This window comes from Labrus mixtus, chromosome 7, assembly GCF_963584025.1.
Source record: "Labrus mixtus chromosome 7, fLabMix1.1, whole genome shotgun sequence".
Classification (NCBI taxonomy): Eukaryota; Metazoa; Chordata; class Actinopteri; order Labriformes; family Labridae; genus Labrus; species Labrus mixtus.
Genome location: NC_083618.1, coordinates 19,805,541 through 20,788,368, shown reverse-complemented (window position 1 = coordinate 20,788,368; position 982,828 = coordinate 19,805,541). Strand labels below are relative to the sequence as shown.

The following is a 982,828-nucleotide window of genomic DNA, read 5'->3' as shown; positions in this document are numbered from 1 at the left end:
CCCAAAACTGATAAATCCTGTTGTCTTTTTCTTTTTGAACATTACATATTTCAACCTGAAAAAAACCCCACAACCTATTGTGTCTTTTTCTCTTTTTTTTTGCTTTGTGACTTTTTCATGCAGATTCATATGATTGGCAGTGGTCCCCCAGAATCTCTGCATCCTCAGTAATGATCTGCTATTCAGCAGCTGTCTGCTATTCAGACATAACAGACCATAATTGAGCAATCAGGATGGCGTATTCAACAAAGCCATTTCATAAAGGCTGGTTCATCCGTGAAAATCAAGAAAGTCCTGAGATGGAACCCATGATTGCAAGGTAGGCAGTGTAGTAGTCGCTGTTGGCAGATGTCGTCTGGTTCAATATGGTAACACTGTAAGTCAATGACATTGACACTTACTTTGATAAAGTGACCTGGTTTAACTGATGTTGATGTTTCTAGCCATCTGCTGTACTGCAGTGTACTAGTTTGCTACTGTTCAATCTTAGAACCCATTGCCTATTGTCTAGTGATGATGAATAGCCACTGGTAGCGAAAGACAACTATTTAGGGCATCTAGTGTAGCCAGTGCAGAGAGAGAAGGAAGACTTTTCTAACACTACCTTTTTAGTCGTTGGTCATTGTAGTGTTGTGGTCCTTGAAATCTGTCTTGGTCTCAAGACCACTTTTTGAAGGTCTCGGTCTCTTCTCGGAATCGAAAGCATTTTGACTCAGTCTTGTCTCGGTCTCGGTCGGGCCGGACTCCGGATTTTAAATAAGGACTACCACTGATAGGCTATAATTTCTGTGATTAGAAGGAAAATGCCTCTTTTTAAAAGAACAAATAACTTACGGCCGAAACCTTCCAGGTGTTGTGTTTTTCAATGTTTTTTCATAGCTATTTATGGTCTTGGTCTTGTCTCTGTCTCGCCCTACCTTGGTCTTGATCATGACTCGGTCTCTATCCCTAAATGTTTTGGTCTTGGAGCACTTGTCTCCGGCATGTCTTGGTTAGTGTGGTCTTTACTACAACACCAAGTCATTCCTTACAGTGTGACTACTAAAAAACCTTGAAAAGCAAGAGTGGCACTGGAATTAAGAGAAGATTTCTAGGAGAAGATTGTTTGCTACAATTCCCTCCAGGTTTTTATTTATTTTATAGAGTGAATAAAGCTCAATGGTCATGATTCGTCAGTGGATGGGAGTAGGGATTACATTTAAGTGTAATGTGTTCCACCTCTTTTAGTCCCAACAAAGAAGTGTTTTCTTTTATTCAGCCAATGCTCACAGAAACTACATTTTGCCATAATGCTTTTGATGTCTGGAGTAAAGACACTTGACTTGCCTTGCTGCTAACGTGAATAAACTTGCCTCACTTGCCTTGCGTTGAAACAGCTAGAGGATGATACTAAATGGTAAATGGACTTAAGCTTGAATAGCGCTTTTCTAGTTTTCTGACTACTCAAAGCACTTTTAGAACGCAGGTCACACCCGCTTATTCATATCCATTCACACACTGATGTTAGAGGCTGTTATGTAAAGTGACCATCAGTATTAATTATCCCATTCATAAACATTCATATGCCGCCTATAAAGCAGGAGCCCCAGAAGCTGAATGGGGTAAAGTGTCTTGCCTAAGGACACAACGAACATTTGGCTGTAAGAGCTTGGGATCGAACCCTTAACCTTCCGATTGAGAGACGGCTTACTCTACCGACTGACCCACAGCTGCCCCAATACTACATGAAATCAAAGTGCAACTGATGAAAAATTGTGTCATATACTTAAAGGTTCTGTTTTCATATGTAGTCTGTTAATCAGATATGAAATCTGTTAGTAAAGATAATTTATATGCTTCATTTTATGATGATTCATGAGGATTTTGCTTTCCCCTGGCTAGGCCTGGTAGCAGTCTGATTGTCAATGGTAAAGTTCTGTTTGCTCCAAACTAAGTAGAAGTGCTGCTTCACATTATTTTTAAATAGCTTTTTGGAACTGGGAGACTGCTTTATGGCCCTGGAAAAAATGTTGTTTTCAGTACCAGCACTGCTCATAAATCTAAATTACAGTTTGTCACAGGAAAATGCATGCAACGTGAGAGACGCCTGAGTAACTATTATTTACGTTTTTGTGCCGTGTTCGACTGGTGGATCAAAATGTTGAAGTGTTAATGGAGTAGGAGGTGAACTCAGGCTGAGACTGGACTATGCTATTATGAACAGTCAGCATTTGTATTGCTTAGAGGGAAACTGCCAGTAGAGGGAAAAAAGCAAATACTGCTGAAAATATAAGACACTGTTTATTGAATGACTTATTTTCAGGCATGCACAGGAAGAGTACTATAGGTTTTATTTTTGAGATTTTTTTCCTAAGGGGTGTAGAGCAGGCGGCTGTGAGGACTGAGGGGAAATTAAATTGTTCACTTCTATGTACTTAAACTGAAGTCAAATAAATTAATAAAAGTGAGTCCTTGTGATGAGAGGGTTTGGAAAAAGAAAAACAGAGGTCAGGGCCATGCTGCTTCTACATGTCACATAAGTTTTGTAGTCAAGACCACACTTACTGAGACCTAGACATACAAATTTTGGCTTCACTCCCAGGCTGCTGTTACTGAGTCCATCTTAATACCCATTCCATGGTTTTGTCTCGCTGTGATTTTCAAAATCTACCTCTAGCAGTCTTTGGCAAGAATTAGCATTCTCTTGACTCAATTTTGGTGTGTCCTTTTTTTCCCCTGTCAAAAACTCTGTGCTTAATTGTTTTGATCAAAGCCCCTTTTAATTAAATGTACAGGAACTCCTTCTGACAAAAGGCTTTTTGATTATATAGCAGTGGCCTGTATAATTCAAGGTCTTCAGAAAGCAAATGCACTCAGTGACTGGCTCCTTCAACCTGTTTCATTCAGAAAATCTCAAGAGAGAAATGGAAAAAAAAGAATAATTGAGAAGAAAAGAAAAGCCATGAAGTTGAGCACACTGATTAGTTCTCCCCTGCTGCGAGTCCGTCTGTATGCTACAGTATGCTGTGAAACAAAGTTAGACCTATATGTCTCGGCTTACTATGAGTCTTCTTTATGCGGAAGTGAAACCTTCAAGTTAGAAGGAAAAATAACGTGTTTTTCTTGGATGTTTGTGGCTCATTACACTTAAGCCTGGGGACAGTAATCTATCAGATTACAAATAAGTGGGCTCTGCTGCTGGAAGGCAGGATCTGTGCATTTTTGCGTGGGGAGAGGGAATTTGGCAGGCTGCTGTCAAGCCAGTGGATCAAAGTCCTTTTCCCACTGCAGTGGCTCATCACAACAACAGAGACTGAAGGAGAGAGAGAGAGAGGGAGAAGGGGAGAGAGAGATCTTGGAGGAAGAAAGCTTACGCCACTCATGGTTGGCTTAGTGTGCACACTTGCTTCACATTTTAGATCCAAGCCCATACTGAGCATAGCTCAATAAAGCACTCAAGTCAGCAGGGGAGACTAGATGTGCTGTCAGTGTCAGTACATCCAAATGGCTTGTGACAGTGACACATGAGCGAATACAGAAGCAATGCCTTCATGCAAAATATGAGAAGGATGTCAACATTTGGAAATGTTATGGTTCTAAAAAAAAAAGGGATCCAAACTTGAAAGATTTATGACTTAAAGAAAATGGCAATAGACCATACTGCCTTTGGCATACTGCCGCATTCACCATATTTAGGCCTGTATATATGGCTGTGATGTTCCTCTGATGTTATGCTCAGGATAGGGGGCTTCAATGCTGTCATATATGTTCCAGGTTTGCAAATCCTAATTTAAGGAATCTGACAAGCATCTATCTTATCACTGCTTCTTGTTTCAGCAGCAACTGAAAAGTCTATTGGCAACTAAATCTAGAGGACAATTCTGCCAATTCAAATTCATACAACATTTAAACCAATAAGCCATGCATTAGCTACCTATGGCAACATTTGACAATATTGGTATCAAAGGTAGTTTTCGCATTGTCACAACCTGGCTAACTCACATGAACAGCCCCTAGGTCTGTTGAAGTTGACGATGCCATTTGCATTGTGATTGCTATCAGAAGGATAAAACAGGAAGAGGAGCCTCACTGAGTGCTTATCATTTTCATCACAGCACATGATATTAGATTATTACAGATATTAAAAGTGCGTTGTGCACACCGGGTTTTACAGTAAATCGTTAAAGGGATACTTCAGTATTTTTTAAGTGGGGTTGTGTGAGGTTCATGCCAATTGTAAGTTAGCCACCAGAGATGTCTATCAGCTAAGCAGCTCTATTTTGACAACACATACAGAAGCTAGTATTTCCACTGTAGCAGACGGAAACGTTTGGTTTTGTTGATTTTTGTCAAGTTCCTCTTCTGTGCTGATTCCCAACTTGAAAGGATTGAGCTTCCACCCAAATGAAGACTGGACTCCACTCAAACGTTTTCCTTTAAGTTCCTTTCATTTTGATTTTTTTTTTCCATCAGTTACTTTTTCGGTTACCTGTTTAGTTGGCTTATGTTTACAATTTTAAACAGTCTTTTTAACCTGCATGTCTTTTCATGTTTATGTTAATTTCTAATCTTTTGACTTTTTTTGAAATCATATAATTTAATTTATCATTGATCCCTAACTTAATTTGTTTTTTAATTCAAACTCAATAAAAACATTGGGGTAAATGGACACTATACTGATCTATCCCTACTTTGGCACATCACACATATTCTTCCACTGGCAGCGCACTGATCAACTGATTGAGTCTTCAGGCTTTCTGTAATTTCAATGTCTTACATTCAGTTATCAGCTGGGAAATGAAGAAGTGATAGTGGTTTGTCAGGCGCATTTAGAACCGCCATCAGGAACTTCCGACTCCGAGCATTACGTCTGAGAAAATAAGCTGCCTTGAGAATTAAGTAACTGGTTGCTCTCTGTATGTTGGAGTGAAGAATGAGTACTTTAAGGGATAGTAGCCTATGGAAAGTAAAAGGCTCCCTTGTTCTCCAGTGTCAAATTTCTCATCTAATATGACTCATATCCACTCCTGAAGGGAGTACACTTGTAATCCATGTGCTCTCCATCATAATGTAGCAGCCTCTGTGCTCTCACCGACTCATTTTCTTTTCTTTCTAGCTGCACCAAGAAGTGCATGTTAGCATAACATTTTCTGTCAGGCTACAGGCGTTTTTGGTATGACTTGATATCTGTGGACATTAGAATAATGCCACAGCCTAGGAAGGAAAACAGATTTGTGCAGACAAAAAGGGAGCTTCAATTAAAACAGGCTTTGGGATTACTACCGCTACGACTGAGGTGCCCTTGAGCAAACTCCTTCATCCCTGATTGGTTCGCTGGAGCTACACAGTGGTCAGCCACAATCCTTTGCAAATAGCAGTCTGATGCGTGCTGACGCTGATTATTCAGCTTCAGCTCCTAATCGAAAGGAAGTGAGATGAGCCGGATAAAAAACATCCAAGACAGAAGACTTTTTTTTATATTGCAAGAGAAAACGATAGCCTTCTTTGCATAACACAAAAGGAGATACATGTTTAAACACTCCTCTTTAACACAGATATTTGGACATTCAATTGAGAATTAAGTAATGTCTGCAGCTCCTGCCACTGAAAGGGAAATCTTGCTCTCTCTCTCTCTCTTCCTCTGTCTCTTTCGGCATCCATTATTAATCAGAGAATGTTCTTTTTGGTGTCATAATCACTTTGATAATCAAGGTTGCTGATGGGAGACCACATATTCAAAAATTGATAGTTTGAGCATTGCCTACTCAAGGGACAAAAGTGTTAATTAATTAAGCAGTAAGGTGAAAGTAAAGTGCAGGGGCTGTGCTCAGAATTCTGGAGCACACCTGGGAATTTACCAACCCCCCCCCCCCCCCCCGAAGCATCAGTCATAATACATAATCAGCATGCACTACCAGAATAATTCAAGTGTTCTTTTATACATTTCTTTTTTATTATCAAACACAATCTGATTCAAAATCTTTGCAAGAAATGGCTTCAATTCAAAGCCTTTTTTTGGTGGCTTTCAGAGACAAAGATAAACCTACTGACAGGAGCAGCCCTGCTTTATAGTGGAGAAGAATTAAAGCTAAACCACCCTTAGCTGAGTCTGTGCAGACATTAAAAAGGTGTTCAAAGCGAGAACAGACTCTAAATTATTGGCAGGAAAGTTTGTCCTCCACCACAGGGTGCTCTTCATGTGTGGTCTTACAAAATACTTGGAAAAACAACCTTTAAATGTTGACGTGGTTGAGCTCATGATGGCTGTGGTGTACCCAATTAGGTTAGGCTCTATATCTGACAAATTTTAGAGTTAAACATTACAATTTCTATTCAGACCTACCGACTAGAATAAATGTAAGGAAACACTCGCAAAGTGTCAATCAAAATTGAGGACAATTTATTTAACATTGTCAGCGGGTCAACAAAGTTTAATAGGTTTGCCGTGTGTGGCTAATGTTAGCAGTGCTATCAGTGCCAGCATTCAGTCTTCATTCCAAGTTAACATCCTCATGTCAGTGTGTGCTGAATGTTGTTACACATTGATTCAGCTTACATTCTGGCTTCACCTGACACAGCATACATTCAGCTTCATTTTTTCTAGATCAAAATACTGCCTCAATGCACAGCTCCTATGGGATGCTATACTCCTATTACTGTGCTTGTTTACATCTGGGCAGTAGAGCCAGAGGAGAAGGCCCATTAACCAGGGCTACTGCCAGTCTTTAGATATACTTCCCCAACTAGTGGCGGGTGGCTACATTGCAGTTTAAGCTCAGGCTTTGACCAGCGTTTAGGGCCAACATATACAAATACTGATAATTAATTTAACTGACTAGTAATTGATATTAGTTCAATTAAACTACCAACAAAACTGAAAAGAAGGTTATAGAAATGTAAACAGAATGCTCTCAAAAGAAAACAGGCAGCAGTCTTTTAAGATTAAGAGATTAAGATTTACTTTTATTGACCCTCCGGTTCCCAACCAAGTCCCTACAGACTGAGCTACTGCCGCCCATTTCTAACATTCTTACAATGGAGGCAAGAAAAATATGACATTTCATCATCAAATAACCTAAAGAAAGAAATCATTCCAGCATAGCAATGGGAGGCTCTTCCCAGTCTGAACTGGCAGATTAGGAGTCTGTATTTAAACTAACAAACGAATAAGATGTCTTCTAGAGTTAATCGTTTAAATCAATAACTTACCAGTTTATGCCTATATATGTTATTAATCTCAGAGGGGAAATTTGCAGAACACACTTTGTTATAGAGAGACCTGCTACTCACACTTAAAGGAGAACAGACCTACACACAAACCAGACCTATTCACATGTCTGAGGCGACTCAGGACTACTCAGATAGGGAAGTGACATTTCCCCAGGAACAAGACCGATTTCTGTATTTTTTTTGGCCATACCAAGACTCAAACGACCCTCCATTTCTAATCCAAAATCCCCCCAGATTGAACCAATGCATCGCCACATCTGACAAATTCAACTCATACACCCCTTAAAAGTGGTTCTGTTGAGGTGTTTACGCTGCACAGAATGGATTTTGTTAAAAAATAAAATCAAAGAAAGGGTAATGCAAAAGCTTTCTAACATGACAGAATTCCTTGAATCAGTATCTTTAACTATTCAAAATTAGAATTTTAAAGAAACAGTGTTACCTTTACAAAACCACAATATCATTGGCATGGGGCAATGTCATATAAAAAAAAACAGTCCACCTTAAAATACTCCAAAAAGAACTCTTCTTATTGGGAAATCTCCAAGGAGTTAAAGGAGAAGAAATGGAAAAAAAGATAACTCAAATAATAATGATTTTTGAACAAGAGTTTACAGTCGACTGGCAAACAAAACTGCATCTTGTGATGTGTTACTCTATGTGCTTAACTCTTCCTGTGTACCTGCTGTTCAATGTGTGAATTACATTCAGCTAATGGCTTTTGAAGAAAAAATGTTGAGGTGGGCGTTTGGCGTAAGAGGTGACAGTTGGAGTCGCAACTGACAATGATGATGTGGCAAGGACAGCAGGGGTAAACTGTTAAAAAGCAGCGAGAGGTCATAACACATACAGCCTACACAGCCACTGAAAGCACAAGCTGATGTATTTCATGAACAGTGGGAGAGAAGCCTGTGGGCCCAGACAGATAAAGAAAACCGTGAGATTGCACCAAATGTGTGATCGATGGAAGAGAAGCCAATTTCAAGGGTAAAAAAGTATTCTGCATGCAGCTATTTCATGAATAAAAGAGGAAGGGACTGTGTGAACATGGCAGGATCCAGGAAAACATTTCAACAAGGAAAATGTTTGAGCTTGTGATAGTATGATAATGAAGTAAATACCAAACTTCAGTTTAGCTGGAGGTATCGGGTACTGCTGGGTCTGTCAGTAAGTACAGCACCATCAGACATGGACCTTTTTTCGACTCTACATGATAAGACCTGCTGAAACCAACAGGAGACTGGGTGTACTTGGTCAAGCCGAATACCCAATAATACACATTTAGGGAGCCTGCAAGCACCAATGCTGGAAGTATGGTATATCCAATGCCCACACTGAATCCAGGAAGAAGTTCATAAAAGTTGTCTTAAGGACACCATGGAATATGTGATGTGTTACTTAAGTGATGTGTACAAAGTCAAACATTGGGTAATTTGGTCAGCATTCCTTTGTGCTAACCAGTTAGCACGAAAAGCTAGCAGTAAAAAACACACAACAGAAGTTAATGGTATCCAGGTCCTTGGCATGGTAAAGTTGGGGAAGCCCCTGCTTTAGGGCATGGCTACCTGTGATTGACATGATGCTACCAAAGGGGGCCGGTCAACCAGGATAGACACACACACACACACACACACACACACACACACACACGCACACACACGCACACACATACACACACACAAGCACGATGGCACCAAAGTACAGATCTTGTTTCAAACACGGGGTACACAAGCTTATAAGTGATATTGCGGTATATGTCTTTTTCATTAATAAAGTCTATGATTTGGACTACGACTTACAGGTCACCATGGTGATGATTTGTCAATCAAAGGTAACTACATGTCTTTATTTAAACAAAATAAATTGAAAAAATCATTGAGAGCATAGCCCTCATTCAAATGACGTCAAGCAAAAGCTAAATCCTAAAGTATGCATTGTGATGTTGTGTGTTTTACTCCTAAAATTACACAATGGAACATGCCTTGCTGATGGAGACTTGAAAATAGCCAATTAATCCGTTGGAGCCATTTTTCTGAGGTATTAACTAGGCCTGGTGATTTTCCCATTTGATTACAGTATATACAACGCTGACTGTTTTTGCTATAGTGCATTGCTTGTTCCACTTACGCTCCCTACAACCCTTCAAAGAATAACTGCGAATGGCTGATGGATGGATTGCTAGGTGATTGAACTGCTGTAGGCGTTTTTGAAGCATTTCCAAATAACACTTGGACTGTTGAGTTGTTGACCTTGAAAAAAAAAATCAGTATCATCACAGCTTGAACACTTTCATAGTTGTATGTCAAAGTTAATGGCTGGCTTTCATTCGATTCAGGATGTTTGAAAAGGGGGGGGGGGGGGGGGGTGGATACAGCTATAATCAAAGACTGAACACAGGAATACGAATGAGACTGTTGTGAAGTTTCAAAGTGAAGGAGTGCCAATACATCCATAGATATATTTATTGTAATTCTTTTGGGTGGACTTGGAATGCTCTTCACTCAAACATAAGGAAACTGTGCAAGAAGAGTGCAATTTGTTAGGCAGTGAAGATGCAGCACACTATCTTTACAAAAAGGGTTTATAGGTCCAACAACTCAAATACTCTTTTTCATTTACATATGACCAAGTCCTTTTTTTGAGCACACAGTTAAGGGCAGTAAGACGTAAGGGCTGGAGAAGTGCAATTTAAAGTAGCATTTAAAGAGTCACCAAAAACAAATCCAAAAAGAGCAGTTTGTAACAGAAAAAGAAAAAAATCTGTTTTCTTTTATAAAGATGTAACGGGGAAATAAATATGTCAGACGAACTGCTCCTCAAATGTTTGTAGTGAATGATAAAAGATAAGGGAACAGGTGCCTCTGCTCTTCTGTATTGCATATCAGCATGTAAGGCACCATAACATTTTCCCTTTGTGCTCCCGAAGAGAGTAGAGAAAAAATAAACCAAACGAAAAACTCATGACCATGAAAAGTGAAAAAAACAGACAAACTCATTTTCCAGCAGTACAGCAGAGAGAGAGAGGTTGCATACACAGTCTTTACGTGCTGGTTCTTCAGGGGGATTCAAGGTTAAAACACCCGACCGCTAATGCCCGTCATCCACAAAGAAGACTTTGAAAAGACCTAAAAAATATACTTTTAAATGACTTCAGCCATGAATCTCCAAATCTATGGATAATTCAGTCAAAGAAAGTGAGATGCTTCAAAGTCTAACTACGTACAGGACTTTAAGAACAGGTTTTCAGACCATAACAAAGGCTCTCTTTGGACTCTCCTCCTTCATCCCTCAGCTCCCTCCTGCCCTCCTGCCTCCACACTTCCCCTGCTCCTTCCTTCCTGTTTCACCAGCATCTGTGAAAACGGAGAGCTGCAGACAAGTGCTGATAAACTTTTGAAAACAAGATTCTGCGATCAATTTCAAGTGCTGATCTTAAAGTTGATTAAGTTGATATCAGTTTGTCTTCTTAGGCCAAAGGAAATCTTTTCTTCAATTTGGAGGAGTCGGCTGGTTCGCTCTCAGTTTCACTATTATGACGTCCCTGATTTGGAAAGGCTGTCTCTCTCTTCCTACACTTGGTGGCAGGGCTAATGGTTAGAGATCGAAGGCTTCTCCTGAAGTCCACTGTCATTTCCACAGTCTTCAGCAGGTTCAGCTCTAGATGGTTCTGACTGCACCAGAGGGCCAGCTGCCCCCCTCCCCCTTTTTCCTATACCTCTCAACTTTGTAGTAACGTGTGAATGCCTGTCTCTACTCATATTCTGATGAAGCAATTCAACGCATGCAGAGTTAAAAGAACCATTGTTTACTTTTTCCCTGGCAAAGATTCACAGTGAGGGGTACGTCAGACGAGGTCCTTCAGACAAGAAGAAGGATGACGAGATTTTTCTTTAGGGAATTCAGTCACATGAGGACAGGACCAGCAGAAACCACAAGCTGTAACGCTTCGTCCAGAGGGAACTACAAGAAAAGGAAAAAAAAAAGTAGAATAAAAGTTTCTATATCTGCCCAAAGTCTATAAGAGAAAAATGGAGTCCAACTCTTTGCAGCTTATTTAGCTCAGTAAAGTCTGTATCATCATTCTGTGGGATTTACTCATCCGCTGTATATACTCTTAACTGATATAAATGCCTGATTATGGCTTGCCTCTGCGACTACAGCACAAAATGGCCATGAACTCAGACTCAGAGGTGCTTATTTGCATAAGTCTCTCGCAAATTAGTATTCTGGCCTTCCCCGCGTCAAGAGAAAGTCTCTTAGAATCATGCAATGCAATTACGTTTGCATAAACATTTACAGTGTCTGTAGTGCAGGAAGGCTAAAGTGATTCGACACTCTGTATCTGGCAGTAAAGTGCTGTAAAACAAACACAGGGGCCTAGCACAGTTTTTAGGATGTTAGGATCAGGATGTTTCCATAGGATGTCAAGTTGTAGATATCAATGTGACAAAGTGCAGGCAAATTCAAGGGCTGGTGCCTTGCTCAAGGGCACCTTGCCAGCTTCCAGACCCATTTCTAGACATGATCCGCAACAGGACTTGAATCGACGACCCTCTGGTTCCCAACCCAAGTCCCTAGGGACTGAGCTACTGCCGCCGCAATTGATTTACAGCCAATAAATTAGCAGCTTTGGCTTAGTGGTACATTGGGTCTTTCAATTGAAAGGTTTTAAAATTGAAGCTCTATGCGTTCCCTTGTCTGACTTCATGTCCAGGTTGATCTGCTCTGTTCAGCCTGCAGCCAGCTCCATCTAAAAGAGGCTCAACCACATATTTGGAGTAGAGCGGAGTTGCCTTGCTGGCATACGCATGAGATGGACCGTGGCGCATGCATTGAAAACAAGAGCATTGACTAAACTTGACCAAATGGAAGTGCACGGCCCACTTTATGCCTTCTTGATAATACCTTGTAACATATATCAAATGATCAGGTCATCTTTATTGCATTTTCAAAGGAGTTCCACATTGAGATGACAAGACACAACATACAAAACAGCTAATCGGCTAATCCTTTTGGCTTCCTTTCACTCTCATAAAGGTGCATCCATTATTTGGCATGTAAAAAAAGTGTCTCCACTAGTGATGGGGCAGTAAACTCACACTTTGCTGGGGAAGCGTTGTTAAATTCTATAGAGTGAGCAGCAAAAACAAAACTTGGGAGTCCAAAGTCCCCCTTCTTTGCTCGTCGCCGTTGACTAAAACTGTGATGTGAATGTGCGAAGAGTCTCCGTTTCTTTTAGAGGAACTGCATATTGCTAGTTTACATACTGAGATGGTGCCTTTTCAAAAGTTTGTGTCATGATTTGGTTACTTATTTTCAGAGTTTAGGTTTTCTTGTTGTTTTTAGTTCTCATTCTTCCCTGATGGTGTTGTTTCCCTTGTGTGTTTTCTAGGTTAGTGTTTCATGTGTTATTTTGTAACTTCATATCCTAGTGTTTCTTGTTTCATTCTTGAGTTCTGTGTGTCTTTAGTGTTTCATGATTTAGTTTGTAGTTGTCCTCAGTGTTTCTTGTATTCCTGCCTCTGTGTGATTGCCCTGAATGTCCTCACCTGTGTCTTGTTAGTCTCACCTGTGTTTGATTACCCCTGTGTCTATTTAGTCTCTGTGTTTCTTCCCGTCTGTGTCAGTTCATTGTATGTTGTTGGAATGTTAGTTTTGCTCGTGCTCCTCTGTGGCTCCCTGTTTTTGATCCCTGTGTTTTTTGTTGAACTTTTGAAATTAAGTTTTGTTGCCTTTGGCCTTTTTGTTTAATTAAATATTTTTGGTTTCTGCACTTGAGTCCACCTCCCTTGTTTTCCAACCATCTGTAACAGAATGAACTGACCAAGAATGGACCCAGTAGAAACGTTTGAGGAGATGGATTGTTTTTCGAAAGTGGATTATTTTCAGAACATTTTTCGTTTGTCCAGAAGCACTGCTAAGGCCGAGCAGTCTCCTTGGACTGGAACTCGGCTGGCTATTTTTAATGGAAACCGTGGAGGCCAAGGAAGAAGGACTGGAAACCATGGAACCCGTCGTCCTCTCCTTCCTCCACTCCCCAGCACCACAGAGTCTCTGCCTCAACCCGAACCTCAACCCAGGCCTCAACCCAAGCCCCAGCTCAAGCCTCAGCCTCCCTGTGCCTCAGAACCACAGCTTCCCTGTGTTCCTGCAGAGCGCTGTCTGCCACCAGTTACGGCAGGGTGCTGTCTGCTCCCTATTCCTGTTCCAGCAGAGCGCTGTCTGCCACCAGTTATGGCAGGGCGCAGTCTGCTCCCTATTCCTGTTCCGACAGAGTGTTGTCTGTCCCCTGTGCCTGTGTCTGCTGAACCGCGTCTGTCTCCTGTGTCTGCTGAGCTGCGTCTGACTGCCCTGTCTCCGTGGGAGGCCCTGCCCACTCCTATGACTTCTGTGTCTGTGTGGAAGGTTCTGCCCACTCCTGTGTCTCTGTGGAAGGCCCCGCACACTTAGGTTCCCTCGTCAGAGGCCCGGCTGACTCCTGCGCCCTCGTCGGAGGTTCCAGCGACTCCAGCCCCGTCGTCAGAGGCCCTGCTGACTCTTGCTCCCTCGTCAGATTCCCTGCCCACCCCTGTGTTTCCGTGGGAGGCCTGGCCTCTCACTGGTCCCGTGAGCCTTCCGGCCGCCCTCCTGAACTGCTCCTTGTGTTTGGTCGGCCTCCAGGCCGTCCGCCTGAACTTTCCGGGCTATGTGCCCTGCCTCCAGGCCGTCCCCCTGAACATTCCGGGCTATGTGCCCTGCCTCCAGGCTGTCCGCCTGAAGGTCCGAAGTTCTGTGTGTCTTTAGTGTTTCATGATTTAGTTTGTAGTTGTTCTCAGTGTTTCTTGTATTCCTGCCTCTGTGTGATTGCCCTGATTGTCCTCACCTGTGTTTTGTTAGTCTCACCTGTGTTTGATTACCCCATGTCTATTTAGTCTCTGTGTTTCTTCCCTTCTGTGTCAGTTCATTGTATGTTGTTGAAATGTTAGTTTTGCTCGTGCGCCTCTGTGGGTCCCTGTTTTTGATTCCTGTGTTTTTTGTTGAACTTTTGAAATTAAGTTTTGTTGCCTTTGGCCTTTTTGTTTAATTAAATATTTTTGGTTTCTGCACTTGGCTCCACCTCCTTTAATTTTCCAACCGCCTAACAGTTTGCCAGCCAAAACAGTAGCTAATGTGCTAGCAAATTCACTGTTTCATCTCCACCTTGTGCTTGTGAAGTTTTGCTATCCATTGTCTTGCTGATGAATGGCAGTAAAATAAAAGCAAGTCGTCATATGCTCAACATTAACTATAAAACAGATACCAGTTAGTCAAACATAAAAAAACAAAACAATTAAAGCATCCCTCTCATTACGTCAGACTAAAATGGCCACCTTGTGAATAGGGTGATTTGCTTATTATGCCTACTTCACAGAAATAAAGCAGTATTCCTTTGTATTAAATGCTGATTAATGAGCAGTATGTGATTTCAGTTCATTTTACTGCTAATTTGATGCACTGGCTGCTTCTCAGTGGCCACCTGTGGAGAATGTGGTAATGAGCAGATGTTACGGTGTACCCAGGTGATGTCGGGACACTACAATGTGTGTGTTAACACACTGCTTGAATAAAATTGGCCTTCAACTGGTGTGATGTCGTGGGCCTTGTGATTAATTGATGTATGACTAACAAAGCCTTCAGCCTGAGGTCCCATGAAGCCCAGCTCATCGTTCTGCTCGTTGTTTATTTGAAAATCTCTGCTGATCAAGGAAACTGAAAACTGTGACGGCATTCAAGTTATAGTGACCAGGTACAGGGTGCTTCTTGCTTCTCTAATGAAGAAGACAGAGAGTGTACACAGGAGTAACACTTTCTATGCTCTCTGAAAAAAAATCAAGATATAAAGAAGTTCTTCTCCTTCAGTTGTTCTCTTGTGATGACACTCCTTCATATTGTCTCTAGCCAGAGCATCCCTGAGTGGGCGGGGCCACCGCTCTTCCCTGTTGTTGGCAGATCTAAGAATTTGGAGATGGAGGGGTTCATGTGCAGAAAGAAAACATGCGTATGACAAACATGTTTGAGCATCTCAGCAAAATATGGACTTTTTTTATCTTTTTATCTCGGGGATAACAACGCTAATTTTTTCTGCTGATGATTAGTTACTTTTCTTGAGATCTCGAGAAGAATTACAAAACTTAAGGTGTTATCACAGGTAAAATAGAGTAAAATAAAATGTACTGATGCATACTCTCTTACGGGTTCAGTAGTATAGAATACATATGTTAAACTGTGATACAACTTCTGCATTTTAAAGCACTTCAATTCAAGACATATATGATTTTGACTTTTTGAGCGACGGCGAACTTTTGAATACAAACTTTTGTGAAAATTAAACTGTCTGGGAGCATTTATAGCCTAGTTGTTAAGTCGTGCTGAGGGTGTAGTCCTCATCGCCGTGGGTTTGAATCTGACCTTGGCCCTTTGCTGCATGTTATCCTGCACTCGCTCATCCTAACATTTCCTGTCTCTCTTCAGCTGTCCTGAACGACCAAAAACTATTTTAAAAAAGCTAATCTCTTAACTGTCTGTATGTGCAGTATAAGTCGTGTTGCGTTTCCCACAGACGGTTCATAGAGTGTTTATGTAAGACTTTATCCATCTCCATAGATACCTTGACTCAACTACCTCCATTTCCAAATGCGTGTGTCCTTCAAAATAAGAGCACACTGTAATACAAACAGATTACACCACAGAAGTCATCACTAAATGGCTTAAATAAAACAATTACTGAGCCAAAAAGCCGAGCTGAAGTTTCTTTTAAATAGACGAGATACAAGTGTTCACCTTTGAAGTGCACTGTCAGTTAGTACAGATATTTTTTACATTCAGGATTGTTTATGGCAATGTCTTCTTTTGTGATATAACAAACTTGTCCATATGGATTTCAGGCTCCCATCATGCAGCTATACCTCACTGTGCTGAGCCCCCTGACAAGCTGTGGGTCTTAAGGCTGCACTGCAGTTATTGATTTAGTTTCTCTACGTGGAGGTTCTCAGGCCCTTCCCTGCTAAACTTGTTCCAAAAGGTCAGAGCCCTTCAAGATATATAAAATCCAGACATCTAAAAAAAAAACAAAAAAAAAAAAAAAAAAAATCATTTCACACTCAGCAATGCAGGAACGTTTCACCCTTTCCACTTGAGTAGTTGTTTTCCAGGAGAAACAGGGATTCTATGTTGTTGTTTTCACACTTTTTTTTTCCATATTTGTACTCATGTTTGTGACACTATTGACAGTTCTTATAGCCACCCAGTCACTCTTTAGATTCCTTGGCAGTAATGTACAATATGCCGCCTGCACTGACTCATCACTATATCTCACGTTTATTTATTTATTTCTGCACAAGTGATGAGGAAGTGCAACCAAACAGAAGTGAGAGAAGTGAGGGTCTCTGTGGCATCTGCACACCCCAAATGACTGTGTGCTGTTTGGCAACGAAGGTGGGAAGGAGGATTGATTCAACGCATGTAAGACTCCACAGGAAAATCAATATGCTCACCGCAAACCACGATTGACTTAACAGCACACGCCAACCACCTCTGAGCAGAGCTGAGAGCAAATGTCGGCTCAGTTTATTATAGAGCCTCCGTGCAGATATGATCTCGGCGCCCTGCTTTTTAAGTTCAGCACATCGCCTGCAGTAGGACACTCGCTCTACTCCTCCCCAGTCGTGTCTGAATAATAATACTGAGGTGGGTGGTGAAGAAACCACACTCCCCCCCCTACTATTTTATTGCTGTCAAGCTCCAGCAAGTGTCAAGCTAAGCTCTTTCTGTGGGCGTCTGGCGAGCAGCGACTCACCTTCACTACATGCCTGAAGAAATATCAGACAGAAAATGTCAGATAGATTTACTCAGGAGGACTACGCTCACATTCACTTTGATCGCTCTTTTCTTTATGTTCTTTGATTATATTTGCTGGATCACAGATTAATTTCTCTATTAATTGAATTACTCTCCTCAAAGGATGGCCACCTTAACTTGATGGAGGGGTTTGTGTGTCCTGGTGGTTTCCCGGGAGCTGTGTTGTTGGCGGCACTAGTCCCTGGTTGGGTCTTTCAAGGCAAAGTGGTCTGATGGTCTGGGGGAGGGACCAGACTAAGAGCAGTTCAAGCAAAACCCCTATGAAGCGTCAGAAATGTGAACCATTCTACACGTGTTTTGTGGACTTGCAGAAGGCTTATGACCGTGTCCCTCTGGGATCTACATGTGTAGAGGAAGTATTTATCTCTGGAACATCTTCAAATCTCATTCTGGGAACACCATATTAGATCTCTCAACTGTAGGTTTTGTATCTGTCTACACAAGACTCAACATGAGATATATATCACAAAACATTACTAAACTTCTTAACTGTGCCTGCTGGAGTCAAAATGTTTTGCATTTTAATAGAAACTTTTAACAAATGAAAAATGATTCTCTTCAGACTTTCTGAATTTGAAATGCCTTTCGCTTGTCAATGACTAGAATATTTATGAGAACATTAGCTAAGAGCATGCCACACTTATTATTTTGATGTTCATGTGCTAATTAATGCAAATGTGAATAAATACATGTCAAAGTGTTTTTAATTTCATGAAAAATATTATTTTTTTCATTAAAGCTAGAAATAAAAGCACAAAATTGTCAGACATTAAAAACAACACTGACTATATGGGGCGGCTGTGGCTCAATGGTAGAGTTGATCATCTCTGAACTGTACGGTTCGATCCCCAGCTCCTGCAGCTACATGTCCAATGTGTCCTTGGGCAAGACACTTACCCCGATTTGCTCCAGCTGCTTCTGCAGCGCATTAATGCGTATGAATGGGATGAGTTCAGGGGTGGGCAAACTTTTTGACTCGCGGGCCACAATGGGTTCTAAAATTTGACAGAGGGGCCGGGCCAGGAACAGATGGATGGAGTGTTTGTGTGAACTAATATAAATGACATGTAAAAGCCATTCCATGAAAGGATTTGGCCTTTAACAGTTAGCAAAGCAGGAATATGCAAGGCTCATTGTACAAATTGATTTCCAAATGCATTCATTTAATTAAATTAAATTTTAATAAACACAGTAGAGAAACTCACGTTCAGTTTCAGTAGGAACAGTGTTGTTGATCTCCCTTTTTTGCCAGTGCATTAAAGTCTGGAGTTAGTTTTGTAGTGGCAATTCTCAGGATAGATCCGAGGTGTTGGTCAGTTAACTTGGATCTGTGAGGGGCTTTGTTGATGTTCATGACGCTGAATGTCTGCTCACATACGTAGGTCGAGCCAAACAAAGTAAGCATCTTCTGTGACGTCCTCTGGAGGCTTCATTAAGTGAAGCATGAAAGTCATTCAGTTTAAGAGAGTTGAACTTCTCCTTTAAGACGGAGTCAGACTGAAGATCGATCAGTTCCAATTGCAGCTCCTGTGGTGCTGTTTCAAGGTCTTCTGACAGAGGACAGGACACCAGCTGAAGTGACTTTTCAACGTTTTCAAAATCAGAAAACTGACGGCAGAATTCTCCGTGTAGGTCGTCAAGGGATTTGCTGTATTTCTTTGCGTTTCGCGTCGCCTCTTTCTGCATGGCAAGTGTGGGGAAATGAGCGAAAGATTTGTTTGCAATTTGTCTGGAGAATAAAGTTAGCTTGGATTTGAAGGCTCTAACATTTTTGTACATGTCGTGCACAAACTGATCTTTCCCCTGTAGTTTCACATTCAGCTCATTCATGTGTGAAAATATGTCCACAGCAAATGCAAAGTCACAAAGCCAGTTCTTGTCGCTTAGCTCAGGAAATTCGGCGGATTTCCCCATTAACTCCAAAAATGCGCTGATCTCCTCTTTCAGCTCCCACACTCGTTGAAACACTTTGCCCAAACTTAACCAGCGGACACGAGAGTGGTACAGTAAGTCCTGATGATCCGCATCAGTTTCCTCCAGGAACGTAATAAACTGACGATGCTGAAGTCCCCTTGCTCCTATAAAGTTAACAAGTTTTACAACTGGATTCACGACATGATTAAGCTGCAATACAGACTTACACAGAGATTCCTGATGGATGATGCAGTGAAGGAAAATAACATCCTGGTCAGGGTTTTCCTCTTTCACATTATTCTGGATTCTTTTCAGCAGCCCAACATGTTTTCCAGTTAAATTTGGCGATCCATCCATTGTGACATTGGCAAGTTTACTCCAAGGTAGCTTCCTTCTCTCGATGACAGCAGACACCTGGTTATACAAGTCCTCTCCTCGTGTTTTTCCTTTCAGGGACTCCATGGTCAAAAACTCCTCCGTTATCTCAAAACTGTCATTAATCCCTCGGATAAAAATTAGGAGCTGAGCAGTGTCTTTCACGTCATTACTTTCATCCAGCATTAGTGAATATAACTTAAAGGACTCAGCCTTTTTGTTTAATTCGCTGACTATATCTTCGTCAATCAGTTCCACACGGTGAGTCACAGTCCTGCGTGATAAACTGATTTTTTCAAACTGTCCTTGGCTCTCTGGACACAAGAGACCTGCTGTCTCTACCATGCATTCTTTTAAAAACTCGCCTTCGGAGAAAGGCTTGCTAGCCTTTGCTAATTTGAATGCCAGCAAAAAACTTGCCTTGGTAGTTGACTCTTGAATCGCAGTTTGTTGGTGAAAAAAATGTTGCTGAGTCTGTGAATTATCCTTCAACCTCTGAGCCGTAGCCGTCCGTTCTTGCGTGGACTGCTTGCTAGCGTAGTTAGCATGCTTCGTAGCAAAGTGACGGCTGATATTGTACTCTTTCAAAACTGCGACAGTTTCTTGGCATATCAGGCATACAGCCTTTGATCAGACTTCAGTGAAAAAATATTTAGTTTTCCACTCCGTATAAAACACTCGGCATTCACTGTCCACTTTTCTTTTCTTTGATCCGCTCATTTTTACAGAAGGGCTCATACGGGTTCATAGGGCAAAGCGAAAAAATGAAGAAGGGAGTAATACACCACACTCTGAAGTGCGCCATCTATTGGGGAAACGCAGGCATTACAGGGGAAAACGAACAAGGTTTAATTATAATCAAATTTTATTTAATAATAATATAATTTGGACAAGTTCGGCGGGCCGGATTAAAAAGCCCAACGGGCCGTATATGGCCCGCGGGCCGTAGTTTGCCCATGCCTGGATTAGTTGCTTCTGATGGTCACTTTTCATTGCAACCTGAATGGGTAGGTGTGGCCTGCGGTGTAAAAGTGCTTTAAGTACTCAGAAGATTAGAAAAGTGCTTTACAAGCTCAAGCCCATCTCCCATTTACCATTTATGACCAATAGAGTTCAAAAGTGACCGCTCCTTTTTTCAGCAGCTCTGGTTCGGGAAGTAATAATTTACCTAAATAAATACCAATACTCGAATGCTGAAGTAATGCACCAAAGAAAGCAGAAGCAGAGACAAAATGGGAATTACATTAACATGTTCAACTCTTTTGTCATCCCTTAACTAGGAAATTTAAATGATCAGTCACTTCATTGCCCTGTTAGGCAGTGTATATTTCAAAGAGCCTCAGATAAGGCTGAAATTGAATTTCAGACCAGAGTTTGACTTTAACGAGAACTACAGGAAGCACCTGCCAGTCTTTACCTTTGACTGGCAGCCCTGTTTGTCCGAGCCTTCAGCTTCTGTCTTATTTGATATTAAAATCATGCCAGGATAAACAAAGTGGCCTTAAACTAAGTGCTATAATTGCTTTTTAGGGATGAATTGAAAACTACCCTTTGTAGTGAAATGAGTCTTCTTATGGAGGCAGCTTGGAAAATGTAAATTGACAACTCAAACCCCCTGGGATGTTCACTTTGGGCAAGCAGTCAAGGAAAGCCACAGAGGAAAAGGAGAGAAGAATGACAGGTGAATTTAGATCCATAACATCCTGGTATCGTTTCATGGTGAGGTTGCATAAATGATCATAAAGAGACTGATTGAAACACGAGGTTCATCTGCCAGCTTAATGACTGCATCTGCAATCATAATAAAGCAACGTCGTTATCTTAACAAATCGATAATTGAGCGATCGCTACAGAGGCTAACTTCTTGACTGTATATAAAAATGGATGATCTTTGCCTCCTTTTGTACACAAGTGAGGCCAATAAACAACTGTGTCGGGTGCTAATAGTCAGAGTCCGGAATCTGCCGTTGGAGCCTCAGTTTTGACATCCTAACCCTTTCACTAACCAAAACATACCATACCAGTATAAATGTCATAGATCCCTCAGCTCGGTACGGTCCACAGTAGAACAAATTCTTGTGTCCGTTTGAAGCAAACACTCAGTTATGGAAAGTTCCCTGACTCTTATGTTGTTGTGCCTTACGTTTTATCTCACTGTTCCTTTTCCACTGCGATCTACCATAGATACCTTATTTTCTTTCAAAATAGAAGCAGGTTTCTATCCGAACAGAAAGTAAAACAGGCTGAGCTTGAGATATCATAAAATACAAAGCATAACAAAAGTTGTTTTGAAATGTATAACATGAACATCACCTGGTGGCTTCCTAGTGTTTTACGAGACAAAGTGATTGCACTTAAAGAATTTGCATTCCTATTGGTGTATTGTTCTATTGTTGTTTGATGTGTTGATACAGTGGGGTGGTTTCTGTATTTAAAAGGCAATATGAGAATGACTGTAAAGTCTTCTTTCCGTCCAGTCGTAAAGAGGTTGTCTGGCTCATCATACCAAATTTGTATCTTTTCATTCACAAATGATGGAAGGATGGATAACAGCCCTGATACTTATTGTTTTGGACTAAAGTTGGTGCCCCAAAGAACATGGCCTATGCATAAGCCAATTTCACCTATATCGGCCCTGCTGGACTACATGAATGAAATCATGCTTTTTCATGCATGAAGTCATGGATGAATTTTTGATATTTCATGTAACCTAACAGCAAAATGTGACCTCTCCAGGCACTGACTGACAGAATACCTTGAACAAAGCCATCACATATCACTATGGAACTTTTCAAAGCTCTTAATGTTGAATGTGAAATCAAAGTGCCGACATGCCAAGCCAAGCCCTCCCCTCCCCCAAAAAAACCCAAAACATATTCTTTGGGCCTATATGTTAAGATTCAAAAGTAATGAGGTAATAATAGCAGGGGAAAATGTCTTTCATGTCTGATATGATAGGATTTTTTTTAAGAGCGGAGTGGAACTAGGATGCTAAAAGGACTCAGAAGAAAAAAGGGAAAAAATAAGAAAACGAGCCATGTCTTTCATGAATACACTGCTCAAATGTATGTGAGCTTCCATTAATTTTTAATCCAGCATTTTTCACATTGCATAACTTTTCTTCTTCACCATTACCACTCCGTTTGGGCTCTCCTCTTTCTAAATATGTGCATTCATTATCTGTTTTTTTTTGCTCCGGCCAAAAACAACCCATCAACCATTTTGCAGAACAGGAAATCCCCCTGAGCCGGAGCTACGTTTACTAATTGCTGAAGATTTAAGGCTAATGATGGGGATTTTTGCTCTGGAGCCCTGTCAGATCTATTTTCTTCATTTGCCAGCAGATTCTTAGTATATCACTGTACTTTTTCCAACCGTCAGTGAGACTTAGAACGCTGAGAAACTAAAGCTGCTAGCAGTCTGCTTCTTTCATCAATGTTTGATTCAGAATGTCAGGAGAAAGGAATATTACAAACTGTCTATTTAATGACTAAGCACTTTTAATTGTTTTGAAGATAGCATTTAGCAAGCAATTTAATAACTTTTCTAAATTCTCTTTTTATTGGGACAGATTAAAGTCCCTGAAAGATTACCTGAATATATCGACTATATTATACTCAAATGAATTAGGTAAAGTCTACTTAACCTTTTGAAATAGATTTTACAACTAAATACCTATTAAAAATGAATAGTATTTAATCATGATTGAAGTGTATTTGTAGTAGGGGATATTTCATTTACCTAATGTTTTTTAATACTTATTAACCAAAACAACTTATTAATGATTATTTTTTTAAATTAGGTTTGTTTTACCCAAAAGTTAATGCCAGACACACGAGACAATATAGATCCTGTCAATTACTTTTTTATTTGACCAATTCTTTATCAAATTAAACATTAAGGACAAGTATCATTGAGCCCAAAATATGTTACATGTAAACAAACAAGTACAAGTTGAAGTATTACCTGAAGAAGAAAAAAGAATGCTCTTGATCTTAATTCACAGAACACACACACACTTTGCACCAACACAAATATGAATCAATTACATTAAATACTAAATACTAGAACATTTTTGCAACAAAAATGTGATGCAGAGGGTAAGGTCACATTGTGCACATACATCTCTTAAATCATGTACATGAAGTTTGAGAAATCATTTGCACAAAAAGAGTCTTAAGGCATGAAGAAGCTTACAGTCCGCATGTGCAAAAGTTAATACAATAAGCTTACTTTTGAGGCTGTGTACCTTCTTGAGCAGCTTTGCTCCATCAAGCTCCAAAAAACTTCACGGAATACTTCAAAGTTGTATTTCAGACTCTTGGGATACTCAAGGTTGAGAGCGTAAATCAATCCCATGAACAGCATACATGACTTGATGCGATTTCTACATCCGTTCAGTACCTTGTCGCCCTCTATCACGATAGAAACATCTGCTGGATCCACCTCAGCTCTGGGGTCATGGATCACAAGCACCACCATGGTTTGGTCTCTGTGGTCCTCGTGTTCGTCCTCCTAGAAGAAAATAAACAAAGAATAAGCACTTTTATTTAAGTTATGTATATAAGCATGGTGCTTTTCAGTTTGATTAAAAGTTTTTTGGTGAAGTAATTTATTTGAAAACAAGAACATTTAGGTAAATCGGTCATTTATTACAAGCAGGTGAACAACAAAGGCAATCCAGAGTTCTTGACCCCATATCCTGAAATCTAAAACAGATGCACAGTCACACTCAATCCGTTTAATAAAATGATGTCTGAAATGTAAAAATTGTGTCAGAGTTAATTATTGATTAATACCATACATGGCAGTCTTGGAACAGATCTTCCTTTTGTTCTCCAAGGTACTTGATGAGGCAACTAACAACCACATCCCTCTTTTTGTCAATACTGAGGAACTGAAATGACAAGCATTTAAGTTACTACTCGTATCTGCAAACTGTTTTTTGCAACTTTCAATAAAAACTGAAAAATTACCTCATTTGCAGTGTTCAGGAGATGCTGCATCCTTGTAGCAGCAGCTCTTCCTTTTGAACGCATCAGCTGCGGAAGACGTGGTGTGTACTCGTCTAGCTTCAGCATGAATGTCTCTTCCAGAGAAACAGTGGTTATATGTCGGAACTCTTCTTTGATCTAAAAATCAGTTAAGGGACAAAATTCTCACAATCTAACTATGTGAAGTAATTTGGCTAAAGATAATGGTTAATAAATCAAACATCAAAAGATACAGTTGGTTTTAAAAGCTGTAAGCTACATGTCCTGCAAAACAAGTTAACAAACACCTATTTTTTTCTTTAATTTAGAAGGCTCAGTGTTCAGTTCATGTATCTAAAGCATATAAATGTTAAAATTGACATACCTTAGTAATGCATTTCCAATGGGTCTTCACAGGTTTTCATAGATCCTGCTGTACAAGTAACAGAAAGAAACACTGAACATTTGATTGTGTTAAAACTTAAAGATTTAGTCAGGACATAAAATAGCCTAATGACAGTATGGCAAAACAGATAAGAAGCATGTTGACAAAAACGCACGGATATTACATGCGTGCTGCCTATTTACATCAAGCATATAATGTGGAGACTCATAGTTAAGATTCAAATAATTGTGTAAAATAATTGAAACCTTAATATTTGCCCAGCAGTTAGGAAGGCAACACACACAGACTCTACCTGAGTTTTGAGGTGCTGTTGTGCTATTTTGGTAGACAGCGTGAATTAAACACTGCATATTTATAACTACTTCACATCTTACTTCTACTGCGGTAGAACAGCTGTCCGTTCAGCGTAACCGTCGCTCTCTCTCCGTCACTAGCCTACACACTCGCTCGGTGCAGAGCTGTTTGTTATAAGAGGTATCAAGTAACTCTCAAAATACCTGTTTCAAACTTTATCCCGTCTTACTTTGTTTGTGTAAATGTACCGGACCTCAACGCTAGGTCAATATCACTTGTGTGCGTCACGTATATGTTTCCCCCAAGAACACCAGGCTGTATTTTGTGACTGTGGGGGAAAAAAGCGTCACCATAGCAACGGTGGCAACGGTAGACGGCGAGGGTCATACATACGGCAAAACATACGACATTGTGCCCGTAACCATGTGAACAAGTTAGTTAGTAAATGTAGTTTACTGTGAATTTAGCCCCCAATTAAATATCACATTATGTAGCTAATTTTGTTTAAATTAATTCACATTCTGGCCACAAACGTATGTATTGATGTGTTCCAGAAGTAGGCTACTTTGCTTGTGCTCAACTGTGCTCAACTAGCGTGCTAACATTAAGGAAAGTCTCCGAGAGGGCTAAAATTTAAATTTCATTTTTTATACCGAGGCTTCCAGATCAATCTTGCCATATACCAGAATAACACATTTTCATACATCGAATGAAACAGTTTTATGATCAATATTAATCCTACCTTCCACCACGATGCCGAACCTCACACGGAGTCCCGCCAACCAATATTGTCCTCTGTAAAGAAGTAATGACGCACTCTTCAGTGCACACCCAATATCTTTGGGTAGATATTATTTAGTTTATTTGTGTAGCAATTGTTACTGTTGAAAAATAGGTAAAGAAGGTCAAATGTACCCATTATAATAGAGTTAACTTGCTGACTTACATTATTTTAGTATTTTAGTTTCTAACTTCATAATGTCAAGACAGAAACGTTTGTTTGCTCAAGATGTTGCTGTTTGGTTTTAAATGTGTAACAAACTGAACACTTTAACTCCAGTCAAGTGATTTCAGTACACCACATCAGGGAAATATTTACACTGAGCAGTGAGGTGTTTACTGGCCTTTGCTCTTCTTTCAGCCACAAATCTGCTGCCAGTGTTTCCCCAACGTCCTCCTTCCTCCACACCAGCTGATCAAACCCAGAGTGACCAGCATGCTCTCTAAAACCATTCAATGGCTGAAGACTGGCAATGGGAACTCTTCACCCTGATTATTTGTTGGGACTGCTACAAGGTAAGTCGATCCCAAATGTCTTCCCTTTCCACATAAGATCGGTTTTAACAGGAGAACTTTTTATAGTGCATGTCGTGCGTTCACTTTTGCACAATGTGCACGGAATGAAAACAGAATGACACCTAGCTTGATGTGTCATGCAGAGTAGTGAGGCTTTGTGGCTATAGAAGAACAGTGAAGTAGGCAGTGTGGGGGCCTTTTGGGTTTACCAAGAATGACCAGGAAGTTACTCAAGGTGACTCCCTGGCCGTTGGAAGATGCAGACTGATAAAGGCTCAAACACATCAGATTGAATGCTGTGGGATCACCACCAAACACTACTATGAAATCACACTCACAATCAGGTGCAGCTGTGGTTCAATGGTTGAGTTGGTCGTCTCTCAACAGGACGGTTGGTGGTTTGATCCCCAGTTCCTCCAGCCACATGTCTGATGTGTCATTGGGCAAGACACTTAACCCCAAGATGTGTCATTGGGGAAGACACTTAACCCCAAGTTGCCACCGCTGATGAGTCAGCGTTTAATGTGTATGAATGGGATTGGCTAATACTGATGGACTCTCTACAAAACAGCCTCTGCCATCAGTGTGTGAATGGGAAGGTGTGACCAAGCACTATACCATTTACCATGCTGTCAGTGTAACATGAACAAACAGAAGTTGACACCACTGTTGTAACATGAATTAATGCAAGGTATATAAGTTACTTAAAAAACTCACAAGACTCATAAGATAAGATAACTTCTCAATTACTGAAGCTAAACCCCCCCCCCCCCCCCCCCCCCCTTAATTAGAGCCAAATTAATGTGAGTGTTTAACCTATCCATTGCCCTTGACTTCTTTCGATCTTGATACTTGGTCCTTTGACATTGAGGTACATTAGAACTGTAAGCCAAAGTACAGAGTCAAACAATTAGGTGTTCGTTCAGCTCCGTGTTTTAAAACGGCAATGACAAAGATGAGAGGATCTCTTTCACTGCAACTCACTTGTTGACTTCCAGTAATCTTGCACAACTGCCCGCTGGTCGGAATAAAACAACACAGATTCTATCAGAAAAAAAATATACCATCAGAAAGGCTATTTTGGTTTACCCTATGGCTAAGCACTTTGATAGAGTAGGAGACCGTGTTATGTTTGACAGCCTAGAAATAATCAGAAGGAGATTCAGGTTGGTAATCGTTGAATCTGTGACTAGGGAGAGAAACTTTTGATGTACTCTATGAAGGCCAGAGTAAGCCCAGGACCAAAGGAAGCCATTGATTCCAGTTCTTTTTGTGTAGTTGTTCTGTTGCATGTGTTTTGAGGCCTTTTGTGTCGGTGACTGGTGCTTTTCTGCTCTATTGTTTGTGCGTTCACTTTTCCTCGCTCTGTTTTCTATGAATTCCTTTCCTATTCTTTTTTCTTTCTATTTGTGTTTCTCAGCTTTGGCTGGTGGCCATGTTTTGTATTCGTCACCTGTTTTCACTTGCCTTTGCTCAGGTATTCACATTATCTCGCCTATATTTATCACGCCTATAAACCGAGAGTAACACAGGGAACAGGGCTGTTTGTGCTTCAACGTAGGCAATGTCCATGCTTTTAGGAATCCACCAGGAAATAGAAGTCTGAATAAAGGCTTTTTACTTTTCAATAGTAGAGTGCCTTTCATGAAATTTTGCCTCCCTCTCCAAAAAGTGCCTCAACCATTTTTGCTTAAACTTCCAAAGTACTCAAGACTCTTTTGTTTTCCATGCTCTGCTGGAACTAAATACTCCCCAGGGTTTGTGGGTTTGGGTTACTAACTATTCACTGTTGACTGCAATGGAGCTCCTGAGGGACGTTGTCTCTGGTGGTTTGTCTGATCAGGGTGGAAGCAAGCAGAAGGAAAAACTTGGACTCAACGTTGGTGACACATTTTTATTAATGATCAAGTCTAGAGATTCAAGATACTGAATTAACACGCACATTAAGAATAGCAGTAAGATGAGAAATAGTGCCAATGAAGAGAGACAGATCACAAAACTTAAAGTAACTTTTAATTTTCTCTCCACTTTATGGATCCACTCGAACAATTCATTGCTTTCAGAGGGTGAGGATCATTACAGGCTCTGAATCTGGACCTCTTGGGTTAAAAGTTTTGCAGGGATTGGCTGATGGTTCAGTATTAGACAAACTGGACAAATCAATAAATGACTGCTTTGTTTGTTTCAGTCTTCTCTCCATTTGAAAGTCCATAGTTAACACAATGTTGAAAAAGTCTCTGATCACTCACAAAGTAAAATACCTACTGTATGGACATTAACTTTAACCCTGCTGGGATTTTCATTAATTGAAATGAATAAAATCTTGTTGTTTTAGGGTTTTGCTTTTCGAAAGGTGTTCAAAAATAAGTTTTCACACTTTTACTGTTAAAGCACCACATGTTAGCACTGTAGCTCTAACACACAGAATGCAGCTGTGAACATTTGTGGCTGAATCGGTCTTCAAAGGTCACCTGTTAATTGCTTAAACAAACAATTACTACCTAAATTAAAAGCCCTCTGGACTTAGAACAAGAAACTTCACAGACATGTTTTGGGGAGCTCTGAGACTTATTAAAAGTTGTTGAAAAGGATGATATTATGTGACCTTTAATACTCAGATTTTGACATGTTTTATGTTTACATTTGGGAAGCATACACTGGTTATGTGTTTTACTTCTGAAACAGTTGGATGATACATGACATACTTTGATCTTATCTTGGATACATGTTGTGAATTTGCATTTTGTTAGGTTGGGTTTTAAACATCAAAGTTATGAAATTGAGTTTTATTACAAAGTTCACACAGTTATGTGTGAATGGCTCCTTAGACCATAGCTTTATTTTAATTTTGAAAAGCACTGCTTTGTCATGTTCTGAAACTTTAATGGATAAATCAGAACAATACATTGATTAAAATGCACCTTTTTGAAGGCTAAATATTTGACCCAGGGTATAACACATAGCCTACATGTTTGGTCATTAGGGGTCCAGAATTTATGATTCTATTCCCTTTTCATTTTTTATGGCTTTTTTAAAAGAGTTTTTTCCCCATTTCTTTATAAAAATACATGAGGCCATCGTCGCCCTGGGCTTACTTTTTAATCTATTTTTTATTTGAATGTGTTGTTTTTTGCTTAAAGATTTTAAATGCTGTTTTTAAGCTCTTTGAGTTGCTCTATGTATGAAAGGTGCTTTCTAAATAAACTTGCCCTGTTTCAAATTTTGTCTTTGATTGGATGGCTGGATCCCAAAAACACAAGAATTACTCAAACATGGTTCAATTACAAATACCTTCTTGTACAGGAGGATTACTAAAGTTCAGATTTTGATCATTTCCCTCAGTTGTGTAGATTCTGTATCAATGGACCACAGCGCCCATCTGTCCTGCATCCCTCAATCTTGATTTCTAAGAGGTTTATTCAGATAAAAATAGCAAAGGTATGTTTTGCTAAGACAATGTGTTTCCTTCAAACCGTCTGTCTCGGTTAGGATTTTTATTTGTCTGTCCATGATTTGGCTTTGAAAGGCTGGATATGTATTTGATCGTTGTGCCAAATGTTTGTCTGTAAGATTTGTTTGTTGCAGGGCTTTGTTTTGTTTGAGCTCAGACAAAAAGACAGAAAATCTTCTTGCCTCATCCATTCTTGGCTACCTGGTAAATATACAAATAAAAAGCTGATTTAACTTTTAATTTTCTGTAGGAGTGGGTGCATTCAGGTCTACTAGACTTTTCAGAAATCATAGTTTACTGGCTTGAAATTTAAACAAAGTGAGAACAAAGTCATTGTAACTTGGGTTTCCTAGAAAATATTTGTTTGTTATTTAGTATTTTAGCGAGTTTCACACCTGTTTGGTTTAGCTGTTAGTGTTACAGTCTGTCCTAACAGCACGCGTCGCGAGCATGCGTCAGGGACAGAATCAGCCTGATACTACTGTTTCCTATTGGAGTATCATTACTGCACACGAGCAACGCAACGCATCGTTTTTACCCGTAATGGGCACTGCCAGCATAAGTGGGCACATGGCTTTAAGCCCCTCACCCTGAGTGTGATGTCTGACAAAATGGTCACCTTGTGACCATATGGAAATGCTTATTGTATAATAGTATGGCTTGTTATGGACTACCAAATACAGTCAGGAAACATTGGGTATAAGCACCATCAACTTAGTTCTCAGAGTAGTCTATTACAAAGTATGATGACACAGGGCGGCGGTAGCCTAGTGGCTGGTGCACAAACCCCATGTGCGGACGCGGTGGTCATAGGGGCCGACGGGCTGGGTGTGAATCTGCCCTGTGGCTCCTTTCCTGCATGTCCTCTCTCTCTCTCTCTCTCTCTCTCTCTCTCTCTCTCTCTCTCTCTCTCTCTCTCTCTCTCTCTCTCTCTCTCTCTCTCTCTCTCTCTCTCTCTCTCTCTCTCTCTCTCTCTGATTTACGACTCTGTCCATTGTCCTGTGTCTAAATAAAGGTATGACAAAAGCCCAAAAGTATGATGACATTGCAGGCTTAATCAAAGCAGGTTTTGAAATGGATCTAATGTAAACAGCACTGGCGCTTTATCGTCAAAGCTTCTTCCACTATTTCTATGCTCAAGTGAAAATGAGCAGAGTTTTTAATTTGATAATTTGTATGAGGTGAAATATATTGTAAACAAGGAAAAACATGGAAATGATTAAATATGAGTTGAAGCCACTTTGAGTTAGTAATGGCTTTTTAAGTGCATTATGCATAATACAGCACTGAGCAAATTAGGGACAGTCTTATGTTCTGTTTTGAGCTAAACAAGGTTTGATTTTATATATTTTCATGGACATTTGAAGGAAAACATTACAATAGTGAAGAATCAGAGTATATGTTTGAAGGAACACTGAGAGTAAAGCATTTTTGAAAATAGATATAAAACCTAAAAAGACACATTAATGATTTCAATTTGAGTGTGGAACCAAAGCCTCTATCATATCACTATCACACTTATTCAGGTTTCCATATTTTGTTCCCTTTATCTACTTCTTTTTACTCTTTTATATTTAATGGTGTAGTCGATCTGAATCATAAAAAGGATATTATTCAGCCTGTTTTTCACTCACCGTCATTTTTAAGCGAGCCCACTCTTGGCATTGACAAATATCACTGAAGCTCGTCACGCCCCACTTTGCATTTTTAATTGTCGAGTGTCCTCCCAAATCTTTCTTAAGAGTGTAAATCAACAACAGTTGCCTAACGAATGGATTTTTAAAGGTTACCAATTAACATTGATTAAAGCTAACTTGACATGACTACATACCCTCTTCATTTTTATTTTAAGTGGTTGTACTCATTCCTTGGAAAAAAAAAAATCACACCAAAGGATAGCTTGAGCTTTCACTAGACCCTCTTTTTAATGAAGTGCGTGATTTAATAGAAGAATATAGAGCAGCGTACTGGTCTTGAACCATCTATTCATGAAAGGCAAAGCACCTCTTAGATAATTTGGAATAACAATCAGTCTGACAGCTGTATCTCATACGCAGTTTGCCAAATTAAGCTAGTTAAATAATAATGAAACAATATGCATACATGTGGAGACTGAACATTTCATAACACAGTCAAAGGGAGTGTGTTTTTAATAAGGTACAGTCAATTTGAAGGTTCAAATTTGCATCAGATAGTCGGAATAACAATGTAAACGTTAGATCAGCCACGGGTGACAATACGCTAACACACCTCAGGATTGACATCACAATTCTAAACCAGTCGTTAAGGCATGCAGCGTGATTGGAAGATCCATTAACTTCCTTTCCCCATACATGTCTCACCATCAGCTGTGGCTATTACATCAGCTGGGACATTACCAGTAAGGTGAGGTGGGGAGAAAAATAGATTTTGTATGTGACAGGTCTTATCTGCCCTTCACTAAACACATTTGCAGGTAGGGAAGGGGACGCTAGATTAGTCAGTGCATCATGTGGAAGATGAGCGACAAGGGCAGGTGCCAATAACCCTATGCTAGATTGAAAATTGAGAAATTCTCTGCAACAGCAGCAGAGCAACACCATTCGTTTGGCTGACAGCCCCCTGTCCTCAACAGAGGGAGCCTAAAGATAGTACTTAAACTCCAATCTAATGTAAAAAGTCTTAAACAGGGAAATGTGTGTCTGCCTTTATAGGTGCAGTTATTCAAATACTATTTATTTCATTCATCTGAATATAGAATTTCTTCCGTTTCATTTGATTAATGCCAGGTACAGACAACGCAATTTTGGGCTCTCTCAGTCGAAAGATGATTGATTGTGGCAACATCTCTGGTGGTGGCTCCAAAACGGTGATCCTACATCGCACTGTGAGAGAGGATCAAATATGACCAATGTCCAAAGATCGCCTGTGACAAATATCTGACAGTGTCTGAAAGGACGATCATCTCACACTGTGAACGCTTCTACTATTAACTTCACAACCAATAGAAATGCAGCATGAGATGACGCACTAATCAGCGAGACCGCACAGGCACAAGAGCTTTCAAAATCATATGCTAACAATTACATAAAACAACTTATCTCAAGCTCTCTCTGCAACGCTTGCATCCAAATGTGGCCTCTTTTCCCTCACCATAACCGTATGCATATTTTACCTCCCCTTCATCATTATGGCAAGAGCTAACTAGCCCCACTAACCAACCAAAGCATGACCAGGTTGACGCACACTGATGAAGCTAATGCAGCGTGTATTGACTTGCCTCGCAGCCTACGATTAACAAAATACTTCATCGCAGTGCCATACATGTCGTGCCTAACATTATTAGATCTGGGTCGCACAGTGTAGCTTGTGATAAACTAGGGAGGCCTAAAACAAACTTCTTGGCACTTGCACCCATCATAGCACAGGTTTTAATATGCTCCATGGTTGAAGCCATTTAATTTTGACTTTTTATTACAATAAAAAAAATTGCTCGAGCTTGGTTTGAAAAAGGCGTATTTCAATTTCTTGTTCATCCCATTATTAATTTTGTTCACAATTAAAACCATAGACTTCTCCTGTTATATATGTCCATGTGGTTCGAAATTCAATTTGAAACTACTGTGAGGGTATTCTACTTGCAATCATTCAATCCCGTTGAACTATTTTCAGACCAATAAATTGCTTGGTATGAGTTGCTATGACAACCATTAGAATGCTTCAGACATTAGTCAACAAGAAAGTGCATAACTTGGAGGTTTTATTTAGATACATGGACTCAAAGATGGCACCTACTCAGTCCAGTATAAATCGCTCACCTATACCTCTATAAATGTGATGCATGACATCCAATGATAAAGTCGGGTACTGTCTTTACCTCTGGCCCAGCTGCAAGTTCCTTTATGATATTCACCATCGTATATCTTATCGTACAGTTTGATTGCATCAGAGATCTTTTTTAATTATTATATTGTCCTTTTGCTTGAAGACATTTTTACAGTAGAAAGAAAACCCTAATGGATCAAGCACTGATGTTAGATGGATTCATAGTTGCCCTTGTTTGCAGTTCAAGATGTTCAGTCAACAGATTTACAGACACTTCTTTTATAGTGGGGTCTAGGGACAATGATTTCTGGGCTCCAGGGGGAAATAATGGTGCAACACTGCAAAATTGGAAGGCTTATAAACAAATCTAGTGTGTATCTGTGTGATCTATTACTATCACCCAATGATAAGCAGCCACAGTGACAGGGACAACATTAGTGGACCTTCATTGTCATTGTACTCACGATAAACTTGTGGGGAATGTTGTGAAACCAAAGCTGTTTGTTAGACTCAGACAGAAAGATTGTGGTTTGTGCCAAAAAAGCAGTACCTCAAGGAAATAAAGAGGGGAGTCTGGTGAGGCACTTGATGTGTCTTATGCCAGTTAAAGTATCTCAACCATAGACTGTAAATATTAATGGACAAAGCCTAAGTGTGTCCCATCGATGGCTGTCGCCATGCTGTAAATACAGTCTCAGCCTAAATTTCAGTTGACCTAACGACAGGCTAAGAGCTGGAGCTGAGGCAGGTTTTTTGCCTCTTGACAAACCATTAAACCCCATCTGCTGTGAAAAATGCTTATCTTTCCAAAAATCCAAACAGAGGAGTCATTTAATAATTCACCCACCGTTTTCTCATCAGACCTGGTTGTTTATCTCATTATTAGAAGTCCTATATTTGATTGGCCGGGCCATCCCTCCTAACCCTATCCTGGTGTTGAATAATCTCCCTCTTCCAATAAAATGGGTACAGTTATGATCCTTTGCCTGTAAATATTGGTCATTTAAACTTAAAGATACAATATGTAGAACGGCCACCAGGGGGCTCTCAATCAATACTACAATAACCCCCCCCCCACAACCACCAACCACCAATCTGCGTTGACCGTAGTCAAAATGAGAATACGTTTACCAACGATGTATGCAAGTAATATTTATCTGACGTTTTTATCATAGCAGCACATACAGAAACAGTACGGCAGCTTTCAGTAACGGCTCACGCTTCCTTATGTAGCTGTCTTTGACATCCGGTGTTTCCATGGCAACGATAAACTTTCTGTCTGTCATGGCGGCTCATCATGGCGGTCGCCTCGACAAGACACGTCCCGTTACAACTATAAAATTACAGATTTCTCTGGCTTTGATAACTGTTGGAAATATTATAATAGATAATGTTAGTACTCAACAAAATAAATAACATAGGTTTAGTCTACATATTGTATGTTTAACAATAGATTTTAGCAGTCTAATCTGTCGATTTGGAGGTAAAAAAGGATCCTGCGACCTCATATCTGTTTCTGATGACAGCTGATACCTGTCTAAAATGTTTCGCTGATTTGGATTTAATCATCTTTTTATATAAGGAAACAAAAACAGAGGCACAAACTTACTCTCTGCTCATTATTCAAGACTGCAATTCAATTTAGCATTTCATCTGCAAAATTGAATTGCTATCTGTCACTTTAAATGATGCTTTAGATCATATACTTTCAATGATTTAATATTCTCAGAGAAGCACTATCTTTTACATAAACCCTGAAGACAAAATGAAAAAGTTGGTCTATGCGGCAGTAATACATGTAGATGTCTACCCTAATCCTCATCAGCAAGTTGGATGAAAACAGCAGAGCTATAAATCTGTTCTAAAGAGAACATGCCTATGAAATATCTGAGCAAACACTGGAATTATTTAGATGTCTCTGATTTCAACAGGTTTTCATCATCCAGCATGGTGTGCTCCAATACATACAGAACATGAATAACGTACATGTGAGTGAGTAGGGGTATGCCGTGCTTCAAGGACTAAAAATAGATTTTATGAGAACATCCTCCTCATGAAATGTAGCTAAATATAACCAATTCTCATGGATTGTTATTCAGCAGCTATGTTCCTCTGTGGTATATACATCCAACAATCTAATATTAGAGATTATGTTGAGCCAGTTTCACACCAATAATGAAGGAGTACATCACAGAGGCATGGAGACTGTCCCTTTCTTTTCACTCATCCAGTAAACTTCAGATTATTTCTGCTTTTTCACTGCCGAAACTTTCCTCAGGGACTAGAAACCTTTTAGAGCAGTGGTTCTCAAACTATGGTACGCGGGCTCCCTGTGGTGGTACGCAAAGAAATCTCCACAATATAAAAAAAACCTGTTCAGCATAAAACAACATTTTTTATTTTTGTCATACTCTTATCTTATCTGTCTTGTATCTATTGGGTTGTATTAATATCAAATGTGTTTTCCCCTCTAAATTAATCTAGTTTTTGCAACAAAAAACTTTAATCTGCTCAATTTATGCTCGCGCGCACAGACATAAACAACAACAGGAGTATGCCTCACGTTTTGAAAAGTTCCGCTCGATATTCCGTTATAGTTCAGTCCTGAAACAACAGCAAGCAGCTGTAGGCCTTCATTAACAGATATTCTGTTATTTATTGGAGTTCAGCACAATTGGCAGCAAGCAGCTGTACATAACGGAGCCAGGAGAAGCTTCACTTTTTGATGCATGTATGGACAGTCGCTCACCCTCTCTCTCTCTCGCTCTTGCTCTGAAGCTGATGTGATTCTGCTCTATTTTGCTGTCTTAACACTATAGGACCACCAACAGTCTAGACCCCCCTCCAAGCGCCGCAGCCGTCTTTCAGACGGCATATGCAAATGAAATTGTTTGTGCTCAGAAGCACACAAATAATTCATTTTTTTGATGAAGTTAAATACAACTTACTTTTATCTACAAACCAAATAGACTATCAGCATAAAGCAGGATTGGTAACCTTTTCCAATATCTGTCGGCTTTTTTACTGCACCGTTTTTTACTGCTGCTCCACGTCTCCCGTTGCTAAAACACATTCTACAATAATTAAACATACAGACCTTTTAGTCTATTATATTGTTGGATATATTAGGCTATGCATTTTAATAAAAACACTGCAAAAAAAGAGATAAACACCGATGCTCCTCCTCCTGTCTGCAACTGTGTTTGTTTCCCCGACATAGAGGAAATCATTGACCAACACACACACGCACGCCAAAAACAACAACAACAACAACAGAAACACGGCTATCTATGGGCATGACAAACTATATAGCCTACAAAAATAACTGCAGAAATCCATAACAGATGCAGCGGCGAACAAACAAACAGATGAACGATCGGCATCTTGGACAGCGTTGCGGCACGTAAGGCCCATACCTGCTGCAAAAGTGCTCAACCTTTACGGTGCACTTCCCACTCACAGGGCGCCTGCACCCCTTGCAGGAGACAATGGTCATGTTTTTCTTGCAGTGCGTGTTTATCTGACATTGCCTCCTTTTCAGCTCTTGTGGATGCTGTGGCTCCACGGGCACCGACGTCAGACTGGCCTTGACACACAGGTGTTCCTGATCTGATGTGTCTATGGTCTCTATCTATCTATTTGTATATCCTATCTATCTATCGCTCTTTGTTAAATTCCTGCGCATATATATGAAGTCTATAGATAGAAACAATAACTAATAAAAATTAAAACGACGCGCGAAAACAATCCAGGGAAATGTATCATTTTCAACTGCCGTCAATATGAAGGCGGTTAGAGGTATAAATGCTCAGAAATCTTGTGTGTTTTATTTTAGTTACACATAGGCTTCAGAAAACATACAGGACACATATTTAAGAAAAGTCATTGGATGAGAGGCTGTAGTTTTTATTTAAAAAGAGTTATTTGTATTATAAAAACCCAAACCGTCCGTCAGACGGTCTTGGCGGTTCTAGTGTAAACACTCCTCAGGAGTCGAGAGGGATTTTTTTTTTTAAAAAGGCAGTTTTGCTATGTTGAACGCAGAGACTTATAATACAGCGGCTCTGATTGCACAGAGCCTGCGGAGCGCGCGCCTGCACTCTCTCGCTCGCTCTCTCAGTCACGCAGCAATTTTATGAATAAATTAAAAATTTAATAAGAACAGGTGGGATATATACTTGGGCCCAGGTATCGCCTTTGTGTGGGAAACACTGGAGACTAAATATTCTCAAACAGGTTGTTGGTATAAAGTTGTCATTTTTATTGTGCTGCACTTTTTTTTTGATTTGGGTAAATGTCAGAGTTGTGTTAGTTTAAGTGCCAGTTCTAGCGCAAGCCCTTAGTAGTCCTATAGTGTGGCTGCCAACAGTCAATAATAAATAACCCCCTGCGTAAAATGTGTGTAGAAATAGGCCTACAGTGTATTTTAACATCTACCATAATGGTGGTACTTGGAGAGCCAAATATTTTCGGAGGTGGTACGCAGTCTAAAAAGTTTGAGAACCACTGTTTTAGAGGAACTGAGCATGGTTCCATCACAAGAATCACAAGGAGGTGTGTGCTAGCCTGCCCATGCTAATTTTACAAGCCTTGTAAGCGTGATTTGATTGGTCAAGACTTCACATATGATAGCAGGAACATTAAATTGTAAAGGTGTAACAGTACTGTATTTTAGGTGGTCATTGCATTCAAATACAAAATATAGATCTACAAATGTATAAGTAAGGAAACTTGTTGTTCTTCCAGTCGTTGGGGAGGGCCAAAAGCACAAGTTGGTGAACCCAGGCTCTTAAGGCCCACCCGTAACACCAGGTCTGATGGAAAGACCTAGAAGATACTTTAGAGTCTTGGTAGAGTCGGTCATCTGTCAATCGGAAGGTCAGGGGTTTCAATCCCCAGCTCCTGCAGACACATGTCCCATGTGTCCTTGGGCAAGACACTTAACCCCAAGTTGCTCCTGCTGCTTTGTTGGCGGCGTATGAATGGGATTAGTTTGATTGACACTTTACACAGCAGCTTCTACCATCAGTGTGTGAATGTGTAGGTGTGACCTGTGGTGCTTTGAGTAGTCAGAAGACTAGAAAAGCTCTCTACAATCTCAAGCTAATTCACCATTTATCTTCCGTCTTAGCCCTCATCACCTTTTTATGTGTCAACATGTACACTTAACCCAAGGCTAAACTGAAAACCTTTATAATATTGATGATGTACTTCTTACTGGACATGATTAAGTGACAGATTTTTAATCAATGAGTATTTGCTATGATAACAATGATCATGTATGATAGCATGCTGCACATAAAGCTCAGGTGGTGTGTGCTGTTGTGCTCAAAGATTCTTTATACTCAAAGAACCACATCTTTATAACATGTATTCCTAACGTTTTATAGAGACTGTCTACAGTGATTAACAGTTGTGATACTGGCCTCTGTAAACTACAATGTTTAGTCTTTGTTATGAGGTTTTCATGATACACCATTTTGCAGGCAGCTCAAATATATCACGTCATAACCAGTGTCCCTGTTTTTACGGTATGAAATAAAAGTTAATATTTCAGCAGCATTTTTATAGAGTAGTTTTTACCTTGTTTTAGAAGGGCATTGTGTTGTGCTTGACTTTTTTGTTTACCCAAAAACTAACCATTTGAAACAATCATTGAGAGCGTACCTCTTCAGCTTTGCCTCTCTCACTTTCTGTTATTGATAGATTATTGTCTACACAGTTGTTCTAATGTTCTCCATTGCACTATTATCACGTTATCTATTCAATACTTGCCAACTTGCATGTAGCTCTGTATATGTATTTAGTTCCTGTCGTATTATTGTTCTCCATCACTATGATCACTTTACCCACTCAGTATTCGTCTACCTGCTTATTGGTCTGTTTACACTTGTCTCCCGCTGCTAGTCCGATCACTGTCCACTCATATCTTTAGTCTACTTTATCTATTTTGTATTCTTTTATTTTAGCTGTTCAAAATGGTTTAACGTTATTGTACAGTAGTTCAAATGTATGCCCGTACATGAAATGTTCTATACAAACAACGTTGTGTTTTTATCATTACTATTTCATGTACTGTTTGGGATGTTTTTCGAGCCTGTCTAAAGTGCAGAATAAATCTGGAGCGTGACTCCCGTTGATTTTCTCTGTTGCTTCCAACACTAACTAAATGCCACAGAGTCAGGATGATGAGCCCAGCTTGTTGTCTGAGCTGAGCACCCTGCTGAGAACACAAGGGCCACTTGACATCTCCCTCTAATGCTCTCCTGGACACAAACACAAGACTGTCAGTGGGATATACATTACACTGCACGTATAAATATTTATTACACCCAAGTATGTTTTGGTGCTTTATCTACACTTACCTACATACTTATTGTAATTCAAAATTGATGAAAAGACACTTTAGTGATGTAGTGTGTTGTGTTCCTGCATTTGCTTTATATCAATGCTTCATTTGAAATACTTAAATATACATTTCTGCTTTAACAATTCATGAGCAGCAGCAGCCTATTTTTACCCTTAAGAGCTTATGGCCATTACTACATTTGACAAGAACAGCACTTAGACAAAAGTCTGGCACATTATAAAGGAGAATTATCCGAGTAAGACTTTACTGGAAAGACTGATACTATTCCTGTCCATGCAAACGAATAAAGCACACCCCAGTTCAACATCTGACCGCATGTGTTTGCCATATCAAACATTCAGAGCCATCCTGCCTCCGAGCATCTAATTACTGACACAAATCATCCAGAGATAATGCATTCCCTTTTGCAGATTAGCGTGTAATTGACAATAATGCCATACCTACCATGGGATGCTGAGGCTCTTACAAGATATCTACATTTGGCAATAATGAGCTGAGTTGACTGTAAACACAAATCATCATGGGGTTGTATGCAAGGAGATCGTTTGCATTGTGACCTTACAGAGCTGCAATGATACTTGAGCTCTCCATTACATTGAAGATGTTGTATTGTAAACTTAGCATAATGTTATCTGCATGTAGGTTCACATATGAACTCTGTGCTCATTTTCGCCTTTGGCAGGATTTCTCTTTGTCCAGAAATAATCAACACAATTTTCTTTCCTTTTTTTCTTCTTCTGTGTTTTGAACATCCAAAATGCTCCAAACCTCATTTTAAACAGTTGTCCCTCATTACACTGCTTCCAGTTTTATATGCTTCATAGCAGGTGTATCAATATTCAAGTCCCTATTACCCTCAAAGTCAACAGCTCAAAGGTTGAGTCACTTTAAGTGTATGTGATGGGAGGGCACCCCATCATAAATTGTGCCTTCAGTCACACATTTCAATGAAATAATTATTTCTCAGGCTGCAGGCTACATAAAGAAGAGACTTGCAAAGTGTAAAACTAATTGCTTGCTTCAATTCTAAAGGATCTTTCAAAAACACTTTTTAATATAAACTAATAAAAAAAGCAGAGTCATGTAATGCTGGTATTGGAACGTCCCTCTTGAAAGCAGAGAAATAAGACAACCAAGAAATTGACCGTATCAAAAGTGGAGGTGCAATCAAACAAATAGGGATTATTGCCTCACTATTTACCGCTTCTAAAGGGAGAAAAAGAAAGACAAACAAAAGGCCTGACTGGCTTCTTTAAAGAATAGTCGATGTAAAAAGTACGAAGGTAGCACAAACCACATTTACCCAGTGTGTCAAACATACGTATATTACCTAACAGAGCACAAACATTATGCTAGCAAGCAGCTGCCTGCTAGCAGTAGCTAACATTAGCCAGAGGCCCACAGCAACCAGAAAATGCATAGAAGACAGCAAAGCAATAGATAACAAGAGGAAGTGTCAGTAAGCAATTGGGAGGCATGGGGTAATTTAAAAAAGGACCGGTAAAACATTTTCTTTAAGAGTTAAAAGCAGTATTACAAGTGTTTTTTAAAAGGGATTTCAAATGGGTTCTTTTTTAGTACAACTGATCCCCTCAGACAGGGTGTTCAGCAGTCTTGGGGCTCTGACAACTCATGAACAATCACCTTTGTTTTAGTTGCCATGGCTTTGAACAGAAAACAGACTTTGGACTGAATATCTCAGATTACACAGCTGGTCATCAGCAGAGTGCAGCTCAGAGAAGTAGAGATGTACGAAGCCAAACGGGGCCTTAAAAGTCAAAGTATTTTAGAGGGGTGCTGGATAGCCTAGTGTTTATGTTGCACGCCCCATGTGCAGAAGCTATAGTCCTTGTCACAGCAGCTGTGGGTTCGAATCCGACTTAAGCCATCTGCTGCATGTCATCCCCCACTCTCTCCTCCAAACAGTTCCTGTGTCTCTTCAGCAGTCCTATCCAATAAAGACATAAAGACCCCCAAAAAGTATTTTAGAATTGATTGACTCTGAAAACCACAGAATGAGAAGCTTATAATAGGTGAAGTAAAACCAAATCTTTGGTCCCAGTTACAAGGCAAGATGCAGCCTGCTGGGAGAGACATTCATGCAGAGAGTTTCAAAAGTCTTGTCATGGTAGAATGAATTCATTAACAGTTTTTAACACGGAGATCTAGTTTGATTTTAAATAATGAAAAGATTAATGAAAAGGCTTGAGTATTAGGCAAAATACAAACTGTCACCTGGCATTATTCACAGAAAGCTCAATCTACCCAAAACCAGCCTTTCAATCGGCATCGTCTACAGCATTATCCTGGCATTGTGGTATTTTCCTCTCTCTCTTCAATGATTGGGAGGAATTTAAAGCTGACAGCCAGAGAGCAAGCGGAGGTCAATCACCATGCTCCAGTTATTTAGTTGGCTCCATATATGTGTTTGCATGATTAAGAAATATTCAGTGGCAACAGGCACACATCCAAATCAAAACCAGCTAAGTGTGTTATGTGAAATAAATAAAGAGAAACATCTTGATGCAACGTTGCACACAAAGCTTATTCAATAATAGGATCAGTTTGTATGTGTAAAAAAATTGACAAAAATCAAAGACGCCTGTGGTGTTTATTTTCAAATGTCTGTGATTGGCACATTTGGTCATGCTCTTCTGAGGTGCTGATTAGCAATCAAAATTTAGTTCAACAATAAATTGGTATTGATCTCTTCCTGGAAAAAGAACAGACATGATTGATTTTCTTTCACAACTTTGAAACACAACTTTCTTTTGTCCATGGCATTGAATCCAGAAGCTGTGTCTCAAATCACTGTGCACATCTTGGCAAACTTTTTTTCCTTTTTTGCTGTGTCCTCGTCTCAATCACTATCTAGTAGTGCTTTACATTTAGATTAGTAGGCTGTTTCTGTCCAGTGCCATGTGCCGCTGGCTAATGTTAGCTAGAGCTTGCAGGCAGCTGCTAGTTAGCAGTGCTTGTACTATCTCCATACTAACATTGGATGAATCTGCTTTATTTTATTAAAAACTAGCAAGTCATATACTTCTGAATTTGGACTGATCAACATGGAATAGCATGGAAGTTGGTCTGAATCCATGCAAGCAATTTAAAACGCAACCAATAAACAATCTTCTGCAATCATGGACATTTTTATTAACATCGATGCAGTATCGTTTTAATTAAACACAAGTACTTAAACCTCCATCTTTTGGACTAAATACTAAAGACACTCAGTCTCACTTCAGTGAGTGTCGCTCAATAAACCTTATGGAGCCCTGGTGGAAAATAATGTCATTTTAACTCAGCAAATGTGTACCATAATGACTGGGCCAAAGACAAAGCGTTTGTCTGTTTGGATGCAACCATTAGCTCAGGCTTAAGCTGAGCAAGCACAAAAGCACAGCTGTTGTACTTTCTAGTGTAAATACTTAATGTAAATACACAAATGCATAGCAGAGTTGCCCAGAAGCAATGTGTTGTATTTAAAATCCAGACATAAGCCAACTGTGCAATAAAGCTGAACAAACAAGAAGTATGATACTTTAATCTTGAATCCTGACAATTATATTAAAAAGACACAAAAAAACTGATGCAGTTAAAAACACAAATACTGTGTAGCGGGTTTGACAAGGTTTTAATTTTGGGGTGCCAGTCAGAGTCAAATCTGACAAATAAAAATGAAATGCAAACAAAAAATAGTCAACCTGCACAAAATATGAAATAAGCAAGCGCCACAAAACAATCAAACAAAACAGCAAGGTGATTTCAATAATATATATTTTCACAGGTATCAACCACACTGCAACAAAATGAATGTGCGCACTGTGGGTGCGTGTTCACAGTCTGGGTTTGTAAAGCAAAGTTCACTCCCTTCCGGCAATGGTCAGCTCCGGTATACCCACAACCCACAGTTTAGTCCATTTCAATCCAATGTTCAAATACAAAACAAAAACTCCGCTCCGGGTTTTACCACGGCCTCGAGAACAAATGAGGAAACAAACTGAAAATAAAAACCAGCGTCTCTCTTCGCGGTGCAACAATCAAAACACAAAGAAACAAAAGACACAGCAGGTACTCACGGTACCAAAGTTTTTAAGTCAGTCAGTAGGTTTAAGTCAGAGTTGGGCTTTTCTCCACCGGCATCTCCTACTCCAGGGAACAGCTGATCCACCCGGAACAGGGAAATAACAAATCCAACAGGTAGTCGGGCCTGACAGCAACGGACCTCCAGCAACGAAGATTTTAACAAACGGCTATAACATGAACTTTCAATCACGCTCTATGCCGAGGTAACCTTCTCCTTCACTGACTTTTTTCCAATGACTGTCCGCGCCCATCACCGGTGACTTGCACCTATACAAATGCCCTTCCTGGAGGACGGATTCAGACTTCGCGGGCACTGTGGCTGTTTTCCATTGGAGTGTGAGATGAATGTGGGTGGATGACGGAGGAAGCAATGAATGGCGGTGTGTACAAAGAGGATTCTGACTCTGCAGGTGCTACAACGGTATTATACAAGCTTCATTGCCTTCTATATAATTAGCCATAAGTTCCTAGGCTTTTAGGTCACATAATATGCAAAATACACTTTACCATGTTTTTCTGTGTCCCTAGTCTGTCTACAAACCCTCCATTATGAGTAAAGTCCATCCTCTCCATCTTTTGCCTGCTCCACTTTTCAGAAAATGTGGACTCAAACAGGCCGTTTGGAGATTTTCCCTTTGTGACATCACGAAGGGAAAATCTGCCCTTTGTGACATCACAAAGGGCAGTAACCCCTCCCCCAGACTTTAACACTACCACAGCTAGGTGTTTGTTCTGCCCTCTGAGTCTCCTCAATTTGTTCTGAGCAAGGCCGAAAATAGAGTGAATTTTTGGCTAATAACTTCCCAGACATCTTTTGGGGAGCTCTGAGACTTATTTAAAGTTGTTAAAAAGGAATATAATATGTGACCTTTAAGTCATTACATTTTACCAAAAGAACAGGTTTGAGTACCAAAACAGGTTATTTTTGCCCAGTACAGCCAAAAGAAAATCTGGTGAAGGTCAGGGTGATTAATGGAATTCCAATCGTCCATGATCCAACAATAATCTTTTTTAAAATTTCTGATACACTATATACTGTGAAAGTGTTGTGGAAATATAAACACATCTAAAACAAAGACTCATTTGGTGCTCATGTTGAAAGTGTGTACGTTGTAATCAGTCCATATAGAGATAGCCAATCTTCTTACTAAAGGTCTACCTTTCTTTTGTAGGTCATTTAGAGGTCACAATATTGAATAAAGCCTGTTTAATTACCAGTTAAAACTACTGACAGTGTGTAGCATAATGAATCTGGTTGTTAGGGAGCTCTACTGGGACTTTTGAAACTTTGATTCATCCAATAAACTACATTAGCAACTAATTAAACTCTAAAGTGTGTTGTACCGAGAGACTCTTCGCACTGATCGGAATTAAAGTGAGGTTCTGACCTTCTGTCCATTTATTTTTGGGAGATATAGCAAGAACAAATAACATTTTCATTCTACTGGTAACTTAAGTTTAGAAGAAGTAAGACCACAGCTAGCTGAGCTCACACTGAGAAGAGAAAGGATAATCATTTATTGATCCCAAGAGGGGAAATTACAGAAAGCAGGTTTGATGTCCTCGGAGAAGCTGAAACTGACGTTAGTAATTTGAAGTCTGATGTTGTATGATTAATTAAAAACATGGCTAATACCATCAATAGAAGAGCGAATTGCCAACAAGATAGAGAAACTTGTGATACCAAACATAGAAGATTTGTAGGCTGTCTCTGTCAAATGCTGTGTGCCTCTTGCTAATGTTAGCTACTGCTAGCATGCAGCTGCTAGGTAGCAGTGCTTGCATACATGCTAACTACTATTACATGCTAAAATTGGATGAATCTGATTTATTTAATTAAAAACCAGAAAGTCATACATTAATCTTTGGTCACGGCTAATATTCTGCAATTTCACGGATGCTTCCTTTGGTGACAATGATTTGTTTTGGGATTGCTTATAGTTGCTGTAGTACACTTTTCTAATCATTTGATTCAGTCATTGTTCATGTTAAGATATGGTTGCATTTAGTAACCTGCATTTCAATTCTATAACATTATAACATGGATTATTCAATCTTGTTTTTCTATGATAACCATTTTTATTATAGATTGATGCATCAAAAAATCATAAATAAAACCTTGCCCCCCATAGCTCCCAATCATACAACACTGGAGCAGCCGCTAGGCATCCGGCTCAGGTCTTCAGTATTCCGTCCTTGAGGTACTGTAGGAGAGCAGACAGTTAACAGCAGCATTGACATGACAGATCTGCACAGTGAGAGTGTAAAATGTCAGATTATGGAGATCACATCATTGTTATGTCTACAATTCTCCCAACATCTTTCTACAGGTGTAACAGATGAAATGATGGATTGATCATTACATGGGCAGTTTGCAAAAACTATATAATGCACAGGTTTAACAAAGTACTGACACAAGACATCTGTTGTTTTTCCAACATGTCTTGTTCTCTAATAATAACCTACATATCAGTCTGTGTGAACACAGCAGATTCACTTCTAGTCCATGTCCATCTGAGTGGCTGAGCCAAGGATACGATTTAGCCTTGGACTGGACTCAGTAACAAGCTGTGCAAGTAGCTAATACAACATGCAGTCAGCGGGGATTTAAGTTGCTTCTCATAGTGTATTTCAGAGTCATCCATTGCTCTCGGTAACCACACATTCACTTCTCACTGTTTCACACCTCTCTCAGACTGCACTTTAATCAGTACAAGCACATTTTCTGCAGCAGAGACAGTAAAAAAGGAAGTGAGTAGACTGCAATTATTAAATGGCTCTTTTGCATTTTTAAACATTTTGCTTACTCAAGTGCTAAAAGCCAAAGAGAGAAGGAGTGGCTTTTATTCACAGAACATAACACGGGCAGTGGAGTTGTACAGGTTTGCCTGAGTATGAAAGCTCACTTAAGTCACAAACTATCTATAATTTTAACATCACAGCATATAACACAAACACACACACACACAGGTTATCCTGGGGTGTAATTATCATGAGTGCAAGAATAAGTGATAGCTCCAAAGAAAGCCAATTAAACTCAACAAGTGCTGTATTTATCACAGTCAGAGTCCACACCTGTGTGCAAATTCAGTGAACCGGCTACTTTGTGTGTCAGGATGGTAGAGAGTGCTAAGAGTCTCCCCACAACACAAATCCCTTAGCAGAAAACACAGGTAGCAGGAGGGATATACGGGGGTGAGGTAGGCTTACTATCGGAAGCCGGTTTAGCAGGAGCTATACTCGACACTGAGGCTTGATCAATTGTAAACTAAATGTCTTCTGGTTTCCTGGACACATTCCTGGAGACATTAAAAAGTGCTGCTGGGTTTAAGAAAGAAATAACGTTTGGTATTCAAAATGACAAAAACAAAACTAGGAAAGCGCTCTGTTCCTGTCTCTTCATATCTGACCTTTTTTAATGAATCATTAAGCTATTATCGTTGCCCATAGATTCATAACCTATGTGTAAATGTTTGGCAATGATGTCACCACCAATATTGGGTAATAAAAAAAGTTCATGAAATTATAATGCACTGTCCAAAGAAAGAAATCTACAGGGAAAGAAAAAAGGTAAAATCGAAGGAAAAATAGTTTGTCGCTATCCATCTTCCGGCATCTTATCCCATATATGTCATATATGTCATTTTTAAAACCCGGAGCAGATTCTGCCGATGGCTGTTCATCATGAGCCTGAATTTTTCCTAAGATTTCTGACTCTTAAAAGGGATTTTTTTCTTGCCACTGTAACTTTGCCAAATGTTGCTTAGTGCTCATGATGGATTCATCTTGGGTCTTTGTAACATAGCAAAGATTAAGGTTTTTTACCTTCTTTTTCTAAATTGTCCCGAGATAACACTTGTTATGAAATGGCCCTATACAAATGAAGATCGATTGATTGATACTATACGTATTATTTCTATTTTTGTTTTTGTTTTTATGGTTAATGAAACATCTGGAAAAGGTCCAAAAAGGTTCCTAACAGCCTTTTGGGAGAGAAAATGAACACAGCCTGGAGTGTAGGGACCTACTGTACAGTATGAGGCTATGACCACCTATAGTTGTGTGTTAGTTTAACTGAGCAGTTTGGGGACTACACCAACAAACTGTTCTCCTTTTACAGCTTCTTTGTGTAGTGAATACTGAAACTGTGTGCATCATCTGCTAGTTGGAGCAGGAATGTAAAACAGCAGGTACTTTTACTGACATGGCTTCAACACAGATATATATTCATGAACGGTATGCTTATGGACACTGAGACTGGCAGAAACCATTCGAGTTTCAGTTTCAGGTGGAAGCCACCCGGCTGCATCTACTTATTTAAACTAACATTAAGACAGTGTCTTCTGTAGATGTAGTGCAAAGCTACCCTTCAATTCTTTTATATACTCGTAATTTCTGATTGTTCTTTTGATTTGATGCTAAATCTTTTTTGATTACTGTACATCTTCCAGATATGTAAACATGTGGCGTATCCCAGAGATGTTAGTTTAGTCAAAATAAAAACCGTGACGTTAAGAAAACTGACAAATGAGCTACATGTCAGTTTATCATGCTGTGACTACACCATCTTTATGTTTTCTAAGCAGTCATATTCTAATGGATCCGGATGTTTTCTGCCCGTGTTTGACACATTTGACGGACAGTTGTGTTGCAGGAGAGATGGCAGCTCAGCCTTCCTTTCTTTCAGGAGATCACTGAAGAGAACAAATGGCACACATTTTTACCTTCGCTGACAGATTTGTCAGACATGACGGACAGGCTGCTGAGGGAGAGCGCTGTGTCTCCAGCATCACCTCATTGATTTCTTTCTGCATTTAACTCTTTCATTTCTGTCTCCACCACCATGTAATTGCTCGAGTGGGAGTTTCTTTCTGATCCATCGTCTCCATTTTTTTATTTATTTTTTCTTACAGTGTGTGGAGCTCATATAAACTCAGTCAGGACACTGGACCTGTGTAATTACTGCCCTGGGCTAGTTTATCCCTCTGCTCTCCCACTGTACCATCACTTGAATGATTGGAGCCGCAGGGGGGATCACCAATGAAACAGGTCATTACTCATAAAGGTCTGGACTTGCAATACAGAGTCAAACCTCTACACAGTGGAAAAACGCTTTTGCTCCAATAAAGGAACATGGATTGCTTATCTGAGACGCTGGCAGGCCCATGGATCATTCTCCTGTATATCGCTTGAAGTGGCTTTAACTCGGTGGAAGGATTTCTTTGTGTGTGACTGCAAGACCCAGCATGGCTGATGTATAAGCTAAAAATAAAATAGCATAAATTAAATGGCTTGTTAAAGGTTGATGGGTCCTAAAAAGAGGCTGATTTTAAAGCAGAAAAACACCTCTGAACACCGTGTGTAGTTTTCATTACAATGAATATTAAAAGGATTGCATAATCTTACATTGCCGGAGAAATTCACCATGGGATTCCTTTCCATTAATAGGTTTTTCCACCAGCATATAAATGATGCTGGTTTTTTCCGAAGGTTGCTCAAGGTGGCTTATGACCAAATCAAGAGCTAATGAAATGAGGAAATCCATCTGGAAATGGATAGATTACCATGAATGCTGGCAGAAATTCCATTAACATCTGGCAAAGGCATGTTGCACCCGCAAGTCTGAGCCAAACACATTTGGCATCAAGTTTAAAGCTCCATGAGTGAAAATAGGTGACTCATTAATTTTGTTTGTTTTGTATGTTTTTTAGCAGAGTGATAAAAAAAGAAGCTAAAGCTAAAACTATGTTGATATTTGCAACACACAAAATGTACACTTATCGGCCATTTTATTAGGTACACCGTGCTAGTACCGGGTTGGACCCCCTTTTGCCTTCAGAACTGCCTTAATACTTCGTGGTACACATTCAACAAGGTGCTGGAAACATTGCTCAGAGATTTTGGTCCATATTAACATGATAGCATCACACAGTTGTTGCAGATTTGTCGACTGCACATCCATGAGACGAATCTCCCGTTCCACCACTTCCCAAAGGTGCTTTATTGGATTGAGATCTGGTGACTGTGGAGGCCATTTGAGTACAGTGAACTCATTGTCATGTTCAAGAGACCAGTTTGAGATGATATAAGCTTTGTGACATGGTGCGATATCCTGCTGGAAGTAGCCATCAGAAGATTGGTACACTGTGATCATAAAGTGTTGGACATGGTCAGCAACAATGCTCAGGTAGGCTGTGGTGTTTAAATGATGCTCAGTTAGCACACTGGGACCTCGGTTGTGACGAGGGGTTATTTGAATTACTGTTGCCTTTCTATCAGCTCGAACCAGTCCGGCCATTCTCCTCTGGCATCAACAAGGCATTTTCGCCAAGAGAACTGCCGCTCACCGGATATTTTTTATTTTTTCTGACCATTCTCTGTAAACCCTTGAGATGGTTGTGCATTAAAATCCTGGTAAATTACCAGTTGCTGAAATACTCAGACCAGCCCGTTTGGCACTAACAACCATGCCACGTTCAAAGTCACTTAAATCAACTTTTCTTCCCCATTCTGATGCTCAGTTTGAACTTCAGCAGATGGTCTTGACCATGTCTTCATGAGTTTTACATGATTCTTATTCTTTTCCCATGAGTTGCCGCCATGTGACGGGCTGATAAGATATTTGCAATAACAAGCAGTTGAACAGCTGTACCTAACAAAGTGGCCGGTGAGTGTATGTGTGAACACTCAGAGGGCATTCAGGGTGATGCAGTTGGATTACCTTGTTGTGTTATTTCAACAGATGCAGGGAAAACACAGTTACAGCTCTCATTGTTATGTTATCAATCGATACAGAAATCAATAGCATTTGTTCCGGCAGGCTTGAAGAGGCGTTGCATCTCTTGACATGAAGCATGCTGTGTCACTTCTTTGGAGGTGTAAAGGATGCAAACAGTTGTGTATACTCTACAACACCTTTCAAGGGAGACATATATACAGTATAACCAATATGTCTTATTAACATCACATTTATCACATTTCAATGTCTGCCTTCTTCCCACAGTCTAAAGACATATTGGCCAGGTTTAACTGGAGACTATTAATTCTAAAGTAGGTGTGAGTGTAAAAGTTTGACTGTCTCTATATATCAGCACTGTGATTGACTGGTGACCAGTCCAGGGTGTAACCCGCCTCTTGTCCAATGACAGCTGGGATCGGCTTCAGGCCCCAATATGACCATAAACAGGACAAACGACGTAGATAACGGATGGATGGATTGTTCCCTGTATCTTGATTTATGATGAATATTGTAAAGTTCATGTTCCTGACTAAGATTTGATTCTCATGGGGAATGGTCTTTCAAATAAATAATAATTCATTAATTAAGAAAATAATAATTCATTAATTCGGGGGGCGCTGGTGGCGCAGTGGTTAGTGCCCCATGTATGGAGGTTAACGTCCTCAAAGTGGGCGGCCCAGGTTCAAATCCAGCCTGTGGCTCCTTTCCTGCATGTCATTCCCCACTCGCTCTCCCTTATTTCCAGCTCTATCCACCGTCCTATCTATCCATTAAATGCACAAAAAGCCCAAAAATAAATCTGTTGTAATTAATCAATTCAGTCATTTATGAATTCATGTAACGTACATTTTTAAAAGGATTCACAAACCTTTAAATTTGCTTTATACTACCAATAAATTTTTTTTTTAAATATATATTCCTTTAGTTATTTTTGTGGTATTTTTCAGAGCGCTTACAGGATTAGGACAGTTCCCAAATGCAGCTCTTTGCATGGTTTGCATGGTTTAATGAAGGTAATCTGATCCTCCTGTACACAAGTCATTTCCATTCTTCATGAACAGAAATATATCTCAGATATATATCAGTCCAATGACACAATTCGACCACCACGTCTGATGGAAAAAGACACAGGAGGCATGCGATAACCACATCTAATTATGAGTCACCCTGCTGAAATATTTGCATTGTCTTGTTTCATAAATGAATTGTATCACCTGTCACGTTTTATCAAGACGTAAAGTCACACAGTCCATCAGCCATCTAGGCTGCACACACCCGACCTCCATCTGGATTATGATGATGCAAATGCTTGCAAGCGTAACAAGATTAATTCAGTCGCAAGATGCTCATTTTACAACATGTCATAACCCTTTCAACCACTTTCAAATATTTCATGAAAAAGAGCATGACGGCTTGAAAAGCAAATGACAACATGCTCTGTGAATGAACATGCAATAGTTTAACAGGTTAAAGGCGGAAATATCAGAAATGAGAGAAACAGGAAAGGTTGAATGTTGTAACAGTGAGTATTTCAGTCAAGGGGGACTCCGTCAAAGGACCGTCCATGTAGACCCCGATGAGGACTTCATACGCAAGGTTGTTGTTGTGCATACACCGTTTTTGTTTTAATTGTGTTGCAGGTTAATTGTTGTTGCTGGTTGAATATTCTCTGTTGTTTGTTTTGTGATTTTAAAATTTCCTGTCATGATGCTTTTGATGTTTGTGTGTGAAGAACTTTAAATTGGCTTGTTGCTGAAATGTTGCTTTATAAATAAACTTGCCTTGCCTAATGTTCGATCTTTCAAACCAATTTGGCATTGTGGAGTGCTGTCATTGTTTTTCTGGAGTTTGTTTGTACTGTAGGCCTTTTGTAGACTTTTGCCAAATAAAATCTACTAGCTCCTTCCAGTAATGTTTGCTTATATGTGTATGTGTATTATGTGTGTTAAAATATTCAAATTAAAAAAAAAGAAAGATCAGAATGGGGCCGGTACAATGTAAAGTGCTTTACTATGGCAAACTTGTTGTTCTATAAAAGTTAGATTTTGACATACTCTACCACAGGACAAGACACGATTAAAATTGTGACATGATGCCAAACGATATTAGGGCTTTCACACTTGCAGAAATCTCTTGAAAAACTTCTGATATTTGCCGGAGGAGCTGTATGTGTGAACGCAAACAGACTCAAAACAGCTTAGGTTTCATGTCTCATGATTACTGGATTAATTAATGTCTAAATATGACCACACACATTGTTGGTCATACCATTTTTTTTCTTTTTTAATAGTATCGGCTCCTTTAATTGTTTTGAGATGTGATTATTTGTGGTCCCCTATCTGTGATGTATGTGTCCAGAAAAACTATAGGAACTAACTTAAATAAAGATGCACATGCCGTTGAAACATATTTAAATCAACTTTGTCAGCAAGACCCACTAAAGATGGCACTCGAGAAGTGGCTTTGCTTCCACTAATGACAGTTGCGACCGATTTAGCCTCAGCTGGCACTGTAATTAACCGCTTGATGTTCAGGTGCTCTCCAGCAGTATCACTTGATGCAAAGAGCGCCACCACACAGTATCTTGACATGTGAGAGTGTAACGGAGGCGTGTCTCGCAGTCAGCACGAGCAGCAAAAGTGTTTATTATGCACAAATTATCAGCTCGTTCTGTAGTCATTAACCCGCACTTAATGTGCACATGTCATGTTTATGATTCTCACTGCAATTAAGTCTCATTTAAAGGGTTGGATGCGTGAGCACTAGTGAGTCGCATGGAAACAGCAGAACGGAGGTGATAAAGGTGGCTGAGCGTGAGCCTGCGATTGGGTTGAGGAGGCTGTAAGAACGTTATTTTAAATTTACAAGTCAAACACTTCCAATTATCGGTGATCATGTCTTAATTTATGGACATAATACTACAACACTTGGGATTTAAAACAGCTCTCACATATATTTATGGACATGCATGAAAGCTGAAGATGTTGTAACTTGATTCTTGAGGCTGTTAATGGCAGACAGGAGAAATTTAAATGAAATCTAATGAAATAATATCGTGGCTTTTACTTAGATTCAAGACTCAAGATGACGTTTTCACTCCGGTTAAACAATTTAGAAGAATCATAGTGACATTTTAATGCTGGTAGGCTCCTTTGACAAAGGGTAGGCATTAATTATATAAAATTTAAAAACAAAACAAAGAATCACAATGAGAATAAGAACATTATTCTTTTCCCAAGATTTATTTTTGGGCTTTTTGCCTTTAATTGATAGCACAGTGGATAGAGAAGGAAATCGGGCGAGAGAAAGAGTGGGGTATATGACATGCAGGAAAGAAGCCACAGGCCGGACTTGAACCCGGGCTGCCCACTTGGAGGACTATAACCTCCGTTCATGGGGTGTGACCTATCCGCTAGGCCATCTGCGACCCACAATAATGAGAGTTTTTAAGAAAAAGTATCTACATTTAAGGCATCATATATAAACACCAGAGATTGAGTATTATATTATACTTTTCAAACTGTAAGTTATGGAGTGTTTCACAAAGGCAGCAAAATAAAACAGATAGGTAGAAAAAATTATATATTGTATATAATAATATTTTAACATAGACATAATTTACAATCCTAATAAAAAAATAAATCCCCCCCAATACCCTTGTGAGTTTTTGTTTACTCAGAATTAAATCAAGTACAAAAACAGTGTTTAAGTCATGGATGTGCTTCATACCTTTCATTGTTTGTTGTAGTTTGTTGTTTCAAGACATCAGTTGTTGGAAAAAGGAAAACTTACCGAAATTCAGCACTTCGAGTCTTTATTCAGACAACACTGACGGTGGTTTAATTTAGACCAGTGGTTCCCAACCTTTTTTCCTTGGAGCCCCCCCTACTTGTATCTAAGAAAATCTAAGAGACCCCTCTCCCCTAGGACCACCATGCTTTCAAAAATGTACATATGTTTGAATAGTGTCCATTAATAAAATCCTATCAGAATATGCCTTTATATTTTTTCTTACCACAAGACCATTGTATAAATAGTCCCCCCCCCCCCCCCCCCCCCCCCCACACACACACACACACAAAAAACTGAGATCCGCCATCCACCTTTATGGCTCCATGACCTACACAGCTTAACACATGAATACAAACATATTCCTCAGAAATAAAAAACACAGAATAATACAACATTAAAGTAAATAACATGTAAATAAAAAGAGGTCGACGTGGTCTCCTGTTTGGACACAGGGCGGCGCTCTTTAAGCTCACAGGGTTTTAGTTCAACGTGGCCGTGTCCTGATGCCACGTTGTCCCACTTTCACGGATGGCCTTAATCTCTGCCCTTAGCTGAGGCAGATTAATCCCGACAGTGCTGACATTATCTCATGTTCTACACAGTGACACTGGACATAGGAGGAACTCCCTACATCCTCACTTCTCTAAGCCCCCCCCCCCGACATCACCTCACGATGCCACACGGATCCCGACCCAGAGCCAAAGAAAAGCTCTGAGTGTTGGGTCACTACTGTACATCACTAAGCTGTATTTACACACAGTCCATTAACGCTGTTTTCTCCGAGTATTTAAATCACGAGTGGCAGAATGTGTCTCTAATACTCGGAGTATGTATGATTTAAGACACAATGAACTATGCATTGTATGGATTATTCCGGTGGATGTTGGTCGGACTTTTGCACGTCATGGTTTCTGTTTTAGAGTAATGACTCTGCAATTACTCATATAAACATCATAAATATGTCAGATGGAGGCTATAAATGGAATTTACTGCAGAGCCTGATTTATGTTGTGGTGGAAGAAGAATTCAGATCTGTTCACTTAGTAAACGCAGAAGTGTACAAAATTAAAGTTGCATGTAAAATCATCGATATTCACTTCAATAAAACAAGAAGAAGCATGAATATGACCTCATAATATAAAAAAAAAATTGAATAATGTACATTTTATCATTGTAATTTAATTATTGATACATTTATGTTTAGATCATGTCAGTGTTGCAGTTACTCCCAACATGACGTGGCAGAAATGGCCCTGATTCATGCAGATCTGTTCAGCTTGTCTCACTTCACCGTGTGACGTTTAATGTGAACAGCAAGTGTAGTTCATTTTATGGAGGCTGCAGAGTTAGCCGTCGATATGGGTGCAGCTCTAACAGTAGATTCGGCAAGGCAATTTTTAAGCAGTAGAAATAAAAATTGTTTAAAACCAATAAAATAATTTCCTAATCAATATTTGGTTTGAAATCCTTGGTTTCTAAAGTAAGTAGCAGTGTTATAAGCAGGATAATTTGAAGTAAGCAGGTTGTTATCGCCAGATGGAAGCTCGACAGGTTGAACAGGACATCGACCCAAAGAAGAGGGTTTCCTCCAGGATAAAAACCTGCTCACTATGATCCCTTACGTATCGTATCCTCTCGTATTGTATTGTATGATATCATGAGTACAGTTTCCAACTGAATTGTAGTGGAGCAGAAGTGCAAGTAGCAAAGTATTGGACATATCAAGTGAAGTACAGGGACTTGATATTATGACTTAAGCTCTGTTCTTGTATTAAGTACTCCATCACTGTCTCTTATGTTTTTTTATTTCATCCTTACACTCAGTACCTTGACCTTTACACTGGATATTCAAACCACAGAGTGCATGTCAGGGCGCCTGATTAAAGGCACTGGTGCGTCTTGTACTACCTCTGCTGTGGCTTAAAACAATGGACGTCAAGGTCCTGCTGGTGCACTCTGACAAACATTCTCCATTAATTATCTTTGTAATTTATAAGCCAGGAGCGGTTTGATGTACCGTGACAGATTATCATAATAATGATGGAGCACGGTGGATGGCAGCCCGCCGAAATGATCTTTTACCCAAAGACTGAAGGCTCTCTTTATGTGTCATCTCAGGAAAGTCTTCTTTGCCCCATTGTTTTAGAACTTGCAGAATAACAGAATATTTAACAAATAGTTAGAGGTAAAACATTGTTGTGTTTAAGGACTTGAACAGTGCTGAGATGAAAAAAAACACACAAAAGAAATGTGAGGGGAATCAGAGAACACAAGGTGGACAGTGAAATTTTGACTTTTTCATTTTATAATCCCGGCATCTTCTTACATTGTAATGAAATATTATGAAATGCAATTTAGCTTTTAGCAGGGGCGTGTCTAGACTTTTTGGACAGAGTTGGCCCAACTGGGGCACGGACTTGTTCAGGGGTGGCCTGAGGTTTTGCACACTGCTGAATAAAGAGCATTTATTTACCTCTTCTCTTGTCTGCACTAATCACAATGACTTTTAAGTAACACAAGAATATACATATTCATCATCATATACATCTTCTTAGCTTCATTCTTCAATGACTCAAAAAATAGCTTTGTCCAAAGTTACAATTTAAAGTATTTTTCAAAATTGCAAACATCATCTCACTGAAAACTATAAGCTGACAGTTGCAACTAAGTCTGAATAGTGGATTTCCACATAAGTCCCACCTCTGGCAATCATAGTTAAGGATTTTGGGGTGGCCAATGAATAACAAGGGGGGCCAGTGCCACAACTTTGGACACACTCCTGCCTTTTAGTAATACGGAACACTTAACAAACAGAAAAAAACCAAAAAAGACCAGTGAGTAAAAAGAGTAGTTCCTGAAATCTCAACGATTAAAAAGGAAAGAGTACCCGTAATGCCTTTCATTATACACTTTTCAAAATACAGAAAATGGCAATTTGTTCAAGGAGGACCCTCTTTGACCCCCACTCTTACTTAGCCCCCCCCATAATTTGAGCTCTCATGACGCCCCTGCTGCTGTCTACATTAATTATTCACCAAATAAGAATTACCTATTCTTAATTTCTATGAGTGGTCCAAATATATTTCCTGATGTACCTTTGTGAACATCATGAGTAACCAGATGTAATCCTCATTCTTATTTATGAGTAATATACAAGCAAACCCGCCACCGGTGACGAGTAAGTAAATCATGTATTTTCAGTTGTTGGGGTTGTATCAAGTCAACTTTGGTTATATTCTTTAATAATTATTTCTAATTATTAATAATATAAATAAAATATCATTAAACTATGTTTAATCTCGTTTTGGGGCACCACCCTGTACTCAGGAAAATATAACCAAAATATCACTCAAATCAGTCTCAAATTAGTTATTTAATTACTAATATTATTAATAATTAATAACTATATTTAATAAATTGAAGGCGTGAAATCCGTACACAAAGCCTTCGCACCTAGCTTATATCACAATGTAAATACACCAGTAATCACAAACAACTGCTCTCTTGAGTTCTCAGAATTTATTTAAACAAAGCAACATCAATCCAAAATCAATGAACTTAATCAAACAAATAACTATTATAAACTAATCTAAGCAACAAACATTATCAAGCACACCTTGTGAATGAGGTGTAAATGTGTGTGTGTGTGTGTGTGTGTGTGTGTGTGTGTGTGTAGGAGAGAGAGAGAGAGAAAGAGAGAAAACAAGATGGTGGAGAGAGACAATGCACCATGTGACTTCGTCACATGTGGACAAAATGGTGGACAACAAAAGAAGCCGTGTGGCTGCCTTTTGAAATAGTTTTGAGCTCTCTGAGCTGAGTTCAGTAACTGTTACTTAAACACCAGAAAGCCAGTGGCCGGACTTTGATTCAACGGCGGGTACACTGGTCTTTCTGATTGTGAAAGCCGTTGACTGAAGGTAAACTAGCATAGCATTACATACATAGGTGAACACAGCAGTTCATCACAATAAAACAAATGCAGCAGTTGACAACAGATAATAAACAGAATGTGACATGTCGTCAACAATGATGCATAATTATCAGTGGTTATAAAAGAAACATAACTATTTCTGAAACTATTTCTGCCCAGACCAAAGCTCTTACTTGGGGTAACTCCTGGTGATCATTGCAAAGCTGGTTAGATCGTCACTCTGTTGAATGTTGAATCATCAGATTCAGGCAGGGTTCCTTCGTGGCAGATGTAGGAGGAGGGTAGAGGGATTCAGATCTTCGACCAGAGCGCTGCTCTATCGGGTCTTCTGGTTGCAGGAGCCGAGTTCTTTATGTGTCCTTGTGGATTCAGGGATCAGTGGGCTTCCTTCAGCGCTCCTGTCCAGTTGCGTTCAATGACGTCTTACGAAAAATCAAAGGAAAGAAACTCTTCTTTTTGCTCGAACCTGATAGCATCTGATTGCGCCCAAAACTCCTAAAAATATGCCATGGAAGTAGTCAGCTGAATCCTCTGATGCTTGAATTCAGCATGTGAAGAGCTACCTATACTGAGCTAGGTCCAGATCAGTTCTGGAGTTTAACCTATGTAAGCCAAGAGGAGGAAAGGCTTTGTCTCGAATGCTGGAGTCCATCTTGTTGGAGAGGGTATCCTCTGGTGTCGGCAGACCACACTTGAAGAGAAGGAAGCAATGCCTGGTGATTGCTTTTAAAGACCGGAGCTGCCTGTGGGTTTACCTCAGGTTCCGGTCCCCCCTTTACGTCACACGTAGGTGTGAAGTACCGCAGGGGATTCTGGGATAAAGAGTCCTTTTAGGCCTCTTTGTGATCTCAGTAAATAACTCAAAGGCACAGACTGTCCTAAGCCTGCGTGGCCCAACACAGTTAATGCAGATGCAGCCTAATACAATATCAATATCAACAGGGTGTTACAGGAGGGATAAAGGGACAATGCAGGATACTGAAAGCGCAGCACACCAGTTTAGATTTACAAATCGTCGTGTGGATAAACAAATATTTATGAGATCGCAGGTCGCCTTGACCGCTTCCATTTCCATCACTGCTTCTCTTTGGCATGATTTGTTGGCTAACAGGATCATATCATCTCAAAAGCTTATTTTCAGGACAGAAAATGGTCTGCGGCATCAAAATTGACTAGAATTGCTTTCACACCTTCCCACGCTGGAGCATTTGCATTTGCATCATTTTGGGATCAGGCACAAGCAAAGTGTGCGTGTGTGTGTGTGTGTGTGTGTGTGTGTGTTTTCCCATTACTCGTTTTGTGATTATGCATGCAGTACCTCAAGAGCTCACATGCTGAATATGATGTGCAGGATATTTGAAATATGTGTATCTTCATGTCTCCCAGTAAACAATATGAAAGGTCACAATACAGATTCTATGATGCATGGATCACTGCATTTGTCATGGTGTCTGACTCTGAGATGCAGCATTTGAGCGTTGATTTACTTCATTTAGTTGTCAAAGAATACACAGAGGGTTAGGGATTAGTGTGAAAAGAAAAGTTTCAGGCAATTAAAGTTTTACTTTTCAAACTGCTGCCTGACTCTGCCTCCTACTCAATCCCCTTGGAGGCGGGACGATTGGCGCCCGGATCATTTATTTACATTTAATACATCATGAGAATGACTGATATCTTCAGGAGACCATGTGGGGGAGGGGCTGAACACACATTTCATTAATTAAAACAGTCTTCTGTACTGCTGGCATGTTTTCTCTGTCTCTGTTAAATCTGCTCCTGCACAAACAACCCCACCCAGGTTAAAAAAAAATGACAAGTCTTTGGTCGAAATTCCGCAAAGCAAGCTAAACGAAAACCTGTTGACTAAGATGAAACAGGTTTTTCCTTTCAATGAAGAATCATGGCAAAAAAAACATTAATTTATTGAATTCTCTGGTATCATCACAATAGCCAAAATCTCACTCTGTTTTCAATTTCTTTGCAAACGAAACTTCAATTATGATTCTTGTTTATGGAAGCAGGCCGAGAAAAATGTTGAAACCAATTTAACTGATAGCTCTGTTATCATCTTCTTTTTTTTTGGCTTTAAAAAGTCTGCAGTACACCCAGCTGTCTAATTGGACAGACCAAATATCAATTTATATTCATACACAACAAATAAATGCATGTGTTATTTGTTGCTTGGTAAAGCTGATTTGACATTTGAAGAGGGAAATGGTGGAGGCAGGAGGCAGCACAGACTGGCAGACGGAGAAAAAAGGCCAGTTATTGACCTGTAGATTAATAAATGAACACACATCTTTCTTGCATGGTTTCAGTGTTTCTGATGTGTGCTGCAAGGCAATCCAGGGCTTATTCATTCCAGACCCAGAAGAAAGGGGGAAGGGCACATACACTCTTTTGTGTGATATCTATCTATCCGACCATATGGAGTAGACCTTAAACTATCCTTCACCAGCGGCAGGCTGTGGGGTAATGAAGACACTCATCCCCCCGAGGAGCTTCCATCTTTGCTGTCCTGTCTGAGAGCGAATCACAAACACAGCTGAAGGACGCACCCACATCACCTCCCAGCCACACGACCGCTGCTGTCACTGGACGGAGAGATAACTGGCTTTACCAAGCCTGTCCTTTATGTGAATGTCAACGTGTCCATGCAGGGGGCATGACACACCAGCAGGAGCTGCAGTTCACAATCAACCCTACCTTGGAGGAGGCGACGGTTGTGTACTTCACCTCTGTAACTGTCGTATCGCAGCCACATGCAGAGTGTCAGGGGGAAAAAAAAAACAGAGATGTCTTACTCTGTTAGAAAACAAGTCCTAAATGTTTAAAGCTACTGGAAACACAAATCCAAACCAGAGCATTTAAGTTTGTTCCATTTTACTATTTAAGCTGTTGATGTCATTCAGAACCGTATGTACATAAGAGGAAGCATCTTAAAATAATAAGAAAATAGTTTTAATCCAGATTGGAAAGATTGGAGGTGCTGGTGTTGCCTTGTGGTTAGATTGTGTTCCAAATGTGAGCGGGTACAGTCCTCCAGGTATAGCAGCTGTAAAATTTGCAATATCCGTAGTTTCGCTACACCCTGACCTTGGTATCTGTACAGTCCTGGGTTTGAGTCTGGCCCTTGACCTTTCTTTTCTCCTGATATTTCTTGTCAATCTTCACTACCACTGTGATACATATAAAGGCAAAAATTACCCAAGAGGTGTAATTCATGTTTGAAATTGCCGTGGCAGGCTTGGACATTTGCTACCAAACCCCAAATTCTTTGAGGCAATTGTAAATACAGACGCACGGTGGGTCTTCTGCTATGTACGCTCAAAACTTGAACAGCGGCAAGTGAAAACCAGCCTCCACAGTTGTTGAGTCAAGCACTATTGTCTTTTGGCTGTTGGTGTTACGATCAGGCCGTTGGTAATCCATTTCAAGCAACAAGTTTTAAACTTGATGAAGTTTAGATCTGTACTTCAGAGCTAATAACCTCAGGACCCACACAAAAAAAGTGATACATTGCTGTCAACATTTACAGAAATTCAATTGATTTCATTAGAACATGAATTAAAGGTGTGGCTGACCCAAGTGAATATTACTGAGTGAGGAAACAGTTATCTACAGACCTTCTTTATAAACTGTATATGAAATAGCATTATGTATTTCCACGTTGGCAGTAATGGTGGTACTAGGAGAGCCAAATATTTTCTGTGGTGGTACTCATATACCGTAAAAATCCAGAATATGAGTCGCACGGGTATATATGTAAGACGCAGTCTGTTTTGGGGGGTTTCCCAGAAAGAAAAAAAGGTTTAAACTGTCTTCCTGCGTGACGATTTCTATTGTTTTCAGCGACTTCCACAACGTTCAGTTCGTGTACAGCTGCGTGACTCTTTTAGTACCGTGTGTTCTCACTTTGTGGAGTTTGCACTCCTACTAGCTACAGTACGGTAGTTGAACTCTCAGCCTACTTGGAAAGTTGGGAAGTAGCAACATCCCGCCAGTCGTGCTCACACTGCTCGACTCTGATGGTCACTCGTTAACTCTAATGAGGGAGTCTTTCGATCAAAAGAGCACTCCAAAAGTTGCACATATGAACAATGTGCCACCGTTTGCTTTAAATGCATGAGGGATGGAGGAAAAGATGTCAAAAAGTAGCGCAGCCAGCCGGGTCTGTTGCTACTGTATCCCCAGCACAGCCTGAGATCAGCTCACAATACACAATGAATGTGGAGGAATTTTCAAACGTGTCACCTCACATGGAGTGTGTGATGATGGCGGCAGCACCCGCGGTAATGATGGCGACTGTGCCTCATAGACTGTGCATATTGGTTGCACCAGTTTATAAGACGCTTTTTAGATTAAAAAATAGGTATTAAAAGTATTTGTTTGAGAACCACTGGTCTACACAGCAAAGTGAGCTGCCTGTTTGTGTCTAACTTTTCTTATAGAAACTTTTATTTGTACTCAGATTTGTGCAAACCCTTAATGAGACTCAATTTGATATCATATATGAATTTTCATTATTTCAAGCCACATTACCACAGGCCTAAACAACTCGTTTGTTTGTGTTTCCTGTGAAGACTTCCTGGACGTCAAAGCGCTTCATTATCTCTTCCCCATGGTGCAGTTACGAGACACTCTTCCCTCACAGTTCTTCTGATCTCTAGCTCAGGTTGTTGATGTTTAGTCAGATTGCTCTGCGAGTCTGTGAGCAGCAACACTGTATGTGTCACTTCATCTGAATTCAGTCAGCCACCAGAGAGGGAGTCAGACTTCAGTGGATGAAATTAATTGCTTAACCTCTGCTAAATCAGCTGCCAATAAATTACACGGGGAAATGACTGATCACATACATCCACTTCATAACAGCAGAGGTACTTTTGTCATACCTAAGCAGAGAGAGCTCAGTAATGCACAACAGCCGAGTAGAGAGAATATGCAATGTTACTGCAATGAAATGCAGCATGGCTGTAACACGCAGCTGTGTGTTTAAGTACTCTGCAGCTGTAGCTATAATAGAACTCCCTGCAGTGAAACATTCATACACCCACTCTCTGACAAAAGACACTATTTAATTGTTGGCAATTTACTCACCCTTATAGCTGCCAGGATGCTGTCTATATTCTGCTTTTGTTTCAGTTTCAGTGACAAAAAAATAAAAATCTGGAATAAAAAGTTGCAGCGTTAAGAACCAGTCTGTTTGAGGCGGTCACTCAGAGGGAATAAAGTTTGAACTGTCTTCCTGCGGATTCCACTGCATCCATGTGCCCAGCTTTCTGTCTTTGCCATCGCTTTGCTCCTCCAGACAGCACGCGCCTTAACCCACTGGGTCCATTTTTTTAAGCTAAAGAACAGCCGTGAGCAGCCGGATTGATTCACAAGATCACAGGAGAACTAGAACATCTGGGGAATAAAGTGAACAACGTGTCCACATCATGTTACTTTGCTTTTATGAGGTTGATTTGTTGTTCATTTGGTGTAATGTTGACAGTAGTCAGCACATTGTGTTTTATTTTGAAATTGACCATATGCGTTCCCTTTTCTGACTTCATGTCCAGGTCGGTCTGCTTTATTCAGCTTGGTGCTTGCTGGCAGCATTTTTGGATTGGAGCAGAGGGGAGTGGTGCTGCTAGCATGCACCGGAGACGCACTGCAGAGCTTGCTGCAGAAACACAACCATTGACTAGAGAGTACGCGATCAGCTCTGAAATACACTGCGGACAGAGAGTGCAGTATACATGGATCCTGTGGAATCTTCCAGTAAATCCCCAACGTGCAGTCGTCTGGCCCTTTCTAGTGCCATCTGATTTCACCATGTGGAGTGTTATATCCTTACATATTGTTGCCTCCTTTATCTGTATTGAGTGAGGAAGCAGAGCCCATTCTCCCCCTAGTGGAGCCCCAAGGCATTACCAACAGATCACAGAGCAATCAACTCGCTCATACAAGGTTTTAGGTAAACTGTCTGAGTTCCTTTCTTATTAACAGTGACTGACCTTAATAACAAATTTGAGTGCATGTTAACAACTCAAAATGAAGCAACTTTTAATGAAAAGATAAAATTAGAATAACTGCAATAAGGGAGAATGAAATTAAATGATTAATCATGTCTGACACATGCAACCTGTCTCATTAACCACCCGAACGGTAGTTAAGCTCTCAGAATACAGTGATGGTTGTGAAGTACATATGGACCCACAGCCTGCATCAATTTAGCCGGGAGTCGTGCTGTCCACTTGTGTTGCTCATTTGTTGTCTTTTCAATCGAACCGGCCCTCCACATGGCTTTAACAGTATCACACCGTTTTCTTTAAATGCATGATTGAGACATACCGAGGGAGAAAAGCTGCCGCATGACAAGAAGGAAACTAACAAGGCTGCCTTGGGGAAGCTTCACAGATTGATAAGTACTTAATGGAGGAAATGGACTCCGATACACAACTGAGTAGATTAAAGAGAGTTTGGAGAATGAAAACGTTTTTTTTTTTCAATTTGTTGAATAATGAACAAGAAACGTATTTATTAAGGAATGTCAGGCTCAAGACCCTTTGAACCAAACTTCTCTCTCCAAACAGAGAAGAGCGATTCAATTATCAGATCACATTTTTTCCTTGACTTCTCGGTATGAAAAGCCCTTTCAGTCTTATCCGCTTGATCTCGTCAGAAAGGTTTCAGGCTTCATGTGTGCAGCTCTGAACATCACCGCTGACTTAACAATCCATCAAATGAGGGAAATAAGAAATAAACACATCAGTTCACTGCGGCACTCGTATCCATGCTAACTACACGCTGTGTGGATGAATGCTGATGAAAATGGGCGCAGTCACACTTGACTGCAGCTGGTTCACATCAGCTCAGTATTGGCCTCGGCTTTGGCTCAGCTTCCTATATTCTCCGAGTCATTTTGTCAATTTTTTAAGGCCGTCGCTGGTTTTAAAGTAACTGAAGCGGTGGTAAAGTGAAAGAGCGGAGGGGGACGCGAAGATTATAGTAATACTCTGCTGAGAGTCATTTAGAGGAGCAGGAGTACATTGATGGTAAGAGGGGCTGGAAAAATCCTCTGACCTCTGCTGACCCCTCTGTCTGCCACTAAATATTTTAAAATGAGGACAGTCGAGGTCAACTCTTAAGTATGTATACATTTACATTCCTTGTGACAGTGTTATGGAGCACCACCATTGTGCAGCTTCATTTCATTGTGTTCTTTTAATAAGTCAAATATAATACATTTATTGTCTGGTATAAATTCTATACCATACCAGTATGTATCTGTGTTCAGTACACACATACCTTAAGTCACCCCCGCGTTAGTCATAGCCACTGTAGGTCTAATTAGGTCTAATATGTTGTTTTAATTGACTTTCAATGTAATTTTCAACACAATAATTTGGATGTTATCTTGCTTGCATGTCAAGAGTGTTAAGCACAGTGTTGTTGAGTCCAGGATTCAGACTCTGACTCTGACATGGGCGTACTGCATTTGGACTTTGAAGTTCAAGTGGAGGACTCTGACTTACTGATAAAGACTGTGTTTATGTTTATGTTATATTTTTAAGGCCCCAGCAATTGATTCATTTTCAGGAAGCTGATGCATGGGTTCACGTGCCAACTTGTTCAGCCACAGTTTGTGTGTTGTGGTGATGCACAGATTGCAGTCATATTACAATGGATTAGTCAAAGGGCGTCAACACATTTAAAATTCAGATTAATAACGGGTGGTTTGCAGGTATTTTTGAGGTTATTAAACACCTGCAGTGATCTCACCGCAGCAGAAACAATCAGTGCATCTCCCCGGGAGGGGCGCAGTGCACATTAATGCACCACACACAGCACAACTTCAGTAGTAATTTAAATCTCCAGACACGGCGACAGAATCTTTTATCAACAAATGAAATGTGTTTTCAAAACATCCTGAAGGTCCCACACAGACACGGTCATCCAAGGTTCATACAGTGGAATAGTTTGGAGTGAAACAGCAGTCTTCATTATAAATCCTGAGCTTCATCAGAGCTGTGTTCAAAATTTTGATTTCAGATTCTAAAAGTTTTTCAGTCCTCACTGGAGAGTTTCATGTCCTGTCACTTTCTGACAGTTTAAAACTGTTTTTAGTTGTATGATATTTACTGCGGTGACTTCCCTGCACACATGGAAACATCCACAGCTGCTGTAAACAGCTTCTCTAATCATTTAAAGTCAATAATTAAAGACCTTCATACGTCAATAAAACACAACCAAAAAATCAGTAGATGTCCATCCAGTAGACGTCGCCCTTGAGCACCAGCATGACACCAAAACAAACTGCTGTTTGGCCACACCTCCGCTCTCCTCCAGCGACACACCTCCAACCCATGAAGGAGCGCAAGCGGCGGACAAAATTGCCCTTGGCTCGAGCTTCCTGTGGCCTGCGTTGTTGTGTTAGCAGGCTAATGTTAGCACTCTTTAGTTAGCTTGTAGCTTAATGTTGCATGTGAATTGACAAGAGAAGAGCATGATCTAAAAACGCTTAAATAAGCAGTGAGTATGTTCTTCTATTCTCTAGTGTAAACATGATGTAAACACGGCTCTGAAAACAACACAGCCACCGGGACTCGAGCTTCGCACAGTCATGACTCAGAGAGACATTTACAGAGGATATACTTGATTGTTATATTTAGGTGTGAATGTCGCACATTCTTCCTTTCAAAACATAACACAAATGCAAACTTCTTTATGAGTGATACTGAAATAGGGAGTCTGCTTTCTTCTCTGCACCTTCCTGGAAATGTGATTAAATTGTAATTTATTTTGCTTAAGTACAGATAAAGAAGTCTCCAGACGTCTCTGCAGAAACATCCTCTCATTCTTCAGGTTTGAAACACACTCAGCTGCATACTGAGTTTACAGTCAAAAGCAAAATGACCTCACTCTTTATAGAGATTCACGTTAAAGCCTGTCTCACACACATTACTCTACACCACATAAACAAACCCATCGCACGGTTTTAAAGACACATTACTTTAAAAAAGCAGAGCCTCCCGAGGGTGGAAACACGAACACAAGTTAAATGGCATCTTTCATTTTACGAGCCCACCTTGAATTAATCCCATTTAAGGGTTTAGCTACACTGTGCACAGCAGTATTCACTCAAACTAATCCATATCACGCCCACATTTTCCAGCAGAGGCCTGTGTGCAGATACACACTCACACATATAAGCTGTCACACCCACACCCCGCACGCACGCACACACACACACACACACACACACACACACACACACACACACACACACACACACACACACACACACACACACACACACACACACACACACACACACACACACACACACACACACACACACACACACAATATCTCACAGGTGCAATTTCTCTTATGATACCAAGACTCAAAAGCGCTACCTATGGATGGAAGTAGAAAATGAAACAGAACAAATGTCTTTTTTCATTTAATGAAGTGTATAAAATAACTATCTGAACCTTCATTTGTCATATACTTTATATGTAGAAACCCAAAGACCCTCACAAAACAGTCTCACAGCAGGCTTCACCTGGACATTAAAACACACCTACAAAGATTATTTCTGTCCTCTTTTTTTTTTTGTTCTCTCTGCATGAATATTCAGGCGCTGCAGTCTCAGATGTGTCTTCACAGTGAGCGGGAGACACAGGTGGATAAGAATCTGTACATGAAACACAAATGAATGAAAGAGTAGCGTGACTGTCTCTGGGGCTCTATCCCCCCACCTTCAGCATCAACAAGGCCTCGGGGCACACCGAGCGAGGGCTGAAGATTCATGGAGCGCAAAGGAAGCTAAGAGGCACTCAGTAAATACTCAAGGTTAGGTTTCATCTCATCCCTTAAACATACATTCCCTGCGAATATAGAGTGGCTGCTGATGTTACACAAGTCCTCTTCTGATCATAGTGAGGCATTGTGCAACAGTATTCTATTAACTGCTTTAAGCTGCCATCCTGCATGCACACACACACACACACACGTGATGTTGTATTCTTCTCTAACAACAACAGAATATTCATGTTAAAGTTATATTATTTAAAGCTCCTCTGAGTCGTTTTAAGCCTGTTGTGAAACTGACTCAAATTGATACTGATGCCGCTTCATGACTTACAAAAGCAAACAAACCATCAGCGACAAAATCTATAATTTTTATGTTGTCATTTTTAATTATTGTAGCCACTGCCACAGGGTAGGTGTCGGCCTTTGTTTACATTTTCCACAGCAAAGATGCACAGTGAGGGATACTGTATGTGACTGTTAAAAGAAAGAAGGATGAGATTCTTCATCAGATAACATTACTTACACAATTTAATTTTGACAGGGACATCGACAGCCAATTAGCTGTACCAGAGTTAGCTATGGGCTCATTTACATCCATAAGAGGTAGAGTCGGTCGTCGCTCAACCAGAAGGTCAGGGGTTTGATCCTCAGCTCCTGTAGCAACATGTCCGATTTGTCCTTGTGCAAGATACTTTTCCCCAAGTTGCTCCTGCTGGACACTTAGTAGCAGCTTCTGCATTCAGTTTGTAAATGGGTGTAATGTGTGGGATGTAAAAGTGCTTAGAGTAGTCAGAGGACTATAAAAGCGCTATACACGCTCATGGTGTGTAAATGATTACATTAGTTGCTAATAGAAAGCCTTAGCACGCTGTTGTGCAGCCTCTGCAATCAGGGCATGAATGTATGTGTAAAAGGGTGAATGCTGAGATGAAGTGTGAAGCACATTGAGTGGTTGGAAAACTAGAAAAGAGCTTTGTTACTTGATGCCATTCACTGTTAATATATACAACAATTGAGATCATGGATCTGCATTTTTCTCTACTTGATCAATTGACCGGCTACTGAGACCTTTAACCCCCCCCCCCCCCCCCCCCCCCTTTCTCTTCTTCTTTTCTCTAGTGCTTGACTAAAACAGCTTTATACACAAGGCCGTCCCGTCGATAACATGATGTATACATGGCCCGGACAACAACACAGCCAGCGGGACTCACGCTTCTCACTCATTGTAGACAGTCTTGACTCAGAGAGACATTTACAGAGGATAAACTTGATTGCTGCTGTATTTATGTGTAAAATGTTGCACATTCTTCCTTTAAGGAAATAGCATCGGGAAGGTTTCAATGATTACGTAACATTTAGTTTTGGATTCAAACCACTTAAGAAGCCATGAAGGTCATGTATTTTGTGTAACAAGACACACACACTCACAAAACATCCGACGGGAGCCACCACATAATGAGAGCCAAACAACAAATACACCTCCATACATGTCAAACATTTCACTATATGAACACACTCATTCTCCTTAAATATGACTATTTAGGTAACAGCTAAGAACAGACTATGCCTTAAACCCATCAAACATGAAGAATCCTCCTACACAGTTGGAAGGCATTTAACACAAAGTGAGCCAGGTGAAGCAGTGTGTAAACATGTAGTGAGGTCTACATTCATCAGATGGAGAAAGAAACAGATCAGGACATTCTGCTCAGGCCTATATACTATGAAGCGAGTGAAACATACCCGGGGTATCTTTAGGTTATCTGGCTTCACTAACCCGGTGATATGAAGCTGGTTATCAACTCGGTAGGTAAACCCACTTTATCATCCTTAGTGCACAATAGATGTGAATGAAATGGCTCCTGTTTCTGCTCTTAAAGGGGAAATATTGTGAAAAATCCACTTTCACAGTGTTTTTGAACATATATTTGGGTAACATGAGTGTCTACCGACCCACAAACTGTGAAATAAATCCATCTAGTCCTTTGTTTGTGGTCTGCATAAGTCTTACAACACAGAGAAAAATGCTCTGTTTCAAATGTGCTCTCCTTGTGATGTCACAGTGGGATTCTGGTAAAAAAAAAATCCCCTCCCCTCCCCTGGTATCTTCACCCATGGACTCCACACCCAGCCAGTGTTAATCTCGTCAATGAAATAAATGACAAAAATATTAGTTGACGAAGGTCTTTTTAAATTAGTCAACAATGACGATGACAAGACGAAACTCCGCTATTTGACGATTTGATAAATGATATTACTTACTAATTCATGAAAATGTGACGAAACGAAAACTGCATTACAAGTGACGATTATCACGTACCCCCTCAGCTGTTCTAAAATCATTGTAAACCATAGCAGCATAAACCACCTGCAGCCTCTGGCCTGCAGGTGGTTTATGAAGCCCCGCCCCCTGGAGCTTCTGATAATAAAAAAATAAAAGCTTGCGTCTGATTTTGTTGACTAAAATATCTTCTATTTTCTTCAACTAAAATGATGTGCAATTTTAGTCAGTGACTAATTGATTAAATTAAATCAATAACAAATGACTAATATCTGACAAAATATAAAGGACATTTTCATCAGGAGACTATGACTCAATTGGAAAATGGTGTGAAGATTAACACTGCCCCCAGCCTAGAGCAAAACTTTTGCGCAGGTCTGCAAATTTTATTCTCACTAGAGAAGGAGTGATGTCTACTGTGAAAACTCAGGGGGGGCTCATTGCATTTAAAGAGACACACACACCAAAACGGAGCGTTCTGAGAGAGCTGGTTTATTCAGGGTCACAAACCTCCTCTGGTGCTTGATTCATGTTTTATTTTGACCAAAGCACAGCACAAATGTTTCATTTAGACCACAGGGGACTGTTTGAAAAGCTGGATATGGGTTAAAATATGTCCTCTTTAAATTTGTTATTTTCTTGTATGTGGCATAGACGTCTAGCGCGTATTTGTGCTTGTGCAAAGAGGGACATACTGTAGATGTGACTAGAATATATTATTACTGCATTGCCATGAGAAGCGATAGTTAAGGTCTGTCAGTTAGCTCTGTCAGACTTGCTACTTTTTGAGGAGTAGAGATGTGCAGCATATCCTGGTGAAGCCATCTATTGACTCTTACATTTTGGGTACCATCCAGTCCAAAAGGTGGTGGTAATGCACCTGAAATGGGTTGCTGCTGTGGTTTGTTGTTGTAAGAGTTATTTTATGTGTGCTTTTATGGTGTATTGCATGGCAGTTAAAATTACATTACAACACTAAATACTGATGATATATTTTTGGGCAATTTTTTTGTGTTTTCTGGCAGTTTTTGGACAGATTTTGGGCTGGAAATCATCAGCCGTATCTGGCAACCCTGTTAGGTGCACAGCATTAGTTACCATGGCAATTTACCCTGGTAGGGCGTGAACTGCCTTTGTAGTCTTAAAAACCCAGAGTTAACCCTTAAGTTATCTCAATAACCAAAAAACCTGCTGTGTACAGGCCCCTGATTTTTTATAAAAAAGCCAACATAGAAGTGTTAAGTGAAAAAATATTCTGGATTGTAAATATATAAAAACGCATTCTGGCCTTTACTGTTTAAGGCCCTCAAGTATAACTTTTTACTCATACTGGAGATCTGCCTTTTCTAAACTACTAATATTAAATGTTTCTATATATGTGCTATGTTTCACTGGCACATGGGTTAGGCATAAAGCTTTTAATGCATTGTACCAAAGGAAGTGTATGATTGAGAGACAAATTATGCCTATTGTCACTCTGACAGTTTTCAGAGGGATCTTGCAGTACTTGACTATTCATACGTCTGCAATTCCATTACTTTCTTTTCCACCTTCAATTGAATTCCTGTAATGGCACATTGAACGCCATTGAAAAGACACTAAGTGTGCCATGAAACGCCTTTAATGTTGAGATGAATCAGCCAATTAGCCATTGAGTCTCACAGCGTGCTATTCACATTCACTAGAGAGAAATCAAAATGGAGTGTGTCAGAAAACACGATCATTTAATGCTGCATCCTACCTCACTCTTCTGCAAAGCGGTAAATCCACTTACAGTGCACGGATCATCACACATCCTCCACTGCGTGCTGAAGGGAGGCAGAGTGGAGGTTACATCTGGATGTTTGACATTTCTTTAAAAATAAGTAGTACAAGATGCAGAATAACATGTAGGCTAGTAATTCTTCTAGTTGTAGTTAATCCAATTGAACTGTGTGTTTGTTAATCCAAACGCCTGTAGAAGAGAAACAATAATCTTCTGGGTCATTGCTGGTTTTATCAGGCACCGTGGTTAAAAAAATAAAATACTCTATATAAAATGTTGTATATCTGAAACTGAAAATCTTAAAGATGGAGTTATTCTAATCCCCATGGTGTGTATTTGATCAGTGATTACACTGCAATTGTTAGTCAAAAATATATATATTCTAAGCGACCTTCACCTTACTATTTATTTTTATTTATTTATTGCACAAAAAAACAAAACATACAATGATTAGTTAATTAACAAACTATACATTTTGAAAGAAATGTGCTGGAGGAGCCAAATAAACCCAGAGGGGCTTGTCAAGTGGCCCTCCTAAAGAGAAACATGTAACACAGAGACATACTATTAATGTAGTCCAAGCAAAAACAATAAAGCTAACAAGAACACATACTCCATAAGGTGTAAAGAAAGCAAAACAAGAAAGAGACAAATTAAAGAAGAGGGGAAAAGGGAAAATAAGCTCTTATGGCAGAAAAAGATTATGATGGCGCATTGGTTAATTGGCCAAGCAGGAAATAAATGGTTTGTTTTTTAAATAAGTTGAGGCTGGTACTGTTTCTATGATTGGGTAAATTGTTCCAACAATGAGGTCCTCTGAATCTGACAGAGAATTGAGAAAATGATGTCCTGAAAAATGCAGAATGAAGTAAGCTGGCTGACCTTGTGTTGTAATGATGGATTTGAGAATTGAATTGAAATATATCTTGAAAACAGACGGGGAGTAAGTTGTTGACTGATTGGAAAACAAAAATACATAACTGAAACTGGTTTAGGTGGAAGATGGGGAGAATTCGTAGGGACTGGAACAAAGGAGTAGGACTATTTCAGTTTAACCTCTTACTAAAAGACTTGAAAAGCCAAACGTAAAGGCCTTCTTCCTCTACAGCTCAACAAGGTTGTTTCTGAAGTAAAAACCCTGTTCATTTTCTCCATAGTGGATTTGATTATTTGCCATAACTTCATAACCATCCAAGGTTCACTTACCAAGAGCCACCTTTGTGTGAAACGATGGTGTATGCTCCTGTAGAAGACAGAAGTTCATGCTCTCAAACTTGTTTGAAGAAAAAATATGGTTTATCCCGAATCTTGGGGGAAAGAACTACACTTCCCGCAATCCTAGGCTTTCACAGCAACATCTCTGATTGGTGGAGCCTGCTGTTACCATGGAAATGTTAGCACAGCTTTGGCTGTCGGCTGCTACCACTAAAGTTGGCAAAAGTTCAACACACTATATTTACACAAACTAAAAGATATGACAACAGTATTATTAACAATATAAACACTACTAAAAAGATAGATGGAGAAGGAAGGTCAGTTTTCGTTCTGAAAGAAGGACGCTAGACTATCTTTTATTGGGTCACGTTGGAATCCCAATGGATTTCCTTCACTCCGAGAAAAAAATCTTGACACGGTCTTGTACCTTTTTTCCATTTCCAAATGTATTTATTTTTTCCGCTGAATCAGGTAGTATTCAGGTAGCAGGTTGGTTTGGTTCCTGCATTAAAACTATTGATACAAGTATTTTCCTAAATGTCAATGGAGGATTTGAATAGGTATATTGACTTTGGCAACCAGAGCCATTGAAAAAGTGGGTGGTCTCTGTTGAACTCTGTAAGTAAAAATATCTGCCAATGCAGCAAGCAAAATGTAGTTATTGAGTTTCTTGAAAGAAGATGTGGATATATAAATTAGTCAGTAACACATCCAACAGGTCAGTTTAGCTTGCTGCGTTGGCAGATATTTTGACTTATTGAAGCATTTCACGCTTTATTTTTGTATTTTATCTTGAATTGAGGTCATCAGGTCAGTCAGGTGAATGTGGTTTATGTTAAAGGCAGGGTTGGTAATTTTTGGAAAACTAGCATGATTATGAAAGTAGCATTCCCTCAGTGCTCCATCTACACCCTCCCCCTCCCCTCTGTGCTCCCTCAGAAGCCACGCCCCCTCACTTACAAGTACGAGTCAAGAAGCGGACCTCAGTCTCATGTCTCATTCAGAGCTAAGTAAACTCACAGTATAAACTCTGTCATCGGTGACACGCTTTGAGTGTGGGCTAGTGCACACACGGCATAGAGAATGAGCAGGGAGACAGGGAGGTATGATGGGTTCATCAGATTGGTACCTCATGACAGTCATTGGTTGAAGCAGGCTAACAAATGATACAGATGACGTATTTTCTTTGTTCCTTTTTCAGAGCTCATGAGTTATTAATTTCTGTCAGGACCTAAAGACAATTTCAACCAAAATCTTAAAAAGTGGATCTGGAGAAAATGACCAACCCCGCAACTGCAAAGAGATATTTTTGACGGAAAATTAGACAATTACTTGTTGAGATTTGAGTTTTTCGCTGAACCTCCTGAATTTATCTTGGCTTACTGAAAAGTCCTCCTGCAAAGGGTTTGCATGATGAAGCCACAGCATCAAAAAGTCTGGAGCCAAGATTGGACCAAAACTTCATTTTACTCTGTCCATAATGGAGATACTCGAAAATTGAGTTGATTTGAGGATGTGACCTCAAACGGACAACTCAAATGGCCTCCAAAGAGCTTTCATAATGGACAATTAGCAACGTGTGTGTGTCTCCCTGTTTGGTCTGTCTCCCCTATAGTCGTGGAGCTTCAGGACTTGGCATTTGAACACGGGCCCTGGAAGACACGGGCTAATTAGTTCCTGAGGAAGGAACAATCCATCTTCCTTAGGAAGTGATTGTCCACTTCTGCAGCTGTGGTCAGTGCACTTTAAATTAGAATGTCAGCAGACAGACAGAAAGAGAGACAGATGCAGAATAAACAATAAACTACAGGGAACAGATACATTTTGTTCTTTTGGGCTGCATTATAAACTTTTCTAACTGTGTTGTCGAGATTGAAGACAAACCGAGTCAGGGTGAAACTCTCAAGAGTTAAAACAGGAGCAAGATTATAACCTCTGTCTCTCTGTGTTTTTACTTTTTGCCTTTCGGAGATAGGTTAGTGAAGAGAGAGAAAGAGAGAGGAAATAAGGGAGGAGAGCATGGGAAGGACAGTGGGCATCACAGGGGCTGAGTGGAACCCAGAGTGGACTTGTTGGTTTCTACTAATGCATTGAATTTTATGCATTAGCTTCGCTGTAGTGGCGCACAGTGTTGGGAGCACTATATACTTGTGCGTTGGTGTGTGTGCAGAGCTCTACAATACTCCATCATTAGTTGACAGTACAAGAGTGCTCACAATGTGTCTGCAGCCAATCACAGGGCTTGTGGTTTCCGTCATTTGGACGCTGGGGCTGTTACATGTATGGGGTCTCTCATATTTTCAAAATGTGTAAAGATCTTTTAAATATTTTACTATGGGTCAAAAGCTCCGCCAATTCTTTCTGCCTGTCGTCCACCATGTTTGTTTACTCAAAAGCAGTGATACTCAACCAGAGGCTCTCGAGCTACATGTGGCTCATTTGGGGCTAGTTGTGGCTCTTTTAGGTCCTACTTGGAGAAAAAAGTCCAAAGTATTTATCTTAAAAAAGGGAATCATTTTCAGCAGAAATTATTCTTTGCGAGTCATGTCACTGTGTTTCCCACACATATTCTGGAACGAAAGAGTTTTTTTTGATTGCGGCTCTTGCAGAAATATTTTTTGGTCAATGTGGCTCTTAAGTCTAACAAGGCTGAGTACCACTGCTCTAAAGTCACAATGGACAAATAGAGATTTACTGAGATTTCCAGTTTTAAGAGTTAAGGACTCAGGTTGTTGGTGAATGCAATCTGTTTGTGTTGTGCTGTTGTCATATCGTGTCCACAGGGGTCTCCAAGATCGACACTAAGTACCTCACAGGATCTTCCACATTATTTGTGGTTTGTGGTTTCTCTTTCTAATTAATGGTGTCTTGACACCTGTTTGGGCTGGGAATACAATTTACAACTCTAAATTCAATGAAGTTGGGACATTGACATTTGAAAAATGGACGGCGATGAGTTGTTTAAAAACAGCACAAAGACAACATGGTAAGTGTTAAAAGTCTTTCACAGATAGTGAACACCTCCACAACCTTTCTTCAGATGGACATCTTCCATCTTCAGTTGTTTGTTGTTTAGTTTATTCGTTTATGTGAATCAGACACAGTGTACAAAAAAAACATAAGTCTCAGAAGAGAAGAGATGCTTTGTACCAGATTTAGCTATCTGTTGTCCCTGGGCTTGTAAAGCACTCAACAACTTCTTCAGTCAAACGTGTTGTCAAGCATCCAAATTCAAACAGTTACAATACACTTTTACCAAAAAAATACAATATAAATTCCTATCCCCAATTTCCACATACTCTGTGCGCCCCGCGGTCCATCAGCGCCACAGGCTACTCTGAAGTTCGCTGCCACTCTAGTCAATCATTGTGTTCACACGGTGAGCGCCATGGTCCGTCTCCGGAGCGTGCCACCGAGTATGCTAAAGGCACGTGTCAACCTGGACAGAAAATGACCAGGACAGGAAGTCAGATAAGGAAACGCAAAGAGCATCTGGTCAATTTCAAAATAAAATGCAATATACGGACTCAATATCGTATTTTCCATTCCATACAGGCACTGAACGAACAACAAATCATCCTCAGACAGACAAATCATCATGTCAATTTGTCTCTGTATTGCCACGTGATCTTGTAGTTCTCCTGTGGGCAGGGTGAACACCGTCAGATGGAGCAAAACTGTGGCGCTGACAGACCGCAGTGAGCATGGAGCATGTGGGGATTGGGGGGGAAGTCTAAACATTTTTGCAATTTTTCTTAGATGTTCATTCTCGTGATTTATTTACATTTTACTCAAATCCCAACTATATTGAATATGGGGTGAATATAAAATCATGAAATTCATATTATTACCATCCATCTCACCTCTGAAAGCATGACCTTCTCTCAGATTTTGTTACATTCTATAAGCTCATAAAAGAAGCGTGATAAATCAGTGAGTTAACTGGCCCGAGGAGAGGTCAATGTAAACTTCTTAGATTCAAAAACAGTTTGTGGGTGTATTGAAGCATAGCTCACAGGTCATGGTGCATGAGAAAATAAATCTGAAATAGTCTCTTAATATACTTTCTAATGGATCTCATTATGTGAGGCGAGACATGTTTCACCATATGTTCATCAGCACTGTGCTGTGCTATTTAATGAATGTCGGCAGGGGGAGAGTAGCCACTCACAGAGTGTCTTATTTCTGAGGTTTGATTGTGCACATTACTGACGTCTTTTCATTTGTTTCATCTGTTGTTCATCATTTTTTTTAGACCTTTGATTTTTTTTTTTTTAAAAGTCGTTTTTTGCCATCTATGAAAAACCATGAATGCCAAAATATGGCAAAAACAGATCTTCAAAGTGGCTATAAATACATTTATGTGTCATAATCTTTTTATTAGCATACATTATAACACACATTAAAAACGACAGAAAAAGGTCACAGAGGAGGGTATAAATGATGCTGTGTGTTGAGGCCTGCTGTGCCATCATTAATGTCTCCACTGTCGTGGGAATATATATGTAAGAAGATGTCGAGCTGAGGCGTAATTCCACAAAAGATGACCTTTATGCTGATCCAAATTTAAAACTCACACATGCTGTAGTGATACAATGCTGGAAGTCTATAGTAGGCCCTAAAAGGATGTAGGCTCCTTTGTTCCAGCACTGGTGAGCAGCCCTGCAGCAGATTTTTAGACACCGGTATAAGATAAATAAGGAGTTTTTTGAGCTGCAAATCATGCAAAGCAACTCTATAGATTTCAATGACTGAAAGCATGAAATGTGAAAATTTGTATAATATGGGATCGTAAGCGTAGCACATGTAGAATTTTATGACAATGTTTACATTAAAATATCAAAATTAATAAAAAATTGACTAAGCCTATGTTATTATTTTTTTTATTTTGTTAAGGACTAACATTATCTCAAATGTTTCTAACAGTAATCAAAGCCAGAGAAATTCGTAATTTTATTGTTGTAACGTGTCTTGTCGAGGCGTTCGCCATGCTGAACCACCATGACAGACAGAATGTTTATCGTTACCGTGGAAACACTGGATGTAACGTCAAAGTCCGCTCCATAAGGAAGCGAGAATTGCTACTGAAAGCTGGCGTACCTTCATAAAATCCAGTGTTTGCAAAGTTCTACAGGGTATTATTGTGTGTTATACGTCCGTGCTAATAAACATGATGAGCGTACCTCTTTGGATTAAATACAATTCAAACTGCATCCATTTGTCCTTATGATGCTTTACAATTATAATGCTTACGTTAATATGGTTATTGAGTGTGTAATGTGACTTTAATTTATGCTTTGATCTAATTTCCATATACACCACCACAGCTTGAACACAGCGTGTGTCCATTTAATATGATAATGAGCTTTAGGCGCGTTATGTATGGCTCGACATAATTTCATTTTTATGTATAACAAAATTAAAAAAGACATGTTTATTTCCTGTTTGATGGTGCGGGGCAGTGAAAAACACATTCCTTTATCTGCACTTTACAATCAGAAAGATTGACTCAGATATTTGGGGGGGGGGGCTTCAGTGCTTTGATACATTTTGGGCATGAAGAATAGGCTGACAGTGAACTGTGGTCAGAGATTCCCTCTGCGAATGCTGGGTAAGATGAAGGGTCCCATCTGCAGAGGAGACGTGCGACGGAGGCGAGCGGCAATCAAATCTGACTAAAGGCATTAGCGGGTAATGAGTCAGTGGGTGGGAGATCTGCCCCCATCTCCAGTTATTGGATGAGGACCGTTTGTGTAACTTCTAATCCTCAAAGTGGGAGTTTATTGAGGAGAAAATAAGTTTACTGTAGAGAAGCAGCGAGTGCGTATTCCAGGCATGAACTTGAACAGCTCCTGAATGCAGAGAGGGGATGCCGGCTCGCCTTATACCAATTCTCTAAAAGTCAACTTATCCATTAAGTAAATAAAGGGATGTGCTGCTGCTTTGCCTCAAATTGAGGAAAACAAAATAATGGATTTTCTCGACATGACATTTGATTATGCTGTTTGAGGAAAATATGTCCAATTTAAATGGTGATTTTGTATTTTTGCTGGACTCTGGAGCTCTAATCTAAATAACATATGAATTTCAAAATGGGGGTTCAGGCCGTTATTTTTAGAATTCTCTTATTTGCTTGTTGATGAAATCACCCAAACAACTGTCATTTTATTTGTCTGAGACGCTGTGACGGTCGACATGCTCTCCTAAAGTGTGTCTTTGATGAATCTCAATTTACAGATTCTACATAATAATTCAGAGTCCGAGGGACGTGATCTGATTTGGTATCAGAAGGGTTGTTTCAGTTTGATGATGCTCGTATTATCCACAAGCATTTTAGCAGCATTTGCTGAAAGCAGGAAATCCGTGCTGAGAGCGAGGGGTCACAACACAATTTGCTTTTATGAAACTTCATGAACATTGTTGGAAATCGGATGACAGTGAAGCTTTAATCAATGTAATCTTATTGAACACATATCTACAATTCAATCATCATCAGATCATGCGAGCAGCACCTGAGCAGAGCAGCGAGCAGCACCTGAGCAGAGCAGCGTACTACGGTGAGCGTATTGCATAATTTCTTGTTCTGTTCTCCTCTGCACTGTGTTACTGTGTACCTACTCTTAGCTTAGCTTAGCAGTTAGCTTTACAATGGCTTCTTTTTCTGTCTCTCCCTCTCCTGCTCTCTCCTACTCTACGTGTCAGATGTTAAGTTACTCCTCGTCCTCCTTTAGTGATAATGATACTTGTAAGAAATGTAGTTTATTTTTAGCTTTGGAGGCGAGGGTGTCTGAGTTAGAGAGACGGCTCCGCACCATTGAGTCAGAGTCATCGTATGCAGTAGTAGTTAGCCAGCCACCTGTAGCCGGTGCGGGCCGACATAGCTTGGCTTCCCCCCCCCGGTAGCTCCCGAACAGCCGGGAGGCAGTGGCTGGGTTACTGTCTGAGGGAAGCATAGTCGAAAATCGAAACACACGGTTCCCCACCAACCACTTCACGTTTCAAACAAATTTTCCCCACTCAGCGACACACCCGCTGAGAATAAAACTCTGATTATTGGAGACTCCATAGTCCGAAACGTGAAGCTAGCGAAGTCAGCGGGCATAGTTAGGTGTATACCCGGGGCCAGAGCGGGCGACATCGCATCTCATTTAAAGTTGCTGACAAAGACTAAAGGTAGATTTGATACAATCGTAATTCATGTCGGCACAAATGACTCCCGACTACGCCAGTCGGAAGTCACTAAGGTTAATGTGGAGTCGGTGTGTACTTTTGCTAAGACGATGTCGGACTCCGTAGTGTTCTCTGGTCCCCTCCCAAATCAGACCAGTGATGACATGTATAGCCGCATGTCATCACTCAACCGCTGGCTGTCGAGGTGGTGTCCAGCACACGATGTGGGCTTCATAGATAACTGGCAGTCTTTTTGGGGAAAACCTGGTCTGCTAGCTAGAGATGGCATCCATCCCACTTTGGACGGTGCAGCTCTATTATCTAGAAACATAGCAGAGGTTATTAGTCCAAAACCCTGACAACAACACAGAGTTCAGACCAGGAGGCAGAGCTGCAGTCTTACACACTTCTCTGTGCCTCCCTTAGATCTGTCTCCCAGTCACTATAGCTGTAATTCTGAATCGAACTGTAGTTATACTATAGGTACTGTGTCTGTCCCCCGGCCCAGACCCGTTTTTATAAGTCATCCAAACGGCGTGAATCGTCAGAATCTGATTAGAATCAAAACTACGAATACGATTTTGCTACAAGATCGGAGGATTCACTGCGGACTTTTGAACATTAGGTCCTTAGCATCCAAGTCTCTTTTAGTGAATGATCTGATATCAGATCAGCACAGTGATTTACTTTTTTTGACTGAAACCTGGCTGTGTCGAGATGAATATGTTAGTTTGAATGAATCCACTCCTCCCAGTCATTTTTGTACTCATATACCTCGAGACACCGGACGAGGTGGTGGAGTAGCAGCTATTTTTAATTCCAGTCTTTTAGTTAACCCTCGACCAAAGCTGAATTTTTCTTCTTTTGAAAGCCTTGTTCTTAGTCTTCCACATCCAGTCTCAAGAACCTTTCAGCCAGTTCTAGTTGTTGTAGTTTACCGCCCTCCTGGCCCATATTCTGAGTTTTTATGAGTTTGCAGAATTTTTATCAGACTTAGTCCTTAGCAGTGATAGAATAATTGTTGTAGGTGACTTCAATATCCATGTGGATGTTGAAAATGATAGCCTGAGCACAGCTTTCATGTCACTATTAGACTCTATTGGTTTCACCCAGGGTGTAAACGAACCTACTCATCGTTTTAACCACACCCTGGATCTTGTTTTAGCTTATGGAATTGAAATCCATAACCTTACAGTTTTCCTAGAAAATCCTCTTCTATCAGACCATTTTTTTTATTACATTTGATTTTGTCCTACTAGAATTACCTCTGCCTGGAAGAGGTGTGCTCTCTAGAAGTTTGTCGGATAGTGCTGTGGCTAGATTTAAGGAAGCTATTTCAGCTGTTTTTGATTCAGTACCGTGTTTCAACCCAGTTGGAAACTCTTACGATAGCTTTAGTCCCTCTCAGCTAGATCAGTTTGTTGATAGTGCAGTGGATTCGCTGAGATTTACTCTGGATTTGATTGCTCCCCTGAAACAGAAGGATGTCAAGCGGCGGAGAGTGGCTCCATGGTTCAACTCAGAAACCCGTACTCTGAAACAATCGTCACGGAATTTTGAAAGAATATGGCGTTCGACCAAAACGGTAGAATCTCGTTTTTTCTGGCAGGATAGTCATAGAAGATATATGAAGGCTCTACGTCACGCCCGAGCTGCCTACTACTCCTCTCTAATCGAGGAAAACAAAGGCAATCCTAGATACCTTTTCAGCACTGTAGCCAGACTGACAGAGAGTCATGGCTCCATTGAGCCTTGTATTCCTCTAGCCCTCAGCAGTAATGACTTCCTGAGCTTTTTCAACAACAAAGTTCTAGACATCAGAGACAAAATTGGTAACCTCCTGCCCTTACCTGGTGCAGATACGTCTGATACGGCAGAGACAGTTCCAGGACCAGATATTAGTCTCGACTGTTTTTCTCCAATCGACCTTTCAGAGCTATATTCCATTTTTTCTGCGTCGAAACCGTCAACCTGTATTTTGGACCCAATCCCAACCAAGCTGTTTAAGGAAGTCTTTCCCTTAGTTAGCAACTCCATATTAGATATGATCAATATGTCTTTACTGGCAGGCTATGTACCACAGGCATTTAAAGTAGCGGTAATCAAACCTCTACTTAAAAAGCCTACTCTGGACTCAGGAACTCTGGCTAACTACAGGCCTATATCCAACCTTCCTTTTTTCTCGAAGATCCTGGAGAAGGTGGTAGCTAAACAGCTGTGTGACTTTCTCCATGACAACAGTTTATTTGAAGAGTTCCAGTCAGGATTTAGAGTCCACCATAGCACTGAGACTGCACTAGTTAGAGTTACAAACGATCTACTTCTAGCCTCAGACAGGGGACTTCTGTCTGTGCTCGTCTTGTTAGATCTTAGTGCTGCTTTTGACACCATTGACCATCGGATCCTGTTGTACAGACTGGAGCATTTGCTTGGAATTACAGGGACTGCTTTAAGTTGGTTTGAATCCTACTTATCAGACCGATCTCAGTTTGTACATGTTAATGATGAGTCCTCTATGCACACTAAAGTTTGCCATGGAGTCCCACAAGGTTCAGTGCTTGGACCAATTCTTTTTACATTATATATGCTTCCTCTGGGAAATATTATGAGGAAACACTCCATACAGTTTCATTGTTATGCAGATGATACTCAGCTTTATGTATCAATGAAGCCCGATGGTACCAGTCAGTTATGTTAGCTAGAAACGTGCCTTAAGGACGTTAGGACCTGGATGACCAGAAATTTTTTGCTACTTAACTCAGACAAGACTGAAGTTATTGTGCTAGGCCCTAAGAACCTCAGAGAGACTTTTTCTAGTGATGTGACTGTCCTCAATGACATCAGCCTGGCATCTAGCACCACTGTTAGGAATCTAGGAGTTCTTTTTGACCAAGATATGTCTTTTAGCTCTCACATCAGTCAAGTTTCAAGAACAGCCTACTTTCACCTTCGTAATATATCCAAGATCAGGAATATCCTGTCGCAAAGTGATGCAGACAAACTAGTTCATGCATTTGTTACCTCCAGACTGGATTATTGTAACTCTCTTTTGTCAGGGTGCTCTGGCAAATCTCTAAAGACTCTTCAACTGGTCCAGAATGCTGCAGCTCGTGTACTGACCAGAACCAGGAAATGGGACCACATCACTCCTGTCCTGGCTTCTCTGCACTGGCTCCCTATACAGTCTAGAATAGAATTCAAGATCCTTCTTCTCACCTACAAAGCTCTAAATGGCCAGGCACCATCTTACCTGAAGGAGCTACTAGTGCCGTACTGTCCCTCGAGAGCGTTGCGATCCCGGAGTGCAGGCCTGCTGGTGGTACCTACAGTCTCCAAGTGTACTATGGGGGGTAAAGCCTTCAGTTATCGGGCTCCTCTCCTCTGGAACCGCCTTCCAGCCGGGGTCCGGGAGGCAGACACAGTCTGTATTTTTAAGAATAGACTTAAAACTTTCCTTTTTGATAAATCTTATAGTTAGGGCTGGTGCTGGTGTAGACCAGCTCTTAGTTATGCTGCTATAGGCTTAGACTACCGGGGGAACTGGCACCCTGAGCTCCTCTCTCTCTCTCTCTCTCTCTCTCTCTCTCTGCATATACAGTACATCATATTACTGCATGTATCTATCTATAAATCTCAGTCACTAACCACCTACTTTCCTGGGAGCTCTTGAGCTCTCCTAGGCTCCTCAAGATCGTCGGTTGACGACTTGCCAGAACAACCCCCACCCCAACCCTACCCCCTCCCCACCGGATCGTGGGTTGGTGGCCTGCCAGAACAACCCCCCCACACCCCCTCCCCTCCCCACCGGATTGCTGATGGACGGTCTACCTCCCCCCACCCCCTTGCTCTCTATCCCTCTTCCTGCATCTTATCCCATCTCTCCCCCTATCCCTTTCCAAGCCCGGCGCAGTCTAGGCCTGTGCAGACTGTTTCGTCATGAGCCGGGGATCCGGCCGAAGATTTCTGCCTTTTAATAAGGCAGTTTTTTCTTACCACTGTAACTTTTGCTGCTTTGCTAAAGTGCTCATGATGGATAGGCCGGATCTTTGTAACATAGCAATAAGTAAGGTCTTTTACCTGCTTTTTGTAACATAACAATGAGTAAGGTCTTTTTACCTGCTCTTTTGTAATGTTAACAGACAAAGAGTAAGGTATTTTACCTGCTTCTTGTAAAGTGTCTCGAGATAACACTTGTTATGAGTTGACGCTATACAAATAAAAGTTGATTGATTGATTGATTGAATTAATTTAACAGACGCTTTTGTCCAAAGAGACATCCTGTACATCTGAGAGTAAGAACAAACACAAACGAGGATCTAGAGTGGAGGACACAACGTGAGTAAGTGCTAACGAACAGCTTTATTATCTCCATTATCAACAACATTGACAGCTTCTCATGAATATTCAAATCAACATCTACACTATCCTCAATAACATCAAAAACATCATTATCATCGTCTTCAGTTTCCTCATTAAATTCAGTATCTTTGTCATCACCTCCATCACTATAATTCAGCGTGTATGTATTCATGCAAGGTTGGGTCTTTAGCTTTCTCTTAAAGGTGCAAAGTGTGAGGGGGTGGTAGATGGGAAGAGTCTAACTAAAGACTTGGGGCCCTGTTGTGAAGGTTAGAGCGTAGTGGTTGGGAGGGATTGTTGACCTGTATGTATGACATGCAGGAAAGGAGCCACAGGTAGGATTTGAACCTGGGCCTGGACCTGCTTGGAGGAGTAAAGCCTCCCCCCCCCCGGTTGGGAACCAGTGGAGGGAAAACAAAGAAAGGTTTATTTGTGTAAGAGATGATAACATGTAGGACCAAGAGCAAACAGGAGTCACAAAAATGTATCCATGTATGAATAAAAACAGCTAAATCTAAATCCCGAGCCTTTGAACTGGGTCCCAGAGGCCTCCGATATATTATTTAGTAAAAAAAGACCAATTAAAACAGAAGCAGAGAGCCAATTGTTGGAAGCTATAAGGACTAAATGGATTGTCCAAGTTAGGAACAATAATGAAAGAGTAAATATAGCTGTGAGATATTAAATAAGGTAGACATTAGACTGAGGGTTAAAGTAAATACAACTTGATATAGGCTTTAATTACATTTCTCATCACAGTACAATGAGGAAAACAAAGCAGAGGTATGTGATTTTTTTTTCTGGGAGAGAGTGCTGCATGCTATTAAATATAAACCCCATTTACACACCAACAACTACCAGCTGTATGGACAAATTCTCCCTGAACTATGACTGCATGGTTTAAAAATAACTGTGTTTCTTTTTTTCACTGATACTGGTCCTTTATTAACTTTATATGTGTGTGCATGTGTGTGTGTGTGTGTGTGTGTGTGTGTGTGTGTGCGCGTGCGTTTTAGTCTGTGTTTGTGGGAGAAAAAGGAGCGAGCGAAAGAGGGAGATAAAGTGAGATAAAGATGGGGGTGGCAGCATATTTACATGCCTTCAGGCATTAGGAAGCAAAGTAGTTCCAGCATAACTTTTGGTGGAACTAAATTAAAAATTTCCTCTTTATCCCTCCATCACCAACGCGACACACGCAGAATGATTTCTCCTTTTCGAGAACGGGCACTGACCCAGATGCTGTGGCAGCCTTGTTTCAGCAACATGATTCAGATGACACATGGAATCGATGGCAGCCAGCCTGTGCGATATGGCCAAAATATTGTGCTAAAGATATTTACCTCCATATACAAATTAGGTTATATTTTCTCTCATTTGTTATCGTCAGGCTGTTTGCAAGCCATCCCTGAAAGTTAATCAGTGGATTTGGATGGAGCGAGGTGGCAGATGGCTCCGGGCCCGAGGTTCAGTTGATCAGATTTGGGTGATGGCTGGCTCTGGGATGACTGCCACTGGACAATTATCATTTTTTAGTCATAGCTATTATGCTGTGTTCACATGTCAGTGGGGATGTTTCTACTTGAAGGCTCTCTTGGACAGAACTGTGCATATTCAAAGGCAAACAGATGATAAAAATCACATCCAGATGAAGGATTACTTCTGTTTTTCTGATGAGCAGCTCAACTGTCACTGCTTGGCTTTCCATCAGAAACGGCTTAAACTTCATCATTTTCTTAATTAATGGATGGTTGTCTTCTCCCCGATGGGTAGAGCTGTTTCTGTGTGTCAGTCTGAGCAAGAGTTGATTCAAGGATACTCAAAATCATGACAAAGTTACATGATATCAACGGAACTAATTGGGAACAGTGAGACATTTTACTGCTGAAAGTCTTCTGCCGACTGTCTGTCACTGCCCAGAAAGAACATCACTTTGGTAATAAAACCAAAGCAAAACTTTGAGAATAATACATATTTACACGCTAATCTGTATTTTATTTTTGGACATATATAATAATCTTTAAGTAATTTTTTGTTTTACTGATGGTCTGGATCATATACTAGGGTACAAAGCTGCTGTGACATCACCTACTTTTTTAAAAACTCTCTTTTAAAGCCTTGCGTCCTTCTTCTGACTGACGCAATCTGCCAAGAAGGAATGTATTTGGGGGCAAAAAAGTGGGGAAAAGAACAACAGGTGGGATTCGCCCCGCTTGGAGGACTACAGCCCCCATACATGGGGCGCGCAATAACCACTGCCCCACCAGCACCCCTAGTCACAATGGTTTTCATCAGTCTATGATAGGTAGCCTCCACAGGTAGCCGCGCCCTAAAGACACTGATCTTGATATAAGCTACGTCTGTGAACGCAAATGCGAAATCTTCTCAATAAAAATGTTTCCTGCCTGGGCAACAGGTGTGTTCTACATGCCCACATTGATTATGTGAATAAGTACAGTTACATGAAGCACTGATTTAATGCAACAACTGTCGTTATGGCATTGGACTGCTTGTCCACTGCATAATTTTTTCAACCAGCGGAGTCTACTCCTGCTGGCCATTTGAAAGAATGCAGGTTCAAAGTACCTGCCCTGTGGCTTTACTTTTGAGACTTGGAAGCTGCATCTACATCTTAAATACAGTCTGTGGCCTGGATGTAAGATGTTTCATTTCTGTATATTCTTTTTTTTTTTTTAAATGAGTGGGTTACTTAAGGTAGGGGAAGACCTCATTAGTCCCTAAACCTGTAAAATAAAGAAGCAAAGGTCCCTTTGAGCAATGAAGCAGAGAAAACAGAGGCCTGCAGAAAGCAATGCAACCACAGAAAGCTCAAAGTAATGCAGTCCTAAAAAGAACAATATTGCAATAAATCCTACCTCCCTGAAGTTTATAATGTTCAGATTGTGTTGTAACTTCTTGGACAGGTGTTTAATTAACTCCATGATCACTGTGGAGGATAGCGTTTGCAGAGCCGTTTAGCTGATTGCATCATACGGAGAAGTGTTTCAATTATTCAGCCAGATCCAGATATTGGTGTACTAGACTCGACGCATTCATGAGCAGATGTTGTGTTGTTCAGCTCTGGTGTTGCAGAGTGATTCAGATAAAGTCAAAATCTTCTCTGATGTGAACTTTATAGCCTTCATTTGGTGACTCTACTGTGTTCCTGCAGTCAGTCTGCCCGAAATAAGCCCAAAACTCACTCCGCAGCACCGGTTCATCCTTGTAACACCTTTTCCAGCCACAGAGGAAATAAATAAAACAGAAACAACTGGCAAACAACTGAACAGACTTGTTTGTCTATGAGCCAAGAAATGAGGTGTGAGGCATAGGAGAAACATCAGCGGAAGAAGGTTTTATATAAATAAACAAAAAGAGTAAAATGTTTCCATGACCCACAAATTCACCCAAACAAGTCAGCAGGTCACCATGAGAAATTATGACTATACAAACATGAGATATCATTTTTTTTAGGTATACAGAACACTTTGTTTATACTTACAATGTTTCAAAAACAATATATTGTCCTCATCCTCTTTTAAGGTATATAGCTTGGATATCTACTATACTTAGCTCTATACGTTGAATATTTGAATTGTTTTCCCTAACACCAGTATAATATCGACCCAAACAAGCAAACAAAGGCACAAAAACAACAACAGAGAGCTCTTGAACAGGCTCAAAATGGTTTTCAGCTCATGAGGTAAACATAAGTTGGAGTAATGCCAGGATAAGTCTACAGAGGGCGCTAAACGTCTTGTCCTGCAAATCATGCAATAGTTCCCAGAAATTAAACCCAACATTTCACAAGACGGCGTCTAACATAGGTGGTCTTCTCCCAGCAATGGAGAGCAGCCCTCCCCCTGGCAGCCCTGCAGCATTCTGCCCCCACTTGGAAGACTTTAAGAGAGCTGGCCAATCAGAAGAAAGGGGGCAGGTGGGCCTTAAAGAGACATCAGCTGAAACAGGCTGTTTCATGTAGAGGCTAAAACTAGGGTTTGTGCTGATGCGAGCATAAGATAGATGAGGATTTTTGTTTGTGCTGCAAATCATAGAAAGTCACTCTTTAGGTTTCACAGATTGAGGACATGAAAAGTGAACATGAGTACAATTTGGGGTCTTTAAGTTCAGGCCCTACAATGGTCTCTATGTGTCCCTATATCTCAACAAAACGTCCCTTAATAGTAGCTACTCCAAACAATTATTTCTAGCAACGTGTTGGTCCAAACTTCAAGCAAAGTGATGAGGTCATGTACAGAATAAAATCAAACCCTTGTGTAGGCATATGTGACAAACCGCCCGTTTTTTTTAGTTAGTGAGCAGAGTGGCCTGATCCATTTTGGTTGGAGGGGGGGTGTTTTGTCCACAAATATGAAAACACAATTCGGCCAAATCATTATTTACAATTCATGCACAACTGCTCACAAACCATCACGCAATATTTATACAAATAAATCTATGTCAACATTATCCTCAGGGAAACACCTTTGCTTTCCACAACAGACTCCCCCCAGGCTAGTGAAACATGGTACACCCAGGAAGTATAAATAGACACGAGATCCTCAGATGGAGCTTTAGCCTGAGGACCAGGAAGCAGGTGAGCAACAAAGTGTGTTAGCAGTAGTTAGTGTGTCTTAGAAGAAGCCTGCATGCTTTCATGTTGGATCAGTCAAACTGATTTTTCCCCTCCATGTTTTTTTTTTAATTTACTTTAAACAGGCCTTTGACTTCAGTTTAGTGTAGTAAAATAAGGTCCTACAGACTTCAATCTCTGATGTCGGCATTAGCCTGTGTTTGCAAACACATTATGATAATCCATCTTAAATAAGTTCATCAGCACTTTGGGGGTTTTGTGGTTGCAAACTCTGCATTAACAGAGTCATACCTTCCCCCCTCCTGAACACAGAGGCTCTGCAGCACTTTGCCCAAACCAGATCACTTTGGATTTCTGACAGAATCGGAGATGTGGGCAGGATTTCAGAGATCTGAAACTCGAACGAACTTTAAAAGGCTAGAAATTACAGTTTTCTCTGCTGTAATTGCCAAATCAAGTAGACTTTCCATTTGGCTTTCATCCTCTTTTTCCTCTCATCAAGAGTCTTCAAACAGAGCTGCTTTAAGAGGGAAATTAAACCTTTAGGACAAGAATGTGTACCTTAACTGATGGTATCTTTGTTTTTTTAGGTATTGTATGAAGTGTAATGTGTTTAATTTTCAGGTACATTCATATTTAGTGTACAATTCATACAAAAAACATAAAAAGAATCTGTCCTTATGCTTTTCTTGTGTAAAAACAGGTATTGTAAATGACCCTTCTCCCTCCGTTTTGTATGTTCGCAATGGTTTGTGACTTTTCTAGGCAGTGTGTGTGTGAATGTGTGTGTGTGTGTGTGTGTGTGTGTGTGTGTGCAGCATGACTATAGTAATCGCCCACAAGTACATTGCAAAGCCACGACAGGGTATCAGTCTTTTCAGTGAGTCACATGAGGCCGGATGGCTTCAGGAAATACTTGTGGCTGACATAGATGTTTTTTATTTCCCTGTATCTTTGTGTGTGCAGCAAATAAAGCCAAATTGTGCAGCTAAAGCACGTCTGCAGCTGGTTCCAACCTGGTCAACCCCGCGAGCCTGGTCTTGTCCCATTTAAAGAAGTCACCCATAATCTCTGCTGATGGTTCAGGCACACTGCGATGCATTCCCCACTGGCACACTTCTGAGTTGTGTCCCCCCCCCCCCCCCACCCCATGCATAATATCCATGCAATTCTGCCTCTGACAGATATGTGTTGTAATCTCTTTGAAAATGAGCATTTGCAACATGTAAGAGCCTCAAAGCTGCGGGTCTGAGAAGAAGAAAAAAAAAAAAAAAAAAATCCCTGCCTGGAGTCTTGCCTTTAATCCGTGTTTTCATACAGAGTTTCAGAGTAATTTCTTTAAAAGTAGTTGAAAATATGTTTTTTTTTTATATACAAACATTTTGGCTTCAAATGATTCATAAAGTGGTAATTGGCTGGTACCATGCAATAGTTATATAACAAATAGAGGTGCAACGATTTATCAGTGTTGTCAACAAAAAATATGTATGACAAAATAAGTTGCAGACAAAGTCAATAGTCCATGATTAGTTGGTGATGTCACTGTGCGTTTTTCATGGCGTGCGCAGACAGCATGTAGTTTTCCAGGAGTTTGATATTGAGGAGTGAGCCATCGCGCATCCTTACCATCTCTGCTGAGAGTTGCGTGTGCAAAACAGCGACTGTGACGCGACAGGAAACAAAACACGACATATTGGCGATGGCTGATGTGACACCATCGTGCTCTAAAACCTATAAACTCTGTGAGTTCTCCTCAATGTGCATATAAGAGTGTTAAACCTCTCTGCTTCGGCCTTGTGTATACATTTGTTTTAGTCAAGGACTAGCGTAAAGAAGAAGAACATACTCACTGCTTAGTTTGATGTCACATAGTGTGTTTAGATCACAGCCATTCTGTGTCAATTTATGTGCAATATGAAGCTACAAGTTAATCAAACTGTGCTAACATTAGCATGCTAACACAGTTATGCAGGACAGGCATTGCAGCTTGAGCAAAGGACAATTTTGTCTGCCAATTGTGCTTAATGGTGCTTCATTATGGTGCGTTCTAATTGATAATTCCTTCGTGTGAACTCGAGTGGAGAGGGGTTGGAGGTGTGTCGCTGGAGGAGAGCGGAGGCTTCAGAATAGCGGAGGTGTGGCCAAACAGCAGTTTGTTTTGGTTTCATGCTGGTGCTCAATGGCGCCATCTAATAGATGAAAAAGTTGCACATTCTCCCTTTAACTCGTCAGCAGAAAGCGAGGAAGACAGAGGAGCCCGGCTTCAGTCTTGTTGAATTGGGGCATTAATGTTGTACACACAGCTTGAACTGTACTTATTCTTACAGCTCCTGATCACCATCTTTCTCTGTTTCAGTCATGACAACATCCGACCTCTGGGTGTTTCTCCTCACTCACTCTACCTGTTCGCTTGCTTATCATGACCTGTGCTTTGAGTTAGAGTTTAGGGAGACGCATGTGTTTAAATCTCTGTATCAGACTCACCTTTGCTATTGGAGAATGCAGCTGAAGCCCATGTAAAGTTATCCCTGCCCATGTTTCCTCTCGTCTGAACATTTATTGAGTCCTCGCGAGCAAAATGATCAGAGTGACTAGAATTTTTGTTCACGTTAGGAACTCAAAATTGATCATGATCTTTCCCCGTCAGTACTTTGCAGTGCTCAGCCTTTCCCATTCCACTAATGGAAGTGTAAAAGCTTTTTCACATGTGATTGTCTAGATAAAAAAATTCCTCACACGACACTCTGAACACGAGAGCCATTCAGATGGAGCGTAAGAGATCATTAAAATCAATCTAACGGCACCTGAGCAATTAAATTGGTCAAAATTTAAAGATGTTTAATAGCTGGCACGACATTTACAATGACAAGTTTATATTCAGATCAAGATTGCAGATGATCAGAGGCATTCTCATTGCCACACATTTGGATAGTTATTCACCCTGAGTAATCATTTGAATAAAACATGGAGACTGTTGAAGGAGGCTAGCATTGTTAGCTGTGATATCTGATGTTCATTTATAGACACAGAGTCCTTCAAAGGATCCCTGCCACTTTAAATCTCTATCATAGAATGTATAGAATATGCACAAATCCTTTTCACTGGAATAAAGCCGTCAGGGGGCTTGCACAGCATCAGACAGTCCACACATTGGAAATCATTGGACTGTGTGTGGCTTACCTGCCATTTTATTTGAAGTGTTTCCATCACCCTCTTCTGTGGTTGGTCCCTGTAACTGAGTCAGATGTTGTCGGTGAGTAAAAGGGGTCTCTCTGGAACTGGACCTCCATCTCCCTAAGGAGGTGAAATGTAGTCCCACTCACAGCTGATTAAGGCGTCCTTCATTACTAAGGTGAAAACTTCAGCAGGAAGGTATCAGAAAACTTCACTTTCTTTCAGGAACAGGAATGAATTAACTTTTGCAGCCATCGTTTTAAATCACGGCATTAATAATAAAATAAATACTCTACAGAGTGAAGACTGAGGTGGCAGACTCATGAACTTCAATGGTAGGAGAACTTCTTCGGTGGCACTACTTTTTGTCTCTGTAATGTATTTTTCTTTTGCCTGAAGACTAAATTCCACCAGATGCCTCCATAGAAAATACGCAAGGCTTCTACTTTTGCCGGATGCCAGAGCACGGCGGATCAATTTATCAAAGAAAAAAACTGAGCGGGACGAGAAGTCAGACACCGAGACAACATTAAAACATCCGGTTGATTCCTGACACCCAATGCACATGTATCTTGTGGAAGTTCTGCCTTAATCTCTGTAAATGACCAGCTAGCTAAAGAATATATTTGGTCCTAAATGGTTCCATTAATGTCAACAGCTGAAGGACAATGTTGACTTTTCTCTTTTCTCAGAGGCCCTTTCATTTAAGACAGAATTGGGCATTGCACACGGCGAGTAAGCTGTTTTTTTTGTACACTCACTGCAGGATGGTTTCAGTACTCACATCACACTGATAGGTTTGGGACAGCACTCAATTTGGTGGATCCTTCACACGAGTGCTGAAACACACCAGGAGTTCTGAGGCAGAGGTTGTCAGGGTCTGTGTCAACCATGGACACAATTCTCTTTCATTTGACTTCTTGCATTGCAATGCTTGGATTCAATTTGTAATGAGTCTAACACAGGGCGCCTGGTCACCCTACGAGGGTCTGATAAAGCTTCTTTATATCTCTCCTGGTATACACAAGATTTATATGGAACAGTCTTTGTTGTACACACACCCTTTTTCAAGTCCCCGTAGTGCAAGGTTAACTTCTAATTCTGCTGGAGGATGCAGGTTTTGTCACCAGGAGATCCAGACATTAAAATGAAGCTTCTCTATCCTTGGATATCAGCTCACATTTGGATCAACAAAGCATACTTTATGCTGACAAGCACTGAGACTTCACACCTCTTTGATATTCCCATCTTGATATCATATGGAATCTACTAATTACTGTTTTTTTGTCAAAGAATGGCTTCCCTCCATTTTTATCTTCAAAAACAAGACTTTATCAACAAGTAGTTTTTAAAAATTTTGACTCTTAGTTGAAAGAAACTTGAGATTGCCTCGTTTTGTTGTCCCTCTTGATCATGTTCACTTTATGGATTTTAGAATCTTTCACTAAGAGGGTCTTTTACCAACTGAAGATTTCTGTTGATGTTAAAAATTGATTTCTAAGTACCAAGACCAAAACAACATGTCTCCTGACTGCTGCTCCAGCAGCATAAACACTTCAATACACCCTGATATGAGTCAGTCTGGACCTCGGTGTCCATTAGGCCTGAGGTGGACAAGAGCTTCCTTTTTTGCAGTCTCACACTTCCCCAAAAACTTGCCTGGGGTGTTCCCCTCTATCCTCCTGGCAGCTGTTAGCCTTGCTTAAAGCGGTCTTTAGCAACAGCTTTAGCTGGAATTCCCCCATGAAGGCCCAACAACTGGGAGAAGCAAACACAAAAGTAGCATCACCTGTCTTTCTTAAGAAAAACTCTCATCAGTCAGTCGATCCATGCTCTATGATTTTAGTGACAGTTTGATTTAAGCCTTGAGTGCTGAAACACAAATAAGCTGAGAGCTATATATGCTGGAAATGGCACATATCTGCCCACATGGATATATTTTTGAGGTTTTATAGAAACAGTTTGGTGTCTATGGTGTTCTTAAAGCCAAGGTAGGCATTTGTTGTTTAATACTTTCTTTGAAATTGTCTTTACACACCAACAGAAATGAATATATTGTGACCAAAAAGAAAGAAAACAGGGAATCTGTGAATGTTTCAGACCTTCAATACGTCTCAACTTTAATTTAAGCCAAAAATTATCACCCACTAGCTAAACCCTGTACACTAGTAGCACAAAAATTACAGGGAATAGTAGCTGAATACAGCTGACTACAACAACTATGCTGCTTGCTTCTCTCAGCAGAGCTCTCTTGTTGACTTGCTCTGCACATTTCTATGTGTTATAGGAAGTAGCTTTAGCACGGTTGTTACAGTTTATTGCTTTAATAATCTAGCCTACTTTTGCTTATCACTTCAAATTTGTCTATCCAAGTTTAACACCAGTTCACTAAGGCTGTTTATCCTTCTGTTATGATATTTTCATTACAATGTTCCCTCTTGCATGCCTTGGGTGCCATTATGGAAGAGATATTTTTTTTAGAAACTTTTAGAAACAGTTTAAAGACAATTCTGTGAGGTAAAAGTGGGATTTTGAGTTTATGAAGCAATATGTAACTCTGACACGTAGTGTTTAAAATGTGTACTGCAGTCCAACTTCAAAACATTGGAGAGAGCTGCCCCCCCTGGGCCTTCCCCTCCTCCCTAGAGTCGATGCTCACTTGGACACTGAAGCTTCAGTGTTTAGCCAGCTCTGCATCGGTCTGTAAACCTTTCTGCGTTCTAACCTCTCTCCATTTTTCAAAAGCATCTCCAAAACCAACTACAGTACAGTACCTTCTCTGGTCCAACAAATATAGACCATTTTGGACCGGCCTCAAAACTTAGAAGGAGGACATACTGGCTGCTGCATTGTTGTCAGAGAAGCCAGCACTTCAACATATCATGTTTCCTTAATGTCTGATCATACAGTGAGGTCATTTTATTTAATTCAGTAGATATCTTAGATATTGCTCCTTTAAATTCAGAAATCTTGTTTTTTTTTTTTTTTAGAATTCTTCAGACTCTACAGTCAGAATTTGGATAAAAAAGTCAGAACTCAAAGATTTTTTAATTCCTGTGGTCCTCACTCTTTTGTAAGCCTCAGACAGAGTACTGCAGGAAACATGTGGAAGGGGTTCTAGCAATCGTTTGCCATTTGCTGTTTGTTGATATTTATACTCTCTGGCTCTTCTTTTCTGTTGCTCTCTGAACTGCAGTGTGTCGCGGCCGCTGTCCAAGGTGCTGATCCTTAGACTGCTCAGGAAGCAGGATCTGTCTGGGATGCTCACAATCATTGATGCGCTGACTTTCAGTGTTTCCCACTTTACTGCCACTCACATTAAATGCATTTTTGTTTTTGTTTATTGTGCTCATTGAGAAGATCAGCACTCAAATGTTTATTTTAATCCACAGTGCATGTGCATTTATGGAGAGAAGAATCCAGAAATAGTAAAATGGAGATCCAAGGTAAAACCCCCTCAGATACATTCAGATGTGATACTGAAAAATGAGTGGAGTTAGAAAGGCTCTGAGCTGCTAAAGGCATTTGTTGCCATTTGAAAAAAAACTCTACTTTCCCTTGAAAAAGGGGGCCTGATATTCTTTGGTACAAGAAGCTGGATTGGACTAAACCAACCCAAGACATGAGGCATGTTTTCAATATTGAGGAGGACAGACCTCAAAATCAATAAGATCTGCTGGGTCAAATCTGCATAACACTCTGTTTTTTTATGGGATATGTTGGGCTACCAATGACACTGACAGGTGCTCCTGTTTTATTTTCCAAAGGAGGCCCCAGGTGTGATGGAGGGAAACACAGAGCAGCTTATATCTGTTAGAGTTTGGCACATATGTGACTTTGTCCCAAACTATTTATGGGTCTGCTGATTTCAGGTCAGCTTTCCTTTTTTTTATTCTTGACAAACTAAAAATGTTCCTTCAATTTTGTCAGCTAATGTGTGTTTTTACATTATCATAAATATGGCTGTAGGTGTAAACATGTATACAGTGATTGGGACACTAGTTGATGCCGTGCATCCATCTGATGTAGTAATCAAATTCCTCCTGTAGCCCGAGGCCATATATGCATATATACGACAGCACCCATGACTCACAGAGAGGGTTCATTCATGAAATCATTGATCAAACAATTTAGAGCACATTTACTTTTCGTCCACTTCTATTTCCCAGTAATGTTGCTGCATAACATTAATATTGATCAATAAAGTCACAGTTTACACAGATGTATACATATAGCATGTGATTCACAGTGAATTTTTTTTTCAAACAAGGACACGATAGGTCCTCCTGTGTTTATGCCAAAAAAAACAAAAACACCCAAATTGCTGGGGTCATTGCCATTCTGGGACTGAGATAAGCCACACCCCTTAAAATGCATAACATGTTTCCTTTATAAAGAAAACAGATGAGTAATAAGAACCCCGCCCCCCATACAGATCTTTTTTTTTTTTCTGCAGTAACTGTATGTGACTTCTGGGTCTTTTGGAGCCTGCCTCAAGTGGACACTCAAGGAACTGTCGTTTTTTGGCACAAAAGCATTGGATTCATTTTTCAACTCCAGAGGTTGCTGTTTTGGTTTTTTACATTATTCCCATGATCCACAAAACTCAAAATTAGTCTGAAATATAGGAAAAAAGTAGTTCACGTAAAATATTTGATTTAAGTGGCACATGTTTCTAGTTGGGGAGGGATTCTTTAAAAAGGCTTCACAATATAAGTAACATGACAACATATTTATCCAGCAAATTGCTCAGGTTTGTTTGAACGTTACTGAAAGTAAAACGTGTCATGAGACAAGAAGCTACCCAGCCATCCATGGTGTAAGCTTGATGATGACTAGACGATGATCTTTCTTTACCCAGAACCACAAATAAGCGACAAACGCAAACGTATCCCTGACAGCAGAGTAGCAGTCTGAGTTTTTCCCAGAAAAAGTTGAATGGATTGGTGGGAGAATAATTGAAAAGGACAGCTTGAATGAGAGGAGAAAGAGTTATCCTCACGTTGATGGAGTCTGTTTTATCCACTTGTCAGGGTCCCTCTTCCTCACAGTACTTCAGAGCCTAAATAAAAAGCTTAAAAAAACATGTTGAAGCTTATTGATTTGTGCCCATGGAACAAAGAGAAAAGTAAGCACACGAAACTGTGCACCCTCACAACACTGAAGAGTCGTCTTTGTTAGTGGTTTGGACGCCATATTGACAGGAACACGTTCGGCTATGTTAGCCCAATAAATTGTTGTTGACAGTGCCCTCTAGAGATGTGCGATGGCGCATTAGCACTGCAGACCTTAACCAAGGAAGCATCCTCTCTCCTCTGCGTCCTGCAGTGAGAGAGAGTCTCCGGCACTGCAGCTACATGCATTCTTAAGAGTCTGACTTTTATATTCCTGACACTTTTTCCTTTTCACACTGTTGTCTTTTGAGGACAAGCTTGTTCAACTTATTATTCAGCTGGGTGTTGTCGCACTGCATGACAAAGTTTCTGATAATGAGCAGAGTGTATGGTCCACTGAATCGCTTCCTGCCAGAAAAGTGCTTTCCCGGGGTACCTGTAGAGGTAAAAAAGCCTTACTGGGTCACCGCTGCTGAGATCAATACAAGTTTACAGCCTTGATATATTGAGTCGGCTTTGCTGAAAATGGGAAAGCAATGGCTTTATTCAACTGAATTCATATTTTTTGGGAGAATGGATTTGGCATGCTGGTGGCTGTCTTCCTGAATAACTTATTGCCCCGACTTTGAAAGAGAACCCTGAGGACCATTTCACAAAAGGTTTATAGTGCTGCAAACATCATTTCAGAGCAAAAGAGAGCACCGGACCGGGCTAGCCTTGCTAAGGTGATGCTGATTAAAATGACATCGCCTCAAGCTCCTGTCAAAGTTTGGGGAGTCTTGACAATACTTGAACTCTTCTTCAGAAAGGTGACCACAATGACAGAAAGTACAAAATGTAACTCCCTTTAAAGTCTTCATTCATCTCTCATTCCGGCTTCAGTGCTATTAGAATTGGAATTTGTATTAAATGTCATTATTTGAGAATACATTGGTGGGATGAGTTTAATGGAGTGACATTTAAATTATGCCCAACATGTACTTCAAAAGGACTTCCTGATTTGAGTGAAATTACGAACAAACTCATAGTGGGAGTCATTCATTCATGGCCAATTTCCCTCAGTATTAGATCATAAAAGTGTCATTCAAACAAGTAAAGTAGTTACTCAATGTTTGCCTGAATCCTGTCTGCCACTTGCTGGACCAAATCCCACTTTGTCCACTTCGATTGAGCTGCTCTGTGGCCACATGTGTCAAATTATGACGCTCTCAAGTACATCTCATGTGTCATGTCTGGTTGTTGCTTGGACATTGTGAGGTCACCCCTTGGTTTCTGAGGAGACATTTTGAAGCCCAACGTTGGCTGTTGCCATTGCTGCTATTTCACACTAACTTTCAATGAATCTTTTAAGAGACAAAGAGGGTGGAACTGAGATCGGCCTTAAGCCTCCCAGCAAACAGCTACAACCCCTCCTGTCAGTCAACTCAGTAATGCCACATTTATTCACATTTTGCATGCCTTCTTGTAGTCAAAATGAATTCTAATCAAAATTGAGGTGTTACCAAAAAAAAAACATTTTGATATGGTGCTTAATTTGGAATCCTGCATTCTGCATCTTTGTCCGTCACCAGAAGATGCTGCTTGATATAAACCCAACCCTTAATCTTTTTTTACTTGATTCTCTTCTTCTGGTATGGACAATGTAACGGAACTACTTTTCTGTTACATTAAAGGTTTTATATGCCCGGCGATGTAAACAAACTGAAGATAGGACTCGAAAAACTCGGAAAGCATCACAGACAAGTGGGACTCGGGTGTTACACCCATTGTAGACAGTCATGACTCACAGAGTTATTTTCAGAGGATATACTTGATTTCTATTACATATAAGTGTGAGAAATCCGATATAAAGCCTTTAAACATTTATTGATAATGGTTGAGCGTCCAGAAGTCATAAAATGCAAAAATGTTTGTGATTAAGAACTGTTAAAAGTCTAACCAAACGTTGCTCATTGACTAAAGACAACTTGACGACTTTAGTTCGACAGTGTAACCTTACGATGCACATGTCCTATTGCTAATCTGACTGTAGATTCCTGCACACACCAAACTGACAATATACAGTTGTACCAAGATAATCACATTTTGAAGCTCAGGGCGTCTGAACAAGCTGTCGTATATGGAGAGCGTGTTGGCCTTTCAGTCCACTTAAAGGAAGTGTTAAAAGCTGTTACTTCATCTTGAGTTCAATCCTCCCTGATACTTGAGTCCACACTTGTCTGCGTGATAGATGACCCTTCACCAGATAACTGATTGCAGCCAATTTGGAGCAGAACAGTGCCTTTAACCTGTCTGATCAGGCCCGTTACACGGCTACAGATCAAACAAGTCTTTATGCTTTTTAATGTTGTTCAGACACAATATATTTGATACATTGATGAATCTCCCCTGCTTTGAGTTGTATACATGGTCTATTGCTGCCTTCACGTGCTCCTCGGAAATATCATACTTTCTAGTTTTGCAGTCGTAATGGCGCCATCAACGTATTCATTTGCCTTTGCTCATGTTTAAATACCAAAAGCAAGTACTAAGGAGCTCCGTTGTGCTCCTGTAGCAGGATGAAGACCATAGAATGCCCATCAGGTATGCAGTTGATGTTTTCATTCATTTATAAACTTAAAAAAACATGAAATACATTTGCTAAGCTATTTCTGAATACACCTTTATAAGTGCTGTATATGTTTGAGTTCAAAGACGTTTTTCTTTCAAAATTGAGTTGATCCCTTTTCCTCAGATGTGTAAAATCAGGTAAAACGACAAAAACAAAATCATAATTATAATTCTTATCACGAAACAGGTTGACATGACATTTGCCCTCTGTTCTGATTTGTTTTCCGTTTTCATTTGAGACTGTATAGTATTCTGGAGCATAAGGAGCTTTGAAATCTCCCCCCACCCCCATCCTTTATTTTTTTTTACAAGGAAACAAAAATCCAACAGAAATAAATCGGCTTAATGGACAGAATTAGAGTGGTCTGAATCCAGGGTGGGATTAAGGAAAATTGTGTGAAATAAAAGAGCGAGTGATCAGGAATGACTGTGCGTCTGTCTGGAGGGCGGGAGGAGAGAGAGAGAGAGAGGGAGAGAGAGAGAGAGAGAGAGAGAGGGAGAGAGAAAGAGAGAGAGGGAGAGGAACACATTTTCATCCAAAGCTCCGTTTTTTTTTCAGAGCCTATCTGTGTTGTGCTCTCTCCGCAGCTCCTATTGTTTAAACTGGCAGGGGAAAAAATAACACTCCGCGTTTTCTTCTTCTGAAATCGCAGCCTGAGAGTCTTTTTTTTTTTAAATTTTTTGTTGTGATCTGATGCACGATTCTCGCCGCTCTGAATGCCGTATTCATTGTCAACTTCTCCGATTTCCCCACTCAGACTTGAGCTGCATCATGAATAGTTTGGGGGCACCTTTCAATCGCATACCTCTGGAATGGCGGGGATTACACAGCCGAGACCCGGAGAGCATGTAAACGCAAATGGAGTTTGGGATTTATTACAAAATATGGGAAAGATGACCGTCTTCTCGCTGTGCTTGCTCTTGTGCGCGGATCTACTGGATTTAGCCGTGGGTAAGTCTGACCCCCTCATCATATCTTTTTCTACGCACACTGACACACTCTCGCAGCATCTCCTGCTCAATGCGTGGACTCTAACAATAGCCTAAATGTCAAATAAAAGAGTGGTGCATGTGCGACAGCGAGACACTAAATGGTAATTAAACAGGACATCCGGATGGAGGCGAAATGTGGCACGCTCGCCTCATGCCAACTTTCCCCCCTCCGTGAAGTCGCGGAGGAGAAAAATCAAAGAATAATGGTCGGATTGAGTTCAGGCTGCACAATGCGTGATGTCTACGTGCTCAGAGGACATGCAAAAAGATGGGTAGCAGGAGGCCTAGTTATGCACTAAGTCTTAATTCCTCTGCATGACGAGCAACACGCATGGCAGCACCGTTACTTCTGCAACTAAACCAAGCCGAAGCGCACAGCTCTGCGTTCTGCTCAAATTGGGGGTTTCAGCTCATATTGCGCCTGGACTCAACAGATATTAAAGTTGTCGCCTTGAGAGGCATTAAAGTGCGTCTTCCCGTCTATGCAGATGTGTGATTTCAGCGCGAGCTGCTCTGCACAGCGGTGGCATCGGTGTCGCGTGTTTTTTCTCTCAATGCTGCGTTGACGTGTTGAGCTGTTGGAGGATGAAAACACCACTCTGATCTGTTGTAATGAATTCCGATTTCAAATTAGATCTACCCTGTAAACATATTCTGCTGCCTTCTGCAGGATCGTCTTCTCTTGAGCGCTTTAGATTGGGGATGTTTTACTGCAATTTAGAGGAAGACAGTATGACCGAACCTTCGCAACAGATAAGGACCTGGCTGCAGTGATTTAAGCATGTTCCTTTGCTGTGTTGATCTTGCATGCCTTCACTTATGGTCCCTGTTTCAGTTCGTTCTGCAGAGCCGTGCGTTTTTTTCGTCATGGTGTCATACATCAAAAAGCTTGCATTGCATTGCAAGCCTGCACTGCAAGCACTTGATTCCCTCACTGAGAAATAGCCTATAGAAAAAGTATGTGCAGCTTCTTCTCATTCTGCCGGAGTTCAGCTCACACTGCCTGCACTGGTGGGAACATTGTGCTTGTTTGAAGGACTTCAGAGGGAGAGCTGACTCCTGGCTGTAACATCAGAGCAGCATGTCTCACAAACTAACCTGTTAACCCGGGCTCTTAGCCCGGGATTCTGTTGTTTTGAAGTGCTTTTGACCTTCCCTGACCCACATAGGAAATCATTATGTCATGTTGTGCTTAACATAATGTTAAGGGATGAAATGCCTCAGGGTCTGCTCCTGCTCAGAGGAAGCAGAGCTGCACACAAGCCCTGCACTGTGTAAAGTATTCCGGACTTCAATAATGCAATCCTGCTCATTTGAGATGTTCACGTTCACGTTTACTTTGCTTCATCACATTGATTGTACAGTCGAGTGAGATTTTTCACGCAGGTGTTACCATTGATCGCCCATGGTAAACACACAATGATAGGTGGAAGTGAGCAGATCAATGGGCAGTATTGGAGTTGGGCTGCTTGGTTGTTGTTGTTGTCACTACTGTTTCAACAAATAGATCGAAGCTGTGGATACTTGATGCACCTTTATTGTCAGTTTTTTCGTTAGAAGTTGTATTCATTTTAAAACCTGATGTATCACATTGGGCCCCATATAAGGTGTGTGTGTGTGTGTGTGTGTGTGTGTGTGTGTGTGTGTGTGTGTGTGTGTGTGTGTGTGTGTGTGTGTGTGTGTGTGTGTGTGTGTGTGTGTGTGTGTGTGTGTGTGTGTGTGTGTGTGTGTGTGTGTGTGTGTGTGTGTGTGTGTGTGTGTGTGTGTGTGTGTGTGTGTGTGTGTGTGTGTGTGTGTGTGTGTGTGTGTGTGTGTGTGTGTGTGTGTGTGTGTGTGTGTGTGTGTGTATTAACAAGATCAAGGTTTCCTTACTTCACTCTGTGCAGCTGTGTCTTAAAGTAGATTTTATCCCCCATAGACGGAGCGAAAGAGTGCCTCTGGTCAGTGATTCAACTCTCATATCATCCTTGAACTTTCATACTTTTATATTTTTCTCTAACAAACTTTCCTGTCAGCAAAAAAAAAAAGAAATGCTAGAAATGATACACAGAGTATTGCATTTTGGGGGGAAAAAAAAATCAAGTTACTAACAGAAGTGACGTGCATATCTTGTGTTGTCTCAGTCAGCGATATATGTTCCTTTTTTTTTTTTTTGAAAAATGTAATGAGAACAGAATTAATGTTTGGCTGTAGCCCATGTCACACAGTCACAGGCTACATCTCCACTGGCTGGAGTTTCTGCAGGAGTTACATTTATCGCATATGTTTATATATATGCATGCACATTTATTTACTACTGTGCATGCACACATTAGGCCATGAATAAGTGCATCTCCCCAGACATTCAATGTCTTATAGTCTTTAGCTTATCACACATTCAAATGATAGGGTTCTGCTTGAGTGGTTACATAGTCCGAAATTGTTCTCCTGCAAGGCGTTGGCACAGTTTCATGTCCATGTTCACAGCATGTAGCTGCGTCTTCCGCCTCCAGTGCTCCTGTTAACATTCTATTATTGACTTTTGCAACATTAGTGCAGACACCCCATTAGAAGAATAGATCTCTCTACAGGGCTCCTCCTTTAAGTCAGCGTGCATACAGGAATCAGATCCAGTCCAAGTTGAGCAGCATTGGCTCCTGAGTTGACAAGATTATCTCGTACTCTGAGCTGCAGACACAACACTGTAATGAAAAAAAAAATCCTTCCTGTTGGTTAAAGAAATGTTTCACCATTTCTACTTTAGTTGTCAGAGTTTAATGAATGGGTTGACACATAATCCCATACGTCAGGTAAATGTAAAACTAACAGAAAGACAGAAGTCTGGATTATTTTGGCATAGAGACTGGAAGCAGGTAGAACAGCTGCCCTGGCTTTGTCTGCCTGTAACAAAATCTGTCCATATGCACTCCTGGTAATGTCAAGAGACTTTCAGGAGGACAGCCGCGGAAATCCTCCTGATCTGGTTGCTCACACATGCACCTCACAGCAGGGGACTATCCCAGTAGGAGGAGAGGAGGGACAGGAGTATTCTAAGGCAAGACATAACGTTAAAAAGAATAACGCGGAAGTGGTGGACAAAGCAATAGAGTCCGCTATAGAGCGCTATTATGAGAATATTTTTCTTTATATCAATGTGTAGTTTGATAGACTCACAATATCAAGAGAAGAGCAGAGAAGAACATACTGGAGAAAAGAAAACATAATGCAGCAGTTTAATTTTGTGCAGGGGTCGTTCCGGTTGCGTGCATACACTCTATGGTCGAACAGCGATCGTAGGTAATAAATGTCACCCACGCCTCCCACTCAGTCGATGTGAATTCTCCTGATAATATCCCTGCTGCATCCTTACATCAGCTCACTCAGACTATAGGGGCCAGACTTATACCAGGGGGGCTGGCAGGAGAAACTCTGGATGAAGTTCAAGTGAAAGATTTGGCTCTTTGCGTTCACACTTGCAGCTCATCCTGAAAACGTCAGGAGTTTTCAGGAGTTTTGTGCAAGTGTGAAAGCCCTTTTTATGTGTTTCCGAAGCCCAGTATTCAAAATGACTATTTTTTTGTAAAACAAATTACATGTTTGAAAAGTTGTGGGGTTTTGCTTACATCCATTACATATTTCGAAGGTGAAAGAACAACCTCTGGGAATTGTGCTGGTTACCTTGGCAACCTTGTTAAGACTAAATTAACCAGAAAACAGTTTGTAACCAATAAATAACTTAACAATAACACTCCTGAAAACTACACATCTTGATTGTCTTGACTATGTTTTTTCCTTAATTGATTAAATCACATATACATGAATCTTTTGTTAAGCTGCAGTTTTGCTGGTTTTCCTTTCATGATGCCTCAGGCAGTGCCAGATGAGCTAAAGCTGTTTTTTAACTGTTTACATTTCCCAGTACTTGGAACCATTGCTTTAATACAGGGGAGCACCATGCAGGTCAAAGCAAGGGTGGAAGTACTTTAACTTTGCTTTAGTGTGTCACATAGAGTAAGATAAAATATGTTCTTTATTGAGCTGGATGTTTTTGCAGTGGTTCAATGCAGCTGTAGATCTTGGACTGTTTTCAAAAATGAGCTTCAAAGGATACTTAAAAACAAGTAGTTACAACTGGTGTGTTTTTTGGTAACTAGTATAAAGTCACTGTGGATGGAACTTTTGGTCTTCTAGGTGGTTTCATATTAGGGACCCGGGCCCAGATCTGAGTACACTTGACCCCAAAGTCTGGTTCATTTGATCAGTGTGAACACAAACACACTGTACTCGTACTGTACTCGGGCACCATGCTTGAGTCCGCTTGGCAAGGTGGTCTCAGGCACGATTCATGTGTACTCCAGTATGCTCTGCAGGAGATGTGAACGCAACCGTGCTCCAACAAGGAAGTGGGCCGCTATATGACGTCATTCTAAAAGGCTTCAGTTGCTTCAAAAACCACCGTATCCATGCAGACCAGCAGGGGAGAGGGGAGGCGGAGCAATCTGGCCTGATGTGAAAACGCCCTAATTCTAAAGTTCCTAAAGTTCTTGCTCCTAAAGTATAGTGAGACGTGTGTGAGGAAGTGATCTATTGGTCCTGCTTCGTTTAGAATAACCAATCATGAATTCTGCTCCGAGTTCACTTGCTGCTGTTTAAGACACAGTTTATAGGTCACTGTTAAGTTTTGATTTATGACTTCCTGTAAGGCAGACAATAATGCTCCCAACACCATAGAATTAAATTGGCAAAATAGTGTTTTTCTTTCTTGGGTTCCTATAGAAGGACCAGGCTGCTTTTCTGTGCAGGCACTGATGTGATTTTGGTGGATTTCAGGGGTTCAGGTTTTGCTTATAAATGATTTTTTTTTAGACTAGCTCAACCACATTTTTTTCTCCTTAAAAAAATCCTGCTTCAAGTTAAAACCCTTAATAAGTTGTAACAAGTTGATATCACTGTCTGTTTTACAACTGCAATTTGGGGAAGAAGAGATTTTCTTCCCAGGAAACGTCAGATATTCTTCAAAAGATAAAGACGTGCGGATAGAAGTCTTAAGAAGTTGTATTAAGATTATATTAAATCACAGCTTTTTGATGCTTATTCTCCTGCTAAAGAGACGTTGGCATGCAATCACATTCATCCTCTGGACAAGATTTTTCTCTCAGATCAGTGTTACCTGGAAATCAAAGTATCTCTAATGCTGTTTCTTTCTTCCCTTTTTTTTTTTTTTTGCCCAATCTGTGGAAGAAGTGTTTAACAATGTTTTTTTTTTTTTTTTAGATACAAATTTCTGCAGACTTCTAACTGAGAAAAATGCTTCTCTTGAACACTAAACGAGCACTATCCCTGCTTGTTTTCTCTCACAGCAAGTGACTACTTCCTGTCTGATTCAATCAATTACGTGTCTCTCCTCAGATGCTCATATCTTTCTTCCTCGTTTGAGTGTTTTCCCCTCTTAGTGTCGCAGTGAATGGAAGACAATACGGCTCAGTGTAAATGGTGAGCTTGGACTGCTTCATGTTCGAGTCTGAACAACTGCAGGTTGGTTCAAAGAGCAGAGCGCTCTGTTTTTTTTTTTTAAATGTGGATCAGGAAATGGGACAGTCAGGCTCCAGTGATTTGTTACCAGTACAACCTGGTTGGAGTATTACAGGGATAAAGGAGTCAAACAATCAACGGTCATGGACTAATGTTCTTAGGGTTTAAAGTCTAAAGGATACTGAGCATTATGGGACACAGATCTAAACAATCCCTCACAGGACGGCTGCGTCTGTTAGAGCCAAAAACTTAGCAAACATTTTAATTAATACTGCGACAGATTGTAGGCTGAAAAACTTGCCAATCGACCAATTCAAAATGGAAACGGACTTACTAGCTTTAAGTTTGAAACTGTCGTAGGTTCTAAAAGTAGTTTAAGTTGTTGTGTTTTATTAACACAACAATAAACGCTGTGGGTCAGTGGTAGAGTTGTCGTCTCTCAATTGGAAGGTCGGAGGTTTGATTTCCAGCTCCTGCGGCCACATGTCTGATGTGTCCTTGGGCACGACTCTTAACCCCAAGGTGCTCCCGCTGCTTTGTCGGCGGTGTATGAATGTGTATGAATGGGATTAGTTTGATGGACACTTTACATAGCAGCCTCTGCCATCAGTGTGTGAATGTGTAGATGTGACCTGTGGTGTAAAAAGCACTAGTTGGAGGACTAGATGCTTTTGTCACGTCTTACTGCTTTTCACTCTTTGATTTGGTTCTTTATGGTTTAATTGCTTTCATCGTTGTACGTCTATTGGCATTGGTACGTATCTTTTCATGTTTCTATGATATTTGGGTTCATTTGGTTGTTTCTGTCATTTTGTTGTTGGGCTCAATTTTTTTTCTTTTTTTCTTTCAGTATTGTTTGGTTTATTTTGTCTTTGGGTTTTTATTCTTTTGATGTACAGTATGTAATCTGTTTATTAAGCACAAGCTTCTCTCTGACCTTTTATTTTCCACCAAACATCTCATAAAACCTGGTTCTTCCACACAGCAGCACGGTCAGGTATGATGGTTGTTAGATTCAGGTTCGATGGTTTGTAGATTCAGGCGTGTTGGTTTGTAGATTGCGTATCTCAGCAGTGTTGACAGACCAAACAGGCAGTGGATTTCTGTTAAGATCACTCAGCCTTGTGTGTCCTGGTCTGTACTGGCTGCTGGCTGGTCCTGACTAAACAGGAAGTGAGTAAGAGTTTTTGGCTGAAAATGGGTTATGGTTATGCCACTATCTAACAATAACCAGGCTTTGCATCAGCACTGCCGCTCTCAGCAGTTATATAAACTGATTGCAGAGAGATTAGAAGCTCTCTTTATTGTTTCGTTTATTTTTTTTCCCTGGATGGTTGTTGTGACTTTTTCATACATTTTTAGGCATGAATTATTTTATCAGACCAGAGTTTATAATATGTTCTCCTTTTGGCGATAGGGTGAAAGAAAATATTAAACACTTGAGTAACTCAATTGTTTTCTTATAATGTGTGTTTATAAGTACATTCTTGGTATGCGCTAGGGCCAGACCGATATCGTCTTTTTGGGGCCGATTCAGATATGGATATTTGGGAGGAAATAAATCTGATATATCAGCCGTTATCTTTCTTAGATCTATCTTTGATCTGTAGAGATAGATAGATATATAAACACATTTATTGTGTTTATCTCTCAATAATGTTGTCAAACACATGTGGAAATGATATACAATGAAGACAAGATGGTTACTCAACCAGAAAGAAGCTGCACGTGTGTACATCTCCGCTTCACACTCATGTGAGTGATGATTCTTGTTGTAATCCATATAGCGCCCTCTGCTGGTGACAGCCAGGAAGAGAACTGCTAGTGTAAAACAATGAAAGTCAAAGGTAATGCTATTTGACTGGAGAATAAATTTGACTGGATATCTGCAATAAAAAGTTAGGCGATATCAATAGTTCCTGGATATGCTAATATCGGCTGGCCGATTAATCGGTCGGGCTCTAGTATGCACAGATTCTATATTATATCCATTTCATGTTGGGTTTAACCCCCTGATACGTCCACCCATACAGAAAGGAACAATTGCATTTTTCTGCGTTGCAGTATTACACTGCTAAATATTGAGCACAAGTAATAATTAAAATTGACATGGCTATGATTCACATTTAGACACTTCAATATCATCCAAGAAGAACTGAGACCAAATTACAGTCATTTTGATAGGAGGTGTGGTTAAATATCCCACTATATTCATTCAAAAGATATCTCCTTTGTCCTAACAGTGAGTCAAACGACGAGGAAAATATGAGGTTTATTTATTTCAGGAGCTTTCTTAATCCAAAAACTAGAAGAGTTCATCCCACATGGACTGAGTGACACATGCCACAGTGCTCTGAGTCTCTGGTTGAGGTCAAATTACTTTGCAATACCACACAAAGGTACAACATCGATTGGCTTCACTAAAGAATGAAAGAAAATCCAGAATCCCATACAGCTCTCATTGTAGATATCCTGTCCTGTGTGACTTCCTATTGTGTTCCTCAGTGATCACCTTCAATTAAAGTATAATTTTTGTTATGCTCCCCTTCAAATCTGGATCTTTTGTAACCTGAAATCCCATTTAATGGGATGAAAGAACCGTATTAAAACTTGAAACAGGTTGGTGACCCAGAAATTACAGCTTTTGTTGAAGGGCCTCAGTCAGCTTTGTGCATGTAGACCACTGTGCTAAAAAATGAGAAAGCTTTAACTGAGAAATCAAAATGACCTCACAAGGTCTTTGTGGTCTAATGTAGTCCCCGCAGGACCTCGCTGAAGAGTTGGGCTTTATTATCTGATTATTAAGTAAATGAGGTGTAACTCCTTCATGGCGAGAGCATCTCAGCTTTTCCAATGAGGCTCATTTTGGATTGAAACAAATTAATATTTCAAACCATTTATTTTGGTGAGATAATCTCTAGAGAGACTTCATTTGATTGGTTAACCCAAAAGTGGGAGTGCTTTGGAGGAATACTAAACAACACAGAGCTGTAGAGGACTTCTACCAACACATCTCCAGAATGAGATGGCTGGACAATTAACAAAGGAATCAGGTTTGTACTTAAAGGGTCACCCCAACCTGAAGGAAATGGGATAATTGGGGATAAATCTGTCTAGTGCAAGTGGCAACCTCCGGTGTTGAAAAATACAGCCAATGTGAAAGTGCAAAATCCTGCAGTTCCTCACATGTCCACTTGAGACTGGCTCCAAGAGCCCCGGAAGTCACATACATACCACATTTAAAAAAACATTTATAGCAGAAATTAACATGTTTACAGCCTGCATGGTTCAAAGTGTGATGAGTCATTGTTATCATGGACACATGGTGTACGTGGGCTGAATGTTTTAATAACAAATCTGTTTTGATTGTATGTGTTATCCATAGTAAGGCATGACCGATATGAGACTTTCAGGGTCGATACCGATATCGATGTTTGGGAGTGATAAAAATCTGATACAGATATATCGGCCGATATTTGTGATATCCTGAAGCACCAGAAATAAATTCCATTCTTCTCCACTGTTGTTTTGGTGAAAGTCTCAGAGATCTCCGAGGGTAAATAAGCTTTTAGATTTCGTGTCAACCTTCTTTTGTGAAAATATAATTGTGCTTCTTCACAGAGGACCTGAATAAACTTGTTATGCTATTATTTAACACAATTCTGACACTTGTGCTGCAATCTTTCCAACAGCAGGTCTGAAACACTTTTACACTTCTCAACCAAGCACACTTTGTGGCTTTCCACATTGAGGCACGGTTGTTGATCTTGAAAGAAATCCTGGCTTTTTAGTTTCTTCAAAGGCATCCATCCCGACAGCGTGACACCTGAAATGTCTGAGACAGTGATAAGCCACATATGAGAGAATAACATATTCTGAGCATTAGCATACATGCCAGCTCTCTGCTTTTCAGGTAAATGTGTGAAAGCAAATAATTTTTTGACATTAAACATGAGCTATAAAGCATGGCGTTTGCACTGAGGCAGTCAGTGGAAACCAATTTACATATTTTATTGACTGCGAGCATTTTTAGCCGTGGGGTTTTGCATCCAAGATGACTTGTCGCCTCGTAGATCGAGGCCCGAGGGGGTCGACCTCTGGGTGTACGTCTCCCACAGCGCAAATAATGCAACAGAATCTGTTTCCATCATGACAAATCTGTCCTCCCCCACTCCCACTGCAGCAGCTCTATGCATGGAAAGTGGATCACAGGAGAATCAAGGAAACTCTACAGCACTACACTTTGTCTATATGTTTGAAGTACATTTGTGTTCCCATGCTTGAAATGATCAAATGATCAAATCTGTGATTAGCACAGACAACTATGAGCCTGGGGCGAGGAAGTTCAAAAAGGAGTCTTACTTCCTTTTTTTTTTTTTTTTTACCCCGAAGTCCTTCATACGCAGATGTAGGCCGGCTTGCTGATGTATTTGGCTTGCGTGGGAGTTTGAAGCAACTTTGATTCCCTGTGCAGCTGGTGGTTTGCAGAGATAGGGAAGCAGAGCTGAGACGCTTTGCACAGAAAGGTCTCCCATGATGGGCTATATAGAGAAAGTACAACATTACTGTTTGTGATCTTAAGTTGGCATGCAGGGTCGTCAAATAGTGTCATTCTGCGTATTCTCCTACCAGCAATGTTATCTAAAAATTATTTGCATGGTTATATCATTTTGATACGAGAAGCTTCTCTTTCTCAAATTAGCATCCAGAGTAAGCAGGGATTTCTTGTCAAGCTTTATCAGCAAGTTTGATTGTATTCTCCCCTCACTGTTTCTTCATGCTAATGTGGATTATGCGATTTTGCTTATCGTGTTCAAACATGGCTGCTGAGTAATAACAATTGCTCCACCACTGTGTCCCCAACATTAGTGCCCTTATTAGACTTGGAGAAGGGCCTTGTAAAGCGCACATGACACTTATCTCTGCGTTCATGGGTCATCACAGGGGGCTTACGCTTGCAGGAGTAACACTGCTGTGCACAGATGATTTTTCATCCGCAGACATTGTGATTGTTGGCACTTTGCTTTTCCTTTTTAGCTAGCGATGGGTGTTTTTACCCAGCGAGTGGAATTATTCAACGTCACCATGACCTCTGTTTGTAAAGACCGAACACTGGCTGGCCTTGAGTGTTTCTCTTGTATCGTGCAGAACAAAAACATAAAGGAGTGTGGAAAGATCAGCATGATTGCATTTAGAATAGGGTTGGGACCAAAAACCGATTAAGCAGACTGGTGTGATACAGTTATCATATTGCTGTTGACAAATGTTGACATTTTAATCAAAAAATATGGTGTTCTAAACAGATTTCCCTGGCTCACTGTGGCCCTTATTACTGGATGTATGAGGGTAACGTGCACAGAAGTTAGTTGACCTAAGAAGACATTGAAAACAGGATATAAGAAGAAGAGGAAGACTGTAATAAAATGTCTGATAGCTAAAGGATTAAACATGATGAGAGGTGTAACTGGCACCAAATCTGTGAATAATTACATTAATCCTGCATTCTATTCTTTATTTCATCAGATATTATTTTGTTTCTTTATTTGATTGTTTGGTGATATATTAATTATTTGTGGATTGATTTAACATGATATTATTGTTATATATATATATATATATATATATATATCGTATCGACCACATCGTATCATATCTTATCATATTGTATTATACTGTATCATATTGCTGTAGTGTGAGTTAACCTGTGATTCTCACTCCTTAGCAACAGTAAAATAAAATGAAACTGAAGATACATTTGGAGATGAGAAAATAAGAGAATATTAAGTCCTACATCACGTATTGGGGACATTAAATTAATGTAGCAAGCCAAGACGGGGACAGTGGTCGCAAATTAGCCATGGCTAGAATCCTGAATGTATGGTATCTACTTTCTAAGCGATGTTCATTTCATAGTCCCCTTTAAATAAACTAATAATTTACAAAAAGCAGGCACTTCATAGTAATGGAGTATTAATAATGTTGGAGTATTGACAGCATCCTATTTTGTGAACAGCATATCTCAGAAACAATTGGAGAAATGTTCTCCAAATTTGCCAAACATGTGTACTTTCACTCAAAGATGAGCTGATATGACTCTGGTTGACAAAGGTCAAGGTCATTTAATTGCTTCCAGAACATATTTTGGAAAGAACTCAAGAATTCATTAATTTCTGTAACAATTGTCACCAGTTCTTTAGGATTAAATGTTGGTGGGATGATATTGTTTAACTAAATTCAAACTACTACTGTGATATAATGTCTTGATAAAACACTGATCTGGTCTTCATTCCCATCGTTTTCTTTTAGACTGGTTGTTTTTCTGTTTGGAGGGATTTATTAATTTAATATTTCCTATTTCCTAAAATGAAGCCATCATCTAGCGATTATAGGTCAATTTCCCCTCTACTAAAAATTCCATGCTCTGCAGAGAAACACTGAAAGACAGCAGGACATATTCTCTGGTATCATATCTCTCCTGTTAAAGAAAAAGGATGATATTTTGTTTGTAGCGTATTGTCTTCTTTCAGATATTTTGAATATGCATATAAATGCTTTGTTGATTTTGTGGAACTATGGCAGGATGTTCAATTTGCACGTGATATTATTTGATCTTTTTACATGCACTCTTACGAGAGATTTAACTCTCAGGCCTTCTTTTTCTTTTTTTACATACAAACAATAATTATTTGATATACTAGGCAAGGAGTCCTTTTCTTTCCATTTTAATTTGGAGCCCTCTGTAACACCTCCCTATAGTCTCAATATGTAGTGACTTTAAATACCCACACTCACTGCTTTGCCTCTTTATTTTCATTCCTCTCTTTTTTGTGTGTCTAAACCTATTCAAAGCCATCTCGCAGGCAGTGAATGCAGCATCGCAGAGGTTTAAAAAAAAAAAAAAAAAGTCCAGATTAGGCGTGAAAAAAAGGGAAGAGATGGGAGAGGGGGGGGGGGAGGTAGGGAAGGGGGGGGAGCTCTAATCTGCACATTGACGTCACTCTGGTTGGGGCTGTAGCTGTGCAGATGGGAGTAAAGGAGGATTGTGTGGGCTATGCATCTTATGACAACAGATTATTTCCTTTCATGTGAGCTGACTTCCTCCATATGAGCCCCAGAGAGAGAGAGAGAGAGAGAGAGAGAGACGACATCCCTACATTTTCTATCACCAACCAAAATCATGGAGACATCAATCTGCCAGCCACAGGAGCAGGTATCAGTGAAGTTCCACAGACGGAGCGGCTCTACGATAGCACATGTCTCTGTGTTCATCCTACAACATCTGTCATTTATGATAACATTTATCAGCGAAACCTTTGATCCACCGCAGAACTTGTCTTCAGAGTTGACAGAATTAATCTCCTGAACACGTGACATGAATTATACAATAACAGAGGCTGCACATGGATCACAGGCTGTGTTAGATGTGATTATTCGACCTCACTGTTTTTTTTTTTAACGATGAAGCTGATCATGATAATGTGAGATTGCTTCATATTCCCGGCTGATTACGATTACGTTTTTTTTTTTGCTGCCTGCTCCTCCACTCTGAATTTCTTATATAAAGCATAGATGATCTCATTTATTCCTGCCCAATAAATCTGTCAGCATTCATTTGACTCGGAGAGTGAGTGTGGATTATGGCTTTTTACCTGGTAACACGGCGATGCACTGCATGTTTCTCAGGAGGAAAATGCGGTCATGGAGCAGCTGTAATGACTTCTTACCGGTGATTTCTTGTAATATTGCTTTGCCAAATTGAATTTATAATCCCCCTCCCCCTCCATAAAAGCTGATGTTTCGAATGATCTGTCAACACGAACTGAGTCAACTTGCATTTTGTTGCACTCTTCAGTATTTCAGTTGAATCATTCTACCTTGAGAAATGCAGAAACAACAGCATTGTGAGACTTTAAACTCTACAAACAGAGTCCTAAAATTGACCCCTCATAGTTGATTTCACACAAGGTTTTTTCCGCCAGGAGCAGATCAATCCACAGATGTCTCAACCTCTCAAAAAAGAAAAGCAGTCAAACACTGAATAAAGCAGTTTTCATATAAATAAGGTTTTTTCAGACGCTCTTCGGGCAACAAAGGACGTCAGAAGTTGCTGCAAGCTAGTTTGTTTTCAGAGTTATAAGCTTGATATTAGGTGAGCATTCTAAAAAGTTCAACGTCCACAATGATTTAAACAGGTGTGAAGTTATCTGCAAATGTTCCTCCTATAAAACAAACAGTCCAGTTGATTGAAACTGTTGCTGGGTAATAGTGCTTTCATGATCAAAATAAAACTTTGTGTTCTCGAACACTCTTCAAGCGGACCAAGGACATCAGAGATGGTTGCTAGCTTGAATATTGTAAAGGCTTTTTTTTAGGATATCAGCCTGTTTTTAAGCCAGATTCCTTCAGTGTTAAATGTTTTACTTCTTTTTTATTGAGACCTGATTGTAACACACTTAGGATTAAAGCTGGTACTGTTTCATTAGGGCACCTGTTTTATTCAGAACAGCTGCCGCATGTACAAAGCATGTGTCGGCTGGTGCATTGGCTCTCAACTGGTTTAGCTTCAGGATCCTTCACTGACTCCTTCATGAAAAATCACAACCCAAATTGACGTTATTTTTTAACCAATCATTTGCAGTATTGACCTGAGACAGTAGATCAAATTTGACAGCAGAAAGAAACAGAACAAAAAAACGCTTCCTAGACTGTTTGACACTACTTTTCTCTCGAGACAAACATTTGCGACCAACTGAAAGCAGCTCCACGACCCACTTTTGGGTCCTGACTCACGAGAACCACTGCTCTGGGTGGGCATTTTCTCAATTTCTCACAGATGGACTGTGATGTATAGCTTAGTTTGTTAGCTTGATGCTTAACTGGCTAACATAATTCACATTGAGATAATTTTAATTTAGGAAACATTGTATTTGACTTAACATAATTAACATATAACAAACAACACCATATATGCACTTCTACTTAAAGGCATATTTATCCTAAACTCTGAGGCGACAAACTTGGGAAACTGCTGACTCATGCTAGTCTGGTCTTCTGCTCTGATCCCCCTTTATAAACAGTCTATGCTCTGATCCAGTGACACTGCATGACTCGCTCTTTATAGCTCTATTCTGACTGCCGTTTCAAGCCGCCATATTCACACCCCGGTGACGTTTCGCCTTCAATCTGAATATCTGGGAGGTGTAAGTGATTCCAGCTCTGTACCATCTTCAGAGGCAGTAACAGAGGCGGTACAGAGCATGCCGGTTTCATCTGAGCCAGCTCTGTGTGTGTCTATGTGGAGCAGACTGGGATACCAATATTAAGCCATTGCTGATATGTCTCCTCGACTTAAACTGACACACTCAGTGATTGAAAATGAAACCAGTGTCACATTGGGGCTGCAAACTTGATGCTAACATTAGCTCAGTTTAATTCTGTGATGACTTATGATCCAGACATTCATGACAACATTTTTTTTTTAAGTACATTTTTTTTAATTATTATTAAGTGCATGTAGCAAATTACATAAAACAGAACTGACAGTAACATGTCATTAATAACTGAAATATTGAATCCAGTTGCACACTGTTGATGAGTGTTTTAACACCGGGTCGACAGTCTCTAGCTGGAACGTGTGACTCATGCAGGCTGGTGTAGGAGTTAAAAAAAAAAGTCAGCAAAATACTCAAAATCTCTATTTAACTGAGAGAAATCCGAGTCTGGTGCAGACCTAGAATCTACCTGCAGTATTAAAGCACTGTAAATAATGTAATGTCCTGGTGAGATTCAGGCCTCTCCTTATTGTAATGTCTTGAAGAAAGCGAGAACTTTCCAAGCTGTTTACACTTAAAAACTCTGGTGCAAAACCTTTACTCAGTTATCTTTGAACTGCACTGCACTAATGTAGAAGGTTATCTGCCCATCAATATTGTCTTGAAGGCATTTGCTTCTAAGTTGAACTCTCCAAAAGCCCTGGTAAGTTGATTTTCTTTCAGCTTAAATGCTTTCTAACTGAAAGGTGGAGCAACTAGTTTGTCAAACCTCGAGGCCATTTCCTTGCTTTGGCGTGTCTGCTGCTAAGAGGATATGAGCCTGTGCTTCTTTTACTGTTTAGCCTCAGCATTAGCCAGCACAAGCTTCACAATTTGTTCCTCTGCCCAAAGGTTTCGCATTCATGGATCCACTCTTAAAAGCAACTTTTACTGCATATTAGTATACCCTCCTGAAGTTGTTTGATTGTGACCCCATATGCAAAAAAAAAAAACCTGCCTGAACAGTGGCCTTATGGCTCAGTAGGAGTAGCTTCTGATGGATTAATTAAGTGAAGTTTTTTATTTTTTGACAAATCATCATGTGCAAAATGTCTCTGACTGAATGATATGGTGATTGTCCGTATGAATTAGCATCATCTGCGGCATATCACAGTGCTCAAGTCCTAACATGTATTTGTTTAGAGCCTGAGAGGGAGTGCTCTTTGAGGGTTTTGCCTCAGCGTCTAACAGTTCTGTCACCCTTCATTTATCACGTCTGGAGAATTATTATTTTTTTTAATTCTTGGATAATAATCCCCAAACCGTTTATGTGACAGATGTCCGGTTTTCTGTGAAAAACTGACAGTGCCCTAAAGATGTTCGGCTACCCACAGATGTCTTTGGAGGCCATTCATGGAATCTAATATGTTCTGGTTAATCTAGTAAGAGCTAATTGGGCACTCCCAAGTACACAAACATGTCTGAGGAAGATTTTGGAGATCAAAATGTTTCAATCAAATCGCCCATTGGTTAAGTCCCAGCAGTCTTAATGAATGTTGACTGAATATAGTTTCAGTCCATTTTTCAACTTAACTGACATTAAAGTACTGTTAATGCAATGCTATTTATTTACATTAGACAACAGTTGGTGTGACCAAGTAAAATGATTGGACAGGAGCCATTACATGAGTACTGATAGCTGTGTAGTCAACCCCTCCTAACCGAGACTGCTCAGGCTGATCTGAAATTAACTGGTCTGGTCTACAGAGGATTTCTTGTTTGGGTCACCAGCTGTCCCTGCCCTTACCATTTGGTTTCTAAGCACCGCCTCTGTCGCCTAGCAACCTCGACAGCTGCACTGGAATTAGTTAAAATTACTAACGTCACGTAATCAAACCTAATATTAGATTATTAGAAGATAATTAGATGTATCAAGGACCTCTTTGATTTTAATAATTGGTTTTGGTAGCTTTTCAATTGACACGTTGAAATTGCATAATTTGGTCAAGCGGCAGACTCGCATAATCTTGGGATATTTAGGGCCATGAAGGATGCACTAGTGACTTGATCGATCAGTCGTTGGCCAAGGAAATGAAAACACACTTGTTGACCGCATTTGAAGGAGCCTATTGGACAGCCTGAGACAAGCCGCTGTGACTTTCTTGGTCTTTCAAAGACGCTTCCAAAGGAGGCAGCCCATTAAACAGGACATAGAGCCAAACTGCAACATGAAACTTTTCATTATTATGTAGTAATCTACTTCTGCCAGGTGTTCTGATTACAGTTCATCTTACTGGGTAATGATAAATGAAAACATACAAATAAATGTACATCATACTAAGAAGTAGTTTAAGCAGTGTGTGAGGAGGAAGTAGTACTACTATTGGTCACTTGTATAACTGTTGTAAGCAATATCACAATCAACGATGTATGGCCCAGCTGATTTTCTGCCTGAACTGGTCTCTTTAAGGCCCTCCTCCTTACATGCCCACTTTCTTCTGATTGGCCTCTGGAAGCCTTCCAGGGGGGGCTGCTCTCTAGGGTGTATTTAAGTTTTATCGTCTTATGTAGAGGCTTGATGGCGTGTCATTAAATTCTTGGTTTTAAATCGGGAAACTATCGCATCATTTGCAGATTAAGCCGTTTTAGCGCCCTCTGCAGACTTTTTCTGACATTACCCCAACATACATTTTTATCATGAAACCTTGCCCAAGTTTAGTACAGTCATCCAGCATTGTATCACTATATGTTAGATTTAATATAGGGAGGAGCATATAGGTCTACTTTTATTATATTGGAGATTCATTTTAATCTTAGGCCTGCAAGATATGGGAAACAACTGTGATGTACAGTATTGTCCAATATTTCAATAATGATATATAATGCAATAAATAAACTTTGTATTGGCATGTATTTAAAGCTTCTTGCAACATAAAATATCCAAAAGCCTTTTTTTTCCACCACTAAATTGGCAAAAATTAATCCGAGGCTAGCTGACAGCTAGCGTGAGCTGCATCTGACTGAATTAAATTGAGTGAGAGCATGGCTGTGATATTCAGGCTACGTGAGAAAGTGTTGCTTATTTATGTAAAATCTGTCTTTTGTTATGTGTTTATTCCAAATGTTCATTTTACAATACTGATAAAATAGCTTTATTTATTTATTGTGCAGCCCCAGTAATGAGCAAAAAGCCATTTGATGCTGGTATCAGATTGTGAATGTATTTGGTGAAAGAGCATGCAGTTAAAGTGACATTTTCTTTACAAATCAAAAATAAATTTCCTAAGTTTTGTGTTTTTGACAACAACACCCTGTAGACATCTTTCAGGAGTTGTGGAAACCTCAAGTTTGTTTTGTTTCTTTCTTTCTTTGTAGAGTCTTGTGAGTCATGTAATGTCGTTTCCCTCTTGACGATTGTCTTTACACAACTGGTGGCAAATCCCAGCAGGCTCCTCTGTGTTTGGTAACTCTGTGTTGAAGGCTTGCGCACAATCTTTTGGCTTCAGCAGAGGAAAGTCAGCTCTCGGCCATGGATGGAGTTTATGCTGAAACACCCACTGCATCGTACTTAATCAAACTTACCGAGCAGCATGAGGGGGCGATGGTGAAAGAGAAGGGGAGTAGGCGGGAAACGGCCCAGAGAGCTGTGCACTTAAAGTGTGTTATAAGTCGATAGGCAGACGGGGAATCAGACTTAGGTTGCATCATGACCTAAATCTGAACTCTGCTGATTAAGTCAGGGTCGCTGATGACCATAACAAATAAACAAACATAAACTCTTCCTTGGCTGAAAACTGATCCATAAGAACCAGATTGGTACAGATGGAGCCATTTTCAAAAACATATTTCTAAGCTTTCCAAAATCATGACTGATAAGTTCTGAACCATGGATTGAAAAATACATGAAATCACATGTTCTGTTGTATTAAATACTCTTTGTGCATAAAAGCCAGGAATGCAAATAAGAGTACTAGCAAAATATTGTTTTATCCTTTTGTGGTATGTTTTGCAGGAACAAAGTGCTGCTCATTGTAAAGGATTCTCTTTGAACCTCACTCAGAAGTGGACTTTTTACTTATGGGGAGGAAGAAAGGCTGTCCAAACCTTCCAGCCTCAGACTGACACTTCTGTTTCCATAAATATTACACAAGATACCAAAGGAAACGATGTAATGTTACCCTACCTCATCTGTGCAGCTGCACTATACTAGGAGGAAACAGCAAAACAGGATTTAAATCTGTGCTAGAACATTTTTTTAGATGCATTATTGCAAGCAGATCATTTTAGCTACAACAAGATTAGGGTGTCAAAATGACCATTATTCAGAACATGAGCTAGCCCCGTCTTTGGTGTTTATCATGCACAAGGTTTTTGCCTGAAGCCAGATTATCTGCAGAGGTCACTTCCTCTTTAAAGGGCCCATATTATGCTTTTTCTGGTTTTATATGCTTTTTAGTGTGTTTTCCAAGTGTCCTGTGCATGTTTAGGCACATTTATTTGCAAAAAGTCAAAGTCTGCGTAAACGCGGCTTCTCCTACGTCCTCCTGTTAGCTGCAGCATTAGCTGCATGTAACGCTTGCTTCTAACCCCCCTCGAAAAAAATTTGTCAGTGTGACGTCTTGTCAGTGTGAGATCACTGATCTAAGCCCATTGGCTCGTTGTGGCAAGCCCAGCAGCTCATGTTGCATGCCCGTTAACTTCTGTGGCACACCCACGATATGCTGTAGCCTGCGGTAGCACAGTAGTGCTAAGGTGCTAATGTTTTTGCTCCCCGGCCCTCGGACCAATTACGGCAGAGCCGACAGGCCGACCAATCAGATCAGACTTGGCACACGTGGGGACTCTGAACTTGGGCACTTCAGAGCCTTAGAGAGAGAGAGTCAGAAGCGAGCCGGTGTATGGAGCGGCAGTACATGAAAACAGACACTTTTTTTGAACTTAAGCTATTGTGAACATACTTTAGTAGGTACATAGATTAAATATATGAGCCCCAAAAGGGCATAATATGGGCTCTTTAAAACAAATGGCTTCAGTGATTTAAACCCGTTAGATTACCAAATAAAACAGTCTCACATTTCAAATCTGTGTTTTTCCAACACGCTTTATTGGGGATTTTAATACATACATTTTTTTATCTTGATTAATCGAATGCTATTTTGTCCCTTCGGGGGCACCGTAGATAAGCCTCTGCAGGGTCTCCCTGTAGTCAAGTGATGTAAAAGAACGACACTGCGGCATCTTTGAATGTCTCATTTCACTTTAACAAACTCTTAGACAGCTCAGCTGATGAGTCCAAAGTAATATCCACCTCATGACATCACACACTGACCTTTGTTACCAATCCTTTGATCCGTTTGACTTTAGTTTGTGATCCATTACGAGTTCCTTTATCCATGGTTACGTTAATGTTGTAACTTTCGATCTACCAGATATTCCTTATTTTATTTCAAAAATAAAAGCAGGTTTGAATTCAAACAGGAAGGAAAGTACCCTCAACTTGAAACAGTACTAAATTTCAAAATAAAAGCCTAACATTTTTTTTTTAAATGTGAAATAATGGAATTTCAAACATGCGATTAAAAATGTGATTGATTGCGATTAGCTGTTAAAATGAAGCAATAAATCATGATTCAAAATTAAAAATAGTTTTACAGCCCTACGTGAAATGCTTGTTGGAGGAAATACTGATTATGGACAATGCTGTACTGTCTGCCAGTAGCGCATTGTTGCCACTCTTAAAAAAGTAGTTGTATACATGGGGTACACTTTGTTTTGGAGGCTTTTATTTTGAAGAACAGGAAACAAATTGATGTGATTGATTGCATTGAATGTTGTACTTCCAGTGTACCAAATGTAAGACTTTGATTGTATCAGGTATTTCAGTTCTGTTATTGGCAGCTCTAATGGCGGCTTCTTCATAGTTCTCAAAAATCTGGATGGAATAAAAATTCTCGACACGCTTTATAGATGGTGTTGATGCATAAAACGTAGAACTGCTTGAGCTACACTAATATTGCCCTGGCTGTTGGCCCTTGAGGGTAATGTTTCCTTCTCTTTAATAAATGTGTTTCACTCTGTATTTATGTAGTTATCTTGTCAAGCGTGCCCATATATTTTCCCCAAATGTATTAAATGCCAGTGATCCACACGTTTGGCGAAAGCAGCACCAAAATTGAACTGCATTTCTTTCTTGTCACCTCAGCAGTTTGATTTACGCCCCCACTCAGCTGCTCAGATTCGTCATGTGGCTCCCTCTTCCAAGGGGAGTTGAATGTAAGAGAAAAGCTCACATTAGTCCTCGTTACAGCTGACTGAACATTGGGCCCCATTCTGCGGGGTAGTGAGACCTCCATCATGTCGTAGTAACACTGAGGGAGAGAACACGGCTGTTTCAGGATGCGGCCAGACTGTAGATTTAATAGAGTTTATCATCAGTTGTGTTTGCCAGTCCATCTAATCCCTTTTACATGCAGGCCCGATTAAGGCCTTTTTCTAAACACAGACTTTCTTGTAATCTCTTCATTTTATCCTCTATCTTTCATCTATGTTTTTCTTTCTGACCCTGTACTCATCCTTTCGTCTTCATGTTATTGTTGCTTTATATTGTTTGCAAGAGGACTGAAATGCTGTTTTTCTTCAGTGCAATACAAAACTATTTTTTTTTACTTTGAAGGAAGAATGAGAAACATTTTACATATACATACAGTAGAAGTCATATCCTCTGTGAATGTCTCTCTGAGTCATGACTGTCTACAATGAGTGAGAAGCTCGAGTTGTCAGAGTCGTGTTTACATCATGTTTACATGGGCGGGTCGGCCTTGTGTATAAAAGCTTTTTCAGTCAAGAACTGGAGAAAAGAAGAAGAACATACTACTTATTTTGATGTCACATACGTGTATTTAGATTACGGTCATTCAGTCTGAATTTATGTGCAGTATGAAGCTATTAGCTATAAAAGTGTGCTAACATTACCCTGCTAACACAACAATGCAGGACACGGGCGATTGCAGCTCGAGCAAAGGAACATTTTGTCAGCCGCTTGCACTTAATGAATGGTGCTTAATCATGGTGCGTTCTAATTCATAACTCCTTTGTGTGAACACGAGTGGAGAGGAGTTGGAGGTGTGTCGCTGGAAGAGAGCAGAGGCTTCAGAATAGGGGAGGTGTGGCCAAACAGCAGTTTGTTTTGGTTTCATGCTGACGCTCAAGGGCGACATCTACTGGAGCAGAAAGTGGCACATACTCCCTTTAACAATCTACTGTAATGTCCTTGATATCAGATGTTGGACATCTGATGCCACAACAACAAAACAGATGTTATGTAATTAAAAGTGACCTCAGGCTGCATGTTATTTCTTTATTTAAACACACAGAGGGTGACTTTGTGTGTGTGTGGAGCGTGAATTATACACAGATTGTCGTGTCACACTGACACTCTCTCTGTCATTTGGTTTGAGGCGAGGAACAGAGGTCAGAGCTTTACATGCCTATACATCTCCATCAGCATCACAGTGAAGGCTGGAATAAAAGAGAAGTGCAGTTTCCCTATGATCCTGAGGTAGATTGGGGAGATGTTTTCTTTCTTTCTGGAATTAAAGTGTTGACATCTGTAACCCTCCAGAGATACAGTGATATGTGTTTCCATCCTCCCCATCCCTTTTTTTCTCATACAGTTCAGCCCCTGTATCGATGATAATCTCGCAATTAAGAGCGAGCTTTAGCGTGTCAATTGTAGGCCTTGGCTATTCATAATTCCTTCCTCTTACTCGAGGGGTTAATATAGTATTTGTTGTTTAAGCTCTGCCCCTGAGGAGGGACATCAGCTGACGAGGGGATTATACTACAGCAGAGCTAGAAAAAGATCTCTGCTGAAACGACACATTTGTTCCTTTGTTTACGATGGTGCTCGTGGGACGGCAGGTTAGAATAACTCTGGTTGACAACAAGACGCCCACTGGAGATTCAAACAGCACCTGCTGAGGTTAAATACACATCCGAGCACGATTTAAAAAAAACAGTTTTAAAGGAAAAATTTGGCTATACAACAATGCTGCTGTAAATACAATGTGTGGAAATTGCTTATTAGAGCAATACAGCGGATGTTAAGGAACATTTAAGTCAATGCTGCAGAGTAAAGAGCTAAGTAGACAATATGTTGTTTTACCTTACCTTACCTTATAAAGCTTGAACACACCACACTTAGAATTAATGATTACCAATCATCAGCAATGACATTATAAAGAGAGAGTGAACTCAAACTTTCACTGGGTTTTGTTCTCAGCTCTGCAATGACAGGACGGCCCATCCTTCATTAAGTTTGTTTCAATCAGAGGCTCCAACCTGTTTCTAATTAGATTTTTCATCTTAACCCCTCCCTCTCCAACCATTAGCTTTGCCACCACGTGAGAAAATAGAAGGGAAGCTGTGTCTAGGGGCATAATAATGCAAATGTACAACAAAAGAAGAAGCAACAGACTTTCCAAACCGAGGAAAAGATTTCCTTTGGCCCAAAGAGACAGATATACAGAAGGTTCATCTTTGAGATGCATGTTGTCACTTGAAACTTGCAGCACTCTGTCTCACAGAAACGGGGGAAGGGGAGGGGGGAGCTGAGGGAATGAAGGAGGTGTGTCTGAAGAGAGCATTTGCATAGTAAGCCTTAAAATATTTAAACACACAGTATGCGCTCTCAATTAAAACAATACCTATTTTACTGAGTTAAAGCGCTAGCCTTAGCACTTAACATTGAGTGACTGATTAGCCAAATAAAAAAATAGATTTGTGGAAGTTATGAATCGGTTTAAAATCTCAGAAGATAAAATTCTATTTTTTTTGCACAAATTGCTTTTTTTTTCCACCCCTAGCAACAGGATTATACTGTAACATGTGATCTCAGCATGCCCCGTGAAGAAGGTAAAATGTAGATTTAAAACGGAGAGATTGTGAGGATCTTAAAGTGGTGAAATGAAAAAAGAAAATAAGTGGATGTAATTATGAAGAGAGAGTAGAAAAGGCTCTGACTTCCTCTGATTCAGTTCTGTGAGTCCCTTCACGTGTGATGAGTCTGCTCTCAATTGCCACTATTTCAAAAGCAAGGTGATTTTGCACCAAGGTTAATAAGTGCTTGTTTTGTCCCTCCAACTCACTGCTGAAAGCCTCCGAAGGACACGTTCCTGAGATAAAGAAAATAAAGCACATAAGGGAATGTCTATTAGTGGGTCTTTTATTTTTTTGTCATATATGTACAAGTACTTTTACCGGCAAATACTATGTCTGCATATTCTTTTTTTTAAAGTTCAACTCCTTTTTGAATTATTTTATTCATTATATGGAAATAGTAAAACCAAATAGCTGGAGAACTAATCAAATGTACGTTTAAAAAATGAAACACAGCAGCACTTTTGAGAGAGCAGAAACACTGGGAGTGTATTACAGAATGTTCTTCTTATAACATGACGTGTATTAAATGTTAAGGACGCACAGATGTTAAGATTGGAAGTCCTTCAGTGTGTCTTTCGTGTGCATCATTAAAGATCCCAAATAACTGCGATCTCCATAGTACAATTTCTCTACAAAATTTGTTCCGTCATTCTCTTTGGACTGTGCCAGTGCAGCCATTGCTCATTCATTACATGCGAGCAGCACATCATAATGACAGCAATTAGAACAAATGTTGGGGCTGGATTCATTATGGGAAAGAAGCTTAGGCGTAATTGTTTTCCACGTTTTTATGCCTCTTCAGAAAGGGTTTGGCCAGGAGATGGTCGGTCTCAGAGGACCTGTACTGAATGGAGAAACACCAGACTGACTGTGGGCTGCAAAATGTCACATCTTTGAAAAACGCTTTCATTCGTTTTTTTAAGGCTGTATTTTGGGATGTGTGGCAGGTAATGTAGGTTTTCAAGTTTGGTATGTGTTGCATGCAATGTCTGTTTCCATGCAAAGATTAATTCAGTCTTTAATGCAGGCAATGTAACACATGGTTACTGTCCCCAGAGAGCAAAGAAGGAAGCAGTTTGTTGTTGGCTTAGAGCCTTAGAGCCTGTTGGCCGGCTGGGGCTCAGTTGGTTGAGTCGGTCGTCTCTCATATGGAAGGTCAGGGGTCCGATCCAAGACACCTAACCCCAAGTTGCCCCTGCTGCTTCGTCAGCTGCGTATGAATGTGCATGAATGGGATAAGTTACTCACGATGGTCACTTTACATAGCAACCTCTACCATCAGTGTGTGAATGGGTAGGTGTGACGTGGTGTAAAAGTGCTTTTAGGTTCAAGTTCGGATAACTTTATTTTTACTTGTAGGTACATTTGGTTGCAAGTGCAAATGCATGTTACATGGGTACTTTCAGTAGTCAGAAAACTAGAAAAGCGCTATACAAGCTCAAGTGCATTTACCATTTACCTTAAAGTCCACATATATGAGGAGGTCCAGGTGGTACATAGAATTTGAGACAGTCTCTCATTGAAGGGCATTCATAGTGTTGCATCTTCTCTGCACATACAAAGTAACACAAAAGTAGTTGGACAAAGAACAAACAAGAGCTTTAGAAAAATTTAAAATCACAGGTGCCCCACAGCCCTCGAAATAGGTTATAGAAAAACGTGTTGCTATTTATCCATCCAACAAGCAAACAAGTGGAGCAACCACACCTCGGCATCGGTGGTGTCAGATAGTAAAATTGCCGTAGAAATCCTGTTTGATTGCACTGATTTGCAAGTGTTTAAGAAGTCACTGACAAACAACTCCTTGCTGATGTTGGCATCAGACCCTCAGCCAGCACTCCCAAAACTGGCTTGACATAACAGGAGCCCATCCAATTTTGTCCTGGGTTTTTATGGAGGTCCATTGGTAAGGACATGTGGGTTGATGCAGAGCCCCCTAAGGACCCCAATAAGGGCAAGTATGGGTAAAAGATGGCTGTCTTGGGTCCAATGAAGTACCCATGTTAGCTGTCCAATTACTATGCCCTTTTCTTTGCCCTGTATATAATAAAGTATCTGAAATATTATGATGGCCATCTGGACTCCAACAGAGGCCCACTTAAAACATTCCGGCCCCACTTGGATGTTTTGGTTGTGTATGAAAGTAGATTCATGGTCCTTTGCAATTAGTTTTGGTTCAGTTTTCTTTTGTCCTCTTCAAAGAAAATACACAGATGGCAAAAAACGATTATAACCAGAGACTAAAGTAGGCACCAAACAAAATTCCAACATGTTTTTATTTTATTTTATTTTTTAATAATGTCTGATTTTGAGTGCAATTTAGGAGATCTTCTGCAAAAATGAAAGCTAATGTTACTCTACTTCTGCTCGTAAAAAGACTGTTCTCAACACTTGAATACAATCTGTCCAACTTTCTTGGTCAAGCTTTTCTGTTTTCAGCACCAAGGTATGAGACTCCCACATTACAAGTTTGTCTTGTTACTTTGGGATTCTTCAGTGACATCAGCTTTAAAGCTCTTTCTGCTTTTCTCCAAAAGCTCTGGAGTTTCCCCATAGGCAACCTTTTTTTCCTTTGTGCTTTTATGTCATTCCATTTCCTTTTTCATTTCCTCAGAGGTGACTGCAGTAACTTCCACTGCATTAACTTTATGCTCAGTAGAAGCCCAGATACATTTGCTCAGGCAAAGTAGAATTGCGGCCTTGTAAAAAGTTTTGGTAGCTTGTTATTTTGGTGATGAGAATCTCTATTTTGAGTATCGTTAAACAGAGTTTCTTTTATTATCAGGTGGTTGTTGATGGTGCTTTCCATCGTTCTGTGGCGTGTTTGAGCTCAGCCTCACTTTGCCCCAAAGGTAGTCTTAATTAGCTGCTGCATGGGGAAATTAGATGCTAATTTAACTCTGACTGTGGATGCAAACACCTTCAAGACTCCTCAGTATGGTAGCTCCTTACACGTACAATAATCTTGAACTTATATCTACTGCAGGGTCTTGTGCACATCCTTTTTCTTGATCTCTTTGTGCAGAGGTAGACCTTTGATTGTTGTATCATAGAAATACTAAATATTTGTCAATCATACTAACACAAGATGAAAGAATTTAGCTGGCCACAGAGTCATGATTTATGTAAGCAGATTGTATTGTTTGAATCTACAGATGTTATTTTTGATTCGTATGACAGTGTTGAGTAAGTTGGGGGCACCATAAACAGACTGCCATAAAGCTTCACTACACTTTGTATCATGTACAATTTGGTGATGGCATAACAGACATCTTGCCAAATCAAATGAATGCAGCACGAATAAGAAGCGGGAGAGCAGATTCTGATGGATGAAGTAAACTCTTAAGAGCTAATTTAAAGGCTTACTAGACCCTATGTTGATAGATCGTGTGAAAATGTTTAGTTTTTTAATTTGACATACTTTATTAATCCCTGAGGGAAATTCTGGTTTTGCACACGATACTGAGAGACATGCTTCTCAAACACATGCACAAACAGAACCTAGAGGTTAGGACATGCATTAATGGAGACACGTCAGAGCGGGGCTGATACACACTACCAGAGCTCTTGGTGCTTCTGTGCCTTGCTAAAGGGCACTCTGGCAGTACTCGGGAAGTGACCTGGCACCTCTCCAGCTACCAGACCAACTTCCACACTTTGGTTGGCGAATGTGAGAGTGTGAAATATTTTGTATTCAGGGTTCTGTGGCTCTTACAGCTTAAGATTCAATGAGTGATAGGATGCAGGTCGTCCATCTTTGCACATTAACTGTGAATTACTGAAAAATAAATGCTCACTTTTTTTTATCTTAATCCGACACCTGTTCTGAATCTGCTCGGACGTAAGCACAGCTTCTTACATTAGTGATCTCAGTCGTCACATTGGCAAGCCCTGTGGTCATGGCGAGTTATCTTTATCGAGTAAGCAGAAATAATTAGCCTAAAACCCCCTGCTCTTTCATCTTCCTCCCTTCCAAAGCTGCTTGCACTGTTCAATCTGCATGACGCAGGCTACAAAGTACTTCCTTTTACTGTAAGGCTTCCATAGTGGACTGGAAGTGGTGAAGCAATCCTTATAAAAGGTTCTATTATGGATAATAGAATGTAGTTATCTAAATGTAGTCATTGACAAATCAGCGCCTATTGTAAGAAACACTTACAGTACACTTACACCTACACTTACACTTACAATAGGCAAGTTATGCAGTAATTTCTTCAACATAGGGAATCCATCCATGCCTTTGCTCGACTTGTTTGTCCTTCGGAGGGTCTTGGATCCGGTTTGCAGCCAATCCATACTGACATTGGCCGAGAGGCGTAGTTCACCCTGGACAGGTCGCCAGTCAATCACATATATTGGCCGACACCTATAGATGGACAACCATTTACTCTAACATTTACACAGGCAATTTAGATTTGCCAATTAACCCCACCTGCATGCCTTTGAGCTGTGGGAGGAGGATGAGCAGAAATCACATGAAGACATGCTACTACCTAAATGGCGATGTATGTCCTTTACAAATAAATGTTCAAAAATATCTGGTGCATGTTTAGGTTGTCATAATCTTCTTTTTGACACCAAGTGTTTTGAAACATATCTTTGTTAATTCAATGAATGACAGTATAAAAATGAACTGAAGCTTGTAATAATCTACAGATCTTTAGTCAATTAGTCTAACCCAAAAGCTGACTTCATGAGACTTTCAGTACTGAAATGTTGCTGACGTAGTTGTGCACTTTAGACACTGTTAGGAAGATTAGAAAATGGCTAGTTGTACGCTCATCAGGTGCAAGGCAATACAAAAACAGCAGAGAAGAAGATAGTGCACACTTCGAATGCAACAATAGGCCTTTACCAGAGGTCATCTTCGGGTGATAATTTGATCACCTGAAGAAGACCTCTAGTCAAAATGTTGTGATGGGGGTGCCTGTAGCCTAGTGGTTAGTGCGCGCCCCCCATGTACAGAGGTTATAGTCCTCCAAGCAGACGGCCTGGGGACCTGTGGCCCCTTTCTCACATGTCATTCCCCTCTCTCTCGCTCTCTCTGATTTCTGACCCTATCCATTGTCCTGTCTTTAAGAAAAACTTTTAGGAGGATCAATTTAGTTTTTGGTCATCTAAAACAAGAAACTACCCAATATTGGATGCCTTGGACTTTTATTTCTATTATTGACAACACAGTTGTTGTACCCTAGAAGTCGGACCCATCTCTGACAAGCTGATACTACAGTCAGAGGCTGTTAAAGTGTAATCTAATTTATTTTCCATGTTCCAAGGGCTCTGCGCAGACAACACTGTGATGAAGTCACCGGGGGACAAAAAGGACAGGTGACAAAGCTGAAGGCTGTTTGATATTCAGAGGGTCGGCTTCAACAGACTGTCCTGACTGAGTGAAGGACCTTCTAGCTCAGTTACTGAAGCAACAATATTAAGCCTCTGGAAACATTTGAACCTTCCCCGTCAAAAAAAATGGTGACCAAATGGAACAACAACGGGACATTTTTTTTAAATACCTATATCATTAAGATGATAAGATTTTTTACAAAAGAATATTTCAACAAGGGCTCAGACCACTCCTGGACACGCCTCTACATGGGTCACCTGTGCCCCCCCCGTTATGTCTCCATGCTCCCTCTGGTGTTCGTGCTCCACAGTTTGGGAACATTGTGTTACCTTATATGTGGGCAACTGTGGCTCAGTTGGTAGAGTCGGTCATCTTTCAACCGGTCGTCTCTCAACCGGAAGGTCGGGGGTTCGATCTCCAGCTCCTGCACAACATGTCCGATGTGTCCTTGGGCAAGACACTTAACCCCAAGTCACTCCCGCTGCTTCGTCGGTGGCATTTGAATGGGATTAGTTACTTCTAATAATCGCTTTATAAAGCAGCCTCTGCAGTCAGAAGACCAGAAAAACGCTCTACAAGCTCAAGTCCATTTATATTTTGTGTTTATATTGAGAAACAAGATGGAAATACAAGTTTTCTATTCTTTTATTGATGCTTCAACATTAATACTTTTTTTTATTTTCTGATGGTTTATTGAGCTAAAGGAGTCTTTAGCTGAGGTTGTAAGGATCCCTGAGATATGCAGCATTTCAATATACTCCAATAAATGCCATCCCGATAAGAAAAAACACCAATGAATATTCTGGCAGACTCCTCTCTATAGAGGAGAAAACAGTGTGTCCTTATAGTTCTGTCTTAGTAATGCAATGATTTATTACTGAATGACTAATAGTTACTTCTCCTCTACATGTTTGTGTTTAATTTATATTCTTAAAATGCTCAGAACTTTGCGATCCACATTTTTTTGTCGTTTGAGGTTTTTTTCTCGGGCCTTTGTGTGTGACTTTGGCAGAGCTCGGGGGCCTCTGAAAAGGTAATGTTGTCTCATTGAATACACATCGGAATCACTACAGCGGGGACTGTGGAGAAGCGACTGCAGCACCAGTTGAGTTATCTGTAAAGCACCAAGCATTTACACTCCTTTTGAAATCTGTACACGTTCCTACAGTTGGATGTTCTGTGGGAAATTGCATAAGGCACAAAAACAAGTGTTACTTGGAATGATGTGCTCGGAGTACAGGGAACACTCTGGTCTGCTGCCAAAGCGCTCCTGCTTGGCTTTGTACTCTGTCCTCCTCGCTGCAAAATGCCATCGCGGCTTTGCAACCCCTCCTAAGACGCTCCTCCATCACCAGATGTATTTCTGCTTTGAGCAGCACCCAGACAAAATCAGCCTCTTGCCAAGTGCTCTGCAGCTAAGAGTCAGCAATAGGTAATCGATAGAGATTTACAGAGGAACTTCTCCCAGCTATCAGCATGTGACATCTTCACTGTCACTCCGCTGTACAAGCAGGAACATTCAAATGTTGGGCTACGCTCATTTCTGTGCAGGGTCTTGTGGAATTTGAAGTGGGCTACACAATGCAGCTGCTAAATATCCATAAAGGGGACGTTAACTAGGCTGCACATAAAAGTAGCATGCACTTCTCTGAGTGTAGCACAGTAGGAGGTGTTTTTAAATTACTTCACCTAAGGGCCACAACAGACTGCATGCTCGATCACATGTTCCCTGTTATTATGGTGCTCTGTGTGCTCTCGTTTGCATGATTGAAAAATACTTCATAATGGAAGTAATTAAGTTACCACGATTAACACTTGGCCTGTGAATGGATGTTGAAACATGTTGCAGGTCTGTTTGCTTGGAAAAGAGTTGTTGGAGTCAAAACATTGGAGGGAGTGAAAAGAGAGTTTCCACAAAGCGGTGTGTACAGTATGTGGTGAATTGATTACATGCTTGATTAAACACCAGGTGGAGGAGTCTGGCATGCTGATCCAAAAGCATATGCAAATAATGCTGTTTCCGTAGATTATTGCCTTTCATGCACCCTTCCATACACGCACGCACACACATGCCAATGCGATCTTGGCAAATGAAGTTACTTTTCTTTCCTCAGTCACACAAACTCAAGCGATTAAACTACTGTACGTTTACATCAAGCATATAGCTCATAAACATCGGGATGCACACAGAGACGGATTCAAACCTAATCAATTTTATTCCAGAGCAAATGTTCATCCACGCAGGGCTTGCATGGGCAACTTAAGCAAATCAAGCTGCGTTCATATTATTCACAGTTTCACGCAGAAATTACTTGACAACAAGCCACTGCATTATATGTTGAGGATTACAGTTTTTCAGCAAGTACACAGCCACAGGCCGTGAGTCCTGCCTTTTTTATTCTATCGTGGCACTCGTTCGATGTTCGAAGGACAAAGAGACACTCTGCTTTCGAATTAACCTAAGATATATTGATATACAGAATATCACGCACATGAGTTGTTGTCACATGTGCACTCCTGAAAGGTTCCAGAAAATGTCATGTAGACTGCCCCTGAAATCCTGGGTTTGCTTGTTAACACATGCACCTCACAGCGGGAGATTATCCAAGTCGGAGAGGTTTGGGGCACAGGAGGAAGTGATGCATACAGTTCTAAATTCTGCTATAGAAGGCTGTAATGACAATTATATCAATGCTTCCTGCATATATTTACAATATCAACTAAACAGCCGAGAAGAACATACTGGCGATCAGAAAACACAATAAAGCTTTTTCATTACGTGTATAGATATCACAAAGGTCACATGTGTACAGTCTATGGTCGTGTGCTGGTCCCAGGATCACGTCACCTGCTCCCAGCTAGTGGTGAATTTTCCTTAATATTTCCTGCTGCTTTTGTCAAAAAACCCACAAAAAATGTGGGTAACGTCAAGGTGAAAAATTCAACTGTTTAGGTTTGAAAATGCAGCATTTTCAGTTTTCAGGAGTGTGATAGCACCATTGGTCTTGGCATGCAGATTATGCAACACCGCTTACTTTGGATAAGATAGTTTGTTAGACAATGCAAGTTACAAGTTTCAAATAATGTCTCACTGAGGTTGGGGAGCTTAATTGTTATACGTGCCATACTGTTGTATTTTGGGTACAATAACTATAAGCATTAGGAAACTGAAAAATGTATACTGAATGCATTCTGAAAAATAGTGTCAAATTCTTTATGTAAAATAGCAAAATAAAATATTGCCTTGGTCAAGGGCACCTCCGCAGGGCTCAGGAAGTGAACTGGCACCTCTCCAGCTACCAGACCAATTTCCAGACCGAGGCTTTGAACCAGTGACCCTTCGGTTCCCAACCCAAGTCCGTGCTGAGCTACTGCCAGATATACAGTATATCAATATTTGAAAGTGTGTTTGATTTTTGTTCTTACTTTGCTCGGATTGGCTGTTTCCTGTCAGTGCTTCCTTTTTTAAAACTCTTTGCCTTAAGCCAACTGCTGCCATGAAACATGTTGGAGCCACACAGCACGGCTCTTATGGAGAAGTATTAGATCTCATTGTGCCGTCTTAAGCTATCCCATATGAGGACAAGGAAATGTGATGTGCTCAGCTCCCCCCGGTGCAGCCCCACCCAGAGGAAATCCTCTCATTAACTAAATCGATAAGCTCCACAGCTCCTGTGTGCTCATGTATGTTCCTACTTTTACTTTGCATAATGGAAGAGGGAATTTTCATTTTGGCAGTTACTGCTCAAATTCACTGTGTACGGTTGTTTGACACAAGCATTTGACTGATTTAGATTTCTTTTTTTGAAGGTGTTGCTTCAAGTTTGCCACCTTTCGTTTACATACATTCGAATTTCAAGCTTCTCAATTAAATGTGCTCCTCACTTTTAAGGCTGTAGATGATTATTATATTATTTTCTGAAGAATTGGACGACTGTTTGATCCTTTTGTCCTCATGACCTCTTTTTGAACATCTTGGTCTTGTACAATCATACAGAATTCAGAATTTATTTGCACGACCAACTTTAAGGATTTTGTTATATGTCCTGTGCATTTTCTGATTAGTAACATCATAACTGTGATTGGATGTAAAACACCCTGCATCAAATGCAACTAATACTTTGATGCATTTCTGATTTAAAACTGATAGTGACTGCTGGCTAATTTAGTGAATATAATTAATGTCTTATTTAATATATGGTGTTGAATTTGTTTGAAAACATTGTATCATCGTTGTTGAAATTCCTTTCTGCAAAAAGGCATTTCTTACATATAAAGAAAGATTCTTTGTTGTTCCTCTAAATGGCATTGGAGAGATGGATGATGAAGAGGCTACATTTATTCTGCAAGCACAATAAATGGACTAAATGGAAACAGGCCCATATTTTGCCTGATCTTGGAGTTCTTTTGGGATTACCAGTAATTCAGCTGCTCATGGCGGCACTCTGTTGTGCTTACACTTCAGTAACACACCAAGTTGGTAAAAAAGTTGGTAAAAGTGCGGCATTGGACGGAGTGGAACCATTGCTGTGGAATATGCCGGTTAGAGCAGTAAAAAACAATCCAAAACAACCTGTATTCATCACTGTTCAAAACATTTTTTAGACATATTTGACTTATATTGATACTGATATTTGTTGTGTTTTTTTCCTTTTCCTTGTATTTCCTAAGACTGCCATGACTGGATGGAAAGAAGGCCAGATAAATGAATCGTTTACCTGTTTTCAAGGCAGAGGCATGCAAACACAAATCCATCAATTTGTCTCTTTCTGACAACTGACCACGATAAAACAAACACAGTAGTACTCTCATCATTCACACGTCTGTATAGACCGGAGTATTAAAAACCTCCATGGAGACGGTGTTCACACAGATGACCTTCAACAGGAAATGTGATAGTCTCCTGGATACTGTGTGCATGAAGCCAATGTCAAAACAAATGGCTTCAATATGACTGCACCGCCGATTGAAAACAGTCTTTTCATTGAGTACAAAAACATGTCCTTTGCAGGAGCTGATTCAATGGGCAAAGAGGCCAAGCATAAATTCTTACCTCCTCTTTAACCTTTTCATGAAATATATTTGATTTATTTCAACTTTGTCCATCTTCCTCTGCAGATGTCTTTGAGATTTGAGATGATGCAACACTTCGGTAAGGAATAAGAGATAATGTGAATTATCTCAGAATATCTTTGGGCCAAGATGGAGATGGATTTCTGTGAAACACAATGTTTAATGGCTCATTATTGCGGCCAGCCACTGAAAATAGATGAGATAGACATTTTATCCTGATTAACGCGCCTAATGGGTTTGCCCATAAAAAACCAAAGCGTTCCTTCAGTGATGCATGCTGGGTCTGTCTCTCCCTCATATTTTCAGGTCGATAATGCATACACTAATCCATCAAGATTGACAGCGATCATTAGAATAATAAGGAGAGCAGATATTTGATATGAACTCTCTCGGTGGCTGTTGCCAGATGAATTAAATTGTCTGAGACACGTGGGCTAACTTGACAGCAGCAGCCAATAACTCGCTGAAATTCATCATTTTAGCCCACGGAAGTTCATCTCAAGATTAAGTTTTCCATTTGCAAACGAATCAAGATTATTTTTCTTTTCTTCTATTTTTAAAAAACTCGAAGACAAGCATTAGCAAACATTAGAATAAGTGGCTGTGTACTACCATTGAAGGTTGGGATCATGAAACACTAAAGTGTTTTGGCAGAATATGTCAAACTTAATGTCATTTTGTTGCCCTCTGAAAATTAATTAGTTAAATACAGAACTTTCTTGGTAAATGGAGGTTTTAATCAGTTGTAATTAAAATGACCTTCATGGCCTTAGGACCCATTTTAACACAAATTCACAGACCTTCAGTTGCATGTGAATTAACAGAATAAGGGCCACTTAGTTTGTCCACTGACTGTTTTTATTTGCGCCCGTAGCGCCCCAAACCTAAGCTTCGGAGCTCCTCCCCCTCGGCTTCCTGTTGCTAGGTTACCAAGGTTGGCTCACAGCACTGCTGCCTGGATTGGAAGTGACAGTTATGTTTGTTTCAAATTGCTCTGTAAGCTTCATTTGTCTTTATTCAAGGAAATATCACCAAGAAAACAATGTAAAAGAAGTGTTTCCAGGCATTAGCAGCAGCTCTAGTTGTCTGGAAAAACATTCTCTTCCACCATTTCTGTTGACAAAGTTGATACTGTAAGTCCTGTCCTGTCCTAATTTTGATGGGTTTAGGAGCAGGTAGGGATATTGATATGCTCGGCAGTATCCAAAAAGTTGAACAATTTGAGGGCAACGACAGAAACCAGCTGACGCTGAGTGCTGAAAATGATGAACTGCATTGGTTTTGTAAAGAAAATGGTATCTGTGGATGCAGGCCCTTAAAGGTATGATTTTGCATAAGGCTTTGACAGGGTTTTTTTTTCTTGCCAAGTATGACACACTATTTTAAATTGCCTTTGATCATTTGAAATGTCATGGCTTAATGTCGTTAACGAATCCTGCCCCGATAATGAGCGATATGCTGTAATATAACACGCCATGGCTGCTCCTATAAATATCATTACATTCACTTCACAGGAATCGATTTCTGACGGTTGTTTTATGCTACATTGAATTTAAAAAAAAGTTCCATGCTCCTGTGTCTCAGAAAGAGTTGAAACTCTATTTGAAAGTAATGCCCTTTAAGAATGTATTTCTAGAGAGCGTTATTAAAGCAGCGCTGAAGGAATAAACAGTATTTGTAATTCACGCTGCAAGGGTTAGGTGTGCGCCTGACTGTGTGTTAGTTCTGTTAAGTTTGTGTGAATGTCGGTTCTCAGGTGTCAGTGTTTGTTTGTCTACCAATATTTATATTTCTCTAAGCAAGTTTCATGTGAGCATCTCATTAAAGACGAATGAAACGCTGTAGTCAACAAAATCCACATTTCCTCCATTGGCAATTCTTTAACCAGGAGAATGACCTTAAATGTTTATTCACTATGAATAAATCATGTGCGAATTATTATTAATTTTAAACCAGTTTGAGCCATTTTGCCTTTATTGGGATAGGATAGTGAAGAGAGACAGAACATGATGAGGGGAGAGAGAGAGGGGGTGCTGCCGAGGGTGTCGAGGGTCAGACTCAAACCTGGCACAGCTGCTACAGGAAGACACTCTCAACACATGGGGCCCACGCTCTAACCGCTGAACTCCACCTGCGACACATTTTTGGCATTTTATTTTAAAAATAAAAAAAGGAAGAAAAGTGATCAAAACGTATACTGGAATCAGTTAAAAAAAAATTTAGCTATTGGACAACCACAGAACCTGCAGATAAGAAATCAACGTAGATCTTTTTTTTTTTTTTTTTTTAATCATTTTCTGTTTGCCTGATGAAGGTCTAGTACCAAAGCGTTGCCAATAAATATTTGAACACATTGCTCTCACCCGTCTTGTGAAGTGGATGTGCGAAGGTTTTCACTTTCTTTGTAAAATAAGACTTCTTTATTCTTCCATATTTCTATTAAGATACAATTAAATATCATTCTATTTCATGCAGTGTAAACCTTTAATGAGCATGTGTTGACAATATCTCCCCAACATTGCCAAAATAGTCAATTTAATTTCCACAAGAGACACATGAAATTTAATAAACTGGTGAAAACCAAATAATTCAAAGATAGAGAGAGTTTCAACTAGCAAAGTCATGCTGTAATGTAAGGAGGAAAAAATAACGTGCTAAAAATACAACTCACAAAGAATAGTATTCTTCTCAAACTTGGGCATTTGGTTATCCTGAGGAAACAACCCCTCCTTAGTTTTAGCTTTGAACTTTGCAGTAGCGTCTAGCCTAAGGACCCAACACCAACTCCTTCATGAAAAATCACGACCCTAATTCCTGATATTTTCCAACCAATCACATTTCATGAAAAATGGTGGAGGTTGGACCTTAGATGGTAAAAAAAATGTGCGACAGGCACAACTTTGTGACCCAATGAAAATAGCTTGACAACCAACTTTTTGGGTCCCAACCCATCAGGTCAGGTCACATTTATTTATACATTTATTTTTAATTTGATATTGTCAAAGCCCAAGTTTAGGGACTTTGACAATTTAAAAGCATGATTACCTTTGAGCTTGAGCTTGAACTGTGAATAACTGACTGCCAGGAAGTCCATATTGGACGATATAAGGGGATTAGATGAAGTTAAGAATCACTGGTCTAGAAGAAGACATTATACAAAGTGGTTGCTTGGCAACAACGATGGGAAAAAAAGTACATTTAATGATAGACTATCCTGAATGAATTTGATAATTCTGCTTTCTGTGGTAATTCAAGGTAGAACCACAGAGAGGGTTCTTTTGTTGTGTGTTAAATAAAATGTCAATGTTGGAATAAAACAAACATACACTAAAGGAGAGTCAGGGTCCTATGATTAGTAATCACAATGCAATATTTAAACACAGTCATTGTACGTGTATAGGCAGCCGTGGTGTTCATGTGCTATAGAAACCTTACAAAGTCATTTTGTGGAGGCTCCATTGAGACTCATACACGTTTTAATACTTTGAGTTCATGTTGAAATCGAGCCATCTCATCATTTCATGACTGAGGTCAGCTGCAGTGACTTTTGGGTCATATGATGGAACTAATAGAAGCAGCTGCCATCCATCTCTCAAGTACTCGTGCTTGAGTTAGAAATGAAGCCTGTCACGATACAGATATATTAATGAGCAGCGCTGTAGTGCACTAAAATACTTCTCCAATAGGGTGTTGAGAATGGAGAGGTGAAGCACCCACTTTACCCACAGAATAACACTGGAAGTGAAGGTTTTTTTCCCCCCCCTTAACAGAAGGCATACAACATACCGTCTATGTCCTTAAGTGCCCGATGAATACGTATGACTGTAATTCATCAGTCACACTCTATTGCACATGTACTATGCATAATGCAGGGCTCACCTTAACTTAGCCTTTCGTACTCCACTCACTAAGCATGGGTTCATTAAATTTAAGAGTATTTTCTTAAATTTCACCTAACCATCATCTCTTTAAGTGTATAAAGTTGGCAAATAGGATGTGGTCGGTTAGACAGATTCACAAAAAACGCACAGAAACGTCCAAAACACAGTTGACTCCCTTTTTGCCCCATAAAAATATGACATGATAATCAGACATCGACATATCCTGAATACCTAATGTTTAGAAAACAAATCTTCATTTGATTAAATCCTGTTTTTTTTTTTTATTCTTATTGAGGCTAATTCTCAGTTTGCAACCATTCATTGTCAAGAAGTACAAACTAAACAGGAAATGCAAAAGGCTTACTAAAAGTCATTCATGACAGTATAATTTAATTCATAAATATACAGTAGAGAGACGATGAGTTGTCCAGTGGTCTTTGGGGGGGCCATTTGAAATAAACACAGCATACTTGAATCAAAGGATAAGGTCTATGCGACACACACACACACACATAAACTGAAAGTACATAACTTTGTTTATTAAATGCTGCATGATATCAAAATGTTTTCTTCGTTAGTCTGCAGATGAGCTAATGTTGCTGCCTGTGATACTAAATAAACAATGAATGAGGACGCTTTGTGCTGTAGCTTATGGTCGGGTCATTCGATTCTCAGAAACACCTTCACTGTTAAAAGCCCATTAGCAAAAAAATGAAATGTCGTTTTGTAACGCTTTGAAAATGGATTTGAGCAATTCAGCACTTTCTGGTTAAATTGAGCTGCTAATGTGCTTTAATTAAAACGACCTCAATGGGAGTTCAGATAGCCTGAAGATGCATTTTATCAAGAATTCACAGACCTTCTTCTGCAGGTGAATGAGGAGAAGGACACACTGTTTGCTATTTTGATCATTTAAAATGTCATGGCTTAATGACCTTAATGATTCCTTCACTAATAATGAGCTATATGATGTGAAATAATGTGCCATGGCTGCTCATAACAGTCATTACATTCACTTGATTTGAGTCATTTATAGACTCGAAGAAACCAGTTTTTGCACCATTGCATCGAAGAATGCATTTTGGAAATACTCATAACATTGCTTTTGTCTGTAGAACAGTCTGGCCTTGTATTAAAGTTTCCATTGGGTATACAAATACCTTCCCCTTTCCAATTTGTGTTCAGCACTGATTCAGTGATGCTCCTTTTTAAATGTGCATTGCTTGCAAAATGTTCTTAATCCTTTTTAAAATGTATCATGTTTCAAGAGGTTTGGGCAAGAGTTTCAAAAATCCTCCCGTTTTAGAATAAATTTTGAGAGTATTGTTTGGGTTTTATTAGCATGCATCATTTTATTTTCAGGGGGTTTCTATCAGCACTGTTTCTCTTTACAATTTTTTAAACCATAAAATGCCATTCAGTAGATGTGGGGGGAAAAAAGTTAGACTCATGTAAAAATCGAGATTCTTATCTTCTGAGATTTTAAATAGATTCATTAGTTCCAGAAATCGATTTTTGGATAATCAGTCACTCTCTGCTTAGTGCTAAGGCTAACTCTTTCACTTAGTAGAATGCCAAATGGAGCAGCAAGAAATTCAGCCAGTCTCACAGATGACTGGAGTAGATCCTGAAGTATGTACTCATTCAAAAATAGACTTTAAATCATGAATACAAAATCTTTTTTTAATCGAAAATAGATTCTGAAATCGAATCATGTACACACATATCCTTATTTTGCACCAGACTATTAACACGTTTATTTCTGCTGTAAAAATGGGCCTTTAACAGGGAGAATAATTATAGTTTTGTATTTTTTCTTTCAATTGAGGAACTGCTGTTTTTGCACTTCATCTTTGGCTTCTTTTTTCAACAAGAGTAGGAGAAACCAAGGGCCAAAACCTGATTCCTCCAATGATTATCAGGTCAAAATTGGCCCAAAACTCTTAAAGTCTGAGCCCAGCATTATTTTTATACCTGCCATGTAGAGGATGATTAATCTTACCGGGAAATAGGAGTGAATAATTCTGAGCTAACCATGAAGACAAACTTTTTTTCCAACCAAGTTTGCACACTCACTCTAAAATATCCCTATGATTTATTAACACACCCTTCTAAAACTCAGAGATTCAAGCTCTTGTGAAAATGCCAGGAAAGGCCATCCACTCCTCTGTGCTCACTTTCTCCAGCAAGTGCCACATGATGCTTTTCAGCCGCCTCATTAGGCCGTATGAGTGGAGAAGCTGTCATGGCTGACACAGGTATGAAGTGCTCAGCAGGGCAGAATTTCTCCTTGTGTTGGCACCCTGTCCTCACTGTGACTGTGACCCATTTTTAAATTGTCATGGGGGGGGACTGTAAGAAGACATGTGAGTGCCATGCTGACCCTCAGGAATTTTGAAATCTTTGCAGAGGCTTGTCAGCATACGTCAATGTCTGCATGTTCCGCAAACCACGCTTCTGTCTGTGCAGAATCCACAGCCTACGAGAGCACACAACCTGATTGATTGGCAGATATTTCTGTCTCGTCGCACACCACTGACTCCCATAGTGTTCCAGCCAATTAGCTTCTAGTTAAGAGTGATTTCCTTGGAGACATTGTGGAAAAAGCCGTTTTTTGGCAAGTGAGCGGGCATGTCAGATGACTCTAATAATCAATTCTGGTGCCAAATTGCCTGCATTAAGAGTATGTTGTTTTATCATAGCTCTCCTGCTGTTTCTCATTACATTTACTCTCACACCTTGAAATGACACTTGAATCACACTTATAGGAAGACGTTATTTTATGCATGAACCAAGAGTCCATTAGGCACTGTCAGTGCGGCCTTCAGATTCCTTGCCACATGTTCTTACCATGCTATCTCACAGGTAATTATAATACTCCTCATCATACATGTTGGGGAAGCCACAGGTTTTTTCTATGAATTCTGAGTGGCCTGTGATGTGTTGCATCATTGTTTCTGGTCTGCTGCTCTGCAGCTCTGCAGATTCTATTTTGGATGAGCACCAATGCTCTGTTATCTCTTCATTATATCCATTTGTCCATTTTAATGTTAACTAACAGGGGAATGCATGATGGCATGTTCAATGTACTGAAAAGCAAAACTGCAGTAATTTCAGCAGAGGCAGGGTTGATATTTAGAAGTCTGTGGAAATGTAGCTTTAAATAGTAAAAATGCATGTATGATATCAAAGCTGGAATCTCATTAAGCATCAACAAAAATCTGAGGCAAAATAAACAGCATTAAATGGTGAGAAAAAAATTGGCCAGCAATAAATTAGCCTCCATTGTTCTCAGAGCTACAAAAGAAATGCAATAATGTAGCTCTGTAGAGTTAGAGCTTAGCACAACATGTACTATTATCATACAAAAGTTAATAATATGAACTGCCAACACCCATGGCCATCGCTGCTTCATCATGGATGATGCCCATGCTAGGTTCAAATAGCCAAATAACTGTCCTGTGACTATTCTTCTGATGGGTTGACCTCCTTCCAAACATTGGTTAAGAATGTCTACTAAAACATAAACTAGTTCGATAATCTGTACAATGCGTCTGTTGGTCTTGCAGCACCTCAGTGTTCTTTAAAATTGGTTTTATACATCTCATTGGTCCATATTTGTGTGAACAAATGGTTGAGCGGAGACGGCCAAATCAAAGTGTTTGTAAGTCCTTCAACTGTTGCCAAGCAGGTGACCTGAAGCTTCTCTTGGTTTGTCTCCAATTTCACCTGGTGTGCAGAGACACTTTCACTTTTTTTTTGGCAGCCAAGTGGTGGTGTTGTAATGCGTATTCTTCTAATTTGATTGGACAACTGACTGCATCTTTCATGTTTACACCTGCGTCTTTACATGTTAATACAACGGATGCGAACGGTCACTCCTACCCTTTAGCTATCTGAGTGACCAATGACAGTAGGCTAACGGACTGTACGCAACTTTATAATTTATTACCTTAAGTTAAATCATGGAATTCAATTAGTGATCGCAATGCTAGTTCTGTTCGCCCATCTTTTAGAACCACCCACCCCCCAACCCCTTCCATAAGAAAAATGCACCAACCCACCACCACCACTGGTAAGACGATATACCTTCCTGCCATCTTGACTGTTTCTTTTTCCTCTAGAAGATCAAATAGCATAACCAGAACTTAAGATGGCTATGGATAAAATCAATAATCTTCTGCTGAAGTGGCTTACTGTATTAGTAATTTGTCAGCATGCAATTGTAATACTCCATGGACTCCTGCTCCAAACAATGATTATTCTACATGAGTCATGAGCAGCTTCAGACAGCTTAATCCATCACTGAGCTAAAGCAAGCTTTCCCTTCCTCTAGTTTTCTGCTGGCCTTGATCAATCTACACCACATATTCCTCATAACTGGCTGCCTTTAATGTTCAGTTCCCACTTCACAGGCCTTGTTCCTTTTATTCTCATAGCTTTTGGTGTAAAGAATGTACTCTTAACGACGGAGCTTTCAGCAGCAATAAGTCATAGTTCTGGATAAAGTGGAAGCTCAGGCTGTTCCTCACACACAGAGTCACTGCCCAAGCTAGACAATTACTTTCACCACTCCATCATTTTTTTTTTAGTGCCAGAATCCTCTCCAATCCAACTGTTATGCAATCTGTAAACTTGTGTAATAATCCATCACATCATACTCTGGTTCTGTCCAAAAACACTGTTCAGAAAGATAGAGGGATGGATTGGCAGGAAATGATTTTGTAAGGCGTCTTTACACTCCACTGTGTCAGTTTTCAAAAGCAAGAAATCAAATGTAATAGATAGTTTACTGGAGCTGGACCACAGGAGTATCCCATAATACCCATCAGTTATCTAGTCCGACATATTATTTTGGGATTTTGCTGCCTTCAGATGTAATTGTGTTATATCTGCTGTGACTTTAACCTCTAAAACATCATGTGGAAAGTGAAACCGAAATCCCTAACAGTTACATGACTATCTTATTCAGAGGCCTGTGTAAATCAGAAATGTGAAACAGTTGGCTTTACATTTAGCACGGTTAAGATTTGAAATATATAATGTGTCAATTCCACCATTGAGTCATAGGTAAAGTAACACCACAGCTAGGTAATACAGCTTTTTACATGCAGCGTAAGCGTCTGCAGGCCAAGTTTTCATGGCCACATTGTCGACCATCTCATTGGTGTTTGTTGTCCACAAGGGATTTTATCTCTGTAGTAATACAGTACAAACTGCAGGGGCGCCAGTAGCCTATAGGGTAGTGCAGGCGCCTCATGTACTGTACAGAGGCTATAGTCCTCCAAGCGGGTGCCCTGGGTTCGAATCCGACCTGTGGCTCCTTTCCCACATGTCATTCCCCCCTCTCTCACTCTCCGATGTCTGTCTCTACAATGTCCTATCTCTAAAATAAAGGCATCAAAAGCCCAAAAATAAACCTTAAAAAGCTAACGCAACAGAGCTATCATTTCAAATTGCATTCAGGAACATCTTAGCCAAGATTTCATTTGTAAGCTAACTGCTACAACAAACTCAGCATCCGGTGAACAGTTAAAAAACATGTATTTTTCTGAAGGAAGTCTGTCTACTTTCCCTTCTGATTCCAACTCAACCACACTGTTTGGGGCTGCACAGCACTGACTGTCAGCTCTGGCATTGCGATGTTGAGACAGGCAGATGCCAATCAACACTAAATTGCCCACACACATGGAGAAACTGTCAAAACAGCAAAATGAGCTCAACTGTGGTTGAGGTTTTCTCACAGACATTTATTCTTAATATCACTCCGATTTTTGTTGAGGCTTCATGAGTGTCTGAACTTTGTTATATGTACACTAACTCGTGCCAAATTTCCACAGGCTTTAAGAAAACAAAAAAACAGATCATAATGAAAATGCTATGGCTGAATTACTAAGTTTTATCTGTTGTAATGGATACATTCTACTGTACACGTGTCCACACCAAAAAACCTCAATGTTAGGGTGACCTGTAAACGTCTCTTTGTTGTCCACCTGGCATAAAAGTAAAGAATACTGTCCTGAGTGATGCCTCTTTCTTTTTCTAAGTGTTCAGGAAGATCTCCATTCCTGCTCCAAATGCGAGCCTTTTAGAAAGAGATGACGCCACCAAACTGTGCCAGATGAAAAGCTGTGCCATTTCAAAGAAAAAAGTAGTGTAAAAAGAAATTCACACACAAGGCTGCACTATGTTCATCCTTCTTTAGAGTTTGACACTTACAATAAATTATGTAAAACTTGTAATGCCCCCTGCTGAGGCTTTGAACTGTGTAATTATAGACGCCTAAGAGAGAAAACCTCTGTGTCAGATATCGGGGGTGATATTGCAGAGTGGCAGGTCTAAATATCACAAGCTACCAGAGGCCATATACTTCTAAATACGCCTCTCATAGTGTAGTGTTGTAGTACTCGAAATAGGTCTTTTTTAAATTTTAAATCAAAACTGGTCGAGACCAACGCAAAAAAGGCTATTTTTCCACGTCATCACTGTGATTAGAAGGAAAGTGTCTCTTTCTAAAAGAACGAAAAACTTCAATATATTTGTCGTTAGATTTTTATCCCCCGGTTACGGCCGCAACCCTCCCGTTGTTACGGTCTAAATGAGTTACACGCCCCCTGCACACATGATGATTTTCCAGTGACATTTCTGGTCTTGGTCACGTCTGTGTCTCGCCCTGCCTTGGTCTTGGTTTGACTCAGTCTTGAGCCCTAAATGTCTTGGTCTTGTCGCAGTCTCAGAGCACTCTGGTCTCGGGTATGTCTTGGTCTTGGTTAGTGTGGTCTTGACTACAACACTATCATAGTGTATAGTGTTCACAATATGTAGCACTATATAGGAGTACAGAGCTTTGCCTATGTATCTTAGAAACGCTAGTCTGCATGACACAACAAAAATATTTCAAACGTTCTGTATGTTTAGTTGTATTTTGTAAACTACAAGTGACCTGGCTTTTGATGACGTCACTGTGTGGTGAAGCACTAGGCAGTCATGGAATATGTGCGGAGAGTTATAGCTCATTCGGCTAGCTAACAAAGTTTTGCAACTGTTAGCAGAAGAACCTGAATAAAGACTGTGTTCAAGACCAAGCATGGTTGTAGAGTGTTTACATGACATATACTATTTTACTCAGGACACAGCTGAAGGCAAAAAGTGAAATATATATCCATCCATTATCTATACCCTGTTCGGGTTCACAAGGGGCTGGAGCTGCCGTACTCACATTCACACTTACGGGCAATTTAGAATCACTAATTGACCTAAAGAGCATGTCTTTGGACTGTGGGAGGAAGCCGTTGTACCCAGAGAGAACCCACGCATACACAGGGAGAACATGCAAACTCCACACGGAAAGGCTCCAGTCTGATGGGGAGTCGAACCAGGAACCTCCTCGCTAAAAAAGTGAAATATAACTAAGACGACATATCTAACATATCTAACATCCAGGCATTTAAAGCTTGTTTTTATCTGACAAGATCATTCTTCTTCTGAGTTGTGTTCAAGTGATGTTATGTTCAATAATATGTCATGACATCTTATAAATTGGGTTCAACACTCTGCACACCAAATCAGATCATTTTTGTCTTTTATTGAGTCTGAGGAATGTTATCCTTGAAATAAAAATAATTGTAGAGTTATAAAGGTTTTAGATCGACAATGACGAGCACAGAAATGGTTTCATTAAAGTCACAATTCCTTATTTCAAGGAATTTTTTTTCTCCTTTTCACATGTGAAAAACAAGTGAAATGAACTGTTTCATTGCCAGTCTCAAACCACAGCACAGCAGCCATGTACAGTATACGGAAGAGACAAAAGACTTTTCACATGTGCTAACATACTATGAGGGTAGTGTAATTGTCCCATGATGATTTTAAGATGGGAAAAGGAAATTACAGGTTAAGATGATGACACAAGCTTTTTCTGCACCCTTCAAACTAATTGAACACATAATTCTTAAACATGTCTTTGTATCAGACCAATGTGCTCATTTTTAGTTAAGCACTTGTTTAAGATATATATCCGTATTTCAAGACATTGTCAAAGCACTAAACCCTTTCCTCCATACTGAGAAAATAATTCTTAAATGTTTTGTTCTGGGGGGGGGGGGGGGGGGGGGGTTATGACTACATATTTTAATGAAGGAGGATGGAGCAACAATCTTTTCTTCTTTTAGCAAATTATTTTGCTTATTTCAAAGGCAGGGTTGGTAATTTTCCAAAACTAGCATGATTATGAAAGTAGCATTCCCTCAGTGCTCCGTCTACACCCCCCTCCTCCCCTCTGTGCTCCCTCAGAAGCCACGCCCCCTCACCTCCATGCACGAGCGCCGTTGCTCCAGAAGCGGACCTCAGCTCATCTCTTACATTGTGTAGAAACTACGTCGTCTCATTCAGCTGTGAGTTAACTCAAAGTATAAACTCCGTCATCGTTGACGCACTTTGAGTGTGGGCTAGTGCACGCAAGAGAACGAGCAGGGAGACAGGGAGGCTCTGATTGGTTCATCAGATTGGTACTTCATGGCAGATATTGGTCAAAGTTTTTACAGGTTCACAACTGCTACAGATGACGGATTTTCTTTGCTTCTTTTTCAGAGCACATGAGTTATTAGTTTCTGTCAGGACCTAAAGACAATTTCAACCAAAATCTTAAAAAGTGTATCTGGAGAAAATTACCAACCCTGCCTTTAAGTGTTTTTCTTATTTCTAACTCTTTGCAGGACGGGACAACAGCCTTGTAGATCAATATGTGAGTTATGTAATGAGGGCCTCGGAGGGCCCCGCGTTGGTCCTGAAGGATTCAGCAGAACGCTCCCTCCTATGGAGCCCAGAGAAAGAGACACACCTCCCCAGCATCAGGCGCGGGGGTTGAAAAGCAACCTCCTGCAATCATCCATCTTAGCACAACACAGAGGCTTTTTGCTGCTCATTAGAGCCGTACTTATGCTTTAATGAGGAAGCAGGAGGGGTGTCGGCCATGGGGTGGAGACACACAGCGGTCATTTTATTTTCGTTTGAAGGTGACCACTGTTTTTAATGGAGCTGCATGTGATGTGTCTCCCCTGAGTTGTTAAACTCTTCATCGCTTTGTCTCTTTAAACTCATTGTCTCCTTGCTGCTGCTCTCTGGCTCGCCTCTCTCTCTCTCTCTCTCGAGCTGTCTGCCTCCTTCTTTCCGTCATTCACTCTCTTCCGCTTTGGTTTCTCCTTCACCGGATCCGAGGTGCATGTTGGAGCTCTTCCTATCGTGAATAATGCGCATCAACTGCAGAGGTCAAACGGAATGGGTTTTGTGAGATAATGACTGGAGTGATGGTACCTGGGCGCCACCAGATTGTGGAGTGTCTGAGCTTGTCATAAAAAACGACAGGGGAGGAGGACGCTGGATGCTCACTGTGTCCTTTAAGCATTATGAATGTCAGAAAAGGCAATGCAAAATGATCCTGTTTTCATCCCGCCCCTCTCCACCAACAATCTCTGTGTCATTTTTGTCTTCACCCGAGCAGAAAAAAACCCTCAGTTCATCCATAGGTCACACATCCATGTACAGCATTTCCAAACTCAATCTAGCGACTGAGCGACAGCCATATCGGTGGAGCTTTGTGTCATCATCCCACATCACATGCCGCTCAAAGCTCATATTTATTGCATCTGTCTTCTTATCATTGAACGACTTTGATGCCTCTCTCCTGCATTACAAAGTCGAAGTACACTCCCACTTTGTGTCAGCACCGGCGGTATCTTCTTGAGATTTACAGCTCCATTGACTGTTTCCCTTTATCCCCGCCTTCCGCCACATTTAAAACTCAAGGAAACATCACAAGTTAAGTGAATCGAGGGCATCGCTCGGCTCCCCCCCCCCCCCCCCCCCCCCCGCCTCTCTGCTGCTCTAAACACAGAGTTTTAGCTCAAATTGCATCCCATTAAAAGTCAATGAGGCGTTGTCACATTATTACGGACCCTGAACTTGACAGCTCACAAAATAATCTATTAAAACCTCCTGAGTCACTGTGATGTGAGTGTAGCCGGGGCTCACAACATTAAAATTGATACTTGGGAAACGGGATATCACCTGTCACTGGGAGAGCAGGCCATCAATGAATAATAATTAGATGAAAAATCAAATGAATAAGTGAAATGAGAGGAGACTAGAAAATGCTGCACAGCTGTGTGTGAACTGTGACTCTGCACACAACTGGAGCAACTTTGGAAAGAAACAGGTTGAGAACAAAGATGAAGCATGACAGCGCCTCTGTCTACTCCAGCAGCCCGGCAACCATCACAGAGCTCACACAGTTACACACTTTTCACACAGCATCACTCTATTTGTGCAACGGATCTGTGCCAGTTCTGCAGCACGAGGAGAGGATTTGAAGATACAGAATGTTCCATTTTCAATCTGCAGTGACAATAATTGCACTTAATACATTTTAATGCAAGCAAAGACGAACTTGAAAGCTCATTTTGTGAAACATGGCAGCCTGAATCTATTTAAAGTCAGCATCAAACAGCCCAAGTCTTTGCAGCTTTAAAAAAAAAGAAATGGCATCGTAAGTAATTATATAAAACTGTCTATTCCCTGAGTGTTTAATGTGAAGCCAGCATACTGCACAAACGGAAATAATGTTAATCAACTTGGATCAAATTGAATCCAGCTTTCTCTTCAAATAATGCATTCTTACCTTAGCATTTTAAATACTGACACTTTATACGTTTTATTTTGCATCTCACAAGACAAGAGACAAGAGGTAACTTCCAGGGGTGTAGCATAAACATGAAGGGCCCTGGACATCTGTGGCCCCCTCTTCACCTCGACAGGTGCTAATTCTTATACCTGTGTCTTTTTACCAACAGATACGGTTTTATTAGTTTCATTTTTACCCCCAGTCTAACTCCCTGGCAGCTTTAGTTTTTGTCCTGTCCTGTTTAAAAAAAAATTAAAAAAAATCTATTGCTATTAATTGCTCAATTTTAATAGTTAGTCGTGATTAATCACATTTTTAATCACGTTTATTTTATTTTATTTTTTGCATTTTGAATTTGTGTAATGTGTTCAGCTAAGGATTCTTTTTGTTTGGATACACACTCACTTTTATTTTGTAATTAAATAAGGAACTTCTGGTAGATTCAAGGTGTGGCTCAGGGACGACTCAAAGGACGTTGTACCTCAACATGACACAAACAGGACAAAGAGTCCATGTTTGATACCTTATGACTGAGAACAGGCTGGACAGATTGTCCCCCCAAGACTTAAAAAGTACCCTCTCCACTGGTGTTAACTGTATGAAGCTAAAACTGTTTCAAATTAATACAATGAGGGAAAGGTCAACTGTAGCAACTGAAACTAAACACATCCTCAAAACTAGATTACTCTAAACTCTGTGCAAAATGTGTCGTCGGATTTGTCATTTTGCCAATAGTTAAACAAGCTGAGCACATCTCTGTAGAGAAGACATTTATATTTCAGTCTAAGTTAAATTTGTTCACTTCTTCAGGCAGACAAATGCACATTGCCATGCTTTATTCGTGCAAATCTGGTGTATCTCCGGCATCTGAATTAGAGGAAAGAGACAGTATCTATTGCAGCCCCCACGCTGTAGAATTGGCGAGCTGCTGATTTACATAAAAATGTTTCCTTTTGCAGCTTTGTGAATAGAAGTGCCTTAATAATTCATGTTGTCCGATCTGCTCACTGAAATGATGTATGTGGCTTCTTTTCAGAGGGAAGGTCAATGCTAGACTGATAGAACTGTGTTTTGATTCTGTTGTTATACATCCGTCGCCTCATCAAGGTCTTGACTAGCGTTGCTCTCTCTGCTTTTTTCAAACCTCAGCGTCCTCCTCTCTGCCTCTGGTGCCGGAGAGCCGTACAGAAATGGAGGCCTCCTTTAGTGCAGATGTTCACACCTGATTGCTTCAGTCCCCCGTGACGGTAACCCAGGGCCCTGGTGGGATAGCTGACCTTGTGGACGGGTTCAGGGTTTTGCCAAGGATGCCTTCTTGTGTTCCTTATTTAGACGGCTTGGCTAAAGTGGGGGAGCTGAGACAGATGAGCATCCTGAGCGAACATGCTGCAGGGACCCTGGGTGACAGCAGGGATTTCCATCATTTAGCTTTATGCCTTCACAGCTCTGCCTCCCCAACACCCATCTCTACTAGCTTCTGATTAAACAATCACACTTAACGGTTCACATAAAACATATGGTGACAGTGCATTTTTAGCTGATATACACCTATAGCACCATACAGTAAAAGCAAAGGTGTAAAGATGTCACTTTCAGATTTTGCACGATGACTCAGTCCAGTTAGACTTAAAGAGCCCATATTATGCCCTTTTTGAGGTTTGTATATTTAATCTATGTACTTACTTTTGTACGTTCACAATAGCTAAAGTCCAAAAAAAGTGTCTGTTTTCATGTACTGCTCCTCCTTGCTCCCTCTCCGCTCTGAGTCCGTCAGCTACGCTCTGCTGAGCCCCCACTGTGAGACCCCACGTGGGCCAAGTCTGCTCTGATTGGTCTGCCGATCCGCTCTGGCGTTATTGGTCAGTTGCTCAGCACGCGTCTCGGAAATTTCATCATGAGCTGCTGGGCTTGCCACAACGAGCCAATGGGCTTAGATCAGTGATCTCACACTGACAATGACGTCGGACTGACACATTTTTATCGAGGGGGGCTAGAACCGAGCGTTACATGCAGCTAATGCTACAGCTAACAGGAGGAGGTAGGAGAAGCCGCGTTTCCGTGGACTTTGAATTTTTGCACATAGATGTGCCTAAACGTGCACAGGACACTTGGAAAACACACTAAAGAGCATATAAAACAAGAAAAAACATAATATGGGACCTTCAAGACACATGCAGCATTAAGGGTTTAAAAACAAAACCATTTACAAAGTGATTACAGTTCCCATAATGACCACTTGAGGCGGGGTCTAAAAAACTTTATACACATTACATTACAGCTTACTGTGCAGTCACTCTGGTCCAACAGAAAATGATCTTATTGATAGGTATCTGCGACCCTGCCCACCAGATCTGGCTTGGTAAGCCGTTTCAGTGTTTCTTCTTCATTGATTTATTGGTGCTTTGCCCATTTCTTTTGGGAAGTCAGAATTGTTGTTGCCTTTTCCTCTCTCTGAAGAGAGCAGGCGATCAGGACGAGAAGACTGACCTGATTTGTTTCATTCACCTCCAACTCGCTCTCCCTTTGGAGATCTGCACAAGATAGTTAGCTACAGTTTACAAGCTCTCTTAGCCCTACTCTGATAAACAAACAACTCCAGTCGGCCACCAACCAAAAATAGAATCTCATTGTCTGCGGAACAATGCTGTTTACTATCTCTTAGTCAGCTAATGAATTAGCCGTTGGGCTTAGACTGTAAAACTTTTTATAACTTAACGTTTGCCAAAGCCCTCATCAAAATCACTTCTGGCGCCAACAAAGCATTGTGTTGGTGGCCTAATTGCCCAAAAAAAAAAAAATAGCAGTTGACAATCCCATGGATGACGTCATAATGTTTACTTCCACCTCTCTTGGAAGGTCGGTGGAGGGAGGCAATTAAACAGTAAACAGGTGAATGATCTCTTTTGAATTTCAAAAACAAATATCCTGGCTTTCATTTATAGTCTGCATCTTTCCAGTCATGTCCACAGTTTGGTTTGGCTTTACTGAAGTTTTATGAATAATGAATTTAATGTTTTGATGTTGTGAATATTGATGCACCCCCTGGTCACGCAGGGGGATATTGCCTGTCCGTCACAGCAGTGAGTGACGGCCACATATGGCACTGAGAAGCAGCTATGTCGGGTGGGAAGCCACCTCTCTGACCTTCATTGCAATAAGCACCAGTTGCAAAATTGCTTGTGTGCTTGTTGGCCGTTATTTAAAGCGACTGATTGTTTTGTTTTTTCTTCCCCCAGCCGATAAATAAATCTCTATATGTGTGTGTCGCTTGAAACAAATTCAATTATATTTGACACTCAGGAAAAGAGAAGACAAAAAGACACATAATTGCATTCACAAACACAAATGGTGGGACAGTGGGAGAGTAAGCAGAATAAAGTATCCAAACGTTTAGCAGCCTCTATCTGTGTGACACATGTACCTGTCGGCTGTGGCTGAAATTCCCTCATCGCACTCGCTACACACAATTATTGCCTTCTCGCAGGCGTGAAAGGAGCTGTCAGGAATAATATTGTCTTCTGAAGTTGTCGTAAAGAAAGCTTTAAAAGCCATTTTCTATTGACCAGTTTACAACTTTGCTCATCCAAGTATGGGACAGTTGCAGTTTCAGCTGTCCAGACTGTGATGATTTTCTCGTCAATCACGGCATCACGCAATTATGGGATCCAAATCATGGCGGCTGAGACGTGCAGCCCCCGGGTTTTTTTTATGTTTTACCTCTACAACACTACTTTATATAGACATTGGGATTTACTGTTGGGATTTATACTGCATTAGGGTTGTCACAATGGTGTAAGGTTTAATCTTTGGTAAGATATTAGTAAAAAAATCAAATGATATTCATACCTGGATTGATGTGACAGCAAGTCCTAGGCACCCCTATTTAGGCAATTTATGTTTTTAATTACCAAGAATTGCATGGAAACGTTAGTACCAGGTGTGGAGACTGGTGACTGGGTTTTCAGTCAGTTCCATTACTTATTTTTCTATGTTTAAAATAATGGTTAAGATACACAGTTTTAAATTCTTTCAAATTTGAATTTTTTTATTTTTTTGGCAAAGAATCTGCAACTGCCCTCTTTGGGGCTAGAAACCCACCCGAGGATGTTCCGGCCCGCACTTTTGGAACCACTGGTCTAAGAGATATAAACGCAACTTTTGCATACTCATGAGACTCTAAAGGACTTGAGACACGTCCATTTTTGCCAACCTGTACATTTGAACAGACCACAGGTGCTCTTTCCGCTTCATGTTTGGTGAAGGGGTATCCCTGAATATTTTTTTAAGCTTTATTTTTAGGGTTTTATGCCTTTTTTTCTAGAGATAGCACACTGGATAAAGTCAGTAATAACAGTGGGGAGAGACAGAATGAGGAATGACATGCAGGAAAGGAGCCATTGGTCTGAGGCCGACCGCTTGGAGGACCGCTGCCTCCGCACATGGCGCTCACTAACCATTACACTACCAGCGCCCCAGTAGCGCTGAACATCTGCAGTTAATTGAAAGGTTCAATACTATTTGATTCTATCCACCATTAAAATAACAGAGATCGTATCGTCTATAAAAAAAAATATCCCAGTATCGAACATTTTGACAACCTTAGATCTGCCTTGATTTCTTGATAACAGCATATTTTTACAGTAACACAGCATGAACCAATCTGAAGCATGGATTACATTCAGCTCACAGAAGCTAGAACAGAAAACATTTCACCCGTCACATTTTGACACTCAGCCTGCATCAGTTTGCTCATCATTTCTGCTTATCTCCCAAAGGATATCTTGTTTCTTGTAGATCATTACTGTACCAGACATCTGCTGTTTGCTAAGCTCAACCTTTTCAGGACTGGCTCTGCATTTTTTTTTTTTTTAGCTCAGAGAGAGAGAGAGCAAGATAGAGAGAGAGGTCCTTTGAGAGGGGAAACGCAGTTACACAGCAACTCCTTTGCTATCAACACAATAGTGCCATTAATTAGTTAATAACATTATCATTGACAGTTTCAGGTTCATTGACTGATTAACATGTAAGTAATTGTGACTGGTTAGGGTTGATTGGCTCCATAAAGCCCCCCACGGAGACTTAACAAAACATTAATTTGATTTGTACCAGTATAAGTCTGGAGTGTGAGGGAGTGGTGTGTGTCTCTGTGTGTGTGTGCTACTGTAATATAGCTGCTGTGTCTGATAGTTGCATGGCTACGGGGGGAGTAAAGATGCCAGGATAGATTTCATATGACTTCTTTATCCATCTGCTGTAGAGGTTTGATGGAGGACTTTAGCTCGGCTTTCCTGAGGATCAGTTATCTGCTCAGCAATCAGTAAAGAAAAGAAGGGATGTGATGATCCTTCCATCTCGCTCTTTTGTTTAACTTTTGGTTTTAAGGTTACGGTCGATTCAATCTATTTGCTTTTTTTAAAAACACACAATTTTCTTCTTTGTATTTCTTTAGGGGGCAGTGCTTTGAGAAACATCACTGTTAGAGTGCACATATGTCCAATCATTTTCCTTTGCAATCTGCAAAGTCCACAACATGCAGTTTCTGTGCAGCTCTTTGAGTACCATCAATATTTTTGGGTTTTTTTTTTTTGCATTCCTGCTAGCTAACAGTCTAGTGGTTGAGCTCTCAGCCTATGGTACTGTTGATAGTTGTGAAGTATGGACCCACTCTGACTCTGAGAGTCACGCTGCCCATCTCTGCCGGTCGCTTGTTGACTTTGATTAAGGAGCTTTTTCAACCAAACCACTGAAAACACCAGTGTTTTCTTTAAATGCATGCCCCTCGATGACCTCATCGAGGGGAAAAGCTGTTAAAAAGCCGTCATGACAGGCACAACATACTCAATGTTGCCGTGGAAACACTGGATGTGGCATCAAAGACAGCTCCAGAAGTAATCAGAAACTGCTACTAAAAGCTGCCGTACTGTTGCTGTATGTGCCGCTGTCATAAAAATGTCATGTTAATTATACTTGGATACCTTCTGTTTGGCCCGTCTTCACTCCCATGATTCTCCACCAGCCTCAACGTCATCTTTTGGTATTGTATTAAATGAGAGCCCCCTGGTGGTTGGATTGACATACTGTGCCTTTAATACTTTCCAATTCCATCAGTGGGTTTTTTCTTGCAGCTGTGTGCGCTTTATTTTTCAAGTGTCAGTATTTCAATTATCTACCATTGCAAATATTTCCAAATTTTAAAGGATATCTTAGTTTCACTTTCTTGAGCCCAGGCTGTTGTGGATTATAATGTATGACTCCATCTCTCAATGAATTAGGCTATTAACTTCCTCCTTGGAAGGACTGTTTTGTATGAAGCTGAATGACTGAAGTGAAAAAAAAGAGCCATGTGGAATTCAACCAGTAAGACCACCCAGAGGAGGAGAGAAGCTGCAGATAGTTGTGACTATTAAGATGTGTGATTAACAATAAAAAGCGTGCACATGCTGATTTTGATTCAGCTGCTTTCACTAAGTAGAGCATGTTGCCCAGCTCACCAGATGTGCACAGGAAGTAAAATGCTCAAGACACATGAAGCGTACGTCTTCTTTGATCTCATAAACCTGACAGATGTGATTCATCCTCTCTCCTGTTTACGGCCGTGCATTAATTTCCCCTCCCGTCCCTAACACAGTTTAGCCCAATTAACACAGTAGCTCTTTTTACTAACAGTGTGAGGGGGAGATGTGCATGTGTCAGAGCTGCAGTTGGCTGCAGCCAAGTACCGAACGAGATCCAAAGTGGAGTGAGTGCTGTGAATACCAATGCTTCCTACTTCCCCTCATTCAAGCCGACTGATAGCTTGTGCTCTCTCTCTCTCTCTCTCTCTCTCTCTCTCTCTGCTCTCCTCAGACTGCAATGTTTCTTTCATTCCATGACAGAAATACATCAGTTCAAAGAAGGAGATGAGAAAAAATAACCCATTAAGGCATGCAGAAGAGCACAATTAGAGGTATTATTGAGAGCCTTAATGGAGGTAGTGAGATTAGATGAATTTGTGCAATTTTCTAAAAATCTTCCTTTCAGTCCTGTGCGCTTTCAGAGAAACTATAAACATAATACTCTGCCATTTTCTTCCCCTCATCAGCTTCCGCATTTTCCCTTATGGATCTTAAACAAGAATAGGTGTCCTCCGGGATAGTTCATTACAATTTACGGCAGTGTTTCCAACGGATGAGCAATGCCTGCGGACACGAGAACAACTTCAAAATGCTCGGCATCAAGGCAAAAGCATCAGACTAATTATCAGGACGATGTGTTGCTGGGCTTTTGCCATAAAATATCCCTGCTTGTCATTGTATAAATGAATTAATTACATTGTTATTCTGTAGCTTTCATCTTTATCCACTAGCGTGTAAATTCAAAATATGCCTCGTCTGATTAGAAGAATCCAGCTCACTGCCACTGTCTGACTTAATGACTCCACATATTCAGCAAGATTTAAACGTGACTAAATGGAGATGGACAGCATGACTCCTTTGACTGTCCTACCTGCCATTAGCATCAGTGGGAGGGTCCATATATGCAGGTAAAATGACAGCAGTAATCAGTCTTCATTAACTTTGCACCACATGTATAATTCTAAAGCCACAGGAGGGGGGGGGGGGGAGAGTTAAAAAATGATCAAACCGGAGTCCATCTAATCAGTAAAAATGCCCTTGGTTCAGTCAAAGATGACAGAGAGCAGCTTTGGAGAGGTACCAACGTTAGCCTAAAATAAAGCACTTAAAGTTATACAGTACAGCATACATACAGTGGAGTCATTTCATCAGCCTAATGAATCCTTGCGCTGTTCAGTCACGACTGATTCATGCCATGAAAGCCATGTGCCTGGTAAAAGCTGATAGAGGAAAAACAAGCAGAGTCTACTGCTAAGCTAGCAGATATTTGGAACTGGACTTGAGCATGGTGTTGCTTTAACAAAATGCTAACATCGGTATGCTTACATGTCAACAGCAATGCTAGGAGGCTGGTGTTGGGCATGGGGATTGTTCACCATGTCCACCATCTTGGTTTTAGCATAGAGTGCTAATATTTGCTAAGAGGCATCAAGTAAAGCACGTGCGTCTGATGCTCAGGGGACTGAGCGAATCATCACGCGGAAAATACAAATAATAAAAATAGGGCGTCTTTCCTTGACTCAGACTATGTTCACACAGGAAGCGTTTTAACTTGTAGTTTCCACAGGGTCTTGTTAGCTCTGCATTCTGTTAGCGCCAGGGTTTTTTCTCCTTCCTATGGCGCGCGCCCTACCCAACTGGGTCTGTTTCTGCAGCGCGAGTGCAGCGGAGAGCATCCATGAGCAGCTGAACTCATGCGTTCACAAGATACTTGGAAAAAGTAGATTTGTATGACAGTACATAGCCAAATAGATTCATTTGAATTGATCTTTGATCAAGGGTTTACGTAAATATCAAATCACTTAAAATCCAGGGCACTCTCTTTTTAACATACCAGGGCATGGACATGAAGCGGTGTCATACTCCCTGACAGAGGCTCTGTGCCAAAAAGCATTGGGGTTCGTTCTTAAAGATTACAGTGCTCAAAAAAACCTTGGAGTTTCCAGGTGCTTTTATAGAATTGTCCACTTGTCGTTAGATCCGCTGTTCGATCCACAGCTCCTTTTATCAGCGTGTTGAAGTGTCTGCTATCAGTGTAAAAGTGGATAAGTGTTTCTTACCAGTGTTCGTGTATATTGGTTAGTGTTGGCATTTAGTTTCAAGGGGCCATAAGTGGTTAAAAGACTACAAAGATGCTGTTGAAGTTCAGGCCATTTACCGATGACATTTCACAGCAGAGGCTGATGTAAGTGTCATCAGTGGTTGGGCTATTTGAGGTATTTGGTCATACAGTTTTGGACAAATTGAAATTTTGACCTGATGATGGTATTAGATGAAGAGTGGGGATTAGAGCTCATCCTATTGGGGACATGTGTGTGTCAAATTCCATGGCACTCCGTCCTATAGCTGTTCAGACATTTCAGTCAAAGTCACACTGTCGCTGTTAGAAACAAAGTAGAATATGAATGGGAATATACGTTTAAGTGATGGAGTATGCAGATTTATATAATTTAAATGTGGCCTGTTTTATCACGTTAGACTGACTAATTATATCAGAATGACTGTAAAGATAAGTTCTTCATATTCTGTATAAAGGACGGTTTTGTCTTTCAAAACCATCATTTACACTTCAACCTCATGCTTACTCAAACACATAAATCTCTTTTCTAGCTTTCCAGCGATGTTTTTCTTTCTTTTAAGTATGTTCTTCAATTCAGCAAATTGGCACCTTTTACACCACGTGCTTCCTGATCACACTGTGTATGTGAATAGTCATAAGGTTGTGTTTCAAGGCTTGGAATGAAGACTATTTCTCACCTCTTTTTAAAACATGTTTGTTTGAGGAAAATTATGTTCATTCTAAAAACATTCAGAATCAGAATGGGAAATATTTCATTCATCTCGAAGGGGTTATACAGTTATTCATATACAGCACAGAACTCTGTGTCCTAACAGCACGAAGCATTGGATATCACATCTCGCTTAATCGCACGCTCACTGTCCACACTGCGTCTGTTAAATATTTAATTATTTTGCTCTGTGAATTTCAGTTTCCCCCTTGCAAACAGTATGGCATCCCGTGCTTTTGACAAAATTCACACTCAAAGGCTCGTTGTAAAAAAAATTCTCCGTTAGTGACACAAGTCAAGGAACAACATTTCAATCAGGGATGTGGATAGTTTCAATGCTGACAAATGAGTTGTTATAGGATAAATATAGGATAAATGCCAAACTAACTTAAACGTACAATATGTCGAATTTTTACACTAAATATCTATGTCTATATCCTCTTGTCATGGCCTCCACCATGACAGACACATCATGTTTATCGTTGCCGTGGTAACACCGGATGTTACGTCAAAGCGTTATTCTTACGTCAAGAATAACATAGGAACATTCATTCAAATAAAGCTAAGAAAAAAAGCTTTCAAAATGTCAATGAATCATTAGTTTAAATGTAGGTAGTTGTATTTAAACAGCCACTAAGTTATGTTAAGATTTAGCACTCCAACCACATGGTCATTGGTCATTTTCAGATTTAATAGGCAGCAGTAGGTCAAAGCCAACACTGCACAAACAAGAATTTACAAAAAAAAAAGGATTATCCACTTAAGTGTTGGTGATGTATTTATAAAAAGTTGTTGTCTGTGCTTTAACACATTCGCCCATTCACAGCTGGTCATGTAATCTTGACCTTTCTACCCTCACTGCAACATTTCTGCTGAATCCATACCCTGACCTGAATGTTTTCAGCGGTGCACCTGTACATAAGGACAGGAAGTCAGAGTGAAGGTCACCATTTTGGCCAGCAGGACACTCCACTCCCCTGAACGGAGAGGAGAGGAGCTGCAGTGGCTGCCTCTAATCCTCTTTAATTTGTTTTCAGATGGGGCTTTGGAATAGCAGCCTGCTCCCTAAGCAGAGATCACATAAGAACGTGGGCTGGGACAGCTGTCTCCTCTTCTGGCGGTTTTTTAATACAGGTCTGCTCACCAGCCCTCCCCTCGCTGCTTTGAATAATTCTGCTGCTAAGCTGAGGAGTTACTTTATGTGAATTTTAGTACCAAACATTATGATGCAATTCAACATAGTAAAAGCATGGCAGTGCCAGCACGGCTGTGTGGGGAGTAAAAAAAAAAAAAAATTAATGTGGGTGGTGGTGGGAGGTGTGTGTGTTTTTTTGTTGTCTTTTCTATATCAGCAGTCATGTGACCTCCTCCTTCTCAGCCCTCTACACAAAACAGACCTTGTAATCGGGTTTGGGTGTGTCCCCTCTCTCCTCTCTCGCTGACGGTAAAGGTTGAGTGTAAGGGGGAAGAAAAAATGGTTGCTTTGCTCACCTCACATGCATGCCTGAGCTCGTTCTTTCACAGAGGTGAATCACACGGGCAGAGGAATGCTCTGTCTCTCTTCATCCGGCAATGTTGGTCAGACGGAGGCATGATTCTATTGAAGTGATGAAGCACATCTTGGGAGACAGGAGGGGTTTAAAAGCCGCTGAAACAAAACATGCAGGCAGTAGGTTGGCGATGCAGGCAGGGTGCTGGCAGTCCTTTAATCCTCACCGCAGTGCTGATAAATCGGCATGCGAGTTTCATTTTTATCCCTCTTACCAGTTTGCTTGGCTCTTGAGTGATGAACAAACCCTCACTCCCCCCTTTTTGAGGCCTTTTGATATAACGTCCAAATGTGGATTACTCCCTCAGCAACGGGCCAGTTTGGTGCTGAGGCGCTGGGGTAACAGGTGGATGGATCCTGTGAGTGTTCAGGCAGACGGAGCTGGGTTATTATTGAGAGGAAGGACAGCGCTCTAGCTAGTTTTATTGATGCTATGCATAAGCGTATGTATAGTTTTCAGCACATACAGTCCACTAATGCTGTAGCTATCCTACCACATGTTCTAAAACGATAAAATCTCATGAATCTTTTGGCAATGTAACATCATTGTGCAATTTAGACAATGTGCAGGACTTTGAATGCATCTGTTGGTAATCAAAAACAAGAAATTACCCAATATTTGGTGCCTGGGACTTGTATTTGAATTGCCATGGTAACGAAAAAGGCATCAACTTCATTTGATTTTTACTGGGATTGCATCAAAATGACAACCCTATTGCCTACAATGGATGAGAACTGTACTTTAGAACTGAGCTTGATAAATCCATAGTCTGTATAAAAGAACTAAATAGCTTTTTGTGATGTCATTGATTAGTCTGTGGACTACCTCAAGTTTGAGCATTTATTTGGTGTTTTAGTCATTTCCATTTCTGTTCATTTTTTAGATGGAAGTAACCACATTTTGCACATGGGGATGATTCACGTTTTTAGTCTATCGTTGGTAAAGCATAACTTACTACTTTGTCTTTTTTTATTCTGATCAAAACACAGTTTGCAAAATGAAGATTATGTTGTATTTAGGAAGGCTTGAAACATGTCGACTGTGACCAACAGCTCAGTAGGAAAATGAAAAATATGTCAATACGTTGGGTTATTTTCCCATCAGATCTCAAACAACCATAGACTGTGCAAGACATGGATATGGTCTCTGTGATGTCACCCATTGGTTTATGAAGAGGCGTTATGAAGTCCAACGATGGTGGTCGCCATATTGGAAAAGCTATCTATGCTATCTATTTGGAGCAGCCAAATATCTGCCCCGAAAATCGACCAGGCCAATCATCGGTCGACCCTTAATACATACGGTGATTAATTTCCTTGAGCCCACAAAGTGTAGTACTTGTTCGTTTGTCTCAGTGATCATCAGTGCAGTTTTGCTGCTACAAATTTGCTACCAGAAAAAGGGAAACTGCGTCTCTTTTGAGACATTTCATAAAGGACATTTTGTAAGCCTTTTAACTTAACTGATTCAAACACTCGCTAACACTATTTTCAAACTGACCCTCTTTGCCTTAGGGCGTTTTTATGATCGTGTAAGCGTAGGTTGCACTCGAGCCTTTCATTGCATCATGCTTAAAATAGGTTGCTCTGCTCTCACAGGGAGTTAACTATATGGCAAAAATCTCTCTTGTCTCTGTCTTTTTTAAGTCTGAATTTTAAAGGGAAAACAAGCAAAATGCCAAGAGCAAAAAAATAAAGAAAAGGGGGATACAGCAGTAGCGAGGTGTCTGTTGAAGGCCACTAGAGTTAATAGAAATATTTAATTCAATATCAGGAATCAGCAGAGCCACCAGCACAACCCTGCAGGTTGTGTTTGTCAGGCAAACTCAATACACTCAATCGACGGTATCTTAATTGAGGTCACTTTGCCAATAGTTTTTCCTCCTTTCCTTTTCTCCCTTTTGAAACATCAAGGCAAACAGGATCCTCTCCAAAGTGCAGCCTGTGGGAGATTGTGTTTCTGAGGTGGTTTGAGTGAGGCTTTAAAGTGAGTGGAAACAGGAGCGAACCAGAGCAGAGATGTCGTGAATAGACACTGAAACAACATAAAACGGCCTTCTTGTTACTGCAGCAATTCAGCGATGATGAATCGACTCTGCGGTTGATGTTCCCTGCGTGTAGGATGCGGCCCTCAGATCCACCCATTTGACATTCAGAGCGGCCATTTCTCCACGCTGCCCCCGTCTCGTCCCTCGTTTCCTGCCATCGCTCCTGACCTGTGGTGATGCAGGGCTCCACAGATTGAATGCACAAACACTGATTGATACTCCAGTGAGTCCGTCTCTGGGTTACCGGGACAACTCACCTCATTGGTAACACCATCATGGCTGCAGTGAGCCCTGTGTTAATATGGCATTCAGGTCCTGTTTACCTTATTAAAAACAGATTGGAATATCTATTTCCAAGCTCTGTGACATTTCATTCCTGTGAGATCCAGATTTGCTTTTTTTATTAATTTTTTTTTTAACTAAGTAATGGAAAAACACAAACAAACAGGCAGCTTTTAGAGAAGAGCTTCAGGTCAATTTGTAAACGGTAGATTATTTAACAGGCGCTAATGGATTCAAAATGATTTATTTATGATTTTAAATAAAAACAAACATTGTGATTTTTTACTTGCATATTGTATTTGACATACAGAAAGTGACAGTAGTCCTAAAAAAACAGTCACATGTATACATGAGAGTTTGATGTAGAATGAATGCCTAAACTACGAAGTGCGTCCAACATACCATGACTGCACTAACTTTGACAAATGAGATGTAAGAAGAAGAAGCAGATATACTTTTTGAATTCCTCTAGGGGAAATTTGCTTTTACATTGTGTTGTTGAGACATGCTACACACAAACAAAGGATGAAATATCTACACAAGATTTTGCTAAACAGTAGTGTAAATCTGGGTATAAACTTAAAAAATCAAAGTTCACATAAAAGAGGCGGAGTTACCTCCGTATACCTGTCCTGTAATGTAATGATACCTGCAATCAGCAGATCCCTCTATTTTGTCAAACTGTGATGTTAGAAAATTATGAAGACATTATAATATATATATACATACATATATATATATGTATATATAATAGTCCAGAAGGCAAAAAGAAATGTGTGTCTTTAAATTAAAGCTTAAAATATCACTTTATGATCATGCACTATAGATCTGAATAAATCATTGTCATTTAACATTTTTTTATCCTTTTAATGTGAAATACTGTGCAGAAGTTAGTAACCCTGTCAACTGCGCTAGACTTTCTTAAAATCTTAAATCTACATATTAAAATACATTTAAGTTATCTCTTATACGTCTATGTGTGTTTGCCTGTGTATGTGTGTGTGTATCCCTGTACCCACTTTCATTGTACCATAAGCGTCTGAGAATCAAAAATGCTTTTACAGAGTGTACTTTTTGACGGGTTGAGAGGGGAGAACAGTCTGTTTCTACAGCAGCTGTCCTTTTTTACATCTTATTTTCCAAGAAAAATAATCACTTGGAAGTAGTGCAGACATTTAAGCCACTTCATGTTTCATGGCTCAGGCGTATTTACTCTCTTGAGAAATGCTGGATGGAGTTCAAGCAGTCACAATGAGTCTTTCATGTACCCGTCTACCTGTTACTTTGTGATCAAATACTCCTCCCTTCAAGTCAAGGAACACTTAACACTTTCAACATTTTGTTGGTGTTGAATTTAATATTGAAAGTCCAGTGTAATTCCTTAACCCATAAAATCCTGTGTGGTTTTTATCATAAGTGCGACCTACAGCTGCTTTCGCACATGCAGTGCTCCACAGGAAATTTGCAGACTTTGTATGGCTTCGGTCCACACATGAATTAAAATTTCTGAATCTATTCACCCCGACTTAAATGCTCCCGTGAGGAGTTTTAGCAGTAATGACTCTTCATGGCTGAAGAAAGCAAAGAAGACCATCAGAAACAAGATTGGCTATCACTATTATGTGATTTTGAATGCCTGTAAACGCTGCAATGGAGTAGATGTAAAACAAGATTTTAACAACACAAATATTCACAATGAGCGATTGGTTCAACTCATAAAAGACATCAGGGTGAGAGTTTTTGTCAGCAAGCGCTTCTTACATGTGTACAGGACAATATCAGCAAAGAAGCTTTGTCCACAGGGGGCGCCAAAATCGAGCCAAACCAGAAGATACTCACACTAGCTTGAAGCAAACTATTTCCTGTTGAACCCCCTGAGTAAAAGTAGGTTGTGAAATCGAGACGATATAAACTGTGAACTCAGTAATAGTCTGTAACATTAACGAGTGGGCAGAGTGATGTCAGTAACTTTGAAATGAGCTTCTCTGCTCTTCACTTTTTTCTACTCGCTACTACTGGAAACATCCCTTTGCAGGTTGTTGTTAAAGCCAGAAACCGTCAACATAGTTACATAGTTGTGTGAGTTTGACAAAAGCTGGACTTTTTTTAGTCTGCGTAAAATTGTATTAAGTCAAGTTTCTCGAGGTCCAACTAACACACCTCGATAACGCGGTTGGTGGTTCACTCAGTCAAACTGGCCTAGGCGTTCTGAGCATGCTCCGCAGTTCCTCCGGCCAACTCTGGCCCAGAAGTCAAACATCATAAATACGTTGTATTGGTACAAGATGGCAACTGCTAGAGCGGGAAGCACGCATTTTTGGAAAGAGGAGAAAACACAGTTTTTCTTATCAAGCCCTGTATATATATAGAAATTCCTGAAAATATCAGGACCTGAATGTCTTGAAGTGTCACAGAAATCGTTGATTTAACATATAAAACAGACGTACTTAAAGAAAAGTATTAGTAATGTTGCCAAATATCTTTCTGAATAAAAGCTGCACCTTATGCTTTATAAACCCACCTCACCTCATTACCTCGTATATTTAACCCACTCACTGTTGTTCGGTTGTTCCTCAAGCTTGGCCTGCTCCACACCTCGCTGTGTCACCTGCCAGCACATGCACCTAAAATGCTCCGCTCTCTCTCGCTCTCGTTCTCTGAGCTGTGTGCACCGTCCAGACTCTCCAGACACGCAGGTTTTCTACAAACAAACCACTTTTTTGTTTAACCTCACTGTTTGGGAGAAAGCTGAGAAGTGGCTCGGGTGGCAAACTCATTTTTTTGTGTGAAAGGAAACAATAATTTGCTGGAGTTTACTGGCATACAAAGCTGACACTACAGTCTCGCTTTATGAGTACTCCTCATAGTGTTACTCTTCGGCCATTAAAGGGGCACAGAAGTGGAGTGAGAAACCTGTTATTAACTTCTTATCGTGCCCAAGCACATTTCCACTCCTTCACCAAATAACATCTTTCACATACTTGCACATGCAAGACCTTTTTTTTTTTTTTTTTTTTCTTTTAAAGAGTGCAGCTGTTTCCAAAAGTCGGAGACACAGCTCCTCTGAGCTTAAAATTGGTTGATTTCTCTGTAAATAATTGAGATCGGCAGCCACAGAACAATGATAGTGGATCATTTCCAGCTTCAGTAATGAAGCTAGACGGCAGAGGATCTATATTTAGCCAACGGGAATGAAGCAGGTTCGCCTCTCTTGAACTAAAAGTGTATTTTATCCTACTGACGTATCATAAGGTTAGATATACTCTATTAACATTTTGCAGATATGTCTTTTTAATGGAGAGGGAGATTGCTAGCGGAGTGCAGCACCACTTCAGTGCCATTTGCAGCATCATTGGCTTTGCATGCCTTGATCCAACTTCCAGTTCTGAGTGGCCTTTTTTCCACTTCTAAATCCGTGTAATGTAACTGTTAGTTTGGATGATGCTTCTTTTGAGTTTGTCTTTCACACTGGCGGAGTTTGTTCTCGACTCTGTACGTGTCAGATCTCATTGTACATCACGTGAAGTTACTTTCAGGCAGCTGTCATGTCAAAATCCTGATTCTGCCTTTTTTCCACACATTTAACATCCACTAGAACTAAAAATAAAAAAAAATAAAAAAAAATCATCAAACCTGTCACCCGGTGAGTTTCACGTTTTAAGTGCCTTTTGCTGGCATCTCCTGAAGTTTTCACATTTTGTCACGCCATCAAATCTGCCTGTTGCAGTTGTCGCTCAGTGAGAAAAATGCAGAGCTGTGCAGACCGAGCAGCATCCCTGCCAAGTGTTCAGCACAGAGAGCATTTATTTTTTTTTAAGTTTAATGTATTTATTCCTGTTTGTCACAATAGAAAGTGAATCAACAAATGTATGCCAAACTCCCCACACTGATTACGTTATGCTGCACATGTCTCTGGAGGAATCCCACAAGGTAAGGGCACATTTATCCCTGCACGTACAATCTCCCAGTTGGATGATCCACCAGGAGGTGACCGTGTGTGTCTGCGGTTGTGTGACATTTTTCCTGATGGTGCGGCCATGGAAGGTCTGGTACTGGGAGTTCCCTCGAGGCCACCTTAATGCTACAGCAGTGGGCATCCTCTGTCTTTATCATGGAAGCCTTATGTCGCTGCAGTTCAGCTACAACCTTGGATTCCCAAACAGTGTGTTTTGTGTTTTTTTAAGAAAGGGAGAAATAAAAAGCTCATCTTGTTATTTAACCCTTTGGTCTGTGAACTGGAAATGAGTCCATACATGAGTCTATGGGTATTTTTTTATTCTTATGATGTCATTTCTCAGAAGCATTTTAACATGCGTCATGTCCCTATCATCTGTACAACCAGAGCCAGGGTTGTGTCACTCTGAATCCCACAATAATCTTTAAAATTACTCAATAAAAGTAGACAAGGAGAGTACAATTATTGTTAGATTTTTCTAAATAAAGACACAAAAGGTATTGATCCAAAAATATAAGACAAGTCAGAGCAAAAAATAAAAATCCACATCTGTAAAATCTGGACAAATTAATTGTTTTTGTTTTTTTAAAGATTTATTTCTTTTTCACACCCTCATTGGACAGACTGGACAGTGTAAAGAGTCACATATGAGGGAGAGAGATTATAAGGAGCCACATCAGGTCAGACTTGAACCAAGGCCGCCCGCTGCGATGACCACAGCCTCTGCACATGGAGCATGCGAACCAACCAACCACTCGTCCACCAAATGTATAGTTGTGGAAAGTCGCAATCAGAAGTCTTAGCTTTCAGCTGCCAAAAAGAGAAGGCCAGAGCTTTGATGGTATTTTTTTTTTTTTTAATTCATGATTGACTTGGTTGATGTTAAAATTATGTTAAAATGTTTGCTGGAGGTCTGTTCCCAAACGTTTAACAGGACACATGGTGCTGAGGTTCATGAAACTCAGTCAGCAATAAAAAGAGAAAGGTAAAACGAGGACAGGCACAGTTCTATTTTGCAGTTCCAGTGGAAGGAAAACAAAGAGAGGGACAGCAAAGAAAGAGAGGAGAAGACGGATCAGAGATTCATTGCTTCTAGTGGGCCAGCTAACTGCAGCAACGACATGCACACCACTGCCTCTGACTAACTCCATGTGGGCAGGCTGGCTGCTTCTCCTCTTCCTCTCAAACTCCTCTCTTACATTGACATGGAAATCCCAGCAGCCTGAGGCTCCTCACAGATACAGGACCCACTGATCGGGCTCGTCGTGATTGCTATGTGGGAGGGCGTCGGATTACAGCCGGACCGGTACTGACGGCACTCTTGAAGCTGAAGCATGTCATTAAACAGTAAATCACTCTGATTGAAAAAGGCATCAGCTTTCTGTTGACAAAAAGGAGTCCTTCTCCACAGGCGCAGATTGTGTTCTTGGCCGGAATAAATCAACGAGCAGTCATCCAGATTCTCGCTCCGTGGTGACGCTCCCTGAGCTCAGCCTGCGTGTACAGTAACAAATCACTACCTGAGCCATGTTGACTTTGTTGAACATCCGTCACCTCGAGGTGCATTCATCCACAGAGGCTGTCACAATGTGAGTTTGTTGAAGGTGACACAGTGATAATATATATATGTTTTACACCTTTAACCTAATTAGAGCAGCTGATATCTTTGTGCACAACAAATATGGAGGGTTACAATTAAATAAGCAACTTCAGAATGAAATTCTTTGAGATCTTATGATGACTTTATAGGAAGTGCTCAGATTATTCTTTGCAAAAACAAAAAGGTTGATCCTATGGATGATCAAATCTACTTGAAGAGTATACATCTTGGCGTACTAATAACAAATAGTCTCGGGCTGGTTCAAGGTGAATTTAAGGCCTTTGTTTTGGTGGTTTGGGCCATCGTTTTGTGGTTATAACACCAGGACATTTGTGAGATGTGCGGATGCAGCAGCACAGGTAGACACTGCTTCACAACAGAGACCAATAAGGCAACTCAAGCTGTCAAACAAATCGCTGTGTGCCTTCCTCGGAGCTCTCTGCCTGTAAAGCTCTGACTGCCAGAGATGCCACATGTCCACATCTCAGCGATGCAGCAACATGTTAACCAAACAGAGAGGAAGGGAAGAGTGAAATGAGGAAAAATAGGACCGTATTTGGAAAACACGCAAGTTTTACTCTAAAATACTGGAATTATCTATTCAAGTTTTAGCAAATGATGATGAAATGGTAAAAGCACTTTTACACCGCATGTCACACCTACACATTCACACACTGATGGTAAAGGGTGCTATGTAAAGTGACCATCAGAATGAAATAATCCCATTCATACACATTCTTATGCCGCTGATTAATTAGCGGGAGCAACTTGGGGTTAAGTGTCTTGCCCAAGGATTGAGATGGGGATCAAACCCCCAACCTTCCGGCTGAGAGACGACCGACTCTACCATTTGAGCCACAGCTGCACACAAAAATAATTAAATAAACCACAGAAATAAAGCCTAATAAACCCAATTAGACCAACTAATGGTCATCTACTTGCTGAGTTGGGCTGAATGACAGTCCAGGTTTTTGCAGCAGGAGAGCGAATTAGTAAATGAGCATGCTGATGCTCTCTGGGTTACTTCAGTATGAAATAAATACAAGATCATGTTTAGAGATCAGCATGTTACAGAAGAATGGAACCCCCGACAGGATGATCAACACAAAGAGGTGCTGTCTCACCCTGAAGGGTTTCCATTCTGCTTTAAAAACCCACTAATTACGACGCCACTCGCTTACCTTCATCAGGAAGTCAAACAAACAGGTGCAAATAGAAAACAGTCCTTTCAAAGCGGTGCTCCGCCAAGAGGAATTTTCCACTTGTGCGTAGATTGTTGGCGAGGTGTCAACCCACAAAACCTCCTGCAGAGAGCCAGTGTCAAACTAACGGATGAGCACATTTCAACAAGTAATGCTACAGTATAGTGATCCATGCTGGAGTCTGTCCTCACATTCGGCTTCATCACCTGGTTTGGTTATCTATCAATAGGATACAAAAACTATTTTGCAACACATTATTAAAGTTGCCAGTAAGATCATTAAGGTTGAATTACCTGATCAGTCGCTCACCTTCAGAAAAAGAGAGCTGTAGCTAAAGGCTCGAGACATCTTACATTGTCGTCGACGTCCTATGTTTGATGAGCTTGAGCTTTTTGCCCTGGCACACCTATTTGCAAGAAAGACAGCAGCACAGACGCAAGCAACACAGCTAATAAAAAAGGAGATACATAGTACGGCTCACAGTCGTAAAAATGTCCCGCATTGCCCCTCTTTCTTTTATTGACAGCTGCATGCTGATTGTGTCCTTCATTCCTCAGACCTGTAGGCATTATTGTTCTTTACCGTAACAAAAAGAGCTCCTTTGCGAGTTCAAAAGTAAGTAGAGATTTGGTCTGTTCAGTAATGAAGCATACTTTTTGAGAGCGTTTCATATTTTTAAAGGTCATTTATGAAGAAACACATCAAACACATTCATTTCTCTGTGCTCCAGTGCTTTACAATAATAAGTCTGTCTCTCTCTCGGCTGGTTTTTGAGACGTAGAGCATGAACAAAGAACCCCTGACAGTATCAGCTTTTGTTATATTCTTCAACCAATTACTCACACCTGGTGATGGGACTGTAAATGGGCCATTTTTTTTCATCCCCATTATCTTTATTTCGTAACTTTTATTCAATCTCTAAGATATTACAGGACGAGGCAGTTAATGTACCTCTATGATTTCCATTTTGTTCTTCAAGAGCTTTAATGGCCACTAAGTTCCTCATTTAGGTTTTTTTTTCTTTATTGAGAATAATGTGAATAAGATATTAAATGTTGTGCATTTACATAATCTATGTGCGTGTTTGCCTAAGGCTGTGCACTTTCACGTTTGTTCTTAGGGGACCTGCAGAACATCGACTAAATGCAGAGATTACAAATGAAGAGGTTAGCGCTGCAGAAACATGTCAAGCATTGATATGTGGCTCTTAAACAGAACATCAATCGCACACCTGTCTCACACCCCCGCCTTCAAATCAGATACCTGCTTTTAGCAGCGCAGTCATTAGCTCAGTTATTGATCAGCATGTGTGTCATTACTGCTGGACCTTGATCCTGCGGTGGACAAACTGCCACACTGAAATACCTCATTACAGATGTTGAAATGTGGAAATTAGCAGTAATTCTTTGTCTTATCTCGTCTTCACTGCAGTGTAGGAGCTATGGTTATCCAGCTGTAGCTAACCTTTTGCTTGCAAAAAGATGTGTCTATATGTAGTGAGCCCGTTTACTGTGACTCTTTACTTTGTCAAACTGAAAAAAGAAGTGTAACAGACCAAACGATAAATATTACCATTTTGTTTTCCATCTGTTATGTTCACAGTGTACATTTAAATAGAGTACTTTTTTTTACGACAACAATTTAAATGCATTTTTAGTGAAAATAAGTTGTTTTTTAAAGGGGCTATATGTAACAAAAAATTCCGCGTTTGTAGCGACACCGCATGGCCGTGAGGCGAACTGCACCAGTAATCTGTTGCTCACTCTCCCTCGCTTGCTCGTCATACGTGCTCGTACGTACACAAAGGAGCATCATCATCGGCCGCGAAACACTGGATATTTACCGGCATAATGTTTACAGAGGAGGTAAGTGGTCATGTGAAAGTCTGTGAAGGAGTCTGTGTGTCTGTATTCATTCGCCATCCTACAAACGTCAGTCTCGGCAGGCACCGGCTGAGAGCGGGATTGTGTGATGAGTTTGTCCTGTTGATCTCTGTAAGCGGAGCGGAGAGGAGGAGGACGTCGAGAACGTGCATAAAATGTCACTTCCTGGAGCTTTCGCGGAAAAATTACGACCCGGGCAAAATTGTTATACAGGCAACGCAGATAGACAGTGAACATCTACTGTTTCACATCAGTTAACCGTTCACTTATTAATGGGAGATAATAAAAACGATTTATATGTGTAAAAAGTTACATATAGCCCCTTTAAACATTAACATCTATAAAACGATGAATCTTTGCCTACACCTACAACATCGCCTCCTGGTTTACGAGGTGAAGACCAGATATATTCATATGACTTCATATGCAAATTTACAATTCACCCTTAAATATCCTTCCAGGGTTCCTGGAGCCAGCCTTAAGTGGACACTCAACGAACTGCAGGACTTTGCACTGCCGCATTGGCTTCAGTTTCAAAAGCCGAGGTTGCCGCTTGGTCCCACTTCCCCACTTCAAATCTGATTGGCTGACCCAGCTGCTTTTAGGCTGTGTTGCAAGAAGCCGCTAGTCGCTTTCTGTATTTCAATGTGATACATTTGCAGTATTTTATAATGTCACAGGTATTTTAAGAAATATGGTTAATCAGGATTAATCATATTCTCTAAGGTCATTAATCATGGTTGACTAATCAACACTTTATGCTAAACTGGAGGCATTGCATCCTTTATTTTAGTCAATCTTATGTGAACTTATGTCACTTTTTTTTTTCGTGGATGGGAGAATGCTTTAATATGTATTACTTACAGCAAATCATCTCTTTATTTACTCTGAGAGGAGGAAGAGAGCTGAGGAACTCTGCCATCCATTTTTCTCATGCATTTAGATTCGGTGACATCCAAGCAAAGGTAGGCCACAGCCATAAATCAACAGAGCACAATAACAGGCACATTTTTGGGCCGGTCTGTCATTGGCTGTGTTTTGTTTTCTCATTGCATCTTGGCAAATTGCTGTTATTAATGGGAGAAAGCATAGTTTGCAGCCCTCATTAGATGTTGTTCCAACAGCGCCTCTGATGGATTAAGACAAGCCGGAGGCCTCGTCTGCCTCCACAACCGGCTAATATGAACCAATTAAATGCAGAGCACTCTCTGGCCACTCCACACTTGCTTATGTGCACTTAACAACGATATCCAAGGATTCGGCTTCACGGCCAAGTGGATATATAGTTTCAAGACGAGAGGATTCATTTGATAGATTTTCTGCTGTCTTACCCTCACATTCTCATAAATAACATCCCTTTGACGAAACTCATTTTCTTTGATGGTGCTGAGCGTTTGCTGTTTGATCAACAACAATTAAAAATTGTCATCCATGTTTTTTTAATCTCTCCCCTCGGTAATTGGAGCTGTTTGCGACACGAGCTCTGTAAGTTGTACTCGAGATGTGAGATCACAGCTGTGTTTGGGAGTGTGTGATTTCGAGGTAAAGTCGGCCTGGCAGCGAGTCTGACTCATGCAGAAAAAAAGCTCATGGGTAGGTGGCTGTGAGGACTGTATAAATAAACTCAGGGCTTCATTCGGAGGCAGAGCTTGTGACACAGAAAAGGATCGATACTGTGCAGCGCTAGCATGAAAACAGAATGCAGGTCTCTGTGTCTGTTGATCTTAAGCTCAGCTGAAGCGCAGGTGTTGGCATTGCCAGACGTAACTTGTTAGAGCTTACTCGAGATATCCAGCCTGACACTTCGGTCATATTTTCTTGGAAAGGCTCAAAGTGTAATATATTCAAACACAACCCACATCTTGAATTCAAACAACTTAAAGGACTCGTACTCTGATTTACATAAAGTTGTTAAAATAACAAAACACTGCCGTATAATTTATTGACCACTCTTCTAATTAATCCAAAGGGGAATTGCACCACCACATTGAAATAATCCACACAAACACAGATGTATAATATAAAAGCATTGTTTTCAGCTTTTATGAAGTCTTAACAGAAACGAAGGTAAAAACAATCAGGGAGTGGGTAATGCAGGGCTAAATACGTTTATTTCCACTATAACGACCCACTAGCTGTACCTAAAGCCCTGAGTATACCTGCTTTTAACTACACTTAAGCTAACACATGACATCAGCCTTGCGTATGCTGCGGTGATTTGGAGCATTGGTTGTGCATGTCCTCAGGAATTAAGGCTATATGCGTCCACAGGATGCAATGTGCATGTAACCACTAGGGGTAGTGTAGAGTTGAATGGTTATGAGACAGGAAATGACAACACCAGAGACACCAGAGAGCCGCTACAACAATGTCAAAAAAGTTAATAGAGCAAGTATGCAACTACCCTCATGATGTATCATTGCCGTTGCATAGCAACAAACATGCGTGCCAAAATAGCTGGCAACAGATCATCTCCACTTGTTTTTTTTTTTACACCGTCTGATTTATGTGGTGCTCCCTCTAGAGGAGTCATCCAGTAGCACGGCAAGTATGTGAACATTTACGCTCACGACGCAGCAGGATGTAGACGCATATGCTAGGTTCAAAAACAAGTATATTTGAGCCTTTAAAAGCTTCACTGCTGAGTAGTGCTTACCAAAGAAGTACATCATTTGACAAAATCTATTGTTTTTTTAAAGATTTTTTTTTATTAGATAGCGCAGCTGAAGAGAGACAGGAAATGCTGGGAGGTGAGAGTGGGGGGATCAGACACGTAGCAAAGAGGATGTGGGTACAAGACATGATACCGGGAATATCATACATTTAGAAAAGAGCGCTGGTCACATCAACAGCGCCTTTCAACTCAAAGTGCTCAGAGGAAAACACAATAAAGGCAGGGCGCTTGGAAAAAGGATGCTGGGCGCTAAGATTCTCTCCGAGCGGCTGCCTGCTGTTCTCCTCATTGAAAACAACTGAACAAAGACACAAGGTGGACACAGGGCTGTTGTAGTTCGTAGTGCATTGATGGTGAATCACACTGCATGAAGAAATGCATTACTAAGTTGAGGTTTTTCCCTGTAACTGTAAAATCAGCCTTAATGAAAATGACATAATAAAAACCACAGTTCATTTAGTGTTCACTGTGTCTGTCTGCAGGGCAGCAGTAGCTCAGTTTGGACCTGGGTTGGAAGCCAGCTGTGTTGGGCAAGCAACTTGTAAAATGTAGAGAGCCGGCTGGACTTGTGGAGTCCATGATCAGACCTGCATCAGTAGCAGATGTCAGTAAAAACATGGTAATGCATAGCAGCAATTACAGGCATGAAACCCTGATGATGGCTAATCACAATCAAACATTGACAAAGCCGGTAATTAAATTAATTTAGACCTCCTTGTTTGACTTATTGGGTAAATGGTTTTGTTTGTTTGAGTAGAACTTGCAAATTAAAGGTCTTAAAAATAAACTGTTTTTGCTTTTAATTAATTTTCTGAACTCATAGGAATGTGACAAACTGTGATAAATGGCAGAGGAATTGGGCCAGATGTTTCCATATTTAATTAAGGGAGCATCTCTGTTGGTTGAAGAAACTAATAAGCCGCCGCATTGTTTGAAAGAGTCTGCACAGAGGAGTAAATGTTGATTTGAGTTTGGAGTTGACACGGGCTGATTGGAGACTTGTGTGTCCGCTCAGAGCCGATTGGACTTCGTTGCACGGGGAGGGCAGCTGTCTAAACGACCACAAGTGTTGAATTATCTCTGATGGGCGATGGGCGTCCATGAGCGCTCGCACGTTGTTGATTTTTTCTGTTCAGAGTTGAATTAACACTGGAGGTTTTACAGTCTCAATACCAGCCCGTATTAGCTGTGTTATCACAAGGCCTATCGAGAATAAAAGGAGATATTTCCTGTGTTTGGAACACTTTGAACGGAGAATTGGCAAATAAAACGTGTCTAATTTATGAAGTCATTTGGATAGCAGTCCGTGGATATTGAATTGCGTGGGAATTATGCCCTCATGCTTTAGTATGTGCAGCCTGCAACTGCTCCAGTTTCTCGTCGGGGATTATTTGAAATGTGAACTTCCCTTGGCATGAGTGCGTAACCCATGTAATTTGCTCTTTTAAAAATTCCTCATCCTCCCTGCACGCTCCGGAGCATTTTTCTGTCATCGGCTATGCTTTATTTTCCTCTGTGCCACATAAGCAATGAATTGTTCACAATTAATCCCTGCAAGACCACCCAGCTCCTTGTACAGTATTTATATATTGTCTGAATGATGTGTCCTCATTACTCTTTTTATTATGCTGAATTATTTCCAAGTGTCACATTTTTACAGTGGAAGCATTTTGGATAGCACGCCTTGCATTGGGAAGGAACATTTCCTACCTGAATATGTCCTTCTCCTAAAAGCAAAGCACACATGTATCCCCCAGTGAGAGAGAGAGTGAGAGAGAGAGCGAGAGAGTAACATTATTCCACAGACGACTCAGTCGACTTTTTCTCCCCTGTAATCTGCATTTCCACCACCTCCCTGCCAAACTCACACAGAGACATTACAAGGCCAGCCTGGTCCTCTGGTGGCTTCAAAGTAAGTGGTGAGGATTTTCTCTAAGAGCAGCAGCTCTGTCTTAATGACATGCAGTCTCCGGAAAATGTTTATCCATTCAATTTGACTCTAGAGAGAAGATCTCTTCAGCCTGCTGATTAAATTAAGATTCTTTAATAAGCATATCAAGGTGCACTGACACGAGAGACGAGCCGATCTGAGTCTGCCAACGCAGCCAAGACGCTCGATGTGTTTTGAAGGTGAGAAACGCTGAATTCCTGCAGTGCAACGTCTCGCAGTGTGCGAGTGAGTGTTCACCTGTGCAATTTTGCAAGAGAATCTCACAGCTGCACACACGAGCAGCCCAGCAGTTAGGGGTTCTTCCTCAAGGGCACATCGGCAGTGAGCTGGCATCCTTCCAGAAACCAGACCGATTCCACACATGGTCCATACTGAACGGGGACCCTCCAGTTCCCAACACAAGTCCCTACAGATTGAACTATCGCTAACGCCGTGAACAAAAAAACAAATCAAAGAATCGTCATATTCTTACATTTTTCAATTTAACAAATTAAAGTAAATGAGGCGACGCCTGCGAGCTAGTTCAGACAGACAACTCAAGCTGCACCAGCTTCACACCTGACATGCGTCATTATCCACAATCGCCTGACGACACCTCCTTCCAATTAGCGGTCTATTTCAGCTGCAAGACTTCAGGTCTCTCCCTCTGCTCCTTCACTGCCAGCTCTGACCTACAGCAGTACTGCTCTCTTGCTCAGCACCGACACCACCACCACCTGTAGGCTCCTACTGGGGGAGGGGGGAGGGGGGGAGGGGGGGGGGGGGGGGGGGTTAAGAAATCATCCCATCACTGCGCAAATTTAAACATGTAAAATAAAACTGTGACGAGTGATGAGGTCAGAGCCTGAATGTCAAACACAAATGATGTTTTGTTGCAGTAAATATTTCACTGTGAGATGTTTGACTGAAATACAAATATAAAATTCGATTAAAAATGTTAGCTTACTAATTACTAAGTCTTTAATTAACAAAAGCCTTAGAACTTCTCCCCTGTGGGTCTTTTGCGTTGTGGCGCCCCCTGTAGACAAAGCAGTACGTTAGTGGGACATACTGGTGAACAGAAAACGTAACGCAGCAGTTTCATAAAGTTCACAGAGATCAAACCAATCACATGCAGTCTTCGGTCGTGCACCGATCGCAGGGACTAAACTTCACCAGCCCCTCCCAGTAGCTCAAGGTGAATTGTCCTGATTGTATCCCACTTTGTTCTCAACCCCAATTTCCATATACTCCATGGCGCCGCAGTCCCTCAGTGCCACACACTACGCCGCCGTTCGTTGCCAAAAACGCTGCGAGTCTATTTTTCGATGGAGGACGCTGCAGGCACACGTCAAGTTGAAGAGAATAGAACAACCCGGACAGGAAGTCAGACAAGGAAACGCGCAGAGCATCCGGTCAATTTCAAAATAAAACACAATATACAGACTCACAATCGTGTTTTCCATCACTTTATCAACATAACGTCAAAACAGGCATCGAACGAAAGACAAAGCAACATGTTGTTTGCACGTTGCTCTGCACAAAAGTGTTAGCTACTCAGAAAATGATCCAAGATGAATTGCCGTACGTGCTGCATGAAGACATTCTGTGCGGCTTTGTGTAGAAAACAAAAAGAGAAAAAAAACAAATCTCTGTATTCCTAACCCACGCTCCTCTTGTTATAGTCCTTCGACACTGCCGGCCCACACTGCTACAATCAATAAGAAGAAACACATTTGTTAAGTTGCATTGATGGTTAAAAACTTTGGTGGAGTCAACACAAGCAGACTCAGCAGGCGGGTTGAAGAGGCACTTTGAGTGTCACTGTTTTGGATTTCAGAAACTTCAATAGATTGCATAACAGTGCATGTGCACGCTGCGAGTGCATTTCCTCAGAATGTTTTGTTTTTCCGTCGCTATGAAAACTTAACTGTAAAGGTCTTCAAACTCACTTTTTATTATCTAAAAAAAGAAACACTGTGAATAAAGCCCACACAGAGGCCTCTCAGATATTTACCATTAACCCGGAATGAGATCTTCATTACATGGTGTCAGACTGAGGTCACATCTCTCTTTATCTCTACACTTTCTTTCTTTGCTGTAATCACCTGCAGAGTTCTGCAAGAGCCTCACGCCCTCACAGCGTTTTATGTCCTTTTACCAACATAATTATTGGTCACGAGGTCCCATTTTACTCCGTTTTATATTGTTACTGTCATATCCATCTGTTTTACAAGATACAATCCCCTCATTAAATACCGAATGTGTTGAAACTGCCATTATGGCGGGCAGAGGTGCTGCTGTCTGTCGGTGGAAGTCGGCCCACGCAGAATGGCCTGCGCTGCAGCACATAAGATGTTCTTTCCACTCATATGTAAACTAGGTTCATTTTAACATAGATTTAACAGATGTATTTTTGGAAACCACACTGAGCTCCCCCAGACTCTGTAATGCCTTTACCTCACAGTCTTCATTTAATTTCCTTCCCTCCAGTTTTTGGATGTATTTTTCTTTCTTTTTTTTTTTACTCCCAGGTCATTATCACCTGGTAATTGCCTTTGTATCCACCTATTTTCATTTTGAGAGATTTGATCTCATTTCTATGCTGATGTGCTGCACTGTTGTGCGTTTCACCTTAATGGAAGTCTACCTGCAGGTGTGTGCATGCATTATTGTCTAGACGGCTGTGCAAGAGGACGAAGATGAGGTATAATGCAGCAAGGTCATGACTCCATCAGACACTCTAGTTTTGTTCTTTGAAAAGCCGAACTTCTCTTTAAAATCTGTGTCTAACTTTATCTCTGCAAAGTCGGCCCTTGCATTTGACAGTTCTTTCCCATATTTCCTTCACTTTTGAGTTTTTTTGATTGGCCTCTGCATCATTTATAAATGTGTCTTGCTTTAATCAGTGTGTGTCTTTTGTTTACAGAAGCCTTAGAACGTAAAGCTCCTCTCAGGAACTTTTGCATTGTGTCAATTGTGACACCACAAGTAGACAAAGCAGTACCTTTTATCCATAGACTGTATAAAACATGGACGTCACCTCAGTGATGTCACCCATTAGTTTCTCCAGCTGACTTTTGAAACCCATTCGTGGATGTCGCCATTTTGGTGATGAGTCTCAAACTTACTGTCAACCTAGTATCAGTCAAAAGCCTGTATGGACTACTGAACATTTCTGCCACTGAAATCCCCCTGGTCTGGTCGTTCACACTTGTTCTTCCATAGTCCACTATACAACGATAACGGAACAATAAACATAATGCAATAGTTTCAGTAATTGCACAGAAATCGTAGTGTTTGCGTGCATACAGTCTAGGTTTGTGTGCGGTTGTGGGCTGGCAGAAGAAACTCCTGATGAAAGTGAAAAAATTCCGCTGTTTGCATTCACACACTCAGCTCCTCTTGCAAATATCAAGAGTTTATTGTAAGTGTGAAAGCACTAAGAGGGATGGATCTGTGGCATACCTTAAGCCTCCTCACAAACAGCTACAACACCCCATACATCAGTCAGATTATTTAAAAAACTCTCTGCCTTGATTTCATCAAAGCTGTTGAGTTAAAATAACATACCTCCCCTACTGCGTGTGCCAATAAATAAATTAACTATTCAGACCAAATTTGTGTTTTGAACCAGGCTGTAAACATGATCATTTCTGCTGTAAAAACTGGCTTTTTAACATGAACGTGTCCATCCAGCCCCATGTGGACACTACAGGAACTGCAGGTTTTTGCACTCCTGCATTGGCTTCATTTTTCAACACAAGTGATTATCCCGTTTGTCATAACCTGTACATATAAAAGTGATATTTTTTTTAACAACAACAAAAAAAACCTATGAATAGAAGCTGGCGTGATCACTGTGTGTCGGGTAGAGTTGAGTAATACAAGGTGCGCTGTAGTGGGGACAAATAACAGAAAAAATAACAGTTGACCGGCTTACCTCTGTTTGGTAGTTGAGTGGTCTCTGAAGCGGTTACGGGCACACTTGTGTTGGAGAGGTTCAGGTGGAAAGGATAGGAAAAAGAGTGTTAAAAATGCAGCCGCATTTCAGCCCAATGGCCTCCATCTGGCAGTTAGAGAACAAAAAAATCTCTCCATTTTATTTATTTTTAAGGTCAAAAGTGACACTTGTTATGAATCTTTGCCAGGAGAAGTATAAAAATAAAAGGTAACTCACCACTTTGTCTGACTCCTGAAGCAGTGGCTTCAGGCTTGAAAAATAAAACTATTTAGAAATAGTCCATTTGTATGCTGATGGTCTGGTTTGCTTTGGTAGCTCATTAACATGCATCCCTATTAATTTCACTTTTGTCAATTACTACTCAAAACTTCAAACAGGAGCTTCAAGTCAATCGTTTCTGCAGAACTGTTGATTGTTTGGGGGAAGCTCAAGGCTACAAACTGCACGGTAACAATTAGCCATCTCTTCTCTCTCATAGTCCACTCTGATTATTAGCTGTTCTTGTTAACAACAACCCAGTAGTATCCTTGAAAAATTAATAATTTACACACAACTCTCTTTTTGTTTTATTTTTGACACCGCTTGTTTGTTCTTTATTTTTTTACTGGTGATCAATTATTCACAACCATTGTTAGAAGTGTGGTGCAGGTCAAATGTCATCGCTTCTGTCGCAGGTTTTTAATGACTGAGCATGTTTATTCAGGGCCAAAGAACCTACTTCGTTCAATAAGCTTAAATGGATTTGGCAGGTGGGAAAAAACTCATGGATAACTTCTGCATTGTGGTAATTTAATGTGAGAGGCAGACAGAGTTATTGTTTGGATTAACGGCTATATTTTATATGAAAAGAAAAAGGCTTATAGTGAAGTTAGGGCATGTTAGTACTCAGTCTCGCTTGTTTGTTTTCATCTCCGATCCAGATGAAGAAACACCACAAGGTCGCAGAGAAATGAATGCTTGAGCGACTCAAGTTGTGTTTAGTGAGACACCTAACCCCCCCCGTGGGAGGTGAGCTTGTTGTGTAATTGCATGAGAATGAATCACAGCAATTTCCCAAAAGTGAGTGTTGACTCAGGCAACCTTAAGCTTTTTAAAAGGTTTCGGATACTCTAAATTCATGACTGCTTTATTACTGTTGTCTAACATTTATGGGCAGCAAGACAAAAAAAATAAAAAAATCTATCCAGTTAAGGCAAAGTGTTTTTTTTTGTTTGTTTTTTCCGGTGTAAGATGTAATAAAATTAATTTCCTTTCTGTTTTGTTTCAGGATATTTGACAGTAACCATAGAGCCCCTGCCTCCGGTTGTCGTGGGTGAGACTGTAACTCTCAAGTGTAACTTCAAAACTGACGGGAGGCTTCGAGAGATTGTTTGGTACAGGGTGAGTAAAACCTCTTCATGCTGTCAACGCCATTACGCTTGTGATGAAACATCTGGCAGAGTGCTAGATGATGCTGCATGGGAAACAGGAAGCTACAGCGATATTTGTTGTCTATATTGTTGGAGTTTCCTGTGGCCCAGAATGCTGATTGTGACAATCTTTGAACACAATACAGTGACTAACAGTAACTGCTAGCTAGCTCGTAGCATGTGTGTGTGTGCCCCACGGGGAGAGAGATCGTACAGTATGAAAGTGGAAACCACTAATGACGTCATTACTTTCACAAAACAAACAAAACGTTCAGCTCAGCGTCTGACCAGCTGAAGATTCATACGCGCCTGTGGATCCACAGAATGTGAGCGCGGCCTCTTTCAGAGTCTCCTGCAGGATGAAATGGGTAAAGACCTAAAGAATGGTACACTGCATGGAGGGACAGGAGGGACAGGGACGACTCTGCTGCTTGAGCTGGCTTAAGAGATTGAAGTAAAAGTTGAAATCATGAAGAAAAAATACATGTTTTCCATATCTTATTAGATTTATTTCTTGCTATTTTGTGCCTACATTGGAGGGATAGCACAGTGGATAGAGTTGGAAATCAGGGAGAAAGAGAGAGAGGGAATGACATGCAGGAAAGGAGCCACAGGTCGGATTCGAACCCGGGTTGCCTGCTTGGAGGGCTACAGCCTCCATACATGGGGCACGCGTTCTAACCACTGCGCCACCAAACGGCCCACTTCTTATACAGTATTGAAACGCAATGAAAAATGCAACATTCTAATATGTTTAAAGAGCTCCATAAGCCAGCACACAATTTGTTAGTGGTGACATCATCATCAGAGGTCTCTCTCTTTCTCTCTCTCTCTCTCAGTGCAGCAGGTTGGCACAAATCTTTTACAAAGCAAGATCAAGTGATTTTAAATTTAACGTGTTTATTGATATCCTTATTTTGTACACAGTTTATTATTCTTTCTGGTGTGACTTTACCATTTTATAGTCTTTCACATCTTTGCTGTGATTGAGTTTTGTTTGAAAATAATTAAAGGCCTGTCTCTTATTGACGCTCGTCCCAAATAAAGGCAGCGTCACATCATACACTGAAGTTAATCAAAGCCCGGGCTGTTAATTGAAGCTTTACTGTGTTATCATGTTCTCATAGACTTTTTATACAAAAAAGTATTTCATTGGTCAATAAAAAGTACACACCCCCAATGTGGACATCTCACATATGCAACAGGCACCAGTAACAAAAGCTCCCTCATCCTTCGACATGTCAGGCACCAGCTTTGTTAGGCATCCATTTCTTTTATGTCTGGTGATTTAGCTTGTGAGGAGTTGAATGCCAATATGTTGTGTCTTGGATTCTCGTATTGTGAGAAGGTGTTCCGTCAGACGGCAATTGTAAGGAAACAAGCGATCATTATTTGGAGCAGCTGTATGGGAGGCATCGCTGGCTGTTGCTTGGGATTTTGATTTCTCAATCCGCTGGTCATCACCATCGTGTCTTAATAGTTCACAGCTGGCGTCTCAACAGTTATTAAAATCCCAGTTGGTGTACTCCACTTTCTATGTGCTGCCAATAATTAGATTGCTGTTGAAGGAGAGAAAAAGAAGAGCATTGTTTGTCCAAGATGGAGTTTAATTTTCCACAAAACTGGCATGTTTTTAACATTTTGTATCGAAGAAGAAATCGGTTAAAAAATATCTTACACTTCACAGATGATGCTGTTGTTTCACATACAGAGACACTGATGAGCTCTTGAATTGGGAAGCTTTTGCAGCTGCCTCTGTGTCACCTCGTTTGACCTTTTTTTTTTTTTTTTTTTCAGCAAAAAGTGTTTTAATTTTCTTGAGAGATGGGCATATTGGCTCTGTAAAAACGGTCTGTCTCTTCACCAAGTTGTCGCTGAAGTTGCCTGGTGGCGATTGTGTTTGCACAATGTGTTGCAGACAAATTGTAGAGCCTGAAATGTGAAATCAAACAAGCCTTTTGGGGGTTCACCAGGAAATGCATGCATGCTCTGCGCTCGTCTGTCATAACACTTGTGATACAACCTTAAAAGTGTTTCCAAAGCAACAAGTGATCAGCACACATTTCCTGGGATGCGCAGCTCTCGCTTCATGTATGATGCATGAAAGAGGCAAGAGCCCGAAATTCCACTGTATGCAGCTTTTTATTGTGTTCCCACTGTGATGAGATAGCTGGAGCTGTGATGGCAGACACTCTAGTTCGAGCATGTGATCCCACCAGATGCGACACAGCACGTTACAGAAGCGTCTCTCTGCAATGCTGCGCTAAAAATATGCGTGTAGTCTATTTTTGAGCCGCTGTTTGGCTGCGTCAAGCTGCTCCGAGCAGATGAGCCACGCAGGAAGATATACATAGGAGTGGCAGGAATCCAGGTCAATATTCAGAATAAAACACTCTATGCAGACTACAGATCAAATATAACACCATTACATCAACATTTAACAACATAGCACATGGTTAAGGCGTAAAACAAATGAACAAATGCAAAAAGTAAGCATTATAGCCTTTTTTTTTTTTTTTTGGCAAGATTATTAAATCTGCTTCAAAAATGTTGTTTCTGTCTTTGGGGTTTGAAGCTGCATGGAGGCCCGTCATGACTAGACATCATAGACACGTGCAATATGGAAACTCCACACATGAAATACAATTTACATATGAGAGGTACCGAGGCTGGCAGACAGCAGCCGTGTATGTTAGTATTAAGCGTGTCATTTTTAGTCCTGGAGAAAGCTTTGATGGAGCCTTGATGTTGCACTGAGGCAGAAGGAAGTATCGGGATGCATTGTGGGAAATTAAGTAGTATTCCTATAGCTCAACAAGGCTTAAACTCTGGAGTCCAAACATTGAAGACAGTGCACTGACTTGAAGCTGTCCCCATTAACACCCATATTAATGTTTTGGTCAGAATAGCTAATTATTTCATGAGTACACCGTACTGGGTTGAATTTCCATTCCATCCATCATCCATCTTGACTATACAGAGGCTAATAGTTATTGTAAACATTTGCATAATAATAGAGGTTTATGGTTGATTTGATTGACAGGTGGGCGGGTTGAAGCGGCTTGTCATGAGGCCTAATGCCCGCCTCAGCTCCTCCTCTTTTTCCTGTTTCTGGATTGATCAAGAGTCCGGTTAAGGAAGCATTTCCAATTTGGTGAGCGCCATCATTCAGCTTCATAACGCCCCTTCAGAAACCAGTAGGGTGATGTCACTGATACTACGTCCATGTTTTATACAGTCTATGAGCTAGACGCATGCTGGACGAATAGAAAGCCTGATTGCCTGCGTTGCATAAAATTCTAGCCTCCGTGTTTCTCTCTCCTGTGTGTCTCTCAAATGTATGAAAGTGAAAGGCTACATCACTCAGTACCCAATCAGTGTGGCTGACCCTCAGTGACATTATTATTCTGTTAATGGGGACAGTTGTGGACTTTAGCAACTGGTTGCACCTCACCATGGCCAAAGCAGGAGGCCTCTGTCAACAAAAGCGGAAATAATGAGCTTCAAAGAAGGGATAATAAACTGGCAAATAGAGTGTAAATTGGCCATTGTACCATTTTAACACCCATCATTAATCTTGGGTCATTGACAACACAACTGGACAAGGTAAACTGCTGAACAGCTTTGTCCCAGCACGCGGTCCTAACGGGTGAATCCTTGATCTCATCTGGTAATTCCTTATAAACAGTACGTGATAATTGTGACTACTGGTGCAGCGATACGGTGACATTCACCTTGGTGTAACCCTCAACGCTGCTCATTAATGAGCGAGCGGCGTTTTCATTGCTTGGACAGGAACTCTGTCTTTAAAGCTGCGTCTGCTTTCACACTTTTATTATTGTGAAATAAAACAGTGTCTCTGGACTCATCTTAGCAAATGCTGACCTTTCAAGGTGGGACAAAAAGAGATTTATGGCACTTTACACGTTCACCTTAGTATCATAGATCACTTTCATTGCTGTGACAAATTTCATTTAATCAGGCGAGCATTGTCGAGCGCTGTTTTGCTTATATTCTGTCAGATTTCTGTGCTGTCTATTGATAGCTTTGGTTTGAAGAAGCACTGTGAGAATACAGCTGCCCACATTAAGTGTCCTCAGGAGGGACGGCGGAAATCGGCACCGTGTCTCCTGTGGACGCTGCGCGGCACAACCGTTGATACATTATAAATCAATTACCCACACACTGCTGCCAACGTTTCTTTAATCTCTGCCTTTTTATCTGACTAAATACTGTTGACTTCTCCTCTTACCTCCCGCTCACATTGAAGTGGAGTTGATTCTCACCTGGGGAATCTCCGCATCTAATCAAAGCTCAGCCAATCGGACGCAGGGCTGAAGAACTGAATATTTCAGCACCAGCTCATTTATGGTTCCTCATCCTGACGTATTCTGTTTGAGGATTATTTTAATGCATAACACATCCAGACCGCAGTCAGAATCAGCATATCTCAGGATGTACTTAATAAATCTGATTATTCTAAAGAGCCGTTTCAAGTCGCACTGTTTCAAACTCTCCCAAACATTATATCTCAAACTGGAAAGATCAAATTAAAGGTTGGATCTGAATAACAATGTGGTTTCTGTTTTATTTAAACTGTTGGCATCTCATTTAATCCCATTTCTGCAGAGTGTATGTGTGCAGGGGGTGATTTAATTATTCATATTAAACCACACCATCCTTTTCATTGAGATTTTCCTACGACTTTTAATCTAATGCACATTTGTCATCCATTGAACAACCCTGATAGTGAACACACAGCTTTAGTGAACTGGAGTTTAAAAGGGTTCTCACAAGCAGACACACAGTATTTAACACAATCGTGTCATGAGTTAATGATGTGAAGTTGTTCATCTTCGTGGAAAACCTGCTCATTGTATATTATTCCTTACACCATTGTAACAGTTGAAATTTTTGAATGTACCTTTAAGACATACTGTGTTGCTATGTTACTAAGGGATTGACATCATTAGTTGGCTTCTCGTTTTTATCCTTGACGTATAGTTTGAGCAGCACTTGTTGCCTGTGTCTCAGTTGGTAGAGTCGGTTCAATCCCCAGCTCCTGCAGCACCATGTCCGATGTGTCCTTGGGCAGGACACTTAACCCCAAGTTGCTCCTGCAGCTTCGTCGGCGGCATATGAATGTGTATGAATGGGATTAGTTACTTCTGATGGTCACTCTACACAGCAGCCTCTGCCGCTTTGAGTAGTCGTGTGGACACTATTTTATTCATGTATGATGAAAAGGTATCTGTACAACAGGGCTTTGTGAGGTTGATATGACGTTTGTAATAAACAATGAGCATTGGAATACCCCTGACATTTGGAGTTGTGCACTTTTAGCCAACTTGTTGTTTCAGAGGCTCTCCAAGATGCCATAAACCGAGAGGAACGGACCCAAACCGTCACACCATGTTGTAATGTCAGATCATCGGTCTGTGGTAGTGTGCTGCATGTGTGGGAGAAGAAACACACGGACATATGATCATCTCATGCTGTGCTCGTTTTAATACATGTCATTCATATTAACATGTACATATGGGACCCTTCTGAGTGGGTTCCCAGATGCCGGTAGCTGATGGTGGTGGAGCAAGTGGTGTCTGTTGAGTGCCGCTCTGCGCCATGTTTCATTTTGATAACTGGATCACCTGTCTCTACTCTGCTGTTCTCCCCCCCCTCCTCCTCCCTCTTCCTCCCTCCCTTTGCACATTTCAGAATCCCTCCATTCGGCCCCGACATAACTCTTCTGAGATCCTCTCGCTCGCTCTTTCTCTCGAGTGTCTTTCCCTGAGACCATAATTTACCACCGACCGGTCTACTAGCTGAGCTGCTTTTCTGATTCTCCTCTCATCATTCAGCTGTGTCCATCTCCATTCATTTCATTATTATGACTCAAACTCACCTGTATTTATAATCCTGCTCTCAGCTGAATTGAACAGCCCTCTTTCCCTCCATGTGCAGTACAAAGCTTTACAAAACAACAGGACTAGCAAAGACAAACATTAATTGTGTCCCACTAGTTTCAAGTCAAGAAAATACATTTAGCAAATTTGAGTGATTAATAAAATAAAATACCGACGTCTGCATTTTGAACCCACTTCTTCTTTCATCAGTTGTGTTTTTGTCTTGTTTTTCCCCCTCTAATTAAATAAATGGAGACTGAAGGTTGGAGTGCTTTTCATTCCGGGATTTTTCATTGAACTCTCAGAACAAGCTTTGAAAAATGTCACATCGACGGAAACTTTAACTGAATTGTTGGAGGTCATTCCAGTAATTTCAGTGTTTAGAGCTGCGTTCTAATTGAATAACTCCGACATTCTGTCACCATATGAATCTAAATTCTTAACTTGATTCTGTCTTTGATATTTTTTAATTGCCAAGTAGAGCTTTTTCTGCAGTGTGGATAGTTTTGGCTTTAATTGGACAGGTAGAGTGGAGCAGAAACCCGTCTGCTGAGAGCATTGACTGTATCTTAACAAGAACAACGCGTCTTAATCTCCCTCAGTTGTACCCATATGAAGCTAAAATACCCCTGTGACACCGGAATAGACACCACACCCCTTACAGAAACCCTTACAGAAACCAAAGCACACATTTAAAGGAGCAATACGACACCTAGTGTTTAAAATGGGTACTGCTGTCCAACTTCTAACCATTGGAGAGAGCTGTCTCCCCCCGCCCCCTCTTCCCTAGAGTCGATGTGCATGCGGATGACCATGTTGTGGACACAGAAGCTTCAGTGTTTGGCCAGCTCTGTACCGGTCTTGAAACCTTTCTGCGTTCTAACCTCTCTCCATTTTTCAAACTTGGACACAAAGAAGTGTGACATTAGCGTACCATTACAACAGAATGAGGATTTTAGAAAAATTCCTCTTAAGTGTAATTTAATTCCCAAGTTCGACTCATGTCCCATCTGTTAACATGGAGGAGGCGTGGTTACCATCTATAGCCTACTGCAGCCAGTCAGTAGGGGTAGCTCTAATTGTTTTGGCTTCACTTCCAAGGGGCTGTTGTTCCAGCCATGAATAAAGCCAATGACATTTAGTGGAAAAGTATTAAAAATTCTTAAAAAGATACCAATGATCAGTTTTTAAAAATATATATTTCCGGTTTGTATTAAACAGGATAGTAATAAATGCTTTGAGTCCAGGAAAAGCCCAAAGTAGTTTTGAGTGTAATTAGCATTTGAAATACCTCTAACATCAGCTCCCTGCATGCTTTCCCTGCACGCTAAAAACCATCACTGTGAAAAAATGAGGAACAGAGAAGCTGAATGTATATTTCCTAATAAGCTGTTGTATAAAAACGAATCATAGTTTAGGCTTTTCTTTTATGGCTGTAACTTGAAACAATATGCGATGCTTGATGTCCTCCCCCCTCTCGTGAGAACATGCTGGTATTTGTGTTGAGGCAATAACAAATCAATAGTTTGTAATGTCTCCAAAGGACAATAACCAAAGACAGTCGTAAATCTCAATCATAAGCCGGGTAACCATTGAAAGCTTGTCAAATTTTAATGAAGCCATCTGCCTCCACACAATCCATCCAGAGCATCACAGCTAACAGCTTCACCATCTATGCTGCAATGCCTTATATCATCTGTGTGTAGATAAACGTGAAGCTATTCCTGTGCAGTATTTCCTGCTGTACCTGAAAGAATAATTCAGAACAGCTTTACATTTTCTGAAGCCGTTCTGAGTGACAGCCCGATGGGCTTTATCTATTCCCTTAGGTCCAGCTGTGCCATTGTATCGCCAAATGTTCCATCTTTTGGTACAAGGCCGGGGCAAAGACTGCGTTTTCATGGATATAGATGGTATAGATGTATATAGATGATTTTTTTCATGGTCATTACAAAACCATAAGTAAAAGGATGTTATCGTGTAGCTCAGATGAAAAGAAAGACAGTAAAGTTTGTGTCATGTCAAGCAGAAAGTCTGCGTTTATTTTACTCAACCTTGTCTCCTATAAATGACATTTACTTAGCTGCTCTTCTAATTTGTTGTTGACACTTTAAATGGTTGCAAGGATTCATGTTCACTGCCATTGTTGCTCAGAGTCATAAAAGGCTTTATTTATGTGCTGGACTGGATTCACTAGAATGTGGTCGAGGTGCATGACAGTTGTGCGTTCAGAGTCAGAGTTCAGGGCTCTCGTCCGCTGTAGTTGAAGCTCCAGTGAGGAGTTTTTTTAGCCGGCTATGAAGAAAACTGAAATCAATACTGATGCCTCTGTCTGAGCAACAAAAGCAAACAAGACCATCTGCAACAAGACTGATAATTTCTATACAGTAATTATTAATTCCTGAAAATGTTCCCACAGGTTAGGTGTTGGGAAAAGTAAGCTACAAGCGCTGCAAACATCACCTTTGTTGACATTGTTCACAGCAAAGATTCCCAGTAAGTGACACTATTGACTGTAAAAAGACAGTAGATGACATTTTTCATCAGGAAAATCCAATTATGCATGTACAGGGAGATCGGTAAAAAGATAAGAGGTACATCTATGTCCACAGGGGGCGCTAAAATCAACGCAAACCAAAAGGTCTTCACAGGACATTTACGGTTAGATAGATAAAACAATTCATATCAGCTCCAATCCTCTCTACTTAAGTGGATCAGGTGTTGAACTTCAGCCCTAGACTGATTTTAACCCCCAAGTGATATTAGTAATACTCATATTTACAGACTTTAACAGATCATTCATTTTGAAGTCAAACAGAAGCGGAAATGTTTCCTTGATCTCTGCTAAATTAGCTTGTGACATCTTTGATATATACCGCGGCGCAGTCACCACCAACTCACAGCAGACATGTTTTTACTCCACTCTGACTGTGCGTGGCAATTGGCACCAATGTTTGTAAATTAAGCGTTCTTTTTCTCTGATGATCATTTACATAGAAAGGGGACGGCTGTTCCCCAAAGGTCTGCATAATTGTTTTTTTTAAATATGGGCAACCAGCACCTGGTGCAAAGAGACGATGTTTACTCTGCAGCGCAATTAGCGGTGCATTTAACCCCTTGCCTCTGTGCGCTTTGATTCATTTGCACAGGTTTAGTGGGTGCAAAAACAGCACATCCTTTCATGAATCAGACTCATTGACTTTATTCTGTGGGACGTTGCCTCCTTCGTTTGTCAGTATATGATACTACTGCTAAGATTTATTACACATTGAAGAATCTTAGCGTAGTCTTTAGGAAGACAAGAATCGGTACAGGTAATAAAACACAAGGCGTAAACTGTGGGATCAGTGGACTATTCTTTGTTAGGTTAGGTAATGATTTTTCTATCTCATTGAATCCTATTGTTTTTTTTTTCTCCTCTTCTGGTCTTGGTTGACAAAGAACAGGTATATTTAAAAGCAATGTCAATAGAAGATGTCATTTCATCACCATTACATTTCCACCATAATGAATTTGCTTTTGCACATGAAGGCAACCTCTCGGAGGCAGAGCTGCTTTTAACTTAGTTCCCATCCATAGCTGCTGGGTCTTCCTTCACTCTGTGTCTGCTTCACAGTGAACTACATTTACCCTTTGCCATTTTATTTCAGTATCTGAACTCTTGGGTGTGTACTTTTATCCACTATATGAACTCTGAGTGTAGTTCGCTCTTTAAAAAAACTCAAACAAAGAATGCGAGCGTTTGCTGTTGGAGTGGTGTCTTTGAATTTGACTTGCTCTGAAATCAGCCCGCTTCAGTTTTTCTCAGACTGACAAATTAAGGAATTAATGTGTCTAATCGGATTGTGTGTGTGTGTGTGTGTGTGTGTGTGTGTGTGTGTGTGTGTGTGTGTGTGTTTCCACCTCATGTTTCCAAAATTAAATACCAACTTACACGCAGTTTTCAGATATCACAAGCAGGCTGCAGGCTGTTGAGGGGACTTTGTCGGAGTTCTTATATCCAAACTCTGCATGCACACTTCTTGCCTCTTGATATATAGCCATTATCTTAACCGCACAGTGGTGCAGTACACGTGTACTTAAGTGTTTGCCAGCTGTGTTTGGACACATGCCAGCTGCCTAAGTTGCTTTGAGGAGAACACGGTGATTGTATTTGGAAATATGAAGTGGCCCAAATAGCTGAATGTAAAACAAAGACCTGACTACAACTGTATATTCTAATTTATAGCAAAAAATATCTATATTGTGGGATAACAGTGAGACACATGCCCACACATACTCTGCGCCACTTCTTTTTCTAATACCGCCACCAACTCTCACATTGCCTGCGGTGGTGTTTTGCAGATTTACTTGTGGCCCACATTTTGACAAATCCCATTAAAGCTGTTGACAGTGTCAAAGCACAATATAACAGCTATGCAAATGACTTATCTTGTCACAGTCTGCCAAGGAGTGCATTACCTGGGGGCGGTGCATCACTGGATTTACTGATGGTACGGGCCCATATGTTGCCTCCCGATGCAGTGACAGAAACACGTCACCGGACACTCGACCGGAAAGTGTTTTTCCAGCCGGTAATCCGGTTTCTTGACTGCAGAGAGACACAGGAGGCGTCATATGTTAAATCCAAGTTTAAAATCTTCCAGACAGGGTTGCCTGGGCAACTGGAATCTGTGAGTAGAAAAGAGAGCAGGCTGAGTGTACGCACAGCACACTCCTGTGGGGTTTTTGGAGTCTCACTCCCTGCTGTTTAATCCCCGAGTGTAAAAGTGTTAAAAAAAAAGAACTTCTTGTCCTGTCGATGCTCTGTTGTATCTAATAGACCTATTTAAAGAACGTGTGCAGAATGAAGCATTCATGTCTATCAGTCTATCTATCTATCTATCTATCTATGTTGCAGACTATTTACCTAGTAAAAAAAAAAGTTGGACCATGGACAGATCCCTATTGTAAGGTTGCTTAAAATCCCTCCCCAGGCTCTGTCCATGGTGCTGTTCTATGTTCACGTTGCTACCAACACCCTTTAACTCTCTTAACGCATGTTGGAGAACATTTTGTGGGAAAAAAAAAAAAACCTTGTTATTGAGAAACATGCTTCTCACACACGCATGCAAAAACAGGACATGTGGACAATCATTAATGGAGAGATGTCAAAAACGGGGCTCATACATGATGCTACACGGACAGCGCACCAGAGCGGTTGGGGTTAAGGCACCTCTGCAGTACTCGGGGAGTGCCCTGGCGCCTCTCCAGCGACCACACCAACTTTCACATTATGGTCCACTCCTGGACTTGAAGTGGCGACCCCCCGGTTCCCAACCCAAGTCCCTGCTGACTGAGCTCCTACCACCCCAAAGCAGTGTTTCTCTCAACTCATGTGCCCCCCCCCCCCCCCAGGACCCACTGACACTTCCTCAATGACAAACCAGGACAGCCCAAGTCGTCCACATGTTTGTCTTTATTAGGGACTGTTTTGGTTTCTAATGCTGATCATGTTTTGATGGCTTCATGCTCCAGCACTTCACTGAACACGACAAACAGAGGTTTTTCTTTTTTGTCCTCAGTCTTAAAAACCCTACATTTCGCCATCCTAACTGGCAGCATCATCTTCCCTTGTTGTTAAATGGCCGATAGCCAGTGGTATTAACGGCACCGACTGTCACCTACTGAGTATGAATAAACAGCCGTAATACACATGATGGATAATTTAAAACAAAAGTGCAGCATAGACTTTTTACCACAACTTTCTTTCTGGCACATATCCACTAAAAAAAAACTTTGTGACCCACTTTTGGGTTCTGACCCACCTGTTGAGAAGTGAGCATACAGCCTCATTCTTTGGTTAAACGTCTGATTTCTCGTCCATCAGGAAATAACTTTACACCTCATGCTACCTTTAAAAGCAGTACACAATAAACACTTCAAATTGTCTTACAAACTGCCAGAAAAGAAAAATTAGACAATCATTAAAAAACAGTTGTAAACATGTTCAGCTAAATGTGTAATCTGGGCACCAACTGGTATAAATATATAGATATAAGTATTTAATGTTCTTCTTTTGCATTAAACAGAATGTGACATTTTTCTCTTCTTTGGGGAAATAACAATTTGTGTTTCAAGAGAGCAATCTGCTGTGTAATGATAATCCATTTTGCGCTCAACAGCCCAAGTAATTACTTCCTGATGTGGTCATTGTCTCCTGTAGTGTTCTGTCCTCGCCCCAAATCTCGTTTTATTTTAGAGGATACTTCAGTAAGTGAGCTCTTTAACGCGCTGCATTAATTGTAGAACATCTACAATTAACTCACTAAACAAACCATTAACAATCACAGAACAGATAAACGATAAAAATATTCAATCAAACTAAAATGGAAACATCCAAAAGAAATCCAAGAATATGACATCAAGCGCGAAAAGAAACACAATTAAACACAAAATATTTAAATAACCTCAGATTTGTAACGGTGATGTTATCTGCTCTGCATGCCTTTCAATGTTATATAGCTCTGTAGTCCCTGACTACAGAGTCTTATCTTCCCGACTGACACAGACTCACCTGCCTGTCTCTCCTGATCGAGATTGATTTAGGCTCAAAGTTTGCTCCATCTGTGTTTGGGCACAGCCCTTAGGTGCCCTGGAAACCCCACCAGGGGTGCTGTGGTGGTAAAATCCATCCACATTCGTTACAGTTAAACATTGAATAGAATTTACAAGAGTTGTCTCTCAGTTCTCTCATTTCCCTTGGAACAGAGCATTAAATCTGTTTTGTTTAGAGGTGTTTTACAAAGAATACGTAAAACAATGGATGTGTAGAGTGTCCTGGCATCAGCGGCAGCTCCAGACCTGGAAATTGTGTCCACAAAAATAGAAATCTGGCTGCATGAGATAAACCACCAGGATTAGTTTCTCCTCCGCCGTTTTTGTTTGAGTTCATATCGGAAGTCTCGCCCATTCTTAATTTGAATTGGTCAGTGAGGAAGAGGTGACATTGACGAGCACAGTGGGGATCCAAAAGTTAAATTAACTTCAACCGAGAGCTCTGCGACAAAAAAAAACTGCCGATGCCGAGTGCTGAAAACGCTGAACCACAATTGTTATGTCTTGAAAACTGATGCTGCCAGAACGTGTTAGTGGACACAAGCCTTTCAAGAGGACAGCTGAAGAGAGGCATGAAATGTAAGGATGAGAGAGAGGATGTCTGCGTCACCAACCGAGCTAAAACAGCGCCCCCAAACCTGACTTTTTTAGGAGATAAGATAAAAGGACAAAAAAAAAAACTAAAGTTCCAGATGTTTTTGGGGGGAATTTCAGAAATTTGGTGGATCCTCTTTGACTTATCCTCCTCCCTCTGCTGCTCTCACTCTTCTGCTGCGCTCACATCGATACGTCAAGTAAGATCGAGTCAATATATTATTCAAGAAGGGAGCGTAGATTGTCAAATTTTGAAGAGAAGGGTCGGCCTTGTGAATGGCTCATCATTTTACGACTCCATCGGTCTGTGACTTTCATCACCCAGAGCAAGCAGCTGGCTGAACTATGTGCCACAGTTGATAACCTTCCACAGATGATAGCTGTCTACCCTCTTTTTGTAGGTAAAAAAAAAGGAAAAAGTGTACTGGCCCTTTAAGAAGAGGCACAAACCTCTGTCATCTGTATTAGCCTGCTGCTCCGTGCCGAATGTGCTGCCCCAAGGGGAATGGGAGATAAGGTGATATGGATCACTGCACCGCTACCGTCCTCTTTGAGGATGCCACTAGGGCGTAAGCAGCCTGTTATACATGGAATGATAATTACACACTTCATGTCAGCAAACTGCAAGATGAGCACACCCCTTTTATCCACCACTGCTAATAGCAACAAAGGGACTGATCATTGCTGTGCCCGTTTGAGAGCGCAGCCTGCTAATGGCCGGGACGCTGACGACAATGGGGTATTTTGTCTCCGTGCTGTTAACGGTGAATAATGCCTCCTCATTGTTAGCGTCTCCCTGAGATCCCCAGGTATCTATCAAAAGCATTCTCTGTATCTAATTAATTTGGTAATTCAACAAATGATTATGCAGAAAAACTCTCCGAGAGATCATTTGTTTTTTTCCCCGCTGACTCATTTTCTCCTTATGACAATGGGCTTACATATATGCTAATGGTTACATCATCTCCTTTATGCTAAACGTGAGCATCAGGGTATTGTGTCGTTCACGCATCACTACAGAGCTGCACATTGTGTGTTTGTTTATTGTGCTTATCCTGAAATTGGCTGGATTACGATCATCATGTAGGAATAAAAACTGTGCAATAATTAAACATCAGTTAAAGTGAGATAAAAGTTGATAATTAAGATTTCAAAATGCTTGCTTCATTAACAACCGCCATCTGGGGGACGATTTAATTTTCCGAGGGAAAGTTATCACTTGAGCTTCACTCTGTTTTTTTTGTTTTTTGTTTTTTTTTAACAGGATTACTGTAGCTCCTCCAATTTTCAACATGTCTTGAAAATTCATAATCTCCTGACGAGAATCCGACCAGATTTTTGAAATCCATTCTTACTCTCACAGAAGGATCAAACAAGAAAGTGATTACTTAGCGATTAGGAGTGGATCAGAGCCTCTTTTGTGACATTCGCATGAGAGGAGGGAGTCATTTCGATGCCAGAGCGGAGTCTTTGCCTCCACAGAACACGCTGTGCCGTCCTCTGGGGGCATGAAGGAATTGGAACAATGATTTATCTAGTCCTTTCTATATTTATTTACTTGTTTACTCCCTTGTCTATTGGGGTTTAAATAGACTGTGATGTGATACACTCCTGAAAGTGGAGAAAAAAAAGCCCACATACAAACAAATGACATAATATAAAGAACTGCTTATTAATATTGTACAAAAAAAAGAAGACCAAAATACATTTGAATTGATCATTGTCACAAATGTTGTATGTTTGATACAGACTAAGGTCCCGTGTCCACCTAGCATTTTTTCCAGGCAGAAAACTGCTGACTTTGCGCTCGGGAGTGATTGCATGAAGCGTTTGTGGGCTGAGAAGAAAAGTTCTGTGAGTCCGTCCTGTCTCTATGACAACAGTCTGTTGATCGACACTGCTCCGTTACTTTTTAATGCATGTATTTTAATTTAAATGGCTTTTTTCTCGATCTTGATGCTCATTCTACTAGCCTGTTGAAGGTCATTTCTATTATGTGTTAGCGATACTCAACTCATGGCTCTCGGGCCGCATGTGGCTCTTTTAAGACCTAGCCTGCTTGAAAGAAATTCACCTGGTGTGATAACAGAATAGAGGTATCATTTCAAAACGCAGATATTCTTATTTGAGTGTCTTTAACATACTGCTAATGTGTATTGTCAAAAAGCAGAAACACACAAAAAACAAAGCTACAGAAGAGGCAGAGTGGGATGTGAAATGTTTTTGTATGTGTGTGCGTGCACAAGTGAGTGTGAGAGAATGTGATTGAGAGTGTGTATGAGTCTGTGTTGACAACTCTTCTCAAATGCTTTTAGGAAAGAAAGGGACATTTTTGGATTGCTTTTTTTTGCTCTTGCAAAAATATTTTGTCTTCAATGTGGTTCTTGAATCCAGCAATGTTGGGTACCGCTGTGACGCTAACGGACTAAGATGTTCATTCTGGTCCAGCTGTGAGACATTGCGCCCCCTCCAGGAGAAAGTTGCACCACCCGCCACTGCAGAGTATCCTTCGATCTCCTTTGTGCAGGCTTTGGTCATTTGCAGTAAAAAAAAAAAAAAAAAAAAGTCCTTATGAATAGCAATAAAGGCGGCCCTGTTGCCTTTCAAGAACAAACAGGCCATATGTGATGAAACAAGCCTTTAGTAATCTCTATAAAACATCCATCTGTATACAAGCGAAGATAACGACCTGCTCATAGACATCATCTCTCAACTACAACCACGTTCTCGCGTTTCACAGAAAGTTTTGGGCCGACTGTTCTCTATTGTCTATCTGAATAACTAGTGGCCCAGAAGCTCTGCAGATATCAGATCACTCCTGACGGGGTACAAGATTGGAAGAACTGATGTATGTGTCAAAATGTAATTTAGCTTTTTTTTCATTAAAAACCTGTCAAACAAAAAGCACATCTCTGTCAGGTTGTGTCACTGGATTTATTGTTGCTTCATGAAGTGACCCTAAAGTTGATAAAGTCTCATAATGAAACTTTAGAGTGCATGGGGATATAGTCTGCACACGTTATTAGGAAAGAGGTAATTACATGCCAGCGTCTCCTTGCCTACTACTGCAGTTGCTTCATATGGCTCCAGTTATATATCTTTGCCTTTAAAAATAACGTAATGTCTTGTGACAACCATTTCAACATTTTGCATACTTAAAACTAGATGTATGTAAAATATGTGTTGGCTTGTTTCTGCAGCATGCATGCATTGACACAGAGCATTAATAGTGCATGATGTAATTTCAGTGTAGGAGCAGAAACCAAATGAGCAATATTTAAGATTATGTAGAAATAGGTCATCACAGCGATACTTGTGCATGTGAACAGTTCACTATCTATGCAAGCAGGAGAGAAACCTCTGCAGCATCACATTGGATAAACCTAATGGAGGAACATGAAGTAATCATTCTTTGACTGACACTATCTAAATGAGTCCAGGCAGTGCCAACAAGGCAGAGTTGTCAGGAAATATTGATTGCTTTCTTCAAATTTAGACATCATCACTTAGTACAGCATTTATTATCCATCCATCTTTTTCTTTTTTTTTTTACTTCATTGTCATCATGGTGGCAAATCCCAGCATGCCTTTTACCGCAAAGAAACACCCTGGATATGTCTATGACAGGGATAATATGAGCAAAACCATGAAGACCGGGAGTTAATAATATCTGATTAGGGTCAGTACTTTAGGAGCCAGTACGCTAATGCTTTGGTAAGATCCCATCTGTATAAGCCACAGACTGTATGGACAATGAGCCACAACCTCCTCCCATTGTACAAAGTTGAAGCCAGAATACCATGGTGACCATTGCGTGATATATTGATTGAAATGTCCCATCTGTTAACATGGAGCAGTCAGACTTTATGACCTGCACTGCAGCCAGTCAACAGTGGGGGCTCTAGATCTTTTGGCTTCACTTCAGGTGAGATTTAATGCTGTCCATTCTTTATACAGTCTATGGTATTAGCCATCAAATCTGTAAAAAGTCATATGATCACCAATCTTTTCGAGAAATACTTGTAACTTTTCTGAGCCGTTAAAACGGAGTGTTTTATTTTGAAAATTAACCAGATGTTTTAATGTTGTTTTGGTGTCTGACTTCTGAAACCTATCACCTCCGCTGCCAGAACGGAGCGGAGTTGGACTGAACACACATCTGGTGGAAGTTTGCCGTTAGGCTTTTTGAGAGTGTGTTTGTGTTCACAAAATAACCAGGTCAGTCTTTCGATTGTTTTTTATTTTGATCCTCTCAAACATGGCTTCGACCCATTTGAAAAGAAGCCTGAGGTCAAACTGTCCCTTTAGAAAATCTCTCTCTCTGACAGCCCGTTTCTCTCTGGTAATCCATAATAAACAGTTCACATGGTGCAGCAGTTCAGACAAACCATAAATATTCAAAAAGTAACCTTAAAATTTAACCACAGTGCAGTGTTCACAATTAATGAGAAGCTGCGTATAAATATTTACAGATGCCGCTCTCTTTCCTGTAAATTACAGTTTGTTTTTCTTCCAACAGAACGATCCGTATTACGACTTTATGTACAAGAGGTAAATGTGCTCAGGCCCGGTTAGTCCTGGAGCATTGGGGGTGCAGTCCAGCGGGGGAATGGGGGACAATTGTGCTTAAGCACGGTGTGGGACAACATTGCTTAGTTTGGGTGCGCCCTAAGTCAGCATCGTTCCTGTGCTTGTCCTCGTTTTCCAAATATAGACTTAAAATCTTGTTGCTTTTGACTCAGTATCAGCCTTTGCATATATTATACACACTCCAGAACTTTACGACGACTTCACTGCCTTTTTATTTTTATAATTCTAAGTATAAATTATAAACACCTTCCATGCAAACATAGGGTCAAGTAATGTAACAGAAGGCCATACATACATTCACATACATACCTTGATGAGTCATTTTTGTTAAAAGATTAAACATGATAATGGAAGATTTGATTGCAGATATTTATGACATTTAATCAACACTTGAAAACGCCTAAACACAACCATGAAAATAAACAAACAATTTTATCCAAATTCAATTACTAAAAGTACATTTTTTATAGATATTTTTGCAGTAAACAAACTGCACGGCTCATCAGCAATCATTTGACTGATGCATTCAGTGTAAACATTCTGCAATCTGCCAGTTTACATCAAGTACTCTCACTTCCTCATTATGCTGATAAATCAACATAACCCAGGTTACATTTATTTTCCTACCGAACACATTTTGAAGGTTAATGTACATAAACAGTGTTGATGAGGGATTTCATTAAAAAAGATACAGCCATGCTACTAATGGCAATAGAAATTAATAAAAAATATTTATCTGTAATTATCTGTGCAATCGACAATATGGAGTATGTGAAAACAGGTGGTACAAAATATCTCAATTTAACCACTGACATGATTCATATTAATACAATAAACAGCCTGCAAAGGGTTAACATACAATACTCGACAGACTTGTTATCGACCACTGCATGCTCAGTTATTTTCTTTGCTCAAACGCAGGCCTGTCGGTGAGTTTAACTCTTTGAAGTTGCAGGATAAGCTACTTCCTCTTCTTCCTTTGAGACGTGACCTTTGCTTTCAGGCGGTGGTCAGAGTGTCTCTTGACTCGTCCATTCATTTATTTTTTTCCTTCAGCTGCTTTTCTTCTGTTTCATGAAGAACACCAGAGTTTCCCAAGAGTAAACCTCAGAGGAGAACCTCCGCTTATCGGTCATCTGAGGTTTTTTTTTAAGGTCATTCAGTGCAAACAAGGAGATGCTAAAGGGTACCTTGTTTGTCCGGATGGGATGCAAAATGGGTGCTACAGTATGAAACGTCTGCTTTTGATGACCTGGGGGGTCAACATATCCTTAAATATTTTGAGTAAGTGGATAGAATCAGAAACTAGGGAGAGAGAGAGATTGGGGGGAAAGACTTGCGGGACAGAAGCCACAGGTTGGATTTGAACCCAAGCAGTCCGCTCTTGAGGACTGAAGCCTCTTTTTTTTTTAACAAAGCCCTCTTTGTGAACTTCTATATATTTTGGGCCATTTTTGCCTTTATTGATAGGTCAGCTGAAGAGAGACAGAAATGTTGGGAGGAGAGAGGGGGTGCGACATTCAGCATAGAGCCGAGGTCGGATTCAAACCCAGAGACGCCTGTTATCCTCCCCAGAAGAAGAAGAATTTATACTTTATTGATCCCGCGAGGGGAAATTCGTTTTTACACTCTGTCTAGTAAACATGCTACACAAACATGAACTGAAATACACACACATGCACAAACAGGATCCTGTGGACATGCACTAATGGAGAGGTCTCAGAGTGAGGGGGCTGCCCTACGGCGGGCGCTCCTGAGCTTGTGGGGGGGGGGGGTTAGGTGCCTTGCTCAAGGGCACCTCGGCAGTGCTCAGGAAGTGGCCTGGCACCTCTCCAGCTACCAGACCAATTTCCGGACTTGGTCCGTGCCGGGACTTGAACCGGCGACCTTCCGATTCCCAACCCAAGTCCCTACAGACTGAGCTACTGCCGCCCAAACATGTTTCCGCCCGGTCTCGAACCGGGGACCTTTCGCGTGTTAGGTGAACGTGATAACCACTACACTACGGAAACTACCTACCTCCACCTGGAGTAATACACTCCAGGTGGAGTGTATTACTTTATTTAGCCACATCTTTAAGGTAGGGGCTTTTACACTAGGTACTCATGTATTTGCTGTTTTAAGGCAGTAAGAGAGAAAGCATTACTGCGCTGAAAGGTCAAAATTCAAGGACACTCTACATTCACCTCCTTCCCGTTCTCATGAACCAACTGTCTCCACAGTGTGTGGTTTCTTTTTTTATTCCTTTAAAGGAAAGATAGATCTGGCAGTGGTTAGAGGATGATTTCCCCACGCTCTCCCTCGTCTACCTGTTAGTGCTGCTATTATAAGGAAGGTCTACTGACAATCAAATGCATTTCTGAAACAGAGAAAGAGAGAGAGAGAGAGAGAGAGAGGAAGGGGGGGAGATGTGTGTGCAGAGAAACAGAAAAAGAAGGAGACGATGAATGAGAGGAGATGTTCTGTGGTATTGGCCCCTATGCATTTTTTGTTGTTGTCAGTGTAATATATTCCTTCAACTTATCAATGCAAAAAAATGTACCCTTTCTCCTTAAAGACCACCATTACAGGGTCATTCTAGGGGAAACACTAATTGATGCAAACTCCAACTTGAGTGCTTATCAACAGTGGGTTTTTTTTTCTACTTTTTGATTGTTTAGATCTCTTACCGTCTTTTCATGAAAGCTTGCAAATCCACATTTGGCTACTTCTGGTTCTCTTAGGAGAGAGCTTGTTGCTTTGGTGTTGTTTTGTCTGGCTTAATGTTAAGGAAAAGTCGATGTAAATGTCCCCCTCTGTACGGGTCTGCCTCTGCTCTGCATTCTTGTGGGACATTATTCATGACGAACTGAAGGAGAGGCACTGAAATATTTCTATTTGAGATGAAGATAACTTTATGATTTCAAAGGATCTTTCATTCACTGTGCAGGGAAAAAAGGGGTTTTATTGCAAGTATTCTCCATGGCTGCTGTTCAATTTTCTATCTGTCTAGATGTTAAAAGAGGATATGTGGTTGAGAATTTGGGGACATATGAGGGCAACAAACCACTGCGAGTTCAACTCAGGAGAATGTGGATAAAGCTCTAATTGTGTTTCTTTTTCTTTCAGCACAGTGTTATTCTACATAAACTAAGTATTCAGAACAAGACTGTCGAATGTCATCATTTTATCTCTTTTCCAGTGAACACCTCAGCTTGAAATATGCACCACTGTTCCATCAGTGCCTCAAACCTCTTCCACAGTTCCTGCTTCCTTGTACTCTGTAAGTGCACAGAGATGCTATGAAAGGATATTTCTGTTTCAGTGTGACAATTTGCCATAGAGGAGGCTTTCGGCACGGACATTTGCTCCCCGCTATTTCACACGAACAAGGGGAGCAGTTTAAGCGTTTAGTCGATTCAAGAGGGACTTCAAACTGGCCTGAATATGATCCTTTGTTCTGTGGAAATAAAAGAGACAAGAGGAGGTAAAGATCAAGCTGAATGTTCCAACGACTCTTAAGAGTAAACGAAACCCCCTTTTGTTGTGGGTGACATTGAAGTTGATTAATGTGCACAGGTTTGTATTCTGTGCAAAATGTTTGCTTTTCATGAAACGTAATCTTGAATGGTGTGTATACAGCACATGGGGCACAGCTGGGATGGCGTCACACAAACATTCCTCGACAAATACATGTGATCCTTCCTTTTCCTTTCTTTTTTCAGCTTTAGTTGGGGATGCTTCTCTTTTGTCTACTCAGCCAAGAAATATTTACCACATAGTTACCCCTCCCTATCTCTATTTAATTTCAGTAAGTTGGTGATCATGCCACTGAAGACATTTTCAGACATAACAAAATGTGTTTAAAATATCAAATTTAAGACATTTTATAACGGTACTGTCTCCATTGACAAAAGAGCCATTAAGTGAGATAAAAAAGTGTCTTTTCTAAATGTGGGGGGAAATTGTCTCCATATTTCTCTGCACTTACTTGATAAAATATGGCATGTCAAATATCAGCTTCTAAAACCTGTGAAAATGTGAAAAGAAATGAGTGATAAGCGGATACATCAGTGCCTGAAGCCATTTCTTTGAGTTTACCTTGAAATGCTTCATAGTCCCAGCGTCTGATTGAGCTTAGCTAAAGGGTAATCATCATAAAAACACTCTAAGTGACACTAAATAAATTGTAGACTGTATAAAACATAGACATAGCATCAGTGAAGTCACTCACTGGTTACTGAGGGGAAATTTTGAAGCCCAGGTTAGGTGGGCGCCATATTGGAAATGCTGTCTCAACCTAACTTTCTGTCAGCCTGTAGGAACAGACAAAGAGGTGGAGATATAACAGTTATAACATGCACTCTTGCAGTCATATCAGTCACGCCCCTAATAACTCTAAAAGAAGCCCACATACAGTGTGAGCCAATAAAGACACGAGCTCTTAAGACCAAAATCTTTTTTGTACCAGCCTGTAACCATGTTTATTTCTTCTGTCAAAATGGGTATTTTAATTTGGGGTGTGTATGTGACTGCAAATATTCAACCTATAAAAGTTCTAAGAAGCGACGTGACAGAGATGGAGCGGAAACAGTTCAGCTCACAGTCTTTGGTTCGGCCGTCTGAAGAAGCCTCGGTGAGCTCCAAGAATCGCCACCTTAATGTGGTGGAGGAGTTTGCGTGTCCCGGTGAACCCGGGAGCTGTGTTGTCGGGGGCACTAGCCCCTGGTAGGGTCTCCAATGTATGGAGACCAATGTAGGTCTCCATACATTGGAGCAAGCCACCTCGCCCGGAAGAGGGAAACTGGGGCACCCCCCTGGAGCCAGACCTAGGGGGGAGCTCGAAGGCGAGCGTCTGGTGGCCGGGCTTTCCTCCATGGGGCCCAGTCGGGCTTAGCCCAAACAACCACATGGAGCCGCCGCCCTGTAGGCCCACCACCCGCAGGGAGAGGCATGGGGGAAGGGTGCATGCAGAGCCGGGTGGCAGGCATAGGCGGAGGCCTTGGCATTCTGATTCCCGGCAGTGCAGACTGGCTCTAGTGACGTGGAACGTCACCTCTCTGGCGGGGAAGGAGCCGGAGTTGGTGCGGGAGGTGGAGCGCTACCAGCTAGACATAGTTGGGTTTGCCTCTACGCACAGTGTTGGTTCTGGAACCAAACTCCTGGAGAGGGGCTGGACGCTCTCTTTCTCTGGAGTTGCCCAGAGTGAGAGGTGCTGAGCGGGTGTGGGGATACTCACTAGAGCTTCTCTAATTGGAATCATGGCCTACATGGAGTCCGAGTGGTCCATGTTCAAAGCTTCCATTGTAGAAGCTGTGGCTAGGAGATGCAGCCAGAAGACCGTCGGTGCCTGTCATGGCGGAAACCTCAGAACCCGCTGGTGGACACCAGTGATGAAGGAAGCCGTTAGGCTGAAGAAGGAGGCCTTTCTGACTTGGTTAGCCCAGGGGTCTCTGGAAGCAGCTGACAGGTATCGGGTGGCTCGGAGGGCTGTGGCTTCAGTGGTTGCGGAAGCAGTTCGGGGAGGCTTTGGAGAAGGACTTTCGGTTGGCCTCAAGGAGGTCTCAAGGAGGTTCTGGCAAACTGTCTGACAGCTCAGGAAGGGAAAGCAGGGCTTGCCCCAGGCTGTTATCAGCAGGGGTGGAGAACTGCTGACCCGAACTGGGGACATTGTTGGGCGGTGGAAGGAATACTTTGAGGAACTGCTGACCTGAACTGGGGACATTGTTGGGCGTTGGAAGGAATACTTTGAGGAACTCCTGAACCCAGACAAGTCAGAGTCTGAAGATCCAGGGGAAGCCTTACCACTAACCTTGGCAGAGGTCACTGAGGCAGTTAGAAAGCTCCTCAGTGGCAAGGTGCCAGGTGTGGATGAGATTCGCCCTGAGATGCTAAAGGCTCTGGACATTGTTGGGCTTTCTTGGCTGACACGCCTTTTCAATGTTGCGTGGAAATCTGGGACAGTGCCTGTGGAGTGGCAGACCGGTGTGGTGGTTCCCATTTTCAAAAAGGGGGACCGGAGGATGTGCTCCAATTATCGGGGTATCACACTTCTCAGCCTTCCGGGGAAAGCTTACTCTAGGGTGCTGGAAAGGAGGCTCCGGCCGATTGTCGAACCTCGGATACAGGAGGAACAATGTGGATTCCGTCCCGGCCAGTTTGGCGACCTCAAAATCTTGTCTCTGCTTTTTGCAGATGGTTTTGTTGGCAACTGATCAATAACGACAGAGCGGATCGGCAGACCAATCAGAGCAGACTTTGCCCATGTGGGGTCTAACAGTGGGGGCTCAGCAGAGCGTAGCTGACTGACTCAGAGCGGAGAGGGAGCAAGGAGGAGCAGTACATGAAAACAGACACTTTTTTCGGACTTTAGCTATTGTGAACGTACAAAAGTAGGTACATAGATTAAATATACGAACCCCAAAAAGGGCATAATATGGGCTCTTTAAGGTTGCCTCCTGGATGCATCCCTTTAGAGTTCTTTTTTTCTTTGCACTTCCACATTGGCTTCATATTTCTCCCCTGTGGGATGCGGCTTGAAATAAACTCACAAAGGATAAAAGCAATTTTTTTTTTTTTTTTTTAAGTTTTTTAAGTCTTATCTCTTTTAAGCAAATTGGATACTTTTAAAATGTACAAATTCATGGATCTTCGGTTTGTATTTGCTTATTGTGTTTTCTTTTATTTGAGTGTATTAAAAATCTTGATGTGGCAATCTATAATATATGACACAATATGAAGCAATAGATCGAAGTATAAACTTTGGCTATTATAGTTGTATTAAGTGGGCATCATTTTAAAGAATATATGTAAATAACAACACAATATCCCAACACGACTTTATGGCCAACTGGGCTTTGTTAGGTCGTTTATTTTCTTCTGCAGGTAACATGATGTAGTGACATAATCAACAGACATGAAATCTGATGACTTGAAAGATGGAAGTCTTAACTCTCACCTGAACAAGAATAAAGTCTCATGCTTCTTTTTTAAAATCCATTTAAACAGGATCATCTATAAAATCGTCCTTCTCATGGCTTTTAGCAGGAGGTCTGTCTTCAAAGGGTTACATTTAAATAGGAAGTTGATGGCTTCGTAGGGGAGACTCTGTAATCTTCACAAAATTGTAATGGTTTTATTTATACAGTTCATTTTAAGTGACTAATGCAGATGTACAGACACAGTACTCCCAGAATGAAGAAACGACACTTTGTATAATGCGGTCCTGTACATTGCAATGCATAAATGATGTGTCTGAATGACCCACTCCCCAATCAGAGCCTTAATGTGGACCGGGTTCACTCATAACCACGGCAGCTCTGCAGCCAAGGAAAAACAATTAGAGAAAAGCCTCTCCTCCCCGGCGGCTTTAATGCGAGTGCAGAGAGATAGGTTTTGTAATAGATTTTTGTCCGTGTAAAATGAGATGCTGACCTCCAGGTCCAAGACATTCAAAGACATCAGAAGAGCGGGACAGCACACTCCCAGCGGGGCTAAAGGATATTCATCCAGGACATCATTCTTGGGCTCGGTGTGAGTCATACGACAGCTCCTCCTCATGGTAGTTATCGCTGGAGAGCCTCTGAGGGTGTTCAAAGTCCAGATTGCATCTATGCAATCAACTTCTTTTTTAAATGCCACGAGAGCGCCGCAGTGACACCAGCTCCTTCAGCCTCTGTACTGCTCAATTGGTTTGTTAATCATGTCATCTAGAAGAGTAACGAAGGGGCACTTTTTAACTTGTAAATCTTCTTTATTTGATTTTTATTGTGTTGAATACATTTGAAATCAAATGTCAGCACATACTGCGGACATTGGAAATACCATGAAGATAAGCTAAATTTGCTGCAAATGTATTTGAACATCTTGCTAATGTGGACTGATTTGCATTTCAGGGTGGTCTCACAATAGGGACTCGGGCCCGGATCCGAGTACACTTGACCCCAAAGTCCAGGTTATGATCAGTGTGAACACAAACGTACTGTACTCTGGTACCGTGCCCGAGTCCGCTTGAAGAGGTGGTCTCAGGCACGATTCATGCATGTGTACTTGAGTACGGTCCGCGGGAGATGTGAGCACAGCCGCGCTCAACCAGGAAGTGGACCACTATATGACGTCATTCTAAAAGGCTCCTGACGCTTCAAAAACGGTTGTATGCGTGCAGCACGTGCCCTCAGTCCGGGAGTGGTTGCTGTGGTTGCATCTTCTTCTTTCTGCATTTTGGCGGATTTGCAAACCAACTATGTGCATACTGCCACCTGCTGTATGGGATTGTGCACATACACAAGTGTACTCAGGCACGGAAAGATGTTACTAATGTGGACACAGACCAATCAATCAATCAATCAACTTTTATTTGTATAGCGTCAACTCATAACAAGTGTTATCTCGAGACACTTTACAAGAAGCAGGTAAAATACCTTACTCATTGTCTGTTAACATTACAAAAGAGCAGGTAAAAAGACCTTACTCATTGTTATGTTACAAAAAGCAGGTAAAAGACCTTACTTATTGCTATGTTACAAAGATCCGGCCTATCCATCATGAGCACTTTAGCAAAGCAGCAAAAGTTACAGTGGTAAGAAAAAACTGCCTTATTAAAAGGCAGAAATCTTCGGCCGGATCCCCGGCTCATGACGAAACAGTCTTCACAGGCCTAGACTGCGCCGGGCTTGGAAAGGGATAGGGGGAGAGATGTGATAAGATGCAGGAAGAGGGATAGAGAGCAAGGGGGTGGGGGGAGGTAGACCGTCCATCAGCAATCCGGTGGGGAGGGGAGGGGGTGTGGGGGGTTGTTCTGGCAGGCCGCCAACCCACGATCCGGTGGGGAGGGGGTAGTGGTGGGGTGGGGGTTGTTCTGGCAAGCCGTCAACCGACGATCTTGAGGAGCCTAGGAGAGCTCAAGAGCTCCCAGGAAAGTAGGTGGTTAGTGACTGAGATTTATAGATAGATACATGCAGTAATATGATGTACTGTATATGCAGAGAGAGAGAGAGAGAGAGAGAGAGAGAGAGGAGCTCAAGGTGCCAGTTCCCCCGGTAGTCTAAGCCTATAGCAGCATAACTAAGAGCTGGTCTACACCAGCACCAGCCCTAACTATAAGATTTATCAAAAAGGAAAGTTTTAAGTCTAATCTTAAAAATACAGACGGTGTCTGCCTCCCGGACCCCGGCTGGAAGGCGGTTCCAGAGGAGAGGAGCCCGATAACTGAAGGCTTTACCCCCCATAGTACACTTGGAGACTGTAGGTACCACCAGCAGGCCTGCACTCCGGGACCGCAACGCTCTCAAGGGACAGTACGGCACTAGTAGCTCCTTAAGATAAGATGGTGCCTGGCCATTTAGAGCTTTGTAGGTGAGAAGAAGGATCTTGAATTCTATTCTAGACTGTATAGGGAGCCAGTGCAGAGAAGCCAGGACAGGAGTAATGTGGTCCCATTTCCTGGTTCTGGTCAGTACACGAGCTGCAGCATTCTGGACCCGTTGAAGAGTCTTTAGAGATTTGCCAGAGCACCCTGACAAAAGAGAGTTACAATAATCCAGTCTGGAGGTAACAAATGCATGAACTAGTTTTTCTGCATCACTTTGCGACAGGATATTCCTGATCTTGGATATATTACGAAGGTGAAAGTAGGCTGTTCTTGAAACTTGACTGATGTGAGAGCTAAAAGACATATCTTGATCAAAAATAACTCCTAGATTCCTAACAGTGGTGCTAGATGCCAGGCTGATGTCATTAAGGACAGTCACATCACTAGAAAAAGTCTCTCTGAGGTTCTTAGGGCCTAGCACAATAACTTCAGTCTTGTCTGAGTTAAGTAGCAAAAAATTTCTGGTCATCCAGGTCCTAACGTCCTTAAGGCATGTTTCTAGCTGACATAACTGACTGGTACCATCGGGCTTCATTGATACATAAAGCTGAGTATCATCTGCATAACAATGAAACTGTATGGAGTGTTTCCTCATAATATTTCCCAGAGGAAGCATATATAATGTAAAAAGAATTGGTCCAAGCACTGAACCTTGTGGGACTCCATGGCAAACTTTAGTGTGCATAGAGGACTCATCATTAACATGTACAAACTGAGATCGGTCTGATAAGTAGGATTCAAACCAACTTAAAGCAGTCCCTGTAATTCCAAGCAAATGCTCCAGTCTGTACAACAGGATCCGATGGTCAATGGTGTCAAAAGCAGCACTAAGATCTAACAAGACGAGCACAGACAGAAGTCCCCTGTCTGAGGCTAGAAGTAGATCGTTTGTAACTCTAACTAGTGCAGTCTCAGTGCTATGGTGGACTCTAAATCCTGACTGGAACTCTTCAAATAAACTGTTGTCATGGAGAAAGTCACACAGCTGTTTAGCTACCACCTTCTCCAGGATCTTCGAGATAAAAGGAATGTTGGATATAGGTCTGTAGTTAGCCAGAGTTCCTGAGTCCAGAGTAGGCTTTTTAAGTAGAGGTTTGATTACCGCTACTTTAAATGTCTGTGGTACATAGCCTGCCAGTAAAGACATATTGATCATATCTAATATGGAGTTGCTAACTAAGGGAAAGACTTCCTTAAACAGCTTGGTTGGGATTGGGTCTAAAAGACAGGTTGACGGTTTCGATGCAGAAATAATGGAATATAACTCTGAAAGGTTGATTGGAGAAAAACAGTCGAGACTAATATCTGGTCCTGGAACTGTCTCTGCCGTATCAGACGTATCTGCACCAGGTAAGGGCAGGAGGTTACCAATTTTGTCTCTGATGTCTAGAACTTTGTTGTTGAAAAAGCTAAGGAAATCATTACTGCTGAGGGCTAGAGGAATACAAGGCTCAATGGAGCCATGACTCTCTGTCAGCCTGGCTACAGTGCTGAAAAGGTATCTAGGATTGCCTTTGTTTTCCTCGATTAGAGAGGAGTAGTAGGCAGCTCGGGCGTGACGTAGAGCCTTCATATATCTTCTATGACTATCCTGCCAGAAAAAACGAGATTCTACCGTTTTGGTCGAACGCCATATTCTTTCAAAATTCCGTGATGATTGTTTCAGAGTACGGGTTTCTGAGTTGAACCATGGAGCCACTCTCCGCCGCTTGACAACCTTCTGTTTCAGGGGAGCAATCGAATCCAGAGTAACTCTCAGCGAATCCACTGCACTATCAACAAACTGATCTAGCTGAGAGGGACTAAAGCTATCGTAAGAGTTTCCAACTGGGTTGAAACACGGTACTGAATCAAAAACAGCTGAAATAGCTTCCTTAAATCTAGCCACAGCACTATCCGACAAACTTCTAGAAAGCACACCTCTTCCAGGCAGAGGTAATTCTAGTAGGACAAAATCAAATGTAATAAAAAAAATGGTCTGATAGCAGAGGATTTTCTAGGAAAACTGTAAGGTTATGGATTTCAATTCCATAAGCTAAAACAAGATCCAGGGTGTGGTTAAAACGATGAGTAGGTTCGTTTACACCCTGGGTGAAACCAATAGAGTCTAATAGTGACATGAAAGCTGTGCTCAGGCTATCATTTTCAACATCCACATGGATATTGAAGTCACCTACAACAATTATTCTATCACTGCTAAGGACTAAATCTGATAAAAATTCTGCAAACTCAGATAAAAACTCAGAATATGGGCCAGGAGGGCGGTAAACTACAGCAACTAGAACTGGCTGAAAGGTTCTTGAGACTGGATGTGGAAGACTAAGAACAAGGCTTTCAAAAGAAGAAAAATTCAGCTTTGGTCGAGGGTTAACTAAAAGACTGGAATTAAAAATAGCTGCTACTCCACCACCTCGTCCGGTGTCTCGAGGTATATGAGTATTAAAATGACTGGGAGGAGTGGATTCATTCAAACTAACATATTCATCTCGACACAGCCAGGTTTCAGTCAAAAAAAAGTAAGCCAGCGGGGGAGAGCGGAGGGGGGAGAAACAATAGTGCTTAATGTGAAAACGCCCTAAATCTATATCTAGGCCTACATATTCTTTTTTTTTGTGTACATGCAATGGGTAATACCACAAATGCAAGACTGAAAAAACAAGCAAAACATGACGTTTGAGAACGAGAGACACAGTTTAAGCTTTTAATGCAGAAAACAAACAAACAGTAAAGAAGAGTAAATGATAAATAAAAAAAAACCTGCATATCAAAAATGTCACAACTTGCACCACTTGGTTGATTCACAAGTTTAAAAATATTCCCACAGCATGTTCCTTATCGATATTCATTCAGTCAACTCTTTTATTTGTCAGACTTCTTGCAGCAGGATATAAAAAGAAAAGAGTGATTCAATCTGGCCGACGACTCTTGTCTCATGCCACCTCTTGTTCCTCCTCCGTCTGAGTGCGATCAGATATGTTTTAATCTTAAATATTTTAAGGAAGTCTTAAGTGCTTTGTGTTGTCAAAGTTGTGAAAGTAGACCGGTGAAATGTGAATGACTTTCACTTCCTGTCCTCTTTAGCAGGGAGCCTGTCTGTGATATTGTTCATTTTAATTTTCTCTGTCCTCTCCATAACTGCGAGCTCTTTGTTCCCTTTAGGCTGTCTTTGACGATCAGTATCTAATGAAACCATTATAAAGTCCCCAGCTGTGTCAGAACTCACTCATTTTAAAACTGTACATCCAAACTGAATGTGGCTGCTCATGCATGCACAGGCTGCTGCTTTTTTAATGAAACGGTTTACTTTTTTAATTAAACTTTATACTCTGCACATTAAATGTAGTCTTTGTTGTTTTTCCTCCTTTCTCTGTTACTACTGTATAACTTTGGTCAGCTGGGCTTTTTACAGAAGTTTGATTGATTGGTTTATGTTGCGAGGTATTATTGCTTGCTTAAAATAGATTAATTGCACATGTTGTCTTATTAGCACATTTTTGTTTGCTTCTCCATGATCAGTGACTTGCCTCCTCATGCCAGTGTCTTAAAAATAAGCAATAACACATGAGAGGGAGAGGGAGTGACATTGTACTGAATATCAGCACTAATCAGAGCAGTGCAGATTTCTAACCTTGATTGTGATATTGCTTTTAAACAACAATTATGCAAGCAGAAATTAGAAGGAAAAAGTGAAAATCAACAACAGATTTTTTAACTCCACCAACTCAACTAGTTACACAGTTTGACTGAAACTAGTCTTGTTGCTAAGCAACCCAAACATTGTCCTGCACTCTTGCTACTTTATCAGTGTCTATGGTTTCCACAGAGCAGCTTCTTTGTAGAGTGAACCCATTTACTTCCGAACAATTGGGAGAATAACATATTTGCTTCCATAATCAGAAGAAAATCACAACTACACTTGCTTAATAGGTGAACTTTAACCTTTAAATTAGCAGCCTAAACAAAAAGTAGAGAAGAATGTGTGTTTGACCCTGCCTGCATGACATGATGCAAAGGTTATCTTTGCCGCTGCTCGCTCTTTAACAGCGTTTACACACTCAATGCATGACTAAGCATTTCTTAAGTGTTTAACTTGCCTTTTTTTCCTGAGCAGTGAGTTTGTTCAGTATATCAACAGCAACATAACTTTCTCAGCATTGTCTATAATATTTAGGCTTCCCAACACTCCTCTGTGTCCACAGACACAAAGCTTGTTTGCATACAGTATCTACAGGAGCTGACTCGTGCAGTGATTGGTGTCCACTTCAATATATTTCTCTAGATCTCCACTCGCTTCCTCTGCTTCAAAAGAACCAAATGAGATATGACAGTTGTTGTTAAATGTTCTTGTGCTGCACAAAAATCCCCAAAGAAGCTTTTAATTTGACACATTTTTACACTCCGACTTACAAAGAGTGCAGTGGTATTAAAAGCAACACAGACACAGCTATTACGCCGACATTTTCATACAGCGCATTTGGGCTTCTCTTTAGAGTATTAACGACATGTCAGCATGGGGTAGTATTACAGTGCTGATATGATAACCAAGGCATTTTGGGGTTTTATCATCTGAGGCACACACCACTTCACCCCCCCCCCCCCCCCATTCTAAACACACTTTGCGCTTCAACCCCCCTCTCATTTACAAATTAAACACTTTGTTTAATCTCCCTTTATCCTGATATGATCCGACCATTTAGAATCAAAAGCCAACAGAGTTATCCGTGTAATTTAGCTTCCCATGCTCTCTGTGTCAGGCTGCTGATGCTGCACATGTGCTCGGGCCTGATCGATCGGCCGCAGAGGCAAAGTGTTATGTCAGTGGTCCCATTAAACAAACTGAAGTATTGACCGTGCCGCTCACATATGGATTGTAACCCTGGTTAAGCGAGGGCTGCTTAGTGGACGGATGGATGGATGAAAAGATGAGTGATGGGGAGATAGAGGGGGAGATGGATGGATGGTAAAATAGATGGAGTTTAATCCTGTTTTTTTTTTTTTTTTGCTGCCTTTGTAATCCTCTACAGAATTAACTCAGGAGCAAAGCAGATGTAGTTAGTCAAGAGAAGTGTTCAGAATTATACTGATGAAAACATTTCCTTTATGAGGAAGAAAAAAGGAAAGCAAATCTTCCAGCTGCCGACGGGCAAATGAGGAGAACTTGATGGTCCTTGTGTGTTTTACATGTTTGCACATGTAGAAAATGAGTGTGCCCACAGCATATCTTTAAAACAATCTCAAAGAAAAGATGTATTTGTTCAGTTAGTGCACATACCTGAGCCGGAAGTCTCTTGTTAGTTTGAGGTGTGAAAACTGTGCAATGAATAAGGATGACAGATCCTGCTGCTAATGATAAGTAAGGTTCAGACCTCATAGAGTGAAACTACTTTGAGGTGTCCTACTTTGGATAAGAGCGTGTTTCAAGGCCTTGATATTTGGATTCACAAAACTCCGGGAACTTTTTTATTTGCAGCACTGGAATAGCTGCAAAAAAAAAAAAAAAAAGAACCATAGACTAGTCCCTGTAATTAGAATTTTCACAGGACACATTGCTGTCTGGTTTTCCCAAAGAAGAGACCTGCGATGTCGAAGAATGAATCCAGTGCAACAAACTGCAGCTCCTCCCATTTACACCCATATTAAAATGCCTATTTTTACAGCAGAAATGGACATGTTTAAAGCCTGGCTCCAAATATCATTTAGTCTGAATAGCTCAGGTCTTTATGGGCACCTATGTATGGAGGGTTCATTCTCTATATAACTCGTCCATTTTGATTTTATGAAGTCTCAGAGTTATGCATAATAAGGGCCACAGCTGAGTTGACCCACAGGCGGGCACATTGTGGACAATTGCCAGGAGGCTTAAGGCCAGGCTCAGCTTCACATTTTTGCATATCAATAGAAAGCATGTTCAATTTGGCGACGGCCATCGTTGGGTTACAAAAGTCCGCTTCAGAAACCAGTGGGTGACAACACAGAGACTTTGATGTTTTATGCAGTCAATGGGTTTTCCTACTTTTCCATGAATACTGAGATGTCATTGGCAACACGTCATTTGTGTGTTCGGAGGTCTTTCAGGGAAAAGCTTTAACTCTGCATAAATCAAGATTAGACAATTACCCTTGTTAAGATATTAGGCTTTGTAGTGCATGAGGAGCATTGACTGAATATCTAAAATTAATGTATGAATCCCCACTTATGGTTTCCTTTACATGTCTTTATCACTGTCAAAAAAACAGCAAGGCCCAAATCCCAGTCTCTGCAGCATTTAAACTAACAGACCTAAATTTGCATTCACCGCAGTATGACGCACATGATGATACACACCTCGACAAAATCTCCCTGGTATCAAACCACGGCAGGCATTTGTTTTTGAGTTCTCCAATTCAGCGCACCAATCAACTGTAAAATAAAGTTCTGTTAAATGCCAGAACGTCCTCTGAGCCTTGATTTCTTTTAAAGGAGAGAAAAGCTTTAGAACGTTGCCAACTGATGCATTTTCTAATGTTAATGAACTTGCCAAGAGTCTGAATGATGCACGCAGTGACATCACAAAGTAACTCGCTTTAACCGCCTCTCCTCTTCCCTAAGCTCTTCTTTCCAAAACACTTGAATATTAAGCACATTTGTGTGATAACAGCCAGTGCCCGCTCAAAATAAGATGGCTTATTACAACAAGTGCTTTCATTATTAGTTGTAACTGAGATAATGAGCTCGCCATGCATCCACAAAAGCTCCCGCTTTCATATTTATTCTCTTTGCCTCAGGCATTGTGCCACTGTCGCTGTTTATCCTCAACAGCAGCCGACCAAAGGCTTCCATATCTTATTTTCTTTTAAATTTCAGAGGTAATATCGCCTTTGAAATATGCTAAAAGTCCAAGAGCTCCCTTTCATCTGGGGTCCCTCTCATAATTATTGAGAAGGCTGTGGTTCCAGGCTGCATTTGGAAGCCTTCGTCTCAGCTGGGATTTTTTATGGTCTGGGTAAACCCTTTTTCCTCACCCAGCTAATGACTGAGGCATTCTGAGCCAGGCAGCATCATGCTGAATTAAATCCTTTATCTCCCCTTTTTGTCCAAAGTAAAATACAAAAAAAACCAAAAAAACCCTATCTGCCAAACATGTTTAGATTATTTGCATCTTGTTTTAGCATATCTCTAATTTATGAACAAAAAAGCTTATCCTTGTTGACCGAGTCACAGCAGAGTGAGCACCGCCAGAAGTGCAAAGAGCACAGAAATCAGAGCCAGAAAATCACTCGCAGTGATGCACTATTACTGACCGTCACCGTCTCTGTCTCAATACGAGGATTTTTATTGTCTTCTACATCCTGTCATAATGCCTGCAACTTCTGAGGGCCAGTGATGAGCATTTAAATGCAAAACCAGATCCATCGATAAGCCTGGCTGGCTATGTTTTACTTGAGTTATTTTTATAATCACTTGAGCAACCATGCAGCTTGTGTTGAGTTTATGGGGCTTTTGCAAGAATGCCATCACAGGAGTAATCTCAATTAAAAGCTACATGTTCTAATCTTGTTTGACGCAGCCCTGACGTAGCTGTCCTGACATGTACACTCGAGCGGTAAATCACTCACAGATAGACTTCCATACATGGTCGACTCTGTGCACCCGACTCCAGATTACTTTAGCTGCTGAAAGAAACATCAAAGCTATTGTCAAGCTTTACTGCAGGAAAAAAAAACAAAGACGCAAATAGTGGCATCCTTTGGCAGTGAGTAGAACCCCATTTCATAAAACGATGGGATGTTTTGCAAAATGTAATTAAAAAAAATATATAATGTGCCCATTTGCAAAACACTTAACTCTGTAATTGATTAAAATTAGTACAAAGACAACATTTCAGAGGTTGAAGTGTCGTTGTTGTAAAATGATATGCCCAGTTTGAATTTGATGCATTCAAAATGTCTCAAGAAACTTTGGAAGCAGTCATGTTTACCAGTCTGTGCATCAACTTTTCACTTTGTATGGGTTTTAGGATGTGAGGAGACCAGGGGAATTCTTGCTTAATGTTGGATTTTATTTGTCCAACAGTTCAGATTCTCGTTTGTCTTATTCTATGCTTCATAATTCTCCAAACATTTTCAATGGGTGAAAACCGTGGACTGAAGGAAGACCAGTTTATCACCTGGACTCTTTGACTCATGGAGCCAGTCTGTTGAAATACGTTCAAAATGTGACTTGACATTGTTTTGCTGAAAGGAGTGAGGCCTTCCAAACCTCCATAGCATTAATGTCGCTTTCACAAATGTGCAGGTTACCCATCCCATGTGCACTGACACACCCACATACCATCCCAGATGCTGGCTTTTGAACTGAGCGCTGATAACAAGCTGGAGAGTCCATCTACTCTGTAGCCCAGAGAATAGGGGGGTGTCCTGGATTTCCAAACAGTCAGTTTCAAATGACCTCTGACCCAGGGAAGGCGGCGGTGTTTCTGCATATGGTTTATTTACCGTTTCCTCCGTGCACAAGTTTCATCTAAAATTTGTGAATGCAGGGCTGAATTTTGTTTAGTGTTGTAGTACTTGAAATTGGTATCGGTGTCAAGACTGGTCACGAGACCACTATTTGAAGGTCTCGTCTCGAAAGACCACCACTGAGAGGCTATTTCTTCTCGTCATTAATGTGATTAGAAGGAAAGCGACCATTTCCAAAACAACAAATAACTTCAATTCATGCATAATTTGATTTGTATCCCCTAGTTACGGCTGCAACCTCCACCTGCATACAAGATGATGATTTTTCAGTGATATTTATGGTCTTGGTCTCATCTCGGTCTCGCCCTGCCTTGGTCTTAGTCTTGACTCCGTCTCAATCCCTAAATGCCTTCTTGTCTCGGTCTTGGAGCACTCTGGTCTCGGGTATGTCTCTCTGGTCTTGACTACAACACTATCTTTGTTCACAGACAATGTCTTCCAGAGCCCATGCTGTGATGTCCACTATAGAATAATCTCTGCGGGGACTCAGCCTCTCTGGGATGCTCTTTATTTACACAATCATGTGGCCAACTTGTTACCTCACATAACCTCAATAACTGTAAAAAGTACCACCAGGTGTTTTTTTTTTTTTTTTACATTTCACAACTTCTCCAGTCTTTTGGTCCAACTTTTTTTGAAACACCTAGTTGGCATCAAATTCAAATTGGTCGTACAATTTTCCTAAAACAATGACATTTCTCATTTTCCACATCTGGTATGTCGTCTTTGTGCTTTTTTTCATAAAATATGTGGTTTCAATGTTCTGCAAATGATCACATTCTGTTTGATTTCTATTTTACACAGCGTCCCAACTTTTTAGGAAATGGGTTCTAGATGAAGTATGCAATTTTAAATGATTTTCATAAAATTACTGAGCAAAGACTTAATTCGCAGTCATTTATCTGCAGTATGGTTTGCGGATTAAGCGTTTTGGGCAGGAACCACATTGGAAAGCGTAAAGTGTTTATCATGCTTCTTTCAATTCAACCAATAACTGCATCATTGTGGTTTGAAATTACCTGGTGACAACTTGATTCACATGCGGCGGAGTGCTTTGCCAGCACAGATCAGGTATTTAAAACGTCTTGTTGTTTACTGGTTCAATTACACCGTTCAAATGGGCACATAAAAGGCAGGGCTACATAAAAACCAGTCGGAATTTATGGCATTAGATAAATCTGTCGCAGGGTTTTCCTTTATGCATCTTTTGGAAGCTGTTAAGATATCTCCGAGACGAGCCATTTTGCTCACAGTATCAGAAACATGCGCTGAATGCTCGGCTCAAACGAACTCCCTGATAAATTGAGTCGAGAACAGTGACAGAGAGAGATAAACTGAATTGTAAAGCAGCTGTGATGCAGTGATAGAGTGCTCTGACGCCAGCAGTCCTCTGCAAACAGCTCCACTGGGACGCTATTTAAAAGATAAAAAACATCTGATTGGATCCATCAATGCGGCTTAAACACAGACCCTGTCTCCCCTGCATCCCTCCCTTCATGGCAGCCTCACATTTGATTGAAACATTGAAAACATGTTGACATGTCAGTTTTATTTTATATGCACAACATTGCAGTGAAATGAGCTCCCCTGCTCAGAGAAACTAGGTAACTGTGTGGGCACTTCCACACGCTGATGTCCCGCGGCTGTTCTTTGTTTCAGATTTGCTCATCAAACCTTGTGTGGTTGGCAGAAAAAAAAGTGCTGGCCTCTCGATTACAGAAACCCACACTATTTGGGGTGAGATTTATTTTCTTTGCTTTCATAGCAAAAACATTCTCCCTCTGCTGACAAAGGTCAGAAACATATAAGGCTGGAAAGAAGGAGCGCCATGAAAGTCCTTACTTCCTGTTGTGCCTCCTTTCTTGAACCAAAGTGAGTTCTGCTGCGAGAGCTGTCAGCCAAATGCCATTTCCTGACCAACTCCACCACATGAGACTGTTACACGGAGCTACAGAAGCTTTATAATTAATGGTCTCTTTGCTCTTTCAAAGTGTAAATCAGGAACTTACAGTCATGTGAACAGGCAAAGAGAATATAGGGGGCCATTTTTATACATGATCCAATGAATGAATTTACAATAAAGACTGTAGTAGCCAAAAATCCTTATATAGCAGCTGAAAGCTTAAAAAAGGCTCCCATCATCTTTTCACTAAGATGCATGGTCTGTGAAGGCGTCCTTAAGTTACAGTAAGAAACAATCGCCTGCAAGCAGCTAAATAACATGCAGGAAGCCACAGTATGGAAGCAGAAGAATGTTTTAAATGATTCTTAACGCCTTAGTGAGGAACTTAAAGTGGCGATTTTGGTGCCCCTTTTGGACAAAGTGGTGCCCCGTTTCTCTTTTGCAATTTTGTCCTGACATGTGATAGTGTCATTTTTTAACAAATAAATATAATATATTATATCACATATATAGAAGCCCTGGATATCCTACGGTATCAGTACAGAGGCTGATGAGGACTGTTGCCTCCGTAGATGGAACTGAGCTATCCTGGCGCCCAAAATGAAAACTATAAAGCTTCCTATTTATCAGTTCTCTTAAAACATTGGGTTGAGTTGTTTTCAGTCGAAACAGTTCTAGGGACTTTTTGATGAGGAACTATCCACTAGGGAGTACCCTGAGAACTACACACCATGGGGACTTTTTCTCTGTCTGCATTCACACCGCCATGGTACCTACTCAGAAGCAGGAGCTTAAAAGGTTCCTCTAATCGTGGTTCTAGGAACTAAAATACTTCATAGTGCCTGCAGTGCAGAATCAATAAAAGAGAGGGAGGTGTTCCAACAGTTCCTAGAGCTATGAAATAGTTCCTGCAGTCTATGCATGTTGAATGTCGATTCTCCATGAAGAGTTATTTTGGATCAATAAGGGTGCTTTCACACCCGGGCCCAGATATGAGTTTGCTTGACCCAAAAGTCCGGTGCATTTGATCAGTGTTAACACAAACTTACCGTACTTGTACTGTACTCGGGTACTGTGCTCGAGTTCGCTTGAAGAGGTGGTCTCAGGCACGATTCATGTGTACTGTACATGTGGTTGCAGGGTTTTAAGGGTTAAGTGCAAAACAAGGTTACAGAGATCACATGAGTAAAGACCTTTGGAAGAATTCAGGACATAAGAACTACCAAACTGTCACAAAGAACCTACAGAGCTTTTAGCCAAAAGCTCTTAAAGAAACACTTGTGGCTCCACTTGTTGCACAATTAACAGTGACCTCCACTAAACCAACATGCAGGAGATGCACTTGTTGAACGGCAGCTTATGTGACAACACCAACATACATCTTAGTTTTGTTCTTCACTGGTGCTTTATATATATACTTTGCAGCAGCAGTCTGTGATTTCACTTTACACTAAAATATTTTCCCAAGGTCTCGCTCAGTAAGGAAACAATAACGTTTTTTTTTCTTCACACATGCATCTGACAGCTCTTGCTTGCAGCAGACTTGAAGCCATGTGCACAACACAGAGAAACAAACTAATGAGAGGAGATTTGTGCAAAGGGAGGGAGAGGGGGACGGGGAGTGGTACGAGACAGATTATTTTCTGCTGCAGCCGGCTCCCTTCTCTTCCTCGTGTTTTTATTGTCTGCTGCTTCATTAGCCAGTGATGCTACATCACACAGCCTTGAAATCCCTTGGCCCTCCCCAGATGACCAAAAGCTCCTTTTAAACATGCTTCATATGACTGCAGTCCCCAGATGATAACGAGGTCTCATTGGCACAAACACTCTTTTCCCCCTTCGCGTGCCAAGGCTGTGGTTTCTTTTTTTCATTGCTGCAAGCAAGTAAACATTTATGCATTGACATGCTCGCAGTGCTCTCCCTCCTGCTTCTCTTCTCTAATTGGAAACCATTGTGTTTGGTGACTCTAAAGAGCGGCTCCCTTTCAGATGAACTGCGCTAATGAATGCACCTCCTAGGACTGCAGATTTGAGTCGGCACAGGAGTGGGCAGCAAGTACAAAAGCTTGTGAGGGACACTCTACCTTACAAAGTGCTTTGCCGAGCTGAGATGTGTCTGGCGCTCGTCATTAGAGGCGGCTGATGGCTCATCGCAAGGAGAATGTACCCAGGAGGAAGAAGGACAAGAGATCAAATGGGCAGCCAGTGTCCCAAGTCTTGTCTGATTAGTGGTTGTGTCCAGATGCCTCGCTCTGTGGGGCAGTCTCGCTCCGGCTCTCGTGTCCGTCTCAGAGCCAAGAATGATGCAAGGCAGTGACACACACTTCTGGCACCCGGGGGCATCATTTCCCATGCTCTTATCTTTAGATGAATACCCCACATCACATCGCCAGGTTATCTCGGCGGATGATCAAGGCAAGAGGTGTTTGGTCGTCTGACCCAACAGGAAGTGAGGAAGAAGTTGGAACCTTTTCAATCAAAGCAACAGCTTGAGGGTAGGACAGATGTTGCCGTGAAAAAAAAAATAGGAGCGAGAAAGGCTTTCTGCCATTCTAAATTCAACTTTATTTAGTTATATAAAGCTTTTTTTAAAGTTAATAATGGATGGAATTAGGATTTTAAGACTCAGAATCAAATAACTCACCAAGTACATGCATTCACAAAAAAAAGAATCCCTGGTTGTACCTGACAATATTAACATTTTCAACAAAAGTTAACAGAATGTTAGAAGAAAACACCCAGCTTGAGAAACACTAACTAGCCAAATATGTGTAAATATGATACTTTTAAGTATATTAAATAAACATGAAGATATAGAATTATCCACAGTGGCAGATGGTGCATTATTCTCCGGATGGATGTCACAGTCTTTCCATGTAAATTCAAATGCAATGTGAAGCTACAAGCTAACTAACTAAGTGTGCTAACATTAGCCTGCTAACACAACAATGCAGGCCAAAGACAATTGCAGCTCGAGACAAGGACAAGTTTGTACCATAGACTGTAAATATGAATGGATGAAGCCGGAGTGACGTCACCCATCTGTTACTGCAGGGGGCTTGGAGGCTCATCAGCAGCAGCCGCCATGTTGGAAATCCTGTCTCAGCCTAACTCTTAGTCAACCTAACGACAGACTGAGAGATGGAGCTGAGGCGGGTTTTAAGACTCTTGACGAACCTTTACATCGATCTCACCTGTCAATCATGTCAGCTACGTGCCTAACCAACTATGGATAACAGGTATCGTTTTCAAAAACAAACCTGAGCTGTTTAAAAAATAATTCACCCTCCTTACAGCGTGAGCCAATGATGACAATAACTAATCAGACCAAGTTAATTTATGCTGTAAAAAATGCTTTTTTGAATGTTTTGCTATGTGACTTCGGGTGTTCCTGCAGCAATCATGTATAACATTGTTTCTATCTTTCTAATATCTCTGTTTAGTAAGACATTAGATTTTTGTTGAGTTTTGCATCAGTTTGCTGTAAACTGTTTAGTGAAGGAATTAATTCACCGGATTGGCAAAAGTCAATATACATTGTGAAACACAGATGGTGAGGAAGCCAGGAAGCCTATGATTAAACTGAGAGTAAACTGTTTCAGGACCCTATGCTGTGTGTCGTGCTATCATATTTGTAATTGCTACTAACAAAGATCCATAGATAATTACAGGGGTGGTGCAGTCATAACCGGTACATAAACAGTGTCATCAGCAAAGAGCCGGACGAAACAGAGTCATACTTAACTTGTCCAAACTCTAAACTTTGTTGTTGTTGTGAAGTATTTGCACCTTCTCAGACCTCCAAAACATGCTCAGATAAAACAGGGAAAAAGATGACTCCGACTGTTATAAGCAGGACAAATCATGCAAACAGCGGTGGTGATGAATCACAAGGAGATTAATTGGTTTTTAAGGCGTCACAAGCTTCTAGTTTAGTAAAATACCAAACTTCCGAGTATCATCCCAGCAGATTGTCCATTCTAGCAACAAGCTCGAGGAGTTTTCATTTATTCAAATGTTTAATGTTTCACCCTCGGAGCAAGTCAAAGTCAGGCCACCACCTCGTGTCTGACACCACACCGGGGAAATGCAGAACGGATGTGATGCTCAGGAGAACGAGCCGTTATCACATAGCAGAGCCTGTTATGTCAACAGAGCTGGTGTCAACATTCCCATGGGGGAATCATTTCGCATTATAATTATTACTGCTAATAATATTTTCAGATGAAGCAACAGCTCTTAATTCAAACGGCTCGGGGGAGATTCATCGCAGGCGTGAGTGTGTGTGTGTGTGTGTGTGTGTGTGTGTGTGTGTGTGTGCTGGGGGGGGGGTCACATGTTGATGTATCAAAGTCATTTAACGAATAATTGGTCTCTGCTGTGAGTGCTTGATGTCCTTGCTAATAGACACATTATTTATAATTTCTGTTCATCTGACCTTTTGTTTATGGCGAGGTGAGGTTAAGATTAGATTTCTTCTCCTCCAGTCAGCTCATGTTGTGGTACACGGCGGGAGATGTTTACCCTTTGACATCCCTCGGCTTAATTAAAAGGCAGCTGTATGGTATGAAAACAGGGTTGGTTGAAAGGGAAAAACACATTCATACAATTTTAACCAAAGCATGAATTAGCAACTTTCACCTTTTTCAAAATGAATTTCCTAATAATTTAAATTCTATTACCACTTCTACTTTTTAATGAACACATTGAAAACACTTAACGGCCTCTGTTTTGACAGTTAACCTTTGAGCGCACACACACACACACACACACACACACAATCATAGAGATATCTAGTACAGAATTATTCATGGATTGAGACAGAGCTGGTAATTTAGTGGACACTTGAGGAACTGCAGTTTTTTGCACTCCCACATTGGCTTCATTCTTCAAAGACAATTACTTTATATTTTTTATAGTATCGTTTTTGAAAAATGAAGCCGATGTGGAAGTGCAAAAAAACTGCAGTCCAAGTGGCCATTTGAGGAACTACTGGCTGCAAAAGTCCTGGAAGTCCCAGACAGCACAGACTAATATTGGATGACATACATTTTGTGGGATTTTGGTTTTAGTGCACTTTGGAGCCCAACGAAGGTGTCTGAGTGCAACTGCACTGTCATTAAACATACAGTAGCAGATTTAATAAAGGTGCAAAGGACCAACGTTTTGACACAGTGCTTCTTCTCAGATGCAACGCTTCTTACTGTAAATCTTTTGCACCTTTAATAAATGTGTCTTAAATGATTTGTATGCTCCAGGATTTTCTTTGGTCCCTGTCTTGAAGAAGGGATCCACTGAATAACTTTTTGTATCTCTTCCTTCCTTCTCTGAGAGCACCAACCTCCATTTGCGGAGTGTCTGAAGAGTTTCCTTCTGCTTCACACAGTACGATAGTTGGCACAAATATGATTCTGGTTACGTCTACAGCCTGTTATAGAGACAGATTGGGACACATGGGAGAGGCGCTGTTCTAACTGTTAAAAGATTTGATACTATTAGATCGACTTTGAAACTAGTATTTTAAGGTGAAAAAGTGATATATTGTTCCTTTAAAAGGCTTTTCTGATGGCAGAAATAAGCATGTTTGCAGCATGGTTCAAAATGACTGCAGTCTGCAAAGGTCAAGTCTTTACTGGGGGGGTGAGTAGTTTTTTTATAACTCACCCGTTTTGATGTAACAAAGGAGAAGTGTTACAGTATGCATAATTAGGGGCGTGATCTGTCTGGTTGTGAGAGATTGCCCTCCAATATGGCGACCGCTAATCGTTGTGTTTCAAAACTATAATTCAGAAATCTGTGGATGACATCACTGAGACTACATCAATGTTTTTTTCATGCTTTGGATGGAATCATTGTAAAGTCATCTTTGTTCTCCCACTGATCTTTCCATTCTCACATCCTGTGTTAACTCACAGCTGATTAAAGAGTCATCAGGACGACACTGATATCTCTGAGTGTCACACTCTCAAAAAGAAGTGTGTTGACACTTTCTCTGGTTCAGTCTGGACGTCAGCAGAAGCATGTCAACGTTGAGAGCGCATCACAGATCGACTAAAGCAAGAATCTTTTGACTTTAATCACAGATTTGTTGTGCGAAATGTCATGAATCAACACGATCCACTGGAGACGACACAGCAGATGTTTGAGAGGAAGTTTTTTCTGTACTCACAATGCACCGTTATTAACAGTGTTTTTTTTCTGCTTAATTAGTGTCGTCTCACGGTGGCCCCTGTTTGTTGTGTTCAGTCTGAATACAAATTTAAAACGTCGAGGACAATAAAGGTATCACGCTGTAGCGTCAAATCCCGTCTCTGCTGCCGACACATCAAGACAAAGAGATAAAGCGCTGGAACACGAGATTAGTCATGTAGAGTAAATGAGGAAAATAGAGGGTTTTAATATTAAATTAGATTTTTTTTTTTTTGTTCCTCAGTACTTAGCTCAGTTGAATGAGGAGACAAAGTCACCCTGGAAACAAGCATTAGGAGTAAATAATACGAGCCACTGTCTGCTTCCTCAAATTTAACTCAAGCATGTCTTATTAAAAATGGAAAAGGGGGCCCTTGCCACATTAAGGATTAGAAATTTGTGTTTAAGCATGAAATGAGCCCGATGCTGCTGCACACTGTACTGATAAATGTTTCGACCAAACCGAGTACATGTCTGAGGATTAGCATGAAACATCGGAATATTTGGTTCAAATATGGACTTCTGCCCTCCATCATTTGTCCCGACGTTTCATCACCTTGAAGAATAAATCAGAAAATAAAGCAAAAAAAGGATTAAAAAACCCTCTTTATTACGTCTTCATACTGGAGGCAGTGCTATCCAGTGTCTCTGTAGGTGCAATGAATCATTCAGCGGGTTCTTGTTTTAACCTTTGAAATTCGTCCTACGCCGTAATCCCAATTTGAATTTCTGCTTTTAACCAATTTCTGTCAGAGGACGGTTCCAGTGATACATTTTTCTCACAGTATGAAGACAGACACTGCTTTATCATAATAAACTCACTCGTAAAATTTATGAAGAATAACAGAAACCTTTTGTCCGTTTTAGCATTCAGCCGGATTGCACATTCTGTTATGTGCTTACACTCATCTCTTTGATTTATGCCTGGAACAACACTCCCCATATATCCATCAACCAGCAAACATTGCAGATGGTGGCTGCAGGAGGATAAGAAATAATAATAAAATAATAATGTAAAAAAAAAAAAAAGTGGGGAGGAGGAAGAGAACTGTGAAGCTGCAAACATATGCAGACTCGTTATGTCCACAGTGGCCCTGATGTCTTTTAAGACCATCTGTTCTCCAACTTGTGTGCCCTTGTGGGCTTAAGCCATCTGTGGTATCAAGAAAATCGCAAAAATGTTGTCGGACATATGTTTAAGGTGAAAAAAAACGCCATTATTAGTTATATGAATAAAGGAAGAAAACTCTACATTTAACACTTGTTCTGTAGATTTCCGTTGAACAATCTGGTAACCAACAGAGACAGAAGAACTACTCGGCTCCTTTGTCCTTCAGTGCACATTTTCTCACTCTATATATAAAAATATAAACTTGGATTAACTCCTCTTTAGGGGATGTGTAGAGTATTTGTGTTATGAGGAAGATTGTGGTCTAAAGTGTTGAAAAACCTTATATCAAGGTGTGCATATAGGCGGCTTCCTTGCAGGAATAATTTACCAAAAAAGAGCATTAACTTGCTATTTATTTAGCTATTTTCTTTTTGTACATGCAGTGATGTCCCGACAGAATCATGAATGTTTTTAATGCAGGGTCGCCTGAGGGCCCAAAGATCAACGCCATCAAATATTGGTTTCTGCCGTGTGCCTGCATACAGAGATTTCTTCAGATTCTCTGAATCTTTTTTATTTTATTTTGTTTTTGGGCTTTCTACAGTATGCCTTTATTTAGAGACAGGATAGAGTCAGAAACCAGAGAGAGAGAAGGGGGATTGACATGAGGGAAAGGAGCCACAGGTCAGACCCGAACCCAGGCTGGAGGACAGCCTGGGTCACATTTCTTATTTAGGAGTTGGTGGAGTGTCCTGAGGCCAGACCAGTTGAGAGCCACTGCTTTACACAATAAACCCCCAGATTCTTCCCATGTGACTTGAATTGCTTCTGTTTTTTTTTCCTTCGTCTTTCACAGAGTAGTGAACCCCTTCCCGATCTTTACTTCAGAAAGAATCAGCCTCTCTGTGATGTTCTTACAACACACCGTCATGTAAATATACTGTAGTATAGAACTTGAGTTCATGCATCTAATGACTCTCCTCCTCATGTAAACCGTCACACTCACGGCAGCATATCCACTGTGGTGCGATTTTAACAGATTGCTCACATCAAGAGCAGCACAGCGCCTTCCTTGTAACCGGGTTGTTGACCGATTGTTTTGACGCGTGCGGGGATCGCCGGGGGGATTCGTGGCAAGAAGAAAAGTTCCACACATACACCGTCGCCATGTGTTAACTGCACAACACTACTTGAGTTACTAATGACCACTGACAAGTTCCACTCAGCAATTACCATCACCCACCGACCCCCCCCCCCCCTCCCAACCACCACCACCACCCCCCCGTTTAACATCCATAACTCACACACTCAGCCACTTAGTTACATGCTCCCACACAGCTTGTGTTTCAGGCCTGTAACTTATATGGACTTTGACACAATACATTATTAGTGCTGAACGCATTCTTACTCATTTGTTTGAATTCAGTGATTTGTTTTTCAAGCAGCGTAAACATGCAGCAACAGGGACAGAGCAGAACAAGGTGAAGTAAGGCTGCAGTCGCCTGGAGGTCAGATGGGCAAAACAGTGATTCATGCAGAGCCAAAAACAAAAAAACAGCTGAGAGAGAACAGGGAAAGGTTAGAGAGAAGAGAATCTTTATAGTCAAACAACAAGACACACATCTATTGAAATGAGACACGATGAACTGACTGATTTCAGAAGACTTCACTGGCATGCTGCATTTATGTGCCTGTCAACATTGTTCGCATCTGAGGACAGATTTTTTTTTTTTTTGCTCAAGCCTTCAATGTGACTTGTTTAATTCAATGTGGTTATTCCGTGCTGAGGAATGAACACACACACACACACACACACACACACACACACACACACACACACACACACACACACACACACACACACACACACATGCACACAGACACACACGGCATGCGACTCCCGCCCCGCCCCGCCCCGCCCCTCCTTCTCTTTTCACATGTATACAGCTCTGTTGATATATTTCATCAGCATCACGTTTTATAAAGTCATCAAAAAAATACCACTCATGTTTATTTTTCAGTTTCTCTCATGGTTCCATTACGACATCAGTTCATCGATGTGACATCAAACATTAGTTAAGTTACTGTCATGACTTTCGGTAATCTGGAAGTTAAATTTTCCCTTTCAAAATAAAAGCATTGTTTTGAATCCAAAACTTATAATGCTTATAATGTACTCTTAAAATAGTAAGACAGTATACAATAGAAAATAAAAGCACAACAAAGAACAGTTTGTTCAGAGAACTTCTCTTCACTCTATTGTTTACTTACAAAGCTGTTATATTAAACGTACAATATAGAATTTTAAGACAATGTTTACATTAAAATATCTAAATTAATTAAAAATTGACGAAACCCATGTACATACATTACCCCAAATATTTCCGACAGTTATCAAAGCCAGAGAAATTCTTAATTTTATATTAGTAACAGGACGTTTCTTGTCGTGGGGGACAGAATGTTTATTGTTGCCGTGGTAGCAGAGAGAACTCCCATGATTCCCCACCAGCCTCGACGTAATCTTTTGTTGATTGAGAGCCCCCTGGTGGTGGAATCTACTTATTGTATCTTTAAGATAAAATATGAAGTATCATTAAATGAAGTACATTCTTAGATGAGTATACTGAACACCTGGACTTTTTTTTTTCTTTTTTAGATCTGTAGATGTTTTTTCTTTGATAATTTTTGTATGTATGGATATAGTGTATCAGTGGAATAATGGGGTCGCTTGCTGGGTCAGGTTTGGCCACATGTTAGGTAGACAGGTGTGGACGGAAAATGCCATGATAGATGGTTTTGTCCCATTCCATTCCTGGCAATAGGTAGCAGGATATAAACGTTTATAAGATAAACAATAAATAACAAAAAAACATGTTTTACCTTAAATCAAAAAAGGACTGTGATTGATGCCCATATTGATAAAAAAAAAAAATGTTTTGACCAATATCGTGCAGAGCTGCATCAAGGTGGCACTTCAAAGGAATCTAGACAACATCCAGAAAAACGCAGCGTGCTTTGTTAGCTCATGATTATGACAAGAATGAACAGTTTGTTCCAAAAACTCTCTGCGCTTCAAGGGCTTTTATTCTCTGAGAATTATACATCCTTCTGTCTGCATCTGTTATGTTTCGGTGTCTAAACAGAGTCAATTTAATATCCTTTTATTTGTATTTTTAAATGTATTAACATTCATAAACTGCTTATGCAGGGACTGAATGTTTTTAAAGGCTCAATGTATTGCAACATCCACATTCTCTTCACTTCTCCCCCTGCGTCCTCCAGTACAGGTTCAGCCCGCCAGCTGTCTGATAAAGACGTGGTCAAAGGAAGGTGCGGACGACGAGTCACTTAATGCACATTGATCAAACAGATTAAGGACAAGTGCCCTCAATGATGTTCTCCCTCCCCCGACGCTGCATCTCATTACCTGCGCGTCCTTGATGGAGCTCTCTGATATGTGGTTGAAGTCTCTGTATTACATAATATGTCACTAATTGCTAAAGTTATGCAACCGCTCTTTTGTGCTCCTGCCTTTAGAGCTGGCAATGATTGGATGCTTTACTCTGCCTCAGGTTTAATGACAGCTTTTTCTGCAGACTTTGACTACATTTGAATGTCTTTTTATTTCTTTCACTTTCTCTGCCTTTGCTGTTGTTTTTAAGAAACTGTAATAATGAAGACAAATATTAAATACTTAGACACAATCGCATGCTTTGTAAAGAGTTGTGGCAAAGAGAAAAGCTCCATCTTGGCTTATCAGGAGGGGGCATTTCTGGTGCATTCACAGTTGTAGAAGTACCATGTTGCCCTCAAAGGCACAGCTTGAAGAAACGGTTAGTTCACAGAGAGCTGCCCGGAATAACTACTGCTTTTTATTGTTAGATAAGCAGCTTCTCTGTGCAATTTGCTTAGAAGTGTGTTGCTTACGAGCGCCTTGATGGTAATTGTTTTCCCTTCCCCTGGTTTTTCCGAGCAACTCTTGGATTATGAACAGTCCCACATGCATTTGCGACTGGCATGGCTACATTTCAGGCACCATTTCAGTTTCATGCCTTCTCCATCTTTTTTTTGTCACCTACTTTTTACTACTCAGATTTTGCAGAAAAGTAGCCAAGGCAATGCTGCACTTCTATATTTAGTTACTACAAAACAAAAAAAAAAAGTACTGTGGATCAGCAGTCTCCAACAAGTCTGCCCTGCTTTGATCTCATCACCTCCTCACTGTCAGCCCACAGACAGCCTGTCTCCCTCAAAAAATGACAGCCATAATAACCATCTCTGGATGGCCTTGTCTCAGATGGCTTTAGATAACACGCTTGCATAACGCTTAACTGCTCGACTGTATTCCCGGTCTGAGGCTGACCCTCACCCTGCTACCTTCCAGGCTGCAGGCGGCTGAATGCAGCTGGTCTGTTCCTGTTGGTGGCACAGTTTTTTGTTTGTTGTTCCATGAAGCACAGCTCTAATCCTCGTATGTAATCTGGCAGTTCCAGCAGCCGCCAATCACAACCTGTTTGTTCTCTGGAATATTGGATTGAAAATGCCTGACAGCAGAGGGAGAGCATGTGACGTTAGAGTTGTGCCAGATAAAATGTCCACTGTCATGATGATGTCCTTCTTTACCCCGTGTGTTCATAGGCAAATATACTAAAAACCATTTATACTTAAGACCCCTACATAGACGGACAAAACCTCCTGATATACAGTATAAGGCTTTCAACAAATGTCATATTAAAAGACGAGTATAACAATATGCAGATTAATTTGCGTAACATAATGTATTTGTGAAGTGATGTGACATCTTGTTTCAACCGAGAGTACCATCATTAGTTATTTTCAAGCAGTAAAAAGTTCCTCCTGCCCATGAGTCTCCTCATTTCCACTGAGGTCTAAAGACGAGGGAAGATTCTGCACGACGCTGAGAGTACTTCACCAATCATATATGTTGAGCTTTAAATCTCCATCCCAAAACCTCAATATACTTTTAGAAACACTACGGCCCAGGCAGGGACCTTTTGAGGGGTTAGGATGAAAGAAACATGCTCTCTGCTGGAACGTTATTCCAATCCGACTGCAAAGTTTTAAACAACACCTTTTCAAGTCCCTGCTTTGAGCATGGTGAGTTCCTCCTGATCCTAGTTCCTATAGTTCGAGGGAAATGTTCCTGCAGTGGAAACGCGGTTTTAGGTACCCAATCCAGTCAGAGATTTTCCAAAAGAGAAAAATCCTTATAAAACATATTGGCGAAGGTCTGTCCCATGAAAATGCATCGTTACACAAGCTATATGTAATGCTTGTTTCTTTTGTTACATTTTTCATTTAATTTGGATAGGGCTGCACGGTGGTGAAGTTGTTAGCGCCGTTGCCTCACGGTGAGGAGATTCCTGCCTTGAATCCCTGTCGGACAGTAGTCTTTCTGTGTAGAGTGTGCATGTACTCCCCGTGCATGGGTGAGTACTCGGACTTCCTCCCACTGTCCAAAGACAAAGACATGCTTGTTAGATGAATTGGTGACTCTTAATTGCCCGTAGGTGTGAATGTGAATGTAGCTTATTGTCTGTCTCTATATATCAGCCCTCTGATTGACTGGCAAACAGTCCACTGTGTTACCCCGCCTCTCGCCCAATGACAGCTGGGATCGGCTCCTGCCCCGTGCGACCTCGAATGGGAAAAGCCGTATAGATAATGGAGCAGCTATAAATAAATGTAATGTTTTATTCACTAAAAATTAATGTGTTGGTAAATATAATCAAGGCAGCAAGTGCATTACCACCAAAACCTAAATAGGAAAGCAGTTAAGTAATATAAAATCAGCATTTACAGGAATTCTTGGTCAGTCGTCCTTAACAGAACTCACACTGAATGCTCTAACGCCTGTTGAGTTCCTGTTACATGTTTTCCACCTGTTTTTCCCTGCAAACGGGCTGCTAATCCCACTTTTTTTCCTGCATATTCAGCATCCGTTTTGAATTAGCCTGACACTTCATGATGAGCCAATCGGAGCATCAAAGGTATAGTGTGTTATCAGTTAGCCAACGGGATGAATTAGCCGGCTGTTCCCCACTGGGAGGAATGACAGACAGAACGGAGGAGAGGAGCCTGTCATCTGAAGCGTGAAATCCCTTTAACCAAGTCCTCTGTCTGTCAGCAGCCAGCAGGGAAGCGCAGCATGCAGGGCTGTAAAAGCACAGGTTAAGAGGAAGCACAGCCTCCAATGGCCCGGGATCTGCTTACTGAATGAAGCTCTACATTCCTGCAGCACATCCACAGACGGAGCCATCACTTACGGTCCTCCTCCGTCAGCAGGCATATCAACACCTCAGCGTTCCCCCTTGTTTCACTTGGCAGCTGTAAGTGCTGCAGACTAATAAAATTAATACATGATGCACTTTTATCCTGCTGCATCGCGTTCTGTTTGGTTTATGACGCTTCTTTTAGGCACAACATTTTTGCAACACTTTCATCCGTGTAGTCCTGAGTATATATAATACTTTGTGATCCATAAAAGCAATGACGGGGAATTTAATCTCTTACCTCACCCGGCCATGGTGCGTTATTGTTGTATCTTAGCACTCCCCTACCTCATATACTGAATACCTCCCAGTGTGCATTGCTGCTGTCTGCCTGTTTGTTACAGCAGCTCAAAGGCTCAGAGGTACCTTTTTGTTCCTCTGTATTTAATGAAAGCAAAGCCCAATGCTTTAGCAGCTGATGTCTATCATCATATTAAATATGTTTATGCTTTCTTCTTTCTCTTTATTAAAAACATCTGTATTCATCGAGAAATCGAACAACTTTTGTTGTTCCAGCTAAAAATACATCATTTGATTTTGATCAGGGTCCTGACAAACACCAGACAAAGGACATGACTAAGAAATCGTGCTCACGGCAGGGGATGAGTCGCCCAATAAAATGGTTGAGAGAAACTCTGGTAGCAGCTTTAAACAGATGGCCATGATTAACTTCTCTTAAAAAAACTAAAATTAGCCACTTGTTTACAAAGCGTGAGGAGCATTAGGATATCAAACAGGCACAAATATACCCACAGTTGAAGAAATATTGAACTATTGGAAAGAAATGTTTGTATTCTACAAAAGCACACACTACAGTTAAAGCTCCTGTGAAGAAGTTTTGGTTTGCATTGATTTTGGCGCCCCCTTTGGACAAAGCAGTATGTCTTATAGTATTTGCAGATCTTGTGGTGTATGTTTGAGTAATATAATAGGATATAATATCCTCCGTCTGTCTGTCTGTCAACAGTCGAATATATCACCCACTGTGAGTCTTCTCAGAGGAAAATGTTAAGAAAGTTTGTTCCTTCAGCGGGCTGTAACTCACTGTGTCTGACACCTACCCCCGTAGCAATGGTGATAAGCATTTTTCTAGAATAAAATGCATCCAAACCACGGTGCTGCTGTCCGTTCACTATGCTTGTTTAGATCTGGGTAGGAAAGCTACAGCCAGACTATGGCTAGCACCAGCCATTGGCAAGTGGTTGTGTTGTATTTGGGTAACCTGAGTGTCTACCGACCCACAAAATGTGAAATAAATCCATCCAGTCCTTTGTTTGTGTTCTGCATAAGTCTTACAACACAGAGAAAAATGCTCAGTTTCAAATGTGCTCTCCTTGTGATGTCACAGCGGGATTCTAGTAAAAAATTCCCTCCCCTCCCCTGGTATCTCCAACAATGGACTCAACCCCCAACCTATATAAAACTGTTGAGCAGGTCCGCCATTTTTATTCTCGCTAAAGAGGATTGATGTCTACGGGGAAAACTCAGGTGGGGGCTCATTGCATACACACACACACCAAAACGGAGCGTTCTGAGAGAGCTGGTTTATACAGGGTCACAAACCTCCTCTGGTGCTTGATTCATGTTATATTTTGACCAAAGCACAGCACAGATGTTTCATTTAGACCACAGGGGACTGTTTGAAAAGGTAGAAAATTAGTAATTTATGTCCTCTTTAATAATTTGCTAACCTGACTTGTACTTCTGGTGCTGACTAGCGAGCATGATTATGTTTAACTGTTTAGCAGACTGATGATCCCTAATTTCAATATTGAAAAATGTTATCAGACCTCTCATATTTTTCTCATATCCTGCAGTCCTACTTTGTGCTGTAGAAGAAAAACTGCTGCATGTCATGAACAGTGAAGACTCTCATTCATAAAGCACTTTCCTCATATGTGAGACACTCGGCCTTAGACGTTATTGTAACTTCAAATATGAAAGAAATGTTTTATCCTAGAGACATGAGGTCTGGATTTTGTCAGCGTTTTGTACTTGGGTACAGCAATTACGTCAGATTTAACAAGTGAGACAATGTCTCCCACCGCTTCCGCACGGTTCCAAAAAGACCCTCTGTGAGATAATAATATTAGGCAAATTAGCACGGATATGAAGGAAAGCGCCAAGCCGGTTCATGACAATGCTCCGATCATCTCTTTTGTTGCTGCTTGTCTAAGTCTTTTAATGAGAGGCTGAATGGGAATAAATCTCATTAAGACATTATTTGAGAACCATGCGGGTGTCCATCGAATGGAAAGGAGGACTGTAAAATCAGATTACAAAGAAATACTGAAATAGGACTGAACATTTCTTTAAAGCCATTATATTCTACTTATAAGACACCATGTGAAGAACCTGCTGTTATTACACAACCCTATCGCAGCCTAACATTAAACTGCACAAGGTCTGCTGTACCTCTGTATGCTGGGATTAGAATATCTTCAGAATTGCATTTCATTTCTTCATCTCTCCTCCTAACCAGCTTGAACAAATACTACAAAAGGGACGTGCCGTAGTGGTCCACCGACTGCTGCCTGAATTTATGAAGCAGGATTCAGGTTGAATTTCTCACAGTTGGCCTGCAGTGTGTTAGCAGAATTTCCTCCAGTGGCTGCTGATGCAGCTGCAGCCTATAAATAGGCCCAGCCCAGACAAGCGAAGGGAGGAGGGTTTTGGTTAACCCCTGAGACCCAGTCCTAATCTGACCCCAATAATAGGCAGCATCATTAGAGAGTAAGCTCAGCTGGCTATCCAGGCCGGATACAGGCACCCTTACAGTCGAGAATGATCTTGGCATTATCACGTCTCAGGAGAGGCACAGGGCCCTGTTTTGAGCACCCTCAAATTCACCCCATTGTTAGATACCTGTCGGGGATTTCTCTTTCACCTGCTGTCTTCTCCTTCAGCCAAAACCCACTATCTGCCACTATACAGACAAGGGAGAGGTAGCTGACTCTCTACTCTCGTTCCTGTCTTTTCATACCTCCAGATGGCCGTGTGTTGGAGAGGTACGGTGCCTCCGAGCCTCATATGCATTGCATGGCCTGGATTCAACAAAGCAGTAGTAGCAAAGCCTTGCTTCCCCAGCGGTGCTTTTCTGCAATCAAAGAGTATTCATCTCCCTCTTGCCCTCTCTCTTGTACAGCCAGTTTGGCTCAGTTTGGCTCTCTTTTCACCCTCCCACTCTCTCCCTGCTCGCTGTTTTATTCCTTCCTGAGTCGGTCATTTATACCTCTAACTGGTCCTCTTGTGGGGAAAGCGAGACACACACTGATGTGCAGATTCTCTCAGATTTATTACACAAGGGTTGACGGGTCAGTTTTAATTAAGAGGTGAAATCATTAAGGTGGGATGGATAAAGAGAGGATGCCACAGAGATGACATGTCTAAGGCAAAAATCTTCCTCTCTGGTCCTTAAGTCTTTCAGACATCCAGGATATGTGACACCTGCAATATCCACCAGCTTTTACAAGGGGAGGACAGAAGCAGGTGTAATGTTTGTTGGATTAGAAAGAGGAGAAAGCTTGAAAATGTCTGCGACTCACCTTGTCGCTTCAGGGCCAGCAGAGGATTTCTGCAGAGGTTTAAGAAGGCTTGTAAAATCAACTGCAGGGTGTTAGCACGTTAGTATTTACTTTAAGTAGTTGCTCATCTGTGTAAATAAGCACAGTCATGCCTTTTTTCTTCTCCCTGTCATTTTGTAAAGTGGAATATAAATTGCTTTTAAAAACTGATAATGTGAAAGTCAGAGGGAGTCTGAGGCACATTGGGCTCGTCCACCACAGTCTCAGTCAACCCTTGCAATATTGCTGTAACCAATCTTCCAACAAACAACCCAAATTAAGTTTGTTAAAATGTTCCTCCTTTGATACTTTTTGATTCCATTATGTCTATTTTATAAGAAAAATGTGTAAGAGAAGACTTACGCCATGTGTCCATCTATTGTTTTTTCTGATCAGTACAGTGCTGGCTGTGCGATCGGGAGTGCTTGTAAGAAGAGTTTGTGCGCTGACAAGAAAAGCGTTGCAAGTCCGTCCTGTCTCTATGACAACAGTCTGTTGACAATGGCCGCTGTGTGACCGACACTCCTGCGTTCCTTTTTACCGCATGTTTTTATATTTTAAATCGTTTTAACTCCAGCAGACACGGAGCAAAGAGGATGTGGGTACAAGTCACGATCTGTAGGTGGGAAAACTACAGGGAACATCATACATTTTGAAAAAGAGCGCTGGTGACATCAACAGCGCCTTTATGAAAAGTTGAAAGATCTTCAACTTCACAATCGGAACGGCCACCTGCTGCTGCAAACGCTCTCTCAGCACTCAGGAAAGAATGCTAGGTGGACACGGGGCCATAGTCCTTGACAAAATTGCAAGCCAACACCTGCACACTGTCGAAGTACATTTGCAACATTTTGGTACTGAAATGATGCCAATATATTTGTATAGTTCAGACAGTGTGCAGGAGTTTGCTTGCAATTTTTGGTGATTTAAAACAACAAATAACCTCATAATGGGTGTTACGAGCTTCTATTTTGGTTGTCAAGGTTTCGAAACAGGTATCGCTATAGTTTGAGTTTTACCAGTGTCATATTGAAGTTTTAAATTCCAGTATTGTGACGACTTGAATTGATTAGAACTTGGTGTTACAGCATTAAACACTTTACTGCAGTTTCAATTAAACGGTAACAATGAATTAAGCAGTGTAATATAAGCATCTGTTTGGCATTTTGATTTGTTTTACAGCATCTAAAAGGTTTTTTGTGATAATTTTACCTTTCCAGTGAAAGTTATGGCCAATAAAGAAAGTAATCCAAACAGAAACTATGGATTTATTTCAGGCCCATTAATGGCCCTTCCTCCATTGATAATGATAATTCAGTAGCTCATGTATCCGTCTTAATTCAGCCTTAATGCTTTGGTGGTTTTCCTCTTCACTTCCTGGAGACCTCTTTGCAATTAGAAACTCTGATGTCGGTGTCTCCTGGATTGTGTTAATGATGTTTGGATTCCTTTTTTGGAAAGTCTTTTTTAGCTCTTCTATCTGAAGTTATTTCTGCTCACACTGCTATTTCTGCCATTAGCACAGGTTTCACTTCATTGTCAACGAAACGATCTCTCCTTACTTGCACTGGTTGCTTTTTTCGCTCTTGTGTTTTTCTCTAAAAAGCTGAGCGTCTCAACTGACTGCCATGTCTAATGAAAAGCTACCACGGTGACAAGGTCATTGGATTTAGCTGACAGACACATACGGGAAGTCAGTCCTATAGAAGGTTTGCATTAATCTAAGACCTGACCAGCACCCATGTAAAGACTTTGAACTGCTACCCTCAGGCTAACGCTTTAGAGCTACTCAGAGATGAAGCTCTAACATGCAGTCATAGTAAAAACCCAGAGGAACCAATGCTGGTGCTTTTAAAAAGGTCCACAGGAGAATTTTCTGTGTGCTTTAACCCTTAAATATGTAACAGCCTAGACCTTTTTTCTCTGTTTTTGCATTGTTCTCTGCTCACTGAAGGTTAAATTAACCAATGACCCCAATGACATTTTCGCAGCTGAATCATTGAACTTCTACACATTGTAGCAGCTGCGTTAACAAGCTGAGCAGACTATTACCTTTAGCTGATAATAGGGTGAAGTGTTGTCTGACCAAAAATGAAAAAAAAAAATAGTCATTGTTTTATGTTGGCTAAAGGATGAGCACTTCGGTGTCTGCTTTTGGTGGAATGTGAAGCTATTATTGGTTTGAAACCTGGAAGCTGATTCAGGTGTTATTCACTCATTAAATGGTGGTCATCAGCTGTCATTGGCAGCATAGATATGAGGTAGAAAGGCCCTTAATCCTACCGACTTGTGCCAGGCCCACTCTTAAAGATTTTTACGATCTCAAAATGTAAGTAAAATATAGTTTAATTTACATCATATACTCTTGAACACTCTTAAACACCTTTGAATTGAAAAACAAGGACGAGTTTTATGTGACTCTGTGTTGTGTATTTAATGACTGCTACAGCCCTCCGAAACATTAGTATGCAAATGCAACATGTGAAAGTAAAAACCTTTAACAGCTTTTTACATCTTCATGATACTTTAGAACTAGAGCTGAAACTTAACTTGAAGTGGTTGTTCCAGTGAAAACATTCTGGGTTTTGCTCAAAACAAACAACCAAGGAAATAATGAGCCGCTGTCTAAATAAAAATATATTCAGCTCACTATTTGACTTTAGTTGGTTTCAGTTAATGGTTGCAAAATATTATGAGTCTGGCAGGGCATGAACAGACTCGTCTGTAAAGATGGCAGATAAGAATAAGGGAAAATCCATTTGAAGAATGGAAATATGTTTTATTTAATCACACAGGTTCTCGCCAAAACACTATTCCTGTTGAAAAAGAGAGATGGAGTCACGGAACTGGAAATGAACCACTCCAGTTTCATTGACAGTTTTACGGCATAATTCACTGTAATGAATATGATCCCTATGACCTCATCTGTAGCATTTAATTCTGTTTATGTCCATCACATCTTATTTTAAATCCAGTACAATTTTGCTCCCACAAAAGTATCATACTCCAAGAAAGTGTATGGTGGTTTTCTATTGAATGTGCAGCATTTTTACAAACAGTGCTGTATAGCCATGTCAGACTGAAATGTCTCCAGACTCCCTGTAGTGGTCTTTTAAAAGGTCTATTACTGTACCTTAAGTGGGCGCCCAAGTCTGGATGGTTGGAAAACATCATTTTTTCCAAACACTGCTTTGCTTTTAGAGGGCTGACCTTTTACTGTTGCCTCTCCCTCTTCTGAAGCTTGAACCAACGGCACATCATTGCTAAGTGTCCACAAATGTGAACTTTTATTAAAATGAGCATATGGTATGCCACCCGGATCTGAGGTCCTTGACTATGGTGCAAAAACTTTTCTTAACCAAATGGTATTCAAAAAAGAAAAGTCCAAAAAAATATCATACGCTGGAGTAGATGAATGCATGAAAACATATCTGAAGTGTGCATGTTGACCTTTTATATTTAAAACTGTGAAAATGTATAAAAGCCTGCCTTGTGTTGGTTACAGGTGACAAAGGCAATTTATTTTGGCGCTCCTGCTTTTGGTTGTTTCAGCATTGTCATCTCCCTGTGCAGCACCACTTAGCAAACTGAGCCTGAGGCAGCGTGCTTCCTCCAGAGGCAAGGGGTTATATGAGTTACCCCGCATTCACAGAGAACGATTGTTTGTTCACATAAACACAATTTAGCTTTGTCTGTTCATGAGGCAATGCGTACATAATACAGAACATTATGCGGAATAATGGCTGAATTCTTTGACGTTGTTTACCTCACTGAAGGGATTGGATGGGATCAGAACGATAGCATCTTCTCCCGAGAAGAAGGATCGCCGGCACCACCAACAATTTCCTTCTCCAACGCAGCATTAGTGGCTCCATTAAAATCCTGTCACCCTCCTTCCTTTTATGGCTTCTGAGCAGAGGAGAAATCACAGTCATTCAAATGCTAAGTGACGTTAGCACTCCTGTGAATATTACAAAAGAAAGAACTACTCCATCATCCACCATGCATGGGTAGAAAAAAAAAAAAAAAGAAGGGGACCAGTGTTTTGAATATCTCATCTCCCTACCTCTGCAGTATCTCGTCACAAACCATTACCTCTGCAGAAAGCAGACTGCCTGACACACTCAGAACACCGTACTGTGTCAGTCTTCATTAAGGCTTAACCATGTGCATGAACACATACTGGCAGCCGCCTCAGAGACCGTCTCGCTGATGTTATCACGTCAGCAGCTTTTCAATCCCTTGCTTTTAGACATCATAACGAACGAGCTTATCATGGCTGCAAATGACTCTGAGGTAATTGCGGGCAGGAGTGGTATCTACACTGCAGGCCATGGGACAACAGTTTATACATAGCAGGAGTTCTAGGGGGCATAGTTGTCTGCCCTGTCACATCCATCATTAGAGGAATCATCTTATTTAAGCTCTCTCTCTCTTCTTTGCTTCACAGGTCACAGATGGAGGAACCATCAAGCAGAAAATCTTCACCTACGATGCTATGTTTAATACCAATTACTCTCACATGGAGGACTACCGCAGGCGTGAGGACCTGGTGTACCAATCAACCGTCCGGTGAGCCTCAAACTCAATTACCTTTCATTTAAACAAGACGACTCTCTCATTTCACTCTGCCTTTACCGCTCTGCTCTTACTCCATTCATTTTGCAGCGCTGGTGAATTACAAAATGTGACTGTTAAACAGCAGAACTCCAAAAATACTGCACCTTCATTGTTTTTTTATTTTAATGTTATAGTTTAAATTGAAATAAATCACACATGACAATATGACCCTTGCTTTTACTAAATGGGTGTATTATTACATTTTATTAAAGATACAAGAATTCTTCATATGTCTACATTAAATGTTGGTAACAGTCATGATAATACATTTCTACATTTCAGTGGAAATCCCTTATTCCCCACCCTTCAAGATGCCCATCACACTTGCCCAGCGTTATTTTTTAAAGTTGTGTGTTTGCTTTTACAATGCTTAAACCTAGCATTAGTGCAACTTGAAACAGACTGAAATTAATATTTCTGTGTCAATGTGAACCAAAGCAAACATGAGAATAAAGGAGAATAATTAATATTTCTATATAAAACGCACCTTGTACTTATAAGTATACAGACTCATTTAAGGAATGGACTACCTCCTCTCAGACACTGCTTTACCGAGCAACATGAATGCTGCTGCAGCTGTAGGTCTACTCTCATTAGTACAGGTCTAAATCTACCAGTGTTAATACATTTTACCTAGGTTTCTATTCTTATTACTACTCATGCTGTGTACATTTTCTTGGAAAAGGTTTTAATTTGACCTATATTGAATCTATAGACATAGACTGCATAGAATATCATGATGAATCAGAAATTTCTTAAGTTGGTCTCCACAGAGTTTAGGAAACATATGCCAGTAAATATGAGTGCTATGGTGTAGTTAAGTATGTTGAGTAAAAAAGATTGTTTTCTTAGTTAAAATAACTGTGGCACAATGCTAATTCTGTTAGCCAGCTGATAGCACAAAGTCATAGAATGTGGTAGTTTAAATGTTAATCAAACAACCTCTTGACACAGTGATAGTAAATGCTCTGAGATGAACTCCTGCACAGCTCTACATAACTTCATTCCCTTCAGCCATCGGCTGTTGATCAGAGCCGGCTAGAATGGAGAGACGGGGCGAAGGTGTCAGTACATTATTACATGAGGAAAGGAGGCGTGGGCGAACTCTAATCAGCATCTCTACTCAGGATAAAGAGTTCAGTGGGTAAGGTTTAGACAACCTCTGGTCTGGCTGTTCCTCATTCCTGTCACAGTGGAGCGCATATCCCAGGTATCCCCTCTGTCCTCAGGTATTTTATCATGAAAGGGAACATACAGAGACCTTTAGCTTCCACGCATCTATTGTCCAACACACACACACACACACACACACACACACACACACACACAGCTTTGTCTGCACTAACAGGTTTAATAAAGAGAAACGAAGAGATGGAGAAAGAGACTATTAGGACTAGGAGTCATCTGGCTGGGGTGGGCTTGATTACAGGTTTAAGGCATCCTAGGGACTGACTTCTATTCACCCATGCTCCAACAATACAGCTGGCAGCTGTCTGCCCACCTCCTCATTTCCTCCCCCTCTGCACTTGCTCTTATTCTATTGTGGATATCCATTTCTGAATGATAACAACACAAAGGAAGTGCAGGCCATGCATCTCACCCGTCACTTTGTTTAAGCTCTCTTTGAAATAGTGAAAAGTAGGGCTGTCACACAATACAAATTATTCAATCGCTATAAAAAGCTAAAATTCAATTCTTAATTGCGATTCACCACATTTTTAATAACATGTTTGAAATGCCATGATTTTGCATTTAAAAGTGTTTTATTCTTTTATTTTGTATTTTTGTACTATCTTAAGCAAAGGGAACTTGACTTCCTGTTTGCTACAAACCAGCTTTTATTTTGAAAGACAATGAGGAACTTGTGGTAGAGTGAAGGTTTGCATCAGCAGACCTGAGAGTGTGGGTAGGAGTGTGCCGGTGGAGGACCTCAGACAGGTAGGGGGAGCCAGGTTATGAAGGGCTTGACAGGTGATGATGAGGAGTTTGAAGCAGATACGCTGGGGGATGAGGAGCCAGTGGAGGTTATGAAGAACGGAGGGTGATGTGGTCACGGGTGCGGGGGTGTGTGGGAGGATGAGCAGCGGAGTTCTGAATGTAACCTTCTTAAAGCTTAGAGCTAATGCACTCGGGTTTATACAAACGGCAACCTCTGGTGTTGAAAAATGAAGCTCATGCAGAACTGCAAAAAAATTGCAGTTCCTAGAGTGTCCACTTGAGGCTGGATCCAAAAGCCAAGAAACACACATTAGTTCCCATATTAAAAGTTTAATTTTACAGAAAAAATAATCATGTTTACAGCCTGGTTCAAAGCAACTTTAGTCTGAATATCTCGTCTTTACAGGCACACACATACGCAGGGTTAATTTTCTTATGTAACACATCTGTTCTGATTTTATGAAGGAGAAGAGTTATGCATAAAGCCGAGGCTGTTCTGACTGACAGGCGGACTCGTTGTAGCTGTTTGCCAGAAGACCAAAGACCTGCCTTAGCTTCATCTCTTTGCCTGTTTATAGGTTTACCTAAAGTTAGCTTGAGACAGCATTTCCAATATGGCTACCACCATCATTGGGCTTCAAAACACCTCTTCAGAACCCAATGGTCATGGGACTAGGTCTTTTTTTTTATGCAGTCGGGGGTACTCAGTTTTAGGGTGTCCATGCTTACTTTTTCCTATTTCTTCCTGAACCAGGAAGTCAAACTTGCCAAACAAACATAGACAGATGTTTCCTGGGATGCTGTAATTTGTTGCAAATTTATAATGCAATGCTAAGTTATGGATCTTTTGCTGTAGCCAGTGCCTTATCATTATGGAGCTATACCCACCCCCCTGGCTGACGCTAAACAACTAGCACCTGAAAAATATATTTAACGGTGGCCTGAAATAACTCTGTGGAGCCAAAGTTACAACTGCAGTGCAAACTCAACATCTGCTGCTTATAGCTGATGCTCAATAATCAGCCGCTGCCTTTGAAAAGACCTCCCAGAGTGTGCTAAGCCTGGGTAATAACTGCCAAGCAGCTGCCATTTAAACATTCTTAGGAATTGTATGCAGAATTGAATGCCTAATTTTCACAGCAAATAGCTGGGTTCTCAGGAAATTAAATAACAGCATTTGAATTTGGATTGAGCCTCTTTTTATTCTATTTTTAGATGCTAACTACAATGTACCTTAGGCCTTAAATTACCGATAATAAGCTGTTGTTGAACTGGGTTAGCCTTTAAAACTGGAATGCTTCACTCTTATCGTCCCTTTGTGATGTTCTCATTCTTTCCCTTTCTACTTTACTCTATTCTGTGATTCCCTTTTCAGTGATTCCCCTCATGTACACTCCTCCCTCCTTCTGTTCCCCCCCTTCCTTCCTTCCTTCCTTCTTTTTCTCTCTTGTGCGATGCAGCCGTCCAGCTGAGGATGATTTATCTGGACAATCCAAGTATCCCTTTGGGAGAGTAGGCATCATCACAATGGGATGGTGTACACACTTACATGCACACGGACATGAAAACATGAATGCACACACAGACAGACAACATAACAACCCCACCCACCCCCCCACTCCCCCCCCCATACATACACACAAACACACAATCACACACACCACCACCACCACAACAATACAAATACAGAAAAGCTATAAGAGAAAGTGTAGCACAAAACATCGAAGGGGGAAGAGGAAGATTTCAAATGAATCAGCGTCAGAATGAAGTGGATTCTACCTGCACTGACCCATATCCTGCTCTGTATCAGAATGCTTAGCCCGTGTTAGTCAACCAGAGAGAAAATTGTGCACTCCTGCCACAGTCACACCATTCTCTCAGCAGTCAAGGGAAAATTTCATGGTGCAACAAGGACGCTCAACATGACTCACAATTGCAAAAAGCTGAATTTTTACACTCCATAATCTTCCATTTCCACCTGAGAACGGTAAATCTTCTGTACAAAGCCGTAGCAGTCTGACAAATCCACTTGTACAACCAAATATTTCTGCCTCAATATGCTGTTTCTTTTATAAACTCAGAGCCGTTTGCAGGAAACTATTTTTAGCTTTCCTTTTCTCCTTTTGTACAGTACCTTTCCCCCCTTGCAGCAATATGTGATTACTACAGGATAATAGAGTAGCGGTAATAATGGATATTTTTCTTCTAACAAGCCTGCTTTTGATTATTAGATAATTTAGTTTCAAAAGTGGCATTGAGATTGACTGCATGTGAGATCGCCTCGTCTTGTCGTCTTGGATTTGACAGCTATTAGTCATAATCTTAAAAAAGAATGGGAGCAGCTGTACAGTAACTGTCTTTGTATTAGAGTGCCACTGCTTTGATTAGTCCTTGTAAGACAAATGGCAGTTTTGATGGAGCTTGAAGGACTTTCAGTATGCAAGCTTAAAATCCCCATGAAAGAGAACTTCCAGAGTATCTAACTGCTGTTTCGTAAACATATTTTCTACAGAAATTAGATAGAACCAATTCCAAGCCAGAAGGTGGTACATAATGTTTGGATGAATTTGTTAGAATTGTTGAAAAGTTGCACAGGAGTCTCACACTGGGCGGTAACTGGCAGAATTTATAGTTAGGAGGGATACAAAGCATTTTCATTGGTCGAAAAAAATAGAAAACGCCTGGGTGCAGGATGAGTCATCAGACATTAAAAACATGTTACAGGAAGAGAAAATACAGTTATTTTGATGTAGTAGTACCCAGATAATGTTTAATTGAAATATTGTTTGGCAGGTTAATGCTAAACCAAAATGCTAATTAGCATATCATGTCTTATAGTATTTTATCATATCATGGCTTGTGCTATCCTCTTGAACACCATGCTTTCTCAAACATCTCTAAAAAATGCTTCTTGGTTTGGTTTTACAAGCAACAGTTTTAGGTCAAAAAGAGCATACAGACTTTTTTTCTCCTCAGTGAAGCAAAAGTAGAATCAAGGTGCTGTTATTGCGCCACAAAACCTCTTACGGGACAAGGTCACTGTGGATGACTGGGCATACAGTAAAAAGTTTCTGATGTTGACACTGGGCATGGCTATTACAGCCTGCTTCCTGCCAACAGGCGACATGGCTACAATTTAGTTTCCTTCACTATTTTGTGCCATGTTGTCAACCCTGTGACGGACCAGTGTTGCAGCACTTTACAAAAAGGGTACAAAAACTATACTTCAACAAAGAATCACTAATGTATGACTTATAATGATTCAAACTTTAACAGAACAGAATTTATAATTGATTAATGTTGCTCAGCATTGGAAAAATTAAGTCACAATGACTGTGATCTATGTCAGGGGCGCTGCTTGTCAACAGGCAAAGCAGGCAACTGCTGAAACTGCTTGGGGCCCCAGACCAGTAGGGGTCCCAGAGGGCTGACAAACCTCGAACCAAAGCAGCAACCCAAAGTGTGCAAATTTTGCAGTGACAGTAGGAAACCTCCCTAAGGGGGCCCCATCTGATAGCATTCACTCGCATTGCCCTGCTGAACGCTGGTGGGAGGGCCCCTGAATTTACTTTTTCCTTGGGCCTCAACAGACTCTAGAATTGCCACTGTTTGTAAACTGTTTTTAAATGTGCTACAAGCTGTTTTTTTTGTGGTTCAGAGATTATGAGGGTCTTCACTTATTGGATGTGGGCAAAATAATAAACCCTCAATTGCTCCTAAGGAGTGTGAGAGGGAACCTTCCCAGCAACTCAGGAAGATAGACAGGCTGTACTGAAATGTTGTCAGGAGTGCAAGTGTTAAAAAAATCTTGAAAGTTAAATGACACAAATTGCTTGAGATAGGAAAAATCAGGGTCCAAACTGTTACTTGTCACAGCAAGGAGCATGTCCCAAATGATTGTACAAATGTGCAGCTTGCCAGTAACCACCAAACAAAGAGAGAAAATTGAAATTTCTTGTTTCTTTCAAATTGCCTCGTGAATAGGCTTTATTACCGAGTGAGCTTGACGAGTTGAAGGTGATCAAAAACTAATTTCTCAAGCTTAATTGTTCCATTCCAGCAATGTCAGGGGGATAAGTCTTTTCTATTTGTTTCCCCCGTTGCACTGATTCTTTTTTCAGGAGGCAAACACAGCTCAGTGAGGTGTTCTCAGTAATTGATAAATATTTCCTGTGGGAAGTCGTGTTAAGAATGTCTATTTTAATTTTATTTTGATTACAGTGGCAAATTAAAGCTGTTCATTCTGATATCTTCCCACTCAGTCTCACTCTGAAGGTGAAGGTGCCCACTGAGGCGGCGTACGTGAACAAGGAAAGAATCAACTCCTGGTGATTTGTTGTCATTCATTTGTGCAAAAAGGTGACAATATAGGGCTCAACAGTGTGGTTCTAGGAGTAAACTCCATAGCGGATTTGATTTTTAGTAATAATGCCATGACCATCCAAGCTAGACTTACCATGACATGAGTGTGAAACGATGGTATATGTTCCTGTTGACACAAGTTTGTATGATATCAACTTTCTAAGAAAAACATAACACAAAATCGGGGAAAATATCTTCACTATCCATGATCATTGAGTGAGCGACCTGGCTGTTACCATGGCAATGTGTCCCGAATGTGAATGGATAGATTCGCTAGCAGGCTAGCTAGTTAGTAACCTAACACAAATCGTACTAACAACACAAACGACTACATATTACAACACTTGTATTAACAGTTTAAACACTATAACAACCACAAAAGTTACATTTAAGAGGAAACGGAATCATTTGCAATGGATTGTGGGATGGGTAGTTCCTTGACTCTGGAAGAACACTATAGTCTTGTACCATTGTAATTTTTTCGTTTTTCAATGCCTTTTTAGCGACGAATCAAATGTACTATAGTCACAAGTAATGGGGTAGCTGGTTGTCTTGGTTCAAGGCGCCAATCTTTTCTAATATCAGGATATTGTGAAATGGCAATGGAAGATTTGAATGGAACCAGAGCCACTGAAAAAATGGGCTGTTACTGCTGACCTCTATAGGTGACCTACTGTATAGCAAATGCTGAGTCATTTTATTAATGAGGTGTAAAATAACAAGTATGTATGTTTGTACTCTGATGAATCTTCTAAAGGAGAGATAAGTGAAATCTTTGTTTCTTTAATTGGTTATGAATAAGTGAAATGTAACCCATTTAATGCACATTTAAAGAGGTTTTTAGAGCTTCTGTAATCAGCAGAACATTTTTTTTGGTGAGATTTATTCATGCGCTCTTACTCTTCTTCCAGTAATACCTCCATGCTTTCTATTTTTTTTTCCACCAAGCTTTGCATTTCCATGGATTTGTATCCATGAATACAGAGCTTAGGGAGAGCAAACAACAGAACCACAGCTTTGTGGATAAGAAACAGGGAGATGAGCTACATCAGCACTTACTATAATGTAACCAGCCAGCACAAAGCCAATCACACCTCCCTCGGCACTCAGAGAATCACAGCATGATCCCCATCATTTTGTTTCTCGCTCATTCCTTTAGGAAACATGGCTGATTACACACCTCTCTTTGCATTCAGAGCTCCAGGCAATTTGTCTTCTGCTTTCCATCCAGCGTATACTGACTTACAGTCGCCCGTCCTGACCCATTCAACCGTAATGCTTCAGGCCAGAAAGAGTATCTGACAATGTGCTAGTTAATTTGATGCAGAGATTGACTGGATGAGCTATCAGACGGCGCTCTGTCAGGACTCCTCTTTTTCACCCTCCATCCAGCCAGGCGCTAGCATTTGCTTGCATTTGTAGGCAGGAGGAGTTCTGCAGGAAGGCCTACATAACAGGAAAGAGCTTTCAGATGCAACTCCTAGGGGACAATCGATCTCTCTTTGCGGTGCTGTTTTTGCTACGCCTCCATGGGGGCCCATTGCTATCGATCCTCAGCGTGCATGTGCTGTTTTTTTCTTTCTTTCTGGTGCACGGGGGGGATTTTGTGGTGTGTTTAACATGGTTTGCAGGATATTGCTTGTTTGTTCTATAACCTAGTCACTTAGTTGTAAAATAAATTGTACTGATATTAAATTTTGTTTGGAAGGCTGTGCAAGTGGTTTGAATATTTTTACAGTTTATATTCTTGTTCGAACATCCACCTTTTCCTTTCTTATTAGCTTTTTATCTTACTGGTTTTTTTTGTTCCAGCGTCACTGATCATTACTAATTAGCTCTTAATAAAACCCTGTTCAAGTTGCATAATTTAAAAAACTAAGTAAAGGGAAAATATTTGTAATGTATGAAAAGAGACAATAACCCATGAAAAAAAATGCTTTGTGTCGAACAATTTACCAAACAACCATTGTTGCCTGCTCAAGAGTCTTTCAGTGAAAGATTAACATTCATCATTTAAACTGGAATTAACTATTGAATTTCAGCCAATAATCGATATGACAAAAATGTAGTCATTTGACAGCCCTACTATATATTTGACCTACATTTGTAAGACTAATATTTGTTAAAAAATACAAAAGTCATTTGGAAGAAAAATGGCCACACACCCTTAAAAAGTTATAATCACCTTACCCATGGAATGACTTATAGGGGAATGCCATTTATTTTAGTTTATCATGTATTTTTAACATTTGCCTGGTTTGACTTATGAAGTTTGTAAATGTATTGTACTGTTACTCCTGTTAAGTTTAATTTTTGCCTGTGCCAAAACAATGACAAAAGACCTAAGAAAGAAAAATTATTTAAAGGGGAAGTTCCATGGCCAAAAGGAAGGATATGTGGAGTTTAAAGAGTTCATTTTCTAGTTACATATAGTTCAGTCAGACAACTGCATGGTTGTATTTGTTTAAAATATTTATTGCAGCAGAACATAGTTTGTGTTTGGCGTCTAGGCTCTGACCTCATCACTCCTCGCAGTTTTATTTTACATGCAGACATTTGAGAAGTGATGTGATGAGATCTTAAAGAGCCCATATTATGCCCTTTTTGGGGTCCATATATTTAATCTGTACTGTACCTACTGACGTTCACAATAGCTAAAGTCCGAAAAAAGTGTCTGTTTTCATGTACTGCTCCTCCTTGCTCCCTCTCCGCTCTGAGTCAGTCAGCTACGCTCTGCTGAGCCCCCACTGTTAGACCCCACGTGGGCCAAGTCTGCTCTGATTGGTCTGCCGATCCGCTCTGTCGTTATTGGTCAGTCGCTCAGCACGGTTCTCGGAAATGTCCCGCCTCTTTTACCATATTGGGAATGCAGCCACTGGCTCCGTCCGAGGGGAGCATAAACATTAGCACCTTAGCACTACTGTGCTTCCGCAGGCTACGGCATATCGTGGGCGTGCGACAGAAGTTAACGGGCGTGCAACATGAGCTGCAGGGCTTGCCACAACGAGCCAATGGGCTTAGATCAGTGATCTCACACTGACAATGACGTCGGACTGACAAATTTTTATCGAGGGGGGCTAGAACCGAGCGTTACATGCGGCTAATGCTACAGCTAACAGGAGGACGTAGGAGAAGCTGCGTTTCCGTGGACTTGGAAAACACACTAAAGGGCATATAAAACCAGAAAAAGCATAATATGGGACCTTTAAACCCCCCGTAGTCGGAGCCTACAGGTGGATACTGGGGTGGTGTTGGGGCTAAGCCAGAGTGCAGTAATGCTGCAGGTCAACGCTAGCATAAAATATTTTTTTTGGGGGGGGGGCTTTTTGTGCCTTTGCTGGAGAGATAGGACAGTGGATACAGTCTTAAATCTGAGAGAGAGAGAGTGGGGAATGACATGCTGGAAAGGAGTCACAGGTCGGATTCGAACCTGGCCCGCCAGCTTGGAGGACAACACCCGCTGTACAAGGTGCGGTGTGCACTAACCACTATGCCCCCCGCGCCCCAGCATTCACAACTTTTATCAAAAGAATCAAATTCATAAGAAAATATGATGAAAGAGCGAGACATGAGGAAGACACTAATTTCACAGGAGGCCAAGGGAGAAGGTTAAGTGGAATTTAAAGAGGGGATTGTTTGTGAAATATATGATTACACAAAGGTGGACAGGTATCATGCATTGCACATTGCACTCTGCGGATAAATCCAGTACTAGTATACTAAAGTTACCGCACAAATCAATATTTACCACCTTGCTTAAGTGATCTCAACACTGCCAGTTAATGGAACAAATTACATGTTTATAGCTGTGTGGCACAGTCAGCGGTAGCCTTGATTTAAAGTAATCATAGTAATAATCACAAAGAAAGAAATCTGTAATATGTGGTGTATTATGGGCTTTGTAACATTTAAATGGTAATGTCTTTTGAATTAAGCGTTCAAGCGTTAGCTGACCCAAATAGTGAATAGGAGAGAGTAAAAAGAGCACAAACAAAAGAGTTGCACGTTCCTGCTTTTTGTGAACACATTCCCAATGGACTAGCACCTCGGAAATGCATGTCATCAAAGATTAGAAGGGTGTTGCAAATTTAATTCCGCCAGTCTTAATATTTAACTAAAGTCTCAATGTTAGGAGTACAACCTTCCGTCTTTTTCTTCTCCTAATTTTGATGGATGTGTCTTTTCTGGAACAGGAATAAAATGCTTCGGCGGCTGGCTGGCAGGCAGTCATTCAGAAATGCTGAGGTTTGGGATTTCTTTATGGCCTCCTCACCTTTCTTCCGGAAATACCTACTTCCAAGCCTTGAATGATCTTATCTCTGGGTTCTTTTCTCTCCGATTGTCTTGGTCTGAATCTGTGAATGCAGTAGTTGGGATTGTGCACAACAGAACTACGTCTTTGTTTGTTTAAAAAAAAAAAAAAAAAAAGCAACGGGCTACATCAGCGTTTACTATGATGTAGCCGTCCAAGACAAAGCCAATTACTTCCCCCAGCTCCCACCACAGAGTGATTCACCGTGCTATTTTCATCATTCTGAGCTGTGGTGAAATAAAAGACTCACTTGTTTTGCACTTATCCCTCGAGGAAGCTCTGCTGGAGAAAACAACACTTTACATCTTGAGCTGCTTACTCTTCTGTACTTTAGCTAACTTTTTTTAAAACATTTTTTCATTTTTAATGCCAGATTTATTCAGCAAAACATTGTGACATGTATCAAGATCATGCACTGAAGACAAAGTCAACCTTGTTATATTTGATTAAATCGTTTTAAAAAAAATATCCCAGCATCAAGTTAACTTAACTCTAGGTAATCAAACACTATGGAAAGTTTCATTTCACAACAGATTCCACCACTTCCTCTTCTAACTGTTTTTCCAACGCTAAGCAAGCAGCTCCTGTTTTGGTTCACTCGATGCTAAACTAACAATCCGCACAGCTCTCCATTCACAGTACTACACTCATGAACTGGTCGAAAAGGGTTCTTAAAATGTAACAATATAAACTCTTCTCTAACTTTCCAGGAAAAAGGCGGATGACAAACTTAACCTCAAACCATCTCCCTCACCCCTAACTGGTATCACTTTGTGTTTACAATCAATAAAGAATGCCTCAACTTCACAGCATGAAAACACAATGGAGAGTAACCAGCCTGGGGCTCCTTTTTAGTGGCGGCTCTCCCAAGACTTTTGACCCTCTCAAACAAACAGTGACTTATCTTACCACTGTCAATAAGTGTATATAAAGAGTTGAAAGAGATCTTGAAGAAGTCATACCATAAGTTATGGTATTCCAGTCCTAAGTTGGTGTACGTCCAATAAGAGATACATGTGTGTATCACGTCTCTGTGCCAGAGAAGACCAACCATTTTGTTAAAGAGAATACAATGATGAGTGTTATAGGGGTCTCCAGATATGAATCTAAGAGTAGAGTGATGAACTGAGTCCAGGGTTTTAAGAGTCAAAGCAGATGCATGTATAGGTGGTATCGCCATAATCAAGGACTGATATAAAGACTGCTTTAACAATTTTTCCTACAATCAGGATGGAAGTTAGATTTGTTTCTGTACAGAAACCCAAGTTTCTGCCAAAGTTTGCCAGTAAGATTTTCCACATAATGTATTATTCCACATAAATTATTCGTCCAGCCAAATTCCAAGATATTTATATACTGTGACCCTTTCAATACTGCTGCCACTGAGTGTGGATAACTGTAAACTGTTAAAATCAGTATCTCAGGCTTTGGTCAAGATCATGTACTTGGTTTTGCTGGCTGGCATTAAGGATCAGTCTTAAGCTGATGAATGAATTCTGAAGAGTATTAAAAGCAAATTGCAGTTTTTCTCTACAGCAAGCTGTAGAACAATGCAGAACAATGAAGTACAATATTGTCCGCATAAAGATGGATATTATAGTCTGTTATAGACAAAACAATATTGTTAATATAGATTGTTTATAAAATAAGGCCCAGAACGGAACCCTGTGGAACGCCTTTAGGCAAAAACTCAGATTACATTTGATTACTTCCTTGGAGTTACTCCTCTGAGTACCTTTTGACACTATGGGATTACAGCAATTATTGATTACAGCAAACTTGTAGTTTTCATGAATGGAGAGGTAAAGATCCACTCTACTGTACCAAGTTTAAGGAGTCAAGTGTCTGAGGACTGATTTACTTGAATTCAACTCTTTATTCATTGTAGTAAATGCTTCTTTTTTAACTTGTGATATCTAAATTAATGTCTTTTTGCCTTGCTTTTTCAGTTATGTGAAAATGCTAAGCCAGTTTAAAATAACACAATGACTCTTGTTCTTACAGGCTCCCAGAGGTACGGATCTCAGACAACGGGCCTTACGAATGCCACGTTGGCATCTACGACCGGGCAACGAGGGAGAAGGTTGTCCTTGCTTCAGGGAATGTTTTTCTTACTGTTATGTGTGAGTACCATCACTGCACTTTTTATATTTTTAAAGCAGGGTAACATCCTTTCAGCGGTGCCTTGCTTTGAGTCTTCAATGTGTTTGTGGTTAAAGCAGGATGCTGGGTTGGAACATGGGTTCATGTCGAGAAACAGTTCAAAGTCAGCACGTTGGACAGCATGACAATGATTGAAAAACTTGATGCTGTGCAGACCTGCAGGCTGGAGACAAAGCCTTCTTGATCACTGAAAGAGTCTGAGCTTTCAAGTTGTAGGTGAGGTGCTAGAATGAGGTGAGGAATATTTCAGGTGAGGAATATTTCAAAAACGATGGAACAACAAAGAAAAAACCCAAGATGAGTGTGTTGAATAATGTAACAGGAATTGTATTCATTGGCAAATGTAATATTTGCTTGGTTCTTATATTCTAAATGAGCTAGCATTTGAAATATGTATCTTCTAATCACATTATGAAAAGGTCACTCTTTCGTATTCGTCATGACCCCATGGAGAATTATAAACTGAGTCTGTAGCCCCCTTTGCCTTTACATAGTATTACATTGAGCTTTTGCTTTTTTGTTTAGCCTTCCAGCCTGTTCATGTGTGTTTTTGTCGTTTTATGAGAGTATTTAGGAGTAGAATCGAATTTGGTAATTTCTGCTTTAAATATGGACGTTTCACTAAACTCCATGGGCCCAGTAAACCTTTCCACCTTTGTCCCCCATTATGGGTGGCCTTTTTTGGAACTATCTCAGCTGGTGCAACAACTAATAGTGTGTAAATTCTGCAGTAAGTTCAAACTAGGCAACGTTTAAACGTACGCATAACTCGTACAACCCGTTGCAGGTGTCCAGTATCACCAGTCCATAGGAATGTCAATATTGCTATGTAATTGTTGGATGTGTAAATATGTGTGAGTTAGCTAGTTAGTGTTCCCCTTATCATCTTGTGTTTTGTCAAACTGATATGATGTAAGTTTTTGTTGTTTCTGCTGACCCCTGGTGGCCATGAACAGTGTTTGTGCCTGTCTAAGGAATATGGATAGGTGAGATCCTACAAATATTGTGGATGTATATTGAGTGATGTTGTCTTTTCTCGCTGTATCAAAACTGCAAAGTGTGCCAAAGTGTGTGAAAACAACACCTACCACAAACATAATGAGATGTTTGTGGTGGTGAAAACATAAAGGTTCTAGCAAGCTTGTGTTGGAAGATAAATGAATGGTAAATTGATGATGGGTCATCAGTTGTCTCACATAAAGCCTGGTACAAATGTGATAGTAGCCGTCAGCGCTGCTTTCTGCTGCATGTCGAGGTTTTGTGTGAAAACATTAGAAAGATGACATGCCACTGGGATGGATGATGGCTCTGAGGTAGGAAACAATGGCACTACAGGCAACAAACTGATTAATCACACATGCCAAATAAATATGAAAGTTGTTTCCCACTGAGGTGATATTTCAGGATGATACAGTATCATTATGATTATTTATTTGTGCTTTACCCAGTGGCTACTTTTCTATTTCTCACCCTGTCTGTGTGTATGACATGAAGAATAAATTAATACATTTTCTTAAAGTTTTGTGAACTCAGAGGTTTTGGTCTAGGGAACCATTCATTGAATATGATTTTTGAACATTATCATCCATTTTGTCTGCTATTAGGTTATTGATTCCTTAAACTTTGAACCCAACAGAAGAAGGCTTGATGCCAAATCTGAGGGCTTTGGAAGCAGGTTCAGGAAACTGATCCAAAGAAAAATTCAGGTTGATTGGAATGATGTCTTTTTGCTGTGCACAGCAGCTGAAGTCTTAGTAGTAGGTGCTTAATGAGTCTGAATTATCCTGGGTATAAAACTGAATTGAATGTCAATAAAAGGAAAGCCAAAGCACAGGCCCATTCAATTATGTACAACACAGAAGTCATCGACTTTAATTGTTACCAAGCACTGCTGTTGCACGGAGATTACCTTAATGTAACTATGGAAATTGCTATACACAACTGCTAACTAGCAGCTGACTAGCAGCTGACTAGCAGCTGTAGCTTTAGTTTGCTTGAATACAGAATACCTGGTGGGCAGGGGGGGCTGGAAAGGGCTCGAGATTCTGCACCCACCTCAAGCACCTTTAATGTTAAGCATTGGCAGATGTTTGCACTGTGTCCTTACCATCTACTTTTCTGTATTTTACACTTATTTTAAACAGTTACTTAGGCTTTTGCCCAATTCATGATTCATTTATGTCCATCCCTTCTCATTTGTTATATGAATTTAGTAAAAGGGATCCTCAATGTACTTCAAACCTTACTGCCTCTGTCTTAGGACCACTATTTCTGTTCTTCAGCTACCAAGTGATCTCAATCAATCCGTAGAGGAGCGCCTGTAGCCTATTGCTCCGTCTGTGCTGTAATTATTGTATTTAAGTTCCCCCAACGACAGCTGCTTCGCCTGCCTCTGATGTATCAATTTCAACAGAAGAAACATGCTGTTCTCCATGTGGTCCTATGGCTAATTAGGAATGGTGGAACTTTTTCTGTTGAACACCAGAGGTAAAAGACACCGCGTGACAATATTGCTCCATTATCACATTTCATGCCTCGGAGAACTGCCTGCGGATTTCATGTTCTTTTTTGTTGCCTCTGTTTCAGGGCTCCCTGACACCGTAGTCAGGGACGGACTTTATCAATGGGAGAGGATTTATTCAGTTAACTGTTTCTTGTTTTAGCACTGGGTGGGTAAACGTGAATGATTTAGTCGTGGGACAGTTGGAGCACCCTTACTCAGTTGGGTCTTAAATCACCACTCCACAAGAGCAGAAGAAGAATGGCCTCTGGCATTGTGGCTAATTGCCATCTAAACTGAAACAGAATTATTCATAACCTATTAGTGTGTCAAGTTCAGTGGGAAGTAAAGAAAAAAACTGAGGAGAAAGAAAGAAAATGAAAGTGGAAAAAAAAGTTAATTAATTGGAAGCAGTACACAGAGAGTATTTTAATTTTTTAAAGGGCTTCATAAATAAGAATTATCATTTTAATGAATCCCCTGCCAAGAAATTCAATCATCCAGTTTCTAAAAGGCTAAACCCTGAACTCTTGCTACCTCACACTGTCCTTCACTCTCTGGAAAGTTTACAAAGTCTTCGCTGTTCTTCTTGGACTGCTTGGGGAAATATTAACTTTACTGACCAGAAGGCATGACATTTCTTTCATTCAAATGGTTTTCATAGTCATACAGTAATGACAACTTACAATTTTATTTTGTTGCCTATTATTTTGGCATAACTTGAATATCTTGAATCTGAGCTGTGAGGAGCTTTCTGTTTCTGTTGATTTTGGCGCCCCATGTGGACTAAACAGTATCTCTTTGCTGATCTTGTCGTGTAAACATGAGCCGTAAAATCCGGAATATAAGTCTCACTCGTTTTCCCAGAAAGAAAAAAAGGTGTAAACTCTCTTCCTGCGTGATGATTTCTATTGTGTTCAGCGAAGACTACAGTGCGTGGTTTCTGTACAGCTGTGTCACTCTTTTAATACCATCTGTTTCCACTTTGTGGTGTTTTCCCTCCTACTAGCTACAGTACGGTAGTTGAGCTCCAGCCTACTTTGATAGTTGTGAAGTACCGACAGCCCGTGTGTCGCGCTGCCCACCTCCGCAGCTCACTCGTCTTTCGTCAAAACAGCACTACAAAAGTTTTAACAGTATACCACTGTTTTCTATGAATGCATGATTATGAACTAATGAGGGAGAAAAGATGATAAAAAGTAGCGTAGCCAGCCTGGTCTGTGTCGCTATGCATCCCAACACAGCTTGCAAAATAAAATGATGGGGATGAATTTTTCAATCGCTTCATGTCACGTGCATGTGTGTGATGGTGGCACCTGCACTTGTGGTAATGGCGGCGTGTCCGTCTGCCTTTTATTCTGGTACATTGGTTTCACCGGTGTATAAGATGCAGCCTACTTTACAGATAAACAAATAGATATTAAGAGTGTCGTATACACCGGATTTTACAGTAAGTAATGGTTTTTTTGGGGGGCAAAAGACAAAATCCTGCTTTCATTTAACATTGAACATTACCACTGACTGTGACTATTTTCTGTTGAAAATGCAAACAAAAGCCTGTTTCTTCAGTGTGCTGTAAATCCTCTCATCTGAAAACCACCACATAGCAGCAGTTACAGGCATTACAAATTATTAAAAAGACATAATAAGTCTTGTCACTGATGGTCTTCTTTGCTATACTATGTCGTAAAGAGACATCAGTATTAAATTCAGTCTGTCTCATATTCAGTCATAAACTCCTCTCAAGGGCTTCAAGCTAAAAGGTTATGTGACTCTATTAACAATTATAACTGATTGAAATGTTGCCATGAACTAAAACAATACAAAAATACGACTTGTCAAAATGACTTAATGAAGGTTCATCAGGTTATTTCCCCCGCTTGGAGGACTACAGCCTCCATACATGGGGCGCGCGCACTACCACTGCGCCACCAGCGCCCCAACCAAACACTTTTCTTAATGTAGAAAAAATGACCTAAATATTTTTTATACGAGCAGATTGCACAGGTGTGTTGATAGTTTCATATGGAATAATATCTCATTGAATACATTGCTTTTTTGGCTCACTGTCAAGTATTTTCTCTGTGATTTGTCAGATGCTTTCTGCTCTTTCAATCTATAAAACCATAAGTGTACATGAGTTTTGTAAGTAATGCTTAAAGGTCACATATTATTCAAAATACACTACCATTGTTTTTTAACACTAATATGTGTCCCTAGTCCGTCTAGAAAGCCCCCAATGGTGAGAAAAGTCCATCCTCTCTGTCTTTTTCCTGCTCCACTTTTCAGAAAATGTGTGCTCAAACAAGCCGTTTGGAGTTTTTCCCTTCATGACATCACAAAGGGCAGTAACCCCTCCCCCAGGTGGGTGACACTCCCACAGCTAGGTGTTTGTTCTGCCCTCTGAGTCTGCCTTCTCACCGTAAACAATCGGGCATGGAGCGAGAAAGCCAGCGCCACCCAAGCCCTTCCAGAAAGGGGGCGTGGGCAGACACAGCTCATTTACATTTAAAGGTACAGACACAGAAACAGCCTGTTCTGAGCAGGGCTGAAATTTTTATAGGCGGTTTATAGGCATGATCAGAGTGGATTTAGAACAAGACACTTCACACACATGTTTTGGGGAGCTCTGAGACTTATTTAAACTGGTTGAAAAGGAAGAGAATATGTGACCATTAAGTTATCATGTTTATGCCAATTTGGATCATTTTAAAAAACAATGATCTCAACACTGGAGAAGTTGCCTCCTGTTGCTGTTTTGACTTAAGATTGATTTAAATATGATCATGTAAAAGGATACAGCAATCCCAAGTAATGAACGCAACACAACATTACGAATAACTGCAGTTAAAGGAAAAGCATCATATTCAGTGTTCTTAACCTTTGTGCTTTTGCGGTAACAAAATAATTGGATATTCTGATTTCTTTGTTATTGTGTGGTTGTGTTTTAATGCAGAGTATATACAATATCCCCTGGACAATTGTGAGCTTTTATCTCCATAATTAGAAACATGCATTACCAAGATGCATCCATAACTAGGGCACTTTATTATGTACTGTGTTAGCAAAATTATACCCCTTAACCTGAATGAGCTGCAGATCTGTTGCTCTGCGCCTGTGTGTGTTATTATGCACACTTTACTGTATGATAATTTGTGATGAGGCACTCTGTTATCAAAGTTCAAATTCAACATCTGAACTGAAAGGTTACAGATGAGAAGTGCAGTGTGAGAAAATGATGAAATAAGCCGATTGACAGGATCCTTATTAGCCGCATCGAATTTCCTGTCAAATCGTGTTCAGTGTCAGTCTGCAGAGAATTCATAAAACAAGATGTAAATAAAATGACAACTTGGCCTTTTGACCTCTTTCCTCTCTGTTACAGTTTAATTGAAAAGGGCTCCGTTGAATGACATCAAAGAAAACAACAGTCAGTGGTTTGATGTTTACAGCAGAAACTGTAATGAGATTATCATGTTTCCAGAAAATGCAAAAGAATTCTTACAAACTGTGGGCAGTTCTTTGTCAGGAAAGACTTAAATCATCTTATTCACTGCAACAAATGCTTACAGCTGGTGGCTATGGGTCTGCCAGTAAAGTGGGACAGATACGAGTCTTGAAATGTCCTCTCAACAATATGTTCTCTCTCTCTTTAGTTTACTTAAAGTCATGTCTGTTGAGAATAGTTTTTTATGGTTTTCTATAGTTTTTTATTCAAGCCTCACAGTAATATACGGTGGCCGACAAGGGCAACCCGACATATAAACTCCTCAAATAAAGTTTGGAAACCTTTATTTCGGTCAAGTATTTCGACCCTTTAATACTACTTATTGGTGTTGTATTATATATCGTTGGAAAGCCTGATTAGTCACCGTTACAACAAGTTATAACTTGTAAGGATCGTGCATTTGTGGAATGAGCAACACAGCTAAATGTTTGGGCAGCGCCCCAATGTGCCCAAACCCCCTGCTTTGATTCTTTTTTTCTCAAAGTCCTTGATATTCTTACAAATGATCAAGGAGTTCTCCTGCAATCAAAACAAGTCCAATGTCAACGTCATCATGAGAAAAAAAAACCTTGAGTGTATGATTTACTTTTTACAAAATTGAGAAAATTCTTCAGAACCTGATAAATCAACAGTTTTGAGATTTTTTTGTGCTGCCTTGTTCTTAACCTTCAACGAGTCATATTTTATTGATTAAATAATTTGTATGGCACTTGTGTAAAGAAGTAGACTTCAAAAATGAGTGTGTAGAAGGCTGACATTTTCAAGCATAGCATAGGTGATGTTATTCCAGACTAATACATTCAGTTTATTGTAGTTTTAACACAGGGGAGGGTCCTTTGCATCGTCAACTATCACATAAAGTAGATATATCATTCTGCAAATGCTGACATATCCGTCCCTGTAAAGCTAAGGTCATAATTTCAAGCTTTGGTGGGTGAAGGAAATCAATAGCTCTTTTCCCAATGGCGGAGATAGGGTCATTATTTGTTATTACCCAAAGTGATTCCTTTGAGACATTCCAAAGATTACAAGGAAAGGTTATTTGTCTCCTCGGAGCGCAGCCTGACCTTGGAGAGCCCGGTGGGTAGTGTCCGAGACATCTTAAGGTTGTTGTGTTGTTGTCTGTATCAGATGACCGTTGGGGTTGTGACTCCTCTGCTGAATGAGGAACATCTTAATAGCCCTCGTGTTTTAAACATCACATCACGTAAATCCAGGAATCCTTTCTTCTAACCTTTCTTAGAGGATGTAGTTCAGAGGATACCCTTCATGAAGCGGTGAGGCTGGTATTTATAACCCCAAGAAACCGAGGCGAGCGCTAAGGTGTTGAGGGACTAATTACGTTCTCATCCCATAAAAGTGGGATTCGCTTCAATAATGGATGCCCAACTTTAATTAAGCGCTGTGTATATTTAGGCGCTTGTTTATAAATGGGTGGGATTAATGGCGTACAAGGCAAACCCAAAGACAGCATCGCCTGCAGACACAGCAGTTTGGTGCACTAGTGGGGAAACTTTGACACAAGTGCAATTCATTGTATGTAAGTAAGGATACTTGTTTGTGAAGAGGCTTGTTTGGGTGGCCGAAATTTGATGTTTTGTGTCCTCAACTTGTTCAGGAAGTGTTAATATTGGCAAGAATTGACACCTAGAATGACCCAACCACAGCTCTCTGATTCTGAGCCCTTGAAAAGGATGCCATATTTTTTTTTTTTCAGACTCATCAGTTGCTTTCTGAAGTGTTTACCGTGTCGTCTGTTAGCATACCTCAGGTCACAGTAGGGGGGTTGTTCAAGAGTCCTTGATGTGATTCTTCATTACTCTCATTTCTCCTCTGTGTCACCTTCCTGCTCATCACAGTTAATATGTTCTACCTGCATCACAACCTGTGAGTTGATTGTGTGCATACATGGATGAAATTGAAGGAATCACGTTTGACTTTCTAAAAGTATACTTCATCATCTGTGTCCACATGAAAAGGTCTAATTGTTATTTTGCATCTCGTTCACAACAAACAGAACAGACTTTCCTCTTAGACAATCTATCAGGAAATGAACCGCTCTTTTTCATAACGAAATTGCATGACCCCATCCCACTCCCTCCCACCACTACTGTATAGTTTAGCTGGTTGGGAGCAGCTCACAGCACTAATAAAACATGTTGGCTGGGAGCCCATTGAAGGAAAAAGAAAGAATGCAATGAATTCAAAGAGCAGATGAATTATTAAATGTCTGTCTTTGAGCTAAACCCTGGGGTGATAATTGAGGCAAAAATAAACAACCCATGGGCTTCCTCAAGGATTTCTCTACCCAACATTGAACTTGTAGTCTGTGCATCAATTAGTTGATTTTAAAGAGTTTCTGTCTGATATTTTGTCTGCCTCCCACACTGTCACAATTTTGCCAGAAAAATCTCTGCTTTCAATTTACATGATGTTGCTTTTTTCAAAACACTTTAACGCACAGTATGTAAATGCCGCAGACAGGGGCTCTCAATCAAAACAATAAACAAACAGTGATGTTGAGGCTGGCGGGGGAATCATGGGAGTTCTCTCTGCTACTCCACACCCCTACCCCCCAATGAAAATGAACTCTGAGTTGACTGTAGTCAAGACGAACGGGCCAAACAGACCTGAGGAAGAGATTATGGTTACAGACGATGTATCCAATTATAACTCACATGATGTTTTTATCACAGCAGCAATTACGGCAACAGAACCGTAGCTTTAAGTAGCAATTCCTGCTTCCTTATGTATCGATCTTTGACGTAACAACCAGTGTTTCCACGGCAACAATAAACATGTCATGACTGTCATGGTGACTCATTCATGGCGGCCACCACGACAAGACACATCCCGTTTCAACTGTCAAATGAAGGGGTTTTCTGGCTGTGATAACTGTGGGATATATTTGAGGTCATGTCAGTTCTTAGACTTACTTATTTCCCCTTTGTGTTCATCGCATTCCTGTTGTCCTGGTAGTAGTGTCAGATCACCATTTGGTATCAATTGCTAATTTCTTTATTGGTACACAAAATACACTCTACTACTCTCATTTTGATTAAGCCTAAGAATTTACGATACCTTTGAATAATAAGGGCCATGGCTCAGTCGACTGACAGGTGGATGCTTAAGGCCTGTTTCTCACATTTATTCAAATGTAAGTTGAGATAGCATTTCTAATATGGCGACTGCCATCGTTGAGCTTCAAAAGGCCTCTTCAGAAACCAATGGGTGATGTCACTAAGACTATGTCCATGTTGAATGCAGTCTATAATCATGCTACAGTTGGTTGGCATAAACTTACAATCATAGTTCCAATGCATCCATACTATATCTCACAAAGCCTCATTAACAAAGAGCCATTTTTATCCTCCAGCTGATCGAGTGCCTCAATCAGTTGACATTCAGCAGGCACTCAACAGCAGGGCAGCCAATGCCCGCCAAGGCTGCAGCGTCATGAGTAAGCCTGTTTTCATACCCACAGATTTCACACAGCAAACAACAAACAAGATGGTTGCATCATATCATCTGTTCATATGCTGTACACCCAAAGGCTCCAGGACACGATATTTTGGCCTGAGAAACTGTTTATCATCAAAGACTTGGATACACTGAATGAACCCTTACAGAGAATTCTCATGGCATCATATTATTATGCCTGATTAACATGTTGCAGTGTAAACATTACAAAAATAAAGCAAGCCAATGCAGTTAAATTGATGAGGCTTCATTGTTATCTTCTTTGTGATAGTTTTCTGCTGGCTGGAAACTTCTTGGTGGACAAGACACATCAACAGGTGTGACATAATTTTGTCAGATTTGTGGCAGCACAACTAGTTTGTAAACTGCACCCTTTTAATCTGAACTATTGCCTGAAAACACAGGGAACATGCAGTCTTCAATACCACAAATGTCACCCCACAAGTTGATTTGCACTTACAGGCTTCATTGGAACCGTGCTTAACTTACAGTCTTGGGGAAATGCCTTTTGTTCATTTTGGCAGCACCTACTATGATAAGCGTCAATTACAGGTGTGTTTTTACACCTTACTCGACCTCACTTCCACAAAAGTGTAGCCTGTGTCCTCTTGTGTCCAGTCAAATGTCACAGATCTTTTTCATGTTCTATATTGATGTATGAGGGAAATACAAGGCTAACACTTCAGAAAAACAATATGCCGCTTCACGTACAAGTGGGCCGGAGAGTGAGTCTGTTGTGTTGGCTCCACTTACCCTCTCTGTTGGACAAACCACTGCTGGGTAATGGAAAACGCATCACTTACTGTGTGCCTCTTGAGATTTGTCACCCAGTCTAAACGGCTAATATCAGCGGGCCTCAGGCCAAACGAGCATTTTGTCAACTCATTCCAACTGATTATTTCTTACATAACACATCCCAGTGCACATTGTTAAAACGACTTTAAAAAGACGACTATGGCCACCGTTGAAAAGATGTTCAAAACTGGTTCAAGAGTTAAAGTTTTTTTACCGACTATTTGAAGATTTTTATTAAATGTCTGTGCTTAGAAACACATTGATGGCGGTTTTCAAGTCCCATTCAACATTTCACGGTTTGACGGCCTCCTTAACCAAAATGATTAACCCAAGGCACCAAAATATGGAGACGCATAGAATCCCCCAGGAATACTCAAAAGATAAAGAATAAACCAAAGAAAACTGGAGGGACTGGAGACCCCGGAGCCAAAAGAACAAAAGATTAGAATGTGCTGAGCCAACCATGCAATAGGCCGTCACTCTCAGCACCTCTCCCTTAAACTATACCTAACAAATAAACAAGCCTAAGACAAAACAAGAGACAGAAACCGGTGATCTCCAGCCCATGCTATAATAGGAAAAAACCCAGCAATCTAAACATGGGCAAAATCTAAACGTGGGCAAATAAATAAATACTTGGGTTGGGGAAAAAGAGAACAAAGTAAGATAAAAAAACAAAGCTCCTCACCAAATCCTGCACAGAGTGTAGGTGCCCCCACCTCTCTCTGATACCTGCTCCTCTATATCCCCCTCCTCCTCTAAATCCCCCTCCTCCTGTGTGCAGCAGGCAGTAGGAGGAGGGAGGAGGGAGGACCAGGGGGAGAGACAACAGGTCTGCATGTTACATATGGTTAAAATGATTGAATCACGGAAAGGTGCATCACAGTCACCGACAAAAAAAAGAAGGGGTAATGAGTTGATTTTGGTTAATCTTTCAACTTTCTGCAGCTCACTGTCTTCCACTGCCAAATTATTTAAAGACGTTCGCTAATGTATCAATCAATGCATCAACATTCAGGGCTCTTTTGGCCAAGTCTGTTTCTTCTTCTTCTTCTTCTTCTTCTTCTGTGAGGAATATTTAAACCTGTATGTTTACAATGAATCTGAATCGTCTTTCATCACACAGACAACAAAGCGCTGCTTTAATGAGAGAAAAAAAGATTTTGCAAGACCAGATTTCACCAAGCAGTGAAATGATTTTGTATTCAGTCATCATTTCTGTCCTCCTCATAACCCTAAAATGATGGCAATGATAATCATACTTTAACCAGTTGAAAAGGGTTGCAGAGTTCTTTGACGGACCGACCTGAGTTCATCCTTTTTTCAACCCTGTTTCACCGTTGAAATTATGGAAAAATTTCTGCAAGGGAAATCTGGATCATCAGTAGGCAGCTAAATCAGCAGCTGCAGCAGAGAAGAAATGTGTCCGTACAAAAAGTGCCTGACAATGCGACAAAATGTATAACATGAATGTTTATCATCAAGAATGCTGCATCTATTAATCACTGATTTACAAGCAAACTAAGTAACCCAGACTAAGCAAGCAAACAATGTTGAAAAACAAATCTCTTAATGCTAGGTCTGGCTAAGATGCTAATACTGCATCCTCCAGCATCGACTTGACTGAAATTGAATTTGGAAGTTGTACCTTCAGAGCAGTCTGTACAGCTTCTCTGGTGTTTTTCTTCATCCTAGTGTTTGCTGTGAATGTGGGGAAATAGAGGAGTGGTGCGCCTCCTTTGGGAGCATACGCTTGCTTGTGTGTGTGTGTGTATATGTGTGTAGTGATGAGGGAGAGAGACAATGTGCATGTGCTGACTTTAAGAGAGGAGCCTGTGAGTGTTCAGTATGAGCTGCAGTTGGTCAGGAAATAAATGTTACCGCTCCCCGAGAGCCACACAGAGCTGGAGGAGTTTTGTTTACCAGCAGCTGGGTGACGTGACACTCTGAAAGCTAGCTACGACTACAACCGTAGAGCTGTGAAATCAGTCTCTCCTATCCTTCCTGAACACAGTCTGGAGGAAAAAGCAGGTTCAGATGCAGCAGTCTATTAATTATGTCGCTGAGAGGTTAAGAGCATGTCAACATGTGACAGACTACACAAAAAGAGAGAAGCACAGAACAGAATGTCATTTTTTTAAATCTATTTAAGGGTTTTATGCAAGAGAAGAGTTGTGGAAAAACTGCTCATCTTACTTTAATTGTATTTGTGAATGTGCTTTTAATGCTTTGTTTTTCCACGGACACCCCTAAGAGTTTTCAGTGGGAGTGAGTTGGAAAATAGAAGAACATTTAAATCATTAAAGTGTTGTCTGGTATTGAGCATAAAAATCTGGAGTGATATTTTTTCACACCAGAAAAAAACACAGTTTATCTTGCAACGCTCTTTTTATTTTATCAGTTCTGACCGTGCTAATTACTGTTATTATTCAATTACCTTTATTGGTCTTTCAAACAATCAAGAAACACACTTACTGACCTCTGACAATATCCAAATCAATCAAATGGACAAACAAATGGGTTAGAAATGGGCATTCCATTTTTTACAGCACACATGGGCACTAGTTGGGTCCAATATTCTACCTATATAGACGCTGTATTGAGGGCATAAAAGGCCCTTTACCAACCCATTTGAGCTTCCCAATATGGGACATTGTTTGAAACTGGAAAAAATTGACTAGGCACCAGTTGGGTATTTCATTACGGCCAGCATGGGTTTGCTAAATAAAGCAACATACTACTGTACCATATAAAATTGTACGATTTTAACTGTAAAACTGCTGTGTAGTTGTATTTTGTACAATAGTTATTATCTGTACCATGGCAATGTGCTGGTGCATTGGCTCCCACCGTGGTACACTGTTCCATTGACAGTATCATGGGAATTGGTATTGCCAATAGAAAGTATAATAATCCAGCTTCAAATATATTATATTTCCATCATAATACCATCAGACTTTTTATTGGGGCCTTCTATTCAAGTACATTGATTGATTCTCATTTTAATGCATGGCACCATACAGCAGTAAAGATTAGCTGCCATCTCGAATCCCCATAGATTGCTTCCAAATCCCCAATTTAAGTCCAACAGGCACAAAGCGGCCAAAAATTCTTACAATGGGCAGTCAGACCGTATTATTAAGGCTCTTTTGAAGGTAAAAGCCAGAGTACTTGCCCCCTACAGGGAGGTGATCTGGTGGTTTTAATATGTTTTTTTTCTCGTATGGTTTGGGTTCACTTGTACCCTTAAAGAAAGGGGTCAAATCAATGAAAAGTTGTTTTGAGTGATTACCTGTATTGTATGATTTTCTGTGTCTGTCCTGATGGGAATGATCGCTACAGAATGACAATGCCCAATCAATAGAGTCAAAATGGTCACTGAATGGTTTGATGAGTAAGAAAATGATGTGAATCATATGACGCAGCCTTTGTGGGACCAGACCTCAACAAAGTTGAACACATATGGGAGCTATTGGACTGACAATTAAACAGCACCATCTAAAATCCTATTTAAAACACAGAGTGGTGTTCTTTCCAACCAGGAGAGTTCAGAAATTACAAAAATAGCCTTTTTGTACTTTCGTATTTTCTGCATGTAAGATCAGATATTCACTTTCTTTCCAAGAACTCTTTTGAGAATATATTATCAATATCTCCTCTCTTATACCGCCCATTAATGATAAAAGATCCTGCAGGCACATTAAAAATCTGATTCCCATTTGCAGGCATGTCCTGAGTAGACCCTGCTGCTTCTCGTACATTATGGTTTCATTGTTAAAGAGCTCAGACTGGGGCTATGCTGAGTCTACTCGGCTGCTGAAAGGGAACAAATACCATTTTTACCTTGAATATCCTTAAAACACATGAAATGATGATAACGAAATGTTACTGAACAGAGATGGAAAACTTTGTCTCATGTGACCAAGTAGCAGGAAGCGACAGAGGTCATTACAGACTGGAGTTTTAACCTGGTAGAAATCATGAAGCCTGATGTACCTCTAAAATTCTATTGAATATCAGTGAAATAAAAGAAGTGCACTGCAGATTCCAATTTCGTTTTAGGGTGAAAAAGATGGACAAAATATCAGCATAATTAACACACATCTCCTGATAGTCATTCACAGCATGTGGAGAGATAGTTTATGCATTATAATGGGGCAATGCAACTTCAAAAATTCTCACGAGAAGATAGCATCGATGTCAGCCAGAAAAAGGATCACATTCTGTTGCTCTATAGATAAGCCATCCATTGTCTTTATCACTCAAGCTGTAAAGGCTAATCATACTCTGATGTGTTCAAGTGGGGGTGTTGTGGTGGAAACATCTGGCTAAGATTGTGCAAAGTGCAAACGTAGTTGTCTTAGTGGTCGTGTGTTTGCATCCATAAATTAGGTAATGGTCGTCTAGTGGTGTGCATGATAAGCTGGATGGGCTCAGGCAACTTTGCTGGGGTTACAGGGGCGGATCCAGGGGCCGAACTGGAGATGTGATCTGTCACCCCAAAATGGAACTATTTGGACTGTGTTGCAACAGGCTGCTAATAGCTTTCCTTTGATTGATTGTCGGCACGGGTTTTAACCTTAAGTTGCATTTCATTCCTAGTGTCAGTGCAATGTTTTGACATAAAGCATCTGAGGAGCACAAGCAGCAGTAACATATACTTCCTGTTGTTTTTGTGCTAGTTTGTCCTCATCTATCTTTTATTGACAATTGACACCATTATTAGCTCACCGACCTTGCTTGTTTTTGGTTTTAAGGCCAGCTCCCTCTTTGCTGACATCTTTAGCCACATTTCCAGCAAAATTAACCAAGGCGTTAAGCCCTCTGAGCTAATTTTTATATAATAAAAGGTTCCAATATTTGTCCAGTTTAATTTTCATTAGCTCTGCAAGCATCTTCCTGCTTTAGAGCCCTCCCACTGTTTACCGTGTGTTTGCATGAACTTCATAATGAGTAACATCAAATAATGGCCAGGTCAAGGTTGTTCCATCCATAAGTTGTGGAATTGCCAGTTGCATGGAAAAGCTGTTTTTCACAAGAAGATACTTTCAGCAAATCAGCATTTTCGTTTCAAAGCACCACAATAAAACAGAGGTATACATCTTCAAATAGTTCCAAGAGTCTTTAAACTATAACTTTTGAATAACCTTGTGATGTCTTTCACTCTGCAGCCCTTTCTTGTTTTCCTTCCTTCATCTTGAGACGTGCATGTCTGATCGTGAACACAGAGCCTCCCCTGATGTCTCCTTGTGGTTCTCTGTTTCACTGTGAAGTGTGCAGACTTCATTCCTTGTGTTGCAGCTCCCTCCTTCCTCTCACTCCCCCTCACTGAGGACATCTTCATCACTCGATGCACTCTCCTTCCCACCAAGGTCCCTCCCTTTTGAGCGGGCTGAATGAGGAGGTGACAGAGGAGAAACAACTTTGCCTCCCAAGAGACGCGCCGCTGATTGTACAAAAAGATGTAAAAACGTCTTTGTCTGTACCTTTTACCTCAATATCACCTTGCTTGATAAGTCTACTTTCCCTACCAAGTGCTCTCCCTAAAAATAATTTCCCGTCTCCACCGGTTTTTTGAGCGAACTCTGGAAAAACTTCACACACTGTTATCTTTTCCTCTGTAAATTCATCGATTCCTTCACTTATGGAGGTGATGTGTTGTATTTTGAAATCATTTCATTTCTCATAAGACTAACCCAAGGGCATCTGTAACTTGAAAGAGGTCAAGTAAAAAGACGCAGACGGGATGAAAAGAGCCAGAATCGCTCCCTAGTTTGCAATATCATTCCAGCCCTGTGGAGTAAGGATATGATTAGATTTATTTTTAGCTGCTCCCAATGTGAAGGTAAGATTTTTTGCAAGTAGAGAAAAACTTCAATGGGAGATAACCTGTCTGTCATTTAAACCCCTACCGTAAATCTGGAATATCAGTCGCACCGGTATATAGGACGCAGTCTGTTTCGGGGGTCTACCAGAGAGAATAAGGTTATAACTGTCCTCCAGTTTGACTATTTCCATTGTGTTCAGCAAAGTGCACAACATGCAGTTCCTGTACAGCTGTGTAGCTCTTTCTTGTACCATCCGTCTCTCCATGTGGAGTTTACAAACCTAGCTACCACCATGGTAGTTGAGCTCTCAGGATATAGTAACGTTGATAGTTGGGATGTACAGACCCAGAGTCTTCAACTGATTTGGCTCGTGTTGCGCTGCCCACCTCTGCTGCACTTGTCGTCTTAAATTGAGTCTTTACAGTCAGACCAGCACTCCAGGAGTTTTATCTACCTAACAGTATACCACCATCTTCTTTAAACAAGTGATTATGATCCGATGAGGTAGAATAGCTGTTGTTAAGCGATGCCATCAGCATGATCCGCATCACTATGCATCTAGCCATACACAATGAATTGGGAAAAATTTTCAGGGAGGGTCCAGTGGGTGGTGGTGGTGGTGGCTGCACTTTTGGTCATGACTCACAGTTTAAAGTGGTATATTTGTCGTAACAGCGTACTGGACGCCGCCTTCCTTTAAGATGAAAACAAGGTATTGAAAGTGCATCTTATAAACTGAATTTTGCGGTATTTGTTTTACTCTGCGAACACTTCCTTCAAAGTAATTCTGTGCCCACAATTTATCCCCTGGGTGCTTTCTTACCAAATATTTCATTGTGTCAGCACAACTTCCTAAAACTGTTTTGATGAACAGCACAACAGAAAGTATCACTCATAATATCAAGGCCCCTCGCAGGCGGGAAACAGACAAGTTTTTCCATTTCTTTTAGACTTCCATAACAACATATTGACAGGAAAAGATAATGATGATATTGCTGGCACAGAGAAGCTCAATTTATGCTATTCAGAAGATAAATTCAAGAGACGTGAAAGCAATGAAAGACAATATGTCTGTCGATGTGAGTTTTGACTTTTTCACACAGTGTCTTGTGTGGTAAATATCCTTGCTTTGAACCCTGTAAAAGTCTGTCTTTGTTATCAGTTATGCTTTTAAATATTAGTTAGCAGATGTTTTCATGCTGTGTGAAAGCATCTCCCACACAGATGTGGTTTGTCAGAGCCATTTAGTGTGGTTGATCTCTCCGGTTAAACACTTGGAGGGTGGCAAGTGGCAGATATTTCCAAAAAGTGGTACTGAGTACCTTTCACTTTGGTCTTAGCTCTTTGAGATTTGACACTCATCTTTCGCTGCAGCACAAAGGACTGTGAGACAGGCGATAAATTTATGGAGAAAGAAGAAATGCAGGTTTAGGAGCCCCTGAAAGCAGCCTGTGGGCATGGATCGAATGGATTTCCTCTCAGTGTGCCCATTTTTTAAACTTGAATGGGAATCAGAGGAGGGGAAGCTTAAGGGGGAAATTGAAATGGGAAATTCACATTATATCGGGACCCTTACTCTGTCCTGTCAAAATCCATCAAATGAGGGCAAGGTGGGGAAGCCTGTATTAACTGTGTAAATGTCAGATCTGAAATAGTCCTGAAGGGATGTAAAGATGTAAAGATGTCTTTGGGGGAGAGCAGCAAACCCAGCTTTAGTCTCAGGAGTACCCAGACCTGTTAATGAATGCATTAACCTACATAGGTAAATATAAATAGAGCTTTTTTTTTATTCTAGAAAGATTGGTATTTCTGGTTTAATTACTACAAGAGGATTCTATAATTAACTCAATTGAGGATGAGAACAATCATAATCAGCAAATGGAGCTCTTGTGGATGAATATAGAAATGAAAGAAGCTTGTGAAATGTGAAATAAATATGAAACTTTAGTGGAAAGTGTCAGCTTGATGACCCTGGTGTTTTTTTTTTTAGGAATTATTACATTATTTGGACAAGAAAGTTAACCATACAGTCTATATGTAATTTACTTCATTGTTCAATATTTTTATAGCAATTGCACCATTTGGAGCTCTTTTAGGAATATTTATTTTTCCTTACTGGGAGGAGGTATGAGCATTCTATTTAGAAGGTAATACTAATGCAATTGTCAATCATACTCCGTTCTCCCGTAATAATAGAGATCTTGACTTGTTCATGTCATTATCTCGTAATAACAAGTTAATTTTCTATGACAATGTCTGGAATGATCTCGTTGTCACAGGAAAGGAAGGGCTGTTATCCTTATATAATGAGATAAATAAGTCATTATCTTGAGAAAACAACAGACATTTACTCGTTATCACTGTAAAATAACATTTAAAGACGCATGGCTTCTTATGGCTTCCATAATGATGAACCGACCAAGCCACTATGTATTAATTTGCATGTCCATAACTTATGTGATCTCTAAAACTGCACAGATTATCTTAACTGTACTTCAGAGGTCATAGAAAACACCAGCATGAACTTTGCAGAACAGCCATCCTGGCATACAGTGAACAAGTAAATAATTTATGGAGTGCAAATCTGAGGAAGGCCAGGATTTGGTCTTGGTTATTGTGGTCTTGACTACAACACTACTGGGATGGATAACACATTCTTACAAGTGACATACTTGTGTTGTCCATTCATTGATATTCCTCTTCCTAATCCCAGGACAGAATGACTGGAATATGTTTAAGTCATACTGTTGTTTATTATGCTACTCTCACCTTGACACCAGATATATCTGTGTATGCAAATGAGTTATAGTTTGTCACATGATTTGGTGAGATCTAGAGAGGAGAGTGTGGTGCACTCAGGACAGGTGTATGCATCACACTCACAGAAGCTTTGCTAGAAAGAGGATTGACTGTTTATGGAAATGTGGTCACACAATCCATCTCTTTTCTCACATTTACTATGCTGCTGCAGTATGTGCTATAGCTACAAAAGAAAAAGCTCCTCTCATGCAGTGGAGACCTGAACTTAATTGACTCCCGTCTCAACCTCACTGGACCTCGTAGTGACAGTCACAGTACACCAGGGAGGAAAGTAATGGACGGAAATCAATAGTCAATTAAAAAATGTGCGTTCTGTAATATTTCTCATAAAAAAAAAGAGTGTGGAAAAGAGGCCATGGCTGTCATATCCTCACAATTGGAGAAGCTTTGTGTTCATACAGGAAAAGCAAATAAAAAAATCTCACCTGCCTGCAGAAGCCAGTAGACTTGACACAGCAGCCGCCAATTTTTTTAGTCCTTTGGCAGGTTGGCAAATGTTAATTTCAAACCCTGGTGGCACGACATGCAGCTTTGGCAGAGGCTGCAGTGGACAGGTGTTCACTGTGTGCAAGAAAGACGATCAAAAGTTTCCAAACCATAATTAGTTGACCAACCACTGAAAAACAATCGGTACCTGTTCTTGAAAGTAAGTTACTGCGCCAAAGAAATTACTGATTGAAAGATAGAAACCAGCAGGGACGTGGTTATACAATACACAAAAGCAAGACTAAGAACTTGAAGTATGAAGTATTTATTGATGTTACGGCAGATTGTTCCCTCAAGAATGCAGCATGACTTGAGGAGACTCTGAGAGATCAATCACTCTTTATTTATCAGTATTTCATTGATAAAGTCAGGACAAATGTACCATGATCCTAAAAATATGGGCATATATATGGGAGTTCCAGCAAGGTACAAACCTTTAAAAGGATTTAGAGCATGAGTGAGGTGAGCTCTTTACTTACTTTAAGTTAAAGTTTCATTGTGAATGGGCTACAGAGATTTATCGAGCTTTGGGAAATCGAAAACCATTTATATGACATAGTCAGGCCCACTTTACAAACCAAATTATTTAAATACATCCTGAAATAAAAGACTTAGCTAAATGCTCCTAAATATTCTGAATTTTATGCTTTCAACTTTAACAAAAAAATTCCAGTGGGGAAATGTGTAATAACATAATTAAACAACGTTTCTTATTTTCCTTTGTTGGACTAATAGTCCATTTTTGGGCAACCATGCATTATTCAATCATGTCGAATATGCATTTCTTGGAAGTAAAAGGTGCTCTGACTTTCAGGATTAACAGGTATTTAGAGTTGGATGTCGTAAGCATAACAAAAAACTCAACTTGCAAACCATGAACTCTGTGAGATCAAAGTCTTTATCCACGGCGGTTTGGGGTATTATATTTTAGAATGGACTGTGATACCTTTTATTACATCACAAATTGTAGGTATGATGATAAATAGTTTACTATGTTGTATACTCAGTATTTCTGATGGCCGTGAGAGGTGAAGGTCAACGAGCTGGGAGGCCAACCGGGGCGGCTGTCGCTCAGTTGGTAGAGTCAATCGTCTCTCAACCTGAAGGTTGGGGGTTCGATCCCAATATCCTGCGGCAACATGTCCGATGTGTCCTTGGACAAGACACTTAACCCCAAGTTGCTCTCGCTGCTTCATCAGCGGCATATGAATGTGTATGAATGAGATTAGTTGCTTGTGATGAACACTTTACACAGCAGCCTCTACCATCAGTGTGTGAATGGGTAGGTGTGACATGCGGTGTGACGAGTCAGACAACTAGAAAAGCGCTATACAAGCTCAAGTCCATTTACCATTTACCAACCAATCTCTACACTTTACCTTAACCACAAGACAAGCTATTTGTCAGTGCGGTCCAGACACGTTCATTGTTGTTTACAGGTGGAGCAATGTGTATTTTGTCGGGGCTTTCTCCCGGCACAGGATACTGTCTGTATGAGACCATTTCTTGACTTGGCTCTCTCTGATCAGCTCAATGTAAATGAGACAGACAGTCTCTGGAATATCTGATGAGGCTTGCATGCTGCCCTGACTTTCTTGACATTTGAGCCTTGAAGGCTTTTTGTGTTTGCATTATTCATCCCATTTACTTCAAGTTCCTTGTTTTGGCATTTTTCTTTTACATTTTTAACATTTTCTAACTCAAACAACACTTGATCATTGTTTGGTATCATGTTTTTAAAGCCCCCAGACGTTTGTTTCAGATTTAAGACAAAGCTTAAGACCAAGCTCTTTCATGAAGACCTACACACTTAATGATATTGATGATCGTGATGGTTTTGATGATGACAATGGCGATATTTAGGATAGTTTTTATGCTGATTAGAACTCTCAAGAACAGCTGTCGATGTAGTTATTGGTGACGATATGTTAACTTAGAAATAAAAAGTGCTCTGCCTCTGGTCACTTCCTGTCAGCACCTGTGTCTGATAGGGCTGTTCGTTTGCACTTAATGACGTGGCTTCCTCTCTAGCTCCTTGCTTGTGTTATACTAACTCTCTGAAGTACGTTGCTTTGTAGAACTGCAGAATCTTTCATGTAACCTATGAAATTACATTTTCACAACCTTGTTTTACTAGAGAAATCCATCTTGCTGATGATTACCAGTTGGCTTTACTTTTGCACTTAGAAGGGTAGATTGGTTTGTAAATCTATATGTGGAATACCTTTATCATCCCTGTAAAAGTGCATTGGGAATTATAAACAACATAGATATTAACAGAAGAAATCTACAGTTAATAAGTAAACAACAAAATTAAAGTGTATTGCTGGAAGACAATTCTGAGGCAAGTTGATGACCATAGTTTTTAAAAGGTTCAGAAAGTTTGTATTCACCAATGACATTATATAATCAACTAGACATTATGAATCCAATATGCAGCTCTTATTGCTTTACAAATTGACACTCACACAACTTCACAGTGTAGGCAGTCAAATACGTTTGATTGGAGTGAAGTACATGAATGATTCCATGTTCTGCCTTCAAATGCCAAAGAATGTCTAAAAAATATGTGGAAAAGAATATGCTCATGAACGCCCTTTGTGAATATGAAAGGTAGCAAATTGGCCATATATTTGGCCATGCAGTAATAAAGAGCTGCCAAAAATCAATTAATTGCCACTCAAGTACACTCTACCGTGGATAAACGGAGAGGCTGACCTCGTTGACTATTCTCAATTCATGTAGTCACAGATGGTAAAAGCAAGCTCTCAAGCATAAATTAAACAGTCAGTATGAGTTCATGAAGCTGTTTAACTGCTTCACACAATGTGGCATGCAAAAGGACAGGCAATGAAATATTTCTGATCTCAAATTTGAAATATGTATATTATAACATCCACAGCTCCATATTTACCGAATATAACTTTAGCTTGATGTACCTACTTGACCCTTTGGGAACTCAGCTATTATTAACTGTATTCGAACAATTAGAGAATTCAGCCAAAGGGGCCAGTAGTGGAGCCAGATTTATTTGAGCGGGAACTGGAGCAGTAACTTTTGCAGGTGTGGCCTAAAGTGTGTGAAGCTATTTTGTTTAAAATATTTTTTTTTTGTACCAGGCTGTAACTTCTGCTGCCAAAATGGACATTTAGAGATGGTGTTTGTTTGGGACTTCTGGGTCATTTGGAGCCCGTCTCAAGTGGACAACCGAGGAACTACAATTTTTTGCACCTCAACTCAGGCTTCATTTTTCAGTGACGCTTATAATAAACCAGCCACTGGTAGAGACAACCTCTACAACCAGATAATTGTCTAACCTCGTCTACAGATATCTGTTAACACAGGTAGATAAAGAGGTAAACCATTTTCAGATGCTAGCTAATGGGTAGCATTACAGCTGATGTGTTCCACTTCTTATGCACGTTCTTTGTTCTGTGTTCATCAAATGACTCAAGTCCAATCAAACTGATTGGATGATACTACCCCAATGATGAAAGCCTGAAATCTCTGGAAAGCAAAAATCTTGTCCCAGACCTACTCAAATATATAGTCATAGAGATAATCAAAGTAGAATAACTGATCATATCCCATCATACAGGGTTCACAGAAGTGTGAAAATGTATTTACTTTCAGATTCAACTTTATAGTGGCTCAACAAAAAGACTGAACTCCTTAACTATCTTCAATGCAAACATTGTTTCATTATAAATACCACATTTCTGTTACATTTGTGCTTAGGGCTTGCTAGTATGAGAAGCAAAACTTGTTTCTGTCTTATCCTAAAGGGGTATGCTGGTAACTCTGAACATTGCTGCCATCATGGATTTAAAGATTGATAGAATGTGAGCAGTTTTTGGCGAAGGAATTAGTCGAGATTTAAGATCTTGAGGTAGCCTCAATCTCTGTTCTGATGTAGGATAATTCAATCTTTTGGAAAATGAACTGTGAAGCGGCTGTGGGCCAAAAGAAGATTTGACTCAGAAAGTGATATAAAATCTCGATGTGGGCTGCTGAATGGTGGGAAAGCTGTCTTTTCGAAACCAAACAGAAAAAATATTTCCTTGTAGCAAGTGGGCTGCCAAAGACGAGACAAAATCAGTCGAGGCAATTTCTTGAATAATGCATGCTCGAGGATTCTCTCATAATCTCATTATGTGCGCAGTGGTGAAATGCTGATACATAAAAAAAAAGAAGTAATGCATATCATACTTTACATATCCAGGAGGTGGGGGATCCACATTGCATTGTATAAATAATCTTATTTTTCTTCTCCAGAACATGGAAATATCCAACGTGTTCCAAGGTGCCAGTTTGAAAGCTTGCTACAGAGCTGAGACTCCAGCTAAATACAATTATGATATAATGTAAAGTAGGTGGAGAGATATCTGCAACCTCATGTGTGCCAAAGTCAATATGTTTGTCAGATTGCCCCTGAACACAGTAACAGTGCTCCATAAATGATTCCTTGTTCCATATAATGAAGACTCTTTCAACTGGCTCTTGCTGCTGGCTGTGACTTTGCCCGAGAGCATACTCTCACTTGTTTCTATCCTATTGTGACTGAATAACTGTAGAATGGAAGCAGGCTCCCAACCTGACTTACAATTATAGCAGCTCTGTTCCTTTCAGGACGCAGGATGTTGTCTCTTCCCAGTGTTCCTATTAAGACAAACAAAAGCAGACTTGTTTACTAGGTTATAATAGTATTTTTTATGTCTGAAACAATAGTGTGGGGGTAAGAAATGTCTCTTCTTACCACTATTTTCGTGAAGAATGAGCTTTAATTTCCAATCAACTCCCATTTGCATGGCTAGCTGTATTATAAAATTACAAAGTCGGAGAGTAAACTTGAAATAGCAGTCTCTCCTATTAGAGAAAAGTCTCCATGGCTGCGATGAATAAGCAGAGCTTTGCTTCTATGATGTAAACAAACAAGTATCTCCCCTGACCTTGAAAGAAAAGGGCAAAGATATGTGAAATTATCCAAATGTACCCAGCATGCAGTAGTCTGTGGACAGAGAAGTGTGGCCAGAAATTCACTTTCCTGACACATTCACTATATGCCTTATGTTGCCGGCGGGGAAATACTGTAAACAAAGCCTGAATGCTTGAAGCCTGGTCCAATTTTAAAGTTGGACTGAGTTCAGTCATACACTTCAGTCACACATCTAAAAGGCAATGATGATGGTGTCATAAAGTGTCCAGAGGGAGAGAAAAAAAAACATTTGAGGTGTAATTTTACTGAAAAATGTTTTGCACCCCACACAGAATGTACATCACATCCAGCATCTCTGTCACCTGGTTTCAGTGACAAGCGAGAATCAAAAAATAACAGCCTTGGCATTTGCAGCAGACCAGTTCCATTTCCAAACCAAACACAAAACGTTCTCCAAAAGTAACAACAAAGCCTTGGATAAAACCATACAGAACAACTGGAAGTAGAAGTTCCAATCACAGAACAGACACTCACTATATCATCCCAAGAGTAACCGACACAACAGTTTCACAATCCGAGAGCGACAGAGCAGTAAGTGCTGAGAAATGAAGTGCTCAACTAAAGGCACATTCCGCAAAATTAGCAAAGCAAAGCACTCATACAAATTGAACTGAGTTTGAAATTCAAAACAAAATACTTGTACCCTAATGAAAAAGATAAACAGTCAGTGAAGAACTCCCAATTATGCCTATGTCCTGCTAGTCCATCACAAAATCTACCACATGGCCCTTAGTGGCCACCACAACCCAAACAGCATTGCCACATTCCACAAGCTTCATTTGCACAAGCTTCCAGGTATTGACAACGACCATACAACAACACAACTGTGTAGATAGAAGAGCATCTAAAGCCAGGACATTACCACATAATAACACTTTTTTATGATTTTATTCTACACACCCATAGCCACCGCTACCACTCCCATGCTAGTCCTCATCATATCCATCCACAGACGTATATTACCTTACCTACTCTACCCCATTGCCATGACAACCCAAACAGCATTGCCACCTTCAACAGACCCTGTTCAAGCGAGGTCTAGGTACTGACAAAGCTGATACTACCTGCTGCATTACAACATGAACATACCACTGCTCAAGGCCACCTTTTATGTAGTTAACAGATTGATGTTTAAGCTGACATTGGTGCTGCTAGCTGAAGCAGCCCTGCTGGTGATGTCTGCAGATGCCTCACAGACTGAATGTCTTGAGAATGAAGCTTTTAATGTTCACATATTTTTAATCCTTATCCAAAAGGATAGTTCATTGTTTATTATTCTCCTTTTGTTCAGCCATTTGGTTCTGCAATTATTTGTCTTTCCGTCTTAATTTCCAGTCCATGCATAATTTGAACTTTGTTGATCTTTTTCGTGTTTATATCTGTTTCAAGAGTTTTCATTAATGCCCTGACTATAGTTTTACATGTGACATTGACATGATGATACTGTAAGCTTGAAGGAAATCAGCACTAAACAGCACTAATCTCTACCATTTGGAGCTCCAATAAATTGGCTTCAGTGTCTTCACAATAAGAGATATTTCCAGATATTTCATCCATCATTGTTTTACCAGTGACTTGTGTATTCATGAGTTTCTGTCATTGACATAATGTAATGTGAAATTACTCAGAAGTGGATAAAAGCTGTTAATCATATATATCACACTGAAGAAGCCACTTGCAGTGGTTTCATCTGTCAATCATCGTAAATGAGCTAATCTGAAATCACATAATTTGACAGTTCCAATTATCATAACAATGTAATATTGTTTTGGTGAAAGAAGAGATGGATGTTTGGGCATCAGGTTTTCAGTTGAGTGACTTTGGGAATTATTGTGCCTCCTCAGCACTGAGTTGAATTTCAAATAAATCAGCTGAATATTAACAAAACACGAGATTCTTCACTGACAGAGACGTCGTTAAAACGTCTGCGGTTTGCAAAAGCACATCCGTCAAGAATACTAAGAATTAAGCTTGAGTTTCCCTAGTGAGAAATTCCAGTGCAGTTGTGGTGATATGGAAGAGGCTTTTTATTTGCATGTATTAGTCTACATCACCGCTGACTCCTTAAGCTTCAGTTTGGTTGAAGCAAAAATCCCCACAATCCGCTCAAGATGACCAGGAATCTGACAATTTATGTGTTCTTTACATGTTAAACAACTAATTTGAAAGCTCCAGATAGAAGTATGGATTAGTCTGTCAGTAGCAGCCATTTGTATCATCTTCGTAAGCTTAAAGACATCCTATAACATTTGTTATTCAGCCGAATGAGAAAGCGCTGCATTATGCTTTTGTCTGATTTGGTTTTTAGACCGAATCCAAAGACTGCGCTGTTGGCAGACACTTACTCAATAAAAAAACAGTGGCATTTTACCAAATTAAAACTTGAATTGACTTATATTCTGTCTGTAATTATTGGAGCATGCCTGACATGTTAGAGCTGAGATTGCTCATCAGCAAGATAAATCTGGTAGTCAGGCCAATATGAATTTCTTGTTCAAGTCCAGCGTCATAGGGCAGACGTGTCAACCACCATGTACTGTAACCAGATACATCTCATAATGTTTTTTTCATAAATATAACAAAGTACAAACCTCACAAGAAGTGAGCATGTGTTCTGCATACGCCTGCACACTATGCAAATCCATCAATGCAAAATGCTCCAACACAGATAAAAATCCTTTTGAGCAGACCAAACTCCAGCCAGAATCACAGCAATTCACAGGATCAATCCGAGCAATCTTGTCGTTCTCATTTCGGGGCTCTTGTGGAAACCCGGTGTGGTCATTGAGGAAAGTTGTAATCAAAACCTGCAGGAAGCAGGCTGCTGCAAAGAATCGTTGTACATGTGTCTTTGCTACAAAGCATAAATTTACAAATTCATGGTCCTTAAAGCCAGTGTGCACCAGACATGTGGTCACAGCTTGTCTTTTTCTCTATCTATGGGAGTAACACTGCTGAGGTCTCTCCTTGCCTATTGGGAACTGGATCATTATACAAAGAATCTGAAGCGGCAGGTGTACTGCAGCATGGCACAATTGCTTAACCTGCCTTTAACAAGGGCCACAACACATAAATCAAACACCAAGTGCACGACTTTATAGTCCATCCCATTTTGTCCTCATTTTACTTTGGATTTACTGCATAGCACGATGCTGACTGGAAAATTACATAGAAATGTATTTTCTATTACGGATAGACCATGCAGGCATAAAACGGAACATGCATAGACTTTTAACAAGGCTTTTATATTGTAACTGTCACTTTCATGAGCGCTTCACATACTTCTCAGCCTGATGTTTCTGTGTTGTTACGTCGGCCAATTCATTGACTGTCTTCCCCCTTGGAATGTCAATGAAATTTCTAACTAGTTCAGCAATTAAAGACATCCTTGAAACAAAACGCACCGTGTCTTGAAGCTAAAACTTCAGATTTAATTGAGAGTGTTTGCCAGTCTGCTGAGCGTGAAGTAGCTTGAGTAGAAAATGGGATTTTATTTTTTTTGGGCTGCAATTATGTGACGAAATGAGCCGCCTTGGCATTTTATGACAATTTCTTTGAGCTGGCCATGTTGAAAGATTAATTCGTCAAAATAGAAAACATTTTAAATATTAGAAGGAAAGGTTTAAGTGAAGCAAAAGACGTGGACTTTGATGGTTAAATATATTCAACACTGGCTATTTGGGTAACTGGTTTAGAAGCTTTACAATACAATGAAGTAATATTAATGAGTTTAGAAGTGAGAGGCTGAAAATTGGATTTCTTTATGCCACAGAGGGAGGCCTGGATCACCAGGATGTTAGTCGTCTTTTCTATTTAGAAAAGAGCTGCAGCGCAGTGAGAGTTCAATTTATTTAGAAAATAAAAGGTGTTCTCAGCCTCTATGTTAATGTAATATGTTTCTACGGTCAGAATCAGAACCAATACATTTGTGAAAATGAAGGAATGGAATTTGTTACCGTGAAGTAATCAAATGCTATTTCCATGCTAATGGTGGATTTACATCTGTATTAAATGTAGAAAATGTGGAGATATTTTCAACTGTTGTAATTAATTTATTAATTCATGCATAGAAAGTTGAGCATTCAAAAGATGCAAATATTATTTTTCTTTCTCAAGGAAAACATCACACAAGATTACCTGATGGGCAAATGGATTGTCTTGAACTGATAAGACACAAAATGTCTGATTATCCAACCTTTGCTGAGTGTATACTACACTGTAAATATGGCATATTTATCCTGAGCTTCTGATTTGAATGGTTGTGTTGTTTTGTGTAATTGCTTCTGATAGAGACAAACAAATACAAAGATAAGGTAAACAAAACTGTTGTATGGCAAGACAAAGCCGAGGGAAGTGCCTGACTCAACAGGCGAGTCTTAGTCCTCTGAGAAATTAAATCAACTATGGTTTGTGGATTTTATTTTTTCGTCAGGAGGAGTGTGAATGTCAGGCATACTGTTTGTTTGCTGGGCCCAGTAAATATTGATCCATGTATCACAGTAATGAAGTTGAGAAAGTACAGGTGCGCCCCGTATACCTCTTTCAATGGACTGAATACAGAGAGTCCAAACACAGAGTTGGCAAAATATTACACTGCAAAACAAAAGTCTTTGTTTTTTATTATTTATTTATTTTTGCATTTGTCATACTTCGTTAAAGGCAAAAAAAAAAAAAGGCAAAACAGACCCTCTAAAAGAGTGGCACATTGGATGGATGGATGGATCAATGTTGGATGATTGGAAGAGCTGATGGATGGATAAATGGCTGGATGGATGGAAGAGCTGATTGATGGATGCATAAAAGGATTAATGGATGGATGGATAAATGGATGGATGGATGGATGGAAGAGCTGATTGATGGATGGATGGATAGCAGCAAATGTGGACTAGTACTGGACTTCATTAGAGGTTACTTTTAAATTGATTAAATATTCATATACAAGAACTGTTTTCTGATTATGCCATTAGTTTTTCCCTCAGAATAGACAACTACCAGGAAAAAGTCTGTTAACAGTGATCGGCAGTAACTTTAGTGTTTTCAGCAACAGGAGTAAACAAAGCTTGGCAAAAATCATTGAATGTAAAGAAGCAGACATAGCCAACATGACTTCATGTGCATTGTAAGCCATGAGTTAAGCGGGTTTCTTGTTTATTTCGGAGATGCTGGATATTTTATTTTACCGACTGCCATGCTAGCAGAAGTGAATTGTCGATCACAAGTAGAAATTTTACCATTGTCTAATTTTTATTTTGTTCCAAATTGGCCAAAAAAAAAAAAAGAAAAAAAACTTTAAATAGACTTTTTTAAATGAGGAATTGACTTCGAAGTAGGCTAATTTTCCCATCTTGCTCTTCTCTTTGCAACCTTCAGAGTCGCCCTCATGAAAATAGGTACAGGTAAAAGGCATTTTTGCATTGGCTTTACTATGACACCAAAGGCTATGCCCACTTCTTATATGCAGACTATGATACGAAAGTACAAAAATAAAGCAATTATGCATGAGGAAATAAATAAACAATTTAAATGAATTACCCCTCACCCCTAGGTATAGTTCATTCAGCCTTAAAAAATACTTGTAGCTGAAGCAGAAAGGCCAGAATAGAGACCCTTTTTCATCCATGAATAAATACTAAAAAAGTTCATTAAAACCCTGTGGCCATCTGAAGACAGCAGGACAGATATGTTGACAAGTCTGCAGCCTCTGATTTGAGAAGTACCAAGTCAAAGCGCACTGCCATTGAACACAGCCACTGACCGTGTTTACCTTCATTAAATCACATGCAAATGAACCCCAAGCTGCTTCAGTGTAACCCTGCATAATGTTATATACATCAGATAGTTGGAATTTACTTTTCTGTCGGATTACTGTGGCTGGTCAGTCATTTGAGCCTGTTTAATCTTATCAACAGAATAAGTGACATTCAATATTTTATTATTCGGTGATGTGACCATTAATGGCAAGGTATACATGAGAACAAAATCAGACATACTATCAGGCTGATGCAGTCCTAACCGCTTCCTCAGCTTCGCTCAGTGTTCAAGTGTTGTCTGTCTGTATCAAATGCACAACAATTTGTCTTCCTAGACTGTGTCTTTACCAAGCCACAACGTCCACTGTTGAAAGAGTAAGCAAATTGTGGAAGTGCAAAATCATGCAGTTCCTTGTGTGGAATGCCAAGGAATCCCCATATAGGTCCCATATTAAAATGCCCATCTTTACAGCAGAGTTAAACATGTTTAAAGCCTGGTTCAAAAAAATCTATTTTCATCTGAATAGCTAACTTTTTTATAGGTAAAAAATGTTGTGGTGTTTTTTTTTGTAATATCCCATTATGCAAAAGATGGCTAATTAGGGGCAGGATTTAGTGGTTGCATTGTTCGTTTTTTTCCAGGAGGGTTGAGGTCTTGTTCAACGCCACCTCTTAGCCTGTTATAGATTGAAAGTTAAAATGAGGTAACATTTTCATCTCCAATATGTCAGGCTTCAAAACGCTTCTACAGAAAACCAATGGGTGACATCACTGAAGGTATGTCCAATATATGTGTTCATCTGTTGTTATGCCTCCCTGTGATCTGCAATGCTCCTTCAGAACAACAAGACCACTTGTGTGACTACCTGAAGGTGTATTATTTAATCATTACACCCTGTGAATAATATTCCGCAACATTCAGCCCTTTTGCACTTTGCAACGCTGCACATACATGAACCGAAAATAGCTGGGTGCCCTTGGAGACGCCCACACTGTCTGTGCACCGGAGCCCTTCAGCTTGACTCTTAAAATGGGGCTCTTACAGTTTAAAGCCTCCAAGACATGAATACATTTTACATGGGGGTGTGATTAAAAAACACTGTTGGATTGGAGACACTTTTTATACTATGCTGTTTGTTATTTAAGTGAGGGATCATTTCAAGTGCAAGGACCGCAGTGGTTAGCGCTGTTGCCTCACAGCAAGATGGTTCCTGGTTCAAATCCCTGTCGGTCAGGAGCCTCTCTGTGCAGTCTGTAGGTTCTCCCCGTGCATGCGTGGGTTCTCTCCGGGTACTGCAGCTTCCTCCCACAGTCCAAAGACATGCTCGTTAGGTCAATTGGCGACTCTAAATTGCACGTAGGTGTGATTGTGAGTGTTGCTGGTCGTCTGTCACTATATATCAGCCCGGTGATTGGCTGGCGTACGGTCCAGGGTGTACCTCGCCTCTCGCCCAATGACAGCTGGGATCGGCTCCAGCCCCCCGCTTGTTGTTATAGCAGAATGGAAACCCGACAGGGTGAGCGGGACGGAGGGGTGGTGGGGTGGTGGGGTTTTGTCTCACAATGAAGGAGTTCATCTGCTGTAACAACACTTCTTGCATTTCCCAACATATTTGTCTTTTTTTTTTCCCCAACGTTAATGGACAAACTCTTTCCTGACTATTCAAATGATTAGATTTTTGTTCAGAGTAGTGTCTTTATCAATGGTGTTTTTTTTAATAGCCATGGTCTGCTATAGTTGGACCATAGAATGCCATAATCAACACCTCAAAATGTGGTATTTGTTTATTATTTGATTGTGTAACAGACATGTAATAATAATTAATAATAATTCATAGCCGTGTGAACATGAATCCTTCCGTCCTCAACATCTGTTCAAAGTCACATATTTCAATTGTACAATGTATGTTCTTTGAATGTACTTTTTAACACAATAGAGCAGTGCCAGAAGTATAATCAGCAGCTGTGAGCCAAGGAACAAAACTTTCACATGTCTACTGCAGAACTTGGTGGCTCTAATGGTTCTATTGTACTAAAATTATCTCTGATTGTAAATGAAACGCAGGGCTCTATTAGGAGCGTTAATGTGCTGCACACTTTAATGAACATTGTTGCAACATGCCATCAGCTATATGTTCCCATTCTTTTCAGCGTGGATAACTCGCCAGTAAGAACCCATCAATCAAAGCTAACACAGGGGACATTATTCACACTTGATAAACCTTTTGATCCCTTTAATGTGTGAAGTTAGACCTTTTAAATCTCCCATTCTTGCCCATATCGCCCGAGGAATGGGCTGACACTCTGGAGAACACTTGTGCGTTTGGTGGCTATACGATGCATTTGTATTCCTTCAGATGTTCCTTCAAACAGGGACTCACTTTTGAAGTATCTTATTTGAGCAGCGGAAAAAAGTAGGAGAAATATGCTACAAAGAAAACCTGTTTAATGTGGCTATCAATGTAATAATGTGGCTTCAGTTTGTGGGGGATTTGTGTAGTATGGCTCCTTTGTAGATCTTCATTAACATGTGGTTCTCCACATGCTTCATATTCAAAAACAGGAAAGAATACGTGTGTCCCAGATGATTCCTTTTTTGAATTTGTTATGTTAAAGGAAGAATGTGTGACTTTTTGCTCCAGTAGATGTCGCCCTTGAGCACCAGCTTGAAACCAAAACAAACTGCTGTTTGGTGACACCTCCGCTATTCTGAAGCCTCCTCTCTCCTCCAGCGGCACACCTCCAACCCCTCTCCACTCGTGTTCACACAAAGGAGTTATCAATTAGAACGAACCATAATTAAGCACCATTAAGGGCAAATGGCGGGCAAAGCTTTCATTTGCTTGAACTGCAATTGCCTGTGTCCTGCATTGTTGTGTTAGCATGCTAATGTTAGCACACTTTGGTTAGCTCATAAATTGACACAGAATGGCCGTGATCTAAAGACACTTACGTGACATCTAAATAAGCAGTGAGTAGGCGATGTTCTTCTTTTCTCTAGTTCTTGACTAAAACAGCTTTTATACACAAAGCCGTCCCGTCCATGTAAACATGATGTAAACATGATGTAAACAAGGCTTCGACAACAACAGCTGGTGGTGCTCTAGCTTCTCACACATTGTTGACAGTCATGACTCAGAGAGGCATTTACACAGGATAGACTTGACTTCTACTGTCTGTGTAAAATGTTACACATTCTTCCTTTAAAGCTTGTTCAGTGAGTGTTGGCTGCTAAAATGAGGGAAAGTAAAACAGGAAAAATAGCAAAAAGTCAAAATAGCCAAGAAAGCTAAAGTTTCATGTACGCCATATCCAAAACAATCTAAAAAGATAATTTAATGTGATCTCAGTGTTGCTATATAAATATGACTTTTGTCCGATTGTGTAAGCTTTGAGACAAACTGAGAAGATGCAGATCCAGCAGAAATAGCCAAACTCTTTTCTGTAGTCTGTTGTGTTACAGCATGGAGTTGCACAAATTAAGAACTATACTGCAACCAGGTACCAAGGAGCTTTTAAAATGTCACATATATAGTCCTATATGTTGCTTCTATTTTCAAATTGAGCATAGTTAGTTTAATTGTCAAGTAAACACACATAAGAAGAACACATTATGTGTGAAACCATGTTTTTCAGCCTCCAGCAAGAACACGGATTCATTAAATGCTGAATGTTTAGAAGTAAAGACAGACCACTGTTGTGTGCTAATCATCTGCCAGTCAAACTGATGGGAATAATTGAGGACGCCCGCTGAGATTTACACTTTAAATAGTCACTTCAGATACTCCCTGTCAAGTCCCCTTACAAGATTAAAATGGCATTTGACAGTTTGACATTTTCATGGAGGATGCATTTAGAGGTATGAGTTAAGAGACTTCATTTACCTTGAAAAGACAACTGTCACCTGGAATAGTTGAACACAAATTTAAAGGTAACAATTTATAATTCATTAGACAAAATTTTGATTAATTAAATGGTGCAGTTTGTTGTCCGTGTGTAAACTCTCATATTTAACACAATACGATTATCTGTCCTTTTGGACCTTTAAAAATGTCATTTTCATTTGTATTTTTTACACCCCTAAATATCTAAACAGTGAGTCAGTCTTTACTGCACTTTATAGATTGTGTAATCCATTGTTAAAAAAAAGAGAAATAATCAAGTCTGAATAGATATGTCCATTAATGATGTCTCTGAGAGGTGTGGAATCACGAGGGTTATTATTGCTTTAGTTCTTTTTCACTTGCATTTTGTATTGAAAGAGGATCTCCTCATATGACTTCGGTTCGTGCCTTCTCAATATGCAGCAACTTTTCTTGAATCAAATGTGTTTTTTCATCACTAAAATAAAAAGCATGCAGATCCCTGTATTGTGCAAGGAATGCAAAATGACCTTAAATGGTGTTGTAATGTTTTACTGATGTTTTATGTTGTAATGACCAGTAGGGGGCGACTCTACATATTTGTTGTCATATTTTAAGACACTACAGACAAACTAGTTATCATTTATCGATAACCATTGAATGAGTTTAACAGTTTTTTCCTCTTAGTCTGCATTCCAATAACATAATTGGTCATGTGATCATTTGTATTTAACGCACCTGTGTATGTGCTGTGATCGTTCTGGGCCAACCTGACGAAGTTACAGGCGAAACGCATTGTTCGCTCACAATAAAATATAGTAAAGTTATTTACAGTGTGCCACTTATGCTTGAATCATTATCTGTGAAAACGATGCATGAATGTATATCTAAAGGGTCTTTACCTACTCCGTCATTTATGAAGTGTAAAGATGGACTCATTATTTCATCATGGATGAACATATTATATATAAACAATAAACCATTTGTAACAGGCTATAATACTTCCTATGCTTTATAGATGATACATTAAGTATAAACCATTGCTTAGCAAACTAATGCTTAATAGTGTATAGTCGTTATAAAGTGTGACTAAAGGATATTGTAGATTTTGGTTTTCAGTATCTTAAAAAAAAAGCAAAATAGTGCCCAAAACATGTAAAACATTTGGAGACAATGAAAGTCATTCAGTTGTTTTTTGTCCATTTTCAAAAGAGAACCCCCTTGATGCATTGTCCCCCATTCGTCTTGGTCATAACTGCCCCATCAACAACCTTTACATGTCAGCTTGAAATATGAATTCTCCTCCCCGTCCCTGAGTGCTGTGTATACTACATATCGACCTTTCGTGGAGCTTGTGGCTGTCTGGCCGCATGCATTTGATGTAGATTTTCTCAAAGACTTCTTTGGGGCTTGCTTGCAGCGTCTTGGACTCCGTACTGAGAATTGAATGATGGATACTTCACTACCCCTGAGTGTCTCTCTTTGGCCTCGTATAACTTTACAGCCTCATTTTACCCCCTTGGTCTGTAAATTAGATGTCATAAAAGGCCAAAAAAAGAAACTACAACAACCAGCTAGGCTGATCAGGATTTTTTTTTCTGTGACACCCCAAGGCACTGGGGACCTACAGGTGCATCCATGTCAATGCCTTGTGAATTACTGCGCTGCCAAAGGGAGGGAGATGGCTGGAGGTAAAGGGGCCAAATTGTAACAGATTGCCAACCTAAACCCCTGCCCTTAAGCAGGAAAAAAAATGGACTTTAGGGATGAAGGTGCCAGTCACAGCATAATTGATGCTGGGTTGGGTCCAGGGTAAGTCCCATCTGCCACTGTCTGCTATTTGGGAGCTTTCCCTTTTGTCCCTTCTCAACGTCGCCTTCAAACTGTGCTGGCAAAATCCCCGCCGCTGTCCCCCTTGTCCTCATTATAAGCACAAAGCTCTAAGTCCAAGCCCGGTTTACCCTCAGAGAGCGACGGCCTGGGGAGAGACCGGGGTAAAGCTGTATACAGCCACAACATTTTCCTATCATATGGGAACAGAACGGCAGGAAAAAGAGCGCAATTGTGCCTAAGCTCCCAAATCACTCTCTTTAGATTGTGAAAGATTATTTTTCTCCTTCTATTTTTACAATGAAAGCTGAAGGAAACTGAAAAATGTGTGTGGAGAGCAGTGAATAGTGCCGTATATAAAGGTATATGTGGGTGGTTTTGTATCTGTCAGGCGTAGGCCACATTATTATGGCCACTTGCACCCGCTATTCCTCAGGAACACATGAATGACACCATATGTTTCCAGAGACAGGAATGCTCAGACACATTTCTCACTCTTTTAAACACGCACACACACACATTGGAGCACACACGCAGGCATGTAGTATATGCTCCCCTGTATTTTCAGCAACATCGCTAAGATTAATGTGCTCCGTAACCGGGGAACTTGTTCAGTGTGACACAAGCTTTTGTCTCTCAGTTTCATCCCCTTCCTCTTCCTGACAGCCAGCAGATTCTCCCTCGCTTCGCTACCAGCTACAGCGGGGCTGGTCAGGGCGGGAGGATGCGATATGAGCTGACAGCACGGTAATAACCCATGCAAATTAACAGGGAGGGTTGTAAATGCAAATGCTTAAAGCACAATAGAAATGTGATTAAAAAGCATTTTGGTGTCTTCTATCTGCTGGGGAATAAAGGCTTTCAAAAAGAGCAGGCTTTAGGTGCCGGTTACTCGAGCCAGTGCTCATTTCAACATGTCCTTTTCCCCCTCTTGAGAGGACTTAACTTTGATTGTTTTTCAGGCTGCCTTCTATCTCCCCCACTGCCGCAATCATTGCCCATCCAACTGTGTGACTGCTCAAAATAAGGGATGTAAGCACTTTGGCAGTGTTTCATGTTTCACTCAACTCAATCTGGGATGTATGTTTCCCCCATCCGCTAGAAATAACTCAAGTTCACAGGCCTGTTACGCAACTTACTTATACCTCTCTGTTACTAACTGAGCCTTTGAGAAATAAAGTGCAAGTGGGACATATTATATGTTGTGTGCATTGCCAAGAGCTGCCAGTTTGAATTTGTTTTTTAATTTTCTGGATGCCACTAACCAACCTTTTCTCGCTTCCAAGTTGTCAATTACAGCATCTTAGTCAGTGGCCAAGTGCCTAAGAAACTGATGCTGCAGGTACCTCTGGAGTAATTTGTGGATTGCATCCTCTTGCCCATGTTTTGATGTGCCACATGCCAGGTTATGCAGCATAGAAATTGTGGATGTGTGCCTGGAAAGGAGACATAGTCTGTCTGATGTCACCCATTGGTTTAATCTAACTTTAGACCAATCTAGCAGCAGGCAAAGAGTTGGAGTTGAGGCGAGTCTTAAGGGGCTTTCAGATAGGATGAGGTTGACGGTGGGCGCAGTGCGTCACTGTCTAACCCTTTCATTGTCTAAGTGTTTCACAAAGTGACAGTGTATCTGCCGAGCGCAGCGCAAGGTCGTGACAACCGTCCTGTCCAACAGGAGGGAAGATCAGACCACAACAAACAAGTCACGCCTCAGACAAATCCACAAACGTTCTGTCGGACCTGCCTGAAGTTTGTCCTCATTCCCTTAAGTCTTGCTGCAACTCTCCCCTACAGGATGTCTAATTTCTCCCTTCACTCAGCCTGCAGTACACCTGGAAGCAGTCAAATTTGTGCGTATGTGCAAGCTCCCGCCCTCATCTGCTCCCTACCCTGTTGCCAGCGCGAAACACCTTTGTATCCTGTGTGAAAGCCCCTTACAGCTGCTTGGCAAACATTACAGCATGCACCCCTTTCAGTAGTACTGCATACGCCCCTATATATATTTATATATATATATATATATATATACAGTATATGCATAATTCAAAGCTTAAATATCATCAAGATGAAAGGGTTATCAAAAAAAGTTAAGATATTAACTATTCAGATTAAAACTAATATTTGTACCAGGTTTTAAGCTTTATATCTGCTAAATACATATACATTTTATGGATTCTAATGGGTATTCTTTGGCTTTTAGAGCAAGCCCTTGCACTTCCAAGTTGGCTTAATTTTTCAACCGGAGGTTGCCTTTTTTAAAAGTGTATTACCTTTAAAGTAACATATCCTACTTGAATTATATAACGCACAAACACTACACACATAGGTTGTGTTTGTTAGATAATGTATGATATGTTTAATATTCACATACATAGGCCTACGTACTTATTTAAACCAAAACTGTGATTTTTTATTTTTAAACTTATCCCAACTTTTGGTGCCTGAGGCGGTTTTGAAACGTCTAATGAACTGAAGATTGTTGAATGTCTGAAAGCCTACACCAGATTAGTAGTTTTTATATGTTGTCATATGTTAAAGATGTGCCACAGACCAAGCTGCCCTGTTTGATGAGTGAGGAGAGAAAACATGTTGCAAAGTCATGCCCTCAAACCTCCAAGTTAAATGAACGAGGTAAGATAGGCCTGACCATGGAATGGACCAATTAGCTTCCATTACAGAATCCACTTGGATGGATAAAGTAAGAGTCAGATAAATGCTTAATTTACAGGAATGCAGCAATGCAATGCAATGTTTTTACACTCTTCACATTCACCCTGGTGGTCAGGACACAAATCACAAAAGAAACTGCTGGTTTATATGCAGTGTTCTGAAAGTAGACTTACTTTTAACACATTTCTAAATTAACGCAAATAAAATATAAATCTAGAAAACTCAATGAGCTGGACAGTGAATATGAACATAGATGGCAGAGAAGCACTTGATCAGTGGCTGAAAAAGATGAAGTGACTACAAGGGGAGAAGGTTGTTCAGCCGTACAGAACAGGTTCAAGCACCTGTGTCGGTTAGCATTAGCATCCGCTCTGCTGTAGCATCTCTGAGCATGTAAGTGAATCCTTGGCAACTCTGGGTCAGCTGCTTTGTAAGTGGCCCTGATCTCTGACCCCTTTCTGGAAGGGTTTTTAAAAAAAACTAGGGACTCTTTAGTGGGTTAAAATAATATCCTCCTATTATTAGCTGAAGAGAGGATCACAGTAACACAAGCAGCTTCTCCTCTCCCTCTATCTCTATTCTCTCTCTGGCTTTTCTTACAGATGTGCGTAATAGAGACATTCTGTCACCAAGAGGAGGATTTTTTTTCTGATTTTCTGTGGGTTCCGTTTGCGGCCAGTCTGCATTATTATTAACAGTTGAATCTCAAAAGAACCTCTCCAGATTGTTTTGCATATTGATGACTCCAGTCACCAAAAGACCATTCATCCGAAATGTATGAGGAACCGCCTATTCACTGTACCTGCTTCAAAGAAGACACCTCCATCCACTTGGTGCCTTTTAAATTGTGAATATTCATCCATATACAATCTTTGTTAAGCTGCTGGAGATAAGTACTTGAAAGCTTTATTAAAAGCAAATGACTGCAGTGAGGCATTCAGAACCTATGTTCCTTTTGACTAAAGGCTGTGCATTGGTTAGTTGTTAACTGAACCACAAGTTTAGCATAAAAGCTATAATGGTGTAAACAAAGATGAGCAGAATGGCAGTCAAGGGTGAGCTGTCTGATATTGAAAGCATCGGCTATATAATTGTACCAAATGCTCATTTTGTGATTGCAATATCAATTGACTTCTTTTCTAATTTAAAGACAGGGATTAGCTGCTGCTCACGTATTAAGGCTTTCAACTGTAGGTGCCATGTCATTTGAAAATAAACCTACAGTGTCTTTGGATTGCAGCAAAGTGTTGTATAGTAGTCGAAATGGTCTTGGTCTCAAGACCGGTCTCTAGACCACTTTTGGAAGGTTCCCACCTCGGAATCGAAGGCATTTTTTCCTCTGTCTTGTTTTGGTCTCAGACTGGGTGGGATTTCAAATCAAGACCAGTCAAGACCACTACTGATAGGCTATTTTTCCACATCATTTCAGTGATTGGAAGGAAAATGCCTCTTTCTAAAACAACAAATAATTTCATTTCATTAGAAGTTTGATTTTAGATTTTTTTTCTCCAGGTTACGGCTGCAACCTTCCTGGTGTTACGGCCTAAGTGAGTGACACGCCCGCTGCACACAACATGATGATTTTTTCAGTGCTGTTTATCGTCTCGATCTTTTCTCGGCCTTGCGCTGCCTAGATCTTGGTCTTGACTCGGTTTGGATCCCTAAATGTCTTGGTCTTGTCTCGGCCTTGGAGCACTCTGGTCTCGGGTTTGTCTTGGTCTCGGTTAGTGTTGTCTTGCAGCAGTACTTTGAAACACTTTTGCAGCAGTACTTTGAAACTTCATGTTGTTGTTCCATTCCCATTACATTGTGTAAGAACACAGGGGGGGTCTATCCCAGAATACTCTATAGGTGAGATGCACAGTCAAACAGACTATTAGAAGCTTAATGTGGCACCCTGCTCGATTTGACTGATAAGATTATGACCAGGATTGTTATTTTATCAGTTGTTGTTGTTGTTTTTACCTTTGTCAGCCCTCCATTATTTTTGGATTCAGGGCAATCTTGAAAATCACAGGCTATTGTCTGACAAAGATAAAGCCTCTTGGAGTGAAGGCCGACCTTTTTCCCTGTAGCCAGTACTTAGCAGAAGAGGAATTTCGGGCAAGACTTTCTTTCTCTGTTTGTTGCCTTGTTTGTAGTCTGACTAGCAATTTGAGAAGCCAGAACGGAGCCTGAGTTAGAGATCCCTGAATCCCTTTTGAGTATTTTTGTATTAATATATCCAAGTTTAGTCATTAGAGGTTTCCTGTTTTTTGTTGATCATGTCTTTTTTAACTTCCTCACCTTGTATCGTTTAATTCCTCAGTGTAGTCTTAAAACTTTTTAGGGTTACTTGGGGGTAGGGGTAGTAAGTAGACACACACACTGACATACGTGTAGTTGGGAGTTTTTTTTTATTTTTTTGTTTTTAAATCAAACATGTCGGAGCAAAGTAGGAAATGTCACAAGTTCAGCTCCTGTCACGGTTCTTTAGCTTTCAGAGAAATAATTTGTCAAGAAACTAATCCTCCAGTGATTTTGATAAGATTACAGTGAGTAGTGAAATGCTCCGCACTATCATTAAGCTTTGGTTGAAACCATTCAGAATTCGCACTGATTACTTTGGGACCCCTGGGCACACAATAAAAAAAAGTACAGCTTCATCAAATACTTATCTCCGAATTACTGTCAGTGAAAGTAAGCCAAGGATGACCTTGCTGCCTCTTCTTTACCATCCTACACGCACACACACACACACACACACACACACACAATACACACACACACACACACAAACACACACTACCTACCTCCTCTATAAATAAAACCCCAGAGATGTGGACTCGAGGCCAGGGTGCTTAGTACGAGGGGATGTTGGGAGTGTTTCCTGTGAGTCCAGCTGTCTCCGGAGCTCTAAATCCCTTAATTACGAGGCCAGGGAAGGCAGTCTCTCTGGAGCATTAAACATGCTCCTGTTCTGCACATTCACCAATCCCATTTGCAGGTTTTTTTTTTTCTTGTTTATTTTCCTTTTTTTTTTTCTTTTTTTTTTTTTTTACAAAAGAAATCAGGGTAATGGTGCTTGAGGATATAGAACAAGAAGGAGGTGGTAAATGGAATATAGAAGGAGAGATCATTATTGATGTAACTGGCACAGCAGTCCTACAGGGGATAAAAGGAAGTAAATGCTTTTAATGCAGCGGTGTGCAGGCGGGCTCCGCACAATGGAAGAAGAAGGGATGGCTCATGGGACCGCAGGCACATGTGATACATTTTTACACATTTGCAGCATCCTGCTTTTAAGTTTTTGGATCTCTAGCCACATTATGTAACAGGACATAGCTGGCAGTTAGACCCTATCTTTTGTTCGGCATCAGTTCTTACTTTCTCCCAGCTATTTGGGATTAGTGGGAGGACAATCTCTGAACAGGAAGCAGTTTTAAAAAAACAAAACATGCTTTTTATGGGGACAATATTAGTGCTGTACAGAACAACACAATGAAGTTACCCGTGTGTTGCAAATTGTAAGACTATTTGTTTGAATGCCTGATCATTGTTGTGCAAAAACTAAAAGGTTAAATGCACGACAGCTTAAAGCATTGTGAATGTCTCTGTTTGTCCACTTCACAAAATTGTCTCCTCATATTGCAGAAAGCAATCTCTCTGCTCCTGACAGTGAAATATGCTCTTGAAATGTTTCTCATAAGACAAAAATAAACAAGACAGTTCTGCAAGAAGTGTTTGTCATCTTCTAAACCACTCTTTCACAGTGTCCTCAAAAAAGTACTTTGCGTTAAAGGAAGAATGTGCAACATTTTACACATAAATACAGCAGAAATTAAGTATATCCTCTGTAAATGTCTCTCTGAGTCATGACTGTCTACAATGAGTGAGAGTGAGAGTCCTGCTGGCTGTATTGTTTTTAGAGCCGTGTTTACATCATATTTACATGGATTGGACGGCCTTGTGTATAAAGCTGTTTTAGTCAAGGACTAGAGAAAAGAAGAGTAACATACTCACTGCTTATTTGGATGTCACATAAGTGTCTTGAGATCACTCATTCTGTGTCAATTAATGTGCAGTAGCTACAAGTTAACCAAAGTGTGCTAATATTAGCATGCTAACACAACAATGCAGGCCACAGGCAGCTGCAGCTCGAGCAAAGAAACATTTTGTCTGCAACTTGCGCTTAATGGTGCTTAATTATTGTGCGTTCTAATTGCTAACTCCTTTGTGTGAACACGAGTGGAGAGGGGTTGGAGGTGAGATGCTGGAGGAAAGAGGAGGCTTCAGAATAGCGGAGGTGTCACAAAACAGCAGTTTGTTTTGGTTTAATGCTAGTGCTCAAGGATGACATCTACTGGATCAAAATGTTGCACATTCTTACTTTAATGAATGTTATGAGGGTTGCCATTTTGTTTTAGTATATTTATTGTATTTAATGTTCACCACTGGTTTTGATCATAGACCAGAGGTGGGCAATTGGCGGCCCGGGGGCCACATGCGGCCCCCATTAACCCTCAACGTGGCCCTCAAGTCAATTTTTGCATATCAATTAATTGGAAACATGAAGAAAACATGACAAAATCTGCCATGAAATCATGAAAACCAGAAATATGTCCAGTATGTGCAGTATAGGGGACGGCTGAAAGAGCAGTTTCCCGAAAACACACATTTTACATACAGATAAAATGAGTAAAATGATAATATGCTTGAAAGTTTCGGCATCTGCCAAAGATTGGCCTAGCAGGAAGTTTAGAAACCACTGCATTGGAGTGTATTTGATAAGTTCTGTGAAGTTCTGTGAAGGTGCTCCTTGTTCTTTTGTCAGATGAACGCCTGAGTTTTTAGAATTTTTAAGCCTGTTTAGTTTTTCATAAATGTCATGAGCCCTGAAGATGGCCAAATTACTCAACTGGGAATGAAAGATTGAATCCTTAGTTGAGTGAAAATGACTAAAATCAGGCAAAACTCAAAGTGATAAAAAAAAGTTCTTTTTGCGTTTTTCACAAAATCTCATTCGAGTCTGAGTAAAAAAAATTCCTGTGGCAATCAGAATGCCAGGCACAAAGCACAAACATTTCCAGTACACTGTGTATCCGAGCAGTTTTCATTATATTAAGGAAACGCAGAGACTCTGCAGAGAGGATTTACAATTTTTATATCTACTCTTGAATCTTTCAACTCTTCAAAGAAACCACCAGAAGAATCTCAAAGATATTGACAGTTTTTTCCACTCTTTCTAAAAGTTTTTTTTTTTTCCTTGTGATATTTTTTCTCCCCAAAGACTTCTTGTTGTTTAGCAAACTTGACTGTGGTTGTTTTTTTTTTTGTTTTTTTTGCATTTCAATTCACAAGTTTTGGCTCTCCCTGTTTTGTATGAGCACTGTACCAGCATCAACACACACTACACGGTAACCTTGACAGGATAGAAATGTCAAAATTCAAAAGTTCTTCTCAAACTATTTGAATGCAAACCTCAGTTAGGCAGGAGCCCCCAGCTGAATGAAGTCTTAAGAACAAGAAAATATTAGCTCACCCTTTAGCACGTCAAGAGAAGGGATGCAATTAAATGAGGTATGAAAGGCTTAGACTCCATCACCATAAACAACTATCTTAATCCTAGACGGTGTTGTTGTGTTTGCAGATGTGCACAGGAGGTCTTGGTTTTAATCATGTCAAATATTTCACAAAGGCTTACTGCGGTCTTTGGCTTTGACTTCCATTAAGTGAGCCCTGAAACCACGGGGGCAGAAAACAACAGAGCTCTGTGATCGATGTCGAGCTCTCCTGAACTAACATGACCTGAAGGTTGTCTTAGTGATTTTATACCAACTAAACAAAGAATCTCCTTAGTACTGCTTTGGAGAAGTGCTCTTTAATGGCCCATAAATACTATTATCAATCTGACTTTAGCGCTAATTAATGTGATGAGATTTAATTTCAGGAAATTAGCTTTGTTTTAATTAAATGAGGATGTTAAGGTGTGTTGAAACTCCTTCCAGATTGCTACATAATCTTTTGATGTCTTCGTATTTACAGCCGCTAATACTGTTAAAAATGAATCATCATTTTTAACTGCGTATTAAAGGGGCACTCTGAGCACTTCTTCATAGACGAAGAATTGACGATGGCATTGGGAATATATTCACTGGACCCCATCAAGCTTTTACTAACTAGAGTTTTATGTTCTTTTATGAAACACAGCAATCAATATTATAAATCCATAAAGCCAGATTGTGTTTCTTTTTTTTTCATTTTTTTTTATCGTCTTGTTATTTGCTGTGCATACTGGAGCAACTTCACCGCCTTAGAGGCACTTCAGCTCGTGACACGGCTTCTGTGTCGAGCACTCGAGCATGATTGGTCAGGAGCCGACACCTCTGACAGCTTCTCATATGCCAGGTTGAGACAGGCTTGTCAGTAAGCTAATTGAGTGTCCTAAGGTTAATTTACTGCCATATGAATCCCATCAATAAGCAATTAAGAGGTGTGGAAACACAGAGGCACCCAGGCCAGCAGCTGAATCCCTCGCCCACATCTTTAATCAATTAATTTCCGTGGCATGTCCGTTAAGGACTGCTTGATAGATATACATGTAAAGTGACATGAAGAAGGCATCGCTCCCTGCATGACCTCTCTCCCTCTCTCCGCCTTATCTGCCTTAAAAGCATGGCTGACATATTCAGAGAAAATCTATTGGGATGCTTAACAGATTTCACAGAGGCTTGTCTCTCAGATAAGAGCTGTTTAACCCTTTGAAAGCAGCCTTGGCCTTTTTTTTAACATGACGTTGTTAAAATCTTAAATTAAAACTATTATAGTTATAGACTTATTTTTGTCGCTACAGAAAGCTAAGGTTTCCATCTTTTACCTCTTTGTAGCCGTTTTCACACATGCACTAGATAATTTCATCACATACAACATCAACAAAAGAGCAGAGATCAACATACTGGTGACCATGCAGCAGTTGAAGTATACAAACGTCACTCCCCCTTCTATTGGCTCGAGATGAATTCTCCGGATAATATCCTGCGGAGTTCTCACATCAGCTCACTCAGACTTGCTGCAGAAAAATACTAGGGGTCTGGCAGGAGAAACTCCGGGTGAAGTCGGAGCAAAAAATGTGCCTGTTTGCGTTCACACATACAGAGTTTTTCAGAAGATTTCTGCAAGTGTTGAAGCCCTATATGTTGTACATGTATTGACTCTATCTTTATGTTGTTAACAATAATGGCTGTCACTTTTCTAAGTTCCCTTTGCCCTTCAGGCGTCGGGACCAGGACCATGACTGAAAACTATGCATATTGACCCTCATTACCTTGTTGCTTAGGTTGTACAGGTTCTTGTGTTTTTAAACATTTGAAGATTCTCCAATCACTGACATCATATTTAGGAAAAATAGCAGACTTTCAATGCTAAATCTCAAAGGGAAAGCATGGTCCACGCCCACCCCCCTACCAAAAGACATGTAGATATGAAGAAACATGATTACCTCTGCATCGTATTTGCTGAACATGTGCAGGTTCCACTCACCAGTTCTGATATAAAGTCAAGTGGTGCATGTGCAGCTGGCCATCATCTACTGCAGAGTTGTCATGTTAAAACTTGCTTTGTGAGATTCCCCTGAATCAGCCACATTGGCGCCTTGGAAGTATTCATATTTAAGCCTCCATATGAGGACTGGAGAACTGCATGTTGATCAGCTGATTTTCTCGGGGATGTTGGAGATTTCCATTCATTTACTGCTTCTCCTCTCTGTGCACCTCTGTAATGCTGTGAAGTCTACTTCACATGTTCTCCCTTTACGCTGTCATCACATACTCGCTGGAATCCCAGCAAGAGAGATTCCCAGGGAGGGTTCGCGATATGATATGTATGAGATTTTCTACCTTATGAGCCTCATCCGACTCACATGAGCCCTGGGGACTTATGAACATATTGTCCCAAACATCCAGTTACCATTTTAAGTGGATATGCTCTCAGCAGGTCCCTTTTTCTTTTGCAAAGATACAGTACACTGATAAAGCAGGTCTGCTGTGTGTGGGTACTATAACCTTTCACCTCTGCTGTCAGCAGCTGTGGTACCAGGGATTTGTGATTGGGGGAGCTATAGAGGGCAGGAAAGTTTAAAGCATGTGCTAATCCTTTTTGAAGCAACAACTAATGAAACCTATAGAAAACGAGATACAATTGTAATACCTTCTACTAATGTACCATGCTAGCACAATTTATTCCATACATACAGAATATGAGAAAATTTTTTGAAAAAGTAACAAATATGAGTAATCACTATGCGTATCATAGTTACCACAAAAACGTACTGAACAATACTTCATAGATATTGCACAAATCCCCCATACTGTAGCTACAGCAAAACTTGTTAACACATAGATCCTTTCGTCTTCACCGAGAACAAAACTTGCAGAATGAAGATCAATTTTATTAATTAAGTTGATCTTCATACAACAAGTGTTGCTGGAGCTTTTTTTGACCTATTCAAGCCTTTCAATCTTCATGCACATTGATAGTTTGTGAAGTTGTGCCAGAAAATCTCACTCTGCTTCTTCATCTAGGCCTCCAGGTAAAAACGAGATGAAATCGTATATTAATGTGCACTGACGAAAGGGAAAGCAGATATTTTTTTACAGCAAAAAAATAGCTGAGAATTGCTTTTTTTTTTTAAATATCAAAGAATTGTTGTGGGATATATTGTCACAAAGATTTCACTTCTGTTCTCCACAGCACCTCCAAACAACATATCGGTGGTGGCAGAGAACACTCCAGCTCCATTCAGTCGATACCAGGCCCAGAATTTCACTCTCGTCTGCACTGCAAAAGGAGGGAAACCAGCCCCATCGGTGAGTTGTTCTTGAAGATGCATCCCGCTGTTTGTCCACAAGGGACCAGCCTTCACAGCAACACAGATCCCTGTTGTTTACAAAGGAAATGAAACCACATTGCATGTTGCTGCCAGGGTTTTTTTTTCCTTCTTAAGATATCAGCATACAGACCACTTCTAGGGGGAAAAAAGGCGCTTTAAACAGGATTTCAAAAGATGCAAGACAACAGCGAAATCCTTGATCTCAGAGCTTCCTGCGGTGTTATTTGCTTGAAAATGCTGCTGGATACAAGCTCTGCACACATTAGACCACAAACACACACACACACACAAGGATAGTGTATTCCTCTTGCAATTTAAAGTAGCTGTCAACAGTTCTGCTGTTCCGCTCATTAAAGCCTGACCTGTGATTGATTAGCAGCACTAATTTAGACATGCCATGTAGTCATTATAAAAGGTAGATCAAATTTAGGAAACAGACACATTAGTGTTATTGATGCTCACAAGCAAGGCAATTAATCTAATAGCAACGACATGACAGTGATGACTGCACACAGTACACATGCAGTTAAACACAAATGTGCACATGTATGCACAAAGGCAGCACAAATCACAGACAGACCCACATCCACTTTTCTTTCTTGACCTTTTAAAGAGCGGAACAAGGTCTTGCATATATATCTGAAACATGCACTCAGTGGCATATGAGCTCGCAGACGCTGTTTGAGAGCGGTTGCTCACTGTTTGTTCCCACCGGTTCATTAATCATCATCCATGGTTGTGTGGAAATGGACTCCAGACCCTGAGCACACCTTTCTCCTGCAATTATGAGCCCACTGAGAGGTGAATACAAGGTGAATATTATTTCCATCTCTCGGGTACTTCCTGGATGATGGTGTGATGATTGAGGGTCTCCCCCATTGTGATCTCACAGGGAGCCTTAAGCCATTAAAGTTGGCACTGCTGGATTCTTTTTTCCAACACTTAATGGATAATGAGAGATCTGAAGGGTTTCAACTTGTCAGTATGACTGGACTGTCACATTGCTGATAATAAGCTTTGTCAGTGATTCTGTCAGGTTATGATCTAAGTCACTGACCTGAGGTAAAGCAAAAGATGTGTGTAATGTTTGGAAACTAAAATGGTTTGGTTTAAGATATATTTAAAGGGGATATTGCCAACCAGATGCAAATAAGCTTTATGTACCGCAAAGACAGTTTGCGTACACTTACGACTTTAATCTCGAAATTAAATTTTTTTGTGTAGTCTTGTCTAGTCGCCTTCATCTGGTTGTATTAATGTGGTGTTAAATTCAGGTGATATAGTTTGAAGTGCCTTTTCTTAGTTTGGGAGTGGTACCTTGGTCATGATATTTTGAAACGTAATGACTCTGGACAAGCTTCCATATTTCCCAAGTTTTGAGTCTTTCTGTGTTGCAAGTATCGAGGGGAATTTTCTTTTTCCAAAGGGCGTCAAGTGCTTAAAAGTAAAGTTTTTATCCATCTAAACACATTTAATTAGCATGAATATAGTTGGTTGACACACAGCTGCAAACTCAGTCGGAATTATTGAAAATATATTTAGCTCGAAAGTTTTCTTTGTATGAGAAGATGATATGATCGCTTTAATTCTTTTTTTAACCTGTGAGATCCCGCTGCCTCCAGACAATACAACTGTTAAAGAAACATACAAAACACTGATCTGATATCATCCTGGACACGTTTCCAACATCTTCAGAATTGCGTCCATTTGTTTACAAAGTTCCACCCATTCAGTTTTTTTTACCAGCGAAACAGAAAAACCGTTAGCCAGTAACGGCCCTGAACTCCACATGTGTGTTCTCAGTTATTCTGTTTGAAGTCGTGTCTTACTAAAGTATGCTGAAGTCACCAAACTTCAAATTCTGCTTCTTTTTTTTTTTTTAAACCCATGAAGATGTAAGGTTCTTCACCCTGTTGGATGAAACAAAACCAAAAGGAGAGTCAGCTGTTAGTAAAGCATCATTTGTTGAAACCCACTCTGTCCTGACAAGAGGCTTCACTAGTGGGTGTAAGTGAAAACACCTGTGTTGGAGCACCGTGTGTGATGTCCCTAGTGCTCTTATAGCAGAGGTTGTTGTAAAAATCAAATTCTCTTTGTGAGTCACTGTGTGCACCAGAAAACTGTACCAGGAAATTAGCTTCTAAATCTAGACTGGACTGAATCTAATTTCAGAGTTGCTTATTAGCTTTTTATTACACACAGGGAAACACAAACAGCGTTAATGCTGGGATGATGTGAGCTATGAAGTCGGCAGGATCCAAGCAGAGTGAGAAAAGGAAACACTTTGATATTGGAAAGTTGTATCACCTCTGTGGGGAGTTGATTGTTGCCTGTCACAGTTGCCAGGTACCGCCGGACTAAATCAAAACCCAGTAAACAAACTGTGACAGGTTTGCGTTGTTGATAGATTGTGGAGGTATATGGTCTCCCTCGGCTCTGGAGTTCTGAGATGCCATGATGTGGTCCCTAGTGTAAATCAGTAAAAGTAAATAGTTAATTTAAAATGACAAGTGGGAAAGTATGAGAGATACAGTATGTGCTCTGTATTATCATTCGTCTAAATTGTCAGAGAGATATCGTAGCAGGTTGGCTAACAAACTGTGTCGGAGAATGATGTGAAATGATCAGAGGTGTGGACAGCAGACACACTCTGTACTCAAGAAGCACAAAAACTTGTTCATAACAACAAAAGTTAAAGGACTGATTGAACTTCTTCACTGAAGGTTAAGTAAAAACATACTGACTTGTACCAAGAGTAGAAAGGTTTATAAACAAGAGTCATCTGAAAGGGATTTTTCTGGCCATTCCCGACCAATCCAAACTAAAGATCACTTTGTTTCTGGGAAAAAAAAAAAATATATCATTACAATGTACTGAACACAATACGAAAAATACACTTAAAATACTCCACATTGGCATTGCTCTTTCTCGCAAATCAGATGTTTGGGGGGTGTATTGTTGCACTGAATCTGCTCCAAATACTTCTTCAAAGATGGTGTTTTGTTAAGTTCAGTGTGTACAATAATAATTCAGCATGAAGATGTGTTTTAATTTCTAGCATTTATTTGCAGCTTTGAACGGACAGGTGGCTAAGCAGGAGGGTGAACTTCACACATACTGCATATACTGTGGACCAATCACAATCCGTCTTACTCAGCAACCAATAGGAATGCACCTTACACTAAGTCATAACTCAAACAATGTTTTAAGAAAAACTCTTCTGGAGTATGGTTTCAAAGGAAGTATTGGAACCTGTTTAGTTCTCACTTCTGATTAAATGTCGTGAGAATGCTAAAAAAAATATCCACAGCCTGACTTCTCCTGTCAGAGTTGATTATGTTCAAGAAAAGTACAGTTACTTGACTAAAATTGCACACTGTTCTGAAGGGCCTAATTATTATATGGTCTACATAGAATTACAGTTGACTCCCATCGAGCTCTCAAAATGAGCGCAAATATCCCATTTAAACTGTGACCATTTGTTCTAATTGTACTGTTGTCCACGGCCACGCTGCGTAACAAAACCTCATTAGCAGCTGTGTAAGCATTTGCTTGCATGTTGCTGCTTTGGCCCAGTTATGTGCCGGAACTTCAAACGGCTCCCTTTGCTTTTTCATGAAACTCATTTAGTCTTTTGTGGGAGCTGCTGCCCTGGGGCTTGTTGCAAAAATGAGCTGTTGTCAGCTCTATTTTCAATGTCACATCACGGCAAGCCTGCTTTCAATAGTGGCTCGTAACTTTACAGGGAAACCGGTTCGATTTACTGATTCAACGTTTCACAGCTAACATGACCGTTGTAGTGTTTCATTTCAAACATCACCTTTTGTCCCTGACATGGCCAAAGTATATTCCACTTAAATTAACGACAGCATTGCTTGATGAATTTTTTATTTTGGGGCCACTTGAGGGCAACAGAAACACGTTTAGCTAATTATTAACTTCTCACCTGTTAAACTGATTTGTTGAATGTTATGTCCAGCCTACAGGGGACACCAGCTGTAGCACAAAAGTGACCCTCTTCTTCCTCACTCCCAAATGATTAATCACAATAACAACGCATTTACAGTCCTCACTAATCCATGTATTCTCAATATTCACAAAATGAATTGAACTTCAGGGAGAGCACCGGCAAAAATAATAAACACAACATATAGTCACAACCTAAACTACCTTACCTCAAATAAAGGGAAGAAAAGAAAATACAGGCATCTTGAGTAACTCCTGGAGTAACTCCCTTACAGGAAAACAGGAGAAAAGAATCAAATGAAAAAGGCTACTCTCTCCTACAACATAACCAGGACTGAACAACATAAACAATATCTCAATTTAACACACAAAGTTTGAAAACCTTTTGATAGATAGATAGATAGATCTTTACTGTCATTGCAGTTTATACATCCAAACTCTGTTGGAGCAATCCAATTGTAGCATATAGATATATGAAAAATATCAAATATGAACACATACACCAGCACACCCACACAAGCCAAGCACATCTCACCCATACCCACATACACATTCACACCCGTAAAAATTGTAAAAGAAAGTAATAAATACTCTAAAGATAAAAATAAAAATATAGGGAGCAATGAGGTTTAAAACACGACAGTTATTGCACAAAGTCCATTATTGCACAGAGTCCGGGGGTGAGTATTGTGTGTGTGTGTGTGTGTGTGTGTGTGTGTGTGTGTGTGTGTGTGTGTGTGTGTGTGTGTGTGTGTGTTTGTAGCGTGTCCACAGCTCAGGGGAAGAAGCTGTTCCGCCTGTTTGTGCATGTGTTGGGGGTTCTCAGTCTACCTGAGGGGAGGGTGGTGAAGAGGGGGTTACCGGGGTGTGAGGGGTCCTGCAGGATCGGGCGCCCTTGGCTCTCTTCCATTTTTATTTTTATAGCACGTTTAAAAAAAAAAGTGCTTTACAGACAAGGCATAATACATCAAAGACACACAATAGCATCTAAAGGTGTTTTTTTTAATCATTAAAAAACCAACAAAGACATTTTTTAATCAAATATTGGATTTGTTTTTCACTCATTTCAAAAACCGGGGGGAAAAGGGTGGCATGAGCGTCTCTGATGGGGGGAGGCAATTGATTCCACAGACTGCAACTGAGAAGGCACGGTCACCCCTGAGTTTCCGCTGCACTCGAGGGACCTGAGTGATCGTCCTGGGGTGTGTGGGATGGTGGAACCCAACTTTTATACTCTGTCCCCCCCCCCACCAATTTTATCTTAGAAGAACTGAGCCCACATAGCATGGAAAAAATGTGATACATTGCTGACTAAAATTGAACATCATCCTGTAGGTGTTCATGTTTAACATCATCATGAGTCATGCCTGGTTATAGTTGACTTGCATTCCTTTATAGTGAAGTGTTACCAAAAGCATCTGCCTCGTGTTGCTGTTCACAAGATGAGAGGCCCAAGTGTAAACGGAAATAGCAGGTGTGCAGCCAGTCAGCAAAACAATGAGCTGATCTCAACGTTGAGCTAAGTCTTAAAAGAAAATGTATTTTATAAGCTTACATATAAGTTTCTCTTTCCAAGCAACGAGAACTATGCCCATCTCCTGCTGCTAGAAATCAACCAAACACAGTTCATCTTGTGTCAAGCACTTCTTAAAATATGGCTGCTAGAAAGTGAAGCGAAAGAAGAAGAACAAGAGCGGCTGATTATGCAGCACATCAGCCAGAACACCTTTAAGTCATGGAAAAAAAACAAGCAAACAGTGAAGCTGATTTTTATCTTTTGATTGCCATGTAATTCAAGTTTTTTTATTATTATTAAGTGTTCACATGATTTAAAAACAGGCACTGATAAGTGATAACAATGAATGGGTGAGAGAGTTTAAGAGAGGGGGGGAAAATCTGCATGTACATGTCAGGCCCTCAGAACTGCGTTACACTTATTTACCTATCGCAGCTCTACAGACAGAACAGGTAACTCTTTAAAGCCCTCACTCCACAATTTAAACATACATCCAAACAACCAAACATGCTGAAGAGCCAAATTGTATTTTAGCACGGCTGAGATTAAACGCACAGGACTATAGCCAGCACGGCCTCGCTTTATTCTAATTGTATTAAAGAACCTTAAGCGCTTTAAACATCCAATTTGCAACAAAAGGAACATCTTTTTTTACATCCCTATCAGAGATCTAAGCTTTGTGTTTGCTTTGGTATTAATTTCGAGAAAATTCATATTTTCTCTGCTACAATGAAGAATCATTTTAGAGTCTGTTGGGGCCCTCGGCTAAACTTCACTAGGATCCCCTACAACCAGCATTCATCACTATTGTGTTATAAATAAATTGAACAAAAAAAACTGTGAAATGTAAACTTTGAATATAGTTTGAAATTGTTCCAACCTGTTAGATAAGCTAACCAGTCAACTGCCGGTGTCCTGCTTCTGACCCCCAAAGGACCCCCAACTAGACTTGGTCACGGCTAGCAGAGCTGGACACACTGCTGCTCTGCTAGCTAAGTTAACTAATGCTAAACTTCAACGAATAAGCACCTTAATGTAATGCTAGCAGAAGTTGTGTTGTTCAAGTGTCTCCTCCACAAAGTTAAGGGTAAAGTTCATTATCTTCTCCACTTAACACTTTGTCTTGCTTTCTTTTTTCCTCTTTCTTTTTCTCTCCCAGATGCATAACTCCTCTTCATTTTCCTTTAGTGACTATCATTAAAAAACGTTTTGTTTTTACAGGATGATACATGCAACACTTAGTAGCACACAGGAGTGCTGTCAGATGGGGCCACCTTAGGGAGCTCTCCTACTGTCATTCCAAACTTTGCAAATTCTGAGCCACTTTCTTTGGTATAAAGTTGTGAGCCCTCAGGGGCCCCCTGCTGGCCTGGGGCCCCAAGCACTTTGCCTGCCTTGCCTGTTGACAGGCAGCGTCTCTGCTTCTTTTATACATCCAGTGTTTTACCAGGCTGCTCATGCTTGCTAAGGGTAAACATTTGAGTGTGTTGAAGTTCATCCATCACTGCTACCGTTGCACAGTTTACACTGAGAACAGTTTTAAAGCTTCTTCTTCTCATCCGACGTCTGGATCATCATGTTCTTTATAATAGTCCTTCAAATGTCACATTATCATTGAATGAAAAATTTTAATGGAAATGGGCCATTTTCAAAAATCTGGTTGTGTTTTTGTTACAGCCTGTTCTTGTTTCACGTCATCTAAATTAAACCAATTATCTCTGATTTGTTCAGAGATTCAACAGGGCTACGTTTGCACTCAGTGTCACTTGTTTCCTCCCTGGCATTTGCATTTCATAGAGCGTAAAATAGTTAAATATTTTGATGGTAAAGGTTTTTACTTCACCTATGGAAACCGCTAACACAGCTTTAATGCAAACTGAAGAATGACACAGGCGGGACAGAAATCTCACTCAAGACTGAATGATTAAGTCAAAACAAAACAAGTAGCATAAAATTTTAAAGCCTTGAGTCATAGTGGGGTTCTTAATGTAGCATTAATCATGCTGGTGTTCTGTTCATTGTCTCATGTAGACATGTACACTGCTACATGATTGGAGGTGCTGTGACTTTTGAGAAACATGCATTTTCCACAGTCCTGCTGAGAGCTTTGGTATAATGGACTTCATGCTTTACACATGCCTCTGGTTTATCTAATTCTCTGCAGATGGCAATGGAATAATAAGGTGCTTGTTTATGTGTTTCATCCTGACATCTTCGTGTCATATAATATAATTTTACTTTGGTCACACAGAGGCTGAAGACAGAGTTGTAGTAGTAGTTTGGCAATTCTTTACTACTTAATAGCAACACACACAAAATGGATTTCCAGGTGGGCATGGGTTTATTCCAAAACATGACTCAATTTCTGGAAACACAGAACGACACATATCAGCTTTGCATGGCTCCATAGTGTTGGACATCTCTGTTTGAATTCTGAGTCTTAAAAAAAAATATGTCTCTGCAACTCAACTAAACTCAACTCAGCTTTATTTATATAGCACCTTTCATACATAAAAACATGCAGCCCAAAGTGCTTCACAAAAGAACAGAATGAAAGCACAAAGAATGTCAAATACAAAGAATTGACATTTTTGTATTGGCATTTGATAAAACGAAATAAAAACAAGAGATAGAATAAACGTAAAAGCAATGATGAAGGAAAAAGTAAAAGCAGTAAAATTCTAGCATGAAACATAAAATGTTATCTTGAACTGTAATCCTCAAATCATACTGACAATATTCTGGATACACACAACTTTGCAGACTCACAAGTGGTTGTATACTATTGACTTCCTTATTGGCTAACTGCTAGGTACAGCACAAAGATTAACATTTAGCTTGAAAAGTTCCAGTATAAAGCCACTATCTGCTGAAAAAGTAGTCCATTGGAATAACACATTCATTGTACTACATATGTACAGCATGGCTTAGCTTAGCAAATACATTGACGATCTTCAAAATGATGCATGTGCACTCAGGCGGACAAGTGCCTGTGGGGGTCTGAAAAGTTCTCACCTGAAATAAAAGCTACAAGTGCTTTTGTACAGGTACATATGTCAAGTTATGACTGAATAACAAACGGAACATTGAAAAGAAAATAGAGTCAGTGAATATGCATGCTGGTCCTACAAAAGTTAACTTTAATATATTATGGAATCACCATATCAATACATGATCATGCTATGTGCAATTTACTTAAACATGAATAAATTATGTTATCTTCCCAGCAGAATTTGGAGACACCCAACATGTCAATTTCCTGTAAAGTGCTCCTTTGAGAGAGTGCTGAATATAATAGACTGCATGTGTTAAAATTGTCGGGTAATATGTTTCAAGATCTGCCCACATGTGATGCCACTGAAGCGAACCGGTGAAATATCAATAATAGCTTCATTGCCACTCATGAGAACATCCTCAGAGCACAAGCAAGCTCTGATTGAAAAGAAGAAAGATAATGACGGTTAATAATAAGAAGGAAAGCTGATTAAGCCATGGACAGGATCTTTTGCTCTGCCCCGTTCCCCTTTTCTCCGGCTTCTGCTCTTTCACTGAACATTTCTGTCGCTGTGAAAATTACGGCCTTGTCCTTTTGACACGACCATGATTAATCGCAGCAACATAAAGGTGTATTTGGACCCGTGCATGATTGTTATATTTTGAAAAGGCTTTGAGATGTTGGTGAGGTGGAGGCAGCTTGGCAGTGTGCAGAGTGCAGGTGCTTACGTCCCTGTCTGTTCACTGGAAGAAAAAAAATGAAAAAATGCTCTTTGTGCCGTCTCGGCTTAATTGTGCCTCTGCTCTGGCATTCTTTATGAGCTATAGCTTAGAATTACATCTTTCTTTCAGAATGAAATAAGTGGTTTGTGTCTGCTTTCATTGTCTGCACATATTGGACAATGAAGTGTTGGGGATTTACAACAGAGCTGTGATTGATATTCACTTTGCAGTAAAACTGTCCGTGTGAGAACAATACAGTAGCAAAGGCAAAACACTTTAAAAAATTCCCTTAACATGAGACCAAGATCTACTTTCCAAGTCCTGTAGCAGCAAAATATAGACCCTTACAAGCCAATGTGTTGATTAAAGACAATATTTCCATTTTGCCAACACTGCTGCATACTGCCTTACATGGGCCCGATTGTTAAAAAGTTAATGACTCACATTTGTAGCAGTATTTTTCATACAGGCCCACATAATCCTGCTCACTGTTATCCTGTTTTTATTTTCTGTTTTTCCAAAAATAAAACTGGATGGGATTAACCTGACCCAGATACAGAATTTTGCCAGTGTTTTAAATGGGGCTTCACGATACATACTTTGTCCACAGGGGGCGCCAAAATCACCAACATTTGGTGGAACATTTGGGAGGATGAATTCCTGCCACTGATCAAAATACGTATAACATATACTTAAAAACTGTCTTGAAATACCGACTACCAAGTAAAATTGTTGTACTGCTTGACCACTGTAATAGTTTTCTTACATTTCTTTCTATGTAATCCATCCTGAATCCAGCCTTCTAATGGGATCGCATCGATAGTCCTGTTTTTTGTTTGATCAAAGTAATCCTAATCCTTATCAAAGTTTTCAACAACACAAACTAGAGGTTTGATTACCTGATCTGATACAATTTCCTTTCCAACATTTGATCCTATCGGAAAGCTTTAATCTCGTTGGATTATTCACACCTCACAATGGGCAACTATCCCTGTCTGACTGGAGGGCTTAGTGGGGGTCTCCGGAGGCAAGATATGACTTAAAAAGAATGATCTGGACGCGTCAGATGCAGAAACAGAGTCTGACGCTATAATGACTTCTCTTTTATATCAATGCTACAATTCTCCAGATTTTCATAATTTTCACAAGACCAAACTGGCTGAACAAAATCATAATGAAGAAGCTCCATTATGTGCATGGAGATCGTACACATCGCATGATATGCAGTCTATGGTCATGTGCCAGTTGCTACAGAAATATCATAACCACATCTCACACACACACACAGGTTATTTCCTGTTATTTCCTGCTGCATGCTCACCTCTGCTTACACCGACTTCACACAGAATTTTCACCTGAGGGATGGCTGGAAAATTTCAGGGTAAAGTGAGGGTGAAAATGGTGTCTGTGACCTGAACATTTCAGGTTTTCTGGAGTTTTGTGAATGGGTGACCGAACAATAAATAACTAATTACTTGAATTGAAAAAGTATGTGTTTTGTCACTTGTTACAACATTTAAAAAATCTTGTTTTTTCACTCCATTGCGTTATTTTGTGCTACGCCCCAACACTGTTTAGGAATAGGAATATTTCACTCAAAATGCGTCGTTCTGTGGTTGTCTGTGGGCCAGAATCGATCACAAAATCTGCACCTTCTCTGGTGGCTATTAGCTCATTTCATAATGATCCTTACTACCTGAAGACAAGCAGCAGAAGTTTAGTGACAACGTGCCAATACTTAGGTTTGACTTCTAGGTGAACTGAATATGTAAGAGTAGTCTTACATGTCACTGTTAATAACACAGGGGATTTAACTTTGCTGGACAAGACCATTTCCAAAAACTTTTTGGTTCATGAATTAGGGAGGCACTAACACTAGGCGATCTGTACCAAGCCCAAGCATGTTTGACCCCCAAAGTCCAGTTCGTTACACGGCACACTTCCTTGGCCATGGCATGTTTGGAAGAGTTGTCCTTCAGGATGGTATAGTTCATGCACGAGCACGAGCACCGATAAACGACATGGACATGAAGTATAATCGATCACAGCCTTTCATTATTGAGAAATCAAAGAGTGTTATGAATGTATCTGACCAAAATGACTCTAAATAAGCCACAGAGTCAGTAAATGCTCTCATATTCTCCATGTTGTTCTCTGATGAGTGGACGCAGACTCCACTTTTTTTTGTTTTTGGAGTCCGTCATGTCTTGTAAACTATAAGCACCCTTGAGAACGTGTTGTATTACACCATTATGAAGAAGAGGTAACCGTGCTCCGGCCCAATTAGTCCTGGAGCAGAGTGAGTGCAGGCCAGCTGGGGAATGGGGAGGGGGGGGGCAATCGTGCTTCAGCACAGTACAGAGCAGCTTTGCCTAGTGTGAACCTACTTCTCCAGGCACCACTACAGAACTGGTTAAAAGGGGTGAATTAGGGATACATCGGGGATAAGTCTTTTTTTCACAATGACCCGATTTATTTTGTATCAATACAAAGAAAAATCACACAAAATTTAACTTTTTAAAAGCAGCACCAAAACAAAAATGTAGCTTTATCCAATGCAACCTTTTATTGCAGACGTGTATCACAGAGAGAGACATCCCCTGTGTTTGTTTGGCAGATTTATAATCACTTGAGGAAAAATGAATCGGTGTTTGCTCTTCTCTTAAGACAATCTGAAAGAAGTGATGTGTTTTCTGTTATCTCTGCCTGTCAGACAAAGCAATAAATGAAATACGTTTTAACTAAATGAATAGGTAGCTTCAAGTAATTCAGATGAAATTTACAGTGACGACAGATGTCTTTGTAATCGTTCTTTGATTTTAAGATGAAGCGTGATGTAAGCGTTGAAATGAACATTTACACACAAACAGGGCCGTGGTGGCTCCGTTTGTGCAGGCACGTTAGTCTGAAAACAGACCTTGTCACACGTCTCCCTCTCCTCTCTCATTTGGCGGCCGCGTGTTGTCCTGAACATTGAGAAATGTCATCAAAACACTTTTCAACACTTTCACAAGATGTCACATTTTGACCTTGGAGAACTGAATTCCGCCAAGAAAAAAGGATTTGAGTCCCTCGTCACGATTTGTCAGCGAGAGGTGTCTCTCTTTGGCATTTTTAAGCCTGATTTCTGAATATAATTGTTCACATTTTCTAAATTATAAAACCAGTCATAGTCAGGGCTCTATCAAAGAAAACTCTTTCAGCTGATTGACATTCAATTAAAAGCCTTCACCGCTCATGCACAAGGCCAGCAACATTATAGTCTTTCAAGGTAAAAATGCTCAAAGACGATGAGCTGCGACAAAGAGAAAGAGTGGTCGCTATTCATACCCTTACCTTTTTGGACAACGCTTTACAGGATATTCATTTTTGACCTTCTTGGCCTGAAGTTCCCACACAGACAGACATATTCACTGCTGATTGTATAAGTGGATTTTGTTGCAATTATTTATGTCTAATATTTGAAGGTTGTATGCCGAAAAAGGAGCTTAGACCTTAATAGACTCATGAAGGTGGGTGAAAACTTCAATAATATTGAGGGAAAGCCTTCAGCCATAAACAACCGAAAAGCATGTCATGGTTAGGGTTTAGTGTTTAGGGGTAGGTTTAGGTTTAAAGTGTGAGAAAGGTGGATAATAATAATTCTCACTAACTAAGTAAGATTTAATCAAATGTAGTATCACATGATTATTGGTAATGAAATAATGATAGTGGAAAATATAAGGATTTTGACCTACACAGGATAGCACTAATTTAAAACATATCAGTCAACTTTCATGGACTCTTAGGGCGCACTCACACTAGGCAATCTGTACCGTGCATACACAGGGTTCTGCCCTAAAGTTCAGTTCATTAGATTAGTGTGAGTGCACAAGCATGGGGTACACTTCCTTGGTCATGGCACGCTTGGAAGAGGTGTGCTTTGGCACGGTACAGTTCATGCAAGAGCACAAGCATGGGTACACACCGTAGACAGCCTCCTTTATAAAGAACTCCCGGATTGTTCTGTCTGTTTCTGACTAAAATGACTCAAAATAAGCCACATAGTCTGTAAAGTATAACTGTTATGTCCTCTGTGTTGTTCTCCGATGTGACCGAGCATCCTTTTTATTCATTTATTTTTTGGAGTCAGCCTGTCTTGTAAACTAAACCTGCCTCACGATCACGTAAAGCCATGCATGTGTTGTATAACGACGTCATGAACAAGAGGTAACCGTGCTCAGGCCCTATATCATCTTACCTACAGAAAGACAAAAGCCCCCCAAAAAAAGAATAATCAACCGAAACTCCAACTTCCAGACATACATCCTGTTACGCTGCTCTGAAAGGATAGTCAGACATCTTTGCTTACTTTGATTTCTGTGGAAACCTCAGAAACACCTCTATGTGTGGGTAACAGTGCAAAGCTCTGACCTGCTGTGAGGTGTATCACTCTGCAGGAAGTATTATAAACTAGTGTCAGACTCCTGTAGTAAACAGACACACACACACAAAAAAAAACAGACTCCACAACGACTCCACAATTTGGTAACTTCAAAAACACCCTCTGGCTAACAAGTACCCCTGTCTGGGCATTAGTGCACTACACAAAATTACAAATTAAAATTAAAGAGTTCAGACAAATCGTCTGAAAGTATAATTTATTTCTTTGCCAACAGTATTTTAATTTACTCCTTTCATGCAAAGAGTAGCAGAACTGCAGGATAACAACACAAACACTTCACTGTCCTCTGCAGGTACCTGTTGTCCCATGTGTCTTTGATGAAACATTCATTGATTTATTTTCTTATACTTCAATCGGAGAGGTGGCAAAGAGACTTATTTAATCCTGCTAGTATCACTTTAAATAGCTAACCTGTAATGTGCTGGAGGTAACAGTTCAAATAAAGGTTTTATTTCTGACTCGTTTGGAGTGCATGCAGCACAGGCTTATGTTAAGTCATGTAGATGTTTAATCAATATTTCTTCAATGCCCATAAATTACCTCATCTGTTAATGTTTATAGAAACAAATCAGTTATCCGGGCTTACAGAATTAATTCCCTATTATAACAGATTAATTGCCAACACAGGTGTTATTGTGTACCCACACCATTTTGTCCAACAAAAGCAACAGAACAGGTGCATGGATCGCTCTAATCCACACTGCTCTCCCTCCACCTGCTGAGATAATTAATGAGGTGTTTTAATGCACGGTGAAAAAGCTTCTTCTCGTGGAGAGTGGTTGAGTAGCTGTAGGTGTTAGCAGCAGCAGCAGCAGCAGCAGTGGGATGTAACAGTATTTTCTGGATGTAAGGTTAATGTGTCCCATTGTGCTATTGGATTTGAAACTCTGGCTCAACAGGGCACATTAGGTGAACTCGGAAAAGGGGTGATGGGTATTGAATGCTCCCAAATGGCAAAAATCAAAAGAGGAAAATGTGTTAATTTCTGGCACCACATTTGTAAAATTGGCTGCTGGGATAAAATCAATGCACTTGTTTGGGTGAAAGCATTTACAGCCTGTGAGATGCGCCTTGGTAAAAATGCATAAATTACATGCAGGTTGATTTGGCTTAATAAGCATTTCTTAAGCCTTTGTGGGCGTGGCCACTCTCATTGATGGCTGGTCTGCAGAGAAACACCATCTGAGGAGTAGGCAGAAGCATGCTTTCTTGCCCATTTCATAGTAAGCAGTTAGCATACTCACTCAACATTAGCCTATAGATGAGCCAATGTTTTCAAAGCCCTGAATGAAATGCTGATCAATGGCTGTGTAGCATTAGTTATTTAACTTTCTCCATTAACACTCAACACCCCTTCCCAACAGATCATCCACAGCCTGATCAGGCAAACCATGATCTATGCTCAGCACCTGTTGCTGTCAATACTTGGCCCACAACATCTGTGTGCACCGCGTCCTGTCCGTGCTACGCACTTCTGGAGCTCATTGCACCCTCTCTATTAAATGCCTCTGACAGCCTCTCTGCTCTGTTCCAAATATTAGTCCATTTTCAACCGAGGCGCTTCCAGAACGCGTCAACTTGAGCAGAGCAGATCAACCTGGTCAGAAAGTCAGACACAGGAACGCAGTGAGCATCAAGTCAATTTCAAAATAAAACACCATGTGCAAATTCCCTATCGCATATCCCATCCATAGACTGTATAAAACATGGCCGCAGTCCCAGTGTCACTCAATGGTTTAGATGCACTTTTGAAGCCCAACAATGGTGGTCACCATATTTAAACAGCTTTCACAACCAAACCTTTGGTTAACCTAGTATGAGGCAAAGAGGTGCAACTGAGGTGGACCTTAAACCTCCTGACAAACAGCTAAAACACTCGTCCTTGCAAAAGGGCATTTTAATATAGACACAGACCCAATATTCCAAAACGAGTAGACTGTTACTGACCTGGGTTTTTAATTGGTTTAAAAACTACTACTATATAGGGCTTGCAGTCATATAACTAATTTCATATTTGAGCTGTTGAGTGGGCTATGGTCTGGATATAGCTGTAATAGCTGTCCTGTATTGTCCTTATGATGGGCAGGTGTCCAGAGAGGCACATAGCAGATATATGCTGAGCCTTACATGTCTCCTATCTAACTCCAAATGCAGAAAAATTATGATAATGGAGTGTACTGACTTCACTTTTCTACCACATGCTTATGTCAAACTCACTCACCCTTTGGGGAATTATTAATTTGTTGACAATTTCTCATATTTGCCTTGGTCCTAATTACGCTGTGGTTGTAATTGCTGGAATAGTAATTTGTTTTTTTTCTAAGAACCAGTTGCACTGATGTGAGGTTTTAAAACTTCTTCATACAAGGACAATTTATTATCAGATGTCACTTCCATTTCCAGCATTTGAGGTTGTTTTTCTCCAATGAAATGTCTCATTGAATGTAATGAAAGTCCAATTAAAAACAAGGACAGCTGTGCATCAACCACTGTTGTCACCTAGCAAAAATAAAATCAATAAACCAAGAAATAGTCTAAAAGAAAACCGACCTGTGTACTATAAGGGTTGCACAGGTAGATGGGGCCATAAGGCAGTTTAGGGTTAATAGGAGGAGCCGCAGGTTAGACATGTGGACGGGTAGTTGAATATTTACTGTTGTGTCCAACAACCAGCCCTGCTGAACGCCTTTGGGTGAGGTCACCTTTGTGTGTGTGATGATGTGTAGCAGCCCGCTCCATTGGCAGGCATTAGTACGTTTTTAACATTGGCTATAAATACTTATACATGATACAACCCGGTGGCACAACACAGCTTGTTATCTAATGATGTTACATCTGTCTTTGCAAACATAACCTCATCAACAGACAGCTCCCATTCATCAGGGTTCAAAAGAAAGTTTCTGAAATAAAGTTTAAGTGAATGGAACGCAGAGGGGAATTAAAAGTCATGTTATTATAATAATAATATATATTATTTTCATTTAAAACAAATCTCAAAGTGCTACAGAATTTGGAAAACATGATCATAAATATAATAATCATGAAATATCTTTCAAACCAAGCGTTTAATAAACTTATTTTTCCAGCATCACCTTGGTTTTGTTTCTCGTCTTGTTCCTTCCAACAATGAGCTCCTTCACAGCACATTGTTTAAACTTCCGAGGACTTCTTCAATGCTGTGTTGAAGTGTTGAAAGAGTCATGTTTCATAGAGAGGGCTCGAGAGTGTGAAGCTGCATCGTGGTCCAGGGATTACAGGTTTAATCTCTTTGGTTATTTGCTTTTATTCCTCAGGAGCTCGGCCTTTTCCTTTCTTGTTTACCCCCATTAATGCTGTTTACCCACTTCAAATCTCAGCCTTAGATGGGGCACCAAATCAAAGTGCACTTTAACCCTGTTTATGTTAAAGCCCCATAAAATACACTGAAATACAATGTTTAATAAAATGACTCGCTGATCTCGGCGCAAATTGATTTTAGATTTTATGTGCTGGGAATTAAGATTTATTTTCTCAACTGGGCGGTGGCTGTTGAGCTCTTTATATTAATAATGAAAATAATGTTACATGTGTAAGATAGATGATAATAAATAGGACAATAAAAACAGTATACTAAAAGAATACACTTAAAAAGTATACTATTTAGGGGATCAAAAAGAGGTCAAAGAATAATCTTGCTGCAGGGTTTTCTAGGGTATTAAGAACATGATAGCAAAGACCCAGAAGATCTGGTCACCCCTTGGTTTTAATCTAGATCTTTGCCTTTAAGAGGGACCCACCAGAGGATCTCAGGCTACACTAGGCTTCATATGGATGTAACAATTATTGATGCACGCACAGGGCTGTCCAATCTGAGCTTTGAAAAGTGAAAACGTATGTCTCCTTTGGGGTTTCGTGGGTTTTGTGGTGTCCTGATTTTTAGCACGAGTAGAGTGAGATACAGTTTTACAGACTTGATGTGCAAAGGTGATGCTGAGATTTCTGCTTGATTGAACAGGGGTTGTGCTGTGACTGTGTGTAAAGAAAACCAAGTTGTTACTGTGCCGTTTGTTTTGTTTTAGAGTTCCTAAAAAATGTAAGAGCAGTAATATATTGATTTAGTTTCCTCTCTTTTTTTTGTCCTCTCTGTCTACTTTCCCCTCTATTTCCATGCTCTCAGGTGTACTTTAAGCGTGATGGTGAGCTGATCGAGGTCATCTCCTACACTCAGGCCTCTACCCCTGAGCAGGGAGGGGGTTCAGCCGGGGTGAGAGGAGCCAGGCCGCTCATCAGCAGGGACCTGGACGACACTAAACTGCAGCGCTCCCTCTCCCTCCTGGACCCTGAGGGGCGGTCAGCTCGTCTGAACACAGAGAGCCCAAAGCGAGAGAGCCCACAGCGTATCCACACTCAGGGCCAGCAGGCCCACGAACCCAGTCCGGCAACGGAGGTCATCCCAGAGACTGTGGTGAGCCGAGAGTTCCCCCGCTGGGTGCGCAACACGGACCCGCTCTACTACTTTAGCCACACTAACATCCCTCAGAGCGACGGCTCTGTGGTGGTGCAGGCCCGACTCACCTGGACCCTCAACCCTCAGCTGGATAATGACGCCCTGTTCAGCTGTGAAGTCAAGCACCCAGCACTGTCCATGCCCATGCAGACAGAGGTCACCCTGTGTAAGTAGAATGCAGCCTGATCTTTTTCTTTTCATCTCACTGGAATAAACGTAAAAAAAACGGTGTTATTCAAGGTGCTGATACATTTGTATTCATCAGGGAGAGAAAATATCTGCAGGATTACACACTGGATCTTTGAGGGATTCTATTTTGAAATGCATCAGAGTAATGGATTAGGAGTTACACTGTCATATATGTAAATGGTACGGAGCGTGTAAAATTGTCCATGTGCTGTTCATCAACTTCTGAGGATGCATTTTATGAGGCAGAATGCAAAAGCAATACATTTGCATTGAATGGTGACAGAGATGAAAATGAAAGAAGTGAAAGAAAAGAAAGATCTCAGGATCATTAGACAGCTTAAATTAATTCTACAGAAAATAAATGTATACCAGGCAACAATTGTTTACAAAAAAAATATGTGTTAAACTTGGAATCACACTTGAATAACTGCACTAAATTACATTCCTTTGCAAACTAATGATATAGATATCCACATACACACTAGATGTTTGATGGCTTCTATTTTGTGACACAACCCAATAATGGATAAAAACTAAAAACCATGAATATACTTCTAATATTGTACATTTTATTCCTGTACTGTGCAGCTATGATCATGTTTGGCCCTCTGCAACATAAGAGGAAACATACAATCTATGTCATGTTAGTATCTCTGACAAATAGGTAAACCTGATTTTCCCTTGTGTAATATGTCATAACCTAGATCTTTTCACATTAGAGGCTGCCAAATGAGAATCGCAGACATGAATGTTGCAAAAATTAATAATATTTATTTAAATATAAGCAGTTTCTTTGAATTTAGCTCATGCATTATTTCAAGATCTGTGATCTTTGCGATGAATAGATGAGGTTCTCAAAAGAATACATCACAGATATCATTAGTGGACGATATTATCGTCTGTGACGAAGCAGATCTCCCTGAATCCTCTCTGTAAACTGTTGAGGAAATTTGTAAGAACTTGACTTCACACAAGAAAGATTCAGGAGACTCAGATGGAAGAAGTTTATATAATACTTGTGAGGAGAAATGAATTAACAGCACACGTGTGATACAGTGTCTTGCCAAGCCAGCTCTCCCAGAACGTCCCATTGTCTTTGTAAATATGTCCTAAAGATAATACTAAAGTCAGGGCCATATTACTTATACCTATTCTACGTAAACTTGAATGTGATGTCTAAGACAATTGGGAACAGACACTACGTCTACCAAACGATCCAGATATGAGTGGATACACAAAGTGACCTTGGTTGCCCCGGTCACAGCTAACCCTATCAGCTATGACTGTTGTCAAAAAGGGAATAAGCTAAATCATGTCTGTACAGCTAGAGAGATACAAAATTCCATCATAAAAAAAAACATCATGGATACTTTACAGATCCTAAACGTGTGCAGAGACATCATTGAATCATTCGAGATGCTGGCCCCATGTTGTGCAGTGTTTTTTTAGGATTACAAGTAGAACATCTACAGGATGCATGTGAACTGGCTACCCAAGCAAAGACAATATGTGAGCACTCGACCGAGTGATCCGTCCTATGACGAAGACGGGTTCCATTACACAGGCTAGTTTTGGCATAGAAGTGTGAAGCACCATTTCCCACCACCTACACACTAACGGAAGAGTATTTTTAAATACTGGTGCCATGGCGTCACATAGAGCTTGCAGGGCATATGGCCGGGCTGGATGATGGCTGATTTCTGGGATTTGCTCCAGCAGTGACAGTTGGCGTCCTACGTCACCGCCTTTTGATTAGGGCAGCATGCAGCGTGATGGACATAACACAGACTCTCTCTCTCTCTCTCTCTCTCTCTCTCTCTCTCTGATGTGAGGGTGAGGGGCCACACATGGGAAATCAGCCACAGTCCCATGAGACCCTCACATCAGACTTGACTTCTGTTACCTTGCAAGAAAGGAAGTGTTGTGACTCTAGCGATTGTCGTGGAATAAACACGGCCTGCAGAAATACAGCGTGCATCAGGTGTGCTTTGATTCAAAGCCAAGACATCAACAGGTCTGCCCAGCTGCACGACAGACTCAAGCAGTTGAAGGGAAACTGTCATATTTTCAGGGTGACTGGTTTCATTGAAAACATGAAGCTGGGGGAGGCATGCAACCGCATTTGAAAAGCCTGACTGACTGCTGGATCGCTCTGTTGGGGTGAATCCAGTGCTGTGTCATAAAGCTGCCCCGGACTAAAGATGTTCCTTGTTTAGCAGTTATTATTTCAAACCAATAGATGGTGAGTCGTTACAAATTTATCATTTTAATTTCATTATCCGGAGATATATTTCTTCCAGGGCAGAAAAGGGAAGTTATTAGTTATCGTATTGACACCATGCTACAATTAAAAAGCTGTAAAGAGCCCCCACAATGTACGTTTAACAACATGTGCATGAAGCAAGCTGCCAAAAGAGATGCTTACGGTAACTTACAGTTTTTTTTAAATGTGTATGTTGACAAAACAGCAAAGAGACTGAACATTATTTAAACACAGTGCCATCCCTCCAAAGCTTTGGTCCTTTGAACTGTGATTGGAATACTGCTGGTTTCTTTAGGATGATTCAACTACACAGCAAATACTCAAACCTAAGTTCATGTATTTATCTAACTCCCATGACACAAATATCACTTTACTACTATCACTATCAATACACATATTTCAAGCCTAATTGGCCTGACAAATCCAGATGCACATGTTGTTTCAAAATATAAAAAGGAAATAATAAGGCCTTTGATTTCTAATAATACGTTTTAAAAAGGCCAATGGGGTAAGCAAAATGTGCTTTTCTGAGTGTCTTGAAATTAGATATATTAACAAAATTTGTATTTCAGGCCAGTGCCCAAAGCCTCTAACAATGTTCTTTATGATCTAATGTATGACTTTACTCCGTCATGCTCGTGGTTGCTGTTCCTGGCTGCACATCCACCCGTGAAGATGGCCGCTTGTAATGCGGTTGATTTAGCGAAACAGTGGTCAGCTCATTCCAATGTTCCATTGCACCTTTACCTCAATCCTGCCGGGACATACTTTCATTCAGACTTCATATTACTCGAGGTTTGGAAGGAAAAAGTCAGAATAATGTTGGGCTAAACAGATAATATCAGTGTTGTTCACACATGCGGCCCACTGACAGTGTCATGAATTGAGTGCAGCTCATGTATGAAAAGGGGTTATTCAATATTCAGAGACAGACGGCTCGACCGAAGCAGGCAGATAAGATTGATTAATAAATGTGGAACTGAGCTGGCGGTAAACACAGATACAAACAACATACTAGGTCCACATTTTTTGTATTTGCATGCAATAGCGACAAAAACACACACAGACATTTACATAGACATGTGAATCCATCCACAAACAATCCTTCAAGTAGACACACGGTGACACACACACTCGCAGATCACAGACAGCTTCCTGAAACTGAGCAGCTGCTCTTTGATAATCACGATCTGGCAAAATGAATGAGGAGTGAGGCAACCTGGCTCTCTTCTCACAGACGTACACTACACTGTGTAAAATGAAGAATTTCACCACTCCCCGAAGAGCGTTAAATAATAAACTCATAATGAGCTCATCTGAATGCAAAGCGACACACGTTTTTAAATTATTAAGCCGTACTATGTTCATGAATACGGCCTAGGAAAAAAATAGACCAGGTGTTGTGCTTTTTTAGACTCCGGAGGCACAGCGCCAGCTTCAAGGTGCATTTGTATGGCGAACACGGAGCCGTTCATGAATATTCATCAAGTGTAATGTAACATTGGTCGATTGTCAGACTGTCGCTCCGTCTCATGTGGCAATATTAAATCTCTGAAAGATTTATTACTTATGGGCATTGCAAAGCCCTCCTTTTCATTTCCTGACCAAACACACCTGAGAAAAAAAAAGAGAGTGTGTGTGTGTGTACAGTAAAACAGATCCTGAGTGCAATTATCCAGTTGGAGCTGTGTTATAGAAATGAACAGGGGAATGAAGGGGATGGATATCATTATGTGAGCTGTTTTGACACAGTCACATTCAATTAGACATATCAAATAAGCTGAACCGCTCTAAGAAATCTATGTGCCGTTTAATCTATATTACGAGCCAAATAAAATTCCTCCTGCATTAACTCCTGCCGTGAATGACAGCCCTTTCACTTTTATATACTATTTCATTCCAAAAAAGGATCAAGCCCGGAGCAGGTCAGCGAATGTCTTGAATTTCAAGTGGGCTCTAATTAGAATCAACAAACGCACATTTTCTGTTTTTTCCTTCAGGTGCTGGGAAAAAAAAAAAAAAAGGAGAAACACAGCGTCTGGTGATGCACCTTCCATATCTTTAAAAGAACAAAGATGAATTAATGACTTCAAACACAGCAGAGAGGGGAAAGGCTTGTCAAAACATTAGCGCCTCTGACATTTAGCAGGAGCTTCACAGGGCCTGCTCCCCTCCGGGTGTGTCATCTGTTTAATCATCAACATGTGAAAGAGGCGACGAGCTGCACGATCGCTTCGCTTTGTTTCAGACAGCTCGTGTCATTGCAGCTCTAAATGACGCTGCGGTCTCTGTCCTGCAGGTGATGTGTTGAGTTTCTATGCCCCTGAGATATAATGATGACAGTTATTACTTTAAACTGTCTCTTATGAGATATTACCATTTTAAATGGTGACAGTAGCAACGGTGGTGATTGTTTTTTTGTTTTTTTTTAAAGAAAAGTCTGAAGAGCTGTTTGAGAGTCTGGATTCTTTTCATTCTGCTGCAGTTTCATGTAATGGTTTAAAACAAAAGGCTATGAATATTTTAAAGGATCAATCTGTAAGAAATTGACTGAATTAAATGATAAATGACCTTACTATATCTTCAGACATTAAGGAAACATTCTGGCTTCTCTGATAACAAAGCAGCAGCAAGTATGTCCTCCTTCTAAATTTAGATTCTGGTCCTGAATGCTCTGGATTTGTTTGGACCAGAGAAGGTAGGCAGGTTTTAAGGCACCCTCACGCTGCCTTTTTGGGTGCCCCTAGGTTAGCCATGCAGGCAAACGGCAAACCAACAGGTGTTGCAGCGACGGAAGCGGGCAAACAGACTGGTTCAGATAGAAGTGATTGTACCTGACCTTAAAAAGCCTCTGCATGTTTCTAATAAGCTCCACGAGCAGAAACGTTGCTCAAACTAGGATCAATATTGGAGATAAAATGGAGAGAGGTTAGAATGCTTACGAAACATCAACCGTCTCCGCCCCTCCCTCACCCCCCATACTGCCTCCAACCTTGTCCACAGCCTCGTCACCTCCCGTATTGATTGTTGTAATTCTCTCCTCTTCGGCCTCCCTCATAAGTCCCTCCATAAGCTCCAACTGGTTAAAAACTCTGCTGCCCGTATTGTCACCAAAACCCCCTCATACCATCACATCACCCCCATCCTACAGCAACTCCGCTGGCTCCCGGTGAAGCAAAGAATCATCTTCAGACTCCTCCTGTACACCTTCAAGGCCATCCACAACCTCGCCCCTCCATATCTGTCTGACCTCCTTCACATCGCCACTCGAGCCCGCTCCCTCAGATCCTCCTCCTCCATCCACCTCACCGTGCCCTTTGTCCGCCTCAGCACCATGGGGGGCAGAGCTTTCAGCTGCTCTGCTCCCCAGCTCTGGAACTCTCTGCCACCTGACATTCGCAACATTGACTCTCTCCCCATCTTCAAATCCAGACTCAAAACCCATCTGTTCAAGTTCTCCTACTCACTCTAACATTTTAAACTGCAATTACACTGTCCTACATTTCATTTCTTTATTGTATGCTGTTTTTTTTTTTATCCATCGCTGTTTTTAAAATGTTGATTGTTGTACAGTGTCCTTGTGTGTCTTGAAAGGCGCTTATAAATAAAATGTATTATTATTATTATTAATGCAGAAAGGTTTACAGACCGATGCAGAGCTGGCTAAACACTGAAGCTTTACCCCCAATTTCCACATACTCTGTGTGCGCCGCAGTCCGTCAGCGCCACACACCAGGCCGTAGTTCATTGTCACTCTAGTCAATCATTGTGTTTTTCGGTGGATAAGCAGGTCATGGTTCAGGAGGATCTATGTGTGCCCTTCTCCTGAACGGTCTTGATAAGCCCCTTCAGTCCTTCAGTGACTCCAGTATATCAACATGATGCAGTGCGACTCATTTTCAAACTGTATCGATCGCATGAAGTGATGAATGCAAACAATATAAAAAAAAACAAAGACCAGAACCGACATCAATCCGTGAAGTTTTCTGTCCATTTTGAAATTAGAATGTTTTTGGAGCTGCAGGCCAGAGTCAAAGTCTTTGTTTACTTCCAGGATTTGTTCCTGCAAGAACTTCCCACCAAATGGGGAGAATATTCTCAGCTTGGTTCTGCTTGTAAATGTCTCCGTTTGAACACAGACCAAGCTTGAGGTCATTGGTCCATGATTTGGACCAAAGCAAATGAACTAAAGGTGAAGAAAATGCCCTTAGACTGAATATGAGACTGAGCCCAAACAACTTAATCTAGTCTAAAACAAAACAAACACGTCGATGAATTAAATATAAAAAGGAAGTCAGACTCAGAATAAATATTAAACTCACTTCAAACGTATCACTTCTCTTCCATTCGAGTTTCACTGTCTTGGGTTTTTGTTGACAACAAGATACCTAAAGAACAATGCCAGCGTGTGCTGTTTTACACAGTTTTCTTCCCCTCCTCTTGTCTGTCTCCCCTGAAAACTGATTGATCAGGTACATCAGGAAAGAGTGTCCCTTCCACACTAATTGGGACCCTGTAGATTCAGCCTATTTACCCAGATATGCATAAAGATTCTGGCAGGAAATCTTGGCGCGCAAAAAGTGAAAAAGAAAAGTTAACTCAAAATCTAAGGCTGCTGTTTACAAGACATGAATCTGAGTGGTTGCTATCAAACAAGAATTAGACAAGTGGATAGTTCGACCTGCTGCGACCGATTTATAACTGAGGAGTTCTTACCAAACACGTTGTAGTAGCTGCAACTTAATCCTTTGGGGCAATAAGGTCAGAGTACGTCCGCTAAAAGAGGGTTCAGAGTGTGCTTTATGGATGTCAACGGCGTGTCAAGTGCAGTTACTTTCCAGTTCAGGCAGAGGTGCTGCTTGTCGACAAGCAAGACAGCCACCTGCTTGGGGCCCCTCACCAGTAGGGGGCCCCCCAAGGGCTGACAAACTTTCAATGACAGATGTTAACCTCTGCTGACTTCCGCGGATGACATAACGGTGATGATTGTAGTTGGAGGGGTTGTATTTTTTTAGTTGTTTTCGATTGTTTTTCACAAAATGGTACTATAAAATCTCTTTTACACCCCGGCTTTACTCCTTTACTCTAGAAATCACGTCAAAAAGAGCCCAAGTTTAAAAAAAATACCAGAATTCCCTTTGAGTTGCATTGGACATTTGAAGTGAATCCAAACTTAGTGTTTTTTTTTACACCCATTAAAGACTTTCCCCTTCTAGATGACAGTTCTCTGTATATGGAGTCAGAGTGACCACCACAGCTGCTCAGCAGAATTATAAGGAGGACACTTTTAATTAGATGGAAGGTGGTGATGTGAGATAAAACACTGTCAGCGTCACACAATGCAGAAAGCAAATATGTACCAGCTTCAGTCTCCTCATTCAGCGTCTCCGTCTGCCTTCCCGCTGTTGCTAGCATCTCGCGGAAGATAATGTCTCTGTTTATCATGTCAGGCTTGTGTGGCTCGTCTCCAGGAGGACCATGCCAACATATTGCCTTGTGTTAAGTGTTAATTGGATGTGCTGGATGTGCCATCTTTGTATTTAGATTTAAAAAGAAATATATGAAAAAGCGTGTCTCTCTTAGCTCACACACATCTAAACTTAAAGCAAACATCGTACCCAGTCTCAGAATCACTGCATGTTCTGCTTTGATAGTTTGAACATGAACTTATAATCCCACTGCCACAGAGTTCTTCCCCTTGATATATGCTGATGAAATTTAAAGGCTTTTTAAAAAAAACAAAGTTTGAGGCTGAAGAGCGTAAAGGAGGAGCTCATTGAAGTTGGAAGAAGAGCAACATCTCCGAGATTGTCTTTCCATTCGGTATAACATTGGTCAGTGTGTCTGAATACTCAATTGACTTCTCTAATTCAGGTTGACTTTTTCAATAACGCTACTGAGTTAACTCAATCTAGCCGACAGACAGCTCGATGAATTACCCTGTCACTCACTTGGAGTTTTTGCATTCGCCGCTAAACTCCCAATCCGCTCGGCCGTAACACAATTAAGTGGCATCAAATGAAAATCAGTGTTGTTCTGAGTACATTTGCAAAAGGAGACACAAGGGGGCCCAGTCGGTTTCAAGGGGATACAAGGAGAGTGTGGCGGATGAAAAAGGAAGAAGACAGGGTGTGTGTGTGCGTCCAGGTGTGTCTGGGATGGAGTGGGAGGCGCACTAGAGGACAGCCATTGGTACAAAGGGACATTTATCCAGAATAATCCAAATGGTACATGCGATCCGTAAGGTTTACAGAGATCCACCAAAGCTTTTTGAAATGACATCTTTGAATATGATTTCATGTATGCAATGGAATAGTGTTGTCGTACTTTAGATCAGTCTGGTTCTGAAGGCTGGACCACTTTTTGAAGGTCTTGCCATCTTCGCCCGCTCAGTGAGGCATATTCTTTGCAAACTTATTCTTTGCAACCAGCATGCGTTTCTGTGAGTCTACAGGGCCCTTCAGTCATGCCCTTTTATGGGCATAAGTGGGCGGTTACCTATGCTAGTTTAGTTGCAAACAGGCACACACTGTCAACATAGGAACACAAGGAGATAAGAGCACAGCTGCAAACACATCAGTCATTTATGAACATGTCAATCTGACAGAGAGTCTTAGAAATATTCTAGAGAAAAAGAAAAACACTGACCAACAGTTTTTAAGAAGATATTGGGGAATGAGGCCCTTTCATGGATACACACACACATACATTTTGCCACCTTGCAATTCTGAACATTTTTGTGCATTTATTCCAGTTTAAAGTTTTCTTCTTAGACTTATTTGTCTATTCGCCTTGCATTTTTTTGGGGGGGGGTGAAATATATCAGTGTATGCATTAAAAAGCAGTTTAATGGTGCTGAAATCTTCACCAGTTCTTTCCAGCCTTAGCAAGATTTTGTTTGCTCTCTCACGTCCTCCAGCCTCTTTGTACTCTCTTTAACCATTTCATGCAAATTCAAATGCTTTTAGCTTATGCTTCATAAATTCATCCCTAGATATAATAAAACAACACACAGGCAATCCCACATGCTCCGTCCTATTTCCATACATGACAGTGTAACTCCTAATTCATTAGTCTGACGAAGGCTTGGAGTCAATGGAAGCCTTAGAAGAGGCCATGCTTCATTAGCCACAGTGGACAGTTTGCTGCCAGATTAATAGCTGAATACCGAGGTCATTTGTCTGTTTATTTATTTATCCTTTAGTTTAACTCATCAATGAACACGGGCACCCAGCGTGAGTTATACCGAGAGTTCAAAGCAAATTAATTGAAGAACTCCTGGGGTGGACTTGTAGAGACGTTATTGATAGGACACCCTTATAGCCTGAATCCCGTTGCATGTTCTGCTCAGGCCATTTGTCTAACATATGGAAGTGCACAGCGTGTGAAGCAGTTATCTTTAAGGGAATTGTTAATCATCTCAAATCGTGCAGAACCTGCTTATAAAGGCCTAATGTGGTATGCTGTGCAGTTTAGCCGTAATGAAATGACTTACCTTTTTATAACATTATGCAAATCAGTCATTTTATCTCCATGCTACATACACGGGACACTCAGCGGCCCGTCATTTTCAAAGAATATTAGAACCCGCCCCCCCACTGTCTCCTGCCTGCACCCCATTGTTTTAGAGGGTCCATATGAAAGCCATCCGGGTGCTGCCGTCCGCACCAAGACAAGGGAATTAGCTTTCTGAGTGTCCCTTATCTCACTGCCTCCACACTCCACCCTGTGCACTCCCATTCTCCTCTAGTAATGAGTATCTACCCAATTTAGTTGCTTTTCTCTCCGAGGGGGAATAAATCCGGCATAGTCCTTTAGATGAAAGAGCCCGCAGGTCCCTCGCCTCTCGCCCCATGACCTTAATTGACAGGAAATTGTATTTGTCTCTCTCCCTCAGTGACAAAACAGGTTTCCAACAGGATTTGTCTTCATGCTCAGTGCAATGACCTTTGTCTCCTTGTCCTTCTTTTTTTATTCTCTTACAGCTGCTCCAAAGGGTCCTAAACTCTTAATGACCCCCACAAGGGCAAAGGTGGGGGACACAGTGCGCATCACTGTGCAAGGATTCCAGGTAGGATCGTCTGGGGTAAGTGCATGGGGTGCTAACAAAATGAATGACCATCTATTAAAGTAGAATGGTGCATTTGTTTCAATAAGCTTGTTAAGTTTTCTTTTTTTTTTCAGCCATCAGAGCGACCACTCTGATGGGCAGAGACATCTTTTACTCAGTCTGTTCAAGTATGAATGCCAAATACTAATTTGTGGAACTGTGATTCACATTTCAAATTGTTCATTTAATTTAAAAGACTCAAAAACACAACGCAGTGTTTCAGACTGGTTTATATTTCAACTTGAGGCATGAAATATATTACTAAAATGAATCAAACACAAGAAATCTATTTTGCTTATATCATGACTGTCTATATGATGTCCGATGTCTGGTGTCTTTTTTGTTTTTATTAGCCCAGCCTGTTCTCATTCCAAAGCTGTCAAATACTGAATCTTTGTGAATTGGATATATCTCTTCAACAAGGCCCATTTGCTTTACACATGTATGAATAATGGCCATTTTAACCACGTTTTAACAGCACAGAGCTTTGAGTACAGTAGATGTTGTTTTGTGCAGGTTTTGCAGAAGTCGCTCCGTAAATCAGCAAATGCTCTTAGTAACATGATAGATGAACTGCTTATTGGGATTGAAATCTAGTGCTGGGAATTGGTCAACAGATGCAGTTGATCTTTACCATTTAGTTTTAGTTTTTAGCAGACCATATCACTTTAACAAAGGGTTGAGAGAAAGACAACAAACACTACCTTTTTGCATCAGAATGAGACTGAAGGCCGTGACAAAGAATTTGTATTTGACGACCTGGGATGAGAACGTGTTGAATGGCAGCCATGAAATGCTTCCAGGTAGAGTCTCTGTTGTTTTAAGATTTCCTGCTCTATAATCCCAAAAAGGAAGAAGAAGGAGGGGGGACTAAAGGTATAGCAGCAAAGAGATTGTCTTTTTGTCACTTTCATCCGCTGCCAGAAAATACTGTTTCCCCCGGTGTGAAGGGGCCTGTGGATGGTCCTGATCTCCCTGACAGGGTTGACACTTTGAAACCCGGCAGCTGGAGCCAGTCAGGTGAAAAGGAGAGGGCAAATCCTGATACAGGACCTATTAACAGCCCACCGCACACATCGCCTTTGTTACTGCTCTGTCACTGCCTTAGGAACCTCTAGGAATCAGAAGGCAGATTCGTTTTTTGATCGTATTTCACTCTTCTGCGGCATTTTTTTTTTTTTTAAACCTGAAATTCAACTTCTGCATTGATTTTTGGGTTAGTGCACCAAAGTATTGACCGCACAGTTTGTTAGATGTGTTTATGTCTGCTCAGTGACCGCGGGAATCATTTGAACCTTTTCTATGAACAGTGCTGAGATTGGTTATTTTAAAAAACAAGCTTGACTGTGGCGTAAAGCCAGTCAGGCCCTTCGGCAGCATGCAGAATAATCAGAAAACGTACTTTCAGGGCTTTTTTTTCCTTCACTGGACGTGAGATTCAGGGTTTCACAAGTAGATAAGATTGTGTTTCAAGACTGATAATTTTACCTCCCGCCTTCTGGATCAAATAAGATGCCAGTTTCCCCCTCAGGTTTATTGTTTTAGGAATGTATTATGGATGATTATCCTGCAGCGAGGATTTTACTTTGCATCCATTTTTCATGTGGCTTTTTGTATGAGATTAGATAGGAAATTGATGGTTTAAGCAACAAAGACCTTTTTTTATTTGGACTCTTGGGGTTAGGTGACAGGAAGGTCTCACTTAAACCCTTTTAGCGTTTCTTTTTTCTTTCTTAATGTGACCTTTTTTCCCAACAGCCTGTCCCCATCTGCTAAGTCGTTAAACTCTGTCATGATTTAAACACAGACCTTGGAGAACTCTTTTGTTAGCATTTATTTTGAAAGGTTAATCAATTCACAACAGCTCTGTCAAAACAATTGCAAACAGCAAAATTAAGATTGTTGCATACTCTAACATAAGTGCAGGAGGTGACTTCAAGCTGCTATTGGAGCTTTTTGTGCAAAGCATGTTTGTCTGAACTCTGAAGTGTTTGGTTTGTTTTGGGCATGTGAGCATGATATTCAGACTTGGGCGCATGCCAACGGAATGCATCATCATTGTCTGCTGCAGGGAAAGATTCAAAATGTGCACTTTTCAATGTCAATGTCAATGGAGAGGCGATGTTGATAGTGGAGAAGTAAGTCATGCTTGAAAAGCCATGAAGGAAGGACAGTCTGGACTGCGGTTCATATTCTGCTGTTTCTTCTTGAACTTCTAATAAGAGCAGGGTCTACACGAGGTCACACAAGATGGATTCATTGGCTCTGCGCTTTGGCTAACTTATTATGAATTTATTAAATTGTATCGCTGTAAGCTAATGGAGCAGTGAAAACCAAAATGAAACCGAACTGACAAGTCTTCAATTGTCTTTATTATCCAATTTTACACCACCTCAAACACTTAAAACATCACTATGGTCAGACCTCCCATCTTTAGAAACATCTGTGTCTTAAGGACTCGATGTACTGTCATATGTCGAGCATCTCTAATGTCCCAATGAATTGCTCCTTCCTTCAACAGTAGGCTGTGGAAACTCTTTTGTGTTGTGTGTATGTGGGTGTTCTGGGTGTCTGTGTGTCCACTGACAAAAACATTTGCACTTCTATCTTGTCAAATACGACAGCTTAGAGTAGCCAGATAAATCTAAATATGGCCATCTAGGCAGAGGCACTGTTTGTCAACAGGCAAAGCAGGCAACTGCTTGGGCAGCCTCAAACGTGGAAATTTAGCAATGACTGTAGGAAACCTCCCTAAGGGGGGCCCATCTGACTACACTCATTCTCGTTTCCCTGCTGAACTCAGCAGCTTCGAGGCATTTTATATGCCTTTTGTATTGTGTGAAGGCGCCGTCTCTTCACTTTCATCCGCCAATTGATTTTTGCCTAGGGCCCCAACGGGCTCTGGAATCGCCACTAAATCTAGGTACCCATGGCATCAGTCATACACACAGGCCGTCACAGTGTGGTGAGCATAAATAAATATTAGAATTTTGATAAAAAGTTACACACTACAAAATAGTCCCATTAAATCATGTAAGTACTTACATGGCGACAAAGTCACCTGGTTACATACATACATTAAATTACTTTCTAATATAAGGTGTATTATGTAACTTTAGAGTCAACGTCCAGTCGACGATGCAATATGGACTTTGAAACCAAAACAAAGCTTTTCTTTGGCCATACCTCGTCTGTCAGTCGAACCAATAACTAAAGATGAAGCAGAGGCTGGCGGGGAATCATGCTAGTTATTCTATCTCCTGCTCACCCCCAATAAAAACGAACTCCAAGTTGACTAACGGAACGAAACCGACCCGGGGGAAAATAATATGTTTACCGACCGGCTAATGTATCCGACTATAATTTACATGACGTTGTTATCACAGCAGCACATACATCAACAGTACAGCAGCTTCCACTAGTAGTTCCTAGGGGTCTTTGAGGTAACACCAGGTGTTTCCACGGCAACGATAAACTGGTCCGGTCTGTCATGGCAGCTCTGTCATGGCGGTCGCCACGACAAGACACGTCCCGTTACAACTATGAAATTAATGAAATTAATGAATACGCTGGCTTTGATAACTATTTGATTTGAGGAAATGTAAGTACTCAACAACAACAAAATATACAACATCAGTCATTTTATTATGAATTTAGACATTTTAGTGTAAAATTCTCATAATATTCTACATCTTGTACCCTTAAAAAAGTAATATAGAAAGTTGTTTTGCTCTGAAATAACAAAAAAAGATACTTTAAATATTGTTTTACATTTTAGAACATACATTACATTTTGTGTTAGTAGTTTAGGATCGTCTCTGTGTGAGTGTGTCCGTGTGATGCAGTGAATGTGTCATCGAGGGATTATGATGTGAAAAAAGGACGCAGAGAAGCAGAAGCAGAGTTTGGGATCTAACATGAGACCCCCCCCTCCCCCCCCCCCCCCTTCCCCTCTTTACGTGTGTCCTCTCATTATCTGTGAACATGTCAACCCACTGACATGAATGAAATCCCGCTTCATGGAGGGTGATATTTTTAAATTAAAAATGGGGGGACTGATCTCTGGAGGGCTCAAAAATGTGAAGAGGGGGAAAAAAAAGCAGTTGTAAAGTGAAGTGTTGATTATTAATGCATGTTGTTAACTCGCCTTTGCATTACGGGATAAAATTGGAGCTTGTATTATTCATGTATCCTTTGCTTTTAATCTCTTGGCTGAGACTGGCAGACTTACTCTGCACCACCCTCTCTTCCCTCTCTTTTTTTATTTCTCCTTTCTCCTCCTTTTGTTCCCCCCCCCCACCCTTCTTCTTTGGTTTTGATAGAATGAGGTGTTCCCCGAGCCCCTCTTCACCTGGACACGGGTAGGGGGCCGCCTCCTGGACGGCAGCGCCGAGCGAGAGGGGAAGGAGCTGATTCTGGAGCGGGTGCCAGCTGAGCTCAACGGCTCCATGTACCGCTGCACGGCCCAAAATCCTCTGGGCTCGACTGATACGCACACTCGCCTCATAGTCTTTGGTACGTACTCCTCTCGTCGCTGTAGCACGCCCACGGCCTCGCTGCGGAGTGGCTACTACACCAAGAGTAAGAGTGAAATCACATTTAAGTTTGATGAATTATTAAAAGCACGATGAATATGAAACATCTTCCTTTTTAAAAAAAAAGTGGCTCTACAACTCTATTCCACTAGATTTATCTGGAACACTTATTCAATTACACAATTAAATGTCACAGAAAACTACATAACTCAACAAAATCCATTTCATGTATCTACAGTATCTTTGAAAAATACTTCAGAGACTCATGTGGCCGCGTTTAGGTGTGAATCATTAATGCAGCTAAGTGTGTGATTAATAAGAGATTGTATCCCTAATTGGCTCAACAACACATTCTTTCAGAGGCTGCACTTAGTGAGAATAACTATTCTCCAGCAGGGGATTTAGTGACTTCCATCAAATGGGACGTCTTGTTCGGCTCTCGCTGAAACAGCGACATCAAAAAGGTTGTGATGAAATCAAAGGACCTCCGCTGTTGACTGCGTTAGAAAAAGCACTTTGTTTGACGTCCAATGCCGAGGTAACGTGTTCATCAGAACCTGGAAGTGCTTCATTTACTGGTGTTGCTGTGGGAGCTGGACTGCTGACAGGGTCTATTATATCTGTGTGTGGTTGTTCCTCTGGATCTGTTTACTCTGGGCACACTTGGAGGGATGGGGAAATGCCAACAAGAGCATCTTCCTAAAGCTCTATCGATGAGGGAGGTGTTAAATCAAATAAGTTCTGCTTAAGAGACAAAGCGCAATGCGTCTGCTGTACAAGCCCCGCCCACTGGAGGGGGAAAATCAGATCCTTATATTGCAGCCAGATGGTTGAATGCTTTCAAAGTGCCTGAAACAAGCTAAAGACACAAGGAATCAGCATGTCAGAGGAATAGTTCAATGCCCTGGGTCTACAAGAGAGGAAAACGTATATTGACAATGAAGCCAAAAGTTTTACTACTTTGATATTAAATGATTTGATCGATGGTGACATCATCGTTCAACCTAGAAAAGAAAGCAAAGAAAGTTGTTGTTTTTTAAATATTTATTTGTAAGCTTTTATTATGGCAATAGGACAGTGGATAGAGTCAGAAATCAGGGTGAGAGAGTGTGGGGGGAATAACATACGGGGAAGGAGTCACAGGTCGGATTCAAACCGGGCTGCCCGCTGGAGGACTATAATCTCCGTACATGGGACCGGCGCCCCCACCAGTCACAATGTTTTACAGTCAAATACAAATAAGTAAGAAACAATGTTCAGAAGAAGGAACACAAGATTAAACACCTCATGATATACACAAATATGGATAACTTCAAAATAAAACTCCAAATAAATTATTCAAAGATAAACACACAAAATTACAAAAAAATAAAACACAAGCCAAAAATGAAAGAACACCAGATTTATTATAAAAAGAACATTTTGAATCAAATTTTTACGATAAAAACTGAAAAGGGAAAAAAGCCAGACAAAAAAAATAAAAATTAATAAAAAAGTATTCAAAGTTTTAACCTCCAAAAAAAGGACAAATATAAAACAGCCATACATTTTTAATATAGCACCAGATCATCTTTAAAAACAGATTCAAAACTGAATAAAACCCAGCAGGTTTCACGTATCTAAACACTCATTCACACCAATAGGGCTTTAGCTGCTTAAAAAAAGAACCAATCACAGTCTGAAGACTACTACATCTGAAGACCTATAGACTGATACAGAGACTGTTTCAAAGTTTGGGAGCTTCTTATGCCACAGCCTAATCTCCCTGTGTTTGAAACACGGCTTAATGTCTGCTTGCAAACCCCTGGGTTGAGAACCTATGATCTAAACATCGCCCAAAAAGTTAGGAAATTTGTGTTTGGTAGATTATTTCTTTGTTGTAACAATACTTCCTGTGTGCCACATTTGTAAGGAACATACATTTGTGGGATGAGCAGCAGAGCTGAGTACGTGGGTTGCGCACATGAAAAACTTGCCAAATTTTCTCTAAATTGCCAATATGTCTTGTTTCTTCAGACTTCAATCATCCAATCCACAAAATGACACCAAACAAGAGTCAACAGCAGAATAAGCTGTTTGACATTGGCAGAGAAGATTTGTCAAGTTTTTCATGGGTTCAACCCCCATGGCACCATTTAAAATGGAAATTAAGAGGTGACAGTGTAAGATGTATTGCCAAGAAGCAATATTACAACAATAAAATAATCTACCAAAAACAAATGTCCTTACTTTTTGTGCAACGTTTATAACGTCATGATGTTGGGCTGCAGAAGGTCCACACAATCCTCTGGTGCCTGGTCATGTAAAGCTCTGTCAGTGAGCACCAGATTTTAAAACGTGGTCTTTGATACAAGTCAAAGCAAGGCCTTGCATTGCTCAGCCTGAACTTCTACAGCCTGTCTGGACGAATTATTTGATCAAGATCCTAGATTCCCATTTATCCAGCTGATGGGTGTTTTTGTATCAACTATTCGCACTTTTCAGAAAAACATTGTTGTTAACCGTGTTGCTTATGGATCAAACACTCAGCAGCTTCGAGGCATTTTATATGCCTTTTGTATTGCGTGAAGGCGCCGTCTCTTCACTTTCATCCACCAGCATAGTGAATGGAGAACAGCGGATTGTTTCCCCTTAGATGTTGCCTCTATAGCTGAATGAATGTTGGCTTCTTTAAACCTTTACAGGCTTGAAAGTGAACCTCTTAAGTGTTGGCAATTTTCTATTTTGTCTCCTACTGAATTAACCTCCGGGTCCACAGAACACCACATGTGTTCAAAGTTCAATCATTGCCTTTAGAATTAGAAGAAGAGGTTTCTTTATTCAATCCAATCAGTGATGAAATGAAAAGTACGAGGTGGACTTCGATGCTTTAAAAAGGCCTCGAAAAGACCATTCATTTGAAAATCCCTGGCTCCAAAATGTCGGTATCTGTTATTGATTCAAACCTTACAAAGGGCTTAGAGCATCTCTTATATGATGACACTTTGCTCCACCATTGTCCAACATAGCAGATGTAAGATATCATGCAAGCTGTACAAGCTCTTTCCATTACGGCTCTGTCATGTCTGAGAGCCATTACAAAGCATTTACATAACAGAGACCTGTGTTTAAAGCCCTGAGGACATGACTATATATAGATAAAGAAACAAGTGTCACAATGTTGGCCCTATATAGAAGTCCAGTCACGTAACAAGAAACAGGAGAGGTATTTTTAACAATCGTGTGTCTCGCACATGTATGCACTTTACCCCTGAAGTGCCTCATTAACGTGAAACAGGTCGACGCAATGTTCCCACTTCATCGAGTCTGAGACGAGGAACATCTTATCCATCATATTTCTGATTCCCCAACTTACACACTCAATGGAAAGGGTTTGGAGTGTGTCACAAAATGTACAAATGACTGGGTGGGCTTTAACAGGGAACGCTCTTTAACGGGGAAACAGGCACTTTAGGGAGGAGTTACCTTGGGAGGCGTTTTGCTACATAGAGCTCTAATGTCTATTTAACACCCCGATGCACCCTCAGGTGTCACCGGCTACGTGCCTACTACGGCCCATCTGTCTGCCTGCTCCTTGTAGATTGCTTCCACCCACGCTTAGGGGAAGTAAATGGTGATTAAGTGACCTTGGCTACAATCCCTCGTGGCCTTGAGATGAGACACTTCTCTCCCTGCCCGGGGGGTGAGGAGAGGGAGAAATAGAGAGTATTTTGGGGGGGGGGGGGGGGGCTCGGCTCACTTGGCAACCTGTTCAATATACATCATCAGGAATAATAGAGTATAATGACGGCGTGGTGTAGAGACTCTCCACTGACGAGGAGAAGCGCTCATGTCTTGATGATGTACGTCTTTAGCCACCCTCAGCGATAATACCCTCAGAGATTACCGTGAAGTGAGTCAGCACCGAGAAAACGGGCAATGACACACACACACACACACACACACACACACACACACACACACAGGCAAGCACCCAAACTGCACTCACATGCAGAAACACACAGATATGTGTGCTTATGCAAATGTGCAGGCGCAGGCAAACACAGGCCTGCATGTGCAGAGAGCACACACTAATTTCCCCGCGCCTCTCAGAGGAGCTGCTATGTTAATGCGGTTGCACAGAGACCAGAAAAGGCGACACACCGAGCCGTGTATGTAGCTTCCACCTGCTCATATGTGAAGTCAATAAATAGCTTGCAAAGTGGAATTCAGCGCGGTTGCTAATACTTTTCAAGCCCTTCTGCTTCTTCCTTTGCAATTACTTTATCCCTCTGAGAACTTTGAAAAACACTTCGTCAGACTGTATTGTGCAGGGTATAGACATCGCCGCTGCTTATTAAAGGTGGAGATGATTTCTCTCCTCTTTCAGAGGTGGCAAAAAAATACACAGAGTCTTTACTCAGGAAGAAGAAGAAGAACTCATGGTTGTTCTAAAGGAGACTGATAAAAATTTTAATACTTACTCAAATACTTAACTGAAGTTAAATTCAAAAAAGTAAAGACTGAAAGTATTCAGTAGAACAGTGAAAAGTTACTCTGAAGGACATTTCTACCAGCTGTTTCTGTGCAGAGCTAAGTGACCTGTATGTTATATTTGGGAGGTAATTTAAAGATTTTTATTTTGGGGCTTTGTGTGCTACAGCCTCCATACATGGGGCATGCACTCCACCAGCACACCATATCTGGAGATAATTTACCCTAAAAAATTCAAACTTCTTGACTCCATCTCTCAGGCAGCATCCAAAGAAAGTACTGGAGCACATGAGTCACCGAAGTCAAATGTATTTTGGTGCAAAGGACTAATGTTTCTAATATTATATATTTAATGTAATAAACATCAACTTTTTAACCCCATTGTGCAAACTCAATATACCAGTCTGAAGAGGAACGTCATGCTGTTATGCATCACTATCATGATTAATGGCCAGGTGTGTATGCGTAAATAAGGAATCACACTCCAGTTTTAAGTTGCTCTGCATGTACAAACACGGAAATACACATTCTGTATGCTTAGGACAAGCACAGCAAGCTTGACAAAGGAAACACAAACATTCATTTAAATGTATTGACATTGAACATAGAGATGTTAATACATATTAACAGTACAATCAAAAAGCACAATGACACTTGAAGAAAGTGAGACAATAGTGTAGTAGTGAGGAATGCAAACGAAACAAAAATACATATTTAAAAAAAAAAATGTTATTCCTGGGAATTCACATGTACTACTTTCAACACTGATGGTATGCCAAGGAGTTCATCTTTTCAATGTCTCATCAGTTCGCTTCGGTTTTGGGAAAGCTTGTGCAATTTTTTGATACCCAAAGGCCCAACCAGGGACAAGGGTTAAAAATGAGCAATCACTATAAACTGTCTGTGCAGCACATCAGTTGCATGCTTTGTATTGAGACTTTGGTAAATTGCATCATCCCTCTGAAATAAATACATTAAATTTGATTTTTTTTCCCCTTGATGTAAAAAAGTTGTTCTTCATGTGATGAGGACTTAATTTCTCAATATCTCTGGTGACCTAGAGGTTTGTGCGAGCATTCCACTGTGCAGAGGCTGTGGTCCTTCAGGCGGGCGGTCCGGGTTCCAATCCGACCTGTAGCTCCTTTCCTGAATGTCATTCCCCTGTGTGTGTGTGTGTCTCTCTCTCTCTCTCTCTCTCTCTCTCTCTCTCTCTCTCTCTCTCTCTCTCTCTCTCTGCTTTCCAACTCTATCCACTGTCCTCTCTCGACAATAAAGGCACAAAATCCGACACAAATTATTTTAAATTTTTCTCGATAAAAAGTTCTCGATATCTCGAGGAAAACAAAAATAACTCATTATCATGGAAAAGCCAGCATCATTGTCCAAAATAACGAGGTGAATAAGTCAAGCGTCCCAGAAAACAACTTAGATGTACTGATTATGACCGGGAAAGCGGCGTCAAATCAAATCAATGGATGCATGACCTCTTAAGGCTCGGTAGCTCCCTTAAAACTCGGCTTAGGATCATTACTGAATTATTTGTTGCTTCGAAACTCTATAAAAGTCTGTTGTTTCCTGGTCACTCTGCTGCTAATAGTGTCCTGGTTGTTCTGGTGCAGCGCTCTGTGTTCCCAGTTCCATTAACAGGCCCCGGTCTCTCTCACTGGGGATGTGCCATTTACCGTGTGCTGCAGGAACTTCAGTTCAGCGTCATTAGAAAAGCTACAACCTCTGTCAGACATGACTATCTGTCTTTTTCATCTCTGTTTGTCTCCTGCTCAAACTCTTTATCCTCTTATTAATTCCCTTCCTTTACTCACTCAGGGTCTCGGTAACGGCCACATTTTTCTGTCATCATCTCACAGTTGATCTTTTTTTTTTTTCTGCTTTGTTTCCTGCAGAGAATCCAAGCATGATGAAAAACACACAGAATCCAAACAGTAAGTATCTCCAGCTGCACAAATGACTATGTTTGAGTGTGGTGTCATTATAATACATCTCATGGTTCCTGCTGTATCGCTTGATCATCATGTTTCCAGAGTATGTGATACGGGAACAAAATGTGACACTCATGCCGTCTGTTCCGACAGAGGATGTGTGCAGAAATCTGGCACTGATCAGGAAAAGCAAATTCTTTGGCAGACTGTGGTTTTCACATTCAAGTATTGACAGGTGGATGTTTCTCATTCTGCCCTGAATGCATTCTCCCTGATAGAGCGTGTGAGAGTGATTCAGGCAGGATTAATCTTCAGCAGCAGCAGCAGCAGCAGCAGCAGCAGCAGCAGCAGCAGCAGCAGCAGCAGCAAGCCTCTTCCAATGACTAACCGAGCCTGTCACTTTTGGTTGAGTGCGAGATTATTGGTGTTTCGTATGTGGAGCAGTGGCTCATTTGCGGCTTCTAGATTATCATATGTAAAGATGAGGGATTGTCAGGAGAAGCCGCAGGGCTGTGACAACAACCTTTCCATCTCTCCTCCTTTTTTTTTCTGCCACTCCCTCTCTCATTCTGCTTCAATCTTTCTGTCTGTCTTTCCTCGCCTCCTTCTCTGACTTTTTCATACTCACTTTCTGTCTACATTTCTGTGCCAAACGCTCTTTCAGTTTCAGGCATTTCTGGATGCTTTTTTTTTTTTTTTTTTTTTAAACTCTATCTCACCACCTTATTTCTCCCTACCTCTCCCTTCTGTCATATTTTATTTCCTACTGTTCTCTACAGCCAAGCACACAATTCTGATGTAATCTTTCAGGGCACTCAAGTCTTATGGTCAGTGCAGATAATACTGCAGCATTTCTGACTAATATGGTGAGGTTTATTATCAATGTGGAAGTTGTATTTTATGTCTTCAACTATTGCATGTCTTTTGTGCAAACACATAAATAAATACATAAATAAATACATAAATAAATAAATAGGAGACAGGGTTTGGAGTCTTCTCAGATGTGCATCTGAAGTATTAAGACTGAAATAAGACTCTTAGAAATATCAATCAGGGTTTATACATGCTTGAAAAAGACACTGAATTAGTTTTAGGAGGAGACTCTTTAACACCTCATCCAGGATCTCTGCTAAATGATAAGCTGTATAAACGGCTGTAAGCACTTGTAATATGTGTCTAGTTAGCAGTAACAAGTTGTAAGTGAAAGACTTCCTGATGTCATTTGGTAAAATGCACCGGTAATGTGCACTAAATGTAAAAATGCAGCTGCTGCAACCAACAGGAAGTACTGAAACACCTGCATTGTTATGGCTACACAATGAGCTGTTGCTGACGAACTGTAAAATGCATTTGAATGGTTTCGGTGCACAGTGTATAATCCCTCATGCATGTGTGTGACACTCATGTTCCAGTGTACAGTGTGAACAGCTTCCACAGCAGATGGCGGGCAGAGCTGTCTTTAAGCTGAACTGCCCCATTCACATGAGATTTGAACAGTCATGTAGCCAGCCTCACTCACTCTCTCCCTCTCTCTTTTCCTGTTTCCTGCTTTAAAAACATCTCATTATTTGTCTCTCGTCCTCTCCTGCTCTCAGTTTATCCATCTCTCTTTCCCATACGCACTTTGTTTTCCCCCTCTTCTCCTCCTCTCTCTCTCTCTTTTCCCCTACCTTTTCCGTGGCTGCTAGTCGTATCTTAAGGATGCAAATCTGAATATGCAAATGCTCTGGTAAGCGCAGGAGCAGGTGTGTCACAGCAAGGACAGAATCAGGTCAGCATGGACGCACAGACATGCCGTGCATGCAATTCAAATTGGTGTACAACACGTCCCCGAGAGGTCACCACACACGTGCCTGATGGCTTAATGGCTGAATACACAACTCCAGGCCTGGTGCAAGTGGGAGGGACAACTCCCTTCAGTCCACAAAAAAGAGAAAATTATGCTTCTCAAGTGGTATTAAGTTCATCCATCTTTGTCAAATTTCCAGCCCCGTACAACAAGATGCATTATGATGCATTGTGCGGCTCAAGCTGTAAATCCAAACCAACAATAGCCTTCTGAAACCAGGTCTCATGCACATCATAGTAAGCTTCTAAAAGTATCTGAGATTTGGTTAAATTCAAATGATAAATACTGTCAATGAAAGATCTGTAAACTTTCCAATAAGGTGTGGTCATGTTCGGATTTATGGAGAAAATATTTTACACAATAAAATTCACAATCCAGTTGTAAGAAAAACAGCTTTGTGACTGATTACACACAGAATTAGCGTCACTTGCAGGCCTAGAATGAACAGCTTTTTCTCCATTACCTGTTGAGTGTGGATCCCAGTTATCTTTTTATGCTGCTGTAGTTTAGTTCATGCGCCTGCTGTTCCATTTTTTGTTGTTGCTGTGATTGCTGAGCAAAGGCTGGCTCCAAAGTCGTTATTTAGCGTTGCATTCAAATGTGTGACAACAACATTGGCTGAGCTTAGCTAATGTTGCATGTTTATGCTAACTGCTAGCTAACATATGGTTAGAAAGGTGTATTGTTGCGCGTAGTGACCAATTGAAATGAGTATTTTTCATGTACATGGTAGATTGAGTAGAAAACTAAAGTGCTTTTGAACTCGGTTTTGTAAGAGTTACTTTCACTTAGAGTTTGGTTAGTGCTACAGTCAAATATGATTTTTTACTACTTAAAGCTAAGAGTTTTAAACCATAGGCTTTATTAAATGTGGACCTAGTCTCAGTTGCACCCCTCTAGAGACGCCATATTGGGAATGCTATCCCCAAATCACTTTTTCATCAATACAAAAGGGAGTTCAGGCGGTTTCTCAAATCCCCTAGCAAACAACGTCAATGTGTCCACCTGTCAGTCATCTCAGATACGCCCCTCATGCAAATTTAAAATGCTTAGGCTTGATTAAATCTAGATGGATGTGTCACAAAAAAGATTGCACCCCCCTACAGCGTGTTGCAATAAAGGAAATGGCTTTTCAGACCAAAACCATTTTATAAACCAGGTGATAAAATGTTGTATTTCTGCTGCAAAAAAATGGGGATTTTTATACAAGTGTTCATGGAGTATCCTGGGCTTTTCCAGCCAGCCTCAAGTAGACACTCAAGGAACTGCAGTTTTTGTTTTCCTTTCCACATTGGCTTCATTTCCTTCAACAGAGGTTGACCTTTGCTTATAACAGAATTGAAGAGACAAGTGAAATTCAGGAAAAAGATGTTACACATTTTTTTAACCATATACTATGATTCCTGACATACTAGGCAGATGTGAGGATCAAAAGTTTGGCGTTGTCTTCTTATGTGTGACTGCTCATCATCTTGGCTCGGACATGGTTGTGCAATCATAAAGGAAAATTCATCACAATTAACAAAGTATCAGCTGATGGACACTGAAAGATAACAATACCATAAATGCCAGCAGCCATAGTCAAGTAATCTACATTTTCTTTTTTGGCAGACGTGCTACTGCCAGGCTGCCATTTCCCATAGTGCCTTGCAAAATTAAAATCCTCTTTTGGACCAGAGGTCAGATCAGAGACAGGAAGCATGAGTGGTAGCAGTACAAACAGATGTGTCGCAGCCACAGTCAGAAATATAGAGAGGTTCTGTAAAGGCAGCTAACTCGTTTTTAAACTTTCTCTGGAGTGAAAGCAGTCATATGCTAAAAGAAAGTGATATGTTTTCCGCTGGCATTTTCAGTCCAGCATGGCTGAGGTGGAGTGATCCTTATTAAAAAGAGCACGCCGCCACAGAAATGAGTCCCAGTTGATATTCAGGTTGGCAGAAATGCACTGAGGTCTGAGCCAAAAACTGAAGGCGAACAGATGGCTAGGCGACTTGCATCTCTGATTGTAGACTGAGAGGGGACCTCAGATGATGATCTTCTGGTTGGATGGGCCCATTTCAGAAAGCAATGAAGTACTTATTAAGAAGATCCAGTTGTTGTTGTCTAATGTGTTACGACTTCCCATAAGCAGAGTGTAATATGCTGAACACAAAATGTCACTTCTGTGGAGATTAACATGGATTAGAAATCGTGATGAAACCCTGATAGTTTGATTTAAACAATTCTGGGAAACATATGATCCAATTCTTTATCATCAAACTGCTAACAAACAACATATCCCAGAGTGCATACAATATAATAACATCATAGTCATAGACGGTGTTTGACAAGTGGATGTAGCCAATTGGTTTTAAATGTGCAACCAATGTGGAAATGACTCAAACCTGCATTCTTTCTACTTGGGGTAACTTAACTGGTTGTAAAAGATAAGTCAGAATTTAAGAAACCAGATGGGAAAATGATCATGATTCTCAGTGGATTTATTATGATTGTAAAGATTTGACTTAATTGCCCCGGTCAAGTATACTTTTGCCTGGTATGGCAAGTTCCATTTAGTGTCAAATGGACGATATATTAGCGGGGGTGTTTATCTGTGAATAAAAAAGGGCGATCAACCAGGACGGAAATTTAGAATAACATGTCCACCATGTTTTCCAAATATGGTAATTCTGGCTCAAGAAATACATAATGAATGCTAAAATGCCAAACAGGAGGGGAGATTTACACCATAATGGGTGATGCCATGGTTCCTATGTCCTTGTTCTTTCCTTCAGTCTATAATTCATAAAAAGCCATTTTTATCATTTGGGCAAAACCCTGATAGTAAAAAATATTTGCCTCAAGTTGCCATAGGTCTGTGTGATATATGCTATGTGTTATTTCTATAATGATATGAATTGAAATATAAAAAAACAAAAATTGTGCAAGTCCACAATGGGTTAGTTTATAAGTCTATATGCCAATATTTTAGTTTTACCCATTATGATTAATCTATATTATAAAATATATATATATATATATATAAAATCTATATTATCTTGTACACACAAGATAATATAGATTTTTTTGGTAATTCAGGGGCTCTGTAGTTTCCAGCATGTCTATCCTGAATTTAAAATAAAATAAAAAAATGGTGTGTTTTGTTAACTGCGAAATTTGCACCAATTCATCTGCAGATGATAACTAGCTTGAGCTTCTTCTAACTGCATCAAAATCTATTAAAAAAAGCCATTATAGACAGGCCTCCATCCAACGGGTAAACTTCCCTGCTGACTTCTATTGAAGCTGAACAATGGACAAATTCAAAAGTAAATTCTCAAGCTAGTTGACAAAGTCATGAGTATGTTTATTTTATTCAGTCTGTGAACACAGGACTCAATCAACTGATGAGTCTAAACCCCTACAAGATCTAATGTTAAATCTCCTGAGCACAGCCACACCTGAATTTCGGTCATGCTCACATTGTGTTTGTTGTAGTGTAGCCTCGACCAAACAATCTGTTGGTTATGTAAGCAAAGCCACACCTGCAGTCAGTCGCAGGGTTTTCCTCCGGCAGCAGCTCTGGGTTCCTCTGTCCTCTCTGAAATGTTCCCACCAGGGAGCTGCAGGAAAAACAATCGCAACATAAAGCTGATCTCTTCTCTGTAATCTAGTCTCCACATTGTGGTGCAATAGAACAACAGCGTTCAAAATAAAGTTAAAATTTAATTAGAGCTTCACTCCTCATAGCTCAGTATTTTTTTTTTCCTTCAAATATTTGGATAGAAAGATAACATTTGTGTTTGTCTGAACTGCACCAAAGGCAATGTGGGGACATGTCGGAGTATCGTTGTAGAGGTAACCCATATACTCTATGTCAATACCCTTTGGGATCTATGTTTCTTTTCTATGTTGACGATAGATCTAGTCACGCGACATCTATTGCTTGTCTGTCGGATCTGGTTTCCTTTTTAGTTTTCCCCCATTAAAACTGGGTTTTACCTCATCCAGCTCAAGTCTGTCGTATATGCTGTAGAGTTGTGTAAACTGCCAACCTAGTACCTTTTAGTTCTTATTTCATTGTCAGTATCGTAGTATTTTATTAATAGTAGAACAAGATAGAAAAGGTCTCATCTAATGAGAAAAAAACATCTTGGTAATTGTTCGATCATATAACAGAATCACATTTTGGAGTACTGCAGTGGCTTTCAAAAAATACTTTCAATTTAAATGATATGTTATGAAATGTATTTTCATTATATTTTGCATACACCCTGCAGCTTATTCAGGATTAAACAAATGTACTGTGGTGTACCTTTAAGAAAAAGAAGGTTACATCACTCAAATTCACTTCATTCGTATAATACATTGATGATAATATCTATATTTTACATATTATGAGTATGAGAGGTAACTCCAGGTTGTGTATTTATGTCTTGCAGTCACTTATTTGATTGTTGAATCCATTGTTTTATTTTTAGCTGGTTATGAAACAGACTGAAATTAATATTGATGGCTCTTCATGACCTACAAAAGCAAACAAGACTGTCAGAGAGAAGATTGATTATTTTTTACTAAATGTCTGAAAAATTATGTTGCGGGGTAGATTCATGGTGCAAAAAAAAAATCTTTATTTACATTTTCAACAGCAGTTAGTGATATGATATGATTGACTGGTAGGAGAAAGCAGGATGACCACTAAGAGCTAAGACCAGTATGATTCTAGAGTCTGCTGGGGCGAAACCATCATGTCTGCCAGTGTCCAAACACTTACTCCTCTTCCTCTTTTCTCTCCCGTTGCATATCATTCCTCTTTATTTTTCTTTGTTGACATCCATTGACAAGCTTTGGTTTTCACAGCAATGATGCATGCAAAGCTTAGCAGGGCAACGAGAGTGATTGCTATCAGATGTGGTCCCTATATGGAGGTTTTTTTTCCTACCGTTGTTGCAAAATTTGACGTAAATAAATATTATAAGAAAAAAGATTATCATAATATATATACACACCATGGAGTACTTTGTGGCTTCAAAAATAACTGAAGAATTGAAAGGTATGTCACATAACATTGATTTATTGGATGTTAAATCACATCTGAAGTACTAAAATCCAATATTTCCGCAGGATTAATCAGTTGCATCAGGGTTTACCTTAAAGCAGTCAATGAAATGTAAAAGATTATATCACACAAAACCATATTCATTACTTTTTAACATGTTTATGGGCCATAAATATAGGGATTAATGTAATAGCGCACTGTTTTAAATATATGCCTTTCCTGGAGATGAAGAGAAGCCTGTGTGTCCCCGTCTGACCGACTGCTCTTTGATTTTTCCACAGATGGAGCCTCTCGCATTGACATGCTCGGACTTACGTCGATGGCACTTGTCCTCACAGTGACAGTGGAACTGACGTGAAACCCCTCATCCGAGACACGCACACACACACACACACACACACACACACACACACACACACACACACACACACACACACACACACACACACACACACACACACACACACACATATATACTTGCCCTTCTTACACAACATCCGTACACACAAATCCTGCAAGCCTTCTCCGGTCACCAACGGGCCCTCCATGCGTCAGTCGATGAGGAAACATTTCCACCACAGGATGGCGCTCCACTGTTTTTTTTTTTGTAACAAAATAATAACCGAGATAATGACAAAAAAAAAAAAAAAGAAAGACCGACATAATGAACATGACGACCTCCTATATAGCCCCGCCCAGTTACACCTTCTTTTGTTTCTTGTCCCACGTCTGCCTGTTGATCAATAAAATCAGTTGATTTAAAACGGATAAGAACAAAGCATTTTATTTTGATGAGTCAAAATGTGGTTAAAATGTGACAAGTGGAACTGGCTTAGGCTCCATATCAACCACACCCTTCTTTTTCATGTCCTGGGATGCACCTGATTAGCAACAAGCTGATAAACCCGTGGGGGGGAACAAACACAGATGCTCCAAGAGAACATTCTTTTTTTATTAATATACAAGTTTTCCTTTTTTTTTTTTGTTCCCGAAGGCTCGGAATGTACCAGAGGATTTAAACACATTGAGAAACTGGGAAAAAAAAAATCTCCTTTTTGAGTGTATTTTGTGTACATCAGTGTAAATATTGAAAATAATTAAAGAAGTTATATGGGTTCTGGTGAGGGCTGGTTGTGAGAATCGTTGGGAGTTTACACTTCTCCTCCACCTTTGTTTGTACTTCATTCAACACTGTTTTCAGACATCGTTCTTGGCTGAAAGGACAGAAACATTAACAGCCTTTCTGTTTCTCATTTGGGCTTTTTATATCTTCATGGCAGGTCTCCAAGGACAGAGTGAAAAAATTACCTAACATATGTCTGCTGTTTTGGGGTTGTGGTGCATGTGACGTTTGAAGATTCTTTCTCCTTTTTGGTGTGTTGCAAATGACGGAGCTGCAACTCATTGTCACTGGCCTGTAACCAAGTTATTTACTTGTGACATACTATCTTAAGTGACCTACATTGTGTACGATACGTAACTCTTACCCAGACATTTACAGTACTAGTAGGATCATTTTAGCCGCCATTTCCAGGGAGGCGCTCACCTAAGACAGCGTGTGTAAACAGGGTTGTTGCATTTGTTTCATTTCACCTGTATTAAAAATGGAGAGATGATAAACCTTACAAGCCTTGACTTTACTTATAACTCTGTGTTTGATCATTAAACATATGTTTGGTAGTATAAAACCTGCTGCAGACATCTTTGATGCTGGGTGCAGGCAATAATATTCAAATTTAATCATCGGTTCTTATTGGCTGCAAGGTGTCAATTAGTTCCTCTCAAAAGACACCCAAGAAGATCTGCTAAAAATGTCTGATCACCATGAAGATTTGGCCACACATCGACCATTGATTGTATTGTAATCTGGAATCTATTGTATGGTGCAACAGGATCTGTGAAAGCCTCTGTTAATCATTTGTGCGAGCTCATAACAAGCCAATGCCTGATTACAGTGAGTGATATCAAAATGTCTCTTTACCCAATTACGTGATGCATTTTATGGACTGCAATGGGAGCCAGATGGAAAATACATTTCTGATAATGAACACATTATTAGACCTTATTGGACACATCTGAAATACTGCAAGGATTGGCCACAATTCAAGTCATAAAAATGACACCATATAAAGAGATTTGAAGGACAGTCAGCATGTTCACATGCACAGTTAAGTCAAGCCACAGTTAACGGTCGACTAGGCCCACTACTGTCTTTGCCCCAGTATACAAGCCCCCTTCAGATAGTTTCTATTGGACCTTTTTGAAGTTGACCTATTAAGGCACCACACACAAGGAGGTCGTCGGCCATTGGTCCTGGTTGGACCATCTGTGAGTGATAGTCGCCCTAGTTTTTGCTGGTGTGTCTCTGCTCCGTCGCTACCCGCCGGCTGCCGTCTGCCATGTTTCGGCCGATTCAACATGTTGATTAATCAGACAATATTCCCGATTATAAGTGCCTATAATACTAGTGGTGCGCAACAGGGGTGAGAAAATGGTCTTCTCGTATCATAACATCAGATAATCGTCTCTCATGCATGGTGGTTGGCCGTCGGCTGTAGTCTTTGCGGTGTGTTCATGTGCAACTTTTTGGCAAAGACAAAAGGCGACGTGAGGCGACACCAAAGTCGGCCTTTGTCACCACTAGTTCTTTATAGTCTGCTTGGTGTGTCAGGGCCTTTACATCACATACCAAACAATCTACAGTCGCCTTCCCATGTCTTTCTTCCATCCATGTGTTTCAATTTGTTTGACTCCTTCAGCGGACACAACATAAACAGTGTCTGCTCACCTGTCCAAAAATGGGTGGCACTTGCTCTAGCAATCACCATGTTGATACCTTAGTCTTCTACCTATTGCTGCTGTTAGACTTCCAGGTCCAGTGCAGGGTTTGTGGAGTATGCTCAGAAAACCTGGGCCAGTTTGGGACCAATTGAGGTGTAAACAAGCAAGAGTACATCGACCCCCAAATACCTTATCTAGGTGTGTCAGTCCGACTTCAGTTGGACTAACATGTCTGCACATATTTCAAAGGTTTCGTTTTAGTTGGCCGACCAGTACACAGACTTTTCCTAGCTGCACGCAAACTTACTGAGTGTGCCCCTCCAGAGAGACAAAGACTTTGGCTTTTTGATTGTACTGACCCCAAAATGACTTCAAGGAGATTCCCATATTGCTTTTAACCCCTTTCAATTTGCAAACTCTTACTGCAGACTTATCCTGCATTTTTTTTTGGTCTTCACAAAAATTGCAGTTGAAGCTTTTCTAAGGACACAAAATGTATTAAGAGATTAAGGTTTAAACCAGGTTGGAGCTAAGGGGAGACTTTCTCAAAGCTGAGTCGAATATTGGGACATTGGCTCACCTTGCCAAAGTACAATCCATATTCCTGCGTTGTGGAGATGAGAGAGAAACCTTATTAGTAGTCAGTCATATGCGCTTTGAATTTATTATTTTCCAGTGAGGAAAGCATAGGACGTCAATCCTTGCCCACCCACTAAAAAGCATTATAACTCAGCCGTGATTTTAATTTTAATTCAAGAGGCACTTCTGTGTTGTTTTTTTTGCTTGTTACCATTCTCTTCACATTCAAGAGACGAAAAACAGGTCTGCTACCATTTCTGAACGCATTAGATAATGTGCAGATTGTCTTCACAGAATCATCATGCAAAAAGAGAAGTACATCATCACTTTGTCTGTGTGGACATTATTGTGCTGTGCCACAAATTATTAATATGTGTAAACAAACCATGTATTTAAAGTGTAGTTTAAACATGTACAAAGATGTTTTTTTACACCAAAAAGATCAAATAGGCGAATGAAATGGAGCTTTTTGAATAAATGACTTAATCTTTTTCCCTCTCCTTTTCACACAAGAAGAAATGATTCTCTATGCTCATTATAAGTCAAGGCTGTTCATGCTTTTGTAATGGTTTGGCTTTATCAGTTATCCTTTCAATCCCTTTACAAAATGAGGACTGAAATATGATGGTCAGAAAAAAATAGGCTTTATCTTCTTTTCGTGTTTAACCGCCTACATCCCTTTTCTGCCAATGCTTCACTGATCTGCATATTTATTACAGGAAAAAAAGCTGGAAACACCTGTTAAAAAAACAACTTCTGTTCTTGTTCAGCTGCATGTTGCACACTAATCATGGATGGCACAAGCAAGACGAGGTGAAAGTGGCTCCATGCAACAATGCACATGGCTGGGCAATATGTTTTTCTTTTTTCTTTTTTTTTCTCAGCAGTGTTGTGAATGGTTCACCTGACCTAGGAGCAATGGTGAGGATGAAAAGCAGCCTCTTTGGCCTAAATGTGAATTATTCAGTAGTCAACCATGCTTGCAGAATCCAGTTTCCCTTTATTTCGTCTGCTGGCTCGGCTATCGGATAACCAAACAGCAGCCTTGGACACCAAACACGCCCTCTGTATGTCTCTCCTTCAAAATGCACCACACAGAGTGCTTTCAATATAAACGCTGCTCTCTTGTTGACCGCAGCCTTGCTTGAGTGTGTTATCAACAACACAAATGACAGCCTGACAGTGGGGACTGAGTGACAAGCCTCCCGTGTGACAGGAGAGGAGGGTTTGCATCTCAGCGTACTGTATAGAAATGAATGACACTTTCGGGTTTCTCTGTAGACATCTCTCCATCTGGCATCCTTCAGACGGTTATCTATATTATTTACAGTGCTGTGTGCTTATCATATCAAGTGGCTGACATTAGATTTCGCAACAGGAATCTTCAGCTCTTCTTCCCAGAGAGTCATTTAAGCATCTGCACCGTCACACAAAAGGACCTTTGATCTGTGGCATGGCTGTGCAAACAGATGTATCCTGGTTATTAAGTATTTGATAAATGTCAGCTATCATCACTCCCCACCCCTTATTCAAACCATGATTTCCTCCCGCAGCTCCAGCCATGTGTTTGAACAAGTGAAGGCGCGTGATCTGTCATAATATTTTTGTGGATATTATCAGAACACTGACACTATAAAGTATGACCTGAATGCCTCCTGTACTAAGAATAAGATGCAAAAGAAACAACAAAACTCACAGAAAATAAGGATTCAAGTGCATTCAGGAAGTTTTTGACCAGAGTTCTTAGATGACATTCATGGGAAATGCTTGGGTGAGTCAGCAAATTGCATAAGCAAATATTGATCTTTTGTGTATTTACATATCCTGTGTATGGTTTCTGAATGTGCTTCTGACTAGCTGCAGGCGGTGCGTGACCGGCGCCCCGCCTCTTTAGAGTCAGGGATGCAAATAGTACCTGAGCAGGTATCATTTTACACCTGATCCTTCAGGCAAAGAGGAGCAGTCATCAGATCACAGTAGCTCTTTTACAATGAAAGCCAGACAACAAGCTTTGTCAGCTGAGACGCATCGACCATAACATTCAATAGGACCAGTCAACCGATATACGCCACCACCACTGACACACAGCTATGCCCATTGCGGACCTTTTGGGAGTCCAGTTCGACATGCAGCTGCTGTTGAAACTGAGTCTCTCCGTGGCTGGCGTGCTGCTGGTTTCGTGGGCCTTCAAGTTTTACAGCTCCAGGGATGCAAAGAAAACTCCGCTCTCTGTTAAGGACAACAAAGAGGCAGGAAAGGCTAAATGCCAAAACTGCAAGACGACGCTACGTTGTCAAAGCTTACCAAGCGGTGAAACGGACGATGGGGGTAAGCGATCCAAACCTTCCCACAAAGATCACCTGATGCCCGGCAGCACCAAAGAAACGACAACAGAAGCTCATCTATGCCAAGCTGAACAGAGTGAGGATGCATTTAGTTTGTCAAATAGCGACCAAAATATCAGCATGAAAGAGGAGCTACTTGCTCTTCAAAAGCAGGCAGAGGATGCCACCAGAAATATTTCATTTGGCTCTGCTTTGAACCTTCCTCATCCAACAGAGAGTGGGATGGCCAGTACAACGGGACGCCGCTCTCCTTGCTTTCTGCAGAAGCTGGAGGGCAGTGTGGGTGTGAGCAGGGAGTTGAGGCAGGACTTGGAGCGCCAGGGGGCCTACTCCAGCTTCCTCTCCAAGGCAGAGATCAAAGTGGAGGATGCTAACGTTGTGCTGGAAGGAAAAAAAGACCGGGTTGTGCGCGGAAAGATATATGATTACTATGTCGAGTCGTCCTCTCACTCTATTACTGACTCAAATACAGCGCCGGGTCAGTTTGAGAGGAGCTCTGAATCACAGCCAGTGGAGTTTAGAAGTTGTAGCACAGATTCTCCCTCCTCCCTGAGCCCCATTATTATGCGTGATCTGGTTCTACCACAAAGCACTGCTGACGATCCTTCCTCTCTGCGAAGTCCCGAGCTGAGGCACCCTGCAAGGCCTCCACTCCTACGCAAGGAGAGCTATCTGTCTGCAGCTGAGCAGTCTGAACTTCCCATCCCCTCTCTGGCATCAAGCACCTCAACTCGAATGACTCACTCGCTGACCTCAGCCAGCGATGAGTCCATCACTGTTTACCACATGATCTTTTCCTCTGCAGAGAGCAGTGTGAGTGAGGCAGCCGATCCAGAGACAGTAGCAGGGGCTCCATTTTTACACCTTCCAGCACTTGACGCTGCAGATTTGGAAAGCCTAAAGAGTAAACTTGATCTGGGTAACTGTTTGGAGACTCTGTGCCTGGCAAAGAAACACGGCGAGGCGTCTGTGCAGCGAGCAGCCCTGGGAGTCATGTCAGACAACTACCTCCAAGTGCTCATGGACCCCAACCTTTACGGGCGGCTAATGGCTGATGAGCGGGAGCAAATCAGGAAGCAGAGAATGAGAGGAAGGAGGTTTGTAATGGTGGCAGATATGGATCCTCAAGACTGGGCACAAAACACAGGAGGGCAGACGGCGGAAACAGAGCAGAGGAGGACATCCAGTGCAGTGTACTATTATGATGACTACAAAGACGCCTGGCACACACTCTGCCCGATCCCTCAGGAGGTCATCTCTAAAGCTTGTGCCATGTGCACAATGGATAACTACTTATATGTGGCAGTGGGCTGCCAAGGCACAGACAGAGAAATGACACCCTCAAAGCGAGTGTTTTGCTACAATCCTTTGACATCAATTTGGAAAGAGATCAGCCCTATGAATGTAGCCAGGCCCCGCTGCAAACTGGCAGCTCTGGAGGGCTACATTTACGCCATCGGAGGGGAGTGCCTCTCCTCGGTGGAACGCTATGACCCACGATTGGACAGATGGACATTTGTGGCCCCGCTGCCAAATGATACATTTGCTGTAGCTCATCACGTCACAGTGTGCAACGGGGAGCTCTTTGTTTCTGGGGGAACTCTGAGGTATATGCTTCTGCGCTACAGCCCCAAAACCAACACCTGGAAGCCAGGTCTGTTAGCAGCAGGCAAAGACAAAACAGCAGATATGGTGGCAGTGGGGAGATTTTTGTACCGGTTTGAAGTTCACCCTCTGCTGGGTCTCAACGTGCATCGCTACCATACGGTGGCTCGACTGTGGTACAAGTGCAGCTCCAAACGTATTCTGCATTGCCCTGTTTTCCATTGTACCACGATGGACAACACAATCTACTGCGTCAGCCACCAGTTCACCATGAGGTTTGGGGCTGATGAGATCTCTCCGGGTTTCACAGATGACAATTTGAGTGTCCTCTCTGCAGCTAAGGGCATCCTTTTCCCCTTTGTCCTTTCGCTCCCTGATAAGAAGCCTCGGCAAACCAGCGTGTAACGAGGACTCAGTTCTCCATCGATGATAAGATTAGGTGGTGACGGAGTATTCCTACAAGAGGACACTTTGCATCAAGTTTCTTGGAGTGGATTTCGCTTCTCTTGGATTTACTTTCAACCTACGCAATGTTATTGCAAAATTTCAACCACTATGTTGTCATTTCTTTGAGCTTTTACAAAGATAACCTTTCCACAAAGAGACAAGGCTTGTGTTTCTTGTATAGCTTCTTTTTATTTTTTTTGGATCAGGGAATTGCACAAAGAAATGTGTGTTTTTAATGCCTCACTCCCTGGCAGTAGATGTAAAATATTAGACTCTTAAACTACTGTTTGCTTAGATTTACGCAGGCTATGCTGCCATATAAATTGTAGCTTCTTTGATTTGCCACTCCTTCCTGCCATTAAACTACTTTTATTTCATTCCAGATGCTTAACCTCTTTTGCTGTTAAGATAATTCAAAGTAAGTCTCAGAGTAAATGAGTTCATTCAACTCTAACATATTACAGAGAATGGGCAATGTAGTCATAATCTATCACAGTGCTGCACTATAGACTGCATAATATAACTTACACAGTGGTCTGGATACAATGCAATTATCTACACTGGCTCTTTAAGTATGACAGGGTGTAAATGGGTTTGTCATACAGGATGAATAGGAGAGCTTCTAAAAGCATCTTCCAAAAGATTTGCACCTGCAGTTATTTTTTTTACTGATGTAAGTCACCCTGCTGGTAGACAGAAATACATATATTTGTTTAAATCTTGTTTTTACTGTACCAACTTAACCTATTTGCTGTGTTATGCATTGTTTTATAAACATTAGATAAATATATGAATTTGTCATTCATTGAACAATATTTCATTATGACTTAATAATGGTGTCATGCCAAATGTCTATTCCAGTATTTATGATGAATAGGAAACAATCTTCCCACTTGGGGGTTATTTTTCTAAGTGTAAAGAAAATCATTAAGAATGGAAATAGGCGTAAGTGTGATACAAATATTAAATCCCTCATTGTTTGCACATTTGCACACACCATAATGAGGCCTTCAAAAGACACACTGACAAGTTTCAGAGAGTGACGTGCTGCTATAGCACCATCATGTGGCTTGCAGGGCTAACCGCTTTCAGTGAAGACATGTTGGGTTGTTTTTTTCATTTCCCACAACACAGAGGCGTCGTGTGACATGCGAGCATCTGCAGCACACGGCAGCGTAGTGACTGACACGCAAATAGCGTGTGAAACAGAGGGCTTCAGCTGTACCTGAAGGCAGCAGGCAGGCGGGGAAAAGGGAGGCAGACACAGATGGTTGACCATCAAACATAAGCATCTTTGATTCTTTCTAATTAAACACTTTGATTTGCTGTAACTAAACATTGAATGGAAAGGGACTTAGACATGTCCCTTCAGATGTTGCCTGGGATGACTCAGGGCTTCATGGTTTTGCAGTTGTGCTCAGATAAGCTCTGGCATCAACACTTGTTTTATTATAAACCCCCCTCCCTTTTGCTCCCACAGGATATCCAGGTAACACTTACAGCCATTTCTGAGTTACAGATATTAACCGTGAAGAGAGAAAGAATTTGAAAATGCAATTATCCCCTGGAAAGGAAAATATAATTTATAGCCCCTTCCTTTCTTCTTCTCACACACACACACACACACACACACACACACACACACACACACACACACACACACTTACACTCAAATGTACAAACACTGAAACTCCTCAACACACAGTAAACATCCTTACAGCTTTGTAATTAGATTTAAAGTACTTTTTTTTTAACTCCCTTTGATTTCCCTAACGGTATGCTTCAATCATTTTTTTTCATGCACGTAAGAATTTAAAAAAGAGCCACAAACAACACCTTTTTTCATTCAAGCATCTTTAATAACAAACAGCATGAAGGCAACCTAAGATAGGAGTATTCCAGCTTTTTGCTTTGAGCCGCTACCCTTCATTTAGACGTAAGCATTCAGTCAGATTAATATTTTACCTTTTATTTGTAACTCTGCACATGGAAAAAAAAAAATACGTGTTTTATATCTGCAGACATGCCAATAAATGTATCATTTAAAATGAAGCCCACAATAATTATACATTGTGTTTTGTAGAAGAATCTTACTAAAATATATAAATAAATAATCATTCACATATCAAACTATAATGCAGTTATGTGTTGGCCTACTTTCTTGCATTTGCAAAATGTAATATTAAAACATTAAGTTAATGACTGAAAAGTGTGATATGTCTAGAATATGATTCCAGGTCTTTCAATCAAAAACTGTATTGATACATCTATTCCTTAATGGTTATAAAGCACCTTTAAAAACAAGTGTTGACACAGAAAAGAAGAATCATACAACCAAAGTATGAGAACCCAAACACAAAAGAAGCCAAAGAAATGACAGAAAACCAAGACAGCAAAAGCACCCAAACAACCTACATAATTAATCTAAACATAATTAGAACCCAAAAAAACAGCCAACATAATTAACCTTAACATCATTAGAACCCAAACAACCAACCAACCAAAATGATTAGCCTTAAAATCATTAGAACCCAAACAACCATCTAACCAACATAATAAACCTAAACATCATTAGAACCCATGCAACCATCCAACAACATTAACCTAAACATAATTAGAACCCAAAAAACTAACTAACATAATTAACTGAAACATCATTGGAATTCATACAACCCCCCAACGTGATCAACCTAAACAAAATAAGAACCCAAACAACCAACCAACAAAATTATCCTAAACACCATTAGGACCCAAACAAGCAACCAACCAACAAAACAAGCAACCAACATAATTGACCTAGACATCATTAGAACCCTCTCAACCAACCACCATAATTAATCTAAACATCATTAGAACCCTAACAACCATCCAACATTATTAACCTAAACATCAGTAGAACCCAAGCACCCAGTTACATAAACTAAGGACAAGAGGACCAAAGATGTAAGAACATGGATGTAATTAAGAGATTAAAAAAAAACAAATGAGAAATAAATACAATAAAAAATAAATAAAGGCAACAAAACGCAATAAAATAAATTGAGGATATTAGGCAAATTACAAGGTTAAAAAGCAATAAGATGGGCCAAAAAAGTGAATGGAAGATTTTCTATAAAGGGAAAACAAACACTTCATCACATAACAGCAAGTCTATAAAAGTGAGTTTTAGAGACGGATCCTCTCAGAGCAATGGAAAGATCAGAAGTGCTCCACCTTAAGGCTGCAGCCTGGTTCATACTGGATCAACAATTATTTATTTTATTTAATGCAAAGAGCATTGCTTCATATGTAAAATACAAAGTATATGCCATGCATGCAGGTTTTTAGCCATGTCTAATTTGCAACCCAAATTATGTAGCTAGAAGCCAGACCCATACGTGCTTTAAAAGTGATCAGTAAAATCTTAAAATCTCTGTGTGTTTTCATGTATAATGTTAATGATAACCCATTTAGATTAGAGAAGGATTAGAAAACTTTTTTGATCCCAATTCATACACACAACGATCATTATCGACAATTTACCTTTTGTTAATTTTTAAGAAAGAAAGAAATGTGGTTCTCATTCTGTCATGTGAACTTAACATGTCTAATTCAAGAGCAACAGTTCTGTCTATAAACCTGTTGCATTTGTGGACTTTGACTGAAACAATGATCTGGGATTTGCAGCAGCGGGCGCCGTCTCAGATCCAGGTCCTTGTTGTTGTGATTGGCTGCGTGGAGGTGGCTGGAGAGCATGCGTGAGGTCCTGGCAGAGCGGCTCTGGCAGAAGGCACTAAGTGGGTGCCTCTGGTACACTGACCTGTACACAGTCAGCGATGGGAGGCGTGACTGCTGCTTTTCCAAACAATGCTTTGTGGAGTGCAGCGCGTCAAAGTTGGCTGTGAACGAACACAGAGAGGAGAAAGTTAACTGCCATGTTACTGCAGCCATTAATTACACTGGTGACTGATCTGGAACAAGAAAAAGGCATCTGGGGCCACACAGATTTAATTGTTCATGAGCACAACTGCCGATGTGTCTGGTCCATGCAAAATTTAATTTGCTAAAGTGTGTTTGCTCTACACTCATAGTGCTGGTGCCTGGATGGTTTAATATATCATTTCCTGTGTTTAATCTGTACCTTCAGGCAGTGGTGGCATGGCATTTAAACTGTGCTCTTACACTTTGTGTTAATTCACTGCGATTGGCAACAAGGAGGAACGAATAAAAGTTATTGCTCAGCTTGATTTAAGAGCTGCAAACACAAAATATTTTGTAGACTCTGAGCTTCAGCTGCCACATTCAGGCCCTATCTAAATCTGCAATTTATCTTGTCAAACATTTTGCAAGATTCAACGTTTTCATAACCAGCCATGATTGAGAGAAACTCATTCATGCCTTGGACAGCTGTAATGGTCTCTTGTCTGGTTTTCCTGAAAAGACGGGCAGAAGATTTTAGCTCATTTAGAACTCTGAGCTCTGAACCAAGAGAGTCTGGCTTATTAGTTACTTAAAACTTGGACCAAAATGCATTTCTGATCGCCTTGAAGAACATAAACCCTGAGGGAAACTGAGATCTTTAGGAGGCAGCCAGTTGGTAGCCAATTAAAGATCTATGTTAAAAACTCTGTCTGTCTCTGTTAATAAACCTACTGCTAAGAGTTTTATACTGGTTATGAATGCATCCTAATCTGATTTACACAAGCAAACAGACCATCAGCTAAAAGACTGACTATTTTTCAGAGAAATTATTCATGCCTGTAACTGCAGACACAAGGTTGGATTTCAACAGAGTGATTAACAGCAACCTGAGCAAAAGGTTGCACAAACATACAGGATAGGATCGGCAAAGAGAAAAGACATATTGTTAGTCCCTAAGATGGACACAACATGAATCCACAACATCCTCGCAGCTGCTGTAATGCATGGATTGAATTTAAACTGTTGTAAGTAAACTTGCAACATATGACTCCACTGTAATCTGCACTTCGGTGTATTTATGTTGTGTGTTTACTGCTTGTCATTTAAAATGGCATTCTGACGTCTCTGTCTGCACATGTAAAAAAAATCTTGTGTTTGAAATGTGTTATATAAATAAAAATCTGGGCTGCATTGCTGCGCCTTACCAGAAATTGGCTGTTCAGTCCTTTCAAGCTGCCATGTCAAGCTGCCGGGATGGCAGGGTCGCAGAGTGGGCAAAGCATTGTTGTGCTTCCGCCCATAGCTCTCTCCATACTGCGTGACAGAGTAATGATAGGGTGGTGGGCCAACATAGGCAAATAGAAGTTTGGATGGAAGCCCCTAGAAGACAATACGGTCGTCTCAGCATGGCCTGTATGCATTGGCTTCAGTGGATTAAGATATAGAGGGCATGACCCACTCTTTTACAATAATCTTCAAAGGCTCACTCTGTGACAGCAGCAAATTGCTCTAACTAGCCTTTAAGTGCTCGGTAGGACTGATGATTTTACACATTTCTCTACTGCTGAGTGCGAACAGAAACTTGCTTCATAAAGAGTTTTATCACAAGTTCTTATCGTGGCCGTCAATATTATGCAGAAGTGGCCAGGATCTGGAGAAGAAAGCACTGACTTGCAGGCCTGTGACAGGCATTCAATTGGTGTTAATGCCGTGAATGAGCAGTTAAAGGCTGACCTCAGCTCTCAGCAGGGCCGATCCTCTCTCAGAAACGTCTGGCTTGAAGTCCCAGTGGGGCCGGTAGTCTACACGATTGGTGCTGTTGGCTGTCGTTGGCTCCTGAGTGAACTGTGTCAGGCAGAAAAAAACAGACATCGCAGTGAGTGTAAAGAAGAAGAGGAGAGGGGGATATACAGGGGACCTGAGCAATGAGCCCAGCGCAAAGGATCAGCAAAGCTCACACTTCACTATCGATCCGCTCTGCTGTACAGTATTTCTGAAGTCATTTCTCCCCTCTGATCCTGAACCAGCAGCCCATGGCTGCACCTCACGTCAATGCAATTAGTCTCCAGCTCGAGCCTCTCCCACCAGGAGGCTGTGCTGATGTAGCTGAACTCAGGCTGCCTAATCACTCTGCTATAGATTTGACTACCAGCTGAGGTGCTACAAAACCCTTGGCAGGCTGCCACTGGTGTGCCATTATGTTTTGGATCCGCTGAATGTTAGGCCTGGATTGCCTGTGTTCTCACTATCAAATGAAGTTATATGCTTCTACGTACTGTGAGGAGTTTTTAAGTGGTTATGGAATAGTCTCAATTTAATACTGAAGCCTTTATATGACCTGCAAAAGCAAAACAGGCCCTCAGCTAGAAGACTGACAATATCTTTGAAGTTATTTTTAATGCCTGTCACAGCTGCCACCGGGTCAGATTCAGGCGAAGCGATACATCATGCACTCAAAAGGAGCCTTTCTTTACATTTAACCCTGCAAAGTTTTACAAAGGTGGCACAATACACATGCACATAAAGGACAGATCAAAGATATGAGACATACTGCGATGTCCACAGAGGCTGCCAAAATAGACAGAAAATAAAAGTAAGCAGAACATCTTAACTCGAAACTGGCACAAGGTTGTGAAGGAAATCTAAATCTGGGATGAAGACGTTTTCAGAGACTTGGATGTCAAATGCAGAAGTATTTATTAAACATGAAGATAATTAAGACAAACATAAGAACTAAACAGCGTGATACATGCCTGACGTTTTTCTGCCTTGGCCATGATTTTTGTCCCTTCACTATGTGCATAAAGGAACAGATCCCTTGAAGGATCAGGTCAGAAGAAATAAAAGGCCATTTGTAAATCTGTTCCAATGGTTAACAAATCCGTGGACACAGTTTCTTAAAATGTGTCCACTGATTTGCAATCTTTGTGCACTGAATCCATCCATTCATTATCTTTATTGCTGTTACCATCTGAGGTTGCAGGGGGCTGGGGCTGGAGCCGATCCCAGCTGTCATTGGGCAGGAGGTGGTCTCCAGTCATTCACAGGGCTGACATATAGAGACAGACAACCAGCAACACTCACATTCACACAGGAAATGTACAGTCACCAATTAACTAACAAGCATGTCTTTGGACTGTGGAAGGAAGCTGGATTAAACAGAGAGAACTCCGGCATGCACAGAGAAAACATGCAAACTACACACAGAAAGGCTCTTGTCCGGCGGGGATTCGAACAAAATGTCTTCTCGCTGTGAGGTAACAGCGCCACCGTGCAGCCCCCTGATTGGAAACCTGATGAAGAAAAATCATTTGAAAGGAAGATGAAATAGACAATGATCAGACACAATTCCCACCTTAAGTCTGTCTTCTGCCCAGTTTCCTACCAGCACCTTGCATGGATACTTCTGCTCTATCTTCCAGCCCGTTTGTTTCCATTTATCCTGCACGGGGTCTGTTCCCTTCATGCTTTACCTGGTGTCAAATGTTCTTAACCAAGGATATCAGCAGGTCTATTAGGACACAGGTTAGTATGTCAAAAGGATGGCATGTAGGTCCCTACATAACACAGCACACCTGGCCACATAACAGCACAGGCAGCAGTGGAGAGGAAATAGAGAAGTTTGTTGCTATGGAGACAGCAAACACAGAAAGAGAAGGCAGGCTGAGTATCCTGGAACCAAATGGGAGATGTCTTACATCTGTGTTAAAAAATAAATGCTTTCCTGAAGGCGAGAGCATGGCATTTGCCTTTTAGCAGTATACTCTATATTGTGAAACTGATGCCCAAAATTGTTTTCAGACTTTTTGTCCTCAGGCTGCTTTCCACATTAGGAATGAATCAGGTTGTTTGAAGATTTGTGTGGGTTTTTGAGTCCTGTGTGAACAATGTACTTTTAATAAAGGACCAACTCTGCCACTGGAGGCCGGTTCTGTTTATTAAAATGTAAAACAAGACGTGTAAAATACAGTTTATTTTGTTATCCTGTTTATGATCTTTCCAGACTTTTTTTTTTATCAAGTGAGCACCACTTTCCACAACCTGCACCGCAGAGATGAAGGAGAACCAGCCCTGGTTACAGATGTTAATCGTGCCATGCAAGCCGTCCAGCACAAACTACCAGGTGACTTCCTTTTCCAAGAGAAGCAGCTGTCTCCTGTAAATAATCCTATCATCCCTCTGGACATCATTCTTACATGTAAGGGTGAAGGAAGGTGGTTTTTTAGAGTGACAGCAACATCTGCCAGTGATTGTGAGACCTCAAATAATAAATCAACCTGTGGGCTAAAAATGAGGCCAGCCTGTAAGTGCCCAAAGATGCAGTTCTTACAGTGGCCACTTGAGGCTGCCTCCAAAAGTGAGTCAATACCCCTGAGGTCCCATATTTAAAAGACCAAATTTAAAGCAAAATAAAACATGTTTGCAATAAACAATTTTGGCCCCTACAATAAACTTCTCTAACTGTAACTTCTCTTAACTATTATCATTTGTATTTATATTAAGTTTTAAATCGTGCATACTGGGGATTACTTTCAATGACAAGATGTAGCTGCTAGCTGCTACTTGTCGCCTAAGCTAATTCAGTCACTTTACCTCTCGTCCATGTTTGTGTTTTTTATGGCAATAACAGCCCAATACTAAAGCTTGCTGTGAGCTTTATTGTACTAGAAGGCAGTTAAGGAAGTCTGCAGGCTACCCCAGTGTTTTGAGCTTTTGAAATGATATTAGTAGATGGTTCTTATGTTAGCACTAATTAGCATGTTTTTGGTGTCTGCATTCACCTTGCCTGTTAGCTTTCAGTGTTTCTACGACAGTAAAAATGGAGTCTTTATATCAGTGTATAAGTGTCAGGAGTGTTGCTGGCCTTTCCCCTTAGACTACATTTTTAGGCTGCAGTGAAGACCGAGCATTCACCTGATATGTGCTGTTCACTTGCTGCCTGCTCTCTTTATGAGATATTAGCAAGAACACAGCAAGTCCACTATGTTTCACAAGCTCTCCTCAGTCATAAATAAACAAATCTGGTCAGCTACAACCAACTATAAAAACTCAGTCTGTGGGAAAAAACTTTGGTAATCTAGCTCATTACCAAGCTAATAACTCAGCCTCGGTCACAGACTATACTGCTTTAATAACTTGTCTTTTTTCCAACCCCTTGTCCCTCTCCAGGGCTACTCACTAGTTCAAATATGGTCTCTTTTGGCACCAAAAAACAGGCTTAGTGGCGGCCAAAATTCCCAAGTCAAAGCCCCGAAAGACATTCAACAAAGCAATGGTTGATGTCCCATTGGCTAGACTCATTATTTATTCAGTCAATGTTCCAGAGCAGCTTTGATAGGTAGTACACCTCCCCATTATATTCTGGGGTTTGGTGGTTACAATAACCTCTTGCGTTGCACCCGGGAGGCAGGTTGGATGGGGAGAGCCACCTTTCATACCGTGGCCTGGGCTTAGTGGGGACATGATAGCTTTCCAACACATCTTGGCTAACAGAAATGTGTCCATTGAGGTTCTGCAGGAAGCAGAACGCCATCCGGCCACGAAACAATATGGGCACAGCATGATTTTGCTGGTATGAGGGCAGGTTGAAATCTGCCTTCTGCAAGGCTGGGTGGATGAGGACCTGAGCGCAGGGGAACAGCAGATGTCGCTCCTCACTTCTTGCCAGCCTTTGGCACAGAGTTGCTGCCAGGTTAGCCCAAGGGCTGTCCCCTCCCACTGCCACTCTGTGAGAGTACACGCTGGTATCAGCCTCGGCCACAGGGAGGAAGTGACACGTCAGTCATCCATATGGGCTGGGCATCCGTGCTCAGAGGCTAATCGATACCTAAGAGGGGTGAGAGGGACGAAGGAGGGACAATATGTTCAGTTCTGGCGCTCTGGTCAGGAAATAAGTTTGGGTTATTTATGTACAATCTGGAAAAAGTTTGGCATCCAACAGAAAGCTCAGTGGTGTCAGACTCCTTGGCCAAATGCAGGCAGACTTCATCGACAAAATCTGTTCAGGATTAGCACAACATCACAGTGAGCCAAAGAAATGTAAAGGTCTTTATTAGAAAATAACTAAGCACCACAGTTGGAACAAGAATCTCCCTCCTCTATACTCATCACATTTTGTACAATCAGAAAGGACAATATTGAAAACTTTATAATAGATTCTACAAATATTGACATAACATGTGGGGACAGTAGTTCATTTAAGTACTTAGCTTGAAAATGTATATATGCTCCACAACATCTCACTATTATTTGAATTCATTGTTTGCTAGTTTTAAGTGACTTGTTTCTTTGCATATAAAAACGGAGGATTATAAAAAAGTAATGACTTGATAAAAATCCAACTCCCAACGTTCATTAATAAGTCACACCAAAGCACCACCAGGACATGAATACACAATACAGTTTGTTAAACCTAAGACAATAAGCAAATAAATATTGTAGTAGACATCACTGCCAACCTTTCTTATTTATTCTTTTCAACAGAATATAATAATTGTCGTAAAGGCTAAACCTGTCCACCAACAAAACTCAGACAGAAGACAGGTACTTTCATTCTCCCCCAATGAATCCATAGGTCCTTTAGTGAAGGGCTTTACACAGACAGCAATTTAGAAATATCCATTTATTTATTTTATGGCTGGAAAGGTTTGTTTGAACCACTTAACATTGGAAATAAAGCAAGAAACAGAAGTTAAGAAATATAGCAGGATAACTGGTGAAGCTGCTTATTTGAAAATGGTTCCATTATATTATTATTTGATTCTTCTAAAAGTGTCTTACTGTGACATTCAATCATGTGGAGACAAAGATGCAAGAATCGTGCAGATTAGTCACATTTTCCATTCATGAATTTTATATTGTGATAGCTACTGCTTCTCTCTGAATCTAGAACAACCTTTTATCTTATGTACATAACTTTGAATATATGTATATATATATATATATATATATATACATATATATATATATATATAGATAGATAGATATATATACAATTTTTAAATATATATATATGACCAAAATGCTGCTGTACAGGATTGCTGCCAACAAAGTTTCATTGTGTTCCTAAATACAATGACAATAAAGCGCCTATCTATCTTTATGAAAATTTCTACACAAGCCTGAATGAATGAACACGTATTTAATTTCCTGTCAGGTAATTTACAAGACCCCATTCCACATGGAATCATTCTGACACACTGGCTGAGATTCAATCAAATGTTCCAGCATGTCATTTAGCCAACATCATAACAGCACCATTGATATGAACCTTCCCCCAAATAATAACACCCCAACCGATACCAACGCAGCCCCCACAATACAAGACGCAATACATCAATACAAAGAAAACAAATAAATCGATGTCATCTTAGTTTATCCCTTCCAACCAGTTTGCATGTGACCCAGTACATAAATCAATACATCACATAATAGAGTCTAAGTCATATATCTGTTGTCAGTAAATGTTTTCCTGCTTTCCCACACTTTAAAGAGAAATGTGTAAACTTGCAATGCAACATCAGAATACTTTTGGTCTGTCACTTGCAGGCCGGCAGGAGCTGGATTTAACCATGTACATAAAACAGACAGAAAAATACATGAAATAAACCAACATGTTGACAAAAACCCAGATGATGTACAAATTCAGTATTTGTTGTAGAGAAGAGAAACCACAGATTTACCACAAGTCAGAGCAAGTGTTGGAGGTGAACGTATATATTTATATTTCTTGATGGGTAAAGTCAAAGTGAAATCCATTCTCTTTCACAAAGGATATTTATTATGACAACATCAAAGACAGGGAACGCACAACCTTGTCTTTTTCTGCACCTTTGTCTGACTGGATATCTTATCTTAAAACGTCTCTGATCAAAGCTTGTATCTGTGCTGGAGGACAAAGAGAGGACAGCCATCTTTGACAAGGGCATAAAAGAGAAGACTTGTTTTTTTATTCCTCGCACAAGAGAAGATTCAATCTCCTTAACAGAATGTGTTATGTTCAGTTGATAATTTAAAGAAAAAGTGAATTAGAACAGATACAACACATAAAATAATAAGCGTGAACACTTCCATAGATGCTGCGCTTTTCTTACAACGATTGCTACGCTGACAAACAAGCCATGAACCATGTGCAGTTTCCTGCTATTTGCAACCCCGCAAGGAATGTCTGAATTCATCAGCTCAGAGTACACAAGTCCAATTACCAGGAGGAGGAAGGCAGCAACAAGAGCAGCGGAGCCAATTATTAAAATAGCCGAGCCCATGTCCATGATGTTGCTGGTGTGCTCAGCTGAAGGTAAGTCATTAGGAGTAAATGTTTTATCTACCTGCTCTTGGTTTCTTTCCACCCCTCCCACGTCTGTGTGCAATGCAGTCTGACCTTGGCTTCACTTAATGACGTGTTTGGCTGCCTGTTGCCCAGGAAAACATTATAATATTCTTCTGCATATTTTACAGATGTGCAATCAAAGTATTGCATTCTTTGGCACAGAGACCAAGCAATGGTACTGATACCGGTATGTTAATAGAGCCGTTTTAATTGCTCTTACATTGCATTGATGCTCATTATGTTGCCGTGAATTCCTGGCAATATTTGATACGTTTGTTTTGTTTCTTATGTGCTCTCTTTCATCACACACAAAGCTTGGTTGCTTTCAGCTCCCCACGGCACAGAATGACATTTGCTATGTGTGGTCTCTGGAAGAAAATGTTCCTTCCACTGAAGGCAGGCTGAGGAAATCCTCATCTGAACTTTCACTGTTGATCTGTAGATGGCAGTGATAGCATGAGGATGAATAAACAGTGTCCTCTGAAATATACCCTATTTACATTTTTTGCTTTTGGCTTGCAGCATGAACCCATTTGACCCCTCGCTGTAACGTAAATCTTTGGATTTCTCTCTTGTTTTTGCAGCCCCTCTCATTTAAATTCAGTTCTCTCTCAGGCAGAGGGAAACGTATGCGCAAGCCTCCAATGCAGCTTGACTTTGGATCCACTTTTTTTAAATCTCTGAAATTTTCCAAAATGAAGACAGCATCTGGAGTCGTGTCGTCTCTGTGTTTTTTAGCAGCCCCCGAGAGCCTCTCTGCCTTCTCTAAGTAGCTGAGCCCTGCACAAAGCAACCATTGTGAGGCTGCTCTTTAAACCCATCCCTTGCTGAAAAAAGCCCTGCATTCAGCAATACCCAGTAAAAAAAACACAGTGCCAGGGCCAAAAATCACAGACTGGAATCTTGTCTGAGGCCCATGAATTCACAGGATTTGTTTAGGCGGTATTCATGCACTTTTTTTTTTTCTGTTTGTCACACTGCCGAGTGTCTGAGACTGGGCTGACCTATTTCCCTAATTGCGCTGTCACACACAGAACCATATAGTGCGCTTCAAAAAATACTGTTTCCACAACAAATTGGGTTGAGACAACAGATGTGGGTCTTGCACACAGAAGACCGTTACAAATGTAGGACAGACTGTGCCGCATCACATACAGCTGGATCCAAACCTTACTATTCTTTATAAAACAATACAAAATCTTTTCTGTATACGCTTGACTTTCACATGTGTTTTGAAGCTATGTTTACAGCATGTATACGGAGGCTGAAGTAGGTAGAGATCAGTTACTAACTCAAAAGGAAAAGCAGCAGATGCACTGGTCATTATGAGATCTGCATCCATACAGAATGAAAAGGTAATGATTTCACCTACGTTTCATTTCTGTAGTGTTTTGTTACAAAATCTGACTTCATCAAATCTCTCTCTCTCTCTCTCTCTCTCTCGGCCTAGGTTCCTTATTTGTGTTGGGGGTTGCTGTTATGGTTTCAATTGTCAGGATTTTCAGTTGTCTGTTTGTTTTAAATGCTAAGCTAATTATTTGTTTGTTTGCTTATTTGTTTAACTTAATTAATAGGGGGTGGAGAAAGGATTAGTCGAAGAAGCCTCCCAGTCACCTCATGAAGCCATTGACCAAATATCCCCATCTGTGGTAGAGTAAGGGTAGGATTTAAAAGAGAATACAGTGAAAATGTTGGGGTGGGGGAATCAACTTTCAGTGTGCGAAAGGTAGCCTATACAAGAAAAGTAAGTCAGAGAAATGCTTGAGTATGAAGACTTTGACATTTTGACCTTATCCTCAAAACATACAGAAAGTCTTACTATCATAGTTCCTCTTGCACTTCAATTTAAAGTCTGATTTATTTACCACATTTACAAGTTGAGCATTTTCTTCCAACATCACACTCAGGACAGGAAACTCAATTCCTGTCAAAATTAAAAAAAAAAAAAAAGTTTCTTCATTGTGTTCCAGGCTGCCAATCATGCGACAAATGGGAATCTGACGAATCATCATCTTTTGGCCACTTCTCAACTATACTGCCCTACAAAACCAAAGTGCAGTATCTGCACTTTTTGTGAAATTCACTTTTGTGCACAAATTGTAAGTGCAGTGTCTGCTCCTCAATCTGTGAGAGTTTTGTAGTTCTACTGCTTTATTTCCCAGAGATATTGTTTTTTTTAGTTACGCAGTATCTGTAAAATACACTGTGAAACCAAGGCAAACTGCAGTGACACTTACTGCAGTTTGCCTTGGTTTCACCATGAATAATGTGTCAGATACTGCAGTTTGCCTTTGTTTTAGGACCAACCAAGATAAGGCTCATAACCAGGACACTCAATGTAAACGCACTCAATTTTATCAGAACTGGGGAGGTTACTTACAGCACTCATGTAATGGGTAAAAATATGCAGAAAAGGGAGATATGTAAAGCAAAGATGTGAAAATGTTTCAGTTATTTTTGATACCACATGTTTTAAAACGATTCAATCACTGTTATGTTTCTAGCCAAAAGTAGCCTACCTGAACTAAAAATAAATCTACAGATCTTAAAGTAATATTTGTATCCAACGACTGCTGGAAGTGAAAGAGAGAGAACAGTGGTGGTTTCCATTTATCGACTACTTTTGAAGTCTCAAAAAGGTGCAAAAGTTATGTTTATGTCTCTCACAGCCAGGAGTACATTTTGGTAATTGATGCCCAGGCTGATAAAACTGTTGTAATTACATGTGTGTCACATGTGTCTCGTAGAACACATTCAGGTGTTGCATTCAGTGTTAATTAATTAATTAATAGATTTTAATCAATTGTTCAGTTCATATGAATTGTTGCTCACATACCGAAACATACAGGCCTGTAACTCTAAGATTTTGTTTATAACATGAAAATACATTTTAATATGATCTATAAAATGATAAAATAAAATAGGAAACAAAACAAATGAGTGGAAAATAATGTATAATGTGTATAATTATGTGGAAACATAACAAGAATATGTCATATACCCTAGTTTAACGAGACCAGCTACACGCTATATGGCATTAGTATTACGATAACAGAATCAAGGCGTCCCATCCTTTACATCCTAGAAACAGCTGCTGTGTTGATATGGGGCATTCTCAACATTTGGACTTTATTACCAATTTCTCTGCTTTGTTCTTTTTTTTTCAAATTCAAAACAAATACATTCTTCCTCCTGTCATTTTTATTCTTCTCATGCCTGACCCTTATAATCCCCCATAACCGTCTGCCTCTATTACGTAAGAGTACTTTGGTTGTTTTGCATTAACTTCTATCTCTCAGTGAAACCTGTGATTGCAACATGTCATTGTTTTTTCTCCACGTTATGCAACGAGGTGAAGTGCAGGTCGTTCGACTTAAAAATAAACCTTTCCCAAACAAGATTTGGGCACCCACCTGGGACGCTATTTGAGCGACCACTGGGGGGCCCCGGACCACAGGTTGAGAACCACCTCTGTAGCCACATGAAAGGGGGTGGAGAAGGGGTAAGCACGCAGCCACTCAGGGCAGACGGGCACCGTGGAGCTAAATATTCATCCCCACTTAACATGTCAATCAGGATTAATGCCCTTACAAACCTCTCCTTTAGGTTCATCCAGGTCCTCTCACTGCTGGAAGAACCGGAGCCGGGGCAGAGGCGCTGATATATAAGACAGACCGGGACAGGACAGGAACACAACAACTCCAAAGCAGAGCGGTTTCAGTAGCGCACACAGCGGAGCGTCGCTTGGACTTGTGTTTCACGTCTGTGCGTCCTGACAGGCGTAATGACTGATCACTGACACATTTGAGAGCCATATCTGACATATGATCCATATGTCAGAGCTTTTAAAACTCACACACCTCTGCTACTTTTAATTCTTTTTTTTTTTTTTTTTACTCCGGATGGATTTCTCATGCAGCAGTTTTTGACACCGCATGTGATTTTATTTACATGTGGAGAAACCCGCAGGAGCTTTTAAGTCGCTGTATTTGGAGGCTTTTGGTAAACTTGCTGCAACGTAAACAGTCCAGTTGTCGTGAGCGCAGGAGCCTGCACTTTCCCGAGATGGAGTTGAAGAGCGCGTGTCGTATGGTTCTTTTCCCCGTGCAAATGCTATTTTATATCGTCAGAGCAAGTTTGTCTGCGCTGTTCCCTAGCAGAAGGAAAGATTTGAGCAAGGAGGTGGTGTTGGTCACCGGAGGAGGACGAGGCATCGGGCGCCACCTGGCCAACGAGTTCGCCAAGCAGGGGGCCAGAAAGGTAATATCACTAACAGACAACCTGTTGCACACACACGTTTTCCCTCCAAACAAATGCATTGAATAGAGCAATAATGAGTAATCGGTTTAATTGATTATTTGATGGAAAGACAATTAATCGCCAACTATTTGAAAAACTGATTAATCGTTTCAGTGAGTTTCTTAAAGTAGAAATGTCAAACCTGCTTTTTCAGGTGTCAGCATGTTTTGCTCTCTGTTAGTTCTTGAAGAAAATGATGACTTTGACTTTTGGACTCTTTATGAAAAAAAAATGAAAAAAAGCTGCTCGAAGACAACATGTTATAAGCATTTTTCAGTGTGGTTTATAATTTAAAGGGGAGTACAGTAACAGTCAAATGAACTAGTGGTAAACAATACTGGTAGATTAATCGATTATGAAAAGACGATAATTGTATAGCTTTAGTGAAATATTTTGCCAAGAGATTGGTTTGGTAGGGCATGATTGATTGGACACCAAACCTGTAGTATAGTATTTGGTCAGACTGGCCACCCTACCTCCCTCCTCCCAGGGCTGCCCACCCTGTCCCAGGTGTATTGTTGTTCCACTGTTCTATGAAAGCAGGGATCATAACCTCTAGTTGTAAGTAGTAAGAAACTAGTTGGTCCAGTGAGACATGGGAGTCACTGCCCTTCATTTTGGTTCAAGTATTGCACAACAACTTTGGGTCAACATGAGGTCAGCTGTGCACAGCCTGGATGCCTGATTGAAGTGATTAAATGATGTGCCCGGCTGACAGTCATTCTGCTCGGAGCTGGTGTGACTGACCTTTCTAGGAAGTGTAGCCTCGATAGATTTAAGCTTTTGTAAATGCATTCACTTTCAGTTTTTTAATATGTATCATTGTACTTTGTAATTGGGGGGTCATGTGCCCAAAGCATCACTAAACTGCTTCAAAGCAATCCACATAATCACAGCTCTGCTGTTACCACATTAGAAGGTCTTCTTCCTTCATGCTTTTAATAAAAGCCAGATTCGGTTTGTTTTCATTTTAAGAAGAGGACATGATATCCCTTTTTTATGGCTCCAGATGCAAAACTAACCCAACCAAAAGAGTTGGGAAAGAGCAAATGACATTAGATGATCATGCATTGGTCTAAGCAGTTCTAAACCAAACGGTAACTTGAAAACAGACTCTTAGGAGGTGAAAGGTCAGAAACATGAGAAACATCGTTATTTACTATGGGAATGAAGTCATGATTCAGATTTATTTTCTGCAGATGGGTGTTGATTTGATTCTTCAGGCTGTTACCCACGGTTTTTATTGCTCTCTGGAACAGATTCAGTGTGTAACACACTGTCTTTTAGTCCATGAAGATAGTTATAATGAAATTAACTTTATTTGTATGACCCTTTTCATTTAGACATCAAGCCCAAAGTGCTTCTTCTGGCAAAACAAAAAGAGAGCTGGAAAGTCAGAACAATCTTTAATAAATATAAGACTATGGGTCTTTACTTTATTTTTCAATATTGTTATAATATGGAGATCGTAAAGTTAACAGGTTGCATTGATGAGATTGAGTAATTCATTGGATTTCATATTGCATATAAAGAAACCAATCTCCTCTTTCAAATCAAATCATCGAATTCACTCCTTCCAAACCCAGAAAATCCTCCTGCCCACCCATCAGATCCATGCCCCTCCCCACCCTCACCATCCCTCACCCCTCTAACAAGCAGCTGTCACTTTGTGATACTCCAGTGGCTGCAGAGACAGTTCCTCACCGCTGCAGGTCGGGCTCTGTTCCCTTCATCATTTCCAGCTATACGGTTTGTCAACCCATCCAGTGGGTGAACATTACACAGCTGAGTGCCTGATGAGTCGCTGGGGTCCCTTTTTTAGCCGCAATGTGCTAATACAGAGCAGCTCCACTTTTGATCACCTCAGATGGGAGTCATCATTACACATGGAAGAACGAGGTGGTAATTTCCCTGCTAGAAAGCTTTGAGCAGCCCAGCTGCAGGTTATATCCCTACATGTGTGACACGGGCTCCAAGTCTCTAATGCACACTCGAGGTGCAATTTTAGCAGCTTGAAAACATTGCTAAAAGCTCGGTGAAACACTAACTGCCTCCCTCTGTCTTTCAATGCCATCTCCTCGGGGATTGAGCAAGAAGAAACCAGTGGGTTTTTAAAAGCTTTACTCTGCAGCTGCACAACAAAGGATGTCACCACACTTTTCAGCACCTCATTGTTGGGCATTATCAAGGTGTGAAGGCTTTGAAAACAACACCTGGAGTAATGCGTATGACAATTACTCCCTGCCTAAAGAGATGCTAAAAGGATACAGGGCTGTAATTATGAATAGGGCTAACCTCTACGAACTTGCGCTCACCCCTGTTTGAGCCCCTTTGTGAGTGGCAGCCGGAATTTCCTTTTTCCTCTGCTCGGGCTTTGGTGTTTTCACGGTGTGAGGAAGGCTAAACTACAGCGTTGATGAAAGAATCCGGCGAGATGGAGAGCCGGGGACTCAGGAGGGGAGCCAGGTCTTCTTGTGTGTAGTTGGAGGGGGGAAGCGTTGCAGAACGAAGCTCAGAAACAATAAACCAGACCAATGTGTTCTCGAGAACAGCATCCAAGAACAGAGCACAGCGAGAGGCTTTTCAGAACAATACCAGTAAATAGCTGACAAGTTAGAACAGCATTCTTCTTCAAAGCTCCTTTTATGGTATATTTCAGTCCCTTGGAAACAACTCTAGAAGAAAGTGTTTGCAGAAAACATTGATTTTCATGTGGTTGTTACGATTACATAAGGAGACCACAGTGTGGAAGATGAACCAAAGTGAGGAGGCACTGACAACAGGTTTTTAGTGGGTGTGCGTGTTGTGCCGGAGGCGGGAAGCACACCGCTCCCAGCTGGGTATTGCCCTGCAGCTGACCTTGCTGTCTCCGCAGTAATTAGACAGCGGCAGGCGACTGCCTCCTGAACTCCTGCTGCCCCCTCTGTGTGCCGCCTCTGTGCTGGCCCTTACAATGGGTGTGAAAAGGAGGGTTCATACCCACCCATACATTCAGATCCAGGAGATAGCATATCACTGTAATTCAGCAGGAGTTACTCGGCGACTAGGGAGCCGTTTTCATATATGCACCCCTGAACATTTATAGACAATTTTAGGCGGATCGCCCTTGAAATCATCCTCACTTGTTTGTTCACACATGCACCTCACAGCAGGAGACTATCCCTGTCGGATGAGATTCTCAGGAGGCCATGCATGACGCAAAATGAACGACTTGCATTTGCAATATACTACTATGTCGTGTTTTTTTTGCCTTAATATCGAAGTATTTCAGCACTATGTGTAGTTGAACATACTCTCGGTGTCGACAAAAGAGCGGAAAAGAGCATACTGGTGAAAACATAACAATGCAGTTTTGTTAAGTGCGCGGTGATAGTTGTGTGCCGGTTGCAGGATGTTATGGCCATCCGCCGTGATTTTTTCCTGCTGTGTCCTCTCATCAGAAAATTTACCATGGGGCAGGCAGGAAAACCTCTTGGAAAAATCAGAGTGAATAATTTGGATGTTAGCGTTCACACATGCACCTCCCAGGTTTTAAGGACTTTTTTTTTGCATGTATCAAGGCTCCACCAGAGCATAAGAAACTAACAGTACCGACATAAGAAAACGTCGGTATGATCAAAAACTTAGCTTGCAACTTGGAAAATTTATGTAAAGTCATCCTCAAGTTGGAAAGTGTGGGCACATTTTGGCCCCCAACTTTCTGAGTCGAGCAACTTGACGTAGTTACATGCCAAAAGAATGGCAGACCAACGGAAATGTTGCCTTGGAGATTGAAAACTTAGCATTAAGTCACATTTTGCATATCGATTTCTGACTTATTTGTCATCTCTTTTATGGTATAAGTGGTAACCATGTGCATGTGTAGTATCCTGGATAAGCCATGAAAAATCATTTACAACACATTTCAGTTGAAGCACCCTATTCCATATTACAACCTAAAGTTTTAACAAACAGAACAACAACTTCAAAACTTGCAAAATGGGATCATCGAGGGAAAACATGAATGCTGCAGTTAACTACAGTCAGTGTTTAATGGCATTGGCACTCCTGTTCTCAAGGGCAATGCAAGTGTAATTTGCTGATCACAGAGATTTTTTCTCGAAGCACATGTTCATGTTTAGTCTTGTAACACACGCCTTGTTAGAACAATCAATGGTGTATCTCTGATAGCGAGAGCAGCTTGTGTAGGGTCTATTAAAAACTGTTTTCTTACTGTTTCTATCCAGATAGCAATTTGGCCAATGCTTGTTTGTTCTGAGGGTCTTGTGTGTTGTGACGGGTGATAAACCTAATGAATTAAATAACATTTAAGCAAGAGAGCACAGTTTGAGTGCTGACTTTTAATGGGAGCTGTCAGCTTTGTTTGTAAGGCTCAAATCCTATTAAAAGCTTTCGGTTATTTATCAGGACCTGTCTGCCTCCCCTGATTACCTAAATAAGGCTGCAAATGAAGCAAACAGAAAACCCAATCAAAGGCAACTCAAACAAGGGCGGATCACAGAGGGAGCCAAACCCCTTATTGCCTCAGATCTGATAAAGAAATAAAGGACAGATTCCAGACTGCAATCAGTGGCGTCCCTGGTGCTTTAAAGTGTCAGTGTTTCCGTGTTTGGTTTGCTTCTGATGCTATTACCATCAGACACATGAACACTGCAAAGTAACGCATTAGTTTGGAGAGTTTTAAGGGTTGTGACTGTGCAAATTAACAAACTGTCATTAGCAGTTTGTAATGTTTGGCTCTATAAAAAAAAAAGGCTGGGCACATTTTAAAAGGTTGGCAGTGTTTGAAAGTGTCCTGTTACTGCGAGATGACGGGTTCAATCCCTGAAAAAGAGACCATGTGTGATCATCTAAAGCAAAGGAACCATTGGCAAGACACACTCCCTTTTGAATGTGTATGCATACACACACCCAGCATTTCTTCCTCTCACATACACAATATCACTTTCCTAAAAGACATTTTGCTCAAATATTAACCTTGGTCACGGGCGACTGGCCAAATCCCACACTGGCGTCCTCAGCACTTCACACACGCACTGTTGTCAGACTCCCTGACCAGAAATGACGGGGCTCATCTGCCCAACAGGCCGTGTAATCTCTTTGAGAATTTGTGTTTGAGAGATGAGGAAGGCTCACCCCCTGATTTCATTACCTTTCCCTGACCCCAAAGACTGACAGATCTAATTGCCCAATCACTAGTCCCCTCCCCAACCCCAACCCCCTCCTACCTCCATCCAACCCCATGTTCCCTGCTCAAATGACCGGCCTTCATTTAGTCTCTGGGTAGATGAAGAGACAGTTCATTCACACAGCAACCCCCAAGCCTTTAATCTTGCTGGAAAACTATTTGTTAGAGTGAAAATGGCCTCTCTGTTCTCTGAATGAAAAGAACATCGCTGCCCAAAGACCTTCAGAGTTACAGCGGGTCTCTGCCAGAAAATATTGCGCAAAACATACGTAATGTTTTATTGAGGACTCACTGACTGCCATTTATAGGCCTCAACTCACTTGATCTGCTTCTGATCTTGGAACAGCTTCAATGCAGAACATTCATCTGACGTTTTTTTATTAAAAAAAAAAAAAATTTAATTTCTTTTGACAGGTTATCTTATGGGGCCGAACAGAGAAGTGCCTGAAAGAAACCGCTGAAGAGATCTCTCTCTCAGGAACAGAGTGCCATTACTTCCTGTGCGATGTGGCCAATCGGGAGGAAGTTTACAAGCAGGCCAAAGTGGTTCGAGAAAAGGTAAACCAGTTCAACACTTCTTTGGATATTTTGTCTTGCACAAAGAGTGTCACTTGCAGAGTGAAACAATGCATTACACGCTTCTGCGTGCCTCGCTGACTGTTCTGTATGTACATTGGCTCTGAGCTGCTCTGTCTCCCATCTGGTGTATAGATGACACTTCATATGAATAACTGGGGAGCAGCACAACTGTACCTTTTTTATAAGCTGTCAGAAAACACAAGATATGTGGCAGAGTTAACTTTTCTCTCTTATTTTTGTGCTTTCTAATCTCAGGTTGGAGATGTTACCATATTGGTGAACAACGCAGCCGTAGTCCACGGCAAAAGTTTAATGGACAGCGATGACGACGCCCTCCTGAAATCCCAACACATCAACACGATGGGACAGTTCTGGGTAAGACTCGCAGAAACTAAACCACTGGCAGTTTTTCCAGGCAGGAGGAGGAGGGGAATTCCTCTCGGCAGATTACCCTTATCATTTTCCTTTTCTGATTACGGCACGGCAGCATTTATAGCAGGCAAACACAGACTTGTCAATCATGCCTGTTATTGTGGCAGGTTAAGTGGGGTATTTCCAAATCTCCTCTCAGCTCCTGAAACATCAGACGGGTTTTGAAACTCGTGGCATTTTTATTTTGAATAGAGATGAAAAGACTGTGTCGTACGCAGACAGAAATGCAATTATCAACTAAATGGAAATGGAAATTTAATCTGTGGTTACACTGTGAGCCAGATTCCCTTGTCTGCTCTTCCTTTTACTCTGCTGAATATAATTCACCTTCCCTTACACCGTGCTTTCTTCCACCTTGTCCTCAGTCTCCCATTTCATTCTCTTATTTTTGTCTTTCTTCTTTCTTTCTTTCTCCAGACTACAAAGGCCTTCCTTCCTCGGATGCTGGAGCTGCAGCATGGTCATGTAGTGTGCATAAACTCCATCCTGTCCCAGTCCCCCATCCCGGGGGCCATAGACTACTGCACCTCCAAGGCCTCTTCTCTGGCCTTCATGGAGAGTCTGACGCTCGGCCTGCTGGACTGTCCCGGTGTCAGCTGCACCACGGTGCTGCCGTTCCACACCAACACAGAGATGTTCCAGGGCATGAGAGTCAGGTACATCAAGATCCCCTGCATCATTATTCTGACTTCATAGACATGCTAGTAGACTCTAGATTTGTGTAGTCCACCACTTTTGGCTGAACCACAACAAGGATAAAGTACAACTTGGATATTTTTCATTCATGTTCCCTGAAGGATGAATCATAAAGAGAGTTCAGACTGGTCCTCCAACAACCCTGTGAAGTTGACATTAATTGTTCAGGGTAACATACTGTATCTCAATGATTGGATGGATGATTTTAATGCATAATGATTTTAGAGATCGATATATAAGGTCTCTATATTGTCACTTTGAATGAGATTAGGTCTTTCATTAAATAGTGAAAGGAATGTTGAAAATGATTGAAGATCTAAGTTAGTTGTTTGACCTATCAGAGGTGTTATCAGCCCAGACTTCCCCTGTGGGTAACGTATGCTGGTGATGCCATCTTAACATGTTTTTAATGGGAAAGTGGGTTTCTCCTGTTTGTGAGTAAAATAAATGTATGAGGAGGTTCTGCAGGCAACACCGGTTGACACTGGTTCTTCGGGCTCATTCACATAACATACACACTCCGGAAAGTTTCTGGAGAATCGTAGGCCCCTTGAAGTCCCCCTGTTCTGGTTGTTCGCATACTATGCACCTCAAAGTGAGAGGCTAAACCCTGTAAGATGGGAGGAGGGGCGGGCGGGCGGGCGGTCTCCTGAGGCAAGACGTGATGTGAAAAGAACGAGTCGTTAGGGGTGGTCCAAGCAACAGAGTCTGCTACTGTATATTGAGAATATTTGCCTTCATATCAATACTACTTGTAGTTCAGCAGGCACGATATATTTCAACCAATGAGAGGAGAACACATTAGAGAACAGGGTGAACAAGGCTTAGATAGTGCAGAACAATGTCGGATGATCTGAGACAATGACACAGAATGTCAAAAAACTTTATCAGTACACCAAACACTTTAAATTGTTATGCAATAAAAACAAAAAAAACGGTTTATCTAAAATGTTGCTATGCTGCCATAAAGTTAGGTGAGCTACGTCCAACTCGATTGCTCTGTAAATTGATGTAAAAATATCCAACAAAGGGCTTGCCCTCATGTTTTTGAGAAAGCATTCTTATCAAAACGACTTTCTTTTCTATGTTAGGTTTCCTCAACTCTTTCCGCCTCTCAAACCCGAGATAGTCGCCCAGAGGACTGTGGATGCAGTCAGAGCCGACAAGGCCTTCCTCTACCTGCCCTGGACAATGCACGCCCTCATTATTTTAAAAAGGTAACACTACAATAATTTGTATTTTTTTTGTCTAGTCTGTGCAATGTTTCCATGCTTACCTTTTGTTTTTTTCTATCATCTACTTTTCAGCTTCATGCCTCAAATCGCACTTGAAGAAATCCACAAGTTTTCCGGGAGTTATACTTGCATGAACACGTTCAAAGGGAGGACATGAGCCTGGATTGAGGACAATTTGTGTGCTAAAATGAACAGCTCTTGGGTGTAATGAAGGGAATATGGACCTTAAGACATGTGGAAGAGGAGGAGACCCAGAGACAGTGTGAGGACAAACACTTAGGGGACGTGATAGGTGGTTGATTCTGCAGGTACAGTTAATCGATATACTGCAGGACACACCCTGGTCCCATTTGTATGCATGTGTGCAGGCGTATGTGTATAGTATGAAGGACTGAATGCCATTTTCACTTTGAACCGAAGCCATGCATAGTTCTGAACCAGTAGTTATTCTGGGAGGTTTTTGTGACACTTGTTTTAGTCTGTTTTTACACTTCTTTTCTTTTTTTTTATTCTCTTCTTAACTTGTTTTTGAATCAAACCAGATAATAAAATGGAGTTTTAGAGACGCACTGTGTTTCTTTGTGCATGATGAAGAAGAAAAAGTGAACTCTTGGGAGGTACACGTTGCTTTGTGTCTGGGCTTTGACTCCCACGGCAGTGTGAACCACCTTTGATTTATTCCAAAAATGAGATCAGTGACTGTGACAGACGATGTTGTCAAAACATGAAACGCACACTTGGGGGGCATAATTGTGTTATTGTTTGTTCTCTGCTGTCACAAAATGATGCAGGGGGACGGTGTAATTCTTCATAAACACAATGAACTCATAACAAGTGGGTGAGGAACTCAGCCTTGCACGTGCAGAGTGGTCTAAAAACCACATGGATTGAGCATAACCAGGAAAAAGAGACGTATTACATGTACCCTGAACAGGCAGCAATCGTCATAAGGCCTACATTTTTTAATTAAAAGTGAACTTCTTGCTAACCAGGCTCATTTTTTTAACATCCTCCAATGTCTGCATCTGCAACACATTTGTGGTTGTAGAGCATTTAAATGTGATTTGCGTTTGCTAAACCCTGTAGGCTATTATTCCAGAAAACATAATGGGGCAATAAGAGGTCTGCTGTGTTGCAAATCAATGACAAGATATATCAAGTTTCTACATTTCCCTTTTGAGAATGTTACTAAGGAATAGAGCAGGCATGTTTTCAAAATGAACAAGACTCAAGCTTTGGCAGATGAATTTCAAAAGATTGTCAAAAAAACCATGGGAACTGAAATGATCAAAAGGTCTGTTACCATGGGAAATGTGTAAAGAGCTACTTATCCGAAAGTGTTCAAGCTGATGAGTACCCTCAACCAAAGAGACTAACATTGATCTACAGTTGAAATCTTCTCTGAGCTGAACTAAACCCCTATTACAGTTATCCACTCGGTATATCAAAGAGAAGACCCTTCGGTTCATGTGTTTTATTTTGCTTTCTTGACAGGAGTGTTAAAACCACGGTATAGCTATGCTCTCAATATGAAGCTAATGCCAGGTGCTGATTAGCTTAGCATACATACTTGAAACCAAGGGGAAATGTCTAGCTTGTTTAAGAGTTTTAAAAGGTGATGAGATGATTTTACTTTTCTCACCATACTCCAGGAAAAACAGGCCGAATTAACTAACTATACACAACATAGTAAGCAATTCTTCAAACTTGAAACAGCCTCGGGGGAACAACAGTGCTCTGCACTTTGAACGGTGTCCATGGTGGGGAAATTAGCGTTAGCATTCAGGGCAGAAGCCGTTTAAAGGTGATGTCATAGATGATAAATGGTAAATGAACTTGAGCTTGCATCAATTTTCTAGTCTTCTGACTACAGAAAGCGCTTTTACACCGCATGTCACACCTACACATCACACACTGATGGCAGAGGTTGCTATGTAGTGAGACCATCAGAAGAACTAATCCCATTCATATGTTGCGCCGAAGCAGCGGGAGCAATTTGGGGTTCAATCAATCAAGTGTCTTGCCCAAGGGCACATCGGACGTGTTGCTGCAGGAGCTGGGGATCGAACCCTTGACCTTCCGGTTGAGAGCTACAGCCACAGCTGCTCATAGCTCTTCCCATATATCTTGACAAAGACTTTATTTATGTGGATACATGAGATAATCAAACTTTTTAAGGTACAATGTTTGATCATATAATCCAACAGCCAGTTCTATGTTTTCATAGCTTCTGCTCCTAGCATTACAGCAGCTTGTTAGATCTTTTTAAATCACAAAATATGTGAAGCTTCCAAAAAACACTCAGTGAGGAAAGTCTTAAAGACATTCTGAAGGTTGTAATGAGCAGTGTTGCACTTATTACTGGTGTTGCCAAACTCCAACATGTCAGGGACTGTACACCTTGCAGTAATTGTTGTGCCTTGCTAGTTGTGTTCTCACTTGTTTTGCAGGACTACTTGAACTCCTAATAAAACACCAGAGTTATTTTCCCCATTGAGCGTAAATTATTCATTAAGCTGTTGAAAGACCACTGTGTAGACTACCACCTAGTTTTCTCCTAATCTATATAGTTACCTGACAATCCAGGACAATAAAAAGGTGTTATCCCCGCTGTTCTGTTTTAAACCTGTAATTTAAGGAATAGTCAGCAGTGCAGTGCATGACTCCCTTTGTGACAAAAAAAGTAAAAAAAAAAAAGAGAGAAGCAAATCTAGAGGGTTAGAAAAGGAAAATGGAAAGTTCATGTTATATTGCTCTACAAAAAACACAAGACCATTAGGGATCACGAGCTGCTATAAAATAACTAATGAGGTTAAGGAGGGGTTTGTGCTCTTTCTTTTTTTGTAATCACAGATGGCGCAGAGTGAGTCGGAACTTGTAAATGTTTAATGAGATGGGGCTAAAAATCTGACCACATTGTGGTTTATTACAATGAGAGACGGAGCTGTGGTTTAAAGGGGAAATACCACACTTAGCTGCATTTTTTAAAATCTCATCTGGAGCCTGTTTATAACTTCTTTTTTTTAAAAACAAACTTAACCTTCTGACTGTGCATGTTCGAGGGATTCAAAATACACACGTATAGAATCCTGCTAAATCTGTCAGGAGTTTAAAACAGTCTTTCAGATGAAGGAAAAAATGAGACGTCAATGCTTCATTTAGAATTACAGCAGCCCATAATGTTCCAGCTGTGGATAAGATTGCATTCGGTAAGACAATCATCAGTCTAACCGCTCTCTCTTTTACACCACATTCAATGGCAGCTAATGTTATTTGACCTCCCAAAATAGTATTTGCTTTCACACATTAAAAGGGACAGTTTGATTAATGTGTTGAACTGTCATCTTTATCTGCAGACCTGAAACACAACCTCATATTTTCATCATCTGTGTTTGCCTCCCGAGATGCTCTGATTGTTCCTCTCGAGACTGGGACGAGTATATTTAGATCAGAGCAAAGAGCAACGTTCAGCGAAAATGCAACAGAGCGCAAATTTGTGCTTATCCCCAGGCCGTGCTGTGTTCTTTCTGTGCTGTGAGGTTAATCATGAAGCCGACGGAAGACAACATGTGCAGCATGACAGTATATATATCTAACAGATAGTCCTCTTATTACTGAGGAGCATGAAACCAGCCATGCTCCATGAATGAAAGCAAAATGTGACAACTTGAAAGACAAACGTTAAGTGGTCTTTACATCATGTAAAACAAACACACAGACAGTACATACACAGAGGACTTTGACCTTGCAGTCTTGGTAGCAATACTTCAACCCCTGATGATAAAACGTGTTGGCGAATAGTTCACTATATGTTATCTAACTGATGTTTGCAGAAGTTTTCTGGTAATAAAACATCCCTCATATTTTCAGATTAGTTAGATGTGTTTTTAAATTGCTTCTTTTGGACTCAACTATAAATAACTTTAAGACAGTAAAAAGTGCAGGATGTAGATTTGTTAGTGAGATTTGAAAGTTTCAGAAGTGGAACAATTCTATGCTATATTTTCTGAACTCAATACACAAACTTTATTCAAAGGAAAAAATGATTCCCTGCACAGACTAGACAAAAATGATTCCCTGGAACAATGTTGGGAGCTAAAAACGCTACCAGGAGAGTTACGCTTTCACTGTTGTGGGCCCCCCACCACCATAACTTAAAAGCGTTACATTTTATCTTCAAACAGTGTTACAGGGACCACATTTTCCTCTGAGGACAGCTTGTGTATAGAGTTATGAACATATACCCCAAGGTCAGTCCTGTAAATTTCTCCAACTTTCAAATTTCTCTACCATAACTCCATAGTTTATGAAGGTATTTAGTGTTTCAAGAAGGTATTTTCACATTAAATATATGTATTTTTACTGTTTGTAGTTGGAGTTATTAAATAGTTTAGTTAAGTTTTCAATCCTTATTTTTACGGTCCCAATTCACAACAAATGTTATCTCAAGACACAAAAACAGCAGTGCTGGATTTTACTTTTCAATGTTACATTATTTATAGAGACCCAACAATGATCTACCATTTAGTGGCAAGAAACAGTAGCAGGGAAAAAGGTCCTTTTAAAAGGCAGAAACCTTGAGCAGAACCAGACTCATGTTGAGTCTTCTACTGAACGAGGCATACATGTATAAGATGGTAAGTTCCCACATAGATCTTACTGGCTATGATACTTATTCATATATAGATATATATATATATCTATATATGTATATATATTTAATATATATCTATATATGAATTGACCATTTCAAACAATTAATACAATTAATAAAAAATACATTACAGACAACTACAAAGCAAAAGCTTAGGCTGTCATGTTTATTTTGTCAAGGTAGTCCTTCTAGTGCATCACTTTGAAAGCCTTACAAGATTGCTGAAATCATCTTCACAAAAGAAAGTACATTCAATATTTATGTTCATTTTTACTTAACATTAAGTTAGTCAACATCCTGTACTTGATTTGAAAGTATAAAGTAGTTTGAAGTTATTTTTTGATGGTTTGTTGACTGAACTAGATTCACCCCCTCAGGTATCTTTGCTGCAGATCTACTTCATTCAGTAGGAAGTAATAGTTTGTTTCCAGAGCTATACTTTCAAAGTATCTCTTACACCGGCAATAAACATGTGAAGGAATACGGAGGTCCACAAATCCAGAGACACAGCAAGACACCCCACATCAGAGCGCATGTCAAAGAAAGCAAACAACCAGAGGCAAACCCAGGAGAGTGGCTGTAAAATCTGGGATGGTGCCTGCCCTTTGGCTGCTAGACAAGGCCCATAAAGATTCATTTGAATCCCAGCGAACCATAAATGCCCTCCTGTGCACTCACGATAGGGCCGCACATTGTGATCAGTAGGTGACCCACACTGGGTGGGGAGGGCTGACGGACTCCGCAGAGAGTGAACCCGAGCCTCCTTCAAGGGCCTGTTTCTCATTCTCGGAGCGAGCTGTTGCGAAAGCAGAGGGAGAAGCAGCATGTTTGGATGGAACTAGGTCGAGGAGGCATGTTCACGTATGCTGAAAGAGGAGGGCTAAAATGGTTGGGAATCTCATGGGGCAGGTTCAGTGCAGGGTTAGCCAAATACTGAATAAATCAAAGGAGGTTTTGGAAAGCCTTTTCTCTGCTGAAGACACTCAGCTCCCCGGTGACTGACCAGGCGCAGGTGGAGGCAGAGGACCTAAGGTTTGGTCACATGGGGAGAAATCTGAGAGTGTAGCTGTCTCAGCTGTGAACACATCCCCTGGGGTCGGTTCCACAATGATAAGACTTTGACTAAGACTTGGATCTGTATTACAGTTTACCTAAAGATAGATGTCTAAATTCTCCTTTGCACAAAGACCGTTACTGATTATCTTCATTAGCACTAATTGGCGATTAATTCTGGGTGTTAAAGACTTTTTTTCTCATTAAAAAACATGACTGACCTTGCAAATGCTCAAACTGCTCGGCTCTGATCACTCTGCTAGAAAGGGTTGACCTTCTTGAGAAACAAAGCAGTTACCACACCACGTTGTCTGGGGAAATAATTTAAGTAAAAATTAATTGGGAAAAAAATTGCAATCATAACAGTAATGTCAACCCTACACTCAGAGTAGGGACATCAATGGCAGGCAAAAGACTTGTGTTCTTGAGTGGACGGTTATCATTGCAGTATAAACAACAAATAAATTACCCATGGTTTCTACCATTTTCATTATTCAGTGTAACAGGTTAGCAAAGTGTTTGTAGGTTGTTTTTTTTGGTAAACAGTCCAACTTACATTAGACACATTTTAGAGCTTCATACATATCAGTTTCTAATTTGGAAAACTTTCCTGCATTACACTGATAAATCAGTAAACTAAAGACTTTCCAAAGACTACGGACCAGTCGAAAATATCTATGTGCGAGATATTGGCCACGTTTTCTCCGAAACAATCCACTGAAAACTGAGTTGTTTTTTCATTTGCGTTTTCAAGTTCTTTGTTCAGATGACATTTTGATAACAACAACTGCATCGATCCGCAAATAAAAACTAAAAACATTGAAGTATACAAGCAAGGCCAGTAGTTGTTGTGCACACACTCTACTGTATTCATAGCGGGGAGGTGTAAACAAAAGTGTCTAATGTTCAAACCATTGTGTGGACAGACGATGAGGTGGGGTTGCTACTCCAAGGGACCCTGAATTACAAAGCGAGTAAATAAAAAACAAAGACTGGGAGTGAGCAGCACAAACAGAACTTGGGAGTCCGCCATTGTTGTTGTAGTCCAAACTCGCACATAGCAATTGACTGGAACTGTAATGCACATGTGCAAAAAGCATCCCTTTCTTCAGAGATAATGCATATTGCCAGTTTACAGGACGACGGAGACGATGCCATTTTTAGAAGTTTGCACTCTGGAACCTGTTTTTAAACTTTTTGGGCACCCATTTTGTCGTTGTGCCACAATGCAACAAAAGCTTACTGTTCTCAACTGAAATCGTTGTTGTGTACACAGGGCCTCAGTCTTATTCAGCATTAAACGATATTTAACTTAACAAGCTATAGTTTTTCTCTTGCTTCCTTCAGTATGAGTCTTTTGAAAAAATATTAAATTGAATCTTAATTATAATCTTGATTCTGTCCGCAGATATTGTAATGCATCTTATCATTACTTTTTATTTGCCATCATCACCTGTTACTGCCCATTTTTATAAAGGCCACAGAAGTTTCTATTTCTATCCTGTCAAACACAGGAAAAAGACCGAGTTTTCTTTTTCCAATATGCCATCCAAGCATTTGTAATCCTAACACAGGGGCGCGGAAAGTCGGCCTCCAATGATCCATTAAATACATTATAGGTGCTCTGGATCTGGAGTCCATTTGGCTTGTTGTGCAGTGATGCCGAACGCATTTAAAACCTCAGCCTGCGCAGGATTTGTCCTTATTCACATCACATCGGGTACACTTACAGATCCTGTGACTCCCAGTTTCCTGGCAGATGTTTCACTGTGACTTTGAAGCAGTGTACGGCTCTACTGCATGAGAGAAATGGGTTCCCAAAACACTTTGTATCTGCCTCACAGTCATTTGACTCCTGTAAAATGAAGAACATGTTTGCTTAGTGCTATCTATTCAAAATACTTTTAACATGTCACAGTACAGATTTTAAACATTTGCACCAAGGCTCCTCATAGAAAACCCATCCCTTTTGTAAAGGGCTACTTCAAATGAGCTGTGGACTACTGTCATTAATAAAGTGGAGCTTGCTGTTACCATGGCAATGTTTCCCACCCCTAGGCACAGTATGGGAACAGATAGTTTCACTAGCAGTCTAGCTACTTAGTTATTTAAATATTCACACATTACAAACTACAACTACATAGTACAACACTTGTATTAACAGTATAAACACTATACCAACTACAAAAGTTACATTTAAGAAGAAGCGGTATCATCCACAAAGATTGTGGGATGGGTAGTTCCTGAACTCTGGAAGAAAAATATGTCAGATGTAACAGTTGTTCAACGCCATCTTTGTGACGAATCAAGTGTTATATTGTCACGAGTATTGGGGTAGCTGATTATCTTGGCTCAAGGCTTCTATCTCTTGATATAAGGATTTTGTAAAATGTCAATGGAGGATTTGAATTGGGAAATTTACTTCTGGAACCAGCTTTGCTGTAAAAGTGGTTGTCACTAGCAAAAAGTGACTGTACTTGGATGAGACGGTGGACTGGTATTAGGGTATGAAACCCCCAATTTATTAAGCTATGCAGTCTGTTTTTTTTTCATAATAATAGATGACAAAATCCCCAAAACATAAACGAAAGACATAAACATGGTTGAGAGGTTAAGCTTCGGGGCCTTATGTAGCTGAAGTGACGCCTAGCTAGCAGCGTTCACCTGTCACTCTTTCTCGTAATTATACATACTTTTAAGTTTAGGTACCATGCTGTAAATTTTGTGATTTTCCTATTTGGCCCATTGGTGATTGACTCACCTTTGCAGCTATCCCCGAGAGGTCACTAGAAGAACTGCAGTTCCAGGTATGATTGCATTGGCTTTGTTCTGCATCAAGCTGCAGGAAAATAGTTAATTTCCGTATATTTGTACACATGCAACCTAAAAAACAGCAGCACAACATTAACTGCTTCCACCCTTTGTTAGAGGAAGATGGTGACCCTGTTACTAAGTTGAATACGTTTGTGGAGCAGCATGAAGCTGAATGAGCCTGGAGCCATGCCGCAATGAGAAGGTAGCGGAGTGGAGTTCAGTGAGGTGTTATTTGTTACAGCGCCTTATCCTCTTCCTCTGAACAACACTGTTAGACCCTCGCCGGTTTTGCTGCCAGCTTCATCCATCACAGGGTCGGTAGTATGATAAAAAGGCTCAGCCGTAACCCACAGCAAGGGGCCAGCCGTGACGCCTCAGTTGACCTGTCAGACTGTAAGAGTTATTATACACTGTGGTGTTAAAGGTCAGAGGGAGCAGCAAGCTCAGAGGGTGTCAATCCTCCAAAACACCACACACACACACACACACACACACACACGCACACACACACACACACACACACACACACACACACACAGACACAAGGGAGATAAATGTAGGAAATTAGCAGCAATCCATTAATGAATGAACAAACTGTGTGGGACATTTGACTCAGAGGGACATGCTAACTGTCAACTACAGACTGTCTCAGTCTGCAGGAGCTTTTTCAAACGTCTTCATGTTCATTCAGGTAGTTAGAGGGTGCTAACAGAACAATAAAAACATGGCAGAGAGATTGTTTCAAAGCACATCAATTACCACCATGAAGTACTCAATCACTCCAGCTATTGTTTGCTGCTGGAAGTCTGCGACCTTTACAGTTAGATGCATTATGCATTAGCATTAGGTGGATGGGGCTTGGATCTACAACACAAGGTCAAACTCTTACCACTCTCTTGGTAGTTGGGAGCATAACTCTCCATAAATTCTATTCATCACTGGCTGTCGGCCATATCTACACCATTCTTTCTCCACAGAGTGCGCGGAAGCACAAAATATCTATATGGTGATCTTTGTGGGGAAAAGGTTTGGGAGCTATACGTACACAGAAAAAATGTGTCTCTGTTATCTCCTCTTGTTCATTAAGGTCCTTTTTGAAACATCATATCATGCCAACAGATAGCACAGCACCAGTGGGAGGGTAGCTCACTTACACACAATACTGTGAAAACACAATAACAACAAAATAAAATAGTGCAAATAGTGCACAGTCAAACCAAACAATCAATGACAAAGTTAACTAATACACCGAAAAAACTCAAATCTCAGCAAGTGTGTCAAATTTCAAAAATCTAAAATATCTAATTTCTCATAAGCCCTATTCAGACTGCCATTTGAAGGCGCGATATTTACTTCCCTGTGATGTTTCGCCTTCGGTCTGAATGTTGCAGAGGCCCCAATGGGGGGTCGAAGTGGTCTCCCATCTGCACTGTCTTCTGTCTTATCAAAGCCAGAGAAATCTCTAATTTTATAGTTGTAACGAGACGTGTCATGTCGAGGCGGCCGCCATGATGAGCCACCATGACAGAAACATCGTTGCCGTGGATGCCCCCGGATGTTTAGGTAAAGACCGCTACATAAGGAAGCGTGGGTGGCTACTGAAAGCTGCCGCACTGTTGCTGTATGTGCTGCTGTTATAAAAACGTCATGTAAATATTACTTGGATACATCGGTGGTAAACATATTCACTTCCTCAGGTCTGTTTCGCTCGTTCGTCTTTACTATGTCAACCCGGATGTCGTTTTTTTACCGGCGGGGGAGGAGCAGAGAGCACTCCCATGATTCCCTGCCCCCTTGCGTCAGAATCTATATTGTATCTTTAAAGACTTTGCAAGCAAAAAAAGACAAAAAGACCTGAATTGCTTGTATTAGTAAAAGAAACTTGTATTGCAGCAACAAAATTAACTTGAAGTGTTTGCAGTGTAGCACAGACAGGGATTTGTAGGATCAATAATACATAACAGATCAGAATAAAATAAAGGAACAAGGCCAGTAAGTAAAAGGCATTGTAATAAAAATAAATCTTTGATTGTTTTAAAATACAAACAGATTTTGCATCTCTTACAGTCTTGGGAACCCCCACTATGAGAAGTCCCATAGTGTTGGATCATAGTTAAAGAAAGGCTGAGCTGCATATTTACATTGTGAGCCAGATTGTAAACAGAAAATTGGCTTTAGAGGATCTAAGAGGCCATAAAAGATTATAAAATGACAAAGACTTGGGAAAGTTGGCCGGTCCCAAACTATAAAGAGCCTTGTAAACAGGTACAGGAGTTTATAATCACTCCTTAAAGACACTGGGAGCTGGTGCAGGTAAGGTAAATCTGGGTTTATGTGCTCTCCATCTTGCGCTAGTTAAGCCTGCAGGGGATCTAAATTATTTTGAGTTTTTCAAAGGCTTGTTTTGAAGGATAACTGAAAAGGGCTTTGAGAAGTCTATTGTACTTGAGATAATGCAGAAAAAAAGGTTTTTTTTGGCTTCTTGTTTGGACACCCAAGGCTGAGCTTTTTCCATAATGTCTTGCGGGGGACATATAATGGTGTCCTTGTGTTGAGTCAATTCTTAAATAAGAGGGGATCATACATACATGATTTTGTTCAGAACCCACCACCGACTTTAAAAGCAGATAATTTGCAGATATGATCTTGTTAAGCTCCCACATGACATAAAATAAAATCCCTCCCGGTCATTCACCTACATTGTGCAGCCAAGAGAGTTCTGTTTCACATGTGGTTTCCAGTGTTCTGCTTTTGAACACTGACAGTTAACAGGGGGAAAGTGGGAGGTGAGCGCTGAGGGACAAACAAAGCAGAGTAAAGCCTGCTTTTCACTGCGAGCAGAAGGCAAACACTCCAACGGGAAGGGTGTGTGGGGGTGAAACACAGTTCACACTGCGCGGATGGGTTCAGGATATTTATAAAGCCCACTAGGCATCACGTCAGGAGATCTCTGCAGAAAAAAAAAAAAAAAATGTTGTTCCCAGATGGACCGCCTCAGCCAGAATTATTTATTACAGAGCAGCCTCGCGGATTACGCAACAGTGTCACAGCACGGCTGAACTCTTGTGCCTTGCTGTGTGTTGCCAGCAGCCTGCCTTGCTCAAGGTGAATCAGATGTGGGTCAGATGGAGGACAGCGTCCTCTCAGCGCCCTCATCTGAAAAACAGAGCCGAAGGTTACACAACCGTTTTGGTGCTCTCTCCAAAACAAAGAGAGACATGAGATGAGCAGGTCACAGACTCGAACTAAACCACAGACACTGATAAGACTGACAGGAATAAAAATAGAGAGAGATACCGAGCATACTTTCTTGGCTTATGTAAAATAGCTGACACTCTTTAAGAGTTCATTTGGCACAGAAGCCACAGATCTATCACTGGGCTGTATTACACAGAGAAAAAGGCCTCAAAAGCCTGCAGGAGAGTCACATGAACGGAGTCAGCGGCCTCTGTGAACTACACCTGAACTTAGCTAAATGGAAACAGACCAAACACAGAGTGTGCGTCAGGATGAAAGCATCCCTCTGGAGAGCTGTTAGTGAGGGTTTTGAGGAGAGGATGTGGGTTATCAAGCAGTGCGGGAGAGCTGAAAAGCACTTTTTTTTTTTTTAACTATTGAGTCAGCATGGGGCTTAGTTATATGTCTGAGCAAAAATCACACTTAAAAAAAACCCGCACATCTCCGGAGTACAATTTGTTCCTCATTCATAGTTTAACTAAAGTGGAAAATCTACTTTTGCCAGAGGCCTAACACACATGGATCGCTCGTTATATATCGTTTTTTTCCCGTGTGTTAAGCTTTCATATCTGCATTTCAGGATGATATCAAACACAGGTGGGAAGAATGGAAAAAGGTTTGCGTCTGACTGAAAATCAAATCACTGTCATAGCGAGACTTCTCTTGAGGTGCTTTTATTCTAAAAGATGACACCTACAAAAAGAAGCTGCAGTATATTGTAACCCTCTTAAGTCTGAGATATCTTCAACAAAAACATCCACACAAAGACGAGGTAAAAGCGAGTACAGAGGTTGAGGCAAAAACACAGCAGCAGCAGCAACAGCAGCAGCAGCAGCAGCAGCAGCAGCAGCAGCAGCCGTCCTCCCACGCGTGACACGCTACTGAACCGAGAGGTGGGTGCGAGTGTTTGTATTGCACTTGTATGTTGTCCAAGTGCTCCAAAATTTCTCCAGAGTTTGAGAAGAGAGTGAGACATGAGCGATGGAGAGAGGGAAAGAGAGATAGAGGAATAGCCGGTTTGTGTTTGTACCCCTTCACACAGAAGCCAAGAAGAGTAATCGCCCGCTCAACACCTCCGAGGTGAAAGGTTGGCGGGGAATGCAGGGGGGTGGTCGCACAGCCTGCTGTAATTAGCCTTGCAAAAGGACAAATGAGTCTCCCACTAGATCGCTCTGAGCATGTCAGATTTAGGACCTTACAAGATATTATCAGGGCCTCTCGGCGATCCTGATTGCACGATAGGCTGTGCTTGAGAAGAGGATGGAAAAATCTTGGCTTGAACTGTGCACGCTTGTTTTGCAGAAGAAAGTTATCTTATTCATGCGGACGGACAGGAAGCTTTTTTTTAATTTTTTTTTATTCATGCAGCCTCGACTGGCAAAACTGTTCTGATGCTTTCCTAACTCGTTCCATGAAGTATGTAGATGGGGGCATCTGGGGGTAATTTGGTTGAAAGAAGGAATTATACATTGAGTAATGTGCAACACAGCTGTCCTCATGAGACTCGACTGGGATTTTGTGCAGCATTTCATCAAACTGATGAAAACTGCACAGCGGCCTGTTTTGTATTGTCACAAAGCCCCGAATAAAAGAGCAGCAATCTTTCAATTAGACAGCCCTACCGTACTTTTAAGGACTAAAAAGCCGAAATGTACGTCTCCAGTTCAAGCAGACTGGGTTTCATATAACAGAGCGATCCAAACTTTCGCCCACTTTCCTGCCACCGCTCTGCTGCCGGGCTTGGATGAGCCAGACTGGACTGAGATTGAACTGAGCCGAGGAATTCCAACATCTGGCTTGTATCTACAGCTTACGGTCATTTGGATGCAGTTGATGGTTTCCAGTAGATCCACAAAGACTGGATTGTTCTGGGGTTTTTTGGGCCCTTGTCTGCCTTGGACTCGGAGGGCGTGGTGCTCTGGCGCCTGACTGCCACAGCTGGGCCTGTCTGTCAAATCCTCCTGTGACACACAAGACTGAGTTCTCCCCCAGCGTGAGAACTGGGAGAGGGATTGGGGTGGTCACCACATGACTGGAGGGGCTTCCATGAAATGTGAGAACGAACTGTAAGTCAGGGCTAAATCACCGCATTAATTATATATTCCCAAAAAAAAAAAAAAAAAAGAGGGGAAATTCCACTTTTCACAGCTTTTTTCTTCATTAACCGAGCCGTATGAAATCATTCTGCTTTCAGGGACTGAGAGATGACAAACACTTGCCTCAGTCAGCTAAAAACCACACTCCTCCCTCCCCCACCAAGGTCCCACACTACACTGCAAGTTTGACAATTGGGTTCAACACCAGGTCAAGCTCTGGGTTTGACAATGGGCCAACCAGTCTTCAATGGGAGTAAAGCAGACAGCTTTCCCACAAAGAGCTCAGTCACACAGAGGGGATTCTGGCTTAGTGGCCTCTCCCATTTAAACCACACTGACTGGAATTAAAGAAAATCTTTCTCACTGCGTTGCAACGTTGCTGCTGCCGTTGCTGGTTGTTGTTGCTGGCTATGGACACTATCAGTGACCGTCTCTGAGGTTCACAGAGAGGCGAGGCTTTTCACTTTCCTAGTTCCATGTTTGTTTTGCATACGTCTCCTCTTGAAAAAGTGCCTGCACTGATATGAAAACAATATGTCAGCATGCATGTAGAGGCACTGAGTGAGACTGTTTGCTCAGGCTCAGAAGATTGATGACATTTTAAACATGCCGTACATTTCGCAGGTGCACCTGTGTTTGTTTGTTGTTGCTTCGGACTCGTCTTTGTGCATGCATGTGTTAAGTTACACTGCAGATTTTTTTGTTCTGCGTTGCTGTGTGTATGCTGGTGTACGGCTGGCGAGCGCTGACTGAGGGACATGGATCTCGCACACTGAGTGTGTGAACTCTGGCTGAACCCCTGGGTGTACTGTTTCAGGCACGCTCTGACAACCTCGCCCCAATGACCCGGCTCGCGACTGCACAGTTCACGGGGAGGTCCTCTACTCACGCACAGCCCACCCCCTCCTTCTCCACCTCCCACTCCCTCCTCCCCCTCGCTGCACTCCCCCCCCCCCTGCACCCTCCTTCACCTCTCTCCTCCCTCTCTCAACTTTTCTCAATCTCTCCCTTCATGCTGTGTTTTTTCACAACCCCTCCTGCTTTCCATTCTCTCTTCATTTCTATCACACTGTTGTCAACAAGACACAAACTGTCTGTCGGCGTCAGGGAGAGACGGGACAGGTCCTGCAGACCGGCCAATGGAGACAAAATGTCTTTAAATACCAGACGCTTTCACATCCTTATCAGGCTGCTGGAATGGGTTTTCTTCTGAAGACAGCAAAATGTTCCCTGACAGAGATGTGGAGGTTTTCAGGACAACTACTTTAATTCAGATGTGCTCTTGTGGGTTAAAGGGAAATAAAACACTGCCAATACATTTTATTTTCAAAACTAAATAAAAAAAATAGGCCAAAAAGGCTTTGCTTACGGCTGAATCTAGAGGGTGAAGTAGAACATTTGATGCATCAAGTGCAAGTACTTGTGGTGATCGTGCGTTTGAGGCTATAGCACTAATCCTTTGGAATTCCCGGCCCATCTCGTTACTTTCTTCTGACTCTGTTGAGTCTTTCAAAAAGCAGCTAAAAAAGTTTATGTTAAGACAGGCCTATGGGTTATCATTTCTGCCCAGTCTACATATTGAGCTATCTCTTCTTGTGCCAATTATTGATGGTCATAGCAGGACATTATAATGTTGGTCCATGAACTACTCGTTTGTTCCTGTTTTTATTGTATGTTGATGTAAAGCTCTTTGTGACCTTTGTCTGTGAAAGGTGATATATCAATCAACTTTACTTATTTAATTACAGTTTTAGGTCCTTGTTCTTAACCGTTGTGTTTTCCATTTTTATTACTTTTACATCTCTTCCCCTCTCGTACACTTCAGCTAAATGTTTTGTAACTTTGACTCCAGTACAGTAGCATACAGGTTTCTTTTCATAAAAAAACATTTAAAGTGCAAAACGGGCGTAAGATGAAAAGTTACAGATTCAACTACATGTAGATCTCAGTTAAAATATCTCCATCTTGACTACAAAGTTCGAGCACTGACTAATCAAAATCCAGCTCTTAAACTGTGTGGATCACTCATACTGCAGATTCAGAAAAAACACTTTTCCATTCCTGGGGTAGATGGGCAGACATGATGTGCTGAAAATTAAGAAAAATATGTTTTTTTTCTTTTTTAGCAAATATTCAAGTGGGAATGGAAACTTCCCCATGACAACAAAAAGAGAAGCATAATTAATCATCTGAGGATTGCCCAATACTCAATATTTCATAAGAAGTTTTTATTGAATCTTACCCGCCCCCAAAAAATGTGACAAAAATTAAAATACTTCATTAGTCATTTGGAGAGGATCTCTGTGTGTGTGTGTTTTTTTTTTCAGTGTCAGTACAAAGAACAGAAGACTTGAGGATGTTGACCCGCTCTCCTCTGGATAATGTTACTGTTTCTCTTCAGTCTGTGAGTCATGGCTAGTTTCTGCATGATGTTGGTCATGTAGCCCGGGAAACACGATGGTTTCAATACTGAGCACATGCTGACCCGTGACTTCTGCTCCAGGCTTATAGTTGGAAATAAGAGTCGAGCAGTGAGAGGAGTTAAAGTCCCTCGAAAACCAAAACTATATTTTCCTGTTTACTGTGTAGTTTAAAGGTCTTATGTTCATGATAGGAATTATCTAAAAGTATCACAAATAGGTTTGTATCTGAACTAAACAAAAACGGTCTCTTAGTGAAAGCCTTTTTAGATATTTGGTTTGACTTGAGTGGGATTGAATATTGTGATAACCATTATGCAATGACTTAATGCAATGGTAAAGCAACCATAAAAGAAGTCACGCAGCGAGTTTGACTATTTACACCCAGTATTTGCATTTTTTCACGAGTGAGAATGGAAACGGTTTATTACGGTTACTGGTGGGCCCTGTTGTTGGGTGTCAACTTGGTCGTCCTATGTCCTCTCCAGGAGTTCAGCTTTCGGCGATCTACTTCTTGGGATGTTGCGCCTCCGTAAGAAAGTTAAGCTCTCTAATAATGCATCATGCTATCGCTGAAGAGACATTACACATTTCAATTGTAGCTTTGGGACTAATATGGCATCTCAGCCAACAGTCAGAGGCGAGGCAGGCAACTGCTTGGCTCCCATGACAAAGTGTGGGGGCCCCCGAGGGCTCACAAACTTAAACCAAAGCAGTGGCCCAAAATCGCCCCATCTGACAGCAGTTTGTCAAAGAAAGTCAACAAAATACATGAAGTGGAATTATCCGTCTTTACTGTCTTTAGGGTAGAGGGCTCCCCAATTGATTTTTGCCAAGGGCCCCACCATACTGTAGAATTGCCACTGTAAACAGTGCATGTGTGTGCTAACTGCTCATTATAATACAAATAACGCAGAAAAAGCATTTTATAACATTTATTTATCAGTGACCAACGGAGATGACTGACTTCGAGATGGCAGGGCTTTCTCCTCTGATTCTGACTCAGACATACTGCGGCCACATAGTCATGAGACTGGTTTAAAGCGCAAATTGAGCTGTTTTTGAAGCAGCTTTCTTCTAGTTATCGAACTTCATTTTCAGAATCAGAAACACTCAATAAGGCGCAGAGGGGAAATCTCTTATAGAGAATACAGGCATGAAGAAAACAGACACAAAATAGACCTTAGAAATAAGTCAAATGTGGGAATTACATTAACAATACCACAAAACAAATGTACACAGTAAACAGTATAAAAGATAGATTTGAATAAATTAAGTAATATAAACAGTAAGTGCCACTCCACACATGCACAGTTGAGTTTTGGTTGGATTGTAGCACAGATAATTGTCCTGAGCACAGATGAAATCAATCATTAGTTAAGAAGTGATTTCACTACAATTATCATGAGCCTTTCTACTTTGATATCATACTTTGTTAGGTCCAATTTTAAGAGTTTTAAAGTTTAAATGTGCCCTTAAAGTAAAATGTCAGAGGGAAAAACATGCTAACTGTTCCTGTCACATTGTGTCACGACACGTCCTGGTGGCCTCCTGATGTGAATGCAAGTAAACAAACACTTCATAAATCTGGAAAGCATTCCGTCTCTATCAATGTGTGTCTTGTGCCGTGTCATTGCTCTTCAAACCCTCTCCGTGCTGATCACCCCACCAGTCATCTCATTAACTCCCTGCCAACCTCTGCCTAACCCCTGGTACCGGTTTTACTCTTGACATTATGGGAGGCTCCACTTATCCACTCAAAGGACCCATGCTGTGCTGCCTGTGCAAACTGCCTGATTAGTTGGCCACCCCTGACTTGCTGTTTGGTCAGTGAGTGTGGAATGATAGATTGTCTCTCATTCGTCTTTTTCAAAAAGCCTTTATCCGCTTCTGCTGCATCTGCACGGCCAGTGTGTACACCTGGTGCTCGTGTTACTAAAAGTTCACTCGTGAAAAGTATTTTCTTTTTTTTTTTAGAGTCAAAGCGGGCTGAATGAGCGTTAAATTGCTTTTTATGGTTCATTAATGAAGCCAGAAAAATGAACCACTTTCAATTTCTTCTCAGTTACTAGATTTCGCTTTCAACAACTATTTTTTCTGTCTCGTTTTTCACATTGCGAGGCTGTTTCTGTGCCTGGTGAGAGTAGTAACATGAGCTTCCACAAAGACACACGGGGATGAGAGCTTTTAAAAACAAGCCTTCATCTGACTGTCAGGAAAATATTTATTGGTGGAGGTGGCTCTCCTCACCCTCCCACCCCCAAGAATGACCTCCGTTTACCCAGGGCATGCCCTCATTCCCCACACACACCCCGCAGAACTCCTGCTGGAAATGGGTTTGTGTTACAGGGCCCCTGGGGGGCTCGCAGCAGGGGCTGGAGGCCGTCAAGAGCAGGCCCCTTCAGCCACGGACAGCTCCTCCGCTCTCGCAGAGTCAGCGAGGGAAAGACCTGAACTTGGAATGACCCCAGCAAGCAAAGTCCCCGATGGGTTCATCCACAGGCCAAAGCTCCGGTTCCCCTCACCCCTCAATTTTCCTGCTCTCCTCTTTCTTTTTTTAAGGACCTGTTTTTCCAACTAGACCAATACATTTTCCAGAGAAGTATCACCCCCCCTACCCCCCCCCCCCCCCCCACCCCCCCGCCCCCCCATTACCCCCCACCACCCCCACCCCTCCAGCCCTTCCTGCTTCCCGTCCTCCCTTCCTCCCCCTTCAACACCATCAACCACCCAACACCCCCGGCCCATACAGAGTCACCTAGTTAACTTTTTTTTACTCCTCTGACCAAGAGGAAGGGCCTTTCATGTTTATGACCTCTTCAGATGCTTCCTCCTCTTTACACCTGCCAAACCAAAGTGAGGGAGCGTGGAGACTTTATTGTGGCCTTATCATGCACGTGGGAGAAACAAAGAAAAATACCAACTTTTAATTAAATGATTGAACTACATTTATGCAACAGTTACAAGTTTCTATGAATCTGCAGTTTTCAGTTTTGACAAACAAACATCGGTGACAAATGAGGTTGCATTGCCATCGTTTTGGTTGCTGCACAACGATAAGGATCTCCTGATTTAATTAAAAACATGTAAAAACATATATCCCTCAAGAGATTCTTAATGTTTAGCAAATAGAAATAAGACAGCGGATAGAGTTCCACATCACGTTAATGCGTTGCACAGTTCTGCAGTGCTGGTGTTATGTTGAGATGTGCTGCCTTGTCAAAAAAATGCCACCATAACGCAAACAATAGCAGAGGCTATCTGTATCCTCTATCAAATAATGCTAGCAGAACAAAATTACTTGAATTACTCACTCCATATGCACATTGTAAGATTACGAGGAGTATTATTTTGGTACTCCATTAATGAAGATTTAAGTGGAAGCGTTTCTCCATGGACAATTATACTATTCTAAATAATGCCGCCAGTACAGAATGACTTCAAAACACCACTTCTTGCTGCATTTGCACTTTAAGAAAGCAGGAATCATGTTTTGATACTCTCTTTCCAATATTTTTAGAGGAAGCAAATCTGGACAAATGAATTATCCCAATCAAATAATGATCCCTGTACTGAATGGCTGTGGCTCAGTTGGTAGAGTAGATTGTCTTCTAACTGGAAGGTTGGGGGTTCAATACCCATCTCCTGCAGCTATACGTGCGACGTGTCCTTGGGCAAGACACTTAACCTCAAGTTGTTCCCGTTGATTCGTCGGCAGAGTATGAATGTGGAAGAATTGGACAAGTTACTTCTGATGATCTGTGTAAATGTGTAGGTGTGACCTGCGGTGTAAAAGCGATTTGTGTGGTCAGAAGACTAGAAAAGTTCAATACAAGATCAAGTCCATTTACCATTTTCTGCACAGAGCTGCATGGTAGCACATCTCGATGGGTAGCTCTACTCGACAGAACACCCACACATCAATGCTGTCTCACTCCTGTTACAACTTTGTTACTTCCTCCAGGTGGCTGATTTGGGATGTGAAGACTTGGCCCCACCATTACGCCACTGTGTGTTCCTCAACGCATGGCCATGGGGAACAGGGATGCAATACCGTGCCTTGAACTGGCAATATGTAAGCAACAATTGATTCAGTACATACACGCGGTGCTCAGTTTCCAGTTAAATTATATAACAGGACAACAAGATACAGATGATTTATTTTACTTCGTGGACAAACTATCGCAAAGACTGATGGCACCCTACTTGACATTATCTTTGCTGTGACACTCAATGTTTACCACACTGTTGTCATATCAATCCCTCATCCCTAAATTCACTGCTGAATGAACCTACAGCTATTGTTTTCAGCATCAAATTCTATTTGCTATTTGGTAAGCTGGGAAAACTCATTTTAGATAAGTAAGGTCTTAAAGACACACAAAGGAGATGTGATATTTCACTTCTCAATCTTACTGTTGTCAGGAATTCCAAGAAACACTGCAGGTCAATAAGTCACCCAGTTTGCACCAATGTCGATGAGATTGACTTCTTTGCAGTTATTGAATGTAAATACTGAACTCTGACAGTGGACTCCTCACTGCAGCTCAGGCAGTAAAATCAGTGGACTTTTCCCCTCAGCCTGCGCCTCTGTGAGCTGTGAGCAGAGCGGCTGGCAGAGAACCAGACATCAGCACTGCTACTATAAAGCCTCAAAGACGGACAGGGCTCCAGAGGCTTTGGCAAGCCCTCGACCATGAATTTAGCATAATAAAGTCCATAACACTTAATATCCTCACCTTAGTTGTCCACCATTTATGATACCAGCGAGGGGGCCCGATAGATTTATAGGTATTAAAATGTCACACAAGAAAATTGGATTTCTATTAAATGCTATGGCAAGGATTTTTAACAAGGAAAGCTAATTTGTTGGCAGGGTCTTTTTTTGTGGTTTTTTTTCCCCCCACTTGATAATGTGGAAAAAGCATCAGTGTGAAACTGAAAGTGGGCTGCTATATTGGATCGAGTGTTTTGTGAGATTAATTTGAATGCAGATCAGCTGAAGATTAACAGTCAGGATCCGATCACAGAGAAGGAAACAAAAGCATCTGAATGGGGACAATGAGCAAAACACCAGAAGTACTTCTTCTGTTTCTGCTTTGAATAACTCAATGATGCTTTTGCACCCCCGTGTGGTGTAGTTATATCATTACACACTTGTTGGAGACGTGAGCTGTTACTTATCAGGATTATATGTTGGTGATTTTAACAAGTGCTTTGACAGTTTTTGTAAACTTTTTACCAGGGCTGTAAAATGTGTACAATTTTTATTTTTGAAGATGTATTTTTGGACTTTTTGCCTTTATTGGATAGGATAGTGGAGAGAGTGAACCAAGGAGGGCGAGCGGGGAATGGCATGCCGGAAAGGAGCCACAGGTCAGACACAAACCCGGGTCTCCCGCTTGTAGCATACCAATGAGTAATGTCTTTTACCTACTGAAACAAAGATTGATTGATTGATTGATTGATTGATTGGAGGACAGTAGCCTCCATACATGGGGCACAGCCTAACCACTAGGCCATCTGCACCCCCATGATAACAACTTTTTTTTAAGATTTATTTTTGGGCTTTTTGTGCCCTTGTTGTAGAGACAGGACCATGGATAGAGTCGGAAATCAGGGAGAGAGAGAGAGAGTAGGGAATGACATAGAGGAAAAGAGCCACAGGTCAGATTCGAACCTGGGCCGCCTGTTTGGAAGACTACAGCTTCCATACCTGGGGCGTGCACACCAACCACTGAGTCACCAGCGCCCCATGATAACCATTTTTAATTGCGATTAATTGGCAAAAATGTAAATAGTTGATCATGATTAATCATACTTTTATCGCATGCTTTCAATTCCATTAGTTAAAATTTAAAAATAAAAATTCTTAGGCTTTTATTTTGAATGTTTTGAAAGGTCCTGCAGGTAAATGGAAGGTTACAACATTAACGTAACCACGGAAAAAGGAACTCGTAACGCATCAAAAACTAAAGTCAAACAGCTTAAAGGAACAGTAACAAAGGTCAATGTGTGATGTCATGAGGTGGATATTACTTTGGACTCGTCAGCTGAGCTGTCTGAGAGTTTGTTAAAGTGAAATGAGACATTCAAAGATGCAGCAGTGTCCTCCTTTTCCATCACCGTGACTACAGGGAGACACTGAAGAGGCTTATCTACGGTGCGCCTAAAGGGACAAAATAGCATTCGATTAATGTGCTTCAAAAAAATGCATTAATTTCAGACGTTCATAAATCGTGATTAACTAGTTAATGCTGACAGCCCTAGCTTTACAAATACAGTTGTCCATGCACTTTCCTGTGTGTCTTTTTGGGGATTAAGTGACTGATTCTCTCTCGTTCTCTTGTATTGTTGTTTTGAGATTGCCTTTTGGATATATCCACGTAAAGTCTGTCTCTTCTTTAGAAACATCAATTTCTTTAAAAAATCAATGGTGAATCACATTTTGGTCTCAAACTGTCCATTCACAGAGAGAAGTGACTCTTATTCACAGACAGAAACCACCAAACTGAAAAGACACGTTCCTGTGATTGAGCTGTCACCGAGATGTAAAATATATCACCGCTCCATTAACGATAACTGGGAGACAGATTTTCTTTATGGACTCACGGCGTATTTGAGCTTTTATTTCCAAATGAATTTTGCTCGACAATTGTTCGCACCACTGAACAGGAAAATGTGTCCTTATAGGCTGTCTTTAAATCCTTTCACTGAAGTTTCATGCTCTCACAGATACTTTTTTAATCTTCTCTCCAATTTGTCCTTTATAAAAGAGCTCGGTTTGATTCGGTTTGAGTTCTTTTCTTCAACAACAGGTTTGTGCATTGTGGTGAAAATTGAAAGAGCTGCTCGAACGAGGATGTAATTTAATGTTTTTTTACATGGTGCTGTTCAAATACCAGATATTTGAATTATTGCTTTTTTATTTTTAACAGATGTGAAGGACAATAAGTCAACTTTACACACGGGAGGGGTCTGCAGGTGTTACATTCACTGTTAAGACAGAAAGGAAAATAAATGATAGTGATAGTGTCGTCTGAAGGAAAGGCCTCCTGTCATAGTTCAAGAGATGAAAATGTAAATCTGTTTGAACTGAGGATTGTTTGAATGATACAACTGACAAAAATGTCATGTTTAAATAACTGCACAGATAATGTAGACATGAAAGCATATCAACATCTCTGAGTCAAAGTGTTCTCATGAATGATATAACTATGAAAAGGAAAAGAGTAAAAAAAAGTCATCCTGAAGCGAAAGAAAACTCGGAGAGTAACCTTTCCCAACCTGCTTATCTGCACGTCGTCCTTGCATGAGGAAGGGTAAATCACACATCTAAAGTGAGTTGATGGAAAGGGATAATACTTTAATCTCAGCTGGATCGCAGCAAAGTTTAAGGGCACATTGAAGAAAGAAAAGGGATTACCTTTTTTTTCCTCTTTTTTTTTTGACAGCTGACTTCATGACTTTGTTGATGTTCTGCTGGGAAAAACAGACGAGCTCAGACCTGCACTAACCAGAGCGGATATACAAGTTAACATGTTATCATATGTATGGCGCACCTCTGGGTTCCTGCCTCCCCCCGAGGGTGCACCAAAGGGGGTTGCCAAAATACATTTTTCACATACCAAATACAAATATAATAGGACACTTACTAGGTAGTTTATACAAAGGTATTTTACAAGTGTGTGTTTTCTTGGGAGCTTTTTTTTTTTTTCTGAGTGAGTCCTCAGGGGTCCCAGCTTTTCTTAGATAGTGGCGGCCTACAACTGAGGGGAAAAAAAAGTTTGGGAGACACTGTCATGGTTTCCTCTTATACGACATCATTCTGCAGCATGTAATTTCATTTTTGGGGTTAATTTTCAAAATGAAACAAATATTGTTACCAACATTGGGAATGTTTATATATAAGGAGGGAAGAATACATTTTAATGCTAACATTTTCTGAATCTACAATTAAAAGACAGAGTTTCGAATTGTATAAGAAAATCTGTCAGAAGTGAAGCAAGTTTTTCAGGCCCAATAAAATAATTACAGGTAAGAATAAACAAAAACAATGTAGTAGACAACTTCATCAGAGCCCAAAAACTTAAGGGAACAATACAGAAAAAAACATTCATATCTTTAAAACAACAGTTAATTATTAGGCTTTTATTTAGTAATATACTGCTTTGGAATAATCAAAGTTGATTTGGCACATGGCCCTGAATGTGAGTCAGTGAGGCCTCTGTTATGATGTCTTTTCCCTTTTTGGTTTTAGGTAACCTCTGCTGACCTCTGCTGGTCACATGGAGGAAATGCAACAACAATTAGAGCACTACGCTGTCTTGCCTTAACAATTCTCCTGGCTCATGTGCATGACTCCCCTTCCCCGTCATCGTTGGACTATGATGATCTCTGACTTACATAAATATTTAAATGACATTTCCCTGAGGTAGACAGAACAACCCTCTTTAAAGGATTGTTACAGTAAGATTGCTTTAAGACTATGTCTATTGTACTTTGTATTCTTTATATTTTGTTTAAGAATGAGGATTTTGTGCTTTTTCATTTAAAGGTGCAAAAGATATAGAAAACAAAATGTAAAAAAGTACAGAGAAAAGAAATCAAATGAGTGATTATTTAAAAAAAAACTGATGACAAAACACCTTCTTTGATAGTAACTGGGTTTGTTAATATGCAGATTAACCTGTGACTGCTTTATTAATCCCTCAGGTTTACACTCTGTTACTGAGAGACATGCTTCTCAAACACATGCACAAACAGGTTGACATGCATTACTGGAGAGATGTCGGATTGGGGCTGCAATTAACTGCTACCCAGGACGCAAGCCAGATATGTTGGGAGGTTGGTGCCTTGCTCAAAGGAACCTCTGCAGTGCATGGAAAGTGGAACTTGAATTGGTGACCCCAGCCCCACTCCCTACAGTATGAGCTAACTGTCTCCCCCCCAAAAAAGGCCTTTTCAAAACAATATAAAACTACAGTACTGCTCATTTCCTTAATTTTCCATCCAGCATTAACATATGAATAAAAACATCTCTGTTATTCAGTGTTAACTACACGGAAAAATTGTGCTATTTTAGGCAGGATGCATTGACTCTAAGAGATCACTAGATGGCAACCTTTCACTGACTCCCTTCATTAATCTTTGTGGAACAAAGCTAATTAAAAAACACTCATCATTTCTCAATATTGTTTGAAATTACAAATGACTTGTTTTCTCATGCTTATATTGTTGACACATTTCACTTTATGTAACAGTATTAAAACAGTGAATTTTCAGACCCTCAGGCTGAAAGGTTCTGATCCAAATCATGTAATCCAGAGAATACATTTAAGTCTTTATGTTCTTATTTAATGTAAAGTATTCATACTGACCTTTCATAGAGATAACGTTTATGTGAATGGTTAATTGGTTATGTGTCAGCAGGTTTCCCACATCAGCTATAATGATAAACTAAGGACAATATGCTAAACAAAAAAATAAAGAAAACAGGTCCAATCCTCTGCGTTAACTGGACTAGACTTTGTTTTCATACTAAGATTATTTTATTTGACGTTACTTCTTACTTGAACAAGTGTTCATTTTCTGTCATTTTATCTGAGACTTGTGTGTCACATTGCCCTGCTAGTTTTTAGATTTCTACATCAGCTGCCTCTATTATATCGTTCTCTCCTTGCTTTACATGTCATTACGACGTTTTCTCCTGATGTTTCCAGCCCTGTAATTTAAATTAGTCTGGTAATCCTCCAGTCTCTGCAGGCTTTTTCCTGCTGGAGTTATGTATTAATGCATTTTATGTATTTGTAATATCTATGCATAGATCCTGTGGACCTTCACTATGAGTTTCTTGCATAGCTTGTAATGAATATTGTTCCTTGCTTTGTATCACATGACCTGTCAGGTGACCTCAGGAGTATACTGTATGTGGAGGTGTTCATGTCACAAACGTAACATGTGTTGATCATTTCAATTAAAATTTACTGGAGCTGCTTCTGGTGTGCAGACCATTTTAATTGAGAGACATTGTATATTTTACAAAATGTGTACAGTAGTATGATATCTTAAAACCTTGACTTGTTTACGTCATAATATGAAACATCCATCATGAAAGACTGATCGTCCAATGACATATTAATGACACTGTCACCAAGGAGACGAATGAACAATCACTACAATTACAACACGGTTCATTCAGCCTTTCCTTCTTTGAAACACGCATTGTAATGACGGCACATAAATGTAATGATGCCGGTACAGGTGATGATTCATTCAGACATGTAATCATTCTGAGGTTGTGGACATGCTTTGGCAACTTTTTATGAAACCCCCGAGTCACTATTTCTCTGTGGGTGATGGATCCAGCAGGGCCAGTCTGGAGCTTACAAAAATGAGCGAGTGTAACCTTTGAAGATTATCTGTTATTGGAAATGTAATAAACAAAATAAAATCTGTAACCTTTCAGCAAGACAATTATCCAATGAGAGGCTGTAGTACTCCACAGTGTGTGTAGAGGATTTCTCTTTGTCATCACAGGCTTCTTGTTTCGGATGACTCATCTCTAAACACAGATTTGATCACAGACAGTTCAGCTGTTAGCAGTTTTGAATCTATTATCTAAGTGGTAAAACAATGTTTTTTTTTTTTTTATTGTTGCCTTAAAGTTCCTGACACACCAAGCAGGCGGCAAAGAACTAGTGGCGCCTCACAACACCTTTTCTCTTGCCCAAAAAGTTGCACTTGAACACACCGCAAAGACTAAAAGGCCCTAAAAACCTCAGAGAGACTTTTTCTAGTGATGTGACTGTCCTTAATGACATCAGCCTGGCATCTAGCACCACTGTTAGGAATCTAGGAGTTCTATTTGATCAAGACATGTCCTTTAGCTCTCACATCAGGCAAATTTCAAGAACAGCCTATTTTCACTTTCGTAATATATCCAAGATCAGGAATATCCTGTCGCAAAATGATGCAGAAAAACTAGTTCATGCATTTGTTACCTCCAGACTGGATTATTGTAATTCTCTTTTGTCAGGGTGCTCTGGCAAGTCTCTAAAGACTCTTCAACTAGTCCAGAACACTGCAGCTCATGTACTGACCAGAACTAGGAAAAGGGACCACATTACTCCTGTCTTGGCTTCTCTGCACTGGCTCCCTATACAGTCTAGAATAGAATTCAAGATCCTTCTTCTCACCTACAAAGCTCTAAATGGCCAGGCACCATCTTATCTTAAGGAGCTACTAGTGCCGTACTGCCCCTCGAGCCCCCTCCCCACCGGATTGTTGATGGACGGCTTGCCAGAACAGCCCCCTCCCCACCGGATTGTTGATGGACGGCTTGCCTCCCCCTCCCCCTTGCTCTCTATCCCTCTTCCTGCATCTTATCCCATCTCTCCCCCTATCCCTTTCCAAGCCCGGCGCAGTCTAGGCCTGTGAAGACTGTTTCGTCATGAGCCGGGGATCCGGCCGAAGATTTCTGCCTTTTAATAAGGCAGTTTTTTCTTACCACTGTAACTTTTGCTGCTAAAGTGCTCATGATGGATAGGCCGGATCTTTGTAACATAGCAATAAGTAAGGTCTTTTACCTGCTTTTTGTAACATAACAATGAGTAAGGTCTTTTTACCTTCTCTTTTGTAATGTTAACAGACAAAGAGTAAGGTATTTTACCTGCTTTTTGTAAAGTGTCTCAAGATAACACTTCTTATGAGTTGACACTATACAAATAAAAATTGATTGATTGAATTGAAAGACTTCAGCCGACAGCCAACCACCAAGTATGTTCTGCTCATGCGTGAGAGGAAATACCTCTCCATGCCAGCAGGCGGCGGTAGTTCGTTGTTATGATACGAGAAAACCATTTTTACACCACTGTCGCACACCACTCGTATTATAGGTGTTTCTAATTGAGAGTAATGTCTGATAAAAAGTTGAAAATGGCGCTGGCGGAGGCGACAAATAAGGAGAAAATGGACTAAACTAGTGAAAGCATTGATAGCCTACTACAGCAGCAGGCTCAAGGGGCTTTCTCGAACCTCTTTTGAGAGCTGGGGCTAAATGAAACCTCCGAACTAGCCAATCAGAGCGATCCTCTCACCAACCATGCCAACGCTGACCGACGCTGATTCAACATGTCGATTTGTCTGAAAAAAAGGCAGAAGGGGGGGCGACGGGTAGCGACGGAGGTGAACTCACCGCAAAAACTAGGGAGATGATCGTTCACAGTCGACGATCTCCTTGGTGTGTCAGGGCCCAAAAGGTGAAGATTTATGAAACATGCCAAACTGAAGAGACTGAAATCATTTTAAATTCTCTACATATGAAGTTGTTTAGAGCTACATGAATACCCACCATGAAAGTAAAAAACTGCCTTTGCTCTGCTGCTTGTGAGCAGTTTTAAAGTTTGTCAAATCATTACTGTGATGTGTTTTGACAGGCTCTTCACTCAGCTGGCCTCAGAGTGCAAACAGTGCAGCATTCAGGCGTAACCTTTAACACGTTTTTTGAGTCCTCCCATTTGTTCCAGCTGCACCAAAGTCCTCTGCTCAAAAAAAAAAGTCTCCAGCCCAAGCTCTCAGATATGACAGTTATTGTAGCACTATTACACTGGGAGCCATTGTTTGTTGTGTTTGCTTTGACAAGGTCAAGCATATGCATTTCATCAGCTGAGTGAATCTGAGTAACTTAGCAGTGACGTAGCTTCACATTGGCAGGATTGTCTGTCACAGCATGTGTATCAGTTTCTCTGCCGGATGAAATCATAGAGCATCCTCTCAGATAGCTGTATTTTCAACACCGCTTCATTATTTAAGAAGTATTTGAATGTGCCAGGAGCAGTTAAAGGTTCTCCACAGAATGTATTTCTAAAGAGGGTGGTGGGGTCAAACTCCAGCCTTCCTAAATAAAGGAAAAAAGAGGCAGGAGCTTTTCTTCTTGGTGTGGGTCCCCCCCGCAGTCCAAGCCTATAGCAGCATAACGATGGGGTGGCCAAAGCCCGAGCCAGGACTATCTATAAGCATTATCAAAACAGTAAAGCAACTCTTAAAGTAGATACGGTGTCTGCCTCCATGACCCTGACTGCTAGATGGGAAACAGACTTGAGCTTGTATTACGCTTTTCTGGAATTCTGACTACTCAGAGTGCTTTTACACTGCAGGTCACAAGTACTCATTCACACACTGTCAGAGACTGCTATGTAAAGTGTCCATCAGTATCAACTAATTCCATTCATACTCACTCGTTGACGAAGCAGTGGCAGCAACTTGGGGTTAAATGTCTTGCCCATGGACACGTCGGACATGTGTCATTGGGCACAGGAGCTGGGGATCAAACCCCAGACCTTCTTGTTGAGAGACGACCGCCTCCACCAATGAGTCACAGCCGCCCCATGATCCGTCATATCAATCTTTATTTGTATAGCTCCAATTCAAACAAATGTTATCTCACGACACTTGAAAAACAGAGAAAAGACCTTATTGAATTATTGAAAAAGACCCAACATGAATCCATCCATAAAATGTGCTAACAAAGAAAATGGCATTCAGATTTAATCCCTAATTAGCAGAGATGATTCAGGGTTTAAAAAGCAAGCAAGGCCAAGGGCTGGGGCTCTGCTGCACACTTATGTATGCACACCACACCACACAACACATACATAAGTGATGTAATAAGTATGTAATACATCATCATCATCATCATCATAACAGTGGGTAATGACATGTTCGAGGAACAAATTGAGAAGGATTGTTTGAGAGACTTCAAGGCTGCAAGAGTTGGAAATATCCAGCTCTTATGAAGATTTACTTTATTTACACTTCATTCTAATAGACACCATTTGAATTTACAATGTATTATTTATGCTTACCCATAAAAAAAGAAAAAAAGAATGATTTTCACTTTGCTGTCTCTCAGACGGAAGGGCTTGAAATATGTTGTGATTACAGCAGCAGAATTTGTTCACGACATCAATTCCACTCTCATTACTGGTTGTAAACGGACGTCTTTGAGCGCCGTGACAACCTGTCTGCTCCTGGAGGACATCCCGTCTCCTCTGCTTTAGGATAACTGACACTGACTGCTGAGTAAGCATGCACTGCATCATATTTACCATTCACAATTAGCTGAATGACTGCCCAAAGCTAAATGGATTCTCTAAATAAAAGTGTTTATTAAACAAGTTCGCTGACATTTGACACAGCATATTTCCTTTGTTTTTGGGCAAATGAGTCAGCAGGTTTTTTTCTATCTTAGGCTGTATTTTTGCAGCTTCAGTCCCAGGAATACAGTCTTTTTTTTTTTTTTACAAGTGTCAAAGCTTTGAATCCAACATGGGCTGTAGGATGAGACTACACAAATTGTCCATTACATCTCACTATCTAAAATATCTTTGAAGCGACTGGAGACCCAAATCTCACCCCAAACCCCAATTTAAGTTTAAAAAAAAGAATAAATAAAGTCTCCATCAATCAATCAATCAATCATTATTTGTATAGTGCCAATACATAACAAGTGTTATCTCGAGGCGCGTTAAAAAACAGCAGGTAAAAGACCTTACTCAATGTTAAGAAAAATGGGATGAGGGGAGATGGGATATGTATTCCTTTTGTTCACACTTCACCACTGAGATGGAGGTCAGAGCAGGCCGTGCATGAATGAGTCTCATCTACCTCATGATTAACATATGAAAGTATTTAACAAAATAGTTTCAATCAAAATTCCAGATATTGTCACTAAAATTTTCGAAAGCCATTCTGGTGGTTTGAATTTGATGAAATCAAAGGGGTTTTTTTTTTAGATGCAAAATACTCAATTTATCCCAGCACAAACCAATCAAAACAATCTTTACACAGCAGGCATTTGGCCGTTTAGCAGAATATTGAAGGCAATGGGTGTTGAGTGTCAGCTGAGGAAGTTTATGTCTGAAAATATTGAACACTAGCTAATGCTAGAGAGCCATTATTAAACATTGCATTCATAGTTTCCTTTGTATCAACATATTTGGACGTCAATTGCATGTCTATGCTTCTGAAGCTATGATGTGGATAGCAAAGCATTTTGGTACCCAACATTCAATGACCAGTTTAATTTGCATAATCTTTGCTTCTGCTTCTGCTTCTGTTTCTGTCTTAAACATACTGTTTAGGGCCGCACAACTCTGATCAAGCCAATGTTCAAGAGAAGATTTACTTCTGTGCTGTATCTCATTGGTTTCCATGAATAATCACACAGCTTGTTATCGTTGTCAGCCCCTATTAACACATATCTCCCCCTGCCATCTCCCCTGTCATCCTCCCAGCTCTGAAAATCCAAACAGATGTTGACTCTGCTTGCTGCCCCCTATCAGTCCTGTCCATGTTGACTCTGCTTGCTGCCCCCTATCAGTCCTGTGCCCCCTCTCACATCAACTAATCTGAGCCCGGCCTGTGATAGCTGTGAGGACCATCTGCTCTGCTTCCAGTCCTCTATGAGATGGGCAGACCTTCACATCTGGACCCCTGCCTAACCCCTCCTCCTGCTCCTCCCTTTTTTATCCCCTCTATAAACAGTCTATCACTGACACAGAGCAGCATGGATTTAACAGCTCATCACACTTCATCGTCTTAATGTATCAGTGTCGCAATCAGGGGTCTGTTAGAGGTCAAACGAAGCTTAATCAAGTGTTTTATACTCTGTACATGTGAGACACTTCAGAAAATCCTTCTGAGGTATCTGTAGATCTATTTTTTAGAAGCACATTAAATACTGTTTATTTTTAGAAGTCATTTATTACCATGGATTCTTTAATTAGCCGTTAATTACAACCAACTGAATAAATGATGTGTCCAAAAAGCATTAATAGAGCAAAATTCATAATTAAAAATACTATTGAAACATCCATTGATGCGTCTTTGCAACTGTGGACTTAGGAAGAAATGAAATTTAAAAGGCTCTAGTACAAACATTTTCCAGCATTTTCCATGAATTGAATCATTTTTTGGTAAATCCTGGAAACAAAAAAAAGCCTCGGCATGAAAGTCCACATACTTGGTTGTAATGTTTTAGTACTCGAAATCGGTCTTGGTCTCAAGAAAGCATTTTTACCCTCAGACTGGGCAGACTCCGGATTTTAAAATCAAGACCGGTCAAGATTGATATTTTTCCACATCATTGGGATTAGAAGAAAAGCGCCCCTTTCCAAAATAACCAATAACTTTAATTAATTCATAATTAGATTTTTATCCCCCGGTTAGAGCGACAATCTTCCTGGTGTTATGGTGTAAGTGAGTTAAACGCCCACTGCACATTAGTGGGAGTGGATGATTTCATTGATATTTATGGTCTTAGTCTTGTCTCGGTCTCAGAGCACTCTGGTCCTATGTCTTGGTCTCAGTTAGTGTGGTCTTACCTTCAACACTACGTGTTTGTTCAGGAACTTTTCACAGGACCTAACAGTCTTTAATAGCAGAATAAGTTAGCCATGCATTTTTCACTGAACTGTCGGTCATTCAAACTTCCAAAATGCAGAGCACTTCTACAACTTTCCCTTCATTCTGAAGCGGAGGTCATCTGTTCATTCTTGACCTCAAACAGCAGGTGACAAAAACAGTCATCAGCCAAATCTGATCTGTCTCCTGCTGCGATGTTTACAGTTCCTGTTGGGTTCAAAAATGCTTTAAAGGTCAGGGAAATAAAATAATCTTATATTAACACAGAGTCTATTTGCAAACATTGTTAATATTAATTTCATTTTTATCAAAACAAATAACAAGCATCAATATGTTCCTTAACATGGTTCAGTTCATAAATCTAAAGGTAACATAGTGTACTTTAATACGCTTCCATGAAAGACAATACAACAACATCTTCGGGAAAAGTAACAGCATTTGAGTTTATTCTTATACAAGTGTAATTCTGACATCATTTCAAAGTGGGCACTGATGTTTTTCTCTTCATTGACTGGTTGGAAGTTAAGTAAGATGTCACATATTTTACAGGAGCAGTTACAGTTAAGTAAAATTGACGTCACATTCAGGTTCAGTGTCAAACGTTGTTTCCTTATCTCATCAAATCACATCAAACTACATGAGATCTGCCTTCTTTTTAAGCTCTTGTGAATGGAAAGTTTCCGTTTTATTTTTGGAACATTTTGCTTGTTGATTTGTGAAATCTCATCCTGTTAGGAACATTATACATTAAGGCTTTCATTTAAAAAACCCTCTCTGCGCAACACGCTCTATATCCCAACTTAAACTCATTGTATGGTCAATATCTTTAACATGTAAGTAACGTTAGCCAAACCAAGCAGACATTCAGCAGGAGCAGGAGCAGCAGGCGTCCAATAATCACTGCTCATCAGTTGGGCGACTGACCAAGCAGTTTCTTGTTTTCATGAAAAGAGAGAACAGGCTGCAAACTCATCCGAGTAGCTCCCAACTTCCCCTAGATTTTGTTCTGAAAACAGCTAAGGATGCTAAAGATAAGAAATAGCACAACAACTGAATAACCAACTGCTGTTTCTGTGCTCTGAGAAAGAAACTAAGATCCTCTTTTCTCAATTGATCCAGTTACAAGAGGCTCTTGTGATTTCATTTAAATCAACCATTGAACAGTAAGTTTGTAATTATCCATTTGTGATTTGACTATTAGATCACTTGCTCTTCTAAATCAGCAAAACATTTGTGGTTGGCTTTAAGAATAACAACACTGACTTCTATTTAAAAAAAATCTATGTATATGATAAATGAATGACTGTATCCTATCTGTGTGTTTGATTTTGCCGTCCGTTTTCCACGGTTTCCCTGTAGTCTGGTTTTGGGTTGTATTGAGGTGGTTTAGGCTGAAGGTGTGCTCAACAGCCTTTCAAATGTACCTGAATGAATGAATGAATGCATGTACAGCCAGTAGACCATGTCGGGACATCGACTGTCTCACTCGAGTGATTCATTTGTAAATAAACAGCCAATAGATTGTCGACTGACACTGACAGGAATATATTACCGGATGCTGTTGAGACAATTATTGATTAAGCCATTCATCTGCATCATCACCTTCGTTTTATCACTGTGACTTAGACACACACCACAGAGACATTTGGACATCTTAATGGAAGTCCTTGGGTTTATCGCCATGTCCATCTGCCTCCCACATGCCCTCTCCCTGAGTCCTCGTATTAATTGTTCCAGACACGAGGAGGATGTAGTGAAGGAGAACAAACAAGGTTGACCTTTTCCAGGTGACTACGTCTAACTGCTACATCCTTTTTGATGCATTGTGCCTGAGCCTCGGGGCGGCAGGAAACTTGGGTGAGAGCAGGGGCTTTATCTTTTCATCCATCAGCGGCAGCTCATCCTCTTGTTAGGCGATGGTGGAAAGTCATGTAGTCGAGGGTCTGGAAACGGCTTTAGATTGTATGTTTGAACACTGTCACAGCTGAGTCTTTGCCATGACATTCATGATGGTGTGAATGGGAAGTGTAAACAGTGAGGATGTTCCACTGAGTGAAACGCAGGGGAGAACAAATGTGGCTTGTCTCCAGTCTACTTTTGTTTCATTTACTTTCCAGCACTTTGTTTCTGCCTCAACCCGATCCATCTTCAAACTCCAAGTAGGCCATATGGAAGCCTATATTTATTTATAGAGTATCACTAAAGTAACATGCTCCCTCTTTGGTTTGTAAAGTTTATTTTTGTTTCTCTTTTTCTATCCTCAGCTGTCCTAAAGTCATTCACAGGTAATGAGTTAAGTCCATGCAGGTTAAAAATAGAGTCAGAAGCTTTTTTCCTAAAAAAAAAAAAAAGAAAAAGAAAAAGACCCTTTCCACTGCTGGGATTTTGATGTTTTGTGTTGTTTTGGTCAGACATTTCTGGGTGTTTGTTTTGGTCTTGAAATTTTCCTCCACTTTTTTCAAGTCTTCCCTCCCATGAGACATGCAGGAAAGGAGCCACAGGTCGGATTTGAAAGCAAGGCCGCCCGCTTGGAGGACTATAGCCTCAGTACATGGGGCCCAACGCACCAATCACTGCGCAAACGGCACCTCTTTAGTTGACCAGTTGACTTTCTTCTGCATGTGCCATTTCTATTTTTCCTGTTCATTGCACTTAAACTGAAAGTTAGATTTTATTGTCAACATTTAGCCTTATGAATTTAGTGTAATTTCCACCTTATTCTCAACATTTTCCTCTTTATTTTAAATAGCAAAGTAACAGGAATTTTCCTCCACTAATTCCTCGTGTCTGGCTCTTATATATTTTTGTACAAATGACATGGCTATGTTGAATAAAGCTCCTTATATCAAGGCCTTGGTGGTTTTCCATGAATGATCATTAATGTAACAAGAACTTGACAAATAAGAGGAAGATGCATTCAGAGGAAGTTATAAAACTATTTGATTTAATTACTTCCTCCATTGTTTCTTGATGCCATTATTTAGGTGCAGGTCATATCTACATCTGTTATCACTGTCTCCAGCAGCAGTGCGTCATACAAATGTAGTTCTGCCTTCAGGATTTGATGAATGCAGTGTTCATCGACCTCATTAGACCTCGAATGAATCAGTCTGAGAGTGATGCCCAGATCCATCCCCTCCTGCCGCTTGCTGCTACCAGCTTTCCTCGTCCTTCATTCATTTTTTAATATGTTTGCTGTGCTGGATTAATTTCTACACTGTAACACCCATCAGTCACAGGGTGATGTGATCCCCCCTCTGGGTGATTACAGTTGACACTTTTTTTTTTTAAATCTAGCACTAGAGCTTTTCCAGAAGTTTTGTTGGCTTTAAATATCCCCTGATTCTGGGTTAATTGCTCAAGACTGACATGTATGAGTCATAAGGACAAACCATTTTTTTTACAGATGCAAAAGTTAGATATGCCCTGTGATTGACTGGCGACCAAGTCCAGGGTTTACCCCGTCTCTCGCCCAATGACAGCTGGGATCGGCTCCAGCCCTACCGCGACCCCAAATGGGGAAAAGCGGTAAAGATGATGGATGGAAAAGTTAGATATTCTTTTATATTAGGTAAATGGGTAAAACGTGTATCATTGTCAACAAGTAGTGTTCACATTTAGGTTCTAGTTTTTTATATGTGTGGAAGGAAAGTGTAGCATCGCGAATGAATATTGGTTTGACATCTTTCTTAGCCCACTACAGGAAAGGGGAGTCCAACTGAAGCCTTTTAACTCAATGTGCTGCAACATAAATCATTGCAAACAAATCTAATAAACATCCAGATCCTGCAGACCTGCAGACCTCAATGGAAGAACCAATCCGTTCATGACACAGGAGTTCGTTACCCTCATCATTCATTTCATGAGCCTTGTTTAAACGCCCATCCTTACATGTTTCTTGACATTACATAAGCTATACTGTTTGTGTGTAAACGATTGTGCCAGCCTGCCAGCCTGTGTTGTGCTGCAGTGGCTGAGCAGTTTGCTAGAAGCATGCATTGATGCTCATGGCTGCCCACGGCTGCTGTGTCCTCGGCTCACCTCTCACCTTCTCTATTCTGAAGGATATTTCAATGCTGCTGCCAAAAACTGTGACCAGGCGGTGGCAAATGCACATCATCCCCCCCTCTCCCCCTGTGTTATTTACTGGCACCGTATCAAGAGTACATGGCTTAAAATAACACGACAGTTGGAAATTGAGAGGATAAATTCTAACAGAACATATTTAGAGATGTTTGGTTGAATTTAGTGGATGTAAAATTATTCAGGCTGCTGATAATAATAATGTGATTTTTAGTCAGATGACAAAGAGGCCAAATGTAATACTTCCTTTAGCCTCAATATCTTTCTTCATACTTCACCATCTTTCTTCTTCCAAATCATCAAATATACAGTAGCAGTCTGTTCATGGACCAATGCTTCAAATTATAATGCCGTATGGTGATCATTTTGGCGCAGGCTATTGGGTCGTATACTGGAAATGATTAAAATTTACGTATCATCAATAGTTTTACGATTAACACATAAAACATGTTTTTTTAAGCTTCATTAGAAAAAATATGTTCACTACATATTAGTCGTTTTAACCATCCATCATCTATATCGCTTTTTACGTTCAGGGCCGCGGGGGGGCTGGAGCTGATCCAAGCTGTCATTGGGAGAGCGGTATAGGTAATGGATGGATGGACATTATTTTAACACACACCATGAAACATAGCTTTGATGTCTGAACAAAACCAAACCACATTGTTTTACAGCTTTAACTGAATAAATATTGTTTCACTTCTAAAACATCGAAATCTCACAGCTTTAAAGCAATACTTATTTTTATTTATAAGCAAACCAAACATTGCTTATTCTTTATATCGCTAGCTTGAGTGATTAATTTTGCTTTTCTAACTGGAGTTTTTTTCCTGCTAACTTGACTACAGTTCCTGTAAAACTGATGCTTGACGGGTACAAAAGAAACATAAGTTCTTAAGTTTTTTGTGGACAAGTAAAAGGTGAACAGGTGTCTCTTTAGCTAGAAAAGCTAATGTCAGACTCATTTATACTAACACACACCAGTTCTGGCTTTAATTGAGATTTTGGTTTACTCGTCAAGATGTCTTCTCTAACTCTTGATTTCAATCTTCAAAGTTTACAAAAGACATTATGACTTATTTTTTAAATCTTCTTCTTTTTAGTCTCCCAATTATTTAAATGGAAGGAAAAGACTCTCTCTAAGGGAGCATGATGTGGTAGGTTGTTGGTATAGTAGGGGGGATTGGACCTGAACATTAGAGGGCTCCAATGATTATGTTAAAGTAACACCAGCCTCTCCATTAAAATCCTTACTTCCTTGACCTCAGTGGACATTCAGTTTGTCTGCACACAGATGGAGAGCAGCATCAGGTGTGTCTCCTCCTGAACTGCAACCAGACCCTTCTGTTTCCCACTTCTCCCCAAACCCTAATCTCCCCCCCCCCCCCCACCCGTAAGCCAGCAGGCCATTACTCATTCAAAGCTTCCTCTCGGAGGGTTGGCTTACTTTCCTCTTTGTCCCGCTCGCTTCCTGTCTTTGTAGGTCAGAAACAAACGGTAACAAGAGACTTCAGGGGAATAAATAAACAAATAAAGGCTTGTTTTCCGAAACACCTTTCAACTATTTTAGTGAGCAAATTATTTATCACCCCATGAGGATTGCTAATTGTCAGACATATTAATGAATACGCTCCAACCAAATGGGACGGAGCGGCTGCGTCAGTGACTGCGGGTAGCAAACACACAAACGGCAAACTTTTCCCCTCTCTGCCAGCATTTCTATTCACCCAGTAAAACTCACCATCATCCTCATTTCCCTTCTCGTTTCATAGCAAAACCAGTGGGTGCACACTAGGCAGCTCTGTTTCATCGTACACAAACATCTACACAACATTAAAGCACTGTTATCACGATGGGCGTTACGTTTTGGCGCCACAGCGTCCCGAAGAAACAGATTGTATAATTTACGCATGTAAAATAATCAAGTCTCGCGAGAATTCACAACCACATGGAAGGCGTTGATCTTTTGCTTGTTTTCTATATTTTCTTCATTATTTTGTGTTGTGGTTTGATGTAAAATGTTGATTTAAGTGTTTTTGAGTGTTTTGGTGTTGAATTGTTCACTCCTTGTATCATTTTGTGTCAGTGTCATGGCATTAGGAAATGCTTTCTTTAAATGTGTCTGAATAATCCCAGAAGGGAGGGGCCATATGTAAATTATGAAATAAAAGATTCATTCATTCATAAAAGAAGGCTGCCTTGGCCTGTCCAGTCAGTCTGGTTTCAGTAGCATTGAAGGTAACAATTGCCGAACTGGTCCATTGAACAAATTGATATTGTTTTTTTGTCTTTTTTTTTCAGTTATGTTGAACTCAGCCTGTCCAACATTATTTTGTAAATAGTATTTGTTTACTGTTTTGTACATTTCTTCACTCTTGTATATATCTGTCCCTACACTTTGGGAGGCAGGCTTTCATAAATTACACCCATGGTGACTTTCTTTTCACAACTACGCCTGTGTTCTTCCTAAAACCTTTGGGTGTTTTAAAAAAGTACCTCGTACACCAAAAACAAGTGGTGCTGGGTGTGGGGATGAAGTAAAAGTACTTGATCCTGTGCAGCAGATTTTTTGCATATGTAACTTTTCAGTACTTTATTTTTGTGACCTTAGTGTTTTTTATATCTGAAGTGAAGCTGCAGAAAATCTACCATGCTCAATACATACTAAATATTCACAGTGTTGGTTCATTCAAGCTGAACAGAAGTGTATGACCCTTCCCTGTTTCATGCAAATAGATACAGTATAGTAGATCATTTATAGTCTACGGAATTTACCGTGACAGATAACCTATCTGACCTATCACAACACAGGAAAAACCCAAGCGAGGACGGATCTGAAAGTCACACATATGTTCACAGGGGGCCTCAGTACTGTGGATTTTCTTTTAATATATATATATATATATAATGCCAGGTCCAGTTAGCTGATGCATGGAAAGAAAGGCGATGCAGCCACACTGAGGGCCATGCTTCCCAGCATCCCTCCCTCTCCCTGTTCCCGCCTCGGCGTCCAAGAGCTCGGGCCTCCGGCTGTGTAGCCATGACAACCAAATGAGGTAAATGGTTGCAAGAGAATCCTCATCACGACCACCACCCTCACAGGCCTCTTTTGCAGTGGTGCACTAACATAGTATGTGCAAGTGTTTCTTGCATGCTATTCCACATGTCCAATGAACAAATTCCCATTCAGAACTGCATATGTGATTCTTGGCTTTTTTCTCCCTCATGTTTTTGTGCTGTGACTCTGCTCTCTTTCCAGCTGACATTACAAACCCTGAGGGGGATGTTTGGTTTCAATCTTTGATCCTTTGGCATCAGATATCCTCAGTAAGGCATGGTATCATGTTAGCTCGCCTCCTGATGTGATGAAGATTAAAATGAGGAAAACATTAATAATTAGCATGAGGGATGGAAAAAGAAACACTGACCTCTGTCAGCAAAAGAAAAAAAACTCCTCTGTTCAGCGCCTCTGTGAGCTAAAGAACTTGACACTGCAGAAAAAAATAAGACACTGGAGGCGTCCAGGAAAAAAGTATTCACAGGATAGGATTGCATGCCATCCTTTCATTACACTTATTGCAGATTGTCTAACAGCTCCTAATGGAAGAAATTGTGCATGAACAGCAAGATACTTGTTATGCAAGTGGATGGTATTTGATCTTTTTTTTTTTCCAAGTCTTTAATTTCTCTAACACCCTTTCCAAAAATAGTACAACCATTTGCATACCTGCTGTGTGACAACAGTGCAGTGTGAAATAACACGCTGAGTCGTGTTTACAGATGAGCCGCTCTCCTCTGCCGATGTGACGAGACAAAAATCTGTCAATGCCACGAAAAACAGGGGAAGAAATTAACAATTTGTATTTTCATTATTAACACTCTGCTGGAGATTTCACTTCTCTATGAGATGCACTTAAACTGTTGTTACATTCTCTGCATGTAGGGCAACGTGTGAGAAAAGGAAACTACTACCAATCCCTGTGCACATTTTAAATGCGCATGCATGATAAAGTAAATGCATAAATAATACACTTTTGTCATGCTTATGTGTTTGATTTTACACTCCAATATTAAAGATTTCATCAGAAATACAAGCCAGAGGGCAGAAAAAAAGGATTTTATTTTTTTTAACCAAACATCAATTTACAGCTACACATACGGTCTGTTGTTTGACAGTGTCTGCTTGACATTTGGAAATGCATTCAGCTGCAGCAACGTCACACCCTTCTGTATCTCTTCATCTAGAGCCATTCTGACATTTATCTGACAAAACATAACATTGAATTTGGTATTTTTTAAGCAATGTCAAGACAAACTGTACGAAGGCAGCCAACAGTGTCTCTGCTCTCCAGGGTGTGCCGTGTCTGAAAAAACTGGGACGGACAGAGTAAATAAATGTTTCATTCTGAAAGGTTTGATAGAAAAATAGACATGAATCTGAACTTTCAACTGCAGGTAACGTAACAGTGCATGCTCTTATGTGCTGATAGTTGTTGCTTAATAAAATGAGTAAGAGAAACAAAAAGTGTCATGCTAATATGCTTCAAGCTAACAGCTAAGCTAACATAATCGTTTGTTCATGTACAGTAACTACACAGTAGTTGGAAATTATAATGATATGTATAAAAAATCTCCATCTGATTGCTTGACTGAGCTCTGCACCTTTACATGCACTACTCATGCCATTACTCATCTATTCTTATCTTAGCAGCCTACAATTTAGCTTTTCTTGTGGTGTTTAGCATTTCAATATTCATCTTTGTTGCCTGAAACATTTGAACCTGATCCTTTCATGTTAACAACTGGATAAAACCATGGACTGTAAATATTAATGGACACTGAGTGACGTCAGCCATCTGTTACTGCAGAGGGCTCTGGAGGCTCATCGGCAGCAGCCGCCATGTTGGAAATCCTGTCTCAGCCTAACTTTCAGACAACCTAACGACAGGCTGAGAGCTGGAGCTGAGGCAGGTTTTAAGCCTCTTGACGAAGCGTTACATCGCACTCACTTGTCAATCATGTAAATATTTTTTGGGACAAATTAAGAGTATACCAAGTATACCACTGCTAATACTTTTACAGGGCTGCTGGACCTTTGATTGGACACCGGTGTCCAACGGAGGGGTTTAGCGAAGAATCAATTGACTTAATAAGAAAATGTTTTTTTTCCGATGGGCATGTGATTTAAATGTTCCTAAATACATTACATGCACACAGTATAAGTCATACAATGTTAATAAAGATGTGGCATCATTGACAAAACATGTGGCATTACAGAAATTATTAATGTGACAGTCTCGCACCAACACATGGTGAGACATAACCTTGTAAGATTAGTGTGTACAAGAGTCGCTTTAACTTTCCGTTTTGTTTTTGTGCTTTTACTGACTGACTGAAAAATAACAAACGATAAATAAGGCCACATATATTTATCTGTTTTTTTTTTTTGCAAAATGTGCTCCACAGACGATGCACATTCAGGGTAATGACTTGTTCTGAAGGGACAACGGCATTAGGAATTCTCTTTTATCTTTTGTGAAGCATACAGAAAAGATGACTCTCTATACGCTCATGGCTCTTTTTCTATCCGCAGCATGTTTGCATTAAGAAGCTTGAAATTCTTTCTGCTTCACATCTCAATTTTTGATGAATTATTTATGCCTTACAAGAAAAGCGATGCCACATACCTTAGCTAAGTGAGCTCAGATTGGATTTGTCCAAATCCCAATGGTGGCGGATTTAAACATACATGATGCAAATAACAAAGAGAAGTGCGTGTACACTCAGGTCAATGTTTTCCTTCCCTTGTACTGTGCTGTCATTCTTTGCAGAAGCTTTTGATAGAGCAAGACTTTTGATGTCAACAGCTTTACTACAAGACCCTTGGAGACTTTTAGTAAATGAAAATGATATGCCTACTTCTATTTAATCCTCTAGAGAAAAAACAGCCTGCCCGTCACAGTAAATATCTAATTGTTCTGAAGGGATCTGTGAGCTAAAATAGCAGTGCCACGTACAAACAAAGTGAGAGCACTAGTTCAGTTGCAGACAGACCTGGAGGAAAAAAGCTTATCTTTGGAGACCTTCATTCTTTTACTCAGTAAAATGTGTGTAACAGGACCCTAATTTGGCTATAGTGCTGCCTCCTATTTCAGAGCGATCCCTACATCACTAAAATCCACATTAGTCCGTCTATGCAATCACTCCTAAACCCTAATCTTTGGCAGATGAAGACAAAACCAGTCTACATAGTGTAATTAGGGGATGCCATAATCAGCTTCACCGTATAAAGTGCATTATTTGACACAATAGTTCTACTCTATGTTAATACCATATTTGCCGTAATTTCCAAGATTATACTGTTTTTGGATATCTTTCTATACAGTTCACAGTTCTCAATCTAAGAAACAAACAGTACATCATTTTTGATTCATAATGTTCAATTACCTGTACATTGTTTTCTTTTGTACATAAATGTATGATTATATAATGAATATACTGCTGTGAGATTGTGTAGACCGGCTGGGAACTTCCTGCCTACAGTTTGTTAGCTACCTACCATCTTAGCCATCGTCCAACTCCTTCTGGTTACACCTAAAACCTCTGCCGCTGTCTAATTTTACATGCAGAAGCAACAACAGTATTTTGCCTTTTTCTGGAGCATGTGCACTACTTCTGAATGTTGGTGAGAGATGCTGACCATGAAAGACACTGTAGATGGCAGGATATGCCAGCATTGTCATGTTCTAGGCAGTTACATACTGAGGTCATTGGTCGATGTGATATCATTTTTTGATGAGATTTATCAATCTGCACTGTGAAACTCATCCAAACATTTGTCACCAAACATGATTTCAGACTCCATCGTCTAAGTGATTACATGTTTAACAGCTTGTCTAAGACAAAGACTTTTCTAAAAATCGTTTTATTTGAATATATTTTGATTGTTAGTCTAACTATATTTGTGTAGGCCTAAGACATCGAGCCAAGAACTTGCCGCCATAAAAATGACACAAGGCTCTAACAGCCAGTAACTGGATCTCTATAATATAATTTTTCATGTGTAGGACGCTCACTATTTTTGAATGGGACTTTGGCTCATTCCTTGGGAATGTCCTTGGTTACCATATTTCACATGTCCTCGTGCCAATACAGCAGCTGCACCCGTACCAGGGCAAGATCCTACCATTGAACCGTACTGGATATTCACCAGGGAGGAAGCAGCACCTATCACACACTGTCTGCGGTGTCCTCTCATTGTTTGAAGTACCAGGACCATGCTGGCCCTTAAAAAAAAAAAAATCCCCTCTCTCACTCCTCACTCTCCTCCTCATCCCCCTTGGTGCCTTTACTCCAGCGCTGGAAGCAATGCACAGTTGACGCCAGGAAGAAGCTGGTCATGATGGCCACCACAGACACTGAGATGCCAGAGAAAATGATGATGAGCAGGTCCGTTAGAGTCAGGGTGGCCTGGCACTCGCGGAAGCTGTCCTTAGAGAGCTGGGTCAGGGATACTCGTCTGCCGTCCATGGGGAGGGAGCACTCCATGCCTTCCACGCCTGCATCGAAATTGGAAATAAGATTAGACAGACTTACTCGACCAAGGTCACAGTGAGTAAATCATGTTAGTTTTTATGTGCTTTTAGATACATGTATTCACATAGCAGCGCCAGAAATACATCCGGTTTTGCAGACAGAATAACGGCCTCAATACAAAGCAGTAGGGCTGGGAATCTTTGGGTGTCTAAACATTATTCATTTATTGGGGTCACGATTCGATTGAGAATCTACTTTTGATTCCAAAAAATTCTGGATTCATGATTCAAAGTCTATTTTTGAATGAGTACTTCAGGATCTACTCCAGTCATCTGTGAGACTGGCAGAATTTCATGCTACTCTATTTGGCATTCTACTGAGTTAAAGAGCTAGCCTTAGCAAGGAGTGACTGATTAGCCAACAAAACATTTATTTGGAAGTTATGAATCTATAAGAATCTCGATTTTTCCCCACCTCTACAAAGCAGCATGTACAAGCAAAAGAAAACGTTTCGACTTTCACTGACTTCCCGTTGATTTAAATATGTATTGCTGCATGTTGTGCTATTAGCTCATAGCTCAAAGATGCCTATACTGTTCAAAGATCTTAAAAAATAAGAGAAAGTTGTATATGTGTATAAACATGGAAATGTGCATTTGAAAAGATGTTCATTTAGATGGAGAAAGACCTTTAGTTTTCAGGTGCAGGATAAACATTTCTGCGAGCAAGTTATAAATATGTTTTTATGACATATTAAAAAAAATTTTAATGTCTATCATAGGACAACTTTTCCTAGAGGGAAATGCTTGTGTTTATCCCAGGAAGCATGTCTAACATTTGTTTTACACACTGAATATTTTTGCACTCTGGTTAGTTTTTCTTTGTCAATGTCTCTGGGATCTTCTTGGGACAATCTGGAGAAATGTTACAGCTCCTTTTACACGACAAAGAGTAAAACCCACCACATTTAATTTATACTGTCTTGTATTTGTGTTTGCACATATACCATTCAGATAGTGTGCTGTGTTGTAAAAGATCTGAATTCAACAAAGTACTGCAGAGTGAGAGCGGATTTAATAACTCTGAGGTCAATCAGAAGTCTTCACTTATGAGCTGAAGTTGCACTGTGTATACAGTACACCCACCCACAGCATGACTGCATCTTCACTGTGGGAAGAAAATCAAAATAGAGAGAAACAGTGAAACACAGTGATACTATAATCTGTTATATCTTCTATCTGCTGTCCGGTAAATAATACAGTTATTAGTCTTTTGTGCTTTTTAAAAAGGACCTACTTTTGTCCTATGTTTCTGTAATGACTGAGTGCTGTATGTCGCCTTCCTGTGCCTGGAAACCAGACACATCTGTGAGCATGTTGTGTTCAAGGTTTAAGGGATAAAACATGTCTGAATCATTTTGATTGGAGCTGCCAGCAGGACATCGTAAACCTCTAAGAATACTTGTCCTCATTAGATATGACTCCTGGTTACGTCTGAAAAAATTGACTGATGTATTGGTAAGGGGCATCGTGTGAGACAGGGGCACCTTGACCAAACTCATCTCAAGATGAAAGTAGAATAAATCAGCTTGTGCTGCTTGCTGTGTCTGTCTCGGTCACTTTCACATAGTTTATTATTCAGACATTGTTTCAGTGAAACAGGACAGCGCCTGTGTATTTCACGGCGGGTACATGTCCTCCAGTAAGTCTTCTTTTACAGTCCTGATTACAGATGACATCAATCCTCTGATACCACATATACGGCTTGTTTATAACCACTATTTTAACTGGACCACTTTATCAACCATGACTTTAATTTGATGCCCATGCATTATACAAATCTTATTATTGACATGTCCTAACCGTTTTCCATAAAGGCAGCAAATAGCTTCATATTATCAATGTGTTGGATGACAAAGTAGACATACTGCTGTGGATGTTAGCTTATAGGTGGGTAGAGATGGAGCCTTGCAATGTGGGTGGCTACTTTCCACAGATACTGCACATGCAAATCCAAACACACTCGGCTGGACAGTCAGCATTATTTTCAGCATGAGTTCTTTTTAAATACAGATCCAAAAGCTTCTCACATGATTCCCTATCATTACGTTCACTCATCAAACTTATTTTTATTATACATTAAAGCCTCTGGAAATGACTTTGGAATATTAAAGTTGAGAGTGTCATTTGGTATTCACAAAAAACTGAATGAAACCATCAAATCCTGGTTAATATTGCTTTGGAGACCATATCTCTAGACTGTGTGGGCCTGGGTAATTTGCATTTTGAGTGACAGCTGCGGGGTCTTCACATAATGATGTTGCTTGTGACAATCGCAATAGAGCAGCTTTACACCATCTCTATTTGCAAAGAGCCAATTTAAGACAAATGTCATCTCTAGACACTTTCACAAAAGAGCAGGTAAAAGTCCTTATACTGTTATATTATGTCACAAAAGAGCAGGTAAAAGACCTTATACTGATATATTATGTCACAAAAGAGCAATCTCTGGCCCTTTCCGAATAGCCACAGTTCAACCAAGTGGAGAATTTTCAGTAGACTGAACCCTCGTGGTCATTCAGTGGGCATTTTTTGGGTCCACCTCAGTAGACTGAACATTTCAGGATGGATGCTAACTTCCTGGGTTTTGTGCGTGAGGCGGGCTAATGACGCCACTCCCACCCTGAATGAATCAGAAGAAGTAGAAACAAATATCCGCCGACTGAACAGTAGGTCCTAACAGTATACAAACGGATAGAAGGGACTGTCTGATGTCAGATTGTGTAGGCACTTTGCAATTCAGAAGCATACTATTAAATGATGCAGGTTCTACAGAAAAACACGCACATGTCTTTGCCACTTTTAAAAGGCAGTCATTACCTCGCAGTTTGTTTTTGCACACTTATGTCGCTGTTAACATGTCAAACCGATGTTTTAAAAGAGTCTGACCTATTGTTGATAGACATCTTTTATAAATGCCATGGTGACCCAAAAGCTTTGAAACTGAGTACTTGTAATGGAAAAACATCTTGGTAAGCATTTGTCTTTTTTTATTGTTGTGCATCCATCTATTGCCGTTCATCTTTGGGCATCCACTACCTTTTGACTTGTTTGTGTTACTCTGAAAATGTCGGCAAGACTTTAATTTCCACCACAAAACCTCCAACAAAAGCAGTACATGTGGCAAGATCATTGTCACCATTTCCTCTCATTGAGCTTACAGTCATAAGTAGTGAAAGATTAATTAAAAGAAGTCGATTACAAGCTAACATAAAGTAAGCACAACTACAAACGGTGGCAGATGGTGCTGAGCATTTGGAGCCGCTGTGCACTGAAATAATCAGTGCTCAGTTCCCAAGTCATCTACACACTTTTTTTTGCAATGATTTCATCTTTAATTAACACAAATATAAATATTCATTATTCAAGGCCAAATTAATTCCCCCAAAATATCTGAGCTTTTAATATGCTTTTAGAAAAGCATGACTCAACAGCAGTTAATGGAGCTTTTTTTTTTTGGACTCTATTTTCAGATGAAAATGAAATGTGTCCCAGTGCAACAATGGGGCACGTTAATGTGTTTTTAATAGTTTCACAGTGATGATGGAGGGGGTTGGCACAGAGAAGTCAGCTGTTCAAGCTTTGGCTCCACATGCAAAAGCTTGTATCAGGAAAAAATATATCATTTGCTCGTCTTTTTTTGCAGGCGAGGTAGAAAAAACAAAACAATGAATATTTAAAATAACCATTCATACTCTTTTAAATTACTTGTTGCTACCTGCAAATGTCATTTTAGGTGCTGCTATGTTTATTTAGTTTGGGAGTATAATTCATACCTATTTATAGTATGTAACGGTTTAAACCACAGGCAATAACACATGGACAATGTCTCAGCGACTTTACCCATCAATTTCTGAAGGTGCATTAAGAAGCCAGATGATGGTAAAGCCATGTCAATCAATCGTTATTTGTGTAGCGCCAATTCATAACAAGTTTTATCTCGAGGCACTTTACAAAAGAGCAGGTAAAATACCTTACTCATTGTTAAGAAAATGGGATATGGGGAGACAGGATAATATGCAGGAAGTATTTCTCCCTTGTCCACACTTCCTTGCCGCTGAAGTCGGAGCAGGCCGTACATGAATGAGGGCGGCGGTGGTTGTGGGGACGACATGTAGGAAATGTTGTCTCCCGCTAATTTTTGGTCAACCAATCAACAGACAAAGAAGTAGAGTCAAGGTGGGCATAAAGCCTCCTGGAAAACAGCTGCAATCAACCCACCTGTCAGTCATTTATGCAAATGTATGTATACTCTATGGTGCAGTCTTTTGCACTTCCACATTTGCTTCATTTTCACAGCAAAGGTTGTCTCTTTGTTTTAAACAAATACAAGTTGTTTTCAAAATGTGCTGGTTTTGTTTCTGTCAGGAAAATACACAGGATAAAAAGCCAGATTCCACAACAACAACAACAGCACAAGTCTAAATCTAACACACTTGGATGGGATCACATCCACTGAGTCAGAAGAAAATCCAGCACCAAGAATGAAGCTCCCAGCTGATAAGGAGCCAACATACACACACAGTCCTGGTGCATCCAAAGACGAGCACGCTGATTCCTGGCATGATTTACCACATGTCTAACATATGTTGTGAGAATTAAACGATTTAAAGACACGTTCACAGCCTGCTGCAAACTGTCTAAGAAACATGCAAGTCTACTGAAGAGGCTGTTTTGATCTGCTCAGCCTTAAATCATGAGCAGAATACAGTTAAAGATAGTTACATTCATCTGGGAATTATGTGATGAAAATAATTTGTTTTGAATCGTATATTAATAGAGTATCGTATATTCCCAATTACAATTTGGCTCAGCAGGGCATTTAGAGAAGTTCACTTTTTACTTAAAAACCAAGGTGTGTTTACTCTATCACAGTAATACATAGTGGATTGTTGTCAAACTATGATGCTATTATGTATTATTAAGGTTAACATTTAGATGGAAGTAAAGCAACTTCAAGCTAACAACATTCACTCACAAATGCGGAGTATAGATGTATAGAAAAGAACGCTGTGTTGAAGGTCACATATCATGCTAAATACACTTTGCGATGGTTTTCTAACACTAATATTTGTCAACAAGCCTTGCGCAATGATGGGAAAAGTCCATCCTCTCCGGCTTTTGCCTGCTTCACGTTTCAGAAAACGTGTGCTCAAAAAGGCCGTTTGGAGATTTTCCCTTCATGACATCACAAAAGGCAGTAACCCCTCCCCCAGGTGGGCGACACTCTAGCTAGGTGTTTGTTCTGCCCTAATCCACCCAAGCACCTTCCAGTATAATGGACCTGCTTTCCTATCGGTTTGTGCAGGAGATAAATGGTTCTTATTTAGTGCACATAGAAACCGGGTCTTTGACTTTAAGAAGGTTCTTTCTGGTCTTGCCTGTATTATACTTTACTTTATTGTTAATATGATTTAAATGATGGTGTCAACAAGAGTTACAGGATTATAACATTTGTGATCAAAGAGTTTTGCAAAGCCTACACTTTTGGTTGTCTGAGAGGTATGTGAATACTGTATTCGTTCATGTATTTGTCTTTTATTACATTCCATATTTAACCTAAATAAACATACACAGGATTTGTCAAAAGGGATTCTCACTGAGCTGCGTTGTTGCTGTGAAGAACTAAAATCCCACGACAGAGAACAGACTTTTTTTATTCTATGAAAAGGGGGAATAACTGAAGCTGAGCCGGGGCATTTTGCCAAAACAAGCAATATAATAGTTTTATCAATCTGTCAAGCATTGCTGTGAAAAAATGTGTAATCTTAGTGTCAGAGGGTATACGTGTTTTGTGACCTCGGTTTAGAGATGAGGCAGTGCAGACGCAGGTCTGATGTACAAGTTCTGCCTCGTTTTTTTTTTTTTTTTTCATGTGAGCTGCTTTATGTCACATCTCACCAACTACAACTTAAAAGATTTGAGAAAGCTTATGCCAGATACACAGTTTTTGACACTTCTATTCCTACTTAGTAAAAAAAACTACCAGAATGTCAACAAAATGGTAGCAAAATTAAGGCAATAAAAATCCCATTATTGTAGCAGTTTCGGGCGCACTTTCCATTTATCATGTGCAACTACAATGCCAGCGGACTTCTCCAATATCAGAGAAAAATGTGTGAATCTTCCCATATCCAAATAAAGAGGGGATTCGTCATTTTGTCAACAATGAATGTTTGAATGCAGTGTTACTTTACTGAAAAGCCTAAAATGCTAATTAATAACAGAAACTATAATGCTTCAAACTCAATCAATCTTTATTTGTATAGCACTTTTCATACACCACAAATTGCTTTACATAAAAATAAATCAAAAAGCAACAACATGACTGCCTCACAATCCAAGAACTAAGGTAAGAAATAAGTCGAAAACAAAACAGGTACTGACAGACTGAGGAAACGTTATCATTCAGCACACATCATCAGCCAACTTCACGTCAACCGTCTTTGCAGTTTCATCTGCTTCTTCACCCCATCAGCCTCAGACGACGTCATCAGCCAACACCTCCACCACCAGTATCTGGACTCCACAGATTGATAGATGCTGCAGACATCCTTTGATCACCCTTTCTCCACGTACAGTTCAATCACCAAAGACTCTCTGACAATATTTCAATATCCCACCACATATGTCATCTTTGTAAAATACATTTTTATCTTTGATTCAATTTCTTTGGTCTCCTGATTGATCAGTGTTAAGCACTTGAGTTACACAATATACACAAAATTAAGACCCACAATTTGAACTCAGTATAAAATAATGGCCTAGAGAAACAAAATGATTGGCTGACCAAAAGGTAGATTTAAGTAGATTCATACGCCAGCTCCAATCAGCCTTTAGTTGATGCTCTACAATGACTTATATTGACATCTCCTGCTGGTTAACCACAAGCTTGAGAGTTTAAACAGATTAATTAAAAAATGTGTGTGTTATTTGGCAATTATGGATGGAACCTATTTTTATTCCGCATTCTACAGTTTGTGAGTAGACATGCAAGGTTTATATCCAAGGGTCAAATAAAGGTTGAGCATTTGCTTGTCGGTTTTCTGTGAGCCTAGCTGCCAAAACCTACTTAGTGTGAGAAATCCTTTATATAAAGCCTGAACAGTCAAACCAGAAAACACAAAACAACAGATTAGCTAAGAAAACTAGAAGAATACATTTTTAAAAAAGGGCTTTATGTGGTGCTCAGCAAGTTTCTGGACAGACTTATTGAGAGTCAACTCTATCAACTCTGCAAAAGGAAAGCTGATAACAGCAAATTTCAGAGTTCATAAACGACCTAAATGCCACTATGATCTCACAAAAGTGGTTTAGATGCAAGGTACCATCAATAACACAAATCATGGCATTAAACTAAGGAGGCAGTGGTATGTTACATTCCTGGTGTGAGTAGCTGATGGATTGCATTTACGATTACAGCCAGACGAGAGGATGGGTTATCTGCTGTCCAAGCCGTGATTGATCTACCTCACTGTGATGGACTGGTATTAGAGGCTTGTTTCCCCTCCATTTTTCAACACCATACTGTCCGTCCAGATTGATGTCTGCGGCAATAACAAAGGCACAATCACCTCGACCTTACATTTGCAGACTCCTGCAAGAGTTCTTAATCATGCTTTAATACACCGCTGTGTTAAATACTTGATACTGATTGGCCAGTTATGTATAGCAATGGTCTGCTATGCTCCATAAATTGATCACCGTTGTCAAGAGTAACAAACTATGGATAACACGTTTCGCATGACGGAGCTGATTGTGACAATAACTAATCAGACCTATTTGTTTTTTTGTACCAGGCTGTAAACATGTTAATTTATTATGTAAAAACGGCTTTCTTGCCAGTCATGTGTATGTGACTTCTGGTGTTCCTGGAGACAGCCTCAAGTGGACACTCTATGAACTGCAGGATTTATTGGCTTCATTTTTCAAGACAGGAGGTTGTCGCTTGTTAACAAGTGTGTATAGTAAGTGGGTTGTTATTGAAGAGTTCCTACAAGCACACTTTACATTATCCCTTAAAAAGTCTCCACTTGTTCCCCAACACCTTGGATCTAGATGCTGCTATAGGCAATCCAGTTGAGATGACTCACAAAACTGTCTCCTTCCTACATTATTTAATGAAAGGAATGTTCTAGTCAAGTCCAGTACTCATTGGATATTGATAGTATAAAGCAGACATAATTAAAAGAGATGGGGGAATTATTCCATAATGATCCCAGGAAACCAGAAAGAAAAAAAGATTTGAGACTCATACAAGAAGAGGGAAGGGAGTGTGAGTTGGAGAGGAATAGAGAGGAGAATGCGTATGAATGCACAAAATGACAAGCATTCATGTGACAGGGAGGCGAGAGTGAATCATTCAGCAGGGGATTCCTTCTGCGTGGAAACTCGCTGACATCACTGTACCAAAGGCATATTCAAATCTCATTACTAAAGCATGTATTCACACATGGGAATGTGCTGATTCCCAAATATAAGAGATGCTAGTTAGAAAGGGAGGACTAGTACACGTCTTTTCCCCTTTTAACTACAGTATAAAGCTGTTTGTCTACTGTCACATTTCATTATGAAGAAACGACTAAAAATGCTGATCTTAGCAATTCATGCTTCACACTGCAGAGGCAGAGAGGAAAGCACCCATCATGCACAGTGCTGCACACCGCCAGTGAAATGAAGCTTTTGGCTTTTCACCTTTTATTTCTGATACTGGCAGATTATCCCTCTCTGCTCCTGTACATGCAGCAGCTGATGCCATCACACTGCGTAATTCAAGTCCACTTTTTCACACTCTGCTCTCCCTTGCCAGCACTCACTCTCGCTCACATCCTTACTTTAAATAAACATTAAATTAGGCCAGGATAAAAGAAGCTGTCAGCCTGAGTTAATGAATTAGATATTTTCTCATCACAAACCCGTTGAGTAGTAAAAGATAGCAGCGAGAAGTCAGTGTAATATGGGGCGGTATGGCATAATGTGCATATGCACCCTGTCCTCACTCCCAAGATGACTGTAGAATATGGCAGCTTGGTCAATCGCCCAGATTTTAGGTGCCTGTCTATAATTTAAGGAGGACGTCTTTAATTTTCTCTTTGATGGGATGTTAAAGTCAAGTGTCTATAACTGCTTAGGGCAGAGGTTGGTGGTGATAGATGGGTCAGTAAAAACATGGGGCTGGATACTGCTTACGTCCTATACCATGCAGTAAAAAAATGACTGACAAATTTAGCTGTATTATATGTATATGTTACTACTTGTTTAAACCAAAACGGCTTAGTTTTTTTGTCTAACCATAATATGTTTTGGTGCCTTAATCCAACAAAACTGCAAACGTTTCATACAGAAATCTGATCCAATGAGGATTATTCACTATTGCTAGCTCAGTCTCAGAACCCATCAGCTACCATTGCATCAATAGATGCTAATCTCTTGCTAATTCCAATGCAGCGAGCAGTTAGCATTAAATGACTTCCAGCCAAGACTTCCTTTCCCATGGAGCAATTGCACTGCAGATGCAAATGGATGTAGGTATGGCATTAGTGCAAATTGTGTTACACCTGCCTTGCTGTCGACATAGCATGCACTAAAGCATAAAGCGTGATATGTAATTGGTCAATACAGCCTGGTGCTACTAACAAAAAACACCTTCCATGCAGAAAATCCAGACTCCTTCATTTGTGTATTCAGAGATTCATGCGGCTTTATTTTAAAAGTCTAACTGAATATTCCTTGTTAATTATAACTTACTTGGCCATGGATCCCTGCATGTTCCTGACATTAAAGTGGTACCTTGAAGGTAATATTTGGAACCTCAGGACAATGGAACAAGCCGCCCTATTTGACGTGTTGGAAGTGAGAATATGTTATTTGTGTGGTTTGTTGTGCTGGTCAGTGGCTTCACCTTCTCAGCGTTTGGTTTGTGGTGTGATACGAACTCCCTAGGAAGAAACTCTATACACTATGAAGGAAAATTCAGACTTTGACCCCGTCACCTGAACTGCCACTTTGTAGTGAAACTGTTCAGGGCATGTCTAGTGTTGATAGCACAGTCTCGATAGGCTTCAGCCTCAGTCTCTCATGGGAGTTGGCCTGCTCTGCCCTGTAGGCAGCTCTGGCTCCAATTACCCTGGCCAATGTGCCGCAGAACTGTGTCACTCTGAATTATACATGGCCTTTGTTCATCCTTAACCCAAGAGCACTGGAGACAGCAGTGGATCATGTTTACACTCATCCTTCCGTTAAAACATTTATGAAGCAGATTGGTGGCTAAAAAACCTACAAAAATGCACCCAAAAAAAACAGGATGGACACAATTTAGCTGTACTGTATGTCTGTTTGTTAACACTCGATGATGTGTAGACGAGACAATGCACTGACTTCCACCCATTCGTCATGCTGACCTGCAGTAATCAAAGTTATGCAAACAGAAGCGTGTGCTGCTTTGTGAAGTTGAAATCACAGGGGAAATCAAGATGTGCAAAATGGAATGGGAATTGGGTTTACAGCATGGGCTCTGCAGCTGCTACATTATGCAGGCCATCTCACTGGGAACCATAGATATCTCAGGATGAATTCTAAAATAGCAGTTCACTTATCTCAATTTTTTTTTTTACTTTTTTAAATTAGTTAAAAATGTTCTACCCGTTACTGATGCATTTTCTTCTATCAAACCAATAACCCTGACTTAAGGCCTGTAATGATATGTGCTTAATATTGAAAGAATCGACAGGCTTCTTCACCAACACTTGTACTTTGTCCTGGTATACTACAGTTGGTACAAGTTACTAGCCTTTCTAAAAAACCTTTCAATTGCAATGTTCTATGTATAGCAGAATATTATAATGAATGTGGGCCATCTGATGGCAGCGAAAAGGTGGTAAATGAACTCTACTTATAGAGCATGTTTCTAGTCTTCTGGACACTCAAAGTGTTTTACAGCACGTTGCACTCACCCATTCAAACACACATCGACACACTGATGGCGGAGGATGCTATATAAATTGCCAATACTTATAAGGATCCTATTCATACACATTCACACACTTCTGGCCATTCCATCAAGAGCAATTAGTGTTCAATGTCTAACCCAATTACACTTCAGGGACTGGGATTGAACCAGAAACCTTCCAGTTGAAAGATGACTGACACAGCCACATAGCCACAGCTCAAATGAGCATGCTAACACCACTGGCATGTAAGGGTGACATTAAATATTTGTATTGTAAAAAGATACAATGTCTCAAGAAAATTCCCCAAAAATTTCAAAATGAATTGAAAAATGAACTACACCTATATATTTGTTTGTTCCTTGAATATTTCCAACTGTTATCAAAGCCAAACATTTCCTTAATTTTCTAGTTGTAACTGGCCGTGTCTTGGTACAGCAGCCACCATGGCAGACACAACATGTTTATGGTTGCAGTGGAAACACAGGACTGTTGTCAAAGACCGCTACGTAAGGAAGCGGGAGCAGCTACTGTGGTAAGTGCTGCTGCAATAAAAACGTAATGTAACTTATTCTCGGCTACATTAACTAATGTAGTAATAAATTCTCTTCCCCAGGTCTGTTTCATCCGTTAGTATTGACTAAAGTCAACTCAGAGTTTGTTTTCAATGGGGTGGGGGGTGGAGTAGCAGAGAATGTCACTCCCATGATTCCCCGCCAGCCTCAACGTCACTCTTCTCATTGTTTTGATTTAGAGCTCCCTGGCATCGGAATTCTCATACTGTGCATTTCACACAATAAATAACATTATTTCCTTACTTTAAAATGTTAATTTAACAATGCTGTATAAAACCTCTATCATTTAAGTTCCATTATAGTAATTGTACAATTAGCCTGCATGCATAATTAGCAATGGAACAAATATGCTGTCAATTGGAATAAAAGGAATTATTTTTGAAGGAGCTTGTACCTTTTTGTGTTTTGAATATTAGCAGAAATCTTAGTTTTATGAGGGCCCACATGCATGAAAAGTAACTTCTGATATTTGTTATATGACTTAACATCAATGAACACCCAACAACCGTGGGTATGAAACAAGCAAACAGATGTACAAATTAAAAAGTAATTTCCGTCTCTCTAATGGATTTTCTCTTTCAAGAACCACAATGATGGAGGTAGTTCAAGCTGATACACATTGGAAAGCTAATCAAGTCAACTTCATTGACTAATGAGAATCCATCTGTTATTGTGTAACCACTTTTCAAAACAGCGTTCCAGGGAATAGGTCATAGCAGTTTTCCTGATCGAGAGCTCAGTCATTATGTTAATTAGGTCTGGCAGTATGATGCCTGCATGTGTGAACTGTCTGTGCTCATAAATCCAGCTCACTATAATCCTGCCTGCTGCTATTGTTCGATAGTGGTCTGTACACCACTTAACATTTTTTCTGCAGTATTCAGTACAAGCCATCGGTAGAGAAACATCAACAGATAATAAACTCAGTTTTAGGTTTGCAAAAAATTAAAAGCATAACTGCATAATAACCTTTTGACATTAGGAGTTGCTAGTTTTTAGCAGTGGACTGTCCTGCATTTAGTAAAGTTTATAATTATACCTTAAGGAAGAGGAAAACTAGTTTTAGAGGATAATTTCAGATCAGTGTAACAATTTTGTCCTCTCTGACCTGTCACAAAATTAATTTACATTGCCTAAGAAGGCATGAGCTAAAATGATTGTTATTCCTAAAGCTGTAATGTTTTTTGTCACGCAATCCTCCAGCATGATAAAAAATACAAAGTTTATTCCTGTCACCATTGTGTGTGTGTGTGTGTGTGTGTTTAGTCCAAGCTGGTGGACTGGTCTCTGGGGTTATAAAACAAACACTCACTGATGGAGATGTAAGAGCTGAATATGAGGTGAGATACGCATTACTAACTCAATTTGAGCCATGTATATACTGGGGCCAGTTGGCAGCCATGCCAGCAGCTTGGCCGGGACTTGGGCATCTTCTTTGTTGTTGATGTCTGCCTGGCCGGCACTGCTAATGCAATTCATTATGGCTTGCGTTTGACAACACTTAGAACCAGTGATGAATGCATTTGCAGCCCCTTACTAGGGGGAATAAGGTATTGTTGCCAGTTTATCAATTGTGCAACCTCACCGGCCCAAACTTGTCTGTTTTTTGGGGCAAATGCATAAAGTATGGAGGAGAAAGTGAAAGCATTTTCAATAGCCCAGGACACCATGGCCTAAATGTTTGTTAGAAGTTTGCTTTTGTGAAGTGTCAGCAGTTTGCAACAGCCAGCCTGTTTCTTCGGGGAGCTGAGCTAGAGATTTTTGCCTGCCAGAATTACAAATACATTTTCATTCTCATTCACCAAAAGAAAACTTTCTGTTAGGAAAGATTTTGAATTAAAAAAAGGACATACCATGGTTTACTCATGTTGTATGGTGTACGCCTGCCTTGTGTGTTTCCTATCTGATGCTACTGTATGTAAGCCTTTCTCACTTTCTTTAAAAATCCTGTCTTGAGTCAGAAGATTTGTGCCACAGCTATATAAAAAAAGGAAAACAACTGTTCTTTTGTTTATACAGGTTGACATTTCACACCTCAAACAACCTTGGAATGTGTGATAGAAATAAATGCTCCCACTCCTTATCTGTGCACTGTTATACATAACACCCTGCACCTGAACATGTACTCTGTGTAAAAGCTGAAATATGTTTTAAAAATGCACCTGGAAACCCATGGCCATATACTTGACAACACTGCAAGAGGCAGTCATATTATTTTATAAGTGTAAGACAACATCTTGTAACGTGTCAAATCTAACTTTGATCCAAATATGATTTCAGCACGAGCTACTAGTCATGTGTGGCTGAACTGTCAGATCTGTTTATTTTTTGCCTCTGCAGCTCCCACGTGCTGGCTTGCACTTATGAGATAACTGCTGTCTGTGTCCTTTGTAAGGACATTAGCAGTAATATACCATATATACGGCTGACCTTCAGTTACAATATTTCTACTTTCCGCCAAAGAAAAACAAAACAAAGATGATTTCTCAAGGAGTAAATGTCGTCTGACACGTGTTTTGGATAAAATATACTGTCGACATTAAGTAAACAATATTAACAGAGTTTTGATCATTTGGGATGGTTTGTGTTTTATCTGAACATAATATCTCTAGCAACACCCTGAGAGTCCAGCATCTGTAGATGCTGAGACAAATCAGCTCCAAGTTACGAGATCTTACTCACAGCAAAATACTTCTAAAAGGGACTTGATGCTCCCCTTTTTCTTTGCTCTGATATGCAAGCACGCATTCACATTGCCTTGCAAACTCAAGCACACCAAAACTTTGGCCCAGTTGTTATCTAACTGAACACTTCAGGCTGAATCACATTGGAAGATGGATCCATAGTAAGGCGCTTAATATTCACATGTATAGGGCAATAAAAAAAAAAATTATTTTGGTAGGGGTTAAATTTCATTTGAAAAAAATCAATTACGGCATTTTTTGATTTACAGTGTTCACAAAAAAAAACAAGATTTATACGAATAAACACCATAAATAGAACCTGCAAATTGATCGATTTGACGACCACGCAGGATAGAGGTCAATCCTCAGCTTGTATGCACAGTGAAACGTGGAACCATAGAAACTGCAAGCTCAAATTCTTATTATCAGTTGTTCAGTTTCTTTATCCACATTTGAACATAACTGCCTATTTAACTGGGGTCTAATTTTAGATTAGAAAACAAAAAAATCTTGTTTATAACACATCCAAAGAAGTGCTATTGTCCTGTATTACACACTCATATTCTCAAACCTTACATGCTGTTGGAGTGGAGGAAGAAAGAGACTAAATTAGAACAAGAGGGAGGGAGGGGGGTTTCCCCTCCTACAGGGAAACATAAATAGACCAGAGCAGTGTTATGGTAATGGGTTTGTCATAATACTGTTGTATGTTGTGCTCCGATATGCTTTATTTGGGTTAAGCACATTGAAAGCAAAAGCTTCTGATGCTGCTGCTTACCGTTTGGAAGCTTGTGACTGTTCTCCATCAGCCATTCGAACAGGCTGGCAAAGTTGCAGTTGCACACCCAAGGGTTACCCTCCAGCCTCACCACCCGTAAGGAGGGCAACTGACTTAGTGCCCCCACCTTTAGGGTAGACAGTGCATTACGCTCCAGTTCCAGTTCTCTTAGAGAGGTGAGGCCAACGAAAGCCTCCTCACTCACCATGCTCAGATACGGGTTGTTACCCAGCCGCAGTTTGATCAGGCTCCGGGACTCCCCAAATGTCCCCTTAGGGATTTCAGTCAGATTGTTGCTCCCCAAATCAAGGAACACAAGCCTTGAAGAGGTGCTGAGGGTCCCTTGTTCTATGTGCGAGAGGGAGTTGTTCCGGAGGTCAAGGTAGACCAAGTCACTGTACAGAACCAAGAAGTCCGAGGGGATGCGGGGTATCCAGTTGTCGGCAAGCAACAGCCTGCGCACATCCAAAGGGATCTCATCGGGTAAACGGGTCAGCCCACGGCCGCTGCAGTCCACGGTGTGAGGATCTGGGCACAGGCAAGTTGCTGGGCAGTTTTCCCCCCGGGTCAATAAGACAGAGGACAGCAAGATGAGGATAAGTTGGAGCCAGCAGGCACATGGCAACATGGTCAAGGGGGTGGAATGAATTATGGGGGAAAGAGGCTCGGGGTAAGGGTGAGTAGGAAAGGGGTTGGTGGGTGTAGAGAACAAGAGGGTGAGGGTCAGAGGGCAGGAGATCAGGAAAGGGGAGGGAAAGGGGGAAGTGAACAAGGGTGGATGGGGCTCAATCTTCTTGAAGGAACATCTCGCCGTTGTAGAGATAGAAATCTGGAAGGGCTGAGGAATTGTGAGACGGCAGAGCAGCAGCCAAAACTGGTTTCCAGGAGATCATATAGCAAGCTGCTGGGATAGAACCGCAGACTGCACGCTTTGAAGGAGCAAAGAGAGGGAGATAGTAAACGGCAAGGAGCAGGAGAGCAAGAAAGACTTACAGAGAAGGGAGGGTAGCTTAAAGGAGGTAAATAGACACGAGCGTGCTGGGATTGATAATAAGCCAGGGGCACAGACAAGGGAGAGGGGGGTTGAGGAGGGGGCTCTGTCCGCCACGCTACCCCACAGTTGATCCGGCAGCAGTGACAGACAAAGACAATAAGGTCTCTGACACAAAAGGAAATATGAAGCTGTGATTCAAGCATGACAAGCAAAGAATAACATCATTGCATCCCTCCATTAGTCCGAGGTCTCTGTGCCGGTCTGAAGCGAGAGAGAGAGAAGCTCACGGAACATCGCTCAAGTGTGTGGTAAGGTTGTCCCCCCTTATTATTGCCTCTCTATCTCCCAGTTCCCTGCAACATGCTGTGAAAACACAGCACGGCTCACTCTGGCTCCGTATCAAGGCTGTGTTGCTCTGCAGAGAGAATCCGAATGTCCAGACAGCAGCCTCGTGGATGCAGATAGTAGAGCTGAGCTGCACACAGCCATGCCAATCCAACGTCTGCCTCTGAATCTACCACCGTTTATCTCATGCCCTCTCCCCTCTCCCTGTTTCCAGGGAGGCGTGCCTGAACCACGCTGTCAACATGTGATGTCACTTCCTAGTGTGAAAAAAAAAAAAAAAAGGATGAGCAGATGTGTCTGAAAATGTCAGAAATATAATTATGATGGGGCTGTTTTTTAATTCAAGCTTATTTAGCTGCTCGTCCTTTTTACAGAATATTAAAGCAAATCAGCCTTAATTACAAATTTTGCAGCCTCCTTGCCCTCCATACATTTACATTTAAATTTACATTTAAAACTCAAAATGCAGCCTTAAAAAAATCTAAATTAAATCTGTAACAATGGTTTGTCTAGCTGCTTAAAGGAAAATTATTTTGAAATGGAAGATTCAAACTCCAAGCTTTTTTGTTTCAGCGGTTGGTTGGAATAGTTTATAGACCTAATGGGGATTTAAAGAGCTGCTGCCACATTAATGCATCTTGATCTGGGACAAGAGGGACTGTGAGACAGTTACACCTTTTTTCAACTCCTCACCAGATGAAATGTGTTGCTATTACTATTACTGTTATTTTGTATGACCAGTCAAATTAACATACATGTCTTTCAAGCTTCTTTAAGTATTTATTAACCTCAACATTCTGGATGGTGAAAAACACAGGAGCCATTAGTCTTAAGCCATAATGCAGAGAAGATGATTAATTCAGACTGCGTGTTGAATTTCCCAAATGGGATTTGCTTCGACAGGTAAATGCAATTAGACCAAGGTTGTTGCAGAGTGATGGCAAATTAGACCTGTGAGGACGAGGGTAGCGTGAAATTTCTAAGGAAGTAATGTTGTCATGGATGGTAATTGTGTACTCCCTGCTCGAGGCATCCACTGAAGTCAGACCAGCTTCACCAGCGCTGTTGACTCAGTGCCACCTGAGAAACGAGCAGGTTCTGTATCAGAAGAGATTTTAATCAGTCAGGATATCATAACTAGAAACTAGAAAAGTGGCATTTTTCCATTTGTTCCCTATCTACAAATTTCAACCTTATATCTCACTTTAATACTACAAAGTCATTGCTGTCTCACAAGCTTTTGATGTTTCTTTGAAATATCATAGTCATGCAGTTTCTTATAAAGAACCACCAGTGATGTATCTCATATATAGAGAATTGTTCTTGATGTGCTAGCTTGAAAGAGAAACTAGGATATGAAAACAGAGCAAAACATTACTCAAAATTCTGATGTCCTGATTACCATTTTTCCGGCTTCAAAGCAAAATCACCCCTAAGTATTCAAAGCCTCAACTGTGGTGGGCAGAAGCCGCATTGTTTACTCACATACTTTCTTTGCATTATTTACTTTACTGCCATTATTGTTATAACAGGTCACAGGCGACACTGGCAACATATAGAGTGTACATGTAATGATTTTGGCTTATTGGCACTTTGATTTTTAGAGTTTCTATTATTACATGCATTTGTTTTAGGAGTACTAACTGATGGTTGCTAGGTAACTGAATCCCTTACATAGCCGAACATATTGTAAGATGTTAACTTACCTATTTGATGCACATGTAGATATGGATCCCAAAAATGTGGACACAAAATTTAAAAAATCGTTTCATTTCAATGAGTCAGACAAGAGTGGTGAAAGTGTGCTGCAAATCTAAGTGAACAGTCTACATTTCACACTCAATGTTTACAAAAATATTGGTACAGAGGGGATGATGAGTCAGATGCACACCAGTTGCCTGCTCAGACAACATTCTGAATTATAAAAAATGAAATAAATGATGTCAAACAGCATGTTAGCCAACATGTCCCTCACACCATTTGATGTGTTTGCGGGTTCTGACTGCTTCTTTGTCATTGCTGCCTTCTAGGCTATCAAAAAACTGGTGTTACAAAGCCGTCCTGCCTCCTCAATGGGGATTCAGGCACCAGATCTGGGATCCATTCTTGTAATGCTGTAGGACAAAGTGAACTGCCTTAAAATCTTACAGCAAGTAAAGCACATAAACAATTAATAACTTAACATGTTTTTTTTATTAATGGAAGAAATAAGGAACATGAATGTAGACATGCAGGATGTACAGTTGTCAGATTCCCAACTGTTGCCATTGTAGATCTCACTAAGTGAGTAATACTTGAGCTAATATTAGTCATCCAGTTGTAGTAGAGTTTTTTTTTTCATTGTATTTTTAACCACTCACAGATGCAAGGGCGAAAAACCATAGGAAAAGCTGTTCTTGGAAAAAGGCACATATTAATCTAGACCACACATTTCCCCTGCCTCGTCTCTGTCAGCTGATTAATTGCCAAGCAGCTCGGATGAAATGGACTTAGAGATACTTAAAATGGAGATGGCTCACATTGAAATGCAAGTAGAGCGCTGGCACTAGTGATATAATGGCCTCTCTGTTGCTGAGGGTTGTCATGCAGATGTCCAATCCCCAAGTGTGATCCCAAAAGTCTCTTGACAGCAATTTGTTGGTGTGAAAGCCTTGTAAATGTGTTTTGTATGGAGGTAGACAAAACCCTTTAGTCTGCTGGCTAGATTTTTATTCAGGCATACCTGAGCTGTAACCGTAATTGCTCAAGTCTAGCTATGATAAATTAAACTTCCTATACTTGTCATTAACCGACTGTTCAGAGGACACTCGGCACCAAAGAGTACATTTCTTTCTTTGGCAGATCAATCGATACTGGTGGACAGAGGCCACACCAGTAGAGATTTTTGTTCTGTTGTTTCAACTTGAAATAGTCAATGTAATACCACATCATTTTTACAAGTGTGGGGCTTTCATCAGTGGATCAGCCAATCACCATTGTGTTCTTATTTGACAAGAGAGTGACTCAGCACATGTATGTAACTTAAAATCCTAATTCCTGAACATGTAACTTTGAGATAACGCTTCATACTTGCTTCTCTACATTAAAAAAACTTGAGCAAAAACTAATACACAATATCCATCTCTGTGTTTTCACTTACCTTTTTTCCCTTCATTTTTCTTGAATATTCTCCAAACAGTGGACTGGTGGTCTGTTATTGTCCATCCATCGCTAACTTGTTACCCTGACAGGCTCTCTGGAGGTATTCTTGCCTGCTGGTCCTCACCTAAAATCAGACACAACAAAAAAATTACATAATGACGTCCTATAATGTATGATAAAAACTAGTAGTTGAAACCACTGTGCATTCTGTGTTTTTTAGTAAAAATATTTCTATAACCATTCAGTGTAACTTTCACTCAAATCAAATAACCCTAGGCTTAAGTGCCTTACAGACCTAATCTCATGTCTTTATATGGAACTAAATCATTTGAATTATTTCAACAATGGAGCAATAAATGTAAGAATTGGGCACACGTCAATGCCTTACAAATGACACATGTAAATGACTTATTATTGATAATTATATTCCACCAACTTTATTTCACAAAATCACAATAATTAACGTTTTAAAGGTCAGGAAAATAGCCATGGCTTCATTGTTGCCATGTATACGGGATACAAACATGGATAGTTTGGATGTAAAAGCCAGTAACAGAAACACCAAAAGCAGGTGCTTGGTACCTTACAACTCACTAAAACCTGTTATTACTCAACTCTACTTTGGTTTAAGTGTCTTCTTTGGCACTGACCATTGAACAACTTTTTCTTTCTTTATGTCGTTGAATATTCATCTCTTGGGCTGCTTTGTGTTTTTCCCCCGTCTCTAAATGACTTTGCTCGCCTTTTTGTGTCTATCTCAAAGTGACAGTCTGATGTGCTTCTGTGCATGCTTGAACACTTTAGGGTTTTAAAGGTATATACGCTTCATTGATGTTGACTTCCACTTGCTTTCACTTCGGAATAAGCTGACAACATGGGAACAGCTACAGTGCGTCATTTAGCTGCAGTAAACGTTATTGATCCATTATAATTACCGTAGCTTACAGTTATTTACCGTAGGTAAAAAAAAAAAAAAATGTAAAAGTTGTAATCAGCAAGTGCACTGGGCTGCAGGGTCAGAGTGTTCACAGCTTTTTGATCCTCTTTTTTGTACTGGTTTTAAGTCCTTATCCTGCTACTTATTTTCATCTGTTGGTTGGTAAACATCTTTGCTAAATTTTGTAAAACAGAATCCATTTTCGTGCAAATGAATATGCTAAAAAGTCAATATAGTTATTAGCAGAGCAAGTGTTATTAATTCTATGTATAAATCAAAGCCAAACACACATAGAATATTTGAAGGTCACATGTTGATCTCTATTTCAACGAGTATAAAAAGTCTCAGAGTTCCCCAAAACCTGTCCGTAAAGTTTTTTGAAATTTTGTATTTTATCAGTGGGAGTGTCATCCATCTAGGGGAGGGGTTACTGCCCTTTGTGATGTCATGAAGGGAAAATTCTGGCCTGCTTGAGCACATATTTTTTGATAAATGGAGCAGGCAAAAGATGGAGAGGATGGACTAGATTCATAATTTGGGGGTTTGTAAACAGACTAAGAACACATGTTGTGGTGCAAGAAACATGGTCAAGTGTATTTTATGACCTTTAAGATAAGATATTTTCCTCTATAGAGTTACTTCCCCTGCCCAATTTTTCACAGCTGATATTGGCTTGTTTAAAGCAATCAATCTAATCTCAGCCTCAGGATTTCTTCTAATATCTCCCTACCACTTTTACCAACTCGCTTTTTTCTCCCAGGTACATAAGTATGTTTACAAGTATGTCAAGGCTCTAAAGAGGTGGAAAAGCTGAATGTTAGTTGGATTTTCCAGTTTGTTCCCTTCTAACCTTGAAACCTGAGGGAAAATGTTTGATATTGAGTGTCCACAAGAGGAACGGACAGGGCATTGCTTTCTCAAGAGCTGCTTGCACAAATTGATTTTCTAGTCTTTGCAGCAGTGACACGTAACTCAAGTGTTAAAAGAAGTGTAAATGAAACATGAGGGGGGAACAAGCTGCTGCTCGAAGATTTGGTGACCTTGTCAGTGGAGACACAACATCAATGCAGGTTTTTACCTTATTGATGTGACCGCAGGTTTTAACCTAGCTTAACACCAGTATGGTAACATCAGCAGGTAAGCAGAAAGTTTAAAAAAATCACATTTTATTTGGGTATAATACCACAGAGGAAATAGTTGTTTTGTTTCATTCAGTGTATCACAGCTTTTTATCACAATAACCTGGAGAGCGAGTGTGGTAATTATTAAACTTGTTTCAACCATCATTCATTTCCATCAAAGAAGAGGAGGTTGAAACAAGATGATGTCATCAAAAAGTGAAAAACTGTGCAGAAAAAATATTGAAAAGTTCTTTCTGTTTCAAAATAGAAAAAAACCTTTGCACATCCTTTTGATAAGACAGGTGCGTAGGAGAGCAATGTGTCCATCAAAAACATAGAGGCAGACAGTGTGAGGGAGTTTCCCTTTAAGCTATTTATTTTTCAAATATGTTTTTTTAAGGTTTATTTTTAGGCTTTTTTATTTGAAAGGATGATGGATAGAGTAGGAAACCAGGGAGAGAGAGGGTGGGTAATGACATGCAGGAAAGGAGCCACAGATTGGACACACCCTAAAATAGTTTGTTTTTTTTAAGTCGTTAACACTCCTCACAGATCTCATGTTTTTCAGTCTTTAGTGAAGCATGTTTTGTATGTTGAACATTAGGATTTATTCTAGTCAAGCCCAAAAACTAAAGTGCATATTTGTAGATTTTTCTCACTTTCCACTCAGGTTTCTTCCATCCCTATATGAAATACTGACATAAATTGGTGGGATGTAAGCCAACCCTGAGTGGGTTGCAGAAGGTGTGATGAGTCAAAAAGATAAAATGAAAAATGACAAAATGTCCTTGATCAAAGGCTGACTGATTTTAGATTTTCATAGAGCTAAAGTTTTGTCGCTGTTGGCCAGTAAGTCACTGTTGGACAAATCTTCACCTGTAGAGACAAAGTGAGTATATTTTTTTATATATTTCTAAAGGGGTTTTGGTGCCATAAGGGTCTTAGATCTACAAACAATCTACAAAGTAATCATAATGTCCTTTTCAACCAAGGACTTTTTTTAATTTTTCATATCATTTCACAATTTTATGCTCCACAGTGTAACACAAAACTTAGGCAAACAATATTTCTTGAGCGATAGTTGCTTTGATTTTATAAGACAGCTGAAGAGAGGCTGGAAATGTTGGGAGGAGAGAGAGGAAAATGACATGCAGCAAAGGGCCAAGGTTGGATTGGAACCCACGGCCACTGCAACAAGGACTATAGTCTCTGTACATGGGGCGTGCGAAACAACTGCTAGGCTATCCAGCGGCCCATCCAAATGATTTTTTAAACCAACGAAACATTTGTTTACTTGGATGACGTGTGAAGACCCATTACCACAACTTAAAAAACAGATGGTTCCACACTATCTACACTACTGTTGGCTTTAATACAAACAGTTAACACGCTTTTACAAACAGCACATAGCAGTATGAAGAACATCATAACGATGACCTTTCTTTTAACGTCATCACTCTACCATGGCATATTGTGTAATGGGATTTATTTAGACAAAGTGCTTTACATGAATTACTGTGCATTATGTGACATTTTTTACTTTTACTGTGTTGCATATACCATATAACCACGAATGCTCTTCATTGTCACGTCTGATTCTCAGAAAGAAGGATGACAGTCACAGTTAAATCTCTGCCCGCTGACAGCTAAATTAACCAAATGTGCAGCTGCATATGGAGGCTCATTAATCCCATGCCAAATCCAGATACATTGAAGGATTAGTTTGGTGGAGAGTGAGAAAAAATGCATCTGTAAAGAACGTTTAAATAATAAAAAGAACTGTAAACAGTGAAGTAAATTAGAATAATAAGATGTAAAAACGAATTTAGCCATTACTCAGTATTGAATTTAACTGGCATTCCCAAGCCATTAAACATCTCCATGATATACTGTCACTAGTATCTGTATATTCAAGTTAAGGGGCTTCTGATGACTTCCATCAACCAGCTGAAGTCGTCTTTATCTCCACTTCTATTCAGTTGTAAATCATTTATCTGCCCTTTAGCCACCTATGGGTCCATAGAGTAAGAAAGGAAGTGAGTGGGAGTGTTAGCAGAGGGTGAAATGCTAACAAATTGGAAAGAGGAGAAAAAACAACCCTGCAGGTGATTTTTGTGTGTGCGTCACAACTATTAGAAGTCAACAGTGGTGCTCCCAGCACGCTGAGTAAATACAGCCCTCTGTTGGAGGCCCTACCCCATGGATCAGCCAGTGTGAGAGCGGAGCAGCGAGGCACTCTCCTGCTGCAATTAAAGAACAGCCCATCAATAAATGATGAATGTCAAACTCAGCATGATGTTTGGCCTGGTAGGAAGACTTGCATCCTATGTAGATTCATGGTCACAGTGGGGTAGGAAACAAGGGGTGGCGTGGTGGAAACACCGAGAGAGAGGAGACAAGAGGATGTGAGGAGGAGCTCGCTGCAAATGTCACTTCATCCTTTTCAACACCTCTCAGAATGTGGCAGCGGACATTCAAGATGCAACAGCAGCTGTCGTCTCTTAAGCCGTCCGCTGACATTTGGGATTCTGGGCGGCTTGCCCTGTGCCGGCACAGGAAGCGGAACCGGGGGACAGGGGTGTTTTCTGTCAGCCAAGGGCACAGCAGAAGAGGCAGCGGGAACATCGCTCTGGCAACAGTAGCAGCAGACAGTATTACTGTAACTTAACACAATGTTTTCCACTTTAGGTGATACTTGAACTCATGCAACCTTCTCATGACTAAAAAGGTATCTGGATGTTAATATAGCAAAAATCACATTTACCCTTTGTGAATACCATGTAGGGTAATCACTTCCTCACAAGAGAGAGTGAAGACAAACTACTTCAGGGTTTGTTGTTCTTAGCTCTGTGTTCACATGGACAGGACGGCCTTTCCTTTAGCTTGTTGATGTTTCAGCTCAGAGGCCCACACATAATTTATATGATTTTCAGGTGAACACATCCCTCTCCAAACGTTAGGCCTTGCACCACTTGGTGGGGAAAAGTGACCGCCCCACCCACTCAGGGACGCTGCATGTGTGGAGGGGCATAATGACAAAGGGCCATTGCAAGAGTACAACTAAAGGAGAACCAACAGTCTTTCCATTCAGAAGAAAAAAAGAGTTTCTAAGGCCTAAAGAGACAAACGTGTAATAACCAAAATGAATTTTGAGATGCATATCGTTACCTGAAATTGATCACAGGAGCTTGTTGTGTGATGTTTATAAGCGCTCATCTCTGCCTCACAGAAACCTGAAAGTTAAACGGGATGGGAGGGGCTGGGAAGTTTTGAGGCAGGAGGGGAGGGGGGAGCTGAGGGATGAAGGAGGTGTGTCTTAAGTGAGCGTTTGTTTTGGTCTCAAATCCTGCTTTGAAAGACACAAAGTAAGCCTTCAACCACTCAAATGTTAAAGGAGCGCCAGCCTCAGGTGGCCAGTTGAGGAACTTCAGTTTTTGGAACTTCATCGTTGGCTTAATTTCTTAGCTCAGGAGGTTGTGACTTAGCAGCATCTTATATTTCACATTCTCAGATGGCATGTGGCACCATCACTGTGTCTGAGCTCTGTTTACTATCTGCCAAAATCTGCAATATTGGTCTCACAGTTGCATGACTAACAGGCCTTCTAAAAACTGTGGGAAGGGTTTCTTCTTTTGCCAATTTTACCAGCTGGAGGAGAGTGAGAGTGAGTCACAGTTATTCTTTTTTAGGAGCTCTCAGAGTGTAGTCAATGCCCACAGTGTCCACACTCACTGGGTAGCATTATTTCCTGCTCAGACCAACAATAAAAACATTCTGTGTCCACTCAGATCACACCGTGCAAAACACAGCTGACACGAGGTGTTTCATATCAGATTTTCAAAGAGACCTGAGCCTGCAGCCACATGACGAGGTAGTGGGGGTATTGAAGAGCACTATGGGGATATTTTGAATTGCCTATTTTGTTGTAAAGAAAAAATACTTCTGAAATGGGAGAGAGCTGAGGGGTGTGAGCAAGATTAAAGGGAAAATCTGTTCTGTTTTCTGCATTTCTTTTGTTTCACAATGCTGGCTCACTTTTTTTTTACCGGGTTAGAGCACCTTGCTAACTTCCTTTGTGAAGCTAACCTCACAGGGACCGGGTTAAGTTCAGAGTTTCAGCTTTACATCGGCTGACAAAGTTCTCTTACCCGTTCGCTTCAGGTAAAATCATAATTTTAAACATTAAGATTATATAAGATTAGTCTTCTTTCTGCTCCTTTTCATTCAAACAGGATTTTATGTTTGGTTTTTTTAACTGTATTGTTTGTTTGAATGAAATAAAATGTACAAACAAAAAAAAAACATTAAGAAGATCATCCATACAGTATATGAACCATTAGAGTACAGCATCTAAGGACACTGGATGCAAACTCTGTTCAACACGGCTTACTGTGTGAAAGACATTTGTTCGTCTGTAGGTATTTAGCACCGATGAAATCAAATCAACAAAAGATCAAATCTGACTTCTATCTGATCAAATACTAAAGTTACTTCTGCATTTTCATGAATGTATCAACCACGTTCCTGTATAACTGATGAAATGATGTGCATCGTTGTCAAAGTTTTACTATGTGTTGTTGTCAAATCAGAAATATATATGGGAGGCACAGACAGTTCATATAAAGCGAAATCAAAATATCAATTCAATAAATAATTCAGTAATTTCCTGTTAGATTTGCTTTGTGTACTTCACCGGCTTTAAAATCATGTTCATATCAAAGCCAGTGGTCTGTTGACCTGAGGACAGAAATACAGTAGTTTCCTGTTTCTTTGATAAACTGTTAAGATCTCTATCGAGTCCACACATCCCAATTCTAAGCAGATATTCATCTGTTCCACTCCCGTTTTCATCCTTTCGCCGTGTTGCAGGCTCTTTTGACAGTCGGAGAGCGAAGTCAATGAATACCTACTTGTGTCAGTAAAAGTTATACTCCCTTATTTGAGTGCCGAGTTTGCATCGCTGTTGGTGAATTGTGATTTTGCATGATGAGTGATCATTAAGAATCTTGATAAGTTTTCCACTCTGTCTAGTTAATCACAGACTCATAAAAAGAGAATATGCAAAGAAACCCTCTAATCGTGGCCATCGTCTCGCTTTCCACTTTAAAGTTGAGACACCATTAAGACTTTGCTACAAATGTCCCCCAGCTAAACTTTGACATTATTGCTTCCTGATGTCTCGTAATATTTGAAACTTATGACTGACGTGATCTTATTTCCCTGCAGGAAAGAAATTAGGCTTCAGTTCATAATGTTCCGCTCCACACTTTATGAGTGACATCCATCAGAGCCACATGTCAAATGATTCCCCCTGCCCAGATAGAAACTAGAAACCCGGTGAAGCAGCAGACACCCCACTGTCTCTGACAATAATTAGGTTCTGTTCGTTTTTTTATCCATTTTTTAGCACGTACATGTTAGTCGAAAACAAAGCTCAGAACCTGTGAAATAGATTAAAATGAAATAAAACATCTGAGGTACAAACACAGGTCACAGATACAGAGAAAATGTTCCCTTCACTTTAAATCATGTACGATGTCATTCTCTGTCTGTTCTGAAGAGCAAAGTACCAAACAACATCTGCAGAGCAAAAGGTCTAAAATACATGAGAACATTGCCGGCTGTGAGCTTCAGGGGCCTTTAAGAAAAGAAAAGAAAAAAGAGTTTGTGGTCATACATAAAACATAGCATTTATTATTATGACTTGATGGCACAATGATGACATGTTTTTTTTTGGGGGGGGGGGGGTTTGTAGGTCCTCAAATCTATGTTTCATGCTAAGCTGTTTCAACAAATAGACAACTTTTCTGTTTACACAAAGTCATTGGACAACAGAAATTCTCAGTCAGAACACAAATTACACTCAATAGAATTTTACTAAAGTAATCTCATAGTTCTTTTGATCTACACAATTATAAACCCACCTGTTTTAAAATGCATAGTACTATTGGAGAAGCTTGCATGATACCATAACTTTGTGTACATAAACTCCTCAGGGTGCCTGTAAATTCTTTATCTGAATATTACACATTTTGGTATGAATGAAAATATTTGCTAACTTTTCTGGAGACTCTGAGGAGCCCCTTGACTGACCTCTGTGGCTCCCCGGCCCATACACTGAGAATGAGCTCTTTCACTGTGTGCCTGTAGGTTTTGTTCACAGTGATGTTATGACACAGCACTGTGAGATTTAAGCTGTCACTGTCCATTGTTGCTTTGGGCCGCCGTGTCCCTGTCAGCTGTCAGGGGGTTTTGTGTGCATCAGGGGGACGAGAACTATGAGTGAAGGCTCACAAACTGCATCAGAGCTCTGTGGTCTGAGGTTGAAAGACAACGCAACTACAGGATGATTTACCATACATGCACCAGCATACAAAAAACCACCACATCAGTATCTCAGTCCCATGAAATTAGATAATGTTCATTTTAAATATGACATCCTGGGGTTGTCCTTCGATATAGATATTTGCAGTGGCTGCAAGTTAGTAATTTCCCAACACTCATTTTTCCTTTCACATTTAAATTTTAAAATTTAGACTTGGGTTTGGGCATTTTAATAGAAAACATACTGTACACATTAGGGGTTGCACACACTTGTCTACTAGTCGACTTAACAGATGTGTGATGGCACTTTATGCCTGATGTCTAAATCTATTATTATGATGATTATGACAGCGAGTAGTTTACCTGAGTTTTTCTTTCCCAAGTATGACTTTTGTACTTAGCATTCGCTTATATGGGAGTTGCAGAACATGTGTTATTGTTGCATACTAGCTGTTGCAACCTGCAGTTTCTTTTTGTGTGACCTTTCGGCTCTCAGCAACTTCTGGATTCCGTTTTGCAAATAAATATTTTTGCTGGTTGCAAAGCATTCCCTCCTCCCGTGGTTAGACTGATAACCTCATCAGTGACTAGTCGACATCGACTCGACGATTATCACATGACTTTTTCAACAGCTGTGTATAATTTTAAAATCTTATGATGCACTGAGATTGATCACAAACTGGTTTTCTTCCTTACCGTTCTAATTAAGTCAAGGTGACTGCTTTGCCATATACTCACCGGCTCGCATGCTGGTATACTGGTTTATCTTATTTTACAGCCAAATTGCCAGAATTCAAAAGTACCTTCCCTCCCTTTTAATCTTGATGAAATCCACACAGATGATACTTTTAGATTTATCCATAAAATCACTGCACACTAGGATGACCGTATGTCCCTCCTCCTTTAAATGCACTGGCTGATATACTTCATGCGCGTCATAATCGTTGAGCGAGGATCACCTGATGTGACAACAGCATATCGAGTGAAGCATTTCGAAATGCTTTGAAGGGAAGTAAAATGAACAGATTCATGTTTGTCCACCAACAACATTAAGTTAAAGAATAAAGCACTACTAATAAATATAAACAAACCTTATATTAAAATGTAACCTAAACTAGTAAAAAAGGTTGTACTTTAAATTTAAACTTTCACTATAAAAAATTGCCTTTAAATGTCAGAGGGTAACAGACTGATAGCTGATGCTCTGCTAGCTTCTATTAATATTATGCTCTAGTTTTGTCCTATCATAACTCAAAAACGTCCTTATTTTTTTTACCCTGTGTCCCCCCAAAACAATAGTTGCTGTTGGGATTGGAGACAAGAATATATGTTTATTTCAAAGACAGCTAAAGAGAAGATGATCGTATTGGACTCATTCACTGCCTGAGAAATTTAAGAATTCAAGCAAAATTGATTTTTAAAATTAAAACGTCACATTGTGAGGAATGAGAAAGCTCTAGTCGATACTGAGAACGTTTTTTTCCTTATGAATAATGTGAACATTTTATTGAACTCAAACCCTGGCCGTGACAGAGACCTTCCTTTTGATGGAGTGTAATAGGACTTCCTGTGTGCTGCCAACTGGCTATTTCAGAGTAAGGCCCAGCAAAGTGTGACGAGAAACCATATTAACTTCATAGTAACATCCTTCCGCCTCAAGGATGAGCTCTGATTAACCATGGCCTCCTAACTGTGTCATCTCCCAGCATGGGAAAAAGGCAGGCGAGAAAGAGAGGAAGCGATGGCAGAGAGGCAGACGAGTAAAGAGGACAGAAAATGAGGAAAAGATTGAAAACCTTAGATGGTCAAATTTGCGACAACTTCCCTCGCCTTTTTCCACTCACGTTGTTCGGCCACTTGACGAGGAGTGTGCCCGGTCAACCCAGCGCTTCTCTACCCCAACTTGTCAACTGCCAACACACACCTCCCCAGCCGTGCCAAGTGCCAGGACAAATGAGATGGTCGGTTGATCTCGTGGAGGGTTTGTGTTACCCTCATGCAAGCGGGAAGTTCTATCTCTCTCATCTGGGCTATTGGGGGAAGTGTTTATTTGGCAACCAGGGTTCAACTCTGCCCTCAGATGCCTAAATTTGTGTAATTCTCTCGCCCCCAGATTTAGCAGCCATCTGTATGGTGTCAGCAGCTCGGGCTGAACAGTTTTTGCAGAGTCACTGTAAGCAGTGGCAGCTGATGAAGTTCTTCCCTTGTGCTGTAGTTTACAAATGTTTTGCAGTAACCATTTAATTCACTTAACAATACAAGTACAATTCATGTTAAGACATGTGACTATAGATCCTCAAAAGTTAAAATCTTCTTAATCATTTGGCTTCAAATATACCGGTGTTATTCTTTCCATTGAATACTGTGTGTAATTAATTCATGCTACCTGGTAATCTGTCCACCTCCTGATGATATAACAGAAAGGGTCTTAGAATCTCCAAAACTATCATTAGCATAGTCTACATTTGTGGGAACCTTGAATGTCTGTAAGACATTTAGGCCAATCTATTTAGGTATTTTTCACGGTGATTGAAAAGATTATAACTCTGGTTCATTCACTGGGAAATAGAATAGAATACAATATCTGTTGTAGGGTTGTAAGATATTTTTGTTAACATTGCTGTCCGGAACAGTGTTTCAAAAGGCACTGCCAAATTTGGAGGTTATTTTCCACCTAGCGTGACTTCCAGTCCTGTACCAGACTCACAATAAGCAACAATTCAAAAGGAGACAACAGCAGACATTAAAATTGATAAATTCTGTAAAGCTCCTCTGATAAAATCAAATCAATGAAAAGTGAAAATCAATCAAAAACAAAAACTTTTTCATTGAAAACAATAAAAGAAAGAAAGAAAGAAAGAAGCATACTGCCTGTTTTTAAAGATCGTAACATTTTGTAACAACATGGTGACTGCAGTCTGACCCTCAGAGATATTAGCAAAGGGACTTGGCATGAATCTTCATTACAGTGAAAATTACATTTGGTACAATGTGATCAAAACCCATGTTTGGTAACCCTCGGCCCACCCACGCTCTTCCCCCAGACTCATCTAATCTTATTTATTGATGGTGCAATCCCTTTAGTTTTAGGACAGGAGGCTGAGTGACCAAGCTGCAGTGTCACATTATCATCAGTCATTCACTGTCACTGTCTCTCTGTATCACCACACACACACTCCTACAGGAACACACACTCACTGACACATGCACACAATAGATTTTCTGAGGAACACAGACCAAGGACGGGCTCTCAGTAGCCCTCAGGCGCTGTGGAGCCGTGCTGGTGGAAAGGGCAATGTAACTGGCTTTTCAAGAGAAGTCTCTGTCTTTGCCCTCGGTGTGCGCGTCAAGACACAAATAAAGGAATATAAGTGCTGCTCATGACGTTAGACAACACTACAGGAGACACAGATGGACCCATGAGACTTATAAGATTAAGAGAACATCTGTTTTTCATATAACTCTCTAGTTGCAAACAACAACAGACTACTGCACATATAGCGAAGCATGGGCCAACATGATTACATCCAGCAGCAGAGGTTAAAAAAAAAAAAAACACACAAAACATCATATAACAATAAATTCTTGTTCATCTGAATGCTTCAAGGAAAGTTATTTTTGGTAACATGTCAATCATTCTGATTTCTCTCCCTGTCATACATCCATCAATGATTGCATTCCTGACATGTGACAAGAGTCAAACCAAGTCCACTTAAACATGCTCGTGGGTGATAACGCTTTAGTTTTGAGTCTATTAAAGATGCCATTAAAGATGGCAATAATGTTTTATATGACATGGATTCTATCCATATGGTTAGTAACCAGTTTATTTCATCTCAGGCTGGCTACACACTACTCTTAAACAATTATACAAACGTTAAATATACAGTCTCAACTGACCCAATCTTCTGAACCCACACATTAGACAATACGGCCAGACTGCGAGGCCACACGCCAGCTGTTTGTCGTTACGATTTCAGTGATCAAACATGACTATCGGACAATTGACATTGTCAGCTGGTTGCCCTGCATTCTGTTTTGCATGAAACATTATAAAAACACTCATGTTGTTGCCATCATTTCACAACCTGGTCTTCTTTTTCAATACTCTACTTGAATATGGGCAATGTTGGTTTTTTGGGGAGGCACAAATATTGGTCACGATAAGCCTGGAATCAGGCCACGCCTTCTAGATCTCAGCAGAGTACAGACATGTATTAAGAAAATTGTCTGCTGTTCAATTATTAAAATGACAGAATGTTCTTTATTAAGAATAAGCAGCACAATGACCTTTTACATCAGGGCAAAGAGGACAATTTGGCATATGGTCCATCTGTTTTACTGCGACCAAGGATCTGCTGGAAAAGTGGTTCTAAAATCCTTCACGGATCGGCCTTTGGCACACTGCATGGAGCCCAGAGTAAAGATGTCACACATTTGGTGCTCTCTGTGAAGGCAGAAGTCCTCGATGTTCAGGAAGATGCAAAAATAGATCAGCTTTAAATGGCAAGCGGATATATTCATTGAAAGATGTAATCATCATTTTTAACCAGCTGTTCACCCTGAATGTGTGTGATCCCTCATGGAGTGTACACTACAGTCTGAACAAACACTTACTGTACAGTAATCTGTATCACATGGACCTCTCAGAGATCATGAGGACACGTAAACACTCCAAATGAATAGTAATCTGCTGATGCGGTGACGTGGAAGTCACATGAAGCCTAATGACCTTGTCAGCTTGCCGGAGGGACAGTTTGATTGACAGGCCTTTCTCTGTGACAGCTGCCTCCCAGACCCCAGCAGCTGCAGTCAAAGCAAAGTACTCCTGAATTGGAGAAAAAAAAAATGTCTCAGCTTATTTCATCACCAAGGAGGGGGGTTTGGAGGATGTGAGGACTGTCTCCAAGTGGGCAAGTGATGGGAAAAGGCAAAAAAGTTTATAACAGGTTCCAATGATTTTAACCACAAAACAGCTATTGAAAAAATTATATGGATACCTGAAAAGTACAGGTGCAAATGTCTAAAGAATGTAGATAAAATGCATGTTACTAAAAGTATAATTCAAACCCTAAAAACCACCAATAATTACCATACAACTGGTAGCCACCATAAAAAGCATCTGTGGGTTTATGAAATACTTCAGCAAAACACCTAACACTGGCTCAAGATGAATACAGTCGAGCAGATTCTTTTAACATTACAATAAATAGGCAACACACTACTTCTGCTAGCTAACAGCTGCCTGCTTGCAGTAGCTAGCTCTTTATTTCTCTGAGGCTAATGGCACAAGATGGACGTAGCTTGCCTTCAAGTTACATTGAATACAGTCAAGCATATTGCTCTAAAATTACTTTAAAAAAGTGAGCATACTACCTTTGTTGGCTAACAGCTGACTGCTAGCCGTAGCTAGGTCTATCCTATGGGGTAACAGCCCAAGACGGAAGTGGCTTTCTTTCATTTTACCACGCTCATTCACCAAGGTAATGCTGATATTCTGGGGGACTTTTCAACTACTGGAAAAAGTTGTTTGTGCATGCCTTTATGATATAGTCCTCACAGGTGCTAAGGAGAAATATGATGACATTTTACATTTCAATTGATATCTAAGTACCCATATCAATAGTAGATGAAAAATAATCTGAATATGACTGGTATACATCTCAGAAGATTTGTTACATTGAACTCAATGTCCTGGTTCACTGAGAGAGCTGGATTTCACATCACTTCTCACACCCCTGGTAGCCCCTCCCTCCCGCAGTTGCCAGTCAGCGCTCACGTCACAGGAAACCGCCGTGATTTTTTTATGTTATGACAGGCCATAGACAAATAACAGCCATTACATCAGCCAGAGGTCAGCTCCTCCCAGTCATATCTGCTACGTCTGAGGCCGGCACTGTTAGTTATGTCTTAACCCAGCCATACATCATCAGTTTTGTTTTGATTGCACTCCACGGATATGAAGTCATTTCCCTTGAGCTCTGGGCAGGCCGTCTTTCAGTGCTTCCGTTTTTGTTTAAGGCGAGTAAGCAAGAATAATTCACGGAGATAGTTACAGTTTTTTGAAACGTCAATCATGGAGATCTCGGCTTTTGCAGCGCTTGTGCTATCTCAAACATCTTGGAATGAAACGGCTTTGTCATGACCACAGCTGCACAACACACATCAGCTCTAATGTGTCCCCGGCTCAAGCTCGGGGGTCAAGAGGTCCAGCTGAGAGATGGTTTGAAACGATGACATCATTAGCTGGGTGCCAACGGGCAGCGTGATGGCAGTCACAGGGCAAGCAGGGTGGCACTGCAGGGTGGAGGGACGAAAATAACACCAGTGTAAATTTCTGCCTCTTTCTATCAGCCATCCGAAACATGCTACGCTTTTCTGTCAAGCACTTTGCTCTCACATCGTGTCTGGCAGTGGATGCTCAGCCGGAGCTCGCCAATTAAGTTCAGCTGTGTCCAAGGAATATGTAGTAATCCAAGGTTAACAGTGTTTGTGTTGGCATGTTATGAAATATATGTGCTTATTTCAAGTCCGTCCAAAGAAAGACCTGATTAGACAACTCAGTCTGTGCCGGGGCACTCGCACAGAATGCATAATGTCATCCAAAGGCACATTAACTTTGAGTCAGCTAATGAAAGAGATGGAAACACAGACACACAGACAATTTCAATTGGTGCAAGCTGAGGCGGGTGGAGATAGTTGCCAGGGAGATAAGTCCTGTGAGCATGAGGTGTGACTCTTGCGTCACTGTTTTCTTTTTTTTTCTTTTTACATTTAATATTCCTCCCTCCTCTCCTCTTCTTGGGAGTACTTCAGTTCTTCCATCCTGCAACCAGCACCCGAAACACAACTCCCATCATCAACGAGAGACGGAGGTGAGGTGTGGGTCCTCAGCTGCCTGTATTTTTTTTTTTCATTTTCCAAGATCAGCGTCAAAGTCATGGCCTCACATGTGATGAGTGGAGAGAATATTTCTGACTGTCACCAAAGACATGTCTCTCTTGTTCACAGCTAGTCAGCAAGTGTGAGGATGTTCTGTCAGCACATGCCAGTCTGAGCGCACACACACGCACTGGAACACACACACACTGGAAGAGAAAATGACATTTGACCTTTGCATGGCTTGTCACCGTTTCCCTTAATCAGCCATAGAAGTCATATTTAGAGATGATAGATGGATTCAGGGTGACTTTTGAAAATATTGCTTTAATGAGAAGACAGGTCATGCAATCTTGAAAATTAAGTATTTTAACTTGAGAGTAAATAAACATTTTGTTTATCAAAGAAAAGGACAAAAACATTACTGACCCTTGTGTGAAAAGATATTGGAAAAACTTTGATCCAAGTATGTGACTCTAGTCTGTCTAAAAATCTCCCAACTATGAGAAAAATCTAATCCTCTCTGTCTTTTATCTGCTCCACTTTTCAAAAAATGTGTGCTCAGTTAGGAGATTTTCCCTTTATGACATCACAAAGTGAAGTACCCCCTCCCCCAGGTGGTGACCCACCCGAGGCCAGTTGTTTCTTCTGCCCTCTAAGTCTGCCTTACCACTGTAAACAATAGGGCATAGTGCGAGAAAGCCCGAGCCACCCAAGCCCTTCCAGAGAGGGGCGTGGTCAGACACAGCTCATTTACATTTGAAGCTACAGACACAGAAACAGCCTGTTCTGAGCAGGGCTGAAACAGAGGGGTTTATAGGCATGATCAAATACAGGATCAGAGTGGATTTTTAGGAAGTAACTTCAAAAGGCATGTTTCAGGGACCTCTGAGACTTATTTCAACGTGAAAATTATGATATTATGTGATCTTTTATATGAATGCACAACGTCTTACAAAATAGCAAACATTACATGTGCAACATTGATACATCCTGACTAAATGACCTAGTTGTTCATGTTTAAATTGCCATTCTTTGGTACAAAATTATGGTATAGACCCAGAAATGTATCAAATAAATCAGCCACAATTGGACAGTGTGCAATGTTTTCTTCAATTCTGTGTTCATACTTAAAACAAAAAACATCTCAAACTCACACTGCTGCAAGTCTTGCAAAATGAAACCATTTTACAATGAAGGCAGGTTTATGTTAATAGTTTGTAATACTTCTTGCACACAAGATAAATATAGATGTACTCTTTTTCATCCCTCTAAAATTATAGTCAGAAATGTTCAGTGTTTGAGGCTATTTTCAGAAAGAATCAAATACAATGTCAAACGTTTGTTAGATCACAGCAGCTCAAGATAACAGGGACTGATATAGAAACCTTTCAAAGACAAACTAGCTTGACATTTTCAAAACTGTTTTCCAGTCCAGGAATGGTTTTAAAAAAGGCTTATGACTGTAGTGGAGAAACTTGCAAAACAAAAGTTTTAAGGGTGTTTTAACTGCAGTTAATATTGTTCCTGAATGAATTGTTCTTTGTAATGCCAGACTTATTCATGGCATCACTGTGCAAATTCAGCATGTTGTTTGGATGATGACGACCTGGCCTGTTTTGTTTGTTGTACAATTTGTGCTGATGCGTAGCTGTGTTTCTTTAATACCCAGTTTCCCTTCTGATTTCTCTCTCTCTTGTAAAAAGACGACTCTTAAAGAAGCACATTCAAATGGAAAATGGTGGAATATTTTATTATTAACAATTTCCTTCTATTATTTCTATAACAGTTGTGTATATGCAAACCTGTAGGCTTCAGGCAACATTTGAACAGGCCCTTCTGGTTGCCGGGACAATGCAGAGTGATTAACTGACTTCCCAAAACATGTTTTAATTCCACCGTACAATCATCCTGACACTGACTTTTATTCAGTGTTTAGCAAGTTGTCAGAGCAACTGTTTTTTTGTTGATGCAATATCAAAACCTTCTAACATATCAATATGTGTGTTGAAGAGGGATTATGTGGCACGACCATTTCACAAACGCTTTAATACTGATGTTCAAAATGATCTGAGACATGAAAGCATGTTTAATTATTTATATCCAAAGTGCAGATTACGCACATTTTCAAACCTCGCCCTAGTTTGCAGTGTTGCCCTCTACAAACTTAACAAATATGATGACCAGTCACAAAAGAAACGCTGATTAGTAATGCACAAAATAAACATCACATCAGAAAATGTCAGGACGTATACAACAAGGACAGGACAGGAAATAAAAGGACACGGGACAGGAGGGGACGCAGCAGAGTGCCTCATTAACAGACATGTCAGTGAGCTACACACAAACTGGGACCCTGAATCACAACATGACACAAAACCAAAATGTCTAACCCTCGCTGCTGAAAGTCCTGATGATCTGAACTGTGGTGTAAAAAAAAAAAACTGAGTTGAGAGCGAGACAAACGTCCCCATCAATTCTCCTCCAATCTAATGGATGTCTCCGAGGGAGCCACAGCGAGGAGTTTTGCAATCACTCACGCCTCCCTCCCTTATCATTCACAACACCTTCCTGCCTGGCAAATGTCAGCGTGTTATAGCCTAAGCACACTCTGCAGTGCATGTGTGTGTGATATGTGTTGTTGCGTGTGAGTGAGAGAGTGTGTGAGTAAGGGGTATTGAGACATCTGAGTGTGAGACGGATTGAAGCCGTGATGTGGAGGCAGCAGGGTAGCGAGGGCAGAGAGGACGGCTACCGTGAAACGTCTCCCTCTGCACGTATTAGTCAAAGCAATTCAATCTATCATCCTCCTCACCCCTCCTCCCCCTCTGCTCAGATGTCATTCTGCAGTGAACAGTGTGATGGATGGACTCCACTCTCTGTTCACTCCAACTTCATGAAGGAAGCACTTCTGGAGAGACATGCCCTGACAAATATCCTGATTGTTTCCTCTTACAGATGTTGACTACAAAGTGGACAGGGTTTGATCACTAAAGCGTTAATCAAATCGGTAATTTCAAGCACTTAAATCGTGATTTTCTCATATTAAGAGACAATGAAAAATCATTGTGTGTACTGTTTACCTTAAGATGTTGCTTGACCTGAACAGATGTCCAACCACAGTAAAGGGATATGTAAAATAGTTTGTGTGACGTTAGTTCAAGTGGCTACAATAATTAATTTTGTATTTACCTACAGCCACATCACAACAGTTCTCACATGTCCCAGTTCTCCCCTGTCTCCCCTGCAGAGCTCTCCGACCTCATCAAGGGAATGAAAACCTCCACCTGCCTTCTGGACCTCATCCCCACCAGTCTTGTCAAGGCCTGTCTTCCCACCCTATCCCCACTCAACCTGGACTCAATCCCGACATCCCAAACAACTACAGACCCAACAGATCTCCAACCTCCCCTTTCTCTCAAAACAACATGCTATGTTGAAGTGCTGGCTTCTCTGACAACAACGCAGCAGCCAGTATGTCCCCCTTCTGAGTTTTGATTCGGGTCCTGAATGCTCTGGATTTGTTTGGAGCAGAGAAGGTAGGCGGTTTCTAAGGCACCCCCACAAAGCCCTTTGGACGCCCTATTATCACAGCAAACCAACAGGTGTTGCAGCAATGGAAGCGGGCAAGTGAACTGGTTGAGATAGAAGTGATTCCAGACTGATGCAGAGCTGGCTAAACACTGAAGCTTCAGTGTCTGTGGTGTGGCACATCGATTCTAGGAAGAAGGGGGTGGGGGGAGACGGCCCCCTCCAGTAACTTGGACTGAAGTACCAAGAATGACATATTGCTCCTTTAAGACAGTGAAAAGCTCACACAGGATCATTGGCCTAAGTTTAATAATATATACAATTAAAGAAGCCAAACAACACAATGTATTATAGCATAAAGCTAAATCCAGCACTAAGGCTTTTAGTGGGAGAAATGTAACACTTCATTGTCACCGGCCTCTGCTGTTCCCCAACATGTTGAAGAACTACAGCTAAGTGTTTTCACTGATTTGATCCACTCACATAGCATTGTTTTTGTTTGCATGGTGCAATATCTAAAAAACACCTCACCACTAAGCAACCTGCCCAGCAGCAAACAAAAATTAAAGAGACAACCAAAGTGAGAGAGCAGCTGGTGGCACTAGAAAAGCATTAGGCAGCTTAAGAGAAAGTTTTTCAGGAGCTGTTTGTATGCAAAAGCTTCAGTAATCAAACCTGACTCGATGTGAAAGATGTCTGCTCTCTGCTCCACATCTGCAAACAACCAGCTGTTTGCCATAAAGTCCCCAAAATGTGAGAATATCTCAGGGTTATCTGGTCTCTGTAACCAGAGTGAAAAAAAAGCAATGTTTCATGCAAGACATATACAACAATGGGGCCGACCGACGTCGATCGACCTCCGTATTTGCTTTTCTTCTGAAGTCTAGTGTGTAATCTGGGGATGAAAAGGTAAAAAATCTGTTTGAAACTGTCTTAATATCTGTGGTCTCACACGTTTGTAAAATAAGTTATCATTTGAAAATTGTCTAGTGTGTAGTCATCTTAAATTTAACTATTATCTCCAGTGTAACACAATGCACCTGCTATCACAAATGTTGTACATTTAATGAGATATGTTATGCAGAGAGTCATCTATGAAACTCAGTTGATCATGAGAGCAGGTGAATCGGCATCCGGTTGACTTCACATCTCAGCAAATAAAAAAAATATATTCTTCCTGAGGGACAAAGATTTGATTGAAATGAAACAAATAAAATATTCTTAATGGGAAATTGTCAAAATGATATCTGTTGAAGTATGATTTACTTTTAAATAAGGGTTTTTACAAGTTTAGCAGTGAAGTGCCATGTACAGATGACATCCGTTTTTATTTTTCAACTCGTGTTTTTTATGCGTCACACACACCAAACATAAATGTCATGGGGAATAAAGTTACCACAAGTTTATCAGTTGCATCCACAAATAAAAAAAACCTCCAAGGCCTCCCAGACAGACAGTAAATAAGACGCAGAAACATCCTCAGGTGACATCACAGGTCAGCACTCAATCATTCACTGATGGGACGGTGTGACTGCCATGTTAATAATGTCCTCTAATCAATCAGCTGAGGAGCTGTAGTGATAACTGCCCGTGTAATGTCACCTGAGAGGAGATTAAAGGTGAGCTATGACCTTTCATGGATTACAGGCAGACCCAATAATCTGCTGAGACTGGAGGACACACCTCGCTGCATCTTCAAACATTCCCTCAGACGCTCCACCTGACCAGAGAGAGCAGACCGAGATGAGATATTAACTCTGTGCTGCTGACATTTATCAGCCCGCTCTGACTGATGTCCCACATGACTCCCGTTTCTCCTTGAAGCCCCATTTCAGTTTCATTTTGTTTGTTGACAAATTTCCTGAGCTCTGACGAGACAGCAGCAGATAAGCTGTGGAGTTGTCCGTTTAAACCATTCAGGTAGAAATGTTCACACTCTCCTCGGTCGCTCTCTCAAAATAGAGGAAAATTGCAACTTGTCTAGACAGGCGGGGGGGACCTTGACGGGAATTTGTCCTCCCGCGTGTGACACTGGCTGGCCCATTGTCCAACACTGCCCCCATGAGGAGAAATATGGGGACTGGGCAGCAGAGTGTCTTTTAATAATCCCTTCATATTATTATTAAAGCGATTCCTCACAGAAGCTCTACGAAGACTTTCCACTAAATATTCAAAAACATGTTTTGTATCTTGAGGAATCAAATGTGTGACATCCCTTTGGCCTGGTTAATTGTGCCCTTTTTGCTCTTATGTTTGAGTCACATGTTATTGGTAGACATAGCTCTCCATATGGCATGAGCAGATCATCGAGGACCAATAATCACAGTCAGTATAAAAGCTGCCACCTGAGTTGTTTCAGCGAGAGTCTCCATGCACATTGTTTGGGATCTTTATCCTCCTTTTTAAAAAACTGTAAACTGAACATCCCATCACCCAGTCACTTACACTACTGACTCTACTGATATCAGTATCTTAACTTTTACAATTTAATCATAGTTATGTAAATAAATTCAGTGTATTATAGGCATGTCTCCATTTATTTTTGAATGGCCTTTTAGCTAGTCATGACACTGCATAGCATGATGAGAGCTGGGCCGTTGGCAGGACCCTTTGTGAGGGGTATCTTTTTAGAACACACCCGTCTAGTCAGAAAGTAAATATTCAGGATATCACATCACTCTTTAATCCCGGTTTGCCTTTTTTCTTCTTCATATTTTGCATTGTTTTGCATTTGTCTCTGCTTCTAATTAAACTGCTCGGTATTTTGTGCATTCAATTTATTGTAGGTATTATATTAGTTTGGAGGCATTTTGAACACAGTGACCAGGATTTTAAATTCTTAAGTCTGGATATGCCCTGCCCATGTTTTCCTGCTTGTTAATACTCAATCAAAATACAGAAAATTGAAGCTTACAGGGTAAAACAATGTTTTTAGATCTTTCAGCATTTGATCCAGTCACTCTTTTTTTTTTAAATGAAGTTACAGCATCAATACTCAAAAGGCTCTGATCTTTGTCCTCCAATCACATAAGGGCAAACTTCAGCGGGGATTAAAACAAGTGACCCACAAAGAAAAGTGTAGCGCTATATGGTGTCCGTGTAGATGAAAAGTTGCCATTGGAAAAACATCTGTACTATTCAGAAATTAACAGACTCACTGGTATGGTTCCTTTGACCAGGGAAGAAACGCAGACCACTCTCTTTGTATCTTAAAGGAGCAGTATGCAACTCTGACACCTAGTGTTTAAAATGGGCACTGCAGTCCAAATTCAAAACATTAAAGAGAGCTGTCTCCCCCCCGCCCCCTCCTCTCTAGAGTCGATGCTCACACAGGTTGCCATGTCGAGGAAAAGACTGCATCGGTGTGTAAACCTTTCTGCGTTCTAACCTCTCTCCATTTTTCAAAAGCATCTCCAATATTGATCCTAGTTTGAGCACGTTTCTGCTCGTGGAGCTTAGAAACATGCAGAGGCTTTTTAGGTCGGGTACAATCACTTCTATCTGAACCAGTTCCCTTGCCTGCTTCCCTGCAACACCTGTTGGTTTGAGGTTTTACTGGCAAACTGATGGGCGTCGAAAATGACTGTGAGGGGGTGCCTTCAAACGGTCTACCTTCTCTGGTCAAAGCAAATCCAGAGCATTCAGGACCAGAATCTAAACTTAAAGGGAGGACATACTGGCTGCTGCTTTGTTATCAGAGAAGCCAGCACTTCAACATAGCATGTTTCCTTAATGTCTGATCATATAGTAAGCTCACTTTATCATTGTATTCAGTAGATATCTTACATATTGATCATTTAAGTGATCTGAATCAGGTTTCTATTGCTCATCATTTAGAGTATTTCTCTTTTACAATTGACAAAGCTCTGTGTTTGTAATGCAGTACAGCTGCCTTGTTAGCCAGGTCAAACAATCATGCCAGAGCAGGTTTGTACCTGATTAAGGTCTGAAGTGCATCCTGCATTTATCGGACATACTGTATTTAACAGAGTAACAAATGTGTCTGGTGTCACAGAAATTAAGCGTTTGTGCATTCTAATTATAGACTTTTACTAATGGCACCTCTCTAGATCTTTGATGAAACTGAGCCACACTGGCCAGCCGCAAGACTGACCTGGTCTTCCTCCTGGTTTTCATCGAGGAAGGTAAACAATGTTCAAAGGTTTAAAGAGGCCCGGAGGACAGATGGATCTTTGTTTTCCATGATATCTGGCGAGTATCCAGCTAGGAAAAATAACCTTGTGGATTGCCAGCGCCTAAGGTGTTTGTCTGTTTTTCCAGGAAAGCAGCTGAAAGAAAAGCCTGGAGGCACTTAGTAAATCAACCCTGCTGGATTGCCTTCAACAAGACCAGGGCTGCATCTGAGGGAGGAAGCCCCAGAACGCCAGAAAGGAAGATGGCTGCCAATCAAAGTGAAATGTAGATCCAGATATACGAGTCAAGAAAATAAATATCTGTTTTTTTGTCGTTTTGTATTTTAAGCATTTCCAAAACTTGTCTGGAGCATGTGGCTATTTATGGACCATTCACTAATTATTATATTTCCTTCTATAAACAGCTGCTAAATACAGATGTTCAAACTGAATATACAGCTTTAAGATCTTTTAATCTCCACTTAATTATTTTCACCTCTTTTCGTTAGACTTCCTCCCTCCTTTGTACCTTCATTTTGGATCACGCTCAGATTCCTTTGATATAAATATTCAACTTCTAAGAACTTTTGTTACCGTTAGGTTTGTGTGGTGTGTAGATGTTTTCTTTGATAAAGCACCAACATCTTCACTCCATTTAACTTTATTCAAATACTAAAAACAAATACGGTTAAATGCAGTTTATAATTTCTGCTGCTAAGAGTCTCCAAATCGAAACAGGCCTCGTGCTGCTTTCAGGTGCTCCTCGGATGATCCCAGTTTGCAAGTTGGGACGTCGTTCTTCTGAATTCAGTGCGTTTACTTGCTTTCAGTTCGGAAAGTTAGATTATTGTAACAACAACAACAAACAACATGGACGCTACGAAGAAGATGTGTGGAGTGTCACTGTTAAAAGTTAGATTTGATCAAAAATAAGATGCATGATACCTGAATTAATAAAAACATATTTTGCCCCCCCCATGTGATGACGATTATGACGTTAAGTCCACAAGTCGGGCTCCTGATTCTTTCCAAAGTTTTTGAGTTGTTGGTCCACCTTGAGCAGACGTTCATGAGTATTTTCAAACTCGGAAACTTTTTTTTGCGATGTGTCCGACACCACATGAACAAGTGGCAAGCTTAGGAATCATGGGAGTTGTTGCCTTTACTGTTAATCCCTAAAAACACTTATGTTCTCAGAGTTTGAACTGGGTTTTCCCAAATGTCAAAGTATCATTTTGGACATTTTAATGTCTTTTTACCTTCATACCGGGATCATTTCCCTCTCTTAATTCCCACCATGTTTGGTTTCTAACATGAGGGCGGCCATTGCTACTGCTTTATATTCCTCAATGTTTTTATACAGACATTAAATAGACTTTTATCTCGTCTGCTTTAAGACGCACGTTTACTGCTTCATCATGTAACCTTCTCTGTAAACCCCTTACAGTAGTGAGGGTTTCTGTATTTCCAACAAGAACAAGGTACAGTACCTCCTAAACCATCAGTCAAGAGTTCACAGACTAAAACATTTTAAGGCTTTCATCTTCCTCATCTTTCTGTGCACTGGAAAGTCTTATTGATCTTATTTACTTTAATTTCCATCAGCTAAATATTTCAAATGTGTATGATCTAAAAGAGACATTTCAGAGGAAACTGATTACCAAAGTAAAACCTGTCAGTGAGAATCGATTAAATCAAACGTGTGCCATTTTGTTGATTCATTTTCAGCTTCTCCACCTAACTACCGTTCCCATAAAGCGTCTGGGATCAGCAGTCTGTCATTTTATATTCCTGCAGCTGATTTCACTCACATCCATCCACCGAAGCTTGAGTAATCACTGAAATATGCTGCTGCAGTGATTGGAGGGAATACAAAAACCTGTTGACTCGAAGCTCACATTTAAACAAAAAAATGCTCTGCAGTATGAAAGAAAAAAAAATGGTCTGCTTTTATTGTTTCCTTTTTGCAATGTTTAAAGGTCTTTACATTGTATTCATTAGAATATCTTTGAATGTGAATTATCCTGGACCTTTGCTTGAATACTTAACTGCAAGTGTTTTTATGTTCATGCCTAATGCTGCAAGATCGTCAATATTTTCATTTGAGGACTGTCGTTTCCAACTCACATCAAGAATTGTTCCAAAGCAGGATTAAGAGTATTCACTGTGTTGACACAAAGAAAAGAAGAAAAAGAAGGTTTGTACACCGGCCAGACAGGAAACAAGCAAACACAGAAGGGAGAGTCAGAATGTATGCTAATAAAACAAGCACAAATCAGAAACCCAGGAACAGTATCATGAGTTAAACTGGTTTGGATGCTTTACATGAAGACAACAACGAGCTGACATAGAGGATCAGAATCACAGACTCATAACTGAAGGTGAGCCAATATGATGTAGAGAATACCGACCAAGACAGAGCAGATAATCGCAAAGGTTGGAAACACACAAGTACAGGGACCATGTCTCCCAAATGTTGCCTCTCTTGACTGCAGGAATACAAACTTCACAAACCTTCTTCATCTGATATAAACACATAAAGACCGTCGTCTCTTTAGTGCATTTTTACTGTTTTATTAAATGCAAAAAGGCGCTCCTCCTCAGTAATTTATATAAGTGTTTAACCCTCAACCAAAAAAAGATGTCAATAGTAATTCATCACAACACACCAAAGCCACTTTTTTACTGCCGCCGATGTTTCGAGCAAAACCCTTCTTGGCTTCAAGCAGACAAACTCTTTTACTATTTTTTATTTTGAGGTGTTTGAGTTATTGTTTGTTCAATACTGACTGCGTCATAATTGTATCAGGATATAACTGTCTTTTAATTCTAACCAATCCCTTGATCAGTCCTGTGTTTTAAATTATTTGTTTTTATCAATCTAATAATACTTTAAATACATCTCTGTGGAGTACTAGAGGGATTTATTTCTGTTTTGCTTTACAAAGCATCCCTTTTTTTTGGAGTCAGGGCTGCATAAAGAATTGACTTGGATTTAAATCATAAAAGCATTGGGATGATGACAGGATGTAACACTTTATACCTGCCACTAGATGGCGTTTTAGATCTATTCTTTATAAATCGTTGACCCATTTCAGATTGTATTTGACTGCACAAACATCAATAGTAGCAAAAAATACTTTATTGACCATATATCTGACGTGTTTAAACACAAGCATTTTTCAGAGTCTGCGTTTTTTGTCAAATTATATAAATTATAGGCTTCACAGAAAATTAAGTACAACATGCGGTGCCATTTATATCAGACTAATGCCTCCCTCTCTATCTTAAAGTGTTTACCTCTCACTGCTCCTCTTACACTTTGCACCCTCCTGCTGCTGCAGTAAGACACGGAGCTCAGCCTGAAACACACTGAGCGTTTCATTGCATGGAGGAAAGTTATCCCCTTTGGTTCTGCCCGACACGATGTGGCATCTGTGGGTTGTGTAACTCAAGTGGAAGGGAATTAAGAAGAAAAAAAAAAGGAGAAGGTTCAGGGACTCTAAAAGCAGTCACACAGAGTTCACATGCCTCTCTGTGAAACAGTGAAAATGTCAAACCTGCACTTTGATGTTTGTGCAGACGGATACGTTTGACGACAACACAGTTGTTATTTTCTGGAAAATCTACATGTGTGTCACAAATGGTTGCAACCCACAAATGTCACCCTGTCACTGCAGGTTTTGGAGACAGTTTGTTTATGCACCTATAATGACAGGAAGTGTGCCTTTGCAAATGAAAATTCATGTGTTGACCTTTTTCATGGCGTTTTTGCAACTGACCATACTGCAGTAGTCACTTCCCTCTGATGTCATGCTGCAGGCTATGACACTGAAATGCTGTAACTTGGAGGACATCAGGTACAGTAGCCCTGCAGACATGCATCAATACATTTTATTTGACTCTTGTTTTCCCATGATAAGAGGAACATTTCAGTTGTTTTCCCGAGATCGCAACTTATCTCATTATTTTGAGAAAGCTTTTTTTGTCTTGTGATAATGGTTTAATTTCAGCTGTTTTCTCAAGATCTCCAGAAATTCACTCGTTATCACAGGAAAGTCAGCGTCCTTATCCTGAGACCATCTTCTGTAAATTAGCTGAGCTCTCAAGACAACAACCAAAATGTACTCATTGTTATTTTTCTTGCCTGCACATGTAAATTAATTCTACAATTCATTTAGCAGACGCTTTTATCCAAAGCAACAAACATCTGAGAGTATAGGAACAACATTCATATTATTAATAAGAACAGACAATTAAACAATGACATAAATGACCTCTTTCACTTTAACTGAAGTAACAAACTAGTTATACTAAAGCTGACCATAAGAGGGCGCCCTTTACACAACAATTGATTAATGACTGCTTAAATACATCCACCACCCTGTGTGTGTGTGTGTGTGTGTGTGTGTGTGTGTGTGTGTGTGTGTGTGTGTGTGTGTGTGTGTGTGTGTGTTCTTGAGGTAGTTCATAGGCCGCAAATACTTAGAGCACCACTGTTATGTGCCTTGTGGCTTGTGCAAACCCCTTCTGTGCTGAAAACAGCATACTCATGAGTTCTTTAGTAGGACGTGGGGATTTGTGCGTCAGACTGAAAGACGACACGTACCTAGTTGAATAAAATGCTATCTGTTGAGACTTTGAGCTCCCAAAAACTAATATCTAAAGGTATTTATGACATAATTAGAAAACTAAAGTCACAGGTAACGTAGCATCAAACCAAGTCTTAATTGACAGTACCTTCAGCTAGCTGAAATCATTAGTCATGTATTCCTCTCCTCTTTCTTATCTTGTCAAGTTTTTAAACTGTAATGAGAGCTAAAGGCAGTCTAATGCTAACATCAACTGTTAGCTCTTTGGTAGGAAGTTACAAAACAACTAATTTCTAAACTCATTAGAGAATCTAACACACAGCAACCAAGTGAGCATTTAACTATTCTTAGTTAACACCTTGAGCTAGCAAATGTCTTTGGCTCAGAGTTTGATCTTTTCCTGTCCCCTAACTTTGAAGTCAGCTAGGAGTTAGTTAAATGCTGCCAATTGTTGTCTAAAGTTAGCAAGTTGGTTATAAAATATGTTGCTGTAATTTAGAAATGTCACACAAGAGGGAGTGATGTTGTTCTAGATATCAGCACTCAACCTGCTGCCTCGTGTCTACAACCTTATCGCAGCAATGCCGATAATCAGTACAACACTCGCTCTTGTGTCATATTCCTTTAATATAATATTGTGCTTAAATGTAGCCGGATATCCCTGTGGTTCTTCACTATCTATTGTATTTTTACTTCAGGAGCAATGGCGAAGCAACATGTTGATATTTCTTATAATTCTTAGCTAACATTACCATTAGCATTTGAGCTTGCCACCTCAAAGCAACAATACATAACTTTTCCATCTTGAAAAATGGATCTAATTATTACTCTAGTTATACAGGCAGAATCGTGTTTCTCCCATGTGCACATATAGCACTCTGCAAGTTTGGTAGTGGATCTCTCATGTGTCATGGTTGAGGCTGAGAAACGGAAAAGGGGGGTGATGGGTGAAGCTAAAAAGAGCAAAAAAAGAGAGTGACCAAGCAAGAAGATGATGCCTATTAGTGCATGTACTGTACATCCATCTTTGCAGAAATGATTCCTACATATTCCTACATCCTGTTGCTTTAAGAATGAAATTAGTGGAAAATGGCTGTCGTGTAAAAAATGGTAAATTAACGTGTCAAATGAATAATCTCCTCCTACAGTTCAACACCGAGAAACCAGGACACCTTCTCCTGGAAGTTTTTGAGCAAATAACTTGGCAAAGTCTTATCATTAGCGCCCAGCACAAAGCCGCTTGCCGTCCTTGAATGAAGCCTTCTGTTTAAACGTTTCTTGGAGGCCTTCTGCCAATCCAAAACAGTGTGTATCAAACATGGTTTTTCTTTACAACCAAGGTCCCTGCGACGTCAGTTCAGTCTTATTTACTGTACCTGCTGGCCTGTATTAAGCAGGGCCTGAGTCCAGTTAGAGTTGGATGTAATTCAGCGTACGTAGAGCACATATGTCCAGATTTCTTGGATGCATGAATTCATCAATCCAGGCAAACGGTCTTTTAGCAGTCTGTGCTGCATTAGCCACTGTCTCGTAACTCTCCGAAAACCGGGCTCCTGGGGTCCAACTCTTGAGCTTCTTGCCAATTAAGGGCAGTAGTACGGTAAGCAGATCCGTCCCTCCTGCGCCAGGAGGAATCACTGTGTCTTATTTCATTCTGATTCCACTCTCCATCATGTTGCTGGAGCGGGACATGATGGGAATGGCTTGTGACAGTTCTGACCCATTTGGAGGTCTTTCTGCACAACATGAGCCGGTGAACTCTTCCCCTCCCACTCGCTCACTTTGGCCTAAATGTCCTCGGCGGCCACATACAGTTTTTCATCTCACGGCCAGCGTTATGGTACATTTGCAGCCACCTCAGGCTGCTTCTAAGACCGTCTGTTGTGAAAGTGGACATTTGCTGTAACCATTTAGGTATGATATAAATAATACAACTATATGTGTTAGTGTAGACTTCTCAGGTTTGTGTATTTGAGTATTTACTTTTCAGACAGCTGTCTACTTTTACTCAAAATATTTTAATGCAAAATATCCGTATTTCAACTTTAAAAAGACAGCTAGTTACTAAAGCTTTCATGCATTTTAAGGGAAATTATCTTCAAGATGATTACACACTGCCTTCCCATCATAAAGACAGATCTCAGCCTAAATTGATATGATACTAAAAAACGCAAAACATCTCACATAAATGGGCCTGAATTACACATACACAAACAGGACCCAAGAACATGCATTAATGGAGAGATCAGAGTGAAGACTGAGCCCTACAAACTGAGCCACCGCCATTCCTGATTTCTTTGTATCACTCAGCGCACACATGCAACGGATGAAACAAGAGGAGTGCATCATAAGGACATTCCCGCCATCCAACTGATTTGGACATTGGACTAAATTGAATACACATTATATTTAGATATTCATATATATTTTGTTTCAGTTGAGAGTGATTTGATCTTAATAGTCGCCATATGTGACATGAGGTTTTGGATTGCTGCGCACAGAAACAGCCGATAGAAATGACCTCCAGAGTCACTTTTATACTTCACCATTATACTGCAAGTACAACTCAAAGCCTGTATTTGAAACTTTAGCTGAAGTTATGTCATTAAATAAATTCTACTTTTACACAATTAATTTTTGTTATTATCCCCATGTCTACTTGAGTAAAAAAAAATGTATGAGTCGACTGTCTGTAACACAAAGCATTAGTTATATTGATCATGACGATGATGGTGACGACATTTAAGATGGTTTGGATGCTGATTAGGACTCTAAAGTACAGCTGTCAATGTTTTTTTTTTTGCCTTTGTGCACTTCCTGTCAGCACCTGTGTGTCCAATCAGACTGAAAGCTGTTTGTTTCCATTTCCTGTTGTTGTATTATTCTTTCTTGATCCTCGCTTGTTTTGTATTGACTCTCTGATATACGTCGCTTTGGATAAAAGCGTCTGCCAAGTGAATTGTAGAGTTGTCAACCAAATGGACACAGACATCAAAAATATGACTTTGAACACACAAAAATAAAAAATGTATCTGTTGGGGCCTTTCTATTAGAGTAGCCATTTGTAAAAGATATGATAAGTTGTTGTACTTGTTTTAATAACCAGCGATCAGTTCTTCATGATTAATCAGAAATAAAGTCGTCTTACAGAATTTTTTTTGCCAGAAATAAACGATTCCTGTTGGTTGGCATTCATATTTGTCGGCCTTTGTAACTGCTATCTAATTCATACCGGATCTCACGCAGCCGACCATTCAATCACTCAGCTTCTGGAAAAAGGGCTGCAGACCATCTGGACTCAGATCTATCGAGTAACTACTAATAAACATTTCCAAATGCTGACTTTCCGTTTTATTAGAAAGTGGGAAAGCCATAATCTTTGCGTTATTATCGAGCTGCTCATTTTGGGTTTGTTTGGTCCAGATGCTCTGCAGACATTTTTATTAAAGAAGCTGTAAAAGTGATGCATAATGAGCTGCTGGTTGACCACCAGCTATTCCCTCCTAGCAGGGCTGTGATGAAGTTACTAAAGTATTTCTAAATAGTCATTCCAACTTTTTTTATAAATGTTTAATTTTCTTTGAAGGATTACGTTGTTGTTCATTGATGATGGAAGGAAATTCGGAAGAGTCTTGGTCCTATAAAACACTTTTAGAAATCCAGTTGGAAACACTGAAGATATTTGATGTTTAGCTATAATTAAACACCATTCAATGACTGCTATAAAACGAAACAAATGAAGAAAGGAAATCATTATCTTGCTAAAAATGATATACTGATGACAACTTTCAAAGAAGATGACAGTATGTCTTTTTCCTTCAAAATGAGTATTTGCAGCTGCTGTAACCCCGTTTACCATCAATGTCTACTGTGCAGTGTTGAAGTCAAGACCACGCTACCCAAGATCGAGACATCCCAAGACCAGAGTGCTCTGAGCCCGAGACCAGACCACCAAGACCAAGGCAGGGCGAGACCGAGACAAGACCAAGACCATAAATATCACAGATAAATCATAGAAAATCATCATCTTGTGTGCAGCGGGCATCACTCACTTAGACCGTAACACCGGGAAGGTTTCTGCCTTAGCCGGGGGAAAATAATTAAACTACAAATTAATTGAAGTCATTTCTTGTTTTCTTTCTTCTAATCACAGTAATGACGTGGAACATTAACCTGTCAGTGGTGGTCTTGATTTAAAATCCAGAGTCTGGCCAGACCGAGACAAGACAGAGTAAAAATGCTACTACTGTGAAAAAGTCAATATAAGGCTTGTACAGTAAAAAGGCTTTAAATTCTGTAATTAGACAAAATAAATAAAAGCTTTTCCAGCAGTTGAAGGATATTTCTGTCCCCTGCCATTAAGAGAAGCATCATTAAACACAACAAAAACAGAGTTCATCCTCGTTAAACTTGTTTGTGGATCACAAACTTGAGGTTTCACTGCGCAGAACAGTTCATGACTGAGAGCAGCTGTCCATTGTTTCTTAGTTTTGCATGTGGTTGTTTTCTCGACTGTAGTTAAAGAGGTCGGTTTAGGAAGCACCAGGAGACTGACCTCCTGACTGCACAGATTAAACTTTAAACAGTCACAATTTGACACAAATTATTTTGTGTTTTTCAACCTTTTTTTAAAGCAACTTATCTATTACAAACAATTCATGCAGACATTAGCAGTACTCACCACTTCCTGGTTTTCTGCTTAACGGGGGGCGGAGTTAAAAAGCCAGGAGGGTCTGAGTGCCTGCTTTTGAGCTGCTGGAGTGAGCCATTCCCACGCAGGAGGGGGGAACAAATACAGACGAAAATAATGTTGGTATATGTCATTATTTAAGTGTATATCTTATTGATTCATGGATATGAATGTGTGTTAACGTAAATGGTCATATAATGTGTTTGATGGTTTTGTTGGAATGATATTTGATTTAGGTGAGTGTGGCCCCACCTCAGAGGTTTCGTCCACCTTATTTCCTGCAGCTGGGAGGCTACATAAAGCAGCCGCAGTTCCTTTTTGGTTTGCTCACGTCTCTTTCTGCAAAAAACACCTGAATCCATCACCACAGTTTTACAATGTTTCTATTTGTTAATAATCATCAGAAGTAAAGTGGGTCATAGTGATACGGACAGTCAAAGTCCTGTGTCAGTCTTAACCTTCTTCTTATATCAAATAACAAGCTTTGGGTTCTACCTGGCAAGAAGTTTGTGCCATTGATGACAATAACTAATCAGACCTTTTTCGTTTTTTGTACCCAGCTGTAAACATCTTAATTTATGCTGTAAAAACAGCTTTTTTGCCAGTCATGTTTATGTGACTTCCGGTGTTCCTGCAACCAGCCTCAAGCGGACACTCGCAAACTGCAGGATTTTGCACTTCCACATTGGCTTCATTTTTTAAGACTGGAGGTTGCAGCTTGGAGCAGACTTAGAAAAGAGGAATACTGGCACCTTCACAAATCCCTCTTAGTCCCTCTCATCCATCACTTTAACCCCATCAAGTCCTTCTGCCTGACTACAACAGAAACAGACTTTTTTTTAGACTTGTACCTAAATGAAAGTACAAGTTTGGGTTCTACCTGCTAGCAGCAAAAGTAAACTTCCTTGAGAAGTTGCTACTGGTTGACATGTAAGCAGTCACATAACACTCTGTAATCTCCCTCACACTCTTTTCTTTGTCAAGTTGTACTTTATGACTCTCAGGCCTCAGCTACCGGTCTGTTCCCATGCTCAGCCGTGCTGGGCCCCGAGTCATCAAGGTGTAAGAAGGTACGGGTGGTCAAGACTGGAACTAGATCTAGAAAGGCTTTGGCATGCCTGCAGGGTTCCCCCTCTCCTCTCCGATGAACTCCTGAACCCCTCCTCTCCGGCTCATGGGGTAAACCTTTTAACACACGCGCCGTTCTCCACCGGGTCAGGCCCGGGTCTCCAGCCTTTCACACATCAGCCGCTAATGAGGTTTCAAAATCTCAGAGCAAGGTGAAGGCAGTCTGACCTCCACTCAAGAAACCGAGCTGCTGAGAGACGGCAGCGCTGTTGGTCAAATCAGTTCTGACATAAAACCACAGAACAATGCAGCAGCAGAAGTCTGGCTCGGAGGAAACACTGAGAGAAGTGAGGCTCAGTTTGACCTAAAAAAGGATCCACGCTGCTTTTTGGTGAGTCTAATATGATGCAGATTGTCTGTTTGTGAATAAGGATACAATCTGTGAATGCAATTAATTAAATGATTTACTTATTATATTTTTAATCTGTTCTAGTTTTAGCATTGCTGGATTGTAAATGGGCAAAAAAAATCAACCTCTGTCCTTTTCGCTGTGGATTTAAAAAAATCTGTGCAGCCTCTTTTGGTATTTTTCAAACGTTGTAGATTTACAGAGCTATTAAAATTTGTTGCTTTGGTTTATTTTTAGAAAACTTTTGTCTTTGCACGAGCCAAATAATGGAAGTTTAACTGCCTAAACATGTTTTCTAGTCAACACCTCTTCATTGAGACCGAATATTTAAGTGATAATAATTCTTGAATGTATCTGACCTTACACGTATGAACTCAAATCTAACGAAGTGTATTTATTAGATTTCTAGTCAAAAAAAAAATACTTACTCTTATTTGAATCCACACTCACCTGACAAACCCAGATAATAATCTTACTTAAAGAACAAAAACACAAAAACAAGGCCTGAATAGCTTATAATAAGTAAATAAAAAATCTGACAATAGGTCGAGATATTTTTATTGTTGAGTTGCTTGAAATGAGACATACTATCTAAATTAGTAAGATCATCTTATTTCACGAAACTCCACAATAAAATTAGCTTAACCTATTGGCAGATTTGTTTTTGTTCTTACTAACAGTTCAGTCCTCATTTAATGCTTTTTGACACTTGAACAACGATTTTATCCAACAGGTCTTGTCAGGTGAATGTGTCTTATAATAAGTGTAATTAAATATTTTTGACAAAATATTAAGACATAGCACTTGCTTTTGAAATGAGGCTTTATTACAGCTTTAAATGGGTAGGGTACCTCATACCCCTGAAATTAAATATGTAGGCCTTACCCTTTCTGTCTCTATTTACTATCATTTAGACTTAAAACAGTGAAATATGTGATGAATCTGAAGTACAGGTAGCTCTAAGGTTACAGAAACAGGCTACAAAATTCAAATATACTCTTAAACAGAGAGGTCGGCTTGATGTTACATTAGCCTGTTTAGCTCTGCCACAGCAGCTAGCTTTAGCATCAATGTAGCTCACTTTTTATTTAACTACACTCGACCAGGTGTCAGATTCTTAAATGAAATTACTTTAACCAGGATGGCAGCTCATTGAATTTGTATTTCAAAGATAAAACCAGGGAAAATAAGCATGTTGGGAGATGAGCTTTAGATTAAAGCTAAACGGCAGCTAGCTTAAAGTTGATGCAGTTTTCTCAGAGGCACACGGTGCAGTAATCTTCCTGCCACAGTTAATTATAGTCCACAAATTACTCAGCCAAATAGAGGTTAAAAAATTAAGAATTTAGGAATACTTTTTAACATTAAATATACATATTCATGACGTAACATTCACGTAAAAGCTTTGGCATCACAGTCAGAGAGTAAATAAACCAAATATGAAGACTTTTCCATAACAAAGTAAAATTTAGGATAAGATCTGATGTATGTCTCATCTATGTCTCCTAGACAAAAAACGAGGACTAAGACCAAAAGGAGATTTCTGTCAGATTCTCATTCTCATTTGTCTTACAGACAATCCTGAGATATAAAACGGTTGGTGTCACTGTGAGTCCTGCGTGAGGTCTCTAATATTTCTTACAGTTATTTAATTCCAAGATTCAACCCAAAAATGAGACTCCAGCAAGCTCTCAAATGTCTCTTAAAATTGAGGTTTAGTCTACAGTCCAAGATCTCTGAATTGTCTTACATTTGTCACATTTAAAGATCTCAACTGAGAAAAAGATGAGAATACTGTAAGTGAGAGGAGTTTAAGTTCTTAAAATCATCTAATAGTCCATGTTCTTCAAAGCTTTAAGCTTGTCTCGTTCATAGATCTGAGCGTGTGACATCTGAAATTAGAATCAGTTTGATCTCAACAATAGAAAACACCTCGGCTTTAATTTTATGATATAACAGCCTACTAACATAACATCCCAACAATTACCACATGCATAGGCTACTCTTCTACAAGTCTTTAAAAGGAAAATCTAATATATTATCTAGTTTAATGAAACAAACTCAAAACCGATATAGTTTAGGTTGCTTGTAACATAATGAGGAAAGTTTTGGTCACATGGCTTTCACTTAAAACCATACAGAATAACATTTGTTCAATAATGATTATTTTAAACTCAAACATTAAAAATAAAAACATCAACACCTACATCTTTTTCTTAAAATATAAAAAGACAAAATTGTTGCTGTAAACAACAAAACCATGAAACCACACCTCACAGCTTTATAACAGATCTTATTTTTTATTGAGGAGAGTCAAGTTGGGCTTTCCATTTTTAGAAAATAAACCAATGACAATATTACAAATAATGAAATTGTTACATCATTCACAGGGTTACAGTCAATATACATTTATACAGAATTACAGGATCTCCCACATCAGTCACAGTGGTCTGAACCGGCACTGCTCTGTAACGTGGGCTTTAAAGGAGGGGGGGGGGGGGGGGGGGGGGGGAACACTTGAAGAGTCCCCGTCTGTAATTTAGCCAACAGCCAGAGTGGTAGTGGGAGACGACGGAGGGGGGCTTCAGGGGGTAACAGAGGGGAACACTGGGTCATTTAGGGGAATTCAGTGGTACGAAAGTTTGTCCAACAGACGGAGAGACACAGGTTTGTTTTAAGCAGCAGCAGCCAGCATTTGTCCATCATCAGCCTCTGCCTGCTGCAGCATTCACCGGCTCTCTCTGCACCTGGAAAAAAAAAAAAAAAAGCCCCTCCAACATGCTACATTTGACCACCACAGCAGTAGAGGGCGCTCTGTCACTGCGGACTGTGCCTCACTTAAACAGGAGCCATTTTCTGTCTTCCACATCAGGAGGCAGACCTCTCGCTCTGCCCATGCTGTGGCTGGGCGGCGTTCAAACGCAGCCCGGTGGGTACACGCTGGCACGGCTTGTGTTTATGCACACTCTCATGTAACAGTAACACTGAGACTTAACCGTTTTCCTCTGTCCTTCAAAAGTTGGCACACGGTGAGGGCAGGGCTGAGAGTGTGTGTGTGTGTATTCCCTGTTTCACTGATGTAAGAGGAGAAAGTACAGAGTGTTTTGCTTAAAGATGGAGTACTCAAATGTTGTGTGAAACCAATAGGACTGTCACAAACCGCAATGCATCTACTACAATTTCCAGAGGAAAGCTGTAAAAAAGTTATTTTACTTAAGAGGCTGGAGTGTGTGGGTGGCATATTTTTGGTGCCGTAAAACTTCCCATTAAAACTGCATCTGAAAAAAAGTTAAATAATACTTCTTCTCTCTGGGAAATGAACGAAGTTGCTCTAGAAGGGGAGGCGACATAAAAGGGCAAAAAATTACTTTCTATAAATACTAATCTTGAGTCCCAGAAATACAATATTCATATACTGTACAGTATGTCCAACTGCACCAATGTCCCGTGGAAACCATTGACAGTGGTCATGGGAATTTTGCTTAAATGAAACATTTGAGACTAATTTCAGAGAGTTTATAAAGGAATAATCGCAGTGTATCTTTTTGAAATACGCCCAAATTAAAAACTGGATTCAGATGAAGTGTGAACTTAATACTATACATTTTTTATAGTAAAATGTTGGACAACGGGGCTCTGTTTGGTGTGAAGAAAGCAGCCAGTCTCCTGTTAGAAAGTGATCCAGAACCACTTGAGACACTCGACATAAGTGCGTCAATTTCTCCTCCTGATGTAACTGCTCAGCTTGAACTTCAACAATACACCCTCTTTCTCTTTCTGTGCCGAGAAAATCAGGAGATAAATAAATACTTCATGCGGTGCTTCAAACCCTTTTCAAACTCCTTCAGATGAAATTTAAAAAAAACCAACAAACTAACACTGTCTGAGAGCACGGACTGGATGCAGCATTGACTGAACTTCTGCAGGATTTTATGTCCAACAGTGTCTGCCCACCCAGTTTGAGGTACTTCCTTGTATCTGAGTTCAAGGATAATTGCTCGATTAATAACTCAAACTCTTGGCAGCGTGCGTGGACAAGCGTCTGAACGAGCTTTAATGGGGCTGGAGCAGAAACTCACAATCCCTGTGTATACTTGAGATTAATTTCTTTAAGTGTTTTTCCTGACGAAGGAGTATTCCCAGCGCCGTGACGAGAGGTACAGCCTCGGCCTCGCATAAGACATAAAACTGATGAGCTGTTAAGTATTAAGAAATGGAAAAGGGAAGACAGTGTTGAGCTTAGTTGAAAAAAGCAAACTGCATGTTGGCATCAGTGGCATTTAGGTCACAGAGTCACTCCTCGTTCGTCTCTCAGCTATGACTAACAGCTCATGATTCTCCTCCTCCAGCCTCATATGTTACAAAAATTCTTTCTGATGTGTCAGTGCAGATGAAAATAACCGAGGAGGGGATTATGGAGCAGAAAAAGAAGAGAAAAATCTCTCCATCTCTGGCTTTGAATTCTCTGGACAGCCAGGGATAATAAAAAGTAGGATGACAAGACTGCAGTAACTGAGGTTTCTCACTTTCTTTCTTTCTCTTTTTTTTTTTTTTTTTTTAACCAGGGTTTTTTGGTGCTGAAGCCACAAAAAACTCTGAGGATTTGGTTCAAAAAATGGAAGCATTGTCCGGTCTGCAGGAGTCTTTTTAAAGACGAGACAACACACAACTGCTGCACTGATGAATGTCAGCTCGCCCGCTGCTGCAGATGCTTTGAAACTCGCCGAGACGGAGCGAGACAACTGCAGAAGTCCGACAGTGGTGAGATCAGTGAGAGCGGCGGACAGGTGGTGGGCAGGCGTGTGTGTGTGTGTGTGTGTGTGTTTGTGATCAAGGGGAGTGAGAGGGGAATCAGCGCCCCGGACAGAGCGGCTGTGATCGGGGTGCAGCCGCCCCGCTGTGACCGGACGCTTCTTACCGATGGCTCACAGCTGGACGTCCGTGTCTGCCTGTCAGGTCGGGGAGCTCTGCGCCGCTGGTATCAGTTAATGGCTGTGTACATAAACCCACCATCTCCAGGGAATCACTGAAATGCTACAAACTCCATGTTTCCCACCACAACCATTACACCAGGATACCAACGATGACACAATGATGGACAGCTCCTGGTCATAGACACACAGACAGAACAATGCATATACCGTCTGCAAAATGAAAAACAAAGCCTGCTCGGTTTATCTACATGGTTGAGGGCACCAACATGTATCATGTTTTAAAAAATAAACTTCTAAGCGTTGATGGAAGATCCAGAGTGTTTTTTTTTTTTTTTTGGAGTCAAACAGTAGACTCAGTGCAGGAAAATAAAAGTGGTAACAATAACATTTCAATAACATCCATACAGACATTGCAAAAATATAACACATAGCATTCTTGTTTTCCTTGAACAAATGCCTGATTGTAAAGTCTATTCATGACGGCGTGTTTGTGTGAGTGTGTGTGTGGTATCAAAACTTTAATACTTTCAACATAAAATCTCCAAAAGGAAAAAAAATAAAAACTGGAAGAAGAAGAAGAAAGGGTGAATATAATGCAGCCACATTATACTCTGTAAAGTGTGTCAAACTCAAGCTCTCACCAAACAGAGTTGCAGTAAATTGCAGCAAATCAAAGCACTGTGAAATTAAGCACTCACTCAGCATGCTATCAAACACGCGTCCCGACGCATCGGGAGCCGCTGCCGCTCTCCGTGCGAGCGTGTGCACAGGAGATGAAGGAGGATGAGGACGCGCTGTATGAACGCGATGTAAACAGTAGAACCTGTTTCTTTTGGTGTGACTCTACGTAGGAGGTTGTTGTTTTATTTGTAGTTTCACAGAGTAAGGGAAGAAAACTGAAGGTACCAACAGTGTGATCCTCCCTGTAGTCACTTCTTCTCCTGATTGAATCTTTTTCTTTTTTGTTTTCTGTTTTGAGTCTTTGCGTTTTATGGCAGGTCAGGTGCGTTTGATATGTACAGTACAGGATCATGATCGGGGGTTGCAAAAAAAAAAAACAGAGATTTTCTATTAGGCAAGATGTGAGCGTGTAAAGGTCAAAATAAAAACAAACTCGTCGTTTCGATCGCAGTGAGAGGAAGCATGGTGAGACGGAATCTTCATCACAGAAATTCACACAATATAGAAAATTACTTGCAATGATGAAAAACTTTTTTTCTTTCTCTTTTTCTGGATTTCACCGTGTGAATTGTCACTTTGAATGATTTTTGACATCAGTCCATGTCAAAAGAAATAGTCCATTGAATGGTTTTTAATTTATTTTCTCTCCTGGGGGGAACAGATTGGAGTGCACGTAGGGTCCATCGGCCTCTTCAACACTCGCTGCTGTTTCCTCCGGACGTCCAAAATTAGACCTGGCAAAATTATACCGAGACGATATCCACATTGCGTCGAGGATGGCCTTCACTTCCTTGTTTCTGTATTTTTTTTGCCCTTTTAAAGGGTAGCTTTCCTACTCAGTCCGTCTAGTTTACAACCTTATAATCATCTATAAATTTAGATAAACTCCTCGCCTTTTACTCAGTTTTTCGTTTTTTTTATGTCTTTAGAAAATTCTTTACAAAATTATCAGAACAAACAAACCAAAAAAAGAAAAAAATGAAAATGAAAGTCCAACATCAAATGAAAAACTGGTGGAAGATTGAAGAATGTGTTGCTGGTCACTTCTAACCTCCCGTGTTTCTAGCTCCAGAGGTGGGTCCGGCTGTGGGGACCCCGCTTTATGGACTTCCGCTTCCACGACTCCCCACAGCTGATCCCGAGGATGGAGGGAGAGTCAGGGTGGAGGGATAAGAGGAGGAGGAGGAGAGAGGGAGCGGGGGGGGATGACTGGTAGTCTGGAGGGAAGACCAGACACACTGTAACTGCCAAAAAAAAAAAAACATCCACTCCATCCTCCGCAACCCAGAGCCCTGCATCCCCAACAGCCTTTTCTTTTTTCTTTTTTATAATCTCCCCCCTCTGCTGTGCTCGGAGGGTCAGACCTCCACAGACGTGATCTGGTTCATCTGTGCCCGCATCATCTGGACGCTGTTCAGGATCTTCTTTTGATGACCCGCTAACGTCACTCCCACCCTCAGGATGTCACTGCGGGGAGAGGGAAGCAGATGTCATGCCAACGTTAGAACATCAATCGTCTTATTTTAGAACAAGTTTACAACATAAACATCAGAATCCCATATGGAAGCAGAAGAAGATGATTGGCAGGAAACAGCGATGGTAGATGTAAACTGATGATGGCATTAAACTGATTGAATTTTATATACTGTATTAATCCCAGACTGAAATTCTGGTTCAACACTCTGAGACTTGCTTCTCACACAAACAGAACCTGTGGACATGCATTAGTGGAGAGATGTCAGAGTGGGGCTGCTACACACTGCAACGCAGGGAGCTGCTGGAGGTTCGATGCCTTGCTCAAGGGTACATTGGCAGGACACGGGAAATGCCCTGGCACCTCTCCAGCTACCAGACCAACTTCCATATTATTGACCGCATCGGGACTTGAACCGGCAACCCTCGGGTTCCAAACCCCACCCCTTCAGACTGAGCTTCTGCCACCCCCGACTACAGACGTGAAACATCGTCATTTAACCAATAAAAAGTTGCGTTCACAAAACTCTGTGAGTCTTGAAAGCTTTTATAATCACAGAGAATTTTTGAATATCTCTTGAATGTCTTTATCTACGACTTGTTTTACTGATGTTGCTTCACTCCAATTCAAATCTGTTTTAAAGACTTTTTTAAAGACTTTTTTCAGACACAATCAAAGAAAGATGTACACAACCTTTGCAGCACATATCGTCGGTGTTTTCTAAATATCATGAGGGACTCAGAGGCTTTCATTCCCATTATGACGATGATTTTAAATTATAACCTGGAGAAGACATCTGGCTTATAGCGTTGTGATTGATTAAAAACTATTTGTGACATTTGAGCATGTGTGCATGTTGGCATATCTTCTTCCTCAGCTTTGCTGTTTTTGTACTGCCCTGCTCCCACATGACGCGTACATAACTACCTCCTTTATCTTTAGCTTCTATTGTCCCAAGTTTAAAAATGTTTTTACTTAACCTGCAAGTCACATGATAATCAATGTTTGCCCACGCTAACCATTCCCTGTATTTTTAATCTTGAAGCTAAATTTTACTTGAACTTGCTTTTCCACATCTTCTTCTTCTTCTCTCTTTCAGTCACAATTTGTCATTTTGCTTGTTATACGCTGCTGTAAATATCATGATTCGTCACATCAACAAGTGAATCCAAGATGATTAAAAATCATAAAACAACGACTAAAATAATTCAGATGTGTCTCGGTCAAAGTGCCTTCTAAAATGTAAGACCTCTCACAGTTAAAAGAGACGACTTTTTAAGACATTTTCCGATCTTTAAATTACAAAATCTAGTTGAAGAGGTTTTAAGGATCTGCAGGAGTCCTGTTGTTTACCCTCTGTCATTTACTCCCAGCTAAACAAACGCTTAGAATAACAATTGAACAACATTTCATTGATACTAACACCTTTGTAGACCCAGTGAAGTTATAGGTTATATCTAAATAATCTGCAGGTAATATTTTGTATAAAGGTCTTGGCAATCAAGTTAATTAATCGAGTTTCTATTTCGATTACATTTTGGATTCCCACAACTGTTTCTTTTCGCCCCACAAAAAAACAGTTTTCTCACTGTCATATCACTGCTGTTCTCTGACCCACTGCGGCGCTCTACATCATTTATTTTGGCTCACTTTGTTGAATGGACGGAGAAATTCTTCCCTCCTAATTCTGAATCCCAACAGTAATCAGGTTTATTGGATTACACGTCACCATCTGTATTGTTCAAAGAATCCAAGATCCACTTCTCCGCGGGTTAATCTGTTCAGAGACAGGAAACGACAGTCTATCTGTTTTCTCCACAGAGGGCGTTCTTAACATGATTAGATCTGAAGTAGTGAGACTTTTGTCTCTGTGTAGACCGGCTCAGCGATCATAACATTACATTGTTTGGTGACAATCTTTAAAGTGAGGTCAAACCGAGGCCTGATAAACACATGGCGTAGAATAAAGAGCGCTGTCGGGGCTGCGAGCTATTGTGCGTTCTGTTCAGTCTTATTACTGCAACATTACCTTGGTCTAATTACATGCAGTGCACCGAGCTGCTTTTATTGAGGGCCAGAGGCCGAGTCTGGTGTTTGTCCAGGTTTAAAGATTGAGAGGGAGCGACAATGATTCCCTCAACAATCAGGTGAAAAACTTCTGCATGGATTTTTGAGTTTCATATTTTATTGAATCCACTGTAGCTGATTAAGATTTGTATCTTTGAGTGTTTGCCTTTCTTTCTAATCATTCTGCTCTCTGAGCTAATTTCTCGAGGATTACGCTCCCATCAACACGCGTGCTTGCCAGATGTTTGCATCCTGGAATGTACCAAGTAAGGCTTCATGATGGGGGACGACGGGTCTGGGTTAGGAAGGTCATTGTTCATTTTTAAAGCTTCTGTGAGGAACTTAACATGCTGCTGATTCTGTCCTGTACAAGTGTAGGTTTTCTTTTTTTTCTTTTGGGGCTTAATGCCTTTATTTGAATGAAACAGTGGATGGAGTAGGAAATCGGGGAGAATAATTAGGAATTGACATGCAGATAAAGAGTCGCAGTTCGGGCTTAAGCCTCTGTACATGTCGCGTGGCCTAACCGCTGGGCCATCTGCACCCTTAAGTAGGTTTTTTTTAATATAAACAGAACTCATCCTGCATTCTGTAAGCAATCACAAATATCCTTCACGGTGAATCTCTGCTGAGGAAACTGTAAATAAAGGCTGTTTCTGCAGCATGTTGTCACTCACTTTGTGTGACACCTACCCTGCTGCAGAGCTTTGAGGCATCAATAAAGACGAGGTAGATATAATCAGTCAACTTCCTGATGGTCTTGTTTACTTTTGTAGGACATATAAAGGCATCAGTATACATTTCAGTCTGTTTCATAACCAGCTGAAGACTCCTCACAGGAACACATCCAACGTCAGTTTGACTCGAGCTTGACTTATTGAACATTTTAAAGCCTAAATTAAAAGATTTTTGTCATATTTAAAAAGTCTGTTTAACTTGGTAATGATGTGGTTTGAACCTGGAAGGTTATAAAATTCTTGTTTTGTTAGGTCTGCTTGATAACCCTTTTTTAAAGTGGGGTTTCCTCTGTTTTATAATTTTGCCATTTGATGCTGAGAAAAAGTCAAGCAGCTCCAGAGCAAAGTTCCCAAACCTTTATTTAATCTAAATAACCCCAAACTACGGTTTAAAATCCGGATTTACAGAGATACACACGATGGAAAAACCCTGCTTGATGCGATGTTTTGTTTCATCTTTGTGCGACCAAAATGGAAGGAATCATCGGCACTTACTCCATGGTCATCTGGGACACCACGTCGAATGTAGAAAAGTCAGCGTTGGCGAAGTTGTCTTTGTACTGGCCCATCTTGATGGCGTCCAGCCACTCGTCCACGGTGCTGAAGCTGGAGAAGTCGGGGATGCTGCGGTCCAGGAGGGGGAGGTGAACACTGAGGGAGACACAAGCAGAGGAACGTTGAAGAGTAATGATGATACGAACTGGCAGCTCCGACATCCCTGACAGGCCGGACCACCTGCGTTTGATTCAAATATGAATGATTACATTACATTCAGACAGAACTTTAGAGAATCCCCCTGGCCTTCTTCGAGAACCAATACTTTCCAAAGTGATTCCTCGTAAAGTGAATTTTCCAAATGAAGTGATGGCCTTCAGGGAGCCAATATACCCACTCAGTGTCTGTGGAAAATCTGGCCCTGGATCCTCCACACACCGCAAATGAAAGTACAGACAGTGGATAATGGAAATCAGTAAAAGCCAGTCACTCAGAGGAAACTAACACCCAGAGCAGAAACGCTTTCAATTGTTTTGTTTTGAAACTTGCAAAAAAAATCTGCTACAAACCAGGTTTCGCCCAGAGCGTTTTTTAGTGGGAAGGTTTTGATCTATCAAACCAAAAGGCTTTAATTTACATAACCGCCCGGCGCCAGGAGAAACAAGAGACACTTGTGTTTGGAAGAAAAGTCAACTGTGCTATGGATGGGACTGCAGCAGGAGCAGGAATTTCCATTTTACAAAGGGGAAAAGGTTTGCGTTAAGAGAATAAGTTGCACAATATTTTTCTAGATGTTATCCACATCAATGTCGAACGAAGCTCCAACCCAAAGATCTGTGTTGTGGGGACGCCTTCAGAGACAAAAATAAACCCACATGCAGATACCACACTGAGAGAAAAGAGCACACACTTTCAACTATTTATACCAAATGTTATGACTGCAAGTAATACCAGCAGACAAAGGGAATGCAAGTCAAAACATTTAAAAACAAATTCCTCCGTTAATCTCTCCCCCCCTTCCCTGACTCACCCAGAAGACAGCGGGGTCATGGCCTTCAGCGTGTTGGGATTGCGGATCATCTTGTCCAGGTTGTTGACGATCTGGCTGAACTTGGGCCGGTTGTTGCGGTCCTTCTGCCAGCAGTCCAGCATGAGCTGGTGCAGCGCGCTGGGACAGTCCATGGGCGGGGGCAGCCGGTAGTCCTGCTCTATGGCGTTGATGACCTGCAGGGGGAGACACAGATCTCTAAGGGTTGCTTTGAGGCTCTACAGAGAGGAAGATCGATTGATGGACAGGAGAAGTTGTACGGTTTAGTTTGAAAGGAGAGAACTCAAGTGCTGTATTAATATGATGATGTATCTGTCTGCATTTATCCCTTCAGATCTCATGGTTTGACATCACCTTCAATTCGTTATCATGCTTGGTTGAGAGGTCATTTTGTAACCGGGCTCCATTTTTGAAAGGTTAAAGGTCACAAAACTGTGTCACACAAAAAAAGTGAACCAAGTGTCACACATTTCTAGAAAAATTTAAAAAGTATTTTCTCATTTTACCTTGACTGAAGTGGATTAGTATAATGTATAAGTATAATGTGGTGTAAAATAAATACACTCAGTTATATACCTTGAAAACGTGAAACCTGATTTTACAGACAGTACTTGAACAAATGCACAAAATGAGTTACTTTCCAGGACTGATCCACTCCACTTTTTTAAAACCTCCCCTCAGGTTATAAAGATGTCATGAGTACATAAAAAGTGTTTGGATAAGCCTCTAAATATAATCCACATTCACAAAGACTGTCCAATATGAAGTAATTATTGGCAGAAATGTGATCTCCCTCTTGATGAACATTCAATAAGTTCCTCTCAGCATGAAAGCAGCTGCTGCACTCGTCAAACCTGCTGCATTATCATACACACAATAAATGTACAAAATACATATATATGTGTGCACAAATCAGCATGTGCGCTCTCGACGTGCAGAGTTGTTAAACACCAGTTGGGTCGTTACAAACGTAAACCTTATTCCAGGAACTTGTCCTGTCTGCCAGCGGTGACCTCATCTGTTGGCCTTTACAAAGTATTTAATGCTCTCGCTCTCTCTCTGTCTGTCACACCACATTAAAGCTGCGTCTGACTCAGGCTCGGGGATGTTGTTGGCCAGGAGGGCACACAGAAGAGAGACAACCTGGAGGACACTTCTGACGAGGACGCACAACCCCCCCCCCCCTCCCCCCCTGCTCATTATCGGGGGGCCATTAAAGGAGCTCCATTCAAACCCGGATTAATCTCATTCATGAGGCCCTCTGAACGAGCACCCCGATGGAGCAGAAACACTATCTGGAGCTGCTAATAAGATAACCGGTGAGCTCCTCAGTCCCTCTTAGCACATTAGTGTTCTCACTTTCAATTTGAAACTATTTTCATTATCTCTCGGCCTCCTCCTCCCCCCCCCCCCCCGTAATTTGCTCACTCCTCGGCTCACCCAGAGGGAGAGAGGGAAATGGAGGCTCCAGTCAAGAGCAGAGACTGTCCACCGAGCTCTTTCGGTGCATTTCAAATGATCTGATTATGTCTCTGCGGTGACTGCGGGGGAATTTTCATATAGAAAAAGAAAAAAGAAAACCCTGAGTGAAAGCTGCTGTTAAGCTAAGAGAAAGCAGATACGATGACAAAACGTATCTCTGAGGAGTCTGAGGCTGGAGTGAAACTCAGGAGACAAAAAAGTAGAATCTATGTGTGCGCAGTGAGGCTTTGCTTTAAAATATGTAAAAGGGGAACATTTTTTACTCATGTGAGATTTAAAAAATAACTAAAGGGAGCTTAAATACATACATCCTGATTGGTCATGTCCCAGTACGGCCGCTCTCCGTAGGACATGACTTCCCACATGACGATGCCGTAGCTCCACACATCGCTAGCCGAGGTGAACTTCCTGTACTGGATGGCTTCGGGTGCAGTCCATCGGATAGGAATCTTCCCTCCCTGTGAAACACAAAAGGGCACAACCTCAGCGAGTGGAAGCGAGACGGAAACCCGACCGTCACAGTGTCCTGACTCCAGAGAGAGACACCGTTCACAGCAACAATGTCAGACAGTAACCCAAACTGGGAGGGGGATAAAACAAAACCCCCTGGGAGCAACGTGTGGAACATGAAATACAGGAGGAGGAGGAGGAGGAACAGGTGAAGGAGCGATGTTTGTCTGGATAGAGAAGCAGAGTGAATGTGCACTACACCGTGCGTCAAACTGGGGATGAATGAAATCAACTGGGATCACTCTGGTCATGTCAGATAGTATCAGACAAGCTCTCCTTTATAATGAATACATATTACATGTACTGACCTTAATTCTGTCATGAAGGCAGGTCTAAGGATCAGAGTTCTTCCCTCTCTTCCACAGTTTAGGAATTTGATTTCTAGCCACTTTGTTTCAAATAGTAACTGTTTGTAATGGATCTGAGTGTTTGTTGTCTTTTTGCTTGTTTTATTGTGCTTGTAATCTCGACGGGAGGGAAACCTGAGTGTCCTTATGAGAATAAATAAAGGTTTGAATTGAATTGACTTGAAAGTCTTCTTCACATTCTTATGTTAGGATTCTTTTACAGACGTAAATGTCTAAACTTCTTTGTACACATTCAGACTAAATCTGATAGTACGGTAAAAGTCACTAATTCTTTATTTCATTTATTTATGGCTGGTAAATTAAAAAAAAAAAAAAATGATGGGATTGGAAACTTACTTTTCCCACTTCTCTCAGGTCTGGAAGTATTGAGCAGATCCTAAATCTAGCACCTGTGACCTTAAAAACAGTCAAAAATAAATGCAGACTTTTGTATTTTTTGTGTCTTTTATAAAAACAGGAACAGTTACTCCTGAAATAATGTTGTTAATGTTCTATGTTTTGTCTTTTTCATCAACAAAAACTAAAATTTAGCTAAAAAAAAGGTTAATAAAACTCAATTAAATCAAAGAGTTTCTGCAGCATTGTTTATTTATTGTTTCTATTATTACAGCTACGAGTTCAGACATATAGAAAGATAATTCTCATGACTACATCACTTAAAATGTATTTAAATTAAAAGCATCATATCTGGTTATTTCTAATTCTGTGAAAAAATAAAGGGGCAAAACTTTGGATGAACATATTTTTCTCTATACTCTTCTTTTGATACTAATCCAGGCCTCGTATTTACTTTAATCTAAATCCACTTTTTCCAGAGATTTACGCCCCCCTGCAAGGCGTCTAAGACTTCAAGGACTGGAATGTTTCTCCTTACCAGAGCGCTGGTGTATGTCGGGTCTGAAGTATCATCCTCCAGGAAGCGCGAGAGGCCGAAGTCGGACACCTTGCACACCAGGTTGCTGTTGACCAGGATGTTGCGAGCAGCCAAGTCGCGGTGCACATAGTTCATGTCGGCCAGGTATTTCATGCCTGAGGCGATGCCGCGCAGCATCCCCACCAGCTGGATGACGGTGAACTGCCCGTCGTTTTGCTGCAAAACACACAGAAGATAAGTTACAGTAACTTAAAAGATATGGATCACTTTTTTGAACATTTGATCTGAGGGGATGAATAGAAGCAGAATGGTTACACTAGTGGAAATTATATCCACAGTTCATCATGTGGAAACGTTCAATTGTTTATTTAAATCATCTGTCGTATATTTTTAACACCATGCAAATTAGTTTTCAAATTTAGAAAGTCAATACTGACTAACTAATATTCCCTTTCGTTAGTAAAAAATAATGATTACAGACATCTTTAATAAAAGAGTAACCTATTTAAAAAAAGACTCCACCAGTGAGAAATAACTGTTCGTACATTTAAGGAGTTACATTTAAGCTGTAGAAATTATTTCTTCATTCTCTCACCATTCAAAATTACATCACAATCATTTTTTATTCATAACAAATCAAGTCAAAATCAATGAGTTTTAAAATAATTTTCAAGTGAGAAATAAATTGTTCTTATCTTTCATTTAAATTGCTACTATTCAAAGTACTAACATTGTAGACATCCTACTGCTGACGACTGCCCTGATGAAGACCTGAGTTGGATGCAACATGTCGACCTTTATTTGTTTGCCATGTTAAATAAAGACTAAATCCTACAGTAAGCCTGGAACTGTATTTTGAAGGAGAGCTGCAGAGTACAATTTATTTTTTAACCTATGCAATTATTAGTTTATTTACTTATTGGATTTATTGAATTAGGACCACACACATTCATCAACAAATCGAAATATAGATCAATGTAAATGTGCCAGAATTAGCACAAAATCTACATTTCATCTGTAGTCCAATTGACAAAAAATAAGACACATTTACATTTACATTTACATTAACAGTGACAGGACAGGCAACAGGAGAGTTTTAAATACAAAATGGACACATTTGTTTCACAAGCAATAACAGACATGACATAAAAGTAGCTAGTGAAAAATGCAGAATGAGCCAGAAACCTGCAGAGACTGGTTTGTTTTGAACCAATATTTGAGTTTTCTTTTAAAGGTGAAGTAGTCATCACACTCCCTGATATGCACCAACAGACTTTTTAAAATGTCTTTTAAGTACCCCCTGTACAAGATGAATTAAGGACATGATGGAAATGTTAGCTCCGGATTCCTTATTGCCAAAAGGCAATTGTTGAAATCTACAATTTCTTTTAGTTATTTTTGGACCATTTTGGATGAGCCAGCTGAAGAGAGACAGGAAGGAGTGGGAGATGACATGCATCTCAAGAGGCTGAGGTCGGATAAGAACCCCGGGCCGCTGCTACGAGGACTATACCGTCCGTACATGGGACGATGCTCTAACCACGGATCAAAACCGGTGCCCCTGCAATTTCTCCCAACACACTGTTTAAATATTTAATGGACTTTCTAAAAATTGCACAGGGTGACTCATGCAGGAATCTGCTGTCAATGTTTGCATACATTTTAGCCAAGGAAGTATCATGAATCTTAATATTCTATTTTTAGGCAATGGTTCCAAAAGACAGTGACCATGTAAGTGTTCTGACTTTACTGTATATCAGAGCAAAAGGAACATAGAGGGAATCAGCTATGGGGAGGATTGTTTTTTGTCTCAAAAACTAAATGAACATCATCAGAATTCAAAAGATGCTAACATACTATTTAAGACTCTTTACACACTGGCTTCATGAGAAAATATTTAAAAAAAACTCCTCCTGCATTAAAGAAATGTGGCGTTAATAATATAAAATTCCCATGTAACTCTTTTAGTGTAATTATAATAATTTAATTTAGACATGTCTACCTGTAACCAAACCCACATGTGTAGAGAAGTTACTTTGTGGTGTAAGTTTCTCTGCAGAGGCCCTGAAGGACACTATCAGGGAGGTTCTGGTCGGGCTGAACTGGCCTCTGCAGGGCCGGGTGGGGGGCTAACCCGGGGTCTGGCTGCCTGTCTACAGCTGTTCCCCTCCTCAGTTTGGTGAGGGCTTTACCACATGCATGCAGAGCGTCTGGAGCAGTGCCGCAGCTGTGCCTCCAACTGTGCACACCTGCACTCTCCCCCCACCACCCACCACGTCGCCCGGAGAACAGAAGATTCCAGAGAAAGGAGCACGGGGACGGGTGTGGGCAGACGGACAGACCCAGGGAGGAGGTGGTGGTGGTGGTGGTGGGAGTGGGGTTGGAAGGACACAGCCATATTAACAGTCTGCATGACCGCTCCACCAGCCTATTTCTCCCTCAAACACTTTGCTGCTCATTAGCCCAGCGGATGCTTCTCCTCGACTCAAGCTGCTCCTCCTCGTGTACCGCAGCAATTAAGCAGAATGCATAATTCATGAAAACCTTTCTCAGAATTACACATGGACACCTAATCTGTGCTGTGTTTGCACAAACTTTAATTGGGAGGATTCCTCCAAAGTCTTAAGGGTCAGTTAAGTGGAAAACATATCCAAAAGTGTGAAAAACTGTGTAAATAAAGAACTAGCGTCATTTGTTTTTATTAAAATAATGTTCTAGAAACTTGTTTAGCTCTGATTGATAAATAATCCATTTCATATCTTTCTCTACCACTTGTGTTTTTTCTAAAACGAATCACAATCTCCAGCCTCTGTACTAGACTCCTGAAGGCTGGCTTCATATCAGATGGGCAGTGAATGAATGTGTGAGTCCATTCCAAAATGGCGGCCACCACCGACAGGCTTCAAAAGTCTGCTTTAGAAACCAGTGTGTGACGTCCATATTTTTATACAGTCTACGGATAGGTCCCTTACATTGTTGATGCCAGTATAAATAAAAGCCTTCAATATAATCTGAAAAGACATGTGGGATAATAACAAGTACTCAAATCAATGCATGGATTTGATACTGTAATTAAGTTTTACTCATTTTAATCATCTATGTTAAGTTAAGTAATGTGACTGTCCTGATCCACTACAGTGTAGTGCTACAGTCTGGGTGTGTAATACAATGAGTGCTCATAAAATATCATTGATTTGTGGCTCTTGACACCAAATCTTCTTTCTTTCGCTGTGGAATCGGACAGGTATCTCGCTATCAGCCGAACTGAGTTGTCTGCAAGCACGGCGCTACACCGAGGCTAGGGGGCGCTATAGCCCCATCATATCAAATCAACTTTATTTATATAGCACTTTAAACACAACACTGATTGATCCGAAGTGCTGAACATTGCAGAAACAAAGCATTAAAAAGTAACAGACAAGAATAACAACAATTAAAAAACAAAAAACAAAAAAAACGGGTTACTGAACATTAAAAGCAATTGAGTAAAAAATATGTTTTAAGGTGAGTTTTAAAAACACCAATAGTGGGAGAGAGACGGATGTCTGGGGGCAAAGAGTTCCATAGTTTTGGTCCTGCAATAGAAAAGGCCCGATCCCCATTGCACCTTGTCCTCGATCTAGGCAGTGACAGAAGGTTTTGTGCAGATGACCTAAGATCTCTCACCGGTTTATATGGGGATAGGAGTTCTGAGAGGTAGGCGGGGGCAAGTCCATTTAATGCCTTAAACACAGTCAGAAGTATTTTAAAATCATAAATCTGTCTAGCCCCGGTAAAGCCCCCTTCACGAATTTTGGTAGTTTTGCTTTCTTTTTAAATAAACTGGAAAAATAGCACCCTAACATATTAGTCAAGCCCCCCCCCCCCCCCCCCTCAGCACTGGGAGAAAAAAAATCCTGGCACCGTCCCTGGTTGTCCAAATCAGAGTCGGTACATGGAAGGAGAAATCATCCCTTGAACATCCCCAGCCCTTTCTGCGGGAGGCAGCAGGGGAGACAATCCTTCAGCAGGCAGCACACAGTTCACACTGCAGCGACCATTCTCCCCAACCATCCACACCGATCACCTCACAGAGACACAAACCACGTTCAGAGACTCTGACACATCAGCAGCCGTTACCACGAGGTGCCGCACAGCTTCACTGTTGTTTTGGATACAACGTGCTGTCAAATATGTTTAACAAACATCGACAGGAACACAAACAGCTCCACTATGAGATCAGATTCCAAAAAGAGCTGATGCTTTGTGTCTCAGAGGGCGGCGGGGGCCGGTGTGGGGTGGTGGTGGTGGTGGGGGGGGGGGGGGGGGGGGGGGGGGGGACCTGTGTGAAAAGAGAGCTGACTGAAGCTGTCTTCTTCTGAAGGAGGGTTTTGGTGTAAGCTTGCGGCAGAACACCTAAACTGTCTGTCAGAGCAGGGATTCCACTTTTCAAATATTGTTAAATATTTCTACACATGCCTGTAATTATAGGAATTTACATCAATTAAATCATTCTTCTGAGACTTGTACTTGTTGGATATTATTTACTGTTTTCACACCAACACTCACAACTGTATATTTAATATGACACTGTAATAATGTATTGTTTCTCAAATGTGGGTCGAGTGACCCTAGGGGTGCTTTTAAGAACTGCAGGAGGCTCTTTAGTCCTTTTAGTCCGGCATCATTCATGAAATTACTGGAACACTTCATATAAATTAACCACAAAGACAACACAAAGTTGGTGTTTGTTGGTTTTGTTTGTTGGTTTTCATTCTCGAAGAGGCGGTGTCAGTACTTTATGATGGCTAATGGATTTGTTAAGCGAATTAAGCTAATGGATTTGTAGTTTAATGCTGCGGCTGGAAACAAAAAGACAGAAAAAAGACAGAAGTGAAAATCCAAAGAAGAGTCCAGAAAATTCCATCAGTATCATTAAGAATTTGAATGCTTATTTGAAAACCTCTTAAATCTTCCTTTTTTGGTGGAGAAATGATCCAGCTGTTCAGCGAAGCCAGCCCACCATGTTTGTTTTTTAGTAATTCAGACCCTGATGGTGCAGCACTGGAGCTGTGTTTCCTTTTAAAGGCATTTTATGATATAAAAGTATTTTGCAATAGTCAATGGTAAGGTTAAAGGAAGTGCATTACTGAGAAAAGTTTGAGAACCACTGCTGTGATGCACAACAAAGGATCCTTTTTTACTTCAGGCAAGCCCGTGGCTAAATAACAATTTGGCATTCTTCGATACAAACACTGGCATAAGCTTTGTGTCTCATTAAATAAATAAATCAGTTCATTTTACATCAACTTAATGAAAACTAAACATAAACTGTTTTTGGCAAAAGCCAAGGATGAATGATTCTCATTCATCTCCAATTTCCAGAAATCAAGGGCTCTTTTCATTCATCCCATAATGAGAGCCATCAGTGATGATAAAAGTTTACTAAATAGTCGTATCAGGAAAAAAAAGTTTGTTTTTAAGTTCACTAACATCCCCAGACAGATGGTAGGGCCGTGTGACATCTCATCTAATATCCAGCCTCATTTTTTAACATCTGACATCTCATTTAAAGTCCTGCAAAGTATCTGAATTATTTATGGCGGTTGTAAATGGGAGAGCATGACCGGTTCTCTGTAATATCCTCCTCTGGTTAGATTATGAAAATTAAAAATCCAGTGAACTTGTGAGCGCTGCATATTTCTTGTCAGGGAGTCGGTGTGGGGGATGGTGTGGGGGATGGGTGTGTGTGTGTGTGTGTGTGTGGGGGGGGGGGGGGTCGTACAGTATATGCATCAACATACAGTACCGCCTCATCAGCAGAGGAGTACATGTGCAGTGAATGTAAAGCACCAACAAGAGAAACATCAAAGAGACATGAGAGCACAACACTGTCACTATAAGACTGTGTTGAATTATGATGTAAAAATATGAAATATAAGGAGAAAAACTTCTCGGAGGCCCTGTTACATTAAAAAATAAGGAGAAAAATAAGACAGACAGAATGTGAGCAGTGCCCCTCTGAGTCTCCTGCAGGATGATCTGATAAAGACTTCAGAAATGTTAACCTGAGAGGAGGCACGGGGACTATTCTGCTCGCTATGTTGGCATTAGAGACGGAAAATAAATGTTAATAATAATATCTCTCATGTGAGTTTTTTTTTTTAAAGATTTTTTTGGGGGATTTTTATGCCTGTATTGTAGAGATAGGACGGTGGATAGAGTCAGAAATCAGGGAGAGAGAGAGAGTAGGGAACGACATGCAGGGAAAGGAGCCACAGGTGGGATTTGAACCTGGGCGACCCACTTGGAGGACTATAACCTCTGTATATGGGGTGCGCGCACTATCCACTGTACCACCAGGGCCCCGACCAGCACCACTCTCATTTGAAATGTAATGCTTTAAATTAAAAGACGTTCTTATATGTTTACACCACTCCCATCTTTGCTGTGCACACCTTTTGTGCATAAATAATTAAAGGCCCATCTCGTCTTGTCCCAAATAAAGGAAGGGTCATTTCATAGAATGATATAAATAAAAGCCTGGACTACTAGTAGAAGTTTTACAGTAAAGTCATACTTGTGGTAAAGAAATATCCAGTCACTGTTTAAAGGGAGGCAGGAGGTGAGGTGAGAACTCCTCTATGGAAGTCACAGTTGACATTAAACCAGCGACACAGGAGGGACCGTGTGAATATGAATGTTTATCTGGAGCAGGATTACTGTGCAGGAGTTTATAAACCCTGTCAATTTTGGGGACAAATATGTGTGTACAGCTAAGATTTTGTGTGTGCAACAAGGATTTAAATCCGTGTTTGTCAGGTGTTTTTAAAAACTGAAGTTACCTACGCCTGCAGGATTAATCCTTTCTACATAAACACCCCCGGAGTGTGATTTTCACCTACACGGAGATGCAACAGTGCTTTCAAACTGTTGTATCACTTGTCTTTAATGGCAACCAACTGTCAGCTGTAGTTTTAATTAATGTTACTTCTCTGAGTTGGCAGAAGAAAAAAAAAGTCTGCGCAGTTGTTACTAAAATGCTGTTTGGATGAAAGCTTGTCTTCAGTTTGTGGCAGGTAACCAGCAGCTCTGTCAGTTTAACAGACACAGAGAAGACAGAAGAGTCCTAAACTCCAATTAAACTTTGAAGATCTTCATGTCTTTACTTTAGGCTTCTCAAAGTAACAGACCAGTGAGCTTCAAGCAATGAGGCGGATCAACATGTCAACTTGTTAAGCTAACACGTAGCTCACGCAGCTTCAGTGCAGAGCTGCCAACAAAACCTCAAAGTGTAAACCGTTCAATGTTTCAAAATGTCGTCAGATGTGATTCACCAGCAGTCTGTTTTAAATCACCATTCCACTAATTATGCAATATTTATCTTTATAATTAAATATGATTGATTTCACATGCACCTGTTGTGTAATATGTCATTAATTCAGAGTTTAAGATGAGAGTTTTCTTACAGTGAAGATGAACCTTTCTATGTATGGATGTCTGCTTTTAAGACAAAAGTCAAACTTTGTTGGTTTAAAGTAAATGGACTTGAGCTTGTAAAGCGTTTTTCTAGTCTTCTGACTACTCAAAGCACTTTCACACCGCAGGTCACACTTAACCATTCACACACTGATGGTAGAGGCTGCTCTGTAAAGTGACCATCAGAGGAAACTAATCACATTCATACGCCAACGACAAAGCAGCAGGAGCAACTTGGAGTTAAGTGTCTTGGCAAAGGACACATCAACATGTGACTGCAGGAGCTGGGGATCGAACCCATCATATGGGTATCAATCATATGTTCTGTTTTAACGTGAAAGGACTGTGAATTAATTAATGTAACTAAATGGAAGTTAAATGGAATGTTTAAAAGTTTTAGACCTACTCTCTATCTTTTCAACGAGGAACATAATGTGGAAACATTTGCGAAGGTTCTACGACCTTGTTATAAAATTTAGTATTTTTTGCATTTTTCTCTGTAAAATATGTTTATGTTTTAACTCTTTAAAGTTTGAACCCTAAGTTGTTTAATTTGATGCCTGCTGCGGGCTATATTGTGGAGAAACTACAAGCTATTTCAGTCCTCCACCTTCAAATGTAGAGAAAAGTAGCTACGAAAACTAACTTTCAGACAGAAAAACTGTGGCCCCTAATTTTTGACGAGGGTACATTTGACAGTATAAATCTGCAAAACAGTGTTAAGGCTGCTGCTGATCTCCTGCAATGCATGATGGTACATGTAGGCACAGACGTAACGGCTCAGCAAGAAGGACAACTTAGCTTTCTTGGTCAATGCAGCTGAAATGTAAGTTATATTCCTTTAATTTATGACATTTACCTTCAACTAAAAAATGAAAAATAAATTCCTTTCACATCAAATATTTTCCTTTGGTTGTTTTGTGTTAAATGAGACATGATGTAACGATGTAAACAAAATCTGTTTTCTTACTCTGAGGAAGGAGTCCAGCGATCCGTTCTCCATGAACTCAGTGACGATCATGACCGGGCTGCTCTTGGTGACCACGCCCTCCAGGCGGATGACATTAGGATGGTCGAACTGACCCATGATGCTCGCCTCGCTGAGAAAGTCCCGCCTTTGCTTTTCCGTGTAGCCGGACTTTAGAGTTTTAATGGCCACAAACATCTCCCTTTTACCGGGGAGCTTCAGGTTACCGCTGCACACCTCTCCAAACTCTCCTGTGGAGACGTTACACGGCAGAAAAAAAAATCATTGATGTGAGGTGATAAACATCTACCTGTACTTAAAATCAACTTGTATATTTAATGTGTTTCATGGTAATATATTGCAGACACGTTTTTTTGCAACGCTTCCTCCATTACCTGCACCAATGACCTGCTCAATCTTCACACAGGATATATCAATCTCCTTAGCGAACTCCCTCACAGCCTCGTTGGGGTCCTCATATGTGAACGGATCAATATATATCTTCATTCCTGGAGTCACTTGGAAAAAAGGAAAGAGAGGCTATAATATTTAATTCTTGCGGTCACACTCACACTCCTGAGGGCTTCACAGTCAGAAACGCATCAAAGATCAACTCTCTTTGCATTCATGCATTCCTGTGTGCTTTTAATGCATGTGTGACATTCAAGGGATGAAGGTCGAAGGATGGAGGAGGCGGTGCAGTTACAAATGGTGGTAATGCCTAGTGCCTCATTGATAATGTGCGTAGCAATTCGGACAGAGAGGAAAAAGGTACTCCCAGTCTTCTTAGCTGTGATAAGGCAGGGTAATACATATATCATCTCCACTGAGTCATAGTGCCATTAACACTCAGCAGAGAAACCCAGACCCTATATCAGCATCTCCCAGCTCCACTCCAAGAAATAAATTGGCACTCCTAAGCCCTGATGCCAGGTAAATTGGCTTAAGGTGGCCTTTAAGTGTCCAGGGACTTAAGTGTCCTGAGTTTGAAATCCGATTATTCTTCTCTCACCTCCACATCAGGCCTCAGGCTGTTTTAACGGATAGTGAAATCATGCCTGGGCTGCAGCAGAGCAAGACGTGCATGCATAAAGTCTCAGAAAAAAACCTGGAACAGTACGCTGAAGAGACAAGATGCAGAGAGGAACAGATGGAGAGAATCTGACCGGGCAAAACGCCACCATTACCAAAATCCTACAATCTCTTCCAAGGCTGAAGTGCTGAAAGACAGACCGCCCTGCTATGACGGCAAAGACCGCCAAAAACAGGGGCTGAAGTCTGGACTGTGACTGGTGTGAGGACAGGATGCACTCAGGACACTTTTGGCTTCTGCTGCTAAAAGCTTTGAAACACCGATGTCGATAACTTTCACGTTTTACCCCAAATCCATGAGCGAATCCAGAGGGTGGTCTGAGATAACAAGAGCCCCCTGGAATTATGCTTGGCCACCCCATTAACTATGAAACCCCATCTTCCTGATCAGTGCTGGGACTTGGGTTTAAACCAAGTTATTTGGCTGTGTTGTAGATCAGATTTTGTAGCATTTCAGTGTCTCACATTTTGTTTAATGGGGTATTTTAAACTTTTGGAGAACCACCTTCTTTTAGGAATAAACATGGATCATTTATATGTTGCAACTCTAAATGTTTTTAATCAGAAGACCTTTATGCAGGAATGTAACAACTGCATTGCATCTCAGTATAAGTATTTGATACAGTATGACAACTAGAGACAGAAATGGTGAATACATCGTCCTGGGATTTAAGTCTGTGTACTTCATGCCAACAGTTCATACCTCTAAACCCAAGTTGTTCCACTACATTGAAACATAAATACTTTAAACACTGCTTGAAGACCGTACTTTACATTACAAGTACATATATGTTAGTGTGCACATTTTATTTACATCCATACATAGTAATGTGGTTTTATGATACTGACAGCCTGAAGTTTTAATGATACTCTACATGTAAAGGCCCAACTAAAGACAGAAATTCAAAATTAGCAAAAGCCCTAACCTCTCAGCACAGACATTTTTGCTCTGTATTAAACATAAAATTGTGGTTTCACTCATCATAAAATACCAATTCCATTTTAAATCACAAGCTAGACTTTGCTTGGGCATAATCAGAATGAATTGGCTTTTACTGTAAGAGTAAAAGAAAGATGAAAAGGACGGTGCAGAACGATAATTATACCATCAAATAAACAGATTAGGATGGTATCAAAAACTCAAGATGGAAAAAGGTAGATCTGCATTTTTCAAATGATTAAGAGAAAAATGGATCAGCTCTAATATTTTGAAGGAGCCAGCTCGTTCTCACAGATTTATTGCAGGATTGTAATTTAACCTCTATGCTACTGTACTTTATGAAGAGAGAAAAATCATTGAGAGTTCTTCATTCATTCACCAGGTCTTTGAATTTTTCAACAATGGCAAATGACTCATGTGGCATTAGCATGCTAATGGTGTTAACGTGAGTAAAGGCTGACCTATTTCCACTACAATGAATGTGGTTAACTATGAAGAGTGATGATGCACAGAATGCACACTGGAGCAGCGCTTCTGATGGAGGTAAAATCTGAGTCAACAACAGGGAAGGGGATTACTCGAAAGCAAAGGGGGGTGGTGGGCAAATGAAGCGGTGTTGAAGCTGGGCCGTAGCCAAGGACACTAGTGTGCAAGGTGGTAGCCATGGAGACAGGTGTGTGAGGCATGAATGAAAGCTGTGGAGATGCCGGTGTGAGACGGTCGTCATGGAGACAGGTGTGTGCATGGTGGTGCTGAAGGAGGGTGCACGGTGGTGGGGTGGTGGTGTACTCACTGTGGCCGCTGGTGTAGTGCTGCAGTTTGTCAGTGTATTCTGAGTCCGCCCTGTCGAAGCCACGCCTCCTGGGGGAAAGACAAAGAACTCTAGCTCTGGTTCAAAGAGAGGGAGCAGGGGAGGGGCAGATTCACACATCAAACACCCCCCCCCCCCCCCCAGGTCTACCCAGAAACACCAACCGAGAGATGGAGTGCCAACATTTTATAGAGAAAGAATTCTTCATTTTTCTAGCTGCACAAACCTGTCTTCTTTTTTTGTTTGGCAGCTGCATTGATTGTTTCAAAAATGATATATGAAAATATATCTAAAAGAAAAAAAATCTCTATTTCCACTTTATATACCAGAGAGGAGGGTCATTTGAAATCCTTGGTAAGTAGGACATGGTGGGTGCGTAAATATCAATGATTTTCCTGCAGACAGGGCTGATGACGTGGGCTTTTGGGATCTGCTGAATCAATATTAGGGCTCATTATTGACTTTATTTTGCCGATCCAGTACAACAAGGTGTGAGCAATTCATTTTGAAAACAGCTTCTTTGTCATTGTCAAACTTTAAAAAAAATTACACAAGTCAGCTTTTACAGATTTTACATTTGAGAAAAGAAACCATAAAATATTAGATTTAAATTTCCATATTTGGGGATACCATTTCTAATAGTATCAGTGATTGCAATTAACTAAAATAAACTAGGAAGACTAAAAAACTAAATATGAATACATAGATTTATCATAGGCTGTTCACACATGAACTGCTGCGATTTCTAGAACATTTCAGAAAGGCTGCTCCTGAAAGTTTCTGCAAATAGTTGGTATACCATCAACGACATACATATATACTTTCTACTAAAAGAATCCATACTGAGAAATGTATCTCACACATTCTTCTGTTCATATTTAAAAAAAAAAAGGATTCAGGAGCTGAGCTTCAGTTTTTAATATGCGTGGGCTCAGTGGGAACCGAAAGTTTATAATGTTGGCAGAGTTACAAACATTTCAGCCTTACTGAGAGGGAACACCTGCAGAACTTTCATGTTTGTAACGCTGACTTTAAAGTATGAACTCTGCTGCTGACAGACTGGAATGTATTAAGAATTAATATCTTCAAACCCATATGGTTTATCTCCACGACTCATATTTATAGTTTTAATCAGAATGATTGAGTCAAGGCCAGGTTGGCTTAACACGCAAAAGATCTAAGAGACTTTGGAGTTGCAAAGAAATGTTTTAGAACGCCAAATAAAGAAAATGAAAAACTAACACAAACAACAAAAAAGAGAGGTGTACAGAAACTGGCAAATCCAGATATTCAGCTGTTATCTTCTTATTGGTGGAAAAATGGACGCGTTAATAAGTGTTCTTGAAAATTTTAAACAAGAAAGAAAAAGTTGAGGTCAAGAGAATTGATGGCACTTCTCAAAACTAATGCAGAAGGGGGAGGGGGGTGTATACCTGTGCCTGACAGGCTCTCAGGCTTAAAAAAAAAGAAAGAAAGAAAACGGGACAGGACTGACTCACCGGTTACAGACGATGACGATGACGACCACAGCGATGAGGAAGACCAAGCCAGCAGCCGCCGAGCCAATAATAAGAGGAAGCTTCTCCTGAATGCTGGTGTTGTATTCCTCTGTAGAAGGAAGAACGACATTCATAAACACAATGCACACACACACACATACAGTCACACATGCAGAGAAACATATGGGTTGGCATCTGAGCCCCCGCATATGGAGGGAGCAGTGGGTGACAGACACACGGACATATGGCTGGGTGAACCAATGACGAGCTTGGCATCTTGACGGGCTGCACGGACCATTTTCCAAAGCACACTGAATGTGCCGCTCAGATGCCGCGGATACGGACAAATCATCTGGCAGGAAGCGTGTGAAGTGAGCAGAGAGAGCATGTTTTGGGTGAGACCCAGACTGATGAGGCAGCCAAGAGCAGGAACCCAGCTACTGAATGGGCACAAAGAGGCTGAGACAGACCCTTCCCTGGAGCACCGAAAATTACTCACAATCTATCAATATTTTTTTACAAAAACAATAGACATGTTATTCAGTTCCCCCGCAGAGTTCTGTGCTTCTGGAAAACATTGATGTGTTCTATGTAGAAAAGTCAATTTTGGTTCAATTTGAGTTTGACCCTGCCATGTAAAAGCATTTATCAGTATTTATTAAAGTAGAGAGTGTATCTTACCAACTGAAGACTCGACAAAAAAATCAACTATGTTTGGTGTTTTTATATAATTTCTACAAAAAGCTTTCACTAACTGACATTCATGTACACTTATAATTCATGAAATGTAAATCAAGTGCTTATAAATGCCAAATATGGGCATTGAATGTTCATCAAAATTGATAACAAGGGAGGGAGAACCAAGCAGCAAACTCCAGGGCTGACAAAGGAAGCAAATGTAAAAGGGCCAAAAAATTGCAGTTCCTCAAATGACCACTTGAAGCTGTTAAAAAAAATAAAAAATAAAGGTTTTGTCGTTACTGGGTGTTAGCTCTGCTGGGTAGCATAGGGTCTCCCTTAAAAAAGAGATGATGTATCTCAAAGTGAATACTCCTGCTACAAAAAAAGGTTAAACAAATAAATAACGTCATGAGGACTTAACCTCAGAGGTATCCATCCTCTGTCCAAATATGGTCACATCAAAAAGCCTCAAACTCCACAAACAAAGGTGTTCACTTTGTGTTTGAGGTGGAAAAAAAAGATTCATGTAAAAATCAGAGTTCTTATCTTCTGAGTTTTTAAATAGATTCATCCCTGCTAAGTGCTAAAGCTAGCTCTTTAACTCAGTAGAATGCCAAATGGAGCAGCAAAGAATTCAGCCAGTCTCACAGATGACTGGAGTAGATCCTGAAGTATGTGCTCATTCAAAAATGTACTTTAAATCATGAATCCAAATAATCGGAAAATAGATTCTCAATCAAATGTTGACCCCAAGAATCAAAATCAAAAATCGAATTGTGAGACACCCAAAGATTCCCTGCCCTACTATGTGTCTACGTATGGACATATGTGAAGAGATCAGCTGGACTATGGGGCCTTGATTGTGCTCTGCTGGTTTACTATATGGATTTGTCTTTGTTTAGTTTAGAGCCCTGAGGTACAACATCCAGGAATATTGAGTTTACACTCATGAAGCTTTCAAAAGGAAGGAGGAAAACTTAATACAGTGTATATTTCTTATATTGATAGCAGAGAGAATAGGATGTAAAAATGAAAAAAGACAATCCACAAACAATCCAGATGTCAAACAATCTGAGAATGATTCAAAGTGACAACATTAAAGTGTTTTCTTTTACTTTCTGAGAGGGAATCATTTTCCTTTTCTTCAATGTTTTTCTGATGATTCCCAGAGCTGTACTCTTCCGATTGTTTACTCTAAACTGTGGTAATCAGTGTCTTCTTGCAGGGGAAAAACAACAACTCTCTGGCTGCATTGGTACATTCTCTGAAAATCATTTTGAATGGATCTCCTTTTCTTTAGAAAAATAAATATTTCCCTGATAAAAACCTGGGTCCTGCTGCACGCTCAGTTGACTTGATATTTACTTTTCTACATCAGCTCTGATATATCTCTGGTGCTGTGATGTGTGCGTGTGGCAGAAGCATGGATGTTTGCTGGAGAGGAGTTCAGGCTAATGACGGCCCCCGGGCAGAGCAGGCTGAAGGAAATGAGATGTTCAGAGGGGAAAACCCAGGCTTTAACCTTCATGACTGATGTTTACTGTATGTTCCTCCTTCTTCCAGTCGTGTCAGGAAACAAAGATAAGCTAACTTTGACCTCATCCTTCAAGTCTTACTGTATGGTGGTAAATGGCAAATGTCGCATGTGTTGAGTTTAAGTGGATGAGATGTATATACCACATAAAGAAGAGAAATATTGGATTGGGAAATAAGAAAAATTAGAATTAGAAGACATTATGGCAGAACAAATATAATTTCAAGCCACACTAATCTGCTTTTGGAGTACATGATCTGTTTACTTCACAACATGATTCCCTTTTCATTCCTGCAGCTGTCTGAATGCATATTACACTACATGGTGTGTTGACGCATGGGGGGAGGGGGGGGGGAGGAGGGGATTACAGGCCTGCGTGCTTTGGGGAGCATTGGCTGAATTCTCACCCTCAGTCATGGTCTGGAAGTACAGTTTGCCGCTGTAACGTCCAAACCCGGCGACGGTGCGGGCCCGGACCTGGAACACGTAGATGCTGCCTGATTTGAGGCCGCGGATGACCACCGTGTTGGTCTGGCTCCTGATGGCGGTGGCGTTCACTTCTGGCTGGTCCTGGGAGAAGAGAACAACATATTTCAATTCTGACACACACAAGTATTTACAAACCAAATACAAAACCTAACTATGGAGACATTAAATGTGCATTATTTCTCTTAATTTAAAAGTCAGAATAAATGAATGAATGATGTCTTATCAAACTCTTATCGTTTATGGTCAATCACATGGATACCAAATTTGATTACTGTGCCTCTCACTTGATTTATTGACTGAAATATTCAATTGACGTGAGTTGAATTGTTTTAAGAGGAAATCCCTCAAACAAGTGAAGGGAATGATTGGAGCTTAAGAGAAGATGTTGATTCTGTTTTAAAAAATATACAACTTTACAGCAGAATCAAACATGTTTTACATCTTTTTGTTGTCATTATCTAATCCCCCCCCCCCCCTTCTGTGTCAGTGTGTAAGAAGCCCAGGAGGCCTTGTCCTGGCAGCAGAAGCCAGGCTCTCGAGTAGACAGTTCAGCGATGTGATCTGGAACTGACTTCCAGCCTCCACCATCAGCCTGTGTCGTCCCCACAACCACAGCTGCTTGCAGGAATGCAAGGAATACAAAGGAGAAATCCTTCCTGCATATTATCCCATATGCTCTTTTGTAAAGCGTCTCAAGATAAACTTATTATGAATTTGCGCAATACAAATGAAGATTGATTGGTTGATGTTGATTCTGTGGAAAGGTAAAGGAATATGCAGGATGTGCCAGAGGACCAGAGGCCCCGCCCATGGGGCACGTGACACAACCATGAGTCTGTTTCTGGTGCATCCTTTTCTGCTATTTTAACAACAACAATTGGTGCTATAACTGCACTATGATCCACAGTTTTCAATACTTTAACAGAATTATAAATGTCTTGTGACAATGCACAAAATGTACCAAACAGCATCTCAAAATCGTGTCTCTTAGATCTTGCATTGAAACATCTCTGGCACAGCAAAGCAGCAGTGACACTGATCGCTGCGTTTATTTTGCAAACATGCACAATAACACGACCACAATAGAACAAATCTGAATCGTTTTCCCCCTCCCAAAAGAAATCATAATGTTTGATTGAGCTGCAGGACTTGAAAGAGGCAAACCTCCGGCAGCTGCGGTTCAGAAGGTAGATTTGGGTGGCAGTTTGGGGTCAGGCGGCTTCTCTGAGCCGTGCCTTCTGATGATCAGAGCTGCCTTTCTCTGCTCCTCTCCGGCACACTGACAGGTCTGAGAGCGGAGAGACTGGGACTCTTTTAGCTGCTCCCTTCCACCCGCTGCTCAGCGCTCACTTCTGAGCCGCAGCAGGGGCCCGTACTATTGTTATGACAGCTCTCTGCAGTGGTGTCAGAGAAGGGAATTATGCTCTAAAGTGGAGCTGCTCTGCATGTTGACGAACGCTGTGTATTTCTTTTTATATACGTGCACACGTGTACATCTGTTTGACTGTGACAGTACGTCTGAGAACGGGTGTATGCATGTAAGTGATTATTGTGTTTGAATATGTGTCTGCATGTGTTCTTGTGAGAAAAGTATGCTGATCCGGTGAAGCTCGACCCCTGAATACTATTTTTACAGCAGCCGGCGCTCAATTGTTGCAACCACAAGTCTGTGTGCATCAATCCCCAGCGGGCCCGCTGCAGGGCTGAGCGCGGTTTCCTTTCCCAGTGACTGACCGTGATTATAATTGAAAGAGAATGAGCAGAAGTTCTGAGCAATGTTCAGAAGCTCAGTCTACATGCCTCCTAGGAAGTGCTGTTATGCAAACGAGCGTGAGGAGATATATTCTGAATTGTAATGTAAGACTACACAAAAGAGTCAGGTTATACTATTAGCATTTAATTTATTGAGATGTACAGGAAGAAAATTAAATAGAGCGTTTGTGAGCATGCATCAGTGCAGGTTTGGAGGATTAATGTGTTGATACCTTCTCATAGTACTGCAGCTCATAGTCCAGGATGACTCCATTAGGCTGGTCAGGCTGGGACCAGGAGAGGGTGATGCTGTCCACAGTGCGGCTGACCTGGTGCATTATGGAAACAGTCGATGGAGCTGCGAGGGGACAAAGACAGTGTGTTAAGGATGAGGCTAAAATCAATCACTCCCCACTTCACAGTCACGCACGGAGGCTTTTTTTTTTACAGCGTCTTTAAGCTCTCAGCCAAACAGCAGGTTCTGCAAAGGTGTGATGCTATAAAATCTATGTAATATACTGCAGACTGCTTTTAGAGAGTCATGCATCACAAGTTGGCAAGTTACAACACTGGGCCAAACCACAAGAGCAGCCTCTAGGGACTTCCCAGTATCAACTGTGATGTTGTAGTGATTAATTTGGGCTTGTCATGTTGCTCATAACAGACCACCTTCTTGGTATGAATCATACAAACAACATTTAACCGTGTATTACATGACACTATCCAGTCTGAACCTCATAAAATAAAAAAAATCCTGATTTGGCTGCAAAACATGCTTTTTGTACATTGTACCCCGTAGTCTAACTTCTTTTACTTGTTGTTTAGGAATATCATAGCAGAATTTTTTTTTTCATAGAACAAATTGCATGTGTGTTTATTTACTGCAAACACTTTTCCTATTCCAAGTTAAAAGCCGTTTCCACATATGCACTCCTGAGGATTTCTAGAGGATTTCAGGCGGACTGCCCTTGAAATCCTCCTGATCGGGTTGTTCTTACATGAACCTCACAGTGGGACACTAGCCCTATTGGATGGGAGGGTGGAGAGGCGTGTGGGGTCTTTTGAAGCAAGGCATGACGTAAAAAAAGGGCGGATTTAGCAACAGAGTCTGCTATATGACGCTATAATGAGAATACTTTATTAATGCTGTTTGACTGAATCATACTATCTACTACTACTAAGAGAGGAGAACAACAAACTGGGGAACAGAAAACACACTGCAGCAGTTTATCACGCGCAGAGATCCCAATGATCGCGTGCACACAGTATATGGCCGTGCATCAATCCCATGAGATCACCGCCTCCCACTGGCTCAAGGTGAATTCTCCTGATTATAGCCTGCTGTCTTCTCACGTCAGCTCACTCAGACTTCATGCAGAAAAGACACGAGGGGTCTGGCAGAAGAAACTCCAGAGAATGTGAAAACTTGGGCTGTTTGTGTTCACACATGCAGCTCACCCTGAAAGCTTCAGGAGTTTTTCAGGAAGTGTGAACAAGGCTTAAGATTACGTTCCTACCTACCAGTCACACAATTGGGCAGGGAAACAAAGATGACTTCAACACCCTTATGTCATTTTCACGTCAACATTTTTATAGACTTTGGAGCGGTATGAAAAACTAGGTTAAGTATGCCATGCACTTCAAAGGTTTGAGAGGCAACTGGTGAAAGCAACCTTTTAAAAGCAACAGACAGCTTTGCAGTAAACTTTTAACAGCACAGTTGTTTGCCTCTTTGCCTTTGACTTTCTCATTAAGGGGCTCAACAGTACGGCACTTTTTGCCAGCTGTATATTACAAAGGTTTTGGCAGGAGAAACGACATACATATTCTAAATGAATACCACTTAATGGTAATAATAATAATATATACAATTAATATACAAAAGAAACCAAAAAAACACAGTGAATAACTGTTAACTGTGAGGGATGATCCCAAAAAAATCTTTGCAATTTTTAAAGCCAACGTGGGGGCTGGAGCTTTATACCTACATAAATATATCATTAAAATAAGTTCAATACATAGAAGTATCGTCTTTTTCTGACAAAACTACTTTTCATTATTCATGCCAAGTTCATGCCAAGTCTTAAGTCTAAAGTCATTTTTAATTTTGTCACATTACTGTTATTTCCTTTCTTCCTTTTTTTTACATAAGGAAGTAATTTATAATTCAGCCTGTTGCTTAATTTTATTCAGATATTCTCAGGCAAACAAAATGTTCAGAGTCAGTATTTAATGACTTGTACATCCTGGGTGGCCCTCTACAGTCTTGCATTGCCTGGTGATTGAAAACTTTGCTCATTCTTCTCAGCACAACCACGAGGTCAGGGGGGCGTGATCACCCTGAGTCCTCCAACAACCATTAAGATTAGTTCAGGGTGCCGCGGGTCAGCGTAAAGCTAAGAGAGCTGAAGATAAAAAGCTCTGTCTGGGGATCCTAGCAGGGCCCGCAGGCCTCTCGCTCTGAGCCTCTCTGTATGTGTGAAAGGGTTTGCTGCTTTGGGAGTAAAAGTGAGGGAGGGGTGCAGGGCGAGATTTATGGACACCGAGGCCCCACGCTCATCCCCTGCAGGCCCGTGCGGCACACACACGCAGCGCTCAGCCAGCAGCACAGGGGCTCCCCTGAGTCCCTGCAATAAAGAGGGAAGTCTCTGCAGCGGCACGCGTTCTCTGTGGAAAATCCACCGGCTGGGAAACTACAACTGACACGCCTCCATGATCTAAGAATAAAAGACTGCATGTGCTTGGTTTTTAAATCACAAGTTTGTCCAAATGGTACAATAATACCACAACACTTTAGTCACAATACAACATTCACTCATTCTGGGAAAGACTGAGTATATCCAAATCACGTGTTGCAATATCTTCATGACCCAACTGCTAATTATGCCCTAGTCAAAGTCTGTTAATGTACTAAGATCAAGTTCTCTGTTTAAAAAATCAATAATTATGTCTCCATCTTTAACCAAGCTCTTATGATTACCACTGACGGAAACCTTCACTGGCCTCACAATAATAGAACACAGCACATGTGCCTGTCGTTTTTATGATTTTATACATTTTTATAATATGTAACAGTCTTTCACATTTCCATACTAAACATGAAGCTCATTCTTTACAGCAAACTGATCAATTCTACATTTTATATCAGTTTTTTCCCCATTAAATAAACATGGAGGAGTTTAATGGAGAACTGCTGTTTAACTATTCTACCGTTATGCATGAAAAAATGTTCCCTCTTTGTGGACCTTATAGGCCAAAAACTATGACTATGTTAATATAACTATGATGTATTTCTAGGGTCAAATTATGTTCAAATTATTATAATACAATACTTGATCCCCCCTCCCACTCCAAGCATTTATACTACTCAAGTAGTTGTTTGTGTTGTCGCTAAATCCATCCTGAAGCAGGAATAAAATATTGTCTGCAAGTGACCACAGTGAGTCAGAGCCTCTGATAAAAAAGTCCCTTTAATCCCCTTACTCATTCTCATCAGCTAATCAGGCCTGCCTCCGCGCCCTCCGACCCCAACAGAAGCATCCATCTGAGGCAAATAAATTATGATGTCTCGTATAATCTGCGCTACAGTCGAGGGGCTGAGTATGTCCTCATGTGCTGCTGCCAGGAGATAATAAATAGAGGTTCTGTATTTCATCTCAGCGAAGCACTTACACCATGATGGCCTGTGACTCTGCCGTGTACATACATCATGCCTCCTTCCTGCAGCCGGAGGTACGATAATGTACAGGCAGCAGTCACAGGAATCTTCTCCATCTCTCTGTACTCTCTAGTTTGTTTGCAGTCACAAGACGACAGCCTAATAAGGCAAACAGTTCCTCTAAAGGGAGCTCACGAGTATCCCATTACGGATGTACATATATTCAAGACTGCCACATGGCCTTTTCCTGCATAGCATTTCCATTAAAACACGGCACAGCCATGCCCAGTAACCTGATCCAGGGCCGCGGAAACAAAGGCAGCTCATGTATTCATGTACAAAGGATGGACGCATGCCAACATGAAAAGCTGTTGGAGGAGAACTCTGCGGTTTTTTTTCTTCCGCTAAAGGACGACTTCCAGACAGCGGGGTGGCCGTCGCCATGTCTGAGCGCGAGAAAACGATGAGGGTGTTTGGTGTTACAGAAAAACAAACTGAGATTAAATTAAAGGAAGGAATTTAAAGCGAGGACATTAGTGTGTTAAAAACATAAAGTGTTGAAACATTGGGGTCGTGGATAAAGTAGCAATCCAGCTGTGTTGTGTATTTGAAGTCAATTTGGTACATGCATTTCAAGCTAAGCTGACATTCCACCAATTGGCTGAGGAATGTAGCGGTATGCCAAGGCCTACAGCAATGACTCACATATGAAAGCCATTTTCCTTCATCTAATTTATATACTCTACAAGTCGCCATTGTAGTCTAAATCTCCAAAACTACCAACAACTTTTCTCTATTGGAATCATTTTTACATGGTTTTCACTGTGTCAACATCGTTCACAGAGTTACTCCGCTAAATACATGTTTTACTTGTTTCAAGCCCATTTCTCTGTTTTCAAGGTAATTATCTTTAAGCCGTCTGGATTGCAACCCATTAAAGGCGATTAGAAATTAAAAACAAATATGTAAGAATGTTTCCCACTCGCCTATGGAGTGAAAGCCAACCCTTTATAAACTTTGTCAAGTCCGATCAACGTCTTCAAAGTGGGTGAGCTCCACTTTCACTGGATGCTCTATTTTTAAGGGTTTCTTCATGAATGTTCTCCGAACTAATGAAGCGGTTATTATGACAAAGGCAGGGATTGTATGTTTATGTAATTAAATGATACGGCTGAATTGGAAAGATAAATAGCTTTGATGGATAGGTCTGTAGAAGGGGATTTCTGCCTGTTTCCCGTGTACCACAATGAGACAGCAGACTCAAGAGGAGCTAGTCTGCCTCACAGACGTTACCATGTCCAAATGCACCACTGATGATTATTAATGCTGAATACTAGCTCTTAGATTTTCCCTGCTGCTCAGACACGCAGTGATAAACCTTTAAGTGTGTGTTTAACACTATCTGTCTCCGACTCGATCCCACTTTCTCCACCAATCCAGTCCCGGCGGATGGTTCTTCTCCAATATGTCTGTCTTTCCTCAATGTTTCTGCCAATAAAAAGGATGTTTTTTCTTTGCCACTGTGGCCAATCACTCTTCATGGTGGATAAATGTGGGGTCTCTGTAAGTTAAACAACAAAGAGTAGAGTCTAGACCTGTAGTTTTTTTTTTTTTTGCAATTTGGCAAATTCAAACTGATTGATTGGTCGGTTAAATAGTTTCATTGAGACATGGAAAACATTCTTACTAAAGTAGATATACAGATGATTGCGTAGAAAAAATGGTGGTGAAATAGAAGTCATGATTCAATGTTTTTGAAGAAGGAGAAGTGAAAAAGTACAGGCACTGAAATACAGTTTAACAGTAAAAAAAAAAATATAGCCCTTTGTTCTACCTCTATTCAAGTAAACTAAAGCTTTTAACAAGTTGGAACCAAAGTTTTTTTTTAACACTTGCTCTATAATGATGTTTTTTGTTTTGTCATCTTGCTCCAAGTTCCTCTTGCCAAGGACAAGCTTTTGTTTTACCGATCTTTACTGCAGTCTTATTTCCCTCTGATTCAGATGTCCCACTACAGGAAATATATTTTGCAGCAGCAGCAGCACACAGAAGACAACGCCTACAAGGCCGACATCACTGTAAAATAAAAATGAAAAAAAAAGTTTTCAAAAATCAGACAACACAACATTAAAACATATAAAACATTGCCAAAATGGGATTTAAAGTTAGTGAAGTGTAATATGGAGGTGTGCAAATGTGTAGTTAAAGTGCAAAAAGAGCAACCTAAAGGCGTATTGCTATTTAAAATATGAATTACAGGAACAAATGTGACATGGAGACTTTTAGTTCTCCTCACAGGAGCTCTGGTGTCTGTTTTTTTGTTGAGACATTTTCTACATTGTGTATTTCAAGTGATGGATTCCCCAAGTAATCATCTTTCTTATTACCCTACCTACTTACGTTGAAATCAACCTTGATATTGGAAATGCTGCCCCGTAATGATACAAAATAAAATTGCTAAGAATTTACAGTAAATGTATTAAAGCTTAATAAACAAGCCAGTTTTAAAAGTGTTGAAAGTGTAGAAATCTATGCTAAAGCGTTTAGTACAAGTACAATGTAGAAAAAATGAAATACTCAAACAAAGAACAGACCTGAAAGCTTTAGTGTAGTACAGTAACTAAGTATTTGTCCCTGGTTACTTCACCTCTCCGGTCAAAATATAGACGGATTGTGTTCAATGTTTTCATTTCTAATATATCCGTGTCTGCAAATACCTCAATGATAATGAGTGACAATAAAGAGTGGATATGCTGGGGCTTTTATAAGGGGGGGGGGGGGGGGGGGGGGAATCCATTTAAGACATTCAAGGTTGAATATCACGTTGCTTAATTGTGAGAGGATGGGAGGCCCCAGCTGCTGTCAAAGAATTAGGTTTCAGAGCAGACATCATTACTTAGGGACGGGACACGATATGAAAGACGCTGCCTTTGGAGTGTTTTGTAGCATGACGCTCTGGCCTTGGCCCAAAAACAGAGAACACAGAGCCTCTGTTTTGTTCTACATCTCTAATAGACGTGTTTGTGTAATGTTTGAACACCTAGTGACTTCCCTAATCAATTAAAGATGGGGTTTACCGGGGATATTTCCACTCATTTAAATCTGAGCCGATTTAATGGGGCATGCTTCTGCAAACGAGCACAGACGAGAGGCTTTCATCCATCCCATTAATTTACGTCTCTGTGATCTTTTATTATCCTAAACTCTTCTGGTGGGCTTTACCACTCTCTCTTTGACTATTTTCTTGTTTGGGGAACGCTGGATTCCTTCTGTTCGGCCTCATTACTGAGCACTGAACATGATGGGCATCTTCATTAAGCAAGGCTGCTGAAGTGAGACCATTGTGATGGGAAGGCCGGAGAGGGAGCTCAGTCAAGGGTGGCCGTGTGGCTCTCAGGTTGGAGAGGTCTTCAGGTGCACCGGTACCTGAAGACACTGTCAGAAAACTGTGAGGACTGAAAATCACAATTTAAATTGTTCTGGTAGCAAAACCAGTGTTGAAGTGGCCTCTGATACAGCATAAAACTTAGGATCAAGTATTGGCGAGCTCCATTTTATAGCCCTAAATCTAACTAACTCTTAATATATGAGTTTAATTTTTTTATTTGTTTGTTGAAACTGAGTAATGCTTCTCTTGTTGGCCAGGTTTCCCTCGTAAAAAAATAGATCTCTTATCTCGATTGGACAAACATGGCAAACTAGAGGTTAAATAGAAATGATCAAATAAATGACTAAAACGTTGAGTCGTTTGACAGGAAATCAAATTATCTTCCATGCTACATAACAATAGTCTTGACAGTTAGTTGCATTGGACTGCATCCGGAGAGAGTTTGATATTTTTATTGAAACCTATTAGCCACTAAAGAAGAGCTGAATTCTGATTGTTTATCATTTGATGATAGAAATCATGAATGACAATAAAACGACCTGATAAAGGAACGTTTGATGGTAGTCATTGTCTGTGTCAGAAAGGTAAAAAAACTGTAGCAGAGTATTGCTTCAATAAAAAAAGTTCCTTTTTATTTCCAGCCGCCGACTTCTTCTCTGTGACAGACAGCGCCACCTCTTGGTTTGACAGTTTTTGCTTTGGTTCAAGGCAACTTAAAAAAAAAAATGGACATCTTTCAATCTTTTCTTGCACATGAATCACGTGCTTCTGAGAGAGTCTGTGAGAGGCCTTTTATCTTCAACTTTCTAACATCCTCATGTGTCTGCAGCCATGTGGCTCTGATATGATTAGACGTTGTGGAGAAGGGAGCAACGCTATGATTTGGCGAAGACGGGGGAGGCAGCGAGAACAGGTCAGGGCTCGTAAATCCCTTTTCCTTTTCATTGTAAAAATCAGTTTCCCCACAACGCAGACTCTCCCAGAGGGCCCGAACCAGCTGGTCTTCTACCCGGCAGCCTCCCAAACAGGCTGCCACTGCTCCACTCTCTCCCACTGCCGTCCATTTATGAGCTTCTTGTCGGGCCGTCTTAAAGGGAGAGGCCCACGTTTAGCGTGTACTTTTAGCATGCTGGCAGCCTGCCCCGTCTTCCCCAGCTGCAAAGGATTGTGGGTTTTAGATCTATAAAGATTTTCCAGAGCAGTAAAGCTACAAAAGTGAGATTTCAGTTCATCAAGCTTTAAACCATCTGCACTGGAGGAGATTGGGGGCTATAATGCACTCGTATACACACCATAAGCTAATACAGAAATAGGCTCTTCATTGGCTTGAAGAGTTTTCAGATACTCGCAGGGGTTAGGGTTTAAATCTCAGCTGAGGCGGGGAATCTGCAGACGGAGGAGATGCGACTCAGATAAGGATGTGAGGAGACAAAACTGCGGAGGAAAGGGGAGATTATTCTGCTGCAGTAACTGAGCTTATCGTCATGTTACACTTATTCAGAGAGTCTACTGGTTGATATGAATAAAGTGCTAAATGATATATTATATATATATATATATATATATATAGATATATATATATATATATATAATAAACACTCAGTTTGAATCTTGTTTTAGTTCTCTGTGGCAATAGTTAGTAGTTAAAGGAAGACCGTGTAACATTTTACCCATAAATGAAGCTGAAATCCAGTATATCCTCTATAAATGTCTCTCTGAGTCATGACTGTCTATAATGAGTGAGAAGAGCGAGTCCCGCCAGCTGTACTGTTGTCTCCAGTAAACTCTGGGGACAAAGACGAAGTCAAGCCAAAGGAACCTCGGGTTTGGAAGGTGTCTAACCTTGAGTTTAACACATGCACAGCACTTTGTGAAACATTTACAGAACTTGATAATATAGCTTTGAGAAAATATAAAACAAGACGTAAGAAAAATAGTCAACAGCCCTGTGAAAATATAAGTTTAAAGCCACATACCAATGCACCAAATGTGGAAAGACCGGTTAGTAATGCAGCACAAAAAGCATTGCATAACTGCATCTGCAATCTTTGCATATAAGAAAAGTTTGTGTGCCCTGAAAGAGACGCCTTCTGAGAAATGTAGAATGTACACGCACATCATTCGATTGTCAATGCCGTGACTCATGATCTCCCAATCAAACAAAATCCCATCCCCATCATGGTCAGTCCCACCTTCTGCTGTTTCCACTGAGCAGCTCCAAAGTAACATTAATAAGACCCGGATACAACATAGATCACATGAACTCTGTCCCTATGTATGACTTCTGGCTTTAAGTCATCTACACAGGACGGCGATGCGGTGCCATGTGCGGCACACAATAGAAAAGGATTATAAAAGATCATCTCCGCTTATAAAGTTCATGACCCCAATTTACACGTAAAACCTCGGAGAGGATGATGGAGGATGCAGATCGCATGATCAGCGGGATCTCTGGAACAAATGGAGGCTACATTAAAAAATGAGAGGCATTAGTGACATCTGAGCAGGAGTGGGGGGAGGGGGGGGGAAGTTGCACGTCGAGTTTTAAGCAGATTCTCATGAGTGTTGGCAGGAAAGTCGCTCAGACTTTGACAACTCTGTTTTGCATCCACCTTAAAAGGAATACTTAATCTAAATGTCAGCTGAGAAACTGGAAGTCGAGAGTGTTTTGGCAGAGAAACGGAGAGAAAGAGGAAAGAGTGAGAGGCTAAAAGAGACACTGCCATTGTGTTTATCATGGAACCATTTTCCTAATTGCTTAAGTTAGCTCCATAAAGTTTAAATAAAAGGTTAATACATTAAAAAAAAGTGCTGATTGTGTCACGGCCCCTTTTTGCTTCATCCCCTTTATTTATTATCCTTTTTTTTTTACTCATTATTCTCTTGTGTATGAAGAGTAAATAAATGATTGCTTTACAGAGTGTTTAATTATTCAGGCATTTTAACTTTACAGCTAATGCACTCAACAAGATTTAATTGCAGATTCACATTATGTTCTCTTTTACAGCCCACTGGGCCAAAAGATCCTGGCCTTTTAACCTAGATTTGTGCGCAAGCGATGTGCATACTGTATTCCTCTCCTCGCTGCACAGACTTAAACCTGCAGACCTCACCCAGAAACAAGAGATCAGTACAGTACAAATCATCACAACCAACCAAAATCCACACGGCTGTACTGAAAGATTCATGAACCAGATCAATTAGTTAAGTTATTTTGACAATCTGTGTGCCTCTTCTGGGGGTGGGGTCATGATTGAATTCATGCAGCATGCATAGATTTTAAAATCCGATGGGCCTCACTGTCTCCCCTGCAGGCTGCAGTCTGAATCAGTCTTTGTGAACAGGTTGTTTTCTATGTACTATATTTTTGCATGAATGACGTGTATGCGTCTCAGGGTTGTGTCAGTGCTGAGCTGCAGGTGCACGCTGATGCCGCCTGTCTGACCCACACTGGCACTCACCATATGTGTCCTTCTTAACACCTTCTGTCTCTGTCACACTTTGCACGCCATGTTGACTGGTGGTCCCCGTCTGATTCTCTGTCTCACAAGCTCTTTATCAACAGCTTTCATCAATCACTGTCGTCTATTCAGAGCTGATTGTTCTGATTAAAGTGCAGCCTGAGACACTTTCTATTGTCGCTGTAACATTTGGGGGAAAATAGGGAGGGGGCAGTTCCTTTATTTATTACTACATACTTCCTTAATTCAACTTTAACATGCATATCACTCTCTACATGATACCTTTGAAAACCTACATCCTTATCTTATTTCAAGTAACCTAAAAAGTACATTCATGCCTTTTTATATTTGAAGTAGGATGTTTATCTGTGCTTGTCAGATAATTCTGGCTGATATTAAGTTTAATGAGATGTTTTTGATTAGAAATAAGACAAATAAACTTAGTTTGATTTTAGTTAGATTCATGTAATTTAATGATTTCAATTAACTGAATTGTTTGCTTGAATTGGGCTTATTGGTTTATTGTTTACCAGACATTTCCCTTCATTAGTCTCTATAAATAATATTTTTCAATTAGATAAAAAAAAAAATGATTTAAGTATATCACTACTTCCTCATCTTTATTACAGTTCTGTAACACAAAAGATCATAAAAATCAAAATGACCCTGCATGAAATAAAGGTAATCAACCAGAAAGACCCGTCACCGCCATGAAAACAGAATCTGAACTCTTTTGTTTTTTTCAAACTGTCTTTAAGTCAACAGTGTAGTAGCTACACTTGACTGCCTGCTGCACTGACACATTCTGGCAGTCCCGCCTGGCTCTGCACCAGTGCTTTTCACACCACGGCCCAGTGGAGCAGCTAAGTCCCTGGTAGCCTGGCTACACTGGACCGGGGCAATTTGGACAATAATTAAGCCATAAATCTTCCCCACACCATATGAAAAGGCTGCACCCAATTACACCACCCACCCACCCACCTACCCTACTGAGCAATATGGCTCACATCAACAATCAACCAGTTCACCTGATAAGAAACCAATTCAGTCTCTCTGCCTCTCGATAGCATGAGCAGCCGACGCCTCGACTCACCTTGAGTTAATGAAACGCCCAAACAAATATGTCCTCTGCACTCTAATGCACCCAAACACTAAAGATTGCAATATGCACAGGCTATATGGAGATCTTATTCATCTGTTAGAAAATGTGCGATGCAGAAATCATTCACGGCATAAAGATAGTTTGCATTCAGGTGGGAGATAGTCACTCTTCTATGCACTGAATCTGAGGATACAGCTGCTCTTTTAGGGGCTGGCAAATAACGGGCAGTTCCATTTTAAGGGATCTATTATCTGTTTTTCTCTACTTCATTTAAAGCAACAGTACCGTCTGTGTACATAAGAATATATTATTTATTTTGCACTCAATAAAAAAAGACATAATCACACATTAAGCGCACCATCTAAACATCGTTGACATTTTAAACACAGCCTTGGGAAAGTGAACTGAAAGCAAAGCACCATATAAGGACGTTCAAACTGAAACTAAGTGTTTACTAAATGGATTTTATGCATGGCTGAAGTAAAACCAGTTGAGCAACAGAAAAAACAGATCTTATGTTCAAATACAAGGTCACAACATATTGACAGTCAGTGTAACTGAGCTGAAGAGAGACAGGAAGTGTTGGGAGGAGAGAGATGGGGATGACATGCAGCAAAGGGTCGAGGTCGGATTCAAACCCACAGTTCCTGCAATGAGGACTACAGCCTCTGTACATGGGGAGCACGACATGAACCGCTAGGCTGTCCTACGCCCTCGCCAGAGATTTCTCGGCTGCAAAAATGTAATATTTTGATGCACAAACAGAGGTTGTTCCGCTCTGCAGATTTACAGGTGGACAAAGAAGGGCGCTAAGTCAAAAGCAAACTTCCATATAAAAGAGATGAAGGTTATCAAAAAGAGGTTAATGACACAATAACTAAAAACAACGTTAAACTCAAGGGGAATACATTTAAAAGATAAAACCTGGAAGCTTCACAGCAAGCCGCCGTCCAGCACCCGACGAGAGACTGAAACGTACCATCTGCTCAGGTTAGCATGGGGCGAGGCGGGCTGAACTTTTCATGAATACACAATCACAAACAAAACAGGAATTTCACTGATAGAAATATACATTATTAGTCCAGCAGATGGTAATCAAAACCGCACCTGTGTAGTCCCTCACTGCCCTGAAGATGTTTTTACTCTTTGTGCAGATCAGCTACATTAACATTTCAGAGACCTGAAACCCACTGCTCTAATGTAATTCAAGCTTCAAGACTGTTCATTTCTTGTGACTTACAAATACACAGACTAAAACACTTGTCGTATGTGTCAATGGTTTTGGTTGTTTGTTTATGTGGTTTATCCATATGTTAAACATTTAAAAGCCTAGAAGATATTACCTTCCAAATGAAGCCACATACATACTTTAAGAACTTCTCTTACAAGCTTTTCCATTTGGGTTTGTCAAACAGGTGAAAATGACCCACCAAAAAAAGTGTGTATTTCAAAAGGTCAACATATTAACTGAAACATTGGACTCAAATAATAATCTGAAAGAAAATACCTGCTAAGGTTGGGTAACAAATCCTGTGGAAAAGATTTTAAATCAACTCTTTAACAAGTTGGAATGTAAATACAGTAAAAATGGTGGTGTGGTTGTGGTTTTCATCTGTTAAAGTACGAGCTCTTGACCTTAAAAGAGGTTCATCCTGCATGTTGAGATCAGTTTTGTTCAATTCAACGGAAAGTTTAATATCTATTACAACTGCAGCTGTAAAGTTTTAATCACTGTAATTAGAGTAGTTCCTAAAGAATCACCACAGGTTTTTCTTCCTTATCGTTTTTCCTAAACTTTCTCAAACTCCGAAAGTCACCGGTCACCTGTTTGTCAGAGCGGTCCTGTGTCTCCACTCTCTCACCTGTCAGACACAGTTACATCAATGTCTCACCTTGTCACAGTATAGTTTACCCCCTCAATCACTGACAGAAAGCATCAGATCTGAGTCTCACTCACTCGCTCTGCTCATATACAGTCCTGCAAAGAGAAACATTCTATTGACAGAGCCATGCCAAAATAGATGGCTTTCTTCTTACTCATTATCATAAAATGGCTTGGAGGCACTTCCAACACAAAGCAACTTAGGAGGAATTAGTCATATGCTCATAAAACAGGCTTGAATGCCGTTCAGCACGCCATCTCCCTTTGTGTGGCATTACAGTGTGTAATCAAGCGCCGCACTTTCCAGGGCAATCACGTCCTTTATCGCAGAGGAACTGTCGCCAACCACCTACGGAGTGGGAGGATAAGCCCTGTGGGTGATAGAGTGTGGTGGGTGCCTGATTGGGTACGGTGAGGGAGAAGTTTAAGCTCACGTCTCGTGTCACAGCCTCCCCCCCCCCCCCCCAAAAAAAACTTTCAACCAACAAGTCAAAGATGAAGACGGCAGCCATCCAACAGGAGAAATGAGACGTTTTCACGCCTCTCGCTTTTGATTTACTTATTTTGTTTGTCGCTTTCTCGAGCGCTCAAGCCTCTGGGCTAATGGGTGTTAACTGATTGACTGAATCACACACTTATACGAGCACGAGATTTCAAACTCTCCGTCTGGTTTGTGTTTTTCTTCATCTAACGCTCTAATTCTGTGTGTAAGAGAGGGAAGGCAGAGATCCGCCTGAGGTAATTAGGGGTGACACGATGTTTATGTAACCTCCAAGCCTCACAAACCAGATGCAATTATGGGCTCCTGGTGCTGCTGACCCTGGCCCTCGCTGAAAAAACTGCAAAATCTCCCAAGTCCCAGGGGTGAAGCTGGTTCTGCAGGGTGAAGGGGGGGGGGGGGGGGGGAGTCTGGAGTTGGGGAGCCAAGCAAGAGTTCAGTTCTTTTCACAGCTCCCTCGGACGGGAGCTCTCGCAGCCTAATCCAAAGTGACGGGCACTTCAGTGGAGAGGGCGCGGAGCCCCCCAATTTCCGCCAGGACCCCACGGCAGGGGGAAGCAGAGAAGCCAAGGGTTGGGGTGGCAGACTTATTGTGGCCCAGTGAGAAAGAGCGGGGCAGGGGCCTCATTACAACGCTTAACTGCACTCACAGGCCCTCATTAACCCACAACACCAGTGACTCAAATCAAAACAGACAATAAAAAGAGGTCGCCGTTTGAATAAAGGCCTCCATTTTACTTTGACTTAAGAGTTGGAGCTTTGTAACCGGATGCTTTATGGAGCTTTTACACCAACAGATTTCTGTAAACACTGGCATTTTGCGACAAAGGGTCAATTTACGTGCAGGAATCTCCTCTTTAAATGTGTTCATCCAAGTTATATACCCTTGTATACCCTCTCTGTTTGACTGCTTCCGTGTAGGCATGCCGACATCTGGGAATTCCGGAGGAAAGTAATGAGAGAGTGAGAGTGTAGTTAAACAAAACCCAATATGTCCGTTGTAATAAAAAGCACTGTGTTACTGTGCTGTAGGAAGCTCAGTCACAGAAGACTGCCCTCAGTGCAGGGGGATAGATGATGAGGGATGACAGGCACTTATGTATGTTGCTAATGGGATGCAAAGCCAGTGCAAAGATAAAGCCCGCCCTGTACTCCCGCTGCTTGTCAGTGCTCGGGGGAGAAAAGCTTCGCACGCCAAATGATGCGTTTCATAGAGACAATTAAAGAGCAAATCAATGCTGCTGCCTCTGTGAAATAATTAGAGATAATGCCGACTTCGACTACAGCCACATAGGGGAAAACATGCACAGCTCCTATACTTACAGGAGAGGCTGGAGGACATTGGGAGGTAGATTTCTCTATAGATCAAAAACGTCAACCAAGCACCTGTTTTTCTATAGACCTCAGGTAATATTGGAATCCTGGCTTCTTTGAGGTCTAAGAAGTAGCTCATACATAATGCGCTTCACTAAAAGGACAACAGTGTTGGCTGTGGCAGTGTTTAAAGATTGGTTCATGAAAACTAAAATATCAACAGAGTTTTTAAAAAGAGAATCTGTTGTGATTCTTGGGGTTTATTCAGTCTCAAATTTTCCATCTATCAAATTAAAATAAGAAACTGTGAGAATATAGAGTTTGCCACTGATAATGTCTCAACCTTACACTTTATGGGACAATTTCATTGGAAAAAAACATTTCCAAATCAATGTTATGTGTCACATTAATGACATCTTTAAGCAGACATGCAAGAAGCAACATAATGTAGCTCAAGCAGGTTTGTTATAGAGGAAAAACACTGACTATATAATAAATATCCAAGCTTAAACACACCCAATTTAGACTCAATGTCAGGAGAGTTTACAGATACTTAAAGATAGTGTCAGTAGCTTTTTCCTTAAAAAATTAAACAATAATTGACTTTTACAAAAGTAATGCCACTCAATCATCACTTATGGGCCTCCATAAGACCCTGTCCTCTTCCTGTATTTTGTTCTTTTGGTCGACTCAGGATGTTTCAGAGTGGGGAGGGGATGTGTCTCCCCCAGCCAATGAGGTGAGTTTAGGAGTGGATTCAATTCAGCAATTGGATCCAATTCAAACAGACCAACCTTGCTGACGCGAACCTAGCGGCAAAGAAGAAAGAATTTAAGCAAAGTGAGGCGAAACGCCACAGCTCTTTCGGAAACGAGGGTGAACCTTGGGTTGGCTTTCACCCGCGGACTCAGAGTTTGTCTCCTTTTTGTTTGACTGACAGGTTCCGAACATGGCGGTTAGCTTGTGCTAGTTTGCTCAATTATTGGCTTTTCCATTACAACAATTGCAACATTCTCAGTAGTTTGCAGTCAAGGTCCAAGCAGTACATCCACATGCTAACACTGCATTGGGTGTGCGCTTCTGGTGGTGATGAGCCCAAGAGGAGGGTCCCAGTTTGAATGTTGTATTTACAAGCTGCAATAAACATTGACTTCTGACTTTACTTTTAAAGCTCCTGTGAGGAACTTTCAGTTTGTGTTGATTTTGGCGCCCTCTGTGGACAATGTGGTACCTCCTATCTCTGCTGATTTTAGCGTTAAATAGGAAAATCTGGGATTGGAAACATTTGGTTTTACCTATTAGATGCTTAGTGTGTACATAATGTCATTTTCCACATAGTAGAATGTAGATTTAGGTTTCCAGTGGCTTTAAGGTAAAACTACAATATGTGCATGGAAATAGAGATAAAATCAGTGAGCAGTGCAGGAGAGACAGCAGCTAGGTCTGACTGCACTCACAGTCTGAGAGACATGATGATGAGGTCACAGAGTAAAGACCAGCAGGCCATCACATTCTGTCTGTCACATCATCAACAGCACTCTCCTTTCCATTTCAGAGCTCTTCATCTGCATACATCACCATGCAGGAGAGGGAAGCAGCTTACTTAATGCAGGTTTCTGCTCGGTGCATGATGTGCTTGTTGAAGAAGAGTGTGATGAAGAGGTACAGTACAGCGACAGAGGAGCGATACAGAAATAGATGTGGAAAGAGACGGAGGGAACAGAAGAGGAAACCACATGGGGAATATTAAGTGTAGAAAAAGACAGATGGGCCCACTTACCAGCCTGGTTAGTGGTAATGTTGACTGAGGAGTACTGAGGGGAGTACGGGCTCTGATCTGACACCCCGTTGACAGCCTGCACCTCGAACGTGTACTGCGTGTGGGCCAGCAGGTCGCTGATGTAGACCCGGTTTTCTGTCAAACCCAGCTGACGGGGCAGAAACTGAACGTTGTCCCCACAGCGCGTGCAGCCTCCACGACCTCCACCGCAGCTCTTACAGATGATGTTGAAGACCACGTCCTCCCGGCCGCCCGAATCCCGAGGAGGCGTCCACTCCAGCATGACGGAGGTTTCATTCACGCTGGAGATGACGGTCTGAGGAGCTGATGGGACGGCTGGAAAACACAATAGATGATTTTAAGTTAAAGGTAGAGTGATAAAACCAAAACAGGAAATTTATTTTAGGTAGAAAAATTCTGTTTTGTCAAGTTCTCTTAAGGGTCTTTATTTCAGATTAAAAAAACAAAGTAAAAAAGAATGAAAGAAAGAGAGAAATTGGGAAGCTAGCCTAGCAGTTAAGTCGCACAGCCAATGTACGGAGGAGGGTACAGTCCTCATTGCAGCGGCCGTGGGTTTCGAATCCGACCTCAGCTCTTTATGCATTTAGTCCAGCCAGCTTCTGCTCTTGAAATTTTTTTTTCCTCAGATCAATTGTTAAAACACAAGCCTATAGCTTGACACAGACTAAAACAATTAAGCAATAAACATTAATGAATATGTTCTCAGTAACTTAGTTGCAAATCAAGAAAATACAGAAAAAATTATCTTGTGATTCTCTCCATTAAATGCTGATCTTTTTTTTAAATACTGATTAATCGCTGAATTTCAATATTTTACTTGCATGTTTGTAAGTTGTTTAAGGCTTTTATTTTGAATTTCTGTTCTGACTATAGCTCACCGTACTTTAACTCCCTTTTAGATACAAACATGCTTTTATTTTGAAAGAAAAAGGAACCTCCAGCAGATTGAAGGTTAAGACTTTAAGTAATCCAAGTAAAAAGGAACTTTTTACAGATGGAAATGAGACAAAAGGCCAAAAGGAACATTAAAAAGGTGAAATGTTTGATGTCTCAAGGTGGATATTACTTTTGACTTGTTAACTGAGCCGTGAGGTATCATTCTCTACCGTCACTGTGGCTACAGGGAGACACTGCGGTCAGACGTATGGCAAAGCTACAGAGCGCCTACAGGAACTAAATAGCACGCGTTTAATACAATGAATGCATTTAATTCTGACCTCAATAGCATCACGTTTGATGCGTTAATGCTGACAGCCCTAGTTGTGATTCACGTCATTTCTCAGTGTCCTTTTAGCTCTGTTTTGTCTTAACTCCAGAGGGGAAATATACGACTCCTTTTGGCTTCTAAATGCTCCGTCATGTTCACATGTTGCCAACTTTGTCTGACTGCCATCTGGTTCTGAGCAGGTACCGTACAGTCGGTTTATCAGAGCTTTCTTTTTCTTTCTTTTTTTTTTTTTTTTACTGAAAACAGCTGCCTGTTGCTGCTGGACAAGAGGCTGAGGAGAGGCCAGAGAGTGAATGAAAACAGTAAAGATGTGGGCTAAAATAAAAAAAAAAAACCTCCCTCCCCGACACTGGGCAAGGAGACGCTCAGACACTCCAGGGGTCTAATTGGGATTACAGAGTGGTGGGATTGTTGTCTTTAGGTTTTCTACTAAATTTCAACCGCTTTCACGTTTAAAGTTTGTGTTCTCCATTGTTATTGTATAATCCCTAACTAAAGCTGCTTAAAGACATCCCATAACATGGAAAACTGAACAAACCGAGTTAAGAGTTTAAACTATTGTTTTCTGCACATTTCTTTGGCAGTGTTATTCTGTAACTTCTGAGGGATTTCTTTGCTATGAAGATGTGAAGAAAATCTCTAGAAGCTTACAGGAAAGAGGTACAAGAGAAGACTTTTATTTTGCTTATTAATATTGGTGTTGTGTTAACACGGAGGGCAGAATAACCACCTCTGCTTAAATAACCCCTTCACAGGAGAAGACAAACTCTCAGAGATACTTCATCGTCTTTAAGGTCGGAGCCGACTGTAAGCTGGCAGTTCTTCCCCCCCTGAGATGCCCATTTACATCTCTCATGTTTCATGCTGCTGTCCACTTTGTCAAGTGTTTTCTTAACATCTCCTCCTGACGTTTTTCTCATGGAGCTCGCGCATAGGTTTACTGCAGCGGAGAGAAAGCGACCGTTTCCCCTGTCGAGACATTCTCAGCAGCTCGGCGTTTTCGGGGGGTGGAAACTTTTCCACATGCCGCTGCGTGTTGAGTGACAGGCAACACAAACAAACAATGGGAAGTGTTTATCTTCTACAGACATGTGCACCTAATTATGGAAGACGAATCCTCCGGGACTAATGAGATAAACAATTCCACTCCGCCCACTACATCCTAAATCTGAATCGATCACTTCTTATTTAACCTCCTTTTAATTGGCGGCAATTAACAGATCTCCGGCTCTGGAAGGAAGCCCAATGGAGTGCACTTCTTGGTGTTTCTCATACATGGAAACATAACTCCTTCTTTGGCATCTCCTTCCCGGGGAGGAGGACTAATATCCCCCCCATTAGCTGGCGGGGCGGCTCTGATGGGCCCATTCCCTTGGCTTTAATCAGGCCGGGCCCTGCTGCGCTTAATACGGGTGACGTGACGCTGCCGCTTTCTCATTCACAACAGCTGCTCGACTCCCAGAGCCAGGCTTATGCAAATCTCCTTTGTTGGAGGCCATCAAATCTCTTCCCTCCTCGCTCCCTTTCAACAGGCGGAGAGGGAAAGAGTGAGGGAAAAAACACTACCCAATGTTGAAAGGGCCTTTTTTTCTTCTCCGGCACCCCTGTTTTGTTTTAGATCGACCACACTCTAAGCGCCGATTCTCCGTCTTTCTCACATGCAGCAAACCCCTCTGAGCGCTCTCAAATTCCCTCTCCTTCTTCATTTTCTTTCGACGAGTCTCGCCCCTCGTACTCAACCCCCTCCCCGCTCTCTCACTTTGCTCTATCCTTTCCACTCTCTCTTCCTCAACCTCAGTGTCAGCATCAAATTCAAATTCAAATTCAAACAGCTTCATTGGCATGACAAGAGAGAGTGTCGCCCGGGCTCTTTCTCCGGGCTGGCCCTTTCACAAAGCGTCGCGCCCTGGCCCAGTAACCCCCCGGCCCTTTCCTGGAGTACGGGGACTGTGTGATGTAGAGGAGGGTCAGATCTGTGGACAGCCACACTATGAGCATGTCAGCGTCATGTTCGTGTGAGGGACGGCACTGACAGGGTTTCTCTGTTTGCAGTTACACAGACCACCACTGTCCTTTGAACCCGGGGCTCTTCTGCTCGCGGGTGTGAAATGTGCGTGTGTCAAAAGAGTTCATATTCGACATCAAAGGCTTTGTGGGTATGTGTAGTGTAAGTGTTTGTGCGGAGTGTCAAGTTAGGGTTCAAATCTAACCACTTCAGTACTATACATACTTGTGCAGGGCATCTGGAGAGGATCTGAGTCGGTGCGGTAGTATCCATTCCGGCAGACGCAGTTGATGGCGCCTTCGCTGGTGGTGCGACTGTTGATGGGACACTGCAAGCAGGCTTCATCTCCCTGTGTCGGTTTGAAAAAGCCCGAGGGACAGGCTGAGAGACAGAAGAGGATACGTATGAGAATAAAGAACAAAACAAGTACAACCGCTGTTCTTCAAAAGCAACGCAAATGTAAATGACATTCCTGAGCATACTGTTTTTAAGCTCTTTCAAATAGTTTTATTTTCTAAAATGTCACATTTTCCAGAGCCCAAGGTGACCTCTCTGAATGACCTGTTGTTAAGCCACAACTGAAAACCCAAAGATATTGAATCAATAAACATTTTAAACACGTTTTGTTCAACGTTCAACATTCTAACAATGAACCACAGACTGTATAAAACATGGATATACTGTAGTACCTATCTATTCTCCCAAGCATACCAATAGTTTTCTGTTTGTGTGTGTGTGTGTGTGTGTGTGTGTGTGTGTGTGTGTGTGTGTGTGTGTGTGTGTGTGTGTGTGTGTGTGTGTGTGTGTGTATTGGTACATGTGATCTCTTGTGTGGCTATTGATGATGTGTTGTACTCTTTAACTCAGTAGAATAACAAATGGAGCAGCAAGAAATGCAGCCAGTCTCACAGATGACTGGAGTAGATCCTGAAGTATGTACTCATTCAAAAATAGACTTTAAATCATGAATCCAGAATCGTTTCGAATCGAAAATAGATTCTGAATTGAATCATGACCCCAACTATCGAAATCGCTAGACACCCACAGATTCCCAGCCCTGTTTACGTGCGTATTTACATACGCTTCAGATTATTCATCTTATTATTATTATTATTATTATTATTATTATTATTGTTCCGTATTTCAAACTTTGTTTCCCATATTTCCAGCTACAGCTCATTTGATGGCTGTTTTGTAACATCTTGCATCACATCAGACGGCGTCAAGTGACCAGAACTCAAAACAAACCCAGAAATCACACACAGCGACTCAAATATATAAATATACATCAGCACAACTGACTTATTAATACACACCAGTGAAGCCTTGCATGTGAGGCAACTCTCCGCACATATGGCAACATGGCAACATGGTGGAAGTTTGCTCTGAATTATTCACCGCGCTCTAGTTGACTGAGACATCTCTGAAGTGCCCTGCTTTCTGGTAAGAGCCCTTTTAGAGGCCTCTCTGTGGAAACCTGGGAGGAAAGTTGCTTTCTTGATCGAGGCGATGATGGACCTGCACACTTCAGCTACCCATTCAGTTCTGTGTTTGTGTGTCTGTCTTTGTGTGGGAGAATCACAGGCTGTGTACGAGGTGAGTGTGTTTGTAGGTTGCCATAAGCGTCCGTGAGTGCAGCGATAAACAAACTAACTTAGCTGTGTGTGAAATCCCCTTTTCCTCTCTTGAGTCACATTCTGCCTAAACCTTCACCGCTAAAGAAAATGTTTTTTTTTGTTTTTTTCAAACGTTTGCACCTGCACCATGTCAAGAGCTTTTTTTTTTTTTTTTTTTTTTTTTTTTTTCTTCTTCTATCTTGGGCCAAACCAGCAACGGTTTTGCTTCAGGTAATCCAACAGCTCCCACCTGCCCCTCAGATAAAGAAGGAAACACTGAGGTGTGGAGACAGACGTGTGGGAAGCACAGTAACATGAAGAATTCACACATGGGATACGCCGCATGTCGAAAGTTTAAACCCCTCAGGCCTGTCAGTGCTGCAGTTTTGTGTAAAAGCAGAATAATTTATAGTGTCTGATGAAAGGAAACAAAGTCAAGAAGCCTCTACAAATAAAATCCTGTTTTTTTTTTTTTTTTAAACATGCATCTTTCATAGAGATATTCTTTTAAATCCACTATGGAAACAGAATTATTATCTTGTTGCTCCCATATTTATCAAGCAATCAAGCAATCATGATTTGTATAGCGCCAATTCATAACCGCTGGCATTCCTTGCCGCTGAGGTGGAGGTCAGAGCAGGCTGTGCATGAATGAGGATGGCGGTGGTTGTGGGGACGACAGAGTCTGATGGTGGTGGCTGGGCGTCGGGTGGTGGTGTTGATTAACAACACAGTCCGAAGGTTGAGGCTGGGCGTACAGTGGTGGTTGGGATGACACAGTCCGATGGTGGAGGCTGGGCGTACAGTGGTGGTTGGGATGACACAGTCCGATGGTGGAGGCTGGGCATTGGGTGGTGTTTGGCACCACATAGACCGAAGGTTGAGGCTGGTTGTCGGGCAGTGATTTGGGGACGACACAGACTACTGATTTACTGTATTTGTGTTACTCATCATGGGGACAGTTCCCCCCCCCCCCCCAATTTTTTGGTGTGTTTCTAAAAGTTTACATTAACATGGCTACAATTTTCTAGTAATAAAACTACGACCAGTATTTCATTCTGAGGCTACACTTGCAATTACAGCTAAATTGTAGCATCTGGAATATGGAAACATCTGCAGCTGTAACTTCCATTTAAAGCAGTTCAAATCACAGGGCGGAATTAGTCCCTAGTCCAATCCCAATGTTTGTATTAGACGGACAAATCGCTGCACTCACAGACCCTATAGGCTGGAGGATTAATGCTCTTTTCTCCCCCTCCTTGTAACTCAAGAGAACATTACTCAGTCAGCACCATCGCCGTCTGAATATGGATGTTTTAGTGATTCAAAAATGGTGAAAGATGGAGAAGGGTTGCGGTAGAAGTTTGAAAAAACTTTCTTTCATAATAAATGAACCTTTATTCTTCGCCTTACTGCGCTGTGGATAGAAATCGACTGTGGCAGTTCATTTCATACGTGTTGATTTCTGCACTTTTGTATGTTCATAGTGGTCCACCTTAGTGGTTCTTCAGCTCTTTTCTTAGCAATCATAAACCACCTTGTAATTATATTTTCAGCCAAGTACCACCTGCTCATCACTAACTTTTTTAGCTAGAAAATAAAAGCTTTAAGGAGGACATACAATACAGCGCTGCAGCATCAGTGTTTGTTTACCAGAAATAGGTGCACAGGCATTGTGCAACAGTTTGCTATTTTCTCCCTTGTTGATGTTGTGATGATGATGATTTTATTATTGTATCATGCATGACCGATATGCCCAGCCCAAAACAGGCTTACAAGACACCATAATTAATACACAGACACCAAAGAACAAAAGTAGACACTTAATAATAACAATACTAATGAAACGAACCATCCTGACGTTTCCTCCAGGCGTTAGAGAGAAACATGGCCGGCTTATTGACATTAGAATTAAACAACCTCTCCATCCTGTCATCATCTTTGCTCCAGAACATTTCAGGCTTTTGAGCGTACAGTTCATTAATCAAAGGTGTTCTTAACTCATTGTAAAGAGGATATTTGTTGTTGTTGTTGTTGTTGTTGTTGTTTTAAATCACATTAAAATCTTTTTTGTAATACCAATGATAATTTGTAGGCTCTGTTTTCTTACTTTTCGTTCTAATTTGCTGGATGGTTTCTATGTTTCAGAATCAGAATCAGATTTATTGGCAAGGTATGCTTACACACACAAAGAATTGAACTTCGGTGAGCTGTGCTCTCATATGTACAGGTACAACATTAAATATCAACAATAAACATATTAAGAAAAGAATAATATTTACATGACTAAATGTGAAACAGGGTTGGAAATTAGCACCAGTCACCTGCCAAATACAGTGTGTTTGTTTTTTTTGCAGTGACGGGTAAATTTGCTCGACCTACCAGTCACGGCAAGAAAATAAAAGTACCAAAACAGAGTGACTTTAAAATAACAAATTGATTATCTTGTCTCTCGAGGTTCATTTGTTCATTTCTAAATCACCTTAATGAGTTAGCCTTTGACTGCAATGGAAACTCTTACCAGCCTCTAAATATAATGAACTAAAAGCACAAACTTTTTCTCTGTTCATTAGCGAGACAAAGAGCATGTCAGTTTCCACAACAGAAAGGATTTTGTTTTTTTATTTTTTTCTGTTATCTCAAAAAATGTCTCAAAGCAAACAAAAACAATCTTGCACACAATGAAGTTCATTGCAACATTTACAGACGTTTTATTGGAGTTAATTACATTGCAAATAGATATCTTAAAAATAATCATGGTTTATCAAGATTACATTCTGCTTCTTGACTTATTATAGTACTTTTATTTTAGGAACGCATGAATGACTGATATTTTAGCCCAGGGGTTTGTTGCCCCCCTCTCTTGACAAACCCTCTGGTTGGAGGTACAGACTGCCCAGGGCCAAGCGCAACAGATACAAACTTTTGTATCTTGCTCATGCAGTTAATGCACTTCATCTTCTTTAAACCACGACTGCACTTTTTTTTATATTGCTACCATTCCAGTGACATTTTTTCAGTTTTCTTGGTTGTATTCCATCAGGTTGTGTTGCACTGCCCTCTCTGTTTATCTGTTGTGTTTTTTGTCCACTGCTGTAAATCAAGGTCTGAACTGAATGAGGTGAACTGAAACAACAGTCTATCTGTATATTACATCTATGGAGAGAGTTGTATTGTTTAATACATACAGTATGATCGGCTACACCATGTTTCTTAAGAGTGCTTATTGTAAAACAGCTTCATTACTACAGTTTGTGTAAAACAAGAAGCAGTTTTCATTCACATCTTAACGTTCTCCTCTCTACTCTCCATGCATGAGCTTTGACATGTTTTTCTTCGTCTATGATTGATGGAGGAAAGGTTTTGGGCACAGAGTGAAACATGAGGCCTGGACATTCACGCTGCCAGTCAACAGCGTCTGTGAATGAGGCCCAGGCAACAGCTAGGAGGGGAATTGGGATCGAACCTCGGCGGCACCAGTCAGGTCTATATGTGAGAGCTGAGAAACACCAAAGGGAACTGCATAAAGAGGTGGTGAAGGGGGGGGGGGGGAGAGAGAGGAGAAGTGCAAAGATGAGAACAAAGAGAGGAGAGGAGAGGGGAGAGGAGGGGGGCGACTGTGTGCAGGAGTTTTATATGCAAAGGAATTCAGTGTGTTACTGTGCACACAGGGAATGTATGAGCTGCAACAGTGTGCACACTGTGCAGAACAATCAGAACAATGACTTTCAAATCTGCATGTGGAGGGAAATGAAAGAATACAACTGATTATGGCCTATAAAGCCCCATGAGGCCTTTCCAACACAGTTGCCATATTTACATAATCAGTCAAAGCTATTGGATGTTTGGATATTGGACGGTAAGACGATGTTTGCTTTGGTATTGAATTTCTCTATTTGGATCAAAATGTTGAATTGGTTAACTCTCGTTTTGCTCGGTTTAGAAAATTCTCGACAACCTTAACGTCACATAAACTTTTTCACAAGAGCCTGAAACTCAGTAACAGATTCAGTTTGGTGCCTTGTAGCTGCATTTGACTTTCTGCCATCCCAAAAGCATGTGTTTTGAATCCCATTGTTTTAATGTTATTTATGAGTTTGACACATTTTATAGGAGAAATTAGTAAGACGATGCAAAAGATCGTTTTCCCCTTTCAATCAATGTATCAAAAGGGATGAAAATAAACATGTTTTTTTAAGCTTTTAGAGCCTGAATCTATAAGGTGTTTTTTTTGCACTGCGCTTTATTAATTCTTAATGTGGACATTCATTTGAAAAACAAAAATTGAAACTTTTAACTTCCAGTTAATTTGATTTCCGTTAACGTTACTCTTAGAGAGTAAGATGGATCAAGGACAACCTGCGTAGGACCATTTCGCCTCCTGTACTTTAGAGAGCTTCAAAGAATTACGAGGCAAATGTCAGTCTCTTTTATTGTGAAATGCTGCTTGACCTACGTTACGTACTTCCAGAGCGCCTCTAGAGTGTTTCTTAGTCTTCATGACCTCTTCAGAACTCATATCTTTTGACAATGCCAAAGCTGGTGATGTTATTGTTTTGATAATACCTGTTAACCTTTATAATTAACGGAATCAACTGATTAACTGCTATCCAAGTTGACGTCTTTGTTAACAGATTGATTTGTTTTTGATTAACTGTACCCACCTCTGATTTTATAAGTATATCCCGGTGTATTTTGCACATTTCATCCGGAGTCATATTAAAGTCTGATGTCCAGTTTATTTCCATTGTTTAATCAAAGCTTGTCGTTAATCTTGTGTTATTTGAGATGTATGTTTTTGTCTTATTGTGTAGCTTTATAGATATATACTGTGAGTATACTGTATATATATATATAGTTTTATATGTGCATGTTCAGATTTGAATAATAAAACTAAACAGTGTGTTTAACAGTCTGTCGATTTAGTTCCTCTGAACATAAAAACAGATGCTAGTTTTTACATTTAACCAAAGCTGTCAAATATGCTGTAATATATGTCAAATTGACATCTTCTAATGAATCTCAAGCTTGATCATTTAGTTTAACTTGAACTGTTTCAGCGCTCCTCACAGAGTTAAGACAGTTCCAAGTACGAGACTTGTTACAGAAAACTAAACAGAGCTGACATTTAAGTATGTTCTTCATCCATCTGTGTAAAGCTTCCTTATCGTGTACTTGAGAGTTATTACAGCCCCTGGAAAAGGTATTTGTAAAAAAGCACTAGTATATCCGTTTGAGAAGGACACAGGCTCATGTGTCATGGCACGCCTCTCTGCCCTGGCACAGCCATTATTTTGGGGGAAATATTTGGGGAATTTCCACCTCATACCAGGATGACAGATTTTAAGAGTTGCTAAGTTGTCTGGTGTCAGATGTAGAGAAGCGGAGACGAGCAGAGCTGTGATTAAAAAACAGATCAGAGCTTTAATTCCCCACCTCCCCGCCTGCCCAGACTGCTGCTGTTGAGCTGTTTGATCACCGTCCTGGCAGACGTGCTCGACAAGCGAGAGCTAAAGGCTGTCTTCTTTTTTTCTTCTTTTTAGGATGTTTTCTCTGAGTTCAGATCTCCTTCTGGCAAGAAAAGCTAATTATTGCAAGAATATTCATTGACAAACGCTGCTCTGTTGTTCCTGCTTCCTTCACTTCAATAAAACAGACTGCCGTTAATATTTTTTAATTTTATCAAGCAAACATGACTCTCTTTTTTTTCTATTAGATCTTTAAGGGAGCTGGAGCGTGGATTCTGGAAGTGGGACAAACACACACAAAAAAAAAAACAACGTGGCAATAAGTCAAGAATAAAGGCCGTGAATAAAAGCTTTAAGAGAATTTATAAACACTTCAGACTCAATTTAGCAAAGGCCCCGTCGAAAGGTCCAGATCACCTCAAAGTGGTTCCAGAGTCACAGGCATACTCGCTCTTCAATCATGTTTCTGGAAAACAGACAAAAACCCCTCCAAACCGTTTTGTTTCCAGTAACGTTAAATCATTTTAAAACTCTGTATTACAAAACTTTAATCCAAGCCGGAGCCTTCAAAACAGAATATGAATAAAAAGCTCCCTCACACACACACACACACACACACACATTCCAAACCCCCAGCTGTGTGTGCCTGTCTGCGTTTATGACTTTAATAACATATAGTGACATAAAGGCTTTAATTAGGGGGGTCTTTTGCGAGGACTCGCCGAATAAAAATAGTGCCGCGAGAGCTGGCGAGGGGTCCGACGCTGCGCCAGGGTGCTAGTCAGTTTTTACAGCAGGTAATTTGCTGGTTGTTTCAAAGGTTTCCTGAACGTTACAGCTGGGGAGATTTATAGCAGGTTGAAGAGGAGACCTGCAGCTAAAACCATCTGAGTGCTACAAAGTGTGCCGGTTTATGTGCAACTTTTTTACTCTCAGTGTGTGTGTGTGTGTGTGTGTGTGTGTGTGTGTGTGTGTGTGTGTGTGTGTGTGTGTGTGTGTGTGTGTGTGTGAGAGACGGAGGCGAAGCACAAAGAGAAGGGAGCAGAAAGATAGCGGCAGCCATGACAGACTTCTGTGAGCACGTCAGGAGTCACACACACACAGTACCTCGGAAGTGATCATTTGCTAACAATAGAACATTTGATATGTAATAGTGCTAGCTCTAGAAAATACTCTCTTTGTGTGCATAAAAGGGGACAAACAACAACCAGGAATTTGACATTTCCATCGTGTCTGCCTGTGCAGTCCTGTGCGCTGTAAGCAAACAGTCAGCTGTCTGATTCCAGGTGATCCAGCCCGAGGCCACACCCATCGAGGGGAATACAAAAAACAAAACAGCCTCAACAGCCATCCAGTCTCTTTCAGCCACCATCCTTCATCTACACCACCCGACAGAGAGACTCTTTGTCCGCCAGCAACAACAGCACACCCCTCCAGCTCCCCTTTTCCAAACCCTGTTCCCCCTTTTCAGTCCAGCCCCCCCCCCCCCCCCCCCCCCCCCCGTAAAAAACTGCTTTATTTAATGAACACACCATTAAAGAAGAGACAAAGGCAGGCAAGGTGCGTGTATGTGTGTGTTCTGTGTGTGTTCTGTGGGAGTGCGGTGTTCAGGGTGTGAAAGAGAAAAGGCTGGAGGGGGAGAGAAAAAAAAAAAATCTGAGGTGCGAGGTTTTGTGTGCACAGCAGGAAAAAGTGCTGAAAGCGGTGAAAACGGCGAGCGTCAGAGGGTTTTCTGTGTCTGTGTGTGTGTGTGTGTGTGTGTGTGTGTGTGTGTGTGTGTGTGCCTTTGTGTGTGTGTGTGTGTGTGTGTACACGTGTGTGCCTGGATGCTGGGTGTTTCCCTGTATTCAACTGTGACCAAAACGGCCGCTACAGTGAGCGATGCACAAGTTTGGACCGCTGTTTGCTTTGGTGCTGCCCGTAAAAACTATTTATAAGAAGCTCTGCAGGGAGCGATCAGAGGCTGTCGTAAAAGACACAAGTTTCTCTTTTTTTTTTTACAAGAGAGACAACAGGAGGCCATAACATTAAGACAACCTGTTAGCTTTAGCAGCAGTTTAGCAGGATATTTGGATTCACTAGAGGCCTGAAGATACAATAACACTACGATACTTTAGAGTCACAAAACGATATTCAAGCAATTGTGAGCTTTTGCAATATGCTTCGTAGTCTGATATCTGACTTGAGTTCCTTTCTTTAAAGCTCCCTCGAGGAGTTTTTGGCTGGTTATAAAACAGGCTGAAATAAATACAAATCCCTCTACATGACTTACAAAAAGCAAACAAGACCATCAGGAATAAGACCGGCCATTTCTCTAAACTTATTTTAATGCCTGGCTGTCACACCTGCGACCGGCTTGGGGCCAGCCGAGGCAATTAACAACACTTAGCCATTGTTTACATTCTCCCAGCAGAGATGAACCGTGAGTGATACGTTGGACTGTTAAAAGGAAGCCAGATGAGGTTTGGTCTCAGAAAACACTACTTAAACATGTACAGGACAAAGATAAGCAAAGAGATACTATGTACAGCTCTGACCACAGGGGGAGCCACGATCAACAAAACGTGAAGGTCGATCACAGAAGCTTTGACTGCAAATCACATACACAAAGAACTATTTTGTCAACATGGCCTTTTCAGCCTGTTTTTCTCACTTTAATCATTTTCATAGCAGTAAAAAAAAAAGACTGACTGCCCAGATCTACAGATGCTTTTTTTTTTTCCAAACTCAGACACAGGTGCAGACAGGCAGTGCACAGTGGTGATGCACAGGGTGTGAAATGAAACACATTTTAACTAACTTTCCTCACATTTTGCTGAATGAAAAGCAATGTTTTTTTTTTTGTTTTTGTTATTCTAACACCAAAGAGTGCCAGTTGGCTCAGCTGTTAGGTCGCGTACCCCATGTACAGAGGCTGTAGTCCTTAAAGTGGACACCCGGGCTTCCCCTCGGCCCCTTTCCCACATGCCATTCCCACTCTCCTGCCGATTTCCTTCTCTATCCACTGCCCCGTCCTCTAAAATAAAGGCGTGAAAGCGCCCCTAAAATCTCAGAAACTAAATAATCTAGAGCCAAGATATTTGATTTGTGTTTGCAGCTTTACCTTAAATTTGAACCTTCTTTTCCTGGAAAAGGAAATATGTCATACAGCCAGGTAAAAACCAAACATAAGAAAACAAAGACACACAGACTCAAGTATTGATTCTTGGCATCCTTCTATAGATACCACACTGCAGGGAAAAATACTGAATCAAATTATATCCCAGCCTAATGAATTGCCTCTTCTATCCTTCAACCACAACTCCAGACCCCCAGCCTTTGAGCTGGCCACTTGGAAGCAGAGAGTAACCTCGTGAAACGTCACTTAATGCCTCAGACGAACCAGAGGAGAGCAGCCACACAAGTTTTTGTTCCTTGGAGCGAGGACTAAGCCTCACCGCCATCCGCCCACCCCCTACCCATCACCCTCCACTGCCTCAGCTCTTCCACAGGGAACACTAGCCTGCACTGTTTGCAACACAGGGTCTCCTCAATTCAATTAGGAACGCGGTCCTCCTCGCCGTCTAATTCAATCATGCTTGTGTGAAAGCTATTAGACAACTGGCATTCGCTTCACCCCACACACACACTGGCACACAAATGAGATATTCATTTCTCCCTCTAGGTTTCCATGTCTGGTGCAATTAACAGGTCTGGGACTCTGCGTGGATCCTTCACACTGCAGGCCGGGGCGGTGCCAGCGCGCGATGGGGTGACTACCGACGACCTACAAGGTGTAAATCAGGCTACAAAGTCAAAGTCAAGGAGAGCGCAGGGTCACTTCAAGAGGTGACTCTCACTTTCTTGGAAAAATAAAACTTCTGTCTGATAGTTGACATTTATGACATGTTTGACTTTGAGCAGAAGCGACCGTGTATTACCAAATCCCTAAAAATAACTGGAATGAAAGAGCGAGACACTTTTATAGATTTACCCAATGTATGAAAAACATTGAAACCAGTTATTTTAACGATTAAGTGCCACTTTTCAATCCATTAACTTAAGCAGTAAATCCCCAACATTCAAGCTTTGGAAAAAAGCCTCTGAGAGACACAAAGACTCACACTGAAGACGACATGTTGCACTTTGGACTACAGGAGTCATGATTTCCATTCTCAATTTAAAAAGCGATCAAAAAAATCTTCCAATTATAATCTTTGAAATCACAGGCAAGATTCACGACTCTCCTGATACTTTAGAAGAAAGAAAAATCTTAAAAGCCGAAAACCGAAAATACGATGCAGCTTTCTGATTACCTGCTGCTGTACTTTTAATTTTACACCACGGTCACTGCATGAGACGGGGATGACAGAATCAACACAAACAGCTTCAGCTGAACTGGAAAATTCTCTTGCTTTTCTGAAATCACCGGTGCGGCAACACATTGCTTTCCGCTTGTAACAAAATTGTCGAACAGTAACATTAAAATGAGTGTTTGCGCGCACAAAAAGGTAATTACATAGCTAGCGACAATGGATATCCCACTGATTCTTCTGTTTACATGCAGCCATTCACAGTCCAATTAACCCCAGCGATGCAATCTGTTGTCTACCTTGTTTGTGTACAAATTGCAGCGCTGAATGTACCAGTCAAGAGGCGGCAAACATTCACTGAACGTTTGAAATGTTTGTCATCTGTAAAGCAGCCTTTTAGCTAGTGTCTATATTTATAGCACGGTCAATAATCTGCACTGTTCCTGAGAAATAGACGGAATAGTTCAAACTTGTATCAAGTCTGAATCTTGTCATATTTGTTGGAAAACTAGTGTGCAAATGTTTGTTGGCAAAGCTGTCAGTGCGGAAAATAATATTTGTATCAAATATTGACGGGAATCTTGATCTGAAAACAAAAGACTTGTTTCTTGATTCCAGAATATTTCTTCTCGCAGTCATGCTAACATTTCCGTCGTTGCGTTTGAGTGGATTTGTGTACATTACGGGACTCGTATATCATGTGGTATGGGAGGACAGGCGGAAGATTGTGTTGTGACTTTTCCCTTCAGCATTTTCGCTCTAAGCTGCATCTCCTCCGCAGTTGTCACAGAGCTCACATACATCCCGGCCCCCCGTTCCCCCCCCCCCCACAGCAGGCTTCTGTGAGACAGATTAGGAGCCAAAGTGAGCAACAGATTAGCTGGAAATGTGGGACACCTGGGAAATGAGCTCTGAGGGTGCAGGCACCTCGGGAGGGTTCAAAACACACATACACACACACACAACATACAAACAAGACATGATCTGTGCAAACTCCCAGGAAACCCACACACACACAGGACATTGCACCACATGTCAAACACACACATAGACACACATAACTTATTTAATTCCATCTTCCTATACATATACATGCACACATAAATAAAAAAAGAGACCATAAAAGAAGAAAGCTTCTAATAAACTCCATCTGGCCACTGCCCAGAGGACAATTTCAGCTGGGGCTTAACCTCGTATATGTGGCACGTATACGAGGCTCAGCATCACAAGGCCCGGTATTTACAAGGACACAAAGAAGTGTGGAGCGCTGTGCAGAATGTCAGCGGCAGCTAAAAATACTCTGGAAGGGAAATATTAGTCATGTAACAACTGGTGTAAATTAATTTTCCCACTAACTGACCCTATTCCTCATTATCTCCTTAACGTGTTCCAAAAATAGCAGCAGCGAGCAACTTTGCATAGAAACACTGTGAGATCAGTGCACACACATTGTGTTATCAATTCATCTGATAATTACTTCCTGATTCATTTCTTAGCCTTTAGTCTAAGACATGTAAATTGTTGTTGGAAAATGCCAATGTTTCCTCCTTAAAAATACGACCTTTTGGAAGGTATGCAGCCTACATAGTAATCCGATAAAGGAAATTACTGGGAAGAAAATCTACTTGTAACATGGGAATTAAATGATTCTTAGTCCTACACATCACGTTGTACCATAGCATGGACGTATGGTCGCTGCTACTGATGAGTACTGTATTAGGGCAAGAAAGAACAACTGTCTACAGGTCATTTATGATGTGGGGATATAAAAACAACAAATACTTTAATAGCTGGAGAGGGACATAAGTAAGAGCTTCACTGAATAATGCAGTTGTTCCAAAAGAGATTGAATGTTTTTCTCCAGTTCTTTGGTAGAAAAAGCTTCTCTGGAGGAGCTGCAATCCAGCTGCTGCTAACATTGGTGTGTAGCAGCATTTTTAGGTCAGGGTTCCTTTAATGTTCATCCTTCACTAGGTTCTTACTGGGAGCAGATTCATAGCAGTTCTCCTCTTCTCCAAAACAAACTGACCATTTAATTAAAACCTTGAAAAACAGTAAAGTAGTTTCCGCTTGAAAAAAAAAAGTGTCACCCCATTTATTTCGGCAGTCGCAAATATGAGGTACATTTTTTCCTTAATATAAAATACATGACTACATTGAGGTTTTCCAACATGCACACAACTCTTGAGAATTTACCGGAATTTTTCAGGGTGATCTCGAACTCATATGCCGAAATTTTTCAGCCTGACTTTACCGAAAACTTTTTCCCGCCAGCCACTTAGCAGAATGTAACTGTAGTTGGGATAAGCCTGTGTGATATGTAAGTGTGAATGCAGAAGAAAATATTCAGGGAATTTCACCGCGAGTGAGCGGCCAGGGGAGATGCAACTAATGGATGAACATTTCTACTTTTAAGGTTTAAAATGCAGGGGAAAAAAAGGACATCAGTTTCAGAAACCTGAATATGACGCCTTCAAGCTGTTTGTTCTGGTCAGCAGTAGACAAAAAACAAAGGTATACAGTAAATAAAACAGAAATATAAACCAATCATCAAATCTTAGAGGCTGTAATTGTCAATGGTTTAGTATCTTGCCTGAATGCCTGACACAGCTAACCATTCAATGAATGTGATGTAATCAGTTGGTCACTTGGGTCATGTATCAGTGTTTTGTTGTTATGATACACTGAAGTACACAAACACACAGCGCACAACCCCACTTTATGAACACTCATGCTCTCTTGAGATGGTGTCATTCCCATGTGGCAAATGTTAGCTTCTTGATTCAAACAGCGTTGGCAGAGTGGCCCTCTGTTCAAGACCACAACACTCTCATGATGATCATCAGGTCATAAATACCAACAGATGAGAAAAAAAAGAGTGAAAATGACCCTAACCACGGTATTTCCATACCGTCTGATAACTACCATCTGTCAAAGGGAAGGAAACGGAGATGAAAGGGGAGTATCGCTGGAGCCATGCATGCAGCACAGTAATAACGTCTGGAATTTTCACTGGGATCCCTCTTTTTTTTTTTTCTCCTTTTCCCACTTTTTTTTTTTTTTACAGCACAGGGGGAAAAATGTGGAATGGGGAAATTACAGGCATCTGAGCCAAGACATATACTCACAGGGTACAGGAATATGTACACGGCTAAAGGGTGGGCGGCTGTGGGGAATAAAGCGGAAAGGGTCATTTCATGCAGGCAGATCACTTGACAGCTTGCTCTCCAGAGGATGCGGGGGTCCAATCAGGTTACTGGTGGACCCCTCCAGTACACCGGGTTGCAGATGGCCGGGGTGTGGCAGGAGGCAGGTCCCCTTTGTCGGCATTAATCTCCATTTAAGATGGACTGTCAACCTTCTGGATCCACATGGCGTTGGAACTGGATATAGTGTATTCCATTATTTGTAATGACAGATCATTACCAAAGCTCCAATGACTGTCACTTAATGCACATTATGGAATATAATGTGAAATTATGGGGTGGTCCTCAGTAAATATGCCACCAAATGAGCCTGTGTGCTCAGAAGGGGTAATTAATGCAGTTAAATTCTGTTGCTGCTCTCATACATATGGGAATTAGCAGATGCATGCTCAGTGTTCAGTGCTTACAAAATAACCTAATTCAAATTAATTCAGCTCAATAACTTTGTGTTTTACGATAAGGAATAAATTGCTTAGTGACCTTAATTTAAGATTGCTTGGTTAAACTATATCACATCATATTAATTTAAATCTTACTGGTTTACAAAAATGCAGAAATGTTTTTGGTTTCAACTACGACAACCGCCCCCCTGAGACATTCTTTATGTCTGTAGAGGTTGATTTAATAGTTTGTATTAATAATGCACAAAGCCCTAGTGAAATCACCCATTGGTTTTCTCCACTGCCTTTATGGACCATGTAGGTTAAATTATGGCAGTCGCCATGTTGGCTTTTTGGAGCCAGATGTGACAGCACCTCTGGTAGAAGAGCTAGTGGTTGCAGAAAAACAGAAAAGTGGGCAACCTGAAACAACCAGTCTTTTGAGTTTTTGAATCAATTTCGGACATTTTCAAAGGAAAGGCCAAAGATAATCATGAGCCCAATGCAGGGGCAGGATATGAGAATACACTCAACAAGCTAAGTCAAATGAGCACAGATATCAATACTTGCTAATTGGTGTTAAATATAACAAAATACTGTAAATGTAATATTTTAATTTCCACTCTGAAAAAACTGGATCAGACACCTAATGGACAATTTGTAAGTGAAATTAACTGCAAAACAAGCCATATTACTCGTCCAATATTTGAAAGAAAGAATCTCTAGAAATCATAAACACCATCAAGGTCAAAGGGTCACAACTAGCAGGCAACATACACACCCACCTATTGTTTTTAGATGCTAAATCCCTTATTATGTATCATTTTGTTTTTCATTTATTTGAAGAGGGAGAGTGTACATTAACCAATATTTGTAAAAATGGTAATGTACCATATTTAGCCAAAAGGCTAATCTCCATCAGCAGTACATTTGCCAGATGTTGTTTGGCATCTTATAATTCAATATAACAACATATGTTCAATGATTTGAGGAAAACCAGGCTGTTAATATGTTAATTTATGTTGTTAAAATTTATATTTTAAAATGGGGGTCTATTGGGATTGACTCGCTGTTAGAGCCAGCCTCAAGTGGCCACTGGATGAACTGCAGTTTTTTGGCCACAGAGGTTTCCCCTGAGTTCTGGTCCACCAAATAAAGGGATTGTAGCCTTACTTAACATTGCATGCAGGCTGAAAGCTGAGATGCTGAACTTTCACTGTCATGTGACACCAAGCGTCAGTTATTGTGCTTGTAGGGCTACAGTGTTCTTCACTGTGGGAAGAGTGGAGAAAAAAAATACACATGTCTTTTCATGCGCCTGAAAGGGCGTATTACTGTTACGAATTTGAAACAGGTAGGAAGTGAAGAGGCTTAGGAACGATCGGATGTCAAGAGTGTTAAGCTGTCATTGTTGAGGCAAACAAAAGAATGTGGGCAGCCTCCGCCCACCCTCGGCCTCATGGGAACCGATCACCTGCTGCAGCACAGGATGCATTGAATAACGCAGCATCTCTGGAGACACACATCCACCTATAAAACACTGGTCAATGCATCGATTAGACCGCTTGTTACATTAGCCCCCAAAAAACTGGTTTCAGGTATAATACCATGTTACAATGACAAACCACAAGAGTGATGTGCCAGTAAAGAGTGTTAGTCCAAGCTAGAATATTTTCAGAAATCCTTTTTTTATTTCAATAAAATTGTTTTTTTAGTCACTGTGGACTACTTTGTTGGCAAATCCTCAAGTCTCCGTATCAGTTGTGTTTGCCTCTCTTTAGCATGGTGAATAACATTTTTAACTTTTTTGTATTTTAAATGTACTTTTCCTCTGGTTTTATGAGAGACAACAGACAAAGAGTTGAAAATTAGCAAAAGCTATAAACTCTGTGCAACATATCAGCTTCAGGCTCTGTATTGGACCTATGTTAAATGTTATTGTCCCTATATAATACATTCAAATTCAAGACTGTTTTAAAGATCTGAGGTGTAAAAAGGTACAGATATTTGGGTTTAAATGTTGGATTTAAAAGTTAAGAGGTGTCTGGTGTAAAGCAGATACCTGAAAACTCTAATAAGGATTTTGTATTTGGTTTATTTCCACCTCTGCCTGTAGTAGGAGTGTACAGTGACTGAAATGATAAGTTATTTTCTTGTAGACCATCATATTTACCCCCTGTGGACCTGTCTTTCACATCTATTCCACACTGCTCAAAGCTCTCTGAGCCTCTGAGTCATGCATTTATTTTTAAGCCATTTTTTGCGGAGGAGTGTATTTACAGTAAACTCTTCTAGACACATGGATCGATGTGTCTGAACTCTTTATGAGTTTTGACTGGGGCTGTCACTGCCTCTGCTGCCCAAACCCCCCACATGTGCCTTTTTTTCTCTCAAGGACAGCTAGTTGCCAGGGCAACCGGAGCCATTGCCATGTAAGGCAGCTTCCCCGCTCCGTTCCGCAGGCTGCACCCGGACCTCACAGTCCTGATCACAGCCTCAGACTGCTGATGACAGGGGGACTGGATGGTGGAAGCAGTGTTAGAGAAGAGAAGCAGGACGAATGGCGGATAAATAACCTCTGTGACCTGCTGAGGAAATACTCTGTATCAGTGTAGGATTCAAGTAATTGTCTTGGGCAGCGATAAGAAGCGATATAGCATGTATTATGCGGGCCTATACCGTGAAATAAACAACCAGTTAAAGTTGCCTTCGTGTTTTTGAGATTGCTAGAATTCATAAAATATCCTCAGATTCATGCTGATTTCAATCTTTCCTATCTGGTCCAGCATTTTCTACCTCACATCCTGGCTGCAGGTGAGAGGAAAGCAGCAAGGGAGAGGGGTGGTGGAAACAGCAGCAGTGGGAGGGGGCTCTTTTGTGCCTGGAGGCAGATGTAGGAAATAGCTGACAGAGGCAATCACCAGCCTGAATGTGTGTGTCTTTCTGTGTGTCTGTGTTTGTAAAGGACAGCACAGGGAGCGAAAGAGAGCAAGAGAAAGAGAGGAGCGAGGGGAGAGGAAGGGGGGGGGGGAGCTCGACCAGAATCCAAACAAAGGCAGCAAGCGGCAGCTCAGAGCTTGGTGACAGAGGCTCCCTAAGGTGCAGTCTAGCTGATGGACAGGTGGCATAAAGGGGCTGCATGTTGTCCAGTCAGAAGGGACAAGAGGGGTGTCATAAGAAAGGGGGGGGCCGGAGAAGGAACAAGGAGGGAGAAGGAGGGAGGGGTGGCATTGCAAGGAGCAGCTGGTCCTGAATCCTGTCACTGTCCCTGTGTAACCCTCCAATGCACACGTATAAACACACAGAACACACACACACACACACACACACACCTCAAACAAAGCAGGAAAGATAAACAGTACCCCGAGCCGGACTGCGAGTATCGTGTTCACAGGCCGGATTTTCTATCTGCAGCCATCTCTCCCTGGAGTGTATTTATTAAAGATTATATCAATTCTTCTGACCACAAGCGTTTAATGAGGCAGCAGGGAGTCTGAGTGGATCCTATCATCCATCTGATCTACATGAGGAAAAAAAACAACAGCTGTAATAAGTCTAGTTTGCGCGCATGCATGCACCAAAGAATCTTAGACACTCAAAATTAGAATAACATTAATGGAGAGTTTGGAGATTTTAAACCTTATCTTTGATCATCCAAGTAAGTGTTAAAAAGCAAATGTTCTTTACGTTCTCTATCCGAGACCCTCTCAGCAAAGCTGCAAATTCTAGTTCTTAAGACACAAGCGCCCTTTGATGCAGTTGGTGTCCCAGAGAAACAACAGGCCATTTCTGGTCTCTGCATTGGTTCATATTGCAAACAGTGTTTCCAAAAGCAAAAAAAAATGATTCCCAAAATATTCCTGCAGAGTTAGTTTTGGACGAAGATGAATTTGACAAAGTTTTTGTTGGTTTATATATTCAGCGTTCCAGCCAGAGGATATGGCAGAAGAAATGCAGTGGTGCAAAGCTGATTTAGCTGTTCACACGCAATGCATTCTGGTACAAGTAAGTCCTCCCAGCAATGCTCTGCAAGCAGGAGGACTCCGCTCTCTCGGTCAGTATAACACAGCCAAAGGGATTTTAGCCACAAACAACTACAAAGCCAACAAATTTATGGTGTCAAGTTCACTCTACTGCGATTTAACAGCGCACATTTTATCGTAGTGTCATGACAGCAAACTTCAGTTGATTATGGAAAAAAAAATTCAAATGGCCAATTTCTAATTCTTCTCACAATTTGATTCAGAAGTAAACAGCAATCAGATGAACACTTTGTGAAAGTGTGTAATTTCTCTGATCATGTGTCCTAAATCAGTCTTGCCTGTCAACAGGATAATATTCTTATTCAGGCCATGACATGCACAGGAAGACTTAAACCTACACAACTGGATTTCACCCGATAGCTCGACTCAAATCAACCTGAGGGATTTCAATCAAACTTTGGCATGCACATAAATTCACCTACACACACACATACTCACATAAAAAAAATCCCTGACATCTCCTCCCTGCACCATTACACCTGCGCCATGACGGGGTTGGTATTCTTGGGAGGAGATTCATTTGAAGGCTTTAATGGCTGCTATTTAGAGGTGGAATACATTATATAGCCCAATCATGACTACAGAGTGAGGTGGTGCCCCCCTGCAAATTTACACTGAGTGAATAGATCGACTAATTAGCCTTTAAATATGTCATTGATTCATCTAAAACAAGGGATCCCTGAGCTATTCATCTGCCGGCTCTGCGTCTTCTCCTCCAATATGACTACATCCTTAACCCTGATAAAGGAGGGGCTTGGTTGGCTGCTCTGCCTTCCATTTGTCCTAATCAATGGAGGCTGTTCAGCACAGACCCAGGGGGTCAGGGAAATTAAGTACCCAGCTCACACAGAGAGAGATCCGACCAATACTGGGGCAAGGGGGGGGAGATAGACGAGCCCTCGGTTACCTTGGCAACTCCTCTACCAGTGAGTTTTCCCCAATATTTTCCTGCAGTTTGACTCTTTTCTCCTTGTTAGGATAGTTTGCACCAAAATGGCTGCTCTCAAAGAATATTGCTATGTGTGCAGAACAGTAATTTCTCTCACAGGACATTACTTGAAAACAAATTCCAAGTATTGATTTAGACCTATGTAGCACTGACACAAGTAATAAATTATTCTCTGTTGCTGAAGATACTTCTTTACAATGATAAAGTTTCAAATGCTGAATAGAATCGCCAACTAGAGAGGCGTGAAAGGGAGTGTTCATACCTCTCTAAAAATGTGCTAAATTGGAATATTTAAGAAGTACAAGTGTTGATGACAAGATGAGAAAGTGAAGAAGATATACAAAAACAAAAGTCCTCATCATCTGCTTCCCACACAGTGGATACCTCTGGCAAAGTGTCTGTGTGTGACGCAGCTAAAGGTGTAAATGCCTTGCAGTTTCAGTTATGTACTCGTATGCACTGGCCTAATAAATGTTGGATTTATTGGGTTTATAATCAGAAATCAGAAATTATTCATCACTGCTTTCTTGTTGCATTGAGTCTCTTAACATTGCTCTGCATGCATGTGGCATTACAGTAATACAGGAATAAAATATTTCAACTGATAAAATTCACAAAAGTTGAACAAGTAACCCAGAGACTTTTGGTACATAACTTTCCCAGTCAACAGACTCAGTGTTGTTCACCTCAGACACATGACAGATACAAGCAAATGGCCAATGTTTAAAAAAAAAAATGTTTTTAGTTTGTAAGTTGCTGTCCAAGGAGAGTGAAGCAGATTAGTTGTGAGCAACAGAATACAACGAATATTCCTCATAGTGTCCATGTTGTTTTCACATTATGACTAAAAGCTTTTGAGAAAACTGAATTTGGAAGAATTGCTTACAAACTTGGAAAGTTGGCCCATCCAAGAGCAAAAGAATGAGGGGTTTAGTTTCCCCTTCGTGTTCTACCAGGTGGTGGAAATCTAGGATCTTATAAATGGGATTTGAGGGATGGCGGAAGGGACCATTTCTTTTCTGTATATTTTGGATTATCTTATTTCTGCTAGGCTTACAAAAAGGTTAACTTTGGCGTGAATGTGATGTAAAGTTATTCCACAGTTAAAACCTGAATGAATCATTTCATTTAGTTAACTGACTTGACAGTTTTAATTGTTTATTTGGTCATACCCTCGCTAATAGCTCAGCGGTTTTAACCATAGTGCAGACTTGGTGTTATTTCAGCCCCTTGTCGTGTTTTCAAACTGCTCTTTGTCTGAGTTGCCTGCTTACATTGGCATGGACGGGGTTTCAGATCCCAACACATCTCTCATGAGGCTTGTGAGTCAATCATTCTCAGTTTGACAGAATTAGCATGCGACTACATTTCGTGAGTCATACATGTCACACACATTTAACCTTCATGCAGCCAACCTAGCCTGAAGGCATAGCTTTGCGTTTGACACCAGTATGCACATTCCAGGCTGTAGTATCATCTTTGACATTAATGCAGAGGCGCTGAAAAGGTCATTGTAAAAATATAATTGTTGATCAGATGTCTCTTGTTCATGTAATAAGAAAAGCTACAGTATTTATTCAAAAGCTGACAGTCATGTGAGTCATCACAACTATATTTGTGCCCTCAGGCGGACAAGCAGACAAGGGAAGAGAGGAACTATTCAATGCACTTGCTCTGTAAGCACGCAAATCATGGTCAGAATACATTTTTGTGGCAATGATTGTTGGCAAATGTTCATGATAGTATTACAGAAGTCAAGGCGGCTCGGAATGAGTGAGGGCCTGCAAAAGGGAGACTGGCAGATTAGTCTTGGGTTCCTGGAGGCAGCAGGATTATCCCAGGGAGGCTAGTGTGGGTCATGTCAGTTGCACTCAGACTGAAAAAAAAAACCCATCCGTAGCATACTGAGATGAAATGCCATGTGCAAAAAATCCTCACAAAACCTGACTGTAATACCAGATTGCTTTTCTTTTCAAGAAAGGCCAATACAGGCTAGAGTACATTTGTGAAACATGTGTCTTACTGGGTCAGGTTTCCTTAACCCTGATCATCTCCTGCCTCAAATAGATGAAAACAAATGAGGTCGAATTATGTGCAAAAGCTAAGTCTGCAGGTCCAGCACAGGCAATAAGGGGCACAGGCACAGTTAGTCTTGCTCGGCTGCATGGAGGTTTGATGAGGAAATGGGAAGGGCATCCATCCAAGACCTTCACTTTGTGGACTCCTGCCAACTCCCCTAACCAGACGCATAAGCAATTGATTAAAGAATAAGGAAAGTCCTTCTTGCAGTCCTGAGTGGGGATTTTTATGGGCCCTCTCCTTAGAATGCATCAACAGACTTTGATAAGTGTATCAGACTGTTAATGTCCGATCTAATCTCAAGATAAGAATCTGCCCCGCCTCTACCCTGTCGTTCACTGAGTATTGGATAAGAGGCAATAAAAACATCAAGTAGAAAGAGTTGTTTTTTAGGATCTACCTTTGGCTGTTTTTCTTCAAAGAGGATCTATAAAGAATACGTTCTGCTGAGCACCACCAAGAGCCTCCTAAGAGGTCAAATACCTTCTTATCAGCACACCAACAGGTTCTGACTTGACAAGCTCAATTAGCCAGCACTTAGTGCAGTGTATGAGGGGACCACGCTCTCAGCATGAGGCCCATATCAACAGAACCGGAGAGATGACAGACAAGCCAGGCCCACAAAGGCCTGATTGTGGCAGTGCCTGGAAGGTTGGTGAATGGTTGAAAAGAGAAGGAAGGACTTGTGTTCTCGGGGGGGTTTTGTGATGTGGCTGATAAGAATCTCAGCCAGCAGAATGACAATGCCACTGAAGAAAGTCTTGAGGATGAATTACCTCCAATGAGGTCAAAATCCTGAAATGTGCATAAAAGAAGCGTATGCTTACGAATAAGCATTAAATTGAAGATTGTTCTCCAAAATTGAGATTTATCTATCTAATACGTTGTTTCCTTCGACATACTTTTAAAGCATTAATAGGAGATCAGACAGCTTGCAGCATGCCGTTGACTTAAATACTGATGTGTTTAGGCACGTCATGCAACTGTTGTGGGAAAACAGTGACCGTATATCTGGCTCTCTGCTCCCTTGAATACCACAACAATGATCCTGTTGATGCCCATCCCTCTTGCAACACTATGCCGACAGATAAGCACGTTAGAGCCATGATTTCAATCATAGACAGTCATTCAACGATGGGAAGTTTGCCTGCTGGCATGCTGTACACACAGATGGAATTTAAGCCATCATTTGCCAAGCTTTCATTGGCCCTATTCCCCATAGCCACACTTTAATAGCAGTGAGGTACAACACTGTGAATGAGCCGCGCTTAATCACTCCGCTCATAGCCCCAGCTGATTCTCGTAATCTCACAATTTAGCATCACGTAGAGTTAAAACATTTTCTGATGCATTGAGAGCACACACAATCATTTAATAATGTGATAAAAAAATATATATCAATATATCAATATATCAATATATCATCAATCTGTGCTGTAATATGTATGCATGCAGGGTTCCTGCAAGATACATGTTTACTCCTTTTGCCAAGCGGCCATCCTGGATACACGATGCTTTCTTGGCCTATATGCAACACATCCCAAGACATGTTGTGTCTACCTCTGCTCAGAAGAAGTAGCTAGAACTTCTTCCCCCTGCAGCCTGCAGACAAAGAGCTCACAGACAAAAAGAAAACGACTTAACTACAAGCAATCTGTTGAAATAGGTCACAATGGTGGCGGCATGCTGTGAATGCACCGCGTCCCCAAATCAATACATGAATTGCTATATTTAGTAAGAAGGTCGTCAGGAGGAGTTATCAAGGCTGAGCAAGGAATGAGACACATCATCGAATCAGCTCTGTGCTGGAGTGGGGCCCGGCTTATTTTAGATGCAGACGGCTCCGAAATGTCTTCTCTAGCGAGGGTTTCACTCTGTGGAGAGTTGACATATCCCTCATGATGACTGAAATGTCACATTCTGTTCAGTGGCAATGTCATAACATTACCCTTCAAGGTGCTGCATGAAGAAAATGTTATCTGAAATATCCGTTGTGGAGGGCATTGATATGCTAATTGGTTTAATGGTATGGTTTAAATAACTTTTTATGTAGCATCTTTACATAAACAGTCACTAGATTACACCAGACCAGAGTGGTGTGCATCAATGATCGCAAAGAACTCGAAAAACCTAAATTCTCTGAGATATTTTTCCCCGAAAATGAATGAATGCATCTTTTAAGTATTTCTAAAAAAAAAAATATTTGTGTTTATTTGAGGGTTAAGAACAGCCTGGAAATATTCACCCTACAGGGGATGGAAAGAAATGGCTCTTTGGTTCATGACATCACCCAGAGGTGCATCTAACTCTGTAAATTGTACCACTTATCCAGTGACTGTCTGGATTAACTTTACGCCAGCTTCCACACACCTCAGGCTAACCAGTGCCCAGTTTGTTGACCTGTTAGCTAGGTCAGGCTTGGCTTGGCACAGTACCAGAGCTTCTTGGGTGAATAACAACTACCTGTGTTTGGTCAGATCTTTAGAGAGTCTGCCCGTCTGTCTCCAGTGAGTTACAGTCCAACTCAAATGCAAGAGAAAGTCCAACCTTAAATGCAATCTGCCCTAATGTAGCAGTTGAAATTACAATGAACATGCTGAAAGGATGCAGAAAAACACCATATTTAAAAAAAATCATGTTTTGTAAAGGTTTGTCCTTAATGCAACAACTTTAAAAACGGTGCTTCTTCATCAAACAATTCTGCCTCAGGACGTCATAAGAACCTCAACACTGATACAGTAGGCTTTACCAACATGGAATTTTCTGGCTTGTGTTGACAAATTCAACTCATTGGATTACATGAATTTGCTTGATTTGCTTCTGCTGACATTCTTCACTTTTAGTGTGAACTTAATTGTAAAAGTAAGAGCCTTTTTTTTAAACTATTGGAAACAGTCGTCAAAGACATTTTGTACTGCAGTGACAAACAAAATCCATAATTTTAAACGACTCATGCCTTTGACAGCTGTAAACCGAGCCAATTCATATACTATAGTAGCCTAGTCCTGCCCCTACTCCTTTGCCAAGTGCGTAACATCATGTAGTGTGTTTAGGAGACATAGGATAGGTCTACTCTGCTCTGTGATCTCTACCTCTTATACTCCCTCAAGCCTTTCTGTCTCGCCAGTTTGTTGTGTTTTTACTTTATCTGTCTCCTTTTGAGGAGACGAGTACTGTCTTTTTGCTAATGCCAAAGCCCTCTGCATCGTCATGACTTTACAGGGTGGGAGTAAAGCTAAGACAAGGGAGTGCAGAATCTAAACAACCTCCTTAATAACTGTGACTAATGTATTCCAGACAGTCCTTTAAGCCTGTTACTTCACAGAGGAGTGATGCCCGTAGTGGGAGGGGAGGTAGCGGTGGCCCTGGTGTGTGTCGAGACGATGTCATACTGAGTTGGTTGGCGGGGTAGAATGAAAACACCCCACACATGAAAACGTACTGAAATCTCCCCCACCTAAACCGCCACAACAACTCTGTGGAGACCACACAGCCTTGAGATGACCACAATAAACCAGAACAGTGGTCCCAGCACGAATTGAGCATTTCCCAGGCATCGATACGCTGCGAAGCCAATCCAGGCTTTGTAGTAAACACTAGCGGGTGGTTAATGTCCGGCCCCGAGGAGTTGGGTACGTGATTTTTCTGTCGAGCCTGTAGACTGTGTCTCACAGTATCACTGCCTGAGTTTCTGAAACCTAGTCTGTCTTTGAGTAGTGTACATTTCATCTGCTGTACTGTGCTTTAGCAGTCACATTGTTCAGTAAAAGGGGAATCAAAGCCTAACCTGAAGTACCTCATATTTCTCTCTTTTTCACATCAATAACTAAAACAGAAATGTAGAGGGAATTGATCTTCAACAATCTATGTAGTGCCTCGTAGGGAAATATACTTTAAGGAACTGGACTTGGATACATTTGCCAACAATGCACACAATGATCTTTTCCTGAGGCGGATATAGTTTACTAGCTTAATTTTACAAGTGACCAATCTGAATGTCAAGAAATGGCCTCATTGTACAACTTAGATTTATATCTATTGTGCCTAAAAGTAACAGAAACTTGTGGGGTCTACAGTTACATGCAACTGTAAGACTATACTACAATCTAATAAAAAGAAATTATGAACTCATAACTATTCAATTTCCAATCATAATAGGGGAAATTACAACATTTTGATATCCTGGCACTGTACTTTAACTCATGCTGTGAGGTGCACAGGAAGCAATTGTTATTTTTCCGCACAAGGCTAAACAGAGCAGCCTTCTCATTAGCTTGTTGTTTACAGTCTCACCTCCTCTATCTCCATATAAATCCAGTATAAACAGAGAAATCCCTTAAGGCTTTACAGTATAAACTGTGGGAAAATTGTGCAAATCACGCGGCAGGGACCTCGAGGTGGAGGAGAGGACCAGAGAAAAGAGGGAACATTGTGAGATTATTCTCACCCATAAACCACTGGTTCGTACAACAATGAACTGGTAGGAGTACTCCAACTGACTAGATAAGGATTAGCTGGTGGATTGTGCTACGCCTTTCATCTCTAAGAGCGTGGTTAAAAAAAAAACTATCCTTTACATGAACCCAGTTCTCTACAGGAGTTACAGGGATGAGAAAAAGCGTGTCGAACTGTACCTTTCAGCTGAGAGCTTGGGAATTCCACTAGAGACCAGAACGGCTCATTATATTGAGTAATTTATTTGCTTAGCTGCTGCCCAAGGGGAAGTAAAAAGTTTTAACATCCAGAAAATTCTGTAAGTAGCCCATTTACAAAGCCGAGCTGTCCCCCGCAGCAACAGAACACCCCCCCACCAACCAACCCCCACCCCAACCAGGCTGGTACAATTAAACCAGGCCACTGGAGCCAAAACTGTTTTCCTGCCTAGCATCAATTGTGCTCATCTTGCACAATTAATGATTTAATTGAGTACAGTGGAAAACAAGTCGAATCAGGGGTGTGCTTATTAAATACTCCAAACAATATGATAGTTTATTTTTGTCTTGAGTTAAAAAAAAAAAACACCTCTTGGAAAAAATGGAATATGGAGCACTGGAATATGGAACAGTGCTAATCCAACATCAAACTTTGCTTTTCTTTCTTTATTATTTAATAGTAATCTTGCAAGACAAGCCTTGGACTATCTTTGGAATATTACTGCCATGACTTTCAATCGTGCAACGTCTTTCTGATGGCTGGTTGATAGTATAGGTTTGTTCAGACTGCAACATTTCAACAATAAATTAAGTTAATGGAATGAAATTTGGTACACATATTCATGGTGCTGTGAGTAACAATCCTGGAGAGTCTAAGGGTTTCTCTTGTTTTTCATTGGCAATACCAACAGGTCAAAGTTCTCAAGTATCCTGTGAAAAATAAACAACACCGAATAGATTGTCAGAAAAAAATGGTACATTAACTTGAGCTTTAATTCTCAAACAATAAAACCCAATAACATTAGTATCTCCTGACCAATACTCTAGTGACACCATTGGGTTTCGATGTGGTTCTGATACAAATGTTTCAACAACCACCGCCCTTATATTTGGTCTTTAATTTTATCCCATAAATCCACTACTTTTGTCCAATCTAAATGTAAACACTGAATGGTTGGAATGCCATGAAAATGCATACAAATATGTGTGGTGCCAAGGGCAAAGATTATAACAACTCTTGTCAACATCTGAGTATATCAACTCTTCTATGTAATCCTGGGAACCTGGACATCTCCTAAAGGGATTGGAAATAAAACATATTACACTCACAGTTCCCTCACTTTGAATCCTAATGACTTAGCCGATACCCTGACTTCAACTCAAGAGTCCCACTAAGATAAGACTTCTGTATTTTTAACTGAAATGTTTTCGAAGCATTGGATAAATGGCCTGGGGCCTACAAACCCATGCCATCACTAGGATTTGCTGCACTTTGGTGAGCTCCTAACTTCTTGTTAAGTACCATCATTAGGTCAACTTTTAATGTATCTAGTACTTTAGGTTATAACCAAATATCTGCAGTACTTTTGTTAATATTCCTCAGCTGTATTTAGTAATTTATGCTTGAGTAAGTAGCAAATATTAGCATGATAGCACTCAATGATGGTTTACATTGTAGACATTTGATGTGCTTATAAAAGTATGTTAAATATTGTGAGCATGTTAGCATGCTGTGATTTGCCTCAGAGCATCCTCAAAGAGCTTATAGCATGGCTCCAGTCTTTTAAAACAGCTGATATCTATTCTGCATTATTTTAAACTCACAAGAGCTGCATGAGGTGGTAAAAAGGTCAACAGTATTACTAATTTCTGCGGTTTGTCAGTGTGCAGGTGTTAATCTTTCATTAATATCTCTCGGGCCTCGACACATGATACAGTGAATGCCATAAGCATTATGTCTGCTTCACAAAGTAATTCACCTGGATTGTCTCAGGAGTAGAGAACACACAGGTAGTGTAACCTGGAAAAGAAAACAAGGTTCAACCCTGATATGTTAGCTCTCTACAGGGGAGAGCTTAACTTGACATCGACAAAGCCTTAGAGGCATGTGTTCAATTTCAAACTCAAACACCACTCGGAAACCTCCCGGGGAGGACGATGACAGAAACTTTTGCTCTGCCAAGCCAACTTTTTCAGTTGACATTAGGCAGTGGATTTCTAAACATTTTGGAAATAAAGCCCAAAGTTAAATAAATCTCAATATAAACTGCTTGATTTGGTTGTTGATTTAGCTCAAACACTGTAGAGGCCCCCGGAGGGTCGATAAAGCCTGTGTTGACACGATCACCTCAAAGGGATTCACTGAGGTTAACAGAGATGTTGCCCTTGAATCCAAGGATACTTTCTGTTTGTTGGCTTTTCTTGTTTGGTCTCAGACGCTGGAATTACCTGATAATTGAACTCAGTCTTTGTTTTCCTTTGAGAACAGCAGGGTGTACTTTGTGAATCTAAATCACTTTGATTGCCAAGTAATTAAACGCACTGGAATTTATCTAAATGAGACGGCAACATAATTATATCGGCAAGGCAGAGATTTACAGAGAATGCTGACTCATAGGACGGGGAAAAGTGGACCTGGGAGTGTCCAGAGGATGCAAAAGGGAGACTTCCCTGTATCCATATTTTAAGTCCTGTATGTCGTCTTTTTTTTTGAAAAAGTGACACTTTCACAGATTATGGTGAAAATGTGGACACATACAGTATATCTTACTTTCATGAACTGAGGAAAGCAGCCTTATTTTTAAGATGACAACCTTACTTTTTTCTTTAAATCAGATGATGCGTTTTGAAAGGAGCTGTATGTGGAAATCTTCTCGGAGAGGAGAGACTAATCCCTCAGTCGAAGTCTAAAATCAGAATCACAAAATACTGAAGATAGGAAGTTCACAGCATTAGTATTCTCTCCCTGTGATGTCTCCCTTTAAGATAACTCAAAGGAGAGGATCTCTCTTGGCTATTAGTGCAGCATGTTGATGGGTGGTGAGGCAAATAGCCCCGATAAGAGAAGTGGAAGAAAAACAGAGAAATCCAAGCTCCTCATGTGTCCTTGTTAATATTTTCTACGCCTCTAGCCTTTCCACTCTGATCTCTCTCTACCCCGCCGTCTCTCAGCCTCACCCATGCAGCCGTTTAATCTTTAATCACCTGAAGTTTAACGGGTGAGAGATCTTTGTTGGCGGGTGATGTTACTTATTTTAGAATCCATTACACTTCTCGAGAGTCTCCTCACGGGGATGAGAAGCCTATTCACTGTAGCACTGTACAAAGTCAAGGAGTAGGGCATTGCAGACTGAAGTTATTCAAGTTGTTGTCGTCAAAGTTCTTCTCAAAGGAGGCAAATAATTCAAATGCAGCGACACGAGGAATAGCTGGTGAATTATATAACAGATGTTTGTGTAATTTCAGCTCAGCATTAACGAACATATTCAGGTGGTGTTCAAGCTGAAACAGTAGGTCAATCTATGTGTGGTGTATCAATGCTACGACGTATGAGAAAGCTCATCCGGTGTGAAGCAGAATATAGAATCCACCCTTTCAGCTTCTAAGCGAGTGACCAAGGGGTTAACTGTGTGTGAACAACTGTGCTCATCTCTCACATACTACAGCTGCAGAATACACGTGGCACATCCACCCCGATGTAAGAGGATGGATAAACTTTCTCTCTGCTTTTACTTTTAGAATAGCCGTAATGTAGGTCAAAGGCATGCAACACAAGACGCCACCGTTTATTCTCAATGTTGACCGAGTTCTTATACATGATTGGAAAACAAGGTCACTGATACTCAAGAGGGATTCCTGTCTTAAACAGTGGGCCCGATTGTTTCTCATCTTTTATCTAGACAGATGCTTGATCCATCAGTCTCCCTTATAGCCGACAGAGAGAGAGAGAGAGAGCAGCTTGAATCCTCTCACAGCACACGAGTCGAGGACATCTGAGCGAGGGGCTGATGGGGATGTTTTGACAAAGCCCTGGCCTTGCCCCTGATGAGAAAAAAGAGGCACATATGGAAGGATCTCCATATACCGCACAGCTCTCATTTCCTCAGTGTCAGGACGGCCTGTCCAAGGCAAATTTATTATGAACAAAACCATAAGTTCTCAGGGTTTTCGGCCTGCTCTGCTCACATGGAGAAACACCAGAAAACTGTCCATGGTAATCAGTCTGTCTGGTATCTCAGGGCGAGACGGGGAAAGGTGTCCCAGGCAAGAGCCAGACTTACAGGAAGAGTCTACAGTGGAGGAGAAGACCAACAGTGTAGGAGAAAAAAAGAGGTACTGGGATTATAAGAGGTCATACTGTCTGAATTTGAGATTGAATAGATGTGGTGGGATAAAGAGGAGTGTGACAGAGGTGCATCTGGAGCAGGGGCCAACAAGTGCAGAAACATGTGGGAACCGTTTGCAGGCTTAAAAGGCCGTGATCTCTGAGATCAAGGAGGTCACGTCAGCACATCCGCATATGATGGATGTTCTGTGAAAATGAGGATGATCAAGTGGATGTGTGTGGGTATACAAGGTTGCAGTGAGTGCACATGACTGACTACTGATTTACAGTGCATATGCAACGTTATGTGATTTCTCCTCAGAGCATTTAATGCATACCGGAGGAGCTGTATGTGACATAACCTTGGACTTTTTTTTGATATGAAGGCTCAAACAGCCTATCATACAGCAGACATTGTGACAAAGCTAGTTAGCTAGCAGTTGTTTTGTGTGCATATGCCAGACTTCACGTCCTCCTCCACTACAAAATGTTTTTTTTTACTGCCTATGTGAAAAGTGGATGTCTTAAATTAGATAAAAGAGAAAATGAGTGGAACAAACAGGCAAACAAGGAATTATGAGGAATTACTAAGGTTGACTCCCATTGTGCTCCGAAGATGAATTAATTGTTGTCCAAAATGTTAGCATCACGTACATTATATTGATGTTAGTGGCAGCTCGGCTAGCAGCCCCCTAACTGGACATCCAGTGTACAGGGAAGAGCAGTGAAGCCGCACTGATTCTTAACCTAAAACTGAATCGTTTAGTGTTTTTGATGGTTCTAATCACCAAGATATTGGGCAAACAGTAAAGGTTTTTGGACAATGAAGAGATGGAATCCTATCCTAAAAACAAGTTGTGCTCCCTGTACCAAGCTAAGCCAATGTAAGCAGCAGCTCAGTTATTAACCCCTTTTGATATCTTGTGGTTTTTTTTTAACAATGTCATGCTCTATTTGGGTTTCCTTATGTTTAAATATTGGAGTCTTTTTGTTTTTCATGAAGAGACCCCTTCAAATAATTGGATCGCGGTAAAATCTTGTAAACAAAAAAACAGTCAGAAATCCTGACCTAGAGCAGCAGTGATACCGTTTTTTTTTTAGTTTGAATACTCTTTACTTGGGAAATAAGGACTTTAGTGCACATTTGCAAACCTCCTGATTTATACTGTTGTCATATTATTTTGCCTTGAGTCCAGCCAAAGTGCATTACAGTCTGGCAGAGAAAGGGGGAAGAAGCACCTGGTCATACTGAAATCCCATCAGAGTTTGAAAGAGGGAATAAAGACTCCTGAACGTTCCCTGGGGTCTCTGCCAACAAGGAGGCACGTCTTAGAACTCCTGCTGTTACAACATCCGACACTGTGTACAGAGTAAAGAGCTAACCTCTATTAAACACCCATCACAGACCCGTTATTGTGTCTAAGTGAAAAGATCAGTCATGGAAATTAAGTGATATTGCATATGAAGCTTAAATTAAGTCTTGTTGTCTATTATGCTATTTAACAGACAAACTGCGCAGTACTGAACATCTGTTCAGCTGTTAATTTGTATTCCTTACGCTGAACTAAACAGCGCCTAACAACAGCCGGAGCAACTATCAATCAGAGAGAATAAGTGTGGCTTTTACTTGAACATAATATTGTGCGGATGTATATTGTGTAGGCAGACTGTTGACATTTTAGTCTCCCTCTCTCTTTATCTTATTTTCTCTCTCTTTCTTTCGGTTACTGCAGCACAATGCAAACCTTCCTTCATCGCCGTCTGCACAATGCACAATGCAGCAGAAGCCTTGAGGGGGTGTGTTTGTTTTGCTTTGCTCTGTGTCTTGTTCCTGCACAGAGGACAGTCATCCAGTCATCAGCGCGCCTGCTCCCCACGTGCGCTGTTAGTCAATTAGAGCTGCCATTAAAGACGGCGGCCGCCAGGGAAATAAAGGCAGCGGCGTGGATTTGTCTGTGCTATGCTGATTTTCACCCTTTAAACCCTCTCCAGACGAGGAGACTGTAATAATTGGGATTCTGACAGTGGGTTAGAGGGACTCATTTCCTGCCTTCGCCTCCTCCCCTCCTCTTTTCCGTGCAATCGCATCTATCCAATCACGTCTGCCCAGCACCTATACCTTCGCTCTCGATCCCCCTAACTCTCTTTATCTACAACCGCGTTTGGCTGAAGAATTACTGAAGCCTCTCCTCCTTAAGCTAATTGCTCTGGGGGCACCGGCAGGAACTCTGCTTCCAAGCAGCAACTTTCACAGACCTTACAAAGAGACAAAGGGAAACTAGTGCTAAATTCTCCAAGAAGTGACTTAAACATGCTTATATTACATGTTCAGTAGAATTTGTTATGTCTCTTGTGAACTATTGCTGATTCCTGGAATAGTCTTAGTAGTGGTACGTTTACTGCCTGTATCTACACTTCAACCTACCTGAGAATGTTATATTTGTTGTAATTTAAAAGCCCATAATTTAGCAAGCTAACAATGCAGGTGTTTGGCACCTGCCTGAAAGCAGGCCAACACTGTGTCCGCAGGTGAAAGTCAACCCAAGGTCCACCCTCTTTTTAAAATAAGCTATGTCCACCTGTCGCCTCACTATGATAATATTTTCTCTTATTTGCCACTACATCCACATCCGCAATATCCAATCGCTGAGTCTGCTCCCAAACTCACCTACGCACTGTCATTGGCTGAGGGGAACCACATCCAGTATCCACCCAGACACGTCCTAAGTCAACCAAAACATCAAAATCCAGGACAGGGTCTCTGCAGACGCAGTCACCACCACACATGTGTGACGGCCCATAAGTGATGACTGAGTGGCTTTACTTTTGCACAAGTCCTTATTATATGTTTTTGGGTAAAGCAACTGGCTCTATCTTTAAGGAGTTTCTATCACATATGCATAGTTTTGATGAATATCACATCACCTGGACCTGGAGGAGGACCCCATCAGCATCATGGTTTGGCACATGTGGATACTGACCGACATCAATGTTAGGGGAGGTTTGGACGATAATGTGTTGTACATAAAGGATTCGTTATAATGAATGAAATTAATCAAATCTAAAAATGTGGATATCAACTGTTAAAATATGGTGCACAGTGTAGTCCTTATAGATATGATTATCAAGAATGTATAGTTCTCAGGCGAGTTTGTTTTGCCAGTATAATGCTTTTTCCCACCATTATTCCCACTGAAGAGCATGGAGAGTATGTGACAGTCGTGTATCTTTGTCTACTGTCATGCTGTGAGATGTTATGTGTCGACATTTCTCCCTGCAAATCTGGGTCACAGGGCCACACAAACTACGCTGCTTGTTTTTCTACTGCTTTCCCCTTTTTTCTCTCCAAACACAGCCATTAACAAAACCATGACCAAGAGATGAATCAAGCTCTTACAGATTTCCTCCATCCGACTCTTCACTGCTCTTTATCACAAGCTGCAACAGTGGAGACCCTCGAACTCACAGCAGCGTGGGGTTAGATGTTTGGATTAAAGTGTCGAAAAACACACATGGCCGTTGTTCAGGGAGTTTGTGCTTGCGCCCACGAACATGGCTTTCTCTGTGCTTCAGTGCAGAAAGATGATTTTAATACGGCAGTGAGCAGTGAGGGCAAACTGTGTGTCTCTGTGGTGCACCACCATCTTCACAATGCTCTGAGGGGGAGATGGATCTTTCTTCTCATGGACATCTCTGCTGAAAAGCTGTGGTGTGTCTTCTTCACTCCCAGCTCTTCTTAGCAAACAAACATAATCTCACTTGTAAGACAATCGCACAGAGAGAAAGGCCCCTCAGAAAATTCGATGTGAGCAGCCCCTCGTGCTGTCAATATTTTGACAGATTTCGTGACAGCGTAATTATTTGCCGGGATCCCTGCCAAGGATTTAATTGTTACATGCGTAATTACACGTTTAGTTGCAGGGATGTTGGAACAAAGCGTGGCCAGTGGTATTAATACTACAGTACAAATAGTCTCTTTCATCTTGGAGTCTTTTTACTGTCTCTCTGGCTCCATAATCCGGCTATGAAAGAGGATATCTTACAAACCCTCAGAGGGCACCTCTCACAAATCAATTCATTACTCCATAATATCGGCAGGAAAAGGCGCATCTTTCATAGATCAATTCATTATCCATCATCTGGCAGTTGAAAGGCGGCGACTGACCACAGTTGTGAGCGCTGATATCAGCTTTCAGCGTTCACGAAGATGTACGGAGAGCAGACCAACTGGTGGCAGCTTTTCTTGAAAAAATAAAAAAGGTTTCCCAACAATGGAGAGAAACCATGAATAGTATCATCTTTTTACTTAATGGCTTTATTTTGTTTCTTGCTAACATCCGCACTTCCTCGTTGTTTGCACCGAGGTTCATAACTATTGTATGGAGCCATAAAATCCATCTCCGTGCGTAGCGTTTTGCAGCATTCCACGGCTGCACTCTCGGTTAATGCATTCTTTTCATAAAGCTTTAATATTCAGCCAGGGAGCCACGTGATCGAGGAGACCAAGCGACGGAGAAGATCTGTCTTTGAAAGATACTGGATGCGCTTCCGTCGGAGTCCCGACGGTTTGTCTCTGAAGCCTGCAGCGCTCCAATCTATATCGTTCACTGCTGCAGAGGGGATGATGAAGAAGAGCGCATGCAGGCAGTGAAGCTTCTTCTTCTTTTGGAAGTCAGAAATGGAAGGTAAAGGATGCAGTCCCACACCTAGCAATGTCCTTGTTTAAAGGAATCAACATGCCTTCCCTGTTGCACTGACAGCATTTATTTGTATAATCCCATTTAGCGCAAAAAATGCATGACAGAGGACACCCCTGAGATGTCCCAATCACCACAAGCAGTGAATTACATGTGGGTCAGAAAAATAAGCAGATTTGTGTAATTATGTTGGGATGTGGATTCAGAGTTGCTATCTTTCTGCATGCCGTTTATTGGCCTGTATTCCTCAAGGAGGAGCGTGTTGCCTGTCCTCATTAGTAGTCATTGAACGAGGCCGGGCCATGTTTGTGAGGCAGCACCCATCTCGTTTCCCCTCCCAGCACACACACACACACACACACACACACACTGTGGGGGGGGGGGTGTTGTAATTACAGGCAGGCATAAGAGAGGCAGCAACAAACTGATCGGAAACGCAGGTGGGTGGTTTGTTGCGCTGGGCAGGAGCAGCACAGCAGCAGTCTGCAGGGGGAACACGCTGTCGTGCTGTTTCCAGTGATCAAGATCTCTGAGCACGTTGACCAAATATCACCTGCCAGAGTGTGGATAGGGCACGACACACATAAATGTTGGGTACATTGATGTTCTGAAAAGCCAAAATCGATTTGCCTGCGAGGGATTTCAATAGGAAAACGCAGGGCAATTTTGAAAAATATCCTCTTTGTCCTCAAGGATGGAAGGAGGCTTCCTCCCAACAAAAGGTCATGGAAATTATTTTAGCGATTGAAAATTGCAGTTTGTGCTTCCTTAGAATTTCTGTTAAGCAGAAGATGTGTTACATATGCAGATATAAAAATGTCCCTGGTTGGAAGGTTTTACAGCCTTTTTATTCAAGATGTGGAAAAAAAGCAGGAGCGTCAACTCAACATGTCCTGCCAAAAAAATGAAATGACACGCTTGGATTTGCAATTCTTTAAATATCTTCCAAAAAAAGATTTTAATCTTAAAGGAGCTAATTGGAGGTTTAATTGTGGATGTGTCTCACCACCCCAAGACTAATATTTTTAGATAACAAACACTTGAGCATCTCCCATCTTTTTATGGCAGCGATGTCAGCAAAACCGGTCATGTTTTGTTGTTCCCATTTTCAGTTGGCATCAGTGTATTTTTCAGATCAAAGCCTCACCAGAATTAAAGAGAGGATGTCACATCCAGCTGTGTATTTATGTTGGGAAATAAACACCTAGGAAGGATAATAATTTATATGGAAATATGATGATAGCTTCAGGTGAATAATCGATGCACAGAGTGTAAAGCATTCATCCTGGTTTTAATACACTGTCAGTTTGTATCATCAATTAAAGCAGAATGAATAAATCGAGGAGCAGCTTAAGATGAAGAGAGCTCTGCCAGTAATAACCCCGTATTGATTCTATACTCCGTGTTTAGATTACTCTTTTATGATGGCAAAGTGGACTGTTTGGTAAAGGCGGCGCAGGTTTATGGAAACATCATTAGAGCAAACACATACCTCGACAAACGGTCCCGTTCTCCACAGCCTCGTTCCCGGCCTTGCACATGCAGCGTCCGATGGGTACCATCCACTCTCCGTCTCCGTTGCAGTACAGCTTAATGGGCACATCCACCTCCTCGGCGTTGGGGATGCAAACGCCTCTCGCCGCCACCAGGGATGTGCTCTCTGCCCCCGAGAGCGTCTCCTGGAACAGCGCTCCGTTGGTGATGATGCGGGCACACTTCCGGTAAAACACCCGGACGGCGATGAGCGACATGCAGCCGCCGTAGTCCTGGAAGGCCAAGTAGAAGCCGTTTTTGGAAACGGGGCCAAAACTCCGAACCTCCGTGTTGATTTTCATCACTCGGCCCCCGAGGTCCACCTGAGAGAAGCTCTCGTCCGCAGCGATGGTGTCCACTTTAATCCACGGGTTCTCCATCCACGCGGGAGAGTTCCTCGTGGCCGTGTCGGCGTCAGATTCATAGTAGTACAGGTTAAATGTCTCTTTACAGGAGCCCGGCACATTAGGGATGCTACTGCAGTCCCTCACTGAGAACTTCATCTCCACGTGGATCCGCTGAGCGCCTCGACGCCTGATGTACTTTGTCCGTACCCAGTTGTTCTGATTGTTGTCGAAAACATTGCAGACCTGGTACGTCCGGATGGTGTTCATGTTCTCATCATAGCCGCTCACCTCCTCCCACTGTTGGCCAAGCACAGACATGCACAAAGAGTTAACATCTTGGAATGAATGAATGACTTTATTTTGAACCAAAATTTAAAACAAGATGAACAAAAGACAAAAAAAGACAAAAGTAACGAAAAGGAGAAGAAAGAAGTATATATATGGGCGGCAGTAGCTCAGTCTGTAGGGACTTGGGTTGGGAACCGGAGGGTTGCCAGTTCAAGTCCCGGTGCAGACCAAATATGGAAGTTGGTCTGGTAGCTGGAGAGGTGCCAGATCACCTCCTGAGCACTGCCGAGGTGCCCCTGAGCAAGGCACCAAACCCCCTCCCCACCACCAGCTCAGGAGCACCCACTGTGTGCCGCCCCGTCACTCTGACATCCCTCCATTAGTGCATTAGGATCCTGTTTCTGCATGTGTGTGTTTCAGCCTATGTCTGTGTTGCATGACTTACAGAGTGTAAAAACTGAAATTTCCCCTGGCGGGGATCAATAAAATTAAATCTTATATATCCCTACCCCTATGTTACATTTCTTCTGTTAGTTTATAAATTATTTTGTCAAATGATCACAATTATTTACAACAAATATAGAAAGGTATCCCCAGTTCATTTGCCCCATAAAATAAATCCCATTGTATTTACAGTCCTAATATCCACCCAGTGTTATAAAATATAAAGGAATACCCCTAAAATAACTTTCCCTCTTCCATGTACCTGTCTAAAATATATATTTTTTAAACTTGATCACTCTGAAGAGGAGTGTGACTTCAGTGCAAAATGTTATGATTGGTAATTGAAGCACACAGTCAGCCTGATTCATTCCATTAAGTGCCATTGAGCTGTAAAGCAGTGAACGGTCTGCGTGTTTCCTTTTAATATAAACTGTCGTAAAGCCTCCGCTGATGCCTATTTGGCAGCGGGGGCAGGAATGTTTTCATGCACACTTTATAACACTTTGATTACTGGAAGTAATCAGCTTAAGGCTATACTTTGATTAAAATGATTACATGGTGCAGAGAAACCAAATATCTCTAATAACACAGTTTACATGATGCATTAGAAGAGTCTAAACAGGATAAATGAGAAGCAGCCGATCCTCCCGTTCCGTTAGATAGCTTGATCAGTGTGTAATGTAAACAGCGACAGTTTATAATAAACACCATGCACCTAAAATAGGACAATGCTTATTTCCATCGGATGTTGCTGGACATGTATATAACTCAGGTTTTATAGCATACATATGTAGAACCACAACTTCAGCACTGGTATGGACAAAATTGCACCAATTTGGGTTGAAAAAGAAAGCAAACTTGAGTTAAGAGAAAACTGCAGTTTACTCAAATGGCCACTTGTGGCTGGCACCAAAAGTGAGTAAATCCCCATTGAGCCCCATCATTAAATGACTATCTTTGGAATCAAATATGTTTTGCCATTACCCCGGCTCGTGGGTAATGTCAAAAGACGGGAGAGGTCAGAATTTTAACAAAAAAAAAAAAAAAAAAAATTTATTTCAAAACGATGCAGGTCACATACTGTATGATTCCGTAGAGCAAATGAATGTTAGTTTCATTGGAGATAAGCCGGAGCCTTGTAATATCTTTTACTCTCTTCCACTCTGTTTTCTATCCTCTCCTCTACTCTCCTATCATTTACTTTCCTTTCCATTCTCCTCTCATAAAAAATAAAATAAAATAACAATCAGCAGCAGCGGTGCACCTCCTCTGTTGGATGCATAGAGGGGAAACACTAATACAAGGCTTCTCACAGGTTACTAACTCAGACGTCCAATTGTTCAGGGAAGGAAATGAAGTTGTTTAACATAAACAGAACAGGCTGACGACATGCTTTTTACTGTTAGAAACACCTCTTTAGGGTTGTTCAAATGTACGTCTTGGTGCCTGAAAGTCTTGTATCTATGAAAACAGCTGCTTGTATTACTGAATGACTTCTTATTTTACACTTCTTTGGAATGGGGATATTAACTATGCATCATTCGTTACCTGCTGTTTAATACATCAGGTTACTTTGACATGTTAATCCAACAAAATTGGTAGGCATTATGAGGTTTTTTTCATGTTTATTATGATTATTATTTAAGAACATGTAGCTGCAGATAATGGTTAAAAGTGGTGTTTTTTTTTTAAATTCACGTACACTTATTCATTTATTTAATTCAGGAGAATGTATGCATCTTGGGACATTACAAAGTATAAACCCTGCTTTGAACACGCAGAGAGCTTTGATGTCTCGTTCCTGCTTTCCTGTCGTCTCTTTGAAGAAGCCGCTCACATCCTGTCCTGCTCACAGAGACAACCAGAGACATGACGTTAAGTCCTTTAAACAGAGCAGAGAGGTTCTGCTTTATGTGATAAGGTGCGTTCCTACTTTATTTTATGATGTCTTTACTATACGACGCGTTCACAGCGCACACTTTTAAAGGGTTAATGACATCGCCGTGAAAGTGAAGCACGGAGGAAACCTGATGTGAATTTTTCCACAATCACACTAAAGTGACATAATCACATTACACAGGTAATCATATAGAGAATAAACGAGGGGCACATTTCGCTCCAGATTTGCTGGCTGTGCTGTTCCACTTCAAAGTACACACACCGATCTGAGTCCTCGCTCTGACCGTACACACTCCAGATGCGACCTCTGCGGTTTCCCTTCCCCTCGGCGATGGATCAAAACCAGCTTTAAACACCATGCGCTCTAACCACTGAGCAGGTTATGACCTTGACCTCGACGTCTCAGCCAAGGAACAACATCGCTCCCCAAGCTCCACCCTCCGCTGCTCACACACCGCTGCAGCACCGACCCCTTCACTCTCCACTTCACAGCTGATATAATTTCTCAAATTAGAGCCCCCTTTGTGAGGATTCTGACAGTTTTTGACGGGTTGGGAGAAGAAAGAAAGTCACCCTTTCTAGTTACAAAATGGCGTCCTATCAAAGACTTTCAGACTAATTAGAAGAGTTCTGATTTTTGAATTCCTCATGTCCTGATTAATGCGAGTGTGACACTTGGGCCTGACCGGAACTTAAACCCGAGCTTCACAAGAGCCAACGTATAAAAAAAAGAAAGACTGAAGTGAGGCCAAGAATAATAAAAAATAATGAGGGTAAACAAAACGCAGCTCAACAAAAAAAATATAAACAAGAAGGTTTTTTTGTGACTCTTACTTGTCAAAAGTGGTTCCAAATGTGCACAATTAGCAACATTTTACCTTTCAAGAAACAACACTAACAACATGAGGGGCTACAGATGGAATCTAATTGGAAATAAAAACACAACACAGCCGCCTAACAAAGTGTCTTTTCTTTGACAATTTGTTGGACTTTTGAAGGCTAATTATCTATTATCTAAAATAACTTAAATCAAACAAATTGAACTCTGTAGCCCTCATTTTATTTTATTCTTTTGCCAAGAATTAAAGGGGACTACTTTATTAACTAGAGCCAGATTCACGATAACTGCTACCCTGCTGTTGATTTGCGGATCAAGTTACAGTAGGTAAGCTACTTTTGTACCCCAATAATAAATGAATAACACATTTTGATCATGAAACTGTAAATTAATGAGTGTGAACTTCTGTTTTTTTTAAATTTTTTATTCATATTCTTTATAATAGCATGAAAAGTGACTTCCTCCTTCAGGAGCAGGTCGCATCCTGCTTTAAAAAACACAAAGGAGGAGCACTCTCCAGAGTTAAACACAGTAAAAGGTGCACAACATGAACAAGACTAGAAAGAGACAAAAAGTCAGCGCGCAAAAAATGTCCTTTAAGTTTCCTTTAATCCGGGTAAGGCAGCAGCAACAACAGCAACGGGCGCGTTTCGGCGCTAGGCCTTCATCAGCGTTCAACTTTTTTGCTTTAAACAGATTTTAAGTGAGGTTGTTGCAAGTGCATTGAATGTTGACGTGTTTAATGTTGATTTATGTTTTCTCATTATGTTATGATGTAATTTGTTCTCTGTTTCTTTCTTCTGTTTAAGTCTGTGTAATAGGCCATATTCCCACAGCAGCCATGTTGCTGTGACATCACGCTCAGGGTGGGACGTTCAAATGTTGTCAACGTGTCTTCTTGTTGCCGTTGCCAAGCTACTTTTTTCATTTCAGAGCTTCCCGACTGATAGGAAACTACAGAGAGAACGGATAATCAAAAATCCATCAAGTCATATTTGAGGTTATGAAAACCCATTTAACATCCCATTAGCCACCAATAGAACAGCGCTAACGTTAGCATTCTGCCACTTGCTATTTATCAATGATAACTGAGAATCATGGGACACGATAGAGAAGGTGTATAGGATATCTAGATCTAAACACTCATTTTGAACACTTTGATATAATCCTGGGGTAACACATAGTGGATCTATTTTAGGCTAACAACATAACATTAACTTTGCAGATCTCCATGGTTACTTTGACTGAAACCTTGAACATGACAACAACTTTGAAGCTCTCCGTCATGATCATGATGTCATGGCAACATGGCCACATTGATCTATTGTGCTACTGCCTGTCTTGGACTGACAACTTAAATTCATTAATTAAAGTTTAGATATAAAGGAAAAAAATATTGAATACAATTCTGTCTCTGATCATTCAAAACACAAATCTATGTGCATGGATTAGAGCATCCTAAAGCTGCATCACATCCTACAACCTCAGAAGAGAGGCAGTACAGTTGAGTTTAATAGAGTAAATATACCAGGATGTAACAGGCTGCTGAAGCTCAGTGGTGTGCTTTAAGGATAAATGTGTCTTTTGGCCCGTACTGGCAGACATCATCATCCAAGGTCAGGACCAGCCATTGACCTTCCCACTTGTTGAGGAGCGGTGGGGGGGGGGGGGGGGGGGAGGATGTGGGCCAATTAAACGAGAGTGGACAGGCCGCTTCTTGCGAGCACGGAGCGTCAGACAATCGCAGTTTGATAATGTGAGTGTGGAGGCAGGTGGGGGTGGGGGTAGCTGCTAATGAGGGACGCAGACAGGAGAAACTGCAGGGGAAAGTGTTGGCAGTGATGTGTGGGGGGGAGGGGGCTGAGCCGGGCTAAAAGAGACCCCAAACAAAATGTGTTTTGATGGAGGGCCCCTTTTTTGTCCTGTCGTGGCCTCTTTGCCCCGCTTTCATCACAGCCAGTGGAGGGAAGCAAATGGGGCATAATAAGAGCCTAACGATCAAGCGCCGAGTGTGAAATTAGAAGAAACGTCTTCATTTTCACAGCTCCTTCCCCTCCATCTTTGCTAACACGGGTGCTGGAAAAAGGGTGGTCATGTGTTTTTAAGTTCAGAAGGTGGAGGTAACCCTGGTGGTGGATGTCAGGTTGGATTAGTTCGGGGAGATGAGTTGCCCTCAGATGATGACGGAAATAAAAAAACACTTCAGCTTATTCTGCAGAGATCCTGTTGCCATTTGGCTGAATGTTGTTTTTCTTCTTCTGAGTGGAGAGCAACGACCGCAGGCCTGAGTGCATGATATAGTGTATAACTATAACATTAGATAAATAAATGTTTAAAACCAGAACGATCAAAAGCTTCTTCATAATACCCAAAGGCAAACCAGATTTTATCAAGAGCTTATTTGCATCTTTGAAAAATGTGGGCTGTTTTTTTTTTTTTTTTTTCCCTATCAGACATGCTGTATGAATTCATGGGAAACAACAAGCAAACGTTTTTCTTTTCATGGTACACTGGATGTGTTTTCCCTCCTGAGAAACAAAAGACTGACAAACATACTCTTCTGATGGTGTGAAACTGCACGCAAGGCTGGCTCCAAACAAAAAGATGCTGTTTCACGTATTAATTGCTTTCATTGGAGTCCTGGATCTCATAACACCGGGTAGAAAGAAACCCGGTTGGAAAATATTTCCCAGTGTTTGGTTAAACCTGCTGGGTGTTACTTATCTAGCACTAAAGGCTCCCAGTCCTGACACTTGATTATTTAAAGTATTGGCCGTAAGGACGCCTGAGTCATCTCATATCAGTTGAATATCTGCACTTGTGTTTAACTCTTAGCAGCATCTTTGTACGAAGATCAATGCAGGAGTTACGTCAGGCTGTACACAAAATGAGTTTCAAAATGACCCTCAGAGAAAAATGATATTCAAAAGTCTCCTTTTCTTCAAAGCAAACGGTCTTTAACTTCTAAAAAACACTGAGTCAAGCAGTTTCAAAATCAAATCGCTTCTGAAAATGTTTGATGGGGCTTTTGAAGACTTCAAGCTGAGATAATGATTACTTTAGCTATATGCCTGTATTTCAGATTTTGATTATGTCTAGTTTAGCAACATAGCCTCAAACAAAACGGTAAAGTGGGATCAAACGTGAAGAAAGAAGACAGCGTTACATGTTTCCATTTTCAGCCAACGGCATGTTCACTCCTTTCTTTCAGGCTAGCTGCACCTGAAATCTTTTCCTGAGCTGCTTGTTCACACATGCACCTCACAGCGGGAGCCTCCTGACATGTGTCAGGAGGCAAGACTTGACCTATAAAGACCAGCCTAGACATGGCAGACAAAGCAACAGAGTCCCCGAGTCCTATGACGACAAGTTTTGATCGCATTGATTGTGCGCTGGTCAAAAGGATATAACCGTAATCACCCCCTCCCAAATGCATGGGGTCTATCTTCCTGAATATGTCCTGCATTCACACATCAAATCACCTGGACTTCACACACCAAGTCTGGGTGAAGTTGTTTAAAAAGATCAGCTGTCTGCGTTCACACATGCAGCTTGAAAATATCAGGAGTTTAAGTACATGTGTAAGCATCAGTGCAGGCAGCTATAGGGACAGATATAGGGGAAAAATAACCTATTGGGGCCGCTGGATAGCCTTGCTAGGGTTAAATTGTGTGCTTCATGTAGGGCGGCTCCAGGTTTGACTCTTGCTCTCGTCACTTCTCAGCATGTCATTCCCGTTTCCTACTCTATCAATCGTCCTCCTCTATAATACAGGCAAAGTAGATAGATGAAACTGTAGGTCTTGTACAGACTTGAACAAACAATAGGAACACACCCGAGAAAGAAAATACCCCCTTAGTTAACAACTTTCCACATGCGGTCATTCCTCATGAAAAAAACATGACAGCTTTAGTGTTGCATGAATGATACCAAAACTTTCTTCTTTGGTGCTTACCCCTTAAAGGACCAAATCAGCATTTAAGCTGAGGTGAGTGTGTATCTGATTGTGTCAGACATGAGTCCAAACCTGTTGTTTAGATAAAGCCTGTTACATGTACAAGTACCCTGTCCCTGTACTGTTTACAAAGCTGTTACAACCCTGACAGTTGAACTGATGTTCATCTGTTTCCCTACCTTTCAGTACATCTCTTCTTTGTTAAATAAACCACTCTCCCACTCCGGTCTTGGGGCCATTAACTAGAGAGCGTGTCATTTATATTATGCTATAGAGCAGCAGCACTGAGAGACAGATGCCCTGCACAGAAAAACCTGTCTGAAGTGAACATAGATTGAGCTGGTTAGAAGAACTATGGCAGAGCAAGTAGAGGCCGCTGTATTTCAGCTGCTTTCCTCCTCTCCCGGAGTTATACGAGGCGCTACAGTTCAGTGAAGCTCACTGAGAGGGAGCTTCAGAATCAATATCCGCTCAGCCACTCCGGGAGGGAGACAGAAAAGTTCAGCTGACCTGCAATCCATACGTCTCTGTGACACTGAGTCTCTGCTTTATCTGTAAAGTCGAGCGGAACGCACTGTCAAGCCTGAAATATAGACTAGACGTACGACTACAGCTGAGACCATTCGATTCAAAGACAAGATTTCTTTTCCCTCATTCAACACAAAATAAGTCTACTTCTTCTTGGACTTCTTTCAGACAACTCATTATTTAACTCCACACTTTACACAGGAGCTACCAAACACTTTTATACTTTACATATAAAGTGCATCTTTTGCATTTAACCCAAATTGGTTTACAGTGAGTGAGCAAAGACAGGTCCAGTGTTCAACGCCCCAAAAACACACAAACATGCCTCTGTAAATAGACGTTGATTACAGTTGCAGCCTCGGGGCCGGGCTTACCTAACTGTTGTCGAAATGGGGTTGCATCACGCAAATAAGAAGACACTTCACAGATGCTCTTCTCTCTTTTCTCAGATATTATTAAGAGCATAACCGTGTGCCAGAGGGAGCTATACCTCAAGGGAGCGCATGTCATTTTTTTACGAGGAAGCAGATGTAAACAAAATGCAGCCTGACTTCAACCTGCTCGAGTAATGATTTCCAGATAGGGGAAAAAAAAGGAGAATGCTAAAGAAGTTTTGGATGAGATCATGTTTGGGGAGATGCAGTCTTCATGTGCTGTCTCTTTCACTCTTTGTGTAGAACAATGAACGCTTACAGACTGCTACTAAATCAAACATTACGTCGCGGAAGAAGAACTGATGTATAAATTCAGAAACTTTTGTTTGAGACAGAAAGTTGTAAGTCAAAACTCATCATTCCAAGTCTGAACTATTTTTTTCCAGTTCATCTGATGCCAAACAAACGCATGTTTATAGCTCCTGTGAGGAGCTGGAGATGTTGGGAGGAGAAAGTTTGGGATGACATGCAGCAAAGGGCAGAGGTCGGATTCGAACCCACAGCTGCTGTGACGAAGACTACAGCCTCTGTACTCTGCAACGCTTGACATGACGGCTAGGCTATGAGCGCTGCATGTTTAAGTTGATTTAAATGATTCATTACGGTGTCAGATTAAAAGATGGATTCCAGTTTCTCTTGTGCATTTTGGCAAAACCTGTGGACAAAGCCATGTGCCAATTCTCCAGTTGATTTGTCCTGTACGTCGTTTTCTCCAGAGAGCTCTTCTTCATCTTTCTTCTAACAGTCTATCTTATCATTCATCGTGAAACTCTGCGGTGGAAAATGTCAATATGAGGCAGTTCCATTAGCGAGATGTGCAGCGACACCTCCCCTGTGACAGTGGTTATGATGCTGAAAATACCTTTATGGAATTGATCGATCTTGTCTTCATTGGTCGTGTTTGCTTTTGGAGGTCACACAGAGGTATCTGTACGTTTTTCAGTTTGTTTAATGATCGACTAAAATCTCCTCACAGGAGCTTTAACATCTGTCATCAGTATGCTAGTTTATTTTAACCTCTAAAGCTAGAAGGTTTCAAATTTCACCAGGATCTGTCTCATAGAGACCTCTCTTCTATCGGCTGTAGTATTCATGCTTGGGAAGTTCAGACGTAATCATCCAGATTTTAAATCCTAAAGGTTGTAGGAATGTTTGAAATAAATGGAGAATACATGGAGAGTCCAAAAAAAGCTCAAGCACACGGTTTCAACTTAGGGTTTAGTCAGAGGCGCTGCTTGTTAACAGGCAAGGCAGACAACTTGGGGCCTCAGACTAGTAGGGGGGGACCCTCATGGCTGACACATTTCTAACCAACGCAGTGGCCCAAAATGTGCAAATTTTGCAATGACAGTAGGAACTCTCCCTAAGGGGGCCCCATCTGACAGCACTCGCTCTTGTTGCCCTGGTAAGTGTCACATGAATTATTGCTGTGTCCCATTGCAACCCATATCATTGAGTCTGTCAAAGAAAGTAAACAAAGAAAAAGTATCTGTCTATAAGAGAGGAAAAAAGCAGGAAAAAAAAGGAAGTGGAGTAAGTGTTAGGACACTGGCAGACAGTTGGAGGGCCCCCAATTGATTTTCTTGGGCCCCAACAGACTCTAGAATCACCACTGGGTTTAGTGTGGACTTCACAGCGTATCTTATGACAGAACTTACACATAGCTGGTTCAACAGGCCACAGGAGGTTTCTGGCCGGATCTTCACATTTACAGATCATTCGATCAGTACTGACCAAGGTCTGAGACATGGTTTGTTTCATTTATCAGGAAGGGTGAATTGGGGATAAATCAGCAAACTACTCCTGCAGTCTGAGTCTGACTTCAACTCAAACTGACAATCTTAAAAGAAAAACAACATTTTTAAAAAGTTCCATCTCGAGTACTCTGAAACTGGCCTCATGTTGAAGGATGAAGGCCAGAAGTCCTGAAACAGGCAAATAACGTAATGTATTGCTCTGTTGGGACAATCACAGTCTTACAGTATAATGCATTTATATCAAAAGCTTCACAATTAAACGGTTAGAGATTTCCTCTTTTCTGTACATCTGTGCCGCTGTGCAACCTGGAAAACATATCCAACAGGCAGACGGTCAAGACGTTTGTAACCGCAAAACATAAACTACCAACACACTCTTCAAGGACAAGAGTCAGCTGCCACCAGTCACAGTGTTTGATACAGAGATCTGTCTGGCAAAAGTAAGTGGAAGAGTTGTTCATGATAATTACAGTCAAAGCTGATGGATGCCTATTTTACTGGAAAAGAGTGGAGGAAGAATCAGCCACCAAACAAAGTAAATCCAACATTCATCGATGTGGGAAACTGTAATTTAACCCTCCAGATCTCCAGTGTTGCTGTAGTTAGCTGAGAACATGTTTATTTTTTTACAACTCAATCTAAACAAACCCTCTCTTTCTCATACACTGAACGCAACTGACAGTAACAAGTTGTTTTCATTTTATAAAACACGACTCAACCTTTAATTCAATACCAAACATGTAACATCTTGAGACGTTCATAAGGTTGTCTGAGTCACAAAATTAAGAAAAAACAAGTTTGCCTTCAAAGGGAACTTTCAAAAGATGCCAAACTATGAACATAATTTTTGGATTTTTTTTTTTTTTTTAACAAATGTGTAATCCCAAAAATTCCTCTGCACTGGCTTCCTTATCAAACACTCAATGAGACAACGTAACAGATCCTTCAGTGGATAAGACGAGGAAGAGAAATGTCCCCAGCTTCATCCCACACAGCAGAGCAAAGTTATCTGCACATGTACGGTGTTTTTAATATTTAAGTTACTGGAAACTCGGGGGCGCTGGTAGCCTTAGTGGCTGGTGCACACACCCCATGTACGGTGGCTGAATTCCTCCAAGCGGGTGGCCTGCACGTTTCCCCCCCCCCCCCCCCCTCTATCCACTTTTCTTATCTCTAAATGAAGGCATAAAAAGCACAATAAAACTTCAAGTATCTACAATTTTGTTTTATTGCATTTTATTCAACTCTGTTTTAATAAACGGTAAAGGTTTCAGAATGTGTCTTGTGACTGGACCCTTAAGTGAAATAAAGAATGGGCACTATGAGGCACTATCAAGTTTTCACGGTTTGTTTATTTCCTCTGTCTGCAATCACTTACACTTTAACAATCACGTCTTGGTTGCTTTAATAACAACAATGACAAAGTAACACTGCATCTTTGAGTTAAAGCCATAGCTGCTCAAGAAAGCTGCAGTATAGAGAAACAGCCCGTTTCTGCAGGACTGAGTGAAACATCAGTCAAGTGTGAAGGCGCTGTCAGAACACTCAAACATTTAACGCTTTCATTGTTTTGACACGACACGAATTGTGTATTTATCACGTCTTGTCATTACAGGGTTCGAATTAACCTGCTCGAAGCTTCAGCATCCAGAGCCTCGTAACATATCACCGCTCGATCGCTGACAGAAGTAAATAAATTATTCACGCAAAACGCAGGGAGAGAGAGAGAGAGACCCTGCGGAAAACTCTTGAGGCACACTCGCCCCATTTGCAGTTGTGGGAAATCTGTCAGAGCAAGAGTGCCTTCCCTTGAGGGACAGGGGACAAATGACACCCACTCTCTGCATTCAATTACTACCAGAGAGAGGCCATGAGAGCCAGATCCTGCAGGAGAGCGGGCTTCACAGAGAGGAGAGGCTCTCACACACACACACACACACACACACACACACACACACACACACACACACACACACACACACACACACACACACACACACACACACACACACACACACACACACACGCAAAACTTAACTAGAACTGTCTGCCGCAGTCAGCTCCAATTACCACTGTCCACTACTAATGCACAACATGTGAAACCCGCAGAACAATTCCAATCTTTTAGCCCCCTCCCCTTTCCACAGAGTTACATGTGGGTTATGTTTGCGTATTTCTGTGAATGATTCCTTTAATATAATTTCACAGAATTTAATTGTCACAGTCGCAAATTAGCGGTCACTTTAAATCCCGTCGAGCGCACTGGTATGAGAAATGTTCAGCAAATTACTCGTAAAGAAAAAGGGAAGACTACGTGGAAAAAAAAAGCAGGCCATGTTGGTCTGCCAGACATGCCCACAATTACACACAAACAACCTCGGTCTTATTCAAGAGGAATTCTTATGTAATGTGCAGCATATTTGATGAATTACCAGGATTTAAATTGTTTAAAAAACATTGTCAAACATGTGCTGCATATTTCCGTCCTGCAAACTCTGCCGTGTCCCCGAGTGACACAGGATATATCCATGTACAGGACATTATGACACGTCCGTAATGATAACCTAACCCACTCACACCACCTCATTATGTTCTCCGTCCATGCAGAAGACCTCAGCGTCTCTCTCCACAGAAGCTCTGTGTGCTCCCTGCGGCCATAAGTCTATAGTTTCTAAATGGTCGCTGTTGTCGGTACTTGAGCGTGGGAGTGAGCGGGTCAGGAGGCCTGACCTGATGTTCACACGTCTCTCAGCTCCACTTGAGAGGGAAACATTGACCACTTAACCCCCGCTTTGCTAGCCGGCTATACATCAGCTCCAAGTCACACAGCAGACTCTAAACAGCTATCTTTACATAGACTCGTGTTAAACCTGCTGAAGGGAGTATTGGCCGAATATGAGATGGTCTAAATTTACTACAGAAGAATCTACATAACCATCAAATGCAAAAAAAAGGGACCAACAGCAAGAATACTGCATTTTATTTTAAGTAACTGTCCTGTCACCACATCATTGGATCCTACTCTGACAAAGTGATGAAGAGCATGCAGACATCACAGCCTTTGTTTTCTTTTTCCCAGGCAAAGTGAAGCAATACGTGGTTTCTTGGCCAATTAAAAAAAGCAAACACAGGGCAGCACGTGGGCGGGACTTGAAAGGAGGTTGAAAAGCAGTGAATTAACTGAAGAAATGGACTTAAACTATTTTCAGCTGCACAGCTGTTTAAAAGTTGTTGGACGCTTTATAGTATGAATAATTTATTAGCACAGAATTCACCTTAAAGTTTGCACACACTCATTAAAAAGTGCTCAGACTCCATATAGACACTGCTGTACCCTGACTGCTCTGCAGATGTTTAACACAGGCTTCCCTCTAGTTGGACAGGTCTAATCTTAATCTCAGATTTGAAATTGTTTAAAGGTTTTGATTCTTGTTCCTGCACGTTTTATTGTTTTATTACTTGGTCTATGTGTCTTATTTCTATTGCCAGGTTTCATTTTGACCTCTGCAGGGGTTTCTTTAAAGTGTCCGTGTGGGTTAACATATACATTACATAAACATATAAAATCATCCAATGAGAGCTGCTCGTTGAGCGGAAACTAAACAAGCTGCTCTCATTGGATGCTTTTAAGAGGATGTTAAATGACTTGGAGGCGAACACATCTGGCTGTAGATGTTCTCCCTGATGTGTTTGTGGATGATCTTGACAAACATTTGCTGTTTAGATTCGTTGATTGTGTCTTTTATTGTCTAATTATGTGTTTTCTGTATTTGTATATTTGGCTGCTCGTCGTATGTGGGAAACTCTGTTAATTGTGCCAGGACAAAAAGAGACTTTTAGGTTTCAACGAGGTTCTTTCCTGCAATAGTCACTTCATAAATGTTGAGTTCATATAGTAAGGAATGTATCATTTACACTTGGATTCCTTTTGAAGAACGTTAAACATAGTATTAAAATACAAACGTGTTGTGCAGCAGTGAAACCTTGTTTTTAAATCTTGTGTGTGTATTTGTGAGCTCAGTGTTTGTGCACACTTGGGGTTAAGTCCTCACAAAGCTGCTCACAAACCAAGGTCTGCATTATGACTGACTGCACCAGTTTCCCTGTGTGTGTGTGTGTGTGTGTGTGTGTGTGTGTGTGTGTGTGTGTGTGTGTGTGTGTGTGTGTGTGTCTGTCTGTGTGTGTGTGTGTGTGGGTGGGTGGGTGCAGAGTGGGGCATGTGCTCTGTGTGTTTTATTGCCAGAACCTTAAGAGGGTTAGTCAGAAGAGAGTAAACTTCCTAAACTGCTCCGGGATCAACTCTGGTTTGGTAAATATAACATTGGTCATCAGTGTTTTCCAGCAGTGCTATCAAGAACAATGAAGATGTTGTGGTTGTCTGGCTCTGCGAGAACATCAATCTGACTGACATGTTATATAATTAAAAAGGAAGAACTGACTGTCTGCAAGAGCAGAGGAAGATAAAAGTTAATTTGCAAAAAAGCTAAGCTTGAATGTTCTTCTGTGCAAATCATTTCCAGAAACCTTCTGTAGAGAGTTTTTTTTTTTTTTTTTAAGCTGTACTTAAAAAATGACGTTCTAATTTGATTTAAACACTGCTGTAAAATAAAAAAAAAGTGGAAAAACACCAACTGCCATAAGATTTCTGGCTTAATATCACACTGTTCCTTGTTTGCGTTTCCATTGTGTCGCAGTGTATCACATGTCACGTTAGGATATGTTTCATGAATCTACAGAGAGCAGTGAAAGCCAACTGCTGGTGCGGCGCTCTGCTGGATGTTACTGATCCAGCAGCTAAGCCGGTGAAGCCGTGCATATATGTGTGTAAGACAATAGCTTCTGTAAAGCACCTCTCGCCGTTATAGCGAGAGTGAGAGCGAGCTCTGTTTTCCACACCTGTTGCCCGGGGGCCACGAGGGACAAACTATCTCCATCGCTCTCGTTTCTCTTTACTTTTCCAGCGGACGCGGAGAGAGTCAAAGCTCAGCCGTATCGTCTTTAAACTTCACGGCCCACGCTGATAAGACCGACCTCTACCTGACTAAATCCAGGGGCTTAGGGGACTTTATTTTCTTTTCCCCCTCGAGGAAGAGATGTATATCATAAGTGCAAGTGGAAGTTTTCAGAAAGAGTCCAAAGTAAAGTTCTGCATCCTGGTTGAATGTTTCTGCTGCAGGAAAAGTTGCACTCTAGGTCCATCAGTGTAATTTTTCCAAGATTAAGAAAGTGTTGTGATCAGGACAGGAAATGGGGGGGTAGGTTTAAAAAAAAAAAAAAAAAAATTCCCTCAAGACATGAAGTATCATTAGTAGGCCACAATTATTTGAAATAGAGACAAAATAACAACAAACTTCATCCTTCTTTCTGTTTGATTTGTCAATTCAATTCATTTTAACGGCTTCATGGGCAAAAAAAAGCAATTTTGCAAAAGCCTCAAAGCATCAATATATTATCAATAGACACTAAATGGAAACTCAAACCACAAGATGAGATGTAAGATTTCTAAACGTTGGATTTGTTTGTCTGCAGAGCCAGTACACTCCGACAGAACAAACAGGTACACGGAGCCATGGAGAGATTGTCCACTGATCAATGGCAGATGGCGGGCATCGTTCTCACAGACAGATTAAAAACAAACAAAAACAAAGCAGACAGATTCAAATCCTCTGCAGGTCAGTCAGAGACGTTGCTTTCAAAATAGCTTAACATATGTGAGGTCCGGTGACCTCGTCGTTTGACTGCTGCTGGCCATCAAAATCTAATCAGGTCATCTCTGTTTCAAAGTCAACGTTGGTGCCCAATTTAAAAAAAAAAAAAAAAAAATCAGTCCAGATGTTCCTGAGATATTGTGTTCATAAAATGGGATGGGAAATATTGCCAGATTTTTCCTGATATCACAGCAAAGTCAAACTTTGACCTTTTGGGGTTAAAATCCTGTTAAGGCCTTTTCACACATGAATCCTGATATTTTCTGGATCATTTCAGGACATTCAGGACCTGGTATTTCTCAGAATTGCCCTTCACACATGTACCTCACAGTGGGAAAGTCTCAGTGTCTAACAAGCTCTGGCAACTTGTAATACTTTGTTCGGTTTAGGTAAGGAGGGGTGTCTGGGGAAAGTCTGGAGGAGGATTCAGATCGATTTCAAAATGAGACACAATGTACAGAGCATGTATCCCCTCACTTTAACAAAATTAGGCAGCAAATGAACGGCAAATCAACCCTGGAAAGGCAAAGAATCCTGTTGTTTGCACGTTGTTCTCAGCGTTCCTGCCTGATCTTGATGTTTTTCCTGTGAGCTCGTCAACCTGTGAGTCCAGCTGCTCATGTCTGTGCTTACACTTCAGAAACAGACCCACTGGGAAAAGGGTGCACGCCGTCAGACGGAGCAAAACCACGGCGGAGATGGAACGCTGCGCAAACTTAACTTGTGAAATCCGCCAGTAAGACAAAGTATTCATAAGAATAAAAAAAGCTGGCTGTCAACACAAAAAACAAAATGCCATTTTGATGCTTTGGGGGCAAAGAAACATTCAAAAAAGTCCTCTTAGAGGCCTTTCAGTCAAATCAAATGAAGAGAAATTTGATTTGGAGGAGAGAAGTGCCTTTGGATCAGGCGGTGCACCACATGTTACTGAAACAAAGATGACTCTTGAAGAGCTTAGGGCTCTTTAGTTTGATGTTTGGATTTTAATTTCATTTCAGTTTTGTTTTTTTTGCCAGAGCGAGCTATTCACTCCACAAAACGGTTTGCAACAATGACCTTAGCGTTCAACTTTTCTGAAGTTTCCAACAAGTATTAAATCTGATCTGAAAAATGGGCTGAGTGGATGCTGAATCGAACATTTTGCAGAGATGAAAGGGAGATGTGATGTAAACTGTCTTTGGAGTCAGCATGTGTGCGTAAGCTCTGTCTGTGCTGATTGGATCCAGAGCTGGCGAGAGAAAAAGGAAACCAGACGTCTTCAGCGTTGCTATTGATTGTAGGACTGAGCGGGGAGGAGACGCCGTGCCCTCAGGTTGGGAGAGATGAGGTTGTCCTAAATTATCGCTGAACATCTTTGAAGTTGTATCATGGAGCGGTTGAAGGCCAGCTCTTTTTTTTTTTTGATGCTTCTTTTTAGCGCAAGGAGACACAGCATGATAGAGTATAATTCAAACCATCTTTAATACAAACCACAGGAGCATAAATAATTGAATAAAATCGGCAGTGGTTTTTGAAATGCACCAGCAAATAAGTCTACAACATTTTTTCTCTATTTTGGACTCGTTCTAAGGAGCCTAAATCTTGTGGTGGGGGGAAAAAAAAAACGTGGAGTAGACTGAGACTCTGGTTTTGGCTGGCTCTAAGTGGGCCTGGCTCACATGTGGCTGGGAGGAACCGATGCCCTGGCAAACCCTGTGGAAAGACCGTGCATCAAACACCGACAGGGCCCATATAACACGTAGCATCTAGCCTGGCATGTGAACAATCACAGTTAGGTTTAAGTGTTTAGATTTTCCTTTGTGACTGTTTACCTTGAACCAGAGAGTTTAGAGCAAGATAAACGTTTTTTTAAATAATCATTTATTTAACCTAAAAGAAAATTAGAGTAGGGGGAACTTGGTTATATTTTTTGTGGAGTTGTCTGCACCTTCAAGCAAAAAACAGTTTTCTTCTTAAAACATCTTTTTTATGATGTGGATATATTGAACAATCCTTTTGTTGTCTTCTAATTGGTTCCATCTATCTCTACAGTTGGGGTTTTTTTTGCAGGGAGTTTAGCTCACTCGGGGGGGGCAGTCCGGCTCCCGAGTTGATCCTTGACCTTAAAGTGTGAAACCAAAACACAGACCGAAATAAAGCTTCACAGGCGGCTGAGCAAATTTACACATTAGCTGCACTTTTTACATCCAACAAAAGCGAGGGTCGCCACACACCTCATCTTTGTCTGAACTAAAAAAGGTCGGGAAATGACTTCCAATTATGGTTTCACTTAAGTAATAATTCAGTTAAATTCCAATTATCAGGAGTAGATTATAGGAGAGCAGGCCACTTACGCTGTTGTCACTGGACCCTGACACGGGGTAGACCGTCCAGCCGAGCTCCGCGGTGGCTGTAGTCGAGTCCATGAGCGTCTCTGTGGAAAGAAGTGAGGAGAGACGGAGGTCAGATAATCTCATGACAAGAAGAAAATGTCTCTGCGGCTAAGAGGAAACCACTCGAGTAACACAAACATTTCGAGGAAGATTACTGTTAGCTCTGGCAAAAGTGAGAAAATTGTGAAATGAACACCGAAAAATTCCCAGAGACTGAGGGAAAAAAACTTCACATTTTTGTCCAACCAACAACTGATGCCTAGCTGAATACTTCAAAAAGAAAAAAAAATAGACAAATTACACACATAAAGAAAACTGGTTTCTAATCATTTTCCCCATTTATTTATTTTTCTTCTTTTTACATTTCTTCGTCTTGTAATGCTGAGATGTCACCTTGACTCCCTTAAGTTTTAATGGACAACTTTGTCTGTATCCTTCATTTCATATTATCACACATGCACTCCTGAAAGTTTCTAGAATATGTCAGGCAGATGCCCGGGAAATCTCTCCGGGTATGTTGTTCACACATGTACCTCACAGTGGGAGGCTTTGCCTGTCTGACAGGAGGGGGTGGGAGGGGGGGGGGTCTCAGGAGTAAAGACATGATGTTAAAAGAACAAACCAAAGGTGACAGACAAAGAAACAGAGTCCGATGCTGCGATGAGAATTTCTGTCTTTTGTATCAAAGCTATGTGTCAATCAACAATAGAGAGGAGGAGAACTGGTCACAACACAATAAAGCGGTTTCATTACGTGTACGGAGGTCGCACTGTTTCCCCCTCCCCATTAGCATGTTTTTCTTTTATACATGAATTGCCATTGAAAATTAGAGGTGGGGAAAAGATCAATTGATGTAAAAATTTGAGATTCTTATCTTCTGAGATTTGAAATGGATTCATTACTTCCAAAAATCAAAAAAAAAGAAATGGCTAATCATCCACTCCCTGCTAAGTGCTAAGGCTAGCTCTGTAACTCAGAAGAATGCCAAATGGAGCAGCAAGAAATTTGGCTAGTCTCGCAGATGACTGGAGTAGATCCTGAAGTATGTACTCATTCAAAAATAGACTTTGAATCATGAATCATGAATCCAGAATTGTTTTGAATCGAAAATAGATCCTCAATCGAATCTTGACCCCAAGAATGAAAATCGAATTGAATCGTGAGACACCAAAAAGTTCCCTGTCCTGTTGAAAATGTACTCTGTATCAACCAATCCCTGAGCCTACAGTAGGTATCAGAATCAGTACAGAAGCTGTCAAAGGATCTTTTTTATAAGGGCATATAAAAAAGCAAAATGTATGTTATTTGCTCTCAACGTATACTGAGACATGATTGGTCAACACAGACTTCAAACTGAGACCAAAAAAAGAAAAACACCTGGCACTAAAAGATCCCTGCACACACTCTGCATTCATAAGCAGATATCTTTTTAAAGCCATTTGCTTAAAGTCTACTGACCAGCATTGATACAATCTGTGCGTAAAGGTTTGGAGAGATTCCTAAGGTCAGCAGAAATGTGTCATCATCCGTATGACTTTAAGGGAAAACAACAAGCTGGAAAAGTAAATCTCCATGGTGCAGAGTAGAGGCCACCCTACATCCCCAGGATTAACTGGTGGAGAGGAACACCTCTGGTAATTGGGGTCAAAGAAAAATGTGCTTCCTGTCTGTCATGAGGTCCTCTGTGCCACACATTCCTCTGACCTGACTGTCCGTCACACGCTCACTGAAGCGTCCGTACTGTCACCCTCTGTCCCTCGTCCTCTCCACCCTCTGTACTCATGCCCTCCTCTCCGTCTCGGCTCGGCTTCTCTCTGCTCCGACAGAGGACGCGTATCATAAATTTCTCCTGCTGACGAGACCTCTGTCAGTCCCGTACTTATCTCGTGTTGAGCTGCAGCAGATGGAGGGAGCATTCGTCAGGTTCGAGGCGTCAGCTGTGACTCCAAAATGCCACAGAGGGATTTAGAAACCCCCCCTCCACAAACACAGCAAGTGAGCTTAGCATAAGTCGCATTGTTCACAGCGGCAGCTCTTCATTAATGCCGAGATATGAACTAAGTGAATTGGTTTTACTAGTGTAGGTTATTTGAATTCCTGGTGTTAAAAATCTAACAGAGGCTTTTAAACTCAATTATCACTTAAAATGTCTTAAAGAAATGACAGGTATTACAGGTTATAACGAGTGCTCACATCAAAGAGAGTGGATTTAAAGTTTCACCAACTCTTGCCATGAGCCCAGTTCTGTACGCGCTTGCTGAAACAGTTGAATTGCACGTTTCTCCGAGCATCTACAAAAACACGAGTGAAAATAAACGTGCTGCTGAAACCTTGATCCATGACTTTAAACAGCCATACTCCTCATTTGTTCACAAAGCTATATATGCTATGCTCACAACCCCTCTGATGCACTACATGACACTGTGGGGACTCTGAGCAGCTGCTTCAGACCGCTTCACCCACCGTGCAGGAAGGAGCGCTCCCACAGGTCTGTCAAACCAACAGCAGGAAGACTCTTTCACATCAGCAGTATAATGGCATTACAATAACCACGATCCATCATTCTCTATTGTGGCGGTTACTTCATCTATCTGGTCATATGCACATGTAGACTACTATAAATAAACAGATTTTTCATTACATTATTCATTTTACTCCCACTGATATCTAATTAAAGCCAATTGCAATCCTGCTGTGCAAAAACTTCTGTGGAAAAAAAGTGCAGTACAGTAACAAGTGAATTTCCCCTGTGGGGATCAATAAAGCCGCTCTTATCTCATCTTAAGTATGTTATGTTATCTTGTCTTCTCTAAACGGTAGCTCTTTAGCGTTAGTAAACACTGTTAATGAACTCAAGTCTCCTCTTTACACTACAGGAATGACTCCATTGACAGCCTGCACAACAATCTGGCTGCAGAAAATAGACGGCAGTCGATGACACACAAAACACTTGACCGTCAGCATTTAGCTGCGGCCATTAAAAATCCAAACTTTGGGTGTAAACAGCTTTGGTGTGATTATTCTGATGATTTGTTCTTGGAATTTATCGCATAATTTTCAACATTTATGTGATGGTTTTTAAAAAAAATGTAAGATTTGTTTTGGGGCTTTTTGTGCCTTTAATTGAGAGACAGGACAGTGGATAGAGTCGGAAATCAGGAAGAGAGAGAGAGTGGGGACATGCGGGAAGGGAGCCACAGGCTGGAGTTGAACCAGGGCCGCCCGCTTGGAGGAGCATAGCCTCCATACATGGGGCGCGCGCACTAACCACTGCCCCACAAGCGCCCCATCTGATGATATTATCACACCAAAGTCAAACCAAATGTGAAAACCGAATTTGAAAAAAAGGTATGCAGCAATATTTCAAATCTGGATCAAATGTCATTTAAGTTATTAGGGAATCATGGATTTGGGTTTAAATATAGAAACGAGTTGAAAGTTAATAGATTGAAGGAAATCAAAAGGGAGAGGATCTAACGTTTCCTCTCTCAGGATTAGATTTAACTCTCACTGGGTGTGCAGCTCTGTTCCAGCTTGCAGGATATTTAAGAGACTTCCAGTTGTTTCATGACCCTGCGTTCCTTTTGATTCCTACTCAACAGAAAGCCACATCTCTAATTAACAAGACTCCACACACACACACACACACACACACACAGGTTTATTTCACAGCTTTCTGCTGACTGTCTGCTTCTCACCAATAATACCAGATTTCACATCCTATTCAGCGATCACAGAGACCAAATCGTATAATTAGGCAGATGAGGCTGCAATTGAGCAGCTATTGATAACCTTGTGTGTGAGTCAGAGCTGAGCAGCCTACATGGGTGTTAGGAAGTGAAATGGTAATTATCCCTCATAATGATAACGATAATTAGTGGAGGAGTAAAGTGAGAATAATGAACCCCCTCTGTGGAGGTTCAAGGAGCGTTGGAGGGGGGGGAGAGAGAATTTCCCCAGGAATGTTAACACGGTCTGGGTGACACCGAGCCGTCTTACCTTTCAATGTCTGTCTTTTTTTTTTTTCTGTCTATAGCTACAAAACCCTTCTCTGCTTTCATGTCTCTCTCTCTGCTCCTTATTTTAACAACCCGTCCGACACTTTTCGACTCCTTCTCACCTCCGTCTTGCCCTTCCCTTTCATGCTCCGTCTCTCTGCTGCTATCGAGCCGGACAAGCGCTCCCTCACTCTCAAAGACTGATCACTTTTGTTCCTCCTGCTGTCTACACTTCAGTCCGGGCAGACACACCGATTCATTACTTCCCGCCGGGCAGAGCAGCACATAGCTCACCGCTGTCAGACACCGCCTGCTTCTCGGTGTGAACCTCCAGCCGAGGCAGAGCAGGGCTGCTCAGCACGACATGTCGGCTATTAATCAGGAGGAGGAGGAGAGCGTGCCGAGGATCTCGACCGAACGCAGGAAATGACTTGTTTTTGTTTCCTCTGGAAAGTGGATGTTTTCAATGCAATCATTTAAATGTTGTCACTCATGGGCCTGACAGCGACGACATCTGAGAAAGTTGTTTTGGTTGTGCAGACACAGTTGTTGTGTCACGGTTCAATTGACAAGCTCATTTTCAGTCAACTTTCAGAGTGTCACAGAATATATTAGATGAGTGTCTGTCAGTTAGTTTCAAGCAAATAAACCGTATTGCAAAGTGTGCTTTCAACACAAGTTGGAAGTAAAGGTTTCACTTTAGGCAGAGCTTTAGTCCTGCATTAATCATTGGAAAACAGTCAAATCACTTTGACCACCTCACCTCTCTGCTGGATATAATGGAGAAAGTCTTATGTCTGTCTTGCTGGTTTAAATTGTGATTTCCAATATTCATGCATGTTCATGTTATCTGGGGTCTAAAGCTGACATGAGGTCAACTAGTCAGTAAAGTGAATCCAATGCTCACTAATCTCAATTGTTTTTTTTTTAGCAAAAGTGTTTCCATATCCCAATAATCCTCAACCTCAAAAAACACCTCACATGCAGGTAAAACCTTTTATTGGACAATCTATTGAGTTTTGACCATTTCTATAAAGCTTTTCTGATGCAATAATTAGCACAATGAAATATGTTCCTGGATACAGGACTACTTTCTAAAAGGTGACAAAGGTCGCACCTGTAGACAGTTTAAAACATGGTGTCAGTGATGTCACCCACATGTCTCTGGAGAGGCGTTAAGTAGTCCAGCAATGGCAGTCACAATATTGGAAATGCTATCTCAGAATAATTTTTGATCAATCTAGCAGAAGGCAAAGAGGTGGAGACGAGGCGGGCCTTTAGTTTCCTGACAAACAGGGACAACGCGTCCACCTGTCAGTCAGACCAGCCACGCCCCTAAATGTAACTCATAGCCTTAATATAATCAAAGCATCAGTTTTTAGCATATTGGCTTCATTTTTCAACATCCGAGGTTGCCGCTGTGGCGCTAAATACTGTAATGTTTGAAACTATGTTACCACACCAATTATGTATTTACTGTGTGTTGCCAAATTTTTCCTTCAAAGAGAAGATTCTGTGTAAAAGAAAGCATCGTGTGCCATTTCAAACCATTCAGCCTGCTTACTTTGCTTCTTCTACGAGTGACTGGAGTGTTTTGCTTGTTGTGTTTTCAAGGACAAAAAAAAAAGGTCTTTTGCATCGTCTGACTAGCTGTGAGTCTTTACACCTTTTTATTACAGACTAGCTAAAGTCTAAAGATGTGCTATTTTCAGTGTTTGAATAAAATAACTGAGATTTTTACTAGAGCAAAAAAGATTATTACAGATATCAAAAGCCTGGTGAAAACATGGTGAATATTGATGCTTTTATTATGTGCTCCTGTTTGCTTTACTTTGAGTTCACTTGAAGTATTTGATGAGACATTCAATACAATCTTGTTACTTCAGGTGTGGTTCAATATCTTCTTTTAAAGAGACAGTCATTTGTAACTCGTGTCCTACTTCCAAAAATATGTGAAATGTTTTTGTTTATGCCACAAAGCAAATCCAACAGTGACTCTTACTGTCTTTGATGTTTTATTAAAACGATTATGGAGCTGGCACTTTGTCATAAGCAGCGCTCTGTGGATCCCTCTTTGTCTCCCTCTGGATATTGGACATCCAGAGCTTTGAAATGTGATGACAAACTGCAGCCTCTCCATTTCCCACTTGTCCGCGTGAAGTGTCTCTGTGTTTTATTTGTGTGGCGACGGAGAGTGATGCCTAAAGTGTTTAAACTGCAGAGCTCATGGGAAAGTGGTCTCCTGGTCAACGGCAACAGCGATACTTCACCGCGGAAAAACGATCAAAAGGAATGCTTTTAAATTTGGAAGATTAATGTGCAAGCCTTGAATATATTTCATTATTATTAATAGAAGAGAATATTAACAATAAACCAGTGAATAATTCAAGCTCTTGTGTCGTTTCTCTCTTCTTCTTTTTTTAAACCCGATACCCTCCACTGTGAAGGGTGCGATGAATATGCAATGAGACCCGGGATTCTAAGAAAAGCCGACGAGGCTGAGAGTGCTTCCTCCGACACTTCCTGAGACTAAGGAGAGAGTTTAGTGCTGATCTGAGAGAGAGCTCTCCACTGAGGGGCCGTCTGAAGTGACAGGCGGAGGGAGACGAGACGAGACGGGGGGGGGGGGGGGGGGGGGGGCTGTGCTACTACAACAACACTCTTCTTTTCTAAGAGGGGTCAATGCTGCATCTCGGCTTTCTAAAGAAAGCAACAGCATTTCCAATGAGGGATACAGAGAAGAAGCTGTTCACAGGAGAGACATTTCAGCTCAAACAAGCACAGAGTGTGAAAATAAACAGTTTACACACACACACATACTTCAGACTGGAAGTTATTTACAAGCCACTGTGTGTTGTTGAGTTATTAAATGAGGGGGGGGGGAACAAGACAATAGCCTCCTTATGGCCATTTTCAGAACTCTCAATACTCAAGTACTCTCATTACCTTATGTACACATATTTGGTTATAAGCAGAATAAATATCAAATAAAGTCTTTAGACACGGACCTCCCGACACATCGTTATGTTTACTGGGATGTGCCTCTCATCAGTACAGTGTATCTGTAGGACAGCAGTCTTCAAACCCCCCGTTCTGAATGGCAGGACATGTGATGGTAGCATGTGAGCTGTCGACAAGTCTTAACAGCCAGTTTGCGCTTTCCTCAAACATGCATTTCCCTCTCGTCGCTTTTGTTCTCCGTGATTGTGGCTTCTACTCCAGCTTGAAACAAACGCCATCAGCTCACAGAAGAATTCTCCTTCCAAAAAAAAAACATTACTGTCGGTCACCATCTTAATTAGCAGTCTAATTTCCTCTGCTCTATTCTGCAGGTGCTAACACCGCGAGCAAATTACGACGCAAAACTGCCTGTGGTCTGTCTCTGCTGGTTTCTCCTTTTGCACCAGAAAGCATCAAACTAGTATCTATGTGATACACACCTTTAACACCACATATCTTTTACACTACACTACACTGATTGTTGTTTCATTCAGAGCCATGCCAATAATGTCAAAGTAAACGTGGTCTGCCATTGCAAAAGAAGCTATTTGACATTGTCTTGTAAAAATATGAACAAATATTTTCACTCAGATTTTTGTGGTTTTAAAAAAAAGAGACTCTCAACCTTCATATAATGGATCTGTTTTTTTGTGTTTTTCAGGCCAATCTCCCAGAGGCTGTACATACAGTGTGTCTGTCACTTTCTCTGCACAAGGCATCTGATTGTGGTTTCCTTATTCATCTTTCCTGCCAGCCTGTTTCTCAACATTTGCATTTGGTTTACGATGATGACTGACCATGCACGCCTTATCGGAAGGGCAATGATTCAGGGGTCTGACAGACGGACGGGAAATCATTTTGAGTCAAAAGACAGATTTCTGCAGTCTGATGATGGGTGGAAATGTTCTCTTCCACCGTGACTAATCTCTCAAACACACCTTCCAACCTCGTACACCTTTACCCCAGGGGGTTGAGCGCAGCACGTGCGGCTTACCAAACATTTTTATGTCCATCATGAGTACATACATGCTGGCACAGGCGTATTTAATCATCCTGTTAAAGGCCCAATGAGATATTTCCCATTCCTTTTCTTTTTTTTCCTCAGCGGGAAGAATCTGATTCAACAATTTGCTTTGCAGCTTCTTGCATCATTATTGAGGAAAAATCCTGCATAAATTCCTTTGACATTGCAGATCCAGACAGAATCAAAGGCAATTTTCTAACAAACTTGCCTATATTAAGGGCCTGTGGTTTTAATGAGTGCATTTGGAAGAAGAAACTGACCTCCAAAGCAGCGTGAAGCAGCTCAGAGGCATGACTTCTTTTTCACCAGCAGACCTGCCGTTTCTGCCCGCTTTGCAACAAACCCTTCAACATTAAATTTAACCACATATGGTGCCTTTAAAGGTTTGCAATCATTTCAGCAAAAAGGGCTAAAAGAACATCCAAACACATTCCCTAAAAAAAGCAATGCTGCTGGGTTAAATCAGTTTAAGCACTGCTGCGGAAGGGGGGGCATGTGCATTAACTTGAATTTCACTAAACACCTTAAATCAAAGTATTTGATGGCAAATGTGGGAAGATTGTGGTATGCCGTGCAGTCGAAGAGTAACATGAGCAAGCTGTTCATTTCGCTTAAAACAGAACCCTATATAGAGGACCCGGCAAGGAAATCTGCCCAGATTAAGGGGCAAGGCATTGATATACCCCTGAGGGATCTGCTGCAAGTGCAGAAACATGATTCATAGCTTTAATGATGGACAGGGCTACTGTACGGCCCGCTGGAAAGAATAACAGTCTGTTTCATTTAGAGGGAAGAGAGTGGAAGGAGCTGCTGGTCCAGAGAAACTCAGCTCAACTTATCTGTCAGCACAAGCTGGGCCCATTAAGGGTCCAGCGGAGCTCCCACCACTGTCAGAGAGCAGCATATCCCATGTGTTAAATGAATTCTTAATCCCACTTTTACAATGAAACAGGGGCTTTGTGGACCATGTGGCACTGGCTCAAACCCCAGAAGTGTCTTTTTTCCTGTTTTGAAGAGCCAGAGGCAGACTGGCGAGCAGCCCTGGGTATCTGAGACGCTGCTTGGTGTGTCATTGGTGAGACATCGCCCTGTCAGGGAGATTTATGTAGTGTGGAGGCCATTGTTGGGACCTGAAAAGGCAGGTTTGGAGAACTGAGGATGATGATGATGTAGGTGTTTCTTGGAGCGATGAGGTGGAGCTCAAAGTTCAGCCCCACCTCATCAAGCCTTCAGAGCCGATCGCTTTCCAAGGCACCGAGAGATGAGGGAGGAAGCAGGCGGTTGACTTTGGCAGAGGACGGCGCATCAGGGAAATACAGTACCACATACACAAACAGTAACGCACAGAGAGCAGAGCACTCTCAGAGTAACTGTTGACAGAATGATACAGCATGGCGTTTCTAGGGGCCTCAGGCAGGATGTACGACAGTAATCCCGACACAGACGAGCTGTGTTATCAGTCAGTAGAACTTAAGTTGTCAGCGAGGCCAAGGGGCAACAGCCTAAAACAAATGTAGGGGACAAAAAACTACAACGTGATGTATAACTGAGAAGCTGTCAAGTCCTCCATTTGGACTGTAACTGTCTGTGTGTCTGAGATTTCACCTATAGAGAATTGCATTGTGGGTTGTTTGTGCCCTTAAAAGTCTTTGGTTTCGATAAGGAATGTGTTTTGCTTTGACTCACACAAATCACAGGGTAATATGGGGTAAATATTAATACTATGAAAGGGGTGGGTATCTTTTCAGAGATTCAAGGCAAATGATGGTCTTAAGGGCTCAGTTAATTACAAAATTAAGATTTTCAGATAATAAAGATTTGATCACAAACAATTATGATACGAGCATAAAAATCAGAACCCTTAAAAAACTAATTTATTTACAAGTATTTTCTCTTCAATCACCACTCACAAGTAAGTTGTCAAAATGTCCGATAAATGTCAATACCACGTGATACTTAAACATAAACTCCCGCACTCTGTCTAAATTGCAAACAAGCATTTATTGGCAACATTTTGGTACTAGTCCTTCATCAGGCAAAAAAGTCACTTTTTCGATGTGTTGCACAATTTAGACAGGAATTCTGAATTGCAGAAATACGTTGGCAACATTTCCTTACCGAAACATTGCCAATGTTTTTGTGCATTTTAGACGGCGTTAAGGAGTTTCCTGCATTTGTTGGAAATTAAAAACAAGAAGTTAATCAAATATTGGGAACCTAAGAATTGTATTTTTGTGGCCATGGTGTTGAAACAGGTACGAATGTCTGATTTCCATGACAACCTTTCTCACAAATTGTAGCTTGGAAAACTGATACTTAGACTTTCAAATTCTTTATATCCATCTGACAGGACGTGTTTTGACTGTGGGGCTCTTTTCTACTCATTATCATCTCTGACTCAGTTGATAATATGATATATTTGTTAGCAGATTTGGCATTTGTCTTTTTGCTTTTTGCTTTTTTTTTTTTTTGGGGGGGGGGGGGTTCTCCTGCAGTTTGTAAGCTTAGTTTTGAAGGGTTTTACTTTCTAAACTTTATTCGATGTAATTATGTGGGTTAATGCATCAGTTGCTATGACGATTACCACACCTCTTCATTCATGAAATTGTCATACAAACACATTTTCGTTAAAATGTTACGATAGAAGTTAACCGATGAGCTAGCAGGAACGATTCTACATTAAAACACTCTCATCCAAGGAAGGCTGCAAGTCATTATTTTAACTTTTCAGTGACTGTCACTGTCTTGTGTCACACATTATTACAACATCCCATTGTCATGCCAATCATGTGAAAGTAGAGCTTTTCTTTCCGTACTTCAGATGTGTTTTTACTATTAGGGGCACCTGAAGGTCTATCATTAGCGTGGTTTCAGCGTGAAAACCTAGTCAGGTCTTGAGTGACACCATATTTTATGGCAGAGAGACATGAATGTAAGCAGTAAATTGTGAGCAGGGAACAGTCACCTGGCCTATCCTGAGCTGTCTGAAAGAAACCTGGCTAATAACACAAGCTAGAGGATTTATATGTACACTTTCCATATTTCCCAAAATCCGTGACAACCCAGCGAGACCTGTTTAACACATCAGAACGTACGAGTCTGCAGTGGAAAACTCAGTAAAAAGAGGCTCCCATATTTTTATAAGCAGAGGCGGAGGAGAACTTACGTATGACTCAAAAAAGAGGCTGAGGAAGTGACATTCATCTCACTGTCCAATCGTTTTAAGTGCAGCGTGAGCACCATGTTTTCCACATACGAGTGGGGTGGAAATACCTGCAGCAAAGTTTAGACAGGACGCACGAATCACTTCACATCCAAGTGACAGCTTTTCAGATACCACTGCTAATTGACTTGATGGAAATAATCACAGCAGCCCTCCCACGCCTTGCCTACGAGCCATTAGTTAAAAGTGGATGATTAAGAATTGTTCACAGCTCATGCGAGAACATGAAGGAATCCTTTATTTCACGGATGTGTGGTCGCTGGCATCACATGAGGGAATTCCTTCCTATTCCGTTAGCCGTTTTTTATTTCCAATCTTTCTCTTATTCTTCGTCTTTTTCCATTGCTCCCCTCGCTCCTTGATTAGGCCGTGCAGGTAATAATCAGAGCTCTACAGGCCCTGCAGGAGCAGTAAGACCATGATACGCTTGTATTACCCCAAAAGACAAGATGTTCCCCCCAGCTCAAAAAACACTCAACTGGAAGTGTGGGAGCAAAGGGACCCATTTCACCTCCTAATTTGTGCTACATGAGATGATGTCTGTGGTAGTCAAGGGAGCAGATCTCCATGCCAACGGATTTGATTGGCAGCTCTGGTATATTGTGGGTTTCATGAGGAGATGGGCGAAACCAACTGAAAAATGATGCAAGAAAAAGCTCTTATGAGAAGGAGTGTGCAAAAAACTACCTCAAAAGAGGATCTTGATCAAATTGTATGTTCATAAAAATGATATTGGACAGATTTACTCTATTTATAAAACAGCCTATAGAGAAATAAAAAGGAGTATTACGTCATGTTTACTTCCTCCTGCAAAGATCTGTTGGTAAAGAAAGTACTACCTCCAATGGCGGATCAGGTGCATAAAGACTTTGCCCCACTACTCTGTTGCCGTGCGTTACGCAGTAATCCTGAATCTAAGAGGACAGACCTCAGTAAATTCAGCTTGTGGTAAACACTATAAAAACAAACAAAGCTCATAGGAACAAGCTGAGCAAAAGTAAGCAGCAGCTCGGCTTGCAGCCTCCCAGGATATTCTGTGTCCATTTAAGAGTGTCTGATTTTCCGTCATACTGCCCTCTTTGGACATGAATAAGGTAGAGACTGTTGGCTTTCACAAGAGTGTGACTTTGGCTTGAAAAAGGAGCTGTATATATTCAGTAATGTGTGAGTGTGTGTGCATTAGTGTCAGTGTGGATTTGTGTGAAAGATAGTCTCCTCTTTTTATTGTGACGGCCTGTCCTTGTTCGGCTGATAAAAAAGGATTCACCCCCACTGCTTGATTTCCAGCCAAACTGCATCCTCAGAGATAATGTGCGCCAAGTCGAGTCATTAAAAGTCTGACAAACAAATCCACTTTATGAGCTATTCTACATCCTTTTAAAAGATCCTTTCATCCTCGCAGAGATCCTTTAAAAACCTGCTGTAAATTCCTGCTCTGAGGCCCGTGGTTCTTGTCATTTGAAGTTTGGAGATAAGGCTGAACTGCTGACCTACGAGCACTGCGGCTACTCAGGCAGAGAAGTATTTTGGTTGGAGACTATAAAACATCAATCAACGACATGTTCAGTGATGTTTAAATCTTCCAGTGGATGTGTAAATCTCCACTCATAGAAGCAAAGACTGTAACTGTACGGACATGGATGTGATGAGATAATAGCGTTTATTTTAAGTCTGAGACCTCGACACAGGAATGAAAGGAAACCATGTCGAGCATATTTGTAAATGTGGTTTTGCTGTTTTCAGAGAAAAATCCCAAAACATTATAACTGTAGATATTCCTGACCGCAAAACCACCAAATACAAAAAGATTTATCCTCATTAAGGGTAAAATGTTTCTCATTGTAAATGGTAAATTACGGCTACAGTTTATGATGAAATATGCAACAGCAGCCACCGACTCTCCACAGAGACATGTACAACCCTCTCTGTCCTGACAGAATCAGAGAACCAATATATTACACTGTGAGTCTAAATGAAAATTATTCCGATGAAAAGAAATTAAACAATATTTCCCGGCACCCTGCGATGCCCCACAGCAATCTGCCTCACCTAGAAGAATCACAAAAAGGAAATGTGCAAGATAGCTGTTTCCTGTATTATATTAATCGAAGAGGGAATACTCGCTTTTATGACTAATTCCATGTCTCAAAGTTATCTGGCGTCAAATGAACAGATCACCAGCAACCTTTTCACTGAATAGGACAATGTATTGAATGAAATGCAAATGTTTGCATATCATGTAACTGTATGTTGGTAGCCCTGAATAGAGCTACAGTGTCAGCTAGAGTTGAGAATCCAGTCGATGTATCAATAAGGACGATGATTTTAGGAAAGGAAAAGGTGGGATCAGTGCATCTGTATAAAATATCAATGGAAAAAACACTTAATAATTGCAGTTAAGTTCTCGCTGACCTACTTTAAGATATTTTATACTGAACAGGTGAGGCAGCATGTTAATAAAAACATCTTTTAATCACTCTCTCCCTGAGACACTGAGTTATTCTTTAAAATGTGGCTCGATTTCAGCTCTGATAACTCTTCCAGTTGCTCAAGTTAAGACATTTCAACAATTTTACAAGATTTACTCACACACAGCTGCTGTAAATCACGACTAAAGACAGCAGGATGTTCCAGCCAAATTTGTTGAGCACGTCAGCTTTCATCAAACAAATCTATCATGAACTCTTTCTTTTCTTTCACTTCACATTTAGTTTCTGGGTCACGTACTCGGGGAGAGAGTAAAAAGGTCCTCAGCCTTTCCTTGTGTTTAATGATAAATGTGAGTCATTTGGAGCTGTGAATGTTTCACTAAATCTAAATAAATGAGGAGCTGTTTGCTGCTGCACCGCTGTGTGTATTTGTCCCTACTTATCATTAAAGCTATCCGGGACGCAAACAAGGATCTATCACCTTACTTATTGTAAAGACTTTTAGTTCTGAAATCATCAACCTATGGAAGTCAAGCTGTAAGAGAGTCGCCGACGCAGTCAGGAAACTTTTAACCAGCTTCAGTGATACATCAGAAATCTTACTCCACTCATTCAACGGCTTTAGTTCTGTATGAATGAACAAAGACATGTTTCTTGTTGGGTTACCTCCTTACACACAATCATTCATTCACAGATACACGGTCATGCTTTGACACATCCCTATTCATTACTGCCTATGATTATTAGATGAGTGTACTGAACAGAGTGTGTATTTACAGAGCTTCATCTTGAACTAAACTGCTTTTAGGACTTTGAGGAATTAGTATTAGAGGAAGCAATAAGAGTGCTTCCTAAGGAATGAAAATACTAAATACAATGAACCTTTTCTCCTTCTGACTAATTGATTAATACAGTCTGTAACCGCAGTTCTCAACTGGTCTAGCCTGTAAGGACCCACCACAAATTCCTGCATGAAATCCTGACCTGAATTTCTGATATTTTTTCAACCAATCAGATTTATTGAATTAAAAATGGTGCAGTTTGGACCTCCGATGGTACGAAACAAGTGACAGAATAAAGAGGACACTTCATAGTCTGTTTGACCCTTTTTTTTTCAGTCACATGTTCGCGACCCACTGAAAACCATTCCACGACCCACTTTTGGGTCCAAACCCACCAGTTGAGAACCACTGGTCTATAATGTGTTGATGAAAAATATGGCTTAATTGCAAAAGTTTGCAATGTTTTTCGTTAAAGGTAAAGTGCGTAACAAGCTGCAGAGAAGCCCTCGTCTACAAATTGTTCTCTAGATGTAAGAAAACATGTTTGCTAAAGACCCAAACAAAAGTCACTTCACCAGGATTGTTTATTCAAATTACTATATCTACCAATCCTTATCAATCTTAGTCCTAATATCAAAACACTATGACTTTTTTCATATATTGTGCAGGCCAAACTATAACAGAAATCTTATGAGGTGATTGGTAACTGGCCTCTTCTTTCAAAAGATCGAAACCATCATGGCCTCAAAAGTAGCCTCATTTTCTCATCATCATTTTGACCTGCTGAGGGAGTGCAGATGTAAATTAGCTCTGACCTCACTAATGCATCAAATGGCAACATTTATGTTTAACACTGTACATGGTCTCTTTACAAATGAAGTAAAAATAATTTTTTTTTTAAAATGTCTAAAATCGACAAACATCTATGCAAATGTAGAAAAAAAATGTTGCTCGCACATTTTGGTTTTCATCAAGGGACACATTGTATTTGCAATCATAAAGATTTATTATTTTCTAATGGTAACAGAGCTTAAGTCAAAAGTTGGCATGCTATTAAGAATTCCATGTGTGTTAATGTGCAGCGTGATCTGACAGTGAGTGTGTACATCTCTTACAGCCTTTCACCACCGCTGTGATTAAAGAAAATTCGACTTGGCATGCAGCCTGTTAAATTAAACTTGCCAAACATTTGATTGACACTGACAACACCTGAATGCCTCCAAGAAAAAAAAACACCTGTGAATCAACAAATAAATGAAACACACCCTGAGCAAAGAACCTGACATCCCTGAATAATTCACATCAGTCACTCAACCATGTCTGCAGATGAGCTTTGGTTGTTTTTGTTTTTTTCCCCACTTCTAATGACTGTTTTTCTCTTCTGTTTGCAGGTACAACACTTCCTGCCTGTGTGTCATGCGGAGGAATTTCCACAGCGTTATTGATGTGTGAGAGCAGCTCAGGGGTCAAACTAGGGGAGTTGATCTCTCGCCAGTCGATGCCGCCTGTCTGCCAAGAAAAGTCATCAGATCAGAGTTTTTTTTTTTTCCTCCCCTGCGTCTGGGCAGACATTTCAGCCCCCCTACTGCACACGCACACACAAGCTCATCCACCTCGGCGACCTCCTGCTAGTTAATCAGTGCTGAGATGTACTTAGCCAACATATTTTCTCACTTCTCTGTCACTTGATGTTAGGGGCAGAATAATACTTAAGACAAGAGGCTTTAAATTATGCACGCACATTAAAAAAGCTTGGAGGCAGGTGGAGGAGAAAAAAGGGAAAGCGCGTTGCAGGGATGAACAATTTGCAATAAAATAATGCCGTTCCAGATGATACAGTGTTATCATCTGAAGGAGGGAGGCTAGATGTACGTGTGTAATGACGTGAATTAATGGGAACCTCTATGTGTGTTTTACAACGCCTGCAGTCATGTAGAAATGGTAAAAGAGGAGTAATGATTTATTCTCACTTAGCAGAGCAGCAGACACCATGTCTGGCCTTCTCTCTTTTCCTAATTTATCTGTCCTACTCTTCTGTCCCCATCCTACCTCCTTTGGTCCATCTCTCCTCGTTTGACTTTTTTTTTGGTTTTAACGCCTTACAAACCTGTTTCCTTTTTCTTTTTTTTCCTCCCAGATTTTGTTCTATTTCTCTAAAAAAAAAAACACATATTCTTGTTCCAGACTCCACACTCCTCGAAGCTAATCGCTCATCAATGCTGGTGTGTTTGTTCATAGTTCTCCACATTTTCCATGTGATATTTTAGTTCTCCCAGATCTTGTGAACTCACATATCTAGCCAGACAGAGCAAGAACAAGGCGCAAATGAAATGCAGCATGCACAGACGCTCGCACGCTTTCCCTGTTGGATAGTAGCTTTGGAATTATGTCTGTGCTTTTACAGCATTTTGATGCAGTTAGAAGAAGTACAAGCTATCTGTTACCCTCAGATTTATTGGCACCAGTTTACTTCCAGATATTTGTTGGATTCAGGAGAAACATGTTGCAAACATTGTGTAGAACAGGAAGAACTACAGGAAGAATAGAGAGTTATGACTAATACTCTCTTTTGATTGTTGTTTATTTATCCCACCTCATATTGTTACTGCAATACTGAACAATTTTATCACACATTGAGTTCTTTCTCACATTGTGCAGGCTTAAGCTCCACTCACCTCTCTCCTCACATCTTTGCCTAAAACTCATATTGTTTCTTCCCTGCCACCCACTTGCATCACTTTATTACCCTTTCAAAGAAAAAAAAAAAAAACCCCGTTTTCAGCTCTTATCCCCTGTACTCCTTGACCCGAGGAGGAGGCGAGTGTGACTCCTAACAGCCGTGACGCTTTAACCATCAGCACCGCTCTAAGTCCCCATCCTGCCTCTCCGGATGGGGACCACACATTTCACGGAAGAAGAACGAGGAGAGGGGGGGGGGGGATCACACGGGAGGTAAAGCGAGTTGGTGTTTCATTCCTGGCTGGTGAGCTCGCTACTCTACCTCTCTGACTTTGGAAGAGTTATGTGTTGGGGGGTGGGGGTTGGGGGGGGGGGGCTCCTGACCCTCTGGAGGTCTATAAAGCAGAGAGTGGGAGGCAGTGGAGAAGGCACTAACCCCGGCCATATGCCTGCCTGCTGCACTGCTGGGACCATTACGGGACCATTACAGCATCCAGTATCACAGACACACAGCAACAAGAGGCCTGAGAGTAACCCGAATATCACTTACAGTACAGGCACCCCAAAGCTCTGCAATCAACATCCTCTTAATCACAGACTCAACGGCACAATGGAAATTGTGTTGGGCAGTCATCATTAAGGCACCTACAGGACACCGTGTTAGTCAAAGTAACATACGCTGGCAGATATTGGATAGCAGTGGAGCTACAAACACAGAGCTAATGGTTTCATGGTGGTCAGCTGTGAATGAGTGGAGGACAGAAACTGAATAGGAGCAAAGAGGGAAATATGGAGGGGACTTCCTCCCTGACTGTTAATGTAAAAATACAAAAATAATGTTGAACCCGAGCTTCATTTATAGTCTACACCCTTCATCTCAAACCAGGGCTATTCAGACCAAAATAAACTGTTTTAAAAGTTAGCTTTTATCTTGAGTCTTTTGGGACAAACATTATGTGATTTTATAAAAGTGGCAATTACTTGAAATACTGAGCATGCAATGAAAACATTCAGAGAGTTTTCCAAGCAGACACATCAATATTTTTTATTTGTGAGGAACTCTGCAGCAAAAGAAAACTTTTCTCTGTGTCCATTTAATTTGTTTTTAATTTTTACATCTTGACACTCAAAAGAAAGTGCACAAAAAGCAGAAGAGAGGAATTTTTGGCTCACCCTGCTTGACTTTCTAATCTTGCACAACAAAATGTGCTGGGTCAGCTCTGACTAAACTCAAGCTCTTTGGCTTTAAGAGTTATGGTTCGCACTGCCGGGACGCTGTTTTTTTTTGTGCAGTTAAAGGCACAACAAGTGGCCTTGTGTAGCATTATGTGGGGAACAGGAAGGTCTAGACCAGGTCTAGTTAATCCTTTAACTGCCCGTAAACCCAGATAAATGTTTGTGTTACAACCTGCGAGGTAAACAAACCGTGTCTGGCTCGAGTGAAGTCCTGAGATGTTTTGTGGTCCTCTGAGGAATGTAAAGTCCTTCACTGCTGTGAAACACAGAGCCCTCCGTCTGTTTGTTTTGTAGCCATTACAGCCACTTAGCCCGAGAGAGCACTCTGTTCCCCTTATCTCCTGAACGGCTAAAAATGTTTGCTTCGTCTGGTCGACCTTGGGTTTAACTCCCATAACCTTGTTTACTCGTGACACAGATCAAAGACGGATTGCTTTTGAGCGAGTGGCCGTATAAATAAAGGGGGGCGGCAAACTTCTGTCTGCGAGTGGCTTCATGGTTTTACTCTGACAGGGAAGAGACAAAGGACATATTCTAGCACTGAGGGCCAACTCTGACAGGTGAGCACAGGAGGAAGACGTCCAAACAGGGAAAGAAAAAGCTAAACATAGTGAGGAAGGAAGGATGGAAATTTGACTCTCTCTCCATTTTTCTCTGTGCAGCGCAAATTTAGGAAGCAGAAAAACTAAGCTTGTCAACATATTGGGGGAGCAAAAAGCTTGGTAAGTGGTCAGCTGTGTGCTCCTGAGGTGTGATGTGCAGCAAGACATTAAGAGCAAGAGATGACTCCATCCCCCCCCCATGTTGGGATGGCACCGTGTCTTGCAGGAGCAAGAAGGGGAAGCTGGTTATCAGAGAGGGGCGTAAAACCTGTTGAGCTACAAGGCCACAGACAAGAGTTATCTCACCATACAGGTATTCCAGGCTCTGTAACACCACAGACAGGTCTGACATCCTCCCTAAACAATAACGTCTGTGTTGCATTGCAGTCAGCGGGGGCAGAATCTGGATCGCTCCTTTCTGGTTCACTCTTGGCCGTGGTGTTAAAAACAAAATCTCAAATCTCATTCTGGAGTTCAAAACAGAGAGAAAACAAAAGATTGTTAAATCTCATCTGACGGGAGTGTTTTGTTGGTGGTAACCAGCAAAACATTTGATCTGCTTTATCCAATGAAGTTCTTCTATTCCACTCTCATTCCTAAGATGTTACACATTAGGCCTCATGTGAGAGAGAGAGAGCGAGGGGGGGGGGGGGGATTTCTGCAAAGCCCGTCTCTTCCCTGAACACTGATAGTTAGGAGAGAGTATGCAGAAGATCAGGTTCAGGTTGAAATAAGTGGAAGGGTGTTCCTTTACATCTTAGAAATTACATATCATAATAAGCTGTCAAAGCCGGGAAAGAGGGCAAATTGAGTCATTTGAACAAGCAACAGTCAGTTACTGTGAAGAAGAAGATGACAAATATTTCCATATTGAGGACTTTACAAGGAAAAGAAAGTGGAAGAAAATACTACTGAATGATTCTATGCACTTCCAGACAAGACTTAATAAATCAAGCTGTGATTCCAGAGCTTTGAAAAGTTTGATCATTAAAAAGCAAAGATTGAATCATAACATCGGGGCAGCAGTAGCTCAGGGACTTGGCATGGGAACTGGAGGGTCAACGGTACAAGTCCTGGTCTGACCAAAGTATGGAATTGGGAATAGTTGCTGCAAAAGTTTCCTTTGATCAAGGCACTGAACCCCAAACCTGCTCTTTTTTTGTGCAGCCCCTGCACTCTAAAATCTCTCCATTAGTAGCTGATTTTTTTTTTTTTTTATTTTCTTCTCGCTTTTATTTGTGTCCCCGCTTTCATGCTGTGAGCTCGACGTCACTGTAAACGAGGGAAACCTCAGTGTCTTTCGAGTTAAAATAAAGGTTTTGAATTAGTGCCTGTCCATAAACTCCTCTTTGTGCATGTGTGTGTGTGTGTGTATGTGTAATCCTGGCGTGTGTGTAGCATGTTCCAAAACAGAGTCAAAAAAATGAATTTCCCCTTGGGGATTAATAAAGTACGTCTTCTTCTCCTTGTAACACATGATTATTGAACATTTTTGACAAGCTTGCTGAATACTGACTTTGAAATGAAGAGATTGGTAGAACTCTCATTCCCACTGAGCACACTGAACGCCTCTTTCTGCACCGTGTAACTTTGGAGTGGTCACAATCTCCCAGGAGAAGTACAGCATCGCTTTCTGGCAGAATGCCATGAAGGCCAACACCTATCACGATCTGTTTGAGCTGGCGTTTCTCAGTGTCGACCTCTCGGCAGATGCCAAGGGACTGGAGGAGATGCTGAGCGGGAAGAGACAAAGACGGTGACCGAGCAAGAGGCCAAACAAGAGTACAACTTAAGACTGAGGAGAGAAATAAACTCACTCAAAAACGATGAAGGTGGAAAAGAAACACAGAACCTGCATTTTGTTACCTCATACAAAGTGAATGTATCCATTAAAAAGCCATTAGCGATAAGAGGAGGAGGAATATCACACATCTGAATCAGCTAATACAAATATTTCTTGTTCCATCTCAACTGGAAATACTTTGCTGTGTTATTCAGGGACAGAAGAGACTTTCTGTTCGTACAGTTGTACGTTGAGTCTTAAAGGCCATTTTGTGTGTTTGTATGTAAAAGTCAGAGAAGCGGTTTGTGTGTATACATCTGTTTCTTTTCAGTAAGAAAACTCTTTCAACAGACTTCACAAAGCCTGGTGATAAAAGGGCATCAACAGGTGGCAGGAACGGAGGAACACTGAGGACCTGAAACTGAAATGTTGGAGAGTGCTTTCAAACTCGAATGAAGAAGAGCAGACGTGGGAAAGGAGAGGAACCAAATGATGGATGGATAGATAAACAGATAGATTGAAAGATGATAAGAGCGCAGCCCTGAGCCGGCTGAAGCACACACAGAGACTGATTCAGAGGCGTGATGAACCGTTGGCATGCTAATCAAGCCTGTTTGAGGCCGCGGGCCGGGTGAGAAGCGGGGTGTAAGAGGTTGCTTCGCAGGCCGTCATTTGCCAGCATTCAGCTCCCATCAATATCAGGAGCGATTAATGAGGGGCCGAGGGGAGAGCAGGCAGAGGGCAGAGAGGACTGAGGGAGGGAGGGGGGGGGGGGGGGGGGCAACGGCCAGGTGTCGGAGGAGGCACAGAATGGGAATAAAGAGGGCGCGGGCAGTGATCCGCGAGGAATTCAAGCCGAGCAGCAACAAGGGGGGGGGGGGGGGGGGGGGGGGGGGGGGGCTCCTAGAGCTCTGCACAAAGTGCCCATTAAGGAGCTGCAGTTAGTTCAACTTTTCTGACACTTTTATAACTTGTACAAGTTTATAAAAAGATACTAAACAAGAATATTTGTGTTACGAAAACAAGGATTTTATTTTTTATTCTAGTTTTCATGTAAACGATGGTTTTACAGCATAAACCGGCTTAATGTCTTTTCACTCCTTTGCTCAGACTAGATCCGACTGTGATAAATACAAGTGTGTTTGCAATGTTCCCATTGAAATAAGAAGGAAATGTTTAACAATTAAACAATTAAAATATATCAGCCTTGACTTCAGTATCAATTCAACCAATCACAACTACTTTATTTTGATACAATCACATGGCCAGATTCTTGCTGACGGCCCTGTTACATCATCATCATTTAAAATGATGGTCTTTCAAAAAAATACTATTATTATTACTACTAAAAAGTACTATACAAAAAAGCAAACCAAGTCCAAGTCCAACTGTTGTTATACTTGTCTCAACAGGGAGATCCCAGCCTTGCTGGGTTTGTAAAAGTGTTGAAGTATCATTTCAAATCAAATTGAAGGAGGTGATAGACGTTTGTTTTGTGTTGTTTTCAGGTAAAATAAAGACTCTGTATTTAAGTTCATGACTTCGGAGGGTTATGTAAGTGTGGACGTTAGACAGACATGAGAGGGCTAAAAGCAGGGGAAGTGAAGGCTTCATGTGCGTGTGAGTGTGTGTCTGTGTGAGGCCCTTGAATGTTTGGGGACCGAGGTTTAACGGCTAAAATCACGCTTCGACCTTGAATGCTGCCCCTCCCCCCCACAGAGGAAAAGGTCACAGTGTGGATGACAAAGGGTCGTGCTCTTTTAGGCATCTGCGAGGCTTCAGGGTTGTGTTTTATTGTCGATCGTGCCTGTCGTTCCTGTGGGTGGCCGCGATGAGTGTGTGTGTACATTTAGGTGTGCGAACTGAGCGGGTGTGTATGTGCGGGCTGTTAGTGCATGTGTCGAGTTGATGCGTGTCTGTGTGTTGGCACAACATAGAGGCATTAGGGTGTAGTGGTTTAGCATGTGTGTGCGAGGGAGAGGGTGTAGGCCTGGGGGAGCAGGGATTTAAGGGGAGACCGCCCCACAGTCCCCCCCCCTTCGTGCACAGACTCGCCGGTTCATGTGACCGCTGGTTCTCACAGGGGCACTGGGCAGTCTGAAACAAGGGGGCAGCGTGTTAGGGCCGCATGCCTGTTTCTTTGTTTGTGCCGGGTGCCTCTCTGCTGAATGCAAGCGGACGAATCAATCCTGAAACATCAGCATCAACACACAAACAGCACAAACGGGACAGAGGCCGCTCTGTGTCGGCTTGTCTCTGGGAACCGACTCAACAGCAGCGCAGAGTATTTCCTCCTCATTTATCTGTCTGTATGCCTCCTCTGTCTCTGGCTCTCCATTTGTCTGCTTCTCGTGGCAGCAGGAGAAAGAAAAAGCATGTCTCTCTCTTTTTTCTCATTCTCTCTCAACTGTTCTCAGTTTACTCAAAGCAGGTTGTAAATCCCACAACAACTAACAAAAAAAAGGTATTGCATGTATGAAAAAAAAAATGGCCAGAAAAAAAGGGGGGTGCAGGGATACTCGTGCTCATTTGATATCCTCCGATTACATCTCTGGTGCTGCGCCCGGCAGTTGCATTCCTTCCGTGACAAAGTGTAAAGAAAGCAAGAGAGCAGTATTTCAAGACATATAATATTGCCCAGGGTCGCATAAAATCCTTACGATATGTGTTATTAAAGTAAATGTTAACAAAGCAGACCGACTAGGAAAACACTCTGATGTAAAATCCAGCAGCAGGGAAAGCAGTCGGGGAAGAAAAACACACCTACAAATCCTTAAATGTAAGAGCTAGTCTGCAGGAATCAGTGAATCAGTCTTCCTCTAAAGGGCAATGAGGTGATAGCTGTTAAGGATTAATGTCGATCATTTACTCTCTAAGCCACAGAGCTATCAGAGATCCAAACTAGAGAACTGGCTTACTTTACGACACATGTATCCTGCGGTTTTTTTACTACATTTCAGAAAGCCACAAAATGATCTGAAACACAAGCCAAAACCAATGACAGCTAATTCTTTCATATTTTCATCCACCACAAGCTTAAAGATATCACGGATCGGTCAAGACAAGTCCCCATACACTTTCTCCTGATTTCTCCGGAGAATTAGCGTGTTGCTTTGCCAGTTATCACAAGATCAGCTTCCACCATCAGCTAAATTAAAGTAAATAAATAGTCGTGGATTCTGGCATAAACTCCTTTGGAAATAAATGCCACCGCAGCTGTGAGAAAACTGCATGACACAAAGGTCGCCTTGATTTCCAGACAGCTCAGTGATCCCCAAGGGTGGGGACTGGGCCTGGTGAGGACAGTGTTGGGAGGTGGAAGGAGGGAAGGGGAGGGACAGACTGTTGCATCGGGTGCCTCTTTCCCCCGGTGACCTGAGAGTGTTAGGGCCTCGAAAAAACCAGCCCCATTCCCCACATTCAGACGAGGGCTAAAAGGTTAATTGAACCTCTGTGCTGGGCCTTCCTCTGTGTAATTTACTGTGATTAATGCATGAAGGTTACTGTCAGACTCATTTACTAATTGTCCAGAGCAGTACGTAATTAACCACATCTGCAAAAAAAAAAAAAAAAGTGTCTACAACTGTACAGAACACTGGAGCTGTGTCCAGATGTGCAATTTAATCAGAACCAGGGCCGAGTGATAAAACTCAACATGGAATCGATAAGGACGATAAGCTTTGGAAATATTCTGCCTGATATCAGTGGACGTCACAGCCTTTCCCACAGGGGAAGTAATCGTAACAAAAGCCTCTCAGTCTGCTGTTTTTTAGCGTACATGATACAATTCCAAAAAAATATGTTTTTATATAACTGTTACATGTAAGATCTTTGTTGTTTAAACTTCTAACTTTTAACCAGATGGAGGACTTTTGAATTTGGACACCTGAAGTCATGAACAAAAAAAGCTAAGCCAATGTTAGTGGCAGCTCAGCTCGCAGTAAACCAGGGTCTCGCCTTAGAGCATCTACACAGAGTCATGATACTGCTTGATTCAGGATTTTTTTTACCTTTTAATTCACCTCATCTACTTGATTTAGAGCATTTTTAGAAAATTTAAATTATAGAAACCCCTGAAGATTGACACTGGTGGAATCCAGACTTTGGTAATTTCAGCTCAACTTGCTTCTTCTGAGCCGCAGAGTAACACTGAGTTTTTGTATGGAACTCCTTTATTCTGTGAAATAGGTTTCACTTGAAATACATTTCATGGGGGGAAAAAACACAAATCAGAACAATGAGCCCTGAAGAACTCCTAAAAATCTGAGTTTTACATTGTTTGTACCGTTGGCAGCTCAGCTTGCAGCCCCTCCTGAAGTCCTCACTGCAGGAAAGCATCTGAGAGTTGTATAACTCATCTTAGAATTGATGAGTTATACAACATCCATCCCCTGTAGAGTTTGTAAATATAAATAAATCAGCTACAAAAGTGATATTTGTACCAGGCTGTAAGCATTTTTATTTCTGCTGTTAATATGACCATTTCAATACGGGCTCTGATGGGGTTCCTTGCACTCCTTGCAGCCTCAAGTGGACACTCAAGGAACTGCAGTTTTTTTTGTTCTTCTGCATTGGGTTCATTTTTCACACTGTAGGTTGCCGCTTGCTGATACCCGATACATCAGTGCGTGTAAATAAACTGTTTTCTTAAACTTGACCAATGCATCATTACTTCAGGGTTCAGTTTGGATACTAAAACAATCCTGTGATAATTTGCCTAATCGTCGAGTCTCATCGTCAGAACAAACAACTTGCAAACATCCTCTCTCTTGTCATACTGTCAGTCTGCCTGAAAGGACTACATGTTTCCTCCCTTATTTAATTCTGCTTTATTTTGACAAGAATCACGGCCGTACATAAGACTTCAGAGAGAATTACCATCTCATCACTCCAAAGCAGCCTCGCAAAAGTTTCTACCTGAAACTACTGACTGAGATGCAAAAACTTCACATCAAAAGAAACGCTGAAGTCAAAAGGATCACGGTGTTCTCTTTTATAATGTGTTCCTCACTAGCAAAGTGATATCCAGAGTAAACTTTTAAAGCCTTCTCTTTTTTTTTCTTTCTCCCCTCTCCTGTCAGCCTCAGCCTCGTCTGGTTCTGTTCTCTGTGTCAATTATTCCTCGAGATCCTTTTTGCCAGACTGTCAGACAGCTCTTGTCTGCAAAGCGCACAGCTCTCTGAAGTGAAAGTGCCACGATGTAGGTAGCTAAAGCTTGTGCTTGTGTTGTCTTTGTTGTGCGAAAAGCCAGTTACTCAAATGCTTGGAAAGTATAAAATTGAATGTTTTCTGGATTGCTTTTTCTTGAGATGGCTTCAAATAAACACCAGAAATTACAAATCAAAATGTCATAGTCTATAAGTCTGAGCTCTTCAGGGGATTTAGAATTTAATGGAGCCTCCTTTTTTTCATGATATGGATGGACAAATTCCCCAGACGACATGCTGCCACAGCTTATCTCTGCTAGAGAGTGTGTGTGTGTGTGCATTAATTTCTCTGTGTGTTCTCTGTGATGGGGTGTGTGCCTGCATACGTTGAGCACATTCTGCCTGCCACAGTGCTGTGACCTTGTGTCCCTGTGTGTGTGTGTGTGTGTGTGTGTGTGTGTGTGTGTGTGTGTGTGACTGTGTGTACTCAGCGCTCATGGTGGCTGGCCTATTCTCTTGCTCGTTCTTGATAATGGGTGTATATACATTTTAATCTTGGATTACTCTGCTGATTCATATGAGGGCTTTCTGTCTGCCTGGTGCACGCAGGCAGTCGTTACAATACCCTGAAGCTGTGGAGAAAATCGTTACTGTGTGATTTCTACTATTTTTTGCAGCCAACTTGAGGCGTCTGCAAGTGCAAAATCATCCACACTAAACCGAGACTTAACAGATTTGTTCTGTCCTTACTCCTTTCTGTGCACAAAGGAATGCGAAAAATAACAGTTTCATCCTAATTAGTAGTCGATTCTTTCAAAAATTAAAATAGTGGGGTGCCAAAGTGATGATTCCTACTCAAAAGCTGGTTGAAATGAGCTTTTGCTTTCAGTCATCTAATAAAAAGAAGGGGTGATGATGCTCAAATGTAGTTTTTTTTCTCTCTGTGCCAGCATGCCTGAAGAAAAAGTACTTCAAAGGAGACACGGTGCAGAGTACATGAAGCCTGAAGATGCACTTTCGGAGACACCACGGTCACTGCCGGAGTCGTGACAGAAAAATAAAATACTAAACAAGCTGAATTGTTTTGGAGCTTCTCTGAAGTCACTGGTGTGCAAACATTCTGCCTTGGTGCAAGATATTCTGAAGAACACAGTATTTTAACGCAGGTGTCCTAATCTTTCACGTCATTCCTGTGTACATGTAGTCGTTCTTATGGCATTCTTTCCCCAGCCATTAAAATCTTTGGCTAGTCAGTTTCTGCACATAAAACAGCTGACCATAAACAGAAAGGTTCCAATGTGTCGCTAAGAGCAGTAAAAAGTCAGAGACAACGATACTGAATGTTCTGTACATTAAAGGTAGTAATCACAGAGTATCTGATACGAGCCCCACGATAATGATATCAAGAACCAGCAATTCTGCACTCAGTGATATATTGTAAGAAAGTAATTTAATGATTCATCATGACAACTCTTTAGTTAAAGAATCTACAATGCCCCTGAAAAAGGTAAAAGAGCACAATTCAGGCATCTATTCACTGCAATCAGGTGTCTGTTTAACCTTTTATCAGGCCTCATCTCTTTCCAACAGAATCCAGCTGTCAACTTCTTCTTTGGCCTATTAGCTTCTTTTTATGCCACCCATATTCATGTCATAAACTCCACCCTGAGGAATCATGACTCAGAGATAGTGTGGGTCAAAATGGCAGGGAAATCTGTAAAGAGCGCCATTTATTTTTGTATGAAAATGTCCATTTTTGGTACGAGCGATTCAATCAATGTGTCACTTGAGTTAAGATATATTGCTGTTTCGATATTTTGTTCCACCCCTACTGTTCATGTAACGCTCCTTTAACCTGAACATCGGCTTTTCCAACCTGCACCAGTCAGAAAAAGTTTAAAATGTGTAATTTGGAATATCCAAACAGAACATGCTGTTTACATGCTCCACCTTAAATCATTGATTTTATATCAGAACTACCCGATACACTCGCCCTCTGGTTAACTTTGGCTATGCACAAAAATTACACTGAATAATAAAAAGTCATGTTTAAGTTTATGACATTACTAACACGCCTAATAATAGTGGCACATTTGTGTGTAATTTAATGATTTCACTGATATAGTCAAGAATGTTTAAATCCCAAATCTTATCAGATGTAATCAAACAGAACAGTGTCCTTTAAATAAAGTATCCTTACATTGTTTGTTAGCTTTATTCACCCTTAGTTATGGACATTGGCCAGCTCACCTCCTGAGTTTGATGCACACACAAACTGACAATGATTACATTTACATCAATTAACAACCACTCCCCCCCTTAAGCTTTAATAAGATTTCCAAAGTCATCTTTAAACAACAGTCTCCACATTTTCTTAGGGCGTCGTTTAGAACTAATTACAGCAAAGTCAAACTTGGCTGCCTGTAATTGTTATTTATGAGGCTGAATTAATTTTCCTCATAGTTGTGGGCTACTTTGAAATGTACGCTGACCTTGGCGATAGGATGCCACACGGTAATGCATTCACACCTTTGGCAGGTTTTTATGCAAACGAACGGCAAGCTGAATATTTGAACAGGTTTTTTTGCTCCCCAAGGTTACATTGTTGGAGTTTTTTTTCTGTGACAACTGAATATTTTGTGCTTTAAAGATGTTCCTTTCACTTGTATCTTTGTAACTGGACAAAGAAGGCTAACATATAAGGTTTTAAAATGTTCAGCACACTGCTTAAAACTCAATAAGTGGGCAATTCTCTCTATGCTGTTGCCTGGTTAGTGGAGCTGCAGCGGTGGTCATCTCCTCAGGGAGCGCAGAGGGGACTAAGGGATTGTGGGTAGTAATTAATTTATTGCTAGATTACACTGGATAATGCCCGTATCATTACGAAATTAGGTTGAGCAGTGATCCTGGAGTAGATAGCGCGGCACAAGTGTCAATACACACAAGAATGAGCATTTTGCGTGTTGGTGTGTTTGTGAAGGCTATCATAGCCCTTGAGACGGTGCTAAGTGGGAAACGGTGTTTAATTATACACAAGCAGATGTACAAATGGGCAAATAGCCTGCATAACTCAGTGAAAGACAACAGCTCCAGCTTGATGCTCGTGACTCATTACATGTCCTGAGAGAGTTTTGGTTTTCAATGACAAATGAAAAAGCACGAGGCTTTGCTCCAATGGAGTAAATGTAGCTCATTAAGGAGCATTTTCTACCTTTTCCAAAGAATAACAGGGATTTGACAATATATGACTTTTTTTTTAAATCAGTTTTTCATCCCTATAACACTGAAAAAGAACAAGAACATTAAAATCCTTTTCCAAGAGTGAACGTCAGAAAACAGGAGCAATTTAGATATAAAAAACTTAAAGTGCATAAGACCTCCTACAGTTGTTTTGGCATTTTAATTAATAAGGGGATTGTTCACCCAATGTCACTATTTGCTCTCTCTGAATGAGATCATAGTAACAGTACTGAGACATTTTCCTGGATTAGCTGTACAGTATAAAAAACAGTTGTCGATATTCTCTTTTCTTTTCTGTAGTGCAACAAAGACGTAAAGATGTGAGCATGTTTCTTTATATTTGATACTTTTCGATTCCCATGTTTTAAAAGGATACGATCTCTGTTATTCTAAGAAAGGTGCTTTGGATTAAATTAATCAAAAACCAACTACTGTCTGATTTCTACGTATGCATTGGCAACGCATTTGCAAATTCGGTGTGTAGGAGTTTGCCTTCAATTTTGTGATAATTAAAAACAAGAAATTACATTGTTTGATTTCTTTACTTGTATCATATTGCAGTTTTTAAATTCTGGTATAATGACAACTCTTCATGGGAGCAGATACAAAACCTGTTGTCCTTCCAGCACTGGGCTCATTTGACATAGGATGGTGGCCCAGAAGAACTACAGATTATTTCTGCATCCTAAAATATAAGTGAAGAGGAGGTTATGGAGGAGGAAACATTTCACAGAGTTTTTTTGGCTGACTGGGTAATAATTCCCGTCATAGCGTGTCGCCAAAGACATGCAGCCGAACAAGGCCGAGGCTGTGGCTGATGTAAGCCGATGCTTCTGAGAACATGTGGGCATGCAGTGACGGCATGGCTGCAGGAGAAGAGGAACTCAACTTTTTCCATCAACACTGACTGAACATCCATAAAAACGCTCAGGAAATCCTTGAATGCGTAGAATAATTTTAAATCTGTTGATTTAAAACCTCTCAAAATTTGAAAGAAGCAAAAGAGAGTAACCAACCTTCTATTTTTAAACACTCTATAACAGTTTCTTCTACTTAGGCTCCATTGAAGCAGAAACATGCTCTTAAGGATTCATCCTTCCTGAAAATTAGCACATTTCTCGGTCTGCGCCATCGCAGCTGTTCCCTGCTTCTCCAGCATGGACAAAAAGTTTCTTAAAGGAGCCTTCAGAAATCTTGAAAGCATCCCTCGTCCCTGCCCTGCCTCACACTCTTTTCCTGTCTTTTGATTTGCACTTGCACAAAGGCAGTCAAAATGCAAAAAAAAAATGCTTGACCATTCCACAGGCGTTCTCCGGCTGCATAAACTTCTCGGTTGCCCCTTTGTCCGATTAATACCTTCATGTCTTTCAGACTCGCCCCCAGCCCCACGTCGCCCTCCCAGACAAGCCTTAGTCCTCATTATACACAGCTTCCACTCTAGTTCCCAAGATTAGGCAAATGAGCTCCGGAGCTCAGTCTATAGACAGCACTACAGAGCCCACTCCCCCCTTTTCAAAATCAATTCTGACATTCACCAAAAAAAGAAGAAAAAGAAGCACTCAATAACTTCAATTTTACTTCCTTAAATGAGCTTCCATTGTCTCAAGATTTGATGGATGCAATAATCATGACAAGTTTTCCTTACCATCCTAAATTCAACATGATGGATTGAGAATGAGCATTCCTACTATTAACAATACGACATTCTTGGGCAGTGAAGAAAGTCCCTTCACAGAGCCCAGAATGACGGCTCTCGAACGCAACTCATCACATGCAATGCAAACATAATTCAGCGTCAATTGAGTAAACCCTTCCTGTCGTTTCAAGAGCAGCTTGCAGTTATTCATTATCGCTCACTTCTTCTTCTATGGACTCCAGCACTTAAGAGTAGAAAATAAGGAGTAGTTTGAAGGGAGATTACAGAGCGAGAGAGAATGTTTTATTCTGTTGATGTATTCCAAAATTCATGCTAAGAAGAAGGCTACTCATGGTATGTGCGCGCACCATACAGAGGCTATAGTCCTCCAAGTGGGCGGCACAGAAACAAATCCAACCTGTGGCTCCTTTCTCGCATGTCATTCCCCACTCTCTCTCTCTCTGATTTCCGGCTCTGTCCTATCTCTCCATCAAAGGCACAAAAAGCCCAAAAATAAATGTTTAAGGAAAAAAAGAAGAAGAAGAAGGCTACTCTTAAAGGGACAGCAGTTCATGCATGGAAAACATCTGAAGATCTGCGTAGTGAAGACACCTTGAAACTACGTAAAGTGCACCAATGGATCACAGTTTTTGTCCTCTACTTTGGATGTTAACATGGAACAAATAATGGAAAAACAGAGTTCTTTTTGTTGTCGTTGCATATTTCAAAGGAAAACAAAAAGAGCACAGTGTAAGCTAATCTAAACCGGATGCCAACAGACTGTTGAATGTCAGCGGCAGTCAAATCAAAAGACTTTGATACGATTATCCAGAGTGCAAATTGTGAGTTCATTCACCCTGCCTGTGAGCATTCCATTTCCAATTTACTTCCTGAGCACAATAAATACATTTGCTGGGAAGGTCCAATCTTTTCTTATCAGATAATGAAATCTCATATTCGGAGAGTCTCGTATCCCGGCTTGGACCAAATCCCAGCCACGCTGCATTTTCCATCTAACAACCGCGCGAAACACACAGTCACACGAGGACACAGTCACAGGAGGACACAGGGTGGTGTTGAGCCTCACACTGATGTGAAACTGATTAGAGCTTACCACAGCCTGCAGCTCTCTGGGTCATACAACTGTCCACCATCTTACATACCCGCTGATTTACGTCACTAATGTTTGGAAACATTATGGTTAATGTAGTTTGATACTGAGTCCAAGATCTGTCAAAGTTGATACAATCACAGGGCAGGGTATAAGCGTGATCTTATTTCTCCTGCGTGATGTTGTGAATCCAGCTGATTGCAAGTTCCCGTCAGAGACAGTTCAGAAAAGAGATCAGCAGTCAACACATCCAGTAGCAACAGGTGGTTGTTCAATAGTGAGTCTGGTTCAGCTCGAGGTATCTGAAATAAAAGTTTTCCTGTTCCACTTTTACAAAGTGCTTGTTCATGGTGTATTCATGTTTGGAAAAACGACAAAGTGTACGGTCTAAACTAAATCTGTAACTGATATCGCTTCTCTCTTTATCATTGCTGGATTGTTGGTACTGCCAACAACTTTCTCCAACAACATGAACAAGAATTTTTCAAGAGACTAACATTGAAACCGCAATATGTACATTTAAACATGTTGAATCTTTGGGTAAAATTGCCAATGTAATTACAATTTCTTTGTTTTTTGGGGGGTAAAAAAGTGACACCCACTTGGGAAACAGGAGTCGTTAAAAATGTCATACTAGCTTACAGTAAATCTTTGATTCAGAGAATCTCTGATGATGGGATTTGGTCAGACGTGGAGCAGGAAAAGGTTAAACAATGAAATAGATACAGAGCAGAGGGAGGACAACTTCACTATCCCAATGAGAGATCATGAAAGACTTTAGCCCTCGAGGGTCACTGATGGAAAACTGATGACGAATTTCGAAACAAGTCACTAAAAAGCTGCTGTCATCCTTCAAGATAAGACACAACTGCTTTTCATTCACACAATTTGCATGTACTGCCAGTCCTGTTTCTAATCAGTACAGCTTACCGTTCCAAATCACAAACTGAAACTCCTACGCCGACCTGAGTGTGTTAGCATGCAGAACCCAGCATCAAGAGTAGGATCATAATGTTTCATTAACGCAGCATTTTTTTTGAGTCATATATCGTTGATTTGGTGTAATAAATGTTTCCATAGATTTAGAGTGATTGTGTAAATCATGCACTGTCTTTGTGTCTTGCCTGTTGTCATAGTTTAACAAAGAGACTACAATGTCATTTTCATATAAGACTTCTGGGGACTCAAACAGTTCCATAAGAAATATTGACCATTGGACAAGAAGTAAATAAGTAGCATGACTTATTTTATGAGTACAGAATTCATTAATTTATCACTCAAAGACATGCATGACTCTCAAATGTCAAATTCTGCAGAAACTAGCTAAAAGAAAAGCAGCGCTCTCGAGTTGATAAAACAACTCTCTCCATCGTCTGTGCATTAACCTTGATGTACACTCCTCCCTGTCTCCGACACATAAGAAGGACCAGAGAGAAAATTGTTGTTAACCCAGACAGAACTCGCTCTTGACACTTGCTCCCAATTTATTCTGCCTGTGCGAGCTAATCTCTTAAAAAAGAAAAAAGAAGAAAAAAAAAAATGGTGATGGTGAAACTCACTGTCTAATGGCTTCCTGAACATCGCTTTTATAGATTAAGGGGAAGCAAAGGCTTGGGAAAGTAAGGATGGGATGTGAGTAAGCTGTCCAATAAATCCAGAGCCCTAGCTGCATTTGTTTGGTTTATATTTGTCTGGTTACGTCCTCATAGAGTCACACACATGACTTACAGTTGGCAGGTGAAACTTTGCTTTAATCTGCTTCACTGTTGCTTAATGCAGGGAGGTAATCGTCGCCTGTTTCAAACTTGGAGAGGAGTGTGAATCTTAAACAGGCCGCCAAGATGATAAAAATTCATCATACATCGCTATTGGTGCGATCTATGCTGGAAGACGGCCAAAACAGCACTTTGAAGAGAGAAAAGACACCTTTGCCTTTTAAAGGAGCCATAAATCCCATTGATTGGAGTTAAATGCTTTCATTCTGTGGATACTGGCTATTACACCGAGTGGCGTGTAAAAGGGGGGAGAGATCATTGAGAAACAGCGAGGTACTCTACTAATGTTCATTTTAGATGAAGTCAATATTAGACTAAATGTGTAGAGCAGTACAGCAGATCAGAGGTTTTCAAAACCTCTGGAAACATGACCACGCATATTTTGACAGAGCTGCAGGTATCTGTGGGATACTGATCAAAGCCTGTACATGTCCTCCGCCTTCTTCTTTCCTCTAGTACTAATGCTATGGTTAGTCCAATCTAGTCTTTATTAGAAGAAACCCAAATCTTACACTGCATAGTACACTTTGCATCATCTTCAAAGAGAAGCAGAGTAGGACCAGCAAATAAAAACATTTTCATAGAGAAGTTTAATAACATTCACGCCGATAAAGATGGCAAGTAAATACATTTTTACTTTAAATGTAAAGCTCAAATTGCCTTTCATGAATCCAAAATAAAATCAAAAGCCATTTTGACAGCAGGTTTGCTATAATGTCAAGTAGTACACATCCATTTCCCTCAGTAAATCAATGATTAAGCTGATCAGACAGAAAAAAAGGAAAGGGTGCATTGAGTCAAAGTGAGCCCCAAATGTCCTCCAAACATGAGGAATGAATATGTTCACAAAAAAACAGCAATTTGATGTCACATATATGACCTATCACCGTTAGTTGCAGCTCAGCTAGCAGCCCCCTCCCCTCAACATCTTGTGTCTAGGAGGATGCTAATTTTCAAACTGAAACTTCTTGATTTTGTGTTTCACAGCCTTAAAAATCTGATCAATACGTTTATTAAATCCTAAAGTTCAACTAAAGGAGCGTCTTCAGGCCTCTGTAGTTACTGGGATACTCAAACAGGCAGCATTATTACAAGTATTATGACAAATACATGTATATGTAAAAAATAAATGTTTTATTTCCATATGATTTTGTCTAGAGACAAAACAGATTTCATAAATGTTGGAAGCAGCTGCCCCATCCCTCTCCTTTCTACTGCTGCTCGGTCTGTGTTTCCAAATGAGAAGAGAAAGAACAAAGAGACAGACAGAGCATGTTGCTACCAAGGTTTTCTCACTGGAGGGAAACAGTGATTCTTGGCTGGACCACTGAAGCTATTTTTAGCAATCTGCTTATTGCAGCAGGGATGCACCACAGCTTTAGCCTGAAAAGATGGCTTTTGGGGAGACCTTGACACTGTACGACTTATGAAAGCCTTGTTCGCGTGACATTTCTGACAGAGAACTGCACTTCCATCATAAAGCCTTAACTCTCATACAACTAACTCAAGACAAGCATTCAATGTTTATTAGTATTTCATTTGATAAGAGCAGCAAATGTGCAGGAATTGAGATTGTGATTCAAATATGAACATACCGTCAGCTCCAGTGTTAGCCTGTGGCTAGAGTAGACAAAGGGAGACAATAGAGACACTACAGTATTGACCAAGCCGTGTCTGACATGCAGCCACGCTTCTATCAATAGGCTGCCTTACTGATGTTGGTATCTGTACATTTAGTTTAGGCTGATGGTTAAGCGTTTTAATTTTACAGAGTAAGCACCGGATAGCCACATAAACATTATACCAATAACTCAGACAAAATGATCCCAATGCACTTTTCTATTCTTTTTCCTTTTTCATGCATGAATTATCTGTAATGTGTATGTAGCCACAACCTTCCCTCATGTCTGAACTCTAAATTAAGTATCCAATTCATACATCCAGCAGCATAATACCCCAATAAATAGTCTGCTTTCAAATGTGTTAATAATCTGACCTCACTGGGGTCAGGCCTATGCTTTCCATCCTCCATGGTTACCTCAATAAAGACAAAATTAATTCATACACACTGAACTTATCAGTTGCTGAACCAGGCAGAATGAAAAAATTATTCCATAGAAGCATGTTAGATAGCCTTCGAGTGGTAAATGGATAACACACAGCATCCCTCAAGTAGTGCCATGGTGTTGGATGCTAGAGAAGCTGAGATACATGCAACTGCAAATCAAACTGTTTATAACATTATAAAGGTATACGTACATTTTCACATACAATTTGTATGTAATTTGTGTACATGTTACTAGTACACTCTTCCTTAAGTAGAATAAAAAGAATTGTATTTTAAAGATACAATATGTATATTCTGCCGCCAGGGGTCTCTCAATCAATACTACGATAACAAAAGATGACGTCGAGGCTAGCAGGCACTCATGGGAGCTCTCTCTGCTAACACCCACCTGATGAAAACGAACTCCGCATTGAGGTAGTAAAGACGAACGGGAAAACCAACCTGAGGAAGAGAATATGTTTACCAATGATGTATCCATGTATAATTTACTTGGCTGTATGACTTGTTGATTAGCTGTTGGCGATCACAACAGTCTCTTGAGTGCAGCCACTACAGATGTAGTTGACATAAAAGAAGCTCTGCAGTGGAAAACAGGGCCAGAGTTCCTCATGTCAACCCAAGCAGACATGTCACTTACTGAATTTAGAAGAAGAAAAAAGGGAACGGAGGGAAAAGCTAGAACACGCTGAGGAACAATTATAGGGCCACATCTTCCCCTGTGGTTTTATGTGCTATTGCCGAGGGATATTACAACCCTTTGAATGCTAAGCCCCCCCCCCCCCCCTTTTTGTCTATTTCTAACTCTATCGTTCCTTTTATCTTCATCTATCTGCGACCAGCAGAAACTGGAGCACAAGTCTTGCAAATATGTTTGTAGGATAAAGTCCTCAAAGGGGTCAAACAAGTAATTTTTTCCCCTCCGGCCTCACAGGTAGATACCCTAAACCCTTATTTTACTATTCATCTATTTACCACATAACGTTATTTAATTATGTAACCATTTAAAGAACACCCTGACAAAGACAGAAGCCTGGAGAAACAAAATAATAAATAAATAAACTTTGTATAACTGCGCCAAAGTTATGTGATATATTTTAATTAACATAACGCACTTTTATAAAGACTTAACTTATCAAATCTGGAGACATCTTGGGGGGCTGTGAACCGAGCTGTCAATATAACATTTCCTCTGTTTTAGGAAAAGAATACTTCCAAATGTATCATTTACAAGGTTTCTACTAAATGTCTTATTATAAGGAAAGGTCTTGTCCTTTCCAAACCAAATGAACCTGATGAATTGTTTCTCAGATGTGTTTGAGTACATGATGTCAGGAGAGGCTGCAAACTGAGCTTAAAACGTTAGCTAACTTTTCAGATAAGGCGTTCTTTATGTCTTAATATTAGACTACTTTTATGGGATGTCATATTATCATCTCCTATCCGCAAATGAATGTGTTCATCTGGTGAATAAAAAATAATGAATAAAGATATTTAATATGAAAAATGGAAAGTGTCTCTCCAACTCTTTCTGGCCTGGTTTAGAAGCTGCTAGCCAAACTGCCTCAGATTTTTGAGCTCCTCTCGTTTCACTGATATCCTCCAGATGTCTGATGACTAAATACTTCATATCTTTAATCTGGTTGGATTTCATAGTTAATAATAACAATGATCTAAAATGACAATTACTTGACTTAAAAAGTAAGAAAGTGCTCAGCTGGAAACGGTTTAATGTCCCCCATGTGAGCCAAAATCCTGCAGACTGATTGGGTATTGTCGTTTTTAATTCCGCTGTGTGACAGTCTTGTCCACTATCCATATCAAGTACAAAACATCTAAAGTTTAAGTCTTTATCAAGATCAGGTTTGGCATGAACTCTTACTGACCTCTTCATAATTGTGCAACACTCTAAGGCATTTTTTGGCCAATTGTTAGAACAGTTCCTGCTCATGTCTCAGATATCCTCCTTTCAAGATGCTGAATGTTTAAAGTAGCTCAGCTGTGTAATACATGTAGATTATCTGCTTACTTCTCCAAACTAATTGTATACAGTGGAGCTGATGTGCTGAGTATGATTAAGTGAGATGAACCTAAAGAAATGCACACCCACATCTGTGTAGGTATAGAACACATGGCTTCACCCAACCCAGCTGAGCCCATCTCTAATTGTGGCCCCATCATTTAATAAATGAAGCACCATTCATACCAGCAGAAAATTACCAGCTGACTTCTGCATTTTTAATGAGCAGATAGGGTATGATTTTGCTCCCTGACGTTTTTTTTTTTTTTTTTTTTTTTTTTACCAAACCCCATCAGGCATTTGTATAATGTATTGCTCAGACTCCATCCTGCCAAGCAGGGCTTCAATAATCAGCACATTAAAATACTGCTGCTGACAAGGGGAAGGCAGTTGGTTGAGGTCTTTTCTGGATCCGTCCAACAAAAATATGTGATTATTGTGTGCAGAGAGTCCCTCTGCAGTCCCAGACCCGAGTCTAGTGTTTGCGATCTGCTTGAGTCCACTGGCCAGGGAGCTGAAAAGGAACTAATGACTCATGCTCGACTGATGGATCGGCTCTGCGTGTATGCGAGGGTGTGTGTGTTTCAAGCAGGACAGGGAAGGGGCTTTAAGATTTAACCCCTCACTGTCGCATACAGCCGACCAAGATGGAAGACAACAGGGTGCGTGTCACTGCAGGTTAATTCTCTCAGAGAACGAGCGTGTTTACCGACTGTTATCTACATACTGAAGCATATGCTGCTTGCACGAGCCACGGATCCTGTGTGCAGATGGTCTTCGATGAAAATCACATCCGACTCCTACTCAGCCATGTCAACTGCTGTTGGCATTAGCTGAGGGTCTCTAAAGCCAAAGAAAGTCCTAGACAGAAAAGAGCAAGAGCATAGCTGCTTTTTGATTTATCTGAATGGAGACATTCAGAGGAAATCTAACTTTTTCTTGGATGTCTATGTTAGTCAAATTAGTAGTGAAGTTACTGTGAGGACTTTTGACCATTTCTGAAACAGTCTCAATTTAATAATGAAAAGAACCTTCAAAAGCAAAATGAACCATCTCCTAGACGAGGGACTTTACCAAAACGCACTGTCTAATGCTTACAACAGCTGCACCTGGGCTGTATTTGGATAAAGTGTTTAACTGCACGTGGATGGGAAGTCTTTGTTTGCTAAGAGCTCCACAGTGAGCAAAACGTTAGGGCAGTTAATAGGAAGCAGGAGGAGGATTTCCTTTGAAGAACACTTTGCATGCATGCACAGGACAGGATCAGCAAAGAGATAAGATGTACCGCTATGTCCATAGGGGCCATGCAAATTCACACTTCATGTAAGATCCTAATAGTTGCTTTAAGCAAAACAGTTGTTTCAGGAGCATTATAATAACAATGACTTAAGGCACCAGCGATAAAGCTCTTATGACAAATCTTATCATTGATGGTCTTGATTGACCTTGTAGGTCATAAAAAGGCATCACTATTAATTTCAGTATGTTTCATAACCAGATAAAAACTTTATTCCTTTTTTTTTAATTCACTGATGTAATATCGTGCCCTTTTTCTCACCTCAGAAAGGAACATCTTGCCCATTGCAATCAAACCAGGTTGTGTTTGGTCTGTCTTTCATCAGCTGATTTAACATGCTGTATAGACGGGAGAATTAACATGGAGGGCTGGTGAAAACAGGAAGTTGGACTAAATCAGTCAATCAGTAAAAGAGTAATGAAGAGTGAGGGGAGTCAAAGATGGAAAATCTATATGGTTTAATTTTCCATTTGAACATCATCCCAACATAGGAACCTTTTCTGGATGCCGAAAACCAAGAATGGCAAAAAGTCCCTCTGGTTTGAAAGCAGCTTCTTCTTTGTTTAAAGGAGACTTGCTAACAACATAAAAAGAAACAAAGAAAGCAAAGAACAATTATTCAAATAGTGTTTTTGTGTTCTCTTATCATATTAGCAGATAAATCCAAAGCTGATTTGGCGTAGAAGGGAGGCAAGTTCTCTTTTTCTCCTCTCAGAAACAAGCAAGCACAAAAAAAAGATCATTCAAACAGCGCTCGTGTACTGTGCTGTTATGTGGCTCTCGCTGTTGAGATTGTATGAATCACCCCTCACTGATTCATCCACTTCACAAGAGGCTTTTTGGCTGAATCAAACCCGCTGCCATGAGAAGTCTGCCAAAAGCCTGGCTCCCATTTGAAACTGATTATAGCGCAAAAAAAAAAAACAACCTAAAATAAAAGCCTGTTATCTTTCAATGAGAACTCAAAACCCTCTTCAGCACAATCAAAGAGCCGGACACTGAAACGTTGATCTCCATCTACGTAAAGTGGAAAGTGTTTTAATTGCAACGGGGTGATTAGGGTTTAATGCAAATCTTGATTAATGCCATCTACACTTTTTGAGTGTTTAATCATCATTTGCTTTTTTCCCACCTACTGTGCGTGGTGTTGGGAAAAAAGGTCTTCATGACATTTTACACTCAAGTGCTTCAAGGGCAATTAAAACTATGAATTTCAAAATTTGTACATCAAGTGGGTTTTTTTTTTAAGTTGAAGTTTCAAAGATGAAGTGTTTTTCACACGCTGCTTATTCAGAGGTCGTATAGTTTGGTGATTTAAACTTAGAGCAATGAATTTGGCTTATTATGGCGAACAAAGATTCACAAAAGTAAAATGCGACCAAATGTATGTTGACCTTTGACATCCATCCTCAAAATGTAAAGTTCATAATGCTTCTCACACAGCAGAATCAGAAACATCAGTATAACCACAAAGCATTTTTGATCTGCAGGAAAATAAAAAGAAATGGGCAAGGAGGGGCACGAAAGCAATGGAGACAGTGAACTAGCTTCAACCTCAAAAAATTGGAGGAACTGTTTCAAAAATAGCAGCTCAGCTAGCAGCCCCCTTACCAGGCATCACTTGTCTGCCAAAGAGCATAGAAGAGAAACAAAACTTTCACCTGAATTTGCTTCCAAAAGCTTATCTACAAAACTCTTTGGGTGTCTGTCATGGAGAGGAAAAGACCTCTGTTCATTTGACTCCCTTTTAAAAGCTTGTGAACAGCTAACGCCAAAGGAATCCTAGCATAAAAACGAGCTAAAGTCCCAGAAATAAGCAAAAGCTAATGTTAGCATCAACTCAGCTCGAAACCTCTGGACATGCTGTGCCGGATGTAGAGCGGCATACACTGACTTTAAACACAAGATTGCTTTGTTTCAGGGTTTCAAGGGTTTTCGTTTTTTTTTTTCTCAAATGTAACCTTTGCATTTAAAAAAATTATTTCTTTAAGTTACAATATGGAAGAAATACATTTTTCATATTTTTTATTTTATCACCCACCTTGACTGCACGTTACTATTTTAGAATCTCGTAAATTAACTTTATTATTCTGTCATCCAACACAACTGAACTGACTGGAGTCTTTCCAATAGCAGTGTCATGCAGGTGTCTGTGTTTTTAAGTGCGCTTGATTTATATTTGGACATGATTTGCACACAGTCAATCCCTCGATGCACCTCCATGACAGCACCAGACACAGTTGCTCTGAAATATGTGATGCAGCTGCAAAGCTTCGATATAATGGATGTCTGTTCACTAAACCCCACCACACTCCGCTTCTGACACAACCTTGCACCTTCTCCAGAGTGTTTCCCAGAGGAGCCATTCACTGTGTCAATGATGTCTGATAACCCCCCCTCCCCCCCTCCCATACATTTCTACATCTCCCCAGCCTCTGCTACACTCACACTCCTACACTCAAACATGTCAAAGGTAGCCACAGTGCTGGAGAAACCAGTTGGGTTGAATGCACAAGGAGTGCTCTGTCTGCTATTTCCGTTGGGATGCCCTTGAGCAAGACATGGATCCCCCGCTGCTCCAGCAGGAGCTGCTCAACAGCCACCGATACAGGCTCCTGGAAAAACAGCCTGAACCGAAATGTGTAAGTATGTGTGCACAGAGCATTAAGCGTTTTCGTGGAGCATGTTTTTTTGGTTGTAGCAGCGATCTGGGCTGTGGCTGCAGCGGGAGGAACAGTGATAGAGCCTTGAAGGAAGGTCGGGACTGGAGCCATGCAAGCAGAGAGGAATGGAGTTTGGGCTCTGAAGGGAGAAATGTGGTTAAGACAAGGCCGAGGCTGACTGAGACTGGGAGAAAAGCAAAAAAAAAGAATATACTTAAGTTATTCATCCATGTATTTAGCACTTTTTTTAGTGAAAACATATGAGAAAATGCCCCAGTGTGACAGAGATAATAGTCTTTTCAATCTAGTTTTTCTCCTTTTGTGACTTCCACAACAAGAAAAAACGGAGGAAAAAAATGTATTTTGCCAGGATAATACCACTAGATTAGGAAAACTATAAACAAAACTTTACTGGAAGCTGATTGAATTAGTCTCTTGATGAGTTTTCTTTGAGGAAAACATACGTTTTATGATAAAATGGATGGTTAAATTGGCCGTTCTAGCCTGGAAAAAAAACGGCTGAACAAAGACTTTCAAGGCAAAAGAAAAGAGCAACAAAACAAAGAGTAAAGAGCTCAACAAATACTCCAGATCCGCTGCAAAATACTCAAAGTATGACGATGTGCATTGAGCAGTGTTTACATCTCTTAAGTCCCTGTCTTGGCCAGAACAGTTGTATCACATTTAATCCCGTGATGAAGCTCCCCGTGCTACGTCGGGTAGAATGATGGTTTCAGACAGCCCATTAACCGCCTCAATTAGACCTGCTGGTTCTCACCTCCTCCCTCGCTCGCTGTGAAACGGACTTCCTCTGTGCAGCTGTACACGATGTCTGACACAAGCTTAAGTGAGAGAAGAAAAAAAAACACAACACCATTCACAGCACACATCTGGTACTGCCCGCCTGACGCCTTGACAAAAAAAAAAGAAACAGCACATATGTTTCTTTATGGCCGCAGGCACAATCATGTCTCTCCTGACAAGCCAGCAAAAAAAACAAAACCTTAAATCATCTGGCTCCAGTGAAGTCCTAATTCAGAGACGGAGTGACAGGTAATGTGTTTCTACCAAGTGTTACGTTTCTATTCAGGCTCTCAGGTTTTTAATGTTCCCCATTAGCGTAGGGATGACAGTTGGCGGATTGTCTGAGACAGAAAAGGGGGTGACGCTGTTTTTCTTATGGAGCAGGTCTGAAGCGGACAAAAGTGGTGAAGATCAGGTATGTGAGGGTTGAACAGTTGAGCTAAAGAGAAGTGCCCTTCATGTCGCTATCGTGAGAGTAAAAAAAAAACAAAAGAAAGAGTTTGGCACAAGTCTTCTATTGGCTGAAGGATTAGGTGCTGTGAGTTTTTTTAGCCCTGAGAAGTACAGTTTCACTTCACCCTAAAACTCTGAAATGTTCTCTCTCTCTCTCCTTGTTTGGATGACAATATGTGAGAGAACTCATAACCGGACCACTTCCTCAGAGTGAACGTAATAACACGCTGAGGCCACCCATGCATATCCTCTATTTTACATTAAATCAATTTGGACATGTGTCCAAAAGAACAACATGTGTTTGGCATGAACTTCAAATTAAAGAAAGTGTTGTGTTGGCCCCAAACGATGTCTCAAAAGGGGTTTCTCAGAAAAATTTAAATACAATAATGAACACAATAGAGTGTCACAACACACATTTTCCCTAAGGACAAATTGAGAAATAAAAGCAGTTCCAAAACACATTTTCAAGCATCTGTCAAGTGAGGTGGTCTGATTTCAGTCCTGCAGCTTCCTGCTAGTTTCAAAGTGTCTCAAAGCAAAGAACACAAGGGAGGACTAAACTAGAAGAAGGATATCATGAATCACTAAAATTAAGATAATAAGAAGATATAATTGTACAAGTCGACTAATTAGTGGATAAACAAACTTAACCCATGACCGGTGCAGCTGTTCAGAGTCATGCCACTAACAACCTGATGATTCTCCCCGACCCCCCTTGCCTATTTTTGATTTGATTTACCTGCCAACTAGAACCTCACTCAAACACACAAACTACCACACACACAGTGTTTTAACACAAACACTCATATGTTCAGACTTCTGTCTTTAATACTCAGGTACCCTTGTTTGACCACCATTACTTAAGCTCATTAATAGTATTCTATTATTTTGTTGTTTTTGTTGTGTCAATGTCTCCCTGTATTAAACTTTCATGATGTTTAAGATTTAAAACAGCACATTTGGTGTTGTTGAAGAAGCTTTTTGTAATCTTCGGAAAGTTGTTTTTGCCGGGTTTGTCAGGGTTGCACCTGTACTCGCGACGACTCCAAAGCCATCTAATGCCATCCCTTCAGTAAATAGTATTTTTGAATCCACGTTGCATACATCACCGACATTTGCAATATCAGAAATGTGCCACTAGATGCTTTGTGATCTGTCTGAGGTGTGCAGAAAGTTATGAGTATCTGCTTAAAATGCCCAAAAAACCTAATAAATCTAAAATGCTTTTTTTTTTTTTTTTTTCCCCACTGACAGCTTACAGTTTTAATCTCAAACAGTCAAAACAAATCCAACCTGTGCTGTGGTAAACAATCCCTGTCTAGGTTTGGTGGAGTTCTGAGCACACAGCTTACAGGAATTATGTTAACAGCAATTTCAACCTTCAACCCTATTTCCAGTGAGAAGCTGCTTATGAAGCTGCCAGTAGCCATAATCTTAACTCAACCGAGAGAGAAGTTAAGGCTCCTCATAACGCCTGCCTCAGGCTACAACCTGTACAACAATCTGACAAGTGTGAATTTTTCAGGGAATTCAAAGCGGAAAGAGAGAAATCGCAGCCACAAAACGTCAACAGCGAGAAAGATCATTCTTTTGTCCTTCAGTGAAGGCACGTTTGACTTTCCTTGTAAGTATTGTGGTTAGACATGTACGGGTGAAAGTGCGACGCCAAAATATTAGCTGAAAGGCCATCTTTGCCCTGACCTTGTGTTCGCACCTCCTCTCCACTAATCCAGCTTCAGCCCTCTGGTTTCCATGTTAATGCCAGAACTCCAAAAAAGCCTGACAGCCAGCGCTGCAGGTGTTGCAGTTTGAAGTAGTGTAGACAGAAGTCTTCATGCAATGTGTGAGTTTGAGACAGACTGACAGAATAGGAGGGATAGAAAATGAGCATGTTAGTATCTGTGAAATAGAGATTAGTGCGTGTTCATGCCAGAAATCTGTCTGTAAAAAGGAAAAGCACTAAACACTATTATGGGTCTCAATTTCTATTTCGTAAAAAGGACGTATTACTGTAGGCGCTGAGATCAAAGGAGAAGGATTTTTTGCATAAAATGCTTTTTTTCTGGCTCTCATGGTGGGAAGAAAAGTAAAGTCACACAATGAAATGACCCAAAGCTGCTTCTTTTTGCGCAGTGAGGCAAAAAGAAGCTCCGTCAAAACAACAATGGCTTTCTCTTTTTGTCAAACGTGTTGAATTCAGTATGCCCAGGGGACATGTGGAGCAAGGATTTAAATTATCTTTCATGTATTCCTGCTAGCCTGGCAGCAGAAAAAAAGGTTGAGCCACTGAGTTAGGGGCATGTGCGCCTGCTAGCATGTGTGGGTCATGTGGCCAAATCTGTTTATGAGCATGTGTGCGGGTGTGAGAGGCTTTGTGTCGGCAGAGTGTGAGAACTGAGGTCCGACTCTACCTTCTCCATCACTCAGCACCACGGCAGAGCCCCCTCCACTCCCTCCCCGGATACACACACCCACCCACCCAGAGCCAGAGCGCCACACAGACGAGGACAGACGGCTAATCCCCAACATGCTTTTTCAATCACTCCAGCAGGCAGGCCTCCTGACAGCAGCCCCATCAACCGGCCCGGGCGCTACATGCATGTAGTGCGCCTGCCCGACCACTACAAAGTGTCAAACCATTTCTAAAGGAAAGCAGATTGGAAGTTGCTGGGCCGGCACAGCAGGGAGCTCAGCATGCGGGTAACTGTACCCGGGTTTGGGGTTCCTTCCCTGCTGAGGCCACCCATGCCACAAATGTATTTGTTCCCCTGAGTTAGCATACGTCGCTGTATCTGCAGAAAAAACTTCCATAAAAAGACACATGTTACTCATAAACTTTAATCTATGATTGTTGTGTTTTTCACATGCGATGGCTTGCAGGTTTTGCTCAATGCCAGAGTGGTTATGTTGTGTAGGCCGAATGGCAACCGAGAAAAAGGGAGGCTCTCAAACAAATACACTAAGTATACTATGTTGTAAAATATTTTTTTCTATAAGCTATATTAAAAAATTGAAATGATTTGTCAATGACTGGATAAGTCAAGATAAAATATGATTAGCAAGTATTTTTCTTTGTTGTTGAATCATTTTCAAGCAAAAAATATCAAACATTACACCATGATGAGTTTTAAAAAGTGAGAATTTAGTGTTTTCATTTTTTATTAAATGAAATGAAATGTGTTTTGGATTTTTAGTCAGATGAAATGAAATAATTTAAAACCTAAATTGTAAACTTTACGTCACTTGTAATTCTTCATTTTCTGACATATTAGACTCAACAATCAACCAATGAATACGGCAAAGGTAGATTAATAAGTCAAAACCATATGTACCTTTTTTTCTTAAATAAATATATGTTTCCCAGTGTTTTTTTTTTAAGTTCTTATAAATGCTGCACACTTTGCTGTGCCGTCATTGACGTGCTTGCAGTATCTTCAGATTGAAAAACCTATTCTGACTGTATGAATAATAATATTCTACATGTTTAACCCTATCCTATAACATTTATTTCAGTTAATGGTCTCAGCTGGACCTCTGCATTGATTTCACAGACACAGCAGGTCTCCTGTGATTCTCTATGGATTTTCCAGCTGCCCTCGCGAATCGATCCTTGGAGATTTCTTCCCTGAAAAGGCCGTGCTAGGGAAAGGCATGGAAAAGAGTCATCATTTGAACCATCTCCTAATAAACCTGGCTCCTGTTTTGTAAGCCATGTTACCTCACAGGCTGTATTGTTATGCCAGATATTGTTTTATTGACCCAAGAGGAAACGTATTCGCCTTTTTTTTTACATGTGCGTCTTTTAGAGATACGCTTTCCTCCCTGAGATCTAAAAACCGGGTTTCAAATTAGAATAAAACAACACTGAATTGTCAGAAGGAACAAGAGGGGGGACAAGATTTGATAGTGTTATGAAGAGCTCTTACAAGTGTGAGTGTGGCAGATGCAGCTGATTGCTCCCCACACTCCATCCACTTCCAGACAAGTGATTATGTAAATTCAGGTAAGCTTCCTCTGCCCAAACGGTGCGTTTATCACCGGCTTTGCTGCATATAAAAGCACTACAATGTGTGTCAATTGAGAGGGCAGCATAAACACAATCATGAGGGTATAATCTCTGCTGAGTCGAGGGTATTGATTGTGGAGCGTAGAGCTGAGGTGGACTGATTGTGACGGAGAGGGGAGGTTCTGAAATGGAATCAAAATGCAAACCCCAAGGCCTTTCCTCAACCTGAATCATGTTCCTGTTTGAAATTAAATAAATCCTCACAGCAACATAACGGCAAGATTCACCCAATTCTCCACTCGCCCTTTGAAATCTATCTCCTGCTTACAATCGCTATCACACTTTTGATGTGTGATGGTCATCTAAGATTGAGACACATCCCCTCTGATTTCTTCTTATAACTTATTTTAATCTGTCAGTAAACTCTTTTAAGAGAGTATGATAACAAACAACAGGCAAAGCAAACAGAAAACAAAGTCATTGTGTTGTATAGCATGATGCTGTACAACCTCTGTTCCCAAAGCTTGGGCTGGGATTTAAATCAAATTTCAATTTCATTTTAGGTTTGTTATTAAACTACATTGATGATTAAGCTATATGTTGTGCTGGATACAGCTGTGTAAAGATACTCTTGGTTTGTCTGATTTTGGGGTCTCCCTAAATTCTTCCTCAACCTGTCCGTAATTTCAGTCTTGTTTTACTTCCATCCATCCATCCATCCATCACCTATACCGCTTTTCCAAGTTCGAGATCACAGGGTGCTGGAGCCAATCCCAGCTGTCATTGGTTGAGAGGCGGGGGTTACACCCTGGACTGTTCACCAGTCAGTCACAGGGCTGTTTTACTTTGAAGGGATTGTATTTGTTGATTTGTTACATTTTATATTTCCTTTACTTCTTTGTGTGTAAAAAAAAAAAACAACAACATTGTGATATCGTTGTCAATCTGTGCTCCGTCCCTGTTTTTACTTTGACATTCGAGGCACTTCCTGCTGCATGTTTGCTCGAATGGTTTGATACACTGACCTGAGTGGAATTTATTCCAGGTGAGTGCTGCTGCCTCACTTTTCGATGCTATGGCATGTTTGGCTCAGCTTCAGGTGACATCCATAACTGTATCAAGAAGTTGTGATCCCAATAGAGGCTAAGACTATTGTGATTATGTTTTTTTTTTTTTTTAAATAACTGAGCAGCTCGTCATTAAGCTGACCTGTAAGTGATAAATGAACGGCACATTGTTTGGATGAGCATTCATCTGGAAGTCATACAGCAGACATCTGTTTGAGGGTTTGAAAGTAATCACCATGCTAAAAGAAAACTATTAGTGTAAGAAATAAAACAGACGTTACTGTTTAAGAGAGGTATTACTTTAAGAACCGAGGAGCTGTCGTTAGATGATTGTACAACACTGACTATTGGGATTTTATTTTCATATCTCATGCCAGCTGTTTGACTGATGATAATATCCCTGCCAAAGATTATCAAGATCTCAGAAGTTGTTTTTTTTTAAAGGTACTAAGTTATCATAGCAGATAACATCACTTGGCATATCTACTATAATAATTCCTGAGCTTTAGTAAGTAGTAGTAAGTAGAGTTTTTCCTTTATCTCATCTTGTGTTAGTTCTATGCAGCGGGCGGACTTCCTGTATTTCTGCCTCAAATGTCCTTAGAACAAAATCTTCAAGATCTTCAAGATCTGCCATTACAAGTACAATGTTCTGAATTCATGATATCCACAATTCAACCTTTAGCAGATTGCAAATGTACTGGTTTACCGTGTCGAGTGGCAAACATATTCTTTTCCAATTCACTGTTCAGGGCAGAGTGCAACGTTAAGTGGTGGAGTGTTATGAATATGACGAGCATGGATAGAATCCCATTAAGCAAACACCACTCTCTATGATGAAGACGATAATTGTAGTGTCTTCAGCAGTTCCCAGGAGATCTCGCCCCCAAAGCTGAACTGAAAATTGCCCCCTTGCTGTTGACAATTGGCTATCGTAGCTTAGCAGTACTCTGTAATTGGACTAAGGGGCGATTAAACTTGAAGAATTGCATTTACACTGCCACAGTGTTGACACGAGCCTTGGAGATCCCTGACCTCTTTTCCTTACAGCTTCATCAGAATAAACAACGGTCAAATCTCACAGCGATTGGTTGTTTTTACGGCATTCAACCCACCTACGCTGAAAGTTATTCACTTATTTTACCGAGCGATATCAAGTTCCACGGTCTCTGATCGTCTGGGTTACAAGGTTATGCATCAGGCTGAATGTGATTTCTAAATTAATCTGTGGAAAAAAAAAAAAAAAAACAGGATGAGCTCCAGCTCGCTAAAACCAGACGAGTCACAGCCAAAGGCCAAATCAGTTAATTGCCTTGTGTTAATTCCCTATTCTCCGAGCTAATGCAATTACTTGTGAAAAAAGAAGCCAACTATCAGACTTTAGGACACAAAAAGTCATTCTCTCCCTCTGCTTTTTAAATGTCACGCCCCGTTTAAATCTATTGAATCTATTCATTAAGCGTCTTTAATGGGATATTAAAATATGAACCCTTCAGCTTTAGTTATCACGCCGGAGATAGTTTCAACATCTATGTTTCCACCCTCAAATTACAATTATTCTCACTAGATGAAGATTATTGCACTTCTGTAAAGAAATATTAAAGAAAGAGGGGAAAGTCTTTGATGCTGATGAATTATTTAAAGGCAAATAACCCCATTAACTTTCTTACATGATCCTGTTGAGATCAACCAAAAAAAGTCAATATTTAGAGCCTCATGTTTCACGCATCACCCAAAAGACTTCTGTTTTTTGCATCATCATGTTGCACATCTGTTTAAGATGCCTTTCTGTTACATTACGACTGGTGTGAATTTTTGTGAAAATGAACAGGCAGGAGGTCACAAAGTTCAGGTCGCAGGAGATGCTAGTTCACATTATGCTGCTTGAATTGATCTGGAATAGAAAGCAGAACAGCCGAATATAACTTGTTGCATATCCTAAAACAAATTTCATGTGAAAATGTTTGGAAGCACTCCAAAGTTATAGACTTCACATTTTGCAACAAGCACTGGATTTCTTTTGCAGACAAAACTGTTCAAACTCTGTTGCACTCTGCTGGAAGAGTAACTATTACTCAGGGACTACAAAAATTTAAAAAAAAGTTTAAATAACTTCTTGAGTGTAAAGAAACGTTTTCTTGATTGAAAAATCTTTAAAAACTGTGGGGCGCAGAAGTTAGTGGGCCTAGTGGTCAGGTTGTGTACCCTTGTCCAAGCAGGAGGCCTGGGTTCAAGTCCAAGTGGCTCCTTTTCCACATGTCATTCACCAATTACTCTCCCTGGTTTCCATATGTCCTATCAAATAAAGACCAAACAATTGTGATAAAATAATCAAGACTGATATCTTTAGCACATTCTTACAGTAAAATCTATTGAAAAATATTCTTATTTTTTTTTGATAATTTCATAAATAATGAAAATGTATTGGCTTACATAACTGTTACCTAAGGATTATTGAGTATTAGGACAAGAAGCATTTGAACATATTCCAAGAAATTACACTTCAATAAAATGTTCATAATGTGTGCACAGGCCAAGTGTTTCTTTTGCAGAGCACTGAGGGTTAAAAGCCGACATAAGGCTTCTGATAAACTCGTATGTACAAAAGCATTAAAAGATAATCCGCGTAGGAAAGCCTGATGTATCTCTGTTATGGCTGCTGGACATGCACCACAGTGATCATCAGTCATAGAGGAGCAGAGGCCGCCTGCCCTGTACACTAATCAGATAAAACATGTCTGCTCAGTGGCAGCACGTCAGCCGGGGAGTCCTCTCTGTCCGAGTGAGGCCGATAGACATGTTAGGGTCTGACAGCGGGGGGACCGGGCTTTTTGTCTGAAGTGGCTGCTCGTTGGCTGAGCTCGGATACAGCGGGCCAGCCAGAGCCAGAGGGGGAGAAGAGGAGAGTCAACAAATGTGTTGGAGGCTTTGTAGCGAGGGGAAGATGATGCACATGGCGCTGAGCACATAACTACTGGCTAAATGAAGAATAAAACGGTCAGCGCTGGTGCAGACTGAGAAGCTAGTTTCCACTGAAGAGGGAGTAAGGGGGGGGGGAGTCTGCTGTAGATATGGGCCATGGTGGACAGACGGTTGTGAAAAGAATAAAAGGGGGGGGGGGGGGGGGGCAGGGATGGACAAAAAAAAACAAAAGGCAGATGTCACGTGGATGCAGAGTCGCTGATAGATGTGATGTGATGTGCGGCGCGGCGTGCAGGCAGGGGTTCAGGTAAAAAAAAAAAAAAGGGCTTCCCTTTGTGATGCAGATGACAACGCAATCAGCCGGGCTTTGTCTCGCCCGATGGGCTCTGCTCCCGGGGACATTGAGAGCCAGACACTAATCCGGAGGGTTTGTGTTTTGCAGGCACGCTCATAAAGGCAGTGTCACAGTACCTGGGGTGTGTGTGGATGGGGGTCTCTGAAACGAGGTCTGACCTCTCTCAGGATAAACGCTCCCTCCTCCTCCTCCTGCTGTCTCTCTCCGTCTCGCTCTCTCTCTTCTCTCTCTCTCTCTTCTCTCACTGTGTCCGTCTCTCAGTTGCTGGGTTGAATGTTGTAAGCGCCATATTGTTAATGCGCATGACTCAATCTTCACATGAAGGATGTGACAAGTATATCGGTCACACTGATCAGCTGACGTCCGTTTCTCAAGAAGGCTCAGTTATCTTTGACAGACCTGAGGACAACAATTTCTCCGCCTTAGTTACCCTTAATTACTGTCCGTTGTATGTTTTGGGTAAATGGAGCTTTTTCAAAAGCCAGGTCTGCTGCTTTCGCTAAAGCTAGCATGTTAGCTTGATAAAGGGCACATTTCACATCTGGGCAATTCATCGAATTTCAATTTTATTATATAATCATGTTCTCAATTTAAATCAATTGAATCGTGATTATGATTTTTGCCATAATTAAGAAGCCCTAACTTCTCTTACACTCCTCTCCAACCTCAGTCAATACAATGGAGTTGTTGAATTCAACGTTCTTGTGGCACATAATGCGAGTCATCTGAAGAACCCTAACAGTGGGTTGGAGAAGGCTTGAGGGTAAAACTGTGAGGCCACAGCAGGCCGTCTACATGTCGTTGTTTTTGGACACACGCTAATGTTTTTGTTGCTACAGGCCGACGGAGAAAGGCCATTGGGAGATGGTGAATCTTAAATCATTGGATAGAAACATACAAAGATACTAAACAGAAATATTACAAATGATGGGTGAGGTAATCCTGACTGCAGAAAGATTTTAAGATTGCACACCAGGCCTCGATGTTTCCATTTTGATTGTGAGTACTTGCACGTTCTCTGTCATGAATAAAGTCTTGAAATACATACCGCTGTCCCCTAATGATTTCTACTCCCAACGGCTTAGGATGAATCAGGCTCTTCCTGATAAATATGATTTTACCAAGAGACTGCACATTCCCAATTAACATGTGCTAATTAAGATAGCAGGATATAAGAACATCCTTGATCTAGATTCCTGTGTGAAATATCAGAGAGGTTACGTGGAGGTAAAGCCGGCTTCTTTTCATCAGGGTCTATTTATCCTGACTACTCGCTGCTAGTCAGCAAGAAAACAGCAGATGCAAACTTTATCCCACAGGGCTGAAAAAAAGCCCAATGGTCCGGACTCAGGAACCCAATTTAATTGCGGAATTACACTCCCTGAATTCATTTATAACATCTGCCGGCACACTTGACTGGGTTGTAAACATAAAAAATGTAATAATGTGAAAAAGACAGTAACAGCCTCCTTTATCATTTTTTAATTACGTTTAATCTTTTCTTTGTATTGAGTTAAAAATACGTTTTTATGGGGCTCGGGTGGCGTACAGTGGTGAGTGCGAGCGCAACATGTACGGAGGCTGTCCAGCCGGGCTGCCCAGACTCAAAATACCGGCATGTCATTCCCCACCACTCTCTGTCCCTGATTTCTGATTCGATCCACTCTCCTATCTCTCTAATAAAGGCATCAAAAGCCTCAAAACAGTTTCAAAAAAGTAGTTATCATGCAGTGAAACACTGTTATAACACTTTTAGTCATACTCCTTCACCTCTTCACCGTGATGTTTTCCCAACTCCAGACTGAAACCATTACAGCCCTTTCATCAAACGGCACACCTATCCTTAAAGCACGGCAAGAAAAACAAATCTAAAGACCCCTAATTCACCTGATCCTCGCTAAGTAATACGTTTCAACATTATATATTTTTTCTCCATTCATTGCGCACGGCTTGAAGAGTGTTGAATCAAAACTTAGATACAAAGAAGTAGGAGAGGGTAGAATGATGAGTACAGTCTTTTCTGAGCAGAGATTGGGGTTGTGTATGACAGAGCATTGGAACTTCTCCAAAAGTTCATATGCTCTATCGATCACTTATTCTGCATTTTAGTAACATGATGATTAAATCAAACTTTGTGCTTACCTTACTGCCACACTTATGGAAACAAAATAGGAAAAAGTTCACACAATGAAGAGAAGTATCACAAAGTTAATGTTTGTATTTTAAGTGAGACTGACAATTACATTGAAAGTAAAAGCCACCTTCTGGATACTTAAAGAGGGTGACATCAAAGGCTAAAAGAAATGAGCAGCTATCACTGAACTCACAGAGGCCTTATATTAAAGGAAAGTAGGTGGATTGACTCCTTAATCTGTGTGTTTTTAAAATGAGATTATAGATAAAGATATCCACTCAGACTCTCTTTACCAGGTGAAACATGTTCGCACTTGAGAGATTTTTCTATTGTTCTGCACCCAAAATAATATCTGTGAGCGTTAAAATCTAAAATACAGCTCTCATGATTCTTTTTCTTTTACTTTTTAAATGATGTGCACAACAGCAGCAAGTTTGAGGTAATTTCACAAGTGATTGCACTCACTCTTTGATTATTTCAATACAGAAAATTCCTTCAACTGAATGTTTAAAATGTTGTTCAACAACACAAACACAACAAGACACTTTCTGTTTAACAAGTAAACAAAGAACAATGTTTCTAACAGTGATGAAAATATTAAACTGTGCTAGCTTTTATGTATATTTTTTTACAAACCTTAAATGAATAAATGCACCAAGCTCTAGTGTCAAATAACCACTTTTATTTAAGATGCCGTGTGCTTTAAATCAGCCACCAGAAAAGAGCTGCAGCACATCATATTTACTTTCAAATAAATCCACTGTTTTCAGTCGCTGATTCATTTGGGTGCTAGCAGCGTTGCGTTGCTTTTGAAAGACTTGAAACACCTGTTGACTCTGAAAATATTTTCATTTTCTGATAGCATCAAGCTGCAGCCGTATCTGTCCAGCGTGCCTCTGCAGGACTGATTACAGAGCTAAGAGAGAGAAGATTAAACACCTGTTGTTGTGGTAATAAGCTAGCAGAAAAAAAGGAGTGAGCACAAGTCAAACCATATGCAGTAGATGAATAGAAAATAAAAGTGATACAAGTTATGCGGAAACAAATATAACACAATGGCGAGGTCATGGCATGCAATCATCTTGTACTATTCAGTGGTAAGCCAATTGTGAAATTCTGTTGAGGTTATGCAGTGCTATAGCTTAACTGGTGTGTTTTTGAATTAGTCAATAAGTACATCATGTATTATAATACTTCCCTGTGTGCAGTGAAAGTCAGGACTACATTAATGTGACCTTATAGACCCTGTTGCTCCCAGATCTGTTGTGACTATAAGCAAACTTGACACATTAGTTTGTCAGGAGAGAGAGATACGTTTGATCATAATTGAGGAGTAGGACTCACAGTCAAACAGCTGAAAGCACAGCAACATGTTTATTTAAAGCTCCCATTAAATAGAAAGATATACGTTTTTATAGTTATTAGGCTGACTGTCACTTGTTCGCCATTTGACAGCCCCACTACGATAGAAAACTGTTTTATTTGGGGTGCCGGTGGACTAGTGGTTAGTTTGCACACCCCCTGTGCAGAGGCTGAGGTCCTCAGAGGCGGGTGGCCTGGGTTCAAGTCCAGCATGTGGCACCTTTGCTGCGTGTCATTCCCCACTCTCTCTCTCTCTCTCTCTCTCTCTCTCTCTCTCTCCCAGATTTCAGAATCCACTGTTCTCTCTCTCTACAATAAAGGCATAAAAAGCTAGAAAATCAGCTGTTTAATTTTCAATGCATAAAAAGAAAATAGCATTGACGTAAAGTACTATTTTTTTTGTCCAGGGGAATACTTTTTTTTTCTTCTGTCAATCCCCTATAATTAACACCTACAGGGATATGAGTAAGCTAGCAGTCAGGGGTCATCATTTTGTTTTTGTTTGAACGTTTTGCAACCAAGTGCTATTGGCTGCCAATCAAAATCCTTGAAAAGTACCCTACCTTCCTGATTTAAAAACATGTTAAATAGGTTGAACTGGCTTCAGCATAAACACAATATTTTGCTTGCAGAGCGAGTGAGACAAAAAAAATCCGATCTCAGGACCACAGTCGGTGTCTAGAGCATTTCAGTGGCTGTGATAAAGCACTGCAGCTCAGTGACAGTAACCTTACGCAATGCAATCTTTTCTTAAGCATAGCGATGACACTTCTGCCTTAATCTCACCCTAAAGGTAGCCATAGATATCTCTGAAATGTGACACCCCCCTTCAAGTGAAACATCTGGTACCAGCACTAATTGAAATTTTGCATGCAAAGTGACAATGCCCGGGCCCTCTGCAGCATGGATTAAGGCTTGAATAGAGACAGATTCTTTGTGAAAGCCTACTGTGGCGGTTGGCGTGCAGGCCAGCTCCCTGCATCTGCTCATTGGGTGGACTGAGAAAACACTGGATTGTATACGCTCGCTCGTTTTACCTTTATCTAATCCCATTTCAGAGCCCGCCTCCGTCTGTCTTTTGTTACTCTTCCACAAAACATAATGCTTCCATGTTACACTCAATATGTCCATTCCTTACAAAACAATTCCGGTCAAAAACAGCAACTGGATTTACATATGAAAGCAACTTTACCAAACTTGGCAGGATTTTCAAAACATTGACAGTATGTCCTGATTTGTCAAGACTTCCTTATATTGTTTGAAAGGGTAAAAAAAAAAAAAAAAAAAACGGAACTGAAAGGGTTATGCAGAACACAAAAGTAGTATGTCATTGGATAAATTGAATCAAAATAGAAAAATGTCAAAATAAAAAACGTCAGCATGGCCAGTGTTTGCCAACTTCAAACTGAAAGGGCTCCAGTGCTGTACAGTACATAGCTGAAGGAATGCAGTGCATATTGAAATGCAATCAAATCTGCTAGACATTTTTTAAAGACTCCATGCTGTGATCTCATTCCACCCCACTTCACCATCCTCTGCTGTGGTTTCTGTCCCATTATGCTTCCTAAAAAGAGGAAAAAAAATGTTGCATCAAAGTGATTCATCGTCCTGCTGACCCCAACAACAACTAGTACACAAGTCTGGAGGAGGTTGTTATTGAATCAGACGATCGCCTAGAAAACGTTTGCCGAGCACAAACTGTAACGCCACAACAGATGAGCGGGAGGGGGGGGGGGGGGGGGGGGGTAATCGGAAAAGCAAAAGGATCCGTCTAGTAAATTTCATCTCCCACGAACAATACAGGCTACTTCCATTTTTTATGGCCGGAGATGAATTGGAAAATGTCCACTCAACAGAATTAGATGAGCGCAGTTCTTAGCATGGCTGTCAACTGAGTGCTGATGACAATGAATGGGCGGACTAATGAAGGGATAAATCCACACTGTGTTTTCATAGACATGTTTGACATAGCTAAGCTAATTTCCTTGGCAGTAGTACCTCCATTAATTTCCGAATAAGGGCCTGTCTGTTCCTGTTAACTAAACCAATAAGACGTGGCATCAATGGCAGCTTACATTAATGCTAATCAACAATTTGGACTTGTTTCACATTCCACAGAGTAAATAATGCCTTCGGAAAAAAGGTGGAATGCCACAAATGAATGAACGCCATTCGCCCAACATGTGGATATGACTCGAGAGGGGGAACACAGTCGTTTCAATGGAGATCAAATAAAGAGGGGAATCCAAACATTAGCACTCCATAACAGTGTTTCAAGCTTTGTGTACAAAATGGATGCGTGTGACAACGCAAGGATTTCCTTAACTTTGGCCCAAGTTTTAATCCTCTAATCCTCTCAAGTAAGGTCGCGGCATGATTCATTGATTATTTGTAGCCCTCAACAGAAATTAGGTTCTTAAAGATAGGTGAGCCACTGAACTCACACAATAACATTTTCTTTTACCAAACCGTTAACGAAAATACCCCGGCGACTCATCGTTTAATACAACGCGGCGGTACAGAATAATCACATATTTCAGTAAGTAGCGTTTTGGTGCTTATAATGAAAAACAGAGCTATGCGAAGATGTCACTTTGTATTAAACTAAAACAACAATGGAGGAAATGTGGTGTCCCAGCACTAAACGTGTCAAAACGATCCACTGGAGGGTTCTTTTCTGATGCATGCTGGGATGGGTTTTTTTTGCCGTCGGATTAGAGCTGCAGTGACCTCTTTTTCAACCCTTTATTTCTCATACGTAAGCCATCCTCGCAACTTCATTGGACGGTAGACTAGGGTGATTCACAGGGTAAAATGGAGGGGGGGCTGTTCTCGGTTGGCGCTGGGACTCGCTCGTTTTTTCGAATCAAAAAGGGAAAGAAAGCGAAAGGGCCCGAAAGGTGAAGTACCGTACCATGCATACTGTAACTGTAGTGTAACACAAAACACAACCCCACCTTCCTAATCGAGTGAGACATGTTCTTCAAAATACCTCTTTTTGAAGAACCATGCCGATCAGTATTTGAGGCCCTGTATGCTCTCTGCTTGCCTCACAGTAAATGTAGACAAACACAAACAATGGCCATGTTTGCATTTTAGAGAGAAACGGATCAACAACGGGAAGGGGAACGCTGTGTGCGGTTTGAATCTGGTGTTATTGTTGGCTTTTTTTCACCTCCTGTGGTTCCTTTGCTCTCGGCGAAACAGCAAGGATAAAATAAAAAAATAAACAACTATTATAATAGCAAACAAGTCGCATGATATCAGTGATGAAAATAAAATAAATCTGATTAAATATCATGCACATACAATACAATATAATACAAAGCGACCAATTGTTCATAGTGCACATTTTAAGGTCATAAATCTTGTGTTTTATTAACGTTTATTCATATTAATTATTGTACTAAAAATGTTAGTGTGATATTACGGCATAATTAACACTGTATTATTAATGAAATAACAATTTGGTTTTGTATGCTTGTACAATGCTTCAGGGTATATATATAGATTTTAAATAGATTTCACAAATTTTTTTTGGGGGGGGGGTTGTGTGCTAAAAATTGTTTAATCTGAGATGTAGATGTCACAAGTATTTTCATAAAATAATATAGTTATCTTGGAAGAAATCTCAAGTGAGGATGAAACTTAAAATCAACATATTTTAAAGCGGCCATTTTTTTTAAATGTAATGTACGGTAAGCCTTCATGATGACTTTTGGCTGAATTATAAACAGGAATATTCAGCGGAAGTCTGCATAAATACGCACAGCATCCGTCCTGTTTGTTCCTACTTTACAAAGCTAAAGTGCTTGTACTTACACATGCGCAAATTTTACAGCAAACAAGCAGCTTAAGCTTTTTCCCTTGTTTTCTTCTTTGTTGGTGTTTTATCCATGTGGTTAGATTCGGTGGAGCTCCTACATATTTCCTTTGCTCCACCTGTAATTATGAGGTTTAGTTAAACTGACCAGAGGAAGAAGACATGTTTGTTTTCTGACAACATCCTCAAAATAGCCGGAATAATGTATGACTGGGATTACACTTTTCCATTGGTCAGTGGCCTATGTTCACTATCCTGTCAACAGGGACAAACAGAGCCCAAATTAAATCTGAAAATTAATCATTTACGCAGCCTACAGGATGGCAAACCCCAAATTAAAAGAAAGTATGGAACATAGCTTTCATAACCTGCAAAGATTATGAGCAAAATGTAGCCTACTTTGAGTGTCAGATGTGATATTTTGTATTAATTTTTTTTAAAGATTTTTGTAACTGTATGAGTAGCCTTTAGTTAAACAGCTATACAGTTAGGCCTACTTTGGAGCACAACAGACATGGGCTAATAGTGAACACATAAAAGAGAGATTATTGTCACCATTCAACCTGTTCTTGTTGCTTTGGCCACGCTGCTGGCTGCCGTATACTGCTTAGCCAGCTTTGTGTATGAATGTCTGTTTGAGAATAAAACAAGAGGCTTTTGAAAAAAATAAAAAAACAGCAAACTAATTATCTGCATTGTACTCTCAGAAATACTGAAAGGGGGATTTACATGTAGGAGACGTGCTCCTCTGTCTTTCACATTTTTTTTACCACCAACTGAGACGACACCGGTGACACACCTCCGCGGACACACATGATGTGACCTCTCCTGCTAAGGTGTTACCTTTCCAACCTGGGCGTCGTTTTTATTCCGCAATTAACAGCTATTAACTCTGAACAGCATCCAGTGTACCTGCGGAAGATGCGGGTGCGTGTTTTTTTTTTTGTGTGTCCCAGCGTCAAACCCTTGTCCGCTGTTTGAGCATTTTAAGCACCGTAAACGCCATAATAAAAAGCAAAAACCTGATATTAAAGGAGATTAAAAGCATTTCATTTTTTTGCGTCAGTCTCCTGTGGATGAAATACAGTGACGTACATGCACGCGCTTTGTCTCAAACTCCAAGCCGGCAAAATGATGCGGCTCTAACCACTGGGATGGAAACATTATATCTTACCTTCAACAGCTATTACGGCCGGTATGATCCATAATATCCATAGAATATCCATTATTGGTCACTTGTATCGCCCAGACATTCAAATAAAATAAGTCCCGAAAGCCATTGACAGCAAAATACAGAGTGGGGACAGGCGGTCCTTCACCTCCAACAGAGCGATCCCAGATAGCAGAGAAAACCAACTCAAATCTCAACCAAGTTTGGGCGAAACCAAAACAACAACAGACAGAGGGGAGCACCGAGCAACACAATAAGACAGCTACGCCTTGTGGCGCAAAAATAACCCGGTCCGTATCTTATAAGAAAGCAAAAATAATGATGTAGTTGTAATTTATGTTATGAGGTTGAACATATTTTAATTATAAACGCAGCCGCTCGTTATAAAGGATCCCTCACCCCCTCCAAAGCTACTTCAATTCACCCCGCTGTCAATCACACTGAAGAGGACAGTCCACGCTACCTTACCTAGCGATAATTAAGTGTTTTGGGACTTTGTGCAGCATTTATAAAAGATCGGGCGACTAATTCTCACACTCACACCGTTCAAATGGAAATACAGGATATTCCTTTATCAGGGGAAGGTAACACGTGCGCATGTGTGACATTAATGGAGTTTTGGCGCTGTAACAGGTGACGAACACGAAAGAACAATTAAAGTAAGTCAAACTTTTTTCTTTTCCCGTTTTGCCTATTTTTTTTTCTAGTTTTATGAGTTACCATATCACTTTTTTTCCACAATGGCTTTCACGAAGCCGTATGATGTGACTTTTTTTAAGTGATGCAAAACTGCAAAAGAGACAGATAGTAAACTTTCATTTATATAACAATTTAAAAAAAACATTAATTATTTTTCTGTATGTTGCTCATTGGGGCCTTTATGTTGTCTGAAATTATTCCTATTTGGTTGATAACATTATTATTATGTGTTTTCCCACAATTTACATTTTTAACTCGTGGCCTAGGCTATTTTAAATGAAACTCCTCTCAAACTTATTTAGTTTTTTAAAATCCTTAACTCCTAATTCAAGTAAATACAATATTGCATATAAAAATTAGGCAATGGTATATGTGCATGGTAATGTATATTATTGCCATTGTCTGCCAGCTGTGTGTCTATGCAAACAGAGCATGCCACAATGAAAAAAAAACGCTAGCCATATTATTGCCCTTTTCTAATATATAGAGAAAAAGTTAAGTTGAGGCTTCCATTCACAAATCAAAACTTTTCTTCTTTCTTTTCAAACATTCACAATGAGTCATGCAGCTTGAAGTGACCTACTAATAAATAAAATATTATTTCATAAAGGCCATTACTTGATCATGGCTATGACGCTCTTTTTCCTACAGTACGATTAAAGAGTGCAGTCTGGTATTAAAGTGAGGTTAGAAAAGTATGAGCAGGATTTACAATTCATTCCATGATTGATAATAAAAGTCTGTGTCGATAACTTTGCCTCCACACACTTCAAAAACATTGATTGAGATTAAAAAGGATTGAAAGGTCAATTTAATGACTGCCAGACACAATAACAAGCTTTACATGCAGGCCACATAGGTTTGTATCTGATGATGTCTACTCATAACAGGAAATTATATTTAAATTTAACAGTGACTTTGCATTTAATAGCCTCTCGCTGCATTTATTCTTCCATTGCCGTCATTGGAATACAGAAAACTACTTCGTGATGAACTTCATCTGAAATAGTCCAGTGAAGCAGGAGAAACTTTAGAACCATATTGAGTTCGCTTCAAGCATATCTCCGAGCGGCTAACCATCATTCATGCGTCACTAAGGACGGTGTCATGTGATTAAACTCGCCTATAGTTGTCAGTGAGGTTGACTTGAACAGCACTTATATTTTTCACTGACGGAGCCAAAGAAGTGAAGCCGAAGTGAAATGTGACTTCCTCTATAGGATGCAAAAAAAAAAAAAACATTCCTTCCAGTGCATGAATCATGATAATTAGTTGATGTGATGTTGGCTCAGAGTGCTTTGAGTCATGTCATAATTAATCTTCAGAAATTGTTTAAATTGGACCTGTGTTTGCAGGGAGTTGGCACGATAAATTCTGGCAGCAACTTTGCTAGCAATCATTTTCCAACAATCAATAAATATGCACAGTATGAGCCATAAGACATTCAACTTCTACATTTCTACTTCTATTTTGGAATAGATTTTTTCAAAATCTATTCAAAATAAGTCAAAATCGGTGTTAAATAGCACAAACATTTAGTGTGCATCTTTTAAGCCTTAGCCATGTTTTTTTTTTTTTTTTACATTCTCTATATATAAAACAGATTTCCTGCTCAAGTAGCTCTTCGGTATCTTTCAGCACAGGCTTATGATGGGTAAAGAATAAAACACAGCCTGGTTTTTTATATGACAGGCCTCAGAGACAGATGCCATAGGGATACAGTGGAGCAGCTGCAGACTGCAGTTATAGATATGCCAAAACATTTCTGCTTTGTTTGAGATACAGAGATACCCAGAGAGAAAAATATGCTGAAAAATTCCAATGTACACAAAATCTGTTTTTTGCACAAAGACAGTGGTGGACATGGAGGGGGAGGACATAAAATAAAACTGGCCTTCAGATGCACTCTGGAGGATTTACAGTACGAGGGGATGCCTCATGGGAGCATAAAAAGTATGGAGAGCTGCAAGAGAAATGGGAATTCAGAATAAATTATTTGTCATCAAACATGCCTTTCTTGTTACGTGCCACGTCGAAGCTAAGCAGCAGGACTCTCATGGGTTAAACGAGCCGGGCTGATTTATTTGCCTCCGCTGGGTTTGACTGTATTGATTCCAGGTCACTTGACTGGCTGACTTCAGATCGTGTTCAGGTGACTTCAACACAGATGGAACAAAACGGCGGGGCACCGAGAGAACAGCTTTCCTCTCCTATAATGAGTTCCTTACAGAGTCAGTATTGAGTGCAGCCCGAAGAGAAGTGAAAGATGTTGAAGAAATGATATTAATACGCCTCCAATATTGCCCACAGAGATCTTTCTGCCACGCTATGTTATAAAGGCGGCAGGGTAATAAAATGAGTGTAATGCAAAGCAGAGATGTCTGAATGTGGTATAAATCCTCTCCTGTTCTTCTGAGGCTCCTTAATGCACCAAAAGTAAAACATACAGTAACATACTGTACCTATAATGTTCAGCAGATTCAAAACAGCCTCTTGTACAATAACAGCGGCCAAAGAAATCCACAGTAAACACAAAATAAACCTCGTAATAAGCACAGCAGATTCCCTGTTAAATTACCTCGTAATAATGCACACGAGGTGCACCGAGGAGAAATACATTTCGGCACAGATATGCTTGAAAAATTGCAGCGAGCACTTTATCAGCTTCATCACTAAATTACATGATGTGAGGGCGTTATTTTGACCTGCTGCATGCTGGGTAATAAAGATGCATAGCAGCAGTAATGCATAGCTGCATGTTTGTTTGGACATATTTAGCATGTTAGCATCTTTACAAAAAGCCGTATTGTCATTTTAATGTTTTAATGTGTTTTCAGCAAATCATTTTAATTTGCACCGTGCCCTGATATCGCATGTTTTATAATTAGAATGTTTTTTTATGAGTATATAGTAATTGAAATATATTAAATTATCTTACAACCCATTACAATTATCTTGGTTAATTTTTTTAGAGTATAAATTAAGAATTAGTCACTAAAAAGGCAGATTTTAATTTAATACACGTAAACAAATACAATTATTGTTGTCGTTATTGTCTTAAATTAGCGCCCTAAAAATTACGATTGTATTGAAACAATAATACTTCAATAACACCCAGAAACAATTATTTAAAATTTCAAAAGCCCATATTATAGCAGCTATTGTTGCAAGTAATATTATTATTTAATTTAAGTTCTCAGTGTATTATAAAGATGGCCTCTTGGTTATTTTATCTTTTGTTTTACAAATTTCTCACACTTCTGAAAATATATAAATCCTATATTTATTTCAACATTATAGATAATTACATTCCTTTAAAGAATAATTTTATCCATAACATTAAACAGACTGTTCATATTTAATTCATCAATTTCAGTCTGCATATAGAGGAAGAAAATGATGGATAAACACCTCACAAATAAAGATTTATAGTTTTATTATTATTAGTCGTCAAACCGAGTGGAAGCAAATCTCCAGTGCATCAGTATGAAAGGTGGACAAACATTTACATTAATTAAAACACATTTCATGTATTAAATCAGTAACATACTGTACAACGAGCAAATCTAAAAAATGTAATAAAGTATGGAAATGTTTGGTCTGTTTGAGAGGAGGAGGAGGAGGTGTGATGAGGACTTCCTCTGCAAAGCTGTGTGACGTGTCATTGCATCAACACTGCCACCTAGAGGTTAAAAGTAGAACAGTCGTGGTTGTCATAGGAGAGAGGGCACAAGAAAATCTCTGAAACATTATTCAGAAAATTTGAATTTAGCTCAAGGTCACTTCTTTTATTAATACTCATTTGGAAGTAAATATTTTGTTGATAGATGCAGGCAATATTAGTTTTTTGGCAAAGTTTAAATTGAAAAGTAAAATGTAATTAAAGAACTAGTTTCAGAAACTACATCAAAATAATTGACAGCTCTAAAGGCAAGATAAGTGTTTATTTCCCCCATTTCACAAATTAATGTGTAATTAATTGCTTTAATGAAAGTCTGAATACACTCTCAAAAGAAGTTTTCTTCAAGTTCAGTTTGGAGTTTAGTGTCACAACGCTGATGTGGCTTCAGGGAAACAAAAGCATGCAGCTATGTTTATTGGTGTAAAATAGATTTTTAAACTCAATTTTAAATCAATAACGATTATTTCAAAGTTCAAATCCATTCCGTTGAAGTGTTGGAGGACCTCTTGTGACAGCTCAGAAAAAACACTTAATTTAGAACCCCCCCCGTCCTATCAGTGACCCCCATTATCTGGAGATAAACACATGCTGCGTCACATCAGGATGAAAAGAAGTCGACAAGGGTGAAAATGAGTTCCTGCAGTCTCTAAGCTATTCTTATCCGTTAGCATATTTAGCTTGAACTTAAACCCGTTCAGGACGCCTACTCTGGTCTGGAATCGATTTCACCTTGAGCCTCAGAGGGCTTTACGGGGGGGAAGTATTGCGCCCGGCCAGCATCGGCAGCTGGATAAAGAGCGAGGAAATAAAATGGGCCGGCTCTCCATAAAAGTTGGTGTGTGATCCCTGACCCTGCGCTGAGAAAGAGCCATGGACTCCTCTAATCTAAAGGGACCTTTAGCGTGTGGATTAACCTTCGCTGAGAGCCTGTTTTCACAAGGAGGAGGAGGAGGAGAGTCTCTTGTGTTGAACCCAAACAAGCACACAAACTAAACCTCACCTCAAAAAATCCCAATTGTAAAACATTCACTGTTTTATTTTTAAAACCAGACGAAGCATTACACATTGTCGTTATCTACTTTTCTTCAATTAAACCGCACTGCTGCTGAAGACACAAAGACATTCTTAGATGTTTTTAAAAAGAAAATATTTATCTAATACAGCACAGATAAAAAAATGAAAAAAAGATGGACTTCCTGCTTATCTTTCCTGAATAGTCCGCTGCACCCGACCTCGCTACCTTCCCAGCATATTGGTTTACCCCTGCCAAAAATTTAATTCAATCCCACTAAGTTGCTCGGGCTTTAATTAAATCGACCAAAAGCCTTGGCAGGATTTAATTTACTTCCTTGTTAAGTGAACTTTACAGACACAGTAGAACTTTCACCAGCAAACTGCAGGGACCTGAAAGGCTGAACGCTTCAACTTTTTCCCCGTTAGAATGAAATCAGAACATTTCCGAGGACTAATTTGTGCCTGACAAACACGGTCAGGTGAAGACAGAAATCACTGTCTTCTTTGGTTTACGGCGGCTTTGGTGATGGTTAAAGAAGAAATGTGTTTGCACGGTGCAGGCCTGTCGCAGGGCAGACAAGACTTTTTATCATCATAATAAATCTCAGCACCATAAAACAGAGGCCCAGTAAAACCGTGATTCAGCTGACAGTCATGAAGAAATGAATGCCTTGATGAAATGGCAGTCATCAATCATGGGGTCGGTTTTGGATGTTAACGTCCCGTCTAAGCTCTCTGCTAATTGATAAGAACCGTGGACATAAATCAGCCGCTGTGTGTTGATGCTGGGTGGTGTTGTCGCTGTGGTCTGCAGAACCACAGATATACTTTTTCCCATCATATGTACAGAAGAGTACATGTGTCATTCTGCTGTGATGTGGATATTTTTTGTGTTACAACCAGAGCGGCTGCCATCAATCCAATAGTTGGAAACCTTGGTACAATTCTCCAAATATTTTGATAGATCATTGAATAGCTTAAAGTTGGGCTTTTTTGGCTTCTCAAATGTGAATATTTTATTTTTATTTACTTCACTGAAAAGCTTTATTGAATATCTTTGAGTTTCAAACAAAATAAGAACTTTAAAGACACCACTCTGGGCTTAGTCTGATACATTTTTCAATATTGGCTGACATTTTAGAGATTGACCTGCCAATAACAAATTAAGAAAATAAACAGATTAAAAGAAAAGTATTTGCAGCAGCGATGAGAGCACAATTAGTCTAAAGAATGGTAACAGAATTCATTAAAGGCCTTTTTGGGTGAGGGTTTACTGAAATCTTTATACTTTCTTTGATTTTGGGAAGTTGGGGACTACCTTCAAAAAGATTGAATAAAAATGTAAAATAATGTAAAATTGTTGTTTTTACTAATTATTGTAAACAAAGATACAACAAACAAGTTCATATGGAATCAAACCATATCATTAAATGAAATCAAAATGAAATTAATGTGTTAAAAAAAACTTGAAATGTTTGCACATGCCAGCACCACAGGTGGTGTCTGCTGATCTTTACACATAAACATGAACACACCTGTGTGTCTGTTAGGTGTTGTATCCACTCAGTGATCACGTCTAACCCTAACCCTGGAGATTACTTGTTTTCTGCTTCTAGCCTTTCTTACAATCATTGACTAAAGAAAATAATTATTTGGTTTTAAGGCTGTTGTGTTGTTCTTTTGTGTTACCAGTGTCCAGGGACAATGAGGGTCCAATGTGTCTGGGACCCTTATTTTGGGGGGTCGCGAGCTGAAAAGTTTGAGAACCCCTTGGTTTAAATCAAAGGTTATGCTTCAAATAAAGCTTTCTATACATTATTCCTGCATGAACAAACCTGAGTCTACTTACACTTTATACAACAGCTCGGCTCTTAACTGTCTACCAATAACTCATAATCATGGGAAAATTAAAACATGAGAGATATCTGGATACTTGAGAAATAGTCCCACATATTCAGCCACTTTTAGAACTATTTATATAGTAGTTCAGAGTTTATAATAGAGACGCTTTGATCATGTGTTTGAGTGCTTCCTGTTGGAGCCAGCTCAGGTCGACATCGTTGTATCGAGTTTCCCATTTCCACCTTAGGAGCAGGACGTAGGGCTGGGAAATATGGACCAATACTCATATCTCGATATAGTTTAGCTGAATGGCGATCCTCGACATATTTAGCGATATTTTTTTCTCTAAAGAAATAATTTAAACAAATTAATTTCTCAGACAAATCTACATGGACCAAACACTGATGTGTTGAACTAATAGTCGGCTGCACAATCTCAACACGGCCATGAACAAAGGCCTAAATATAGACTCAAATAGGGGACCTGGCGGCTCACATGTATAACATTATTTTAATGCAACATAAACTATATCAATATAAACGATATTGTCTTTCCCTACATCTTGTTTGAAAATACTGTATATTGATATATCTTCTGAACTCGATATATCGCCCAGCCCTAGCAGGACGCCTCCTCTTCATGAACTTCTATGAACGGGACAAAGTCCTCTGAAACTCGCCACTACCCGTGTTCACCTTTTTAAAAAGTGTATTTTAAATGTGAGTGCTTTAAAAATGCAAATTAGGCAGCAATCTTCGAGCAATCAGTCACCATGTATATTATTATTTATTATTCTAAGAGGCAAAAGTTTTTTTTCTTCTTCTTTTTTTGGATGTAATACAAACCTTTAAATAAAAAAGCTTGTGATGTGGGTATATTTAGCAAAGATATAGTTAATTAAAGAATATTATCAATAAAAAACGTTATAGAGTACATTATGAAAGTATAACTTATATATAATATATCTAATATATATATATATATAACAAGGACACGACATATAGTTTCACAAAATATTCTTTAGGTATCAAAAGAGCCAAATCTGTTGCCTAAAATTAAATTGAAATAAAATATATTAGATTTAATGGTCAATATTTAAATTGAGTCCTTGATGTTGCTGAACCTTTTGCCTCTTATTGAAAACAAGACGGTTTGTGTTTCTTCTTCTGATCTTTTTCCATCCTCTCCTCTCTCCTTCTTGTCAGTCGTCCATCACAGAGCAACAGATGGAGCAGCACAACAGGATATTCCCGATAAGAGGATTCGTCCTCCTTTGCCCGTCACTGTGGACATTTTTATTTTTGTGAGAACAGACTCTTTCATCGTGACCCAGCTCCTCTGGCTTACTGGAACGGGTGTGGAGTCATCTGTTAAGCCCTCTGAAACCCGTCACTGTACTTGTGTTGACCTGCTTGGCAAACAGAAATCCTCGATCGAGCCCGCCGTGAGTTACAGTAAAAGAAGTAACAACCAGGTGGGATCAGAAAATCTTTCTTGTGTCTTGAGTCTCTGAAAGTGCGACCTTTTGCTCAGAACTCGCAGGGTATGTGCCAGCTCTGCTTGTGGTGAGGTGTCAAGTTCACTCACCTGTCAAGTAACACGGTTACACAAGAGGCAGTGTGTACACTTCAACATGGCAGTTCATGTGTGTTATAAAACAAGAAGATCCCTCAGCAACATCTGAAACTTTACAAATCAAGAAATCTGATTGGTGCTGTAAGCCTAATTAGCATCACATCATAACAAATAAAACAGAGGGACTATTTTCTCTTGTCATATTTGGAGTTTAAAGGTACATCCCAGTCACAGACTTGGACACACTCTCTCAGCATTTTTGAATAAAACACACAGGGTTACAATGGGTTGTTTGAGGAGTCCCAAAGACCCAAACTAATCTTTCTGACAGTATTTATTGACAAAGCTGAATGAGACGTTTGGTGTAACGCCAAAGTAGTTTTAGGGGTCATCGCAGTGTGTCCAAATTCTGGTGTAGAAATAAATGGACTGACGGGGCGCAGAAAAGTCAAGTGGTTATGTTGTGTGCCTCGTGTACATAGTCTCCGTCCAACATCTACATGATTTAATAACATTTAATAAAAGAGTACAGTATGTACTATTTTCATTAATCTGTGCTTTATAAGAATAAGTTGTTTATTTTAGTCAGAGCCAGAAATATGACTTCAATGTTCATACTTCACAATGTTATACTACTTTAAATATCCCATGCTTTAAAATGAGTTTACATAGTGTGGAAAAGTTTCACAGCTTTAAACAACAACATGTTTACAATTATACTTTCAATCTTAGGCTGCAGTGAACAAAAGAGAAATTGACATAGAGGTCAAGTGAAGAGAGTAAAAATATGTTATTTTCTTGATATTTCACTGTTGAAAACGCTCTAAATTACAAACTAAAGTGTCCTCACAGTTGCACAGCACCGAGAAAGGTGAAGGATTTTCGTTTAAAAGCCACCATCATTCACAGGTTGGAAAATACAACATTTTCTTTGAGACTATTTTGCATCTCATAACAATGTAAGTCTGGTTTTAAGTAAATAGCATTTAAATTTATTTTTTATTTTTTTATTTTTAAACCTGCAACCTGATCCCTTTAAAAAACGATATAGTGCTGATCCTGCCTCCTCCGTCAATTCAAAGCACCCTGACATTGTGACCTTTCTAGTATCTCCATGAAATTCCTGAAAAAGGAGATGCTTTTCTCCTCACTCTCTCACTCGCTCTCTCTCTCACACTCACACACACACACACACACACACACACACACACTGTCAGTAAAAGATTTGCATGGTGGAGGTAGTCTGGTTTCAAGTTTATACATGAAGGTTCAGAGTTACGTTCATTCATGTTTTTGGTGCAAAGAATGAATCCTCTGAAATGATTTTGCATGGTACAGTGCTTTCATTGAAGGACTCAAGGTGCTGTCGTCCATGTTTTTATTTATTTTCCATATCCAGTCCTTTCTGCACTGTGATAATACACTAGTTTATTAAACCTGTGTATCATCATGAGAGCGGGCCTTATCTTGGGCACAGCAGGATGGTTGTAGGCAATATATTTTTATGTTCTAAACCTATTTTATGAGCAGTCCCATATAACAACTCGTACTGTTTATTCAGAGTAGTTGAGCAGCGACTTCCTGGTTAGTTTGTGAGCTCTCTTATTGTAGCATTAGTGTGATATTTATGTCTACGTTGTGTAAGTGATTTTAAAAGAGCTCTGTAAAGTACTGTACAGGTATTTCACACGTGCACGGTTCAATAAAGATCTAATAAAAACCCAGCAGTCGTGTAATGACTTCATGGAGTCTGTGCCGTCGATGTTTTTACTGTTGTAAAGAATATAAACGCTTGATTTAGCTTGGTCCCTGCTCTGAGGGATATTACCTCTTTATTGTGTTTCCTTTGTGTTTAACCTCGACCCTGAGAGGACGGAGGAGGAACTGTGACTCTCGAGGGATCCAATTATATTTTCTCCCGTGTTTGCAGCAAAATAATGACTTTGCAACATGATCGGGTTCAGCTTTATGGGTTTTTATCGCTTCAGATTTGATCTCAGGACTTAATTAAAGAGCTTGACTTTTATTTGGAAACCTTTGAGAGACGTATTCCCTTTCTTTCCCCCATCAACCATCTCACAATTTGAATCTTGGATGTACCAATCTGGATCTCAGGAGCAAATTCCAGCAGTAAAATTCTTGTCCTCCTATTTAAAACAAACAAGCGGTGGCTGTCTTGTAAGTCTCTATGGCACTTTTTAAAATTCAGTTGAGAGCATTTTCCCTGCAGATCATGTTGAATTCCACCATGAAGTTGCAGCCTGAGTAGACATGGTAACTTTCAGCGGCCAATAGCTTGTGGCTACAATCTTTCATTGCAGTCTAGCACAAATTTTGTCACCACGGACCAGAAATTTGTCTTGAGGCTTCAGGATCCTCGGATGACATTCAGCAGAGTCGACTTCTCCAAAAAAAGAAGAGAGTACTATTTTATAAATCTGGTATTTAGGTATTCAAACTAGCGTGAAAAGATAAAGATTTTTATATATTAAATCCAGGCAAGCAACATCCACATGACAGTATACAATTTCACAAACAACAAAAAAATAGAATCAAATTGACAGTTAGACAGAGGAAAAACAAAATAGACTAAATTAAATTGTTAAGATCCCTTCAGTATTCCTAAATTCATCAAAACATTTTAAATCCCAGTACAGCTCACATACAAATCTACATGACATGCAGAGCTTGCCGCCAGCGGAGAAGGCTCCGCACCACCCAAGTCCCACCAGCCCCTCAGTCAGTCCAAAGCCAAGACCCCGGTCAAAGCACCCCCCCCCCCCCCCCCTTTGCTGGATTAGGTCCTATGCCAAACCCTCCTACACGACCTTGCTCTTCAATTTCTTGGAACCTTAGCATCCATCATTCATCAGTGCAGAAAAATGTGTCCCATTTGGCATTATGATGTGCTGCTTTATACTGATTTATAGCAATTATTTCTTCCAATAGATATTGTGTTTGCACCGTATTTTAAAAGAAACTTAAATTCAAACTATTCCTTGATTGAGCTTTAAATAGGAAAGATAAAGATTACGTAATAGGGACATATTCATTGGACCACAAGAAATTGAAAATTATTAAACATGCTGGTTTGATGTGGAGTAACAGGATGCAAAGAGTGTTGAGTGTGTTTGCAGGGAGGTGGATGGTGTTTGTGCTGTGGGTTTGTCAATGTATGCATACTCTGAAAGCTTGCATGCAAAGCGTTTGAATGCCACTGCATGTAAACGTGTGTGTGTTTGTGTGTGTGTGTGTGTGTGTGTGTGTGCGTGTGTGTGCAGAGAGGAAACAGAGGGAGCTGAAACTGCGGAGCGGAGTGAGGAAATAGAGCAGAAGAATATAAAGAAATCCTGGATAATTCCGCCTTGAGAAGTGCGAGCTCTGCAAAGAGCAACGCAGGAGCCCAGCATCCAGAGGTCGTTCCCATGGCAACCTTTGCCCAGGGAGATGGTTGACCCTCCCGCCCCGCGGTACAAGCGGAGCACAGATTGTAGGTCACATATGGCACCAGCGATCCAATCAGGCCTAATCTGGCTTGACTTGTGGGTCATAAATTATACCAGAGAGCTGGTTTACACTGCGGCTTATCGCAGCAGCAGACTCTCTGTATGTAATGGGCGCGTGTTTATGACGAGTTGATGAAGTGACCCATTAAATATATATGTCAACAAATGTATGTTTTGTCTTGTAGCAAGGAGCAACAGGAGATCAGCAGTGTGTGATACCCTGCTGAGTTTAGAGCTGACGTCACATAATGTTTATACAACGGAGAGATGGATGTGAAGATATTAGCGCTCAAACTCTTGAGTTTGCTCTCTAATAGGCTTGTTGCACATTATAGCTTTATATGTCATATAATTAATATATATAAATATCATGTGGATTTCCCCAAATTTAAATCTCAAAACTATATGTATGTTTTTACGTTAATCAGATGCTAAAGGTGTATTTGGTAACAATTTAAAGTGGATATTATCCCCCTTTTCAAACAGTCCCCTGTGGTCTAAATGAAACATCTGTGCTGTGCTTTGGTCAAAATATAACATGAATCAAGCACCAGAGGAGGTTTGTGACCCTGTATAAACCAGCTCTCTCAGAACGCTCCGTTTTGGTGTGTGTGTCTCTTTAAATGCAATGCGCCCCCCTGAGTTTTCCTGGTAGACATCACTCCTCTGTAGCAAGAATAAAAATGGCGGACCTGCGCAAAAGTTTTGTTCTAGACTGGGGATGGAGTCCATGGATGGAGATACCAGGGGAGGGGAGGGTATTTCTTTCTTCTTTTTTTTTTTACCAGAATCCCACTGTGACATCACAAGGAGAGAAAATTTGAAACGGAGCATTTTTCTCTGTGTTGTAAGACTTATGCAGACCACAGACAAAGGTCTGGATGGGTTTATTTCATATTTTGTGGGTCAGTAGACACTCAGGTTACCCAAATATATGTTCAAAAACACTGTAAAAGTGTATATTTCATAATACAGTATTTTCCTTCCCCTTTAATCATAATGTTCGCTCAAAGGCCATGTAACAAATGCCCGTGTGATGTATTTTTCTTCTCCTAGCTATCCAATGACGAATGAATGTGAGAGGAACCAGAGGGAGCAACAAGTTAATGTTGTTTTAATGAGCTAATTTAACTTGAAGTTATTCATTATTGGTGTAAATTAGACCCCAGAGACATGTTTTCTACCAGACGAGCAACATAAATCAAGATTATTTGGGCTTCCAGAGGGGTAATGCAAATTTCAATCGAAGCAAATGAAAGATATACAGCATTTGAATATTAATTGTACTCTTCTCTGTATCACATCATAATTGAAAAAAACCTAACAATTGTATTGCCTCCAGAAATTTCATTAAATGCAAGTCATAAGCAATTCAAAGAAATGTTTAAGACAAATCTTGAGCTACTAAGTTGATTTTCCAGTTTGTAGTTCTTGTGTGTAGTTTCTTTGTTTTCATAAATGTTACAGAAGCTAGACACTCACTTTAGTGCTCCATCAGGTGAAAAGAAAATATAAATTTACCAGAACATAAATCCAGACTGAAATTTTCCTGCCAAAGTATCTGAACACAGGGCAAAACTTTAAGATTCTGACCTCCTGCAGTGTCGCCAGTGTGAGAAACTCTGAGGAATAAAGTCAGACTGTGAGGAAGGGAGATTCTGCAGAAACACAGATTTCAATTATTCATACCTCATGATTCTAGAGTATCGAGATGCGGAGAGCCGACCTCTGAGAAACCTTATAATTTGATGTGCTTTTTCTAAAGGGTTTCCAGACTCACACACATGAACACACACACACACACACACACACACACACACACACACACACAAACACACAGAAATGTGTCAGCGTTATAAAAACTCCCACTTTCTTCAGGTTCAGAGAGCTGTTAAATCCTATTTTAGGTCAAGTCAGCTTCATGTCGGGATCATCTGAATTCTTAACACTCAGTTATGCATTAATAAAACCCTAGTTTGTATAAGGAGGAGCGTTCATTTTCTGACTTTCATGTTATTCCCACACACAGATTCGACTTTAAAATGAACTCTTGCACGCTGATAAAAAAAAAAAAAAATGGATCTGATCTGAATGTGATAAACACAATGCTGGAGGAAGGAGAGAAGCTTCTCAGTGGAATATAAATATTTAATGTGTGTGAATATAAAGTGTTTTTGGTGGGAGACAGGGAGGATTTTTCTGCTATCTAACATTTGCATTTTTTTTATCAAACTTTCGGTATATTTTTCCTTGTTGGTTTGTTTGGGTTGAAAAAAAGGAATCCCTCTGAGTTGTCCTTCAGCCTGTGACTCATAAGAAGCAGCTCCTGATCTCTGACTGTCTCTCGGCGCTTCGTCGCTGCCCCGTGGTTGGTGATTTCATGAGTGAGCTGGTAATAATCACGGGTGACTGGGTTCTCACCTTTCTGCTGGGATCTATAAGCGCCGGAGCAGCCACACTTTTTGTCCATATGGGAACACTCGAGGTCTGAAGTCAGAGGAATCTTTACATCTGCTTCTCGTTGATTTATCTGCTTCTGATATGCTTCCAAGTGAGAGAAATAAAGAGGTCACATCTGGAAGAATTGATGCAATTATTACAAAAATGTGAACGTGACTTATTGTTGTAGTAAAAATCCAGTAGGCAGATAGTTGTGATGATGTTTGTAGGATCACTTAGAAACATATTGCAAGAGAAGAAGCATTTATAACGTCAGAGCATTTAACACATCTTGAAATATTTGAGAAAACTTCTTACAGGTCTTAATAAAAGTATTCAACATCTGCAATCTGGAGAAAACATTACTTCATGTGCATTTTTCTTGTCTTTCCAGGAGGCAAAGTTTCTCTATATGTAATATATTTACCCTTTTTTTTTTCATCATACTGAGTGATTTGTGTGTGTGTGTGTGTGTGTGTGTGTGTGTGTGTGTGTGCGCGCGCTCAGCTCCAGGTGGAGATAAACCTGATTTTTTGCAGTGTAAATGTCTGTCCCTTAAGAGCCAGTACAATAGCTACTCTACTCACTAGCCGTTACGTCTGCCTCACACACACACACACACACACACACACACTCACACACACACGATGCAAAAATAAAACTGAACTATCTCACTTCCTTTACCTCAAAAGTAAATGTTGTTTATGTTTTAATCATTTTTATTTCCCTGATGTTTTTTAATTATTTAAATATTTTTTAATAAAATGTCTGCACTCCTAGGATTTAGGACTTAAAAATAAATCTAAGAAATGATCGTGCCATGATAATAATAATAATAATAATAAATGTATTTGTATAGCACAGTGCTTTGACACATGAAGGAGCTTAAAGCACGAGAATATAAAAAAGCATAAGAAACCAACAACAACAAAACACCACAACAACAGAGCCACCAACGGATGAAACAACCAACCAACAACAACAAAACCCCCAACAGTGAAAGAACCCAAACATGATGATAACACAAAGACAACAGGAAGACTCAGCCCTTCAACAGAATGAAGTTAAAATCAATCATCTCCTTTTTCAGGAGCGGGAACGATTTATTTTTTATTTTTAAATTTCTTTGCACTTTGTAAAAAGCTGTTTTTGCCAAATACTCTGCACTCTGGTACTTTATGTGCGTTTCTTATTTATACTCATTTTTATTTTCTAAGAGAAACTCTAACTACTGAATTTCCTCCAGTATTTCTTGAAATGTTTGAGAATGGCCTCCTTAAATATTTAATAAAATAATATATTCATGAACACTGCTGGTTGCTTTAGAGTAAAGCTTAATAAACATATAAAGTGATATTTTTTCTGTTTGTTATGAAGTAGTTAAAAAAAAACTACATTTATTGTATGTGTGCGAACAAGTTTTATCACTTTCTCACGTATTTATGGGTATTTTCTAGACTTTATGTTTTTCTTTTTTTTACGTTTGAATGTTTTTACGGGTATTTTCTGGAAATTATTGCACCGAATAAAAATAAAATAATCAATTCTTTGACTTGTATAAATGAAGATTTGTTTTTTGTTTATTTTTTTTCTTATTTGAAATAGATGTAAATAAACTCCTCATGGGTACAATTCAGCTATACTAACCTAAACTATAATACTTTGAAAAGTAAAGTCACACAAACTTTTTTATTTACAAAATTATTTTCCTAAAACAACAAAGCTTGGTTGTACAGTATATGTTCAATTTACATCAAGAAACCTTCAAAGAAACAATCGTTCAGAAAATATCCCAAATCTGGATTTTATGGCCTGGTAGATGATCACTTTTGAGTTTATCCAGCAGCATTCATTAGTCTGGTGTCTGACATGGATTCTATCTTAAATATAAGTTCATAAAATAATAAAGAGTCATGTGTCATTGCTGACCTTTTCACAAGAAGCCATCAGGTTTGGTCACAACACGTCGGCCTCGACTCGCTCATGTTGTCCTTCTGAACTCTGCGGCTGTGTCTTTAAAAAGCCTTCAAGGTTCACCGAGCATGATGGAACTTTCTGGTACAGTCAAGTGCACACAGCGTGAGCGATCAGGGCTTTTCCTGTTACTGAATCATGCAATGTTCAACCTCTCAGTCTGCTTCTCTTTTTCTTTTTTTTTAGGACAGTTTGAGCGCAAGGTAGAGAGGAACGTCGGGAAAGATAAGAAAACGAACGGGCGGACGGACGGAAGGAAGAGCAGAAACGTAGAGCTAATTCGATCTGATTGGTCCTGTAATGTCTCGTTTCTAAATTGGAAAAATTGACCTTCCTCCGAGAGGTGACACAAGCCCGCACTCAGAGACCATTCAGGGGCTAAGTGGAGGTTTGTGAGCAAGCTGCAGCAGACCCTGGAGGCCAAGCAAATATTTCATGAGTAATTTAATATCTGGAACAGGAGAGCGCGCTCCACTCAGGATGCCGGCCGGGATAAAGACAGTGATCTGGGAGGAAGGAGGGAGACAAAGGCAAAAGGGCAGACCAATGAGCAGTTAATGCTCGACATCAAATTTACTCCAAGGCCGCTCAGGGGATGATTAAGTATACCACTACCTTTAAAAACTCTGTCTTATCACTGAGCACACAGCTACAGGCCCCTCGGTCGAAGTGATATCAGCATCTATAATTCATGTACACATGAGGTTACTCTCCACGGCTGCTGAATGGTTCAAAAGTGGGTCTTAAAAACTATCAGAACATCTTAAACTGAACATCCAGACATGATGATTCATGTAAATATAAGTAGGCCTATTTTGCCTTCTGTCAGAAAAAGGAACATTGTCTTAAAACAATATTATTATTTTTCTCAAACTAGAAGGAAAAATAAATCAAATAAAATGCTAATGACACTAATGACTGAACAGATGAAACTGAAATACCTCTTTAACCAAAGCCGAGCCACATAGCTTCAAGACTAAACCTAACCAAGTTTGTTTTCATGGAGTCCCATTAGAGATATGACAGGTTAAGGTTACGCGCCATATTTGAACGCATTCGTTTACCACTAAAGCTAATGCTAACGATTACCATACTGCAAGCATGCAAAATACACTTTGATGAGTGAACAGGGGTATGATTAGCAAAAACTACACTCGTGTTATTTTACACAGGTTGATGAGACTATTGTGTGTAAGTAAACCTTACCTTAGTGCTTTAACAGCTTTGGAGATTCTGCTCCTCTTGTACTTCAGGTGACATTTTTTTTTTTTTTTTTCACAGTTTATGGGTGAGAGAGTAAACGGTTGCTGGGTGAAGTTCAAGTTGTTTTCAGCCCTCTAGCCAGCAGCGTGCAGGTTTCATAGCATTAAATTTGCAAAGGTTTCTGCATATTCCTTTCCTGCATTTTTTTTTTAAATATTGAATGTTACAGGGCCCTTTCAAAAGGCTAAAAAAAACAATGAAGGTCTGCAATATGTTCTGTAGGCTAGCTTTTTGAACATCGATGATTTTAAACTTCACTGATTGACCTCAAGCACAAATTATATCCACCTCACAAAGTCAACAGTAGTCATAGAAGCAGCTGTTGTGGATCTGAAGTGGTCTTAACGAGCATCAAACAGAGGGTCAACTGGTGCAGGTTTCTTTTAGCTGAAAAAGTTCAGAAGGTTCACACTAGATCAAAACCTGCAGCATCATATCTGGCTGATGTTTTACACACACACGCACACACATACGCACACACGCACACACAGTTAAACCCGTGTATTATTGAATTATTGAGAGTTGTGGAGCTCACAGACGCATCGAGGGAACGTGTCGATCCCGTGTAGAAAGCGAATATTCATGTAGCCAAACAGGACCGTCATTCAGCTGTGAGTAATTGTTTGTATAGGTCATCAAATCTGGAGTGATGCCATTTTCAGCTCTTCAAGTATTATTTTCAGTATTGTGACGTTCTTGATAGGAAACAGAGTTAACCAGTGAGTAGAGGTGTAAGGAGTGCACTCCTGTCAACATTTTTTATTTAAAAACCGGGAAGAATTTAAATATTTAAAATGAAAGTGCTTATTTTGCTGAAAGTGAACATTATCCCATTAAGGGGCGATAAAAAGTACCAACACTGACAGTACATGATGGTAACAGAGTAATTACTTTAATTGGCTTGCGTATATGAAATATTTGGAAATGGAAAGTCTGCAGCAATTTTTTTCCTTTTTTATTTTACAGACACAAAATAATTGAACTTAGTAATTGCACCTGCTTAAAGAAATGTCACATAAATAAATAAAAAAACTGAGGAAGTCTTCTGATCACAGCAAAGACATTGAAAAAAATAGACAGACTTTTTAAGAGCCAAAACTTTTTAAAAGTCAAGTTTATTTGTATAGCAGGTTTAAAACAGCCTCAGCTGACCAAGGTGCTTTACATTACAGACGAGTCATAATCGATCATAAAGACATAATATCACTGAAAACAGTAAAAAAACAACAACAACAACAACAACAACAACAACAACAAAGAAAAAAGATCATTTCTAATCAAATTTTGGATTAGTTTCAGCTCATTTCAAAGGCCAGGGAAGGGCACAGTGGGCTTTGAGCTGAGCTTTGAATGATTTTTAACGAGTTAGCGCCTCTAATGAGGGGAGGTCATTGACTCCACAGACGGGGGCCGACAACTAAGAAGACAAAGAAGATAAAAAGTACTTTAAAGTAAAAATTATCAAATAAACACCACAAATACACAACCCTAAAAAACATGTGTGATACTGTGATATACCTTCATTCATCCTTCAAAAGGAAATGTGCCTAAATCCTATTTCACAGACAAAATGTATTATACTGAAACTATAGAGCAGCACTGAGAAAAAAAGAGGAAAAAAAACATTTTAAGCTTCAATTTGAATAAAGGAATAAAACGTGTAAAAATAAGATGGTTTTGATGTTTTCCACTAGCTGTAATGTTTGTATTTAGTTTATTTTTTGTGTATTCTAACATTGAGCTTGTCCTTCATCATTTCTTTTGCTTCAGCACACATCACAGTTGTGTTGTGTAAACTGAATTCACTTTTCATAATTACAAATATGCTTGGTCACGTTTGGCAGCTCCGACACAATACGAGTGTCGTCGCCCTTAGATTAACACAGAGCGTAAACATAACTGACCGCTTGATAAACCCAAGGTAACGATTGTCCACAGATATGAACAATGAGGCACAGCAGGCCTGTCAAACTTTGGATTTCTCAACATGCCAAAATACTTTTTTTTTTTTTAAATCACAGCCACAATCAAAAAGTGATTAAAACAATTTGAAGTGTGGTTTTAGAGCCTCTGTGAAGCCACATTTATGAGCGCTCATTATTTTTAGGGGTTTAACAGTAGATTATACAGTACCAGTTACATGTTGAGGATTGATGCATCCCAGCGTTTATTCATTTCAGAGTTTAAAGTGTATTATATGGCTCATTTTCTTCTTTGCTCCAAGGTAATCGGAAGATCTTCCAGAAGGCTGTAAGTACATTTTTAAAGGGTTTTTTTGGGCTTTGTGTGCCTTTATTTAGAGACAAGACAGTGAATAGAGTCAGAAATCAGGGAATGAGAGAGTGAGGAATGACATACTGGAAAGGAGCCACAGGTCGGATTCAAACCCGGGCTGCCCGCTTGGAGGACTTCATCCTCTGTACATGGGGCGTATGCACTAAATCACGAGGCTACCGGTGCCCCTATCTCAGCTCCTTTTAAAGTGAATTTTCTCTGTCGTGATCAGGAAGTTGTTTTCTTTCATCAGATGGTAAAACGCATCATTATTCATTATATTCAAAATCTCTCCTCCTCACTCGTTGAGCGCCCTTCAATTAGATAATAAAGGTATTTTATTTCTTTATAGACCTTTTTATCCCTTTATCAAGAAATGTCATTTTATACTTTAACTGAATGTTTTTCTTTCATTCTTTAATTCTACAGTTTATATTGAATATGTTAAAATGATCTTATCATGTATTGCTGTCTGTTTTCTGCCGTGTTGTTGTTTTTGATGGTTTTGTAATGTCTATAAAGCTCATGCTGCTCCCGACAAAATGCCCCAAAATTAATTAATGAGGTCGTTTGGATTAAATTCTGGTTTTTGGTAAATTTCCCCCTCCCTGAAATAAAATCCAGCTAAAGCTTTGTGATCATTTTGCTGCATAAATAAACCGTACCCCTCATCCTTTAATGTTATGTAAAGTATAATCTGTAGAATACAGACAATACTTCATGAATGCAACCACTGTTTTATCAATCCAACAATGTTTACCTCAAGAATATGTCCGATCCTCGGGGTGTCGGTAGCCTAGTGGTTATGTTGTGCGCCACATGCGCAGAGGCTATGGTCCTCGTCGCAGTGGCTGTGGGTTCAAATACAATCTTGGCCCTTTCATGCATGCCATCCCCTACTCGCTTCTCACTTCCTGTCCCTCTTCAACTGTCCTGTCCGATGTGACCCAAGCAAAAATGGCCCACAAAATATCTTCAAAAAAGAAGAAGAACATGTCAGATCCTGAATACTTAAATGCATGAAATGAATCTATGATTATCAGGGCTAACCATCTCCAGTCTGCTTTACTGCTGGTGAGGATAACCAACCATGTTAACCCTTTGAGTATGAGTATTAAGGGACAGTTTTTATTTGTATATCTAACCATATATCCTACATAGAAATCAAATAAATCTGTTATTAATTGTTAACCTTAGCAAGAAAATATATATATTTTTAGGTGATCAAATAATATATTTTTCAATATAGGAGGCAGCTAAACAATTACATGAGTTCCATTAAACAGTGTGCACCAGGCAAAGATATAGAGAAGTAGAGAGAGACAGAAAAAGAGACTATACAAATAATAATAACGTATTGAAAAGACACTGGGGTTTTTTTTGTTGTTGTTTTTTTTTATGTTTATTATTTTATTAACAGAGGCTTGTCAATAGGCAAGGCAGGTAACTGCTTGGGGTCCCAGGCCAGTAGGGGGGCCCCTGAGGGATCACAAACTTAAACCAAAACAGTGGCCCAAAATGTACTAATTTTGCAATGACAGTAGGAAACCTCCCTAAGGGGGCCCCACTTGACAAGACTCACTCTCATTGTCCAACAAAGAAAAAAAAAGGAACGATCCATCTACTCCAACCACTGCTTCTCTTGGTCATTCTTTTGCTGAAAACTAATCATTTCAGCATTGTTGTCCAGTTAAAACTAGACAGAATGCACAGAGATCCATTGTTTTAACTTTGTCTTGTCTCCTCACAGTTTAATCGTGAGCTGGTGCACGGCCTCACTCCAACAAGCACAATGGGATTTCAGAGATTACAGCTTTCTGTCTAAGTGGCTCCTCAGCCGGCGTTCCTCCTCCAATGAAGTCTTTTTTTCTCTCTCAGGAGGATGCTGCGAAGCTGCTAACATTACGATCGATGGCTGTCAACACAATGCCATTTCTGATAACACCGGGGACAGTGACAAGCCGGTGTGAGACCTGCAGACGAGGAGACACTCAGCTCTGTGTGTACACGAGGAGGCAGCAGGTGAGTAGAGGGACTGGGCAGGTTTTCATGCACTCTCCTTGCTCAGTCTCAGGCATTTTATACCTGAAAAAATGTACTATGAGAAAAAGCTTACAGGTCATAAGGACTGTGTAAAAGCTGAAATATATTAATGAACAGTGTGTATAAATAAAACAGCATATTAAACAAATACCATGTTAACAAAAATGCAGCTATAAGACCACATTTCAAGTAGAAGCTAATGTTTACATTTTGATAAAATGGCTGAATATGGAAGACGGGCAGAGTTTTAGCTGTGAGTCTCTGTATGTGTGGGTGGATTCTTGATGTGTTGACAGCAGACCCTGGGCGCTGGCGTGCTCATGTTCAGAGTCTCACCATAAGCCCGGGCTGTGTGAGGAGAGTCACTCAGGGGTCATGAAGAGTTTGGTCGCCTGAACTCTGCGATGTTAGCTGAAGCATGGACGCATCAATGCTAACACCCCACCCGGAGGGCCCCCGCTGCCCGCTAAATCTGTGTCAAACTACATGAACCCGCCGCATCTCCTGGTCAGGACAAAACAATGAGAGACATCGGTTGTTCCACTTGTGTTGGTGAAAAACTGATCAATGGGTCAACCGCAGTTATTGCTCTGTGTAAATGACAATCTGATACGTGTGAAACCGCAGGGCTGCACGCCATGAAGATGCACTCTGAGTGATCTTTACGCTTAAGTGCCCACCACATTGTGTTTTTAATATTAAACATGATCTTCAGATATTCAGCTATAAACTTGAAAGAATGATGTCCTGTGGTATCGAAAAACCACTCCAAATGATGTCAATGGATGGATACAACACATAAACATTATTTACCCTGCAGCGTTGGAGGAAGTACTCAGAATCTATACTCGGGTTAAGTATTATTACAACACTTAAATTAGAAACATCAAGTAAAAATAGGAGAATCCATTATCCGTTATTTTAATCTAATCAGCAAAATGAAGTTGAATTTTAAAAGAAAGGGAACTAAATGTAGGAAAGGGACATTTTTTACAACATTTTTATTTGTCGTTCTTTGTTTTCAAAGCCCAAATTTACATTTAATTCCAAGTTGATGTCAGTGAAGCTAATTTATTTGTTTAATTATAAATTAAAGAAAAAGTGGCAAATTCTCATATTTGAGGTGCTTGGATTGCATGAATAGTGTTTTTCTTTTACTTGTCAAGAAAGTTGCTAAAGCATTCAGATTATGATTATTATATTCCCCTGTTGTATGACTGTATGGACTCAAGCTTCTTTTATCAGAAAACTTATAAAATAAGTTATATTTAAAATATAATATATAAATATTTAATATAAATCAAATCAAATTAATCACAGATATAAAAAACAAATGTTGGCTAAAAGTAAACCAGAGCTGTACTCTTTTTAACTTCTTGTCTTTTCAATTACTACTTTATAATGGGGTGAAAACACATCTATGGATCATAATATAATTGTATATATTTTATTGTATATTCACATTTGTACTCTTGGTGATTTTATTTTACTGATTGCAGTAAATTGTTTTATACTTCAACACAACCAGACTCACGTTAAACAGCCATCTGTCTGGTTCTGCTGCAGGTTTCTGCCTGTTCAAATACCCCCTTGAAAGTGAGATGATACATCTCAAGGGGCTATCCTGCTGTATAAATTCAAATTCAAATACAAAAAAAAGTAGAAGTGAGTGCTGCACTGGGTCAAAAAATAGAGGAATCAGGTGGTCTTCAGGAACAGGGGACAGAAGTCAGATAGCTAATGAAAACATTTGACTGTCCTGATGACAAAGAGGCACTCTAATGTCAAATTCAAATAAGTTTTTCATTGTCAGTGTAACTTTACTAAATGTTGCAAAGTGCTGTGCTCATGGTGGATTAATGTTGGGTCTGTAAATAATAAAACATCTAGATGGGCTCTTGTTGTAACGTGTTTAAGGATAACATTTCTTATTAATTGGCAACTTGTTAAGATTTTAACTTTAGCAGATGATAAACTTTGTGCAACACAAATTGTGTTTTCCTTATCATATAAAGCAAATCCAAATTCTAAATGTATACTGTGATCTCTCAGTAGAGAGGAGAACAGGAAGTATGACGTAGCACGACATCAAATGCTCAATTTCAGGAAAAATACTTTTTATAAAAGAATACGTTTCACCTCACGTATCTTAAATTACATAAAATATGTTACTGTGAATGATCCTCCAATGAACACCCTTTACTAGTCCGGGTACCTGACCCCAATATCTGTTTATTTACTCATTGACATTTTTAATCCAACATTATGCTTGTGTTCCTGTGTTCCTGTGTTGCCTTAGCCATTATGAGTTATTATTGCTTGAATTCTGATGTTTGGGTTCTGATATCAGTCGGGTTTTTGTTTGGGTTCTTTTACGGTCTGGGTTTTGTTGTTTTTTGGATGTCTCTTCTGTGGATTGCGTTGTTGTCATGATTTTCTGTTGTTATGTTTGCTTCTGCACATGTCAAAGCATTTTGTAAAACCTTGTTTTTAAAAAGTGCTACAGAAATAAAGTTATTATATGCTGACTCGGGACAATTTGAACACTTTTTATTTTAAGGCTGCACTAGTTTGTTGTCTTCTCTTTGCTATTCAGTCAGTCCAGCTGTGTTTTTGTGTTGGCACTAATACAAATAAAGTTCTGACCATATAAATAAAGTTATTCGAATTTGAATTGAATTGAATCATGGTGAGGTATCAGTTAGCTTGGATCAGTCCAACCTCGTTGTCAGGCCCACGTGATGATCACAACAAACAGCTGCAGGATCAACGAGTATTTATGGTATTATAGGTTAAAAAAAGTATTTTATGTTTTTTTAAAGTCTGCTTTTAGTAGTGGACTGGATAGATTTAAGGTTAAGTAAAACAATGAATGTAACTCTGCTTTGCTTTAGGTTCTGTCTGCCCCCTAGTGGTCAACTATATCAACCTACAACTACAACCAAATGTTTCTGAAATGTCCTTATGTTTTCAAATATTTATACATAAAAAATAGCTTCATATTAGAGGAATTTTAGAGGCACAAAAAATAAGTTCTTAAAGGACGTCGAACATCAAAAACTATTTTTCTTAAGTATGAAGAAGTTGCCTTGCATGTCAAAAAGGAATAATTACATGAATCTTATGAGTGGCTGAACAAGGATGACGCATGAAGAAGCATTGACAACAGATGGATTTTCCTCCAGTGTGGTGACATCCCATGAAATGCACATCAACCCTGCAGTTAGTTAGTTGTCCTCTTAAACCACACACACAAACACACTGACACACACACACACACATAAGCACATAAGCACACACACAGATAAGCACACACTCTTGTGCATTCTCGATCTGTTGATGGTTTGTGAGTGACACTGAGGGCAGATTGCTGACCTACATAGACCTTCTGCGTTCAGTGGGAACGTTGCGTCCAGATGCCCTTCCTTCGGCCCCGGGGAGAAAATAGGTCAGAGGTCAGGAGCAGACCAATAAAAAGAGGAGGATTCACACATTCATCAACGGGCTGCATGCAGGAGAACAAAAAGGCCAGGCTGATTGTTTATACCATGTTTGCAGTGTGCTCTGCCTGTTTGTGGCCACACACTGAACACCACAGGCGTGAAATCTTTAGACCGGTTCATTAGTGAGGATCTGAGTATCTGACATGGAGTGCTTTTTAAAGAGCGTCCTATAGACTCAGTGTTATCCTGTTATTACTACTGATGGTGAGATGAAGCATTATTAGATGGCAGAACAGATATGATCACGGCCACTACAGTCAAGTATAAGTCAATGAGAACAAGTGTCACTGTAATGACATGACACTAAAAGCTATATGCTAGCCCTCCAGTATTTCATTAAAGTGTGGTTTGAGTCCTCTAAATAATGAGATAAAATAACACAATGTAATGCAACACAATTTATAGATACAAAAACCATTCTGAAATGATACAGATGTCAGGAATGATGCAAATTGATTATGACTTAAAACATCTTGGACCTGAGTTTAGTGTTCACTTTAACACTCAGTGTGACAAATTATGAATGAGTATCTCTTGCAAAGTTTTGAACTGTGTTCTCTTTAATCTTTTGATTTACACCAGAACATTTACAAAATTAGAAAAAATGCATTTATCAAAACACCTTTCTCAAATTTTCATTCAGTAAATTACGACGGAGGATTAGGGGCAAAAAAAATCTCAGAAAAATTTGAGATTAAAGTCGTAAATTCACGAGAATAAACTTGTATATTTACGAGTTTAATCTCGTAAATTAACGAGTTCGAGACCAGCCTGCGCGAAAATGATGAAGTCTTTAAAGAATAAAAGAATAAAGTCGTTATTTTAGTCTATATCAGAAGAGCAGCAGCATCCTGTTCTCAAATGGCAAACATGGAGCATCTTGTCCTAAAGGTTTCACTAATGAGGAAATAGGCTACTTCCTTGTGTAGTCGGTAAAAACAGTTAGTTCAAGAGTTTCACGTCAACTTGCAAGACCTTGTTTATCTGTACAATGATATATGAACAGGACACAAACTGGCTCTGCACATAAGACACTTTAACAAGGCAGACCGATAACAGACACAAATAGTTGTGTTGGGGCTTTACTTATGCAGATAGGAAACTACACATGCTTTTGGCACATCATCATCTTCACATTGTCATAAAATATCAGCACCCTGAAAAGATACTGCAAGAAACTGTGGCTTTTCCGAAGAAAGAACCACACTGACTTGGAGGAAGTTTGTCTGCAGAGGAAAATATTTTAAGAGTTCTACTTTCATCATTTTGCGCAGGCTGGTCTCGAACTCGTTAATTTACGAGATCATTCTAAGTAAAGCAGAAATAATTGCTAGACAAAAAAAAATGTGAAAGGGGTTTAGATGAGTGGGAAGAGATGCAGGAAGGATTTGTCAAATATATAGGTTGAGTCTCTTTGTTTTTAGTTTTAATTTGTTTTATTGTGAGAAGAAGAAAGTGCAAACGACCAATGACCACTGCTGTGATAGAGACAGCAGCAATGATGACAAGGACAAAAGAAGACAAGACACATACAATCAAATAAATAAATGAGAATGTGTACAGCTTTAACGAGGTACTTCTGTATTTAAGAGTTAAATAAGAATATGGGGGGAAGGGGTCTTTTTGGAGTTTAGTCAGACGTATGATTTCAATTCTTATGTCAGTTTTATTTTTATGAAAATTTATTTTGGGGGGATTTTGGCCTTTATGTGGATAGGACATTGGATAGAGTAGGAACTATGGAGAGAGAGAGAGAGAGAGAGAGAGGGGACATGCGGGATACAAGCCGCAGGTCAGATTTGAGGACTAAAGCATTCGTACATTCAATCAATCAATCAATCAATCAACTTTTATTTGTATAGCGTCAACTCATAACAAGTGTTATCTCGAGACACTTTACAAGAAGCAGGTAAAAGACCTTACTCATTGTTATGTTACAAAAAGCAGGTAAAGGACCTTACTTATTGCTATGTTACAAAGATCCGGCCTATCCATCATGAGCACTTTAGCAAAGCAGCAAAAGTTACAGTGGTAAGAAAAAACTGCCTTATTAAAAGGCAGAAATCTTCGGCCGGATCCCCGGCTCATGACGAAACAGTCTGCACAGGCCTAGACTGCACCGGGCTTGGAAAGGGATAGGGGGAGAGATGGGATAAGATGCAGGAAGAGGGATAGAGAGCAAGGGGGTGGGGGGAGGTAGACCGTCCATCAGCAATCCGGTGGGGAGGGGAGGGGGTGTGGGGGGTTGTTCTGGCAGGCCGCCAACCCACGATCCGGTGGGGAGGGGGTAGTGGTGGGGTGGGGGTTGTTCTGGCAAGCCGTCAACCGATGATCTTGAGGAGCCTAGGGGAGCTCAAGAGCTCCCAGGAAAGTAGGTGGTTAGTGACTGAGATTTATAGATAGATACATGCAGTAATATGATGTACTGTATATGCAGAGAGAGAGAGAGAGGAGCTCAAGGTGCCAGTTCCCCCGGTAGTCTAAGCCTATAGCAGCATAACTAAGAGCTGGTCTACACCAGCACCAGCCCTAACTATAAGATTTATCAAAAAGGAAAGTTTTAAGTCTAATCTTAAAAATACAGACTGTGTCTGCCTCCCGGACCCCGGCTGGAAGGCGGTTCCAGAGGAGAGGAGCCCGATAACTGAAGGCTTTACCCCCCATAATACACTTGGAGACTGTAGGTACCACCAGCAGGCCTGCACTCCGGGACCGCAACGCTCTCAAGGGACAGTACGGCACTAGTAGCTCCTTAAGATAAGATGGTGCCTGGCCATTTAGAGCTTTGTAGGTGAGAAGAAGGATCTTGAATTCTATTCTAGACTGTATAGGGAGCCAGTGCAGAGAAGCCAGGACAGGAGTAATGTGGTCCCATTTCCTGGTTCTGGTCAGTACACGAGCTGCAGCATTCTGGACCCGTTGAAGAGTCTTTAGAGATTTGCCAGAGCACCCTGACAAAAGAGAGTTACAATAATCCAGTCTGGAGGTAACAAATGCATGAACTAGTTTTTCTGCATCACTTTGCGACAGGATATTCCTGATCTTGGATATATTACGAAGGTGAAAGTAGGCTGTTCTTGAAACTTGACTGATGTGAGAGCTAAAAGACATATCTTGATCAAAAATAACTCCTAGATTCCTAACAGTGGTGCTAGATGCCAGGCTGATGTCATTAAGGACAGTCACATCACTAGAAAAAGTCTCTCTGAGGTTCTTAGGGCCTAGCACAATAACTTCAGTCTTGTCTGAGTTAAGTAGCAAAAAATTTCTGGTCATCCAGGTCCTAACGTCCTTAAGGCATGTTTCTAGCTGACATAACTGACTGGTACCATCGGGCTTCATTGATACATAAAGCTGAGTATCATCTGCATAACAATGAAACTGTATGGAGTGTTTCCTCATAATATTTCCCAGAGGAAGCATATATAATGTAAAAAGAATTGGTCCAAGCACTGAACCTTGTGGGACTCCATGGCAAACTTTAGTGTGCATAGAGGACTCATCATTAACATGTACAAACTGAGATCGGTCTGATAAGTAGGATTCAAACCAACTTAAAGCAGTCCCTGTAATTCCAAGCAAATGCTCCAGTCTGTACAACAGGATCCGATGGTCAATGGTGTCAAAAGCAGCACTAAGATCTAACAAGACGAGCACAGACAGAAGTCCCCTGTCTGAGGCTAGAAGTAGATCGTTTGTAACTCTAACTAGTGCAGTCTCAGTGCTATGGTGGACTCTAAATCCTGACTGGAACTCTTCAAATAAACTGTTGTCATGGAGAAAGTCACACAGCTGTTTAGCTACCACCTTCTCCAGGATCTTCGAGATAAAAGGAAGGTTGGATATAGGTCTGTAGTTAGCCAGAGTTCCTGAGTCCAGAGTAGGCTTTTTAAGTAGAGGTTTGATTACCGCTACTTTAAATGTCTGTGGTACATAGCCTGCCAGTAAAGACATATTGATCATATCTAATATGGAGTTGCTAACTAAGGGAAAGACTTCCTTAAACAGCTTGGTTGGGATTGGGTCCAAAATACAGGTTGACGGTTTCGATGCAGAAAAAATGGAATGTAGCTCTGAAAGGTCGATTGGAGAAAAACAGTCGAGACTAATATCTGGTCCTGGAACTGTCTCTGCCGTAACAGACGTATCTGCACCAGGTAAGGGCAGGAGGTTACCAATTTTGTCTCTGATGTCTAGAACTTTGTTGTTGAAAAAGCTAAGGAAATCATTACTGCTGAGGGCTAGAGGAATACAAGGCTCAATGGAGCCATGACTCTCTGTCAGCCTGGCTACAGTGCTGAAAAGGTATCTAGGATTGCCTTTGTTTTCCTCGATTAGAGAGGAGTAGTAGGCAGCTCGGGCGTGACGTAGAGCCTTCATATATCTTCTATGACTATCCTGCCAGAAAAAACGAGATTCTACCGTTTTGGTCGAACGCCATATTCTTTCAAAATTCCGTGATGATTGTTTCAGAGTACGGGTTTCTGAGTTAAACCATGGAGCCACTCTCCGCCGCTTGACAACCTTCTGTTTCAGGGGAGCAATCGAATCCAGAGTAACTCTCAGTGAATCCACTGCACTATCAACAAACTGATCTAGCTGAGAGGGACTAAAGCTATCGTAAGAGTTTCCAACTGGGTTGAAACACGGTACTGAATCAAAAACAGCTGAAATAGCTTCCTTAAATCTAGCCACAGCACTATCCGACAAACTTCTAGAAAGCACACCTCTTCCAGGCAGAGGTAATTCTAGTAGGACAAAATCAAATGTAATAAAAAAAATGGTCTGATAGCAGAGGATTTTCATTGGATGCATCCTAACCACTAGCGTCCATTAGTTTGCCTCAAAGTCTCAGTTTGACCAGCATCTACCGCCACATGCATGATAAAAGGCATGATTCATGAGTTTGCAATGATAAGCCATGATTTTAAATTGTGTGTTTTAAAATATTAGAATGTTGGATTTGGCAGAGAATCAGGTGTCTTATAGAAGATTCAAGACCCTGGGGCGGTATTAACGAAGCCTACTAATACTAAGAATTGCTCCTAGTGACAATATTCTTTGAATCAGGACATTTTCTTAGAATTTCCTCTCAAAGTTGGGACTAGATCCTTGTAGGGATGAAAGTTATTCAAGAGAGCTCCTAAGGTGGAGAAAAGTTTCTCAAGCTGAGGAAAAAAAATTGAGAAATGTTCTTCAAACACGTGAAGAATAATATTGTTGACTCAAAAATTATTCATGCAGACACTTCAGTCCATCTCTGACTTTTTTCAGTTCAAAGACATGCATGTTGAGTTTCGCTTCATGTGGTTACCTCCACTGGTGCGTCCAATAACTAATTAAAGGCTCTTCACCTGAAGAGGCTGCTGCACAAGTGAGCATGTGATTTCAAACACCTTGTAGGCTATATACTTTTTTATATTACGTCTTACAACTTATCATGCAGATGTTAATTTCACAGTGTTCATAATTACGCAATGTCTGACTAGATTCTATGATTGACTTTTTTTCTCAATTTTCTTGGATTAACCAATCACAGCTTGTGAAAAAATGTGTCATACCAAGCAACGGGGTCAACCACGCCTCCTCACTAAGATAAAAGTTTGTGTCTCTTCCTTGCTCAGAGTTGCTCTGAGAATGATCCTAAATCACTCCTAAACTAGTTATTAAGCTAAGTTAGGAGCTCTCTGAGAGTATTCTCAGAATGTCTGTGAATACCGCCCCTGGTCTATAACTGCTTGATTCACTTACCTCATCCCAAGACATTTTTTTGAACCCCTCTGATTCAGACCCACAAGGTAGAATCTGTTTCCTTCTCTCCTTAAACATATTTAATGTTAGACTGTGTGTTAGGATAGTTCAAATATGTTTATTATGGCCTGGTTTGTCTCATGAAGGGGCTGAAGGGTAATTTGTGCTTCTTTATGACGACCCAAGAGCAGTGAAAGAGACGTTTGAGTAATTAGAATAGAAAAAAAATATACACAAGTTAGAGTCAAATGCAGTCCTCCTGTTTTTCTTGCCTCGGAGATGTTTACAGTTCATAAGAGATAGTTAAAGTGGTAAGAGGGAGATAGTAGGGATAGAGTTAAAAAAAATCAAAAGTAATTGCGATGCATGGTCTAACGAGGCTTCTGCTGTTAGGAAAAATGTGTTTTCTCCGGCTCCTCTGTCGAGGATTTTTCTTGTATTTGTCCTTAAATGTTGTTAAGAAAAATCGCTTTCAGATGTTCAAGGGTTTTTCCCTTCTTAGGAACAGCCTTCAAACTCACTGGGTTTTTTTTTCTAATCATCTTATTAAACCTTCAGTCTGCTGAGTGGATAGTTTACAGAAAGGTCAAGGCGAAAAGCTGAGGGCTTGATACTGAAATTAAGTGTCACATGTCAGTATATTTGCAGAAAAGTTCCTGGTATTAACTCGTCCTCACCGTGGCCCATTTTGGCAGCACACAGCAGTTCATTTTCCACTTTTCCTTCTTGGCCTGACATGCTGGCGGGCTGGCAGGCTGCACAACATGATAGTGAACATCTCAAACCAAGGACGCTTCATGCACCCTGCTTTTTTCCCCAGGGACTGGACTTGATTGCAATTTTTTTTATATCAGCGGAAACTCTTGAGGGTTTTGTGTTGGTGGCAACTGTTGGCAGGCCTGCAGAGACTTGGCACACAAATATCAAATAAAAGAAATAAATAAGAGTCTGGGAGGCCAAGAATCAACGCAAGCCACCAGAGCTATTTACTTTAATAGAGCTTCTTCTCTGCAGGGAAACACATGACAGTAAACAGTACACAATCAAGGATCACCAGCATGTTTATATTACAGTCACATGATAATTCATCACGCAAGTTTTTGTCACACAATACACTCTCATATTGAACAAAAGCTAGTTCCAAGGTATTTAGTCACTCAAAATACTTATGAAGCTGTTCGTTTCTGCTGGTTTAGAGAAGAAGCAGACTCCTAAATCAAAGACAAAGCAGAGAATGAAAAACTAAGTGTAGCAACACCGCCATCTAGTGGTGGAGACTTATCACTGCGTATAACCGGTAACCACATGTCGAACTAATAATCTTTACTTCAACCACAATAACTATAACTACCAGACACTGAAGTAGCTATAAGTAAATGTAGTAAAGGAACTTTTATTTCATTATGTATACCGGTATTTTTCTCTTATGTGATGTTACAAGTCACACAAAGTTTTTTTTCATTTGATGCAGAAGCTGAAGAATCTGCCTCAATAAATGCATAAATGCTAAGAGCAATAAGTATTACTTACCATTATTTTTTTCCATCTTTTGGTCATTACTTACCTATTGTCATTGGGTCATTATTGTGTATAACAGGGGCGGGCAACTGGCAGGCCTGGGGCGACATGCAGTCTCCCTCCTCACTTATTGTGACCTGCGAGTGAATTTCAAGTATCAATAAATCCATGAAGGATGTTAACCAGAATAACCAATAAACAAATGCACTACAACATGAACAACATAAATACTTCTATAATAATCTTTGATTACAGGTATACGTTTTGTTCTTTGCAAGAAATTAGAGGATTTTCCTTTGATTTACTTTTAGGCTTTTGCCTTTATTTGATCGGACAGTGGAGAGAGGAAGAAATCTGAAGAGAGAAAGAGGGGGGAATGACATGCAGGAAAAGGAGCCGCAGGTCAGACTTGAACCCGGGACAACGGCTTGGAGGACTATATCACCTGTACATGCCGCAGGCTGTCTGCGCCCTGTTTCTTAAAAACTATTTTACATGCATTACTTAATACATTTGGGAAATAAAATAGAAAAGTGAGTCAAATATACTTCAATAAATGTAAATTACTCTGTTCATTTCATTGAAAAAGTAGCTTAAATTAGCTTAAATTCTCTTTTATCTCTCTTAATTAAGCATTACTCTTTGCACTTGGGTCTAAACATTAAAGTGCTGATATAATACATTCTGATGAAAACGATATAAAGTTGTTATTATTATCTTATAAGTTTCCAATCCCTGGTTTATTAAGTTTTCTTATTAGTTTCACTGGGACTGTTCCTTTAAATGTGACATGAGCGCCCTCTGTTGGTGCCCCTGCAGACTTGAGGGGTGAGCCCCTTGTTGCCATCTCCAGTGTGCCATATCCAATCCATACCTGGTTGTCTGTTGTTGCTAAGCGATGGGTTGGAGCCAAAAGTGGATCCCTGGCTCATTTTACGACACAAGAGGGGGTAGGCTACACAACTGCTGCTTTACATGATATTTTATTAATGTTGCATGTCATGTAATAAGACTTTATTAATGAAGCTCGATAATGAACAACAGAATTAAAGGAATATTTAGAAGCTATAATAAGCTACATCATTTACCACAACAAACAAAAGTATGTTTTTGTGAACAACTTTTTACTGAGTTGAGTTGGCAGCATGTATACATACAGGTACACATATACATTCTTTAATAGATTAACAGACAGCTAATCAAACAGATCAGATGAACACTCAAACAGTGTTCAACATAACCAGAGTAGCAATCATCAATCATCCGCAAGTCAAATTCAATTCACAACCTAACGTGTTGTGCAAGCAGTTTGCAGATAGATATCTTTGTCTGTGTGGACAATTCACATACGTCATGTACATTTGATGTCCTTCTATATCCACAAGTGCACATTCATAAACAAACCTACAATATACACAGCCAAATGCCAACCCCTCCATCAGCACTGAAGAATATCATGAAAAAATGGTGAATCGTAAAAAAAAAAGAAGCAAAGTAAAACAAAATAATAAGTTGGAGATTACTTAAATGAAACATAAATTCAATACAAACTGACAATTAATAGAGTGTGCAAAGTAAGACATACTTGGGCAAAGACAGTGATAGAACAGAAGGGGGGAGGGGGGGGGGGGGGGTCATCAAATCTGACACTGATGAAGTCTAATCACCTGTACTTTAAAGGTATGAGTGAGGGATAGTGAGGTGCTGTGTTTAATAGCTCAGAAAGGATTTTAATTTTTCCCTTTTGTTAAACAAAAAATGCAACTGAAGATACCTTTTGTTCTATTTTGCTGCGCTCTTCGTGAAGCACTTTGAAAATTGAGTTTTCTCATTATAAAGGTTATTGTGATTATTATTATTAATATTATTATGGCTGTAAGGAGCTCCAGCAGTGAAGCCAAGAGGTGACGCGATCAAGATCAAGTGTTTCCAGGTTGTAATGAGATTAAACTGATTTAATGTGGCTAATGCTCTTAGTTGATTAAAGCTGCTCTTTACCACTGATGTCTTTATTTACATTCAATTAAGCCTGAAGGAGCAAACCACGATGTCAGAGTGTCTTCAGTTAGAGCGGACCTTCTGTTAACTAACTGTGAAGTCGTCCACATAGATTTGATACAAAAGTACAAAGACACGCAGAGACAGAGCGAGGTCCAGTATCTTCAGGCTGCTGTCGTTTCTGTCATCAGTGTTTCATTAAATCGGCACTGGAAGGCTGTTCAACGTCAGCGCATGTTACCCCGAAGGACATGCACAGTATGTCTGTCTAAACATGTCACTCATCAATCCCTGTGTGTGTTTAGCTTATCTAATGATGACCTTGGCCTCACTGACTTCATGAAGACACGTTTAGAAAAGTAATAGTTTTTAATGACGTCTGATCTGAAAGGTCGCCCTGAGCATGGCCGAGGCTTTAAAAAAAAAAAAAACAGTAACAGTTAAATAAAGAATTAAATCAAAGACTTTTAGAGGTTTATTTTGGGGCTTTTTAGGCCTTTTTTTTTTAGAGAGATGACAGTGGATAGAGTCAGTTATTGGGGAGAGAGAGAGAGTTTGGAATGACATGCGGGAAAGGAGCCACAGGTCGAAATCGAACCCAGTCCACCTGCCTCAAGGATTTAATGAATATTGAAATCTGAAGACAATTGCTGTTTGATTTCAAGTCTACTATATGATGAACGACTAGTGCAAGCGTGCAGTGGCAATGGCCCAGAATATTTCCATTAGCAGAAACAGGCTGCAAATTTCAATAAATAAATGAAAGCGATTTAATAAACACACGCATAAGTTCAAAAAACCAATGGGAATGAAATAAAGCAGAATATGTTGAAAAGTTGTGATCCTGCACAGGTGTGGTGACATTGAGACACTGTGGTCAGACGGTACCTACTTTGATTTGGTCTGCTCATTGATAAATCTGTCTCCATGTGTCTCCTGTCAATAATAAACTATTTCATTGGGCCCCCACAACAGGCCTGCAGCCCTCCTGTTTGGATGTCTGGCTCAAGCGTGGTTTAATCCTACATGTGTTATCTGTGACTTTTTGACATTTCAGCGATTATGCATTGGCAACACATTTGCGGTTAATGCAGCTGTTTTTGCTTTTCTTTTTAATTGCTGCACAATTTTTTATTTGTGCCACATTTTCATCGCTGCTTTTGTTTTGGACTTTCAAATGTGTTTTTGAATTTGCTTTGATCCTGAATTAAAGCCCTGTTTCTGCTTGACAAAAGATAAAATTATTTAAAAAAAAAGATTACTTGTAAAGATATCGTAAATTACCCTCAGAAATTTCAAGTTTTTGATGTCTCAATTGCTAACCAAACATGCACTCTAAGATCCAGCTCTGATCAATCACAGTGCTAAATACAAAATCTAGAGATTTTCATTACAGGTTATTCATTTCTTCTGTACCTTAAGATCAACATGTTTGACTACGAGCTCAAGGTGAGAATCAAAATGTAAATTAATCCGCTTCAAATGAAACCTTTGATGTGTCACCGAGCTCAAGGGGATCAAAACATGAACAGTGAAGCACAAACAGATCCATAACTCAATTAGTGCGTGCAAAGCTTTAAAAAAAGAAATTCAAACAGATGAAGCTTCACTAGATCTGACATTTATTTTGAAGTTCATCAAAGTTATCACATGATGCCATTAAAGGATGTCTTACTCGACCTCAATCATCTTCAGAAACCTTTTCATGCAGATATAAATGCAAAAACATCAGACCACACTGTCATCCACATCAGTGTTTAACAGAAACATTCACTGTAATATTGGTATGCTACCTAGATGAAGATGTAGTTTTTATATCGTCCACTAGAGGGCGGTATAATCTGTATAATCTGTATATCTAATAATAAGCAAAGCCTGTTAATCTCGGTAATGTGTGCTCTCTTCCAGAGCCTCTGTAATCGGGTGAGCCAAACATGTCTGATCTTTTTAGGTATGTTTTTGTAAATTAACATCAGAGATGTGTTTGAAATAGAAAGTCATCAAGTCATAAAAACTAGAGGGAAAGTCATTGGGACGCACGCCCCATATCTACGCCTCCTGCTGCCTGCACATGTCACACAGCATCTTCAGTGACCAATCACATCCAGCTCGTCGCTTGTCTGACCGGATGCAGGTTCATCAAAGCAGAGAGTTCCAGGATGTTGAACTCCCCCAAGCTTAGGCCTCTCCCATCCTGAAAATCACTGACAAACTGAGGTGATCATCATTCTTGCACCAGCAGACTTTGCACGATAGACCAGGGGTTCGCCGACCTTTTTGACTGCACGGACGAGACAGCAGCTGTCGTACTTCCGACGGCTCGTTGGCAGGGGGGATTATTACACACCTTATGGTAATCCTTGACTAATGTCATGTAACTTAGTCAAACCTGAATACTGTTGAAAACACTCGAAAAACAAAACTTCATTCACCCTCAGTGTGAGCCCTGAGCCTGTTTTCCGGTCGTTGCGTGGCGCTATGTGTGAGTGACAGGTGCAGCATGTTTCTAACATCCAGTCTGCTGCGGAGCTTTGTTTTGGTGGCAGTCAGAGAGCTGAACGAGCTGAAAGAGTGTCTCTACTAACCTCACTGTCCATGAGCCTTGTTTCAGCAGCCCCTGTAGAAAACGTGTTAATGTCATCTGTTCCTTCATGTCTTCTCCTCACTAGCTTTGACCCACACGTGACCTAATGAGTGAAGAGTTTTTTATTGTCATTGGTAACCTTTTGCGTCAATTAAATTGATACAAATATAGTTCATTTAAACAGTGGATAGAGTCAGTTATCAGGGAGAGAGAGAGAGAGCTTGTGGAATGACATGCAGGAAAGGAGCCACAGGTCAGATTCAAACCCGGGCAGCCTGCGTGGAGAACTATACCCTACGTACATGGGGCATGCGCACTAACCACTGTGTCACCAGCGCCCCTTAAGTTGTTATTTTCAGACCAATCTGGGAAGCCATAAGATTTAAAGCCACTGGGGGAAACAGACAATTTTTTTTTTCGGGATTCAGGTGCAGCCAGCAGGCAGTGACAAAAGACTTCCAGCCAAGACTTTTTTTTTTTTATTGATGTGTGCCTTTGTTTACAGTCTGACCAGCAACTTTTGAAGCAAGAATGGGTTTTTTTAGGTTGAGAAACAATGCCAAAGAATAGATCGTTAGCTGCACCTTCATGCAGATATCTGCTGAAAGTGATTGATTGAAGCTAAAAGGGGTTAGATGGCAGATTGCTCTCCACAAGGACCAATGCCAGCGGACAAAGAGTTGTTATTCCTCAGAGTTTTGGTCTCTGGTCCCACACCTACTGATCCTGTATTTATTTGTATCTGTAAATAGAGGACGGTTTGTTCTATCTCAAAGGTGCAGGGTGTTTTTCAGGACCCTGCAGGCTCTCTTCTTTGTCCTCTCTTCGTCAGGAGACGTTCTGTGAAATTGCACCGTGTCAAAAAATCATCCCCACATTCAGTCATGGTCCACCTCTGGACAAATGATGCTTACGGCCAGCTGGGTTTGCAGGAGGTGATTTCATGAAACATTGAAATCATGAAATTAGTAACATTAAAACACATTGAAGATCCTTTTTTTAAATTTTTGTCTTCATGTTTTGTGAGATAAATGGAAAAGACCTCAAAACGATTTAGTCTTTTGATTGTAAAGCAACATTTTTGAACGTAGTAGAAACCTTATTCTTCAACATACTATAAAAAACTATATATATATATATATATATATACATATATATATATATATAGTTTTTTATTTATATCTCTACAAAAGGTCAATGAAGCATTTCACTAATGCACATGAGCAGTGTCTCTGATTGTTGATGGAAAACAAAGGATCGGATTTCCATTTCCAGTCACATCAGTCTGTTAATGCTATAGTCTGAGGATTACTGAATGTCAGTGACAGCCAAGGCGGACGGACAGAGTGGAAGTTAATCATACATTATATATAGGCTATATATATTTAATGAATAGAGAATTGATTAAATGGAGAGCAGATCAGCTGGATGTGATGTTCATGCAAATGCACCTCAGGAAAAAAAAGCAGGCAAAGGAAAGACAAAAGCTTTCCAGTAAAATATAGTATTTGTAAGGGCATTGCTTTTCTGTCACTTTTAATAATAGATATTTGGACATGCCCTTCTGTGGCTGCACAGATACATATAAATACTAAGGACACAGAGGGTTTTCAGTTCATACCTTTTTCAGCATGACATCCATCCAGAGGACCTATAGGTAGACTACCAGGCGGACTGGGTCATTTCAGTGATTATAATAGTAAAATGAGGACTCATGGGCGGCCGAGAAAAAAACAGGATAACAGGAGTAGGAAAGGTAAAAAGGGCAGATTTTGGTAGGAGAGTGTTAATGGTCAAGCAAAATTAAGGAAAAATGGGAAATGCCTCTGGTGTCTCTCCTGTTTCCTTGGTTATAATCTCCCCCCTGACTGAATCGTGAGAGCCCCTGTTTGTCTCGATGTTGTACTTTAGGGCTGCATCCTTTGGAGTGCACATTTGAAGACCGATTACATCACAGTGGTGCAGCGAAGGGTGTCCCATTTGGAAGGCTTCTTGAAATGTGGCCAAAAAATGTGCCAACGAAGGATCCATCCTGTGCATCCCTGGTGGCTCAACATATCCAAAATGTTATTGCAAGCCAATTCAAATGAACTGGTGGACTCTGAATCAGCCGAGTCAAACACTTTGAATGTATGTAAGTTGTTTCAACTCAATCAAGTAACTACCAATACTAATATTAGAAAAAGTAAGAGGCCTTTAGCTGACTTCTAGGCGACAGGGACGGTAGAAACAGAAGGGTAAGGGTGGGGGCAACTGGTGACGCAAACAGGGAATCCTCTGTAGACCGCTCTGTCTCATTTCAGATCAGCTTGAGAGTTCTACCAAGGCCGGATCCTTCGGAGGATGCTACCACTGAATTGTGACAAAGCTAATGTTTCTGTTGTGTGTTTGTAGGTCTGACACTCTGGGCTTCCAGACTGATAAATATCATCTACACCTGCTGCTGCTGCTGCTGCTGCTGCTACTGCTGCTTATTTTAATCATTGATGAAACAAGGACACATGCAATGAATATGTTTTCATATTAAAAATAAAAAGTAGATGCCGTCCATACAGGTACAATTTCTAACTCCTGTCCCTGGCTAGACCATATTCATACCTACTCTACATCAAGACTATCCCCTGCAGCATATTAACTACAGCTTGCTTGTCATGCATTCCTCCATCTCTGTGTCAGACTGTGTGGTAGCTACATACTTATATCATGCCGCCACTTCTTCAAACAATGTTGGCACCCTCTCTACCTCTTATAGGACCAGTTGGGTGGAATAACAGCAAAAAAGTCTCGTCTTTAAGAGACTTCTGTTAGATGGGTTAAACAGAAATGCAGGGACTTGAGCCTGTATGTCCCCTGTCTTTATTTATCATCAAACCCTGTGTAATACAGACCTATCCTCCAGATCAGTGGTTCTCAACTCACCTAGCCTCAGAACCTACCAACAATTCCTTCATGAGAAATTGCGCAACCCAAATTTGGAAAAAATGTAAAACCAACCCGATTTATTCAATCAAAAATTGTGCAGTAGACACTTCAAACCATGTAATGGAGGCAAGAAACTGTACAAAACAAACATGTCTAAAATGCGCTTCAAAAGCTTTTTTCCAGGAACATATTCACGACCCACTGAAAACAGCTCACTTTTGGATCCCGACCCACCAGTTGAGTAATGCTGCTCCAGATAATGGTTAATATGTGACGAAGGTGTGCCACTAATGTTAGCCTGTGAAGAATATTTAATACAGCAGACTTTCTCATAAAGGAGTCAATGCAATAAAAGATGTGCACTAAAGTGAACCATCTGCATAATCATCCCCTCACCATATTCTCTTCTATCTCATTATTTCAAAGAGGAACAAATCTGCAGTGTCAGGTTCCTCAATGCTTGAAGGCATGCAAACCAATTGATTTGTACTGCAGTGTTATAACGTGTTAGATGACCTCTTTCTGCATTACCGTTGTCGCTGACAACAATCCAATCTGAGCTGTTATATCTTTGTCCATCAGTTTTAATTAAAATGCATCTGACCCACAAGAATATCTTCCACTTATTCAGCACTAAATGAGAACAATGCAGATAAATGTGTCAGATGCATTCTGTGAGTCCTAAAGCTGGAGTCAAGAGAAAGAGGGCTAGTTTGGACGTCTCAGGAATCAGACTAATGAATGAACCAGAATAATGCTATCCTTCAGAGGTGGGAAGATGAATTTGTTTGTGAAGATTATGCAAAGAAATTCACACGAAAAAAAAACACTCAAATTACAAATACATAGAGAAATGGTAAAAGCAACATGATACAAAAGCATAAATACATACCCCAAAATAAGTAACCAAACAATCAAAATATGAAAAAGTTTTTTTTTTAATTTGTAAAAAAAAAAAAAAAAGTGGGATAGGGGTGGGATTGTTTCTTTTCTCATATACAGATTAAGTCTCTGAATAAACCTAACTTCAAACCCTTTACCTCATTAGTCTTTGGACCAATGGTTAGCACTACTTTGAGCAGATAACACCAGTTGGATTTAGTTTTGTAGAGTGACCTTGTCCTTATAAAACCACTTGTCCTCTTAAAACCACATGCCATGCAAATACACACACACGCAAAAAAGAAAAAGAAGCTCAAACGCACACAAAACCCTGCGCCGCACACACCAGGAGGGCACCCATTTTTGTCCCATGGCAGATGTGGCCATTGGCTGCGATGGTTAATCCAGAATGCTGGGTTTGATACAAGCAGGATTTAGTCATAACCATGATTCTAACATCTGTCAGGATCCCGCTACGAGCTCCTAAACACACACGGAACAAAAGTGGAATATTTCTTTTGTCCTGTTGTTTGGATAAACAGGAGGGGGGAAAGCAGGGTATAGATTCAGGACCTGAGGTAGGTGTTCAAGTACTTCATCTATGTAGGATGTTTCACGGCCTCGAAAAGTGGTGCGAGATTCATTACAGCTTATATAATGTTTTTTTTTTGTCCACAGGCTTGATATTTGACGCTGTGTGGCGCATGCATTTGAAAAATATTCTGCATTGACCTGAAACCATGACAGTTTTTTTTACTCTAAATAGGTCATTGTCAGAGGGGATTTGTTTGCATATTCAAAGGCTGGATTGGACATTGCAGAAAAACAACATAATTTTAGCTGCAAGTTCCTGTTTTATGTTAAGTGTTATTGGTGCACCAAACTGAATACAACAGGGTAGTAAGTATCATGTTTATAGCTAAACTAGAGCTTTTTATGTAGAGGTACCTGGTCTTCAGCTTCTTTTTCATTGCTACATTTCTCGTCCTAATGACAGAATCAAATTTCTGTTTTGTTTTTGTTAAATCTTTTTTTTAAATAATGAGGTACTTTTATTTTAATTGATTGACTGACTGGAGGTGACTGACTGATGAGATCACTTGTTTTTAAGCCTGCATCTTATCAGTGGACACATCCTCCATTGAAGTCTCATCATGTCGTCATCTGATTTCATGACATCGCTGAATATCTGACTTTGAGGTGATGAGCAACACGCTGGCTAATGAACACACATATTTCAGTTGAGATTTGAAACAACGTAATTATACGCTGAAACGGAAAGTTTTAATTCAATGCGACATGTGAAATGCTTTAAGTTGTTTAAACCTTTAGATAGAAACCTTTATTTACATCAAATGATGCTGTAAAAAGTATTTGATCTGCACATTAAAGGCTGATAAATTGTCTCATCTCACAATCAGTCTGATAATTAATAGTAATGAGGGATTGTCTGCAGCATATATATACAAAATAATGTTTCGATAGTATTGTTTCAATATGACGAGTATTAATCACGAGTTGCATTAATATGAAACGAGAAGGAAAATGGCTGACTGTATAATTTTAGATCGCTCAAATTAAACTTTCATGATCGTTGACAGAATTTGGGTCAAAGCAGCCGACAACACAGAGCGCATGTCAAGAACAGAGAAAAACAAACAAAGGAATAATGTGAAAATAGGCCGATTATAGTATTTCATAATAACTAAAAAAAAACAAAGAAAATAGCACAGGGTGCATCATTTATGAGAAAAATCCAAATTATATAAATATAAAAAAAACAAGGGCATCCAATCAATGCATGAACTGAGTTTTTGTGGTAACTGATGGACAAAAAACTGCAAGAATAACAAACATTAATGTCATCCTGTGAGCTCTAATCTATAACATGAACCGACCAATCAACAACACAGCAAAGGTCAAGGCTCGGTAGTGGGACGCAATTTTGGCCCACTGATATCTTGAAGGATAACCCCCAAATATCGAAAGTGATTAAATAGGGGGGTGGTTACAAGCCCAACAAATAGGCTCCCTTTTCTCAATAGCCCCGAGAGGAGAAGAAACAAAACCACCCCTGCTGAGCAGCTGATAAGAAACTAGACTAACAGAAGGAAAATACACTCACTACAGCTGAGACACAAAGACCACTAGGCCTGTGTTTACAAAGAAACAAACAAATAAACCACTCCTGTAGAGCAGCTGGAAATATTAACCAAATCAAGCATTGCTTATGCAGAATCACACACTTCTAAAAGCCACAAGAAAACACAGAAAACCTTTCACTGTCACAGTGACACAATGAGTCAGCACACAGTGCTGCAACGAGAGGGAATATTTCAGCTTTTCAAACCTGCACCAAATCATGGCCAATCAGTCACACTCACACCTGACACTGCACTGAGATGATTACCTCCACACACTCAGTGAGTGGCCTGCGTGATCTCCCTCACACAAAGGCCTAGACGGGTATTTTTGAAAATGTAGCCTTTCATACACAAACTGTGTTTTGGGTCACTGAAAACTCCTTTTAAGTTAAAGTTGTCAGAAACTCAGTTTAAGGTGTTTACATGCAGTCGGGGAAAACTTGGGTCTTGTACTGTCACACTGTGCGCAGGTTTCTCCTCCGTTTGGTGCCGTTGTGCTGCGATTTTGTTAACATGAGATTAGTGTAATGGCAACGTGAATTAATAAATGGAGATTAATAAAATATTTACCAATAATGCATAATGAGCCATCAGGAAGCTCTAGCATCCTCTAAAGTAATGAAAAAAACAATTTGGAAGAATTAATAACCTGCCTTAGTCTCCAGACTAGACAATAAATTACCCAGGGCGATGCTCTCTTTGTTAACCTTGATCTCTGTCAGACTCAGTTACAACACAATGAGCTGCAAACAGCCAGTTTTCTGCTGCACAACATAACCCCTAATAACCTGGTGACAGTGCTGATGAAGAGTCAGCACATCAGGAGCTGCTCTGTAAGCAGGAACTTACTTTAGCTCACCGCCTCCTGCGCTCTGAATAAGCACTGAAATGCCAGGTCAGGTTTTAAGCGACATAATGAATATTCGATGGAAAATTTGAAAGGCCTGGAAATGTCAACCTTTTTTTGTGCATGTTTTTTTTTTTAAAGTAAACATGCATTATTATTTGTCACTTATAGTTTAACTAGCTGATCCTTATTTGCATATATGGATATCAGATATTCATTATACACATAATAAGAGCACTGTGGTGCAGGTAGAGCCTCCTTTCACAGTGTGTACTAAAACTTCAAATAAGAAGTAATGTGGCTCTTGAATGAAACATAGAAAAATCACATAGCTTAAGTTTTTAGTCTCTTTATCAGCCAGTCGACATGGCCTCAGCCTTTGACAAAAAGGCAGAAAACAAAAGACTGAAAAATCCAAAAGTTAAAAGATTCTGCAAATCTGATGGCTTGTGGGAGTTGATTCCAGAGAGTGGGGCAGAGAGCATATTATCTGAGTGGACGAGAGATGGAATAAGGAATGAGGAGGTCAGAAATGTAGCTGGGGCAGAGGTCATGCAGTCTGAATTTGAAAAGCAGCCAATAAACGGGAGGCAAGAACAGGGGAGCTGTGGGAACGCAGGGTGGTTCGGGTTAATAATGTGGAAGCTGCATTTTGGTCTAACTGTGAACGGAGCCAAAAATGTCCTTGTGTACGATTGCAGTCTTTTATCCAGTCTTTACACGAAGTCACAACTTTTTGATCCAGGGAGCCAATAAAAGTAGATCCAACACTTTTTTTTCACAAACCAGCAGTTTTTTTTGACGACCGGCCGTAGCATAAAAGTGACCTTCTCCTTCCTCATTCTCAATGATGAACTACAATTAAACACATTTTCAGTTCACATTAATCTATTTATTGACTCTATTCCCAAAATTAATCAAACTTCAGGGACCGGCCAAAATAATAAATATAACATCTAAGTCACAACCCAAACTAGCTTACCTCAAATAAAGTCAAGAAAAAAAAAATACAGTCATCTTGAGTAACTCCCTGGGAGGGCAGCGTTGCAGCTTCCGCAGCCCCCTTTTAAAACTGGCGCCTTCGGCTTTCCTCCAATAAGGCTCAGGCACGCAATACAAGTCCAATCAGGGGCCCGCGTACACCGTCAGCATTTTCCAAAACATGGAGTGGGTACCTGCAGCGCAGCACAAAGACAGACAGACGTACAGACAAGAAAAGGAGCACAAAGCCTCACAATGGCAGATCCAATTACAAACACACTTTAATACAGTCACGACTCCCAGTCATAACAGCCACCAAATGAAGAAGTGGTGCAGTTTACTGTCCTTAATAACTGTGGGACTCATCACGCTAGAGACTTTATTTGTATGTTTTGAAGCAGACAGCTGCACTGCTCTGAGGTTTTAGAGTGATTGTTTCTCTTTCTTAAACTTCCTAATCCCTGCCTCAGACCAAAGACTCTTTACAGTAGACTCTTTCTTTACATTGAATCCATAATAATAAATCAAATACTCTATGTCTGCTTAGTAGAGTAGAAGAAGAAAAAAAGTAACACTGCTGCAGCAGCAAAGTGGCATGGGAGTGAATGATTGCTCAAGTCAGTGCATACATTTAAATGTAATCAAATTTATAATATTACAGATAAAAATGGTGGAAGAGTGTTGAACCAAAAATGTATTTTCATAGAGGTTTTAATCCAGTGGGAGACAAGCGGACCTGGGTTCAAAATGAAATCTAAGAGCAAACTAGGCTCATGGTGTAACCTTACTTTAATTATATTTGCAAAGCTGCGTCAATGTCAGGCATTTGAAGCAGTGAGAATAATTGAATAAGCCTGTGAAACACTGGACTGTATGTGTTAAAGTGTGGCGTAATGATTTAAACACTCACCTTCTATTGGCTGATATAAAAGTTGTGAGATCACAGCTCATCAAAGATAACCCTCCAAGGTCTCCAACAGTGAGAATGTAAGCATGCCTTTATGGATACACTGAGCTTTTCTGTTTCCTGTTTGAAAAGGTGTTTTGTTTAAGAGCCATGAGTCATTTGAAGTCAGAATGAAACAAGGTTTTACCAGACGAAACGAGAAGCTCCACATCACTTCCTGCATACAGTTTGAGTTAATCAAAAAGGAAGCAATGTGTGTGAACTTTGGAAACTTTCTTCAGCTTCAAACAGAACTGTTAAGAACATGAGTCAAACAGCAGCACAACTCCATGACTAATGCACACTTCAAATCGAACAGTACATACAGTACAACTTGTCCTTCAAGATCAACATCCCTGACCCTGCAAGTTTCACTGTGCAATCAATGAGTGAGCTATGGAAAAAAAGACATTCAGTGTACTGAGTTTGTGGAGCTTTTTTCAAGCCGTCAAAAATGGCAGAGGCTAACTATGTAGAGGAGAGGGACACAGAGTCAGACGTGATAAAAAACGTTTTGTGACTTCCTATAGTAGGCTGGAAACTGCTTTTATTTTGTCCCTATAAGCATCATCCCTCAATACAAAGTTCACCCTGATTTTACAATAAGAGACAAACACACTGTAAGCTTTTTCCTTCCCCAGAGAGTGATGTTTCTCAGAATCAGGTCTAATGCCAAGTAGGTTTCAACATACTGTAGGAGGCTTTGAGCTTTGTGTCTTTGAGGGGGGATTACACAAAAAATGTTTAGAAAAAAAATATATAAGGAAATAAGAGCTACGAGGCAAGAGTAGTAAATGTTGAATATAAAAATTCACAATGAGTATAAAAAAATTGTCTCTCTTTCTAGAGACAAATATACATTTGCATATCCTATCTCACAGTATGTTATCCGCTAATACTTTGACATAAGGTATGTATAGTAAACATTAACTACTTGTGTATGAGCATGCATTTAGAAATACATTGGCTCTTTATTAGTCATAGTTATATTATTATTATGCATGACAACATGTCATTAGGACGTATTCCCAAAGTAAAGAAGCTGTGTTCAGGAGTTATCATCTTATGCTCTGCACTCGACACAACCAAGCACCAACCTCCAGAGTTAAAAAAAAAAAAAAAAAAAAAAAAGCCAAAGTGCAAAAAAAATGTATTTCCTCGAGTGTCCTCCTGAGGCTGGATGCAAAAGCCAAAGAATCCCCATTAACACCTTGAGTGGTAAAAGCTGTATAGGGTTGGATTTTCTTATTAGGCCAAGAGTTGTGCATAGATTTGCATAATTAGAGCCATGGCTGATTGGAGTGACGAGTGGGCACGTTTGATCTTTTTTTCGATGAGGCTTAATTCCAGCCTAGAAACGGGTCAAGAGGAGGAGCTGGGTAGGGAGGTAGGGAGGTAGGTATGTAATACTTTAAGACAGCTTGAGATTTAGAGCGTCATTTTTATACAATTGTATTAGGAGGCAAAACCATGGAACAATATATCTTTTTTTTTTCACTGTACACATACCACAAAAATCTGTTCACAGTACAAACAAAGCAATACAAAAGAAAACAGTCGGAAACAGAAGCAATTTGATGTGGTTATTTGTTGGAAGAAAACATTTATTATGTACCTACACACCACTGGAAAACAAAGTTCAGGAAATAAAATGGCCAACCTTGTTTTTCTCTTTTCAATTAAAGCGTAAAAACATTGAACCATTATTAACCATAAATCTGATGCCTAAAAGATGAGTTGTTTTGCAATTCCTCCCTCTAAAATGTCGACCTTTCGTAGTGTTATAAACACCTCTACATTATGGCAGAAAAACAAATTCTTCATTCGATTTCAAGTGAACCGAGGCCTTAAGGATGGTTCTTATGTGGTCGTCTATTCACAGCAACCAACAAGCAAACCACAAAGTTCCTCAGTAGTTATCGAAAGTGCAAAAGAAAAATCATGTGTTATAGGTAGCTCTACGGTGCTACAAAAATAAAACCAAAGTAAAGCAGTCAGGCTTTGTGCAGAATCTTTAACTACCTTTTTTTGTTTTTCATTCAACAGCTGGAGTAGAGAAACAATGGGCAAGGCCGGGAGTAAAGTTCTCGTGGAGGCCTCAGTGGACGGGGTTCAGGCACAGGTAAAACTTCTCACTAAAAATACCTGCAGACACACACACACACACACACACACACACACACACACACACACACACAAGCACAATGACACATTCAGGGATCACATCAGGGATTGAACCACAAAATACATCAGAAAATGTGTATTAATGATAACATTACTGCTGTAACTTGTGCTCTGGTGGACTGTGTGAGTTTGTGTGTGTCTTTGTCTGTGTGTTTGTGTGTGTGTGTCTGGTGCAATGGGACAGCTGTTGTGCCCTCCAGCTATCACAGGTTATGCAACCAGGATCAGCTGCTTTCACACTTTTTCCCCCCCACATGGCAACATCAAACCTCCAGTATCATCATCAAAATACATCAGTGACCTCTGGACCAACAGTTAATATCTTGTGATTAAGCTGAGTGACGGATTGACAGTCACCGGATGTTCTCGGTGGTACAAAGTCTACCAGAGAGTGTTTCCTTTATAGAGGCTCACCAGAAGACGGAGATAGATAACATTCTCTGAGATATTATGATAGAAAAGATTCAATCAAAAAGTTATTTATGGAAAAGACAGATTCCAATCTGCTCTGTCTAAAGCAGCCTCCCTAAAGACATGAAAGAGGATGTTTTTTTAATCATGTGTCAGAAACAAATGACATTTTTCAGGACTTAGGGGACTCTGGATGTTTTGGCTAACACCGTGAATTAAATACCTGTCGCAACACCTGTCTAAAAGTATTTGTCAAAATGCTGAAAAGTCCTTTGAATTCAATTATATCCAAAAGTTTCCAGCTCATGGATTTATAGCGTCTCTGATGCCCAACAAAATATATAAATGTTGCTCTTTTTTAATCCCTTTTATCTCACCTGAGCTCACCTTAAAGGAGCAATATGTAACTGTGACACCTAGTGTTTAAAATGGGTACTGCAGTCCAAATTCAAAACATTTGTGACGGCTGTTTCCCCCCCGCCCCCTCCTCTCCTCTCTAGAGTTGAGGGGCACACAAGTTGCCATGCCACGGACACTGAAGCTTCAGTGTTTAGCCAGCTCTGCATCGGTCTTTCTGCTTTCTAACCTCTCTCCATTTTTCAAAAGCATCTCTTTGTCATCGCCAAACTCTGCAAGTGTTTCCATTTGATTAGGCGACACATGTAAATGTTTGCAGAAAGTTTTTTTTGGGTTTACCATTTTCTCTTCCTGGTCTTTTTACTGGACGCTAAACTGAAATGTCCCCACACCACCGATTTGAAAGACGGTGGCGCTTTCTCATACTGCAGCCTCTCCTCACAGCTCGCCATGTCATAATAATGTGTGAAATCTGACTCCAGTGTTGTCAGCTTCCCTCGACTTTAGCGCACAGTGGTTGAATATTAACTCATATGAAGGGGTTTCCTTATCCCAGCGCGTGGACTCACAGGCTCACACACAAAAAGAGCCGGTTCAGAGATACATTGAAATACAATGCAGGGAGTATGAACTCCAGATGCCATATTATTATATTGAGAATTGTTGCATCTCTGATGTGTATGTAGTATATTCATTCTTTCATGGTTTGGGGCCTCTACATATGACAGTAAAGAAAATAAAAAATGTTTGGTTTAGGAGAGCATTAAATGACCTCTTCCTGCAGCAGAACTGACTGAAGTCATGCTTTAGAGAGTTTATGATAATATTTTCTTAAGGTGCCCCAATAAGAGCAACAAAGACGGCTATCACATTCACCTATTTTAATGCCATATCAACTCTACTTTTACAAGAATGTAATACTACTATTGATTTAGTCTTTACATGAAGAATCAAGAAATTCATGGCAAGGGAGGTATATAAGCAAACAAATTCAAGTCTTGGATCTTCTGAGACTCTAGAATTTTTGTGCAGTCTGTGTGTAATCCTGCAGCAGCCAGACTGACGGACTTGTAGATGTTAGTACATTTCCTAGATCGTTATCTGAATTCCCCTCAACGTCCCAAATCATCCGTCATTCCCTCATCCAGTTGATCCAAATTCTCTGCGCCCGAGTGACTGCACTTTTCAGGTCATGCTCAGGCTACAAGGAGCACCGTATATCACCCTGTTTCCCCCTCGTCCGTGTCTGCTGATTGGGTGCCATCTTAGTGAGCTCGTGCGGCTCTCTGGTGGGCTACAGGAGGCGAGGCTGGACTGGAGTGAATTGATTCACGGGGATTAGGGATTACGGCTTCCCCCCCGACCGCTTTGGTGGAGTAAATCTGGGGATTATGATGTCAACGGCCTGTGGCTGCAGGAGAGGAAATTGAATTGTGAGAGACAGGACCGCTGATGGGCCTGGGATTACAGCACAGTCAGTGAGAAATCAGAGATGGGACTCCGTGTCTGTGCCTTTCTCCTGATTTAGAAAAAAAAATCCACAGGATACCATTTAGTAGATTTGGGATGCAGATATCCCTTCGGTAGTAGAGCTCACTCTTTGTAAATGGGCAGGATGTCGCCTGAGCCATAAGAAGATTTCTGTTTTTACTGGTAATCCATTCCTCCCAGCTCTGTGTGTGAAGCATCAGGTGGTGAGTACAGTTAAGTGCATCAGGATCACTTGTAAGTGTGACGGGGATTTCTGCTTTCCTGCAACAGATAACATGGAGGAGAATATCTGGTCAGAGAGAAGACAGATAGTGGAAATTTTAATAGAGTATGACTCAACTGTTGTACACATTTTCTGCTAACCTACTTTGTGTTTTTTTTTTCTTTGTTGTTCTGTTTGGAAGCCGGCTCCTGCTGAGGCTGTTCCTGCTGCTCCCACCGTCAAATTCGAAGGAATCACAAAAAACAACAAGATGAAGGTGAAATGGAGCCAGCTGGGGTTTGTGTTCTTCCTGGTTCTCTCTCTGGTGATGACAGGATGCTTCATCTGGCAATATCAGCTCCCAAAACTTCCGGCAGGTGAGAACAAACACAGTGACAACATGGGATGTATAGTGTAGTAGTATAGTTGAGTCAGAAGGGGGAAATGTTTTCTCAAAATGTGAGGAACGCTCTTGTTATCTTGTTTTGTATTGAATTTTTCCCATGGACTTTTGTCACACAACTTCATGAACTTCATGCTATTTTTACTGAGGAGGTCAACTTAAATGTAAATGATCGGCCTTTTTGGCCATTTACTTCCTTAATACTGGACTTTATTCAAACCTGAAAGCTAAAACATATTTTGAAACTTTATAAAAAGGCAATTATGTTGACCTTTAACCTCCAATCTCTCTGTGGATTAAAAGAAATGTGTGCAGCTGTGTATTTCAGTACGGAGCAGAGCTGCACCAATAAATCTATGACCTCCATTTTCCATTATAACCACTACTCCCCAGATGTATTCTTGAGATCTCAACTTCTTTATCTCATTGTCTTGAGATTATATTTTAACAGTGTAAAGAATGATGAGTATTATGTTGGTCATATCTCTCAAACATCTGGAGCATGCTAGTCGATAAGTTGCAGTGTTACTTACTTTGTGTTTCTCTGGATTGTTAGGGTATGGTGTGCTTCATGACTCTGTGCTGTCTGTGTTATTATTAGTGCTAGCAGTCAAAGACACAACTGGTCAAATATCAAGCAAAGAGGACTACAGTATGAGACGATTGTTGTGGCTTGAATAATTCCAAAAAGTGTTAGAACTAATCATCAGTGATTGCATCCAAGATCACATAATAACCACCAGTGGCTCTGGCATGATTACATTTCATAGTAGGCTATGCACAAGAACCATTCTGGTTCATATAGGACATTTTTATCTTCCACACTCCCACACACACAGACGCAATAACACAGACTTAGCGAGCAAAAGAGAGAGAGAAAAACACTTACGCTGCCTTCACAACACCAGAACTCAGATTAATCACAAGTAGCCAGACAACTGGCCTTCAAACCAACCCTCAGCGAGAGCAATGAACTGTAGTAGTACACTCCAATAAAGAGGACATATTATACCCCTTTTCCACTTTTTCAAACAATCCCCTGTGGTCGTAATGAATATATAACATGAATCAAGCACCAGAGGAGGTTTGTGACCCTGTATAAACCAGCTCTCTCAGAACGCTCTGTTTTGGTGTGTAATTTGTAATTTTGTAATTTATTTCAAGGATAGCCCCTTGAGATGCATCATCTCATTTCCAAGGGGGTCCTTACAAAACATAAATGAATCATTATAATACAAAATCAAAATAAAAGTTAAATCCAAAACATAATACCAAGCATTTAAACACAGAGACACCCACACCCCAAACACACACACACTCACATTCACTCACACTTAATGCTCCCCCAAGCCTAGCCACCCACCAACCAGCCAGTATAACACAATCAGAAATATATATATATATATATATATATATAAAGAAAATCAAAAGCAAGAGCAGGATGTTTGACAATGAGTAAGTAGAGATGATGTAAATATATGGAAAGAGGTGATAGATCTAAGTGAGCGAGGTAGGTTATTCCAGTCTGATGGAGCTTTAAATTTAAATGCACGGCGACCAATTTCTTTCCTGATTCTTGGTGTGAGGAAATATAGATGATCAGTATGCCTTAGGCTATACTGTGAACTGAAAGGGATTAGAAATTGTTTCAAGTACGGGGGAAAATTCAAATAGATACATTTAAAAGTAAATAGCGACAAATGAAATGTCCTTCTGGACTTGGGAGCCAACCAATTCAAGGACTCATACATTAGGCAGTGATGGGTCCTATATGGACACCTCAGAACAAATCTACAGAGACTGTTATATAAGGTAGTGAGAGGTCGAAGATTTGTCTCTGAGGTGTTCCCATAGATAATATCAGCATAATCAAGGATTGGCAGCACCAATTGTGTCACGATTCTTCTCCGGACTTGCAGTGAAAAACATTCAACAGAACGATAAAGTGATTTTAGACGGGCATATATTTTTTTAGAAATTGAGTTGATGTGAGGTTTGAAAGATAACTGGGAATCTAGCCAAAGGCCAAATATTTAAATTCATCTACTTTTTCTAATGCAGTTCCATCCAGGAAATTAATATGCCAGTTTTTTGTTAAGGGCAAAGATTCTGGTCGAGTGCAGAACAACATAAAATATGATTTTTTCTTATTCAGAAGAAGTTTATTGACAGAGAACCATTTTTGGACTAGATTAAAATCAGATTGTATTGAGTATTGAATTTGTGAAATGTCCGAACTGGAGGAGTATATTACAGTGTCATCTGCATATAAATGAATTAGACAGTCAGAACAGACTTGTGAGAGGTCATTGATGAAGATGGAGAATAATAGATGACCTAAAGATGAACCTTGTGGCACACCTTTATCAATAATCTTGAAGTCTGACTGGCTGCCCTGAAAAAAAACACACTGACTTCTATAATGAAGAAAAGAGTTGAAAAACAACAAAGAGTCAGTAGAGAGACCAATAGCATGTAGTTTATCTAAAAGGAGATAGTGATCAACCATGTCAAATGCTTTAGCAAGGTCAATAAATATAGCACCTGTAGACATATTGCTGTCAGATGCTGACTGTATGTCATTGGTGAATTTTAGTAGAGCAGTGGTGGTCGAGTGGTTTGGTCTAAAACCAGATTGGTGTGTTGATAATAAGTTGTGATGTGTGTGTGTCTCTTTAAATGCAATGAGCCCCCCCTGAGTTTTCCCAGAAGACATCACTCCTCTGTAGCAAGAATAAAAATGGCGGACCTGTGAAAAAGTATTGTTCTAGGCTGGGGGTGGAGTCAACGGGTGGAGATACCAGGGGAGAGGTATGGTATTTTTTAATTTTTTTTACCAGAATCCCACTGTGACATCACAAGTTGATCAAATTTGAAACGGAGCATTTTTCTCTGTGTTGTAAGACTTATGCAGACAAAAAACAAAGGACTGGATGGGTTTATTTCACATTTTGTGGATCGGTAAACACTCAGGTTACCCAAATATTTGTTCAAAAACACTGTAAAATTGGATTTTTCATAATATGTCCCCTTTAAGGCTATTCCAGACGTGAAGTAATAGTTGGTATAGAGCTTGAATTGGTCCTGCAACAAATTTAGTTTGATAGAGTCGGACGCCCTTTTAGCTCTTCAACGGTAATAAAGCCGATGTCACATGGAGGAGCTGAGGTGACACATGCTGTGGATATTTGCGGGGAAAATATCTGAGTCTTCTAGGCATGAAATTGTATCAGGGATACCTGGGATCTTTGATTAGACTCAGACTTCATCATGTCTTACCACAGATGCTATCAGCTCCATCATGTTGGAGATGTAAGCAAGTAAATGAAACGTAACTTACAATATTAATGTGCTTTCTGGATATAATAACAGCTTTGGTTAAAACAAATCACGGTCAATTAATTGTTAAAAAAAATACAAACGTAAGGGGCCCCGGCTCATTTGGAAAGGAGTATAAAGGACCCTTCTCAGTGACTAAGGGGGTCTGACAGGGTGGAGTCCTGTCACCTCTTCTTTTAAACTTTGACATGGATGATATCTCTGAACAGCTAAGATTGTAAGGGTGGATGTACACTGTGTGATAGACTTTTAAATTCTTCTGATGTACGCTGATGACTTGGTCATCTTGTCTCTTTACAGTGCTGGTTTACAGCAACTGCACCAGCTCTGCTCTTCTTCTAGTGAGCAGCATGACCTCAAGTTTAACATGTTGGCCCTTGATGCCGGTCAAACACTGAGCTCAAACTGCAACACAGCCACCCTGTAGCCATAGACTAGCTGTAGCTCTAGTTAGAGGGCCTGTTCTTTTTGTGTTATCTTGGATTTAGATTTAGAGAACTTGATTTATCCCAGAGGGAAATTCAGTTCCACAGTCCTCCCAGACCATGCATACATTTACAAACAAACAACAGATGGAGACTTGCAATTCTGTCCACAGAGCTTAACCTACTGCTGAGTTTGTTTGAAACTCTGGGGATACGAGTTGAATAAATTGAGATCTTGAGAAAAAACTACCAGAAAGAACTCGCTATCACAGGAAAACAGTGTAAATAAAATGTAAGGGTGCGGGTCCATTCCACTGAGGGCTTTTGTATCTTAGACCCTCGACTTAGATCTTGCACTCAAGTTGAAAACCTCAAGATGAAAAGTTAGAAAAGAGTTTGACTTGTGTTGAGGACTGTCCGTCCCCTAAACATCTTAATCAGCTCTGCCAACACACACTCAAAGGATGACTCATTTCCCCCCTCAGGAAACAACTCTATAATCTACAGTATAATCTTGACAGAAAAAAAATGTGTCTCTGAGTTTCTGAACATGAGACGTTCGGCTACTTTGGCTTCTGTGTGGGATGATAAAACAACACAAAGTAACACTTGATGCTGTTTCTTATCTGATGCAGAAATATACAACTTTAATCCCTTCTACAACTTTGATTATCAATAGATTATAATCTCATAATTATAAGACACTGATCTTGTAATTAAGAGATAAAAGAATCGCTTAATTTTGTGATCTTATCTGGTGATGACAGTGATAGAAGGTACAACAGTTGTTGTACTTGCAGGGAGCATCATATCTACTCACTAAGTACAAGAAGAGGACGATGCATCCAGATTTACAACTGAAGCCGTTTAAATTCCTTAAATCTGAAAACTTTCTTATGACCAGCATTGATCAGTGAGCACACTGAATGAATAAAGAGGTCCCCAGTGTATAAAACTAGATCAGTAAATGAGCCTAATTCTGAGTTAAAGGATAATAACTTGCATAGCGTTTAAAATGGGTACTGCAGTTCATATTCAAAACATTGGAGAGAGCTGTCCCCCCCGGACACTGAAGCTTCAGTGTTTAGCCAGCTCTGCATCAGTCTGTAAACCTTTCTGCGTTCTAACCTCTCTTCATTTTTCAAAAGCATCTCTAATAGTGATCCTAGTTTGAGCACGTTTCTGTTCGAGGAGCTCAGAGGCTTTTTAAGGTCAGGTACAATCACTTCTATCTGAACCAGTTCGCTTGCCTGTTTCCATGACTGCAACACATGTTGGTCTGCCCTTTGCCTCGCAAACTGATGGATGTCCAAAACCGCCATGTGGGGATGCCTTAAAACCCACACACAACCAGTGACACAAGTGGAAATATTTACACACACTCAGTTAATATTTGTATGCTTTGTAGAGCAGATAGGTTGTGATTTTGGCTTCAAAAGTCAGAGACAGAGTCCACTGAAAACAGAGTAAACAACCGTAACCTTAAGTAAGTTGAACATGTATAATTGGCAGAGACGATTCAAAGACTATAGAAAACATTTGAGATGTGACATCAACTGTTCAATCCAGAAGTGTAAACATCTAACACAGAGCTGGAATACGTCAGTCTTCCTGCTGTTCCTCTTTATTCCACATGTTGTTTTATATTTTAAAACACCAGGCTCTTTGGTGTCATTTCTTTTGATCAGAGCACAAAGACCAAGTCGCTTTACTCTCCAAAACACGGCATGTGTATTATCTGATTCTATACGCGAGTAGAGGAACATCAGTATTGATGCTAATAAAGAACAGACCTGCAGGCTCTTAATCATATTCTTGGTTCAATTCAATGATCCTCTATGTTCCAGAATCTAATTTTTCTGGTATACTCTTCTTTACAATGAATAGTCAAACGCTGGCCTGAAGCTACGGGGTAATGTATTGAAATGTCCGTGTTCATGCAGATTTCACAGTGAGACCATGATGCATCTCTTTTCATCTCATTTTCTTGTGTCATACATTCTGTTATAGTATATCCCGTATTATCAACGGGGTTCATCAGAAAATTAATGAAGCCCCAAGCCAGTCATTGAAACCACATTATATTGGTCTTATTGCAACTATAGATAATTCTAGTAAATACCAAGAGGGTATTATAACAGCCTGTGCCCCCCTGTGCTTCCTTTCTCTGCTCCTTTCCCTCTTGGCTCGTTTCCCGATGTGGCCCAGCAGAAGAGGACGGTCGCAACGCCAATGCAGAGATGATGTGTCCCCGTTTCCCCGAGCCGCTGCCGCTGGAGCATCCCATCCCGAGCCTGAAAGAGGCCCTGGAAAAGGTGAGCGGAGTCATTCATCGTCGTGCATCGTCGTGCATCCAGATTTAAATCCTGCGGTCGTACACTTCTATCCGGCCCACACTGGAGTCTGAGAACATTTGTAGGCCCACCACAATAATCCTTCACACCAAATGCCGCTGCACTCAACGGAAGGAGATTAAGGATATGTCAGATGAATAACCGAGTAGGTAAGCGGAAAAGGTCGAGCTTCTGCGCACACAAGGGAGAGTAAGAGGTAGTGAGTGCACATTAGAAAATAATATGAGCATCAAAAGGACTCGTATATTTGAAGTTAAAATCCCATATTATCTGTTTTGTTCAAGTGTCTTTCTAGTTTCTTTCTTGTGAGCAACTTTGAAAATAATTTAATCTGTTTTAAATTTATTCTCAAGAACATTTTGACTCGCCCGTAGATTTTTCTTCACAAGCAAAATACATTATTCTTCAAACAATATACTCAGAATACAGATTGTACAGTTTGTAAAGTAAAACTTATAACTAACGAAATGGGGCATCATAATTATTACTTAAAAGTGCACAGTGCTGTAAATACGGGACGTTTGCACATTGATAAAAAAAGTCTAAAAGCCCAGTGAGGTGTTGCATTTAAGTGTGGATGTTAAATTGATGAATGAATACCAGTATCACCTGTGATCTAAGTTCAGAAACGGTTAAACGGTGAGAAGTCATAAAGCAGTCAAGGCAGAATAAGTACAGCACAAAGTTTAATATAAGAAATAAAGGCAATAACACCATGCCTGTGTTTAAAGGTCCAGGAAGAGAAAAAAACAATAGACGCAAACTAATGAAATATGCAGGCATAAAATCAAAAGTCCAAAACAAGAACAAAGGTGCAGACGAGTTAAACATCAGGAGAGCTTGTATATTACGGACAAGGTGCTTAAACAAAGAAAATCACAGCGTGTAAAGTTGAAAATAATCAGACCTCAGGCAGAGGCTGAGAAATCAGGGGGAGTGAATGCAATCACACGGAGGAAACACAAAGGCAAGTTTAAGACATTAGAGGAGAAGGTGAGTGACAGAAAAAAAAAGAAACATCAATAAAAATCCATCCATCCATCCATCCATCCATCCATCCATTATCTATACCGCTTTGTCCCGTTCGGGGTCATGGGGGCCTGGAGCCGACCCAAGCTGTCATTTGGCGAGAGGCGGGGTACACTCTGGACTGTTCACCAGTCAATCAGAGGGCTGACATATAGAAACAGACAACCAGCCACACAGCTACGGGCAATTTAGAGTCACCAATTGACCTAACGAGCATCGTCTTTGTAGCCGGAGTACACAGAGAGAACCCACGCGTGCATGAGGTTTGTGCCAGCAGAGGAGATGATTTTAAAAACATGCATCATAAGCAGTGAAGACAACTGTGACAGCGGTGCTGTGAGCCCGTCTGAAAATGGTTCAATGTTGAAAATGACACTCAAAGCTTGTTTGCCTTCATAACCAAGTCCTCTTTAACGAGATGAATTACATAAGTGGACCTGCTGACAGAGGTTTTGTCAGGTAAAGAAAGATATGTTCAATATGACCATTTGTGAAAAATAACATCTGAAAGTCTCCTCTCTACCTGCTCCACAATCTAATTCTGTGGTTAATAATCTTTAAAATGTCATTCATACTTTATGATATTTACATCAGCAGTTTTTATTGATCGTCCAGTTGTTGTTTACCGATCACTTGTTTTAGGCTTTGTTTATACCAAAAAGCCGATTTTGACATGGTCACACTTTGTAACTACAACTAGGTGATGCACACTGGCACAGACTAGAGCCAGCTTAAAGGTTGATTTTCTTTCCAACATTTGAATAAAAAATGAAGAGAAACATCATTTTTTAAGGCTAATTGTTTTCCCCAGTATGAACACTTAAATAGCCCTTGGTAACCCTTTTACACATCGTGGTCAGTTGAGAGCTGTTTTCTACAATTCTACAATTCACATAGCAGACGCTTTTATCCAAAGCAACGTACATCAGAGAGTAAGTACAAGTAAGCAAGGATCTAGAAAAAAGGGAACAACGTCAGTAAGTTTTCTACTAAATGAATGTGTTTTGATGGAACAATTTCACTTGAGAAACTTCAGTGGAAGTATGCAACTCAATTCATACAATGCTGTCCACTGGGTGAATGTGTCAGTAATGTCTTCAATGGTAAGATGGTCAGATGGAAGGTCAGAAATTTCACGTGGGACAGTAATATCTCTGCTCCTTTAGAAGGACCTTTAAGGCTTGATGTTTTTTGTAACATCAAGTAACAACTAAGGAACACTAGCAACACAATGATTTTAGGTTTAGAGAAAAAGTATGATTGATCACTGTAGTGTCTCACCTGTAGACAGGTATCTTATATGCTCTTATAATCAACATTTTATTCATAATCATATGTATCTCAGTAAACTGTATCTTAATAAACTGAAACTGTGCTGCATGATAAAAATGCATTTAGCAGAGCACATAGGAAGGAACCCTCAGGGAGGGATAAAGAAAGTTCAGTGCAAGAGCGTGCCGTAGCCGAGTCTGTCCTTCTGCAAGAGTCAGGCGTTCTCCAGTCGACTCATTTAGTGCCAGGTACCCTGAGGGCAAAGACAGAGTTCAAGGTCCATAGCAGTTCATTTAATGCAGCAAGGGAGCGAGTGATTTAAGTGTGTGAATTAGAATTTGGCATTAACGATGGGGGAGAGTAGTTATAGTTATCTATCAAACTTACAACAAGGCTGGTTCATGTACCAATGACCCGGTCACAAGAAGAAGAGGCCGGTCACGAGAGACGGAGGTAGGGAGGCCATTTTGCAGTCGATGCAACATCAGCAAAACATTTGTGAGGAGAAGGGGGCGAATACCAACAGAAAAGCCATGCCTCCTTGACATTTACAGTAAAAGCAACATCAGCGTAAGCTTTTGTTAGGATTTAAGGGCAGACACCAACAGAAACCTGACTCCCTAAAATGAACCAATAAAAACTAAATTGAACAGATCAGATGGTGAAAAGGGGGGCAGGAAGAAGTTTATCATCACACCCCCAGCAAATTCTCTGAAGAGGACTTTACAAACTTTAAGGACTACAATTGGAACATGAAGAAAACAGATAGATTTAGAACTTCATAATGTTGCGGCTTTATTGGGTTCGGACTTAGGTTTGATCTGGCTCTCGCCTGGGTCCGAATTTTATATAAAAGGTCACTACATGACTTTTCCACTAAATTGGACATCAGTTTTAATTTTTGGATATCTCGATCATTGTCCTCATGGGGATCATTGTCCTCGTCTTCATCATCATCCTCGTCCTCATCATCATCCTCGTCATCATGGTCCTGATTATCATTGTCCTCGTCATCATCATCTTCGTTATCGTCATTCTCATCCTCGTCATCATAATTGTCCTCATCAGCCTCGTCCTCATCATCCATGTCATTGTCCTCATTATCTGCATCCTTATTATCATCATAATCATAATCCTCATCATCATTGTTTTTCTTGAAAATGATTCTTGCTTCGAAAGAGTTAAAACCCCTTAAGCTTAAAAATTGTAAAATTCCAAAACAGCCGAATCAGGAATTGTTTTCAGCGATATTTTGCATCATTATCATTTCCAGGGTTAAAGCGGGGTTTAGTGACGTGTCGGCTTAAACAGAAAGTTATAAACACAGCTGGACTCTTAAATTGTCACACATTGTTAGAATTAAACCTCGCCTCCTGTGAATACAGACAGAAGTATTTAAACTTAGCTTAACAGCCACAAGCAAAGACAGACTGTCAGAAACAGCTTACATTTGTTTTTCATGTTGACATAACTGCTGCAGGTCAAGGTTAATGTTGTTTCTATTGTTCCTGAAGCAGCTCACGTGATGATGGTGTGAGGAACTTGGCAAGGTCATGTTGTGACTAATTAGAGCCAAACAGGAGGAGAACGCGGAAGTCCGAGTCAAAAGTGTCTGATACAGCCTAAATCAGAACGACACGATAACATTGTGTTCATAAAGTAACGAGTCAGGATTAATGATTTAACTTAAAATAAGAAAATAACAATTTTGTCTACATGTTGAGTACATGTCAATGCAAGCTTCTCCATGGTGCTTTTATTTTTAACTCATTTTAAGATGTGTCATCTTTTCATATTATAGTTTAGAAGTCCAACCCACATTGAAATACTTAAAAATCAAAGTTTGTATACATTTTGAAAAATACTTAGCACTGTGTTAAGCACATGTACGTCAATTGAAGCCGAATTACTTAAGGTTTGAAAAAAAAAAAAAAAAACATTAATTCACAACAAGCATGAACGTGATGGGAAAACTCACATAGGTTAAAGTGACAAAATGAAGCCTATAGTGTATCGACACACGTGGTTATTTAGAGCACAATCAAATAGTTGTTTGTGTTTTCAGTCAATTATTGAAACAGTATTAATATTTATGTTTTTATGACATGCTGAGAGCGTGCTGTAAAATATAAACACTGTAATGAAAGATATTCAAACACATACTGGAGTCGAGCCTTTTTATTTAATGGGGCATCTTGTTTCCTGGCAACATGTGAAGATATGATGAGTGTGTCCCATTTCTCATTTTTTAGACCGTCTCAAACCCCTGCGGTCTCACACTCAATCATGCACTGCAGACCTGTCACCATTACAGTCAGTGAGATTCCAGTGCTCAGGCTTTGGGGTGGAGATTGAGATCGGGCCTGAGACTGAGAAAATGAATCTTGTAAAAATCTGCTGTGTATCTTTCAGGTGGATGTTTTACTCCGACAGAACATAAACCCCATCAGCCTTCCCTCTCTGTCAGCCATCGTGATCCTAAACGACACCGTTTTGTGGACCGGAAACTTTGGGAAGAGGAACATCAGTGACCCGCTTTCAGGAGCCCCAAACGAGTACACAATCTACAGGTGAGTCAACTTCTGGAGTGAAATCTACCGCATAAATGTCACAAGTGTCCCTCTATTTATACAATTAGAATTAGAATTAATATATTTAGAATTCAAAATCATTGGTCATTGATTCGATTCATGTTTGAAGATGATTTCAGTGTACCAAGGAGTGATTTAAATATATCAGGAGGAGAGAGACTGCGCCACCTCAGGGCATCAAAAAGTTCCCCATGGATTTAGTCTCTGGACTACTATTTTGACTATTTGTTGTTGGTTCACTCGAGGGAGCTGCTCTCTACTTATTAGTAGCACCAGCTGGTTGATTGATCACACCTGGCTTGGTATCTGCTCCGCCTCTCTCTGTCCATATCTGAACACTCATGTCAGCAGCACTGATGAAAGTCGAGGGCTCTTTCTGAAATCCCACAGTGCAGTATGGAGTGGAGACTTTTCAATAGACTGAACCCTCGTGGTCATTCAGTGGGTTTTTTTTTTTTGGGTCCACCTCAGTTTACTGATCATTTCAGCATGGATGCTAACTTCCGGGTTTTGTGCAGTATGGTTTGGATGCATCTTGAATGAATTGTATTTTAACACCCACAATGCGGTGCGAAATGAGTCACTTCACATGCGCCGCCAAATCAAAACAAACGAGGATGAAAAAAATAACAAAACGAGGATGGATGCGGCCGGTTCAGTAAACGCGACTTTCAAATGTTAAGTTGTTGAATTGTTTACATGGAATGTGGAGTTTTCTATTATTTACTTAGCCATCGTGTATATCACATCGGAGTTTTGGGGTTCAATGACATGAAGCGGACTAATGATGCCTCTTCTATGAATCAGACCAAGTAGGAACAAATATCAGTCTACTGTCTACAGTAGGTCCTAACAGAATAAAGCCCAGGTAGTAGGGACTGTCTGCTGTCAGATTGTGTAGGCACTTTATAAATCCCAAAGCACCCAAGGACTGAAACGTTTGCTGATGGGTTTTTTTCACGTTTTGCACAGTAGAATCTTTATTTTTTAACCACTTGTGTCTTAATGAAAGAGACTATTTTTGCTTGTATCTCAGTCTGGTCTATGGGTGTCTCCTGTGCAATTTTTCAAACGAGTGATTCGACACATCTTGCTGCTTCTGCAAAGAAAAATAAAGGAAAAAAAAGTGTCTTTAATACATTTCATGTTAATGGGCTTCTTAATTGTCGCTTGTTTTTTCATTACAAAATTCTACGGCTGCCCTCTGGAACATGAAGCGCACTGTTTTCATGTGCTGCTGAGTCAGAAATGTGTTTTAATCAGATGATGAGCTCCATTGCATCATCTTGGGTCATTGTTATGGGGACATACGCTGTGATTGTGAATATTACTCGGCCAGCGTACATGTATCTGCACAGACGCTCCTGACTTTGATGTGTAATTGATGTTGCAGCCTGACAGGGATCGAGTTTCCCCTGGATGTCTGATGACTACGTGAAAAAGGCAAAAGTAACAGCTGGGAGTGTGTAACACTGCGGGTGTATCCAGGGTAATGGGACATAAACAAAACAAGCTTGAGCATACACTTGTTTATACTTTTTTAAAGAAACTTTTTTAACACCAAAAAAAACAACCTCAGCTGAGTTAACTACAGTGCACTAACCTCCCCAGATACAAGTTTGATGGTCTGATTCACTAAAGGATTGTCCTGTCTTTGCGCCTGCTAAAGCTGTGCAAATTAATCAAAAAGACACAAAACACAATATGGGGGGTCGAATGCACGTAGACGTTTGGGAAAAACTGTTCCCTTTTCTATTCAAATAATCATCACTGCATAAAAGCGTCTCATTCATAAAAACCGGCACCAGCCGTCACACAGTTAGAGTGGAGCAAAAACACATCTGCTGACAGCTGGTGAGCAGTACTTATTAGAGATGTCAAACGCTTCTGGTCAAAGAATATAGCATGAAGTCCCATTTTACTGCAGTGGTAATCCACATTTTCCAGATCATCTTGAAAAGTCTGTGTTGCTTTAAAGTTAATCCAATCCACTTTTAAAAAAAAATCAGGGACGGAGTGCCGATAGCCTATAGTGAGTGTGTCACACGCCCCATGTACATTTGAGACCTAGACAAGTTTCCCCAAGGGTACAATAAAGTGTATCGTATCGTGTCATATCGTACAGAGGCAATAGTCCACGTTGCAGTCCACGTTGCAGCATAATGTGGGAGTGAACGGAAACACAAAAATCAAACACAAATGACCTTAGCATCCTCATTAAACTACACGATATGTCACACTTATTAGGCAAATGCCACCTGACAACGTAAATGTATGAACGCACAGCAGCACACAGCGCCGATCAATCTGCACCTGAAGACGGCTATTATTGGGACTTTGTGCATCTGCAGCACATTTATTTGAAATCGTGGCATTCAACAGTAGTAGTACAAAGGTCTATTGAGTTCTGTTAGGCGTGCTGTTAAAGGTCTGTCTCATTCACAGCGGGACGACCGTAATGCTTTTCTCTTTTAACCCCATTGATAATTTCTGACAGAGCTAGCAGTTCACAGTCAATGTAACATGACTGAGCTGAGACATGATGATCGGCCATGTTTGAAATTAAGGTTTACGTCTTAAGATCACAGGGGAGCTTTGAGAATGACTCTTTTATTTGCCGTTTCTTAACATAAATGTTATTGTTAGAGATAGATTTCAAATGTAGTTTAAAGTATTCTCTGTCGGACTGCACTGCATTGTGTGTCCGTCTTAAGATGTACAAACACAGAAGGAGAAAAGCTCATTATGGCATCGTAAGACGCTCAGAGCTGCTTAAGTAGTTATGACCAGAGCTGAGCTTCAAGTAGAAGCAGACCTAGGAGTGCATTTGAGCGGAGGGGTCATCCATGTCAAATAGCTTGTAAAAAAAAAACTAAAACTGGATCAAATTAGGAGAAAGAAAATGGAGAGAAAAAGCCTCTTAATTTTTTGGCTCTATAGTTTCAAACTGTTAGAGTAAGTTCTCGACTTCATCTCTTGTAAGTTGTAAGCCCTATTAAGATCTAAATTTAGGCCCCTTTTGTTAGCAATATGAATGACAGAGGCGTAATGGAGGGGATGACAAGCTCCCCCGAGTGTCACATGGGCACGATGTGATCAGCAGAACCAGCAGGAGAAAACATTGCTCTTTGTGTTTGTGCATGACTCCCGCTGTGCATCAATCAATCAAGCAATCAATACATTTTTTTTTCTTTTTTTTTTTTTTAAATGTACCCCCTGTCCAGTGTGTTCAAATAAAGAAACGAGCTACTCAGACTAAAGCTGGTTTCTGTACCAGGCTGTAAACATGTTGGTGTTTGAACATGGGTGTTAATGGAGCTTTTTTTGGGGTCCAGTTCTTTGCTCCTTTGCATGGCTTCATTTTTCAACACCAGATGTTGCTGCTAGGTTTTATGAGACAAATCCCCTTCAAGCAATTCTCGTGAGGTAACAGTCAGGCAGAAGGAAGATGAAATGTGAGCAATTGATAGTAAGAAAAAAGAAAAGCAGGGAAGGAAAACATGAGTGTTTTTGCGGTAAATCAAACTGCAGATACTCATCACATGTCTCCTGCCAGATTATAAAACGAATCACAATCGCTCTGTTGTTTGTCTTTCAGGATTGCCAGCCTGTCCAAAATCTTCCCAACGCTGATGCTCTACAAACTCTGGGAGGACGGAAAGATCGGCTCGCTCGACGACCCTCTGGAGAAATATGTGGAGAACTTCACCATCAAAAACCCTCTGGGGAAGACGAGGGACTCGGAGCTGAAATATGTGACAGATGGTCTGATATTTCTGGACAGCGGGGAGGTTCAGATCCGCTCCTCGTCAGTCACCCTGCGCAGGATGGCCAGCCAGCTCTCAGGTAAACACGCAGAGGATTACTCGGAGCAACTTTTTAATTCAACGGCTGTGATGTGATACAAGGATTTGAGATTTAATCCGACACAGGTTCCCTTAGGTGTACAGATGTCGGCAGAACATCTTCGGTCGTTTGTTTTGTTGAAAATAAAATCCTTTTCAATTTCACAAAATCAAAAGTAGGGCAGTGTTTACATAACTGTAATTGTGTTCTTTCATGTTTATTTAGCTAGCTATGCCTCATGTGAGGTGAGTTACAGGACAGGCAGGGTTTAATCTTATATTTTTACTTACAGCCAGGTTGTGTTATGAAAGCCACGGCTAACGAAGTGTTTCAAATAAAACTTTAAAAACTCCCAGACAGCTCAGTCGAGGAGTCAAAAGTAATATCCACCTTGTGACATGAAACATTTCACTTATTTAACGTTCACTTCAGCTGGTTTCAAGTCATTCTCCATCCAGGACAAGTTCTTGTTTTCTGTGGTTAAGTTAAAGTTGTAACACAAGTACCTTATTTTCTTTCAAAATAAAAACAGATTTCTGTCCAAACAGGAAGTAAAGTACCATTGTATTAAGACAGTATATTATTACAAAATAAAAGCATTAAAAAAACTTTCTTGAGATGCAAAATAGGATGAATCATGATCGGGGTTAATTTCAGCGTTTCATTGCGATTAAAAAATCAAACCGTTTGACAGCCCTATAAAGAACACAAAATAGAAATGTATGACGTACATGATACCGAGAAGACATAATAAAGAGATGAAGCAGTCCAAAGAAAACCCTGTGAACACAATCAGCTGTTTGAAACAAACAGCAATATTTCACCCAGAGAAAGACCCCTAGTTTTTTTTCCACAGTAAGTGTCCGAGTGAGCTGATGTGAGAATGCAGCAGGATATTATCCGGATAATTCACCTCGAGCCAATAGGAGGGAGCAATGATGTTTCTATACTGTGACTGCTGCACGGTGCATAGAGTGTATGAACGAGACCGCTACCATCTCCGTGCACTTAATTAAACGGCTGTATTATGTTTTCTGTTCATCAGTAAGTCATTCTCCGCTCTTTTTTTGAAAGTATGATTTCATTGGACTACACGCGTCATTGATATAAGGGCAAATATTTTCATTATAGCGTCATATAGCGGACTCTGTTGCTTCATCCGCTACTTATGGGTCTTTTTTTCACGCCACCTCTTATCTCAGGAGACACCCCCCCATCCCTCCCTTCTGACAGGGATAAGCCCAATTCACACATACTCCGTCAGCGCCACGGTTTTGCTCCGTCGGACAGCTCGCGCCCATTCACACTGGATCCGTTTGTGGGACGTCAGCGGAGCGCACCCATGACACATCACAGGAGAACTACAAGATATGAGAATAAGATAAAGAGAAAAACATGCAAACAACATGCTGCTTTGTCTTTCTGAGGATGCATTGTTGTTAATTCGGTTCCTGTTTTGACGTAATGTTGATAAAGTGATGAAAAATACGATCGCGAGTCCGTATGTTGTGTTTCATTTTGAAATTGACCGGATGCTCTGTGCGTTTCCTCGTCTGACTTCCTGTCCGGGCTGTCATTTTCTGTCCAGCTTGACGCGTGCCTGCAGCGCACTCCGGCGAAAATACACTCGCTGCGTATTTGAAACGGAGCAGAGCGTAGTGCCGTCGGTGGCACGCGCCGGAAACGGACCGCAGCGCGTGCTGTGTGAGCACAATGATTGACTAGAGTGGCAGCTAAGTACAACGTAGTGCGCGGCGCTGACGGACCGCGGCGCGCACGGAGTATGTGTGAATTGGGCTATAGTCTCCAGCTTTGAGTCTCCATATGTCAACTGCCAGGTCAGGATAATATCTGGAGCAGAACTCCTGAATGATCTGGATATTTTTAGGAGTGCATATGTGAAAACAGCTCTAAAGCACAAAGTGAAGAGTTACATTTCTTTTATGAGTACTTTATACAGGACCTGTTTTTCCTGGTGTTTATAGGACTTGTCTTTAAAAGGTTTGACACAATAATGAAAGACTTGAACCCCTGGCTTAGGAAGTTGCTATTGCTATAGCATGTATCACCAATCAATCAGTTGTGAAAATGAACCTGAGTCTGTGAAGGATAAACACGATATCACCCTAAACCTCTGTGATCAGAAAGTTCCTCTGAGGTTTGATGATTGGCAAAACATGAAAAACTAATCTTCTGGTTTTTATTTAGAAATTGAAATGGGGATACCTTTATCAAACATTCAATATCTGAGCTCATTTCAAAAAGATATTATGCCAGAGTCACATTCAAATATTGATGACGCAAAAGAGCTGGTCATGCATAAGCAGGCACCTGTTTGTTTGAATAATCCTTTCAATTTATTATACCTGAAGATTTAATACAACAGATGAGAGAAATGCCTGAGGCAAGACCAGTCATTAATCTTTAATTCCCCCCACTCTGCCATCACCAAGGCAAAGGATGATCATAGTAATCATGTTCAGAGGAAATATCATGAACCAATAAAATAAAACATCAAAACCATCAGGCTGCCATTAATAGTTAATGCGTTTGTCCTTGTGCATGTCTATAAAATCTGCCTGTTAAAGTTTTTGTGGAGTTTGAAGTTTGAATGTTTTTTTCTGATTGTTGATTCAGGTTTACCAAGAAGACTGAGGGCCACAAATCTGCTGTGGAAAGGAAAAACACAAACTGCAATCAACCTGCTGCAAGATGATGTCCTCGTCGCTGACCCGGGCACCAAGTAAGATCTGTTATGTTGTGTTTATTTCAGGAGCTCAACATTCATCATTCTCTTGGTTACAACCAGTGGTGTAGTGGTGCCTGAAGAAGTGGGTATACTCTTAATTTTTCACCAAATTAACATATCATGAAAAATCCACTTTGACAGTGTTTTTGAACATGTATTTGGTTAACCAGAGTGTCTACTGACCCACAAAATGTGAAATAAATATATCCAGTCCTTTGTTTGTGGTCTGCATAAGTCTTACAACACAGTGAAAAATGCTCTGTTTCAAATTTGCCACCTTTCAAATTTGCTCCTCCCCCTCCCCTGGTATATCCACCAATGGACTCCATCCCCAGCCTAGAGCAAAACTTTTGCGCAGGTCCGCCATTTTTAATCTTGCTACAGAGGATTGATGTCTACCAGGAAAACTCAGGGGGGGCTTGTTGCATTTAAAGAGACACACACACCAAAACGGAGCGTTCTGAGAGAGCTGGTTTATACAGGGTCACAAACCTCCTCTGGTGCTTGATTCATGTTATATTTTGAACAAAGCACAGCAGAGATGTTTCATTTACACCACAGGGGACTGTTTGAAAAGGTGGGAAAGGGGGATAATATGTCCTCTTTAAGTGCCCCATCCACTGAAGGATAAACGGCCTATGTTACTATCAGTGACATAAGACTCTCCTTGCATATTTAGTAAGCGTGTTCTAGCCAATTAGAGACCGAGTAGAGAGGGATAGGGAGGATGCTGCAATTCCCTTGGAATTAACGTGCATTTTTAAACACTCTTCTTTGCTTTAACTTTCCTCCTTCCAGATGCCACTACAGTAACCTGGCGTTCTCTCTGCTGGCTCATGTGATGGCCGAGCGAGTGGCCTCCATGGACTATCAGCGATGGATCACAGACAACATCCTGGACCGACTGGGGATGGAGGACACCAGCTTTGACATCACACCGGGGCTTCAGGCCCAGATGGCCGTGGGAGTTTACTCCAATGGGAAACCAGCTCCTCTGTACGACCTGGGCTGGTACCGACCTTCGGGTCAGATGTTCTCCACAGCTGCAGACCTCGCCAAGCTCGCCATGATGCTTCTGAGCGCCTACCATCGCAAGCTGCTGGAACCAGACTCTCTCAAGATAATGCTTACACCAGTCTTCAAGTGTGATAAGGACTATTTTGCTAACCGCACTGGGACGCCGTGGGAGGTTAACGAGCTGTTAGGGTACGAAATGGTGCGTAAAGACGGCGATCTAGATGGCTACTCCGCTACATTCTCCCTGGTGCCCAGACTGAAGCTCGGTTTGGTGGTGCTAATGGCCGGCAGCCGGACCCAGAACCAAGATTTGGTCGCAAAGGCCTACAGCTACATCATCCCTGCCGTAGAGAAAGCCTTCAGGGAGGCCAGGAAGGTCGTCTTTCCCCCGCCAAACCCTGAACCTTACATCGGCATTTACACCTACAGCAACATCACCTTCTATGAGATCAAAGCCGGGCAGGACGGGGTTCTTATCATGCAGCAGTTCGGACCTCAGATTGAAGAGCTCATCCCAGAGAAGTTCAGGACAATAAAGCTCAACTACCTGGTAGATCGGGTGTTCAGAGTGGTTTTTGAAAAGGAGTACCCGTGTGTTTTGAGAGTCGGCACCGCCTCTGTGTCTCTGGAGGCACAGGACGGACAGTTATTCAACTTCTACACATTTGACAAGCGAGGACGGTCCACTGGTTTCGATGCACCGGGACTGAACACGTATAATGTTGTCAGAATAGCCCGCAAGCCAACTTTCTCCAGCTGATCTGTAGCTGTGCAGAAGCCTAAAGACAAATGGTGTCTCCTTGGGGTGTCAGAGAATCTGTAATCAAACAGAGGCCTGTGGGTGTTGAGTGACTAAATTGAAAAGTTGGTTTAATTAAGTTGTCAAAATTTGATTGTGCTCTGGATTTAAAGAGAACAAAAAAGGATTTGTCATTCACAGAAATGATTTAATGTCTTATGGCGGTCTTTGTCACTCTCCGCTCCTTCATCTCGCCTCCTAACTGAACGCTCACATTATGGTGATACAGTGCTTGTGTTTTTCCCCGCCTTCTTTTCAACCACTCTCACATTGTCTTGGTCTCCTCTGTCCTTGAGTGTTTATGATGGGGGGAACTGCTGAACCCAGACTCTTAACAAACTCATCTCGTGGTCTTGGACATGAATATTTACATTATTTTTATTTTCAGTTCTCGGATGACCATTTGCATTTCTGAGGATTCTCCGCCTCAAACATATTTATCCTCCTCTGGTGAAAGAAAAAAAGACTGATTTAAAATGTTTGTGTTACAAAAAATGAATGTGTTACAAAAATGCTAAACATGAATATGCATCACTTTCCCTGAAACACTTGTGTTTACACAGGTATTGGACTGCTTTAAATGTCAACAATCCTGAAACTAAGGCCAAATATTTTGGCTTCCCAGTAAGAAGCGATTAAGGACAGAGAGGCTTTCGGTTGCCTCTGTGACTCTTTGCTGGGTAATCCCTAAAAATGGACTCCAAATGCCCTGAACTCTCACACCAATGCGTCTAATGCACGGCCCAGACTGCTGCAGGGAAACGGCAAATTCAAGAGCACAAAAAATAACCTCCATAAGGCCGAGGATTACCCTTAATTTGAGATTGCCAGTCTGAAGGGTGTGACTGAAATGGAAATGGCTTTGTCTTGAAGCATCAAGTAGCGACGAGCGATGGAGTAAATCTGCTGGAAAAAAACCATCTATCTGCTTCATCAGACTATTTACTTGACCGCGTCAGCCAGTCAACCTAGCAATTTGTTGTTACCGCTATGGGATAAAAGCTCATTCAGATCGATGATGGGAAGAGAGAATAATTTGGCTCATGCTGTATTGTAAGTTGAACTGAGAAAAATGGAAATTATGCATTGTGTTGGTTTTCTGATGATGTTAATGGTTGTTATTAAATAAAATGTCAGATGAAACTCATTCAGCATTCGGCTAATGCAGTCATGAATACTGAACTCCTCAGCATTACACAATAAAACCCTCGACACAAACTAGACACATTGAGAAACCCTTACATATTGACAGCTTTAACATTTATTTGTGTTTTTTTAAAACAGACACAAACACCATAATCAGTCTTTGAACATTTCTGTGTTTAGCAAGCAATCATATCATGGACAGAACGACTGCTGGCCGTACGACAAGAGAGACAAAACAAGACCAGAAAAAAGCTTGCAGTAAAGCATCACATTCTCAGTTTACAATTCCACTGAAACAAACAGAACAGTTTCACGTGTTGTTGCTGCCCAGCATCACAAGAAGTCCCCCAAATAACATCAAAGAAATCAAGTACAGGAAGTTAAAACGTACATCAGATTTTCCAACTTTCTCTCTGGCTTCCCCTCTAAGGCATTCAGCAGCAAAGTAAGACAGCAGGTGGAATATGCAGGCACTGTTGAACAATGTAATTTATAAAAAAAAATAAACACCAAACATCTGGATTAAGTTTAAGTCAAAGCTCCTTGATGACATGTTAAGTTAAAATGCTAAAATTAGTTTTGGAAAAAAGTTTTCTTCACTTTCTCTTCACCAGTTAAAGCTCTCTTCAGTAAAATCTTCAACTCTGTTCTCAAAGTTGTTCTTCAGGGAATAAACTACAAAAGTGCATCGCACTCACCAAAGAAAAAAAAAGCTAACGCTAGGATAATTGAGTGGGCAATTATGGCTGAACTCGAAATGAGACACTCAGAAATATTAACGTCACTTAATGTGGGTGGCATTCATATTAGTATGCAGAGATGGGACAAAGTCATTGCTTTGCAAGTCACAAGTAAGTCTCAAGCCTTTGGTCTCAAGTCCTGAGTCAAGTCCCAAGTAAAGACAGGCAAGTCCCAAGTCGAGTCAAACGTCCTAACCTTTGAATTTCGAGTCCTGAAAAGTCATTAGCTCTCTTCACCAAATGAACTGCCATTTTCACAGAGTAATAATTATTTGATTTTATTTAGCCTACTTCTTAAAATAAAATAACAGTACCAGTGCGACTGACTCTGTTTTGTTTATTTTTCCTAAATTCAGTTTTTTCCATTTTTATTTGACTGAATTCTGTGTTTGATGGTATGTTCCATGAGATCAGATCACTGATTTGGGTCATTTTATTAGATCATGATCATGAAATTGAGACATTTTTAAATATAAATTAGCTCACCTTTATTTATTTTGTAAAAGGTAGTATGCCTAATCCCCAGGCCACCCTTGCTCCCCCTTTTCTTTTTACAGTGTGTGTGAAGACGTTCCCAGACTACAGCAGGCTGTGAGATAACAGCCTACCAATTTCAATGTGCTGATTGTTGATAAATACAGTAAGCAGACAAGCTGAGAGAGAACGGGGAAAAGTCGAAAAGGCCGTGTGACTGGATTATGTACCTTCCTGAGCATAAAGACTTGATCCATATCGACCGTAGATATTAAGGTCCATACAAATCACGGACTGTGTTGCGCTAAAAGTAGCCTAAATACGTAGGTACGCGCGATGGCTGGCGTTCCGGTGCGTGCGTGCGTGCGTGCGTGCGTTTGTGTGTGTGTGCGTGCATAGGCGTAGATTTCGGGGGACGCAGGGGATGTGTCCCCCCTAATATTTAGAAAAGGTAGATTTGTCCCCCTCAAAAAAAATTAATAATTGAAAAACAGAGGTACATTTCGGGTTGCTCAAAACATTTATATATCCTTCTGACCTGTAAATACGTTTCCCAATCATTTCAGACACCCCTATAGTGGACCATACCATCTTAACCTTGCCGCACAGTCACACGCGTGTGCGCAGGTACATTACTCTCGCTCACGCTTGCTCAATGGATCAGGTCCGGTCAGGTTAGGAGTCGTGGTCTTTATACAGTCTATGGTCGCGGGCGCAGACAGTGACAAGACAAAGCAAGAGCAACAGGTTGGTGTTTGCATTAGTGTCCCATTAACTGTGTAGAGGTGACACCACAAAGTATACGAGTTAATGCCCGAAAAGGTGTCCAATTATCAGTAATGAATGGACGACGTGGAGGCGAGAAGGCGAGAGCTTCTGAACCAGCATAACTAAATAACATTGTTTAAGTTATCACTCAACTTTTAACCATGATTTAGGCTGTTGATTAAGAGTTAAGTGTTAAACAACACAGAACAGAAGTCCCTAAAGTCCGCTGTCATTGTGATGTTTGGCAGTGTTACGTTATTGCTTTATTCATTGTGTAATTGTTCTGTCGTCTGCCTGCCAACATTTTAATAAAAACAGCAGGCTATAAATCAACATGCCTTGATGATATTATTCTTTATATAGCCTGCCTATCAATTGATTTTAAGTGAACACGGACAATATCCGACCGCATTTTTTCCAAATAGTGAGTGAAAGATTAGTCAGCCATAACAACGGCTTTTATGTAGTTTTACATTTTGGATACTACGGCTATAACAAGGTGTCATTCTCTAATAGATTAGATTTGAGATGTACACGATTCCTAAAAAAACATCCCAAAACACCTGTAATGTTTTGAATATGCAGAAAGTTATGAACAATACAGTTGAATAATTAATAGTAATTCAAAAATAATTATAATTTCCTATACATAGTAAAGAAATTCCTGCCATGAATTAATTCAGAAAAAGGCACAAATTGTTGCATAAAAATACACCAGAATGCAGAAATGAAGTGTTTGATGCTCAAAAGTCTCTGGGGGGAACCCCCAAACCCCCCGCTGAAAATTTGTCCCCCCCAATGTTGAATCCAAACCTACGTCCTTGTGTGTGTGTGTGTGCGCGCGCACGCATGTGTGTGTATGTGTCAGCTCCTGCCTGCAACATGTAAACAGATGAGGAGCAGCAGCGAGAAGCTGCAAGTACACCAAATGCGTGTAAAACTCCTCATATATTTTATAAAAACACTTGGTATAAAAACGTAGGGTTTTTTAATAAATCACAACCACATTGAGGCAAATCCCACGATATTCTGTTCACAGTTAATTATATTTTCATTGTAAAACTCTGTGATTCCGTCCGTGTTTTGCGCATCGCGGAAATTATACATGGGACCTAAAATAACATTAAAACCTCAAGTATTTTCGAGTCATTAGGCTCAAGTCCAAGTGAAGTCCCAAGTCATTGGTGTTGAAGTCCAAGTCGAGTTGCAAAGTCTTTCATGATTTTGTCAAGTCGAGTCCAAAGTCATCAAATCTGTGACTCGAGTCCGACTCGAGTCCAAGTCATGTGACTCGAGTCCACACCTCTGTTAGTATGTGAACATTGTGCAGGCATCTCGAGTCGTTGGGATTGTTCAGGCAGAGAGTCTAACCTGCTGGCTCGCTCTCTAATGCAGGAGGAGTTAAACCCATACGGGATGCTTCATGGATATAAATTCAGGCATTTGAAATGCATTTGTGGCACTGCAGTGGGTCAAACGAAGCAGTGGCCGGTATGTGACATTTTTTTTTCTTTGGTGAATGCAATTCCCCTTCCGTAATAAACAGACAGCATACTGTAAAGGACCCTATCTATATGATTGATAGCATATTGTCTAGTGCAATGGTTCTCAACTGGTCCAGCCTCAGGAAACCACCTCCAGCTCCTTCATGAAAAATCGCAAACTGCATTTCAGATATTTTTCTACCAATCAGATTTCTTCAATGAAACATGCTGCAGTTTGGACCTCAGACAGTACAAAATGTGACAGAACAAAGAAACAAAACAAACATGCTGGAAAAGTGCTTCATAGACTTATAATAATAATAATAATACAATATTTTTTTCAGGCACACATTAGTGGCCCAATGAAAATGACTCCGCGACCCACCTTTGGATCCCGACCCACATGTTGAGAAACACTGGTGTGCTTTTTTCAAGAGCATTTTCACACTTTGGATGGTAATTCTTCAGTAAATTTAAGGTGCTAAGTAGTTTTATTTAATGCCTTAGTTTTTCTGTGAAGAACTTTAAGGATTTGTCGATTTTGGCGGCCCCTGAGTGTGAGGACAAAATGTTATCTTTGCTGATCTTGTGCCTCCCTATATGTGTGGTTTCTGAAAAAAAAAAAGATTCTTCTTTGCTCTAAATGTCTAACTTGCAACTCACAATGATGGCAACACCTAACCCAAATCAGGGCTGTATAAAATAAGTATTTAAAAATTAAAATCTTCTTGGTGGTCTCTGTGCATTGATAGGTTAAATATAAACAGCAGGATGAGGATGAAATCAATGTAAATCAAAAGTTCCTCACCGCACCACTGACTCTAGATCCGGTTTCTTCTGTTTCAAGGTGCAATTACTTTCAGCCGCCTCAAGATAGCAATGCTCCAATGTTACTCCATCCTCATTTAATTACCAACATGCCCATAGGGACAGAAGTCCACATGTAGATTTGCTATTTACACAACTTAAGCACGAAGCCTGGAAATGAGATCTGAGTGGGCAGGCCAATAAGCAATGACAGGTGTTCTGCATGTTGCATCACTTTGCACCATTTTGTAAGATGTCTTCTGATCTGTTATTAACAACGTTTTTTTTTTTTTTACAGATTCTACGTCTTTTCACTGTTTCCGGACGTTTTGCTGAGTTAGGCGGACAATCTGCTTGCATTAGTTTCATGTAGTTATCTGTCCTCTCATCATGCTGGATGAAAGAAAGAAAAAGATCATATTTCCCCAAATGTCATAACTATTCCCTTAAACACTTTTCTGCATTCGATGCCTGTTAGCTTAATCAAATCTCAGAACATAGAGGTTCTGCAGGTCGTCTTTTTACATGCACATGTGAGGATTGCAGAGTCCATGCTCAGTGTCATGCTAGGAGACAGCAGAGGGATGACAGCATTAGAGTGCTTAACCTCCGACTGACATCTGGAGCCTGATGAGACAGAGGGATCCAGTAATATCTTGGGGAACGGCGGTGAGTCTCTGACAGAGCTAGTGTCCTCAGTGGGGGAGCACACGAGTTCTCTAAAACACTCTCTGAAGCGTGTGGAGAGCAGGCTGTAGATGATGGGGTTGACTGCTGAGCTGAGGTAGAAGAAGACCCCGGACAGGATGTGGACATACTGATAAATGTTGTGCATCAAGTCAGTCCACTGGCTGATTGAGCTCCACAGGAGCCGCTCGATGTGGAAGGGCGCCCAGCAGATCCCAAACACGGCCACCACAATCGCTGGAGGATCAAACAGAGAGAAAATAGTTTATTTCCCTTTGTTCATGCTCTTTATTTGTATTGGTGTATTTATGTATGTTAAAGAAGTAAAAATCAACACACATTTGAACAAAGTGTAAAGCAAAACGTGAATAACTTAAGCTCACTGGACACACACAGATACACAGATATTAAAAAATATATATATTTATGATTCAATCTATCATCTCAAGGTAAAGGGTAACACTGTCAATAATGACAACAAGACGTATGACAAACAAAAAACAGATGAAGAAGATTCTTCATCTTTGTAAGTTAGATGAAAGTGACTTAGAATGATTTTGAAAGATAAAAAAGGGGGAGTGCGCCCCATCCACAGAGGCTATAGTCCTCTAAGCTGGCAGCCCGGGTTCAAATCCAACATGTGGCACTCATCTCCCTCTCTCTCTCCCTGATTTCTGACTGCATCCACTGTGCTATCTCTAAAATGAATGCATAAAAAGGCCCAAAAATAAACCTTAAAAAAGTTAGAAGCTTATAAAACACAGCTTTTCTAGCTCCAGTAAACTCAATATCTATTTGGCTTTTATGACTTTACTAAGTCTGTTCTCTGCAGAGCTGTTCAAATGATTACATTCATCTGAGCTCTAATATAAAGTTCATATTTTAAAGGAAAAACTTCATGGATGTGCTGGTTCCAAGCTGTCAAATGTCAGGATTCTATTCTTTGTCTTATATGAAAATAAACTAAATATAACGGTGTTAACACCAGATACGTCTTCTTTGAATGTGGGTGACTTCAACATAATGTATTTTGGGACAGAGCCAGGAATCAATGAGTCAAAAACAAGCAAGCAGATGTGTGGAACATCTTGTTGAAAAGAAAAGAAGCCAACATTGTTTTGTGTCACTTAAATAGCCACAGTCTTAACAAGATTGTCTGCAGTTTACACCCAGGACTTTTCTATCTGTCAATCTATCTATCTCTATTGTCATCCATCCTTCCATCAATTATCCTTCCTTCTCTCCCTCCTTCCCACACTCAGGGTGGCTTATTAGGAGAGAATTGAGGTCTGTATTTGAAGGACAAGCTGACACTGTCTGGCCGTTGACTATGTGGACATATTGCATCAAACTATCTGTAGTCGCTTTGTTGAAAGCTTGGTGGTACTCCAAACCCTGAAAAAAAAGATGAGAGGGTGGAGAATGTCTGAGATAGAATAGAATAGAATATAATTACTTTATTGATCCCAAACTGGGAAATTGTGGAAATTTGAAAATTGAAAATTCCTGAGATGTAGTTTCTCTATTTTCCAAACCAAAGTCTCCATTTGAGCACTTAAAAAAAGCTGTTTCTTTTGTATCCCTCTTAAGTGTGTTTATAGTCTGTAAAAAGCGTCTTATGCCACACTGTTAAACCGAGTCACATTTAAATTCTCCATCATCTTGTCCCAGCGCCATGCCATTGTTCCGACAGGCCATTATTTACAAATCCCATCAGGCTGAAACAATGTCAGCGGACTGAAAGCTCATTTGTTCATCAGCCTGCTAGAGCATTCTAAACAAAAACAAATCATTCCCAAACCCTGATAGTCCAAAAGAATGAATGGAATAAAAGGAAGCCCCACTGCTCCAATATTGCACCCTTCATGTGTTTGTTAGTTCAGTGAACATGGTGGTATATTGTCATCAGATGGCTCAAATCCCTAAAGATGCTGCAGACACACACACACTGATATATACTCTATATACTAGGTTTTATATACTTATGGGAACCCTCTTTGCAGACGGCTCTCATTCTATGGTAATACTTAAAAGTTTTTCACTGTAACTCATATACATCCCATATAATCCTCCTCGCTCCTCTGCTTCTCATTTAGACACACAAAGTATCCTTCAGCATATGAATGAGCAACATGCAATCATCCCCAGTACTTTAATGATGTTTCTTTTCTTTCTTTCTTTCTCTTTTTTTTCACTTCCCTTTGGCGTCTCATACAGATGCACAAGTGAGTGTCTGTTTTCTTCCTGCCATGACAAAGTGTGAATGTGAAACAGTCTTGTTTGGGTAAGTTAAGGAGCAATGACTCATATTTATGCACAGGCAAAAAGTGAAAAATATATGGCAGAGTTTAAGCAAAAACATCATGTAGTGGATTTATTTTTGAAAAAAATAACTCAGCACTAACTTTCTGTCACACACACATAGACTGTAAATATTAATGGACGAAGCCTGAGTGACTTATCAACTAGACAGCTATCTGTTACTGCAAGGGGGCTCCGGAGGCTCATCTGCAGCAGCCGCCATGCTGGAAATTCTAACTTTCAATCAACCTAACGAGAGCTGGAGCTGAGGCGGGATTTAAGCCTCTTGACAAACCTTTACATTGCTCTCACCTGTCAATCATGTCAACTACGTATCGTTTTCAAAATTTAAAATGGGCAGTTTTCTAAAATTCACCCCCGTACAGTGTGTGCAAGTTATGACAACGAATCAGACCTATTTCATTTTTTTGTACCAGGCTGTGAACATGTTTATTGTTCCTGGAGCCAGCCTCAAGCGGACACTAGACGACCTGCAGGATTTTGCACTTCCACATTGGCTTCATTTTTCAAGACTGGAGGTTGCCACTTGGTCACACAGCAGTCCTACTCGGGCCCCCTTGGTATAAGTCCTGTGTGGTGTTAGACTAATCTGTAGACCAGGGGTGCCAGCCCAAATGGACTTCATCCATCTTTGTTAAAGCTGAAAGGTGTTTTAAAACTGACATCGCAATATTCTTTTTTCCTGCAATACATAATGAGCACTAAAAATGCTGGTCTGCATTGGAAAATGGTGCTGATGGTGGAGACATGCTCTAATGCTAACACCTTTGATAACAGGCACTGTTGTTAAATTATGTTAGGCTGCTTTAGGCTTAGACTACCGGGGGAGCTGGCACCTTGAGCTCCTCTCTCGCTCTCTCTCTCTCTCTGTGCATTCACATCATATTACTGCATGTCACCACCTGTAAATCTTAGTTACTAACTACATGATTTCCTGGGAGCTCCATGAGCTGTCCCTATCCTTCTTCCTGCAGCTTATCCCATCTCCCTCATGCCATTTTTCAACGTTTAGTCACTAAGTGACTAAATGTCACTTAGTGCTGTGCTCATGATGGATTAATGTTGGGTTTTTGTAAATAGTATAAAAAAAGAGTATGGTCTAGACCTGCTCTTTTTGTGTCTTGAGATAACATTTGCTATGATAAGGAGCCATAAAAATTGTAGTGACTATTTTTTGTGAGTTGTGGAACTATTTCTGGACGCGTGCTCATGGTCTTCAGTCACTTTATTTTAGTCCATGATCAGGATTCAATGATGTGCGTAAAGTCTCTTTACATAAAATACATAATAAAACATAAACGGTTACATTCAAGTCAACTACACTACACGGTCAAAAAACATTATGCCTCCAAACACACCTGAAACCAATTACATGGAGCCTGGGCTTTATACCCAGCACAAGCCAGGACTCCACCCAGTGGTCAGTGTGGGTATTACAAACTACCAGTGTTGTGTTGGGTTTCGTGCAAAGATCAATAAAACAAGTATTTTGGTTCAAACACAAATAAAGATTGACTGATTGATTAACGAGGGGAAAGGTCAATAGTTCACCTCAGTAATAACTAAACATGAATGTCGACCTTTACAAAAAAGTAACAACTGTTTTGTTGTTCAAATTTTTACTTTTAGTCTAAAAAAGTAGACGGCTAGACCAGCAGAAAGCAGCTGAAGAAATACAAAACGGAGATGTCAAGGTTTATGAAGGTTTTCTGGCAATTTCATTGTGTCTTTTGGAACACTAGACTTTTGACTCCTTTATCACCTTTTTGTGGAATTCAAACGTTTTCAGAGGAAATGGTTCATAAAAGGAAGGTTATTCTTAAGATGAATCTCACTGGAACTGAAAAAAAATGTGCTATTATCTCGCTTCATAGGGGGAAATATGCTCTGATGGATGTACCCACCAAGATTGAAACGCCTCATACAGAGTGTTCTGACAGCAGACAAAAGGACATATCAATTGCCTGAGATGTGTGCAAACACTGCAGATGACATCTCATCAAAACCAGAAGCTTAGAAAATGTGATACAATAGACGCCCTGCAGGATACAAATGATCCATACAAAGAACTGCTGCGCTTCTGTCGCTATCTGCTCTGTGTTTTCCTCATGTTTTGTCTTTGCGAACATGTCTTGGCATTGACATTTCAGATTAGGGAGGATCTGCTTTCAAATCATAGCAGCCTTTCAAGGCAGAGGATGTTTTGGTTTTTTTTCTGAAGAAAGACAATGAAAGAGAAAAACTCACAGAGCATTTTGTTGACCTGTCGTCTTCGTCCGATCACGCTGCTCTTCGTTCGGGTGAAGCTGCCACAGTTTTTTCCAAGGTTCCCGCTTGGTTGACGACTTTCTCGGCCCAAATGTATACCCATCACCAGGTACAGGACGCTGATCACCATCATGGGCGCAAAAAAGAAGCACACGGTGGTGATCTGCATGACGATGTTATAGATCCACAGGGGCTTCAAGACGGTGCAAATGGCCGACTCCTCCATCTTCTCTGGCACGTAGAACACACCATGCAGTGAGGTGTTTGGGACGGCGCAGACCATCGACACCAGCCACAAGATGGAGATGACCCGCTTGGCATGCTGGTTGGTGGACAGGTAGCGAGTTTTGAGCGGATGCACCACAGCGATGTACCTCTCCACGCTCAAAGCGGTGACGTTCAGGATCGAGGCGAAGCACACCGTCTCAAAGAGGAAAGTCTTGAAGTAGCAGCCGCCCTCGCCAAACGGGAACGGGTAGTTCTGCCAGAGGTCGTAAATCTCCAAGGGCATCCCGAACAAAAGCACCAGAAGGTCTGACATGGCGAGGCTCAACAGGTAGAGGTTGGTAGGTGTTCGCATCTTTTTGTGCTTCATGATCACCGCACATGTCAGCAGATTTCCAGACAAGCCAACGAGGAAGATGAGGAGGTAAACCGTGGTCACGGGGAGGCAGAAGGGGGATCGTTTTGGACCCAGGATTTCAAAGAGGTTTACATCAGCCAGTTGGTCGATGGTGTAATTCGAGGTGGCGTTCAATGGAAAGCTTGTGTTGTGGGTCTGATTTGATGTGTTTAAAGTGGAGCCCTGCACATAGAGCTCCATTTCAGAGAGGAGGAAACTAAAGGAACCACAGGAGATGTCAACACATCCTTGGTTTGTTCAATTGTGGAGGCCAGCTAGAAAAACAAAGAGGAATTAAAAAGTGCTATCAGAGACTCAGTGGTGAACATATATATCCCAAAACTAAAATCCTCATTGTGTCTTCATTAAAGGCTTAATATGCGATTTTTCACACTTAAATGTAATAGAAATCAATATATCCTCTGAAAATAACTCTGTGAGTCATGACTGTCTACAATGGGTGTAACACGTGAGTCCCACTGTCTGTAATGTTTTCCAAGCTTTCCTAGCTTCAGTTTGTTTACATCGGCATGACGGCCGGCCAACTCCTCCCCTCGTGTATAAAAGTTGTTTAATTGAGGGACTAGAGAAAAGAAGAATAACAGACTGTACTCACTGCTTAATTGAATGTCAAGTAAGCATTTTTAGATCACGGTCATTTTGGGTAAATTTACATACAGTGTGAAGATACGAGCATAATAAAGATCGTTAGCATTAGCATGCTAACACAACAATGCACCGCGAGTTGTTTTGGTTTCATGCTGGTGCTCAAGGGCGACATCTGCTGGATCAAAAAAACGCATATTAAGCCTTTAAATTCTTAAAATCATTTGAATATTGACCCCCTTAAACATGGGGGGGTTCTCTTAATTAAACCAGTGTTATATTTAAACATATATCACAAGGGATGCGCCTGAAGATCTTTCATTAGCACTAGCAGTTTAATTAATAAAATGGCAGAAATCGGGAGAAATGTCTTCTCTCTTTACACTGATTTAATCCAACCATCATTCATCATCGTGGGATATGATCTTTAAAATAAGTAAATGTCAGAAAATCAGCAAAGCTTCTTATTTAAAAAGTATTTTTTTCTTCAAAATCATTAAAACATTTCATCAGATATAGATCTACTCTGGGAATAATTTACCTGGAGACATAAGAGTTGATTAATTTACTTTTTTTTCTCACTCTGCATTTAAAATGTGGCTCTGTTAATGTCTTAAATGACAACAACTGTGAATTAACGAGAGGGGAAATATTCATGGAAAGCATTTGTCAGGGAACGCACCCTTTAAACAGAGGGTTGTGATTGTTAGGATCATCACGTGCTGGAAAATCCCATTGTCATCATTCTCCAGTTGAATATGATTAAGATTTCTAGTTGATAAATGTTATGGGTCGATGCGTTTCTGCAATGAGTGTCACTGAGAAGGAGTACTATGTGCTGCCGCAGTGTTTATATTCATCAGGTCTGCTCAGCAAAGCTCTTGAGTCATTTTCACTTGTTAAAGGGCTTCTACCAGCTTGCTTTGACAGTTTGTACATGGGAGTTTTTAACATTTTAAACATATTTGGGGTTTAAAAAAAATGTTGTTATGAAACTTTTTCTTCGCAGAGTTTGGCTAAATGTTGGCACCACCTGGTAGGTGTTAGGTGTGGGTGTATTGCATAGGTGGTATTGATGGTTGTGCTGTCTATCTTGGATATAATTGTTCCCAGTAAAAGGGGTTTGTATTACTGTAAACCTTGCTTATTTATTTTGATTAGGTGAAATATCTTTCACTTGGATGCTGGGACACAAACAAATTGGTCCAGTTTACCTAAAGGTTCAGAATGCCATGTGTTGTCTTGTAACTGCTTTTCTTTGTTTTTGATAAGAACAGAACCTTTTTGTGGAAACTTCTTGACACCAGTCACACCCCTAACCTGACTAACTTTTTGAAATGGGAGATTAAGCTTGTGACTTTACGATGGGAGGAAACTTTTTGTGCACTCAAATGGTTCTTGTCCCAGTTTGTCAAATACCAATGCTTTGTCACAAAGCTGTCATGTCTCTTAAAGACGTACAAATGTGTAGAAGCATCGTCCTGTCCCACATGTGGTCACGTTTGTTTGGATAAGATCGGCCCAAAAATCATGGAGAGTTCATGGGCTAGTGGACAACAATAACCCCCAATTCCTAAATAGTCCGTCACTGCTGTGGTCCGTCAGTGCTACGGATTTCGAGTCCGTATATATAGTGTTTTATTTTGCAATTGACCGGACGATCTGTGCGTTTCCTTGTCTGACTTCCTGTCTGGGATGTTGTATTCTGTCCAGCTTGACGCGTGCCTGCAGTGTAATCTGTCGAAAATAGACTCACAGCGTATTTAAAACGGAGCAAAGCCTCGTGGCAGAACTGACTACAGTGGGAGAAAAACACAGTGTGTGCGGCGCTCATGGTGTATACTGTATGTGTAAACTGGGATTTAGGCGACTCTCTCCATTTTCGAGGTTTCCTAGGTGATGGTCTTGAGATGTTTTGACCATCCATTGCATCCTACACCACCAGTGGATACTCAAGGTATCTCTACTTTGTTGACGAGAGTTATGTTTCAGTGGAGAGGTTTACATTTTATTTATCTGAAATCCTTTATGGTCTCATGGAGATGCCGAAGAGTGCCTGATATGTCTGGATGCCAAGAGCTTTGACATCTTTATTTGACGCCTTGGATTTAGAATGGACTGGCCGCTTCGGTCCTTGCTATGATTTGCCTGGACCTGCCATTTACTCTTTTGGATGTGAGACATTTGGAGGCAGGTTCAATAAGGACTAGGCCATTTTGTTACTCCTGAGAACACTTAATAACACAACCATTATAGGAAGCACCAGCTGAAGTGTGGGCACTAAAGCACTTTGAGGTGTATGTTTATGCTTACCCAAGTCACTTTCCTCTGGTAAGTAATGCAAACTGTTGTTTGATGAGTTGGACTGTGTAACTACAGCCCCAAGTTTGGGCATTAAACATAATGGCTGTAGCAACCACTTTCCCTCTCTGCCCGTCTGTAAAGGCACTTCAAATCCTGGATATTTTCTGAATTGATATTTCTGAACTGCCTACTGCCTCTTATAATGGTTCTTATGATGGTCGGGTTATATAGCCTATGTATGTGGCTATATGGGTTTCTTTTCTGTTGGATTTTCTTTTTTTATTCTGATTATTTTGCATTTGCTATATTCTTGCTGTTGTTTATGTTCTTCTGTGTTTGGTTTAGTTTGCTCTTGTTTTTGCCTTTGCTGGTTGTCAAATCACTTTGTAAACCTGTGTTTTTAAAGGTGCTACATAAAATAAGCTATTATTATTATTTAATTCATGCACAACACACACAATTGATTTCCACGTCCCTTGTTGAGAGATAAAATATGGCACTTAAATTGTCTTTTTAGGTTCATTCTGTCTGATAAGACACTTATAGGTAATAGTTACTCATGTTGTGTTTCCCTTTTGTTGTGGCCACTCGAGCTGCTTCATAAGACCTGAGTATAAGAGGACCAGCTGGTGCAGAAATGAACGACTTGTTACTTAAATCAAACATATATGTGTATTAATGAGGTGGTATCTATAACTGCAGATTGAGTTGTACACATTTTTGATAAGAAAATCGTTTATATTATTATGTGTATTATTTTCATTACACTTTTGAAGATGGATTTGCAGAAGACTAAAGACCTGTTAACTGCTCCCTGCAGCCAATAAATGACACTTGATTGTATCTAAGTGATGCTGTTCTGCCTGAGATAATCCCAGATCCTTAGGGGCAAAATACATTTTCTGTTGGTCATGGATGATGAAGAAACAATTTAGAGAGGGTGGAAAAAACACATATCTGTCATGCACTGAAATAACGTGATATTTCCCCTGTGGGTTGATGCATTATTGCCATTACTGCCCCATTAATACGCTTCAAATAATTCTCATCAACCGGTGCCTGTAGAGAATAATTGACATCACTCTCACACACACTCACACACACACACACACACACACACACACACACACACACACACAATAGGTAATGACTTCTTCTAAAAGGTTAATTATTGTGCCAATCTCAGGTTTCACGCTGTCAACTCAAGGCTGTAGGTGACTATTATCGTGAATGAGCTGTAACCTGAAATCAAAATGATATCCCTTTCATTCAAGGTTTCCTATCTTATGTGGGATTTTGATTAATAGGCTATAGCATAAAAATAAATGTAGTCTATGAAAATTGTTTGATTTTAACAATGTGTTTTATTTTAATGAGTTCAGTTGGATTAAGTATCATTAAAAGAAAGTAGCCCAAATACAACAGATCATATGCAGAATATTTCAAACTTCAAAACATCCGGAAGATGGCTAAACTTTTGCTTTAATGTCAAGAATATAAAAAATGAACCTCACCTTGACATTGGTGGTGTGCAGCCCGCTGCTTAGTCCGCTCCCTGCGAGTGCTCATGATGAGAAACAAGGACAGAAAAAGCATGAATAAAGCAATAAAACACATTTGGAAATGCAAAAGTTGCTGCATGTGCTTCTAGTTGCTTGCAGAGAAAGAAAGGATGGACTGTGGGGTTCACAGAGGAGGGTGAGGTGGACAGAGGAGGATAACTGAGCTGCAGCCTCGTCCCCCCTTCTGCTTGAGACTAAACTGGTGAGATGTTAAGATGAGGAGAGAGAGAGAGAGAGAGAGAGCGAGAGAGAGAGAGAGAGAGAGCGTGAGGGAGGCATGTGCGCGCTCAAGCTGTGTCATTCAACAACAAAAGACAGGGAAAAAAATTATTATAAATCGCAGCTTGGTTGCAGCTTATTCAATTTGCCCTTCCCTATTGGGTTTGAATAAATGACCCAAAGTGCCCTCCTGGATTCCCCTCCATTAGTGTCTTCTGCTATTACCTGGTGTGCATGAGACATTAATGAAAGACAATGCAGCTGGGAAAAGGCAATGATGCATCGAAACACAGGCTGTCCTAAATATCAGACAATGTTTGGAACAGTTTCAGCAGAAAATCATCTGCACTTCCACACAGCTGCCTGGAGCCCCATTTATTTTCTGTCCACACATACACTGGTATGGCCTTTTATACTTTACTACAGTGTTAATGAATTGCTTTTAAAACAATGGTTTGTGTTCTTTTAGCTGCATTCATTAAAATTGATTAGCCTACTTCCCTAAACCCTGCCTGCATGCAATGAAAAGTTTGTCTTCTGAAATGGTTATGGAATAAACATTAAACAGGCTAAATACCTAAACGTGACACCCACAAATATGTAGTCACAACTGTTAAGTTTTAGTCATTTTATGTTAAATAATATGTGGGTTTTTTTTCCTTAAGCTGCAGTTTAAGAACCAGAGGGAGTATCCCCTGTAAACCACATTGTGCTAACCTGTAATGAAATGTGCTTTATTGATAAAATTGCTAAAAACCTTTGCTATTTTACGCCTAATCTTTACCAGTGTGAAAAATATTCTTAAACGTTTATTTTCAGCTGATTCTAAGTCTGCTTTTCTCCCGCTAGATTTCACCTAAATTAAAATAAATATTTTGCAATAAATCGATACCATTCCAACAGTAATATTATAAGTGTGATTAAACATTAAATGAAGAGACTACATTCATACGTATGCATTGATTCAAGCAGACATTTTCTTCCACACCTATCCTATTTTCTAAAAACATTCATACTCCCTTTATGTCTGCATGAGGATTTCTGATTTGAGAGGTGTAGAATACGAGGACCTTTTTGTCACCTTTTGTCACGATGAATCATAGTATCGGGGCTCCGTTAATGTGCTGAATTCTGAACTCCGAGTGAGCCTATACTCAGTTTCCCACCTGAGGGTAAATCAAAGTTCAGGGTTAGACTCAGAGTGTGTTGAGCTGTCTTTCTGAAACATGCCCAGAGGTGTTTCTGATGTTTGTTTTTTTAAATCATATTCAAATGTGTTTAAATAAGCACTAAGATAAGGGATCGGGTTAATAACAGTGATGGTTTTCTATTTGGATGAATTTGAAAGAGATGAGCGGTGGATCGTGGTTCGTTCTGAAATGACATCAGAGATGTTATTTTTATAAGCTTGTCTTGTGTTGTGTTCAAGGCGGCAGCCATGCGGTAATGTGGAGTTTTTTTTTTAAGAATTATCCCAAATAAACAAGAGAATGATGAAAAGAAATGAAATGAAAAAGCAACGTGCATTCAACTGCATACGAAAAATAAGTGAATGTGTTATTTCTGTAGTTCAATTATTTGCTATTGTTTGGTGATTCATACAAACAATCCAGCCGCTCCCCCCATAGCGCGTACACAATCACAATTTCCTGGTGCTGCTACTGTTGGTACCAAAGAGCCAATCAACAGCTATAAACTACATTATAGCAACATAATTACTCACTGAGGACTTTTCATTGTGGTTAATAAATGTCTTCTTAAGGAGTGAGACCAAACAATCATTACTTAGAGAAAGTTACCTTGCAGTGTCTGTCCTCCTTCAGAATGATGGATATAGAACTAATATGTCTGCCTGGCAGTGTCTGACTTTAAATTAGGACTGTTGGCAAAAAAAAGAACTCGTAAAAAAGTTACATCTATCAAACTCAGTGTAGCTGGGATTGGCTGCGTTTGACTTGTGTCCTCATGGGCCTTGAAAGGAAAGAGAAAAAATGATCTGATGTAAGACGAGGTGAAGTGGTTATGAACAAAATGACTGAAAAAGTCACGGAATGTTTTGCTGATTGAGTCCATCACTGGTGAGCTTGGATCAAAAGTACACCTCTGAGGTCTGCAGGTATAGTTGAAATATTGATGTCTTGAAGTATTGAGGTCCCTGTGTGAACATTGATAATGTTACCTGGCGCTGTAATCATTCCTTCCCGTCATGAGAGTCGTCATGAAGTCCCTTATGAGTGCGCTTCCTGTGGAAGTGATGAGGGGCTAAAATCACATTTCTGTGCAAAGATGTCTCAACCTGTCATCATTTATCCAAAGTTAATATGAAGCTCAGTGTGCGTTTACTACACTTGTATTGTTTAAGAGTGTATTCTAACATTTCATAAATAAAAAATACATGTACTTTTTAATAATCAATATAATATCATCTTGAAATATTCAGATCTCAGATGTTAAAGGTAATTCAACAGCCGAAGAAAAGATAGCATTATGATCTAAAATAATAAATGAACATGAATTGCTATTTAAAATGTGGTTCAAAAGACACACTACAATACATTAAATAACTTTATTTTTTTAATTATGAATATTTTTTATTTGATTTAACAAAATAATGGCTCCAAAAATCAAAATATGCATCTCAGTGCATTTCCATCAGGACAGACAAGTAAATGATGAGATAAAATGTTCATTTTACATATGTGATATTGAATGATTGTCAGAGAATCTTTTGCGCTTGAACTCTACAGGGAGACAGGGTGATTGAAGATGTCAGCCCTGAGCGGCAACAAGATCTATCCCACACTAGATTCCACTCCCTGGTGGTGGAGGTGTGATGATGTCGCCTGGGTTGATGCGATGAAGAAGTTGATTAAAATGTGAAGACTGGGGTTGACTGGACGATGGCTGATGCTGTGATCTGAGGCTGATGGGATGAAGAAGGTGATGAACTTGCAAAGGCTTGGTGGCGATGGGTAGGTGGAGTGTCGCTGGCATGACTGAATTAGTGGAAGAGAGACATGTTTGAACAAGACAGCAGCAATATGATAGGCTAACGATGAGGGAGTGGAGCAGGGCTATTGGATAGATGAGACCATGTGATGATTATGAGAAAATTTGTGATTTGACACAGAATGAGAATAAACAATAAAACAAGCATACAAAATATAGTCTTCCTGACTGAATATAACATATAAAACTCTTTATGGAGATATATGACATATAATGTCGATGGATTAAAATTGTCAATCTGACCTTAGAATGGGACATGAATGTTTACTTAAATGCTGGAGAATTGATTTACTTTACATATTTATTGTAGGTTAAATTATTTTTAAAAATGCTGTAAAATAACACTCAATTGATGCTGTTAAGTAATGATGAAAGTGCTGTCCTCTGTTTTGGTGAACAAGGCATTGGGGTTGTTTTAAGCACAAACACCGAGCATCAAAACCCTAACATGAGAACATAATCTCTACTTTCCACATGCAGCACCCACACACTTGCCTTGGGGGCATTTGTCACAAGTGTCCTTTGTTTTTCTTCAAAATTCTCTCCTTCCCCGCGGGGGGTTAATCCCTCCATTGAGTTTCTGTCTCTCCACCACAGCTTATCAAGGACACACAGAAAAGAGCGAAGTGCATATTTTTGTCTGACATCACTCACACCGGACAGACGTTAAAAACAGTGAATCTATCCTTTTTTTTAGCACCAGCCAGTTGACATATTTTTGAATGACGTCCAGACAGCGATACATTGACTAAATAATTATTTACAAGAGTCTTGAATTAGAAAACAAACAATATCAAGTGAAGGACGAACCTTCATTCACAATACTCAAGGGATACCTCGGGAGAGTGTGAGTTTCATGTCCTTATGTTTGGTGAGCAGTGTGTTAGATTTAGTGAACTCTAGTGGTGAGGAAGCAGATTGCAACCAACTGAAAACCTTTGAAATGCCTCAGTATTTGGTTTGTCCATTGTGGGCTTCTGTAGAAACATGGAGGACTCCACAGAAGATACCTGGGCAGGTTTGAAGATATAAAGAGCTCATTCTAAGGTTAAAAAAAACAACAGGGATTGTATTTTCAGATTATTTTACACTGACGAAAATGTACTTATGTTCATATAATTTAGCTCATTGGTTCCCAAGCCAGGGTCTGGGCCCCCCTATTGGATGGTACGACAGAGATTTCAGGGGGGATGTGAGGCTCTGTCTGCTCTGAGGTTTTCAAAATTAGATGTGTATATATAAACTAAATTCCTGATAAAACAATAAGTGAGAAGTTTGTTAGCCTCTAATCCTACTGTCTGGCTGACATATCTTCTGATTTAGCCGTCAACAGATGCCCTCTTTGATCTTTTGTCACACATTTTGTCACACAATATATCTTTGGTTTTTCACCCTGAATGTTACAAGAGGCATCCATACAATTAAACACATTTAACACTTCTAAACATATCATATTTAACAGTGCTGTGCATTTAATTATTCATGATGTTGTTATCCAGCAAAAAGTGAATGACCCATTTCCTTCAAATCCATTGTGTCTTCAAAGATTGACTTTTTCCAAGTGTGACGTAGTTAGTTGTTATTCTCATTGGTATTCAGGCTGCTGTGGCTCTCCTCACATGGTGAATTTGAAACACCTTTGTTATAAAATTAAAAAAAAACATCTGTTTTCTGATGCTGTGTCCTTTTTAAATTCCAAACACCATCTGCTGATTTTCCAAATCAGTTTGGTCATTGTAACAAACTCAGCTAGGTGCTTTTGTTTTGTTGTATACGAATGTGGCTCTGAATGTCAAAACTTCAGGTGCAGGAAAAAGGACTCAAAAGCTGGAAGAATAGTGTGATACAATAAGTGGAAACTTCTGGTATGGTTGTCTACCGTCCTGTATTAGTCATGTCGCCCGTATTTCAGACTAACTTGGTTTTGTCCCCGAGCATGACGCCCCTTGTCCCATATATATACATTACAGTACGTCTCTGTAATCAGTACCTGACACTTTACTCATCCAAGATCACATCATCGATCCAGCCAGCCAGTCGCCCATAATGCATCCATAACCTGTCATCCAATCACAGCCCCCCTCATGTGCATCTGAAAATGGCTTCAAAAGTGTTGAAATAACTTCAGTTCATTGGGTGATGTTTGGTTGCCTTTCAGTAGTGTTGAAGACAATACCACACTAAACGAGACCAAGACATAACTGAGACCAGAGTGCTGCCAGACTGAGACAAGACCAAGACATTTAGAGATCGAGACCGAGCCAAGACCAAGACCAAGACCAAGACCATAAATATCACTGAAAAATTATCATCTTGTGTGCAGGAGGCGTGTCACTCACTTAGACCGTAACACCAGGACCGTTGTGCCGTAACCAGGGGATAAATATCAAGTAATGAATTCATTAATGTGAATTGTTCTTTTAGACAGAGGCATTTTCCTTCGTATCACACATGATGTGGAAGAATAGCATATCAGTGGTGGTCTTGATTTAAAATCCGGAGTCCGCCCAGTCCAAGGCCGAGAAAAAATGCTCTCGATTTGGAAACGAGACAGAGACCTTCAGAAGATTGGTCTCGAGACCAAGACGATTTTGAGTACAACAACGCTAGCTTGCACCGCACATGTGTGGATAATAGGAAGCGAAGGAGACTTGGGTAAAGCCGTCAGTGGTAAATCAACAAAAGTGTTCTGCACTTTATGCCGTGAGGAATTTTGAACAAGCCACAGAGGGGAGTTTGAGCTAACACAGCATGCTGCTTCAGAAATGCACAAGAAGGCCACGCTAGCAAAAGGTGCAAGCAAAATCAAGTGGATCTTTTTGGTGACAAAAGATCGCAGTGAGAAATGTCCATGGAGAAGAGAACTTGGGGAGCCATGCATCTCTTTTGGATTTAAAATCAAATTTTTGCCATTTATTATTTTAAGGCTCCAACCTGTGATTGATCTTAGCATTTCATCAGTTTATTAGAGGCAGTGTGGGGTGGTGCTCTTTTGTCTTCAGACTATCTTTGCTGATGTTTGCACCTTTTTTTTAATCACATGTTGGGGAAAAGTACATTTTAGTAGATATATGAAAATATGCTCCTCCAATATTTAACGTATAAAAGCTCTTTGCTTGAGCTTCTGCCCACCACAAATTCATTCTACTTATAATTCAGGAAGCACTCACCACCATACCCCCAATAAACTTTATGCCACCTAGAGTCTACAGATCAATTTTTTATGTGTTTTAAAAATGCAAGAGAAAGGGCTTCAGTTATGGCCGGACATACGTAATGTGCTGGGACCAAGAAAATAAAGAGACTGACCCTTTATTATGTCCAAAAAACTGCAGTTAGACTTCAGAAGGAGGGGGCATGATAGGAGTGTTTTCTCATCAGGTCTGACTGGTCTGACCACCTGACAGCAGAGCAACATTCAAATCAAACCCATCAAAGGCAGCAACTGCAGAGTCCCAGAGAGTCCAGAAAGTTATACCTTTGATTAAGAATATAAGAATACATAACTGAACCAAGGCATCACCTGATATTACAATGAACCTTAGAGCAGCAATAACTGATCTGTTGGCTGAGCAGCAGAAACATAATCACCTTTGTGGTTGATGTTTTTGCCATTATTGAAACTTCAATAATTTAATAATAATTTATTCAATAATTTAATTTGTCCCACATTTAAGACCAAAAGTGTACCAACGGAAAAGGTTGTAGCTAGGCTCTTAGTTGACATGAGAAGCCAAGGCAGATGCGCCTTGAAGATGCATTCTTAATGACCAGTAGGGGGGCAACTTCACCTTCTTTAAGAAAAAGAAGTCTGATTGTGTGGAAGAAGATGGGAGAATGACCAGAGATTTATTGGCTCAGTACACTTTTTAATAATGACTTTAGTGGCACGATTACTAACCTCAAGTCTTGTTGAAGACCCAATATTCACTGTGTTCTTCAACAACTCTCGTGGGAAATATCCAACTCTTTGGCTGCTAAATGCTCCAATATCTACACCAGCTACCCCACTGTGATGATAACTGTGTCTGCCTGTGTTTGGTTGCTAAGCAGACTGTGTGGTGCTTGATTTTACAGCTTTTCTTTTTTTGAAGCAACAAGCTGCCTGCTGTGGCAGAAATTGATGCTATGAGTCATTCGATGTGATAGCGCTTAATGCTAGATTAAAGTGAAAGCTCAACAAAGCAAAGAAGAAAATGCTGAGTTCAGTGATTGTCAGCGGCAGGTTTGTGACAATAAGGAGTGAATTTTACAAGTACTGATTTAGATTTGTAACATTCTGCCTCCAACTTTTGAGATGATTGTGCTTTTAGAATGCGTTTTTCCTTTTTAATGAGTTTGAGTTTCATCGAATTACCATACAAAAAAACCTGGTGCCATTTCTGTTTTTTCAGCAGAAGAACACTTCACAGTGAAAAGTGGGAGGTCAAGACTATACAGGAGAGCGTTGGAGCAGTCAGTGATGATAAGCACTCACACCTGAGAAACATTGCACACAAACTCACACAGAATAAATCTGCATAAACAACCACAGCTGTCAACATTTTAATTTGACAAGAAGTGTTTTTCATTTATGATGCCAAAAACCAGTTTAAGACTCTTCAGCTAACGAGCACATCCATCATCTCAGGCATTGAATCCTCTCGAAATGTGGCTTAAATGAGTGAAAACAAAACATATTCCACTTGCATTGAATGCTGGTAGTTATGTTCTTCTAATACAGAACAGGGGCTACAACATGTTTTGTCTCCTGCTGAACATGGAGTGAGGCGGCTGTGGCTCAGTTGGTAGAGTTGGTTGTCTCTCAACTGGAAGGTTGGGGGTTTGATCCCCAGCTCCTGCAGCAACATGTCCGATGTGTCCATGGGCAAGACGCTTAACCCAAAGTTGCTCCTGCTGCTTCTTCAACAGCGTATGAATGGATTAGTTACTTCTGATGGTCACTTTTCATGGGTAGGTGTGACCTGCAAGTAGTCAGAAGACTAGAAAAGCGGCTATACAAGCTCAAGTAAAACTTACTGGAAAAGAGGATGGGAGGATAAGCAAATTCGAATGCAAAACAATTCGAGCTTGAATCACTTTTTACTTTAACCTTGAAAAATCCCAACCTGAATACTCACTAGACATGACATGACATGGCAGGAGGCAGAGGAAGGCATTTATAGTCTTTGATGAAGCACTGAGACATTGCTGCTGTTTTTCAGCTGGAAGTGATTTTCAAGGTGAAAAAAAAAAAAAAACAACATAAAAGAAAGAAACAGCCCTTTGTTCTTTGCGCAAGACGGAATTTAATTTCAACAATACAACAAAAGGATCGATATTTTTCATGGTCAGGTAATGAAAATTGAAACTGTAGAGTTTTCCTCCTGGACTGTTCACCATTGTGCTCCAATAACTCGAGATAAAAGAAGTCTGAGCCTCCGTTGTCTCGAAGGGGAAGTTCAAACAAACATGCTGGACATTTGAACGAGCAGGTGTATTTCAAAGGGAAGTCGCCAACAGAGGGCACAGTATGTTAAGGTTGTAATACTGACTGTACTCACCTCTACAGTCAGGGCAAAGTTATGTGTGTCTGCTGTGACTTATTTAGGATAAGTTGTTGGCAAGAAAGTGAATTACACTAAGAAACTGTTTGGGTGATAAACATCAACATTTGAAAATTCTTTCATATTCTTGCTCCAAAAAATTGCTGAATACAGCAGCAGATGGTGCATTTATTCCCCTACAGTTTTCTGTAGCTCTATTGAGCCTTTTTCAGATAATTGGGTTGTTTTTCAGGCGGACAAATGTATTATTTTGGTTTCTTCTCTCTACGTTCATCAGCCTTTGAAAGGCAGCAGCTGTTTTCCAAATCTCAATGTACACTCAGACAGCATCAAACAGCATGCACTAGTCTGTGAACATAGATATTTGCTACAGACGTTATGGAGGTTATGAAAAGTAAGAAAAAGTGAGAAAAAGAGTTGCATTCTTTAAAAAACACAAGTGTCACTCCACATGACTTTCATTATGATGGTTGTATTACTGGGTGTCATGGTGCAGCTGTTATCCAAACAACTTAAAGTTGATATTTTGGTCAATACTTTGTCTTTACAGCCCACTGTAATATCGACTAATAACCTTTTTCTTTTTTTAAATCAAAAGCAGTTCAGCCTGAGTTATAGGATTGCTTTTCTGCCGCTCTGTTTTACCTTGTTTGCTCTCACATGAATGGCTTCCTCACAGAACACCAAATGATTGATCATTCAGAACAACACAGAGCACAAGCAGACAAACCAGAAAAGCAGAATCACATATTCTGCATCTGTTTTTAGTGATTACCTTTATTAAGATATTAGCGTGGTTCCAACGTTGTGCTAACAGTTAACACATAAACTTCCTGTTTAAATGACCCCAAAGAATCAGCGTTCAGGTGTTGAAGTCTGTGCTCTGTGCAGATCTAAATCTGCACAGAGCACAGACTTCAACACCTTCAAGCAACTACAAGTTATAAACTCTGATCCAGGTCTTATCGCACAACACCAGTGACCAACCTCAATTATGCCTCTGAGGTCGAGTTCAATCAAAAAAAGGCCCTGCAGCCAAGTTCAAAAGTCTGTTTCCATATGAGCTGTGGCTTTCATAGCTGCAGATGCATGCCCTAGTTTTTTAAATTAGATTAGATTAGTTTTGTTATCCAAAAACATTAGCCAATGCAGTGTATGCAGTTTGTCCTGCCATTGATGCTAATGTTGTTGACACATTTTTGGTTCTTTTTAAAACACACAGATCTACTGACTATGAGAAATTTAGCAAAAGACAGTTGGCATGAAGGGTTTTTTACATTAACCCTTTCATACGGAAATCTCTTGAAAAACTCCGGAGATTTGGCTACCCGGAGTGACTTTAGGCTATGTGTGAACGCAAACAGCCGCATTTTTCGCGCGGACTTTACCCAGCGTTTCTCCGGCCACACCCCTAGTATTTTATCCGCAGAAAATCCGAGTGAGCTGATGTCTGAACGCGGCCGCATATACTCCGGAGATTTCAATTCGAGCCAATGGGACCCGAGTGACGTTTATATGGAGTGACTGCCTAAAGTGTCTGCACGCGACCGCTACGATCTCTGTGCACGTAATTAAACGGCTGCATTATGTTTTCTGTTCGTCAGTATGTTGTTCTCCTCTCTTTTGTGGATGTTGTCATTCCATTGGATTACACATAGCATTGATATAAAGGGAAATATTCTCATTATAACGTCGTGTAGCGGACTCTCTTGCTTCGGCTGCTACTTCCGCGTTGTTTATTTACGTCATGTCTTACCTCACGTCTTACCAAAACCACATAGTCATAGGCAATTGAGTTTTTTGCCATTTCATGATGAAGGGCTAATATTTTTTAAAAACTGGAGGCATAAAAAACAAGTGTACCAACAATCAAGCCTCTTTTTTTTTACTTCTAACACTTGCGTCCTTTTCAACAAGTGATGAATGTCCTTCTACTTCACCTGTGTTAGATTTACAGGCAGGACAATGTGTGACAATGAAGACATCAAGTTTAAAGTTATCGTAAATAAAAATAAAGAAGTCGTTTAAGGTGATGCAGTGGAGACAGAGCAGGGTCATCCATCTCCCATTATGTATCTTTCACATGAGCTCTAGCAGCAGTTCCTCTAATCTTTATCATGCAAACATATTTGGCCTTTCACCACAAAACTGTTTCCCCTGCCGGCCTTGAAAATGGCATAAATCAAAGGCGCTGCTCTTTGCTTTGAGGTGATGATTTACAGAAAAAAAAACAGTCAGGACTGTGAGTTTGAAAATAAACGAGGTGTCTGCACAGGTTGTCACACCATGGCTCTGCCATAAAGATGGGAGACACAGGGCTATACTTATATTTTAAGTTATTTATTTACAAGGGAAATGATCAAAAACCTGTAGATTTGAAGTATCTGTAAAGTCAGTTGTGAACGGTGTGGGTGAAATGTGCTGTATAGGTGTTGTGTTGTAAAACCAAACACAATGGCTGTCTCCAAAACCACATACTTGGATTCATACTCAATGTGGCGTCACTTTGAGTATGAAGTACGATCTGAAATCATAGTATGCAATTTTGTGTATACAAGAAATACCCGGATGTATACTAGACCGGCCAGAATTTAGAGAAAGTATGAAACGGAGCATACTGGCCCCACAATGCACTGCGGCTCTCAGCCTGTCCAATCGCGGAGCTCGACAGCCAGCAGCGGTTGAAAATAAAAGTTCCGAACTGAAATGCCTTTAACATGTTGGAATTAGTATTAAAATGATTACGTATTGTATTAGTAATGAACGTTTGCATTTTGTTCTTCAATAATATCTACGGACCGACGGTCACGCTAGCTTGAGGCTAGCTCATCGAATGGAGCTCGAAACAGAAGTACGTTGCTTTACCTGTATTTTAGTTTGTTGCTTACGGCATACTAACAGTCTGGTTAGTATGCAGTATTTATATTTTGAGCGAAAGAAACCAAAACGCAAAGGTGTGTTGTCAGATGAGGTCTCTCTCTGAACATCTCACAGAGACTGGCTGCTGCTCTGATTTTTAGCACGAGGCACAGCTTAAAATGTGTGTCTCATTCTCCTGATTACCTGCCTCAGCGTCTGCAGCCCTTGAGACAGGAATCAAACATCAGTCAACTGTGCAGTGCACAGGACCATCACAAGATCTACATGGCATAAAGCATGCTTTGTTCCATCCATAAAACAATGCTTTTGATAACATCATATGAGAATACAAAAATGCTTTATGCGGAGCAGCAAAACAGTCGGCTCGCATAATACCTCGACCTTGACATCAATTGCTTAAACTGCTATGGTGTCATTTCCTTTTTAAAGGCCAATATGCTCAAGTTAACTTTTGACTATGCAGTTGTTTTTTTGTGTGTGTTCTCAGTTACTAGGGCAACACGAGACACAAAGGTTGACCATGCTTTAACAATATCGCTTCGATACTTTTTATGAGACGACATAATTACCACATACACTATAAAATCCATACAGTACACTTAACCTAGATGTTTAATGGCAGTAGGAATGATTCCAACTGCTTACTCACACAGAAAACATTGAAACCACAAGTTTGTTAGAATAGCATCCAATGACAAAAAAGTATCCTATCTTAACTTTCCAACTTCCAAATGCAACTGTCTTTAAACAGAAAAAACAAAACAACATAAAGACTGCTGCTCATATTATTTGTGAAATGAATGCATGAATGAAGGAAGGAATTTACACCAAAGGATACTGACAATTTCTTCAGTTGTGAGTTGTGTGTATCACTGGGAAAAAAGCTATTGTCTGTCCTAAGTCAGCATGAAGGAAGTCTGTCATTATATAATCGCAATACAATGAAATGAAATGAGATGTTTCATTTTAAAACGAATGAAACCTTTGGTATCACATAACTTTAAATGTATTGTTGTCTGTTTAGGTCTGAAGTTTGTGAAGCCTCAGGTAAACAGACATTTGAAAATCCATACCCAGAGTTTGCAAAACCATGCACACGGATTTGCAATCTGTGGATTCTTAAACTGTGTTGCATCGATTAGTAAACTGCTTCCAGTTTTGCATGGATGATATTTGCACATATTTGTAATCACCTTTTTCATTTTTTTATATTGTTTCATGGGCTCTGTTCAAGTGTGCTTCCACGTCCGTGTTTTACATGCTGTAAAGACGATGATATTGCTCATATGTTAATATCTGTTTACTTGTTGGACTTGGAGACCGAGGTTTATTGACAGGTGAAACCTGAACCACACTGTTTTTCTCCTTCTTCCTCCCTTCTAGTTTCCAAAAAATAATCAATAGAGAGACCTGAGGAAAAAGTAAACATCATTTTAATACAGGCATGTCTGGCCGCCAAAGGTTTCCACCGCAGATATTCACTTACATATTATTTATACCTAACAGCAGGTCTCTACTGATTGATAATATTGGCTCCGTGCCTGTATTGATCAGGTTGAAATATTCTTGAATGCTAGAGGCAAACTAGAAAATGCCCTTACACTGTGTCTTGGCTGTGTTATCAACCAGTTTATTCACTGCTGTGGCCACTCTCCATGATCTAACACAGATTAGTTTTCACATCTTGTACTGGTAAAAAGAAATCTCATAAACCAATCTGCTTGGAAGGTAAATTGAGGTTGAGAATGTGATGATTGCTTCTGTAGACACACGCCTCAGAATGTTGTTTTAAACAAGTTGTTTTTCTGAAAGTCAAATTATTTACCGTCTTGACTTGAACATACTACAAACAACAGTTATGGCAAAAATGTATTATCCTGCTGTTATAGCTACAATTTTTTTTCTCATGATTTAAAAAAATCGTCTTTCAGACGAATCAGCTGTGAAGCCAACAGATTGACTTTTGGACTGGCTGATAATTAGGGGCAATGAATCTGTCAAAATAAAAATGCTTTAAGTGAAACGCTTCCTGATCAGTGGTCATACTGCAAAGCATGAACAGTTGAAAACACATGAGTGTTTTCACTGTTAAGTTGTTGATTTTTTAAAATTATGTTAGAAATTATTGTGTGGTTATGAAGCAGATGGCGGGGGGCAATGAAAGATCTCACTCAGGTCCCACAGGATGCTAAGCCCAGCCATGGTTATATTATTGCACATTATGAAACAGTTTTACTGCACCCAAATCGAAATGCAGACAGAGGGAAATGGGTAAAAAATATGCATTAAAAGCTCTTGAATAAACGGGACAAATGCAGTCTCTGTGTTGATGTGGCTCTGCTGAGGGATTCCTATGAGGGTGGAGGAAATGGATGAATCCTCAAAGGTTGAGGTGAGGAGTTTCTCGGGAGAATGATCTGAACAAAGACTTGAAGCTTGAGTAATTGTTGACGTGAAGCTGGCTTCGTTCAAAAGCGCTGGGATTTTGTAGAGGGAGACACTGGAAAAAGTACAAAAAAAAATGCGTAGTTAGAACTCTGACGCGAAAAAACATCCCTAAAGGAATCTTTATGTGACATGAAAGGGAGCGGATATAACCACTCGAGTAGTAAGGACAATCTGGCAGCTTGCTGGGAGACGAGGAGGAGAATATGAGCTTCTGTTGATGAAGCAAAATGATCCACAGCTGTGAAGAAACTCAGGACAGAGCCACAACACATAATAAACTTAAAGCCTCAAAATAAACACACCACAGAAAACATAACACTAAATACAAAAAATACGAGAAAAAAATCATAAACAAAGACTACATAACATGATAGATTGGCGCATGGCTGCTTAATTAGGTCATCCTGGCATAAATTGGTAAATTAACAAACAGTAGTATACACACCATGATGCACGTGCAGTTTCACTTGAGCTGGATCCTTCTAATCATTGAAGCCGGATGATAAGGTCCTTCACTTGGTCAAATAAACACTGCTCTCGTTGTTTGATAAAGGCCCCAATATAACCTACTGGATATACTCTTGAATAATTATCATAACTGATAAGATATCATAAAAGTAACTGATTTAAAATGGAAACCAGAAGTTTGTTAGAATAGCATCCAATGACAAAAAAGTATCCTATCTTAACTTTCCTCTATTTCCAGCTTATCGAGGAAAAAATGCAACTGACTGTCTTTAAACAGAAAAAACAAAACAACATAAAGACTGCTGCTCATATTATTTGTGAAATGAATGCATGAATGAAGGAAGGAATTTACACCAAAGGATACTGACAATTTCTTCAGTTGTGTGTATCACTGGGAAAAAAGCTATTGTCTGTCCTACGTCAGCATGAAGGAAGTCTGTCATTATATAATCGCAATACAATGAAATGAAAAGAGATGTTTCATTTTAAAACGAATGAAACCTTTGGTATCACATAACTTTAAATGTATTGTTGTCTGTTTAGGTCTGAAGTTTGTCAAGCCTCAGGTAAACAGACATTTGAAAATCCATACCCAGAGTTTGCAAAACCATGCACACAGATTTGCAATCTGTGGATTCTTAAACTGTGTTGCATCGATTAGTAAACTGCTTCCAGTTTTGCATGGATGAGCACAGTTTAATAAACTGTGGACATGGATTCATAAACTGTTGGTACATATTTGCAATCAGCTTTTTCATTTTTTTATATTGTTTCATGGGCTCTGTTCAAGTGTGCTTCCACGTCCGTGTTTTACATGCTGTAAAGACGATGATATTGCTCATATGTTAATATCTGTTTACTTGTTGGACTTGGAGACCGAGGTTTATTGACAGATCAACCAGATCTGCCAGCAGTCAGTCCACCACTGCCCTGTTTCTACAAAATCATTTTGATCACAAGTAAGCAGCTACCTGGGGGGTAAAAACTGGAGCCAACAGCTAAGTGTCCAAAATTGCAGTTCATGGAATGGTCATTTGAGGCTTTCTCAAAAAGTGATTTAATCCTTGTATCATAGTGATAAAAACCCCTATACAGCAGAAATATGATGTCCCTCACACTTGCCTTCATAAAACCTGGCTTTTATCCAATGGCTGTGTAGGAAGCAATAGACGGCTATCACCATGGCCAGTTTTCTATGTTACACCCCACTGCCACAAAACAAAGACACAATCTACCCGGCTGCACCGTTTGGCAGCATATGATGAAAACTATGTCAAAGAAACAAACAAACAAAGTCAGGGAGAGTACTTGGTGGGGTCCACCAAGGGCCAGAGTTTTTATTATTTAATCGTGCATGGAGGAATACGCCTTGAAGTGACATGCTGCACGTGAGACTCACAAGAAACGGCTGGCCCACTAAGAGCAATGTCGACCTATGGATGCATTCAACCTGAAACCAAAAGATGATTGCCCAACAGGGCATAGGTCACTGCAGCTAAAATAACAGTCAGCACACTGTGCAGCACTCACAATCATACAGGTCAGCAGACTGTGGCTCCGGTCCTCAGAGCTAATTTTTCTAAATTAAATATAATAATATACATAATATAAATAGCAAAAGAGTAAATGAAAAAATCCTGTGGATCTGAGGATGTACCCAAGAAGCGACTATAGTTACATCTCTTTGGAGAAATACATAATCTATAAAGTGTGTGCAACCAAATCAACCCGTGTAAAGCATTTTTTTAGTATGTTTTAGCTAATGTTTCAAGAGAAGTGTTTTTTAGGGTTATTTTGAAAATGATATCAATATCTAAACGGCTTGTCTGCATTGCTGTAACATGTCCAACATTGTTCCTCACAAACATACTCTTTTTCCCACATTTGGCCTGACCCAACCAGGAAGACTGTGCTTAGGCTGAGGTGAGATATTAGTTTCTGTATCTGTATTAGCACTAATAAACAGATATCAATTTATGCGCACATGTACCTGACTTGTCAGCCTGTTCAGGTTGTCACACATTATTTGATTTATTGGTGGCAGCTGGCAAATGGGGGAACGGATTATTATTGGCTTCCCTGACCTTTTTTTCTGGCATAGTGTAAAACTCTAGAAACTACAGAAGAAGATCAGTCAAACACTGAATTCAAACCATCTTTTATGACATGTGATAGATGTGATAGATGTGATAGATGTGAAGATGGTATAAAGACCTATATTAACTTTAATTATCCTGAATATTACACATCTTTAAATATGAAATAACTCAAATGTGGTCACAATTTCTTTGAAAATATTTTTTTTCGATTTGCACCACCTTCCAACCAACCAACCAACAGATCATCAAATATTCCATCCATCTAACCAACAGCTCATCAATTAATGCATCAATCCAATAGCCAGCCAACAGCTCATCAATTAATCCAACCAACCATGCATGCATACATACATCAAACCAACAGCTCATCCATTAATCAATCAAATTATCATCCATCCAGCAACTCATCCATTTATCTGTCCCTCTGTCCATACATTAATCCATTTATAAATCCATCTATTAATTCATCCATCCATCCATGCATGAAAAAGGATATCCATCAACACATGCATACATCCCTTCACTTGTCCTCTGCGTATGTTATTCCGTTTATTTAACTTTACTTAACATTTTGAATGTAAGACAACATTAAACGATGGGAACTGTTGCAGCAGATATAACAGTCATCTGTATGACGCCCAGCCAGCTGGTAAATAAACAGAGATGATCTATTGTTGATGATTTATTCAGCAGAGCATAAATCTAACACCCTCAATAAATCTTCACATTTAGACTGGAGGAACTGACCAAGCCTTTGGGTCAATTTATGGCCTCGGGATAAAGCTGCCATTGTTCATCCCACATCTAAAAGCGTCAACTACAGTACTCAAAGCGTGAGACTTATAGTGATTTAATTAAATGTAATTTGTGAAATGCCTTGGCCAGAATTTAAAGTTTTGACGGTAGGGTATGGAGGTTGAGAGGGACATCCAGTAAACTTTGGTCATTTTTTGAGCAGAATTTATTCAGTTTTAACAACAATGTTTTTATATGATATATGATGCTTCCTTTTTAAATAAATAAATGTTTTATATTCCCTGAATTCATACATTTTTGCCTGATTTATATTGTGCACTTTTGAGTTGGGTATGAAATTTAGTTTTCACAATGGGCCCAGCATGTCACATTCTAACTTTCACTTTATCTGAAGATGTCTCTTGTAATCACACTATTAAGTACCACCTTCACATTCATTGGAAAGAAGGATTGGCGATTCCCCAACCATTACCATTGGTGGTAGACTCAATTACCTACAGGTGATTGATAAATTAATGGGGTCTTTTTCTTTCAGGCTAGTCACGAAACCATCTTATACTTGATGGTTGACATTTCTATCATAAACTCAAATGATTAATGTTCTGCTTTGGTTTCTCAAGTGGTTTGACATTTCACTCTGTAATTACCTTTTGAGAGCAGTTTATTAGGGCGTGCTATGACGTAACATGTTTGAGGAGGAGGATTTGTTGGTGTTGTTGATTTGTTTGTCTCTAAATCAAAGCCTCAGATAAGAAAAGGTTAAAACATACGCCAAAACTGTGACGCTTGGATAACTTGGTATAACTCACTTTTACAGGTTTGCCACTCAAGGAATTTACACATCCAACACTCGGATTTGAGAAGCATAAAATTACACAGAGATTAATTTTTATACCTCCTAAATGTAAATTTTCCAAGAATTAAAATAAATAGTTCCACATTATGTAATACATGTGGTTTGTTTTCTTGTTCCCTTGATTAGGTGAGAAGATAAACATCACTTTTACTGTATGTCTTTGTCATAAATAGAAAACTTCAGGTAGCAGCTGGTGAGCAAACAGGAGAAAAAAGCAACTCTGACTTTCCCCAACTAAAGAGAGCAATATTAGAATATTTGTATTTATTATTAAAAAGAAACTGCTTAAGAGAAGAACAAAAAAAAAGTTATTTTCTAAAGTTTCAGGCTGCATCTTTTGTTCTCGGCTGTGCTAACCAGCTGTGGCTTTGTAAATTTTCCAGAAATTGGATTAGTATTGGTATTCTTATCTCCACAAGAATGTAGATATTCCCCTTTTATAAAATGTATATCTTCATCATTACATTTCATAAATCATTTAGAGGAATGCTTTTTTTTAAATCTATGGATAGCAGCAGAGTATTCACCAAATATCTCAAAATACATTTCGAACCACATATTCCAATTTGGCTTATTATGTTCATTATCAAACATTTATTTTGCCTATTTTGATCACGTCCAGCACAATATGAGAAAAATCTGCAATGTGAACACATTGGACTCAAACCCGTGCTGCCCGCCAGAGAACTATGGCCTCTTCACATTGGGCCCGACCAAACCGCCATGCAATATGCCCCGTGTATGATGTTTTGCACAACAGACAAGCCTTCGCCTGGTGAAGAAACTAAAACTGAAGACAACGTTTGCAGTCTCACAATTTGTATCTAATCAGCTACTTAATCACTGGGAGCCGGTTATTATTGTTAAGACAGCTTTGGCCTTTGAACAGGAGAGAACTACCACAGTCTGAATAATGGCCATAAACTTATTTGAGAGTAGAGTTTGCTTCTATTTAAAAAGGAGAATGAATTAATAAAGTGTCTTCTTCAGTCACACACACTTTGATAAATATCTGTGTAAACTTTATCCTACTGGAAATATCGCTGTCACTTCCGGCTTCATCATGAAGGTTGACAACGTGTTTTTATTAAGTTTGGTTTTGACTTCCACGTCAAAGTCATACTTATTAAAGCAATACAAGAATGACAAAATCTGGGGGAGATGAGTTGAATTTAAAGGAGAGGAGGGCAGGGGGAGGGGTTCTCACACACACACACACACACACATACACAAACACACAGCCCTACAGCACCCTCAGTATACAATGTTACAATCTGTCATTAGTTCCTGTACTGCTCGCTTCTGTTTTGTCCTGTTTTTGTCATTGTAAGTGTTTACACAGATCGTCTCTCACTTGTCCTGTGCTGTTCCACATCAATTAATAAAAATAAAAATCTGTACATTTATTCAAGTATAATACTGTCTTGTCTAAACTTCGGACAGGGAGTAACATTAGCATAAGTTTTTAAGGAAAAATTCAGTCCATTGTTTATCCAAAGTCTAATACCCACACTCTTTAAGCTTTATTTTGCTTCCGAAGTAAATATCTGTCTGTTAGGATCCTATAAAGGCTCCATACCTTTCAACAGCTTGATGCTTATGTAACAGGCCCCGTATGGAGGACTGTTGCCAGATTAGATTTGTCCTGTTAATAACAGGGAAATAATGAGATAAAGCAATGTAGTGTGTTTCTTATCCTCGCTTCTTCTAGTCTTTATTTTTATACATATATTTATGTATTTCAGTTTTACTTAAACTGGATTTTGGTTTTCATGTCTTTCTTCAAAAACAACACTTTATCCACATTTCAACATAATATGCACAGAAATATACATAAACTTATACTTCGTCTTATATTACATGCAAAAGTTCTCAAAACTACAAAGTAAATGTTTCTGTGTGTTATTATTCTTTAAACAAATATAAAATAATTCGGTACTGCTACTTAAGAGCTTCTTATTAATGCAATAGCTTAGCATTATGCTGACAAATAACTTGGGAAATCCCATAGAGAAACTTCGAAGCTAGCGGAGTTAGCGTTACACATTTTACAAGAAAATAAGTACAAAATATGAAAACGAACAGTCTTCATGAACTCATCGTTACTTTAAGAGATGTGCAGGAGCTTTACAAAACTAGCAAACAACATGGGAGCTAGGAACAAGCCATGACCAACATACAGTGGCGCCCATATATGAACGTGGCGATGAGCTAAGCTAGCGCTCATGAGCATCATAGCTAAAGTACCTTAAAACCTTCAAAACACATTTAAAACACATCCTGACACACACTAAAGGATGGCGTTAGCTTCTACATGTTATAGAAGAATGTATCGACCACATGTATGTGATTTGTGACATTTACTCACCTGTTAATAACAGGGAAATAATGAGACAAAGCAACGTAGTGTGTTTCCGATCCTCGCTTCTTCTAGTCTGAAGACGAGGGCTGCCGAGCACACTGAGCTGTTTCACCTGGAGGTTACGCCTCCTTGTGGCACAAATTGGAACCACACTCTAAATTACATTTTACACAAAATAACAGAACTAATGCTCCCAATTAGACATTTACATATTGAAATATACACAATACACAAAAATAAATCACGTAATGTGAACACACATTTCTGTGTGTCACACTTACTTTGCTAATAGTTGCTAATTTGTGTCTGGTTTGTTTTTCTGCTACATGGTCAAAACAAGGAATGTACTTGAAAAGGTCAAAGGTTCATGTTTGGACAAACAGAGCTTGATGAAGAATCCTTGATGAGCACTACGCTTGCTAACCAGTTTGAATGTAAGATGTCCGTGTTGAGAGGGGTCAGTTAAATACTTCAACGTGTTCTGTTCACACTCAGGCTGATGATTTACCTCCCTTCAGTCTAAATAATCATCATCAGTCTTACTGTCAGACTAGTCTGAATAACTGCCCGTTTGCATGGCCTACAGACTATCTTTCACTTCATTGCTCAACAGAGAGAATTGTTGACTTCAAATCAATCACCAATAAATACACAGCTACTGAGCAGCGCAAACTGTTTTATTCAAGGTGAGCGGAGGTTACTGAGTGCAGCCAAAAGCTAGGCTGAGTCTGTCACCTTCAATGATACATTTCTTCACTTTTAAATAATTCAACAAATTCAATTATCTAGGGGCATCACCTCACCATATCCTTTTATTCCTCTCTGCTGTACGTCAGTACCAACGCCCACACATGTCCGCCAGATAGCCCCTCTGCTTTCGTGGCAGCCTGTTAGCATGATAATAAAAAAAAACACACTTTAAGAGCCTTACCTGTCTGGAGTGAAGGTTATTGATTAACAATGCATTATCAGCATTTTCTATCACTCCCACCTGTCTGCATGGACTGCATGATGCATACAGTGTAACTAGTGATGACTAATACAGAAAATAAAGGGTAGCACGGGCCTTATTTCAGTGTTTCCTTATTTATCAATGCATTCTTTCTACCTGCTTATCCTGTGTGTAGTCACGGGGCGGCTGGAGCCTATCCCATCATGCACTGAACCCAAGGTGGGGTTGACCCTGGTGTTATAGGCACAACTATTCACACACCTAATAAGGAAGTCTTTGGAATCTGAGCGGAAACCAGAGCAAGAAGAAGAAACAAGGATGGCTGTAATTAAACCACTTGGAGCAAAGAGGGGAAACTAGATCAGCGTATAATTGTTATTATAGACTGATCTAATTCTATTGATCTGACTGATACAGCAATCTCTGCTGTCTGCCTCCATGTTATGTCTCCATTGTGATTTGAATGTGGCCTCTGTGGTTATTCTTTTCCCTCGTCTCCACTGTATTGTCTTCATTGCATGAACTGCTTTGACGTCTTTGCTCCATCTGTGCTTGCTCCAACTGTGTGTGACATGTTGTATGTCTCTCTGCCCTTTGCTTAGGCCGGATGTATTTATAAATGTAATGTAATTTATTGTTTTTTAATTTTTAACTAATGCATTTTAGGTTGCCCACTGACAACTGGCCGGGGACTGCATCTGGAAATTAGCCGCAAAGGCTAAAGATGCTCCTTTTACTGTACGGTTAACTAAAGGGGACTGTCCATGACACAATAAACAAATAAACTAAAATTAACTAATTTACACATTGATGATTGCTAATAAGTTATTGGTCAATCACTCCATCAAGTAGGTCCAGGCAACTCTTTATAAAGGATATTTATAAGCATACTTAAAAAAAGCTAGCTCATTGTTCAGATCACACAATATTATCACTCTCATGTAGTCCTTTTTTAAGCTGAATCAAGCTACTCTTTGTCTTTTGAGCTGTCATTATTTACATTTGTCTCGTTTGGTTATTCCTTCGGACTGTGGTGGTTAGTACTGTTGACTAACTGCAAGAAGGTCCTGGTTTGAATCCCCGTCGGACAGGGCCTTTCTACAGGGTTAAATCTAAACACATGCTTGTTAGGTTAATTGGTGACTCTAAATTGGCCGTAGGTGTGAATGTGAGTATGTCAGCCCTGTGATTGACTGGCAGACAGTCCAGTGTGTACCCCGCCTCTCACCCACTGAAAGCTGGGATTGGCTCCAGCCCACCAGCGACCCACAACGGTAAAAGAATGAGAGGGAGATGTACAATACGAACTATCTCCTGTAACCTGATATTTTAAACTATAAACATATAGTGTACCAACACATTACGTGATTTATGACTCCGTTTTTGTCTTTTAAGAAAGTTGCCCCAAAATGCCAAAAGATTTTTGTTTCAAATGCTGCTTCTGGAATAATTCGACAGCCAGACCAATAATAAATATAAGGTTCCTCTTGATAATTAAAAACAGATAAATTGCACCATCCTTATCCTTTATTGGCTGGAATCACCTCATAAATTCCATCTACAGACGTTACTAATTAAATAATGGGCAGAGAGAATGGAGCTATACAAATTAAAGTTTGATGACAGCAGAGCTGTTGAAATGCAATGTGTCACTCTGGGTCACCGGCATGGATAGTGCCTTAATTTCCTGCGTAAAGAATTGAGTTTAATAAGCTCATTAAAAACCTCATTGATGTGTCGCTGGCCTGCCACCTTAGCACCGCCGTGTGTGTGTACGTTCGGTGCCACTTTCAAGCGAAATTAATTGATTTCAGGTGTGGTGATTGCTTTGCCATTACTGGAAGGTCACGGGTTTGATTCCTGCTGCAGCCAATATCTCTATCTGTGTTTTTGACCTCATTACTGAATTTGCTAGAAGGACCATTTTAAGGCCTCAAGGGCAATGCATCAGTAAGTATTCATGTTATTTGCAGCACCTACATGAGCTCCAAACTCTTTTATGAGTGTTGTGATTAAACCCACATCTGCCTTCTGTAAGCACTTACAAATCCTGTGCTACACACTGAGTTTCTAATGCCAAGTTTTCTCGCATTTCATATTTGTTACACATGATTAATTCAGATCTGTGCAGGCTGAGGGGCTAAGTAAATAAACTGAACTTCATGTTTTCTGCAGCAGAAGCAGAAGTATACTCAATTTGTACTGCTATTCAGTAAATACCATCTGATTATTCCACAACAGGAGCTAATGAGAAACTCACATAGGAATAAAAAAAAGAAAAATATATTTGCATACAGATTTAATGGTTTGTTTCAGCCTCATTACATGCAGTTGGGTGTGTGGGAAGGGTTGAAGAAATCCGAGGCAAAGCAGTTCTTGACATGAAATTTAGCATATATCCTACTGCAGTTTGCAAAAAACTGTATAGAAATGCTGCATTAATAGATGAAAAAGTAGGTCTTTGTTCGAATACGACACAATCAGGGTATATCACACACAAAAACATGAGAAACCAGGTTCAATTATTTGCATAGGTGTGAGTAACTGGACTATCTAACAAAAGGGTTGCCAGAGCTTCTTTGTCATCAGTCAGGCTGATAGTAACTGTTTAACTCACCAGAGGTGTGATCAATACTGACAGACAGCGAAGACAAGTGAGCCAGGGATCCATAAACATAATCAGACAGGTGATGAGGTCAGAATAGGATTTATGAATTCCCGTTTTTACACGCCTGTAAAACACCCATCACTACTCATTAACCCGTGAGAAATACTTTGCTCTCATCTGTAGCAACTTTGGTCACGTGGGCGTGGCGCTGCAGGTCAGAATTGTTTAAAAGGAGGCGTGTGGACGGAGGGAAAGCACACACTGAGCTGAGCACCTGCTGAGCACATCAACAGCAAGAGACAAAGACGCTGCAAGACAACAACAACAAAAAAAACTGTCACCTGTTACCATGAAGGCCACACTCGCAACCATCGCTGTGATCGTCCTGGCTCTCAGCTGCACCTCTGAAGCCGTGCAAGTTGAAGTAAGTTGCATCAGTTAACATTTCTGTACTGCTGGAACAATTTTCTGCTCATTAGAGTAGTAGTCAGGTAATTTTATAACACTGCAGGTAAATGCAGGAACATGACAACCCTACCGATACATTCTTTCCTGTTATGGATTTGAGGTTGTGCAAACAAATGCAAACCTCTGCCTCGTATTTTTGTAATTTACATTATTCAAGCTGCTTCTACGTTAGCAAGCAAAGCCTTTGTTTGTGTTGCATTTCTTAGCCACCAACATTTGCCTTTTCTTCCAGGAGAATGGATTGTCTTTCTCCCTCGAAGCCGTCAAGAGACTTCAGGAGCTGTCAGGGGGCAGTGCTGCAACTGAGGTGCAAAACCCTCGTCTCAGAGCGAGCACCGTGTCCCTGTGTGCCGACCCCATGCTCCCTCAAGAGTTCCTGCCCCTCTGCAGGCAGAGAGGAGCGTCTGCATCCCTCACCAGACTAGGTGAGAACATTACATATTCAACGACTAGTCGTTATAAGGGATTTACAGTGAACCTGTCAGGTCATGAATAGTTTAATGTGTGATTAATCGGTGTAGCTAACGCCTGTTCTTCCGTTTCCTGTATTTCCATCAGCTGCAGTTCCCATGGACGTCTGTGAGATCTGCGCCTTTGCCGCTTGCACTGGCTGCTAAGCAAACAAACCCAGCAAGCCAGAAACATCTCGCCCAGCTTAAGACTTGTGATTTTTCTTCCTTCCCCTCAAAACTGTTTCAGGGAACTTAAAAAACATCTGCCAGCAGCGATGAGAGTATGACTCTTGTTCCCTGAATACAGAGGTTCTAACTCAGGCCCGTAAGACTAAAACTAAACCCAAAATGAAAAAGAAAACCGGAAAATCAGACAAACTGAAAACTGTTACTTTGTAGAATATTAACCACTTTGACGGTTATACTCATACTTTTTTTTGGAATTGACATTCTTTGTTACATTTCTGTCTTACCACGCTTTGTATATGTATTTAAAAGAAAAGTTTCTTTTTCATTTTTCCTTTTTTATTTACATTGTTTGAATAAAAAGCTTTCATTGAGAGATCATGTGTAAATTGTGCTCTTTCCTTAAATTAAAACACTTTATTATTTTTAACGACTAGGCTACATCCAAGTAGATTTCCAGTTTGTAGCAACTGATTTGTCCTAATAATCCTCAAGTGTCAATATGATTATTTAACTGCTCCTGATTGAGTTGGAGTCTCCCTGATCTCAAATCTTAAATATCAATAGCCAATGAGAGTGATCAGACAGGGAAGCATCCTCAACCAGATGTTGCATAATACAACTCACCTCCAGCTCGCACTGCAAAGTGTATAATGTCGCGCCTAAACCGACTTCTCAGCCAGGATTTCACCCATATATTGTTTTGCTACAGAATGCATGCCAGGAAGATAGCCAGCTGATGACATGAATTGTCCTCCATGTTTGTTTTTCTTCTGAAGTCTGGGTTGATTAGTCGAGCTGATAACTGTTTAATTCAGCAGAGGTGGGATCAATACTGACAGACAGCGAAGCCAAGTGAGCCAGGAATCCATAAAAATAAACAGGCAGGTGATGAGGTCAGAATAGGATTTATGAATTCCCGTTCTGAAGTCTCAGTTTCTGTGAGATATTATGTCTGTGAAATCGTACTAGAAACAGCAGGTGTTTTTTCTCGCTGGTTTGGTTTTGCCCAACAGGGGGCAGAAAACATTACTAGGCTGCAAGATAAGCCACCTCAATATTATTCGCTAACATAACTTTAATACACTTTTTATCAAACTGTATATAAATCCAGCAGACACAGAAACACATGTCTGGTTGATATTTTCTGGTCTTTTTTGCACTTTTTTGGTCCCCTCATATAAACCCACCAAGGTCATTAAATGCTAGATGCTCAACTTTTTTATGAGCTACAGGCTAACTTTGTCTTAAACTGAAACTCATTTAAAATGCTACCAAAAGCTGCACAAGAGTTAATTACACTTTTGATTTATTTGATGTCATTTATTAATCCCAGAGGGGAAATTAGGGTGTACACTTTATACACTGACACTCACTGTCGGAGCGCGAGAGCTCTCCCGACGCACCCTGTCTCTCACCGACCCCTGATACCGGGGGTGAGAGCCCTCTTTCCCTCTTTCCCTCTTTCCTACAGTCAAAACCCGTAAAAAAAAGCAGAAAAGAAAGCAGAAAAAACACACATTTAATTACACTATCATCCAGAGCTCGACCAATAAATCAGCCAGCCGATAATATCAGCAGATATTAGCATAACCAGTGACTATCTGTTCAGAACAGTGTCTGTAACTTTAAATGTAAAGGAGCTGTGTCTGACCCCGCCCCTCTCTGAAAGAGGATGTGACTCTTTGTGTGGACTTTCATGCCCATTTTTTTACTGAGAAAAGGCAGATTTTTTATCTTTATCTATTTGAGGTCAAATCATTTGTAAATATTTAGATATGCTATTTGATCTGATCTGCTATTAAAGGTTGAAGAACTTAAATTGGTTGGTTTCTATGATAAAATGAATAACCTGTAGAGATATCTTTTTTTTTAATTATTATTATTTGACAGGAAGTTGAAATATTCCATAAACGCAAAGAGAATCACTAAAAATGTATAAACTAAACTGATTTAAGTTGACTAAAATATAAATATATATTCAATTTAAATTGGTGATTTAATTTAACTCAATATTTTAAGTGGATTCAACTTTTGATAAAGTATTTTTCTTTTTTGATTTCAAGTCCAAAGAAATTGAAAGACCATTTTGCCTCAACAAGATAACTTCACGGGAACTGAATTGTGATCAAAAGTTTTGTGAACTTAAAGATTTTAGTGCAACTGACTTGATGTCAAGTTTACTTGACTAGAAAATTGTATTTCTTTGGAATAATCACAAATTTACTTATCATTTTAAGTTCAGTTATCTTAAAATGTTTCTTTCAGGGTAGCGACATGCTTCTCACACACATAGGCCCAAATCACACGCATGCACAAACAAGACCTGTGGACATGCATTAGTGGAGAGATGTCAGAGTGGGGCTGCTACAAGCTGCTAAGCAGAGACCGCACCAGAGCAGTTGGCGGTTAGGTGCCTTGCTCAAGGGCACCTCGGCAGTGCTCGGGAAGTCCCCTGGCACCTCTCCAGCTACCAGACCAACTTCCATATAATGGTCCGCACCAGGACATGAACCGGCGACCCTCCCAGCCCAACTCCCAACGGACTGAGCTACTGCCGCCCCATATACTGTAATGTCCTTGTTGTGAGCCATATGCATTGCTATCAACAGCACTTTGTTTGATAATAGCATCAATGCATCATTTAATTTACTGGTATTGAAGGCTTCACGCAGAATATAAAAACTTAATTACAGATGGTTTAATTTGTTATCCGTGTAAATGTTCTTTCTTTATTCTTTAGAACCAATGATACTTTTCCTCCTTACCCAGATTAAAAAGGGTGTGAATGCACTTTTTAAGTAACGTTAACATTATCACTTCTGTTGAACACCTGCAACATATTAAAGAAAAGTTTGTGTTTTTTTAATCCATGCGTTTAATCTGAGTCAGCTAAAGTAAGTCATTAAACAGATATACATTCAGTCCATGATACCAGCGGACTCGGTTCATTTCCCCTCTGACACCTGCTATACACTCACAACCTTGACGCCTGAAGGCAAAGGATTAACATAATGATGCATGTGTATAACTGAGGGGTTTCATATGTGATGCATGCTGTACAAGATGTTTTATGTTTGTTGATCCCCATAGAGGTTAAATCAGGATGTGCTCAGAGCCAGGACTATGTACTTGCTCACAGTGTGCGAAAAAGCATACATATCAGATGTATAAAACATTGCTAATTATGGTACATTTTAGTTTTTGTCGCTTAACAGTTCACCATTTATTTTGTGTTGTGTTTGCAAAGAATGTGTAGACTATAAACAGTTACAACATATTTCTATTTGAACAGTTATAGGCACACATGTACTGTATATGTAGGCTATAAAACAGTAAGTATTACACTCAAATTAGACAAATGAGCAGAATTCCACCAGGTTTACAATCTGGCAGTATGGATGAGGAGTTTAAACAAGAGAATAAATAGATTTCAACAAGTAACATATATATATATATATATATTTTTTTTTTTTTTTTAAAAAGGAGAACATTTTCTGGAAAACCGTTACCTGTCAAAATCAGAGTCAGCATTGGCTTTGTTGCCAAGGGGGGGCAGCTGTTGGGAGAGTCGGTCATCTCTCAACCGGAAGGTCGGGGATTCGATCCCCAGCACCTGCAGCCACATGTCTGATGTGCAAGACATTTACCCTATGTTGTGAATGTGTGTGAATGGGATATGTTACTTCTGAGTACATAGCAGCCTCTTCCATCAATGTGTGTAAATGGAGAATGGTAATGGACCTGAGCTTGTAAGGTGCTTTTCTAATCTACTGATGCCTCAAAGTGCTTTTATACACCCATTCACACACTTATGGCAGAGGCCAATATCAGAAGTGTCTGATCTATTGATACTCCACAGAGGGACACATTGGACATGTGGTTGCATGAGCTGGGGATTGAGCCCCCAACCTTCTGATTGAGAGACAACTGACTCTACCAACTGAGCCACAGCTGCCCCATGTGTGTGAATGTGAAAGTCTAGAAAAGTGCTTTCCAAGCTCAAGGCCATTTATTTACCATTATCATACAAGGAATAAATCTTGGTGTTTTGGAACTAAACTATTGAACACAGAGGTAGAATAAAAACAATCAAACAAACCAGCTTTTATTGTATTTTATTGACATAGTGGATAGAGTGGGAAACCAGGGAAAGAGAGTGGGGAATGAGGTGTGGGAAAGGAGCCACGGGTCAGATTCAAACCTGGGCTGCCCGCTCGGAGGACTACAGCCTCCATGCATGGGGCGCGCACACTAACTAATCTTTGTATGGTTTGAAAACAAAAGCTGCTTTCCTGAGCTAAACAAGGAGGATTGTTTAAGTAGTTTTCCTCTCAGTTCTTTATTATGGAGATTTCATACATCAGTATGTGGCTGAATCCCCTCTGATGATCCTACATTCAGCTCTCATTACGGTATATAATAACAACTGTCACTTCCCTGTGTGAGTGGCATAAAAACCAGGGGCACTTTTTATCTACAAAGAGCTAGGCCCTAAATTACACATCTTGTCTTTGATAATTGGCCCATATTTAACCATTGATGAGCCCTGAATGACGACTAATCTAGGAATAAATGACTTTGATTTGTTTTTGCAGAGGTCATTTAAAGTTCAAAACCCGGACACTTCTTTTGATGGCTTTAACTACGTCTCTATCTCTGTCTGTTTCTCTCGTATTTGTCTGCCTGAGCTCCTTTGATTATTTTCTTAAAGCTCCTGTTAAAAGCTGGTTATGAAAGGGACTGATAATAATACTGATCTCTCTTTGTGAGCTACAAGAAAACAGAAGACCAGCACACGATTGATTATTTCTGTAAAGTCATTTTGAATGCCTTTTTATCACTTTCACAGATTCATACTGAGGTTTAAGTTTGTCTGTTTAAAACTACTGATGAGCTTTTATCTTGTTATTATCCCGACTGCTATGAAAAATTGGTTCATTATTTCTATAACACCTTAAACTGCTGCTGCGGGGTATGCGAAAGAGCAAGTGATCACTGTAATTGCAAAGATTCTTGATGACTGTAAAAAAAAAAAAAAAAGGATGATGAGATTTTCTGATGAACAACACTTCTTAAATTTGTACAAGACAAGTTCAGCAAGGACATAAGATACACCTCTTTTTCCAAAGTGTGGCGTGTGACTTAAAAAAAAATCAAATCAAAGTTATTACTTTTTTGAGCATGCCAAAAGCCACACTACACCTTTTGATTTATATATTTATGTTTCCATCTAAAAGAGCTTTTACAACTCTCATTGTAATAATTCTTCTATTTCCCAAACTGTCACCAGCTTGTTAAGTTTGGTTTGTAGTTTTTGTTAAGATTCACTGATATTATTTGTCTAAACATCCTCCTGAACATCTGTATTGTTCCCGAGAGTTACATAACACACATCCAATAAAAAATCAATAAAAAGCATATTGATCTTACAAACAATAGTGTCTAGTTACTAAGTAGTTTTTTTATTAACAGCTATTTGTTTAGCCCTGTGTGTGTGTGTGTGTGTGTGTGTGTGTGTGTGTGTGTGTATGTGTGTGTGTGTGTGTGTGTGTGTGTATGTGTGTGTGTGTGTGTGTGTGTGTGTGTGTGTGTGTGTGTGTGTGCGCATGCGCGCATGTGTCTGTGTCAGTCCTGCATTTTGTTGGTCAAACATGAAACTCTGCATGAAGAAAATCTTCTTGGGGCTGAAATCGTTCCTCATTATCTCAGCTGTCTTTGCACACAGTGTGCCAAACAAAGTCTTTCCTGAAGTGTTTGAGAATTCAGAAATAAACAACTCCATTGAGTCTTGATTTGATCTTTCATCTCAGCAGCAAAGAAATCTTCCAAAATAGGTCGATTTTTTATGTCTTTGATCTGACTTTGGAAACAATGTCTATGATTTCACAAAGCCCGGTTAAAATATAATTGACGGTGGAGATCCAGACTGTGACTCACATTGAGGCCAGAGGTAGACGCTTTTCTGAAACATTGGGGAAAAGGGGCTCCTTATCATCAAAAGCTCCAACTCACCACTTCCACCGGATATAAAAACATTAATTATAGAGTAAGAAGTGTTCAAACGTTGTTTTCTTTATTTTATTTTAGCATTTAAAGTTTGTAGAACGAATAAAGTTTGCTTCTAAGTTGACAAAAAAACATCATTATTCACAAATATATCAGATGCTCAATCTAGTGACGGCTCTGTTTGTGTATATTGCAGCCTTATGAGACAGCTCTGTGACGCATATCTGTGGGAAAGAGACGAGATGAGATTTATTAGATGCCACTGAGGCTTAGGATGTGTTTGCATGTAAATAAAGTATATTGCAGTTATAGGAGATAGAGGTAGAGGTTATAAACAGATTTAGAGGGTCAGGGTTATAAACTAAAAAAGAGGATCTAATGCACAGGTCAGGATGCTCTCACTGTCATTATGTATGAATCACTCACTAACCTGTTCAGACACCTTATAAGGGGCAGAGCAGGTACCAAGTGGCCGCATACAAAGAACTCCTATAGCTGTGAAGCAATGAGAGTGCTCAGTGTTGTTCTTGTTCTGGTGTGTGTGTGCTGGGGAGCCATAGGTGTGCAGGTTAAGGCGAGTTTGAATTCTTCTTGGTAATGTTGTTGACATTTTTAGATGATCAAGCGGGTTATTTTTGTCCTCTGCTTTTAATATGTTAATGGAGGTTTAAAAAAAAATACACAAAGGGTATGTTTTTTTTAATCCAGAGTTTTTCAGTAATGGTTAAAGTGATAGTTTGAAGCTTTTGTTGTGGGTCTATTACCTACAGTAGATGGTAAATGGCACGGCCACTGTTTATAAAAGCTTATCTTAGGAATGTAAAGGAAGCTGATCTATGTAAGGCACAGCACTATAGCTTATTATTCACCTCTATAGCCGTTTAAGTGTTACATACATACATTCTGAATATTTTGATGGCTTCAGCTGCCATTAGACAGCCTTTCCTGTTACCTCATTTTTTTAAAAGTGCACAACTTTTCATTTATGCCCAACCAAACTACTGCAAGGTTTTCCCACCTTGTTTCCACCTGTCTCCATCTGCAAAAGGCATTCCTCTTTATACACATAAAGTATCCTGTCATCTCCACAGTCAACATCATTTTTATAATCACAACTTTGTTTTCTTGTACTTGTTGTGTCATTAACTACTGACAGTAACAGCTCCTCTGATACAGCATGATAATGGGCATTGTCTGGTTAAAAATGGTTGTGCCTACAGGAAAAGATGTCTGACAGCAACAGGAATCACTCAGAATATTCAAAAAATTGCATAAACTTGACGTGATGACACTAGCTTGAAGTTGAAGTGTTTCTTTCTTTCAGTGGCTCTTTAAAGTGACATTAAAAATGTTTGGCTTCAAACCCAGCCCACAGCAGAATATAGATTAGCTTCTGTGGTGGTGTGTGTCGACCAACTTCTCAAAACAGGAATCTTGCTAACTGCCATCTACTGTAGGTAACACACTCACGATTCATAGTTAACATCAAACAGCCCCACTTTATAAAATCAAAAATGTCCTTGAAGTAGAAGATTGATTTTAGAGGATGTGTTCCTCATTCTGTGAAATGACATGTGCTTATCAAAGCCAACTTCTCAGTCCAGTCATGTTCTTCCTTTCCTGAAATCATCTTAAGTGGCTATCCAGTCCTCTCAAGATTGTGAATACATTGAGCCAATTGCACATACTTCTAATTTCCATTAGACCAACACAAAGGGCTCTCTTTCTGAATTCAAAGCATCCATATTAAAACGATTTTTTGTACATTTTGTTCCTCAAAGCACTTCTTGTTCTTTCCCCACCAGGCTGGAGACAGAGTCTTTCCTTTGGAGTCAGTGAAGCAGCTGAAGGAGCTGATGGATTTGGATGACAAAAACGTCAGCCTGAACCTCCCTGAGACGAGCATTGAAGCCGCTTGCGCCAACCCACTTCTGCCGCGAATCTTCCGGCCAGTGTGTCGAGGAAGGAGAACAGGGATTGTTTTCTCTAAGCTGGGTAAGACTTGATAAAGAAAGAAAAAACAAACAAATAGATACATGCTTGTAACAGACGAGGAATGTATGACTGGTTAGATTTAATTTCTGGTCAATTTTCAAGTGTTCCTCTCAAGTCTTCTTCAAATGTGTTTCCTGATCTGTATACAAACACAACTCATCTCTAAACAGCACACCACAGAGGGTATTGCATGAAAAGAAGGCGTGCCAGTGAGATATTTGCTATCTGCTACATCACGACGAGTAATACATCCAAAGTAATCTTTAGAATCTACAAAAAGGGAAAGGTTATTTCTTTATATCTTGAAGGAAGACATTGTAGATTAAAGGATACGCTTGTGTTATTGCTAAGAGATTTGGTTAGCATGACAACCATCCTTCATGTTTTCCTGTCTTCAAAACCACATTCTTTTATTGTACTGCAGTACTGACTGCAGCTTCCCTTATCACGGTTTCTAATGCAGAATGCAGAGAATTGGGCTATAATACTTAGTCAGTCAGTGCAGCTTGAACTGTGTGAATCATAACTGCAGCACTAAACCATCAATTGGGCTTTTGGGTACCAATAATGCAATAAATCCTCAATCCCTGTTTTGTTATTCAAAAAGGATAACTATTTTTATTTTCTTACAAAGGAAGGGAGATGTAGTTTTTTATAAATTACTCAACTAGGATTTACTGTAAATAGGCATATTTTTCAGCCATTGATTCATTAGAATCTGTGCAAGACTGAATATTTTGTTGAGGTGTTATTATTAAAACACTAATTGTTTCAATGCAATTCCAAAGTGCTATGTTTACATTTCTTTATGTGAATTGTATTACAGTTATTAATAGACAGAAAAAATAACATACATTATATGTATACAGAATTATGTAAATAAACCTGTTATATAAACTGTACATACCATAATGATCCATCAGTTTCTTGAGTGAAGAATTAATAAATAAATAAATATACAAAAGGTTAAACTTAATTGAAAATCAACCAAATCTTGTATGAAATTAGACCTTTGGTATGCATTTATGACAGCAGGTCAGCGTCAGTGCGATTGATCTAAATTAGTGTTCAGTCAATTTATGATCACATTAATGAGTTCACTGATGTGCCATATAATAGGGTTAGTGTTATTATGACCTATATCAGGGTTTAAAGAAACCGAAAAGATCTGCACACCTAGGAGCTACCATTTATTAACTGACAGAGGAAGAGCATGTTGGCTGAAAGGTCACTTCTTAATAAATCATTTAACGGGAGCTTCTTAGTGTACAACAACATTGATTACATTATATTTTTGGTTTTGGTATATTAAAGAGGAAATATAATCCCTCTTTTCCACCTTTTCAAACAGTCCCCTGTGGTCTAAATGAAACATCTGTGCTGTGCTTTGGTCAAAATATAACATGAATCAAGCACCAGAGGAGGTTTGTGACCCTGTATAAACCAGCTCTCTCAGAACGCTCCGTTTTGGTGTGTGTGTCTCTTTAAATGCAATGATGTGTCCCCTTTAATGGATTTATTAATTGTGTTAATAATATTAAAATATTGAATATCCCTCTAAATGTTCTTGATGCTCCTGCAACAAGTGAAGCAACTAGTTAGCTAGATTCGTTTGGACTGGAAACAGCACAAAACTGTTGCCTGGTTTTGTGCAAAAGTGACAAACTCTGCAGACTCTGCATATAAATATGAATTATCTTATTAGTTAGATATGGACGTCTGGATTTTATAAAGATTCTCTAACTTCTAGGAAAGTAAGCAGAAGGAATCGAATGATATTGTTTTCTGTTTGTATTCCCAATTTACACAGGAAACATTCACACACATGCTCTTAGAAAAACTGTTTAATCAGCAGTTTTATTATTCAGATACACACTCTCTCTCAGACCTGACAACAGGCTTCAGTTTGTTCTCTCAAAAGGATAATCCCTCACTGTTTAAACATCTTATTATCCACATCCTGCTACTGCTGCTCCATAAAGTGGCTCTGAAATGATAATACCAGACAAGAGGCCTGAGAAAAACTGAACAAACAGTCTTTAGGGACCATTACAGCTCATTAGGCGCAGACTGCACCCTGGTTGCAGGCGGATATGGACACAAATTATCAGTATTAGCATCATTTGATTAAACTCAAAAAGCAGGGTGGCACAAACACATATGTATAGGTCAGATGAATAGTCATGTTTAATTTTCATTTTTCTTGCACTCCACAGTGAAAATCATCACACCTTTGGATCCTTGTGAAATATGCGCCAACGCTGCCTGTTACGGGTGTTTGTACTGAGGCTGCCATCTGCCAAATGCACACACACCCATCAACCCAGCAACCACGAGGGTCAAGGTTCAGAGGTCAACTGATGCCTAAAAATTACTGGGTTAAAAGTTTTGGTACACACTTATCATACCTTTATCAGAAAAATGTCAAAATAGACATACTGCATTGTTTGAATAAAATATCAGTCTCTCCCATGAATTTCAGTTTGAACTTTTTTCACTAATGTATTGACTGAAATTAAGCTTCTCAGTAAATAATATTTTTAATTTCTTTGGGTCATTGAAAGCTATTTGTTCTAGGGTTTAAAAAGCAATCCACTTTTTTCACTCTGATCCAATTTACACCTTTATTTTCATCTGGCAGGACAGTCAACTAGAGCAGCTAATTTATGGAATGTCAACCAGGAAGGTGCAAAAAGGCACCAAGATGCAAAGCATCACCAGCCTGCTTTCCTGTCCCTGTGCTTCAGAGCAATTATAGTCTACAGGGATGAAAGAAAATCCTCTTTGTAATCATTTAAGGCTGTGTTGCTGTTTGTATTGTGTTTGTGTGTGCCCTCTGATCAATATAACTTTCAATAATGTGAGTTTGAAGAGTCTTGACCTATCAAGTGAGTGACAGAAATCCATTGTTTTTAACCCTTGTTGTTGTTTTCACTTCAACGTGTGCATTAGAATAATTAAAAAATAAGCTCACTTTAGTTCCCCCCATGCCACAAAAACATGAAAAACATTTTTCACTTGGTTCATCCAATCTTTACAAAAAAAAACATGGATTAAAGGATTGTTAAAATGATTTGTGTTGAAATAAAAAACATTTACACCCAAATGACTTTTTCTAAATTTCTTTCTAATATTACTTGGGTTCAAATATTTTACATAGACAAGGCAGTCAAATACAATTAGGAGGAAATCAGAGCGTGATATAATGCAATAATGAATCAATTCTATAAAATTATCATTTTAAATCAGAAACCAGTAGTGGGATTTTACTGAGAAATAAGGTCAAAGGTCATCTGTATTGTCCCCTCAGGGAAATTGGTTTGCAGCTGGAAACCATAAACTGTACGCTGGAAACATATAAACCACCAATAGACAATCCACAAACATTTTCTACATAAATTCATAAGGACACCGCAAAGATCACCCAGTTAAAAGTGCAGTAGAGTATTACTCAGGCATTTGAAGTATACAGTAGGTCTATGGTTATGATGTACCTGAGCCTCTAGTTGTCTTTTGATTTTAGCATTGTATGTTTGGACTATTGGTCAGACATTAGTATTGTAAGCCTTTAACTTTTGTTATGTACAGATGTGACTCACTATTTTCAGAAGTTTTACAAACAATTAATTAATTGATAGAAAGAACTTGGAGAATATTGACCTATGATTGAATAACTTGTGTTTTTATACGATATGATATGCGATAAAAGCCTAGGCTATGTGATATCATTTCATAGACTGTAAATGTCATTTGTCCTTCACAGGAACTCTAATTTTTCTGGAATTGAATTGTCCCTTTTACTATAGAAGCATTTCACTTATCATACACTTCAATAGGCAATATTTTTATTTATACAGGCTATAATAATACGAATTCGAGTTGTTTTAATTATATAATTATAATAATAAGAGAATGAGAACCAGAACATACCTCCTTCACCAGAATAAGAGGTTCGGGTAGCAAAGCCTGTCCATCCCATTTTAAACGAAAACGGAAGTAACTCGAAGTGAGACCTCTTGTCTTTTTTAGGATCCTCTGTTTTTGTTTCTTCTCAGCGGCAGTGAATGTCGACCTCGTGCGGTTATTCAGTGACGTTACAACGGTGTGTTGAATTTAAAATAACGGACATTTCCTACCTGACAGGTAGACTACCGAATTTAATTCAACGCATGTCCATTCAAAGGACAAATTAAATAGATTTAAGCCTATTTGTTGGTCCAGGTTCAGTTTTTCTGCTGAAGGTGAAAATGAAAAAATGTCTCGGTTATTTAACTTTGACAAGGCTACCTTTAAAAATCAACCCAGGTGAGAAGCAAAGACTGTAAGGTAAGAATTTTAAAAAAAAAATCAACCTTCAAAATGTCAAGAGTTTGTTCATAAAATCATTTCAACAATGTCACGTGGCTCGTTGGTCTAGGGGTATGATTCTCGCTTAGGGTGCGAGAGGTCCCGGGTTCAAATCCCGGACGAGCCCAACTTTTTTTAAATTGTTAGGAAGGGTCTCAAGTACGAGGGTTTCGTGTAGGATGGCCGTAACATAGAGTGAAAACTAGTTCCTTTAAAACAAGTAATCACAGAATAATTAGATTGCTAAAACATTTGCCCCCAGCTCTTCACAGAAGCTGTCAGGGTTATACTGTGGATGAAATAATCACATCCAAGAGACAAAATGTGTAATTATTTTTTAGCCTAAATGTTGTAGATATCTTGGGAAGACTTAAAAACATTTCCCCAAAATTCAAGCAGAGCGATTCACGAATCTTTACGTTTGACTTATTCACACCACTCAATTACTTTAGTCAAAGTATTGATACTGCTTCTTAAATATTATTCCGTTAACTTACAAGTGACGTTGCTCAGTCAAATTAATACTAGAGTTAAAGTACTGGAGTACTCGCTTTTAAAACTACTTTCAAAAAATCTTCAAACATTGTATTTACATATTTCATGAGCGCAGCTAAGAATACATGGATGTACATTCTGCAAAGTTATGTTTATTTAGAAAACATTATAGGAACAACAACCAAAAATACCTGATGAGCAGGAAATGTCAGCCAGGCTTTACACAGTGAGAAAACATTCAGATTTTTTTAAACAGCAATTTCAGTGGATGCAAAGTCTCTTGAACTGTGCAGCATATTTTTATTCCTGGTGCTGCTAAAGCTCCCTTTGCTTTTCTCACTTCTCTGCAGCGGTGTTAGCACCCAACATATACTAAAACATATAAAAAGAAAACGGCCTCTGTGACAACTTCTCTGTTCCACTAAATGACCTGCCTGATCTGAGGGACATTTGCTCCACGTTCAACCATTGAGATGCGCGACGTTCAGGTACGATAAAAACCCTAAGACAAGCAACACACAGAACTACACGGACACAGTTATTGTCTTTCAGACCAGCTTTTAGAAGAGAAAAGAAAATTAATCAGCCAACACCCAAAGTAGCTGGGACATTTTTGTTTGACTTAATTTATTACAAATGACATGATTTCGCTTTAAATTGAAATACATTGTCTTAGATAATACTAACCAGCACTGAATAAATTTGTTAAAAAAGAGACACAAACAAGTTACAAATTAAAGCTTCCCATAAACTAATAATAATCATGAAAGTGTAATAATCTATCGAATAACAAGAGATACTGCTGTACCTAAATCAAATGTATTCATTCCTCTCAAAACCCACTAGATGGCACAATTCACCAAACTTTTTTTACTACAGTCTGCAGACTCGCAGTGCATGTTCATGGCATATGGATATTATTTACATATATTTATTATTTTGTGATTTTTTTTGGGGGGCCTTTTTGCTTTAATTGGATGGACAAGCTGAAGACAGGAAATGCTGGGAGTAGAGAGTGGGGGATGAAATGCAGCAAAGGGCCAAGCTCGGATCCAAGCCTACGACCACTGCACACAGGACCCCCGCCTCCGCACATGGGGCGCGTGTTATAATTGCTAGGCCATCAGTGCCACCAACATTGATGAGATGATCGAGTGTTGTCTATATTCTCCAAAAAGGGAAGCAATTGCTTGGTACAATATAATCAGTGTTAAAAAAAAAAAAAAATGTGTAAATGGACAGCAGCACATAATACCCCGGCAAAAACCATATAAAATAAATAAAAAGTTAGGTTGAAATTTTTTATTTGAAGTATTACATTTTTGTTTGTTCCTGTACCATATCCTGACAGCATCCTGGCTCTTTTTTGTATTTGAAAAAACCTCGCAGACAACTTGAGAAGCACAAAAGGTGCCCAACATGACCGCTTGTCGTGCTTGTGGAGTTCATGAAAACCTTTGACTTCCAATCCCAGGGAGTCATGGGAAAGAGTGAGATTTCCTGGCGCACAGTTCTTAAGTTGTTTCATTTCGTTTTCTTTAGAGGAAGCCTGGGGTTTTATTTCCACAGCTTGTTTTATAGGGAGGAAAACCCTTTTAGCAAACCTCCTATATCAATGCGGTTCAGAGAGAGGCTGTTGGCGCTTACCCCAGTACACATTTACAATAGAGAGAAGCATGCTGCCAATCCATGTCAGGGCCAAGAGATATAGACAGAAAAGGACAATTACATTTGGTTTCCTTTTCATCTGACATAAATGCTTTGGAGTGTGGGGGAATGTGCAGAGACCGTGCTGAGTCAGCTCAAACTCAGACTTTATGCTATGGTGCAATCAGGGAAACAAATTGTAAACATCTGTGTGTGATTAAGAAGTCATTGCTAACCCTCCCTGATCCCCCTAATTTCTTTGAAGGACTCAAATCTACGTACTTGATATGAATTACTGTCTTTTCCCAGCATTACAACCTGAAAGTCAATCTTGATGTCAACATGTTGCTGTTTGTTTCATACAATGAGTCAATCTCTTACACTTTGCCAAAACTATCCGCTTCAGGCGATCTTTGGATATTTAAAAAGGTAACGTACCAAGGAATGTACCACAAGGTGTGTCCATTTCATGATTTGACAAATCCCACTCAGTTTTCTTTCCCATCAAGCAAACTTTCTCTTGCACGTCTGACCTCTCACAGGGCAAATTTGAAGTCTGCAATGATAAAGCTTGCAGATAAACCTTTGTAGTTTTATACTAAAAGTATTTGATGAAAGACAGAATTAGAAAAACAATTAATAAAAAACTTTTCATTAATCTATACATTTTTAGGTTTTTAAACATGTGGGGGGAACATCTTCATTAGCATTCTGAGAACCCAAAATGTTGTGTTCAAACACCTTTCTTTTTTTTTGACCAAGTGGAACCTTAAAATGTTTTGCATGTTGCTTTGGAAATCACGGTACTTAACAATTGATTGGTTATCAATGCCATGTTTTCAGCTGTGTCAGCAACTGTTGTTTTTTATTTATGAAATGGCAAATGCAGCTAGCAGATTTGACTGGTCCACCACTGGACACTCTGCGGTGCTGCAGCATGGGCTTGTTGATTTACCGTCTCTTCAAAATGACACATAGTTACACTGCCTGATAACTGCAGAAACACATATTTTAAGATTGAGAGATGAATTGCAAGTGTTGGGCACTTGAGACCCTTTCTGCTGTTTGGGAAGTGAGGGGCAAGAAATGCTTCATCATCAAATCACAGCCGAGTGCTTATTAGCTAATTAACCTAACGTTAGTGTCAGGATCTCTGCAGCTGTCACTTTCAGTCAGCGGTCTATGGCAGTCATTTGAGTTAAAAGCTGTCTTTTCTTTTTGCTCAAGCTAACACAATATCTTATGGCAGGGTTAGGAGAAGTCTGTGCTTTTGTTCCGTCACTGAGGAGCGTCTGACAGAATTCATCTACTATCTACACTCTGAGTTTCCTTTCTCAGACGGAGTATAACCCCGAGGTTGTCCCCATCTCAGTCAGCGCAGCCAATTGAACAACAACTGTCTTTTGTTTAAAAAGAAAATCAGGTTAAAACATGTTGGTGGCATTCGAGTCTGGTTTTCTCCATAGTGTGCAGCAGTAGGAAGCCGTTCTTCCCTACCAAGGTGGAGTTCTTTAAATGTGTGATGTAGTGATCACCTGTCCAATGTCTCTGTGAGCCCCTTTCCTTTTTACCTTTCATTCCAATTAACCCGTCTTGCGATACACTAGCCAAAGCCGTGATTTGGAAATCCAAAAATAATATCCTGGCCAGCTTAGTTAAGTTTTTGTAGTTAGGATTGGAAATGTCATTTTGCAGGAGGGATCTGAATCACTGTTTCAGTTCAGAGCATTGTGTTTCTTGATGGAACCCCTCAGAATTGCAGATCGTCTTTCACCTCGGGTGTGATATTGACTAATCAATGGTGTAAAGACCTGGTTGTCTGTCCTCCCTGCCTCTTTCTTGACAGTCATTTTTTTTATCTGGGCACTTGTCGTCCTCTGTATTGCTTGGACTGCGGAGACATCCTGCCACAGGGTTTCACAACCATAACACAAGGCAGGGGAACATAAGCATGTGCGTACACTGAAGCCATAACACACGAACTCGTCCAGTGCAAACAGTTAGTCACCTTTCCTGCAGAGTTCTCAGGAACAGCAGAGAGATTTATTTTCCCAGAATGCAATGTGGCTGGGAAGAAATCAGATAGGACTTAAAAACACAGTTATCCAGAAAAGTGAGCAAGAAAGATCTCTTTCTGTAAGAGTTGAGGCAATCACTTTGACAGAGAAGTATTAGTTCTTAAGGCAAATGAAAGTGAGAGGTTTCATTTCTGCCTCTCTTTTATCTCTTGTTCTATATTTTATTTTTCTTATTGAGTTCTCTGTAGCCACACTAGCAGTGGGTTAGTTTGCAGCTGATGTATGGCCATGCTCCTTTGACAAGTCAGTCATTTTTGGATCATCGTGATCTGCTAAAGTCGTGAATGGTCAGTGTTGAGGAAAGACATCATAAAAGCATCCTCATTGCAAGACTCTTGAAGGATCTTTAAACTATTGTGTTGTCTCTTTAAACCCCTGGTTTTAAATGTGTTTTTATAATAGCACTATTAAAACTATGCCAAATTAGCGATTAGCATTTCCTGATGACAATGCAGATGATTGTGATTTAGAAAAAGTTAAGCAATATCTGAGGCTGAGATAATGATACAGTCATAAAATGTGATGCCAAGTGAAGATTATGTAAAGATTTCACTGAGTTATGACTCTGACATAGTGTACACTTTTGACTCTTGTGTTCTGTCTCTGTCCAGCTAAATGTGCATGTCTATGATGGCTCATACTCTACATCACAGGGGAGCACAGTAAATGTCCTGGTTATGCTAATCCCATCGGACCACAGCTTTAGTCTTGTTGTCCAATAATTTTCCCTTGCATAAAGTTGTTCCAATTAAATTAATTATTTTAAAATGTACAGTCATGGTACCAGAACAAGAAACAAAAATGTAAACACATATCAAATGTTTCATGGGCCTCTTTCTGTGTATTTGATATCACTGCATCTCTCTGTCTTTTATTCTGTTTCCTGCCCCCCACCCAGCCACAATTCACTGTAATCAATGCTTAATCCCATTTCATAGCCAGATGGACAGATATAGTTCTTGGCTTCAGCATTATGGGATAAACTTCTGATAACCCTTCTGATTACAAACATGCATCACAATGGCCTTTTGAGTATCTAGCACGCTCAACAAAAGAAACATAATAATCTAGAGCAGGGGTTCCCAAACTTTTCAGCCCATGACCCCCAAAAATAAGGTGCTAGAGACTGGGGACCCACTCTGTCCATGGAGGTGGTTAAAACATTTACCATTGTGCACAGCCGGGTACACGATCCAAACACTGGAATTAGAACGACACAAAAGAACAGCCTGAACACTGTAATATTATTATTTTCATAATGGTAGCAGAATTAATCTCTTGATATGTTTTATATGTTTTGACAATAATGGGTAAATTTTAAGTGATTTTTGGGAACCACTGATCTAGAGTCCTCAAAAATGTCATTTTTGCAGGCCAAAAGGTTAAATGAAAGCCAGCTATAGTGTTTACAGAATAGAAAAAAAAAGTATGTTTGCTTCCACTGATGAATGTCCGTGTAATGATTAACCCTGTGAGGATGGTTTAGGACTGAATGACTCCCAACAGTCACTCATTACCACACATGAAAGCGTCCTCTGTTTCACCAGAATTACTACAAGCAGCCATTCATATGGTGCCATCCTGTATTAGCTAACAGGAGATATCTGTCTAACGAAGAATAACTGGACCTGCTGATAATCGCCATGTAATGAGGCAAAGGCCTCAAATATTGTGTTTTAATTGGGGGCATTATCAACAGTAGCAGCCTGCGGGAGAGGAGTTTTGGGTTCAGCAATCAGGTTAATTGGATATTAAGTGTACTTGACAAGTAGTTCTCTTCTTCAACCTTTGCATGAAAACAGTAGTTTTCAAGATATTTGACAAATAATGACGACAAGCGGACAAACACAGGCTGGCTGAAATGTTAAGATCTTGTAGCGTGTGATTGCTCTAGAGCAGGGATGTCAGAGTTCTATTGGGTCGGGGGCCGGATTTGTTCAAATGAGACCTCAAGTGGGCCGGACTAATTTTGCTAACACCACTATAACTATATATAGGCTAATGTATGATTGTATAGAAAACTTAACTAACATTAACATTAAGCAGAGGGGTTAACTCTGTCATTGCAAACTGCATGTTGGCACATGGAAATATTTAAATGTACCACATTACAGAAGAAAATATAAATAATTGTGTTTTGTTTGGTATTATTTAAATATTGCTGTTCAAGGTTATATAAACTTTGACACAGGTTATTCTACCTGCCCTGGGATCAGTGCATTAGAGAGAGAGAGAGAGAGACTTTAGATTTGTGTGTGTCAGGCCACAGCACAGTTTGCACTCGTTAAGGTTCATTACAGATTAAACCTGCTCACATGAATACGTTGTCAAACAAACAGAGTGTCTTTGATGCATCTTCGGGTATTTTAGTAGCAGGCATTATAAAATGATAACATGTTTCCAAACCAAAAGACTTGAATTGATCCTTCAGCGTTGCACACTGCAGTCTGATCAGCTCTGTGTGGAGTTCAACTTCTTCAACTAAGTAAACTCAGTTAAACAACATTTCATATGAGTCTGGCAGTCCGTTCTTCTCCGTGTCCGCACTATCGTGATCCCGCTCTGTCACTGACTTTTTATGCACCATGAATCTGTGCCATCTCCATGCGCAATTCGAGGAAGCATTTTAGCGCTGCTCCTCGGTTAAACCAGCGGACCTCTGTATGATCGGGCAGCCTGTGCGTGATATCGTTTTTGGTTAAGAATGAAATGTTCAGTAATAGTTACATATTTACAGTCTGATGAAAGCTGGCGATAAAGGCGCAACAGCAGGCTACTGCATTTAGAAGTGATGTCGCGCTGAAACTTTTAGGTGATCAACACAACACGTTCACCTCTGGGTGACCTAAAAATGAACCATCTGTAATTAAAATCAGTTAATATTCATTTTAATTTACTGTTTTTACAATAACCAGAGGTAAAACTAGTCGGGAGATGCATCAGGCTCAACGTCTGGATGTGTGGAAACGGTCTGGGCCGTTACACATGACGGAGATGATTGTTTTTTATTTGCACGAGCTGCTCTTTGTGGCTCACTCCATAGGAAGCTTTGTTATTATCAGCCAAAACTTTTGTTTTACATCAGTCAAGACAGGAGAAACTGGTAAGAAGTGTGGACAGAACTGAAGACCGTCATGATGCGCGCGCAGTGCAGCGGTGTGCCTGTCGTTAAGTCCCATAGCTCTGATGAAATTCTGGCAACTTGTGAGCAAATAAAACTAAAGAAATATCGCTCCTTCGATCTCTCTTGAAAACCTGCATTCTGTGTCGCCTCTCTCAGGTGTTCAGCCTGTTTGCTGATGTGATCTATTACCAGCGTAATGCAGGAGCAGCTCGTGCACTCGGCCACTCGTCTTTTTTATGATACCCCCTGCTGAGAAGATAGTTCAAAGTGCCCCATTTAATTAATATTCGTATCATGATATCAACCTTTACGTTGCTCATTTTACATAGGTTTTAATACAATTTGGGGAAAATACGTATTACAAATATTTAATTTATAAAAAATCTCAAAATATTTTTCAATACATTTCCTCCTTCTTCCCAAACGTCTCGCGGCAGCATTGGATGATTGGTTTTCTATGTGTGCTACCCTTTTGGAAATTGTTGCGTTTTAGCAAGACTCAACAAGTTGAGTGTTGGTGAAAGCATATTAATGTTCAAATCAACTGGCTGTCGGCTAGCAGCTCTGTGATAAAAGACAGACTCAGAGATTCCTATCCGACAACGCCTTGAAAATGTCATGTGCAAGATTAAAAAAAAGATGTTGCCCTGTTCCAGTTTATCCTCTCTAGAAACTCCCCAAAGGATTGTTAAAGTAAAGCTGGATGAGACCTAAAGGTCACTTCATCTACACCAGATAAAACCTCTAATCCACAACCTACAGTATGTTGGCTTGATTGGTTCTAAGTCATACAAGAGCAGGAAACACAAGTATTGTTTTGCCAGCAGACATCGACTTCATCACCGCCTATTCTGTAATGTAAGAGTGTAGTCGACATCCAAGTCCACCCATACGGCAAAAATAGGGTTTTTCATTTAAAGCATTTACACTATAGCATTGCAATCTAGTGGATGTTAAATGTAAAATAAAAAAAAAGGGAAAAAGCACACATGCATTTACTCTTATGTTTAGTGTGTAACATGGGAGAGTGGTATTAGTAATCTTTTTAGATTAAGTAGATATCTTCATTTTTGTGAAATGATGTGGACTTCTTCATAGAGAAAGTCAATCTCATTGCATCTGCAGTGGTAAATGTTCCATGAGCTCAGATACTTCCTTTGGATTCTTGAAAGTCTCATTAGGTTGATATCTGTTCTGGTTCATCTTCAAGAGCTCATTTAAGGATATCTTGGTGTCCTCTTGCCCACTGAGTTTTTTTCTAGGCAGGGAGGGAAATGGAGCTACATTCGTTGACTTTGTGTGGACCAACTTATGCATGCAGCTGTGTAGGAGTGTCAAGATACCGGGTGGGGGAGGTTAGGGTGGGCCAAAGGGAGAGGACAGAGAGAGTATGTGGGAGTCAGAAGACTACAAAAGAGATCAGCTCTGCCTCATTTCAAAGCTCCGCTCTCAGGAAATGTGAAAGGGAAGGAATGCTGGCACAGAAATGAGGCATACTACCCAAACACTTCAGCTGGAACAAAATGTTGCAGCAGATGTAAAATTACCAGTACCCAAATAAACTGTCAAGAAAGAAATCGTTTAACCATTTCTTCATTCCATGAAGTAAGTTGGTTTGTAAGCCATGTCTTTATTTAAATCTATTTTAGGATTGAGCGTTTTCTTTTCTGTTTGTTTTTTAACCGTCGATAAAGCAAACTTTTATTTCAGTAGTTTTTTCTCAGAAGTTGCCGTTAGGAGGATGTTTCTAAATGTCCTGAATTGCAACAGCAACTGGAGCCCTAACATCATGATGATCTCCTTTTAACTCTGTCACCAGGAGGAAATTAAGACATTTCCAAACTTGCAACAGAAATTGGAGAAGTAATAAGATGATAAGATGTCTCCTCCAAAACATTTGTTTCTGATTGGTTAAACCCAAAAGCCTTGGTGTTCTTGTTGCATTATTGTGTAAATTGTAGAGTACATAATTCTTAAGATGGCTCTCTGTCCAGTACCTGCAGAGAAATAGACTTCAGCTGGAATCAATTGAAGCCTCTTTGAAATTGGATAGGGCTACAAGTTATGCAATATGTACCCCAGCATATACAACATAGGCAGTTGACGAAACAGTACACACTGCTGAGCTCTGTTTACTTTGAGATGGCTGAACTGTCATGCATTTTGAGTTATGTTAACCATTACAACAAAGACTCAAAATGCATATTTGGCAAACAGTCGTTCCTCTTGATGTTTTTCTCTTCTTTAAAAGGGGCTGGGTCTGGAGTCTATGCCTGCTACCCAAAACACAGAGAGACATTCCTGATGGAAGTTATACAAAAACACAGTGTTATCATCTCCACCAGAGAAGAAAACATCTGCTTCAAAATAGGCCTTTTACATTAACAGGACAAAGTATACTGACAAACTCATACAGTCTGTTGCCCAATGTCTCTTCTCTTTACCTTGTTTTGCAAAGACAACTGAGCCCAGTAATTGGCCAAAAGATAAATACTTGAATATTTTTCACAATATGGTTGAATCTGCAGTAAGATGATCATTCAACTAAACACAAATTAAAACCAGGCCTTGCAAAGCCTAGCTTCAATCTCCTCAGTGTCTCTTGCAAAATGACTACGTCGAAGGTTCTCACCAAAACAGAACTTTAAAGAGAACTTTTTTTGTCATGTTTGGTTCTAAATAGTTTGATGGATCCTTCGACTTGTGTTTTTTTCCCAAAGGCTCCACACTCAGTTTTTCTTTTACTATACTTTCACTTTTTCAATTGGAAAGATTATCACAAAACACATTTGATGTGTTGTTTTGCAGATGACAGATTCATTTCCTAAGGAAAGTCAGATTATTTTTTGATATCTCAAACACAGAAATTTAATTAGAACCCAGAAATGAAAAATCCCCCTCAAAAAATCTTTGAAGTCCATAACACATTTACACGACTGTCTTGACAGGGCAAATATCGAACGTGCTGCCACAAACTCATGATTACATTTTGAGTGACCTTTCTTTGACAGACAAGTGACAAGGGTTGTAAGCCTGTTTGCTCCATACTATCTTCAAAAGGTCATGCAACCTTAATATCATCACATTTTGATTACTGCAATGTGCAGTACGCTTACGCTGGTGCAGAATGTATCAACAAGGCTTCTGTTTTTTATTGGTTTGAGGGCATTTACTGCTACAATTTTGATCCAGTGCTTTTGCCACTATCACTGCAAATGTTATTTACAACGAATATGACATTAAGCCTCTCTACCACATCATATTTAAATTACAATATTAGTTGTTTTATTAGTGCTATCTGGGGCTAAAATAACAGAATTGCCTCATTACAGTATTAAAAATAATTTCTTAATTTCAATGAGGTTTTTCTAGTTAAATATTTGTTTATTACTGTGAAACTTTTAAGGAATTATTGATGACCAATATTGTTAAAAATTTAAATTTTATTTTAAACCTCTCAAGTACGGTACACCCTGTAGTTCTTCATATGAATAACTAGGGCTTCTCGTACCACCATTTAAGAGATACTGCCAAAAACACTCCTCCACCAACACAGCCCCCTCAACTGAATCTTTCCATGCATGCCAGAAGATACTATAAGCCAGCAAGTGTCCAAAATGCATGAATAAAAAGACAAGATGCAGTTCTTTCTTCATCAACTCTGACTCTCTTGACTCTCTTGGATGCTCCATTGACAATGCATGGGAACGTAACTGTGAGCACCTTCTAAATGTACAATGAAAAACAGCTTTCCTTCCATAGATGAAGCAGGAACAGAGTGGAAAGCCACCAACCAAAACACTCAGATACGTCTACAATTTCAATGAAAGTCATTATGGTTGATGCCATTACTTTGAAAGGATCCAGACAGTTTTGTGGTGATGTAATTGTAGATAATGTTCGATCGTTTTTTTTGTAAAGTTAAGAGCTTAGTTTCACATGCTTCATATTAGTAAGTCAAATCTTCCTTCCTGACTTTATTGCAAAAATGTTCCCTCCATTTAATCGACCTGTCTAGCTGGGCCGTATCCGAATTGCCAAGTACCTACTAAATCTGTCAGTAGGCAGTAGGCAGTACCTACTATCCATGCTGCATACTGTTAGTACCTACTATTCAGTAGGCGCACACAGTAGGCAGATATTTGTCCCTACTTCGTCTGATTCATTCAGTAAGGAAGTGACGTCATTTACGTTTCCCGAACCGGCCGCATCCACCCGTTTTTTGTTTTTTTTTGTTTAGCTTTATTCAAGAAGAGTAATGCGCATATACAGTCAGGTAAACAAAAAACAATATTACAATGTAAATCAAGTAAAAGGCAAATTAAATAACTAAATCACATACAGTACATAAAGGAAAGAACAAATGAAAGACAGTAATATAGAGAATATAAAATAAACCAATAAAGACACATTTAAATAGTGAAATCATTATTTAAATAGAGGGGGAAAGGTTTCAGAATAATGCAAACATTTGTTATATTTTCTGTTGTTAATTTAAAGTAGTGATTTCAGACGGGATTTTAACTCTAGATTAAAAATTTATTCAATTAATCCACGCTCGTTTGTTTTGATTTGGAGAAGTGACGTGACGTGACGATTTACGTTTAATTTCGCACAGCATTGTGGGTGGTAAAATACAATTCATTTCCTGAAAGCACGCATCCGATCCATACTGCATGAATCCCGGAAGTTAGTATCCATACTGAAATGTTCAGTATACTGAGGTGGACCCAAAAAATGCATACAGAATGACCATTAAAGTTCAGTATACTGAAACTCCCTACTGAACAGTACGTACTGCCTACTGAACTGTGACAATTCGGAAAGGGCCCCAGTCTTAATCTGCAGCCCATTCATTTGCTGTGGTCTTCAGTCCTGGTGCATGCTGGAGGCATTTTAGGCTATTATATTCCTGACAGTGAGGCTGTATGGTGGAGAATGGGAAAAACCAAATGGAAATATGTGCAGAAAGAAGCCTGATTCTTTCTGCCCTCATTAGCTGCAGAGGGATTAGCCCTCATACTGGCTGCCCCAGAGGGGGTCCTGGGGGGTGTAGAAAAAAGACGATTAGAACATGTTCACTTGTACCCAGTAGAAAACGACAAGACCATGAGATTATGTACAATTCAGAAAAGTGCAAAGGGAATACAACATTATCAGCCATGGTAAGAGTTAATGGTTAATATCCATGCTAATACAAAACCTTGATCCAAATTAATCAAAATTAGTTACCCTGTCTTCTAATGACTATTTGCATATTGCATCAAGTTGTGGATCATAATGAGTTTCATGAAATGAACTCAGCTGAACTAGATTACCCAAGAGAGGAGGGTCATTGGCTCTTTTTTTGCTCAGAGAAGGATCTCCGCTTTGAAAAGGCAAGAATTAGCATCTTCTTGCAGCCTCACTGCTCCTTTTATACAGAAGCCCCGAGCTGTTCGCCTTGCCTTGCTTTCTTTCTTAGTTTGATCCGTCTGAGGCTCTGAATCTCAACACGCTTCTTTTTTCCTCAATTATTCAACTGTACCCACGGCGAATCGAAAGGCTGTAGGTCATGACTCAGATTGAAGAGAGGGCGCCTGATATGGAGACAGAGATTGATTGATATAAAATATCTTCACTCAAAGTAAAACTGGCCAAATCAAAGGGGGAGGGCGAGCGATAAGAGCAGTGAGAGGGCGAAATGGAAAGCATCGAGCTGTCACAGCGTGCTGCTCAGAGAGGTTGAGGTGATGTGCTTGATGAGCGACTTGATGTCAGTGGTGTCGGGGCAAGTGACGCTTTGATGACCCAGTCAGAACTTTTCAGGGTCAATCAGGCTCTATATCTACAGAGCAGCTGCAGTCTTTTTTTCCCATTTCATCCTGACTCACAGTGAAATCTGAAACTGAGGCTCTGATGTACAACTGACAAGATGACAATCTAAAGAGAAAATTACATGAGTAGCATTTATAATGAAAGCATATTTTACATATTGATCTAGGGGCAAAATTAGCAAGGAGAATTTTCTAAGTTTAATGGTTATGAAGTCTAAGATTCAAACAGATAAGAAACACATACAATTTATACATCTGTTTAAATCTCATCCGCACTGCTCTGAAGGTCTTGCCTCATTTTAATCTAGACCTGTTTAACTCTGCTGATAAACTGTTTTCTCCATTCCAGGTATCGGCGGGCATGGCTCAAAAAACACGACTCTCTTCTAGCTCAAGGTTAATGGTTTTATTCAAGGCTTTTCCTGTCCAGATGTCTGAGTGTCCTTGGGAAAGAAGAAGCTAAACCTCCACTGCGACTGATGCTAAGGCTAGCACCATGAATGTGATCTTGCTGCCATTGGTGAGTTATGTGTGAGTACTGAGGATTAACCTGTTACGCTTAACTATAAAACATAATTATTTTGCACAATGCCAGACCATTTTAACAAACATCTTTTGAGCTGTGGTGAGTCTAATCAGGCCAAATAGTGACTGTAAGGAAGTCCACTCTTTGCCTTTTAAAAGTAGGTTTGTAGTATGTTTTTGTCATGATGTAATGTAGACATATAGATGGTTGTAAATGGTCTAAATATGTACATCTACTGGGATGATCAATTTAAGAGGTTTACAAGCAAATGCTACAAATTCTTTACATGACATTTGTAAGGCATGTATTGGCTAGATAAAGGCATCATCTTAAGAAAAGGCTTGAGACAGAAGGTTACATTGTTTCTGTCATACTTCTTTAGATAAGGCATTCACCAAAATTCAAAGCTGGACTGAAACAATTGTTCTGGTGTGGCCACCTCAAGCAAGTGACTGGCTTTTAGCTGAGACATGTGAGTGAAAGGGGGCTTCAACGTCTATTGTTCTACATCTTAAAAGCCTGCTTTGTCATTGATGGATTGAATAGCAAAGGAATGATGTAAAATACCACACACCACCGAGGCCTTTTTTCTGTTTCACCATTCGAGAAAATAAATTCCAACAAATATAAAAAGGCACTTTGAATTTTGTACAAATGTATCTGAAATGGAGAGGAAGTCGGGGGTTGAAAAGCCCACTTGAACATTGATGTCAAACAATCAGATGCCCATCGTCATGCATCTCTAAATACAGAATAGAAAAGATAAAAAAAAAAACAGGATTACAGGATGATTTTAAGATGCCAAGAGGAATTGAAGAAAAATCCTAATCAGCGTGGCAAGATTACACAAAGGCATGAAGTATCCCTCGAGGCCCTCAGTAGACTCCCAGCAGTGGGTATGTGCGCTGATACTGACAGTGGGCCATACTGACAGCATGAGGACTCCATTTCATCCCTATTTAAGCCTTTCCTCCCCTTTTCATGCTTCAGCCAACATGAGTCCTCCTCTGTTTACCCAGTGACCACATGATGCCAAGGAATGAGTGGCTTCAGTCCATCACATTCCACATAAGGCACAGTAGAGCTGACGGAAAAGGAAACAATATAAATCATATGTGACATCCTAAGAAAAAAAACAAATGTTTACCGACATATTTTTCTGGGTACTTGTGTGACAGTGACAGATGTTGAATATTTTAAATGGCAGACAAACACAATTCTGTTGTTGAAACTGTGATCCCTTTCATCTGAAAGCATTTAATTGCTCTCATGAATCAAATAATGTTTCATCTCTACAAAAGAAATAGCACTCAAAGCATTTTTAGTGCGAAAATTTACAAAATTTGAATGTAAAAACATTGAGCTGACAGTGAAGCCCCTAAAATGTTTTTGTACATTTTACGATGAGCCACTCTGAAGCTTTTCCGACTTGAGTGTTCACATATGCATATATGCATCTCTCAGTGGGTCACTAATACTGTCAGACAGAAGCGAGGGGGTCTCAGGAAGCAAGCAATGAAGTAAAAACGATAGCAGAAAAGAATAGGAAACCGTTTCACTTCACGCACAGTTATTGCACTGTTTGCTTGCTCATCACTCCTGTGATGTCAGAGGCATCTTCCCGCCTTCTTGCTCGCTGTGAATTTTCCTTCATTTATTTCCTGGTGCATCCAAAGTGGCTCACCCCAAATTCTCACAGAAATTTTAGTAGGGGGATTGTAGTAAAATGTCTGTGTAAAGTCAGGGTGAAAAATTCAACTGTTTGTGTGCAAACATGCAGCTCACCCTGAACATTTCTGGTTTCTGAGTTCGGTTTGAAAGTAGTGACGGACTCTTACGAAACAAAAATAGAAAATCCATATCTTGGGATATGCATTGCAAATTAGCTTTTGCTATGAATGCTGTGGCGAGTGGCATGCATTTAAATGCTACACTTTAAAATAAAAACAAATAAATCAAAACTCAACAGATTATCAGAAAACAAATATTTATTTAATTGGTTAAGAGGTTTTACAACTTCTATTATTGGACACAACAATGGTGGGTGGGCTTTTTTTTTCAGTGCTATTACAAGGACGCACAAAGTTGTATGACGAGAAATATTGTCATTTTTTTTACTCTTTTGTCAATGATACATTCATTTGCCTCTGATTTCGGCTCAAAATCCGTCCATCAAAATGTGCCTTTCTGAACACACCACAGTTACATGATAGATTTGTTTTCTAGCAAATGAGGTAGATTCTGTTAACTGCACATTTACATTTATTAAACCAATCTATATATTCAAAACCTAAAGGGCTTACATTTAACGAAGTGGTCCTTAAATCCATCATAAAAGCTATTCTACTGACAAATCACGAATTGGGATCTGTAATTGTGTGCTGAACTACACTTTTTTAATTCAGTGCATTGGGGTGATTTATTACTTAGATTTTTTATTTTTTTTTCAAATTTCCAGAATAGATTAAAACCGGTTCTTTTTGCTTCTTCTTATTACACACAAGTGCCATAACAGTGGTCCCATGATCAAATAATGAAGAGTAAAATTCAAACATTTAAAAACACAGATTTAAAATGTAAATGAATGACAGATTAAAACAGGGAATTCAAAGGTTTAAAAGTGTCAGCATAGCAGTCGGGTGACTGTGAAAAGGGCTGCGATGCTTGAGAGGACTGTGCCCATAGTGGACGTCCCGCTGTGTGAGACAGCCCCACTGCGTGTTAGACAGTGTTCCCTGTTCTGGCCGATACAGCCTGCATATGCCATCACATGGGGGATGTAGTTCTGCTCATGGACCCCGTGCAGCAGGTGGGCCAGGGGACCTTTAGCAAACACAGCCACATCCTCTCCTCCATGAGTCTCATAGCTCAGAGGTACAGCTGACTGGGCCTGGTAGTTGTTTTCCTCTGAAAGGCAGGGAATCAGATAAGGGATGAAAAGATAACATTGTTTTTAAATCCTGAGAAATGAAGGGGAAAAGCAACCAAAGTTAAAAGTTCACTGTGGAGTTATTAAACTCTAGTAGAACTGTGGAGATTTTTGTTATTCAATATTTTCCTTAATGGTTTCTGTCTGCATGTGGGTGGTGTGATAGAAAGTCCTAACAATGAATTCACAATATTGATGATGTAGCAGAATGCTCTCAAGATATGTACCAATGCAACAGCAACACTGCTAGAACATACATGCACACACAACACTGAATATTCTTCTTAAAATGAATTTAAATTGTTTGAGGAGAAAGGAAATGCATTTAAGAATTTGTGAGGACTGAAGGATGTTTTGATTTTGGGTATTTACAAGAATACTCAACGGGGCACATCTTTTCTTAGTTTTAGCATTACACTGATTCCTAAGTATGTGAAGATCACATTGTTTCATTTGAGCTGATGATGATGCCAAGCACCTCGACACAAAAACGAATTACGATAGTTTATGCAAGTCTCTTGCACTTGCATTTCATATACAGGGAGAAATTGCAAGCTACACATTGACATTCACTGGTTGCTATTTTTGACATTGCTTGTTGAAGACAACTTAATAATGCTGCCAAAGTTTATTGTTGGCTGGAGGATGATGGTGGACCGTGTTTTGGCAGGATGATGGTATAAGGATGCTGTAGTCTGAAATTATTAGTTTCCCCTCCTGACTTTAAATCCTTTATCTCATGGCAATGTTAAATACTTGATCCTGGAAGGCCAATTACACACAGCAAAAGTCCCTCAATCTATCCCTCGATAGGTGTTATGGGTAGAAAACAAACATGGACATTAACTTACGGTAGTTGATAGTGGAGACATTCTCTCTTGTACCGTTAACAAGTTTGTAACCTGGTCCGTTGCTGTATAAGATGGCGGTAAAGGGCTTCTGGTCGACATCACTCAGCATCGGGGCCAGACCTGTAAATGAAAACAAGTATTTAAACCCCATAATCACAACAGAACAAGTCTGAATATAATTAACCTACACAATTAACCGTCCATGGTACAGCAAAGGCATGTACAACCATGGACGTCCTTATAACCTTTACACACCAAATATTGTGTTTCCTCGGGGTGTGTAGCCTCCAAAGTTAAAGACATGGGAATGGTCAGCTGTCACTATGGTCAATGTATCGTGGATGCTGGTCAGGAGATCCGCCCTCCCGATGGCTCTGTCCATCTCCACAGTTTCATACAGAGCCTGCTTGGCCTTTCCCTCATGGTGTCCGTGATCAATACGTCCCCCTGAGAGAGGCACAAATATCTCCAGTTAGATCATACAATCACGTTACATATACCCACATTTCAAGCTGTGATCATATTCTTTTCTGTTAATCATTAATTCATCTATTGTTTATTGGTAAATATGCATGAAAGTAATGTCTGAACATTTCTCAAAATCTCTATTTTTTTCAATTTCTACAACACTTAAATATTGTTTTTTAAATATAGGAAGGCTTGTATCTTTGAGCTAAGCTTTTATAATGGCTATGATTCCTCCAGTTTGAATCACTTCAAACTTTGAACTTCTCTTACAAATCGAGCCAACCAAACAATCTGGAGAGGTTTCCAAATTCGCTGCTAACCAGTCTCCCATTAACATCCAAATAACTGAGGTCATGAAACCATTTTTTGTCACCATGTCAAAATCTTTGAAGGATAGTAGCACACAAATCAGTATTGACCTTTGACTTGTGGTGCATTAGTGATGCTTTTCTATTGGTGAAAACAGCAACAGCCTTGGCAACGACATTGATTGACATCAGTGCCGTTGCCAATCATGGTGCATTGTTTTGTTGTTCCAAAACCCAGACAAGAACAGTCTGTTTCGGTTTCTCCGGCTAATCTGTCCTGAAATCTGAAAATTAATGTGACGCGACCTCTGCATAGCAGTCTCTCCCTGTTTCTTTCATGCACCAGAAGCGACAGATGCTCTAACTACTATTTCACTGCAAGTTTATTGGCAGGGTATACTTTAAACAAACTACTTTGTATGACATGAAATTCAATCATGTCTGAGGCAGATCAATCTTGTAGGATGAGCATGAATGGGGCAGCATGCTGTAATTGTTGAAACTGGCACTTGAAGATAGTCTTTCTACAAAGGCCATAACTGTGTTCCACTCATTTTCACTCACAAAAAGTGGCATAGTTCAGAGAAGAATAGAAAAAAGAAACAGCTTCAGAGAAAATGTTCAAACCCTGCTTCATTTATTTCTTCCACAAACGTGGCCTATGTGAAGTGGGCATGCCAGAAATCTGACAGGTGACAAAAGTTGTCAGCGTAGCCCTCGCAATTCCAACATCAAAAAAGGTGTTGGGGCCTTCTTTCATCTTCTGTGAGACGCTGCTCAATGATCCGACAAACTCTGTCTAAAAACATTCTGACCCCTCTGCTCTCGCTCAGTCTGGCTGAACAATCCTTGTCATTCTTGCAGGTGTTTGCCCTCGGCAGCGATAGACCGTTATCATACTTCTTCCAACAGATTTGGCCAAGGACACGTAGTTATCAACACCAACCTTCCTGTGCCTGCTAAATCTAATATTGTGGTGACATTGGCTATTCACAGAGTTCTCTGTTCTTGTTACACTCACAAGGATGGTGATAACATAATTTTGTTGTTTTCCTTCCCTTTGGACAGCCTAAAACGATCCGAAAAAAAATCCCTTATACGACACACTGACACATCTCTGAATGTTCACAGTTGATACATGCTTCTTTGTATCCTCTACCTGTATCTACACTTATTACTTTAATGTTTTCTGTCTCTTATGTTTGTCAAACTATTTCATGCTTACTGAATGTTGTATCTTTTTTTTTTTTATCATTGAGTTTTTATAAGTTGCTGTGCAATGTCCCTTGAAGGGGCAATTATGTGAAAATTGGCAGTAAAGTAAAAGACTTGGAAAATAGTTTCTTTTGAACTGTAATGTGTTACTGAAACTAAATCCTACTCAATGAATCATAAGTCTTTTCCAATGATGCTAACTGGCAAGTAAATGGTCTTGAGGCATTTTTTTAGGACTTCTAATAGAATAAAAGTCTTTCATGTGAACAACTCATGTCGGGCTAGCAGCAAAAATGAAGAATGTCCACTCCTTTAGCTGAAGGGAAATCTCTTTTACTACAGCCTAACATGCTGCTTTGACACCTCTTTCCACTCATACAGGTGTATGGTGTTAGCGGGTCTACCTATTAACATTACCAAGCTGAATTTGACACCCTCTCTGGGGAAACTGTAGCAATAAGTTCATTTTGTCTTAAATATCTTTCATAGAGAACCTGACATTTTGTTGAAAAGCTTAAAAAACGTGAACAAGTGTCATGTAAACCAAATGCTAGGGTAACTTTTATAGGGAAAAATATTCAAAAATGTTCCCTAAACATTATGCCAACATGTGCAATTGGTAGAGCATAGACTGATTCTTGATTGTCATAACAGATAACAACGTCTTTGTTACCAATGGGGGTTACAGATGTCTGAAGAAATGATTGAATTATATACAGATTCAAGATACTACAATTTTCACTCTAGTAAAAAACTGGCACACTGGAAAGTAATTAAAAAGAAAAAAATATTAGATGCTATCTCCTGACAACTTTGCCTCTGGGTGCTTCCGGCTCTATTTTGGGGATTCAAATGAAGCCAGCAAAGATTTTAGATATCTGGTTCAAAAGGTAAAAGATATGGAGAGTACCCAAGAACTATACCAGTCCGCTTTTCTTCGTTATCCCTATGTGGACCCAGCAAACAGACCCAGGACTTACAGATGGCTGTAAAGCTAAAGACTAGAAACACTACAGTTATTCATTGGTCAAAAACAGAAAAGCTACTTCTTCAGGTCGGATTACTAATTGCACTGCTACCATAGACTGTAAATATTAATGGATGAAGCCTGAATGACGTCAAACCATCTGTTACCGCAGAGGGCTCTGGAGGATCATCAGCGGCAGATGTCATACTGGAAGTCCTGTCTCAGCCTAACTTTCAGACACACAACAACAGGCGGCGGGTTTTAAACCTCCTACCAATGCATCGCACATGTCTGTGAATCAGATCAGCCACACGCCTAACTATGCATAACTCATATTGTTGCCCTCTACATGAGGACAATAACTAATTGGACCAATATGGTTTTCAAACCAGGCTGCAAACATGTTCATTTCTGATGTAAAAAACAGGCTTTTTTGAATGTGTTGTGCTTTCCGGGGATCTTGGAGCCACCCTCAAGCCGACATTGGAAGAATAGCAGTTTTTTGCACCTTCCGCATTGGCTTCATTTATAACACCGGAGGTTGCTGCTTCAAGTTTGAAGTAAAAGTGCAGCTTTAAGAACTTGAGGCAGTAGAAAACAGCTGACCTGGCTCTCTACAAAGGTCACTGATTAATATGCTGCTTTTGTTTCAGCTATTGACAAACAAGTCAGGCACAATGACTGGGGAAAGCTTCAATTCAACAATATTCCATATATCAACAGTATACTTGACACTCGTGCTCACTGAGCATGGTTGGTCTGCTCAAACTGAAACAACAGTCGGATTCTATTCATTGGTAATCAGACCTGGCAAGTCATGTTTAAAGAGGGAACAGTGCTCAACTCTACGTAGCTGTTCTATGACAGGATGACAGCCATCACACTAGATAATTACATGACCTAATAACAGTGCTGGTGCACAACGACAGGCAAACAAAGCACATCATATCATTTGTTCTCCAAATTGTAGACACAAACTGGCTTTACCTGGTTCATCAAAAAGATCTGTTGTGCTTACCAGTTCATACACAATAAAAACTATGATCGACCCAAACAAATCCCAGTATGCACTTAAATTACATAGTAGCCAGTCTGATAGAGCTTTATGAGAATAGTCCAATTGTGACGTTTAGCCGAAAACTCACCTTCTACAAGCAGGTAAAACCCCTTTGGGTTCTTATTCAGAATCTTGATGGCCACGTCCACCATCTCTGTCAGCGAAGGATCAGTCTCAGTGTTCCTCTCCAAGTCATAAGTCAGATCAGAAGGTTCAAAGAGACCTGAAGCAACACAGGCATGGTTCAAGGAGAAAAAGGATAATGCGCCTAAAATATGCCTACAGCAAATGCATACACATATGGCTCTTCATTTACACTTCAATGAGTTTCCAAAAGACACCGAGAGCAAAAACGTACCCAATAAGTAATCCACGTTTGTAGGGTTCAGTGATAAGAGCTGCTTCTTGTTCCACACATAATGGCCTTTCTGCACGGTAACAGGGGGAAAAAAGTCATGAATGTACGGCAAAGTGAAACACGGCGTTCACTTTGAACTCCGAAATATGCAAATGTAATTGGAAAGATAAAAGAGGGAGCAGAGAAATGAGGGGAGCAAAGACAGGGACGAGGAGGAGACATGTACTTTAGCCTTCATTCTGTCAGTCCACTCCTCGACCAGGTTCCTTCCATCTTTTCGTGTGCCGCTGTGCTTTGCAATACCAGGGTACTCCACATCCGATTGGTTTTTGGGGAACATATACTTCCTCCCCCCACCCATAATCACCTGAAAACAAGAGAAAAGAATAACACAAAAAACTGTTTTAGGCTTTTAATGAGTTCATGAGAAACACTTGACTAACACTTGAGCTAATCCTAATCCCTTGAGCTACACTGTCAGACATATTTGCAATTAACAATGGGTAAAGGTCTGTGTAAGTTTTGAAATAATGAGTCTTTGATTTCAAACAATGAATAATAAAAATCAGACCTCTACTTTATAGCTAATGATGGCTGAACTCTCAACTCAGCTAATGCTATTGCCACCAGTTGGTAGAAAACACACTCTCTAAATAAACCAAATGTATAATTGACTAATCTTTCCACGATGGTTGTTTCCAAATGGTTTTAAATTAAGCTTCAGTTCTATGTGTATGAAATGCTAAAATGATGTGTATAAAATAGCATCAAGTTTGTGAATCATGTAATTAGAAGACAGCTCGTCAGTCCAATGATCAAGAAATGTGTTTGATGTACTCTAACAAAGATTACCAATTAGGCTGTGGTTGTGAAAACTTCTCCAAATCCAATTTAGCGAGACTCTTACCTAAGCTGTAACGTCTAGATTTCACACAGTTAGGAAATAACTGTTGTTCTGTGCAAGAGCTGTGTCTTTCACTTCAGGGCGAGTGGATGTGGTAAGTCTTTTTTTTTTTTTTTTAAATGTTCAATTTTTTTCTAAAAATATTGCAGTACAATATTCTCTTGAATTGATAAGTATTGCTGGATTAAGCTACTCCTTCAGAGTGTTTACTTTTTAGCCAGACATCCTAATGTGTGAGTTTTATGCTCGAACCAACAAAACACACTATTTAATCCATTCTTTGGAAAGTTAGTCGTGTACTTCAGTAAAATCAAAATGACCCTCTTGTTAGTAATTTGCGTAGAAAGACTTGAAACGTTTGACTCACATCAATGTTGGGAATGTTTTCAAAGAGTTGTCTGGCAATATCCTTACAGCCGGCCTGCAGTGCTTCAGCTGGCATCTCGTTGTCGGAGTACCAGTCTCTGTCCACGCTGTGGGCGTAAGAAGCACTGGGAGTCGCATGGTTGACCCGAGTGGTTGTGACTATTCCCACCGATTTGCCTGCAGAGGAAAGCCAAACATACAGATAACTTTTTCAACTTGTGATGAGTAACTTTTGTCAAGAAGAACATTCAGACCAAGTTTTTTCTTTACCAAGGTAACAGAAAGAAGGAACATTTACCAAGGTCCAATGTTCATGTCCAAGGATCCTATGCTTATTTCTGAGGGCCCTATGCTTAATTTCTTCTATGTTAACTTGCGATGGTTCTTTTTTCATTTTTCAGTGGTATACTTATTCTCTAGGGTCCGATGTTCATGTCCCATGTACACATTCAACGGCCCAATGTTTACGACCAAGGGTCCTATGTTCAGGTTTTCTAGGGGTCCTATTTTTATTCCCAAGAGTCCCAGGTCATTGCCAAGGATTAAACAATTGTTTCACACGGTCCTAAAACCTATGTATGGGGATTGGTCAGGGCTACCTTTACAAAAGAATGACACAGTAGTTCAAATGTAACTCTGCACACTATAAGCTGTAGATGGGTGATTTTATCATATTTACTAGCCGCTGACACAGAAGTGGTTCTTCACTCCAGTCCCATCCAACTCCCACAAAAATAATCCCATCCCATCCCAATCCTGAGCCAGAATTAAAAAATAAATCCTGTGCGGTCTCAATCCAAGTAGAATGTCTCCCATTCCATCCCACTACCATTAAGTTTATAATAAAAAAAAATAATCTTACCACTACTCTCCATTTGGCAACTTACGTTTAACAAAACCGGCATTTTCCGGGCCCTTTCAAACTGGCACCATCGCACACTACATACTTCATGCACGTATATCCAGCAAAGACACCAAAGCTGATAGAAATGATAACCTTTAATAATGTATTTGTCTGCATATAAAATTGGTCTATTGTTATCATGATTCTGTTTCATCCACTTTGGTTGACTTTTTATCCTATCCTGTCCCAATCCCGTGATTAGTAGTGAAATCCATCTCATATGGGAATCTATTGACCTACTGGAAAAAATGTCATACTCTAAAACATTGACCTTTCAGGACAAATTATGTGTAAATGTGTCAGTATAAAAACATATAGAGCAAAGAAAAAAAATGTGCACTCCAATGACTAACTTATTCAATAAAAATTCAAATGTTTGATCTAAGGGCGCACGGGTTTAAAAATTTGAATCTAACAAAACATTACCCTGTACGCTGCATTTGTCAGGTATGGTCCTGCAGGATGAGGAAACTAAAAATTCAATCTGTAATTTGCATCCCACTCATTGGTTGTTCCACTACTCAAAATGTGCTTTCCACAAATAAATCTTATGGATGTAAACTTTAACAAAAACATTAAATGCAAAACCAGAAAAGAACAGTCTCATAAAATGACCTATTTAAAAAATACCTCTCCATTTCAGTATGCTCTGTGTGAAGGTCAGCTGCTTCCTGCCATGTTCCCAGAGGTATGATTTAATTTCTTATCATCTGTGACCCCTGAACCCACACATATGCTTACGCACACGGATATACCCTGACCCCCACCCACACCTTACTTATCCCCTCCAACACCCCCTGAAAATCCGCGGGGAGCTATCATTTCACACATCTGTCTTCTTATTTAACATGCCTTTTTAAATTTTTTTGAAGGTTGTTCTACATGTGGCCTATTCGAGCAGATTGCATAACTCCATGATGAATCATTGAAGGGTGAAAGCCAAAGGAAAAGTGCAGTTTTCAAGCTTTTAATCATGTTGTGTTCATGAACTGGCACTGTGGATACAACATTTAATTGATTACTTAATTCAAAGCCAGACCTGTGTACTAAATCTGCAAACCAGGATGTAGCCACATGAGATTAAAAAGCTTTAAAAAAAGAAAACTGATAATACTTCACACCAAATATATGACATAGAGAAACTTTTGGAAAAATAGTTGGTGAAATGAAACTCCATCCAAAAATAACCATCTGGGTCATGTTCAAGTCACTTACAATCTGCTCTAAGGATGACTTTGGTTCAAAGCATGAAAGGCTGAAAAGGGGAATGGGCAGAAAAAAAAAAATCACTTTCAAAAACACTTCAAAGTCATAGCTGTGAGCAGCGCGTATTCACATTTTCCACAAACAAAGAAGCCACGATTACCTCATTTTGTTTCCATGGACATGAAACGCATAATTAATGACAAAGAGCTGAAAATTGTGCAAGGCTGTAGACAAACAAACATCTGTGAAAGAGGCTGTGTTGTGTAGTCTTCATTTTATATCACGTTACCTGCGTCTTTTGCCCATCTGAGGATGGATGTGACCTCGTTGCCCTCTGTGGTGTTACACTGAGACCGGACAGCTGCTGCACTCACTCCCACCGTGCCCTCATTAGCTTTGACCCCGCAGAGGTAAGCTGTGGCCGTGCCAGCGCTGTCTGGCACCTGTGCATTTGTGTTGTATGTCTGCAGAGCGACAGGTCATTGAAAATGTTGTTAGACCACAGATCATGTAAAGTCATTCTGATGTGGGGTGATGTAACTTATTTAGACGTGATAATAACCAGGCAGTTGCTCAACCAATGACAACAGTCTTACATATAATAGCAGAGGGAAAGGACAGATTATTCTTGCTGTCAGCATTTGCAATAAAAAGACCAATACCATCAAATATGTTGTTCTAGACTCTCTCTGCCTACATGTTTCTACTTAGAAAGTAAAACTCTTAAATTATGTCAACTCGTCTATTCTGAGGACCCACCGCCAACTCCGTAAAAAAATCGACCAATCAGATTTGCAGTTTGGACCTCAGTCGGTACAAAACATGTGACAGAAGCAAGACACAACAAAACAAACATGCTTAAAAAGTGCTTCACAGACTTCTTTTTCCCAGGGACACGTTCCCATCCCACTGAGAATGGCTCCGCGACCCATCTCTGGGTCCCGACCCACCAGTTGAGAACCACTGTTTAAACAGTCCTAATAAGGATTTGTTTGGGTGAATTTCCATGTATGGAATGGTGCTAATTTGTTGCAGTTTGACTTTCTTCCACCTTTTATACTCTTACTGAATCCTTTAATTAGGAACCCTTATTAATAAAAACGATATAGTTGACAATATCAACAATAACAGGATGGTTGTGTGGTTGTTGAAGTCTCCAAATTTGCACACACAATAAACAACCAAAATGACCTCCGATCAGTTCTGTAAATTAAAATGAATACAGTTTTTTTTTTTCCATGTAACAGAACGTTTGTCAATAGGATCTGTTTCTGTATTTGGTCAGAAAGCCCCCCCCCCCCCCCCCCCTAGTTTTAATAGGAGTCATTATTCTGCATTCTTAAATGTTACCTGATATAAATAATTAAATTCAACACTTCCATACTACTTATTTAGAAATACAAAATCTGAATATATAATTTACAAGACATACAGACACTTAAACTGACACCGTTATCTCCTGTGCTCATCCAGTGCAACAGCGAGTGTTCTGTCCTTTTAAAAAGATTTCAGACAACAATAGTCGTCTGTGGCACACAGTAAGGGTTTAACTACATCTGGATGTAGCTACACACATGACACCCTGTAGTAGTTCATCTTTTGTTTCGGTCTTTTGAGGCAATTCGTCGGCAGTAAGACAGAATGTATGATACCGACTTACAGACGTTAGTTTCAGTGGTTTGAGTAAGGCCATAGCTGCTGCTATATGAGTTCTAAGTAAACAAACAACTGCCTGGCTTCAAATCTGTAACAATATAGAGAGCCAGGATGACATGACACACTAAATGACCTTGTTTAAAGTTATAGGACCCTTTCAGGAAGTCATTCACAGACTGACATCAATACATTGTGTCATAGTGTATGTTTATGTATATATATATATATATATATACAATGATAATGGTGTCTGACCTTGGCCAGAGACACAAAAGGGAACTTGTCCATCTCCAGCTGCGTCTCTTCTCCGCTCTGTCCGTTCAGCTGACCCTTCAGTATGCGAGCAGCCGTCACCGTGGGAACGCCCATCCCTAAACACCAAAATCACATCCACTGTTAGGACTGTTAGTTTTCCCCTCAAGGCTGGAAAGAAAAAAGAGGACACTTTGCAAACATTAACTTGTTTCGTTCACGCTGTGCCCAGGTTGCACAAGATCTTTTTGTTTTCTTAGATACTTTAGAACGAGGATGACTGCTGCAAGGCAAAATATTTTCTCAGATGCAAATTACTTCAAAAACAAACACTTGATTTCACTTCTCAAAGTTGTTTGTTGTTTTGTTTTGTTTTTTTAAGAGTGAAAGCTGACTTCAGGAAAGTGTGAGAAATTCTTCATTGTGCTCATAGGTTACAGTTTTTCTTGTCTTGTTAACAGCGAGAAAGCAAAGTGTCAAATATTTGCCCAAGGTTCAGTCTGATCATTTACAATCATTCTGCAGCCTGCCCTGCATAAATAAAGCAGGAACGTTAGACAAAACCAGAGTCCTTTAGGTAAACAGGAATGGCTTTGTTCCTGTGCAGCTGAGTGTTATTCCAACAGAATCCTATGATTTTGAAGTCAAACAATGTCTGGAAAACATGATCAACTTGGGCAAACATTACTTGTTTTGTTTTCAATAAGTCTTTAAAAAAAACTGTAAGATGCTGCCTTCTTTGTCCAACTACGTTAACATGATCCTGAACGCAGCAGTGGGCAAGAATGTCATGTTGGGCCGATAGTCCAAACAGAGAGCAGAGGCCCGGTGAGAGGACAAAGGTTATTGTGCGACCAATGAGCGGCCCATCACAAACAGAAGCTCAATGATCTGGAGGGAGCACAGTTTTGTTCTATTCGATACTATACATGCAACTCACATGTTAGAAAACAACTGGTGAAATCTCGTTCATTTTCAGCTAGATTTCAATTTACCCCACCAAACTGTTGGCTCAGCTCCATAAAAACGACATTAAGGAGAAAAGTGAGTTTTTATTGCAATTAAAGTCCTCCTGCATCAAGGTAACCTTCCACGTTTAAGGGAATTGGAACAGCCCTTTAGGGATATTTCACAATTTCTTGCCTCAAATCAGAACATGAATATTAGAACGTCCCTGCTTACCGTCTCCGAGAAACAGGATGAGATTCTTTGCCTGCTTTTGATTGAGATTTTGCAGCGTCAGAGCGTTCTTCAGGGTCTTCTGGGCCCACGCATTCCAAAACTTGGGATCCTTTTCATGTTCTGTGTATTGCAACACATACATCTGGTTAGCGGTCCAAAATGAGAGGAATAAGTAGATGCAGATTGATCTTTCAAATGTCATGTTTGTAATTTCCAACAGCTAAAGCAGTGTCTTCATATGATTTGTTCTAGACAACCAACTGTCCAAAACACAGAGATGTTCTGAAATAAACTTTTTTTTAAACTTTATCCCTGATGAGGGTTAGTGTATTTGCAATACACAGCTGGAAACCTTGTTCTGTCCACTATGACAGAGAGAAGGATCAAATCCTCATATTTGAACCTGAAACAAAAAACAACGTTTGGCTGATTTGATATTAAATTGACTTACAATACAATAAAGTTATTCTTAGTTCAATGAAACTACAATTGCAACAAAATCAGTCAAAATATTTAAATACAAATTCCCCCATGTTTATAACTCGTATCCTACCAGCAGAACCAGATTCACCTAAATGCAGTAAAACAAAACACATCTGTGTCCTACAGATGAGCAGGGTGTTCCTTCTAAGAACACCTTCCTGTTATTGTCTTAGTAAAACTGAACCAAATATAGCAACATATTGTCCTTTTTTCAAAACAGGAAATCCAATTGGCTTATTAAACTTCCTTAAGGGCTCCAAACGTTCTCCTACAATCTTGAAAAAAAAAAACACGTCCAGACGGTTGTTGTTTCTGCTGTTGTGGGACTGGAAACACGACAACTTACCGGGGAATTTAGGCTCCCCTGAAATCTCCGGGAGCAGACAGGAGCAGATGATGAGCAGAGCTGTCACTTTCATGTTGTCGTCTCTGTGCGGCTGGCGCGTAACATGCCACTTTTAAAGCTGAGAGAGCCTGTCTGCAGTCGCCTCACAGCTAGGGACACACACACACACACACACACACACACACACAACAGTAATTAAGTCTGTGTCCCTTCGTCACACACTGACTCTGACAAACTGGTTTAATATGTGTTTACTCTGTGTTAACTTCACAAAATACACGTGTTTAAGACAAACATCAGACTCCTTATACGTGCTTCACTTCTCCAAATATCCACCGTCTGTAAGTGACAGATATAATCGCAGGCTGCTCAAGATGAATTAACAGATCTGCTCCAGTATTGGCACTTTGCTTTAGGGGAACTTAAGAGAAATGAAAACTGTTTGCATGCATACTTATTTCCCAGTTGTGAGTCTAATCCTTGCTTTATTAGACTTATCAGAAACCGGAATAGGGTGTTTTGATGCCACAGTGTCCTGGTACTATCTGAGTACTACAACTGGCATTTGATGATTTATCATAACCAAAGGTCTGGACGACAAAACAAGTCAAAATCTGCTTTTGTACATTCACTCTGACACATTTTGAAATACTTTACACATCTATTTTATCAGACAGGTGCGTAGATAGAAGGGAAACGTCTCCATCAAAAATGTACAGGTTAAACCCTGCACACTGTCGAACTTGCAACAATACATTTACAGTCAACTTTATCAGGGCTTTTGCCTGATGAGGTCGAGTGCTGCAGTCTGCGACATAATGCCTTTACATGTATGTTTGAAAGTTAAACAGTGTGCGGGAGTATACATTCATTCTTGACATTTTCTAAATAATTTCAGAAAATTCCGGTTCTAATATTTTCCAGAATTGATGCTCCCACATGTCTCTTAAACGAAATTCAAAACACTCGGCTTCACGTGAGGAGGCTCTCGTGTAAAGCATGCAGGACGAGGACTGGGGAGAATCTTCTGAAATGGTGACTGCTTTCAGGTTAATAGGACATGTATAAGAACTTTTCTGCAACACAAGTGATGCAAGAATAAATAAAAAAAGGCGAGAAGTATAGAAGCAGCAAAATGTTGCTCAATGTGTTATCCCCTTGCCTATTCACTTGCAGACAGTGTTCCAGACGGTTGACTGTTATGTTCACACATCAGCTCATCACCACTTTGTGCTGATTTCTTACAAGGGGACTGGCAGGGGAAAAGAGTCTGTTAAAAGTCAGTGCGAAAAGACTGCAGTGTTTCCCCCTACCATTCAGTCGAGGTGGCTGCAACACCAGCCCATCCGCCAACTCCAAGAGGAAGACGTGACATACTTTATTTATGGATTCACAGAATGCACGTGCACTCGCTGTATTTCTGCAGAGCATGAACGCTTTTCATGCATTTCAGTGTCCTGAGCAATGTCTCTGCTCCGCTTGCGTGTCCTACTGAGGGTGAGTTTCTTCTTTAACACACTCATACTGACTGACATGTATCCTACATGGTTTGTGTCAGACGCAGCGCCAAGATATAGGTTTATTAGCATTTAACAGTACAAAATAATAAACGCTTTTGTTTCATTCATCATGCCTATCACATGTATTCAGAGGAAACATAAATTAAGGTGGATGTGGAACCAAATCTGCTTTTGTTGGTATTTGAAATTGTGTCTTCATATATCTCAATGTTGCTCCTCTGCTGTGTTACTTTATAACGCGTAAAATGATACCATAACATATTTTAGATACTTAACTATACAAAACTGTAAGTTGGCATGCTGGGCTTTGCTTACAGTACATTCTGTAAACGTGAGGGGACTGAATATGAAGTAAATAATGTTTAAAGGTGATGTTGCTTTCAGAGAAAATCACTTTTTTATTCTGCATGATTCGTGTCTGACAGAGTTAAGTGTTTTGAACGCGATCTTAACCAAGTTTAAATCTGAACACGATTTGTTACAAATGATAAACAAGTTAGTAAGCGTTTCAGTGTGTGATGATTTTTTTACACGAGTGAGACTTCATGTTTGCTGTTACCACCTTTGCAATGCACAGTGCAGGCGTGTAAATGTGCACTCAGAGACACAGAGTCTGACTCAGATTCAGCTTATTACAAAACTTTGAGCACCTCCTGGGAAAACTCTTAGGAAGGAGTGTTGTCTGATTGTAACGTGCAGCACGCTGGACGCTCAGGAAAGCAGTCGATTCACTCCGCGATGGAAGAGTCTTTTTTTCTTTAGATTGTTGTCTGACATCAGATCAATGGGTCTGTGTCTGAAAACAATGACAACAAGGGATGGGCTCAAGGCAAATACACATGCTGGATGTAGGCTGCCAACACAATAACAAGTTGTTTATTCATACATTCTGGAAATGTATTTCTCAATTGGCTGAAGAGGACAGTGAAACATGAAAAAGACGTTAATGATCTGCTGAAATGAAACAAGTGCACATAAATCCCATCAAAAAATATTGTGTACCTTTCTTCTGAAGTGGTGGAAAGTCATGTTTCATTATATAGAGCGGGCCGCCACCCCAGATGAAGGGTAGGGTAAACACTGTAGTTTTGGTAAACAGCATGATGAATATCTTTCAGGGGACAATTTTTCCAGGTTTCTGTACATTTCCGTCCTCCTCTCTTTTCACAACTGATGCAGAAAACTCCAGGTTTGCTATTTGAAAACTGATTGTCAGTGGGTGGTGCTTTTATGCCAGTTAGTATATTATTTTGGACATCGGTCAGTAGCAGGTTAGATGTTCAGCTTCAGTTGATGAGAGTAAGAAAAGAAAACATCTTTGTGCTGCTGAGAGCGCCTCGCTAACAGCAAATCCTCCTTATCTGGACTTATCCAGATATCTGACATCATAATACCATGTTTACATGAGCATACTACTGCACATGTTATCTGAAGTACTTATAATATGCTCTGCCTTCTTTTGACATTCTCTAAATAAAGAAACAGACAAAAAAAAAAGGTAAACAAAAAAAAAAAAAGCACCAAAAGAATGCAACCAACGTTTTGTTCCCATGCCATCAAAGCTGTATTGATGAATTAGTTTCTTTTGTGATGTTTAACCCTGGGTCCAAAGTTTAAAGAAAGATCTTTCAGCCCGCCACCTCAGCTGTCTCAGCAGAAACAAAACGGAGAGCTTGGTGAAGTCAAGCTGGAGGCCTTGCTGTCAATGCTGGTAGTGACAATAGGGAACCTTAAGGCCAAGCTTTCATCTATAATTACCCACACCCTCTTTCTTTTCTTCCCTGTGCTTATAGTCAAGGTCATTTTAATGGGATTGAGCTCCATAGTGCTGAGAGGTTTAAGGGCCCTAATAAAGCCGATTAACACTAAATGATTGACTGGACACGACCACCCGTGAAGAAGAAACACTCAAGACATTGCTTAGACAGTACTTTTATCACAAAAATCTTCCCTTTGCCCTTTTTGGTTGAGTGTGTGTGGAGTTCTGTGCAAATATCTATAAAAAGAACTCAATTTCAAGATGTACAGTATCGCATTATATGGATTTGTTGGGATACTAACACAATGTGTCAATGTCGGCTACCAAAGCCTCCCAAAAAGCAGCGTTTGGTATCTGAAGGAACAACTTAAAAGTACCGTATTATAGCCCCGTTTCCACCAAGCGGCCCGGTTTGGTTCAGTCCAGTTTGGTACAGTAAACCCTGATCTTGTTTGCGTTTCCACAGCCAACTGTACCCTTACACATCACTAAGTCACAGCGGCTCGACATCGTGAAAACAGCCAATAAAGTCAACAAAGAAGAAGAACGTGACACAGTAAAAAACGGTCAATGATTCCTAGGAAGGTCTGCATCTCCGAGGCAAAAAAAAAACACAGTGGTGCTGGTGGCGCAGTGGTTAGTGTGCCACCTTTCTTTACCTTTACCTCCTTTCCCGCATGTCATTCCCCACTCTCTCTCTCTCTCCCTGATTTCTGACTCTATCGACTGTCCTATCTCTCCAATAAAGGCACAAAAAGCCAAAAAATTAAATCTTTAAAAAAATAAAAATAAACACAGCGTTGAAATGGCTCTCTCCAAATCCGTGTCTAGCTTCACCCTTTAGGGTCTGATGGGTACGCTTGGCACCCCAAAAGAAAGGAACCAAAAAAGTAGGATGGTACGGAGCAGTTATTTTGGTACCTTCCCAATTAAACAGTGGAAACACCAATAAATGTTTACCGTACCGAACGGGACTGAACCAGACCGCTTGGTGGAAACGGCGTATCTGAACCATAATCTATCATTTAAATTCAACTTGTTTTAGGTCAATTATTACGTGATGATAAACGTCAGTCTGGTGATTACAGAGTGTAATTTCAGTCAAAACATCAGAAATCATACCAAACTGCTCTTACACTGTTTACATAACTCGCTGCTATTAATCTCATCCCAAGTCACTTTGAACCATCACATGTCAATTTAACTAGCCGTTCACTGCACAGAATTTCTTAATTGTCCTGTATAGTTCACTTCTCCATTTTTTATTCTCCTTGTATACACCTCCTCTTTTATCTGCTCTGTTTCAGTTTTTATGTTGTATTTCCTACTTCTACTGTCTTTGTCTGCAACACCTGAATTTCCCCTCTGTTCCCCTCAATCAAGTATAATCTTAATCTTTTCTCCAATAATATGGTTATTTCCAATAATCTAGGCATCTAAAAGGAGAAAAAAAAACTATTAGAACATCTCTGGCAACATATGACTAAATGCTATTTATTTTTTGCTAATAGTGTTTCTCATCATGTCCTGCCCTTTTGTCACTTATTGCGCAAGCATTGTATCTTTGAACTGCATTTTCCCGTTTTAATACCAATTTCCAAACAGCTTGTAAACATCATCTCGTAAACATCCAAAAGCTTGCGCCGTCTGTAAATGGAGCCAGACTCCATCTGGTTTAATGAGGAACTGGTGAGTCTGAGCCGACCTGGAGTAAGAAAGGGTCCAACCAGGCAGAAGTCCATGGACATAAGTTTTGAGGAAAAGTAATTATTCAGCTGCTTTTACCTTTCCCAAGATGCAGCAAAAGGTGCAGTTTAAAAAGTGCCAGGTCCACCCTTGGGCAGTGGACCTGCCAGTCTGCACATAAAGTAGCAGAGCAGGACCACCACGGCTACCAGCAGGACTCCAGACAGGGCCGTGGTCAGAATCACATTAGATCCCATTTCCGTCATGGTTTCACGGCTGTTTCAACGAGCTGAAAAACCCAGCTGGTGTCAAATAGGGTGAAAATTCCCAGCAGTAAATAACTGCACCCCTCTGAGCTGCTGTTAAAGCCTGAAGCGAGTCACACAGACACCTGAATGTGTCACTCCAGAAGGTAGCTGGGAGCTCCAAATGGAGGATTAGGCTTTTAATTATGCTGAGAAGTGCCAGGCTGATAGACAGAGGCTTGAGAATACTCTAACAAAGCTCTACAATTATTGTTCTGTGCCGGGTTTTTACCACAGACAAGATTGTGTTATCTTCTCTGTCTCAGTTCACTCTGATTGGCAAGGACACTAAACACAGTTGCCAGGTTTTAGATAGGCAGCTTGGTTTGCTTCTTGCACCAGGCTGCTTCGTCCAACCTCTTGGATGCACGCAGAATAACGAACGTTTTAACTGGATTTCACACTGCACTGGATGTCTTACTTACCCTGGTTGAGTAGAGCAGGCTTTTCAATGAAACTTTGAAGTTAAATAAAAAGGCTGCCACTATTGATCGATTACTCAATCGAAAGAGAAAATAGTCACAAACTTTTCAGTCATGTTTTTCAGCAGGAAGAACAACATTTTGCTTCATCAGGACTCCTTCAATGTAAAGACTTTTAACTTTTCGTCTCCCATTGAACACATCAAGTAAACAATGTTGACATTTTCTGACTGTGGGTTCAACCAAACAGTGTTTAACGTGACTTTGGGCCTTTTTATGATTGCCTAAATATTGCCGGTACTGCACTCATGTATCTTGAAAATAATCCTCAAATTTCTTGATGACAAAATGATAGTTAGTTGCAGCGATTACACATGATCAGTGTAAGAATGTGTCATGAATGGGAGGTGTAAGACTAAAACTCCAAAACTTGTTCATGCCTCCCAAAACTCCCAAAGACAGCCTGGTGTCAAAACTCCCCCAAAAATGCCATAAATAGAGACCAGATTGCTTTTTACTACAACCTCCTATACATTAAAGGGACAGGAAACAAGGAGTGGGTACAGGGAAACCCATGAAACCATTGCAAGCTGTTCTACAAACTCAAACTGTCTAAATTACGTTGAGTTTTTTTAGCAAATCAAATCATGTATGACTTAGTAATAAAAGAGTTTAAAACGTACTACTAAAGCTCATCAGATAACTGTTAATCCTAAAGGAAAAGGGGGCGTTCAAAAACCTGGTCTTGGGTGCAACAGTTGACCAAAAAGTCTTTCAAATCCAGTGTGCATCGTTTGCATTTTCTTTCAAAACAAGGATAAAGTCATGAAGCATGGATGCTGAGAGTAAAGATGCGGATATTACAAACAAGCTGTCACCGAACAGTTCAGCCAAGATGATCGGACGCAGAAGAGGCAGCTCTCCAAAAGCAGCGTGTTATCGGTTTAAAAAGAAAGCCAAAATAGAAAAAAAAAAAAAGTTCTGGTGTCGTTTTACTTACTGAAAGCGGCGTTTCTCCCGGGACACAAATCTGCATCCAAATGTGACTGCAGTTCATTCAATCCTTCACCTTGAAATGTGTGTCCTTGTCGCTGTTTCTCAGTCCTTTTATAAGGCCACACTTGTTCATCTCCGGCTCTGGGGGTCTGAGAATAGCGGTCTGTATCCCACGAGGGGAGGGGAAAAAAAAAAGAAGGAAAAAAAAAGAAAAGCCTTAGAAATAACGATGCCATGCCGTGCACGCTGTGGAAGGAGATGGACCGAGAGCTCCCCCTGTCTGACGACCGATGCCATTGCTTCAATGACCGGGCAATATGATTATAGCCTACTGACACTAACAAGTGGTGGAAGAAGTCTGACAGCCTACTTTAAATATATACACATTTATGAATATTCCAGTATGAATACAAATCATATGATCAGAAAGAAATCTTAAAAAGAAGAAATAACAGTATAGGCTATTCATGCAGAAAACCCTACTAAAACCATCGCTACTTTCACTCCGTATGTTGACTGCCATACGAGGGACAATACAACTTTGGACTTACTGTATGCAAACACCAAGGATGCATACAGATCATCACCCCTCCCCACACTGGGGCGCTCAGACCACAACCTGGTGAGACTGTAAGCCATTTACATACTATGGTGAAAAAACAAACAACCCCCCCATAGCTAGGTATGTGAAGAAGTGGTCTAAGGAGGCCACTGAGGCGTTGCAGGACTGCTTTGACACCACTGACTGGGAGGTGCTGTGCAGCCCACATGGGGAGGACATCGACAGCTTGACACAATGTATCACAGACTACATAAACATCTGTGTTGAGAACACTGTACCCACCAAAGAAGTACAGTGTTTCTCCAACAACAAACCCTGGGTGACCCCTGAGCTGAAATCCCTGCTGCTGGAAAAGAAGAGGGTTTTTAGATCTGGAGATAGAGAGGAGCTGAGGAGGGTGCAGAAGGAGCTCAAGAAAAAAATCAAGGAGGGGAAAGCCAGCTACCGGGCAAAGATGGAGGAGCAATTACAAGATAAAAATGCAAGGGGAGTCTGGAGGGGCCTGAATAACATCTCAGGTCACAGCAGAGGTCGTGGGAGGGGCCCTGAAGCAGGAGACAGGGAGTGGGCAAATGAACTGAATCTGTTCTTCAATAGATTTGATTCTGCTCCCAACCCCACCCCCACCCACCAGAGCGCAGTCCCGACGGCATCAGCTCCAGACTCCTGAAGGACTGTGCAGACCAGCTCTGTGAGGTCCTTCTGCACATCTTCAACCTGAGCCTGAGACTGGAGAGGGTACCGACTCTGTGGAAGACTTCCTGCGTGGTGCCAGTACCCAAAGACATCTCACCCCAGGGAGCCTAACCACTTCAGACCTGTGGCCCTCACCTCTCACCTGATGAAGACCATGGAGAGGATCGTCCTCAACAACCTCTGCCCCCTGGTGACTTCAAATCTGGATCCTCTGCAGTTTGCCTACCAGCCGAACATCGGGGTGGATGACGCCGTCATCTACCAGCTGCAGAGATCCTGGACTCACCTGGAGAACACCGGCAGCACTGTGAGGGTCATGTTCTTTGACTTCTCCAGTGCCCTCAACACCATCCAGCCTGCACTGCTCAGGGGGAAGCTGGAGAGGGCGGGAGTGGACTGTCACCTGGCTGCATGGACAACGGACTACCTCACCAACAGACCACAGTACGTGAGGCTTCAGGACTGTGAGTCTGACATGGTGGTCTGCAGTACAGGGGCCCCGCAGGGGACAGTTCTCTCCCCTTTTCTCTTCACCCTGTACACCTCGGACTTCAGATACAACTCTGGGAGCTGCCACCTGCAGAAGTTCTCCGATGACACAGCCATCGTGGGCTGTGTGTCTCAGGGAAGCGAACAGGAGTACAGGCAGGTCATCATGGACTTTGTCGACTGGAGTGAGCTCAACCACCTTCAGCTCAACGCCAGCAAGACAAAGGAGATGATGATTGACTTCCCCAGACTGCACCGGTGAACATCCAGGGCTTGGACATCGAGAGGGTGGAGACGTACAAATACCTGGGTGTTCACCTCAACAATAAACTGGACTGGTCACACAACACAGACGTCCTGTACAAGAAGGGCCAAAGTCGACTACACCTGCTGAGGCGACTGAGGTCCTTTGGAGTGTGCAGGACTCTGTTACGGACTTTTTATGACACTGTGGTGGTGTCTGCACTTTTCTCTGCAGTGGTCTGCTGGGGAGGAGGGAGCACAGAGAGAGACAGGAAGAGACTGAACAGACTGGTCAGGAGGGCCAGTTCTGTCTTGGACTGTCCTCTGGACTCTGTAGAGGAGGTGGGTGAGAGGAGGATGTTAACGAAGCTGACTGAATATATACAAGATAGAGGTCCAGAAGAAAATACTAAACTTTAAGACAGAAATAGCGAAGAAAATGTAAACCAATGGATTAGGTCACATAATATAGCCTACTCCTTATTAAAAAGTTTAAATAAGTCTCAGATGTCCCCAAAACATGTCTGTGAAGTTTCTTGCAAAAAATCCTGTCATGTATTTGATCATGCCTATCCCCTGTATTTCAGCCCTGCTCAGCAAGCTGTTTCTGTGTCTAGATATACACGTATACAGGCATAGTATGTCCATGCCTTATTGTTCACGGTGAGAAGGCAGGCTCGGAGGGCAAAACAAACACCTAGCTGTGGGAGTGTCACCCACCTGGGGAAGGCATATATTCCCTTTGTGATGTCACAGAGGGAAAATCTCCAAACGGCCTGTTTGAGCAGGCAAACGATGGAGAGGATGGACTTTTCTCATCATTGGGGGTTTTTCCGACAGGCTAGGGACACATATTAGTGTTAGAAACCCACGGTGAAGTGCATTTTGCGTAATATATTGTCTTTAAAATCCATAATTTTAACACCTTTGAAAGGCACCAGAGCATCCTTAAAAATGCCTCACATTTTACAAACTCATAATATTTTTTGATTGTCATGTCTTTCTCACTACACAATAACTGACCAAGCCTATTTTATAAAACCTCTTTTTTAAAGTACAGTCCTTAGGGAAATGTTATTTTTTACCATCCTCTGCTATTTTTTTTGAGACAACGTGAATATGGGATCCTGGCTGCAGTGATTGTGGCCATCTCTGGGTGTCACTGTTTCACAGGTTTCAGCCCATCACAGTTGGAAATTGGTATCTGTTGAACAATCTGACAGATATGAACTACAATCTAAAACCAAAAATTGGATACACACTTTTATACAGCTTTATATATTTGATAGTTAACTAGAGTTAACTAGTTAGCAGGAACCATTAAAACCAACCAACAACCAAGTCAGGTAGGCCTCAGGTTAGCGTGGTTAGGATTTTGTTTAACTTCTTGTCTCAGGATGTTATTGTAATGTCACACATTATTGATTGTTCTATGTGAAATATAGCTTACTATATTTAAGGTTGCTTCACACCAAGCTCATTCAGTTCTTCAAAAAAATGATTGGCCACATTTCTATCGAGCAGTTCAAGTAGGTCAAGAGAACTAGCTTTCAGTTAGCACAGTAATGTTTCTCCTTGAATTCTACTGTCAGGCTTGGTTTATTTTTTTAGATATTACTCTGTAAATTGTTGATATAGGGATTTGTTTGTGTAGCCTAGCTTCATTTTGCCATTAAATTATAAAACATGGGCACATAAACCACTCAATGAAGGATTAAGTTGAACTATTGCTAACTGTTACTTATTAGTTATCTGTAGTTAGACCGCAAATGTTGGGAGAGTCTTTGTATGCTTTTACTTTAACGGTTAACTCATGGACAGCAAGCTAAAATTTTAATTGAAAACTTTACTTACTATGAAAGCCATGATATGAACATAACAGCATCCAATATTTGACTCAAAGGGACATATAGATGTAAATTTAGCTAATTTATTTATTGTGTTTACACAATTTTTGGATACCCAAGTGATTTTCATGTGGAATTAAGCTTTAAAATCTGATTTCACTAGTTTAGTTTGCTTTTTATTTATAGTACAGTGTTAATATTTATGGTTGTTATAGGCCTACATTATAAATCAAAATGGACCCTCAAATGGAGCATGGAGCTAAACCTTAGACTGTAGCTAATGGACAAAGCCTGGCTGACGTCACCCTTCTGCCACAGGTGGCTATGGTGTTGATCTCCATGCTTGAAATCCTGTCTCAACTTAACTTGCAGTCAAACTAACGACAGGCTAAGAGCTGGAGCAAAGGCGGGTTTTAAATCTCCTGACAAACCGTTACTTCGCACCTTCCTGTCAATCAGACACGTGCCTAACTATGCATAGCTCGATACTTCGTCATAACTAATCACGTTAAAATCTTTTTTGTACCAGGCTGTAAACATGTTAATTTCTGCTGTAAAAACAGGCATTTTTGAATGTGGTGTGTATGTGACTTCCGCGGCTCTTGGAGACAGCCTCCAGCGGCCACTCAACGAACTGCAGTTTTTTTTCCCCTTCCGCATTGGCTTCATTTTTCAACAGCGGTTCACTCGTTACCTCTTGAGGTAACGAGTCGGGTTTTAAAGAGTCAAAAGAACCAGCTCATTCGAAAGAAGCGAACTTCCCATCACTAATGTCCATGAATTTTGCAGACAGGCAGTTAGTTTATCTATTAGCCTCCCTAAACTCATCCCTCAGTCATTGCCCCCCCCCCCCCCCCCCCCCCCCCCCACACACACACACACACACACACACACACACACACACACAAGGCTCATTTGATCATCCTTGACAGCTTTTTTAAAGTCAAGTAGGGCCTGATTAAAGGCTAGTTAAGGGTATCAACGCATTGTCTTTAATTTGTAACTTTTTTTCCCTCCTAGAAACACGAGTGCGCGATGATTTCCGGTGTAGCGTCATCAGCGGTGAGCGTGTCAGAGGGACGTGAACTATCTTGACAGTGAATCCCTCTCTGGTCGTCTCAGCTGAGGCTCACTCGCTGTCCCCGGTCAGAAAGAAAGCACACCGGAGTCACGGGCAGAGGCGCTGAGGCGGTGGACCATCAGATAACACGGTAAGAGAGCTTTACACTTGTACCCAGATATAGGCTACTTTTGATTACAAAAAACCCCCAACGCGTTTAGTGGGTTAATAAAGTTTTTAAAAGGAATGACACAACAGCACACGTGTTTATTCCACTCGGGGGTTGATTGTGTCAGGCGTGTGTGTGTGTGGTTGTTGAAAAAAAATTGTCATAAAATTCATTCATTTTTTTGTGTTATATTTCTTACATAACTTCAGGGTACGTAAAGTTAGCTGTGACTTTGCCTGGAGTTCATTGAGTCAGTGACCTTACCCGAACTGCGAAGTGTTTGAATCTAATATGAGAATTTACATAATATGTTGTAATGTAGAATTAAAATAATATTTAAAAACTGCGGTAGATTTCAACAGTGCAATACGTGAGCTTATTGTCACTCCTTTTCAGCCTCACTCTTGCTTACTTTTTTTTTTTTTTTTTTGACATCTAAGTTTCACAATCTGTTTCCTTTGGTACAGCTCGATATTGTGACACCAGTAAGGTTTCCTCATCTGAGCGTCATTTGTACTTTTCGGTGAGTCAAGTGAAGTTTCAGTTATTTGTATGACAATTTAAAATCCCAAAGCTGCTGCAACCAAAACCCACATTGTAGCCCAAATGACTATGTTCAGCCACAGTATAGCTGCATGTTTGTTTTGCTTTATTTAATGTTGGCAAAGGCATAACATTTCGGTACTTTTAACTGTCTAAATGTTAGGTTGGGTTGTCTAGGGTTGATTGATCATGAGGACTCTAAGGAGGTGATTGTAGGTAACAACATGGAAGAGGACATTAATTATAGATGATCAACATTTCAGCAAAACCAACTCAGAATATCAACTACAGAGGTGACATTTAACCCAGTGTTGTTTCTTTTTATGAAGTTTGCTCTTTCATGCTTTAATACACCCAAAACCCAAATTGAGGGGGGCAAAGAAGACTATGGTAGCAAGCATGCATACTTACAGTAAATAAAGTAGCAGCTTTCAGGTAATTAAATTGAGATTTGGGTGTATTAAAGCCGCTTTATTGCAACAAAATATTGATTGCATCGACTTTGTAATTCATCTGGGCATGACCCATGAAGTCTCTGTTATTCACAGGGAGACGTGTTGTGTCTTCTTTCTCTGCGTCATTTCTTTTTTCCTCTTACTGGCTCGGCTTTATTATGTCTCATGAAGCTGTTAAAATGACAAACTCTTGTGCTACAAATTCAAACCAATAACTACGTCGAGGGATTTTATTACTCGTCTTGCGTCAGTGAACTTTTCACTCCACTAAACATTCACGCTGATGCCCCTGTGATTGATTGCTTTATTAATGTTACGTGTGTGTGTGTGTGTGTGTGTGTGTGTGTGTGTGTGTGTGTTGTGTTTTCGGAGTTCTGTTTACTCAGCAGTTATTCATTACCTAGGTGTGATGGTGAGTGTGGCTGCAGGGCACCGTAACAACAGCAGGAACAGGTAATCTCCTGTTATCTGTGGCTGGAAATCTCACTGTAAACAAGCTTCCATTTAATCCCGACTTCATCATGAAAAAGTCAAACTGAGAGCTTTCCAATAACTTTGGAATGACATTATAGTCCCATAATCGGCTGTACTTTTGACCTATATCAACACATTCAAAGCCCTTTCATTGAAACACACAGATGGGCATGCTTTACTGAACTGTGCATGCAAAACGGTTGCTGATGGAACTTAAAAACGTTGGCCGCATTAAGGAGATGAAGTGCGTGACGGTGGTGACACAGGACCCTTCTGGTGGATATTCGATCATTGCACGTACGTCACAGTACCTGAAACGTGCACAGAACGGATGACCTGGAGTCCGCTGGCAACCAGGAATCTAAAGAATTTCAGAGCCGCAGCCTGCAACCCTGCACACACGCAGACTAAAAATAAACCAAAAGTGTTACGATTCTGGTAAACGGCCCTCAGCTTAGTTTAACAATCCCGCTCCGGAGCAAGGGAAAGCCGATTGCCTGGGAAAGTAGTTTTTTTTTCTCTCTCTCGCTCTCTCTCTCTCTCTCTTCTTTATCAGGGTGTTTTCGCCAAAGGAAACGTCTCTGTGCTGTGAAAAGAAAGACATTTCCAGGGCTGTCCTTACTGACATCATGGATCGGGACTTGCAGCCCGAGACGACTCTGTCTTATCTGAGGCCTTCAGGCCAGAAACACAGGAGGGTACTGAATGTGGAAGTATAAAGTGCAGGAGCAGAAGCGGCTTACTGTTTTGATGTATGAATGTCCACTTTTTAAGTCATCATCCTAATTAGTTTGTTTGTTCATTTGAGGACATACAGCCACGTCCATACACACAAGAGCACATACTGTACATAACTGGGGGGGGGGGGGCAGGGACCTCGCTTACAGTTTACAGCTGCAGCAGTGTATGTGCTCTCACCGTAAAGCCCCGGTGCACAATAACCCGCCTGTTCAGAAACAGAAGAAATGTCACTGTAACATTACTCATTCCAGTACGAAGCCCTAAACTGTTACACACACTCTTATTGGTAAGGGACAGAGCTGTTTCAATATTTCAAATGTGCAGCAGTTTTTTTTTTGTTTTTTTTTGCTGGGCCAGGACAGTCTTGTTTCTGACTGTTTCAGGTTCATCAGAGGTTCAAAACTGTTTGTGTCTGGTTGTTTTGTCGGACAGTGGGCTGCCTGAGGGGAGGAGTTTAATCAGTTTGTGTCCTGTGTGTGTGTGTGTGTGAGGGGTCTGCACTCTGCGGTGATGTTACCTGCACGTTTCCTGACCCTGGACTGGACCGGCTCATCCGTCCTATTTGGAGAGCAGGTTGGGACAGGACAGACTGGATAATGTCATAAGAGCAAAACAAGCAAAAGAGTAATGGCTTTCATCATTCAGGCCACAGGCTCAGACACCATTTGGTTAACTCATTTGCAAATAAAGATAGTGACTTACCAGACAGTTACTGTACTATGACTTGAAGTCGAAGGTGAAGAGAAACAGTGCAATGCAGCTTGTTTCCCTGAGGTTAAAAAAACGGATTCTATAACAGCTGCCGTGTGCGTATCCTTCAGGTGAGATGTTGTTCAGTCAAAAGAAACTGTTTGTACTTGCTAAATCTTGTTGTAATTATAAGTGTGGTCATGTTTTGAATCGGCAGTTGTGGCCTTCCCTGAATGTTTTACCGACCTCATTTGTGATTCAAATGGAGAGGAAGAGGAAGTTCAGATCCGGTGTAGATGTGACAGAGAGGTAAAGAGTGTGTTTTCTGTACAAACACGAGAAGCAGAAGTGAGATTTCATCAGAAACATGACGGCTATCACACAGCAGCAGCAGCAGCAGCAGCAGTTCCTCTTCTCGCAGAGATCTCACAGGCGTAGATCGTCACTTAGATTGTTTTTGTTGTGCAGTCTTTAATTACTGTTCGTCTGTGGTCTGAAACCACTTCTAGACCTCGCATCTCACTGGGTTAACATGGTGGTTTAGTGAGCCGCCTTCCCTCAGATGCAGAATGTGTTTACTGCCAGCCTACGTCAAACACCCCTATAAATCACCTGTGCCTTACTTCCTTCCGTTCGTGCCCGTCATCCCCATTCTGCTGCACAAGTCCTCGGCTTCTCTTTTGTCTCCTGGTTTCTCACATTTTGTCCTCGGGAGATAAATTGTCAAACACCAGTCGCGTCTGAACCAACGCAGCACCCAATCCCCAAACGCAAACAGGCTCCAGTTATTCTTGGAGGAATTCCCCCCCCCCCCCCCCCCCCCCCCCTCCTGCGCTACAAATAATCGTCTGGTTTGCAGGATCAGTGACGAATTACTGACGCATGTTTGTGGTTTTACAGCCTCACTCGAGGGCCGTGGCCTTGCGTCGGTTTCCAGGAACCGTGGGATCCTGACCCCCTCACACTGTCCGCTTTGCCTTGGAAAGACATCTTCATGCACTCTGGGACACGACGGGAAATTTGCTGCTAAGTGTCCGGAGCTGGCCTTGACCACCGACTATTATTATGCATCACTTTGTATTTTGCAAATGGCTCCCAATGGCTCCCAATGGCTCCCAATGGCCATTTATGGCGTGACTTTGAGAAATGAAGTGCATCAACAGGAAGTCCTCTGTAGGTTACAGATTTTACAGATGGTATTCCAGCACACCCTGAGATCAGCAGAAACTTAATGCATGCTGATGATTTAAAAAATGTGAACATTTATCCGTAGTTCTGTGTTTCTTTATGAGGCGATTAGGAAACAGAGGCAGAAATGATGACACATTGGATTGGGATGATACTTCAGGCAGAAACGGCTGATATTAGTCACCAAATATTGTTAACAGGAAAGGAAAGGCAGAGTTTTTTTTTGTCATGCAGCAGGGACTCAGCTCAGTGGGGTCAATCTGTGAGGCAGCGTGTTGAACCACATCTGCACAGACGCCGTGCCAGGAAACGGTTCAAAAACAGTACATGTGTGCCGAGGAATGTGCGAGTGTGACAACAACACAGCCTGTGTCAGAGCGGACCGAATGTGTTGCTCTGAACCGTGATCCAAAGCAGACCACACACTTTATTCAAGGGACTTCTTTGGACAGCGTTTTCTTTTAGTTTGCTTTTGCTGAAGGTGTTTTGGCAAACTTATTAGAATTGACTTGTTTGTCTCTTCAGATAGGGTTCTTTGAAATCTGTTTCATTTTTTATCCACATTCTCTTTAATTTTTCCCCCCAATCAAGTGTTTTCTGCTTAAATTCACTAAATCGGCCAATATTATCGGCGAGCCGATTAATCGGTCAAGCTCTAATTGAAAGACGGATTTACAAAAGTCTTTATCTTCTTATAGCCGTTGAATGGTGGAAAAATTTCACTTTTTTGGCCAGTGAAGTATAAGCTCGATATGAGATATTACAAGCCAGGTTTACACTTCGTTTGTGCTTTACAAGGCGTAAATAACAGAGTGGAGCCATCCTAGCAATAAGGAGATCGTGATATTGGATGTTAATTGGACATTTTCTTTATACAGTTACACGTTACTTCTAAAGTACATTTGTATTTAAATTGAACAAGATGAGGATTTGGTGGGTAAAGATTTAGTTGGAGTATTTATGAATCTTCCCCCATTTGTTAAATGGAACAGCTGTGATCCTTTCATGACGTGTGCGTGTGCGTGTGCGCGTGTGTGCGTGTGTGCGTGTGTGCGTGTGTGCGTGTGTGCGTGTGTGTGTGTGTGTGTGTGTGTGTGTGTGTGTGTGTGTGTGTGTGTGTGTGTTGAAAAAGTCACACATCAATATCCCTATCAAGCCATTTTCGCCTTTGGCTAAAGGTCATCTGATGCAATTTATGTAATTGAAAGTGCCCTAAAAACCGTCTGTGGCCTCGTACTTTCTCCCCCCTCCTCTCTTCCTGTGTGTGCGTTTTGAATTGTTCATCACTTTTCATCAACTCAATCTTTAATCCCGATGGCCCTTTTCATACGCTGATAATGGGACATGTCTGTGACAGCTGCTACAATTTAAAATACATCATCACAGCGAGGCTAGTTGTGTGATTCTGGTTTGTGTTTTGGTTGTTTAAGGTGACAGCAGTTCCCTCCTCCTGGTGTTACTGGAGTTGATTTCCGCATCTTGCCTCTTAGAAAACAAGACTTAACAGGAATCCGTGCTCCTGGTTTGCCTAGAATTCCCTGGAATGCTTGTGGTGGGAACATGTTTTTTTTTTTTTTTTTTTTTTTCCCTCGGTGGCATGTTGACGTGAAACATGTGGAAACGTAAATAAAACCAGGATCTGCGACTGGATTGCTTCCCAGTCGAGTTCCCAATAAAATCAAATCTGTCTTTGTCAAGTAAACATTTATGTTGAGTGTCTGGTTTGTCTTGTGCTCGGTAGATGTTTACATGACGAGATGCATGCCAGAGCATGAAGGAGAGACACACTGAGATTGAACTGATACAACAACAGAGGCATGGGTTGGCTGCTCGGCTACACATCTGACATTTTGATCATATTTCTGTTGGCAAAAATATAGTAAGGAATGGATTGTTTCTTTTTTCATATGCAGTGTATTGCTTTGTATTCCTCTCAGGCTGACAGACTGCTGAGGTGATTCAGTGTATTTTTTGCACAGAGCTTAAAGACAGGGGTTTATAGGAATGATGAAATACAGGATCAGAGTGGATTTATATCAAGAAACTTCACAGACATGTTTTGGGGACCTTTTCCACTAATTTAAACTTTTTGAAAGGGAGGGTAATATGTGACCTTTTTAAAAAAAAAACAAAAAAAAAAACACACCAATTATTATTTTGCAATCTGGCTCTCCAACTCTGTCTTTAGATGAGATGAGATCATCTTTGTGGTCTATCCCAACAGTGACAGAAATACTCCTTTGACAAGGCTCAAATAATAAACACAACATCCATTAAAAACACATTTAAAGATCGTGTTATACAAACTACATTTTGGTGACTGTGTATAAAAATGTTAAATACTTATTTTTTAGAGTACTTAAGACAGCAGCCTACTTAATGCATTAACAACAAACCATATGAATTGGTCTATTTTCAATATCATTCAGTAAATGCATCTTTGCTGCCACATCAGTAATCTGACATTTTTTGTGGTATTTGTATCTGTCTCACAAATCTTATTGTTAGGCTCTCTAGTTATTTTCAGCAGCGGCCATTTGCCCGGAAGTTTTGAAAGCATCTGACAAACAGATTGAAGACAACAAGAAGCCATAAAGTCAACAATGGTAGGCAAATAAGCATCCGAGCAGCCAGTGCACAACACAGAGCAACAGGAAGCAAAACAAAGAAACTATTTGATGATGGACTGCGTAGTTACAGTTGAATTAAGGTTGGCATTGGAAAGTTATTCGATTAGATGGATGATGGATGGATGGATTGTAAGACGGTGGCACAACTATTAATTAGAACTGTCAAAGAGACAAACTTTGGACCTACATAACCTCCATAACTAACACAGAACTCACAATAATCCTAAATTCTAAGTCACATCAGTTACATCCGCTCTGTAATTAATGCAGAGCAAATCTAAAACAAGGAGCAAGTGAATAAAAAAAGGCTTAAACCCATACACGATGTAGAACCCAGGGCGACTGAAACAGACACAACCCCATAACCCCGCCTCTCGCCCAATAACAGCTGAGATCAGCTCCTGCTCCTGCGACCCCAAACAGGGTGAGCAGTATAGATAATGGATGTATGGATTGTTTATAAAACAGGAGAACGTGGCAGCAACATGTTTTTAAAGGATCAAGCTACAAGAGGTGACTTCATATCAAGTTATCAAGCTCCAAGATGGGCATATTTTAATATTTAGAATGACTTAAAATCCACCTTCTACACTAGTTGGGACAAAGATAGATTCTTCTTCAGTATTTTTGAAATAAGGACTTTTGAACAAAATCAGGAATGTGTGCACGGTCAGCCACACATATGTCTGAATTTTCCATCAGAAATGAATGAGGTCATGGGACCTGTGTGAATATGATCTGAAGCAGAGTTAGCTTATATATTGCACAGACTGTTAGCAGTGTGGAGATGACACACGTGCTTTTTACTTTCTCTATCTCTACTTTCTTTCAGTGACTTAAGTTTGGCACACCTTCCAATGATGAACCATTTAAAATGCGGTGTTTATGCCACTTGTAAGTGCTTGTGTGGGTGAGGGGTTAAACTGGAGACGAACTGACTATCAGGTAACGGTAACCCGGGGCAGCAACTACAAACATGTAGTGAGAGGAGGAGGAGGGGGGGGGGGGGGGATATATTGTGTGTGCCCCTCCCCCCCGAGAGCCTCATGTCCTATTAGAAAAGACACTGGGTGTGAACTACAACGGTGAGGTTCCCTCCCCAAATCTAAGTGGTAGCACATTGTAGAATGCACACTCACACACTCACACACACACACACACACGCACACACACGCACACACGCACACAATCAGTTCCACACACCCAGTCTCACTCGTGTAAGTCAAGTCAGGGCTTCTTCCTGTTTTTCAGTAGTTCTTTCTTCTTCTCTCGTGCCGTGTTTGCATACCTCCTGAGGAGGAAGTCCAGAAAAACAGAGTCTGCCCAGGAAGAGCGAGAAAACTGTGAGAGGACCAACGAGGAGATCTTACATGGACTTTGCTGGACGAGGTTTTCGGCTGCTGTTGTTGAGACGTTTGCCCCCAGGGTTATCAGCAAGACATTATGGGGGCTGTTAGAAGTGTCCTCGGGGTTGTAGGGAGCACACAAGTGACTGTGAAAGGAGAGGACTGACACACTCTCTGAGTGAGTCACCTCGGTTCACCAAACCAGACAAACCAGATACCTGCTGATGGATTTTAGAGGGAAACCCTACCCTGAAGCCGCACAGACTGCTGACGAATAGACGTCACTCACTCACTCACTCACTCACTCACTCACACAGAGAGAAAAAAACTCTCTCACACACATGAGTGGGAGAGGGGAGAAGGAACATGGAAGCACTGAGAGAGTCTTTTCTGCATTTAACTTTTCAGATGTCATCGTATAAGAGAGCCACGCTGGACGAGGAGGACCTGATCGACTCCACCGGGGATGACGTCTACCCTTCATCACCTATGCAGGTAAACATGCAAACACCCTGCACTAAAAATAAACAGCCTGTCAGCAAGCTATTATTACACAGGAAAAATGCAAAGGTCTTATAGGGTAGAGAGGGAGTCTTTTCAGGCATATGTTATCTTAGAAACAAGGCTATGATTGCAGATTGACGTCTGCTAATTTAGTGTTGATTTGACTTTGTAATGTGTTGAGCAAAACTCGTAAAGAATCAGTAGAGATAAAATAACAAAAATCAGTTTAACACTGAATCTAATCAAGGTGTCTTTTGAAACATTGTGTGTCAAACTCAGTCCATGCAGAGCAAATCCAGGGTTGTGTTTCTGTTGACTTACGTTAAATCCTGTTCTTATTCAAACACAACGTGTTTTCTTTGGAGGCCCTGATTAAAATAAGGCTCTATATTTCATAACTATCTTTAGTCCGTATAATTCACCGGGATTATGCTTGTTTTTTTGCCATCTCATGCCTCAGTGTAGAGCGGTTGTTGTAAAGTTAATGTGCCATAAAATAAGCCTCATGCTGACTCAGTTTTGGCAGAACCAAATCTGTGTGTAATTAGTGATGCAAAATACACTTTTTTTGCCTTTTATTGTAGCGATAGGACAGTGGATAGATTTGGAAATTAGGGAGAGACGCGAGAAAAGGAGCCACAGGTCGGATTTGAACCTGGGCTGCCCACTTGGAGGGCTTTAGCCTCTGTACAGAGGGCAAGCGTACTAACCACTACCCCACCGACGCCTCCAAAAATCACCATATTAAATCTATTAACTTTGAGCTAATTGGCCAAACTAACACCAACAAATGTGTTATTAAGCTTTATTCAATCTGAAAATCCCATTAAGATCAAGATCACTTGTACAAGATGAGACCTGAGCAAAACACATGCAGGCTACAAAACAGACAGTCAGAAGGCTGTCCTCACACACACACACACACACACAGACAGACAGACAGACAGACTGAGTCACTCCCCCTAACCTCTGTGCATGGGAGACATAATGTGAATCATTGGTTGATCAACCTGAGATTGCTGGATTTTCAAGAGAGAATTAATGAGTCTTTCAGCAAACTGTTCATTTCTTAATCAAACACTTACACTTTAGAGTGTAGTGCTGTTGTGTAGTTCATATAGAGAAGGTTTTATTTTCAGAATACGGCTATGCATTGAATTTTTTGTTGTGGTTTAAAGTATGAAGTAGAAATTCCTGTGTATGCTGTGGTCAAGTCGCATGTTGAAAGTAACTCTAAACTACCTTATTGCCGCTAACATGTTATGAAAAAGGCGTCCTCTTGTTGTTTTTAAAGTCTTTGTGATTAGTTTGAACGCTCTTTTGTAGACATTTTGATCCCTTTCCTCTTACTACTGCTGGTCCAAACAAAGGAGCTGAGATCCTGTAGTGCAGCCATTTCTATTCATTCCTCAGAAATCAACCAAAAGGAATTCAAGATTAGACAAATCTCTGCATTCATTATTGTGTTGTGGTTCTCAGTATAATAAAAGGCTGTTGTGAGAGACTGCACATGCTTGGCAGTGTGATTTTTTTTTATTTATTTATTTTTTTTGTTTACCTCTCAGAAACACAGTTCAGGTCCAAACCGAGGCGACATGCTGAGCTCCCGGGATTAAGGAGCCACTGTGGCTTTGGCTTCAGATTTGATCACATTAACTCTGACTGTTAAACTCTCGTCTGAGCTAATAGAAGTTAATCGGATCTTTATTTATATACACTTCAGAGGTAATTGACTTCCACAGGATATGTGTGAGGTCCAAAGACCTGGCTTTCATTTACAGCCGGGGATTCTCAAACGACTGAGCGGAGTGCTGAACGTGACCCTGTGAGAGATTTGTGACTGGTCTTTTGGATTCATTCCTGTAGGAAATAAATTCCCCTGGCAGCCTTTACTAAAGAAACATGCAGCCGAAAAAAGAACAGGGGAAGGGTGTGCTTGTTAAAGATCCACTTCTTTAATCATTAATTTTCAGAAAGTGTTGAATCCCCGACAACAAAATACAGACTTTCCTCCAGCTTTTAAACTCCGTTGAGCATTTTCAGACTCTTTTAATATCCCGTTTCTTGTCCTTGTTTGACTCTTTTTTTTTTTTTTTTTTCCGTCATATTCAGGTGAACCACAAAAGCCCCCAGATATGGTTCAACAGGATTCTTGTCCCTTAATCTGGGCCAAAAGGAAAAACGTCCTTTATGAGGGCATGTTAAACTAGAAGCGAGGGAACAATAGAAGAATGAGTAACCTTTTCAGTGTAAGAGGGTGAAAGGCACCATAATAGAGAAGCCATTGTGCCTCGAAAACCAAGCCTGTCATCAAATATCTGAGAAGCTGCTTGACTATAGACGACATTCTCCACAATGTAATAGTTATATAAAGTCTCATTATAAAGGGGGTGTGCTGAAAGAAGAGGTTTTTTTGTCTTCATATCATGCTAAACCTCTAAAAAAAAACCGATCAAACAGCTTTACAAGAGTAACTGAAATAGCCTACTTATAAGGTTTAATGGTGTGTCTGTGTGTTCACAGGTGAATCTCCTGCACGGCCGAGGCCCCACATGTTGGCCCCACAGGACGCAGAATGAGAGCAGGCTGCTGTTTCTACTCTGTGTCGTGTCCACAGGCTTGTTCGTATCTCTCATCACCACAGGGGTCTTCTACAAACAGGGTGAGTTCTTTTTCAAGTCTTATTTGAACTCAGCATTTTGACAAGCTCAGAAAAGAAACACCTGCCGTCTCGTTTTTTAACCAAACCAGACATCTACATACCTGCAGAAGGATTTTTAGAGAGAACCCATATTCTTACTTTTAGGGTTACTGTAACCTTCTGCTGCCTGGCTAACATCCCATCCTTACAGCAGGTCTCAACGAGTGTTACATAGGGAGTCAGGAAAAAAGTGTAAGCTACTTTTGTGTGTGCTGTGTTTTTTATGCCTCCCTGGAGTCGCATCCATTATTTACCGTCTACCCGCTTTCCCTTTCCTGCTCCCTTTTGTTGCTGGAGTGAGGACACATTGGTTCACTATCTGCATGAACCAAGAATACATTGATAACATTTTAAAAAGGTTTAATTTGATCAGAATATCAAGATGAGAAATAGATTGACTTATTACTGCTCTGACTCAGTTTTATCCATTTATCCATTTGACATAAAAAAAATTATTAAGATGATCATAGAACACCTCAGTTCTAGAAAGTTTTGCATGATTTCAATTTGTTTGCAATTGTAATATCGCTGGAAAAAACTACATTTAATGTTCTCTAAATATCAATGCCCTATACCGTCTATAATCTAAAAAGACTACGTTGTGTGTATTACGCTACTGGGCTTGGAAATCGGGTATGAACAACATAATTCAAACATTGCAGAGGAGGTACCCTGGACTTTCTCCACGTTAAAGCTGATGATTTAAAGTTATTAAAACATTTAAATAAAAAGTTAAATTGAATGACCGTAATCAATTCATGGGTAAAAGTTGTTTTCCAGTCTTTGTGATCTGTTTTCTGGCTAGCACTGGTCCCATTATCAAGGCTGTCTGTGTATGACAGAGAAAGTAATGAACTTTCCAGGCTGCAGAAAGATCCCCTACACATCCTGAGGCTGTTACCTTTGAAAGTGCACGTATCTCTTTTATTTATATATCCAAATGAAAACTGCAGGGCCGTGCTATTTAACGCAGCATGTGCAGTTTATTTTCTTTTCAAACAAAAGCCCCACCTTCAGCTAAGCCATCTAAAAACAAACTTTAAATCTCTCCCCTGAGCTTATTCATTATGGAAAAGAGGGCTTGTGGATTTAGCATCACATCCAGGCGGTGTCTCATCTGTGCCGGCTTCCTCAAAATTTACCCTGGGAAACTTAATGCCACTTCCTGCCATTCAGCACCGCATGTCAGATCACACTTTGGAATAATAAAAGGAACAACGATGAATTCTCAAGAGGCTTCTAACCTCATCACTGCTCGTAACTTTGGCTCCGTCTCTGTTTCTTACCTTATAAGGGCGGATGGTTAAAGTCTTGACTGTAAGTCAGGGTTGAGTCCCCTGGAACTGGACTGAACCGTTTCCTTATAATGACTTTCACTTAAACTTCTCAAAACACTTTCTTTGGTTTTCAAGAGCTTTTCCTGTGAAACAGCGTTTGTGTTTAGACTTAATAAAGCAGCACATGGCAGCCAAAAGTCTCTTGGCTGGACCTCCGACAGCTTCCACTTACACAGAAAATCCTCCAACAGCACAAGCATGGAAGCAATGTTGGCCAATGAAATCCTCTTTAAAAAGGAAAAGTATGATTTGAATAAATTGATGAGGTTATCCAGGATTCTGTCTCTTCATCATACGGTCTTCTAATTAATCAGAAAATTACACAATAAGATTTACAAAGTTTAATATTTGACATTACCTCCAAAATTAAAAAACAAAATAATCAACGTTCAGCTTTCAGATAAGGATTTTTACAAGTAGAAACTTCCCCTCAGGTTGTGTGTCTTGGCTGTTGCCTCTGATGAACTAACATTTTCCAGATGGTCTGAAGACTCATGCATATTTGGATGTCCGAACAGAAAATACTTTGGGATTATCCTCAAACATCCTTCCTGCTAAGTGTTTCCTTCATGCGAGGCCGTATAAAGTGGAGGGGGAAAGGTGAACTCTCTCTTATTTTTCTTTTTTTTTTAAATCTCTGTCCCGCAGCTCACCCGGGCCTGTGCCTCACAGAGCCGTGCATCACTGTGGCCAGTGTGGTAATGGGAGCTCTGGACCGGTCGGTGGACCCCTGCCACGACTTCTACAACTTTGCATGCGGGGGTTGGGTGAAGAAGAACCCCCTTCCTGAGGGCAAATCCCGCTGGGGATCTTTCAGCAACCTCTGGGAGCACAACATGAATGTGATGAAGCATTTATTAGGTGAGCAGCCTTGATTGAGGGCATCTTTAGTGCTCTAAGCAAAGGTTTGGTGTCCCTTTTCTTCTTCAGCTGGCTGAACTGGTTTGTTTTTCATTCACAAATCATTGAAACTCATCATTATTGTATTTATTGTTCCTACCAGGAAGTCTGCCTTTCCAAACTAACACAAAAAAAACTTTGCACAAAGCCAATCCTCCTGTACTGGCTTTGTGTGCCAGTAGTCCTGATGGTGGCCTTACAGCGACCGTCTGAAGTTTAAAACTTCAAAATATCATAAAAAGTGACGGTCAGTCATTCAAGCTATGATCTTGCTGCTTAACGTTTAGCAGAAATGTTCACATGCTTTGAGTTTGCATACATTATACAAGTCATTTCTAACAGACAAAAAAAACCCAGACAAATTCAAACTCTCCTCCCACTTTTTTTTCTTGACTGACCAAACACCTGCTCCACATCATCACACTTTCCTTTACAACTGATGCAGGTGGATTTTTGTATTAATAAATAACAAAGTGCAGGGTGCATCAACATGGTTTACTTTCGAATATCCTGCAAAATCCTGCCAAATAATCTCTAATCTGTTTGAGAAAAGGACAAATATGAAATGTTGTGCTGCACATTGAGAGGGACATTTCAAGAATTTGATCCGAAAACCTTTTACAGATGTTTTACATAATATAAGAATGAGTTCTCATGTGATTGCAATTCATATAAAAAGGACATTTGTACATATTGATCTTTCACTTATGGAGCACTTGGTTCTTGTAAACATGAGCGACAACTTTTTGCTTTTAGATAAAAAGTACAAAAAAGAAGTACAAAAATAATGTTTTATAATTCATTTTAAAAAATCTGCCTTCTTGTGTACAGTGCTGCTATCACAACTCTGATGATTATCTCACTGCACAGCAGAACCTAAAAAAATCATGTTAGCGGTATTTGATCATGATTTGCTGTTTGTGTCACATTCTGGGTTCATGTCCTGTGTAATATGAAGCATCTTATAGCTACTCATTGGTTGTGTTCACTAAATTAGAGACGCATGGCTTGCAGGTTTTTTAAGATGAATTGGTGAAATGTCAAAGCTCAGTTTCACTTCTACGCAGCTGCTGTAATCTGTTCTATTTCTTGTTTGGACAGAAAACACAACGATGAAAGATCTGAGTAAGGCTGAGGAGAAGGCCCAGCGATACTATCAGGCCTGCATGAACGAAGCCAAAATCGAGGATTTAGGAGCTAAACCACTACAGGAACTCATCAGCCAGGTATTTCCTAAAGACGTCAAACATCCAACAAACCCATCACTATTTTATTTCTATGAAACAAAACCAATTTCCCTGCAGTCTCTGAGTGTCTGAATAATCTGTCTCAGTTAGGAGGATGGGCCCTGACCGGTGCCTGGGACAAGGACAACTTCCAAGAAGTTTTGCGCAAAGTGTCCGCCAACTTTCACACTTCGCCTTTCTTCACCGTGTTTGTCAGCACCGACTCCAAAAACTCCAACAGTAACATCATCCAGGTAAGGAGCTCGGACAAGTCCATGTGTTTTTTTTTTAAGGTCATTCGTTTACTCAAACTGTCCTAATAGTCCCTCCAACACAAGCAGCTTTCACAGACTGGCCCAAGGACACAGATTTGGATCTGTGTAGATAAAAACAGTGGTCTTGGGTTCACACTCACACTCCGTCAGTTCCTTTAAATGGCGTCATGAGACGGTAGCGAATGGTTCAGATAAGATCTTCTTCTGTGAGCTGCTGCTTTTAGGCTGCATGCTCCAAACACAGGATTGAAAAACAAAAGGTTGTTTGTGAGTGTTGAAGTCATCTGATGTTTTTTTTTTTCTTATCTACTCCAGGTGGATCAGTCCAGTCTGGGACTACCTTCCCGGGATTACTACCTCAACAAAACCGCCAATGAAAAGGTACCAACCTGCACTGCATTGTTAAAAAAAAAAAAGAAAAGGACATATACAGGGTTGGAAGGTGAAATTAAAAGCTGGAGTTTTCCATCATGACTTCAAAATAATTACTTGGAATCCAGTAAATGAAACAACCAAAAGCTGTTTATTTTTTTTGCAAAGAAATTCAAGAAATATTCAAAGAAAAATATTTCAGCTTCAGGGGAATACTCTGCATAGTAGCCTGTATTTGCATTGTCTAGGATTACTTTTCTAATTAAATCTCACACACACACACACACACACACCCACCCACCCACCCTTCCTCACTGCTGCCCCCGTTGACTCTGCAGTATCTGACTGCATACCTCCACTTCCTGACGGAGTTGGGGATTCTCCTGGGAGGCACAGAGGAGACATCTCAGACGCTCATGGAGGAGATCGTGGACTTTGAAACCACCCTGGCTAATATCACGGTCCCCCAGGAGGAGAGGCGAGACGAGGAGCTCATCTACAACAAGATGAAGGCCAAAGACCTAAAAGTAAGGCCAGCATCGTACACTTAAACGGGGGAGGAATCTGACTTAATTCAGCATTAAAATGTGAGATTGGAAAAAAAAGAACTGATTACAGACCTTATGCTTATGAGTCGCTCTCTAAAAGCAGCCCAATGCTGTTTTTTGCTGCTACATGATTATTCACCTGTGATTTATCATTTTTTGATCCCTATCAAAAAGTATTTGGTAGTATCAGTCACAATGGAGATTTGGGGTAGGACAACATATATATTCCCCAATATACTGTCGCCCTGACTCGTGCAATAAATGTTTTTTTTTATAATTGGTGCCAAATATCAATATTTTTTTTATAAATAATTCCACACTATGAGCAGATTTCATTGCCAATTGGACTCACCATGTCACTACTTCTCCCTTTGGTGTTTATGACATGAAAGAGGGTAACATGAGTGGAAGTGAATTATCCAAAGACAGGAAGAGAGCAGAAAGAGAAGAAGAAGAAGCGGGATGATGTCGGGACAGTAGTGAAAAGATGTTAAAGGATGAGGCATGATAAGAGGTTAAACTGACTAAATACATCCGTCCTTCAGTTAAAAATATATTTAGTGATGTTCTTCTATGATTGTCCTGCAAAATATCGACTATCACAGAATCAAAAAACAGTGTAACCCCATAATGTATGGAATTGTAAACTTAAATCTTGTTGGTGTGGGACTGTAAAGAAGTGTTTGTGTTCATACTTTAACAACAGTCTCCTCAGTACTCTCTTGACGTGTGATTTTTATTCTGGTGTTTTTGCAGACTCTGGTTCCTGCAGTGGATTGGATGCCGTACCTCACGGATGTGTTTGCCCCCGTGCAGCTCAACGAGTCGGAGCCTGTGGTTGTTTATGCCAAAACATACCTCCAGAAAGTGTCTGACCTCATCAGTAAAACAAATAAAAGGTCAGAGTAGCCTTCATGGTTGTTTTAAGTTTTTAGTGTCAAATGCTAGTTGTAAATCGCTTTCTCCATTAACTTTGATTTGTAGCGCTGCAGCTAAATAAAACGACTACAAACAAGGAAGGAAACTATAAAAGCACTCAGACTGTGAACATTATTTATAGAAGCATGCATCCTCCTACTAACAGGCACAATGGTTTGGCATTCAGGTGGTTGTTTTAAAAAGGGAAATTAAACAATGAATTTAATATTTCCTTTCCAGCCTCCTCAACAACTACATGATCATGAAGGTGGTGAGGAAGATGGTCTCCATTTTGGACCAAAGGTTCCAGGATGCTGAGCAGCGTTTTTTCGAGGTCATGTCCGGAACAAAGAAGGTGAGAGATGAAGTTCAGAATATTTACTCTGACTGTATCGTGACTCAGAGGCAGAGGTGGGATACCAAAAGAGCAAAACAGCAGTGTTTGTATGCATGCCTACCTGCTGGCAGATTCCCCTCCAGATAAACTATTTTTACCGTGTTAGTTGAGTAAATACCAGAATTGTAGATGCTGTTTTGCTGTCGTTTTTGTGTGTGCATGCAAACAGTTAAATGTGTATGCATTGATATGAGTCATAGAGAAACTAGTAAAATCTTTATCAGCCCCTGTATATTTTGGCTTTAGTCCTTACCGTCACAGAAAATGTCCCAAAGCCAAACACCTCGGTTTACAGAGCTTATCACTCGACCTTGTGTTCTTGTTTATTGACAGTCAGAGGAGGAGGATTAGTTTTTACCGAAAGTAGAAAAATGGAAACTGGCGCCATGAGAGAAGCATAATATCCCCATCGTTTAATGAGACTTAACCAGAACTATTATAGACTATGTGGTAACTTTAATTTAGCTGGAAAACAAACAAAAAACTCTCGCCCAACTAATGAGGATACATCCTGCTCTTGATTAATGTTTGCATGTGTGCATGTCAAACATCCAGCACAAGTGACGGTATCATTGGATTAGAGATATGGTACATTAAAGAGACACATCACTACATGTTGCTCTATGCCGCTGTGTGCAGCTCAAAATGAACCTGTAAAAATGAAGTCTTGAATAGTTGGTTTCAATAACTAACACATTTTTTGTAAAACTTACACAATTGTGCCGAGTCAGTACAGTATGTAGTTGAGTCGTGCAAATGACACAACTGAGATAAAGCTCCATCTATGGGAGTTAACTGTTAAAAACTGTGAATGCTCCATCCCTCGGACAGAGAGAGCTCTCAGGTCGTGTCCGTCAATCGGGTCGTACAGTGCGAGCACTTAATTGTGACCTCTAGTCGTGGTTACAGTTTTTCACAGTACTAAAACCTCAACAGCGTTGACCCTTAAACATTATTCATAAAGTGAGATAGATAATGTGATACAATATTCAAACAGTTCTTTAAACACAAATATGGCAGAATATAAGACCCCAGATTAAGAAAATGGAGATGGTTAAATAACCGTATGTTAACAAAGCTGACTGGATAATTGTTGGATAATTGTTAAGCAGTGCTTGAATTCAATTCAAGTTTTTTGTTTTCACTTTTTCTCTTCCACACTTTCATCGTGATGCAGATACTTTTCTTTAGTTTGGTTAGTTTAGTTCATTTTCTGGTGCTCAAGTCATTTAAAAAAAAAAAGTATATTTAAATAATTCAACAGTGGCAAGTCTTTCTAAGAGCAGAGAAATGGTTGCTGTCGATAATCTGCAGACCTCCTTGTTGACAGTTTTTCTTTGGAACCACATAGATCCAGTGAAAACAAACCATGTCTGCAGTTTGTCCAGAGTGAAAGGGACAATGTGTCCGTTCAGCCACAATGCTGCTGTCGCTTTAAAAAAAAAAAAAAAATGAAGTTGTGAGCACCACAGGCAGGATTTCTTTAGGATTATTTGTTTTGGGTTAGAAGCAGAAAAAATATGAGCACTTAAATGGGTTTCCTCTCAAACTGTCAAAACAGCAGCTCTGTTTCCTCCTCGGTGAGTGTCTGTGTGACCGCCAAGGCTCCTTCACCTCGAGCCTTATCTGAGACAGATCCTGTTCCCTCGGCCTTGTTTCCATCTGAGGTCAAGCTGTAATAACAAACCCACATTTTTTTGTATCTGTTCTATGTGAGGGTGCAGCAGCTACGTCTCTTTTTCCATCTGAGGCTAATTGTGCACGGGGTTTTTACAACTTGACTAATAACACGCCTCATTTCCTCACTCAGTCCAGGTTTCCTCTTTATCTCTGCAGACACGCAACTCTGTTTGTCCTCTTCCTTTCTTTCACTTGATAATAACTTTGTCATCCAGGTGAAACTCCAGTCAATGCATAAGCTAGATGACTGTGAGATTTCAAAGGATCACATCTTAAATTCAAAGGAGACACAACACAGGAATGTCGATGTTGTGTGTTCATGTCAGCAAATCTTTATGAAAAAAACTTATTTTAAATAACACCTTTTTAAATCCAGGTAGCAACGTGCTTTAGAACAACTACAAGACAAAAACAACATAGGTGGATACAAATAATTAAAAGAAAAATAGGAATAGTAGTGATGATACATATTAACAGAAAACCGCACATTTCAAACATGGAAATTAAACAACATGCAATAAAACACTAAGATTTTCAATCATGAGCCTTGACATTGTAGCAACAAAATGCTTATCACAAAAAGTGCACACAAAAAATGGAAATGATCAATCATGTGACAAAGCAGCTCCGTGTGTGAGCTTAGAGCAAAGGTTTGCACAACTAGAGTATATTGTTTGTGAAAGCCTAAACTTAAAAAAAAAAAAATCAGGAAAAAGAAAAGACACATAATCACACTTGACAAATTGAAGAATATTTTGCATCCTTATAGTGTCTCAGAAAGATTCAGCTCTAAGTGAAACTGTCCCTTAAAAAGTAGGATGCAGCTTGTTCCTCAAACCTCTACTGAAGGTGCACCTCTTCTTTATTTAATTCCTCTGTGGTGGTTTTTTTTGCTGGCTTCATTTGTCACGTTGTTTTTTTTAGCTTTTTGTGTAAAAGATAAGAAAGGGTTGTGTTGCATGTCCAGAAAAACATCAGTCGGTCGTTTAGAGAGAACACTGTGTCTCTGTCAACGTGCAGAGAGATAACGGCTCAACTTTCCCTCAGAAACACACTGAACTCAGAGGTCACAAGACTCTCACAGCATACACTATCATTCTCTCTCTTTATCCCCGAGGGGGACGATTCTGGTTTATACTCTGTTATTGAGAGACATGGACTTTTGGACATGCAACAATAGAGAGAGGTGTCAGAGTGGGGCTGCTACACAGGGAGCGCACCAGAGCTGTTAGGGGTTCAGTGCATTGCTCAAGGCGCACCTCGGCAGTACTCCTCAAGTGACCTGGCACCTCTCCAGCTACCAGACCGACTTCCAATACTTTGGTCTGCAAAGTGACTTGAGGTGGTGACCCTCCTGTTCCCAGCCCAAGTCCCTACAGACTGATTCATTGGATTAACAGTTTCAAATGAATCAAAAAGTGAAAAAAAAAAAAAATCACCACATATGTTTTACACTAATTGTCCTCTATCCTATACATCTATATCTGACTGATTATAACAAAGATATTTGCGAGTTTTTACAGCAAAGTCCAGTTAAAAAATGTTCATATGACTCATCCAGCATTCACGGTATTTAATTATTTGCATTCAATCATGGGCTTTCATGCCTGGGTAGAATTCCTCTGAGAAAAATCTTGCTTTCCTTTAAATATCTGCCTTTTTCTCACCGTGTAACATTTTCTGTGAAAAATATAAACTATCTATCCACCTTCTGTAAATCGCTTTGTAAGAATCTTATGTGACTCCAGAGATAACAGGCATTTAAAAAAAAAAAAAGAATAACAATGTCGCCAGTCTCCCCGCGGATGGTCATGTACGCTTGTTAGGTCATACAGAGGCTTCAGTTTTAATGACAGTCTGTTTCATAACCAGTTAAAAACCTCCTCCTCATGGTTTAATTCAAAATCTTCTTTGGTAGGTATTTATAGGGAGAAAAACCACCTTTAATTTTATTCTCACACTCATGCTCGCTGCTCAGACTCATGGGCTTAGTTCATATCTCCCAGCATGCAATGGGTGAGAAGAAGGAACAGAAAGCGTTCAAAAGGCTTTAAGGTGAAATAAAGGGCAATCATTGGATTGATTTGTCTCACTGAAAACTCTTCTATTACCATACTTTCACTTCACTTTTATGTGTCCCTTACTTCATCCTGACTTTATTTCTTAATGTAACTGTTTCAGTTTAACAACACTTTCCTCCACCCGCACCTGTAGCCCCCGGCTGACTGCTACAAGTTGAGCGACTCGTGTTCTCTTCATGTCTGAAGCGATTAATCAAAGCTGATAAAAATGTGACACATTGGGAAAAAAAAAACAACAACTATACTTTGCTCATCGTTTGATGTTATCTGACAGTGTTAGAGAACGTGAGGCTGCATTCTTCCCTCAACATGTCCTGACGTGTTGATTTGACCTTGCAGAGTTGCACTCCGCGCTGGAAGCTGTGCGTCAGCGACACAGACAGCGCCCTGGGCTTCGCTCTGGGAGCCATGTTTGTCAAAGACACCTTTGCCGAGGACAGCAAGTCCATCGTAAGGCCTTCTCCCTCCACAACATCTGTTCCTGCTGTGTGCTGTGATGGAGTGCGGTCTGATTTTTTTTTTTTTTCTGTGTCTTTCTTGTCTCAGGCTGAAAACATGGTCGGAGATATAAAATCGGCGTTTGAGGACAGCATAAAGTATGTGAGCTGGATGGACGCAGAGACAAAAAAAGCAGCCAAAGAAAAGGTAGAAGAAAGACGTGTTTCTCTTCCAAGAAAAGTTTTTCCTACTGCGACTTAAAAGAGACATAAACATCTGATAGGAGTTCTGTCTCGAGAGCTGAAGTTTCTTGGAAATACAGCACTGCCACCTGGTGTGAAAATGTGTCTTTTACAATTATTATTTTTTTATCGGTCACAGGCAGATGCATTATACAACATGGTGGGATATCCAGAGTTTATCATGAACACCACAAAGCTGGACAAAGTGTACAATGATGTAGGTAAAGTGGAGCTGTGTTATAACCATCCTGCTACTTTCATTTATCACATGCCATGATTTGCCTTTACAAAAAAATCACTGCAATCCCATTTTTTTAATCACCCCTCTTTTGCAGTTTGAGGTGGTGTCGGAGCATTACTTCCAAAACGTCATGCAGTACTACAACTTCTCAGGCAGAGTGACCGCAGACCAGCTGAGGAAAGCACCAAACAGAAACCAGTGAGTTTCTCCCTCTCGCCCTCATCCCCACAGTGTGGCTGCCAGAGAGGAGGTCAAACTCTCTGACCGGGGAAACGTTCCCATTATGCTGACTCAGCAGAATCCTGCTGCCATCCACTAATGTTCCCAGGCAACCAGCCTCTCTCCGCTGAACTGATCCTTGTCTCGAAATTAGGCTCCGAGGAGGGAAGGGGGAATAGATGAGGGTTCCCATGCCTCCCTGCTGTGGATTTCTCTATAAAGTCCCAATAATTGTGAAAAAATAACACACATTTAGTTGTAAAATATTATGATGCTGTGTTTATTCAGCTAGCCTCGCAAGATGTGGTGAGAGTATTGACCCCAAAAAAATATGAAAGGATGAAAAAAACAATAAATTACCAACAAAATAATGGAACAAAAGTTCCTCAATAACTCAAAGTAAACACAGCCATGCCAAGCAGTTTAAACTGTTGTTACCATAGACTGTAAATATTAATGGACGAAGCCTGAGTGACATCACCCGTCTGTTATTGCGGGGTGCTCCAGAGGTTCATCGACAGCAGCCGCCATGCTGGAAATCCTGTCTCAACCTAACGTTCAGTCAACCTAACAACAGGCTGAGAGCTGGAGCTGAGGCGTTTTTTTAAAGCCACCTGTCAGTCAGGTCAGCTACATGCGAATAACGTGTCATTCATAAAATCAAACAGATGCACTATAAAAAAAAAAAAATCTACCCCCAAACAGTGTGTTCCCATGACGACAATAACTAATCAGACCTTTTTATTTTACCAGGCTGTTAACATGTTAATTTCGGCTGTTTTTTTTTTTTTAATGTGGTGTGTATGTGACTTTAAGGAGTCTTGGATCCAGTCTCAAGTGGAAAATTGACGTTCTGCAGGAGTTGGCACTTCCGTATTGGCCTCATTTATTTTATTTATTTACACCGGAGCTTGCCGCATGGTTGTAACATTTCCTGTAACTGAACTTTTACGGCCAAAGGCTTAAAGCTTGTAGCCCCTCCCACATGATGTCGTTGTATGAATATGTACAATAAACTTTATTTCCTGTTATTCTTAACCTAACCTAAACCTAAAGATTACTTACATTTTCATTAACATCTGTTCTCACCCATAAAAATGTATTTGGGGTAAAGATTATGTTGTTCATATGAACACTAATTCAGGAGAGTGTATTATTTTACATTTGCTAAATAAATGTCTGTTTTTTTCCATCCAACTTGTAGACAGTAGAGGTAATATATAACACGACTCATGCTGGTATAACTCGTGTGAATATCTGAAAAATATAAATACAACTCCAAAGTGCGTGTTCCACTGAAACTGATGTTTCTTGGATAGTTTTTGCAGCTGGAGGAGAGTAGGTAATCTCTGGCGTGTGTATGAATATGCAAGTCTTTGTGTTGTGCCCGAGTGCACTGCCCTGACCTTGATGTCAGTCTCAAGTTGTGGTTTAATGTTTCTCTTGTTGTTTTTTGAAGATGGAGCATGACACCCCCGACCGTGAACGCATACTACAACCCAACCAAGAATGAGATGGTTCTGCCCGCAGGAATCCTTCAGGCTCCGTTCTACAGCCGCTCCTGGCCAAAGTAGGTCTTCCCATCAATTTCACAAAATCATGTTCGATTGACTTATTAAAAGAGAAAGGGAAAAAAAGTGTGTTGTGTACGACATTGGACAACAATAATATAAGCACCATAGAACAGAATAGAAGCATGTTATGGTACAGATAAAAAAAAATGAAAAAAACACAGAACTAAAAATAAAGGTAAAAGTTAAAATTCAATGCCAAAAAAATCAGGGACAGTACAAGAATTTAAAAACTTAGAGAAAAAGAAGTATAAAAGTTCATGAGTGTGAATCAAAGTTACAGTAGTACACAGAAGTTTGTAAAACATTTTGACCAGAATTGTGTGCTGTGCATAGATTTTCAAGACCTGATTTCAATGTCTTTCCAGAGCTCTAAACTTCGGTGGCATTGGTGTTGTAATGGGACATGAACTGACTCACGCGTTTGATGACCAAGGTTTGTAAAAAGTTGTCAATTTTATGAAATTGAAATTTCAGATGATGACAAAAACAAGCACTCTGTAAACACAAAATGCCTCGATTAAAAATGCCCTGAAGCGTGACATATTTGAGACGGTTAGTTTTACACTTTGATTCAAAGGGAGGGAATACGACAAGGATGGAAACCTGCGGCCCTGGTGGAAGAACTCATCTGTGGAGGCATTCAAGAAGCAGACGCAGTGCATGGTGGAGCAGTACGGAAACTACAGCATCAACCAGGAGCCTCTGAACGGACGACAAACTCTGGGGGAGAACATCGCCGACAACGGAGGACTCAAGGCCGCCTACAAGGTCTGATATCACACAGGAAGCATGAGTTACTTTAGTGATTTTCTTAACCTGAAGGAAAATGGCTTTCTGCCACCGACGTAGACCATTAAACGCTTTTCCATGATCATGGAAAGTTCACACCACACTGCTGTGTTTCCAAAGGCGACACTGTCAGATTGAATGTTTACAAGGTCAGAAAACGAACGCACAGATCTGACATTAATCTCCCTGCATTAGTTTATTTGTCGAGACTCTGCTGTGGGTCACATCCATTAATCTGTATTGGAAAAAGCAGAGTTGTCTGGTTTACAGTGAAGCCTGGAAGTGCAACAGGTGGCTATGAACGGCCTTGTCAGCCTCTGGTTACTTCTTCACACGCACACATTCTTTCCATGTAATGAAAGGTCAGGAGCTGTGAGGCGGATAAGCAAATCGTATGGAAGTAAAAGCAGTCTGCACTACCTGCTACTATGTTCACCGTCTTCTGTTCACTTCAGGTTTTATCAATGTCCATCTTTACGTGGGCAGATGAAATCATTAAATGCATTGGTGTAACATGATCATTTGTTTTCTTTGAAGGCTTATGCGAACTGGATCAAAAACAACGGCGAGGAGGCCGCACTGCCTGCACTAGGAATGACAAACCATCAGCTGTTTTTTGTAGGATTTGCACAGGTGTGTACCCCCCCCCCCCCCCCTCCCTCCCCTTAATCTAATACTACTGCTGTCTCTGGAAGCTTCGCTTAACAGTTTGAACACATACAGAAATGTTCTTCTTAAAGGGACCTCTCTGATTTTCTCTTTCCCTCTTGTTTAGAAACATCATAAACTGATGATGTATAAATAGTTGTGTTTGCTCCAATCTGGTCGTTATTATGATGAGAAAGTTAAGCCTTTTCTATTCTTCTGCGCTGTGACTAGCTCTGACACCACTTCACCTTTGTACCTTGTGTACTACCCCACAACAATAATATTACCTTTGCAGTGTGTGATTTTACACTGAGTTACGGAAAACCAGAGAGGCAGGATGTATAAACAAATAATGCAAGTTTCACATATATCTGCCGCGCTGGCTCCGACATTTCACATTTGTTATGCTTCTGTTACTACCCTTGATGCCGGTCTCAGAGGCGGAACATTTTTTACCCCACCATGACGCCTTTAAGACATTTACATGGAGGCGTAACAGGCTCAGGAGACAAAAGTCCATATAAAAAGGCCACACCGAGATGGCCGACGAGCAACAGAGTCTATGTACTTCAGTACGATGTCAAAATCATCCCCTCATTTTGTGTCTCTGTCCGTCCTCATTTCTGCAGGTCTGGTGCTCTGTCAGGACTCCTGAAAGCTCACACGAAGGTGTTATCACGGATCCTCACAGTCCGTCAAGATTCAGAGTCATCGGCACGATTTCAAACTCCCGGGAATTCTCGAAGCACTTTGGCTGCAGTGCAGATGCTCCCATGAACCCGAAACATAAGTGCGACCTTTGGTGATGACTTGTTTGTTCGATGCTGTTCATCAACAAAAAGTGAGACGAACCTTTTAAGGAATATGGCCTGGAGGCTGACGAAGTACAGGAAGAACCACTGAACTCCTGCTGCTTTACCACTTAATGCTTACCTGGCTCCTCTCTAACAGGATAAACTGTTCCTGTTCTGCATGGAGGATCCAATCTTCAGGGCTTTTCCACAACGACTGTTTAGACGCTTTGCCCAACTTCTAAACTGTAGAAATGAAATGTGCTTTTTGAACACTGAAAACCCAACAAATGGTTACAGGAATGGGATGGGGGAGGGGAGAGGTACACTCTTAAAATGTGTTCTGCTTTGTCACATAAAGTCATGGACAGGCAAGGGGACATTTTGTTGGACTCTTTCTCAGGCTTGCATCTGCTCCACTTTAATTGTGTTTTATTTATGCTCACAATTTTTTATAAAATAACACAACAGGGACCTGTTTAACCTGATGGAAGATTTAATACTCATCTATCTGAACTATTTTAAAGCAGTTAAATCAAAACAACAGTTTGTCAATATTTCAGAACAGTTTTGTGAACAGTCTTAAACTGTATTTTTTTTAATTTTTTTTTAATACATTCTGATGTTGCCTTGTTTATGTTTTTACTTGTGTAATGAGTGTAAGGTGTAATAAGCAATGTCCTATGCAGACACAAACGACAGAAACAGAATGAAGGAATTAAGACGTCCACAGCAATATTTAAGGTTCAACTTGTTTTTATTTTTTTTATTTGAGAACTGAGTCTTAGAGGCTAAGCTGTTGTGCCATACTTGTTTTTATGAGTAAGAGTTTGTCACAAATTATTTTGTATAGTAAAACCGATCTTAAAACATGTTTGTCTCATGTCCAAGTGATTTCACACTCTCATCCCACCCATTATTTCAATAATAGTGATGTACCGGTGGCAATAATAATTTTGCTCCCTTGTAGGTGCGTAAAGCAAGAAGAACGGTAGGTGGCGCTAATGACACAAAGGACGATGCGCTGATGCTGGAGCTGGTGCAGAGTAGGCCGTGAACTATCTGTGCAAATTTGTTACTATACGATTTTAATAAGATTTGCTAATAATTAAATGAAAATAGCTAAGAACAATAGTGCAACTTGATATACATACAGTAATTCAACTAACTTATTTTTTTTTTTTAATGTGAGGCATTTAATGTTAGTTTTTATTTTTAACATTATGTTCTTGTTTGAAAAAAGGGGAAAATGTAGTAAAAAGTCAAATATTTTATGCTTAAAAAAAAAAGAAAAAAGTATCAATATAAGGGGGCAAATTCAGTAATTTCTCACACACGACGACGAGGAAACGTGAACTCTGCGTTGTCCATGTATCTGTGATTGTGGGTTAGTTGATTAGCCGAGCGATTCCGTAACTGGCCGAGAATTGCCGAATCATCTGTCCTGCCCGGACTGCTGGAAGCGGCCGCAACGCCATGTTGGCGAAGTCTCTCATCTCTGTGAGGAAAAAAAAATGACAAATAACACACTTGACGACGAGACAAGGTAGATCGCCGAGAAGAGGTTGAAGAATCTGTGGCGATTATTTATTTTTCACAGAAACGAAACCTAGCCCGGATCCAGCGGAGGTTCCGGACGGGCGAGGGGAGGCTAAACCTCCCACCGTCCCCCATGAACAGCACCGCTGATCCGAACAGCGACTTTCCATGATAAAAAAAAGACGATTGTGTTGCTATTCGAGCTTCGTTATCCCGGTTCGTTAAAGGGGATTTGGGGCCTGCTGCTTCCAAGAATCTGCGAGGCTTTGCTCCATGTTTGCGAGCTAGGCGGCTGTTTGTCTCAGTATTTATAAGGAGGTATTGTTTTTTTTATTTGTGGATTTTTTTTTTTTTTTTTTTTTTTGCGATGAGTTTGCCACCGAAAGTGGTTCCCAAACCCGCCGCTGTCGTCGCAGTGAGCGGACCTGGAAGTGGCCCCTCTCCGTCGAGCCAGCTGCGGGCTACCCTGACCTCCGTCTCTCTGCCGCCGGGAGCCCCCACAGTCCCTCAGCCCGGCTCCGTACCGCCACCTCAGTATCCTTTCACTCTGGTAAACACGGTGATTTTATTCTTTATATGTGCATTTCACTCTCCTCTCATCACCTGTGACACTTAAACACACAACTGTTGTTTAATTACTTTGCTAATCTTGGGGTTGTGGATGCGGGGGATGATGGTTTTTGGTTTGGAGGAAGCTGGGGAGGGGAGGGGACAATCAGCTAGCTCAGTGTGCTAACATTAGCATTCTGAAGCCGGGTGTCAAAGCTAACGGAAATGTCAGCTTGATGTCTTGAGCTACATTTTTTACTCACTCCGGTCATAAATAAACAACGCCACTTGACTTATGTATTAATAACAACAAATGAGGTGATATTAAGCTTTATTGCAGAGACATCCACCGCGCAAGCTACCGGGCTTTTCCAATCCCGGTTACCGGCTTTGTTCGCTGTTAGCTCCGCCAGGTGCATTAGCCCAGCTAGCTAAAGTGAAAGATAGCATCTGTGTGGCACAAGTCAGTGGACGCTGCGTCGCAGAGCAGCAAAAGCTTCATCCTTGACTTGTGACTTATCCTGCTTTCATGTGGTGTTAACAAAATAGTTTTCCACTGGAAACTGTCAAGTTTAAACAACCCCTTTTGGAAAGTCAGAAAAAAGCCTAAATATTACTCTACCCCATGTAAATTAACACATCTACACTGTTGTCTTATTTAAGTCTTTGTACATATTAGGCTTTGCTTATGTTGTGTTTATGGTTCATATGTAATGTTATACTGTAGTGCTGAACAGTAAGCATACCTGGCAAATAAAGCTGATTCTGATAATGGTCGACTAAAGTAATGTAAGCTTAAAGGTCAAACACTTTTTTATCATTTGTATAATAATAATAATGATAATAATTTGTCTCATTTGTAATAGGATAGGATAATACTTTATTGATCCCGTTACAGCAGCACAGACAAGAAAGCTCAAAAATACACATTAAACAGAATAGATAAGATAATTAAAAATAAAAAATAAAAACAGGGGCTGATATACAGTACAAAATGAATGATGAAGTTAACTGGGGGGAATTGAGACAGTGTTTGCAGAGAATGACAAGATAAAGTGACAAGTGATTAAAGTGATAAGTAAAGTAATAAGGCACAGGTTGTAACCGACAGCTGCTGTCCACATAGAGCTACCAAGTATGGTCATCAGCAACAATGCACATGTTTAAACGCCTGAGGTGTTGTTAACATATTACAACTTAAAGACACGCCGAAGCTGAAAGAACGACCATCTAAGGAGCACATAAATGCACCATTAATAAAGGGGCTAACGTAGGCCTGTTTCAAGGCCTGGTTGGTGGGAAAAGCACCTCCTGACCTACTTCACATGACATCAGCTAGATTTTGAAGGCTGCTACTGCAACTATGCACCTTGATATGTCAGGTAATACCTTGGCAGGTGATCTTTCAGGGTGAAAACTGGTATAATTTGATATTAAGAAAGAAGATATAGCAATGTTTATGTGAATGCTTTCTGTGTCAAACATGTTGATAACTCACTTTTTATAAAAATGCGTTTATGGTGCAATTATTGTTGTATGTTTGTACTGTCATCTCAGACACACCTTTACCTTTGCATTTACAGAGATGTAGACATGCATTCCACTACCCTATTTTCCAGGGAGTGAAGTCACTGTGGTTATGTCACCTCCTGTTTTATTTACAGCGTGGTGGCAGTAGTGTGTGAGAGGTGATTAGTCTGACATCTCCTGGCTGCAGCTGGCACAGAGTGATGGGTGTTTTTTGATCTGACAGCTTCTCTCTTGGCTTAGCTTTGAGGTGTGATGTCTCGACCTGATTTCCTGCCACCTACGGTCATAGCCGCCCTGTGATTTTGACATCTGTAAGGGGCAGTAACTAGCTTGGGACTGTAGCTGGCTGGCAGCATCTGTGGTCATGTTTTGAGGTTGCCTGTGAGCTAGATGAGTAAATCAAATACACCCCAGATTATAATGGTCTCTTCATCTGTTGTACCATGTCCTCTGTTGGCTCCCAATGCTTTTCAAATGAGTGTTGAATTTGCTTAACCTACTTTCAGCTGTACGATCCTCTTTGCCTTCTAGTTGAGTTCTAGTTGCCTAGTATAAGGTATCCACTGGTTATAATAGGTTAGATAATGCTAAATATTTGTCTTTTTAGGAGACTTTAACCTCTTTGTCATGATTGTTGTATTTTGTTCTTTGGTTTGTTGTTATCCCTCTTGCTTAACTTTAGCTTAGCTTTAACATAGCTTAAAGCCATCTGTCTGATTTCAACATTTCATTGGGCTTACTGACCTCTCTTGATAATGTCGGGGATATTGATCCCCTGACGAAGGAACAAATTGTGGTAAAAAGGCATGTACTAGTGTAGGGGCTGGTACTTCATTTACCAACTTTTTGCTAAAATATTCAGGATGTAGATCACAAGTTTCATTATGAAAATATTCCACTTTTTGAAAACGGTACCAAATGTGATGATACATCAAAAATACTATCACTATTTTAAATACTTAACTTGCAAAGATGTATCGTATATATATTATTTATCAGGAAAGTGTTATCTCCTTTCCTCAGATTGCACAAAAACTAGTATTTTGATATGGATGTCACATGGACTGTTTGAAGTGAAACTGTTCGTTATGCAACCAGTGTTTTGGTTTCATTAAAAAGTAATGTGATGCATGCATATCGTGTTGGGTTTCATGCAATGTAAGTTACTACAATTTGATTTAAATAACTGTTTGATATTTCTTTGCCAATAGTATCCAAACCACTATGTTTCACCAGATAGTTTCAAAATCACAGCTCCAACTTGTTTCACATGGGGTAGGGTGAATATTAGACACACTTGATGATGCACCAGTCCTGTGGCAATTTATTAGGGTCACCTTGAAAATGTACCTGCAATCAAATCTAATGCAACATTCACACAATAAATCCTAGTTCTTCCATTGCATAACAATATGTGCAGTAGGTGGGAGTCAACAGAAGGATAAATTGTTCTGACATCAAGTGAGTGAATTTGCAGGAAAGTGACACTAGTCTGATTTATCCTGGGACCTCAAGTACAATTTCAAATGTCCCCCTGATGGTCCCTGGACCCTGGTTTAGACAGCTATGCACTAGACTGCTGTGCATTTGAATTTCACATCTATATGAATCAGACCCTCTTGAGTGTCGCCACTTGTCCGACCTCTCATTCTCTGTGGACCTCTGAGGTCAGGAGTGTGGGAGCATGTTACGCTCCGTCTGGCCTGGGCTCCTTGTGCATGGGAATTCCCTCTTGGTGGATGTTAGCATGTGTGTTTTGTGGAGTTCTACATGTACAGGCGTTCATAGAAGTGGGATGGGGGTGTGTGTGCAAGGCTGGGAGGAAGATGAGGAGTTGGAGGGGGGGGGGGCAGTTTGTTTCTGTTCCTGGTTGCCAGAGAAACACCCGGCGCATGCGTCTGCTGCTGCTGCACTTGCCAGACAATAGCAGCGCTGCTTAGCATTCAGAGCGAGAGGCCAAGGTGGCGCTTCCCACCATCTGCCAACAAAGGCCCAGGTCACCCAGCCTGCCTCAGCCCTCTCTCATTTCCTTCCATCCCCCCACAGCCTCCCCTCACCCATGCCGGCCCAGCTGAGAAAACTCAGGGCTTCTCCCCCATTTTTCCCTCTGCCCATCTCCATCAGCTTCCCCCTCAGCTTTCATGCTACAGTACTTTCTCTTTGAAGAGGCTCATCCCTTTTATTGTGTCGCTCACACCAACTTTGCAATTTTTTTTCACACTTCATTGTCCCAATGTATTTGTGTGGAGAAAAAAAAGGCCACCATTTCACAATAAAAGCAGGGATCTTCACTGTACCCTGCAAGAAAGACGAGCAGTCACAGCCATCACAAGCTATGAAATAAGTAACCATGTGATGCATGTATGTACCCAGCTGGACGTTCACACAGCACAGCAGTCCTGTATTTATTTACAGGACAGGTGTGTGTTGCCCGCATGAGAAGATATTCTCCTGAGCATACTCACTGTGGGATGTTATAAATAAACTGCTGAGTTGTTATGAGCCAGCAGAACTGTTCTTCCCTGAGAGGGAGTGGCCTGTTGGAAGAAGACATTACTGCACACTGTTGGTGCTCCTCCAGTGCAATATGCAAAAAATGACATTTACACATCATTGTGGATGCCTTATATTCTCCATCTCGAATGAAGTCACTTATTTGCTGTCAATAATACACCCAGAAAATGTTGGAAAGCAAAGAATTTCTGATTTTGGCCTCACCTCTTTCAGCTGTTCTTCCTGTATCTTACAGTGAACTCGTGTTGGGAGATGTATCCCACCCACACATGATTCTGTAAGGTCGACCGTGGAGTTGAGAATATTCAAATTGTTAGCAAGTAATGCTTCATTTTTTGCTGTTAGTGTTTAAGTGTTTGTGTCGGACAAGAATTTCTTCTTAGATAAATGTACAAGTCAAATATAGCATTTAATATAAGCAAATCACAAAGCTATGCGAGGCAAGATGAGCAACCATATCGGTCAGTTGTTGCTGTTCCCTTGTGTTTCTTGTGTTGGATGGTTATTTCAGTCCTCTGTTTAAACAGGCTCTTTTATGCCAAATTGAATCTGAAAAGCAAACATTTCATACTGTAGATGAGTTATTGCTTGCTGTTTGTTTGTTCACTGTTGGCTTCTCTTGCCTAAATGATCCTGGCGAGTGTTTTCTCCTTTCAGCTGGGTGAGTTTCATGGTTCAGACTGCTGGCTAAGTTCAGTGGTACCTATGTGTTCAACATAAACCAGTAACCTGCTGGTGATGTATTCCTGGCAGCTGCTTCTGACTGCTGGCTTGAGTTTCTACTCCCTCTATAAGGTCCCACAGGCAATTTCTTCATTTCTTGGTCGGTGCAATTTGGCTCATAGAATTTATCATCTGCGTCTGACTCACACAGTTCAATAGCACAAGTCATTATGCATTTCCGTCGAACTAATTAATATTTTTTCAAGTAGGTGTTTCTAAAGTTTTAACACAGATAGCTCGCTGCCATTGCAAAAATAGGAGACAAGGCTGTTTCCACTATGGGTTCTGAGTACATAACGGGAAGTATTTTCTCATGTCTTGACACAGTTTGGCAGCATTTTACAGATGCTCAGTAAACAGACTATAGTGCAGTGCTATAGCTACTCAAATGTTTGTCCTCAAACAACCTGTAGAAATACTGTAGACTTATTGTGAAGGGTTTTACAGCATGCCATGTTTTGGTCTGGCACAAGCAGACTTGACCTTAACAGCCCTCACTCTTCAGGCCATGTGTATTTTTCTCAGGCTTGAAACAAAATTATCTTCACTTAGCCTGGGCAATATTTGGAATAAGATCATATTGCAACTGTGTTTCCAGAGAATGATTACTATTGGATTCACGAGTTGTCTTCAGTGTAAAATCAAAGTGAAAGTAGTTTAATTCTTACCTCAGGAGTAAAATGTTTTTAGATCAGGTCATCTCTGCAGCACCACATGGTGATCCAGTATAGTGCTGCTTTCTCACACATTTGAGCTTAATCTAAAAATGTCATCTTTTAGTCACTGTAGGTGCACTGTATGCTGTGTAATGTTTGTGTGTTTTGAGATACAATGTGAATGTGTAAAACAGTGTAACTGTGGATAACATGAAGACTAGCTTCTAGTTCATGCTGAAGCTAATGTGGACCCAAACAAACATTTAAACAAACACACAAAGAAAGACGTCATTTAGACAGTACTCTCGGAAGGGTTGGGGTTTCAATAATAACGGATGGATCCTCTCCGTCTTCATAATTTAGTGATCGAATCCAAAGAGAGGGGCAACTTGGATGTGGATTTACCAAAAAGTGAAAGAAAATTTTGAGATATTATTCACAAATCAGTTAAAAATCTATTTTATTTACCCCCCAGACATATTATTTTAAGTTTTTACATTGTCATGAAGAATTGCATAATGACTATCTGTTTCCTTGATTAAAAAAAAAATTGTATGTTGAAATTATTATTATTCTTTTCTTTCTGCGAGTTGAACCTGCCACCCATCGTTAATACTGTAGTGAAAAAAAGCCGCCTCAGCAGCAGGCAGGGAGAGCTCTATGCTCTCTGTTTTTATCCAACAGCGTGAGTGTGTGTGTTTATATGTGTGTGTGTTAGAGTGGACAGTGGGCCAGCAGGGAGAAGGAGGGTTTGTGTCTGCACCATCTGGGCTGTGTCTCCTCTCACTTCCTGCGCCTCCACTCTGAACACACTGCACTGAGATTTCCAGGTAGCCTGTTGAGTCATTCAAGGAGACATGGCATATGACATATTTTAGGTGACATAAGAATTTTGGCTGTGGTTAGTTGTTATTTCATTACAGTGCAGTCATGTAAATGAGGTTTTATATGTCTTCAGAAAAGCCAATGCAGCTAAAAAAAAAAAAAAGCCTTGCTGACCCTTTCCCTCCTCTTATTCTTGGATATTTCTTGTGATTCATTCGGGGCTATTCATTTAATCATGAATAGCAGGTAACAGTTTATTGAGCTGATTCAGTCTCCTGATCACACCCCTGCTAACTGTAAGGTGGTGTTTCCTCCTGCATTTCACTCCCTCGCACACACTCAGCACATTAGTGGATTTACTGTAAGCTAATGATGAAGCAGGAGCCGCAGCGGCTTTTCCCTTCTTATTAAGGCTAATGGGTCACTGTGGGGTCAGAGGTCAAGGAGGAGTGTCTGAAGCTACTTTATGATCCCTTTAGACATAAATAATTGAGCAGTTGTCTTAGGCTGTGGTGGCAGCCTTGATTTAGAACCGTATCAACTATAAACTACATGGCAGCCTTGCCTTGTTTCAGCGATATGGACCCTGTGTGCAATGGGAGCTGTTTGTCGTGCTCACAAAGTCATAAGAGAACTATGGCTGCTGTCATCAGATGTCTGCTGAGGTCGAGTAGCTTACATACTGAAAGTGTAGCTAATTGGGGATCATGTACCCTCAATCCTCCATAAGGCCCTGTGTTCACCTAGTGTTATTTTCTGACTGCGGTGTCTTTTTAAAAAATGTTTTCAATGAGGACAGAGCGTTTGCAGCAGCAGGCGGATGCCGCTCCGAGCACTACTTGTTGAAAATGTTTCAATTTTTCAGAAAGGCGCTGTTGATGTCAACGGCGCTCTTTTGAAAACACAAGATATTAAATTCCCGACTATCCGTCTACTACGGATTGTGCCCTGTACCCACATCCTCCTTGCTCTGTGTCCAGAAAAAGTATGAGGGAAAGCATAGCAGATAGTATAAATCCAAATAATTGTTTTAATTTAAAAAGCAATTTGAAAACTAATTGTTGACCTGATGTCAGCTGCACTGTGTTTCTACTTAGTCCTCATGGAGGTCAAATAAGAATCACTCTGTTGGTTTAATACTGTGCAGTGGGATGTGGCAGCAGGTAATTTTTCAGCCACACACTGACACTGCTATTCCCCGGAGTTATATCCCTGCTCTAAGTCTTTACGTTGACATTGTGCTTGCCCTCTCTGCTCAAGCAGAAAATTAATAGAACTCTAATGAATAATGTCTAATTAGTGCAGCAGCCACTTCATGCTTGAGCCTGATACACGCGGTAGGGCTCAATTGAAGAGGGACTGCACCCATCTGCTGACTTTGCCCTCTATATGAAGGAGACATGTATGTGAGTTTACCCTAACCCTCAGGAGGACATTAGTTTGCTGAGTGTCCCCTGGTCACCTGGTTATGGATGTGAGTAGGGTGCAAAATTAACTTTTTGACTCACCGGCCAAGGAGGTGGGTAGATGAAAAAAATCACAGAGGAAGAATCTTTTAACAGGCCAAAATAATAAATCGGTTTTTTTGCTTCATATACAGAAAAGTCAAAAAAAAGAATAGTCTGTACGGATCACATATTTGTTACGCTAAAGGACACTAGCATGTGGTGGTGGTGGTTGTTGTCCCTGTGTGTGTGTGTGCATCAGTGTATGTTGGTGTGGTCGTGCGCCCCCATGACACTCTGACCTGCAGACGGAGGAGCTGGAGAATAAAGCTGCAGCTACACCAAACACGCTTTAAATTCTGCTTACTGGTACATGACAACTATTGTACAAACCGTTACTCGCCATGTGGCAGATAGCCCTGAAATGTACTCGCCAAAGGGAAAATATACCTGCATTTGTTGCTTGGCGGTTGTTAATTTAGGACCCTGGATGTGAGTATTTGTTAAAGCTTTTAATCAGAGCAATGGAATATTATCATCAGGAGCTAATCTTGTAACTACAAAAAATAAGTAAGAGACTAATACAACCCCATGCATATCAAATCTATACAGAGATTGTAGCCAAAAGATTGAAGAATCTTTTATATCAAAGTGAAATTTTACCACAGGTTGTCAGAAATTAAATGTTTCTTTGGATAGATTTTTGTTCATCAATGAATAATGTGGTATAAAAAGCTTGCTAAAGGCAATGTGGCACAGATGTTCAAAGAGAATTCCTGCTAGCTTGTGGTATAACACAAATCTACGATGACCACAGGCGCTGGACTTCAGAGAGACTAAACTGCATGTTGGGTTTAGGGCGGTTTGAAGCAGAGGAAAAGTTTGGTCAGTACTGATGTTTGCCAAGATCATCTTGTCATTTGAGGTGTTTACAGATTTATTTTGTGACCTTTCTTACACTCTTACAGGTTTGATGTTTATGCTTTAATATCTTGATAATTATATCTCCACAATATCCAATGACACAGAAGTCTATAAGGAGATGGAGCAGCTGACTGCATTTCTAAGCAACTGTAAATATCATAGTCCTTAAGGCAAACTGTTGACAGATAATAAAACCGACAGTTAAAATCTCACCTCCTATTGGAGCTGAAAAGTGTTGACCAAATATTTCTCATCCAGGCTCGTTAAGCTTATCTTTTTTTCCTCATAGCAAAGTATTACCAACATTAGTTGTTACACTGCATACATCCATGTTGTGTTTACATCTGCTTCCCTGTAAGACCGCATTCTCAGTCACTTTCAAATCTCAGTGTGTGCACGATTGAAACAAGTTATGTATGGTATCAGTTACATGCTTGTCGCAACTCGATTGATTGAGTCAGTTAGGATTTTAAAACTCCTGTTATCCAACACTTTTCTAAATCATTGAAATAATTTCACGTTTTTAATTTCTCTTTTATCCCGATAGTAGCTCTCCTGCCCTTGATACAGTCGACTTTGAATTGGAATTACACCTATGGCTTGGTCATGCTCAGGCCTGATTCCACCTGTGCACATATCGCAGCTTTTCCTTATGTTTACAGTCCCTCACACAGTTTGGCCCCCGCTGACCAGTGGTCATGTAGAGCAGACAGATCAAGTTGCCTCTCTGTTACTCTCTGTTGGATAACCTCCCCTTCCCCTCCACTCCCCTCCTGTATCAGTCTGTAAGTCACCCGACAAAACTGGGTCAAGGAATATTTGCAGCTGAACTTATCATTTTCTCACCAATGTAGCGTTTTGTTGCCTTGGATTTGTGCACCACAGAAAAGCCCTAAAGAACCACTGAAAAATGATAGAACTAAACTGATTAGACCTGCTTGGAGAACTATAGCCTCTGTAGATGTGACGCACGGCCAAACAACTAGGCTACCGGCGCCCCAGTTGTCAACATTTTTGATACACTACCACCCCATGTTTAAAAAAATGGAGACAATCAGGAGCGTCGATAGCCTAGTGATTATGTTGCACGCCCCATTCACAGAGGCTGTGATCCTCGTTGCAGCGGCTGTGGGTTTCGAATTCCGACCTCGGCCCTTTGCTGCATGTCGTCCCCTGCTCTCTCTCCCCAACATTTCCTGTCTCTGTGAGGAAATGTCAATCAAAAGTATTGACAAGTACTGAATAAAAAAACTTCAGATCCTTTCTCATATTTTCAACCCAAAGCTGCTGCAACCAAGAGAGAGCACTGTGTAAAACCCATTTGGCAACATACACTAATTGTGCAGTGTAGACACTGTGCAGGAGTTGCTTGCAACTTTTGTTTAAATACATGAAATATAATCCAACATTGGGTGCATCGAACTTCTATTTCTGTTGCTGTAGTATTGAAAGAGCTCTCGATGTAGTTTTATTTTTACTAGTTCAAAATCTAAGTTTAAAATGGTGGTGTTGTCACGTCCCTAATCATAACCAATTATACAAATCTATAACACTGTTCTGCCCCCGCACAGTTTAATAGTTCCTCCCCTCACCTGCCTTGAAGTTTCGGTTTGTGTGTGTGCCTCTAATTACTCCTAATGTCTGTGTGCATGTATACTGTGGGAGGGTGGGCGTGTTGTTTTTCCGAACTCCCCGACAATAAAACAGATTATGCTTCCTGCTGTGCTTCTCCCTTTTCAATCACAGCGCTATTTTTTGTGTTAAATGAATCTTTTCTTTCCTTATCTCCCTCACTCCCCCTTGTTTTGTTGAGTAGCGATGCTGGCAGGGGGCCAAGAGAGATGACGGTCCCCTGCGGGCATAAGCAGCATTAAAGAAGAAAGGCTTTAGGGGTCACTTTACACGGCAAGAAGAACTTGCTTTTAAGATGGTCGGATCATTTCGGAGAGAAAAAACATGCAACACAGGCTTTACTGACACCTTCTACCATTATTATCCAAACCAGCAATCTGTTACTCAAACCCGCTTCTTTCTCCCCTTTTTTTTTTTTTTTTTAACACAACTATTTGTGGTCCCTTTCATGTAGACAACAGAGCCACAGTGAATTTCTTCCGAGATAGTCAGTTGAAAATGTGCACTGATATCTCTCTTTTGTGCAAGCTTTCATCCCGCTTTTGAGTTTAACCGGAACAACTTTAACCCACCGTGGTTTGACAACAAGTTGTACTAAATGCTTCTTTTCTTGTACATCCCGGCCCTCAAGGGAAAAAGGAGGCGTGATCTGGCTGAGAGGAAGAGAGCCAGACGTTGGGCTTCCCATAAACCATGTGACCATCAGTGTGTGAGCCTGTATGTCACAGACAACTGCCTGAGCAGGTTACTAACCACAGGGCTTCCCTCTTTCATGTAGCGATCACGCGTTCCCTCGTTTGTTTTTTTTCTTTCTTCTTTTATGTTGTCTCCAGAGTGAGTCTCATTATTCTAGTATTGTCTAAAGCCTTACAGAAAGATATCTTCTGCTCTGCTGTCTGTGCCAACAGTTTTTATAAAGCCTGGGGTGTCTAAGCTTTTTACAAATATTGTGAGAAGACTTTTTTTTTTTTTTCACCTTTAGCATGAGCAAAGAGATTTTGTATCTTCCTCGTTCCTTTTTATAGTTGTATGATCCTCTGCTCTGTTGGTGCCCTTGCCTGAAGTGGTCCAGAAATCCATTTCAGCTTTTCCCTTTAACACTTGCAAAAAGGCTGAAGGTACATAGTGTACTTTTAGAGATGGGGCATTTCGGGGGGGGGGAGGGAGGGGGGGTGCGGCGGCTGGGGGATCCTTGAAATCCAACTATGCGAGCTTTGGGGGTTAGAGGAAAACCCTTTGGATGTGAAGCAGCTGAATGTGTTGCATAAAATCATGGAAGCGCAGAATGGAAGTCATTTCAGTACAGTTATGTCAGAGTTTGCTGACAGGAATTGAAACACTAAATCAAGTCCCATTACGACGTTTAATCAGCCAGATTTAGACTGAGCTGTGTCTCCTACATTAATAACTGCTACCTGCTGCTTTTATCTTATTCAGCATGAAAAGGTTGCTGCTCTGTGTTTGTGTTTAGTTTACCTTAATGCACGTCTCTCCAGAATCCCACGGGTTCAGCAATCACTGGACGAGAGGATCTTCCCCACACAGCCTGGAGTTACTGCAGTATACAGCGTGAGTCACTGTGTGCACACTGCCCCTCTGACAGACATCTCCACCTGTTTGCTGCAGTGCATGTATAGAAAATGCACACTATAGATACAGAATAAACACAAACATTTCTGAAGCACAGTTTGAATTACATACCATAATATAGGACATCCAGTTGCCAGATTATTAAGTACATCTGGTTTAATTTAAACTAATGTGCCCTTATGTAAAAATATTCTATTTTCTGACCTCGATTCAAGGTTTAAATATGTATATAAATGTATACATAATTATACGTCTTGTTTTCATAGAGAAATGAACTTGGCCCACCTCTAAGGTTCATTTTGTCTGAAGTTTGCAGAATAGACGGTGTAGCACCGATGATTCAGTTGAACTTTGGTATTTTCCAATATCGATGTTGGCACCTAATGCTGGTTTAGTAAACCTATCTGCTGATTCAGATAGGTGTTTTTCTTATTGGGCCGGAGGAGGTCATGTCTTGGACAAACTGATTTTCTTTCATGGTCAACCAGTGTGGGAGTCTCACACCGTCTCTGGGTAAGATAAGCGACTTGCAATTTGTGAGACACGCTCAAGTGATAATTCAAGAAGAGGGATTACAAACAACAATTTAAAATGCATCCTATCTTGTATGTCATTAGAAAAATGGCAACAATTTTTTTTTTTTTTTTTTTTTGAAGTGATGGAAAAATACGATATCAGAATTGGCAGTCGGCTGATTTATTTTGAAACGTTTGTAGCGGTATTAGCCCTGATTTTCAAAATAAATACATTTCAAGTAATTAACCATCCAACACAGTAGAAGAAGAAGAGATTGCAACCATGTACAGGAGAAGAATGCAGAGATGTCCTCAACAATGAGTTTCTATTGCACAAGTTTGAATTGTTTATTTGCCGACTGGACGAGGAGAAACGTGAATGCAATGATTCTTATGCATGCAGCAATTGTCAGCTGATCATTAGTGTGATCTGGCATGTAAATATCAGTTTGCTATATCATGACTTATTAATCACATGCTTTTCGAGATCAACTGAAGCACATCCATTACTTTTAGCAAAAAAAGTATTAAAGACCTTCAGTGGGTGTAAATCATTTTTTTGCCATGTTGGAAAAGCTTTACAAGATCTAACAGTTTCCATACAGCTCACAGTTTTTAAAAATGTGCATTCAAACTCATTTATTGAAACATACCTATAATAACGCTCTGATTATGATGTGAGCTTTATGCTACAATGCTAAATACAGCCTCTTGTGGTATGTGTCCTCTGGAGTGCAACAGCTATTTCTGTATTATTTCTAAGCATATAACCCTTTATAAAAATGTCACCCCCTCAAGTGTTTCTAGGAAACTCGGAAATGAGTGTATTTTCTTCTCAAATTGGCCATAACGGTTTGTAGTACCTATAAAACCACTCACCCCTCAAATTCTTTATTTTATATTTGTGCATGTAATGAGGTTTTTTTTGGCTTTAAGAAATGCTTCTTTTTTTTTTTTAGAGTGTAAACAAATCTGTACAGCGTCTCTTTATAGGCACAGTAAACATGCGTTTGAGGGTTTTTTTTTTTACTGCAAAAAGATGAAAGCCTGCTTGTTAAGCCACAACGCTGCGATCTGACCATGAGAGGTCTGCTGTGGAGATTCATCACCTCAGGGGACCTCTGCCATTCACTCTCTCCTTCAGGAGTTAATTAACATTTCCTGCACCAGATCCTTTATAATAACACTCACATGATTCATGTTGTTTTATTTCAACCTGCTGGGGGCACCGTCATGTGAGTTAGGGGGGCTTCAGGTAGACATGTTTCATTTGCTGTCGTTGGATGAACCCAGGGGTGTTAGTAATGGTTTTGTCCTCAGTGACCTGCCGCACCCTTTCTCCCCCAAGACAAAAACAAACCTGGCATGGCACCTCTGCTCTCGTCTGAGGATACTGGCCTGACATGCCACCCGTTGTGGTGGCCATCTGACTGCAGTGGGCGTTCGGCTGTACAGCGTTACATATTGAGGACTCCGATTTGCTCTACTGCACTGATCTACTCTGATTAGCAGAATGTACAATTACCTGGAGGGCAGCGGTTTGTTAGAGGCCTTTGTAGCCTTTGAAGATACCAATTAGTAATGATCCTACCGTTAAAGGCGTAGATATCTCTATATCCATTGTGATACATCTTGTAAAATAATGTTTACTGCAGGAGTCATGAGGAGAGAATATAGATTTTCTTATTCACTGTACATTTTATGGATTTTTCTATGAACTTCGGCTGAGACATCTTCAGTGCTGTAAAGCTTACATTAGAGCGGTCAATTGTTGTCTCATATGTTTTTATTTTTTTAATCTTGAGCATTAACAAGCATAGCGGCACACAAAAGAGAAAATCACAGCTTTGTTTATTTGACAGCACAAAGAGGATGTTTTCCAGTGGTGATAAAACTCCTGAAAAGTGGAGGTACACTAGACAGCAGCTCGTTGCACAATAAAAGTCTTTGTGTATTTGAAGATAAGACTGCACAGCTCCAACACTGTGTATCCACAGCAAAACTACAGTGCTGGCATCACCGTCAGTTTTTACAAGATTTTCTAGCTCTGAAATTTCTTCCAAGGCAACAATGACGACACTTGTGGAAATACACCATGCACACAGCTTGAAACACTTGTTCCGTGTGCTGGATACGAGGGTCTTTACACTCTGTTTCAATCCCCTCGCCTCATGTAAAGCTCCTATATAGCCTCCCCTCCCCCACCCCATCACTCTGTATGTCCTCAGAATCAGTCACTCGCCTGAAGCTGCGCAGGCTCCTCCCCTGGCAACAGCAGCTAGATTAGTTGTTTTATCCCAGGTCATCTGAGGGAAGTGGGCCACACAGAGGATATGGAAAGATGCAGCGGGGATAGTTAGTATAGAGGCGGTACAGATTGCTGCCTGTAGACGATGCTAGATTTATATGTAATGAAATTTGGATATGTTAGCTGTGCATACAACGCTGTAAAAGCCTTAATGGCTGGGTTGTGTAGAGAGGGAAAAAGAGTCCCAGGAGAAATGTCAGGCATTTCCAGTAAAGGCATTCTGATACAATTTTTCATTCCTGAAACTGATTCTAATTCCTTAACTTGAGAATGTTAAATTAATTTTGTTCTTAAGAGCTACATGTGTTGTTGAGCTCTGGATGGATGTGATAAACCGGTAGTTGCCTTCATTGAATGGCTTGGCTCAGTGCACTGAAATTAGACTCTTATTAACCTCCTGAGCGTCAGGTTTTTTCACATGAAATTTCTCCCTTTGGTGTTTTTTACTTGTATTTTTTTTCAACTTTGTATCAAAAAGCAAATGTGATGGGAAAACATTGATTGATTATTTTTCTAGCTTTGATTTACGTTACACTCTTTGCTAGCACTTCGCTGTTTGGGTTTGATTTCCTCACATAACTTTTCGAAAACAACCTCTCATTTAGGCTCTCGTTTTAGATAAAATTAAACAACATTACCTAAATTTTGGCCTTGTTCCACCGTTGTGCAGGCATCAGAGGTAGTAACAGCGTCAGAACTTGATTAGTTTAAAACGGTGTGGACGGCAAGGCGCAACAGCTCTGTGTGTGTGCATTTCTGAATGTAAGTATAGCACTATTTAGACTGACGTTTCAAGGTGCAATATTTACATCTCTGTGGCTTTTTGCCTTCATTATGACTGTCGCGGCGACGTATTTGTGGGATGAAGCGATCCCCTCTCTGTACCATCTTTGGAGGTAGTAACAGAGGGGTTGCAGAGGCAGGACTGCAAAGGGTCCATTTCTCCTGCTCTCGTCCTGCTGTGTCAGGCCTGCTGCAGCAGCAAGCAGCACCCTCAGTGGTGCCAGCCCCACTGCTGCTGCAGCCAAGGCCCATCCTGCCACACCACAGACTAAGCTGAGTCAAATTGCATCCATTCTCCTGCTGGCTGCCGCCTCGGCTGGCATTTCCCAAACCGTGCATTGGCCCATATTTACCACGTCTGTTTAGCGTGACTCAGAGTGAGTTGTATCTATTTTACTAGGTGCACCCTATCCGTCTCAGAAGAGCACGATGAGAAACATGATTACTTGACCTAGTTTTGCCATATGACATGTAGACATCGTTGCACAGCAGAGTTGGACCCAGCAGAAGAGGCCAGAGTCGGTCTGAGCTAACCCCATCAGGCTTCAACACCCATGCACAGTCCAGGTCTTCAGCTCTACACACATTCAGGGGCTAATCCTACAGCTTGAGCGCTTAATTTACATTCCCCTGTGACCTGTAGAATCCTGCCACCACTGTTCCCTTCTAGTGTGTGTCTGTGTGTATGTGTCTGTGTGTGCACACAAGTCTGACATATAAATCTTAACCGTGTGTCCAACTCACCTCTCTGTTTTTATGTGATGCAGGTACCCAGGCATGCTGGCCCTCCTTACACTGCTCACGACATCACAAAGGGACATCCTGGCTTGGCGGGCACACCGCCCGGTCATGCTCACCCCCCAACGCTTTCTCAGGTATCATTACCCACAGCTTCCCCATATCGCTACCCTAAGGGCTGGGAGACAGGCGGAGGGGTGAGTTTGTCACTGTGTCCGCCGTCATCCTCTCTGCGTATTCATGTTTGATCTGTCCATCTGTCTGCATGCTTTGTACCACTTGTGTTAGGGCTGGGCGACAGTTCAACACTAAAGCATTTCACAATGAGATCTTATCACAATAACACATAGAGATCATTTTGTTTACATGTTTCAATGAAATGTTTGACATATATTTAAATAAAATGTATTGTGTTATACCTAACACCCAAGAGAGCTTGATTTTACCTTTAATAAATTTGATTACCTAATTTAAATAAATACATAAAATAATATTTTATATGCTTATTGCAAACATAAAATCTGCTCATGTCGCCTGTTCCTAACCTGTAATATTCCTCGGTTCTTACGTCACTCCTTTTACTTGTTTACTTTCTCTTTTCTGATTCATCTTTGAGTCATGTTTGAATGACTGTAATGTTCAATGAATTCAAATGTACATTTGATTCAAACTGTTTCATAATTCTATTTGAAAAGTCTCTCAACCAGATATGCATCTACTATATTATGTATACTGTGTTTGTTTAATCCTGATGAGGGTCAGGAGGGGGCATGTCCCAGCATGCATCAGGCAAAATGGAGCTTAACCGTATATCCTGGCTTGGTTGCGGATCTAAGATTTATTGCACGGCTTACGATAAGGACATATATTGAGAAGTATGAGACTTGAGGACTATGGTAGGAAAGTAGAACACCTGGAACAATCCTAAATGATCAGTGAGAGAACATAGGTTTAAACACAGAGCATTGTTTCTGTGAGGCTGTGGAGCAAACCACGATCAAGGAATGTAAAGAGAGAGATAGTATCAGGATGTACAACATGAGGATGCAAGAGCTCTTTTTTTTTTCCAGAGCTTCTGTTCAGCTGCAAAATGTTGGACTGAAGTAGAACAACAACATGTCTAAATGAACCCACAGAAATCCCATGACAGTATGTCAACTGCCAAAGTTATGTCACCATGAGGTCATGATAGATGATCATGTGCTCAATCTACTTTAGAGTGTGTAGGTTTGTTTTTTCTCTTTCATGTTGGAGCTTGACATGTGAGGTCTCAGCTGACAACAATTAATTATGTTGTAAATCTTTGTCAGTCATGGTAAGACACATGTGCTCAGAGTCATGGCTCTGGTAAAAAGTACAAGTGGGAAATATTTAAATTAAAAGAGGAGTAAAAAGGTGAAAAATCGTGTGTACTATCAGAATGATCAAACATTTATTCATTAATTTATTCAACCTTTATTCGAATCTCAAGGAATCATTGAGTGCGTGCCCTAATCTTCAGTGATGTCCGGAGTTCAGCACACAGAATAACTGCAAAAGAATTGCAACATTACATTTAAAAAAAAAAAAACACATTTACATATAAGGGCAGAGTAGTTTGCAATCATAGTTTTAAATTGACCATCAGGTACAATGTGTGAAGTTTGAATGTATGTTTCAAAGTGTTAAAATGTGAATGCAGCAGAGAAGCTAAAAGCATTTTAACTTACAGTGTGATTTTGAGCAAAAGTCAATTACTACAACATGTGCGTGATTATATAGAAAGGACTTCTGTTTCTTCTGGAGTCCGGCCCTGATCCTGATCCAAAAATGTACTTTGTTCTTTCTTGACCCATGTTTCACCGTTGCATCTAATTTCATGAAAATCCGGCCAGTAGTTTTTATGTAATCCGGCTGACAAATAGAGCTGAGCATGATGTGACGAAGACTTACTCATGTGTAAACTGAGGTTTAGTTACAACCTCTGGTGACACAGTTTTACTAAGATCAATCCTACATAAATGCAGTCCGATGGCTTAATCTACTTAATACTCTCAATCATGAAGAAAACTTCACTGTCGGGCGGTGAGTCCGCTGCTGTTGTGATGCTGTCATCCCCGCTTCCTCGCTGCTCTCTAACAGAATCATGTTTCCTCTGTGACTCAGCCTCTCTGAAAGTATGTGACTCTGCTTACGAGGAATCTGGTTCTTCCTCTTCACCGCTACGGCCTGCTGGCCCGCTGCCTCGCCCCGAAGCAGCTCTCGTCTCTCACAAGCCTTCTATAGATAGCGCCATCAGCCAGCTCTAACTTAAATTATCACAGCCAAACCAGAAGCAGCTGGAAGCAGAGTAAGCAGATCTGCTTAAACCCACCTCTGTCAGGCTCCACTGCACGGGAGATGAAGAATAAGAAATACAGGATTTACTGTCCTTGAGGATACTAATTATCTTTGCGCAGTACCTAAACCCTAATCCTAAACGTTTTCTCCTAGCAGCATCCAGAGTAAGTTGATGTCTATTGTATTGTTATGCAGTTTGTCTTTGAATGTCTTAATTAAATAACTGGTGATTGATTGCAGCAGTTTCTGGTCTTTATGTAATGAACTCTCTTCTTCTCTGTCCGTCTTTTTTATTTCTTCCTCTTACAGTCTCCCTACAACCCAGGACAAAATGCTGGCTCCGCCCCTTTAGTGTATTCCGCACAGACGCAGGCAATGAATGCACAGCAACAAAGTCGCCCGGTGAGTTACCCTCTGCTATTTACAGCACACTTGCCTCCAAAACAGTTTTCCAGTGGTTTACTGTGTTCACTATTATTGAAAATATTAGCCCTGCTTAGCAGCCAATCAGCTCAAAGCAGATTCAACTGGTCAGGGTATTCAGAAATGTTTTGTCGAATCCCGTGATAGGATATAACATATTGAGCAGTGTTATAAAATGTATTCCTTTCTCAGTATCCATGGGGTGTAGATATATCCCTAGTGGTTCCCCTGGTGAAGTGATGTCTCGATACAGTTTCCTCTGCGTATTAGAGTAAGAGCACACATCAGCTCTAAATGACGCGAGTGCTCTGGGGAAAGAAAGGAGAAATTATCGAAAGGGGAAATCTCCTGAAGCTAAAGGCATGTACATTTGAATAAGCCACCTAGATATCTCGTTGAAACATCAATGGACAGCTTCAAATTGTTCAGCCAAGTGTGGAAGGAGAGTAGTGGCTTCCTTTGCTTAGGATAATGAGAATCTAAATAAATAAATACATGAATGAAAGAGATATATCCCAAATATCATATTAACTTCACCTGTAGTCTCTGTTCAAACACGGCTAATAAGCATTATTAATTCATCTGACCTGGTGTCTGCCCAGCGCCCATGTTCAAAGGAACAAACCCAGACTTTAATCAGCATGTACGCATATACGTGCACACAAACAAACATATCTTAATTTGTATGTTAATTAAATCTATAAACAAATATATCTTAATTTGTATCTTGTATGTTAATCTTGTTGTTTTTAGGTGTACTAACATACCTCACTGATAACCTTGTCATGTTTATGGCTTGCTTTGTGTCTTTTATTGTTGTTGTTCAAGTGTTTTTTTTTTTAACGGGCTTTACAAAAAGTGATCATATCATATTCCCTGCTACAGTTAACTCATCATACGTCTGATACACAGATGCACATTTTGACCCGTGGCTGAGAGCTGCATTGTGTGCCATGTGTCTTTAAAAGCTTTGTTGATTTTTCAAGCATCTACCTTCATCGCTCGTCTTATCTCCGTGTCTCTCTTCTGCTCTTTTCTTCTCCCCTGCTTTGCCATCACTGCTTCAAATCTCCTTGCTGGACCTCTCCTCCCTCCCCCGCCAGTTTGCTACGGGCCCTCGACCAACCCACCATCAGGTAATTTACCCCCGCTGAACGTCCCTCCTGCTCCCTCTCTCTCTCCCTCTCTCTCTCGTCATCATCATCAAAGCAGTTTGCTGGTACCTGCTGGCAAAAGGACTGTTTGTGGGGCGTCAGCTGTTCCTTAAAAAAGTCTCCGATTTTGAAAGCCGACAGTGAAAGAGGTTTTAATTATCCAAGAATTTTTCTTAGCATGCTGCTTTTATTTAAAATATCCAGCTGGGTGCACAGAGCTGTTTCCCAACGAGTTGCCCTATTCAAGTTAATTTTAAATGTGAGATCTTTCTTAGTTCTTTCAAGGAATTGAATGAGTATTTGATTATCTTTCATCAGGTTTAGATAAAGGCTTGTGGGTGCCCGCAGTTTGGCCACTAAGCAGAAAAAGTAACTGTTTCTTGCTCAGTATGAATCCTTATGTCCTAATGATTTAGATTTGTTTTTGTTATGGTTCCACCCGCTTCGAGGAATACAGCCTCCGTACATGGGGCACACGTAACCACTAGGCTACCGGTGCCCCTGTTTATGTTATGTTTAATGAGGTATTTTGTGCCTACAGTGCTGGTTACTGCTGCAGGATACTTCAATGCTCCAGTAGTACTGTTATAGGATCCAAGGCAATGACTTTCAGTCTTCCTTATTTGACTGGATGTTTGCCTAACAAACTGGATATTGGGAGTGGATATTAGTTGTTTGTTCCATGTGTGGTTTGATTATATAGTAGAGATAATCAAATGTATCTCCTTAATTGTTGAGACAGAAGTATAATTTACCTGAGTGTAGAAGACAAAGAACAAATCCAGCTAACTTTGAAGGATATATTGTGTATAAAGAACTGTAGTTATACATGCAGCATGTAGCTGCAGGGCAATCCAGAAACAGCTACAAGAAAAAGAAGATATTGCACATTTACTCAATGCAACAAAAACCGTTCTTAGATCACAACGTTTCTACCAGAGGTTTCTAGCCGAACGTTTTATGGCACTGATCAAGCATGCAAGCATATTTTCTTAAATTCTTAAATAGACTCACTCTGGTTCTTGTAAGTTAGTTGACATCAAACTATGAAGGGCATGTCAATGTGAGTGTTCATGTCTGGCAGTGAAGTATTTATTACGCTGTTTGTGTAAACCTTGTGAATGCAGGGAGTCTGGGTGCTGAAATTCAGCCCATATGACTTCCTGTTATCCTTCTGCTTGTTGACGAACATTGTAATGGATCATGTAGCCGTCGCCTTTCAACACCGATGTGTCATTCACACCAAAAAAAGTCCTCAAGATTCAGTCTGTGCAACTTGTCATCCGACATCTTCACCCTCTGGAAGCTTCTGTTTGGACAAATCTTGAACAGACTATTAATAGCACCGTGTCAAAGTGTGTTGGGTGTGTTTGCAGACTTTGGTGTCCTGTGTACACAAACACACACATAAGTGCATGCTCTGGCTGTCACAAACTGGCGCTGGGATCTCTTGTGCCACCACGGAAGTGGAGTTGGGAAGCAGATGAAGCAGAACAGAAGGCCTTTTATACCATTAGAGAAAACAGCCATTGTCCCCCTGAAACGCACTCGATTCACAGTAAAGGCGGCAAAGAGATAAAAAAAAAAGAATTAATTTGGCTAAAACATAAGTCAGTCGTCAAACAAGGATCATCTTTATTTATTCTTTGTTTTCCTCCATTTATCCTTCTAACTGCCTTTTAAAGAAAGCTTTGAAACACTGCTCTTGTTCATGTATCAGTGTTTGAACTTTAAGGTCAAAATAGCAGAAGTTACATTGACCACAAAAACAAACAACTGTTGTTCCATCCTCCAGAGAGCGGTTCACTGTGTAACTAACTCGATTAATCTGAGTTTTACACTCGAGTGTGTCCTCTTGGTTGGCTATAAATAGTGGAAAGGCCACAGAATCAAAAAATCATGTCATAATATGAGCACACTTTTTATGACAGGCAAAATACCGTAAGTTAACCTGGCCTGGCTCAGGTCTGCATGCAGCGACGTGTCAGCCCCTCAGCTGTCCGCTTTATGATCCAAACCAAACCTTGTTCTGAAGTTCTTTTCTATTATTTTATTCTTACATCAGAGACGTGTTGGACAGGTAATCAGTCTGGTCGAAAGGAATTCCCACCTTGTTGCATATTTGTGAAAGATTATCTGTATGATTTTGTATTGAGGCTTCAGTCTCTCTCTCGAGTCCAGTCTCCCATTGGCTTTTCTCTCTTTCCTGCTTTCAATACTCAAGGGAGGATTCAGGCCCATCCAGGTAACATTCACCTCTCTGCAGACCTGCATGGCATGATGGGGGATCGTCCCTAAATCCTAAAACCTTAGATGTATAACCCTGCACTCCCCCTCATCTTCACCGTGCTCTGAAGAGAGCGTTTGCATCATCATCTTGTCCCTCTGTCCTGTCTTTTATTGTAGAGGATCATTAATGGACTTTGTAGTTCATAATCTCGTAGCTTTTCATTCATTAATCATCTCTAGTCGAGCTTGCACAATTTAATGAACCGCATGTGGAATGAGAGTACTTTCCTCTTTAAGTTAAGTGTTTTAAGTGTCCTGTTTTATTCATGTGATAAGAAAGTGTTCATCTGTTGGAATTATTGAATGTCTTTTTGTGGATTTCCAAATGAAGTCGGTGTGTTTTTAAGTACAGTTTTATATTTCAGATGTTGTTTTGTCTGTCCACTCATGTTTCTCGCTTTGTCAGCGATTTTCACTGAGACTGTAGCTGTAGTAAACAGTTTCCTGGTCGTTTCCCAGACCTCCACACGGCCATTTACAATAAAGCCACTGAACCTGATTTATTACGTTAAAGGTGATTTCCCTCCTGGGTATTTTTAGACACTTTTATAGCATTGTTTATCCTGCTCTCCTTCACTGGGGCACACTGACACTGTGCTGGGATATTCCCAGCGTGAGTCCCCCCTGGTTGTTTGAAAGTCGGTCACAGCTGTTGGTAGTGGTCTTTCTACAAGCCCCTGTTCAGTATAAAACCCTTACCAGACTCCAAAGAGCCATGCAGTGTACCACACAATCAGTACAACTGTAGCGCTGGCCTAGCAGCTCAGGCACAAAAAGAAGTATATGAAGACATTTAGCTGACCCAAGAGTTTTTTTTTATTTTTTACAGCTGTGGAGTCTGGTGCAGTTTGTTTTAAGTGCAGGCAGGCTGGTCGTAATATTACAAATAAAAAGGAAATTAGAAACAAAAGAATGATGAAAGAGTGATGAAATGTTCACTTTGGCTCTTCCTCTTAAAGTTTCCTGCAGTAATCAGATCTGTGTTTGTCAGTCAGGACTCACTAAGGTCTGCCTTATATATATAACAGACACTCCAATATCCTTATAAATGTATTAACAGTTTATAAAGAGAAGTCAAAGCTTGTCTTAATTTTTATGTCGCAAATGGAGCAGCTGTGATGCCAGACAAATTTCAGACCACGTCTGACCATTAAGTTCTATCACTCAATAAATCAATCAATCAAGAACCTCGATAATTTTATTGTTATCAATAATATAAAATAAACGAGATGTCAAAAGATGTCAAAACTTAAACCCCTCTGTCAGAACCCTCCTTCACCTGTGGTTCTTCTCTCATCGACGACCCCTTCATTGACATAAATTTGACATATGAACTCCAGTTGACAGAATTTCCTTTCTCACATCTTCACTTCCTTTAGAAGTTTAATAACAGAAAGTTATTATTTTAATTAAAAATGCACTTAGAGATGGAAATATATGAAACTCATTTGAAGGCCAGTGACGTTTTGATTTGAATCTGCCATCTGGGTGTTTCGTTAAAAACAGTGAGCTGAAAAGGGACTGGTTGTGGATATTGTTTGGCGTTTATTGAAGCCAACAGTGGCGTCTGGGACAACGTTGAAACACAAATGAATTGAAAACCAATACATGCCAGTCAGCTCGTAGGTTCTGAGTGTCAGCATGGAGGGACTTAAGAAGTCAACAAAGCATTTCATTGGATGCCAAATATACACGGTAGATCCATCTTTTTTTCTTCTCTTTTTTAAGGCTTGTCAGAAAATGAGAAGCTGATACTGGACTATACATTGCTACCAGTGCAAGAAATATTTGGAAAAATAATCAAATGGTTGGCAGACACTTGACTGTTTTAAGGACAACTGAGGATCCCAAGACTCCACTTTAAGAACTTATCATTTAAGATAATAATAACAATAACTTTATTCATATAGCACCTTTAAAAACAAATGTTTACAAAGTGCGTTGACGGACAAAGCAAAGAAAAACTCAGGACAACAACAGAACCGACATCAACAGTCAGGACAAAGATAATATAAAGGTAAATGACAGGAAATGAGACCGATACAACAGGAAGGACTCAAAACGCAGTTAAAGCTACAAAGCAAAGGGATTAAGGAAAATTAAATACAAGCTAAAAAGTCAACAAGATGAGAACAATAACAACATAATGATGAAGAGGGAGACGACATCACATCACAAGTTCTAAAAACAAAATGAAGATAAAAAGGAAGAATAACTGATAAATGATTAAATAAATACATTAAAAGCATCATATCCTGTCTTCAATAAGCAGTGTGTGTATGAGTGTTGGACATCCTCTTTTTCAAACATCAGTTAGTTTCATATCTTGTATTTTATGGTCAGGATATTAATAAAAGAAAATGCAGTTTCATTCTCATGACTCAAGATAAACAATTACAATTCAATGAACTTTAGTATTGAAAGGAAAGCAAACAAAGCTTTAATTTAGAGACAACTCAAAAACCAGCCAAAGAATAATAAATTCAAGAGAAATCAGCTTTCCCTGACATTTTTTTTAAAAAAGAAGCATACCCTCTTCCCTCTAAACTATGAGTTGCCATGGTGTTTAGAAAAATTCAGGTCAAGATACCACAAAGATCTCCTGACGACAACACACACACACACACACACAGTGTGCAGCCAGGCTCCATTCAGTCAGTGAGACTTTTTTTCAAACTCATTGGAAATGATTACATCCCTTCAACTATCTGTTTTCATTTGCCTCCCTGAAAACCTTCACAAAGGGAACCTTGGGAAGGTGTTAATGATGAACACATGGTGTATTGTGAACGTCTGAATGATTGAAGACAGATGTCACGCTGTGATGCACCGTTTACTGCTATGTGCTCGGGCTTTCTTTGATCTCGGTGTGAAATCTTTAATTCTACTTTTGAGTTGTCTGTTTAGTTGATTAGATGATTGTAAGAGGAAATATTTAACGTGTCTAAACAGAGAGTGGCGCTCACTATTTTGTTCATGTCATTCATCTGATTCATAATGTTGTTTACCGATTACAATACAAAACTTCAGAAGTATTTATTAAAGCAACTCAAAGAGGAAATTATGTGTTGATTATAGAGCAGAATTATAAAAATGTGCATGTCAGCCTGAATCTAATTCTGCCCTTCATTTCTCCGAGTCCTTTTAATCTAATGGCCTGCAGCAATGATGGGAGATTTCTTTCCAAGCTGCTGATAAAAAGCAGGCCTGTCTCACTGTGAGAAATGTGCAGGCCAAATGGTGAAGACATCTGAGAAACAGCGCTTGTTTGTGTTCTAGGTAAAGTGTTGCAGCATGCTGAAATGAGTTGCTCTGTTTCTCTCATTTTTTTTTTTTTTTTTTTTTTTGTTGCTTTCAGTTTTTCCAGAGAACTCAGATGCAGACCGCGAGGCCCACCATCCCCACAAACACACCCTCTTTACGGCCCGGCTCGCAGAACCCCACGGCGGCCGTGTACCCAACTAACCAACCAATCATGATGGCCATGGCACCCATGCCTTTCCCTTCCCCACAGGCTGCACAGTACTACATCCCACAGGTAACAGCGACACTCTAAACTGGGTTATTGATTTGTTTAAGTTTAGACCTCGTGTAGTTCTACAAAATGCATCATTGTCAGAGCAGATATTGACTCTACTTAAATGGATTTTCTGACTCCAACTGCTGAGGGAACTCATTTTTTTGCATCACCCTGTAAAAAATAGATTTTAAATAAAATCTGCACAACTGAGATAATTTATTCTTTTTCTAACAAAAAGCCCAGACTGCAGCTTTTGGCAGCATTATGACATAACATACAGCTCTGGAAAAATGAAGGGAGAGTACAACAATATGCGTATCTCTGGTTCTACTAATTATTGGTTTGTGTTTGAATAAAATAAAAAAGTTTTTGCAGTCAGACTGCAAAAATGAATGAAAAACAACGAAAACAAGTTCAAATTCATTTTCAAACATCTGAATGATGACGTTTTAATTTAGGTAGAAATCAATATTTGGTGGAGTATTTCTTTAGTTTTTAGCTGGGTATAAAATGCAAAGAAATTAAAATTCTTCAAAACCATCAGGTTGATTTGAGATTGATCATTCAGATATGTTCATTTTAAATGTCTGAACTGCTTGACACTGCAAAATTACATCATAACTGATGTCAAAATGTGCACAAATACCAGTTAAGGTTATAATTCATCGTTTAGCATTGTTGTTTGTCTGTAATTAAACAAAACAGAGAAGAGGATTTCACATTAGTTTCTGCAAATTGTTGTGCGATTATGTTGTTGTTGTGCTGAATAACTACAAAGCAAACTACTCTTTGTAGAGTGTTTTTGCAGCTGGTGCTGGTTGGATAAAGTGAATATCTTTGGTCTAGACAGAATTTGATAGAGGGCTTATCCAGAAACTCTCAAGAAAAAATCAGAACGCTCACAAGAGAAACACAAAACATCCTCCATTATAAAGTGTGCTGTTTTAAAAAATGACATTTCTACAGGTTTGATTTGGTTACAAATTAAAAACGTGTTAAGTGTCCTCTTTTCTTTCAGTATCGACACAGTACGCCCTACGTGGGACCTCCTCAGCAGTATTCAGTCCAGCCTCCAGGGTCCGGCACCTTCTATCCTGGTCCTGGGCCGGGGGAGTACCCTTCCCCGTATCGTGAGTACTTAAATCAAAACATACCATGAACGTGCTCTCACATTCTGTACCATGTTACCTGAAATCACACATCGCCTTTGTGTGACTGTTGAAGTAATCTATGTTTCTCTTCTCACTCAGATCCCCTCAGGTACCACCCGCCTGTCTCACCCTCTGTCCCCGCTCCCGTCCCCACAGCTGGTCCCCCCTACTATCCAGGACAGGCTGTGTACCCCCCCTCACCCCCCATCATAGTGCCTACACCACAGCAACCTCCACCAGCCAAGCGAGAGAAAAAACCAGTGAGTATCTTAGGAGTTCCTTTTTTTGCAGCATCTGACACTCAATAGTTTTAAGTACAGCTGTGTGATTGTTTCTGATTCTCTGCACCTTTCATTTAGGGGGTTAAGAATTCTGAATCTTTACTTAGGATTAAGAATAAGATCGTAGAACAATAGTTTACTTTAAAAACTCTTTCTTTTCAAAACAGTCTCCCAGCAAAGCCCCTCAGATCTCATGATTATCTCTTGTCAACAGAAATGTACACGTTTCCAGTTTTTTCTCAGCACCTCTCATCCACACTGTCTTGAAAGTTGATCTTTACAAAGTTCAGCTTTGACCTTTGAAACAGCAGCTGTCAAAACATTCCCCCCCTCAAAGTTCATTAAGTAGCCGCTTTTCCCTTTTCGATGATATCACAGAGTAAAAAAAGTCAAATCTACGGCTGGAGTTTGACCAGTTTGGTATTCAAGTTACTCCTGATGGTGAGATAAACCAAATCCATTTTAACTTTTTCAACCATTTTTTAAAATGTTTTTGGTGTTTGTGGAATTATTTTAAGGATTTAGTGTCAGATTGAAGAAGTGTAAGAAGTTGTATCGGTGTGTAGAGAGTCAGTTTCCTTCACAAAGCCCTGCAGGAAACAGAAAAAGAAGGGTAATACTGACGTTAAACCTCCAGACTTCTGACAGAGAAATGATCAGGCTTATAACGCTTTTTTATCCTGCTCATTCTTTAACTAACTAATGTGATTATAATACTAGTCGTCTCATTATTACTTCACTATAACAATTTCAAGCCTTGTACATTTAAATCTTTGGATAAATTCCATAAATGAAAAAAAAAAGACACAAAAATAAAAGACACACTAGTACAAAGCATGTGTATTTATCCGCAGGTATTGTACTTTATGATCAAAATTAAAAAATGCACCTCCAAAAACAATTGTTATGAGTCTGTGTACTGACACTTTGATGGAGTCTGCTGCTGCTGCTGTTCTCTTTCTATGTATCAGATAACATCATCTTAATAAAGAAGTATAAAGACCCTGGTTATAAACATGTAAAACATTTGGTCTGCCGCTCCGAGACTCTGCTGCTTTAGTTAGGTCTGTTTTTTTGTGTCATTGTCCTCCCAGATCCGTATCCGTGACCCCAATCAGGGCGGCCGGGACATCACAGAGGAGATCATGGCGGGAGGTTCAGGGAGCAGGAATTCAACGCCTCCCATCGGCCGGCCCTCCTCTACCCCCACACCCCCACAGGTACCGCTCTCTGACACACTCACCTGCAGTAGTTACCGTTGAGCCGGTGTAGCATTAAGAGCAGCTGATTAGACTGCAGGAGAGGAAAGGCGTCTCATGTTGCTCTGTAGGGGCTTGGGCTGTAATCCCTCCTGCAGGACGATGCCTCTCTTTGGTAATTCATTCAGCCATCTTGCCCGCTCATAAACAATTGATGACGCCTTTCAACCTGAAACATGCCTGAGGTTTATCGCTCAGGACTAAAATAAACTTTTAAAATCAAAAGTCGATCGTGGTTTGTTGTAGGAGGTTGGAAAAGGGGGTTTAGTGTTTCCACTCCTATGAAACCACTTCCAAGTTCTTCAGTCTCCCTTACAGTGACTTAAAGTGTAATATTTCTACACAGCTTATTTAGTTAACAGCTCTTTCTTTTGTTACACCTGCTTCCTTTCTACTGCTGTTTCTATTCACCCGCCGTCTTTTTTACAGTAAATCACAAATCATCTGTATTCTCCTGCTCCTTCTACAGAATCCTCTCAACTCTATAATCTGTCGATTCAGTGCTTAAAAACATTTGTTTTTGTTCTAGTGCATTGCCTATATGTAAACAAGTACCGGTACATATTGTGGCTCAGACTCCTGTCTAGACCGCAGGTGTATCAGATGTGGTTTTAAACTCTCACATCTCAAACAACAGAGGAGCGCTCACATATACTGTGTCCATGCAGCCGTCTGCAACCCCTTGACCCTGCGTGCAAAATATTGCAATTAAAACATTTTATTTTAAATATGCACATGCATGCTTTGATGGGCAAAAATAAAATGCACTGGATAATTTTTTATTTTAATAATTAGCTTTCTGGGCTTTAAGTTTTGTCCCCTTCATGGATTATTAACCTTTAAGGGTTTCTTTATTTTTTATCATTTTGTTTGTTTTAAATTGTATTATTTTTTATATCCTGGGTCTTTGATTTTGTTATTTTGTGATAAAAGTTGTCGACCTCGCTGTCAGGTTCACTGTACATTTATAAATAAACTTATAATCAATAATTGAAGTTTTGATGGAAGATTGCTGAATGCAAAAGAAAGTAATCTGCTCTTTTGTTGCTTGACAATTAAAAAGAATACTAAGCACATCTATTCCACATGACAGGTGTGTAGGAGAGGAGTGAGTCCATTAACAGTTGTCTCCTGCGCACTGTCTAACCTGCAAAATGACATTGATTGGTTATGTTTCAGCATCAGGTCTGATGAGGTTTGTCTTGAAGGTCTATTACCGAAACATTGCCAATAAATAAATATTTGCAAGTGAGACAGTGAGCCGGAGTGGAGGTTTGTAATTGTTGCTTGAAAATTTGAAATTTCCAGACAAGACAGAACAGGTACAGATATTCACTTCAGTGTTGCCCTGAGTCCTGGCATTAAAGAAAACAGCAGCGTTGTCATAGCAGTTAAGATGAAAACCGTTTCAATAAGACAATTGGACCTTTGTTTAATCAGCGGAGCCCAAAGAAAAGGGTCTTCCTGCATTCTGAAGAAGGACAGTGTGAAGTCTTCTCCCTATTTCCTTCTGTAAATGTTAACAGTGTCTTTCCTCTTCTGTCTTTCTGTGCCCCTTTATGATTTTATTTCTCTGGATCTTTCTCCTTTGCTCTGCATCGCTCTGAGCCCTTCCCCTCCTCCTTCCCATCCCTCCCTCAATCTATCTTCATTCTCTGTTTCGTCCACATTGCTGATCCCTTTAATCTTAACATACCTCATTGGACTTCTTGTTTTCTGCTTATTCCTGCTTTTGTTTATTTGTTTTTGTGTGTGCTTGCCTACATCTCTCTGTGCCTGTCTCTCTGGTTTTCTGTGTTGCTAGTTTTTATGGCCGCACCCTCATTATCCTCACATTTTCTACCTCAAATCGCAGCAGCTGAACAGGAGCCAGACTCCAGAGCAGCAGCAGCAGCAGCAGCAACAGCAGCAGCAGCAACAGCAGCAACAGCAGCCTCCTCAACCACAGCCGGCCAATCCTGGAGGCTACACGTTGGAGCCTCCGCAGCTACCACAACCACCGCAGCCCCAGCAGCCACAGCAGCCGCTGACGACTCGGGCCTCAGACACCAAACCAGGGCCAGGTCTGCTCCTACATCCTCTAGTCCTCTAAAATACTTCTAAATGGAACGCCCTCAAATCCTGAAACAATACACATTGGACTATTTTATTTTGCTGTGTCATGGCCTACTGTCAGGCAGCTCATGTGAATGCTTTCACTTTCATTTCTCTCACAAATCAGTGAGTGTGGTGTCAGCAGGGCAATCTGCTTTTCCAGTAATTAGCTGGAACATTAAACTAATACAAAGCAAAAGTTTGAGAACAATTTCTACCTTACAAGTTTTATGACTCTATGCCTAATGTTCACACTGATACACTAAATATTGAAAATAATAAGTCATTGTCAACCTGAGGCCTTACACAGCATCTATTGTTTTAGAATAAGGACTGTGTGGGATCATTTAAAAACTTAAACTCTTTTTTTTTCCCAAAGGGCTCTGTCATGATTTCATAATTCATGTGGTGCCTCTTGTTTAATCATCTTAAAGTTAATTATAGGATGTTCCTTGTAAGTGCTATTGTTGTTTGTGTTTTACTGTCTCTTGTATTTTATGCAGTTTAAAAGCCAATTTTTAGACAGGCATTGCCAATTAGCCCTATGTGCTGCAGCGTGTGGCAACAGTTTACATGCTTCATAATACAAATAAACTTTAAATGAATACATCTGAACTCTTCTAGATGAAACGCCAAAACTGGAGCCAGTGGTCCAGAAGTCTTCCTCACCTGTGCTCGTGCAGCCTGAAGCTCCTATGGAGAGACTCGAGGCCAGCGCTGCTGTACCTGAGCCCTCGTCTACTGTGGAACCAGAGCTTCCCTTCACAGCCGTGATGGCCGCCCCCGTCACTCTCCCTGTTTCAGTGGCCAATAAGAGTGAACGTCCCTCAGCAAGGGAGTCCTCTTCATCAGCCTCTTCTCCCTCCCCCTCGCTGGTGGAGCGCAAACCTTCTTTGGTGTCACCTCAGACTCCCAACACAGACAAGCCTCTTTCAGAAGCCCCACGGACTCTGGCCGCCTCGCCTGCTCCAGCTCCCAAGGCTTTGAACGGCCTTGCAGATTCTGTGACAGAGCTGGACCCTCCAGTCCATGAGCCTTCTCCTCTGTCCCCAGCTTCACTCCAGCCTCCGGTCTCTGCTCCGGCCTACAGAGATCCCTCCTCCTCTGAAACTTTGCCCTCTGAAGTGAGGCCAGAGGTGCCCATTGCTGCTGTGCTCGCTCCCATGGCACCTGTGTCTGTGGTGCCAGTCACCCTGACCTCAAGCCCTGCCCCTGCTCTGCCTGTCATGCTCCCCCCCGGCCTTCCGCCTCTAGTGCAGGCCACGACAGAGGCTGACGAGCCGAGCAAGTCCTTAGACACTAAAGACCTCGTCCCCAGAGTGGGAACTGAGGCACTTGGAGGCATTACTGACAACAAAACAGAGTCCCAACAACAAGCACTCACCAGGAGGAGTCCCACTACAGGTACAGTATCTGTTAACACTTTGACAGCTGTAGCCCAAATAATTAATAATCCTCACAGGTCATTTGTTTCCCTCACAACACTGTTTTTTTAAAAGATTTGTTGGGGTGCTTTTTATGCCTTTATTTAAAGATAGGACAGTGGATAGAGTCAAGGTGAGAGACATGCACGAAAGGAGCCACAGGTCGGATTTGAACTCAGGCCACCCGCTCTCAAGGGCTAATCCTCTGTACATGGGCCATGAAAACTAACCACTAGGCTGCTGGTACCCCCCTCCTCACAACAAGGTTTAAACCTGCAACAAAACTGTAATGACTCTTAAGAATGAGCTGTTTTTGGTGATAGTCCAGCCTAAAATGAAAGACTGCTTTATTAGTCCAAGAGTATTATGAATGACTTACGATGCTAAGTCATTATTCACTTGGGGTGTTGCGAGGGTAAGGAATTGCAAACACCTTTTTATTGGGGAGGCTTGTTATCGAGACGCAGCAAAAAATAAGAGTAGAATCACAAGCTGAAGCTTCTAACGCCTTTGTTACATTCATGTTCTGCAGCTGCTTTCTGCCGACGCAGTCCTGCACTCCTAGTTTAGGATGATTGTTACGATACACATCGTCATCAATAAGCCTCGTCGTTGCAGATCACCTGATGTGATAATGGAATAGCAAAGGAAACTTCAAAACACAAGTAATCTTGCTTTAGTCCTCCTGAAGCGTACTGCCTGTGTGTGTGTGTGTGTGTGTGTGTGTGTGTGTGTGTGTGTGTGTGTGTGTGTGTGTGTGTGTGTGTGTGTGTGTGTGTGTGTGTGTGTGTGTGTGTGTGTGTGTGTGTGTGTGTGTGTGTGTGTGTGTGTGTGTGTGTGTGTGTGTGTGTGTGTGTGTGTGTGTGTGTGTGTGTGTGTGTGTGTGTGTGTGTGTGTGTGTGTGTGTGTGTGTGTGTGTGTGTGTGTGTGTGTGTGTGTGTGTACTTCATTCTGTAGGAAACAGTGTTGCATATATACCAGGAAGCTAAATCACTCTGCACACATGATGGTATAGCTGCACTTAAACATTTGTAATGTAACTCATAAGAGAGGAGGGGCAGACACAAGTCAAAAACGGACTAGAAGAAGTAAGCCTCCGGTACGTTAAAAAGGAGCTGTCAGTCATTCTCAGAATAAAACTGATAAACTGTCTTTTACAATATGGAAAGTGGAAATAAAACACTCTTTATCAAAAACATTTCATGAATCAAATCAAATGATAAAGTCATTTCTATCCCACACATGCCTACATTTTATTTAGGCATGCCAGACTTTATTGACTTTCTTTTTTTTTTTTTTTATAAAAACGTTTCTATCCTTTAGTTTCACACACAATATTTATAAATAAATTGTGGTTGGTGTTTTTTTTCCCCTGCTAACTGAATGATTTATGCCCCTGCAGTAAATCAGACTGCTTCTGCTATACCAAAGACCTGGAGGAAACCAAATGAAGGGATCTCTGCTGGAGAAGCTTCTCAAAAGGAGGAGGAGGAGGAGGTAAGACCCGAGGCCATCTAAGAAACCACACTGAACCAGATGTAGTGAGAACTCAAGCTCCTTTTTACATATGGTGACTTTAAATGACCTTAAAGTAGCTTCAGTTCTTACACACATGCATTTAGCCTTTATCATCTTTTCACAGATATCCATTGAGATCTAGTGACTTAATAATAATTGTGTGTGAGTTTTTCACCTGTTGATTAAATGGTTGGTATCTAAGGAGGAAAAACAAGACTTTTTAAAATGCCTAGAAATAATTAAAGGGTGGATAGAGAGAGATAGAGAGAGAGAAGAAAGGAAAAGCGCAATGTGGGCAATAGTTCAAGTGAAAAATGTTTCCACATGTGCGGTTGGGGAAGCGGACATAAATGACTTTGGGGTGTTGTTATCGTCCGAGTACCACAGTAAAGAATCATCCATCATCTTCATTGCTCACCCAGCCCACTGTACGTAAAATCAGCTCCGTCCTGCTCGCCTTTCTTTCTGTTTTACTGCTTCACGTTGGGCTTTTTGCCTTTCAAGGGTTTTCACATCACAGAGTTGATGCAGTGACGCTCTTTTGTAAAGCGTCTGGAGATAACACTTGTTATGAATTGGTGCTTTACAAATAATGATTGATTGACTTATTGAGAGAGAGAGTAGCAGCTATTCAGTCTAAAATGAAACTCTGAGTGACGCAGAAATGTTATTTTACTTTGAAGCATGCGTCTCAAAACAATAATTAGAGATAATTAACTCCACTACAGATGACAAACGATAAATATGTCTTTACTTCTTCATTTCTTGCTGTATTAGTATCTTTTTTTTTAGTAGGAGGAAAGTAGATTTTTTATCGTTTTTGTTCATAAATGTGTCAAACAATAGAAGAAACAACAACAAATCTGATTCTTTCACTTTGAAACCAAACAAGGGAACATTTTTTTCTTCATTATCTGGCCCATCAAGCCCCTAAGTCCTAATTTGAGGTTTTATTTTTGGTTGACGAAACATACATTTAAGAAAAAAAAAGGGGGGGATATTTAAGTGAAACAGAATGAAAATATATATACATCATGATTGTTAAAACTGATAACTGTAGTGGTTTGTAAACATATGGTGTGTTCTCTTAACGTCTTGGTTCACAGTTTACCTTTTCTGCCAACACTAGCCACAAATACATTTAGATCTTTAACAGTATGTCCACTGTGTGTCATTAATCCTACTACCTGCTACAACGAACCTTTAGTGCTCCTATTCCTCCGTCTCTTGTTTGTACCTGACCCCTTCGGCCCTGCCTGTATTTCACCTCCTCTTATTCCCCTCGAGCACCACTTCCATCGCTCTGTTTTTATTCATCCACTGCTCATTTTCCACTCCTGCATTTTTACCCTTTCTTTCTTTGTGTCCATCCACTTCAACCTGTCTGCAGATTACCTTCTCACAGCCTCAACTGATTATAGACCGTTTATTATGTAGACAAATTGTGATGCTGCTGGATTTAAATATGATAAACAGCATGTTAGGCTGCACAACATCAACCAGTGAGTTATATTTATCTTGCTTGGAAACAATAGAAGAACTCTTTATGGTTGCAGACAATTATTTTCATATTATTTAACATCCGATCTCGCTTCCTTACAGGAAGAGCCCAGGCCAGTAGACCTCCCTGCAGGAGAGCAGACCCTGCAGACCACTCCTCTGAGCAGCAGCCCGGTGCCTCTGCCATCATCAGTGTTCACCTCCAGCCCCGTCCCAGCTCCGGCCAGCAGCCCCGAGGCCGATGGAAAGCCTGCCGCCCCGGAGGAGAACGGCGAGGCCGAGATAGAGCCCATGAGGAACGGAGCCGGCCACACGTCAGAGACGGAGAGCAGCGACAGCGGAGCCACACCCGGAGACAAGGAGAACTCCACAGGGGCCGCACAGGACATCGAAGGTTAGGAGAACAGATGTTTAAAGATACAGAAGGCAAACTTTTATGTAAAAATATGTTAAAATCTGATTTTTAAGTTGACATTCAACGTTCTCTGAACTCAGTTTGGAGTTCTCTTAGCGTGACCTTTGATTCAATTATTTCCAGTTCAGTCTTTGTTTCATATGTATAAGAATATTTGCTCTTTCTAAATGTATATTTTTCTTCCTTCCTTCTGGGGACAACCCCCTCATGTGCTGGTCCAGACCTGACCGACCCCGCTGGGAAGCGGCAGTATAACAGGGACTTCTTGTTGGGCTTCCAGTTCATGCCCGCCTGCATACAGAAGCCTGAGGGGCTCCCACCCATCAGTGACGTGGTGCTGGACAAGGTCAGTGAATCTGTTTTGCAGATAATCAGACCACGTTAACACCTTATTGCTTTTTATAGCTGTTACAAAGAAACTTGTTCTCAAAATTAGTTCTAGAGCTCCTCTACCAGCCTCCCCTACGAGCCAGAAAGGACAAACAATGAAGAGTGTGTGTGGTTTTTGCAATTTCATGACAAAATCTGATAAAATATTTAACTAATTGATAATCTCACAGCTGCTCAATCTGATGTGTGCACCACAAAAAATATATTTTCCATTTCTATAATTAAGAGTAAAGAGACTTTAACCTGCTGCTAATAAGAAGGAGCTGCAAGCCGAGCTGCTGCTAACACAAGCCGCGCTTGTTGTTATGACCTCAGATTGTCATGTTAAGGCTTCTTAGTATTTATCACTGACAAGTTTTTCACCAGGAGCAGAACTGTCTGCAGTGGTCTCCTTTACTCCCAAACTAATCCCTGTTTAGGGACTGGACTGGACCCAGGTATCATAATCTGGCCTAATCCTGGAAACCATTAGCATTCATTGATCAACAATTTAGCTTTAATAAATGTCTTCAACCAGACATCTGCATGCAAGTGCAGCTACTAACCTGCACTTAGATGTTGTTTCTTAACACCAACTACATTATCCCTTCTTAAGTTGTTGTTGGACTGTAAACAGTAACAACACACAGAAACAGAAGTCTTGGCTGGAAGTCCTTTGACGCTAATTGTTGGCTTCACCGTTGGCCCTGAAAGTTGTCCATCACTCCCAGAAGTTATAACATGGTCAGACCATCGCTGACGGGTTCCCAGACTTCTCTCACATGAAAGAACATCAGAACCAGAAAAAACACAGAAACCCAGGAAGGAGCTTTTTGTTTAAGTCGAGTATGAATCAAAAAGCAAAATGTTCAGTTTCTCAAATGTAGAGATTTCCAGTTATTGTTGCTTTAATCACTTAATTAAATATTACTGATATAAGACTGTTGTGTCTCATTTCCAATTCTTAATACAGTCAAACCAGACTCACTTTTAACTGTGTTTGCGTGAATAGGACGAGATTCCGAGCACTTCAGGGAAATGTTTGTCTAGAAAAAAAGGTTTGTAAATGTCCTGCCTACTCTTTGGAGCTCAATTAAAACCCAGGCACCAGTGAGCAGGTTAATCTTCACAGGAAAACTAAGTAGAGAAAGTTCTGGTATCCGTTTTAAATGAGTACAGTGAAGTAGAGCCAATGCCACAGTGCAGAAATCAGCATTAGCTGGACAATATGAAGAATTTGATTATGTCCCCTCAGGCTGCAGGAAAGTATGACGGAAATGAGTCATCATTTTCTGAAGTTGAAATGATGGATTGTATGAATAAATAATGAAAACAGTCATTAGTTAAAGGCATAGGTTTAAGTAAAGCTCTTCATGAAACAGTTTTCCATCAAAGCAACAGGCTGAGGTTCAACATCCCTTTATTCTGTTTGAGTTTGCTTCATTCCTCTGATCCACACATACGTTCGGGTGGAGCATATGGCCCGCTGAAACGCTGTTTTGATTAAAATCACATTGCTATTATGTCACACTTGGCACTGTTAGAGTACATACCCCTCCCCCCACCTCTCCAAAAAAGAACAAGCCGACTGGTGAACAGTTGATGTACAATCCCGTGTGCACGTTTTCTCTAAGGGGGAAAGTGAAATCTCACTGGGAGAGAGCGGAGAGGAAGTCAAGGACAGCTGAAAGACAAAGAGCTGGATTTGTTCTCCTCTCCTATCCTCTCCTCTCCTCCCCCACAACTATCCCGCGTTCCTCTCACTCGTCCTCCACTCTCATCCACATCTGGTTCTGACTTCTCCAACTGAATGGCCAACTCAAGCCACTGAGCAGAATTTATTACCCCAGCAGTAAAAAAAAAAAAAAAACAGAAAGCAAAAGCTGCCAATGTAGTACAACTGTCATTTACAGTGGGTCACCTTTAAGGGACCACTGGGTTAGAAACGTAAACCCACTGACACACAACAACTCCTTTTACCCTACTGGCACTATTGTTAGGGGATCACTGCTCCCCCTGCTGTTCAGCTCCAGCTTGTGTGTGTGTGTATATGCGAGTGTGTGATAATGTATTGTGTATGCTATGTGTTGCACAGATGAACCAAAACAAGCTGCCGTCTCGAGTGGTGGATTCCAGAGCGATCTCCAGAGGACCCGATTTCACACCTGCCTTTGCAGATTTTGGCCGGCAGATTACCGGAGGACGAGGGGCTGCAGTGAGTCATAAGTGCACACGCACCATTTCAACACTCTTGTCCCAAAGCGTCAAATACTGACAACTTAACACAGCCCCAGGGATCTAGAACTGGTACATGCAAGGTATACCCTTTAGCATCCACATGGAAGCTAGAGGCTTTCAGCAGCCTCTAGCTTCCAAGGTCAAGGAAATGCTGTGAACATAGACTTGCAAAACCTCAACTCAAAGAAACAAAGCTCCCTAAATCATCACTGTTTCCCCCTCTGTTCAGCTGGGTGAATGGAGAGATGACTTGAAATAGTAACTGAAGCGGGGAAACATAGATTACAGAAGACAAACTCGAGATGGTTGTAGATTCATAGTTTACAAAGATCTGAACAGACAGCAGGCCTCGAGGCAAATTAGTGCACTACTCAAGATTTTAGTTAAGTTGTTGAAGGGCAGGTGATTCTCTGGTTGCCTAGGAACCAGAAATGGAGCAAGCTGCTTTGAAAAAAAAAACTGTAGGTTTTAAGTATTAAAAAAAACAGTCTGACTCGAGTTTTTCAAGCTGTTAGTGTAGACTGAGTCGGGGATCCGATTCAGCTCTTATGGGGCTTCTTTTTATAAGTCATAAGGTGATACTTCAAATTTAAAGCAACCGTCACGTTTCTTTATATTCATTATACGTTGTTTTTAATCACAGATAGACATTTTACCTGTGTTACGCCCCAGCATAAGGCGGCCCTATGGGGCTAACAACAGACCACACATTGACCCAATAAAACACTTAAAACACCTTAACAAAGTAAAAATCAAGAGGTCTATTACTAAGATGACCAAACACAACAATCCCTGACTGAGAGGCACAGCAGCCCCCCACTCCAAAAGCCTCTCAGCTCTGATGCCAGGTGTACCTCATTAGGTGATCAGTAGCTTCGCCTGAGCAGAGCTGAGAGCAGCAGAGGGAAACATACAGCCATAACACTTGTAATAGCTAATATGTCATTGTAACAGGTTTAAGAAGGTAGTTTCAGCTTTGCTTATAGACACGCTGTACTGTGTATTTCTTTGCTCTCACAGCTGATTAACATCGGGGCACGGCGGCCTCCACCCAGGAAGATCATCATGAACGTGTCGGTGAATGACGAGATTCAGCTGAAAAAGTCCGAGAACGCCTGGAAACCTGGAATGAAGAGGGAGTGTCCTTCAGAGGATCCTGAGATACAGAAAACACAGGTAGGTCCAAAATTACAAAAACAGGAATGAAAAGAGACTCAACAGGAGAACCGTTTAGATTCATCAGACATCAGCACTCAGTACATTGTTATTATAAGAAATGTAAAAGTAATTTATGACTTTATTGATTCTGTAGAAATCAGACATTAAAATACTCATTCAAATACTTGTATCAATCTGTTTATTATAAAAGTTACCACAGAATAAAACAAATTTACAACATGTGCTACATATTAGTATATCGCTTATATTACTTTTTATTAAGTTGTATCAAAGGGCGGACTCATACTAGGCCCAGTTTGTCCCGTACCGTGCTTAAGCACGATTGCGCCGCCCCCCCATTCCCCCGCTGGCCTGCACTCGCACTGCTCCAGGACTAACCGGGCCTGAGCACGGTGACCTCTTGTACATAACGACGTAATACAACACATGCATGAGAACTTGACAGCTACTTTACTGACTTTGTGGCTTATTTTGAGTCATGTTAGTCAGATACTGTCAGAATTCCCCATAACAGGTTGTGTACCTGTGCTTGTGCTCATGTATGAACTGTACTTGCCAAAGCACACCTGAAGAGCACACACAACAAAGGATACATTGCTTTCAAAAATGTCCATAAATTGTAAAAGATTTCATTGATAGAATCAGAATATGTCTACATACTTATCAAAAGATCTTTGAATACATTTCCCAGTAATGTTTTAACAGGAATTTATTTAATATGTGCAAATCTAAATCTTTGACAACCTCAGAGCAGGCAGACCTCTGAGATCCCAGGTTGTGATCCGAGGATCTAAGTAATATTGTTTCAAAAGTATAAAGAACACAAGAGATATGTTAACATTTTCAAAGATAAAGAAATGTATCACAGACAAAGGATTGAACGCTGGTCTCAGGGATTAACTTCTGTTTCTGCCACACTCCCCTACAGGATCTTTTCAAGAAGGTTCGCAGCATCCTGAACAAGCTGACGCCTCAGAAGTTCAACCAGCTGATGAAGCAGGTGACGGATCTGACCATCGACACCGAAGAGAGGCTCAAAGGAGTCATCGACCTGGTGTTTGAGAAGGCCATTGACGAGCCTAGCTTCTCTGTGGCCTACGGAAACATGTGCCGCTGCCTCGCCACGGTAAGAAGAACAACACCATGTCGACTAAAAACAATTAACGTTTCTCTTTTGAGTTGTGTAGAATCCTTAAAATCTTCTTCTGCTAGAATCCTTAGTCGGTGTCCCACATTGAACATTGTATCACTGAACTCTTCTTGACATTATTTCTGAACTGTGTCTGCCTTGTTTGATGTTTCTAAACAGCTCAAAGTGGCCATGACGGACAAGCCAAACACCACAGTGAACTTTCGCAAGCTGCTGCTAAACCGCTGCCAGAAGGAGTTTGAGAAAGACAAGGTGGACGACGTGGTGTTTGAGAGGAAGCAGAAAGAGCTGGACTCTGCTGCATCGGTATGTGATCCAGGAACTGCTCGAGTGTGACATCAGATTTCATACTCTATCAAAGCATTTTTAGCTAAGGGGAGAAAATAAAAAGCCTGCTCGGCTCTAGAAAAGACATTCTGTGTATACGTTTCAGGGAAATGATTTAATAATGTCTCCCCTCAGGCGCCGGAGCGGGACCGGCTTCAAGAAGAGCTGGAAGAGGCCAAGGACAAGGCGCGACGGCGTTCCATCGGCAACATCAAATTCATCGGGGAGCTGTTTAAACTGAAGATGTTGACGGAGGCCATCATGCACGACTGTGTTGTGAAGCTGCTGAAGAACCATGATCAGGAGTCGCTGGAGTGTCTGTGCAGGCTGCTCACCACCATCGGCAAGGACCTCGACTTTGAGAAAGCCAAGGTGAGGGGGAGGAGGAAATGTTGATTATTATCCTGTCTTGTCACCACCATGGATTTTCAGTATTGACTTCAGGAACACAATATGGTTGAATGAACTCCAATACAGAGCATGAAAGTGATGTGCTGCACAGAGAGTTTTTATAGCTATTGCTAACTTCCCCTAGTTGGTCTTCTGAGTATATCGTGAGAAAAAAGATCAACAACATTCAGTAAGACCATAAACATCTGCATATTTGGAAAACTTCTAAATTCTTCTCAAATAAAAGACGTCACATTGCATGCCCCTGGTGTTTTCTGCAGCTGCCCTTAGTGATGCTTTTCCCTCTCCGAGCAGTTTAATGCAGTTAGTCTTCTTTCCTTCAAGTTTTTTGCTCATATGTATCCAGGACTGAGCCTCCACACACACACACACACACACACACACACACACACACACACACACACACACACACACACACACACACACACACACACACACACACACACACACACACACATTCTTCTAATGCTTGTGTATTGATTTGAAAGATAAAAGTTCTAATATGAGATAAAGGTCAAATATGTGTTAATCCAAACTATTTGAATAGACTAAACAACTTAATTAAAAAAAGAAGCCAGCTGTAATTACAGGACTAGTCTCTTGTTTGGCAAACAGCTGGCGTTTATGGGAAGCCCTGCGTTACATAAGAGGGACTGTTAACATAATAACCGATAGGAGCGCTGTTTGTCCACGAGCTCAATGGTACTTACTGTACTAATCCAATCAAGTAAAAATACTAAAAAATACTGCTTCTGGATATCCAACCCTTTCCATTAATGTGCTAATTACTCTCCCTTTAAATCAATTTTTTTTTTTGCCATAAAATGTGAACAAACTGGAAAATAGAGCCGAACGGATTTCTTCAAATTACTTATTTTATTCCGTCCCTCTAACAAAAATCAAAGGACTCTCTGTTAAACTTTGTTAATGAGACAAAAGAGCAGCAAAACCTTACATTTCTAGACCTGGAAGTAAATATGTACTATCTCTGCTTGTTAACAAATCAATACAATCTGTCCTTAGATGGAAAAGGTTGCTGGTGACTTTCTTTCTGTCAATCAAATAAGTTATCCTCGCAGCTTTGCTCAAAACATTGTGTTTTTGTTGAGCTTTTTCTAAGATGAAGAAATACAGTTTTAGACATAAAAGACAAAGTTCTGGTCTGATTCTCTCCTACACCATATGAGCTACATTCAGTTAAGAAACTGCTTGTTTTTTTAAGAGGGAACAGGAATATCGCCACAGTTTGGTTTAAAGTGTCCCCACAGTGAACAACCCACTGTGTTCTGTCTCACCGGCTCTCCTGTAGACACCAGTGACTCACAGCTGGACACAGCGAGCGTCCTCCTACGCTTGTGGAGAGACAGAACTGACCCTCAGGCCTCTCTCTCTCTCTCTCTCTCTCTATCTCTCTCTCTCTCTTTCTCTCTCTCTCTCTCTCTCTCTCTCTCTCTCTCTCTCTCTGCTGTTCTGTGATGTGTGGCTTGATCCTCACCATCCTTACCAGTCTCCCTGCAAAAAGCAAAGTCCTCTGACCAGCAGGGACACTGCTATGAACTCAACATGACAAACCTGCTCTGGCTGCTCTTCAATGTTTTACACTGTGTACCAACATAAAGATTTTATATAGAAAGTGTTCTTAAATCATCCTTTAGATGAGTTTCAACTGGTTAAATGTGGTAATATCTGCTTTAATGTGAACATGGCCACTTAAATGCCGGGCCATTACTGTGGATTGGTTCTGTTCTTATTGGGCTATTACAATTTTTATTCTCTTGTCTCCTGAAATGTTTCTATTTAATCCAGGGCGGTCGGGAAAGCTCCTGCTCCGAGTAATAAACCGAGCGATCAGTGAAATAATGTGAAAAACCTCTGAAACCCGAAGCCCGGCCGATTAATGAAGAGAGAAATGGAGAACGTAACCTTCATGTCTCAAATTAACCTCCTCTGTCTGTCACTTTCCTCAGCCTCGGATGGATCAGTATTTCAATCAGATGGAAAAAATCGTCAAGGAGAGGAAGACGTCTTCTCGGATACGCTTCATGTTACAGGACATTATTGACCTAAGATTGGTGAGTCTGTTTTTTTTTTTTTATCTACCCAGCTAAAGAGAGTTTGAAGAAAGTCAGGCCCCCTCTAGTCAGAGACACTTGAGCTTCCGATAAATGTTCCCAGAGTTTGATTTCATTGATCTTTGACCCTCTGATATTCTGCAGAGTGAAACTACCACTGCTCTTGTTATTCAGTTGTTTCCACTTTTAAGAAAGACTGATGGAGGAAGAATTACACTGCTGATCAATTAATCAATCTACAAAAAATGCAGGTGTAAACCTTACTCTTTGTTATATTATCTACAAAGACCCAACATTAATCCACCATGAGCACAGCACCAAGCTACATTTAGCAAAGTGACAGTGGCAAGGAAAAGCTTCCTTAAAGATGGTGACTGATGAGGCTAAATTTCAGCTTCAGCAGGATTTCTTGTCAAGATTACTGATGGAATATTTCTTATAAGACAATACTTATCTGGTCATAAAAACAAACAAGTATAGTTGGAGAAACATTAAGTTTTTCTTGGACTTCAAATGTGGACTCACAACAAACAAGAAGCGAGCAAATGACTAAACCTGATAGGTGTGTTATAACCGTCTCATCTCCAATAGAGAGACATCTGCATTGATTTGATTGTTCACGAACACAAGCTGTTTAAATCACTGTCACTATCTACTACTTGATGCTGGGAAGACACATTCCAACTGTCCTGTCAAAATTGAAATGAGGAAGGCTACTTAAGCAGTGCAGAGATGACCACTTAAAAGTGTATTTACGTTAAACAGCACAAAGCATAGAGCTACAGACAGTCATCTTCTTGAAAACTACCTGTAGATGAACCCATACAATTCTGCTTCAATAAAACCCTCGTTTTTTTTTCGTTCTTCCATCAGCACAACTGGGTGTCGAGGAGAGCTGACCAAGGCCCCAAAACCATCGAGCAGATCCACAAGGAGGCAAAGATCGAGGAGCAGGAGGAGCAGAGAAAAGTGCACCAGCAGCTGCTCTCCAAGGACAGCAAGAGACGGCCAGGTCAGGCCCCCAGTCTAAATCCTCTTTAAGGCTTAGAGTCACATCCACACAGCTACAGTGACTCAGGAAGCCTGCGGGCGTACAGGCAGACTTCCTGTCACTACAGCCGGCAGAGACGCTGCCATTGTGCCCAACAGCAGACGGGAAGCCCCCTACTCCCTCCCGTCTGTCAGCTGTCCTGTTATATTTCATCTGGAGATGTAGAAACAGTCAGAAATGTCACGCTCACGGTCATTTAACTTAAGGGAATGAATCTACTTTTACATGTGAATCTAACTGACCTTTAACAGGCATTTACCTGTATGTGTGTTTGTGTGTCTTTTTGTCCTCATAGATCCCCGAGATCAGAGAGACCAGAGAGATCAAAGAGAGCAGCGTGTGCAGAGGGAAGAGACCTGGAACACTGTGCCCATGACCAAGAACAGCAGGACCATCGACCCCACCAAGATCCCAAAGATCTCAAAGGTGAGACTCGACACAATCCTCTTTCTCCTCGCGCTAACACCACACTTAATACTCTGTATACTGTATCTTTTCTGAGTCAGCCATTGAGGGGACTCAGAAAACCCAATCAGACAAACGAGCGTCGGTCCTGCACTTGTTTGTGGTTTGGTTTTGCTTGTACACACTAAAGCGCCGTCCCATAGTTTTCCATCTACAACGAAGGAAACCTTTATTGCCCGTTGTAAAAAAGGCCTGTTCAGGTTAGTATTTTGTTCTGCGTCTCCTATTTCTGAGTGCACCTGAATGTATCGCTCATTGTCTGAGCACCCCCTGAATGCAGCATGCACAGTGAGAGAGACATGCCCAGAAGTGTTTTCGACAGTCTGTATTCTGGAATGTTCTATGTATAAGTCACATTCCTAATTGTCTTTCTTTTATTTATTTTATTATAGAACCACACACACATACATACATACATACATGTAGGTTCAATTACTTCAAGAAAAGGAAAGACCTCAAACTCATGCCTTGTTGTACTGTTCACCTGAATTTTATATAAATGGCTTGAACGTACTGGATTCTCCGTCTTTCTTCCTCACTCACACCTTTGATTCAAAATAGTGTCCTGACCTGACACCCTGAGGTTATTGCTGCCACCCTTTATTGGATTCTTAATACCTCTCATACACCCCTAAAGGAATTTGCCTTGCACCGAGATCCTAAAAACACAATACAAACAAACAGGACAGCACATCCTGCCATTAAAAAAAACAAATGACCATCATTAAAGCATCACATGATTAAACGAGGGATTCAGAAGCAAATATAGTGCAGAGTGCCGAGTTCATACAGTACGATCAGAGCTTATGAAGCAGCTGAATACTGCGAGGTACAAAGGATGTGACTCCTCCTTTAGTCCTCATCCTGTTCATTCTGTACGTGCGGCCAGAAGTTAAAAAAAGTTCATTCTCAGACCAAAGGGGGTGCAGAGGGTCTGCTCTAATCTTGTTGGTTAAATTCAGTAATTCAACACAGGTTAATAGCATTTACAAAAGTGTCTGTTGTTGTTTATGAAGCAAAAGTAATGAAGACAAAAATCAAGAACATAGCTATGTAAACATTAAGAGTCCGCTGCCAAATTATGATTCTTCCTGGTTCTACGATTTCTGTTTGTGTACTGCTTTGTAATAAGGCAAACGTTTCTCCCATCGTCCCCATACTGATTTCTGAACTCTCTCAAAGTTAAAACATTAGTATACCATTATTTAAAAATGAATATGAACTTGTTTTCATTGCATCATTCAGCATCTTTGTGTTTTCATTTGGAAGTTGTGACAAATGTTGTAAACAATAACATTGAAAATGTTCACTTTAGTCTAACACGAACCTCTAAACATTAGAACCAGAGAGAAACATGTTTTTCACAGTGACCTCTTCATTTGATCTGGAGCTGTATATCTGTGTGGACCAGACGGAGGAGTTTCCACACCTTTAGTTCACCTTTAGTTTGCTTACCTGCGTTTTATTTTCAATTATGTTGTATGCACCATCAGATTAGTAAAATCCATTACTATGTAAAAACTTGTTGGTGATGAATCTTGTCCAAAATGTGACGAGTCTGTGATGTCGTTGCAGAATGCATGGTATACTCTGAGTGTGTCCTCACGTCTTTGGGTTATTGAGTCAAATTGGTTGTAGGTTGTTCCTCATGTCATGACAAGGTTGGAGAGTTTTTCACACCAGTCTCAAACTCCTTTACTGGGCAGGGTGGGTGGGGTGGGGGGCCTCTCCTGTTCTTATTATGGAAAGTTCCTCAACACAGCAGATGAATGTTTACACAGCAGTAGCTAGAGGAATCTTGTGTCTCATAATGTGTACACAAACACACACACACACACACACACACACACACACACACACACACACACACACACACACACACACACAAGCGCGCATACACACTCTCTGTCCCTGCCATCATCTGTGCTACATTATTGTGGTTTCTGTGTTCAATAGTACTCAGGCCCCCTGCTGGGTGCATGAGGTACTGCTGTGTAAAACAGAAAAATGTAAAATTATTTTTAGAGCTCCCTCCAGTGGATTAAAGTCACTGTGCTTGAGAACTCACATTTGACAGATTTTTTTTTTAGTGGCCTCAAATCTGACCTCAGCCCTTTGCTGCATGTCATTCCCTACGCTCCCCTCCCAACGTTTCTCTCTTCATCTCTCCTCTCTAAGAAAGGCAAAAAGGAACAAATCTAACTTTAAAAAATCAAAGACATGGCTTTTTATCAAGTTTAGGGCATCAGGATGAAGTGACGTATGAAGTATTAACATCAACACTCATTAATGTGTATTGTTTTCTGGCAGAGTTGCACATTAAAATAATTTTTTTTCTACCTGATCGAAAAAAGTATTTTTCTCTCTGCAGCCTCAAATGGACGAGAAGATCCAGTTGGGCCCTCGGGCTCAGGTCACGTGGGTGAAGGGCAGCAGTGGAGGAGCCAAAGCCAGCGACTCCGGTAAGAAAAACATGTCAATCATCTTAACTGAAACAACAGAGGTACACTAGAGAGATGTTTGGATTTCACCTGCAATAGTTATGGTCAGTATTACAGAAAGAAAGAAATATCTTTCAGCAAAACCATAGCTGGTCTTTCAATGAGAACAGCAACTCCCATGATCCCACACTAGTCCTCAACATCATCAAACTACTTCTTGTGTGACTGTTTCTGTTTTGAGTCTGAGACCAGAAGCTACAAAAATAACATCCTGCAAGTCAAACCCTACGATCATTTCCCTTTTTCTGGTCACTTATCTCACGTCTTCTCTCTCAGAACAATCACGGACAGCTGGCCTCAATCGTTACTCTGCGCTGCAGCAGACGCCTTCACCTCAACCCTCCACCACTCCTCCCCAGAACCAGGACTTTGACTCCAGGAGAACTCTGGGAAGGTACAGGACGGTGTCAGGCTCACATTTAGAGCTCCTGTTAAACCATTCTGTCGACTCTATCTCCTCCTTTCCTTTCCTATTCCTTATTTCTTGTTTGCTTCTCTCTCAGCACTCGCAGCAGTACAGGGAGGGAACGCAGTGAGAAGCCGTTGATCTCCGCCCCTCCATCATCTCGACCCGGATCCTTCGTCAGGGGCAGCAGTTCGAAGGAGCTGCTGGAGACTCAGACCCCCGAGGAGCCGCGGAGAGACCGAGGGCGAGAGGGAGCCGAGCCCCGCAGACCGAGTGTCAGCGAGGATAAGACAGAACCCGAGCGCATCAGAGTCAGGGAGCCTGGTGAGACACGCAGTGCCACACAACAACAACAATGAACATCCGTTTATTTCTAGTCAAACTATCTCTAGGGATTCATAGGTTCTATCTTTTCTCGTGATAATTCATCTCTTTTTTTTTTTTTTTAACTGTTCACAAACATGACTGATGATTTCATTTGAACAGTGAAACCTGAGCCAGTGGTTCAGATCCCTGACAGACCGGCTCTGTCAGAGGAGGAGCTGGAGAGGAAGTCCAAATCCATCATAGACGAGTTCCTGCACATTAATGACTACAAGGTACTGAGATTGAATGACACACTGTACTTTTTATGTCTAACTAACATTTCATAAAGGATTGATTAGTTCAGAAAATTGTAGTAATCTTCCTACTTAATCCCAACAATAAATCTCAATGTTCAAATGCGTGTTGTGTTGAAGCCCCTCCCCTCCTCCACTCGGTCTTGATCCTGTCTCTTTGTGTCCTGCAGGAGGCCATTCAGTGTGTGGACGAGCTTCAGTTGGGCTCTCAGCTGCACATCTTCGTGCACGTCGGGGTGGAGTCGACTCTGGAGCGCAGTCAGATAACACGGGACCACATGGGCCAGCTGTTCTTCCAGCTGCTGCAGAAGGGACTCCTGCCCCAATCTGAGTTCTGCAAAGGGTCAGTTCTCCTTTACTCTTAATCCAAAATTCTTTCAGATATATTTCACATTCTCATGCAAATTTTCAGAACATTTCAGGCTGACTGCCCCTGAAGTCATACATGCACCTCGGCCAGACGCTCACAGGGAATTTTCCTGGATATTTATATGTATATGTGTGTGTGTCACTTTTACAACCACAGGTACAAAGGTATAACTGCTTCAAGTGGTGTCCTAACAGTTCTGTGTTTTCTTTGTTTTCTCAGGTTTGCAGAAACGCTGGAGCAGGCGGATGACATGTCCATCGACATTCCCCACATCTGGCTTTACCTGGCCGAGCTGCTCAGCCCCGTGCTGAGGGAGGGGGGCTTCTCTATGAGAGAGCTCTTTAGGTACTAAGATCTATGACGTAAACCTGTCAAAGTGTTTGAATGACCACCATTTGTGAAACTGAGTTCTGCTGATTTTGATAACTTCAGCTTAGTGGCAGAATTAGTTTAAGATTTTTCTGTTCTGTTTACAACCACAGTCAACCATTTTTATTAATAAATACTGAGTTAATAAGAGTCGTTTTCAGGACAGGATTGTCTAGTTAATGATTCTCATTTGATTTCCCATTTCCAAGAGTGACTCAGCCTTTTAGGGCGATAATAACAATCTGCACAGGAAAAATAAAACAATCATCTCAAAGTGAAACTGATTGGACCAGATCTCCAGTAGAATGCATTATGAGAGTTATTTATCTTCTCTTTTTTTCTATTTAAAGTGAGAATGATTCTCAGACTCGTGTTCTAATTCTGTTGTGTGTTTGTTCACAGTGAATTAAGCAAACCTTTGCTTCCTGTGGGAAGAGCTGGGATCTTAATTTCTGAAATACTGCACACACTATGCAAACAAATGGTAAGTGACAAACTTCTTTGTGTTTTTTAAGTTGCAAGCTCTCATTTTAAACAACTGTGTAATTATCTTCAGCGGACAGTCTTCATTCTTTGTTTGCTCTAGTGTCCATTAAGGTAAAAGATCGACCTACTCATGGATTTTATTTGGGTGTAGACGGAGCACTGAGGGAATGCTACTTTCTGAATCATGCTAGTTTTCAAAAATGACCAACCCAGCCTTTAAGTTGATTTGTTATTTCGCCCTTTTGATTTGTAGCTTGTTTCAAAAGCCTTGTTAAAACCGGACAGTAGGAATAAGATATTTCAGGCATTAAAATGTTGAAATGAGTTTGTCTGGTCCTCACAGAGCCATAGGACTGTAGGTTCTTTGTGGAGGGAATCTGGCCTCAACTGGAGCGACTTACTTCCAGAGGAAGAGGACGTCCAGGCTTTCATCTCACAACAGGTGAGCACTCAACTAACAACAGGAACAATCAATACACACTTCTCCCATTGTTCTTCCTTCTCCTTTATTTTTCCATCTCAGCAATTTTTCCTTCTTATCAGTCTCATCCTCATAATAGAAACCGTCTTTCTTTTTGATGTCAACAGAAGCTCCAGTTCGTCCTGTTGGACAGCTCCAGCTCCGAGGCGTCTCAGTGTAAAAAGATCTTGTCTCCTGAGGAGCTGAGCCAGCAGCTGGAGAGGCTCCTCCTGGAGGACATGGCCAGTGACGAGCAGATCTTTGACTGGGTGGAGGTACGAGAAGTGAGAACATGTATACAAAAGGACCCAAACTCTGCTAGTGACAAAAATCCATGTGGTGCAGTCCATTGTTTAAGAGGCTATTTTAATAACTGGTCAGCTAACCTATAACAGTAAACAACTATGTACAAGTTGGCTGAATTCTTATTTTTACTTGACATTACCTGCTTAAATCCCAGGCAACAAAGCACCATCCTCTAGTGTTATATTTGATGAATTAGATGGTGGACTTTTAGATTGATGCTCTGTGACGTCAGGTGATTTTGAATTCTCAGAACACGTACTACGGCCCGCTCTCCTTCTTGCTGTGGAGCAGAGGATCAATGTTAGGTGGGGGTTGTTTCTGCTGTATAAATCCAATGAAGAAATCGTGAAACAGACTGTAGATTATAACACCATTTAATCGGCCGAGGTCAGACAACTTCACCAAACACGCATGCTTACAAATCACTGACAAAGTAACAGTGTTCACAGTGCTGCTTATATTCTGTTAAAAGGTGCAACCCACAAATTCCTTTCTGCTTGGGTACATCACTATTAAACAATAAAGATGACATGACACTGATTTGTATACGTAACAGATGTAGACTTTTTGTCTAGCAAACAGTTGTTGACAACATATGGTTGGCTCTTACACAAATAAAGATCTGTTACAATTTAGGTGTTTACAGCTTCAGACACCCAAAAGTAGCAGTGCTAACAGGGGGTAGACAGACTTGAATAATACATTTCACAAAGTTACCAAGATGAATGAATTTCATGAAAATTCATACTAACAATCAACTTTCAGCTCTTTATTTGTTCTTTTTCAATGTCTAAAACTCACCATGTTGCCTGTCTTGGCATCAATGTGTCATTTTGTGTATCCATGCGTTGCATTGCTTGTGTTTGGCATTGATCCTGATCATATGGAGCCACACTTCAAATCTCCTCTCAAACATTTTAATACCTTTTTAAAATGCATTTAATCCAGCTTCTCAAGATAACAGCGTTATAATTCATTGGTTTAATGTGCTGCAGCTAATTGATACAGTGCTGCTTATTTATAGGATTTATATTTATACAGGTACATTATTTGTGCAGGCAGACACTGGCACATGCAGACACTGGCGAAACCAGTGGCTGTCAACTTTTAGAAGGTTAGAGCATCCAACATACATTTAGAAACTGTTCTCCAAGAAACGGGCATCTGTCCTGTGGCTTCAAAATTCAGTAAAAGTCTTGCCACAGCATTGCACTCACACCGCTCCTTTAATACTAATCAGCCCCGTTGAACATGGAATATATGGTTGCATGTTTCACTATTGAAGGACTTTAGTGTATTTTGTAAATGCTAAGACTATTTCTTTTTTTTCCCAGGCAACCCTTGATGACTCTCAGATGAGCTCGTCTCCCTTCCTGCGTGCTTTGATGACAGCTGTGTGTAAGGCAGCAGTGAAAGGTAAACACTCCACCACCCGGAGGAGCCATCCCTCCATTCTGCTCAAAATCTCACCCCTGATTGCAATATTTACTCTTTGCCAAACTGCGTGCGGAGCGTCTCAGCGTGCACTCACTCCACCTCCTGCTTTTCCAAACAGATGATAACACCAACTGTCGAGTGGACACGGCCATCATCCAGAGGAGGTTGCCCGTTTTACTGAAGTACCTTAACTCAGACACTGAGCGACAGCTGCAAGCACTTTATGCACTTCAGGCGCTGATCGTCGCCCTCGATCAGCCTCCAAGTAAGTGCTGCATCATGCTTCACTTCTTCTTCTTTGTCTTTTCATCTCTCTCTTGATTTCTTGTCAGAGAACCCTCTTTTGTTATTACAACCATTTTGAAATTATGTTTACACCGATTTTGAATTTCCCGTGGGATCAATAAAGTATCTATCTATCTATCTATCTATCTATGTTTAAGGAGTATTAATGGTCGAGAAAAAGTATCTAGATATTATCATCACCATCATTTATTTTATTTAAATCAACGGAAAACGCTTTTAGGGAGAACCTTCATTTGCGATGGTGCCGAGGTACAGACAAGACTAGAAAAGAGGGGGCGCTAGTGGCGCAGTGGCTAGTGCGCTCCCCCCATGTATGGGGCCTGTAGTCCTCCAAGCGGGCAGCACAGGTTCAAATCCAACCTGTGCCTCCTTTCCTGCATGTCATTCCCAACTCCCTCTCTCCCAAATGTCAAACTCTATCCACTGTCTTATCATCTCTCCAATAAAGGCACAAAAAGACCCAAAAACATTCTTTAAAAAAAACCCCAATAGAAAATAGGCGAGATACGAATAAAATAGAGGGCTCGGGTGTAACGACAAGAAATCAGCAAGAATACAACCGGAAGTTCATACATGCAGTTAAAAGGCAAGAAAATACAATGAAATTAAGTGAAAATAGTAAGAACAATTCAAATATTAAAAGCAAAAACATTTCACATCAATGAGATCAGAAATTCAAACTTGGAATTGTCTCCGTGTTATTTTCATTGTTATCTTAAAATGTCTTTGAAGTCAATTGCAAGTGTTTGGTGCGGAAAAGCAGACCTTCTTAACTCTGTGTGGATTCTAGGATCCTGCAGGGTTTACTCTTTTTGTACTCTTTCACCAAATAGGAACATTCATGATGCATATTTTCACAACATGAAGACGTCGTGTTTCAAAAGGCTCCCCTCACCGTTGTGTCTTCGCCCTCTCTGTCCTGCAGATCTTCTCCGGATGTTCTTTGACTGTCTGTATGACGAGGACGTCATCTCGGAGGACGCTTTCTACAAGTGGGAGACGAGCAAAGACCCTGCCGAGCAGCATGGTAAGGGCGTGGCCCTCAAGTCTGTCACGGCCTTCTTCACCTGGCTGCGTGAAGCGGAGGAGGAGTCGGAAGACAATTGACAAGAGAGGGACACCCGGGAGACTCGGCGTAGAAGAACTGCATCCTTACAGAACAAAACAAACAAAAAAAACATTCAGAATTGGTGTATGGGCAGGACGACATGTTTACGGCTGGATTTTTTTCTGCGGTACGGTTCTGAAACATGCCGCCATTTTGAGTTTGGATTCCAACGGCGGAAGCACTAAATACCTGTATTATACATAGAAAATATTTTTGTTTTAAATTTTAACTTACTTTTCTTTTGTTACTTTTTAAGAAGAGACTTAAAGATACATAGGTTCTGGACTCTTTAATTTATTATTTTTTTAAGGACTGCAAATACGAAAGTTATTTAACGTTTGCAGAGGCTCACAAATGAGAACGAGACAACAGAAATAACAATATAATTCATTATAATAACAAAATAATAATTGTGAAATAATTAGCCTCCCTGGATTCCACACTGTTTGGTTTAAAACAGGGTTAAACAAAGTTATTTTGGGATGACGGGGGAGCAGAGTTAAAAAAAAAAAAAAAAAAAAAAAAAAAAAGGAGCAAAGATGCAAAGAAACTATTAACGTTGTCCGTGTATGACGTTCTAAAGTCAAAGGTTTTGTTCTGATAACAACAAAGTGTTCCCCGCAGTCTTGGCTTGCTCTGCGTTGTTTATGTACATACACCTTGTGAGAGGTAGAGGTATGCATTCAAGAAGCGATGCAAGTCAGTGCACAGAACTGTAAAAACAAACGCAGACGAACAAAGCGGATACATGAGCAAAAATGCAACTTTAAAAAGCAAATGGCCAGGGTCGCTGAACATGAACATGCTTGTAATACTTCAGACCTACAGAGCAGATTAAAGCTTGTAAATACATTAAAGACAAAAAAGGTATTTAAAAACCCTGTTCTCATCATTTGTTGTGTTGGTGGCTGATGTTTGGAGATGTGGTTTGCACACTCTGTCTTTAACTCTGTCTTTAACTGTATGTGTGGTTATCTGGGGCCATTATTAAGCTTTCCCATGAAAGACATTTCATCATCCTAAGAAGAAGAGATGCATGATCCAACCAGGAGCAGCTGGAGTCACTGGGAGAGCCACTAAAGCATGACAAATCTTTATGAATTAACTCTCAATCAGAGTCTCTGCTTTATTGCAGCCGTTCATTTTGTGCTCCTGTGACTAACATTTTAAACAAGTATTTTCTAGATGATTTCTTTTGAATTTGAAATGTGTTTCATTGTGGTCATATTTCAACATTATGTGTGGCCACTTGGTGGTCACATCACTGGAGTTTTATTGCACTCTTCATGATGGTATACACTTGCATGTTTTAGGATCATCCACACAGCATTTAAGACTCCCATTGTGAACATTGAGATTAGATCTGGCAAATTTAATCCAGATGTCAAGTGACTGGAAAACCGTGTAGTTTCCTGATTGTGAGATTTTCTGTGTTATACAAGTTGGGTCCATTGAATGACACAATAAGCAGCCCAAAGGAGTCATTTGAGATACACTTCATTCATACAGCAGCGATGCGATAATGAGCAAAAAAGAAGCTAATCTCCAGAGAAATGTGATGAAGTGTCATGTGTTGATTCAGAAACAGAAGGATGTTTGTGATTAATGGATAAGTACTCAGTTTTAAGAGACATTCAACAGGATTTTATAGTTTATGTAGTTACTTTACCACACTTTCAGAAAGCTTAAATGTGTGTGTATTGTTTTCAAAGTGTTTTTTTATACTAAATGTGCGTCTCCTACTGTAGTCACTGCTTAGCGTTAAACAACTACAGCTCCCATGAGCCTTAGCAATAGACGACTATTCAAAATGTTATTAGAAATGAAGTTTTTCACTGTTCTTATATTTAGGGAGGGCATATCAATCCGGGTAAAACAATTAAAGGTTTAAATTGTATTGACATGTACGGTGGGAGACGCCGAGTAAACCCAAAGTTGATATAAAACCTTTAATGTTGGAGTTTTATGTCTATGGTTTCGACGATTGGTGACGGCGGCCATGACAGTGGGAATCCTTTGACGTTCCGATGACGCCGCTACGTAAGTACGTAACCAACGGTCCTAATGGGGCGGGGCTCGTAAACAGAGAACTCTAAATAAAGGATCGTGCAGAAATTTACTTCACAGTATTTCACTTTTTCTCGTAAAGTATTGGGTAAGTGTTATTTATTTAACGATACGTATTTGCCAAACGTGCAGGTGCATGGATGAAAAGCTCGAAAACCCGCAAGCGTGTTGCGTTTTTTTCTCCGCTTTGCAACTGGAAATGAATTTTATCTATCTTCCTTGTGCGACGCCATTACTGTGTGTGTAAACCAAACCGACAAAATGGCGAAATTTACGAATATTTTTGGCAACTCATCTTCTGGCTCGTGTGGAAATGATTGAAAATTTATTGGCACGTAATGGCGGATGAGCCGGAGATAAATGAACAGTCACTTAGGTGGTGAACGCAAGCGAAATCCGATGCACATTTTTCTTCTGTTTGGAGATAATGGGCCCCAATGAATTAAGTGGGTTTGTCAGTCCCTCCATTACTGACCACGCACCTAACCCCAGATGTTGCCCCAGAAACCAGCGGTGTGTCTGTGCCTGCTTTCCTAGTGTGCAGATAATGTTATTGTTTTTCCTACGTGCAGGTAAATCTCGTGTAATGCCGATTCGCCGAGCGCCAGCGACTGCGACCCAGGAGAAGGCCCCCCCCTCCGCCGCTGCAGAGAAAGGTTAGGCCGTGGGTTGTCCATCACCTGAAGACCCTTGAACGCACCATCATCACTAAAACAGTCATTCCATTAAATTGAGTTTAAAGTGTGTGAACCTCCCATCACTGCAAATACTCCACACCAGAGAACAACAAAACTAAAATCAAATACTTATCCTCTATTTTGCTTCCTTTTTAATAAAGAAAAAAAACAGGATATATATTTTCCTTTTGAATGGCAAAAAGAAAATCATAATTGGAAGAAGAAGAAAAAGCAGACTCACTTGTTTGTTAACCTTATCTCTCCATATAGTCAAATACTGCGACAAGCTATTAGAATTATGGTTTGAACAGCTGTTTTCCCAACTTCCATCGCGAGGTAATTTCAGCTTTTAATTTAAATCTCTGCGGCTAAGTGTTGAGACTTAACAGGGGAAGTATACAGATGTGGTCAATCAGCACTGCCAAGGACAAACAGTGCCTCACAGTATGGACATCAGTCATAACAGAAGGAAAACACAACTTGTAGCTGTTGCATTGACCTTTGACTTCATTGGAAGGATGACAAAGTCCTCATTTTAAGGACTGATTAAAAACAACAAGAACTTTAAATTAAAGTCACGCTGCAACATCCCTCTTTCAGCTGATGTGTGCTGTGCCCTTTCGTATCACATTTTTGCTGTTGGGTAGTTAACTTTTATTTCTGTATGCCAATTTTACCACTGAACTTTCCAAAAAAGTACAAGCACAATATAAACCTGTCCGAAGATTCGTTCATACACTTTCTTTTGCCGTGGTATTAAAACATCTCTCCTCTCCTCTCCCAGAGCCTGAAGCATCCTCAGAGGAGTCCCCCTCTGCCGACGAGGAGCCGGCGGCATCCTCGGCCGCCACTGCAGACGTCGAGGAAGCCAAGAGTGCAGCCGAGACGGAGCCCACAGAGAATGGAGAGAAGGCAGACGAAGAAGAAGCGGTGGCAGAGAAAGAAGGCGAAGCGAGCGAGAAGAAAGAGTGAGTTTCACCAGAGAGCTCAACTGCCACTCTGCCCACTGCGATATTTCACTCTGATGGCACTTTTATCTGTTTATATTATCCTTGCCTCTGCTGGATAACGGCAGACTGCTCCCGTCGTGGTTGCAGTGTTGCATTTCTAAAAGATGTGACCTGTCTGAGCCATGTTCATGAGACGCATATCAGACAGATGTTCCCTTTGTCCACAGTCTCGGAGGAGTTAAGGAGGAGTGGATGTCTTTGTCACTGAAGTTTGACATTTGTTACCAGCTCAGTTCACGTTTCACTATTTCTCTACAAGAAATATTCGTTCAGAAAAAAAATCCCCAAAACATTTCCGGAAACCCTTAAGAGGTACAAAGCAGAAAAACGTAATATTTCGAGTATTTAAGGGAAATTTAACCTGGTTTTACAAGTTAACGACTTGTAACTCCACTTATTTCTCCTCCTTTCCTTCTCCCAGACTTCAACAAAGTCAAACGTTAACCTTCCTGCACATAGCACACTACAGTAGCAAATTGATTCAGCGTCCAATTACTATGATGATCATTTAGACAGATGTTCTCAAACTCCATTTTGTTTTTTTCTGTCGGTGACAAACGGACTAAAGTGACAAATGCAAGGACTGCGCGGCTGGACAGTGTGCAACACACTGCTATGTTCTCCTACTAAGGTGAGGATGTGATAGAGATAAGGGTGGTAACAATCACAGTGAAATATCGCCTCTAAAGACACAACTTCCTTCACTGATTTTGTGTCTTGCTCCTTTCGGTGACAGGCTGAAGGATGGCTACAAGTACGAGAAGTCCAAAACCAAAAGGGTGAAACGGACGATTCCTGCGTGGGCTAGTGTCACCGGCAGCAAAAAGGTTCCCGTTACCAACTTTGCAGGAACTCAGCACAAAGTGGATAATATCCTCATCGAAGCCATTACGGTGTGTTCCCAATCAATCAACATTTCTCCACAGTCAGTAATGTGCCATGCCTGTCTGTTTCCCCCCCATGTTCATGTTCAAATAATGACTCTTGTGACTTGTTGTGTTTGCAGGCTTGTAACGACAGGTCTGGGGTTTCGTACCAGTCTGTCATGAAATATATCCTTAAAAAATACCCCGAGATGGAGCTCGACAGGAAGAAGTTTCTCATCAAGAAAGCCATGAAGAAACATCTGGACAAGGGGACCATCAAACAGGTGAAGAATGATTTCTTCTTCTTCTTTTCTAAAGTGTTGTCTTAATAATATGAGGGGAGAATGTACTGTAAACATAGCTGTGATAAATGAGTGTGCTTTGCCTCATGCAAGTGTAAATACTAGATCATATCCAGCTCACTGTTGGACAATCATATTTGTTGTTTACAAGAAAATGAGCTCACAGATGCCGTCTCTAGCTGACTAATAACACGAAGCAGTTATTTTCATTATCCATTTATCTGTCTACTTCAGTAATGCCTTCACTTTTTGTTTGGTCCACAAACGGTGATAAATGTCTACCAAACCTGAGATTGTGTTGACTAATGTCTAAAAGCTGAAGATGTGAAGTTCACTGTCATAGAGCGATCATAGAAACAAAATATTAACATCTTAAAGAGCATGACTCACGGGCTGTGGGTCTGTAGGCTACTTCACAACTTTCATCATAGTCTGAGAGATCAACTACCGTACTGTAGCTAGTAGACGTGCAAACTGAATGAAGCTCAAACAGATGGCGCTAAAGGAGCGACACAGCTGTACACAAACTGCACGATGTGGACTTGGCTGAACACAATAGAAACCGTCTCGCAGGAAGACAGTTGAATCCTTTTTTTCTTTCTAGGAAATCCCCACAAACAGACTATGACTTATATCCCGGACTTTACGGTACTCAAAAACATGATGTAGCTGCTAATGTTTGTCTACGCGCCTCTCACAGCATCTATCCAGCTTCCACATTGAGGATGAATACTGCGCTGTGGATGTGCTAGAGTCATAAATAGACTGATTTAAACTTTAGCTGAAGCCTCACAAAGTACGCTTCTATGACATGTTCCCTGGTCTCACAGAAGCTCTAGATTAAATGACTACTGTAGGGTTTTTTTTAGCCTGCCATGCAGAGATTTAAGGCTCACATTTAAGTAGACGGATACTTTGTCTTCCTTATTTTCCTTTTTTTTTTGGAAGGGACATTCCTGACACGTTGGGTGTCACCCACCTTCTATAGCCCCGTTAACACGGCTTCAACCAAATCCAGAAGCTTTACAGGCCTGCTGTCCTCCTAAAAAAAGTCTTAAGATGATTATGAAGTGGACTGAAATTATTACTGACACCCCCCCCCCCCCCCCCCCACATGAACTACAAAAGCAGACGAGTCTAACAATGAGAACATTTACCATCTATATGTATTTTTAATAACGCAGCGATACCGTAGGGAGGGTGTCGCACACAGTAATTTAAAGCGCTCAGACCGGGAGTGCCTTCATGATGATTTTACGTTAAAAAGAAAAAGTGATACGTTTGACATTTACAGACAGCAGGGAGATGTTTCCATAAGAGAATACATCTGGTTCTCTTCTTTATGCATGTACAGGATAGAATCAGCAAAGAGATTAGAAGTACAGCTTCTTCCACATTGGTTGAAAAGATCAACTCCAAAGGAAGTTTCAGTTCAGGATTTTTGTAGTTGCGAAACAGTTTGTTCAGAAAGAGCGGTTTAAGAAGTTTGACAAATTATTATTATTATCATCACATCTAACTGCTCTTATTTTTGTGTCACACAGCTGAAGGGTAAAGGCCTTTCGGGAACCTTTGCCATTGGGAAGCAGACGGCCTCATCAAAGGTATGTTGAAGTAGAAGAGTTATATTTTTTATTTGATTTATTCATTGTAGGGAGATAATAATAAAAAATATGAATAGATTAAACCCCTTTGTTAATGACGTAGTGTCAACAGTTTCCTTCTCCCCTTTCCCCTCTGAGACTGGGATGTGTTTGGTTGTAATCGTCATGTCTGTAAACGGATGGTGTTTTAGAAAGCAGCACAGAAGCTGGAGCCTCTGGGAGACGCTCTTCCTCTCATCATCACTCGGCTCTGTGAGCCCAAAGAGGCCTCCTACAACCTGATCAAGAAATACCTGGAGCAGCACTTCCCCAGCCTCAACATCGAGAACAGGTACGCCAACCTTCTTCTTTTTTTTTAGTCATGTAACTCTGCAAACCCCCTGGTTCATTTAAGAGTTTATTATTTAGTATTTATTTTTTTCAGTTTCAGGGAGTCTTTTAGTGTGTTACGTTTTCTGAATCAATACTTGCTTCTTCTGAGCAACAATAAAAGAAAAATAGAGAATTAATTTGAATTTAAAAGCTTTATTTTCTTCTTGATATCTGGAGTGAACAGTTTCTAAAAAAAGTTTCTCAGCACGAACAACAGAAAATGTTTATGCTCACCAACACTTAAATCCAGATATGAAGTCCTAACAGAACAACATGTTTGAAGTCAAAGACTTCTGAAGTGTCTTTGATTAAAATAGTTTACAACCAGTTTGCCATGTGATCTGGGTTTCAGTGACGAAGTCGTAGTTTACAAAATGGGTGTCTAAAGTTGTGTTGTAAGCTGTGATTAGTGAAGGACAAATGAACTGACTGTGGTTCTTGTTCAGGCCAGACGTCTTGAAAGCAGCTCTGGTGAAGGCAGTAGAGAAAGGACACCTGGAGCAGATCACTGGGACCGGAGCCAGAGGGACTTTCCAGGTAAAGTTATTTCAAACTGTTTGTCGTTTTCTTTTGTTTTTTTTAAAGGAGACAAATGAGTGAGTGATACTGATATCTCAGATATTTACGTCTCTGTGAAGTGATAGAAACAGAAGCGTTACAGGGGCGAGGCCGGAATGGCAGAGCCTGCGGGGGAGCACAGCGCTGTGGGTGTGCATGTCTGTTTGTGTGTGTATGTGAAGCACCCGCTTTGCCGTGATCAAGGCGATGTGAATTCACAGACTGGGACTCCAATATTACGTCGTAACGGAATGAATATGAATGTCTCAAGGTGTAATGCAGATGAAAAGGGCTCTTAAGTAAGGCTGACACGTTCTTCTCTATATGAGCAGCAACATGATTAACTGCTTGTCTATAAGCTAGTGTTTGAAGTAGTTCTATCATTATTTTTTTTTTTCATCCGTCACAGCTCAAGCGTACTGGTAACCAGGTGCTGCTGAAGGGTGGAGCCGTGGAGGACGCCATCACAGCCGCCATCACAGCCATGAACGAACCTAAAACCTGCAGCACCACCACCCTCAAAAGATATCTAGTAGACTCCAATAAAGACAGAAAGGAGTATCAGTTAGGTAAGACTCCCGCTCTTTCTGCTGCTCATCACTTCCATATGTGTAGGGCCTGATTCAAGGTGGACATGGAGATTATATCTCTGATAACTCAAAATGGTCAATCACTGTCAAAAATGATTCTCAGGGTTTGGGAAAATGGAAAAATGGGGCCTTTGATTGTCATCGGTTTGTCACTTCAAGGACTTATTCTGTAAAGCCGGCCTTCTTTTCATCTTGTAACATGAACGCTAAGACATTTTACAAGAAATTGAGGCTTGTTCATCAAAAACTGTCAGTAACAGAAGAATCATTTTTTCTGCAGTAAGGAATCTGAGGAACACTCTGTCGAAGTGTAAAGTACTCGGCTGGATGGAGCAGATCACCGGTCACGGCTTCACAGGGACCTACAGGCTCTCGTTCCCTTTCTACCCCAGGTAGGTCACCGACGCTTGGACAGAAGGAATCACTTTGTTTAAAAGTCTAATATTGTCATCGGTGGTGTTTTTTAAGCTACTCATTTAGTAGTGTGCTTTGAAGATAACAATCCATAAAAGACAAAGCAGACACCACTGATAAACATTTCTCTGTTGGCTTCTTGTCGTTTGTGTTTTTTTCTCTTTAGCCCCACCATCCTGTACCCGGAAAAGTTCAACGAGCCGACCAAGAAAAACTCTACACCTGCGCCCAAGCGGAGGCGTATGGCTGACTCCTCTGACGAGGAAGAGTCAGAAGAAGAAGAGTCAGAAGAAGAGTCTGAGGACGAAGCTCCAGCCCCCAAGAGGTGGGTTTAAAAAAAAAGCTCCACGTTAACGATGTAGTCTGCAGAGAGTTTCTCCATCATCTGAAGTAACTGCTACTTAAAGTCAAAACACCTGATTTTCCAGCAGCTTTTCTGAAAAGTGGCAATGCAAGTTTCAGTGTTTTAAAGGTTTTTTTTTTTCCACTTCATCACCTATTTATTATTATTATTATTATTATTATTATTATTATGACATGACATGACAAAGAAAGACCACACCTTAGCTTTGGTATAAAAAGTGAGCCTATAGCATGCAGCATTACAAAGATATTTAAGACGGCGTAAAACTCGTTTGCTGACATTAATACAACATTGACACCTAAGGGATCAGTATTTTGAATTAGAGATGCACCGACTGGGAGCCGATACTGATACCAATGTTTGAAATAACAATTTAGACGATTGCTGATTTTGATAACGGTGTTTGTTTCATGACATCTTGTTGTGTAAAGGTCCCACAATGACACCATCTTCTCTCGTGTTTGACAGTGAAAACAGGTGAGAGTCTGTCCATTAGGTTACTTCCTCTGCCCAATAAAACATCTCTACTCTGACTCAGTCGTTTGGTGTACTAGATGCCAGCAATAAATAGATTTGGCACAACAAATAAACAACGGTTCAGGCCACATTATTAGTCTGTCAACGGGGCCAATGTCGACCAATACCGATGTGGAACTGACGCATCGTTGCATCCCTATTTTCAATTTAAAATAAGTACAATTGGTACATGTCGACACCTGATGGTGACAGGTCAAGTTTGCAGAGATTGACCGTAATTTTGATTGTTTGATTTTGCGTGGATTCGCTAAATATCAACAACTAGACATCCTGGAGGGGCCACCTTATGGTTAACTATCCAACTTGTCCATGGTTTTACGGACCTCAGACAATTACAGTAATCATTTTTTGAGTGAACAATGTAATCTCGAGGGGCAGATGGCCTAGCGGTTAGGTTTCACCCCACGACCAGAACATCAGATTCATTTTTGTTTTTAATTGCCAAGTACATTTACACATATGCAAAAGAGTTAGCAAAGGACTAAAGCAAAAATAGTATGAGGCTGCATTTCTTCAAGCGGGCAGTGTGGGTTCAAGTCCGACCTGCGGCTCCTTTCCTGCATGTCATTGCCCACTCCCTTACCCCAATTTACTACTCTATCCACATCTATCAATGAAAGGCATCAAAATAAAAAGTCTATCAAAAGCACATTGACCCCAAGGGATGGGAATAGAGAGCCTAATCACTACTGAAGGATTATTAATGTTCAATGTTTCTAACATGTTGACGTGACAAAGACCCAGTCAGTTAAATATTTTCTCAATAAATATTTGGTTTATATTTAGTGTGCTCTGCTTCCTCTTTCCATCTATGCAGTTTTCAAACAGCCTTTCCTCAACAAGTGATGTGTGTACATTATGTGCTTTCTACTTCTTTTCAATTTTACTTTTCAAATTATTCTCAGGAAAGCTCAGAAGAGGCCTCCCCCCAAAGCTCGCCGTCCTCCACCAGCCAAGAAATCTCCGAGTGCTAGTCAGTCAAAAGCTAAAGGCAGAGGACGCCCCATCGCAAAGAAGTCTCCCGCCAAGAAAGTGGTGTCATCAGGCAAGAAAAGGGGCAGACTGTCAGCAGCAGCTAAGAAGGAAACCACAACGCCATCTAAAGCCACGCCTGTGAAGAGAGGATCTCCAGCAAAAAAGCCTAAAACACCGGCCGTCAAAAAGCTGACCAAAAGGGGCTCGACGCGACGTTCTTACAGAGAGTCATCTCCTGAAGAGGATGACGTCCCAAAGGAGACGACAAAGAGCCGGTCTAGGCGATTTAAGCCTGACGAGTCGCCCAAGGAGGAGCCTGCAGCTAAAAAGCCAGCGACCAAAGGGGCATCAAGGCGGAGCGAGCCTGAAGAGTCTTCCCCTAAAAAGCCCGCAGTGAAAAGGGGAGCGAAAGGCAGGAAGCAGACGGGTCGCAAGACCAAGAGAGGGAAATAATGAGCCCAGGAGCGCCTTCCACGAACTGGGCCACTTTGTTTCAGTGCTCTCTCTCTCTCTCTCTTTTTATCATTTTCTCCCTTTTTAACAGGGCAGTAGTTTTTTTTATTTCTATTGTAGAATAAGAATGTTATCCTCCCAGTTGAGTTTACTGTACATTGAGGGGTTCTGAATTTCCTTTTTAATCACCGTGTGTAGAAAAGCTCAAGTTAGTGTTGCCGTAAAAACAGCTGCCAGGTAAGGGAAAGCATAGTATAATCTGACAAACTGTAACTAGAGCCATGTAGTGACCTCTGTTTTAATATGATATTTTTCCTCATCTCCACTTCAGGTGCTCAAAGCACATGTTCCTTATCCACAAGAGAAGTGCCAGTGTTTTGGACAATTGTAATGAAGTAAAAAAAAATAATGGTTGAAAAGATAAACATGTTTTACTAATTAAATAAGATTTTATGAAAACTCAATCCTAAGGTTGTTCTGTGTTATGACATTTAAACATGTCGGCCTTCGAGCTCTATCAGAATCTCCACTTTTAGTCAAACGTTTGACAAACAACACTAAAATGTTTCTTTTGAACTAAAAGACTTGCGGTAACAAAAGCTTCATCCTCTGTTAGATCCTCAACCTGACAGTATTCATTCATGAAATGGTCACATTTGGGGACAAGTGTCTTTTTTTTTTTAATGTTTGTGTAAACAGGCATTTACACACATGGATTTTATTGCTTCACAGCTGTAATTCAGTACCAAACTGTAAGACGTGTGTTGTTAAAAAGAAAAAGGTTCTAGCTCATACATACCCTGCATGCATGTACTCCTTGTGTTGTTAAGCTTTTTTTCCAAGTCATTAATAAAATGGCTATATTTGTAATTCTTCTGTGCCATATTAATTTAGTGCACAATTATTTATAACTACAAAAGTAAGTTTAAATCTTTTCTCTTCTACCCGACAGTTTATGTGTTACTTTTCAGATTGTGGTATTACACCGTTGTCTTTCGTTACCTCACAAAAACAGGCTCTGGTAGAGTCCAACATTTCAACCTGAGTGGGGTTTAAAGAGGTGAAGGTTTTGAGTATTGAAGAAAACATAAAAAGAAGTTTGTACATCTAGATTTCTTTTCCATTTCAAGCGCTAATAAAGCTTCAGGATTCTCTTCTGATCTTCTGGCCCTGGATTCGGACTAAACTCCCCTAATTGTAGGGACGCACGCCCCATGTACAGAGGCTGTAGTCCTCAAAGTGGCCGGCATGGGTTCAGATCCGACCGGTTGCTCCTTTCACACATATCCCCTCTCTGTCTCCCTGATTTCCGACTCTATCCACGGTCCTGTCTACTATAAAGGCATAAAAAGCACAAAAGTAAATATTAAAAAAAAAATAAACAAGAATATTTCAATTAGTTTAAAGTAGCCCAAACTTGAACAAACAACAAAATCAAAATGTGATCACAAATGTTGAATCAATATTTCTTTAACAACTTAATACTTCTCGTATACATTTTTTATGGAACAGACACTTTGCTCTGTTAAACGTAATGTAAATGTTGATCATGATCCCAAAACTATAAAGAGCTCAGACCTTTGTTCTCACAGTGGAGTATTTCCAACATGTGTATTACTGAAGTATAGGATTCGAGATTTATATTGCAAAGGATCCAAGTTCGTATAGAATCAAATATTTTATTTTTCAAGTAAAAGATCCAACTTTTGTTTTTAAACTTAATAAGAATATTTAGACAGACAGACATCAGTAAATTCATAAATCCATGTCACTCAGAGCAGAAAGTGACAGACTCATTTAGGAGAAAATTCTGAGTAAATCGATATCAATGACATTGATTTCTTATCTGTTTCCTGTTTGAGAGATAAAAAAAAACCTTTCTGATTGAATAAAGATAACATGTTGGTCTCATTGACATGAAATGTTGCCAATAAAACAGGTTGACTATTGCCCGCAGTTTCTTTGCATGTAGAATAAATCAAAACACTTCTATCTTCAATGTTAATCTCATTTGTTTGTTTACCTAAAATATAGTTCTCAAGGCCTTCCTCGATGTGACACAAAAGGTCAACTAAAAGAATATTTGAATAATGGTTTCAGGTTCAACTTTGTAAAAAAAAAAAAAAATCCAATACATTAACCATGGTGATTGTGACGTCATCACGGTGAATTGCGCAATGACCAGGAATGTCTGGAGCTGGGGAAAAACGACAGGATAGAGACAGCAGCAGACAGAGGGAGGGGTGATTCAACGCCTCACTTTCCGCGGAGTTTCATAGCCCAACAGGAGAGAAGTGTTCATAAACTCCTTCTCCTCCTTCTCTGTGGGTGACCCAGACAGGGGTCCTCTCTCCCTCCAGCCCCGCCTCGGGCCCGCAGCAGCAGCAGCAGCAGCAGCAGCACACCTGGACACGGTGCGGCGGCAGGTAAAGGTGTGGAGGACTTCGGTGTCAAATACGGCGTGTGAGGCAAACAGACTGGGCGGAGGTTGTGACGGATTTTCGCGGACGATCCCCGTCTCCGAAAAGTAAGTTTGTGTGAACCTCAAAGCCTTGATATAAACCTGTAAACTGGACTCAGTCGTGGACGCTCCGGCGCGTTGTTGGCGGAAACGGTGTAAAAGTTTTATCCGACGTTAGTTTCACACTTTGCCTTCACTCACACTGTTTAGATGCCGACCTCTTTTCTTGACACGTCAAGATGGAGACGCTTAGCCCGCAATTAAAACGTAAATTACGACAGACTTTTGACGCATTTTACAGAAGTATGCTACGTTTTTTAAAGCACAATGACGTGTCCAAACGAGAAAACACTACCGAATAAATATAACAAATCAGGTCGCCTTCCTGTGGGTCTTCCGTGGCCAACATTGGGCTTAATTTCGACTTCAACGTGCTTTAAATATTTTCTTCATCTCCCATTAAACTCATACTGTGATTCTTTGCCTCAGAGTACAGATTTTCCTCCATATGTGCATGCTTTAATAGTTTTGTTTGAAATTTGTAATGTGGTCTTTGCTTTTGTGTGTTACACTGTGTTGCTGTGTGGTTGTTACAGAGAGAAACAGGTAGCATGGGGGAGGCACCAGTCAAAGAAGACAGTACAGTCATCACACGATCAGCAGAGGTAACTTTAGAAATGTGGTTTTTTTTTTTTTTACTTTTGGTGTATACGTGTTTAAATCTTCCCCTAAATTTCTCTCTTTACTGTGACAGTATGTGGGCTCGTTTCCTGTGGATGACCGCTGTTTGGATGACCAGATAGAACAACTGCACACACAGCTGAAGGCTCTTAAAGTGAGTCTCTCAAGTTTTCTCCGAATGATCCGCGTCCCAAAAAGCATCAACTGATTCCTGTGTTACCTCTGAATACCTAACGCATTGATTTTCTTCCATCAGGCATGCAAGAAAGGGAGGCCCGTATCCATCACATTCTCCATAAAAGGTGTGAAAATGTACGATGAGGATGAAACGGTGAGTGATGTCGGTTCATTTCAAATTAAAAATGAACGCATATAAATAAAGATGTAAGATGTAGTTTTAGTCACTTTACCGTTCCTGTTGTCTAATTCTCACCATCACTGTCTCCAGACACTCCTAATGGCTCACGCTCTGCGTAGAGTCTCTCTCTCCACCGCCCGGCCGTCAGATGCCCAGTTCGCCTTCGTCTCCCACAACCCAGGAAGCCCCGACGCCCAGCTGTACTGCCACGTCTTTAAAGCAAGGCACGCCAGAGCGGTAAGAGATGTCCAGCTTCATTTGTCTTCTGTAACAACAGCAGAAAATAGGACTGTAATTTAACCTCTTTTTTTTTTTTTTTTTGAGTTTTGAACAACAAGAGAATCATTTAGTTTTTACTTATGCACTAAACTCCTAAAAATGTCTGAAACTTTTTGGTTAGCTGAATTTTTCACCCTGACTTTTACCTGCCAGCGCCGTGTTAAAATGATGGCATGAAGTCGGGTTTAGCCGACGTGTGAACTCAGCTGGAAATATTCAGGAAAAGTCCGAGCGAGAGGGTGCGCAGGGATGATGACATTCACCATGCAACAGTCCAATTCTTGTTCATTCAGTTCATGTAATACAGCAGCTTTAAGTATTTTAATTTCCATTCACTCCTGAGAATACGTCAAACCAAAGTAGAATTGACATTAAAGGCAAAAGCATTTTCATAATAGTGGTGAACACTGTCACTTTGTCCGCCATCTTGGATTTCCACAGCCCTTTTTTTTTTTGGCGTCACCTCATTTTAACTACTGGGTTAGTTGTCCCACCCTGAAGGATCCAACAAAAGAGCAAAGTCATCGAGATGTCTCTGTGACATCACTCTCATGATGAGGTCTAGTTAGACTTCTGTAAACGCCTGTTCGTGTGACCTATGTTCAGTTTAAGAAGTCATAGAAGGCTATCATTTAAGCTAGCCAACAATTTGGTTTAGCAAATCAAAGTTCCCCCCCAACATTACAAATGGATTCGAAGTGCAACTGTTCACTTGTCAACTTTTTCTCTTGCAGGCACAGTTCCTGAACCTGGTGCTTTGCCGCTGTTTCCAGCTTTCTTATTTGGAGAAGCACCCAGAGGAGGCCCAGGAAGACTCTGTGGGCTCCCTGCCTCGTCGCAACCCCTCGCTGCTCAACCACGGCTTCCCTCTCAGTGTCAGCGCCCTGGTGTCTTTCAGAAGAGCGCCTTTCAGGGGCTTGTTTCCCGGGACTAAGGTCTGGACTTGAATGTAGTCTTCTCGTCACTCTTACAACTACTCATCATGTGAAGCGTGTTGTTTCTTTTCCAGTTTGCAGCTTCTCCTGAAAAAAATGTTTTTCTGTCCTCCGATCCACAGAAGAATCAAAAGTCTTCCGATGACCAGCTCAGCCGCCAGGATGAAGTCTTCCCCACCTCCTCTCCCTCTCTCGTGCGCAAGAAAGCCATCCGCACCAAAGTGCTGCGCTCTGGAGCTTACCGCTCCTTCACTTTCACACCGCTCAAACAGCGAAACGTTCAGGAGCGACTGAGCGCGTCACAAGGTGGGCTGAGTGTTCACAGGGCGATTTCAAGGGTCAAAGAGTTGATTAGGTAAAGCAAGCCCCCCCCCCCCCCCCATCCCTTAGTGTTTGGTGATTGGCAGTCACTCACTGTCTGTTGTGGTGTCAGATTATTAGTACGACTTGTCTCACAGGGTTTACCGTACATCTCCTCTTAGGGTCTCTCACTGGTGTTCAATGAATGTTTTAAAAGTCAATCCTTAGTTTAATTTAAAGTTTTTATTTCATCACCACTCTGGCTTGTTTTCATCTCAGTCCTTCCACATTAAAACCAAACTTTTTTTCCTCCCAGAGTTTTACAATACGTTTGCTATTTCCTGTTTGACTGTCTGCACTTTTGGACCTCGTGGGATGTTCTATCTTCACATTTACATTGATTGCACTTCTTGTATGTGAAACAGGAAAAGAAGACAAGACTCAGAAAAAGAGATCCCGGTCGCTGAGCTTGGCCGAAACTGAAGAAGCGCTGGCTCAGGCAGTGTGGTGTTGGGATGGTATCGCAACGCAAGTGTCATTTTCTACATTTCTTTTGTCTTGCCCACCAAAGAAACGTTCTCTCTCTTGTTGCGTCTCAGTGTCTAATGGTATGTATTCTGTGTTTTAGTGACAGCAGCTATGCCCTGCTTGCGGAAGATGTTCTGGGATCATACCTCCTCTGCCCACATCCTAAGAAACCCAAATGTGGCTCTCTTATCATTCGATTGCCCTCCGGCCTGATCACCTACCTCATAGGAAACACTCGCAAAGGGAAGTTCCTGCTGGAGGTAATTGTGTTGTCAGCGTCATTTGAATATTAATAGCAAACAGCAGATTAATGTTTCCCTAACGACACTGAAAATGGTTAACTCCCCAGCAATATATGATTGACTAGTTGCTCTTTTACTCTAGTTAATATACGAGTGTTTCTCTACAGATATCTTTAGAAAAGTTCAGATCTCGACTAGAATTTCAAATAAACATCAGTAAATCTCAACAAAAGTTTGCAGTGTTTGATTTGAATGTCTGCGGAAATTAAGGAGGGGGAAAATAATTTAAATTGAAAAGCTATAAAATAGTAAGTATTGGGTCAAATAAAGAGCGAGAAATCCCACTCAAACAAACAATTATGAAATAAATGTATAAGTACAGAAATGGAGACATCCGTGTTACCTGGATGTACAGTATTTTTTATTCTCTTTCGTTTCTCTTTGTTGCAGAAATGTAAGGCTGAATTCAGTTCGATAGCAGAAATGATCGAACACTACACAGAGTATCAGGGCGAGCTGCAGTGTCCGCTGAGCTGCGCCCGGGTTAACCACTGCTACGAGTGGGAGGAAAATACCAACAAACAGCAGGCCGTGAAGCCGTACAAGAGCCTGCACAAAGCCAAAGGCAAAAGTACCCACAGGAAGGAATGGGTTTAGATCCAAGACTGTGGAACAGCCAACGTCAGAGAATCCAAACCAAGTGACATTTTCTTCGTTCTTTTGCACATATAATCTTGTTTCATGATCACTTGTGGTGTTTTGGGCTGCTTTACAATCTGTATAACACCATGAAAACTAATAACAGGCACTTCATGTAAATAGTTTACAAGTCATTTTGTCAAAGGGTACGTATTCTTCAAAGATGTTATCTTTTGTTCTGGCTGCTTTTGTATTTTAAATATAACTTTTTAATAATGTGTTTTTTTTGTGCCTTCAAGGCCTCAGAATATATTTGTGTTTTTTACGACAAGCAACAACCTGAAAGAGAGAGTGCAAGGGTGTAAATGATCTCACAGGTCTTTGTACCTGATAGCAAAGTGGTTACTCTTCTTTTATTATTCTTGCATTGTAAACTTGATAGTTATATTTTCTTAAATTGTGTAGTTATATAGCTTTTTAATCTCTCTTATTTGTTACTCTTAGTGTGTAAGACATAAAGGGTATAGACCAGGAGAAAGTCTGAGCTGTAATACAGGATCGTCGCTGTGATATTTTAGAACTTGCCACTTTACTATTAGTGCGTTAATGACATGGCCTATAAAAAGGGGGAAAGGTTGGCTGTGTTGAAAGTTTTGCAGTTAAGTTTGCAGTCAAACTAAAACTCTTAAATTACTGGAAATATATTATGCAGTTCAATATGCCTGATTGTAGCTGCTGTTTGATCCCCCCCCCCCCCCCCCCCCCAAGGATTTGTTTTATCATGTGACTGTCTGTGACATTTTTTTTTGTCTAGTCCAAAAGGCTGCATTACCTGTTTTTATTTGAGCACTTGTCTCTTTCATATGAGGCCAACTTGATATTTTCAATGTTGTTCGTCCCTGTTTGAGATTAAATGACAGGTGAGTGAAACCCCACCCTGCTTCAATTGTTTTATGTCCTCTTTGACTCTGAAGAGCAACACCTCACAGCAGCTTTGGTACAGGAAGAAGATACCTCGTAAGTGTGTCAAATGCAGGTTTTAATGGGATTGTTTGATATGTGAAAAGGTCATAGGAGATTTCTGAAAACAGCCAGTTACCAGTTTAGTAACTAGCTTAACATAATGCAGTCTAAAAGAAGTGTCTTGCAATAAATGATAACTTAATTACGTTTTAATGTTCAGATATTATTCAAACCAACTGATTATTTGGAGGACATCGTTTTCCATGTGGTCTAAGTCACTGGTTCTCAACTGGTCTAGCACAAGGACCCACCATCAACTCCTTCATGAAAAATCCCGACCTAATCAATTTCCAAAAGGTTTCAAACAATCAGATTTATTTAATGTAAAATCGTGCAGTTTGGTGACAGAACAAAGAAACCAAACAATCATCCTAAGTTAAAAGGTGCTTCGTAGACTTGTTGGCACTACTTTTTTGCAGGCACATTTTCCCAACCCACTAAAAACAGCTCTGCAACCTATTTTTGGGTTCCTACCCACCAGTTGAGAACCACTAGTCTCAAGTAGGCCTAAGTATTTTCCCACATCTACAGATGCCATAATTATGGCTCAGCTAAGTGAATTCTTAGTCACACTGACTTCGAAGTAAGTAGGCTACTCCAAGGTGCTTTACAAAGCAAAAAAAGAAAGGACATTAGGAACTTTTAGAGCATCAAAAGAGAAATACAATTAAGATATTGAAATTAAATAAAATAAATACATTTACTCAGTCACTTACTCCTAGCAGGAAAAAAAACACAGTAGCTCTCCTGTCAAGCTGGATGTTAAGACAAGCAGGATGAAATATCCCATTTAAAAATAACAGAGTATGCCTATGTAGTAGGTCCATAGACTGTAAATATTAGGTCCTAATTCAAATTTTAGATGCGACAAATAATTGGCATACCTCACACCTCAAGTTTTGCTGGACCTGTGGATGGAAGATGTCACTATGGAAACAGTGATGAAGATACGCTACATTACAACATAACCCTGGAGGTGACGGTTTTGTTCTCGCTGATAGCAGAAAACTGAATACAAACCTTTATATATTTTCACATTGTTTTGTAAATGATTGAATGGAACTGAACTCACTGGTTTCGACCTCACTCACTCCTCATCAAGATGGCGACCGGGCTGTGGACGTTTCAGCTTTTAATGGTCATCCTTCAGCGGTTGTTTACGGTTGCTAAGCAACCTAGAAAGGCCATGGGAGGAAGAGCAGAATGGCAGGTTACAAAGACACCTGAAGAGAAGCACAGTCGTGTGTGGGAAATAATTTGTGGCTCTATTTAAATTCAATTTATATTACCTTGCTGGTGTTTATAATCCTCTTGTTGCTTTTCTTTGGAGTTTAACCGGAATGTGACCTGTTAGCTGTTAGTCAGCAGTTTGCTATCTGACTATGAAGGTAAGTAAAATGAGGATACAGCTCTATGTCTGCTCTGAAGTAACACATTTGTTAAGCAGAATTTAACTGTTTCTCCCCCCCTTTTTTTTTTTTAGTTTTTTCTATTGCAAAATAATGTGGTGGAGTGATTGTTGAGTCATGGGGTCAGAGTCTGTGAAGGTGGTGGTGAGGTGCAGGCCGCTGAATGACAGGGAGAACGCTCTCTGCTCTAACATGGTGCTGTCCATGGACCTGCACCGCTGCCAGTGCTTCATAGAGAAGCCAGGTGTAGTGGATGAGCCACCCAAGCAGTTCACCTTTGATGGGACTTACTTCATGGATCAAACCACTGAGCAGATGTACAACGAGATTGCCTATCCTTTGGTTGAGGTAAGCTCCTGGAACTACTTTTGTTTCTGTTATTTTTGTTTTCAGTGCCCATTCACATCTAATGTATGGAGATCGAGGCATTCCAAAAGTCGCCTTCTGGTCACTGGACACCCCCAGACCAACAACATATCTTATTGCGATAGCCTGCAGACCTCATTATTTACTTATCAGTCTGCTGTCAGTCGCTTTAAACGGTCAGCAGGGTGTTTACAGTAGCCTTATGCAAAAGATAACATGAAACTTTTCTCTTTGCACAGGGTGTCACTGAGGGATACAATGGCACAATTTTTGCCTATGGTCAAACTGGAAGTGGGAAATCTTTCACCATGCAGGGGGTGGTGGATCCTGCAGCCCAGAGGGGAGTCATTCCACGTGCATTTGAACACATATTTGAGAGTATTCAGGTATGCCGGGCTACTGCTGTTAACTTCATTCATCTTTTAAAGTAATTCAGTTCATTAAAAGAGTGCATTAGAAACTTTATTTAAAACTCTTCTGGAGCACCATGCACACCTGCTTTAGTCTTGTGGTTTCAGTCTTAGCCCAGGATTATTATTAAGTGTTTACCCTCAAAGTAAGTTATATAATGTGTTTGTTTTTTTGTGGGTAAGCTAGTGTGCAGAAAACACAAAATTCCTGGTGAGGGCATCCTACCTTGAGATATACAATGAAGAAATCCGAGACCTTTTGGGAAGTGACACCAAACAGAGATTAGAGGTAAGCGTGTTTTGTTTAATCTAAAGCCTTACCTAATATTGTTGTTGGCAAATATAACTACCTGATAGTGGCTTATCACAGATGTATCATTATTGTCAAACAAGTTTTCCAATATGCGTTGATATGAAAAGTTTTTCAGACAAGGTAGAAACAAATGTTTAGAAAAATCAGTATCTGTATAGGTGTTACATTGGAAGTCAAAATGATTATTGTTAGTTTTTAAGCACAATCATTATTAAACCTGTTTCAAGACTACTCTTCCACGGTGAACATTTTGCTCAAGCTTTGTGCATAATGCTGCAAAAGTTTCCATGGTGACTAAAGCACAGTAGCATATGAGTCCTCGAAGGTTAAGGTGTTTGAACAAGGTGACCGACTTTGATTGTGTGTGTGTGTGTGTGTGTGTGTGTGTGTGTGTGTGTGTGTGTGTGTGTGTGTGTGTGTGTGTGTGTGTGTGTGTGTGTGTGTGTGTGTGTGTGTGTGTGTGTGTGTGTGTGTGTGTGTGTGTGTGTGTGTGTGTGTGTGTGTGTGTGTGTGTGTGTGTGTGTGTGATAAATGCGTTAGCTGAAAGAGCATCCAGAGCGTGGGGTGTATGTGCGGGATCTCTCCATGCACACTGTGCACAGTGTGGGGGAGTGTGAGAAGATCATAGAGCAAGGCTGGAGGAACCGGGCAGTGGGCTACACGCTGATGAACAAAGACTCCTCCCGCTCACACTCCATCTTCACCATCCACCTGGAGATCTGCAGCACTGGTGAACGCAAACACACACAATACCTCAAACAAGTTGTTGGTTCAAATCTGTTTGAAGTGTGATTAAGGCTTTGTTGTCTGCTTTGTTGTCTGTTTTAGGAGCATTAGACCCTGTTAGAACTGATTAAATAACACTTTCATCCCCTGTTATTAGATATTCTCCTCTGTGGGTTTGAAGAGGGTTTTTTTTATGTGATATCTCTTTTATGCACCAACCAACTTACAATAACAAAAACACAATAAGGATCATTTACATAGAACTTGGAAGTAATAAAAGTCGTACCAAAAAATATGATAATTGACCAAGAAACATCACCAATATCTACTTTTGGTATTTCATGGTGGATGTTTCGCTTAATGTAAATTCAGATAAAAACTTGAACGTATTCCCGACTGAATCCACTGTGTTTCTCAACATTTCCAGATGCAGCAGGCCAGGATCACCTACGAGCTGGTAAACTGAACCTGGTCGACCTGGCAGGAAGTGAGCGCCAGTCTAAAACCGGCGCTACTGGCGAGAGACTCCGCGAGGCCACCAAGATCAACCTCTCCCTCTCGGCCCTGGGTAACGTCATCTCTGCGCTGGTGGACGGACGCTCCAAATACATCCCCTACCGGGACTCCAAGCTGACCCGGCTGCTGCAGGACTCTCTGGGAGGAAACACGCGTACCCTGATGATCGCCTGTCTGTCGCCCGCAGACAACAACTACGAGGAAAGCCTGAGCACACTGCGCTACGCTAACCGTGCAAAGAGCATCCAGAACAGGCCGCGGATCAATGAGGACCCCAAGGATGCTCTGCTGCGAGAGTATCAGGAGGAGATCAGGAAGCTGAGGGCCCTCGTCTCAGGCCAGCTAGGCATTGCTAACCTTGCATGTGATGGAATATATTGTTTCTTACCTTCAAATACAAGTGAAAAATCATATTTTAATGTGAAGGATTTATATACAATGATTGAGAGTTGTTTCATTCTCTTCTTTGTCATACCATTTTTGTTCTCAGTCTTGATAAAAACTAAAAAGCTCCTTTTTTCTTTTCATTATAATTTGATCATGCAGCTCTTCTGGCTGCTCAGTCTTTTGAGAAACCCTCAGCAGTTCCTTCAAAGCCACAGTCCGGCACCCCAGAAGCAGAGAAGGACAAGATTAAAGAGGCAACTACTAGCTTCTCCCACACTCATACATCACTTCACATCTCCACGCGCACTGTACAACGAACAGGTGATTTATGGGTCTGTATTCCGCTGTCTCTGCAGGACTACGAAGAGAGGCTGGCCAAGTTGCAGGCTGAGTACAATGCAGAACAGGAATCCAAGGCCAGGCTGCAGGAGGACATCACTGCCCTGCGCTCCTCTTATGAATCCAAGCTGTGCAACCTGGAGAAGAACAGAGCCAGCAGGGGGAGCTCTGTTCTAAAGAATGGAAAATCACCAGCCCCCAAGAAGGAACAATGTAAAGGTTTCTTCAATTTGTTCGGTGCTAGTCAATCTGCCTGAAAGTACAATCATATCAAAACACCTGACAAAATCTGAAGGGAAAAAAAAACATCTAGAAGGTTGTTGTATATGGCTGCACTGTGTATCAACAGCTGTTGTTATAGTGTGTCCATCCCTTGTACAATAACACTGCTCTTGATTATGTTGCCTCCCAGCATCTGTGAGCTCTAGTTCTATAACACAAGTGGCTGAGGAAGAGCTCGGCCAAAACACTGACTCACTGGGCCCCAGTGTCCATGTAGAGACTTCCATTACTGAGGTATTCTTTTACTAGCTTCCTCAACCATTACACCTTATCATTAAAAAATGCAAGAGTTACATAATGATGGTTCCACAAATGCAATTATAGACTTACAAGAACCGTATTTGATATTCTTTCCTCATGTTGGTGAGCTAGCAGGATGTACCGTGTGCAGCAGTCGGTGTCCAAAAATGTCTGGACGGGGACGAGCTCGTCGACTCCGCTGACGTCACTTCTGCAGGGCCTCTGGACCAGAAACACGCCCTGGAGAGGTTTGTGGGAACACTTTTTACATACATAATCAGTCATCAAATTTGCTCGCACTTTCTCTCAGCATGCTTTTTTGTTTGTATCCAGCCAAAATTTATTGCAACAAAAACAGACGGGAACACCATACAAATGTATTTTTGTTAGTTAAGGATTATCGACTGATACATCCATATATATATATATATATTTTTTTACTTCTACCCTTTATAATGAAACCTCATTCACTAGGACTGGGCCATAGCTTGATCCATTTCTTGCAATCTACTTATGATTATGAGGGAGTTACTGCATAAACGGGCATATTATTAAAACTTTATTAAAGGTATTAAAAGTAGAAGTTCATAAAACATTTTTTTGCATATACAATCCATTTCATGATGATTTCAATAGGGCATTGAGCAGCTAATCCGTCCTCTATCGTATTCTTCATTCACCTCTCTGTAGACTGCATCAGCTGGAGCAGGAGGTGGTGGGAGGCGAGCAGGCCAGGAACAAGGAGCTCCAGCAGAGACAGCGTCAGAGGAAGAACCTGGCCGACCAGAGGAAAGTCAGTCTTATCCACGCTCTGTCAGAGAACAGTGAGGAGAGTGAAAATGTGCTGCTGAACGTCTACAACTCCATCCAGGAGGAGGTCCACGCAAAGAGCCAAATGCTGGTCAAGGTCCAGGGGAAGGTGGGTCACAGAGGCTATAGGACAAATTAAACCATCTTTATGGGTTCAAGATGGTGCTCGTCGACACAATAATGCCTGGAAGTATAATCTGTTCAGCAGATCTGTCCAAGAAACACATAAATTAACAACTAAGCATAGAATTTTGCAAGGCTGAAAAAGGCCGCAATTACATTTTTAGAAAAAAGAAACAAAATAAGTAAAATTAGACAAATCAAACACCAGGAGTAAAATATAAACATACATTTTTACTAAACATTTAATGTGGAACTAAAATGACAGTAATTTTTATTTTATTTTTTTCAATTTACAAAGAGAGACCACAACCTGGTTTACCAAATGATGCTGGATAATGCAAGACAACTGCCGTATGTCTAAGCTTTCATCCCTGAATTAATATGCTTTGCTATTTAACCATCTAAGTGCATTCATCTGTTGTTGCAGCTGAAAGCAGCCAAACTGGAGATACGTGACCTGCAGGCAGAGTTCGAGGTGGAGAGGAACGACTACCTTGCAACCATCCGGCGTCTGGAGAGGGAGGGTCAGTTACTGCACAGCCTGCTGGAGCGAACGGTGCCCCTGGTGCGTCGAGACTGCAACTACAGCAACTTGGACCGCTTGAAGAAAGAAGCCGTCTGGGACGAGGACGGCACCACCTGGAGGCTGCCAGATGTGATGGTGCAGAAAACATCCCTGCCTTCAGGTGAATAGGGCCTATAGAAATAGATCTAAAGTGAAAGTCACATTTGTGTTTGAAGATTCTTACTCAAATATCTGATTTCTCTCTTTTTCTAACACAGCAGTGGCTCCGAAACCTTCAGCATGCAGAGGCTCAGCTGCGGATTCTGGAGAGCCATTTATGGTGTGTTTTTGTGACATGCTAAATCTTTTACTCACACACACTGAAACAACAGCACTGAACCGTAACACTGTGGGGATTTTTGTAGGTGGAGGAGGACAGATATAAGGAAATGCTGAACCGTAGTGCAAGTGAAAACATCGCCAGCAGCTACTTCAAGTCAAAGAGAGCGAGCCAACTGCTTGGAGTTGAAACCACGGTTCACGGTAAGACCAGGACCTGTATGCTGATCCACAAATCACTAAGTAATCTGAGATGTTAAAGACAACAAATGACTGAGTACAAACCGTTTAATTAGCTAATATCTCTATTTGAGAATGTCATTTACAGTAATGAATGTGCATGTTGTTGTTGTTGTTCATCTCTGTGAGTTTTTGGTCTTTGGTTAGATCCAGATGTGTCAGTTATGTCGGTGTTCATCAGCTCAAAAGAATTAACACAAATGGGACATGTCATGTTTAGACAGGAGAAGGTTTACAGTATTTTAAAGCACTGTCATTTGTTTAAAAAAAATCCAAACCATTGATGGTTGCAAAATAATGATCTAAAAATGTTATACAAAGGATTTAATTTCCAGTGCTTGTATTAACAAAGGCTTTAATTGAGAAGACTTTTACAAAAGTAACAATGCCTTTTACATTTGACCCCGCTGATGGAGCTCTTCTCCTGCAGCCGTCCGCTCTCCTCCGTTGGTTAATGGGGCGGCCCACCTCACTGTGAGTGGTTCCACTACGAACCCACCTGTAAGCTCCGACTCCGTCTTTCCACGCCCTTTCCGCCTTGAGTCGTTGGCAGCCCAGGGGTCCATCGGTAAGGGGAAGCGCAAGAAGAGCAAATCTCACATCTACAGTGAGGGGATTTAGAAAACAGACTGTAAATTCCCATTCCCACACACTCTTTACACATCTCATTGTTGTCCACTGACTCTAAGTTTTTATACCCTTCTGTTGATCACAAAATGCTAACGGTAAGTTATTCAACTTCAGGCTTCCTTTCGCCATATATGAAAACACTATGAACCTTTTGTCGGACATTATGAGTCCAGTTTTGTTTTTGAATGCTTATTTTCAAAAGAATACTACCTACAGTATAAAACTACCTTCATTTTTGCACTGTCCCTATGATTCCTGCACTGGGAGACTCAAAGTCCAACTACTCTAATATTTCACTTCTAATGTATTTCACTGCTGCTTAATGTAAACCACTATTTAACCAGTTCTGTTTTTGACATCTTCTTCAATTGCTGCTAAATTAAAAAGATCAAATTGACTTATCCCACTTTTTGATTTCATTTAAACAAAAGCCATTTAAACATGGCATGTTTAGAGTGTTTAAGGACAGACGTGAAGAGGAGCTAATCCCAGAACCATTTGAAGTCTTAGAAAATAAAACAAACTGAGCAACCTGATTATTCACAAATAGGTCAGGGGAGCTGTCGTCTAGGCAGCAGTGTTGACAGTAGTCAGAGGATATCTCATGTTACCCGTGACCTCCTGGGTCGTCAAGAGAATTTTTTGTGTTTAAGTTAGCCATACACAAGTCTGTGCAAAAGGACAATGTTTATTCCATTATCAAAAATGATTCACAGACTACATTTCAAATCAAATAATCTTATGGAAGAGTTTATGCAGATAATTAAGTCAATGTTTTGTTTTTTTCACAAAATCTGAAACACGTGGATGCATTTCTTTCTCTACTGATGAACTCAATCCTTTCTGCAGCTCACTTTTCTGTCCGAGTATCACATTTCCAATTTTGGCTCTGGCCTGATTTCTTCATCCATTGTTCATTATTACTTGACCGGCAGAGAGCCGTGTCAGTTTCAAAATTTGACACCCATTATTCGCCTGTGCACAGACATACTAGACACAGACACCAGCCCATTAGGCAAGCTTCCTGCCTCATCGAGTGAGAACACTACCGAGGGCAACTGTAATCGTCTCTTACGATAATCAACCACGCACTAATTCAGCTACTCTGACACTGTTGCATAACGTTAGCCATTAAATAACAGTTCAGCTAAGTCAGTGAGAGGAATTAGAAGTCCTGCATGCAAAGGGTTGTGGAGAAAACGGAGAGGAAAACACTGGTCCTCTAAGTAGGGAGGTAGGGCTCAAGATAATCGGATAATGGAAGAACAGCCGAGCAGGTTTTCTCATTGCTGGAGTGGATTGTAAGACGAGTAGTATGACTAAGTGGAGGGTTGGATGGCGCAGGTTTTATAGGGATGATGTTCTGACTGAAGGCCCTTTGTTTCTTTGTGCCATACTAACTCTGTGGCAATGCTATTGAACAGCTCAGACTAGAAAGGCAAACGTTTAAGAGCTCATTTTAATCACATTTCCAAAATCCAAACTTCTTTATTTTCATGTGAATTTGAGGATTTTTTTAAAAGTGGGTAAAAAAATAATAATTGTCTTTGATTGTCATTCCAGGTTATCATTCCCACTATTCAGATAATGAAGGAAGGCAGGTTTTTTTTTTTTTCTTTTTTTACATATTTTGCAAACCACCATAACAACTGTATAAAATAACTTTGCAGAAACAAATCAGTGAATCTGTCAAACAAGAGATATTATTCATTCATAGTTACTTGAGATTTTTTTTTAAAACTGGGAAATCCAAAAAACACTTAAATTTTACAATAATTACAAGCTGCATTGACTTTTTTTCAAAGACAAGAAGGAAAGTGCTAAACAATCCACCAACAGGCACATCCGTGAACAAAGAAACAATCAGTACCAATAAAGCCCTTGTTATACTGGACATGTCAGCATGTTAGAACACAAATGTCTGAACCACTTTCTTCACAGTCCCCTAGTATACAGTCTGTGAAATGTCCATGGGTGCCAATGTGTAAAGGTAGCCGATAACTGTCCGAAGCAATTGGGCAGGTTGTTGATGTTGTTCACCTTGGGTTTCCCGACTTCATATTCTTTTTTGTGTATTGCTTCCAGTCCTATATTGATCTTGTGGATATGTCCAAATACATGATATTGCGATACCAATGACAGATGAGTCCTTCTCCTTTTGCACTTTCTACCCAGACGTCCAGACGACCTTCATGAGAATATCCAGTAGATCAGAGTGCGTCAGACGTTGATAATCTCTTGCTGTGAGCTGGTTGTAATGATATGCATTTCAGTAAGCTTTTGATGTCTGCAGAAAAACAGTTGGTGCAGAGAGTAAGAGAGGCCAACTACTTTAGCTATAACCCATAGGCTATCATCTAAAGTCGTTTTAGTGTTTTTAACACTTTTTTTAGTCCTAAAAAATGTGCTGTTTTTCCAAGAAGCTTTATCATTTTGACTTTGTTAGACGATAGCAGATGACTTCAGAGAATGTCAAGTTAAGAGATGGAGCTTGATAAGAGGTAAAACTGACACCAAACTCGAGTGAACAAATACATCTATGCCGTACTTAACCTGTTCAGGGGCATTTCATATTCTTCAGTTAATCAGATATGATGATTCCAATGTATGAATTATCACTTACATTGCTGAATTGTGATGTTATAGTATGGTATTGTGTGTTCCCATCTGATAACTCCTCCTTCAGAGGAACAGCGGTTTGAAAAACCTGCCCTCATACATGCAATTAACCATGACCTGCATTACAGGTGCTGGTATTGCCAGCACTTGTAATTCACTTTGTTGTCATCATCTTCTGCTTTAGTTAACTAACGTGCAGCGTGCCAAGTCCCCACTTAATGCTCCAACTCTTAAGCTGATGGTACTCTTAAGCTCTTCCTCAACAGGCCTACTTCTGCTGTTTCTCAGTTTAGATTTTGAGCAGTCCAAGCTTTCTGAGTGCTTCCCTTCGATCAGCTCCCATTCCAGGCACCACCATCACGGTATATGGGACTGTGTTTGATGGCTTGTTGGGTGCAGGCTGAGCTGCGGTGGAGTTAACAGGCTTGGTGGCTGTGTTGTGTTGCAGTTCAGTACAGTTTCCACTACTTCTGTGGTTGTCCAATGTATTTGAGCGCCCCAGCCTATCTGGCTTCACTCCATTGGATTGGTTTGGATTTGAGACAAACACAGGCTGTTGTTCTTGTCTGGAGTAGTGATGGAAACTGGCACTGCTCTGTAAAGGCTTGGCCTTCGGCTCTGCTCGCACTTGAGAATGACTAAACGATGGGCTTCTTGATGGGTTACCATAGGACGGACCTTTCGTCATTCCACCAGATGTTCTATCTAAAGAAGAGAGAGATTCAGGGGGAGACAGAGTTGCTGCTGGCTTTTCTGGCTCTTGGTCTTTTAGTAAGCCCAGTTTCTGCAAAGCTTCCTGTCTCACAACCTTGGGATCTGTTACATGTTTGCTATTGTATGATGAGACTTTAATGGATGCTTCCTTTTGTGTTTTCACACATATGTTGGCAGGAATCTTTTTGGGTTTCGGGGCCACAACTGGAGGACTCGTCTTAGATAGAGAAACCTCCGGGTGGAATCTGACGGACTTTGGAGGGTTACAGAGGTTTTGGCTTTCCACTGTGACAGGAAGTCGCTTGTCTGATTCGATAGTATGATCAATTGTGGGACATAATGGTGTCTTCTTTGTTGAGGCACTCCTTCGAAGGTAAAATAGTGCCTCATAGGACAGAGGACCTCTAGGTAAAGGAGCTTCAGCGGTCTTAACTGGGTAGTCCCTGGGTTTGGTGGGAGGAGATATCGCAACATTAACCTCCAAAGGTACTTGCTGAGCAACAGGTTTCTGAATGTGCTGGTGACCAAGTTCTTTACTTGTAGGAGTGACCTGAGCCTTAGAGGTAAATTTTCTGTCTGTGGGTACAGTACATGGAGAGCTGCTTGCCACAACAAGAGGTATAGGAACCAGATAGCGCTGCATGGGTTTGACGTCACCGTTTTCCTTTACGGGTTCTTCATAGGCATGTTTAGGAGAATCTGAAAGACAAACAAGCACCTGTTCATGTCTAGAAACTTACCTCTCTACAAAGCATTTAATTGACTATTGTTAAGCTAATTCTACATTAGTGCCCAGGGATTAACTCACTCTTGAGCTTGTTTTTGTTCATGGAGGCTGAGAGGTCGGCCACTTCGGTTGCAAGGTTGCCAGCAATGGGCAGTTGGTCAGGTTCATCATTGGAGAGTCCACTGTCCTCCTCGGTGTCCAAAGACTCAATCGTCTCCTCCAAAAACATGAGACAGGCCTTCTCTTCAGCAGACAGGTGCTCCATACTATCATCACTCTGAAATACATCAAAGTAGGCTCTCTATTAGACAAAAAAAAATCTACAATGAGATGTCCCAAAAGTAGGACTCATAGGATTCTCCAGTTCACCAGGGTAAGGTCAGTTACTTACAAAGCCAGAGTTGGCGCTGACGACGCTGTCACAGCTTCCAGCACTGTCCATGCCATTCATCGTCTCCAATTCAAAGCCACCTGGCCAGGTATCACTTTTAGGCATCTTGGGGTCCTGCTTGTCCAAGGGTTGGGAACAAATGTTCTGTTTCACTCTGTGAAGAGAATACACAAATAAGTCAAATGGGTTAGTTTGTCTGTTTACTTAAACTCTTAAGTGATCCGTCACCCCAAAACCAGGGTACAAAACCAAACTGTGACCTCTGTGAAGCGTTACACCCCTTCTGTTGAGCCTTTAAAAGAGCCACATTGGCAGTTGTTTATGATATTTTTTCAGCTGTTTTTTTCCATAAGTTGGTGGATTTCTAAATAATGAAAATGTCTATGGAAACGCCATCAAAATATCACAACTGCGTACCTAAAGTTTGTGCACAACCTCAAATATTCGGAAACTGGATACCCTTTATGCTGATTAGAAACTGGCACTGCAACAGAAGGTTAGCACTAGGAAACAGAGCTACGGTAAGGGGTAAGCAAAAACCTTACTCAGTATTTCAAGACTATACAATAAGTTTAATTAGACTCTTCAGAATTTTCGAGGATGCTTTAACAGACCGTTGACAACCGCTAATCTCAAACCTTTTGCCACAGGAAAATCTTTCAGCTTCAAATAAAGTTTGGCTTCCTCTATAAATGGACTCCCTATAAATAAATGACAGATCAAAATCAACCGTTTGGCTTGGAGTCAAGTGAGCTTTGTTTTTGAACAGTAATCAGCACCACAGGGGGGAACTAAACAGACAGATCAGGCTCATCTGTGTTCACTATTAGCTCAGGATTACATCTATACTATTTCCAACATGTAAAGATAACTCAGAGTTATGTCAACCAAGGATTTAAATATTTTTAGCCTCTACTTAACATAGTGGTTGGCAGTGTTGGGCTGCTTACTACTGCATGTCCTGCTTTTGTTTTTCTTTTTTTCGGGAGCACTTAACTTCCATAAAACTTTTCCATAAACTTCCATAAAAAAGACGTTTGCTCAATTTGGGATTATATTTTTTCCATTTGTCCTTTCCTTCAAATAAACTACACTTAATTATGCTAAAGTTCATATTTGTATTCTTTTGTAGATTATAAAATGTAAACTTAATTCATTCTACCTTTTTGAGAACCTTGTATATATATATATTTTTTTAATTAAGATAAAAGATTTTTGTATGCACTGCCAGGGAGCTAAGGTAAGGAACGTAGCGGAAGAAATGGCAGAAGAGATACTTGCATAGTAATTTGACGGGGCTAAAAAAGCCACAATGCTATGCAAAAGTAGACTATTGTGTCATTTAGCCTGTGGACTTTTAAGTGGCCCAGTTGAATTGGTGTGCTGATATCTCCTCTTCCATTTATTCAGCTAAAGTTATACCAGAGCAGAAACTTAAAATTTTAAAATTGTGAAAACACTCCTAAAAAGTGATGTATTACTTTTGATCGTATATACCTATACAGTCATCTATAGTCATCTACGTTTCTGACAGGTCTTTGTTACGATCCATGCTCACAACTTAATATCTTTGCAACCATAGTTAACAAGAATGTAAAGGGTTTCTATTATATTCAGTAAATTTTCCAAATAACCACAATGGTCTTTTCAAACTGGATTTGTTTACATAGACAGACAATATATGACTCATCAAGCTAGTTCTTTTAGGTTTCTAAATTGCTCACTCTCACACGTAGCATCCTGTGTAACCATGTGGTGTATGATACATGCTCATGAGCTCTCTGATGAATGAACAGCCTCGCTCTCAGAAGGATGACCAGCTATCGTAGCTTAGTTTGCTCCTGAAAGATATGTAACTAGTCGTCCTCACTACATGTGACTCAGATTACAGCACACATGCCACTCCTAATCTTCTCAACGGGGATCAGTTTCAGAGGGAGTGGAGGGCAGCAGAATCCATCACCTGAACGCTACGTGATATATCTAATTTGACCACGTTGTCCTCATGGAACAGTGTAACTCAAGGACAATATAAAACTGAGTGTATGTTCTTCCACAGACATTACCACTCATGATAATGAAAACATCGCGATAGTAAAATGCACCATCAGACAATTTGGTTGTATAATATTTAAAACAATAACCGTTAGCACTTTTCTTCACTAAAAGATATTTAAAGATTCCTTCAGATGAATTACATTTAGCAGAATTAAAGAACATTTTCAAGTATCTTCCTGATGTTGCCATCTACCAAAGCAGAGGATAATGCACCATCGTTTTCTACTGTAATTGTAGAAATGGAGCATGAGGTTAAGTATAAAGAAACCTCTGTCTGATGTGAGTGAAAGAATGTCTGTTTTCCCCTCTTTTGGATAAGTTTCAACACCTGAAAGGCAAGGACAGGGAACCAGGTCGAGAGGCACAAAAGCACTCCTGTTCACTGTTCATGCTTTGCTGTGTTATTCCATCCCTGTAAAATTTGAAAGCCTCTATCACCTGATAAACCTAGGAAATGACCCCCACTGCACGCAGGTCAGCGTGGGAATCTTAAAAGAGTAAACTCTGACATAACATTTATTGTCTTTTAATGTGACACAATCTGGGTTGCAGATCATGCAAGTAACAAAAGCAGCTGCTGTGGCCTGCAGGTCACTGAAACACTTTGCAGAATTTAATATTTCAAATTTAAATTGTAATCAAATTTCCCTTTTGCTTAGTATAAAGTATTATGTCCTGCATTGTCAAGTGTGTGGTTTGACTTTCGCTTTCTCATTTTCCTAACATAAAGCTCAGACTAAAGGGACATTAGTTAGTCATTAACTCTGGTAGAGGTAGAGAACATCTTAAACGCAGCTAAAAATGCATCATAATGTTATCTCTATATAGATACGCCTATCTATAAAGGAGCAACTGCCACAAACACAGACCTATCTTATAGATTCAACAGAACTGTAAATCAGAGGTCGAGGTAATAAATGTAACTGTATGTTTGGTCCAATGACACAGTTGCAGTTTTGTTTTGATGTTTCTATGAAGGAGCAACTGACAAATGTTTTATCCTTTATGCTTTAAGATTATGCAACTTTTTTAAACGTTTATTTCAACCCTTCTTACCTGGCCTTCAAGCCCTTACCTTTAGATTACCTAAGTATATATGCACTATGTCCAATGTACTATTCAATAAAGGCATTCCCTATAAAATATACAAAACATCTTCATCGGAAGATGTGGTGCAAGAATTACACTTTTTCTCTCAGTCCAGTTAGACAACTAAAACTGGTTTGCAAATAATATAAAAGCAAACTAAACACTGCAAATATTAAATATAAAAATAAATAAAAGCAGTTCATATAGAATAACAACTAAATCTACTATATTATATCTGTATGATATTGCACACAAATGTGACGTCAGAGATTATCATAATTATTGAATAACAAAATTATTACCAAACTCAGATTACCATAGTTTATCTTGAGATATAGATTGATATCATTAACGTCATGTGCGCAATAGTTTAACCTTTGTATTAATAGTAAAAAAAATAAAAATAAAAATAAAATATCAAAGAAGTGTTTTAACAACCTTGAAGCAGATTTAATTTACGACAAAGATATTATCGGTATGAACTGTAATAGTTGGCCACATACCTGTTTTAATCTCCCTGCTTCAGTCGGCTGTCCATCTTCTGCTTCTTGTTCAAGTGAAGACGTTGAGTGAGCGGCTAGAAGATACCTGCATGAAGGACTTTGCGCTCCAACCTTTTTAGCCAATCAGAGAGCAGCATTCTACCTAAGACGCGCGTCGCCATGGTAACGTCAACTGCTGTAATCTGCTAATCGGCACCGAGCTTCCATTATAAGGCTCGTGACCGAAAGATACCTCGTTATTACCGTAAGAAATATGAACGGATTAATGCTAGATACGTTTTTTATTTATTCAAATGTGACATTAAGTTTACGTGAGCTTGTTGCTATAGTAACCAGTGTAAACAGTATCAAGAACAGCATACGTGTGGCGTCACCTTTTAACACCTCTTTCAACATATTTTTCTGAAGATAATTAAACAAGAAAGGCCTATATTCATGAAATATTTGCCATTTTATAATAAAAATAAATTTAGCTGGCAATGGATTAAAAGTACAATCTTTACTTCTGAAAAGGTACATCTGATGTATGTAAGTAAAATACTTCAGTTAATGTAACTGTATAATGGCAAGTTTAAGTATTCCTAATGCTCATGTTTGAAAACTAATTAGATAAAGGATCAATTCAAACTGAAGGCTCATTGGAATGAGATCTTGGTCAGGAAAAGTAGCAGACATAAAGACATTGTGACAATTCTCTGTTAAAGTTAGAACTGGTGCAAACTATTACATTTGTTATCGATTAATGAGCAGAGATTTCTCAATGAATCAATGACTAAGTGCATATATTTTCAGAAAATGCATATTATTCAAACGCAGGTTTTACCAGATCAACAATCCAAAACCTGAATATTAAAATGTGTATCACATATTGAGAAGCTGAAAACATGTTTTCTCCAAATATCCCATTAAAGTATTGAATGAAAATCAGAAAAGTTAAATCGACAGTTGTGCGTGTTCATACCAAGTTTGATTGGCACGTCAGCAAACATATCAGAATGTTTTACATCCAAAAAATTAAACGGACAATTAAAAAGTTTTGAATTCCAAAGGAACAAGCAAGAAATAAAAGTCTCAAGTCTTTGCTACTCTCAGGAGAAGCAGCACATACCAACACAAATAATGCAACAGTGTGTAGGTTTATTGATGTCCTGACATGCATTCATTTCACCTGAGATTTTAAAATGATATGAACTGAATTTGATTAGTGTTAAGAATAAGCACTAATGCAAATCAAGTGAATTTTTAAAACAAAATGTAAATGTTGGCAATAATAAAGAAGCAATGACCTATACCCCTCATTACTGTAGATTATAAAACACGTTGATTTAACCTGGAAATGTTACGTGTACTATTGGCTTCCTTTCATTGGCAGTGTTGGCTGCTACAGTTGGTCAAACAGCCAGTGAACAAATCTTAGATCCTATTAAGAGGGGCAGACATTTCCTAAAATAACATGAAGGGAGTGTAATCCCTCGACGATGGCACACATCAGTGTTGTTTAAGCAACACAGTTTTATTTCCACTGGCCTTGAATTGTCACTGGAGGTTATAAATAATCATTTCATGTGGGTGTTCAGGATGATAAGCTGGAACAAACTATTAACATCTTTAGAAAGACATAAGTTAAATAAAGTTGATACAAAACGACTCATACAGAATACCTTTGTCTATAATCTTTATTTGTGACACAACACTGAAAAACTCAAGTAAATCCAGTTATCCTGTAGTGCTTTGTGTGCAACATTCATTGTTATTGTCCTTGAAGAGCCATGAGAACTTGGTAGACACAAAAATACAACAAAAGCCATTTCATAGTTTCACTTGTATGCAAGCTGTAAATCCATAATAATCACTGTTAAAATAAGAAAGAAACTAGCTGAAGTATAAAAAAAAGTTATTAGAGCCATTCACACTCAAACAAAGTCCCAACACCATCTCTGAGTCTGAATCTACAAAACCAAAAGACCAATCACACCCTGTACTCTCAGTTATTTTGGCATAAACTCAGTACCAATATGGCTGACGCAGATATGTTAAATTGGAAATACTGGTACACATGACAAGAGGCCTCAATAAACTGGGCTTCAAGGAGAGAAAAAAAACATGCTTCAAGTGCATGCCTTTAATCTCATAATAAGCAGTGACTTTTAAAAGAATCATCAAAGTAAATTAGCCTGAAAATGTGAGAACATGCTCCAATTGTGCGACACATACAGTACAGTGTTAAAAAGACAACATGCTGTAAATTCAACCAAAATGGACTTTCTGCCTTGATATTGATGAATCACCCTGATAGATTTTACGTTTGTGCTGAAGGAAAATATGAAGAGTTAATGGTTAATAATACTGATCAGCAAAACACAAAATCGATGGAGTGTACCTGAAAAGTAAATACCGTAAAGCTTTAATTTAATAGCCCGGGCTTTTATTTACATCAGTTTTTTTAACTTTTAGGACATTTTCATTTAGGACAGGCGTCAATATGAGACGGGCCTTTCATGATTTTCAAACAAAACTCGTGCACAGCGAAGATGGGAAAGACTATACATTTGTAAATTCCCACCAGAAAGAATATCTAAATGTTTACAAACTTTCAAATCACTGATTTGCTCTTTATTAGCCAGCCCATCTGTACCAACCTGCTGCAGTGTGGGGGAGGGGGAGACACTCTTAATGTATTTTTGATCCTCATACTAATCAACACTAAATACTGAGCGGCCTCTCTTTGAGATGTGCCTTTATTTGTTAAAACTTGCAGCAGCACCAGGCCAGTAAAGGGACTGGGCGTTAAGTTGTTTTGGGCTTTTATAAGAAGTTTTACGGTACGTGAAGTAAGCAGAATTCTCTAGTTACATCATCTCTACTATAACTTGTGTTCAAACACACCTCTCAGCACGCTTTACTGTTTTTTCAAATATTCAGCAAAACAAAGTTAAAAGTGTTTGTTCTGACAGCAAGATGAAATTAAAAAAGTAAACACTAGAATTAAAAATGACACTCCTGAACTTTTTGTTTCATACAGAACAAAAAGAGCTACTCATTTTGTAAAATGTTTCAGCACCATTAGTTTTATCTTATTTAAAATCAGCTTATTAATAAACCACGAAGCAACATCAAAAAAAAAAAGTAATAGAAGGAAAAAGTCCAACATAAGTAATTAAGAAATTTGTAACATGATATTTTAAAATGCTTAACCTCAATCTCAGCTGCGACTCCTTAGCAAGTTCACAGAGATGTCACATAAAGCACATTTAAAGATGAATCCAGCTTTGTGTTCACACAGCACAACTGTGCCAAACTCTTCAGACATCTAGAGTTAAATAAACTTTTAGTACTGGAAGAGTCTCTGTGATACACCGGTCAAGTAATGGACATTAAAAAAAAAAACATGCTACATAACCGACATGATGAATAACAGTCAAACTCTGTGTGCTGCATTTAAGACAACAGTGAATAGGATCACCTTGCAGTGCACATAATTCTTAGTGTTTGTTTTAAATTCTTCCTACCACAAGATAGTGAGTGCTTATCAAACTGAAGTTTAGGCAGTGAAAGGTAAGCAGTAACAACTTTGTGATTTCTCTAATGGACAACACATCAAGCATTACGGGCTGAACCAAAGCCCTAAATGCTAAGTGAACATTTGGACCTGTCGGTCACAATAATCAGTCTTATTTTGTCAGTCAAATATCTGCACTATTTTTTGCTGCGTCAATTTACACAGAGTGATTCTGAAGCAACACTCTGGAAGCCTTTTTACTCAACAACCTTGGGTCAAAACTTGAATCTGTAGCTGGATTTCCCACAGAGATCTCAGACAGGGAGATAAACAACCATGAAGAAAACTGAATAAAGCAGCTTCATGTTCATGTTGTATCAGGTTAAAAACTACAGGGACATGATTCTGTGTCCGACTGCAGTTTGTTATATCCATAGTCTGATATCAAGGTTTTCGAAATAATCAATGCCTCAAAACTTTTTGATACCTAGTGATTAACAACGTAAACTCCCGGAAAGTACTGGAGCTTTTAAAGAACTACAGATCTTGAGTATATGACTAGCTGATAATTCATGATTTACTGGTGTAGATTTAGTTGCCCAGAAGTTAATCAGCTGGGTGTTTAAATTATATTTTGCAAAGGTATTTGTGCATGAGTTTGCTTGCAATGTTATAATTTAAACAAGAAATAGAATTTGTTTTTTAGGTGCCAAAGACTTCTATTTTTGTTGCTGTGGGATCAAAACAGGTATCGAATTTGTTAGATTTTTACTAGTATTGTATTAAACTTTAAATTCTAGTTTGTGACAACCCTATCTGGTACAGCAATTAACTGGGACAAATAGCTTCCATGTAAGATCAGTCTAGTTCGACTCGACTGATGAAGTCCAAACAGGATACAGCCCTACAGTCACTATGTGGTTCATTATCGCTTTGAGCCAGACATCGAGGATTCAAAACTTATTAAAACAAACCCCTAGGAATTATTTGCGTTATTTTACTTGACCCTGTTTAACGTATTTTAAACCATTCCTGACAGACTGAAGTGATGGTTTTATAACATCCGAGCTCTGCAGTACTGTTTCTGACTTTGAGAACTGAAAGCAGTATATACTGTACGTAATACTGAACCGGCTAGAGGCTGAACACAGTGTCTGCAGATGCTCTGTAGATGTCGCTGGACAATGTGAGGTAGAGGATCACACAAGCAGATTGACAGAAAGACCAACAGAGTAGCCACATGTGGGGCACGGGGTTGGTGGTGTTTGTATTTGTGAGTGGATAAAAGACAGAACAACATTCACACTTCACCAAAATTGGTGTGGCCCGTCTCCTTGGCGTGCTCACGCGCTTCCTTCTGTCCGACCAGGCCGGTCTGGCACACCATGCAGCGTAGCGCAAAGCGGTTAACGTCCGTGAATTGTCGTTTGCGACGAGCCTCATCTGCCAGCTCCAGTGCCTGCGCCAGGATCACGTCGTCCGTAGAGGAGAAGATAGTCTGGGGCGGGACGTCAGAGCCAGGCGTTTCTTTCTGCAGAGGGTCATAGTGGATGCCATCGTAGATGAGAAGCACGCGTTTGTGGTAGCCTGCGTCCTCCCCAAAACGATCAACCCGCACTGTCTGAGTGTCCACCACGCAGATTTCACACTGGTAAAACTTTGAGAGGATTGACACCTCGATGGCTCCTCCCCAGGTGTCGTCACGTCGTATCCACGTGCAGTACTCTTCGTTTGACTTTCCCAGCACCGCCTCGGAGTAGGCTGTGGGGTCACTGGACACAATCTGAGCGATGAGGCCTCGCATTTCAGGGGCACATGAAGGTTCATAGACACCCCCTTCCACCACATAATTCACACTGGTGAAGAGGCAGGAGTTGTCAGCTGGGACTACTCGACGTGCCAGTACAGGTGAGGCTTCCAGACGTGGTGTTTTAGTCACAGTGGGATGATCCTGAGGCTTTGGTTTGTTCTTTTCTTCCTCAACAATGAGCGTGTCTCCTGTAGAGGACGACACATCAGTCACACAACACGGTTCAGAGATGGGGGGGGGAACAAATCGACCCTTTCTGTGGCTATTGAGTTGTTAACTCAAATTGCTGGAAATATATCAATATAAATATATTTTAGAGATAGGACAGTGGATAGAGCCGGAAATCCGGGGGAGAGAGTGGGTTATGACATGTGGGAAAGGAGCCACAGGTTGGATTCGAACCTGGACCGCCCGCTTAAAATACTAGTGCGGGTGCCCCATTGGCTACTGCAAAAAATTGCATTATTTTTCACTGCCAAATCTGTACATTTTATCTGAGGCTAACAAATGGCTAGCTTGAGCATCATAATTGTGTGAAAGCATGGTCATTATACCCAGACCTCCATCCAAAAGGTAAATTGTATGCATGCTGAGTGAGGTTTTAATCTTGCTATATGTTTATTATGAATACTCATAATTAAATTAATAAATTAATTGTGCAGCCTAAAACCATCTCACATTTGGGGCTCATATACATTTTGTAAATATAATGGTGGAGTGAATTAAATCCATGTTGTCTTCATACATGTAAAGTTTAAAAACAAACCTGATTTGATGGGGTAGTCCTTAAGGTGAGCATCTCCATTACGAAGATCAAGGCTGGATGGTGGATAACCAACCATTATTTTCTGCACATCACACGGGATACCTGTCAGCTCCTCCACCTTACTCTTCAGCTCTTGCACACAGGACTGATGAGTCAAGCCCTGCATGATGTGGCTCCCATTTTTGGTTTTACAGCGAAGCCGCAACATCCTGCCTGCAAAAGAACATTTGACAATTCATCAGTAACTCTCAAAGTATTTGGTATGAGCTTTTCAAATCGACCAAAAGGAGAGATTTAGAGGAGAGGACATCAAGGGGTTGTCAGTCTAGTTAAGATGATACTTTATGGTAATTTTGTTTATAACTATTGAAGCCTAACTCCAATATAAGAAATCAAATGTATCCAATCTTCTTTCTACAGCCCTTAATAATGTTTAGTCTTCTGCGGTGCTTCTCTGAATCTTATCTGTTGTTGTTGTTTATTTTGTTGACTTATACAGAATCTTGAGTAGAGTTAGCCCGACAGTGATACCCACGTCACATGTCTGTAACGCCTCAGATACAGCCTAAAATCAATCAGTGTGAAGATAACCCATTTGCTCCCCCAGAAATCAATTCCACTCTGCTTCCTAACAAATACTTTCACAGCAAGTTGTTCCGCCACCGGGGAGGGGGTTAAGCCCAACTAGTTTGTAAGGGCTCTGTTCGTTTTCAATTTAGGATTCCTTTAAGGTTCATTGTGCAGATTGTGGGATTTTAAAGAAAGAGGAATTAACAGCATTGGTATACTCTCCAATAAAATAAAAATCAGAACTGACAAAAAGACTGAGTAAGACAGCTTCGGGACTAGGCTCACTAATTTTGATTTGATAAGAACTAAGAAGTGAATAAAAATGGCAGATTCAAAGGATCACAGATTGAAGTCCTTGGGGGGAAATGCAGAAATGTTTCATTTATTCATACAACCTTATTTAATCTTGAGAGTGCAATTCAAACAAACAGATGACACAAAAACAAAGAAGATGAATACATACATGTATTATTGTATCTTTCAGGTTACAGTACGGGTAAGAAGTAAAAAGTCTGATAGTTTGAGCTTCACAAACACAATGAGAGGAGTCAGAATCCCTTTCAAAATTCAAATATTATAACAGAAGTCTGCAGGACACACTATTTTTTAAAGTGTTATTCATCTTTGATTTAAATATTCCATCCATTGTAAAGTGATTATGCAAAACTGGGGTATGGGCAAAACCAGACCCCATAAATCACTTTACATGGCATTAAACATTTAAAAAAAAAAAAAAGGGATAAAGAATTAGATAGGTAAGGTTCCCTTTTATCTGTATGCAACTAGAACATCGTTGAATCCCGTAAACATGGTCCCAACATCCGAAATGTTTACTTTTGGAGTTGATAATAAAAAGTACTTAAGTACATCTCATGGTTTGCACTGGTTTGTTGTGTATGTCAGCTAATGCAACACAGCATGATCCAGACTGTGGGATACTCGTTATAAAACAGTTTTGTCATTGTAGCCCACATCATGACAATGAAAATGCTGATGACGAGCAGCTGCAGACACAACACATGACATCTCTTTGTTCTGCCACTTTGACTTTACTCAACAGGAAAACACACACACAGATAGTCGGCTCAGCTAGTAACTCAACGCTAAGCATGAAGAGAAACACACATTATGTGCTACCACTGACATGAATCGACACATAATGTGGGCAACATGTATCCTAGAAACGTATAAAAGACATAAACTTCGCCCAGACACAAATGTTATCGGTTGCTTATCATGTATCATCTGCTAACGTTAGCATGCTAACCAGACAGTTAACTTGGCGTTAACTGGACACTTCTTGAAAGCATTTCATACTTTTGTAAATTATTTTACCTGCTGCTCGGCATACGATACACGAGTGTTTATTTAAATGAGATAACAGGGATTTAAGTTTTTTTTATTTTCTCGTACTCTTACCTGCTGTTGACTTCAGCTCTGCCTCAAACAAAAAACAACCAGTGAGTGACTGATGTGTAAGACGTCGCGGTACGTATGCGTGACGACATGACGCTCTGACAACGTGCTATGTAAATTTGTTAGTGCTGAAACCTCCTCGGACCAAGTTTTCTATTAACAGATAGAAAAGCTCAAACCAGAAATACTTTCAGCTGTCTGTCATGCGACTCGCTTGATATGTTTTAAAGTTGACATAGAAAGTAAGAAAAAGGGTAAATATAGTGCAAAAGTGTTTAAGTAAATACAAGTTTCTGCGCCGTCGCGCTTGTCTTTTATTTTCATAGGAGTTGTAGTTATTCTGAAGTAATTATAGGCTATCACTGTTTTCTGCAAAAACCACATACTTCAAAGAAAGAGAATAAATCACATCATTCCCATTTCACAAAGGCCGGACCATGTTGGTAGAGTCTGCAGCCTTCATGTCGTTAAATAGGAAAGGTAAAGCAAGACAACCCGGATAAAATCTTAAAGTAGGGAAGAAAAAATGAGAATGTAACGTGCACCCTTTGAAAAGTGGTCATCAAGCGTAACTCTCAACAGGAGTATCCTATCAATAACGTTACTATACAGAGGCTACAACTAATAACGCCTAATTTATAGGCCTACTTTCTTATGAGCCCCAGCAGCAGGACACTTCCACCGGGGCACTTACCACCTCTCATCGATCCCGGGGAAACAGCCGATTCGCACTGCGTAACGTCCTGCTGAGCAGAGTCCCCCTCACCAAAACCTGGACACGGGCCCCAAAGAACCAGACCATGGGGGTCGTCGTCGGATATCACCGTGCACTTCAAATGAAAGAAAAGTATGAGCACTTTGTTCGTGGCGAGACTAAATCCGAGCCAAGGCTGTCATAAAACAGTTACATTATCCGGAAAGAAAAAGAAGCGTCCGTCCGGTGGGGAAGGATGGGGAGATGGCGAAGGTTGTGCGCACTATCTCATCTCCCGAGTCCATCAGCTGCAGGCCGTCCCCTCCCCTTGTTCTCTCCCCGTCCTCTGTTAAATTCCCATGTAAGTCCAATGAAAAACACTTTCCAACTTGTTGCTTTTTGTTGTAAAATTCTCTTGCAGGGGTTAGGCGCGGCTGAGCACTCACACAGGGGTCCTGCTGTGCTGGTTCTGGACGAGAGAAAACGGGGAGGGAGGGTAAAGCTGGGAAGGTTTTAAATGTTTCCCAAAGTAGGAGCGAGAGCGCAGATCAGATTTACAGGACAAAAATGCAAATAAAACAAAGATTTTATTATTGTACACATAGGGTACGCCTTTGGTATTATAGGCTACTTGACTAACATATGGTTTTGGACTTTTAAATTAACACACTTATAACACTGTGATAGTCCATCATAAACTGGAAAACAGATGTGGACCAATGCTCTAATTCTTTTCCCCAAAACGTTTTTCTTCAAATTAAAATCACAAGCTGAAATCATATGAAAAGCCTTTTACTTAACCCTAAACTCATGACTGCTTGATTTAATAAAAGCCCCCAGTGTGTTTGAAAGGAAAACACATCCTTGTGTTGCTGAAAGACACAATGTCCTTTGGGTTTGCTGACTTTTCAGCCTTAAAAATAAAATTCATCAAGGAATATTGGGCCTATTAATATGATGCCTCTGTCAGCTAGTAAATGTTAATGTCTGTTCTTGCTTAAATCAGTAGCTTTTAGTGGATGAAAAAGTCCTCAGATCCTCAAAGACATACACACACTACACAATCTAACTACGTGGAGAGCCTTAGAGTCAAAGTTATATAAAAAAGTTTATTTTAAGCAATTTAAAGTTACTTTAGTTTGACTACATTTCAGGAGCATGTATGTGTATTTTGTATTTCAGTAGCAAATTGACTTTAAAAATGACCACATACCCTTAAAATCATGTGGGATTATGGAGAACAATGAACTGTTATACATAAAGTTATTAAGCAGTATATTATAGGCCTTTGACTTCTTAGTGTAACTTAGCTTACACATGAACACATCAGCATTGATAAAAACCTAAAGACATAAAAGTATAATTATCATTCATTTTTTTCACGATGTAATGTTAGTAACTATTAAGTCAATTAATGGATAACACATTCACTGGAGGACAGCCTTCTGATTGATATTTTAAACTACCTCAATAAATGGTACTCATGAGCAATTTTTCAACAGTGAACAACAGTCTCAAATTGTTCAGAAGTGTAGTCCTGAAATTATCTGATTTCCACCCGAGGTATACTCAAGGCTTATTGGCTCCTCTGAAGGTACCATCAGAAGCAGCACACATTGCACACCTGGTCTTATAATTCAGGCCAGAAATTCACCAATAGTTCTGAGCCTTTAGATCACCAATGTGATAAGGACACATTTCAATCCTAATCACGATTCATCACAGAGAATTTTCAGACAGGCACAGACAGGTATGATCTATTGTTTTTTTTGACTGTGTCACTGTGTTCAGAGTGCAAAGTGCAGAACTCACCTGTTTGTAATAAGACCAAGTTCTGGGCCAGAAATGGCATTCCTCTGCATTCCAAGGATTGTGCTTCACCAGGGGGCTGGATAAATGTGTGTGTGTGCACGCTCACACAAACAATCTGTCTTCTCTCCTTGCAGGCCCATGAAACCAAACATAAGTCATCAATCACACTCCAAAGAATCTTGCCAAAACAACACCGTTACTGAATACACAAAAGGTAAGAGACTGCTCCTTATATGGGGACTGTGTGTCACAGAAACAGATACAGTCACAGGAAAAAATATCAAATTCATGCAGTACAGAACTGCAGAGAAATGCAACTCAGTGCAAATTCTTTTAGTGAAGATCAGAGTGGGTTACTTTCTCGTTTTCAGAAAAAGAATCCCCTCAATCATGCATGGAAACAAAAAAACTAAATAATCACATATGAACTAAAACACATATTCTTAACCATCTCCTTCAACACTAGCATTACCCTGCAACAAACTGTATTTTCTTTCTTCCATCATTCTATGAAACTTTTCGGCCTCCCACTCTAACAGGGTTGCAGATGCTGAACCTGGCCCTCATTCCAAAACAGCAGGAGTTCGACTCTCCCTGCTCATTAACACACAAATTTACCTCCCACCCCCAAAACCACATTTCATTCTTCTCAAACATGCACACAGAAGAAAACAGAGACAAAAAAAAACGAGTGTCTTTTCACGATCACTTTATTAAATATACATATATCGACTGCCCTTTGATAAACACAATTTGGGCATGGTGGGATTTAAGTGCCAAGACAGAAATGAGCTCCTGGAGCTTTCGTGGAAAATATGACCCGGGGAAACTTTTTATACAGGCAACACAGATAGACAGTGAACATCTACTGTTTCACATCAGTTAACCATTCGCTTATTAATGGGCGATAAAAAATGATTTATACATTTAAATCCTAATATAATGGTAGGGGAAACACTGATTTACTTTCTGCTGTAAAAACAGGCCTTTTTAAATGGGTGCGTATGTGACTTCTGCTGCTTCGGCAGCCAGCCTCAAGCAGACACTCAACGAAGTGCAGGGTTTTCACTTCCACAATGGTTATTTTTCAACACCGGAGGTTTGCCGCTTCCTAGATCAGTTTTAAGATGTTTGTGCGAACACATTAGCCTACCATTACCTATGTGGCAAATAATGGTGACTTAAGTATTATCAGAACAATGTATACATGTATCAGAGATCAAAAAGTATTTCAGAATGTATATAGGCGGATGGTTTTGTCTCTAATTTCTTGTTGTTGCCAGAACAGTTGATTGCTCAAATCCAAAAATGAATGCTGATAACTGTTGAAGTTATTAGCATTTTTATCAGGCTCAGTGTGGACTTAATGTTCGTTCCTCTTCCAGAAACAGTTCCTTCAGAGAGGATATATGTTAACATTTCATTCTAGACCTACATTATCAATTGTATACAGTAATACAATTTTCAGCTGAATCCGTCTGATAAGAGAAAGAACAAAAGTTTAATGAAAGAAAACTAATTTGTGACACCAGTTATATTGGAAAACAACCACCAGTCTACTGTTATCCCTCAGTGCCAGCTGCTCCTGTCACTCAACATTCAACATGTTTAAAATTAACAAACAAGCGCACAGTCTCTTCTGATCCACTCCTTTGGATTTGACTCCTTTCCATTTTCACATTTTCAGCATGTCAAATCCGGATAACCTAAAGGCTATAGTACAGATAACTGGTATTAACCTATTAGCAGCTTGATATAACCTAATAGTATTTTCAGAGACTCATTCACCAGGCATCTGGTAGGCCTATTGCTATTTACCCAAGCACCTAATTTACAGTGAATGATCCTTTTACAATTTCAATTTTATTTTAATTGCATTAATCACAAGGGACATATAACTTAAAACTCTGTTGGTGTCAGTTACACTGTGAAAAGGTCTGAAATCACAAACATTATCTCATTTATAAAGAAATCTCAGCTCACAGCTTTATCATCACAGAATCCTAATTAGTTTTGATATTTTTAGTGCTTCATTACTTTGTATTTAATATTATATTGTGTTTTTTGCTAATATTGTGTGTTTGGACAACCTGCTGCTGTAACGCCACAATTTCCCAGTTTGGGATCAATAAACTATTCTATTTCTATTCTATTCTATTTAAGGATCAATGACCATGACAGGACAATAATCGTTTCTTTTTCTTTCTTTTTTATTGAAAAATGTGCTACATCTTCAGCAACAACTGCATCTCTAAATGATTAATCATTAAAATCTTAAAGTATGAAATCATAAAGCCTAATCTATCTGAGTGTTCATATTGCCATATGGTAAAAGATTAAATAGAACTAAATTCAATAGAGATCTAAAATAAATATAGGCCTACAAACAATCGTGAAACATTTACAGAGGACACATAATCATTTAAACAAACCATTAAACTGTTGTAAAAATGAAACAGAAAGCCCTCTCTGTATCGTATTTAGCCTATTTATGTATGTATTTATTTACACTTTACAAACGATGACTTAAAATCAGTAGGCCTATGTCAATATGTCATGCTTACAGCAAAACGAGCAGTTTTCTATGGAGGACTAAAAGTGCCAAAATGAAATATATAAATATATAATTAATTAAATCATTAAATGTGTCATCAATTATTTAATATTGGAAATAAATCAACAAATATATAAATAAATATATAATTATTTAATTAATTAAATATGGAGGACTAAAGGTGCCAAAATGAAATTTAAAAGTGAAATGAAGTGAAGTGAAATTTAAAAGTGCCAAAATTAAATTTATTTCCAATATTAAATAATTGATGACACATTTAATGATTTAATTAATTATATATTTCATTTTGGCACTTTTAGTCCTCCATACATGTTAGATTCTGTTGAATCTAAATTGAATTGTAAACAGATTTATTGTTTGGTTTGCTCACTATTAATTAAAGTTTGTCAGGTTAAGCTGTAGGTCCTGGAAGTTTTAAGGTAGAGCCACCAGACCCCTTCCCTAACAACATGTCAAACCTGCAATGCCCTTGATTTGATCTCTTTTCCAACATCTTACCAGTAGCCCTTAGCAGAGCAGACTGTATATGTGTCATTCAGGTTTTTTTCATTCATTCATCATTTGCATTGGTGTATTAAACCGGGAAAATATACATGATGTTTACAAATTTAAAAACATTTTTTAACAGATTTGGATCATTTCATTCCACACGCTGCTGTATCTCTTACATTTCTAAAAAATCACCTTCACATCTGATGAAAAGGCACACGTGCTGCTTTAAACAGACAAAGAGTCAAACTTTGCAGGTCATAAAATAGGCTTATAACTTGTCTTAAATAAAATACATGCACTTGTTTTTACAAATCACAGGCGTAAGGAAAAAATAAGGAGTGAGACACATTTGCAAGAAAATAGTTTATGGTTTGCTGTATGATAACAAACACAAAGGTCAAGAAATGGCTAATTCACATGTAATGTTTTTTGTTGCACAACAACCCCTTGTGATGATACACAGGCAAGAAAAACAATGAATTAAACATGAAGGATTTACACCAGTTTTAAAAATTATATCTACAATGTGACAGAAAAGTAAATACTGTATCTACGTCTGGTATAGAGTCAGTCCAACAAAGTGGTATATCTTCCTAATAAGACAAAAAATATAAAATGCATCCCAAAAAAAAAGAACAAATTAAAAAGTTTTTATCATTCCCTCAGAACCGGACAGTATATTCTCTCTAATCAAAACAAAATCCTTATTGATAAGAATCACAACTACATATTGTAGATGAGCATACTCAGATTAGAAAAATATTTTTACACCTTCTACTTTATAATATATTCTTTTACATTAGTGACTGTTGTTCTCCACCAGCGTAACGCATCATTTGGTACATTCAGAGGAGCTAATTCTATGACAGTAGTTCATGTTCTGTAAGGCATTCGTGCTGTTGAAGATAAGGATTAGTTGCCAGTTTACACACAGTATGATGTCGTGATTGACTGATTGATTTTGGCGCACATGCAGTAGAGTTTATGATACCATTGATAGAGATTCCAGTTCAAAGCTGCAGCATGCAGAGTACAGTTAGACAGAGAGGTTATGATAGATACGACCAGTAAATGACCTCAATCTCAGAAGATATTATTCTTCGACTCCATCCCGACTATCTTCCAAGAGTTTCCATCCTTTGATTCAAGTCTGTACTCATAACTTGTTGGCCACATTGTGCCTGGAAGTGAAGACTCTTTCTTCTTCACTCAGAAGCGGACACAGCCACTAGATTCTTCGGGGCTGTCAAAGTCGATTCCTTCGCACAGGGACTCCTTCAAGAAAAGAAGAAAGGGTCAATGACTCTCATTATTAATTAAAGCCTCAAAGCAGAAAATCCTATTTGAGAAAACTAAGAGACTTCCAGAGGACCCAGGAGTCTTCAGTTTCTATTTGAGAAATTAGGTCATCTTGTCGAGTGAGAGAAAACTGCCACATTGGCTAAATCTTATTCAGGACTTAAGGGTTGAATTTTTTATACAATCGGACCCATATACAGGACTTACCTGTACTCACAATCATAATCAACTACACTGAATGATTTGCAGTAACAATGAGTCAATACTCAAATATTCTAATACAACATGACATTTTATTTAAAACTGAAGGTGACCATTTGTAAAACATTGAAACCTTACTTTTAATGGAGTGTAGCACAAAGGCAACATATTAAATGTTGAAAGTGAGATATATCCTTGTCAGTGGAAGTTGACATGCCCAATTGGACTTGGATGTCAACAACACGTTTCAAAGGAGTTGGGGCAGTGGCAACCAAAGACTGGAAAAGTTTTTAAATGCTTAAAAAACCCTTGGTGAAACATCTCACAGTTATTGAGGTTAACTGGCGACAGGTTGTAACATTATAAAGGCATAAAAAGAAATCCCAGAGAGGCTGATATGCAAATAGTGCAGCACTTTAAGAAGAAGGTTTTTAACACAGAGTTGTATAGAATCTGGAGATTCATGGTCTACAATATATAATGTCACTAAAAGATTTAAAGAGTCTGAAGAAAACTTTGCATGTCCGGGACAAGGCAGTAAACAAATATTGGATTGCCGCGATCTTTGGGCCCTCAGACAACCCTGCATTAAAAACAGACACGATTCTGTAGTGGACATCACTGCCTGGGCACAGGGACACAGAATCCATTGTCTGTGAACACAGTGCATCCCTGTATTCACAAGTGCTCGCTTAAACTGTACCAGGCAAAGAGTAAACCAGATCTGGAAATGTTGCCGCCTTCTCTGGGAAAACTGACCTGTGGCAGTCAGAATGTGAAATTCTGTTTTGAAATAATGGACGTTGCATCCTATGGTCTTAAGAACAGAGGGACCGTCCGGCTTGTTATCAGCACTCCAGCATCTGTGATGGTATGGAGGTGCAGTAGTGCACACAGGACGGGTAACCTGTACGTTAGTGAAGGCTCAATAATGCTAAATGTTACATACAGGTTTCAGAGCTAAATCTGCTGCCAAGTATGACCTCATAAGTATGACCATATTCTGGATGAATTACAGCCTCATGGCTCTGTAGTCAAAGAGTCCAGCTGATAAAATGGCCTGCCTGCAACCCAACTCATCACCCACTGAAAAGTTGTGAGCATTATGAAGCATAAAATCCAATGAGACCCTGATCTGTTAAACACTTTACATCTTACCTTAGAAAATACCTTTCCACTTTTAAAATGACAGAAACTGGTCTCTTCAGTTCTCAAAACACTTACAAAGTGATGCAACAGAGAGGTAAACATGACCCTGTCCAAACGTTTGTGAAATGTGTTGCTTGCATCCAATTCAAAATGAGCCTACAGTTTTCAAAAACAATGACATTTCTTCCTTTCAGCATTTAATATGTCGTCTTTGTGCTATTTCTAATAAAATATGGGGTTTTACAAATCATCACATTCTGTTATTTTTTAAAATATTTTACACAATTTTATTGAATGTGGGAATTTAGATTTGCTTTATATATTTTTGTATATATGTCTACAATAAAGCTAATTTCCCCTAAACATCCGTAGGAGCCTTATAAATACCGTCATAAAAGAGTCGGTTGTTGCAGACATTTATTGAACAACCCAATCAGTGTCTGATAGCGTGTTCTTGATAACGTCCCTGACATGAAACAAAAGGCGTCCGCAGCTTTCGTTCTCACAAAGGTGATGGAAGGTTAGAGAAACTCAAAGAGTTCAAATCATAAAAAAATACACCAACGTGATAACATTTTGATGGGGGTGGGGGGGGGGGGGGGGTGGTTATGGTGGCGTGAGATGAGGAATGGGAAAGGCTGGCTACGAGAACATGGGTCTACAAAATACTCACAGACAAATGCTTCCTATCCAAGGCTGCGAGACAGGTAGGAGAAAGTGGAGGAAGAGAGAGAGCGATAGAAATGTCGGGAAGGGCTAAAGCAACAAACCCCATAAGGCAAGACCAACAAATACATACAACATGTGCAGATATGAATATGCATCTCAATATTCAACGTTGGTTTGGTGCTTTGAAATTTTTGTCAAATCAAATTGTTTAAAAAGAAATGGAATTACTCCCAATTAACAAAGTTTATGAATGGTTGTTTTACATGTCTTTGATGTTTGTGTGTCTTCTGTGTATCATAAAGGCCAAAATGTTCCTCTGCAAAGAAGGAGGCATGCCGTTCTGCATATTCAAGCCAGAGACAGGCCCGAAGTGGAGCAGAGGTCATGCAAGACAAACATCCGGCTTCCAAAACAGACAGACACAACATTAACAGAAGAGGAAAAACCCATTCATGATCCAGAGCATGTCCTAAGAGAGGAAGAGAGATAGATAGGCGGCTAGACAGAAATGGATTCTATGTGTGTGATTTTCAACACAGACACTAAATCATCGGAAGGATCCAGAGCTGATTGAGGGAATGTCAAACACAGGGTTACATCTATGGAGGGAGGTGATTGATTAACACTCGACACAGTGACTGGTTCAGAGGGGCAGCCTGTAACTATGAAACTAACTTGGCTTTGCCGTTCCTCTGGCATCAGAGCTGATGGGGTGGGGGCGAGCGGGAGCCAGGGCTGGTTGCCCGCGCTGTAGAGCCTGGGCCGCTTGACCTGGTCGTGACTGGACAAGGGCGTGTAACTATTCCGCCGGTGTATGAGAGCAGATTCCATCGGGATATTACCCTGGTAGGAGATGAAATACCGCAAAGGTTAAGGGAAATGTTTACAACACTCGGGGGACACCTCATCATACACAGACAAGCAAGTTAGCCATTATCTCTACAAGTAAACCACAGGGACAATTTAGATATCTGAAGCCTGGTTAGTGGACAGAAACTGTGTTGACTACATTATTCTACTAGAACACACATAGGCCTTCACAAGTAGTCCAAAGGTATAAGGCCAAGTGCAGCATCGTCGTGGCAGAAGCTTGTGTTAGTTGGTGTCTACCAAATTGGCATATGACTAGTCTAGAGTGAAACGTTGCAACAGATGATGACATCATTGTTTGGGGCAGGACACTTTTGTTGTCCTGGTAATCTTCTTGCACACAGAGCAATTGCACGATGAACAGAACGACGGGCTGTAATCTTTGCAAAACGAGATAAAAAAACCCCCAAAAGTTACAGACGCAGGAAGAATTAAAGACGCAGGGCTGAGTTGGGTATTTTTACGACTGAATATGAGCATGCAGCGTGAAGCAGGGCAGTGGGACATCAATGTGTGGGCCGACGCTCTCAGCTCCTGTGGTGTCTCTCGCTGAAGTTGGCAAAACTGCTTTTGAACTAAATGGTGTAAACACTCCATTAAAGGCTGGTGTGTTGGGATTTAACAGCCCCGGTATGAGATGGAAGCAAACCGTTAACCATCTGTGACTGTGTTTAATAGAGCTCGACCGATATTAGCATATCCAGTGACTATTGTATCGGCTACTTTTATCCAAGATATGCACCATTATGACTAGATTTATCCACCAGTCAAATAGCATTTCATTTGAGTTTCATTGTATTACACTTTCAATTCTCCAGCAGGGGGCGCTATATGGATTACAACAAGCATCCTCACTCTTCAGACTGTCAAGCTGTGATGCACGTACATGCACAGTTACTTAACAGTTGAGTGAACCATCTTGTCTTCATTTGAAATCTTTTTCACAAGTGTTTAATAACCGCATTTGAGGGAGTAAAACAATAAATATGTATATCTATATATATACCGTAACTACCTCTGAAGATCTAAAGATAAGAAAGATATTGGCTAATATATCGGTATCAGATTTGTTCTCTCACCAATATCGGTATCGGAAAACCTCCAATCGGTCGGACCCTAGTGTTTGAATTAGAAATTAGATTTAAACATGAGTCACAAGTTATTCAACTTATTTAGGCTTATGTAAAAGTTTCTGAGTTACTCAACTGGATTAAGAAATTGCTGTGTGCAATTTGTTTCACAAAGCAGCATAATAAAGTGCTCAAAATATATATTTTTTGTTTTACAGATCTTGCAGTCTTACCACACAGCACATCATTTCTATAACAGTACATCCCTGATTACAAAGGACAGAGGACTAACAACATCTGCTTCAATCCAGAGAGTACACCTTGTTAAACTGTAGATCAAACAAATCAGTCCACAATAGAATCTGTATTACCTTGGAGCATGCAACCAGAGACATGGGGATGATTAGCTTAGCAAAGCGATGTAGCATTATCAGCCATAGCCTCCAAACAAGGGGAAAAAAATATAACGGCATTAAAAGCTGACTTTGCATTCATTAGCTCACAGCTCCAGCAAGACTGAATCATAACATTTTACAGGTGAAAGGGACAAAAACTAGAACAGGGATATAAGAAAGGGAGCAAAGGGATGAACCAGCAGACACAACAAACAAGACAAAGAGCATTTTCATCTCTAAATTAGAGGATGAGATTCTGTGTTAGATCTGAATTATTACTGAGCAATTAGCATGTTGAATCTGACACTGCGGCTGGATTCAGAGCGACTTACAAGAGGCCGGTCTCGATGTGTGTTTACTGCCTCCACATTGAGGTAAAACATTTCCACTTTACAACCTGGAGGATAACAGAGAGAAAACATTTAAGCTAAAGTCAGATTACAAGGGGAAAAAAAATCTTATTTATCCGGGAAAACAAATTGTTTTCAAGAGTGTCATGTCCACAACAGACAGCAGCACAGTTAACAGAGTTACTGACAAACAATGAGCAGCCATACATACAAATATAATAAAGATACATCACTATTGAACACATTCAAACAGCAAATATTTGTCAAGATCGCCCACAGCCATATATATCAGGGAGAACATCTACAGCCAGATGTGTCATTTAACATCATCTTAAAAGCATCCAATGAGAGCGGCTCGTTAAGTGTCAGATCTATTTGTAATTTGTTCCGAGTAAAAGGAGCAGCAAACTTAAACGGCTTTGAACCAGAATGTAATCTTTGAGATGAGCTTTTTAAAACGTCAGCATCGTCCACACAAACATAAAAGTGGCAGCATCCAGTCTCCTCTAAGATTCAGAGGAGAGGCCGGATGTTATTCTAAAGGTTTAAACCTTTTCACTAGCTGCTGAATTTGAGATTTAAAAGCGAGAGATTCAATCAATCAATTCAAATAGAAGTATATCTGCAAGCTGAAACAGACTCAATCTGTGTACACTGAGAAGTGGAGACGGAAGACAGGTTGAACAGCATGACTTTCCTTTCGTCTGCTTTTAGAACAAGCTTGAAATCGTACAAATTGTTTATTTTATGGTGTCAAACTGAGAGCAATGCTGAGGCAAAAACCTACCATAAGCAACAGGGGTTAGCTTGAGCACTGTGTGGAGCGGGCATTTCATGTATGGCAGATCATCTGTGGGGCAAAAGAGAGAGTGTATAACAATTTATCTCCTGCCTGTGTGAGCTGGTGTATCTATACGGTGCACTACCTGCACTGTGTGTGTGTGTGTGTGTGTGTGTGTGTGTGTGTGTGTTTATCAGACCTGCACTCTTGTCCAGAAAGTAAGCTAGGAGGCAGCGCATCACAGCTTGATGACAGATGACCAGCACATTTCCCTGTCTCTCTAACTCCATGATAACAGGCTCCAGTCGTTGAACAAGATCCTGATAAGACTGGAGGAAAGGAGGAGAGAAGAGACTTCTTATAAGCGCACCGCAGAATGCCACGGCAAAAACTGATTCAAAGTAATCCGTGAGCTTCTAAAAACAGAAGATATGAAATATGAAATAAAGAATCAAGGACTTTAACTGCAGTCAATTTGACGTTGTCACATTAGAGCAAGAATTTTCCTCCGCAAACCAGGCAAGTTACACTTCTTACAATACTTAGTGTCTCCTGAAGATTGAGGGTGTAACTGTGGCATGGATGGGGGATATATTTGTATATCGAAAAACATTTGAAAGAATTCATTAGTAGTTGAAAATGTGTACTGAATGTTCACAGTTAGACTGTATTTCCCCTGGATTTGTCAAAGTAACGTTCTTAAAAAAAAGCCTTAGAAAATGTGCAAATAAAAGCCTCGCACCATTTTGGAGCCTACGGTGGCTGGAGAGTGCCAAATAAAATGACAAAGTGTGCAACACATTTATACTCACTCAACTCACTCACGCACTTCCTGCATTGAAAGTCATCCAGGCACCATGAAAGTGATTATTATACCTGTGCTCGTCCTGCTTCAGTATGTCTAAATTGAAACAGGTTATAGTGGTCTGGCAGGTCACCTCTCCTCCTGGATAGCGATAGTGGTATTTGTCCTGGTCCCTTAACGCAAACTCCTCCGGGAACGTCTCCTGGATCATCTCGTAAGTCATCTCCTCACACACACCCTAGACAAGGATAATGAAGGAGTTATCTTAATGTAGAGGCACGAGTATAAAATGATGATATGATAATACAAATCAAAACAAGGTCCCACTAAATCTTAACTTCACTTCTAAGACAACAGAACAGCAGGATTCAAATGAAGTTCACATGGAGACTACAGGAAGTATAAGAGGAGTATTTTCTTTTTATATAAGAATGAGGTTAGTGCTCTGAGTCTGTTTGACATGTAGTAGAGACAGCAAACAGATTTAATATGAATTATTTTTTTATAGTTTTTTATAGTTAACAGTGGAGTTGAAGCATGAGAGAGTTTTAAACTAAAGTTTCTGACTTAACAATCACTATTAAGTTAACGTGTCACCTGCTCCACCTTTGATTGTTTGCTGTGATCATTATCTACAGTTTTAAAACTTTGGTTTCTTTAGCTGTTACTTGCCTTTTTCATTTTTCTAGTGTCTACTTTCTGTCACCAACCCTTTCCCCACCTGCTTCTCCCGAGGCCTAGTCCACACGCAGGCGGGTATTTTTTGAAACTGAGGTTTTCCTGCTCCGTTTAAAAAAAATAATCCCGTCCACACGCGCTCACTTCTCAAAAACATCTTCGTCCACATGAAAGCGCAAAACGCACAGTTACTGTTGTCATGAGCATACCAAGTCAAAAACAGTTTTCCAGCCATTCCTCTGCAACAACCACTTCATTTCCAAAGTTGTCCATTCAGATGCTCCGTCAACACAGTGGGAGAGTAACTGTGTTTGTATGTGTAAGCGTTTAAAAAGTTCAGTGACACCAGCACTTGTTTGGGTCTGCTGCCATTGCACTAATCTCATGTAAACAAAAGTGACAGCGTCGCTCAATACCCTCAAACGGAGGAGAAACCTGCGCACAGTGTCACTTTACACGCCCAAAACTCTGTTTTCCCCCGTCTACAAGTGAACACCTTAAACAGAGTTTCTGAAAATCTTCACCCTAGAAGGAGTTTTCCAAAGCGTGCGTTATCAGGGACCTAAAAAGCAGTCTGTGTACGAAAGGCCAAAACACACCGAAAAAGCTACAAAAATACCTGTCTACGTGTGGACTAGGCCTAAGTGTCTCAGAAAATATCCATAAATTAGTCTCCAAGTATCTTAACCAGAGCTCAGTTCCTCTTTAATAAATTGGTTTGAGGACAGGGTACTGACAGCATCGATCTCATTGAGTATCTTCCACTGTTCATAAGGGACGCCGAGCTCCTCCGCGGTCTGGATGGTTCTTCTCAGCTGGCTCGTCCACACCTTTAAATCTGAGAGTTTGTGCTGCTCAATGAAATCTCTCAGGGCATGAGAAAACTGGGAAATAAAGAGAGAGAGAGACAGAGAGAAAGGTCGCCAATGAATCTGTCTGTTCATCATCTATCACCCTTTAATGGGAAATTCAGACGATTAAATGTGATAAAGGTCATGACTTACCCCACGGAGCCGGGGTGTGTAATTGGCTTTCCACAGGACAAAGACTTTGCAGTTCATAAAAAGAGGATCATGAAAGAGACCTCAGGCGATCGTACCTGTTTCCCTCGTGTAGAAAGCTCCGAGTCTCCTCCGATGCGGCCTTCGATGTTGTGGTTGCTCTCTCCGTGGCGACACAGGTAGATGGAGTGCGAGTGCACGTGGATGTTCATGAGGTAGTAGACGATCTTACTCTGGATGTAGTCCTGCACGCGGTTCACCAGAAAGCGCCGGCCCACGTTCATCACCTTGATAAAAGACAGATCCCTGCAGGTACAAAGGAAATATATATCTGGATCAAATTGTTGTTTACTGTCGCCATCTAGTGTTTGAATTTATGAACTGCAAGAGTAACTCCACAAAAGAACAAACATGCAACAATTTTTCTTCCTCATAAGAAGGATTATCAACCAAATTTTACAAGGAATGTATCTCAATGTTGACGGCCTTATGTACGTTTATGTCCAGTTTTTTTAGTTGAAAATCTTTTATTTTACTGATTTTTATTTATTGATTTTTTTTTTCATGTAACTTCCTTCAAATATAGCGTCTCATTCTTCAGAGAGACTCAGTCAAGAAAGAAGCAGCAAAACTATAAAATAAATCATGAACATTTCAATAAAGAGGCAGAGAGGCAGAGAGAGAGGCAGATTTAGGAAAATACAATATGCAGGAATAAATCCACACAGATTAAAAAATCATGCAAAACATTAGCACGATTTGATCAGGTCTTACTTGTCGTAATCATCAGGATCTAAAGGTTGGTAGGTAACCTTGTAGCACTCGATTCGTTTGAGGAAGTCGTCCATCACCCTCTCTCTGTGTCTCTCGGGGTAGTCAGGGCTGGACACTTTCACTTCCTGTCACAGGTATTCAGCACATTCAGAAAATGTCAGCAGGCACTTTAGTCGTTTGCCCAACACGACACGTGGAGTGAATATTTATAGATTACAGGTTTGACCCAGTAAACAAGTCACAGCCGGTGACATTTGTTCATACCAGAATATTAGCAGCGATGACTTCGGGGTCGTCACACACCGACTCCACAAAGAACACCTGTTGGGAAGAGTGCAGAGGGTTCAAGTTAAAGTAAAGCTTCCTGAAGCTCTGCTCAGAAGCAACGCCACAACAAGACGACGGCCACTCTCCTCGTTAGAGATTCAAGGGAACCTGAAGTTAAAGAAGGGATTTTACTGCGTCACACAAAGCTGCTCAAAATGTTTCACACTCCAATAATACCTTCAGAGGGTCAAAGTAGCATAGTGGGTTAATGCCTGCGCCCATATGTGCGGAGGCTGAAGTCCACAAAGGGGGCAGCCCAGGTTCAAGTCCGACCTGTGGCTCCTTTCCTGCATGTCTGTCTCTCTCTCTCTCTCTCTCTCTCTCTCTCCCTGATTCCTGACTCTATCCACTGTTGAGGCTGTCGTCTCAAGCGGGCGGCCCGGGTTCGCATCCCGCCTGTGGCCCATCTCCCGCATTTCGTTCCCCACTCTCTCTCCCTGGTTTCCGACTCTATCCACTGTCCTATCTCTCTCCATAAAGGCACAAAAAGCCCAAAAATAAATCTTAAAAAAAAATGCATAAAAAGCCATGGGTCTCCTTTCCCGCATGTCATTCCCTACTCTCTCTCTCTCTCTCTCCATGATTTCAGACTCAGGTCCTGTCTCCACATTTAAGGCATAAAAAGCCCAAAAATAACCCTTTAAAAAAAAAAAAAAAAAAAGTATTGCTGTTTCTTGTTGGGTTTCTCAGCAAGCTCTCAACCTGTTTGTTGACAATATTCAAGTCACTGCATTTCACTGCTCGTTTGACCCAAGATCAAAAACCGACAAAGACATGAAACAGGTTTGTTCTGATCAGAATATCAAGCGCTTCAGACCACTGGTGCTTTTTCTGGCTCTCAGTCTTTACATGTCACAGTCAATCTTTTCTAAAACAGGCACTCTCTATAACTTTAGAAGAGACAGATTCATTTGATATCATAATTTTTAAAGGTTTTTGAGCTTGTAATGCCTGCATTTTGGAGATAGGACAGTGGATAGTCAGAAACCAGGGGGAGAGAGAGAGTGGGGAATAACATGCGGGAAAGGAGTCACAGGTCGGATTCAAACTCAGGCTGCCCGCTTGAAGACCTAAAACCTCTGTACATGGGGCGCGCACACTAACCACTAGGCTACCGGTAAGCCCAAATTGATTTTGACACCAACTTGTGTCTGCAGAGACTCTTGTTCAACTTCACTAACCACTCCTTCAACACAAAGTCGTAGAAACTTCCAAGAAAACTTCAAAAAAACTCATAATTTCATTTGGTTTTACCTTGAACGCATTCTCCTTCACAAATCCTAGAATGAGATCACGGCGCTCTCTTGTTGTGTTTGTTGCATCAAACACCTAAACAAGGATCAAAAAGGGTGAAAAAAAAGAAAGAGTCATATATCTCATGTCTGTGTGGGCGTACAATGTTAAAATGTTTGTAGGACAGAAGGGATTAAGTTGTACTGATGCCAAATGTGATCCTGCTCTGGATATTTTAAATCTTTTGGATATTAGTGAACAGACGGATGAACTCACCGCAATCTGACCTCCCTCCTTTGTCAAATAGGCCTTCACATCGTGCAGAGCCACAAGAGCACACTGTCTGTGGGAGACGGAGAGAAAACATAGAAACAGCTCTCACCAACAAAAATCCTGAATCACTAAAATGTGTAACAGTTATACTATCCTTGAAATGCCATGAGAAATGCAAGATTAGAGAGTGATCCAGTGGAAGTATCATGTAAACCTAAAGTCTCAACATTTTAATTATGTTTTTTCGGCTCTTAAAGTAATTTGAAAATTTGAAAAATGATGTTCTAAGAAATGTTCATGGTGTCTGTGTAAAGTTTAAAAGAGGCTTTTGCAGCAAGCCCCAAGTGGACACATGCAGAACTGCAGTTTTTTTGCACTTCCACATTGGCTTCATTTTTCAACACAAGAGGTTGCGACTTGGTATTGACCCTCTCACCCAAATGAGGTCACTTCAGGTAGATTATAGGCTCAGAACGATGGGTAACAGAACAGTGGCTACATCCACTTCACGTATATTTTATCCACACTCCTGCACCTGTGACCACATCGACCCTGTCCTTCATAACCTCCACTGGCTCCCCATCCCCCAGCATATCCACTTCATACTCCTTATTATCACCTCCATAACCTGGCTCCTCCCCCCTACCTGTCTGAGCTCCTCCACCTGCACACTCCCCCCCCCCCCCCCCCTGCAGGACTAACCACCGGTCCTGGGGGGAAAGGGCCTTCTCCATTGCCGCTCTCACCCCATCAGAGACTCGCCCCTCACTCTCCACCTTCAAGAAATCCCCAAAACTCACCTGTTCAACATCGCCTACAACCACTAACAAACTCTGTTCTCATCATCTCATGCATTGTTTTAAGCATCTTTGAGAATTTTGAAAAGCACTATGTAAGTCTAATGATATTATATTATACAGACATGTGATTGGTATCCATAGGCTCATATTATTCCGGACTGCAGGTAATCATATTTGCCAGAATGTTGGAATATTACTTTGACTCATGAGCACAAATCAGATTTGTCACAATCAAAGGCGATGTCTGCTCTGGAAACATCCCACAGGCCTTTTCCTGTTTTTGCTAGATGTTGACGTTTCCTGTAATTCCCCCTCAGCTAATACTGCTCCTAGCAAAAAGACCAGCTCTCAGTATTAATCACAGCCGCAGTCTGAACCGGCTCGGATACTCCTGCAACACCCGGGAGTGCTCGTGTCAGCTTCAGAGTGACAGCAGCAGCTTGTTTAATATCTGGGTCACATTTCAGCACTGGGACGCTGTCAGAGCCTGTCACGTTTTTTTTAATGATAGCCATGTAGAGCAAAAGCCCCATTTGAATGACTTTGACTGAGATAAGACGGTGAGGGTATAGACGGTTATATCATTTATCAGCTTCTCTTTTTTCAGCAAAGCGCAGTGAATGACGCTTTGCCTGAATACAAACCAGAAACCCCAAGAACATGCTGTTGAAAGTGTTAAATAGTAGTGTCTGCTTGTGCACATTAAATACAGATTAGTGCCAAATGAAGGTGCTACGAACACTGTTCTGAGCTGGCCTGAGTATCCACTGTTGGCTCAAAAACAGCTTAGTCACCGATGCAGCAGAGGAGGCTGCAGAATATCAAAGAGCCTGATGTTGACTCAGAGAAATATTCCACTCAAGATAGTAGAGATGCTTCAGGCAGCTCCACCTAATGTTATTTCACAACAGATAATTTGTGGATGCCCCGCTGTAATGACTTAATGGACATATGCACATTTAGAAAAGTGGAACTCACTTCCGTATTTTCATGGCCTCCTCGTTGTCGTGGCGGAAGAAATCGTAGGACTTATAAGCTCTGACAGCCTCTCTGCGGTACACGCCCAGGTTGAACACTGCAGAGGGAACACAAGATATTAGCCATGACTTCACTGTTGTGGAGATGCAGATTTGTTTGCAATTTCAACCATTAAAATGGAACTTTTGCTACTTTTAGTCTCCTATTTTGAGATACTCTGGCGTCTAGTGAACACATTTAGAGTGCATGTCACGAGGGGCTGAAGATGCTGCACACATAAATACTAAAGAACATAGAACTTGTCACTGGGAAGTGTTTGAAACCCTTTTTAAAAAAAAGGATCTTATATTACAATTCTACAATTAAGACGCTTTTATCCAAAGCAACGTACAACAGAGAGTATGTACAACACAAGCAAGGAACCAGAGAGGAGGAAACAACGTCATAAAGTGCAGACGAAGAGCTTCAAGTCTGATCGAACACACAGCGTCTGACAGGAAGTGACCAGAGCCACAGCACTTATATGTATATTCATCATCATCAGTATCATGAATTGAGTAGGTGTTCATGCTCTGCCGTCCTAACAGCCTTACATTTGGAGGTCAAAGCCAGCATTAATCCCCCCTTTTTTGTTACAAACGATTGTCTTGCATATAAAATCTAATTTAAACAATACTTTAGAAACCATATAATTCTGTACTACAGTTTATAGGCCACAATGTCCTGTCCCTGTGAGCTAAAGAAAAGCACTAAAATAGTTAAACTCAAGTTAAAGACGAGATGGACACATCTTTCTGTAACAGTTGGGATACATTCAAAGACAATCGATTAATGTTGTAAAGGACTGAGTAGAACAGCTAACAGGTAAAGATCTGCCCGTTTTATCATTTTTAATCCTTTTATTTGCATTTATACTTCTTGACCTTTTGTGATTGTATTTTCTTCCTGCTGGATTTTGTAGACCACTCTGTTTGGCCTGACTGTTGAATGTTAATTCTGTTATCTTCCCAAATTCCTGCCTCTGCTTTGTCCGTCTAAGCACTATACAAACATCTATTGTTAAAGGTGCTCTCCTGATTTTCTGCTTCACATGGATTATTACGCTTTGATGTTGTGTTCTGTTGTTTTTCCAGTTGATCTCCAACTGGAAAAACAGTTTTGCATGTCGTGCTGTACCTTTGGTTGGGACTCCGATCCAGTTGAGGTAACGCGTGAGCTTCTTGGACATGTAGGTCTTCCCTCTCGCAGGCAGGCCGATCATCACGATCACTGTAGGAGAGTTAGTCATGTAGGAAGCCCAGGCTTCACAGGAGACAGAGAAACACATGTCAGGACAATAATAGAAACCCTACACGGCCTTAGAACAATAATATCTGACCATACAATGCTTAGCTACGGTGGCCCTGAAGCTACAAATAATGTCTATTAATAAAAAAACAAATCATTACAAAAGACTAAAAGAAAATCCAAAAGCACTTTCAAGCAAATAAATGTTGCCTCTTCTGAAACGTTGTTGAATTTTGACATGACAGACAACGATATTCAGCCCCAGGAAGACAAAGTAATAGCACAACATGAAATAAAACATGTTAATTTACTGTGACTTTTTGGAGGTTAGGCTGTATCTTAAAAAGAAAAAAAGAAATGTAGTTGTCTTCCTGGCAGGATTATAATATTCTAAAAAGTAGGGCATGTGTGTGTTTGACAAAAATAACTGCCTCTATGGACACAAATAAATATCACCAGTGGACTTGGGTTAAAAAAAGGAACTTAAGAATTTAGACCCACAGCCCCAGCCAAACCTGTGATATAACATACCAAGCGTGCAAACATATTTATGGTATTTCAGTGTGCAGGAGTTGGCTTGCATTTTTTGGGGGGGTAATTAAAAACAAGATATTATCCAACATTTGGGTGTATAAGACTGATCCAAACAAAACTGCATTTATTTCAGGACCAATCAGGAACCCTTTCTTTATCTGGGCCCTGGGTAGTCAGTCCCACTTCCCCCCCCCACCATGATGCCCATGAGAAAGGTTTTATATTCTTATTAGGTGTCACCTTTCTTTTGCCTGAAGACATTCACTTCGAATTTCTGACTTTTGCAGGTTGCAGTCTAAATGAAATGAGCTGCAGAGACCCAGGGAAGAGATTAAGAAGCAACCAAGAGCTGAAGAATGCACTGTCTTATGTTACCAGCAGAGCACCTGCAGGCGATTAAAGCAGTCAAGTATGAAGAAAGTGTTTAAATGTAATTATGGGCAAAGTCAGACTACTACTCACAGCATTTCTTCTCATACATTCTCAGGTCTGTTTTCTTGGCTTCTGCTGAGTTTGCACAGCCGTTGTCTGTCTGAGGGCTTGACATGTTGGAGTTCATATCAGCTCCTTTTATTTCTCAGAGGAACATTGTCCAAGCTTGTCTGAAACAGAGAAGTCAGGAAAACTAAATGTGTAATGTCCATGCACCTCTTAAACACACACACACACACACACACACACACACACACACACACACATATGTTGGAGCCTTTTCTAAAAACGTGCTATGTTTCCCTGGTTACACGAAGGATGCAGCAAGATGAGAAAAGGATGAAGAGAAATGAAGCTGCCACATCATCTGTTAGGGGAAAAAATCCAAACACAAAACCACTGAACAAGGCAAGCAATGATTTCCTCTCCAACCGGGGTGACTGAGTTCATGCGACACTGACATTTTAAACATAATCTGCTTGAAGACGCGTTTTTTTTTTTAACAGCATCAGACTCGTTTTATTCTTACCTGGTAGAAATTAAAAAATGTCAGGTCCTGCAGCAGTGAATCGCCTCAGCCGACACCGTCACACACCAAGGATGACACGTGAGCTGCCGGACCGGGAGTCTGCGTCCGCCGCTGCGGCCGGAGAAGCCAGTCTGGTCGGCCTGTCCTGTCCTGTCCTTGGCGCTGGCTGGTTCCTCCTCCTCGGCTGGCTGGTGTCCTTCCAAGCTGGAGGTGTGCCTCTACGTCACAGTTTTTTTTTTTTCCGCTCTCTTTACCGTAACCTTCATAATAAATATATCGTGAGCTAACACGGTAACGTCATAGAAAAAGCTTTATTTAAAAGGAAAACATGAAACCCTCAAAGAAAAGACAGCCTACAAATTTGTCCTATTTTTGTCTACCGTAACGTTGATAAAAGATCCATCGTGGCGTACGTAAATGCAAAAGGAAAAAAAAACAGCCCTAAAAAAGTTAAAGTAATTTTTTCTTTCTTTCTGTACATAATACTAACAGCGTAATAGATTAAATGTGAAAAGACGTATACAAATCTCCAAATGTTGTCATAATTTTCGTCTACCGTAACCTTGATAATAGATATTTTGTAGATTTTTAATTTTAATTTTTTTTATTTGTCAATTTTATGTCATTAAAAAAAACAATAAACAAACAAACATAAAATCTCAAATTTTGAATGAAAAGGAGCAGAAAGAAGATTAATCTTATAATATCTGCCCCTCTTTTACAAAACATTAATTAAAACAAAACAGAACACTTAATTCAAAAACAATTTAAATTAAATTAAATTGGCTGCAGGCAAACACAGCCACTGGCAGCCCCCTTGTAAGTCCTCCTTACCAATTCATTATGCAAAGTATATCACAATAAATTGTTATTACAGCATCACGAAAAAAAAAAAACAGTATCTCACTGACATATTTCCTCATATTTATTCAGCAAACTGGCTTTAATTTTTCTTTTAAATATCATGTTTGATTTTGATTATTTAGTTTCTCTGTTGAGATTGTTCCATAAACCGATTCCTTTCACAGTAAAACAACATTCATTGTCATTGTTAATAAAAAAAAAAAGAAGCCTTTTTAGCACTCTCTTAATTTTTTGTCTACCATAAGCTTGATGGTAGATCTGTCGTATCATACATCAGGCTAAATAACAATGCTTTAATAAAAAAAAAAGAAGAAGAAAGGATAAATACAATAAAAAAAACAAAATAACTCAATTCATAAAGCACACGAAAAACTTAAAAGATGAGTTGCCAGCCAGCATATTAAAAGAAAAACATAACAAAATGAATGCCAACATGACGGATAAAACATTTTATTGAATCATTTTCATTTTGCATAGTCATTTTATTTTTCATCAACAATGGTCCTCGATACAAAAGGCAGATAGTGGTCAAAGACTTACAGGTACCTTTGCAAGTTTAAGTGCCAAGACAAAACCCCAAAATAAATAAAGCCCACTTATAATCACAATATTTCCTCCTTAAATAATACAAAAGATTGACACCTAAGAAATGTATACAGCTGGTCGCCCCTTTTTGATTTACCCGCTTTAGTCAGCAGATTCCTTTGCTTGTTTTACAGTTAGTCTTACTTCCTAAAATACTGATGAGAAACATCAGGGAATACGACTATAAACAAGCTATCTACATTTTAGTCATTTACACGTCTGTACAAAACACAAATGGGAATGTGCCGAAGCCTGAAATGATCTCAGACCTCCTCTCACCGCCGTATATTAAACCGCACACTGAGGAACATTCAAGGGTCGAAGGTACAGAGCAGAGAGCCGGCCTGTAAGTTTGTTTGAGCGTTCAGAGCATTTCAGGCTTGTGAATGTTCGATGAAACCCAAAACACACCACTAGAGGTCGGAAGGCACAGAGAACAATTACACTGTCAGTAGGTTTGCACTTTTTAATGGTCCAGAGGCCGCCTGCTCCGGACAAGCTGCTCCAGGTCTCCAGTGTTTGATTGACTCTCAGTGGTTTGTTGTTTTCACATTAAGACTTGATTTTCCACAGCTGAAAGTAAAGGGAAGAGATACAATCTTCATTACTGGAAAAAAATATCTCAACAAAAACACAAAAATCACAGTTTGGCATTCAGGTCAAATTTGACATTTTGAAGTGTCTGTAATGGCACACTCCGTCACTCTCACTCGTCCATGTGGGCTCTCTCTCCCTCATAAGCTTTCAAAGGATTATCAACTTCATCTCCAAATTCTAGGGTAACATCGAATTATGCTGCTCCACCAGACAGGATGATCAGATGTCTTTGATTACGCTTCCTCTGAAACACCTCAATATGTGTGCAAAAAAGTGTGGTTTTAATTATGCCTGACGTTAGGGGGTGCTGTAGGACCAGCAGCAGCACCCCTTACTTCCCTGCTAAACTGTGACTACCATCATAGAAACCAAGGCGCTGATCTGTTAACATTTCTTTAAAACACTCACTCTGATGTTGAAGCCAAACAGGTCACTGACCACAGCAGACACAGCGGACAGGATCACCACTTTGGTGATGTTGTAGATCAGAGGGTTCACAGTCAGACCCAGGAGTCTGAACGGAGTATCCAACTCCTGAGGGAGGTAAGAGGGAGTACAACATTATCTAAACTTGACAACAAGGATCCCCTTATCATCAGGAAAGGAAAGGGTCAAAGTAAGAAGTCATTATTGATGAGAGGCGTTTGGCAAAAGTAGCTCTGCTGAGCAATCATAGAAATAAGATAATTAATAGAGAACATATGGGCTGATACCTGTTCTTGTGTGAAAAACAACTAATACACACATATTCAAATCAGCCTTTAATTTCACATTCTTAAGCCGGGAATACAATGAATGATTTCAGTGAGAGCCATGAGACTATTCCCAAACTTCAGGGCTTTTTTCCCCTGATTGTACCATGGCAACAGCAGGCATGCCTGTCCGATTACGTTTCCCCTTTTCCTATCACGATCTGAATGAGAGAAACGTTGGCAAAATTAAGTACGCGCCTCCAGCTGCCAGGGAATATTTGTGATGGTTAGCTCGCTAGTTTTCTTGTGTTTGTTGGTGATGCTGAGAGCTATTCAGAGTTTGGCTTCACTGTTAAGATTCTGTACAAAGAAAAATGACACTAATTCAGATAAAGGCCACTCATTGATAAATTAACTGTTATAAATACAACTAACATATCTTACCTTCATCAGCTTTGTAGCAAGTTTCAAAACATTGTTCACTATGTTGAGTTCTTCTTTCTTGTTGGGCTTCTTTTCCATCTTGAGATACAGATTGATCTGCAAACAAGAACAGTTTTACATCTTCTTTGAGACATAACACTTGTTTTTAAGTATGGGTTTAATTATACCAACCCCTACGCTGATGGTACTATAGATGGTACTAATACTACCTGCAGCTCTGTGTGTTTTGCAGGTACGGTGTCGTTACCTGCTCAGTGAGAAGCACTGACGAGTTGCTGTATTTACAGTTTGTCTCTGAGCCCAGCGTGGCCAGACGCAACAGAAACAGGATGAGAGAGGAGGCCCACACCATCAGCTCCCAGTTTGTCAGAGACTCCAGGAATGTCTTGTGGCTGTGCAGAAGCTGAGGAGAGCGAAACAACAAAACAAAACAATACATGCAGGATCTTTTATTATGAAAATACAGGATTTATATGTATCCAGCAAGGCTTAAAAAATCTCTCTTAACTAGCAGCATTTCTTATTTTACTCAGGTAATATGATTACATGGTTACATATCGTGCTGTTCTCTTCCAGTTGTGACGTCTTTATGTAATATTCATCACACCAGTGTTATTAGATTTTTGTTCTCTAAGCAGACCAGACATCCTGACTGACCTGTACACAGATGATGACTGAAATAGACAGAGCGAGGAGGAAGATGGTGGAGACAATGACGTCAACGGAGCGCTGGGGTCCTCGTCTCTGCAGATCAATGATGTAGTGTCAGAACAACACAGACCTCTAGTGGTGAAACAATGTGCACTTATAAGAGAGCAGCGTGTGTGAAGCAGGAGAATACTAACCCTGAGGAAAGAGCGCAGAGACAACCACATCTTTATGTTCTGGACTTTCTTCAGCCTGAAGTGAGGGATCTCAGATTTCTTGGCCTTGCGAGCTGAAGTGAGGTGGCTGAAGTATTTGGCGAATAAGAGCCTCTGTTGAGGAAAAGAAAGACACACACAACACAAGTCAGAGAGGCAAAGGACTTTTTAATTTAACAATCCTACAACTGTGTTGGAAAACAAAGACAGTAGCAGGAATAGACATCAAATTATATTGAGAAATCTAAAAACTTTTGCTGATTTCACTTGTTATTTTTTTAAATTAATTACTTCTTTAAGTCATGAACCTCATACAATGTTTGTATGTACGGCTGCTCATTGTTTGTTTTGATTGTATTTATTGTGCTGCTTCACATCCAATCCAACTTGTTTATAAAGCACATAAAAACAACAAAAGTTGACCAAAGTGTTGCACAACCAAACACAATAAAAGAGAAACCTAAAAAAAACTAGTTCAAAAGCAGCATTGAAGAACAAAGTGCTCACCTGTTGGTATGTTCTCTCAGCCACACACATCATGAAGAAGAACAGTCCCGTGAGACAGACTCTTTGCACCATCGTAATGAAGAAAAAGACGTATGTCTGGCTGTCAGGCAGTCCCACCGCCAGTTCCAGCAGCTCTATCGGGGACAGAGAGCCCACGCTCGACATGTCCAGACGTTGAGACAAGCGGAAGGCAAAGGGAAGCAGCGCCAAGGTGGCCGTCACCAGCCCCCCGAACACCAGATAGCCCACACCCTGCTCCACCGACTTCACCTGGCAGCAAGGAACAAGAGAGAGAGAGAGAGAGAGAGAGAGAGAGAGAGAGAGAGAGAGAGAGAGGGAGAGAGAGGGAGGGAGACACACAGGTGTTACTGAGCAACATGTTTATACTGAGCAGAAGGAAAGTTTATTCAGCAGAATGAAAACATCAAATTTGAGCAGTAATTAATAATGTTGATTCTAATTTTTAATCAGGGGAGGGACAAAATATTGATTCCAAAATGTAATGACGTCCTGACTCTGGTCATGCATAATTGTATCTATGGTGCCAAATATTTTAATTTAAAAAATATATACATATATTCTATGCTCTAAACAGATTTCCCTGGCAATTTGATTTCCTGCATCACTGCTTCATGACTCCTCATGGTGGCGCTCATGAATCACAGTAAAGTGGACAGAAGTTAATTGGCCAAAGAAGAAGAAAACAGCATACTATTGGGAAAAATGTCTGAGGGCGGTGAAAAGAATTTAAGAGAAGGAGAGTGACACTGACTCTAAATTGCAGCAAATTAAAACATGAATCCTGCTCTGGGCCTTTAAAGGGACTGTTGGAGCCAAAATCCTCGTTTTTACTGATCTTTGCAAGAAACCCAACACGACGCTGTGAATTTATATTTGAGTGTAATTCCGACACTGATCACTGGGTGGAGTCTTGACTTATGTTGTGCATAAAGCCAAGGCTTCAATGTGTGTGTTTGGAAGCATTTCGTTTTTATGACCGTGTCTGTTTGACTTGAATGTAACAGTTTAATATGTTTCTGATGCATCGAACAGAATGAGACATTTATGTGCGTTATTGAATCCCGAACGTGAACTAAAATAAACAGATTCTAGAGAAGACTCTAGTGGAAAAGAGTATCAGACATTTGTTTGCTGCAACGCCAGGAGCACGCGTCTGGAAACTCACATCTCAGAGGTGACTGCTTTGGACAATATTGAGTTTGTTTTAAAATAGTCACCACAGGGACATTTTATATTCTTCTGTCAACCAAATATCATGAAGTATCATATGATTGACAAGTTACAATATATCAATTATCGTATCAGGATATTATCGTTACCCTGTGATTCACACACCTGTATCATGCTGCACAGGTTGCAGATGTTTTTTAAGTGTATTATTTAGTTACATCTTTCTCTCTTGTAGTGCTAGGGTTAATTTCCTTTGTATTTATTTATCTGCTGTTGTATTTTTGCTCTGATAACATGCTGCTCTAACACCAGACATTTCTTCCAGCGTGTGATCAATAAGTACATGTTTCTCTGTACATACAGCCGTCTATCTGAGTTGATGTGTGTCTCTAAGCATTCTGTATCAATAAATAAAACCAACATAAAGAAGACATTGTACCCTTGTGAGGATGATCCCACTGATCTCCAATACTGACATGTCTGCTTTCTTACAGTCGCCCTGCTCCCATATTATGGCGCTGACACGGTCCTTGGATGGGTGGCATGCCTGCAGCCATGACAGCTGGCCCTGAAATTAAACACAATAAATAACGTTCAGAGGTCGTGAGAGAGACTAAAGAGACGGGCAGTGTGGAGGTTTTGTAATCAGGTTGCATCTCACAAGTAAGTAGACAAACTCACATTAACTCACATTCTCTTCTCTTATCTCACACATACACACACTACAGATGTGAAAATAATGTCATATCACTGACTGTGGGATATTATTAAGGATTTAGTGTGTGCACTGGGCAGAACTCCACCAGTGATGTCATGATTCAAGAAAAGGGGATGTCAACAAAACAGACAAGAATGTGGTGCAACATCCTGCTATAGTACTGACCTGCGGTAAGAAAAAAGAGAGAATAATACTTTACAAGTCTGGATTTAGAAAGTTTGAGGAGATTCAACTTCAGCTCTTCAGCGAGAGTTGGAGGTGAAATTATAATAGTTTAATAAAGTATGTTAGCTGAGGTAAACACTGAGGAAACAGAGTCAGGGGCTCAGTGGCTCTGTTTCCTTGTCCACTGATCTCTCATGAAGTGACTCATCCAGACAACCGGATAATCTGGGCCGAGCATCTGTGCTGAATTCTTCCAGCATTTCTTTGGAGTGGTGGACCTGGGATGAATGAGCCAAAACCTCCTCCAGCGAGAGCCAAGAGGCAACCTCTGGTGTTGAGAAGAGATGAGGAGAATGTGCAGGGGCAAAAAACTGCAGTTCCTTGAGTGTCCACTTGAGGCTGGCTGTAAAAGCCAAGTGATACACATTTGGACCCATTAAAAAAATGCATTTTTTTAAAGCCTGGTACTAAATATGTATTCTATATCTCATTCCCTTTCTGGTAAAATCAGTACTGGGTGGGCGTGTTGTAGCTGTTTGCCAGGAGGCGTCTGGCCTGCCCTAGCTCCACCTCTTAGCCTGTTACTTGATTGGTGGAAAGTTAGTCGGAGACGGCGTATCCTATATGGGGACCACCATCATAAGACTTCACAACATCTCTTCAGAAACCAATGGATGACATCACTGAGCCTGTGTCCATGTTTTATTACATCTATAGTCTGAACCTAGCTTAAGCTTATTTGAAATAAAGGAGCTGGTTACAGTCTTATGACAGTCCACTTCCAAACTTCCATTAAATAAGGCTCCTTCAATTTGAATCATATAAAATATATAATAAAAATATCAAGTATAAACACACCTAGCATCTCTTTGGGGCCGTTTGACATCCAATGACTAAAACGTACCAACATGTCAACTCAGCAAAAATAAGAAGAGACAGACTGAGAGTATTTGAGGACTTTTTGCTGATCTTACTCCGTTGATCCCCTGATGCAGACTCTCGTCATCGCTGCTCATCGTGTTGCTCTGTGGGAGTATCACGCCGCCGTTGTACCTCACTTTCCCTTCACTTTCGCTGCTTCCCGTAGAAGCAGAGTCAGGGCCTTGAAGAAGCTCCTCCCACAATGTGTCATCAGTGTCAGAGGCTTGTCGAGAGCCCACGATTGGCCGGAGGCGCTCTATCTCTCGGGGCTTCACCTTGACGGAGGTTGCATTTCCTTCCTGTTTTCAGAGCATAAACAGTTGTCTCAATCATGCTGAAGCTGCACTCAGCCTAAAATCCATGTTCTGTAATCAAAACTATCAACCACACACGTTTCTCAGACTTCATGAAATCTCGATTTAAACACTAGTTTCATGAACACACAGCATTCACAGTGAGGTGTACCTGAGGTCTTAACAAAGGCTTGAGGTTAAGCTTTGGAATTCTCCTCCAAACAGAAGACAGGGGTGAAGGATGTCCCTCAGGATGAGAAGGTGGAGGAGTTACTCCCACTGGTTGAACCCCCTCCTCTTCCTCACTGGAGAGCTCGTCAGACGCCCCAAACCCCGACTTTCTTTTGTTCTGTGAGACGATATGAAGACACACAGGACTCTTCAAAATGTATTCTGACACAGCTAAACACTTTGAGATGAAATAATCAAGAACCGTAATGATGTTTTTATGTAATACTTTTTTGTTTGTTAATTTTAAGTTATTTAAAGCTCCTGTGAGTAGTTTATAACTGGTTACGAAAAAGACTGATGTTAACAGGGATGATTTTAAATGATCTCCAAAAACAAAAGAGAACATCAGTGACACGATTGATCATTTCTACCTTCTTATTTGAATGCCTGTAACTGCTGTAGCAGGGTAGGTGTCAGACACAGTGATTGAATTCTTGCTGCAGAAAGAACCTTTTTACAGTTTCCCAGGTAAACACTCCCAATGAGCATTACTCCTGACTGTTTTAAGAAAGCTGGATGAGATTTCTTTTGTCAGAAAAGACTACTCACACATGTTCAAGACAAGATCAGCAAATAGAGAAGAGCGGTATCGCTTTTGTGCAAAGGTGGCACCAAAATCGACAAAAACTATAAGATACTCACATCAGCGTTATTTATTTATAGAAAAATGTAACTGAACTTTAAAGAGACCATATTATGCCCTTTTAGGGGTTCGTATATTTAATCTATGTACCTACTTTTGTACGTTCACAATAGCTAATGTTCCAAAAAAAGTGTCTGTTTTCATGTACTGCTCCTCCTTGCTCCCTCTACGCTCTGAGTCTGTCAGCTACGCTCTGCTGAGCCCCCACTGTTAGACCCCACGTGGGCCAAGTCTGCTCTGATTGGTCTGCCGATCCGCTCTGTCGTTATTGGTCAGTTGCTCAGCATGCATCTCGGAAATTTCAATATGAGCTGCTGGGCTTGCCACAACGAGCCAATGGGCTTAGATCAGTGATCTCACACTGACAATGACGGCGCACTGACAAATTTTTATCGAGGGGGGCTAGAACCGAGCGTTACATGCAGCTAATGCTACAGCTAACAGGAGGAGGTAGGAGAAGCCGCGTTTCCGCGGACTTTGAATTTTTGCACATAGATGTGCCTAAACATGCACAGGACACATGGAAAACACACTAAAGAGCATACAGAACCAGAAAAAACATAATATGGGCCCTTTAACTACATTTGTTCTTCAACTGATGAGCTTGATTTTTTCCTGTGCTGAAAACAAAAGTACACACCTGTACAAGTGCATGCAGGCATAAACAAACCTCTAAACTTTGTGACAATAAATGTGATTGTCGACGCACCAATAGGCAGCAGAATAATCAGCCTGTTAAAACCTGTAGTTAAAGAGTGAGATTAAGACATCTTTCGGCCACCTCAACAGTGAATTAAATCCTGCACAACAGAAAGGTAACAAAAAAATCAGAAAATCTAATGAACTGAAAATAAAGCTCTTGTATTTATTATAAACTTTTTCCAGGAGGTTGAAGAACTTTGTTGAATGCACTAAACATTCTCTTTTCTTTACTACTGACTCAGGTTACTATCCCCCCCGTCACTGCAGAAATCCGTAAAGGTCACACAAACTACTACCTTCATTGATGATTTCTTTTTCTCAAAATAACTTTTTGATACTTTCATTAGTTCCTGATTTTTGGTTATATTTGAGTTGGACAAGTCCGATGAGTAAACATACCCTCCTCTCTTCATCGCTGTATAACCGCTGGCTCTCTTCAAACTGCCAGGCCTCCTGCTGCTCCGTGTCCTCACTGTCGTTCTTCTCTTCAGGTTTTTTCAGCCCTCTGCCCTTTCTCGGCCTGAAGGAAGACAGATTAAAAACTACAGGACTGAGAACGATATTGGACATTCAGTGAAATAATTCATTTACACTGATATTCAAAGTGTATTTGTGTGCATAACGTGGCTGTTAATCTGTGTGTAGTGTAGAGGTGAGGGTGTGTTAGTAAAGGAAAATGAGTGTGCAGTGCCTAACAATGAGATTCCCACCTCCTTCTCCGTGCAGGGCTGGTGGTGCAGCTGGCAGCTGGAGTGCCCGAGGGCCACCGGCTGGACTCGGTCGACACAATCTGGCAGTGCACGGTGCCCAACAGCAGCATCAGACACATGGGTCCGACCAACTCGTTGGCACTCGCCCCGGGGATCTCGAGGTAGAGCACAACCGCTGCCACTGAGGGGAGGAAAACGTTTGGCAACAGGAACAAAACGCTCTCTTCAGGGAGCCATTAAAGCAGAATTCATGCTAACTAATGAGGTCTTTTTGGGCTGTGCAGGTGAGACAGGTAACAATCTAGTGTTGCACATAACTGAAGGCACAGAAGAAGAATAAAGAGTACAGTATTTATTCCATTTATGAACGATAGTGTCTCTGTGTCTCCACGGCTTAGCAAAGACAAAATCTCTAAAATAAACCCTCCTGAAGGTTTTTTTACTGCAGCTGCAGTAATGTTTGAATTGAAGAACAACACACTCACAATTTCACTGCTGCAATAAAAGTCTTTATAACAGGAGAGTGTAAGGAGTGCAGATTATCATTCCACTTTGTCAGTAAGTTTTCAAACCATGACTTGTTGTAAATGTTGCGTCTTTGGGTTTATAACATGTGCTCCTTCTCTGAGGTATAAAATCAGATGCATGATAAGAGCAGGTCCAGGACAAATCCAGTACCATATAAGGCCTCAGTCACATTATTGGGAATCAATAAGTACAGGAGTTAATGCATGGATCTGATACAGTAACCTTTTAGTCACTAAAAAACTAACTTGTATCTTCTTACTCAAACCAGAAGTCTACACAGCAACTACAAACAACATTATATCTGCCACTTGCAACTACTAATTTAGACAAACAGGAAGTAGGTCTAAGCCACCAAAATGTCAACATTCAGTGTTTTTCCATCAGATGTTTGAAGCCTGTTTGTGTGTGTTTGTTTATATGTGTGTGTGTGTTTGTTTATATGTGTGTGTGTGTGTGTGTGTGTGTGTGTGTGTGTGTTTGTTTATATGTGTGTGTGTGTGTGTGTGTGTGTCCTTCCTTTCAACCAGTCTAAAGTGAAGTTTCTTGTTCTAAGTCCACTCAAAATTAAAGGCAGTTTGCAGAACAACTGTCAGATGATGAGCTTACCTTGCATGAAGTACAGCAAGAGGATACACGAGGAGATGTACTTGGACGTCACCTGGATCCACCACTGGAAGAAGAACGGGTACAGCAGCACTCTGACCAAACCTTTGCGAGTCAGAGACGTCCAAGGACTCTCCGGTTTGGCTTTGCTGAATGTTGATCCTGAGAGGAGCATACATTCAACCTCATAATTACTTTGTACATGTCAACATAACAAAGGCAGGAATACGACAGGTATGTGTCGACAGGGTATGTGTGGAGTATGCAGTCAAATGAACTAATTCATAAAAAATAAACAGGGTGGAGAAGTGCCGCTCATTGATCTTTACCTCTCACTAAATCAACATCTATCAGGTCTGGTTTGATGTGACCCGTCCTCCTTGGTTTGCTGTCCAATCCCTACATTTCAAACAAATGGAAGTTACAGTTTATGCAAATCATAAACAGACACACATGTATTTAAAAACAGAGATCAGTAGGCGTCTCACATGTAGATCCGTCTGCTCCAAAGATTTCTCCCAGACTTGTTGATCATAGGCTCCGATCTGTTGAAAGAAACACATTTGTATGGGCTTGATGGGAAGAGATGCACTGAAGATTGAATTCAACTGAGTTTTTTTTTAGTTACAGGGGAACACAAACAGCATTTTGTTGAATTCTATTTGGACGTTGGACTCACTCTATTTGGACAGTGAATTATTCCCATCCAAGGACACATAAAAACACTGAATCATTTTAACCCCTTCCTGCAGGGACCGAGGGGGGCAGAACTGATTAGAGTGTTTTGATGATTCATTGAGCAATATGGCAGTAAAACATGCCTCCAATAAAGGGGCGAACTAAAGTAAATGTTGTTTTTTTTTAAAGATATATTTTTTGGCTATTTTTTGCCTTTCGTGATAGGACAGGCAAAAAGTGGCAGGTCATTACCACCTCCCAACATTTGGGGAGGAGATAGTAGGGGATGACATGCAGCAAAGGGCAGAGGTTAGATCTGAACCCCCGAGGACTACAGCCTCTGTACATGCCGACATAACCGCTACGCTATCCAACACCACAAAGTGAATGCTTTTAAATACGGCAAACAGTTAAATTAGTATTTGTCATTTAAAGAGAAACTAATAAGGACGTGACACAACTCACAATAAAGAATATGAGATGTAGAGTTTGAACCAGATCTACTCTACGTAACTCTATCAAACCAAAAGATTAGCCAATGAGTAACCAGCGTGTGTCTGTTTACGAGCTCCACAGCTTTACAGACACATCGACTAATGTCTTCAACAGCCTGGCTGAACACAGCTGGGTTCTTCAGATGAAAGACAAACATGGCGGGGATCACAACTTTGCACACTTCCAGACTCAGCTAATATACCCTAACATATGGTAATCTCATCAGGTCACGCCTTTACCTTTTACTATTTAGACAAATCAGAAACAATACATACTTATAAACATCATGTCTCTGTAGGTGACAAACCAGTCAAAACCCCTCCTGGTCTCCCAACAACGTAAACCTTTACATTTGTTGTAATCAATTCATTCTGACGAGATACCGTGCAGATCCTCAAATCTTACAGAAATGTAACAAAACAAATACAAACAATCTTTACACATGTATACTATGTTTTCAGCTGTCCAGATAATGGTTACCATAATAAAATACAAACTCATGCTTAATGGAGTAAATATGCACACAAACATAGCTGGGTCTTATCAGAATATGCACAGAAGTTGGTGGAAATGCAAAACCACTAAGTGAAGATAAAAAGAAGGGATTTATCAGAATATAAGAAGTGATCATCATTGTTTTAAGGTTAACTAATTATTCCCACCTCCAAAGTTGTTCTCGTTTTGCCTGGCAATTGTTTGGTTTGTAAACAGAACCAGAAGGGTTAACAGGAAGGGAGGACAGAGGACACATGTACTGACTGAAAACAAAACTGTGTTGTTGATCAGTGTAGTGTTCCAGTCAGATTAAATTTCAAAAGGAAAACACAAATGTCAGTTTTTATTGTCGTGTATGACAGTAGCATGCATTAATACATTTTAAAAGGTTATAATAGTTTTTTTTTTAAATTAGTTTTTATTTTTGTTTCGTTTTGACTTTCTGTTTTCTATTTCAGTTTGAATTTGTTTTTCATGCTGGTTTGTTAGATTTAGTTTTGATTTTATGAAGTTTTTTTCCCCCCGTCTCTGTATCCTTTACGATTCAGAGAAAAATATCAAGAAAAAAAAACACATAAAAACTCACACAAAAAACCACCTATCAAATACTGAATTACTGTTTTAACTTCTGAAATCATCGAGCTCATCCAAAATGGACACTGACCTGCTTCAGACAAAAAACATAACAAGGCTGTGTCACTCATTACTCTTAGCCTTTTCTTCACTGCACTGTTTTCACTGATTTGTTTTGTTGTTATTCTTTTTTAAGTGACTTAGAGCAGGGGTTATCAAACTTTTCAGCTTGCGACCCCCATTATGACGGTGATAGATACTTGGGACCCCACATTTGATGCACTAGGTCAAAACAACAAACAATAGCCCAAACACCATCATATTATTTTTGTAATTTATTGTAAGAAACTACTTTTTTTTACCTACTGTATTTTCAAATTAATGGGTGAAATATCCAATTTTAAACTATTTTCCATTTTTATATGTTTTTTAAAGGAATCTCGCGGACCCCCCTAACAGTGTCCCGCGACCCCCACTTTGGGAACCACTGACTTAGAGTACTTAGAAAAGCGCTATAAAAGTCTAATGCATTATTATTAATATTATTATTATTACAATTAAAGCTTTGTTTTTATTTTAGTTTCAGTTAACGGAAATGTCTATTACATCTTCGTTTTCCTTCCTTTAACAATAATCTTGATCTGTTGATCTTAAATCTCTTAGACATTCAGATTTATATCACATGAAAGTGATTTTTTATGAATGAGTGAATTAACTCCAGTTCAAGAAAGCATGTTTACATGTTCACCCATTAACATTCATACAGTAATTGCATTTTTTTTTGTGTATAATTACCACTTTCTTTTAGAAAATTGGATTTAATAATAGGCTTCATGTGTGATCTTGAAATAGACCCAGTTAATGAACTTTGTGTTGTAATCATATTTCTCTTACCTTCTCTTGATACCAGGCTATTCTGGCCATTGTCCTCAGGTGCTACAAGTGCAGTCAGCTCAGGTCATTTCACAAAGAACACAGGGCATTAATCCAGATCTGTTCACTAAATCACAACAACAACAACACAGGACACACAGTGAGGCCGACATAGAAGCAACACAACGAAGCAGAAATATCTTTAAAATAAACATTAAGTTATCTTCAGCTTTACTGTAACAGTGTAAATACCTCCGGATCATGCTTTAATCTAATGCTTATACAAGATGCCAATAATCATAGAAGCCAAAGTAAACCCACCTGACACGAACACGTATGGCTCGTGTTGGCACAAACTGGAAAACACCTTTATCAATCATCACAAAGGAGTTTTTAAATCATTTGTCATCAGTCATCGGGAGCGTCGCAGCGTCTTGTTATCAGATTGAGCTAGCTGCTAGCTTCCCACTTTACGTCAAATGCCACTTCTCGACGCGAAAAATGACTCACTACCGTGAAATTCATTTATTCTTCCCTATAGCCGCATATGTCTAATCAAAAATATTTTTTTATTTGAGGCTTTCTGTACTTTGCTAACTTGACTCCTGTTCACAGTTTGGCACAACCTTCCGCTTCCCCTTTTTCCGGGGTTTGTTGTGCTGCTCCACGGGATTTTCTCACCTGCGTACGATCTGTCAGGCGTAATTTGCTGTGTCTCACAAGGGTCGAAATTCATTTTTGTCGATATTTGAAAGGAAATAAACTGCAATTCAACTATTTGTGATTGAAATAATGACACAAACATTATGAATGAAGCTTGGCAGAAAAACGTAGAGGGAACATGCCGCCTGACAATCAACTCTAAGGGCAAAGTATACCCATATTACACCTCTCCTGGATATTTTCCTGACATTTCAACCAATCAGAGCGCCGCATAGAGGTAGGCAGAGAAGTTGATTTTACATGAAACATACATTGAGCATATTATAGTTTTTCTACCAGTAAGTGTCTAAATGTATCGTTTGACCTTTAATATTCCGTTAAGAACAAGGTGAAATATTTAAATTAAGACCACTGCACTTAAGAAATCCTGCAAACCATATAGCTTCTTGATGGTTTCTTTTTCAAATTTATTCCAACCTTAGATTCCACAGAAATAACCGAAATATACCAAAAAAAACCCACACATCTTACTTAATTTTGATGGATTTTTCCGCCACAAAAAAAACTAAAATAAGGATTTTCACGCTAAAACATCTGAACTTTGCTTAGATCACTGCGAAAATGTGACGTTGCAAGTGCAAATGTGCAATATAAATACACCCTATAAGTATATTAAACCCTTTAAATGTTAATAAACAATATTGAGGACATGACTTAGGAGTCCTAAACTAAAACCTAAAGAAAATGAAATGGATGCATATTAAACATATTATAATGTTAAATTACATGATCAACTCTCAAATCAATTCATATTAATTTACTGATTTATTCTTTAATCTCTAATATCCAAGTACATCTTCTCGAGCCATATGGATGGTAAACAAACTTGTAATGATTTTGAATGCAAGAGAGAACCCTTTAACACCGCTGTCTAGTAAAGTGTCCACTGTTTAGCAACATGACAGACATCTACAGCTATGTTACAAACTATAAGGTCTGACAGCATAACTCTGCCGTCTTGCAGGTCAGTCGACAGCTTGTCAAGTCGGAGTCAGAGTCATTTATCACTCGACTCCTGAGTGTCTGCTGACAGTTGGTCTTGCTCGGCAGCACACACAATCCTGGCCTTGACCTTCTTGTTGGAGGAGATGATAAAGTACGGACTGAGAGAGGCGTAGCAGGAGGAGAAGAACACCCTCATATCAGCCACTACTGGTGACACCTTTGCCACCGTCAGCATGTAGATCCAGATCACGTTATCAATCCCGAAGAAGACCACGTACAGAACCACCAGGGTGATAACCGTTTTGGCTGCCCTTGTCTCTTTACCGCTTCCTTGGGAGTGACGGATCCCTCTCACCTGGTGGCTGTGGCGGTGGAGGAGCAGCAGGATGTAGCCGCTTGAGCCCACCATCAGTGCCACGAAGGCAAAATCCCTCCCAGACACAGCCACCCCATTTATCACGTAGGACAGGTGGTCTCTGAAGTCCACGTGGCAGAAGCCCAAGTTGAGGGTGAAGGCTGGGACGGTGCCGTTTCTTGGAGCCATGGAGAAGAAAGGGGCTGCGATGCATATGGCCATGTTGAGGAGCCACAGTGCTGCAAAGGTGGGGAGCACAAGGGAGGGAAGGGCTGGCTTCAACCTGGACAAATGTGGCCCAGCGGGGGCGATGGTCACTGCTTGAAACACGCTGAGCATGCAGGTGATGCAGACCGACAGAGCCCGGCCGACGCGGTAAGCGTAGATAACCACTTTACAGCCAGGGTCATTGAGCAGGCCCCGCAGCCCAAACACAGTCATGGTCTGGGGGACGCAGCGGGTCAGAAGCAGCATCAGGTTGGCGAAGGCCAGGTGGCAGAGGATGATGTCCACAGGAAGGAGCTTAGACTCTGTGAAAATGATGTGGGCGTACGCCAGCAGCACCACCGTGTTCCCCAAGATGCCCATCCCTGTCTGCAAGAGGAAGGAGACCCCTTTGATGGTCACACACAGATCCATGCACAAAGAGCTGCACTGGTCAAGAAAGAGATTAAAACATGTTATGAATACACATATTATTAATCGTAATAACGGACATTTTCATAGCTTCTCTTCAGGGACATTTTACACATGATGAAAAAAAAATGAAGGCATTTTTATGAGAAAACCTTAAAAAAAAAGCCTGTAATCGTTTTGTTTATTCTGTAGTGGAAATGATGCTCACCTGAAGTGGCAGATAAACCGTGAAGCCTGTTTGCATTAAATGTTTAATAGACTGTGTAATCGCAATTTATAGTCTTCGATGCCCCTTGAGATCTTTGGCCACCGTTGTAGCGTTCAGCCCACAGTTTCGCAAATTGAAGCAACAATCTAAATCTGACACAGAGGGTCTCAGAGGACAAGCACTCAAAGGGGAATAAAGTACCACCGAAGGAAACACACAACTTTCAAGTCTTCCTTAAAATCAAAGTGAGGCTCCCAATTAAGAATCGAAACACTTTATGCGTGGTTTAATCCTCCCCTCCTTTAATTCTGGCTTGTAGGAGCTCTCTTCTGACCATGTTTCCAGTGTTGGGGAGTAGATAAAAATATCTGTTCACAGACATTTTGCAGTAGCTTAATTGGTTCAACTGCATTCATATCAGCATAGTATAATCAAAGTAGTTTAATGTGTAGATTGTTCCCTATTTCGACTAGTTTATATCTGTGAATGCACATTTTTTTGGCCATAAAAGGAAAGTAATATTTTTTCCAAAGCATCCATCATTCATCGCCTTTGTTTTTTTTCTCTTCTCTTTCCTCATGAACATGGGGGAGTAGGGGGCGGTAGACCAAAAGCCCAGTCCCGCAGCCGGTGAGTGCTAGCACCTATCAATCAATCAATCAATCAATTTTTATTTGTATAGCGTCAACTCATAACAAGTGTTATCTCGAGACACTTTACAAAAAGCAGGTAAAATACCTTACTCTTTGTCTGTTAACATTACAAAAGAGCAGGTAAAAAGACCATACTCATTGTTATGTTACAAAAAGCAGGTAAAAAGACCTTACTTATTGCTATGTTACAAAGATCCGGCCTATCCATCATGAGCACTTTAGCAAAGCAGCAAAAGTTACAGTGGTAAGAAAAAACTGCCTCATTAAAAGGCAGAAATCTTCAGCCGGATCCCCAGCTCATGACGAAACAGTCTTCACAGGCCTAGACTGTGCCGGGCAGTCTAGGCCACCTATCAGGGCCCCTCACTCTGGCTCTACTTCCCCTCTCCTCTTTCTAAGATCTCTCTGAAGACATTTCTCTGGGTGTTTCTATTTTCTCTTGTGTTCTCTTTGCCGTTCTTTTTCATGTGCAATGTTGGCACCAGGAAAAGTTGCCTTTTGTTTATTAGGGGCCAGGTGGTAGGGTAGGGAGTATCAGGGTTGTCACTACCTGGAGCTTGCATGTATGGAGCCTGGGTCTGTTGAAGGGGCTGTGATGTTGTAGGGTATAGGTAAGATATAGAAGTTCTGCATCACACACGTTCACACCTTGCCAGCGTTGCAGCTCAGGAGCAACTTGAGGTTCAGTGTCTCTCCAAAGGACACTTGGACATGTCACTGCAGGAGCTGGGGATTTAACCCCGACCTTCCAGTTGAGAGACGACCGACTCTTTAGGAAGGTTTTGATGCTGATTAGAACTCTCAAGAACAGCTGTCCAGGTTGTGCTTTGCCTCAGTGCACTTCCTGTCAGCAGCTGTGTGTTCAATCAGAGCTAAAGCTGTTTTGTTTTGCACTTCCTGACGTTGTTTCCTCCTTTCTAGATCCTTGCTTGTGTTGTCTTACTTTCTGATGTACCTCGCTTTTGATAAAAGCATCTGCTAATTGTAGGATTTTAGAATATGCTTCCAGTGTCCCGCACACTGCATGTTTCTTTTGGAAGTGATGAAAAATCACAACTGTAATCCTGCATATAAGAAAGTTAATTAGATTTTTTGGGGCGTCAGCAATCTTAGTTTGACAAATGAAGTTGATATCTTCCAAAAGTAAGTCTATTAGTGTGAGATTCCGTTTTTGTGTGTTCCTGGCTGTGCTGCAGCAGCAGAGGGATGGTAACTCAAAGAGGTAATTTAGTGAGGAAGAAGAAAAACTTTTCAGGGAAGATCACTACTTGATTGCCAAACCCCCTCGACTGCTGAAGCATCGTAAAAACTTTTGAGAAAGCTTTACTACAAACAGCTGTGGCTTTCATTCCTCATCATTTGGAGAGGAAATATGTTAGGAAGTTTTTCTTTTTGTGCAGATCTTCAGCAACAGAGATTTAAATAAAGTCAGACTTGTTCCAATTTGAATCTTCAGTTTTTCATGCAGTCCTCTAATCTCTTTCAAAATACACAATATAGGCGATATGTGCACATTCTGAAAAAAAACAAAACAGATTCAGTAGCACAAGCTGCATGTTTACAGTATATTCACACAAATAAAGCATTAGTCTGCAAATCATCCTCTTTGTTTACTATGAATGAAGTGTCCTCGGACCGTATATTAATACAGTCTTCCAGATGAGTTCCAGGCTGTAATATCTGAATGTAATCGATACTATTCATTTCAATAAAAAGATATTGAGCTTCCCAAGGTTATGCAAGAAATAAACAAATTCTGAGGCGCCGGTGACCAAGTGGTTAGGGTGCGCATCCATTTTTCAGAAGCTGTAGTCCTTGAAGTGGGCGGCCTGGGTTCAAATCTGGCTCCATGTCATTCCCCACTCTCTCTGTCACTGATTTCTGAGTCTGTCCACTGTAAATCTCTACAATAAAAGCGTAACCCCCCCCCCCCCTCAAAAAATCTTGAAAAAATAGAATAAAAGAAATTAATTCTGTTTTTTTTGGGTATTTTCTATTGAACTAAACTGTCAGATTTATCGTCTCTTCGCAGTAAAAGACTGCAAGTGAATTTCTTCAAGTCAAATAAATCTCTTTTCCCCCTGGAGTTAAAAATAGAGTTAAAATACCCCCCGCAGAGACAACAGTGTGCAGTTATTGTTGATGCAGCAGCAGACTGATGAAGCCTTGAATGAGCCATCAGGAGGCTTTCACACACACAGCTGGTGCTTCATGCGCACGCTGCCTTCCTGCTCCACGTCCTGGGAGCGAGTTAAAGACACAGAGGAGCCAGACAATTAGCCCTATCACAATGCATGTTTGTACTAATTGGGGACACTGGGACGGTGAGCTGTTATTAATTTTGGTTCTCAACTCTCAGCTCTGACACATGTTACCTCAGAAGGTTTATAGTCTTACAGCTCTTTTTATTTAAGCTGTAAAAAAACAAACATGTTTTACATTTAAAGCATTCGAATGTGCAGATCTGTATTGCTTGAGAGACTTTTTGTGTTCTCCCGGGAGTTTTCTTTGGAGTTTAGCATCTTCTGAAGTGTTATTTCCTCGTGTGTTTTTTACATGTTTTCATGTTCAGGGAGCTCATTAAAATGGCAAGTTCAAGCATGTCCTTCTCATGGGACAACATTCCGAACAGTATGTTTGAAAATCGGTGCTTTACAGCCGCCTGATAACAAGAGACTTGATTTTGTTGTTGTGTACTGCTGATGTAAATTATTTTGTTCCCACTGCAATTTTATATAAACTGAATCTTTATTTTCTCATTGTTTTAATCATGTTTTTGCTTTTAAAGAGGTGATGCATGAAATCATCCATTGCCTCTTAAATAGTAAGAACATGATGTTTCAGTATTGAAACAAAGTTACAGTGCTTTAAAGTCTTGGGTCTTTAAAGTCATTTCTGTACAGTTAACATTGTTTTTAATTAAGGAGGTGTTCGCACATCCAACTATCTCATGATGTAGGTGCGTAGGACAACAAACTGTCACTTGAAAAGAAAACATCCTGCACACTACTCTTGCTAAGCATCACACATTTATTGGAAAAAAATCACATATTTCAGTCCCTCTGAACCTTTGTCAAGTGTACAATTAACATTAAAATATCGGAATAAAAGGAAGAAGTGAGGTCAAAAATGTTGAGGAATCGGGTTCTCTTCACGAACAGGGGACAGAAGTCAAATAGCTAATAAACATTAAAATATCTTTAAAGACAGATTTTAATCAAATCATTTATAAAAATGGATTTGTGTTAATTACATTTCTAATGCCCTCTTCTAAATGTGATGGTTTGTGTGGACTGCTTAATTATGTTTTTAATGTACGTTTTTTTATTCCTGTTAATGTTTTTTTTATGTGGACCCCAGGAAGAATAGCTGAGCACTCGGGGTACAGCTAACAAATAAATATTAGTTTTGATCAGGGGACGGCTAGAGGTTAAAATATCAGTTATTAAACTTTTTAAATGGGAGTTAACTTTGGGACCGTCTGTTTAGAAGTACATCATCTTCCATCACAATTATAACCCTAAATCAGGTCACTTCTCCTCCCTACATACAACTTGATTTAGTTCAGAACGTGTCACTTTGTAACCTTTTGCACCTTTAAGCATTGTGTCGAGGCTGCAGCTTTGGATGCTGCAGAGGGAATATTCAGTTGCACCCCTCACTGTGCTGTTAATCTGTCCCACAGCAAAACTGCACTTTAAGAGGCTTTTGGCTTACCGCTCTCCCGTGTGATATTGACGGGCTTCAGACTTTATATTTGCATTTAATGGAAGGGGAGCAACATTGACTTCCCATGACCTTATTCGACTCTATATGCAAAAATCTGTTGTGTAATAACTCTTCAATGTGTACAGTTTGCTGCAACTTTACTGCCCAGCAAGCTCTACTTACTCCGATGTGTGTGTTCACCTTTATTCTGATTCTATGAAGTAATATTTGTTCTTGTCATTTATTAAGGCTAACTCCTGTTCCTGAGCACTTCTTTAAAGCTTAAATCCTTAATTTACAGGCTTTCTTCAAACAATATTTCAATGTTCTAATAAAGGTAAAATACCTCAATCAAGCATACGGTAGTTGTCTCACTGTAAATACTGTAAATATTGTTGTTTTTTTATAAATGCAGTTTTTTTATCTTGTTATATTGTTTGTCTTTTAATCTGTTAACATACTTTGCTTGTCTATTTTTTCAGGGAGATGCTTCTCTGTTTTGTTGTCTTTCACGATGACATTGAAAAAGTCTTGAATCTTGAATCTGTGAAATTTGAACAAAGGGGTCAGATTGCACTAATGTGTGTGAATGACATTTACAAAGTGTCATTAAATAATGCAGGCCTCACACTCTTCTCAGACTTTCAGTCTAAATCTTTTTTTCTGAGCTTTGAAACAATCACAAAACCTTTAATCAGACACTATGTCACGCTCCACAAATCAAACTGCGTGCCATCTATCATGCAGACCGAGTGGAACGTCCTCCGGCTTTTACTTTTGTTTCGACTCTCTCCACTGGAGGACACTGTGGCGTTGGTATCCGACTCACACACTCACATCAGAGGCCTCTTTAATAAATGGTGGCTTCTGGGATTGATTGCAGAAATGAAAAAAACACTGAAGTCATGCAGCGCGTCTAAAACGGAAATCTAAATATAGGATCAGTAATTAGAAAAAGCATTTAATAGTGACACTGAGAAATTGTTTTAATCTCTTCTGAGTACAAACATTAAGCTCGCCCCTTCATTAGCTCCGCGTTCTTCGTCCACTGTTGCTCCCTGTAAATGAATCCAAATCTTTCTTTCTGTGTTATCCTGTCGCTCTGCGCCCAGCGAGGGGACAGAAGCAGTCATCTGGATTGATCTCAAGTAATTGGAGGCTGAGGGAAGAGAAGTCAATGGAGCATGAAAAAACAGATCCAACAACAATTACCTGCTTGCAAGTATAAGAGCACAAACAAGGCGACTACTGGAGGAGAAAGCGACTGGGGGCAAGGTCCGCTTCAGCCCTCGTTAGCTTTGACTCTTCTCAGGTAAACGTCTGCAGTATAACAGTGTTGGGCTGTAATTGTTTTATGTCAGGCTAGCGACATCCAGCAGACACATTACATGTTCATCAGAGGCAAATGAAATCTAACTTGTATAATAACAAAGTGTGTGGTTGTACATTTTCTGAGTAGTATTACATATTCACATAAAAAGTTTTTCTTGTATTCTTTTGTTTTCCTGCAGGAATGCCCTCAGAGGAGTTTGTGCGTGGGATGCTCTACTTGTCCCTCACCGTTGTGGGAGTCCCGGGAAACACCGCCGTCATCCTGGCGTTCCTCCTCCTGTTCTACCAGGAGAACCGGCTCCTCCCAGCGGACGCTATTGTCCTGCACCTTGCATGCGTCAACCTCCTTGTGGTGGGCGTCCGCTGCCTCCTGGAGACCCTCGCCTCCTTCAGCCTGGCCTCCATCTTTGGAGATCTGGGCTGCAAAGCCGTGATATTTGTCTACAGGACAGCCCGCTCCCTTTCCATCTGGCTCACCTTCGTGCTGAGCGCGTACCAGTGCCTGAGCTTCGCCCCTCCTGGCTCACGCTGGGCCTCCATACGTGCTGTCGTAGCTCACTATCTCGTCTTTGTGTTCCTCTTCCTCTGGGCTGTGAACACCTGCATGAGCTCTGCAGCTGTGCTCTTCTCCTTTGGCACAGAGAGGAACTCCAGCCTCATAAGCCACAGCATCAACGTGCAGTTCTGCTACGTTCACTTCCCGTCAAAGTTGTCCAAAGAGGCCAACGGGGCGGCTCAGGTGGGCAGAGATGTTGTGCCCATGGCCCTCATGACTCTAGCCAGCCTCATCATCCTCGTCCTACTCTACAAGCACAGCAAACAGGTGAAGGGGCTCCGCAGCAGCAGCGGAGTGAGTGGAGGGGCCGACCGCCGAGCTGCCAAAGCCGTGGTAACGCTTGTGACCCTGTACGTGGTCCTCTATGGGGTGGACAACGGGCTGTGGGTGTACACTCTCACCGTGAAGACCATGACTTCCTCCCTGATCTCTGACCTGCGGATCTTCTTCTCCTCGCTGTACGCGACGCTCAGCCCCATCATCATCATCGCGTCCAACAGGAAGGTGAACGGCAGGCTGAGGTGTGCCGTGCAGGAGAAGAATGTCAAAAAGAAAGCCTCTAGTCTGACTGCTGATCGCTCATGATAAGGACAGATTTTTACTTAACTTTTAACTAATTTATAAACTCAGTTTTAAGTACACAATTGGGAAGTGACAAAGTGCACATACCTTATGTTCCATAGATGGAGATTTTCACGTATTTGTAATTTTCTTTAGTATGTATTTCTCTGAAAACTTTTATACCATTACCCCGTACATTTTAACAAACATATCAGCACTCTCTTCTTCTTCTTCTTCTTCTCCTTACATTTTCAAAACAGGCTTCTTACTTTAGATGTAATGCATCTTCTGGGGCTTTTTTTAGACAGCACAGTTTGAGAGCGAGACAGTAAACATGGGAGAGTGATGGGGGGATTACATGAACTAAATAGCATCAGGATCAGGAGTCAAACCTGCAACCTGTGCCAGGAGGACTGTAGCCTTTGTACACACAGTGCCTGCTCCACTGACTGACTGAGCTAAACCAGCGCCCTGAGCTTTAATGCATCTAAGGTTAATCAGGCAAAATGATCTATTTTGCGAGAAAGGTTTCGACCTAAATGAACAAGACAATAACATATAAAAGGAAAAAAATGTGTTGATCCATAAGTGGATATAACAAACAACACATGGAACATTGAAAACAAAGCCATGTGAAGTTTTAACTATTGTGTAATACTGTTAGATTGTAGGATGACTACATATATATCAAGCTATAGGGGGACTACTGAGGAAAACTAGCTCGTCAGATAACTCTGGTCCATTTATGGCTGTTTGAGGTTGATTGTGTTAAAGGTCGCCTTTTTAAAATTGACCACACAGACTGGAAAATAAATATATAGTGTAAGGGGTGTTTATTGAATACGACACACTGATTGTGTTTCAGGAATGTTCATGGTGATGGTTTCATGTTTTGTCACATTTTATTTGAAGTAGGAATGATTTCATGAAAGTCTTCTAAATATGACGTGAGGTTGAATTGGCTCTGCACAGAAACAGTCTTATTGTCTTGCTCATGAACCTTCTTACTCATAGGTTCTGTCAGTGCTTCTCCTTTAACCAGAGCCGTGTGTGCACATGTATCTCCACATTTAATTTTGTTTAAAAAAGTGTGTATTGACACTTCTTGATGTTTCTTAAATTGTGGTAGAAGGGAGTTTTTTTCCCCTCTGTGGAGATTTAAGTGAGTGTGAAGTCTTATGTTCATGCTTTGTCAATTGTCATTTTTCCAACTATCTTGTCCGTGATAATTCACAAAAATGTTTTGACATAACTGAGGAAGATTTATCAGCTTTACCTTTTCATCGCTGCCTGAAAAGACTTTAATTAAGTGAGAAAACTGTCTGCGTTAGTCAATGCAGGTCTGTATGAATCTGTGCTGATCTGGCACTTTGCCGCTTTGTTTGTTTATCCGTTAAGTTCCCTCAGTTTTAATTGGGTGGAAGAATTATAGCGGGGTGACTCAGGGCTCAATGTAGCTGTCGAATGACTTCCAGCTGCCCATTTAGCCATAATTAAGGCTTTGAATAGAATGAGGGAATCGCCCCGTGCTAATGAGGCAGGTTAATCGTCCAACAGAGGATTGGGTTTAAAAACCTGATGGGAAAACTATATTCTTTAGAGGGACAGAAGATGAAAAAGATGTTCATTACTCAGCGATTAATCACTTAATACGTCTGTGACAATGTATTCCCAAGCTCTTTTGGGTGCAGTTATAAAAAGATGAGACTTTGGGGACACAAAAGCAACGTCTGGCACAAGCCCAGAGTAGTTCTCTTTGGCTGTGGCAATGTGGGAATTTCGGAGTCATTATGTAATTGCCATGTCTTTGGGGAGGCAAGGGCAAAGAGACAGGGGTGAGGACATAACAGCATCAGTGAGTGACAGCCCAAAAGACATAAAGTGGGGCTGCCAGCACTTTGTGATCCTGCAATAACTCTAAAGAGCAATCAGTGCTGCGCTATATTCAACTGCTGTCGCAATGCAGGTGAGATAGAGAAGGAGGAGGAGGAGGCGTCTTTCTGTGCTTGTGCAGAACTGTTGCTTTCAAAAATGAGGTTGACATGAAAGGATATAAAAGTCAGTACACTAAAAAGAGCAACCTTCATCTTTATTGTAAATGTTGCAGTCAATGAAATACTTTTTAAAAATGTGACGTTTTGCATCGGAAAGCTCTCTGCAGATGATAAACTCCATGTGTTTTACTCTTCACACCACTGAAATCTGATTAGCACTCTACACAGACTCCGGTGGAATGAAGGATAGAAAACATAGACGGGGTTCAATAGAGAAGGGGAGAGTTGTCTGCGTCTCCTCACTGCAGAGAAAGTGGTTGACGCCGCTGATTCCTTTCCGTCTTTTGTCTTCATGGCGTCACTCCTTGTTTTTCTGTTCGGGGAAAGAAGCGGCAGATTACTTAAAAGGAACTGAAAAAACTGGTTCTATTTGTATGTTCTTGTCTCGTTTAATGTGTGTGCATGTTGAGGGTGTGCCAGGCAGGCCTCTCCCTGCACAAGACAGGACACGCTTTCTCTGCTTGTTTTCATCCTTCTGGAGTCTTTTGACTGTAGGGTTATGCTGCAAACAAGTAGAGACCAAACCCACACAAATACAACCCTCCATTACTACCTCACTCTCATATCAGCAAACACTTTAAGCTCTTACATTTCCATCCTTAAAGACCCAATTCTGCAGCAACAACAAATGAAGTTGCAATCACTGATA

At 40.5% G+C, this 982,828-nt stretch overlaps 23 protein-coding genes, 3 long non-coding RNA genes and 2 other non-coding genes across 60 annotated transcripts; 15 read left to right on the top strand and 13 right to left on the bottom strand.

The window, feature by feature from the left end:
- The first annotated feature begins 101,116 nt into the window (after positions 1-101,116).
- Positions 101,117-348,987, top strand: igsf21a (immunoglobin superfamily, member 21a). 2 transcript variants are annotated; one of them, XM_061041183.1, is made up of 10 exons: positions 101,117-101,554; positions 182,031-182,143; positions 241,213-241,334; positions 253,999-254,117; positions 301,411-301,526; positions 319,349-319,844; positions 330,116-330,201; positions 334,563-334,755; positions 341,150-341,188; positions 348,354-348,987. In XM_061041183.1, the coding sequence occupies exons 1-10, from the start codon at positions 101,416-101,418 to the stop codon at positions 348,428-348,430; spliced, it is 1,500 nt and encodes a 499-aa protein (XP_060897166.1). In that variant the 5' UTR covers positions 101,117-101,415; the 3' UTR covers positions 348,431-348,987. The 2 variants fall into 2 exon arrangements, with proteins under 2 accessions (XP_060897166.1, XP_060897165.1); XM_061041182.1 differs by having other exon boundaries at positions 330,116-330,216.
- trnav-aac (transfer RNA valine (anticodon AAC)) lies at positions 201,796-201,868 on the bottom strand. The gene has a single exon. It is a non-coding gene; the product is annotated as a tRNA-Val (tRNA).
- ece1 (endothelin converting enzyme 1) lies at positions 321,120-837,661 on the top strand. Of its 4 annotated transcripts, none has more exons than XM_061041176.1 (19): positions 321,120-321,131; positions 810,768-810,822; positions 819,316-819,402; positions 821,935-822,073; positions 824,098-824,310; positions 825,451-825,575; positions 825,683-825,829; positions 826,166-826,231; positions 826,561-826,749; positions 827,527-827,669; positions 827,929-828,043; positions 832,186-832,491; positions 832,666-832,743; positions 832,862-832,965; positions 834,446-834,556; positions 834,926-834,993; positions 835,138-835,328; positions 835,887-835,982; positions 836,627-837,661. In XM_061041176.1, the coding sequence occupies exons 3-19, from the start codon at positions 819,316-819,318 to the stop codon at positions 836,801-836,803; spliced, it is 2,355 nt and encodes a 784-aa protein (XP_060897159.1). In that variant the 5' UTR covers positions 321,120-321,131; positions 810,768-810,822; the 3' UTR covers positions 836,804-837,661. The 4 variants fall into 4 exon arrangements, with proteins under 4 accessions (XP_060897159.1, XP_060897158.1, XP_060897157.1 ...); XM_061041175.1 differs by lacking the exon at positions 321,120-321,131 and adding an exon at positions 364,837-364,847 and having other exon boundaries at positions 810,769-810,822; XM_061041177.1 differs by lacking the exons at positions 321,120-321,131; positions 810,768-810,822 and having other exon boundaries at positions 818,845-819,402; positions 832,186-832,296; positions 832,393-832,491.
- On the top strand, positions 353,273-356,623 carry klhdc7a (kelch domain containing 7A). The gene has a single exon (XM_061041160.1). The coding sequence runs from the start codon at positions 353,523-353,525 to the stop codon at positions 355,785-355,787; it is 2,265 nt and encodes a 754-aa protein (XP_060897143.1). The 5' UTR covers positions 353,273-353,522; the 3' UTR covers positions 355,788-356,623.
- On the bottom strand, positions 357,690-363,652 carry cfap107 (cilia and flagella associated protein 107). 2 transcript variants are annotated; one of them, XR_009673747.1, is made up of 5 exons: positions 363,085-363,652; positions 361,464-361,574; positions 360,935-361,109; positions 358,712-359,707; positions 357,690-358,668 (listed from the first exon to the last, which is right to left on the bottom strand). XR_009673747.1 is itself a non-coding variant. In XM_061041161.1 (4 exons), the coding sequence occupies exons 1-4, from the start codon at positions 363,193-363,195 to the stop codon at positions 359,421-359,423; spliced, it is 684 nt and encodes a 227-aa protein (XP_060897144.1). In that variant the 5' UTR covers positions 363,196-363,652; the 3' UTR covers positions 357,690-359,420. The 2 variants fall into 2 exon arrangements, 1 of the variants encoding a protein (XP_060897144.1); XM_061041161.1 differs by having other exon boundaries at positions 357,690-359,707.
- Positions 363,712-368,295, bottom strand: aadacl4 (arylacetamide deacetylase-like 4). The gene is given in 3 exon segments (XM_061041706.1): positions 363,712-365,510; positions 365,513-365,556; positions 368,279-368,295. Coding segments are annotated over 3 exon segments (534 nt in total). The 3' UTR covers positions 363,712-365,037.
- Positions 371,449-381,475, top strand: dhrs3b (dehydrogenase/reductase (SDR family) member 3b). Of its 2 annotated transcripts, XM_061041188.1 has the most exons (7): positions 371,449-371,560; positions 371,665-372,318; positions 377,960-378,103; positions 378,380-378,499; positions 378,974-379,212; positions 380,344-380,469; positions 380,560-381,475. In XM_061041188.1, exons 2-7 carry the CDS (start codon positions 372,010-372,012, stop codon positions 380,642-380,644), a joined length of 1,023 nt encoding a protein of 340 aa, XP_060897171.1. In that variant the 5' UTR covers positions 371,449-371,560; positions 371,665-372,009; the 3' UTR covers positions 380,645-381,475. The 2 variants fall into 2 exon arrangements, with proteins under 2 accessions (XP_060897171.1, XP_060897170.1); XM_061041187.1 differs by lacking the exon at positions 371,449-371,560 and having other exon boundaries at positions 371,568-372,318.
- lrrc38b (leucine rich repeat containing 38b) lies at positions 422,083-441,523 on the bottom strand. The gene is made up of 2 exons (XM_061041153.1): positions 439,848-441,523; positions 422,083-424,828 (listed from the first exon to the last, which is right to left on the bottom strand). Exons 1-2 carry the CDS (start codon positions 440,473-440,475, stop codon positions 424,581-424,583), a joined length of 876 nt encoding a protein of 291 aa, XP_060897136.1. The 5' UTR covers positions 440,476-441,523; the 3' UTR covers positions 422,083-424,580.
- ephb2b (eph receptor B2b) lies at positions 481,074-645,795 on the bottom strand. Of its 4 annotated transcripts, none has more exons than XM_061041154.1 (16): positions 645,646-645,795; positions 585,794-585,873; positions 567,222-567,906; positions 530,468-530,623; positions 526,989-527,324; positions 510,138-510,262; positions 508,071-508,233; positions 505,449-505,557; positions 503,932-503,999; positions 501,502-501,624; positions 501,110-501,357; positions 492,682-492,897; positions 491,238-491,387; positions 489,430-489,623; positions 488,400-488,555; positions 481,074-485,093 (listed from the first exon to the last, which is right to left on the bottom strand). In XM_061041154.1, the coding sequence occupies exons 1-16, from the start codon at positions 645,695-645,697 to the stop codon at positions 484,985-484,987; spliced, it is 2,970 nt and encodes a 989-aa protein (XP_060897137.1). In that variant the 5' UTR covers positions 645,698-645,795; the 3' UTR covers positions 481,074-484,984. The 4 variants fall into 4 exon arrangements, with proteins under 4 accessions (XP_060897137.1, XP_060897139.1, XP_060897138.1 ...); XM_061041156.1 differs by having other exon boundaries at positions 501,502-501,615; XM_061041155.1 differs by having other exon boundaries at positions 503,932-503,996.
- LOC132977337 (uncharacterized) lies at positions 645,952-654,642 on the top strand. The gene is made up of 2 exons (XR_009673814.1): positions 645,952-646,301; positions 654,085-654,642. It is a non-coding gene; the product is annotated as an uncharacterized LOC132977337 (long non-coding RNA).
- lactbl1b (lactamase, beta-like 1b) lies at positions 687,417-716,784 on the top strand. 2 transcript variants are annotated; one of them, XM_061041151.1, is made up of 8 exons: positions 687,417-687,689; positions 694,076-694,151; positions 696,877-697,051; positions 703,053-703,156; positions 707,909-708,066; positions 711,686-711,933; positions 714,571-714,676; positions 715,481-716,784. In XM_061041151.1, exons 2-8 carry the CDS (start codon positions 694,092-694,094, stop codon positions 716,457-716,459), a joined length of 1,830 nt encoding a protein of 609 aa, XP_060897134.1. In that variant the 5' UTR covers positions 687,417-687,689; positions 694,076-694,091; the 3' UTR covers positions 716,460-716,784. The 2 variants fall into 2 exon arrangements, with proteins under 2 accessions (XP_060897134.1, XP_060897135.1); XM_061041152.1 differs by lacking the exons at positions 687,417-687,689; positions 694,076-694,151 and adding an exon at positions 696,026-696,675.
- nmur3 (neuromedin U receptor 3) lies at positions 721,494-732,457 on the bottom strand. The gene is made up of 3 exons (XM_061041864.1): positions 732,241-732,457; positions 727,174-728,091; positions 721,494-722,841 (listed from the first exon to the last, which is right to left on the bottom strand). The coding sequence occupies exons 2-3, from the start codon at positions 728,015-728,017 to the stop codon at positions 722,408-722,410; spliced, it is 1,278 nt and encodes a 425-aa protein (XP_060897847.1). The 5' UTR covers positions 728,018-728,091; positions 732,241-732,457; the 3' UTR covers positions 721,494-722,407.
- LOC132977335 (uncharacterized) lies at positions 746,095-754,071 on the bottom strand. The gene is made up of 3 exons (XR_009673812.1): positions 753,923-754,071; positions 753,735-753,818; positions 746,095-746,442 (listed from the first exon to the last, which is right to left on the bottom strand). It is a non-coding gene; the product is annotated as an uncharacterized LOC132977335 (long non-coding RNA).
- On the top strand, positions 756,734-757,971 carry si:ch211-220m17.5 (guanylin family protein). Its single transcript, XM_061041149.1, has 3 exons — positions 756,734-756,915; positions 757,192-757,384; positions 757,518-757,971. The coding sequence occupies exons 1-3, from the start codon at positions 756,841-756,843 to the stop codon at positions 757,574-757,576; spliced, it is 327 nt and encodes a 108-aa protein (XP_060897132.1). The 5' UTR covers positions 756,734-756,840; the 3' UTR covers positions 757,577-757,971.
- On the top strand, positions 764,112-768,071 carry LOC132976903 (guanylin-like). Its single transcript, XM_061041158.1, has 3 exons — positions 764,112-764,180; positions 765,412-765,601; positions 767,818-768,071. Exons 1-3 carry the CDS (start codon positions 764,112-764,114, stop codon positions 767,886-767,888), a joined length of 330 nt encoding a protein of 109 aa, XP_060897141.1. The 3' UTR covers positions 767,889-768,071.
- trnap-agg (transfer RNA proline (anticodon AGG)) lies at positions 770,004-770,075 on the top strand. The gene has a single exon. It is a non-coding gene; the product is annotated as a tRNA-Pro (tRNA).
- On the bottom strand, positions 785,605-805,933 carry alpl (alkaline phosphatase, biomineralization associated). 2 transcript variants are annotated; one of them, XM_061041147.1, is made up of 12 exons: positions 805,779-805,933; positions 799,087-799,235; positions 798,258-798,377; positions 797,079-797,194; positions 795,457-795,631; positions 793,059-793,234; positions 792,014-792,154; positions 791,788-791,857; positions 791,518-791,652; positions 787,670-787,861; positions 787,415-787,534; positions 785,605-786,541 (listed from the first exon to the last, which is right to left on the bottom strand). In XM_061041147.1, exons 2-12 carry the CDS (start codon positions 799,157-799,159, stop codon positions 786,258-786,260), a joined length of 1,602 nt encoding a protein of 533 aa, XP_060897130.1. In that variant the 5' UTR covers positions 799,160-799,235; positions 805,779-805,933; the 3' UTR covers positions 785,605-786,257. The 2 variants fall into 2 exon arrangements, with proteins under 2 accessions (XP_060897130.1, XP_060897131.1); XM_061041148.1 differs by lacking the exon at positions 805,779-805,933 and adding an exon at positions 804,151-804,293.
- LOC132976916 (uncharacterized) lies at positions 828,050-832,065 on the top strand. The gene is made up of 2 exons (XR_009673748.1): positions 828,050-831,624; positions 831,694-832,065. It is a non-coding gene; the product is annotated as an uncharacterized LOC132976916 (long non-coding RNA).
- Positions 837,662-838,679: 1,018 nt separating the features above from the next.
- On the top strand, positions 838,680-892,915 carry eif4g3a (eukaryotic translation initiation factor 4 gamma, 3a). Of its 11 annotated transcripts, none has more exons than XM_061041171.1 (35): positions 838,680-838,861; positions 850,622-850,694; positions 855,089-855,256; positions 857,688-857,780; positions 858,905-858,937; positions 861,180-861,200; positions 864,603-864,782; positions 865,783-865,894; positions 866,015-866,175; positions 867,291-867,416; positions 869,311-869,518; positions 870,174-870,953; positions 872,376-872,469; positions 874,096-874,385; positions 874,628-874,752; positions 876,871-876,990; positions 878,034-878,189; positions 879,121-879,318; positions 879,502-879,648; positions 879,805-880,041; positions 882,048-882,152; positions 883,026-883,164; positions 883,499-883,629; positions 886,040-886,130; positions 886,446-886,563; positions 886,673-886,899; positions 887,062-887,174; positions 887,366-887,538; positions 887,785-887,910; positions 888,337-888,418; positions 888,764-888,862; positions 889,009-889,155; positions 890,521-890,602; positions 890,742-890,888; positions 891,855-892,915. In XM_061041171.1, exons 1-35 carry the CDS (start codon positions 838,695-838,697, stop codon positions 892,034-892,036), a joined length of 5,451 nt encoding a protein of 1,816 aa, XP_060897154.1. In that variant the 5' UTR covers positions 838,680-838,694; the 3' UTR covers positions 892,037-892,915. The 11 variants fall into 11 exon arrangements, with proteins under 11 accessions (XP_060897154.1, XP_060897148.1, XP_060897147.1 ...); XM_061041165.1 differs by having other exon boundaries at positions 867,282-867,416; XM_061041164.1 differs by having other exon boundaries at positions 865,765-865,894.
- A 1,154-nt stretch (positions 892,916-894,069) lies between these two features.
- On the top strand, positions 894,070-903,696 carry hp1bp3 (heterochromatin protein 1, binding protein 3). Of its 3 annotated transcripts, none has more exons than XM_061041180.1 (13): positions 894,070-894,192; positions 894,677-894,760; positions 895,566-895,749; positions 896,360-896,422; positions 896,528-896,684; positions 896,798-896,941; positions 898,504-898,563; positions 898,755-898,894; positions 899,382-899,472; positions 899,903-900,062; positions 900,364-900,475; positions 900,664-900,822; positions 902,304-903,696. In XM_061041180.1, exons 2-13 carry the CDS (start codon positions 894,691-894,693, stop codon positions 902,824-902,826), a joined length of 1,863 nt encoding a protein of 620 aa, XP_060897163.1. In that variant the 5' UTR covers positions 894,070-894,192; positions 894,677-894,690; the 3' UTR covers positions 902,827-903,696. The 3 variants fall into 3 exon arrangements, with proteins under 3 accessions (XP_060897163.1, XP_060897162.1, XP_060897164.1); XM_061041179.1 differs by lacking the exon at positions 894,070-894,192 and adding an exon at positions 894,261-894,550; XM_061041181.1 differs by lacking the exons at positions 894,070-894,192; positions 896,360-896,422 and adding an exon at positions 894,261-894,550.
- A 1,333-nt stretch (positions 903,697-905,029) lies between these two features.
- Positions 905,030-910,195, top strand: sh2d5 (SH2 domain containing 5). Its single transcript, XM_061041184.1, has 10 exons — positions 905,030-905,353; positions 905,884-905,952; positions 906,042-906,122; positions 906,225-906,299; positions 906,417-906,563; positions 907,340-907,540; positions 907,663-907,846; positions 908,266-908,368; positions 908,469-908,628; positions 909,061-910,195. The coding sequence occupies exons 2-10, from the start codon at positions 905,899-905,901 to the stop codon at positions 909,265-909,267; spliced, it is 1,212 nt and encodes a 403-aa protein (XP_060897167.1). The 5' UTR covers positions 905,030-905,353; positions 905,884-905,898; the 3' UTR covers positions 909,268-910,195.
- Positions 910,196-911,281: 1,086 nt separating this feature from the next.
- On the top strand, positions 911,282-918,265 carry kif17 (kinesin family member 17). The gene is made up of 14 exons (XM_061041146.1): positions 911,282-911,660; positions 911,756-912,029; positions 912,287-912,433; positions 912,645-912,746; positions 913,311-913,500; positions 913,924-914,376; positions 914,559-914,951; positions 915,151-915,254; positions 915,393-915,508; positions 915,951-916,179; positions 916,621-916,879; positions 916,977-917,038; positions 917,124-917,241; positions 917,708-918,265. The coding sequence occupies exons 2-14, from the start codon at positions 911,799-911,801 to the stop codon at positions 917,896-917,898; spliced, it is 2,595 nt and encodes an 864-aa protein (XP_060897129.1). The 5' UTR covers positions 911,282-911,660; positions 911,756-911,798; the 3' UTR covers positions 917,899-918,265.
- Positions 918,266-920,304: 2,039 nt separating this feature from the next.
- zgc:158258 (uncharacterized protein LOC791186 homolog) lies at positions 920,305-926,089 on the bottom strand. Its single transcript, XM_061041145.1, has 4 exons — positions 926,009-926,089; positions 922,359-922,512; positions 922,049-922,244; positions 920,305-921,939 (listed from the first exon to the last, which is right to left on the bottom strand). The coding sequence occupies exons 2-4, from the start codon at positions 922,461-922,463 to the stop codon at positions 920,816-920,818; spliced, it is 1,425 nt and encodes a 474-aa protein (XP_060897128.1). The 5' UTR covers positions 922,464-922,512; positions 926,009-926,089; the 3' UTR covers positions 920,305-920,815.
- Positions 926,090-927,656: 1,567 nt separating this feature from the next.
- On the bottom strand, positions 927,657-934,142 carry yod1 (YOD1 deubiquitinase). The gene is made up of 3 exons (XM_061041144.1): positions 934,073-934,142; positions 932,084-932,296; positions 927,657-931,505 (listed from the first exon to the last, which is right to left on the bottom strand). Exons 2-3 carry the CDS (start codon positions 932,289-932,291, stop codon positions 930,808-930,810), a joined length of 906 nt encoding a protein of 301 aa, XP_060897127.1. The 5' UTR covers positions 932,292-932,296; positions 934,073-934,142; the 3' UTR covers positions 927,657-930,807.
- Positions 934,143-939,990: 5,848 nt separating this feature from the next.
- On the bottom strand, positions 939,991-956,653 carry pfkfb2b (6-phosphofructo-2-kinase/fructose-2,6-biphosphatase 2b). 9 transcript variants are annotated; one of them, XM_061041133.1, is made up of 17 exons: positions 956,078-956,648; positions 955,579-955,718; positions 954,472-954,597; positions 953,296-953,392; positions 951,521-951,587; positions 951,266-951,340; positions 949,949-950,005; positions 949,685-949,809; positions 949,009-949,216; positions 948,647-948,793; positions 947,365-947,469; positions 946,626-946,755; positions 946,433-946,495; positions 945,628-945,692; positions 943,636-943,803; positions 942,965-942,987; positions 939,991-940,917 (listed from the first exon to the last, which is right to left on the bottom strand). In XM_061041133.1, the coding sequence occupies exons 2-17, from the start codon at positions 955,673-955,675 to the stop codon at positions 940,848-940,850; spliced, it is 1,623 nt and encodes a 540-aa protein (XP_060897116.1). In that variant the 5' UTR covers positions 955,676-955,718; positions 956,078-956,648; the 3' UTR covers positions 939,991-940,847. The 9 variants fall into 9 exon arrangements, with proteins under 9 accessions (XP_060897116.1, XP_060897118.1, XP_060897119.1 ...); XM_061041135.1 differs by lacking the exon at positions 946,433-946,495 and having other exon boundaries at positions 956,078-956,653; XM_061041136.1 differs by lacking the exon at positions 943,636-943,803 and having other exon boundaries at positions 956,078-956,647.
- A 722-nt stretch (positions 956,654-957,375) lies between these two features.
- phtf1 (putative homeodomain transcription factor 1) lies at positions 957,376-971,189 on the bottom strand. Of its 2 annotated transcripts, none has more exons than XM_061041132.1 (17): positions 971,130-971,189; positions 970,470-970,575; positions 967,823-967,879; positions 967,664-967,733; positions 967,338-967,496; positions 966,204-966,384; positions 965,893-966,013; positions 964,090-964,266; positions 963,678-963,923; positions 962,260-962,388; positions 960,630-960,899; positions 960,105-960,236; positions 959,917-960,003; positions 959,507-959,662; positions 959,260-959,355; positions 958,532-958,657; positions 957,376-958,099 (listed from the first exon to the last, which is right to left on the bottom strand). In XM_061041132.1, the coding sequence occupies exons 2-17, from the start codon at positions 970,497-970,499 to the stop codon at positions 958,079-958,081; spliced, it is 2,058 nt and encodes a 685-aa protein (XP_060897115.1). In that variant the 5' UTR covers positions 970,500-970,575; positions 971,130-971,189; the 3' UTR covers positions 957,376-958,078. The 2 variants fall into 2 exon arrangements, with proteins under 2 accessions (XP_060897115.1, XP_060897114.1); XM_061041131.1 differs by lacking the exon at positions 971,130-971,189 and adding an exon at positions 970,770-971,106.
- Positions 971,190-972,168: 979 nt separating this feature from the next.
- LOC132976893 (olfactory receptor class A-like protein 1) lies at positions 972,169-973,110 on the bottom strand. Its single transcript, XM_061041143.1, has one exon. It carries the CDS (start codon positions 973,108-973,110, stop codon positions 972,169-972,171), a length of 942 nt encoding a protein of 313 aa, XP_060897126.1.
- A 5,797-nt stretch (positions 973,111-978,907) lies between these two features.
- On the top strand, positions 978,908-981,058 carry LOC132977334 (olfactory receptor class A-like protein 1). The gene is made up of 2 exons (XM_061041863.1): positions 978,908-978,988; positions 979,188-981,058. Exon 2 carries the CDS (start codon positions 979,190-979,192, stop codon positions 980,147-980,149), a length of 960 nt encoding a protein of 319 aa, XP_060897846.1. The 5' UTR covers positions 978,908-978,988; positions 979,188-979,189; the 3' UTR covers positions 980,150-981,058.
- Positions 981,059-982,828: the final 1,770 nt, after the last annotated feature.

Excerpts from the sequence above, each read along its gene's own strand:
- LOC132976903 (XM_061041158.1), top strand. The coding sequence starts at position 764,112 with ATGAGAGTGCTCAGTGTTGTTCTTGTTCTGGTGTGTGTGTGCTGGGGA. Across the intron at positions 764,181-765,411 it reads CCATAGGTGTGCAGGTTAAG|GCTGGAGACAGAGTCTTTCC; the intron begins GCGAGTTTGAAT and ends TTTCCCCACCAG. Across the intron at positions 765,602-767,817 it reads GATTGTTTTCTCTAAGCTGG|TGAAAATCATCACACCTTTG; the intron begins GTAAGACTTGAT and ends TGCACTCCACAG.
- dhrs3b (XM_061041188.1), top strand. The coding sequence starts at position 372,010 with ATGTGGAGAAACCCGCAGGAGCTTTTAAGTCGCTGTATTTGGAGGCTT. Across the intron at positions 378,104-378,379 it reads CCAAAGTGGTTCGAGAAAAG|GTTGGAGATGTTACCATATT; the intron begins GTAAACCAGTTC and ends TTCTAATCTCAG. Across the intron at positions 378,500-378,973 it reads ACACGATGGGACAGTTCTGG|ACTACAAAGGCCTTCCTTCC; the intron begins GTAAGACTCGCA and ends TTCTTTCTCCAG.
- eif4g3a (XM_061041162.1), top strand. The coding sequence starts at position 838,695 with ATGAGTTTGCCACCGAAAGTGGTTCCCAAACCCGCCGCTGTCGTCGCA. Across the intron at positions 869,519-870,173 it reads AGACACCAAACCAGGGCCAG|ATGAAACGCCAAAACTGGAG; the intron begins GTCTGCTCCTAC and ends GAACTCTTCTAG. Across the intron at positions 887,175-887,365 it reads TGCACATTAATGACTACAAG|GAGGCCATTCAGTGTGTGGA; the intron begins GTACTGAGATTG and ends TGTGTCCTGCAG.
- LOC132976893 (XM_061041143.1), bottom strand. The coding sequence starts at position 973,110 with ATGGATCTGTGTGTGACCATCAAAGGGGTCTCCTTCCTCTTGCAGACA.
- alpl (XM_061041147.1), bottom strand. The coding sequence starts at position 799,159 with ATGAAAGTGACAGCTCTGCTCATCATCTGCTCCTGTCTGCTCCCGGAG. Across the intron at positions 795,632-797,078 it reads CTTTTGTGTCTCTGGCCAAG|ACATACAACACAAATGCACA; the intron begins GTCAGACACCAT and ends GTCGCTCTGCAG. Across the intron at positions 787,535-787,669 it reads CCGAGGAAACACAATATTTG|GTCTGGCCCCGATGCTGAGT; the intron begins GTGTGTAAAGGT and ends TTTCATTTACAG.
- ephb2b (XM_061041154.1), bottom strand. The coding sequence starts at position 645,697 with ATGGATATTCTATGGATATTATGGATCATACCGGCCGTAATAGCTGTT. Across the intron at positions 505,558-508,070 it reads CTTCCAGACCATGACTGAGG|AGGAATACAACACCAGCATT; the intron begins GTGAGAATTCAG and ends TTCCTTCTACAG. Across the intron at positions 488,556-489,429 it reads ATGACCCCGCTGTCTTCTGG|TGTTCACCTCCCCCTCCTGG; the intron begins GTGAGTCAGGGA and ends TGTCTCCCTCAG.
- LOC132977334 (XM_061041863.1), top strand. The coding sequence starts at position 979,190 with ATGCCCTCAGAGGAGTTTGTGCGTGGGATGCTCTACTTGTCCCTCACC.
- lrrc38b (XM_061041153.1), bottom strand. The coding sequence starts at position 440,475 with ATGTTGCCATGTGCCTGCTGGCTCCAACTTATCCTCATCTTGCTGTCC. Across the intron at positions 424,829-439,847 it reads CAGTCACAAGCTTCCAAACG|GCGTGGAAGGCATGGAGTGC; the intron begins GTAAGCAGCAGC and ends ATTTCGATGCAG.
- igsf21a (XM_061041182.1), top strand. The coding sequence starts at position 101,416 with ATGGCGGGGATTACACAGCCGAGACCCGGAGAGCATGTAAACGCAAAT. Across the intron at positions 182,144-241,212 it reads GAGAGATTGTTTGGTACAGG|GTCACAGATGGAGGAACCAT; the intron begins GTGAGTAAAACC and ends TTTGCTTCACAG. Across the intron at positions 301,527-319,348 it reads GAGGGAAACCAGCCCCATCG|GTGTACTTTAAGCGTGATGG; the intron begins GTGAGTTGTTCT and ends CCATGCTCTCAG.
- si:ch211-220m17.5 (XM_061041149.1), top strand. The coding sequence starts at position 756,841 with ATGAAGGCCACACTCGCAACCATCGCTGTGATCGTCCTGGCTCTCAGC. Across the intron at positions 756,916-757,191 it reads CTGAAGCCGTGCAAGTTGAA|GAGAATGGATTGTCTTTCTC; the intron begins GTAAGTTGCATC and ends CTTTTCTTCCAG. Across the intron at positions 757,385-757,517 it reads TGCATCCCTCACCAGACTAG|CTGCAGTTCCCATGGACGTC; the intron begins GTGAGAACATTA and ends TATTTCCATCAG.
- hp1bp3 (XM_061041179.1), top strand. Across the intron at positions 899,473-899,902 it reads GAGCCAGAGGGACTTTCCAG|CTCAAGCGTACTGGTAACCA; the intron begins GTAAAGTTATTT and ends CATCCGTCACAG. Across the intron at positions 900,476-900,663 it reads TCGTTCCCTTTCTACCCCAG|CCCCACCATCCTGTACCCGG; the intron begins GTAGGTCACCGA and ends TTTTCTCTTTAG.
- lactbl1b (XM_061041151.1), top strand. The coding sequence starts at position 694,092 with ATGGGCAAGGCCGGGAGTAAAGTTCTCGTGGAGGCCTCAGTGGACGGG. Across the intron at positions 694,152-696,876 it reads TGGACGGGGTTCAGGCACAG|CCGGCTCCTGCTGAGGCTGT; the intron begins GTAAAACTTCTC and ends TCTGTTTGGAAG. Across the intron at positions 711,934-714,570 it reads GATGGCCAGCCAGCTCTCAG|GTTTACCAAGAAGACTGAGG; the intron begins GTAAACACGCAG and ends TTGTTGATTCAG.
- kif17 (XM_061041146.1), top strand. The coding sequence starts at position 911,799 with ATGGGGTCAGAGTCTGTGAAGGTGGTGGTGAGGTGCAGGCCGCTGAAT. Across the intron at positions 912,434-912,644 it reads ACATATTTGAGAGTATTCAG|TGTGCAGAAAACACAAAATT; the intron begins GTATGCCGGGCT and ends TGGGTAAGCTAG. Across the intron at positions 915,509-915,950 it reads CAGAAACACGCCCTGGAGAG|ACTGCATCAGCTGGAGCAGG; the intron begins GTTTGTGGGAAC and ends ACCTCTCTGTAG.
- klhdc7a (XM_061041160.1), top strand. The coding sequence starts at position 353,523 with ATGCCCATTGCGGACCTTTTGGGAGTCCAGTTCGACATGCAGCTGCTG.
- ece1 (XM_061041174.1), top strand. The coding sequence starts at position 819,274 with ATGGAAGCACTGAGAGAGTCTTTTCTGCATTTAACTTTTCAGATGTCA. Across the intron at positions 826,232-826,560 it reads ACAAAACCGCCAATGAAAAG|TATCTGACTGCATACCTCCA; the intron begins GTACCAACCTGC and ends TTGACTCTGCAG. Across the intron at positions 828,044-832,185 it reads TCATGTCCGGAACAAAGAAG|AGTTGCACTCCGCGCTGGAA; the intron begins GTGAGAGATGAA and ends TTGACCTTGCAG.
- nmur3 (XM_061041864.1), bottom strand. The coding sequence starts at position 728,017 with ATGGAGCTCTATGTGCAGGGCTCCACTTTAAACACATCAAATCAGACC. Across the intron at positions 722,842-727,173 it reads ACAGGTCAACAAAATGCTCT|CGATTGTGGTGGCCGTGTTT; the intron begins GTGAGTTTTTCT and ends TTGATCCTCCAG.
- phtf1 (XM_061041132.1), bottom strand. The coding sequence starts at position 970,499 with ATGGCCAGAATAGCCTGGTATCAAGAGAAG. Across the intron at positions 960,004-960,104 it reads CTCTGCGCTCTTTCCTCAGG|AGACGAGGACCCCAGCGCTC; the intron begins GTTAGTATTCTC and ends ATTGATCTGCAG. Across the intron at positions 958,658-959,259 it reads TTGCTACAAAGCTGATGAAG|GAGTTGGATACTCCGTTCAG; the intron begins GTAAGATATGTT and ends TACCTCCCTCAG.
- yod1 (XM_061041144.1), bottom strand. The coding sequence starts at position 932,291 with ATGTTGCGGCTTCGCTGTAAAACCAAAAATGGGAGCCACATCATGCAG. Across the intron at positions 931,506-932,083 it reads GGACTACCCCATCAAATCAG|GAGACACGCTCATTGTTGAG; the intron begins GTTTGTTTTTAA and ends CGTCCTCTACAG.
- cfap107 (XM_061041161.1), bottom strand. The coding sequence starts at position 363,195 with ATGAAGGGAACAGACCCCGTGCAGGATAAATGGAAACAAACGGGCTGG. Across the intron at positions 361,575-363,084 it reads GGGCAGAAGACAGACTTAAG|TTCACTCAGGAGCCAACGAC; the intron begins GTGGGAATTGTG and ends TGCCTGACACAG. Across the intron at positions 361,110-361,463 it reads CGGCCCTGCTGAGAGCTGAG|GGGCTTCCATCCAAACTTCT; the intron begins GTCAGCCTTTAA and ends ATTGTCTTCTAG.
- zgc:158258 (XM_061041145.1), bottom strand. The coding sequence starts at position 922,463 with ATGCCTAAAAGTGATACCTGGCCAGGTGGCTTTGAATTGGAGACGATG. Across the intron at positions 922,245-922,358 it reads TCAGCGCCAACTCTGGCTTT|AGTGATGATAGTATGGAGCA; the intron begins GTAAGTAACTGA and ends GATGTATTTCAG. Across the intron at positions 921,940-922,048 it reads GAACAAAAACAAGCTCAAGA|ATTCTCCTAAACATGCCTAT; the intron begins GTGAGTTAATCC and ends TTTGTCTTTCAG.
- pfkfb2b (XM_061041133.1), bottom strand. The coding sequence starts at position 955,675 with ATGAACTCCAACATGTCAAGCCCTCAGACAGACAACGGCTGTGCAAAC. Across the intron at positions 954,598-955,578 it reads AATGTATGAGAAGAAATGCT|CCTGGGCTTCCTACATGACT; the intron begins GTGAGTAGTAGT and ends TCTCCTGTGAAG. Across the intron at positions 943,804-945,627 it reads CACATCGAGACCGGCCTCTT|GGTAATATCCCGATGGAATC; the intron begins GTAAGTCGCTCT and ends ATCTCCTACCAG.
- sh2d5 (XM_061041184.1), top strand. The coding sequence starts at position 905,899 with ATGGGGGAGGCACCAGTCAAAGAAGACAGTACAGTCATCACACGATCA. Across the intron at positions 906,564-907,339 it reads AAGCAAGGCACGCCAGAGCG|GCACAGTTCCTGAACCTGGT; the intron begins GTAAGAGATGTC and ends TTTCTCTTGCAG. Across the intron at positions 907,847-908,265 it reads GCGACTGAGCGCGTCACAAG|GAAAAGAAGACAAGACTCAG; the intron begins GTGGGCTGAGTG and ends TATGTGAAACAG.